The sequence below is a fragment of the Bos indicus genome, chromosome 14 (genome assembly GCF_029378745.1).
Source record: "Bos indicus isolate NIAB-ARS_2022 breed Sahiwal x Tharparkar chromosome 14, NIAB-ARS_B.indTharparkar_mat_pri_1.0, whole genome shotgun sequence".
NCBI lineage: Eukaryota > Metazoa > Chordata > Mammalia > Artiodactyla > Bovidae > Bos > Bos indicus.
In genome coordinates this window covers 62,526,305-63,674,499 of record NC_091773.1, presented here as the reverse complement: position 1 = coordinate 63,674,499, position 1,148,195 = coordinate 62,526,305, and the positions used below count along the sequence as shown (strand labels likewise).

Genomic DNA, 1,148,195 nt, shown 5'->3' with positions numbered 1-1,148,195 from the left:
TTTCACATCAAGCCATCCCCGCCCTGCATGTAACCTCCAGGGGCCATGAATCAGTCCCCTGGTGAGCCCTGCATGTTGCCGCTAAGGAGCGTGGCTGGTCGCTCAGTATAGAGGGCACAGGCAACTTAGGCAGAAAATAAGTGGGCTACTTTCAGTAGAAGACTGCTGTGGGTCTGGTGAGAAGAGGTTTTATCCCAACCGATCCACGTCTGTTGATGGCCATGCTCTCTTAGGGGTTAGGATTCTCTTTAACCTCTCTCTGTAGATCTGACCAGTCACCAAAAGCTGCCATGACTTTTCGAAGAACGTCTGTCAGATTCTCCCATCCCTTCCCTCCTGAGGCGGACAGACATATGTTGCTCAGAGCCCTCTTCAAGCAATGACTCGCTGACCAGCCATGGGGTGGGTGATTGTCCAACAGCCTGCAGCTGTCAGCTCCTTCAGGACCTGCCTCAGGGCTTCAAGTCAAGGTCACAGTCCTCTTAGGGGGATCCTCAGCCAAGGACTGAGCAAGATGGCAGTGCTAGCCTAGCCGTGTCCCCTCAACTCGAGAGCCTCTAGCAGGCAGTCCCTGTGACTGAGCTCCTCGTGGGGTTGGCAGATATAGTCAAGTCTGATGGCCTTTGGACTGCTCCGCCTGCCCAATTAGGCTTTCTCCCTATTTCCTTTTATAGATCTTGACTGCTGCTAAGTCACTTCTTTATTTTTTGGGACTCCAAAATCACTGCAGATGGTGACTGCAGCCATGAAATTAAAAGACACTTGCTCCTTGGAAGAAAAGTTATGACAAACCTACACAGCATATTAAAAAGCAGAAACATTACTTTGCCAACAAAGGTCCGTCTAGTCAAAGCTATGGTTTTTCCAATAGTCATGTATGGATGTGAGAGTTGGACTATAAAGAAAGCTGAGTGCAGAAGATGCTTGTAAACTATGGTGTTGGAGGAGACTCTTGAGAGTTCCTTGAATTGCAAGGAGATCCAACCAGTTCATCCTGAAAGAAATCAGTCCTGAGTGTTCATTGGAAGGACTGATGCTGAAGCTGAAACTCCAATACTTTGGCCACCTGATGTGAAGAGCTGATTCATTGGAAAAGACCCTGATGCTGGGAAAGATTGAAGGCAGGAGGAGAAGGGGATGACAGAGGGTGAGATGGCTGGATGGCATCACTGATTCAATGGACATGAGTTTGAGTAAACTCTGGGAGTTGGTGATGGACAGGGAGGCCTGGCGTGCTGCCATCCATGAAATCACAAAGAGTCGGACACGACTGAGTGACTGAACTAAACTGAAGTCACTTCAGTTGTTTCTATTTCTTTGCAGCCCTACCAACTGTAACCTGCCAGGCTTCTCTGTCCATTAGATTCTCCAAGCAAGAACACTGAAGTGGGTTGCCATTTCCTTTTCCAGGGGATCTTCCTGACCCAGGGATCGAACTTGCCTCTCTTCTGTCTCCTGCATTGGTAGGTGGGTTCTTTACCAGTAGTGTCCCTTGGGCAGCGCCCCCCCCACCCCGCCCAAAAGAAATTCATACTGGAATGGGTAGCCAGTCCCTTCCCCAGGGGATCTTCCCAACCCAGGGATTGTAGATATTACCTCCCAATAAACCTTTTATACCCCCAACTCTTTCTCAGCATCTGCTTCCCAGAAAACATAACCTACAACCATGTCTCCCTTCCCTAACCCTGAGGTGTGGTAGATCTCACCATGAGACCTGCTATGGAGTTCGCTAAAGTCTCCCAAGATCCCTCACCGACCCCAGTGATGCTGCTATTTCACCCTGGGAACAGTGGAAAGTACTGTTGAATTTTTATCTAGAGAAAGAAAGTGAAGTCGCTCAGTCATGTCTGACTGTTTGTGACCCCATGGACTGTAGCTTATCAGGCTGCTCCATCCATGGGTTTTTCCAGGCAAGAATACTGGAGTGGGTTGCCATTTCCTTCTGCAGGAGATCTTCCCAACCCAGGGATTGAACCCGGGTCTCCCGCATTGTAGCCAGATGCTTTACCATCTAAGCCACCAGGGAAGTCCAGGAGATATGTAAAGGAAAACACAGAAGATGCGCTTGACACTTCAATAACCATCAAGTGAAGAAAATGGGAACAAATCACCAGGTTTGGGTTCAGTATTGGAATTTTTTCTTTCTTCTGTTCTTGTATTTATTTTTTGCAGGTTCTTTTTCAGTTTTTCAATAATAATATTCACCATGGGATCATCTTAGAATGTCTGCAGGATGCATTTAAACTCACTGATTTATGAAATTTGAATTTTTACTTCTCTTTTCTCAGAAAGTAGCTATTAAGTTAAGTAGCTATAATATGCTCGAAATAATTGTTCTTCAAGATTGTAGATGACACATAGTAATAGAGTTACTTTTTATTTTTACTTTTATATGGCTAAAAATACTTGAAAGAACTGAAGAAACACCAAAGCATGACTTGGAAGAAGCCAAGAGGCTCTCAAATAAGGAATGAGAATCCACAACAATCCATCAAGCTTTGTTGTGCAAACAATGACAGCACAGCCAGTTTTGCACTGAGGGTGAATGAGATGTGGGGAACAAACCTTTTGCGTACGACAGTCATGTAAAGTAATGTTGAGACATTGGCGCAAGCTTGATTTATCCCACTTGGTGAAAGAAGGGAACTGGCCACCTTTTTCTTTCACTTTTTGATTGTTTTAAGTAGTTATTATTTTCACATGACTCAAAATGCAAAATGTACAACACAAAATATTTGGGCAGCCCTCCTCCTCACCCAGTCCCATCTCAGGGGAACATTTTGAGTCCTTCTTGGCCTTTGACCCACCACATCTGTTCCTTCCACAAATTTTTATTGAGCACCTATCTGATGTGAGGCACTGCGTGCAGGTATAAGGATACAGGAGAACTGACATTTTACCATGCAGAGGCAGACGACAAAGACAAACAGAATCTACAGCGTGCCTGATGGTGGCCACGGATGAAGAGTGTGGGATTTTGGTGGGCGGGAGGTGTTGTTGAAAAAGATTGGTCTTGAAGGGCTTTTTTTTTTTGGACACACTTCTTGGCATGTGGAGCTTCCCGCACCCAGATGGAACACACGCCCCGAGCAGTGCAGAGTCTTCACCACTGGACCATGAGGGAAGTCTTTGGAAGGCCTTTCTGATAAGGAGATAGTTAAGCAGATACCTGGAGGAAGTAGGCAGGCAAGCTGCATGGTCTCTTGAGAAAGGTTCCAGGTGAGAGGGAACAGGAAATAAGTGAATCTGAGAAAGACTGGTTCTTGTACTGTACTGCTCTACTTTAAGAGTAACTTCTGGACACAGTACCCAATATTTTGTAATAATCTGTAGAGAAAAGCATCTGAATATGTATCTGAATCACTTTGCTGTATACTTGAAACTAATATAACATTGTAAGTCAATTATACTTCCAAAACAAAAAACAGAGAGAGAGAGAGAAAGAGTAACTTCTATTCCTCTTCCAAAGGGAAATTCATGAGACAAATCACCTTCTCAGTATTTTATTTAAAGCCAGAGGCAGAACTTGGCTTGGTCATGGTATTGTCTTTTTTTCATACCTAGCAACAGTATGTATTAATGGGCCATTTACTTATGAGGAAGAATTGTTTCATCTATAGATGTACTTTGATTAACTAAGTTCTTATTTATTTTTTGGAAAAAAGTAGCTTATGAGTTGATTAGATTTTTATCAATCAAATATCTTAAAAATATTGTAAAATTTGGTACAGCCCTGAACCCAACCAGTATTCTGAGTACTTCTAACCTCCCTTCAATGATTACTTCAGAGCAATGGTTCCTAAATGGGGGTGATTTTGCATCCCAGGGCACATTTGACATTGTCTGGAGACATTTTTAGTTGTGACATTTGCATTGGAGGGAGGAGTTTCTACTGGGTGGAGACTAGAGATTCATTCTGCTAAAAATCTTACAGCAATGAACAAGATTGCCCCTCACACAAAATTTTTCTGGCTCTAAATAACAAGAGTGCCAAGGTTGAGAAAACTTGCTCTAAGATCATGAGCTTAAACTCAAACTTGAGAGTGGAGAGGCCCATGACACATGCATTCTGACCAGGTAATAACAGATGGCGTGAGGCCACTGATGTGTGGCCTCTCAATGATGTGTGGCTCTTAATCTAATTCACTCACTCAGTTATTCATTCATTTGTTCAACAAATACTTGCTGAGTGCTGGTATTTGTTAAATATTACCGTGTACGAATTACTTCAAAACTTAGCAGCTTTAAAGCCACAACAGTATGAGCATGTTCACAATTTCTGTGGGTCAGGAATTTGGAAGTGGTTTATCTGAGTGTCTCTGATTCAGGTCTCTCATGATATCCACCAAGATGTAGTCACCTGAAGGCTTGACTGGGACCGGAGATGCTGACTCCTAAGTTCTCTCACATGATGCAGGCTGTTGGCAGGAGACAAAGGCTTTTCCAGGCTGCTTGAGTGTCCTCACAATATGACTTCCCTCACAGCTGGTGACCCCAGAGAGCGAGGCAGATGCCACATGTTTGGCTAATCTTGGCTGTTACACATGGTCACTTCTGCAGTATTTTATTGATTGTACAGGTTGTATTGGGCTTCCCTGGTAGCTCACATGGTAAAGACTCCACCTGAAATGCAGCAGACCTGGTTTCAATCCCTGGGTTGGGAAGATCCCCTGGAGGAGGGCATGGCAACTCACTCCAGTATTCTTGCCTGGAGAATTCCATGGACAGAGGAGCCTCGCAGGTTACAGTCCATGGGGTCACAAAGAGTCGCACATAGCTGAGCAACTAATGCTTTTCACTTTCATACTTTCACAGGTTATATTGGTTGTAGTGAACTCTGAGGACTAGACAATACCTAGTCCTCACAGAGCTTTCATTCCTAGTGAGAGGAGATAGACAATAATTAAACTGATGAACAAACAGGGTAAGTGCCAGAAATGAAGCAGAGGGTGAAATACTGAGTGACCCGTTGGGGAGGCAGAGATGCTCACATGGATGGGGCAGTCAGGCAAGGCCTTACTGGGCAAGCCTTTGGGCTTCAGGCGAAAGTCAAGCGTCCTTTGGGCTACAACCCGAATATGAGGAGGAACCGGCCAGGGAATATGTGGCAGAGTGTTCCAGGCAGAAAGAATGACAGGTACAAACTATTATTAATAGTAACTGGTGGAATCTTGATATGTACATGAAGCTGAGATGCAGAGCAACCAAAGGAACATTTTGTTTCATAACTAACAGTTGCTCTTGCTGTTTAGCCACTAATTTGAGTCCAACTCTTTGTGACCATGGACTGTAGCCTTCCAGGCTCCACTATCCATGGGATTTCCCAAGAAAGAATATTGGAGTAGGTTGCCATTTCTTTCTCCAGAGGATCTTCCCAGGAATTGAACCTGTGTCTCCTGCATTGCAGGTGGACTCTTTACCACTTAGCCACCAGGGAAACCCCAACTAACAGTTACCCCTTATTCAGTTAAGGCAGGAAGTAGTATAGAGTCCTGATGTAAGTATAAAATGGGACAAACACTTTGAAAACTTGTTCAGCAGGATTTCCTGAAAGCTGAATGTGTGTCTTTATCACCCAAGAATCCAAGAGGAATGAGTGCTTAAATCCACCCAAGACGTGTGGACACATGTAGCATCTTTATCCATAGTAATCCCAAACTGGAGACAACCCAAATGCCAACAACTGAGAATAGATACGTTGTGATATGTCACACAACTGGAGCCCTACACAGAAGTGAAAAAGAACAAATTACAACTTGCATGAATCTCACAAACATAGCATTGAGTGAAAGCAGACACTTTCACTCCACATATGGGAGGAAAGGAGTACCTCCTATATGATTACAGGTTTAAAAGTTCTGGACTTTCCTGGTGGCTCAGTGGTTAAGACTCCATGCTCCCATTGCACGGGCACATGTTTGATTCCTGGATGGGGAAGTTCTACATGCTGTGCAGTGTGGCTAAAAAATAATACACATACACACACACACACATATATATGAAGTTCAAGGAATAGGCAAAACTAACTGATGGTGACAGAAATCAGAATAATGGCTTCGTGGTGTGGTGTGGGGTGTTTTCACTTGAGAGGGGCAAGAAGAGGCTTTCTGGAGAACTGAAAAAATATTCTATACTTCAATCTGGGTGGATTATGGTGTGTCCACCATGTGTAAAAATTCCCCAACCCAAGTAATAAGACACACACGTAATTCTTATTAAAAACAGCAATAACAAGGTTCAGTTTTACACGTGATAACATCGTTTCAGATGAAACAGGCACAAAGAATCTAGATTTCCACGGTGCACCTTATGGGTCCAAAATTTCATCCAGTGCCCAACTTGGCCAAGCAGATCCCCTTTTTTTCCATAGGTCGGTCCCCTCACAGACAAAGTCATTCAAGCCCCAGACAAAGTCACTAAACCCTCAGAAACTCACCCCCAGGAAGTCCAACCAGGCCCAGTGAGTCCTGCTGGGCTTCCTGTTTCCCAGGCCTGCCTTTTTTCTCTTTTATCATGTGCTGTTTTATTCCCTTCCTCTGCCTTAGAGATAAGTTGTTTTCTTAAAAATATTAGAAAATATATTGCATTCAGGAAAGAAATGAAATGTTTTAAATTGATGACTATTATAAAATTGTGGATGAAGTTTTTCCTCTAAAAGCTTTTTTCATTGGAAATAATGGGGGTGAGAAAGGGGTGAGTGTGAAGAGGAGGGAGGAACAGGATAATGACTCAGTCACCCAGGTAACCATAGTCTGAGAGGAGAACATCATCACGGCTCCTCGGTGGCAGGAGAGAAAAGAGTGGAGCGTGGCTGCTTTCTCTTTCCTACTAGGTTTGGGAAGGATTGTGAACAGGAGGGGAGAAGGAAACGGCAACCCACTCCAGTACTCTTGCCTGGAAAATCCCATGGACGGAGGAGCCTGGTGGGCTGCAGTCCATGGGGTCGCGACTGAGCGACCTCACTTTCACTTTTCACTTTCACGCATTGGAGAAGGAAATGGCAACCCACTCCAGTGTTCTTGCCTGGAGAATCCCAGGGACTGGGGAGCCTGGTGGGCTGCCATCTATGGGGTTGCACAGAGTCGGACACGACTGAAGCGACTTAGCAGCAGCAGCAGCAGTGAACAGGAGGGGATGTTCATTTTCATTGGCATCTAGTTTATATTGCATTCAGTGCCACTTCATGTAAAAATAAAGAGCCAGGAGAAAATTGTTTAGACCTTACCTGAAACTACATACAGACCCTTAGCAATGCAGTATCCCCAATCCTTGGCAGTATGGATGCAAGAGGGGAGCAGCTATGTTTTTTTCTCTGTGACTTTACTATAAGAATTATCTAGTCTCTCAGTTCTGTCAGGTTCTTGGCAACCCCATGGTCCACCAGGCTCCTCTGTCCATGGAATTCTCCAGGTAAGAATACTGGAGTGGGTTGCCAGTTCCTTCTTCGGGGGATCTTCCCAACCCAGGAATCGAACCCAGATCTCCCACACTGCAGGCAGATTCTTTACCATCTGAGCCACCAGGAAAGCCCTGCTATGTAACTACTTTTTCTTGTGAATTTAACAGGCAAATGACATGTTAAACACACTATATCCATGTTCTTATTGAGTACTTAGGATACCTCTACAAGGTATTATTAGAGTACCTCTATAAGGTATTATTATATATTCTGAGGAAGTGGAGCTCAAAGAGGTCAGGCAACATGCTCATGGGCACACAGCCAAGACAAGAAAGAAACTGGCCTCACCTGATTTCTTAAACCCCTCCTGCCTGCCTGACTGCTATGACCTAGGTTTCCTTTTGTTTTCTAAGGAAGCACTGAGAATGCTTCCCATTCCCTCCTTCCAAATGAAATGTAAGCATTTCTAATGCAACTCAATAAAGCAACAAGCACTTTAATAAGCTTTTTTTTTTTAATTGGCAGGGGAGAAATGTCACAATTCTTCCTCCTTTGTAACGCTCTAACCCAGCACCAGATGACCAAGCCTCTTCTGAATGTATTGATATCTTACCTGCGTCATTCCAAAAGCATCAAATTTCTCTTTGAATCTGATTTTTATGCACACAAGTGCACACACACACACACACACTGACCCTTAGTTCCATGGGGATGCCTGGAATTCCGTAGCTCTTCGTCCTCTTTTCTGATATTGCAAACATCATGTTGTGCTTCATTCATTCAGCATATATGTTTGAGCCCTCTGCATAACGGGCAGTGTTGAAGAACTGGGGATTCAGCCACGCATCCCGACCCCAAATACCTCCCTCTCAAAGCCTGCATTCTAGTTGGAGGGATACTGATAATAAAATGGTAAAGCATAGCGCACATCAGATGGTGGAGAAAAATGATGCAGAGAAGAGGGCAGGGGTGATGGGAGAAGGGGTGGCACTGATGGATCTTTTGTTATTTGTTTACTCCTGTGTCTTCTCAAAAGCAGAAATCAAGCCAGTCTCGGGAGTCTTGAGCCCTCAACTTTTGCAACCCCTGACCCTGTGAGGCTCAAGATATACTTGTTGGTTGAACACGAGAGGCTAGTTTCATGGGGCTTATTTGGCACGCAAGCAGTTTGCCTCTCACAGCTTTTGATGCAAGACGTATTGGTTGGACTATGAATGGCCCTTCCAAGAAGGAAGTGACTGTTTATTTTTGGGGTGGGTTCTCCGCTTTCTATGGTTTTATCAGGGCCCAGTGTACACTGGCAGTTTTGAGCAGAGCTTCAGCATAAGCCCACAGAGAACAAAAAATAGACAGACTTGGTCAGCATTGATGGTTATTCCTTTTATGGAAGGGATGAGAAACAAGAAATTAGAAGGCAAGACAGAATGCCAGAAAAGGAGACAAGAAAAAGCAATGAACAGAAACAAGGAAGAAGCAAGAGAGAAAGGTAAAAGAGAACAAATTGGTAGAAAAATCCAAAGCCATGATAAGAGAAACCCACAAGTTAACTCTGATGAGGCCCAGAGATTTGGAAGGAGGAGGGAGCCTGGGGTGGGGGAAAGGCGGGAAGCATCTGGTAGCAAATGCAAGGCAGAGAATCCCAATGTCTTTCTATTCTTGACCCATTGGAGCTCTTTCTGAAAGTCTGGTAAGAGCTTATATCTCCACCCACTACTGCATGTGTGCATGCTAAGTCGCTTCAATCGTATCTGACTCTTTGTGATCACATAGACTGTAGCCCATCAGGCTCCTCTGTCCATCGGATTCTCCAGGCACGAATACTGGAATGGGTTGCCATGCCCTCCTCCAGGGGCATCTTCCTGACTCAGGGATCAAACCATGTCCCTTGCATCTCCTGCATTAGGAGGTGGGTTCTTTACCACCAGAGCCACCTAGGAAGCCCCCACCCAGTAGTACAACTATTCTAATTCATCTTCACCATCCTTAACATCAGATGGGTGAAGTTTGAAAAGGAGTAGCTCATGGACAAATCTTTCATGTGACAGAAGAATCAGGAAGCACGGTGAACATGGGCTTGTAGAGGGGGTTCTGGGTGGATCGTAGCAAGTCCCGTTTCATGCATGTTAGGGGTAGAAAACCAGCAGTTAACTAATGTGAAGTTTTATTAGGTCTATAAGGAGAGCTTTGCTCATTCTACTTAAAAATACTCTCCAAAATAATCAAAAGCTAGAATGAGGTCTCTTTTAAAGACCATTTCATGATAATTTGAATATATTTCATGTCTGTCTTAAAGGGTTGAGGATTCTTGTCTATTTCTACATGGTGACACCAACTACACGTGGTCTTTAATGACTCGTTATCCTCGGGAGAGGCAGGGGGAGAAGAGATGTCCAGTGACTGGAACTCAGGTGGTCCAGAGGAAGCAGTTGGCAGCCAGGGACCTGAAATGAGGGTCGGGGCACTGGTAAGGGTTCCATGTCACCCACCGCAAAATGTCAAGGGCTCCTCCTCATGGCAGTACTGCGTCCTCTCCTTTGATGGTATGTGAACCCTAGACACTTGAAGAAGCTCCTCACATTTCCAGAACCTTCACCATCTTAGAGGATGGGGATTAGGGCTGTCTACTACGAATTTTTTTCCAGTAAATCCATGATTTTTCTGCCTTTGCCTTTTCACAAAAGCTCTAGAAGTAAATGGAGGCATGAAGTGGCGAGGAGCTTACTCTGGGTCTCACCGCTAATAATGCTGGGGTCAGACTGTGAACCTAGCTCTGCCTTTCTGTCGGTGTGCTTCTGACCACACCTGGCTGCTCTGTGGTGTTCACAGGAGGGCAACTGCAGAGCACTGAGCGGGTGAAGAGTGAGGCCATCACAGGGAGGCAATTGTGATTGTTTGTTCCTTTTTTTTTTTTTAAGACCTCCTCTCCAAATTAAAAAAAGGAAATGTTTTGTATTGGCATATTTTAAAAATAATAAATAAATTTAAAATGAAACATTCATAAAGCTTTTCAGCTGTATCTTCAACAAAATAAACATTTTAAACGAGATTAAAAGACCTTTACAATGAGTAATACCCTACATTTTGGTTTATCTCTTCCATGTGTACTTGATCTAGAACTCCCACCGCTGCCGCTGCTTTGTTTTTAAAGCATCATTGCAAGAGAGCATCTAATCATTAGCCTCAAAAAATCTGACATGGGAAGCTATCAAATAAAAAACATTCCTGGTTTCATTGCTGACCCAGGGAGTGGGGGAGGTGTAATGACCAGATCAATCTATATTTTTTGAAACACTTACAGTCTACAGCTGAAAATGCATCCTGGCAGGAAGTGCTTTAATTATTAAGATCAGCATAGTGGTTTGTCCAGCAAGCACACTCAGAGAAAGCTCTCAGAGTCGGACCATGATGGGAATGGGAATTTGCTTAAGTAGCAATCAGTGGAGTGTTCTTTCAAAATATTTACAGATGAATATATAGAGGGGTCACGGCTTATATGAGACCAACACCCTAAGGAGGTTTGGGTTAGCTTGTTTCATGGGGAGTAGAAGAACAAACAAGAGCGTTCACAGGTATCAGTTATCAATGTGGGAGGCCCCACAAAAAGCAGGGAGAAGTGACTCTGGTTTGCTGACTGTGCAGGAAGCAGGGATGCCGTGGGGCAGAGTGGGAAGGAGAGGGAGTTGTAGATTACAATGGGATACTCTTCCGTGGCCCAAACTTGCTTCCTCATGACATCATTGAGTTGGGTGCTTTCCAGAGCTCCAGGAGATCCAAGAAAGGGATAAGCAATATAAAAAGCTATTCATAAGAAAGTTGCTGCCTTCAAAAGAGAAGCATGCATGGGATAAAACAGTGTCAATGAAAACCCTAGGAAATTGATAGAAAAGGTGTGGTTCTGTCTTTAGCGTTTTCTAAAAAATAAAGAGGCTACTGAAGAAAACAGGAATGAGTGATCAGTTTTTAGTTCTTTAGCTTTAAGGATCACTGTACCTGATGAGGATGTTGCCTAGAAGTAACCATGAAGACTTTAAAGTCAGTTTCATGCCAAAACCCAGAGATGGAACCCAGAGACAGAAGGAGGAGAGCACGGGGCTGGGGCCTCAAATGTTTAAGAGCTTCACCTTTATCTTCAGATGGAGTTAAACCTACGGTCACAGACATGCCTGACGGGATCAAAACACAATGATCTTCATACAACTTTGACTTGGTTCCCACGACATGCCACACCAGTATGAATTAATTGTTAATGATTAATTAACAATTAATAATTGTTAAAGATTAAATGTTAATGAATTCTGTAATTAGCTAGCCTTATTTTATTGCATTATTTTATATTATTATTATTCATTATATTATTATCATTTATTGGATTGCATTTATGTGTTGTGCAAGTTTCAACTTGTTAAAACTAAGTATTTAAAAAAAACACCCCAAATTTTACCCTGGTCTCAATTGTATCCTTTAAAAGAGAAATCAATGAGACCTGAAGCTTCAAAGAATGGAAGTACCTCCAATCTTGTCTCAAGCCAAGTGCCCCTTTGCCAGCTGCCCTTCAGGCAATCACCTTGACTAATGCAATTTTTTCAAGAAAGACTTCAAGTTCATTTCCACCTGGGAGGATGGGAAGAAGCAAATCAAAATGCTTAGTAAGAAGCAAGAAGTAGTCAGAAGGCTGCGAAGTTCTGGGATAAGAAGGGGTGAAGATCCAATACGATGCTCCTGAGTTTGTTGGAATTATTAATACAAAGCACACTTGGCCACTGGTATTGAGGATATAGTTTTCAATGGAGTAGAACAAAAAAAGATTTTCAAGTGCTTTGTCCAGATATTTGGTTTGAAATTCTGCAAACTACATCCCTCCTTGGGATGAGGGTCCTTTGTGCAGCTCCACCACTAACACTGCTCATGTCTACCCTCTAAAACACAAGCAGGAATCTGTGTCAGTAGATACTAATATTTAAGAGGAAGAACACTACAATTTGGCCATTGGAAAAGTAAAGATATGTGTCCCAGGAGAAATCCTCTGAGATGATTAAAATGAAGCATACATATAAAGACTCTTCCTGGAATAGTTTAGAAAAAAGAGGGATATGAGAAAGTTACTTGTGTGGGGCAAAAAATGTGTTCAGCAAGGCTTTTTCCTCCTTTTTTTGCCTTTTTCTGAAAATAGGTGGGTGATTCTTGTTAATAGACACACAAGTTTTTTTATACTGCTGATGGTTTATCCTTAACTTGGCTCCATTCCTCATAAACTGGCAAACCCTAAAAGATGTTATCAGCAGCTTAGAACTCCATGTGTGTGTGTTAAAAAGTACAAACAATTTAGAACAAAAATCAATCAGCACATTTATAATTAACAGTGATTCATTTTAAAGGGAAAACATATCAAGCACAACAAATTTATGGCAAAACTAAATTGCACCTGTTATCTTTACTATTCTTAAATAGGTTAATTTTGACTTACAGAGTATTAAAATTAAGCATTATTCAATTTAAAAATTTCTCTATCCCCCTCTATGTTAAAGGACTGCTAAAAGTAGATGCAGAAAGAGGAAAATATCATTATTAATGTATATACGTGGAATCTAGAAAAGTTATAGTTAGTCACTCAGTCGTATCTGACTCTTTGCAACTCCAAGGGGAATAGCCCACCAGGCTCTTCTGTCCATGGAATTCTCCAGGCAAGAGTACTGGAGTGGGGTGCCATCGCCTTCTCCATATATACACTACTATATATATACACTACTATGTATAAAATAGATAACTAATGAGAAGCTACTGTACAGCATAGGGAACTCTGCCCTATGCTCGGTGGTGACCTAAATGGGAAGGAAATCCAAAAAAGAGGGGATATATGTGAAGGAAAGTTACACGGCTCAAAATAGCTTGGAGTTAAAACTCCCCTCTGGGTCCTCCCCACCATTCTATACAAAACAAAAACCTCTCATCCGAAGGAAAAAATGGACATTAAGGTTGATTATGCCCAGCTCCCAGCCAGTCCCAGCCTGTGGCTGATCTCCAGAATTCCTTGCCCCAGCCATTTAAGAGATAACTAATCCCAATAACCCTGGAGAAGAACAGGCCCCCTTAAGACAGTAGCTTTCCACATATATGCCTCTTCTCTTGGGTTAGTGCAGCAGCTCACTAATCTGACTGCTGCCCCTTCTCGCCTCATTAAAGATGATCTGTTCCTGTCAAGTGCCGGTCTCATTCTTTCTCCGAACCTCACTTTTTCTAATTCCCTTACCCTACAATATGTATCGGAGAAGGCAATGGCACCCCACTCCAGTACTCTTGCCTAGAAAATCCCATGGATGAAGGAGCCTGGTGGGCTGCAGTCCATGCGGTCGCGAAGAGTCGGACACAACTGAGCGACCTCACTTTCACTTTTCACTTTCATGCATTGGAGAAGGAAATGGCAACCCACTCCAGTGTTCTTGCCTGGAGAATCCCAGGGACGGGGGAGCCTGGTGGGCTGCTGTCTATGGGGTGGCACAGAGTCGGACACGACTGAAGTGACTTAGCAGCAGCAGCAACAATATGTATACATATAGCTGATTCACTTTGCTGTCTAGCAGAAACTAACACAACATTGTAAAACAACTACATTCCAATAAATTTTTTTTTTTTAAGTAGATGGACTCCCCTTCTCATGAATATCACTCCTCACCATGCCTTTGGTTCTTTACAATCTTATAAGAACTTGGAACCCTCAGGCAGTGGGGACAAGCAGGTGTCTAGATCTCCCCTTTAAGTCTGGGCCTCCACAGGATCCCCAGGGCTGTCTGGTTTGTCTCTCAAAGCGGCCACATCCTGGAGGGATGCTAAGTCAATATGCACTGACCACTGTGTCCAAACGCGTCATTCTTAAGGTTCTCTGGAAGTGTAATTGTTATTTATTAAATGCCCACAATGGGTCACTGAGTCAATGAATTTCAGAGCTGGAAGGGATTTTAAAGGTGACCTGGTCCAACCCCTTCATTTTATAAATAAGGAAATTAAGATCCAGAGAGAAGGGCCCTGCCCAAGGTCAGACACCGGGTACGTGACAGAGCCAGCCCAAGATCTTTCTTTCCACTGCAGCTGCTTTATCCCTCATCAGACCTGATCCCTGCTAGATAGAAATGTATCATTTAATTATACCAAATTTTTGTAGCTTAAGATGTTTACATAATCAGAATGATGGAGTTGAGATCTACTTTTAGATTTAGGGAGAAACTGATAAGATAGAGATAAAGAGAAAAACAAATGCCCTTAATATCTATGTTTTCAAAATTGATTTAACTTTATGTTATGCTCCTTTGTTCCAAAATAGACGTTAAGAAGCTTTAAAAGGGACACATAATATAACAAGATAAAACAAGTAAGAACAGTACTATAAAAACAAGAAAAAGGACAAGGAAAATAAAGGTAGTGAAGGAAGTTGGGAACTAGAGTGCGATCGGTGTACAAAACACAGGTCTTAAACCCTAGGTGTTTGCCCCAGGGAGGCCACAGCTCTGCTGCTAAGCCTCCCAGCAAGAAGCAGAAACTGTTACAAGAGTTACAGTTCCCAGATAAAAAACAAACCAACCTCAGGAAAAACACAGCTTTCTCTACTAATGAGGCCAGAGAGAAGGTTCTCCCACATGTCCTCACATACCCTGAAGTCCACAAGGATAAACTGGAATTGGAATCACAGGCTTTTTTAAGGCCTTGGGGATCAGCCAGTTCAACTCCCTCCCCAGGCCCTGGAATAGAGACTTCTCAAGGTCACACCCTGGCACTGGGTCTCCTGCATTTGGAGAAGGAGGAAAGAATTCAGGCAACCTCTTCCCTTCCACAGCAGACCTCTGGAGAAGGTTGGGATGTATCTTGATTAAACACAGATGCCCTTTTACCTGGCCAACAAGTCATCTTCCTCCTCTTCAAGTGTCCAGATGTCAGAGGGCCGCAGCTCCCCCAGGTTGTCCAGTCCCCTCTCCCCTGCCATTGTCTGGAAGACGCCCCAAGGGAGACAGGGAAAACTCTGGGGCCAACTTCTAAAAAGACTGTTTGTCCTGACTGCCTGGCAGGATTGGTTTAAAAATGCAGCAATTATTTCCCTGGATAAAAGGCAGGAGACCATTTAGAGCTTTGAATACACAACATGTGCTAGAAGGGGGTTGAATTATTTGGGGGGAGGGGGGAACGGGGGAGGGAAGGTGAACTAGCATTTCCCCCTTTAGGGCAAACAAAAGGGAACATCTGGATTCTCTTTGTCGGGAAAAAGATTGAGAATAAAGCTGTAGTATTTTCATAGGTTTTTAGTAGAGGTGAAAGGAAATGTGTTACAAAAAGGGATTTGTATTTTTTTATTTCTCGGTTTTTTTTCTAGCCTATGAAGGAAATTGCTGCAGAGAATAATAAAAGTGGAACTTGGAGGAGTTCAAAAATGTTTAGGAGGATATCCCACCACACAGGGGAGAGGGAATACAGGTGCAGAGAAAGAAACTGTTTCAGTTTCAGATTTTCCCCTTTAATCTTGATTACCAAAGTATCATATGATCATTGTGGAAATTTTTAAAGGAATAGAGGATAAAATCCCCTTTAGGTTGATCCCTCTTAAGGTTCTGATAAATTTCTTCCAGTTTTGTTTTTTATGTGTGATTTTATACACAAATATGATTCAGTTAGAGAATTAACTACTTTAAAGTGTTTTCCTGGCAGTCCAGTGGTTAAGATGCCATGCTGCCAACACAGGTGATGTGGATTTGATCCCCGGTCGGGAAACTAAGATCCCACGTGCCATGCAGTGCAGCCAAAAGATAAAAAATGTTTTTTTTTTTTAAATAAGAAAATCAATTTGAAAATAAATTTCAAGTTACAAGATAGTTCTTGAATTTGCTTCCTGTCCTTGTTCTAGTCTAAACCTGGAGGGTTGGATTTCGCCTGCAGGGAGTCTGTAAAGTTTGACTGTAAGGTAAGAAGATGCTGATTTAGCAAATCTCACAGAAATTAACCATCTAAATGAGCAAATCCCCCTCAAGGCAATTTGGGAGACAGTAACATAACAGCACCACACATTTATTTTAATGCTGCCAACTTAGCTCACAATGTTTCTGGAATTCCTCCTATGGAATTAGACACCTTCTGTGTCTATGGTACTTTCTTTTGAACCTTATCAGATTGATGAGTTCTTCCACTTTGAGAGTGGGTTTGATATTTAAAAACTTCCAAAGTTATCAGGTCTGATGAATAAGGTGCATGATTGCTCAAGTAGCAATGTTGTTTTGGGTTAGTTAGGAATACACTGAGTCCAAACTGCAATGAATTTATTTTCTCATGCAGTAACAAGGTTTGAGTGGAAAGGAAATTTACCCTCTCTTGAGTCTCAATGAATTACACAGCGTGAAGGGGAAAATTGTCTCTGTAGGACTAATTCAAATTGGGTTTCCTGACTTGTAATTACACTTTTGGTAGCCAAAAGCTATTTGTTTTACAAGCTCCAAGATAATTCTATTCTCAGTTTCTAGCAAAGCAAAAAACATTCCATATTCAAATATGAGATAGTCACGGAGGCAAATTGTTCTTAACCAATTAATTAGCTAAAACTACGCTTGCTATTACCATTATCTCGAGATGTGGAAAGCTTCGTGCTTTAATTATCTTCTTACTCATTTATCATGTTCTCTCTATTCATTTCACCCTGAACATTCCTTCCCTAGTTTCTGCATCAAATCTGGAAGTACGAAAGAGAAAATTAGATGGCCCTGTTTTTCAGTACAGATTGTTAATATTTCTGAAGTTTGCATACAGAGTCATGTGTAGCTTTCTGAATTCTCAAGCTTTTGCATAAAATTTTAAGTATAAAGTATAACTCTACTCAGTGTTCTTTTTATCGTGTGTCTTGTATTTGACAGCAAAAGATTGCAAGCTTTTTTATAATTCAAGAATTTTAGAAAATATCTTTAAGAAGAACCAACAGTATTTCCCATTATATTTTTTCCTACAAATTCTTGTTTCTTTGTGAAAAATTGAGATATGTAAATATTGAAACTGGGGAAAAATAGATACATATAGTTTAAAAAGCTATTTACTGTCTTCTTGATATTTACTAGTTTTCTTAGTCCTTGAAGACTGGTCCCCTCTCTTTCACTGAAAAATGTTTTTCCCCTTCTGGGTTGGACAATTCTGTAAAAGGAAAGATAAAATATACTTAAAAAATACTATCTGTTGTCTGTGTGTATATTATCCTGCCATTTGGCTTAAAAAAAAAAAGATATGGGTTTATATATGCATACATATTACTTGTATGTGCTTAGATATTTCTAGACATATAGAAAAGACTAAGGTGTAGGTTTATAAATGTGTACATATTACTTGTATGTGCATAGACTATTTCTGGACATATAAAAAAAGACCTTGTTTGTCTCTGGAAGACAAATTGGGTGGCAGCGGGTGAGGAAGGAAGGAAGTTTGCCCACCTATCTTTTTTGAATTTTTGAGTTTTTGTACCATGTAGAATGAAGTTACTCATTAGGGGAAAAACAAAACGAAAAACCAATCACAAAAAGCAAAAACAAACAAACCAGACAACTTAAAAAAGAAGAGAAAAATCAAGGGGAAAAAAATACTTCCTACTGGCTCTGAGTCTGGAATTTGTCATGAAGATCAAATGAAAATGACTCCCTTTCTTGCTAACGCCATCTCCATTCTTCTTTCATTCTGACCTTTTTAGCTTCTGTTGATCCAATAAGGACCCACAGGTAGCAAAGACGTTAAGTGTCCTCCAGCTGCACCTAAACTCTGCAGGATCCTAAGTAGACACATGGGTGTCCTTCCTGGAACACAGACGGAGGCCGCCTCCTCAGGTTTCTGCCCCACAGCCTTAGCTTGTGCATTTGGCAAGTAAATACCTTTTAATCAGTGTGTACAAAACCGTGTTGTTCTTGAAGCACTTTAGGAATGTTCCTGTTCTTTGCTGTTCATTAAGTACCCATGTTTCTCACCTCTGAGCCTTCTGGCACGTGGCTCTCTCTTTGCCTAGCTAACTCTTACCAACACTTAAGACCTCATTTCGTGTGTGTATGTGTGTGTGTGTGTGTGTGTGTGTGTGTGTGTGTGTGCGCGCACGCACATGCGCTCACACGCCTCATAGCTCAGTCGGTAAAGAATCTCCCTGCAATGCAGGAGACCCGGCTTCAATTCCTGGGTTGGGAAGATCCCCTGGAGAAGGAAATGGCAACCCACTTCAGTATTCAGTATTCTTGGCTAGAGAATCCTATGGATGGAGGAGCCTGGTGGGCCACAGTCCATGGGGTGCAAGCGTCTTAGCAACTAAACCACAACCACCACAGTTTGAAGTTCTTTTTTTTTTTTTCAAAATTGGAGTATAATTGCTTTACAACGTTTCTGCTGCACAATGAAGTGAATCAGCTGTACCTGTACATGTATCTCTTCCCTCTTGGACCTTCCTCCCTCCCCTCCCCTCCCCCACCCCACGCATCTAGATCATCGCAGAGCACCAGCTGAGCTCCCTGTGTTCTAGAGCAGGTTCCCACTAGCTATCTGTTGTACAGATGGTGGTGGATACACGTCAGTCCCAACCTCCCAATTCATGCAGGCCCTGCCTTCCCCGCTGACCCCTCGTCCCGTGTCCATGTGTCCACTCTCCATGTCTGCGTTCTGTTCCCGCCCTGGAACTAGGTTCATTTGGACCATTTTTCTAGATCCACACATTTGTTAATATACGATGTTTTTCTCTTTCTGACTTACTTCATTCTGTTTCTTGAGCTGACACTTTAGGGCTGAAAATTATTACTGCCTCCTCCCTGAGTAGGAGGAGATGCTTAGGCCTCCCTGCTTTGCATTTCCTCTGTCCTCCACACCCCCACAGCCTAATTTAAGGCTCCCTGTTTTTGCTTCTCAGTGTTTGGCACAACAGTTATTTCTAGAATAAACAGATGAATAAATAAACGAATGAAAATTGTGCACACTTACCCCCCTTTACTTTCTAGCTGGAAGTGATGGTGTTGCATCAGGGGATCTCCATCCCTCCAGGGTTTCTGGGGGAAATTCCCAGGGCTCGGCAATATAGGCCATATATGCTTGACTGTCAAAATTGAGTGCCCATGAAGGTTGAAACAAATGTTGTCATTTTCATGCCACATGATGGGTAAACATTATCTAACTTGAGTTTAAGGAGAAAACCTATATATATTTATATTTGTACAGTCCATGGGGTTGCAAAGACTTGGACAGGACTGAGCGACTTCACTTTCACTTTTCACTTGCATTCACTGGAGAAGGAAATGGCAACCCACTCCAGTGTTCTTGCCTGGAGAATCCCAGGGATGGAGGAGCCTGGTGGGCTGCCATCTATGGGGTCGCACAGAGTTGGACATGACTGAAGCGACTAGCAGCAGCAGCATATATATATATATACTCATTTATATATATATATATATAAATCATTTCAAATCCAGCCTCTTAGAACTTTTATTTTCTTGTTTAGTACCACAGATCTCTGTCTTTCTTGCTTCTTTTTTCAACCATTTGTTTATAAATGACTATAATATGGGCAGAGACTTTAGGTCAGAGTTATCTTTTAAGGGCTAAACCATAAAATTATTATTCCGTGGAAAGTATAGTTATAAAATATGCATATACTATAAAGCTGGAAAGATTAATGACAAAAATGGTCCAAAAAGTTTTTGAAACATTGAAAAAAGTCAAACTTGAAAAACATGAAGTTTAATAGGATTAAATTAAAGCTCTGTATCTAGGTTTAAAAAAATCAGTTGCACAAGGAGAGGGTGGGGGAGAGCAGGCTTAGATAGAAGCTGTTCACACAGAGAAAGTCAGTTATAACTGACTCAAATGTTCAGCCAAATGATGTGAAAGTGTTACTTTCTAATTCAATGCATTTAGACTGAGATTGAAGGCAGGAGGAGAAGGGTGTGACAGAGGATGAGATGGTTGGATGGCATCACCAGTTCAATGGACATGAGCCTGAGCAAACTCTGGGGGACAGTGAAACCTGGCTTACTGTAGTCCATGGGGTCGGAAAGAGTTCGACATAGCTTAGCGAACAACAGATTTCCTTAAGATAAAGACATTAAATTCTGGTCTCAGTAAGTAAAAGCCCTTTTTGCTTACTGCAGTCAGCCTGCAGCATCAAGGTACTACCTTCTAGGAATATTTATAGGCTGGAATGCATCCGAAATAGTAATTTTCAAACTATGAGTTGCCACCCATGAGTGAGTATGAAATCCATTGAGTGAATAAAAACCTGCCTTTAACAAATAAATTAGAACACAATAGATTGAATAGAATAGAGTTGAATTGGAAAATAAACAAGTTTGTGTCTGCTAATAAGGCTACACGTTGTTTTATGAAACTTGTTTCACTTACATGCATGTGTATGTATACTGATGACACATGAAATAGATTTCTTCCTCTGGGTCATAGTCAACAGAGTTTGAGAAACACTAATATAGAAAAAGATACCCAGATGGTGGGAAGGATGGGCACCTGGTTACCTAAGAAACAGTTGCAACAATCCAGAATGCTCGCCTTGAAGGGTAGAAGTCTAAGTGATGACGGAAGAGCTGTCCTCCAAAAGCTGAAGCACTGCCATGAAAAACAGAGAATGACTTTGTTCTCTGCTGTTTCAGGAGACAGGGGTTCAAGGGAGGCAGCTTTTAGACCACCATCCAGATAAACCCTCTGACAACCAGAGCTGTCCACCCACAGAACTGCAAAGTTACATACTCTACGGGTGCTCAAGCGCAAGACAGGGGGCCATCTGTCAGGGTTACTGTGGCAGACATTCCTATATTGGGAGAGGGGTTGAGCTAAATGTCCCTTTCAGCTCAAAGTTTTGGCCATCCTACGCGCTTTAGATCAGGTAACGGATCCAGGAGATATTTTAAACAAGGGGTTATCTTACGTGTGTGTTCAGTTGCTCAGTTGTGTCTGACTCTTTGCAGCTCCATGGACTGTAACCTGCCAGGCTCCTCTGTCCGTGGAAATTTCCAGACAAGAATATTGGAATGGGTTGCCACTTCCTACGCCAGGGCATCTTCCTGACCCAGGGATCGAACCTGTGTCTCTTGTGGGTTATCTTGGGGTTATCTTATATGCTTATCCTATCATGTTCTGCAACAATTACTTTTTAACCATGAAATAACTATTTTACAGATGAGATGACTAAGTCACTTGGATACTTGGATAGAAGTGAGAGCCAATCCAGCTTTTCTGAACTCTAGGCTTCCTACTTAACTATGGCAGCCTCTCAAATCTGAAGACCAGCACAGACACTGTTCAGGTTGTGGTGGACTCTGCTGGATTCTTACCTCAATATCTGTTCTCTTCTTGCTTGTAGCAGAACTCCAGTTTTTACTTGAGCCATGATTATGTGTTACAAACATCATATTTCAAAAGCCCCTTTGCAGCCATAGATGATCAGTTGGAATAATTGTGTCCATGTAATATGAATGGAAGGAAGTTTCTGGCAAACTTGCCAACGAAATAGCTGATGTGTACCCTCAGCGTCTCTACTTTCCCACGTTTTCTCCTCCTTTTTCTCAAGCAGCTATTTTTATATTTTTAATATTTATTTTTATTTATTTGGCTGCACTGGGTCTTAGTTGCAGCATGCAGGATCTAGTTCCCTGACTAGGGATTGAACCCAGGTCTTCTGCATTGGGAGCAGAGTCTTAGCCATTGGAACACCAGGGAAGTCCATCAAACAGCCATCTTGAACCATCAACTGGAATCTATGTGCCAAGGATGGCAGAGCCCGGGTCTCTGAAACTATGCAATTGGTATACCAGACCTACATTTACAGAATGAGAAAGAGTCTTCTGTCTTACATCAGCCAATGTTACTTGTTTGCTGGAAGCAGTTAAAGTTCTCTTACCTGTGGACATTGTTTACGTAATGTCTTGTCCTTGTTTCTGTAATCCTGAGGGCCTTCCCAGGTGGCGCTAGTGGTAAAGAACCTGCTTGCCAAAGCAGGAGACATAAGAGATGAGGGTTCAACCCCTGGGTTGGGAAGATCCCCTGGAGGAGGACAAGGCAACCAACTCCAGTATTCTTGCCTGGAGAATCCCATAGACAGAGGAGCCTGACGGCTACAGTGCATATGGTTGCACAGAGTCAGAAACCACTGAAGTGACTTAGCATGAGAGGATACCAGATCTTATGAAAGATTTGATTCCTGATTCAGAGCTCTACCAATAACGGTGTTCAGTGGTCCCTGTTGCTGGTGCTTTGGTAAATCTGATATGATAGAAGTTGGCATCACAGTATCTGTCCTTTATAAGTAATATTAGAACAGAGACAAAGTAATGCAAAGAGAAGTCATGGTTTTGGGGCTGTGATTCACAGAGAAGCCAGAGTTCTGATGATGCTGGGGATTTGAGGGGTTTATGGTATTACAGAGCCTTGATCTAAAATCTGAGGTTCTGCCAAGATTTCTTTTAAAAGTTTGTTTTACTTTAGAGTTTTAAAAAATTCCATATATTTTAATGATTTGCTATACATATACTACAGGAGAAAAAATTATAATCCACTGAATAGCTTAGCTAAAAATGTTTCTTTCAGAGACAGTCCAGAGTCTCTATAATAAACTTCCAAATTGGACTAAGTGCAAAATTAACATGGGCTTTACAAAAGCATCTGGTGGGATCCAACACAGCCAGTAGTGCTCCTTGAAGGATTACCATCAGCCCCCTAACACTTCCATACATGTCTTCAGTAGTGCCTCCAAAAAGAAAATCAGGTTTTAAAGACTCATCCATAGTGACACATCAAAGAAACTTAGCATATTAGACCTCTAAAATGTGGCTTTGTAACACATGCACACATAGACTCTTCTCCTCCCAATTCCCCCTTCTTTAAAGTGAACTCTCAGGCTATCATTTTATTAGGGAAAACAAAGGGAGTAACCTACTGAAGCAGATTGCTTAATTTACTTTTCAGATAAGACCCTTTCAAAGCTTTTTTTTTTTTTTGGTAAATACCTTCAACATGAGAAATAGATGACAAGACCACAATAACTCAATATCCATAAAATATAAAGTGTATTGAGTATCAAAGGGTGAGGACAAGAATCTTTGATTTCCTATTTGGCATACCCTGTGTCACTCTGGACCAATCAGATTTCACACTGTTTCAGTTTCACCATCTCTAAGGGGGAAAGCAATACCTGCTTCTCAAAGATAGAAATGCGGTATTGTCTTGACTTTAAGGAAGCCCATCCTCATTACCACAAATAAGAGAATAAGAATCATTCTGAGCCTTCATAGTTCAGTCATTTCAACACTACAAAATTCCAGTGGAACAAAAGAATTGGGACAAATACACTGATGTTCATTGAAACAAATTTTACTTTTGTTTAATCTGCACAAAGTCACCACAAGGACCAAATCTAGTTTCAATGAGATGCCTCTAAAATTCTCCAGCTTGAAAACAACCTCACTTAGCAGGAGTTTGCTGACAGAGAGATTTCTCTTCGCCCCTGCAGAAGGCTGTATTACTCACGCTGGGCTCTGCTCCTCCCAGGTGACTCCACCCAACTTGATCGCCAAATAAGGCAATCCTGAGGGTGAGTTTTCCTCCTATTTACTGGAATTGTTTGGTGAACAGGAGAATTTTTAAAGGAATAGCTAGTTCTATTTCCTTTTTGACATTCTCAACTCATCAGCCAGGGAGAGGACTGGATACATATAGGAAAGTGATTCTCAAACTTGGTGCACAACAGAATCACTTGGGGAAATGTAAAAATACTGATGCCTGACTTATTGGCCTGGGCATGGCGATTTGTAAACATTTCCCAGGTGATTATAATACATGTATATTTTGGGTTGGGGAGAACCACCTTTAGAATTAAAATTTGTGCTCCCTTAATTCCAGAAGCCACAAGTGACAGAAAAATTAGTTGTCACAAATTACTTCCTGGGCCCAGTATTCTGGGAAGTGCTTTAATGATGTCACTGTATCCTTCCTGTAACCATGTGTCAAGCCCTAGAGATAATCTTCATCATTGGTCTAATGTGGCAAATATTTATTGAAACATCATTATTGTCCTAGGCAGCACTGTGAATACATAGATGAGTAAGACACAGTTCATATCCTTGAAAAGCTCATAATGATAACAGGGATTCATTACAACCCTAAGATAATGAAGAAGACTTTTTGTGAGAAAGTGCAAATTACTAACAAAGGAGGGAAGGAATCTTACAGCTTGGGGGTATCAAGAAAAGGTGACACTGTGTGTTCAGTCATGCACTAGACGCAACTCCTTCCAGTCCCTGCATTTTCAGAAATGTTGTGAGCCAGCTGATACCAGGTTGGTAGCTTGAAATTGGCCACAGTGGGAGTTTTTACATTGGCAAACACTACAAAGCAGGGCTCTTTCTGTCTGCAGAGCTGCTTGTTAAATATTTACTAGCACTTTGCTGATGGACCTTAAAAGATGTTTAGGATTTCACTCTGGAGAGGTGAGATAGGCCAGGTAGAAATAAAAGTATGATCGAAAACAAAGTATTGGGAGAGTTTCAAGATTGCTCAAGTGAGAAAGAATGAGTAATCTAGTTTGCCAGGAGTAAGATACAAGTAAGATATAAGATTTTATTTTCACGGGCTCCAAAATCAATGCAGACAGTGACCAAAGCCATGAAATTAAAAGATTCTAGCTCCTTGGAAGGAAGACCAAGACAAACCTGGACAGCATATTAAAAAAACAGAGACATCACTTTGCTGACAAAGGTGCATATAATCAAAGCTACAGTTTTTCCAGTAGTCATGCATGGATGTGAGAGTAGGACCATAAAAAAGGCTAAGAGCTGGAAAATTGATGCTTTTGAATTGTAGTGCTGGAGAAGACTCTTGAGAGTCCCTTGGACTGCAAGGAGATCAAACCAGTCAATCCCAAAGGAAATCAATCCTGAATGTTCATTTGAAGAACTGCTGTTGAAGCTGAAACTCCAACATTTTGGCCACCTGATGCAGAGAGTCGACTCAATGGAAAAGAACCTGATGCTGGGAAAGATTGAGGGCAAGAGGAGAAGGAGAAGGAAAAGGAGACAACAGAGGATGAGATGGTTGGATGGCATCACCAACTCAATGGATATGAGTTTGAGCAAACTCTGGGAGATAGTGAAGGACAGGAAAGTCTGACATGCTGCAGTCCACAGGATTGCAAAGAGTCACATGACTGAGTGACTGAACAACAGCAGCAAGATACAAGTAGGCAAGGAACAGGAGCTACAGCTGTAAAGCGGAGGGAGGTGTATGCTAATTAAGTCTAAAGAATCAGTGTAAAATGTCTAGAAGAGCCTGACACACAGTTCAGGTTTACTTCAGCTGCTCAGTCGTGTCCGAATCTTTGCGAACCCATGGACTGCAGCATGCCAGGCCTCCCTGTCCATCACCAACTCCCAGAGTTTACTCAAACTCATGTCCATGGAGTCGGTGATGCCATCCAAACATCTCATACTCTGTCGTCCCCCTCTCCTCCCACCTTCAATCTTTCCCACCATCTTTTCAAAAGAGTCAGTTCTTTGCATCAGGTGGCCAAAGTATTGGGGTTTCAGCTTGAGCATCAGTCCTTCCAATGAATATTCAGGACTGATTTCCTCCAGGATGGACTGGTTGGATCTCCTTGCAGTCCAAGGGACTCTCAAGAGTCTTCTCCAACACCACAGTTCAAAAGCATCAATTCTTTGGCACTCAGCTTTCTTTATAGTCCAACTCTCACATCCATACATGACCACTGGAAAAACCATAGCCTTGACTAGACGGACCTTTGTTGGCAAAGTAATGTCTCTGCTTTTGAATATGCTATCTAAGTTGGTCATAACTTTCCTTCCAAGGAGTAAGCTTCTTTTAATTTCATGGCTGCAATCACCATCTGCAGTGATTTTGGAGCCCCCCAAAATAAAGTCTGACACTGTTTCCACTGTTTCCCCATCTATTTGTCATGAAGTGATGGGACCAGGTGCCATGATCTTAGTTTTCTGAATGTTGAGCTTTAAGCCAACTTTTTCACTCTCCTCTTTCATTTTCATCAAGGGGTTCTTTAGTTCTTTTTCACTTTCTACCATAAGGGTGGTGTCATCTGCATATCTGAGGTTACTGATATTTCTCCTGGCAATCTTGTTTCCAGCTTGTGCTTCATCCAGCCCAGCATTTCTCATGATGTGCTCTGCATATAAGTTAGATAAGCAGGGTGACAATATACAGCTTTGATGTACTCCTTTCCCTATTTGGAACCAATCTGTTGTTCCATGTCCAGTTCTAACTGTTACTTCTTGGCCTGCATACAGATTTCCCAAGAGGCAGGTCAGGTGGTCTGATATTCCCATCTCTTTCAGAATTTTCCACAGCTTGTTGTGATCCACACAGTCAAAGGCTTTGGCATAGTCAGTAAAACAGAAATAGATGTTTTTCTGGAACTCTCTGACACACAGTCGGTGCTCAAAAAACGTTAAAACCATTTATCTCCCCTTCGTTTCCCAAATGAGTTCAAACTCTTGACATCAAAGGTTCTCTGCAAATGGGGTAGAACTGGACCAAGGACGTACAGTTAATGATTGAGTCTTACGGCAGAAAAGTGAGGTAGACAATGACTCTAAGATGGTGACAGGGAGAATGGAGAATGGAGATGCGGTCTGGAGAAGTAGGGAAATGAAAGAATTAGAGGAAATCCTCTGAGTCCAAGCACTGGTTGTGCATGCACACGGCAATAGCAGCAGCAAAGGCGCAGCTGCGGAGAGAGGCAGGCACTAGCCATATGGTTCACAAGTTGCTACCCAGGGCCTGATGAACATCAGCCTCTCCCAGTTCTTAGGATCCACTGGGCTTGATGAGCTATGAGTTTTCTTTCTCTCAGTCCCCTCTTGGAGGCTGGGAAGCTCTTTGCTTCAATCAGCTGCAATTTCAGGGATGCCAGATCCGCTGAGGCTCCCAGAAAGTACTAAGGATTCTGGAAACTGTGGGTAACATCCCTGGAGATTCAGGCCAGGCTCTGGAAGCTGGGGTGCTTCTTGGGAGCATCAGATCTCACGGTAGGCTCTTGAACTTTTAGCCGTGACTTTGCTTCCCTGGTGGTTCAAACAGTAAAGAATCCGCCTACGATGCAGGAGACCCAGGTTCCATCCCTGGGTTGGGAAGATCCCTTGGAGAAGGGCATGGCAACCCATTCCAGTATTCTTGCCTGAAGAGTCCCATGGACAGAGGAGCCTGGTGGGCTACTGTCCATGGGGTCACAAAGAGTTGGACACGACTGAGCGACTAACACTTTTCAGTTCTCTGATGGAGGTGCTTTAATCCTAACTGGTCTGTCTGCCTCTTAGAACTAGGGCAACCTGACTTTGGTTGAGGTAATGAGACAGATTTCCTAAAGCCAACTCAGTTTAGGTGTGACCACCTCACAGGAGCGGGCGAAGTGGTACGCTGGTGCACTCTTCCTCTCCCTGTAACTGGCTTACGGTGGACAAGTCGATCCAGCAGGGTTTGTAAACTGAGCTTAAGGATGGGCTGAGGGTCAGAGACTCTTTCTGAGAAGTAGTCATTCTGTCCATTTTCATCACTGCTGGGAGTTCCATCCTGAGAATTCTCCTGCCATGTCTTCAACAAAGTCCTGAAGAACCAAGACCAGCCAGGTGTGGAAAACCCTGCTTTCTTTTAAAACCGTGCACATGCTGAAGAGCATCTTTGAATCCTCAGTTCAGTTCAGTCCAGTCACTCAGTCATGTCCGACTCTTTGCGACCCCATGGACTGCAGCGTGCCAGGCCTCCCTGTCCCTCACCAATGCCCGGAGCTTACTCAAACTCATGTCCATCAAGTCAGTGATGCCATCCAACCATCTCATCCTCTGTCATCCCCTTCTCCTCCCACCTTCAATCTTTCCCAGCATCAGGGTCTTTTCAAAATGAGTCAGTTTTTTGAATCCTAGACTGCATTAAAAAATTTCTGGGTACAGATTGTTCCAATTAAATTCTTAAATGTCAAAAGTTTCTTAAAATAAAACTCCTTAAAATAAACCAAATCAGCCGTTCTGGATTTTAGCCAACATAAATCAAAGTACCTAACCAGATGGGGATTCTGTAAACTAAAGGTAAGAGCAGTTGTTCGCAGCTTACAGCCTGAAGAGAAAAAGCAAAAGGCATTGGAGAGGCCATTTTTCCTTTCCGAATTGTTTTTCAAAACACAGGGTAACATCCTAATAAACAAATGAATCGTGCTTCCTGCATGCAGCACCTGTTCACAGAAACCCCAAAATATGCCTGTGACGTTCTGAAAAAAGAAGCTGTGGTCCAGTTAGCAAAACAACTGAACTTTTCCAGAGCGAGAGAGGAATTCAGCAGCTGCTTGTCTAACCTGGAGAGAAGCATGTGGGGAATATCACTCACTCCAGGTCCCATCAGTCTGAATGAGGGCAGCAGCAAGACGCAGCTGGACTTGACCCAGCACGCGTGGTTCTCCGGCCACCGAGATCTTGCAGCAGACATGCTGCCAAGAAGATGCAACTCTGTTAGAAACAGTTTCCTGCACAACACCACTGACCATATCATACACACACACCCCGCAATGAGCCGGAGTTACTGTCTTGAGAGCAGAAAAGAATTCTATTGGGAAAGAAGAGCTTTCTTATACACTGAGAGGAAAAAAGCTGCCATTGCTTATCTCGGTACCCAGCTGGGGAGGGATCCTGTGAGCTGCCAGCACCAGTGTGGGTGAAGTGGGGCAGAAAATGGCCCAGGCCAAGGTCAGACACAGACAAGAATGGAAACAAGTGTCCAAGCCTGGGCTGCAGAGCTATCAGCACGCAGGGCACTGGGCAAGGTCAGTGTGGAGTCAACAGCCAAGGATGCCAAGTGGGAGCAGGGGTCCTTCATTTGCTGGTGGTCTTCAGGGAACAAGAAGATCTCTTTCTTTCTTTGCTTGGCTCACCACTACTCATCCTTTGGGCCCTTGGCTCAGACATCATTTTCTCAAGGCAGCCCCCAGACCGGTCTTACACACTGTCCCATCACCCTGCAGTGCTCCTATGTAACACTCCTAATTGAAGTGATTTGATGATGAATTTTAGTTCTCCCCGCTGCTAGAAAACATAAGGTGGACCCCTGTCTTCTTAACCACTGCAACCCAGTACCCAGCACAGCAGCACAGTATGTGGCCCATTGTCAGCCCTCAAAACATCTTACTGGGAGGAAGGAAAGATGAATAAAGGCCCCCAAAGGGCGTAGAGGGCTAGAGGAAGGACAGGAGGGGAATATTGGAGGGTGGTGTATGCGAAGCTTCATCCTGTTCTAGATCCCCTTTCTGAGGATCTGCAGGCAGACCTGCAAATTGAGTGCAGCTGGCCCTTAAGTCATTGAACCCTCCAGCCTAGCAACTGACCCATGAGAGGGACACCTAAGGATATACGGTTTAGGAACCTAAAATTTGAATCTCTCCTGGGAAAATGGTCTCATTTTTTTCCTTCATGTTTCATCTCTTGATGGGTTTTGTTTTTTTTTCTTTCGGTGTTTTGAGATGGAAACAAGCTGTAACCTGAAACTATAGATACTTTTCAAGGATGACGGTATGTCGAAAGAATGTAGTTAAAATGCTCATTAGGGATCATCTACAATTGTAAAGAACAGGGTAGAGAAACAGATTCCCTCTATCCGTAGATTTTAACAAAACAAGATGAACCTTTGAAAAAAAGATAACCATTTACAATACCCTGACAAAGAAAATCTAATGAAAGACATCTGAAGGATACAGGCAAAGGAAGAGCTTCAAGAAGACTGCAGTTTATAGGCAGGGAGCTTTACTGAAAGCTTTGAGATCCACAAAATTACTGAGGCTGGCTATCAAATTAATGGTAGATGGGAGCCCTGAATGAAAAGGTGATTGGTACAGTGGGATGGTGAAACAGGAAAGCATGGCGTGCTGCAGTCCACGGGGCCACACAGAACTGGACACGACAAGCACCTAAAGCACACGCTGTCTCGGGTGCTATGCTTTTTTTTCTTAATTTTTATTATTATTATTTTATTATTATTAAAAGTCACATAATATATAGCACACTATTTTAACCATATTTAACTATACAGTTCAGTGGCACTAAGTATATTTACATTGTTGTACAACTCTTACCATCATCAGTCTCCTGAATTTTTCACCTTCATAAACTGAAACTCTGTCCCCATTAAATACTAACTCCTCATTTCCCCTCCCCATCCCCCCTTTCCCCACCCTGGGCATCCACCCATCAGTGTACCTTCTGACTCTTTGATAAATTTGACTGTTCTAGATACCTCCTGTAAAGGGAATCAACAGATCTCTATTTTACTCAGACTTTTGGAGGTTGTCACTCAACCTAGTTCAAGTGATGAGGTTTGTGGGGAAGAAACTGCAAAACAGTGAGGGTGATGGAGACTTCTGGAAAACAGGATGGGTAGACTAGTCGGGCCTCGAAGGGTCTGGAACCAGATGTATCCTGAATCCAGGGTGGCTGGAGGGACCTCATGGTAGGGCTTGGGGGAATTCCTCACCCTCTCGCTGTTCTTCCAAGAGCTTTCCTCTGTCTCACAGCTTCGACTCCCCTTGCATCCTCATGACTTCTTCTGTCTCACAGCCTCTCTCCACCCATACCCCTGACTCAAGTCCCTTGTGTCAGCACCTGCCCATACCGCTTCCTGCAGGATCCCCCTGTCTATTCCTACTTTAGGCTCCTAGGGCGAGAATCTGACTGGCATCTCTCACAAGCCAGAGCACATCACCCAGCTTTTTTCCACTCAGGGCAGGTGTGCCCCCAGGCAGTGGGATGGACTGTGGACGGAGTGCTCCAGCATAGGGCAGTGATGTTCCGGAAAAGGGCCTTATAAGGACACATGGGCGTGGTTTTCACCTCCTCCAGGAAATCCAGGGCTGGCTGAGTTCCAGTCTCTTGTGGTCCTTGGAGAGTTACTTGCTCTTGGTTGCTCTCTGGGGCAAAAAATATCTTTCTTCAGAAAAGTATTGGGAGACTTCCTTTGTGGAAAGTTCCGGTCTGGTCTATTAAAGGTGGGGAAGGGGTGTTCATTTTGCAGTTTTTAAAGGCTTACACATGCTAGTAAAGTAATGCTCAAAATTCTCCAAGCCAGGCTTCAGCAGTACATGAACCGTGAACTTCCAGATGTTCAAGCTGGTTTTAGAAAAGGCAGAGGAACCAGAGATCAAATTGCCAACACGCTGGATCATCAAAAAAGCAAGAGAGTTCCAGAAAAACATCTATTTCTGCTTTATTGACTATGCCAAAGCCTTTGACTGTGTGGATCACAATAAATTGTGGAAAATTCTGAAAGAGATGGGAATACCAGACCACCTGACCTGCCTCTTGAGAAACCTATATGCAGGTCAGGAAGCAACAGTTAGAACTGGACATGGAACAACAGACTGGTTCCAAATAGGAAAAGGAGTACGTCAAGGCTGTATATTGTCACCCTGTTTATTTAACTTATATGCAGAGTACATCATGAGAAATGCTGGGCTGGAAGAAGCACAAGCTGGAATCAAGATTGCCAGGAGAAATATCAGTAACCTCAGATATGCAGATGTCACCCTTATGGCAGAAAGTGAAGAGGAACTAAAAAGCCTCTGGATGAAAGTGAAAGTGGAGAGTGAAAAAGTGGGCTTAAAGCTCAACATTCAGAAAACAAAGATCATGGCATCTGGTCCCATCACTGCATGGGAAATAGATGGGGAAACAGTGGAAACAGTGTCAGACTTTATTTTTTGGGCTCCAAAATCACTGCAGATGGTGATTGCAGCCATGAAATTAAAAGAAGCTTACTCCTTGGAAGGAAAGTTATGACCAACCTGGATAGCATATTGAAAAGCAGAGATATTACCTTGCCAACAAAGGTCCATCTAGTCAAAGCTATGGTTTTTCCAGTAGTCATGTATGGATGTGAGAGTCGGACTGTAAAGAAATCTGAGCGCTGAAGAATTGATGCTTTTGAACTATGATATTGGAGAAGACTCTTGAGAGTCCCTTGTACTGCAAGGAGATCCAACCAGTCCATCCTAAAGGAGATCAGTCCTGGGTGTTCATTGGAAGGACTGATGCTGATCCAATAGTTTGGCCACCTCATGCGAAGAGTTGACTCATTGGAAAAGACTGATGCTGGGAGGGATTGGGAGCAGCAGGAGAAGGGGATGACAGAGGATGAGATAGCTGGATGGCATCACTGACTCGATGGACGTGAGTTTGAGTGAACTCCGGGAGTTGGTGATGGACAGGGAGGCCTGGCATGCTGTGATTCATGGGGTTGCAAAGAGTCGGACACGACTGAGTGACTGAACTGAACTGAACCCTGAAGCATTCTACTCGGGGTTCAGAATGTCAACTGAATGTTAACTGAAGCTGAACCCAGGATCCTTTCACACACCTGCTGCCTGTGGGGGGATGCTTGGCTCAGTGCCAGTCAGTTCCTGCTTCCCTGATGGGCTGTAGGATGCTCACCCACATATAGCCCTACAGCCGTCATTCATTCTGTCCTTTTGTGAGGATTTATTGAGTGCTCCATGTGCCAAGCACTAAAACTGAGCTTGGGGATACAGCAGTAAACCAAAAGATAAACACCTCTGCCCTCACAGCGCTTATGGTCTGCTTTGGGGAGACAATTGATAAATAGAACAATACGTGAATTATGTTAGAAGATGATCTGTGCTTTGGAGAAAAATACAGCAGAGTAAATGGGATTAGGGAATACTGGTGAAGGGAGAAGATGGGGCGGAACTTTTAATAGCGTGGGGAAGGGTAGATGTCATCCAGAAATTGACATCTGAGCAGAGTTTTGAAGGAGGTGAGGGAAGTTTTGAGACTTTTGCAATATCCCTCAGGACAACATATTAGAGGCATCTTGGAGTCTCCTGAAACCAGCCCCGAATACTCTGGGAATAAACAGTGGAAGAGTAAGAATGTGATACGTAAGGAATATTCCATGTGTTTGCATCAAGAACTGCCTAACACAAATATTTTAGGAGCAGTGGCAGTGAGATTTGAGAAAAAAGGGTCAAAGCATCAATATGGGAAATGGTAAAGTCAAGGCTCATTTCAGTGTGTTATTCTTTCAACTTTTTGGTAGGTTTGAAAAATTCGAAATAAAGTTAGAAGAAAAGTCTTAGTTGTGATAATGGTTTGGTGGTTATGTAGGAGAGTTGCCTTATAATTAAGAGGTGAAGTACAGGAAATACGTCACAATGTCTACAACTTTCTATCAAATTGTACGTAAAAATATTTTATAGAGATAGAGAGAAAAAGTAAATGTGGCATGATGTTACCTATTGAGAATAGAGGTAAAGGATATATAATGTCTTGTTCTTTCAGCTTTCTTATAGATTGGAAAATTTTCTAAATGAAAAGATAGATTTCACTCTTAGACCTTTACTGAAAAGAAATAAAAATACATGATTACACGTAGACTTGTATATGACTGTTTACGGCAACATTATTCATAATAGCTCCAAACTGGAACCAACCCAAATGCTCATCAATTGTTAATGGATAAAGAAAATGTTGCATATCCATACAATGGAATACAATCCAACACTAAGGAACAAGTTACTAATATGTACTACAATGTGGATCAGCCTTAAATACTATGCTATATGAGAGAAGCTAGGAACAAAAGACAGCACATTGTGTAATTTCATTTATGTGAACCATCCAGAAAGGGAAAAATCTATAGAGACAGAAAGCAGATCAGTGGTTGCCTAGGGCTGGGGGTCAAAGTGGGGAGTGACTGAAAACAAATATAAGGGAGTTTTCAGGGCTAATGGAAATGTTCTAAGACTGGTTTGTGGTGATGATTGGACAACTCTATAAATTTACTAAAAAATTATCACATTGCACATTTACAGGGTGAATTTTGTGGTATGTAAATTATGCCTCAAAAAAACTGTTAAAAGAAAAGTAAAGGATTGAAATTAGAATCCTCCTTGCAATGCAGGGGATATGAGTTCAATCCCTGGTTAGGGAACCAAGATCCCACATGCCCTGGGGCAACTAAGCCAGATAAATAAACAAACCAAAAAAAAAAAGAAAAAAAGTTTACTTCTCTATCTGGGAATCTGATGGTGAGACTTTGTTCATTCTACACGTGGTTTTTTGAGGCCTACTATGTGTCAAGTATTGTGTGCTAAACCCTAGGGCTACAGTGCTGAATCAAATGGGCACTGAGGTTTGACAGATGTTAGGAGCTATGTGTTTGGTATGGTTTCTATGGGACCTGCCTGGTGGTGGAGGGATGGACTAAATAATGTGTTTCTTTGGCTGCTTGCTTTGGTCTGGTTCTACCAAAAACGAGGTTTGAGATGAGTGTGAGTGGTTTATTTGGCTGGTATAGTGGGTCGAAGGGTGGCCTTCAAAAAGCTGTACTTATACCCTAAACCTCACAACCTATAAATGTGATTTTATTTGGAAAAAGAGTTTCTGCAAATGTGACTAAGTTCAAGACCTCAAGATGTGAAATTATCCTGGATTATGTGGGTGAGTCCTAAATCCAATGTCAAGTGTGCTTAGCAAAGGACAAGAAGTCATAGACACAGAGAAGGCTGGGGCCAGAGAGGAGAGTGACGTCACCACCAGCTGAGGACACCTGGAGTCACCAGAAGCTGGGAGAGGCGAGGTGGGGTTCTCCCCTAGAGCCTTCAGAGGGAGTGCAGTCCTGCCACCACTTTGCTTGTGGACTTCAGGGAGAAAAGGAATTCCTGTCATTTCAAGCCACAAAGTCTGTCTGTCATCATTTGTGACGGTAGCCTAGGGAAAGAACACGTGATGCTAGGGGAGGGAGTGGATCAGTGAGATTCGGGAGGCCAGCCCATAAAGGGAACTTGGAGGGGTGTATTTCTCCCTTGGGGACCCTTCTTCATGGTCAAGGGGTCAGAAGGCTTGAAGATCCACAGCCCACTCCTCAGTAGTTGAGGGTAACTCCTGTTTATTAATATTTAATGGAAGGTTCTCATGTTTCTGAGCTTCCCAGGTGGTTCAGTGATAAAGAATCTGCCTCCCAATGCAGGAGATGCAAGAGATGCATGTTCAGTCCCTGGGTGGGAAAGAGCCCCTGGAGGAGGAAATAGCAACCCACTCCACTATTCTTTCCTGAGAAATTCCACGGACAGAGGAGGCTGGTGGGCTACAGTCTGCGGGGTCGCAAAAAGTTGGACACAGTTGAGTGACTGTGTGTGCGTGTGTGGTCTCGTTTCCATTACTTTTGTCTTACATGTGAGCTCTATCCTCGTGCATAAATATTCTAGAAATGCTGCCAGATGCTTTGTATGGAGACGTGGTGTGGAGATTTTGTGTGGAAACTGGCTGTCTTATGTCTCTGGACCTCACAGTGCCTGGCATAGTATGGAAACACAGCAGGTGAACTGGAAAGGCTCTGAGGGTTCTCATTCCTCCTGCTGATCGCGCCCCTTGCCCTCTGGTCCTCATCAAAGTCACTGCCAAGCCATGCTTTCCGCAGCTCTCATTTTTGCCTGTCTGTTCCTTGTTGCTTCTAGCCAGCAATGTTCTTTTCTTGTTCCTTTTCTTCTTGCCTCCCTGGGTAGAAGCCCACAGTGGTTTTTGCCAAAACTGGGTGGGTAGCTCCTAGAGACTGTCTATATCATCTATAAAGTTGCCAACATCAGACCTGGTATTTCATATCCAGCTTTGAACATTGGTCAACTGGTCACCCACACTCCCAGTGAAGTTCAAGGATACCACTGAACACAGAATCAACATGCATATGTAAAATTAAAATGTATCTGCTCATTTCAAAACTCTGTTTCTCCTTTTCAGGATAGGGAAGGCCCTGGAAATGGCATGTCTTTGCTTGTAAGCTCTCGCCAGGGCCTCCTGGGTAAGAACCTGGCTGTGGCTTCTCTCTTTTCTTAGTTGTTTACTTCTCCTATGAGCTGGATTCAGGAGAGAACAGCATCCAGAAGACTAAGGTAATTTAGTTTCTAGCCATCTTTGGCTCGAGTCCTTCTGGCACCCTTGACAAACAAAAATAGCATCCTGTGTCTGCACTAAAGACGTTATCTTAGCTGGAAGAAGTGAGTTTTTTCAAATGCCCTAATAATAATAGCTCATATCTACTGAGTACCTACAACATGTAGGCTCTGTGGTAACTGTTTAGCATTTTTTATCCATTTTAATCCTTATGATAACCTTAGAAAGTCCCTCTTTTATCATCCCCATTTCACAGATGAGGAAACTGAGACTTGGGGAGTTCAAACATGGGTCTGGAGTCAGATGAACGGCGAAGCTAGGATTCAAGCCTAGGTCTGTGTAACTTCAGGACACATGTGTTGAAACTTCAGGGCATGTGGCCTTAGATCAGAAGAGCCCTCATCTTTTGTTCCTGTTCAGAGTTAAATGGAGACTTGAAAAAGCAACAGCTTCTGAAAGTAACGTTAGAAAATCCCACAGTGAAGAGCCAGGTCTCTTTGAATCAGGGCAAATCAGGCGGGAGATGCTACCCAGCCCAAGAATGGGCTTTTTTTCTGTTCAGAAACATAGAATTGCCTCTAAAAGGAGATGCACTGAAATGGCATTAGGAGAGAGTGAACCCTGGGCCATGGAGATGGAGGCCTGAGCATCTCAAAGACCATTTGAGGGAGTGAATGAGAATGCAGCTCAAACCACGTGAGTCTGTTGTTCATGGGGGCCTGGCAAGAGAAGAGCAAGAAGTTCTGACTATGGGGCATTCAAGGCTTCCCCGGAGACCAATGGCAGCAGATACTGGGTCACTGGTGCACGGAATGTCAGTGAGCCGGTGGTAAGCTGACCCCTCGTTCGGTCAGAAGGAAAGACTTGGGCTGTGAGAATTCCAGCCCAGCGTGTTCTCTGCCCGAAGTGTGGCCTGGCCTCCTGCCTCTTCTGGCTGTCTGGCTTTTATCACACATGAACAGAGGAGAAAAATAAATTGAGGATATGGATAACATTTAAGTGACTCTGAAGACTTTTGTGGCTACATGGACCTGTTTCAAGAATTATTTTTAACTGCAGACATTTGGTCCCAGTGGGAAATAAAACTTAAAAGGACAGTTATAATTAGGTCACATTTTGAGAAACTTATTACATTTTGCTGTGAGTCCCAGGAGTAGGGTATCTTAAATGATTTTAGTATTTAGATTCAATCATGGCGCAGAATTCCATTTTTCTATGCAAGAATGGGAAGCGAATAAGAGAAATTATGATAGCAATATTAGATGAAAACAAAGGCAGGAATAAATTTAATTCAGAATACAAGAGGGAAATATCATGTCGTTTTCTTCCCATACCCCTCTTTCTTTTCTGTTTGTCTTTATCCTAAAATAGTGTCTGTGGAAGGAGCCTGGATCTTTTTATCTGTATTGCCCATTAAATGCCCCTTTATTTTATATGTTATTTTTTGACTTTTCAGAATTTTGTTCAATATCCATGCAATTAGGATAGTTAGGGAGTTTGGGATGGATGTGTACACACTGCTATATTTAAAATGGATAACCAACAAGGACCCACGTGGAACTCTGCTCAGTGTTATGTGGCAGCCTAGACAAGAGGGGAGTTTGGGGGAGATTGGACACATGCATATGTATGGCTGGGTCGCTCTGCTGTGCATCTGAAACTATCACAACATTACTAATTAGCTATAATCCAATATAAAATAAAAAGTTTTAAAAAACTAAAGGAAAAAAAAATAGAAAAAAATCCTTGCTCTGAGTTAAACATTACTTTTTATTAAAAAATTTTTTTAATTTCATTTTTATTTTTTATTGGTGTATAACTATACAATGTTGTGTTAGTTTCAGGTATATGGCAAAGTTATACATATACCTACTCTTTTTTTAAAAATTCTTTTTCCACAAAGGCCATTACAGAATATTGAGTAGAGTTCTCTGTGCTATATAGTAGGTCTTCATCAGTTTGTTTTTGCTCTAGATGAAAATATGACCAAAGACAAATTTCATGTCTCAAGTACAGCATAGTGAAGCAATTTAGTGGAGGAAAGGCTGGTATCTCACTAGGAGCAAGAAAATAAACATTAGCATTGGCCGTAATGCTGTTTCTATGATCTCTGTACAGGTTTCAGCACCAACGGCCAACTGGGGACTGGTTATTGGGCTCTTGGGAGTGAGGCTGATGGGGAAGGGGGAGAAAGATGAAGGTGAGGTGAGGACAGTGGCCACAGCAGGGATTATGCTTCCCTGCTGTGAAAAATGTCCCACGAGACCTTTACTGGGCTGGAGGCTTGCAGGAGTGAAAGCTCTTTGCTCTGTACTGTAGACACACGGTGAGGTCCAGCCAGTCTCTTCCATCCCACACACCTGTGAAATTTTAAAAAAAGGTACATTAAAACGCCTCTGTATGGCAGTGCATTAAAATGGGCCAGGGATGTTTTCTCCCACTGACAAATCCATAATACATTCTTATAGCTAAATATCTGCCTACTGAAATGGTTTTACTAGATTCTTCCTGATCTTTTTAAATAGGAAAGATTCATAACCGCTGTATTCTTGGGAATGCCCTGGTGGTCCAGCGGTTAGGACTGCGTGCTCTCACTGTATTCTTTACCTTTCGTCTGGGATTAAACCTTGATTTGCCTTGGATGAGTAGATGTGGGGCTGTTTACCGGGTTAAATAAGATAGAAGAATTGTATGGCGCGATCAGACCTACACAGAGCAAAAGCTCACTTGCATTTGATGCACAGAGACGTTGTTGCTTAGGGGAAGGTGGCGCGGTGGGTCGCTTCTGCTTCCGTGATTGGAGAAACTGCAGGGAGTGAGTCAGTCTTGGGAATCAGCTATGTGAGAGTGCGTTTCAGCCATTCATCCTCAGGCGGCCTTGGTGACAGCTCATGCTAAGAGTCCTCTCCCCTCGACAAGTCAGCGTCTCTGCTGCTTCCTGCCTCAACTGCCCTTCTTTTTATACCTCATCTGCTTAGAAGTCAGAAGGTGTGTTTTGCTGCCATGGAATCTCTATTGGAAAAGATCTGTGGGGGGAAAAAAAACTACTCAGGGAAGTCAGGGATCAGGATTAATGGACTATCCTAACTTCTAGACCCAACAATTGACCTGGGGACCAGTCTACCCCACTCTTTTTCATACATTTGTAAAGGAGGCCATCTACCACTGTGTTTTCCTGTCTGACAGATCTTCCTATAAGATGGTACACTAGTGTTTATCAGTTGGTGATAGGTGTGTTACACCTTCTAGAGCACAACCAACACCTTAGGCTGGGTGTCACCAACTCCAGTGCTTACAGAAGCTGGCGAGGATCAATACTGTGAGTGAGCGCATGATGAGTGGGGCCTAGGACAGAAGACAGCCCTTCATAATATGGATGTATTGGGTCCATCGCTGTCAGAATTTCCAATTTTTTAGAGACAGTTTGGGAATCTGGATTTTTATTTTATCTCCTAACATTGAAATGTTTGGTAGTTGAGTCAGAAATCAAATAACTCTCATAGACCAAACAAACAAATTAAAACACATAAACACCCAATCTGGATACTCCATGAAAGCCAGTTTATTATGTCTGCATTAACTCAGATGGATTTAGATTGTATGGTAGGAAATATCTTGGCACACCAGACTCTTGTCACTGATTATTGGGAACAGGAGTGGGTGTGTGTGGGAACTTTTACGTTTTTCTCAGTATACTTGGTATTGTTTGAATTTTGGGCAAGAAGAATACATTTATACATCACTTATGTAGTTATTAAAAAAAAAAAGCAGTCTGAAGAATACAAGAGAAACCAGATTTAGAAGTTGGAAGCCTCCACCATTTAAAATGCCTAGAAAATTGCATTTATCATGGCAGATTGATTGCATGAAAGACATAAACCAAAAGGGAAGAAAAGAAACTTTAAGGAAGCAGGAAAAAAATCAAAAGAGCTATCAATTTATGAAATAAAAACAAGGTCCTATAAAAATTCGAGAATAAGAAAGAGCTCTTTGAAGTTAAAAGTGCAATACCAGAGTAACATTCAATAAAGAAGTTAAGAGGATAGAGTCAATGAAATTTCATAGAAAGGAAATAAAAGATACAGATTTGGAAGTAGGAGAGAAACAGTATGAAACTGAGAGGATTGACTTAGGAGTTTCACATCCAACTGAGAGCATATTTGGAAAAGGAGGAGAGAGCTGAGGAAAGGAAATTGCTGTAGAAATAAAATACAAGAAATCCCATGGAGTGCCCAAATAAAGAAATAATAATCACAAAATAAAACCTCACATCGAGGCACATTATCACGAAGTTTCAGGACACTAGGAATCAAGAGAAGATTACTGAGAGATTTCCTGAGAGAAGAAATACACGTCAACAAAGGGTCAGGAAAAGAATGACAGCAAACTTCTCAGCAGCAATCCTGGGGGCTGTCAGGAAATGAAACGTTTGAAAAAAAATATTTCTGAACTGGGATATACAGGACCCCCTACAGTTGCCAAAATCTGCTCATGTGCATGTCCCTTATAAAAAATGGTGTGGTGTTTGCATATATGCAATGCACATCCTTCTGTATACTTTAAATCATCTTTAGATTACTTATGGTATCTGATACAATTAGTTGTAAATACAATGTAAATGCTATATAAACAGCTGCTGGTTTGTAGCAAATTCAAATTTTGCATCTTGGAATTTTCTGGATTTTTTTTCCTGAATATTTTCGATCCACAGTTGGTTGAATTCTAGGATTCAGAACCCATGGATATGGAGGGCCAACTGTATAGGCAATCTAAAACTACGTGTGAAAGTGAAAGTCGCTCAGTCCTGTCCGACTCTTTGAGACCCCATGGATTTTTACATATACAGTCCTTGGAATTCTCCAGGCCAGAATACTGGAGTGGGTAGCCTTTCCCTTCTCCAGGGCAATCTTCCCAACCCAGGGATCGAACCCAGGTTTCCCGCATTGCAGGCGAATTCTTTACCAGCTGAGACATGACAGGTCTCAAATTATTTCTATGTGCTCTTTCTTGTTGTTGTTCAGCTGCTGAGTCATGTCCGACTCTTCGACTCCACAGGCTGCAGCATGCCAAGCTTCCCTCTTCTTCATTAGCTCCTGGAGTTTGCTCAAACTCGTGTCCACTGCGATTCCATGAACTGTCTCCTGCCAGGCTCCTCTGTCTATGGGATTCTACAGGCAAGAATACTGGAATGGGTTGGCATTCCCTTCTCCAGGGGATCTTCCCAACCCAGGGATTGAACCCATGTCTCTTATGTCTCCTGCATTGGAAGGTGGATTCTTTACCAGTAGCACTACCTACAGTTAGAGAAGCCCTAACTGTGGAGTCCAGTTCCAGTTGAGTCGCTCAGTCGTGTCTGACTCTGTGACTCCGTGGACTGCAGCACATCAGGCTTCCCTGTCCGTCACCAACTCCTGGAGCTTACTCAAACTCATGTCCATTGAGTCGGTGATGCCATCCAACCATCTCATCCTCTGTCATCCCCTTCTCCTCCCACCTTCAATCTTTCCCAGCATCAGGGTCTTTTCCAATGAGTTGCCTCTTCGTGTCAGGTGGCCAAAGTATTGGAGTTTTGGCTTCAACATCAGTCCTTCCAATGAATATTCAGAGTTGATTTCCTTTTAGATTGACTGGTTTAATCTCCTTGCAGTCCAAGGGACTCTCAAGAGTCTTCTCCAGCACCACAATTCAAAAACATCAATTATTTGGTGCTCAGCCTTCTTTATGGTCCCACATTCACATCTGTACATGACTACTGGAAAAAACTATAACTTTGACTATATGGACCTTTGTTGGCAAAGTGATGTGAGTGCTATTTAATACATGAATTAGGTTTGTCATAACTTTTCTTCCAAGGAGCAAGCGTCTTTTGATTTCTTTCTCTTTCTTAAGAATCTACTGGAAGATGTACTTTACTAAAATGAGTGAGCAAATATAGGAGACTTGGGATCCAGACTACAATGGATCCAAAATATGAGATGGAGTGAGCAAAGAAAATTCTCGGGGTGATAATAAAGATAGGCTTTAAGATGACAGCTCTGCAGCAGGCCTAGAGGGAAAACCAGTACAGAATAGAGAAGAGTGTGAAGGGCTACCATAGTAGCATCTCCTGGGAAAAAAAATGGAACTGATTAGTTCGGTTCAGTTCAGTTGCTCAGTCATGTCCGACTCTTTGCAGCCCCATGGACTGCAGCATGCCAGGCCTCCCTGTCCATCACCAATGGGACAGACTGAGGATCACAAATGTACGATACATAGGCTATTTGGGAGATAAAGCATTGTTAAATACACTAACAAGTGTCAAATGAAAAACAAGGCCAATTATTAACTCCAGGAGAACATTTTAAATGCTCAAGGAAGGAATTTTAATAGTCCCATACCTATGTCTCCACTGTAAGCAATATTTGCATAGTCATAATATTCCAGATATGAGTATTAATTTAACAGAAAGTTGCAATGTAATCTTTGGAAAAATATGAGGATTGTGAATAGCTCCATGTGTGTGCACTAGGAGTGGGAAATCCATAATGAAGCTAAATGCTTCTCTTCATTAGTAGTCATTCAGTTCAGTTCAGTTCAGTTGCTCAATCGTGTCCAACTCTTTGCGACCCCATGAATCGAAGTTCGCCAGGCCTCCCTGTCCATCACCAACTCCCAGAGTTCACTCAAACTCCCTTCCATGGAGTCGGTGATGCCATCCAGCCATCTCATCCTCTGTCGTCCCCTTCTCCTCCTCCCCCCAATCCCTCCCAGCATCAGAGTCTTTTCCGATGAGTCAACTCTTCGCGTGAGTCGTTAGATAATGCTTAAATTGAAACGAAAGAAATAATATAAGCATTTGAAAAAGAAATATAGTAATAAATATCTGAAAAATCAACTAAAATTTTAAAGCATTTGGTACTAATAATTGAGAACTGGAGATGGGAATGGGGGAGAGAGAGCAGATGGATTTTTTTTTAAACTTTTGGCTCAACTATCCTCCCCCTTAAAAAGCCCTAGTCACTAGGGATGTTCCCAGTGTTATTCTAATATTAATACCAACAATGCTGGAATGAAAAACCTCATACATATGTTATTTCATTTGTGTGCAGATATAGCTGTAGGATAAATTTCCAGAGGTCAAAGGGCAAATATATGCTTGTACTTTTGACGGATAATGCCTAATTGCTCTCCACAGGGGGTTGTGAGATCTTATTCTCCCACCAGAATTGTGTAAAAGTGCTTATTTTCTCACAGCCTCATCAGAAGAACACTGTCAAACTTTCGAGTTTTTGTCAGTCTGTCAGGTGTCAATATGGCTGCTCTTATTATAAGTGAGATTAAGAATCTTCTAAATATTTAAGAGCCATTTACATTTTTCTCTGAATGTTCTGATTATGTTCTTTGCCCACTTTCATATTATTTTTTTGATCTTTTTCTTCTTAATTTCTAAGGGCTCTTTCTATTTTAGAGAAATTAATCATTTATATTGCACATTTTTTCTAGTTCGTCATTTATCTTCGCTACAATTTCCTGCTAAGTTTTTGATGGGTGTGCAGTCATATTTATAAATATTTTCTGTGATAGATTCTGGATTCTGAGTCATAATTAGAAAGACCCTCCCCATTCAAAGCTTATAAAGTAATTCATCTATGCTTTTCTCTTAGTGACTTTAAGTTCTCACTTTCTACACTGACATCTTTGATCCATTTAGAATTTATCCTCATATATTGATCCAGATTTACCTTTTCCAGATGTCTACCCAGTTGTCCCAACTCTATTCACTACCTGAATTTAAGCACAAATATTACCAGGAAAAAACAAAATTAAAAAAAAAAAAAGCGGGGTGGAGGAAGAGAAGCCCTCCTGATGGCCTAAGTGATGAGGGAAGGGAGGAGATGGGAAGATCCCTTCCTCTTTCCCAGCCTTCCAGTCCCCACGCTGCCATTCACATGGCCATTTCCAAAGGCTCACCCTGAGGCTGTTTCTTCAGGAGGAATACTTGGCTGCAATGAGAGGCTCAATGGGGCGAAACCGGCCAAGCTCAGACGCTGGAAGTGTGAGTTTCATACCAGACCCTGGTAGGGATGAAGCAGGAGTTGCTCCAGGAAATTCCCCTTCGCAGGATGACTCAGCTATAACTGCCTTCCTGCATGACGACACTTAAAGAGTTCCAGTCCCCCGGTGAGAGCATCTGATTGGTCAGTTGCCCATCTCCTGTCAGCAGGGGTCCAAGTGCTAGGATTAGCCGGACATCAGAACCAAGTGGGTGGGAGTAGGAGGGGCAATTCCAAAGGAAGAGATGCTGGGCAACAAAACCAAACAAAGCCCCCCGCAGCAGCTGTCCACATTTGCAAAAATAGTCACAATAAAAATAGCAGCTATTTATGGATTATTTCTATAGCCAGGAACTGTGTTAAGTGTTTTATCTCATTTATGTCTCACCAGCTGTGTGAAGTTGACAGGTGAGGAAGCTGAGGCTGAAGAGAGGTCTGACACAGCTAATAAGTGGCATAAGCAGGATACAAACCTGGATGTTCATCCCTGCCCAGCATCTGCCTTTTAAAAAAAAAAAGTTATTTGGCTGTTTTGGGTCTTAGTTGCAGCACGTGGAATCTTCCATCTTCTTTGTGGGAGGCAGAATCTTTAGTTGCCGCATGTGGGATCTTTAGTCGTGGCATGCGGGATCTAAGTCCCTGACCAGGGATAGAACCTGGGTCCCCTGTATTGGGAGTGCAGAGTCTTAGCCACTGGCCCACAGAAGATCTCCCCAGCCTCTGCCTTTTAACCATTCAGGGATGCTGTCCTCTGAGTAGGAATGAATGTTTTCCTGGGTGCAGCTCTGTGTCTACGCCCTGCAGCCCTGACTGTTGGCCTCTGTGGACTTTGGGTGTGGCCGTAGATGACTGTTCTGGTACCCATGGGGCTCCTTCGAGTCCCCATCGGTCATCCTTGTGCTTGTTGCCTGCTCTTTTGGTAGGCGCCTGGTGGCTACAGCACCTACAGGGACCAAGCTTTCTCATTCCTTCTCTCCTCACAGCCATCTTTGGGCAAGGTCCCCTGAGCTGGCGTTGACCCTATCCGGGAACCATCTCTTCCTACATGCTCAGACCCAGCTCCATCGCCTGGGTCCTCTTGTGCACCTCTACACTCTCTTCCCTTGGGAGGGGGTCCTTCTCCATCAGATAGTCTGCCTGAGAGGTTGTGGGGTGGCTTACGCCCCTGTGGTGTTAGTCACCACACCCTCCAGGTCAGTAACCACTCCTTGAATAGGGCTCACACGTCTCTTCGACCCCCTGGAGTGCTGCACGTGGAGGCCTGACATGCTGCAGTCCACGGGATCACAAAGAGTTGACATGACTGAGCAACTGAACTAAACTGAACTGATCTCTGTGTAAATGCCCCCCACCCTTCCACTTGCCCTGGGACCCCTCTAATCTGCCTGGATTAGAACTGGGCACCCCATGGAATCCTCTGGCACCAACCCAAAGCTGCTTCATCCCTTGCCCCTCCAGCTCTGGGCAGTCCATCAGCAAGGGTCTCTTGTACACTGACCCTTCTTCAGCCACACTCAAGTCTGGAATGTCTTCTCTTTCCAGCCTCCCTCCTTCATGATTCAGAAGCCTCCAGAGTTCGGTGGTTCTCTGGGTTGGGCAGCTCCTGCTGGGTGTTGTTTGGAGCTCACCTCCTGTTGTAGGAACACCATGATTGAATTTAAATACTAAAATTATACACTCAGCATTGCACAAGTGCTGCTTCTGCAAACATGACCACTGCAGGACTGAGTGACTCACTGTCTTTCCCCCTTAGGTGCGCTGTGTTGTACATCCGCGCTGCCTGCCGCGTGTCTCAGCGAGGCCTGGAAGTGCTGTCTGAGCAGTCTCGAAGGCCACCTGCAGCTGGGAACGGCCACCAGGGCATTTTCTGCTTGGGGGTCTAGGGATGGGAATGCCAGCTGTAGGGAAAAGCCACTCCCCACCTGTACCCACGAGGGACCATGGTAATAATGACCAGGGTTCACAGGAGCTGGGCTCTGTGGTCATATACTTGCTCACACAGCCTCACACAACACAGCCCATCACCTTTCCAAACCCCAGCCTGCCCCTCTCCTGGCTTTCCAGGAGGCTTGGTAGTAAAGAATTCGCCTGCCAATGCAAGAGATACAGGAGATGCAGGTTCAATCCCTGGGTCTGGAGTAGGGAATGGCAACCCACTTCAGTATTCTTGCTTGGAGAATTCCATGCACAGAGGAACCTGGAGGGCTACAGTCCACGGGGTCACACAGAGTCAGACACGACTGAGCGACTGTGCACACTTGCACGTTCCATCCACCTGCTCAGTGAGGACTGGTCTGTTGGCCTTATTTAAAATGTAACCTGACTCTGGGATTCCAGAGCACCACTTCCTGTCCCCCACCCTAACACTTAAACTGCAGCACACTGAAGTGAAGTGTCAGTCGCTCAGTTGTGTCCGACTCTTTGCAACCCCACGGACTGTAGCCCACCAGGCTACTCTGTCCAAAGAGCTCTCCAGGCGAGAACACTGGAGCGGGTTGCTATAAAATGTACTTACTCTGCTATTGTTCATTTTTTGTCTCTCTCCACTAGAATTTAACTTGACAAGGGCAGGCAGGGACTTTTGGTCTGTATTGTCTAGGAGCATCTAGACATTCCAAGCATCTAGAACAATGTGAACATGTAGTAGGTGCTCAGTAAGTATCTGTTACGTCAACGATTATGCACCCCTTAATGTCTGTAATGGTATTGAAATAAGCTCACTAATTCTGATACTGCTCCCTTCAAAAGTAGAGCTAATCCACAGGAAAAGATGCTCAATACCATTAATTGTCAAAGAAATTCAAATCAGAACAACACTCAGGTATCTGCTCACATTGGTCATAATGGCTATCATCAAAAAGAACATAAATAACAAATGTTGACGGGGGTGTGGAGAAAAAGGAACCCTTGTGCACTGCGAATGGGAATGTCAGTTGGTGTAGCCACAGTGGAAAACAGTCTGGAGCTACCTCAAAGAGCAAAAACCAGAATTACGGTATGATCCAGCAATTTCACTCCTGGGTCTATCTCTCAAGAAAATAGAAACATTAATTTGAAAAGATACATGGCTTCCCTGGTGGCTCAGTGGTAAAGAGTCCGCCTGTCTATGCAGGAGACATGGGTTCGATCCCTGATCTGGGAAGATCCCACATGCCTCAGCGCTCTTAAGCTTATGTGCCACAACTATTGGGTCTGTGCTCTAAAGCTCATGCTCTCCAACAAGAGAAGTCACTGCAATGAGAAGCCTGAGTACCACAACTAGAGAAAAGCCCGCACTGCAACAAAGACGCAGCACAGCCAAAAATGAATAGAATTGTATTTAAAGAACTACAAAAAAAAAAAAAAAAAGAAAAGATACATGCACCCCAATGTTCATTGCAGCATTATTTACAATAGCTAAGATATAGAAACAATCTGTATCAATCAGCACATGAATGGATAAAGAAGCTGTAGTATATGTATATACAGAGCAATACTACTCAGCCATAAAAATAAATGAAAGTTTGCCATTTGCATCAATACAGATGGACTTGGAGGGTGTTGTACTCAGTGAAATAAGTCAGAGAAAGAAAATCCTATATAATGTCACTTGTATGCGGAATCTAAAAAGGAAAACTAGTGAATATATAACAAGAAAGAAAAAGACTCACAGATGTAGAGAACAAATTACTGGTTATCAGTCAGGAGAGGGAAGGGAGGAGGGAAAAAATAGAGGTAGGGGCTTAAGAAGTAAAAACCGCTGCTGCTGTTAAGTCACTTCAGTCGTGTCTGACTCTGTGTGACCCCATAGACGGCAGCCCACCAGGCTCCCCCGTCCCTGGGATTCTCCAGGCAAGAACACTGGAGTGGGTTGCCATTTCCTTCTCCAATGCATGAAAGTGAAAAGTGAAAGTGAAGTCGCTCAGTCGTGTCCGACTCTTAGTGACCCCATGGACTGCAGCTTACCATGCTCCTCCATCCATGGGACTTTCCAGGCAAGAGTACTGGAGTGGGTTGCCACTGCCTTCTCCAAGAAGTAAAAACTATTAGGTATAAAATAAGCTCCAAGGTTAAACTGTGCAATACAGGAAATACAGCCAATATTTTATAATAACTATTCATGGAGTATAACCTTTATATATTGTGAATCACTATGCTGTACACCTGAAACTTATATAATACTGTCATCAACCGTACCTCCATTTTAAAAAAAAGGTGGAACTAATTCCCTCAACTGAGTGATTGCCTCCGTTTAATGAATAGAACATGAGTTCTGAGGTTGAGTCATAAAAAGGACATCTCTCACCTGGCTCCCTCTCATGGATACTCACTCTAAGGGTAGTTTGTGGCCTTATTGTGAGCACGTTTAATAGCCTGACAGGCTTATGTTTGGAGAAAGTAAGGCCTCCAACAACACGGGCATCAACCTGCTCACCGTGTGAGCAGAGCATCTTGGAAGCTGGCCTCCCAGGGGACAAGCAAGTCAAGTTGACGTCATGACAGTAACCTCATGATACACCCCAGGCAGAAACTACATGGATAAGACACACTTGAATTCCCAAAAAACAGGTATTGTGAGGATAATAAATATTCATTATTGTGTTATCCACTAAGTTTTGGGGGTAATTTGTTACGCAGCAGTAGAGAACTAATGCAGTTTCAAGGTCATCTAGTAGGGGCTGCCATCTATGGGGTTGCAAAGAGTCGGACACGACTGAAGCGACTTAGCAGCAGCAGTGCATCTAAAATGTGACTTGCTTTATAAAAACTCCATAGACCTCCAACTTTATATATATATATATATAAAACAATGCTGGATAAAGTGGGCTACAACTGCTGATGTGTAAATGGAGCTTGCATAGGTTCAGTGGAGAAAGAACAGTCCTGGGGACATAAAATACAGAAAATTGTCAGATAGGCTTCTGTCTGGCACTTACATTGGGAATATCATTTTGAGGCAGTGAGTCCCTGGGGGAGGCATGTGTTCGCCAGGAAGCTAGTACAAAGACCCTCACCCAGGGGTGCATGCTCAGTGAAAGCTCTTGTCCCCTGATTTGAGTGCCCATTGTCGGTTATTAATGGTGCTCACACAGAATGCAGTGCGTGGCTGGGGCCTGCTCAGCGGCTGGCAGTCTGGACCTCAACAAAGGCTGCAGCTGTTGTTGTTGTCTTCACTTAACTTCAGAATGACCTGAAATTACATCCCCCAGTGGTGAAACAGCCAGAATAGCACACCGTTGAGGATGTTAATTAACCCCCTACAGGATACACAAGATAGAAAATAACCACTTGGAGAGCTGCAGAGTCTCCCTAATCCTCATCAGATCAATGCAGCTGCCATCGCTCTGGGCACATTTCTTTTCAGTGCCAGGAATGGTGCCAAATGAGAGGCTCTGGGGGCTTCCAGCCTCCCTGCCCTTCTGCCACCAGGGATCACCAGCCAGGGTTTGATGACTTGATCTGACAGAGGTGTTTGGTCCCCTGGGATCCCCTCCTCCTCTCAGTGTGTCTGCCTGCATGGCTCACAGAGGTGCAGATGGCTGGCCTGGCTGGCCACTCAACAGTGTAAGAAATGTGGTCCTTAATGAGAAGGACTGGATTGGCTTTAATAGAATGATTGGAGGTTCTCATTGGCTGAAATTCTCTTATCTCTTACCAGATTATGGGGGAAAACAGAGAGGGCTCTATTCACTGGCCGTTAGGCTACCCCTTCTACAGTCTTTAGTGGATGGAAGAAGACATACAAAGCGTGGGTGTTTATGAGTGTTACAGGAGAGCAGTCAGTGTCCATGAGACCCTACTTGCTGGTAGTTACCGAAATCGCAAGTCTATGCGCCGGCCGCACAGTGAGGCCCATCAGTACTAAAACATTAGCGTTTGGAACAGAGAAAGGTTTATTACAGGTTCATACAAGGAAATGGGTGGAGATTCATGCCCTAAGAACCCCAAAGTTACCGAAAGCTTTCAGGAAGTCCCTTTAAAAGCAAAAGGTGACAGATGGGTGTGGTTAGTTGTTGCAAATTTCTCCGTGTCAGGTCCTTCATTCTTGAGGTCTGGTCATAGTCAGGTAATGATGATCCTGTAAATCTCTACCAGATGAATGGTATTCTCTGTCCTGACTAGAAAGGGCAAGATCCCAAAGCACAACTTTCACCCTCCAAGGTCCCAGTCCTGACTAAGAGGAGGCAGATCTCAGTTGGCAGCTCCTTCAGGGCCAGGTTCCCACACCCTTCCCAGCTGTCATCCCCGAGGGAACCAGACATCCAACCCAACTGGTCCTCAGTCTCCTCAGGTCACCCAAACGGGGAGACCAGGTCTCACAGGTCAGGCAGACGGCCATTGCTATTAGGTCACAGAGATAGGGAGAGGGAAGAGGTTCACTGCTCCTTAAGGCCTGGGCCATGGCTAGTGGAGGGCCTTGGTGAGGGCTCTGGAGCCTTGCAGGACATAGTCCCCAGTCTGTTCCCTGGGCCCTCCAGCTCACCTGCTGGCCCAAGGCTGAGTGAGCTGGAGGGTCTCCAGGAGAAGGCCTGAATCGGCCTCTTACTTCAAGCTCCACCTGACGCCCATCACACCAGTGACCTTTTCTTCAATCACTTCTCCAGTGGTTCCTCATTGACAGTTACTTGTGAGCAGGGTCCATTGCGGTGCTGACCAATAGCTTAGCAGGACGAGTAATGGTTGTTCATTGACAGTTAGTTGCTTGTGGGTGGGGCCATCTGAGGCACCAATCAATGGCTAAGACCTGTTGCCTAGTAACAGGGTGTGGAGTATCGAGACACAGCAATGGCTGCCTGCGAAGGGCTCTGTTCATCTTGCTTTATTGCAGTAACAGTAAGAACAGTAGGTAATGTTTATTGAGCCTTTGCTGTCTGTCCTGTGCCATGCTAAGCACTTTATGTCTAAGTGTCTCCGTTTAAGACTCATGACTCCCCTATGATGTAGCTACTATTTTTATTCTCATTAAACAGAGGAAGAAATTGAGATTCAGTACAGTAATTTGCTCAAGCTGACACGGCTGAAAGAGGGTCTCACTCAGAACCCACCTATCAAAGAACTCATGGCCCTACATAGTCAGTGGTCACTCTCCCTAACATTGGGGACTTCTGAGTGTCTGCCTATTTCCAAGGTTGGTGAACTTGTTTCGTCTCCAGCATGTCACATCTGGACAATGACTGACATCAAGGAAGGAGAAGACAGAAAACCCAGATAGCAGGCCCTGCCCTGAGCCCCACTCCAGGTTGCAATGCTTGCTCCTAATGATGACAGTGGATTGAAATGAAAACATCAAGTCATGACCCTTGCTTCAAAAAGTCAGTGGTGAATACATGTTTTTGAATTATTTTCTCCCAAATGGTTAACATTGAAAGTGTTGGCTGTCAAAGGGAAAAGCTTCTGTTATCTGGGGTATACAAAGCTGCATCCTCAATACCACTGGGTCAATGAGATATCTTTGTATTAATATTCTAACATAACTGATGCATTTTGAGATGATAAGACTCCAGTTTTGCAGGATCCCATAGGTGGATCAGATGGTAAAGAATCCACCTGCAATGAAGGAGACCTGGGTTTGATCCTTGGGTTGGAAGATCCCCTGGAGGAGGGCATGGCAACCCACTCCAGTATTCTTGCCTGGAGAATCCCCATGGATAGAAGAGCCTGGTGGGCGATAGTCCATGGGGTTGCAAACAGTCGACACGACTGAGCTACTAAGCACAGCCCAACAGATAGGTGGATCAAGAGAAGAGGAAAACTGTTTCATTGTGCTATCATTCACTCCTTCCTGCCCTGCTTAGAACTCATCATAGGTTGTCCTGGGCTTGGCTGTCTGGTTCATATAAACAGACACACGAAAAATGGTCCGCACTGCATCCACACACTGATAATAGTAACGTTTACATGTGTCTACTTTGGGCCAAGACACTGTGCTAGGCACTTGCATACATTATTTTCTTTAATTCTCTTATTTTCCCCATGGGATAAGTATTATTATACTCATTTTACAGATAAGAAAACCAAAGTACAGTGAGCTCAAATAACTTGCTTAAGATTACAGAGAGAGTAAGTAGTTGAGGCCCAGATTTGTATATCAATCTTTTTCCAAAATCCCTGTCTTTTTCAGACAATCTCATTGCCTTGAGTCATGATGGGCAGAGAAAATACCCTGGACAGCTTGGGATCTTCATACGTGGAGAGAGAACTGAGAACAACTTCTGTAAATATAATATTATAAAGTTATTAAGGTTGTAATAAAACAGATTGATTTAAAAAAGAAAAAGATCCACGTACATGTATATGATCAGTTTATTCAGAATGAGAGGGATTTTTTAAAATCATCATCTTGGGAGACTGTAATTCCTTCCAAATACTATCTAAAATGCTTTCCATTCCATTTACAAACTGTGTTCACAACTTGTTCACACTCTCCTTCCTTTCTGGTTTCGGTTGGCTACAGCCCCACCACATAATGATGTCTCCCAGCTTGATCACATACCTTGCTCACGAGGCTTACTTTCAAATGACTCCAGTTGTTTCCAAAGAATCAAATGCACCCATTTGAGGCTATGGAGAACTTTTCATAAAAATCTACAGCAAGGCTCTAGGGACAGTTTTAAAATACAGTGAGCTATGGCAACATGGTTTGAAGAACATTTGCCATTTGGATGTATAAGCTCTGATTTGTTTGTTAAAATAATAATTAAAGTTGTCCTTGAACTTCCCAAGTGGTCCAGTGGTTAAGACTCCATGCTTCTAATTCAGGGGGCACAGGTTTGATCCCTGGTCTCGGAAGTTCCATGTGCTGTGGGGTGTGGTAAAAAAAAAAAAAAAAAAGACATACCATTTGCTGTCACCCAGCATGTTACACTAACCCTTTCCTGGCTTCTTTCATAATGCTTTGTTGGCTGCCACTGGGTTTCTCAGCTGAGGTAGAGTTTGGAAGCCCACCAATGAGACATTATTTGGTACATTAATAATTAGATGGGATAGGATTTGATGTGGAGAAGGAAATGGCAACCCATTCCAGTATTCTTGCCTGGAGAATTCCATGGACAGAGAGGAGCCTGGCAGGCTACAGTCCATGTGGTTGCAAAAAGTCAGACATGACTGAGTGCCTAAGCACAGGATTTGATGAGAGTCTAGTGCCATGATTTTGTTGTGAGGGCAAAGCTTCCTTTAGCATTCATAGGATCACTCTTTACTGAGGGGCATTTTGTGGGCTTCTGATTTGGATCTATCAAATCTGGTATGGGGGATGGGTGAGAGAAACGTAGGCTTAAAGGAGTAAGACTATAATGGGTTTGAGGTTTTCCTTAATAAGGTCAGTATGAAAAGAACAGTAGAAAAGAAAGAGGTAAGAGTATCCAGAGAACAGGTGATGTGATCAATATTTGTGGTATCCTCTTTTGTTCTTCCTAAGGTTCCCTCATCTCAGGCTTAAATTATCTCTGAGTGGTATAGATCTGGGGATCCCCAGGTGGTGCAGTGGTAAAAGAATCTGCTTGCCAATGTAAGTGATGCAGGAGAGGTAGGTTTGATCCCTGGGTCGGGAAGATCTCCTGAAATAGGAAATGGCAACCCACTCTAGTATTCTTGCCTAGAAAATTTCATGGACAGAGGAGCCTGCCGAGCCATAGTCCATAGGGTCGCAAAGAGTCAGACACGACTGGGGACGCACGCGTGGTATAGGCCTAGGATATTCAGAATATAATTTTTCTTGGTGCTGCCCCTAATTTCAACAGATCAAGCCTTGATTCTACCACTTACCATCCATGTGAGTTTGCTGTCCCCTCACACCTGTAACGGAGCCAAGAAACACCCAGTGTCATGTTGGTAAACCAGGTAAAGGCTGGTCTGATCTTAATGCCACTGAAACAAGAGGTTATTCAGCTGGTTATTGAGTAAAGTGTCAGCATCATTATCAAAAAACATGTTTTGAGACACTGGTAAGCAGGTAACATTTTACCAACAATGAAGCATTAAAAGATCATACTTAATGTACTATATTGTGAGTATCTAAACCAGGGGTCCTCAAACTAGCACCAATAACTACCTGGAGAACTTCCTCAAAATTCGATACTACTACTACTACTAAGTCGCTTCAGTCGTGTCCGACTCTGTGCGACCCCATAGACGGCAGCCCAACAGGCTCCCCCGTCCCTGGGATTCTCCAGGCAAGAACACTGGAGTGGGTTGCCATTTCCTTCTCCACTGCAGGAAAGTGAAAAGTGAAAGTGAAGTCGCTCAGTCGTGTCCGACTCTTAGCGACCCCACGGACTGCAGCCTACCAGGCTCCCCCGTCCATGGGATTTTCCAGGCAAGAGTACTGGAGTGGGGTGCCATTGCCTTCTCCGAAAAATGCACTAACTCAGCCCTATCCTTTCTAAGGTCCTAGAAGGGCCTCAACATCTGTATTTTTGAGGATTCTGCAGCTGATTATAGTTCATACCTAAGGCTTAGAACCATGGTCTTTGTGGAATTCTTGGAAGCCTGTGGAGAAAGATGAACAACTCTAAAAAAATAAATGAGAATTTAAAAAATAAAATTAATATATCTTTACTTCCATTACACATTCACTTTCAACACAGCAGAGTGAAGTCACTTAGGAGAGAACTCACATTTGTTGAGAAGATGAAATGCATTAAGCACATTACATACTGTATCAGTCAAAAGGTAATCAGGAAAACAAATTATACAAGGTAGTTCAACTAGAGGGTATTTAACATAGTGAATGAATTTCACAGGTGTCGGAACATCCAAAAGGGAGCAGTGAGGTGAGTAAACACAGGAAGCAACTTGAAGGCCAGGCGTACAAAAGGATAGAGGTATAACCAGAACCTAGGAATGCAGAAGATAGGCCACCACTTTAGGAGTTGGGCTGCTGCAGGGCCATCATGCCCCTGGTAGCAGGATGGCCCAGGTGGCATTGTGTGGCTAGGATATCTGAGAAAGTGGCTTGACAACGGTGCTGGAGTGCCAAAAGCTGTCACAGTCACAGGAGTCTAAAAGAAGGTGTAATGGGACTTCCCTTGTGGTTCGGTGGCTAAGACTCCTTGCTTCCAGTGCAGGGGGCCTGAGTTTGATCCCTGGTAAGTGAACTAGATCCCACGTGCCACAACTAAGATCGAAGCTCCCAAGTGTGCAACTAAGACCCGGGGCAGCCAAATAAATAAATAATAATTTTTAAAAAATGGTGTGAGGAAGAAGAGCGTTTCTTCTTCTTTCCTCCTGCTTTCCATGACCCCTTGTGCCTTCCATTGCAGACCCCAACTGGAAATCAGCCAGCAAGGGAATCTGGGAAATATAATTTGAGACTCAAAACTGACAGTATTACAAATAAAAGTACAGAAGGGTGTACATGGAAATGAGAGAGAATGGAAGACGGCAAACATACTAGTCAATTCATTGAATGCTTGGCAAAACTGTGAATAAATGGAAGAACCAAAGTTCAAACCAGAGTCTAACACCAGAATCCTTGATTGTGCAGTAAGTTGTAAACGGTTGAACTCAATTTACCTTTACACTCTGCCCTTGACTTTTTCTTGTAGCATTTATTCAGCACCACCTATGTGTCAGATCCTGTGCTAGACACTTAGGCTATGCTTATCCTACTTAGTTTGTGAAACAGTGCAGGTACTGCTGATGCAAAGTTGCCCAGTCTACAACTGAATTAGAAATGAAATAAGAATAAAACCTGTTTCTTGAATTACGAAGATACTTATGTACTTGTGTGTTTGTTTATTTATAATGATTTTAATTACGTAGAAAACTTAGGTTAAAAAAGTACCGTAATTAAAGGGAAATAAGAATATTGTCCTAAATTATTTAGTTTGTCACTTTAATCAAATTCACTTTATTTCAGAGCATAATTATTAAATAGGTGTGTGTGCATAGACTAAGCAAGATTCCATAGAGAATATAAGAAAACTATATGATGGGGTGGAGAAGGCAATGACACCCCACTCCAGTACTCTTGCCTGGAAAATCCCATGGACGGATGAGCCTGGAATGCTGCAGTCTACGGGGTCGCTGGGAGTCGGACACGACTAAGTGACTTCGCTTTCACTTTTCACTTTCCTGCATTGGAGAAAAAAATGGCAACCCACTCCAGTGTTCTTGCCTGGAGAATCCCAGGGACAGGGGAGCCTGTTGGGCTGCCGTCTATGGGGTCGCACAGATCAGACACAACTGAAGTGACTTAGCAGCATATGATGGGGACTCTCTTCTCAAGAAACCTGTTGTCTAGTTCTGAAGCTAAGAGTTAGCTACAGGGAACACAGTATGAAAATATAAAGATCAAGAAGTGCGATGGGAAGTCAGAGTGGGCTGGGCTGGTCAGGGAATATTTGGGGGAGGAGATGAGACTTGAGGGGATGGTAAAGTCAATACGTGTGTGGAGAAGGGGACGAAATATTCCTAGTTAGGGAAGAGCATAAGCAAAAGCTGGGAGGTGGGGCATGACTCCCTGTTTTGAATGACAGTAAAGAGACTGGGGGTACTGGTAAGAGAAGGAATGTTAAGTTGGCTTGGACACCCCCAGCCACGTGACCTCTGGGGGGTGTGCACACAAAACGCGCACCCTGGTGGGGCGATTGATCACCAAGCGACGCTCAGAGTTGCTTGGGGCTGAGTCCTAGTTGTACTTCCCCATGTCCATTCTCCCCCTTTCTTATTGTAAGAGAAGTTTAAGCTGGGCACTTGGCCAGCCTCCCTAGTGGCTCCCTGTGACAGTGTAACTAGATTCTGGCTAATGGGGCATCAGCTGAAGTGAAGAGTGAAATTTCCAGGTCATGTTCCAGAAAGGAAGTAAGTTTATATTCCACTGCTCCTCTCTCTCAGAAACTTCCCTGGCATTTGTAAAGAATCTGCCTGCAATGCAGGAGACCCAGGTTTGATCCCTGGGTTGGAAAGATCCCCTGTAGAAGGGAATACAACCCACTCCAGTATTCTTGCCTGTAGAATTTCATGGACAGGGGATCCTGGCAGACTACAGTCTGTGGGGTCACAAAGGGTCGGACACGATTGAGTAAATATCCTATCCTCTCTCTTGTCCTGCAGGCTGAAGTGTGGACGTGAGGGTTGAGCCCTTTTGGACTGAGTGGAGAAGGGGAGCATCCTAGGAGTAGCAGATAAATAATCTGGAAGAAGTCTAGATTCCCAAGATTGATAAACTGCCATGCCAGCCCTGGAGAGCCTACTGTAAGTGATAAATGAGAGGAAGGATTCCATCTGAGAAGCACAGGGGAGCCATTGCTCTCAGGTACCCAGAGCACTGAATGGAGATCCTGGCATTTGTTCTACCTGAAGCAGAAATGTAAGCGTGCCTTATCCAAACATTTGCGTAATTGTTACCAGGAGTATCTTTTGGGAAGACCTTTTAGAGAATGGGTACAGCAGTGGGAAGAGCAAATTTTCTCTCCATATGTCAAGCAGGGACATTCAAGATTTTGGCCAAGCATGCTCTGAAGGAATGTGGAGTTCGATGCAAATCCAGAAAGCTGCTGTGAGATCTTACAGTTGGTGTGGAGGAGGTAGTAAAAAACACTAATATTTCTGGAATGGAAGCTTTAGTTGAGTGCAAGAAAGATAACATAACTTAGAACAAATGGCCTTTGAAATCAAAGCCCTCTTTTGCAGATGATCTGACCCGACTTTTTGGTTGGCTCTTTTCAAAATAATCCCCACGAAAGGATGAGTCATTACACTGGCTCCAAATTTGCACCATCCTTCTCTTCCCTGGAAGAGCAATAAGCAGAGATCCTAAAACCAGACTTGGGGAGGAGGGGGAGCACTGATGGTTTTCAGACTCTGAATTCTTTCATGTTAAAGGGTTGCCTGCCTGCCTGCTAAGTTGCTTCAGTTGTGTCCAGCTTTTTTTGACCCCATGTAGCCCGCCAGGATCCTCTGTCTGTAGGATTCTCCAGGCAAGAATACTAGAGTGGGTTGCCATACTCTCCTCCAGGGGATCCTCCTGATTCAATCCTCCAGAGATTGAATTCATGTCTCTTATGTCCCCTGTGTTGGCAGGCAGGTTCTTTATCACTGGCGCCACCTGGGAAGCCCGTTAAAGGGTTACATGTTAACTTCTAAAACAATTGAGGTGAACTTCACATAACATAAAATTAACATTCTAAAGCAAACCACTTACTGTCATTCAGCACATTATGTTGTATGCACCTATCTAGCTCCAAAGCGTTTTCATTGTCCCTGTACCCACTAAGCAATTACTCATTCTCTCCCCCAGTCCCTGGCAACGATCAACCTTCTTTTTGTCTCTAGGATTTACCTCTTTTGGATATTTCACATACATGGAATCATGCAACATGTGACCTTTGGTGTCTGGCTTTTTTTCACTTAGAATAATGTTTTCAAGGTTCATCTGTGATGCAACATGTATCAATGTTTTGTTCATGTTTATGGCCGAATAATATTCCATCACATGGACATACAACATTTTCTTTATCCTTGCATTTGTTGATGGACATGTGAAGTGTTTCTATCTTTGGGCTATTGTGAATAGTGCTGCTCTAAACAAGTACATAGAAATGTTTGAGCCCTGAGTGCCATTTTTAATGAAAGTAAATCTTAAGATTCAGAGAGAATTAGGAGGATCTGAAAGATACTTAAAGAGAATTAGGAGTTAAAAGAGAATTAGGAGTATCTGAAATTTCACTGGAACTCTCTCTACCGCTCAACATGTCAGAGGTGCACACCTCTATGAAGGAGCCGCCACATTGTACAAGCTCAGTTCTAAAGGCCCCCAGAGTTGTATAAGAGTGGTACCGAGTGTGAAAGAGAATGCTGAAGCATGGACAACCCCCAACTCCTTCCTTGCTTTGGCCACTTCCTGTCTTTGAAAATCCAGGCAGGCACAGTGTTAACTGAGGCTGAAGCCCATTTCCTCTCTGTGTGATGCACAACCTACCAGGTTGTTCTCGTCATTGCTGTTCTGTTCGATTGGCTCAAGGCCATTTGCCCTCACACACTCTAGAGATGCCTTCATGGCTTTATTGGGCAAACAGAACTTCCCAGGTTAGAACTGAAGGAACCCCAGGCCTTCTGATGAGAGACAGAGGACAACTGGGAAAGAGGGCCAGTTCTGCAAAAATAATGATTAGCTGCTACTTATTGCGAAGAGTTGACTCATTGGAAAAGACTCTGATGCTGGGAGGGATTGGGAGCAGGAGGAGAAGGGGACGACAGAGGATGAGATGGCTGGATGGCATCACTGACTTGATGGACATGAGTTTGAGTGAACTCCGAGAGTTGGTGATGGACAGGGAGGCCTGTCGTGCTGCAGTTCATGGGGTTGCAAAGAGTCGGACATGACTGAGTGACTGAACTGAACTGACTGACTGAGCATTACCTAGGAATGAGACAGTGTTCTTACTTAATCCATTCAATAGCCCTGTGAGGCAGGCACTATTATCACCATCTTATAGATGAGGAAATTGAGGCTAGCAAATCACAAATACTTTATTAAATTTACTCAGCTAGTAAACAGTGAGGTTGGGGATCAAACTCAGGCAGCGTGACCCTGCACCGGAACTCTTAATCTCAACTCTCACAAGGGACTTTCTGCTAGGTGGGCCAGGGAAGAAAGGATTTTGGCTGGAAATAGGTTCTGGGGACCATATGAGTGATGCTGACAGGGAGCTGGGACAGGGAGGATGTGGCTGGATCAAAGCAGCATCAAACTGCTGGGCTCAAAAGGGATTCAGGAAGGAGTGCTTCCGGATCAGAACTGGTTCTTACACTGAGCCCTGGACACAGCACAGCTCATCAGGGGATGATTTGTTCATTAATAAAGGAAGACTAGACCAAAAGATGTCTGTGACAATTGGCTTTGGATCTACAACTCCCCAAGATGTCTGGAGCATCCTTGTAGAATCAGCTCCTGCCATGATGTCTGGGGCTTGTGGCTGGCATTGGATAAAGATCTGCAGAGGGGGATGAATGGACACATACATGTATATCATTACAGTGTCTCTGTAGCTAGGACATTGCGTTTGCCTCCCCTCAAGCTGTGTCACACTGTTTATTTTGTCATTTGGATCCATAGTGCCTGAGAAAACTTCCAAGGTCACTAATAAGGGGTGCTAGTCTCCCGGGGCTGCTGTAACAAGTGATTGCAAACCTCATGGCCTGAAACAACAGAAATCAACTGCCTCCCAGTTCTAGAGGCCTGGAATTTGGAATAGGTGTCTGAAGGCTCTGGGACGAATCTTTTCCTGCCTCTTCCAGCTTTTGGGAGTGCCAGGCATTCCTTGGCTTATGATGGCCTCCATCGTCACATGACCTTATCCAGTGTCCCTCTGCCTTCCTCTTACAAGGAACCTTGTTACTGGATTTAGACCTACCTCAGTTCAGTTCAGTCACTCAGTCATGACCAACTCTTTGCGACCCCATGAACTGCAACACGCCAGGCCTCCCTGTCCATCACCAACTCCCAGAGTTCACCCAAACTCATGTGCATCAAGTCAGTGATGCCATCCAGCCATCTCATCCTCTGTTGTCCCCTTCTCCTCCTGCCCCCAATCCCTCCGAGCATCAGGGTCTTTTCCAATGAGTCAACTCTTCACATGAGGTGGCCAAAGTATTGGAGTTTCAGCCTCAGCATCAGTCCTTCCAATGAATACCCAGGACTGGTCTCCTTTAGGATGGACTGATTGGATCTCCTTGTAGTCCAGAGGACTCTCAAGAGTCTTCACCAACACCACAGTTCAAAAGCATCAATTCTTCGGCGCTCAGCTTTCTTCACAGTCCAACTCTCACATCCATACATGACCACTGGAAAAACCATAGCCTTGACTAGATGGACCTCTGTGGACAAAGTAATGTCTCTGCTTTTGAATATGCTATCCAGGTTGGTCATAACTTTCCTTCCAAGGAGTAAGTGTCTTTTAATTTCAGGCTGCAATCACCATCTGCAGTGATTTTGGAGCCCCCCAAAATAAAGTCTGACACTGTTTCCCCATCTATTTCCCATGAAGTGATGGGGCCGGATGCCATGATCTTCGTTTTCTGAATGTTGAGCTTTAAGCCAACTTTTGCACTCTCCTCTTTAACCTTCATCAAGAGGCTTTTTAGTTCCTCTTCACTTTCTGCCATAAGGGTGGTATCATCTGCATATCTGAGATTATTGATATTTCTCCTGGCAATCTTGATTCCAGCTTGTGCTTCTTCCAGCCCAGCATTTCTCATGATGTACTCTGCATAGAAGTTAAATAAGCAGGGTGACAATATACAGCCTTGATGTACTCCTTTTCCTATTTGGAACCAGTCTGTTGTTCATGTCCAGTTCTAACTGTTGCTTCCTGACCTGCATATAGGTTTCTCAAGAGGCAGGTCAGGTGGTCTGGTATTCCATCTCTTTCAGAATTTCCCACAGTTTATTGTGATCCACACAGTCAAAGGCTTTGGCATAGTCAATAAAGCAGAAATAGATGTTTTTCTGGAACTCTCTTGCTTTTTCCATGATCCAGCAGATGTTGGCAGTTTGATCTCTGGTTCCTCTGCCTTTTCTAAAACCATCTTGAACATCTGGAAGTTCACAGTTCACGTATTGCTGAAACCTGGCTTGGAGAATTTTGATCATTACTTTACTAGTGTGTGAGATGAGTGTAATTGTGTGGTAGTTTGAGCATTCTTTGGCATTGCCTTTCTTTGGGATTGGAATGAAAACTGACCTAGATAATCAGAATGATCTCATCTCAAGGTCGTAAGTTTAATTACACCAGAAATCACCCCCTTTCCACGCAAGGTCATCTTCACAGGTTCCAGGTATTAGGGCACGGGCATATCTTTTGGGGGTGGGGGTACCATTCAATCTACTGTCCAGGGCCCAAAGTCCTAGATAGACATAAAGAGAAAGCAATGGTTCCAGTGGGGCTGAATTTTTCCCTCTGTTTCATCATAGCGAGCAGCTGTCTGCAGAGGGTAGGGTGGGGTAGGAAGGAGATGGGGAATGGCGGGTAGTTAGAGAGATGGACAGAGTATAACAGGCTGGATTTAGTTTTCCCTAATCTCCTTCTGTGTGGCCACTCTGAAGCAATATTTCCCTTTCCCTGCTCCTAGCACCAGCCTCATTCTTTGGCAGAGTCTTCAGCATCTGGATGACTGACTCACTGGCTCACCCAAGCTGTGGACCTAGGAAAGTGTGATGGCCAATTTTTTTTTTTTTTCTTGGCCACATAGAATGTGGGATTCTTAGTTCCCCCACCAGGGATCAAACCTGTGCCCCCTACAGTGGAAGTTTGGAGTCTTAACCACTGGACCACCAGGTAAGTCCCTTTAATGGCTAATTTTATGTAACAACTTAGGTGGGCCAACTTGTCCAGATATTTGATCAAATATTATTCTAGATGTTTCCTTGAGAATATTTTTAGATGAGCTTTCCATTTAAATCAGTAGACTTTGAGTAAAGCAAATTGCCCTTCACAATGTAGGTGGTGGTGGTTTAGTTGCTAAGCTGTGTCCAACTCTTACAACCCCATGGACCGTAGCTTGCCAGGCTCCTCTGTCCAGGGGATTTTCCAGGCAAAAATACTGGAGTGGGTTGCCATTTCCTTCTCCTGGGGATCTTCCCAAACCAGGGATCAAACCTGGGTCTCCTGCCTTGCAGGCAGTTTCTTTACCAACTGAGCCACCAGGGAAGCAATGTAGGTGAGCCTCATGCAGCCACATAAGGTCTGAATACAAGAAAAGGCTGAGTTTTCCGGAGTTGAAGAGAGAATTCTGTAGCATATGGCCTTTGAACTTGAACTGCAACAATGGCTTATCCCTGGGTCTCTAGCCTGCGTCTAAGATCATCCAACAGATTTTAGACTGGCCAAGTATTCTAAATCACATGATCCAATTCCTTAAAATAAATCTCTCTTGCTCTCTACAGGTATGTGCATTCTATTGGTTCTGTTTTTCTGGAAAATCCTGAATAATACAGAAAGTCTCTACCTTTCCCACCTAGACAGCAACTTTCTCAAGGGTGGGACTAGGGTCTTCTCTATGTTCTGTGCTCAGCGTTATTCATCTTCCCTCTCCCTCTGGTCTATATCCAGACCCTAAAATTTCTATCTCTGAGAAAAACTGACTCTGAACATGGATAAGAAACTCATATTGAGTCTGTAGTATACTCTCTCAAACTGCTCAGTACAATTTGACTCCAGCCAGGAAGTTACTCAATAGGATTCATGGAGGGGGACCATTTGAATACAAGAAATGTCAGGAACAGAATGACTATATTGACCCAGCTAGGGCTCCAGAGGTGCCAGTCAGGCTGAGAAGAGCAGCACCAATACAAGAGAAAATAGAGAATGCAGCGTGCGTGTAACAGCTAATCAAGGTTTCCCAACAAGCAAGGAGGACCCAGAATCAGGGCCATGTGGGTAATGATCCACCTGGCATGATCTGAAAGCAAATTCCAAGGAACAGAGACAGCCCATGGACCAGGCTATGTGAGGGAACAGGAGGGATGGGCTGACAAGGGGAATTGTTCCAGCCACCTTCAGTCCTGTTTTTGCCACTTGATAAAGGACATGCAGGGCCTCCATGTTCTTCCACAGGGAAACCATTTAGTTGCAAGAAAATTTGTCTTCAGGGCTTTGACAGTCTAGCACTGGGAAATGGGAGAAATCATCTTTCTAGCCTGTGGGCTGATTGGGAGTTCTCTTCTCTATGACCCTGGGGGAGCATTGCCCTTCCTAAAGGGCTGGAGGGAGAGAGATCCAGATCAATACCAAGGGTCTGCTGTGAGGCAGTTAAAGCACACCCAGACTGCAGAAATGTGGCCGAGAGACTGCTCTCTCTGTCTGTGAGCTTGTCTCTGTCTCATAGACACGTTCATCTGTGCCATATTTTAGATTCCACATATATGTGGTATCATATGGTGTTTGTCTCTCTGGTTTATCTTGCTTAGTATGATAATCTCGAGGTCCACTCACGTTGCTGCAAATGGCATGCTTTCACTCATTCTCATGGCCAAGTAGTATTCCATTGTAGTTTTGTGCCGCATTGTCTTTATCCATTCATCTGTTGATGGACACTTGGATTGTTTCCATATCTTGATTATTGTAAATAGCCCTGCCATGAACTGTACTTCAAGTAAAAGAAAAAAATTTTTTTAATTGTAGGAAAAACTTGTGAAAGATTTGAAGCTTAGTGGGCCAGCTCAACCATCTGTCTTTGTCTTTGAAGATGGTATTTTACATCTCTGCAGAGGTAGATGTTTGCTTGTATGAGACTAATTGTAACAATCCCCAGCCATAAATGCAAATTATGTCCACTGGAATGCCACTGATAATCTCTCTGTAGATACTGAAAAGTTTGCATTCACTTCTCTATTCATTTTAGTATTCCTCATCCAACCAGAAATGTGTGGGACTCCCTTTGACCTTTCTTTTGTGATACCTTCAGGTTCCCTTGTTAATTAATGAGCTAAATAAAATATTTGACATGTGATAATTTTATATTTGTATGAAAGTCATGATTTTACCTTTTTTATTAAAAAAAAAGAGTATCCTTTAATAGACCTCAACCTCTTTCAAGCCTCCCCCAGATGATATGACATCATCTCATTTGATTGCCTCCCCAACAAATAAATCCACTAACATGGATTAAGGTTCTGTTATGGAGATTTAATATGTACACAGAATGGGGAATTCCCTGGCGTCCAGTGGTTAGGACTTGGCCCTTTCACTCCCGAGGGCAAGGGTTTAATTTCTGCTCAGGGAACTAACATCCTGTAAGCCATGCAGTGGGGCCAAAAAAAAAAAAAAGGGAATAATATGTACACAGAATTGGACTAAAGCTTATAAACAAGTAGAAACATTTGCAAGATTTCCCATCTCCTCGTTTTTCCTATTTACGGGTTTGTTGATCCAACCAGTCCATTCTATAGGAGATCAGCCCTGGGTGTTCTTTGGAAGGAATGATGCTAAAGCTGAAACTCCAGTACTTTGGCCACCTCATGCGAAGAGTTGACTCATTGGAAAAGACTCTGATGCTGGGAGGGATTGGGGGCAGGAGGAGAAGGGGACAACAGAGGATGAGATGGCTGGATGGCATCACTGACTCGATGGACGTGAGTCTGGGTGAACTCTGGGAGTTGGTGATGGACAGGGAGGCCTGGCGTGCTGTGATTCATGGGGTCGAAAAGAGTCGGACACAACGGAGTAACTGAACTGAACTGAACTGAACTGAGATTATGCTAAACAAACATCATATTAAGAAGATCCACATACTCTTGATAGAAGAAAGGAAAATGACATTGAGTCATCTTGTTAGAAAATATGGCATGTTTTCTAATTTGTTTGTGTTCTGCCGTGTCCTGTAGGCATGTTTTTTGTTTGTTTATTGCAGTATAATTGACATACAACGATGTATTAGTTTCAGATATACAACATAATGGCAGCTTCCCTGGTAAAGAACTGGCCTGCTGATGCAGGAGACATGGTTTCCATCCCTCAGTTGGAAAAATCCCCTGGAGAAGGGCATGGCAACCAACTCCAATATTCTTATGTGCGAAATCCCATGGACAGAGGAGCCTGCTGGGCTACAGTCCATGGGGTTGCAAAAGTGTTGGACATGATTTAGTGACTAAACAACAAATACAACATAATGATTTGATAGATGTATATGCTGCAAAACCTCAGATATGCAGATGACACCACACTTATGGCAGAAAGCAAAGAACTAAAGAGCCTCTTGATGACAGTGAAAGAGGAAGTGAAAAAGTTGGCTTAAAATTCAACATTCAGAAAACTAAGATCACAGCATCTGGTCCCATCAGTTCAGTTCAGTTCAGTCACACAGTCGTGTCCAACTCTTTGCGACCCCATGAACCGCAGCACGCCAGGACTCTGTCCATCACCAACTCCTGGAGTTTACCCAAACTCATGTCCGTTGAGTTGGTGATGCCATCCAACCATCTCATCCTCTGTTGGCCCCTTCTCCTCCTGCCCTCAAGCTTTCCCAGCATCAGGGTCTTTTCCAATGAGTCAGCTTTTTGCATCAGGTGGCCAAAATATTGGAGTTTCAGCTTCAACATCAGTCCTTTCAATGAACACCTAGGACTGATCTCCTTTAGGATGGACTGGTTGGATCTCCTTGCAGTCCAAGGGACTCTCAAGAGTCTTCTCCAACACGACAGTTCAAAAGCATCAATTCTTCGGCACTCAGCTTTCTTTATAAGTCCAACTCTCACATCCATACATGACTACTGGAAAAACCATAGCCTTGACTAGACGGATCTTTGTTGACAAAGTAATGTCTCTGCTTTTTAATATGCTGTCTAGGTTGGTCATAACTGTGCTTCATGGCAAATAGATGGGGAAACAATGGACAGTGACTGACTTTATTTTGGGGGGGCCTCCAAAATCACTGCAGATGGTGACTGCAGCCATGAAATAAAAGACGCTTGCTCCTTGGAAGAAAAGTTATGACCAACCTAGACAGCATATTAAAAATCAGAGACATTACTTTGCCAACAAAGGTCCATCTAGTCAAAGCTATGGTTTTTCCAGTAGTCATGTATGGATGTAAGAGTTGGACTATAAATAAAGCTGAGTGCCAAAGAATAGATGCTTTTGAACTGTGGTGTTGGAGAAGACTCTTGAGAGTCCCTTGGACTGCAAGGAGATCCAATCATTCCACCCTAAAGGAAATCAGTCCTGAATTTTCATTGGAAGGACTGATGCTGAAGCTGAAACTCCAAAACTTTGGTCACCTGACATGAATAACTGACTCACTGGAAAAGACCCGGATACTGGGAAAGATTGAAGGTGGGAGGAGAAGGGGACGAGAGAGGATGAGATGTTTGGATGGCATCATAAACACAGTGGACATGAGTTTGAGTAAGCTCTGGGAGTTGGTGTTGGACAGGGAAGCCTGGCGTGCTGCAGTCCATGAGGTCTCAAAGAGTCAGACACAACTGAGTGACTGATGCTGCAAAATGATCCCCACAGAAAGTCTAGTTAGCATCCATCCCCACACATAGATACAATTTCATGTGTATGTGATGAGAACTTTTAAGATTTACTCTCACAGCAATTTTGAAAATATGCAATATCGTGTTGTCACCATGCAATATGCAATAACTATTGTCACCATGCTGTGCCTCTCCCCTCCTTTATCTTCAAAGCAGAATATTTCAAGGACCAGACATGCACATAAACTTCTGGTGCTCTTCTCCTTCTTTCATTCTAGGGCAGTGATTCTGAACTTGGAGGTATATAAGATGTATAGAAAATCTATACCTGGACTGTGAATACTGTTCATGAAAGAGATTTAAAGGACTTAACTGTATTCTAAGGAGTACCTATGATAGTATTGACAGCAGGAGGATTTTTGTGTTCCACGATTGTGAAACTCTCAGACTACCTCTTCCTCCCCGCAAAATACGATTCTCTGGGAATTGCATTTATCAGCATGGGCCCCTTATGCTGTCGGTTGCTTTGATCTCACATTGCATTTCCCTTGGAATCGGGACCCTAACTTTAAACTTTATTATTTTTTATTTATTAACTTTTAACTTTATTCTTGAAGTGAAATTTCCATAAGATCAACCATTAAAAGATGTACAATTTAGTGGCACTCGATGCATTTACAATGTTAAGCAACTACCACTTCTATGAAATTCTCAAACATTTTCAATCACCCCATAAGGAATCCTGTACGCATTAAGTAGTCACTCCCTATTCCTCTCTCCTCCCTCAGCTCCTGGCAACCACCAATCTTATTCCCGACCTTATATAAATAGAACCATTCCATATGACCCAGCAAATCCACTCCTAGATATATACTTCAGGGATCCAAAAACAGAGACTTGCACACAAGCGTTCATCGCACCTGTACTATTAAGTCTTCCCTGGGTCCTCTCTACATGCTTCCTTGTGGTTCTGTGGGCAAAAGCCAAAATGAGGACAGGAATAGGAGACAGATAGATGGGAGCTGTACCCAGTTACTGCCCCCAGGTCCTCTGCTCCCCGGGCCTTGACAACCCAATGTGATGTGTGAACGTGCCCCACCGAGGATGCTGGACAGTGATGACTCAAATGTACCCAGAAACAGGAGGCTTGCCAGACATGGTCAGCTGGTTCACCAAATTCACAGGTGGCTGGGATCGCCTGCCGCCACCGTGGAAGCCACAGACAGGAGAATAAAGTCAAAGTCCCTCCTGCTTGGAGATGAGTGTTGCCTTGAAGCTTGTTATATAAGTGAGCTGGATTTCCAGCCTAAGGGAAAGACATGCACGAGAACCCGCCTCACGGTGGGTGGGGATTGCTGTGGTCATCCTGGTTGCTGACAGACCCCTTGGTAAAAGCAGGCCTGTTTCTAAATCTATTCCCACCTTACCAACTGTCCTAGCCCTCTCTGAGCTCAGGGCCTTAGCTGGCACTGCAATCCCTGGTTTACATAAGAAGAAACTGAAGCTGAGGCCTTTTCCAAGGTATTCTTCCCTGCCTTCACTTCCGGCAATTATTATAAAGTGCACTCATTATCTTTACAATGGTTTGGAGATTAAAGCTTAATTTGGTCTGATATTTCTTCAGCTTTGCCTTAATAGCATTTGTAGCTATACCAGCCCCACTAGGCTGTGAAGCCAACAGATTCCTTAAATCACCAGAGGCTGGAGTTTGCATCCTCATCTTGGTTCCTATTGGTCTGGCCAGAGGCACTTTTCATGAGAACATTTTAATGGGTGGTCAGGGTTTTCTGCAGGGACAGCTATCTCTGTAACAGGAAAAATGAGATTCTCTTAAGAGAAAAGCTGGCCTGCAGGAAAAATGATCAGGCTAGAACTCTAAATGCAGTAGCCAAATAAGGGGACTGTTTGCTGAAAGTAAGTGCAGATGAAGCCACTCTCCCTTCCCTTCCAGGGAGGTTAGCAGTCTGCACCTGGGCAGTGGACAGATCTGAGTTCATATCCCACCTCCGCCCTAGTTCTCTGTTCCATGTGTTATTCGGACAAGCCCTTTGATCTCCCGAAAACCCAGCATGTCAAACTGTGGAGTGGGGTGGTAGAACGAGAGGTATTGTATTTATTGAATAAAATAATTTAGGGAAGTACCTGACACGTAACAGGTGCTCAAAGGCGACAGCATTGTTACTTATTTTGTTTTTAGTACTAACAGTTGCCTTCAGTTTGAGTTGACCCAAAAGGATTAGACAACGGGAGGCCTTCTTAGACTTAGAAGCAGTGGTTTCTGTGACGTCGGAGGTGGTAGAGTCTCCAGACCTCCTGGTATTGTAGGGATTTTCACCTACAGTACCGGCCCCTCCACTCATCCAGACATGTGGTTTATTTCATCATCTGGGGGCTTAGCCAGGTTAAAGTAGCATTTTTAGGCCCATGATTCTTTTTTTTTAATGTATTTATTTATTTGGCTATGCTGGGTCTTAGTTGCAGCATGTAGGATCTAGTTCCCCGACCAGGGGTCAAATGCCTCCTGCATTGGCAGCACGGAGTCTTAGCCAATGGACCACCAGGCAAGTCCCAAGGCCCGTGACTCCTGGATGGGGGACAAAGTTCAGAGAAGCCACTGGGTGGGTTGAGTATGATAGAAGAGCGAGGGAAGAATACTCTGCTTTTTCCTGGATTGCATTCAAAGCTCTTTTGGTTCTATGAGTTATCCGAACACTTTTCCGTGTATCAGTCATTCAGCAAACGTTAATTTAACTGAGCAGCTGTTCCGTGACCGCCCGACAGCTCAATCCCTCCTTGCACATGCCTTCCTACTTTCTTCCTGCTGCTGCCTTAGAAAAGTCACTGTAAGATAATACACTCTTTTCTCCCTAAGAAGAGGAAGGGGCGTGTGAGGTGTGAGTAAAGAGGGTGTTTGAGAGGAAGAAGACGGGTTCTGGAAAGGGTGGGGAGTAGGGGGCTGGCATCTGTCTAGCAAAAATGCCCACTGCCCCAGCCTCCCCTTTCCCACTCCCCACCCCCTGCCAAGCACGTGCTGCTGCAGATTACCCTTGGGGTAGCTGTGCCATGCAGGCAAAGGCAGGGGAGTCTAGGTGAATAACCTTGGCCAGAATTGCCCAAGGGATTAAAAAATTGCATGCTTGCTTGCATGTGTGCATGTGTGTGTTGCAATGTTTCCCCATCCCCTGATAGCAGAAATGCTTCTATTTAGCTCCATTACTCTCAGGCACAAAACACTTTCTCAGCCAGGCTCAGGGGACTCCAGAGAGGGTTGGCATGGCCTGACTCAAGGGGCAGGATCTGGGAGACACCCGGCAAAGGAAAAGACAAACTGGAGGGATCGGGGAGTCGTGTCTTCTTGCCAGGCTTGTTTATTATTACAGCTTAGGAAGAAGGAATGTGCAGATCATTCTTTTATGGCCCAAACCATGCCTGCTCAATTTTTCTGCTCTTTTCCTTTTTCTTTAGTATTCTTCTTCCTCAATTCCCCAACAGCCCCAAACAAATTCTAACCACCTGCAGTGCCTTCATCTTCCTTGTAACCAGGGGAAAATGTTCCAAATGCCCTCTGGGTAATTTGTTTCATTAAAGCTCAGGGCATATGTTGGTTTCTGGTTACAGGTGGAGAAATGGAAAGAAAATGAGAGGTCAGGTGAATTAATTGCCCACAGCCAGATCCGTAAGCTCCCCTGGTTTCTTGTACCCTTTGTTAGCCAAAGAAAGGAGAAAAATGGAGAATCGTGACTAGATTTTTAACTGTTTTATAGCATACCTACGAAACAAAGTTACGGATTAATTGTGGTCCATGATGTTAAGCAAGAAGTATTACATAGCTTTTTATATGTTGGATCCCTACTTGATTAAAACGACAATTTAATTTATACTGCCTTTGTTGACTGTACAACTTAATCAGATCTGCTGCCTTGCTGAGCCAGCCCCTAGAAAATCACCTCTGAGACTTTGAAAGTGAGTCCTGCTGTTACCCTGTGATTATTTTTATGTTATCAACCATTTGAAGGGAAAGGAATGGCTGACCTCCGAGCAGTGTTTCGTATTGTGATGTGTTTAGTATTACTCACAAATGTCTTCAAACGTTAAAGTGAAATGGCTGTGCAAAACCATACAGCATGTCTGGAAAAATCCAGAAATTTCTGCATCTCAGTTAGATCCATCATGATCTATTTTTCAATCTCAAGGTATGAATAATTCAGTGACGTGATATAGTTATAGTAACATATCCTAAGTACATGTTTTAAAGGCTTCCTTCACTTCCTCATCCATTACATGTACATTACATGCTTAGCATATGCAGATAATGCTGTTAGTGCAGGAGACGCAAAGTCACATCACTCTGGGTGACGCACTTCCCCTCTTCTTTAGCCCGTCAGCCTCCCGGTACCATCCAGCACCTTGATAGTCAATCAGAGAGACCTGACGGAAGCATGGCCCCTGGACATTCTCGGGTTTCATTTATCAACTTGTCAACGTCATGGAAACGGACCATCTGATGGTCTTTTGCCGGACCTCTGATGGGTTCCGCAAAAGCCTGGGTATGTTTCCCATCGAGCTGCCCAGTTTGGGTCACGTGACATCTGAACCAATCTCTGTGGTTGAGGCTACTGCACTCTGCTTGGACAGCCTGATTAAACGACTGCTCATATAGGTGAGGAGGGCCATGGTTGCCCCAAAGTGTGTGTGTGTGCTGAGTCACTCAGTCATGACTGCGACCCCAGGGTCTGTAGCCCACCAGGCTCCTCTGTCCATGGGATTCTCCAGACAAGAGTACTAGGGTGGGTTGCCATTCCCTTCTCCAGGGGATCTTCCTGATCAAGGGATCCAGCCCAGGTCTCCTGCATAGCAGGTGGATTTTTTACTGTCTGAGCCACCAGGGAAGCCCCAAAGTGTAATTCATCCAAAACAAGATAGGATGGTCAGGAAAAAAAAAAAAAAAGGCAGCAAATAGCAACTATACATCCAAACCTCCATCATGGGTACCTGACCTGGCTTATCTAAATGCTTACTCAACATCCCCACTCAGACTGCTCACATGCACCATCTAGAAAACCATTCAGTAGCACAAGTACAAAAGGACTCATCTTCCTTCCCCACAAATTAATACCTTCCCTGGTGACTTCATCTTGGTGAAACATATCACAGTCTACCAACCACCCAAATCAGAACCTGGCTGTTGACTTACAAGCCTCAATCTCTTTCAGGCCTATCACCAATCTGCCTCCGGGTCTAAAATATTTCCCATCTCTGTCTTTCTCTAGCCCTACTGCCACCTCTGCTTAAGACCATCATCATCTTATCCGGATGACGGCAGTGGCTTCCTAACTGCCCTTTTACAATCCAGGTTGATCTTTTCAGGACTCAAATGTTTTAAGTACATGTTTTAAATCATGTACTTACCACCCAGTGCATTCAGGATAAAATGCCAGCTCTAAAAACCTGGTATACAGAGCTTTGCCTTTCATACAAAGCTCCCTCACGTGGCCTGGGAACTGCTCCTCTTGCTCTCACTGCCTCCCCAGGTACCACACTGATAATACTGTAAGGTCTGTTTCCTTGCCTGACTTTCTCCAGAAGCTGGAGCTCTTTAAGAGCAAGGATGTAGCATGGCTCACTCAACACCCATACCAAACCCTTCCTAGCTAGACTTCCTTACAGCTGGTGGTGTAGGAAATGTGATCTAAGTTCCATCAAGCAAGTATACCCATAGGAGACCTCCATAGAAGCCAACAATGAAGATGGAATCTTCTGGCAACCTTGGTGGTGACAGTGGTTCTTCCGAAGTCTTTAGGCTCCAGCCTCTAGCACAGGTGGATGTATGATTGTGTTTCCACCAGGACATTGCCTTGATGTCTTTGGCCATTTTTCTTAATCTGCGTTGTTCCCAGCTGCATTGCTGTTGCTGTAGAGACACCAAGCCTGGCCCCGACCCTTCCCAAGATTCTGTGAGCTACTCAATTTTCTGTAATAAAATTCTTTCTGTTTAAACTAGTTAGAATGGATCTGTTGTCTGCAGAAAAGCACCCTGATTAATTTAAATGGTGTCTAAAGCATCTTTGTGCCTGCGGTGCCAGTACAGTGCCTGTCCCATGAAAGATGTCATGTGCCTGTTATTGAATGACTGTTTGAAAGGATACCTTTCCTCTGTTCTTAGAGTGCTTAGTGCTTACTGTAGGATGAAGGAGGCACATGTGAGAACAATATTTCAAGGCAATGGGTTATAATAGAGTTAAAAGGAAGATAACATTTGAGATGGGCCTTGAAGAAGGAGTAGCAATTAATCAGCTGGAAAAGGAGATACAGGTCATTCCAGGCAGGAGAATGGTATTGGTAAAGCACAAACACGTGAGATGGGAGGACACACTTGGTTGATGTATGTGGTTGCCTAGAATACGGCCTTCTGGTCAGGAGATACAGATGGAAAGTGAGAGGGGAGCAGGGTGTGAATAGCAGCAGTAATTATAAAAGTGAGTTTTCTGGTACTTTCGATATACTGGATACTGATTTATGCCACTTCTATACACCTTCTCATTTAAAATGCTCATTGTCATTATTACTTTCATTTTGCAGGTTAAGTTGCAAGTGGCAGAACTCATATTCAAAGTGAGCTCTCTCTACCATGCCAAAGGGTTTAGGCTTTGTCTTCAAATAAAGAACCCAGGAAGGTTAGACAGTAGTATGATTCGAAGGTTGTGGTCAAAGGGTTGGAGAAAGCGAGCTTGACTGGAAGGACCCATGAGGAGGCCAGAGGAGAGATGCTCGCAGCCCGACAGGTCAGGGGCAGTGAGAAGGGAGAGGATTGGCTGTATCTGAGAAATGTTTTAGAGGCTGTACAGACAAAGCCTGGAGACGATCCCAGGTTGTAGAATGAGGAGGCCTCAGGAATCAAGAGTGAAGCCAAGACATGGGCTTGGGCAGCTGCATGGATGGTGGCTCCATTCAGGAAAGTAGAGACAACAGCTGGTTTGGGGTTAATGAATGATTTCAGTTTTAGATGTGTCAAGATTTGATTCCTTCAGAACAATAGTGTGGAGATCATCAAGATATCTATTGGCCCAAATCTGTAGTCCCCATGACCCTGGAGCAAGGCCTGGTGCCCTGGGTGTCTTGGCAGCTGCTCAAGCATGGCTGGAATGCGGCTCAGCAATAGGCTCTGTGAGTGCACGGTGGTGCGTTGCTGCATATTTAAAATTACTTGTCAGGCAAGGGAGCTGCGGAGAGAGAAGAAAGCGTCTGGCTGGGGCAGGCAAGCATCCGCGCCATTCAATAATTCAACCCAGAGCCTATCTTGGCTGCAGGGTTAACCATCACAAGGAGCATTTTAAAGTCAAACCCAATTTCTGGGCTAAGTCATGCCTGAGCGCGCTGGCCAGTTGCCAGAAGACAAGAGGAGTCCAGGCCTCTTTATGAACAGAGCCTGAGAGCTGCAGATGCTGCAAGATGAAGCTGTCAGTCAGGCCCCCCTAAGGCGCAGGCACGTGAGTCATCTGCATATGTCATACCCTTCAGCACAGCCCAGTCCGCCCGCCCTGGCTCCAAATCTGTCATCTCGGGGATCTGTGTAGCACAACCTTCATCAGATTCAAGCGTTATTAAACACAGGGGTCTGGCTTCCTATCCATCACCTGTATGCTGCTCTGGGCCCGCTCACAGCCCGTCTGTCTGGCCAGAATAGAGCTCTTCTGAGTGGAGGTGGGGGTGGGGGATGGTTGCATTTCAGAGGAGGGCCCCAGCATGGCTCTTCTGTACCAGCAGCCAGCTTGCAAAGTCTGGAAGGACCCATTTTCCCGGCAGGCTGCCTCCCAGCTAGCCATGAGGACAAGCCCTGTTTGTGGGCTACCTATCCCCTTGTTTTTTCCCGGCTCTGCTTCTGCACTGCCTTGATTAGTCCTGGCCCCGTGCTACCCATACTGGGGATCAAATACTAAGAAGGAGGCCTGTACTGGACATACATGAACCTTCCCACGGTCTGGTACTGATGCTTGTTGGCTGGTTAGCCACCTGGTTAGGGCTGGATTCAGGCATTCATTTTCTTTTCTTTTCTTTTGAGTTAGCCACAAGGCTGCTCCTAGCAAGAGGCATCTGTGCTGGTTGTCCTAGCCTTCCTGGTCTCCCTAAAGGCCAAAGGCATCTGTATTTCAACTGGTCCATAACCCACTAGTGGAGTCAGCAGCTAGCAGAAACTAGGAAATACACAAATGTGTCCTTGCCTGCCGGCTGGCTCACCCCTGCACCAAGATGCCCGGCTTGGTGGCCAGGACACAGGTTGAATTCCAGCCCCCACCTGCCCCCGTGCCAGATTCTTTGTGCTGGTCATCAGCGGCATATTCCTGGTGGGGACCCTGCCGGCCGGTAAAAAGTCCCTCAGTGAGCTGTGGCGTGCTATTGGTCACGCTCGCTGTAGAGCCCCCTCTGCAGCACCCCCCTCCCCGTCCCTGTTCAGTTCCGTTCAGGCGCTCAGTCATGTCCGACTCTTTGCGACCCCATGGACCGCAGCACGCCAGGCCTCCCTGTCCATCACCAACTCCCAGCGCTTACTCAAACTCGTGTGCATTGAGTCGATGATGTCATCCAACCATCTCATCCTCTGTCGTCCCCTTCTCCTCCTGCCTTGAGTCTTTCCCAGCCTCAGGGATTTTTCAAATGAGTCAGTTCTTCACATCAGGTGGCCAAAGTATTGGAGTTTCAGCTTCAGCATCAGTCCTTCCAATGAATATTCAGGACTGATTTCCTTTAGGATGGACTATGTATTTCAAATCTAAAAATGTACCAGATCTTCCTGTTACAGAGAGTGAAGTAAGTCAGAAAGAGAAAAACAAATATAGTATATTAACGCATATATATGGAACGTAGAAAAATGGTACCGATGAACTTGTTTTCAGGGAAGGAATGGAGACGCAGATGTAGAAAATGGACTTGTGGACACAGTGGGGGAGGGAGAGAGTGGGATGAATGGAGAAAGGAGTTTCAACATATATACACTATTGAGTGTAAGATGGATAGCTGGTAAGAAGCTGCTATATAGCACAAGGAGCCCAGTCTGGCCCTCTGTGATGGCCTGGAGAGATGAGATGAGGAGAGGGGAGGGAGGCTAGGAAGGGAAGGGATCTATATATATTTATGGCTGATTTGTCTCGTTGTATGCCAGAAACCAACACAACACTGTAAAAAACTTTTTTTATTTTAAATAAAAAATAAAAAAATATACCAGCTCTTAAAACACAGACTTACACAAGTGTTGAAATTTTAATGACTTGACTTGGAATGTTTGGATTGCCAAATTTTGATTCAGCTCGCACTGAAGCTGAATATTTTCTTGTTTTGTGAGAGGCCCCTGGTGGGCTGGGTCTCTAAGCACATTCTTAGGGTGCCCAGTGGGCGGTGCAGCTCTGCCACGGGCCTGGGTCTCAGCCCCTGTGGCTAGAGCTCTGGATACTGCCTTCTCTCAGGGCCTGCCCTGTCCCTCCTGGATCCTCCTGTTAAAGAGGCTGCTCGGGTTTTGGCGAACACTGCTTATACCTGGCTCCTGCCCCTTCCCCTGTGCTGGTCCCCCGAGAACCCCATCCCAGGAGTGACACAACTCTGCCTTTGCTCTTCGGTTTAGGTACCCCTAACCTTTCCTGACTGCGTCGGGTTCCCAGTTCCAGTCTCGTCAAGTGGGTCTTCCTCCTGCCATCATCACTGAATCCATAATCACCCACCACATTTGGGGAAACAGGACCGTGGCAGCAGTTCCGGAATCTAGTTTCCTTCATGGCTTTTGATGACTTCAAAATACATGCATGAATTGCTTTATATTCTTCCTTTCCAGAGCTAGAGTTTAATTCTCTCCTCTAGATTGTGGCCTGGACTTAGTAAGTTGCTCCTGATGAACAGAATGTGGTTTCTTTCCTTTCTCTTTCTCTTGGTTTTTTTCTTTCTCTTCCTTTACTCTGGAGGAAGCCAGCAGCCATGTTATGAGGACAGTCAAGTAGCCCTGTGGAGAGATCCCCATACTGAGAAACTCCGGCCTCCTGCCAACAACCAGCATGCGACAGTTCTGTGAGTGAGCCACCCCAAACCTCTAAGTGACTGCAGCCCTGGCAATGTTGCTGTTTTTAATATCTTTATTTTTTATTTGGCCATGCCACATCTTAGTTGAGACACACAAGATTTTTGATCTTCATTTCGACACATGGGATCTTTAGTTATGACATGTGGGATCTTGTTCCCTGACCGGGGATTGAACCCAGGCCTGCTGCAGTGGGAGCACAAAGTCTTAGCCACTAGTCCATCAGGGAAGCCTCCTGTCTTGGCAATGTTTTGATTACAACGTTCTGAGAGGCCTTGAGCCAGAACCACCCAGCCAAGCCATACCCAAATTCCTGCTGCTGCTGCTGCTAAGTTGCTTCAGTTGTGTCCAACTCTGTGCGACCTCATAGACCAGGCTCCCCCGTCCCTGGGATTCAGCAGGCAAGAACACTGGAGTGGGTTGCCATTTCCTTCTCCAATGCATGAAAGTGAAAAGTGAAAGTAAAGTCGCTCAGTCATGTCTGACTCTTAGCGACCCCATGGACTGCAGCCTACCAGGCTCCTCCGTCCATGGGATTTTCCAGGCAAGAGTACTGGAGTGGGGTGCCATTGCCTTCTCCGACCCAAATTCCTATCCCATTGCAACTTCTCGAGATCATAAGTGTTTATTGTTTTAAGCCATTGAGTTTTGAGGTAATCCGTTACACAGCAACAGACAATTAACACATGTCCCAAAGGTGAGACTGAAGAGAGAGAGATGGCAGAACTCTCACAAAATGGTTTTCTGTACAAAGAGCTTCTGCGTCATTTAAACCCTTTCCACTGGAAAAATCGCATCCTAATGGCTTGTGTGCTTCTCTGTCCCCCAGATAACTGTGGGCCCCTGAGAACAGGGGCTTGATGAACTCATGCTTCATTTAGCTCAGTTCGAAGGATACAAGCTTAAAGATATCAGTAATCTAAAATTCTCTATTTGCTATGGTGGTCTAGCCACTAAGTCATGTCTGACTTTTGTAATCCCACGGAGTATAGCCTGCCAGGATCCTCTGTCCGTGAGATTTCCCAGGCAAGAATACTGGAGTGGATTGCCATTCCCTCCTCCAGGGGAGTCTTCCTGACCCAGGGATGGAACCCACATCTGCTTTATTGCAGGTGGTCTCCTGCCTTGCAGGCATATTCTAATATCTATTTTAGGCATCTTTCTGAGACTAGCATACACAGTCAATTCTGGGGGCCCATACCTCCCAGGTCCTGTTTCTCTTAGCTCCTTCCATGCCCTATTGGTTTGTGGGAAATACTTGGTTGTCTCTGTATGCTACAGGATGTGGGATTTCCTGCCAGCTGATCTCAGGTCCTCTTGGACAAGGTTTGTACCTTCTGGGCTCTTCCCTGGAAAGAAGGCCCCCCATCCAGGCTCTTGCCTGCCATGAGTCACCGCATAAACCAACAGCTCAATGCTTTTCTCCCAAGGAGAAAAGAATGAATTCTCTTGAACTCCTAATTATTAAAGTGTCAGCAAAGGACCGTTTCAGATGTTGTTAACAATAAACTCTAACCTTCCTGGGAGCATTTCCTGGTTGGCACTAGAAGTAAAGAACCCATCTGCCAATGCAGGAGAAGTAAGAGACTTCATGGGTTCGATCCCTGTGTTAGGAAGATCCCCTAGAGGAGGGCACAGCAACGCTCTCCAGTAATTCTTGCCTGGAGAATCCCGTGGACAGAGGAGCCTGGTGGGCTATGGTCCAGGGGTCTCTAAGAGTTGGACACAACTGGAGTGACTTAGCATAGCATACAAACTTCCTGGGAAAGGAGATCAATGCGTTCAGTTTCTCTGCAGCCCAAGGATCTGTGTCAGTAACTATGGCTCCCGGGATGGTACTTATTTTCAGAAGGAACAGTATTATGATTGATTAGTAGTGCTGTCTGCCTGAGAGAGGAGAGAGTAAATATAGCTCTGCTCTATTTATCAACTCTGACCTATACTTTTGGTGCTACCCTGTTACTTCTCCAAGATGTTAGAGAAGCAGGCCCTTCACTGGCAAAAAGCCTCCCGTCCTTCTAGGAGGCCCAGTTGCTGATGCTGTCCCACAGCTAGCTGACCTAGAAGGGCTCTCCCAGATGTGGCTGCGAGAGCAGAATTCTTTCTGTAGCTAGACTGAGAAGCTAAAACAACAGCAATGGGGTTAGAGTAATATCACCCCAGACCCTTGTGCTGGAGGACAATCAGCACAGATGTCTGCACTGGCCTTCATTGTCCACTGAAGATCCAGGCAGCAAGTCCAAATGTGCTTTCATTACTTAGCATCCTGATGGAGGAGAGAATAAACATCACAGGTTCCACCATCTCCTTTATTCCTCTGATGAAAGAAAACAGGCAGCCTGGCCTCGGGAATTCTAAGTTGCAAAGGGAAAAAGAGCAATTCCAACCGGTATCCACCAGTAGTTTGGCCAGCTGATATGAAGAGCCAACTCTTTGGAAAAGACCCTGATGCTGGGAAAGATTGAGGGCAGGACGAGAAGGGGAAGACTGAGGATGAGATGGTTGGATGGCATCACTGACTCCATGGACGTGGGTTTGAACAAACCCCGGGAGTTGTGAAGGACACGGAGGCCTGGAGTGCTGCAGTCCATGGATAGCAAATTGTTGGACACGACTTAGCAGCTGAACCACAACAACGCGTATCCGCTTTCCTTCCTGTGTTGACCCTATTGGGGTGAGCTGTCCATCAAGGGTTTATTGACCTCTTGCTTTTGCTAACTGCTTACAATAAAAAATGAAAGCAGAAAAAAGAAAATGAAGCCTGAATTTCCGAGTTTAAAATAAGAATACCGCAGAACACTTTCCTCTGCCCTGAAAGGGAACGGCGGATCTCTCCTTGTGCCAGGTGGAAGCAAAGAGAGATGTGCTTTTACCTGCAGGGCTCCTGGGGGCCCCTGGGGAAGGGGCCGCTTGGGAACAGCAACTAAGAGAGAGCTGCTGACGGCCAGGCTCTAATGATCTCCAGTTCTCACTCACTGCAGACCAAAGCAGCCTCGCTGTATCCAGACCATATAAATATTGAATAAGGCTTCTTGGAAGATTTGAGATCCTTAAAGGAGTTAGGCAGGGGAGGAGGAGTTCAATGCAGAACAAGGTAGCAGAAAATGCTGACCCTCAGCCAAGAGCTGATACAAAAGTCAGTAATAAAAGAGTGAGCATGGATTCTTTTAGGCAGGGCTTCTATTCTGGGCTTAGAATTTGTACATGCAATTCCTTCTGAGGTAAGTTGTGTAGGAATTTGACTGCTGGGTCAGAATAATCAGGAGGAAAAAAGCCTTGATCTCTCTGGTTTCCTAAAGTCTCTTCCTTTACCTGCTGTCTCAGTGGCTAAAGAATCTATCTATCTGCGATGCAGGAGACACAGGAGACTCATTTGATCCCTGGGTCAGGAAGATCCCCTGAAGGAGGGCATGGCAACCACTCCATTATTCTTGCCCATGGACAGAGGAACCTGGCGGGTTACAGTCCGTGGGATCACAAAATGGTTAGACACAACTGAGTGACTGAACACACACCAGCATGTTAACTTAAGGCTCCTTCTGTACTGCGGGAAAGCGTTCCACTCCACCTCGGGACCCATGTGCCCAGGGGCCTCTCACAGGTAGGTCATTCTCTGAGGGACCCTAATCAGCTGAAGAGTCCTTTTTATGCTAGGAAGCCTTTCAAACACCCCAAATCTGGGCCTGGCCCTGCTCTCTGCACCTCTGCAAGCCCCACTGCTCATTTCCATCTGAGCACATGTGACCCTGGCTGGTACACGCGTCCATCTCTCCCACTGGACCACAGTGATGGGGCAAGTGGTGCTTCACTTATCTTTGTGTCTCTTGGCAAAGTGCTCAATATGCAGTGCTCCCTTATGCTCCGTCACTCAGTTGTGTCTGACTCTTTTGCGACCCCATGGCCCACTAGGCTCTTCTGTCCATGTATCCTGGCAAGAATACTGGAGGGGGTTGCCATTTCCTTCTCCAGGGGACCTTCTCTGGAGAAGATCCAGGGAAGATCTTCCATGCAGGGATTGAACCTAAGCCTACTGCACCTCCTGCATTGGCAGGCAGATTCTTTACCACTGAGCCAACAGGGAAGCCCTCGACATGAAGTAGATGCCCCCCAAACAAATAAATTGAGTGAATACATGAGGAAGTGTATGGGGGAGCCTCAGAGTGGGCTGTACTGACCAGCTGCTCCTAGGCAGCCTCCAACGAGAAGGTGCCTCTGAGCTCTTGCTCTGACTTCTGGCTGACTGAGGGCACGACCCGGCAGATTAGCTAGCGGCACTTCTCTTGCAAAGGCTATGCTGTGCTGTGCTTAGTCGCTCAGTCGTGGCTGACTCTTTGCGACCCCATGGACTGTAGCCCGCCAGGCTCCTCTGTCCATGGGGATTCTCCAGGCAAGAATACCTGGAGTGGGTTGCCATGCCCTCCTCCAGGGATCTTCCCAACCCAGAGATGAAAACCACATCTCCTGCCTTGCAGGCAGATTCTTTACCGTCTGAGACACCAGGGAAGCCCTGCAAAGGCTGAGTCCCAGGTTTTTTCATCTGACCCCTTTCGTTTCCTTGTGGTACCTGCTAATCGCCCAGCTTGTCTGCCCTGAAGCACAGCACAGCTGGGAGGCCAATTTAGCAGCCAGGAAACTCTTCTTTCAGAGTGTGGTGAATCTGGACACACAATGGATGGGACGGACAGTGGCTGGGACCGGCACTGTGCGGTCTAGGGTTAAAGCATTTTCTGAGTCTCTTCCCAGGCTCCCTCACCTCTCTCCCAATCTCTGGCTGCCCCGAGTCCGCACTCGCAGAACTTTCTGTCTTTCTTAATATTTTCCTTTTGTTACTCTTCTTGCCAGAGGCTGAGCTATCACTCATTCCTCTCCTCCTTGTGGGTTCCTGGAAGTGAGGGGACTTCCAGGTTAGGTCAGGGTGCCTAGGTTTCCAGTTGAAATTGCTCTACTTACAATCCCCTGATTCTGTAGCCCTGTCCTGAATCCCTGATGTTCATACCCCAACCTTCCCAGCTCTCCGCTGTCTGTCCTCCGATCTCTTCAGAAAGCACAACCCACTGAACACATAGGCCGAGGCCTCATGGCCCATGAGAATTTATGACCCCCAGGCTCCCCCTCCACGAGCCCTGCCTTGTGGATGCTTCCTGACTCGGCCTCACGGTCCTCAGGCCTCATAAGTCTCTGCCGCTCACAGGGCCTCCCACTGACCTCATGTCTTGACTCACATTGCTCTTCATGCATTAGCCCAGCCTGGGTCTCCCCTCAGCCACTTTGAGCTGGTGGAAGAGCCTCAGAGCTTCATATTGTCCCTCTCCCCTGTCCCCACTCACTCTTTGTGGGAGAAGGTGCCACAGGCCTTGAGGAGACGAGCAGGAATTTACCAGGAGGACAAAGGGAAAATGTCATTCCAGGAAGAGGAAACAGCTAGTACAAAGGCCTTAGGGAAGAAAATCAATGAGCGAGGGACAGTCAGAAAGCTGCTGTGACCTGAGGAGACAGTGCCGGGCACAGCAGGGAGGAGTATAGGGGTGGGGAGGGAAGGCTTGCCTTGATGAGAATTTTATGGGAAATCATCAAAACACCTGTGGGCAAGAGCGTTACTGATTAGCCGCGTGTTTATGCTCTTTGTTCCTATTACAGACAAAGGGCTAGTGTCCTTGAGAAGTAAAGAGTTTGAAATTGATAATACAGTTGATGAGAAAAATTAATAATTGACTTTTAAAAATAACCAATAATTCCAGAGAAGAATGAGCAAAAGATACTCTCAGACAGTTCATAGAAAAGCAAACACAAATGTCTCTTAAACATATAAAAGATGTTTGAGCTCACTCATAATAGGAGAAATGCAAATTAGTTCTTACTGAGATTCCATTTTCACCTATTGTATTGGTAGAAACCCCAGAATTTGATAATTCATTCTGTTGGCACCCTGGATCCTTGCTGGTATAAGTGTAAATTTGCAAAACTCCATGGAGGGCAATTTGGCTATATCTACCTAAATTATTTGGAGAAGGCATTATCCCCACTCCAGTATTCTTGCCTGGAGAATCCCATGGACAGAGGAGTCTGGCGGGCTACAGTCCACGAGGTCGCAAAGAATCAGACACAACTGAGCGAGTTCACTTCACCTAAATTATAAATGCTTATACCCTTTGACCTCCGATTCTGGGATTTTACGATAGAAATGTACTATGCACATGTGAAATAATGTATATTCAAGGTAACTAACTACAGCATTGTTGAAATAGTAAATACAGGAAGCAGCTAAGTGTCCGTCAATAGGGTACCATTAAATTGATGATGTCTTGTTAGGGAACCATTGACAAAATTGTACTCCTTGGTTAGGAATGATAATAACACTTATCTGAGTTGTCTCACAGCAGGAGGTCCCAATGAAGAATGCAGTGCTGCCACCAAAAACTAACCTGGAGAACTTGGAGCGGCCAAAAGGAGGAAGGAGGAGACCATACATCCTGCCAATTTCTCAGAAACCCTCACGCTAGAATCCATCTTGGTTAAGCCATGCGAGCGCCACCAGGAAGGACCCTGAGTCAGAATGATTGGCCAGAGACAACCCAGAAATTAACCCCATCACCATATAACCCAAGATTGCAAGTCACATGGTTGAGCACTTTTCCTGGGTTCCCTTATCCTGCTGCTTTCCTATAGAGTCTTTTGCTTTTTCAGCACATATATCTCCCTGGACAATTCATTTCTGAGTGTTTGATAAGAGTCCACTCTTGGGGCCCTGGAAGGGGTTCCCCCTTCCTGCAACCATCGAACCATGCAACTGTGAAAAAGAATGACGTGTGCTCTCTACCCCAACAGAGAAGAATTCCAAGACATCCAAGACAGTTATTAAATGGTTAAGCAAAAAATGGGTGTGTATGGGCTTTTCCCAAGTGGCTCTGGTGGTTACCACCAGAATACCTCTGCCAATGCAGATGTAAGAGACCCAGGTTCCATCCTGGGTTGGGAAGATTCTTGCCTGGAGAATCCCATGGACAGAGGAGCCTGGCAGGCTGCAGTCTATAGGGTCGCAAAGAGGTGGATGTGACTAAAAGGTCATATGGTCCACAGGGTCGCAGAGAGTCAGACATGACTGAAGCGAGCAGGCGAGACCAGTGTATATAGTTGGTACATTTTGTGTGAAATGGTGATGAGGGAGAGGGAGAAATGAAAACATAATTTGTATTTTCCTGTCAAAACATAAAGGAGCTTGGGATGGATTCCAAATGGCTGCCCAGGTGGAGGCAGGAGAGGGGTGTGTGGACCAGGCAGGCAGGGGATGGGGGTGGGGAGAGACTTTTCACCCTGAACCTTTTCATACTTTTGCTGAACTTTGAATTATGAGAATACGTACCCTACTCAAAACATAATATTAAAAAAATAATAATTTATGTTTCCATAATCTTTCACAATAGTTCTTCTGTAGTGTGGCTGCCCAGAGAAACCAGTACCTAGACTTGTGACTCACAAACCATCCCTAGTGATCCCCAAGTGTGAAAAGACATTCTCCCCAAACAAATTCAAAAGTGTCTTTGGAGGACGGCTGTACCATATCACCCAACTGTAATTCATTACAACTCCCTCAAGGTTGAAAAATACCTCCTCGTCTTCCTGGGAGCTCTGATTCAGCTTCCGGATTTTCCCATGTGCTTCTTTCCTGCTCAAGTTATGCTTTTCAGGTGGTATTTTAAGTGACTGAAGCCAGGGTCTGCCCTTTACTCTGGAGTCCTTCTTCCTCAGACATCCCCTCCCTCGGGCTGAAAAGTTCTGTGGGAACCAGTCACTCCTGGTGCCTTGTGATTGCTTTCCCAGACTCTGCATATCAAATACAGTTGCCCAATTTGAACACCTTGCAAAAACATTTAAAATCACTCAGTGAAAATCCTTCAAACAAGGAGCAGCTGTGCTGGAGAAAAAGCCAGCTGGTTGCTCACCACTTTCTCAGCAGTATGGAGGGAAGTTAGTTGGGTGTTCAGGAATTCCAGGAGGTGAATGGCAAACTTAGCTTACCTGCGCCCTTTGGTTAGGATAGGATGGCATGAGAAATGGCCCTCTCCCCCGCCAGCTCATTCACAAAGCTGCCCTCTTTAAAAGGCACAGTCAGGAGTTCTCCTAGGAGAATTTTGGGTCTGGGCTGTCTTTCCTTGGTTTTCTTGCTCTGTGGCTATGACACCTGTTACTCAAGTCTAAGCTAACTTAACCACCCACACATCTGCAAGCAGGTGTTGAATGAAAGATTTATAAGCTCACCCAGTTGACTCCCTCCCCCGCTCTTCTGCCCTAAAGGTGACCTTTTGTAAGAGTTCTCTTCACTTGTGTGAGGCTTGTTTTATTCCCGGGATGAAAAGGTACATAACTATGATTACACATATGTGTGCCCATCAAAGTCCCGGAGTACAGAGACCACCTGGTTTTTCTCTTGGTTCCCCTGAAACAAAGCCAACCCTCCATAAATATTTGCTGAATAAACAGATGAATGAGTGGTTCACTGAGTCTCTAACGCTTGCCGTGTGTTCAGATCAGGTCTTATCCAACAGGAGTTTCCGTGGTGGTGAAGCTGCTCTGTAGCTTTGTCCATTACTGCAGCCACTAGCCGCATGTGAGTACTTGAAATACAGCTGGTGTGACTGGGGAACTGCATTTTAGATTTCAATGAATTTGATTGAAATGGGGTCAGTAAAGAGTCTGCCTGCAATGTAGGAGACCCGGGTTCAGTCCCTGGGCCAGGGAGATCTCCTGGAGAAGGAAATGGCAACCCATCCCAGTATTCTTGCCTGGGAAATCCCATGGACAGAGGAGCCTGGCTGGCTACTGTCCATGGGGTCACAAAGAGGTGGAAACGACTGAACAACTAAACCTACTTACCTACCTAAAGGGCCACGTGTGGCTAGTGGCTGCCATATTGAATGGTACAGATTTAGATTGTTGGTTATATAATCTGATCGTTTATGTTGAAAAACGAACTGTGTGGCCTTCTTAGTTTAACTCTTCTCATTGAACATTGGCCAGAAACTTTCAACAATAGTTTTAGAAGCAGTGAAAAGCGTATTAGTACTTCTCGTGGCACTTGCCATCATCACCACAGGCAAACAGAATCCAGAAGGAGAGAGAGTGAATAGAAATTGGTTCTTCCTACTTTTTTATGAAAATCTTGTGCCCCCCACCTCCAAGGAGTGTAAATGGTCAGCCTTTTGTTTTATGACTCACCCAAGAGCCACCCTCTGTGACTGCTCTGAGCTGGCTAAGCACAGAGTCAGGGCTGAGTCCAAGGGAAGACTGCCACGTGGTGAGTCAGCCTTACCATTTCTCAGAACAGGTGTTCTTCAGGGAGTCTCCAAGGGGCTGCACCCAACCTGCCTTTACCTGCAGGGGTGACCAGAGCCCAAAGACAGGCATGGGCTTCATTTCTGTTCAGTGTGGAGTTATCGGGGACCTGTGCTCAGAGACCCCACAAGGATTTGGATCCAGGGGTGGGGTTTGTGTTCTGGCCACTGGAATGGAGGCTGAAGTCTGAAGTCTCCTGCTTCGGTGCACGCGTGCTCAGTTGCTCAGTCATGTCTCTTTGCAACTCTATGGACTGTAGCCGGCCAGGTTCCTCTGTCCATAGGATTCCCCAGGCAAGAATACTGGAGTGGGTTGCCATGCCCTCCTCCAGGGGATCTTCCCAACCAGGGATCAAACCCGCATCACCTTCGGCTCCTGCATTGCAGGTAGATTCTTTACTGCTAAGCCTCTGCCCTACTTTGGTACCAGTAGCAAATTCAGCAACTTTCATGTCAAACTGGGACCTTTCTTCAGCACTTGATCCATCTGATTCCCTGTCACCCTGGCAGAAAGCAGAGCACGTTCTTACATTCTCTGGGAGCCCAGGGTACTTTGGTCACGGCAGAGGGGATGGCTGAGGGGTGGGCACTTGTGTCTGTGTGTGTGAATGCACATGATCCCTGGAGTGTCACTGTGCTCTAATGGATGCAACAGGCAATCTCTACACCCAAGATGAGCAGAGGTCACTTGTCCTGCTGAACAAATGTAGTTCCTTTGCTTTCTGGATTAGGAAATGTCCGCAGGTGTCACGTCCCGAAGCCAGAGCTCCCAGAGCATCTTCTGTTTCCATCCCTCAGGGATACAGGCAAAAAGGTCTGTGCCACCTAGAGCTCCTCCATTTCACACCAGCCAGCTTGCCACAGCCTTTTTGGAAGACGAGAAGACCATAGCGCCGGGTCCCTGACACAGCAGAACTCCTGAGCTGCCTGAGGCCCAGGGCAGTGTCTGGGCGCCGCCTTCGGTCGCTAGTGAGCCATCTGCTTGAGCCTAGATTTGTTTCAACACATCCAACACACCCTACAGGCCCAGCGGGAAGGGTGGAGAAGCCTGTACTGTACATGACACACCAGGGAAGCTCTGGTTACCAGGAGCACAAACAATGCCTCATTCAGGGGCTCAGGTGAGTGTCAGGGTAACTTGTCACTCCACACGCATGCACCTCACCCTTCCCTCCCTCTTCTGCTTCTCCTCCCAACCTCATCTTCCAAGTCCCTGGGGCGGTTTGAACACTTGGTGTCCAGAAACCCAATCAAGAATAATGTGCTGACAGCATGACAGTCACCTTGTCATTTGACCCTTCACTTCCTGAAATCCCATCCAGCTGTGTCTAAACATCCTACAGTTTCCATCACTGCCCTACTTTTTCAGAGCTCCTTATCCCTGCAGACGATGTGGCTCTTTTTGGGTCAAGCGTGACTATAAGGCTGGTATGAGTGGATCACCCTGGCTGTTCTGGAAGATTCCTTTCAAGTTCCCCGGAGGAGTCTGTCCCAGCCTACTGCGTGTGGCTCTGTGCATTTATTGGGATGCAGGAGGTTACTACCTACAGAAGTTATTCCTTAAATAAAGAACAGTTATTTAAGTGTAAGGCTATTTCTGTGTAGTGTAGTCATAGAATTTTAAATTTTGAGAGCTGGAAGAGAACCTAAGAATCACAGCTTCATCTTTAGGGTGAAGGAAACAATACCAGAGAGGTTAAGTAATTTGGCCAAAGTCATTCATCTCACAGACATAGATACTACAACCTTGTGGAGACTATTATCAAGACTTGACACCTAAGTCAATGAACTGAGGTTGACTTTAAATGGAATTGGGAACTCACTATGGAGTTCGTGTGTGTGTGTGCATGCTAAGTCACTTCAGTCATGTCTGACTCTTTGTAATCCCATAAGCTGTATTTTGCCAGGTTCCTCTATCTATGGGATTCTCCAGGCAAGAATACTGGAATGGGTTGCCTTTCCCTTCTCCAGGGGATCTTCCCAACCCAGGGATAGAACCCATGTCTCTTATGTCTCCTGCATGGGCAGGTGGGTTCTTTACCAGTAGCACCATCTGGGAAGCCCTAACTATGGAGTCTCTGGGGTTGCAAAGAGTTGAAAATGACTTAGTGACTTAGCAACAACAACCTCACTTAGAAGAAGGGGTATGGATTTCAAATTATTTTAAATAATTTCCCCCCATTCCCCCCAATATCAGATACTCCAAATTCTATCTTCTACCAATCATAATGATAATGTGTCCTCTCTCTTACTGTAAAATGTTTTGCTCCCCCCCAACACACACCCCTTAAATTGTACCTACTGGATTTATGTAATTTGGGATTCACTTGTTTGACCGAATCTGCTCACAGGGGAAGATCTAAGCGAAAGTGTCTGCTGCTAAAAGGGCAAGGAAAGCTGGCCTGGAGCCATCGTTCTGTCTCCAGGGCTCTGGATGGTGCCGTTTGTCAAAAGATGCTGAGACTCTTGGAAGATGATCTCCAAGGTTGAATTGCGGTCAAGGTTTGCTCTTCCCTTTCTTCCTGATAACGTGCCTGTCAACTCTCCGGAGATGTGGACTGCTGTGGTACTGAGATGAGAGTGGGAGGCTGATACAGTCTGAGGACTATTGTAAGTTTTTGTGAAATGAACCCCTTGGAACTAGGTGAGAGAGAGCCAAAGCCCATTGCCCTGGGACCAGATGCACCCAAGGTGAGTGAAGGCTTTTCCTTTTTATGAGTCAGATGGGTCTCTCTCCTCCATCATATCCTAGAAATGCCTGGGACAGAGCCTCTCCAAGTTGGGGCTGGTAAAAGGATCAATTCATGTTTTCCACAGAGTTCTTTATAGAAGTTTTTTACTTGTCCTGCAAGAGGTCATTTCAGTTCTCTGATGAAACAGTTACTAGTTAAGAATCTGGCTGTCATCCATCCTCTACGCTGGGCCAGTTTTGTGGTGGGAATCCTGTTTCTCTGGAGATTTGAAGGCTAGAAACAGGATCCTGAGCTGACGGCTCATGTATCCCACTGATCTAGCACTGTTGCTGTTGTTAGTCCCTCAGCTGTGTCTGACTCTCTGTGACTGCAGCACACCAGGCTTCCCTGTCCTTCACTATCCCCTGGAATTTGCTCAAACTCACGTACATTGACTCGGTGATGCCATCCAACCATCTCATCCTCTCCTTCTGGCCTCAATCTTTCTCAGCATCAGAGTCTTCTTCAATGAGTCAGTTCTTCGCATCAGGTGGCCAAAGTATTGGAGCTTCAGCTTCAGCATCAGTCCTTCCAATGAATATTCAGGATTGAGTTCCTTTAGGATTGACTGGTTTGATCTCCTTGCAATCCAAGGGACTCTCAAGAGTCTTCTCCTACACCACAGTTCGAAAGCACCAATTCTTAGGTACTCAGCCTTCTTTATGGTTCAACTCTCACATCTGTACATGACTACTGGAAAAACCATAGCTTTGACTATGTGAACATTTGTCAGCAAAGTGATGCCTCTGCTTTTTAATATGCTGTCTAAGTTTGTCATAGCTTTTCTTCCAAGGAGCAAGAAGGTTCCTTAATTTCTTGCTCCAAGGTTCCAAAACATTGTGACAATGTTTAGGAGCCCAAGAAAATAAAATCTGTCACTGTTTCTACTTTTTCCCCATCTATTCGCCAGGAAGTGATAGGACCGATGTCATGATCTTAGTTTTTTGAATGTTGAGCTTTAAGCCAGCTTTTTCACTCTCCTCTTTCACCTTTGTCAAGAAGCTCATTAGTTCCTTTTTGCTTTCTGCCATTAAAGTATTATCATCTGCATGTCTGAGGTTATTGATATTTCTCCCAGTAATCTTGATTCCCACTTGTGATTCATCCAGCCCAGCATTTCTCATGATGCACTCTGCATATAAGTTAAATAAGCAGGGTGACAATATACAGCCTTGATGGACTTCTTTCCCAATTTTGAACCAGTCCATTGTTCCATGTCTGATTCTAACTGTTGCTTCTTGACCTGCATACAGGTTTCTCAGGAATGTATTTTATGCTATTTTGTATTATTCGTTGAACACAATTGGGCATTCCTTGAACCCAAATAATGCAGTTTATATTTTCCTTAATTCCCTGTCTGGTACACAGCCTGAACACATTGTACACATGAATAAGCAAGTTGATTTAAGTTATTAAAGGTTTAAATTAGGGAGAAGCATACATAATAGCAAAATATATATATATTGTATATCGAGTAAAACTTCACAGTAAAAATGCAGTGTTATTTTTTCAAGTGAGCAACTAGAAATGGAAACATTATATTAGGAAAAAATAATCAAAAAATTGATTCAAATGTCCAGAAATATTTGCATTGTGATGGAAAATCTTGCAGAGGGCAACAAATCAGCCTGGAAAGTGTAAACCTTGCGTCCACTTAAGGAAGCCAGCCAACGCCTCTGAAAGCTTTGAGCTGAAGGTAGGTTGAGAAATTCGACCAATATTGAACACGTCTCTGAGAGTTGGTTTATCACCCTTGCAGGTGTCGTGAGGACAGCTAGGCACGTGTCAGGTGGTTGCTTAGATAAGGGAAAGCATGTATCAAGGATGCCTTCCCAGAGCTGGAGAGCCGTGACTCAGATGTGCCTGAGAGGCCCCACAGGAGATGTAATCCTCCCTTTTCCTTTTTTAAGTTTAGCTTTCTTGTCATTTTTATTTTCTTTTTCAATTTATTTATTTGTTTATTTTTGGCTTTGCTCGGTCTTCACTGCTGCACATAGGGTTCCTCTAGTTGTGACGATCGGTACTCTCTAGTTCCATGCTTGGGTTTCTCGTTGCGGTGGCTGCTCTTGTTGTGGCTTCCAGGCTTCAGTAGTTGCAGCACATGGGGTTAGTTGCTCCGCAGTATGTGGAATCTTAGTTCCCCAGCCAGGGATTGAACCCGTGTCCCCTGAATTGGCAGGTGGATCCTTAACCATTGGTCTACCAGGGGAGTCCCAGAGCCTTTCAAAAGGGTTTTTCAAACATACCTGCAGGGCGCTTGCAGCCTGAGTGCACCTGAAAATTAAAGAAAGCATCTGACTCTTATTCTCTGAGCTGAGTCCAAGACAGAGTGGTTCCCAATCATTTTTATTTTCAACTTTAACACCAAGAAGGACTTATGCAACCCTGCTTTGTCCACGTGATCTGCGTGATCCACAGCTGTTCGGGCAAAAAGCAGGAGATGGGACTCGAGCTCTGAAAAGTAGCATTCTACTTGGAAGATAATGAGCAAGAATAGCTAGCATTTTTAAGTCCAAATCGCTCCAACCCAGAAGGTTCTGTGATGGGAGGAGACTGAGGAAGTTTGAAAGGAGGAATTGTTCTGTTCTCTTGGGTGCTGGTATGGCAGATTAAATATCAGCAATAACACGTGCACTTAAATTGTTCCTTTGGGCTGGAGGAGTCTTAGCCCAAGGTCACTTTTTTCCAGTTCTAAATAAAATTATCAAAGTTGTTGCCTTCAATTCTTCAAATGCATTTTTGAACTGGACTTAGGTCACGCTGTCAGGCAGGCGTTCGGGGAAATGTTGTTAGCTTTGGAAGCTGTTCCTGCTGGAAGGACCACTTGCCCTGGAGGAATTAATCCCTCTCCTGAAGCTCCTCTGAGCCTGGAGACCCCTCCGTGCCTTTGGATTTGCTTTTGCCCTGATCTCTGGTTGGAGCCCACTGAAGCCCCCCACATTTGCTTTTCTGGAGGTCTCTCCCAAGGCCGGGGACAACAACAAACAAAACTCAACCGCACAAAATCCCACCCATGGGGTAGGATGTCTGGGTTTGGATATTGACAGGTCAGTTCTGTACCTTAAAAAGGTGTCATTGACTTTTCTTCAATGGTCACAATCAAATGCAACACAGGAAAATTTTTTGTCAGAAATAAGGCCTCAGTCACCTCGGCTCAAGGGTGACAAGGATGGGCCCTGAGGAAGGGGTGCTCATGGCTACGACCTCCTGGCTTGCCACCCATCCCAAGGAAACAGACTCGCCTCTCTTTGTGGGGAACGCCATGAGTAAACCAGGGTGATGAATCCTGAGCTGCCCTAAAACTCTTCTTCCTTTTCCTGGATGAGACAGACATGCAGACAGGGAATTGCCTCATGGTCGAGTCAGGGAGCATACACACTGGCTGTGAGTCTTCAGCTGAGCTGAACTGTGTGGGATCAAAGGCAGAAGGGACTTGGTTTTGCTCACAGGGACTCCAGGCAGAGACGTGGAGCCCCAGAGGCCCTGGATGAGGGTGAGGAGGATCCAACCAAGTACCTGTGACTTTTGGCGGTCATCTCTTGGGGGGCTCAGACATCCAGTGAGCACCCTTATTCTAAGAGTGCTACTGAGAATGTCCCCTTTGGGCCCAGGGAGGAAAAAGAACTTTCAAGATGTGTATGTTTCATGTTTAATTACTGGCTCTTAATGGGCAGAAGTCCTGGTTTTGTATCATTTTCCAATTTCTGTGGTGTAAATACTGCCAGCGTGGCTGATTTCAAGCTAACAACATAATGGCAACTGGTTTGCAAAATTCCGGAATATTAACACTGGGCTCTTGTGAGTAGAGGCCAGCTCCAGCTCCCCGCAGGCACTAGCCCAGCACAGCATTACTGAAACTGATCTGAAGACATCGAACATTGACATCAGATCCAGACAGACCTGGAAAGGCCTCCTGGACTCAGCATGTGGGAGGTGTGTGCCTCAGGTAGAGATGCAACTCCAGGCCCCTAAAGCCAAAGGAAGCAAGTGGCTTCCTGTCTTGAGGCCAGGTTGGGCAGAGAAGGACAATCCTATAAGACTTGGGCTTAGGCCCCTGCTCACTGTTGGTACCGGCCCTTGCGGGACACATGGAACACATCCTAACTCTCGTCTCTGTGTATCACCAGATCTTTGAATACAACCCATCTAGGACTTCCCAGGTGGTGCTAGTGTTAAAGAACCCGCCTGCCAATGCAGAAGATGTAAGAGATGCAGTTTCAATCCCTGGGTAGGGAAGATTCCCTGGAGGAGGGCATGACAACCCACTCCAGTATTCTTGCCTGGAGAATCCCATGGACAGAGGAGCCTAGTAGGCTACCGTTCATAGGGTTGCACAGAATCAGACACAACTGTCTTGACTTAGCATGCACCCATGTGTGGGAGCCATTCTCATGGAGGGCCAGACTCCCTTTGCTGAGGATAAATTTCTATTTCTTGGGACAGAAAGCAGAAGGTAGGAATTCCACTGCACGAATCTTTGTTGAGTTCCCATGTATCTGAGTCTATGCTCAGAGCTGAGAGGGACCTGGGAAGATGATGACCTGCCATCAGAGAACTCCCAGCCAGAGTGGAGAGACAGACAGGACACCCAATCACTGCAGAATAGAGCTGCGTGAAAAACACCCAGCAATCTTTGGGCCAACGAAATGCCGAGGGAGGACGAGGAGGAATGATCAATTCTGATTCACAGGGTTGAAAATGACAGCCCGCATTTGACAAATGATGTAAATATTCTGGCAGAGGGTCAGATGCAGCAGAGGAGCTCCGTAAACCTTGATTCCTGTTTAGGGTCCTTTCCACATTGAGAATTCTGTGTCTAAGTACCAGAGAATAGCTAGTAGATGTTTGATGAGTTATAGCTACAATTATCTGTAAAATGGAAAGCAAAAAGCCAAAAGCCTACTTGTAGCTGAATTACTGAACACCGGGAGGATCTGGCTGGTGCTGTCCGAATTGGCTATTCTTCCTGCCAGAAAAAGAGCATGTGGTTTCCTTCTATCGATCTCCCTTGGCACTGATGCCCCCTGGTTTCCCAATCCCAGATACTGGGGGGTGGGGCCCTGTTGGGAGAGGTTACCTATCCGGGAAGGATCCAGAACACAAGGAGCGTTTTCGGCACCAGCCTCTGCAGCCTTTGGTGCTGTCCTCACCGCATCCCTCTGTGCTCCAGAAGGGACTGTGCTGGAGGGTGAAGTCTTGCAGGGAAGACTCAGACACCAGGCACCTTGGCACACACAGGGGAGAGAGTTTGCTGTGGTGCCCAGTGGGTGGGAACCATTTCCAGGGTATGTGAAGGGGTGGTAAGGAGAGCAGGCAGGGAAAACACTGGCTCATTTGAGCCCATGGTGTCCAGGACCGCCGTGGGCAGTCCTGCAAGGCTGCATGAGCTGTCATCCCGTTGAGATTTCAGGGAGCGCTTGCAATCTGCACCCCTGGGAATTCTCCCCAACCCTCCCACACTGCAGGGAGGATGCAGAGCCTGTTGGCCGCCTGTCTGTGGCCAGGGATGAGGCTGTTCTAGCTGAGCAGCCATGCCTGCACACAGAGCTGCGATGGGTGTGTGGGAATGGGGTGGGGGGTGGTTGGGGAGGTACCGGGAGGGACTTTGCCATCCGAATGGGTCCAGAGTCAACTGTATGGGGGTGAGAGTTAAAGCTGGAGGGTGCCTGAGCTAGAGTAAAGGTAGCTGTTAGCTGGTTTGTCTAGCTAGCTCCCTCTGAGGAGGCCAGAGAGCAATGATTTGTAAGCCCTGGGGGGTGTGTGTGTGTGTGTGTGTGTGTGTGTGTGTGAGAGAGAGAGAGAGGGAGGGTGGGAAAAAGTCTTAAGAAAGCAAGTCAGAAAATAGGCAATATTTATCTTCAGTAACTTTTATATTAATTATAAGTAATTGAATTCAATTCACAAATGGATTTCTTTGTAAAATCTGATGCAATTAATTATATATTAGATTATTGGGGGTTTTGCTGGTCAGTCAAAGAGCTGTTGTAAGGGAATGAAAAACATCTGCTGAGACAATCAGGCCACCCTCCCCACCTTGTGTGTGTGCTAAGTCTCTTCAGTCGTGTCCAACTCTGTGTGACCCTATGGAATATAGCCTGCCAGGCTCCTCTGTCCATGGGATTCTCCCAGCATGGATACTGGAATGGGTTGCCATGCCCTCCTCCAGGGGATCTTCCGAACCCAGGGATCAAACCCTCATCTCTTACACCTCACACACTGGCAAGCAGGCTCTTTACCGCTAGTGTTACTTGGGAAACCCTCTCCCTATCCTACCCTCCATGAAACCTGGAAAAAAATCCTTAAAGAAAAAGGTTTCCCCCACCCCTTCCCACTGCCTCTCATCACTGCAATTACTTTCCTTCCTTCCCCTTTCTGCCTCCTTGCCAATTTACTCCATTTTATAATTCATTTAATTAGTCAGTTGGTCAGTCCACACAAATGTTATGGATATGTATGTCAGGCATTAGTATCCATGCATATAAGCTACAACATAAGCAGATTTTTAGTTTTCACCTAGTCTGCGGAAGACTTCTCTAATTAATTTCACCCCATCAGAGAACATGTCTGATTATTTGAGCGATAGTAGCCAGCTGGGATGCTTCTGGAGGATTCCTGTGCGATGCTGAGCTTGGCTAAGATAACACCTCCAGATCCTCTTAATGCTGAGATGCCATGATTTTGCTGTGATAATTTCTAATGGAATTGAATAGACACCAAGGAAGGACTGTGGTCCCTAAATTGGATTTCCACTCCCATCGACTCCCAAGGGATCATTCCAACAAAGAAATCGTTAGGCTGACTCCCTACTTCACCCTGAGCTCTGCCTTCTCTCCAGCATTTGATTATTTGAGAACTGTCTAGACTGAGCTGAAGATATTATGAAAGGGACAGTGTCAGTTCTCCAGAGCAGAGACAGACTTTGTGGAGATGATCAGGGCCAGTGGTCTTCCAGGACGTGGCATGATTCAACCCAAAAAGCATAGGAGTCCTCACTCAAATCTAAAGGTAAGAATCAAAAGTAAAGGACAAGACAAAAAGACAGATAACTGAAAACTGGGCAGTTTTCTAACTGGAGACCCAGGAGTCTCTCCAAGTCACACTGCGCAGCGTGAAACAGCAGAGTCTTCACAGAAGGTCAGTGGATTTGCTTAACAGACACGTTTTGAACATCCCTGCTACCTGAGTGTGCCCTTTGGGGACATTCGGGAAAGCTTGGCGTTGTCCGCCCAGATCAGTGGGCCTGACGCCACACGGGCAGGCACAAGGCAGGCTTTCTTCCTGGAGCTTGAAATGACTTCCCTTTGCCTGGCCACCATTCTCATCAGGGGCTTCCCAGGTGGCGCCAGTAGTAAAGAACCCGCCTGCCATTCTGGAGTCATAAGAACCACAGGTTCGGTCCCTGGGTCGGGAAGATCCCCTGGAGGAGGGCATGGAACCCACTCCAGTATTCGTGCCTGGAGAATCCCCATGGACGGAGGAGCCTGGTGGGCTGCAGTCCATGGGGTCTCAAAGAGTCGGACGTGACTGAAGTGACTTAGCACCCACACATGCACACATTCTCATCAGAAACAGAATTCTTGCCTTCAATCTCAATGATTAACATGGAGAAACATAAGTTCCAAGTTTAATAATCCTTCTGAAGATGGAAAAATTCTCCCTGGAACCCACCCTCCAAGCCTTTCCCCTCGCCTCCCCCGTCAGGGTGCTGGTGTGTAAAACTGCCCTTAATCAGGGAGACCGGGCGCCAGAAGTGTCTGTCAGAAAGACTGCTTTTACAGTCAAGATCTGCCTGTGTGGGTGATGAGGTAATTTCTTTTCTTTTTTTCTTGAGTTAATTTCTTCTTAAGCTTCTGGTATCCAAGGAGGGAAAAGAACAACAAAACAAGGTCTGTTAAAAAAGGTGTGAGAGTCTCCGGGTGTTTGCTGTTATTAAAGATCCCTGCAGGAACGCCTCTTCCGGGCTGAAAGCAAGCGTTTGTCAAGGAATTCATTTTAGAAGGTTGAAAAGACACTGGAGAGACAGCGTGAGAACACGAGGCAGGAAGAGGCAGGATAGGAAGAGATGAAGGGAGGGAGGCAGGAGAGCCGTGCCTCACAGAGATGTCACAGTAGAGGATTACAAAGCACAGGCTCCAGCGGTTTGATCGCTGGAAAAATGTTTGTTAAGGGTTGGTGCAATGGAAGAGAGAAAAGCCTGGATTTTTTTTTTTTTTCAATATGCCTTTGCTCCTGCATCTGTGTTCACCTGGAATGCCATTTTGTCCATCTTTAGCCCGTGTCTGTTTTAAAAGGCTCATTTCAAATGTCCCCTCCTCCGTGAAGCCTTCTTTGACAGCTCCAGTTAGATATATCATTGCTTCACCTTCTGCAAGTCGATAGTAATGTTTTCTTTCATTTAAATTTTAAAAAATGATGGCAAAATACACATCACATAAATGTTGTCATCTTAAACATTTTAAGTGTACAGTTGAATAGTTTTTTTTAATGTTTATTTATCTATTTATTTACTTGTTTACTACTGGCTATGCTGGGTCTTCGTTGCTGCACTTGGACTTTTTCTAGTTGAGGTGTGCCGGCTTCTCACTGTGGTGACTTCTCTTATTGTGGAGCATGGGGTGTAGGCATGGGGGCTCAGTAATTGTGGCCCATGGGCTTTGTTGCCCTTCGGCATGTGAGATCATCCCGGACCAGGGCTCGAACCTGTGTCCCCTGCATTGGCAGGCGGATTCCCAGCCATTGGACCATCAGGAAAGTTGAATAATTTTAAGTGTATTCATCTTGTTGAGCACCCAACCTTCAGAGCTTTTTTATCTTGCAAAACTGAAGCTCTATATCCATTCAACATCCGCTCCCTATTTTCCCTTCCCCTACTGCTCTAGGTACATTGCATAAGTGGAATCAGACAGTATTTGTCTTTTTGTAACTGGTTTATTTCACTTAATGTCCTCAAAGTTTACTCACATTAGAGCATGTGTCAGAATTTCCTTCTTTTTTAAGGAATAGTCATTTGATTTTTATAATGGCAGTTGTAACATGCTGTCTTATTTTTCAGCTCCGTGTGCACTTTATATCTTCCTTGTAGAATTCTAGATTTTTTGAGGGCAGGTTCCATGTCTATCCCCACTGAGTTTCACCATGCCCAGTTGCTCAGCACACGGCTGAGAGTTTGTGCTTACAGAGTATTTGTTGAGATCAATGGAAATATGCTGCCATATTGTCTTGAGGGAGCTCTTCTCTCCATAACCACCTAACTCCTCTCTTATCTCCATGCCCATGACCACATACCCCCAACAAGACTCAACAGTAGTTTAACCCAATCTACTTCATCAAGATGACGTGAGAGAAAAGCAGTTGGCACCAACAGTTTAGGGCTCATCTTCTTCCCCTGCAGCTTTCATTCAGTCCTGTATCTTCCCTTGATGTGAGCCTTCTACTTCCTTTTGGGAGTTATTTCCTTCAGGAAAGACCCAATCATGAAAGACCAGAAAGCCAGATGGAAAGAGTAAAGAGAGAGAGCCGATGGTTCACATAGAATCGAAACTGATGCTTTGAGTTAGGTTTCCCATCCTGTAAGCTTTCTGGTGTGTCATCACTTTTAATTCTCATCTTCTGATAAAGGTAAGCTGGTAATGGGGGCAAGGCATGGTGGGGGGAGGGTCTTCTTATTAATTGTCCCAAGCGTTCTTTCCCATCCCCTTCTCCAAGATGTCACTCTAGAAAATGTACTGATCTTACAACTCAGGTCCAATAAGGGAAGCCTTGCTGAAATTCAATTTGAGAACTTGGAGAACTAAACGAAACTTCTTGCTTGGTCTGTAATAGTTATTTTTGGAATTGCTTTAGTTAGCTTGTCTTAGAACTCTGCTTATCCCTTTGTTTTTACAGTCGTTTATAAGTGGGGATCATGGAAGGAACCCAGATGTTAAGTCCAGCAGCCCTGTCTTCTACTGGTGGGATGACCCTGGGCAAGCCAGTTTACTGCACTGGACCTCAGTTTTCTATCTGTAAAATGAGGAAAATACTCCTTCCCTCACCAGGCTTTCCTAAGGATTCAACAGGACTGTGGATATTGAGTGTTCGGCCTGACACACTGCAGGAGGATAACAGATGTGAATTTCCTTCTCTTCTCCTGACGTGACCAAATGTCCTTTTACTCAGCTGAGGCTGAATTGACTCCATTTGGCTCCATGACTCCATCTCAGGCACACTCACTTCCCTTTTTCTCTTCTTCAGCCATCCCCAGTCGCCTTGGAAACCCTGGGGCAGTTTACATAGCCGTTCATTCCTTGGGACACCTGGACTCGTTATGGGTTTCCCAGGTGGCACTAGTGGTAAAGAACCTGACTGCCACTGCAGGAGGTGAAGAGACCTGGGTTCGATCCCAGGATTGGGAAGATCCCCTGGAGGAGGGCATGGCGACCCACTCCAGTATCTTTGCCTGGAGAGTCCCATGGACAGAGGAGTCTGGTGGGCTATAGTGTACAGGGTGGCAAAGAGTCAGACATGACTGAAGTGACTTAGTACACATGGACCCATTATAGCATGAAATGGGGCTCTGCTTAGGCCTAACAGGGTCTTGTTGGAAATGGGATTTTCAAGCCCACAAGAGCATTCATAGAAGAACAAGCTACTACCGTTCGATTTCTCTCCCGAACAATTTACCCCTACATGGGGCATGAGACTGTGTTGTAGAGGAGTGTTGAAGCCTACTCTTCAGAGGAGCCTTCATTTTAGGACCAGTATCACCTTTATTCAAAAGCCTCTTGATGAAAGTGAAAGTGGAGAGTGAAAAAGTGGGCTTAAAGCTCAGTGTTCAGAAAACGAAGATCATGGCATCCGGTCCCATCACTGCATGGGAAATAGATGAGGAAACAGTGGAAACAGTGTCAGACTTTATTTTTCTAGGCTCCAAAATCACTACAGATGGTGACTGCAGCCATGAAATTAAAAGACACTTACTCCTTGGAAGGAAAGTTATGACCAACCTAGATAGCATATTCAAAAGCAGAGACATTACTTTGCCAACAAAGATCCGTCTAGTCAAGGCTATGGTTTTTCCTGTGGTCATGTATGAATGTGAGAGTTGGACTGTGAAGAAGGCTGAGCACCGAAGAATTGATGCTTTTGAACTGTGGTGTTGGGGAAGACTCTTGAGCGTCCCTTGGACTGCAAGGAGATCCAACCAGTCCATGGTGAAGGAGATCAGCCCTGGGATTTCTTTGGAAGGAATGATGCTAAAGCTGAAACTCCAGTACTTTGGCCACCTCATGTGAAGAGTTGACTCATTGGAAAAGACTCTGATGCTGGGAGGGATTGGGGGCAGGAGGAGAAGGGGACGGCAGAGGATGAGATGGCTGGATGGCATCACCGACTCAATGGATGTGAGTCTGGATGAACTCTGGGAGTTGGTGATGGACAGGGAGGCCTGGTGTGCTGTGATTCATGGGGTCGCAAAGAGTCGGACATGACTGAGCGACTAATCTGATCTGATCTGATCACCTTTATTAGAGAAAACTAGTCCTAAGGGTTAGCAAATGGATAGGTGCTCAGACACCCCAGGACAAGCAGAAATATAAAGCAGTTTCTATAATAGTGTAATAGAGCTGATGCCCCATTGACCCAGGAAGCCAAAACTCACTAGCCTGTTTTTGAGAAAAAGAAGTACCTGAAGTGTATTTTGAGTTACTTGGTGCCTACTCATTTAAGTGTCATTGATTTATCTCCTTGAGCACAAAGTAGCCATTCTTTCCCTTATTCACATCTCCCTGGGACCTCAGAGAGAGAAATGATTACTTCTATAAGGGGGTGATTTGCCAAGGTTTCATGGATGTGGTTTTTGAGTTTAGCCTTAAAAGATGAGTGGCATTGGACAGTGTATATATTTGGAAGCATGTAGGCAGAACGTAAATTGTAAGCAATGTTTTTGTGGTTCTATCTCTTAAGGCAAAGGGAACAGAAGCAAAAATAAATAAATGAGATCTAATTCAACTTAAAATCTCTCACACAGTAAAGAAAATCAACAGCAAAACAAAAAAGACAACCAGTGAATGGAAGAAAATATTTTCAAATGATATGACTGATAACGGGTTAATATCCAAAATATATAAACAGCTCATCCAACTCAAGCAAAAAAAACAACCCAATTAAAAAGTGGGCAGAACACCTGGATGGACATGTTTTTCAAAAAAGACATAGATGGCCAACAAGCACATAAAAAATGCTCAACATCGCTAATCAGCAGGGAAACGCAAATCAAAAGCGCAATAAGATACCACGTCATTCCTGTCAGAATGTCTATCGTCAAAAAGACCACAATAAATGTTGGCAAGGATGTGGAGAAAAGGGAATCCTGGTACACTGGGAATGTAAATTGGTACAGCCACAGTGAAAAACAGTATGGCGTTTCCTCAAAGAACTCAGAACTACCATATGATCCAGCAGTTCCACTCCTGGGTATATATTCAAAGAAAATAAAGACACTAGTTTGAAAAGATACATTCAATGCTCATAGCAGCATTATTTATAATACACAAGATATGGAAACAACCTAAGTGTCCATCAACAGAGATATATATATACACACACACACACATATATTCAAAACACACATACACACACACACATATATTCAGAAAAGTAAGATCACGGCATCCGATTTCATCACTTTAGGCACACAGAAGGGGAAAAGTGGAAACAGTGACAGATATTATTTTCTTGGTCTCCAAAATCACTGCTGATGATGACTGCAGGTATAAAATTAAAAGATGCTTGCTCCTTCAAAGGGAAGCTGTGACAAACCTAGATGGCAAATGAGAAAGCAGAGATATTACTTTGTCGACAAAGATCCGTATAGTCAAAGCTATGATTTTTCCAGTAGTCACGTATAGGCGTGAGAGATGAACCATAAAGAAGGCTGAGTATCGAAGAATTGATGCTTTTGAATTGTGGTGCTGGAGAAGACTCTTGAAAGTCCCTTGGACAGCAAAGAGATCAAATCAGTCAATCCTAAAAGAAATCAACCCTGAATATCCATTGGAAGGACTGATGCTGAAACTGAAGCTCCAATACTTTGGCCACCTGATGTGAAGAATCGACTCATTGGAAAAGACCCTGAGGCTGGGAAAGGCTGAAGGCAAAAGGAGAAGGTGGCAGCAGAAGATAAGATGGCTAGATAGCACTACGGACTCTATGGACATGAATTTGAGCAAACTCTGGGAGACAGTGGAGGACAGAGGAGCCTGGTGTGCTGCAGTCCATGGGGTCGCAAGGAGTCAGACATGACTTAGCAACTGAAAACCAATATATATAAATATATATGGGAACACTCTACCAAGCCATAAAAGAGAATAAAATTCTTGCATTTTCAACAACATGGATGGACCTGGAAGGGTATTATGCTTAGTGAAATATGTCAGATGCAGAGAGACAAATATTGTATGATATCATTTATATGTGGAATCTAAAAATGAAGCAATCAAATGAATATAACAAAATAGAAACAGACTCACAGATAAACAGAACAAACTAGTGGTTACTGGTGGGAAGAGGGAAGGGGGAAGGGCAAGATAGGAGTAAGGGATTAACAGGTACAAGCTACTATGTATAAAATAAATAAGCTGCAAGGATATATTATACAGCACAGGGAATATAACCAATAATTTATAATAACTTTAAATATAATATAATCTGTAAAAATATTGAACACCACGTCACACACCTGAAGCTAATATAATATTGTTAATCAACTATAACTCAATAAAAATTCAAATATTTTATACATAAACAAGTATTTTGAAGCAGGCATTCCTGGCAATAAGAACAGGAGCAGTAAAAGACAGAACTGGAGACTTATAGTGGCATTAATTGAAAATAATGTGGGGAATAAAATACACAAAAGCAATAATAAAAACAGGTAACATTGACGAATGCTCTGGTAAGCATTCTCTCAAATGGCCCCCAATGATTCCTGCCTCTGAATCTTTACACTCTGTACTCTCTCTCCTGGAATGTGCGCTGGATTTACTGACTCCCTTCTAATGCATAGAATGTGAAAGTCTCTCAGTCGTGTCCAACTCTTTGCAACCCCATGGAATTCTCCAGGCCAGAATACTGGAGTGGGTAGCCTTTCCCTTCTCCAGGGGATCTTCCCAACCCAGGGATCAAACCTAGGTCTCCTGTGTTGTGGGCGGATTCTTTACCAGCTGAGCCACCAGGGAAGCCCAAGAATACAGGAGTGGGTAATGTGTCCCTTCTCCAGGGGATCTTCCCAACCCAGGGATCAAACCCAGATCGAAAGAAGGCAGGTGGATTCTTTACCAGAGCCACCATGGGTTCCTTTCTGAGATTAGTTATAAAAGGACTGTGGCTTCTTTCTTGGGCCCTCTCTCCTGCTCTTCCTTTCTCTTGGATTGTGTGCCCTGAAGAAAGCCAGCGGCCAATGTCGGAAGGCGTAGTGAGGGGCTGAGGCCTGCCAGCAACCATGCAGCGGACTTGCATGGAAGGTCCCCTCCCACCTCCAGTCAAGCTTTCAGGGACATCCTGATCAACTGCCTGAAGGCATCCCCCGAGCATCCTTGAAGTAGGAGGATCCAGCTAAGCTGTGCCCAGGTTCCTGAGCTGCAAAAGCTGGGAGATGATGTTTGTTGTCTTAAGCCACTAAGTCTGAAGGTAGTTTGTTATACAGCAATAGGTAAATAATACAAGCACTTAGTCTAATGTGCCAGACACTAAAAGGGCCTCATGTGCATGATGTCACTTCATCAACAATATTGCGTGGGTATTATTATCCCAACTTTTCTCAGCTGAGAAAACTAAAGTTTAGGACACCTGCCTGTTACCTGTTGAGGAAGTGGAGGAGCTGGGATTCAAACCCAGGCTGCCTTACTCCTGGGCTGTGCTCTTAACTTATATATTCAGAAAAAGACACTGTATATTCTGCGAGGAGTCCCTGTAAGGTTACAGTTTGGCCCACGCCTGCTGCCTCTCTGCCCTGCTCCATTTCCCCTGAGGTCTGTTGGTTACCCAGTCTTCATGGAAGGAGACTTATACATTTTCCAACAGAATGTCGCTCTTGACACTCAGTTACTTCTGTTGGACTGTGCCACCTACTTGAAGCTCATCCCTCCTGCTAGCGGTGGTCACCCACACCACCACCTCCAGATCTTCATCTCATTGCCACCCCTTGCCCTGGGCACCACCTGTGGTCTTGGAAGTCAAGGTTAGTGTTGCTACTCTTAGGTGGGGATAATGGCAACCTTTCTCTTGCCCTGGGCAAGAGGTTGTTTCCATGGAGACCACATCCTATTCATCAGGACCCAACAAATACAGTTTTTACATTTACTTATATCATGGGCCTGGGAGAACCCAGATGGTCCTGCTCCCACTCCAGGGGATGGAGAACTCTTTACAAGTCCTTGCCTAGTCTCTGATGAGAAAACGTAACTCCTCCCAGTCTGACTCTGCTTCCTCCACAGTTTTAACTGGGCAGTGGCTTGTTGCAGGCCATTCCTGGGATAATTATGCCTGTCTCTGCTAGTCCATCACCAGAGATAGTCCCTCTCTGGGCCTTGGCAGGGAGGCAGGGGTGCAGATGGCTGGGTTACCACATACTCGGACCTGAGTGACCATAGTATTCCTTGTGATCACAGTGAAAATGAAAGTGAAGTCGCTCAATTGTGTCCGACTCTTTGCGACTCTTTGGACTGTAGCCCACTAGGCTCTTCCATCCATGGGATTTTCCAGGCAAGAATACTGGAGTAGGTTGCCATTTCCTTCTCCAGGGGACCTTCCAGACCCAGGGATCGAACTCAGGCCTCCCGTTTTGCAGGCAGACTCTTTACCGTCTGAGCCACCAGGGAATCCCTCTGATCACAGTGTCTACGGGCAACTCAGTGAGACTTTTGACACACTGGCTAAGTCTCAAGAGGTTGATGGATGAATTATTATCTTTGGCTAATATTAAAAATAAACAAATAAACTAATCAAATCTTGAGTTAGAAATGACCTTTCATGATTGCTAAGACATTCTTCACTGTTGACCAAATATTACATTTTGCTGTAGTGTGTGTGTTTGTGTGTGCGTAAGCTCATAAGCTCACAGGAAATGACTGCTCAGAAAGTTAGCTCCAACCAACAGGACTTTAGACCTCAATTCCCTGTTAACCCTTGGTGGGAATGAGCAGTGCCCTAAGATTCAGGAAGAATTTCCAGTGGATGAACGAAGGTCTAAAGGCAACCTCTTTCTGGTTGGCAGAAGTACTGGGCTCTTGTCTGAGCTCCAGCTGCTCTCTGGATGACCCTGGGTAGGTCACCTCACCTCTGGGGATGCTTCTTAGGCCCAGGTCACTCCTAGGAGCCCTTCAGTCTTGACTGTGGCTTTTTGGACTTTGTGATCCTCTCTAGGGCTGACCTGTGAGCAGGGCACTCCCACCCCACACTCTGTTTCCCTTTCCTCTACTCTCACCAGGTCCCTAATCCCTTTGCCTCTTCTTGAAGATTTGTCTGAAACAGGGCTTCACCTGGAAGCCCTCTGTGGCTCAGAGGCTGAGCACTCTGGGCCAGCAACTGCAGGGAAAGAGAATGAAATCTCTGGCCTCCTAGATCATTCCTAATAAGCCCAGAGTTTCCTTTCAGAACAGCAATGTGCATGTATGTCTGTGCTTAGCCGCTAAGTCGTGACCAACTTTCTGTGACCCCGTGGGCTATAGCCCACCAGGCTCCTCAGTCCATGGGATTCTCCAGGCAAGAACATTGGACTAGGTTGCCATTTCCTCCCCCAGGGGATCTTCCTTAACCCACATCTCCTGCATTAGCAGGTGGGTTCTTTACCACTGAGCCACCTGGGAAGCCTGAAGGGTAATATTGTTCTTGTTGTTCAGTTGCTAAGTTGTGTCCAACTCTTTGCAACCCCATGAACTGCAGCATGCCAGGCTTCTCTGTCCATCACTATCTCCCTGAATTTGCTCAAACTCATGTGCATTGAGTGAGTGATACCATCCAACCATCTCATCCTCTGCTGCCCACTTCTCCTCTTGCCCCCAATTTTTCCCAGCGTCAGGTGTTTTTTTCAGTGAGTCAGCTCTTTGCATCACTTGGTCAAATTATTGGAGCTTCAGCTTCAGCATCAGTCCTCCCAATGAATATTCAGGGTTGATTTCCTTTAGGATTGACTGGTTTGATCTCCTTGCTGACCAAGGGACTCTCAAGAGTCTTATCCAGCACCACATTTCAAAAGTGTCAGTTCTTCAGTGTTCAACCTTCTTTATGGTCCAACTCTCACATCCATACATGACTACTTGAAAAACCATAGCTTTGACTATATGGACCTTTGTTGGCAAAGTGATGTCTCTGCTTTTTAAAACACTGTTTAGGTTTGACATAGCTATTCTTCCAAGGAGCAAACATTTTTTAATTTCGTGGCTATGGTCACCATCTGCAGTGATTTTGGAGCCCAAGAAAATGAAATCTGACACTGTTTCCACATTTTCCCCATCCATTTGCCATGAAGTGATAGGGTGAATTCCAGGAGTTGGTGATGGACAGGGAGGCCTGGCATGCTGTGGTTCATGGGGTTGCAAAGAGTCGGACACGATTGAGTGACTGAACTGAACTGAACTGATAGGACCAGATACCACGATCTTAGTTTTTTGAATGTTGAGTTTTAAGCCAGTTTTTTTCACTCTTCTCTTTCACTTTCATCAAGAGGCTCCTTAGTTCCTCTTCACTTTCTGCCATTAAAGTGGTATTATCTGCGTATCTGAGATTGTTGGCATTTCTCCTGGCAATCTTGATTCCAGCTTGTGATTCCTCTAGCCCAGCATTTAGCATAATGTACTCTGCATATAAATTAAATAAGCAGGTGACAATATATAGTTAAAGCACTCCTTTCCCAATTTTGAACCAGTCCATTGTTCCATGTCCAGTTCTACCTGTTGCTTCTTGTCCTGCATACAGGTTTCTCAGGAGGCAGGTAAAGTGGTCCAATTCCTTTAAGAATATTCCACAGTTTGTTGCTATCCACATAGTCAAAGGCTTTAGCAAGGTCAATGAAGCAGAAGTAGATGTTTTTTGAAAATTCCCTTGCTTTTTCTATGATTCAACGGATGTTGGCAATTTGATCTCTGGTTCCTCTGCCTTTTCTAAATCCAGCTTGTACATCTGGAAATTCTTGGTTCATGTACCGCTGAAGCCTAGTTTGAAAGATTTTGAGCAAAATCTTGCTGGCATATGAAATGAGTGCAATTGTATGGTAATTTGAACATTCTTTGGCATTGCTTTTTTTGGGGATTGGAATGAAAACTACCTTTTTCCAGTCCTGTGGCCACTGTTGAGTTTTTCAAATTTGCTGTCATAATGAATGCAGCACTTTAACAGCATCAAAAGGCAGTGTATCAGTCTCTAAATACTCACAACAGCCATCTCACACCTTTTGGAAGATGAGGGACAGTGAGGGAAAGGGTGGGCAGTGATGAACATCTAGCCAGCTTCTGCCTTCCAGGAACTGAGCACTGGGCTGGAGACCCCCACAATGACCAAACCAGCAATGCACCAGCTTTGTTTCATGGAGGTGGAAAGTCAGCCAATGCTAGAATAAAAACTCAAACTCAAGTTCATGATAGAGGAGACATTAATGAATTCCATAAATGTTTATTAGAGTGAAAAGGACCTCAATCAATCATCTGAACTGGCTTCAAGGCAGGTTCTCAAGTAGAGAAGTAAAATGATTTACTCAGAGTCATCCAGCCAGAGAGTGCCTTTGATTTGCATTATACGTCAAGACATTTTTCTCTAGTGGGGCTGAATCAGAGCCCTTTAAAAATAAGCTCAGGAAAATGGAAGCTGGAGGCAGTTGGTTACTCTGCCTTCCCTCTGGTTCCTAAGTGACTTCCTCTACTTTTCCAAAGGATGTTCTTTGGCCTCTACACCAGTGGACCCGCCTGGTATTGAAGGGCTCTGTGTAAACACCCTTCCTTCTATCTTATCAAAATCCCTCCTGCCTGGGTTTATCGGAGGTGACTCACTCCCCAGAGCCCTTTGCAAGCACCCGGCTAGAATGGCAAGGCTGAGCAGGAACCAGCTTCTCCACCCTCTTCAGGGAAGGACATCTTAAACTTTCCTTCTTCTCCATTTCCCCCCTTCCCCTCTTTCCCTCTGCCCCCCTCCCCCACCCCAACCCCATGCCAGGAGCTCAGCCATCCACGTTTAGGGAAGCTGATTCCAGAAGGTGGTCCTTGCCTTTCTCATAAACCTCTTTCCTGATGCTGGCTTTTAGGGGCACACACTCCCCAGGATATCCTACAGCTGGGGGCACAGGGGAAGCAGGACTGCTGGGTGTGGAAAAGAGAGCAAACGCTCTGAACGGTAAGCCAGATGGCAGGTTCTCCCCACCCCCGCTGGAGGCAGGGTACCCAAGGAACACTTCTTTTCAAGCGAGAAGTATTAGCTGTTCCCACCTTCAAAAAAATAACATTTTTGAGAGTAAGACAAATGATCACTTGGTTAAAGAGCCCAAAGCCCATAATACACATAGTGTTTTCATCATCATCAAGGTCAGGTTGGTTTCTGCCTCCCAGCTGGGGTGGTCACAGGGCAGCGAGCTGCATCAGTTGCCTGGTCGGTCAGAACAAATGGACGGGTCCCTCTATCCCTCTCTCCCTCCTGCTCTTCCTTCCTCCCTCCTTCCCTCCCTCTCTTCCTTCCTTCCTGTTGAGTTGGGGAAGGGATGGTTTACCATCTGCCAAACATTGGGCCAGGTGTTTGGGAATCCTGTGGGAACAGAGGTCCTGTAGGCTTCTGAGTCCCATTGTGGGGAGAATGACATGACAACCAGACACAACAGCTGTGAGGAATGCTGCAAAAAAAAGGTTCATGGGGGTGTCAGGGTGAAGTGATTGATCTGGGAGGCCGAGATGAGCATTCTGGAGGAAGTGATGCTTGAGCTGGTATTTTGGAGGGGTAAAAGGTGAGGAGGTGGGTGGGGGCAGCCTAGGTGGAGAGCAGGGATTATGCAAGGGCCCGATGGGAAAACAGCAGAGCATGGAAAGGTGAGTGAGGGGACCCAGAAAGGAGGCGGGGCTGGAGGGGAAAGGCAGGGCAGAGCACAGACACTTTCAGAGCCTTGATGCTCAGAGCCCAGGGAAGTCTTCAAAGGGATGGGGCTGGGAGTGACATTTGGGGAACACTGGACGCATTTGCGGGCACCCGCATGGGCCCAGAGCCTCTCCACCCTCCCCGTCAAGCAGCATCGATGCATAGGGACATCCCCAGACACAGCTGTCAAGCAGGAAAAGTGAACCAGGAAATGGTGGAGCTGGGGGCAGGGCAGGGACAGATGGTCGGAGAGAGCGTTCTCAGCACCACCTTCTCAACCCAGTCCGCGTGAAGCTCAGGCCCCCCAGGTCTGCCTTCTCTGGATTCTGCACACACACACACACCCAACCCCCGGAGTCAGCTGAACATCTTAGCAGGAGGCTTCCGTGGCCGCCTCTGCCCTGGTTACACGGCAGGTGCTGTGAGTCACCCACCTGCGTGGAGAGTCAGGGGAAGAGGTGAGAACGTGAGTGCTGGGAAGGCTGGAAAAGCAGGTGGGCGCTTGGCAGAGGCCCAGCTTCTCGGAGCTGGGGCTGCGGGGGTGGGGAGCAGCCCCTCCCCCGTGGCCCTCCCCGCAGAAGCCTCTGCGGAGAAACCTTGGGTCCCATCCCCCGCAGGATGCCTCTCCCCGGCTTCCCTCTCCCCTCGCCCCCACCCTTCTTCTCCCTGGGCTGGCTGTCAGCAGACTGCCACCATCACCATGGCTACGCCTGCTCCAGCTCGCTCGAAGCTCCAGAATCAGCAGGAGTCAGGGCAGGGGGAGGGCGGCTGGGCTCATTAGTCGTCCTATTGAACCGAATTCTTCTAAACCTGTCTTGTGGCTGCACACTGCACATTCAAGTCCTAGCTGCTCACCTGGAGGGCTCACTTCAGACTAACGCAGGATGAGAACAAACACATAACTGAAGAGACTGTATATACCAGGGGGGCTTCTTTGCACCTTGAGTGAAGGCACGGCAGCTTCCCTATTAAGCCCTGATGCATCATAGAGTGTTGGACATGACTGATTACCTGAGATTTGAGACCCACCCCCTGTGTGACTTGAGGTAGGTTTATAAGGCTTTGGTGATTAGAGGCTATCTGGGGCCAGGCAGATCTGCATTCAAATCCTGACTCTGCCACTTATCAAGGTGTTGAACTGGCACAAGTTATTGAAACTTGCTGGACCTCAGTTTCCTCATCTGTAACATGGGGGTAACAGTACCTATCTTGTAGGTTGTGGTGAGGATTAATTTATGCAAAGTGTTTGGCTCATAGTAGGTGCTAACAGTGGTTATTGTTGCTGCTGTTATCACGACAGTGTTCTGAGCCCTTTGAGATGGTCCACTTGTATTTGTTGATTTGAAGGTAAGACAAAAGGCCAACATTAATTTAAAGGCTGCTGAGACCATAAGTTTTAAGAATGGATAAAGCATTTTCCACCCCTTCCTCTGACGTCTCTTAGGTGTTGGAGACATATGTAATCCTGAGCTGCAGCACATGAAGACAGTGGAAAGGTGAAGGGATAAGCCGGGAGAAGGAAAGTCCAAGTTGAGTGCCTGGGGACAGGGGTGGCATGGACCTGAGTGAGGGCTATGACCCCTGGAACCTTGGTGAGCCTCAAGAATTGGGGCACCGGGTGCTGTGAGAGGAAAGACGTGGGGACTGAAGACAGAGGGGTTCTTTAGGAGTACTTGTAAGAGGCACACAGACCTTTGCAGGTCCCAACTCTGACTCCATGTTTTGCAGGACAGAGGAGGTTTATTTTCTTTCTTTTTTCTTTTTTATCATTATTTTGGGTGGGCCATACTGCACAGCTTGTGGGATCTTAGTTCCTTGACCAAGGATTGAACTCATGCTCTCTGGAGTGGAAGCACAGAGTCCTCAGCATTGGGCTACCAGGGAAGTCCCAGGAGGTTTATTTTCTAGAAAAACTAAACCAGAGAGACTTTGTGACATCAGATACATAGGGAGGCAGAGTAGGGTGAAAGTCTGTACTCTAAGTGAGTCCCTCTCCCTGCCCCCTCCCCAACCTAGCCTCAGAATAACAGACCAGGAGATGGAAAGATTCTTTTCTGCAGAAACTGACACACACCAGGAAAAAGACCTACACGTATTGACATTTGGAGGCTCCTGGTGAAAAAGCCCATTGTCGACCCAATCTTCCTAGAATAAATCCCATTCATGTATACTGGACTTCTAGTCAGCTTTTTAGGGTCTCATCCTTGAGTGGCAGTCAAGGATCCCAGGTGAGGAAAGCATCTGACATGACAGAGAGTAAAATAATCAAACAGGAAAACAAAAGGATCTATGAAGAAAGCAGAAACAAAGAATGAGTAGAGACAGTGAAAGTAAATTATATTTGGTATCTTTAGAGCCATAAGAGAAGACATCATAACTGCAGGATGTGAAGAAAAAGAAACAAGCAAAGTAAAAAAGAATTCTTGGAAATCAAAAAACTAACAAGAAATTTCAAAAATTCTGTAGCACGGTTGGAAGATATAGTTAAGGAAATTTCCCTGACAGCAAAGAGAGAGAAAGACAAAAGGAGAATAAAAGATAAGAAAATTAGAGGTGTAATTCAGGAGATTCATCATCCAATAAGTAGTTTTAGAGAAAACAGAGGAAAATAATGCTAAGGAAAGTATCAAAGAAATAATATGAAGATACCCTTGAACCAAAGGATAAAATTCTTGATGAAAATATCCAGCACAATAGTTGAAAATGGACCCAGACCAAGATACATTACTGAGACATTATAGAACTCTAAGAGTAAAAAGGAGCCCTTTAGAGTTTTCAAAGAGAAAACTATAAAGTTTACATATAAAGGATCAAGAATCAGAATGGCACTAGACTTCTTAGTAGCAACATTGGAAGTTAGAAGACATTGGACAAATGCTTTCACTATTCCAAGAGAAACTTATTTTCAACCTAAATTTTTATTCCTAGCCAAGCTATCAATCAAGTATGAGGGTAAAATAAAGATATTTTCAAACATTCAAAATACAAAAGAAAAAATTATATCAATTGTATCCTTTCTTGGGAAACCACTGGAGGATGCTCCACCATGACGAGGGAGTAAACAAGAAAAGGGAAGTGTTGTGATCCTGTGAAGGACAGGAGAAAGGGGGATTTCCAAGATCTAGTCCCGGGAGGCCAGATAAAAGGTAGGCCTAGGAACCAACTGGTCCAGGTTACAGCAGAGCTTCGAGGACTCCAGGAAGAATTTCTCCAGGAAGTTCTGATTATCAATAGGTTTGAGATGTTAAAAAAAAAAAAAAAAACAAAACCCTGAATACTTTGGTTTGCAGAGTTGTTGGAAATGTGAAAAGACTTAGGTGTTTATAGAAAACAAAGCAAATGCAAAATAGGAAGGAATGATCAACTCCAGGAAGAAGGAAATATTGAGAAAAAGAAATGTAATCTAAATTCACTGCTTGGCTCAGTAGTGAACAATGTTTATTGTACATAATCATAATGATGAAAACACTCTGTGTGGATCTAACCCAAAACTGATAAACAATTACATTGGAAGGATACAAAGCACAGGAAGGGGAGGAGTCATGATCTGAAATATTCCCTTACTTACAGTGGAAAATATTTAAAGTAAGTGACTCGAGAGAGAGCTATATATGCCTATTACCTAAAAGTATGAATGTAAATACAAAAAAAAAAAAAAAAAAAAGGAGAAGGAAGGGGAGGAGGAAAGGAAGAAGAAGAAGCAACTATGAATGTTGGAAATGGTTACTTCTGGAGAACAGAAGGAAGATAAGGTAGGAAGGAGGTCAAGGTACTCACAGAGATGATATATTTCAATTAAATATAAACAAAAATTAATTAAAAATCCAGTAAAAGAAATAAGACTGAATCTGCATTGGTCAAATGTTGCCCTCACCTCCCCCAACATCACTGAGTATGCTTTTCAAATCCTTCTGCCAGCAGAGTCAACGTGGGAGACACATACATAGCATTAGGAGAATTTCTGGAATGAGACTGCCTTTCCTGCTAATGGGCTTCCCGGATGGCTCAGAAGAAAGTATCTGCCTGCAATGCAGAAGATGCAGGTTTGATCTCTGGGTCAGGAAGATCCCCTGGAGGAAGAAATAGCAACCCACTCCAGTATTCTTTCATGGAAAATCCCATGGATGGAGGAGCCTGGTGGGCTATAGTCAATGAAGTCACAAAAAGTCAGATATGACTGAGCGATTCAACACATTCTTGCTAATAGAAGTTGCAATTCCAGACTATTAAGGAAAACACCAACAGTAACAACTAACAGAGGGTGAGATGATTGGATGGCATCACTGACTTGATAGACATGAGTTTGAACAAGCTCCAGGAGTTGGTGATGGACAGGGAAGCCTGGCGTGCTGCAGTCCATGGGGTCACAAAGAATCCGACACAACTGAGCAACTGAACTGAACTGAACAACTAGCAATGGTTGCCATAGGTTTTCAAGGCACCCTAGCAATTTAGGTAACATGGTACCTGCTTTCAAGGAAAATACCCAAACTCAGAGAGTCAGAATTTAATAGAAGCCTTTGATATAGTGAGTGGTAGAGCCAAGCCTTCTGTGGTAGATTTTATTTTCTGTGATGGACTAATCCCTCATGGTCTTCTTCCACTCCTCCATCAAAAGATGACATCTCTTTCTCAATTTTGTTGAGCCTGGGAAGGTTTGGTGACAGCTGTGATCAACATAAAAGAGTGTGAGTGATGTTGGGTGGCTTCCAAAGTCCTGAGACTTGAAGCTTTTCTTTGGTCTTATGAGACATCCCTTCTGGAACATCCCTCTGGAAAAGCAGCTGCCATCCTGGGTGAAGCCTAAACCATGTGTAAAAGTCATGCAGGCACCTTTGTCAACATCTCTAATTAACCAGCATCGTCAACTGCTGACCTTGTGAATGAGTTGCCCTCTTGGACATCCAGCCCAGGTAAGCCTTCAGCTAACTCCAGCCCCAGTAACTATGTGACCACAAGCACATAAGAAACCCCAAGTGGACCTACCCACCTGGGTAGGTCATGTCAACCCACAGAACTGTGAGAGAGAATAATGAGTATAATTTGAAATGATTAAATTTGGGGAGTGATTTGTTACATGGTAATAGATAGTGGGAACATCATCTGATACAAAGGTTATATTCGTTTCTCCACACCACTTATAAGTGTTTCTCAGCAGCGTCATTTATTGGAATTTGGGTGGGAGAGTTTTTGTATTTCTCAGAACTTCCATGCACACTGTAGGACCCTGAGCACCACTGGTCCTTGCCTATGAATCTGATAACCCTCCTCCCATACCTTGGTGATGGCTAAAAATGCCTTCACATTTCTCCAACTGACTCCTAAGAATAATATCCCCAAGTGAGATCTCCAGGTGTTAACGAGTCCAGGTTCACTGTGCTCGCCCCACAGTGGGCCAATAAGTCTACAGAGGAGATGCTGAGGCAAGGAATAAGCTGGCTGGCCAAGAAGATGGCAGACTAATGTCTCCAAATAACCATCTTATTGAAGTCTGGATGCCAGGATCTTTTATAGAACAGATAGGGGTGAGGTGAGGCGGTAAAGTAAAAAGGCCATTAATCTTGCAAATATCTCCTGGAATGGCCAGCCTCAGGGAAGAAAATTAATTTCTTCCTTACGGTAGCCATCCAGAGGTAGAGAAGATCCTGAACAAAGGCATTTTGGTTTAACACTTAGGCAGAGAGGTGAGGTTCCCTGAGGCAGCCCATTATGTATGGACAGTATCCCTTTAGTGAACAAAGCCAATGGAAAGCAAAGGTTAAAGTAAAAGAAACATATCCAACATGGAGTCAGTCCTTCCTTATAATGTGTGTGTGTGTGTGTGTGCTCAGTCGTGTCTGACTTTGCAACCCCAAGTACTGTAGCCTGCCAGGCTCCTTTGTCCATGGGATTTCCCAGGCAAGAACACTGGAGCATGTTGCCATTTCCTTCTCCAGGGGATCTTCCTGACCCAGGGATTGAACCCACGTCTCTCGAGTCTCCTGCACTGGCAGGCAGGTTCTTTACCACTACTGCTACTTGGGAAGCCCTTCCTTGTAATACAGGGACACAGAGCCACCTTGAGATTGTTTAAGATTGAATTGCATGCATGCAAATGGAAAAGCTGGGGCAGATCTATTAGCAGAAAAGGACAGAAAGGGAAAACACATAGGACTTTTATTATTACCAGGTCCAAATACAAGGTCTCCACTGCCCTAGCTCTGTCGTCTGGGTTGCTGGTTGAGACCTTTCTGGCCTTGGCCTTCCTAAGCTTTGCAGAGACTGTTTTGGTAGTAAATATGCCCAGAGTGGAAAACAGTTGGGGAATGACAGACCCAGAGAACATTGATCTGCGCAGGGATCACGAGATCTCCCAGGTCCACTCTCTCATCTGACTGCCTACTAGAGCCAGAAAGGAGGGTGGGCACCCAGAACCTGCTGTTCCAAGTCTGTGTGCTTTCTACTCCTCAAACAAGGAAAAAGTTGTGATTGGAGTTATGTAGAAGTTAGAAGAGGCACATCTAATTTGGCATGAGAATTCAGCTTAACACGATTGCTGGTTAGTAACAGGGTTGCCATAACTAAGGACCACATACTACATGACTTCACAGAAATTGACGATCTCACTCTTCTGGAGGCTAGAGTTTCATGATTAAGGTGTTGGCGGGGTGAGTTCTTTCTGAGGGCCGTGTTCTCTTCCAGCTTCTACTGGCTTGCTGGCTGTCCTTTGGGTTCCCCTGACCTTATCTTCACAAGCATTCTCCCTGTGTACATCTGTGTCCAAATTTTCCCTTTTTATAAAGAGTGGAGTCATCTTGGATTAGGGCCCACCTATGTCAGTATCAGATCAAATCTGTCGCTCAGTCGTGTCCGACTCTTTGCGACCCCATGAATCGCAGCACACCAGGCCTCCCTGTCCATCACCAACTCCTGGAGTTCATTGAGACTCACATTCATCGAGTCAGTGATGCCATCCAGCCATCTCATCCTCTGTCGTCCCCTTCTCCTCTTGCCCCCAATCCCTCCCAGCATCAGAGTCTTTTCCAATGAGTCAACTCTTCGCATGAGGTGGCCAAAGTACTGGAGTTTCAGCTTTAGCATCATTCCTTCCAATGAACACCCAGGACCGATCTCCTTTAGGATGGACTGGTTGGATCTCCTTGCAGTCCAAGGGACTCTCAAGAGTCTTCTCCAACACCACAGTTCAAAAGCATCAATTCTTCGGCGCTCAGCCTTCTTCACAGTCCAACTCTCACATCCATACATGACCACTGGAAAAACCATAGCCTTGACCAGACGGACCTTTTTTGGCAAAGTAATGTCTCTGCTTTTGAATATGCTATCTAGGTTGGTCATAACTTTCCTTCCAAGGAGTAAGCGTCTTTTAATTTCATGGCTGCAGTCACCATCTGTAGTGATTTTGGAGCCCAGAAAAATAAAGTCTGACACTGTTTCCACTGTTACCCCATCTATTTCCCATGAAGTGATGGGACCGGATGCCATGATCTTCGTTTTCTGAATGTTGAGCTTTAAGCCAACTTTTTACTCTCCACTTTCACTTTCATCAAGAGGCTTTTTAGTTCCTCTTCACTTTCTGCCATAAGGGTGGTGTCATCTGTATATCTGAGGTTATTGATATTTCTCCCGGCAATCTTGATTCCAGCTTGTGTTTCTTCCAGTCCAGCGTTTCTCATGATGTACTCTGCATAGAAGTTAAATAAACAGGGTGACAATATACAGCCTTGATGAACTCCTTTTCCTATTTGGAAGCAGTCTGTTGTTCCATGTCCAGTTCTAACTGTTGCTTCCTGACCTGTGTACAAATTTCTCAAGAGGCAGGTCAGGTGGTCTGGTATTCCCATCTCTTTCAGAATTTTCCACAGTTTATTGTGATCCACACAGTCAAAGGCTTTGGCATAGTCAATAAAGCAGAAATAGATGTTTTTCTGGAACTCTCTTGCGTTTTCCATGATCCAGCAGATGTTGGCAATTTGATCTCTGGTTCCTCTGCCTTTTCTAAAACCAGCTTGAACATCAGGAAGTTCACAGTTCACATATTGCTGAAGCCTGGCTTGGAGAATTTTGAGCATTACTTTACTAGCGTGTGAGATGAGTGCAATTGTGCAGTAGTTTGAGCATTCTTTGGCATTGCCTTTCTTTGGGATTGGAATGAAAACTGACCTTTTCCAGTCCTGTGGCCACTGCTGAGTTTTCCAAATTTGCTGGCATATTGAGTGCAGCACTTTCACAGCATCATCTTTCAGGATTTGAAAGAGCTCCACTGGAATCCCATCACCTCCACTAGCTTTGTTTGTAGTGATGCTTTCTAAGGCCTCTTGACTTCACATTCCAGGATGTCTAGCTCTAGGTGAGTGATCACACCATCGTGATTATCTGGGTCGTGAAGATCTTTTTTGTACAGTTCTTCTGTGTATTCTTGCCATCTCTTCTTAATATCTTCTGCTTCTGTTAGGTCCATACCATTTCTGTCCTTTATCAAGCCCATCTTTGCATGAAATGTTCCTTTGGTATCTCTGATTTTCTTGAAGAGATCCCTAGTCTTTCCCATTCTGTTGTTTTCCTCTATTTCTTTGCACTGATTGCAGAAGAAGGCTTTCTTATCTCTTCTTGCTATTCTTTGGAACTCTGCATTCAGATGTTTATATCTTTCCTTTTCTCCTTTGCTTTTCGCTTCTGTTCTTTTCACAGCTATTTGTAAGGCCTCCCCAGACAGCCATTTTGCTTTTTTGCATTTCTTTTCCATGGGGATGGTCTTGATCCTTGTCTCCTGTACAATGTCACAAACCTCCGTCCATAGTTCATCAGGCACTCTATCTATCAGATCTAGGCCCTTAAATCTATTTCTCACTTCCACTGTATAATCACAAAGGATTTGACTTAGGTCATACCTGAATGATCTAGTGGTTTTCCCTACTTTCTTCAATTTAAGTCTGAATTTGGCAATAAGGAGTTCATGGTCTGAGCCACAGTCAGCTCCTGGTCTTGTTTTTGCTGACTGTATAGAGCTTCTCCATCTTTGGCTGCAAAGAATATAATCAGTCTGATTTTGGTGTTGACCATCTGGTGATGTCCATGTATAGAGTCTTCTCTTGTGTTGTTGGAAGAGGGTGTTTGTTATGACCAGTGCATTTTCTTGACAAAACTCTATTAGTCTTTGCCCTGCTTCATTCTGTATTCCAAGGCCAAATTTGCCTGTTACTCCAGGTGTTTCTTGACTTCCTACTTTTGCATTCCAGTCCCCTATAATGAAAAGGACATCTCTTTTGGGTGTTAGTTCTAAAAGGTCTTGTAGGTCTTCACAGAACCGTTCAACTTCAGCTTCTTCAGCATTACTGGTTGGGGCATAGACTTGGATTACTGTGATATTGAATGGTTTGCCTTGGAAACGAACAGAGATCGTTCTGTCGTTTTCATTTTAATTCTGCAAGGACTCTTTTCAAATCTGGTCACATTATGAGGTACAGGGGGGTCAACACATGAGTGTGGTGGGAAAGGCAGGAGAATAAAACCCAATCTGTAAAAAAGTAGTTCCATGAGCTCACGTGCTTTCTGTTTCCCATGCGAAGTCTCACCTTAGATTTCCCAAGTTTGCATCTTGCTTTGACTCTTGGTTTAAAGCTGGACAATGCAGTGAATTCATTTGAAAAATCTTAGGAGGCCACATGACTGTCTCTTTTTCTTAGACAGCAAGTTTCAGGCTAAGGTCTGCTTTGGCAACTGCCAAAAGTCTTCAGTTGGGCTTCTAATCTTCTGTAGACACGCCTATGACCAAGGTGTGAGTCATATTTTGCCTTCAGAAGGATCCCAAAGAAAGATATTAGCTGGCTGACAAAACCTGGGAAACCCAGCCACCTGGGCGGTGAGGAGCCTTCCAGCTTTGGGAGCACAATGTGTGACGATGCAGTGTGAAAGAATATGAGGAAACTCAGGCCACTGGGGTCCAGGGAAGGGTATTTAGTTATTTATTCAAACATTCTTTCAATGAGTTCTCAGTAACATGAGCCGGGCACTGCGACACTTAATCTAGTGGAGAAGAACAGTAAACACACAAGCAATTTCTGGTTGTGCTAAATGGTATGAAGGAAGCAGTGGGTAATGGCAATGAACGATAGGGTCTTGGTTCCCCCTGCCGTGGAGTCTTAACCTCCGGACCGCTAGGGAAGTCTCAGTGTACATGGATGTTATTTCTGCAAGAAAAGGATGTGTATCTGTGAGTTTGGGTCCTCCAGGAAGAAGAAACCAAAATGGAATTACAAGTGCAGGAGGTTTGTTGGGGAAAACATTGTTGGAGGATAAAGGGGAGAAACAGCAGGAGTGAGGTGGGAAGAGCTTTCAGATCCCAGGGCAGGGATCTGACTCCTGTGAAGGAAGAGGGGGAAGGAAGGTGGTGCAGTTCTGAGAAAGTCACAGCTGCAGAGCAAAGACCAAGTTACTGGAGCGTGGGTCAGGCCAGAGCCCCACCGGCCGCATCATTGACGGGGAGCAATGGGGAGGGTTCACCCTCAAGCGCAGCATCTTGAGGCTGTGGGCTGCCGACCCTCCTCACAATAGGGGTGATGGTCTGTGCTGTGCATGGCTTCATGGCTGCCATGGATTTATATGTGTGGAATATTCAAGAAGGAGGTAAAGAACTGGGCAATACTGGTTATCCCTGGGGAGAAGGACCTGATGGCCAGAGCACAGGGGTGGGACTGTGCAGACTTTCCACCGTATAGTCTTTTGTATCATTTGAATTTTTTTCTTTTTTAATGTTTAATTCAGTGGTATATAGTGTATTGACAATGTTGTGCAACCACCACCTCTATCTAGTTCCAAAATGTGTCATCAGGCCTAAGGGAAACGCTTCACCTGTTAAGCAGTTGCTCCCCTTCCTCTTCTCCCTCTGTCCTCACCACTCCCCCCAGCCCCTGATCACTACCAATCTGCTTCCCATCTCTATAGATTTACCTATTTTGGATATTTCATGTAAATGAAATCATACAATACGTGACCCTTGATGCCTGGCTTCTTTTACTCACTGTAATGTTTCCAAGGTTCATCTATATTGTAGCAAGTGCCAATACTTCACTCCTTTCTATGGCTGAATAGTATTCCATCATATGGATATGCCACAATTTGGTTATCCATTCACCTGTTGATGGACATTTGGGTTCTTTCCACCTTTCAGCTATTATGGTTAGTGCTGCTATAAACATGCATGAACATGTGTTTGCTTGAATTGAATTTTCAGTTCTTTGGGGTACAAAACCTAAGAGTAGAATGGTGGGTCATATGTAGTAAAGGATCTGCATGCAATGCGGGAAACCTGGGTTTCATCCCAGGTCAGGAAGATCCCTTGGAGAAGGCAATGGCAACCCATTCCTGTATTCTTGCCTGGAGAATCCCATGGACAGAGGAGCCTGGCAGGCTATAGTCCATGGGGTCACAAAGAGTCAGACACCACTGAGCGACTAACATTTTCATCAGCGTCATATAGTACAGGAGCTTCCCAGGTAGCCTAGTGGTAAAGAATCCACCTGCCGATGCAGGAGATGCAAGAGATGTGGATTTTAGAGCCCCTTATACAGAGTGAAGTAAGTCAGAAAGAGGAAAATAAATATAAATAAGTATATTAACGCATATGTATGGAATCTAGAAAGATGGTACCAATGAACCTATTTGCAGAGCAGCGATGGAGACGCAGACACAGAGAACGGACTTGTGAGCACAGAGAGGGAAGGAGGGGGCGGGCTGAACGGCGAGAGCCGCGTGGGGACATACACTACTGTGTGTAAAATAGACAGCCAGTGAGAATTTGCTGGATAACTCAGGGAGCTCTAACAGGTGCTCTGTGACAACCGAGAGGGGTGGGATGGGGTGGGAGGTGTGAGGACGTTCAAGAAGGAGACATATGTATACCTATGGCTGATTCATGTTGATGTATGGTAGAAACCAGCACATTATTGTAAAGCAAGTATCCTCCAATTAAAAATAAATTAATTAAGAAAAAGGAGATACAGGTTGGATCCCTGGGTTGGGCAGATACCCTGGAGAAGGCAATGGCAACCTGTTCCAGTGTACTTGCCTGAAAAATTCCATGGACAGAGGAGCCTGGTGGGCTACAGTCCGTGGGGTTGCAAAAAGTCAGACACGGCTGAGCAACTGAACACACACACATGATAATTTTATGTTTAACTTTTTGAGGAAATGCTAAATCATTTTCCATAGTGGGTGCACCATTTTACATTCCCAACAGCAGTACACAAGGTTTCCAATTTTCCCACATCCTTGCCAACACTTGTTTTGTTTTTTTTTTTTTTGATAGTATGCTCCTATTGTGGTATCTCATTGTCCTTTTGATTTGCATTTCCCTAATGTCACCTTTGGCAGAAAGTGAAGAGGAACTCAAAAGCCTCTTGATGAAAGTGAAAGTGGAGAGTGAAAAAGTTGGCTTAAAGCTCAACATTGAGAAAACGAAGATCATGGCATCCGGTCCCACCACTTCATGGGAAATAGATGGGGAAACAGTGGAAACAGTGGCTGACTTTATTTTTTTGGGCTCCAAAATCACTGTAGATGATGATTGCAGCCATGAAATTAAAAGACACTTACTCCTTGGAAGACAAGTTATGACCAACTTAGATAGCATATTCAAAAGCAGAGATAATACTTTGCCAACAAAGGTCTGTCTAGTCAAGGCTATGGTTTTTCCTGTGGTCATGCATGGATGTGAGAGTTGGACTGTGAAGAAAGCTGAGTGCCGAAGAATTGATGCTTTTGAACTGTGGTATTGGAGAAGACTCTTGAGAGCCCCTTGGACTGCAAGGAGATCCAACCAGTCCATTCTAAAGGAGATCAGTCCTGGGTGTACATTGGAAGGAATGATGCTGAAGCTGAAACTCCAATACTTTGGCCACCTGATGCGAACAGTTGACTCATTGGAAAAGACTCTGATGCTGGGAGGGATTGGGGGCAAGAAGAGAAGGGGATGACAGAGGATGAGATGGCTGGATGGCATCACCAACTTGATGGACATGAGTTTGAGTGAACTCCGGGAGTTGGTGATGAACAGGGAGGCCTGGTGTGCTATGATTCATGGGGTTGCAAAGAGTCGGACATGACTGAGTGACTGAACTGAACTGAATGTCACCTGATTTGGTGACAATGATCATGTTTTCATGTACTAATTTATCATTCAATATCTTCTTTGGAGAACTGTCAATTCAAGTTTTTTGCCAATTTTAAAATTAGGTCTTTTTGTTGATAGAGGCCATTATGTAAACTAGATGCCCGATCCTTATCGCCATTTGAATTTCGATCCTTATAAATATGGACCTTCTCAAAAGAGACATAAAATTAAACTGTAAAGAAAGGAAAGGATCTTTGGTTGATGTGTGGATGACAGGTGAAAGCGGAGGTGAGTGGAAGCAGGGGGACAGGTCAGAAGCCACCTTCGTGCCGGGCTAGAGATGCTGCCTCAGATTCTGGGGGCATCATAGATGAGAAATGGGCAAATGTGAAATGGGAAAGCTGGGCTGGACATGGGGTGTGAAGGAAGAAACGAGGAATGTTTCTTATCTGACTTCCTGGATGGGAGTGCTATTTACCTGGAGGAAGGGCAGGCTTGGGTAGGGTGTAGGATTTGGCTTTGGACAACATCAAGTCTGAAGTGCCCAAGAGTCATCTGAGTGGGGCTGTGGCACCAGAGCCACAACTGTGAGTCTGGAGTTTAGACTTCCTGCTCCATCCTTTCCCCGTGAGATACTGCCAGCATCCGTAAAGGATAACTGGCCATTTTCAGGTGACAAGAAGAGGCAAGAGCATTCCCAGGAGGGGAGAAGCAAGTGCCAAGGCATGGCCGATAGTATTTGATTAAGATGCCTCAAAGGGTTTAAGCCTAAGAATGGCATGACATGGTTTGCCTCATAGAACGTGATCTCCAGTGGTGACATGACAGACAGATCATGGGGAACCAGCTAGGAAGTCATTTCTGGAATGAAGGAGCTGAGTGTACTTTGGACAATGGGGATGGAGAAGAGGGTCCTGCTGGGGTGTGGATGGGGGAGCAGTGGATGAACCGAGAATAACTCCCCACCTTCCGGATTGAGTGATTACATGGTTTGGGGAGGGTGTTCCCTGAAAGCAAAGAGGGAGGCAAATCCTTAATTTCAGCTAGACTCTGTTCCCGGGCCCTGTGTGGTAAGAAAGCTTCCTCACAGTCTGTCTCTCACCACACTGCACAGCAGCCCTGAGCTAAGAACTTCACGGGTTCCGATTCTATCACCACCAACTTGGACACTATCTCTTCTTGGCTCCCACAACAGCTCCATCATGGATGCCTCAAAATCCTGCCTTCAAACTATCTTGCTTCTGTCCTCACCTTTTTATTCATCCTGGGACCCAAGACAGCAGGAGATGGCCAGGGCCCTTGGAGGGCCTGTCGCTGGCTTGCAGGAAACATCTTACTGGGGTAGAGGCTGCCATGCCTAAGATGACCTCCTCCAAACCGCTGTCAGATCTACAGCCATTATGAAGAGCTTGATGACAAGCCCTCTCTTTCCTCTTATAGGTAATGCTGGCTGAACCTAAGGACAGAATTCAGTGGAAGTTCTTCTGAAGCTTTGGAACTGGGGGAGTCCTTTGACCAGTGGCTGACCACTGTTCACGCAGCTGCCACCCCAGCAAGAGACTGACTATAGCTCACAGAATGCCTGACGCCATGAGGCCTGGGCTCTGGAGAGTTCCCAGTACCCTGTGTGTCACAGAGCCCAGCCGGGCCTCAGCTCCTCATTCTGCAGTTAGGGACTGTGGGGGTCTGCACCAAGCTGGCCCAGAGTCCAGCTAGGAGAAGCGAAGTATGCACACACATACATGTAGACAAGCACCCAAGTAATATTGGTCACTGCTTAGAACGGGCAAGAGCACTGGTTTGGGAGTTTGGAAGTCAGCTGGACCTGGCCAGGACTTGACCAGGACTGGCCAAGAGGGCCCAGGATGTGCCCTGCCCAGCGCTGGACACTCTGGGGTTCAGAGACGGAGATGGAGACTGGGCCCAGAGAAGCATGGGAGATCCCAGGCCCACACTGCCTGGCTCCTCCTGCCCAAGGAGCACGGTCCTTTCATTTCTCTGACGGCCACCTTCATGGCTGTCAAATAAAGAGTCTGACCAGTTGCTTCAGACACTTTGTAGCGAAAAAAACAAAGAAGGAGAAAAAGCACTTAACTTCTCAAGTCTCAGTGACCCAAGGCTATATACTCAAACCATGACATAACATTTTTCGAGTATCTTTGGCCTCATTAAGCCAAGTATTTCCACTCTCTGGGTTGAAGGTTGCCTTTTGGTGACTTGGGGGTTGAGGGGGAAATCTTCACCTTCCCAGCTCACCCTCTGGGTCCACTTACCTCCCCGATGGTAGTTACGAAGTAAATTGTGTGAGTGGGTGTGCTACGTGTGTGTGAGTGTGTATGTGAGAGTGGATTGGGACAGGATGGCAGATAGGCTCCTGCCAGGTCTCTGGGTGGCAGAAAAGATGCAGAAAAGGGGAAGTCCAGTGGCCTGGGGACCGGGCGGTGGCCTTGGGCTTTTTTGGCTCAGAGGTACCGCTTCTCCTCTGAACTCATCACATCTAGAAGCCTGACCGGAGGCCTGAACTACTTCTGAGAGCTTTCTAGAATCCCACAAGGTGGTCCGGAAGGTGAGGAGAAGGGAGTAGGTTTGCTCCTCGTCGGCCTGACTCATGGTTGTAATTTGTTAGCATGCTGACAGCCTTTCTTGTTTTTCAGTCAAATGAAGCTTTTGTTGGGTGTTTGAGTGAAGTGCACGATACACTCACATAATCAAAACCCTAGCGTGGGGAGAAAATCACTCTTTATTGTATGAGCAATTGTATCCTCCCAAATATCAGAGGGGATAATTGCAAGCACAACATCTATGTAGACTTTTCTTTTTAGACTGCTTGAATGCATTATGTGTGTGTGTATGTGTGTGTGTGGTGAGGGGTTGGCCAGGGATCTGCTTCTGCTTTGCCCTCTGGGCTGGGGTGGGCTCAGCTCTGGAAGACTGTGCCCCTTGGGCAGGAGGAGCCAGGCAGTGTGGTCCCAGGATCTCCCATGCTCCTCTGGGGCCCAGCCTCCATCTTCATCTCTGAGCCCCAGAGTGTCCAGTGCTGGGAAGGGCACATCCTGGGCCCTCGGGGGTCGCTGGGGAAGGAGGAACTCAGCACAAAGCTGGATGAGGGGTGGATGTGTCCATGTCTGGGACCACAGCAAGCTTGGGGGCAGCTATGTGACTCTGTCCTGTCACCACTGAGCTTTCTGACCCCTGGGCTGTATCCATCAGGGTCACCTACAAGAGTTGTTGACCTTAGACCCCCCAAGGTTGAAACTCATGTCCTCAGACCATACATGGTGCAGCCAGGGTCACTCCCCTTGCTTCTTTGAGACCAAGTACCTGCCTCTCTGCCACCCTCTCAACTTCCTCGACTACAGTTCTTGGTGATTTCAGTATCTAGAGTTGGTTCTTTTAAAAAAGTTTAATTAATTAATTAATTTATTTTTGGTGGCACACAGACTTTCTCTAGTTGCGGTGAACGGGGGCTACTATCTAGCTACAGGGCTCTGGCTTCTCCTTCTGGGGGCTTCTCTAGTTGTAGAATGTGGGCTCAAGGGTGTGTGGGCTCAGTAGCTGTGGTGCATGGGCTCAGTTGTCCCCTTGGCACGTGGAATCTTCTCCGACCAGGGGCTGAACCCGTGTCCCCTGCATTGGCAGGCCAACTCTTGACTACTGGGCCACCAGTGAAGCCTCCGGAGTTGGTTTTTTCAACATCTATCCTTTCATTCCCTGCTCTCCTCTCCCTCGCAGATGCTGGACCTTCCCGTTATTAAGACCTGCAAAGCCTCTATCACCTCTTCTTCAACCACCTCCTAACTTCTCAGCTCTGCTTATTTCTTCCAAAACCCCAGTTCCCACCACTCCGCCACTGGATCAGGATCTCAAATCACTGATCCAACATTTGAAAGGTTCCTCACTGCCCTCATCTGTTCTATTTCCTCTTTATCCAACCGAAATTCCACAGCCACTCACGATAATAACTCCCAAGTACACATAATAACATCTGGATTCCCTCACACGCATTGACATCCTCACCCTCCTCTTGCCTCATGGTCCTTACAAAACTGCAGCCCTGGTGGAATTCAACCTTTCCTCAACTCCACACCTGTCCCACCTCCCACCTCAGCGACCCATCTTTACAGCTGGACGTGGATGAGGAGACAGATGGTAAGAAGTCTGATTTGTGTTATTTTCATCTAGGTGAGCCCCAGTGCTTCCTGAACCCAGCTGTGTTCCCTGGTCCCTCCATTCTCCCACAGTCCTGGATGATGGCTTTTCACTTCTGTCCTTAAAGCTCCAACATCTCCATCCTCACTTCCAGGAGGTGACATCGCTTCCAATTTCACTTAGGAAATAGTGAAATTTAAGAAGACTCCTTAGGAGTCTTTTCTTTTTCTCTTAGGAAAAAGAGAAATTTAAGAGACTCCTCTAAATTTGCTGCTGCTGCTGCTGCTAAGTAGCTTCAGTCGTGTCCGACTCTGTGCGACCCCATAGACGGCAGCCCACCAGGCTCCCCAATCCCTGGGATTCTCTAGGCAAGAACACTGGAGTGGGTTGCCATTTCCTTCTCCAATTAATTTGCTAGAGCTTCCATAATAAAGTATGATAAACTGGGTGGCTTAACAGGTATTTATTTTCTCCCAGTTCTGCAGGCTGCAAGTCCAAGATCGAGGGGTCAGCAGGTTTGGTTTCTCCTGAGGCCTCTCTTCTTGCCTTGCAGATGGCCGCCTCCCTCCTGCATTCTCACATGGCCTTTCCTCTGTGTGTGCCCACCCCTGGAGTCCCTTGCTCTTCTTCTCTTTCTTCTTTTTTTCAGCTTTTATAATCCACCTTTATTTTGTTTTTTAAGAATCTTCTTTTTTTTTTTAGTTCTATTTATTTGGCTGCACCAAGTCTTAGTTGCGGTACATCATAGGAGCTTTGATTTTTGCTGTGGCATGTGAAGTCTTAGCTGCGGCATGTGGGGTCTAGTTCCCCAACCAGGCATCGAACCCAGGCCCCCTGTATTGGGAGCGTGAAGTCTTAGCCACAGCTTCCCTCATAGCTCAGTGGGTAAAGAATCCGTCTGTAATGCAGGAGACCCCAGTTTGACTGCTGGGTCGGGCAGATCTGCTGGGGAAGGGATAGGCTACCCACTCCAGTATTCCAGCCTGGAGAATTCCATGGGCTGTATAGTCCATGGGGTTGCAAAGAATCGGACACAACTGAGCGACTTTCACTTCACTTCAGTCTTAGCCACTGGACCACCAGAAGTCCCCCTTCCTTCTCTTACAAGGCCATGAGTCCTGTTGGGTTCGGGCTGCTCACCTGAGGCAGAGCCACCTCCTCCCAGCAGCTCTAGCTCCACCCAGGAAGCCCAAGCCCCTCAGTGAAGGCTGGAGGGCCAGTGCAAACCCCTCACCCCCTGAACTAGTGCTTTATTTTACTTTCGGATCTGGTTTTTTAGTCACTTCCCTAAATGTTAGCAAAACAAAGAAACAATGGGATTCCAGGAAGGTCAAAGGTTTTTGATCAAACATTTCCTTGGTGTCTAGTGGTGGAAGTTCCACAGTGGATCCTCCTACCCCTGGGTGCCTCCTGAGGCCTGGAAGGTGGCTGATGTGTTCTTCCCCTCTCTACCATGCCTCGGCCTCCTTGGCTTGCTTTATTTATTTAGCTGCTCTGGGTTTTAGTTGTGGCCTCCAAACTCTCAACTGTGGCACGCGGGGTCTAGTTCCTTGACCAGGGGTCAAACCTGGGCCCCCTGCACTGGGAGCATGGAGTCTTAGCCACTGACCACCACGAAAGTCCCGCCTTCTTGGTTTTAGATGCTCATGGCTTCTGTTCCAGGAAGGCTGGACCAGGCATTCAGGCTCAAAGGGGAAAAGAGCGTTGGGCCAACATAAAAGTTTACCAATAACCATATCAGGTACAAAAGTCCAACTGAGCCCAGAAACTTAATTGTTCTTAAATTGGACTCAAGTTTGGAGAAGAAAACAATGTCCTTGGACTCTTTTCTAATTTTCTAAATTTTTCTTCCTTTTCCATTTCAGTCTGGTATTTGGACAGAGAAAGTTAGGGAGAGACGATTTTATTTTGTAAAGATTTTATTTCTCATACTCTTCGTGGTGGACAGAGTCTCCAGTGTCTGTTTATGTGCTTCTGAGACCGACAAACTTGCCCTGCTCCTGACTCTGATCACCCGGAGGCCCATGCCCAGAAGATGAATGATCAATTAAAATGTGAAGAAGCTGTATATCAACTGGAATATATGAAAATCAAGGGACACCAATTGTCAAAGATCATTTTCTCTCAGGCCTGAGGCTGCTTCTCTTCTTTCGGGCAGGCCTCGGAGAATCAATCAATTCTGTTTTTCTGAAGCGAAAGATATTCTAAATTTTTTTTATTATCTCATTCCTCATTATGATGAAGGAGTTTCTCTTCACCCAGAAAATCTTCCCAGCTGCAGCTTCAGTGTCAATATAAATTTGCTTTGTACAGTTTTCTGTCTCCCATGGCTATTTATTTTTTCCTTTCTTATTTTCTACTTTTATTATCATAGTCCTTTCTTTTTATTATTATTATCCCTTCTATTTTCCCCCCTCTTTTTTCTAATCCTCTGATTTTATAGTCACAGCACCAAATGCATAGTGGATATTAAATACAAGTTTCCTATTAATAAGTGTTGTATCACTTGATCTGAAGTACAGCTCATATTTACTGAGCATTTACCATATGCCAGCTCTGAGCTAAGCTCCTGCAATGCATTATCTCGCCAAGTCTTCAGAGTTGCCATGTGAGGTCTTTAGGAGAGCTGGGACTAGGATGAGGCAAGCAGGACACCCAGGGCATGAGATTCAGGGGATGCTCACTCTCAGAGTCCCACAAGTGCAGCATCAACACCTGAGAATCCCTCAGTGTTCCCAGCCCTGGTCATTACCATAATCTCCATCTTCATTTTAGCATCTAAGGAAATGAGGCTCACAGAGGGTAGGTTACTTGCCCAAGACCTAAAGCTGAAATAATGCAGGAAGCAGAATAAAATTTCAGCCAAACCTGAAAATTATATCCTTGAAGACTTAGAAAACATTGCTTCCACAAAATAAGAACAAGATAAAAGAGAAACATTCAGAGAATAAGAAAACACTTTTAGAAAATAAGAAGTTCATAAAAGAAATGAATCTTTGAATGATTTCAATAGAAGAATTGAATTGGAAGGTTGAAGAAGTCTCCCAGGAAATAGAATAAGGCAAAAGGATGAAGAATAGGAGAGAAAAGATAAAAGCAGAAAATCAATCCAAGAAGTCCAACAACAAGCTTATAAGAGTTCCAGAAAGAAAGGAGAGCAAAAAGGGGAGAGGAGGAAATTATTAAATAAATAATAGAAGAGAATTTGGACCAAGTGCCAGGGAGCATTAAATAAAAAATACATTATTATTAAAATTATATTACAATTATTGTAAAATTTGAGAACACCAAGGATAGAGAGCTGATCATAAAAACTTCTAGAGGAAAATATTAAAATATCAGAAATCAGAATATTACTCAGATTTCTCCCTATCACTGTTGGAAACTAGAAGATAGTGGAGCAGGGCTTTCAAAATTCAGAAGGAAAACAATTTCCAAACTGCTAATTGAATGTGACGATAAACTGAATACGTTTTTCAGTCAGGCAAAATCTCAACAACGTAACTTTCGGAGGCTTTGACAGGAAACTACTGAAGGATGTGCTTCAACAAAACAAGATGGTAAACCAACAAACAGTGACCCAGGAAACACCTGGCCCAGCGCTGGCAGGTGGAGGGACACCCCAGGGCACCGTGGCACAGCAGGGAGCTCTCCATTCAGATTGGAGCTGCAGGCTGCAGGGCACTGCATATCTGCATTCATGCCGTAACAAGGACAAACGATCTGAGCTTACTTCATGTGTATGCCCACACGGAGAAAAGTTTAGCAAGAAGTTGGAGAAATTAGTGAGGGGCATTTAAAAGTCTGAGCAAATGTTACATGGTGATTAACTCCAGGAAAAAGAAATGTACCTGAGGAGAAATGCAATTATAGAAAACTGAGGCTTAACCGTCAGCAATATTTAATAGTGTTTACTGGGGCATATTGACATAAATTCTGAGTACTCATTAATCTGAAGAGGTGAAATATCAGATTGAAAAATGACTGTGAATGTGTACGTGTGAATAAAATGCAAAAAAAAAAAGAATAAATTTTCTTTTGCTGCAATGAGAAGTTAATACATGTCTATAATGGAGGAAAAATTGAGAGATATGTTACTTGAAACTGTGGAGGAAAATACCATAAAAATGTCTAAAAGAGTTGAAAGTCCCCTCAGCCCGAGCTCCCTCCTACCCTTCCTCACTCAGAGCTCCCTCACACTCTCTCTTTAAAAAAAAAAAAAGGGAAGAAAACGAAAGAGTGTTAAGTGCTTTCCTCTGAAAAGCAGGAATTTGCAGAGAATCCATGCTTTTTATTATAAGCATGGTGGTAGTACCTTTTGATGTTTAACCAAAGTATATTTGTTACCCCGATCAAAATTAGTAGTAAAAGGCAATTTCATTATCAGCTATCTACTTGCCTTTCTTTTTCCATCATAAAGCTAGAAGTTAGAGTGGGAAAATGTCACCTCTCTGGGCATTTTTCTCGTTGAACAGAATACACTGTCTTGCTCCTTCCTTTTCTGTTAGAACAGAACAGAGCAGCAATTTTAATCACTCCAAACAGCACATAATCCTCAACCCAATATTTGACTTTGAAATTAATTTTACCATTATGTTTGATTACACTTAGGTCATAAAGAACACTGCAGAAAGCCAGCTCATGAAACATTAAAAAGCGGGCCACCTTTTCGCCGGCCTCCCCTCTGGGTAAAGGTCTGCCTGACTGTTTCTCTAAGGGAAAGTAGCAACGTGTTCCTGGAACTGGCTGTTGAATTCAGAGCTCCTAACCCTCCAGTGGACTTTCGGTCACTAACTCATGAAGTATTCCAGCAAGCTCAATACTGTCTTGCTCCTATGGTGGGAGACAGAAAATGCCAGAACCACTCCCTGACGTGGAGAAACATAAAATCCAGTTCGGGCTTCCCAGGTGGCACTAGTGGTAAAGAACCCACTTGCCAATGCAGGAGACACAAGAGACGTAGGTTCAATCCCTGGGTTGGCAAGATCCCCTGGAGGAGTATTCTTACCTGGAGAATCCCATGGACAGAGGAGCCTGGCAGGCTACAATCCAATGGGGTTGCAAAGAGTCAGACACAACTGAGCACAAAAATCCAGTTGAGAGAGAAGGCCACGGACAAAAAACGATCATGAATGAAGCAGAATTAAGAGAGTAGCGGTGAGGTGCAGGGAGATGCGAGGTTTGCATCCTGAGTCAGGGAGACCAAGGAAGCAGGCTCCAGGAGGAGGTGGGACTCGGCACGTGCGCTCAGAGTCAACGTCCTGCTTTAAAACTATCCTCCTGGCCCGCCTAGACTTGGCACTCCTCCCCCACCACAAAGTTATTCACACTTTCCTCTGGGCCAGTGCTGCATTTTGCATTCGCTTCTCAGCTGCAGCCATCGTATGGGGTGACAGTTGGCGACTGTACGTGTTTACCCCACTAAACCGTGAGTCCACCAGCTCCTGGGCTGTGTATTTTGGCAGTTCCAGCACCCAACGCAGCCTAAGGGCTCAAGAATGTGAGCTGAATGAGTGAGTACCGCTTCATGCGAGGAGGAAAGTGACAACTGGCAGTGGGTCTCCCTGGCTCCCACTGTGTGTGTGTGCGTGTGTGTTAGTCGCTCAGTCGTGTATGACTCTTTGCAACCCCATGGGCTGTAGCCTGCCACACTCCTCTCTTCATGGAATTCTCCAGGCAAGAATACTGGAATGGGTTGCCATTCCCTTCTCCAGGGGGGATCTTCCCCACCCAGGGATCGAACCCTGGTCTCCCACATTGCAGGCAGATTCTCCACCATCTGAACCACCAGGGAAGCCTCTGGCCCCACCTTTCTCACCCTGACAGGTTTGCATCCGCCTGTGAAAGGCTGGAGGGAGAGCTGGCCAGAAAGGCAGACAGGTCAGGGCCCGGGAGTTCTCCCTAAAGGTTGTCTGAGGGGAGAGGCTGAGCTCCAGCCGTGTCTGGTACCTGGAGAATCCACACAGATTTCCACCCAGGCCCTGGGCCTTCCTCCTCTCCACCCCGTGTAACCCCCAAGAGATTGAACTGTCCTCTTTTTAAAAGATTTTTTAAAAAATGTGAACCATTTCTAAAGACTTCATTGAAGTTGTTACAATATTGCTTCTGTTTTATGTTCTGGGTTTTTGGCCTCCAGGCGTGTGGGATCTTAGCTTCCTGACCAGGGATCGAACCTGTACTCTTTGCACTGGAAGGTGAAGTCTTAACCACCAGACCACTGGGGAAGTCCCTGAACTATCCTCTCTTGTTTTCTTGAAAACACAGAGCAAACCAGCACTTCCTTTGAGGGAAGCAGCTCTGTGGGTGGCCAGGGCCCTCGGACCTCCCCAGATCTCCTCAGATCTCTGGGCTGGGGGCCCCTTGAGCCTGTGTCGTGAGCCCGGGGAGGGCAGCCAACAGTGAGTGGGGCAGGTGGGGCCTGGTGGCTTCTGACTGCCCTGGAGTCGCTGCCAAGCAGAGCCACTCCGACTGCCCACAGAGTTGGCAAAGCAGGTGCCAGTCTCACCTCACATGCCTGTGCCTCCTCTGTCACAGTCATTTCACCTCAGCCTGCGCGTCTGGCGAGGTGGCCCTGACACCACCTCCCTCACGGGTGTCCACGGGCCAGGCTGAGAGCAAGCAGGAGCCTCGCCCCAACGGGGCCGGGCACCCTTACCACCCTCACCCTTCCAGGGGCCCGTCTGGCGGTGCTGTTCCCCACCCCCTCACACCACGGAACCCGCTCTCACACGTGGGAGACGCAGAGCACAGCAGCGTCCTGAAAAATGACGGCAGTGCGAACCATGACTTGCAGATTTTCTCTTGACCCAATTAAAAAAAAAAAAAACAACAGGCTTTTTGCTCTTTTTCCTCTTGGGCCCAGGGGTTGTGCTAGTTAGCCTGGCTGAGGGTGGATTGTGTCAGTCAGACAGCATGTGGGAGGGACCCTCTGAGCTGTCCCTGGAGGCACTTCTAAGCCAAGGTCAGGGCGAGAAAGACTCCCTGGCCTCTACTCTGCCACCCTGTGGGGCCGGGGGCTGGTACACGCCCGGGAGGGAGCTGACGTGAATGGACAAGGTCCTGCCCCCGTGAGACCTCTGGGCCTTTCCTGACCAAGGCTGGCCAAGGAACCACCTGAGATGCTTCTGGAAAATAATCATGCCCAGCCCCCACCCCCTACCCTACCCCTCTTCCCAATGGTCTAGGCTGGGACCTGGTCCATTAAAAAAGCTCCCCTCCAGGGTAACAAAGTGCAGAGAGGGTTGAGAGACTCCGCCAAAGGTGACCCGGGGCTGCTGAGTTAACCCTTTCCTGTCATGTCATCCTTGGAGGAGTCACGCAGGTGCTCACACTCAGGAGAAATGTTTGCATCCTGGCTTTGCCACTTTGGGCTGGGGGTGACCTTGAGCAGGTCCTCCAGCAGCCCTGGAAGAGCCTGGTTTCTTCATCTCTACAATGGAGAAGGTAACAACAGTCCTCTCTTGCAGTGTGTAGTAAGCATTTATGAGATGCGGCGTGCCAAGTGGTTAACATAACAGTGGTTGTCATTACTGTTAATTACCATAAACACTAATTATCATCATCACTTGGAAAAAAATGCTCGTATTTTTTTTACCTAATCGTGTGAGTGCAGAAAGCCTTTGGACTATTCAAGCCCTCCTCTGACAGTGACATCCTAGGCCATTTCTTTTCTCCCTACTTGTAGGTCTCAGGGAAATCCTCCCAGATTGTCTGTTTCCAATGGCAACAGAAGTATAGTTGCGTAAGACATAAGTGTTTCCAAAGCATTTCTCAGGCATCATCTCATTAACACCAGCCCCTGCCCCTGTGACAATTGCACAGCTCCTTCCCAACCGGAGAGACGGCCTGAGCCAGGGCTCTGGATGCACCGGGCATGTTGCTGTTGCTTAGTCTCAGTCCTGTCCGGCTCTTTTGGGACCCCATGGACTGAAGCCCGCCAGGCTCCTCTGTCCATGGGATTTCCCAGGCAAGAATACTGGAGCGGGTTGCCATTTCCTTCTCCAGCACCCAGCCATGGACAAGCCACAAAGGCAGGCAACTTGGGCACCAGTTATAGCCTTGAGAGGCTAAATCTCAAACAGAGGTGCACACACTGCCTGGCTGCTCTTGCTGACCCCTAGCAGTGTGGCATTTGGGCTTTAAAAACACAACTTTCATTTCCTCTTTGGGGAAGTGTGCTGTCCCCTGGCTGCTACCTGCCCACCCCTCTCCCCAGGCAGGTGATAACCAGGACAGGGCTGTAAGGAGGATTAGGTGTAGGCTCCCAGGAGCCACTGGGCAGGTGGAAAAACCCAGACCTCAGCCCTTCTTACAGCTTCTCCTCTTCCCCTGGGCCGTGTCCCATGATGTCTCTACCCCGGGAGCAGACTGGACAGTTCCCTGCTGGGACTGCTCCAGGGAACCAGGGAAGGTCAGAGGTTACTTCCAGCAGAAGGAAGGGGCCCTTGAAGAACTGAAACGAGGTCATGTGACTGGCATTGAGTGAGCCATGGGGGCCAGGGAGACAGTGGGTTGCCCATGGGGGCTTTCAGGCTGGGCTTGGGGTCTGTCTCTACCCTCAGAGGATAGGAGGTCTCTTCGGGCGTTGGCCCTGGGTTGCCATGACAAGTGTTACACTGTGGGCGGGCTTCAGTTCTCCTTGTAACCCCTTTATTCTTTCCAAGAGAAGCTCCACCAAACACAGCAAGCGTCACAAGCCAATGCTGCTTACCCTATGTCGGGCCGTGTGCTGAGTTCCCTACCTGAATCAGCTCCCTCCTCCAGGGCTTGTGTCCAGGAGGATGTCGGGGCCCTGTTTTGTCCCTCGCCTGTTCTAGGTCTCTTCCCGCAATGAGTGAGGGGCTGTTTTTAATTTTTATTTGTTTGCTTTGAAATTTCATTTATTTATTTATTTGGCTGCACCAGGTCTTAGTTAATAGCACTTGGGATCCTCCATCTTCGCTGTGGCATGCAAACTCTTCGCTGGGGCATGCAGGATCTAGGCCCCCTATCAGGGATCTAACCCAGGTCCCCTGCATTGGGATTGCAGAGTCTTAGCCACTGGACCACCAGAGAAGTCCCTGTTTTGGATTTTAATTATAGTTTCTTTATTGTTGTCATTGAAGTATAATTGATTTACAATGTTTCAGGTAAACAGCACAGTGATTCAGTTATATATGTATATATATATATATTCTTTTTCAACCCACTCCAGTGTTCTTGCCTGGAGAATCCCAGGGACTGGGGAGCCTGGTGGGCTGCCATCTATGGGGTCATACAGAGTCGAACACGACTGAAGTGACTTAGCATTAGCATATTCTTTTTCAGATTCTTTTCCAGTATAGGTCATTATGGGATATGGAATATAGGTCCCTGTGCTCTACAGTAGGTCCTTGTTGTGGAGGGAAGGGAAGTTTTTAGCTCCCGAGATGTTAGAGAGAGTGTGCCAGGTTCAGTTCCTCTGGTGTCACACTTAACCTCAGTTCAGTTCAGTTCAGTCACTCAGTTGTGTCCGACTCTTTGTGACCCCATGAATCGCAGCACACCAGGCCTCCCTGTCCATCACCAACTCCCGGAGTTCACTCAGACTTATGTCCATCGAGTCAGTGATGCCATCCAGCCATCTCATCCTCTGTCGTCCCCTTCTCCTCCTGCCCCCAATCCCTCCCAGCATCAGAGTCTTTTCCAATGAGTCAACTCTTCGCATGAGGTGGCCAAAGTACTGGAGTTTCAGCTTTAGCATCATTCCTTCCAAAGAAATCCCAGGGCTGATCTCCTTCAGAATGGACTGGTTGGATCTCCTTGCAGTCCAAGGAACTCTCAAGAGTCTTCTCCAACACCACAGTTCAAAAGCATCAGTTCTTCGGTGCTCAGCTTTCTTCACAGTCCAACTCTCACATCCATACATGACCACTGGAAAAATCAGCCTTGACTAGACAGACCTTTGTTGGCAAAGTAATGTCTCCGCTTTTGAATATGCTATCTAGGTTGGTCATAACTTTTCTTCCAAGGAGTAAGCCTCTTTTATTTTCATGGCTGCAGTCATCATCTGCAGTGATTTTGGAGCCCCCCAAAAATAAAGTCTGACACTGTTTCTACTGTTTCCCTATCTATTTCCCATGAAGTGATGGGACCAGATGCCATACTCAGCCTCAAAGTTTCTCAGAACCATAAGGACATCTGACATTCACCTTGCAGGCATGCTCACCTGCAGCTTGAACTCACCCCTCTAAAGGCTACGTCTGGGCTTCAAGACTGTGGCAGAAAACACACCTGTGGGTTGAATGCTTAAATGTAGTGGCCATAGAGTTTCCTAATCCTTCCCACTCCAAGCAAGCTACCCTCCAGATAGCAGACTTCCCTACCCTTGTGGGGGCTGTGGCTGACCTCAAGGGTGAGGGTATCTGACATAGGCAACCTACAGGGGCTGCACCAGAGATGTGCAGATATGTTAATTAATCAAGACATCCCATTCACTTGTTCTAAAATCCAGAAGCACCTACTTCTGAGCCTAGGTAGGAATGAGGAAAGAGCTGGTGAACAGTGTCCCCTTGTCACCACCATTGATTGAGAAACTAGAAAGCACCTGGCTCTTGATAGACATGGCTCTTGTCCTACCGACAACCTATTTCACAGATGAGGAAATTGAGGCTCAGAACTGTCATCTAGCCTTGGTCATATGCCTCTTAAGTGGGTGAGCTGGGGTTTGAACCTGGACCCACATGGCTCAGTGACAATATCATCCCCTCCATAGGTGCACAGTGCCCTGAGCCTCTCTGGTGAGCAGGACCCTGAAAAGAGGCATTGTTTCTATTATTCATACCAGCCTGCTGCTACAGTCCAGCAGCTCAGCCCCAGCTGGCTTTAGCCAGTTCAGCCAGCAGCGATTGCTGAGCCAGCACTGGGGGATGAGGTAATGGGTGCTCAGAAGAATTCTCTTTTTTGTCTACACTCAAGTGCTAGAAAACCCCAAGTCCTAACAAGACAGGTAAGACAAACCTTGCTAGTGCTAAGTCACAGGTAATTTGGGCCCTAAATTGCATGCAGTCACAAAATGACTTAAGTGATTTTTGACTTTCAAAGTAGGATCCTGAAATGGATCCTGTAAAGATGTGGCTGCATGTTATTTGAGAGTATCCAATCAATACTGAATGTTGCCAGAGCTATGGCAGAGGTGCTTCCTGAACGTATTGGACATCCAGGTAGGGCAGACTCTAGTCTAAACAAAATTAATGTAAGAACCGGTATGTATATGCTGGTGGGCACTTGCGTGTGTGTGTATCTGTGTGTTTTGGATTGGGGGAAGGGAGGATTAGGCTCTCAATGTCCCTCCCAAATTATTCAATCAGTAATTTGTTATCTGTTGGATGCCTTATGTTAAAAAAACAGTTTGCAAAATCACTACTAGAGGGGAATGGTGAATTAATGAGAAATTTTGAGCAGAAAAGTGACATGGTAAGATTTGCACTTTAGAAATATCACTCTGCTTGAAGTGGAGGATGGAACTGGAGGGAAGTGAGCGTGGAGGTGCTAAGACAATGGGGGTGACTGGACTATCGACGGCAATCGAAACCAAGGCAGCAGCGAGAGAAGGGGCAGAGGAGACAGGCATTTTGGAGGTAAAATCAGAGAGATTTGGTGGCTCCTGCACTACACAAGATAGAAAAAGAGGCATCTTGCACAGTTGTGCTTCAGGTCTAGGAGGACGGTGAGGGGTCGCTGAGCTGGAGCACATGCAACAGAGCCATGTCTAAGGAAGATGGATGAGACGATTACTGGGCACGTGGGTGTAGCCGCCCTGCGTGACATTCCAAGGGTAAGTGGCAAATTGGCAACTGTCTTTTCAAGTCCAGATCTCAATGAAGAGCTCAGGGCTCTGGGTATCAACTTGGATTTCAATACAGAAATGTCTTTAAAGTTATATGAATGGATGAAGTCACCAGGGGGAAAGTATAGCTAGAAAAGGGCCCAAGAACGAGCCCTGAGAAGCTTCAAAATTAAAGGGGCAGAGGAGAAACTGGAACCAATTAAAGAAACAAGAAAGTGGCTGTGGGTTAGTGGGCAGCTGGGTTTTTAGTGTGAAGCTTAAGGAAAGCACTGGGTTCAGATTTGTGAGTTATCACATCTAGGATGTCAGTGAAACATTGGGAGATGATGCGACTGAGGACAGAGACTTGCAACATCAACTTGCTGCTGATGCGGAGAGGAGAAGACTCAGATAAAGGTGCAAAGGGTCATCCAGAAAACAAGGACAAAGTAGACGCTTAGAAGCTGTATCAGCCAGGATACTGTTGGCTGCAAGTAATAGATTTGCTGTTGTTCAGTCACCAAGTCATGTCTGGCCCTTTGCGACCCCACGGACTGCCACACGCCAGGCTTCCTTGTCCTTCACTATCTCCCGGTGTTTGCTCAAACTCATGTCCATTGAGTTGGTGATGGCATCCAACCATCTCATCTTCTGTCGTTCCCTTCTCCTCCTGTCCCCAGTCCCTCCCAGCATCAGGGTCTCTTTCAATGAGTTAGCTCTTTGCATCAGGTGGCTAAAGTATTAGAGCCTCAGCTTCAGCATCAGTCCTTCCAATGAATATTCAGGGTTAATTTCCTTGATTAGCTGACTAAAACTGATTTACACGCTGCTGCTGCTGCTAAGTCGCTTCAGTCGTGTCCGACTCTGTATGACCCCAGAGACGGCAGCCCACCAGGCTCCCCCGTCCCTGGGATTCTCCAGGCAAGAACACTGGAGTGGGTTGCCATTTCCTTCTCCAATGCATGAAAGTGAAAAGTGAAAGGGAAGTCGCTCAGTCGTGTCCAACTCTAGCGACCCCATGAACTGCAGCCTACCAGGCTCCTCTGTCCGTGGATTTTCCAGGCAAAAGTACAGAAGTGGGGTGCCATTGCCTTCTGCATTGATTTACATAATAGGAACATTAATTCTCTCACAAGAAGTCCAGGAACAGGCAATTCCAGGATTGGTTCAGTGGCTCATAAGTCAGACTTCTCTTGGGCTTTTCCTCATGCAAGATGGCTGCAGCTTCTCTAACATCAGTTATTTATTTCTTTATTTTGTGTTTAACCAGTAATCTGGCTTTCTTTTTGTGTCCCTCTTTCCCCTTTCTCAGAAAGTAAACCTTTCCCAGAAGCTCTTTCAGGTAGACTCTCCCTCAAATCCCACTACCCAATCCTAGCTGCAAGGAAGCTGTTCAGATGAATAGTGTTTCAGTCACAGTAGAAACAGTTCTCACTCAGGAAGAAGGCGGGAGAAAGGCTGGCAATTACGAGGGGAATTAACAGGGCCTGCCTCTGGAGCCAGAGAGGTTCCAAAGTAGGGAGTGGTAAATATTCCACTAGAGCAGTGTGACTCAGTGCCAGGAACACCAATGATTTTACAATACAGGATAGAGGGAATGTTAACTAAAGCAGTAGAGTGGGGGAGGAGTAGAAACTGAAAAACAGGTGAACTGAGGAGTGATTTGGGATAAGAAAGTAAATAGTCTTCCCCCGTGGATCAGCGGTAAAAATCCACCTGGCAGTGCAGGAAGATGCAGGAGACACAGGTTCAATCCCTGGGGCAGAAAGATCTCCTAGAGAAGGAAATGGCAACCCATTCCAGAATTCTTGCTTGGGAAATCCCGTGGACAGAGAAGCCTGGCGGGCTACAGTCCACGGGGTCACAAACAGTCGGACACAACCGAGCATGCAGACATGCTGCAACCTACACGTGGGGGTTCTCAACATCAGGAGATATGTCCTCCAGGGAACATGTGGCAAAAACTGGGGAGGGAATGTCATAACTGTCACTACAGCCTTCTAACATCCTTTGCCATCTTTTCAAACTGAAGGAATGCATCACGTATGTGTAGATGCCAGGGATGCTGCTAAACATCCCACAGCTCTGTCTGCAAAGGACTGAATGTGGTCCCCTCTGAAATTCATATGTTGAAGCCCTAACCTCCAGTGTGACAGTATTTGGGTGAGAGCTTTTGGGCTTAGCCTTAGATGAGTCATGAGGGTGGGGTCCTGGTCTGATAAGATTAGTGCCCTTAATAGAAGAGACATCAGAGAGCTTGCTGTCTCTCTCCTCACACTCAGAGGAAAGGCCATGAGGGCTCAAAGAGGAGATGGCCGTCTGCACTCCAGGAGGAGTGCCCTCAATAGAAACTATTGCTGGACTTTGACCTTGGTCTTGCAGCCTCTAGAACTTCGAGAAATAAATTTCTGTTTTTAAGCAACGCAGTCCATAGTGTTTTGTGATGGCAGCCCAAGAAAATTGATGAAAACACACAGAACTGCCTCCACAACAAGGAAATATCTGGCCCCCAATGGCAATAGTGCTGAGGTTGACAAACCCTGGTGTGGACCATCGTTGTAAGAAGTCAGGTCGCACGGGAAAACATGGTGGCAAGGAATGAGGGAGAGGCAACAACATGCTGCTGGGCTGAAATTGTAAGAAGTTTGATGGTTGACAGAGCAGGAGAGCCTAGAGAGCCAGGAGGGAGACAGGTCAAAAGTGAGCAGAGGGGACACCTCCTGCAGCCTTAAGACTGAAGAGGAGAGAACAAACAGCGGTGGGGGCAGGTGTGTCTGCAGGCGTGGGCCCAGAGCCGGAGTCCAGGAGGCCAGGGTGCCCACGGGATGTGGGAGGGGCGACGACAGAGGAAGGCCACTCTGGAAGGCTCTTAAGGGGAGCAGAGGGAGGGCGCCTGCTGTGGAGAAAGGCTTGTAGAGCAGGTGAGAGCTGCCTGAGGCTGAGCTCTGTGGTGGCCACAGTCCTTACTGTGTGACTCCAAGATGCCAGCACCCAGGGCAGACCTGGGAAGGTGCCCTGGGTGACTCATGGGTGGGTCAGAAGCTGAGTGTGCAACATGAAAAGGAACTCAGAAGCGACGGGAGAATGGTTTGGGGATCAGTCCTGTGGCCTAGGCCCTGGGCAAGTCATTGAAACTCTCAAGACCTCAGTTTCCTCATCTGTACAAAGAGGGTTAATGTTGCCAGTTTTCTCTGTTCTCTCACAGGGTGGTTGTGAGGTTCCAGTGACAGTTTATGAGAGGCTTTGTCCACTAGGCCTCCTTCCCTGAACGCTAGGCTTTATTCCCAGTCCTCGGTGGAGTGGATGGTGACCAGGACTTTCATCTTTGTTAAGTATCTTTATTAAGATACTTAACCTTGTACCCTCTTCCACTTCGTGGATGGACACAGCTGAGGATTTCTGTCCCAGGATGACAGATAGACAAACGGAATTATCTCAGGACGCACAGCCAGCCCCCAGACCTTCCCTCTGTCTCTGGTGTCAGGCTGCGGCCACGTAAGGAATCCCCCTGGTGTGTCCCCGCCCCCAGGGCCCAGGCCTCTCCTCACCCCGTACCTCCGGGGTGCGGTGCACAACCCTGTGATGACCACTTGGTAGCTCAGTCGGTAAAGAATCTGCCTGCAATGCAGGAGACCCGGGTTCGATCCCTGGGTTGGGAAGATCCTCTGGAGAAGAGAATGGCAACCCACTCTAGTATTCTTGTGTGGAGAATCCGACAGACTGAGAAGCGTGGAGGGCTACAGTTCATGGGGTTTCAAAGAGTTGACATGACTGAGTGACTAACACTAACACACTGGAAGGGAGAGGGTGTTGCCGCTGCCATCGCTGCATCATTTAATTAGAGCTTAATGAGAGCCGAAGGGAGCCACAGGATGGGGAGAGAGAGAAAAGTGAGGAGAAGGAGGGGGATGGTGAGGAGTGAGAAGCAGCTGGAGATCCAAGATGGCAAAGAGCTGGCACCAGACAAACGTGGGAAATGGGGACGGGTGGGTGTTCCAGGGGCTTCGCCCACCCAGTTTCGCCATGTGCTCTCTCCAACTGGACGAGGCTGGGTGACAGGAAGCAGGGAACAGGCCGGGACAGAGGTGGGAGGAGCGAGGGCTGGAGACAACCGGAAAGACCCCAGAGGGGCGAGGATGGCAGAGCTGGGGAGAGAGGGGTGCCTGGGACGCCGGGAATAGGGTCACCAGAGCGGGAACATGTGTCAGAGGAACAGCGGGGTAGTCATCCTCACTGACTTATTTTTTGGTGGTAATGTAATAACAACAATAATGGCTCCATTTGCAGGGCACCTACTCTGTGCCAGACACACTACCAGGAGCCGCTTATTTAACCGATAGCTTTTAGTATCCCCACTGACCGAGTCCCCACTGGGACTCTCAGTGACCACGTGACGCCCCGGGTCACACAGCAGTACGAGGAACAGCCGCGTGAACCCCGCTCAGAGCGCGGAGCCCCAGTCCCAGCCCCTGAGACACCAACAATACTCCCAACTCCCTGTTCCTCCCTCCTCCCATACTGGGGTGACTACTTCCCCGGCCACAGGCCTCACCTAGTCATCCCAGTGGCCACAGCACTCAGCCAATCACTGCCACTACCCCCACTTCCTGAGGCTATCACAGACTAGAACTCAAAGGGACCCATTCCAGTAGCAGATCCCTAGGCCCTGAAACTTTATTTTTCTTTTGCATACAGGATCTTAGTTCCCTGACCAGGGATTGAACCTGCGCCCCCTGCAATGGCCCTCCAGGGAAGTCCCTGAAACTATTCATAGAGGAAATACTTTCGAACAGGAGATTTTTGTGTCTTTCTCTGTATAACCCATTTACTGATGGCTCCATGCATCCATCCATCATGTATCCATTGAGTCACTATGGTATAATGGTCAAGAACTTGGACTCTGGAGTCAGACTTGCTGTTGTTGTTCAGTCGCTCAGTCATACCTGACTCTTTGCAACCCCATGGACTGCAGCACACTAGGCTTCCCTGTCCTCCACCATTTCCTAGAGTTTGCGCAGACTTGCATCCATTGAGTCGATGATGCCATCCAACCATCTCATCCTGTCGCCCCCATCTCCTCCTGCCCTCAATCTTTCCCAGCATTGGGGTCTCAAACTGCCTGGTTCCAGTCCTCACTCCCCATTCCTGAGCTTTATAAACCTCATCTTTCTGAGAGTCAGTTTTTCTACCTGAAAAATGGGCACAGCACCTCCTTGGGTGGAGGTGAGGGTTAGTGAGTTAACTCACAACGGTGCTCGGCCCTGGCCTGGCTAACCTGGAGGTTAACCAGGAGCTGCCAAGTCCAGCAGGACACAGTTCCTGCCCTGGAGACACTTACAGCCCAGGGAGGGCATCCGTGCAGCTCTGTCCACCCCACCTATCGGCCAGGATGGGGTGGGTGAGGCCAGATGCCCAGGGTCACCCCTCAGCCTCTCCAAGGGCCTTTCACTCAGAGGCAGGTGCTGCAGACTCAGGCCAGGGCCCAGAGGGGCAGAAGGCTGCTTTTGAGCTGGGCCCACCAGCCCTGCCACTGGGGATTGGCTCCAAACCCCCAGGTGAGTGCGCCTGTTTGAGGCTGTGCCCCAGCATGCATTCTGCTGCTCACTTTCTTCTTCCCTGAGCACAGACTCAGCTGCCTTGTGGAGGGAGGAGAGGCTTTTAGGATGCCAGGTGCTGGCTCTAACAAGGGCTCATCTCCCTAGGGTGGCCAGTTGATGAAGAAAGATTCTCAGTGCTCAGATGCTGACCCCAGGCACCTCACAGCAGAAGGCAGAGCCCAACAAGGGAAGTTAACAGCCAAAAGTAGGGCACTGGCTGGGGCTTTGTCGCCTGCTAAAGATGCACACTGTCCCCCAGTGCTTTGTGCCTCAGATCCTGGCTGCGGTTCTGTCAAGACCACAGCCTCTGATCTCCTCCTTTTGCTGGAGCTCCGGCAGAACAAGGCGGAAGTCTCATTTGTCTGTCTGAGACGGAGGCTTTCGGAGACAGGCAGCTTGGAGAGATGAGGTGACAGAAGACCTTGGCCGGCAATTAGGTAATGCCAGCCTGCCTGCCGGGCAGCCCCACATGGAGCCTGTCCCCAGAGTCCACAGAGAGCCCAGTGAGAGTGGACACGTGGGCTCCAGGGCCGGAGGCACACAGCCGTGCACTAGAGGGATGGCCAAGACGTTGGCAGGATGGTGGGACCCTGCGAAGTGGCCAGTGACCTAGCATCTCTGAGCCCCACCCGTGTGATGGGGTGGGGAGGAGCCCCTAACCTAAGCCCACCGTGAACACAGGTGCCAGGACAGGTGGTCAGTAACTCCAGAGACCTTCCTCCTTTCTCTTGTGGGACTTCAGGACAGAGCTTCATGCACAGGAGCCAGCACTGGGTGAGAAGCCCCCGGGGGAACGGGGCTTGGTGGTGACAACCTTCTAGGGTGCCCCCATCAGGTGGTCCTGGGTGGGACCTGAGCTCTTTAGCCACACAGGGCCCCACCCTCAGGCCGTCGGGCCCTCCAGAGATGGCAAAGGCTTTTCCCACATAACTGCCTCTTCTTCACCTTGGTTTCCTCTCAACCTCTCCATCTTGGACAAACAAAATCCTTTGCTTATTCATTTATCTAAGTTTTCTCCCAGATGGATCTTAGCAGGTAAAGAATTCCCTTGCAATGCAGGATATCCAGGTTTGATACCTCAGTCGGGAAGATCCCCGGGAGAAGGAAATGGCAACCCACTCCAATATTCTTGCTTGGAGAATCCCCATGGGCAAAGGAACCTGGCAGGCTACAGTCCAGGGGGTTGCAAGAGTCAGATACTACTTAGCTACTAAACCACCACCACCGAAGTCCTGCTTAAAGAAAAAAAAATTTATCCAAAGCCTCATTTTTCCTTTCTGCAAAATTCACTGCAACACTCTCCCACCTTGGGTGAGCCTCGGGGGCCAACCAAGGCCCAGGGTTTGTTCTCTAAATATCTGAATCTTTCTGTCTATAACCAGATACTTATTCTGGTGTTTGTTTTTGTTTTTTAAGTATACATGGGCCTGTGTTTCTACACGGGGAGCGGGAAAAGCCCAGAAACTCTTTGGTCCTGGCTTCACTGTTTACTAGCTGTGTGACTATGGGCAAGTCACTTAACCCCTCTGAATCCTCACTGAATTTCCCTCACTGAATGATTGTTTCTGTAAATGTTTCCCTCACATACTGTCTCGGCAGCTCTTCAGAACTGCCTTACAACAAAGAATTAGTAGAAAGTCCTACTTTACAAATGAAGAAACAAAGGCCTTGAGCAATTCTTTTAATGGTGTCTCTGGGACACACAGCTAGTGATAGAACCTTGACTCTGAACTCTCCTTTTTTTTCTATGGGATCAGGGAAGATAAGAATCTCTTTCTGGTTTACCTTTCAAAGTTGATACAAAAGTCAGAGTATCTAAGATACACTTGCTGGGGACCACCGTGTGCCAGCCTTGTTTCATGATGTGAATGGCTCCCTAAGCAGTAAGGAGTTGAGCAGACGTGAGCTCCCTTGGCGGAGAAGGCAATGGCACCCCACTCCAGTACTCTTGCCTGGAAAATCCCATGGACGGAGGAGCCTGGAAGGCTGCAGTCCATGGGGTCGCTGAGGGTCGGACACGACTGAGCGACTTCACTTTCACTTTTCACTTTCATGCATTGGAGAAGGAAATGGCAACCCACTCCAGTGTTCTTGCCTGGAGAATCCCAGGGACGGGGGAGCCTGGTGGGCTGCCATCTCTGGGGTCGCACAGAGTCGGACATGACTGAAGCGACTTAGCAGCAGCAGCAGCAGCAGAGCTCCCTTGGGGAGCTGGCCGAGTGGTCTTGCAGAGGAGCCCACGTCTAGCATGGCGCCTGGCACTGGCCAAGGGTGCCCTTGCCCTTGATGAGTGATTCCCTTCCCTCTCCAGGCCTCCCTGCCCAGGCCCTCTCACACTTGGCCTCACAACATCCTCTTTCGAAGGTACCATGAACTCCATCTCACAGATGAAGGCAATACGGATCCCAAGGGTGGTAGAGCTCAGGCCTGGCTGAATGTTGGAATCAGCTGGGAATCTACAAAAGCCAAAGCCCAGGCAGAATCCCAGGCAATGAAATGAGGAACTCAGGGCTGGGTCCGGATGTCGGTGCTCTTTCGAAAGCTGTGGGGCCCACTCCAAGGGCAGCAGGGAAGGGAGAGGTGGTCTGGGTGGTTGGGCATCTGCAGTGGATGCTGATGGCCTGGGAGCCGATTGTTCCTGTTTATTCACGTCTCCTCCAGTGGAAGTGAAACCCAGATCAGCTTTCCCTCTTCCTGGCAGTGCTGCCCGGAGGCTGGGTGGGCCTTGGAAAGGGGCAGGGAGAGGCTTGGAGAGGCGACGGAGTCTGGGACTGGGAGATGCACCTCCATGCTTGGCCCAAGTGCAGGCCTGCAGACTTAAGCGAAGGAAACAGTCTGCTCTGGACACAGCCTCCCGGCTCACGGGTGCAGCTGCCGCCTTAATAGGGTGGGGGCAGTGGTCATCCTCGGTCCTTGCAGGTAGCTTTGAGAAGCAAGGCTGTCAACAGGCAGCCAGAGCAACAGTTTCCCTGGTTATCTGTGGGCCGGGGGCAGTGTGACTCCAGGATGGAGTTCTGCTCAGTGGTGCCTGAGGTGTGGTAGTGTGCTTAGTCACTCAGTCGTGTTGGACTCCTTTCGACCCCGTGGACTGCAGCCTGCCAAGCTCCTCTGTCCATGGGGATTCTCCATGCGAGAATACTGGAGTGGGTTGTCATGCCCGCCTCCAGGGGATCTTCCCCACCCAGGGACCGAACCCAAGTCTCCCTCATTGTAGGCGGATGTTTTACCATCTGAGCCACCAGGGAAGCCCAAGAATACTAGAGGGGGTAGCCTATCCCTTTTCCAGGGGATCTTCCTGACCCAGGAATTGAACTGGAGTCTCCTGCATTGTAGGCAGATTCTTTACCAGCTGAGCTACCAGGGAACCCTGGGGTGTGGTCAGAGTCCAGACAATCTGTGCCTCGAACTGGGATCCTTTGTGCATTTCATCCCCTTTCACAGCCCGCCCCCACCAAATACACACACCCCCTGCCTCAGTTCTTTGTGCAAGACTGTTGGAGGCATCCTTGCTGCCTCAGAGGGTTCAGAGTTTTTATTTGAGAAGTGTCTTGGTGAGCTTGAGCCACCACGACAAAACACCATAGACCACCAGGTGGCTTAGACAACAGAAATTTATTTCCTTGCATTTTTAGAGGCTTGAAGCTCAAAATCAAGGTGCCAGCAGAGTTGGTGTCTGGTGACAGACCTTCCTGGCTTGCAGATGGCACCTTCTCACTGTGCCCTCACATGGCAGACAGAGAGAGAGAAAGTGAGCTCTCTGGTCTCTTCCATTAAGGAGAGTAATTCATGATGGTGGGAACTCATGACCTCATCTAAACCTAACTACCTCTCCAAGCCCCCATGTCCATACTATCATATTGGTGGGACACAATTCACTCCATAGCATTCCATCCTTATCCTCCCAAATTCACTTCCTCACATGCAAAATATATTCATTCCACCCTAAATCACAACAGTCTTAACTTCATCCCTCATCAACTCTAAGGTCCAGTCTCACCTAAACATCAGATGTTAGTGAGTTTTGAGATATAATTAATCCTAGGGCAAATTCCTCCATAGCTGTGAACCTGGAAAACCAGAAAAGTTTCATGTTTCCAGAATACAATAGTGAGACAGGCACAGGATAGGCATTCCTGTTTCCAAAAGGAGAACAGAAAAGAAGGAAGGGTGATAGGTCCCAGGCAAGCCCCAAACCAAGCAAGGTAAATACCACAGATCTTAAGGCTCAAGAGTAGTCCTCTTTGGCTCAATGCTCTGCATTTCCAGACTCCCTGGGACAGTAGTCCCGCCTCTGCAGCTGTGCCAAGTGGAGGTGGGGTCTCTCTCAGGCTTTCTGCCCTGTTAAACCCTAGGTGGTGGTCTGATAATCTCCAAATCGCCATCAGGGTGTTTCTTCCCTTTCCTTGAAGAGCAGTGGAAACGTGTAACCAAAGAGCTCTATCATCAGGGTTTATAGAACCCAAGAAGTCTGACCATCTTCTTTGTCTTGCCTTCTCTCTCTTTTTAATTCTTTATATATATATATATATATATATATATAAGCATAGCTGACTTACAATGTTTCAGGTACACAGCAAGGTGATTCAGTTATACATATGCACTTATATTATTTTCAAACTACTTTCCATTACAGGTTACTACAAGATATTTCGGAGAAGGCAACGGCACCCCACTCCAGTACTTTTGCCTGGAAAATCCCATGGACGGAGGAGCCTGGTAGGCTGCAGTCCATGGGGTTGCTAAGAGTTGGGCACGAGTGAGCGATTTCACTTTCACTTTTTACTTTCATGCATTGGAGAAGGAAATGGCAACCCACTCCAGTATTCTTGCCTGGAGAATCCCAGGGACAGAGGAGCCTAGTGGGCTGCCGTCTATGGGGTCGCACAGAGTCGGACACGACTGAAGCGACTTAGCAGTGACAAGATATTGACTATAGTTCCCTGTGTTATACAGTAAACCTTTGTTGCTTGTTGCATATCTATTTTTTTTAAATTAGAAATCTAACATTCTACTCATACGGGTCAAACAAGTGAAATCAAAATGTCAGAAAAATTTTAGTTAGGCAAAAGTTCATAAGCTCTCTAAAATATATATATATATTATACATTCTAGATATGTGTGCTTAGTTGTGCTTAGTCGCTCAGTTGTGTCTGACTCTTTGCAACCCCATGGACTATAGCCTGCCAGGTTCCTCTGTCCATGGAATTCTCCAGGCAAGAATACTGGAGCGGGTAGCTTTTCCCTTTTCCAGGGGATCTCCCCAACCCAGGGATCGAACCCACGTTTCCTTCATTACAGATGGATTCTTTACCATCTGAGTCACCAGGGAAACCCTATACTAAATACACACACACACACACACACACACACACACACACAAAGTTTTTCTACTATGCTTGACAAAGGCTTGAGAAAGAACATTAAAAAAAAAGAGAAGAAGAGATGGAGAAATTGGAAAACAAACTAAATGAAATGGGAGCACTGAATATGAAATAGAAAAACTGAACCAAGTCTTGCTTTCTCTGTTCGGTTTCGTTCAAACCAGCAGCATCTCTGCCGGTACAGTCCCATCTCCTGGCTTCCCTTGAGGACTGATTAGCTCTGTGGTCACACCCAGGATCTCTTTATGAAGCGGCTGCTCAGCCACACTCTTAGTGTTCTATTCAGAGCAAGCTTTCTCATTTTTTTTGCAAAATAGCAGACAGAATTTTCCAAATCTCCGAGTTCTGATTCTTTTCGGCTTAACAACTCTTTCTTCAGTTCATCTCTCTCCTTTTGCATTTTACTCTCAGGATTCAGGAAAAGACAAGCTGCTCCTTCAACACTTTGCTTAGAAATCTCCACAGCTAAACACACAATTACATGGCTCACACGTTCTACCTTCACAAAATACGAGAACACAGTTCAGCCAAGTTCTCTGCCACTTTATAAGAAGGACCGCCTTTCCTCCAGTTTCCAATACAATGCTCCTCGTTTATGAGTTACACTTCATGCCTTTAACGTCCATGTTTCCAGCTCAGTGTGACAAGAGAGGCCACTTATGTAGTGGTCAGTGCCCAGCTGCCACGTGGAAGACCAGTCAACAGGTGAGGGTGAGCTTGCAAACCATTTCCTTGCAGGCAGCCCTGCCAGCACCTGGGCAGGGAGCCACATCAGCGTCCACGCCTCTGCTGAAAGCTGCCTGCATATCACCAGCAGATCAATCAGATGCTTGCTTGTATTCAGGTCTTTTGCAAAGCCCCTCTAAATGACCCGCATACACACCAATTTTCCAAGGCCCAGAAGAGTCACAAGATCTCCAATAGAAGGGAGCCTCTGCTCCCAGAGGTAGGGTGCTGATGGGAAGGAAAAAAATCCCAGCATTACTGCATTGATGGGTCAGGAGAATGGGGAGCCTCCCTCTTTCTTTCTAGGTAGTCCATACACGGGAAGCACAGTGCAGCGGGTTGGTACCCAGGCCTGGGAGCCAGAGTACCATGTTTTAATCTGGCTTTGCCCCTTCCTAGCACTGTGATCCTGGGTTAAGTCTTTCAGTATCTCTGTTTCAGTTTCTTCCCCTGAGAACTGGAGATGATAATACTAGTTCCCTTCTCTTGGGGGGATGGTAAGAATTAATTCTAGTGACGTGTTTACATTAGTTTGTGGTACATAGGAACTGACTGCTCAAAACACTGACAGTTATTATGATGCTCCCATGAGAATGTGCCTGGCTAACATCTGACAGCCAACCAGGATCGAGAAGGCAGGAGGAGGCATGGTCAAGAGCAGGGGCTGGTGGGAACCGGCCTAGATGGAGATAGGGCCATACAGGTACACAGTTGCCCTGAGCCTCAGTTTCCTCATTGGTAAAGTGGAAATTACATGAATAACACATGCAAATCTCTTCTTACAATAGCTGGTTATAGTCAATGTAAAATAAATATTTACACCTACATGTTTCAGATAAACTGAGGCACAAAGAGGTAAGAACTTCCCTATGGTCACCAACCAGTAAGTGGAAAAGCTGAGATTTAAGCCAAGGCCATCTGAATTCAGAGTCTTGTGTACTCACTTCAAACCAATTGTTGAAAATATAATATCCACTCATTTTTTTCATCAGGAGCAGTTAACAGGATAAGATGACATATACCAAGCAAAGAGATAAAATTTGTTCTTAAACCTAATTTACAGTGAATTTTTTCTCTATCTTCTTTTGACAGACTTGCAGCCTTTAAAGTAGAGATTACATAAAAGCCATTCGAGTTGACATTAGTCATAACAGACTCTTCTGGGGGCTCAGGCTCATTAGTGGCAGATAGGCTTAAGCTACAGTGCATATACTCAAATCCACATGCCATGCTGGAGTGTCATCCTATGAAAATCAAGCCATCTGACAGTGCCAGCTGATGCTGCTTATTTCCGGACATACTCAATACCACCAAAGTAGAAAAGAAGGGTTTAGAAGCTCCCTAAGGAAGGCTGCAACGCAAGTCTGGCCTGTGCTCATAAATTAAACACAGGCGTGGGGACCTGGTGACCGTCACTTGGCTCCCCTTTCTACCAGCATCTAGTTGTGCCTACTAGGAAAACAAGATCATTCAGCGGCATCTATGCTCAGGGGAACGTCCTCAAAAGCAGACACTCAAAGGGATGCTGAGAAAACATGAGAGCTCTTGTTAAAATGCAGATTCCACGGCTTTACCAGGTTCCGTTGGATCCCATGCTCCGTGAAGAAAGCCAGGGAACGTGCATTTTCACAAATCCTCCAGGTAACCCCAGGCCCTCCCTCTCAGCCAGCACCGCATGTTTCAGGCAGGTGTGGGGACAGCTCTAGAGGAACCTTCCTGGAACCTGTCACTCCAAGTTCTGCCTCAAACCTCAACATCAGGATCCCCTAGGAGGGGCATCCTAGGGGGAGGGATGCGGACAGTGGCTCCTGCTCAGGGCTGTGTGAGTGCCGGAGTGACCCTGTAAAGGGCTCTGTAGTATAGCAGCCGCCGTCCCCTGGCTTTTGTACCTTTAGCGGCCTCGTGAGACAAGCCAGCCGCAGGAAAGGGACGCTCCTCCGCGTGGGGCCACGCGGCCACGCACCAAGCCATCGCCGTGACTCAGCTCGCGCCCAGGTCTGTTGCTCAGACGAGCAACAAAAGAAGCGTTCGAACCCGCCCTCCCGGGGCCGCCCGCACCTGTCGCGCCGCGCGGCCCCCGCCCCTCCCGGAGGCGGCCCTGGGGGCGGCCGTTGCCGGGCCAGCAGGGCCTGGGGGCTGCGGCTGCGGCTCTCGGGCCGCCCCCGCCCTCGGAGTCGCCCCGCCCGCCTCTGCGCCTGCGCGCTGCGCTACTTCGTTCGACTGAGTTCCCCGCGCCAGCTGTACCCGGAAAACTCACCCGCACTGCATTCCTGGCACCCTAACCAATGGGGTTTCCTCTTCAGAAGAAACCCGCTACCTTGCGTCTTTTCGCAGCCGCTGTCTGTCCAGCCGCGCGTACTAGTGAAGTGAAAGTCGCTCAGTCGTGTCCGACTTTTTGAGACCCCATGGACTTTTTATAGTCCATGGAATTCTCCAGGCTAGAATACGGGAGTGGGTATCTTCCAAACCCAGGGATCGAACCCCTGTCTCCCAAATTGCAGTCAGATTCTTTACCAGCTGAGCCACAAGGCGGGCAGGAAACCCAGACTGTCACTGTCCTGTCACTGGGGCTCCCCTGGCCTCCCTAACGCTGGCACATCCCCGCCACGTGCCTCTGCCTGGGAAGACAGAGCGAGTCCCTAGGGGCACCCACTCCCCAGAGCCTGCAGCTTTCTCCCTTCTTCTGCCAGTGGTTCTCAAAGATTGCTGCCTGTTGGAATCTCCCGGGGAGATTTTTAGTAACTCTGACCAACTACAATCAGAGCCACGGATGTGGGACTCCGGGCACCAGCGTTTTGCATAGCTCCCCGGGTGATCCGGACTTCCTGGTGGCTCAGACGGTAAAGCGTCTGCTTACAGTAGGGTTCAATCCCTAGGTCAGGAAGATCTCCGGGAGAAGGAAATGGCAACCCACTCCAGTATTCTTGCATGGAAGATCCCATGGACGGAGGAACCTGGTAGGCTACAGTCCATGGGGTCGCAAAAAGTCGGACACGACTGAGCGACTTCACTTTCTTTCTTTCTTTCCAGGTGATCCAGTGTTCAGCCTGGGCTTCTAACGGGGAACAAGAGGCGGGCTCCCGAGACTTCCATCAGTTCAGTTCAGTTCAGTCGCTCAGTCGTGTCCGACTCTTTGCGACCCCATGAATGGCAGCATGCCAGGCCTCCCTGTCCATCACCAACTCCCGGAGTTCACCCAGACTCATGTCCATCGAGTCAGTGATACCATCCAGCCATCTCATCCTCTGTCGTCCCCTTCTCCTCTTGCCCCCAATCCCTCCCAGCATCAGAGTCTTTTCCAATGAGTCAACTCTTCGCATGAGGTGGCCAAAGTCCTGGAGTTTCCGCTTTAGCATCATTCCTTCCAAAGAAATCCCAGGGCTGATCTCCTTCAGAATGGACTGGTTGGATCTCCTTGCAGTCCAAGGGACTCTCAAGAGTCTTCTCCAACACCACAGTTCAAAAGCATCAATTCTTCGGCGCTCGGCTTTCTTCACAGTCCAACTCTCACATCCATACATGACCACTGGAAAAACCATAGCCTTGACTAGACGAACCCTTGTTGGCAAAGTAATGTCTCTGCTTTTGAATATGCTATCTAGGTTGGTCATAATTTTCCTTCCAAGGAGTAAGCGTCTTTTAATTTCCTGGCTGCAGTCACCATCTGCAGTGATTTTGGAGCCCAAAAAAATAAAGTCTGACACTGTTTCCACTGTTTCCCCATCTGTTTCCCATGAAGTGATGGGACCGGATGCCATGACCTTCGTTTTCTGAATGTTGAGCTTTAAGCCCACTTTTTCACTCTCCTCTTTCACTTTCATCCAGAGGCTTTTGAGTTCCTCTTCACTTTCTGCCATAAGGGTGGTGTCATCTGCATATCTGAGGTTATTGATATTTCTCCCGGCAATCTTGATTCCATCTTGTGCTTCTTCCAGTCCAGCGTTTCTCATGATGTACTCTGCATATAAGTTAAATAAGCAGGGTGACAATATACAGCCTTGATGTACTCCTTTTCCTAAACCAGTCTGTTGTTCCATGTCCAGTTCTAACTGTTGCTTCCTGACCTGCATACTTCCATAGGCATCGAAATCACCTGGAATCTTGCTAAAGTGTAGATTCCCTCATTGTAGGTCTGGGGAGGGGCCTGAGAGACTGCAGTTCTACCAAATTCCCAGGTGTGCTGAGGCTGCTGGTCGGGGGTGGGGAGCTACATCTGGAGTTAATGACATTAACTGCACCTTACCCCTTTACCTTTTCTCTCGTGTAGTGATAGAGAAAACATGGGCTTTGGAGCAGATGGACGGAGTTTGAATCCCACCTCTGTCACTTCCTAGCTTGGTGAAATTGGACTGGTTCTTTGTATGTAAAATGGGGGCTTGATACTTACCTAGCAAGTTCCTGGTGCAGATGACCTGAGAGGATGTATGAAGGCACGTGGCACTCAGGGAGTGCTCAACAAAGATTAGCTGTATTAGGGTGACTTAGCTCATGGGAGCGGAGGATGGAAAGTGGCAAGGAGGGTCCACATAAGAGCCCTGAGGAAGGTGGTAGCTCCATTCATGTTGGTGGTGGACTCCACCCTTGGCCTGGTTCCCCTGAAACTTTTGGCCAGAATATGTCTCAATTGATGGTTCGATGAAGGGGTTAGAAGTCAGAGGCTCTGCACTAAAGCTCACTGTCTTGGGTGAGATAAGTGGTGGGGACCACGTTGCAATGAGATTGTGCGTATAGTGAGGTATACGGATATTCCATTAGGCTCTGCCCAAATGCACATTTAGGATTTTCTCTTCTTAATACATTCGACTGTAAGGCTACCGTCTTTCCTCCAGATTTTTTTTTTTCTTTTAAGAAAAACTTTCTTCTACACAGAGCCCATGGACTCTGATAGCAAGGGACCTGCAGCTGAGTCTTGGAGCTCTGGTTATATCTGGCTGCCTGCTCTGGACTCCTGCAGCCTGCTCTGAACACCGCTGGCCTTGTGTTCCCATACTGTTGGATGTTCACTGTTTCATGTCCTTCTCCTTCCCTGACAGTCAGCTTTGTGAAGGTAAAGGCTGTGTCTTAGTTCATCTTGAGTTCCCATCACCCATCAAAATGCCAGACACCTAATGGGTGCTGACTAAATGCTCATTAGCAATGCAAGAATAACTGAGCTGTAGGACCTGGGGCAAGTGCTCACTTCTCTGTTTCTTGGGCCTCCGCTCTTATGTGTAAAGTGGGGTTCCAACTAAATTTGATCTCTTAGGCTCCCCCTGGCTCTTAACAGTGGGTGAGTTAGCATTGCTCTTCATCTGGTTGTCATCCATGTTATTTTTTCTTCCCAGGTATACATTCCTACACTTGACCTTGGTTTTGTATTTAATCCTTCCTCAGGGATCAAAGATGGACTTTATAAATGCCCTGCCAGTTAAGGCCTGAAGTTCTGTTCTTTTCTCACGAACTTCTTGCCTAGACCATCTGTCTGGGCTTTGTTAGAGGCATGCTTGGCTGATCATTTTAGGCTAATGGAGCTAGTTGTCTCTTCCGTGTTTACCTTGCCAGCTTCTGCAACATCCTTGGGCATATCCCTTCTGGCCTTGATGGAGCCAACACCCCCTGTCTCCTTTTATTTGCTGGGGTTCCCTTTGGCAGAGAGAATGTGCAGACTGCCCAGACCAAGGGAGGTGCCACCCCCTCCTCCTGGTGTGTGAAGCAGGCACTGAACCCAGCTGGTCACACAGTCCCCGAAAATGTCATTACACTGGAAGAGATGTGTGACAGTCCCCATTTCCTCTAAAATACCTCTCACATTTACCTGTTAGAGCTGAAAGAATTCAAATAGAATGTAGTTTCTATTTTTTTTTTTTTTTTTTTTTTTGCGGTGGGGGGAGTGTGTCTTTTATCTTTCAGGAAAGCTGCCACAGTCAAATTTTCTGTAATGGCCTAATGCTTGGATACCTGCCACTAACAAGTCACCAGGTATGGTGGGTCTACAAAGATGGCCACGCACTGGCTGCCCCTGTTTAAACACGTGCTGCTCCTCTTTTCAAAAGGTGGGGTCTGGGGACTTCCCTGGTGGTCCAGTCGTTAATAATCTGCCTTCCAATAGGACACGGGTTCGATCCCAGGTCGGGGAACTAATTCCACGTGCCTCAGGGAAACTAAGCCCTCGCACTGTAACTGTTGAGTCTGAGCACCTCAGCTAGAAGGAAGCTCGTGCATCTCAACAAAGATCCCATGTGTTGCAACTAAGACCCGACACAGCCCCAAATAAATAAATATGTATATGTGTATATTTTAAAGGTGGGGGTCTATTCCCCTCCCTCCCTTTTTAAAAAATTGTTTTAAGTTTTAATTTTGAAATAAATTCAGATGTGCAAGAGAGGCAAAAATATTACAAGGAATTTCCAAATATCCTGTATCCAGTTTCTTCCGAGTTTAACATGCTATACAACTTCCTTATCGACACTTGGAAATTAAATTAATACAATCCTAATGTTTCCCTCCCCTTGAATGGGGCCTGAAGTCTGGCTTGAACCAACAGAAGGAGACAGAGAGGGTGCGCTGTTCCAGTTCTGGGCTGAGACCCTTTGCTCTCTTGCCATCCTGAGCCACAGTGTAAAGTCCAGGCTGTCCTGCTGCTGAGTAGAAAGCCAGCAACTGACCTCAAGCCCCCAAGTGTGTGGCAGAGGCCCTTGTCCCACCAGTCTGGCCAATACCACATGGAACAGTCCTGAGACAGCACTGCTGAGCTTTGTACAGAGTCCTGGCCCAGAGAATCGGGAGCAAGAAAATGCTTTTGTGGGTTAAGCCACTAAGTCTTAGGCACATTTGTTACACAGCAATAGCTAGCTGAAGCACCATATTCTCTGGGTCCTAATTTTTTCATTTGAAAAATGATGGGTCTACCTTGCATCTTTGAGGCCAAGCTGATGCTGCTGTAGCTGGGGTCAGAACCGCTCACCATAAATGAGCTGTCTGATATCTGGGCCTCATTCAAGCGCTTGAAGTCAAGAAAAATACCCCTGAATCCTAGTTACTACAGCATGAATGCAACTGAAATTAATCAAAGAAAACAAAAGAACATATCACCTCAAAGCACTGATTTTGGAGTAAGAATGCCTGGCTTTGAATTCCAGTTCTGACACTTTCTGGCCATCTGATCTTGGACAAACTTCTTTCTCCAAGTCTCAGTCTCCACATTTATAAAGTGGGGATAATGATATTGATATTACCTACTTATAGAATTAATGTGAAGGTTAAATGAAATAATGTCCATCCATTGTTTAGCATGGTATCTGGATATTGAAGGTATTCAATAAATGGTAGCTATTTTCTTTATTGGCTCTAATAATGGTGACAGAGGATGAGATGGTTGGATGACATCATCGATTCAATGGACATCAGTTTGAACAAACTGTGGGAGATACTGAAGGACAGGGAAGTCTGGTGTGCTGTGCTCCCTGTGGTTGCAGAGTCAGACACGACTGAGCAGCTGAACAACAAAAATGTTTTTCCTCTTATATCTATCTGTAGAGGGACTACACATTAACCAAATCACGATAACCCTGCCCCAGCCTATAAGAAAATGAAATTATACATGACCAGGGCACTCATAGCACTGGTGTGTACTATCTCTGGAGGTTCAGAAAAAATGTAAAAGATTTCTTCTCTGGAAAGAAATGAAGGTGCTGGGTAACAATTTGCTTTTGTTTTTAAAAAGATATTGCCCACTGAATTTATGATTAGAGAGGAAGGTTGGATGAAAAGGATTTCAAAAATTAATCTGTGGCTTTGTCGAAAATAAAGCACAAGAAAGCGCACGCTGGTTAGCACATTTTTAGAGAAAAACAACAGTGAAACCGGAGAAAAGAAAGCCTAACCTTCTACCATCTGCCGCAGCGGATTCTGTAGCTCTACAAGAATCTCATTAGCATCTTCTAAGAGGCTGGTTGTGTCACCAGCACAACATGGGAAAGGGACACTCACACCCACGCAGCGCACACTCTCACGCAGCCCGAGCCTGCTCTGGCTGTGGGGTGGCCAGAGGGGGACTTGGTCCTCCCTCCCAATCCCCTCCCTTGTACACAGGAATTCCACAGGCCTGCACAAGCTCCGGTTCAGCAAGGAGAGAGTTACCCTTTAAAAAATTCTGCTCCGGGAGCAAGCACAGTGAGGAGGAGTGATTGGCCTAGCAAAGACAAGAATAACACCGCAAACCCACATTTGCTTCTCGCTCTGGGCCTCCTGGGTCTCCAGTCTCCTGGCTACATTTTCAAGTGCTGCATTTTCTGGAGCTTTTTCAACCTGGGTCTGCCAGATTGGAGGTGCAAGGAGAATGTCCTCCCCTCCCCAGCTCCTCAAATCACCTTCCCATCTTACTTCCCAAAGGAAAGTCAGACAATAGGAGACTGTTCTCGAAGGGCTTTCACCTACTTAGCGGCTGTGAAAAGAATTTAGAGCTTTGAGATGAAAAATGTCACAGGAGGAAAGGAGGCCAAGTCCAGGAGATGATTCCTAAGGAAGTTTTAAGGAATGCTGGGCTTTTTTCCCCACAATCTTTCTAATTCTCTGAAGCAGTGTGTAAGGCTGGAACACGGGTGTATTGTTCAGTTGCTCGGTCATGTCTGATTCTTTGCAACCCCACGGACTGTAGTACACCAGGCTTCCCTGTCCTTCACTGTCTCCCAGAGTTTCCTCAAACATCATGTCCATTGTGATGCTATCCAAACACAGACACGCACGCACACACACACATCCATACGCATATACACATGTGTGTGCACACATACACACACGTGAATGGAGCAAATACCACCTAGTGATTTACTCTCTCTATGAAGACTGGAATCCATGAGATTCCAGAAATCCACAAACCTTTCCGGAACTTCTGATTCAACCAGACCCTTTTACTGGGGGCCAGAATTAGAGAAACTCAAGTCCAAAGGGTCACTTTAGTTGGGGGAGTTTGTAATTTCCTTGGTTCTGTCTCGTCACAACAAAAATTTGAAGCCACGGACCAGTGTTACAGCCCTTGAATGGACCAGTGTTACATCTCTGTGTTACAGCTCAGTTTTATTTAGAAAGTAAAGGAAAATACATCCTCGAGCTCATGAGGGCCTGCTGACCCAAAAGACGCGAAGAGAAGAGAGAGACTCTTTTTCTGTGTTTTTTCTCCTCCCCCGGGGCCTGTCCTATGTAAATTGGGGTAGCCAGGAGTGCTGTTTGTTTTACCTGAGATCTGCACTCCATCCTCCAACCATCCTTTGTTCTATTTTCTTGGGCTTTTCCCATCCTTATCTTTTGGCCACCACCATTTTGGACTCCTTTTTCCTATTCTAACTACCTAACACTTTGATCCAGTCCAGTATAATTTCAATCCAGAGTCACTGGACCCCTTTACCCCAGTCTCCTGGTCTAGAGATGTCCTAGGTCCCCAAGCAAAGCACTGCGTAATTTAGTGTCCCCTTGTCTCCAGACACTCTGATCACATGAGCTGGGGGCTCCTTTTTGAGGGGCCCTCAAGGATTTCAGAGCCCACGTGGGCAGGTTGGTCAGTCTGTGTGGAGGGTGAGGAAGTAAAAATAGACCACATAAGCTCCGGTGGACTGGAGCTCTTAACCTGCTAGGTCCATCATTCATGAGACTGAATGACAATTCTGAATTACTTTCAGGACAATCTCAGCTAAGGCTGTGGAAATCAGCACTAGTCAAACTGACCATGAATCAGTTAGTCCTGTAAGGTTATGAGGGACACCAAGCCCAACTAGCTTGAGCACACTGAGGGGCTGTATCGATACCTATCACTAAGCAGGGTGGGGGTGGTGGGCTTAGGCCAAACAAAGCCCCCAGAGCTGTCTGATTTACCTTATTTCCCTCTCTCTCTGTTGACTTTTCTCTCCCCACAGCTGATGGACGAAGGGAGGTATGGATGCAGACAGTTCCTTTCTTACGGCAACACAGCGTAGCAACCCCTAAGCAAGAAAGGATGTTCTCCCAATATCTGTAAAGTCAAAGGGAAATTTCTGATTGGTCATGCATCCACTCTTTGGGCAAGCGCTGAGCACATGGGGGTTGGGTCTGTGAATGACGTGGGGTGGGGATGGGACAGTGACCCCAAGGAAGGGAGGGCATGCCATTACAAAGATAGGGGACTAGAGACACTGTTCACACACACATACACGGACACCCAGACCGGTATTTGCCCCGTGTGCATGAAATGCCTTCGGTGCTTACTAGACCTTTCTCTTCTGTTTTCTTTAGACTCAGTTCTTACAGCACAGGTGCTGACTGAAGGGGTTCTGAGTCAGGATCTGATGTGTGTTTTCCAGCTCTATCAGTGTCTAGATCTCAGCGGACACTGACTGGTGTCCTGCAGTTCCACTCGATTCTGATACTATCTGCCTGGAGATTGCATCAGACCCCACAGTTTGGGGGCTCAGTCGCACTAGACTGCCCCCCATTTCAGAACCAACTATACATCTAGGTTGTCACCCTTGCTTTCAACCAAATGGCCATAAATCAGGTCCCCGCAATCCCATCCTTGGATTTGAGTAATTTGGTAGAGCAACTCACACAACTCAGAGAAACATTCACTAATGCTTACCAGTTTATTACGGGCTTCCCTGGTGGCTCAGACGATAAAGAATCTGCCTACAATAGAGGAGACCGGGGTTCAGTCCCTGGGTCAGGAAGATTCTCCTGGAGAAGGAAATGGCTACCCACTCCAGTATTCTTTCCTGGAAGATCCCATGAATGGAGGAGCCTGGTGGGTACAGTCCATGGGGAAGCAAAGAGTCAGACATGACTGAGAGACTAACACTTTCATTTCCACCAATTTATTTTAAAGGGTACAGATAAACAGCCAGATGAAGAGGCACACAGGGTGAGGACTTGTAGGGTCTAGAGCACAAGGGTTTCTGACTCCATAGAACTGGGGTGCACCACCCTCCCGCCTCATGGATGTATTCACCAGCCCAGAAGCTCATCAAAAATATTGTTCAAGAGTTTTTATACAGCCTAGTCTGCAGCCTCCGCTCTCACTCCTCCTTTCCAGAGGTCAGTGGGTGGGGCTGAAAGTCCCAACCTTCCAGCCTCTTGCTGACCATCCTCTTCCCGAGGCTACTATAGACCCCCACTCTAAGTCATCGTATTTTCATAAACTCTGTTGTACTCCAAAGGGGCTCCTTATGGTAACAAAAGACATTCGTGTCACTCAGGAAAGTCCACAAGTTTTAACATCTTTGTGCCAGGAACTGGGGCAAAAGACTGTGTGTGTGTGTGTGTGTGTGTGTGTGTGTGTATATATATATATATATATATATATATATATATATGTATAGTTGTTGTTATTGTTAATAACTTTATTTATTTAATTTTGCCTGCCCTGGGTCTTTGTTGCTGTGCATGGGCTTTCTCTAGTTGTGAAGGCGGGGGCTACTCTTGCAGTGCACAGGCTTCTCATTGCTGTGGCATCTCTCATTGGGCTTCCCTCATAGCTCAGTTGGTAAAGAATCCGCCTGCAATGCAGGAGACCTGGTTCGATTCCTGGGTCAGGAAGATCTGCTGGAGAAAGGATAGGCTACCCACTCCAGTATTCTTGGACTTCCCTTGTGGTTCAGCTGGTAGGGAATCTGCCAGCAATGTGGAAGGCTTGGGTTCAATCTCTGGGTTGGGAAGACCCCCTGAAGAATGGGAAGGCTACCCACTCCAGTATTCTGGCCTGGAGAATTCCATGGACTATATAGTCTATGGGGTCACAAAGAGTCGGACATGACTGAGTGACTTTCACTTTTCTTTCTTTCTCTCGGGGAGTCAAGGGCTCTAAAGTGCACGGCCTGCAGTGTGTGGGCTTAGTTGCTCATCAGCAACTTCCATAGAATCTTCCTGGACCAGGGATCAAAACCTTGTCTGCTGCATTGACAGGCAGATCCTTAACCACTGGACCACCAGGAAGTCCCCCAAATAAATTTCTTATGATACTATGCATGGTAGCATAATAAATAAATAAATGCCAATCAGAGCAGAATAAAAGGCATTAGGCTCCTGTGTGCACATTCGGGGCTAAAGCCATCCCGGGCTTCGGTTTGCTCCTAGCCTGGGCTGTGGTACTCTCTGCGTGCAGCTCTGCTCTCACCCAGTTACTGACCCGATCCCAAAATGCCAAGCCCATCTGCCCGAGCGGGACATCCAAGGTTCATCCACAGCCTGGGATGGGTTGTTGGAATATGTGTAAAAGAGCTCTCCCTGAGACAGACCCACCATCCTCAGACCTGGGTGGACTCACAGCTAATACCACTGTGTGCCCAGCATTGTTCCAAGCACTTTAATTATATTAACCTATTTTATACAAACACTGCCCTATGCAGGATGTATAATTATTGTTACCCTTACTTTATGGTGGAAGAAACTGAGGCACCAAGAAATTAAGTAACTCACTTGAGGTCACATCACATCTAAGTGGCAGAGCTGAGAAACCTTAGGTGTTAATATGAGGCGTGAAGTAGGCAGACCCTGAAGTAAAACTGACTGTCCTACTATGTGACCTTGGGCAATTTGCTCTGCTCAGCTTCTCTGAGCCTCAGTCTCCTCATCTGTATAATGGGACGCCAAGTTCTCAGTATGTTCCAAGACTCTTCCTCAGCCGCCTTCTTGGCCTGCACTCTCCTCCGAGGCCATCGCCTCCTGTCAGGCAGCTTTAAAGTCATCTGCCTGCTGGTCATGCTCACGGTCAGGTCTTTGAGTGCCCCTCTTCCTACAAGTCCTGCCTCTTAAACATCCACACTTGAAGTTTCCTTTGCAGCTCAGATTTAGCAGACTGGAACCTGCTTTTCCTCACAAATTCCTTCCTGGCCCCCATCCTCCTTATCTCAGTGCATGGTACCCCACCCACCCAGGAGCTGAGGCCAAGGCCCTGGAGTCCGAATTGTACTCCTCTGCCTGCTCACCCCATAACCAGTCTTCCATTAAGTCCTCTTGGCTCAGCCTTTAGAATATCTCCTGAATGTTGGTCATATTCACCGTTCCCATGGCTATAGCCATAGTCCCAGTCCAGAGTCTCCAGCCTGAATCACTACGTGGCTTTTCTAATGAGTCTCATTTTCTGCATCTTGCTCCATTTCCATAAATCAGACCATTTTCACATCTCTGCTTCAAATCCTTCTGTGCTTTTCTAGCACTCTGGGATAAAACCCAAGCTCCTCTCCGTGGTCTACATGATCTTTCTTAACCTGCCTCTGCTCCCTCCTCCAAACCCTCCTGCTCTTTCCTTCTTGTTCCGTGACAGCAGGCTGCTCGTCTGTTTTGTCCCCTGCTGGACCCAAGAGCCCAGAATGGTGCCTGACACCTAGGGGAAGCTCAATCTGTATTTCCCCGTTGAAAGAATGAATGAACGTGTGCCAGCCTTGTGGACTTCCTCTCTCCCCAAACCCACCACATTTTTCCTGCCCCAGGGCAGCTGCACTGTCTGTCCCTCTGCTTCTCACACTCTTCCCCACACCCTGCATGGCCACACTCTCCCAGCTTCTCAAAGACACTTCCCTGGAGCTCAGGGTGAGGCAGCGTCCTCCTCCATAGCGCTCCATCCCGTGACACACTCTGTTCTTCACAACCCGTGTCAGCAGCTGAAATGGCTTCTCTGTTTTCTTAATTTTTCTTGCCTGTCTCCCCCATGAGAATATCTCTCAGCGACAGGGACCTCATCTGTCTATTCACTGCTCCATCTCAGCACCAACATCACCACTGGGCACATAGTAGGTGCTCAATTGAGAACTGGCTCAGGAACACATAAGGTTGTTGAGAGGATTGCATGTGTGCATACTAAGTCGCTTCAGTCGTGTCCGACTCTTTGTGATCCCATGGACTGTAGTCCACCAGGCTCCTCTGTCCATGGGATTCTCCAGGCAAGAATACTGGAGTGGGTGGCCATGCCCTCCTCCAGGGGATCTTCCCGACCCAGGGATCTAACCCACATCTCTTATGTCTCCTGCATTGGCAGGCGGGTTCTTTACCACTGGCGCCACCTGGGAAGCCCGTTGTGAGGACTAAACGTTTGTTAAAACAACCACTTTGGAAAGCCAGCCATTTCTAAGAATTCTAAAGACATACTTACAAGGACCAGTGATTTGACCTCGAGGAATAGATGTCAGAGAAACGGGTACATACGTTCAGAAAACACCTTGTGCAAGGATTTCACAGCAGCCTGATTTACAATAGTCTGAACCGGAAGTAACCTGAATGTCCATCAGTAATGGAACTGAAAAATTGTGGTCATACAAGGGAATAAGAAGGGCTGGACGTGGATGAATCTCACAGACGAAACCCTGACCAAAAGAAGCCACACACCAAAAGGACACACTGTGGGATTCTACTTATATGAAATTCAAGAATAGAGGAAATTAATCCTGGCTGTGCCTGGTGACCCGTTTCTAGCACTGAGCATGGGCCAGAGTGACGCAGGCAGCTTTTTTTTGGTGGGGGGGGAGGGGGAGGAAGTGAGACAAACTCAGTACGAAGGTGGGGGGAGGATTTGCATTCGAGAAGGTGGAGGGTCAGCAGCAGATCCTGTGGGTGGAAAGAATGCCGAGGCCGCGGTAATTTTGGAAAGCTATGTGCAAGGCCGCCCCGGCCAACAGAGGTTTGTAGAACAGCTGGGAAAACACAGAACTTTCAAAGAACACCAGAGAGCATGCTGCGGCTTCACACAGGAATCCAATCTCAAAATGTAAAAGCACAGCTGAGGGTGACCTCAGCTGTGACCTTTGCTGCTGCAGGTGGCTTCCTGCCCAGCCCGGGGGAGGGGCCTATGGACACCGGTGGGAAAGCAGCGGATCCTTTTCCTGGCCCAGGTCTCCAGGGCTGTCCCTGGGAGAAGGTGGAGCAAAGTCCCTCTGAGGCCCCTTTCACCTCAACTGAAACTATGCAATGTGTGAGCAAAACAGGAAAAGCCTGTCAGGTATCTACTTCATCACCAAGAGGTCGAGATTTCCTTTGTAATAAAAGCCCCCAGAGGCAGCACACACGACGACAAGGCCCTCTGCCCCTACCTCCCCCAGCGTCCACCTTGCAGCCCTTCCCCACTTCCCCGTCACTCATCTGTCCTGTTGCCACAATGGCTTCAGCGGATTTGGAAACTTTGAGATCAAAATTAACTGCTCAGTGTGTCATCAGAACCTTGTGAAACCTAAAGTAAGCTGAATTCAGAAAACATGCGACGACAGAGCCCCAGAAATACACCCCGGAGAAGGGCATCCTTGGGGATGCTGATAGGCAGGGGAGCGGCTGTTTGATTATGCTGCTCACTCTGGTTAATTACACACGGGTATTTACTGTGCTTTGTCTCCTCAAATACGCTTTGCTCTAGCTGCTTTAAAAATTCTTTACTTTCTGGAGGATTGGAAATGTGTTTTATTGTTCTCAAGAGTGTCCGGGTTGAAAAAGGGAATTTGGTGAGTGCTATTCACGACATGTGGATGAGCTTACTCTAGGATTCCATGTGTAATTCCAATCATCTTTTGGTTAAAAAAAAAAAATGCATTCCTACAAGAGCTCCTCCAACCTGAACATAAACAAGTAAAGGAGATGAGAGGTCAAAAGTTCGAGGAAATGGAAACTTGGATTTCAATTCGAATTCAAATACTGTGTAGTCAGTACTGAAGACTGATTGTATTGTTAGAAAATGATGCTGGAGTGAAATCAAGAGGGCAACCTAGCAGATCAGTCATCTGTGGGCGTGACAAAGAGTCAGTGAATCAGCGGCTCCAGGGAATGAAGAACCTGAAAATCTGTCCAGGCAACCAAGGGACAGACCAGACATCGCCCCAGCCAAGCCACACTTCCTCACTTGCAGTGGTTAAAAGACTTGAAGACAAGACCCCAGCAAGCCCAAATCTTTTTTTACTGTTTTAAAAAAAATATTTATTTTTTATTTGGCTGTGTTGGGTCTTAGCTGCAGCACGCAGGATCGTCATTGTGTCATGCGGGGCCTTTCGTTGTGTCCTGCAGGCTCCAGAGTGCAGGGGCTCACTGTTGCGGACTATCTCAGGTGTCTCTAGTCGTGGAGCCTGGGCTCAGTTGCTCCGCGGCAGACAGGATCTTAGTTCCCTGTTCAGTGATTGAACCTGCTTTCCATGCATCAAAAGGCAGATTCTTAACCACTGGATCACCAGGGAAGTCCCAAGTTCAAATCTTATTGGTTACAAAAAATGGCTGAAACAAATCACACTGATGATAAATTACATCAAAATGAAGTGTAACTCCTCCCAGGAGAAGGGGACGACAGAGGATGAGATGGTTGAATGGTATCACCAGTTCGATAGACATGAGTTTGAGCAAGTTCTGAGAGTTGGTGATGGACAGGGAAGCCTGGTGTGCTGAAGTCCATGAAGTACCAAAGAGTTGGACATGACTGAGTGACTGAACTGACTGACTGAAATGTAACTAGTCTTATTTAATTAGATGATGTTTACAGACTTTTCCTGCTCAGTCCTTTTAGATCTTTGAGGGACTTGCTTTGTCTCTGTCTCTGTCACCAGGGCCTCATGTTTCTGATGAGTCATCAATCAAGATTCCTGACCACAGGGGTGGGTTTGTATCCCAGCCTTTAGAAACAGTGATCAGAATAAATGGATAAGGAGACCCAAGCAGGACAGATGCATTGCTATGCAGATGCTGGGAGAAAACACTTTTACTTAAATTTTTTTTTTTTCTGTTGAGATTGGTATGAGAGGACAGATGTAGAAGCCATGGTAGGAAGAGATTTCTACAGAATGACTTGAGAGCACCAGAGACCAGAGGCTGCTGAATCAAGATCTAGGCATGAGTTCTCAACTGGGACGGCCAAGGATACCAACTGTTGGTTTAGAAGGACCACGTCTGATCCCTGAGGCCTCGATCTGGGTAGCTCTTCCTGGTCCCCAGCTGCCAGTGACTTTCCTTGTCTTGCTTCAGTTAGTTTGAATGGCATTTCTGTCATTTGTGGCCAAAAGAAATTTTGTCATTGTTCAGTCACTCAGTCATGTCCAACTCTTGCAACCCCATGGACTACAACATGCCAGGCTTCCCTGTCCTTCACCATCTCCCTGAGTTTGCTCAAACTCATGCCCACTGAGTCGGTGATGCCATCCAACCATCTCATCCTCTGTTGTCCCCTTCTCCTCCTGCCTTCAATCTTTCCCAGCATCAGGGTCTTTTCCAATGAGTTGGCTCTTTGCATCAGGTGGCAAAAGTATTGGGACTCAGCTTCAGCATCAGTCCTTCCAATGAAAATTCTGGGTTGATTTCCTTTAGAATGGACTGGTTTGATCTCCTTGCTATCCAAGGGACTCTCAAGAGTCTTCTCCAGCACCACAGTTCAAAAGCATCAATTCTTTGGCGCTCAGCCTTCTTTATTGTCCAACTCTCACCTCCATACAAGACCACTGGGAAACCATAGCTTTGACTTTTGTTGGGCCTTTGTTGGCAAAGTCATGTCTCTGCTTTTTAATATGCTGTCTAAGTTTGTCATAGCTTTGCTTACAAGGAATCTTACCAAAAAGCTATAAAGACTCTCATCCAAGTTCTCACTGATTCAGCACGAGTGATGGGTTAGGCACTGTTCCAAGTGCTTGCCTTATAGTAACTCATTTAACGTAATGGTTACAACATCCCTGGAGTTAGAAAACGATTATTGTTCCCATTTTACAGATGAGGAAATGAGACCTCAAAAGATGAAGAGATCTGCCTATATTTACACAGCTTGTAAGGGCTTCCCAGGTGGCACTAGTGGTAAAGCATCCGCCTGCCAATGCAGGAGATATGAGACCCAGGTTCAATCCCTGGGTTGGGAAGATCCCCTGGAGGAGGACATGGCACCTACTCCAGTGTTCTTGCCTAGAGAATCCCATGCTCAGAGGAGCCTGGCGGGCTACGGTCCACAGGGTTGCAAAGAGGCAGACAGGACTGAGGCAACTTAGCGTGCACACACACACATACACACACAGCTTGTAAAACCAGACTGGATTGTGAACCCAGAAACTTTCTTAACCACCTCACCTCAAAGTAGAACCAAGAAAGGAGGCCAGTTCTCTGCAAGAAGCCCAGAAAGGGGGTCTCCAGTGAGAATATGAGTGCTTTTATCCGGAAGATGCTTTTGGCTATAACGGAAAACCCCAACCCCATTGACTTGCACAATTATTTAACACATCAAGAGGAAAGGAAGTGGGGTAGTTCTGGGGTTGGCTGATTCAGGTTCCCACTTCTTCCCACCTTTCTGTTCTGCCTGCTCAGTGCATTGGCCTCTTCCCCTGGCTGGCTCTCTGGATGACAACAAGATGGTAGCCATCCCCAGGCATCATATTATCGTAGAACAACCGCAGGCAGAGAAAGGTACTGTTTATGCACCCGTGTTTCTTATTATCAGGTGATAGGAGCACCTAGTGCCAAAGTCCACTCGGTAGCTTTCCCCTGGTGTTTTATAACAGGACAGGGGGATGGGAGCGTCAGGGTTCACTTGGATCTGTGCTTCTCAACTGGGACACTGGAGCAATATGGGAAGGGGTGCGGTCTGCTGTTTCGATGACTCGGGGAGGGCCATGACCAGCAGCGGCTAGAGATGTAAAGACAGGAGAGGGTTGATGACCTACAATGCGTGAGACACCTATTGCTGTGACCTTGGTGAGTTTTGAACATTCACACAGGTGAAGAAACTGTTCAAAATAACAGAGCTAAAGCCTCTTTTTTATTTATAAACCCAAAGCATTTTTTAACATGCAGTGTATTTTCTAGGAAAGCAATTACTGGATACATCAAAGAAACATTGAGCTTTGTTTTCTTTAGAACTTTCCTGAGAGTTTGTTCTCCGTTCTGGAAAATCACATTGGCGACGTCAGCACCACTTGCGGAATTTTCATCTCCACTGCAGCAGACCTGCACAGGCCTGCACCGCTAGCTGCTACAGTCGCAGTGATTCCGGGTATTGGGCACCTACAGTGTTGTTATTCATTTCTTCTACTGTACTCCTGCTGAGCATTTGCACAGTTGAAAGACTTGTTTTTTTTTGTAAATTATTTTCTTTTTAATTCTTTGTGCTTTAGTCAGTTCAGGCAGTTGACTTATCAACATGAGAAATTTATTTCTCACAATTCTAGAGGCTGGAAATCTTGGTATAGAGGGATAGAGAGCTCCCTTGGGTCTCTGTTATAAGGGTACTAATCCCGTCCACGAGGGGCTCCACCCTTAGGACCTCAGCACCTCCCAAAGACTTCCACCTCCTGAAACCATCACTTTGGGGGTTGGAATTTCAACATATGAATTTGGGGGGGATACAAACCTTCAGTCAATAACAGTTTGTAGTATGGTTACTGAATATTTTGAAAAGATATGTACATAATATATTATTTATAAAATTCATTTCAATGTAGCAAAGGGGACATTATAAAAATACTTGTTATGAAAAGAGGGTGTTGGCTTTGGTAGGATGAGAGCCACTGTTCCCAGCCCCTGATACAGGTGTCTAGTGGATGGGATGGACCTCAGCAAGCTCCTCTTAGGGGTGTGATATTTTTTTCCTTTATGCTCTTCCTTTTCTATATATGAATGGGCTTTGTGTTATTTTATGTTTTATTTAATTTTTTAATTGAAGGATAATTGCTTTAAAATGTTGTGTTTGTTTCTGTCATATGACAACGTAGGGAAAAGGTTATCAAAGTAAGTTAGTAGAAATAGTTTTTGAATAAATGTCCATGAAGGATATAAAAATGTAAAAAGGAAATACCAGGTAATGAAACATCTGCATGAACAGTAGACTTTGGACCCTGAGGAGGCCTTAGAAGGTGTGGTCAGAAAGTCAACACCAGATGGTTCTGGAGGAGTTGATTCTGAGCTGTTATTGTCAAAGAAATCCTAAGAGGAGAAACTTTGCTGTTAGTTATGCTAGTGATATGTCACTCATTCACTTAAACTATTCATTCAAGAAGCACTTTTTTATACTAGATTTTGGGAATACTGCTGCTGCTGCTGCTGCTAAGTCGCTTCAGTCGTGTCCAACTCTGTGCGACCCCATAGACGGAAACCTACCAGGCTCCCCCGCCCCTGGGATTCTCCAGGCAAGAACACTGGAGTGGGTTGCCATTTCCTTCTCCAATGCATGAAAGTGAAAAGTGAAAGTGAAGTTGCTCAGTTGTGTCCGACTCTTAGCGACCCCATGGACTACAGCCTACCAGGCTGCTCCATCCATGGGATTTTCCAGGCAAGAGTACTGGAGTGGGGTGCCATTGCCTTCTCCGTTTGGGAATACAGAGATGAGTAAATCACCATCCTGCCCTTCAGGATCCTGCATTCCTATTGAGGAGCAGACATGTGAACAGTTACAGATGTTAAAGGGGCCACAGGAGAATTTGTGAAAGGGGACAGTGGGCACTCCAGAGGAAGGCAGGCCCTGTGTCCATCTGACCACCATTTTATCTTAGAGGAATGGTACCCACTTGTCTGCTCTTCCCCTCACACCTATTTTTGTTCACACGATTGACTCCATACTTAGGTCCTAACACATGACGGTTGGAAAGATTCTACAAAGAAAAGCCCAAATAAACCACTTGAAGAAGATATCAAGGCAGAACTGATGTTATCATGCAAACTTAGTGCTTGATTTCATATGCTTTAGGGCCAAATGTAGCTAGCTGGTGCCTTTCCATCATGACAAAGTCCCCTACCTCAAACCAAGTACTTAGCTTTCTTTGTGTTCCCAAAGGGTAGACTATTCACTGTAATTTCCCACATGGAGCCAGTAGGGCAGAAATGTAGAGACCTCTACCTAGACCACAAAGCGTATCAACTGTCAGGACAGAAACAGCATTCCGTGAATCTTATCATTCTGTCTCAAATATTGAGAAACTATCACTAATTTGAGGAGACACAGTAAGAATAAACTTGAGGCCACTTAAGATTTATCAGAGTCTGGTTCTATTCTCCTGTATTTAGGTTCTCTGTAAAAATCCCCTTTAATTTGCCCATCTCTCAGGTCTATAATAAAAGAGAAGTTGCATATAGGTTCTGATTAATTTATCATGAGTGTCAAGTCTTGGCTTTCAGGGTGAGAGTAGGGGAGGAATGACATAGGTGATGAAAGTCCACAGATAGCACGAACACCCAATTTAACCAGCAATTTCAAATCCTCCTCCACTAAAATATTTTTTTCATTTTTCATTAGAGGTAGCAAGGCTCAGCCCACCTTTTATGGCTGGATCTAACAATATGTGAACTCATCAGAAGGCAGTCAAGTGGGTGCAAGAGGAACAGTGAGAATTGGGCATTGTTGGCCTTTCTGAAATTGCAAGTTGACCACTCTTCTTCACTCTGTTGGTTTCATTTAGAAGCAGCACCAGATTGAACTGCAAGGAGATCAAACCAGTCCATCCTAAAGGAAATCAACCCTGAATATTCATTGGAAGGACTGATGCTGAAGCTGAAGCTCCAGTACTTTGGCTACCTGATGCATAGAGCCGATTCATTGGAAAAGACCCTGGTGCTGGGAAAGATAGAAGGCAGGAGAAGAAGGAGACGACAGAGGATGAGATGGTTGGATGGCATCACCAACTGAATGGATATGAATCTGAGCAAGCTCTGGGAGATTGTGAAGGACAGGGAAATCTGGCCTGCTACAGTCCATAGGGTTACAAAGAGTCAAAAACGATGGAGTGACTGAACCACAGCCACATCAGCAATGTTGGTTTAAACTGGGGGCTGTCAAGCAGAACTTTTAGAAAGACCCACTCCCTCTTTGTTCATCACTAAAAAGCAGCTCACAGATAGAGGACCCTCTGTGTAAAATGTGCTTGCAGTGACTGCAGGCAGGATGATGTGACAGAGCAGAAGCTGAGCTCCCAGAGCAGAACCTCCAGGCTAAACTCTACCAGTTTGAGCTTCTGATATGACTCAGACTCAACCCAACCTGTAACCGTCACCATGCAGACTGCCTTAGGCCCAGCCCTTCCCAAAAGCCCTCATGAGGCCTCCTAACTGCCTGCCAGTCACGGTTGCACATGACCTAACCTGAGTCACACCTCACTCTCACTACTCTCCAAACCACAAACATCAGCTTCTGCCCAGGGTTACCCGCTGGCTTCTGCATTTACCTCACTTCCCACCATCTTGCCTTTCCTCCTGTCATGGCTTAAACCCCCTTCTCTTGCTAAAAATGTAGCTATTTTCTCAAGGTCCAGCCCTTCCATGAAAGCATCCTTGTTTCCTCAAACTCAAAGTTATCATTCTCTCCTATGATAGCACTTTATCAGTATGTCTTTTATGACACCACATCATGCTTTCTTTTATATCACAGTAGTTTATGTCCCCTATGACTTTAATGTTCTTCAAAATGTGGGTCAGGACCCACCAGTGAGTTTTGAAATCACTTTAGTGAGTCATGACCTGAATTTTAGAAAATGAAATAGAATAAAACAGAAGATTTTAGAATGCATTACTTGTAAAAAATATTTCTCACTTTGGTTTTTTGGTAAAAAACTTGGAAGTCACTGCTTCACTTAGTAATGTTTTCAGCTTCTATGTACAGAAAGCATCCATCCAACCAGTTTAAATAACAAAGGATTTATCAACTTATATAATGAGAAATCTGGAGGTAGGGGCAGCTCTAGGTTAGTTTATCAGTAACTCATCAACATCAAGGACCCAGATTTTTGCCATCTCACTATCCTTCCAACTATCTACCCTCATGTTTGCAAGATGGCTGCAGGAGTTCCTTGCATCACAACAACATCCAAAGGCAGAAAAAAATGAACTTATTTTTTGGATCTCTTTTTATCAGAAAAAAAATTTTCCCCCAGAACTCCCCCTAACTCTTAGTAGATCTCCTTCTGTTTCTCTTTGAAATAAATTGAAATGAATGATATGCCTAGCCAAGTGTGGCAAGGAAAATCAAAATTAGTTTCAAACAGGATCAGAGCACCTTCCCCGAGCACTTGTCTGATCAGAAATATGGGGAAGACTAATGAATCTGAGGTAGGCAAGCAAAGTATCTACCAGTTCCACACAAGGTACTTCAGGGTCAGACCAGGGTCCCTTTCTCTTCACATTCTCTGCAAGGCTTACCATGCAGTAAGTCTAGACAGTCACCTCAATTTCCAGTGGTAAATTAAATCAATCACTTTGCCTCAAGGTATAAATATTCATGGGCTACATAGATCAAATATCCAACTTGAGATACCAGAGGCATTCTGTAGACATGATTTGCCAATATATAACTCACCAGAGGCTAGGGTTTTTCTCTGTCTTAATTTTTCTATTGAATTTTTAAACACAAAGGGCTAGACTAACAGCACGGTACTTTGTAATACCATTTAAATAATAAAACACGTATTTGTCACCATGCAGATGGCAACTGAAGATCCCACAGATGGAATTGTGGCTCTCTGGAGGAGACGGTAAGCATGTGACAGTGGGTGTAGAGAGACGGCTGTATGGGGTGGAGAGACATTACGTCATCCCAGATATGGGCTTTCTTTGGGAACCTGGCAGGATTACTGCTGAATCACTCGGCTAGGCAAATTATTGGCGTGTGAGTTGTACAAAGGTCCCTGTAATTAAGCCCTTGTTCTACCACTCTCCTTGGCATCTTTCTGCTTATATTGCCATTTAAGGCCAGACTTGAAAATCTGAATGCATAAAATAATTCTCTCTGCAGAGTCAGTGTCTTAGAGCATGGAGCCAGTGCTCTTTCTCCTCTCTTGCATGCACATGTATGTGTACACACACACACACACACACAGACACAGACACAGACACACACACACACACACACATCAAACCACAGGTTCAGAGGACTTTGAACTGCAGAAGGCTTTTGTCTCTGAGATGGTTAGAATCTTTCTCTTTGTTCCTATTATAACTGCATGATTCTCCCACCTGTCCAGTAAATAAGACTAGCCTTGTGAGCTGCCTCGCAACTCCTTAAAAAGTACACTTGAAACTAACACAATATTGTAAATCAACTATACATCAATTAAAAAAAAAAAAGACAAGAAAAAATGGAGGCCTTGTGTACTGAGTTGCATAGCAAATCTTTTCTCATTTGCTGGGCCACAGATGCTGTGAGTGCATCTGGTTGGCCTGGGGGCGGTAGACATGGGTTCTACTCTTGGCTCCGCTACTAACTGGTCATCTAGTTGTTTTTTGGGGTTTTTTTAGGGAAGTATTTATTTATTTATGGCCCTGCCGGATCTTCGTTGCTGCACACAGTCTTTCCTTAGTCTCAGCGAGCAGGAGCTAATAATCTCTAGTTGCCACGCTCGGGCTTCGCATCGTTGCTGCACACAGTCTTTCCTTAGTCTCAGCGAGCAGGAGCTAATAATCTCTAGTTGCCACGCTCGGGCTTCGCATCGTTGCTGCACACAGTCTTTCCTTAGTCTCAGCGAGCAGGAGCTAATAATCTCTAGTTGCCACGCGCGGGCTTCGCATCGTTGCTGCACACAGTCTTTCCTTAGTCTCAGCGAGCAGGGGCTAATGATCTCTAGTTGCCACGCGCGGGCTTCGCATTGCAGTGGCTTCTCTTGTTGTGGAGCACAGACCCTAGGTGCGTGGACTTTGCTGCTCCGTGGCATGTGGAATCTTCCTGGACCCTGGACATGGGCTCAAACCCGTGTCCCCTGCATTGGCAGGTGGATTCTTAACTTGAATCACCAGAGAAGTCCTGTTACCTGGCTGTCAGGTTGCACTGGGGCTGTGGGTGCTCGTCCTGCTCGGCCAGAGCTCATTAGAAGTTCCACACTCAGTTTCAGGAAAGTCCTTGGCTGGCAAACTCAGTAGTGTTCTTGCAGCCAGAACATGAGATGTCCAGAAACTACAGAGAAACGCTGAAGACGACCACAGAAATAAGTACCATCACATAGGGCTTTCACATACATTATCTCATTTGATTTACTCCCTCTATCAACTTTATAAGGTATTTACACTCATTTTAAATGAGATTCTAGAGACCATAGACTATAGAGATTAAGGCTGGTGCCCAGGTACATTCTGTTTTTTTTAGTTAATTATTATTATTATTGTTATTTTGACTGTGGCTTGTGGGATCTTAGTTCCCCACCCAGGGGTGGAACCTGTGCCCCCTGCAGTGCAAGCGAGGAGTCCTAACCACTCGACCGCCGAGGAAGTTCCTCCCAGGCACATTCTTAAATGTGTTATTTAACAGATGGCTTGGGAGAACTTGGAAAGGAAGTGGCAAGTACACAGAACCACAGGACTGCACCCTCATTTCCTTTTGATAGCATTACCCTGTAACTGATAAGAGCCAAGATGTATTGAGTGCTTCCTAGGTGCCCTGCACTATGCTAAGTTTTTCAACACACTTAAGCTTCACACAAAAAAATCATGAAGTGGGTGCTATGATTACTTTAATTTACAGATAAGGAAACTAAGCCTTAGAGAAAGAAGCAAATTTTTTTCAGGTTGTGGCTATCCCATTTTTCCTCCTGTTTCCCGCCCCCCCCTCCCGCCCCCCAACTGCAGTGTGAAGCTGAAACTCCAATACTTTAGCCACCTGATGTGAAGACTTGACTCATTGGAAAAGACCCTGATGCTGGGAAAGATTGAAGATGGGAGGAGAAGGGGACAACAGAGGATGAGATGGTTGGATGGCATCACCAACTCAATGGACATGAGTTTGAGTAAACTCTAGGAGTTGGTGATGGACAGGGAAGCCTGGAGTGCTGCAATCCATGGGGTCACAAAGAGTCAGACACAACCGAGTGACTGAACTGAACTACAGGGTGTGGGATCTTATTTCCCCAACCAGGGAATCGAACCTGTGACCCTTGCAGTGGAAGCTCAGAGTCTTAACTGCTAGACTGCCAGGAACGTCCCTCCTGTTCTTTAAAAGATGCATTCTTCAGGACTCAGTGCCAAGGTTCCCAGTAAGTCTCTCTCTGCCTCATCTCTATCATCTAAAGTGCTCCACTGCCGACCTCACTTCCTCTGCCACACTCCCCCTGTTCATTTCATTCACAGGACCTGTTAGAATCTGTAGATAGCTTGTTTACTTACTGATGTGCCGCTTTATTTAGTCTCTACTATTCAGATATAAGCTTGAGAGGGCAGGGACCCTGCCCTCCTGATTGTCCAATGCTAGTGTCTGGCAGGATGTCTGGAATATAATAAGTACTCAACACAAATGTGATTGAATGAATGAGTGTATGCATAAATCAATGAGTGTAGTCAATCAGTGGGATTTAGACATGAGTTTGTCTAATGACAGAAATAAAGTTTTAGCCCCTCTGCTCACGCATTTACTCACTTATGCTTTCAACAAGCATTATTACATTTATCAGTAAATGTCAGGCACTGAGGTAGGTGATGAAGCATCAAAAGAGTCAGACAGTCTCTGTCCTTGAAAAAGCCCACTTATGAGGGGTGGAGGTGATAGTTTGGAGGAGTGATTGAGTGAGGTTTATAAAAAAGTACAAATAAAATTATAATGTGATATGGCTTAGAATGAAGTGTAAAATGACACAACAGGAAAGAAAGGGACCTTAGTGTTTCTGCTGGACTCGGAAGACTTCTGCAGAGCAAATGACTTTGAACCTGACCTTGAAAGAGGACTCTGAATTGTGGAGGAGGGCTCATAGTACGTCTGGGGACAGCATAGCGCCTGTCTCCTGTGCTGCACTGCTGAGTCACATTTTGATCACAGTGCCCAGTTGTTAGAAGGGCTACTGACCTACTGACCTTTCAGTGTAAACATCACAGAGTGGACCCTGCCAGGGGTCAGGGTGAGAAGGCACCAGGAGGTGGGTCTGAGTGGTGTCCAGGTGTCCTCCAACACTGAGAGAGACATGACTGGGAGGACTGTTTCTCAGAGGAAAGCACAAAAGACAGAACCAGAGTACAGCATGTAAATAGCCTTATTCCCGCCCTAAACACATAGAATTTCCTGACGAGAGAGCGGACTAACCCAAGTGCATATATTAGCTTGTAGTTTTCAAAACATCTTCTCAAACATTATCTCATTTGATCCTCCAGTAGCCTGCTAGATATTCTGAGGCTCAGCAAGACCATTTAGTATTCATTTGGTCTACGTTTATGGAGGGCCAAGCCCCAGCCAGACCTGGGTGATGCAAAGGGGAAGAACACAGCCTCTGGCCCCAAAGCACTTAAGTGCAAAGATGCAACGAGGGCACATTGTAAAGTGCCATGACTCCACTCAACCCTAAGCGGGAAAGAGGTTTAGCCGATGGGACACAGGAGTGGAGTGCTGAAGTGGTGGCAACACTATGGACTCCTGGGTAAGGCAGTCTTGGGTTCAAATCCTTGCTCTGCACCCACCTTGGGTGATTAAGTGAGATCGTTAAATGTGCACATCTTGCCTTTTTATGACTCCTCCTACAATCTTCTAAGAGCAGAGGAGTGGGGGTCAACGACTTTCTGCAGCCTCAAGGAGCAGTGGATTTGCTCCTTAGTAAACAGTCGAGCAGCTGCATTTGCCAAGTCACACACTACACACGCACACACACACACATGAGATCGTTAAAAATAAATGAAATGAGAGTTTCCCTGGTGGTACAGTGGACAAGAATTTGATGCCAATGCAGGGAACATGGGTTCGATCCCTGGTCCAGGAAGATTCCACCTGTTGGGGCACAGTGAAGCCTCTGGGCCACAGCTACGGAAGCCTGAGTGCCTGGAGCCTGTGCTCTGCAACAGGAGAAACCACCACGATGAGAAGCCCAAGTACCACAACTAGAGAGTAGCTTTGGCTTACCACAAGTAGAGAAAGCCTGAGTGCAACAACGAAGACAAGCACAACTGGAAAGAAAATAAATAAACAAATAACAAGAAAAAAATGAAATGAAATCATAACATATGTACTAATTAGGTTATAGCCTGGCTGCTAAAGCAAAGACTTAAATAGGCAGTCACTTACCCAAGATGGAAATGGATTTCTCTTTCACATACACACTGAGCCAGGCTCTGCTCCAGGAAGTCATCCCATCTCAGGCTCTTTCCACCTAGATGCTCTGCCAGGTCTAGGGGGCTGACCTCAGCTTTCTGGTCCAAAATGCCTCATCACAACACACGCTGTGTTCAGGTGTAGCTTGATACAGGAACTTAAGTGCTATCACCAGGACCTGATCCTCTCTCAGCATGGTTTCCATCTCCTCTGGATGTTGGTTTCAGTCTCACATAAGCTCTCCCATCATGGTCGCAGGAAGATTTGGGCAGCTCCTGACTCCATGTGCTCTTAGCTTTCTGTCCAATGTCTTCCTTTTAAGAGTCAAATTGGTAACCTGCACTAATCCCAGTGGTCAAGTGGATGGGAGGAGTTGATTAGGGCCTTGTCACAATGGCATCACAAAGTGGGGGAGTGATGAGTCCCTACATAAAATTCTCGATTTTACCAGGAGAAGGATGAATGGATGCCAGGTGGTTGGGAAAAAAATCCCTTGGGAATGCCTTTCTAGTTTCTAAATGGGATGCTGTTTGACTCATGGATTATTAACTGAATGTCGCAGTGGAAAAGAAAAAAGAGGAATGAGTTTTTCTCTTCCCCTTTCCTAAGAACAAAGAAGATAAAGAGAACAGTGAGCCAGCCTGAACACTCTTAGTTTTTTTTACTTTAACTGCTCCTAACTCCTAAGGTCTGTAACTGAGTTTACTTTTTTGCCCCTTAACTCTGCAGGAGCTACGTTTTGCATCTCTTTTCCTTTGACTCTGTGCTAAATACATCCCATATCTGGTGTTTACCCTTACAACACCCTTCCCCTTGCAGTTACATTTCAAAAACGGAACTACATTTCTGTAGTTACCTGACGCCAGTCTATGATTGTCTTTGAAACAATGCAAGAGGAAGAAATCAAAATCCTAACACCTTTGTTCCTCATTGTCTTATAAGCCCCTAGACTCCTCATGGGGGGGGGGGGGGGGGGGCGGAGGGAGGGGCACAGTTCTTGAGGCATGAGCCCTACTGTGTTCCCCTCTCCATTGGCTGAGAATTAAAGCCACCTTTCTACTTCCTCCAAACTCTGTCTCCGTATTTTTTCATTAGGCTTCATTGGGCAGAGAGGGCCAAGATTTTGGCCAGCAACATGAAGACAACTGATTTTCAAATTTAGTTGGTTGATAGAAGAAAAAACCTCTATTCTTTCTTTCAATTAATTGCATGCACTTCTAGAGTGCAATAATCCACACAGTGATCTTTTAACTTTACCCCAAAAGCCCCAATCCTGATTATGCGCCCAACTAGTACATGTATTTCTTTGTAAGTATACACATGTGCTATTTGACTACTAACATATTACTATGGTAAACACTGATAGTGGCACCAGATGTCCATCCTTCCCCACTTCCTTAGTGTAGCATTTCCTAATGGGCACATGGCATCCTACAATAGACTACATGTCCCAGGATCCTTTGCAACTAGATGTGATCACATGACTAAATTCTAGCCAATGAATTGTCAGAGGTGTCAGGTGCAATTTACAGGAAGTGTCCTCCATGAGAGAAACATGCAGTTCTCCCCTTTTTTCTCCTTCCTGCTCTCTAGAATGCAAACAGGATGGCTTGACCATAAGCAACAGCCTTGGACAATGGAGTGGAAGCCACACGCTGAAGAGGTGGAGCAATCAGAAAAGATGCCAGTTCTGGGTGGCTCACTGCCACACTCCAAGTGCATGAGACAGAAATAAACTTCTGTCTTGTTTAAGCTATGATGTTTTGGATATTTTCTTCTTTCTTAATCTCAGTCAAATCTGATCCTACATGATAAAATTTTATATGTTTTAATACACATACCAAAATACATATAGCACAGAAGAGATAAAATAAATGGATGTTCTAATATTTCTTGTACCCCACCGGATAGAGTTTCACATACCTTTAGGGTGCATCCCTGCCCCCCTTCATTTTAGAACCCTCTGGTCCCCTTGGCCCTGGCCCTAGTCTCATGGTGCCCATGGGGTTAGGGACCTTTGAGAGGGACCTTTGCCTCCTCTCCCTGAATACACTTAGCTCTTTGAGGCAGGGGCCCTGAGCAAGCCTTCTGCACCACCTTGCCTAACTCGGGCAGAGTCCCTTCTCGGCCCTGCATTTGCTACCTGCTGACTCTTCTGTGTGTGTTTCTATCATGCAGAGTTTGCTTTTTCAATGGGGAAAGCAGACCAGAAAATCTGATGGAATTGACAAGATCAGATACAATCTGAACACAAAGAAGTAGGCAATCTGTAATTGTCAGGGAAAAAGACGAGCCCTTCTAGCCTGCTCCTGCACCACAGAACTTGAGCTAACTGGCCTGGTTCTGTAGGGAAGGAAGGGGGGAGGGGGAAGCGCAGAGGTAAAGAGCTTTGTTGTTTTAGAGCTTTCTCTGAGGGCACGGCTTTCTCTTCCCTGAAAGGCGACAGTTGTGGGGCCACGCCCACCCCACCCCACCAGACTTGGTCAGAGTGAACCCAATTCCAAAACTCTGAGGCTTGAGGGTCACAAATCCCCATCGAGGCTAGGCCTGGGAAAGGCGACCCTGCCGGGTCTCTTTAGGATCTGGGCGAGTCCATACTCCCTCCCTCCACCCCCTTGAGGCATCAGTGTCCTGATTGTATCACGGCTTCAAAATTCCCTGACTCATGCCATCCTCGGATTTTAAAAGAGCTTATTCAAGTGGTGTAGGCTGCACGCTCCACCCCGCAATCAACTCAGCAATTCAGTACAGCACCCGTGTGTGTGTGTGTGTGTGTGTGTGTGTGTCTAGAAAAGGGAGGGACTGGAGAGGGGGAGAGAGTTCCTCAAACCAGAAGGAAAAGTGCATGAGGAAACTTGCGCTGCTGATCTCATTAGGAAAACGGTGAATTGGCGCCCCAAAGAACAGCTGGCCCTGACCCCTAAGTGGGCAGGTCAGAACGGGGAAACCGCTGCGCAGGTTTGCTCAGGAAAAGCAACCATGCTGGGGAGGAAGGCATCTTCTCCCCCCATCACAGTCTGAGCCTGCTGTTCTCCGGCACTTCTAGGGAGCGAGGCTATACCATGTGATTTGCTAGTAACTATGGCAACGAACCTCATTCCTATGAAGTGTACGGAAAGAAATCCCACAGAAAGAGATCCGGGCAGGCTGGTTGTCCTGTGCCCAAGGGCAGCTCGGCTCCAACTCAGTTTGTTCTCCATTACTGCTGCTGCAGTTGTTGTTATGTTGTTGAGGAAACGACAGTGATTCCCTCTCTTCTGAGCGGGAGACGCTGGCTCGTTTTGCTTCTCCTCCTGATACTTGCATCCCCTACTTTGGAACAGTCTCGGAAGACGAAAGACAAAAATAGCTCTCTCTGAAGGAGAGGATGCTAATGCATGCTGTGCTTTCAGAGATGGGCTTCTCTCTGTAAAGCGTGCACCTCCAGTACGTGAAGCCTGGAGGTAGTTCCGCTCGGCCCCGGCCGCAGAAAGAGCACTGAAAAGGGCGGGAGAGCGAACACACCTCTGTCTGCCGGGAGAGGCCGGAGGGGTGGTAGGTGCTGTGGAAGCCTAAGCGGCAGTGGGCGGGGTGAGCCGACCCCACCGCGGGCACTCGCCACGCCCTCCACTCACAGGCTTACAGGAGGAAGTGGCTCTGATCTTTGTTGCAAACGAAGGACATAATTATCATTTGGGGAACACGCATTGTTCAATGACGCAGCATCCAGCAGCCAAAAGAGGGCTGGCCGGTGATGGGAGCTCACTTGGTGCCCTCTCTGAGCTGCAGCTTCCGTCTGCCTTTAGGAGGCCGGCTAGCGGGTGCTGCCTTTTCAGTGACCTTGAACAAGTCACTTCGCCTCTCCGGGTGTCGGTTTCTCCATCTTTAAAAGAGGCAAAAAAAGAAATATTTCTGTAGCTTTTCTCACTGGGTTTTGTTTGTTTTTAATAATCTCCTTGGCTAACCTAAGGGAAAGCAGTTTAAAAAACTGTAAATCTCTGTGTAGTATCATTATCCTCCTCAGTAGTGGAAATGTCCATTCTTAAAGGATTCTGAAAGTTGGAATGAGTAAGTCATCAGGTCAAAAACTTCAGTAGTACAAAGCTATAGATGTAGCTTCGTAGGGTTTTCACTAATGTTTCATGACTACAAAGCAAATTGCACACTGCATGTCATCCTAAGGAACTACCCCACCTCCCCCGTATGACAGTTTCCATTTTACACATGAGGCCCAAATTCACATAGCCCATGACAGAGCTGGGATTCACGTCCTGGCCTGTCTGATGTCCGAGTCTAGGGTCTCACCCGCTGCTGGGGCCTTGTGTTGGGGTAAATTCACTGAAACATTCTCCAGTGTTGGAATTAAGTTCGGAGGTGCTTGTCAGTTCACAGAGCAGCATGGGTGGGTGGGTGGGGGGGTGTTTATAAAGAGGGAGTCTGCCTTCCTTTCTCATCTAGGGGGTACTCATTTGTCGCATGCTGACATGACCATCTCTTGGCTCCTCATGGAAAACTCCAGTAGCTAAAAGCTGGACCTCCTGGGATCCCTTGCCTAGTAATGGGTAACCATATGGCCTGGCCAGGCCATGTTTGGTCTTCCAGAGTCATTCTTGACTTTTCTTACCCTGCTTGTGGCCCGAAGCCTCACCCCTCTGGAGGCTGCGTCTGCACACTGGGAAGCCCCTGCAGGAGAAGAGTGAGGCCAGGTGTTTGTTCTGCCCGCCCCGCCCCCCGCTCCTGGGTGGCTGCAGGTTGGCTGCTCCTCTCTTCCCTTTAGGAGGTATCCGGACTCCCAGCTGTCACCAGCCCCAGGGACTGCACGATTCCTTGGAGGGTTCCTTCAACTCTGCTTGCACTTTTATAAAATCCCTTTATTAGACATGCCTCTATTCCTCACCTTGAGTGAGCTAATCTCTTCCCTTCTGGGCCCCTGCCTAACACAGTAGGAAAACAGTTCCTTCCTCCTGGGACTGCAATGGGAATGAAATGAGCCAGTGCGTGTAAATGAAATGAGCCAGTGCGTGGCCTGAAAGGGTCAGCAGGTGAAAAAAGGGATGAATTCCTTCCCTGAGCATCCTCTCCAGGAGGCAGAGTGGCCAGCAACCACCCCAACTGGCCTGCCGTCTGGCTTGTCCAGGAGCTCAGCCTCCATTCTTCCTTAAGCGGTCACTGGTTTGCAGTGGGAAACAGTGGATACTAAATAAGCAGAACTCGATGATTTATATGATGGGCAAAAGGCAACAAGAACATTATGCCAACTGAAGGTGAAAATGATAAGTCAAATACACAATACAGCAGTTATTCATTTATCCTAAAAATATTTATTAAGCACCTGCCATATGCAAAAGATGTAGCAATAAATAATACAGACCTGGCCCCATTTTCTCACAGAGCTTGTGCTCCAGTAGGGGAGAGATATACCTAACAAAGGATACTGAAACATCTTTCCTTTTTAGTTAAAATTGTGGGGACTTACCTGGTGGCCCAGTGGTTAGGGTGCTGTGCCTCCACTGTAAGAGAGCTAGCTGGGGTATTAAGATCCTGTTTGCCACGTAGTGTGGCTACCCCACCCCCCACCAAAAAAAAAAAAAACCAAACCAGAAAACAAAAAACTTTTGTGGCAGGAGGAGGAATGGTGATGAAGGAAGTGACTGTCAGTTGAATACTGTGCCAGGGACTGGGTGAGGCATTTCATTCGCATCATCTCATTTAATTACACAACAAAGGGTAGACTTATCCTTTTTCTGCAATGAGGAAGCTGAAATCCAAAGAGTTTATTTGATTTACCAAGGTCAGCAACCATTTGAAAAAAGCACCTGCCTGCCCCTGAATGTACAGATAGTGGGACAGAGAGGTATGCAGAGAGATATTTATCAAACACTGGGTCATGTATAGTGACGGTGATGTATTCAGGGCACAAAGGGAGCACGGGATGAGGGGAACTTCAACCTCACAAGAGATGTTGGGAAAGACTTAGGGAAGGGAAGGCCTCAACAGAGTTTTAGAGTTGCTAATAGCCAAGCTGGAGGTAGGAGAGAACAGGGGCTCTTGGGCAGAAGGGGTGCCAGTGGAAAAAAAAAACAAAAACAGACTACAGAGCAAGGACTGTGGATGGAGAGTTGTAGGCAGGGCCAAGGCTCTGGTGGAATTTTATTTTGTATCAAGAAACGTAGATTGCAAGTCTTATACCTCACCTTTCAGATAGAGTTCAAACAGAGGAGTAACATGGTCAGATCTGGGTGTTAGATAGATCACTCTGGTTATTAAGTAGAGGACAAATTTGAGGTGGACAGGAATGGGAGTAGAAAGAGAGAGACTTCAAGAAGCTTAAATGTCGTCAAGGCAAGACATGGTAAGACCCAAAGGAGGTCAAAGGTCCAAGCAATGGAAAGGAGGCAACGGTTTGGAGAACTACTTTAAAAGGTAGTGTCAAAATGCAGTGAGCAATTGGCTTTGTGACACAAATGAGGAAGAGGGGGCCTTCTCCCCAGTCTAGGTGGTCGGTGGATGGATGGCTGGGCTACCACTTGACATGGAAAATGCAGAAGAAAAAGCTAATTTGGGAGGCAGAGACATGATCGCTATTGTCTTTTTTGTCTGGCCCCTTTGTATTTCTTGCTCCATGTTAATACAATAACAAATCCAAGAAGTAGAGAGCTATGATCTAAGCTAGCTGTGTCAAGTTCATTCCTGGGAACTTGAATCTATGCAGTGACCTGGTTCTCGCCTCCAGACACTGGGTTGTTCAGTGATTCTTCTGACTCTAGGAGTTACCTTGCAATGCTTCCAATTAATCTTTTCTATGCATAGGCTAGTCAGGATCATTCCCTGTTGCTTATAACCAAAGAGCACTAAGGAGAGATTAATTCAGCTCTGGATACCGTGGGTTTTTATGCCCATGTGACCGCCATGTGAAGACCAGCACCTCCAGGAAATGTGAATCAGAAGGGAAAGTTCTGGGCTAGGGATATCAGCATATGAATCATAATTGTGACTAGGAATGAATCAGACCACTGAGAGAGTGTAGGGGCAAGAATACAGGTGGGCAGAGGGCGACATCCAGGAGAACAAGAAGTAAAGGCTGGGAGAGGAAGAAACAAGAATTTAAATGGTCAGAGAGAGCCCAGGAGAGTGTGATTTCATAGAGACCAAAGGAATACGCGTTTAAAGAATGAACACTTGAAAATTTCACATATAAGCAGGAGACCAAAGAAAACAAGGGGCTGAACTTTGACTTGACCAGTAGACTGCTGATGATCTATGGGGTGGTATCCTTGGAGGGAGAGTAAGACAGAAGCCAGCAGCCGTGTGAGGTGCAGAGCACCTGGGGCTGGGGGAGAGGAGGCTCTGGGAGGTTTTAAATGAGAAACTAGATCTGGAAACTAGATAGGAGGGGCAGGGTCAAGGGAGGGGTGATTTTAGCAGCTTCAATCAGATTAGCCGACCCAGAGACCTTGCTCCCTTCAAAATCTGCCTTTCTGGGACTTCCTGGTGGTCCGGTGGCTAAGACACTGTGCTCCCAAAGCAGGGAGCCTGGGTTCCACCCCTGATCAGGGAACCAGATCCCACGTTCCTAACTCAGACCCGGTGCAGCCAAATAAATAAATATTTAAAAGCAAACAAACGAAAATCTGTTTTCCTGTGCCCAGGGAGAATGGGGGTCTGACTGGTGAGGAGAGCCCCAGCACAAAGAATATTCTCTTCAAGTTGGGGGCTCTGCCTGCAGTCAGATGCCCCTCTGAGTGAGAGGGGCTGAGGACGTTTGGAAAGCTGACAGAAGAACAAAAGCCGGTGGATTTCTTGTGCCTACTTCTGGCCTGACTTGATTCTGGGTAGGCCCCAAAGCAAAAGGACAACTAAGTGAAGAAAAAGAGGGAAAACTCAATTTGCTCTTGTATATTCATATTTAAAATCGCCTCTGAATCCACTCCCCAACCCCCTATCCCCACCCCCGCCCCCACACCATCAAATTCAGGGGGAAAAAAACAACCCAAACCATGTCTGGGAAATGAATTCATATCAGAGGGATAGTCACTGTCCTGTGTTAGCTGAGGAGTGTGTTCCTTCAAAGAAGCACAGCTTGGCAGGTCCCGTGCTAATGCTTCAGGTAGACTTTTATGGGTAAAGGATGGATGAAATAGAGTTGAGCCAGTGACAAGAGATTTTTTAAAAAATCATTATAAAATTCCTTGATATCATAAAATTTATATATGCTCATTGGAGAACCTTTGGAAAATACACAAAGACCTAAAATAGCCTGAAGCCTCATCCCCAGGAGGACCATTTTGGAATACTTTCTAGTCTCTGTATCTAGGAGCAGGGCCAGTTTTTGAGAGCTGTATTTATGGACAATCCACTAATGTCAGTCGCTAGGCTGTTTCCGGAGTAACTGTACAACAGGATCCTACGCACAATGTGTGTGTGCTAAGGTCGCTTCAGTCGTGTCTGACTCTTTGGGACCCTGTGGACTGAAGCCCACCAGGCTCCTCCGTCTGTGAAATTCTCCAGGCAGGAATACTGGAGCGGGTTGCCGAGCCCTCCTCCAGGACATCTTCCTGACCCAGGACTGAGCCTACGTCTCTTAGGTCTCCTGCATTGGCAGGCGGGTTCTTCGCCAATAGTGCCACCTGGGAAGGGACAAGGATGATAGAAGCAAGGGCAAAGATGGTCTAGTGTTGACATCTACGGCAGAGCACAGCAAGAGAGAAAGGCTGAGGACGCACCAGAGAAGGATCTGGAAGCCAGATCTCCTGACGGCAGTTGTCAGAACCCCTCTGCACCAGACACATGGCTCTCATGTCCCAGGTGTATCTTGCTTTAAGAAACCCGACGCCCCACTCCCAATTTCCGTGTCTGGGGCATCACCTGTATTTCAGTTGCTGTAGTAGGCTGGAACAAGAACCCAGCCTTCCCCACTGAGCCACAACCCAAGGCACTGCTGTGTGGTGTCGCAGGGCCTCCGGGTAGAGCTGGCCTGCTCCCATGCCCCATTGTCTGGGGACTTGGCCACATGACATGCCTGGGTTAACAGACACATTAGTAGGGGTAATGTGAGCAGGACTTGAAACATGCTTTTATGGCTTGGCTTGGTCTCCAGCACTTCTGCCATCTGCCACAAGACAAATCTGCCTACTTAGCCTCTGATCCCAGAATGAGGAGATACTTGGAACAGACCTGCACCCAACTGGCAGTTTGGAGCCGAGTTTATTCAGTTGCAGCCATGCAAGAGAGTCGCAGCCAGTCTACACATCCGTAAGTGATAGATAAACGCTTTCTGTTGAATTGCACTGAGATTATGGGACCATTTGTTACACAGCATTTTAGCAGCAGAGACCTGACTACTCTAATGGCTCAGATGTGTAACTTTAGTCATCTCCCACATTTGTATTTCCTTTATCCTCACAGCTATTCCTTGCCAAGCCCTTGTAGGCTTCTTTGAGTCATCTTCCAGATTTGTTTCCAGGTTCTCACTCCACTATCCTTCATCACTTAATCCTTGGCTTTCTGCAGAGGCTTGTTTTTCAGAGCTGAAGCAGTCCGGCAACTCAGAGCTAAACTTGGTGGCGTTTTAATAACCAGATTTAGCCTAGGGCTCTGGTAGAGTTCTCTCCCCTGCTTTCTATAACTCTTATCTTTTATCTTTATGGGATGGTCCCAGGGATCATGGGTCATTTTAGTTTAATTCTTCTCAAGTCATTTTTTAGAAGTAATAAATATAAACTTCTCTTCACATTAAGGTCAAACTTCTCTCCTTGATTTTTTAAGCCCTGCTATAATGTGGCCTCCGGAGAAGACAATGGCACCCCACTCCAGTACTCTTGCCTGGAAAATCCCATGGACGGAGGAACCTGCAGTCCACGGGGTCGCTAAGAGTTGGACACGACTGAGCGACTTCACTTTCACTTTTCACTTTCATGCATTGGAGAAGGAAATGGCAACCCACTCCAGTGTTCTTGCCTGGAGAATCCCAGGGATGGGAAGCCTGGTTGGGCTACCGTCTATGGGGTCGCACAGAGTTGGACACGACTGAAGCGACTTAGCAGCAGCAGCAGCAGCATAATGTGGCCTCACCTCATCCATTATTTAACACAAAATAATAATAATAATACTTAACACAATGCTTATTATGCACCAGACATCCCTTTGTTTTTCATGTTGTAAAGGTTAAGATTAGGTTCAGGACACGGAAGTAATCTAAATGTCCATCAACAGAGGAATGGATAAAGAAAGATGTGGTACATATATTCAATGGACTATTACTCAGTCATAAAAAGGAACAAAATTGTGCCATTTGCAGCGATGTGGATAGACCCAGAGTCTGTCATAGGGAGTTAAGTAAGTCAGAAAGAGAAAAGCAAATATCGTATCATATTGTTTACATGCAGAATCCAGAAAATGATGTAGGATGTCCCTGGTGGTCCAGGGGTTAAGAATCTGCCTGGCAGGGAACATGGGGTCGATCCCTGGTCTGGGAGGATTCCACACGCTGCCGAGCAACTAAGCCCATGTGCCACACTGCTTAGCCTGAGTGCTACAGCCTGAAGCCTGGGCGCCCTAGAGCTTTCGCTCTGCAACAAGAGAAGCCACTGCAATGAGAACCGAGCCCTGCAACCAGAGAGTAGTCCCAGCTCACTGCAACTAGAGAAAGTCTCTACGCAGCTACAGAGACCCAGCCAATAAACAAATAAATAAAAAGTGTTTAAAAAAAGAAAGAAAAACCATACAGATGAACTTATTTGCGAAGGAGAAATACAGACACAGATATAGAGAACAAAGGTGTGGACTCCCTCGGCTTGCAATACTAACTGGCCACCAGTGGACTCTGCTTAGTTGGGGGAAATGCTAGTAATTTAGCAGATGTGAAATGTCTTTCTCTGACAGAACACAAAGCAACAACAGGTGTCCACCAAAGGGAATGCTTTTTATTGTTACACAAATCATTTCCTATCGGAGCACATAAAAATCCAAAGAACAGTTGCATTTTCAAAACAAACAGATTAGATAACTTTGATGAAATGAGTGGAGCGGGGGTGGGCCACTGGGGAAAACAAAGCACATTATTTTAGAATTTGGTAGTGCTTTTACTGATTTTAAACAGAAATGAAAATTAGGACAGGATGAGGAAGAAAAGAAAAACATGTTCATGAAGAAAATGCCTTCTTGGGAGCAGAGCCTATGGTGATGCTCATTGTTTCATGGAGGAAGAACCGGGCTCTATTTCCTGGGCTTGGGAAGAGGCAGCGCTATCCACGCCTGGCAGGGAAGGCAAGGGCTTTCCAGAGCCCACCCTTCTGCATCCCTAAGGTGGCCGACCTCATGTGCTCCCCACATCTGTCCATCCTAGCCCCTAGCCGCCTTCCGAGAGGCATGCACGTGGACAGCCAAGCTCTATTTGTTTTCTCTTAACATCTGTCCCTTCCAGTGCATCCTCACTGCTCCCACCCTTCTTTTCCCACGCCGGGGCTAGTGTTGCAGTTTTCTCACAGTTTATAGGAAACTTTCCTCTCCATCTTGGCTATAATGACACAGCTGCTGCTACTGCTGCTGCTAAGTCGCTTCAGTCGTGTCCAACTCTGTGTGACCCCATAGACAGCAGCCCACCAGGCTCCTCCGTCCATGGGATTTTCCAGGCAAGAGTACTGGAGTGGGTTGCCATAGCTACTGAGTCTTAAAGGCTGACCTTTTTATCCATCCTCCTCTAAGTGTTAATCTTCTGACCGTTTTTCTTGACCATTTTCAGAGGTGGAGAACTCTCTTAAGACGCCCGTTCCTTCTTTAAGAGCTTTAGTTTTTTCTTCTAAATCCAAATCGATGTTTCTGATAAGTTTCAATCAGCTGAAATAGAATTAATCGACTTCCTCTTTTAGAGTTTTTCTCCTCATACGGAATTTTCTCTTATAGATTGTTAATTGTCTTCCCAATATCTATTTTCTCCTTCAAAAGTAATGGTCTTAGTTGAGCATGAGGCAGCCAGTGAAAGAATACATTTCACAGACTCCCTTTAAGCTGGGTGTGGTCAAGTGACCGAGTGCAGACCAGAGTGATATGAACAGAAGCCATATAAGCAACTTCCTATAAGGTACTTAAAGTGACTGCCTGGTACATCTTGGCCTCTGTCTTCCTTCCTTTTGGCTGGGAATGAGGAGGCTGGGGCAGTCACCATGGACCTACAAGTGGAAGCCTCCTGTTGAGGACAGTGTGACGTGGGTTGAACCACTTGCCACCTCAAGTATATAGAGAGAAATGAACTAACACTGTGGTAAAGCCTCTGTATTCTGGACTCAGTTAGAGCAGCTTAGCCTGTATTCAACATTCAAAAAACTAAGATGATGGCATCTGGTCCCATCACTTCATGGCAAATAGATGGGAAAAAAGTCGAAGCAGTGGCAGATTTTCTTGGGCTCCAAAATCACTGCGGATGGTGACTGCAGCCATGAAATTAAAAGACGCCTGCTCCTTGGAAGGAAAGTCATGACACGCCTGCTACTGCTGCTAAGTCGCTTCAGTCGTGTCTGACTCTGTGCGACCCCATAGACGGCAGCCCACCAGGCTCCCCCGTCCCTGGGATTCTCCAGGCAAGAACACTGGAGTGGGTAGCCATTTCCTTCTCCAATGCATGAAAGTGAAAAAGGAAAGTGAAGTCACTCAGTCGTGTCCGACTCTTTTCGATCCCATGGACTGCAGCCTACCAGGCTCCTCTGTCCATGGGATTTTCCAGGCAAGAGTACTGATGACACGCCTAGACAGCATATTAAAAAACATACCTTTGCTGTTAGGAGTCCATCTAGTCAAAGCTTTGGTTTTTCCAGTAGTCATGTATAGATGTGAGTGTTGGACCATAAAGAAGGCTGAGTGCCAAAGAATTGATGCTTTCGAATTGTGGTGCTGGAGAAGACTCTTGACAGCAAGATCAAACCAGTCAATCCTAAAGGAAATCAACCCTGAATATTCATTGGAAGGACTGATGCTGAATCTCCAATACTTTGGCCACCTGATGCAAAGAGCAGCTGCTACTGCTGCTGCTAAGTCGCATCAGTAGTGTCTGACTCTGTGTGACCCCATAGATGGCAGCCCACCAGGCTCTCCCATCCCTGGGATTCTCCAGGCAAGAATACTGGAGTGGGTTGCCATTTCCTTCTCCAATGCATGAAAGTGAAAAGTGAAAGTGAAGTCACTCAGTCGTGTCTGACTCTTAGCGACCCCATGGACTGCAGCCTACCAGGCTCCTCCGTCCATGGATTTTCCAGGCAAGAGTACTGGAGTGGGTTGCCAGACTCACCGGAAAAGACCCTGAAGCTGGGAAAGACTGAAGGCAAAAGAAGGTGGCAGCAGAGGATAAAATGGTTAGATAGCATCATTGACTCAATGGACATGAATCTGAGCAAACTCCAGGGGATGGTGAAGGACAGAGAAGCCTGGCGTGCTGCAGTTCGTGGGGTCGCAAAGAGTCAGGTATGACTGAGCAACTGAACAACAAGCCATGCCTTAATCTCCTCATCTCCATTTAAGACAATCCTACTCATTTCTCAGCCAGGAACATGCCTGTGCATCCTTTGACCCCAAAGCCTTTTAATCTCTTGTGTTGGGCCTTACACTCTATCTTGTACTGCATTGGTTTCTGCATGAGTTTTATTTGCTCTATGAAGCTCAAAGAGGACAAAGGGCCAAATCCTAATCATCTCTTTATATTATATATTACAAAGCCTAGCACACTGCCTTCACCTGGTTGTCAAAAAACGAATCAAATGAAAGCACAGACTGTTCTTCAGTGTCTATGTGCATGATGTATTACAACCAAATATAATCATACTTATATATAGAGATTTAATAACCATATCCAAAGACAGTGAGATAAGATATCACTGTCATGCTAGAGAATGAGGTGCCAAGCTGGCAACCTACTGGTCTTCATCCCGTCCAACATTTGTATCAACAACTGCAATGAAACAGTCAGCATACCCATCATACCTGTGGATAACACAATGGGAAGCCAATAAAGTAGACAAAGGAATCAAGAATCAAAAAGATTTGTGCAGAAAAGAATAATGGATGAAAATTAAACTTTAACACATGAGGCTCTGAATTATCAGTCTGAAAATGGGTAAAAGGGAAGAATGGGAGAAAACTAGCTTAATTAATGATTGTATTTTTTAAAGGCTTAAGGATTTTATTTGACTGGAAGCCCAATATGAGTCAAGAAGACGATGCGAAGGCCAAAAATTTTTAGAGCAACTCCGGGCTGAATAAATTTACTCAAGAACTTAGTAGGCGCTTCCTGACTGCCGACTAAGCACAAGGAGTTGTGTGGGAGATGAGGATGAGGAAGCGGTGGCCCCTGCTTGCGAGGAGCTTACAAAGATGTGGCACGTGTCCCACCCACAGCACTAGGTAGAAAGCATTTGCTGCTGCGGGAGCAAAGAGGTGGGAGCTGGTACAAGTTTGACGAAAGGGGAGTAGCTGAGTTTAGCTTGAGTGTGGGCTCGTGAAGAGCACAGCGCGCTAAGGGAGGAGCTGGGTACCAATCTGCAATGTTCCCTCTGTGCCAGGCTCAGGAGATTGGGATTTATGTGAAAGGAGGGGGCAACTGAAGGATTTTGCAGGAAAAAAAGAAAAGATTAGTATTTTAGGAAGATTTCTTTGGAGCAGTCTGTTAAGCAGATTGGAGTGGGGAGAGAGACACACAGCAGATAAGAGAGGGAGGCATCTCTTTAGAGCCTGTCATGTTCAACATCTTCATTTTATAGTAGAGAAATGGAGGCCAAAGATGTAAATCATGAACCCAAAGCTACACAGGGACTGCAGAGCCAGAATCCAGGACGGGGAGAAATTGCTTGGATGTTGGGGGTTGGGAGGGAAGGAGGAGAGGCAAAGCTACTGCATTTTAAGGACGGGGACACAGGGATGACGGCAGTGGGATTCATGGATGCTGGAAACACGAGGAGGAATAAGTTGGAGGAGTCCCATTTTGGGTGGATTCCACCTTAATAAAGGGCTTCCCTGGTGGTTCAGACAGTAAATAATCTGCCTGTAATGCAGGAAACCTGGGTTCAACCCCTGGGTCGGGAAGACCCCCTGGAGAAGGGAATGGCTACCCACTCCAGTATTCTTGCCTGGAGAATTCCATGGACAAAGAAGCCTGGTGGACTGCAGTCCATGGGATTGCAAAGAGTTGGACATGAGTGAGGGACTAATACTTTCATCTTAATAAAACTGGAATGTGTCCAGAAGATAGTAACTAGAAAGAGAATCTCAGGAAGGTATGATAGAACTGGATGGTGGTGGTGGTTTAGTCACTAAGTTGTGTCCGACTCTTGCAACCCCATTGACTGTAGCCTGCCAGGCTCCTTTGTCCATGAGATTCTCCAGGCAAGAATACTGGAATGGGGCGCCATTTCCTTCTCCAGGGGATCTTCCCGACCCAGGAATCAAACTCAGGTCTCCTTCTTTCCCAACTGAGCTATAAGGGAAGCCCAATAGAACTGCTTAGTCTGGAGAAACCTGAACTGATTGCAAGGAGCAGAGTTGCGAAGATTTCTGGGGAGATTGGTGGCCATCTTCACATCTTCACAGATCTTGAGGGCTTTGACAGAACACTTGTGAAATTGCCTCTTAATTAGCATGTACCAATGGGGGGGGCGCTGTTGAGTGGCAAGGGTGTGGGCTGTGGCAAGGGCATGGCCAAATGATTGGGGCAAATCCTCTCTGTAAAGCCCTGTAGCAGGAGCAAAGACTCTGCAGTCACACAGGCCTGGGTTCTAAGCTCAGCTGTTGGGCGAGTTGCTGAGCCTCTCTGTGCCTTGGCTCCCTCAGATCCAAAATGAAGAAGCTAGGTTGGAAGACTCAAGAGGTACAGTCTAGATAGAAAACTTCTTGGTACTAAAAATGTGGCGTATGTGCATACAATAAACAAATGGAAACTTTAAGGTTATCTTATTTGGATTTTGCTCCTGAACCTGTACTAATATTGGTGATGAGAACAGCCAGCCTGCTTCTGTTGCACTCCACGATGCCATGTAATGATGGGAAAGAGCTGACATGTTCACAAAAGCACTTTTCTCTGTGGGTAGGAGTGGAAAATAGTCCCATTTAGCTGATATCACTAATTTTTAAAGAAAACCATATGAGCTAAAGAGAACTGAAGATGAATGTGGGAGCTATGAGTCAACCAGTGAATTTCAACCACATTAATTTTACATTATAAATGACACAGTTTTAAATTTTCTTAGATTTTATAAAACGTGATTTTTCTTTTAAAAAGCTCATCAAGATACATGTCAATACATGTTAAAAAAAAATTACTGAACATTTACTCCCATCCTAACACATCTTCAAAACAATGACTATGCTCTTAGCTATTTTTAATACAAAATCCATTTTCTAGCAGCCTTAAAAACTGAAAGCAATACGTTTTGTGAAAACTGTCTTTTAATAAAAAATAGTCTTTGTTATCCTTGTGTGGTTTTTCTCCTTTTCAAATTGTTTCGTAAGAGATAATGTTGCTTAAAAACATCCAGCATTTCCATTAGACAGGATATATTCAAAAAGCTTCTAGATAAGCCACGTTTATACATAGTTCCTTTAATCTTAGATATCTAATTTTTAAATAGCAGAAATAAGAGGTTGCTTTCCTTTTTGCAGTAGAATCAAAGTGGCATTACAAATTTTCAGGTAGAGAACTATAATATAAGGCCTAGAGATTATGTAAGAAACATCCGTGCTTCCATTCTCACCTCAAAGCAAAACAAGACCAGAGGCAGAAAAGAATTTCAAAGCCTGACTTAGAGGATTGTAGAAAATGCTTCTATCAAATCAAAGTTTGGGACAATCTTGAACTGTGGCAAGAAGAAAAGAACATTGTTAAAAATAGATATTCCTTCTCTTTTAACCATAGGCAGCTCTGCAACATCTTACATGAGCAACACAGAGAGATTGGACCCAGTTTTAGCTCATTTTCGGTCACTTAACTGTTCCCAGCCTCGGTTCTTTTCCATCACCAAAATGGGGGTGATGTTACTTATTTACTGCCAGGGTGAGCATGAGGCTGGCATGAGACCATGCATATGAAATGCTCTGTAAAGCATGCAGCACTTCACATACAGGGCTGTCCTGGTGTGGGTGGAATCCGTCAGCTCACGGTCTTGCTACCAGCCTAGAAAGGACTAGGAGCTATTGTCTAGTAACACACATTGTCGGTATCAAAACTGCAATCAGGATTCAGTTTGAAACAGCAGTATTAAGAGGAAAAAGAATCTGTTCTGCCCAATGCAACAACGATACAGTGCCACTTCTTGGCACAGACCTCCCACCCAAACTAATTAAAGTTCCACACAGGTAGAAAAACATTCGCCTCATGGACCTAAAGGACAGAACTGTCTCTGGCTTTGGGTTTTTTGTTTTTTGTAACAGAAAGCAGAATTCTCTTTGTTTAAAAAAGAATAGTGAGGGAAGGGGAGCGTACGTAGGTTTGTTCAAATGCTCGAGAAGACAGTTTAAGCAGCTGAAAGAATAAAGGGAGGACACCGAGGAAAGGATGTGCAGCGTCTAAAGGTGGAAGCAAAACCCCCAGGAGTGGGCTGCAAATGCCTTGGTAACACGTGAGGCAGGTGATGATGATAAGAGGGCAGAATGCACGCATACTGAAGACACGCTCACGGAAAACAGGCTTCTCCTTTTAATTAGCTTTGCTGCTAGGACAATCTCCTCTTTCAAGCTCCTGATCATTCACCCAGCCGAACCTTATTTGTGGTCCTTGTCATGTCCTAAGGGGGTCCTTGGACCCCAATGGCTGATCGGGGGTGGGTCAGTAACTGGTCCAGAGTCCCCAGGAGGAAGAGCTCCTATGATAGGGAAGAGTTCCCCCTCAAAAGGAAAAGCAAGGGAGCACAGCCTTTCTGATGGTGACTTAGATACTGGAAGCCAGATGTCATTCCTTGGATGAAGTAATGATTCCTCCCTCCCTGGCCCACCCACTCCCCCTTCTGAAATGCTCTATTTTCCAGGAATATGCTGGAAAGACTACTTGTTGTTCCTCAATGTCTGTTCTCTTTCTCCCTCTTAATATGATCTGTTTTTACTGGTTGCCCAAAATAAAGACAACATCTCCCAGCTTTCCTTGTGGCTGGTGTGGAAGTGCCAGGCATATCTTCTGGGAAGGGGCATGCTCTGCCTCTCTCTCCTGCCTGGGCCGAGGATGTGGCCATCTGGACCAAGCAGGTGAGGACTATCCCCTAGAACGATGAAGCAGCAAGACAAGGGGAGCCTGGGTCTCTGACATCTGCAGCCACCACATGAGTCCTAGGTGGCCAATCTTCAGACCATTAGTAAGATAGCAGTAAACCTCCATATTGTTTAAGCTATTGAAACAGTAGGTCTCTGTTCAAGGCGGCTGAACCAATAGTCTAACAAATGCACCTTCTTCAGCTTCACCTTCTTACTCTGATGATTTATATTCAGAGAATTCACTTAACTTTGTCTACATCTGGGGTAAAGACATTTTTTAAGAACCCAGCAGCTCATCAATAAATCTGGTTTCCTCCAAAAACATTCCAGCAAATTCACGTGATTGGAAAATTGGGCTACTTAAGAGGGGATAAAAATGGTGTTTTCCACTGGAGACTGGGAAGCAAACATCTCCAAAACATCTAAGCTACACACATCTGCAGAATGCGCTTGGAGCCGGTCCGCTCAGTGACGAGCGGGTGAGTCTGTGCAGCGATGGAGAATGTGGAAGCATATGTGTGATAGTGGGCTGGGCCCTGAACACCCTAGGGGAAGAGAGTTCAGCTCAGTGGAGCTGAAACGGCTCTCCACAGTATCTGGATAAGAGCACAAGTGAGACACCAAAAGTTAAAGCTGAAAAACAACAGCTGAGGTGGGACTAATAAGCCAAAGCCAAGTCTGTTATATATTATTTCACAGTGTTATAGACAGAGGGAGAGGTTTCGGAAAGGAGCAAAGTAGAACAGGTATTGGGCTAAGCCCCCACCATATATGCACATATACGTTTGTGTGTGTGCATATATGTATATGAACGTGTATATATATATATATATGTATGCATGTCTATATACATATAGACATGCACATACATATATATGAGGCTTCCCCAGTGGCTCAGACAGTAAAGAATCTGCCTGCAATGCAGGAGACTCGAGTTTGATGCCTAGGTGGGAAAAATCCCCTGGAGAAAGGAACGGCTACCTACTCCAGCATTTTTGCCTGGAGAATCCCATGGACAGAGGAGCCTGGTGGGCTACAGTCCATAGGGTCGCAGAGTCAGACATGACTAAAGCAACTTAGCATGCATAAACACAAACATATATATGGGACTTCCTGGTGGCTCAGATGGTAAAGAATCTGCCTGCAATGCAGGAGACCCAGGTTCAATCCCTGGGTGGGAAATATACCCTGGAGAAAGGAACGGCTACCCATTCCAGTATTCTTGCCTGGAGAATTCCATGGACAGAGGAGCCTGGCTGGTTATAGTCCATGGGGTTACAAAGAGTTGGACACAATTAAAACAACTTAGCAATCATGCATACATATATATACATAAATATATATATATATATATATATATATATATGTATGTTAGTTTAGGGTATATCACTTTGGACAAGTCTTCACATTAAAATTTATTTACATAATAAAGAGTTTAATAACTATATAGCTTTCAAAGAATCTTAGGAGGATGACTGACCCCTTTGGATACGGTTGTTTAAGCAGCTGTGAATTCACACAGAGTGCATACTAACTCAATCTACATTTCTCCATCCCATAGTGAGGATATTCTGAATAACCTTGTCAGATGTAGGGATAACCTCCAACACCAGCACCCCCAATGGACCCAAATAGGAATAGTCTACCCTTCCTTACTGATTCCTTTTTAAAGTTTCATAAATTGTCTCTTCAGTTAAGCATTCTGCAATTTTTCCAGGAAACAGATTCAAACTCATTGGCTTGTGTTGCCCATGAGTTAACCTTTTGGACAGCTGGACTGCTACGTTCTTTCTTTATTGAGCTGCAGCACAGGAGATCTTGGGTGTCTGCTGTGCCATGCGGGATCTTTTAGCTGAAGTATGTGAGATTTAGTTCCCTGACCAGGATCAACCGCCCCCACACCCCCAGCCCGCACCGGGCGGGCAGTCACTGGACCGCCAGGGAAGTCTCAGCCTCACTGGCTTGGTTCCGTCTGCTGGAAGCTCCATCACTGCCCCAGGGCCTGAGGCACCTGAGTCACTTCCTCCTCTCCTCAGTCACGTGCTTGTGTGACAGAACTGCCTTCTTCAGGGCTCCATCTCTCTGGCACCCTTTCCATTCTGGGCTATGAAGTCCTACCTCTAGTTTTCCAAATGCTTTGTAATTGACACTCCGTGAAAGGCAAGCTTCTAGACCACAGAGCTGGATGCCATCTTGAGCTGGAGCTTGGTCTCTGTGTATCCAGGCTCTCCCCAGAAGCTGGGCACAGCTTTTGTTCTTTTTTTGTTTGTTTTCAAAAAACAGAAGTTTTCACACTGTTGGTCCCAGTGCCTTTCTACATGTCATTGTGAATTAGACAATGATGCATTTTTGCCTTCTTGATGAGAAGTGTATCTAGACAGTTGACCCTCATTTTTCACTCGTCTTCTCAAAGACGAAACCAACAACATTTCAGAAATCTAGCAAATGCACTCTTTTGAACATTCTAGTAAGGGTTTCAAGAACTGAAATACATTTTTATTTTTACCACATCTTGGACCCCCTTCAGATTCAGGAGGAGGAAGCCAGGGCCCACAGACACTGGTACTGGCCTGTGGTGTGAGTTTTATAGAGCCCCCACGGTGAGATCACTCCTGATCCTCTCTCCTTTCATCTCCACCCAAATACTCCCCATTGCACTTCATGCAGGGTTCTGGCTTTCTTGGAACTTTTAGCATCTCTTGACATTCCCTGCCCTTCTGCCTCCTTTTATTTCAGGGCTTCCATATTGCAGTCTGAGCCCTCTGTTTCAGTATTTGGGAAATACTGATTTCTTCCAGGTGTTAGCATCCCAAGTTCCCTTTGCTTAATATACAATCTCCTAACTTGAAATCATCCTTTTCCTACTTTTTCCATGCAAATTAAGGGGTTGCTTGCTATGTCACGCCTCTTTTCTGATGAATAAATAGCCAAGGCTACAGCTTCACCTGAGTGGTTTTCCCACCTTCTCAAATTTCAGCTTAAGTCTTCTTGGTGAAGTTACTGCATCTCTGACAAGTCTTCCCTGACCTTCACAGGGAGAATCCTGGTCCCTGCCAGGAGTCCCTCGTTCTGGTATGACACTTGTTCCTCAGGTTATCTCCTTGCCAAAGGCAATTAAGAGTTTGGGAAACCCTTACAAAAAAGATGACAAGAGATGGTCTGGGCTCTTGCCTCACTGTGCTGACCTGCAGTGGAGCTTTCTGCCCCGTGTCCAGGAGGCCCTTGGGGTAGCTGGATCTCAGGGCCAGACCTTGCTGCTGGTTTCAGCGCCAGTCTTAACGTTCCCGAGGCCCTGGTGCTAGCTGACCGTGTCCTTCCTGCAGCTGCTGCTCACACTTGCTAAATGGGAGGAGGCCTCTTGTTCCTCCTCTATTCCAGTCTTCAGAAGCCAGACTATTAGTCAACATTCTTAGGGCCTCAGATTGACCACCTTGGAGCTGGTCAGGGACAGCTGAGGGCACCGCTCAGACCAACGTCCTAGGACTCCTGGACACTGGTTCCCTGCAGTCAGGAAACCCGCTGTCCAGTCCCTCGGAGCCCAGCCAGCCCTGAGCCAGCGGAGCCCCTGCAGACCCGGGCCCCGCCACCCTGTGGCTGGTGGCGGCTTTTGTTCTTTTTGTCTGAGAATCTAATCCCGGCAAAGTGGCGTGAAGACTCTTAGCTGCTTCTGTCCTTACCACTCACTTGAAAATGCCTGTGTGAAGAATGTGTTAAGACTGCCGACATGCACTGGTGTTGCCAGAAGGTTTCACGTTTCATTTTGCAGGCCTTAGCCTCTCAGGCACAGGACAGCCAGTGTTCCCTCCTTGAAGGACCCTCCTCTCTGATCTGCTGGATCCCTTCTCCCCGATCCTTCTCTCCTTTCCTTGTTCTAATTCCTCTACCTAACCTCTGAATGTTGGGGTTCCCCAGGGCTTGGGCCTATGACCTTTTTCCCTCAGTGACTTCATCCAATCCTATAGCTTTAAACACCTTCCACAGGTTGACAACTCTGGAATTTAAGTCTCCTGCCCAACTTCTCCCCCAGAATCATATGGCCACCTTAACATATAAGCTTCAAGTATAATATATGTGATGTTCCACTTGGCTTATGTGAATCAGCCAAACGTGTCCCCAGCTGAGTTGTTAATTTTCTGAGAAACTCCTCCCAAATCTGTTCCTTCTTTCACATTCTCTACCATCTCAGTGCATGGCATCACCACCTACCCAGCTGACTAAGCCAGGAATCTGACAGGAATCTTGGATTCCTCCTTCTCTTCCATCTACAGAGAAGCCACCAGCAGGCTCAGGCGGTCCTACCTCTAGAATACCTTTTTACGCTGGCCCCCTTCTCTAGTGCCTGCACTCTGGTCCAAGTCTCCAACAACTCATCTGGTTTACAATCATAGGCTCTGTCTCCACGATCACACTGGCCACCTTCCAAATGATCGTCCGCATGGCAGGAAGAACACTCTTGAGAAGATGTAAGTCTTAACATGTCACTCTCCCTCTCTGAACATCTTCGGTTCTTCCATTTCCATTTAAAATAAAGTCTCAAAGCCTCACCACAGCCCACAAAAGCCTTGCCTCCTGACTGCTTCTTCGCCCCAGCCCATCCCATCCCATCCCTGGAGCGTTCGCTTCACTCCAGCCTATAAACCTCTTCCCACTTCTAGAATACGTTTTTCCCTGCCTCAGGACCCCTGTGCTTGCCTCCAGAGAGGAACCTGGTGACCACCCTATGGAGAGGAGCACATACCTGTGATACCCTCACGGCATCCACAGACCTGCCCAGCAGATTACAAACGGCATGAAGGTAGAGGCCCTGCTCTCACACTCAGGGTGGCACCCCCAGTGTCTGATATGTAGGCAATCAAAACTTAACAATGATCTAGATGTGGGTCCTTTCACCTATAGGATTCTTAAGGGCCAACCTTCATCTGCCACAGTTCCCCAAAAATGGTATGCAATTTAGGGTCTGTAGCATCCCTGCAAGTGTGCTGCTAAACTCTGCTTCAAGATAACCAACCAGCTACGGGTAAGTCTAGCTGAGTGGCAGCCCCAGCTACGGACTGTTCCGACCCATACTGTCTTCACACTGAGGCTGTCCCCCCACCCCGACCCCCGCCCTGATAGCTCAGCAAGAGTACAAAGCTGGATCACCCCTGCCCTGCACACAATTCCTCTCCTGGGCAATTTTTTTGGGGCACCTCATCAGTCTGGGAGAAGCTTTCTCCGAACTGACTGCAATCGGAGGAGTTTTCTACCTAATTCTTCCCCTTCCTCCCCTCATGGGTGTGAGAACCACACTATGGTCTGAAGGCTTTCATAACCTGTTCCTGCCCTTCTCCTTTTATTCTTCACAGGCTCTCATCCTGACCTGTTACAAAACTTCCAATCCTGTTTTGGCAACAGTTTCCCAGGGGCCCCTTCAGAACCCTGAACTACTGATACTATAAACCAAGGTCCAGAAAAAAACACTCTTATTTGACAATATGTATAAAACCATCTGTTCACTTCCCGTACCCTTTCCAAGCATGACCTTCAACTAGGAGAGATTAAAAAATACCAGCTGTGCCCTGGAGCCTTGGTTTACCACCCTCAGGGCTCCGGATCACTAGCTGTACAGTCTGGATTTCATTTTTGACATTTGTCTCCATAGGAGTTGCAGACATGATCAACTGGCACAACTCAGGCCCTTGCTCAGGCATCTATGAGTCCCTCAGTCACCACTCTTGCCCCTTCTTTTGGTTCTAGTAACATAATCTTTGTAGCAGCTGGTGACTAGAAAGCTTCAGTAATTTGGTGAGAATGAAACCTGCTCTCCTCAGGAAGGAGAAGCATATGTGATTTTATAACCTGTATGGCAATCCACTCCAGTATTCATGCCTGGAGAATCCCAGGGACAGAGGAGCCTGGTGGGCTGCAGTCCATTGGGTCACAGTCGGTCGGATGTGACTAAGCGACTAACACTTTGAAGTATATACAAGTGTCTAAGTGGCATTTCTCTGCCTTCACTGATTGAAAAATTAAGATTTAGTCTTACTGTGTGCAAATTCCACGGATACCAAAACTATTTGCTTCAATGTTGTACCGCATAAAGGCAATCAGTAATTATTTGTTGAGTAAACTGTACCATAGGTTCTTTCACATTATCCCATTTATGTGGGATATCCCATTTAAGCCTCAAAACGACACTGGCAGGGAGGTATTATACGCATTTTACTGAAACTCAGAAGGATCAAGAGGCCCCAAAGTCATCCGATACTCTCCAACAATTCAGACACCAAATATTCAAACAGTTTATATGGGGTCAGATAATTAGGTTGCTTATTGTGCTTGGCCTCACATTTATCAAATATTCTGCTCTACGGGCTTCCCAGGTGACTCTGTGGTAAAAAAAAAAAAAAAAAAAAATCTGCCTGCAAATGCAGGATTCACAGATTCGGTCTGTGGGTCAGGAAGATCCCCAGGAGCAGGAAATGGCAACCCACTCCAGTATTCTTGCCTGAAGCAGCCCAGGGCCAGAGGAGCCCGGCGGGCTTCGGTCCCTGCAGTCGCAGAGTTGGGCGTGACTGAGGGCACGCACACTGCTCTTAACATTTCCATCACATTTTAAGGGGCAATTAACTCAGTACAATATTATCATCCTTATTGTATGGCTAGGTTGAGAGACTTACCTAAGGTCACACATGAAAGGGGCAGGTTGAAACTCAAACACAGGTGAGTTCAGAGCCCATGTTCTAAATTCTCACACCAAACTGCTTCATGCCGAATGACAACAATTTCTGCCCCGCCCCTTGCCCAAATGGTCAGAATTTTAAACAATAGATTGCTGCATCTTTGGGAGACTAGTGAAAAAGGTTTGATAGAAACAGTAAACCACAGGGCAGTTACATTTTACCTTTCCTTAAAAGTGAATGGATGTCAGTGTTAAGATGGCAGCTTGGGAAAATCAAAGCTGACAGCGATCCTCTCACTGACAGTATTCTGTTGACACTGACACTACATGACTTAAGGTACCCACGGCAAGATCAAATGATAAAAAGACAAATCGAGCGGTGTCCTCTCAGGATGCAGTGGGGAAAAAAACTGTGTGTTTAAGAGAGAATAGGTAGGACAGAAGAGCTGAGAGTTAAGCAAGCATGCCATGTTTTGCCTGAGGTTCGGTGTGCCCAGCAGTTTTGCACTTGACCATTTCAATCATACATCACATTTCTGTATTCAGTGCTAACAAAAAACTTGCCAAATGGAGGGTTTTGGATTACCCACTGCTGTGCCATTCAGGCATCCTTGACACAGAAAGGGATGAATATTCCAAGTAGGGTATGTAACAACTAGTAGGGGATGTAACAGCTAATCAGACCAGATCCCAGGCCGGTGCTGGCACGCGGTCCAACAAGCCCCGTCTGGGTCAGATGCCACCCCTCCAACTGCTGCATCGTGAGGAGGCTGGTGGGAGCTGAGGGACAGGATGGCTGAAGCAGTGGGCATCACAGGCCAGTGGTTATCCCTAACTGGTTAACTGGCAGGGCCATACTGGTTGGTACAGCTAAAAATCAGTTCTGGAAACAGGTTAATTGGGCGCCAACTAGTTTGAACCCTTTAAGTGGCAATGTCTGATATTGGACTTTTTCCTTCTTTTAGTTTAAATTATTTTAATGAAGAACCAGCTTAGAATATGAGTGCGCAAAACCGCTGTACTTGGGCTTGAAGATCACTTCATTGTCTTGATGCACAGAAGTCTTTGAAATGCATTTTCCTTTTAATTTGTCTTCTCCCAGAAATCTGATGGTAGTCACAACAGCCCACAACAAGATTTATTCTCTTAGGCCTATACTTAGAAGACTTTCAAGAACCAAATGAAAAATACTAGTGAATTTCGCTCCCTATGGTCACGCTGGCATTCTCACAGCAACGGCAGTGAAGGCTGAGCTGTGACGTCATGCTGCAGGTCTCCCTCACACTGCAGCTTCTGCTCACACCAGCACTCGGTGGCATTCTGCTAAAGTGGAAGTCTCTCTTATTAGAGCCTTTCAGAACAAGCCAAGTCTGGTTTTACATAGAGTTGGTGGGCTTCACAGTCAGAGCTTGCAAGGTGTTTTATGTCACAGTGACCCAGATTCGTTTAGGAGCAGAGTCTTTGTCATCTTTGTCAATAAGTTGACCACTGGTCATTTCTAGCTGTACACAATGCAAACAAATCATTAAAAACAACAGTACCATTTTGAATCTGCAAAGCGAAACACAAACTAATCAACCCACCAGTCAACAAAACCAGAACAAAAGGCAAACCATTTGCATAATTTGCATAAATTAAAAAATAAGGAATTTTACTTATTTTTATATCTGTATGTATTGGTTGACCTGTTTACCATGAAGAACTAAAAACTTATCCCCAACAAGACTAAGAAAAAATTAGATGACTTTGAAGAAAAATTCCAAAGCATTTAAGAGCTAAGGAATTTTCCCACTGCTATTCATTCAATATTACAATCTTCAAGTATGTCCAACACCCACAGCCATCCAGACTGGACGGCCTCGTCCAGCAACGCACTTGCACAACTGCCTTCCCAGGGAGCGCTGCCTGTGGGTGGCGAACAAGAAATGCTTCTGTTTTAACTTCTACTATGTTCAGTGCTCACTTACCCAACTCACCCTATCTTAGAGAGGTGGACTGCGAGGATTCAGGGACATGACTTGAGTTTACTAAAGACACTTGGATTCTAAATGACAGTGATGGATTTTAACCCAGGTTTACCTCTAGGCTGAGATCAGTGACTCCAAAGTATTTCCTTCCTGCTACTAGACACATGCCATTTGACATTCCCATGTCTGACACACATGACTCTTGACTTGGTGGCTTTCTTTCCCTCTGGAGAGCACACACTGAAATACAACTAAGTGGGGTTCTTGTGGGGGATGGTCCTGATTGAATCCATCCTAATTCATAGATAGTCTATGAATTTTGGTATGTAACAGGACCACTAGTTAATAGCTAGCTTCTCACAGCTGGAAACCACACATTAGTACACTGCACACCACCCACCATTCAGGGCTCTACACCTAAACAAAAACACTTCAATCTACTTTAAAAAAAAAAACAAACTTTTCCCAGTGCTGCCAAGAGCTTCCACACAGCCCCTCCACCACTTCCCCAAGCAAATGTTGTGGACACATGACCTTGTAACTGATGTTGATGGAGAGCTAGTGTGTGTGCTTTGAAAATTCTACTTTCAGGAGTTTTTCAAGAAAATAACCACTGCTACATTTTTTAACTTACGAGAGTAAAATGGGGACTTCCCTGGTGAAGCAGTGGATAAGAATCCACCTGCCAATGCAGGGGACATAGGTTTGATCCCTGGTCCGGGAAGATTCCACATGCTGTGGAGCAGCTAAGCCCGAGTGCCACAACTACTGAACCTGTGCTCTAGAACCCTTGAGCCACAACTAATGAGCCCCTGGGCTGCAACTACTGAAGCCCGTGTGCCCGAGAGCCAGAAAGTCACAACTACTGAAGCCCTTGTGCCCGAAAGCCAGCAAGTCACAACTACTGGAGCCCGTGTGCCCAGAGCCCGTGCTCCCCAGCAAGAAAAGCCACTGCAAGAAGAAGCCCACGCACTGCAGCTACAGCAAGCCCGAGTGCAGGAACGAAGAGCCAGTGCAGTCAAAAGTAAATAAAAGAGTAAAATGGATCTCAGGGGTTAAACTGTGGCCAGAGAGGATATCACAAGGTCTGCATTACCTTGTTCAACCAACAAGGGGTAGCTGAGTTGAGGTTACTCTATTTTCATGCCACCAATGAAGGCTAGTACAGTGTATACATCCCCAAAGGCAGAAACATCCAAGAGCATGTGTTCAGAGGCTAGTTCTAAATATTTTACATCAACATTTTAATTACAAATTAAGCTGATTAGGCCTAAAACCTGAATGTCCTCACAGTTCCTTTTAAATGGTTGGCACTTTTCTCTGGCAGCTATAAACAGGTTTCCCAGGCTCTCAGTGCTTTAGGCCGCTCAGAGAAAGGCCCTGATTGCCTGGATGGACACCGGCCATATGACACTGCCTCGCTTTCCCAGTCGGTGGTCTACACCTGCCCCTTCCTTGCCACTCAGCTTCCATCCCTTCCAGGTCCTGAAACCGTACTCCCTCAATCCCAGGGAAGCATCTGGAAGATGAACTCCAAGGTCAAGAACATGCTGTCTCCAAGAACGTGCTGACTCCTTTGTGTGCTGACTGGCGCAAAGCGGCACTCATGAAATTACTGGTAGTACACAGCCCTGACCACCCAGCCTTCGCTCTTCTTCTCTTCCTCAAGCCTGTATCTCCGAGGACCCCTTCAACTACTCTTTCAGTTACTGTTTCCAGCTCCTTCTCTACCCATCCTCTAAACTCTCCCAAGTTTTATACTCAGTTGCTTGCTCTTTTGACTATATACTGCCTCAAAGATATGATCTATTTCTAAGTTTCAAAGGTCACCTTTATACATATTAATGCAAATCTCTCTGACTTCTCTAAGGCCAGCATCATGTTCCAAACTATATGTACTAAATACTCAAAAGAAGGTGCCATCCACCCCTTACCAGTCCACTTTTCAAGGGCGTATCTAACACTCTTTCACATGGTTTGCAAAACATTTTAGACATGGCTTGGCCCCCTTTTACATTTCATATCCTTTTACAAACTTACATAGATCTATGCACCTGAAAGCTGCCAGAAACTCTTCAGCTTAATAACAAATAGGAAATCAAGATCCCAACTTCTATGCCAAAGAGCAATGGTTTCCAAAGTGAGGCATGTATATTTCAGGTGCTAATGTAAGATAATTTACTAAGTACATGCATGTGATCAATAAATACATTAGTAGCATATAGATTTTTTTAAAGAGAATTTGTAATTTAAATGTGGAGTCCACTGACAAGAAGAATGTTCTTGACAAACAATATTTACAGTATTACAAAACTATTTGTGATAAAAAGAAACACTAAGTGTGACATCTAGGAACCAATTAGAATACTGACCATAAATACATCCTGTTGTCAGATGTGATCAAGGTATTCTCAAATCCAAATGTAATCAAGGTATTCTGTCTCCTATCCTGACTCAATACTCCCCCCTATTTAAAACTTGTATCTGAGAAAGATGAGGACAACTAAAGATCAAGCACTTATGTAAAAATAATAAGAGCAATTCTTTCCACTACGTTTTCTATTTTCCTCGTGACGAAACTTGATCAAAATACAAGAGCAGGAGGGAAAGTAGATAGATTTTCCAAGTGCTGGAAAATCTTGTTGCACTGCCCAGACATGACTCGGCAACCTCTTTGCTAAGAACTTTGGGGAAGAGACGCTCATTCCATGGCATTCCAGAAAGCAAGCCATTATCTTATCCATTATCTAAGCCATAATTTACTGTATAGATCCAGGCACTGCAACGATTGTTCTTATAATGAGGTCATCTCACTCGAGGCTTCAGATCTACCCCCTCACTGCAAGGGAGACCCCTGAAGGTTGCTAACGCAGTCAACTGTCTACTCTCCATCTCAGACCTCTTCTTTCACTGAATGGAATGCTTCACTTAAAAACAACAAAGCCTCTTGCCTTCTGAGATGGGCCGTTCTCTCTCTGGGGAGAGCGTTTCTCTCTAAATAAATCCACTTCTTACCAATCACTTTGTCTCTCACTCAATTCTTTTTGCAATGAGACATCAAGAACCTGACCTTCATTAAATCCTGAGACCAGGGTCACAACTCCTTAGAAGGTAACGTTCCTGGACTTCTCTGGTGGTGCAGCAGATGAAGAATCTGCCTGCTAATGCAGGAGACGTGGGTTTGATCCCTGATCTGGGAAGATTACACATGCCACCGTGCAAATACACCCAATGGCCCACAATTACTGAGCCTGTGTGGCAAAACTACTGAAGCCCACCAGCTATAGGGCCTGCAAGCCACAACCACTGAGCCCGCGCTCTGCGATGAGAGAAGCCACGGCACTGAGAAGCCTATATACCTCAACTGAGAGTAGTCCCAGATCGCTGCCACTACAGAAAGCCCATATGCAGCAATGAAGACCCAGCACAGCCAAAAATAATTTTAAAATGACAACCGGCTGTCAATGAACGAAGATGGCCTTGCGTGATTAATGTGCTCAGACTTCCCTGATGGCTCGGCAGTAAAAAATCCACTTGCAATGTAGGAGATGCGGGTTTGATCCCTGGGTCGGGAAGATCCCCTGGAGAAGGGAATGGCAACCCACTCTAGCATTCTTGCCTAGGAAACCCCACGGACTGCATTTGACAGGTTCCTCTAGAAAATCCCCATAAACAGACAGGAGCCTGGTTGGCTACAGTGCATGGGGTCGTAAGGAGTTGAACATGACTGAGCAACAACAAAAAAAGTTGCATTCCTATCTTTTAAAGCAGATAAATCATGCTTGACTCCTAAAAAACCTACAATAAACTGACACACTGGTTCTCACATGAAAAAAAAAAAATGCCAAGACAGACTCCTGTGCCAATTCTGGACTTGCAAAGGCAATTTCTATAAATCCTAACTAGATGTACACATCTCCCACTTAAACTGCCTCTTCTTGGTTTGACTTGTGTTTCAGCCTAAGACCTTTCTTTTAGTTTCCCTCCAAACAGCGTCCTCTGTAAACTGACCACATGCATATACATGTGCGTGTAACACACACACACAGGTTACACTGGACAGCACAGGGCTTTATGGAATTTGACATGTTGACACATATCTATTAATCCCATCAATACAAATGTTCACAATTAAAGTCCACTCAAACATACTACTACCTGTATGAAATCTTGCTATCCTGATTACAATAAATTACTCTGCCTTGTTGAAATTAAGACATATTATCAAGTTGCCCCTTGATCTCAAGTATATTTTTACACACATCTCATAAAAGGACAAATATTTTGTAAACTATAAAATATTCTACATGGACAGCATTGCCTGTAACAAGTACTCTTTATGGGCTAAGTCACCCCAAAAAAGTAAATCCAAAAAAAAAAAAAAGTAAACTCAAAGAAGTTTTTAAAAAAATAATATACAAAAGCATTGAGAATGGCTTCTGGCAATTTAGGGAATGCTCCATTGGAAAACAGCTGCATGCTCGGTCATTAACATTCAGGTAGACACAAAAATAAGCCAATTCCTTAAGAATCCTAAAAGGATAGTATACATAATGCTGCAACAGTAAAAGACTACTCCAGGTGGCTAGGAGAGAACTGGAACGCATCAGGATGTCAGAGATAGGCCTCGAAAAACAGAGGAGAAGAAAGCTGACACCCTAATTACAAGGCAGAAAAAACTGTGTGGAGGCAAGAAAGGGGTAGTGCGAGTCACTCAGGAACAGCAAGTAATTCACACAGTAGGAGCATGGCATCAAATACAGCAGTAGAAGCGGCAGGCTCTGAGCACGCGCTGGAGCCTCAGGTGCAGGACTCAGCCACAGCCCAGGTGTGTGTGTGCACCTGCTGGGCAATGGAGACCCTACCTAACAGCTTCAGAAGAAGGGGATGTGACTGGAACTACACAGGGCATTAGTCCAAGTGAGGAAAAGGGAGGGTCACAGTAAGAAGATAATGTATACATTTAGCTCGGAGAAGGCAATGGCACCCCACTCCAGTACTCTTGCCTGGAAAATCCCATGGACGGAGGAGCCTGGTGGGCTGCAGTCCATGGGGTTGCTAAGAGTCGGACACGACTGAGCGACTTCACTTTCACTTTTCACTTGCATGCATTGGAGAAGGAACTGGCAGCCCACTCCAGTGTTCTTGCCTGGACAATCCCAGGGACGGGGGAGCCTGGTGGGCTGCCGTGTATGGGGTCGCACAGAGTCGGACACGACTGAAGTGACTTAGCATAGCATACATTTACCTAGAGACTAAGAGCACATTTCCCATTCTGCACTTTCTTTAACATTCTCTCTCGTGTTTTCTGAAAATCAAGACACAAATTATCTATCTCTAGCCTCTGGGCAGCTTCTCATCCGGGTAGCATCTCATCCTAGAATGACAGTTCAGATTTAAGAGTATCAAATTCTGTAAATTTATACAGCTGAGTTGTGATTATAATCAAGGCCAAATTTAACATTCAGTGAGATCACGTGTCCCTCTATAATTTCATTATCATGGGTTTATTTCTAGTGAGACTTTCACAAAATACATGGCATATCAACAGGATTTGCTAAGGCAGCACTACCCAACACCCATTCCTTGTTATCATGACTTAACTGAAACAAGTAAATTATGTTTATTTACTGCTTTTCAGGAACTTTGCCCTTGTAAAATTTAGTCTCCTTAACATTATTTTTAATAGTTTGTAGGCAATGCCAAAGAATGCTCAAACTACCGCACACCTGCACTCATCTCACACGCTAGTAAAGTAATGCTCAAAATTCTCCAAGCCAGGTTTCAGCAACACGTGAACCGTGAACTTCCTGATGTTCAAGCTGGTTTTAGAAAAGGCAGAGGAACCAGAGATCAAATTGCCAACATCCGCTGGATCATGGAAAAAGCAAGAGAGTTCCAGAAAAACATCTATTTCTGCTTTATTGACTATGCCAAAGCTTTTGACTGTGTGGATCACAATAAACTGTAGAAAATTCTCAAAGAGATGGGAATACCAGACCACCTGACCTGCCTCTTGAGAAACCTATATGCAGGTCAGGAACCAACAGTTAGAATTGGACATGGAACAACAGACTGGTTCCAAATAGGATAGGGAGTATGTCAAGGCTGTATATTGTCCCCCTGCTTATTTAACTTCTATGCAGAATACATCATGAGAAGCGCTGGGCTGAAAGAAGAACAAGCTGGAATCAAGAATGCCAGGAGAAATATCAATAACCTCAGATATGCAGATGGCACCACCCTCATGGCAGAAAGGGAAGAGGAACTAAAAAGCCTCTTAATGAAAGTGAAAGAGGAGAGTGAAAAAGGTGGCTTAAAGCTCAACTTTCAAAAAACTAAGATCATGGCATCTGGTCCCATCATTTCATGGCAAATAAATGGGGAAACAGTGGAAACAGTGTCAGACTTTATTTTTTTGGGCTCCAAAATCACTGCAGATGGTGACTGCAGCCATGAAATTAAAAGACGCTTACTCCTTGGAAGGAAAGTTACGACCAACCTAGATAGTATATTAAAAAGCAAACACATTACTTTGCTAACAAAGGTCCGTCTAGTCAAGGCTATGGTTTTTCCACTGGTCATGTATGGATGGGACTGTGAAGAACGCTGAGTGCCGAAGAATTGATGCTTTTGAACTGTGGTGTTGGAGAAGACTCTTGAGAGTCCCTTGGACTGCAAGGAGATCCAACCAGTCCATTCTGAAGGAGATCAGTCCTGGGTGTTCTTTGGAAGGAATGATGCTAAAGCTGAAACTCCAATAGTTTGGCCACCTCATGTGAAGAGTTGACTCGTTGGAAAAGACTCTGATGCTGGGAGGGATTGGGGGCAGGAGGAGAAGGGGACGACAGAGGATGAGATGGCTAGGTGGCATCATTGATTCGATGGACACGAGTTTGAGTGAACTCCGGAGGTGGTGATGGACAAGGAGGCCTGGCGTGCTGCGATTCATGGGGTCGCAAAGAGTTGGACATGACTGAGCGACTGAACTGAACTGAGGCATGTTTCATGTTTATTATGTATTTCTCATTTCCACATTTAGCACATTTTTAAAACATGCTGATCTTCAAGGAAAAAAAAAAATCCGCATCTGAGTTGAGTCCTGAAGAATGGATATTACATCCACACGAGCCTGGGCTTAGATGAAGAGAAGAGAAAGCATTTCAGCGAGAAAAAGCTCAAGAAACAGGAAAAAAAACAAGAAGGGTATGTATGAGACACATTATGTACTGTATTTCAGTAGAAGGGCAGGGGAAAGGGAGAGGGGGAGGACAGCTAAGTTACTGAGCACCAGTGCTCAGCACCAGGGACTGGAAGGGACTCAAATTGAAGATGTCACTCACTCCTTAAGTCAGAACAATCCTCTGATGTCAGTTATTAGGTTTCTACATTTTGTAAGGAGACTGAAGATTCCATAGCTCAGAAAGGTGAAGTGACCTGTCCGAGTTCACTCAGCTAGGGAAAAGCAGAGCCAAATTTGAACCTGGATGTTGTACTTTTTCTCACTGGATCATTCAAGTATAGCTTTAAACAACCTCCTATTCTATTTAAGGAACTCTGTTCCTATCAGAAATACTGGCTACCCAAACCCAGGCTTAAATACAGTCTATTGGTTGAGAAATCTATTTCTCTATTTTTATGAGAAATCTAAAAAGATCTAGAAACACAAAAGCCTATTCTGTTACTGTAAATTGAACTCACATAATAAAAATTACTGTCCTTTTCTTTGTAACAGGCAGATATCTATAAATCAAGCAAATTTCATCACCTTTGAATAAAAAATATGCCTTATATGCAAACTGTGGTTCTACACTTTCTCTGTTAAGATGTCCAGCAAGTAAGGTGGACAGATCCTCTAACTTTTGTACTTCACATAATTAAGATGCTCAAGCTCCACTACAAATTAAGGAAATACAATACACCATGCTTAAGCTACCAAATTCAAGGAAGAGTGCTAGTATGCAAAAAGGGGTGCAGTAATATTCAAGGTCAAGTACAGCATGCTCCCGCTCCCTATGCCACCAGCCTTCTGCTCAGGTTCTTTCTCATCTTCTGTTTTAATAAAGTACAACACATTCTTCAGAATCATGACCTACCTCCTTGCATGAGCTTTAAAGTTTATGATGCTGAATTCTAAATGTAGAAACAAAGCCTTCTGCATAAATTTGAGAAAATCTAAATGATCAACAACAGGGGAATTATTATACGATCAAAAAAACCTATAGCAAACCTACCCTATGGATCATTACGCTGCGTGCTCAGTCACTCAGTCATGTCCCACTCTTTGTGACCCCATGGGCTGTAGCCTGCCAGGCTCCTCTGCCCATGGAACTGTCCAGGCAAGAATACTGGAGTGGGTTGCCATGCCCTCTTCCAAGGAGTCTTTCGAACCTAGGGACTGACTCCACAAAAATTCACTTACAAACGTTATATGAAGAAAACTCCACTTGTTATAACGTTAGTGAAATGGCACAGCACAAAAACATAATATGCAATGAATCACATGCAAGTGTGTATTAACTTAAATATATCTGCCATGTATGCACACGTACATATGTGTGTATGTGAGACAGAATATTCACCAAAAAGTTTGTTACAGTGTTTTAATATTCAACTTTACTATATTCCCCAGAATTCAATAGATAATGAAAATGTATTACTTTTATAGTGAAAGTGAAGTCGCTTAGTCGTGTCCGACTCTTTGCGACCCCGTGGACTGTAGCCTATCAGGCTCCTCCGTCCATGGGATTCTCTAGGCAAGGATACTGGAATGGGTTGCCACTGCGCTCTCCAGGGATCTTCCTGACCCCAATATCACAGACTTGCTGTAGTCTGGGACCATGTAGAGCAGAGGCAAACCTGCCTAAGCACGGGTTTTTGGATCCTCACAGTACCATTGCACTAGAGCAGAGCAAAAGTCTACCTGTAAATCTGCATTCTTAATGACACTGAATAATCCCAAGTTCAATTATGGACAGGGAAAGTGCAAGAGGTTGTAAAAAGATCTCTATCAAAACAATACCAACACCATATCTCACTGTTGAATATTAATCTTAGTAACATGTCACTTCCCTGTCCCCAAACCCTAAAAGGGCCCCCATGGTGTTGGGAGTAAAATGAACTATTCACAGCAGGGTATGCACATCACACAATCTGCTCCTCTTCAAATGCCTGCTCCCCACTCTGAGCCATGGACTCAAAGGCTCTCATTCACGAGCCTGGTGCTCTGGCTGCCTACTCTCTTTCTGTCAGAGAAACTTTATGTACTTGCCTGAGCTCACTCAGCCACCCTCACTTTGCTTCCCCCATGCACTGCTCCTCCCCAGTACAGACCAACCTCTCCAACCCAGACACCATCTTCTTCCTGTATATTCCTGTCGACATTACTATCTCTAAGATATGCAAAGCACTTAATATAGCCTAAAATTATATAAATATGATATCCCTTAAAACAAATTTTAATTTCTAAAGATTAGGGAACTTTGTTACATTTTCTATAATAATTCATCGCTTTTATATAATGCTTTACAATTTGTACGGAGAAGGGAATGGCAACCCACTACAGTATTCTTGCCTGGAGAATCCCATGACAGAGGAGCCTGGCGGGCTACAGTCCACGGGGTCCCAAAGAGTTGGACACGACTGAGTGACTAACACTTTACAGTTTATAGAACAACTTCACATATATTATTCTCAACAAATGTCAGTAACAGAATGCTTTAAAAAACAAAAGCAAAAAAATAAAACGACAAAAATTGTTTAAAGAGCACACTTCAGTAATGATGTGCAGATTTGAAAACTACTCATTCACAGTCTACTGCCTAAAGATCTGGGGGAACAGTACTTTTCTTCCCCACAACCCACAGATAATATTAATGGTAGAAAACAGTTCAACATTTCATAAATAAAAACAAAACCCCGCATACCCAGTGCCCAGATCTTGGTTTCTAAATACCATTCTCCAATAAAAGAAATCGGGTCTCTTTGGAGAAATAGCTCCTTCCAGGGCTGGTGTAGGGAACACACAAGATTAGCTCAGAGCTTCCCACAGTAATAAGGAAATGCTCAAAAAAGAATGGGGCATATCAAAGGGACATGTGAGACAATGTGAAAGAGCTCCCGATGGCCAAAGCCAGAATAATCTGAATAGCAAAATAAGAGTACTGAGTCCATATGGATATAAATAAATGACTAAATAAACAAACGTGGAGAACAAATCCTCCTTATAGAAGAATTTCAAATAATGTACATATTTTCCCCTCCAGCAGGTGGAGCTAAATCCCCATTCCCCTTGAGTAAGGGCTGGACATCCCAGTACTTTAAAAAGAGAGCATATGGAAAGAAAAAAATAGTGATTTTCCAGTGGAGAAACCTGACACACAGCACTTTAACCAAGGGACAGAGGTTAACATCACCAGTGATGTCACATGGGGATCATTCATCTCCAAGATGATAGGTGAAGGGCACTTCACCTTTGTGGTTTTCTTCCCAAACACCTGTTACCCCAACGTAACCATGAGAAAAAAGACGAATTCAACCTGAGAGACATTCTACAATATACCTGCATGCACCTCAAAACTGTTAAGTTCATAAAGAATCCAGCAAAGACTGAGAAACAATCACAGGCCACAAGAGACCAAAAAAGATGAAGTAACTAAATATAGTGTGGTATTCTGGACTGGATCTTGGAACACAAAAAGGGTATTACAGATAAACTGCAGCTGACAACATACCAGTGATGGTTTCTTCGTTCTGACAGAGAGAATAATGTAAGATTATAATATTAGGGTAAAGTGAAATTGGGTGTAGGGACAGAAGAACCTTCCAGTACTACCTTTACAAATTCTCAAGTATCCCCAAATTAAGAGTTCAATATGGTTAGCCCAGAGGGCGTCTGACTGCAGTCAACGCTCCAGACTCCCCTTCCTTCCTCAGTGCAAGTGCTCTGTCCTAACAGGCAGGGCCTCTTAGCCCATCTGACCGCTTCTCCTAAGTCCTCTGGATAAAAGGATGAGCAGGAATCAAAAGTCTGAATAATACGGTACAAACTATATAAAGTTTATATGAATGTCTGTGAATAAAGGCATTTCGGAGTTTTAAAAGCTAGTTAATTTTACCAGATATTTAAGTCTCACTAGGCTATATTAAAATAATTAAATAAAACAGATTGAAGGCCTTTGAAAGACAAACCTTGCCAGTATTCCACATTCCCATTTAAGAATTTCTGGGTACCATAGTCATTTAAAAAATAAAATAAACTTAACATTTACAAAAAGCACTTCAGGGAATTCCCTGGTGGTCCAGTGGTTAGGACTCAGGGCTTTCACTGCTGGGGGCCCAGGTTCAATGCCTGGTCAAGGTAACCAAGATGCCACAAGCTGTGGGGGCGTGGCCAGTGACCTTAGAAACTGGTATGAGTGAAGGAGGCAATATTGAGATTTTGAAGTAGATTACATACCATATTACTTTGATATTAAATATCAATTAATATGAAATCAAAATTTAAGCCAAAATGGTGTCTTTGGCAAACCAGAGATGGTCACCTTAGCTATAGATCTCATTTTGAGAAACATTTAACATTGTTAGAGGAAATATTATGATGGTCTATTTCCTAATTAAAATTTTAATAAATTAGAATCCAAAATGCAGGTCCCATTCTGAATTTTACAACACAAGTGGTGATAAAGTGAAATACTTCTGTCTACCAAACCCTAAGTTGTTATTATTAATATCATGTAAGAAACAATGATACTGTATAAATTAAAAAATGACTAGAAAGGAATATGATTTTAACAGAATTACTTCACAATATAGACATACCCTTATGGATCTAAATAAATGACTGAAGTCTGTCTATGAGTAGATTTTAAATTTGGAGCTGTATTATATACAAAAAATTGGAGCTAAACAATGGTTAAAAAACTCCCAAAAGATGGTAACTTAGTAAACAGCATAGCCAAAGAACATTAAAATAGAAGACATTTAATTTTCAGTTTTATATGGTAATCCACAATTAATAAAGACAAGTTGTACTTTCATTAATAAAACATCTATTTTCTCAGCCAAACAGATAGATGTTTTATTAAATCTTTACACTGGGAGTAGAGAGTTTTCTGAAACTTTAACAGATAAAATTAAGCTAGCTGGAAAGATCTCAGAATGTAAAGTCACAGTAAATACAACCCCCTAGTGTCGATCCTCATTGTGAAACACTCTACAAAGCATATTCTCTGACCAAAACTAAACCATACCAAAAACTGCCCCAAAATGAAAATTCTAGCACAAGTGAGTTAATGTAGAAACAGAGGTTTAAATATATTTGAGTTATAGTTTGGACTGTGGTGGGTGGGTCACTGTATTATAGAAAAAGGCCTCTATATTAACCACATTTTAAAACAGGTACAGTACAATCCACATACTTAAAAAATGAAAGACAAAGGTTTTGGAGGGGCAAAATAGTAATGCTGGTAAAGTCTACCTTATTCATGATACATACATCTCAGGTTTTAATTATGATGTGATTAATCAGCTATACAGTAGCTTAATATAAAATAAAAAGTGTTAAATCTATATCTTTAAGGACTTATCCAATTTAACTGATCTAAGGATTTTTTTAGTATTATTTTTAGATTAACAGTCGATTATTTCCTCCACTAATTCAATATAGCAAGGTTCTAAGCAAGGCTTTTCCCTTTTCTTCTTAAGTATCCTATAGATCCCAAACAGATAAAGGGAAAACACTAAAAATGAAAGAAATCTCCTGTCACCCTTAGAACTACCAATTCTACACTCAAGAGGCAATTGTGAATTGAAAAAAAATAAATTTTTAAACTGGGAAGAGGCAATGTAAAAACCTCCTAAAATGTAGAAGAAATTAGACTAGTTTAGTTTTCTTTAATATCTTCTTTAATAAGACATTACAGCACACAACTGAGCCCCCAATGTGTCAGTTAAACATGGGGATGTAGATCCATAAGAAAGAGAATGGAAACAAGTTTAATCTTAACCCCATTCCTTTTGCCAACTAACGGTAATATAGAATACAACAGGAGCAATTCTGTGTATTTTATCAAGTCTTCGAAGACACCATAACAGTTTTATAATGAACTAAGCTGTCATCTATTAAAGAATCTTCAAATTAAATAATGAAGATGTTAAAAATCTCCCCCCTTCTAGTAGATTTAAGCCAAACACAAAAAAAGGGGACTGCACTAATAATCCTCACATGAAGTATAAGAATGTCTTATCAACATCAATGGAGCCATTTCCCTATCACTGAGATCTAGTTAAATATGGTGTCTTCAGCTGCTTATAAAAAAGGGTTAAACACAAGAACATAACGCTTTTATTCTGAATTACAGTCAATAAAGCAAATTAAAAAAAAACAAACCCGAAACTTGTAAAAGGTCTTTAAATGATCTGTTACTAACATAACATATATATGCTCAAAGCACTTTTAAAAACTTTTAAATTGTAATTTAACCGTAACTTCTGTAATATCCACTGTAAGCAATTAGGCAATTTCTAATGTTCTGGTAACCAACATATTTGGAATTAACAGATAATAAATCTGAAACTGAGGAAATTAAGTACATGGAAAAAATGACTATTTTAAAGTAAGAGTATAATAGGAGTTGCTAAGAAACTATCACCACTGAAGCTTTTCCTTGGAAGTATCTTATTTTAAACTTACAATGAAGACAAACAAGGTGGGCAGAAAATGCACAGCTATAAAACAAATGCAGTGATGAGTTACAGCAGAAAGAGGGAATGCATTTTGTAATCAATCCACAGGATCAGATTTGTGGCTCTAAGCAATACCAGTAAATATTTGCATGTTCTTCCTATTAAATCAACTTTAAAATTTAAACTGAGTTACAGCGGTTTCACTTAGTATTAACAGTTGGCAAAAGCAAATTAGAAGAAATCTAAAATTAGTCTTTTTTAATTGAGTAGGAATTACCGCATTTATCGGAACCAACCCACTTCCCCATCCTTAAGAGTCAAAAAAAAATGTGGATATTGGCCTATTTTAATACTTTTCTAGTTCACATGGAAGTCATACTATACACAGTCTTTGATTTTAGGAACCAGCACAAAGTAAACTCCTAAAATCAACTATTAACTTAAAAAGGAAAGAAAGGAGACGGTTCTGGGAATTAACTCAGTCACAAGTCATTCCAATCCTTCCGTTACTGCAAAATCCATTCATAAATTGGCCAAATTGTTATTAACTTCCAAAAACCCCTTCCAAAATTACGAACTTCAATTTCAAATCAAAGAACTTAAACAATTTTCAAAGAATCAAGTATAATTTATAAAAGATAGTGCTTTACCAGTTCACATATGTTCCATCATATTTTACATTACACAACAGGCTGCTTATTTCATTGTGGCATATACTTTAGAACATAATTTTTCAGAAGGGCTCAGTGACAATCCAACCAATCTGAAGAATATATCAGTTATCTACAGGCTGTACCTGGCTGGCAGGTATAGCCAGGTCACATAGCAAGCTGAAATAGTCCAACCTCAATCACAGGAAGAGGGAAAAATGACACGATTGCAATATACTAAGGCAGCAGGTAAGTCATTCTTCACCTAGGTCGGCAAGTGCCAATAAAATCCTGTGCACAAATTAGTGAATGAGTCTGATCTGGTTTACCTATGAACTTGCCCCTGAACTGAGAAAAGGACCTAAGACCTGCGCTTGCAATTTTAGCTGATGAATTCATTAGATTTTTATAAGGCAAATAATGTAGAAAGAACAGAATTTCTAAAACCATTTATCCTGTGATGTTGTAAAATCAAAGTACTACTTTATTAAATGAGTTATTTTACACAATATGAACATCAATATAATTACAATTGTAAAAAAATTTTTTATAACAAGGATGGACTGATTTTCAGATTTCCAAATCAGAGTCAACTGTACATTTACACAGAATTGTCTTTGCATGAAGCCCAAAAGGGAACAGCATAAAAATGAGTGTTTCTGTAGCCCCTTTATTTTTGCTGATCAACAGTTTGTTAGAAAAGCAGCTGCAGGTTTGTTACCTAAGGTCTGAGACAGTAGAAGAATCAAAGTCATCACGTATTCACCTACAAAACAAAAGATGTTCAGTGAATGTAAGCATTACATAAATATGATTTATATGTATTTCAAGTGTCTTTAAAAAAAAGCAAAACATGCCTAAGCTATGAAGTTAGCCTGATAGTTTTGTCAACTAAGTTTTATAAACAGATCTTTGATGAATATAAAAAGAAATAATTCTCATACATATACCATCACCATTTAGGAAAAAAATCCAACCACACAGAAAGTACAAACTGATTATTTTCAAGTGACTGTCCCATTTATAGTGAATGCCTACATCCTACCTTATATTTTAATGTACTCTGCTAAGCACTCTAAGTCAAATACCAACAAAAAAGCACTCACAGACTATGGTCTGCATCATTTCTGGGAGCAAGATCCTCAAATACGTTTATAATGGTTATTTTCTTTAAGCTGAAAACTCTTCCATTCTTGGACCAGAGTTGGCCAGCATCACCTCATCCCATTTTTGGCTACAGTGGTAAAAACTTGATGTTTCAAAGGCATTGAAAGGATATGGTCTGGGGAAATGGACTTCTAACAATTGCAAAGTTAAATGTTAACTTAAAAGAGGGCAGTATTGAAGTCTCAGCTAGAAGACAGAAATCAATTTTACAATTACAAAAAATAATTCTGCTCTTGTATACAACCTGACATTAACAAAAGAAAATATCAATTACCTGTAAACAACTTTATGCCTGAACATCAGCTAATTCTGGAGGAAGTGGAGTCTTAGGATGCTTGCTCTCAAAGTGCTGCTTGAAGGTCTTAGGGTCTGGCATTTGTGTCTAATTTTTAAAATTGTGCAAAAAAGAAGAGTTAGACCTGATTCATGAAACAAAAGTGTGCTTTTAAAATCCTAAGCCTGCTCATGATCAACAACTACTGCAAAACACTTTTAAATTCCTTTAACTTACTGGCTGACACATGAAAAGGACTTTGTAGCAAAGAAATTCGTAGCATATCCCACATCTCACATATAAAAAAGGGATAAGTCACATAGAATATTACCTGATTAACAACAAACAATAATAGATAACATTTACTGGACATGTTAAGCACTGTTACCAAACTTTTCACAGAATCTTCCAGTAATCTTTAATCAGTTTTTACTATCTGCATTTTATGTGCTAAGGAAACTAAAACCTACAGTTTAATTTGTCCAGTACCTGTGTTTAACTTAGTACTAGGTACTTCAGATCTCAAATACTACACTATACTGACTTAACTAGGCAAGGACATTCAATTATTTATTCTTTAAGCACATTAGATAAAACATTAAATAAACATTTTTTGTTGTTGTGAGTTCTATATGAGATACTTTAGTATTTTTAGGTCAAAGTATTTTTTCGTTAGTAATTTAGTGAAATTTACTTTTACCTTGTCTCTTTCCAAACAGAATCTGAAGCCCGCTCAATCTCATTATTTTGTGTATATCAAAGCTCAATAAAAACAAGTTATTTAATGTAACAGATTTCTTCTCTTAATGAGAACTTTTAAGGAGTTAGGAATTCTTTCATCGGTAATGACTTCAATAAAAGATTAACTTTAGTCCAGGAATCAATCAAGTCTTCTCAATATCCCTTCCCAGCCATGGGCTTCCCAGTGGTGCAGTGGTAAAGAATCTGCCTGCCAACGCAGGAGATGTAGGAGACATGGGTTTGATCCCCGGGTTGAGAAAATCCCCTGGTGGAGGAAATGGCACCCCCTCTCCAGTATTCTTGCCTGCAGAATCCCACGGACACAGAGGCCTAGCAGGCTACAGTCCATTGAGTCAGATACAACTGAGCATCTGAGCCACTTCCCATCCATACTACCAATTCTACCCAGACATACAGAAAAAAAAGTCTGTTGTAACTGGAACAACCTCACCATGCACTTTTCCTTTGGCACTTTTACTTACTAACTTCAAGGGTGGTGACCTTAGGGGACTTCCCTGGTGGGAGAGGGTATAAGAATCCACCTGCCAATACAGGGGACACAGGTTTAATCCCTGGTCTGGGAAGATTCCACATGCCGTGGAGCAACTAAGCCCAAGCTCTAGAGCCCATGAATCTCACATACTGAACATGCACACACAAGGGCCTGCAACCCACGACTCCTAAGCCTGAGTGCTGCGACTACTGAAGTCCCTGTGCCCCAGAACCCGTGCTCCCCAACAAGAAAAGCCACCACGACGAGAAGCCTGCAGAGTAGCCCCGTCACCGCAACTAGAGAAAGTCCACTAGTAGCAGCAAAGACCCCGTGCAGCCAAAAATAAAAATACTAAGAAGAAAAAAAAGTAGTGAGTTTAAACAGGCAAAAAAAAAAAAAAAAGACCCTGGCAACTTCTTGGCGGCAGTGTGGTATAGTGGTCCAGAAGGTGGGCTCCGGAGGTGGACCGCCAGGGTTCAGATCCCAGCTCTCCAACATACTAGCTGGGTGACCCAGCACAAGTTATTTAACTTCCCATGACTCAATTTACTCTTCTGTAAAATAAGAATGAAAGCACTTTATGCCATAGAGGAGTTGTGTGACTAATGGGCGCATACATGTAAAACATGTGGCTCAGTGTCTGGCACCTCGTAAGCACTCAATAGCAGCTGTTATGATTATTCTTCAATCTAATATAGCACATTAATGCTAGTAAAAGCCCTCAACGTGAATATACTCTACTTTGTAGACATAACAACAAATTTAGCAAAGGAAAAAAAAAAGCCAAGTATATAACCAGGGGTGTCTTACATAGCTCTAAATTAAGAATGTAAATCTGACTTTTCTTACTAAGTTCAAAGTGTATTATTTGCCCTTAAGAAGACATCTTTTTTCTCCACGAGGAAAGGGTTTTTGCTTTGTTCATTCCTTCTCAATAACACTAAGAGAACTGTGTCTGGCCAGAGGAGCTATTCCAAAAATATAATTGTTGGGAGTTTTAGGGCGGTTCAGTGGTTAGAGGACTCTGTGCTTCTACTACAGGGAACATAGATTCAAAACCTAGTCAGGGAACTAAGATTCTTATGTGTCTCAAGGCACAGACAAAACACACACACACACATACATATATATAATCATTGAATAGAGGAATGAAGATGGGTTCCTAACACAATCACCTCTCAAATCTCCTATTTCAAGGAAAGCATTTATCTTGCTATGTTTGCAAAATTTTAACCTATACAAACCAATCCCTAATGAAAGAACTGTCCATGAGAGAGCTATGTCTTTCAGATAAGACTGGGCACGTTCAGAGTGGTATGGCTGTAGGAAGCTATGTCTTTCAATTCCCCTTACCCTACAGACAGTGCAGGTATATATTAAGGCAGCTTTGGCAGCAGCCTTCTGGTCATGTCCTTGTTTCTTCTTTTGTCCAGCTTGCTTTTTGGCATTTTTCTGCTGAGACTGAATCTTCTGCTGTCCACGAGCCATATCTGAAAACAGAAGTTGAGACATTAGAGTGAAATCTTAGTATGGTAACACCCCAAGAACTGGACAGCTGTTTTACAGAAATACTAGTCAATCAAAATGTATGGATTTTCAAATTCTCGCATACAAGGCTACTAGAGGATAAACTGATATAACCACTGTAGAAAACTAGTCACCTATGCTATAATCTCACAATTCCATTCTTGGTATATATTCAACAGAAATGCAAATACATTTTTGTACAGCAAAAGGTACAGTTCAAGAATGCTCACTGCATCTGTTTCCAAAACTGGAAAGAATCCAAATGCTTATTAATAGTAAAGCAGATACATAATGTGTGGCAGACTTCTACAATGGACTACTATGCAACACTCAAAGGGAAGGAACTATTATTACAAGCAACAACATGGTTATATCTTAGTGTTAAAGGAAAAGAAGCCAGATACAAAGAATCTGTGTTGCATAAAGTTTAAAACAGTCAAAACTAATCCAGGAAGTAACAATGGGAACAAAGGACATGAAGGAGATTTTTGGGGTGCCGATAATGTTCTGTGTCTTGATCCACGTAATGGTTATACAAGTGTGTTCACTTGTAAAAATTCACTTAACTATACACTTTCCTGTATGTAATCTTCAGAAGTTTACCTAAGACAGTTTAGCCCCTTCCTCAATCACTTGATCATTTTGCAAAAGTACTTTCCCCTTTGACCTGAGATTCTTACAACTTTAAGAGAAATAAAAGCTGTCATCCAGTGCCTCTAAAGAAATTCACAGGAGCAGTGGGAACCATACTCTTGAACACTTAGGTTTCATAAAATTACTGTGCTATTCTTTAAAAAAAAAAAAAAAATTGGTCTTCATATGACTGCTGGACAAATTATTAAGTAAGATTAACGGGTTTGTTGTTGTTCAGTTGCTCGGTCATGTCCGACTCTGCGACCCCACTGACTGCAGCACGTCAGGCTTCCCTGTCCTTCACCATCTCCCAGAGCTTGTTCAAATTCATATCCGTCAACATTAAGGGTACTTTTACAAAAATGAAAGCTACCCCTTGTTACTACTGGCAATATGAAATTGACATGGGTTAAAAATTAGGGGGAACATTTTTATTTTTTCAATAAAGACTTCTTTAAGACAACAAGTTAAACCTATTCATAAAAGGTCTATAATGAGTTGGAGCTGGTTTTTAAATACTTTAAAATAGGATTTAAGTAGAATCCCTATGGATAGTTTTGACTAGCGCTGCAATTAAATTTTACATTTTTAAGTCATTTCAGTACATGAACACAAAATACATTTATTAACTTCACCAGGAAAGAGTGTTAGCTTGTTCTGACTGGAACCTTAACTAGGTAAGAGGTCAAAACAGTCACTGAAACACCGCAGTTTCTCCCAAAAAGAAAAAGGGGAACAACAACAAAAAAAGGCACATCCATAGGACAAGTTCCCACTAGCATTAAACATCGAACCTAAAAGTCAAAATACAAAGGAAAGTCAATCCTTTTCTAGGAAGCCAGCTCAGCATTTCAACAAATTACAAAATTTTTCAGTATGGAAGCGACTTAGCAGCAGCAGCCTAATACAGGAACCCCATTCCCATCAAATAATGGTATATACAATCAGATGTGTTAGCCACTCAAGACTAAACTTCCATTTTTGTTATTTTTAAAAAAACCAAATCCTTATTAATTCCAAGTCAAACGAAATGCTTTTTTCAAAAAGTATATTTATGGCAAGTTTACAAACCTATTCCCATGGAAACAGATTTGGACACTTCTGCATTATCTGAATGACAGGTATTCAATCTTTATGACATCTCAATGTTTATAACATTCTTAGTGTCTCAATGCCTTAGTATCAGTACCTTAAGTCAGAATACTTCAGGCTTCACATGGATCTGAACTCTTCCACATGATGTATGCTATGTATGTTAATACACTGATTATGTAGGTAACCTCTTAACTGTTTTACACTGGGGGGGGGGGGGGACCTTATAAAATGGTAAGCTACTAATTCTAGAAGTTGATATCTAGAAGTTATTAGCTATTCCGCTAAAATATTCATGCAGTGATCTGAAAAAAAGCAACTTTTGCAGTTACCATTGCTGATAAACTGGGAGAAGGCAATGGCACCCCACTCCAGTACTCTTGCCTGGAAAATCCCATGGACGGAGGAGCCTGGTAGGCTGCAGTCCATGGGGTCGCTAAGAGTCGGACACTACTGAACGACTTCACTTTCACTTTTCACTTTCATGCGTTGGAGAAGGAAATGGTAACCCACTCCAGTGTTCTTGCCTGGAGAATCCCAGGGACGGGGGAGCCTGGTGGGCTTCCGTCTATGGGGTCGCGCAGAGTCGGACACGACTGAAGCAACTTAGCATTGCTGATAAAATACAACATTAACAATACATTTTCCCATTCTCACTGTCATCTCACAAAAGCAACAAAAATACGTAACAGCTTTAATAAAGAAAAGATTGTGGTTGCTGTTCTTATTTTTAAAACAGAAAACACGAGGTAAAGGAAATTGAAATCAGCCTAAGTCTAAATGCGTAAGACAGGCCCCTAAGTTCTAGCGACACGCTTGCATTGATTTCCTTTCTGAAAGCAGAAATGCAAACGAACAAACCACCTGCTTTTGGACAGCTCAACTTAGGGCTTGCTCTCAAGCCAACTGAGAACAAAATCTTAAGCGTAACTAAGCATAACTTCTCCTTGATTAAATGCAGCGAACTGAGGGGCAAGTCATTTACAAATACCTAAAAGCTGGCTTATAACTCTTTATTTTGTATGGTCTTCCGAGGGGGGCTGTAAAGAGGGAAGTAAAGCGAATAACGAGTTCTTCCAATATGAGGGGCTCTTACAGGAGGTACCAAGTATAAGCCTTGCCCCCAAAGAGCCTCCTAAAACCAAAACAAACGAGTAAGAGAAAAAATTGCTGGATCCAGGAAGTAGGATCATTTTCCATTAAGTATCTGAAAATAAAGAGGCCCGGGCAGTGAACAACTGGACTCTAGCTTTTTTAGTGAACTAAGTCCCTTTCGGAGAGGAGAGAGGATGAAAGGGCCGGCAGTTAGGTCTATTTTAGCCAGCTCTTCGCTGAGCCCGGCTGTTAAGCCTGACACACCTTCCTTCCCAGACCGGCCTCTCTCGCCTGGGAGAGAATTCCTCCTCTTTTTCGGCCACCGAAACCCCTACCTACCGGCCCCTCCTCACGGACCCCGGCGCGAGACACGCCTCCCGGGGGCCTCCGCTGCCCGAAACCTGGCCCCTTGGCCACCGTGAGCTCAAGCTGAGGGAAACCGACCAGCTGCTGCCGCCAGCGGGTAAGGTTACCGCTCCTCCGCCGCCGCCACGGCCGGCCTGCGAGCCGGCCACCTGCAGGGCCTGGCGGGCGCCCGAGCTTCCCCTCCTTCCCGGCGGCCCGCGCCGGGACAGGGCAGGCTCGGCGGCCCCCCAAGGAGGCGGGGCAGGCCGGCGGCCCCTCGCGACCCGCGCTGACCCGCCCGCCCCCTCACGGCCCCCGCCGACCCAGCCGGCCGGCCCCCCACCCCGGCTCCCGGGCGTCCTGCGGCGTCAGCGCCGCCCCCACAGCCGCTCACCCGGGCCGGGACAGTCTTGCGTCGGAGAGACCGCGCAGCACGAGAGGGCTTGCGGGGGGAGGTGGCCGGAGGGAGAGGAAGGGGAGCGCGCCCAGCACCGCTTCGGCCTCCTCCACCCGCCAAGGAAGGGAAAGGCGAGAGCCGGCAGCACAACAGCCCGCGACTCGCGCCTGCCGCCGCCGCCGCCGCGCGCGCCCGCCGCCTCTGCCTTGAGGGAGGCCACTACACCTCGTGCTCGCGCACGCCGCGCACTTCTCCCAGTCGCCCCAGCGCCGCCTGTTCCCCGCAGCCCCCGCCCACTCGCCTTCCTGCCCCGGCCTCCCGCCCCGCCTCCCCACCTCCCCACCCGCACGCGCGCCTGCGCCTCTTCCGGTCTCGCGGGCCAATGGTAGCGCGCCCCTATTACATAAGCGCGAGGGGCGGGGCCTGGCCGGGACGGCGGCCTCTCAGAGACCGGAACGGCAGCGGACGTCGCGCTTTATCCCCGGCGCCCCTCCCCTCCGGCGTGCTGCCTTCTAGGCGGCTTCAGCCGGCCCTGGGAGCCGCGTGATCTTGGTCCTTTCGGGTGATGGCCTGCAGTGTGATTCACAGGTCGCTTGCTCACTCACTCTGGCGGCGGCCCGGCCTCAGCCCCCGCGCCCCTTCCTTCTCACGAGACTTCAGTCTCGGCGGCGTCCTCCTGTGCCTCGGCCTGGTGGAGGCGTGGTGGTGGTGGTGGTGGGGGTCCCAGAGAGGAGCGCCAGCGCCGCGGCGGCGTGGGTCACCGACCCGGGAGCCAGCCACCCGGGAGCCAGCCACCCGGGCGCACCGCCGCCCCCGCCCCCAGTGAGGCCAGCGGGCCGGGAGGCCCTTGCCTGGGACTCGCAGCCTTTGTTCTCTCACCAGCTGCCTTTTACCTCGTTCCCACGGAAACCCCGGTTGTTTGACCAATCTGAGGGGTTTAGTGAGTTCACCATTCACGCCTGACTGTCCCACTGAGAACTGCCGGCTAGACCTCTCTGACTGTTTCAGGCTGACTACTTAACAATATACTGAGTTGTTAACACTGAAAGGAATGGTTGAGATGATTTTGGGTAGCGGCGGGGCGGGGGGCGGGGGGGGGGGGGGTCTTGATTTACAGGCCACATCAGGTAATTTCTAGTATCTGAATCAAGAGCGATGGCATTTGTAACGATGATTAAGGTTTATCTGGAAAAGGCATGTTAGACGTTGGCTTTTTTCCCCCCTCGCCCTCCACAGCTCCCAACACACATTGGTTTCTAGTTAGAACTACAGATAAAAGAACAAAGAAGACTCTTGTATTTGACCTTCCCATCTTGCCCATAACCTCCGCTCCCCCAAATTTGTCTGTGCAAAGGAAAATGTTAGTTGAACATAAATACAATGCAAGTTACCTGGATTGGGATATGTATAATCACAAAATTGTTTCAGTTCAGTCGCTCAGTCCTGTCCGACTCTTTGCGACCCCATGAATCAGCACGCCACGCCTCCCTGTCCATCACCATCTCCCCGGAGTTCACTCAAACTCAGGTCAATAGAATCGGTGATGCCATCCAGCCATCTCATCATCCTCTGTCGTCCCCTTTTCCTCCTGCCCCCAATCCCTCCCAGCATCAGAGTCTTTTCCAATGAGTCAACTCTTCAAATGAGGTGGCCAAAGTACTGGAGTTTCAGCTTTAGCATCAGTCCTTCCAAAGAAATCCCAGGGCTGATCTCCTTCAGAATGGATTGGTTGGATCTCCTTGCAGTCCAAGGGACTCTCAAGAGTCTTCTCCAAAACCACAGTTCAAAAACATCAATTCTTCGGCGCTCAGCTTTCTTCACAGTCCAACTCTCACATCCATACATGACCACTGGAAAAACCATAGCCTTGACCAGAGGGACCTTTGTTGGCAAAGTAATGTCTCTGCTTTTCAATATGCTATCTAGGTTGGTCATAACTTTTCTTCCAAGGAGTAAGCGTCTTTTAATTTCATGGCTGCAATCACCATCAGCAGTGATTTTGAAGCCCAAAAAATAAAGTCTGACACTGTTTCCACTGTTTCCCCATCTATTTACCATGAAGTGATGGGACCAGATGCCATGATCTTCGTTTTCTGAATGTTGAGCTTTAAGCCAACTTTTTCACTTTCCTCTTTCACTTTCATCAAGAGGCTTTTTAGTTCCTCTTCACTTTCTGCCGTAAGGGTGGTGTCATCTGTATATCTGAGGTTATTGATATTCTCTCGGGAATCTTGATTCCAGCTTGTGCTTCTTCCAGCCCAACGTTTCTCATGATGTACTCTGCATAGAAGTTAAATAAGCAGGGTGACAATATACAGCCTTGACATACTCCTAATGGCAACCCTCTCCAGTACTTTTGCCTGGAAAATCCCATGGATGGAGGAGCCTGATAGGCTGCAGTCCATGGGGTGGCTAGGAGTCGGACACAACTGAGTGACTTCACTTTTACTTTTCACTTTCATGCATTGGAGAAGGAAATGGCAACCCACTCCAGTGTTCTTGCCTGGAGAATCCCAGGGACGGCAGAGCCTGGTGGGCTGCCATCTATGGGGTCGCACAGAGTCGGATACGACTGAAGCAACTTAGCAGCAGCAGCAGCAGCTGCTGTTCCATGTCCAGTTCTAACAGTTGCTTCCTGACCTGCATACAGGTTTCTCAAGAGGCAGGTCAGGTGGTCTGGTATTCCCATCTCTTTCAGAATTTTCCACAGTTTATTGTGATCCACACAGTCAAAAGCTTTGGCATAGTCAATAAAGCAGAAATAGATGTTTTTCTGGAACTCTCTTGCTTTTTTGATGATCCTGTGGCTCAGATCATGAGCTCCTTATTGCCAAATTCAGACTTAAATTGAAGAAAGTAGGGAAAACCACTAGATCATTCAGGTATGACCTAAATCAAATCCCTTATGATTATACAGTGGAAGTGAGAAATAGATTTAAGGGGACTAGATCTGATAGAGTGCCTGATGCACTATGGAGTGAGGTTCGTGACATTGTACAGGAGACAGGGATCAAGACCATCCCCATGGAAAAGAAATGCAAAAAAGCAAAATGGCTGTCTGAGGAGGCCTTACAAATAGCTGTGAAAAGAAGAGAAGCAAAAAGCAAAGGAGAAAAGGAAATATATAAGCATCTGAATGCAGAGTTCCAAAGAATAGCAAGAAGAGATAAGAAGCCTTCCTCAGCGACCAATGCAAAGAAATAGAGGAAAACAACAGAATGGGAAAGACTAGAGATCTCTTCAAGAAAATTAGAGATACCAAGGGAACATTTCATGCAAAGATGGGCTCAATAAAGGACAGAAATGGCATGGACCTAACAGAAGCAGAAGATATTAAGAAGAGGTGGCAAGAATACACAGAAGAACTGTACAAAAAAGATCTTCACGACCCAGATAATCACGATGGTGTGATCACTGACCTAGAGCCAGACATCCTGGAATGTAAAGTCAAGCGGGCCTTAGAAAGCATCACTACGAACAAAGCTAGTGGAGGTGATGGAATTCCAGTTGAGCTATTCCAAATCCTGAAAGATGATGCTGTGAAAGTGCTGCACTCAATATGCCAGCAAATTTGGAAAACTCAGCAGTGGCCACAGGACTGGAAAAGGTCAGTTTTCATTCGAATCCCAAAGAAAGGAAATGCCAAAGAATGCTCAAACTACTGCACAATTGCACTCATCTCACACGCTAGTAAAGTAATGCTCAAAATTCTCCAAGCCAGGCTTCAGCAGTACGTGAACCGTGAACTTCCAGATGTTCAAGCTGGTTTTAGAAAAGGCAGAGGAACCGGAGATCAAATTGCCAACAAAATTGTTTAGGGAGGAGTTAACTGCTGATTGCATTTGGGTGGCATAAGACAAGGATCTGGTTGTTCAGTCCTTCCTTTTCATCCTCATTTCAGTTCCTCTTGCCTTTTCATGCCCTCCCTTCCATATTGCAGTTTTAAGTTACATGTTCAAATCAATATTTCTCCAGTATTCAATTGTAAGCTCATTTGTGCCACTATATACCCAATGCTTAGCAGCATATAAAACATGGTAGGAATTGAAAGGACTTTTATTGACACATCATGAAGATGTAGCTTATTAATAGTCACCATAACCATAATAACTGTTCACCCGGCTAATTTTGTTGTTCCTTCTCTGAGTCCTGTCCGACTCTCCACAACCCCATGGACTGCAGCGTGCCAGGTTTCCATGTTCTTCATTAACTGCTGAAGTTTGCTCAAATTCATGCCATTGAGTTGGTGATGCCATCCAACCATCTCATCCTCTGTCATCCCCTTCTGCCCTCAGTCTTTCTCAGCATCAGGGTCTTTTCCAATGAGTTGGCTCTTTGCATCAGGTGGCCAAAGTATTGGGAGTTTCAGCTTCAGCATGAGTCCTTCCAATGAATATTCAGGGTTGATTTCCTTAGGATTGACTAATTTGATCTCCTTACAGTCCAAGGGACTCTCAAGAGCCTCTTCCAGCACCAAAATTCAAAAGCATCAATCTTTCCGGGCTCAACCTTCTTTATGGTCCAACTCTCACATCTGTATGACTTGAAAAAACCATAGCTTTGACTTTTGCCACCTCTGCTTTTTAATAGGCTGAGGATGAGATGGTTGGATGGTATCATCAGCTTAATGGACATGAGTCTGAGCAAACTCTGGGAGACAGTAAAGGACAAGGAAGCCTGGCGTGCTGCAGTCCATGTGGTCACAAAGAGTCAACACAACTGAGTGGCTGAACAGTAACAAACAGGTAGATAGTGTCAGAGTTGAGTTACATTGTTGGATACGTTGGGCTTCCCAGGTGTTGCTAGTGGTAAAGAACCCACCTGCCAGTGCAGGAGACATAAGAGATGTGGGCTTGATCCCTGGGTCAGGAAGGTCCCTGGAGTAGAGCATGGCAACCCACTCCAGTATTCTTGCCTGGAGAATCCCATGGACAGAGGAGCCTGGTGGGTTATAGTCCACAGAGTCGCAAAGAGTAGACGTGACTGAAGAAACTTAGCTCATAGGATACCTATCTGGTGTAGCCAAATATCTTCATGTTTGTAAAACCTACATATCTGGTGCGTGGGTGCATGCATCTAAGTCTCTTCAGCTGTTCTGAGGCCAGCCATCAAAAGCCAAAACTCAATTCCTGTGGCTCAATTCCTGGAAATCCCCACCCCTTCCTCAAAATAATTGGGATAATCCTCCCACTCATTAACCTTTGAAATAACCCAGCCCATAAAAACTAACCACACCGTATTTTGAGGCTGCTGTCTTCTGAGATGGTCCACACTCTGTGGAGTCCATTTCTCTCTAAATAAATCCCCTTCTTACCTATCATGTGTCTCTCACTGAATTCTTTCTGCAAAGAAACCTCAAGAACCTGAGCTCCATTAAGTCCTGAAACCAAGTATGTGATCTTAGTTAAAAGACCACGAGTTCAAATCCCAGTCATGGGTGCATGGTTTCACTGCCTTGTACCATATACAAAAGTAATCAAAAATGGATCACAAACCCAACTGTGTATGCTAAAACTCTAAAATCCTTAGCGAAATATATCAGAGTAAGTCTGCATGATCTCGGATAAAGCAAAACCTTCTTAGATATGACACTTAAAGCACTGATGACAGAAGACATAACCCAGTTAAAAAATCAGCAACAGAACAGGTTAAGTATTTCCTTAAAGAAGATAAACAAATGGCCAAAATGTATAAGAAAAGATGCTCTCCATCATTAGCCATCAGGGAAGGGCAAATCAAAACATTGAGATAGTACTTCACACCTACTAAAATGGCTATGATTGGAAATTCTCTGGCAGTCCAGTGGTTAGTGATATTGGGTGGTCTCAATCTGCAGTGGTTTGAAGCAGGATCTCAGTTCCCCAGCCAGAGATTGAAGTCAGGTCATGGCAGTAATAGCACTGAGTCCTTGGACCATCAGATAATGATGACTGCACACCCCTGTGAATATACTGAAAACCGTTGGATTGTACACTTTGAGTGGTTTGTATGTGAATTATATCTCAGTAAAGCTGTTATATATTGAAAATCCACTTGTTTTAGAATAATAAAGAGCATAAAGTCCAATATTCTTTCCATTCCCATGCCTAAATCTCCTTCTCCTCTATCTATCCTACCTCAAACTGCCATCCACTGGGATAAACATTTCGAAAGCCTCATTTTTAGTGTTGTTACTTCTCAGTCCCTAAGCCCTCACTTCCAATCTGTCACCAAGTCATGTTGCTCTTACTCCAGAATATACACTGACTCTGTGCACTATTCACTGCCTCCACTGCTGCTATTCTAATTCAGTTCAGTTTAGTTCAGTCGCTCAGTCGTGTCCGACTCTTTGGGACCCCATGAATCGCAGCACACCAGGCCTCCCTGTCCATCACCAACTCTTGGAGTTCACTCAAACTCATGTCCATTGAGTCGGTGATGCCATCCAGCCATCTCATCCTCTGTCGTCCCCTTTTCCTCCTGCCCCCAATGCCTCCCAGCATCAGGGTCTTTTCCAATGAGTCAACTCTTCACATGAGGTGGCCAAAGTATTGGAGTTTCAGCTTCAGCATCAGTCCTTCCAATGAACACCCAGGACTGATCTCCTTTAGAATGGACTGGTTGAATCTCCTTGCAGTCCAAGGGACTCTCAAGAGTCTTCTCCAACACCACAGTTCAAAAGCATCAATTCTTCTGTGCTCAGCCTTCTTCACAGTCCAACTCTCCCATACATGACTACTGGAAAAACCATAGCCTTGACTAGATGGACCTTTGTTGGCAAAGTAATATCTCTGCTTTTGAATATGCTATCTAGGTTGGTCATAACTTTCCTTCCAAGGAGTAAGCGTCTTTTAATTTCATGGCTGCAGTCACCATCTGCAGTGATTTTGAAGCCCAAAAAAATAAAGTCTGACACTGTTTCCACTGTTTCCCCATCTATTTCCCATGAAGTGATGGGACCAGATGCCGTGATCTTCGTTTTCTGAATGTTGAGCTTTAAGCCAACTTTTTCACTCTCCTCTTTCACTTTCATCAAGAGGCTTTTTAGTTCCTCTTCACTTTCTGCCATAAGGGTGGTGTCATCTGCATATCTGAGGTTATTGATATTTCTCTCAGCATTCTTGATTCCAGCTTGTACTTCTTCCAGTCCAGCATTTCTCATGATGTACTCTGCATACAAGTTAAATAAGCAGGGTGACAATATATAGCCTTGACGGACTCCTTTTCCTATTTGGAACCAGTCTATTGTTCCATGTCCAGTTCTAACTGTTGCTTCCTGACCTGCATATAGGTTTCTCAAGAGGCAGGTCAGGTGGTCTGGTATTCCCATCTCTTTCAGAATTTCCCACAGTTTATTGTGATCCACACAGTCAAAGGCTTTGGTGTAGTCAATAAAGCAGAAATAGATGTTTTTCTGGAACTCTCTTGCTTTTTCAATAATCCAGCGGATGTTGGCAATTTGATCTCTGGTTCCTCTGCCTTTCCTAAAACCAGCTTGAACATCAGGAAGTTCATGGTTCACATATTGCTGACCCTGGCTTGGAGAATTTTGAGCATTATTTTAGTAGCGTGTGAGATGAGTATATATATATAAATAAAATATACATAAAATATTTCCTTTCCATGTGACTCCTAAAATAATAAAAACATTTCATACTTACATATTCAATAGTTCCTACTATCTACCAGGCACTTTTACACAGGCTTTACATATATTGGTTCATTTAATCCTGCCAACAACTCTTAGGTAATTAAGGTTCAAAACAGTTAAGTAAATGACCCAAGATTACATAGCTAGGAAGTAGAAAAGCTAGATTGTGACTCCTGCCGTTCCTCACCCAGAGTGGGCCACTGGCCTGCACCGTAAGGGCAGGTTCTCCATGAGTTATTTTCACCCCCATCCCCCAACCGCCCTCACCTCATGTGTGGCCAGCATTGCGCCTGGTGTCTGGCATGCTGTGGGCACCCAATAAATACTTGTTGAATGAATCTATGCCTGGGTGATCCCTCCAAACTCTGTTAGGAGCCCTCTAAAGTATCAGAGAGAGAACTATGAATAGCATTTATATAAAAACAATAATAATGTATATATGGATCTAATCACAGTTACGACTATTGATGCATATGCAACTTTCCTGGGAAGATGAGAGAATGAGAAAGCTCTGCGTAGTGAGGCCATGTAGGGGGACGGGCTGAAAGAGAATGAAATTCTCAAGTCCCTAGATAATGCCCAAAACTGGGAACAAAAAAACTTTCAAGAAATAGTAATATAAGTATTCAGAGATATAAACACCCAAAGAATCAGCTGAAAGAATTACAAGTAGCTGTGGCTGAAAAGACAATATGGCGGGTAGGAAAGTGCTGTTTTTCATAACCAGTCTTGTAGGAGTAGTGGTGTGCATATATTACTGTGATGAAACAAAAACTCTATTAATGATTTTTATTTCAAATATTTTTCTATCCACATTTGTTTTCAGGCAGTATGTTTGTCATCACAGGGCTTCAGAAAAAGAAATGAATGCGAAGTACCCTTGGCATCTCCTGCAGTTAGTCTCCGTTTTCTCTCCCCGTGAGGACATGCCCCAGGTTGCCCCACTTCATTTTTCTAGTTCTCTGCATGCCATCCTTATCATGAGACTCTGAATGAGGCAGAACAGCTGAATGAGCAAAGGAGAAAGAGTATCCAAATTTAATGTGCCTGGCCTGCTGTCTTTCCATTATTACTCTTACGCAGGGGGAAAACCAAAATAAAATAAGGAGTCAAGAATGGAGTGAGTCTTTCTGAAGACACAGATTCATTACCTATTGATTGAGGGCCTTTGCTTTGGTTTCAGCTGTAAAGCTCTCCTGGTGTGGCCAATGGTCTTGATGCTGTCTGAAGTCTGCTGAGTGCCCTAGTGATGTTGGAATGATCCCATAGAGAGAAATCTGTCCTAAGAATAACTTTTGTAGTTTTTTCCTAACTCCTAATGATCTGCAGATACTTTTTTCTAATGTCTCCACTTTGAACTATCACTTTGGAGAAGACAAGAAAAGAAAAAGAAAAAAAAATTTACTTACGCTCTGAAATTTAACCACTTTTTGGCTGAGAATGGTTACTAATGCTTTTAATTACATGATAATTATAGTCTAAATTTAATTTTATAGTAGTAAAGCCATTAAGACTCAGAAGAATTTTTAATGACTAATTCTCCAGATATAAAATGAAAGAGCTGGTCTGAGTGATGTCTAAGACTCCTTCTAGCTTTTGAACTTAAGGACTCAACATGAACTTCAGGGTCTTTTAAAAGAACTCTTTATGAAAGGCAACATAAAAATCACTGCAAATTCCATCCAGATGAAAATTTGAAAGCAAGGCTGCTTGCTATTGACATACACAATGAAGATGTAATTTCTAAATACCATAGGAGAGCACTAAGTGATGAGTAAAAAGTAGCATGAAAGGGAAAATACTTGCTTGAAACTTCCATGACTGTATTAATCATGTTTTATTTTATGTATATTATGAAGCTTTAATACCTGGGGGGCCTTCTAGCCCCAGCTAGAGACTGGGGCTAATTCCCAAAGATAGTAACAACTTGCCTAGGAATATGCCTGTTGGATGCAACACCCTCAACCACTCTCTTACCTAAATTACACACCAAACCAATGCTTCCCCAACCTAAATCATCCCAGGGCCAGGAACCAGGCAACTAGAGACCAAGCCTCTCACCCAAAGTCTGCTGGAATCATTCATACCGGCTAATCCTAAAATGTCCCCTCTGCCCTGCCTTGCCATTCGCACGCAAACCCAGTGAGGGCGCTGGCCTAGGCTTTCCCCTACCACCACCCCCCATGCCCCCCCCCCTTGCTCCTGCTCTGCCTCCTGACCAAAATCAAGTCATCCTCAAGTAGCCCCATGTGCTATGGCATGCGCTGTCCTCTGATTATGTAAGTAACCATTTCTTTCGATGGCATTGACCTCTCTGTATCTTCATTCCGTCACCTCTATAAATTACAGTCCCATGGAGAAAACTAGTGTTTGAAGTACTAACTGTTGATTGCTAATGAAAGTATGTATTCAGTGTGACATTCCCTGTAGTTTCATAATGGCTGAGATTTTCTTGTATTTTTGCTCAAAAAAATTAAACTCTAGTTGTTCTAAAGTTGGTTAATAGATTTATAAGTATAGAATTCGCTTAGGTCAGAGGTGGAAATGAATACATCAAAAAACATTTTAAAAAATCCAAAGGAATTTAATGTTATATGATTTAAAGAAACCTCACATATAAATTCTAAAAAAAAAAAAAAAAAATCCCACGGGTACAAATGAGATGGTGACGTACATTCAGTTTTGTTGTCTGTGTGAACTGGGAAGAGGGAGGTGGTCCACGTCCTCCACGTGTTACCGAGTCTAAGCTTGTCCTGCTTTAATTATTTACTTTTTTATTTTTGGCTGTGGTGGGTCTTCATTGTTTTGCGGCGGCAGTTGCGGCCAGAGAGGACTGTTCTTTTTTGCAGCGCATGGGCTTCTCTTTGCAGTGGCTTCTCTCATCGTGGAGCACAGGCTCTGGGCGTGTGGGCTTCAGTAGTTGTGGCTCATGGGCCCTAGAGTGTGGGCTTTATCGTGGTGGCTCATGGGCTTAGTTGCTCCATGGTGGCATGTGGAATCTTCCCTGACAAGGGATCGAACCCGTGTCCCCTGCATTAGCAGGCATATTCTTTTCCACTGCGCCACCAGGGAATAATTGAAAGTTCAGTTGTTGGTGCAACAAATAAGGACTTTATTAAGAAAGCAGAAAACCTGAGAAGATGATGGACTCATGACCCTCAAAGAACCATCTTACCTGAATTAGAAATCAGGCTTCTTTTATACTAAAAAGGGAGGGAGTAAAGTCAAACACTTCCCGGTTTCCATCAGCCTCTAGAAGGTGTGTTAATTTCTTCCTGCCTGCCATCATCCACAGGTGGTCCTGGTCAGTATGTTTCATGTGAGCTAAAGGAAGGTGTTTTAGCTTAATGCTTATTACCTCGGAAGCAGAGTTCCCAGAGATGGGCCATTATGTATGATTTAAGCTTCCAGGCAACATCCCTTTAGTGATTAACTTGTAATAGAATACAAAACGTTTGCAATAGAATACAAGATGTTCTTCCTTATTACACATGCTCCATAGAGCACTGGTTGGTTGGTTGGTTCACTAGCTTAGGACACCTTACAAAGGATCACCCAGACTTCTAGCTCAGTCCCATGTGGACCTTGTAGCTTTGCTTCATGATCACACACCAGACTCCTAGACTAGACCAAATGCTCAAAGCAAATGACTCATAGTACAGGGTTACAAAGGCATGTGGAGATAGGGAGGAGAAGGACAGGTAATCACTGCAGCTCGACATGTTTCTCCTGGAACAAATAGCCATAGAACAAGCCCTACTGAAGCTGGGTCCCCAGTATCATCTTCCCACATAAAATTTGTTACTGCTCAAAGCCTCTTAGTGATAACAAATAACAACAGCTATAATTTGGGCTCATGCTGTGTGGCTCTAATCCTCACATCAGACCTTCACAGTATGTCTGATTGTCCAATTTTTTTTTTTAAATTTTATTGTTGGCTGCCTTAGGTCTTAATTGTGGCACGTGGGCTCTTTGTTGTGCACGGGCTTCTCTCCAGTTATGGCACATGGGACCAGAGCGCGTGGACTCTGTAGTTTGCATCCCGCGGGCTTAGTTGCTTTGCAGCATATGGGATCTTACTTCCCCAACCAAGGACTGAACCCATGTCCCCTACATTGGAAGGTGGATTCTTAACCACTGGACCACCAGGGAAGTCCTTGATTGTCCCAATTTATTGATGAAGAACCTGAGACTCCAAGAAATTAGTTTTCTTATTATCACACAGAAGGAGAACTAGTAAGTAAAAGAGCTAGGATTGAGAATCCATATCTATCTGATTCCAAACTTGGCCTTGCCTCCCCACACCATACCCACTCAGGAATGGATTCCAGGGTGGAGAATTTCTCTTCCATTTGGCTGAGAACCGCTGATACCAGCCCTCAGATTTGCAATGGCTAACATGGGCACCACGGTTCTTTCTGTTGTCATGACCATACCCTGTTACTCATCTGAGTTGCACAGGGATATCCCTTATCATCTCTGGCTCTTGTTTCTTAATCTGAAAAAAATTAGGGACTTGGAGTAACAGTTGGATTTTAAAAATATGATTATAACTTTAAGTATGATGTATGAGATAATTTATATTTTATACACTTCTTTTTCCCAAAGTAGATTTGGAGTACCCAAATACTTAACTGTTAGTTTTATTTAGCTGACATTTAATTTTTTTTTCTTCTTATAATTTCAGAAAGGCAACAAGGAACATGAATTGGTTAACCTTAAAGAGAGCTATCTTTAGTGGCTCGGAATTTTAAGTACAAATAAGAGAAGGATGTCTTTAATAAACAAATGATGTGTCCCTTGGGACAAATGCAATATGATGTGTGGGTTCATCCAGTGTAGTCATCAGGACACGTCATCATAGTTGGCATAGTTGGAATTGCCAAGGTACACGTGTATTCATATCAACCTTCCTTAGCATGTCCTTTCACTGCCAATTGGCCTCAGTAGGACTTGAGCTTTCAGCTGTCTTGCTGTCAGTGGGGATGGATGGATATACACAGATCCTTCTCTTCCCTCATCCATCTTTTGATTTATGGCTTACACGTGTCAGATGTTGGCTCACTAGAAACTGTGATCATAATAGTGCATGATTATCTGGCCCTCCAGGGGACTGGATGCAAGGCCTTGTCCCCTCAGCTGTAGAATCTAGTCAATTATCCTTACTTACCACTCTGTTTCGGAGATGTAATTTTTTTTTTCCATCAGCTGGGCAAGTCATGCTACCTCATTATGTTTTGTCATTAGATTAAAATTTTTTTTAATTTATTTGTCTTGGTTGAGTCATGCAGGATCTTCAGTTGAACTCTTAGCTGTGGCATGTGGGATCTAGTTCCCTGAACAGGGATCAAACCCAGGCCCCCAGCTTTGGAGCTCAGAGTCTTAGCCACTGGACCACCAGGGAAGTCCCAGTTATTACATTTTTTCGCATGTATAATAACATCTCTGTGATACTTAGCAGAAGCCAATATTTTGTCTGATGGTATATATTCACTGCAAGTAGTTGACTGGTTTACAAAATAACCCAATTAATTGGAGGGAAATACAGAGTACAATGTTAAAAAACAGTTGTATAGAATAAAACCTAATTTAACAAAGTTGAAAATTGGCCTTTAAAAAAAAAAGGAATATTTTAAGTTTTGGGGAAAAAAGATATGGGGAAAGAAAGAGGAAGAAATTGAGAGAAATAGGAAGATAATTTTTCATATTTTGAGATCAAAAGTTTTGGAGAAAATCTACATATTCTAATCCCTGATTTTTCTTGCTGTTCAATAAAATTTGCTATAACATGATGATCCTAAGTTTTTTAATTGTCAGACAAGCTATCTTTTGCTATTGTATTATTATTGTAATTATAGTGTATTTTTCAGCTGGCACAGCATTTCCAGCCTGAACTGTGACCAAGAAGTGGCAGAGTTAAAACTGCAGATCATAAACACGTATTGAAATGTGACTGACAGTAGCAGGTCCAAAATATTGGAAATGCAGCTGAATAAGCATTTGAAGCAGGGTGTGATTCTAAATAACACCAATATGTCTGGTTCCCGCCTAGTTAGGAAAGGAATGAGTCGACTTGCTAGACAAGTCAAACGGAGACTCAAAAGCCCTGAGATGGTGAGAATGTTCTCACCTTCTGTTCCCAGAGGATGGCATTTGTCAGGTTAAAAAAAAAAAAGCCTGTGATATACTTTCAACAAAATATTAAATAGGCTATAGGATTTTAATGTTAAAGCAGAGTTTTGGTAGTATCAGTGCAGTTAGTTTTAGAGAGCAGTTGGTTGATATTTTGCATCTTAAAACTGGATACTCCAGGGTCTTTCCCTGTGGCTCAGCAGTAAAGAATCTGCCTGCAATGCAGGAGATGTGGGTTCAATCCCTGGATCAGGTTCAATTCCTGGAGGAGAAAATGGCAACCCACTCCAGCATTCTTGCCTGGAAAATTCCACAGACAGAGGAGCCTGGCAGGCTCCATGGGGTCACAAAGAGTTGGACACGACTGAGTGACTGAGCATGCATGCATAGCTGAATACTCCACAGGCCATGTCACTGACTCCTTTATGTCAAAAATCTCTTGAGCATCCTGGTAACGTGATGCATCAGCAGAGTTACTAAGAGTCATTTTCCATCCTCCAAAAAGAGGATCAGTCTATTTGCTAAACAGAATTCTTGGCTCCCCAATCTTATTTCTGTTTTCTTATTCATCCTCTTCTTCCTTCCAGACAAAAAATAAGTTAGGCAACTGTTGATATTTTCTTAACTCATCACTGCTTCGTTGCCATCTTAAAGCATATATCAGAGGAGGGAAATGGAGAGGGATTGTCTTAATTCAGTGTGCAGACCAATTGAAAATCCCTCTGGAAAATTACAGAAGACAAATCAAGGCCTGCTCAAATGGAATCCAGAGCTTGATCTTATGTATAAAATGCACGTTGATTTCTATGAATAATTCAAATTGTCTAGTCTACATATTAGCCTCTTTGCAAGTGCATGTAGAAAGTATTTTTTAAAAACTTTTTATTTTATATTGGAGTATAGCTGATTAACAATATGGTTTCAGGTGTACAGAAGAGTGACTCAGCCATATACATACATATACATGTATCCATTCTCTTCCCAACTCCCCTCCCATCCAGGTTGCCACATAACACTGAGTAGAGGTCTACAAGGTAGGTCCTTGTTTGTTATCCATTTTAAATGTACATGTCATCCCAAACTCCCTGGCTCTCCCTTCCCCCGGGGGGAGTATTTTTTCTTTTTCTCTTTATATAGGCACTTTAAAATCATCATCACAGCAGGTTAAGCATTTGGGAGGCGGAGTATTTAAAGATCTGTTAACAGTGGTAAAGAATTTAGAAGCTCCGAGGCTCCGAAGTTCTGGCGATAGCGGGGAGGCTGAAAGCGCTGTGAGACCAATCGAGGGTGATGGATGCGCTTGGCTCCTCATGTGAACAGTGAGAAAGGATAACTGCATAGTCATTCTCTCACACATAAATAAAAGACAACCTCTGAAAGAGAGGGAAATTGTGCCAATGAGCATAGCAAATTAGAATAAGAACCATTTTTTTTTTAAAAAGCAAACATCCTCAGGCATAGGTTGGAGTTCGGATTTAGACTGCACGTTTAGTTCTGCGTCTTGTATGAGTTTCGTGTTAAAAGCCTGCAAAGCTTTTCTGTTAACAGAAGAAGGTATTTTCCCGTATTCACTTAAATTAGAAACGTGCACATTTTCCATGCTTCCATTTCTCTGCCCCCTGGTGGATGTTCCTTAACACTGCAGTAGTTGTGTCGAGTACGAACATGTCCGCTGATGTGTATGTTTTATGATTTATCCCATTTGAATTTTTCCAAATGACTGACAAACACTGTTAATAAACACTTTTCGAGCCCGTCATGGGTTAGTAATAAAAATCCATCCCAAAGATACCCAGGTCTCTTTTAAAACTCTTTTAAAAGAATTATTATCGTTACATGTGTTTTTTTTTTTTTTTTTTTTTTTACTTTGGCCTGTTTCTAAGCAGAAAACAGGTAGCTGTAACTTTGGATAAGAGTCTTGATTAAAGTCTCTGACTTCTTTAGGGTTTTTTAAGGGCAAAAACTTTCAATCAGCCAGGAAAGCTGAAAGACTTATACGGTACATCACTGTCTATCCCCACGGAGATTCCACCATTTACGTGTTACTTGCTTTGTCACATATCATGCATACCCCTAACCTTTTGTCCATCCTTATGTTTTAAGTACTTTTTTTTTTGTTTATTTTGCCTGAACTGGGTCTTAGTTTCGCTACATGGGATCTCTGATCTTCATTTTGGCATTCAGGGCCTTAGGTTGCTGCATGTGAACCCTTAGTTGCCACACGTGGGCTCTAATTCTCTGACCAGGATTGAACCCATGGCCCCTGCATCCGGAGAGTGGAGTCTTAGCCTCTGGACCATCAGGGAAGTCCTAGTCCATCCTTATTTTTTTTAATGAATTTTAAGTTAAGTTGTAGACATCAGTATACTTGCCCTGGAATGCACCTCATTAATGAATGCTTGCTTGTCTTATAGACCCTATGACTCTTATGACTGATTCTTTGGTCACTGGGAAGCTTAGGAATTGTGGCCTATCAACTTTGCAATAATCTCTGGCATATTATATTTTTGTGTGTTACCCCTGGCTTTGTTTCACAATGCCATCCGTGTTTTCTCTAAATCTCCTCTTTTTTTAAGTAAACCTATATTGATCTTTCTGTATTTTGCAAACTTCCCTCAAATAAATCCTGGACTAAGGTTAAAATAAAATTAGGCTAGCTTGATATTCTGTTTAAAGCTGATTATTCAAAAAGAATACCTGTGAAAGAAGAGAAGTGAAAAGCAAAGGAGAAAAGGAAATATATAAGCATCTGAATGCAGACTTCCAAAGAATAGCAAGAAGAGATAAGAAGCCTTCCTCAGCGACCAATGCAAAGAAATAGAGGAAAACAACAGAATGGGAAAGACTAGAGATCTCTTCAAGAAAATTAGAGATACCAAGGGAACATTTCATGCAAAGATGGGCTCGACAAAGGACAGAAATGGTATAGACCTAACAGAAGCAGAAGATATTAAGAAGAGGTGGCAAGAACACACAGAAGAACTGTACAAAAAAGATCTTCACGACCCAGATAATCACGATGGTGTGATCACTGACCTAGAGCCAGACATCCTGGAATATGAAGTCAAGCAGGCCTTAGAAAGCATCACTACGAACAAAGCTAGTGGAGGTGATAGAATTGCAGTTGAGCTATTTCAAAACCTGAAAGATGATGCTGTGAAAGTGCTGCACTCAGTATGCCAGCAAATTTGGAAAACTCAGCAGTGGCCACAGGACTGGAAAAGGTCAGTCTTCATTCCAATCCCAAAGAAAGGCAATGCCAAAGAATGGTCAAACTACCACACAATTGCACTCATCTCACATGCTAGTAAAGTAATGCTCAAAATTCTCCAAGCCAGGCTTCAGCAATACGTGAACCATGAACTTCCAGATGTTCAAGCTGGTTTTAGAAAAGGCAGAGGAACCAGAGATCAAATTGCCAACATCCACTGGATCATCAAAAAAGCAAGAGAGTTCCAGAAAAACATCTATTTCTGGAAAATTCTGAAAGAGATGGGAATACCAGACCACATGACCTGCCTCTTGAGAAACCTATATGCAGATCAGAAAGCAACAGTTAGAACTGGACATGGAACAACAGACTGTTCCAAATAGGAAAAGGAGTACGTCAAGGCTGTATATTGTCCCCCTGTTTGTTTAACTTCTATGCAGGGTACATCATGAGAAACACTGGGCTGGAAGAAGCACAAGCTGGAATCAAGATTGCCGGGAGAAATATCAATAACCTCAAATATGCAGATGGCACCACCCTTATGGCAGAAAGTGAAGAGGAACTTTCAAAAACCTCTTGATGACAGTGAAAGTGGAGAGTGAAAAAGTTGGCTTAAAGCTCAACATTCAGAAAACGAAGATCATGGCATGTGGTCCCATCACTTCATGGGAAATAGGTGGGGAAACAGTGGAAACAGTGTCAGACTTTATCTTTTTGGGCTCCAAAATCACTGCAGATGGTGATTGCAGCCATGAAATTAAAAGACACTTACTCCTTGGAAGAAAAGTTATGACCAACCTAGATAGCATATTCAAAAGCAGAGACATTACTTTGCCAACAAAGGTCTGTGTAGTCAAGGCTATGGTTTTTCCAGTGGTCATGTATGGATGTGAGAGTTGGACTGTGAAGAAAGCTGAGCACCGAAGAATTGATGTTTTTGAAAGGTGGTGTTGGAGAAGACTCTTGAGAGTCCCTTGGACCGTAAGGAGATCCAACCAGTCCATTCTGAAGATCAGCCCTGGGATTTCTTTGGAAGGAATGATGCTAAAGCTGAAAATCCAGTACTTTGGCCACCTCATTTGAAGAGTTGACTCATTGGAAAAGACTCTGATGCTGGAAGGGATTGGGGGCAGGAGGAGAAGGGGAAGACAGAGGATGAGATGGCTGGATGGCATCACTGACTCGATGGACGTGAGCCTGAGTGAACTCCAGGAGTTGGTGATGGACAGGGAGGCCTTGGCGTGCTGGATTCATGGGGTCGCAAAGAGTCGGACATGACTGAGTGACTGAACTGAGCTGAACTGAATTTCCATGTATATATTTATAAGAAATTGGAATGTTTGTGACAAAAGTGAATTATAAGATCAGATTAAATACCATTCTTTTGTTAAGTTAAGACAATTAGAGTTGCTAGGGACTTCCCTGGTGGCTCAGACGGTAAAGAATCTGCCTATAATGTGGGAGACCTGGGTTGATCCCTGGGTTGGGAAGATCCCCTGCAGGAGGGCATGGCAACCCACTTCGGTATTCTTGCCTGGAGAATCCCCATGAACAGAGGAGCCTGGCGGGCTACAGTCCATGGGGTCAAAAAGAGTCAGACATGAACGAATAACTAAGCACACACAGCACAGAGTTGCTAGGCATTTTAATAGTAGCAGCATTATTCACAATAGCTAAAATGTGAAAACAGCCTAAGTGCTCATGAACAGATGAATGGATAAACTGTGGCATTTACATATGGTGGAATATTATTCAGCCATAAAAATGAAATTCGAATGCATGACACAACATGGATGAATCTTGAAAATATACTAAGTGAAAGAAGTCAGACACAAAAAAGCAAGTATTGTATGATTCCACTTACACGAAGTATCTAGAATAGACAAGTTCATAGAAACAAAAAGTAGAAATTATCAGGGCTGGGAGGGGGGAATGGGTAGTTATTGTGTAATATTTATAGGGTTTCTGTTTGGAGTGATGAGTTTTGGAAATAGATAGTGGTCATGGTTACACAACATTGTGAATGTACTTCAGTTCAGTTCGGTTCAGTCGCTCAGTTGTGTCTGACTCTTTTCGACCCCATGAATCGCAGCACGCCAGGCCTCCCTGTCCATCACCAACTCCTGGAGTCTACTCAAACTCGATGGCGAGTCGGTGATGCCATCCAGCCATCTCATCCTCTGTCGTCCCCTTCTCCAGTGAATGTGCTTAATGCCACTGAATTAAACATTTAAAAGTGATTAAGAGAGTGAACCTCGTGTTATATCTATTTTACTACATATAACTTTTTTAGGGGCTTCCCTGTGGTCCAGTGGTTAAGACTTCACTTTCTAATGCAGGGGTTGTGGGTTTGATCTCCAGTTGGGGAGCTACAATCCCACATGCCTCAGGGCCAAAAAACCCAAAACATTAAAAAATAAACAACTGTTTAAAAAAAGCAGGTTAACAAAATTGAAAAAAGGCACATGCATCCCATTGTTCATTGCAGAATTATTTACAATAGCTAGAACAAGGAAGTAACGTAGATGTCCATCAATAGATGAATGGATAAAGAAGTTGTGGTATATATACACAATGGGATATTACTCAGCCATAAAAGAAATGCATTTGAGTCAGTTCTAATGAGGTAGATGAACCTAGAGCCTATTATACAGAGTGAAGTAAGTCAGAAAGAGAAAGAGAAATATCGTATACTAACGCATATATACGGAATCCAGAAAAATGGTACTGAAGAATTTATTTGCAGGGCAGCAAATGGAGAAACAGACATAGAGAATAGACCTATGGACACGGGGAGAGGGGAGGAGAGGGTGAGATGTATGTTGAGAGTATGGAAACTTACATTACCATATGTAAAATAGATAGCCAAAGGGAATTTGCTGTATGGCTCAGGAAACTTGAACAGGGGCTCTATCAACCTAGAGGGGTGAGATGGGGAAGGAGATGCGAGGGAGGTTCAAAAGGGAGGGGATATATGTACACCTATGGCTGATTCATGTTGAGGTTTGACAGAAAACAACAAAATTCTGTAAAGCAATTATCCTTCAATTAAAAAATAAATAAAATTTTAAAAAGCCATTAAAAAACAAGTTAAATACCATTCTTTTTGTGATTAGGATAATTAGAGTTGGTAGTCTTTTAATGAGTTTTTAGTAGTTTCGGGCAGTTTTTCCTACAAGGCATCCCAGAACACATGCCACATAGTTGAACGTTATAAAGAAGATCATGTTTTATTAAAGGAACAACTTTACAATTGAAAATTACATTTCAGTGTACATGACCAAGGAAGCAGTATTATGTAAGTTGCAGAGATAGCTGGAAATATTCCATAACAGCTACAAGGATTGTCACGACTTGGGGCTTGTGTGTTCACTTATGAGACAGTCTAGCGGTGATCCTGGGCAATGTCTAATATCAATGTCTAATGTTTAATATGGCTCCGAAAAAATGGTCTGCCCCAGGGCTCAGAGTGGTGGGCGAGTAGTCTGGAAAGGGAGCCATGACAGGCAGGCAGACAGGCTATATGACCTCTAGTCATGACAGATAAAGGCAGCCAGGAAGTAGACCCCTGGAAGGCTTGCAGATGAAGGGCAAGATCCCACCTACCAGAAGGCACAGAGCAGGACCCCAGTTCCAGGACAGAGTTAAGGATTTGCTCAGTTTCGCAGATCAAGAACACGGAACTAGAGTGTCTGAGAAAGCTATCAGAAGCCTTGATAATGATTATATTCTTCAATATAAAAACATTGATAAGCAATTTATTCCAAGAAAGTAACTATTTAGCATAAAAATGTAACTGCTAATACAGACATTTTTATAGCAACAGTGGTTAAAATAATAAAAAATTATGATTAACTTAAATGTTCAAAAATAAGGATATCCATCCAGCAAAATTACTGTAAAAATGCTGTTTGGGGACCTCCCTGGTGGCACAGTGGATAGACTCTGCCTGCCAGTGCTGGGGACGCTGGTTCGATCCCTGATGCGGGAAGATCCCACATGCCTTGGAGCGACTAAGCCCAGGTGCCACGACTGGTGAGCGCTCACTCCAGAGCCTGGGAGCTGCAGCTACTGAAGTGTGGGTGCAGTACAGCCTGTGCTCCACAAGAGAAACCACCGCAATGAGAAGACTGAGCACCGCAATGAATAGTAGCCCCCGACTCGCCACACCTAGAGAAAGCCCTCACAAAGCAACGAGAACCAGTGCAGCCAAAAATAAATGAAGAAAAAATTTTAAAATGCTGTTGTGGAAGAATTTGCAAAGGCATGTACATAAAGATGTTTCCATTTTTATATATACAACAACTATCCCTTGGTTAGATAGGTTAGTACTCCTCTGAACAAATCAAAGGAGATTATGCTGCCAACATTTTATATCTGAAGCTACCTATATTACTCAGAACTTCTTGTGCTTGCAGAGTAAGCTCATGGGGTAAGAAGGGTCTTTCTTTCCCTCATTTCATTTAACAGTATTAAAATATTTTAATACCTCCCGCTCCCTCTCCCCCTCCCCTCGTTAGACCCTGTGCTGTGCTTAGTTGCTCAGTTGTGTCCGACTCTGCGACCCCATGGACTGTAGCCCGCCAGGCTCCTCTGTCCATGGGATTCTCCAGGCAAGGATACTAGATTGCGTTGCCATGCCCTCCTCCAGGGGATCTTCCCAACCCAAGGACTGAACCCAGGTCTTCTGCATTTCACGCAGATTCTTTACCATCTGAGCCACCAGGGAAGCCCCGTTAGACCCTACATGAGGCCACGTTTGTGCCAGCCGCTCTGTTAGAGACTGCAGAATTTTTTTTATTCACTCATTCTGTGAATGTTTCAGTTCAGTTCAGTTCAGTTGCTCAGTCGTGTCCGACTCTTTGCGACCCCATGAATCGCAGCACACCAGGCCTCCCTGTCCATCACCATCTCCCGGAGTTCACTCAAACTCACGTCCATGAAGTCGGTGATGCCATCCAGCCATCTCATCCTCTGTCGTCCCCTTCTCCTCCTGCCCCCAATCCCTCCCAGCATCAGAGTCTTTTACAATGAGTCAACTCTGTGAATGTTTACTGAGTGTCTAATGTGTGCTGGGCTCTGGGGATAAAACAGGTAAAGAGACAGAAACACAGTCTGTGCACAGAGCTTGTAGCTTAGCCGGGAAAGTCAGACAATTAACGAGGGCAGCAATTACAACAGATTGTAATGGTGCTATGATAAGGTGCCGTGGGGGTCCCCAAACAGGGCCCGGGCTTGGTCTAGAGGTGTCAGGGAAGGCCTCCCAGAGCAAATGCTGTTTGTTTAAGCCCAGCTGGGCTCAAAGGTTTAGTAGGAGTCAGCTAAGATAAGGAAGAGAGAATGGAGAAAATGGGCTTCTGAGTGGAAGTTCGAGCACGTGACTGCCTGGGTATTCAGTATGGGATTCTGAGGGGCTGAATGTTCCTATGGCTGGAGCATGGAGTGGTGGAGAGCAGAGAGACAAGGGAAGCCAGGGACTTCTCAGTTCTCTTCACCCCTTACACACACACACACACACACACACACACACACATATCTTTTGCTGCACTGGGTTTTCGTTGGGGGTACTCTGGATTCTCTGCTTACCTCCACTAGACTTAGTTACTCCTCAACATGTGGGATCTTAGTTCCCCAACCAGGGATTGAACCTGTGTCCCCTGTGTTGGAAAGCAGAACCTTAACCACTGAGCTACTAGAGAATTTTTAACAGAGAAAATTTCCAACATATGCTGAAATAGAATAACATAATAAACCCCTAAACTCAGCATGCAGCTTCAGTAATTATCAGCTCATGGTCAGTCATGTTCTCAACACATCTTCTGCTTTACCAACTTCCCCCTCCTCCACCCCTGGGGTTATTTGCTCTTTGACGTTTTTCCTACTTCTCCCCAGTGTCCCTCCAGATGGGGCTAGATCAGATCCAGGGTGACCCTCTGCTCTGTGGGTCTGAATGTCTGTGCTTCAAGCTGGTGCCCGTAACGGTGCAAACAGTAAGAGCTCATCAAGCATTAGTGGAGAATGGTGCTAGAGAGGGAGGTTTTCTCTGAAACATGACAAATTCCTGAAATTTATAGTTTGCAGCCATTCTAGAAAGAAAACTTTCAACAATATGTACTCATTACTCTGCCTTAGTTAACAGAATGAGTGAAGCATAATTTGAAGTTCAGTTAACTTAGGATTGCTGTTGATAACCCTGTTCTGCCTATGGAGAAACTCGGTCTGTCTTTTCCCTGAATTCCAAGAGATTACCTCCACCAGTCAAAGCAGCAGCCATCTTTGTCCCTGCTTCTATTTTAGTCGTTTAAGTTTAGTAGTTTAAGCTTAATAGCTTAAGAGTTAAGTTTAAGGCTTTTGCATCAGTCTCCCTTTGGTAGGCTCTCTAAACCTCCAGATATTCATAGAATGAGAATTTTTAGAGCTAGAAGCAAACGGGAGCCTCTAGTCTTTGACTGTTACTGAGGGCAGAACTGCAGGTTGCCAAGGAAACCAGAGAATTCAGTGTTGTTTGTAACACGAAGTCGAAATTGTTCTCTGTGCATCTGAAGGAATAAAGTACCAAGACTTTGTCGTAGTTGCCATTGTTGGGGTCAGAGTCTTTTAAGCTAATTTACAGCTTATTTTCACGGCCGCTGTAAATCTGGAACCAGGCCCAGATTCTTCACCCTTTGCAAGGGAACAATCTCTGTTCCCATCTAAGTCTCACGAGTCTTTGGAGTCAGTGTTGGATGCAGCCATAGGTAACTCTGGGTACTTAGGAGATATCCGAAGTAGTCCAAGTGGAAGGTTAAGGCATCATGACGGGAAGAGAGGCGCACTCAAGTTCACCAGACATGCCAAAGTGAGGATTGCTAGGTTTGGTGACTGGTTTCTGGGCAAGGGGTGGGGCGAGTTGTCCCAGATAAGCCAGCAATCTAACTTGGCTATGACACAAACCAGCATTTAAAGCACAAAGATAAGAGCTCCTGTAAAAGGGTAGATAGTAGGCTTCTCTTTGAATGTGGCTTTGAGGGGACATGCAGGGAAAATACGTCATCCCTGGCTTAACAAGCTTTCAGATCACAGCAGTTCTAAAAGATATTTAAGGATTTGACCTGACTGTGAAGATCAGGAGGTGGAAAGACACAGGATGTTTGTTCTCTCGGGGCCACGTTCTTCCACTAACCAGCCATGTTCCCTTAAGCAGGTCATAACTTTTCTGGAACTTCCATTTTTTAAAAAAGTGGCTAAAATGAGAATATTTTCAAAGTGTGTTTTAACTGTGATATCTGTGTGCTTTGATGTGCTTTGATTTGCTGCATCTCCTTTCCAGCGTGGTGTTGCTTGGTTTTTTCAGTCAATATGTTTGTGCATACAAAGACAGCTGTGTCACTCTGTCTCATGGATTTCTCAGTCAAGTTTATTAGAAGCCTGTGGCTCTGTCAGTATACTGCTTTCCTGGTAGGGATCGAACCTAGTGCACTGTGTTTCTTTCTATTTTTGTAATTTCTCTTTCTGGTACTTTGTTGTTAGTGTAGAGAAATGCTACAGATGTCTGTATATTAATTTTGTATCCTGCAACTTTTCCGAATTCCTTGATGAGCTCTAGTAGACCTCTGGTAGTGTCTTTAGGATTTTGTTTGTTGACTAAAAAAAAGATGTACAACTTGAGAGTTGTGAGTTAAGTTTTATTTGGGGCAAAATGAGAACTGCAGCCCGGGAGGCAGCATTTCAGATAGCTCTGAGAGTCTGCTCCAAAGCGGCAGTGGGGGAAAGACAATATATAAGGTTTTGGTTAAAGGGAGTTCAATACCATGAAGCACTCTTTTTACAAAAGGCTTTTTAAGAAGTTAGTCAAGAGGATCTGATATCACGATGACAGGATTTAGTGGTTCTCTAGATATGAAGAGATGCAAGGATTGAGATGATGCTGAAAGATGATGCTGTGAAAGTGCTGCACTCAATATGTCAGCAGATTTGGAAAACTCAGCAGTGGCCACAGAGCTGGAAAAGGTCAGTTTTCATTCCAATCCCAAAGAAAGGCAATACCAAAGAATGGTCGAACTACTGCACAATTGCACTCATCTCACACGCTAGTAAAGTAATGCTCAAAAAAAAAATAAATAAAAATAAATAAAGTAATGCTCAAAATTCTCCAAGCCAGGCTTCAGCAATATGTGAACCGTGAACTTCTCACGGTTCAAGCTGGTTTTAGAAAAGGCAGAGGTACCAGAGATCAAATTGCCAACATCCACTGGATCATGGAAAAAGCAAGAGTTTCAGAAAAACATCTGTTTCTGCTTTATTGACTATACCAAAGCCTTTGACTGTGTGGATCACAATAAATTATGGAAAATTCTGAAAGAGGTGGGAATACCAGACCACCTGACCTGCCTCTTGAGAAACCTATATGCAGGTCAGGAAGCAACAGTTAGAACTGGACATGGAACAACAGACTGGTTCCAAATAGGAAAAGGAGTACGTCAAGGCTGTATATTGTCACCCTGCTTATTTAACTTCTATGCAGAGTACATCATGAGAAATGCTGGACTGGAAGAAATACAAGCTGGAATCCAGATTGCAGGGAGAAATATCAATAACCTCAGATATGCAGATGACACCACCCTTATGGCAGAAAGTGAAGAGGAACTCAAAAGCCTCTTAATGAAAGTGAAAGAGGAGAGTGAAAAAGTTGGCTTAAAGCTCAACATTCAGAATACGAAGATCATGGCATCCGGTCCCATCACTTCATGGTAAATAGATGGGGAAACAGTGGAAACAGTGTCAGACTTTATTTTTCTGAGCTCCAAAATCACTGCAGATGGTGACTGCAGCCATGAAATTAAAAGACACTTACTCCTTGGAAGGAAAGTTATGACCAACCTAGATAGCATATTCAAAAGCAGAGACATTACTTTGCCAACAAAGGTCTGTGTAGTCAAGGCTATGGTTTTTCCAGTGGTCATGTATGGATGTGAGAGTTGGACTGTGAAGAAGGCTGAGCGCCGAAGAATTGATGTTTTTGAACTGTGGTGTTGGAGAAGACTCTTGAGAGTCCCTTGGACTGCAAGGAGATCCAAGCAGTCCATTCTGAAGGAGATCAGCCCTGGGATTTCTTTGGAAGGACTGATGCTAAAGCTGAAACTCCAGTACTTTGGCCACCTCATTTGAAGAGTTGACTCATTGGAAAAGACTCTGATGCTGGGAGGGATTGGGGGCAGGAGGAGAAGGGGACGACAGAGGATGAGATGGCTGGATGGCATCACTGACTCGATGGACGTGAGTCTGAGTGAACTCCGGGAGTTGGTGATGTACAGGGAGGCCTGGCGTGCTGCGATTCATGGGGTCGCAAAGAGTCAGACACGACTGATCGACTGAACTGGACTGAACTGAAGGATTGAGATCATAAAATCTGTTCCTAAAGACATCCACCTATCTGAAGATCTGTCCCACTAGATTCCCTGGGGCACAGAGTGCCTCACGCCCCTGAACTCCCTCAGGGGTTGTTGAAGGTAGCAGCTATAGCACCGTGGGGTTCAGTCTCCACAGAGGCAGATGGCATACACCTTTGTTGTTCAGTCACTGGCAATGCACTTGGTAAGTGCCAATTTGTAGTTGACATGTTACTTTCTAAAATAGTGACAGGACTATAGACTTACAGCCCTATGCTAGTTCACTTGCTAAACTGTCTCTGGGACTCATTTGTTATTACACAACCTTAGGAAGGACTTTTTTTTTTCTTTGAATTGTGGTTAAAAAAACACAACATCATATAACATGAAATTCACCATTGAACCATTTTAAAGTGTACAGTTCAATGGCTTCTGGTACATTCACCGTGTTGTGCAGTCAGCATCATTATCTAGTCTCAGAAGGTTTTATCATCCCCGAAGGAAATCCTGTCCTTGTTAAGGAGTCAGCCTTCATTTCCCCCTCCCGCAGCCCCTGACCATCACTCATCTGCCTTCTGTTTCTGTTTGTCTGTTCTGGACAGTTTATATGAGTGGAATTCATGCAATATGCGTCCTTTTGTGTCTGGCTTCTTTCACTTTAACATGTTTGCAGGGTTCACTTATGTTGTAATATGTATCAGAACTTCATTCCTTTTTATGGCTGGATAATATTCCATTGCATGGACCTGCCATATGTCGTTTATCCACGCATTGGTTGGTGGACATTTGAGTGGTGCCCACCTTTTGGCAACTGTGAATAGTGTAGTTATGAAATCTGTGTACAAGTTTTTGTTTGAACACCTGTTTTCTTCAATTCTTTGGGGTATACAATTGGGAATGGAATTTCTGGGTCACGTGGTAATTCTGTGTTTAACTTTTTGAAGAACTGCCAAACTGTTTTCCACAGCAGCCAAACTGTTTTACACATCTACCACTTTTCTCTTTGTGCTCTAAGTGGTTTCTGGCACAGCCAAGTTAGAGTGCTGGCTTATCTGGGATGGCTTACCCCACCCCACTTCACCTAGAAACCAGTTGCTTAACCTACCATTCCACCAGCAACGTGGGAGGGTTCTAGTGTCTCTATATTCTCACTGATACTTATTATTTTCCAATTTTTTGATTATAGCCATCCTTCGGGGCCTGAAGTAGTATCTCATTTTGGTTTGCAGGGATGATGCATAAACATTGATGGATAAAACTGCTGGTGCTTTAGTGCCAGTCAAGTCAGTGGCACTTACTATACACACCATAGTGGTATTGATGTATTCTTGCATTCCACCATTTAGTTGCAGGGAGGAGAAAAAGCAACAAAAAAACCCCAACAGTTGCATAAATGTCTTTATTTTTGGCCATGCGGCACAGCTTATGGGATCTGAGTTCATCTACCAGGGATTGAACCCTGGGCCATCAGCAAAGTGCCAAGTACTAGCCACTTGGACCACCAGGGAATTCCCTTACTGTCCTTAATGAAGTAAAATAATTTTAATCCTACTAAAATTTTGTCCTTGAACCTACTATATAGCACATGGAACTCTGCTCAATGTTATGTGGCAGCCTGCAGGGCAGGGGAGTTTGGGGGAGAATGCATACATGTATAGGTGTGGCTGAATCCCTTTGCTGCTCACCTGAAACTATCACAAGACTGTTAATCAGCTATACTCCAATATAAAATAAAAAGTTAAAAAAATTGACCCTTGAGTACACATTTTTTGATATCTGTATGAAAAAACTGGCAAGTATTCATAAATCTTTTCTGCATATGACGATCACCCTGAGGGAAAGCATTTGTGTGATTGTTGGGTTACCGTGAGTTATTTCAGCTCTTTTTTACTTGAAAAAATGATTAATAAACTGTGGTTACTTATACTTGAATATTTGGTAGATGTTATCTGCAATTTGAACAAACTGAACCACTTCAGGGAAAGCAATGGATAGTATTTGTTGTCAGTGATAAGATCAAGCTTTTGAACAAAATTAGAATTTTGGAAAATTTGCTCATGTACTTGACAGCATCCCCGTATTTACTGATAGTTTCTCAATATTTAAAGACTTTTCTAAGACCAGTGGTAATATTAACTAATCTGATGATTTTGACATAGTATAATGAAATGTGTCAATATTTCAAAGACGTGCATAACTCAGTGAGCTAATATTTTTGAAATGACCAATGACTTTACAAAATTATACATAGGATAAAGATCCATTTGGGATTCCCAGGTGGTGCTAGTGGTAAAGAACCCACCTGCCAATTCAGGAGACATAAGAGATGTGGGTTCAATCTCTGGGTCAGGAAGATTCCCTGGAGGAAGGCATGGCAACCCACTCCAGTATTCTTGCCTAGAGAATCCCACGGACAGAGGAACCTGGTGGACTACAGTCCATGGGGTTGCGAAGAGTCGGACATGGCTCAAGCTACTTAGCGTGCAAAGATCCATTCAAGATGTAAGATATAGACCAATGGGTATTAATACTATATGATAGAATATAAAAAGCTTTTGATATTGTTTCAGATCCACACTGGAGAAGGCAGTGGCACCCCACTCCAGTACTCTTGCCTGGAAAATCCCATGGAAGGAGGAGCCTGGAAGGCTGCAGTCCATGGGGTCGCTGAGGGTTGGACACAACTGAGTGACTTCACTTTCACTTTTCCCTTTCATGCATTGGTGAAGGAAATGGCAACCCACTCCAGTGTTCTTGCCTGGAGAATCCCAGGGACGGGGAAGCCTGGTGGGCTGCCGTCTATGGGGTCGCACAGAGTCGGACATGACTGAAGTGACTTAGCAGCAGCAGCAGATCCACACTATAACTAATCTTCAGGAAATTGGTCTTAAATTTGAGTGTTCTATTAAAGAACATCAACAATTTTATGAAAAGGCTATTAAAATACTTTTCCCCTTTGTAACAAAGTATCTGTTTAAGACCAAATGTCTCCCATGTACTAATTCGAAAACAACATTGAATATTCCTCAGTTTTAGTTTCTACTACAACAAATATTAATAAATATAACCCATATAACCAGTGTAAAGGGATCCTAAGACCAAAAGTTTTAGGAACTGCTGATCTAAACCATAATGGTATCATTGAATCAGTAATTTTACTATTCCTGGAGCTTGCCCTAGTTCTGTTTACCTTGTTTAGAATCATATTAACTTTTTTCTTGTTTCCAGAGTAAGTTGAGGTTTCCTATTGCTTACAGTCTAAAGCATTCTAAATGATACAACATGGTACATATTTTAAATCAATAGATTATTTTTCTCTGATGACATTGTTTATCTGATACTAAATATTTTCAGCTATTTTTGCTTTCTGTGTTCTTCAAAGGTATTTCATCATGTATTTCTGTAACATAAGCAGCCTAATTATTTAAGTCCAAGTAATTTAATTCTTATTATCTTCTTATTCTATTATCTAGAATTATCTTTAATTCTATTATCTATTTCTACAAAATAGGGTGAGCTGAAGACTACATTTACTTCCTTCTGATCAGCTCCTGTTTTTCTCAGCTTCTTCAAGATGTTATGGCTAATGTTATTATCGTTCTATCTGCATCTCTCAAATTCTTCCAATTCCTGAGCCTCTTTTGGAGTAAGGCAAAAAATAGCTCATAAACTTAGTTTAGAATCTCGTGGGGTCTGTAATAGAAAGATATTTGCTGCTATTTACATGGAGTTGGTGTGTTGTGGTGAGTTCTGGGCTTTAAAGAGCTCTACTTGCTGCTACGTTCTCTGACTGTCTCCTTGTTGGTTTCCTGTCTAACTCATCAGTTTCCTATGAATCCAGTAGTGGTCACCCAAGCTTTTTTTGCCTACTAAGCATCCATATTACGTCTAGAAACAGATTAGCAGCATTCTGATTTTCCTTTGAGAAACCAACTCTTCACTCAGTGCGTGCATTTTTCTGGGGACTATTATTCAAGGCACTCTGTCCATCATCTGCCAAAGTGAAGGTGAGTGGCCCGAGCTACATCATCAGTCTCTCTCTCTCTCTCTCTCGGAATCTTGGTTGAGAAGAGAAAAGGAGAGAAAACTGTTGAAGTTGACACTGGCAAGAGATTTTTCCCTTTGTTCTTGCCACCTGAATTCTCAGAATTGCCCCAATTCCTCTCCCCTCTGAGGGCTGAATGTTCTCACATTTTCCATAGACTTGTGAACCACCTGTGTTTTTAATAAATTATTTTTTGCTTAAGGGAGCTAGAATCGGGATCTGTTGCTTTTGACCAAGAACTTGGACAGAGATGTGGAGAGCTGCTCTGAACATGCTCCTAATTGGCTGGGACTCTGATGCTCTCCCTGTCTTGCTGGGACTCCTTTGGCTCTCACCTGTAGATCAGGGACTTATGAATTACGTTGTCGATGGATAGTGGATGGAAGTTAATTAACTTCCAACTACCTGCCTGGTAAAACATCCAGCATCCATCCATCAGATCTGTCCATCAGATCACATCACTGTGCACATGGATCGCCTCTCTGGGACAAGCCTGCTCCCTGTGTTCAGTCAGATAGTGTAAGGTACCAAACTGAATGTCTCCCTGAGAACTGAGTACAGCCTGGCCCCAATTCCTTTCCTTCCCCATCAGTTCTGTGCTCATGAGTCCCAACATTCTTCAGACCCAAGATGTCAATACATTTATAGTAGAGAAAAGATATGTACCTGTTTTATAAACATCTTCATCATGCATTGGAAAGAACATAAGACCCAGCCCAAGAACGCTGATGACCCTGTTGGTTGCTCAGTCGTGTCCAGCTCTTTGTGACATGGTGAACACATGTACACCCATGGTGGATTCATGTCAGTGTATAGCAAGACCACACACACACACACAAAAAAACAATGATATGTTAGTTACAGATGTACAGCAAAGTGATTCAGTTATGCCCATGGCATGAATACTGGAGTGGGTTGTCATGCCCTTCTCCAGGGAATCTTCCCGACCCAGGGATCGAACCCATGTCTCTTACATCTCCTTCATTAGCAGCCTGGTTCTTTACCACTAGTGCCACGTGGGAAGTCCAGTTATGGCCATACAAGTACCCATTCTGAGTTTTAAAGGATCAGATTTGTCTTTTACCTACATTCCAAGTATGTGGTGCGACACCTAATTCATAGCAAACACTTTCCACGTGTTGGTTGAATTAATCACTTCATGTGATAGCTCAACCAGAATTGGGACTAAACTGGTGATAGATATTGAAGAGCAGATCTGGGAGCATGGGCTTTACTATTCTGTCATCTTCTCTGTGGGCTCCTCTTTCAGGGCCCTTTATACTGGATTGAGTTTCTGCCACACTGAAAACCTGAGGTTTTTCCCCTCACCCAGTTGCCACTGAAATTGAAACTGCCTAAAAGAACAGCTGAGCAATTCCTCAGGCTCTTGCGGCTTAGAGGGAGCTGCTGGTCCAGTCTGCATGGGATTTCTAATGACACACAGGCTCCAGTGGGGCTGTTGCGATTTCATGGTCACACGTTATACTGGCATCGTTCTAAGCCTGCATGAAAGATTTCGTTAAGCCCAGTTGTCTTGAGCTTTGCATCAGCCGTTTGGGCAAACTGCCGGCCCCTCTGCCACATTCTTTCCAGACCACAAAGATTGTTGAGTATCCCTCACAGATTTTTCTCTAGTGAAACAATCCAGCAGATAGAAGTATATGTGTCCTTGGACTGAGGATAATGGAATTTTTGTTGCTAATTAAAATTTTAGTTTCATCCAGGTAAAATTTATATACAGTAATACTTAGAGATCTTCAGTGTACAACGGGATGAGCTCTTTCAAATGTGTATATCTAACCAGGCAGTAATGGAGAAGGCACTGGCACCCCACTCCAGTACTTTTGCCTGGAAAATCCCATGGGCGGAGGAGCCTGGTAGGCTGCAGTCCATGGGGTGGCGAAGAGTCGGACACGACTGAGTGGCTTCACTTCCACTTTTCACTTTCATGCATTAGAGAAGGAAATGGCAACCCACTCCAGTGTTCTTGCCTGGAGAATCCCAGGGATGGGGGAGCCTGGTGGGCTGCCGGCTATGGGGTCGCACAGAGTCGGACATGACTGAAGTGACTTAGCAGCAGCAGCAGCGGCAGCAACCAGACAGTAAAGTGTCTCAGACGGTAAAGCAGCTGCCTGCAATGCAGGAGACCTGGGTTCAATCCCTGGGCCAGGAAGATCCCCTGGAGAAGGAAATGGCAACCCACTCCAGTATTCTGGCCTGGAGAACTTTCCATGGACAGAGGAGCCTGGTGGGCTATCGTCCATGGGGTTGCAAAGAGTCGGACACAACTGAGCAACTAATACACGTATACTTATATCTAACCAACTCCCCAAATAACATATAGAACATTTCTGTCACCCCAAAAGTTGTCTTCTGTTCCCTTCAATTCCCGCCCCACCCACTAGGCAGCAATTTTCTTATCTTCTGAAATCATCAGTTAGGTTTTGTTTTGTTTTCTGGAACTTCATATAAATGGTATCATGCAGTGTACCCTTTTTTGATCTACTTTTTTGTGTGTCTGGATTCTTGTTTTTGAGATTTATTCTTGTTGCATGTATCCATAGCTTATTTTAATTGCTGACTAATATTTCATTATATAAATGTACCACAACTTGTTTATCCATAATGTTTTTGAGATTTTTTCTTGTTTTTGTGTGTATCAACCTTCTGCTATTTTTTATTGTTGAGTAATATTCCATTGTGCAAATGTCCTGTAATTTGTGTGTCTCTTCCCTTGTTGAGGGACATCTTGAGTGGTTTCTAGTTTTTGGCTGTTATGAATAAAGCTGCTTTAAAGATCCCTGCAAAAGTCTTTTTGAGGAAGTATCTTTTACCTAAGAGTAGAATTGCTGGGTCACACAGTAAGTGTCTGTTTAACTTCAGAAGAAACTGTCAGACCTCTGTAAATCATGGTTTTACCATTTTACATTCCCGCACGCTGTGCTATGCTAAGTCACTTTAGTTGTGTCCGACCCTTTGACCCCATGGACTGTAACCCTCTGGGCTCCTCTGTCCATGGGATTTTTCAGGCAAGGATACTGGAGTGGGTTGCCATGCCCTCCTCCAGGGAATCTTCCTGACCTAGGGATCAAACCCACATCTCTTATGTCCCCTGCATTGGCAGGCGGGTTCTTTACCGTTAGTTCCACCTGGGAAGCCCTTTTACATTCCTACCAGCACTATATGAAGTTACAGTTGTTCCACGTCCTCACTTACACTTGTCTTTCACTTTAATCATTTTAGTGGAAGTAAAATGATTGGTATCTTTTTGGGTCAGTGAGATTTTACTGGAATTTTGTATACTGCTACACACAATTCTAGGCAGGACAGACAAGAGCAATAGGCGGACCCTGGCAGTAATCAAGGGTCCTGATACTTTACACTCACTCTACCTCTGCCCTTCACCAAGCTCCACTAATTTTTCCTTCATAAGCTCCCCCAAATCTGGCCTTTTTCCATTTTCAGAATTATCACTACAGTTAGTGCTCTAATGGTTTCTATTTTGGAGTTAAATCCCTGAACCCAGGAGAGAGGGGATCCTTGAGGGAAAATGACATTCAAAAAGGTGCCTCCCTCTCACCTCCACCTCATCTCAGGCTTTTGGTCTCCCTCAGGATTATAACCTCACTGGAATACACAAGAGAGAGCAGACACATGGTTGTTCTATCGTGTGGAACAGAGAGTTCTTTGGGCATTGAAGTTGAGTTCCAGGTATCAGAGAACTTAATCCGGTTATCATCAGAGCTTCATCATAAAAATACAGTCAAGGATGACTTCAAGGTTTTGAGTTTAAAAGGCTCTCTGTATAGACCCTTAGACTTTCATCTTTAGAAAACCGTTGGTTTATGGGAGCTCTCCAGGGTACTGGACTTTTGCCTGAAAACATCTCTGACACAGAACACTTAAGATTCCATGCCTGCATGTAACTTACATTTCTCTTTGTTTTGAACGTTGTCCTCCTTATGTGTGCATGCATGCATGTGTGTGTGTCAGTCGCTTCAGTTGTGTCTGACTCTTTGTGACCTTATGGCCTGTAGCCCGCCAGGCTTCTCTATCCGTGGGATTCTCCAGGCAAGAATACTGGAGTGGGTGGCCATGCCCTCCTCCAGGGGATCTTCCCAACCCAGGGATCGAACCATGTCTCTTACGTCTCCTGCCTTGGCAGGTAGGTTCCTTACCACTAACACTGCCCGGGAAGCCCTATCCTCCTGATACCAGCTTTTAATTCTAGGGGAAATTCTGCATGCCTGTGACTATGTGTAAGATATCCCTTTGACTTTTCCATCTCCCAGCCACTTTGTTAGGCCAAGCTACCATGGTCTTCCAACTTAGAGCTTCTCAAACTTTAATGTGCAAATGAATCACTTGGGAATCTTGTTAGAATGCAGATTCTGATTCCAGGCTTGGGGAGGGACCAATATTCTGCATTCCCAACCAACTCTCAAGTCAGTTTGTGCTGCTGATCTGTGGACCACATGAGTAGCAAGTCTCTAATTTTCTCACTTCCACCCTTGCCTCTCAACACTAGTTATCATTTTGAAGACATAAAACCTTTCAGTGACTTCTTATTATACTTAGGATGAAATCTAGACTTGTTATTGTGACCAGAAAAATCCTGCCCTGTGGACCAGCATGTTTATCTTCCTTTGCACATTAGGTACACCTTTGCCCTCAGTCTCTACACTCCAGCCAGAATGGATTTTTTTAATGTTTATTTTTATTTTTTTATTTGGCCGAAGTGGGTCTCAGTTGTGGCATGCAGGATCTGTAGTTGCAGCATGTGAGCTCTTAGTTGCTGCATGTGGGATCTAGTTCCCTGACTGGGGATTGAACCCAGACCCCCTGCACTGGGAGTGTGGAGTCTTAGCCACTGGACCACCAGGGGAATCTCAGTCACACTGGACTTCGACCGCACTTACAGAGGACCACATTCATCCCAACCCCAGGGGTTTGTGCATGCCATTTTCTCTCCATGGAACCCCCCTTCTCTTGTGTAAGACTGCCTCTTCCTAGTTCTTTAGGGCTCAGCTTAAATGTTCTCTTCTTAGAAATACCCAACCAGAAGGGAATCTCCATGGTATTGAGACATGTCTATTTATTCACTGTTGTACTCCTACCATGTAGTACATATTCAATAAATAAATATTTGAGTGACTAAGTATAAATACCACAAGCTCTACCAAACTAGTCTTGGTTAACTCACTGTTTCATCAGTTGCAAATAGATAACTTGTTTTTCTGTCTGATACACCAGTCACTGATTATTGTATCCCTGAACAATTGCCCATAGCTTTCTAACTGTATCTCTAGAATTTCCTGCTTATTCATTCATCATATTCTCCATCATCAGTAAGTGAACCAGAAGCACCTGAATATGTTTATGTCCTAATGCCCAGAACCTCTTATTCTGGTGCCACACATGGCAAAAGGGATATTGTGTATGTGACTAAGAACCTTGAGATAGGAAGATTTTCCCAGAATATCTAGGATCAGAGTCAAAGAGAGAGAGAAAGAGATTTGAAGTCGCTTTGAAGACGGAGGAGAAGCGGTCAGAGCCAAGGAGTGCAGATGGTTTCTGAAGTTTGAAAAGGCAAGGACATGGATTACTGTCTAGAGCCTCCAAAAGAATACAATCCTGCTGACCTATTTTAGACTTCTGACCTCCAGAACTGTAAGATAAGAAAAATGTGTTGTGTTGAGCCACTATATTTTTGCAATTTGTTACATCTGGGGCTTCCCTGATGACTCAGATGGTAAAGAATCTGCCTGCAATTCAGGAGACCCAGGTTTAATCCCTGGGTTGGGGAGATCCTCTAGAGAAGGGAATGGCAACCCCTACGAGAATTCAATGGACAGAGGAACCTGGTGGGCTATAGTCCATGGGATTGCAAGAGGTGGACACAACTGAGCTGCTAGCACTAACACTGCATCTGCAATAGAAGACTAATACAGTTAATAACATGAGGGGCACTCCAAAAACCAAGTTCCCAGCCAAGGGGCAGCTCTGTGAGCAGGTCCTTCTAAACAGAAATATCAAGCCCACAACATTAACTCTTTCTTGCATGAGCCAATAGCCAGCCAATTACCAAACAGATGTGAGAAACCAGCCAAGATTAGCAGAGCTGCTCACCCAATCCACTATGAGTGAGCTCAGCCAAGACAAAAAGCACTTCGTGGCACAATTATTATCATGGGCAAAAGTAAGTGCTTATTGTTTTAAGTCACTGAGTTTTATGGTGATTTGTTACACAACAATAACTAGCTAAATTATATTCCATTTAAGGTCTTCGATAGGAATTCATGAGCCCAAGCCACACACCCATCTTATCTCTTGTTTAAGAACTGTTGTATTTATACTGGTCTATTTCATGTCACTCAAGCAAACCTTGTTCCTTCCCATCACAGTACTTTTCTCCATGTGATCACTTTATTTGGAGAGACTTTTCCATTCACATCTTTGCCTCCTATTTCACAATGTAATTGACAAGCACTTGGCGTGTACTTTCTTGAGCATCTGAGCTTCCAAATCTAGTCAATTGATTGCATTTGGAATTTGGTTAGGATCATGCAGTGTGTTACTAGTATTAAAAAGGTTTTTAAGGCATTGCCATCTGTAGGCCCTCAAAAGAACAAATACTTAGAAAACACTTTCTCTTAGGTGAGAAAGTAGAATTGGTGAGAGAGCTGCCAAAGTTATTTCTTTCTGTTATCGAGAAGCAGATTTGTTGACTTTTTAAGTGCTTTGTTGTTTTCGTTCAGTCACTAAGTTATGTCTGACTCTTTGCGACCCTGGGGACTGCAGCATGCCAGGCTTCCCTGTCCTTCACTGTCTCCCAGAGTTTGCTCAGTTTCATGTCCACTGAGTACTTATGGAACTCTTGTTTCCTAGGCCCCATAGCCAAGGACTATGGTAGTCTCACTGGCACTTTATTATTGTATTTATAAAAACTATAAGTGCATGTCTGGCTCAAAGTTAGGCAACTTGTATTTCATTGGCATCTTAAGAGTTAAGCTAGCTACAGAGTCTTGAAAGCAGGTAAGAGCTGCAAATCTTTTTGACAATCACAAAATTGCCAGTCGGCAAATGCTGTCATTGGGTTGTAAAAAAGAAACACAACAGCTAATATTTATGGAGTGCTTACTCTTCACCAAGCCTTGGGCTCACTCATGGGGGTACAGAAGTGAATAATACAGAAAAAGCCCTTAACCTTATGGAATTTGTAATAGAATGTAAACACAGTAATAGTTAAAGTCAGAAGAAAATATCTCCTGAGGTCAGCTATGACATATAAAGGCATTTGAAGGTGAAAAAAGTCAGATAATTATTGTATAATACCAAGAATATCCTTATGTCTTTTGTATAATAAAAACTACTTCTAAATTTTGTGTCAATATTCCTCTACACAACAAATATTTACTGAGTGCTAATTATATTATAGGCACCCTATCTGACACCATGAAGACATGTAAAAGACCAATACAATCCCTGCCCTCTTGAATTGGATTCCGTCTAAACATTAACAGCACCGGGTCAAGATATCTGGGGCCATGAAAGTGTGGTTTATATTGCATTATTTGTCTATTTTGCATTATTGAAATTTGTATATTTTGTTAAATCATCTGAAAGTAAAAGTCGCTCAGTCATGTCCAACTCTTTACAGTCCCAGGACTATACAGTCTGTGGAATTCTCCAGGCCAGAATACTGGAATGGGTGGCCTTTCCCTTCTCCAGGGGATCTTCCCAAACCAGGAATCAAATCCAGTTCTCCTGCATTGCAGGCAGATTCTTTACCAACTGAGCCGCCAGGGAAGAGAAGCCCAAGAATACTGAAGTGGGTAGCCTTTCCCTTCTCTAGCGGATTTTCCCGAACCCACGTCTCCTGCATTGCAAGCGAATTCTTTACCAGCTAAACTACCAGGGGAGCCCCATCTGACACACTCTTAAAACTTAGTTCTTTTGCTGGCTAAACTCTTTGATAGAGAGACATGTATATACATATATTTTATTTAATTGGAGGATAATTACAATATTGTGAAGGCTTTTGCCAAACATAAACATGAATCGGCCACAAGTATACGTATCCCCTCCTTCCTGAACCCCCTCCCCACCCTATCCCTCCAGGTTGTCACAGAGCACCGGCTTTGGGTTCCCTGCATCATACATCAAACTCCCACTGGCTATTTTGCATATGGTAATACATATGATTCAATGCTATTGAGAGACATACATATTAATCAGATGGTCAGAGTTAGATTATGAATGCTAAGTCACTTCAGTCACGTCCGACTCTGTGCGACCCCATAGACGGCAACCCACTAGGCTCCTCCGTCCCTGGGATTCTCCAGGCAAGAATACTGGAGTGGGTTGCCATTTCCTTCTCCAATGCATGAAAATGAAAAGTGAAAGTAGGAGCTGCAAGAATAAAAGAGCTAACCCTGGGACTTCCAGTGATGTTTTCAATGGATTCCCCATGTATCTCACTATTTGTTTGGTGAATGTTGTGAAAGAGTCCTGGACTTGAAATCCGGAGTTCTAGTTTCCATTTTTCCATGAAACAAGGCTGTATAATTTAGGGGCAAATCACTTCACTTCTTGTCTCCTAAAAGATAGGAATTTTAGCTCTGCTCAGCCCCAGTGACCCATAGCTCTCTGATCCATTTTCCCATACAGGTGTTACCTGTATTCCTTTGAAAGTTTAAGTTTGTTAGAGAGAACCAGCTATTCTGAGACAGCACTGCCCTGTAAGGTTAACATCATGTGTCATGATCACTCATTTCAACAGCAAGAACATAAAGCAACAAAGAAGGCTTCTTTTTGTTTAGACAAGCAAGGTTTGGGGTACAAGCCACAATCCAGGAGGTCTCAGACTGTGAAAGTCTGTTCTAGCCCCTGTCTCAGAAAGGACACTTGGCTTTGATTTCAGGATGTTAGCCCTGACCTGGGAACCAGTACAAAGAGGGGTGGGGACAGGGCATGAGAAGCTTTTGTCATTCTGCTCACCCACAGACCCATGGGTGGAAAATGGTGCATGGATTTGACCTCTGAATTTCTTCTCTGCTGTGGAGCCTGAATCATTCAGCTTTAATAGCAGGGAACCTCTGGGGGCTCAGGCTTGGCAACTTATACCAGCAGCCACCAGGGGTAGGTCAGGGGGATTTCTTAACTTGAAGACGTAAGGAAGAATCAAACAAAATGAAAATACGATACTGTTCTTAAAATCCTCTGAACTAATAATGATGCTTTAAGAGTTTCAGGATCCTGGTTAGAGGGAACCCGTCTGATTGCATCTCACTAAGAAGCCTTGCACGTAAAATCTCTGACAGCACCAGATTGATGGCTCATTCCTTAAACTCTGGGTGAAGAATGATGACGTGCATGCTCAGTCACTCCAGTCGTGTCTAACTCTGAGACCCTATGGACTGTAGCTCGCCAGGCTTCTCTGTCTGTGGGATTCTCCAGGCAAGACTACTAGAGTAGGTTGCCATGCCCTCCTCCAGGGATCTTCCCAACCCGGGGATGGAGTCCATGTCATCATTGACAGGTGGGTTCTTTACCACTAGTGCAACCTGGGAAGCCCAAGAATGATGACAAGGGGAATAAATATTCATGAGACTATCTGGGGCATCAGGATGTATGGAGAACCATTAATGCATTAAATTCAGAGGGCCATTTTTAAAGTCTTTATTGAATTTGTTATTCAGTTCAGTTCAGTCACTCAGTCGTATCCGACTCTTTGCAACCCCATGGACTGCAGCACGCCAGGCCTCCCTGTCCATCACCAACTCCCAGAGTTTACTTAAACTCATGTCCATTTAGTCGGTGATGCCATCCAACTATCTCATCCTCTGTCGTCCCCTTCTCCTCCCATCTTCAGTCTTTCCCAGCATCAAGGTCTTTTCAAAGGAGTCAGCTCTTCACATCAGGTGGCCAAAGTACTGGAGTTTCAGCTTCAACATCAGTCCTTCCAATGAATATTCAGGACTAATTTCCTTTAGGATGGCCTGGTTGGATCTCCTTGCAGTCCAAGGGACTCTCAAGAGTCTAATCCAGTTTGTTATTATATTGTGTCTATTTTCTGTTTTGGGTGTTTGGTCATGAGGCACGTGGGATCTTAGCTGACTGACCAGGGATTGAATCTGCATCCCCTGTCTTGGAAGGCAAAGTCTTACTGGACCGCCAGGGAAGTCCCTTGACAGGTTTTTACAAAGCTATTGGCAGGGTTGAAGGGTTAAGGACAAGGGAGATAGCAGCGGGATGGGGCTACTGCCAGTATAACCATGGAAGGGCTTTACAGAACCCAGAAAACGGGTGGAGGGGAGTGGAGGCTGTGTGGGGAGGCCGCCCTCACAGGAGCTGTGGCCGGGTTGGAAGAACACAGCTGGTCCACAAGATCGGAAGGGAGGGAGTATCAGACCCTGGGAATAAATGCTCCTCCATCACTTCCCTTCTCTCTCCCTCAGTATCCTGCCAGTACCTCCTTGTCGCTGAACCCAGCTAGAAACAAACCTGTTTTTACAGCTTGTGTGGGACAACCCACCAGGGCTCAGAGCAGGATGGACAGACAAAGCAGAAAGTACTCAGTAGACTCAGTAGTAAGATCTTCTCTGTTCCAACTAGCTAAGGAGACAACCAGTCAATCTAGGTTAGAAAGACCTCTGAACCATCAATCACCCAACGGAGACCCAGCGTGGGAAACAGGAGAGTCCCCTATTGAGAGTCACCTCAATAAGTAAATAAGAAACCACTTCCAGCTAGTACCTCAGTTTTATGTAGAGAGTACTCCTAAACCCCAGGAGAATTTGAAGACAATTTGTTCTCTTTAGTGATGTGCGCTTTCTCTTTTATAGACAAAGTCTCCTGCATTGGCAGGCGGGTTCTTTACCACTAACGCCACCTGGGAAACCCATATTAAACTCTTGGCCCCTTAAAAAAACTCTTAGCACTATAACCTGGCATACACAGTGCTCAAAATATCATGCCTATGTTTTGTGGTTTCACACTGGGAACAAGAAATGATGTCCATTGTGATCGCCATCTTGAAAACTCCACCACCTCTGTCTCCCACAGTCGCTCAGCTCCATATTCCTCTGACCTCTGGGGAGCGGAAGCAGTAACAGAGGCGACCACAGCACCTCTGTTAGCAGTGTCCCTGCCTTTGTTACAGGTTTAACCAGTTTCCCAGCTGTGCCCTACCTCAGCTGCATAGTTTTAGTTATTACCCCTGTTCCTCTTTGCAGCATCCATATTCCCTAAGAGCAAATCCAAGGACATTTCTCAGTCTTCATCTTCCTTGGCAAGAAGCATGGTTATTGCATGAAGAACACTTGGAGCTGTGTGATTTAAGAAAAAGAATGAAAATGATGAATTCATATCATTTGCACATATAAAGCATCTGCTTTCATCAAAGCAGAAGGTAAAAGAACATTCCTAATCTGCTTCAAATTATCTGAAGTTCCATTCTTATAACAATAATAGAGTCAAAAGATTTGCTTGTAATTCATTGATCAAGTTCTACTCTATTTTAAATCAGCATTTCTCGAACCATGCTCTGTGGAATACCTTTTCTGAAGACTGTTGGGAGTTAACACAACATTAGGAAGAATCCCTTGCTAGTAAAATAGGAGAGAAGGTGGGCTCAATAAAATATAAATTGTAGGACCTCTCAGAGCTTTGAAATGAAAAGTGTATACTGCAAATCTCTAAGGGAGGTTGTGGCGTGCATTATTTTCCAAATTAGTTCTCAAGCTCTGTTTGTGAGAAACATCTCCTAGGACTCGTGTTCTTCTAAATCCACTTTGAAAAACAGATATAAACCCGAGGAAGATGAAACCACATATACAGTGGTTGTATAAAATGAAAAGGGAAAGTAAAGCTGAAAATGGCATAGTTGGGGACAGTCAGAGAATCTGCCCTGTTGCCAGAAGGATCCTTAAGAGGGAGGAGAGGATAGTGGTTAGTGATGGGCCAACCAGTCAAATGGGCTCAGGTCTGGAGACAAAGCTGCACACATGTAGAGAACTTTTCTGCTGTGGATGCTTGACATGGAAAGGGAAAATAAAATGTGCCTAAACAGAATCTACAGTGTGGGGCAGCGGGTAAAGTGGTCTGTGTGTGTGTGTGTGAGTGTGTGTGTATGTGTGTGTGTGTGTGTGTGTGTGAGTGGCATATTCCTCTCTTTAGAGTTTTGGAAATATGATAGAACTGTGCAAAGAAATTAAGCCAGTTCTACAAATTATTAAATAAAAAGTCCAATTATATATTTCTGCAATAGTATACAAAAATCACAAAATGTTTAACCATGTGGAAAACAAAAAAGAAAGCTATGAGCACTTCACTTATGCCTTATTTTGATTGATCACTACTAAATCCACATAACTTGTACCTCTCGCCCAAGCCCCTCCACATTTCAATCAGGCTATCCAAACATGTGTGACCTTACTTGCTTACCAATATTTATCTTCACTTCGGTGTCCCATCCCAAACTCAGATTAGCTATATTATTTTATTTAGGGGTATTTCACTTGCCTATGGCAACAGACAAACAGGACAAAAATTAGAAACAAAGCCTGGCTTGAACAAAAAGGAAATTTCTTGTATCACCTAAAGTTCAGAAGAGTTTGGTTCCAGGCACAACTTTGAGAGGACCTCAAAACACTGTGATCAGGGCCCAGGTATTCTCCCCATCTTTTAGCTCTACTGCCCTATGTGTTGGAGAAGGCAATGGCAACCCACTCCAGAACCCTTGCCTGGAAAATCCCATGGGCGGAGGAGGCTGGTAGGCTGCAGTTCCATGGGGTCGCTAAGAGTCGGACACGACTGAGCGACTTCACTTTCACTTGTCACTTTTCATGCATTGGAGAAGGACATGGCAGCCCACTCCAGTGCTCTTGCCTGGAGAATCCTAGGGACGGGGGAGCCTGGTGGGCTGCCGTCTATGGGGTCGCACAGAGTCGGACACAACTGAAGCGACTTAGCAGCAGCAGCAGCAGCCCTAAGTGTTGACTTTATCCTTTAGCTCCACAGCACCGCGACATGGCTGCAGTTGCTCCTCACATTCCTCCAACTCCAAGTCCACCAGATAAAGTGGTCTCTTACCCAGAAGTCCCTGCAATGGTCACCACTGAATCTCATGGACTCTGATTGGGTCCAGTCTCTGGGCTTAGGGAATGGCGTGCTCTGATTGGTCTAGACTTAGGTCACATGCTCCACCATTCCACCCAGAGCAAAGGATGGGACTGGAGAAGGAACTGATAAATCAGTGCTCTATTTAAGTACCAGGAGAGAACAAATGAATGCTGGAGGGCCCAAACGAGGGACATTCACCATATTAGGCTTGAGAGGTCGTATAGTGCTACAGTTTGAATGTTTATGTCTACCACCCACCCCGAAATTCATACGACGCAATCCTAGCTTCCAAAGATGATGGTATTAGAAGGTAGGCCCTGCTTAGTTCATGAGGGCAGAGCTCTACTGACCGGGATTAGTGCTTTTACAAGAGTCTTCAGCGAGATCCCTGGCATCTCCCACCATGTGAGGACACAGTGAGAAGCAGGCAATCTATAACCCAAGAAGGGGTTTTTCCTTCGCCAAATACAACCATGCCAGCACCATGACCTTGAACTTCAAGTAGTAAATTTCTGCTGCTTATAAGCCACCTGGTCTGTAGTATTTTGTTATAGCTGCCCAAATGGACTAAGACGTTTAGTGTACAGGTGGTCCCCGATGTATGATGGCTTGACTTAGAATTTTTTGACTTTACAGTGGTGGCACCTTCTCAGCCCCAGGCCTCCATGCTCTCTCAGCTGCCTGGCTCGCCTGGTCAGTGTCTAACCCCCTGGTTCTGAGAGAAGACTCTGATTGGTCCAGTTCATCCAATCCTGCTAGGTCAAAAGGGAATTCTTTTTCAGAGTTTTCTTCCCTGTGAGTTATAAACGTTGAAAGGAAAGAGACTTGATGCTCTCATTCACCACTGTGTCCCCAGAACACAGAGCTTGGCACGTGGTTGGGCCTCAGAAGGTAATTGCTACCTGAAAAGATGCCAGTTTGTGGAAGCATTCCCTTCATCTTGTCGGCTGTGGACATGAGTGACAGTGGGCTCGAGAGGGTAGTAAGGGCCCTGGACACAGACAGTATCCTCTGCAGAGTTAGTAGGCATAAGGCGCAGTGACTGACATCTTTAGTGTCTGTGAGATCATCACAACATCACTGGGTTACTGGATTAGTCTTGGTAGCTATAAAGCTCCGATCTAGATTTTGGGTTTAATTTTAGCAACTATTTTCAGTTTGGGCTTCCCTGGTGGTTCAGATGGTAAAGAATCCACCTGTAATGCGGGAGACCTGGATTTGATCCCTGAGTTGGGAAGATCCCCTGGAGGAGGGCATGGCTACCCATTCCAGTATTCTTGCATGGAGAATCCCATGAACAGAAGAGCCTGGCGGGCTGCAGTCCATGGGGTCGCAAAGAGTCCGACACGACTCTTTGCTTAGCGACTAAGCACGCAAGCGCACACATCTTCAGTTTAGATTTTTCCTAGACAAGCCTTCCTATCTATCTGTTCCTTGGTTGACCTACCACTGTATCCAAAATTTTATGAATTTTTCGTTAATGGTTACTTCAATGACCCACTGCCTGTGTGTCTTTGTGAACTTCCTATATCTTTAAAATTTTTTATTTATTTTTAGATTCTATTTTTAAAATTTGTTTTATTTATGTTTGGCTGTGCTAGGTCTTTGCTACTTTGGGCGGGCTTTCTCTAGGTGCAGCGAGCGGTAGTGAGGTGCATGGGTTTCTCGTTGCAGTGGCTTCTCTTGTTTCCGGGTGCATGCTCTAGGCCCTCAGGCTTCAGCAGTTGCAGTACACAGGCTCAGTAGATGCAACTCTGGGGCTCTAGAGCATGGGCTCAGTAGCTGTGGTGCATGGACTTAGTCGCTCCCCTGCATGCAGAATCTTCCCAGAACAGGGATCGAACCTGTGTCCCCTGCATTGACAAGTGGTTTCTTATCCACTGTGCCACTAGTGAACTTCCTTTATCTTAGAAAAAGTTATAGATCTTAACAAAATAATACCAGTGGTAAATAGCAGGTTGGAGACAGATGGTTCAAGGCCGTGAAGACCGCAGACACTGTCTGGTTTGAGGGTACATGAGAGTGACTCTGCATGCCGGGCCCTGAAGGAGAGTGAGGGCGGTCCCCTTCCTGCACCTGCAGGGGATGTCTGGCTCTGTGGGTCAAATCTGATGCAGACAGAGTAAACATGGGCTTTCTGATCAAACTAGTAGTGGGGCAGAGGTGGGTGCTTTCTCCTTTTAATACTTTTGTCTCCTATCTGATCTTTAGAATATTCTAAAAACCTTCAGTTTTACCTTTCAACCACACGCTGGGGGTTCATTATAGGATTAACCAGGTTAACACGCATAATGGCTGGCGTGAATTTTGTGGCTGGGACTTCGTTCCGGATGTTCTCATTCTGTGCCATTGATATTCTGGACCCAGCCTTCACCTCACAAGATAGCTCCTGTCCCCCACTACCCCAGATTCCCCAGTTCACCAGCATCCCTGTCCTTCATCCCACCTTGGCTCACCGTCTGTGCCTCCCCACAACCTTCCTCCTGACTGCCTTGCACCCTCTAGGAGTGTGTTGTAGGGTTCCCCTTAGAATCTTCCTGGCCACTGGTGACATAGGGTATTGTGTTGTTCCTGTGGCCTTTTCAGAGGAAGCCTTGGAGAGATGGACACGTCTCTCCCCGACCCCGTCCCAGGTACCCCTGCTGGCAGCACGGCATGGAGACACATATGCAGGGCAACCCGCACCCACACCATCCCGTTGCCTTAGCAATGAGACTGAGAAAGTTGGGTTTCCTGGTATCCAAGGCTACACTGTGTTCAGCCAACTGCTACATACTACATGTACGTATGGATCCACAGTTGGTTGGATGAGAGGAAGTTTTAATTGTACACAGGTGTATGCTGGTGACTCATCGAATCTGGGGCTGATCACGAAATTTCCTTTCCTTTATAAAGAGAGCTCAGGGTGTTAACTGGGAACATTTTGCAATGTTTCTTGTGATCTTCCTCAGTCGACAGAGAGAGCTTTCTCCCCAGGAAGATGGGAAGTGGGTTCTTAAAGGCAGGGGTGAGAACTGGGGAGAGGGTGGATGGAGAAAGAGGAGGAATGCTATTAATTACTTTTTAAATTCATTAATGTGAACTTATGAAAGAAGAGGAGGGGGCACCTTAGTACCTAGTTCATAGCCCCAGGTGCTATTCCTGTGGGTCCCACAGAGCATTTCCCCCACAATAGCCAAGGTCAAGTTTGTAGTTCAAGGGACACACATCTCACTCCAGATCTTGGGATCTGAGCAGAGGCAGCAGGCCCTCAGCCATGAGGTGCAGTGCTGAGCCCTGCACTGCCATCCCAGATTCTCCTGCAGCCAAGGGGCCACCCTGCACCCCGGCCTTTCTGTGCCTGTGGACTCACAGCCCAGCTCAGCTACACAGGCATCTCAGCCAAGCTCCTGTCCAGGTTTTCGGGCCCTTGGGTTCAGGGCACCTGGCTCCCAGCTCAGTTCACAACAGAACAGCTTCACAGACATCACATATGATCTTGCAAAAATTCAAGGGGGAGGAAGGTATTTTCAGGCTCATTTGGCAGGTGAGGCAACAGGGCAGCCCAATGGTTAGCTTGGCGCCTTAGCTGGACCTTGGTGCCTCGGGTCCCTTAGCCTGGGCATCTCCTGTCTCCGGGGCTTTATCTCATGACCTGGGAATGCGATCCTGCTAAAGTCATATTTGCCATCCAGTTGCAAAGGAGACTTGGCATGTCCCTTCTACCTGGGGTAGAACTTTTCTTTCAGAGAAACTGGAAGAAATTAAAATGATCCCATCAGCTCTAGTAGTATAGTTCTCAATAAAAAGTTTGTAGCCACCATGACAGTATTTCCAGACTCAAAACTAACACATGTGGTCTCACCAAGTATTCTTGTTAATTTCTCTGAATTTGGTTTTAATGAAAAAGAAAGCTCATAAAATTTAAACCTCATTGAGCTACACATTTAACCAATTGCCCTCAGTGGAAAAAATAAAATGACTTGAATCAGGATTATCCAAAAACTCTGAGACAATTGTGGCTGTATTTATGACGCTATGTGGTATATAGCCATGCCTACTATTTTAATAATAAAAGTTCTCTGTGGAAGGCTAAAGTGATTTATAAACAATTTCTAGTAATTCTTTTGTGAATATGGAAATTCAGTTCAATAGAAATTGGTTACTTATTAGGCTTTTTCAAAGAAATCTGGCAGAAATAATATTTAAGAGGAACTGTAGGATTCTGATGGTTAATTATATTTTTTTAAAAAAAAATTCAGATTAGGAAATTAGCAACTGTTTAAACTTGAAAACAAATGTGACCTTTGATCTATGTCATGATCCATTTTCACATGTTTTAAAGGAAATTTTATTCCACTTTTCAGTCCCTGCCCCATCTCCCCCGCCCCGCCCCCACTCCTGGTTTCCTCCCAAGGAAGTTCCTGAAGGATTTAGTAAATATCTAGGTCAGGTAAATGCCTAGAATTTCTTCCTTTCTTTTTAAACATTTATTTATTTGGCTGCACCAGGACTTATCTGCAGCATGAAGGATCTTTAGTTGTGGCTTGTGAACTCTTAGCTTTGGCACGTGGAATCTAGGTCCCTGACCAGCGATTGAACGTGGGTCCTCTGCATTGGGAGCCCAGAGTCTTAGCCGCTGGGCCACCAGGGAAGTCCCCTGCCTGGAATTTCTGAGAATGAGACTGTAAACTGTTTGCTACCAGAGCTCTCCTTACAAGGAAATCTGGCAATGGCAGTGTGCCAACAACTTTATTTTATGGCAATTAGAAATAGTGAGATTTTAGTATTAATTTGATTAAGCTCAGCTCCAGAAACACCAGCAGCCACATATTTCTTTCACATTTTAAAATTAATAAAGACCTAATTGCAGTACAATTTGCTGACATTTCTACCTTGCTTATAAAATTATAATTATATAAATATGGGAATAGACTTAGTTAGTTGAGTCTTCCCATTTTATGCTGCTCTTGGAACCATTTATCCTCCACTATAACAGTAAGTACTTTTAAGTTGCCTATTTTACAACATCAATAAAATTAAGCTCCCTGTTTGTCTTTACCTAGAATATTTTGCAGGAAGCCATTCTTAAGATTTAGTGAGTGTTTTACAATTTAAAGGAAATCTAAGTAAATAGAGTCACATGATAAGTTTTTAAAATAAGATTTGCATTCTCTCTCTGCAGGTGACTATAAAAAAAATAAAAACCAATGAAAACTTGGAACCATGGCAAATATTATAATCACTAAAGCTGTACAGTGCTTTCCCACATTCGCTTGTTCTTGTTTAACCTTTACAATCGTAAATTACCAACCGCCATGTCCAGTGTCACTCCTGGCCACGTGTCCAGGAGCTTAATTTTCTTCCACTTTGGAGATGCCTTGTGTGGAGCTTATTTACATCCATGTTCAGGACTCAAAAGGTGCCTGTGGCTACAAAGTCAAATCCTTCCTTGCATCTGATTGATGTTACCTGTTCTGACTCTGAACAGGAGAGACACATGGTCTCTTCCAGGTTGGAGGTAATGGAGCTTTAGTAACCACGCACCAGAGAGAAACTGACAGAGAATGAGATGGTTGAATGGCATCACCGATTCAACGGATGTACGTGGGCAAACTCCAAGAGATGGTGAGGGACAGGGAAGCCTGGCATGCTGCAGTCCTTGGGGTTGCAAAGAGTTGGACACAACTTGGCGACTGAACAACAGCAACAGAGAGAAACCTGGTACCAAACATCCAAGTGGAACTGGATTCTAAAAACAGTCACCACATTTGCCCAGATTTGACTCTGACACACACGACCAGCTGCAGTTAAAATGGGTCACAGACACAGCTTGTGTTACAGTAGTGGCCAGGCTTGGGCACTGCACCAGCGTCTTCCTTTTCCCTTTTCTGCTCCTTGCTTTATCTCTTGGCCACAGCAAAGTCTCCACACCAGCACAACTGGGCCTTTGTTTGGCTGCCTACCCAGCAAAGTCAGTGGGGCTGCCAATTCTTGTGTTTTTCCTCCATCTGCACAGAAACAGCCCTCCTCCTAGCCTCTAAATCAAGATTCATGCCGTGGGCAGCAGCTTTTGCTAATAGAACTTGAACTTGAAGGATGAAAGAGGAAACAGAATTGAGTTGTCTTTCGGGAAGTTAATTGAAATTAATCCTGGATGGAATGAATGGCTTGAATGTCATCGCTCTCCTCTTCCCCGCCTCAGCCCTCTCCCGCCCCACGCTCTGTCCCCAAGGCTGGGACGCCTGGCTCCAGACGCACAGTCCTGATGCCAGCTTCTCTCCAGAGCCTCTGCACAGCACATCCATTCTCTCCTGTCCACAGTTGCCAGTTCAGTCAGTCATTTATGAGTTCAATACTTTCCCTAGGTTTTCCTATGGACCAGGCATTTCACTGAGAATGCATTCATCTTATCAATCACTTATCCATATTTGTTAAATGACTCTTAGCTGATCTAGGTATCAATTACACAGCAGAAAACCAAACAACCTTCGTGGAGTTTATAATCTACAGAGAAAGTGGGAAGTGTGCTGTGCTTAGTTGCTGTCATGTCAGACTCTTTGCAACCCCATAGACTGTAGCCTAACAGGCTCCTCTGTCCATGAGGATTCTCCAGCAAGAATACTGGAGCAGGTTGCCGTGCCCTCCTCCAGGGGTTCTTCCCAACCCAGGGATCAAACCCAGGTCTCCCGCATTGCAGGCAGATTCTTTACCATCTGAGCCACCAGGGGATTAATCAATCACGTATCCATATTTGTTAAATGACTCTTAGGTGATCTAGGTGCCAGTTCCACAGCAGAAAACCAAACAGCCTTTGTGGAGTTTATAATCTACAGGCAAGGTGATGGAGACAGAGGACCAAATTATACACTTAAATTTAGATTATGTTAGAGAAACGCCTAAATAGAAATACTGGGAGACGTACGGGCTGTGTTTGGTGGGGCATCCAGAAGCCCACACTGCAATGATGACTTAAATAAAGACCTGCGGGGGGTGAGGGAGCATGCCATGTAGACACCTGGGGCAGAGCTGTCTAGACAGAAAGCCATGCAAAGGCCCTGAGGCAGAATATGCTTGGTGAGATCACTCAGGAGTCATTAACATGGCAGGGGCTTTGATTGTGAGGAGGGCAGTCATAGGAGATGAGATCAGAGAAATAAGGGGTGGAGGTAGGTAACATAGGTCTTATAAGATACAGAAAGAACTTCGACTTCACCACCAAGTGGAATGGGGGCCATCTAGGGGTTCAGGGCTGAGGAGGGACAGATTTGCTGTGGTGACAATTGACTGATTGGGGTGGGAGGGAAGGGTATAAGCAGGACCAGAGCAGTGATACAAGGGAGAGCTGATGGGATGCAGGCATCCCAAGTCTGGGTAGATTTTGAGGAGAGACCTGGTGGGATTTGCTTTTTTTTTTTTTTGACTTTAAGTCAGCCTTATTGTTGCTTTTGAATTCTCCAGGAAAACAATGCACCCCTTACTGCTTGTGGGAGGATGGATGCTCCCACTGGCCTTTTTCCTTTGGTGAAGCACTGGATGTCACTATTTGTGACCAGGGTACCTTAAAGATAGGTCACTGATCTTTACTTAGCAACCATGGTTTTGGTGGGATTTGCTATGGATCGGATATGGGATATGGGAAAAAAGAGAGTGGGTATGAGCAGCTACTTGTCCTGAAAGCTGAGAAATAAGACTGGGATACGATACCTGCCCCAGAAGAGCCTACAGTCTAACAACGGCCTCGTGTGCTGCGGGAGACGTTGTGTAGGATGCTGGAGAGGGTGCAGAGTAGGTGCTGAGCTGAGCTGTGAGGCAGGAGCAAGGGTGAGCCAGGCTGGAGAGGTGCGGAGGGGCGGCCAAGCTGAAACCCCACAGAAGGGCAGGCAGCTCCTGGAGCCCTGGGTGAACCCCACCGTGCTGGGCGGCGAGCAAGGGGCCTCCCATGGCCTTAGTGGTCCCAGTATGACTGGGATCCTCCTCCCCTCACGTCTTAACCATGACTGGACAGGCTAGATCCCCATCTTAACCATGTCCTTTGCAGGTGGGAGTGATCAGGTGACACAGTTCTGGCCAATGACACGTATGCTTGTATCTGGTTGGGGTTTGCAACAGAAATGCACTTTATTCTCCTAATGAAGGAGACAGTCGTGGCTACTGATGGGGAACTCGTATTCCTGTATTCTTGTCCTGTGTTCCCCGAATACAGTCGTGATGTGGAGCTGCAGCAAGCAGCTTGGAGCCTTGAGGCAATAAACTCACCTGCAGGGAGGGGAGTGGGAAGCGGGGAGGAGAAGGAGTCTCGAGGGCGAGCTGCTGGTCCAGCTCCAGTTGCCTCCATCCAGACCACTCCTGGGCTCAGTCATGTCTGACTCTTTGTGACCCAGGGACTGTAGCCAACCAGGCTCCTCTGGCCATGGGAATTCTCCAGGCAAGAATACTGGAGTGGGTTGCCATGCCCTCCTCTAGGGGATCTTCCCAACCTAGGGATCAAGCCTAGGTCTCCCACATTGCAGGTGGATTCTTTATCATCTGAGCCAGCAGGGAAGCCCAGACCACTCCTATGTAAGGTAGGAAATGTCCTTCAGCCTCTGCGAGTCAGATGTTCGAGAAGTGTGCCAATGATTCCTGAGTCCTAGAGTCAGTGTCCCCTTGCAGATTTCACTGGGCTGCTCTGACTTGTGGGTGGGGGGAACCACTGAAGGGATAATAAGGGACTTTTTATTTTTGAGAAATCCCTCTGGCATCAATATGGAGCTGGATTAGAGGCTGGAGGCAGGGAGGCCCAGGAGGAGGCTGCCTCGCCTGATCAGCTGAGCTCAAGGTCAGGGGCTCGAGAGGAGCTTCTCGCCGTCCTGCAGGCCCGTGCCCTCTGGCCTCTGGCTCTGTGCACTCCCCCTTGTGTGGGGCTCTCCCTCGGGCTCCCCTGCGGTCCACCCAGGAGGAGGTGGGGGCTGTTCTCCTCTCCCCTCTGGGCCGCTGACCCTTCTCACCTTCTGCCACATCCACCCTCACTGGGGACTGTGAAGCAGAAGGTCCTGCTAGGAAGCCAGGGGCTGGATTCCAGCCCAGGTCCTGACTTTATTGTGCTGAGGAGCCTCCTACAGGCTACTCTGCAGCCTGAGTGCCTTTTGCTTGTTTATTTATCATTTGGCAGTGCTGGGTCTTAGTTGTGGCATGTGGGATCTAATCCCCTGACCAGGGATGAAACTGGGGCCCCCTGCATTGGGAGGGCAGGATCTTAGCCACCAGACACCAAGGAAGTCCCAGGCTGGGTTCCTTTACTCTACAATCAGGGTGTAGAACTGGAGGATCGCATGCTACTCTAACGGTCACTAATCCGGGGACATTAAGCGGGCAGACAGATGATGGCTGGCCTGGGAGGCGGCTCCACTGTCTGACTGTCCCCAGACAGTGTCATCTGTGTCATGGGGCCTGCAGACCACCAATGGTCATTTCCTTCCTTTGAACCCTGAAGACCTTAAGACTTTCCATAGGTCTGTACTGATGTTCTAATACCTTTGGAGGGGGTACCTTTTAATCTCTTATCTACTAGCTGGGGAAGGGGAGGAGAGAGAGGGACTTGACACGAATCTACAAAACTTCCTTTCTATGAAAGGTGGGGGGTGGGGTGCGGGGAAGGGGAAGGGGACTGATTGGAAAGGTCCAGAGCCAGACCATCCTTGCTTAAAAGACAACGTGTCACTGAGTCGTGCCTCAGGTCCTACCCGCTCTCCATCACCACCTGGCCATCCTCACATCTTCACAGTCAACTCCATGACTCAGTTCTTTTTCTTTTTTTGAACTTAATTTGGGGGGGGTACCACACAGCACACAGGTTCTTAGATTTCTCGACCGGGAATCACACCCGTGCCTGCTGCAGTGGGAAGCATGGAGTCTTAACCACTGGATCACCAGGGAAGTCCTCATGACTCAGTTCTTGAGTCCGATTCTTATTATCACCTCCCTCCCAACTGGCCTCTCCTCACAGGTGACGACGCATCCATATCTTTGCAAAGCCTTGGGCGGCCCATCAAATGTTTGCTTATTTTGTTGGAGAGGCTATAGGAGACACTGGAAGGTGGTAGAATTTTCTATTCTGAATAATTCCATACACTGTTCCCCCCCGCCCCGCCCCCAACGCATATGCCCTCCAGATCTCCCAGACCCATCAGTGTAGTGAGGGATGTGACTGTGTGGACTGGACTTACCTGTGAAGAGCCAGCCTAGGCTCTAGCCCCTGGTGGAGTCAGAGGTGTGGAGGGCTGGTGCGCACGAAGCTGGAAGATTCTTAACCTCTGGGCCTCCTCCTTGCCTTCTCTAAGTGCCGTCTCTACAGGTAGGAGAAGCAGGAAAGGGCCAAGAAGAAATTCTAACTTCTGCCCTTTCTCACTGAGGTAGCTTCTAGGCTGCATAACAAACGATTGGGTTGACCAAAAAAAGTATGCGCGGGTTTCTCCATAAAATGGTACAGAAAAACCCGAACAAACTCTTTGGCCAAGAAAATATCACGGACATTGCAGTTTAAAACCACACCCATTTATCATCTTGGATGGAGCTTCTGTGGGTCAGGGTGCTGTGTAGCCGAGGTCTCTGCTCAGGGGCTCACCAGACTGAAATCAACACATTGGCTGGGGCCATGGTCTCACTGGAGCTGGGCGTCCTCTCCCATGCTCATCCAGTTTGTTGGCAGAATTGAGTTCTTGGGGGTGTAGGACTGAGGTTTCTGCCTTCTCTCCCGCGGCTGTCTGGAGTGTCTCTCAGCTCCTGGGGGCCTCCGTCAGGCCCTAGACACCTGACCCCATAGGCAGTCCTGCACACGGCAGCATGCTTCCCTCTTTGAGGGGATGAGATCAGCACACATACCAGAAGTGGAAGTTTGGGGGGCCACCTAGAATTCTGACTCCTCTCTCACTGTCGTCTCCCACCGGCACCTTCCCCCTGATCTCCACACTCTCCTGGGACTTCATCTCTATGTACTTCCTGCCTCTACAAACAGGTGAGTCATAGTTTAAGATAGGAATTTTATTGTCAGAAGGGTGTTTGAAATGAATCAAAGGATTTCCAATAGAACTGAACCTCCCTTGTCGGCTGATCCGAAGTCTACCACCAGATTTACTTACTGAACCAGGGTATTCACTGTGTTCTAGGTATTGCTGTCAAATGCTGTGTATACAGACGTGATTTTACTGAATTCCGCACCCCCCCCAACATCTGTATGAGGGGGCATTGGTGCCTTCATTTTACGGACAAAGAACCCAAAACTCAAAATGGACTCACTCAGGCCCCCCGGGTAGCGAGCAGAGGAGGCAAGCCTGTTCGTGTTGCCTCTGGCCGCCACCTCCCCAGGGGCAACGCAGAGAGGGTGGGGTGAGGAGCAAGACACCTACCTCTCAGAGCGACAAAACTCCTTGCACTGAACAGGAGACTGCGCTGCTTGCGGAGCCATTCACGTCTGGGGCATCAGACAGCCCGCTTTGGCCTCTCTTTTCATGACTGATGGGGTCTGACATTTTCCACTTAGCCTTCAGGCATTTTCATTAGAAGCACAACTTTGAATAAGAGAAGAATAATCTTAAACCTCAAGAATCAGAACAAAGGGACTTCCCTGGTGGTCCAGTGGCTATAACTACAAGCTCCCAATGTAGGGGACCCAAGTGGTTCGATCCCTGGTTAGGGAACTAGATCCCGAATGCCACAAAGCACCAAGATCCCATCTTCTGCAACTAAGACCTGGTGCAGCCAAGTAAATATTTTAAACAACAACAACAAAAGAATCAGAAAGAAGAGACTGTGTGTGGATTAAACCCAAGGCAGAGCTTCCAGCTTTCAGGACTTGTATACATTCTGGCTAGAAATCAATGGAGTGTGAAGCAAAAATGCTGAGTGACCTCCAAGCAAAGTGCACCCCTTCTCGGGGCTGACTGCCCAGGCCTCTGCACCGGCCACCGATGCCTGGCATTGCTTCCTTAGAATCTAGCTTGTGATTGGTTGTGGCGGGGATTTTGACCAAAGCTCACAAAGGAGGCAGGAAGCTACTGGCACAAAACGGCCACATCACTTTGTTTTAGAATCTTTTGTCTACACTCCTGGATCAAGAGAACACCATAGGAAGCAACTTAGCACAGCGGTTAAGACCAAAGATGTTGGCCAGCTTCTGTGTTTAAATACCAGCTTTCCTACCTGATAATTGCTTGACTTAGGGAAGTATTTTTTTTTAATGTTACAACTTTATTTCATTCACTGTTATACTGCTATGATATAAATATAAAGTGAGTACTGATCTTTTTTTATGGACATGTAATTGACATATAACATTATATTAGTTTCAACGCAGGGACTGGGTGTTTAAATGTGTTGCAAAGTGATCATCACAGTAGATCATCACGGTAAGGCCTGTTAACATCCATCACATACAGAGAAACAGATTTTTTTTTTTTTGACAAGAACTTTTATGACTTTTTTTTAGCACCTATCACATATACAGTATAAATATATATTTATATTGACAATTGCTAAACAAAGTTTTAAAAGTTCTCATCAAGATTAAAAAAAAAATCTGTTACTTTGTATATGATGGATGTTAACAAGATTTATCATGATAAGTCTTTGCCACATATATTAAACACACTTTTTTACCAGCTGTCAAATATCCAATATAGTAATATTAACCATGGGACTTCCCAGGTGGCACAGTGGTAAAAATCACACCTGCCAGTGCAGGAGGAGGAAAAGACTCTGGTTTGATCCCTGGATCAAGAAGATTCCTGGAGGAGGGCATGGCAACCCACTCCAGTATTCCTGCTGGTAAAAATCCCACGAACAGAGAGGCCTGGTGGGCTACAGTCCATGGAGTTGCAAAGAGTCGGACACAACTGAGTGAGTGATTAAGAACACACACACTATATTAACTAGACTCATTGTGCTTTACATTCATCCCCATTTAGGGAATTTTTTTTTTACCCTCTTTCAGCCTCAGTTTTCTTATCTGTAAGCTGGGCACAGGAATACCTGCCTTGGAGGGAATTTACAGGAGACATTAAATCCCTTAGCCCTCTGTACTGCCCCGGCCCAAAACAGTTGTTTGATAAGGGACAATATTTGTTATACTGCTTTTGCTGCTTTGTTTTCCTGCTCTGCACTGTCTGCCAAATTCTAGCAAACCTACTTCCACGCCCCAGTGGCAGCTTAGTCAGATTGCAAGCAGGAAATGTCACATTGCCTAAGAAACCTTCTTTTAGGGGAAGCTCCTAACCAAGCCTGGGGGTGTCAGAGAAACTTAGTGTTAGAGGAGGCTCAGAGATACACTGCTGGATGCATAGGAGTCAGCAAAAGAAGAGAGTACAGAAGGGGGCTCCAGGGAGAAGGACCATCAGGAGCGAAGATCCGGCAGTGAGTCATGGTGCATCCGTCATGCTCCGTACTTTGTTATTGCCAGGACTTAAGTCTCTGTGTTTACCTGCCCTGATGTCAGAAGAATGTGTGCAGGAGTCTAAAACATGTGCAGATGTCACCATTTATATCACTTAGAGATTTGGGTGTTTGGAAAATTTTATGTGTATGTGAGAGAGACACACACATACACACAAATATAATTACTTCAGTGGCTCAGACAGTAAAGAATCTTCCTGCAATGCAGGAGACCCATGTTCAATCCCTGGGTCATGAAGATCCCCTGGAGAAGGGAATGGCTACCCACTCCAGTATTCTTGCCTAGAGAATTCTATGGACAGAGGAGCCTGGCAGGCTACAGTCTACAGGGTCACAAAGAGTCGGACATGATTGAGTGACTAACACACATAATCCAGGGACCATTCTCTGGAAGTTCAGTGTTGAGTCCAGTCGTAGGAATCAACCTATTTTATAGACCAGGACCCAGAGAAAGCAATCACGCTGCCCTTTTATGCAGCTACCCTTGGGAACAAAACTTCCGCTGCATTTTAAAGTAGCAAACCCAAGATCCAGGCCCTATAGACAGCACTTTACCTGCGTGACGTCAGTTCTGCTATTGGCCATCCGTTTTCCTTAACACTACCTGTAGGCCATTTCCTTTCCTGGGGACACAGACCATTTCTTGGGGAAGAGTGGGCCTGATTTGGCCACCAGGGATGCTGCCTGTTTGTTTATTGCTCTTATTGTTTCTGAAGCCTCTTGAATGGAGGCTTTTTGTAGCCATGGCCTTGTGACCTGGAAGGGACAGTGACCAAAGGACTGTTTGCACCAGTGAAGGGGACAGGATGCTCTTAGCCTCAGGAACGCTGCAGCTATTCGTATCTGACTCTTTGATTTCATCCCTGTATCGTATTCTGCTTTGTTTGCTTCCTGTCTCTTTCAAACGATGCCACTGAATGACATCATCTGGAAACAAACAGAAGAACAAAAGAAAGAAAGAAAGAGGTAGAAAGTGCTTGTGTCAGTCAAGTGAAAACCAGGGCAATGTCAGTGTTCTTGGACCTCCAGGCCGTGTAACTTACAGGCAAATACAGCTGCAAAAAAAGCCACAGACCACCACACCCTGGGGACCCGGATCAGACCCTCCTGGCAGGGCCAGCCCTGTGGCCAGCCAGCCTGGCCAACCGAGCCCCTCTCTCCACACACTGCTCTAAAGCATGGACTTCTGCATTTTCATCCCCTTCTCTCTGGAGTCTGCTGTTCACATGCAGGGGTTGCTATGGTAATACAAAATCCCCCTTGAGTTAGGAATTTTGTAGAAATATAATTTAGGAAGAAGCGTGAAACTGGTGTGTTTATCTTTTTATGGGAATTGGAGCCTGGATCCTGAGTTTCCAGGGGAGTTGGAAGAAATCTGGTCTGAACAGAGCTGTCTAACCCTCCTAGGTCATCATCTGGGCCACTGGACCAGAATGGACTGTCAGACCAGGGTGAAGCAGAAACAGCTTAGAGTGGGGCAGGGGACAGCAGCCCTCTCACTCACTCCTCTCGGCCTCTGGGTGTGCTCATCATCCCTGCACCTGAGAAATCTTTACAAGTGAACAAATGAGAACTGAGCTTGGGGCGGGGGTGGGGGCGCGGGGGTAAGTGGGGGACTTCCTCAGTGGTCCAGGGCTTAAGACGCAGTGTTTCCACTGCAGGGTGTGGGTTTGATTCCTGATCAGGGAACAAAGATACTGCATGCCGCTAGGCGTGGCTAAAAAAAAGAATAATTAAACACAGGGCTTTCCTTTCTGTTCATCTCCACACTCTCTCTTTCTCCCCTGAAGAGTGATATGGGGCGGGGGGAGGAGGCTGGACACAGAGCTTCTGGAGACCGGGGCCTGAGGGTTACTTGGCTTTCCCCACCTCTTTCCATATTCCTCATCCAGCCCCCATTCTAGGCTCAGTGGATGCTTGATAAATATTAACACTTCTTTTGACTTTCCCCACTGCCCTGGAGACGAGGGAAGAAGGTCTCAGCAGAGCTGTGAAGGGAGTCAGGCACACAGACAGACTTCTCTGCAGGGAACACACGTGCACAGAGCTCCCGGGACGAGAGGAGCTTTGGGACATCTCGTGAGTCTGCAGCCCCTCTAGAGGGGCTGGGAAAGTGACCACCCCCTCCTCCCCCAAGCAACCCAGAGCATCTCCCAATGACTCTATTATGCAAAACATTTCTGTGACTCATGACAGAACCACCCAACATATCTCCTCCACCCCCAGTCCCCCACCTTCCCCCATTTTTAAGGCTAATTATCTTTTCCTTTGCTTGGCAGCATGAATCACAGGGAGGAGGCTGAGCTGTTCACACCGGCATTGTGTAGAAATCATAGTCTCACAGAACGTAAGCATTGCCACGGATCCGGGAGGTTACCTAGGTCGTTGACAGTCTTCTTTCCGCCCAACACTCTACAGGGATGAGCTGCACTTCTGTCAGCAGGAGATCCTCTGCAGCAGTGATTCGAGCCCGGATGGGACCAGGAGGTCACACCTGGGACCTCAGGGGTCGGGGAGGGGGGCCTGTCAAATTTGTTTTCTGTCATCTAGAAGGCAGAGGTGACATAGGACTGCTGCTGCTGCTGCTAAGTCGCTTCAGTCGTGTCCGACTCTGTGCGACCCCATAGACGGCAGCCCACCAGGCTCCCCCGCCCCTGGGATTCTCCAGGCAAGAACACTGGACTGGGTTGCCATTTCTTTCTCCAACGCATGAAAGTGAAAAGTGAAAGGGAAGTCGCTCAGTTGTGTCCAACTCTTCTCGACCCCATGGACTGCAGCCCACCAGGCTCCTCCGTCCATGGGATTTTCCAGGCAAGAGTACTGGAGTGGGGTGCTATTGCTTTCTCCCGACATAGGACAGATACTTTTTAATAAAGGTGATCAAGACTAGTCTGGACCACACAGTTGGAAAGAATCCTGAATTCCCTACAGCCCATGATTCTGATACCCTTTTGTCTATGTTGAAAATCACTGATCAAGTCAGCATCTCATTTTTTTAAAAAAAATTTTTTATTGGAGTATAGCTGATTTATATAATGTTGTGTTAGTTTCAGATGTACAGCAAAGTGAACCAGTTGCACATATAAACATATTCAAATATCTTGTTTTTGAGGTGTGGGAAGCCAGGGAGACCCAAAGACATGAAGTAGGAGGGAGACTTCCCTGGTGGTCCAGTGGTTAGGGCTGTGCACCTCCACTGCAGGGAGCACGGGTTCCATCCCTGGTCAAGAACTAAGATCTCCCATGCCATATGGTTTGGCCGAAAAGAAAAAAGAAAAAAGGCAGCCAGAAAAAGACAACGCTGTGTGTCAATCAAGCCCTTGTGTCCTAACTCCCAACCCAAGTCAGGATGTAGCACAACACCCAACTCTCTAAAATAAAGAACTCTGCTTTCTGAAGGGGGGCGGGGGGTTAAGGACATTGATCTGCTCACTGATTAGATTAAAATATAGGATGAAGGAGGAACCAAGGATGTTCTTGAAAAGAAGCTGAAGAAGGCGGGGGAGCCTGGGCGCCAGCTAGAGGCAGAACAGCAGGTCGGGTGCTCGGACGGAGGAAGCCTGCTCTGTGTGTGAGTGGGGCTGCTCTGCAGGATTGGGGGCTGGCAAGGGGGGGTGCAGGTGTGCTGGTCAGGGCTGTCTAACAGAACTTCCTGTGAGGATGGAAATGTTCCAGATCTGTGCTGTGCCTAGTGATATCACTTAGCCATAGGTGGCTATGAAGCTTTTGAAAGCACTTGAAGTGTGGCTCGTGTGATTGACAAGCTGAATTTTTAATTTTTGCTTAATTTTAATTTATGTTTGAATAGCCACATCTGGTCTGTGACTATTGTATCAGCATGTGTCTAGGGCAGCCTTTTTAGCACCAGGGACTCATTTTGTGGAAGACAGTTTTCCCATGGACCGCGAGTGGGGGCAGGGGATGGTTTGGGGATGATTCAAGCCCATTACATATATTGGGCACTTTATTTCTATTAACAATCTAACACTGTCACTGATCTGACAGGAGGTACTGGTCTGTGGCCTGGAGGTTGGGGACCCTTGGTCTAGAGGACAATCCTATCTTTTTGTTGTCTCCTCTTCATAGACTTAAAACATATTCTGACTTGTTATAAACCAAAACGTGCATGCATGCCAAGTCCTTTCCATCATGTCTGACTCTTTGTGACCCCATGGACTGTAGCCCACCAGGCTCCTCTGTCCATGGGATTTTCCAGGCAAGAATACTGGAGTGGGTTGCCATTTCCTTCTCCAGGAGATCTTCCTGACCCAGGGATCGAGACGTCTCCTGTCTCCTGCATCTCCTGCATTGCAGGCGGATTCCTTACTGTTGAGCCACCAGGGTAATCCATAAACCAAAGGTTGAAGGCTAATAAGGAAACAGGGTAGGGTGAAAACCCAGACTTTTTGACAGTTCCCTTTCACCTGTATCTCTGGAAGAAAATCGTGAGGTTGGAGGATCATGATTCAAAGCAGATGCTGTTCATAAGAGAGTCCCACCTACAGGACTCACAAATCACAGACTTACAAGACTTGTGCCACTCAGGATGCTCAGAAATCTTGTAATAAGTCCAGATAAAATTATTCCAATTTTTTTTTTTTGTAAAGTCCTTCTAAATCCAAGCTGCTTTAATACCCCTTGCTCTTCTTTTAGCCACATGTTCTTAGAGACGCTATTTCCCTCGACCTTGAGTTTATGAGGTCGTCATGAGAGGTTGAGAGCCGTATCCTTTGGAGGAGACACTGAACACACTCTCCTAGGAGAGAATGTTGGTTAAGAACTATTTGTGGTGTAGGGAAAGAAATCACGGTCTCTTCTGCATGAAGGATTGAGTCAGGCTGTCCACACCGACGGAGGGCTCTTGTAATTATGCAGGTTTTCTGCTGTTGTTGAGACAAAGGGTGCAGGCTGGTGACAGATCAGAGCTTGGGCTTTGAGGCTGCCTTGAGCTGGAGTGGATGCCTGTGTCTTCCTCTATGCGGCTGTGAGACTTTGGGTTCATGAGTTGATCTTTCCCCATGTATAAAATAGGCATAATAATAATAATATCTAAGGACTTCCCTGGTGTTCAGCAGTTAAGAATCTGCCTGGCAGTGCAGGGGACACAGGTTCCATCCCTGGTCCGGGAAGATCCCACATGCAATGGAGAAACTAAGCCCAAGAGCCACAACTGCTGAGTCTGCAAGCCTGTGCTCCCCAAAGAGAAACCACCGCGATGAGAAACCCTTGCAGTGCAACTGGAGAGAAGCCATCCCTGCTCTCTGCAACTAGAGAAAGCCTGAGGGTAGCAACAAAGACCCAGGGCTGGCATCAGTTCAGTTCAGTCACTCAGTCATGTCTAACTCTGTGACCTCATGCACTGCAGCACACCAGGCTTCCCTGTCCATCACCAACTAACTCCCAGAGCTTACTCAAACTCATGTCCATCGAGTCAGTGATGCCATCCAACCACCTCATCCTCTGACATCGCCTCCTCCTCCCGCCTTCAATCTTCCCAGAATCAGGGTCTTTTCTAGTGAGTCAGCTCTTCACATCATGTGGCTGAAATATTGGAATTTCAGTGTTAGCATCAGTCCTTCCAATGAATATTCAGGACTGATTTCCTTTAGAATAGACTGGTTGCATCTCCTTGCAGTCCAAGGGACTCTCAAGAGTCTAATCCAACACCACAGTTCAAAAGCATCAATTCTTCAGCCCTCAGCTTTCTTTATGGTCCAACTCTCACATCCATACATGACTACTGGAAAAACCATAGCCTTGACTAGACAGACATTTGTTGGCAAAGTAATGTCTCTGCTTTTTAATATGCTGTCTAGGTTGATCATAGCTTTCCTTCCAAGAAGCAAGCGTCTTTTAATTTCATGGTTGCAGTCACCATCTGCAGTGATTTTGCAGCCCCCCTAAATAAAGTCTCTCACTGTTTCCATTGTTTCCCCATCTATTTGCCGTGAAGTGATTGGAGTGGATGCCATGGTTTTAGTTTTCTGAATGTTTAGTTTTAAGCCAACTTTTTCACTCTCCTCTTTCACTTTCATCAAGAGGCTCTTTAATTCTTCTTCGCTTTATGCCGTAAGGGTGGTGTCATCTGCATACCTGAGGTTATTGATATTTCTCCCGGCAATATTGATTCCAGCTTGTGTTTCATCCAGCCTGGCATTTTGCATGATGTACTCTGCATATAAGTTAAATAAGCAGGGTGACAGTATGCAGCCTTGACGTACTCCTTTCCCGATTTGAAACCAGTCTGTTGTTCCATGTCTGGTTCTAACTGTTGCTTCTTGACCTGCATACAGACTTCTCAGGAGGCAGGTCAGGTGGTCCGGTTTTCCCATCTCTTTAACAGTTTTCCATGCTGGCACAAATTAATTGATTAATATTTTAAAAATAAATTAACAAAAAGTAACATCCAGTACCTGCTCTCTGGGCTTCCCAGGTGGCACTAGTGGTAAAGAACCTGCCTGCAATGCAGGAGACATAAGAGACACAAGTTCAATCCCTGGGTCGGGAAGATCCCCTGCAGGAGGGCATGGCAACCCACTTCAGTGTTCTTGCCTGGAGAATCCCATGGACAGAGGAGTCTTGTGGGCTACAGTCTATGGGGTCACAGAGTCAGACATGACAGCAACTGAGCCCCACAGCCCACCTGCCCTTTAGCAGTGGTGTCAAGAGTAGATGAAGCAGCGGAGGGACAGGCCAGCGTATGCCTGGCACTTAGCAGATACTGTTGTCTTCACATCGTCATCGACAGATCCAAGTTCCATCTCCAGCTCGGCCGTTTACTAATTGAGTGACCTTGGCCAAGTTGCTTAACCTGTGTCAGAATTTCCTCACTTTTACACTGAAAATATTATCGACCTGAAAGGATTGTAAGAAATAAAAATAATCTGCAGGCAGTACTTGGTACACAAAAAGTAATAATTATGTCAATTATTACTATAACTAGTTTTCCCTCTAGTGATAGTTACATTTGAAGAATGTAGCAAATACTTCCAGACTTAATTTTTCTTACTCTGTTGAAAAATACCAGGCCTCTTTGAAATCACTTTAGTGGACTCTGAAAGGTGTGCAGTGTTCTATGAAGATATGTCAGGGATATGCTCTCATTTGATTTTTAGAAAAATATTTATTTACCTATTTCGTATTTACTTTTGGCTGTGCTGGGTCTTTGCCGTGCTTGGTCTTTCTCAATTTGCAGGGAGCAGGGGCTACTCTTCCTAGAGGTGCATGGGTCTCTTGTTGAGGTGCCTTCTTTTGTTGTAAAGCATGGGCTTTCTCAGGCATATGCGCTCAGTAGTTGCAGCTCTCGGGCTCAGTAGCTGTGGCACATGGGCTTAGTTGCTCCGCAGCATATGGCAACTTCCCTGACCAGGGATTGAACCCGTGTCTCCTGCACTGCAAGGCGGAGTCTTAACCACTGGACCACCAGGGAAGTCCTGACTTCTTGTTTTTACCAACTGTAGTGTCAGGGATAAATTGTGTTTGTTAATTTCACTCACATTTGGTGCATACTCATTTCCATTTCAGGGATGAGGAGTCTGGACGAGGAATAAACAAACACTATTTGAGCATTTTGTGTCCAGCACTGGGTCCAGATTTACCTGTACAATCTTATTTTATCTTCATAGCAATCCTTTGTTATTCCTCTAAGAGGCTATTAGCACACCCATTTCACAGATAGAGAAACTGAGGCAAAGAGCTGGAGGTCACACAAGGCAAAGCCAAGTTGCAGAGCCAGGTTGTCTCCCTTCAGACTCCCAGCACTTACTTCATCAGTCTGCTAACTCCCTGCACTTTTCTCTCTTCCTCAAGAATCTCTACAGTAACGAAATTTTATCAAAACGAGTCTCAAAAACATATATGAAACGGCCCTGGCCAGGCCGAGGAGGGTGAGTGGAGGTGGGCAGACTTCCCTGCCCAGGGTCAATCCAGGGTCTGAGCAAGGCCTCCCCTTGGCCAGGCCAGGCTCAGCCCTCCTTTGAGCTCCTTTGCTCTTTCTTCCCCTTGAACCACAGGGTCCCAGCAGCAGTTCAGGCCCCAGGCCTCCTCCCCTCAAGGCCTAGGCGGATGGCAGCTGTCCCTACTTGCCACCCCATGGGGACAGCGCCCATGCTTGCTTTTCTGCAGTTCAGAGCTCAGTAAAGCGTATAATGTGATGATGGATTTTCAGTTGCTTCAGTAACATCTTGGTAAATTGATTTCCTGGTTCGGGTTCCACCACAAGCCTTTGCCATTGTGATGAAGACCAGGTGGGCGAAGATGGGTGGGTAAGTGGGAAGGCAGGGTGAGTGCTGTGCGTGAGGCAGGGGGTCAAAGCAAGGTTGCCGTTGGGTCTAGTCTCTGTCTGTCTCTCTTTCTCTTGGTTTCTCTCTCCAGCACATTGAACATGTTGCAGGAAGTGGGACCCCTTCCAGGGCCTGAGAGTGGGCTCTTGTCTAACACTCAGAAATGAATTGTCCAAGGAGACACACGAACTGACCAAGCAAGAGACTTTATTGGGAAGGGGTGCCTGGCAGAGAACAGGAGGGTAAGGGAACCCAGAAGAACTGCTCGACCACGTGGCTCGGGTTTTATGGAGATGGAATGAGTTTCCAGGTTGTCTCTGGCCAATCGTTCTGACTCAGGGTCCCTCCTGGTGGCACACACATTGCTCAGCCAAGATGGATGCCAGCGAGAAGGATTCTGGGAGGCGGTAGGACACGTGGTGTCTCCTTTTGACCTTTCCTGAATTCTTCTGGCGGGTGGTGGTTTATGAGTTCTATGTTCCTTACCAGGATCTCCTGTTGTAAAATAACTCAAAGGTTGCCATGGTCCCTGGCCAGCATGGGCGGTTTCAGTCAGTGTGCTTCCCCTAACAAACACGTGTTATTTCATGAACACATGTGTTGTAATATCCTCCCCAACTTTTTTTTTAAGCAAGATGGCCGCTATTTCCAGGCTTGCGACAGTGGGTTGAACAAGAATAACCCATGGACTGGGTCCTGCCTGCATGCAGGTCACATAATTCACATTTTGGCTTCCTGAGTCACTGTCATTATCTAACCTTCCCAGGGAGCCAGCAGCGTGTGGGCGTAGATGGACAGGAAATCGGATAAGGCCCATCTGTGTGCACATCTGCTCGGGGACCTCTTTACCTGATTCTGGGGAAAGAGCTTTGCATTTCAAGCAATATGACTGAAAAATTCTTGCCTGAATTTCTAAATCCCTTGCTGGAGTCAGTGGATGTTTCTGGACTGGAAGACACAGGGCTGCCACGAAAGGCTGAATCAATCAGAAGGCAGAAAGCTTCAATCCAAGATCTCTTTAACTGGAGTGAAACATCAGAGGTTAAACTAGTCACTGGCTGTAAAATTATTCTTGGAGAGAGACTCGTTCTCCGAATCTAGTCGTTATTCCAAACCCATTCTTCCTCTCTTTGACCTCACAGCTGTTGCGAGATTCCCCTTCGGTACCCGCTCCAGCCCTCTTCCAATAGTAAACTTACTCTCGGAGGTTATCCTGAAGATGTCACTGGCCCCTCTCCCAGCTGCCCCTGTGACTGCTCCCTTCATCCGCGCCCCGCTGGTTTGTGTAGAAAGCCTGAATAAGAAATGAGCCTCTGAGGGTTTTCCAGGCGGGCAGTGAGGATGAGATGCATCAGAGCGGGGGTGTCCGTCACACCCCACAGTGGTCACTTTGTGAGGTCCAGGTTTAGGATGTCTTGGGACACCCATGATCTCCTGAGGGACTCACTGGCTTCTTCCCTCAGGACCCTGTAAACTCACTCCAGGGTCACAGACTCAAACGTCTATGAGAAGAAACCTTTTCCCTTCAGGGAGCCAAGTAACTCTATTTTAGTACCAAACATACATTATTTTCACTGGGAATCCATTTTTTTTTTTTGCATGTTCAGATGTCCCTCTCTGCTTTTTTGTAACGTTAACTGCAATGATGTTCTTGGAATTCATGAAAATATAATTAAAAGAGATTTTTAAACAAAGACAAACAAACAAAAAAGGTAACAGGTGCGGAGCGTGGGCTGAGAGGTGAACATGTCAGCTCCAGCCGGCTACCGCCAGGTGGGAGGGCAGGCCCAGTTGCTGCTCCATCTTCTGAAGGTTTTAGTGGGAAGCCAGAAATACTTTTAAACAACCTTAAAATATCCGCCCCCCACTTTTTATTAAGATTGGCAAGCAACCAACTGAAAAATAAACAGTCCTGGAAAGGCCCAAGTAGAATTTATTCACGGGCTACATTTGGCCCACAAACCACCATTTGCAGCATCTGGCAAGACTTCCTTGCCCGTGCTAAGTCGCTTCAGTCATGTCTAACTCTTTGCAACCCTATGGACTGTAGCCCGCCTGTCCTCTGTCCATAAGACTGTTTCCTCTGTCCATAGGATTCTCTAGGCAAGAATACTGAAGCGGATTGCCATTTCCTTCTCCAGGGGATCTTCCCGACCCAGGGATTGAACCCGGGTCTCTTACGTCTCCTGCATTGGCAGTCGGGTTCTTTACCACTAATGCCACCTGGGAATCCCAGACCTCCCTGCCCTGACTACTAAGACCATGTTGGTGACTACCTTCGCAAGCCTAGAGGAAGTCATGCTGTGCATTTTTTGTACTTGATCATATTTTGAGCTTCCTTTTGTATGTTCTTGGTTTTTGTTTTTTGCTCCATCTTCATCACTTAATCCTGTTAAATATAATCTTATTAAATTGCACCTGTCACTGAAGGGGGGTTTTTGTCTTTTTTTTTTTGCTTCCCAGGTGGCTCAGAGGTTAAAGCGTCTGCCTGGAATGCGGGAGACCTGGGTTCAATCCCTGGGTCGGGAAGATCGGCTGGAGAAGGAAATGGCAACCCACTCCAGTACTCTTGCCTGGAGAATCCCATGGAGGGAGGAGCCTGGTAGGCTACAGTCCACGGGGTCGCAAAGAGTTGGACATGACTAAGCGACTTTCACTTTCACTTTCACTACTCAGCATGTAGGGTCTTAGTTCTGTGACCAGGGATTGAACCCCTGCCCCCGCGAGGGGTCTTCATCACTGGATTGCCAGGGAAGCCCTCCTAAAGGAAGCCTTTTGGAATAAGAAAGGGGAGTCATCAACTGCTTATCTGCAGCAGGCCTTTCTTTCCTGTACTTCCAGGCCCATCTGTTTGAACCAGTCGTCAGGTGAATGCTGATTAGTCTAAAGCAATCATGGTAATTCCACGCCCCTTGCATGGTCATGTGCCATAACTTACACTGGGTTAGGCATGGTCATGTGACATAACTCTGGCCAATGAGATGTAAGATAAAGTCTGGGGCAGGGGTGTGCACTCTGGAAAAGTTTTCCTTGATGAAAAAGGTCCTGAGTCTTGATGCCATCTTGAGTCTCAGAGCTAGACTCCTGAACCCCCTGCCTCTGCCCCTGGCTAGGTGAGATAATTAATTTTCCTTCGTATTCAAGCTAATTTTAGTCTGGTGTTTCTGTTGTTTATAGTCAAAATGCTTGAACTGATAGAAAACAGAACACTTCTGGGTCTCTAACTATGCTCCACTCATGAGATCAGACTACTAGCCCATCAGCAGGTATGGCTGGCTGCCCCTTTTGAGGGCCATTTTATCAAGACCAACTTGAAGGGCTTCCCTGGTGGTCCAGTGGTTAAGAGTTTGCCTGCTGGTGCCGGGTATACGGGTTCAATCCCTGGTCCAGGAGGATCCCACATGCTGTGGAGCAACTAAGCCTGTGCACCACAACTACTGAAGCCCATGTGCCGAGAACCGGTGCTCTGCAACTAGAGAAGCCACCGCGGTGAGAAGCCTGAGCACCGCCACAATGAGCAGTCCCTGCACGCTGCAGCTAGAGAAAGCTCAAGCACAATAATGAAGACACGTCACAGCCAAGAAATAAACAAAACAAACAAATCTTAAAAAAACCCTCATTTACTTAATGATTATATATATTATACATACATATATATGTATACACACATACACATATATACATGCTGGTAAAGTAATGCTCAAAATTCCCCAAGCCAGGCTTCAGCAATACATGAACCATGAACTTCCAGATGTTCAAGCTGGTTTTAGAAAAGGCAGAGGAACCAGAGATCAAATTGCCAACATCTGCTGGATCATCAAAAAAGCAAGAGCATTCCAGAAAAACATCTATTTCTGCTTTATTGACTATGCCAAAGCCTTTGTGTGGATCACAATAAACTGTGGAAAATTCTGAAAGAGATGGGAATACCAGACCACCTGACCTGCCTCTTGAGAAACCTGTATGCAGGTCAGGAAGCAACAGTTAGAACTGGACATGGAACAACAGACTGGTTCCAAATAGGAAAGGAGTATGTCAAGGCTGTATATTGTCCCCCTGATTATTTAACTTCTATGCAGAGTACATTATGAGAAACACTGGGCTGGAAGAAGCACAAGCTGGAATCAAGATTGCCAGGAGAAATATCAATAACCTCAGATATGCAGATGACACCACCCTTATGGCAGAAAGTGAAGAGGAACTCAAAAGCCTCTTGATGAAAGTGAAGGAGGAGAGTGAAAAAGTTGGCTTAAAGCTCAGTGTTCAGAAAACTAAGATCATGGCATCTGGTCCCATCACTTCGTGGGAAACAGATGTGGAAACGGTGGAAAGAGCATCAGACTTTATTTTGGGGGGCTCCAAAATCACTGCAGATGGTGACTGCAGCCATGAAATTAAATGACTCTTACTCCTTGGAAGGAAAGTTATGACCAACCTAGACAGCATATTCAAAAGCAGAGACATTTCTTTGCCAACAAAGGTCCGTCTAGTCAAGGCTATGGTTTTTCCAGTGGTCATGTATGGATGTGAGATTTGGACTGTGAAGAAGGCTGAGTGCCGAAGAATTGATGCTTTTGAACTGTGGTGTTGGAGAAGACTCTTGAGAGTCCCTTGGACTGCAAGGAGATCCAACCAGTCCATCCTAAAGGATATCAGTCCTGGGTGTTCATTGGAAAGACTGATGCTAAAGCTGAAACTCCAATACTTTGGCCACCTCATGCAGAGTTGACTCATTGGAAAAGATCCTGATGCTGGAAGGGATTGGGGGCAGGAGGAAAAGGGAACGTCAGAGGATGAGGTGGCTGGATGGCATCACCGACTCGATGGACATGAGTTTGAGTAAACTCTGGGTGTTGGTGACGGACAGGGAGGCCTGGTGTGCTGCAATTCATGGGGTCACAGAGTCGGGCATGACTGAGCGACTGAACTGAACTGAACTGATACATGCATACATATATGTATACTTTTATGCATGTACATCTGTACATATATACATATATATGTATACATACACATATATTATATATATAGGTATACATACTTACATATATATATGTATGCATACATATATATAAGACCAAACTGAAGTCTCTTGTCCTCTCTTGTTACTGCCAGTGGTGGAAACAGGTCACAGGCATCTTTATTTCATAATGTCTACTCAGTACCCACAAGGGTAACCTTCATCTCCAGCCACCTCATGGCTGCAAGCAGAAGGAACTACGCTGTGTTTAGTGACAGCCTCACAGAACTCCAGAGATGAAAGCTGAAGGGAGTGATGGTGGAAAAGGTCACATTTCCATCTCATAACCTGTCAGGCAGGATTCCTGAGCTGTCAAGATTTGTCCTTTTTTTTTTTTTTTTTGCTTATTTTCTTTCTTGCATCATCATTTCAACCCTATTTGACCCTTTTACTCCACAAAGAAAGAAAGAAAGTGAAGTCACTCAGTCGTGTCTGACTCTTTGTGACCCCATGAACTGTAGCCTGCCAGGCTCCTCTGTCCATGGGATTTTCCAGGCAAGAATAATGGACTGGGTTGCCATTTCCTTCTCCAGGGATCTTCCTGACCCAGGGATTGAACCTGGGTCTCCGGCATTACAGGCAGATTCTTTACCGTCTGAGCCACCAGGGACAAGGTGCTAGGAAACGTGATTTGTGGCACCAGAAGAGGCCCCAGGGACTCGGACACCCTTGAAGGCCATACAGTGAGATCAAGTGGAGGGTGTTCACTATGTTCCCAGTGGCCACTGTGCCCAGAGGCATGCCCTCTGGTCTGGGAGCCTCTTCTCTAGTTCTGGGTTCCTTCCAGCACATTCTATTTCTTGAGCCCGTCAAGGCTACAAACACGATTCATGATGATGATGATGACGATAGTAGCAGTGGTAGTGGGCAACCCGCACTGAGACTCTGTGTCAGACCCTGTTCTCTTTTTTTGGCCGCACTTGGTCTTTGTTGCAGTACCTGGACTTTCTCTAGTCGTGGTATGGGCTCCAGAGCTCAGGGGTCAGTAGTTTTGACGTGTGGGCTTAGTTACCCCAAGGCACGCGGGATCTTAGTTCTCAGACCAAGGCTTGAACCTGTGTCCCTGGATCGGAAGATGGATTCTTAACCAGTGGACCACCAGGGAAGCCCCTAGATGCTGTTCTAAATGCTTTATATTTATTAACTAACTCTCACAACAAACATGAGGCAAGTTATCCTTATTTTACAGATGAGGGAACTGAGGCCAGAATCTCCTAGCGGGTCCCCCAGCAAAGCTGGGACTCGATGCCAGACAGTGTATTTCCAGGGTTTGTGTCAGCAAGGGGCCTCCATGTGTGTTAACAGTGCTCACTGCTAGGCATGGAAGGAGTGGATGGGAGGGTGTTTGCCTCTCAGCCTGCATGATTTAGAGTTTTAAATCTTGAATCTGTACTACTTTTTGCTGAGTTAAAAGTATTAGATGTGACATCCAGCGCACACTCTTGGGAGTTTGTGTCTAAAGACTATTCACCAAACCTCCCAAGTGCCATCCCTCATGAAAGCCTCCCTGTCTCATGCCTATAAACCTCCACCCCTCTCCCCACTCACTGGAGGCTGGGAGACATGGAGGGTGAATTCTACATAAGAGTTTGGGGCCCTCCTGTGGTCCCTGGGTAACCTTAGCTACAACACCTCTGACTTGGAGGAAAGGAGAGAGAAATCAGTCAAGTAAAGACAGGGAGGTGAGTTCAGGCAGGGGCTTTATTGTGGCTCCTAGATTGCAGGACTTATAGTATGAGACTCAGGGCTGGTGATATTTTTACAAAATGAACATGCGACTTTCTGGGTTAGATGTCTTTCTTCTTTAGATGACATTGGGCACACTTGTTCCAGCAACTTGCGCTGTGTGACCATTTGCCCCTAATTTTAGTGGCATCAAACAGCCATGTGTCATACTCATGGGTTCTGTGGGTCAGGAGTCCAGTGAGGGCAGAGTGAGGATGGCTTGCTTGTGTCCACTCTGCAGAGACAGCCTCAGCTGGAAGCTTTGAAGATGCACCTTCTGAAGGCTTGTTCTTTCACATGACTGGTGGTGGATGCTGGCTCTTGGCTGAAGGCCTCTCTTGGCTTTTCTCCATGCCATCTCTCCACCTGAACTAGTTTGGGCTTCCTCAGTACACAGAGGCTGGTTTCCCAAGGTGAGCTTGGAAGGTGGTGGGGAGAAATGTCAACCTCAGGTGGAAACCATGACCTTCTTCTGCTGTAGCCTCTGAAGGCCCATAGCATCACTCTCAACCTTTCTCCAGTGTCTCTCTAGGCTAGCACCTAGACCCAAGGGGAGGAAAAATAGGCCCACCTCTCAGTGGGCGGGGGCACCAGGCACATGGTGAGGGAGCCCGTGTGTGAGACAGATAGCTCCATCCTTGGAAAGTAAGGTCTGCCCAGCATGTGGGCAATGGCCGCCGTGGAAGTAATGGTGCCTTGGCCGTCCTTCCCACATCTACCAGAGACTACCCACCCCTGTTACAGTCTGAGACAGACCCCAAGGCTAGTTTTAACAGTGGCTCATCCTATCTTTCCATCACAGCCTTGTTCTGAGCCGGTTAATCTGAGGAACTCCTGCCTGGGAATGGGTTCCTCATCCCAGGAGACATGTTGGCAGTTAGCAGGGAGAGACGTGACCCCTTCGCATGGAAAGTGACTTCACCACGGCCCCAGAGGACGAGAGTGGGCACCAGTGGCTCTCTTCCGGTGCCAGGCAGTTCACACTGTGTGGGCTGCCCCTGTCTCCCCAGACACAAACGCGGATCTGTGTGACAGTCCAACTAAAGCAAGCACCTAAAGCAAGCAAAGCAACTAAATGCAAATACCCCACAACGTGAACTCAGAGGAGTGGTTTATTTTCTGGGTCAAAAATCTCCCTTTGGATCTGGAAAACAGTATCATGATGTTAAAAATATTGTGTTTGGGTGGTGGAACTAAGGGTCATTTTTATTCCCTAATTTTCTCCACTTCCTTTTTTTTTTTTTTTTTTTTTTGCCACGTGTTTGCATTATTTTTATAGTAAAATTTTTAAATTGTTATTTTTTAAATTTTCATCAGTAAGAGACCGGAAAATGGTAAACCTGGGCTCCAACCTTCCTGTGTCGCCCTCCGTGGTTGACATCTGCCAGGACCCTCGATGGTTCTGTGGCTTTGTTTCCGCAAATGCTAACGCTGGAGCCACGTGCTGCCTCACAAGACTGCTGTGAGTATCTCGTGAGTGAGCAGATGCAAAGCATTTGGGGAAAGGCATCATTTTTAAAAATTGCTTCCCAACATTGTTAGTTTCTGCTGTACACAAATGAATCGGCAATATGTATACATATATCCCCTCCCTCTTGGCCCTCCCTTCTGCCCCACCCCATCCCACCCCTCTAGGTCATCACAGGGCACTGGCTGCGCTCCCTGTGCTACACGGCAGCTTTCCCACTAGCTATTTGACACATCGTAGTCTACATATGTCAAACCTGATCTCTCAATTCAGCCTCCCCTTCCCTTCCTGCTCTGTATTCACACATCTGTTCTTTACATCTGCATTTCTTTTCCTGCCCTGGAACTAGGAGAATGGAAAAAGGCATCACTGCCTTTGTTTTCCAAAAAAAAAAAACTTGACTTCATCAAAACAATATTGCTTACTTGTTTACTCTAACAGGCAAGGCCATTATGCAGCAAAATCTGAGGCTGGAATATAGGATTCACAACATGTTTTGAAATCCTGCTCCTGATGTCATGAACAAACACACACACACACATTAGATGTGATACATGGTTAATGGAGAGATGGTTTCAAAGACACCACGCTCATGAACAGAAATTTCCTTTAGCATTTTCTTCTCCAGCCTTCCTGACATCTATCTCAGAACTAGACATGGCACCTGTGAGCTAATAAATAATGTATCTAAAGAATTCTGCAAATCCAGAGCGATCGCTGTGTGTGCATCTGTCTGGCAAGGGAAATTTTTGGTTCAAACCAAGAAAGCAAGTTTATTTTGGGGGCGAATGGCTTAGAATAAGAGCTGCAAAAAAAAGGGGGGGGGAATAAAGAGCTGCTACTTAATCTTCTTTCTAAATAGTCATTCAAAGTCCCTCTTTGATCAAATTTGATTGCCAGATGGGGCCAAGAGGACAGGGAAAGCAGAGAACCTGGAATCTGGAGCTGCTGGATATGTACAAGCACTGGTTAGGAGCTGAGGGTCGGCCCAGCCTGGAGTGGGGGGTCCCAAGCCCCCTTTGCCTGTGGCACAGTTCGGGACAGGAACGATGCTGCGGAAACCAGGGCCATTCTCCCCACCCCACCCCCTGGCTCCCAGAGCAGTCCTGATGGAGGCCTTAAGCCCATGTAGAATCCACCCAACATCCCCAGGATGGGATGGGAGGACAATGACTGACTTCAGCCCCAGTGTTTTTTTGTTTTTTTGGCCGCACTGGTCTTTGTTCTGGCACGTGGGCTTTTCTCTAACTGCAGCACTTGGGCTATAGAGGGCAGGGGTTCAGTAGTAGCGGGTTGGCATGCCAGCTTAGTTGCCCCAAGGCACGTGGAAACTTAGTTACTGACCAGGGATCACACCCATGTCCCCTGCATTGGAAGGTGGATGCTTAACCACTGAACCACCAGGGAAGTCCCCCCACTGTTTCTCATGAGGTTCACCCCACCATTCCCACCCTTAACCCCAGCTCCAGCCGGCCTGCCCCTGCTGTTCCCATGACCTTCCACAGGCATCCTCGACATAGACTCGTCAGCAACCCCCGAGGGAGATAACGACAGTCCCATTCTCTCAATGAAGGAACTCTAACTTCGAGAGGTCCAAGGACTTGCCAAAAGCCCACCCAAGTAGTTGAAGCAAGCAGGCTCGTCCCCAGTGCCTCCCTTGAGATGCTTGCCGTCCTCCTCCCCTAGGCTTCTGTTGCCCCCCCACCCAGCCACATGCACGTCTCAGCCCCACCCCTCCCTGCCCAGCCGGGCTCAGGGCTGGTTTGCAGGTTCACACCCTCCAGGACGCTTCACCGATGCCTTCTGTGTGCTGTGGCTTAGACGTTTGGGGGCGTAATCACCGGGCGCCAATTTGGCCTTGAGATATTTCACCTTTGTTGGAGAAAGGAATCTTTGCATCCTTTCCTCAGCCCAAACAAACAAAGATCATGGCCCGGGTTCACAGTATTGGCCGTTTCCCTTTCTCTCCAGGCCATGGGACTTGCTTGGAGCTCGGGCCATGGTTTCAACTCCTAGCCCAGGCCTTCAACATCGGGCCCGGGGCACAGCTGATTCCTCGCATAACCAGGGCCCCTTCTAGGGAAGCTGGTGCCCTGACCTTGGAAGAGCCTGTTACCCCACTTACAGCGACTCCCACAAGTGAAAAGACCTCAGACACGGAAAAGCTAAAGCCTGGGCGCCACTGACCTCACCTTCCTCCAGCGTGGTGGTGGTGGTCCCATGGAGGTGGAGCCACGACAGGCCCGATGCGTATTGCTTTCAAATGCCTGGGTGTCATCTGTTTTCAGTCAGAGTAGGCTAGTCAACCACGAGCAAAGCCTCACCTGGCTAAGAATGTATGCAAATGCCCAGCCAGTTTTTAAAATTCAAAATTGGACAGTCGGCCCAGAAATCTCACTCACCTAGAGAAGAACATGTGTAGCTGTATACCTGTCTCAGTACTTGAGAACAGACTCCCAGATCTTGGAGCCAAAGGCCTCGGATCCCAGAGGCTGCACTGGCCTGGCTCCTGACAACCCTTGGATTTCAGCTTCTGATCTGTTACACGCCTCACGGTGGACAGACTACATTCAAAATGTCTTCAAAGGCAGTGTGGGAGCATTGCACGGGCTGGCTGTTTTCTAGACTCAAATTAACTGCTTGATCACCTGAACTGTCCTCCCTAGAGAAGCAGACTTATCCCACTCCAGCTTTTCATCACTATTTGGATTAGGCTTGATCAAACTTTCTGAAGGGCAATTGATTTTAAATTAGCCATAGGCTCAAGTGAAGTCTATGAAACACACACTTACTCCACTGCTGTGGGTGAGCACATGTAAAACTGTGAGTGGCTCAGAGAAGGCAAGAGAGTGGAGGGTCAGCTCAGGACAGGAAGAGAATAATACACCGGTCCACAGATTACATAATCCACAATTACATAATGTATTAGAAGGACCACATGAGATCCCAAACTCTTGTGGAGGAAAAAAGTAATTGTTTTTCTTCTCCCTTGTCATTTTTTCCCCTCTTAAATCTGAAAACAAGTTATGATGAAAAAATCAAATTACTTTAAACCTGGTAATCAACACCCACACTTGGAGACAGTGTTCAAACAAGCAGGGAATGCAGCCCTCCGTTAGATTCCTCCCGTAGTACCGTTACTATAACTACCACCAGAAACTGTTACATCAGAATAGGCGTTCTCAGATTACAAAGCTCTTTTTATTCCACATGTCACCACAAACAGCTCTGGAAGTCCTCATTTCCATTGTCCCCACTTCAGAGATGAGTCACCTTTTTATCGCTATGGAGAGTGGGGCGGTCCCCGTCCACGCCCTCGGATGACGCTCTGGACTGGGATTTAGGGATGGTGCCCATTTCCACCCTCGGACCCGCCGGAAAGCGGCTGGTGCACAGAGCACGTGGGGCACAGCGACTGAATTGCCTCCTGCTGTGTCGCAGACTGCCCTGAAACCCAGGGCTCTAATGCTGCAGCCACTGTCTTCTCTCACAGCCTGTGGAGCAGGAGTTCAGGGAGGACTTGACCAGGTGATTCTGCTGCTGCCCGTGGAGTGGACTGGGCTATCAGTGGTATTTGGTTGGCCACTGAGCTGGTCTAGAAGGTCCGAGGCAGCTTGCTCACACACCCGGTGCCTCGGTCAGGACAGCTCCCTGGCTGCACTCAGTTCGGCTTCTCTTCTCCTCTGAGTTACCTCTGGGCCTCTCCATGGGGTCTCTCCAGCAAGGCAGAGAGAGACGCTTCTTATGTGGAGGATCAGAGCCCCCAGGGGTAGCGTTCTGAGAGACGGAAGTGAACACTGCCTGACTCTTGAGGCCTGGGCCTGAGGGATGGCAAATGTATCCAATGTCTGCATAGTCCCATGAAGCCAGGGAGGGCCTGAACAGATACCGTCTGATGATAGATACCGTCTGATGATTACAGCAGAAGGAATACTTGTCTAGAAATGGATGCTCACAGTTTTGCAGCATTTCTACTCTTAGGGAAGGGAAGAATACATGTTATCTGCTTTGGGGCCCACAAATTCCTGCCCTTTGACAAATGACCAGCTCTGGGTTTCGCCAGGGCACAGTGTATGTAAATGTCCATTGATCATCCCCAGGAGGACATTAAAGGGGCTTCCCTGGTGGCTCAGTGGTAAAGAACCCACCTACCAAGGCAGGAGATGTGGGTTTGATCCCTGGTCAGGAAGATACCCTGAAGAAGGAAATGGCAACCCACTCCAGTATTCTTGCCTGGGAAATCCCATGGACAGAGGAGTCTGGCTGGCTACAGTCTATGGGGTTACAAAGAGTCAGACATGGCTTAGCGTCTAAACAACAACAACAGGAAGGCTTTAAAAGAGGAGATAGTTCTGAGATGGTTTGTGAGGCCTTGATTTCCAGTAGTTCATTCCTTCCTTCCCAGGAAAGGAATTCAGAATTTTTCAACCTCTGAAAAATGTCTGAGTCCTAGTTCCCTGAAACTGTGCATGTCAGCACTCACGGCAGGAGAAACTTGTAGATGTGTTTAGGGTAAAGATGCTGAGATGAGGAGATTATTCTGGAGCTCGATATAATCACAAGGGTCTTCCTATCAGGGATACAGGAGATCAGAGTGGAGAGTAAAGCTGTAATAACAGGGCAAGAGGTCTGAGTGACATGAGGAGGGGCCACGAGCCAAGGAATGAGGGCAGCCTCTAGAAGCTGGAGAAGGTGGGGATGAAGTTCTCGGCTGGAGCCTCCGGAAGGAACCATGCCAGCCAACAACTCAATTTTAATTCTGTAAGACTCATTTTGGACTTCTGATGTCTAGACCTGTAAGACAATAAAGCTGTGTTGCTTTCTACCACCACCCTTGTGGTGCTTTGTTAAAGTAGCAACAAAAAACTAATACACTGCCCTAAAGCATCGCTAAGAAATTACTTCTGACACCCTGTGGGTTTTACATCAACAAAGGGCTTGACCTGGTAAATAATACAGCGCAGTGAAATCTCTTTCTGCTCAGAGATAAATTACAATACAACATCCTGCCTCTGACTACATCCCTGTGAACACACTTTGGTTTTTTGCTCTCCTTTTTCTCTCCTCTTTTCTTTCTAAGTGAACAGCTTCCATAGGAAAAGAATCAAAACTAACCAAGAGCTGGGGACTTCGCTGGTGGTCCAGTGGTAAAGAATTCACCTTCCAGTGCAGGGGACGTGGGTTCAAGCCCTGGTCAGGGAACTAAGATCCCACATGCCAGGGAGCTACTGAGTCCCCTTTTCACAACTACTGAGCCCACAAACTTTGGAGCCTATGCAAAGCAACAAGAGAAGCCACACATTGCAATGAAGACCCAGCAAACACCAACACAAACAAACAAACTAAACAAGAGCTAAAGGCCATCCTCTAATGACAAGGGAGGGCGACAGTGAATTTTGCTTTTCTTTAGACTTCTAAACTCGAAAGAGCAGTTCAACGCCTTTTGGGGGGCAGAGGAGGGTAGCAGACATTGTTTTCTTTTAAGAACAAGGCCATGAAACATGAAACGCATTTCTTCAGAAAGATCTGGGTGGTACAGTTGACTTCATATCAGAGAACCAAGCTCAACTAATAACTTTTTTTACAGGGGAAATACTGGAGGTTTGTGTAATAATGTTTATTTACTTTTGGCAAGTATTTTCACAGACCTCTCTCTGTCAATTTTGAGGCACCTAACCAGCAAGCTTGTCTTCCCCAAGGAGACGTTCATCCAGACCCCAAAGTCACAAGGAGCAGATCTGGGTTGAGTCTGAGCCTGAGACCCACACACCTTCCACTAAACCTCTCAGGTCAATGTCAAAGGGAAACCTTCTCACCTACTTCTCTGCCCTGCTTCCAACAAGAAAGGTTGGGGAATTGAAGTGGGTTAAATGGAAAATCAATAAAGTGTATATCAAGTAACAATCTGATCTCAGTTTAAGAGAACTGATGTCTGAGATACAGAAATATGAGTATGAGCTAATGAGGTATTTGTTGTCATTGGGTCGCTCAGTCATGTCTGACTCTTTGTGACCCCATCATCATGTCCCAGATCTAATCGGAAGACCCAACCCCCTTAAAGATTTTTTGATGAGTTCAGAGGAGAAGGCAATGGCACCCCACTTCAGTACTCTTGCCTGGAAAATCCTATGGATGGAGGAGCCTGGTAGGCTGCAGTCCATGGGGTCGCTAAGAGTCGGACACGACTGAGCGACTTCACTTTCACTTTTCACTTTCATGCACTGGAGAAGGAAATGGCTGCCCACTCCAGTATTCTTGCCTGGAGAATCCCAGGGATGGGGGAGCCTGGTGGGCTGCCTTCTATGGGATCGCACAGAGTCGGACACGACTGAAGCGACTTAGCAGCAGCAGCAGAGGAGAAGGGGAGAGGCAAGCAGCTGAGGTTCAAGGTCAGAAGAGATGGGAGTGTTGGAGAAGCAGCTCAAGGGGGTCACCCTGGGGAGAAAAAGGGTTCTCCTTACACTAAGGCACAGAAATGGGAGGACAGCCCCTACTTCTGGGCAGGCCACTCCAGGGAACCCACACAGGGGCAGGACGGGGCAGTGGTCACGTTTCTTCTGATCCTCAGAGAAGTGGGCGGTTCACCAGCCCAGACGACGGGCATAGCACCAAGTGGTTCCTGGCTGGCTCAGTGGGCTCTGCTGCCCAGCTTGCCTGGGTTCCGGGTAGCAGCCTGGGACAGGCCTCCATCCGCACCGGAAAGAGTCCCTTTTCATTTAGCTTTGTGATAATTCCCTACCAAGGGGCGTGCTTTCTTGCTTAGCTATTTGGAATTACGGGTTATCAACTCTGGCTATGCACCAGGGTTATATGAGAGACTTAAAACCCCGTGCCTGGACCCCACCCTGAGCAGTTAAGTCAGCAGGCTCCGGGTGGGCCCAGGATCCAGTGTCGTTAGGGTGTCCCAGGTGATTTCAAGGTGGACCTGAGGCTGGAGCCACCTACTTAGAATCATTCAGGCCTCTGCTCATGGGTCACCTCCCCAGAAAGGCTCTCAGACCTGCCTGCTGAAAGAGCCGGCTTGGTTTTCCTTCTGAGCACATGTTGGAAACAGCCATTACATGACAGAGTTATCTTTGTTTTTATTGGACTTCATCTAATCATCTGTTTCGCTCAGCTCTCTTTCCCCAGCTCTGAGAATTGTACCAGGCATATGGGAAGAACCACTGAGCTGTTGCTGAATGAATGAATTCCTCAGTGGGAAGCAGTTTTATGCATTTATGATCTACGCCCAGGCTTGTGGTCGATGCATAATGTCTTTTTTAGATTGCAGGGGAGAATGAATCAGAGTGGAGACGGGTCCTAACTCCAGGCTTTGGGGGGTCACACTCTTCTGTTTGGGGATTGGTGTTGAGTTGTTGTTTAGTTTCCAAGTAGTGTCCCACTTTTGCGATCCCATGGACTGTCGCCTGCCAGGCTCCTCTGTCCATGGGGTTCTCCAGGCAAGAATACTAGAGTGGGTAGGCATTCTCTTCTCTACAGCATCTTCCTGACCCAGGGATTGAACCCAGGTCTCCCACATTGCTGGAAGGTTGATTCTTCACTGCCTGAGACACCAGGGATGGGCTTCCCAAGTGGCGCTGGTGTAAAGAACCCGCCTGCCAATGTAGGAGACATTAGAGACAGGGGTTCGATCTCTGGGTCGGGAAGATCCCTTGGAGGCGGGCATGGCAACCCACTCCAGTATTCTTGCCTGGAGAATCCCATGGACAGAGGAGCCTGGTGACATACAGTCCGTAGAGTTGTAAAGAGCCGGCCAAGACCGAAGCGACTGAGCGCGCAGCCAGCACATTGCTCTACAGAGCGTGGTGCACAGCGCCATCTGCTGGATAAAGTGTAAAACTGGGCTTATTTTTCTAAGCCGGGAGGGTTACTTCCAAGCAGCTCTTCTCGGGAAAGAGCTCCAGGCAATCCTCAGCCTGGACACGTTCCCCTGTTTGGTTGCACGCCATTGTGGATATGAGTGTGTGTGAGTGTGTGTGAGTGAGTGTGTGTGAGTATACTGTGTGAGTGTGTGTGTGTGTATGAGTGTGTGTGAGTATACTGTGTGAGTGTGTGTGTGAGTGTATGAGTGTGTGTGAGTATACTGTGTGTGTGTGTGTGTGTGTGTGAGTATACTGTGTGTGTGTGTGTGAGTATACTGTGTGAGTGTGTGTGTGAGTGTGTGTGTGTGTATGTGTGTGTTTATGTAGATGGAGACAATGATTGAGATTTTTTACCTAATGCCCAAAAGCAGAGCCACAAACCCCACTATTCTTTAGGATTGATCCAGGCAGTGAAGAATCTCTGGGGCTGTGCCAGAAAAATACAAACTTAAAAAATCATCAAATAATTCTAAAAACTAAACAATGCCAAGCCTTGAACTCCGTGGGAGGCACTGCGCTCTCTCTGTCTCTCTCAGCATCTATTGCTCTGAGGCCAGACTGAGGTGACCACATAAAGGCTTATTTGCCGTCTTTGATCAGTTTCCTAGAGCTGAAATGACAGAGGACCCAGCTGTGAGAAGAGCTATTCCAAGTATTTAAGTGGGTTTCCAAATGCTTACCTTATGTTCATTAAATTTTAGACTGCTTTGGTTTTTGTGGGGTTTTTTTATACTGTAGCCTGATCTTTAGAATGGAACCTCCATAAAAATGGAAACTCCACAATCGCTCTATCTCACTCTCTCTTATACACACACACAGGAATTAATATATTGAGATGTTTCTCTTAGACCCTTACAATAAGTTTTTCTTTTTTGGTTGCCCTGGGTGGTGGTTGCTTCAGTCAGTCTTTCTCTGGTTGCAGCGAGCAGGGGCTGCTCGTCATTGTGGTACCCGGGTTTCTCATCGCAGTGGTGTCTCTTGTTGCCAAGCACAGGCTCTAGGCGCACAGGCTTTAGCAGCTGCAGCACGTGGGCTCGGTAATGTGGCCCACGGGCTTAGTGGCTCCGAAGCATGTGGAGTCTTCTCAGACCAGGGAGTGAACTCATGTCTCTTGCATTGGCAGGCGGATTCTTCTCCACTGTGCGACCAGGGAAGTCCTAAACCCTTACACGACTATTGTTTCCTCTTTCAAATGGAAAATATTGGACGAGACCAGAAATAATCCCTGGGACAACTGAGGGAGATTCAACCTAGAGGGGAGAAAACAGATTTAATAGAAACTTCAGATGAAGAGCAGGCCTTGATTAGGTAGAAATAGGGCTGAAAGGCGAGGGGCCAGTTACACCATGGGGGCGCCCACTTTTCGGGACTCTGTTTAGGAGTCATCCAGCTACATGTGTTAGCAAATTGTCTTGTGACAGAGTTCTGAGTTCTACCAAGAGTTGCTCCGAATGTGGGCACCTGCTGTTCTCCAAAGTACGGAGGTGGCACCGCCAGTACCAAAGTAAGCTGATAAAATGGCAGGAGGAGCTAAGTTAGGCATCAGGAAAACGTCTTACTAACATCACTTCAGTAGATTCTAGACCAAGTCGTGGAGCGGAGCTGTGAAATACAATTTTCTGTGGTTCTTAGGAGTTGGAGGTAATAAAAAATTAAGTAAACTCTGCAGTCATTTAGCAAATATTTAAGGAGTACCTGGTGTCTGTCAGGCCCAGTCCTGGTCTCTGGGGGCATGCAAGCTTGTTCTGGACTGGTCTTGCCCCCTTGTGGGTGAGGGTGGGCGGGGTAGTGAGGAATGATGCAAATAAGTGCTAAACAAACGCCTCAGGAGAGTGACCAGCTTGTCCTTGACTTGAGCCTGGAAGGACAGCTGGGAGCAAGGCAGGGCAGGTGCAGACAGCCCAAGGCGATGCTGAGATTGAAGACCCAGGCCTAGGAATGCACAAGTCAGCTTGAAAGGATGGTTGGTGGGTCATTTGGGCTGGAGAAGAGCTGTGTGGCAGGAGGCGGTGACACATGAGTTGGGAAAAGTCGATGCGGGTGGCCTCAAAGGTCAAACTAAGAAATTTGAACTTTGTTCTGTGAGCAACAAGATGTTTGTTCTGCCCTTCAAGATACCAAGGGACGGTATGATCCACATGTTCTGAGTCTGTGTTTTATTCTGCTGGATGTTGGGTCTCCCCAGGGTCCCCTCTGTGTCTTGGTACATCTGACAACAGGCACAGGGGAGCTGACCAGGACCTTCTTCAGTAGACACGGCCGCCGGGACACAGGAAGAGGTGTGATCCGCCAAGCACGCCTGAAACCAGCTTAGAAGGCATAACCTAATCAGCATTTCATGAAAGCGTCATAAACCGATTTCTACTTTATTATGTTTGTAAATTATAATCTTACCCAGATAGTATAACTGCTACCCTAGAGACTGAGAGATCTACAAACCTCTGATTATTTTTCTAGGTGGAATACCTTCCTTTGGTATTTTGGGAAAGGCTACCCACTCCAGTATTCTGGCCTGGAGAATTCCATGGACTAAATAGTCCATGGGGTAGCAGAGTTGGACACGACTGAGCGACTTTCACATTCAACATTCAATGTCATCTCCCTTATTTGAGATTTCTACCTATTGTATCGGCTCCCTCTGATAGACCTGGTGCTTTTTGGAGACATTTAAAAAACTGAAGTCATTTCAGTGTTTCTGGGGTAAGAGTAACAAAGTGGTTAAAGCTGGGATTTTGAGTCAGACTTCCTGTGTTCACAGGACTTCCCTGGTGGCTCAGTGGTAAAGAATTTGTCTGGAATGCAGGAGATCCAGGTTTGACCTCTGGGTCGGAAAGATCCCCTGAAGAAGGGAATGGCTATCCACTGCAGTATCCTTGCCTGGAGAATCCCATGGGCAGAGGAGCCTGGTAGGCTGCAGTCCATGGGGTCGCTAAGAGTCTGACACGACTGAGCGACTTCACTCTCACTTTTCACTTTCACGCATTGGAGAAGGAAATGTCAACCCACTCCAGTGTTCTTGCCTGGAGAATCCCAGGGATGGGGGAGCCTGGTGGGCTGCCGTCTATGGGGTTGCACAGAGTCGGACACGACTGAAGTGACTTAGCAGCAGCAGCTCCTACACTTAGGCCTATGATCCACTTGGGTTTACGCTTTATATACAGTATGCAGTAAGGGTTAAGATTCCTTTTCTTATGTAGGATAACCAACTGTTCCAGTACCATTTGTGGAAAAGATTGTTCTTTTCCCATTATATTTCCTTGGCTTCTTTTCAAAAAGCAAGGGGCCGTATATGTGTAGGACAATTTCTGAACTCTCTAGTCTGTTCCATTGATCTATATACCTATCTTTATACCAATACCACTATCTATTATTTTTACATGTAACTTTTTTCCATTATGATTTATATTCTAAACTAGAGCCTAAATTCCTTGAAGATACCACTCTGATAATCAGTTCAGGAATATTATGCAGATTAAATTAAATTACACGTGAAACTAACCAGCCCTGAGTTTGGTGTATACAGATGCATAATAGATGTCCATTGCTTGTTTACAAGTTCATGTTTTCTTCTATTCATTTAGCAAGTGTCTACTTGCCCGGCACCATAAAAGGATAAAAGGCAAGAGTCTCAGACAGAGCTGACATCTAAGACGGTAGCTGAGATATGTCATCAGTGCAGCAATGTGAAGTTATCGTATTTTAAACTCTGCAGTTCTGCTGGCGAGTGGTGGTATTTTTGCCACAGCCCACATCAAAGTCCAGATGGAGTGAGGGAGGGATGGAAATGGGGCCCCATAACCCCCAGGAACTCTTGAGATTTCATCTCCTAAGTAGTATGGTCCATCTGTTTCTGTAACTTCCTTAGCAACTTAACAAGTAAATCCTTTAATAGTAACTGCCAGCGATATTTCAGCTTTTAAAATTTCTTCCTAGGTGCAAGAGCTATGAAGGACCTCTACATTGGAGTTGTCGGCTCCTCTGGGCCCACATACCCTTCCTTTTTGTCTCTAAAGGGAGATCTAGACTGATGAGCCAATGCTCACACATCCTTTGTTTCTGCTGGTCGAGCACCCAGTACCCCTTCCTTAGGCAGCAACTCCCTGACTTTCCTTGGGTCCCCTTCCAATCTCAGACCACATGGTTTGGGTGAGGATGGTACCCCTTCGATAATTACTTATTTAGAGAACTGTTCTGAGAAGCAATCCCCTTCTAAAAGAAATATGTAACAATAATGTTTGTTCTTTCAACTTTGATCTCCTAGATGGTCCTATCTTTGAAGAGTCTTCCAAAAAAAAAAAAAAAAAATACAGAGAAAATATTTTGTTAGCCATTGTGGTTTGATTGGAAGTCTTCTGGTCAGGTCTGGGAACTGGATGAGTGTGTCCAGACATCAGACTTTTTGTCTTAGATGATGTTTTTCCAATCAGAGCTTTTTTTTGCTTTTATTTGATGTTTCCTTTAACGTGACTCAGGCTGCAGTCACCACCAGAGTGTTTACCTTTCAAACTCCGCAGCAGCTAGAATCCAACCCTCGGAAAGTATGAGTGTCCCCACACTGCCCACCACAGTGGGGTGACCCCAGCTGACTGGACCCAGAGCCTTCATCTTCTTCATCTTGGTTCTCAGCACATGTGAAGCCCAGAAATGATGACCATAGACAATTTCAGATGTTTCAGTCCTGATTTTAAAAATGCCCTTTTGTCACCAACCATATTTGGTCAACCAGCTGCCTTGATGTTTGGGATTGGGATCTAAAGTTTTCATTGTAAGAGACACTTGGTTTCATCACCTGGATTCCTGGCTCCCCCATCCCACCTCTCCTTCTCCTTGGGTCCCTCTTGCTCTTCCTGCTTCTGGAGTTTGGGTTTTTGACTTTGAGCCCTTCTTTTGGCAAACCAATGACCTTCTATCTTGACAATCTTGTAATGGGCAATACCATGCTTTTTCTGCAACACCTTGAATCTCTTTAAAAAGTTATTTTGATGTGCTCTTAATCACACAAAGATATACACAACACTGGAAGTGCCATGGAGTATCTGTCCCCTCCTCCACACCCCGAAGATCATTAGACTGTCAGTGTGGGAACATGAGAGCCCAGCTCGGCCTGGGACAGCTCTGAGGTGATCCTTATTCTCACAGCTGCCCCGAGGGGTGAGGCTGCAGGAGCCCTTGCTCGGTGTAGTGGGTTGAATTTTGTCCCCGCAAAATTCACATGTTGAAATACTAATCTCTGGTATCTCAGAATGTTTATTTGGAAATAGGCTCACTACAGATATAATTAACAAAGATGAGGTTTTATTGGAGTCAGGTGAGCCCTGATCCAATATGATTGGTGCCTTTATAAAAAGTTTGAACACAACTACACACACACAGTACGTGAACCGAGAACTTCCAGACTTTCAAGCTGGATTTAGAAAAGGCAGAGGAACCAGAGATCAAATTGTCAACATCCACTGGATCATCGAAAAAGCAAGAGAATTCCAGAAAAACATCTACTTCTGCTAATTGATTATGCCAAAGCCTTTGACTGTGTAGATCACAACAAACTGTGGAAAGCTCTTCAAGAGATGGAAATACCAGACCGCCTGACCTGCCTCCTGAGAAATCTGTATGCAGGTCAAGAAGCAACACTTAGAACCAGACATGGAACAATGGACTGGTTCCAAATTGAGAAAGAAGTGCGTCAAGGCTGTATATTGTCACCTTGATTATTTAACTTATATGCAGAGTACATCATTCAAAATGCCGGGCTGGATGAAGCACAAGCTGGAATCAAGATTGCCTGGAGAAATATCAATAACCTAAGATAGGCGGATAACACCACCCTTATGGCAGAAAATGAAGAGGAACTAAAGAGCCTCTTGATGAAAGTGAAAGAGGAGAATGAAAAAGCTGGCTTAAAACTCAACATTCAAAAGACTAAGATCATGGCATCCGGGCACATCATTTTATGGCAAATAGATGGGGAAACAGTGGAAACAGTGAGATTTTATTTTCCTGGGCTCCAAAATCACTGCAGATGGTGACTGCAACCATGAAATTAAAAGATGCTTGCTCCTTGGAAGGAAAGCCATGACACACCTGCTGCTGCTGCTGCTAAGTCGCTTCAGTCGTGTCCGACTCTGTGCGACCCCATAGACGGCAGCCCACCAGGCTCCCCCATCCCTGGGATTCTCCAGGCAAGAACACTGGAGCGGGTTGCCATTTCCTTCTCCAATGCATGAAAGTGAAAAGTCAAAGTGAAGTCGCTCAGTCGTGTTGGACTCTTAGCGACCCCATGGACTGCAGCCCACCAGGTTCCTCCGTCCATGGGATTTTCCAGGCGAGAGTACTGGAGTGGGGTGCCATTGCCTTCTCCGTGACAAACCTAGACAGCACATTAAAAAGCAGAGATATTGCTTTACTGACAAAGGTTCACATAGTCAAAACTATAACAGTAGTCATGTATGGATGTGAGAGTTGGACCATAAAGAAAACTGAGCACTGAAGAATTGATGCTTTTGAACTATGGTGCTGTAGAGGACTCTTGAGAGTCCCTTGGACTGCAAGAAGATAAAGCCAGTCAATCCTAAAGGAAATCAGTCCTGAATATTCATTGGAAGGACTGATGTTGAAGCTGAAACTCCAACACTTTGGCCACCTGATGCGAAGAACTGACTCACTGGAATAGATCCTGATGCTGGAAAAGATTGAAGGCAGGAGGCGGAGGGGATGACAGAGAATGAGATGGTTGGATGGCATCACCAACTCAAAGGACACGAGTTTCAGCAAACTCCAAGAGATAGTGAAGAATAGGGGAGCCTGGTGGTCTGCAGTCCATGGGGTCGCAAAGAGTCTGACATGACTGAGTGACTGAACTGAACTGAACACACCCACACAGAGAATGCCATGTGAATGTTAAGTCAGAGATTGGGGTGATGCTCTATCAGCCAAGGAATACCAAAGACTGCCAGAAAACCAGCAGAAGGTATGAAAGAGGCATGGAACCAACCTGCCTGGACCTTGGACTCCTAGCCTCCAGACTTGTGAGGCAATACATATCTGTTGCTTAAGCCACCTGCTACAAAGATGGCAGTGCTTTGTTATGGCAGTCCTGGGAAACAAAACTACTTGCTTCTCATCCCTCCCTGTTCCACTTCCCACTCCCTTCTGGCCTCCCCTGGGAGTGTTGCCATGGTGAACCACTCACATGTGAGTCCTTCTCTCAGCGCCTACTTCCTGGGAACCTTAGACAGATGTGAGACAGAAGTCATACATCCCTCGCCAGGCTGGATCTCTCTTCAGACTGCAGAGCTAGCTGCCCACTGAACTCCTCCACCTGGATAGGCCTCAGATATTTTACTTTGAAGTTTTTTGTTGTTGTTCATTGTTCAGTCATTCAGGGGTGTCCGACTCTTTGCGACCCCATGGACAGCAGACCACCAGGCTTCCCTGTTCTTCACTGTCTCTTGGAGTTTGCTCAGACTCATGTCCACTGCGTTGATGATGCCATCCAACCATTTCATCCTCTTTACGTTTTTTAAAGGTTTTAAAAATTATTGATTATTTTTGGCCATGCTTTGTCTTTGCTGCTGCCTGTGGGCTTTTTCTAAGGTGAGCAGGGGCTACTGTCTAGGTGTGGTCTGTGGGCTTCTCATTTCGATGGCTTTCTTGTTGCAGAGCACCGAGTCTAGGGTGCACGGGCTTCAGCAGCTGTGGATCACACGCTACAGAGCTCAGGCTCATCGTTGCAGTGCAGCAGCCTGGTTGCCCGTGTGGAATCTTCCTGGACCAGGAATCAAACCCATGTCCCCTGCATTGGCAACCAGATTCTTAACCACTGGACCACCAGGGAAGTCCTAAAGTTGTTTCTGTTTTTTTTGACGTGGACCACTTTTAAAGTCTTTAGTCAATTTGTCACAATACTGCTTCTGTTCTGTGTTCTGGTTTTTTGGCCACGAGGCATATGGGATCCCAGCTCCTCGCCCACCTCGACCTCCTCGATCCAGCCCACACACCCTGAATTGGAAGGTGAAATCTTAACCACTGGATGGCCAGGGAAGTCCTAGCTCTTAGATATTTTAAATTCAAGGTTACAAAGTCAGACTCATCACTTTTAAAGTCTCCACGTTCTGCAACCTTGCTCCTTGAAGGTGTACATGGCTCACGTCGGAAATCCAACAACTCCCCTTGCCCCCTTCTCCTCTCTCCTTCCTCTGATGCCTGTCGTTGTTCAAAGTCTGTCAGCTTCCCCTTAGTCTCCCAGTCCACGCTCCCCACTCCTCGAAGTTGCTGGCAGTGAGTTTGAAGACTCGGCCTTAGTTGTCTCTCTTGGATGATTACATTCATCTTCTCTCCCCAGCCTTCTCTCTTCTGTCCCCCTCAAGAATTTTTCCATGACACAATCCAAACATGAGACTCTTCCTCTTAAAACTCATCAATGGCTCCCTATGCCCCGAAGATGAGATCCAAGCTCCATGGCATGACAAGCCCATTCCCTGCCCCACATGGTGCCTTCCTCACGGGCCTCCCTGAACCACCAGCACTTTCCCAAGCCGTAGCTGTGCTCTCCCCTGCCTGCCTCCTGCTCTACACTCGTTCTCAAGTCTAGGAGCCCTTCCCTTTCACCCCCTGGCTCCCTGACTCCCAGTGGCCCTCCAGATCTCTCCAGCAGCTCGCTCCATGGAACCTCCCACACCCAACTCCTGTGCTTCGTTGCCTTGGTTGCGCTCCAGGATGCTGCCCACCACTCCGGGTTGTATTTCTTTGCCCACCGGATGGTGAGCTCTGTGAGGAGCAGAGGAGAAAACTCTGAATCAGGGCTCGGGGGCTGGGTGGAGCCTGGAGGAAACCTTTCCAAGACCTGCTTTTAGTGTTGGCTTGAAAACCTCCTGGGAGAAGCCTGAATTCCGTGCGAGTGTCACAAATTTGCTTAAAAGGTAAACCTAGCTGTTCATTATCGCACCAGAGGTGTTTTCTTTTCTCTTTTAAAAATAATTTCATTTTTAATTTATTTTTGGTGGTACTGGGTCTTCGTGGCTGTGTCGGCTTTTCTCTAGTTGTGGCAAGCGGAGGCTACTCTCTAGTCGTGCTACACAGGCTTCTCACTGCAGTGGTTGTCTTGTTGCAGGGCACAGGCCCTAGGACTCAGTCTTCGGTAGCTGCAGCTCTCGGGCTCAGTAGTTGTGGAACACAGGCTCAGTTGCTCTGAAGCACGCGGGATCTTCTGGACCAGGGATGGAACCCATGTCCCCTGCATTGGCAGACAGCTTCTTAACCACTGGACCACCAGGGAAGTCCAGAGGTGTTTCTTTTGACATAACCTTCCTAAACATCACAAGTCTAGAATCCATCTCATCCCCAGACCCCTCTCCTTCCCCCTAGGGGTGCCAGCCTTTGCTTGGGATAGGTCGACAATCATGCCCACTGCTCTCTGGTTGCAAAGGAAAGACAAACTTCTTTCTACAGCCCTGGGATTACAGCTGCCTTCTTGGGTGAGCAAAAGGGTTGCAATCAGAACTCAGGAAGGTGAGATTAAGCTCAACTGTAGCCCACTCATCTTCTACTTTCTACCTCTTGTCTACTGTTTTAATGTAAAGGTCTCCATCCTTAAAGAAATGAGAAGTTTTCTGGACTTAGAAGTCTCTGGTTTAGAATGTAGGTGATCAGCGTCCTCAATGTTCTACTCATACAAAAGGCACTTGAGTCAGAAAATATTCTGACTCAGACACTCCATGTATAGGGAAGAAATCTGACAGATATAAAGATACATAAGCGTATTCATAGTCATGTTATAGTCAAGAAACTGAAAAACCCTTTAATAGGGAATTTGTTAAGTGAGTTACGATATTAACAGAGTAAAACAAGTTATTAAATTTTTAAAAAAGGCATTTTACTTTTATACTCTCAGTGTTACACTGAAAAGTTTGTCTCTTATGACTCTCTGACACAATGATTACTTACTTTGCAGGCATTTACTGAGCTCCTGGGCTTCCCTGATAGCTCAGCTGGTAAAGAATCCGCCTGCAATGCAGGAGACCCTGATTCAATTCCTGGATCAGGAAGATCCACTGGAGAAGGAATAGGCTACCCACTCAAGTATCCTTGGGCTTCTCTTGTGGCTCAGCTGGTAAAGAATCTGCCTGCAATGCGGGAGACCTGAGTTCTATCCCTGGGCTGGGAAGATCCCCTGGAGAAGGGAAAGGCTACCCACTCCTGTATTCTGGCCTGAAGAATTCCATGGACTATAGTTCTTGGGGTCACAAAGAGTTGGACATGACTGAGCGACTTGCACTTCACTGACTGAGCACCTACTATGTTCTGGGCACTGGGCTCGATTCTGAGACTACAAAAGGGATGAAGTAGTCGTACATCTGCACACACAGACACTGAAACACAGAAGGGAAAGTGGAGTGACCGGCAGATGGCCGTTTGTTCCCCAAGCTCCCTTCTCCCCTTCTTCACAGGAAGAGCTGCTCAGCTTCTCTGTGTCCCTGGGGCAGAGAGGGAGCCTGGAGCTGGAGCTCTGAGAAGCCAGGAGGAAGGAGGAAGGGTGTGGTGGGTGGTGGAAACAGGGGTAGTTTCCAAGAGCAGAGAGGAAGGAGCCTATGCAGCCATAACGCGTGACCTAACCGCAGGTCTTCAGACCCATTCCGTAAATGCTGGTTCAAGTTTATTTTACAATCCTAAATTTTATGCTTATGAAAGGTAATAGGGCAAGTTTCCTTGGTCATGAGAATGACCCACAGATTTGAGTTTGTTCCATAGCACAGTGCAGCCCAGCTGAACCATCCGGGCCTCGTGTTTATGGCAGATTTGTTAGTAGCTTTAAAATAAATAGAGACATTGGAACTTCAAAGGAATATGAATTCCCAGGGTTCTCCTAAAAACCTCCACCTAGACTTTCTTCCTTCAATCTGCCCTGTGCTGGAAAAAAAAAAAAGAATTTGTTTCCAATACCAAAGCCTTCCTCTGAAATAAATTTCTAGTAGCTATTTTGTGGTCTCTATACTATGATTTCAGTCTGGGTTTCCCAGTCAGTCCTCAAACTCTTCAGGCTTCAATATCTTCCTTTATTTCTTCTAAAATGAGTAAAAGAGCAGGTGGATCTTTGAATGGAGGTACCTCTCCTCCAAGTTAAGGCATCCCCATCTCAGGGAACTCACCTTCCTTGCCTCCCGTGATTGTCCTGGTTGGAACACATTTTTACTCTCCCTGTCAGGGTCATATTCCTGCCTCACTCCTCTTCAAGCCCAGGGACTCAGAAGTGGAGAAGCATCTCCAAGAGGCCATCTACTCCCACCTCTGACCCCCACTCAAGCTGCAGGAAGCAAATCCAGAGAAGAAATATTTAGTGCTTTCTTTTTAGTTTTAAAAAAGTGCTTCCTTCTTCATTTTAATTTTCTTTTAAATGCATTACAGTTTCACCATCTGAGGCTTTAACTGTACTTCAAGGCTATTCAGGATTCAAAGGCTAATCTTCCTGTCTCCTGTTTTTGTTTTGCCATTTGGATTAGTCAGACAAAGCTCTTTCCTTGTAAGGAAATTATCTTTATAACTTGGGGGCTAGTCATCTCCTAAAAATATTCTTGGGACACATAAAAAGCTATAAATACATGCATGATATGCTCAGCTAGTAAATACAGAACCACAGAACTTTTGCATGTAATTTTCACCATCCAACTATTTACAGGTTTGTGGTTTCTTATTCTGCTTTGACTTGCATTCATTATACTATGGAAACTCTCATTTCTTTCAATGATTGACAAATAGAGTTCCTAATGAGTTGTTTCTCTGAGTTATGTGAAAGTTACCAAAATGATGATCAATGTCCAAACAAGCCAAGAGCAAAATGTATAATATGTAACCCTAGAACCACCCAGAATATTCTTGGATCTTTCTTTGATGATTCAGAAAGTCTCAGTTTTGCAATGTACTCAGGGTACATTCTGCTGATTATCCACACTGGAAGCAGTATCTCAATTAGTTGAGCTTCTTAGAAGTTAGCATTCTGGATGACTAGAAGTTTATTCTAAAACATATCAGTAAATGTGTTGATGTTTAAATAACCACCTTTTAAACAGGTTAAATGTTAACAGATAAGGAATGATTTGTCCTTATAATAGAGAAAGAGTTACGGATGATTAGATTGAATTCCTTTATTTTTCCTTTTGAGGATGGAAGGCAGGAAGAAGTGCAGCCAGTCAGCCATCTAAACTCTGGAATCCACCTTCACTGTTTTCTGAAAATCTTAAGTACAGAGACTATGAGGTCAGCTTATAATTATCCTGGCTACTCATTTATTTATTCTGTCTTCTAAGAATGTTTAATGCTAACGTTGTTCTGATACTATATCTGGAATCTTCAGCTGACATCCCTGCATGGCCAATCAGCTGATAGCCTTTCTCATTTATGGGATATATATTTTGATTAGTTGGGCTCATGACATACAAGTTGTTAAATATTTTGAGTAACATCCTTGCCTTGTAAAATTGTAATAGGATCAGTTCAGTTCAGTTCAGTCTCTCAGTCATGTCCGACTCTTTGCGACCCCATGGACTGCAGCACACCAAGCCTCCCTGTCCATCACCAACTCCCAGAGTTTACTCAAACTCATGTCCATCGGGTCAGTGATGCCATCCAACCATCTCATCTCCTGTCATCCCCTTTTCCTCCCACCTTCAATCTTTCCCAGCATCTGAGTCTTTACAAATGAGTCAGCTCTTCATATCAGGTGGCCAAAGTATTGGAGTTTCAGCTTCAATGTCAGTCCTTCCAATGAATATTCAGGACTAGTTTCCTTTAGGATGGACTGGTTGGATCTCCTTGCAGTCCAAGGGACTCTCAAGAGTCTTCTCCAACACCACAGTTCAAAAGCATCAGTTCTTTGGCACTCAGCTTTCTTTATAGTCCAACTCTCACATCCATACATGACCATAGGAAAAACCATAGCCTTGACTAGACGGACCTTTGTTGACAAAGTAATGTCTCTGTTTTTTAATATGCTGTCTAGGTTTGTCATAACTTTTCTTCCAAGGAGTAAGCGTCTTTTTATTTTATGGCTGCAGTCACCATCTGCAGGGATTTTGGAGCCCAGAAAAATAAAGTCTGACACTGTTTCTCCATCTGTTTGCCATGAAGTGATGGGACCAGATGCCATGATCTTAGTTTTCTGAATATTGAGCTTTAAGCCAACTTTTTCACTCTCCACTTTCACTTTCTTCAAGAAGCTCTTTAGTTCTTCTTCACTTTCTGCCATAAGGGTGGTGTCATCTGCATATCTGAGGTTCTTGACATTTCTCCAGGCAGTCTTGATTCCAGCTTGTGCTTCATCCAGCCCAGCGTTTCTCATGATATACTCTGCATATAAGTTAAATAAGCAGGGTGACAATATACAGCCTTGATGTACTCCTCTTCCTATTTGGAACCAGTCTGTTGTTCCATGTCCAGTTCTAACTGTTGCTTTCTGACCTGAGTACACGTTTCTTAAGAAGCAGGCCAGAAGGTCTGGTATTCCCATCTCTTTCAGAATTTTCCAGAGTTTATTGTGACCTACACAGTCAAAGGCTTTGGCATAGTCAATAAAGCAGAAATAGATGTTTTTCTGGAACTCTCTTGCTGTTTTGATGATCCAGTGGATGTTGGGAATTTGCTCTCTGGTAATAGGATAGTCGTTCGTAATAGCAACCAAAGTTTGCATGTTTTTTCTTTTCTTTTCCCCTCAAGAATTTCACTGTGCTCTTGGTGCTTCCTTAATCAGTTTACAAGAGTATCATCCTGTTTTATAAGGCAGTACAGGTTAGACTATGCTAAAGTAACAAACAGCTTCAAAAAACCTCAGTGGTTTAACGCAACTACGGTTTACTTCTAACTCATGCTACGTATCCAGTGAGCATTAGTGAAGATCTCTGCTCCACACAGTCACTCAGGGATTCAGAGATGGTATTGTCTTGCAGCTGCACCATCTGGGTGCATGTGTTCCTAGGCAACCACAGCAGAAGAGAACACCTAGGGGGATGCACATGGGCAGGGAAGTGACACTCAACACTTTTACTCACATTTCATGGCCAGAACTAGTTGTGACACCGTCTAACTGCAGGGTGCTGGGAGATATAGGGCATCAGGTGGAATTTTACCTCAGGGAAGAGAAGACCTAGCAAAAATTTGGAGAAAAGAAAAAAAGCCAACTGAGTTTCAGAATAAACTATCAATGTATATGCAAAAATAAACCCTCACAGATACAGAAAACAAACTTGTGGTTACCAAAAGAGGGAGGGAAGGGGGAGGGTTAAATTAGGGGTATGGGATTAAGAGATACAAGCTACTATGTATATAATAGGTAAGCACAAAGATACATTGTATAGTATTATATACACATTATATAAGTGTATATGTGATTATAGTCATTAGCTTGTAATAATCTATAATGGAGTCTATTCTGTAAAAATAATCACTATGCAGAACACATGAAATGAATATCATTTTGTAAACCTACTTCAATTAAAAAAAAAATAAGCTATCAACATATTTGGTAATGAGAATACCTTGGGGATAAAAAGGTTTGGAATTGCAAGCACCCAGGCACTGAGCCTCAGAAACCATACCTAAAGAACTCAAGGAAAAAAATCCATAAAAATAGACTGAGACGGACTTCCCTGCTGGTCCAGGGGTGAAGACTTAGTGGTTCCACTGCAGGGGCCGTGGGTTCAATCCCCAGTCAGAGAACTAGGATCCTATATGACAAGTGGTGTGGCCAGGAAAAATATGTATATGGAGAGAGAGACTGGAGAGAAAATAGGTGAAGAGTTCTAATGATTGCTGACCAAGAGATGATGATAGTTATAGAGGAAATTTGGTGAATGAGTATATATTTAGTTAACAGAATGATTGTTCTTTTAATGAAAGGAAACTAAATCAACGATGTAGAAAATTACTTGTGCTATGTACCATCTGTAATCTATTTATTTTACAGAACTTCACCATTGGTATTCTTTTTTCCATTGAACAGATGAAGAAACTGAGGCTCAGATTTACACAGCTAATGGGAAGGGGGTATTGTGACACCAGGTATCTCTCATGATTTGTCTAACTGTGTTTATCACTAGATAACAAATCTGTTATTTTCTTTATACAATTTTATTTATCAACTGTAGATGTCAGAGCAAATTAAACAATAAAGGACAACTTCGTGGTTTCTTACTTTAAATAGATGTATGTATCTTTCTACATACAGTTAAGCTATTCCAAATCCTGAAAGATGATGCTATGAAAGTGCTGCACTCAATATGCCAGCAAATTTGGAAAACTCAGCAGTGGCCACAGGACTGGAAAAGGTCCGTTTTCATTCCAATCCCAAAGAAAGGCAATGCCAAAGAATGCTCAAACTACCGCACAATTGCACTCATCTCACACGCTAGTAAAGTAATGCTCAAAATTCTCCAAGCCAGGCTTCAGCAATATGTGAACCGTGAACTTCCTGATGTTCAAGCTGGTTTTAGAAAAGGCAGAGGAACCAGAGATCAAATTGCCAACATCTGCTGGATCATCGAAAAAGCAAGAGAGTTCCAGAAAAACATCTATTTCTGCTTTATGGACTATGCCAAAGCCTTTGACTGTGTGGATCACAATAAACTGTGGAAAATTCTGAAAGAGATGGGAATACCAGAACACCTGATCTGCCTCTTGAGAAATTTGTATGCAGGTCAGGAAGCAACAGTTAGAACTGGACATGGAACAACAGACTAGTTCCAAATAGAAAAAGGAGTTCATCAAGGCTGTATATTGTCACCCTGTTTATTTAACTTCTATGCAGAGTACATCATGAGAAACGCTGGACTGGAAGAAAAACAAGCTGGAATCAAGATTCCCGGGAGAAATATCAATAACCTCAGATATGCAGATGATACCACCCTTATGGCAGAAAGTGAAGAGGAGCTAAAACGCCTCTTGATGAAAGTGAAAGTGGAGAGTGAAAAAGTTGGCTTAAAGCTCAACGTTCAGAAAACGAAGATCATGGCATCCCGTCCCACCACTTCATGGGAAATAGATGAGGAAACAGTGGAAACAGTGTCAGACTGTAGTTTTCTGGGTTCCAAAATCACTGCAGATGGTGACTGCAGCCATGAAATTAAATGACTCTTACTCCTTGGAAGGAAAGTTATGACCAACCTAGATAGCATATTCAAAAGCAGAGACATTACTTTGCCAACAAAGGTTCGTCTAGTCAAGGCTATGGTTTTTCCTGTGGTCATGTATGGATGTGAGAGTTGGACTGTGAAGAAGGCTGAGTGCCGAAGAATTGATGCTTTTGAACTGTGGTGTTGGAGAAGACTGTTGAGAGTCCCTTGGACTGCAAGGAGATCCAACCAGTCCATTCTGAAGGAGATCAGCCCTGGGATTTCTTTGGAAGGAATGATGCTAAAGCTGAAATTCCAGTACTTTGGCCACCTCATGCGAAGAGTTGATTCATTGGAAAGGACTCTGATGCTGGGAGGGATTGGGGGCAGGAGGAGAAGGGGACGACAAAGGATGAGATGGCTGGATGGCATCACTGACTCGATGGACATGAGTCTGGGTGAGCTCCAAGAGTTGGTGATGGACAGGGAGGCCTGGTGTGCTGCTATTCATGGGGTCGCAAAGAGTCGGACACGACTGAGCGACTGATCTGATCTGATCTGATCTGATGTACCTTTCTGAAGAATTCGATAAAGGAGATGTAATCAGAAATTGATGCTTTCCTGGGTGATGTTGCGAACTGCCAGGGTTATTTTGGATTGGAAGACACATTGCAATAATCTGTGTTTAGTTTAACTGCTACTGCTAAGTCGCTTCAGTCGTGTCGGACTCTGCGCGACCCCATAGACGGCAGCCCACCAGACTCCCCCGTCCCTGGGATTCTCCAGCCAAGAACACTGGAGTGGGTTGCCATTTCCTTCTCCAATGCATGAAAGTGAAAAGTGAAAGTGAAGTTGCTCAGTCGTGTCCGACTCTTCGCGACCCCATGGACTGCAGCCCACCAGGCTTCTCCATCCATGGGATTTTCCAGGCAAGAGTACTGGAGTGGGGTGCCATTGCCTTCTCCGAATACATACTCTGTTCACAATATTTTATGCACCCAGTTGCATTGTGATGTTTTAGTCAGCAGGTGGCGATGTTGCGTCACAAGGGACATCCAACGTTCTTTGCTGATGAGGTAAATGGTGATTTTATTTCCGTATCAATAGCTCTATTTTAAAATAAGACAATGGGCTACGGTCTGATAGCTGGAATCCTGTCTCTTCACAGGAACAAAGCAACACAGGTATTTCAAGCAGTTCTTTGGGGGCGGTGTTCAGACATTAGGAGCCGCCGGCGGTGAGAAATGGGACCTGCATTCTCAGCCTCAGATCCTCCGAGGGCGACTTCCTGCCTCCTGAAAGCAGGTGCTAGACACAGCGTTCTGAATCAGCTAGGAGAAGGGTAGGTTCTTCTAACGACAATGGATATTATAGCCACTTCTCACTTTGGAGATCCCCAATGCAATCATTTCAGCTCTCAAGACCCCATTCAAAAAGTGGAATAAGGTTGGGGGGAGGGGGAAGCATTTACAGCAAAAAAAATGGTTGCAGAATTGATGGAAACTGTTAGTCGTTTAATTGTGTCCAACTCTCTGCGACCCTGTGGTGTGTAGCCCCCCAGGCTCCTCCATCCATGGAATTCTCCAGGCACGAATATTGGAATGGGTAGTCATTCCCTTCTCCAGGGGATCTTCCCCACCCAGGGATCGAACCTGGGTCTCTCACATTGTGGGCAGATTTTTTAGCCTCTGAGCTGCAGAGACAAATTCGTGTAACTTATACTTGAAAGAGACACAAAGCTTTTTTAAATTTAATTAGGGGCTGTTATCATTTTGGACATAATTCTAATCAGGCTACTTAGTTTTCTGGTTTATATGGATTGAAGATCAGCTGTTTGGAAGAGGGGGGAAATTGTTAAAGTATAATACAAAGATGAACTTGAGTTCAAAGCTCAGGGCAGTAAGACGGAGCACAGAAACATGAAAAGAAGAGAAAATAAGGACTTGAAGGCCTGGGACTGCGGTGCAGGGACAGAGAGCGCCCAGGGGCGTCACTGTGGCCACGCTCAGCCTGCTTGTGAAGGAGACCCTGAGCCTTGATCTGAGTTAATAGCGCATCGTCCATAAAGCAAGCAGGTGTGTAACGAGATGGAGATGAAGAGGTTTCTCCCAGTGGAGGGAGTACAAAAGGATGGTTTGCTGCAGAGCACAGTTCCAGGGAGTGGGAAAATGAACTCCTGGCCCACTGAAGAGCAGTTACAAGCTCTTGGGCTCTGGAGGCAGACAGACCTGAATGCAGATACCAGCTGACATGTCTTACAGGAGCATCAGCAGATTACTCAAGCTCCCTGAGGCTCAGTTTCCTCATCTGTAAAATGGGGATTAAATGAAGGTTTGGGTGAGGATGCACAGTGCTGAGCCCAGTCCAGACACACATCAATCCCTGGTAACAGTTTTTTATTCCAGGTAAAGTGAAAATTGAATGGTTTTCCCAGTAGTCATGTATGGATGTGAGAGTTGGACTATAAAGAAAGCTGAGCACCGAAGAATTGATGCCTTTGAACTGTGGTGTTGGAGAAGACTCTTGAGAGTCCCTTGGACTGCAAGGAGATCCAACCAGTCCATTCTAAAGGAAATCAGTCCTAAATTTTCATTGGAAGGACTGATGCTGAAATTGAAGCTCCAATACTTTAGCTACCTGATGCAAAGAGCCGACTCATTAGAAAAGATCCCAATGCTGGAAAAGATTAAAGGCAAAAGGAGAAGGGAATGACAGAAGATGAGATGGTTGGATGTGATCACTGACTGAATGGACATGAGTTTGAGCAAACTCCGGGAGACAGTGAAGGACAGGGAAGCCTGGCATGCTGCAGACCATGGAATTGGCAAGAGTCGAACACAACTGAGTAACTGAACAGCAACGGCAAAAAATGAAAAGTGAAAGTGTTAGTCATTCAGTCGTGTCCCACTCTGCGACCCTCTGTCCGTGGAATTCTCCAGGCAAGAATACTGAAGTGGGTTGCCATTTCCCTTCTCCAGGGGATCCTTCCAACCCAGAGATAAAACCTGGGTCTCTTGCATTGCAGGCAGATTCTTCACCATCTGAGCCACCAGGGAAGCCAAAGGGTAAATGTGTGGTCATGACTTCTACCTCTGTTGGGATCCCAGGACCACAGACACATCTTGGGTTTCTCTCTGGGTCCCACCTCTGGGTGCAGGGTTCTGGCTGTAACCCACAGCATACTGCGCTTGCCTCAAAACCTGACCAGGGGTCCCACCCCACCTCTGTAGTCGAGGATCCCTGGCCACACAGCCGGTCTCCCTGCCACCCACATTCCTGGTCATTCTGCCCCCACTGTGGCCTCTCTGAATGCTTTCCCCACCTTGTGCCTGGATCCTGCTGTTCCAGCCCACCAGCAGGGTCCTCACGGAGACCCCACATGACAGAGCCCTGTGTTTCCAGCGTCTTACACGAACACTGGCGACTGGATTTAGGGCCCCCCAGGGCAATCCGGGGTGACCTCAACTCTAGAACCTGAACTTAATTACATCTGCAAAACCCATTTTCCAAATAAGGTCACTTCCATAGATTGCAGGACAAATGGACACACTGTGTCGAGGCCGTCATTCAACCCATTATACACACAATGCTTCGATGCCATCGCTCAGGCCACAACACACACATAGCCTTGACGACCTCTGAAGGTGATGCAGAGCCCTGGAGGGTGGCTCTGCAGTGTCTGGTTTTGGATGGCTTCCCCGGGCTTTCACACGGATCCCCTGGAGGCGCCTGCTCACCCTTGCACCACCCCACCTCCCTCCTTCTCCTCAGTTGCAGTGTCCCCCAGCAATCCAGACTATCTTCACACACGCTAAGAATTTATTGGAAAGATCTTTAGGGGACTTCCCTGGTGGTCCAGTGGTTAAGACATGTACTTCCAATCCAGGGGACATGAATTCCATCCATGGTTGGGGAACTAAGATCGCACAGGCCACAGAGTGTGGCCAAAAGAGAAAAAGGAAAGTTCTTTTTTTAACAAATTTATTTTTAATGGAAGGATAATTGCTTTATAGTACTGTGTTGGTTTCTGCCAAACATCAGCATGAATCAGCCGTAGGTATATCTATGTCCCCTCCCTCTGGAACCTCCCTCCCACCTCCCTGCCCATCCCACCCCTCTAGGTTGTGCAGAGCCGTGGTATGTGGACAAACACAGAGAACAGACGTATGGACATGGAGCGGGGAGGAAGGAGAGCAAGGGATGCACGGAGACAGTGGCCTGGAAACATACACTACCATATGTAGAAAAGAAAAAGGAAAGATCTGCCCGTGGGAGACGCTCTGCAGCCACCTTCATCCCACACAATTTCCCCAAACCAGGGCCCTGTGAGTTCCACTAGGAAAGCCCCTGCCTCACCCTGCAATGCCTTTAACCTGAACCTGTGGGGCTGGGCTGAGGCCCCAGTGCCCTTCCATGGGTGTTGACTTCACACTGTGAACATCCAGCTGCAGCTCCTCAGCCTCTGCATATCAAACCAGCCCCACCCATTTCAGTTCTATCAATAGTCATTTAGCACCTAAAGTGTACTCGTTTCACACACACACACACACCTCAATGACTCAAACTGGAATGTAGCACTGTTAATGCCCACAGGTATTTTGCTGGGAAAGATTGAAGGCAGGAGGAGAAAGGGATGACAGAGGATGAGATGGTTGGATGGCATCACCAACTCGATGAACATGAGTTTGAGCAAGCTCCGGGAGTTGGTGATGGACAGGGAAGCCTGGCATGCTGTAGTCCATGTGGTCGCAAAGAGTCGGGCATGACTGAGCAACTGAACTGAACTGATTCTGAAAGATTATATCCAAATCAGAGACTGATTTTTCTATTTTCCTGTGGATTTTCAATATTTTAATGATGATCCTGTCTCATGACTTTTCTCATAATTTAAGTTTCTGTGCAACTCAAGGTGTGCCTGTACATATTAAAGTGAACAGTCAAAAGTCTTTCAGGAGGAGGGACTTCCCTGGTGGCCCAGTGGCTAAGACCCCGAGCTCCCAATACAGGGGGCCTGGGTTCAATCCCTGGTCGGGGAACTAGATCCCACATGCCATTACTAAAGGTCCTGCACGCCACAATGAAGACCCGGCACAGCCAAATACATGAATGCATAGTTTTTAAAGTCTTGCAGGAGAAGAGACAGTTCTTTGGACTGGCGCCCACACTGCAGAATGTCTCCGCCCCTCTCCCACTCACACACCAGCAGCCCCTCCCCGTCAGTGATGAGTGACAGCCAAGGGCACCTCTATGAGCACAGTGAGACAGGCAGTGGGCCTAGGAATGAGCCCCTTCCCTCGGAGGGAGCAGGCGAGACATCCTGTGTGCAGCTGTTGGGACCAAGTTCCCAGAACTCCCCAGGGTTTGTATTGATTTCTCTGAGTTTTTTTTCTAAGTACCATTTCTAAGAGGCCTCCATACCATTTAAATAACTGCGGACCGTGGTTCTCTGATGTTGATCTTGATGTCTGTTTGCTGGCTATGCTGATGGGTGCTGAATAGTCTTTGGTGCTTGTGCTCAGTCATGCTCTTTGCGACCCCATGACCTGTAGCCTGCCAGGCTCCTCTGTCTGTAGGATTTCCCAGGCAAGAATACTGGAGTGGGTTGCCATTTCCTGATCAAGGGGATCTTCCTGACTTAGAGGTGGAACCCTCTCTTGTATCTCCTGCATTGGCAGGAGGATTCTTTACTACTGCCTCACCTGGGAAGCCCCAAAGAGTCTTTAGATTTCAATCTGACGATAATCTGAAGGTCTGCTAGGTCTTTATGTTTATATCTATGGAAATTTACCTGTATGCAAATGGCTACATCTGCTGAGCCCAGATGCAAAACGACTGTTTGGATCTTGCAAAGGCTTGGGGGAGGCTCTCTCTGAGAGAGCTGGATAAGCAAAATCCACAGATCTTTGCCTCAGGGAGAACTTCTGGGTGCTCTCAGATTTCTAACTCCACAGATCAAGATGTCTGGTGGGGACCTTTCAGCGAGGTCCATAGCTTTGTTTACTGTGCTTTTCAAAGTGCGACGAACTTCACATGTGCATCGCTAATGACCCAAATTCTCAGTGGGCCTGTGTACCCTTAGGGTTTGGAAGAACTCTTAGAATTTTCACTCTTTGGAGCATGATTATCAAGTTACCAGCAACCAGGTGATCCCAGACATACCCCCAGGAGTCTGCTTTCACCCAGCCTTGCTCAGCCAGCCAGACACCCAGAAGCTGTAAACAGGGGGGAAGACAGAGCTCTTTCCGCTGGGTAAATATTGATTTGTGGTTTTTTATCTTGGCCATCAAGGCCTCTCTTGCCCTGGCCTGCCACAGGTGGGACCCCCTTCTGCACACTGCCCCCCACCATTCTATTTCACAGACCTTTACATTTTCCATAGTAAGCTGAAAATTAAGGATTAAAACAAACTCTATATTGTTCCTTTGAGTCTTCTGGATTCTCTTTCCCCTGCTTTTCAGCCTGGTAGAAGCTTCCTCCCATTTCCAGTCCTCAGGGAAGCCTTGCTGGCCCAGCCTGGCTAAGACTCTGCCTCACACAGCATCACTTCCTGCACAGTCGAAGCAGGACCAGGCTTCCCAGCTTTGGGCAGCCTTCCTTTGGGAGTCTGCGTGAGCTGCTCCTCAAATGTGCTGCCTTAACAACCTGGACAGACAAACCATCAAAGCACCTTCTGTCTCACTGTGTCACAGTGATCCCTTTACTATTGGCAAGGTTATGCCCTTCTAGAGGGCGGGATCATGTTTTTGTTCGATTGCTTGCTTGCTCTTGTGACCCCAATTCTTAGCAAAGCGACTAGCACAGAGAATATGAGCTCCACTGAAGCTGATTAGAATTTCAAAGCCGAAGGAAACATCAGCTCCTCCAGATGATCACAGGTCCAGAGCGACAAAATGGCTTGATTATCCTTACTATCAACCATTGGCAGAGTGAAGACCAAACCAAGTGCCATGAGTAAATGGTTCTAGGTCACTTGCTTTTTGTTAAGCCCTCTTCACAGCATCATGAAATCAAAGGAAAAACAAAAAAACATTTTTTTTCCATAAGAAACTTACACTGCAACCCACTAGAGCTAGGTCCACTGATTGTATTGCAGGTAACCCTCAGCAAAGGTTTACTGATGAATCAGTGAATAGATCAATGGATGAATGAATGAATATTTTATTACTTAAATCCTTCAATGTTAAATACCCACATATACAGAAAAATGCACAGGATATAAGTATACAACACCGAATTCTAACAAAGTGAACACTTATTTAACCACCACTCATGTCAAGAAATAAAACTAGGCCAGGACTCAAAAGCCTTCTTTATGCTCTATCTCAACTATTGCCTATCCTCTCCTCTCTAAAAGTAACCAATTTCCCAACTTAACCATAGATTTGTTTGGCCAGCTTTTTATCTTTATGTAAGTGGAATAATACCTTTAATGGGTCAAAGCTTTGTTGTGGTGAAGGGGCTTGCATAACTCAATGAAGCTATGAGTCAAGCTGTGCAGGGCCACCCAAGATGGACGGGTCATAGTGAAGAGTTCTGACAAAATGTGGTCCACTGGGGAAGGAAATGGCAACCCACTACACTCTTCTTGCCTAGAGAGCCCCAAGGGCAGTATGAAAAGGCAAAAAGATATGTCACTGAAAGATGAGACCACCCTCCCCCCCAAGGTCAGAAGGTGTCCAATATGCTACTGGGGAAGTGTGGAGGGCAATTACTAATAGCTCCAGAAAGAATGAAGCTGCTGGACCAAAGTGAAAATGATGCCCAATTGTAGACATGTCTGGTGGTGAAATGAAAGTCCAGTGCTGAAAAGAATAACAGTGCTTAGGAACATGGAATGTGAGGTCCATGAATCAAGGTACATTGGACATGGTCAAGCAGGAGATGGCAAGATTGAACATCAACATCTTAAGAATCAGTAAACTAAAATGGATGGGAATGGGCGACTTTAATTCAGATGACTATTTTATCTATTACTGTGGGAAAGAATCCCTTAGAAGAAATGGAGTAGACCTCATAGCCAACAAAAGAGTCTGAAATGCAGTACTTGGGTGCAATCCATAAACAATAGAATGATCTTGGTTCGTTTCCAGCGCAAACCATTCAACATCACAGTAATCCAAGTCTATGCCCCAACCACTGATGCTGAAGAAGTTAAGGTTAACTAGTTCTATGAAGATCTGTGGAGTAAGAAATGCAAGTCATTCCAGGATATTTGCCTGGGAAATGGACGAGGGAGCCTGATGGGCTATGGTCCATGGGATTGCAAAGAATCAGACACAACTGAGTGACGGAACACACACAAATGAAGACCTACAACATCTTCTAGAACTAACACCAAAAAAGCATGTCCTTTTCATCATAGCGGATTAGAATGCAAAAGTAGGAAGTCAAGAGATACCCAGAATAACAGGCAAGTTTGGCTTTGGAGTATGAAATGAAGCAGGGCAAAGACTAGCAGAGTTTTGTTAAGAGAACATACTGGTTATAGCAAACACTGTTTTCCAACAGCACAAAAGGTGATTCTACACATGGACATCACCAGATGGTCAATACCAAAATCAGATTGATTGTCTTCTTTCCAGCCAAAGATGAAGAAGCTCTATACAATCAGTAAAAACAAAACCTGGAGCTGACTGTGGCTCAGATCATGAGCTCTTCAATGCAAAATTCAATTAAATTGAAGAAAGTAGGGAAAAGCTTAAATTGAAGAAAGTAGGGAAAAGCTTAAATTGAAGAAAGTAGGGAAAACCACTAGGCCATTCAGTTCAGTTCAGTTCAGTTGTTCATTCATGTCTGACTCTTTGCGACCCCATGAACAGCAGCACACAAGGCCTCCCTGTCCATCACCAACTCCTGGAATTCACTCAAACTCATGTCCATCAAGTCGGTGATGCCATCCAGCCATCTCATCCTATGTCGTCCCCTTCTCCTCCTGCCCCCAATCCCTCCCAGCATCAGAGTCTTTTCCAATGAGTCAACTCTTCCCATGAGGTGGCCAAAGTACTGGAGTTTCAGCTTTAGCATCATTCCTTCCAAAGAACACCCAGGATTGATCTCCTTTAGAATGGACTGGTTGGATCTCCTTGCAGTCCAAGGGACTCTCAACAGTCTTCTCCAACACCACAGTTCAAAAGCATCAATTCTTCGGCACTCAGCTTTCTTCACAGTCCAACTCTCACATCCATACATGACTACTGGAAAAACCATAGCCTTGACTAGATGGACCTTTGTTGGCAAAGTAATGTCTCTGCTTTTCAATATGCTATCTAGGTTGGTCATAACTTTCCTTCCAAGGAGTAAGCGTCTTTTAATTTCATTGCTGCAATCATCATCTGCAGTGATTTTGGAGCCCCCAAAAATAAAGTCTGACACTGTTTCCACTGTTTCCCTAACTGTTTCCCATGAAGTGATGGGACCAGATGCCATGATCTTCATTTTCTGAATGTTGAGCTTTAAGCCAACTTTTTCACTCTCCTCTTTCACCTTCATCAAGAGGCTTTCTAGTTCCTCTTCACTTTCTGCCATAAGGGTGGTGTCATCTGCATATCTCAGGTTATTTATATTTCTCCTGACAATCTTGATTCCAGCTTGTGCTTCTTCCAGCCCAGTGTTTCTTATGATGTACTCTGCATAGGAGTTAAATAAGCAGGGTGACAATATGCAGCCTTGACGTACTTCTTTTCCTATTTGGAACCAGTCTGTTGTTCCATGTCCAGTTCTAACTGTTGCTTCCTGACCTGCATATAGGTTTCTCAAGAGGCAGGTCAGGTGGTCTGGTATTCCCATCTCTTTCAGAATTTTCCACAGTTTATTGTGATCCACACAGTCAAAGACTTTGGCATAGTCAATAAAGCAGAAATAGATGTTTTTCTGGAACTCTCTTGCTTTTTCGATGATCCAGCAGATGTTGGCAATTTGGTCTCTGGTTCCTCTGCCTTTTCTAAAACCAGCTTGAACATCTGGAAGTTCATGGTTCACGTATTGCTGAAGCCTGGCTTGGAGAATTTTGAGCATTACTTTACTGGCATGTGAGATGAGTGCAATTGTGCGGTAGTTTGAGCATTCTTTGGCATTGCCTTTCTTTGGGACTGGAATGAAAACTGACCTTTCCAGTCCTGTGGCCACTGCTGAGTTTTCCAAATTTGCTGACATATTGAGTGCAGCACTTTCGCAGCATCATCTTTCAGGATTTGAAACAGCTCAACTGGAGTTCCATCACCTCCACTAGCTTTGTTGGTAGTGATGCTTTATAAGGCCCACTTGACTTGACATTCCAGGATGTCTGGCTCTAAGTGAGTGATCATACCATCATGATTATCTTGGTCGTGAAGATCTTTTTTGTACAGTTCTTTTGTGTATTCTTGCCACCTTTTCTTAATATCTTATGCTTCTGTTAGGTGCATACAATTTCTGTCCTTTATCAAGCCCATCTTTGCATGAAATGTTCCCTTGGTATCTCTAATTTTCTTGAAGAGATCTCGAGTCTTTTCCACTCTGTTATTTTCCTCTATTTCTTTGCGTTGATCATTCAAATATGACGTAAATCAAATCCCTTATGATTATACAGCAGAGATGAAACTAGATTCAAAGGAATAGATCTGGTAGACAGGGTGCCTGAAGAACTATGTTGGAGGTTTGTGACATTGTACAGGACATGGTGTGGGGCTTCCCAGGTGACACAGTGGTGAAGAATCTGCCTGCCAGTGCAGGAGACCTAGGAGACACAGCTTCGATCCCTGGGTTGGAAAGATCCGCTGGAGTAGGAAATGGCAACCCACTCCATATTCTTGCCTGAAAAGTTCCAAGGACAGAATATCCTGGTGGGCCACAGTCCATAGGATCTCAAAGAGTCGGACACAATTGAGCAACTGAGCACGGCACAGGAGGTAGTGACCAAAACCATTTCAAAGGAAAAGAAATGCAAGAAGGCAAAGTGGTTGCCTGAGGAGCCTTTATAAATAGCTGAGGAAAGAAAAGAAGCAAGAGGCAAGGGAGAAAAGGAAAGATATACTCAAGTGAATGCAGAGTTCCAGAGAATAGCAAGGAGAGATAAGAAGGCCTTCTTAAACAAACAATGCAAAGAAATAGAGGAAAACAATAGAGTGGGAAAGACCAGAAATCTCTTCAAGAAAATGTGAGATATCAAGGGCCTATTTCATGCAAGGATGGGCACAATAAAGGACAGAAACGTAAGGACCTAACAGAAGCAGATGAGATTAAGAAGAGGTGGAAAGAATACACAGAAGAACTATACAAAAAAGGTTTTAATGAGCCAGATAACCACAATGGTGTGGTCACTCACCTAGAGCTGTAGTGTGAAGTCCAGTGGGCCTGAGGAAGCATTACTACAAACAAAGCTAGTGGAAGTGATGGATTTCCAGCTGAGCTATTGAAAATACTAACAGATGATGTTGTTAATATGTCAGGAAATTTAGAATACTCAGCAGTGGCAACAGGACTGGAAAAGGTCAGTTTTCATTCCAACCCCAAAGAAGGGCAATGCCAAAGAATGTTCAAACTATTGCACAATTGCATTCATTTCACATGCCAGCAAGGTTATACTCAAAATCCTTCAAGCTCAGCTACAGCAGTATGTGAACCAAGAACTTTCAGATATATAAGCTGAGTTTCAAAGAGGCAGAGGAACTAGAGATCAAATTGCCAGCATTTGTTGGATCATGGAGAAAGCAAGGGAATTCCAGAAAAACATCTCCTGTTTCACTATGGGAAAGCCTTTGACTGTGGATCACAACAAATTGTGGAAGATTCTTAAAGAGATGGGAATACCAGATCACCTTACCTGTCTCCTGGGGCTTTCCTGGTGGATCAGATGGTAAAATGTCTGCCTGCAATGTGGGAGACCTGGGTTTGATCCCTGGGTCAGGAAGATCCCCTGGAGAAGGAAATGACAACCCACTCCAGTACTCTTGCCTGGAAAATTCCATGGATGGAGGAGCCTGGTGGACTACAGTCCATGGGGTTGCAGAGTCAGACAAGACTGAGAGACTTCACTTTCTTTCTTTCTTTTCCTGTCTCCTGAGAAACCTGTATGCAGGTCAAGAAGCAACAGTTAGAACCTTACATGGAACAACTGACCGGTTCAAAATTGGGAAAGGAGTACATCAAGGCTGCATATTGTCACTGTGCTTATTTAACTTATATGCAGAGTACATTATGTGAAATGCTGGGCTGGATGAATCACAAGATGGAATCAAGATTGCTGGGAGAAATATCAGCAACTTCAACATGCAGATGATACCACTCTAATGGCAGAAAGTGAAGAACTATAGAGTCTCTTGATGAGGGTGAAACAGTGAAAAAGCTGACTTCAAACTCAACATTCAAAAAACAAAGATCTTGGCATCTGGTCCCATCACTTCCTGACAAATAGATGGGGAGAAAGTGGAAGCAGCAACAGATTTTCTTTTCTTGTTTTCTGAAAAATCACTGTGGGTGGTGACTGAAGCCATGAAATTAAAAGATCTTTGCTTCTTGGAAGGAAAGTTGTGACAAACCTAGTTCAGTTCAGTTGCTCAGCCGTGTCCAACTCTTTGCGACTCCATGAACCGCAGCATACCAGGCCTCCCTGTCCATCACCAACTCCCAGAGTTTACCCAAACTCATGTCCATTGAGTCAGTGATGCCATCCAGCCATCTCATCCTCTGTCATCCCCTTCTCCTCCTGCCTTCAATCTTTCCCAACATCAGGATCTTCTCAAATGAGTCAGCTCTTCGCATCAGGTGGCCAAAATATTGGAGTTTCAGCTTCAACATCAGTCCTTCCAATGAACACCCAGGACTGATTGCCTTTAGAATAGGCTGGTTGGATCTCCTTGCAGTCCAAGGGACTCTTAAGAGTCCCACAGTTCAAAAGCATCAATTCTTCTGCACTCAGCTTTCTTTATAGTCTAACTCTCACATCCATACATGACTACTGGAGAAACCATAGCCTTGACTAGATGGACCTTCGTTGACAAAGTAATGTCTCTGCTTTTCAATATGCTGTCTAGGCTGGTCATAACTTTCCTTCCAAGGAGTAAGTGTCTTTTAATTTCATGGCTGCAATCACCATTTGCAGTGATTTTGAATGAATGAAGTTGCTCAGTTGTATCCGACTCTTCGCGACCCCATGGACTGTAGCCTACCAGGCTCCTCTGTCCATGGGATTTTCCAGGCAATAGTATTGGAGTGGATTGCCATTTGGAGCCCCCAAAAATAAAGTCTGCCACTGTTTCCCCATCTATTTGCCATGAAGTGATGGGACTGGATGCCATGATCTTCGTTTTCTGAATGTTGAGCTTTAAGCCAACTTTTTCACTCTCCTCTTTCACTTACATCAAGAGGCTTTTTAGTTCTTCTTCAGCATATTAAAAAGCACAGACATCACTTTACTGACAAAAGTCCATATATTCAAAGCTACAGTTTTTCCAGTAGTCATGTATGGATGTGAGCATTGGTCCATAAAGAAGGCTGAGTGCTGAAGAATTGATGTTTTTGAATTGCAATATTGGAGAAGATTCTTGAGAATCCCTTGGACTGCAAGGACATCAAACCTGTCAATCCTAAAAGAAAGCAACCCTGAATATTCATTGGGAGGACTGTTGCTGAAAGTGAAGCGCCAATAGTTTGGCCACCTGATACAAAGGACCAATTCACTGGAAAAGACCCCGATGCTGGGAAAGATTGAAGGCAAAGGAGAAGGGGGCAGCAGAGGATGAGATGGTTACATATCATCACCAATTCAGTGGACATGAATTTGAGCAAACTCTGGGAGATGGTGGAGGACAGAGGAGACTGGTGTGCTACGGTCCATGGGGCCACAAAGAGTCAGGTGTGACTTCGTGACTGAACAACAACAGTAAGTGGAATAATACAGTATGATTCTTTTGTGTCTGGCTTCTTTTGCTTAATTTCACATTCAGGAAGTTTGGGTATGTTCTGGTATATTAGCAGTAGTTTGTTCATTTTCATTGCTGTGTATAAGTTCATTGTATGATTATACCATGTTTATTTAATTTTCTACTGATAGAGATCTGGGTTCTTCCTGGGTTGGGGCTGTTGTAAATAATACTGCCTATCAACATTATTGCCCATGGATTTTGGTGCACATGGACATACATTTCCCCCTGAAATATCTATGAGAATAGACTTGCTATGTCATACAGTATGCATATATTTAACATTAGTAGATAATGCCAAACTATTTCCCAAAGTGTACTACCAGTTTGCAGGCTCACCGAAGTATTTGAGCAAAACCATTGGGTTAGATCTTCACCAACATTTGATATTGTTGGTCATTTTAATTTCAATTGTTTTATTTTAAAAACTTGTGTGGGAACACAAAAGACCCTGAATAGCCAAAGCAATCTTTTTATATATAATTTCACTCCTTTATTTATTTATTTTTGGTGGTGTTGGGGCTTCATTGCTGCCCTCTAATTGCGGCTAGTGGGGGCTGCTCTCTAGTTGCAATGTGCGGGATTCTCATTGTAGTGGCTTCTCCTGTTGCAGAGCACGAGCTCTAGGGCACAAGAACTGAATAGTTGCTGCTCCGGGCTCTAGAGCACAAGCTTAATAGTTGTGGCCATGGGCTTAGTTGCCCAGTGGTATGTGGGATCCTCCTGGATCAAGGATGGAACCTGTGTCTCCTGCATTGACAGGCAGATTCTTTATCACTGAGCCACCAGGGGAGCCCTGAAAAGGCAAAGTAATCTTGAGAAAGAAACACAGTTGGAGGAATCGGACTCCCTGACTTCAGACTATACTACGAAGCAACATTAATCAAAACAGTATCATACTGGCACAAAAACAGACATATAGATCAATGGAACAGGAGAGAAAGTCCAGAAACAAACCTATGTACCTATAGTCAATTAATCTATCACAAAGGAGGCAAGAATATACAATGGGGAAAAGATGGTCCCTTCAATAAGTGGTGCTGGGAAACCTGGACAGCTACCTGTAAATGAAATTAGAGCATTCTTTAAGACTTACCTAGTGGTCCAGTTGTTAAGAATCTGCCTGTCAAGGAAGGGGACATGGGTACAATCTCTGATCCAGAAAGATTCCACAGGCTGTGGGGCAATTGAGCCTGTGCTCTAGAACGTACAAGCAACTGGAGAGTAGCCCCCACTCACTGTAAATAGAGGAAGCCTGAATGCAGCAATGAAGACCCAGCACATTCAAAAATAAAATAAAAATAAATAAAAAATTTAAAAATAGCATTCTTTAACACCATATACAAAAATAAACTCAAAGTGGATTAAAGACCTAAATATAAGACTGGATATGATAAAACTCCTAGAGGAAAATATGGGCACAACCCTCTTTGACATATATCTCAACAATATCTTTTTGATCCTCTCTTAGAGTAGTGGAGATAAAAAATAAATAAATAAGTAAACAACTGGGACCTAATTAAGCTTAAAAGCTTTTGCACAGCAAAGGAAACCATAAACAAATGAGAAGATAGCCTACAGAATGGGGGAAAATATTTGCAAATGATATGACTAACAAGAGATTAATTTCGAAAATAAACAAATGGCTCATACAGCTTGATATAAAAAAAAAACAGACAATCCAATCCAAAAATGGTTAGAAGGTCTAAATAGATATTTTTCCAAAGAAGACATACAGATAGCCAGTAGACACTTGAAAAAATGCTCAACACCAGTTATTAGAGAAATGCAGATCAAAATTACAATGAGGTATCATCTCATTCTGGTCAGAAGGGCCATCATCAAAAAGTCTGTAAATAATAAATGCTGGAGAGAGTGTGAAGAAAAAGGAATCCTCCTACACTATTGGTGGGAATGTAAACTGGTACAGTCACTCTGGAGAACAGCCTGGAAGTTCCTTAAAAAACTAAAAAGCAGAGCTACTGTATGATCCCCTGCAATCCTACTCTGTGCATATATAAAGAGAAAACCATAATTCGAAAAGATACATGCACCCTAATGTTCATTGCAGCACTGTTTACAATAGCCAAGACATGGAAGTAACCTAAATGTCCATCAACAGATGAATGGATAAAGAAGATGTGAGGTATATATATGTAATGAACTAGTACTCAGTCTTAAAAAAGAATGAAAAAATGCCATTTTCAGCAATATGGATACACCAAGAGATTGTCATACTAAATGAAGTAAGCCAGTCAAAGATAAATATCATATATCACTTATTTGTAGAATTTGAAAAAAAATGACACAAATGAACTTATTTATGAAACAGAGAATCAGAAACATAGAAAATAAACATATGATTACCAAAGAGGAAAGGGTCGGGGGAGGGATAAATAAGGAGTTTGAGATTAACATATACACACTGATATATATAAAATAGGTAACCAACAAAGATCTACTGTAAAGCACAGGGAACTATAGTCAACATTTTATAGCAACCTATAAGGGAAAAGAATCTGAAAAAGAATCTATATATGTGTATATACATATATATATGTATATAACCAAACCAATGTGCTGTACCCCTGAAACTAACATATATTATAAATCAAGCACACTTAAATGAAAAAAAAAAAAAAAAAACATTATGTAGAAAAAAGAAATGAGGTGAACTAATAAAGTGAAATAATGCCATTTGCAGCAACATGGATGGACCTAGAAATTATTGTGCTTAGTGAAATAAGTCAGACCCGGAAAGATAAATACTGGTGATATCACTTATATGTGCAATTTTAAAAGTGATACAAACGAATGTATATGCAAAACAGAAACAGCCTCACAGATACAGAAAACAAAGTGTGGTTATCAAAGAAGAGAGAGGGGGAGGGGCAAGATGGGTTATGAGGTTAAGAGATACAAACTACGGTGTATAAAGTAGATAAGCAACAAGGATAGACGGTAGAGCATAGGGAATGATAGCCATTATCTTGCAATTATTACAATCTGCAAAAATACTGAATCACTATGTTGTATACCTAAAACTAATATGATGTTGTAAATCAGCTATCCTTCAATTTTAAAAAAAGAAATTAGGCAAACTACTTTTAAGTCATTTCCCCACTCAATCTTTCAACAGTGTGAAGGCATAATACAGATTTATTTTACAATTTGTTCTTCCAAACAATTCAGAGAAAACAGACAGTGCTAGGCAGCATATATGTATCTTTCACTGATGAAAAAGGTATATTTATTATTTGGTTATAATGCATACAGAAAACATGAATACATGATGTACAGGGTGTCAAATCTACACCATGGTTCATCTATAGATTTGAGATAAGGTTTGAAGGTAAAATTGTCTACTTTTAACTGTTCAAAACCTTACCTCTGCTCTGCTTGACTCTTGGTAGGACTCTAGATTTTTTCTTTCTTTTCTGTGACAGTTTAATCATTTTGCTTATGAATTTAGATCAAAAGGGACAAACCAGTATAGCACAGGGAAATATATTCAGTATCCTGTACTAATCTATAATAGGAAGGAATCTGAAAAGGAATATATAGCTTAACTGAATTACTTAAATTCAGTTATGCTGAATTTAGAAATTCATATTTTTAAATATAATTCATTAAATATAATTCATATAATTCATTGTCTTATTTAAAAATATGGACAAGCCAGTTCCCATCATGTTTGAATTTGAATGTGATTTCTACCACATCCAACCCACAAACCACGCTCCAGGTAATGGCTTCCAGTAATGGTAACACGGTGGACATAATTACTTGCTAATAATATTCATGGGCTACATTTTCCATGATACTGGTTTCTTGTTTTCTCTGGGGTTATAAGGCACCATGTCCATGAGATTCACCTTCTGTCTCAAGTACTTTTGTGCTTGGCTAAGTCAGCAGTGGGCCTGGGCCCTCCACCTCCCAGCTCAGTAGGAAGAGAAGGTGTGAAACTCTGGTACCGTCTCCAGGGCTACAGCCAGAGGTGCACTGAAGCCAGATTATGCCGGCTTGTTAGACTCAATTACACACATCTCTTCCCAATTCTCTGTTTGGTGATCTCACGTTGATAGCTTGAAAATTGGCCATGGTGGGTTTACTTACACTGAGGGAATTTTCTTTTTGAGGAGACTGATGTTAAACATTAACCAGCACAGCCTGGCTGAAGTCTTTAGAGCTGAGACCACAGCTGTTAGGAAAGAAGGGGGTGGCGGACCTTGAAAAGGCTGGGCTGACACCCCTTCAGCCATGACTTACCTGGTTCCACCGCAGGAAAAAATCCAACGTAAGGACCGAGCTGGCAGGACCGTTCTGGAGAGCCCAAATCAGTAGCTTGGCTGATACTCACAGGCTAAGGTCAAACTGCTGCTGCTGCTGCTGCTAAGTCGCTTAAATCGTGTCTGACTCTGTGCGACCCCAGAGACGGCAGCCCACCAGGCTCCCCCATCCCTGGGATTCTCCAGGCAAGAACACTGGAGTGGGTTGCCATTTCCTTCTCCAATGCGTGAAAGTGAAGTTGCTCAGTTGTGTCCGACTCTTAGCTACCCCATGGTCTGCAGCCTACCAGGCTCCTCCATCCATGGGATTTTCCAGGCAAGAGTACTGGAGTGGGGTGCCATCGCCTTGTTAAATATGCCTTTCATTTCCCACCCAGCTGTTGGGGGAGAACAGAAGCACTTGTTCATCAAGGAGCAGGCCTGGCCCTCACGAGGACTAAAAAGATGTCAGTGGGTGTCCTATAGTGAAAATAGATTCCTGTTTGTTTTTTTTTTTTTCCTCACAAAAATCATACTATCCCTTTTGATATTAGCTATCATTTTTGATTCTTCCATGTCTAAACAATGAAAAAAAAGATTAAGTGAGGAACGAAATTTTACTTGAAAAGAGTAGGAAAAAGCCTGAATCGAACCCGTATTATGTCTTTATCATGTTATGAAGCTGTGCCCTTAATTTTCCCTTTGCCTTTGCATGTGTTTGTTATCCCAGCAGAAGGTATAAATGAAAATGCTTATGAGTGTTACAAGCACTGTCACTCTCGGTGGATTTGGATGGATGAATACGTGCTGGTTAAATAAATGTTGAAAAGTCCTGAGTTAAATATTTATTGGATACTCTGTCCTTGCCGTTATTACCTCCACTGATTTGAAATCTAAATGTGCTGCTCCCATTCCGGCTGACATTATCGGAACCAAACAGAGAAGATGATGGATTGGACCCATTTAGCAAAATGACATAGACAAAGTGATACCCCGAAATGTGTAGTTTTAAATAGCTTTGTCTGAAAAAAATGAAAGAATTCTTTTTTTCTTTCAAAACTAATATCTGGTTTCCAGACTCATTAAACTATCATTTTTTAATCCAAAACTGAGATCGCCAGTCACATCAATTTTATTCACATTTAAAATTGTGAATGTTGAAAAAAAGTCACATAAAACTCCCCCTTCAGAAATGTCTGGAGATTTTTTAAAAATTTCAGTCTGAATATATATGGAGAAGTGTTTGGGCTAATAGCTGTAGGAGTGTGAGAAATAGATAGCATTTAATTAAGTGTTTTCTGGGTGTTTGGAGAAAACATTCTGGATTTATTCAGTATTTCCACAGTGGCCATCTTTGCAGCCCACAGCAAATGTTGCTCTCTGGAGAAGAAAGCCCTTAATCTCAGAACTTATTAAATGCTAAATACCTTCCTGAGGAAAGATGGAGGCTCAGAATGTCAATTCCAAAGTCATAAAATTCTGGAGTCCTCATGGTAATGTTAATTTGCTCTTTCATTAGCATTTTAACAGTGAAAGTTGCTGCTAACAGACTGGGATGAGGAAGCTCCCTCTGAATGGTATTAGATAAGCTCATCTTAAAAAAATTTTTTTTAATTTATTTTTATTGGAGGCTAATTACTTTACAATATTGTGGTGGTTTTTGCCATACATTGACATGAATCAGCCACAGGTGTACATGGGTCCCCCATCCCAAACTCCCCTCCCATCTCCCATCCCATCCGTCCCTCTGGGTTATCCCAGGGCACTGGCTTTGAGTACCCTGTTTCATGCATCAAACTTGGACTGGCCATCTATTTCACATATGGTAATATACATGTTTCAATGCTATTCTCTCAAATCATCCCACCCTCACCTTCTCCCACAGAGTCCAAAAATCTGTTTTTTATATCTGTGTCTCTTTTGCAGTCTTGAATATAGGGTCATCATTACCATCTTTCTAAATTCCATATATATGCATTAGTATACTGTATTGGTGTTTTTCTTTCTGACTTACTTCACTCTGTATAATAGGTTCCAGTTTCATCCACCTCATTAGAACTGATTCAAATGCATTCTTTTTAATAGCTGAGTAATATTCTATTGTGTATATGTACCACAACGTTCTGGGTAAGCTCACCTTAATTAAACTACCGGCTTCCTCCATTAACTGGCTCGACTGAGAAAAGATTTCATTGGTGTGACAGAACAAGAAGTTGAACTGGGTGAACACCTATAGAAGCATCCAGAAGACAGAAATGCTCCTGGAAAGGCTTTGAGTTCACAAGGGCCATGACCACCATGGCAGTCATGTATCATGAAGCAAGTCAATGGCAACCAAATTTTATGCCTGCACCACCCACAGGGAAGTAATTGTCCTTGGCACTCTGGGGGGCTTGGAATCCCACAGCCCAGAGTCTGCTTTAGTGTGGATTAAGTTGCAAAGTTTTGTTCAATGGGCCTTAATCCTTGACTCACTCCTAAACTATGGCTAATGCCATTGGTTTCAGATCTATTCCTCTGTCCTGCTTCCAGTTGACCATTAATATAAAACTGCTGAAAATGGCACTCAAGTCAATGGCTAAATCTAAAATAAACCTTCCAGGGACTTCCCTGGATATCCAGTGGCTAAGACTCTGTGCTTCTAATGAAGGAAGCCCAGGTTCAATCCCTGGAGAAGGAACTAGATCCCACATGCCTCAACTAAGAGTTAACATGCTGCAACTAAGACCCAGTGTAACCAAATAAATAAATAAATATTAAAAAAAGAAAAGAAAAGAAAAGAATTTGCCTTTCAATGCAGGCAACACAGGTTCAATCCCAGGTTGGGGAACTAAGATCCCACCTGCTTCACAGCCACAACTAGAAAAACCTGTGAATCACAGCAGAGACCCCAGAAGAGCCAAGACAAACAAATAAAATGATAGAATGAAAGAAACCTTTGAGATAAGTTGATACGAGTATCTCAAAATTGACCTGGGCAATTTAAGTGCCCAAGTCACCAGGACTGGGGCTTGTGTTGGTTCCCTGGGCCATGCTGGTTAACTCTATGACTCTGGACCCATCATTGAAATCTCTAACGGATCTCATGTGAAATAGAGACAGTGATACCTACTCCATATATGTGCTTGCATGTGTGAAATACAATGAAATAATGAATTCTAAATACTTAATCAGGTATCTGGCTTAAAACATTATGATTTATTCACTTAGACTTCCTCCCATTCCTACTCCATGCCATCTTCTGCCTGGCTAGATACACATGCTGTTTGTTCTACAAGGATTTTAAAGGGAACTCTCTATACATTGTTTTTGTTTCTTTCTCTTCCTATCTTCAAAGTCTTTGTTTATCTGCCAACCTAGGGTTTCTTGTTTGGAAAGAACAACAACAACAACAACAAAATGTTGTTAAAATTATGTTTGACTGGCTAGCATTCCTTCCACCTAAAGACATCTGAACTGCTACTTCTGCATCCTTTGAACCCATAAAGCATTTCTACTGGGATCAAGTCCAAGCGATTACCAGTGGTGGATTGGTGGTTTATTTGTTTTTTACCTTTTTAAGGAGTGCAGTTGATGAACAATGCTGTGTTAGTGGACAGCCTTGGTGGTCCACTGGTTAAGAATCTGCCTGCCAATGCAGAGGACACGGGTTCGGTCCCTGGTCTGGGAAGATCCCACATGCCACTGGGCATCAAAGCCTCTGCACCACAACTGCTGAGCCTTGCTCTAGAGTCCATGAGCGTCAACTATTGAAGCTTTCGAGCTGAAGCCAATGCCACGGAAAGCCTGCTCACCACAACAAATGGTAATCCCCACTCCCTGCAACCAGAGAAAGCCTGCACACAGGGATGAAGATCCGCACAGCCAAAAATAAATAAAATTAAATTTTTAAAAACGGCAATGTGTTTCAGATATATAGCAGAGTGACTCAGTTATACATACACATTTATTTATTCAAATTCTTTTCCCATTTTTAAAACTTTTTATTTTGTATTGGAGTATAGCCGATTAACAATGTTGTGATAGATGAACAACGCTGTGATAGTTTTAGATGGGCAGCAAAGGGACTCAGCCACACATACACATCCATCCATTTCCCCCAAGCTCCCCGCCCGTCCAGGCTCCCACGAAACACTCAGCAGAGTTCCCTGTGCTGTACAGCAGATCCTTGTTGGCTACCCACTGTAAATAGAGCAGTGTGTACATGTCCATCCCCGACTCTCAGTCTGTCCCTTTCCCCCACCCAGCCTAAGTTTGTTCTCTGAGTCTCTGAGTCTGTTTTGTAAGTAAGTTCATCTGTACCATTTTTTTTTTTTTTTTAGATTTCACATATAAGCATTATCACATATTTTGCCTTCTCTGACTTACTTCACTCAGTATGACGATCTCTAGGTCCATCCACGTTGCCGCAAATGGCTTCATTCCATTCTTTTTGTTTTTCTTTTCTAAAAATACTTATTTGGCCGTGTAAGGTCTTGGTTGTGGCATGCAGGATTGTCACTGCATCATGCGGGATCTTTCTTTGAGGCGCCCGGACTCTACAGTTGTGGCTCTCAGGCTCCAAGGCACATGGGCTTTAGTAGCTGCGGTGCACAGGCTTAGTTGCTCCACACCATGTGGGATCTTAGTTCCCTGACCAGGGGACCAGGGATCAAACCAGTATCCCTTGCATTACAAGGGATTACATTCTTAACCACTGGACCCCCAGGAAAATCCCTATTCCATTCTTTTTTTTTCCCTACACTGGGTCTTCATTGCTACATTCAGGGTTTCTCTAGTAGTGGTGACTGGGGACTACTCTCCAGTTGCGTGGGCTTCTCATTGTGGTGGTTTCTGTTGTTGAAGAGCTTGCAGACTTCAGAGTTGTGGTGTGTGGTCTATTTCGTTCTTTTTAGTAGTGGAGTGTCAGTGGTGGTTTGAGTATATTCCTTAGAGAACTAATCACGGGCAATCCATAAATTAATGAAGTGATTCTCCACCACGGCCACACATCATGATCCACCGGAAGCTTCTAGAAATACTGATGCCTGTACGAATCAAGACTCTTCAAATTTTTCACAGCGTGTGACTTGGAAATTCCACCTCTAAGAATCCATCTATTTTCAGAGAGTAGAGATGTGGACAAAAATATATAACCAAATCATCTCATGTGTGTTTTTTTTAAAAGAATCTTCCAAATTCAGTTAAAGGATGGGGAGGGTTGATTAAATTAAATATGATACATTCACAAACTATTGCAGCTCCATTAAGGATTATACTTATGTTACCATTTGGAAGTCAGGATACCATTACCCTTGAGGTAGGGATAGAACCAGGAGGTGGTATATAGGAGGAATAAAGAGGACTTATGGGGGCTGGTAATATTTCATTTCTTCACATGGGTACTGGTTATACAAGTGTGTTCATTTTGTAAAAATTCATCAAGTTGTATTTTTATACACACACACACACACACACACATATATATATACTCTTTAAAAATTGTGGGACAATACACATAACATAAAATTTACTGTCTTAATGACATTTAACTATATACTTCATTAGGATTAGGTACTTTCACATTGTTGTGCAATCAATTTCCAGAACTCTTTTCATCTTACAAAACTGAAATTCTATACACATTAAACAATAACTCCTTATCTGCCCCTCCCCTCAGTCCCTGGCAACCACCGCTCTACTTTCTATATGTACGAATTTGACTACTCTAGGTACCTGGGTGGAATTGTTAACACTTGTCTTTGTATTTTTGTGACGTGGCCCTTATTTCAGCTCTTGCCAGGATGAGTGCACAAGACTGGTCTTTCTACCCCTGGAACAAGTAGGTAGATGCCTTCATGATAAGAATGAAGGAATAGCCAGGAGGGCCTCCCCAACACATATGTATAAAACATTGCTCCCCGTAGCTTCTCAAAAGTCTTCTCTTCCTTTTGCATTTGTATTTAAACCATATGAATGCTTGCCAAAAAGTGAAAACCTCTTTTAAAAACCAACTGACCCTGGAAGGTTATACGTAGATTATCAGCCATTCAAACCACATTGTGAATCAGTTCAAATAGATGCTTTTCAGTCCTACAGCTTTGATGTCAGTACATGCCAGCAAGGTTTTCAGTTTCAGTCCTGGTGACATTTTGGGCTGGATAATTCTTTGATGCGGGGAGCTGTCCTGTGCCTTGTCGGGTGTTTAGCAACATCTCTGACCTCTACTTACAGGGGATGCTGGTAGCACTCCAGTCCCTGGTTAGAATCACTACAAACATCTCCGGATACTGACAAATGTCCTTTGGGTGCAAAATCCCTTCTAGCTGAGAACCCCGGATACTGACAAATGTCCTTTGGGTGCAAAATCCCTTCTAGCTGAGAACCACTGTACTGAAGAAATGGGATTTTGATGGAAGAAGGGAGGAAGAAGATATTTTGCAACACCGGAAGGTTTAGAGGAGGCCAGGCCTGGGGAAGTTTGGGCGTGGGTGTTAATACCCTCTTACTTCTCATTGTCCACTTATATCTCAGCCCCAGAAAGCCCTCCTCACTGTGTGTGAGTCAGGCTGGAAGTCAGGTCGCCAGGAGACACAGGTATGCACTGAAGACCAAGCCTGTCTGTGTGGAAAAGCACCTTGCGCCTGCATGGGCTCTCTGCCTCCTCTGGTGGCCTGTTGTCTCCTCCTCACTTCCTTCCTGCTGCAAAACATGAAATGTTGTGCGACTAGGGTTTATGAGATCCACCCTTCCCCGCCCCCTCACCCTGAAGAAAATATTTCCAGCTTTTCTCGATGACAAAGCTACCTCTTGGGAATGCCATAAATATGGTTCACGCACGGACACGACATCGTGTCCTTTTTCACGTGTGAGACCTTAGGACACATTCCCAAAGTTCTTTAGTTCTCATCTGCCCAAACTCTCAAGACCTCTTGGTGCGGAAGTGGCAGACGGAGAGGCATTGCTGGCCAAGGGTGAGACCTGCTTTCCAAAGCGACCAGGAACCTGAGCACACGCTCTCTTTCTCTCAAGTCCTTTCCCCACCTTGGAAGAGAATCTTGAAAGCTATTTACAAGGCCTCTCGCTGACAGGGTGTGTTTTATGCCTTTTGTCTTTGCATTGCGTTCTCTTCACCTCAGGTCTCCACTTTATTGGGGTTATAGAACCCCAAGCCCTCTCTGTGAGGGACCTGCAGTCCACGCTTTCTCAGCAGGCAGGGCAGCCAGCGCCCGGCGGACTCAGGCACCGCCCCTCTCCTCAGCTTTCTCAGTCCCCCGCCCCACCCCGCTAAAGGGGCGGCCATTTTGCAATGAAAGACGCTGAGTAAACACAGCGTCGGCCCGGGGAGATTGGCTCGGACTTAATAGAGGATGTGTGCAGGCTTTCAGGGCTCCTCGGCCCACAGGCTTTAACCACTGTTCAAACTGATTTAGAACACTAAAGCCCGACTGTTTGCTTAGGGCCTGTGTTGACTCAATTCCCGCCTCCAAGGCAGGTGGCCTCCCAGCCGCTCAGTCATTGTTCTGACTCAGTTCTCCTCAGTAACGGGGAAGGGGGGGCGGGGGGCTCCCTATTGAGAGTTCGTTTCTTTATTTCACTTTCTGGCCCTTGAAAAGCCAGGCAATCAGTTCATGCTTGCAGGTGTAGTGTTTCATTTTAAAAGAGGCATATTTGACTGCAGTCAGAATTTTCAGTGTTGAGTTGGGTTTGTTGGGTAAGAGGGACTTTTCTGCTTTCCTTTTGGAAACCAAAGAGCTGATTTCCCGGTGACAACAGTTGCCATTGTTCTGGTACATTAACTCTTCCCAACCCTGGGGCCTCTTGCTAACGGCTTCCGAAGTGCCCTAATATCTAATCAAGTTGAACCAAAGAGCTTCTACAAACCTCCAGTAGTGCCTTGTCTCCACTCTGAGAGCTGTGAATCTGACCCAAAGTGGCAACCTGGAAGAAAGAAATGGTGATCCTACTCTTTCAGTGGAACAATAATATCATCTATTGAGCATATACTTTGTGCAGAGTGCTATATATAGGTTTTTTTTTTTTTTTTTTTCAAGATGCATTGATCCTTTTGATATTCCCCATAAGCTTCTGTGCTAGGTATCATAGCACATTCCTCTATCAGATGGGGAAGCCAAGGATGAATCCATTAAGGAGCTCACCCACAGCTCTTAGGGTCTGGAGGCAGAGCAGGAATTTCAGCCCCAGTCTGTTTGACTCCAAGGCTGCTCCCTCTCTCTGCCTGACCACTTCCCTCTTCACCTCCCTTGGACTAGAAGAGAAGGAAACCCCACACGACCCCAGGGAGGGGCAGCACTCATGGGAGTGGTCCAGGAAGACAGGTGGGTGGTGGCCCCCGTGGGTTTGCTCAGCTCCCTCCCATCAGAGTCCTCTTGGCACAGAGCTGACCTCCTCCCTCTCCAGCGCTGTCCTTGAACAGCTTCCTTAAGCTTTCTCATCAGAGGGCTAAGCTCAGGTGTCACTTGATCTGGCTGCCAGTAAAGGAAGTTGGGAGCAGCACACAAACCCATACATTCACTCTGTGTGCATGTGTTCAGTAAGACACACATAGGTGCACTCACACCCCCACACACATTTATGTGCACACATATCCACATTCATTCAGACACACATCCACACACATTTACTCTCAATACTTTCACTCATACACTCATTCACACTCTCACCTACACACACACACACGCAAATATACACCTTCACATCCATCACCCACACACTCTCACACATGCATTCATGGGGTCACAACACCTCCACTTACGTAAGTTCATACCACATGCTCACATGCACTCACACACGCGTGTGTATGACTCACACGCACACTCACACAATGCACACTCCCACACTTACACACACGTACTCCTTTCACTTCCTGTGGAGGAGCTGAGGACACACTGTGGTGCAAGGTCAGAAGGCCAACACCTAAGACAATAAACCTGGGGTGGAGGGGCGAGAAGTATGCTGTGGGATTTGATGAGTACAGCACTGGAAATAAGTGGAGGGCTTACAGCAGTGACACCGGATCTGCCCTAAGGAACTGTAGGCTCTAGCCTATCTTTGATTGCCCTCAGTGTTCATGAGTCAGATTTTTGGCATCAGGCTCTTTGTTCAGAACATCTACTTTGGAGCCTCACATACGAGCTCTGTGACCTTGGGTAAGTAACTTAACTTCTCTTTGCCTCCATTTCCTCATCTGTAAAATGGGGGAAATAATAGTGCCTGTCTTAGGGAGTTATGCACTACTGGGACTAAAACATATGAAGCTCATAAACCAGTTAGGGCACATATGTGTTCAGGGACAGTGGGCCCTTAATGGCTTGGGTTGGCTCATCATTAACAAGTGAGAAGGTGACCAAAGGTGGACATCAATTTGGGATTTTGACATCAAAATGGGATCCAAGAAGAGATTTACTAAGTTTTAAGTTCTTCTTTTTGCTGAAATGCCTGCAATTTATAAGCCCTTACACTTGAAAACCCTTCCAGGCAGGGGACAACTATCCTTTTTCCTTCTCATTCTCAGAGTATCCTTGACTCCTTAGGTCAGCAGGTGATAAATTCAGTCCCCTGGGTTAGATGGGCAGCATCTCAGGTTTCTACATAGGCCAGGTCTGCCCCTTACTGTCCCCCGTCCCCTCAGTTAAACTGATCCTCATCTTGTGAAAATTTTGCTCAAACCAGTTGGAGAAGGAGCCATGCAACAAATCAAAATTTTATTTTTATGCTCAGTTTACTTGTAAACAGGTAGAGTCTAAGAATTAGCACTTTTAATTTGTGGTTCCAAGACGTTTCTTTAACATGATAGAAGTTGAAATCATGTTAAGTAAAAGCAGTTAGACCAATGACACACAGTATTTTATTCTATTTCTTTTCTTTGGTCACATCCAGGATCATTTTTCAAAACCTTCAAGAATTCATTCTCCCAGTCATCTTACTTTTCCCTCAGGCCCCTAGCAGTTTATTGCTTTGGCAGTAATGCAGAGGCATAATTCCTCTTCCCTTCTCTGCTCTGTGATGGTCTACATCTTGGCTCTTTCTTTCCTTGAGAAAATCCCCAAGGGGAACTAGAAGCTGTTCCCCTCCTTCCCATCCCACCTCCCACCTCTGAGTTAGGCCTACTGTTTGATCCAAAAGGCACTATTTGCTTTAGAATTCCAACTATTTTGTTATCAGAGCATTCATCTCATCAGGGGAAGGACCAGAAAGAGGCTCTTTTACAATCTCTGATAGCACAAGTCCCTCTCTCTCCTCCACCACAGAGATCTCCCGAGCATGTTCCTTTGTCATTTGTTTTTCAAGTTTGCACTCGTGTTTACAAAATAATTCCTACCCCTGCCTAGAGATGTGTTGGAATGAAAGTTACTTAGTGCTCATAAGGGGCTTCCCAGGTGGCTCAGCTGAAAAGAATCTGCCTGCCAATGCAGGAGCTGCAGGAAACTTGGGTTGGATCCCTGGGTAAGGAAGATCCCTTGGAGGAAGGCATGGCAACCCACTCCAGTATTCTTGTCTGGAGAATCCTATGGACAGAGGAGCCTGGTAGGCTACAGTCCATGGGGTTGAAAAAGAGTCGGATACGACTGAAGTGATTTAGCACGCACACATGCTCGTAACAGTTACTTGGGGAAGTGAGATGGGGGTGATTTTTATTTAATATATTGATTTTCACTCTGTACTGTTCTGTATCAATTGACTTAAAATTGAATACACATCATATTTGTGGGGAAAAAAGGCATTTTGAGAGGTTTTAAAAACATACAGAACAATTATGACAATGCTATTTTTCAAATGCTTTGAAATGTGGTGTTTTTGTTTTTGTTTTTTCCCATGGTAGTTTCTGAACACGCTGCTCAGCTGCCCAGTTAAACAGCACCTCTTTCTGAGCTCTGTTGAAGGGGGGTTTTGAGTTGCAAAAAAGTTACTCTGAACATGGAGCCAACACTTTCCTTCATTTTGGACGGCATTGTTGAATTATCAACTCATAAATCTTTTGTAAAATGTGTCTTATGGGCTTATCTTTTTTCAGACGTTTTATTGATCACATGTCTTTAAAGACAACCACAATGGTCAATTGGGAGAAGGGTGTTCAGAGGTTGCAGTGTGTGGGCTCTTTCCAGTGTGTGGGCATCTCTGATAAGAAAGGGACATGAAGTGAAGTGAAACTCCTTCAGTCGGTCCAACTCTTTGCGACCCCATGGACTAAATAATCCATGGAATTCTCCAGGCCAGAAACCTGGACTGGGTAGCCTTTCCCTTCTCCAGGGGATCTTCCCAACCCAGGGATCGAAGCCAGGTCTCCCACATTGCAGGCAGATTCTTTACCAGCTAAGCCACAAGGGATGCCCAGTAAGAAAGGGAGTCCTCTGGGAAATAAGGACTGTCTCCCTTAGTGAACAGCATCATATATATTTTGTATATACATCCTTGGAGTTGATTTTAACTTTTCATTGAAATCTAGTTTCTTTCATTTAAACTCATGAATCTGAAATTCATCGATTTTTGTGTGTACTTGTAGATCATTCACTTTCTGTGCTACTAGGACTCTTTAGTGTGACTGTATGATGATTTACTTATCTATTCTACTGTGGATGGTCGTTTGGGTAGTTGCCTGTGTTGAGCTGTTATGATCCGTGAAACTATCACGATTCTAGTACATGTCTTTTGATAAACATATGTTTGCTTTTCACTTTGGTTTGTGTATAGGAAATAGGATGTGGAAATATTCAGCTTTACTAGGTACTACTAAGTAGTTTTCCAAAATGGTTATACCAGTTTGTATCCCCAACAAGAAGTATGAGAATTTAAACAGGTTTTTTTTTTTTTTTTTGCAAGATTTGTGATGGATGATAACCCTGGAGATAAATATTTGCTTGAACAAACAGATGCTAATGCACATGAGTCTTTCCAAGAAGTCCAAGGTGCCATTCATTTTTCACATTAGTTTTCAGAGCAAAACATCCCTGGGAAATAGATATGTGTTATGCCATTTCCTCCTGAAGCTAAGAAAATATACAGAAGCAACTGAAATGCTTTTTCTAAACCCTACTAAGCTCCATATCATCTACTTTAGCCTTAGAGCTTAGATTTTAGGTTCAAATGCCTACTTGTGAATTTGTTACGGAAATGTCATGCTCATGCTAGCATTTCTACATTATTAGCTTCAAATAACAAAGCCTAATGCCATGAACCTTCATAGAGTTTTCCAGGCAGTCATCCAGCAAAAAGGGGGATATTCATAAGCTCTCAGGCCTGACCTTGAAGGTCTTTTGACAGTTTTATAATGGAAAAAAGAAGCCTGTCCAGATATCCTGGCTTGGCTGCTCCTCAGATTCACCTGGGCAGCTTTTCAAAATAAAGAATTCCTGCCCCTACTCTGGGCTTCCCAGGTGGTGCTAGTGGTAAAGAACCCACCTGCCAGTGCAGGAGATATAAGAGACACGGGTTCGATCCCTGGGTCAGGAAGATCCCCTGGAGGAAGGCATGGCAACCCACTCAGTATTCGTGCCTGGGAAATTCCATGCACAGAGGAACCTGGCAGGCTGCAGTCCATGGGGTCGCAAAGAGTCAGACACAGCTGAGGTGATTTAGCAGGCATGCACATATCCCCACTCTAGAATAATTGGATTGATTTGCTCGGTGTTGGGACTTGGAATTCTGTATATTTTAAAGTTCTTAAGTGATTCTGATTCAACTGGAGATCACTGGTCAGTCTTTGGAATCACTGTTGTCCCTAGATCAATTTTAAAAATGACAACCATAGAAATGCAAATACAATAGCAAAATCCTGAAAATAAAGAAGGAAAAATGAATAAAAGATCAGGCTTTTCCCCCTACTCCAAAATATTCTCTCAAGGTACAGTGTTTTGCCAAATGAAACAGATGAGTGTTCTGATGAAGATGGCTGACTCCCCAGTGATAATACATAAAGTAACAATTATGTGGTACTTGTTTCTTGAATGGTGTCACATTTATCATTTCACTTACTCAAGATTTCTTTAAGGTAGAAATAATAAACCCCAATTAAATGGGAGAGTTAGTTGGCTAACCCAAGCTTGCTGCTTCCAATTATATTTCCAATCATATTTCTCATTATGCCCCAGGACTCCAGGGGACAAGAAGCTACCTGAAGGTCAACAGGAGTTAAGTGTTTCAACAATTCTGAATGAGGTTCAGGAGTCTTTTTGGACCCCTTCCCTCCTCCCTTTCCTATTCTCCTTTCCTTCATTGTGCTTAAAAAAATTTTTTTTTACTTATTTATTTACTTATTTGGCTGTGCTGAGTCTTAGTTGCCATACATGGAATCTTCAGTCTTCCTTATAGCTTATGAGATCTACTTCCCTGACCAAGGATGGAACCTGGGCTGCCAGCACTGGAAGCGCAGAGTTTTAGCTACTGGTCCACCAGGGAAGTCCCGTCCTTTATGCTTTTAATGTCTCCCGTGCTACAGGTAATCTGCAGTATACTAGGGAATCAGAGATAGAAAGAAAAGTCTTTACCCTCAAAAAGTTCACATTCCAGTGGAGAGATTAGATCAATTATTGTGCGATGATGCACTGAATGTCACAGTCATATGTAGTCAAATGACAGATCAGCACAATCAGGTTGAGGTGGGAAGGGGAGATCCAACTGGGGTGTGGGTTCAGAGTCTCCACTCAGACAGAAGGTCCCACATCCTTAAAGGTAAGAACTTCTCTGATGTATCTTACTTCAAAGGGCGACTGTTTTGTTTTGAAACAAGCCCCACGGCCTCTAATATTTGTTAGCACCCTCTTCAAAATGTGTCTTCAGATCTCTCATCTACATTCTATCGCACATGTTTACCTTTTCCTGAATAAACTGAGAAGTAAGCTATCTAACTAGTGGTTCATTTATATAGTCTTTAAAGAATCATCAAAAGAGGTACAGAGGCCTTAAATAAGTGTAGGGAGGGACCCAGGGGATTCCCTTCCTGGGTTGGTGCATTGGGGAAACAGCTCCTAATATACCAGGAAACAGCTTTGTTTATATTCAGCAACTGGGTTAGATAGAATAGGGTAGGTAGGGTGTGTGTATTCACATGTGTGTGGCCAAGGTTGGTGGCAGATGGATTTCTTTAACACACTATTTCATTTAGTTCAGTTCAGTTGCTCAGTCTTGTCTGACTCTTTGTGACCCCATGAATAGCAGCACTCCAGGCCTCCCTGTCCATCACCAACTCCCGGAGTTCACTCAAACACACATCCATTGAGTCAGTGATGTCATCCAGCCATCTCATCCTCTGTCGTCCCCTTCTCCTCCTGCCCCCAATCCCTCCCAGCATCAGAGTCTTTTTCAATGAGTCAACTCTTCGCATGAGGTGGCCAAAGTATTGGAGGCTTTAGAATCAGTCCTTCCAATGAACATCCAGGACTGATCTCCTTTAGAATGGACTGGGTTGGATCTCCTTGCAGTCCAAGAGACTCTCAAGAGTCTTCTCCAGCACCACAGTTCAAAAGCATCAATTCTTTGGTGCTCAGCTTTCTTCACAGTCCAACTCTCACATCCATACATGACCACTGGAAAAACCATAGCCTTGACTAGATGGACCTTTGTTGGCAAAGTAATGTCTCTGCTTTTGAATATGCTATCTAGGTTGGTCATAACTTTCCTTCCAAGGAGTAAGCGTCTTTTAATTTCATGGCTGCAATCACCATCTGCAGTGATTTTGAAGCCCAGAAAAATAGTCAGCCACTGTTTCCACTGTTTCCCCATCTATTTCCTATGAAGTGATGGGACCAGATGGCATGATCTTCGTTTTCTGAATGTTGAGCTTTAAGCCAACTTTTTCACTCTCCTCTTTCACTTTCTTCAAGAGGCTCTTTAGTTCCTCTTCACTTTCTGCCATAAGGGTGGTGTCATCTGCATATCTGAGGTTACTGATATTTCTCCCGGCAATCTTGATTCCAGCTTGTACTTCTTCCAGCGCAGCATTTCTCATGATGTACTTAGTGACAATAAATTACTGACTTTATTTTCAAACACCTAAGACTTATTCAACAGGCTTCCCAGGTGGTTCAGTGGGTAAAGAATCCACCTGCAGTGCAGGAGAGCAGGAGACGTGGGTTCAATCCCTGGGTCTGGAAGAGTCAGGCATGACTCTTCCTTCCAAGAGGAAGACATGGCAATCCACTCCAGTATTCTTGCCTGGAAAATCCCACAGACAGAGGAGCCTGGTGGGCTACAGTCTGTAGGGTCACAAAGAATCAGACATGACTGAAGCAACTGAGCACAGCGCATAGCACAAGACTTATTCAACAATAATAGGGCTTCCCTGATGATCCAGTGGTTGGGAGTCTGCCTTCAAATGCAGGGGACCAGTTCGATCCCTGGTCCGGGAGGATCCCACATGCCAAGGAGCAACTAAGCCCGTTCACTACAACTACTGAGCATGCTTGCCGTAGAGCCCATGAGCCACAACTACTGAAGCCCTTGCCCCCTAGAGCTTTTGCTGCAACAAGAGAAGTCACCCCCCTGAGAGGCCCGGATGCAGCAATGAAGACTCAGCACAGCCAAAAATAAAAATTAAGAATAAATAATAAAAAAAAAAAAACAAATTATTTTTTTTAATTCCCTTTAAAAAAAAAAGCAATAATAAATGAGTGTCAGGTGCCCAGGGGGTACCAAAAGCTTCTTAAGCCCAGGGTCCACAGTAACAAAGGAGGCAGATACATTCCTGCCCATGTTCCCTGGTTTCTGAGTAGACTGCTGATGACCTGTGGATCATTTCTGGAAGAGTGAATGTGAGTGTTGCTCTGGAATCTGATGCTTTATATCATTTAATCCTCTCGACATTTCTGAAGCAGTGCACATTTTGTACACATGTTCACCTTTTGGTTCTGTGCCGGTTCTCATTTTTCTGAATACTCGGTCTCCTTCTTGTCTTCATTATGTCTCCTCTGGACATCTGTGGCTTCCTCTTCCCCTCTTTCCCTGCTCCAGGATCTCCAACTTATAATTTAGTACTCTCTTTCACTTTTTAAAAAAAATTGAAATAGTCTGTGTCGTCAAAGTTATGGTCTTTCTGGTAGATATGTACAGATGTGAGAGTTGGACCATAAAGAAGGCTGAAGGTCAAAGAACCAATGCTTTCAAACTGTGGTGCTGGAGAAGACTCTTGAGTGTCTCTTGGACTGCAGGGAGATCAAACCAGTCAATCCTAAAGGAAATCAATCCTGAATATTTGTTGGAAGGACTGATGCTGAAGCTGAAGCTCCAATACTTTGGCCACCTGATGCAAAGAGCCGACTCACTGGAAAAGACTTGATGCTGGGAAAGGTTGAAGGCAAAAGGAGACGTGGGCAGCAGAGGATGAGATGGTTGGAATGGCATCACTGATTCAATGGACATGAACTTGCACAAACTGTGGGAGATGGTGAGGGACAGGGAGGCCTGGCGTGTTGCAATCTGTGGTGTCACAGTCACGTGGGCGTGACTTAGCAACTGAACAACAATAACAAATATTTGATTTATAATATTGTATTAGTTTCAGGTGCACAGAAAAGTAATTCAGTAATATATACATATATTTTTTCAGATTACCTTCCATTATAGGTTAATATAAGGTATTGAATATACCTCCTTGTGCAATAGTGTACCCTTGTTGCTTACCTATTTTATGTATAGTACTTTGTATCTGTTCATCTCATACTCCTAATTTAACCCTCCCACCTACCTGTCTTTCTCCTTTGGTAACCATAAGTTGTGTTATCTTGGACTAGCCTCAGTACATACAACTGGGGTTGGTACTAGGCACCATGCCTATCACATAGAAAGAAGGCATGCAATTTAAGTGTTTGTTGACTCATACAGTGTCTGAATCTATGTGTCTGAATTTTCTATGTCTGTGAGTCTATTTCTCTTTTGTGTGTAGATTAAAGTGAAAATGAAAGTGTTAGTTGTGTCTGACTCTTTGTGATCCCATGGACTGTAGCCTGCTAGGCTCCTCTGTCCATGGAATTCTCCAGGCAAGAATACTGGAGTGGGTTGCCATTTCCTCATCCAAGGGGTCTTCCCAACCCAGGGATTGAACGTGGGTCTCTTGCATTGCAGGCAGATTCTTTACCATCTGAGTCACTAGGGAAGCCTGGTGTGTAGATTAATTTGTAATATTTTTTAGATTCTACATCTAAGTTCATCTTTCACTTTTTCACTAAAGTTATGTGTTTTTTTTTCCTTTCCAACTCTAAACAATAATAATTAACAATAATATGGGTTTTAGAAACATATACATAGAAAGTTCCATCCATTGTCTGAATCAACAAACACTTAAATGCATACCTTCCTTCTGTGTGATAGGCATAATGCCTAGTACCAACCCCAGCTGTACGTACTGAGACTGGTCCAAGATAACACAACCAGGATGGGGCACACTCAAACACAGTCTTCTTATCCTTGACTCTGGTCCCTTCCAGCTGTTGCAAGGTGGGTCCCTAGGAGGCAGACCCCGAGATGCCACTTGGTGTGCAGGAACACTCTTGGGACCAGAGCCTGTAGAAGAGGAGAGAAGGAAGCAGAATTGGGCAGGGGAAGAAGTTGAATGACGTTGCAGTTTCAACAGAAATCTTAAGAGTTCTGAACATGGGATGGCATTCCAGAACTGCCTGCTTTTGAAGTAAGACTGATAACTAAAGGTTGTCTGACTGTAGCATTCATATCAGGGTGGGGAGAGGGGAATTGGTGAATTCTGCAGTCATGAAGCGAAGGCCGGGCTGGGGGCATTCCAGCATTCACCACACCTCTCATTGCTAATGTTCACTGGAGGTGACCGACTTGATTTGCTGGCTTGAGCCTTAGAATAAAGGGATCAGAGTGCATGGAGAAAAAGCCAAGTTCCTGCAGCCAAGACCTTCACCCCAGGTGGTGGCAGAGCAGAAAGAGGGTGGAATGAACCTGGTCAAGTCCCACCAGACAATTGAACAAAGGCCAAGGTCATGTCAAGATAGGCAACTCTACTTCCTGCCTCAGGTCTTCCTTTACAGGGGCTGTCCCTTCGGCCTGGAATGTTCTTCACTCAGTGTCTCTGATACATGTGTCATCCTTCGTGCTGTCTCCTTGTGCCCAACCTAAATAAAGATCCTGGAGATGCACTTGCTTAATATCCTGAACTTGACCTTTGTCACACTATTCTGAACTTGACCTATGGCCACCTCACTCCATGGCCTGTTGGGGAACAATTTATTCTATGTTTCCTTTCCTATTTTACTGAAAGCCTCATAAAGGCAGATAGTCTTTTTTTTTTTTTTTTTCACTATGTAATCCCCCATATCTAGTGGTGCCTGACACAATAGATGCTCAATAAACAATTTTAAACTGTTTTAATCAAAACGAAAGAGGGGACACATCAGGTTTCTTTGTTTGCAAGCAACAGAAACTGACACTGGTGCAATTAAGCAAAAAACAAACAAACAAAGGGACTATGGAAAGAAAGTGGGCAGCCCCACATAGAGACCAGGGGTGAAAATAGGGAACACTATCAGTTCTGAGAGTGAGGGATTAGGGAGAGAGTGGGAAGGAGTGGTCATAAGGCTGGAGCTGCTGGACAAAGCAAGCATTTTTGATCTTTGCCATTCAGTTTAAGAGTCAATTTCCACTGGGAGAGTAAAGGTCTACTTGGTTCAATCTGGCCCCTATGCTGTTCCCCTGGCTGGGAGGGGACAACTGACAAAACTCCCACCAAACTATATCCTAAAGAAAATTGGAGGAGACCAAAGGTATTTCTGCTTTGTTGACTATGCCAAAGCCTTTGACTGTGTGGATCACAATAAACTGTGGAAAATTCTGAAAGAGATGGGAATACCAGACCAACTGACCCGCCTCTTAAGAAACTTGTATGCAGGTCAGGAAGCAACAGTTAGAACTGGACATGGAACAACAGACTGGTTCCAAATAGGAAAAGGAGTATATCAAGGCTGTATATTGTCACCCTGCTTATTTAACTTATATGCAAAGTACATTATGAGAAATGCTGGGCTGGAAGAATCACAAGCTGGAATCAAGATTGCCGGGATATGCAGATGACACCACCCTTAAGGCAGAAAGTGAAGAGGAACTAAAAAACTTCTTGATGAAAGTGAAAGAGGAAAGTGAAAAAGTTGGCTTAAAGCCCAACATTCAGAAAACTAAGATCATGGCATCCAGTCTCATCACTTCATGGCAAACAGATGGGGAAACAGTGGTAATAGTGGCTGACTTTATTTTTCTGGGCTCCAAAATCACTGGAGATGGTGATTGCAGCCATTGAAATTAAGAGACATTTACTCCTTGGAAGGAAAGTTATGACCAACCTAGACAGCATATTAAAAAGCAGAGACGTTACTTTGTCAACAAAGGTCCGTCTAGTCAAGGCTATGGTTTTTCCAGTGGTCATGTATGGATGAGAGACTTGGACTGTGAAGAAAGCTGAGCACCGAAGAATTGATGCTTTTGAACTGTGGTGTTGGAGAAGACTCTTGAGAGTCCCTTGAACTGCAAGGAGATCCAACCAGTCCGTTCTAAAGGGGATTAGTCCTGGGTGTTCATTGGTAGGACTGATGTTGAAGCTGAAACATCAAAACTTTGGCCACCTGATGTGAAGAGCTGATTCATTTGAAAAGCCCCTGATGCTTGAAAAGATTGAGGGCAGGAGGAGAAGGGAATGACAGAAGATGAGATGGTTGGATGGCATCACCGACTCAATGGACATGGATTTGGGTGGACTGTGGGAGTTGGTGATGGACAGGGAGGCCTGGCGTGCTGCGGTTCATGGGGTCACAAAGAGTCGGACATGACTGAGTGACTGAACTGAACTGAAAGGTATGAGGGCTTCCCTGTTGGCTTTGTGGTAAAGAATCTGCCTGCCAATGAAAGGGATGCAGATTCAATCCCTGGGTGAAATTGAAAGTTCATGGTGAAAATGAAAAATATGTCTTTTATTTTTACTTTAAAATGGAAGGAACTTTTTGGCCAACCCAGTACATTAGTTTCAGATCCTGAAGGGCTGAGAAGGAAGTGGCAGTCTGCTCCAGTATTCTTGCCTGGGAAATCTCCTGGACAGAGTCTGGCTGGCTACAGTCCATGTGGTCGCAAAAGAGTCAGACATGACTTAGCAACTAAACAACAACAACCAAAAATAGGAAGTGGATTAAGGGGAGCACTTCCCTGTAGCTCAGACAGTAAAGAATCTGCCTGCAATGTGGGAGACGTGGGTTTGATTCCTTAGATAGGGAAGATCCCCTGGAGAAGGGAATGGCAACCCACTCCAGTCTTCTTGCCTGGAGAATCCCATGGACAGAGGAGCCTGGTGGCTTCAGTCCTTGGGATCACAAAGAGTCGGACACGACTGAGTGACTAACAATACAACACAGTACAACAAAGCAAACAAAAAACATTCCCATGTATGAGCCAGAGGGAGAAAGGAGTGTCTTGATTACCTGGGTTATCAGGGAAGAATCTACAAAGGTAGGAGACCTGGTCTACCTCTTTCCCAGTGCGAGTGTTATGGCCGCCATCCTGCTTCTAGTGATCTACAAAATTCTGAGTCATATGTCTGATCTCTTTGAATACAGTCAGTACACTTATCTTAAAATCTGCAATAACTTCATTTTCTGTATCTCCTCTGATCCTGTTTCTATCGTCTCATGTGTCTCATGGATTTTAGTAATATAATCTGGTCTCATTGTGTGCTTGGTCATTTTTTGTTAAGTTTCAGACATTGTATATGCACAGTTATAGAATAATTTAAGGACTATAAGGATGCCATCTTTTCTCAGAGAGAATTTATATTTGTTTCTCAGAGGGATTTTAAAGTTGTACCAATCAAGGATCAACCTAATCTGGTTTTAGGGTTGGAGATGATTGGAAGCTGTGCTCTGTGTGAAGACTCATCCATCACCACACTTACTGTGCAAGTTCAGCCCTTCAGGATCTGAAACTAATGTATTGGGTTGGCCAAAAAGTTCCTTCCATTTAAAAGTAAAAATAAAAGACACATTTTTCTTTTTCATCAAGAACTTTATTGAATAGTCTATTCACTGTTTTGTTCCACTGAGTTGAATTAGTTGCTCAGTAATGCCCAGCTCTTTACGACCGCATGGACTGCAGCCCATGAAGCTCCTCTGTCCATGGGATTTCCCAGGCAAGAATACCAGAGTGGTTTGCCATTTCCTTTGTTCACTACCTTCTGCCATTTTTCAGGCAGCTTCATAGTTCCACCTTTCCCAAACTTCTTATCTTTTTGAGCAAAGAACTTTTCCAGGTGCCTTTTACAGTCTTCCAGGAAACTGATTTTTTTTTTCCATTAAGAGAATTTCATAAAGATTAAAATAAATGGAAGGTGCAATGTCTGGTGAATACAGTGGATGAGTCAGAGCTTCCCAGCCAAGCTGTAACAGTTTTTGCCTGGTCATCAAAGAAATACATGGTCTTGCATTATCCTGATGGAATATTATGTGTTTTCTGTTGACTAATCCCTGACACATTTTGTCAAATGCTGCTTTCAGTTGGCATAATTAGGAGCAATTTTTGTTGCAATTGTTTGATTTTCCAGAAGGAACTCACAATAGAGGACTCTCTTCTAATCCCACCAGACATTCAACATCATCTTCTTTGGATGGAGACAGGCCTCTGGTGCAGTTGGAGGTGGTTCATTTCTCTTGCCCACGATCTCTTCCATTCCACATTATCATACAGTACTCACTTTTCATCGCCCATCACAATTTGTTTTTAAAATGGAATGTTTTCATTATGTCTAAGTAGAGAAGCACCTTCAGAAATATAGTCAAGAAGATTTTTTTGCTTAACTTATATGGAACCCAAACATCAAAGTGATGAATACAACCAAGCTGGTGCAGATGACTTTCAACACTTGATTTGGATATTTTGAGTATATTGGCTGTCTCCCGTGTGGCATAATGTTGATTTTTCTCAGCTAATGTCTCAGTTTGAACTCTATCAATTTCAACAGGTTTACCCAACCATGTAGCATTATCCAGTGATAAATCTCCAGGATGAAACTTTGCAAACCACTTTTTACACATTTGATCAGTCACAGCACCTTCTGTATTCACTTCACAAATCTTTCTTTGCTTTTTTACCTTTCTTGAAATAACAAGGCATCATATGCTGAAAATGTTGCTTTTTTTTCTTCCATCTTTAATATTAAAATGGCTACACAAAAATTCACCAATTTTGATAAGTTTTTAAAAGTGCATGCTGGTATGACAGCCATCAGAGTACAATCTAAAAAAATTGTTTTGAAGTTAAAGACCACTAAGTGCTACTAGAGCCATCTTGTGGAAAAGCGGAATGGACTTTTTGGCCAACCCAATATTAGCATGTAACTAGAGGCTTTCCTTTTCGATTATTCTTATACTCCAATATTTGTTCCTTTAGCTCCACAAGGCTCTCACAGTGGTGTTGTCTGCAACCCTACCTGTGAGATACCTCCTGGAAACATCTGGGAGTGGGTTCCTATGTTAGATCAGGTATTCAAGAAGCAGTGTGTGCATTCTAAGTCGCTTCAGTTGTGTCTCTGGGCTCTTTGAGGCTCTATGGACCATAGCCTGCCCAGTTTCTCTGTCCAGAGGATTCTCCAGGCAAGAATACTAGAGTGGGTTGCAAAGCCCTCCTCCAGGGGAATCTTCCCGACCCAGGGATTAAACCCACATCTCTTACATCTCCTGCATCAGCAGGCAGGATCTTCACCACTAGTGCCACCTGGGGAGTCCCTTCAAGAAGCAGACATCCTGTCAAAGTTAAACCTGCAAGGAATTGATTGAGAGCAATGCCCTCCAATGAAGGAAAAAAAGAGAGAGTCAGGAAAGATGGGGAAAGCCTTCACATGGACATGTCTGACCCCTGTGAAGTAAGAAAAGTCTCAGACTTCAGGCCAGGTCTCAGGTGGCTTCAGCCAGGCTGATGGGGAGTCCTGGGGCCAACATCTGCTGGCTGGGGAGTCCCAGGTCATGCCATGCTAAGAACCCCGTCATGTTCATTCACTGGCTGGGAGTACCCATGGAAACACAGCCAGGATACATACATGACAGTAGACACAAAAGGACAATGTTGGAGTCTTCAGACAATCATCCTTCCATGGAAAGAGGTCTAAGCAGTTCATCCTCATGGTTACCACGGCTCTGCACCAGCTGATGAGGCCAGCATAGAGATCATGGGTTACAGAGATTATATATCATTGGTTACAGTCTGTGAAATCGTAATCTTAACCCCACATTTTAACCCCAGGCAGATTTATCTACATGGAGAAATTTGGGTTGCAATGGTTACAAACTGCAAAACTCTTTTTGGGGTTCAAGAGTTATGCTTAGTTTTCTGGGCTCCTTTATCCAAAACTGAGGCACCTCTGTAGTGGAGGCCATATAAATAAGGTCCTACAGAGGTCCTGGAATTGTCAACAACCTGTGCAATGATGGTCAAAATGAGAATTTTTTTTTTTAGCCTCAGAATATGGAAAGATAACAGATTGTCTGCATTTCTTTAAACAGGTATGGAGTTAGCTAGACTGATAAAGGAGGGAATATGTGAAGGATCCTAAGTAAAAGAGGGCACAGCCAAGACCCCCTACTCCAGCTGCTTGGCTATCTAAAGAACAGGAAAAACTCGCATGCCAGAGATTTCAGAACAATGGTGAGAGGAAGGGCTTTAAGGGAGTGAAAACCTGAACCAGTGTGCATCTGGAGTGACATCACAGGTCAGAGACTGTCAGTTCAAGAATTATGTGTTCAACTGGTGCTTCAGGCACATCAGGTTGAGCTTGTCCCCCAGCTTGCAACATCTAGGTGACCCCGGAAAGTGCGAGATGTAAATACAGGACAGAGAAAGGAAGTGGGAGTGACTTACTGAACTTGTTCTGTCAAGCAGTGATGACAACCAAAAACACGAATGGCATCTCTATTAAAAAGTTTAGCAAAGTTCACGCCTGACAGATCACTAGCTGGGAGTTGAGAGTGCCATTCTCTGATCCTTTGAAGGTGACATTGAACAGATTGTCCTGTTTGTCTCTCAAACATAGGCCTCTGCAAAAGCCAGGTTGCTGGATCAGACGTATGATGGTTCTCACTTCAGTATTTTCAAGGGAATGAATGAATGAATGTGGAGGAATTCTAAGGCAGCTGTTTACTCCTGTGGTTGTGCTCCCTTCAGAGCATCACACTTCTTTTTTTTAGCTTTTTCTTTTGTATTGGGGTGTAGCCAATTAACAATGCTGTGATAGTTTCAACTGAGCAGCAAAGGGACTCAGCCATACAAATACATGTATCCATCCTCCCCCAAACTCCCCTCCCATCCGGGCTGCCATATAACACTGATCAGAATTCCATGGAGCATCACAGTTCTGTTAGTGTCACAGGGCTCTTCAATCCAAAAGACAAAGGTCATGGGCACCTCCCAGGCATCATCATTTGCTCAGCTCTAGAGGACCCTGAAGGCCACCCCGTTTGTGAGTTTTCTCTCACGCAAGATGTTAAACAAGAAGCTGGACCATCTAGCAGAACCAAAGTTGTTGCAGTCTTTTTCGAGCAGGGGGTTCTAACCTGTAGAAAGGGAGCAGCTCTGATTGAAGTGATGGTGGGGAGAGGACTGGGGGCTGAGTGCAGACAGCAGATGGCCTGTGCCCATCCTCCTTTTCTGTCCTCACTGAAGTCCCTGTGAGTGCACCTTCTCTGGGCACCAGACATCTGGTTTGGTACCACTGTGACAAAGGAAATCAGTGTATTTTGAGTTGGACTGGGTGACCAGGGACACACATCCAGGACTACATGTTTGACTGTGTGATTATGAATACCACATCACACATGGCAGTCAGAATTCTCTGGTGATGGCAGACAGACTTCTCAACAAGGTGACCTGCACAGAGCAAGAGCTTTGGAGTCAGAAGGCCCAGGTTCTAGTCTTGACTTACTAGCTTTGTGACTTCTGCGACTAACTTCTCCAAGTCTCACTTTTCTGGAGTTTACAATGGGGAGAATAAGAATCCCCCTCCAAGAACTGTATGGAAAAGGAAGGACCAGCTGGGTTGTCTTGGCCTACAAAGGGCAGTCCTGCTCACACAAACTTTCTCCAGGAGCTCTTATCTGGCTTTCTGATGGCCCTTTGTGCTTGATTCCCAGCATTGCTCCCAGGCCTCCAACTCTGGTCACTGACTTGAAATACACATTGAGCCCCAGTGTAGTGTTTCCTGGGACCCAGTGCTGACAGTCACCCCTTGACTCAACCTATACAACCACGGGTCTAAGATACCAGCTCACTCCTCAGACTGCCCTTTCAGGACTCTGGCTGCTGGGGGTAGTGGGGGGACAGGGGTGTAATGGCAGGTAGGCTCGAGGCCCCAAGGCCTGCTTGGCTTCTGATCTGGCTCAGAGTCACCCTTTCTACTGGGACTTGGGTTCTGGGCCCGACTCAAGCTGAAAGAGCCTGCAGTGACTCCTCACGCTTCACCATAAAGCCTTTGCCAGTCAGATTTGGGCAGCCCGGTTCTTCAGCCAAGGAAGCTCCTGTCCTGACCACAGGCCACTGCGGGCTATCTTTAGGTTTGCGGAGGACGGCAAGCATGCGGGAGGCCAAACAATGGCCAGGACACAAGGGTGAGCAGACATGTCAGGCTCCCCAGATGAGTCCTGGCTGACCAGGACAATCAGAAACAGCACTGCGGGGAATCCACTACAGCCAACAGCAGGGAGAGCAACCAGAGCTGTAAGAGGAGAGGGAAGTGGCCTGAGAAACAAGAGACCCGGGCTCTGATCTCAGCTTGGGTAGGATCCAGCTGTCACCATACTTCATGGTTTCCTCCTCAGCAAAAAGAAAACCTTTGATAAAAAGGTCCCATAGGTTCATAGGAAAGAACATATGAGTACAAGAGCTTGAGTCACGTGTGTTATTTACTCCCCAGCGGCCCCCATATGGGCACGTGGGAAAGCAGAAGGAATGATAAGGCTTCCAATCTGGCTTATTTGGAGAAGAGACCCTCAGTTCCTAAGAACTCAGCTGGAAGCAACACTTATCACACGTGATGCCTTATCACACTTGATGCTAACCAGTACCTCGCTGATATCTGTAACACATGTGCAGATTCCTGATCTCAGTGGATAGGAACACCTCCTGCTTATTGTGAAGGTGTTAGCAGGAGTGAAAGGGTGTGGGTAGCCAGCCTTTGGAAAAGCAGGTTTGTCAAGCACCATCACCGCGGACGCCTGGTAATTTAATCTGCAGAATATCAGATAAGCAAACAAATCTCTTAATGGGAGGAAACAAAGTCTGGGCTCAGCCAACCAAGAAGAGAGATTGGGCAGCTATTAAAGAGCCCTTTCCTCTCCAGAGGCCATCGTTTCTGTCTTCTTGCTGATAAAGAGAATGAATCAGGAGTTTAATTCTACCTGGAAGAGGACGCAGTATTTCAACCACATGTTTCAAATGTGGAGAAGCCTGACAGGAAACCAGAATCACAGAATTTGGCAGAAAGGAAGTGGGAAGACAAGAAACAAGAATCCCAGGGATTCAGGGAGAGAATCAAAGGTGCCAAGCATATGCTGCCTCTGGGCTTAGCTTGGTGGGGTTTGGGGCAGGACAGGGTCCCAGCTGGTGGGAAGGGCCCATGGGGAGCATCTCCACAGTCTCCCTCCAGCCTGCACCTGGTCTTTCCTCAGTGGAGGAATTTCATGACAATCCAAAGGCATTTCACCATCATTTGATCAAATAGCTTATGTGAGAATTCTTTATATATGTGTATGCCAAGTATGCATCTTATCAGGCTTACTGTTTCAGGCCTGTCTTCAGAATATTTTTGGATGTTAGGGAACCAATGAGTAATAATAATGAAGAAGATGATGATCAGTTCAATTCAGTTGCTCAGTCGTGGCTGACTCTTTGCGCCCCCATGGACTGCAGCACGCCAGGCCTCCCTGTTCATTACCAACTCCCGGAGTTTACTCAAACTCATGTCCATTGAGTCTGTGATGCCATCCAACCATCTCATCCTCTGTCGTCCCCTTCTCCTCCCCCTTCAATCTTTCCCAGCATCAGGGTCTTTTCCAATGAGTCAGTTCTTCGCATCAGGTGCCCAAAGTATTGGAGTTTCAGCTTCAGCATCAGTCCTTCCAAGATGATGATGATAACAGCTGAATACTGAAAACTCTCCCAAGCACTTTAAATACATTTCCTCACTAAATCCTCACAACTGCCTCCTTAGTATAAGTGGTGTTATTCTCACTATTTTACAAGTAAGAAAACAGAAGCTTAGAGTTGAAGGAAATTTGCTCAAGGTTTCAAGGCTACTTAGTGGTGAAGCTAGAAGTCAAATCTAGAACTGCTTGCACTCAAATCCATGCTCTCAGTTAATATGCTTGACGACGCAGCCAATGGCTGGCAGGAGCATTTAATAAACACTCTGGTGTGCGGCAGTCCATGGTGTTGCAAAGAGTCAGACACAACCTAGCGACTGAACACCACCACCACCACCACGAATGCTCAGCTCTCTCCAGCTCTGTGTCTCAATTTGTTTTTGCTGTTTAGTCACACAGTCATGTCTGAATCTTTGTAACTACATGGACTGTAGCACACCAGGCTTCTCTGTCCTTCACTATCCCCCAGAGGTTGCCCAAACTCATGTCCATCGAGTCAGTGATGCCATCCAACCATCTCACCCTCTGTTGTCCCCTTCTCCTTTTGACTTCAATCTTACCCAGCATCACGGTTGTTTTCCAGTGAGGTGGCTCTTCGCATCAGGTGGCCAAAGTATTGTAGCTTCAGCTTCAGCATCAGTCCTTCCAATGAGTATTCAAGGTTGATTTCCTTTAGGACTGACTGGTTTGATCTCCTTGCAGTCCAAGGGACTCTCAAGAGTCTTCTCCAGTACCACAATTCAAAAACATCAGTTCTTTGGCACTCAACCTTCTTTATGGTCCAGCTCTCACATCCGTACATGACTACTGGAAAAACCATAGCGTTGACTAGATGGACTTTTGTCAGTAAAGTGATGTCTCTACTTTTTAATACACTCTCTAGGCTGGTCATAACTTTCCTTCCAAGGACCAAGAGCCTTCTAATTTCATGGCGGCAGTCACCATCCACAGTGATTTTGGAGCCCAGGAAAATTAAATCTGTCACTGCTTCCACTTTTTCCCCTTCTATTTGCCTTGAAGTGATGAGACTGGATGCCATGATCTTAGTTTTTTGAATGTTGAATTTTAAGCCAGATTTTTCACTTTTCTCTTTGACCCTCATCAAGGGGCTTTTTACTTCTCTTCTCTTTCTGCCATTAGAATGGTATCATCTGTATATCTGAGGTTGTTGATATTTCTTTTGGCAATCTTGATTCCAGCCTGTGCTTCATCCAGCCTGGCGTTTCACATGATGTACTCTTCTTATAAGTTAAATAAGCCAGGTGACAATATACAGCCTTGTTTTACTCCTTTCCCAATTTTGAACCAGTCAGTTGTTCCATGTCTGGTTCTAGCTGTTGCTTCTTGATCTGCATACAGGTTTCTCAGGAGACAGGTAAGGTGATCTGGTATTCTCATCTCTTTAAGAATTTCCCAGTTTGTTCTGATCCACACAAAGGCTTTAGTGTAGTCAGTGAAGCAGAAGTAGATGTTTTTCTGGAATTCTCTTGCTTTCTCTTTGATTCCGTGAATGTTGGCAATTTGATCTCTGGTTCTAAATGCTCATATTACGGACTTTCCTGGTGGTCTAGTGGTCAAGACTCTGTGCTTCCAGTGTAGGGGGCCATGGGGTGGATCCCTGGTTCAGGAACTAAGATCCCATAGGCCTGTCAGCAAGGCTCCCCAAACTATTAAATGCCCACAGCAACTCATAGCTGTACTATTATTGTTATTCTTTTAAAAATTATTGTTATTATTACAGAAGAAAGCAGTGAGACTTGAGAAGTTCAGTAACTTGCCTGGGAACTTCAAACAGTAGATTTTGGATGCAACCCTGGGGCAGCCTGACTCCCAGGCTCACACCATGACACTGAGTCACGTTCAGAACGTGCCCTGACTCACGGACCCAGTGTAACACACACTGTGTTGCCAATAAGTGGAATTTCCAGGGTAAATTCTATCTGTTTGGCAAGTTCAGTTTTATGTTTTAACTGCCTAGAGCCTTTCCCACATGAGTAATGCTTGGCACCTGTTGATCACCAGTAGTATAGATCTTGCAGTTTCTCCTCTCTTGGGCTTGAAATATTTTCTGCCCATCCCCAGTAACTTCCCAAGTGCCAGTTCTGTGTGAATTAAAGGATAATGAGCTTGACACCCTCCCACTCCTGCCCCCCTGAAACTTTGTGCAAACCTTCCTGAAGTCATTCTGTGGCCAACTGCATACTTTGCTCCTATTTACTACTGTGTCAGGATGTGAGCCCGTCACTAGTTAAGGGCCAAGCTCTCAGAACGATGCTAGTTATTATTATTATTTTTTTTTTTTTACTGAGCCCAGTCTTAGATACAGTAGTTGGCTTAGCTTCCCCATGGCACGTGGGATCTCAGTTCCCTGTTATTGCTTTTCAGTCGCTCAGTCGTGTCCAACTCTTTGCGACCCCATGGACTATAGCATGCCAGGCTTCCCTGTCCTTCCCTGTCTCCTGAAGTTTGCTCAGACTCATGTCCATTGACTTGGTGATGCCCACCAACCATCTCATTCTCTGTCACCCCTTCTCTTCCTGCCCTCAGTCTTTCCCAGCATAAGGGAAAGATTCTTTTCCGGTGAGTCAGCTCTTTGCATTAGGTGGCTAAATTATTAGAGCTTCAGCTTCAGCATCAACGCTTCCCATGAATATTCAGGAGAATTCACCACAATTCAAAAGCATCAATTCTTGGGTGCTCATCCTTCTTTATGGTCCAATTCTCACATTTGTACATGTAGTCAATTCCCTGACTGAGGATCAGACCCATGTCCCCTGCACTGGAAGACAGATTCTTTACCACGAGACCAGCATGGAAGTCCGAATGCTGGCTATTCTAAGTCAAGACTGTTCTAAAAGGCTTTGGGATTTTCTGACACCTGGCCTCCATTTGTCTGAAAGTTCCCATCTCTCCCAGGTTCCCTTTCCCCAGTCACAGCATTGCCTCACCCCTCCCGGACCTCCTACTCTTGAAAAGGCCACTAAAGCGTTTCTAATGTCCGCCTCCATTTCCTGCAGCATGTTTGAATGTGAGTTTCCTGGACTCTTATCAGCATGAAGAATCTGAAGTCTTTTCTGGTGTTCTCTGCCTACCTCCCAAATACTCATCAAGCCCTCATAATTTGATTCTAGATTAAGAAAATAGCAATTTTGCTGTACAAATGAAGGCAGTGTGCCCCAAGGGTGTCACAATTTCTTTGCCCTTGTTTTTTGTATAAAGCATTATCCTCTGTCATTTGAGGAAGAAATTCTTTTTTCATCCTTGATCTTTTGTTTATTTTTCATTGTTTTTGTCCCTTTGGATGCTTCCAAATGGCCATTTACTTTCTTTCTATAACAATGTTTTTCCTTTTAGAATCAGGACTTGGCTAAGCTTTAATTTTCTCATCTGTTTAGGAGTTGGACTAGGTCAGGGCCAGAAAACTTTTTATGCAAAGGGTCGAATAGTATTTTCGGCCTGTGGGCCATGAGGCCTCTGTTGTTGTTTTTCAGTCGCTCAGTCATGGCTAACTCTTTGCGACCCCATGAACTGCAGCACGCCAGGCTTCCCTGTCCTTCACCATTTCCCGGAGTGTGCTCAAACTCACGTCCATTGAGTTGGTGATGCCGTCCAACCATCTCATCCTCTGTCGTCCCCTTCTCTTCCTGCCTTAAGTCTTTTTCATTATCAGGGTCTTTTCCAATAAGTTGACTCTTTGCATCAGGGGGCCAAAGTATTGGCGCTTCAGCTTTAGCATCAGTCCTTTCAATGAATATTCATGGTTGAGGTCTCTAAAGCAACTACTCAAGTCCGCCATTGTAGTAGGAAAGCAGCCAGAGAAAATACAGAAACGAGTGTGGCAGTGGGTCAATAAAGCTTTATGTGTGGTCACTGAGATTAAAGTTGCATATAATTTTCACCTTTTATAAGATACTCTTTTGTCAACCATGTAAAATGTAGAAGTCATTCCTAGCTGTGGGATGTATAAAATCAAGCAGTGGGCCAAGTTTGTCCTCAGACTAGATGATTCTGTTTCCTCCTTAATCTTAGCATTATGATATTTCAGAATTGGTGGGTGGGGGGAGGGCTTTAGTTCAGTTTAGTTCAGTCGCTCAGTCGTGTCCGACTCTTTGTGACCCCATGAACTGCGGCACGCCAGGCCTCCCTGTCCATCACCAATTCCCAGAGCCTACCCAAACTCAAAGGGGGAGGGCTTAGAAGCTATCAAATCCAAACGCCCTGGGTACCAGAAGGAAAGAGTGGCCCAGAAAGACAAAGTGACTGACCCCTGTTCACACAGCTCAGGACCACAGTGTGAGTCTCTTGGCTCACAGTCTGGGTCACTGCCATCCCTGTGCACTGCCCCCCAGGACTGCAACAGATATACTGGGTTCCATTTATTGGCAGAATGAGATTGTTTATTTATTTATTTTTAAAGTCCACCAACGGAAAAAAAATCATATTTGGTTGCACCAGATCTTTGTTGTGGCACTCGGAGTCTTTAGTTGTGGCATATGGGATCTTGTTCCCAGACCAGTGATCGAACCCCAGCCCCCTGCATTGGGAGCACGTAGTCTTAGTCACTGGACCACCAGGGAAGTCCCAGAATGAGATAATTTTAAAGAGTTACAAGTTTGGGGAACACGCCTTGCTCTTGCCTGGAAATTTTATACCTCAACATTTAAATAAAAATGTGACTGTGGACACGTTATTTGAAGGAACATATAAACTACTTGCGTCTGTCAAACACTGAAGAGTTAGCTTTTTTGTTGTTGTTATGATTAAGGTCAATTTAGACAATGGCTTCAATTGACTCAGAGCAATTTACGGATGCTCTCAATTTGTGACACTTGAATGAAATAAAAATAAGTAAAGTCAATGTACCTAGAAAATTTTCTTGGATGAGTTGGATGGAGGTACTAAATAGGAGAATAATCTCACCTATATACAAGCACACAAAAGGAAAAAAATTGGTACGTCTCCTAAAAGGTAAAATTAGCACAAATAAGTTCAAAGCTGCCCCTAGATAAGCTGTGTACAGAGTATGCCTCTTCTATCCTCCAAGAAGTCCTACAGAGTATTTGTGACAAAAGCCTGATTTTGAAACAAGATTGATTCAATCACAGAGCAGCCAGCTTAAAATATGAAGCCCTATTTTAAAATTTAACAGTCTTCATCCAAATGGATTGACCAGGCAATAAAGAGGGACTTCCCTGATGGTCCGGTGGTAAAGAATCTGCCTTTCAATGTGGGGGACATGGGTTCGAGCCCTGGTCAGGGAGATAAGATCCCACTTGCTGCTGGGCAACCAAGCCCACACGCCACAACTAGAGGGGCTCTCAAGCCACACTGAAGACCAGTAAATGAATAAAATTGTTTTAAAAAAAAGATAGGTTATCGAAATACCGGTCTTTTCCTTTCCCTGTTTATCTGCTAACAATGGGTTAAGGGTTTTAGAAGGGTGTGTGTGTGTGTGTGTGTGTGTGTGTGTGTGTTCAGGTGGGGACTGGGCAACTGCTTTAAAAATTCAGTGCATCCATTACCATCCGTAAAATAGATAGCCCGTGGGAATTTGCTGTATGACTCAGGGAACTCAAACCGGGGCTCTGTAACAACCTAGAGGTGTGGGATGGGTAGGGAGGTGTGGGGGAAGTTCAAGAGGGAGGGGACATATGTAAACCTATGGCTGATTCATGTTGATGTTTGGCAGAAAACAACACAGTTCTATAAAACAAGTATCCTTCAATTTAAAAAATATGTAAATTTAAAATTAAAAAAAAAGAGGAAGACACTCAGAGACATTAAACCCTTCAACAGTGGAAAAAAAAATCTGTGCTTCTCCTTCCCTTTTTGGTGCTCAGGAAGGCAGGATAAGAAGGAATTTCATTTAAAGTAGCCCATGATGACGAGTTTTAGAAAGATAGTAGAAAGAAAAGAAGGTGGCCCAGAAAGAAAGGACTGTTCCAGGATTCCCATCTGGAACTCGGTTTATGCTTCCTGAATCTTCACACTATTTCTGCAGTTTCTCAACTTGCAGGAGAGTCCCTGCCTTGGCAGCCAACTCTGGCAAGTGGTCCAGGGAGACACACTACAGCAAAGAGAGGGGAGAGAGACCGCGAGTAGCTTCCCGGATGGCTCACATGTTCCCCTCGTCACCCTGCTGCAGACTGCTGGCTCATTCACCTTCCCGAACTCTTTCCTGAGCCTGTTTGCACGCACGCCTGGAAAGAAACGGAACTGCCTCTGGCAGCGGCAGCACCCGTGATGCAAGCTCGGGTCTCTACCTACTAGACACAAAGCTGACCTCGATCCTAGTCAGCCAGATACACGGATGCTTCCAGCCAGCACGCGGGTCCCCCCATGTGTGAACCTGCTCTCACAGGTGCCAAACCATTTCTTCCTCTCCCTGGAGCTTTCAGGAGTTCATGTCTCCATCTCAGAAAAGAAAAGGAGCTGGGCTTTTTACTTTGCAGAGGAAGAAGTGAGTGGCTTGGCTTTTCCGCTGTGGGTAGAGGCCTTGACCTTGGTTTATCATCTCCTTCCGTTTCCTTAACCACACACAGCATACAGTCAACACCTGGAAGGTGGATTTGGGCATCCCACGTCCACTCAGGCAGAAGTCCTAGACATTCTCATTTTCTGCTCACCTGGTCCATTCTTGGGCATGTTTGACTCCTGACCTCTTGGTTCTATCCCCCTTTCCCTACCTATCTCTAGATCTTTTATACATGTTTGTTAATTAATTAATTAATTTATTTCTGCCACCAGTATTGGGTGCGGCCATGTGCAGGCACCGTGCCAGAGCTGGTGGAGACAAGGTAAAGGAGGTCTCTGTGTGCTTGCGACTTGAGATGCAGCAATGAATAGCGTAGTCGAGAAATAATTACCTAAGTATCCACAGCGTTACTGTGTGGTGAGCACTATGAAGGATATTTGCTCACTAAATATTTGTAGGGAGCTACTCATGCCAGGCTGAGGGCACAATGGTGATCATCAAGAGACACCCCCTGCCTGTTTTCATGGAAATAGACCATTAGTCTCACAATCGCACTCATAGGTGCTACAATTACAATCTCAGGATATAATAGGGTAGGCAGGGGTGGCTGCTGGGAGGCAATGGTGTCCAAGCAGAGACCTGAAGCCCAGCTAACTTGCTTGGCTTCTCTGCCATCTACCCAGGGTGTGATGCCCTGGCCTTTTGCTCTACCTGGTCTTCTTGCCAGGGAACCACTCAGACTAATCCAAGACTTCCCCTGGGACCACCCCAAGGTCCCTGACAGTGGGTGTCTGACACGTGGACCATCCAATTGCTTCAGCTTTGCTCACCACCTAGCACAGGGCCTGCCCATAGTAACCATTCGCTGAATATTAATATTTCATATAAAGGAAAGAATTTCCATTTCTTTAGTAATTAGCTCCACTCCTCTGTGGTTGGGCTCTCCTCTCACCTTATTCTCACATTCCTTTGCCCTCTGGGGACAACTGGTGCTGGCTTACTTCTATCTTCCATAATCATCATGTTGTTGTTTAGCCCCTCAGTCGTGTCCGACTCTTTGTGACCCCAAGGACTGCAGCACGCCAGGCCTCCCTGTCCTTCACCATCTCCCAGAGCTTGCTCAAACTCATGTCCATTGAGTTGGTGATGCCATCCAACCATCTCATCCTCTGTCATCCCCTTCTTCTCCTGCCCTCAATCTTTCCCAGCATCAGGGTTTTGTTTTTTTTTTTTTTTCTTCACTATCTACCAACACAAGGCCAATGGCTAATTTACATTTCAGCCTCTGGGTTGGGTGTCTCGTTACTTGGATGAACTGAAACCCATGCAGTCCTTCCTTCCTGGCCTCTGTCACACTTGCTTCAGCAGCCCCTAGACTTCCTGGCCTCTGTTTGCACAGCTGGAAGATTAAGCGGGAGGAATACACATGGCTTCAAGGATGTGCAACAATAGGAGGCTCAGAAGCGTGACTGCTTGCTGGGGTAGAACTTGGCTCCCCAGTTCTCACCTCCTTTCACTGCTTATTCTTCTCAGTCTTTGCTCACCTGAAGCATCAGCGGGGCCTGGTGAACTAAGAAGTGTTCAGAGCCCAGGAACACAAAGTTCTGATTGCAGGTCTCCTCCCAGGGGGCATCTGAGCAGCTGCTTAGTGACCATTGCACCTTGGCCACAAGAAGAGCCAACCAGCCCCGGAATGGAATCCTCATTAAGACAATTTGGAGACACTTAGCAGAGTTGAAGTTCAGGGTCAGTGCTCGGCATGGCTCCTAATAAACATCTTGGAGCTTTTAGGAGAAGAGCTGCTAAGGAAGGGCGAGAGCTTCAAGGCCCTTCCGGGGAGGGGCTAAGGGAGGGCAGTGCTGGGCAGCTGGCCATTTGCCATCACTGGGAGGACACGGCCTAGCCTCACTGTCTGTTTTGCAGCTGTTTCATGGTGTCATTTCTGCAGTGGTAACAGGCTGCCGGATCTGACCCTGTTCAAGTGGTCACCTAGTTCTCCTCTCGGGCATGATGCAGGGACTGTCATTCATGGCCCCAGCTGGCAGGTGGGTGTCCCCTTGATGCCAACAATTACTTTCCAATTAATCCTCAAGTTGACTCTTTCCTTCCTTTTAGGTATATGATCTGTGATGACCCCGAGGAGCTCCCAGAAACTGCTCAGCCTGGAGCTTAAGGAGAATTGTTTAAAATCGTATATATAATATAACCACATTTTAGCAATAAAATAGAAAAAATTAAGGGAAAACACACATGATCTTGTTAACTTGACATTTTACTCCTGTTGCCATTTTGATGTATTTTCCTTCATCTTTTGCAAATGCACTTTTTTACAATGCTTTAATAATGTATGTTAAAGTCAGCATCCTCTTTTGTTTTGTGTTTCTATCCAGTCTTCATAATAATGCCTTTGATTGGCTAGATACTATGTATTGAAAGAATAGCTCATATTTATCCTAATTGTCCCTTACAGCTTTAGATTTTCTTGCCTCCAGTTTTTCCATGATGGAATGGCACTGGAAGCCACATTTTTCTACAGTATCCATGGTTCAGTCCTAGGAAACAGCTCATGTCACATGGCAAAGTAACTTTCTCTGACAAAGGCTGGCTTAAGTCAAGGAGGCCTTCTGGGATATCTGGACTGAGGCTAATTGTATATCAGTCAGGCAATGCTCCATATGGTAGATGAGACTCTGTCTCAGATCCTGGGTTTGTAACCTGTCTTATTTCTATCTCTATAAACACCCAGTTCAATGCTCTCTCCACTTCCGTGAACACGTGGTAGATGAAACATGGCCACTCCTGAGCTCCTGGGTTCAAATCACTTTTCAAGAAACTGACCTCTGTCTCTTAATCCGCATTCTAAATTCCACACAGAGGGAATCTGAAGGCCCTATTTAGGCCTGGTCTAGCTCTCCTCTGTTCTGTCAAACACAGTCAGGGAGGTATAGTCGCCTAGTACCCACTGGAAACCCACTCTGTAACTATTACACATGATATATCTTTGCCCCGATTGAAGGCCACCTCTTCTAACTGTGCCCTACCTCCCACTCCTTCTCACCTGCTCAAGGACAGACTCCTGCAACTAATCTCTCTCTCTTCTGGGTCTCAATTTCTCCCATCATTTATACCCTTTTGTTTGTCAGCAAACATGTTCTGGTATCTTTCAATTTAAAGCAAATAAAAAACCTCCCCTGACCCCATGTCTTTCTCCATTTAACACCCAATCGCTCTGCTTCTACTGACTGATAAGATTCTCAAGCGAATAGTCTACACCCTGTCTCCTGTCAACTGCAGATGGGCACTTGCCATGGGCACTTACCATCTACCTCTACAAGGATTAGATCAAGTGCTGCTGCAGCTACCGATCTTCAATATCCCCTGAAGGGAGTTCACGACGCAGGAATGAGGCACTCTATATTCTGGAAAACTGGCGGAACAGGTCTTCAGATCAGTTCAGTTCAGTTGCTCAGTCGTATCCGACTCTTTGCAACCCCGTGGACTGCAGCACGCCAGGCTTCCCTGCCCTTCACTACCTCCCTGAGTTTGCTCAAACTCATGTCCATTGAGTCGATGGTGTCATCCAACCATCTCTTCCTCTGTTGTCCCCTCTCCTCCTGCCCTCAATCTTTCCCAGCATCAGTGTCTTTTCCAATGAATCAGCTCTTTGCATCATGTGGTCAAAGTATTGGAGCTTCAGCTTCAGCATCTGTCCTTGAGGATACCATCTAGAATTGATGCTCAGCCATGCTACCCAGATTCCCCAGCAGAACTAAGGAACTGTTTCCCCTAGTTGTCCATCTTGGAATTGTCCTCAGAAGGGCAGACTTGCTTTGTCCTTCCCAGGGATAGCCCATAACCAAGGACTGGTTGATGTGAGGATACAAAGCATCAATGTGAGACACCGCTGAAGGACTAGGTCAGTTCCGGAGCTCCCAGTTGGCCTGGACAGGCGGAGGCTTCTGCTGCAACCACATCTCATTAGAATTTCTCCCTCTGATCTCCCAAATCTATACCTCAGAATTCATGTCCAGGGGACCTGACCTAGGACAATAAAGTCTTCCGGTTTTCCTCACCTCATTTTCTGCCACCGTACTAATTACAAGCTCCTTCCTGATTTCTGCCACAGCAATTTCAAAATACCCCTTTCTCTCTCTCCCTTTCACTCCTTCTATTCTCTCTTTAGCCTTTTTTGTTTGTTTGTATTGTCTGGTTGTTACAGGTGCTTTGGCAAACTGATAAGAAAATCATCCCACTCTAACAGTTTTCCTTAGAAATAACCACACTACCCAATGACTGTATACAACTTTTCTGAAATCTACGGAAGAGAGAGATTACAGGATGGATTTTATCCACTGGGTTAGATAAAATAAATGCAGCATTATCTGTTCTCTTGTAATTGGTTAGATAAGAAGCAAAGCAGATCAAACCAGTGAGATGGAATTAGGTACTTAGGTGCTATTTTTTTGTAAGTATATTTTATTATTTCTCTTAATTCAGTTCTAAAATAACAAAGAAAATGACCAAAAGTTTGGGTGTGCAACAACTGTAAACTTCCCAGCGGGGCAAAAGGGGACTGAACACTTTTTCACAAGAGTTTCACAAGATGAAGAACCAAGAGGCAATTGAATTCCTAGGTGCAGTGGTAAAGAATCCACCCACCAGTGCAGAGGCGCAGGAGACGCCGGTTCAATCCTGGGTCAGGAAGATCCTCTGGAGAAGGAAATGGCAACCCACTGCAGTATTCTTGCCTGGGAAATCCAATGGACAAAGAAAAGTCTTGTGGGCTACAGTCCATGGGGTCACAAAGAGTCAGACATGACTCAGCACGTACATACTGGGTCAAGTCATAGAGCTGGTTGTTGTATATAATCCAGACTACTATGTACAAATGAGACCATCTAGAAAACCAGAAAGTGTTCATTACTTAACACAGTGCTTATATATTAAAAGCACCTCTACAATCAATGTTGACCTCTTAGTTTTGACACCTGAACTCTGGTTATGTAAGACTTTAGTATTAGGAAAGGACAGGGGAGCTCCCTGCCCCAGCCCTGCACCTTTTCTGTAAATCTCAAATCAAAAGCTTAAATAGTACACAGTTTAATATTTTAGCCCAATTTGATTAGCAAGCCATTGAGAAGAACCTCTGTATGCTGAAACTGGGTATTTGATGATGCCAGTCATTCAGAGTATAGCTCTGAACACTGAAGTCAGACAAAAGGTCTTTGAGCCCCTTAAAGTTCTCAGGAAAGGCAGAGTCCCCCTCAGGGCTGCTCAGAGCAGTTGTGCATGAGGATACTGACAAGACCAGAAGCTGCCAAGCCATCCAGACTGGCAAGTAGTGCTAGAAGGAAAACTATGAATACGTGCACAGCTGGTTGGGGACACGATGGAAAAGCAAACAGAACCAGGCACATCACGGAGTGTGACAGGGTTGTAATGCATTTCAATGGAGGGCATTCATAGTGATGTTTTGGGGTGACAAATAAAGGCTGAATTTATTTTTGGCTTAGGTAGGAAAGACGTCTTAGAATTCCTGCTCCTCTCTGTCTGCATACCCTATTTCCCAGTAGGAAATGCAGTGGAAGAGGAAGAATATGAGCTTTGGGGTCCACATCTCACACTATTCCTTCATCTTTCTGAGTCTTGGTTTCTCTGCGTATCAAGTGAGAACACTGATAGGTATCCTGCAAAGGTTGCCATGACGATTCTGTATGAGACTCTTTATGAAACAGCAAAAGCCTGGCCCTCAGTGGATACGAGGGGTTCTGGGAGGTAATGGATGCACATCTGACTGAGATTGGATCCTGCTTCTCAGATCACCCTGCCAGTTGCAGCACTTTGAGGCTCCACTCTGTTCTGTCTCTGAGCACAAGACGGGCCCAGTCAACGACCTTCTTAAGCCCAAGCAATCAGGATGAAACTTATGAGCTGAGGAGTGAAGAGTTTTGAGGCTCCAGCATCTCTTTGTGTCATCATGTTTCTGTATTCTTTCTCCTCCTAGAAGTCCCCACGAGGCCAGCAGAGTAGATGCTTCTGGGGCTGCCATTACTCTCCATCTCCAAGGTGGTGGTGCATTGCTCAGGCCAGCTGTGCTCTGAGCTTTAAGGAGAAGTCATCTTTTTGTAGATGGACTTTTCTTTGGATTAACCATTCCTGACCTTTTCAACCTAAGAGTGATAAGATCCAGAAGGCTAAGATCAGGGGCCAAGAATGCCATTCAGTCAGTTCAGTTCAGTCACTCAGTCCTATCCGACTCTTTGCGACCCATGAATCGCAGCACACCAGGCCTCCCTGTCCATCACCAACTCCCAGATTTCACTCAGACTCACGTCCATCGAGTCAGTGATGCCATCCAGCCATCTCATCCTTTATTCTCCCCAAAGCCATTAGCCTGGTTTAAATGTCAGTCAATAGTGCCTGTCTATTCTGAGTCCTCTCAGTCGCCTGTGATCCACCCTCATTCATCAGGGACAAAGGCTTCAGGTGGTCCTTGGAACCAGTGCCTAGAACAGGATCTCCTCCACAGAGCTCTCTCGGCAGCCTCAGTGTAGGAAACAAGTGAAGTGTTCTTTCATGACTAGTAAGGTCCCTGGAACTCCCCCTAATCTGAAGCCATTATTTGAATTCCCCAGAGGGATGTCCTGGGCTTCCCTGGTGGCCCTAGTTGTAAAGAACCCACCCGCCAATGCAGGAGACATAAGAGATGCTGGTTCGATCCCTGATCAGGAAGATCCCCTGGAGGAGGGCATGACAACCCACTCCAGTATTCTTGTCTGGAGAATCCCATGGACAGAGGAGCCTGGTGGGCTACGTCCATAAGGTTGAAAAGAGTCGGACACAACTGAGCGACCAACACACACAGAAGGACATTCTGGTTCAGGAGTCCTAGGTTTTGGCCATTGTGTTTCCATGGGCTGAGAAGGTGGGTTCACTGAGGCACAGCTGGCCTCCTCCACTTTCCTGCAGGGAGAATCTTCTCAGGAAGGTTACTTGCAAAGTAGGCTCTCCTATTTCACTACATGATATTTCTATGACCTCCTGCCCCTAAGAGCTGCTATAATTACACCAGGGGCCAGCTGACCCTCTCCTCAACACTGGACCAGAATCCTCTAAGAAGACACCAGGGCGTTTCTTCAAGAGTGTTCTATACAAAAGCTGAGCATCTCATAAAACGGCAACTCCACCCTTCCAGATGCTCAGGCTAAAACCTTAAGGTGTCTGTGATGATTCCTCTCCTCTCACATCCCACTTTCAATCCATCAGCAAAGCATTTTGGTTCTACCTTCAAAGTGACCTCTTCTCTCCATCCATGTATCGCTGCACCTCATCCAAGCCACCATCATCCCTCACGGGAGTTTTGCAGAAGGCTCCTAATGGGTCTCCTGGCTTCCACCCTTGCCCTTCAGTGATCTAGTCTCAGCACAGCAGTCAGTGGGGTCCTTGGCTACCCATGCACAGCACTCTTTGGTACAAATGCTCCCAGTGCCTCACCAGCCTCTTTCCTGCTTCTCAAAGGCATCAACACACTTCTGCCTCAGAACCTTTGCTCTTGCTCTGCCCTCAGGGTAGGACAGACTTCCCTCAGAAATTGATCAGCTCCATCCTTACCTCCTTCCTGCCTCTACTGATAAGGTTGCCTTATCAGGAGAGTCTTCCCTTGTCACCCCCTGCCAACCCTTACCCAGCTTTCTTGTTTGCTTTCCACTTACTCTCTGGCTCATGCATTTAATGGTTTGATTTTGGCAGTCTCATCCAATGGAAGGCTAGCTCAGTGAAGTCAAAAGCTTTGTCTTTTTGATTTGCTGGTGCATTTCCAGACACAGGGACTGGAGGCACTCAGGAAACACTTTTGAATGGCTGGGAGAAATTATTAATAATTGGGAGGGAATTCCCCAGTGATCCAGTGCTTAGGATTCAGTGCTCTCACTGCTGGGGCCTGGGTTTGAGCCCTGATTGGGAAACTGCTGCTGCTGCTGCTGCTGCTGAGTCGCTTCAGTCGTGTCCGACTCTGTGCAACCCCATAGACGGCAGCCCACCAGGCTCCCCCGTCCCTGGGATTCTCCAGGCAAGAAAAAAGTGTTAACTGTCTCTGACTCTTTGTAATCCCATGGACTGTAGCCTGCCAGGCTCCTCTGTCCACGGAATTCTCCAGGCAAGAACACTGGAGTGGGTTGCCATTTCCTCCTCCAATGCGTGAAAGTGAAAAGTGAAAGTGAAGTCGCTCAGTCATGTCTGACTCTTGGAACCCCATGGACTGCAGCCTACCAGGCTCCTCCATCCATGGGATTTTCCAGGCAAGAGTACTGGAGTGGGGTGCCATTGCCTTCTCCTGATCAGGAAACTAAGATCCCACAGACCACACAGCCAAAAAAATAAAATGCAAGAACTGAGTTGGGGCACTGTGGAGTATAGTGAGGTGTGGGGGTAATCTAGAGCTAAAACTCTGGTTTTCAAGCCTTCCTTAATCTCGGAAGTCTTTAAGTGAAACCAGAGGGTTGAAGGGGGAGAGATCATTGAGGAACTGGGGGCCCATTCTTGGGACTCTCCTCTTGCTCTTCAAGGAAGTCCCTGACATACCGTGGCTGAACCTGCAGGTGTCTAAGCAGCACAAATAAAGGCCAGTGATCCAGCAGATCATTTTAATGCTGATGATGGTTTAGAGAACTTTTGGTCCTTTAGCTATCATTTTGGGTCTGCATATGAGTTCTTTTAAGATATTCTCCAATTGAATCCCTTTACCTCAAAAGAAGATTACCTTCCTTCTCAGGAAAGATAATTTGTTTTGTATCCATCAACTTTATGATACAGTTTTCTGGAACATTATGCGGTAAAAAGCAAAGACTTCTTGTGATGGCATTTTGGCCAGGCATCATTGAACCAGGAAATGTTTAGACTTCAGTTTTTGGTGATAGGTGAAGAATAAGAAAGTGGGATACTCATTATCCAAACAAACATTTACAAAGTGGCTGTCTCATACCAGGCACCTCTAGCTGCTGAAGATTATGTTAAGAACTAGATGGGGTCCCTGCCCATGATGATCACATTTGAGAGGGCCAGGCTGATAGGAAACACCTAAGAGTGACTTGTTTATTTTCAGATAGTATTACAGGTCATAAAGAAAATAAATGAAGACTATGTCACAGAGAAAGACTAGGGATTTGTCAAATAACCATGGTCTTCTTTGCTGTTCAATTTTTCCAGAGAATTAATCAAGCCAATTTCCTTATTTCAAGACTGAACAATGAAATTTCGTGTTTAGAATGATTGTCCAGAAGATATGAAAGATTAAATTCTATTCCTTATATTCATTTTTAAGAAAGGAAAGAGAGAAACTAGGACGGAGAAAGGAATAAAGAAGGAAGAGAAGGATATAACTATGTTCTAGAAAAATTCCTTACAAGGTGGAGAAAATCCAGTTAACCAAAACATGCTATTCCCAAAGAATCCCAGCTAATCAAGGATCCATTGACTCAATTAGAGCTGTATCTTACTTCTTTGACTATTTGGACTGAAAGTCTAGGAAATAGTGCTTATATTTATTTACTTTCCCTGATTTTGAAAATTACCTTCTCTTTTTCCTGGAGACAATGTTGGTGTGGTGTTTATAATTGCTGTTTTGATTTCACATATCTCTCACTCCATAATCTAGTCCCTTTTGGACTTACCAATTTCATGCAATTCATCTGTGGTCTTTATATAACTGGGAAAAAATATGTCTGCAAAAATAACACATAAAAAGCTACAATATTTTTTAGATCAAAACAGTTCAATTTCAAACTGATTCAGGACATGTAATTACTGACCTTGAAAAGGGCTCAGGATGCGTCCTGGACCACATGGTCGTTTCTGGTGGTTGATCAACTAATAAAAGGCAGGTACATCCTTCGCAGAGTGAGTCCAGTTAAACTGACCGTGACACAGGCAGGGCCTGCATGATTGAGATGCGATTCCCTTCCTATCTATAAATACAGCTTATAAAGTCAAGGAAAAAGGACTTGTCGAGGCACTCTGGAATGTTCCTGGGCATGGTGGCACCAGTCTAGACAGATATACAATCAGAACAGTGTAACTAGTCAGATCTGGAGTTTTGAATCACGGTCCCAGGGGAGATGCCTGAACCATGGCTTAGAGTTGATTTATCCTTTCTTCTACCATCAGACACTCATATAATAACTGCTAACCTCTGAGTACACAGTAGGTGCCTCTGTTATATTCATTAGCTCGTGCAGCTATATCGTGATACGTGTAACATTATTTTGTCCATTTTGAAGATGCAAAAACTGAGGCTTAGTCAGATAATTTGCACAATCTCACTTGCTAGTAACTGAGTCAGAACTGCAACTGAGGAGAAGACTCTAGAAGCTGCATTCATAAACACTTTTCTTTGATACCATCATGTGTTGGCGTTTCTTGGAAAGTTTTGTTAAAAGAGAAAAAACGGATTAGGTTGTTATAACAAACCACCCACTCTCCAAACAAGGCTTAAAGACCACCCGCTTAGAGTAATCAGAGCATCTCTATCGTGCCGCTGTACCTGGCAAAGGGGTAATTGTAATCTGCAGAGAGGTTGAACCTTTGTCCTAGAAAGGGGCTTAGAGCCTTCTCACTGAGCCCAGACTCCTGGGTGATAATGAAAAGGAGGAGATGGTGGCAATGATTGATAGCAACCCCCCACATTTACTGAGTGCTTGCTCTGTGCTAGGCATTAAGGTGTTATGCTAAGCTCCATAGATGGATTATCCCCGTTGATCCTTCCTCAAACCTTCTGAGTCAGTACTGTTATCATTCTGAATGTTAAAAGGAGGAAACTCAGATTTAAACTGTGTGCCCTGCCTAAGGTCATGCAGAATTCCTAACTGACAGATATTTAAACCTTCATCTACCTGATTGCAGAGGCTGGATCCTTAACCACTAGACTGTACGCAGCCCAAGGTCAAGCCAAGCTGAACGTCATGGAGAGTTGGGGTCAGGGGAACTGCCTGAGTCAGAAACAGAAAGATGAATCAGCTAAGAAGGAAGTAGAGTAAGCCTATGTGCTCAGTTGTGTCTGACTCTCTGGGAACTGCATGGACTGTTGCTCGCCAGGCTCCTCTTTCCATGGGATTTCCCAGGCAAGAATACTGCAGTGGGTTGCCATTTCCTACTCCAGGGGAGTCTTCCCAACCCAGGGATGGAACCTGTGACCTCTGCTTTGGCAGTCGGATTCTATGCCAGGGAGCCTCCTAGGAAGCCCAAGGCTACAGCAATTTAGAATGTATTCATCAAGCCATTGATTCACTCAATTCTTCAACAAATATTTCTTGCGTGCTCACTATTTGTTAAGCTCAGCTAGTTCCACTCATGAGCTCTTTAATTTGTTCAGCAAACATTTACTGAATGCTTCATCTTGAAGAGATAAAGATAAATAAGTCCCTGTCCCCAGAAGCTCCTGTTTAGCAGAGAAGTTGTGTTGACAAATTGCTAAGAAAAAAAAAAAAAAAATCACTAATCCAAACAAATAAACCAACCCCCAATAACCCCAGGGGCTTGCTTTCTGGACCACCCCTACTCCATTCACAGAGCCTGACTACACAGGGCACTCGCCCCTGCCTGAGGTTGCAGGAAGCTGGTTTCAGAGCACCTGCTGCTCATGCGTGCTGCCAAAGTGGGTGGATCTGTGGGAGGCAGCACTCTTTTATTCATTCGTGAGACTTGGATATCCAAAGACAAACCCAGGTCTTAGTGAGGGGAGGAAATGAAGACTCAAACACAGGGACATGATGGGAATGCAGTGGGGCAGGGGGGTGGGGGGGGTGGCGATGCCTGGTGGGTGAAAAGAATATATGCAAATATTGATACGCCTCAGGGTAAGATAAGCGCTGTCCCAGGGCAGATATCTAAGGGAGCTCTCTGTGGGCTACAGCTGAAGCCAAGGAATGGTTGGTAGAATTATGCAACACTGCTATTTCATACATACTTTTAAGTGGCTGCCTAAATGATGCTTGAAAGTGAAAGCATAAAAGTGTTAGTCCCTCAGCTGTGTCTGACTCTTTGGGACCCCATGGACTGTAGCCCACCAGGCTCCTCTGTCCATGGGATTCTCCAGGCAAGAATACTGGAGTGGGGAGCCATACCCTTCCAGGGGATCTTTCTAACCCAGGGGCTAAACCCAGATCTCCTGCCTCACAGGCAGATTCTTTACCATCTGAGCCACAGGGGAAGCTCATACAATGCTTCACTGCAGTCTGGTCCTTCTCTTCCTCAAACCTTCACTAAAAGTCCGGAACTCTGCTGTTATCTGTGGGAAGGAGAGGGAAGAGCTGCTCTGAGGACCCCGCAGGCAGCAGGGAAGCTGGATGCCAGCTGAGTGTGGGACCGGCAGTGCCCAGATAGGCTCAGAAATGCTGGGCGAGGAGTTGGACTTGTGAGTCTAAAATAGACAAGGAGGCCGTGGTAAGGATCCAGAGTCAGGAGACCTGGGAAAGTGGACTCAGCTGCTGAGGCACAAGTACTTCTGAAGTCCAGTTGACTGGGGTGACTTTGCAGACCCTACTACCCTGGGGATGAGGGGAGGCAATTTGGGCTATAAATTAAGGACATTGGGCCAGTGCAATACAGTAAGAGCTAAAAAGAGATTTTCCAGGGAGGTGACATAAGAGACTCAGGTTCAGTCCTTGGGTTGGGAAGATCCCGTGGAGAAGGGCATGACAACACACTCCAGCATTCTTGCCTAGAGAATCCCATGGACAGAGGAGCCTGGTGGGCTACAGTCAATGGGATTGCAAAGAGTTGGACACGACTGAAGCGACTTAGCATGCACGCACGCATGGAGCCTACAGCCTTTGTGGAAGTGGGGGCTAGGGCACAGGCCAGGAAGGTTTCACAGCCCAGCACTTCCTGGGTGAGATCATGCCTAGGCTGGACCTTGGGGACAAGTGAGAGTTGCCTGGTAGAGTAAAGCAGCATGGGCATCCCAGGCAAAATGGAAGAGAGAGAAGAAGTCAGTGGGCAGGGAGAGCAAGGTCTTCGGGAGAAGTGGAAGAGCCCCTAGTTCCAGGTGGGCTGGGTGGGAGGTGGAGGAGTGGTCAGTAGAAGAGGTCAGGGCCGGAAGGTTGGATCCATCCACAGGCCCATGGTTCCCAGTCTACCATGAATGGAGTTCTCACAGGTCCTGCTGAAATGAGAAAAACATGGACATCTGTCTCCTTTAGGACTTCTCATCCCCCCTAAAATATAGTCTTCTTCCTCTTCCTCTTTTTTTTTTTTTAACTCTTTGTTACAATGACCTTTCTTTCATGAAATGATAGTGATCATTAAATGATTATTGCTTTCGAATGACTTATTTGGCAAAAGAAAAAGTTGGCAGCTCCAATATTATTCTGTTTAACATATATTTTGTTTCATTTCATCGGTTTAATTTATTTCTTTTAAGTCACCCTGTGGAGTCCTGGGTAGGGGGAAATGGAAAGGCCTTTACCCGGGGAGAGACACAGATGTGTGTTCTGGAGTGAAAACTGGTCGGGGTGTGAGGATGACATCAGGAGAGCAGGGGGGGTGGCTGGGAGATGAGGAGCCTGGAGCTGCAGCCAAGGTGTGGCAGAGGCTGAGCCAGGGCATGACAGGAAGGGCAGGGTGCAGAGGGTAAAGATGGCACACATGGGTGGCAAGGCTGCAGAAGCTGAAGAGCCTGTCTTATTGACTTCTAGAATCCAGGCGCCTGGTGCAGCTGATGACCCGTGCAGCTTGTGGATGAATTAATGGACTCATTAAACATGGAAGTGAGAGGCAGAGGGGCCAGCTAGTGATTCCTGCGTGTATGGCTGTGTGGATGGTGATGCCCAAGGCTGAAATGGAGGAAACTTGGGAGGAAGGCAAGACTGAGGTGATGACAACTTCTACTTTCAAGGTGTTGGGTGTTAGGGGCTTAAGGAACATCTGGGTGGGTAGGCGTGTCCGACTCTTTGCCACCCCATGGACTCCCACCAGGCTCCTCTGTCCACAGAATTCTCCAAGCAAGAATATTGGAGTGAGTAATCATTCTCTTCTTCAGGGGAATCTTCCCAACCCAGGGATTGAACTCTGGTCTCCAGCACAGCTGGTGGCCCATCACAGGCTTGAGTTTCTGGAGAGAGATCCAGGCTGGACCTGAACCTGAGACGAGTCCCTGACGCCCTGAGGGTGTAGCCATCTGGAGGGGGAGAGAGAGAGGGAGTGCTGTTACGTGATGTTGAAAGAGCCTTCTGACATGACTCCAACTCTGCCAGCCTATTGAGTATTCCAGAACACACCCGTGTAGAAACACCTGTCGTACTCAGTTTTGAAGTGCACCCTGGTAACTGTCACTGCTGATATATGGGGACTTTGAGATGTGCCTGCTACCCCTGCCTCCACTCCCCAGGATCATCTCTATCAATGCATCCTTGACATCACTCAACACCCTGCAACAAGCTTCAGTGTCCCCTAATTTTGCTTTTTATGAAATTCAAATATTGAATTTCCATGGAAATTTTACAAAAGATGAGAAGATATTTTAAATAATTAAATCTATATGTCATAGGCTTCATCAGACACATAGTCTAATAAGGTTGGGAAATAAAAAGTTGAGGTTATTCTTTCCTTTCCTCCCAAACCCAGACCTTGCATGTTAACCCCAGTTTCTTCTGCAAGGCTTGTGTGAAATTGACTCTAACCTGGTTTTATTGAAAATGTTAGCAGAAAGAAACAGATGAATGACTAATGACAGGGAGGAGGAAAGATGCCTTCTTTAAGTGCCTGATGGTTGGCAGGCACTGTGCTGGGCACTTGAAATGGACTCTCTCACTAGTTTTCACAAGTGTCCTGCTGGGTGGCACCATTAAGCCTTACAAAACAAGGACTAAGAAGCAGAGCAACTTGACCTCAGTCTTGCGGTCAGGAAAGTAGTAGAAATGAGATTTGAACTCAAATCTGTCCAGTTGTAAAGCCCTTGGAAAGGGCCACCATACATTCTGATTTCCCCTCTGCCATTTTTCTCAGGTCCCATAGGTAAGTCCCAGATCCAAAGAGAACTCTTCTTTGGGCTTACAAGGTCTTGATTTGAAAGGTCACCTGAAGGGAATCCACTTCCCAACCCCTCCACCATCCGATTATTTTCCTGCACTCCAAGAAAGAGGAGGAGAGGGAAAGAGAGAGAGTTGGTGAAACCGGACATGCTTAGTGCCCAGCTAGCAGGACACTGTGATTGTCGCCAGGCCAGGAGCCCTACAGAGGGCAAAGACTGGAGAAAAGGTGACCTGTCCAGGCAGGCGGGCAGCTAGCACAAGTTGCTCCGGGAGCTGGGAGGTGCCCCAGGGAGCAGTCGGGGAGACTCTGCAACCACCATCCAGACCCAGCTGCCTTCGCTGGATGAAATAGGAGGGGAAGGAGGGGTTTTCAAAGGAACCAAAATGAGGCATGTGGCCAGCATTCGCAGAAATGTTGAAAACCTGGACTCCAAGGACAATAGAATCTGTCACTATGGAGCCTATTTACTCATTTCTTTTCTTTCCTCTCAGTCCTTTTTCTACTGTTTATTTATTGAAGTATAGCAGATTTGCCATGCTGTGTTAGTTTCTCGTGTACAGCAATGTATTCATATCTATTCTTTTTCAAGTTCTTTTTCATTATAGGTTATTTCAAGCTGTTGAACATTATTCCCAGTGCTATACAACAGGACCTTGTTTTTTATCTGTTTTATATAGAGTGTCTATCTGTTAATCCCATCACCCTTGTCTTTAACAAATATTTTTTGAGTGTCTATTTATGGCTGGCAGTGAGACCACTAGTGGTGAGTAAAACAGACACAGGCTTTTGCCTTTGCCAAGTTTATAATCTGGGAATAGACACAGAAGATCGGTACATAAATACGATGGAATATTTACTCAGTCATGAAAAGAAAGAATAACGCCATTTCAGCCACATACATGGACCTAGAGATTATCATACTTAGTGGGGTAGATTAGACACAGAAAGACAAATGTTAGTATCATATGATATCACTTATGACGGAATCTTTAAAAAGGGTACAAATGCACTTATTTACAAAACAGAAGAAGAGTCACAGGTTAGAAAACAAACCTATGGCTACCAGGGGACAAGTGGGGGAGGGATAATTGAAAGATTGGGATCGACACATACGCCAGTGTGGCACTGGTTGTAAAAGAATCCAGACCTGGCAAGTTAACCCAGTGTCTTCTTCTAGGCTGCTGTGAAATTTACTCTAACCTGGTTTTATTGAAAGTATTAGTGGAAAGAAATAGATGAATGAGGAATGACAGGAGACATGAGGGATGTGGGTCTGATCCCTGGGTCAGGAAGATCCCCTGGAGAAGGAAATGGCAACCCACTCCAGTATTCTTGCCTGGAAAATTCCATGGTCAGGGGAGCCTGATGGGCTACAGTCCGTGCACTCGAGAAGAGCCAGACACGACTGAGCAAACATGTATACATAAAATAGGTAACTAATAAGAACCTACTATGTAGAAGAGGGAACGCTACTTAATACTCTTTAATGGTTTCTATGGGAAAAGAATCTAAAAAAAGAGTGGACATATGTGTGTCTGTAACCGAGTCACTTTGCTATACACCTGACACTTAAGATTGTAAATCAACTAAAGTCCAGTAAAAAATTTAAGAAAAAATTATAGTCTGGGGTCTTCCCTGGTAGTCCTGTGACTAAGACTTTAAGCATGCTGCAACTAAGGATTTCGCATTTTGTGACAAAGATTGAAGATCCCAAGTGCCACAGCTAAGACAAAATGCAACAACAACAACAACCCACAATAAAAACAGTCTTAAAAAAAAAATACGGTCTGGAAAAGAAGACCTAGGTAATAAACAAATCCAAATGATAAAACTGTGAATTATGATTATCGCTCTGGAGAGACAGTGGCACCAGAGGTCAGGAGTCATCCATTCCGGTCACGATCATTGGGAGGCCCTGTAGTGAGGGGTGTGACGTACCCTGCAAGGCTTGCTTGAAAAGAGTTTTGTCAGAACCAGCTAGCTGCCTGAGCAATCATATGTAAGTGACAGTTCGTGCTAAGAGAGATTGCCTTGGAGGAAACAGAAGGTGGCCTGAGAAGACAGTGTTTGACCCTGGGGTGTGGGGGAATGTAAGTGGGATAGATGGAGCTGGAGTCCCCAGGCTGTTCTTAGGCAGGTGTCAGGGAAGGACAATGTTCATGAACATTAGGCAGTAGATTAGATGGCTGGTGGTGAGTTGTGGTGAGGGAAGAATTGATGCTTTTGAACTGTGGTGTTGGAGAAGGCCCTTGAGAGTCCCTTGGACTGCAAGGAGATCCAACCAGTCCATCCTAAAGGAAATAAATCCTAAATATTCATTGGAAGGATTGATGCTCATGCTGAAACTCCAATACTTTGGCCACCTGATGAGAAGAACTAACTGATTGGAAAAGACCCTGATGCTGGGAAAGATTGAAGGCAAGAGGAGAAGGGGATGACAGGAGAAGGGGATGACAGAAGATGAGATGGTTGGATGGCATCATTGACTCAATGGACATGAGTTTGAGTAAACTCTGAGAGTTGGTGATAGACAGGGAGGCCTGGTGTGCTGCAGTCCATGGGGTTGCAAAGAGTTGGACATGACTGAGTGACTGAACTGAGATGGCTGGTTGTTCGAGACTATTCACTCCTTCCATCTCCATGCTAGGCACCCATTTCCCTGTTCCTTGACTTTGGGCTCAGCTGTGAGATGCTGTGGTCAGTGGGTTGTGAACAGACGTCACGCAGACCCAGACAGTGAGATTGGCCTCCTACTCCTCTGTCGTGGCCCCGAACAGAGCTTTCCCTGGATAGCAGCTTCCCCTTCAGCCTGGCCCACAGAGTGAACACACAGACCAAAGTCCAACCCTCGCCAAGGAGCCCAGCCCACCCCAGCCAGAGCTCGTGCAGTCATGTGATCCACAGGAGCCCCACAGACTGGCAAGCATGAGAACAAGTGTTGGCCCTGGAAGCCCTGAGGTTTGCAGTGGTTTGTTATACAGCGTTATGTGGCAACAGCCCAATGATATAACCAGTTACAGTGCCAAGAGTTGGTTGGAAGAATTAGTCCCCTCTTACCCAAGTCACCCCAAAACTAGCAATCTAAGTGAAAACAATGGGTGCACCATGCAAATGCAGCATTAAAAAACTCCCTTAGTGATGGCCTTCCTACCGTATTCCAGCTCCCACGGGAATTCTGGAGCGGCCAGTCTTGACCACAGCCTCTGCCTCTGAAAGTGGGCACTGCTGCTTGGGCAGGGCTATCTCCAGCGACACCGCTGACTCTTCTTCATGCCAGTCCTTGGCCTCATGGTGGCTCTGACTTCAGGTTAAAGGCAGAAGCTTTCATTCCCACTGTGATGTGATGTGTCTGAATCCCTGTGGGGGATAAGCCAAGGCAGGTCAAATCCATCCAGGTCTCACCTGAAGTCCCTGAAGTCCAAAGGAGCTGTCACCTCCTGCCCAAGTGCTGCTAGCTTCCAACTCTCTAGTCCTGTCCTGGAGCAAGATTTGGAATCTGCTGTTGGGAACATCGCGGATAATCTGTTTCTCTGTAAATGTTCATTACCTTCTTCTCACCCAGCATATATGTTTTCTCTGGCTTGTGCTGCATGTCCCTTTATCTGGGCAACTCTCTCTCTTTTAAAATCATTTATTTATTTGGCTACACTGGGTCTTACGGCATACAGGATCTAGCTCCCTGACCAAGGATTGAACCCACGCTCCCTGCCTTGGGAGCATGGAATCTTAGCGGCTGGACCACCAGGGAAGTCCCCTGGCCATCTCTCTTGCTGCTTCTTGTCTCTTTCTACCTTTCCTCATGTTCCCCTTCTCTTCTTTCCCTCCTCTTCTTCCTTCTTTGTTCTCTCTCTCTTTTACTTCTCCTTTCCTCCACACTGGCATCACCAACTCAATAGACTTGAGGTTGAGCAAGCTCGGGGAGATGGTGAAGGACAGGGAACCTGGTGTGCTGCAGTTCATGGGGTCGCAGAGTGGGACACAACTGACTGACTGAGCGAGCAACCCCCGCATTCACTGTGAAGAGGCTCTGATTGGTTCTGTGTGTCAAATGGACATCTCTGGTCCAATCAACAGGGTCCAACGTGCACAATCATGTTGACTAAACATTTATTTATTTGAATAAATATATATATATATATATTTAAATTTTATTTTGGCTGCTCTGTCTTTGCTGCAGCACACAGGCTTCTCTAGTTGTGGTGCTCGAGTTTCTCTTGTTGCAGAGCACAAGCTCCAGTAGTTGCAGCATGCAGGCTTAGTTGCTCTGCCACATGTGGGCTCTTAGTTCCCTGATGGGAATCAAACCAGAGTCTCCTGCATCGGAAGGCAGATTCTCAACTGTTGGACCACCAGGGAAATCCCTTGACTAAGCATTTCTGTAAGGAGCTGGCTTTCTGTGAATGTGTCAAGTTAGGGGGAAGTTAAGGGGACGCTGAACTTGGGCAAAACTCCCCAGAGCAGTCTATCCTGGGCAGGGCCATCTCTGCCATTCCTTCATATCTGCATAGCATTTTATACAGTGCTGAGCACACGTGTGATTTGTGGAAGCTGCAGGCCAATTGATTACTGTAACATTTTTACACTAGGAAAGAAAATCTGCCACAGCAGTGACAAGGCAGTACTAGGGGATCAAGATTTCTCAGCCTCCCCAAGTAAAATGGGACAAACAGCCAGTTAACAGAGGAACAGTCTCAGTACTCGGTCCCACGGTTTTCTCCTTTATCTTTCTTACTCTTCCTTTCCCCCTCTTTTTACTTCCTACGTTTCAGAGTCTACCCTTCCATTCTTCATTAGCATTTCTGCTTTATCTCTTCCAAGCTCCCCAAGTCAGAGTTATAAAGGGGAAAAAAAAAAAAAAAACTAAAGCAAAACAGTGGGCAGAGTACTAACATGTTAATCTAGTTTGGTCTTTAGCACAATCTAGTTGTGTGACCTTGGGCAAATTACTGGATTTCTCAGAGCTTTCATTTCCTCAACCATAAAAGAAAAAAAAAAGAGGGAACATGGTGGTCTGCAGCTTGGAGTCTTAGGGGTCAGCTGAAGTGTGTCAGGGGCACTTCCTACAGGGTAGGAAGGCTGATGGAGGGCCCCAGCCTCAACTCCAACTTTAGGTTTACCAGGAGGCATAAGATTTAGTTGCTCAGTCGTGTCTGACTCTTTGCAACCCCATGAACTGTAGCCCACCAGGCCCCTTGGTCCCTGGAATTCTCCAGGTAAGAATACTGGAGTGGGTAGCCATTTCCTTCTTAGTGACCTTTCCTACCCAGGGATGGAACCCAGGTCTCCTGCATTGCAGGCAGATTCTTTACCATACCATCTAAGCCATCAGGGAAGAGTTCTGCTCTATACAAACTAGTTGACCTCAAAGATTCTTTTCCATATTAGTTAAGAATTTTGTTTGATAGCAAGGTGAATGGTTACAGGGACTTTAAAGAGAGAGGGGGTGGTCCACTTTTCTGTCATGTGAAAAGAGAATGGATTTCAGGGTCAGGATGGTTGCTCTACAACATCACTATTGACCTTCATTCTTCCTGCTCCACCGTTCTTTGCACTGGCTATTTTTAAAAATATTTATTTATTTGCCTGTGATGGGTCTCAGTTGTGGCATGCAGATCTTCGATCCTTGTTGCAGAATGTAGGATCATTAGTTGTGGCATGTGGGAACCAATTCCCTGTCCAGGGATAGAACCCAGATCCACTGCAATGGGAGCTCAGAGTCTTAGCCATTGAACACCCAGGGAAGTTCCAGCACCAGCTATTGCTTCCCATCCCATCACAGGTGCTAAATATTTACTAAGCACCTGTCTATATGTGGGGGCTTCCCTGGTGGCTCAGATGGTAAAGAATCTGCCTGCAATGCAGGAGACCCGGGTTTGAAGCCTGGGTCAGGAAGATCCCCTGGAGAAGGGAATAGCTACTCACTCCAGTATTCTTGCCTGGAGAATCCCATGGATCGAGGAGCATGGTGGGCTACAGTCCACGGAGTCCCAAAGAGTCAGACACAACTGAGCAACTAGCACATTTGTCTCTAAGTGAGACCTCCAGGAGACCTGCCCTTGACATCTTCCACAGGTACAATTAGTAATTCCCACCTCTGCTGCCCTCCACTTTGTTTATGTATCCCGAGTACTGTGTTTACCACATTTTGCATATGTTCTCTTTCTGTATTCTGGACAGATCTGGGCTGTTGACAGCGGGCACCATGTGTTACTCCTCTTGGGTTTCCTGGTGCCTAACCCAGTGCTTGGCATCCATCAGGAGCATGGTGTTTGGGGAATGGATGAGTAGATGCATGAGCCAATGCATTATTCCGTCCTCAGCTCCTACAGCCCATCTCTAAGGATTGAGGAGTAGATTGTTTGGGCCCCTTTGTGTCCCAAGGGGAGGACGAGAGGAAGGACAGGACATAGCTGATTATCTATAGGTCTGTGGCTCCAGAAGACAGCTGAGCTGGAGGTGTGTTTGAGAATCCTCAACAAACATGTGGAAGTTCAATTGACGTGATGGATCGATTGAGATCACAGAGTGGGTCAATTGACGTGATGGATCGATTGAGATCACAGAGTGGGTCAGTGGAGAAAAGAAGAAAAGGGAGCTCTAGGGAACATCCACACTTAAGAAGTGGGGAAAAAAAGAGGCCCCAGCAAGGGAGACTGAGCAGGAATGCAAAATTAGGAAGAGAACTGAGGCAGGGGAGAGCTTCAGAAGGAAAACATGGTCAGTACTTGAGAGATGCAAGGAGGTCAAAAGCCTGCATGGTTTTCTCTTGACAAGTCTCTAGAATTATAGGAGACCCAGAGAACTTAACCCCAGTTCTCACTCTCAGTCCCCTCTGCAAAAGGGCCATTTTCCGGAAGATCAGAGGAATCTATTCTCAGCACCCAGCTCCATCTACCATCACAACTATACCTTCTTTGCTATAAAGTAATTTTATCTATAGCAAAAGCCACTTACCACTAATATATATATATATATATATATATATATATATATAAAAGACAGCTCTTGCTGTAGAGGATTTATGCCTGGATAGGCATAGCTTAGGTCTGTCCTAGGATAACAAGGTCAAAATCAAACTATGAGTCAAGGGAGCAATCAGAATCTGAGCCAGTCCTCCAGGCTGGTGTTAACAAGTAGAGCAATGTTTCCCAAAGTCAATGCCAAGACTGGCCTCCCTTGTTGTAGGGAGATGATGAGAAAAACAACAACAAAATCTTGTTAAATATTAAGAACCAGGAGGTGAGAATGAGCTTGTGGAGCCAGAGACTGGGAGGGAGAAGCTCAGAATCAAGAGAAAGAGAAGAAGCTCCAGAGCTGGGGGTCGGCCATTGGGGCAGCAAGACAGCCCTGCCAGGGAGAAACTATAACAGTGGTGGAGACTTCTCTGGTGGTCCAGTGTTTCAGGCTCTGTGCTCCCACTGCAAGGAAGTGCGAGTTCAATCCCTGGTCAGAGAACTAAGATCCCACAGGCCACGTGGACAAAAAAAACAAACAAACAAACAAAAAAAACAACTATCAGCGATAGAGACAGAGTGCTGACCAAGCCCTGGGGAAAGAGAGATGATTCATACCAGGGACCCCAGGACAACCCCCAGATTGGGAGGGGCACCGAGCAAGCAGAATGCGTTCCTGCAGAATCAATAATGTAAGTCGGATTTCAGCTGCACTTGGAAGAATGGCAGCTACAGAGATGGGAAAGTCACTTTGGGCAGAAGACAATATTTGAACAATCAACAGCCTGATGTGAGGTTAGCTCTGCTCCACGTGGGTGGAAGGGGGAGAAGGGGTAAAGCGTTAGCTTTGCACGTTCTCAGCAGCTCCCCAGGGAAGAGAGAGCTACTTTCAGCCTCGTGCTGTTTCAGGGCACAAGCTCTGGAATGAAACCAGACCCAGCTCCCTCATCAATGCTGGCTTTTGACTGAGAGCAGCCGAGACCTGGGCCAGGCAGCCCAAATTCCCGCCTGGACAAAGCGGGCACCCAGACTCTCCTGGCCTGGGCCGCCTGCGTGGGGCGTGCTCAGTCGAGCTCAGAGTCTCCATTACTCCACGTTGCAGGCTCCCAGGCAGGGCCCCAGCCGCTTTGTTCACAGCTGCTCCTCCGAGCGAGGACGCCGACGCTGTATGTCCTCCCGGACTCTCGCTTTGTTCAGACGGACAGCTCCGCCGCTATGCGCTCTGTCACATTCTCAAGTCTTCCTCCTGGTCCACGCTCCAGGCCAAGGGAGCAGGACGCGCTGTGTCCTCAGTTTAAAAGGCTTGTAAGCTTTTGGGTGGGAAGAGAGTGCAGAAAAAAAAATACAGAGTGAGAACACCGATAAATTGGGCAAAAGCCCAGCCCCAAGCCTTCTGGAAAGACTTCCACTGAAGCCTCACATTCATAACAACACGAAACAAAAATAGAAAACAACAACAACAAAAAATGGGAAGTTCAACAGTTGCTTTATGAGACACTGAAGAAGGCTGCTGCTGCTAAGTCGCTTCAGTCGTGTCCGACTCTGTGTGACCCCATAGACGGCAGCTCACCAGGCTCCCCCATTCCTGGGATTCTCCAGGCAAGAACACTGGAGTGGGTTGCCATTTCCTTCTCCAATGCATGAAAGTGAAAGGTGAAAGTGAAGTCACTCAGTCGTGTCCGACTCTTAGCGACCCCATGGACTGCAGCCTACCAGGCTCCTCCGTCCATGGGATTTTCCAGGCAAGAGTACTGGAGTGGGTTGCCATTGGAGGCCTTAATGAAAGAGTCAGAATCATTTTCTGGCTTCCTCCGGTGGCTGACCTTTAATTTCTTGATAGTTCTATTAAGCTCCTAACAGTTTTTCCTGCCTATAAAATGGGTCACCTCAGTCCACAAGTCCTCGTGCAGCTACTGTGACAAATAACGAAAGTGTTGATAAAGACACTGAGAGGATGATGACATCTGGTTAAGACTATGAAACAGATGAGCTAATTCCTCCATCCTACTTGATCCTCCCAGGGAGTGAATCGAAACTGCTTGCTAGAGATAAGCAGCAGGTTACTTCAGCAGGAAATCAGGGATACTCTCTGGGCTGCAGCCTTGGCCCTACCATCTACCTGCTCCTCAAGCTAGGTCAAAGCATCAGTACTTAACTCAGTATCCTCTTTATTTAATTGGAGATAATCACACCTACTTTAAGAGTAGTTGTGAAGAGTCAGTGAAATAAAGGATATGAGGCCTGGCATCTGAGAAGTGCTTGAGAACCATTAGTCACTCAGTGTGACAGCCCCTCCCCTCCACATCAGGGCTGTCTCTTTACACAAAACAGATGGGAACATGCATTCACAGACCTCATCCGGTAATTCCTGTCTCAGGAATTCACCTTAAGTAACTCTATGCCCAAGAGGAAATGAGATACAGATATAATTTTATTAGATACAGATATAATTTTATTCTTTACAAACTTAATAACAACACAAAATAGACTGGAACAGTTAAATGATGAAGTGCATTTATTGTAAAACATCCATTTTATGAGCTATCTTGCAACCGTTAAAAATTGTCACAAAGAGGGAATTCTCTGGTGGTCCAGTGGTTAGGACTTGACACTTTCACTGCCCAGCCATGGGGGTTTAAATCCTTGCTTGGGGAACTAAAATCCTACAAGCTGTGAGGCATGGCCAAAATACACACACACACACACACACACGCACACACACACATACACACACACATATATATATATATCTCACAAAGAATAGCCAAAATAATCTTTAAAAAGAAAAACGTTGGAGGATTTGCACAGCCTGATTTTAAGACTTATTTGAAGGTTACAGAGATCAAGACAGTAGAGTATTGGCATAAGGACAGACATGAATGAATCAAAACTGGGAGTCCGAAAGTAAACTGTTATATTTATCAGTTGATTTTTCTTAATTGGGGGTATAGCTGCCTTACTGTGTTGTACGACAAAACGAGTCAGCCATATGGGTGTATATGTACACCTCCTTTCCTTTTAGGCCGTCCCCTGCACCACCCCGGTCCCACCCCTCTAGGTCATCGCAGAGCTCTGAACTAAGCTCCCTGGGCTGTACGGCAGGTTCCCACTGGCTATTTTACACATACTTCATTCCTAATCTCCAGTCTCCGTTTCATTCTACCCTCTCCCCCACTAGTCCACACATCCATTCTCTTCGTCTGAGTCTCTACTCTTGCCTGCAAATAGGTACCATCCATATCATCTTTTTCTAGATTCCACATGTATGCATTAATATATGGTATTTGTTTTTCTCTTTTGACTTATGAAAGTGTGAAGGCAATTCAATGAGGGAAAAGATAGTCTTTTCAACAAATGGTGGTGAGACACTGGCTGTCCACATGCAAAAAAATCAAAGAACAGAACCAGAACATAGACCTATAGCACACTAGATACAAAAATTAACTTAAAATGGACCACAGGCCTCAAAATAAGAACAAAACTGTAGGATATCACAGAGGAGAAAAATCTTTGTGACTTTGGGTTAGGCAAAGATTTCTTAAGTATGATGCTAAAAGCATGATCTATAAAAGAAAAAAATTTGATAAATTTGACTTCATCAAAATGAAAAACTTTTCCTCTTCAAAAGAATGTGATAGTTGGACCATAAAGAAGGCTGAGCATTGAAGTACTGATGCTTTTGAACTTCGGTGCTGAAGAAGACTCTTGAGAGTCCCTTGGACTGCAAAGAGATCACACAAGTCAATCCTAAAGGATATCAACCTTGAATATTCATTGGAAGGACCCATGCTGAAACTAAAGCTCCAATACTTTGACCACCTGATGCAAAGAGCCGGCTCATTAGAAAAGACCCTGATGCTGGAAAAGATTGAAGGCAGGAGGAGAAGGGGATGACAGAGGACGAGATGGTTGGATGGCATCACTGACTCAATGCACATGAGTTTGAGCAAGCTCTGGGAGATGGTGAAGGACAGGGAGGCCTGGTGTGCTGCAGTCCATGGGGTTGCGAAGAGTCGGACACGACTGAGTAGCTAAACAATGACAATGAAAATAAAAGTTACAGGTTGGGAGAAAGTACTTGCAAATCACATCTAACAAAGAACGTAAGTTCAGGCTATATCAAAAACTCTTACAACTCACTAACAAGACAAACAACCTAATTTTAAAATGAGCAAAAGATTTGAATAATTATTTCAGCAAAGACTTCCCTAGTGATTCAGATGGTAAAGTGTCTGCCTTCAATGTGGGAGACCTGGGTTTGATCCCTGGGTTGGGAAGATCCCCTGGAGAAGGAAATAGCAACCCACTCCGGTACTCTTGCCTGGAAAATCCCATGAATGGAGGAGCCTTGTGGACTACAGTCCATGGGGCCACAAAGAGTCGGATACGACTGAGTGACTTCACTTTTCAGCAAAGAAGATATAAAAAAGGCATGAAAAGATGTTCTACATTATTAGTTAGGAAAATACAAGTTGAAATCAATGAAATACCATTTCCCACCCACTTTGAAGGCAATAAATCAAAAAGAGAGACAACAACAAGTATTGGCAAGGATGTGGGGAAATTGGAAACTACACATTCCTGGCAGGAATGTAAAGTAGCGCAGCCACTTGGGAACAGTTCAGTTGTTCCTTTAGACAGTTAAACATAGAGCTACCATATGACTCAGTGATTCCACTCCCAGTCATCTGGTCAAAAAAGATGAAAACATATGTTCCCACAAACATGCCATTCATAGCTGCAGTATTCATAACAGCCCCAAACTGGAAACAATCCAAGTGTTGATCACTTGGTGAGTCGCGTGTGGTATAACCATTCAATAGGATATTATTCAGCAACAAAAAGGAGCAAACGATTGATACATACTAAACATGGATGATCCTCAAAAACACTTTGCTAAGTGCAGTAAGCCAGACCAGACACAAATTTACATAAAATTTCTAGGAAATACAAAGCTATGGCAGAAAGCAGTTTCCTAGGATGGGGGATGAAAACCCACGAACTGCAAATGGGCACAAGAAAATGTGGCGGGGAGGTGATGGAAATATTCTAAAACCGGATTTTCAGCAGCTCTATAAATTTACTGAAAGTCTTTGGGTCACTAAATTAACACTAAAATGGTGTTATTAACACTAATTTTATGCTATATAAATTTACATGAATATAATACTTTAAACATGAGTTTGAGCAAACTCTGGGAGATGGTGAAGAACAGGGAAGCCTGGCATGCTGCAGTCCACGGGGTCACAGAGAGTCAGACATGACTTAGACTGAACAACAACAATACTTTAAAAAACTGTTATGAAGATTGTGTACCAACATGAACACATTACAGGATAGATACCTTAAGGAAATACAAACAAGCTAATGCAAAATACATAAGTATCAATATTTAAAATACAAAGTAGGTAAATGATCATAAGCATGGATGGATGAGAATAACAATGAAGAAACTGTGGAGCACTTAAGGTGCCATATTAACAAAATGGAGAATATTTTTTGGTCTTTTTAACAAAATTTTCTTTAATCTTTTTGTTGTTGTTGTTATAGTAAAACAGGTAAACATGTGAGACAGACTGTTCTGTGTTTGGTCTTTTAGCTTTGCATGAGGTGGGGGCGCAGATACTAACACCTGCTAGCTTTCCACTTCTTTACTTCTGCTTTGCTAGAGAGCTTTACAGACATTAGTTCATTAATCCTCAACAATCCACCAGGCAGCCAGGGAATAATATTACGTCCCCCACCTTGCTTATTCTGTTCATTTAAAGGTATAATTGTTTTGAATTTATAATGAGGGCTTTATGTGAGGCACGTTATAATCATATTTTTACATGTTATAAATCCCCGCAGATGTACGCACCAGAAGGAACGGATTACATTTTAACCACCACTTTGGAACTAGGTTATGTCTCCCCCACTCTCTTTGTGCTCTTATCCATTCTGAGCTTAGGCTGAAGTGTCATATTACCCTAGCTCCCAAACACAAAACACGAGGCCTGCTAAATGCTTCTGGTGGGCCAAAATGGGAATTTCTCTTTTTGTGCTTTCTCCTTCCGTTATCCAGACAGTAGGAATGAATGTCCAGGCACTAGCTTATCAAGCTGATTAATGGCATCTCGCTTTGTTGGGTTAGGAACTTACTTTCTCTCCATCATGACCCAGGTCAGGTCCTGTGTAACAGAACAAATGACTCCTAGAAAACAAACCCTGAAGAATGTCCTTGTCACCCACAAATTTCACTGTAAGTGCTATCCCCTTGCCTAAGAAGCCTTGTCCCTCCTTACTTATGAAGTAATTGATCTTCCTTGGTCTTTTCAGGACTACTATACTTTATAACCCCTCCCCATTTTCTCCTTTATGTCTTGTTAAGTACCCTCCCCCATATGGTAAAGCATTCCTTCTCTTGTGCTCTTATGGGTATGGTGCAGACCTTTATTTTTGTCCTTAGCTTGGATTATAAAGTGGGGCTTCCCTGGTGGCTCAGATAGTAGAGAATCCTCCTGCAATGCGGGAGACCTGGGTTTGATCCCTGGGTTGGGAAGATCCCCTGGAGGAGGGCATGGCAACCGATTCCAATATTCTTGCCTGGAAAAACCCCACGGACAGAGAATCCTGGTGGGCTACAGCCCATGGGGTTGCAAAGAGTCAGACATGACTGTATTAAAAAATATATTTGTCTATAAGCTTGTCTCCCTCAGATTGTGAATTCACTGAAAAAAGAATTAACAGCATAATCATCTTTGAATCCCAGCACATGGAGATGGTAATGATGATACTGATGATGTTGAAGACGATTGTACTAGTCTGTTAGGGCTGCTGTAACAAACGCCACAGACTGGGTGGCTTAAAAAACAGAAATGTATTCCCCTGCAATTCAGAGGCTAGAAATCCACGATGCAGATGTCAGCAGGGTTAATTTCATTCAGGGGCTTGTCTCCTTGGCTTGTAGATGGCTGTCTTCTCCCTGTATCTTCACACATCTTCCCTCAGGTATTTTGTGTCTTCATCACCTCTTCCTATAAGGATACTAGTCATATTGGATCAGCACCCACCCGTATGGCTTCATTGTTACCTTAATCACATGTTTAAAGGGACTAGTTCCAAATACAGCCATATTCTGACCCATTGAGGGTTGAGACGCAACATATAAATTTGGCGGGGGACACAATTCAGTCCGTAACAATGGTTACGAAGAGGATGATAACGGCTACAATTTATTGGACACTTACTGTGTTCTGTTATTGACCTTCCACATGTTATCTCTTTCAATTGTCAATAGCCCTATAATTATGATATACTGTCATTCCTGGTTTATAGATAAAGGAACCAAAGCTTACAGAGATTAAGTCACTTAGCCAGGGTCAGAGAGCTAATGTGCAGTAAAAACAGGATTCAACCTCAAATTATTCTGCCTCCAGAATTACATGCAATCATGTTCTACTGCCTGGTATGTAATTGGTGTATAGTGCATTTCTGAAGAAAAAATGGCCAGGTAAACGAATGAAAAAATGCCTAATACGGGGTTTCCCTTGGGGCTCAGTGGTAAAGAATCCACCTGCCAATGCAGCAGACATGGGTTCAAACTCTGGTCCAGAAAGATTCCACATGCTGTGGAGTAGCTAAGCCCATGCGCCACAACTATTGAGCCTGTGCTCCAGAGTCTGGGAGCAACAGCTACTGAAGCCCATGTGCCCAGAGCCTGTGCTCTGCAACAAGGGAAGTTTGCATGCTCAGTCGCTCAGTCGTGCCTGACTCTTTGTAACCCCATGGACCGTAGCTTGCCAGGCTCCTCTGTCCCTGGGATTCTCCATGTAAGAATACCAGAGTGGGTTGCATTTCCTTCTCCAGGGGATCTTCCCAACCCAGGAATTTAACCCAGGTCTCCTGCATTGCAGGCAGATTTTTTTTTTTTTACCACCTAATCCACTAAATAAATAAATAAAAAATTTTAAATTGATTCATATGGGCAAGTGACATTTCAATTTAGGTGTACCATAGACCATATCGTAGTGTCCAGAAAATTTACAGAAATTACACATAGATGATTATCCCAAAGGTAACCTTATTCTTGTCTTCTAATGCCAGATTTTTAAAGGGATTCAATCAAATTTAAATTTAGCACGTTTTTTGTTTAAAAAAATAAAAACTGAAGTCATACAGTCAAAGAACTTCAGAGGTGGCAGAATTTTCACAAAATATCCAGTTTAAATTCTGTCTTTTCCAAATGAGAAAGTAAAGGCTCAGTGAGATTAGCTGACCTGATCCTGTGTTAAGTCACTCAGTCATGTCTGACTCTTTTGCCACCCCATGGACTGCAGCCCACCAGGCTCCTCAGTCCATGGGATTTTCCAGGCAAGAATACTGAAGTGGGTTGCCATTTTCTACTCCAAGGGGATCTTCCTGACTCAGGGATCAAACTGGTGTCCCATGTGTCTCCTGCACTGGCAGGTAGATTCATTACCACTAGTGCCAGCTGGGAAGCCCTGAGATTAGCTGAGTTGCCATTATTTTATTAGACTGACAGCATATTATTATCGATAGAGAATCTGCCGTGTCTCTTGCATTGCAGGCGAATTCTTTATCACTGTGCCACCCAGGAAAAGCCACTGCAATGAGAAGCCCGTGCACTGCAACTGGAGAGTAGCCCCCACTAGCCACAGCTTGAGGAAAGTCCGCACAGCAACGAAGACCCAGCACAGCCGAAGCGTGTTAGTGTTACAGTGTGTTAGTGTTAGTTGCTCAGTTGTGTCTGACTCGAGTCAGATACTACTGAGAGACTGAGCATGCATGCACGCGCATTATTAATTATGCACCATTGCCATTATTTATCATCACTGCACTCTAAGGTGTGGGGTAATCAAATCAGGTTTTCCTTTTCTCAGGATCTCTCCAGAGTAGTTGGGGTGTCAGGCCTGGGAGGAAGCAAAATAGAAGGAGCGAAATCAGCAATCTTTCAAAGCCACCTTCCAAATTCCTTTTGCCCAGTTGCTTTTTCTTCGACCGCAATTCATCCAAACTAGAGAAAGGGGGTTTTTGCATTCAGATACTGGCTGGGAGGCATATTCCCTAAGCATTGCTCATGAAAGGAGCAGCAAAGGCCTGCAAAGCTCCCAGATTAAGCGCATGTATCAACTGGTGCTAGAGAACCACCTGGAGCTCAAGGCCACACTGCATCTGGGCCTGGCAACAGAATCTTAGAAAACTTACAGATCATTAGGGAGGAACTCAGAGCCTGTTGAGTCCAACTTCTTCTGATGAGGAAATGAAGTTGTAGGAGGTGAGTGACTAACCCAAGATGGATCAGCCAATTAAGGAGAGTGTTGGAACCAATTGGCCTCTTCCAGGATGAACTGGGCGTAAAGCTTCACTCACACTTAGCCTCTTCCTTATCACTGAGTAGGATTTCCCAAAATGCAGTCTGCATGCCAGTCATGGTTACACAAGAAGTTTTTAGTTATTTTCTTTTTAATGGACCAACATTGTTTTCTGTTTATATTAGCTATGTATTGTTTCAACTGATATCAGAAAAAAATAGCCCATAAAAGCTACAAATTCACAGACAAAACAGATTTTGAAGATATTGACAATGTTACTAAAAAATATTCTATTTAGATTAAAAAAAAGGTGAGTTGACAAAGAAAATAAATCAGTGAAGAATACTATAGCTGGAATGATGATATAGCAGAAATTCTGAGGCAGTGTGCAAGTCATGGGACACACTGAACTAAGATAATTCTCTTTCTATCAGTGTATTAACTAATGTGTGGAGAGGAGAGAGGATCTGCTCATGAATAGGACAAAAATACTTTTACTTACAGTTGAGAGATCCTTCAAAGAAAGGCAATGCCAAAGAATGCTCAAACTACCACACAATTACACTCATCTCACATGCTAGTAAATTAATGCTCAAAATTCTCCAAACCAGGCTTCAACAGTATGTGAACTGTGGACTTCCAGATGTTCAAGCTGGTTTTAGAAAGGCAGAGGAACCAGAGATCAAATTGCCAACATCTGCTGGATCATCAAAAAAGCAAGAGAGTTCCAGAAAAACATCTATTTCTGCTTTATTGACTATGCCAAAGCCTTTGACTGTGTGGATCACAATAAACCGTGGAAAATTCTTCAAGAGATGGGAATATCAGAACACCTGACCTGCCTCTCGAGAAACCTGTATGCAGGTCAGGAAGCAACAATTAGAACTGGACATGGAACAACAGACTGGTTCCAAATAGGAAAAGGAGTGTGTCGAGGCTGTATATTGTCACCCTGCTTATTTAACTTATATGCAGAGTACATCATGAGAAACACTGGGCTGGAAGAAGCACAAGCTGGAATCAAGATTGCTGGAAGAAATATCAATAACCTCAGATATGCAGATGGCACCACACAGAAGAAAATGTGGCAGAAAAGTGAAGAAGAACTAAAGAGTCTCTTGATGAAAGTGAAAGTGGAGAGTGAAAAATTTGGCTTAATGCTCAACATTCAGAAAACTAAGACCATAGCATCTGGTCCCATCACCTCATGGGAAATAGATGGGGAAACAGTGAAAACAGTGGCAGACTTTATTTTGGGGGGCTCCAAAATCACTGCAGATGGTGACTGTAGCCATGAAATTAAAAGACTCTTGCTCCTTGGAAGGAAAGTTATGACCAACCTAGACAGCATACTAAAAAGCAGAGACATTACTTTGCCAACAAAGGTCCGTCTAGTCAAGGCTGTGGTTTTTCCAGTAGTCATGTGTGGATGTGAGAGTTGAGCTATAAAGAAAGCTGAGCCCCAAAGAACTGATGCTTTTGAACTGTGGTGTCGGAGAAGACTCTTGAGAGTCCCCTGGACTGCAAGAAGATCCAACCAGTCCATCCTACAGGAAATCAGTCCTGAATATTCATTGGAAGGACTGATGCTGAAGCTGAAACTCCAATACTTTGGTCACCTGATGCAAAGAATTTATTCATTTGAAAAGACTCTGATGCTGGGAAAGATTGAAGGTGGGAGGAGAAGGGGATGGCAGAGGATAAGATGGTTGGATGGCATCACTGACTCAATGGACATGAGTTTGATTGAACTCTGGGAGTTGGTGATGAACAGGGAGGCCTGGCATGCTGCTTTTCATGGGGTCACAAAGAGTCGGACAAGACTGAGCAACTGAACTGAAAAATCCCTATCCTTACAAGCAAGTACTGAAGTGAAGTGCTAGTTGCTCAGTCGTGTCTGACTCTTTGCCACCCCATGGACTGTAGCCCACCAGATTCCTCTGTCCATGGGATTCTCTAGGCAAGAATACTGGAGTGGCTAGCCATTTACTTCTCATGGGGATCTTCTCAACCCAGGGATTAAACCTCTGTCTCCTGCATTGCAGGCAAATTCTTTACCATCTAAGCCAATGCAAGGAAGGAAGCCCACAAGCAAGTACTAGGATGGCTCATTTATGTTTGGTGGGTCATGATGATTGCCATCAAACAGAGCTCCCCTGCTTTAGATAAATATAAATATGCTCTGAGAACAGCAGTTGTCTTGAACGTTTATTGATACACTCATATGGTTGGGGATGAAATAATGAACCAGAAAAGATCTCGATGCAAATGTTCTCATAGTAAGCTGTCACTTATCAGATCCCTGTCTTTCATCTGCAAATTGGCAGATTGGACAGCAACCAGTCTACACTTGTCCTCTATAGCTGCTGCTCTGACATGTTTACTACGAACAAATACATTTTGTTTTTATAGGGTGAATAATATCCTGAAAGAGCAACTTAGGTTTCTCATCGCTCAATTTAAGCTGGCCCCAGATCTCCTTAACCTTGAAGTAATTCCTTTCTTTATTTAAAATGCCTCATTAAATCCTCAAAATTCACAAAGTTGAGTAATGAATTAAGGTAAGGCTTTCTGCGGAGTTCTTCTGCGGTTGTTTCTGTTATTCACAAAGTTCTCACCTCAGAGATCTGTATCTGGAACATTTGTAATCAACCAGCAGAGGCTTAACCCTCCTTCAGAGAAGGATCATTCATTAATTCTCAGATGTGAAGTGTGTGGGCCTGAAACTCTGGGCCCAGAATCTTCTGCATAATGCAGTCCCTGGAGGCTCTTGGGTAAGCCATTAAACCTCCTCCTCAGGAAGAGAGATTTGTGCTAATGTTTTCTTGGAGACACTACTCAAACTAGGAAGATTCTAGTCCAGTCCTGGGGTTGGGTCTTACTGGCATGTTTATGGATGCAAGATTACAACAAATCACGGGGAAAAACCCAGGTTGGCTTTCAAAACTTCCCAGAAACATTATTTCCAAGACCTTTCTAGAATATTCCACCCTTCCATGTGTTAAATATGGCTTAAGACATTTTCCTGGTCTTCGAAACACATTCTCCTTCTTTCTCCTGAACCTCCCTTTAGTCAGAGGTCATGAGAATATCAGATCAGATCAGATCAGTCACTCAGTCGTGTCCTACTCTTTGCGACCCCATGAATTGCAGCACACCAGGCCTCCCTGTCCATCACCAAGTCCCGGAGCTCACTCAGACCCACGTCCATCAAGTCAGTGATGCCATCCAGCCATCTCATCCTCTGTCTTCCCCTTCTCCTCCTACCCCCAATCCCTCCCAGCATCAGAGTCTTTTCCAATGAGTCAACTCTTCACATGAGGTGGCCAAAGTACTGGAGTTTCAGCTTTAGCATCATTCCTTCCAAAGAAATCCCAGGGCTGATCTCCTTCAGAATGGACTGGCTGGATCTCCTTGCAGTCCAAGGGACTCTCAAGAGTCTTCTCCAACACCACAGTTCAAAAGCATCAATTCTTTGGCGCTCAGCCTTCTTTACAGTCCAACTCTCACATCCATACATGACCACAGGAAAAACCATAGCCTTGACTAGATGGACCTTTGTTGGCAAAGTAATGTCTCTGCTTTTGAATATGCTATCTAGGTTGGTCATAACTTTCCTTCCAAGGAGTAAGTGTCTTTTAATTTCATGGCTGCAGTCACCATCTGCAGTGATTTTGGAGCCCAGAAAAATAAAGTCTGACACTGTTTCCACTGTTTCCCCATCTATTTCCCATGAAGTGATGGGACCAGATGCCATGATCTTCATTTTCTGAATGTTGAGCTTTAAGCCAACTTTTTCACTCTCCTCTTTCACTTTCATCAGGAGGCTTTTTAGTTCCTCTTCACTTTCTGCCATAAGAGTGTTGTTATCTGCATATCTGAGGTTATTGATATTTCTCCCGGCAATCTTGATTCCAGCTTGTGTTTCTTCCAGTCCAGTGTTTCTCATGATGTACTCTGCATAGAAGTTAAATAAACAGGGTGACAATATACAGCCTTGATGTACTCCTTTTCCTATTTGGAACCAGTCTGTTGTTCCATGTCCAGTTCTAACTGTTGCTTCCTGACCTGCATACAAATTTCTCAAGAGGCAGATCAGGTGATCTGGTATTCCCATCTCTTTCAGAATTTCCCACAGTTTATTGTGATCCACACAGTCAAAGGCTTTGGCATAGTCCATAAAGCAGAAATAGATGCTTTTCTGGAACTCTCTTGCTTTTTTGATGATCCAGCAGATGTTGGCAATTTGATCTCTGGTTCCTCTGCCTTTTCTAAAACCAGCTTGAACATCAGGAAGTTCACGGTTCACATATTGCTGAAGCCTGGCTTGGAGAATATACTGGCTAAGAATTTATAAGTTTTCAAACTGAACACAAGGGCTTCCCTGGTGGTTCAGATGGTAAAGAGTCTGCCTGCAATACAGGAGACCTGAGTTCGATCCTTGGGTCGGGAAGATCCCTTGGAGAAGGGAATGGCTACCCACTCCAGTATTCTTGCCTGGAGAATTCCATGAACAGAGGAGCCTGGCAGGCTACAGTCCATGGGGTCACAAGGAGTCGGACATGACTGAAGCGACTAATGCTTTATGCTTTCAGGAATTCTATACAACACATCAGAAGACCCAGATGTTTCAAGTCAACATTCAGAAGGGAAATTTTCATGTTCTCACAGGAGATCTTCAAGGGAAATCCACAACCTAAAGTATTTGGGTTGGAAATACAACCCTTGTTTGTGTGCGTGTTAGTCGTCCAGTCAGACACAAAGAGTGTCTGACTCTTTGTGACCCCATGGACTGTGGCCCAACATGCTCCTTGGTCCATGGGATTTCCCAGGCAGGAATACTGGAGTGGGTTGCCATTTCCTTCCCCAGGGGATCTTCCAGATCCAGGGATTGAACCTGGGTCTCCTGCATTGCAGGCAGATTCTTTACCATCTAAGCAACCAGGGAAGCCTGATGTACAACCCTTGGATATTCTCTTTAAGGACTGGAAGAAAATGGTGAGAAAACATACTTTGAAGGAGATGTTTAATCTATAAGGATATATCTTATATTTTTGTATCATCACAGGTAAAATGTCTCCTACCAAATTTTGCTAGTTTCCTGACCAGTCTCCATCGCCTGCTGAGTGGGCAATAAACCAGGTAAGCCTGTCCCCAGACTCAGCTAGCTGTTTATACCTGGTTAGGACCCAGATCTCAGGGATGGGCCAATGGTAGCTCATGATATAGCCTGGCTCAATGGCTAAGTCAGTCAAATTCTTCTGTGAGGATTTAGGTAAAGATGTCCAGAAGGAAGTTTAGTTATGGTTGTTGAACCTGGAAAGTCATGCATATTTGGAGACTGCAATGGCCATCTGGGGCCATGTGTAGAAAAATAACCAGAAATAGCCAGCTGGCAAGGAAGAAGATAAAGGAGGTGATATATAGAGCAAGACTTTGCTGTGAGAACAAGAGTTGAAAATGTAAAAAAAGCATATCACAGAGGCTTGTTTTTTTTATTCTTCCAAGACTCCCATGCATACATGTCCTTTCAATAAATCCCATTATTTCTGGAACAACTTGAATGAGTCTCTTTTTCTGATAAAGACAAAACCATGGTGGAAGCACTGAGTGAATTAGCCTTGATGGACACTAACCTGGGTGACCGCCGGAGCTCTTTTCAAGGGCAGGTTGATTAGTGACTCTAGGTCAGTGTTGACTTGGACACCAGCCCAGGGAATGGAACCCATCCATGTTCAGCCCTCACACCACAACTCTTGCCTCTGCCATTTTGCCTTAAAGGATCTCAGTTCAGTTCAGTTCAGCCACTCAACTGTGTCCAACTCCTTGTGACCCCATGAACTGCAGCATGCCAGGCTTCCCTGTCCATCACCAACTCCCAGATCCTACTCAAACTCATGTCCATCACATCGGTGATGCCACCAACCATCTCATTCTCTGTCGTCCCCTTCTCCTCCTGCCTTCAATCTTCCCCAGCATCAGGGTCTTTTCCAATGAGTTGGTTCTTCATATCAGGTGCCCAATATACTTGAGTTTCAGCTTCCGCATCAGTCCTTCCAATGAATATTCAGGACTGATTTCCTTTAGGATGGATGGACTAGTTGGATCTCCATGTAGTCCAAGGGACTCTCCAGAGTCTTCTCCAACACCACAGTTCAAAAGCATCAATTCTTTGGTGCTCAGCTGATGGATCTGCACATCCTTAAATCTCTCTCATATAGAATCATAAACTCTCAATGTGGGAAAGAAATGAGGGCATCATATCCAATCACTCTCTCCATGGTTGACTCATCCCTGTAAATCCCTGGACTGTGATTTTCGAGTCCATACTTGAATACTTCCAGAGACAGGAAATTATAATCAAATCATTTCCATAGCTACCATTGATTGCACATCTACTAGTGTATTTCTCTTCACAAATGCTCTCTCGTGTTATACTCTAAAACCTAGTGGGATTACTTTCAAATGAAGGAACTGGGACTCAGAGGGGTCAAATTGTTTCCCACAACCATAGCCATGGATCTAGTTTATGGCTGTGTCAGTTAGGATATTTTGTTCACAATAGGAAAATATTTCTATTAACTTAAAAATAGAATTTACTGGGGAGACAGAGGAAGCCCAAGAAATTGAGGGGATGTTGAAGAACAGGACCAGGGAGGATAATACCTCTGTCCTTCAAGGGCAAACTGCACTGTAAGGAATTTAGATTGGAGGTATAACCCTTGGAGATTCTCTTTAGAGACTGGATGAAAATGGTGTGGAAATTGAGCTTGCAGGGGATGTTTAATATACAAGAATGCATCTTGTATCTTCATTGGTCAGGGCACTATTCAGGGAAGAGTCGCTCCAGTCATCTTACCACCCTCATGTGACTCTACTCAAGATAGAGCATCCTGGGAAAAAGAATCTGACTGGGCCAACTTGGATCACACATTCAAATCCTGGCAGAGGGGTGAATAGAACAACTTGAAGGATCATCCCACCAAGACAGTTTGCAGTGGGGAAATGTTATCTCCCCAAAGAAAATCAGGCCATTGCTTTCTGAATAAAGAGGAAAGGACTCTGGAAAGCAAAAATAGCAAACGCTTACCACAGTGATGGGACTGGCGTTTCAACTGTCCTTCCTCTGCTTTCCAGTTAAAGGGATAACCAACTCATCTTTATATGGATCAAAATCTGTTTCTTTCCAAATTCTTCTTATTGATCCTGGTCTTCCAACTTGGAGCTACACAGCACTAGCATATTTTGACAGCCCTCCGATTATTTGAAAGAATTAGCATACTCTCCCTCCCCAGTCCCTAGTTCTATTCACTCCTGGCTATAAGTGTTTCTGGTTCCTTAAACTTTTCTTCACATGACACGGCTCGAGTATCTTTTCCACCCTGCTTGTTCTTTTTTGTTGTTGTTGTTCATAGTTATTTATTTGGTTGTGCCGGGTCTTAGTTGTGGCATGTGGGATCTAGTTCCCTAATCAGGGATCAAACCCAGGCCCCATGCAACAGAACCCAGAATCTTAGCCACTGGACCACCAGGGAAGTCCTCTGGTTTTTCTTTTTAAAACCTGCTTCAGATTGTTTCTTTTCCAACTTAAAGCACAGTGATCAGAGGAGCCCAGGTGACACTCCCGATATGCTTTGTTTAAAGCAGAGTAGAAAAGAGCATCTTGGAATCAGAAAACCTTAAATACTAAGTGGAAATTTGCCTCCACCTCCTGCCTGAGTCAGGCTCTAGCACCTGATGGGTCTAGTTCTGCACCTTAGCATTGACATTTTTCAGCTTCATTGATGCTTTGTGAGCAGGCTTCTTCACTGTTACCTGTTATCATAAAATGTACTTACAGGTAAATGGCCTGGGAAAATCCCGTGAATCCCATGGACAGAGGAGCCTGGTAGGCCACAGTCCATGGGGTCACGAAGAATCAGACATGACTAAAGCAATTGAGCACACACACACACACAAGGCCACTGTAGTTATTAGAGGAGAGAATGCATGTAGAACGTGTGGCATGGTTTCTGGCCCATAGTAGGCCCTCAGCACAGCTATCACCACTGCCATGTGTCACTATTATTACTCTACCCCAAGTAAGTGACCATTCAGTCTTTCCATGGCCACTGAAGTGGGTCAGTGCCAAAGAAGTCGTATCTGTCCTTCAGAGTTTGCTCAAAAGCACACGAGGAGTGGCCTGGTCGAAGAGCACGGAGTTCGGGATTTGCACACACCATCAGAAGGAAGTAGTATCACTTGGGAAATGAGAATGACCTTGCAGGTAAGTGTAGTGCTGCAGGGCAAGGAGACTGCTTTGAGGGACTTCCCTTTGAGTAGGTAAAGTGCAAGCTAATTTTGCTTTTTTTTTTCCAGGATCTGAAGGAAGCAGTCGTTATGTCTGAACCTGTGAAGATCAGTGCAGTTATCAAGGGGTGAAAACCAACACACAAATATTTGTTATTGATAAGATACTTAGTAATCGGAGCGGCTTCTCACACCCATGGTAAGCTCTGCTCACAGGGCTTTTGAACTTGAATTTGCTGCTCCCACGCTAATTAGGCAAATGAGACAATGCAGGCCTGGAATATACATAAGTATATGGCCATTGTCCTTTGCGGCACCAAGACTCTTCTACTGAGAGTGTCTCAGCCCCGCTGGGGCAAGGCAGAGGTGAAGGGCATGGTCTCTGGCATAGTACTCAGTGGCATCAGAGACAATGACAGACTTCAAAGTATGTGCACCTCGAAGAGGCTGTCTGATAGTTAAGAGAACGGGTATTGGAGTCAGAAACAATCAGATCTTCCTTGGCTTATGATGGGTTACATCCCAATAAATCCATTGTAAGTTTAAAATTACATAGGTCGAAAATGTATTTAACACATTAACCTAAGGGATATCACAGCTCATTCTCGCCTCCCTTAAAATGTGCTCAGAACACTTACATGAGTCTACAGTTGAGCAAAACCATCTAACATAAAGTCTATTTCACAATAAATATTGAATATCTTATCTAATTCACTTAATATTGTACTAAAAATGAGAAACAATGACTGTCTGGGGACAAGATGGTTGTCAGCATATCGGCCTTTGACCCTCATGGATCATGTGGCTGACCAGGAACCAGGTTTCAAGGTCACTGCCTGACTTCACCAGGGGGGACCACAGCACACACCACAGGGCCAAGGAAAGATCAAAACTCAAAGTGTGGTTTCTACTGAGTAAGTATTGCTTTTGCACCATCATGAAGTAAAAAAATCAAACACTGAGCCATCATAAGTCAGGGACCATTTGTAATGAGATTCTGTTTAGTCCAATTTGTCCATGAAGGACTAACCCTAAGAGTTCCTCTTGTCTAGTGAACCCCTGGCACTGTGCCTGTCTCGGAGTGGGAGTTCAGAACCGGGAATGAATGAGTGAAGCACCTGGGTTCAGATCCTCGCATGGCCCGAGGCAAGTTCTGGAACCTCTCCGTGCCTTCATCTCCTTGACTATAAAAGGAGAGCATGACACTTGCTGTCTCAGGATGGTTGTGGAGATGAAACGAGAAAATGCAGCCAGTCGAGTACAGCACAGAGCATATAGCAAGAGCTCAATAACTGTAAGTTGTTGTTGTTCTGACTTTTCATTATTATTATAACTTACCTTTGATTAATTCTGATAAAAGATCTGTACACAATAACCTTCACATTTACATAAATACCCAAAGAGTTAAATTGCCATATTAGCAGCTGTCTTACCACCACCAATAGTCAACAATGAGACACCTAAGCTTTTGTTTGCTTGTTTGTTCCTGGCAATTGAATTTTAAGATCTCCAGCTTCCCTATAATTAACTCTTTGAACTGGCAAGGTGCTTGCAGGGTAATCACCAGCTGCCCAGGTCTTGCCTGCCTCTCTCACCACACTCCCAGGGCCGCAGTGACGGTATCCTGGGCTCTGCCTCGGGACATCAGAGCACTGAGAGCACAGAGAGCAGTGGGAGACACGTATCTTTCATTTGGAGGGACTCGAATAATTTCTGCACTGAAGAGAGAAAAGGAGAGAGAGATTTTATTTTTTAGAAAACTAACTTGGTAAAAGCAAAACAAAACAAAAGTGTGAAAGTGTTAGTTGCTCAGAAAGTGTTAGTCGCTCAGTTGTGTCTGACTCTTTGTGACCCATGGACTGTAACCTGCCAGGCTCCTCTGTCCATGGAATTCTCCAGGCAAGAATAGTGGATTGTTATTCCCTTCTCCAGAGGATCTTCCCAACCCAGGGATTGAACCCAGGTCTCCTGGATTGCAGGTAGATTATTTGCCGTCTGAAACAAAACAAAAAACCTTGGGAATTCCTTGGCAGTCCAATGATTAGAACTCCACACTTCCACTGCTGGAGGCCTAGGTTCGATCCCTAGTTGGGGAACTAAGATTCCACAAACCATATGGCACAGCCAAAAAAGAACAACAACAACAGCAAAACTAACTTGGTAAATTTTTTTAAACTGGAAATTTTCAAAGAGTTTTGAGTTTGTTTGAGCAATGCTCCCTATAACATCACAATTTTCAGGTCCCAATCTCCCTGGGCTTGGTTTCCCCCCTTCTCATCAATGATGAATATGATACAAGAAGTTGAAGTGATCTACCCCAAATCTCTTTGAGTCAAAAAGCAGTCACTTTATGTATGTGGGTCTGTGCCCAGGTAGATGCTCCATTATACTGTATATTACGTATATGATATTATTCTAAACACCAGATTACCTTCTTTAAGTATATGTATTGAAACTTTTAACTTTCAAAAAATATACAGACTGTGTACAATTTATGAAGGAAAAAAAAAAACCCAGAACTTTGTGCTCCTGAGTGTCTTCCACAGCTGTATAAAGAAAACCAGCAAGCATTTCTAGACTACCTTGAGCCAGACACCACCCTTCTAGGAGCCCATCTTTTATGATATTACGATCTCTTTCAAAAGAAAAGGTAGGGACAGGGGGCATAACTCTTCATTCTATTATCTTTGGTATTTTGTACCAGTCTGGGGTTTCTCAAGTCTGGAGACAAGAAGCACATATTCAGTTTAGACATTAAAAAAAAAAGAAGAAGAAGAAGTTCTGAATGCCTTTGCAGTTTTTTCCTTGAGCTGTCTAGAGGGAACTATTTATTTTGCTTCTTTACCTTGCAAATAGCTAACGGCTTCCAGCCAGGGCTCAACCCAACCCTTTTGTGCCCTGCAGTCATCGCTGCGTCTTTAAAAGAAAAGCGATCCGTTGGAATGCTCTGCGTGCACAAGCCTGTCGGACTCAGCGGGCCCCACCTGCTGAGCAGGTAAACCAGATCCTCCTACCGGCCTCTGCAGCCGCATTCCAGCCAGGCAAGCTCCCACTCTCTAATTGTTACCTGTCAAACAGGTCAACCAGGCACTTGGGTCTGGTCCAAACTTGCGCATGTTCCCACGAAACCCTAACCCTGCCAACCTTTGACCTTTCTGTCGTTCCCAAGTTCCCCTGATGATTTCAACCAGGGCTGATGTAAATGTGAATGATGACTTTTTAACGGGCACACAGGTTCTTTTTTTCTCCCTCACTGTGAATGGTAAAACTGATCACACAGTTTGGGGTTTCTGGACTAGCACACTGGGGTCACTCAAGATGACCCCGGAAGGCATAAGGCTAGGGTAGCTAGGGCTTCTGAAATGAAATCCACAAGTCCTAAATCACTCGTGGAAATTGCAAGCTGCCCACCCTGACCGATGGAGAGTTCCCCTGAGTGGATAGAATCGGAGGTGACTCACAGTTGGCAGATCCCTTAATCTCCTCTCTGGCACTGACCGGGGCCGGTGGGCTCAGCCTCAAACCTACTTACAGGTAAGACCACGAGCAAGTCATGTGACCTGTGTGGGCCTCAGCATCGCCCCTCCTTTCCCCACCCCCTAGCAAAGAGAAGCAAGGGGAACTACACAGACTGGAAGGCCTATTCCAGCACCATTTCTGTTTTCTTTCCTTTCATTGCTGCCACTCAAAGTAGGGGGATCATGTAAGAGGAATGATGACGCTTCTTCACCCTTGATATCTAGGGCTGAGTGGGGCGCTCAGCACTGCTGGAGGGACCCTGGCTGAGCTGAGGGCCCCTTTTCATTAGCTGCCCAGGTCTAAAGATTTCCCTCAAGTGTGGAAAAACCCTGGGCTCCTCTTCTGGAGACATCTGAATAGAACACAGAGAATCCATCTTAACCTCAGGTCCCCTTCTGTATCTCATCCAGTGAGTTCAATCATTTTTATTGGGATATGCGATTATTTTCTGTGTCTGGGTAGCATAGACTATCCTTTTTTATTCTACTGATGAGGAATACAGAATCCAAGCTACAGGCTCACTGAATCCAACCACTGCATTTTACAGATCAAGAGCCCCCAGGGAACGGGTGTGAGTTGCCATAAATATCCTGCAAGGAGTCAGGCTCCTTGGGAGCTGGGGAACACTGTGGGCTCCCTAAATCGTTGCCAGAGCAGTGACATTGGAAGATGCTCCCAAAGGCTGCTCCAGTGAAGGAATTTCAAAACTCCAGGCCAAGAACCTGAGCTCTGGAGCAGGTTTCTGAGATGGGTGGTGCTGTCAGGCCAGTTTGCTGGGGGAGGGGTTTCTCCTCCTGGGATGGACAGGTTATTCTACAAAGAGCTCAGGATCACCGCTTGGAGAGCAGGAACTGGCACTTCCTGCTCGTTCATCCAGCTCAGACTTGTCCACCAGAGCCAAACTGTTGGGGCCGGGCTACAGGAGGGAAACTTCCTCGGGGCTGTGGGACGGTGGAGTCAGGCAGTCTGCAGGCCTGCTGAGCATCCTTCTCATGGGCTATTCACTCTAGGGAGAGCAAAGTGTAGAGCGCCTGGGCTCATGGAGAAGAAACTCAACCAGAAGCCTGCCTGGCTTGTTCTCTGGGATGCCATTAACTCACGAGGGCTGGCCTATGCTGTGGGGGGCCATAACCCCCCCACCAAGGGGCTGGATGTCCTGGAGAGGCCTTCAGAGGCCAAACTGGATAAACAGGCACTTCCTCTCATGAAGCCCCCTGGGAACATGGAGATCACAGTGTGGTTACTTTAAAACAGATATCAAACGGTATTTACACAACATACCTGATTAGCATTATTTTCTCATTATCAAACACAAAATCTTTGACAAACAATAAATTGTTCATAGCTATAAGCATCTATTCAATGCAAACATCCTAAATTTCATGCTCTTCCCTTGGTTCACTCCACCGCGCATTGGCTGTGGAGAAAGTTGCATTGGCTTTCCGAACCTCAACTTTCTTATCTGCAAAATGGGAACACTTGTCCTATTTTCCTCGAGGCACCATTTGTAGAATAAGTGAAATAAAGTTCCTGGCCTGCTGTGGGGCCTCAGCACACATACATTTAACATACATTTAACATCAACTATTTTGGTTGCTATTGTTGATTTTTAAAAAAGCTTATTAAAATAGTGATTCACATGACCCAGTTTCAGAATGGTATTCTGATGATTAAAAGTAACTTCAGAATAACTCAGGGTTCTTCATTCATTTTCTCCAACACTGTGGGGGAAGTGGTTCTGGTTCTTCACACAGCATGCTGCTGCTAAGTCGCTTCAATCATGTCCGACTCTGTGAGACCCCATAGACGGCAGCCCACCAGGCTCCCCCATCCCTGGGATTCTCCAGGCAAGAACCCTGGAGTGGGTTGCCCTTTCCTTCTCCAATGCATGAAAGTGAAAAGTGAAAGTGAAGTCGCTCAGTCGTGTCCGACTCTTCGAGATCCCATGGACTGCAGCCCACCAGGCTCCTCCGCCCATGGGATTCTCCAGGCAGGAGCACTGGAGTGGGGTGCCACTGCCACTGTTACTTATTCTTTGTTTTGTTGTTGTTTAGTCACTAAGTCGTGTCTGACTGTTTGCAACCCCATGGACTGTAGCCTCCCAAGTTCCTCAGTCCATGGGATTTTCCAGGCAAGAGTACTGGAGTGGGGTGCCATTTCCTTCTCCAGAGGATCTTCCCAACCCAGGGATCGATCCCGTGTCTCCTTCATTGCAGGCAGATTCTTTACCACTGAGCTACCGGGGAAGCCCTCTCTGTTCAAGTACTACATTAAATTCTAGGCTCCTTTCCCTGCCATTCCTCATACTTCTAAATGCCTCCATTTGCCATTTGTTGGTAAAGATTCAGGGGTTTAAAACAGATTTTAGCATCAAAGAATCCACAGCAAGATTAGAACAGGTAGGGGGCTTCTCAGGTGGTCCAGTGTTTAACAGTCCACCTTGCAGTGCAGGGGACGTGGTTCGATCCCTTGTTTGGGAAGATTTCACATGTTGCGGAGCAACCAGGTCCATATGCCACAACTACTGAGACCCCACGCTGCAAACTAGAGAGTTCATGGGCCACAGTGAAGGATCCCGCATGATGCAACGAAGGTCCTGCCTGCTGCAACTAAGACCCAATGCACCCAAATAAATATTTTAAAGAGAACATCAACAGACACAATGTGATTATGAGAAGAAAGTACCAGAGAAAAATATTCAAGGAAAAAAAATAGCTGAAACTTACAAATGTGATAAAAGTCTGCACACCCAAGAAGCTCAAGGGGGAAAAAAAAGATTAGAACAGGCACTGTGAAGGAGAGGGTACTTTTGGATTATTGCTCGGGGGTCTTTTCCACCACACTCCCCCTCCACTGGCTCAGCTCATCAAATGACTGCATGGCAGTAGCTACGCTGTTGGTAACTGTCTCTCTCCAACCTTTCCTTTAGGTCACTGATTACAACGCAGGCTTTCAAAGAAAGAAGAGTCTAAAGACAGAGAGAATCCACTCATCAGCTAATTAACTCCCATATCTTCAAGTGTTGACAGCTCTCTTCAAAGTCCTGGCTTTTCTAAAACAGGAATAGCCCAGGGCCACCCCAAACACACTCCCCACGGCCCGCCCCCAGCAAAAGTAACCTGGGCCCTGGGGATGGATGAGGATGGACCCATCGAGAGAGGCTTGCTGGACATTTGGCCTAGAGGTTGATAAGAAACTGTATCAGTCAAGCTTCTGCAAGGAACAGATGGTGTCCTCAACAAACAGTGGTTGAATCCTTGCTGACTAAACCCAGGATGTCCAATGAGTCACCAAATCCTGTCAACTCTACCTCCTAAATCTTGCTTAAATCCATTGACCGCCTCACATCCTCACTGCTTTGTCTCCCCTTTAGAGCACTCGCGCTTTGCATTTGGATTAATGGAGCAGCCTCCTAACTGGTCTGCCAAGAATGGTTCACGGAGGCCTTTGATTTCTCTCTCCAGCCCCGCTCCTGGCCTCGCCCCCTCGGTGCTCCAGGGCACACTGCACACCTGCTGTTCCCTCTGCCTGGAACACGCTCCCTGCCTAGCCCTCCTCAGTCTTCAGGGACCTGCTTAAACACCCACTTCTACAGCAATGACTACGCTTCAGCAGCCTGTCTGTAGCCCCCTCCCAGGCCCTAAGCATCGCGATGACAGGCACGCCTTCCATATCAGTCCCCATGGCAGCCTGTTCAACACGCTGCTGTTCAGTGTGTGTGTGTGTTTTCTCGTTTAATCTGCATGACTGCCCTAGAACACACTCGGACCACATCTACTCAACAGATGGAGAGACCGAGGTTTCAAGGCGTGAAATAACTCACCTGTGGTCACCCAGCTAGGAGAGAGGCAGAATTTGTGTTTTAATCCAGGCCTACGAGTTTAGTTTCTACAAGAAGCTGCCCCAGGAATACTCTGTTCGCTCCATAATTAAACAAGTCAGGGGTCAAATAGTTTAGTTAATGAGGTTCTGAGTCAGTAATGAAGGGAATCAAGAGGTGCCAGCTCCCCTCAAATTCAAATTCAAGCAAACCTGTGACCTCTCAGAGGCAGGTGTGCAGCCCTCTGGGAGCAGCTGCTGTTTGAGATGGAACCATTTTTACCCTCAGACGTGTTTAAAAGACTCCTTTAGGGCCATATGCTGAAAAATGTCTTTATGATGGTTGAAAAAGAAGCTTGAATGCAGATGCACATTTTTGCTTTCCGCCTAGACCCTGAGCAGTAAGCAAGTTTTATGAAAGAATGAGGTCTGAAGGGGAGGTCTCCAAATGCAGAAATGTTGGGGGTGGCCTGGAGTGGCCTCAGGGAAGAGACAGCCCTGGGGACAGCGACAGTGGAAGAGCCCTGGGCGGGAGGTGCAGAGAGGATGCAGGAATGCAAACAGCCCCCAGAAACCCCCAGAGCCCCTGACCTCAGAGGAGAGACACTAAACTTGGTGCAAAGAAAACAAGACAGCCCCAGACAGGTGATGGTTAGAGAGAGAGCAGAGGGAGCTGGGATGGGGGAGTTTTAACCAGTTTGGAAAGGATACCGAGGGAATATGAAGCAAAGGCTTCCTAGGTCTCACCCAGGTACTCCTGAGAGGGCATCAGGATTGAATATCTGAGTTAAAAGTCATGAAAGACAGGAGGACATGAACTTCTGTGACCTCCTACCCTTGGAGAGAAGGAGAGTCAACAGTATTTGGCCAAGGACTTCTGTTAGAAGGGGCTTCCCCCGTGGCTCAGTCAGAAAAGAACCTGCCTGCAGTGTAGGAGATGTGGGTTTGATCCCTGGGTCAGGAATATCAGGGCATGGCAACCTACCCCAGTATTCTTGTCAGGAAAATCCCATGAACAAAGGAGTTTGGCAGGTTACAGTCCGTAGGGTGGCAAAGAGTCGGACACGACTAAAGCGGCTGAGCACACGTTTGGTTAAAAGTAAGTATGAACAGAAGCGGATGAGCTTCTGAGTGCAAAGGGAGCCACACCCAGTTGCTCCAGCTCCTTCCCTCCTGCCTCTTTGTCCCACAGCCATTGCCTGCCTGACCTCTGGTTCTGCTCAGGGGAGGTGAGCATTCAAGACCCTGAGCCATGGATAAAATTATAAATTAGAGACTTACAGAATGCAGTTAGATGTGAGAGAAAAGAACATTTTTCTTCAACTAGCCATCCTAAGTCCTTTCCAAGACAAGCTAAGGTACAAAACAGTGAAATAAAATAAAACTTAATATTGAAAGTAAAAAGGGAGGGTGGTGATGGTGTTTATAAAAATTCCTTGAGTATATGAATATAGAACTAGAATCCATCAAGTCATCAGTAACACCCATTGGCTAGCTAAAGAAAAAAATCATGGGACTTCTCTGGTGATCCAGTGACTGAGACTCCCAGCTCCCAGGGCAAGGGTCCCAGGTTTGATCCTTGGTCAGGGAACTAGATCGCAAACGCCGTAACTAAAGATTCTGCAGGCTACAGCTAAGACCTAGCACATCAAAAAAAAAAAAAAAAAATCATGTCAGAAGGGGAAACAGTCTATTTTTATTGGGAATATGTTTGCTTTACAATGCTGTGTTAGTTTCTAATGTACAGCAAAGTGAATCAGCTATATATACACATGGATCCCCTCTTTTTTGGATTTCCTTCCAATTTAGGTCACCACAGAGTACTGACAGAGTTCCCTGTGCTGTACAGTAGCTGCTCATTAGTTATCAATAAAAGGGGAAACACTCTTTACAGGAAAAACGATGAGGATCTACAAAAATCAGTTCGTGCTTTAAGAGCGAGCATCATACAGGAACGTGCGGGCCACATCCCCAAGTGGAAGGTATTGCTCCTGTTTATGGAAGCTATACATCCAAACTTGAATGTCAACAGACTAGGTGAATCAATTAGTGGCTGAATGAAGCAATTGAAATGCATCCAACTTCCTACTTGGAAAAGGCAATAATGTTTCATAATAATGAATGTTAATAACCTGTGATGGTATGTGATACTGGCCAGTGTCAAAGAGAAGTGTTTTGTGTGTTTTTTTTTTTTTTTTTAATAAACACATAGCCACACATACTGTCTCACACACACCCATAAGGGTTTGTGCAATTCAATTACTTTAACAGGAAGTCCCTCCATGGAAAAAGTAACAGGACCAAAGACCCATCTGTGTCCAAGGCAAATCAATGGTGATCTCAATGGGACCTTTGGAGAGAAATGAACCATATTATGGAGTTAATTGGCTAAAGCCAGTTACAGAGAAACGCTAGTCTAACTTCTCTGGGGAAGGAAATGTTACCCTGCCCGAGTTTTCATTAATACGTTTATAGAACACACTAAGAAAGTACAATTCTTAGGTTAGCAAAATTTCAAAGAGATTTTATAATTTCAAGCAGAAAAAAACTTTCCTACTAGTCTTTTGCATATCTCTGAACTTGCCAAGGACTTTCTGAGATAAAGGAAATAGAAGAGACCATCAGTTCCCTCCAGTTTTTTATCTAATTGGGTAGACAGAAGAAAGACACATTAAAGCAACGGGTAAGTGAAGGAAGTTTGGGGAAGTTGTGTTGCCTGGGGACGCAGAGGCAGCAGAAGAGTATGTGCCACGGGACTAGCCAGACGGGTTCCATAAAGTAAGTGAATCTCAAAATACTACTTGGACTTGACATATCCCAGTTCTGACCAGGATGTCCCAGTAAACCATCACGAGGACACTTGCTGAGTATCTCCAGGGGTTATTACATTGTAGGACTTCCAATATGCAAGGTACTTTATGGGTGTCATCCCACTTAATTCTCACACAGCCACCAAAGGCAGGTTTAAACACCATCCCAGTTTTTCAGATGAGGAAATGGAAGCACAGAGAGGATGATCACCCGCCTGAAGTGACAGAACTAGTAAGGAGCCTGCAATATGAAGCACTGCTCTCTACTAGCTGGACAGCAAATGCTCAATAAATAAGGAGGCTTCTGGTCAAGCAGGAAAACTATCACAAGTGTTAGGTTTAACCTCAAGATTTCTGCTAAAGTAACAACTGCTTTAAAACACGAAATTTAGCTTGGAAGTCTCATGGATATCAGTGCATCACACAACATAGCTATTGTACAAAGGGTTTTCCGTGTTCTGCTACCACTCAGGATATTTGCCAGTTAAATATTGAAGTTGTCTCTAAACATTCCATTCAGCTTACAATGCTGATTATAAAAAGCAGAGTTCCAGCAAAATTTCATTCTTTACCAAACCAGGACATCTGATTCTGCCTGGTTTTGTCAACAGAGGTTAGGCTTAACGCATACAGCCTGGTTTCTTGAGCCAGATTTAGTGTTTGCTTCTTTTGAACTCATAAGAGGTTCAGCTAAGATCGACAGAATTGAAAGTCTTACCCAAAGGCATTTTGGAACAAACCAAGACTTATATATTCACTGAGATTTCATTCAGGGTGATCTAATGGTCCCTGCTGGAGACCTCTTCACCTGTTAAAATTTAACCTGATAAGGAATTCCCTGGCAGTCCGGTGGTTAGGATTCACCCTTTCACTGCTGAGGGCCCGGGTTCAATCCCTGACCAAGGAACTAAGATCCTGTAAGCCTCATGTAATGGCAAAGGAAAAAAAAAAAAAACCCAACCCGATACAGTATAGGGATTAAATGACACCGAGATCCCAAGATTCCTAACTCTTTCAGAGGCATTAGGGGTATATTGGGTTGTTTACTTATAGCCACTTACACATATGACTTGGGCAACATTATTAAAGTCAATGTATTACGAATCCCTTGGATTTTTCTTTTTGGTGTGTATTGGTGTGAAAGTACCCATCATGTAAAAACACACGAGCAATGAGACATGAGGGGCTTCCCTGGTGGTTCAGTGATAATCTGTCTGCCAAGCTGAAGATGTGGGTTCCATCTCTGGGTCAGGAAGTTTCCCTGGAGAAGAAAATGTCAACCAACTCCAGTATTCTTGCCTCGTAAATCTCATGGACAGAGGAGCCTCTCAGGCTACAGTCCATGGGGTCAAAAAGAGTCAGACAATAAGACCTGAAGGATACAGCTAATAGATCAGAGGGGATGCTTATCTCAGATAAACTCTCACACAGGCCACACAAGGAGACATTCACAAGGATGGATCCTGCAGTGTGGGGGTGCTGGGGAGCTGGGAGAAATGTGGGTGAATATCACTGGGGGTGTGGATGGGAAAAATGTGGTGGAAGCAGACTGGCAGCCTCTGCAGGAGTTAGGAACACCAGACAGGATGTACCCAAAGCAATATGGTAGTAGTGAAAGTGTTAGTTGCTCAGTTGTGCCTGACTCTTTGCAACCCCGTGGACTGTGGCCCGCCAGGCTCCTCCTCTGTTGGTGGGATTCTCCAGGCAAGAACACTGGAGTGGATCGACATTCCCTTCTCCAGAAGATCTTCCCGACCCAGGGATCGAACCCGGGTCTCCTGCATTGCAGGCAGATTCTTTACTATCTGAGATACAGAGAAGATCCAAAGCAACATGGATGGAGTGAAAAAATTAAGTCAGAATGAGTGAAGAGCACAATACATATATATAAAACAAAAGTATGGTGTAAAAACCAGTGAAACACATTTTTACAAAAATGTACATAAACACATGCAAATATTGTATATATATCCAGTGTATTAGGATGGTTGTCTGTAGTGGGGGACCCATTCCAGTATTCTTGCATGGAGAATCCCAGGGACAGAGGAGCCTGGTGGGCTGCCGTCTATGGGGTCTCGCAGAGTCAGACACGACTGAAGGGACTTAGCAGCAGCAGCAGCAGCTGTGGCAGTGGGGAGATGCCTAGACAAGAGGGCCTTGCCTGGGCCAACGAAGGCAATGTGCTTGAACTGATGGATCTGACAAACTCAACTCTGCATCTGAAGTCCAGAAAGGTCTAGCACAGACAGACATTCAGCCCAACAAGTTTTCATCACAGGTGCTTAGCCCCATGGCTCCTGAACGAGGTGTTTAAAGAGTGAGGTTAATGATTGCCAGGTGGCTTTCTTAAGCTCCTCGGATGTGCTTGGATGCTCCTTAGGCCAGAGACTCTCAACCTTGGCTGCACCTGAAAGACAGCTGGGGCAAAGTAAAAACATCCCATTGCTGGGACTCAACCCAGAGATTCTTTTTAAGAAAACTGGTGAGGCCCAGGCATCAGTATTTTTCCAGAGCTCCTCAGGTGATTTTTACTGGGCATCCAGGATTGAGAACTGTTACATTAGGTTTTTGCATTTTTTATTCTAGTTGCAAATATTGCATTCTTTGGCATTTGAGGGAAAAAAAACCCCCACAAAATCAGATTATTTTCCTTTTGCCAAATATAAATTCACTGATTAGCGGAGAGGACCAAAGATAGTACAATATATCTACTCACTGGATCATACAATTAAAGCTTTCAGCTGAGCCCCATGTATGTCGGTGGGCACTCCATAATTCTGTACTTAGTTGCTCAGTCGTGTCTGACTCTTTTTGACCCCACAGACTATAGCCAGTCTCCTCTGTCCATGGGGATTCTCCAGGCAAGAATACTGGAGTCGGTTGCCATGCCCTCCTCCGGGGGATCTTCCCAATCCAGGGATCCAACCCATGTCTCCTTCATTGCAGGCAGATTCTTTACCATCTGAGCCACCAGGGAAGCTCCCCCAAAGTCATACCTTTCCTGACCGGGATTCGGATCCTGGCTGCAGCAGTGGAAGTTCTGAGTCCTAGCCACTAGACCTGTGTCCACAGTGTAGCTTATGCAGACGGAGCCCCTTGGAGCTGATCAGTGCATGACCTGTTCTATGCACACGGCAGAGTTCCAGTCCCACCCCATGTGCTGGGCCATGTCTTGGCTACACTGGTGACAAGATGACGTGGTCACAGACCCGGTGGAACATCTATACTTCAGGGAAGGTGGACACACACAAGGTTTCCATGAGGTGTGACTGTGCTAGGGTGGGAGGGGCACTTCAGGAACTCAGGTCAGGGCCCCTCACTCAGTCCAGGGGTCAGGCAGGACTTGCTAGAAGAAATGAAACTTGAGCCCAAACCCAAGAATAAGAATGTAGGGAGGTCTGGAGGTGTAGTAGAAGGAGGGTGCTGTCTACCCAGAAAGAACATCCCAGAAAGGGCAGAGAAATTTTACCATGCTCATAACAGAGCTGAAAGAAACTCAGAAGAGGTGTGATGGGCAGGGTTAAGAAATCTGGACTTCAGGACTTCCCTGGTGGCTCAGAATCTGCCTGCCAATGCAGGAGACACGAGTTCGATCCCTGGTCCAGGAAGATTCCCATATGCTGTGGAACAGCTAAAGCCCCTGTAACCACAGCTTTTGAGCCTATGTCCTAGAGCCCAGGCTCCACAACCAGAGAAGCCATGGCAACAGGAAGCACATGCACCAGAAGTAGAGAGCAACCTCCGCTTCCTGAAACTATAGAAAAACCCACTCAGCCATGAAGACCCAACACAGCCAAAAAATTAATAAAAATTACTTTTAAAAAAAGAAAGAAAAAAATGCAGACTTCAAAGGAAGGCAAAGTCTAGTTACAAAGGATGCTGCAAGTCAACTTAAGAAGTCTAGCTTTATGATATGGGCAATGGCGAAGGAGCTCATCAAATATGAGCATTCTGGCAACAAGTGGAGTTGAGGCTGCAGAGAGTATGGAGGACGCTCAAAGGATTCTGTGCTGATGGGAGCGGCTGGTTGAGGGTGGCCTGGGGAAGGAGGGACATGTATGAAAGATGAACAGACATGTATGAAAGATGTCCAGGACAGACAGAATGTGGAGAGTGCCTGAGGGCGTGGAGGTGCCATCCACTGAGGTCAGGCATGAAGCAGAGGGGCCAGGAAGATGACACCTTGAATGTGTTGGCTTTGGGGGATTAGTCTTACAGGTTGAGTTCCTGGGAGGCAGGCTCTGAGACAGTTTAGTGAGCAGGATAGTTTTGCAGGTGTGCTTTTGATGGCTACGTCACAGACGGGAGGGGAAGAAGACAGCAACAGACAGAGGGAAAGATGGAGATGCAGGACCCACCTATGGACACGCCTGTGGCCATGGCAGGTTATACTCTCCCAAGATGGATGCACCGACTTGCACCCCAGTCTGCGTGTTCTTCTTACAGTGTGACGCTGATGCTCCTCCGTGGAGAGGTGGGGTCCACACTCCATACTCTTGAACCTGGGTGGACTCCTGTAACTGCTCAATCAGAGTGATGCTACACGGCTTTGGAGGCTAGGTCATAGAAGGCAATATGGCTTCTTCCACTTCTTCTCTTGGGGTATGTACTTTGGGAGTCACCAAGTAAGAAGCCTGGCTCCCCTGGTGCCTTTGTACCCGAGAGGGCACATGGAGAGATCGTATGGAGAACGAGATGCCCAGGAAGCCAGGGGTTCCGGCCCCCAGCAGTGTGAGTGTGCACAGTCCACATGCCAGACATGTGCGTGAGGCAGTGAACTTTGCAATGTGTCCAGGCCCAACTCCAAGTCAGACCAGCAGACTGAGTAGGGCAGAGACGAATGATCTCTGTCCACTCCCCTACCTGGAACCTGGCCCAGATGCATCAGCAAAGTGAATGTCGTCGTTTGAAGCCATATTCTGTTCTGCGGTGGTTTGTGATGCAGCAAGAGATAAATGGCACATCAGCTCACCCCTCTGGGAGTCCCAGAACATGGATGGCCTTTCAGAGCTGTTCCAAATAGGGCCAGAAGGCTGAGCCTTTATATTCCCGCTCTAAGCAGTGATTGGACGAGGCCTCCTCAAGAAGCTACATGAACTTGGACAAGGAGGTTCTCTCCAGCTGAGGCCATCCTGGAAGGGGCTGACAGCCGACAGCTGGAGGCAGATGGCATTCCCTGCCACTGGAGCAGAAAGGCCTTCCTGGAAGGGAGTTCTGGGCGGCGTGCCCGGTGATGGCTGCAATGAAAGGAACAGAAGCCGCTTCCATGGTGGGCAGTTGGCCGTTCCAGTTTGGAGCTTGGAAGTGCTCGGTATTGGGGGATATCAGCCTATGACACAGTGCCCCATCCTGTGGTGTGAGACCTGGGGGACGGCCTGCACTGAGTCATCAGAATGCAGCACCTCCCCCGGGCAGAATCAGGAGTCTGGGTCATCATCAGGCTCCCTCAGCCCAGCCTCCTGCCCACTAACATCGAGAGGCTCTGGATGAAGATGAGGTCAAACCACCAGGCAACAGCTGAGGTGCCCAGGGAGACTCCTGAGGGTGAAATGAGAGCCCTGGATCACGGCAGAAGAGGCTGCGAAGGAGATGGGCTGAGGAAGGAATCGGGGGCACAAGGGGTTTCTGGTGGGAGTGGTCACTAGAGGCAAATTCAGACTGAGTCCAAGTAGGATGAGAACACCTAGCACCCCCAAATTCACAGTCATTCACAGAGTGACTGTGAATGATATGAAACAGCCCTGGTGGTGTTCATCCTTGGCTGCTTCTCAGCTGAGGCTCCTGGAGCAGAGGAAGGAACTAGAACGCAGAAGGACCCAGGAAGACCAGATGGAGTTGTCTTGAAGTGAGCCCTCCGCTCAGAGCAAAAGAAAAGGACTGATGAGACCAAGGCAAGGAAGAGTAAGTCAGGACGACATAAATGAGTGAGAAGCTAAAAGGAAAAGAAACTACCTACCAGGGAGCCTAGGGCCCGGCTGAAGGAGCAAAACTCAGCCCAATGTTCACTCAACAAGAACCGTCCGGTCTGTACAATCCACACGAGGCAACACAGGGGAGGCACTCCATCGGATAGTCTTAATAGTCGCTGTCACAGCCACGAGAGCAAATGCGTTTGGAATCAATGGATTTGGGTTTGGTTCCCAGCACCACAGAGGAGTATCTCCTTGGAAAGCATTTCAATTTTCTTTTTTTTTTTAATTTATTTATTTATTGTTAGTTGCACTGGGTCTTCACTGCTGCACTGAGGCTTTCCCTAGTTGCAGTAAGCTGAGGCTACTCCTCATTGCCATGCTCGGGCTTCTCATTGCAGTGGCTTCTCTTGTTGCAGAGCGCAGGCTCTAGAGCACAGGCTCAGTAGTTGGGGCACACAGGCTCTTGTTGCTGCAAGGATGTGGGATCTTCCCGGACCAGAGATCGAATCTGTGTCCCCTGCATTAGCAAGCAGATTTCTATTCACTGTACCACCAAGGAAGTCCCCATTTCAGTTTTCTAAGCATCCATTTCCTTATCTGTAAAATGAGATAATAGTGCCTCATTTGCTGCTTTGCTGCAAGGACCGTACCTCATTCATTCATTTATTCAATGAGTATTTAATCATGAGCCAGACATAATGCAAGATATGGTGATACAAGAGCAAACAGCACAGACACGGCCCTTCACCTCCTGGAGATAAACATTAAATAGATTATAACATGGACGACACCTCTACAATTGCTAGAAGGGAGAAGAAAGATGAAGCATGTTAGATACTAAATATGTAATACCTGGGACATAGTAGGTGCTGAAGAAATGATATTTCTGGGAAGATATTTACAGGGATCACACACAGCAAAATTGTGAAAAGAGATATTTTACATTCAGTATCCACAGTTTTCCTGTTTCTGCTGTTTCCCTCTCCTGAGGAACTCTGGTATTTCAAGTTTTTCATATCAAAGTTAGTACTTATCTGGCACCGTTAAATAGCTCCAGGAAGAAGCCAGCAGAATTGGGGGAGAGGGGGCATTGTTTCAGGGTCTTCAGAACTGCTCTTTGTGGCAACAACCTCTGAGAACACTGGTAGCTTACACTGTCATTCACAACGTCCACTCACTCTTGAATTTCTTACACATAAAAACAAAGGTTTGAAAAGCATTTTCTCCTCAGGCATTCATTTATTAGAAGCAGCATAAAGGTGCTTTCTTGTGAGGGTAAGCTGCATAGTATCTTGGCACCTCTTTTGTTTTTAAAAAATTTTGGAACAACAAGGACACAAAGCTGACTCACTTGGAAGTAAAGGTTGCCAGCAGGAATGAGGAGTCAGTAGGAGAGGCGTCTTACAACCGGTAACAACACTGTCGGGACAGCGTGTTCACATCCAGCAGGGCTTGTGACGCTGCACGACTCCTGACACGTACCTGCAATAGAGCGGCTCACCTGAGCGCGGGAACTGGGGCTGGACCCAAGCCGGGCGTTTCCCAAAGCCTGGCCCACCACAGCGCGCTTCTCCACAAGAAGAAGAAACCAGAAGGGGGCCACAGTGTCGGGGTGGGGGGGTCGGTGGGGGGACACGGCTGGGAGGGGCCAGCCCCAGGCTCCCGCCTTTCATCTCAACCAATGTTCGGTGGGCAGCCCCCAGGCCCACATACACACCGGTGTTGAGTCAGGGCCCAGTGACCAGGCTCAGAGGGAAACAGGGAAGCAGCAGCTAAAGGAAGCCTGGGCCTGGGAAAATGCTGCTGAGGCCAGGCCTGGGAACAAAGGCGGGCAGGTTAGTACAGCTGCGGGTGCTCTGCCAGAAGCATGTCGTGCAGGTGAGAGAGAGACTGAGTGTGTGTGTGTGAGAGAGAGAGACAGAGAGGGAAAGTATGAGTGCGTGTGAATGTGTGGATGTGTGAGTGTTACGTGAGCTGGTGTGTGTTTTTGCACATAGGCAGCAAGCGTGTCATCAGCCAGAATGTGTTCAAGGGTGTATGTGTCTGGGGGCACGTGAGAATGTAGGTTGTGTGTCAAATGTCTGAGACTGTGTGTGAGAGAGAGAGAGGGAAAAAGTGAGAGAGAGGTTGCTTGTATGAAGAGCCCACCTGAAGGTGTTTAGAGATAAAGCAGCTTTAGCTGCCCTGGGTTACAACTCTGAGGCACGCCCGCTCCTGATGAGCGAGCACACAATTGTTCTGAATTGTCATTATGGGAAAATCTGAAGGAGCAGAGTCCCAGAGTTCCCTGAGCCACTTATCCCTGGGAGTGAAATTCCTATGCACCAGCGGGTATCATGTAGAGTCTTTCCCAATTAGCAATCATAACACCTGAAGCTTTGAATGGTTGTTGTATGTTTATCTTTCTCTTCAAGCTCACTCTGCTGGCTCTCATAACCAAGTTCAGACAACCTTCTGTCTGCCAGCCACAAAGACAATGCCCACAGCCCCCACCCCAGACGGAGATCGGAGTCATTTCCATGATCGCTGTGTGTGTTCTGCTGCCTTTTTATTTAATTGTGCTTTATGGTGTGCCTGTTTCCATCAAGGATTTGCGCGGGCTTACAATATTAAAAAACACACATCCAACAGAAATGTTTCAGAAACACACAAAACTCAGAACAAAACTCAAGCCACAGGAAGGGAAAGATGTTCCAACGTGGGTGTTCCATGACTTAATTTTTCACGTGTGGTAAAACAGAGTCATGAGAAGTGCAATACTGAGTAATAGGAAGGTGTCTTTAGGAGTTTTACTCTGTCTGGATTTTAATTATTGTGCTGTTTGCTTAAATTCTCCAGGTCTCACTCTTCCCATCACTAAAAACAGGGACAACAGCCCTACCTCATAGGATGGAGAACAAAGTAAGATAAGGTACACTAAGTGCTTAATACACTGCCTGGCACACAGCAAGCAATATGTTTAGCAGTCCTGTTGTCATTTTCTTTTTTAAAATTCTTTTTATTGCGGTAAAGGTCATATAAAGTATACTATTTTAACCATTTTTAACTGTATGGTTCAGAGGCACTAAGTACATTCCCCTTGTTATGCAGCTCTCACTGTCATCTATCTCCTGAATTTTTCACTTTCTTAAACTGAACCTATGTCCCCATTAAACACGGACTCCCCATTTCCCCTCCATCTCCCACACACCCCACTTCTGGCATTTACCAATGCACTTTCTGACTCTATGAATCTCACTACTCTAGGTACCTCGTATAAGTGGAATCCATGTTGTTGTCATGTTCACTGACATTGTAGGATTTCACTCACACCCTAGTTGCATCTCTCTTAGGCTGCATGCACAGATCGAGGGGAGACTTTCCGCTCTCTGGTCTGATGCAAAGAGCAATGAGGTGAATGTACCCTGCACTCCTGGCATTCAGAGCCCAGGAGTGGGCGCTGCACATGGCCCGCTGTCACCCACGGCAGCGAGGTTCTTCAGGCTGCATGGGAGACTGCATGACTCAGTATTTCTTTCATTTCCTTTTACAGTTTTGGTTTTGTTTGCAAGCACTGTTGGACATTTGCATGAGCTGTTTGGCCTGTGGGCTCTGTGATCACCAAGCATGGAGCTAAGCTGAGCTGCAGAGAAGCCGTGTGCTCAGCTGCAGGTCAGGCTGCACTGAGACCATGCCAGGGCTGTGGAGGACCACAGGCCCCCCTGGGGCAGCCGGGCTCAGAGACTGCTGCTGGCCTATTTGATGGACAGGGCCAATAGCTGAAACACCTCCATGTGGGTTCTCCACTCAACCCAAGATACCTAGACGCAGGATGCATCCACTCTTCATGTCTCCAGCGGGCAGGTGAGAGGGGCTCCATGCTCTCCTCAAACAGCAGTCAATGCTCAAGAGAATCCCACTGAGCCCTCTTCCCAGCTTTCCCTCGGCATGGGCTTGGTTTCCCAGGCTCCTGAGGAGTGCACCATCTGGTCAGGAATGTGCTTGGAACTTAGCTCAAGAGCCATCAACCTCATCTTGCCTAGTATTTGTTTTCCATGTAGATGTCTATCTTCCATCCTCTCCCTCCACTCATCAAAGTGGGTTCAAAGGCTGCAGTGTTTCATAATTTATTTCTGCATCTCCCTTCTCATCTGTCAGCCCAGGTCTACTTGGTGCTTACCACCTAAGTGCCTTATAAATATTATATTTATAAATATTTGTAAATAGGTGTTACATAAGTATTGTTGGGTCAGAGCATGAAAGTAAGCGAACAAAGGAATAAAGCATTTCACAGAATGAGAAAGATGTTGAGGCAAACATAAACCCTGGCGCCCATTTGATGAAGCACCTACATATAATAACAGTCAAGGAGACAGAGGTGGCAGCTCCCTGGGAGGTGATGAAACTCAGCAGCAGGACCGGAGTGCAGGTGTCCCGCTCGTGCTGGACCCCGTGCTGCTTCTCAGTTCGTCTCGGTCTTCATCTACCACTCTTCTCCAGGAGTCTCCCTGGGTCTCTGTCAGCTCCTCCTCTCGCTGAATCACTAGTTCATTAACCAGGGTACAACTCAGCCCCACTGCTCATTGCAAACCAAATCGATAAATATTGATTGAGTGCCTACTATGTTGACAGCCAGGTGAGAACGAGCCAAGGCAGGAAGCACAGAATAGAGAAGCTGTGTGCAGCTTATCTACCTTATTGATGGTCAGTCTGACACCCAGGTCACGTCCATAGCATAGTCCAAGAAGGCAGCAGACATGTGCGGGCTTTCAGCGGGGAAAGATAAGGAGGTGGGGGAGGGTCTCTAGGGGCTCCAGAGAAAGCCTCTTTCTCCCTCAGGCAAGAGGGAGAGGAGAATGTTGTGTAAATAATGAGTGCATACTACACCCTGTTCATGTACAAGAATTCCAAGAATGATTAAACTCGACTGTGGCTCTAGGATAAACAGAAATTTAAGGCTGCTTAGTGTACTTTGTCTCTCTCTGTTGCACATGTACTCACACACACACACGCACACACACACACACACTATGTACATCTGCTACCTTATAACTGGTTCATAAGGAATGCAGTTTAGTCTGATGGAAAGGTAACAGTTCAGTTCAGTTCAGTCACTCAGTCGTGTCTGACTCTTTGCGACCCCATGAATTGCAGCACACCAGGCCTCCCCGTCCATCACCAACTCCCAGAGTTCACTCAAACTTATGTCCATTGAGTTGGTGATGCTATCCAGCCATCTCATCCTCTCTTGTCCCTTTCTCCTCCTACTCCCAATCCCTCCCAGCATCAGAGTCTTTTCCAATGAGTCAACTCTTCGCATGAGGTGGCCAAAGTACTGGAGTTTCAGCTTTAGCATCATTCCTTCCAAAGAACACCCAGGACTGATCTCCTTCAGAATGGACTGGTTCGATCTCCTTGCAGTCCAAGGGACTCTCAAGAGTCTTCTCCAACACCACAGTTCAAAAGCATCAATTCTTCGGCTCTCAGCTTTCTTCACAGTCCAACTCTCACATCCATACATGACCACTGGAAAAACCATAGCCTTAACTAGACGAACCTTTGTTGGCAAAGTAATGTCTCTGCTTTTGAATACGCTGTCTAGGTTGGTCATAACTTTCCTTCCTGGTATGGACCTAACAGAAGCAGAAGATATTAAGAAGAGATGGCAAGAATACACAGAAGAACTGTACAAAAAAGATCTTCACGACCCAGATAATCACGATGGTGTGATCACTGACCTAGAGCCAGACATCCTGGAATGTGAAGTCAAGTGGGCCTTAGAAAGCATCACTATGAACAAAGCTAATGGAGGTGATGGAATTCCAGTTGAGCTCTTTCAAATCCTGAAAGATGATGCTGTGAAAGTGCTGCACTCAATATGCCAGCAAATTTGGAAAACTCAGCAGTGGCCACAGGACTGGAAAAGGTCAGTTTTCATTCCAATCCCAAAAAAAGGCAATGCCAAAGAATGCTCAAACTACTGCACAATTGCACTCATCTCACACGCCAGGAAAGTAATGCTCAAAATTCTCCAAGCCAGGCTTCAGCAATATGTGAATCGTGAACTTCCTGATGTTCAAGCTGGTTTTAGAAAAGGCAGAGGAACCAGATACCAAATTGCCAACATCTGCTGGATCATGGAAAAAGCAAGAGAGTTCCAGAAAAACATCTATTTCTGCTTTATTGACTATGCCAAAGCCTTTGACTGTGTGGATCACAATAAACTGTGGGAAATTCTGAAAGAGATGGGAATACCAGACCACCTGATCTGCCTCTTGAGAAATTTGTATGCAGGTCAGGAAGCAACAGTTAGAACTGACCATGGAACAACAGACTGGTTCCAAATAGGAAAAAGGAGTATGTCAAAGCTGTATATTGTCACCCTGCTTATTTAACTTCTATGCAGAGTACATCATGAGAAACGCTGGACTGGAAGAAACACAAGCTAGAATCAAGATTGCCGGGAGAAATATCAATAACCTCAGATATGCAGATGACACCACCCTTATGGCAGAAAGTGAAGAGGAACTCAAAAGCCTCTTGATCAAAGTGAAAGTGGAGAGTGAAAAAGTTGGCTTAAAGCTCAACATTCAGAAAACGAAGATCATGGCATCTGGTCCCATCACTTCATGGGAAATAGATGGGGAAACAGTGGAAACAGTGTCAGACTTTATTTTTCTGGGCTCCAAAATCATTGCAGATGGTGATTGCAGCCATGAAATTAAAAGACGCTTACTCCTTGGAAGGAAAGTTATGACCAACCTAGACAGCATATTAAAAAGCAGAGACATTACTTTGCCAACAAAGGTCCATCTAGTCAAGGCTATGGTTTTTCCTGTGGTCATGTGTGGATGTGAGAGTTGGACTGTGAAGAAGGCTGAGAGCCGAAGAATTGATGCTTTTGAACTGTGGTGTCGGAGAAGACTCTTGAGAGTCCCTTGGACTGCAAGGAGATCGAACCAGTCCATTCTGAAGGAGATCAGTCCTGGGTGTTCTTTGGAAGGAATGATGCTAAAGCTGAAACTCCAGTACTTTGGCCACCTCACGCGAAGAGTTGACTCATTGGAAAAGACTCTGATGCTGGGAGGGATTGGGGGCAGGAGGAGAAGGGGATGACAGAGGATGAGATGGCTGGATGGCATCACTGACTCAATGGACGTGAGTCTGGGTGAGCTCCAAGAGTTGGTGATGGACAGGGAGGCCTGGTGTGCTGCGATTCGTGGAGTTGCAAAGAGTAGGACATGACTGAGTGACTGAACTGAACTGAAGGAGTAAGTGTCTTTTAATTTCATGGCTGCAGTCACCATTTGCAGTGATTTTGGAGCCCCCCCAAAATAAAGTCTCAGGTAACAGTAGGAGCAGCCAAAAGACTTGACATTGTCTCTGCTCAGCTATTCACTCACTGTGATCCTGGGTCCATCAGTTAATCACTCCAGGCCTCCACTTGTCCATTTATATGTGCAGTAAAAATATTTTACTAATATCACTGGCTATCTGGTTTACAGCAGTGCTGTGACTACACAGATATAAACAATCCTTTAGAAGTTGAACTACTGTAGGCTTCACACAAATGAAGTATTCTTCAGAGCTGACTTAAGGATTCATAGAGATACCATAGAGATCACAAGGAAGTAGAAGACCTTAACAACACTATAAACCAACTAGACCTAACGGACATCTAGAGAACACTCTACTCAACAAGTGTTCCAAGTACACGTGGAACATTTTCCAGGATAAACCATATGCTAGGTCACTGCTATGGACCGAATTATGTCCAACCCCAAATTCATATGTTAAATGTCTAACCCCCCAAGGTAGGACTATTTTGGAGTCAGGAACTAATTAAGGGTAAATGAGGTCATAGGTGGGGCCCTGATCTGATAGGATTAGCATGTTTATAAGAAGAAATACCAATGTCAAAGAGCATATTGCCTGTATTTTTTTTTAGAAGTTTTATGGTTTGAGGTCTTATACTTAAGTCTTTAATCCATTTTGAATTTATTGTTGTATATGTTGTGAGAGATTAACTCAATTTGAATCACGTACATGCTAATGTCCACTTTTCCCAGCACCATTTATTAAAGAGGCTATCTTTTCTCCATTGTATAGTTTTGCTTCCTATGTCACAGATAGTTTGCTTATATAAGTGTGGGTTCATTTCTGGGTTCTCTATTCGGTTCCATTGATCTATGAGTATATTTTTGTGCCAAAACCATACTGTTTTGATTACTGTAGCTTTGTAGTACAGTTTGTAAGCAGGAAGCATGATACCTCCAGCTTTGTTCTTTCTCAGGATTGTTGTGGCTGTTGTCTTTCATGGTTTCATACAAATTTTAGAATTATTTCTTCTAGTTCTATGAAAAATGGCATTGGTATTTTTGATAGAGTTTGCATTGAATCTGTAGATTGCCTTGGGTAGTATGATCATTTTAAAGATATTAATTCTTCCAGTGCATGAATATGGTATGTCTTTCCAATCATGTTGTCTTCTTTCATCAACGTCCAGGTCTTTAACCTACTTACTTAGATATATTCCTAGCTATTCTGTTCTTTTTGATGTGATTATAAGTGGCCCTGTATTCTTAATTTCTCTTTCTGACAGTTTGCTGTTAGTGTATGGAAGTGCAACAGATTTCTGTATATTAATTTTGTGTCCTGCAACTTTATTGAATTCATTGATGAATTCTAGTATTTATTTATTTATTTATTTTGGTGGTGTCTTTAGGGTTTTCTGTGTATAGTATCACGTCATCTGTAAACAGTGACCCGTTTCACTTCTCTGTTTCCAATGTGGATTCTTTTTATTTCTTTTTCTCATTGACAGTATTACAAGTGGCTAGGACTTCCAATTCTATGTTGAATAAAAGTGGTGACAGTGCATCCTTGTCTTCTTCCTGATCTTAGAAAAAATGCTTTCAGCTTTTCACTGTTAAGTATAATGCTGGCCATGGGCTTGTCATATTTGGCCTTTACTGTGTTGTAGTATATTCCCTCTATACCCACTGTGTTGAACATTTTTCCCAGCAGGCACATGAAAAGATGCTTAGTATCATTAATCATCAGGGAAACACAATCAAAACCACAGTGAAGTATCACCCCCACTCCTGTCACAATGGCTAGGATCCAAAAGACAACAAGTAACAAGTCAGTGAGAATGTGGAGAAAAGGGAACTCTTGTGCACTACTGGTGGGAATGCAAATCGATGCAGTCACTATGGAAAACTGTTTGAAGACTCCTCAAAAAATTAAAATAGAATGGCTGCATGATCCAGCAGCTCCATCCAAAGAAAATGAAAGCACAAATTTGAAAAGATATAAGCAGCCCTATGTTCACTGCAGCATTATTTACAGCAGCCAAGATAGGAGAGCAACCTAAGAAGACGTGGTGTTACATTGCTCAGTCGTGTCTGATTCTTTGTGACCCCAGGGACTGTAGCCTGCCAGGCTCTCCTGTCCATGGGGATTCTCCAGGCCAGAATACTGGAGTGGGTTGCCATGCCCTTCTCCAGGGGGTCTTCCAAACCTAGGGATCGAACCCGGGTCCCCCGAGTTGCAGGCAGATTCTTTACCATCTGAGCCACCAAGGATGCTCACAATAGAGTATTACTCAGCCATAAAAAATAATGAAATCTTGGAACAACATGGATGAACCCAGAGAGTATTATGTTAAGTGAAATAATTTAGACAAATACTGTATGATTTCACTTATATGTAGAATCTAACAAAGCAAAACAATGGACAAACATAATAAAACAGAAACAGTTATAGATACAGAGAAAAAACACCTGGTTGCCAGAAGAGAGGAAGGTAGAAAGAGAGAGAAGAAAAAAAAAAAAAAAACAGATTAGTGGGTGAGATTAAGAGGTAAAAATTTCCAGTTGCAAAATAAATGAGTCATGGGAATGATATGTACAGTGTGGGGTATGTAGTCAGTAACAATGTAATATCTTTGTATGGTGACAGACTGTAACTAGAATTATTACATGATCCTTTTGAAATGTACAGAAGTATCAAATCACTATGTCCTGTGCCAGGAACTAACATAATGTCATACTTCAACAACAACAAAAAAACAAACTCATAGAAAAAGAAATCAGATTTGAGATTTTGAGAGGCAGGGCACGGGGGGAGGGAAAATTGGATGAAAGTGGTCAAGAGGCAGAAACTTCCAGTTATAAGATAAATAAGTACTAGGGATATAATGTACATGATAAATATAATTAATAGTGCTGTATGTTATCTATAAAAGTTGTTAAGAGTAAATTTTAAGAGTTCTCGCCATAAGAACATTTTTTTCTATTTTTTAAGTTTTGTATCAATATGAGATGATGGATGTTCACTAAACATACAGTGGTCGTCATTTCATGATGTATGTAATTCAAATCATTACACTATGCACCTTAAAGTTATAGAGTGCTGTTTGTCAATTATATCTCAATAAAAGTAGAAGTAAAATAAAAAGAAATGCCGGCGAGCTGGTGCTCTCTCTCTCTCGCTCTACTGTGTGAGGACACAGTGAAAAGGCAGCCATCTGCAAGCCAGGAAGACAGGTCTCATCAGGAACTAAACAGGCTAACACCTTGGTCATAGATTTCCCAGCATCCAGAACTGAGAAAACAAATTCATTTTGTTTTATGCTATTTTGTTATGGCAGTCACAAAACAAACTAAACAAACCTCAATAAACTTAAAAGGAGAGAAATCATACAAAGTATGGCCTCTGACTACAATGAAATGATATTAGAAATCATTAGCAGGGAAAAATTGGGAAACTCAGAAATATGTGGAGATTAAACAGAATACTCCTAAATAACCAATGGGTCAAAGGAGAAATCAAAAGAAATCAGAAAATCCTTTGGGATGGATCCAAATGAACACACAATGTATTGAAATGTACAGAATTCAGTTAAAGTCCTCCTTAAAGGGAGATGTAGAGTGATGAATGCTTATATTAAGAAAGGAGAAAGATCTCAAGTCAGTAACCTGAACTTCCGTAATAAGACACTGGAACAAGAAGAACAAGCCTAAGCAAGTAGAAGGAAGGAAATAATAAAGACTAGAGTCTAAATTCAATGAAATAGAGACAAGGAAGATCATACAGAAAAAATCAATGAAACCAAAAGCTGGTACTGAAAGACCAACAAAAATAGACAAATACTGGACTTCCCTGATGGTCCAGTGGTTAAGAATCTGCCTCCCAATGCAGGGGACACAGGTTTGATCCCTGGTCTGGGAAGATCCCACCTGTCTCGGGGCAATTAACCTCGTGTGTCACAACTACTAAAGCTCACATGCCTAGCGTCTGGGCTCAGCAATGAGAAGCCACTGCGAGAGAAGCCCTCACACCACAACTAGAGGAAGCCTGTTGCAACTAGAGGAAGCTTGCTGCAACTAGAGAAAGCCTGCGAGCAGCAACAAAGACCCAGTGCAGCCAAAAACGTAAGTTAAAAAATAATTAATTAACTTTAAGAAACAGACAAATGTTTAGTAGATTGACCAAAAGTCATGTCTAAACAGACTTCACTGAGGAGAGAGCCCGCAAACCATCCATCCTATAAAACGGCCAAAAAGGTCGAGGCTTTAAGCCTGGGCGGTAAGGACAAGGCAGAGGCAACACTAGAAACCAAATAGGCTGAGCCAGCCTGGGGCTTCTGATGCTGCCAAATGGACGCTCGCATTCCAACCTCTATTTGAAAGACAGTAGGAAAGCTAAAGAAGAGAACTGTACTATGTCTTAAAATAAGAAACCCTTGAGTGAGTCAATCATTGCCTCCTACTTTGTCTCCCTGCATGAATCAAAAAGGGTCCTATTCTGACTCACTCGAAGTAGAGATTACTCCAAGCGTTAGACTTGTTTTCTCTGGTTTCGGAAGAACAATCCACAGCTGTAATAGATGTGGCAGGAGAGAAGTGAAATCTTGCTTCTATAAATGGTCATGGTGACTCTTTCAGAATTATAATCCTGGATAGGAAGACAGATGGGAGGTGGAAGAGCCAGGGCATGCACTGCATTAGAGAATATGGTCCAGGTCTTGGAATCAGGATCCCCAGACCATGCCCTGTGTCTCTTGTAGCATTGTAGAAGTGCTGAGTGTGTGGCAGAACCTGAGGTGATCCTGTTCTAGGTGATTTTAGAGAGACTGCTTGATTCTCTCAGGGAAAGATGAGTTTAAGAACACAATTAAAATCTTAGGATACCACTCTTTTTTTCTTTTCTTTTTTTAATATTTATTTATTTGGTTGCACCGGGTCTTGGTTGCAGAAGGCAGAATCTTTGATCTTCACTAGAGCATGCAGGATCTTTCATTGTGCCATGTGGGATGTAGTTCCCTAAATGGGGATTGAACCTGGGTCCCCTGGATTCAGAACTTGGCGTCTTAGCCACTGGACCACCAGGGAAGTCCACACTGTTCTCTTTCTTGAGCAAACAGCTTATGGCAGTCCCATGTGGGGGCATGAAAATTCACACATCTAGATTTTGCCCTCTTTAAGATTTTCTCACAGGATTCCAGCAACAGACTTGCCTTCACAACACTAGTTGAGCTTGCTCTTCTCCTTGATACAAATTTCATTCAGCTAATGGGATAGTAGAACCTGAAGGTAGAGAGGTGTTTTTGGTTGTAGTTAAATTAACTGAAGTAAAAGGAAGGAGCCTTGAAATCACAATAATAACAGGTAATATTTATTGAGCACTTGTAGCCAAGCAGTGTTCAAAGTACTTCACATGGATTAACTCTTTTAATCTGAAAAATTTCGTGATGCCAGTACTATTACTGACTCCATTTTACAGGTAAGAAAATTGAGGCAGTTGGGTAATCTGCCCAAGGTCACGAGAGACGGAGCTCCATTAAGTCTGCATTCTTATCCAGCCTCTTCAGGGAGTTAGCTTTAAGATTTGGATCTACCGAGTGCTGTTATTTATTATTTATTTATTTATTCAGCCTTTTTCAAATTCCTACACAATTCCTCCAGCTGTAATCCTCTTCAGGAATTTGAGTGATAAACAAATTCAGGGTCATAATATGTTAGAAAATCAAAACTGGGAGAGACCTTTGAAAATACATAATCGAAGCCTCTATCATACAGTTGAGGAGACTGAGGTCCAGAGTTTCACACAGCATTAATGATAAAAGAATTATTTAGTTACAGCACAATCACATAGTTCTAGTTTCAGTGGAGACCACTAAACAACAAATCTACTTTTTAGATTCTTCTAAACTAATTCTGGATCTTCTTGGGAAAACATAGAGCCTGCCCAAGAAGTCTAGACCTGCCCACTCATTAGAATCACCCGAAACACTTTTTACACATACTTAAGCTTGGGCTCCTTGAATCAGAACACCTGGGGCAGAGTTTGGACAATTGTGTGTTTCTATAATTACCCCAGGTGAACACCATGCATAGTAAAAGAAGAAAATCATTTATTTAGTCAACATTTGATGGGTTCTTGGTGATGGTGGAGTTGTTTTTCATTCCATAGGGGGTTCTTCCTACAGTCGTCTGGGCATCTTAGGCAAAGACAGTGTGGCCGTTCTTTCCTGAGTTCTTTCTGTGAGTCAAGAATCACTTTCAGGACTTCCTTGGTGGTCCAGTGGTTAAGAATCTACCTGCCAATGCAGAGGACACAGGTTCAATCCCTTGTCCAGGAAGATCCCACATGCTGTGGAGGCAACTAAGCTTATGCATCAGAACTACTAAAGCCTGCATGCCTAGAGCCCATGCTCTGCAACAAGAGGAGCCACTGCAATGTGAGGCCTGCGCAGCACAACTAGAGAAAGCCTGTGTGTAGCAACGAAGACCAAGCACATCCAAAAACAAACAAATAAAAAGTGAATCACTTTATAGCATGTAACTATGCTATGAAATGGGCTTCCCCGGTGGCTCAGATGGTAAAGAATCCTCCTGCAATGTGGGAGACCTGAGTCTGATCCCTGGGTTGGAAAGATCCCCTGAAGGAGGGCATGGCAACCCACTCCAGTATTCTTGCCTGCAGAATCCCCATGGACAGGAGAGGCTGGGGGGCTACAGACCCTGGGATTGCAAAGAGTCAGACAGGACTGAGCGACTAAGCACAGCCTAGCACGTGCTATGAAATTCCCAATATTCCATAAGCCTGGTGTTAAGTTTAAGGAGATGAGTGTGCTGGAGAAAACACAAGCTTTTTGAAGTAGGTTGGTGTGTATTTGTCTAATCTAGAAAAGCATCATCTGATGCCTTTATGTCTGATAGGTGTCCACGCACAAGCCAACCTTGGCCTTTCCCTCCCTTGGCATGCAAATGCCTGTGGGTCCCAGACCAACTCTCTAGCCTCAAGCTAAAATCAGGCTAAAATCTAAAAATATTTAGTTATTAAAAAAAAAGAGGCGGATGGGGAAAGAAAAAAGTAAAGTGTGGGTCAAATAAATGGCAGATTGTCTTCCCACAGAAATAATCAGCTTGTCTGTCCAGAGAGCAAGTCCTAAGGTCCAGAAGCAGAGGAGTGAAGTGGGAGATGACAGAATGCCAAAGCCGGAACCTGCCCCTCAACCACCCCCACTCCCATCCCCCACACGTCAGTCCTCCTGCACTAAATAAACAAACATCCATTTGAATTACTTCTTTCTATTCTGCCCAGTAATAAAGACCATCTCTATACCAACTCAATGCATGTGAGTTTGAGCAAACTCCAGGAGATGGGGAAGGACTGGCATGCTGCAGTCGTGGGGTCACAGAGTCGCACACAACTTAGTGACTGAAAACAAATAGTGTTTTGTGGCGAGAGTTGTGTAAAACCGCATTTTGTTAGTTTGAATAAGTCAATTTGAATAACTCGATTTTTGTTTTAAAGGCTGAGATCAAACAGAGGTGAAGGAAAGAGGTGGGGTGGGGGTTAAATGGTCCATTTGAGATGTTTGCCTTGGGTGATACGAGAGGCAAAAGAAGGAAAGCAGGAGATGAACCACGGGAGGTGCAGGGCTCCGCCAGCCCCTGTAGCACCTTACAGCAGAGAGTGGCACCGGGTTAACACCAGTGAAGACTCAATGAAGAGTGTTGGAATCCAATGCTGTTTTCTAAGATAGAAAGAGCCAGAAGATGTGAATTAATGAAAGCTCTTTGATGAGCAGTGACTAAAGCATCAGGGTCCAAAGAAACAATTGCAATTGGAAAATGTAGCCGAAATTGTTTCCTAAACTGGTAAATAAAAGCAAAGCGTGTGCTAAGAACGTAAATAGCTGTACCTGTAATTAGCTTGTATTGATGAGAGAGGGTATTAATGATCACAGTAAAAGAAGGCTGAGCATTGAACAACTGATGCTTTTGAACCGTGCTGTTGCAGAAGATTATTTAGAATTCCTTGGACAGCAAGGAGATCAAACCGGTCTACCCTAAAGGAAATCAACCCTGAATATTCATTGGAAGGATTGATGCTGAAGCTGAAGCTCCACTGTTTTGGCCACCTGATGTGAAGAGCCAACCTGGGAAAGACCCTGATGCTGGGAAAAAGAAGAGGGGCAGCAGAGGATGAGATGGTTAGATAGCATCACCGACTCAACAGATATGAATTTAAGCAAACTCCGGGAGATAGTGAGGGACAGGGGAGCCTGGTGTGCTGCAGTCCGTGGGGTCGCAAAGAGTCAGACATGACTTAGCGACCGAACAACAGCAGCATTATGTTATTGATCTTGCTTGGATTCTTGAAGAGAATGCTTCTGGATTCTGAAATCAGGGTGAATTTTTAAGAATTGCCCTCTTTTTTTGCACATTTCACAGCATGCTGGAAGACTAAGCTACAATCCTGCCAGTCCCCAATCCCCAACCTTCCTCCTTCCTTTTAAGTTTTGGCTTCTGTGCTAATGACAAAGGGAGCCCCTAGAAGGAGCTTGTTCAGGCCAAGCTCCTTGGGTGCCCAGCATGGGCTGCAGTCGGAAGCAGGGGGTTCACCTCCACTAGAGACAGAAAGTCTCAAATGGGAGACTCTGCCTTTTTCCTAAGATGGAAAGCCCTGGAGATAAGGCTGATCTCAAGAGAGATAGGGATGCCACTGACCAAGGTTTCTTAACTTCTCTTTATTTTTGGTTTGCATATTCACCAACAAAAATCCTCATTGTTACGAAGCAATCTGAAACTTTTTGTATGCATTTAAGCAGAGTGAATTTGCTTCCTCTAATCCCCAGGAAGAAGGAGGAGAATCAATATTTATTAAATGCTTAATGTAAGCCAAGTCCTTCACAAACACCCTCATTTTAAATCCTGTAACTACCCAATGAGTCAGCTTTATTTGTTGCCTTTTATACTTATCCAAAACTAAAGCTCAGAGAGGGGAGGTAACTTTTCTAAGGTCATACAGTAAACCCACAGTGGAGCCGGGTTTCAAGCCTAAGTATCCCAGGCTCCAGGATCCTCACTCCTGTTCTCAATGCTAGGCAGCCTTCCTCCTGCCCTTTTCTCTTGGCCCATCATTATCCTTCTCTAATTCTACCTCCAGTTCTGAAGGATGGTTTTACCGACAGCATCTTCCCCCACACTCTTCTTATTCCTAAAGACAGGGCAGGTGCCTCTGACTCCCGCAAGGACATTGCTAAGAGTGTGGGAATTTCTGAACAATTTCTTGTGACATTGTATAACCAAAAGAATCAAAAATAGACTCTCTTCTGATATTTCCACCTTGCATTTTTCTAGCTATTCTTATGCTCCTTGATGTTAGGATGATACTTCTTTTCCATCTTAGTACAAACAGGTTAAAAGCCTGGGCTCTGGAATAAGAGAAAGCTAAGGTAAAATGCTCTGGGTGGCTTTGTGTAAGTGATTTCAGGGTGTAAAATGAGGGTGTGTGTGCGTTAATCACTCAGTCGTGTCCAACTCTTTGCGACCCCATGGACATAGCCCGCCAGACTCCTCTGACAATTTTCCAGGCAAGAATACTGGAGTGGGTTGCCATGCCCACCTCCAAGGGATCTTCCCAAACCAGGGATCGAACTTAGGTCTCCTGAATTGCAGGTGGAGTCTGTACTGTCTGAGCCACCAGATAATCACCCATTTTTGTGAACAGTATGTGAAATAATGCAAAGAGCTTAGAGAAGTGACTGGCACATAAAAGGTGCCTCTGCAATATTTCTCCTCATTCTCACTTCTCTCCTCCTTCTTCTCTTTATTATTGTAACTATTTCCCCTAGAAATTGGAGGCACAGCAGGTGGCATAATTGTATGTCCAGTCTGCCAGGAATCCACAGCCTGGGCCTGGCAGGTCTTGGCGATCAGCAGGCTCTCAGGGAAGCTAAGCAGGGGTCAGCAGAGGCAAGCCCTTTTGGGTTTGCCCTTTTTTCCCTATCTCCAGAGATCTCACTGGTGACAGGAGTAAGAATTGAGGGTGGAGATTGGAGGGACGGAAGAAGCAGAGCAGACGGGGCTACAGCATTTGGAGCATATGTAAAATACAACAGTATGAGCACAATGAAAATAATGTGGGCTTTGAATCTAACTAAATGTGCTTGAGTTTGCCTCCACTGCTTATGAACTCTTTGTCTTTAGGCACGTTAGTTTGCCTCTCTCAATCTCAGTCTCTTCATCGTAATGTTTACTGAGCTGCTACCTTATGCCAGGCACTTTGTTGAACATATAAATATATGTATGTATTTTGTATACTATATGAGAGGGTATTCACATGTACTCTGTAAGGTGTTATTAGCATCCCAGTCTGTTTTACTCTTGTGATTCTTATCTTCCTGTTTAGCTAATATCTATGAAGCCACGTATAGGGCTTCCCTGGTGGCTCAGCAGTAAAGAATCCGCCTGCAATGCAGGAGACTTGGGTTTGATCCCTGGGTGGGGAAGATCCTCTGGAGAAGGAAATGGCAACCCACTCTAGTATTCTTGCTTGGAAAATCCCCTGGACAGAGGAGCCTGGCAGACTACGGTCCATCCATGGGGTCGCAAAAGAGTTGGACACTGGCTTGCGACTAAACAAATGAAGCCACATACTCTGCTGGGAACAGTGATATGCTAAGTGAAGAATGGGACTTGTATTCTGGCAGTAATTTGAGGTATGCGGGGGTGGGGGGTGGTGGTCAGCAAGCCCAGCACATATTGTGTCTTCAGTAAATGTCAGTTCCCTGCTCCTGTGCCCTAATTCATCCCATTGTGCTCCACAGAGTTCAACTATTCCATTGAATCACACTAAATGAACATTTTTAGGACAAAAACTGGTTCAAAAGCAGCAGTTGCATGTGATCCAGCAGAACCCAGAAGAGAGGCAGCCTGCCTGGGTTATGGAAGGAGCAGCAACCTCCCAGTGGAGGCTCGAGTGGGCTTGTTTCCCTTGACTTCTCAGGAAGGCAATTCCATTCCTTACCTTGTTAAACCCCGTTCTAAAAGCAAGCATTAAAACAGACTGTGGAATGCTCACTGAGGTAGAAAACCAGCGCCCAACAGCAGTACCCCTCACCGGGAGTCAGTGGCTGGAAACAAGAGACAGCAGAGGAGGCTGGCAAGGAGGCTGCCCCGGACAGACTGATGGCGGCCACCAGCCTTTCCGTCTCCCCTCCCACCGCCGGGCAGGGGCATGCTGCCGGGCTCTCTCCTTTCCTGAAGTCAATCCAACCAAGACACAAGCCCCCAAGAGAAAATACTCCCAGTTGGAACTGAGAAAATACTCCCAGTTGGAACTCAGGCAAAGCACGACCATCAAGGGGGACACCCAGAAAAATTGTACCCTGCCCAAAGTAATGATCCCTTTGCAAAGATTGGGTGGCTCAAGGAATTCGACCCCATTAACATCTGAACGCCTCTGAACAATCATTTGACTATCTCATTTTATTACTAAGGGCTCTCGAGCTCAGTTGGTAAAGAATCCACCTGCAATGCAGGAGACACCGGTTCGATTCCTGGGTCGGGAAGATCCCCTGGAGAAGGAATAGGCTACTCACTCCAGTATTCTGGCCTGGAGAATCCCATGGACTGTACAGTCTGTGGGGTTGCAAAGAGTCGGACGCGACTGAGCGACTTTCACTTCACTTTCCCTCGAGGACAATCACTTACCGTTATCGATGCCTTACTCTTGGTGATTAGGATGATGATATCCAGTGTAAATGGCTTCCCTGGTGGCTCAGTCGGTAAAGAGTCTGCCTGCAATGTGGGGGATCTGGGTTCGATCCCTGGGTTGGGAAGAGCCCCTGGAAAAGGGAATAGCAACCCACTCCAGTGTTCTTGCCTGGAGAATTCCATGGACAGAGGAGCCTGGTGGGGTACAGTCCATGGGGTCACCAAGAGTCGGACATGACTGAGTGACTAACTTTATCCAGTATAATTAAAATCTTCACTAATTTCAGTTGTGTACAAGGAACAGCCTTTTTTTATTTCCCTCCTTTTTTTTTCTCTTTCCCTTTAGGCTTCTTTGCTCTGAATTAACTCTGGTTCCTGAAGTGTGGAAAAAGTAAACAAGGTTTTGTTTGGATTCTACCCTTAGTTTCTCTGGACTGAAACACACAAAAGTGCCAGAAGTGTCCTGTGATATGATAAGAGTTTCACAAAAATGTTATAGAACAACAAAAAAAATTCCAGAGGTTTTACAATTAAAAAGATAGGGGTGCAGGTAAACTGTTCAGCTTATTTCCAATTGCTGAGTATTTTCATAAAAGCTAAACAAAAAATTCATGCTAAATGAAATCAACACAAATTCATGTTAACTTTAGCCAAATGAGTATCCAGGTCATTGAAAACAGAATCCCAAATGGTAGATTAAATATTTCACATGCTCATATCAAATTCTGTTATAAGAACTTAATCAGTATAAAATTTCTGAAAGATGAGATAAAACAAATATTAAGGACTTAAAAACTCACAAGAACACAAACAAAACACACAAAGAAACGAAATCATCTAAATGAGTGACCTTAGTCTGTCTTTGTGGCCCTCAGTGATCCACTTAAAGGAGTTCAGTTAGTAAGGTGACTTACCTGTGTGAACTGTGCTAATTGTTCCGAGTGTACAGGTGTCCCTCACGGGACAACGTCAACCTGTGTCTGGAGAAGCTGCCAGCCAAGCAGTCAGATGTGGGCTCCAGGCCTGGATTATGGAAAAAAGAACATCTCCCTAGCCTGTTCCGAGCTCTGTTTTGGTTTGGTGTGTGTGTCTTGGGGAGAGGGGGCTGTTGTTTGTTTTTTCCTTTGGTTTATTTATTTTTGGCTGTACTGCATGGCTTGTGGGATATTAGTTCCCCAACCAGGGCGTGAACCCATTCCCTTGGCAGTGTAAATGAAGAATCCTAACCACTGCACCAGCAGGGAATTCCAAAAGTCATAATTTTATTTTTTGTGTGGCCATGTCATAGAATCTCAGTTTCCCCAACCAGGCACTAAACCCAGACCAAGGCAGTGAAAGCCCAGAGTCCTAACCACTAGCCACCAGAGAACTCCTGAACCCTGTTTTGAGGCTAAAACAGGGCAAAACTTATGAAATGGTTTGAAGATCTAGGACAGAAAATAACTTGATACAAAAATGCCAACAGTTAAGTGGTTAGATTATGAGTGATTATTGTATTTCTTTCTCTCAACAGACTATTGAAATGAATTTCATTACTTTCGTAGTACAAATAGGAAATTAGAAAAAATATAATGCTACATAAGGTAACTTAAAAAAAATCTTATGTTAGTCGGCCCACTTATGGGGAGTTTTATAATAGTTAATGGGCTTCTCTTGTTGGCTCAGCTGATAAAGAATCTGCCTGCAATGCAGGAGACCTGGGTTCGATCCCTGGGTTGGGAAGATCCCCTGGAGGAGGGAAAGGCTACCCACTCCAGTATTTTGGCCTGGAGAATTCCTGGACTATACAATCCATGGTGTTGCAAAGAGTCAGACATGACTGAGCGACTTTCACTTTTACTTTCATAATGGTTAGTTCTATTTCCATTTGATTATAGAAGCTTGTATAATGCATGGTAGACCCATAAATGTACTCCAAAAATCTACAAAACCTATATTCTATCAGCCATTATAAGAAAATAAACTTTTCCCCTTTTCTAAACCTCTTTTATTAACAAAACCCTTGAATATTCTCTCCAGTACACTCTTAACAAATACCAAAAATATACAGAGGTAAATAGCATGCAAATGAACCTTGAAAACATACATTTCTCCCTTAATTATAAAAAGTAATATAAGGAATTCCTTAGTGGTCTAGTGGCTAGGATTTGGTGTTTACATTGCTGGGGTCCAGGTTCAATCCCTGATTGGAGAACTAAGATCTGCAAGGTACATGGCAAAGCTGGAAAAAAAGAAAAGAAAAGAAAAGTAATATAAGCCCTTGTAAATGCTGGAAACTATAAAATAGAACCTAAAACAATATTTACCCCCAAACCTACCAATTGTAATCAACCTTTGTCCATATTTCTGTGTAATAGGCGGGAAGCCACCACTGCTGGGGGTTCCTTTCGGAAGACTTGGGCGCCTGCATCTGAGTGGCAAGCATGTACTACGGTGAGCAGTGTTTGTCACCATACTGCTTATGACCCTTACAATGGAAGTGATTTACTTGAACACCACATAAATTAAGGAAATCTGAGTGAGAAAACAAAGAGAGGTGTTTTTTTTTTTTCTAAGAGAGTTGTTTCTCTGCAAACTAGATTGAAGGCTTCGGAAAGATGCCATGAGACAAGATTTTTTAAATAAAAGGGTTCTGCGCTCAGGAGGCCTTGCAAGGGTCTGCCCTGAGTGGCGCTGTCCTGGGTGTTGCGTCCCACCTTCTAGGACCAGGCTGGGCAGGGTGGGCACAAGGGGCAGACACAGCCACGTGGCTCATTACAGGCTGGCTGCTTCCGTCCACTAAATGAGGATCCGGAAATGAACACTGCGTGACTGACTTTGTGTTCTCTCCCTTTGAGACAGGACCACTGGACTGGAAAGCACCAGAGCTAAAGGACTGGAGACTCTCAAGGAGACCTTGTGAGTTCCGCACAATGTGAGGCTCTCCTCCATCTGGGTCCTCAGGTCAGTGACTCATGGGATAAATTGGCTATAGCTTTAACTAAGCTCCAGCTCAAGTTTCCCTCTGTTGTCCCAAGGAAAGAACCTTGCTTTTCCTTCTGGCTTCCGTGATTTGGAATGTGCCCCAGGATATTTAGGGATCAGTCAAATTCAGCCAAAACTGTGTTGGTTAAGATTCCCATCTAGATGCCCTATTTAAGAAGGTCGCAGAGCAGGAAACACTCCTGGATGGAGTCCCAGCTCGGTCCCATGGCTGGAGAGGCCTCTGTCTGTCCCGGGTCCCTGCATAGGGAGCTTCCCAGAAACTTTTGGGCAAGATGAATGGCCCAGGCAGAGACCACCTCATTTACCATCCCCCTCACCACCGGCATCACTGCCCTGACGGTCCAGAGGGCTCTTGCAGCGGGCTATGTTGTCCTTGCCTGTCTGGACTCGTCCCAGTACTGCTGTGGGGACCCAGTCCTCATCCCACTGGATGCCCTTTGGTGGGACAATCAATCAAGGTGTGGGGTAGGGGGCAGGGGGCCATTTGACCAGAGCGAGGCCAGTGAGATGCCTTCTCCTGGGATCTGAATTTTGAGCTAGGGGCAGAAACTGGTGGGACAGCATCCGAGGGAGACCATCCCCTCATTCCTGCTGACTGCGAACCTGAGAGCAGCCCCAGTTCCTGTCCCTCCTGAGCCTGGAGATTCAGATTTCTCTTTGATTCTGTCAGCTACCCATAGGTTCCACTGAGATCTGTTTGTGTTAGAGTAGCCAGAGCTAAATACTTCTGACTGTAACCGAAGAATCCTGAGGGACACAACTCACAGTGATGTGTGTGTGTCTGTATGTGTGCAAACACATGTGTGTGTTCTGCCCTGGAAGCACAGCCTGGGTCTGCATTTTCAGCGCTGACCATGCAACACACATATATTCAGTCTATCACATATATTTCTTTCACTAATATCTAGGCCATTGAGTTAGTATACAAAACAAAAAAGGGAATAAAATTCAATACTTTGTTTCAAGGCTATGGCATGTATGTGCTTACACTTAGCCAGGAGAAAAACCCCACCAATATATTACACCACATCTCGTGGACACCTATTGGATTATGAGCCAAGTCCTTCCACATCGGTGGGGTGGTGGTTGGTGGTGAGGGATTGGGTGGGGAGTATGGCTGTTTCTCCTGCATGCCCCTGCTAAGTCGCCTCAGTCGTGTCCGACTCTGTGTGACCCTATAGACGGCAGCCCACCAGGCTCCCCCGTCCCTGGGATTCTCCAGGCAAGAACACTGGAGTGGGTTGCCATTTCCTTCTCCAATGCATGAAAGTGAAAAGTGAAAGTGAAGTTGCTCAGTCATGCCCAACTCTTAGCGATCCCATGGACTGCAGCCCACCAGGCTCCTCCGTCCATGGGAGTTTCCAGGCAAGAGTACTGGAGTGGGGTGCCATTGCATGCCCCTACCCACCAGCAAACAACAGATTGTTCCACAGGGTCAATGCTGATGTAATCTAGGCCAATCATATTTTTCTCCATGGCACTCAGAATGGGGATGGGGTGAGAGGGGAGGGCAGGGCTGGAGAGAGGAAGGGAGAAAGACAGAGAGAAAGGTGGAAAAAGTCAGTTTCCTCCAGGTGCTAAACCATGAAAGCTTGAGTGGGGTGGGAAGCTGCCTTCTGCCCACCAGGGGACAAGTAGCCAAACCATGTAGTCTGTTAAGGAAGAATGAAGGGACTGCCAGAGAGAAACCAGAGAGGCAGCCACCCACCCAGCTGCTGGTTACAGCTCTCTTTTGGTACCCAGCTGTGCGCCTTCTTGGGATTCTGTGAGACCCTTGGGTCCTGATAATGTATTCCTACGTGTATAACCAGCTCAGGTGGATTTCTGTGCTTGCAACTCAGTATCCAACCAATACAAGCATAAATTCCACGTGCTGTGGAAATCCAGCCTACAGAATGACCTTCTCAAGGAGTGAGGAGAGGTTCCAAGGCCCCTGCAGACAGGAGGGACTTCATTCCTCTTCCTTTAGAACCACATTGTTCACCATTCTTTAAGCACCGAGATGCTTGTCTCGGGTCTGTTCAGTTCTGTTCAGTTCAGTTCATTTCAGTTGCTCAGTCATGTCCGCCTCTCTGCAACACCACCGACAGTAGCACACCAGACCTCCCTGTCCATCACCAACTACCAGAGTTTACCCAAACTCATGGCCATTGAGTCGGTGATGCCATCCAACCATCTCATCCTCTGTTGTCCCCTTCTCCTCCCACCCTCAATCTTTCCCAGCATCAGGGTCTTTTCAAATGAGTCAGTTCTTCGCATCAGGTGGCCAAAGTATTGAAGTTTCAGCTTCAGCATCAGTCCTTCCAATGAATATTCAGGACTGATTTCCTGTAGGATGGACTGGTTGAATCTCCTTGCAGTCCAAGGGTCTCTCAAGAGTCTTCTCCAACACCACAGTTCAAAAGCATCAATTCTTTGGCGCTCAGGTTTCTTTGTAGTCCAGCTCTCACATCTGTACATGACTACTGGAAAAACCATAGCTTTGACTAGATGGATCTTTTTTGGTAAATAATGTCTCTGTTTCTTAATATGCTGTCTAGGTTGGTCATAACTTTTCTTCCAAGGAGCAAGTGTCTTTTAATTTCATGGCTGCAGTCATCATCTGCAGTGATTTTGGAGCCCCCCAAAATAAAGTCTGTCACTGTTTCCACTGTTTCTCTATCTATTTACCATGAAGTGATGGGACTGGATGTCATGATCTTCGTTTTCTGAATCTTGAGTTTTAAGCCAGTTTTTTCATTCTCCTCTTTCACTTTCATCAAGAGGCTCTTTAGTTCCTCTTCACTTTCGGCCATAAGGGTGGTGTCATCTGCATATCTGAGGTTATTGGTATTTCTCCCGGCAATCTTGATTTCAGCTTATGGTTCATCCAGCCCAGCGTTTCTCATGATGTACTCTGCATATAAGTTAAATAAGCAGGGTGACAATATACAGCCTTGACATACTCTTTTTCCTATTTGGAACCAGTCTGTTGTTCCGTGTCCAGTTCTAACTGTTGCTTCCTGACCTGCATACAGATTTCTCAAGAGTCTGTATCTCCATTGAGTCTTCTAAGGGAGATTAGTTGAAGTCTATTTCATAACAGGAAACAACTATATACAAATATAGGTGCCCATTTTTATACTTAGGATAACTACTCCCAAGAGACTCACAGAATTAGATATTCTAATATTGGCACATGACACTTTGGTAGACACATCGTACTGCAGTTCAACAGCTTCCATCAGCGTGTTCCATGAACAGAAAACATGTTACTATCATACAGGAAGATGTGAAGCAAGCCTGACATTGTCCTGTCCCTCACACGAGCACCATCAGAGGTCACATTTTATGAGTTTTACTGGTGTAGACTTAACACTGGACAAAGTCTTTTCCTGTCAGAGTTGCCATGTCTGGGCTCCCCTGGTGGTCCAGTGGTTAAGACTCTGTGCTTCCAAAGCAGGTGACCAAGGTTCCATCTCTGGTTGAGGAACTATGATCCTGCATGCCATGTTATAAGGCCAAAGAAAAAAAAGAAAAAAAAACAACCAAACAAACCAAACCAAAGACCCCTCTGTTGCCATGTCTAAAAATTCTAGGGTCCCATCTAAGATCTCACTAATGTCATGGTAGAGCTAATTGAGAGGCATTGTTTAGACCTGTGCTCTTGTCCCTAGGACACACCTTTAGTGATTTTAGAGTGACTTACCTGATTTGAAAATTTGGGGAGGTTAACTAAACATGTTATTTCAGCTTCTTGATGTCTTTCATCCCCTTGAACAGTACTGTGGGCAGCACTGGCTTTCTTTGCTCTTCCACGGGGCATTTTGCAGGCCTGCGACCAGGTGGGGACCAGAACTCAACTCAGGGTGCAGGCCCAATTTCATTCTTCCACTAAGTCACAACCTCGTGTGTACCTCTCTCAGTAGGAGGGATGACATTCGGCCTCCATCTTTAATCTTTATTTTGTGTTTCATCTTGTTTAGAACCTAGGTGAAAAAAAGGAGTGTAATTTAATGGGGATCTCTTTGAGACCTCAACAAACAGTTCCTCCAATTTTCCCAGTGCTATCTTATACATGCTGAGTTCCAGTGTTTCCTAGCTGCTAGTAAGGGAAGATATAGTTTGCTATGTTCTAGAGATGCTTTTATAAAACCATCATCTGTAAAAGGTTTAAAAGTCCTGACATCAAATTCATAATAGTATTTTGCAGCAACTTCACTGACTTTATTCACATGTAAAAACAAATTCTTTGACCTGTTCATCTTCTTTTTCAGTTTGATAGCATTATCATCCTTTATCATCTCATTTATCCTAGCTCTTATTATGTTTATTTATGACAATTATTAACGTTTTTCAGAGAGTGTCATTCTTTTTTTTCTTCCAGTTTTACTGAGATATAATTGTCATATAACACTAAGTTTCAGGTGTACAGCATAATGATTTGATTCACATACCTCATGAAATGATTATCACAAGAAGTTTAGTGAACGTCCATCATCTCATATAGATACAACATTAAAGAAATAGAAGAATATTCCTGTGATGAGAACTCAAGATTTACTCTCAATTATTTTTACATGTAATATATAGCAGTGTTAGAGGAGGGCATGGAAACCCACTCCAGTGTTCTTGCCTGGAGAATCCCATGGAAGAGGAGCCTGGTGGGCTACAGTCCATAGAGTCGCAGAGTTGGACAGGACTGAAGTGATTTAGCATGCATGCAGCAGTGTTAATTGCATTTGTCATGTACATTATACCCCCAGTACTTATTTATCCTATAACTGGAAATGTGTACCTTTGGATTGCCTTCATCAATTCCCTCTCCTCCAACCCCACATCTGGTACCCCAAATCTGATCTCTTTTTCTATGAGTTTGTTGAAGTATAATTGACCTGTATTTTGTTAGTTTCTGGCACAGGACAGTGATTGAATTTTTCTATACTTTTCAAAATGATGACCATGATAAGTCTAGTTGTCACCTGTCATCATTCAAAGATAGCATATAATTATTGACTATATAATCCACAGTGTACATTTCATACCCATGGCTAATTTATTTTGCAACTGGGGGGTTGCATGCCTTAATCTTTCTCACCTAATTCTTCCCCTCCAACACCTTCCCACATCTCTTCTCTCTAGCAATCATCTCTTTGTTCTCACAGTCATGAAAGTGAAAGTCGCTCATTTGTGTCCAACTCTGTGCAACCCCATAGACTATATAGAATTCTCCAGGCCAGAATACTGGAGCCGGAAGCCTTTCCCTGCTCCAGGGGATCTTCGCAACCTAAGGATCGAACCCAGGTCTCCCACATTGCAGGCGGATTCTTCACCAGCTGAGCCACCAGGAAAGACCAAGAATACTGGAGTGGGTAAGCCATCCCTTTTCCAGGGTCTTCCAGACCCAGGAATCAAACTGGGGTATCCTGCATTGCAGGAGGATTCTTTACCAGCTGAGCTTCCAGGGAAACTCTCTCACAGATATAGTCATTATTATTATTATTATTGCCGTGGGATCTTAGTTCCCCAACCTGGGATTGAACTGGTGCCCCCTGAATTGGAAGCATGGAGTTTTACACATTGCACAGCCAGGGAAGTCTCAATCTTTCTTTACATAATAGACAATATTTTTTATTTCCATAGAGAAATAGACTCAATACTTTTCTGAAAATCAGTGGTCTTCTCAGTCTAAAATTTCCCCCAACTTACGATAAAGGCATAGGAGCAAAACAATATTAGAAAAATAGTGGAAGAATGATTAGAAATGACAGCTGACACTCAGCCCAGGATTGCCGAGATGCAGAACATGAGTAAACAGGAGGCAACGATCTTTGCTTAAAGCCATTAATGCATGTGGGCCCAGGGCTGCCAGGTCATCTGATTTTCAAAAAGAAGCTGAAATAAGATTTTTACATTAAATTTCACCAAAAAAAAAAAAAATACTACCTCAATTTTAAAAAGAATCACTGAGCATATCCACAAAATACATTTTTTGGCAGAATCCTCCATAATCCCATCGGGGCTGCCAGTTTGATTATTATCAGAAGCCACAGGGAGCTTCTAAGGTGGTTGGACATAGCCGAATACCTGTGTTGTGAGATCTGTTTGGGGAGGACTGGGCCCCTCTTAGGAACGGGCTGTCTTTCTTTGTAAGGACTGAGACGCTTGGAACAGGGGACAGAGCAGGTGGGGATGGTGGGATGATCCTGGCTAAACACCTAGTTTGCTTTTAGCCTGGGGCAGCTGCCGTCTATGGGGTGGCACAGAGTCGGACACGACTGAAGCGACTTAGCAGCAGCAGCAGCCAAAGCTGCAGGTGACTCCCCAGTGCTTTCTCTGAGATTCCAAGCTGACCATATCCACTCGAAGGTTTTCTTTCCCTTAATTTGTCCTTCCTTCCAACCTGTCCATTCTCACTGTTTCCATTGGAAACCAGAGAAGTTCAGCTGGAGTTTCAGATTCTGGAGATCAGTGTGTACTTGGTAAATTCTAGTCACTGCGGGACATGGCTAAACAGCTGAACCAAGGGCTGCAGTGACTAACCAGAAAGGCGGAATATCTGGGATGAAATTCAGCCACCGGAAAAAACAAAACAGCATTTCATTTGCTGTGGAGAAAATGTAATCATTAAAGAGCCCCAAATGAAGAGTACTACTTTTTTTTTTTTAATTTTTTGTCCACTCTGTGTGGCATGTGGGATCTTAGTTCCCAAACCAGGGATGGAACCTACACCCCCAGCATTGGCGGAATGGGCTCAACCACTGGACTGCCAGGGAAAGCCTGAAAACTACTTTTTATGAGAAACACGTAGAACATGTTATGCTCTCCTCTAAAACTGAGTGGCCTTTCTGAGAGGATGTGTACACATTATACACATTTACATGTTACACAATGTTTTCACACAGGTATACTATTTTAATAAGACTTTTGTTTCAATAAATTGTATTAAAAATATGTTTTTGAGTACATTTCTGTTAAGTGATTATTCGAATACCAATTTTGAAAAATTGCTTACCCAAGTTTATTGGGTCATATCCAATTGCATTATTTTTTCTTATGGCTTTGTATAAGTCTGTATTCTTTCCTTCTTTCTCTCTCTCTCTCTTTTTTTTTTTTTTTTTGTGGCCTACTCCAAGGTCAGGCTTCCCTGGTGTCTCAGATGGTAAATTATCCATTCGCCTGCAATGCTGGAGAGGCAGGTTCTGTCCCCGGGTCAGGAAGATCCCCTGGAAAAGCACATGGCAACCCACTCCAGTATTCTTGCCTGGAGAATTCCGTGGACAGAGGAGCCTGCTGGGCTATAGTCCATGGGGTCGTGAAGAGTCGGACACAACTGAATAACTAACACACACACTCCAAGGTCATGCCGATATTTTTCTGTTATCTGCTTCTGGAAGGTTTATTGTTTTACATTTAATATTTAAAACTATAATCCACTTGGAATTAACTTCTTGTGTGTGAGGTAGGGGTCAAGTCCTTCTTTGCTTCCTTTCCTTTCCACTTCCCTTCCTCCTTCATCTGGACATCCTATTGGCCTAGAGTCCCTTACTAAAAAGACTGTCCTGTTCCCACTACACTGTATATAATTTTGTCATAAATGAAGATGTGTGAGTCTATTCATTTTTAAAGTTCTTTTTTAAATAATTTTTTGTAAGCTTTAAAACCCACCCATATGCAGTAGGCAGTCTCCAAGATGGCCCCCAAAACTCTCGCCTCCTGATATTTACACCTTGGCATAGTTCCCTCCCACATCGCACCAAGATTGGTTTGTGTGACTCATAGAATGCAGCAGAAAAGATGGAATGTGACCTTCAAAATTAAGTTATAAAAGATACCACGATCTCCCTCTCTTTCTCTTTCTCACTTGTTCTTGGGAAGCCAGCAGTCATTTCTGAAGGATACTCACACATCTTTGTGGAGAGATTCACATGGCAAGTAGCTGAGCCCTTTATCCAACAGTCCACGAAACAAGTGTGTGAGTGAACGCGGGAAGAGATCCTCTGGCCTTCAGGTGACTGCGGACCTGGCTGATGGCTTGACCACAACCTCATAAGAGACCACAGCCTCATAAGAGACCACAGCCAGAACCACCCAGCAGAGCTGCTGCCACATTCCTGACTCTCAAAAAACAAGTGAGACAATAAGTTTTTGTTGTTTCAAGTTGCTAAATTTTGGGGTAGATTGTCACACAGCGTGCATGTGTGCTAAGTCGCTTCAGTCGTGTCCGACTCTTTGTACCCCCATGGACTGTAGCCCCCTCCCAGGTTCCTCTGTCCGTAGAATTTTCCTGGCAAGAATACTGGAGTGGGTTGCCATGCCCTCCTCCAGGGGATCTTCCCCATCCAGGGATCCAACCTGCATCTCCTGTAACTCCTTCATTGCAGGCAGATTCTTAACCACTGAGCCACTGGGGAAACCCTGTTACACAGCAGTAGATACCAAATATATCATTATTCCATTTTAAAAAAGTTTACATATTCAAAAATACAAGCAGAGCTCCTAAAATTTTCACTTTATTATGAGTCGTTGAAATGATAAAGGCACTTGTAAAGCAAAGGATTACTTAATGACTAATGCCTTACACTTCTGCTTCATTGACTGAAGCCTTTGACTCCATGGATCTCAACAAACTGTGGAAAATTCTTCAAGATTTTTGGAGTATAAAATACCAGACCACCTTACCTCCCTCCTAAGAAATCTGTATGCAGGTAAAGAAGTAATAGTTAGAACCGGACATGGAACAACAGACTGGTTCCAAATAGGAAAAAGAGTATGTCAAGGCTGTATATTATCACCCTGCTTATTTAACTTCTATGTGGGCTGCCGTCTCTGGGGTCGCACAGAGTCAGACACGACTGAAGTGACTTAGCAGCAGCAGCAGCAGCAGCAGCAGCAGCAGCAGAGTACATCATGTGAAATGCCAGGCTGGATGAAGCACAAGCTGAAATCAAGATTGCTGGGAGAAATATCAATAATCTCAGATATGCAGATGACACCACCCTTAAGGCAGAAAGTGAAGAGGAACTAAAGTGTCTCTTGATGAAAGTGAAAGAGGAGAATGAAAAAGCTGGCTTAAAACTCAACTTTCAAAAAACTAAGATCATATCATCTGGTCCCATCAGTTCATGGCAAATAGATGGGGTAGCAATGGAAACAGTGACAGACTTGATTTTCTTGGACACCAAAATTACTGTAGATAGTGACCGCAGCCATGAAATTAAAAGACATTTGCTCCTTGGAAGAAAAGCTAAGACAAACTAGACAGCATATTAAAAAGCAGGGACATTACTTTGCCAACAAAGGTCCATATAGTCAAAGCTATGGATTTTTCATTAGTCATGTATGGATGTGAGAGTTGGACCATAAAGAAAGCTGAGCCCCGAAGAACTGATGCTTTTGAACTCTGGTGTTACAGAAGACTCTTGAGAGACCCTTGGACTGCAAGGAGATCCAACTAGTCCATCGTAAAGGAAATCAGTCCTGAATATTCACTGGAAGGACTGATGCTGAAGCTGAAGCTGAAACTCCAAAACTTTGGCCATCTGATGCGAAGAACTGACTCATTTGAAAAGACCCTGATGCTGAGAAAGATTGAAGGCAGGAGGAGAAGGGGATGACAGAGGATGAGATGGTTGGATGGCATCACTGACTTGATGGACATGAGTTTGAGTGAGCTCTGGAAGTTGGTGACGGACAGGGAAGCCTGGTCTGTTGCAGCCCATGGGGTCTCCAAGAGTCGGACATGACTGAGCCACTGAGCTGAACTGAATGCCTTACATGTCACAAAATCACAGGCAGTTTTGACTTCAAGCCACCAGTGCTACAGAAAGTATGTGGCAGCTAGAGATAGAATGAGAAATGCAAGATTAAATCTGGGATTCCAGGATAATTTCTGTGGGTCCCTCCTTCTGGACAATTTATGATTCTGGTAGAAGCCAAAGAACTCTATTTCTCTAAAATCCTTATGATAAAGAGTGCTCACCTTTCTTCATCTCTCTTTATTCCTACAGCAGTCTTAAGTAATTAAATTGCTTTAAATACCAGCTGGAAAATGCAATGAGTATTTAAGATACAATGTGCAGAGCACTTTGCCTGGGGCACATAGTCAATGAAAGGAAGTCTTAGACTGAGTAAGCTGAGGTCTTTTTGGTAAATTGATGTCTTTTTGCTCTTGGCCATTAGAGCTGGGATGAGCCATACAGGAGCCATGCACCAGCTGGCCCAATAAGTGGTAGATTCCTAAAGGCAACCTGATCGTTCCTCAGGCCTGTGGTCTTGGTACCACTGCTTTCCTGTTGTAAAAAAAATCCCTGGGCATACGGAAGGGCGTGTTGCAAATACAGATTCCTGAGCCTCACCCCTGGGCATTCTAAGTCATTAAGTTAGAAGTCAGGTCAGGAAATGTGCATTCGTGACAGCCTCTTATGGAGATTCTATGGGCATCCAGGTTTGAGACTGACTTCTAAGAGACTCCCAGTGGACTGGTTCTGTTACCTCCAAGTCTTACGTGCTCATTCTATCTCTCAATCCAAAGCCTTACCATAAAACTGTCCCTGATAATTCCTGAGACTCTTTTGTTTCTGGGGACCTACATGGCTTTGGGGCACCTTGCTTCTTGTACAGTTTCTGCTCCCTTTGCTTTCTTGGTTTGGGCATCACCTGATATTTTCGGAAAGAACTTCCCTACTCCAAACTTGGTCCTTGGGAACTTCACCCTCAGCTTGGTCCTCACCAGCTCCCAGGGAAGAATCATATCATTTTGCTTAAATGTCATATTTAAAACTGAGTGCCTCCCTCAGTGCACGCACACACACACGCACACACACAAACACACATAACACATATACTTCCCATGCTCTCTCCCACCCAGGCAGGAGCCAGTGAAGGATGGAGAAGCCAGATGGTTCCACATTCAGGTTCTTGAAAGCCTTGTCTGAAGCCCTCCATACTCACTTCTATCCGTCCACTCCCTTCCCTGTAGTATCACGGTCAAATGAATGTGGACACTGAGCTCTGGATTTTGTTGCTTTCAAAAACATTTTTTGGGGTATAAAAAAATTAAACTCACACAGCAAGTAGAGAGAACAATACAACAAATCCTCATAGACCCATTCACCCAAATTCAGTAATTATGAAAAAATTTGCCACATTTACTTTATCTACTCTTTTTCTCCCTTCTGTTGAATTCTTTCCTTTCAAGCCAGCTTCAGACATTTCAGACATCTAAATTGGGCAATGCTATGAGGCCGTCTTTCTGGTAAATCTTCTGTTTTCCTGTCTGGAAAACTACGACTTAGAGACCAATCATGGCCTCCTTCATATGCTTCTGTATCCGATGCCCGAGCCCATGATGTCAATGTGCATCTCTATTACCACATACATTTCTTAAACATGTTTCTTGTCTAAATCAAGATCCAAACCAGGTCCACAAATTACATTTAGTGGTTTGTCTTTTATACCCATTTTAATGTAGATTTCTCCCCACCTCACAAGCCATTGACCTGTTGCAGTAACTAAGTCTGTTTCCCACAGCCTTCCCAACATTCTACATATGTTAGTGTGGCTCCTTTGGAGTCATTCAACTTGCTTCCCTCTCTTCCTTGTTTCCAGAGGCTTGATTAGGTTGCTTCATTTTTTTAGGCAATAGGTGATGCCACAGGCTTTTTCATGGAATACCTCAGAAAGCCTGTAGTGTCTGGTTGTTTTGCTTTTAATGATGCTAAGACCATTCAGTGGCTTTAGGGGGTGACCAACCTGATAGCTCATTCTAAAATTTCCTAGAACCGGTTCATCACATCAGTTTCATCCATTGACAATCCCAAGTGAGTTCTGAGGAATTTCTGCTATAACAGCACAACTGGCCCACTGGTTAAATCTACCCACAGTCATCCATTGTGCTTCTTTGTTCTGACCCACTGGTTAAGTCTACCCACAGTCATCCATTGTGCTTCTTTGTTCTGACCCACTGGTTAAGTCTACCCACAGTCATCCATTGTGCTTCTTTGTTCTGAACCTCCAGGAGATGCGGCTTCCTCTCGTGACTGTATCGCCAAACTCTAGAAAACTGCTTCCTAACCCTTTAATGTGCATATAAATCCTATTAAAATATAGGCCTAATTTAGGAGGCTTGAGGTTCCACATTTCTAACCAGCTTCCAGGCTATTCCAAAATTGCTGATCTGTGGCTATACTTAACTGAGCAGGGCCCTGCTGCTGTTGCTGTTAAGTCGCTTCAGTCGTGTCCGACTCTGTGTGACCCCATAGACGGCAGCCCACCAGGCTCCCCCGTCCCTGGGATTCTCCAGCCAAGAACACTGGAGTGGGTTGCCATTTCCTTCTCCAATGCATGAAAGTGAAAAGTGAAAGGGAAGTCGCTCAGTCGTGTCCAACTCTTAGCGACCCCATGGACTTCAGCCTACCACGCTCCTCCATCCATGGGAGTTTCCAGGCAAGAGTACTGGAGTGGGGTGCCATTGCCTTCTCCAAGCAAGGCCCTAGGGCATTTCTAATGACTAAAATCCCACAGGAACCAGAAGGAGCTATGTACCGGCCACTCAGAGATTTTCAAGAAACTGGCCCTGAGAATCAGGGAGTATATCTAAATTGGGCAACACTATAGGGCTGTCTTTGTGGCAAATCTTCTGTCTTTCAGTCTGGAAAACTGCTGCTTAGAGACCAATCATGGCCTCCTCATATGGCTTCTGCATGCAATGCCCGAGCCCATGACGAGACCCTTCTCACTGGGTTGGACCACTTAAATTTAGCCTCTTCCTTCTCCTCTCCTTGTGCATATTTCTGCTGTTAAGTCCTGCAACAAGAGATGGGAAAAGTGCAGTTAAAAATGTTCTATGGTCTGGTTGTCTCCAGAACTTAGTATACTGGGAAGTACGTGGACCAGCATGTGCCATAGAGGACTGTCTGCTATCTCCAGAGTACCTTGGAAAAGGTCAAGGCTTTTGGCCAGACCCCCTGGAAGAACTGACAACATGTGATGCAGGGGAGGGAAGGGGCTGTACCAAGACCAGCGTAATAAAAGCAAATTGTCCCCAGCAGCGAAAGTCGTCTGTCCCCATAGACGACTGCCCTAGAGTTTTTGCTGTCCATATCTCAATGCTCCCAATGGGCAACCACTCACTCATATCTCTTGGCTTGATGTCCTAGATCATGTACTAGTTTTGAGCTCTCCTAAGGCTTCCCTGGTGGCTCAGATGGTAAAGAAACTGCCTGTAATGTGGGAGACCCATGTTTGACCCATGTACAGTTCTAAATTGGGCAACACTATATAGGGCTGTCTTTCTGGCAAATCCTGGGTCAGAAGGATCCCCTGGAGAAGGGAATGGCTACCCACTCCAGTATTCTTTCCTGGAGAATTCCATGGACAGAGGAGCCTGGTGGGCTACAGTCAACCGGATTACAAAGAGTCAGATATGACTGAGTCATTAACACTTTAACGCTTTGGCTCACTCACTTAAGCTTTAAGGTCCTTCCAAATACCCTCTCTGGTATTTTTGGTTCCATCTTCCAATTTCATGCACGCTTTATGGCTCTGCTTACACTTGTGATTATGGTGGGGGGATGGTCACAAGTCTTGGACAAAGACAGCTCCCTCCTACATGTCGCCCTGCACACTCCACATCCGGCCACATTCAACTCAGGTCTCTGAGTGCAGAAGACCAGTTGGGATGAATCGGAGCGACTGGAGTTAGACCGGGTAACATCTTAATTCCTAGATGAGGTTGCCCTGTGTGCACTGAGGAACTGCTGAAGGTTATCAAGCAGGAAAGCAGCAGTTCCATGATATTAGGTTATTTGAATATGTTTTCCAGGTTGAGACATTTTTAAGAGTACTTTGAGGCATCAACAACGAGCATGCCTCATTAAAAATCTCAGAACATTCTGTCCTCCTGTAGCCCAGCCATGGTCTCTGGGTTCTCACTGTGACATTTTCCCCGGGGTAAATGTCTTCTCATCTCAGTTTATTTATAGTTCATTTAGACCATCAAAGCAATAATAATTCCCAAAATAGAGAGCATTGCTCTGATGATCAATGGGATACATGAAAAGCAGTTTAATATAAAAGTGAAAATGAAAAGGGTGTTTTTTGTGGGGGTTTTTTGGGCTGCAGTAGGTCTTCATTGTTGCATGGGTTCACGAGTTGGGGAGCACTGACTTAGTTGCCCTGTGGTATGTGGGATATTAGTTCCCTGATGAGGGATCAAACCCATGTCCCTTGCATTGTAAGGTGGATTCTTAACCACTGGACCTCCAAGCAAGTCCAAGAGAGTGGTTAATATAACTAATAACTTTCCTCTCATTCACTCTATCAACTCAATTTGTGTTATTTCTTTCAAGACCATGCCTAAGATATTTTTCTTCTATGAAGCCATTCCTGACTAAATCTACCACATCTTGAATCAGGAAGAACTTTACATTTAAAGCTAGGAGGTATCATGATACAGACTTTAGAATAAGGCAGATAAAGATTTGAATCCCAGATCTGTTACTTACATTATCTGAAACGAAGGTCAAATTTATCATCTGTATTATGAAGCTATCAATTCTGTGTTATCTCTATTGACACTTATTTTTAACTCAGTGGCAGTCTCCCACTACTTTCTTGTTAAGATAACCCAGATCTATTCAAATATTGAGTGGAGATTTCTTGATCTCATGAAAGATGGATCCAGCTCCTGATTTGTACAGATCACGTGACCCAGTTCTGGCCAATGAGATACAAGGTGAAGTCTGATGGGGGCTTCTGGGAAAGATTTTCATCCCTAAAGTACGTGCTCTATCTACCTTCTTCCTGCTTTTAAACTTGGTTGTGTAAGAACATGAAAGTTTCTACTGTGAGAGGCAGATGAGTGCCAAGACACTGACTCAGAACTCTGAGTTATGAAACTGCTGACCAAATGCCAGCAATGGTGTTAAGTGCTGGGGAGACAATGAAGAGCCAGTAACAGATATCATCTCTGCCCTCCTGAAGCTCAGAGTCTAGTGGAAGGTGACGGCCAGGGATCAGACACTGTGCAAGTAAATATGAAATCACAACTGTGACAAGTGTTTTCAAAAAAGAGGAACATGTTCCTGGATTAATAAATCATGGAGAAATGTATCTTCCCAATATACCTATACATGATCTGGGAGAGTAGAGGATGCTTCTCTGGGGATGAGATGATACAGCACTATCTGAAGGAAGGTTAGGAGCTAGTTGGATGAGGGGTTAAAGAGACCAAGAGATTTAGGGATACAAAACAGCAAATTCAAAGACCCTGGGAAAGAGGGAACATGATATATTTGCAATTGTACTTTTATTTTTTAATTTAATTTTATTCGACCAAAGTTGTATATTTGTGGATGTAAACTACAATGTATATAAACTATATGTAATTTTAAAAGTCAAATAATTACCTTGAGTAATAATATTGAAAACGATACACATTAATATCATCGAAAAATATCAGTCCATGCCTCGCTCCTCCCCACTTTCCAATCCCACTCTTCAGGGGCAACTCTTTTTCATTATTTGAGCTTTCTTTTTCAAATTCTAGCATTCACTTCTATATTTCTAAGTAGTATGCTGAATGGCCAACCAGAACACAATTCTGTGACCCAGGTCTGGCCAATGAGATAGAGGCATATAGGAGGCTTCTTCAGTGCTGGCATTTCTTTCTTCATGAATGACTTAGTTGAGGTAAGCACCATCCTCTCCTCCTCCTTACTGTCTTAAGCATAGATGTAACAGCTAATGTTGAAGGGGTCATCTTGTATCCATATGAAAAAGGCCAAGAGACGCTCAGAGATACCACAACTGAGTGTTGGGACCAATGCTAACTTTCAGAGCTTTTTTTTTTTTTTTTAATGAGGAAAACTAAATCCCATCCTTCTAAACTACTGTTAATCAGCCTTGATATTACTAGCAGCCAAAAGCATTTCTAATTGATGTGTAGTTGCTAGTTTCTGATTTATGAATTTTGGGCAATAGGTATTGACTTTCTGTTACAGAAGATGACTATTTTGAGCTTCCCAGGTGACACTAGTGGTAAAGAACCCACCCACCAATGCAGAAGATGTAAAAGAAGTGGGTTCAATCCCTGGGTTGGGAAGATCCCCTGGAGGAGGGCATGGCAGCCTACTCCAGCATTCTTGCCTGGAAAATCCCACAGACAGTGGAGCCTGGTGGGCCGCAGTCCATGGGATCACAATGAGCCAGACATGACTGAGTGACAAAGCACTCACACACGCACATGGTAATTTAACTCACAATTTCCCACATCGTCATCACCCACCTAATACCAGTATCTTCCTTCTTTCATCTTCCAGTTGAGGTTTATCACCAGTTTTAGTAAATTATCATTCAGTAATTCTATTATGAAGATCATATGAGTATTATTCACTGTTGAACCAAGTATGTAGTAAGATTAATTTGATTATATTTCCAGTCTTGTGCAATTTTCCCCCAGAATTACTGAATGCTAAATATTTGTTAAGCTTTCTCTGTACCTATTCTTAATACTTTTCATACCCTCAAACACCATCTCAATATAATTTTCCATCATGTTAAACTTAATTGTTGGGTTCAACCCTTCACCCCCACCCCAAGACCTCTGTTGGATGAGAGAATTTAGTTGCTCTCTAAGCCTGCTAAGCCATTATCATTTTCTGCCATCCCTCTAACTTTCTCTTCTGTTGCCTCCCCTCTTTCCTGAATCTTAAGACTATCTCTTTCTTGGTTCTTTCTGTTCTCCCATGTCTTAATAGAGCACATTGTCTAGTATCTTTTTGAGAAAGGATGCAAGGTTTTAGAACTTGAGCTTCTGGAATTGAATTTTATTCTACTTTCATGCTTCACTGATAACTTGTCTAGGCATATAATTTAGCATTTAAAGGTTTTTGTCCCCCCTAATATCTTGAAGCTGGCAGTATTATTGAATGAGATAATATATTCTGATTCTTCTTTTTTTTTTGACCATGCCCCACAGCTTGTGGGATCTAGTTTATCGACTAGGGCCACAGCAGGCCGCGAAAGCCAGAAATCCTAACCACTAGTCCACCAGGGACTCCTATTTCTTCCCCTTTCTTTCTTTTTTTCTTATTCTTGATCCTTTGTGCCTGAGCAGTTTGCTCTTTGCTTGCTTCATTTTATTTTCATTTCTCTGGGCTAGAAAGATCAGCCCAGACATTTTATGAGAATTGCTTCAATTTACTTCATTTAGAACCCACTGTGCTGACCACTGTGTGGGTCATGCCAATTAGAAGACTTAAAATACTTGAGCTATTTAAAAATCATATTTTATCTTTTCTCTGATAATTTTCTTCCCAACATTTTTCCATTCTCTTTTTCTGCAATACCTCTTAGTCATGTATGAGATCTACCTGCCTGATCTTACAATTGTTAATTTTTTTTCTCTTTTACTCTCTATTTTGTTGTTTTTTTTCTACTGTATGGGAGATTTCCTAGATTCTAACTTCAAATATACCGTGGAAGGCTCTTTTTATGCTTTCTTTTTAGCCTCTTTTTAGGCTTTCATATTGATATTTTAATGTCTATGAGCCCTTTTTGACTCCCTGATGGTTGTTTCATTGCTTTTAAATAGTATGCTGGTGCTCACTTCGGCAGCACATATACTAAAATTGGAACAATATAGAGAAGATGAGCATGGTAAGTGTGCAAGGATGACAAGCAAATTCATGAAGCATTCCATTAAAAATTTTTTAAAAATAAATAGTAGCTGTTCTTATTTCATGGAGGCAATGTTTTCTCATATTTTAATTATATAATCTTTATTCCATCTTTGTACCATCTGTTTTTCTTAAAATCACTCTTTTAGTTACATGTTGGTCAAGTCTTCATTTTGGAGGCTTTTCTCAAATGTCTGACCCCTAACCTCTTATCTATATTCAAGAGTGTGGCAGAAAGAGCTCCTTAGAAACTCTCTGTATGAAGGTAGGACTTGTTGACTGATGGACTTTGTTGAAAGGAGATGTATTAGAGAATAGCCCTCTTTTTTCTTTCTTCCTTGCTTTCTTTCATTTCTTCCTTCCTTCCTTTCGCCCTCCTTTTTCTTTCTTCTCTTTCTTCTTTCTCCCCCCACTCTCTCTTTCTTCCTGATTGGGAAACACCCACATCAGTATCTGCAGATCTTTTCTCTAAGACCTTACAATTAATCCAAAGAAAGATCTTCTGATCTCCTGCTTTGAGGGGAGGCGTGGCTGCTGGTGGGATAAGCTTGGTTCCTGGCTCACTGGGCTGGGTGGAGGAAACCAGGAGATGGTATCTCACTGATTAGCATATGGCCTTCACAAACTCTCCCTGTTATAGGTCCGGTGCCTCAGTCCTGATGATTCCCTCAGTACACCCAAGTCTGCAGTCTTCCTGGTTCAGTTTGTCTAGAATACACTTCTGTCTCCTGCCGGAATGAGGAGGGATGGTGTTATGGGCTGAACTGTGCCCCCCACCTAAATTCACAGGCTGAGGTCCTAACCCTGCAGTGGCACACTCCATTTTATTGCACTTCACTTTATTGTGCTTTATGTGCATTGTTTTGTTGTTGTTGTTTTTTTTTTTTAACAAACCAAGGGTTTGTGGCAACCCTGCATCAAGCAAGTCTGTTAGCACCATTTTTCCAATGGCATTTGACCACTTTGTGTCTCTGTGTCACATTTTCACGATTTTTGCAATATTTCAAACTTTTAAATTATTTTTATATTTGTTACAGTGATATGCGATGTGCTCTTTTAAAACTTTTATTTATTTACTTGGCTGTGCTGGGTCTTTGGTGATAGTTGCAGTGAGCCAAGGCTACTCTTCCTTGCAGTGCATGGGCTTCTCACAGCAGTGGCTTCTCTTATTGCAGAGCACGGGCTCTAGGCACATGGGCTTCAGTGGCTGTGGTATGGGCTCAGTAGTTGCACTTCCCGGGCTCTGGGGCACAGGTTCAATAGTTGGGTGCTTGGGCTTGATTGCTCCATGGCATGTGGGATCTTCCCAGACCAGGATTGAATTCATGCTTCCTGCATTGGCAAGTGGATTCTTTACCACTGAATTGCCAGGGAAGCCCAATAAGTGACCTTCAATGCTACTACTGTAATTGTTATGGTGGCACCATGAACTGTGCCCATATAAGACGGCCAACTTAACTGATAAATGTTGTGTGTGTTCTAATGTCTCCATTGATGGGCCATTCCCCCATCCCTCTCAGGCCCCCCTATTCCTTGAGACCCAACAATATTGTTATCAGGCCATTTAATAACCCTACAGTGGCCTCTAAGTGTCCAAATGAAAGGACAGATCACATGTGTCTCATTTTAAATTAAAGCTGAAAATTATTAAGTTCAGTGAGAAAGGCATATAGAAAGCTGAGTCAAGCCAAAAGCTAGGCCTCTTGTGCCAAATAATGAGCTAAGTTGTAAATGCAAAAAAAAAGTTCCTGAAGGAAATTAAAAGTGCTACTCCAGTGAACACAGAAATGATAAGAAAATGAAAAACTTATTGCTGATATGAAGCAAGTTTAGTGGTCTAGATAGATCAAACCAGCCACCACATTGTCTTAAGCCAAAGCCTCATCCAGAGCAAGGCTCTAATTCTCTTCAATTCTGTGAAGGCTGATGGAGGTGGGGAAGCTGTAGAAGAAAAGTCTGAAGCTAGCAGAGCTGTTTCGTGAGCTTTAAGGAAAGAAGCTGTCTCTGTTACATAAATGTGCAAGATGAAGCAACAAGTGCTGATGTAGAAGCTGCAGCAAGTTATACAGAAGATCTAGCTAAGATAATTAACAAAGATGGCTACACTAAACATCAAACTTTCAATGTAGATGAAAAACTCTTATATTGGAAGAAGATGCCATCTAGAACTTTCACAGCTAGAGAGAAGTCAACAACTGGCTTCAAAGCTTCAAAGGACAGGCAAACTCTCATAAAAGAGGTTTATACATCTGGTGACTTGGTGTTGAAGTCAATGCTCATCAACCACTCTGAAAATCCTCAGGCCCTTAAGAACTATCCTAAATCTACTTTGATTGTGTTCAATAAATGGAACAAAGAGCCTGTATGATTGCATACGTGTTTACAACATGGCTAATTGAATGTTCTAAGCCACTGTTGCAGAGAAGGCAATGGCAACCCACTCCAGTACTCTTGCCTAGAAATCCCATGGACAGGGGAGCCCGGTGGGCTGCCGTCTATGGGGTCACACAGAGTCGGACATGACTGAAGTGACTTAGCAGCAGCAGCACAAGCCACTGTTGAGACCTATTGCTCAGAAAAAAAGAGATTAATTTCAAAATACTGATGCTCACTGAAAATGCACCTGGTTACCTAAGAGCTCTGATGGAGGTGTACAAAGAGATGAATGTTTCATGCCTCCTAGGACAATATCCATTTTGCAGCCCGTGGATCAAGGAGTCATTTCAACCTTCAAGTCTTACTAATTAAGCAATACAACATGTAAGACTAAAGCTGCCATAGACAATGATTCTTTTCATGAATCTGGACAAAGTAAATGAAAAACCTTCAGGAAAGGATTTGTCATTCTAGATGCCATTAAAAACGGTCATTAAAAACATTAGGATGAGGTGACTCATGGAAAAAAGGTCAAAATATCAATATTAACAGGAGTTAGGAAGGACTTCTCTGATGACCCAGTGGTTAAGAATCCGCCTGCCAATGCAGGGAAGGGAAGATCCCACATGCTGTGGAGCAACTAACCCTGTGTGCCATGACTACAGAAGCCCACACACCTGGAGGCTGTGCTCTGCAACAGGAGAAGCCACCGTGAGAAGCCTGCATACCACAGGGAAGAGCATGCACTGCCCACCACAACCAGACAAAAGCCTGTGAGCAGCAACAAAGACCCAGGGCAGTCAAAAAACAAAATTAATTAATTAAAAAAACAAAAACAGGAGTTGGGTAAAGTTTGGTTCCAAGCCTCATGAATGACTTTGAGGCGTTCAAGATTTCAGAGAAGGCTCTTTGACATAAATCACAGCAAGATCTTCTTTGACCTACCTCCTAGAGTAATGGAAATAAAAACAAAACTAAACAAATGGGACTTAATTAAACTTAAAAGCCTCTGCACAGCAAAGGAAACTATAAACAAAATGAAAAGACAACCCTCAGAATGGAAGAAAATAATTGCAAATGAAGCAACTGACAAAGGATTAATCTCAGAAATATACAAGAGGCTCACGCAGCTCAGTATCAGAAAAACAAACAGTCCTCAGTCCAAAAATGGGCAGAAGACCTAAACAGACATTTCTCTAAAGAAGACATACAGATGCTCAACATCACTCATTATTAGAGAAATGCAAGTCAAAACTACAATGAGGTATAACCACCTCACATGGTCAGAATGGCCATCATCAAAAAATCTACAAACAATAAATGCTGGAGAGGATGTGGAGAAAATGGAACCCTCTTACACTGTTGGTGGGAATGTAAATTGATGTAGCCACTGTGAAGAACAGTATGGAGAATCCTTAAAAAACCAGGAATAAAACTACCATATGACCCAGCACTCCTACTACTGAGCATATACCCTGAGAAAAACCATTATTCAAAAACACACATGTACCCCAACATTCATTGCAGCATGGCCAGTACAGGGAAGTAACTTAGATGCTCATTAACAGATGAATGGATAAAGAAGTTGTGGTACATATATATAATACAATATTACTCAGCCATAAAAAGGAATACATTTCAGCCAGTTGAACTGAGATGGATGAACCTAGAGCCTGTTATAGAGTGAAGTCAGAAAAATAAATATCACATATTAATGCATATGTATGGAATCTAGAACAATGGTACTGATGGGCCTATTTGGAGGGCAGCAATGGAGACGCAGACACAGAGAACAGACTTGTGTATGCAGTGAGGGAGGGAGAGGGTGGGACGAGTTGAGACAACAGCATTGAAACATACATTACCACATGTAAAACAGACAGCTAGTGGGAAGCTGCTATAAAACACAGGGAGCTCAGCCTGGTGCTCTGTGACAACCTAGAGGGGTGGGATGGGGATGGGTGGGAGGGAGGTTCAAGAGGGAGGGGATATATGTATGCTATGCTAAGTCGCTCAGTCATGTCCGATTCTGTGCGACCCCATAGACGGCAGCCTACCAGGCTCCTCTGTCCCTGGGATTCTCCAGGCAAGAACACTGGAGGGGGTTGCCATTTATAGCTGATTCATGTTGTTATATGGCAGAAACCAACACAACATTGTAAAGCAATTATTCTCTGATCAAAACAAATTAAAAAAAAAAAAGATTTCAGTGAAGGAAATAACCGCAGATGTGGTGGAAATAGCAAGAGAATCAGAAACAGAAGTAGAACCTGAAGATGTGACTGAGTTGCTACAATCTCATGATAAAACTTTGATGAATGCCGAGTTGCTTCTTATGGTTGAGCAAAGAAAGTGATTTCTTGAGATGGAATCTACCCCTGGTGAAGATGCTATGAAGATTGTTGAAATGACAAGGGTTTAAAATATGACAAAAACTGGTAAAGCAATAGCAGGACTTGAGAGGATTGACTCCAGTTTTAAAGGAAGTTCTTGCTATTAAACAGTACTGCATGCTACCAAGCAATTTCTTTGTGAAAGGAAGAGTCAACTGATGCAGCAAATGTCACTGTTGTCTTATTTTAAGTCATCATAGCCACCCAAACCTTCAGCAACCACCACTCTGATTAGTCAGCAGCCATCAATACCTAGGCAAGATTCTCTACCAACAAAAAGATTACTTAATGAAGGTGCAGATGATGGCTAACATTTTAATAATAAAGTATTTTTTTAAGCAATAAACTGTGGTATCCTACATGAAAATAAACGGAAAAGGCAATGGCACCCCACTCCAGTACTCTTGCCTGGAAAATCCCATGGACGGAGGAGCCTGGTAGGCTGCAGTCCATGGGGTCTCGAACAGTCAGACACGACTGAGTGACTTCCCTTTCACTTTTCACTTTCATGCATTGGAGAAGGAAATGGCAACCCACTCCAGTGTTCTTGCCTGGAGAATCCCAGGGACGGGGAGCCTGGTGGGCTGCCATCTATGGCGTCGCACAGAGTTGGACACGACTGAAGTGACTTAGCAGCAGCAGCAGCACATGAAAATAAAAGGTACAAAACATCTTATTTCAACATAAAAACGAAACTATTTTTTCTGGAGTACATCTTAATCTGGGAAAAGGATAGATATGTTGGAAGGAAAAAAAAGAAAAGAAAAGACAACCCATTATTTAGTCCTACGCTGTTGTGCAGGGGATGATTTCAATGAAGTATTTTTTACTTAAAAGTATGCACATTGTTTTCGTAGACATAATGCCATTGCACGATTAATAGATTACAATATAGTGTAAACGGAGCTTTTGTATGTACTGGGAAACCAAAGAATTCATGTGACTTGCATTATTTCAATATTCACTTCATTGAGGTGCTCTGGAACTAAACCTCCAATAACTCCAAGGTATGGCCTTACCTCTGAATGTGACTGTATTTGGAGACAGGGCTTCTAAAAAGGCAGTTAAGGTAAAACGGGGTCATATGTGTGGGCCCTAATTCAACATCACCAGTGTCCTTAGAAGAGAAGATTAGGACACGTGCATGTTCACAGTGAACAGGATCTGTGAGGACAGAGCCAGTGACGGCCACCTGTAAGTCAAGAAGAGAGGCTTCAGAATGAAACCAACCCTGCCGAAACCTTAACCTGGAACTTCTAGCACCATGAGAAAATACATTTCTCTTGTTTAATCCACATGATGTGTGGTATTTTTTATGGTAGCCCTAGCTTTGCCAACAAAGGTCCGTATAGTCAAAGCTATGGTTTTTCTAGTAGTCATGTACAGATGTGAGAGTTGGACTGTAAAGAAGGCTGAGTGCCAAAAAATTGATGATTTCAAATTATGGTGCTGGAAAAGACTCTTGAGAGTCCCTTGAATTGCAAGATCAAACCAATCAATCCTAAAAGAAATCTACACTGAATATTCACTGGAAGGACTGATGCTGAAGTTGAAGCTCCAATATTGTGGCCACTTGATGCGAAGGGCTCACTCATTGGGAAAGACCCTGATGTTGGGAAAGACTGAAGGCAGGAGGATGATGGGGGTGATGACAGAGAATGAGCTGGTTGGATGGTATCACCGATTCAATGGACATATGTTTGAACAAACTCCCGGAGATGGTGAAGGGCAGAGGAGCCTGGCATACTATAGTCCATGGGGTCACAAAGAGTTTGACACGACTTAGTAACTGAATGACAAGCAAATTAATACAGATAGAAGCTTGATTATACTGGGGGTGGGGTGGGGGGTGGTAAGGGGACCTACAGGATCTAACAGCTTTGAATTAAAAATGTTAATCCATTCCTCTGGTTTCAGTCCTTCCACTTGCTCCCACCTTCAATGACAATTAGAAATTTGATTTTCTATGTCTTTATGAGGTTCTACAGCCTAAACAGGCTTGATCCTGTCTACAGATGCTCTGGTTCATCTTTCTCAGTTCACCTAAATCAGTTTCTACTCCTCCAGTCACTTTCCACTTTTTTTCCACCTTCCAAATTTTGTTATCTTGAACCATCTCATCTCCTCTCTTATTCTTCCATCAATGGGACTTCAGGAAGAAGTAGAGATAAAGATATGTATTCAGTGCAGTATGTTTTAACAGGACCACGCTTTCTGTTGAAGAGTTACCAATGACCAGTTCAAGAAACAGAAACCTTCACTTCCCTGAAGGAGATGTGTTACTTCAGGTTACTAGCTGAAGTCCACACTGCTAGTTTCAGAGTCTGCGTGGAAACAGTGTCAATGCAAATATACATATCCATACAACTATGAAAAATAGAAGTGGCCCCAAAAAAGTGCCATTTACTGCTTAGTTGGTTAAGTTATATATTTCTATGTCAATTTCAAATTCAGACACCCAGGTACATTTCATTCTTTACAAGGTTAATTCTTGGGGAGAAAAGCCAAACAAAAAAAAAGTATTTTTATAGTGTGAAGCAATGTAGGAGATACCACCAGTCATCTACCACAGTACATTCAATGTGCTTTAGTGGCTCTGTATATGACATTCAGTGGGTGAAAAGCAGCAAAGCAGATTCAGTTGATGGGTTCCTAGAAACCCGGTATTTCTAGGAACTTCTCTGGTGGCCCAGTGATTAAAAACCACCTTCCATGCAGGGGACACAGGTTCGATCCCTGGTCTGGGAACTAAGATCCTACATACTGCGGGGCAACTAAGTCCATGTGCTGCAACTAAGACCTGATGCAGCCAAATAGATAAATAAAAGAGCTTCACGGCCCAGAAAATCACGATGGTGTGATCACTGACCTAGAGCCAGACACCCTGGAATGTGAAGTCAAGCGGGCCTTAGAAAGCATAACTACGAACAAAGCTAGTGGAGGTGCTCGAATTCCAGTTGAGCTCTTTCAAATCCTGAAAGATGATGCTGTGAAAGTGCTGCACTCAATATGCCAGCAAATTTGGAAAACTCAGCAGTGGCCACAGGACTGGAAAAGGTCCGTTTTCATTCCAATCCCAAAGAAAGGCAGTGCCAAAGAATGCTCAAACTACCGCACAATTGCACTCATCTCACATGCTAGTAAAGTAATGCTCAAAATTCTCCAAGCCAGGCTTCAGCAATACGTGAACTGTGAACTTCCTGATGTTCAAGCTGGTTTTAGAAAAGGCAGAGGAACCAGAGACCAAATTGCCAACATCCGCTGGATCATGGAAAAAGCAAGAGAGTTCCAGAAAAACATCTATTTCTGCTTTATTGACTATGCCAAAGCCTTTGACTGTGTGGATCACAATAAACTGTGGGAAATTCTGAAAGAGATGGGAATACCAGACCACCTGATCTGCCTCTTGAGAAATTTGTGTGCAGGTCAGGAAGCAACAGTTAGAACTGGACACGGAACAACAGACTGGTTCCAAATAGGAAAAGGAGTACGTCAAGGCTGTATATTGTCACCATGTTTATTTAACTTATATGCAGAGTATATCATGAGAAACACTGGACTGGAAGAAACACAAGCTGGAATCAAGATTGCCGGGAGAAATATCAATAACCTCAGATATGCAGATGACACCACCCTTATGGGAGAAAGTGAAGACGGGCTAAAAAGCCTCTTGATGAAAGTGAAAGTGGAGAGTGAAAAAGTTGGCTTAAAGCTCAGTGTTCAGAAAACGAAGATCATGGCATCCGGTCCCACCACTTCATGGGAAATAGATGGGGAAACAGTGGAAACAGTGTCAGACTTTATTTTTCTGGGCTCCAAAATCACTGCAGATGGTGACTGCAGCCATGAAATTAAAAGACACTTACTCCTTGGAAGGAAAGTTATGACCAACCTAGATAGCATATTCAAAAGCAGAGACATTACCTTGCCAACAAAGGTTCGTCTAGTCAAGGCTATGGTTTTTCCTGTGGTCATGTAGGGATGTGAGAGTTGGACTGTGAAGAAGGCTGAGCGCCGAAGAATTGATGCCTTTGAACTGTGGTGTTGGAGAAGACTCTTGAGAGTCCCTTGGACTGCAAGGAGATCCAACCAGTCCATTCTGAAGGAGATCAGCCCTGGGATTTCTTTGGAAGGAATGATGCTAAAGCTGAAACTCCAGTACTTTGGCCACCTCATGCGAAGAGTTGACTCATTGGGAAAGACTCTGATGCTGGGAGGGATTGGGGGCAGGAGGAGAAGGGGACGACAGAGGATGAGATGGCTGGATGGCATCACTGACTTGATGGACGTGAGTCTGAGTGAACTCCGGGAGCTGGTGATGGACAGGGAGGCCTGGCGTGCTGCGATTCATGGGGTCGCAAACAGTCAGACACAACTGAGCGACTGATCTGATCTCATATATATATAAATTATATATATGTATATACATACGATTTAAAAACAAACTTGGTATTTCTGCCCAGATGGCACAGAAGCGGCATTCTTCTCCCCACATCTCATTATAAGAGATTTAACATCTGATGGCTGTTCTCACTCCCTGGAGCCTTAGGTAGTGGGTTTTAATACATCATACATCTAAACAGACTTGTCTTCACTCAGGGCACTATGGGGATGAGTTGGCTATGGGGTAGCATCTACCGATTTTTGCGGAGCCAAAACAACTGAGGGAAAAAAAAAGACATAATAAAGTAACAATTTGGTATCAAATACTAAAGTTTTAATTTAGGAAAATGGCATTGGCCATTATAATAGATGCTAAAAATCACCATTAAAATGATAACAGAAGTAAACACTAAAATGATAATAGAAGTTTTTCTCCACTAGAAATTTAACTAAAACTTTAATCTCATAAATGGAATAGTTTAAAAAACACTAGCTTTTTCTTATTGCTAGCTTTTTACATAAGAATTTACTTTGTTGCGGCCACATAAAATGACATCAAATACTAACCTGTGTTGAAATTCCTAAAGGTATGACAAATAATGTAGCAGATCACACGCTGTTTTAAAAAAATGCACTCAGATCAGATGAGATCAGATCAGTCACTCAGTCGTGTCCGACTCTTTGCGACCCCGTGAATCGCAGCACGCCAGGCCTCCCTGTCCATCACCAACTCCCGGAGTTCACTCAGACTCACGTCCATCAAGTCAGTGATGCCATCCAGCCATCTCATCCTCTGTCGTCCCCTTCTCCTCCTGCCCCCAATCCCTCCCAGCATCAGAGTCTTTCCCAATGAGTCAACTCTTCGCATGAGGTGGCCAAAGTACTGGAGTTTCAGCTTTAGCATCATTCCTTCCAAAGAAATCCCAGGGCTGATCTCCTTCAGAATGGACTGGTTGGATCTCCTTGCAGTCCAAGGGACTCTCAAGAGTCTTCTCCAACACCACAGTTCAAAGGCATCAATTCTTCGGCGCTCAGCCTTCTTCACAGTCCAACTCTCACATCCCTACATGACCACAGGAAAAACCATAGCCTTGACTAGACGAACCTTTGTTGGCAAGGTAATGTCTCTGCTTTTGAATATGCTATCTAGGTTGGTCATAACTTTCCTTCCAAGGAGTAAGTGTCTTTTAATTTCATGGCTGCAGTCACCATCTGCAGTGATTTTGGAGCCCAGAAAAATAAAGTCTGACACTGTTTCCACTGTTTCCCCATCTATTTCCCATGAAGTGGTGGGACTGGATGCCATGATCTTCGTTTTCTGAACACTGAGCTTTAAGCCAACTTTTTCACTCTCCACTTTCACTTTCATCAAGAGGCTTTTTAGCTCGTCTTCACTTTCTCCCATAAGGGTGGTGTCATCTGCATATCTGAGGTTATTGATATTTCTCCCGGCAATCTTGATTCCAGCTTGTGTTTCTTCCAGTCCAGTGTTTCTCATGATATACTCTGCATATAAGTTAAATAAACATGGTGACAATATACAGCCTTGACGTACTCCTTTTCCTATTTGGAACCAGTCTGTTGTTCCGTGTCCAGTTCTAACTGTTGCTTCCTGACCTGCATACAAATTTCTCAAGAGGCAGATCAGGTGGTCTGGTATTCCCATCTCTTTCAGAATTTCCCACAGTTTATTGTGATCCACACAGTCAAAGGCTTTGGCATAGTCAATAAAGCAGAAATAGATGTTTTTCTGGAACTCTCTTGCTTTTTCCATGATCCAGCGGATGTTGGCAATTTGGTCTCTGGTTCCTCTGCCTTTTCTAAAACCAGCTTGAACTGCTCCAATTGAGAATAATGGTCAACCATTATATAAACAGTCACTAGATTAGGAATAAAACTATCCAGACGGGTAAAATCGACTGCCTACCCCACGGTTGCTACAAGTTGCTGGAAAACTCCAAATTCGGCATAATTTACAATGATGGCTTTCAATGGCTACTGAGGTGCTACTTCCTCCTGTCAGCATTCGGTACTGATGCGTTTCAAACTCTAACCTGCATCAGAATCACCTGGAGGACTTGCTAGACACACAGTCTGCTGTCCACCTCCATGAGTTTCTCGAGGCCTGGGGTGAGTTGGTGAATTTGCATTTTTCACAAGCTCCCAGGTAATCTGATGTCGATGGTCTGTCCAGGGATCTCACATTGGGAACGACTGCTGCACTTAAGAGTTTACGGAGAAAGATGTTTGAGAAAGAGAGAGAAGTACATTCTCATGTTGGGTGTGGCAAGGTTTCATAGTCACTTGGAACTATTTTGCCAACAGAATCAAAACAATTGGGTAACCTGGGGCTTCCTTGGTGGCTCACTGTAAAGAATATGCCTGCCAATGCAGGAGACATGGGTTTGATCCCTGGTCTCGGAAGATTCCACATGCCTTGAAGCAACTAAGCCCGAGCAACTTGAGCCTGTACTCCAGAGCCCAGGAGCCACAGCTACTGAGCCCACACACGGGAATTACTGAAGCCCATGTGCCCTGGAGCCTGTGTTCCTCCACAAGAGAAGCCACCGCAGTGAGAAGCCCAAGCACTGCAACAAAGAGTAGACAGCCCCCAGCCAACCCCTGCAACTACAGAAAATCCTGTGCAGCAATGAAGATCCAGCACAGTCAAAAATAAGTGAATAAATAAATAGTATACGTATGGCTGAGTCTCTTCACTGTTCACCTGAAACTATCACAACACTGTTAATACCCCAATGTTAATACAAAATTAAAAGTTTAAAAAGAAAGAAAAATAAAAAAAAAAAACTTCAATTGGGTAACAGAGTTAACTTCATGGTTGATGATTTTAAATTGTTCATGAGGATCTTCTCCTTCATAAATCTAACCAAACAATATAGCAGTGGGTAGTCAAACAGGGCATACTAAGCAATGTAGTCAAGGCTGAGTTGTTAGATATTGGTGAGAAAGAAGGGAATCTTGAGCACCGTTGACCAAAAAAAGGCAAGGTTTGCTCATAAATTCTAGTTTTGTTTGCACAAACAAATTTGGAACAGTTTGGTAAAAGTTTTGGGATGGTTTTGGAAATGGCTTCAGATTAAAGATGTCAGATTGACCCATACTTGTTTATGTTCATTATCTCCTGAAAAGGACAGTAAAGGAAAGTAAGAGGATAAATTCACAGGGACAAAGAGGATGGAGGTGCAGTCATCTGCACAAGATATATCTCAACACAATTCTGGAAGATGGGGATGAACGGCAGAGTGGAAACTGGTTTAACAGAACTTCAGAAGCTACTCTAATGACATCCTAGAGGTCAGTATAGAAACAGCCCAAGAGATTCTTCTATAAAACACCAGATTGGGCCGGGTCTTGGAGATGCCAGAGGTCATGAGAGAGATGCTGAGGAGAGGGTGCAGGATCCCAGAAGTGAGACAGAGGCGAGAGGCTGAGAGCTGAGTGAGTGCAGATGTTTGAATTTGTTAGATCCTCAGGTCCCCTGTCCCACTTCTTGCAGCCAGGGGATTACAATGACAGTAGGAAATACAGGAGAGAGGCTTGTGCATCCGGCAGAAAGAAGAGCAGGAGTAAAGCGCCTACAGGAAAGACAGAGACTGCATACTGAGCAGTGGCTGCTCTGGATCTCTTCTGACCTGTTCTGAGAATACCAGCAGCCAGGTGAACGTACCCTCAGTCAAGGGATGGCAGATATTTCTCTTGAGATGCTGAAGAGCCCATAAGAAAAGACATCTCGTTTCTGATATTTGGGAATCTTCCTAAGGAAAGATGAACTTTGAACACGATCACCACACGGCAAGCCCATCAATGAGCAAGAACCCTTCCTCCCACCCCTATGTCTAGTTTCCAGAGGGGTTTTAAGATCTCATTCTTAAGTATGAAGCGACAGTCAAAGGTTTGCAAACATTTGATGAAAGCCTCCAACATACTGACATTTCAGAATATTAGGTAACCAAGGCACATAATTATGAAATCTCAGAATATCAGAGATAAAGAGATTATTCTATGAGTTTTTAGGAAGAAAAATTCTAGGTCACAAAGGAACGGGAATCAGGATGGCGTCAGAATTCTCAGTGGCAACACTGGCTGCTAGAAGATAAAAGAGAAATTTTTATGAACTTATGAATGAAAAATTTCAACTTAGAATTCGACACTTGGTCAAACTCCTTCAAAAGAAAGAATTGGGGAAAAAAAAGAAAGTTGAATAAGTTTTACCTTCTGAACCCATTCTTGGGCTACTACTGGAACATATGCCATGGAAAAAATAAAGCAGCAAACCAAGCAAAAAGTCACAGGACAGAGAAATGGGGCTCTTACTCTGGAGATGACGGATTGTCCCAAGATGACAACTGAGTAGCAGGTCCAAAGAGGAACTCATCTCCATTGGAACAAAAGGGCAGTGGACTTTCGGAGGGATGTTTGGGGGTGTAGGGGGTAGGATTGACTGATCATTTGAAAAATAAATGTGACAGTCATTTGATAGACATGTTGTAGAAAAAAAATATCAGATTGGAAACATCACAAACTAAGTAAATAGATAAAAATTTGTTTTAAAAATAAGAAAACAAGCGTAGTACAGTAGGTGGTTCTGTTGTGACTAGTATTTGCACACTCACTGACTATTTGCTGTGCCTAAGCTGTGAAAGAGATACATTGGAAGAATGGTGGAAGATGAAACTGGACAGGGTTTGAAAGAGCTAAGTCCTTATCTAAGGCAACAGGTGGTCAAAGCACCTGTTATCAAAATTGATAAATCAAGGGATAGCTGCGTAAATTACTAGAAATAGGAAGGTAATGACAGAATAGACAGCTAAAAGTGGAATTTGGTAGCCTCTAGACAGGAGGTTAAGAAGGTACATGAAAGTAGGTATTGCATTACCTTAAAGTATTGTATTATCTTAAAAATGATAGTGTGCATGCTTATATTGTATTTAAAAAGAAAAAAATCCTGAAATTCATTTGTTGAGAATGAAACATGGAGCTGCCAAATCTTGCCTCATAATGTCATGTGCAGGAAATATATGATCCATACAGATTAAAATGGGAGTTGTTTCATCTCTGCCAACGTAGTAATAACTCGAAATAAATTATGATAAAATTTTCATGCCCTCTTTATTTCTACAATTAATATGCATGGGCTAGATTACTGTCAGAATTTACACAAGTACTCATTGGAAGAATTGGTTATAAATTACAGTTTTGCAAATTCGCTGCTCTCAACCAGGGGCAACAAAACTGCAAAAAGTCAGTTTCATCCTGAATTGTTTCCGTAGCAACCATGTTAAGCTGGAAGGATAAAGCACCTTTGTAGCTGCTGCTTCTATTGAATTACAATGTAAATGTTGATGCCTGCCTGGAAACGTCAAATGACAATAGGTTTATGGAAGGGATTCAGTCGTTTGCAGCTCTGCAATCCTGGGCTGCAGAATTGAGATGGAAGAGGTGCGCTTGAGCCCTTTGAGTGTCTGTTCAACCAAATTTCTTCATCCCATCAAAATCAGCCACTCCCTACCCGCCGAGGTCAAGAAAGGATGCTGCTGCTGCTGTTCAGTCGCTAAGTCGTGTCTGCTTATCTATTTATAAGTCTAGCCCTCTACCGTATCTTTTACACATTGGGACATGACATGTTGTTTGTTGTGGATAAGAATGTTAAAAATGCAATTACGTAACAGACTTGGCGATCTTTGCGCTTTTCGCCCCCTCGGAGCACAACGTAAACTTCAGTCCCGTATTCTTCTGACACCGTCCAACACTGTCCTCTTAATGCGGGTATTAAAAGCCTCGTGGTTGTGCTGCGCATTTGATTCCGGTTGGCTTGGGACACCTGAGTTCAGCTCTCCTTAGTCCTTCCGTTCGACCCACAATGCCTAGTGGTTGCAGGTGTTGTTGTTTTTTTTTCCTGGTTAACTTCTCTCCTTCAAAGTCCCCCAACCCCTCACCCCAGGCCGGTCCCCGGGAAGAAGGGAAACGTAGCACGAAGTCTGCTCCAAGCACCGACCCTCAGCTCCCACGGCTCGCCGCTGGGCTGCAAGCGTGCCGCCGCTCCACTCAGGTAAACTTCGGAGTGAGTTACCTGCACTTGGAGAAGGGCCTTACCTGAGCGCGCCTCTGCCAATGGCAGCTCACCTGAGGGAGCCCCGCAGCCAATCACCGCGCAGCTCGTCCCTCGGGCTCGTACCCTTTAGTGAAAGAATTCAGCTCCTTGCGAGAAAGTTACCTGTGGCCGCCCAAGTCCGCCACTTTCTGCTCTGTGGCTGCCCATTGCCACGATTCGGGAGGGACTCCGCGCCGCCCGGCCGCCTCCGAGCTCGGGCCCCATGTGAGGGGGCCCCCCCCTTATCCCACCTTTCCGGCTAGGTGAGGGCGCGAGCGGGCGAGCGAGCGAGAGTGGTGAGGGGGGACGGAAAAGCAGAATTACCTGTAGCTCTTGTTCTGCCATCTCGGGCGCTCTCACACACCTTCACCTGCACAGACTTGAAAGTCCAGTTTCACCAGAGGCTGAGGCTCCAGGAAAAGGGGAGCGAGTTCATTGGATCAAACATGTCACAAGAGTCGGACAAGTAAGTGGATCACACGCGCCGGCTGCTGCTACTACCACTTTGGGCTGATGGCAACTGGTTTGTTGTTTTTTTTTTTTTTAAGTTGCTATTGTTGGTTTTTTTTTTTTTCTTTCTTTTTCTTTTTGGTGTATCCAGACTTTTCCAGATTATGTTTCTACCCTGGTTAAGGGGAGAAACCCTGAAAGAATGTGAATGTTTAATATCCCCTTTGGGCCTTGATAGTAAAAGTAGGTTTTCCTCTTTCCTTCCTCCCTTTACGAATGATCTCAGCCCCGGTCTCCCAGGACGAATCCTTGGATATTGGCAGAGGTTTCGGTAGAAGAGGGCGGGAGGCCTCTTATTCCCCCTCTCTTTTAGTTGCTCCCACCGCTTCGGGCTCCGAGGGCCATTTGGAAAATTCAGCTGCGTTCCTTCGATTTGCCCAAAGGGCCTGCTGGAAAAGCGGGTCTTGGCGGCTTTTGTGTGAGAGCAACAAAGAGCCTTTATCCTGAAAGCAGAAACGGCCATCTTCCCGCACCGGGCCGGACGATGTGCGTGTGTGCGCCCCCGACGGGAGGCCAGGCGCCGGCCGGCCGGGGTCTCGGGGGCCAGAGGCGCCGAACCCACCCCCGTCCCCGGGCCTCCCCGCCCCTCCTGCCCGCCCCCGCATTGTTTGGTCACCTTACGCAGGTGCCAGAGGACGGGGGCCTTTCGGAAATGAGGGGGATCGATTTGAGGCCAGAGTTTGTGCCACGGTTGGGCGCGAAGGGGCGCGTGCGACTTAGGGAGTCACCCCAGCGTCCGGCCGGCCTCCGCCGCCCCGACGGCCCGGGCGCCGCGCGCTGGAGCCCGCCACCTCGGGCGTGGCTAGCGGGACGGCGCGAGTGCGCCTGGCCTCCCCGGGGGAATGTCGCCTGAAAAGGCCGGGAGCCCGGCTTCCCGCGCCTCCTAAGGCCAGCCGGGGGGCGCGTCCGCCCCGTCCGGGACTGGAACAGGAGACGCGCCGGGGCACGGCGGCCGGAGCCGCGGGGCGCCGGGCCCCGGTCCAGTCTCGTCCGGGCGGCCTCCCAGCAGGCCTGGCCCCCGCCTCCGGGCCGGCTTTGTGCAGGCTGGGGGAGGTGGGGCCGAGGGCGGGAGCGAGGGGGAGCCGGAGGTGGGTCCCGCGGCCTTCCCTGGGATTCGGTGGCGACACTCCCTTCCCCCTCCTGTCGGGCGCGTCCCCGGCTGGGAACGGGCTGCGTCCTATTGGAGTGCGTAGGGGCCACCTTCCCGCCTTGCCCGGTAGCTTGATCTCGGCGCTGTGGCCACCCCAAGGAGACCTTTCTCAGGGCGCCTCTCCTGGCCAGGTGGCCCTGGACCTTCTCGGATTGAGGGACCTTGAGGCGGGGGAGCGCGAATGCCCCGCGGACCTATCGAGGGATGGAGGGGACTGTCCCTAAAGTTAAGCCCCGGGTAGGGTAGGCGTAGTTAACATCACAGGCTAGCATATTTTAACAAAATTAGGTATTAGTACCACTTTACTCATTAGTGAAAAATTAGCTGCTGCGACTATATACACCTGAGGGATGGACCTGGTTGCAAACGACGAGAAGAGGGCGGGAGAAGGGTAGGACTGGGAAAGTGATTGAGTGTATCCTTGTTTCTTCCCCCTAAATTCTCTCTAACCTTTAAGAACTCACTACTCCGAGTTTGAAAACTTCAGTAACCAAAAGCCGAGATGGCAGCAGGGTTGGTTGTTGTTTTTTTTTTTTTTTTGGTTTGTTTTCATCTTGTCAAAAATGGTCGCAAATCTAGTGAATAAGACTTACTGTAATTCCTTAATTAAATCATATAACGTTGGTCGCACCCCTTCGTTTTGTGATACAACGGGACTCGAATTTAGGGTGAAATCAGATGGGCTTATATTTTAGCCGGTTGTACTTAGCACCAATGAAGATAATTTATTTAGTATTGAAGATAAGTTCTAATATAGTCAATAACGTTGTGTTAACTTTGGTGAGGAACAGTAACTGCATTTATTGTGCGGATAATGTCCACAGGCTTCCCAGGTGGCTCAGTGGTAGAGTCCGGGTGCCAATGCAAGAGACTCAGGAGACATGGGTTCAATCCCTAGGTAGGGAAGACCTTCTGAAGCAGGAAATGGCAACCCGCTTCAATTTTCTTGCCTGTAAAATTCTATGGACAGAGGAGCCTGATGGGTAGGCTCCACAGCCCATGGAGTGGCAAAGATACAACTTAGCCACTGAGTGTGCAGTATATAGACATCAAATCACTGTGTTGTGTGCTTGCAACTAATACCATATTGACTGTGAATTATATGTCAATTAAAAATAAATTTGAAGAAATAATAAGTTCAGAACACTAGCAATCTAGTTCACTGTGATACATTACCATATTTCTATGGATAAAACTAGGGTTATGTATACTTATATTTAATGAAAGTAACTTTAATCTAGTCATGGTTTCCAAGACTTCATTTTGTTTCCGGGGAAAAGAAATACTAACAATACCCCAAAGAGATTGTTGAACCCCATTCGCCTCTCTTTGCTGGGACTATGGAGAAATGCTTGACATTAAAAAATGACTTTTGGATCGTTTTTGCAGATTCTAGCCTAGTTTTCTTAATGTTAATATTCTAATGGAGGGCTGTCAGGATGGGTCCAGGTTTTTATGAGCTTGAAGCTTATGCAATTGTGTGTGTTAGGTGGAGTAGGGGTGAGATCTCAAAAGAAAAAAAAAAAACAAAACCCACACACATGAGCCTGTTTTCTGGCGTTTCCTGCCAGAATAAATGGGGATCCTGAAGCTTGAACTTGATCAGCTTCATGGTAAATCTGTGTAGGAGGCCTGTCTGTATTTTCTGGAACTAACCTAAAAGAATACACACAGGATTTTTTTTTCCTTTCTATAAACCCATCAAAGAGTAGGTAAGCTTTTGGATAGCACAGGAAGATAATTCCAGTCAGCAAGTCTGGACTGAAGTAGCATCATCTTTTTTATAGCTGTGAACTTTTCAGATGCAAACGATCTACTTTTTATGTTCTGCAATGTTGATGCTATCGCTATTTAAAACAAAGTATTTTTAGGACAGTTTGTACATATTTAAAATTTTTCTACTCCCCCTTTCTAACATTTTATGACGATTTATGGTCTTTGTCAACAAGCATGTATGTTCTAGCAGCAGAGTGATGGATTTAGAAACTCTTATATTACTGCCAAAATATTCAGAATATATATGATTTATTTGAAACCCACAGGTGTTTTTCATTACCTATATGTGTTTTCTGATTACTTACCATTTGCAACACATTCAGATAAGTATATAGGAGAATAAAAAGATACATAATGTGGGCTATGTCCTCAAGGGACTTTCACAATCCAGCAGAAGATGAGACTTGAACAGATATTATAAAAGTCCCCCTTTTCTCTACCCACCCTACTTTAGCCTTAGGGCAATTACCTTCAGTCATTTGGTGCATTTTATCTAGGGAGTCCAGCCATAATTCTATAAAGAAAAATAAACAAATTTATAGATGCCTTATGTGGGTGGGTAATCTTTCAATTAATGGGGTGAAACATTTTAATTAATCTTTCTACCTAGATAGCATATTGAAAAGCAGAGACATTACTTTGCCAACAAAGATCTGTCTAGTCAAGGCTATGGTTTTTCCAGTGGTCATGTATGGATGTGAGAGTTGGACTGTGAAGAAAGCTGAGCGCCAAAGAATTGATGCTTTTGAACTGTGATGTTGGAGAAGACTCTTGAGAGTCCCTTGGACTGCAAGGAGATCCAACCAGTCCGTTCTGAAGGAGATCAACCCTGGGATTTCTTTGGAAGGAATGATGCTAAAGCTGAAACTCCAGTACTTGGCCACCTCATTCGAAGAGTTGACTCATCGGAAAAGACTCTGATGCTGGGAGGGATTGGGGGCAGGAGGAGAAGGGGACGACAGAGGATGAGATGGCTGGATGGCATCACTGACTCGATGGACATGAGTCTGAGTGAACTCCAGGAGTTGGTGATGGACGGGGAGGCCTGGTGTGCTGTGATTCATGGGGTTGCAAAGAGTCGGACACGACTGAGCGACTGAACTGACTGACTGACTGACTGTTTGGTTTTATAAATGTATATGTTTCTATTTGGCTATAGACTTTTTTTTTTGACCATGCCACAGGGCTTGCAGGATCTTAGTTCCCTGACTAGGGATAGAACCTGGGCAAGGGCAGTGACAATGCAGAGTCCTAATCACTGCATTTCGAGGGAATTCCCTAAAATATCTTTTAAAATCACAAACACCAAGTTAACCATATCTTCCTCAAAGCACTAAAAATACCCATTCATTTATTCAAAAAATATATCTTGAGTGCCACTATATACTGAACAATGCCATTGATCCTGGCATTGAGATTCATTAGCAAATAGAACAAACTCCCTGCCATCATGGTGCTAGCATTGTAGTGCCAGGAAACAGAGGAAATCTATAAAGAAGTAAATATATAACAATTTAGATGATGATTAATGCTACAAAGGAAAGCAAAGCAGGCTAAAGGGATTGCAAATAATGGGAATTATGTTACATAAGGTGGTCAGGGATGGCCTTTCTGATGAGATGACTTTTGATCAGATGGCTGAAGTGAGGGCTCAAGCACTGAAGATACTTGGGATAAGAGTGTTATAGGCAGATGGGAGAGTAAGTGCAAAGGCCATGAGGTAGGAGAGTGCTTAGCATATTCTAGGATCAGAAAGGAGCCCAGTGTGGGTGAATCAGAGATGTAGACAGACAGCGGTCCCATTAAGTAAACTAACATAATCAACTCCCTACTTAATAGTCCAGACACTTGTACACTCAAAACCAGACAACATTATACTTATAAATGTCAAGTCAAGAGGGTAGTAAATAAAGAATTAGCCAATAGCGTCAGTCTTGTTTCTTTCCTCAGATATCACTAGTTTAATGGCTAGAGTCCGGTGTTCATCTTCCCTGCAATGGATTAAATCCTGCATATGTCTTAATTTAGGGATGAAAAAAATGTACACATTCTGGATGACCCCGGGGAATTAGAACTGAAGGAGAGGGACCTGCATGGTATTGCTCTGACATTCCTGTCTAAACCTCTTATTTTAAGCTGCCACTCTTCCTGGCTATCTCAACCCTAAATTGTGTATGTGTGTTAGTCATTTACTTGTGTCCAACTCTTTGTGACCCTCTGGACTGTAGCCTGCCAGGCTCCTCTGTCCGTGGGATTCTCCAGGCAAGAGTACTGGAGTGGATTGCCATTTCCTTCTCAAGGGAATCTTCCTGAGCCATGGACTGAACCCTGGTCTCCTGCATTGCAGGCAGATTCTTTACCATCTGTGCTATAGAGGAGTCTCAACCCTAAATTAACCTCCAGCAAAATAAGGCTTACCCTTTCTCTTGCCATCATTCAATTTCTGCAAACCTGCATCTGTCAGAAAACAGACTGGTCCACTGTGTTCTGAAGTGAGACACTGAAAACAGTGTGCTTTCCTTAGTTTTGCATCTTCAGTGAAATAAACCAATATACAGGCAAAATTAACCTACCTGAAAAATAAGGAACTGCTAGACAATAATACACGGAGAAGGCAATGGCACCCCACTCCAGTACTCTTGCCTGGAAAATCCCATGGACGGAGGAGCCTGGTAGGCTGCAGTCCATGGGGTCGCTAAGAGTCGGACACGACTGAGTGACTTCACTTTCACTTTTCACTGTTCTGCATTGGAGAAGGAAATGGCAACCCACTCCAGTGTTCTTGCCTGGAGAATCCCGGGGATGGGGGAGCCTGGTGGGCTGCCGTCTATGGGGTCGCACAGAGTCGGACACGACTGAAGCGACTTAGCTACAGCAGCAGCAGCAGCAGACAATAATACGAAAGTCTAGATTGATTGGGGAAAAAAGGTTGAAGATAATCATGTATGTGCTTAGTAATAGGAATGTCCGTAGGAATTCTTTAAATCACTGCAAACTCATCTGATTACAAAAATATCACCTGAGGCACTTGGTAAAACTACATTCCATGTGCCCCACCCCAGAGCTGTGGGGAGAGGGGCCAGGGCATCTACATTGGATTATTTAACAAACTAATGCTTTAAGTGAATAATAAATTCAATTCACAAGCAACTTTTCAGGTGTATATTTGCTTATGTGAAATGAAGTCTGTGGGCTTTGTTTTACCTTCAGTATTACTGCTTCTAAATGATTAGCTTCTAACATTTTAACTTGGGTTTAAGAGTTTTTTGGAGAAGGAAATGGCAACCCACTCCAGTATTCTTGCCTGGAAAATCGCATGGCCAGAGGAGCCTGTGTAGGCTACAGTCCATGGGGTCGCAGAGTTGGACATGACTGACTGACTTCTCTTTCTTTCTCTTTTCTAAGAGTTCTTCGTTAAGAGTTCTTAGGCCTTCTCTCAATGTCATTTACTTTCATTGTTTTGCTGAACTGTCCCTTCTGGAAGAATGGGACCCTTTTGACAGGTCATACATTTCCAGATCTGCTAAACACCTTATTTGGAGTGATGTCACCCCACGGGGGCTTCTGCCAGGCCCAGAGCTAAAAGGTCAAGCTCAGATTATAGGCTGGATCTCACTCACTAGGGAGCTGAGTTGGAGTTAGAAGGCCAACCTCATTCTTCCATAGTTTCACATTACAGCATAAAATTGGTGTTCATTTTTCTGGGCACAGTTATTTCGTTAAAATTAGGTTCTGTTTTATAGCACAAAGTCAAAGATAACAAGTTCTGATCTGTATGATCTGATGTTGGTCCTTGGTGAAATATTTAATGGGATGGTGGTTGCAGTTTCATTTCTAGGGCTGCTTTAAGTATTTAAGTAGGCTTCTTTAAGATGGTAGCTTTAAGTATTACCTTGATAAGATGGCACTAGGCCCTCTGTTGATCTGTAATTAGATCCTATTTTAAACTGACTGCAGAGACTAGGTCACTCAAATGCACCCAGTGCCATCTGATTTAAAGGAGGATTAAAAGTCAGTGCTAGAGCAGTGCTGAAGAGCTGTATCTAGCAGTTTGTACTATATTCTGCAAAATCAAAAAGAGAATTTAGACATATAGCCAAGTAAGTCAAACATACATAGAAACATTTATGCAAAAACACGATCAAAGAACCCCACGAAGTATTTGTTTAAAATCTATAGATACTTTAAACAAGATTATTATTTTGATGTTAGGTTATTAAAACTGGTTGTTAAAAAGTCTTAGGTAACTCAAACAAATGCTTTGGTTCCTCTCTGTGACTTTGATACAACTAGGCATACATTTCAGGTTAAAAAAAAAACAATTTGGTTAAATAGTATTTTCCCTCTTATTTCATCCTGAGTCTGACACAGTATTTTTTCCCCCATTTTTCCCTCCTTCTCTCCCTTCCTTCGCTTCTTGGTCTATCTCCTGATGCCACTTTCCTGATTTTTTTTTTCCTTCTATATTACTTGATAGGAATTTACACACGCATATCTTCTGTGCAGAGAGATAAATATGAATCTGATTTTAGACGTTCCTTTAGTCAGTGAACTTTGATGTGTTCTTTTAGCCTTGTAACCATCAGCAGACCATCCCTGTTACCTGAGCCAAGAGTTAAGATGATGGCTGTAGATGATGCCACCCTATCTAGTTCAAGTCAACTGAGTTTAACCTTGGGAAATGTTTACTTTTAACTTCTTCTTAGTTTAAGGCAAGCCTTGCCCTAGAGTCCTCACTCATGATCCCTGCCATTCACTTTGGGGTGTGTACACTCTTCCTTTTCAAAAGGTATTCAAGGATTCCTGCTCAATTATAAAAACATTAGGTCTAAGCTGAAATAGGGTAGTGATTGGTTTGGCAAACGTGTCCAGGAAAAATTCCTTAGCGAGCAGCAACAGGCTGAATAGGAATTTCTGCTTCGGGCCACGAGGATGAGTGGGTTGCTTAGTAACAACAACATATACCTAGGAGTCCCTCAGACAGCTTCACAAGTCTTCAAATTTAGGCCTCCAAAATTGAGGTTCATTCTACCCTCCATGTGCCCTGTGTATTTCCATCCACTAAAGTAGTCCTTGGTTCCATTTTATTTATTTATCCGTCCATCCATCCATCCTATATTCATCCATCACCAGAAAATTACATTTTGTGCCATGTCTTTTAATGGTCTATGGTAAAAAGGACTGGACTATAAAGGGGCAGGTTGGATAGAAACAGAAAGTACTACCTTGGGGATTTACCCCCACATCCCACCCCCGTTTATATTGGGAAGAGAATTAACTGTTTTAGCTTGATGTATTCTGGGGAATAACGGGATTAAAGTAATATTTTTAAAAACAGCATATTTTGATTTGTTACTTAAAATACCCACCAAACAAACATTTTTTGAGTGCTTTGGAAGGCACTAAAAAAGCTGGTGCATTTCAGCGGATTTTGATGTACATTTTGACAATGTGTCGGGGTTATGGAGATTGACCATGTATTTGAAACGGACATTCAGCAGAAAACCATCACTGCCTGTGGCGATAAAGAGCCTTTATTTTACTTTGTAATGAACAGGGCAGTGAACTTTGTGGGGTGCACTTTTAAAGTGATCTGACTTCACATTCACTCCCAAGGAAATGCTTCCTTTACAAGTGTGAATGCAGATACCCTCCGGAGCAGAAAAGGAAAGCGAGATTCGCCTGTTGCTTCTTTTTATTTTGGTGCCCGCCTTTCTTCCCAACGCTGAATGTATATGTATAACAACCCTCCTCTCCCAGAGTCTCTTTTTTTAAGACTCCTGAGTTTAGATCAAGATTTTAGAAAAGGGGGAAAGGTTGAAGTGAAGGGGAGAAGAATGGAGAAAAGAGAGAAAGAAAAAAGGAACGGAAAGAAACTGCGCTTCAGCCGCTATTGAGCTGCAGGCTTTTCTCAGGCTTTTTCAGTAGATGAGAGAGTTGCTTGGCTCAGCCTGCAGAGCTGGGGTCTAGGAGAAGATGACCAAGTGCTGTTTGTCTTCCCGGGCAACTGATTCTTACTTGACGCCTTGAATCTGAGATCTAGGATGAACCTTCCAGATCTTATAAGTGAACCTTCCAGACCTTCTAGGATGAACCTTCCAGGTCTATGAGTACCCAAGTGTAGGATCTGGAGCCAAAAGTTTGGTTTGGAGATAAAAATGCCTTAATTCTTTCTTGAGTGTTGCACACCAGTGTTGTATGAATTGAAAATCTGAGGTTTTGATTAAAAAATACACTGCTTTTTATGGGTAGGGAGATTGAGAACAGGGGAGGCATTGCCTATTTGCTTCTTAAAATATGAACATGACTGTAGGAAATACCTGGTTAAGATTTCGACAGTGTTTCCGCTAGAACACTTTCCTTCCCACACTCACCCCAAATCATTGGTTTTGGTTCTCAGTTCAGTGAGCCTCAGAAAATAACTGCTTTCTGTACTTCTTGGATCTAACTTTTCAAAGAAGCAAGGAACAAAGGTAGCTTTAGCCTCTTTCCTGTATTGCCAGTAAGATAATTAACATAAGATCAGAGGGTTCTTCTTTCATTATTTTTCACCTGTAAAATGAAGTTGAACTAAATGATCTCTGAGGATAATCACTTACTCCAACATTCTGCGAGTTTCATTTTTTCCCTTCCAGAGGGGTCTGGGCTGCTGGCAGCTCACAGAAAGATGATGTTAACAAGATAGGAGAGGACCCAGCACAGTGGGACCTGCTTCTGTTCCCATGCCCTCCCCCACTCAATCATTTTATTTTAGCAAAATAAAAGGTGGTTTAAGATGACAAACAGACTTCTGGCAGTCAGGAGAAATTCAGAGGGCCACGCGGAATTCAGCAGGGCAGCTAGGCTGTGAGATCAATGGTTTACCGAGTGGATCCCTGAACAGCCTCACTGGTCTGGTAGATAAAGGTACAGGAGAATCAGATAAAAAGCGCTGGTAGTTTCTCGAAGAACTCTCTTGCCAGAGAGCGCCCAGGAAGTGGTGTATTCTGCGCAGGCTCGTGGAGTGAGAGGTAATGTTGGAATGCACGGGACACTGAATAAAATTTAGTAAATTGCAAACAGCAGCAAAAAGGACAAAGGATTCTCCTCTTTGCTCTTCCTGCCCTTTCCTCTCCTCCCCATATTCCTCCTCCCTCACCCCTCCTCCCCCTTCTCCCCCCCAACTTCCTGATTCCTCCTCCTCTTAATAAGACATAATTCAGGGAAACCCATTGTCAACCAGATTGCCAAACCAGTGGTTTGATAAGAGTTCAGAAGAGGTATTAAATAATATAAGGACAAGAATAGCACCTGCAGTTTCTCCTCGATTATAAGACAATATATTATTTCACTCCAGGGCACACAAATGACTATTCGTTTAGGTCAGGAATAAAATCTCCTTTTCTGGTATTCTGTTGTGTTCTAAGATTTAAAAGTCTCTGAAGTTCGTTTTCTCTGAAGCCAGTATTGGTACCTAGACAAAATGGACTATAGGCCCTGGAAGGTTCTCAGGGTGGGGGACTTCTGATAGGTTATAAAGCCCTGTAAATACATGTATGCTTCTTGTGCAGACCACGGTTTTTAGCTGCTTTGGCATCTTGGTGGCTAGTTTTAAAACTATGTCTATCTTATACATAGTTTTGAAAGCATTTTTCAAAAGGACACATGTCACAATGGAAATATGGTCCCTAACCATGAGTAGACAGTTCACAAAAGCTACAAGTAGTTAATAAGCAGATGAAATACTATTTAGTTTATTAATAATCCAAGAAGTACAGATGATAAAACAGGGAAGCTCGAGGTTTCCCTGTCAAATGGGCCAACATTAACAAAATTGGGTTTGAGTAAAATACATTTCTAGGAGGATTATAAATTATTACAAACTTTCTGGAAGACAGTTTGGTTAAAGTGGTTGAAATGGGCCTATCTTTTGACATCTGAACTTCAGTTTTAGGGCTTTATTTTAAAGAAGTAATCAAAGATATTAATTGTAGAAATATTTAAAAAGAAATATTTTCCTGAAAAATCAGGAAAGCTCTAAGAGTCCAGCTACAGAAGATTGGTTTAAATCCTCTGGTAAATCACTGTTCAGTGAGATGATGGAGAACTCTGCAAGCATTATAAATCATATTATGGAAAAATATTTAATAACAGGAAAAAAAATGTCATGGTGTATTATGTTAGAATGTTTACAGGGATAGAAAACAAAAAACTATAGTAATACAACCACAATAGGTTAACAGTAGTTTGCTCTCTGCATGGAGAAATTACAGACACTTCCGTGTCTTATTTGTGCTTCTCTGTACTTTTCTAGTTTGCAGAAGTGAGCTTGTACTGTTTTTGTAATTAAAGAGAACGATTTAAAGGTTCTTTCTAAAGAATAGTCATTTGGCCATGCAGATGTGTAAAAATAGCACACACGTACCCTAAATAAAAGGGAGAGAGAGTCAGCTTGCTTAGTTGTTCCAGGTAGAATTCATCCGCTCCCTCCCTCCTATCCAAGCATGCCATTCTACTCATCACTGCTGGAACACCACGTGTGTCTTTTGCACTATGCCTCACTCACCTGGACACTTTTGGGTTGGTCTCAACAACTCTGTCTCTTTGGGTTGGCCCAGTTATCAAGTCCAACTATTTTTCAAAACAGCACAAATAGGTGTGGGAGTTTCCAACCTCTGTGTAACTTGGAGCTGGGGGGGTCGAGGGTGACTAAGTCGAAGAGAAACGTTTTCACCTACTCAGTAGGCTGCCTGCGCGCCTGCGCAGTTTCCCTTGGAGAAAATTCTCTGTAGGCGGGGCTGCCTTCCAGGCCTTCTCAGACCTCACCTGAGTGCGTGTTCTTGGGAGCGACTCGGTGGTGGGTCCAGTTGTGTTTAATCTTTTGCAGGAATAAAGAGAACCTGGAATATGACTGCCTTTGAAACAAAAGGTAGATGTAGGCACGGTTGAGTTTTTATTAATTTTTTTTTTTAACAGCTACTTATTTTTTCCATAACATAGACTTGCTTTTTCCCTGGAGGGCCCAGCCTGTGACTCATCTACCTGCTTCTACAAGCTGGTTCATAGATCATGCCAGACGCGAGCTGGAGTCTGTTAGTTAAGCTGTGGAGAGATTGCATCACTGGATTTCCTGCAGGCGTCTTTCAGGGTGGTTTTGTCGCAAATGTGAAGTTATTTACTTAACATGTCCAAGGAGCATCCACAGTAGGGAACAAAAAGTACACGAGGTGAACTTGAGGGAGAAAGTGGCCTCACAGAATCACTCAAGTTGCCAAAAATGTGTCAGGAAAAAAGCAGGGGTGGTGGGGTGGTGGTGGGGAGTGGGGGTTGGAGAGGGTGAGGTTTAAAAAAAAAATGTTAAGAAACGTTGCCTTTGTGAACAAAACCTAAGCAACGTTAGCTTGTGGGAATCAACATGGTTTTATGACACAGGAACTCTAAGATATATACTTCTTGGTTGTGGATTCCACAGAGAAATATGCAGTTGTTCCTTTCTCTCCCACCCCAGCCTGGCTTCCCCTTGCCCGTACTTTTCTTCTCGTATTGCAGAAATTCATCAGGTCTTAAATACTATACCTTACATTTTCAAAAATCGTATCTTCTTTGGACGTTGGAAGTCTAAAGGTGCACATCCTTGTAGGTCTTGTGAGGGGAGATAAAGAAAGGCTACTTTTTTATCCTGTGTTTATCTTCAGTTTTCAGTAAACATCGTAAAAGGTGTGGTTTGTATTCAGCCACACAAAACCACAAATTTGCTTGTTGAGCTTGCCCACAAATCTTGGGACACAGTTCATTTATCATTTCTAGTATCCTGAAGTTGAATTGACCAGTGGTTGTAGCTGTTTCTCTTCTCTTTTCCTCATTTAAATGACCCACACACATGCTACTTTTTGATTTCCTGGTCCTTCTTAAACAATAAAATGCCTGTGTGGTCAATACCGAGGACACATTTAATTGCAAATTGGGAGTTTTCCTCTTGCAGCATAACCCATGGTTAGCCAGGTGAACTGAATTGAACAAGCTATGCTGAGCTTTCAGGACTAACCAGATTTTACTATTTTTGTGCTAGATATTCCTGGAATATGGAAGACATTATAATGTTTTTATGGTTCTCAGACTTCTTTTTTATTGTACTTAGTATTTGATGGATTATTTTTTAAATCACTGTTTGAAGCATTTCTGAATGGCCTACCTCACTGCTTTCAATGCTATGGTGCGGGCTGACTTTTGCTGCAACTATTTTATGGTACAGTTTTGTATTTGTAGTGTGTTTTCTTTTTAAAGCATCATATCTTGAGGCCTTTTTTTATGATTATGAAGATAATATAAGTTCACAAGTAAAAAAAACTGAAAACTAGAGAAAGATATAGAGAAGAGAAGCCACTTATAATTCCTGGGCCCTGACACTTCATATGGGATTCCCTAGCAGCTCTGTGGTAAAGAATCTGCCTGCCAGTCTGAGGTTGACGAGTTGTGGGTTTGATTCCTGGATTGGGAAGATCCCTTGGAGAAGGAAATGGCAACCCACTCCATTATTCTTGCCTGGGAAATCCCATGGTCAGAGAAGCCTGGCAGGCTACAGTCCATGGGGTTGCAAGAGTCAGACACGACTTAGCGACTAAACAACAGCAACACGTCATATATTTTCTTGCAGTATCTAACAAGTGCATGCACATGCTGCTGCTGAGGCTGCTGCTAAGTCGCTTCAGTCGTGTCTGACTCTGTGCAACCCCATGGACTGCAGCCTACCAGGCTTCTCTGTCCATGGGATTCTCCAGGCAAGAACACTGGAGTGGGTTGCCCTTTCCTTCTCCAATGCATGAAAGTGAAAAGTGAAAGTGAAGACGCTCAGTCGTATCTGACTCTTAGTGACCCCATGGACTGCAGCCTACCAGGCTTCTCCGTCCATGGGATTTTCCAGGCAAGAGTACTGGAGTGGGATGCCATTGCCTTCTCCCACATGCACATGAATATGATTATAAAAGTATACAAATTATGATCTCCCATTTTTATATCATTCATGCTGTTCTGAATTTTCTACTCAACGCTATAATTATTGGTGTTTTATTAGTCTCTGAAGTATTCTTCTATATATCACTTAAAGATGAAATTTATCATCTCATTTTTTAATATTTAGGTTGTTTTGCTTTTTCATTATTATAAATCATGATTGTATATAAATCTTTGTATCTCTGGTTATTACTTTAGAATAGTCTTCCGAGAGTACAAGAACAAAAGATAAAACATTTTTAGGTTCTTGATTCATACTTTGAAAATGACTAGTAGATAGGTTGTAAACATTTATGTTTTCTGCCAACAGTGTTTGAGTGTGTCTTTCTCACATCTTGTCACCAGTATATGATAATTATAATTTTTTTTGGTCAACTTGAAAAGCAAAAAAAAGGTACAGTTTTGTTTTAGATTGCAGTCTCACAATTAATGAGGTTAAACGTTTTCTCAGATGTTTGTTGATCATTTAAATTTCTTCTTTTACCAAAGTTCCTGCTCTTGCCCTGGCTGCTTACTACATATGGGTGTTTTGTTGTGTCCTGGTTGAGGAGACCTTGGGGCTGAGAGTCAGCTATGCTTCCCCTTGGCTGCTGCCCAGGGAAAATAGTGCCTTCCTACATCTGTACAAATGCACCATATGCATTAGAAGTGGGCTGTTCTTAATTTTCACTTTTTTTTTTTTTAAATTGGGATGCTGATATTTTTATGACTGATTTGTGAGAGCTTTTTTGTTGTTGTTTAGTCACTAAGTCGTGTCCACCCAGGGATGGACTGTAGCCCATCAGGCTCCACTGTCCATGGATTGTCCAGGCAAGAAAACTGGAGTGGGTTGCCATTTCCTTCTCAGGAGATCTTCCCCACCCAGTGATCGAACCCTTGATTGTTGCATTGCCAGGCGGGTTCCTTATCATTGAGCCACTTTTACACACCTAAAATGATTAACTCTTTCGTCAAAATTCTGCTTATAATTTTCTCAAATTTTTGATTATCATTTAATTTCACGATTTAAAAAATGTTTGAAGCTTTAAATTTTTTTAATGTCAAATATATTATTCTTGTTTTTTCAAATATATTATCTTATGTGTGAGAGTGCTTTCAGGGCTTTTAAATGTAGAGAGTTTGAGATCAACATTTATGGATTTAGCTCATTAAATTTTTTTCTTTTATTTTAGCCTTATTTTTAAGGTTCTTTAAAAGACCCTTTAAAGATGATTAATTCATACTTAATTTTCGAAAACATTAGCGAATGCAACTACTCTCCAAACTACCACTCAAAGATGTTAATAGTAACATTGCTAACAATTTGATGTCTATATTTTCACTTTTTTTCTGTGTCTGTACATACTGTGTATACAGAAGTGAGAGTAATGTATTTATATACTGTTCCCATGGATGGGGGAGCCTGGTGGGCTGCAGTCCATGGGGTCACTAAGAGTTGGACATGACTGAGCGGTTTCACTTTCACTTTCCACTTTCATGCATTGGAGAAGGAAATGGCAACCCACTCCAGTGTTCTTGGCTGGAGAATCCCATGGACGGAGAAGCCTGGTAGGCTGCAGTCCATGAGGTTGCACAGAGTCAGACACGACTGAAGCGACTTAGTAGTAGTAGTAGTAACTTAATTTTTAAGTTAATATTGATCACAAAGAGCTTTTCATGGTGGTAAATATTTTTAATGGCCCCGAGTTTTACATTGAATGGAAATGTCCAGATTGATTTAACGAGTTCCCTGTTGAATATTTAAATTTTTCATGTTTTTACTGTTAAAGTCAATATTTGGATGACATATCTAAATCCTAACATACTTCTTAGTTGTGTCTTTGTAATACATTCCAATGAATAGACATCCCTAATCAAAAGGCTTCCTCTTTTTAAAATTATCTGGTTCGTATTTCCAAATTTCCACCCCCAAATCCTCTCTTCATTAACACTCCCATAAACAATGTATTTGAAGGAGGATTTCACCTCCCTTCTCCAAAAATTCATAGTATCCTCTTTATTTTTTAAATTGAAGTATAGTTGATTTGCACTGTTGTATTAGTTTCAAGTGTACAGCAGAATGATTCAGTTATATATATACTTTTTTTTTAAAGACTCTTTTTCTGTAGAGGTTGTTACCAAATATTGAGTGTAGTTCCCTATGCTCTATACTAGGTCCTTGTTGGTTATCTATTTGGAGTGTGTTTATGTTCTTCTTTTTAGTTTTTGCCAGTTTGATAGGTCAAATGGTAACTCGTTTTGAATTTACTTCCCATTTACTTAAATTGTATTTTCTATTTCAGTTGAACATTATATATTTTTTAATATATATATATAGTATTTTGATATCTTAAAAGCTCTTCTTGAGGTTTATAGAGTTCAATGTTAGTAAAAAGAGTTTATCAACAAGAGGCCCAGCCATGGTCTCTTCTCTTGGTACAAGTCATTGGTTCTGAGAACTGTCCTTAGTTCACAGCTTCCATCCTTTGCCAGTGAGAGCAGTGACCCAGGCCTTCACTCAAGCGCCCTAATCAAAGGCCACAAGTTCATGGAACTTACCCATCCAAATACTGACATGAAAAATTCAAGTGTTCAACAAGGAACTGGTTAAATTAAGCTGGATTCCATTCAATGTAAAACTCCGGTATGTCCAAGCTGCCTGGTGATGACTAAACTCAGGATGAATACGTCCAAACGGCAAATGAGTGGTCACCGCACACATCTGTTCCACTTCTTTACTGAGTGCCTACAGGCCCAGTACAGAGCCGGCCGGGCACCATGCCAGCCACAGAGACCACAAAGATTAGACAGACTACTAGTTTAAGGTTTGAGAGCCTTAAACAATATAATTAGGTAAAACACAATTGACTTTTGAAAATGCACGCCTATCTTTCATTTCTGAGGTAATTACTTGTGGGAGAAATAGAGGCAGGCAGGTCCAAAATAAGACAAAATCCTGTGAGTCTTCAAATTTTCTGCTTTATGTTCATTTGAAAAAATCTGCCACTGGTTTTCATTTCTCAGGTTTGGTCAGGCTTGCATCCATTTCCTCTCTCCCCCCACCACCCCCACTCCTTTTTTGGTCTGTTATTAGCGGTTAAGAAACACTGGTCATTTATCTAAATAGTAGGACTATTTAAAGTGGTGTTACTTTTCAAAGATAAATCTTCAGCACTCTGTAATTAAACTTTGTATTAAAAACTTTTCTAGAGCTATGGGTTCAAACATCTGTTTATATTCCTTCTCATATATATATATTGCTTGTAGCATTAAAAGGTAACATCTGTGGAAACTGGCAATTTATGAAAAGTAATTTGGTACTTTTCTAAACTGAGATATAAAATTAAAACATCTAGGACAATTAGAAATTTATTTTAAAAATGTTGGTGACATTAGAGCCAGCTGCATTAATCAGGAACTTATTATCTGGTCTGTGAATTATCCAGGCTGTTTTCTTCAGTCTTTCTCTTACGGTTAACCTTTTAGATATATAGTTTTTTTTTCCTCTCTACAGATCTAACAGAGAGGGCATGAAGAGGAAAATCCAACTTAATTAGTTTGACTACTGATTAAAAGGAAAAAAAAGTAATTCCAGTAGAAGTTTGAACTCATTATTTTAAATAAATTCTTGGATTATCTAAAATTTCATGTGATACATGTTACACCTTCTCCCGTTTTTTCAAATGTTCTTGAAGCTGTAAATTTAAGGATTGTTTGATTAGAAATTCCAGAATTTGCAAGCTGTAAATAATGGCCTTTCCTTATGAAACCTAAAAAGCACAATGTCAATGAAGGGGAATTTTTAAGTAATTGGTCATATTGCATATTTTTCTCTTTTCCCAAATGAATTTTATAATATTAATATTTGGTCATGATTTTACGATGTTTTTCTAAGTAATTGAATAGCTGCTGAGCATGATGTGCTGTGGATTTACTATCACTGACTTCCATTTAGGTTTCATGTAGTTGGTTGCCATAGTTTTCGCTATTATAAAATCATACTTGAAAGAATTTTTTAATCTTTTGGCTGCGCAGCATGCGGGATCTTTGTTCCCCAGTCAGGGATCAAACCCACGCCCCCTGCATTGGCAGCATGGAGTCTTAACCACTGGACCACCAGGGAAGTCCCTAAATCATACTTTCTTAAAAATCTTCAAACTTAAAACCTTTCAAGGTTTTAGAGTTTCTACAAGTGGAAATTTCTGGATTGAAAGTCACAAATATTAAGAAAATTTTGTTAAATAGTAGCTGTAAATTTATGGAGAAAAAGAATAAACACCTCTTTTATAATTCTTTGTCTTCTATTATTTTCAAAAGAATTTTGACAGTTTACTGGAGAGCCTTCTAGATGTGTTTCTAGGTATTATATCCCATATGAATGTGTATGTAGTTGAGAATTTAAAAAATTTCACAGATTATTTTATATATCATGTTTTATGATTTTGATTGTTCTATGCAGGTAATACCAAATCATCTTTTTGGTTGCACAGTATTCCACAGTATGAATATACAGTGACTAAAGGATATCTTTATAGAAGTGGAACTTCTGGGGCAAAGATTTTGTATATTGAAATCTTAGATTGTTCTCCAAAAATGCTACTTTTATTTATACTCCAATCAATACTGTTAGCATATGCTTATTTCTGCCAACCCTCAGTCAATGATTTTATCAGTCTACCAAGTTTTTGCCTAGGTGAAAAATTATTCACATAATTTACATTTCTAGAATTCTTTCCACATATTTAAAAGCTGCTTGTATTTTTCCACCGTGTGGACTGTAAATGTTCTTTGTCTATTTCTCTGTTTTGTTGTTGGCCTTTTAATTTATTTATGAAAATATTTGTTTTTCGCTGTGCTAGGTCTTTGTTGCTGCACGGGCTTTTCTCTAGTGGCGGTGGGTCGTGGCTACTCTCTGGTTGCCTGAGGGTTTCTCACTGTGGTGGCTTCTCTTGTTGCGGAGCATAGGCTCTAGGAAGTGCAAGCTTCAGTAGTTGCAGCACATCGTAGCGGTGGCTCCTGGGCTCTAGGGCACAGGCTTAATAGCTGTGGTGCAGGAGCTTAGTTGCTCTGCAGCATGTACGGTCCTACCAGACCAAGGATCGAACCCATGTCTCCTGCATTGGCAGGCGGCTTCTTTGCCACTGAGCCACCTGGGAAGTCTCCATTGTTGGCCTTTTTAAAGAGAAGTTTTATTGAAGTATAATTAACACACAAAGAATTGCATATATTTAATGTGTGCAGAGAGTTTGTACTTAGGCAAACACCTGTGATTCTATCATCACGATCAAGATAATAGACATGTTCAGTACCTCCCAGAGTTTCCTGGTATATCCGTGCGTGTGTGTATGTGTGTGTTAAGAATACTTAGCGTGATATTTACCTTCTTAGCAAATTTTGAAATGTATAATACTATATTAACTGCAGGCACTCTGTCGTACAGCAGGTCTCCAGAACTTATTCATCTACCATAACTGAGAGTTTAAACCCACTGTATAACAGCTCCTCATTTCACTCTCTCTGCAGTTGCTGGCAACCACTATTGAATGCTCTCCTGTGTGAATCAGTTTGACTACTTCAAATACCTCATAGAAGTGGAGTCCTGTGGTATTTGTCCTTCTGCATCTGGCCTTTTTCACTTAACATAATGTCCTCCAGATTCATCCACGTTATTGAAATTGGCAGAATTTCCTTTTTAAAGGCTGAATAATATTCCACATTATGTTATCTATTCATCTGTCAATGGACACTTGGGCTGTTTCCATATCCTGGCTATTGTAAATAGTGCTGCAGTGGACACGGGAGTGCAGATATCCTTTTAGGATCCTGATTTCTATTCTTTTGGTCACTCAGAAGTGGAGTTGCTAGATCATGTGGTGTTCTTGGTCTTTCCTTGATGATTTTTAAGAGATTCGGTTATACTGAGAGATTAATTAGCCTGTTGTCTACCAGTTTGTTGTCATTTGACTATGCTGTATTTTTGCTCTGTAGAGGTTTTAGAAATTTAGGTAGCTAAATTCATCTGTTTTCTTAAATGGCTTCTAGGTTTTCTGTCTTACTAAGGAAGGCTTTCTCTGTTCTAAAGTTACAAACAACCCCTACCCCAATATTGTGTGTTAGTCGCTTAGTGGTGTCTGACTCTTTATGACGCCATGGACTGTAGCCTGCCAGGCTCCTCTGTCCATGGAATTCTCCAGGCAAGAATACTGGAGTGGGTTGCCATTTCCTCCTCCAGGGAATCTTCCCGACCCATGGATCAAACCTGAGTCTCCTGCATTGCAGGCAGATGCTTTACTGTCTGAGCTACTAGGGAAGCCCCTTTTCCAGACCCCAATATTAACTTCTCTCAAATTGTATTCTTTCTATGACTTAAGAGTTCACATTGCCATTGAAAACTTTGATCCATCTGGAATTTATTTGATGAATAAATGAGGTAGGCTCCTTAATTATTTTTTTTAGATGGTTCCCCTATTTTGTCCATAGTGTTTATTGAATAATACTGTTCCTACTATAATAATATTTCTTGCACTTATTTGAAATCCAACCCATATCATATATTAAATATCTGTGTATATTTGGGACTATTTCCTAACTCTTCATTACATTACATTGATCTACCTATTTATGTTTCAAAAGCAGCTATCTACCTAACTTATTTATTTATCTTTATAAAATGTTTTCATATCTGAAAGTGCTATGCCATTTCATTACTCTTCTTTTAAAGAATATTACTGGTTATTTTTCCTTTTTTTAAAGTATACATTTTAGAATCAGCTTCTGTAGTTCTTAAGAAATCCTGATTTGAGGGTGGGGAAGAAGAGAGGGAATACATTAAATTTTATGGGTAACTTTGGTATAGAGTTGATATCATATTACTATTGTATCTTCCTATTTAAGAACAGGGTGTGTTTTGCTCTATTATTTAAATCTTTGATGTTCCTCAATATTGTTAAACATTTTCTTCATATAGATCATGTACTTTTATTGTTTATTAAAAAAGTTTGTTTACTCAAAAATATGTTATCTTTTTGTTACTGTTTTAAGTGGGATGTTTTTTAAAAAATATGTTTTAGCTAATTCTTTTTGAGTAAGAAAGGTATTGATTTTAAAATATTATTTTGTATCCAGCCACCTTATTTTATTTCTTTTTTAGAGGTTATTGTTGTTCAGTTGACTCTCTTGGGGATCAGTCATGCTGCCATATTGTGTGCAAATGCTTTTTATTCATCTCTTCCAGTTTTTATACTTTTATTTCATTCTCATCTCTAAGTGTATCAACCTATCACTATAGAACAATGTTAGTTAATACTATTAGGTGTGAGAGTAGACCTTCTTGTCTAATGTCCTTAGGATTTCAGCATTAAATATGATCTGGTCTTTGAAAAGCTTTTGGGTTTATATCATCTTCTATCTGACCACCCAGCTGAACTCTTCTGTTCTAATATCTATCTAGCCATTCATCTCCTTTTCCCCTCTTTCTCTTTTATTGAATTTCAAATTGTCCAGTAATTAGATTGTCTACAAATAATGATTATTTTTTCTCCTTTCTGGTATTTAGATTTATTAGGTTGTTCTCTTTTATTACATAGCTCAGGATGTCAAGTAAATGTTGGCAAGTAGGATGGCAGAGGACCTTCTGTGAAGGAAGTGGTATTAATGTCTCACTTTTAAAAGCGATGGTATTGTAGGTTTCTTGGCTATCAAGAATGATTTTCATATTGGATTTTTTAGTCTCTTGATGGTAATGACATTCATAAATAAATTTCCTAATTTTTTTCAGAGCAGTCTTGTATTCCTGGGATAAGCCTTGTATGGTCATGATGTAAAAACATATCAATAGATTCAGTTCATCAGTATTATTTTGAGGAATTTTATATCTGTATTCATCCCAGTCCCACCTGCTTACTGGTGACATGACCTTGGGTAAGTTACTTAATCCCTCTGTGTCCTCACTTTCCCTCTATAAAACAGAGATAATGGTAAGAGACCTTGTTTCCTAGCATTGGGGTGAGGTAGATAACTTGTATAGAACAGTCTGTGGTACACAGAAAACACCCAATAAATGTTAGCTGTCATTGTTATTGCTATTTGTGTGCGGGTGTATGTACGTGGATGCTTGCTACCTGTGTTGTGTTTTGATATCCATGTTATGCTAGCTGATTAAAATGAGTTGGGAAACTTTCCATGTCATATTATGCTCTGCAGTAATTCAAACAATGGTGGAATGATCTATTCCTTGAAGGCTGCCTGGGCTCGGTGAAGGTCCTTGACTAACCTTTCAATTTCTTCTGTGGTTCCTTTGTCTCTTTATTCTTTCTACTCCAGGCAAGTTTGAGCACTTATATTTTCCAGGAAATCATCAGTTTCAGATTTCCTTTTTATCTGTGGTTATTATGCTTGCTCCTTGGAAGGAAAGTTATGACCAACCTAAATAGCATATTAAAAAGCAGAGACATTACTTTGCCAACAAAGGTTTGTCCAGTCAAAGCTATAATTTTTCCAGTAGTCATGTATGGATGTGAGAGTTGGACTATAAAGAAAGCTGATCCCCGAAGAATTGATGCTTTTGAATTGTGGTGTTGCAGAAGACTCTTGAGAGTCCCTTGGACTACAAGAAGGTCTAACCAGTTCATCCTAAAGGAAATCAGTCCTGAATATTCATTGGAAGGACTGATGCTGAAGCTGAAGCTCCAATATTTTGGCTACCTGATGCGAAGAGCCGACTCATTAGAAAAGACCCTGTTCCTGGGAAAGATTGAAGGCAGGAGAAGGGGACGACAGCGGACGAGATGGTTGGATGGCATCACTGACTCAATGGACATGAGTTTGCGTAAGCTCCGGGAGATGGTGAAGGACAGGGAAGCCTGGCGTGCTGCAGTCCATGGGGTCATAAAGAGCCAGACTCGACTGAGTGACTGAACATCAACAACAGGAGTCCTAGAGCTGACAGGTGCAGAGCTGGGATTGGAACCCCTGTGGTCAGACGTCACCATCTGAATTTAGTCATCATGCTTTCTTCCTCACCTACTTTCTCTTGCCAGAAGCTTGGTGGTTTAGTGGGTAAAGCTGGCTATCATTGGCTACGTCTGGACTCGGATATATTTCATAGGACTCAATAGTATCAATATTTTAACATTTATTTTGTATTTTTAACAAAGAAATGTATTTAGTTTAAGATGTATTTAGTTTAGTTTAAAATGTATTTAGTTTAAAATTATTTAATACAAAAAAGACTTATGAAAAATAGTGGTTTCCTGAGCCCCGCTCCGCTCCCCAGTTTCCGTCTCCTCTGGTCTCAGCGGTGGCTATGCTCCTGTCTTTTGTACTTATTCCCATACGTCTCGATACTAAATACTGTTGTTTCTCCATCTGCCCATTTAAGACCTTAGATATTGACTTCCCAACATGAAGATAAAAATCTTTTTCTTCTGCTAACCAAAAAAAAAAAAAACGGTTATTAATTCTTGTGTCTCTGAAGCATGGGAAAAAAGGGAGAAAAGAGAAAAAGGAAACTGCCCTTCTAACATTTCAGTCCCTGATTCAGGTCAAGGGGCTGATTGACCCTGCAGACAGTCGAGGCCCAAAGGCCAAGTCAGGCCCTCTCCCAAATCCTTTGGCCTCTTTAACCTTCTTTCTTTTTTTTCATTTTCTAAAAATTTATTTTTAATTGGAGGATAATTGCTCTACAATGTTATGTTGGTTTCTGCTGTACAACAGTGTGAATCAGCTGTAAGTATACATATATCCCCTCTATCTTGAACCTCCCTCCTACCGTCTCCCCCATCCCACCCCTCTAGATTGTCAGAGAACCACTGGGCTGAGCTCCCTGTGTTTAACCATCAGTTTTTTTTGTTTTGTTTTGTTTTTGTAATTTTTAATATGTATATATTTTATTGTAGTTGACTTATGTTTCAGGTGTACAGCAAAGTGATTCAGTTATACGTATGCATTATTTTTGAGATTATTTTCCTTGTAGGTTATTACAAGATATTGACTGTAATTCCCTGTACTATACAGTAAACTTTTGTTGCTTGTTGCATGTATATATTTTTAGAATTAGAAATCTAGCATTTTATTCAAGCATTTACAAGTAGCATTTAACAAAGAGAATTAGAATGTCATAAATTTTTTAGTTAGGGAAAGATTCATAAGCTTTCTAAAACATATACATACTACTGTTTATATTTATGTATAGAAAAGCTTTTCTCCTATGCCTAATAAATGCTTGAGAAAGAACATCAAAAAAAAAAAAAAAAGAGATGGAGAAATTGGAAAGCATAAACTAAATGAAATGGGAGCACTGCATATGAAATAGAAAAAGTGAAACAAGCTAGATAAAAAGTAAAAGATCATCGTAGAGTCCAGTTGTTTTTAAACATGGCTGCTCATTAGAAACATATCTGGAGCTTTGGAGAAAAAAGCAAATACCTGGGCATTTGTATTTTTCAAAAAATGCCAAGATAATTCTGATATACATCTGGATTTTTAAAAGTGATGACAGGTTTTTGTATTAATAACCGTCACTTTAATGGGGTTTCAGCAAAGATGTTCAGCCTGCCGCATTAACCAGAAGCGTCCCTGTAGTGTAACTGTGAGTGGTGTTTGTCTTTTTTTTTGTTTGGTGTTCTACTTCAGCGACATTTATCTCCATATTTGTTCCTCTTTGTCCCTGATTATCTATTGTCTAATGCTTGTAATTTCTCTCTTTCTCTTCTGCGATTGCTGTGATTATCTCAAGCCTTTCCTTTGTCAGTAATTCTGTTTTCAGTTCTGGTATGCTGTTGTTTCGGTCTTTCTTTTCTTAGCTCTGCAATTTTCCTTTTTTACCTAATTCTGTTGTGCCGTCAACTTTGCACTTTTTGTTTTCTTGAATTCATGTTTTTATGTTTTATAGTATAAAGCAAGTTCTGGGATTTGGGAGGGTTAATTTAATTAATTATAGTAATTAATTTTGGTTAATTTAATTTTCTTATGTGTGCTATGTTCTTTTATTATTCATCTGATTTCCTGTAGTATTTTTTGCCCTATTGCTATGCCATTTCTTTTTGACTTGTTCGTGCTTGATGTGTTCTAGTCAAACCTCCTTTTGTTATGCTGCAGTCAAAGCGAATGATTTCTTTACCGTCTTTCTGCCATTTGAGTCGTGTTTGCTTGCCCTTTCAAGGTTGGCTTGGAGCCTGGGCATTTGAAGATGGGGCAGCATGGGAAGGCTCAGCTGGCCTTGTGTAGCCTCTGAGTGACTTGGTTAAATGTCCTGTATCGAGTTCACGCCCCATCTGAAGGAGGGCATTCTCTTTCCTGCCTTTGGGTTTTTGGTCTGTCCCCTACCTGACCTTGGGGTTGTGGGGCTTCCACTTCTGCTGGAGACAGTCGCCTTGGTTGATCATGTCTCTCCTTTCCTTTCTCACTCCCATCAGTCACTAGGGTTGAAAGAAAAAGGTGCCTGAGAGTGTTGGAAAGTTGTTGTTCACACTGAAAAGTACATTTGGAGCTTTTGACAAGCTTCTGCCTGCCCCTTTCCCAGTTTTCCCTCCTCTAAAGGGTCTTACCGTGTTTATCTATCATTTTGTATCTATCATCAGTTCTATTTTTCTTCACTGCTGGGGATATTTAGTGCCAGCTCCTTCTTCCACTCACCCTCCCCTCTCTGGCTGGACCAGAGCAGTCAAGATAAATATGGTAGGGAGTGTCCAGACAGCTGCTCCTACAACCCCAATGAGTCTCAGAAACCACTGAGACCAAGGGTTATGCTGTCACTCAGTGGCTCTCTCTGTCAAAGAAATCAGGCTGCTCACTGTGTTAGATTGAGCTCTGCAGGACCCTTCTATTGGGCAATATTCTAACATTTGTTGGGGAGTCTGTGTAATTTTAAAAAATGCTCACTTTCCTCAGAGACAAAGCAGACAAAGGTCAAAGAAAGTCAAATAATAGAAAAAATACAACACCAATACTTGTTTCTTCTTCAGAGTTCCAAGAACATTTGCAGCAGTCTGATACAAACTTCAAAGCATTGCAATTAAATGAGTCTAATTCCTGGAAAATTTTCTGCCTCTTGCAATCCCACCTCTCTTTCTAACAGGTTTAAGCACAAGTTTGGTTAGCGTCCGCTTGGTGTGGCTGAGGTTGGGAAATAGAGCTGCATATTTTCATGCTGTGAAACCAGCTAGAAGAGGCAAGGCAACACTTGGGTTCCTTAATATCTGTGACCCTGTCACATGGTCAGCAGGAAAGTCGACGTGCTGTAGAATCCTAAGTGTTATAGACCTTTCAGGCTTAAGATAGTCCTCTTTACTTACAACACAGGCTCATCCCTTGTGATGTGCTGTGTCCAGATTACGGCACGGCCCACTCTGAACTGTCCTGCACATCTTACGCTATTGTGGGGACACCCACATTCCGTATTGCCCTCCTCCTAATTATTACTTATTATACTTACATGTGACGTTTCCCATTATACAACTAAAAATATGGTTTTATAAGTGATGTGCACACTGCGTCTCCTCTTTACTTGGTTCTGTCTTTCCTCCTCTGTTTGGTCACGAGAACCCTTCTGCAGGCTCCTGGTCCTTTTTAGGATGTTCCTGCCAGTGCCTCCTTGCTAGTCACCAAGACAACACGTTACCCTTCTATCAATGTCCCTTCAGCACAGAATGATGCACTCGTAGCCAATGATAGCTGCCTCTACATGGTTGAGATCATTTTGTGTGTCCTGTCTTTTCTCTCAGACTAGAAAGATCCCAAGTTCTTGCCGTTTCTCCTGAAGTCTAATGGGGGAGGTACCGATTTTTCTCAAAGGGTTTTCCTAAACCATTATTCAAGTTGTCTTTGTATATGTGGTTTAATATTAAACATAAGTAAAGAGTTGCTTGGGATTTCTTATAATAGTTTCAGGTAAGAATCTTATTTAAATAAGTAAGCGCACAAATGAAACCCAACACTTCAACTACTTACTCTAATATCGTTTATTGGAAGAGGAATTCTTTGGATTCCCTTCTTTCCTTCTTCCCTCCCATCATCCCTCTCTCCTTTTTGTCCTTCCTTCTTCCTGTAAAATTTCTTTACACGTACCTAATTTTGCACACACACACAACTTCTATAAATTATATAAATTCATAATTTATATAAATTCATGAGTGTGATCATATTGTGCACAGTGTGTTTGGGTACCTTCCTCTTTCCTTTTCTTGCCTCTCCTCTCCACTCCTACTTCCTGTCACCCACCTCACACATTCTACCACCCCAACCCTAAGGATGTATATGTAAAGATTTATGTATATATACATTCTTACGTTCATATACACTCACATAACAGGTACAAGTTTAAGATTAATTTTTAACTTCAAGCACAGATCTAAGGCCAAAGAAATAACTTTGAGTGCTTTTGATTATTGTCTAGAAGAGGAAAAACAAGGATGTAACTGTTATTTTCCTGATAGAGTTCTCAGGAGCCCATCTAAATTCTAATAAGGCAAACTAAAGCTTAACTGGTTTTGGTTATTTCCAGCACTTTTGTTTTAGGTCAAATTTATTATAGAGCAAAGCCCATTCATATGCCCTGTTTTGTTTTGTAGAAGGAACTTCTTATTCAATCATTAAGTTTAGTGTGGATTCTGTATGGGCTTTTCCATTACTTCATTGTGTAACCTTTGTGGCTTTCTGATTTATTTCCTTATGTACTGAAGATTTATTTCCTTATCTACTGAAGTTGGATTCTAATGTTTTTATCAATGAATATTTCTGCTAATATTGGAAAAAATAGACTAACTCACATGCTATATGTTATTACAAATTGAGTAAGACATAATACCCACTTGCATAAAGATAGTAGAAGTTAAAACTTGCAGCTGAATAAAGAGTAAGGCATAGAATATTGAATGTCTTCAGATAAAGAAATGGGCTATGTACTCTCAAGGGAAACACTGTGAAAATGATTTTTTTAAGCCTGTTTCCTAATCTCCTAGTATTCACCCCGCCTGCCCCCCACCCCCCGCCCAAATCCATCCACCGCAGCCACAGTGCCCTTTTTAAAAACACACATTGAACCAAGTTGGTCTGTTGCTAAGGATCTTGCCTGCCTTTCCAATGCATTAGAATACAATTTAAAATCCTTAAAGTGAATTACAAATCCTTGCATAATTTGGCCTCTGCCTATCTCTTAAGTTTTATCAGACACTGCTATCTTCCTTCGTAAAACACTATGGCCCAGCTACACTGGCCCTCATTTAGTCCCTCACTTGGACAAGGCTCCACACTGCCTCGGGGACCTTGCACTTGCTGCTTGTGTCATTCACTGCTTCACCTCTCCATTTCTTTTTTTCCCACCTGACTAAATTCCTCCTCCTTCAAGTCTCAGTTTAAGTGTCACTTCCCCTATAATCCACTCTTATGCAGCCCCATCTCTATCTAAATTAGACCTGTGTTAGTCTGGGCTCTTCAAGCTAAAGACTCCACGATGGGATTAATTTGGCAAGAATTTAGGCTTCCTTGGTAGCTCAGCTGGTATAGAATCCGCCTGCAATGCAGGAAACTCCAGTTCAATTCCTGGGTTGGAAAAATCCCCCAAAGGAGGGCGTGGCAAACCACTCTGGTATTCTTGCCTGGAGAATCCCATGGACAGAGGAGCCTGGCGGGCTACAGTCCATGGGGTCGCAAAGAGTCGGACACAACTGAGCGACTAAAGGCACATCACATCGCACAGCATGTATGATGTATTTTTTATTAAGTTTTAATTTGAAATTTTTCCTTGATTTTTTTTTTTTTGATCTGTATTTGGAATAGTATCTTATAATTTCTAAACATGCAGTGTTTAACGTTCATCTTTTTGTTATTGGCTTACAATTTAATTATAATGTGGTCAGAGAATTTAGTCTGTTTCATAAGAATTCTTTGAAATGGGTGGCCTTGCTTAATGGCTTGATACAGGATCAATCTTCTTATGTATCACGGGTGCTTAAAAAGAATACTCCTATCTTTTTAAAATTCAGTTTGAAAAAAATCTCTTAAAAGTAGAGTTAACTCATTTTTACTTATTGCAGTGCTGAAATTATAAGGTCTTATTTTTCACAGGTTATTTTGTCATTTTTATTTTTGCTTACTTCTGTTTCATTGATCAATATTTCTTTTTTTTCCATTATTTTTCTCTAGTGATTTTCTAGTAGAGTGACCTTCAAACTGTTTGTTCTCAGAATCCTTTTACACTCTTAAATTGTTGAAGTCCCTAAAACATGTATTTGTGTGAGTTTTATATAGACTGTAGTCTGCTGGGCTCCTCTGTTCACGGGGTTCTCCAGGCAGAAATACTGGAGTGGGTTGCCATGCCCTCCTCCAGGGGATCTTCCCAACCCAGGGATTGAACCTGCCATCTCGTTATGTCTCCTGTATTGGCAGGCAGGTTCTTTCTTCATCACTAGCGCCATCGTATATATACGTGTGTATGTATACACACACATATATATATTATAATTTACCAATCTAGAAATTAGAGATGAGAAATATAAAATACATTTTATCATTCAATTAAAATAATGATTATAAACCCATTGCATATTAACATAACATTTTAAAAATGAAAACTAATTAAAATTTCCAAAATGAGGAACTTAGTGAGAAGTGCTGTGTTGTGCTCAGTCGCTCTGTCCATGGGATTCTCCAGGCAAGAATACTGGAGTGGGTTGTCATGCCCTCCTCCAGGGGATCTTCCCAACCCAGGGATCGAACCCAGGTTTCCTGCACTGCAGGCAGATTCTTTACCATCTGAGCCACCAGGGAAGCCCCTTAGTGAGAAGAGTGGTGTTGATTTATATTTTTGCAATTCTCTTTAATGTCTGGTTTCATAGATGACAGCTGGATTCTCATATCTGCTTCATTCAGTGTGTTGCAAAATGTTATTTTGGTTGAAGTATATGTGAAGAAAATCCTGCTTCATGCTGATAGTTGGAAAAGAAAGATGTATCTCCAAAGCCTTTTCAGATAATTGTAGATACTTGGGTACTACATCAAAACTTGGCAGGTGGGCTCATTCCTAGGGTGTGTGCTCTTAAATGTAAGGAGTGCTCAAGGGTGTAGAGGGCATCTGGAGGTTTCCTTCGCATAGGTACAGGTGAAGTGCAAGGGGGCAAACTGAAGGTAGGACTCAGTGGAGGGTTTCTTATTGTCTTAAAGCTGAATTTCCCTCTGTGTTTCTTCCATAACCCCCTTTGTTTCATTTGGTAGTTTGAAATTACTCTAGGCATTTTCCCAAGTTGGTTTTCTCTCTGGTTCTAGGACCCTTCCAAAGACTGATCCCTTCTGTATTCAAGAAGTGAACACGTAGCTAGTTGCTATGACTGGCTTGGTTATAGATGCTGAAGACTCTGAGTTAGAGTTTTCCAAGCTCAGTGGGAAAACCAGTTCTCACTTACGCAGTAAGTGGGGGTGCAGTGCTCTTGACTTTGGTTTCTCCTTATTCCAGTCTTCTGCTTTCTGTCTTCTAGAATTGCACAAAATTTCTGTTTTCACATTGACTACACATTATTATGTGTCTCAGTTCAGGGAAACCTTTGAAGGAAAAGTAAACACATGAAATGGTCATGAGATAGAAATCTGTCCTGCAGCCTTTTAAGAGGCTCTTATTTTTTTTATTTTTTTTCCTGCTGGAGATTTGAGCATGATAAGTTTCTCTAAAGAACTGATTCTCTTTTTAATTTCTGAAGCTGATTTGGCTTTAAGATGATTTTTTTTCCTTTAAAAATTGAATTTTGGTCACTACTGAAATATAATGTTTCTGATATTTCCTAATTATTTAATGTATGTTTTTATTATGTCAATTATTTAACATTTTCTACAGGATATTTAAAAACAGATGGCCTCTAACTGTGTCAAATTAAATACGGATAAGGTGTAGTAGTTATTCTTCTCCATATGCAGTTTATTTGTGTTACCTGCCTAATACGTACCCCACAGAAAGTTTCAGCATCTTGGAATTCTACAAATAATTAAAACACATAATCTCTGTCTTCAAGGATCTTATAGACTTCCACTTTGTGCAGTATTTTTAGAACTTTGGATTTAGATAGTGTTTCATTTACTTCCATGTAAGAAAATCCCCTGTCATATTGGTCTCTTGTATCTGGTCTGTTTTCTAGTTCCTTCTTTTCAAGTAACTTTTTGGATTATGAAAGTAGAGCGTAGTCAAGAATTGACAACAAGGAAAAAGAATGCTTAAGAGCTCAGGCTCTGGGATGCCATCCTGGTCTAAGCTGACTGCTACGTGACCCTAGGCATGTAACTTAGCACTTTGTTCAACGTCCCTGTCTGTGTAAAGGGCTTGGTTACCTTTCCGACTTTATGGCTCCAGTAAAGAATAAACGTATTAACCCGTGTCAGGAGCTTAGAACACCATCTGGCATATAGTAGGGGCTCAATAAGTATGTGTGCTGCTGCTGCTGCTAAGTCGCATCAGTCGTGTCCGACTCTGTGCTACCCGAGAGATGGCAGCACACTAGGCTCCCCTGTCCCTGGGATTCTCCAGGCAAGAACACTGGAGTGGGTTGTAAGTATGTGTGACTTATTAAAGACTATTTGAAAAGTGAAAAAGGAAAATTCACCCGTAATCCCTGTTAATATTTTGGATTTTGACTTACATACACACAGTTTTAACCACTTTAAATTATTTCATAGATTGTAAACTCTACAAATTCTCTCCATTTAAAAAATTATTTTCTTGTCCTCTTTCTTTTGCTTTCCATTTTGGTAACTTTTTCCTCCTGTTTGTTTTTACTGCTTGACGATGTGCCTTTCCAGCTGCTTCTTAATTATATCCCTAATCCTCTGAGTCCTTGATTAATTAGTAGGTGGACGAAGGATGCTTGTGTATGTGCATACTCAGCTGCTGAGTCGTGTCCGAGTCTCTGTGACCCCACGGACTGTAGTCCAGGGGCACCAGCAACCTAGGGTTCAGTCAATGGATCAGTGTGTTCTGCACTTAATATATTTTAAGTGGAACTCTCTTAATTTTAATAAACAAGTTTTGTCTTAAAATGCACTTATTTTTAAGAACTGTGCATTTTATATGGTTTATATGCATCTTATATGGAAGCATTATAGTAGTTTCACTGAATTAATCAAAATTCTTTTTTGTCAAATATAACCATCTTCAACATAAGACTATCAATGTCACCCCAGACTTTTGGATTCATTTTATTTCCTTTGACTTATATATGGATTTGGTCAAGGGCAAAAAGAGTCATTAAGGACAAATGCTCAGTGTAGAAACTTCCTAATCAATTTCAACCCTTGTTCCAACATGGAAAGTATCTGTTACCTCTTGTGATTTGCCTCTAGCAAGCACCAAAAGGAGGGATTTATTGAAAGTATCTACTAGTGAAATGACTAACATTGTTGGCATTTAAATTGTGACATTTTCCCTGGTCAGCATGGTTGGTTCATTAGTTTCTATTTGAAACTCATATTCTGTTACCAGAGAAAATGCCAAGATTTCCAAAGGAAGAGTGATTGTCAGTTCTTAAATCTTGCCCTTAAGTTTAGGATCTGAATATAGCCTTTTTTTTTTTTTTTTTTGTCTTTTTGGCTGAGAAGCTGAAGTGATTATATGTCAGTAAGCAGTTAACGTTAAATCAGCTACAAGAAATTGAAGTGGATGAAGATTAAATTCCAAGTGCTGAAGACTCAGTATAAGAAGAGGCATTCTATTTAGAAAATAGAATTCATATAATCTCAAGATAAAGGTTGTGTGTGTGTGATAGAGAGAGAGAGAGAGACAGAGAGACAGACAGAAGGAGGGAAATATTGAGACAGAGAACATAGCATGAAATCCTGAGAATCATTTTAAAACGTCACTTCTTCTTTTAATTGAAGTATAGTTGATTTACACTATTTCTGGTGTATAGCAAAGTGTTTCAGTTATATATATGTGTGTGTTTGTGTGTATAATGCTGCTGCTAAGTCGCTTCAGTTGTGTCCGACTCTGTGTGATCCCATAGACGGCAGCCCACCAGGCTCCCCTGTCCCTGGGATTCTCCAGGCAAGAACACTGGAGTGGGTTGCCATTTCCCTCTCCAATGCATGAAAGAGAAAAGTGAAAGGGAAGTCGCTCAGTCATGTCCAACTCTTAGCAATCCCACGGACTGCAGCCCACCAGGCTCCTCCGTCCATGGGATTTTCCAGGCAAGAGTACTGGAGTGGGGTGCCATTGCCTTCTCCGTGTGTGTATAATATATATGCACTATTTCTTTTCAGATTCTTTTTTGTTATAGGTTATTACTGTGCTATGCAGTAGGTCCTTGTTTATCTATTTTATATATATAGTAGTGTGTATCTTTTAATTCCATGCTTCTAGTTTATTCCTCTTCCCACGTTTCTCTTCTGGTTACTGTAAGTTTGTTTTCTATGTCTGAGTTTATTTCTGTTTTGTAAGTAAGTTCCTTTGTGTCACTTTTTTAGATTCCATATGCAAGTGACATCATATGTATTTGTCTTTGTCTATCCAACTTAATCCACTTAATAGGATAATCTCTAGGTAAAATGTCACTTTTTCTTCCTTTTGGCTCTGTTGCAAGACATGCAGGATCTTCCCAGGGATGGAACCTGCCTGCCCTCCCCCACCTCACCCCACGCCACCCCCGCCCCAACACACACAGTGGGAGCAGAGTCTTAATCATTGGACCAACTGGGAAGTCCCAAAACTTCACTTCTTAAAGAGAGGTGGAAAAATTCTTTTGTCCCCAACTCAAGTCAGTGTTGGGAATGATAGACAACAGGTGGGAGGAAGGGTCATGTATTGCAGACCTTTGCTGAGTAGAGCTCAGTCCTCTAGTTTTGCCTCTGGTCTCCAAATAAGTCTGCTTGACTTCCTATTGTGTAGCTCATATTTTGGGGCTTCCCAGGTGGCACTAGTGGTAAAGAACCTGTCTGCCAATGCAGGAGACATAGACATGTGGATTCAATCCCTGGGTTGGGAAGATCCTCTGGAGGAGGGCACGACAACCCTCTCTATCTTTGCCTGGAGAATCCCCTGGACAGAGGAGCCTGGTAAGCTTCAGTCCATAGCGTTGCAAAGAGTTGCACACAACTGAAGCGACTTAGCACACACTCACAGCTCTTATTTCAGGAGAACAGAAGAATGAATCCTCATTTTGTTTAATGTGAAGGTGAAAATTAAGAGTTGAGAGAAGGACACTGTAGGATCAATACTTGTAAAATTAATTTTAGAATTCTGCTGCTTACAATTAAGGCATCTTGCATTTGTATAGCCCTTTACAGTTCACAACCAATTTACAAATATACTATAAACTGATTTTATCAAAACGGAAAAAATAGCTCGCCCAATCCCTTCATAGTACTTGACTCTTTACTTTTTAACCTTTTTAAAAAATTAATTTTTATTGGGGTATAATTGATTTACAATGTTGTGATCTTCCTAGTACTTTAAACTCTAACTTACACTTCAATTCTTCAGCTGAACTTTTATTCACTCATTCAACAAATTTAATTGAGTGGCAGGCATCATTCAATGCTTGTGATACATCCATGAGGAAAAAAAAAAAGAATCTCCATCCCGTGGAGCTTACATTCTCATGGGGGTAGATAGGCCATGAACTCAGAACATAGTAAGTAGTCTACATTGTATGAGCAGATGGTGACTACCAGGGAAGAAAGGAGAAGGGATTTCCCTGGTAGTCCAGTGGCTCAGACTCTGTGCTCCCAATGCTGGAAAGGGGGTGATGGTTTGATTCTTGGTTGGGGAGTTAAATCCCACAAGCCACACTTGGGGATCCCACACGCTGCAACTAAGACCCAGCACAGTCAAATAAATAAATACTTTTTTTAAAAAAAAATAGAAGCTGTATAAGGGAGATGTAAAGTTTGGAGGAATTGAGATTTTTAGGGTAGGTGGTATCACCGACTCAGTGGACATATATTTGAGCAAACTCCAGGAGATGGTGAAGGACAGGGAAGCCTGATGTGCTGCAGTCTTTGGGGTCACAGAGTTGGACATGACTTAGTGACTGAACAACAATGAGGGTGGGTGGAGGCAGGTCACTGCATTAATAAAGGTAGCCAGGATTAAGTCTCACTGTGCTGAGATCTGGGCAGAAGTTTAGAGGCAGCGAGAGAGTTATGAGGGGATATTGGGGGAAAGAGCATTCCAGAAAGATGAAAAACAGCTGGAGCCAAGACCTGAAGGTAGAGACATGGAGACCAAGGAAGAGGATCACAATGAGGGCGGAGGATGACAAGGGGAGAGAGTACCAGGAGGGAAGCTGGGAGAAGTAAGGGAGGAGAGGTTCTGTAGGACCTGGAAGGCCGCTGGAAGGACCTTGACCTCTAAGGAAAATGGGGATAATATAGGACTGAGGATGGGAGTAGCCTGATCTGATTTATGTCTTAATGGGATTTCCCTAGATGCTGCTTTGTTGAGAATAGACTGGAGAGAGGGGGCCACAAAGGTGAAAGCTGGGAGGTTTATTCAGAAACAGTATTAACTCTCTGTTGCTGGGTAACATAGTATCTAAACATTTAGCAGCTAAAATAGCAAACATTATCTTACACAGTTTCTGATGGTCAGGAGTCTAAGAGTTGCTTAGCTGGAGATGGTTGTGGCTCAGGGTCTCTGTAAGGCTTCACTCAGGCTGTCATCTGGGGCTATAACTGATTTTGCACTTGACTTTGACTGCAGGATGTACTAAGCTCCCTCACGGGTTGGTGGTGGTCTTCAGTTTCTCATTAATTGTTAGTCAAGGCTTCAGTTCCTCACCATAATATGGCAGTTTGGTTTCCCCAGAATAAGAGAGGAGAAAGAGAGAGAAAGAGAGAGACTTACCAAAATGGAAGACTTTCAGTATCTAATTCTAGGAGTGCCATACTCTCACTTTTGCCATCTGCTATTCATCATATCAAAGTCTGGTACAGTGTGGGTGGGCACTCCACAAGGCTGTGAGTTCTAGGAGGCAAGGATTTTTGGGAGCCTGTAGTAGAGGTTGCCTACCTCAGAGACAATTGCAGTAATCCAAGTAGAAGATGAGGGTGGCTTGCAGCAGCATACTTGCAGTGGAATGGTGAGAAGAGGCCACAGTCTAGGTATATTTTGAAGGTAATATCTATAGGACTTTTAAATGAAGTGGATGGAAGAAAATAAAGGTTCATGGATGACTCTGTGGTAGTTGCCTTTTAAGAGATAAGTGCCTAGGGCCAGTCCAGGTGTCTAGGTGTGCTCCTCGACTCAGGGAGGTGTGTGTGTGTGTGCACGTATGTGTGATAGAGTGGGGACTAGTGCTTTCAGAAACAAAGCCAGTGCAAAGTTGGAGAAGAGGGATTCACAGATCTTTGAGTGAAGTCAGGCAGGTTGGGAATCCAAGGCAGGTCAAGGACGTGGTGTAGGATAGACTGGACTATGTACGGGAACTTCTGGCTTTTTGATTAACAAATACTACTTTCTTGGTATAGTTTTAGCAGCTGAATAACAGTTGTTAGATCTTGGTGGATCTAACAACTGAATAACAGTTTTCTCTCCATATTTGGTATTCTTTGCATAGTAAAAATTAAATGGTAGAATATGTAGTAAATGGGCTTCCCTGGTAGCTCAGCTGGTAAAGAATCTGCCTGCAATGCAGGAGACCCTGGTTCGATTCCTGGGTCAGGAAGATCCCCTGGAGAAGGGATAGGCCACCCACTCCAGTATTCTTGGGCTTCCCTGGTAGCTCAGACGGTAAAGAATCCGCCTGCAGTGCGGGAGACCTGGGTTTGATCTCTGGGTTGGGAAGATCCCTGCAGGAGGGCATGGCTACCCACTCCAGTATTCTTGCCTAGAGAATCCCCATGGACAGAGGAGCCTGGTGGGTTACAGTCCATGGGGTCACAAAGAGTTGGACACGACTGAGAGACTTAGCACAGCACAGCACATGTAGTAAATAATATACATACTGTAGGAGTTTGTAGTACAGGAAAGCCCTTAAAAACTCAAATAGGAACAACCAGGGAGTATTTTCTACAAGATGGGATGTTGGTGCTGGACTTTGCTAAGAGTAGAGTTTAGATGGAGAGAAGCAGGAAGGCAATTTCAGGCAGGGGAACAGTCTGAGCAAAAGCATGGATATAGAAATGGGGCTTTTTTGCGGAATTTCAGCTAAATGGTTCAACTCCTTATGCTAAGCAAGTAGGAATAAATTTTGAGAGGTAGGTAGGGGGCTGATCATGGAGAATCCTAAGTATCAGATGGAGAATTTGGGGCTCCATATTATAGGTGGTGAAGAAACATAGAACACTCTTGAAAGTAATTAACTATGAAGGTGATTCCACAGGGCTTCAATAGAGATTGAAGGGGGGGAAAGCTGAAGGATAACGAGACCACATGGAGGCATGAAGAGGTAAGACTAAAACTGTGATCGTGGATACTGTGACTGACTCCATATAAGGGACAAAGAGAAAGTATAATAGCTAACACACGTAAGACTTTTATACTGTGTCAATTTTAATTCTGAGAAAATCCTAGAGAGTGCATATTATTATTCTGTTTCATTTGGGAGTACATCTCAGTTTTACAGGTGAGGAAACTGATGCCCAGAAAGGTTAACTAACTCAACCAAGGTTACACAGTTAGTAAGCGGTGCAGCCAGGATTTACACCCAGGCCATCTGGCTCCAGAAGCTATATTTTATTTTTTATTTTAAATGTATTTATTTTAATTGGAGGCTAATTACTTTACAATATTGTGGTGGGTTTTGCCACACAGTGACATGAATCAGCCATGGGTGTCCCCTCCCACCTCCCTGCCCACAGAGTCTATATTTTAAACCAGTACATAAGATTTGGCTCTGGATAACTAGGGACAGGGGATGATGAGTTGTGCTCAACTGAGAAATGATGGTTACCATAGTTTTGAATTGAGTTTAAGTCGACAACAGGACGTCTAAGAGAGAAGGCAGAACCGGCTCTTAGGTGATACATGTCTGTTAGACATGAAAATAGAGGATGAATGAAAGCTGTGTGAATCAACAAGGGAGAGAAGAGAACCAAGGGCCCAGAAATGATGAGAGTTAGAGAACAGGAAGAGGAGAGGAGAACTTCGGCTTTGCAGGTGGCGCTCGTGGTAAAGAACCTGCTTGCCAACACAGGAGATGTAAGAGATGGGGGTTTGATCCCTGAATTGGGAATATCCCCTGGAGATCTGCATGGCAGCCTACTCCAGTATTCTTGCCTGGAGAATCCCATGGACAGAGGAGCCTGGTGGGCTATAGTCCATAGGGTTGCAAAGAGTCAGACATGACTGAAGCGACTTCTCATGCACACAGAGTAGTAATTGGAAAAGAATGTTTGGCTGTAGAGGAGAACTGCACTTGTACAGTATCTTAGAAGCCAGGCCAGGCAAGAAGTGAGAAATGGCCAAGAAAATCCAAGGAGATTAAGAACGGAGAGCCGTCTGTTGGATTTTGGGTGCTGCTGCTAAGTCGCTTCAGTCGTGTGCAACCCCGTAGACGGCAGCCTACCAGGCTCCTCCGTCCTTGGGATTCTCCAGGCAGGAACTCTGGAGTGGGTTGCCATTGCCTTCTCCAGTGCATGAAAGTGAAAAGTGACAGTGAAGTCCCTCAGTCATGTCTGACTCTTTGCGACCCCATGGACTGCAGCCTACCAGGCTCCTCCATCCATGGGATTTTCCAGGCAAGAGTACTGGAGTGGGTTGCCATTCCTTCTCTGGAGGATTTTGAGTGGGGGTCATTAATAGAATCAGTTCTAAAGAGAATACTTCTAACTATTATTTATAGAAGATCTGTAATGTACCAGGCTCATTGTATGTGAATATCTGAGTTTACCTTTAGAACAACACTGTAAGTCTGATATGATACAGAGGAAGAAACAGAAGCTTGAAGAAGTAAAGTACCTCATCCAAATTCAGAAATTGACAGAGCTGAGATTGAAACTGAAGTTTAACCATTCTCCCCCTAGATTAAGGCAAAAAGCTCCCAAACAACCCTCCCCACAAAGAAAGACTAAAGCTCTTCTAGGAATTTTTTTTTTTTTTTTAAAGAATGGTAAGAAATGAATTCAAACTGATAATTTGAAGTGAAAACTTCACTGTCCTGGTTTTCTGTGGTCCCAAGTGAAATGAATTTATGTCTGAATTTGTTGACTATTACTGCACATATTTTTAGGAGGTGAAGGCATTATGTGTTCAGTTCTGTAAGCTTTTCCCCAGCAAAGCCTTCCCTCTGTTAGACTCTTACTAATGCCCCGGGGCATGGTAGGTTGTGGTAGAGTGATCTGGAGTTTTTCTTGACCTGTGGGTTATGATCTCAGTCTCATGAATGCTCCACCTCTTTCACTACTTCAGCTGATGACTCATTCATCTGTTAGTTTTTCTCCCAGCATCAACAAAATGAAGTAGTGGATTAAAGAAACAAATGAAAGACAAAAAAAAAAAAATATCTATGATCTAACAAGGCCTTTAGCCTTGCTGGGAATACTCAGGTGCTAATGTAAACTTTCCTCCAAGGAAGAACAGGGATCAGGTGTATAGTTCAAGGCAACTCTGAAAAGTGCACACCTAAAGCTACTGAAAGGATATTTAAAAAGCTGACTGGTGCATGATTAGAACTGCCATTCCAAAAAAGCAATGATGAAACTCACCCTCAGAAAGTGTTCCAAACTTTGGTAAAAGCTGTTCTGTGAAAACTTTCCTTTCTTTACAGGTCTACATTTTTGCTCAGTGTACCAGAGAGATTGTTCTGTTTTTATTAAACCAAGCTTTATTCAACAGTGCTCTGTACCGGAGAGATTATAATCTAAGGAAAAAAAAAACACAACAAAGTCATTATGCAGTTAAAGGGAAGAGCATAAAACTCCTTTGGCCATCAAAAAATGTGAACAGAAACAGCTAGCAAGGTTGTACTTTCCCAGAATATTTTTTTTCTATTGATCGTGTAAAGATTCATCAAGCATTTCTTCATAGAAAAGCTGATGAATCTAGATTTATGAGTGAACGTTTGTGCTGGGAACATATGAAATCAGCAATCCAGGAGACTTAGCAGAACGGAGAAGAAGGAAGACTCAGGAAAAAAATCTCTCCAGTGAATGAGGACCCTATTTAGTGTAAATCAAGAGTTGGCTCTTATCCTTCACCCTGGCGCTTCCTGCTAAATTTTGGAGATTAGCCAGTGTTGTAATTAACACTCCACCCCCACCCCAACCCCACCCCACCTCCCCACTTTTCTTAAGTAAGGAGAGTCAAATCCCCATCTTTTTCAGTGGTGAGGTCACTACAAGTAACGTAAAGCTCTTCCTTCCTGCTGCATGGTTTTAGGAAGTATACATGATGTGTGGGCGCTCCTGGGCAGCAGTTAGGAATCAGATTCCTCTAATTTGCCCTCTAAGTGAAGGCTGCAGAGTGGCTTCTTCTAGTGACTGGGAGGGGTGGTAATGGCACTGCCCCGTGGGGCCCACCAGCACCGCCTTCCCTCTTGGTCCTCCCAGAGACTTCATTTCTCCCACTTACAGACTCTTAGGAGTCCGCCAAAATTCTGTCTCTAAATCCAACTCTATCCTCTGTGATTAGTAATGTCCACAACGTGGAAAAGCTGTTTTACTATTAAATCAAAATGTGTGTAAAATTTTTTTTTTTACGTTGAGGAGTAGTTGATTTATGATATTGTATTAATTTCTGCTGCACAGTGAAGAGATTCAATTATCCATATATGTATACATTCTTTTTTTATATCCTTTCCCATTATGGTTTATCACAAGATATTGAATGTAGGTCCCTGCGCTATCCAGTAGGGCTTTGGTGTTTAGCCGTTCTCTGTGTACTAGTTTGCATTGGCTAACCCCAAACTCCCACCCCATCCCTCCCCCACCTCGCCTGCCATTAGCAATCACAAGTCTGTTCTCTATGTCTGTGAGTCTGTTTCTGCTTTTGTGGATAACTTCATTTGTGCCATATTTTAGATTCCACACATAAGGGATACTCATATGGTATTTGTCTTTCTCTGACTTACTTCACTTAGTATGATCATCTCTAGGTCCATCTGTGTTGCTGCAAATGGCATTATTTCCTTCTTTTTTTATGACGAATACGCCAGTGTATATAAAATATGTACATTTCTTGGACTCTCCAAAATGAATACAAATGTGCTCCTTTTGTTGGAAAATCCCATTATTTTGCATTATCAATACACTCTTCACTTAAAAATTTTTTTCCCCACATCTGCCCATTTCACCACTGACCAGCACTCTCCTGCTTTTCCTTCAGGTCTTTGTGGAAGCTTTGCTTCCTCCTGGATCCTCTGGCTAAGTTAGTCCCCTCTGTCATGAATCCTCACTCATGACACTGTTCATTTCTCACGCTCATCACTCATGTAACACTGGTGCTTGCTTTCCCTTCCTGTAGGCTTCGTGGGCTACAGGGCAGTGCCCATGTCCTTTGCCATCACCCCCTCCACATATAGCATGATATTTGGTGTCTGTTGGGCTCTTGTGGAAAACAGCTAAGTAAACAACTTCAGACTCCCTTAATTAATGATTACCTTTAGCACTTCTACGTTGTAACCAAAAGTTGCTATGCCCTCAAACTTTATAGGAATATAGAACTGTGCTGTGAGAGTAATACTTGTTCAGTTTACAGTTGATTTATCCATTATCTTATTGAGTTCTCACAGTCATACTGTGAGGTTAGTAGGGTAGGCATTGCTGTGCTTGGTGTTTTAACTTTCTGTTTTATATTGGAGTAGAGTTGATTAATAACGTTGTGTTAGTGTCAGTTGGACCACAAAGTGATTCACTTATACATATACATGTATCCTTTTTCAAATTCTTTCCCCAGTTAGGTTGTTCCATGATATTAAGCAGAGTTCCCTGTGCTATACAGTAGGTCCTTGTTGGTTATTTGTTCACATCAGTCAGAATGGCTGTCATCAAAAAATCCAGAAGCAATAGATGCTGGAGAGGGTGTGGAGAGAAGGGAAGCCTCCTACAGCCTTGGTGAGAATGTAAATTGGTGCAGCCGCTAAGGGAAAAGGGTTGGTAAAGAATCCGCCAGCCATGCAGGAGATCCTGGTTTGATTCCTGGGTTGGGAAAATCCCCTGGAGAAGGGATAGGCTACCCACTCCAGTATTCTGGTCTGGAGAATTCCATGGATTATACAGTCCAGGGGGTCACAAAGAGTTGGACACAACTGAGCAACTTTCACTCACTCACTTCACTAAGGAAAAAACAGTATGGAGGTTCCTCAAGAAACTGAAAATAGTGCTGTCTTTATGTAAGGCACGAAGAAACCGAACCTCAGGCAGTGTTCCTCCTCGGTAAACAGTGAACAGAGACTCACTTCCAGAGACTGTGCTGCTCTGTGTCACCACACAGCCGAATGGTTAGAAAGGCCTTCCACCAGGATTTTCCTGTTTACTTCCAGAAACTTGGTTTTTACCCTTTTAATTCAATTCATGTACAGTTGGGTCATTATTTTCTCTTTCCTCCCAATCAGTTCCACCAAACCACTGGCACAAAGAGTTCAAACCATCTAAAATTTGGAGACCATCTAAAATTCCACTCTGCTCAATGTGGATTTCCCACTCGCACCCCCCAACATATGTCACCAATGTCAGTGTCATTTTCTGACCCTCCGTCAATGCATGACACCATGCCTCCACACAAAGGGCCCTCAACACAGCCTTTGTTGTGAGTTCACACCAGTGTTCCATCACAAAGTGAGCTGGAAGACCATCTACCGTTGAGGGCCCTGCAGGAATACCAGCAAAAAGGTTTGTCTTTACTGAATGACCATCGGTTCTTGCTGGATGAATTTCCACTGATTGGCGTACATGCTGCCTTTGCAGCCCTGCCACTTCTCTGTGTCAGGTTACCCTGAGTAGACCCAGGTGTTACTGAAATACAATGTCTCATTGTTACTTTCTGATTTCATTTCAATGAACAAGCCTGGGGTGTGCTGCTGAGGACTGTGGTGGTTTAGAGGTGAAAGTGAAAGTCACTCAGTTGTGTCCAACTCTTTGCAACTCTGTGGAGTATAGCCCACCAGGCTCCTCTATCCATGGAATTATCCAGGCAAGAATACTGGAGTGGGTAGCCATTCCCTTCTCCAGGGGATCTTCTCGACCTAGGGATCAAACCCAGGTGAGTCACCTGCATTGCAGGTGGATTCTTTACCATCTGAACCACCAGGTACTTGAGTTATTATTGAATCCTCCTTAAAAAATTGCTTTGATGGTCATTTCCTGCTTTACCTGAGTTTGGCTTGGTTAGGACCGACAGCTCCAACCCCTCTTGTCTGCTGAAGATTCTCCAGGTGCCCTCCTCACTCTCCATGATGATCTTTTATGATCTGTAGCTTCGATGTCCTTTAAATATAGTAGGATCCCATGGAACACAGGACTCATGTACAGAGTTCATCTCTTTCCTGTTGCTTCACATCCGTATGATGCATCATATCTGCAGTACTCCTTGCGCCTTGTTTCTGTAGCTTCTATTGCCTTTTAAATTAAAGGACATGGATTGGTCTATAGGGAAATGGCAATCCACTCCAGGACTATTGCCTGGAAAATCCCATGGACAGAGGAGCCTGGTAGACCACAGTCCATGGGGTCGCAAAGAGTCGGACACGACTGAGCAACTTGACTTCACTTCATAGTGTAAATTACACTAGATAAAACTGTTTTTTAACTGCCATTAACACGCCAATGACTTTTAATGTGTTGCACATATTTATACACTAGAACTTACAGAATTAAATGAAACCTGTTCCCTTCCAAGATTTCATTCTAATATATATTAATGAAGGATAATCAAATAAAATGATTTGGCTCCTGAACTGATTGGTTATGAAAAGCTGAGTGTGGAGGGAGTCAACTTACACTACTTCTACACTACCTTTTAAAGGCCATTATTACCTCTCCTGGACAGTAAAGAAATAAATCAGTGGCTTTATCAATGTGACGGGACCATCACTTTGGTCTTAATCTTCCTTCTCTTCCATTCTGGGGAAGTACAAGTGAACCAAATAACGTGCATATTTTTATTCCACGTGTATATTTAGTGGGAAAAAAGAACACTTCTCTGATCAGGAATCTAATTTCTCTTGCTTTCGCAGTAATAAACGACTGGTGGCCTTAGTGCCCATGCCCAGTGAGCCTCCATTTAATACCCGAAGAGCCTACACCAGTGAGGATGAAGCCTGGAAGTCGTATTTGGAGAACCCCCTGACGGCGGCCACCAAGGCAATGATGAGCATCAACGGTGACGAGGACAGCGCGGCCGCGCTTGGCCTGCTGTACGACTACTACAAGGTAGACCGCGGAGCCCCGCCTCCCTCCGCCCTCGGCCCCTAGGTCCGCCCCTCTCTGTGGGCAGAGAGGGCAAACTTCGTCCCAGGCCAGAGAACCAAGGGTATTTCCACACTCACCGTGGAACTCAGCCTCTTCCTTGTCTCGTTGCTTCCCTGCTTTCCCGTCTATGAAGCCCAACTTCACCCCTGCCCAGAGGGAGTTTTCCTTTCGGATACTGACTTCCGTGCCCTCTGTTTACAAGCATACATAGTATCTACATTTAATGCCTGCAAGGCAGGAGACCTGGGTTCAGTCCCTGGGTTGGGAAGATCCCCTGGAGAAGCGAAAGGCTACCCACTCCAGTGTTCTGGCCTGGAGAATTCCATGGACTGTATAGTCCATGGGTTGCAGAGTCCGACACAACTGAGTGACTTTCACTTTCACATTTAATTCCTACTTCATATCATATTGCAGTACTTCTTTGCTGCCATTTTTACTCTATGATTTTTGGTGAATAAAGAATATTGCATTGTGTGGCTGTACCATAATTTAGTCATTGCTGTTTTGGGGCATTGAAGCTGCTTTTATTTCTTATTTTATTATTATTTTAAAATTAAGTACTGTGGGACTTCCCTGGCCATCAGTGGTTAAGACTCTGTGCTTCCACTGAAGGGGGCATGGGTTCCATCCCTGGTTGGGGAACTAAGATCCCTCATGATGCATGGTGCAGCCAAAAATAAATAAATTAATAAAATGAAATAAATACATGAAAGAATGAGAACCTTTATGTTTTTGTTTATTTATTTTCTGGCTGAACCCTGTGATGTGCAGGGTCTTAGTTCCCCGACCAGGGACTGAACCCAGTCCCATGGCAGTGAAAGCAGCAGTAAAAGTGCCAAGTCCTAACCACGGGAGTGCCAGGGAACTCCCTAGTTTGCTTTTAGATATTCCATTTTATAAGAAACATCAGGATTTCTAGATTTTTCACTTTTGTAAGAAATACGCCAATGAATGCTTTTATGGTAGACTTTTGCAGCAATTCCAAAATCTGTCTCCCTTTGTTTCACCGGGCACTCAGTATTTATTTTGAAAAACCCTTAAAACAAAATGAATGTAATTCATTTGCATTATAAAAATACTTGTCACAGGTACCTTCAAAACAGGAGTATTTCAGGAAATTGAACAAACATTGGTCTGTCTCTACTATAAAGGACTATATCTGGTATGACCTGCTTCCTTAGAACCATTGAAATGTAAAAAGTCAACAAGTATTTACTGATTGAGGATATTTATTGCCTGATTTGATTGTAAACACCTGGGCTTCTGCTGGGATTGGCACAAAGGTGAAAATGGCTGTGTTTATTTTGCCGGTTGGGTGCAACTCTTTAGAATAAGCACTAAATCCTCCTCTTGCCCTCTCCCTCCATCAGGAGAAAATCACACGGGAGGAATTTCTATTTTAGTTAAGCGTCAGTCTCGGTTTCCTACTTCCTTCCTGCATCCCAGTTCCTGTTTCCTTCCAGCAGTCTCCACCATTGCAAGTTGTGCTGCCTCCTGTGTCTCTCCTAAACCAGAGTTTTCATGCTTTCCAAGGATCTCCCACCAACACCAACACCAGTACCAACCCTGGCACTGACCGACCACCCCCAAGCCTACTCTTTGACCAACGTTCCCTAAAATTATTCATTCCTTTTCCAGCTTCCTCTAATTTTCTCTATTAAAACTCTAAGGAGGGCTCCCTCTGTGGGGAGAGAAAATACAGTCAAGCCAAGTTGTGCTTGTTAGTCTCTCAGTTGTGTCTGACTCTATGCGACCTTATGGACTGTACTGCCAGGCTCCGCTGTCCATGGAACTTTCCAGGCAAGAATACTAGAATGGGTTGCCACTCCTTTCTCCAGGGAATCTTCCTGACCCAGGGATCGAACCTGGGTGGGTCTCCTGCACTGCAGGCAGATTCTTCACCATCTGAGACAGGGAAGCCCCAAGCTGTGCTTATTAAAGATGAGATATTGAGTTGGTCAAAAAGTTGGTTCAAGTTTTTCTGTAAGCTGTTATGAGCAAACATTTTGGCCAACCCGATACAAGGTTTGAGTAACTGATAGGTTGGCCCATCCAGGCTATTTTAAATGAGGATATTATTGACTCAAATAAATGCATCTTTTATGGTTAGAAAGTGATGGAGAAATAAATGAAAGGCATTCCACTTGCACCCTTGCAGTCTAGGCTGACTTTTCCCCCTTACTAAGAGAGCTGGAATTGGCAGATTTCACAGCTGTCTTGTGAAGGTATACAATTCCCAACATGACTCGTGACCTAGCAAAAAGGGGCTTTAAATTTGGGAACTGGGGTCCACATGAGAGAAGGTAGGGTCTAGTCTCCATTTCATGCAAGCAGGGCAGTTTCCTACACGGAACAGGGAGCACCCGAAAAAAACTGAGCCTGAAAAACAAAGACGGTTTCTCGGCAGGCTTTCTTTTCTTCTTTTGTTTGTGGCTGTTTTATATATTTAAATCCTTTTTGACTGAAAAGCTAATTTGAGAAACACAAGGATAATTTCTAAACGTTTTGGGGTGAACATTTTCAGAATGTATTAAGGATGGTACAGAACTTATCATGTTAGACTGTTTCATGTTCTAGGCTACTTCTTGAGGGTTTCGATTTATTAGACTTTTGTGTTAATACTTAATGTTTGGAAATGATCTCATCCCTAGAAATTGCAAAGCAATTTTTATTTATTATAAAAAATAGTTAAGCTTGACACTCATTAAAATCTGGTAACATATCATTAAAGTGACTATGATTTAATAACTTGGGTCATTAAAACTTTTTGGTAACCTATATAACTTCATTAAGCAAATATGTTAGTAATAGTTTTATAAGACTATGAAGAAATATATTAAGATAATTTTGAAGAAACATATTGTTCTTATTTTTTAAAAACAGATTTTATTCCATTACTGCCATAATTTCAGATATCTTTATTAGATGACAGTTCTTTCATATTAATGAAAAAGAGAAATATACCTTGAAACAAAACTCATTAGTAATTTAGGAAAGAATTTAATTTCCCATAGGTTCAAAGGATAAAGTATTAGTAAATATGGTACCTAGATTACCTCTCCTTTTGTACATTATTAATATTAAAAAGAAAGTTGAAATTCTGCTTTCATAAATATTTTAAGATACAGAGTAGGGAGTTTACATAAAACTCACTTTGAGGATATGGAGAAAATGGAACCCTCCTACGCTGTTGGTGGGAATGTAAATTGGTTCAACAACTGGAAAACGGAGGTTTCTCAAAAAACTAAAAATAGAACTACCATATGACCCCACAATTCCACTCTCAGATATATATTAGAAAAAACCCAAAACACTAATTCACAAAGATATGTGTACCTCACTGTTCATAGCAACATTATTGACAATTGCTAAGATATAGAAGCAACCTAAGTGTCCATCGATGGGTGGATAAAGATGTGGTGTGTGTGCGCGCACACACACACAGTGGAATACTGGTCAGTCATAAAAATGAAACTTGCCAGTTGTAACAACGCGGATGGACTAAGAGGATATTATGTTTAGTGAAATGTCAGAGAAAGACAAATGCTATATAATGTCACTTATATGTGAAATCTAAAAAATAAAAACACACCAGTGAATATAACAAAAAAGAAACATACTCAGATATAGAGAACAAATTGGTAGTTACCAGTGGGGAGATGGAAGAGAGAGAGGAGGGGCAAGTTTGGGGTGGGGATTAAAGGTTACAAACTACTATGCATAAAATAAATAGGCTACAAAGATAAATTGTACAACACAGGGAATAGCACCAATATTTTATAATAACTAAATGTAGTATGATCTTTAGAAACTGGAGATTACTGTGTTGTACACCTGAAACTTATATAACATTGGACATCAACCAGACCTCAAATAAATAAGTAGTCATCACTACTTCGGAGAAGGCAATGGCACCCCACTCCAGTACTCCTGCCTGGAAAATCCCATGGACGGAGGAGCCTGGTGGGCTGCAGTCCATGGGGTCGCTAAGAGTCGGACACGACTGAGCAACTTCACTTTCACTTTTCACTTTCATGCATCGGAGAAGGAAATGGCAACCCACTCCATGTTCTTGCCTGGAGAATCCCAGGGACAGGGGAGCCTGGTGGGCTGCCATCTATGGGGTCGCACAGAGTCAGACAAGACTGAAGTGACTTAGCAGCAGCAGCATCACTACTTGCTCTGTCCATGGGATTTCCCAGGCAAGAATACTGGAGTGGTTTTTCTTTTCCTACCCCAGGGGATCTTCCTGACACAGGGATCAAACCCACGTCTCTTGTGTCTCCTGCATTGGCAGGTGGATTCTTTACCACTAGTGCCACCTGGGAAGCCCCATTTAATCTTAACCACTTCCTTAAAGGCCCTGTCTCCAAGTATAGTCACATTGGAGATTAGTGTTTTAACATACAAATATTGGAGGCATACAATTCAGTCTATAACACTCTACCCTGTTTAAAAAATGCTTTAATGGAATCTATTTGAAAATAAGCTCAAAACTTTAAAATATGCATTTGAAGCTTAGATGTAATCTATTATAAAAATAACCAAAATGCTAGAATTTGTCATAATTTAAAGACTCAGATACTAGCCTAGTTCTCTATTCGGTTCAAGCTACTTACCAACAACAGAGCCAACAACAGCTCTGAAGTCAATTGTGACCTTTTGATTAATTTCAGGCATGACAGAAAAATATGACAGATTTCATTTGTTATTTTTATGTGGTTTGGTTTACTTTAGCTTACTTTACTTTCCCCCTGAAGAAGCTGGTGATTCGTAATCATCTGATTCTAGCTCTGGTGAAAGTATTCTTCCCTGGCCCGTTGGTTCCTCTCTATTCTGTTGACCTGGTGCTGCTGGACACCAAGATGTTTGTTTGTTTGTCTAACCATTTGGTCATCCATTTATTCATCCATCCATCCAACAAGTGCTAATTCACCACGACCTTCCAGCAATGGTGTTAGATATTAGGGGGGTGGGTTGAGTATCCAAAGGCAGATGGGACCCCATTTAAGACCTTAGTGAGGTCACAGTCCAGGACGTCTGTAACAGTCCCGTAAACCTATAACAACAGTGCATGGCCGTAAATACTATGAAAGTGATGTGCTCCAGGTGCAGTGAGGAGGGCGTGCCAGCCTTCCAGAGAGCTCAGGTTTTCCAGAGTTGTGCTCAGTCGCTCAGTCATGTCCGACTCTTTACGACCCCATGGACTGAAACTGGTGGTGCTGGCGGTGAAGACCCCACCTGCCAATGCAGGAGACATAAGAGACGGGAGGCAGTGCCTATTCTACGGGGAAGCAGAGGAGAGTTTTTCAGGTAGGCATACAGAGAGGGAGCATTTTAGGCAAAGCAAACAGGAGATGAGAAAACGTGGGAGGTCAAACTCCAGGATGCATTCAGTGAAATCCAAGGAATCAGCCTTGCTGAACTGTGGAGGTGAGTGAGGGGGGAGGGCAGTCAAGGTTGGTTAGGAAGGCAGCGACTCCTTCTGGAAGTGACCAGACTGGTGGGCTGGGCTTTATTCCCCCAAGAGGGAGTGCAGGGCTAGGTACATGGCCTTGTTTTTTGCTAGATGAATGAGTGAATAAATGATTTAATAAATATTCATAAGCTTTAGAAATTTTTGAAAGAAATCTTTTTATTTTTAATTTAAAAATGGAGCCTTTTGTTTTCAGTTTATATACATTATAGAAAATGGATAGAAGCTTAAAGAAAATGAAATTTCCTGTAATTTTTCTATTATATTCTTTGACATCATTTTCTCTATTACTGAAGGATTTTGAACATTGGGCTGGTAGATGGGAGAAATGACTTACACATGTTATAGCAACAGCAGCAGCAGGGAGATGGATTATGAGCAGAGAATCCAGTGAACAGGTTGTTGCGATTGTCCAGATAAAAAAGAATGAAGCCCTAAAGTAAGACCTAATGGTAGTTGTTCCCTGGGTCAGCATTTGTGAGCTTCTTCTTAAATCAGCTGCTATATTTAGTCAGTCATGCAACACAGAAACAAAGCTGTATGTTCAGGAGATCATTGAGTATTTGTTTGAATAAAAGTTGGCAACTGATTCTGTTTGTGTGTGTGTGTACGTGTATGTGTGTGTGTGTGAGAGAGAGAGATTTGATGAGAGAGCCCTATAACTACGATCACAATAGCTCAGTTGATTCTCAGAGTAACCAAGGCGGAGTACAGAAGAAGGGCTTTGGGGAAAAGGATAATTGTAGGTTGAGTTTGAAGTGCTTGTAGGATATCCAGGGAGGGGTGTGTGGTGGTGAGTCTAGACTCGGAAGGGGCCTGAGTTCAGAGGTCTCGGTTTCTCTAAGAAGGACAGTCTTTGGGAAGCCAGAAGTAAACATGGTTCAGGGGGGCCCAGATGGGAGGGAGGAAATCTGAAGGCACGGTGGGGTCAGCCTGAAAGAGCACTCTGGTCCTTCTCAATGGAGCCAGATGGATTTGCAGGGACTAAGTGAAGGAGAGGAGAGACCAGTTAGCTGATGCAGTAACCCAGGCAAAAGAGGTGGGGGGCTGAGCCAGGAGGCAGGCCTCCACAGGGAAGTGGATGGATCTGAGTCACATGGGATTTAGTGTGGTGTCTTTAAGACTCATTCATATTATAGCATGTATCAGAATTTCATCTTTAAGACTGAATAACATTTCATTGTGTGTGTGTGTGTATATATATATATATATATATATATATATATATATATGTATGTATATAAAACACATTTTGTTTACTCATTCAGCTGTAGATGGACATTTGAGTCATTTACACCTTTTGGCTATTGTGAATTATGCTGCTGTGAACATGGGTTTGCTTAGTATTAAAATTTTGTGATTATCCGTCATCTTCAGTAGATGATAGGAGTTTTGTTTTATTCATTTCGTTTCTTGTTTAGCATGTAGTAATGCTGCTACTCTGTAGACCCTCAACATCGACATGTGCATGAAGGACTTAAAATTGATTTACTTTATTTTCATTTAACAAATGCTTATAAATTTCCACGCTAAGTGCCTTTAAAAAATCAACTCTTCTAATTTTACTAAACACCCGGTGAGGTGTAGAACTACCACTATTCCTTTTTTTACAGCTGAGGAAACTCAGGCAGAGTTAGTTTGTGGTAGAGCTGAGATTTGAACCGAAACGATCAGGTCGAGGTCTGGAGTCTTAGTCACCCTGCTGTGTCGCCGCCCTCGCCCAGCTGGCTGGGCTCGCAGACACATTTGGGTGAGTGGAAACCATCCATGAGGATTGCAAGAGAAGTCCAGAAAAGAGAAACTTCTCATAAACACTCTTTTATGTCAAAATAGTGCAGGGTGCATTTTCAGTGCAAAGGTGTGTGGCTAGAAGGAAGATCTGGAGATTTAGGGGAAAAACAAAATTGAAAAACAAAAAAATCAAAAACATCCAACCAGCCAAACAAATCTAAACCCACTGTTCATGTATTTGAGAACTGTGGTAGAGATAGAAAAGCGATCCATAGTGCCGTCGAGTGATTAGATGATGCTCAGACACACAGCTGGTCGGGGTGTCCCTTCTCTCAAGTAGCGCTTTTTCAATAATCTTTCAGGTAATGCGTTGGCACTGTAGTTGTGAAGTCCATAATAAAAGTGCCTTAGAAGAAGAAGGGTGGAAGGCAATGGCACCCCACTCCAGTACTGCCTGGAAAATCCCATGGACGGAGGAGCCTGGTGGGCTGCAGTCCATGGGGTTTCTAAGAGTCGGACACGACTGAATGACTTCACTTTCACTTTTCACTTTCATGCACTGGAGAAGGAAATGGCAACCTACTCCAGTGTTCTTGCCTGGAGAATCCCAGGGACGGGGGAGCCTGGTGGGCTGCCATCTATGGGGTCGCACAGAGTTGGACATGACTGAAGCGACTTAGCAGAAGAAGAAAGGTGGAAGGAAGGCAAGCCGTGAGCTATGTAGGGAGGTTGGATAAAGATGGCCCAGGTATTAGGTGTTGCCTCACCACTGAACGGTGCAGCCCACTACCCAGTTTTCCCCTCTACATGTCAGTCTGGACTCCCTCATCACAGTGGGGGGTCAGTCCTGTTCCTTAATGGGATACTTGTAGCTCCAAGATGCTTTTTCTCTGCTCCAGAGTACAGATACCCTTTCCCCTCATCTGTGCCCAACCAAGGAGGGGAGGACTCAAGAGGTGCGCAGGTCCAGCGATAACTGCCTGTGTCAGCGGAGCACAGCAGAATCAGGATTGCTGTGACTTTGCATCAGTCATCACCGTTTTGTGTCTGGTCCGCTTCATTGCTACTCAGGCCTCTCACCTTTAACCATCTCCTGGCCATTGCAAATTTGCCACCTTTCTCCAGAGAATGTTCCGTTTCATTTTCTTTGCTTATGCTGGTGTCAAGCTCTCTGCACAAGGTCACAGTTGCATCTATGTAAGTCTGACTGACGGTTGGTCATGATTTCAGGTTCCTCGAGACAAGAGGCTACTGTCTGTAAGCAAAGCAAGCGACAGCCAAGAGGACCAGGATAAGAGGTATGATGATATACATAGGAGTATGCCTGACTCCCCAGATAACTCCTTTTTTATGTTTTTGACAACAATAGTATTAAACTATAACTTTTGTTCTTGAGAGGGTATGGGAGTTAAGAAGCTTAATGTCTGCTCCCTGTCTTTTGGAGCCTGGACCAAAACCGGATTTCTCAGTTGGAAGAGCAAATCGTAGTTTTTGGTTTTGCAATTTGCAGAGGTTCATTAGTGTCTTCCAAGGAGGCTGCAAATCCCAAGAGACAGAGATGATATACTGGAAAGATAGCCCACTGCTAGTGTGAACTTTTCTGTTAATTCAGTGGCTGTGTAACTGCGATGAGGCTCTTGAGGGAGTGAGACATTTGAAGATGACCTTTGGTAAGGGGGAGAGGAAGGAGGCCAGGCTGATCTCAGTCCAGGGAGGAGCTGGTAGGGAGCCGTGGGTGGCAGAGGACACTGTCAGGGTGCAGGGGCAGGAAAGATATTAGGAGACCATAGGTAACACTCTTTTCCTTCAATCCTGAATTAAGAACCAGTTGAAAAACAAGACACAGATTGAAATTAAAAAGGAAAATAAATCAATTTTATTTCTGATGAAGCTAATTAGAGAATGTGATTTTGAACGGGCAATTTGTAACATATCAGTACTGACTTAAATATGACCTATTATCCAGTACCAGGCAGGACTTCAGGCCTCCCTGAAGGGATGTATGGCCTGGCCAAGGTGACTGGAGTGTCTGTCCCCTTTCTTTGGCCAAGACAATCCAGACATAAAGGAGGACCCATAAAGGTCTGAACCACCTTGCTCAGCTACTTCTCCCAAAGTAGCTCCCGAACACAACCAATCAAATATATCTCTTCCCCTGCAGAGGAATGGAGAAGCCCCAGTGCTTTTCTGTTGGAGGGTTTTCCACTTGGAAACATGAAGCCAAGAGAAATGAAGTCTCCTACTAAAACAGATGTCAGAATCTGGCCTGCCCTTGATAGGAACTGCTGTGACCCTGCGATCTTGTCATGTGACTAGCAGTGGGGACCACCCTGCCAGCCAGTGGTATTGTCCATGTGTCACCTCCAGGGCACACCCCCAGCAGAAGGTCAAGGCTGTCTGCATATGATTTGCTGTTCCAAGGGGATCTTCTGGAACTTTATGCTGCTTTGGGGACCCGGGCACTGGTTAGTAGCAGTGATGACAGGGAGAAAGAGGCTGATACTCTTCAGGTCCAATAACTTTTCCTCCATCCAGTCAGTATTTAATAAGCTAAAGAGGTTTAAGTCCTACACCAGTAATCACAGAAAGATTAGGGACGCATGCAGGAGGTGGAGATGGGGAGAGAAATGAATCTAAAATGTGCTCTGTATGTATCGTAATAGACACAAGAGGCCCTGTTTTGGTGAAGTATCTTTTAGAGCAACCTTAAAGACTGACAGCTGCCCATTGTATTTTAAAGGCCGTTTTTATGATATCTATGGAGTGCCTTAAAAAAAAAACTGGCAGTGAGGTATAGACAAATTACCTTGTATAGACTAATTATGACTTTGTAGACTTCTGGTTAAATGTAATTTGGAAGGATATCATTTGGTCTGCAGTGTACTCATGAATTAGGGTGCCATGGGCTGGCATAAAATCATTACAAATGTTTGTATACAGAAGTCACCACTTTGAAAAGTAATCTCAAGGAGATGAGTCCAGTTTTTTTTTTTTTTTAAGAGTATATTTTCATCACCATTCCTAGCATTGCAGTTTTTCCTCATGTTATAATGTTTGGTTCAATTTTAAATTCTATTGCAAGTGAGTCAGTATCTCACAATTGCTCTTAACTTTGCTCAGATCACCCATTTTTGGGGATGACTTTCAAAGTTCTCTGGCATCAGCTTTTAATGTCAGTGCTATCTGTAGAGGCACTGTTAACACATTATAGGACAGTGCTGAGTCTATTATTTCCTTGTCTCGTGGTAATGAAGATTCAACTATATTTGCACGACTCTATTCGCTTGCTTATTTATTTGTTTATAAGAATGCCCAAAATATTTTGACTTGTGTTTCTTGTTTAGAATCCAAGTGTTTTACATGAAATACAGACTTAAGAAATTTGGACTGAAGTGGACTCTGATGGTAGAGGAGTTGATGAATTTAGAATATTTTGGCCAAGCCAGTAAGACCATGATTGCGCAAAGCCCAAAAGTGTGAAGAAAGTAGATAATTGCTTTGGTAGCTACTGAACATAGACCGACCCTTCTACACTCAACTTGCAGGATATTATCCAAAGGGTACTGCATAAAATGAGTTTGGGAGATTCTGGGTTACAATTAAACTTTTGGAGGAACCGCTGGGGGCCTTTACTGTGTTCACGGCTATGACCCACCAGGGTGGTCTTCTTGTTGTGGCAATAGCATCTTTTTTAAAAATATTGATTCTATCGTGGACTCCTTTCTTGAGGAACATGTATTAACATGCCATGTGATGTTCTAAACAAGGTTTAGAAAATACTGATATAAATGGGTGGTCTGGGTTTTGGCATCATCCGCTCACTGGATTCAGATTAAACGTAATATCTAATTTTCACTGTGTCTTAGACACAGATTCATTGTATTGATTTGGCCACGAAAGCAGGTTATTACTGAAAGCCAGTATGTTTATAGACTCGTGATTTTATTCTTTAAAGGATTCCTTTCTAGAGTGGTTTCTTTAGGTCTGTGGCTGACTCAGAGAGGTTCAGGTATTTTTCTGTTGGCTTTGCTCATGAGGAGCCATTTTCTCCCCAAGCTTCCCTTTGAAGTTTTATCTGAAAAATCAAAGCTAAAAATACCAAGCCCTGTTTGAGAGTTAGGCAAGTTCAGAGGCCAGTTGACTTCCTTTACAGAGAGGAGCCAGGAGAGCTCAATTCTTAGAAGAACCAATTTTGTTCAAACATTTCTCCTGATGAAAAATGCCTATAAACCCCAGAAAGCACCTGCTGGTTTAAAAAAAGCAGACACCAGGGACAGGGTTGCATACAAAACATGCATTTTCTTTCTGTCATTCAGGATAATCTATAAATAAGTAAGAGATGGCCTCAAACCTTACTGACTACTAGGACTTGGTTAGTAAAATCACTTTGCTGTCAACAGTGCTCATTTAGTAAGAAGTTGCTCTTTGCTTCTGCTCTCACTCAAAATCCTGCAGTATAGATACAAATAGTTCATCCTATCCTGGTAAGAATTAATTTTCTAAATCCTTTTTTTTTCTCTTTGTACCAGTCAGGAGGTGTGAGATCTGAGAGCTCTTGTCTTACATAAGCCCAGTTACACCACTTCCTTAAGTCCTGATAGTAATTCAATGCTCAGGATATCAATGAGCTCATGGTTTTTCTCAATTAAGTGAAAATATTTTAATGACAAGTTCTCATTATCTTATTTTTATCTGCAAAGGGTTTAGCCTGCAGAACAGTGAAAACTTTTCTTCCCAATCTTCTCCTTCAACCTATTGTTCTGCCCCTAATTTTTAAATTACTGTGAATTTTTTAAAAATTATTTTTAATTGAAAGATAATTGCTTTACCAGTATTTACCAGTACCACAAAACCAGTATTGTATTGGTTTCTACCAAATCCCTGTGTTTTTAAAAAAGGCTATTTAAATTTTTTTCTTTTGAAAGCTTTCAAACATACTCATTAAAAAAACGGTGGTATAATGAACCCCCAAAGACCCATTCCATCCTCCAGATTCAGTACTTGATAACTTTTTCTTACACCTATTTATTCTTCACCATTTCTTTCTTTCCCTTTTTTCTTTCTTTTTTAAAAAAAATTTTATTGCAATAGTATTTAAAATAAGTTCCTGGCTTACTTTATGTCATTTCACCTGTGACATGACATATTTAGAGATCCATATCCATTTGATATGGATCTCTAAATAAACAAGGACCTTTTATTACATAATCTCAAAATCATTATCACATCTAAGTGAATGAACAATACTCCTTAACATCAGCTAACTTTCAGTTCATATTTGATTGTCTCAAAAATCCCATTGCCTCATAAATACCTGTTTGGCTTTTTAGATAGGGATCCAAACAAGATCTGCTCGTCCTATTTGGCTGTCATGCCTTTTAAATCTCTTAACCTAGAACAAGTCTCCCACCTTTCTTTCTTTTTTCATGCCTCTAACTTATTGAGGAAACCAGGTCAGTAAGATGTGTGATATTCTGGTTTGTATGATTGTTTCTTTTCAGTGTTGTTTAAATTATTCTTTCATCTCCCGTATAGCCTAAGAACTGGAAGTTAGATATAAAGCTTGGTTTGATTTAGAGTCAACATTTGTTTTTTGTTGAGCATTTTCTAGGTGGGGCTGATCGCATGCTACCAGGAGGCACATGGGGGTGCTTGTCCTACTTCTAGTGATGGAAAGATCCATTTCATTCCATTGTAAAGCTCACCATCAATTTTTTTTCCCCTAATGCATTAGCATCCGCTGATTCTTGCTTGCATCAGTTATTAGGAGTTGCAAAATGATGATTTTTCTAATTCTATCCTGTTGCTGGGGGGCGGGTTTCAATACACAGAAACTGTCTCGGCACGAGTGAAGCCCAGAGTAATTTGAGCGGAGGAGAAAACCGAGTGCAGGTCCTGAAGACTGTTCCAGTGAACCTTTCCCTGAATCAAGACCACCTGGAGCATTCCAAGCGGGAGCAGTACAGCACGAACGTCCCCGAAAGCCCAGCCATCATCCCCGTGTCAGGAATCACAGTGGTGAAGGCTGAAGATTTCACCCCGGTTTTCATGAGCCCACCTGTGCACTATCCCCGGGGAGAAGGGGAGGAGCAACGCGTGGTTATCTTTGAACAGACTCAGTATGGCGTGCCGTCCATGGCCGGCCATAGCACCTACCTCAAGGACGACCAGCGGAGCACCCCGGACAGCACTTACAGCGAGAGCTTCAAAGACGGAAACACAGAGGTGAGTCCCTGGCTCTTACATCAGGAGCCCGAACCGAAACCCAGAACCCATACCTAACTTTTTTCCTCTGTTTGCTTTAAAAAAAAAAAAAAAGTATTTATTTCTTTTTGGCTGCACGGGATCTTCATTGCTGCATGCTGGCTCTCTCTAGTTGTGGTGAATGGGGCTACTCTCTAGTTGCCGTGCATCGGCTTCTCATTGCGGTGGCCTTTCTTGTTGAAAAGCACGGGCTTTTGGGGACCCGGGCTTCAGCAGTTTCAGCGAATGGGCTCTACAGCATAGGCTTAATAGTTGTGGCCCCCGGACTTAGCTGTTCCACGGCACGTGGGATCTTCCTGGACCGGGGGTAGAACTGTCTCCAGCATTGGCAGGTGGATTCTTTACCACTGAGCCCCCCAGAAAAGCCCTTTATTTGCTTTTTATGTGGGATGAGTGAATTCAACTGTGAGTTCATTTTTTTTTAAAAAACATGTTTGCTTCTTTCCTTATAAACAGATTTTATTAAAACACAGGTTGTGTGGAGCAATATTCTCATTTTCCTGACTCTGAGATGACAGATTCCTCTATTGGCTTTAGTTTTAGTCTTAAAATCAAATATTTGTGAAGAACAGAGCTGTTTGTGTGGAAGTTTCCTACTTTTTAAAGTTTTCACCTTGACTTCTAGTTTGTAACCTTCCAAATTGGAGCCAAAGGTGTTGCCTGCCCATCATTTTTTAAAAACGAAGCAACTCTTCTTTAAAAACTTATTTATTTTTAATTGAAGGATAATTGCTTTATGATATTGTGTTGGTTCCTGCCATACAGCGGCATGAATCTGCCATAGGGGTACATATGTCCCTTCCCTCTTGAACCTCCTTCCCACCCCACTCGGCCATCACAGAGCTGACGTGATGAGCTCCCTGAGTCATACGGCAGATTCCCATTGGTTGCTTTACATGTGGTGGTGTATATGTTTCCATGCTACTCTCCATTCACCCACCCTCTCCTTCCCCCACAGTGTCCACAAGTCTGGTCTCTATGTTTGCACCTCCATTCCTGCCCTGCAAATAGGTTTATCAGTACCATCTTTCTAGATTCCATATATATGTGTTAATATACAGTATTTTTTTTTCTCTTTCTGACTTACTTCACTCCGTATAATAGGCTCTAGGTTTATCTACCACTGACTCAAATGTGTTCTTTTTATGGCTGTGTAATATTCCATTGTACATATGTACCACAGCTTCTCTATCCATTCATCTGTTGTTGGCCATCCACAGGTTGCTTCCATGCCTTGCTGCTGCTGCTGCTAAGTTGCGTCAGTCGTGTCTGACTCTGTGCGACCCCGTAGATGGCAGCCCACCAGGCTCCCCTGTCCCTGGGATTAGCTATTGTAAATAGTGCTTCAGTGAACACTGGGGTACACGTGTCTTTCTCAATTATGGTTTTCTCAGTGTATATGCCCAGTAGTGGGATTGTTGGGTCTTATGGTTTTATTTTTATAAAACTAGTTTTATTCCTAGCTTTTTAAGGAATCTCCATATGCTTCTCCATATGCTCCTCTGTAATAGTATCAGTTGATATTCCCACCAACAGTGAAAGAGGGTTCCATTTTCTCCACACCCTCTCCAGCATTTATTGTTTATAGATTAAAACTATATAAATCTTTAAAGACCTTGTCAGATGAAAACTCACGGAAGAATTGGTATTATCAGTAATAAAGTGTGTATATGTATGTGTACTTTGCACCTTACAGATAGATTCTGTGTATTCTTCTCATGTGCCCAAAGAATTTGCAGAGGCAGTTGATCTTTGCTTGCTTGTTTGTTTTAAATTCACAGGTTTTAAGGGCACAGTTTGAAAATTTTGTTAATTGTATCCAGTTGTGTAACCAACATCAGAATCAACAGACGGCTTCCTCACCCTAAAAGTCTGAACTTGAAGCTCTCCCCTCCCCCCTTGCTCATGGCAAACACTCACCTGCCGTCAGTCACTATAGTTTTGCTTTATCTAAAATTTCATACAAATGGAATGATGGAGTATGCAATCTTGTATGTTCTCTTCTTTCATTTAGTATAATATTTTTGAGTTTCATCTGTGTTACTGGTTATATTAATAATTTCTTAAATTGCTGAGTAGTATTTCATGGTAAGCATATATCACAATTTATTCATCAGCTGGTGGATATTTGTTGCTTCTAGTTTTTGGCTATTATAAATAATGCTGCTGTAGACATTCAGGTTTTAATGTGGATGTATGTTTTCATCTCTCTTGGGTACATAACTATGGCTGGACTTGGTGGGTCATCTGATAAATGTATATGTAACTTTATATGGGTCATGTGGGAAATGTATGTGAAACATTGTTGTACAGTGTTTCAAGGTAGCTGTAATATTTTCATTCTCACCAGCATTACATGAGGATTCCCGAACTTTTCCACATCCTTGCCCAAGCTTGATACCACCGATCTTTTAAGCTTTACTTTAGTGTATATGTGATGTTGTCTCATTATGGTTTAAACCTGCATTTCTCTGATGTCTAGTGATGTTGAATATTATTCTGTGTGTTTATTTGACTACTTCTATAACTCCTTTTATGAAATGTCTGTTTCAAATAATTCGCCCAATTTTTAGATTGGGCTGCTGGTCTTTCTTTTATTAAGTTGTAAGAGTTTCTTAAATTGTGTAACCCTTGACCAGTTATGTTTTACAATTTGATGGCTGCTTTATTTAACTATTCAAACAGCAACACTATTTAATCTTGATAAAGTCCAATTGATCAATATTTTTCTCTTAGAGTTTACGCTTTTGATATATTGTTTAAGAAATCTTGGCCTAACCTAATGTCACAAATATTTTCTGGTTTTTTTTTTCCTAAGCATTTAATAGTTTTTACCTTTTGAGTGTAGGTTTATGATCCACTCTGATATAATTTTCATATTGGATACTAGAGAATTTTCATATTGGATACTAGAGAAGTGTTGTCCCATTTTTTTTTATGTTGACATCCAGTGTTCCAGAACCACTTGTTAAAAAGGCAGTATTCTCTTCATTTAATTGCCTTGAGATCTTTGTAGAACATCAGTTGCTAATATAATTGTGAATCACCACTCCAATTTTTGACTTGGCGTATGTCATGGTTTTTTTTTTTTTTTTTGAGTTTGTGTCAGCTTCTTCCACATTTCGGAGCAGTGACTCTGCATTTGAGTCACTGGTCACTGACATCTCATTTTGCCTGGCCGATTAAAGACAACAGCAGAAGGAGAAAACTTGTGGTTTTTTCCTTTCTTAAAGAGGAGTGTGGTGGCAGCATACTGAATACTTGCAGCCTGCTGCCCATTTAGTTGCCAGCAGGACAAACTTCAGCCACTGAGGCTGAAATGGTAACCTTAAACAATAATATCTTAAAATAATGAGCATTTGATGAGCACTTACTCTGTGCTGGGCATCATTCTATGTAATATGGACTCATGTAATCCTCCCAAAACTCCCACGAGGTAGGTACTATTATTGTCATCTCTGTTTTCCAAATGAGATGCATAAGGGCAGCTGTGAACATACCACAGTAAGTGGCAAAGATGGGACTTGCCACAAGCTGTTGGTCTCCAGGGCCAGCGTCCTTGACCATTAGCTCTATATTCAGAGACAATGTGGGGCCTTCTGGTTCTCAGGAGTTCCATTGCTGAACATAGTGCCTTACCCCGATGTGTTCGTTTTTTCATCTGAGTGTTCTTTATCTATGTCATTAGCTGTTTCTCATCTTTCATATGATAATAAGAGGGACAAAAGGAACCAGCTCTCTTCAGCGTTGGTAGGGGCTCACAGTAGACAGGTCACACTAGCAGCCCTTCCTTTCCTGACTCGTCATTCCTGAATGCCTGCTGCTTTCTATGAATTTGGGTAAAGAGCAGAGCGAGACAGGATAAATTCGCTGTGCTCATCAGGGTTCCATATTTTTGGGGTTCAGGGGGCTTTACATCAAGCATTCAATGTCCTTGTAGTGACAATGTTATCTTCAGGTTTGCTTCTTTGGCTTCCTGTGTGGCTTAAAATCATCTACAAGCTTCTTCTCCCTGTTCCCCTCTCCTTTTTTTTCCTATTATTTCTGGGATGAGCAGGGGTTACTTCCTCGTTGTAGTGCATGGGCTTCTCATTGCAGTATCTTCTCTTGTTGCGGAACATGGGCTCTAGGCGCACAGGCTTCAGTGGTTGCAGCAGGCTTAGAAGTTGGGGTGCATGGGCTTAGTTGCTCTGAGGTTTGTGGGATCTTCCCAGACCAGGGATTGAACCTGTGTCCCCTGCATTGGCAGGTGGATTCTTAACCAGTGGGCTACCAAGGGAGTCCCCCTGCTCCTTCTTCTTTTCTTTTTTTTTCAAACTGAGCAAGGGATCTTGTAGGGTTTTGGTATTGTTGAATATTTGGTTTGCCCTCAAGCAGTCAGGGGTGCTTCTGTAGGGAAAAGCAAATCACTCCACAAAGGAATGTGAGGTGCATACTTTTTCACCAAAGGGTTGCTACTAATGTTTTTCTCACACAGTGCAGAAATATTCCATTAGTCACAGAAGAGTCCATGGATGTGGTCCAATGTCAACGGAACCGTCACCCTATTTGGGGGATGTGTTATCAGTTGTGTTGTAGATAAAGAGGCTTATGAAAGGAAGCTATTGTATTCAGGGTTTTATTTTGAAGTGAATGAGAAAGCAACTCACCAGAAATGAAATGTGAAAATTATTTCCATTGAATTTAGTTTAGATGCTCTCCTAGTCTTGGAAATCAGTATTTACATTGCATAAGGTATTTCAATGTGATGTAAATTAATTGAAATCATCTATCATGATCTTCAGCCATGGCATTGTCAACAGGTTATAAAATTAGGTGATTTCAGAGTGATTTCACCAAGTAAATTTCACTAAGGAAAATTTGTCTAAAACCTAGTACTTCCTTTAGGCAAATTATTAAAATCCCTACTACTTGTTGAATTGGCAAGTTTCATTTGCTATTACAGATGACTTCTTCTCTCTGTATCTGTATGTGTATGTGTGTGAGTGTGTCTGTGTGGGTGAGTGTGTGTGTGTGTGTGTGTGTACTGATACCAAGGAAGGGAGCAATTTGGTTCAATTCAAGCCAGTAGCATTAAAAAGTTCTTTAATGAGTTTATTTAGCTAATTTGATTTATATTTTATTCTATATCCTCTTTGTAGTAACATTTGGTAAATATTTGTTTATACTGGGTGTTAGGCATTTTGCTAAATGTGGGAGTAGAGAGAAGGGGGTGTGCCTTGGTTTCTGTGCTCTAGAAGGTTACTGTATAATCTGTGAAGAGCCATAACAATGTTGCTGTTTATTGAGTATTACTGTATGCCAGGCACTGTGGTTTACACATTTTATTTAATATTTACTATGCCACAATTCTGCAAGGAAAGTATTATTTTTCCCACTTTACAGATGAAAAAACAGATCCAGAGAGCTTATGAATGTGCCAAATGTCACACAGCTAATAAGCAGAGAGTCGAGTTGATAAATATAAATCAGTGTAGCATTAACAGCTATCAGGTTTCTAAAGTGAAAGTGAAAGTCGCTCAGTCCTGTCCAACTCTTTGCGACCCCATGGACTATACAGTCCATGGAATTCTCCAGGCTAGAATACTGGAGTAGGTAGCCTTTCCCTTCTCCAGGGGATCTTCTCAACTCAGGGATCAAACCCAGGTCTCCCGCATTGCAGGTGGATTCTCTACCAGCTGAGCCACAAGGAAAGCCCTATCAGGTTTCTAGGAAACATGTAAAACTTGCGAGAGGGAAGAAAGAGTTTTTATAGAAAAATCATGTGTATTGTCATTATAAAAATAAAAGTAGAAGAAAGAATTTGCTTATTCTATTCTACAATTTTGTATAAGTCAGTTAACAGAAGTCTAGCTGTAGGAATGAAGAAACTCCAGATCTCAGTGATATGATACAGTAAAAGTTGATTTCTTGCTAACAATCTTGATACAAGTCTATAGACTTGTCTTCTGATCAGGAATCCAGGTTCTCTCCATCTTCTGACATTACCGTCTCTATATTTGACTTCAGAGTCACCCTAGCTGGGGAAGAGAGACCATGGAGATGGCACACTGACTTGTAAATACATTGATCTGAAAGTGGTGCTATTCCCCCTGTTCACATTTCATTGGCTAGAACTAGTCACATGGTCTCAACTAACTGCAAGAAGCTGAGAAGTCGATTTCCTATTTAGTCCTCCAGTGTGCTCAGGAATGAGAACCATTCAGATCAGATCAGATCAGATCAGTCACTCAGTCGTGTCCGACTCTTTGCAATCCCATGAATCACAGCATGCCAGGCCTCCCTGTCCATCACCAACTCCCAGAGTTCACCCAGACTCACGTCCATCGAGTCAGTGATGCCATCCAGCCATCTCATCCTCTGTCTTCCCCTTCTCCTCTTGCCCCCAATCCCTCCCAGCATCAGAGTCTTTTCCAATGAGTCAACTCTTTGCATGAGGTGGCCAAAGTACTGGAGTTTCAGCTTTAGCATCATTCCTTCCAAAGAAATCCCAGGGCTGATCTCCTTCACAATGGACTGGTTGGATCTCCTTGCAGTCCAAGGGACTCTCAAGAGTCTTCTCCAACACCACAGTTCAGAAGCATCAATTCTTTGGCACTCAGCCTTCTTCACAGTCCAACTCTCACATCCATACATGACCACAGGAAAAACCATAGCCTTGACTAGATGAACCTTTGTTGGCAAAGTCATGTCTCTGTTTTTGAATATGCTATCTAGGTTGGTCATAACTTTCCTTTCAAGGAGTAAGGGTCTTTTAATTTCATGGCTGCAGTCACTATCTGTAGTGATTTTGGAGCCCAGGAAAATAAAGTCTGACACTGTTTCCACTGTTTCCCCATCTATTTCCCGTGAATTGATGGGACCGGATGCCATGATCTTCATTTTCTGAATGTTGAGCTTTAAGCCAACTTTTTCACTCTCCTCTTTCACTTTCATCAAGAGGCTTTTTAGCTCCTCTTCACTTTCTGCCATAAGGGTGGTGTCATCTGCATATCTGAGGTTATTGATATTTCTCCCAGCAATCTTGATTCCAGCTTGTGTTTCTTCCAGTCCAGTGTTTCTCATGATGTACTCTGCATATAAGTTAAATAAACAGGGTGACAATATACAGCCTTGACGTACTCCTTTTCCTATTTGGAACCAGTCTGTTGTTCCGTGTCCAGTTCTAACTATTGCTTCTTGACCTGCATATGGGTTTCTCAAGAGGCAGGTCTGGTATTCCCATCTCTTTCAGAATTTTCCACAGTTTATTGTGATCCACACAGTCAAAGGCTTTGGCATAGTCAATAAAGCAGAAATAGATGTTTTTCTGGAACTCTCTTGCTTTTTCCATGATCCAGTGGATGTTGGCAATTTGATCTCTGGTTCCTCTGCCTTTTCTAAAACCAGCTTGAACATCAGGAAGTTCATGGTTCACATATTGCTGAAGCCTGGCTTGGAGAATTTTGAGCATTACTTTACTAGCGTGTGAGATGAGTGCAATTGTGTGGTAGTTTGAGCATTCTTTGGCATTGGCTTTCTTTGGGATTGGAATGAAAACTGACATTTTCCAGTCCTGTGGCCACTGCTGAGTTTTCCAAATTTGCTGGCATATTGAGTGCAGCACTTTCACAGCATCATCTTTCAGGATTTGAAATAGCTCAACTGGAATTCCATCACCTCCACTAGCTTTGTTCGTAGTGATGCTTTCTAAGGCCCACTTGAGAACCATTAGGTTAGCCAAAAAGTTTATTCAGGTTTTTCCATAATATCTGAAAATATAAAATATGAAAATATATATTTCATATAATATATTAAATATTTCATGTAATATATCAATACTAATAATTGATAATTATATCAGTGTATATAATAATTGGTATATAATATATATTCAGATTTCCCATAATATTTGGAAATATATAAATATGGAAATATAATATGTATTATATTGTATACATGTATATAAATATAATATCTTATGGGAAAACCTAATGAACTTTTTGGCCCACCCAATATTTATAGGGAAGATGAGATATCTCTACCGTGTATTTCATTATTTAGCCCCTGGTATGTTAATTGTCAGATTAATGTAGTTTGCAGAGAATCCTGTAATGAAATCAAAGAATTATTATTTGTCATACCCAACAGACTTATGATGGTTATGTCCATTGATGTCCTCCTATTCATCTGTAGACTGATACAGAAAGTTACCCTGGATCTAAACACTGTCCAGTGTGATTTTGAAATTTTTCATTTCCTTTCCTAACTAAAGAATAAAACCTTGAAAATGTTGATTCAGTTACTAAAATGGATCATGGCTTTGCTTTTGATTAGTGCAACCAATTTTATTATTTTTTATTTCAAATACTCAAAATAGTGCATGTAGTACCACTAAAACTTCTATCATTTATTATTTTGTTCTTGAGCCAAGAAAAATTTTGGAAAATCCTTAGAATACAAATTTTATACTTTGGGAAGATTTAGGTTTCTCTGTATGTGCTGTGCTGTGTTAAGTCGCTTCAGTTGTGCCCGACTCTTTGCAACCCTATGGACCTGCCTGTCCATGAGATTCTCTGGGCAAGAATAATGGAACTGGTGGCCATGCCCTCTTCTGGGGGATCTTCCCAACCCAGGGCTTGAATCTGTGTCTCTTACATCTCCTGCATTATTGTTTACTACTAGTGCCACCTGGGAAGCCCTTGCTGCTACTGCTGCTAAGTCGCTTCAGTCATGTCCAACTCTGTGCGACCCCAGAGACGGCAGCCCACCAGGCTCCCCCGTCCCTGGGATTCTCCAGGCAAGAACACTGGAGTGGGTTGCCATTTCCTTCTCCAATGCATGAAAGTGAAAAGTGAAAGGGAAGTCACTCAGTCGTGTCCAACTCTTAGCGACCCCATGGACTGCAGCCCACCAGGCTCCTCCATCCATGGGATTCTCCAGGCAAGAGTACTGGAGTGGGGTGCCATTGCCTTCTCTGTGGGAAGCCCTTAGTTTTCTCTATCTGTAGTCAAAGTTGATAAGAATTGGATGTCCCATTATTCTGGCTCCTAGGAGCCCTCTATCCAACTCTTGCATAGAATGGATTTGGAAATCCCCTTTCTGTTAAAGCTGTTACTTGGCAGCACCGTTTGATACTTTGATACTCTTGCCTCTTGAAGAAGTTCTTGTGTTTATGTCCATAGCTCAGTTACCATCTATGCCCTGAATACTTTTCACACTTTTTTCTCTTGCCCAGTTCTCTCTGCACCCTGTACCTTTGTGCCCAACTGCCTGTTTGATTTTGAAAAGTAAAAGTGAAAGCCGCTTAGTCATGTCCAACTCTTTGCGACCCTGTGGACTATAGCCTACCAGGCTCCACTGTCCATGGAATTCCCCAGGCCAGAATACTGGAGTGGGTAGCCGTTTCCTTCTCCAGGGGATCTTCCCAGCTTAGGGATCAAACCCAGGTTTCCCACATTGGAAGCAGATTCTTTACCATCTGAGCCACCAGGGAAGCCCCCTGTTTGACTTTCCACCTATACAAAACCTGGTTTACAAATTGTTTTCCACCCTAGTGGATTGACACCACCATCTTTCTGGTTTCTGAAGAAACTAGGATTTTTTTTTTTCTGCATACTTTGCTCTCTTGTCATCCTGGTCTAAGTCATTACCAGTTCTATCAACTCCTCTTTCTTTTTTTTTAAATATTTATTTTAATCCATGTATTTGGCTGGGCCAGGTGTTAGTTGCACCTGGACCCTTTTCAGTTGCATCTAGCAGGATCTTCCAGGTGCGGCATCTGAACTCTTATTGCAGCATGTGGGATCTAGTTCCCTAACCAGGGATTGAACTCACACCCCCTGCATTGGGAGCTCATAGTCTGAGCCACTGACCCACCAGGAAAAGTCTCCGACTTCACTTTCTTACATCTCTCTGAAATCCTTCCTTTGTCTCCCTTCTGCTTCCACCTTACTGACTCAAGCTGTCGTTATCTCTGGTCTGTGAAACAGTCCAGTTTTGTACACTGTACCTGGGATGGTCTTTTCAAAATTATAATCTGATCATGACACCCTCTTATTGAAATCCCATTGTTTCTAGGATCAAGGTCTAAATCTGTAACTGGTTTTCAGGGCCTTGCATGTTCTGTTTCTCCTCTGCCTTTCCCACCTCACCTTGCACATCTTTCCCCCTGGTGCCCTCTGCTCTGAGCTTCATTCAGTTCTGTGAGCCTAATATGCTCCTCCTGCCTCAAGACCCCTGTGAATGCTGCTCCATGTTTCAGATCTGTGCTGTGCACTAGGTACTGTAGTCACTAGTCACGTGCAGCTATTAAAATGGATAAAATTTAAAATTTAATTCCTCATTCCCATTATCTCCATTCTAAGTGCTCAGTAGATACGTGTGGCTAGAGGCTACTGTATTAGACAGTGAAGATATAGAACATTTCCATCTTTGCATAAAGTTCTGTTGAACAATGTTATTCTAGAATGTTCTTTACTACCTTCCACACCCTTCCTCCTGTGTGACTTTCTTAGGGAAGACCTCCTTGTCCTCTCCTTTCAGTTTCTAGTAAAATCAGTTTTCTTTGAATCTAAGTCCACCAGCCAAAGACTACCACGAACATATTTGTAGTCAACGTTGCATTTATTTAGTCTGTTTCTGCAGGGGATCCTCAGGGACAGCTCATAAGAGAGAGCTGGGAGGAGCTCTTGATAGTGTTTGGGCTTGTGCTGGATGAATCTAAGAAGGGATCATGGAAGTGACAACCAGTTCTGGATTGTGTATATCGAGATGTGGGGGCGGTCTAGAAACTGGGTATCTTGGTTGTCATTGTTCAGAAGAGGTGATGAACAAAGCAAGGCTGAGGATATCTTTGCTAGGAAAGCATCAGTCCCACAGGAGGAGGGAGCGTTGCTCACTTGTGTAGCTGTGTTGCTGTCTTCTGGGCTTCTGTTGGGAGCGTTGCTGATCTTCTGTTGGTCTTCTCTGTTGTGCCACTGGAAATAGTACATCCTATTAGAACCATCTAGGCTGATTGTCAGTGGGACTGATTTCTACTTTCTCAGTTGTGATGTACTGTCCTAGAACTCTGTGGCTGTTCCTCAGAGTGTTTGCACATGGTTTATAAGTTTTTAAATGAATGATTATTTGGCTAATATTTTTCACCTACTAGACCAGAAGCTTCATAAGAGCAGGGCCTGCATCTTTTCTTTTCTACCGTGGTATCCATAGCACCTAGCATGGTGTCTGATACAAAGTGGATGCTCAGTAAGTATTTACTGAAAGAGTGGATGAATGAATACATTAATAAGACCTAAAAATTGGTGACTGATTAAAGACATGGAATTATATAGCTATATCTGATGTACATATAAACTGTGATGTAAGGGTCCACTGTGTTCTAGAGATGGTGGTTGGAAAATAAACCACTATCCTAGAGACAATGGTTAGAGATGGTGGCTGGAAAATAGCTGGGAGTAACCCTTTCTTGGGGATGACAGAGGATGAGATGCACGGATGGCATCACTGACTCAATGGACGTGAGTTGGAGCAAACTCTTGGGGACAGTGAAGAATAGAGAAGCCTGGCGTGCTGCAGATCATGGGATTGTAAAATGCTGGACACAACTTAGCAACTGAGCAACAACACCACCAAACCCTTTCCTGAGAAGGAAATCTTTGAATTACTTGTCAAAGAATGGACATTTATGTCAGGGAAAGGAGAAGCAAGAAGGTTGTTTCTTAGAGAGACTAGAAAAAAGGCCACAGTGGAAGGTCCAGATGTATGTGATCCACCAGGTGCTTTTTCTTCAATGTTCTGTTATATTCACTTTAGGATCAAGAGTTAGCACTTTTGTGCATCTGCTTGAAAAGGTTCTGCTGCTGCTGCTAAGTCGCTTCAGTCGTGTCTGACTCTGTGCGACCCCATAGACAGCAGCCCACCAGGCTCCCCCGTCCCTGGGATTCTCCAGGCAAGAACACTGGAGCGGGTTGCCATTTCCTTCTCCAATGCATGAAAGTGAAAAGCAAAAGTGAAGTCACTCAGTCGTGTCCGACTCCTAGCGACCCCATGGACTGCAGCCCACCAGGCTCCTCGGTCCATGGGATTTTCCAGGCAAGAGTACTGGAGTGGGGTGCCATTGCCTTCTCCATGAAAAGGTTCTAAAATATAGTAAAATGCATCCTACTTGCACTAAATATACAACAACTGGATGTCTGTGAACCCAAACCTCCTCATGTTATGACTTAGAGTATTATGACTTATAATATTATGACTTAGAGTTTCCTCTGCAAACTCACTCTTAACAATGTTGCGATAATGAAGATCTTAGAGAAGGGCACTAAATATGGTCAAGTGTTCACTATAGAACAGAATTTAATACACGTAGATAGGGCTCGCCACATTCCAGGAACTGTTCTTAGTAGTTCACCACTAATAATGCAGTTAATTCTTCTCATCACTACAACTGTGCATTTTACAGCTGAAGAAAATATGGCACTTGCCCCAGTCTACACAGGCAGCAGGTAAAAGACCTAGAACCTGACTCTAGACAGTCTTGCTCCCGAAACTGTGCTCCTAACACTCTCAGTAGGGCTTATGAAATGCTGTGTGGCCTCCCTGTATTCATTGTTCCATTAACTCAGAATTCGTGACTTTCGGAATAGTGCTGGAGATAAGAAAATAGAAGAAATGTTTAAACGTTTGAGGGAACAGCTTCCCGTACCTGAAAGCACCTTAGGAGCACCTGTGAATATGTGAAGAAAAGTACAAATACATTTTATCTTTTTTTTGTTTGTTTTACATTTTATATTGAATATAATTCTCAATGTGCAGGTACTATGCCAGTTCTGTATACAAATGGTAACTATTTTCTCTGTAGTTGAAAACACAATACCAAAAAAATGTGTAATTTTCCTTTCTAAAACAAGGATAAGACAGTTTGGATACCTTTGTCACTTTGGTGGCGGGGGGAGCATAATGACTCACCTATTTGTTTTAATTTTGATGACTTTTTATATTTTGCAGAAATTTCGGAGTGCTTCGGTTGGGGCTGAGGAGTACATGTATGATCAGACATCAAGGTCGGTTTCCAGGAGATGCCCCTAGACACTGATGCACCGATAACTGTTTAAATGTATCTTCAACTTATACTTCTGCACCTTTAAAGTAAAATCTTCTTCTCTGCACAATGACTTCTAAATTATTATTTCCAGTCTTGACCGGCTTTCTGAGGCCATACTCTTTCTTTGTCCTTTAGTTGGCTAGATATCCCTTCTTAGGTGTTCCTCTGAATGTCAAACACTTGGGCCTCCAACACACCGTGTATATAATGGAACTCTCTTTTTTTCTCCCTTTTCCCCTTCCTTCTTGACTTCTTTCACATCTGTTCTTCCACTTTTATTCCCTCTTTTAAAAAATTAATTAATTCTACTTTTTTGGCTGTGCTGGGTCTTCAGTGCTGCGTGCAGTCTTTCTCCAGTTCTGGCCAGCAGGGGCTACTCTCTCGTTGAGGTGTACGGACTTCTTATTGCGGTGGCTTCTCTTGTTGTGGAACACAGGCTCTGGGTGCGTGGGCTTCAGTAGTTGCAGGGCACAGGCTTACTTGCCCTACGGCATGTGGGATCTTCCTGGACCAGGGATAGAGCCCATGGGCCACCATTTCTTGTTATGCGTAATGATGTAGCCATCCTCCTAGCCACACACTCCAGAGGTGCCTGAAGACGGGAGAGAAGGGCGTGAATGAATGAATCTCTCCCATTTGCAAATCTTACCACTGATTTCACCGTTTCAGAATAAAACACAAATTCCTTATGAAGGTGGTTAGAGCCCTCCATGCACTGTAGACCTCTTCTCCCACTGTGTTTCTTGCCCCTTTACTTTTACGGGTATGACGCTCTTTTCTTCTGTCTGTTTTCTCTTAAAGTCTTTCTGCTCCTTCAGAGTCTTGTTCCAACCTCAGGCTCCCCAGTTATCCTCTCCAGATTGTTCCAGACAGAATTTGGCTGTGCAGTGGTGGCAGCGAAGGGTAGGGAAAAGGCAGAGAAGAAAGTTTCAAATCAACTTCTAAAATATGGAAATGCATGGGTAATTTACATGCTGTCCGTCCAGATAACCATGCAACCAGCTCTTGGGCCATTAAAAAGAGCATTGACCTACCATTTTCCTGCCCTGTTTTCGCTTTCTGCTGCTGTCATTGTTCCCTGGAGTGAGCGAGTTTCTCAGCTTCTTCTCAGCTGTGAAATGAGGAAGGTGGTTCTTATCTTATGCTGTTGATCAGCCTGGGGGACGTGAATCCCCTGAAATTATATTACAAATCATTTGTGTGCATATGTGCTTTTATCTGGGGAGAAAGTTCACAGCTTTCTTCATATTTTTCAAGCAGTGATTCCTAATATCCTGTCCAGGTCTCAAATTTTCTGATTCAGTGGTTATCTTGAAATTGCTTTTTCCAGGCAAAATGACAGTGGACTCGATTCTATCTTGAATGATTTATTTCCCACCTTATTCTAAGACGCATATTCTGGAATTCACTTTATCAGCTTTAATGTAAGATTTTCTATCATATAAGAGAAATATTATTTTGCCCTTCAGATTTCTTTCTCATTTAAGTTAAAAGATATGAAACATTGCAGAAATATTCAACATAGAAAGCAAGAGTGCCCCTTAATCTTATGGGTAGATCATTTTAGGAAGCAAACTTTGAATCTTTTTGTATCTAGTCTTTCACAGACTATGAAATTTAAAGGGCTAAAAAAATAGACACAGTGAAGAGTTTCTGATGATCCAGAAAACAGACAAAGCATTTGCAGTTGGATCATCATCTGCGCCTTCCTGCAGGGTAGCAGAAATAAGTATTCTGAACGAGCATCTTAAATAAAAAAGACAGTGGTTCATATTCATTGCTCATTTTAAACAATGGCTATGTTTTTCAAAGTTGGGAAAATTAGTGTTTTCCTTTTACAAGTTAAATTATATTTGTCAAATATTAGGGAAATTATTAAGAGCAGTGATCTTCAAACTTTTTTTCTGTAATAGGCTAGATATTAAGTATTTTAGTTTTAGCGAATTACACAGTCTCTGTCACAACTCCTCAGCCCGGCTGTGGCAGTGCAAAAGCAGCCATGAGAAGATAGAAACAGATGAGTGTAGCTGTGGGCCAGTAAAACTTTATTTACAAAAACAGCCAGCCAACTGGCTCTGGCCCAAGGACCATTGTTTGCTACCTCCTGCTTTAGAGCAGTAACCCTGTCATGAGTTCTTCTGCAGGCTTAGAAAACAAGACCCCAAATCAAAAAATAATCCCTGTTATGAAACTAGATTCCCTAGAATTTTCAATCATGAGTGTTGAGTTCTAGATTTTTATATTCTGAGGTATTTTAAAGTGGGATGTAGCTGTGTGCAACACCTCAGTTAGACAAAAGAAGGTTAAGTATATGGATCAACTGAACAAAGGTACTCACACCTATGGCTTATAGCCAGCATGAAAGAAGCAAGTCCTGTCTAAGTTAAGGCGTTGCAAAGTGCCAGCTTAAACCTAACAGAGGCTCCCCTGGCCCTGCCTGGCTCAGTGGGATGGGCATGCCATGGACTTTCTCCCTTTCTTAACCATCTGGTTTATGGGCCACTAATAGAAATGTTATGTGCACTGTACTAGCAGTGACCTTTGGTATGGTCTCATCTCTTTTGCCATATGCTGTGTTTTGTCTGTGAAATGGAGTAAACGTTGGTTAATGTTCATACAAAATGTTATTGATGTGAAATTGATCCCAAAGGCAGAAATGTCTGAGTGAATCTGACCACTATTTGCTTTCTGTTCACAGTGGCACATTTCAGTACACCCTGGAAGCCACCAAATCTCTCCGTCAGAAGCAAGGGGAGGGCCCGATGACCTACCTCAACAAGGGGCAGTTCTATGCCATCACGCTCAGCGAGACGGGGGACAACAAGTGCTTCCGACACCCCATCAGCAAAGTCAGGGTAGGAGCCTCGTTTCTCAAATAAAGCATGGAGGGATCAGATGAAGGCATTGTTACTTCCCAGCCTTGTGGAAGGGCGTGGAAAAAAATTCCAAAGTAAATAATTCTAGAACAAATGTCAGAATTGGGGCACAAGAACTTATTGGCCTGCAGTTTATCATTTTAATCAGTAACCAATAAACCCCAGGGAACAGACATGGTGGGAACATGCTTTCTGACCGTATCCAAGGGATTTTCCCAGCTTCATTCATTGCCTATGTGGTATCTAGTTACTGTCATCATTGTTTTCAATCAAATGATGTTCATTTTTCCAGTAAGTAGCTGTAAGTCAGAGCATATCTGTGGGTGGGAAAGAGCTGGGCTTTCTTCTGTAAAAGAGGGTGCAATTCATACATTCATACATACAAAGAGCCCTTTGCAGCTCTGCTTAAAAGCCTTCTGCAGCCCAGTGCTTACTTACTAAGGAGTCAAGGGGTTCAGTTCAGTTGCTCAGTCGTGTCCGATTCTTTGTGACTCCATTGACTGCAGCACATCAGGCTTTCCTATTCATCACCAACTCCTGAAACCTGCTCAAACTCATGTCCATCGAGTTGGTGATGCCATCCAACCATCTCATCCTCCATTGTCCCCTTCTCCTCCTGCCTTCAATCATTCCCAGCATCAGGATCTTTTCAAATGAGTCAGTTGAAATTTCTCATCAGGTGGCCAAAGTATTGGAGTTTCAGCTTCAGCATCAGTCTTTGCAATGAATATTCAGGACTGATTTCCTTTAGGATTGATTGGTTGGATCTCCTTGCAGTCTAAGGGACTCTCAAAGAGTCTTCTCCAACACCACTGTTCAAAAGCATCAATTCTTTGGCGCTTAGCTTTCTTTATAGCCCTACTCTCACATCCATACATGACTACCGGAAAAACCATAGCTTTGACTAAATGGACCTTTGTTGGCAAAGTAATGTCTCTGCTTTTTAATGTGCTATCTAGGTTTGTCATAGCTTTTCTTCCAAGGAGTAAGCGTCTTTTAATTTCATGGCTACAGTCACCATCTGCAGTGATTTTTGGAGCCCCTCAAAATAAAGCCTGTCACTGTTTCCATTGTTTCCCCATCTATTTGCTATGAAGTGGTGGGACTGGATGCCATGGTCTTAGTTTTCTGAATGTTGAGTTTTAAGCCAACTTTTTCACTCTCCTCTTTCGCTTTCATCAGGTCCACCATAGTTTGGTCGCAGGTCAAACAAAAGGGAGGAAACACAGCCCTGCCCATCGACAGAAAATTGGATTATAGATTTACTGAGCATGGCCCTGGCCATCACAACAAGATCCAGTTTCCCCCACAGTCATTCTCTCCCATCAGGAAGCTTCCATAAGCCTCATCCTTATCCCTCAGAGGGCAGACAGAATGAAAACCAGAATCACAGAAAGCTAATAAACTGATCACATGGACCACAGCCTGTTCTAACTCAATGAAACTATGAGCCATGCCATGTAGGGCCACCCAACATGGGTCATGGTGGAGAGTTCTGACAAAACATGATCCGCTGGAGAAGGGAATGGCAAACCACTTCAGTATTCGTGAGAACCCCATGAACAGTACGAAAAGTCAAGGAGTGGGCATGATATGATCCCCACCTGGAGTGACTTGAAAGAATTTTCACATCCATGAAGGCTAGTTCTGTTTGTGGGAAATGAAACTGTTTTGGAAGTCTGCCAGCTTCTGGCATTCTCGACTCTGCCAAGAAGGGCAGGACCTGGTAATGCTTCTCTACTGAAAAGGAAAATTATATATACAAGAGCTCTGAAAAGAGGTTGAAGGACTTTCCTGCCCTGTTGTAAAATGATTTATGCTGCTGTGTGCGTGCCTCCTTATTTTATTATAACTGCCTCCCCCTAAGCTGTTTCTTCAGTACACTGAGGAAGGAACGCCGTGCTCCTCCGGGCCCAGTTCACCGCATCTCAAATTCCCACACAAAGGGTAACACATGAGGTTACAGAGAAAAGTGTATCTGGGCACCTGCTGGCTGACTTGCCTGTTACTAGCTTTAGGTAAAATCACTGCAGTGGTGTGCTCTTGAATCAACTGGGTTTTATGACATTGTTTCCATGAGAAAGACAAGGGAGAACTGCTCCTCCTTTGTCCAGGCCTTCCTCCCTTCAAGTCTGTCCCAGTTCCAGATTGGAGCTTTAGGAGGCAGGGTGGTTGAGAGTGAAGGGAAGGATGGGGAGGGAGGCTCTGGGACTAATGTCCTACCTGAGGCTGCGCTCCGGGGCAGGTGCAAAGGTGCTCAGTGTGCTGTGTGCCTCCAGGGGGCTTAGTATGTCCCAAGCCTGCGGTCAGGCCTGCAGTGGAGGGATGCCGTCCTCGTCCCCATCGTCCCAACAACCAGAGCCACAATAGAACAGCTCGTATTTATTGTGTGTGTACGTTGAACACCGTACATCGAGTAACTCTTGGAAACTAGCAACAACCCTATGCCACAGGCATTACTTCTGTAATGTTCCAGATGAGGAAACTTGGCCTTTCAGAAGTCAGCGACTGGCCAAGGTCACACAGCTCAAATGTGAGGGAGCCAGGTTCTATCCTGAACAATCAGACTTCTAACCTACTCTCTTAACACCCAAGTGTACAGTACTGAACAGCATGGAGGCCTGAAAGGCATAGGCTCCACCTCTGGAAATTGACCCTGGTGCGCCCTATGCCATCGTATATGAATGCCTGGTGAGAAGACACTGGATACCTCTTCTTTTTCAAAAAATCTTGCCAATTACAAGGTAGTGTATAACTCATATACACCTTGGTAATAACACCATTATCATCACCCTGAAAAGATGATGTTAGTAATCTAAGGCCATGGCAGCAGTTTGGAGTACAGCGACTTTTCCAAGAATTTTCTTTCATTGAAATCATGAAAATAATGTAGTTTATTTTATCTCCTTTTGTTCCATTTTGCCTAAAACAAAGAGCCTTCCTTCTCTTCAGGTCTTCAATCTAACAGCCTTGGAGAACAGGATGGCCCTTCTTGGAGTGTGTCTGTCTTACTCCTCGGCTCTGGGAGAGCAAGCTGCCTGGAGGAGCAAGGAATGCACTTAGAATCTCTGAGCACTGATTTCTGCTAACAGTGCTACATCCTAAGTCAGAGCCTGTGGCCTTGGTAATAGCAGTTTCAAACTGCCTTTTTCTTTATCACTGGAAAAATACATTTCCATACCAAAACCAGGCCATTACTTATGCTAATTTAGTCATTGACTAGAAAAAAGTCACCCGAAATGTTATTTTTATTTTGGGACAGACAGAAATAAACAACAGGAGGCTGTGCAGTGAATGTTTACGTAGAAATAGAAAGACCTGAGGAAGGGGAAGGGGGAAGGATGGAGGGAGGCCGAGCCCCGGGTTCTACCAGCACAGCCCGTGAGTCCCTTTCTCGTCAGCTCTCCCGCACGCCTTTGTGAGTCATGCTGCTTGTGGATTCGAATAATATGGATGCATTATTTCTAAACCAGCTTTTCTGACAAACCTCTGCTTTTTGTGTGTGACACATATTTACATACCACTGGGAATAAGCCAGATCTTGACACTACGGCTACTATCATGCATTTGGTATCTCTTATTTGTCGGGCACTACGGACATGGTCACCCCACTCCAGTACTCTTGCCTGGAGAATCTATGGATGGAGGAGCCTGGTGGGCTGCAGTCCATGGGGTCGCTAGGAATCGGACACGACTGAGAGACTTCCCTTTCACTTTTCACTTTCATGCATTGGAGAAGGAAATGGCAACCCACTCCAGTGTTCTTGCCTGGAGAATCCCACGGACAGGGGAGCCTGGTGGGCTGCCGTCTATGGGGTCGCACAGAGTCGGACACGACTGAAGTGACTTAGCAGCAGCAGCAGGGACACGGTGGTGAGTGACACTATATCCCCGCCCTTATTAACATAAGCCACTGCCACGGACTGAGTAACTGTAGGTAATTAGGTAGATATGTGTCAAACGCTACAGGGGTCAAGGCATTAAGGAATGAGAGTTGATGAACTATTCTCTTGAAATAGCAGAAAAATGTCTAAGAGGTATTTTGGATATGGAATGAGATGGGGAGTATATTCCTGGATATAGTATTCCTCATGCTGTAATTAAAGGGTTGTAAGTTGGTTTTGTTTTTTTTTTTTTGGTTTGTTTGGTGATTTTGGGTACCTTCTCCATCTCGTAAATGACAATGAATTAACATATATTTAGTTTAGCAAGACAGCTTGGAACTTAGAAGTGGAAGTCATTTGGGATTCTTATTTCTACAGATATAATTAGTTTCATGGGCTCATTTAAAAGTATATCCACATATTTAAGGAAATCATATGGTTGACTTTGTATCTTTTGGTCTGTGATATATCTGTATTTTATATCATTGTTCATCAGTGTGAGCTCATCTTTTAGTATTTCTCTCAGTACCATCACTGATCCAGTCAGAGGCACTTAATTAGGCCAGAAACACATATTTGCTCTTTTACAAAAGCACCAAATTCTATGTTTAAGGATATGCCATTTCAAAAATGGCCTTGTATTCAATGTAAGAAAAAAACCTTTTTTGGTATTCCCACTCACCTCACAAAATAGTACATTTGCTGGTAAATTGGTTAATCCAATTGTGTGTTAGTCATGGTAAAGATGAGGTAGCATTTTTTTTTTTTTTTTTACTCTGTGCTGTTTTCACTTCCCACTTATTTTCTAAAAAGTAGGCCTATTTTGAAACAAAATAAACCCTACAACTGAGCTTATCTAAAGCAAGAAAAGCAAATTTACAGAAATTAAGGCAACACACCTCTGGTAGGATTCCCAGAACTGGACACTGTGGAGCAGGAGAGGCTGAATGGAAAATAAGCTGTGTGGTTCTCCCTGCCCTGCAGAGCGTGGTGATGGTGGTCTTCAGTGAGGACAAAAACCGGGATGAGCAGCTGAAATACTGGAAGTACTGGCACTCTCGGCAGCACACCGCAAAGCAGAGGGTCCTTGACATTGGTAAGTTGACCTTGACCTTGACCTTCTTGCATGGTCTTTGGTAAACCTCCATGTTGCCTTGATAGAAAGAAGAGCCCAGAAATCACAGCTGAGACCTACATCACTCCTGTGATGTGCCTGGCACTAGTTTGGAACGTTTCCAATATTTCAGTACATTTAGTACAAATTGGACTGAGAAGTCAAGATTGGGCTAAGCTTAGAGCAAAACATTTTGTGTTCCATAGAAGTCAACTGTGTCTCATATAATAATAGATTTAGATTTACCATGGCCAGGCCAGTTTCTGAAACGTATTTCCATGCCCTCTTGTGTTTGAGCCTAATAACTGGCAGGCAGGCCAGAGGAATTCTTATTCCTTCCTGTAACACAAGTAACGTGGGCTCATTTGGATCTAAGGTACTCGTGAAGGTCACGGGACTAGATAGAGCATTCTAGTTCTCTAATTTTCTATCTTGTGTTCCTTCTATCCAAACACACGTCTAGTGCAAAGAGTACTAGGTGATCAGACTAATGCAGAGTTTGAGAGAGCGTTCTTGGCAGTAGAGAAGGAATGATCTGCCCAGTGCATTTCCGGGAGTCTGTATATTCCTAAACATCATGCTTGTTCTTCAGAGATTCGGAGCCCCCGGGTGGGACTCAAGAGTCCAGTCAAGAGAACAGAGCCCATACCAAGTGGTTCCATGGAGAGAATTCATTGCCAAGATTGGGAGGGTGGAAGGCCCCACGAGGCCATGAGAGAGGAGCCACAGCAGGAACTTGCTGCTATTTGCTGGAGGGCCAAAGGATCAAAGGAGAGGGGGTGGGAGTTGTGAGAGCCCCCAGGCAGGGACAGGATCGGCTGGAGCCACAGCTGGGACCGTGGAGGGAGCAGCTGTCTTAGAGCAGCGAGGACGCGGACCCCAGAGGGAGCAGCTATCTTAGAATAGCGAGAACCGCAGAGAATCTGCCAGAAACACCCCTCAGTGTAGAGCGAGGGGGAGATGGCACGCCCTGCCCCCCAGCCTCCCCTAGCACTTTCCATTGACCCCATTAGCCTGAAGAGGAGGGCACACCTCCCAGGCACATGCACTTTGCAGGAATCAACCTCTAGACACAGAGCAAAGCAGGGGGTGCCAGGGATTGATCTTAAAGTGTCTAGAAATAACTTAAGACCACAGTAATTATATGTGTTTCTAAATAATTTTAACAGTTCATGTACATCCTGCTTCCATAAGAAATTATTTCCCATTTATAGGCTTTATTTTCACATTTCCCAGACCTCGAGGCACAGTCCCAGTGAGGACAGGCCAAGTCCAGTGGGGAAGGTTTCCACTGTGTTAGACACCAGAGTTGATAATGAAGCACTAGAAGGATGTTTACTTTGATTTCTTTCACATTATAACAAAGGACTTTTTCAAACCTTTTATCTCACACTTGCTGGGACCCTTTGACCAATGGTAGAGGAACAAAGGTAGGGTTGGAGACTCGCTGTAGAACATATGGAAACTAATTTGCTGGTTTTTCTTGCAAAATGGCTACACCACTCCTTATCTCTACCACAGATACACACACTCACACACATCTCCTTTCAACTAGTCAAACGAATTTATTTAATAAACAAGGAAACCAAGGCTTACTGACCCACCTTTCCTTTCCTCCGATAATTAGTGCAAGACTTAGTGCAAGTGCTGGGATAAAAGCGATCTTCCTCACCCAAGTCACACCCTGAACCCCCAAGATCGACCAACTGGGAAGAAGGGTTTGGGAATACTTGCTGTAACCTGCTTTGGAGGCAGTCTGCCCAGAGCAGAGGAACAATTTTATTTTATTTGAAAAGTTAGCCTTATAATTACTGCCCAAGAAAGGAGCAATTAAGTAGAAATGTGGCCTAGGTCCAAATAAGGCAAATAATAAACACGTTTTACTGGCATACCTGTGGGTTCAACTTTGATGTTGTTACACGGTTTGCTTTTCTTAGCCCAGAATGATCTCTCAGGTCTCATAGGATTTCAGATCTCATCTCTCTTCTTTATCACCTCCTGGCTGCTTTTTCTCCCTCATGTAACCCTTTGCACATGTGTGTGTGCACACAAACACACACACATTTATCACTGAGATTTGTGACTTTGACTCAGTAACTTCATGGCTACCTGGGCTGTTTGCTGACTCTGAGATTGAGGCATTGAATCAGCCTCTTAGGTTCAAATGAAAAATCAATTTTCTGACCACAGTCTCTACCCCTCACCTCAACCTGACAGGATGAGGAAAGATGGAAGAAATTCCTCTCATTCATTCTTGTACCAGATTTTAAAAAATCAAGCAACTTGTTCCTCTGTCAGTGGGCGGTTAACACCATTTCCAGTAGAAAGGGTGGGGGGTGAGGTTGCTGTGGCGACTGCATGCGTGTGCTGCGTGCCCTCCCCATGGTGACTCTGCAGGGCCGTGTTGAGAATGTCTGTGAGGCTGCACCTGCGCTCAGCCAGGGGGCTACCAGTGCCTGCTGAGGGGGAGGAGGCCCAGGAGTGAGTTTATGCTATACCTTTGTCAGTTTGGGTGGAGAACCTTCTAGTGGCTGGCCTGCAAGAGAAAAGGAAAAATCCAGAAGTGTGTAATGTGTTATTTTTCTTTACCTTTATGAACTGGAGATTAAAGCTGGGTCTCCCAAGTTGCAGTTCCCCAAACCTCTCCCAGCCACTGTGGTCAGCAAGTCCAACTGAAGCCTGTAGGTAGTGACTTTGAAGCTGGCATTAGAGACTGAGATGAGGCCCTTTTTTGCTAAAACGAGCATTCGTAACCTGGGTCCTTGGGTCTGTGGGTGGGCTTCAGGGAACCTCCACTCCTCAAGTTATGTGCAATACCACTCTGTGTTTGGATACACAGGTCCTTTCACCTTTCCAGGGGTGCCCAGGACAGCCAGCCCTCCCTCCATCCCTCAGTCTCCCTGCTTCCCTTCCAAGCAGCACCCAGTGGAGCTCTCACCTCTCTGGGTCTTTCTTCAACATCCCCTCAGAACTCATGTGCTCAATCGACTCTTGGCGATGCCATGGACTGTAGGCCACCAGGCTCATCTGTCCATGGGATTTCCCAGGCAAGCATACTGGAGTGGCTTGCCATTTCCTTCTCTGGGGAACTCACCACTCATGCTCGAGGGTCATCCTGTCACTTCTGGGCCCTGATATAATCATGCCTGGAGCACATTCTCCATCTTTCCCTACATAAATTGTCTCCTCTGGATTAGACTGTTGGTTGTTCTTTGTGGCCCCACCTCATCGCCCACTCCTGCCCTCTGAGTAACCTGTGTGTGCTGGCTGCCTGATGGGAGAGGACCCTCAGCGTCCCTGTTGGAGTCCCCATCTGTGGAAAGGCCATCCACGGAAAGTGGAGGGCCAAGGAAGAGAGCTGCTCCTCAAAGCAGGGGGCACCTCAGCTGCCAGCTTCCTGAGTGCTGAGCAGAGTTCCTGGTGAGTCCCTTCCTGCCTCACACCAGTCACATCCCTCCCTGGGCGGATACTCACATGTTGCCTGACTTGTTCCCTCACTTCTTGGAGGCCTTTGCTTGTCGTCACCGTATCAGAGAGACCTTCCCTCTCACCTCACCCAAACATCACACCCTCGTCACTCTCAAGCTGCCTTAACTCTACTCCACTGCAGAGCCCTGTCGCCACCAAACATGTTATGAATACATGTTTCTATTTCTTCTTGTGTCCCCCCTCATGCTACACTAAGCCCCATAAGAGCAGACACTAGTCTGTTTTCTTTTCTGCTCCAGGCCTAATGCCTCTCACAGAGCCTGAGTCACCGTGAGCATTTGATAAATATTTCCTGAAGGAATGAATGAATGTATGAACGAATGAATGAACACACGTAAGGATGAAACTCTTGCTGCAGTGATAGGAAGCTGGCTTTCAAAGGCGCGAACTGTGTCTTCGTAACAGCTCCCGGGTGTCTGTTGCCTTTTGTGTGCCACGCTCTTTCTATACATCAGACTTAAGCGTTTTGTCCTTCATCCTGAAAACAGCTTATTTTATTGCTGAAAAGCTGAGAGGGTGAGGTGTGAAGAATTTTACCCAGGATCAAACACCTGGTAAGTGGTGAAGATGGAAATTCAGGATTGCTAGAGTGTGCACCCCTTGTTTTTTTTAATTATTGTGTGTCTTCACTCCACTGTCTCTCATCTTTGTATCCTGACCTCTAGATCACTCTGCCGCCCCCCCCCTCCCCCAGCCCCTAATCACATGCAGAGTAACTGCAAGCTGTCATGAATTGACCTTGCGCTGAGGCCCTGCCTCTCTCCACTGCACCTTCCTTTCCAGACGCTGAGAACGCTTTGCACTCTGGGTGGCAGGACTCGGCTGCTGCTAGTTCTGGCATTTCTAAAAGCCAGTTCAGATGTGTGGTTCTTGTACATTAGGCCATAAACTATGTTGGTGGGGAAGGAAACATTAGCAATTAGCTCTTGCTGGATATAAGTAGAACAAACAAACCCCAGCCCAAGTGCACTCTGCTGCTCTGCAAAGCACATAAGTAGAGTTCTCCAAGTTTCACAAGTTCTTTCTTGTGAACTTGTCGGATAACAACAGTTACTCCAGGTCATCAATATGTTCACATTCTGCAGCCTAAAGAGTGTTCCTGCACTAATTGTACCTACTGTATGGAATCACCACTTTGATGGTATCTGTCCTTTGCTCATCTCTGAGTGTGAAACCCCCTTTCTCCATGTCCATGGAGTCAGTGTTGATCCCATCTTAGTTACCACCAGCTTGCAGAAAGGCAGAGTAATTTCACCTTCACTCAGCAAACCGACCCTTCGTTAGGAACTGGTGATTCAGAGATAAATAAATAAGGCAGAGCCCCATCTTCAAGTTGCTCCAGACTGGAGGCAAGAAGATGACTGGTGAGAGGCAGATGGGAGGAACACTTGCCGTAGATGTTTCTAAGTCCCCTCTGAAAAGATAACCAGAACATGTGAGGTCAAAAAGGTGGGGGAGGATGCTGTGAGCCAAGGAAACAGCCCATGCAGAGGTATAGGAATCAAGACAGTAAAACCAAAGTGAGATTGGCACGTGATTTTATAAAATCTGATAAAACTGTTGGCAAAAATGGGAGGGGTAAAACTCTCGTGCATGCTGGTGAGTGTATCATTGATTCAACTTACACAGTGGGTGGGGAGACAAGTAAACTGGGAATAAACTGGGCTGAAAAATGAGCTGGAAGGCTGTGGGAATTGTGGAGAGGCTTGCTTTTTTAAGGGGAATTTTAGAGTAACCTGGTGGCTCAGACAGTGAAGAATCTGCCTGCAATGCAGGAGACCTGGGTTCGATGCCTGGGTTGGGAAGATCCCGTGGAGAAGGGGATGGTTACCTACTCCAGTATTCTCGGCGGGAGAATCCCATGGACAGGGGAGCCTGGTGGGCTGCAGTCCATGGGGTCACTGAGTCGGACATGACTGAGTGGCTAACACTTTCTTAGAGTGACAGGGGTAGGAAGTATAGATGGGATTTGCTGGTCTCAAGCTGTAAGAGGAGACCCATGTAAAGCTGTTTCAGTGAGGTACAGACTGAAGCTCTGGGTCTCCCATGGAGGCTGAATGAGCCCAGGAGGGTGTTTTGGGGTCCAAAGCCCAGAAAGTTCCTGGTATGAGAGGGCTGTTGACTCCGACCACACGTATCCTGGTGGTCAACTCAGAGCTGCAGGCGGAACACTGGGGAAATGCTCTCTCAGACCGTTGGGTGGGTCTTTGCAGAGGCGCGTCACCACACCAGATACCGAGGGGAACTGCGCTCAGAGCTTCTCGTCCTCTGCTGCGGTGCACTCGTGTGGCTCCACAGAACCTTGCTTTGCAGTTTTGTCGGGGAGATTTTCGAAATGTGTGTGCTTATACTTTTTTTATATTGAGGTGTAACATGCATATTTTGTTTTTCATTAATCCATGTTTTTCTCTTGTTGAACACAGTGGGCTTTAGAGATGCAGGAATATATAAGTGAGGGCCCATAAGAGATGTCCCTCATCCAGGGGAGTGTTCCATTCGCCCATTGGTCCTCCCAGAACTCTGACAAGGGGGAGACTGGGCAGAAATACAGGCAAATGGAATACTCTGATGAGGTGACATTTCTCTTTATTGAGTTGCAGGGTTTTATTTGGGAGACTTTGCTCAACTGCTGATGGTTTTTAGCAGGACTGAGCCAGGGTCCGGGTGGGATGACGTGAGGGAGAGACTGGTTATAGCTGTGGAGAGACCCAGAGGAGTAAGCTGCAAAGGAGAGATGCAAAAATTAACTCAGGAATGAGAGATGAATTCTAGAACTGGTAGACTTTCAGAACTGACTGGCTGTAGGGATAAAGGAGAAGAAAAAGATCACAGAAAGAAAGTGCAGCTTTGCCAATGAGGTAGGGGTTGGGAGTAGCAGCAAGCATGGTGCCCCAGGTGCCAGGGGAGTGTGGGCTGACTGATGCTGAGTCCAGCCAGGGGCACAGTGACTTTTAGGCACCGTCTACACATTAAACAGGCCGGGAGTTCCCTGGGACTCATTTGCACAGTGGAGAGATCCAGTTTTGCCCCATGTAAGCCATTTTAAAAATATTTGAAAGGAACTACCAATCATAAAATGAACCAGAATGCGCAGCAAGTCTACTCAAAGTGTGAATAATTACAGAACCACTTTCTTGGGAAAGAATGTTTTTCTGTTTCCTTTCAAGCAAGGAAGGAAAATTATAAGATATTCAACAACTAACATTGATTTATAGAATGAAAAATCAGAAGCTACAGCAGATACATTGAGACTCATTCAAATATAGCTTCTCTCTACTGAACAGAATTAAGAATTATTTGCTTGCTTGACAATGCAGCTTTTTCAAAACAATGAGCATCACAGTTTTTGCACTTTCCAAAAGGGTGGTATGGATGGTGATGTAATTAGACTAATTTCCCAAGCACGTCCGAATGAGCAAAATTACTTGATAGTCACATCCAATGTAATCAGTATTGACATCATTTTGCAGTTAATTGTGAAACCAACCATTTGCTCTTTATTCAATCTGTCTTTGATTTTGGTTCCCAGAAAGTAATCTTTCCTTGTATTAGTATGTATTATATTGTTAATATTAATCCCATTGTTTTCCATTGACAGGCAGTTATAGTCTCTTTGGTTATTAGCATGTGATTATAGGATTTTCATCTGTGCCCTAATACAAATGTATTTCTTTATTTTAAAATTGTCCTGTTGATAGCAATCTTATATTAAAATAAAGTTTTCATGATTCCTTAAGGTCTGATGAAATCAAAACATTTTTTCAAGTTTAGTTCGAGATAGTTTTCTGTGAGGGTCAAAGAGAAGCCTTTCGGGAGATTCTCGAATACAGCATTTCGTTGACCACTGTGACTTTCGCAGCTTGGCTCATCTGTCTGGGGCTGGGAGCTCTCTTCTGTGTGGAGTCATACTCCACTTTCAAATAGGAATTGTGAATAAAACTAAGTTACACCTTTGGTTTTCCTTTGAGCTTTCTAGAGGAGCCTGGCTGTGGATGTGCCTTACAAGTGTGCTTTCTTGCAGTTTTTATAGTCAAATGCTGGCTTGGGCTACTCAAAGCTGTGCAGAGAAGTGGGGCGTGGTGGTGTAGAGATTGGTGGGCTGGGAGAGGCATCTGCTGGTTTTCAAGAGGTCAGGTAGCCAAGTAGTCAGCATGAATCTGTGGCCCAAATGGGCCTAGACTCAGGCATGAGTAAGATGTGGAGTAGGAAGTGACTCCTCTTTCAAGAAACATGGATGGAAGGAAAGAGGAAGACCTAGCAATGGTTTGGAAGGAAATCTGCCAAGACCAGGGCCTGAATGTGTGGTCATTTGGTGAACTCTGGCCCTGTCCTGGCCCCTTCCCTTGTGGGGATGGCTGGGGGAACCCCAGATCACCATAGGGTGCCCTGCAGCTTGCCTCTCTCTTCCCCAGGGTTGCCCACTCTGCCACTGAGTTTTGTTCTGCGGTGAGCCCTCCTCCCCCAGCACTGAGCAAACCTGCTCTCTCCCTGCAGCTGGGAAAGTGTGGGACTTCCCTCCTTTAAAAATAACTCAAGGAAATGGAATTTTGATTTTTTATATTTCCTAGACTCTTTCCACACTTCTGAATAGATATGAAAAGTAAATTTGATTCAAAACCAAACCAAACCCCTTGAGAGCCCTCAATTTAAAAAATAAATAAATAATAACCCAACCCAGGGCTGGTTGGTGAGAGTCAGGGCAGTGAGTGAGTCAGAGCTGAGATAGTGGAGCAGCCTTGGCCCCTGCTTCCTGCACGGGTGGGGGCAGGGAGGAGAGGTTGGGGTGTGGCCCCGGCTCTGCCCCACCTGCTGTTTGATCATCAGCTCCGGTTGTTGAAACAGTCACAGGCAGTGCGAGGCACCCTCTGATTTACAGAGAAGCACTGTAGCCACAGCTACTGGACAACTGTTTTCATCATCAACTTTGGTTAGAAAACATGGCCGTGATAAAAATCGTAGCCTGTTAATGCTGTATTTAAAAGATGATACACTGCAAATATTCTTTAAACTTTAATCTTAGTTCAAGCAGAACATACTCATTTTCAATAAAAATTGAACCACCGTGAGTTTTTCTTTATCGCATGCGTGTCTCCGTATGAGTGTTAGGAGCTGATTCTATTGGGGACAGCACCTCTGGGGAGAATCATTTCCTCCTTGGCATGTGTGCCTAGGGTGATGGAGAGTTCCTCTAGCCTTCCCCCGAGACAGGGCCAGAGTTCACCAACTGTCCACACATCCAGGCAGATTTCCTTCCAAACTATTGCTGGGTCTTCGTCTTTCCTTACAATCCATGTTTCTTAAAAGAGGCATCATTTCCCTCCTCACATCTTACTCACGTCTGAATCCAGCATAATCTGCCTTTTATTAAGATTTCTTTTTTTTTTTTTTAACTGGAGTATTGTTGCTTTACAATACTGTGTTAGTTTCTGCTGCACCGCAGAGTGAGTCGGCCATATGTACACATACCTCCCTCTTTTCCGGATGTCCTTCACATTTGGGTCACCAGAGAGCGCCTAGCAGAACTCCCTGTGCCGTGCATCCTTGTCAGTTACCTGTGTTAAACACGTAGTGTGTGAGTCCCCATCGCTCCACCCACTGCCTCTCCTCCATCCTTGGGACCCTTATGTTTGTTCTCTGCATCTGCATCTCTAGTCCTGCTTTGCAAATAAGGTCCTCTATACCATTTTTCTAGGTTCCACATATGAAAGTGAAAGTCGCTCAGTCGTGTCCGACTCTTTGCAACCCCATGGGCTATACACTTTTTGGATTTCTCCAGGCCAGAATACTGGAGTGGGTAGTCTTTCCCTCCTCCAGGGGATCTTCCCAACCCAGTGATTGAACCCAGGTTTCCAACATTGCAGGCAGATTCTTTACCAGATCAGCCACGAGGGAAGCCCAAAATGTGTGTCATATATTTATTTTTCTCTTTCTGACTTAACTCTGTGACAGTCTCTAAGTCCATCCATACCTCTACAAATGGCACAGTTTCATCCCTTTTAACGGCTCATAATTTTCCATTGTATAGATATGTGTGTGTGTATACATATGTGTATATGTATACATATATGTGTATATATATATATGCCACATCTTCTTTATCTACTGCTCCATTGATGGACATTTAAGTTGCTTCCATGCCCTGGCTATTGTAAATAGTGCTGCAATGAGCTTTGGGGTGTGTGTATCTTTTTTAATATTCAAATTTCTTAATGCCATATCTGTAGATCTGTTTCACCCCTAGGTTACTTCCAACCTCCCCTTCATTTCTCCTCTCGGGCTCTCCTTGCCTAGAATGGCCCTTCCTCCCTCCTTTACCTGGCAGTCATCTCCCTCCTAAGACCTTGTTCCACGCCCCACTTAGGTGAGATCTTCCTGATCTTCCAGACATCAGTTGCTTCCTCCACAGGTTTTAGTTTGTACTTAGACCGTAACATTGCTGTCTTTCACTTGGTTGATCAGTTTACATTCTGTCCATTCCACTAAATGCCAAGCTTCTCGAGGGGAGAGAAAATTTTCTTCTGTAACTTTTGTATGAGCAGCACCTGGTATGGTGCCTGGCACAGAAAAGATGCTCAACTAGTGCTGACTAGCTGATGAGCAAACTTCCGTGTATTGTTCTGTGTGTGTAGGTAACACCATGGTAAGGGAATATGTGCCTTGTTAACAGGGAAATCAGGGTGGGGTTGGGCTCTGTCCTCTTCTATGATGAAACAATCAGTTTTGGTGGTATTTTTCTGGATGCCAGCTAAATGTGCATTTGGTACTTTGATTTCTTATATTTTAAAAATTGTTGCATTATTCTATAGACTTTTTCATGAAGCATGGTTAACTCCAAGACATAGAAACATAATACCTACATTAATAAACCAAGGGGGAACTTTTCCTTTTTAACTTGGGGGCTTCATTAATAAATTTTTCTTTTAACTTAACTGGAAATTATTGTTATTTCCCTGAAACAAACAGAAATTTGCTTTAAAGCAAACTTTACCAAGAAAAAATATGGGAATTAAAAATTGTAATTAATCTGGTCTTTAATTTGGGTTAATTTTTTTTTCACTGCTCCTGGGAAGTGTGTTTGCCTGGTTGTAGGCATTATTGTTTAAGAAACCTTTTCTGGAGAAGTACTTCCCCACTGCTGGCAATTTTAAAACCCTGAGTGGTTAACCAGAAGGAATGTTACAGAGAGGGTTAAAGTAGGAATGGGTGCTTGAAGGGCATCCACTGAATGGATGCTCTGAGAACCTGTTTCAGTGAAAGGCTGAAACTTTCTCATAAAGAGATCGTGGTTTACATGATGAGCTTTCAAAATGAACACACACACACATAACTAAAGCCACTCAACAGACCTATCATATTTAATACTGTAAAATACTTTAATTTCCTGTCTTCCACCATTTTCTTTTTCACATTTACTGGATGCCACATTGCTTTCTCCTACTTGGTCGGACCTTTCCTGTATCTTTAGCTATATTTGACCATGACTTCATCTCAAACATGTAATCTATGCTCTCTATTTGAGTTTATGTCTTTAAAAAATATTTATTTGGCCACGTCGGGTCTTAGTTGCAGCACCCAGGATCTTTGTTGCAGCATGCAGACTTCTCAGGTTGCAACCTGTAGGCTTAATTGTCCCCTGGAATGTGGGATCTTAGTTCCCCGACCAGGGATCAAACCCATGTCCCCTGCCCGGGAAGACGGATTCTTAACCACTGGACCACCAGGGAAGTCCCTGATTTCATGTTTTTTGCTTGGGGCCTAATTATTTTCTTTCTTTAGAGATGCATTTAGTGAAACCTCAGCCTAATAGTCTCACATTTTTTAGTGTTACTTGGTTGACTTAAGAATTACAAAAAAAGAAACCCTGGCAAGACAGTCTGATAGTGTCACGAGACTCAGCTAATTACTGAACAGAACCACAGAGCTGGTCTTTTCAGCCGCACTCCAGCAGGGACTGGAAACCTCCCTCTCACCCTACCTTTCAGCAGGAACAAACGCATGTCTTCCTTGTCTTTGCAGTACCCACAAGTGTGGAATTAGGCAAATGTAAAGTTTTTCTTCCCTGTTTATAAAATCTAAAACTTGCCAAGAGAAAGTTTTTTCTGTACAACAGAAAAAAACAGAAAGTTTTTTATGCTGTGAGGCCAGCACTGTGTTATCTCCATTTCACAGATCAAGGAGCCAACTTTTCTAAGGTGGCTGTTGGTTTCCTCTCGGTGCACACCTGCAGTCCTCAGATGCTGTGATTCAGCATCTCCAAGGAGAATGGTAACAGCAGGAACTGCCTCCCTCCTTTGAAGGACACATTTATCTTCTTGAGGAAATATATGTAAGAGAATTGGAATTTCCATTTTGAAATAATATGTAAATCCTCTAATAACTGTTGAAAAATAAATAAACAGGAATAGCAACGTGAGTAATTCTAATAGCAGTTAATGCAAAAATCCCTCATATAACAAACACCCTCCACCCCCATCGTCCATATAACAAACTTACCTTCCTTTATCTGTAGACCACTTTGGTGAGTGACTGGGCAGCCCAGGGGCTAATGGGAAGGTTGAAAGTGGAGGTTGCTTTTAATGGATCTTGAGCTACTGAAAGAATTGGGTTTGTAATTTCTGGTTGATCAAACGGTAATCCCTGTGAAGATTTACAGTTCTTGTAGTGTGTCTGTGTCCCACACCCCCAGTTACCAAAAAGTCATTTCTTTTTTTTGAATCTATTCAACTCAAAAGGGCAGTTATAGGTGTTGGAAAATCATTTCTGACATTGAGGGCTACTAGATACTAGAATGAGACTTTGAGAGACTGGAATGTCTTAGGACAGAAAAGCAATTCTGAAGACTGTTGCTAATAATAAAGTACCATCGTTTGAGAAAGAGTTCCATTGTCTTTCATAAATTAGACTTGGTTTAACTGGGAAGTGTCACACTTTCCGGAAATGTCAACTGACGTGGGGAAAGCTTGGGGACTTGTGCTAGAGGAAGGGAGCCGGGTGTGTAGGTCTGACATGATTTTGGCCGAATAACCACGCTGGGCAGTAACTTCTAATCCTAGATGTCTATAACATCTTGTCCTCTGCCTTCCCCTAAGAGTGTTAGCATATTAAGTAACGAAATAAAGAATGGAAAACTGAAATAAAACATGAATAGTTCCCACAGTATACACAAATAAATTATTTACCGAAGCACTACCCCAGTCTTCATTCATTCAGTGAAATGTCAGGATGTGTTAGGCACTTTTGTGTTTTCACAAATTTAAAAGACACATAGTTTAAAAAGACATAATAGTTAGATTGAATTTAAATCTCACTGAATAACAGACTAATGAGAAGAGTTTAATTTTAAGCCCATCCCAGTTGATTTAAATTCAGAGCTGGAAGTCATGTTGTATGTGTGTGTGGGTGTGTATATATATATATATATATATATATATATATATAAAAGTGAAAGTATTACTCACTCAGTTGTGTCTGACTCTTTGTAAACCCTTGGATTGTAACCTGCCAGGCTACATGGGATTTCTCAGGCAAGAATACTGGAGTGGGTTGTCATTCCCTTTTCTAGGACATATGTGTATGTGTGCCTACAAACAGAATGTGACCTACTTTCAATCTGAAGTCAAGTTTTATGGGTCAAGACCAGCATTCTTTTTCCCTGTTTTCCCATTATGGTATGCTGGGCTTCCCTGTTGGCTCAGATGGTAAAGAATCTGCCTGCAACGCAGGAGACCTGGGTTTGATCCCTGGGTTGGGAAGATTCCCTGGAGAAGGGAATGGCTACCCAGGATATTGAATATGGTTCCCTGTGCTATACAATAGGACCTTGTTGTTTATCTGTTTTGTATATACTAGTTTGCATCTGCTAATCCCAAACTCCCAACCCTTCCCCTCCCCAGCCCCCTCCGCCTTGGGAAGTTTGTTCTCTATAGTTTGTTCTCTGTATCTGTGAGTCCATTTTTGTTTTGTAGATAAGTTCATTTGTGTCTTATTTCAGATACATATAAGTGATATCACATAGTATTTGTCTTTCTCTTTCTGACTTACCTTGATTAGTATGATCATCTCTAGGTCCATAACATGTAACTGTAAATGGCATTATTTCATTCTTTTTTATGACTAATATTCCATTGATGTATAAACATCACATTTTTTTTACCCATTCATCTGCTGATGGATATTTAGGTGGTTTGCCTGTTCTGGCTGTTGTAAATAGTGCTACACTGAACATAGGGGTGTATGTATCTTTTTGAATTATAGTTTTGCCTGGATATACACCCAGAAGTGAGATTGGTGGATCACAGGTACCTTTCAGCACATCCTCTCCAGTATTTGTTATTTGTGGACTTTTTCATGTGGCCATTCTGGCTGGTGTGATACCTCCTTGTAGTTTTGATTTGCATTTCTTGAATAATTAGTGATACTGAGCATCTTTTCGTGTGTCTGTTGGCCATCTATATGTCTTCCCTGGAGAAACAGCTATTTAGGTCTTTAGGACCAGCATTCTTAAGCAATGAAATCAAACAGAATAAAAGTATGGGGTTGGCCAAAAAGTTCATTTGGGTTTTTCCGTACCATTTCTCTGGCTGATGTAAACCTGAACGAACTTTTTGGCCAACTCAATACTAGCCTATCTGGAATGCAGAAACGGGTTACAGTGTCAATGCTTTTCTTATTCTAAGTTTATGTTAAGTGCAATTGAAAGCTATCTCACAGGCCTGTATAATTCTTTCTCTAGAAATAGAAGGGTGAGTCAAACAAATAAAATATTAGGCTTCTCCTAATGGGAAAACTCTAAGAAAGAGTTTATCTTAAATGATATATAGAGAGTAAATATCATAACAATATTAATAACTCCAGCTTTAATAGTGCCAAAGAGTCACTCTACACCAGTCACAATTCTATGAGTCACAAATTTTGTTTTCATAATGTCAGCCCCTTTTGTTCTGGATTATGTATGGAAAGGTGCTCATTGTAAAGCTTATATATTACAGAACTTCTTAGGTTTCAATCCCAGCTTGTCCCTTTCAGAACTAAGTGACTGTCAGGGAGGGGAGGTACTCGATGCGTTTGCCCACTATACCAAGTAGGAATAATTTTAAAAAGCTACTAATCACAATTATCTGAGGTTGTGTTCATGAAGTATGTGTATTTAGTACACACTCAGCTCTCAAAGACTGGTGGTTGTTCCTAACTGTTTGCTCAGGACCCAGTGATGGAAATACATTTAGTGCCTCTAAAAATCAGCTCAAGTGTCAACACCCTTAAGGAAACCCAGGTCACCTCTGATTTGGTAAAAATATATAAAGGAAATCATGAACTCAGAGTTCTTGTGAGTCATTCAGATTTTAAGAAGCTGATTCTTTAGTTTTGAAAACAGAAAAAAAAAATCTCAGAACCTACTTCAACTAGGGTTTATTTATTTTTCATATTTCAAGTCAGAGTGAATACTTTTAGAATGACCCTTGACTGTTTCCGGAATTTGAACTGATCCCATTTGTCATTGCAGATAGAGGGACACAGATGTTTGAGGACAGAAGGGATGGGGGAAAGTGGGGACCAGCGTTGTTTCTGTCACCGACTACAGGACCAGTGGGGTCTGTTCTCTTAGACATTGTCTCTCTTTAATGGCTGAGGAAATACAAGTGCAGTAATTCACTGGCGGTCTCAGGCTTTGGTGAGAGGAGGATAAATTTAATTCAGGTCTAGGTATCTCCCCTGCCAGTGGTTTTTCTCTCTGTGCTTTGAGCACCACCATATAAATGGACTCTTTGTAGCATCCTGACCCCAAATGCATAAAATGCATAAACTACCACAGGTCCTTGGCTTTTCAAAAGAAGCATCTTCCTGGGCTGTGATGCTGCACACTGAGTTGGTACTAGCGCCTTGAGCCATTTTCAGCATTCTGGCTTCATTATTGCACCAGTCCAGGCAGAATCCACACCTTTCAAAAGAGAAGCAATTTTTTGCATTAATTATACCACTTCTTTTAATCTCCAACAATATATACAAAAATAATAAGGAGTAGTTATAATTTACCAAGCATGTGAACTTAATTAAGGTAAAGGAATTACTAGTTTCTTTGACAGCATTCCAGAATCACACTTACACATACAATCAGTTTGAAGAAAACAACAGAAGTCTGAATTTAAAGACCTTTTGGGACTTCCTTGGTGGTTCAGTGGTTAAGACTCCTTGCTCCCAAAGCAGGGGGCCTATGTTCAGGGGGCCTGGTCAGGGAACTAGAGCCCACTTTCCACAACTATGAGTTTGCATGCCACAGCTAAAGAATCCTGCTGCTACGACTAAAGACCCAGAACAGTCAAATGAATAAATAAACAAATATTTTTTTAAATGAAAAAATAAAGACCTTTTAACAGACCAATATTCATATGCAAAAAAATAAAAAGGGTATAACAAATGAATTCACTGGCCTGCTTTCCATAGCAATTAAAATAGAGTGGATCCTATAATATCAGCACAGAATATAACTTCCCAAAAACATGGAAAGTATTGCATATCCATGCTTGTCTAGCGGTCCTTTGCTGATAACAGTGTGAAGTTTGTCATCTCCACCCTGGTGGCTCAGATGGTAAAGAATCCACCTGCAATGTGGGAGACCTGGGTTCAACCCCTGGGTTGGGAAGAACCCCTGGAGGAGGGCATGGCAACCCACTCCAGTATTCTTGCCTGGAGAATTCCATGGACAGAGGAGCCTGGCGGGCTACACTCCTTGCAGTCACAAAGAGTCGGACACAGCTGAGCAGCTAAGCACACACCTCCGTTGCTTTCTTAGAAGGGCTAATTTGTGAGCTTTCTTTCCATCCTCCCAGTGTCTGCAGGGTATGGAGATGTGTTCTTTGCTTCCTCTTCACTGCAACACCCCTAACTTTGCCCTGGTTTGCTCAGGCATTTGCAGTGGTCCAAAAATGTCCAGACTCTCCTCCTCATCAAACTTCCATTCCTCCGGCACTTCTCTACCCGCTAGTTTCCACATAGGCTATGCTATGATTTTTCTCTGTAAGATGTTAATGTCTGGTGGCCATTTATTGTTTAATTTGCAAGATAAACTTACAAGATAAATGCAGGTAGTGGTTAAAACTGTGGCCTTTGGCATTAAACAGACCTAGATTCAAATCACAGGTTGTTTTGTCACCAGCCATGTTGCTTTGCACAAGCAGCTTAACTTCTCTTTAGAAGGGGGTGCTGATACCTACCTCCTGGAGCCATGGTGAGGCTTAGAGGAGGCTGTGTCAGGAGAAGGTTTGGCATTTGGTAAGAGCTCACTTTATGGCAGGTATTAGTGTCCCTAGAGCACTTCATTTTCATGTCAGGAGATGACAGTGTCCGTTCCCAAAGAGAGTCCTAGGATGGGATTCCAGGCCAGAGAATAAGTAGAGGTCTTGGAGCAGGTGGTCCCCAGGTCTTACCATGTAGGTAGCTGCCTGGTCCTCCTGTACGTGGTGCTGGCATTTACCTAAGAGGGGAGACTTGAGGATGAAGACAGTCTGTCTCATGGACATCATGGATAATTGATGTGGGACATCACTGTAGATGGAGTGCTTTCTAAGCCTATATGTGAAATAAATTGAATGCACAAAAAGGATTCAGTCATTTCAATTTGCCATAGATCTATGCTACCCAGTCTGATCTCCAGACCAGCAGCATCAGCCCTGCCTGGGACCTTATTAAAAAGGCAGATTCTTTGCCACATCCCAGACCTACTGAATGAAAATCTCTGGGAGTTAGCTCAGTCGTCTCCATTTTACCAAAGTTTTCCCGGTGATTCTGATGCACCCCAGCACTTGAGAGTCACTATAACAGAACATCTGCACAAGGCTACCAACCATGAGAATCCAGAAACTATCAGTCTACGTCTTTGGAGGCTATCCTAACAGGCCCTGGAGAATCTTCATGGCTGTGCATTCCTATATGCTTCACTTTAACATTTCAAGGACACACCCAACCTGAGAACAGACCCTGGAAAGTTTGACTCTATCACCAGACATGACATTAACATGAGATCAACTTCACCCTTATTTCATTAGATTCTCATTTCTTCTTTCCATGGTTTTGTTCTTTTTGATGCTTTGAGCTGGTTGTGTACTTTAGGGTTATCCCTTTGTGTGTAAATCACTAAGATTAATAAGAAGTACCTTCTTAACTCAGATGCAATTGACATACATTTTTTTTTTTTTAGAAACCTGTTTTAGCCACTTGTAGTTTTGTTCCATTATGCCAGTTTTGGGAAACATCTAAGCCATATTTATATCTCCATGCTGATCAAGTAGATGTTTATATTCTATAGATATTTACAAACTAGTGTACAAAACATGTAGCTTGTGTGTTGCCTCGTCATCTTTTTTAGGAAAGAAAGTCCATTCAAAATGTAATACAAAGTGTTTTTTTACTGGGCTTCAGTTTATGGTGCTTTACAGATAATGCTTTTTTAAAAATTGGATGTTTGTGGCAACCCTGCACGGAACAGGTCTGTTGGCACCATTTTCCCAGCAGCATCTGCCTGTGTCACACTTTGGTAATTTCTCCATATTTCAAACTTCTTCATTATTGTTGTATTTGATATGATGGTCTGTGATCAGTGATCTTTGACGTTGCTATTGTAATTGTTTTGGGACATCACAAACCACATCCGTATACCATGGCAAGCTTAATTGATAAATGTACGTGTTATGATTTCTCCACCAACAAGCCATTCCCCCATCTCTCCCTTTCCTCAGGCCCTCCTGTGCCTGGAGATACAATATTGAAATTAGGCCAATTAATAACCCCAACGATGGTCTCTAAGTGTTCAAGTGAAAGAACAAGCCTTACCTCTCTCACTTTCTTTTTTTCAAAATTCTTTTTTTTTTATTTTTTAAATTATAAAAGTATGATAATGCATTTACAGAAAATACAGAACAAAATTACATATAGTTCCACTATATATTACAATTACTTTTAAGTAGTAAATTAGAATTTTAGTTGGAGTTTCAATATCAAACTCTCAAAAATTAATAGAATGAATATACAGAAAAGTAGAAGGATATAGTAGACCTGAAAAGCACCATGAACCAAGTCAACATAGTTAAGGCTTACACAATTTTCATACAACAGTAGGATATACATCTATCCAAGTTCTCATTGACTATAAACTAGGAGACACTGGAGCGTATCCAGGGACATAAAACAGGGTGCAAAAATTTCATGGTTTAAAGGTATTGAAAGCATACAGAGTCTGTTCTCTTATCACTGTGTTAGAATTATCAAAAGGTAATTATGTTAGAAACAAATTATCAAAGATATTTGAAAATAATCCACACATTTTCAAGTGCAGTGTGACCTTTACCAAGAGAATCACATCTCTCACTTTAAATCAACAGCTGGAAATTGTTAAGCTTAGTGAGGAAAGCATGGCAAAAGCCAAGAGAGGCCAAAAGCTAGGTCTCTTGCTCCAAGCAGTTAGCCAGGTTGTGAATGCAAAGGAAAAGTTCTTGACAAAAATTAAAAGTGCTAATCCAGTGGACACACAAATGATAAGAAAACAAAACAGCTGACATGGAGAAAGTTTTACTGCTCTGGGTAGAAAATCAAAACAGCCACGACATTTCTGTAAGCCAAAACCCAATCCATAGCAAAGCCCTGACTCTCTTCCATTCTACGACAGCTGAGAGAGGTGAGAAAGCTAGGGAATAAGAGTTTTAAGCTAGCAGAAGTCAGTGTATGAGGTTTAAGAAAAGGTGTCGTCTCATTAACTTATAAAATTGCAAGGTGAAGCAGCCAGTGCTGATGTAGAAGCTGCAGCAAGTTATCCAGAAGATCTAGCTAAGATAATTCATGAAGGTGGCTACACGAAGTGAAAGTGGCTCAGTCGTGTCCGACTCTTTGCGACCCCATGGACTTTACAGTCCATGCAATTCTCCAGCCAGAATACTGAAGCGGGTAGCCTTTCCCTTCTCCAGGGGATCTTCTCAACCCAGGGATCAAACCCAGGTCTCCCGCATTGCAGGTGGATTCTTTACCAGCTGAGCCACAAGGGAAGCCCAAGAATACTGGAGTGGGTAGCCTATCTCTTCTCCAGCGGATCTTCCTGACCCAGGAATTGAACTGGGGTCTCCTGCATTGCAGGCGGATTCTTTACTAACTGAGCTATTAGGGAAGCCCCCAATTATCAATGTAGATCAAAAGAAAATGCCATCTAGGACCTGCATAGCTATAAATGCAACAACGAAGCCTGGATGACCACACATGTGTTTATGACATGGTTTATTGAATATTTTAAGCCCACTGTTGGAACCTGCTGTTAAGAAAAAAAGATTTCTTTCCAAATATTATTATTGTCCATTGATGATGCATCTGATCACCTGAGAGCAAGGATTGAGAGGTACCACAAGATTATTGTTATTTTCATGTCTACTAACCCAACATCCATTCTATAGTCCATGGATCAAAGAGTAGTTTCAACTTTCCAATCTTATTATTTAATAAATACATTTTTAAGACAATAGCTGCCATAGATAGTGATTCCTTTGATGAATCTGTCAAGATTGATGACCTTCTGGAAAGGATTCACCATTCTAGATGCTTTAAGAATGTGGTTCGTGGAAAGAGGTCAAACTATCAACATTAACACGAGTTGGGAAGACATTGATTCCAGTCTTCGTGGGATACTTTGAGGGGTTTAAGATTCAGTGGAAGAAGTAACTGCAGATGTGGTGGAAATTGCAAGAGAACTAGAAGTGGAGCCTGCAGATGTGACTGAATTGCTGCAATCTCATGAGAAAACTTTCATGAATGTGTAGTCGCTTCTTATGGGTGAGCAAAGTATGTGGTTTCTTAAGATAGAATCTGCTCCTGGTTACGATGTTGTGAAAACTGTTGAAATGATAACAAAGACTTAGACTATCATAAAAACTCAGTTGATAAAGCAGCAGGAGGGCTTGAGAGGATTAACTCCAGTCTCCAAAGAAGTTCTGTTGTGGGCAGAATGGCACAGAGCATTGTGCTCTGCAGCACAGCATTGCACGCTACAGAGAAGTCATTCTTGAAAAAAAATCAGTTCAGCTCATTTTAAGGAATTGTCTCATTTTAAGAAATTGCCACAAGCACCCCACCCTTCAGCAACTACCACTCTGATCAGTCAGCAGCCATCAACTCCAGGCAAGATGCTCCACCTGCAAAAAAGATTAAAAAAAAAGTCAAAAAAAGATTATGACTCACTGAAGGGTCAGATGATGGTTAGCATTTTTAGCAATAAAGTTTTTTTGAATTAAGGTATATACATTGTTTTTTAGACATAATGCTATTGTGTGCTTAATAGACTACAGAGTAAATATTTTTATATACACTAGGAAACCAAAATATTGATGTGATTACCTTTATTTCAGTATTTGCTCTATTGAGGCTCTCTGGAGCCAAACCCCACAAAATCTCTGAGACATGCCTATATGTTCACCATGAAATGCTTTAAAAGAAAGTGTGATGACTCTTTAGCTACAGTGGCTCTCATACAAGAACAAGCCATGCATTCAAATCATAGGACTTCCAATCATAGGAGGGAATCGCAGATACAGGGGTTGATGATAACTCTCTCAAAAATTATATGTTCATATCCTAAGTACTAGATCCTGTAAATATGACCTTGTTGGGGAAAAAGGTCTTTGCAGATATAGTAAGTTAAGTATCTCTAGATGAGATCATCCTGGATTATGGTGGGCCTTAAATCCAATGCCAAATCCTCAGAAGAGAAGAAAAAGGGAGAAGAGACACAGAAACACAGAAGAGAACATGACATGCAGACGGAGGCAGCTTAGAATGCTGGGTCTGCAAGTCCAGGGATGCCAAGCATTGCCAGCAACCGCCAGAAGCCAGGAGAGCTAGGAACCTTCAGAAGGTTCCAGCCCTGCCAACACTTCACTTGGAACGTCTGGCCCCAGAACTATGAGAGAATATGTTTCTATGGTTTTAAACTTCCAAGTTTGTGCTATTTGTTATGGCAGCTCTAGGAATATAAACTCATGACACTAGCTCATGACACTCCCTTTTACTGTTTGCAGCTACCAACATTTATAAAACTTAGGTTCTGGAAACTTTCTTGAGGAAATAAATTCAGGAAGATGTAACAACAGGTTTGTTGTTGTTTAGTCACTAAGTCATGTCTGACTCTTTGTAACCCCATGGACTGTAGCCTGCCAGGCTGCTCTGTCCATGGGGTTTGCCAGGCAAGAATACTGGAGTGGGTTGCCATTTCCTTCTCCAGGGGATCTTCCTGACCCAGGGATTGAACCTGCGTCTCCTGCATTGGCAGGTGGATTCTTTACCGCTGAGCCACCTGGGAAGCCCCCCTAAAAACAGGTTGAAAGTGAAAGTGAAGTCGCTTAGTCGTATCCGACTCTTTGCGACCCCGTGGACTGCAGCCTACCAGGCTCCTCCGTCCGTGAGATTCTCCAGGCAAGAATACTGGAGTGGGTTGCCATTTCCTTCTCCAGGGAATCTTCCCGACCCAGGGATCGAACCCGGGTCTCCTGCATTGGAGGCAGACGCTTTAACCTCTGAGCCACTAGGGAGTTTTATTCCTACACCAAGGATCATGAACCCTTAAGCCAGCAACACTCATCAGAGGACATTAAGACAGTTTTCAGAAACAGGAGACACATCTGTTAGCGTTCTGTTTATTGGACTAACATGCGTGTGGACAAAGCAGTATCAGGGTGTATGATGTAGAAAACTTTGACAGTCACCGTGTGATAGCAGGGCTGTTTTGCCATCTACAGGTGAATGGCTTAGAGGCGAACAACAAAGGGAGTCAAGAAGAACAGGTATTTCTTGTATAAGGTCAAACGGGAGTGTGTGACTCTGGTGTCTTAGTTTTGTTTTTTGTTAGACTATTCATGGAGCCATTATTCATTTTTTACTCAAAAATTTTATGGAATGAATATCATCTGAATAATGTCAAACACCGAGAAGGCAGCATTATTAATGACAAGTTCCTTGCCTTCATATACATGTGTAGCTAATGAGAAATGATAGTGATAAATAAACAAACAAAATATTGATGTGTGGTATGAAGGACATGGGTAAATAATATAACCACCTGGTAAAAGGTAGCCTTGCCAGTCTTGTTTTTGGCATAAAGTGAAAGTGAAAGTCGCACAGTCATGTTCAACTCTTTGTGACCCCATGGACTGTAATCCATGGAATTTTCCAGTTTAGAATACTGGAGTGGGTAGCCATCCCCTTCTCCAGGGGATCTCCCCAATCCAGAGATCAAACCCAGGTCTCCCAGATTGCAGATGGAATCTTTACCAGCTGAGCCACCAGGGAAGGCGCCCCACCGCCGCCACCGCCTTTTCTTTGAAGCATATTGAACATAATTGTGTTGTTCATTTATTTATTCATCTACTTAATTATATTCTGTCTCCTTCTGAACTGTAAGCACCATGAGATCAGGGACCTCATTTTGTTTTCTGCTGATCTCAAGTGTAAGGATGCTGCCTGGTATATAGGGAACACAGAGCAAATATTTATTCAATGTATTTGTGGACTGAGTAAGGGAAATTGGATTCCCAGGCAGCTCAGTGGTAAAGAGTTCACCTGCAATGCAGGAGACTCAGGTTTGATCCCTGGGTTGGGAAGGTTCCCTGGAGAAGGAAATGGCAACCCAGTATTCTGCCCGTGGACAGAGGAGCCTGGTGGGCCATGGGGTTGCATTAGAGTTGGACAGGCCTTAGTGACTCCGCAGCAACAACAGCAACAAGGGAACATGATGGAGAGAAACTGGCAGATCCCCTGGGCAAAACTAGGGGGCCCAACACGCATTTTATTTGTATTTGTTTTGCATTTGTTTTTAAAATTCTTTACTTTTCTAAGCTAACATTTTTTTAGGGGAGAAATTTTTCAGGTAGAGAAGGTATGAAAAAATAAAAACTTGTAAGATCTAGAATAAGTGCTGGACTAAAGCACTTTTATTTATTTCTCTTTATTGCTAGATATAGTATTTGTTTTTTAAATTTATGATTGATTGATAATTTTTAAGAGGCTTATTAAAATTTTAAAACAAAATTATAAGACTATTTTTTTAAAACAGATAGCATGAAGAATCAAGGAACTCAATTTAAGTTCAGTGATCTTTTCTTATTTCAAAATTTAAGAAACTGGCCTGCTGAAAACACAGGTTTGCATTTAAAATTATCTGAAATATAGTCATAGAGACTTATAAAATTTTAGGATATAAAATGGTTTTCCTTTGCTATCTGTTTTATCTCTTAACTTTAAATATTTACTTTAAATCAAGAAAATTTGAATTCCCTTAGAGAAAAATGAGCAAAAGACAGAACAATAAACTGTTACAATAAATGAGTAAAATTTAAAAACAAAGAGAAGAATATAAAGAAACACAAAGAACCAGAAGCCAAATGGAAGACTGTTCTATTCTTTAGCAATCAAGGAACTGCAAATAAAATAATGTAACCTGCTTTGCATACCAACTTGGAAAGAGACAGTTTGAGGAAACAGGAAGTCATACAGTTATTGTGAATATAAACTGTTTTAACCTTTCCAGGAGCAATTTTACAAAATGAATTATAAGCCTCGAAAATATTTTGCCTTTGACCTATTAATTTCACTTCTGAGAGTATATATTAATGAAAAAGTGAAGTATATATGGCTATTTTGCCATGAAGATAATTAGATGAAGTGCTATTTAAGGTAGCAAAGTATTAGACATCATTTATAGGATCAATAAGAGCAAAATAAAGTTTATAGCATTTTATCTTAATCCAATATAATAGTACTTAGACATTAAGACTATTTTCCACAATTTTATTTAGTGACGTGGTAAGATGCTGAAGATGTATTACAGGAGGAAAGAAGCAAATTAAAAAATAATTGTTACAATATTGTTTAAAATATTTACATATTTTGGAGAAAGGGAGACAGAGACTGTGGTAGGAAAAATGAAGGCTACACAGATGTGTTTGTAGTGGGTGAAAAAATTGTGCCTGCTTTTCAATATTTTTCTTATTTGTTCATGGTCTGTGACTTTCCTATGGTGATCACACAAGCGTCTATGTTAAAATGTGTGTGCTTTATTTAAAATGTGAAGATCCATAGTCTTGCCTTGAAGTTTCCCTGGAGAAATGAGTAAAATTACGGACAAAGGGCATGAGTAGGCAGTTTATGTAAGGAGACACCTGCTTGGCTATCCTGGATGTGAAGAGATGCTTGAACTCATAGGTGATGGAAAAAATGGAATTGTAATGATTTTGAGACACCACTTTGTACCCACTGAATTGGCCCCCACGGTAGAAATTTGGTGAGAAAGCCGGGAACTAGAATTCTGGTCAGGGTCTAGACCAACATTACCCTTTACAGAAAGTGCATCCAAGGCCATTCTGAGAGCACCGAGGTAGGTTTTTCTGCAGTTAACCATCAGTCCAGGTCCCAGTAATAATAAGAAGTTTTTTCTTTTAAACAAAATCAAACTGACTTTATTATATTTTGAGCTCATTAGTATTATGGGCTTTGTTTTATTATTATTTATACTATGGATAGAAAAATAGGAGTCTAATTCACACAAAGTGTGTTGTATGAATAAGAAAACATAAGTAAAATTTTGGCGAATGATCACATGAATTTAGATTTTGTGATAAATGAGGAGAAAATGGCTAAAATGATCAGATATATGAATTGTAGGAAAGCAGACTTCAAAAATTTGCAGCATTCACGTAGAGAACTTGCTGAAACCTCAAGAAACCACTGACCCTGGAGTCGCAGGGCCGCTTAGGACACAGGTGAGGAAATGACCATTTGACGAGAAACATGTCAGATATTGTAGACAATGAATGCTTTATACACCCTGAAAGTCAGTCATCATAACTCACTCCTAACTTAGAAAAACATTCGAAAGATTTTATAAACAAAAAAGACTCCAGTATGGTCAGCATTGTACCTTCCTCTGACCCCCACTGTGGGGCTGGAGTATGAGCAGAGAGAAGTATGCAGGGCCTGATTGTGAAGGATAGTGTAGGTCATGGTGTATGTTTTAGCCCTAAAAAATTATTAAAAGCACATAATTAGAGTTTTCATTTTAGAAAATAATTATAGAAATTTAGATAAAAAGAACGTACATGATTAGGTGATCAAGTTGTGAGTGAAACAGACCTCAAAGAAAAGCAGATGGACCTTACCATGATGCCAGCCAAGCAAGACGTGGTCAGTGTTTATTTCGTACACAAGAGATGGAGTGAAGGTAGGTTGTCATATCCAAGGAGGCCTAGAGTAGAGGGAAAATCCAGATGGTGAGCATAAGCTAAAACCTCAGGAAGTAGTAGTGAGGATTAAGAGTAAGAATATCATGCCTCGCCCTGAAGACCAACTAAGGCGGTGACAGTGCAGACAGAAGACCAGGGATTTTTATCAGTGTTGTCTGTGGTTCCGGAGAGCTGGAGACTACTGAAGGCTCCATCTGGGGAGAGGGGATAAGTAAATTGCGGTTGACGGTCACCACGGAATTCTGTGCAGCCACAGCCAGGATTAGACATGCAACCAGTAAAGTGGTTACATCTGAAAAGGTCCATAGCGAGGGTTGCCAGGTAAAACAGAGTTAAATTTGAATTTCGGACCAACAACAAATACTTTTTTAGAGTATGGTCCAAATATTTGCTAAATCTGGCAACCCTGGTCATAGCATGGCACAGTTTGTGAAAATGAAAGCTATGTACACAGGCAGATCGACCCAATTTATTTCATAAGCATATAGAGCAAACATGTCAATAGCTATTGCGGGGGCAGGGGGACAGAGGAGATAAAAAGGAATAAATAAATATTACATAAATAAATGAGAGGGCCTTAAGTTGACAGGTGGATGGTAATGAACTGAATCAGACTGACTCAATTCTCTGTACCTAAATCCAAAAAGAAGTAAAAAAATAAAATTTTCTTCACTCTCCTGGATTTCTTTACTGAAGTCCTGAGACACTGCCTGGCTGATAGATTATTCTGTCCTACAAAACGATCCCTATGAAATAGTCCGGCATTGCTGGCAAAATTAAATGGCAGAAAAGAGAGTAGGAGAGGGAGTGGGTAGGTGACAAGGAACTCAGGGGGAAGAAATTTATAAACCGAATGAAAAATAAAACTAATGAACAAATCGTTTAGGAACACTGCTTCTCCTAGATTTACTGTTTTAATACAGGAATGGGCTCACATTCTTATAGAGTAAATAGTAGTAAAAGATTATCCATAAGCACAAATCCTTAACTGTTACCATGGCAATAGTCAGCCGAATAGACAAAGTTGCAATTTCCCCATTGGAAAATGATACTTGAATACATGTCACCAGTAACATTGACTCTTAATTTTTTTTTTTTTTTTTTTTTTCATGTCACAGCTGATTACAAGGAGAGCTTTAATACGATTGGCAACATCGAAGAGATTGCCTATAATGCTGTTTCCTTCACCTGGGATGTGAATGAAGAAGCAAAAGTGAGTGAGAAAGTAGCATTGATTCATTGGTCATACCTTTTAAGTATCACAGCCTTTCTCTGCAGTGGAGTCTTTGACAAAAGCCTCTGTGAGTAGAGAAATATCTGTTAACTTGAGCCAGAAAAACGGGAAATGAACCTATTGGGTTTCTCTAGAAGTCACACACATTCAGTTACTGAGAAGCTAAATCAATCGCCTTTTGACAGGCAAAGGGGTGTACCTGTCTCTCTGGGGCCTCCTGCTGAAAGGGCCAGGCCCCTTGTCCCTCCCATTCCTCCAGGCCCCCAAGCTCCATTTTATCCCTTGGGGCTGATGGGACTGGGCTTAAAAATCTTTTCTCCCTGTACTGGTTTCCCCAAACACCTCTGCAACTGCCTCTTTCTTCAGAGTTGCACAGGTAAGCAGCTGGAAGACTCCACCCCGACTCCTGCCCCCTCCAGGCTTCACCTGGTCAAGGGAGGGAGCAGGGCTGCAGGTCTCTGAACTTCACTCCCTGAGAAAAAGCCACCACTGTGACCTTGAGCCATTTCTTTCCTGTTGACCTTAGGCTTTTCTTATTTCTATCTGGTGCCAGCACAGTTAAGAAGTGCAAAGGTAAAAATCTCTGGCCAGGTGCATCCAGAGGATAGACATCCACCGTTGCATGGATTTGGGTGAAAAAAAGCAAGACTTGAGGATATTCAGACTTATTTTCCAGCCACGAGTCTCTGAGTATATGGAAACTGAGTTTTGTGGCTGTGCCCACTCTTCATCCTGGGTTCTGTACCATCTGATTCTCGAGCTTCATTTTGCACCAAAGGGAAGGTTTCAGATGAACCCTAAGCTTGTTTTCTGCTTCGGTTACTTACCATCTAGGCGGGCGTTAGAAGACTTTGTCTTCGAATTAATGAAAAGGTCAACGTAAACAACCGCTGTCAATGCTTCATTGTCTGCGAGCAGGGGAAGGCCGGGTGAGAAAGGAAACTGGATGGGAGTTCGTGGGCATGATTTAGAGATGAAGATGAATTGCTCAGTGTCTCATTTCACTCAGGTGTAAAACAAAGTAAATGAAACTGGCGTTAGGCCCAAGGAAGGTGACCTAAATGGGCAAGCAGAAACAGAGCTCCGGAGCGGCCGAGGGAATGTTCCGGGGGCTCGGTGCGTCCAAGGGAAGGAGGGAGGCCTTGTGATGTGTTGGGAACTCAGGGACCGCACGGAAGGGCAGGAAGAGCTTTTCCTCAAGGCTTTCCTCTGCTTCCGCTTCCAGTTCCTCACCCGAGCCCCAGGCCTTCTCCTAGTGGCCCTTCGCTTCTCCCAGAGGCTAGATTACTGGGCTGGGTAAGGGAGAGGCAGCCTGTGCGGTGGTGTCAGGGCCCGGAGTTGGAATCCTTCGCAAGGCATCTGACCCCTCTGGGCTTCAGTTCCCTCACACAAAGCAAAAACAAAACAACTTTTCCGATCGTCTCTGCTGTACCAAGCATGTGCTTGGGGGGTTTGATGTGTGAAAAGTCAGCCTCCGAGAGAGGTGGGGGACAGCAGTGTGTGAGGAGTGAGGCAGGTCCGAGAACAGCCATCCACTGTGAAGACAATGGGATCCTACCTTTGGAATACCTTGTCAAGGTAAAGCCAGCTGAAACTGCACCCTCATTTTCCTTTTCATGGAATCTGATAAAAAGTGGCTAGAATGTAAATGCATTAACTGTCACCAGTCAATAGAACCTTTTAAAGAAAATGCCAAAACCGGAAGGCACATCTTGAATGATGGTGGCTCTCTGGTCAACCAATGAGATGGTTAATTTGGGGTTGAGTTGACTCTTCTTTCTTTTCCCATAGGCAGGGCTCACTTGTCTTGTTTAAATATGTGTGTTTGTACATGTGTATTGTTCCAGGCTGACACATTTACGCTCACATATGCTTTGACAAATGGCAGTACTTGCTTGTTGTAGCACAACTTGTTTCTTTAATACATATTTTTAGTAGCTATTATTTGGTAGTTGTAATTGTGCACAGTCTAGATAAGTAATAGAAATAGTTCCAAAGAATTTTACTGAACTACTGGAAGAACTTTTAAAGAAAAAACATAAAAGTTAAATTCATTTCATTAGGTAGGCTGAGAAGATTTTTGTTTTCAGGCTGCAGGACATAAAGGTTTTTCTTTAAAATATAATTGATCAAAAATATACAAGCAACTCCTACAGCTCAACTCCAGAAAAATAAATGACCCAATCAAAAAATGGGCCAAAGATCTAAATAGACATTTCTCCAAAGAAGACATACAGATGGCTAACAAACACATGAAAAGATGCTCAACATCACTCATTATCAGAGAAATGCAAATCAAAACCACTATGAGATACCATTTCACACCAGTCAGAATGGCTGCGATCCAAAAGTCTACAAATAATAAATGCTGGAGATAGAACTGCCTTATGATCCAGCAATCCCACTGCTGGGCATACACACTAAGGAAACCAGAAGGGAAAGAGACACGTGTACCCCAATGTTCATCACAGCACTGTTTATAATAGCCAGGACATGGAAGCAACCTAGATGTCCATCAGCAGATGAATGGATAAGAAAGCTGTGGCACATATACACAATGGAGTATTACTCAGCCATTAAAAAGAATACATTTGAATCAGTTCTAATGAGGTGGATGAAACTGGAGCCTATTATACAGAGTGAAGTAAGCCAGAAGGAAAAACACCAATACAGTATACTAATGCATATATATGGAATTTAGAAGGATGGTAACGATAACCCTGTATACGAGACAGCAAAAGAGACACACACACAAAAAAATAAATAAATAAATAAAATAAAATAAAATTGATTTTATAATAAGCAGGCTGCAAAAATAACCCCACAATTACACAACTGGGAAAAAGTTTTCAACAAAGCAATGCATATAAAGGGCTTCCCAGGTGGCTCAGTGGTAAAGATTCCACCTGCTGATGCAGGAGAGGCAGGAGACATGGGTTCGATCCCTCGTTGGGAAGATCCCATGGAGAAGGAAATGGCAACCCACTCCATTATTCACGCCTAGGAAATCCCATAGACAGAGGAGCCTGGAGGGCTACAGTCCACAGGGTCCCAAAAGAGTTGGACATGACTTAGCAATGAAATGACAACAAAGCAAGGCATGAAAGGTGTCCCTCTCATGGTGGAATTGTTTATAATTTTCATATTGTGGAATTCTCAGAAGCAGTTGCCTTGGCCTACGAGTTCCTGTTGGTAACAACCACACAGAAATCCAGTGGAGGCTTCGGGATCGGGGCCCCATTCAATGTCACCTGTTGTTTTGGTTTTGGTGTGGCCAGAGGACACAAATTTGTGACCCACCACCTTCATATAGTCCACAGAACATAAATGTGTGTGGGTTTAATGCACTTTAAGTACTTTTATTCCAAATTTTAAAATATTTCACCCGCATTTAATAATCAGATTTTTTTTTTTTTAATACAAGTTTCCAGATTCTTTTGGACTCCAGCAACATTAGCCCGAGTGTTTGCAAGGCTGTGAGTGGCTCTTGTGAGGCACCAGTGTTCTCTTGAATGCTTTCTCTGCCTTTCTCCCTCCTGGAACTTCCCTTGCCTGGTCCTCATGGACATTTGAGTTTCCATGCCTGAATCACACCCTCTCAAGCAACCAAATATGCAGTTTACCTCTTTATTGGCTTTCAGTGTTAGGGAAAGTAGTGACACAGGGGAGCTTAACACAGGGAGGAACGGGGCAGTCAGCAACTCCGTCACCCTCCGCTGGTTCTTCGGCAGCAGGTCGCGCGGAGGTTGAGCTGGTGCCCATACAGAGAGTTGCAGTGCCTTCCTTTGGAACACACAGAGTGGTAGTAAATCTTGATCTTTGAACGTGTTAAAAAAAAAATCAGAATCACTTGGGTCCAAATGTAAATATATACAAACAATTTGAATAATACCATTTCAAGGATAAAAATTATATATATATAATTTATTAAGTTTATATATGCCTATATAAATTTACCTATACAAATGCACATATATACAAACATATATACATATATATGTATACATGTATATATAAATACATGTATATATGTATACAAATGTACATATATATACATATATAAATTTACATATACATATACAAATATAAACATACATACATACAAAAATATATATATTTGCACAAGACCAGCTTTGAAGAACGCAATAGCTGAAGAAACACTACGAATGTTCTTTGAGCCATGTAAGCATCATTTGAGAAACCCAAGATAGCTTTTGTGTCTTCCCAAGATAGCTTTTATTTGGACATTTGGCTTCCCTTGTGGTTCAGATAGTAAAGAATCTACCTGCAATGCTAGAGACCGAGGTTCAAGCCCTGGGTCAGGAAGATCCCCTGGAGAAGGGAATGGCTACCCACCCCAGTATTCTTGCTTGGAGAAACCCATGAACAGAGGAGCCTGGTGGACCACAGTCCACGAGTTCACAAAGAGTTGGACACGACTGAGCGGCTTTCACTTTCACTTTTGGTTTTGGTGCATTTACTAAAAGAGTAGAATAGTCTCATATGTGGTAGTCTCCCCACGTACGCATCATCAAGACCTGATGACAAAATTTATGGATTTTTTCCAGAACACTACTCTTGTCTTTTGCTGCTGACCTACATTCTATTCTTACCTCTCCTTTAGTGGGAACAGAAGTAAAGAAAGAACGTGAAACTGTAATCACTTAGTTTAATTTAATTACAGGAGAAAATTTGGCCAGGGAAGGTGTTAACACTGTTTGTTAAAATAAGGTTGTGGGATTAACTCCAGGTTGCCAGTCTCAAGAGCAGTGTGGTTCTGGCAGAATTCCTGCAGAGTTTTTCCTCCCAGAACCGGTTCTGCTGGTTATGCTACAGTGTCTCTGCACAATGACACCTGCTGGCCAGAGACATCTCCCACTGTCTAGAAGCTCTTGTTGGAGAAGGAAATGGCAACCCACTTCAGTATTCTTGCCTGGAGAATCCCAGGGACGGAGGAGCCTGGTGGGCTGCCGTCTATGGGGTCACATAGAGTCGGATACGACTGAAACGACTTAGCAGCAGCTCTTGTAATGTGAACGGGTGTCCCGGGGTCCCTGGGAATGACTTAGGTAGCATCCAGGTAAGTGAGGTTCTGAGCATCCTTGCAGTCACAGTTTGGAAGTTGATGGGGTGGGGCACAGGATAATAAAGAAGATAAAACACTGAAATGGCGCTCAGGCCGCCAGGTCTCTGGGCATATGAATAGCCGGTTTTGTGTCTTCCTCCTTCTTAGCTTTAGCTTCTCAGCTGGAAAATGACAGGAAGGGGAACCGGGCAGGGTTGACAAAGTATTAAGGTTCCATCCTTATGATTCTAGTGGAGGACTACAGGGCTAAGTTTCTTCGTGTGACTCCCACTTACAAGGTCATTCAATGTTTCTTTCTCCCCACAGCCAATCCAGTATCTACAAAGTAGATTTGTTGCTCGCTAATTTCCAAGATGAGAAATTCCCAGGCAAGCCCCTATTGAATTATTAAGGAGCGGTGAGCTCTGATTCCTGGCACCGAACGCTGGTGATGACATCATCTCAGAGCAGGAGCTCACAAACCCTAATTACAGGCTTCCTTTTCTCCCCAGTTTCTAAGGAGATTCTTGAAACCAGGCCCCTTAGTTTTGTCCACAGCCCTTTTCTCAGTTCACAGTGATTTCAAGATGAAACCAATTTCGATGTGCTACAAAGGCCTCTCTCATGTGACCACAGAGGAATTACCTGAATGTTAAAATGCTGCTTAGTGCTCGGAGGAAAAGGTTTCTATTCTGGTCTTTTCACTGGAATCAGTTTAGTTCAGTTCAGTCGCTCAGTCGTGTCCGACTCTTTGCGACCCTATGAACCGCAGCATGCCAGGCCTCCTTGTCCATCACCACTCCCAGAGTTTACCCAAACTCATATCCATTGAGTCGGTAATACCATTCAACCATCTCATTCTCTGTCGTCCCCTTCTCCTCCTGCCTTCAATCTTTCCCAGCATCAGGGTCTTTTCAAATGAGTCAGCTCTTTGCATGAGGTGGCCAAAGTATTGGAGTTTCAGCTTCAACATCAGTCCTTCCAATGAACACCCAGGACTGATCTCCCCCAGGATGGACTGGTTGGATCTCCTTGCAGTCCAAGGGACTCTCAAGAGTCTTCTCCAACACCACAGTTCAAAAGCATCAATTCTTCAGTGCTCAGCTCTCTTCACAGTCCAACTCTCACATCCATACATGACTACTGGAAAAACCTTAGCCTTGACTAGATGGACCTTTGTTGACAAAGTAATGTCTCTGCTTTTTAATATGCTGTCTAGGTTGGTCATAACTTTCCTTCCAAGGAGTAAGCGTCTTTTAATTTCATGGCTGCAGTCACCATCTGCAGTGATTTTGGAGCCTCCCAAAATAAAATCAGCCACTGTTTCCACTGTTTCCCAATCTATTTCCCATGAAGTGATGGGACCGGATGCCATGATCTTAGTTTTCTGAATGTTGAGCTTTAAACCAACTTTTTCACTCTCCTCTCTCACTTTCATCAAGAGACTCTTCAGTTTTTCTTCACTTTCTGCCATAAAAGTGGTGTCATCTGCATATCTGAGGTTATTGATATTTCTCCCGGCAATCTTGATTCCAGCTGTGCTTCATCCAGCCCAGCGTTTCTCATGATGTACTCTGCATATAAGTTAAATAAGTAGGGTGACAATATACAGCCTTGACGGACTCCTTTTCCTATTTGGAACCAGTCTGTTGTTCCATGTCCAGTTCTAACTGTTGCTTCCTGACCTGCATACAGGTTTCTCAAGAGGCAGGTCAGGTGGTCTGGTATTCCCATCTCTTTCAGAATTTTCCACAGTTTATTGTGATCCACACAGTCAAAGGCTTTGGCATAGTCAATAATGCAGAAATAGATGTTCTTCTGGAACTGTCTTGCTTTTTCAGTGATCCAGCAGATGTTGGCAATTTGATCTCTGGTTCCTCTGCCTTTTCTAAAACCAGCTTGAACATCTGGAAGTTCACGGTTCACATATTGCTGAAGCCTGGCTTGGAGAATTTTGAGCATGACTTTACTGGACATAGGAACATTGGATGTGGTCCGTGTCGTGAACTGCTTCGTATTGTGAGACGTAAATAAAGCTCTCATATTGGGTGACTTGCTTTTGTCATGTGAAGTCCGGATTTCTTCCTTTTCCTCCCGTGTGGGTCAGCCCTTTCTCTTTCCAGTGCTGTCTTTTCCAGGTACAGCCAGTGGTCCGCTGGCCAAGCGTGGCTCTACTCCATCTGCTCCTGATGGGAAGGAAACTAGCCCCTCAATTGAGATCCTCAGATCTCAGTGTTGGTAGCATCAGAGACAGGATGGTGCCAGCAGCAGTGTTTGATCACAGCCTATGTAAAGGCAGTAAACTGGAGGAAATAGAAGTATTCTAACCTTCTTGAACCCTGCAAATTATTCAGTCTCTCTTTGTTGAAAATAAGGTTATTGAAAGACTTTTAGCACCAAATCATGGCAGAGCTATTAAAATTGTCCCTGATTTATCTCACCTTTCTTCCTTTTCTCTTTCTCTCAACACTTCTTTTTTGTCTAAAGATTTAATTAGTTTTTATGGGGCTCCACTGTGTGTCAAGCAAAGTGCTTTGGAAAGTTACAGTTTCGATAGTCTTGATGAATCATGTCTTCCAAAGGGATGCTTCTGAATGAATTGTGTTCCTTTCCTACCAAACTCCAGTGCTGGACACCAGGGAGAAGGGGAGATATGTAAATACTGATTTGGGGGATTAAAAGGGAACACAAAGAACTGGTCAAAGGAAACCACACTCCTGAGTATCCATGGGTTCATGATCTAGTTTGCTTCCCTGACCCTAACCTCCTGTCAGCAGTCCAGGGAGTCCTCTTTCTGCATATCAGACAGTCCAGGATGAAATGGAGTTGATGGATATTACTAATTCAGAAAAAGTTACATCTTAATGTGTGTGCATGTGTGCTCAATTGAGTCTTGATTCTTTGTGACTCCATGGACAAACCTGCCAGGCTCCTCTGTTCATGGAACTCTCCAGGCAGGAATCCTAGAGGTGAGTTGCCATTTCCTCCTCCAGGGGATCTTCCCAACCCTGGGACTGCAACCTTGTCTCTTGTGTCTCCTGCATTGGCGGGTGGGTTCTTTACCACGGGTGCCACCTGGGAAGTCCCTTATGTCCTAATGTTTTGCCTAAGTAGAGCCCAGGTTTCAACAGATCATCCTATGGAAGAAGAGAAATATTATAAGGCATCTTCCTTGGTCTCCAAAGTAAACAAAGTATTGAGAGGCTCCTGGGAGGAGTCTTGAGGGGCTGAGATACACATTGCAAAGCAGGGCAAATGGCATTTTTATGTGTTTGCTAGGGCGTGGTGTGGATGAAGGAAACTTTCAAAGGGAAAGGTAAACATTTGCTGGAGTCTTTGTTATTGAACTTAAACAAAGCCATACCTTTGTTCCAGTTTTATAAGGTAATGGATGGCAGAAAAAGCCGTAAAGCTGGAGTTAAGTCACATTTGGACGGAATAATCTTTGGAAAGCATCTCACCAGAGCTATCAACAGCTTGATCTTTTGTTAGAATGTGGAGTATCCATGGTTTTTGGCCTGAATTCTGCTGAGGGCTCTGTAACTCACAGGCATGAACTCTTGTGTGCATGCGGAGAGTGAGACTGCATACAGATTTCATAGACTGATAATGTGTGTGTGTGTTCACCATGGTTAGTATTTATTCAGTGCTTACTTATTGATATATACCAGGCAGTCTGCCAGTTGTTTATATACCTTATGCAATATTCGTATTTTAAGTGGCTATTATTTTTCATTTAAACAATGAAGAGATTGAAGTCCAGAGAGCTTACACAGTGAATGCACAGTAGAGTGGAGACTCCCACCCTGGGAATGTCTGTCCGAGGCACGTGTTCTTTCCATACTGCCTTATTGTCTGGGGAGTAGGTGGTCATAGTGTCTTCCGCCTCCTCTCTGGCAAAGGGGCTGGCATCCCCTCAAAGCAGCCTGCTTGCTGTGCATCACGTGCTGGGGCAGGCAGTGGGGATTTACAGACAAAAAGCCAAGCAGGGTGTCTGCTGCTCTCAGAGGCCATCCTGGCTGGGCTGAGAACTCAGACACCTCTGTACATGACTGTAAAATGAGGAAGAAAGAGACAAAGCCTCCAATGAAAACAGAATTAAAGGGTGAGGAGAGTTCTGGACAGGACGGTAGCCCTGGTGTTTTATTTTTTATCACAAAATAAAAAAATTTTCTTGAGCACAAATAAGCATCCACCTACTTGATTAGTAGCCCAGTTCTCAAGTTTTCTCTTCCATTCTGAGTCTTGTCTTTTTGTCTTGATTATGGTTAGCAGCCAGGAACTTTTTGGTAACTTAATGTTTTCAAACCATTTTTTGAAACGGAAGTATAGTTGATTTACAATGTTGTGTTAATTTCAGGTGTATAGCAAAGTGATACAGTTGTATATGTTGTGATTCTTTTCAGATTCTTTTCTAATTCTTTCTAATAACCATTATAGATTATTAGAAAATAGTGAATATAATCCCCTGTATTATAGAATAGGTCCTTGTTGATTATTTGTTTTATATATAGTAGCGTGTATATGTTAACCCAAAACTCCTAATTTACACCTTCCTCCTTCCCCTTTGGTAACCAGAAGATTGTTTTCTATGTCCATGAGTCTATTTCTGCTTTGTAAACAAGTTTCATCTTTTAATTCATTTTATTTTTATAAAAGCATTTCTATTAACTTTTTAATTTAAAAATTCCCCCAGTGTCTTATTTTAAAAGCTTGCAAATGAAAAGTTGAAAGATTAATACAGTTATGACCACATACCCTGCTCTTCAGCAGGTAGAGAGGGTGCCAGCTGTGTGGGATCAGGAAAGACCCAAGGGAGGGCGTGGTGCTTGAGCTGCATCTGAGCGGGGGCCGGGAAGGGGCACCAGGTAGCAGGACGGGCCGCTCGCAGGCACAGAGACTGGGCAGCACAGCAGAACCTGGGGCGGCGGAGCTCCGAGAGAAGGCAGAGTGGCTGTGGAGGGGCATGAGAGACATTGCAAGACGGGTGAAATGCTACGGGGAGGCTTGGAGGGTGGGTGAAAGAGGCTCAAGGTGGGAACTTTAGACCCACCCATTTGGGGGACATGGAGGAGAAGGAACCAGAGAGGGCCAGAGTGGTCAGTAAGGAGAGGACAGAAGGATACGGGAGAGCAAAACAGAAGGAGAAAGTGACCAGCGAAGTGGGTAACGCAGGCGGTGGTTTCTCACAGCCGGAACCTCTGAAAGCAGCAGCAAGTTGGGAAATGGTTAGAAATGCAGATACTTGGACCTCCCACCTGCGACCTAGAGGGCAGAGTCATGACACGTTTGAACAGCATACCCCTGCTTGTAAGGATGCCACCTGGAGGAAAGCAATCTCAGTGAAGTCTGAGGTCAGGTTAAAACTGTTGGGGACAGGGCCTTTACTTACGGTCCCTAATTTATATGTGCTCGTGTTGAAAGCTTGCATTGCAGCATGGTTTACAAGACGAAGAGGCTAGAAACAGCCTCGTGTTAAAGAAATTGTTACTCCATATTCATGGTCTTTTTTTTAAAAAAAAAGAGAAAGGACTTTCTTCAGAATGTCCTGTCAAGTGAAACAAAAAGCAGGCTGCGGAACTGTGTTGACCATGCTACCATTTGTGTTGGAAAGGAAAGGATTATGAATTTGCATAGCAGGCTTCTAGAAGATACACTAGGAACTGTGACGGATACCCAAGAAACTGTTGGTTGCAGAGCAGTGCTGGCAGGGGACGGGGTGTGGTTTCCACGTTTACCCTTTTGAATTTGTGCTAGATTCAGCTATGACAAACTCAAAACAAGTTTTCAGGGTTAAACACAAATAGAAGAGGCTTAAAGTCATAACCGATAACCAGAAATCTGAGTGAGTGGCTCTTTCAGTCTGTTTCACTCCTTCTCCCACTGAGAGCTCATTATTTGTGAAACAGCCCCACCCGTTGTTACACAATATCCAGATTCTTCCTTGTCCTGAGGTGCTGCTTCACAAGACCCGTTCAGGTGACAGAGCTGAGTGGCCGAGACTGGCCGTCTGCAGAGCCACGAGGGTTCTGCCCCAGAGGGCTCACCTTTGCTCTCTCCCCAGCGAAGCCTGCGACTCCACCCTTCTTAAAGGGTCACACAGAGATAGAGTCTGTGCTTTCCAGATCAATTCACCTTCATTAAGTATCTCTCTGTTCAAGTTAATGTGAATATAACCACTCTGGACCCATGTGGAATCAAATGCCTGGAGAGAGTCTGGACAGGGAGCTCTTGGAGCGGTCTGGTCGGAAGGAGGGCTTGAACTGGGGACCGCAGTTGCAGAGGTAGTACATGTGGGGCAGTACTTTGTGGACTGTGCTGTGGGGCGAGGAGGAGCTTGGAGTCTCAGAGCAGGACTGGCAGGGTGACCAGGTATCTGAGAAGATGGAGACCGTGGTGGTCATAGCAAGTTGCCGAAGAATTTCATGGCATCTTATAGTTGAAAAATGAGATCTCAGTCTCCGTATCTGACTGAGATCGTGTGCAGTAGAAACTAGCACAACCTTGTAAAGCAGCTATACGTGCATAAAAATTAATTCCAAAAACAATAAATATTTAAAAACGTGATCTTGAAGTATCACAGTATCAAGCTAGAGATTGTTATACCTATTTAAAAGAAGAGGCCAATGAGGCCCAGAAAGGTTCGATAGTGAGTCCAAGGCCACAGTGTCAGCATTTGTACCAGGGACATAATTTTGAGCCTCTTGTACATTTTTTTTTTTTTTCCTTCCTGGGATTTCCTCTCATTTTGCCCTCCAGCTTCATAGAAAGCTCCTTCTTCTTAATAGAACTTCACCTGTGAGCTGATCCCATTTAATCCCTGTTTCCAGGGCTCTCAGCTCCCACAGGGCCTCCTTCCACAGCCTTGCAGCCTTCTGTTCCTCCTCTCTGGCTGTGTCCCATCCATCCTGGGAGAACACCTCTGCATGACCCCCCAGCACGCGCTCCTGCCCATCCTCCTGCTTCTGCCAGACTCCCCAGCTGGGTGCTCTCTCCCCATCTTCACATCCTGGCTCCCTCGCCCCAGCAACCTAGCTTCCTGTCCTTCCCTCCAGAGGTCTGGCCTCTGGAAGGGATGCAGACCCTCGATTTCTGATCCTCCTGGTCTTTTCTCAGCCTTTACTCTGTCCTCTCGGTAACTTGGATGTTGATACTGTGGCCACAGGTCTATCTGCCCTTGGCCTCAGTGATACACACTTGACTTCATCAAGTGTCTGTGACTCGATCACAGGGATACAAGCATCTTGGTTGGTGTCTCCCCTCCCCAGCTGCCTTTTCTCAGGCTCCTTCTGAACCTCCTCAGCACGAACCCTCCTCTCCCATTAGCCTGGCCTCTTTCCTCTTTTGAGAACAGCATGCACCTTCTTCTCCATTTCTCTTCCTTCTGGCTCAGCACTCCTATGGGAAATCCTTCCTGGCTGAGCTGTCTCCTTTTTTTCCAGGTTCTCACAGTATGTACACCCTGAGATACTCACCTCAGTTCCTATTTTTATACACCCCACCACAGTGAGAAATGTTGTAGCTGCCCTTTTCCCCAAGGGCAATGCCCTACCTTAGATTTCTGTTTCTCCTGTAACATCCATGTGTATCATCTTCATTAGCTTATATACATGGACATACATGATACATACATATATACATTCATACTTGATTATATAGTTTGGGCTTGATTTGGGTTTGTTGATATATAGCTAGATAACATTTTTTTGAGGATAAATCTGGTCAGAGCAACTGACTCTGCTGTATTTTATCTTGACAACTTCAGCGACTCAGAGCATTCTTGGCTCTTAGAACATTTTGCTTATGAAAGCAAGAACACTGATAAAGGAGGAACTGTGTATTTAGAAAAGTAATTTTCTCTTAATTTGTTAGACAAATATTTGTTGAGTATCTTCCATGAGCCTGGCATTGGGAACAGAAGGAGCTTGAGGCAGACAAGGCCCCTCCTCTTATGGGTTTAGAGCTGCATGGGGCAGACAGATAATTAAGTACTAAACAGATAAATGACAAGATAAATCCAGATAATGTTCAGTACTGTGAAGAAACCGAGAAAGAGCAGCATCGTAAGATGAGCTACTCGTTGTGGGAGAAGGAGAAGGAAGACAACTCTAGATGGTCAGGGCGGGGATTTCTGAAAAGTTGACATTGGACTGAAATCTGAATGAGAAGAAGGACAGGCAGTGTGATCATCTATGGGATCAGCTTTAGGGGTAGAGGGCACTGCCCATAGCAAAGTCTGGCAACTGGAAACAAGCCTGGTATATTCTGGAAATGGAGACTATTGAGTACTAAAGGAATATGGAAGATGTGGTAGAATATGTGAGTAAACCAAAAATGTATCTGTGCCTACTCACAGTATCTGTAGGAGAAAATAAAGAAATATTTATTCAGGTTGTAATCATTTCCTAAAGGTATTCTATAAATGGAGGCATCAGGAAATCTAGGAGTTTCATAGCTTCTCAACAAAATTGCAAGCTCTCTGAGAGCAGGGAGTCTGTCTCAGCATTCTTATGTCCCACCTCGTAGCATAATGGCAGACACAGAGAAAAGATATTCAGTAAGTATTTGATGAATGAATGCATAGAGGAAACAAATAATTGCCTAAGACTGAGATGTCCCATGTTAATATTATTTACTTTTAGTTTATCTTTCTATCTCAATTTGGCATTGCATTTGCACCAAACGCAATCATATAAATGGGGAAAAAATGCTAAGATGTAAGAAAACCATCTGTAAGGTCTTTCATAATTCTAAGAACAGAGAAGAAAACAGTAGGGAAACTGGCAAGGGTACGCTTAACACGTTCATATATTCTTTGTGTTTTACGGTGAAAATATGGATTTCTTCATGTATGTCGTGTCCCTGTAATTTGGAGGCTAATGTGTGCAATTTCTTGTAAAAGAGCTCTTTAGAGTCCCAACCTTAGGAAATAAGTAGCTTTCTTAGTCTCTAATCAGGGGATCTTGAAAACACAAAATACAATTGTTTAAAGAGGTAAATAAACACTTCCCATCAAACCATAGACCTTATGATTTTTTAAGTCCCAAATTGCTTTGTAGATCAAGATTGGCCTATTTATTTTAATGGCAAGCTCTTGGAAAAATCTTGGAAGTTAATAATCAAGTTAACATAGCACGTCTAAAGCACACTAATTCTGCATTTATTTTAATAAATCTTACTATACCCATAATGCACAACTGAGAGGTATTGTAACCCAGATAAAGTCACTTTTCTTGTGTACAAAATGGGAGTTGTAATTCATGTGTCAAAAAGTGATTTTATTAAAAATTATCAATTGTCATGAGACTGCTTCTGTTTCTGAAAAGGTTTTGGTACCTTTACAAATGATCTCTCTGTTGGAATCAATCTTTGAACCAATGACAAAATTAAAATTGTATTTATTATCTGCCTGAATACACTTGATTCAGTTAAAATTTTTCTAAAAAATAAATTACGTGCTGTAAGAATTATAGGAAAACAACATTTACAGCTCTTGGTTGACAGACTAATTGTTCACAGCATTTCTTTACATAATTAGGGCTTCTACTAAAGTTAAAAAGAACTTTCTGTGCTTGACATTTGGATTAACATTTGGTGAGGGAAAGTGTATTGCCCCCATACACTTTCTGTAATACACGTTTCTGTAATACACGTTTCTGTAATACACATTTCTGTAATACACGTTTCTGTAACACACGTTTACAAATAGTGCTTTGTAGATAAACTTGCAAGAAATTCATTGTCACATTTGCCTGCTGTGTATAGAGCTGCGACATGGTTGGGTTTGCAAGATGAAACAAATGAATGCTTATCAGTCCCAGCCTAGGTTTTAGTTAATGTCCTTCCATGCCCTCCTCCCCCATCCTACCACCCATTGCAGTTAAAGTTCAACCTTTTGGGTTTTAAGTGCAGCACAGCGAGACCACAATTGATACCATCAGGCACATAGACCGTGCTTTGCTAGCAGGTCAGACAGTCAGGCAAGAAGAAAGCAGTGCCAACCCTATTATAAAATCCCTACTTGTTAGGATAATTCTGGTAACATAACATAGCAGAAAAAGAAGGTAGAGTCTTGTGTTGTTTACTTTTTGTAGAATCAGGCTGCCATGAATCAAAGAGGGCCCACTGGATCTTCTCCTAAGGACCTTTCTCCATGAAGAGGACCTAAGTCTAACTGTCTCCTGGTAGGGGCCAGTGCGCTGTAGCTCATTTCACCATTGAGACCTTCTCTACTGGATGGCTCGTTGTTACAGCTCCTCCAAGGACGAGTTAGTGCATGTGTTGCAGAATATTGCCAGTAAGCATCTGTTATTTCCATAGATCTGTCCTACTCAAGTGGCCCTTTAAATATACATATTTCATTAGCTAAGCTTTCTTAGCTGAGACCTTGGGCTGACGAGGCCACAATTAATACTGCTTCCTGTCTGTCTGGGTATATGTCCACGGTGAGTAAGCATATGGATCAATCAGTGAGCCAACCATGAATCCTATTAGCTTGGGAAATACAGAACAGTTTTCTCTTCTGGCTCCTGCAGGACTCGGGAGGCTTTATGAGGGAAAGGGAAAAAAACCAGTCTGGTTGAGGACTCTGTCAATTATAGCCACCAACAGGAAGATTTCTACATGAAATACACAGCCACAAATTGGAACAACTGCATAGCTCACCAGAGTGATCACTGATTTGCTGACATAAATCTGTGTTTATTTATACATTCTGGCCAAGAAAAACCCTATCGCCAATAATGCCAATCACAATTTAAGAAGTCAAGTGTTCCTAGAAAAGTATGCTTTTATTTTCTAACCTGTTCGATGAAGTTATTGTAATCTTTCGTGGCGTGTGTGTGCTGTCACTCAGTCGTGTCTGACTCTTTGTGACCATATGGACTTTAGCCCTCCAGGCTCCTCTGTCCAGGGGATTCTCCAGGCAAGAATACTGGAGTGGGTTGCCATTTCCTCCTCCCGGGGATCTTCCCAAGCCAGGGATTGAACCTCCATCTCCTGCATTGCAGGCAGATTCTTTACCGCTGAGCCACCGAGAAAGCTAGCCTCAAACTTCCGTGATTGCAGGGACCACTGTTGTACCTCTGCTAGTATCCAGCACAGTCTCAGAGACATGGTAGATGCCTAAAAATATCTGTGGCGTGAGTGAATGTTCTCTGCAGTCAGGATATCTTCTACTTTTACCCTGAAAATTCAGTAGGAAAAACCAGCATGGCATCTTCCTTCTGAGTGGTCTTCATCACTTAGCTCTCCTAAATCACTTGACATTTGCATCTCTAGTTACTCTTTGCCTTTATTTTCCTAAATAATAAACAAGTATTTATGGAATCCCTGACCTTAGCCCATTGTCTCTGTGGGTTGTGTATTTCACTTGTGTCTTTCAAGTTCAGTATTCTGTGTTCTCATGGCCTCTGTACACATCTCTCTCTGGGGAGCCCTGACCACTCTGTATTGGTCATTGCTGGATTACTCATCTGTCTTCCCCTTGGACTATTAGCTCCATGAGACGGATCTGCTTTCTTCTGTATCCCCAGTGTCTAACGCTGCGTTTGAACTACTGTGAACTTGTGTTGATCTTTATAGAATGAATGAATGAAAAAGGAATGAATGAATGGAATACCCATATTTATGGTTAGATCATCTTTAGGCACTTGTTTCCGGATGCAGCTAGAGAAGTGAGATCCTGTGTCATGGTGTCCATAGGTGTTGTGATTAGCATGTCACTAAGATGTGTCATCTGGGCTTGACTGAGATTGATGTGGTGTGCTGCCTTGCTAATGTGTCTCTATTGCCAAGCAAGGGGCTCAGAAAAAGGAGATCTTTATATAGATATAGCACTAAAAATGAGAGATTTGGTTGTATGAATTACCAAAGGACGACCAGGGATATGGCCTGAAATGAATTAGATCAAAAATTTGAATGGCCTTTAAAATGCAGCTCCTGGAAAAGGGAACCCTCTTACACTGTTGGTGGGAATGCAAACTAGTACAGCCACTATGGAGAACAGTGTGGAGATTCCTTAAAAAACTGGAAATAGAACTGCCTTATGATCCAGCAACCCCACTGCTGGGCATACACACTGAGGAAACCAGAAGGGAAAGAGACACGTGTACCCCAATGTTCATCGCAGCACTGTTTATAATAGCCAAGACATGGAAGCAACCTAGATGTCCATCAGCAGATGAATGGATAAGAAAGCTGTGGTACATATACACAATGGAGTATTACTCAGCCATTAAAAAGAATACATTTGAATCAGTTCTAATGAGGTGGATGAAACTGGAGCCTATTATACAGAGTGAAGTAAGCCAGAAGGAAAAACATAAATACAGTATACTAACGCATATATATGGAATTTAGAAAGATGGTAACAATAACCCTGTGTACAAGACAGCAAAAGAGACACTGATGTATAGAACAGTCTTATGGACTCTGTGGGAGAGGGAGAGGGTGGGAAGATTTGGGAGAATGGCAATGAAACATGTAAAATATCATGTAGGAGGCGAGTTGCCAGTCCAGGTTCGATGCACGATGCTGGATGCTTGGGGCTGGTGCACTGGGACGGCCCAGGGGGATGGTGTGGGGAGGGAGGAGAGAGGAGGGTTTGGGATGGGGAGCGCATGTATGCCTGTGGTGGATTCATTTTGATGTTTGGCAAAACTAATGCAATTGTGTAGAGTTTAAAAGTGGAATAAAATTAGGAAAAAAAAAAGAAAAGACATTTCTACAAAGAAAGGGAATAAAGACAATCCTGTATAATAACTAGAAATGGTGTACAATTTTTAAAATTTAAATACAATACACTATATTGTACACTTGTAACATATAATAAAGATGATGGAGAAGGTCAAAAAAAATAAAAAATAAAAAATAAAATGCAGCTCCTGGAAGTGGCTCTTTGCTTTCTGCAGGGTGTTTTCTGGGGGTGTTGCTATGATATGAAAGGCTTTAGGACAAGAGTTTGAAGGTGAATAAAGATTTCAAAGGGACCAAATAAAACAAGAGTCAGATAATACATCTGATGAAATGGATTTCATAATACATAACTGTACAATTTTAAAACAGTGAGTTTAAAGTTTTCTGTTGAATACAAATAATAAGCTGGAATCAAGATTGCAGGGAGAAATATCAATAACCTCAGATATGCAGATGACAACACCCTTATGGCAGAAAGTGAAGAGGAACTCAAAAGCCTCTTGATGAAAGTGAAAGAGGAGAGTGAAAAAGTTGGCTTAAAGCTCAACATTCAGAAAACGAAGATCATGGCGTCCGGTCCCATCACTTCATGGGAAATAGATGGGGAAACAGTGGAAACAGTGTCAGACTTTATTTTTCTGGGCTCCAAAATCACTACAGATGGTGACTGCAGCCATGAAATTAAAAGACGCTTACTCCTTGGAAGGAAAGTTATGACCAACCTAGATAGCATATTGAAAAGCAGAGACATTACTTTGCCAACAAAGATCTGTATAGTCAAGGCTATGGTTTTTCCTGTGGTCATGTATGGATGTGAGAGTTGGACTGTGAAGAAGGCTGAGCACCGAAGAATTGATGCTTTTGAACTGTGGTGTTGGAGAAGACTCTTGAGAGTCCCTTGGACTGCAAGGAGATCCAACCAGTCCATTCTAAAGGAGATCAGCCCTGGGATTTCTTTGGAAGGAATGATGCTAAAGTTGAAACTCCAGTACTTTGGCCACCTCATGCGAAGAGTTGACTCATTGGAAAAGACTCTGATGCTGGGAGGGATTGGGGGCAGGAGGAGAAGGGGATGACAGAGGATGAGACGGCTGGATGGCATCACTGACTCGACGGACGTGAGTTTGAATGAACTCTGGGAGTTGGTGATGGACAGGGAGGCCTGGCATGCTGCAGTTCATGGGGTCGCAAAGAATTGGACACGACTGAGAGACTGAACTGAACTGAACTGACTGAACTGAAAATAGTATCAAGGATGTAATCTATTGTGCCTCTTTTTCCCCAGAGACTGCCTCTTCTATTCATGTAGTCACCAGATAAATCTAAGTGCTGTCCTTATATCCCTGCGTGCGTGCTGTCGCTCAGTCATGTCCAACTCTTTGTGACCCTATGGACTGCAGGCCACCAGGCTCCTCCATCCATAGGATTCTTTAGGCAAGAATACTGGAGTGGGTTGCTATGCCCTCCTCCAGGGGATCTTTCTGACCCAGGGTCAGACCCGAGTCTCTTATGTCTCCTGCTTTGGCAGGCGAGTTCTTTACCACTAGCACCACCTGGAAAGCCCCCTAATATCCCTAGTCCTTCATAAATAAAGTGGTATGTATTGATGTCTATATACTATAGAAAAGGAGGATAAATTTAATCATTTGTATTCCTCCTTCCATTCCTCTCAGTATTTTATAATGAGATTATTATTTTTAGTTCTGTTGGGCAGTTCCATTTTTTCAGATTCATATCATTTTGCTTGTCTCTCTTGATACCTCATGTTGTAAGATGAGAATGCTGATGTCTTTACTACCCGTCCCTCCTCCTGTTCCATGTCTTACTTTGCCAGCTCTTTTACTTTTTCACCAAGTTGAAAGCATCTTAGCATTTTATATTCTGTTCTTTGGAGAGGGTTTAAGAATGATTTAATGGGAAAATTGAAAACCAAAAACTAGAAATGGCTTGACTGAGATCTGGTTGATGTTAGAGCTGGGACTAAAACCTGGGGCTTTTGACTCTCAGTCTAGTGGGCTTTCTAGATAAATTCGTTGACCTCATTCATCAGATGTTTATTGAATGGTTATTCTCTGCTAGGCATTACATTAAGTACCAGTAATACAAAAATAATAAAAAATTGTCTCAAATCTCATACTCTCATGAAAATAAGAAAAATAGATGTGTAAACAAACAACTATGTTTCGATGCAATAAGATGCAAAGGAAGATGTTGTGTAGCTTTTTTTTTTTTTAACCCCCACAGGTCAGAGATTATAGAAATCGATGTAATTATTAAAAGTTACAGTTTTTATATGTTGAGGAGATAGTGTTTCACCCAACTAACTTATGCATGTTTGGAAAATAAGGCATTGCTGATATAAAGATAAATTTAAATTGTCTGTTTCAAGTTTAAATATAAAAGCAAAAATGTTGTAAATTTATAACTAGAAATTATAATAAATCAGTTTTATGTGAGAATATCCACATATTCTTTAGTTGTACTTTTAGGTTTGTTTAATATTCTAATTTTAAGTCTAAGGTTTATGCATTTTTTTAATAGATCTTTTATATGGTGACTCGTGAACTTTTTCCTTTCTTCCTCCCTCAGATTTTCATCACCGTGAACTGCCTGAGTACAGATTTCTCCTCCCAAAAAGGAGTGAAAGGACTTCCTTTGATGATTCAGATTGATACATACAGTTATAATAATCGTAGCAATAAACCCATTCATAGAGCTTATTGCCAGATCAAGGTCTTCTGCGACAAAGTGAGTAAAGATGACAGTTTGTCATAAAGGTATTTTTGTTATTAGATATTACTTTTGATGACATTTCCCCCTTGTCACCTTTTCTTGTCTAGTGGTGTCCAAATAATCACTTTCCAGTCACAGTGGGAGTGGCAATCTTTCATTCTCAGTTCTTATTAGCTATCTCCGGAGCCATCAACTGTATTTGTTTTTTTTCGGTCAATCATTCTAGCACTAATTTAATGACTGACATTGTGCTGTGCTATGAGTCTGATTCACATAGATATAACTGATCTAATAGATGGATAGTTTTTAATGGGTAGGTAGATCTTGTCCCAGAACATACTAATATAACCTCTTTTATGGGTTAAATGGGGTCTCCTCTAGAGCCTTTTGGAATGGACACAGTACCTTTTAAGTATGTTCACTAGCAAACATGATGCTTCAGGAGGACATGTAGTTTTTGAATCTTCTTGAATCCCCCTGTATGAGATAGATCAATCAGAATAGCAAAGATTAAAATCCCATGTTTATGTGATGAGAGACCCTTACAAATCCCAAATGTGAATGGGACCAAGCATCAACAGTTTCAGAACCTGTATGATGTCAGCATCATGAGGGAAAATAATGGACTCACTTGATGACCGAAGAACAGGACTCTGTCAAGTGGTCCATGATAGCAGAGAGTGCAGTGGGCATCGAGGACATCTGGTGAGACTGGGGTAGAAGGATGGAGTGTGCAGACTTGAATTTACTGCTGGGTGGGTGCAAGGGGACAAAGCATTGGAGTGTTTGGGGCTCTATAAACTTGGGAAAGTTACAAATCGAAGTTCCCTTCTAGGATAAAAATCCTGCTCTGAGAAAAGGCTACTGGGAGTAGAATCCAAGTTGAGTTAGACAAAAACAAAGCAAAGGTTCAAAGGAATGAGAAGTTCTAATTAAAAAGGAAGAGGGGAAAGAAAACAGAGTAGTGAGATCTCAGGAAATACAGGACGATTTTCTGTTATCACTTTGTGAACACAGCTAGAGTAGGAGCATGAGGACCATCAAGCTAGAAGAATTATCCTAACTTACTCATTTCACTTAGAAATGACTAACAGAAAAAATGTTGAGTCCCCTACAGTGTTACATGAAAAATATAATTAAGATTAGACTAACTTCTTGTGGACCATGGATGCATGCCAGAAAGACATGCCCCCGAAACAGGTGATACATATTATATGTCCTTATGTCTATAGCCTACTGTTTCAGATGGGCTGAGAATTAACAAAATTTTAAAATATGAAATTAACAAAATCATGGAAATTATGAAGAACAACATAAACAACAATTTGAAAAACTCAGACATGAGATGTTTGGAGACCAGAATGACTTGAAAAGAGATATAGTAGAATTCAGGAAAAAATTTAGAAGTGGAAGATTAAAATGTTTCAGAAGTAAAGACTACTACATGGGAGTAAATAAATGTCAAAGATAATTCCTTAAGAACAATACAAGTATAAAATGGCAAAATTTTAAAAACTTGAAGAAATGAGAAAACAATTAAGAGAAAATAATAGATACAGAAGAGAGGGAAAGAAGATACAAAAACATATAATATGTATCTTTGTGGGAGAAAACATAAACAATGGAACAGAAGAAAAGCTAAAAAAGGACAAATCAGGAAAACTTAAAAAGAACATATTTTTAATGAGCTACCAGGCACTTGGGAAAGTTGATTGAGGATAGCCAATATCAAAAGCCATTGGACTTTAAAAATATTCTTTGGGCATCTAAGAAAAATAAAATAGACAATGGGTCATTAATTTTTTTCATTAATTTTTACTGGAGTGTAGTTGATGTACAGTGTTGTCTTGGTTCCAGGCGCATAGCAAAGTGAATCAGCCACACACACACATATATCCACTCTTTTCCAGACTTTCCTCCCATAGAGGCCACCACACAGGGTTGAGCTGAGTTCCCTGTGTTATGCAGTAGGTCCCTATTAGCCATCTACTTTATATATGGTAGGCAATGAATCATTTATAAGGAAACTTTTATTATCAAGCTTTTCAACAGCAGCGCCTTGTCAGGAGACAGTGATACTTAAAGTAACCAAGTGAAGAAAATGTGAGCCAAGGATTTTACATCCAGCCAAGCTGATTTTCAAGTATAAGGAAAACAGGCAAATGCAAAACAAAATAAAACAAGGAAACAAAACCACCAGTGAACAAACAACCAAAGGGGCAAAAATCCAAGGAATATTTCTGCTCGAGGAATCTAGTAAAAAATTCTGTTTAGACACCAATATGACTGTAAAGACATTGATAAAAGGACTGACAGTGAGCATTCCACGTGTTTTTATCTTGGATAAAATGATGGGAGAGACAGGAATGGCAATATGATATATTCTGACAATAATCAAGACATAATTATTTAGCAATTGGGTAGGGTAGGGAGGGAATATGAAAAATTGAATAAACTGGCAACTGCTGTTGCTGTTATTTTAGTTTCTAAGTCATGTCCAATTCTTTTGTGACCCCATGGACTGTAGCTGCCAGGCTCCTCTGTTCATGGGATTTCCCAGGCAAGAATACTAGGGTGGGCTGTCATTTCCTTCTCCAGGGGATCTTCCCAACCCAGGGATCAAACCCGAGTCTCCTGCATTGCAGGCAGATTCTTTACTACTGAGCTGCCAGGGAGTTGGCTGGATGTAAAAGAGTAGGAGTTCAGTTAGATCCTGGGGAGAAGACAGAAAGGGGAAAAAGAGGTTAGTGGCTAATTCAGAATTGCCAGCACTCTTAACGGTGCTGCAGTCAGATGTAGATCAAAGAGCTTATAGGGCCATTAAAATGTCTGAGTTGTCGTTTAGCAGAGTTGGAGAGGAGGAAGAAGTGGGCATCTCTGAACAGAAGGCAGAGATGATCATGAGACGAGAGAAGGAAGCAAATTAACTCGAACTGCACTGAGTTTAGGGACATGTGGCATAATGGAAAATGTCTCTAAAATCTCGATAGCGTTTCAAGTTGCAATGATTTCAATTAGTGCTAATTGTCAGAGCAGCACAGCCCTCTCAGGCCCAGTTAGGCAGCTTCCATGATATAGAGGAGGCACAGGTAGGTCTGTAGACACAGTTGTTATGTAGATGAGAAAATTGCCAGTGAGCACAGGTAACTCGCCAGAGTCATGTGGCGAAAAAGCAGAGTAGCTGCGTGTAAATCCATGTCTGATCCCAAACTCAGATTCCTTATATCTTTAATTCAACATATTAAATGTTAAGAAAGCATTTTCAAATGATGTACAAGGTGGAATTTTTAAAGTACGCATGGGAGAACAGTTAACTGATTTGAATTCCCTTCTTTTATTCCAGAAGTTTCAAGGGGAATAGTAGAATCCCCCTCCCTGAATCTCCTTCTTGGAAGGAAGGAGGAAGATTAGGAACAAGGAGAAAAGGAAGGAAGGGTGGAATGGAGGCCCTGGGCAATCTGTTTACCTTTATGTCACAGCTGGAATTGAAAGTATGAAAGAGAAGGCTTAAGAGATGCTCGTATAATTATTTGTTTCGAGTGTTGATGTAATAAATACTAAAAATAAAAATAAAGCATAAAATGCAGAATAAACAGAGTGCCATATTGTTCACTATGCCCTAGAATGAGAGGGACTCCAAGGAACTAGTGATGTAAAGAGTCTCTAGTGGGTCGCTTTTTAGTTAACATGATGATGAGGATCAGGAAACTCATAGGGAAGGAATCTCATGGGATAAGCAGAGTATATTAATCTTAACTGCTCTTAATTATTCCAATAAGCTAGATGCAAAATCTTTTGCTATGATTTGTCATTATATTTGTAGCCATGATTTCAAAATACAGGCAAAACTCACTCCTGGGACATTTTAGTTCTTGCACTTTCAAATGTGTGTATAAATGCAAAAGATTAATTTGAATCATCTTCTAAAGCAAAAGAATTAAGAGCTATTCCATTTTCAGTTCAGTTCAGTCGCTCAGTCGTGTCCGACTCTCTGCGACCCCATGAATCACAGCACGCCAGGCCTCCTGTCCATTACCAACTCCCAGAGTTCACTCAGACTCACGTCCATCGAGTCATTGATGCCATCCAGCCATCTCATCCTCTGTCGTCCCCTTCTCCTCCTGCCCCCAATCCCTCCCAGAGTCAGAGTCTTTTCCAATGAGTCAACTCTTCACATTCCATTTTAAAACTGTAAATTTCCCACAAAACAGATGGAATTTTGTACTATTTATAGTTCCCTAGGTTGATTTCTAATTAATGCACCTGTAAGATTGCAGATGAAAATAAAGGACTTCTCTCCCTTTTTTTGATATTAAAATTTCGTTTTTTGAAATACATATGTTTATGAATTAAAAATTCAGGATCTGCTATATGGCTATATCTTTATCAATACTTTTGTCTGTATTTTTATGGGCTCAGTCACTCAATTGTGTCCAGCTCTTTGTGATCCCATCAACTGTAGCCAGACAGGCTTCTCTGTCAATGGAATTTTCCAGGCAAGAATACTAGAGTGACTTGCCATTTCCTACTCCAGGGGATCTTCCCAACCCAGGGTTTGAACCTGCATCTCTTGCGTCTCCTATGTTGGCAGATGGATTCTTTACTACTACGCTACCTGGGAAGCAGATATCTTTATATCTGTATTTAATTCAGTTATCTTTCATGAAAAGCAAGAATCATATTACTGCAAAGAGCAACTATATATTGTTCAAAACTTGAAAATAAAGCCACCTTCTCCTAAGAATTTTCCCCCTCTTTATTAATTCTTGCTTAGAATTATCTTGGAGATTATAAAAAACTAAAGATATTTTTCCAAAATACCTTCTCGGTATCTTGGCCAACTTTAAATAGGTTAAGGCCACATTATTGAGACAAATTTAAGAGAAACAATTTAAGTATCAAATACAAATATAAAGATAGCCATCACCTCTCAAGAGGTGGCAAAGGTGATCACAGTATAATCAGGAAATCCTCTGGCATCTTTTTTTCTTTTCTCCAAATTTAACGCTTCATAATGAACATCTAAGTGGGGGAAATTATTTTCAAATGATAAATTTGGTATTTGTAGCAAATTATACCCTTCTGGAAGAACCAGACTTTTTTACATTTTAATGAGAGTGAAAATATTTTCCAGAAGCTTTGGGTCACAAATAATCAAAAGAAGGAAAGGAATTCTTGGAAGGTCATGTTCAAGGATGGTTCTTCATCATAATTGAATGTATCAAAGCTGCCCTGGGTCACTGTGAATCAAAGCGTTATTTTAAACATGAGGACGGTGGTCCTCCTAAGTTTGGATACTATCAGAATTGTTTTGGAGTGCTGCTCTCTGGGCCTTGAGGGCAGGGAGTTTCTTACATAGATGTGGTGCCCGGACTAGGCTCTGTGGAGAACTACTCTGTGTTTTATGTTAATCCTTCAGGTTTGGCGTATCAAAGAACCCCTGTAAAATGATAAGCAGGTGGCTTTATTTCCTAAAAATTGACACTGAACATATATAAACCTTGGAACGGTAATTTCAGAACTTTTCTTCACATAAATTGTACAAGACAGAAGACTAATTTTAAAATAAAATTGCTCGACAAACTTTGGGATGTGTCTTCAATGAGTTATAATTTATGTAGGTACATTTCTATATTTTGACTTACATGCAATACTATATTGTACAGAACTTCAAATACAGAGAAAAAAGTCTTACATGGACACAACTACAAATGAATAATAAGGGCCTTTTGCTTCTTTTTCACACCCATTTGAACAAAGTCATGTTTGTGCATTTAGCACTTTATTTTTTTTCTGAAAATATTATACCTTATCTAGACAAAAATCTCTACAAAACTTTTAGTATATCTTGAAGAGACTTTCCAAGGAAATATTTTTATATTTTATCTCCTTCTTTCTATGAATTTCTATGGTTTATAAACATCAGTGACAATTTAAAACTTAAAAATAGAGCACTGTAAATGATTAGTCTCTTTTTGGAGTAGAAGCTTTTTGACATAAAAATGCATATTTATAATATCCGTTTAAACTATTATAAGCATCCAAATCTTACCAATGTAAAGTTCTTAGAGCTCTCCTGGCACAGAGGAAGTGCCACATCTGATTAGCTGTCATCACTTGTTCATGAAGAATTAGCTCTAAAGCCGTGTCCTTTATGATGGATGCCTCCCTTGGCCACATGTCTCCATTGTGTCATGGCCTTACTTTGGCCAGAATTGGGATTATGTTTTTTTTTTTTTTTTTTTAAGCCAGATTGATAAGCAAAATCTATATTTCAGTGTTTTACTTCTAAACCATTAGTGTGCCCCTTTCTGTGAATTGCCTTCATGACTCTTGTCCATTTTTTAACTGGTATGATAGTTGCTGTTTTCTTTTTAACTTTGAATCATTATTTATATGTTATTGATTTAACACTTTATATGAGATTTTACGGGCTTCCCTGGTTGCTTAGGCAGTAAAGAATCCGCCTGCAGTGTGGGAGACCTGGGTTTGATCCCTGGGTTGGGAAGATCCCCTGGAGGAGGGCACGGCAACCCACTCCAGTATTCTGGCCTGGAAAATCCCCAAGGACAGAGGCACCTGGTGGGCTACAGTCCATGGGGTCACAAAATGTCAGACACGACCGAGTGACGAAGCCCAGCACAGCACAGCACATGAGATTTATATAGCAAGTATTTCTACCAACTTGTCCCTTCCTTTTTAATTGATCTGTGTGCATTTTACAGAAGGATTAAATTGTATATTCTCAGATCTATCTCTTTTGTGTGTGATAACTTGGGGATTTTCTAGGGGTAGAGGTTGCTGAGCAGTCCACACTTTGCTGTTTTTTAAATGTGCTGCCACAAAGGGCAGAAATAGTGAGGATTTGAAATGTAGGAGGAGTCGAGGCTGGGAGAGGTGTCGCGTTAGAGCGCCTTGGAAATACAGGTATAGATGGACTTCCCTGCCACAAGAATGGAGAGAGGGAAAGGCAAAGGGAACTATGTGGAAATGTCTGTATTTGGGGCGTGAGAAGAGGAAAATGAGTCAGCAAAGCTGACATCGAAGGGTGACCAAAAAGAGAAGAGGATGATCAAAGAATTGTGGAAGACCAAGAGGGCAAGAGACATGGGTGATGGTCAGCTGGTTAATTTGGATGGAGTTGGCAAGAGATGCCAATGAAAAAGTCAAATTACAGGGAACAGAGGAGCAAAAAGGCAAATTGAATGCCATTTCCAGGAGCATATGAACATATTAAGACAAAAGCCCAGATCGTAGTTGTATATACAAAATCTTACACCTTGTGTAGTTTGCTTCAGCCCTACCTCATTTCCTCTTCTGTAATAATTTTTTAAAGTTCCATACCAAGGAGCAAAGGAAAAGTTTTATAGGAAATTCATACTCAACTTTCATGCCCACTCCATGATTAGGAAAGATAGCAGGCCAATGCGTCATCCTACAACATTTTATTTTAAATAAATACCACTAAAATTACTTAACCGGCTTTACTGGGATAGGGAACTGAGTCTGGCCTTTCTGTAATTGGAATTGTTTAGATAGGCAAGATACCAAAAAAGGGGAGACTTTGGGAGGAGTGGGATCCCTCCCTCCCCCAGGACGTCAGCAACATCAGGTAGACTGAGGGGCGGTCGACCTCGCTGGAGGTTGGAGCCGCGGCTGCTGGCCTCCCCTCCCCACGTTTTATTTCTTATCCCTGTGACTTGTGTGTGCACAATTGTTTTGCACTTTCTGGTAACATGCCTGGCATTGTCTGCATTTGTTTTTCCCTGTCAGGGAGCAGAAAGAAAAATCCGAGATGAAGAGAGGAAGCAGAACAGGAAGAAGGGGAAAGGCCAGGCCTCCCAGACCCAGTGCAACAATTGTGAGTGTGGCTGAGAAGGGGGGTGGGCTTCAGCCGGGCCAGGTCCACCAAGGAATGGGTGGAAAGAAGTGGGTTGCAGGTAAAATATGCACGTCCAAGTTATGGCTGGGCTTCCCTGGTGGCTCAGACAGTAATGAATCCTCCTGCAATGAGGGAGACCTGGGTTCAACCTCTGAGCTGGGAAGTTCTTCTGGAAGAGGGCATAGCAACCCACTCCAGTATTCTTGCCTGGAGAATCCCCATGGACAGAGGAGCCTGGCGGGCTTCCGTCCATGTGGTTGCAAAGAGTCAAACGCAACTGAGCAACTAAGCACAGCACAAGTTATGGCTAGCCACGGCGATGGGGTGAACCATCCCTGTGCAAAGCAAATAGGATCATGTGATTACGTCAGAGCTAGGAGGGAGGTTCTCATACTCCAGAGGCCAACATCCTCCTTCTCCAGACAAATCTAGGGTGCAGAGAGTGACAGGAGAGCACCCCTTCAGGAGTGTTCACTCCAAGTGCACACTCTTTCTGCTGGTCTGGTGATGGGAGAGGGCAGGCTTTTAAAGTCTGTTCACATATATGGCATTTGGGAAGCTTCATAGGAGACCATTGCGAACTTTAGCCAAGACTAGAGCTTACAAGTGAGAGATCTTAAGTCATCCACGACCCTTGCACTTACGGGTTTTGTGATCGTGTCCAGCCTCTGATGGGAAGTTGGCAGCGATACCGTTACAGAAGAAGAGTGACGTCACCTACTTCAAGACAATGCCTGATCTGCACTCCCAGCCCGTCCTCTTCATACCTGATGTTCACTTCGCAAACCTGCAGAGAACAGGACAGGTATGGCTGACCCGCTCACATCGCCTGCCATCCATCCACTCGGCAGGTAGAGCCTTAAGAGACCATCACTTCAGGCGCTATTGACCTGAAAAATAAAATCTATGCGTTCGACCAAAAGTCAGCCATTTCCTACAGAAAATGTAATTTTATAGAAAGGAATGTCTCAGGAGAGGAAACCAACTTACTAAGGGGAAGGTGAGAGTGAGCTGATAATAGTGAAGTGTTGACAAAGCAATGAAAGAGGAAGAAAGTAAGAAGGCTGATAACCTGTAAGGCAAGTTTTGTGAGTTTTGTTCTGTGGGATCCGCATGATGCAATAGGGCTCCATCTAATGGTGGGAAATTGAACTGCACCCATTGGAAAGTTGCTTAAGAGGAAAATTCTTTCTGTTAAAAACTTTTTCTTAGTAAATTGACAGTTACTGTTGAATAGGTAAATTATTTTAAACCAAAAGAAAAATGAGATTGTAGACAAGCCTTTTAAAAGACAATTCCTGTCTTCTAGTTCTAGTTACAAGTGAAATTATAGAGATAATATTATAATACATAAACACCCAATAATTAGCTCCTTATGGTAGCTCACGTTAATGATATGCAGCCGCTAAAATTATAATTAGGAAAACTATGTAGCAACATAGGAACTAGTTATGATAATGTTCAGTGGGGAAAAGGTAGAATATTCATTTGTGTCTATACTGTGATTCCAAATACTGGGTTGGCCTAAAATTTCATTTGGGTTTTTTGCAAGATGTTACAAGAAAAATTGTAATACTTGATGAGTAAGCTTAAGAGATGGATAATTTTTCTTGCTTTTCGTAATGTCTTAATATTGTCTATTTTATGTGATAAATTAAAATTGTGTGAAAAAAAATTACTTCCCTAGCTTTAGCCAGAATTGTCTTCCTGTTGAGAAATAGGTGCATACTGACACATTCAAGTTTTTCTTCCATTCTAGCGTTCAGGTACTCACTGGAATTGACCTTAGTCTAGGAACAGAAATCATTATTGGCTTAACTTTCTTTTTCTTGAGAATATTTTGTCCCTGGGCCATTTCATTTTGTGTATGAGACAAACCAGTTATACAACCAGAACTTTTTAATTGGTGTTTTTGATGCCAACTAAATATGGGTAGCAGAATACCCCCTAGTTCTTTTTCTTAAGAGTGCATTACATTAAAATTTAACATTCTCATCTTGTCTTACTTGTCTGATAGGAAAAAGACACAGAGATAAAAGGAAGAATGTAATGATTTATTACGACATGAGTGCCAGGGCCTGATTTTATTTTTTAATTCCCAAGAACGTGGTGATTTGTGTATTTGCAGTCTTTGTAAATACGTGCTGTATTTTGAAGCTAGGTCGTCACACTTTTAGGAAAGAGGGGATGGTTGAATTAACTTGCTCTCATTGTTTCCTGTTGTGATTCTGGCTTCAGCCCTGTGTCAAAGCTGACAGCCTGACCTGTTCTCTTGGCAAGATTTCTCTAAAATACGCAAAGCTGTAAATGAATCTTAAGAGGAAAACTGACCAAATGTGACGGCTCGTGACTGTCTCTGGCCTCACGTACCCCCTCTGTGTCCTGAGCGGGACTCCTAGCCTGTGGCTGAGCAGAAGGAAAGTGTAGTCTTTCCCATTTGTTGGTTTCAGCAGTTTGCAAAGCAGCCCAACCAGCGTCCCTTCGGGCATCAGCAAAGTTAAGTCCTGCTGTCCTTGAAGAGCCTCAGGCTTTCCCTGTGGCTTTGGAGTCAGAATGTAGGGGGTCAGTGAGGGAGCCTGCCTGAGCCCCGGGTGACGAAGGAACGCACTCTTCTGTGTGCTGGGACAGTGTGTGAACATCCTGTGGTTGATCAACGTGCTTGGCTGAAGGAAAAGAGCACCTGCGGTAGCTGGTCAGGACTAGAAAGGCTGCCTTTCCTTAGAAGAGTCAGGAGTTTGGGGGGATGAGTCCAGAGGCAGGAGGGAAGAGGGCAGTGCTCTGATGTTGGAAGTGGGCAAGGGACAGGGCTTGGCGAGCTTCGACAGGCCAAACGAGAGCCAGCTGTGGCAGGTCACGAGCTGGCCCAGTTCTCCCATAAGGGAGCAGAGATGGAAGGGAGGAAGGCAGGTGATGGTGTGATGCTCAGTAACCGCTACTGCCATGGACCTGGCGAAGTCAGCCACGTGGCAGCCCTTCAGCTGCAGAACAAGCCGCCGGCTAGCTTTCACTGTCAGCCCAAATGTCCCCTTCTCCCTCCATGTCTCACTGATTCACTCGTGGGTTGAAATAGTCACCGGATGGTTATCAAACACTCACAGGAGGGCATTCTTACCGAGTCCATGCTCATTCTGCTCCCTGCAAGACAAGCCAGTAAATCAGAGACGAGGAATGTGGAGGCAAGGAATGTGACATCATTCAGAAAGCAAGCAGACCAAGAAGGTGGCAGACTAGTATGTCCAAATGATCATCTTCTCTGGGCCTGGATGCCAGTTTCTGTTATAGGACAGAGATGGGGAGGAGGTGAGGAAGTAAAATAAAAAGGTCATGAGTCTTGCAAGTATCTCCTGGAATGGCCAGCCTGAGGGGGGAGGTGGGATGGGGACAGGTTGTGTTAATGTCTTTTTTTTTTGTAGAATTCAGGCAGAGGGGCAGGGTTCCCCAGGCAGGCCTTTTAGTAAACAAAAGCAACGGAGGAAGGGAAGCAAAAGTTAAAGAAACAGATCCACCATGGAGTCAGATTTTGTTGTCCCCTGAAACAGCATGAACCCAGGGTGCAAGCACTATGGAGGTCTCTGGTTTCCCTCTCCTCGCATTAAAGCCCAGAAGATCCAACCAGTCCATTCTAAAGGAGATCAGTCCTGGGTGTTCATTGGAAGGACTGATGCTGAAGCTGAAACTCCAATACTTTGGCCACCTCATGCGAACAGTTGACTCATTGGAAAAGACCCTGATGCTGGGAGGGATTGGGGGCAGGAGGAGAAGGGGACGACAGAGGATGAGATGGCTGGATGGCATCACTGACTCGATGGACGTGAGTCTGAGTGAACTCCAGGAGTTGGTGATGGACAGGGAGGCCTGGCGTGCTGCGATTCATGGGGTCACAAAGAGTCGGATGCGACTGAGCGACTGAACTGAACTGATGCAAGGTGCCTTTTGTCAAGAACCCTTGAAAAGAAGTGATAGAGGAGCTTGGGAGAAATTGTGGGCTGCGTAGGCCTCGTTCCTCTGGATCCCATGTACCTGGCAGGAATCAGCCTCCCTCAATGCACCTGAACCCAGGGAGGACATCCCTTCTCTTCTCCTTTACACCCTCGAGAGCCGTCTCCCTGACCTGTGGCTTGTAAGCCACCTCCACCCAAATCACAGGCGTTCTTGATAAGAATTCAGGTTCCCAAGGTTTATTCCAGGTCTTTCAAATTAAAATCTCCTAAGGGGAGCCTGGGAATTTGTGTTTATGAGAAGTTCTCCAGATCGTTTTTATGTGTTCTGAAGTTTGAGAACACTGTCCAAAAATCAAATTTGTGCAATAAGCACTAGAGCCGACTAGGAAGAGATGGTGGGTCATCCCGTGTGAGGAGGAGGAGGAGGAGTGGCGGTGCGGGGAGGCGACGGGGGCAGCACAGTACAGGCTGCCCAGGAAGCCAGGGGGACACTCAAGAGAAGGTCGCTTCTGGCTCTGGATCACCAGGCACCTTCGCAGAGAACTGGCCGTTACCCTGCCTGGGCAGTGAAGCAGGGCGGGTGTATTATGCCACATTTAAAGAAAGCAGCAAAAAAACAAGTCAGCATCAGTCTTGGGTCCAGTGCTGTGGCCCAGGCTCCCTGGCTTATGTGGGTCCCTCTGTATACATCTAAATAAATAGTCCATTCTGAGCATAACCCAGTGCTCTGATGCCACACTGAAACTTGGGGCGTGGGGAGGAAACGTCTTACCTTCACCTTCATTGCCTTGTGTTTAAGAAGAAAGGATACAATACTACCATAAACATTAAAAAGTTTAAGAGGAAAAAGTTCCCCATGGAAATCTCAGCCAATGACTAATATGACTCATTCCCGAAGAGTTCCAGGTAACGAGCTCTGTTGTATAACTAAGTCTGGGCTTGGCGGCATCCTGGAAACTGGCACGAGCCTTTGAGAAAGTTTACACGGAGGGTGTCATGGCTATGGCAGGGACACTGATGAAATGGACTGGAACCCAAAGGTGATTTTTGAAGTTTAATGTGTGAATGTTGGATACTAACAAGTGTCATTCTCACCCAAATGCAAATGATCCTGAAGCACATAGTTAAAGCTCTTGAAAGGCCCACAGTTAATTGCCGTAAATAACTGGGTGAAGAGGACTTAACGTACACAGCAGCTCCCCCTCTGGATTTCCAGAGCTGCATAAAATAATAAGGATGCTTCATAATGTCTTTAAATCTGATTTGGCCTGTTGCCAGGCTGACCACCTAAAGAAGTCTCTTTCCCTTCTGGCCAGAACACCTCCTATAGCCAGAAATACCTCCTAGGGCTAGGTGACATTTCCTGGCCTGAAGATAGTTGACTCCTAGATTTTTGTGGTCATGGGACCAGGGTAGCCCAAGTCCCTTTGGGAAATAAACAAAGGCCTGGGCTTACTGCCTGGTACTTGCTTCCCTCCCTTTACCAAAGTATACCAGTCTGCAATCAGCTCACTTGTGGACTGGATGGGATCGGTTACTTACAGGCCCTGTGCCAAGGCCCTTCTAAGCCATGATTTTTAAATCTTGCTAAAATATTTCCTTAATGTCTAAAGCAAGGTTTGGCTTTGATCTATAGGTGATCTGATCAGACTGATTTGAGCTAGAAATAGTCAGATTTCTAATTTTAGTTCATTAACGTCTAAGAATTAACCCTAGGAGACTGTTGAAGAGCTTAAATTTGTATTCGACACACACAGATTTGTATTAGACACATACAAATGATTAAACAGATTTGTCTTTTTTTTTTTTAAGAGACAGTGTAATGTCTTAGGAAAGTCTGTGCATCACGTAATATATTTCCATTTCTCATGCTTGACCTACAGTAAGTCTGCCGTTTTGTTCCACAGGTGTATTACAACACGGATGATGAACGAGAAGGGTAAGACACTCAGGCTTTTCACTTCAACACCCAAAGTCAGTTCCTGTTGGTAGAAATGGGTTTCCAAGCACAGGATAATGGGACAGGGAGTGGGCATGTCCTTTCAGCCCCAGACTCAGAGCTAGAGAAGCCTTGACTCCAAGAATTGTCTGGGAGAAGCCTGGAAGTACCGTTCTCCTTCCAAGTTTCTTTTTTATTTTTATTTTTGGCCGCACCTCACAGCATGTGAGATCTTCCCTGACCAGGGATCAAACCTGTGGCCCTTGCATTGGAAGCACAGAGTCTTAACCACTGGACTGCCAGAGAAGTCCCCAAGTTTCTCTTTACCCCTCTCTCCTTCCTATGATCTGCCTTTGAAGTGGTACATCTCTTTGATTCCACCCTTTCACTGCTAATCCAGTTACTGAAATCTTTGGCCCCAACACAAGATCGAGTTGAGCTCAAGGCAGGAGCTAAGGAGACAGCCTGTCCTCCTTTCTGTGCTACCTGGACCCCCCTCCCCATCCCCGCACATCCCTCACGCTGGAGGGTGAGCTGCCTGGGCCAGTGGTGAGGCTGGTTCAGATGGGGGCTAGGAAGATTGAGAACCTTGTCACTGTCTTCAGGACTGTAGGGAAGAGAGGGTTTACACAGGGGCATTGAAGGCTCCCAGTGTCTTGGGTATCAAGTCGCTGCATACTGCTTTTCTGTTCATTAACTCATTGTGTAGATTCCTAGAATTTTGGAGGCAAAAAGGAACCTTCAAGGTCATTTAGCTGATCCTATTCCCAGGCAATACAGTGCAATATACCACATTTTTGATAGGGGGTCAGCCAACTTCTACTTGAATGTTCCCAGTGATGGGAATATTCTGACTATTCTCATTGTAGGAGATAGCTCATGACGCTATTGGACAATTCCAGCTCCAAAAAGTTAGTTTGTGGAACCGATGTTGCCTTCTTTTGACTGATATGCGTTGGCTGTAGTTCTTTCTGGATGAGTCTCAACCTTTCCTCCTCATTCACATGTCATTTTACCTGTCAACATCTTAATTCTCCCGCCAGGGGGTACCACCAGATTTGTTACTGGTCTCCTTAAAATTGGCTCTCAGAAGTACACGTGTTCTGAACCACATGAGTTGGAGATTATATTGAGATCATTTCTTTTTGCCACCTGGATGCTGTACTACATTCAATTTTCATCATGTTACACCACTTACAACTAAAATCTTGGTTTGCACTAATTACATGGGTATAACTAAACTCTCTAGATCACTGTTTTTCAAACTATGGTCAAACCAGGGCTTCCCTATTCTTAAGCAATATTTCCTTGTGCAACATTTCAAAATGAAGTCAAGTGGAACAGATAGTCCTGGGTTCTTTTCCAAAGCAGAGCTTGGTAAACTGTAGCCTAAGGGCCAAATTGAGCGCCCCCCACCGCCCCTGCCCCACTGCAGCACGCCACTTCTTTTTGTACTGTCTGCATATTTTCAAATGGTTGAAAAAGTCCAAAAGAAGAATAATATTGCATAACATTTGAAAATTATGAGATTCAAGTGCACACAGTCACATTTAATTGGCACACAGCCACATGAACGCCTTGTCTCTGGCTGCCTGGGTGCTTCAATAGCAGAGCTTCAGCAGAGCTCAGTAGAGAGACGCTGTTGTAGTTGCAACAAAGACTGTCTAGCCTGGAAAGCCTAACTGTTTACTTTCCAGGGGAAGTGTGCCACCCTCTGTCCTAAAGGATAGAGAATCTCAAAAGAGACAATAATTCCCTAGTTGGTCAGGAGCAGAGCCTCATCCAGGATCTGACCTCCAAATTCTGAGTTCCAAATTTTCTAAATACCTAGTTATATTGTTCTCTTTTTATCTTGGTGAAAGTGAAGTGAAAGTGAAGTTGCTCAGTCGTGTTCGACTCTTTGCGACCTCATGGACTGTAGCCTACCAGGTTCCACCATCCACAGGATTTTCCAGGCAAGAATACTGGAGTGGGTTGCCATTTCCTTCTCCAGGAGATCTTCCCAGCCCAGGGATTGAACCCGGGTCTCCTGCATTGTAGGCAGACGCTTTACCGTCTGAGCTACAGAGGTCGTATATTCCAGCAGCAGGAATGAACAGGAACAATTAGCACCAATCACTTCTACTCTGTTGTTCACTTGGTTCACAAAGGACAGGGTGGCGTCATGGAAGGAACGATGACTCTGAGCCAGGAAGCCCACGTTCTCCTCCTGGGCTGCTGCTCCCCAGTGGGAAGCCTGGGGCCGGGTCCCTGACCTCTGGACTTTGGTGTTCTCCATTGTAAAAGGAAGATTTTGTAGAAGAGGATCTGTGAGATCTCTCCTGAGGAAACTGAGGATCGGGGGATCTGGTCTCCATCTCCATCTGACCCCTAGTTCCTGGAAGACCCTTCTTGCCTTGATCCTCTGTCCACACTCATCCCCACTAGGATGCCCACGTTCCAGCCTTCCATGAGGTCCCCTCAAGTTTTGCGTTTCTATGGCTCACATACTGCATTCAGGATACAGGGTTTCTTGGTGAACTTGGGCATCCTTAAGTCTGGAAAAACAGTGATTTCCCTCCAAGAACTTGCCATCGCCTGATGCCACATGGGGCACTCAGACCATAATCCTCTCTCAGAATTTCTCTTATTTTTGCTTCTTCTCAAAGGCATGCCACTATCTCCTGTGGGCCCATCTTGTATAATCTCCTCAAAGGCTGGTAGGTGGGTTTAGTCCCTAAGTCACATCCGACTCTTGCAACCCCATGGACTGTAGCTCACTAGGCTCCTCTGTCCATGGTCTTCTCCAGGCAAGAATACTAGAGTGGGTTGCCATTTCCTTTTCCAGTGGATCTTCCCCAACCAGGGATCGAACCCATGTCTCCTGCATTACAGGCAGACTCTTTACCAATGAGCCACCAGGGAAGCCTTAAAGACTGAGTCTTTAGGAAAATAAAAGCCAGAAGAAGACAAATGTAGAGAACAGCAAGTCTGAATTTGGTTCCATCACAGCTCAGAGAGTCAGCCCTCCAAAGTGACTTCACTCATCAGCCTCTGAATGACTGGAGCAGAGGGCCATGCCTCTCCTCTCAGAGATGCTGCCAGACCAAACCCTGAGCTTGGTTACAGTGTTGCTGAGCAAGAGGTGTTATCCTCCACCCAGAACACTTTGGCCAAAATTCAATGCACTTTGGAGATATTAGAGATTGTTGACCAATCACCAGCGAGTACATTTAATCAACATAATATTAAACCTAAGTATTCATCATGCTGTGTTCATCAGCACAAAATAAAGTTCTTCCAGAATTCTGCCCTATTTCTCTTAAAGGAGCAGTTTCCTGGAGGACCAAGCACTTTTTTTTTGATGAGGTTCTCAGGGATGCTAAGCAAACCATGAGCTGTAGGACATGGTGGGCTATGTCTTAACCACATATACACAGGTGATTACAACTATAGGACAGTTTCCCCAGGAGAATATGAAAACATAAACTAAAGCTCTGGGGCCACCTTGAATAGGTAAACTTTTTTGAATATAGCCAAAAGAATCAACACTCTGTTGATACTTTTGTTGTTGTTAATTTACTTTGTTTAACATGCATTTAAAAAGTAACATAATTTAGAAATATCTCACATTTTGTGAAACTTTTATTCGAATTCTTCACAATTCATGACATCCGTATCTTTCTCATTCTTCAAGTTACTTTTTATGTCATCTCATACTATATATCAAGGCAGTTCTCCGCTACCTTCAAAGTTGAGATACAGAACTTAGAAATTCTGTCCTAAGTCACAAATATTGACTCTTGTAATATTAGTTACATAAGTGACTGCTGCCATGTTGCCTCTTATTTTTAAATTTTGTTTTTAATTAAACTCTTATTTCAAGATAATCATTGATTCACATGCAGCTGTAAGAAACCCACCCCCTTTTCTTTTCTTTTTTTTTTTTTTTGCCACACTGCACAGCCTGCAGGATCTTAGTCTCCCCAACAGGGATTGAACCCAGGCCCATAGCAGAGAAAGCGCCAAGTCTGAACCACTGAACCACCGGAGAATTCCCAGGACCATCTCCTTTTCAACGGATATATTTTTACTTTTACTGTTAGATATTGCAGTTAAAAAAATCCACCCAGTAATATTCAAATCTGCATCAGATACACAAGGGAGATTTTTAGAAAATATTTAAGAAAATGAAAATCATCTTTACCATCCCTTAGCGTAGCAGATTTTTATCAGTTTCTTATATTAGTTCCGGTTATTCTTGTACTAGTTAGCCATTTTGCAAATTGGAAGATTTGAACTAAATACTCATAAAACTGAGCTTTACCTCCTTTTATAAATTTAACCTACATTTACCCTTTCTGTTGCTCTTCATTCCTTTATTTCTGTGTTTCTTTGGGATCCTTTTCCGTTGTTTTTTTTAATTGTGTTTGATTTCTTTTTTCTTTCTTTATTTTTAATTGGAGAGTAATTGTTTTCCAATATTGTGTTGGTTTCTGCCATAGAGCAACATGAGTCAGCCATAGGTGTACATATGTCCCCTCCCTCTTGAACCTCCCTCCCATCTCCTACCCCATCCCACCCCTCTAGGTTGTCACAAAGTATTGGTTTGAGCTCCCTGATTCATACAGCAAATTCCCACTGGCCATCTGTTTTATGTATGATAGTGTATATGTTTCCATGCTCCTCTCTCAGTTCGGCCCACCCTCTCCTTCTCACTGTGTCTGCAAGTCTGTTCTCTATGATTGCGTCTCCACTGCAGCCCTGCAAATAGCTTCATCAGTACCATCTTTCTAGATTCCATATATGTATGACATTTGTTTTCCTGACTTACTTTACTCTGTATAATAGGCTCTAGGTTCATTCACCTCAATTAGAACCGACTCAAATGCATTCCTTTTCATGGCTGAATAATATTCCATTGTATACATGTACCTCATCTTCTTTGCAAATTCATCTGTTGATGGAAATCAATCCATGTGATACACCATGTCAACAAAGTAAAAGATAAAATCATTTGATAATCTCAATAGAGGCAGAAACAGCTTTTGACAAAATTCAGCATGCATTTATGATAAAAACTCTTTAAAAAATGGGCATAGAAGGAATCTATTTCAACATAATAAAGGCCATATATGATACACCCTTAGCAAACATTATTCTCAATGGTGAAAAGCCAGAAGCATTTCCTCTAAGTTCAGGAACGAGACAAGGTTGCTCACTCTCACCACTGTTACTCAACACGGCTTTGGAAGCCCTAGCCACTGCAGTTAAAGCAGAAAAAGAAATAAAAGGGATCTGGATTGGAAAAGAAGAAGTAAAACTCTCACTGTTTACAGATGACATGATACTATACTTAGAAAACCCTAAAGATACTATCAGAATTACCAGAGCTAAATTGGTGAATTTAAGTCACAGAATACAAAATTAATACACAAACGTCACTTGCATTCCTATATACTAACAATGAAAAATCAGAAAGAGAAATTAAGGAATCAATCCCATTTACCATTACAACAAAAAGAATAAAATACTTAAGAATAAACCTGCCTAAGAATACCAAAGAGCTTTCCATTATTTATTTATTTGGCTACATGGCCTGGGCGAGCTTAGTTCCCTCACCAGCAATCAAACTGGGGCCCCCTGAATTGGAAGTGCAGTTTCTTAACCAACTGGACCACCAGGGAATTCCCTCACCATCTTTTAAATTTTGTTTACTTTTAAACTTTTTATTTTATATTGGGGTATAGCAGAGTAACCATTTTGTGATGGTTTCAGGTGAACAGCAAACGGATTCAGCCATACATACTCTCCCCAAACCTTCCCTCCCATTCAAGCTGCCACATAATATTATACATGCTGCTATATTAAAATAGATAATCAACAAGACCTACTGTATAGCACGTGGCACTCTGCCCCACCATTTTTCAAAAACTGAAATATAGTTGGTTTACAATGTTGAGTTAGTTTCTGGTATTTGGCAAAGTGATTCAGTTATATATGGGCTCCTTTTCCTGTTGCTAGAAGAATTCTGTTTAATTGTTCTTTCATTATGAAACTTTTGGCAAAGAATTCTTTCATATTTGTTTCTTTGTTGTAAGCATTTTTATTTGGTCATCATTTTTCTAGCGTATTTTTGTTTTATTGTCTTTGTCTCGTGCAGCTTAAGAATCTGACAAAGATCTAGGAAGGAATACTGCAGTGTCTGGCTCACTTCTCCTGCTTCTCTTCTCTCTGGAAGTTTTCCCATTAGTCCTGAATACCTTTGCACTCCTAAACACCAATTTCTGTTTCTCTAACACCATGAGATTGCCCAAAGCTGTGCAGGCTTCTTTGCCCTTAAGTATGTGCCTCTGCTGGGATCACCATCCTCTGCTCCCAGTTGAGAAATGGCAGATGCTTCAGGGGAAAGCAGCTCACTGACTATCAGCCCACCTTGCTGCATTTTTCTCCTCTGGGATCTTAGCTCTCAGGTTCTGGCTGACTCAACAGTAGTCTCCAATACCTTCAATAAGCTTAAATATTAACATATATATATACATACACACACACACAGTTACTTAAGTTGTTCTTGGATGGAACATTGCTTGGTTTGCCACAACTGCAACATCTTAGCCACAAACAGAAATATCTGTATTTCCTCTTAAAATGATCCTTCTCGGGCCTACTGACCTAATTATTTACTGCTTTTAATTGTAAGCTCTTAACTACCATAATTGTTACTAAATATATGTGGGGTTTGTTTGCTTTTTGACTTTGGTTTGTTTTTACTGACTGTGTCAGATGAATTCTACCAAGACCCTGAACTAGCATTGATTAAAGTCATTTGGAAATGATAGATTCTTCCCCAAAGAGCGATTTGTTGTTGCAAATAAATTGAGATTCTACTCCATTATGTGAGAGCCTTTGTGAGGACTTGAACATAAGAGGACCTCCACTTTTCTGAGGCTAATAAACGGTTGTGGTGGTGTTAGTCTCTCAGTTGTGTTCCACTCTTCGTGATCCCATGGACAGTAACCCACCAGGCTCCTCTGTCCATGGGATTCTCCAGACAAGAATTCTGGGGTGGGTTGCCATTCCCTTCTCCTGGGGATCTTCCCGACCCAGGGATTGAACCCGGGTCTCCCACATTGCGGGCAGATTCTTACCATCTGAGCCATCAGGGAAACCAACAAAGGGCAGGGACATTCATTTATTTAGGGCAGATGTGGTCGCCAGCCTACACGGGCCATACGCAGAGCTGTGAACTAGACAAACTATGCCGCCATGGTGCCGGCAGCGCCTTTCTGGGTTTTATTCTGACACCTCCTCACTAGGTACTGATGTCTAGTGTGACCCAGCCTGACAGGTAGGGCTCAACATGGCCAAGTATGTCCAGAGACGCAGCCTCCAGACCCAGGCACCTTCCCAGTTTTTTTCCTGATGAAACAGCTAGCCTTTGTTAATACCTCAGGGACTTGCTCTCCCTGAAATTGACCCCATAAAACAATGGCTTCACACGTTGCTGGGTCTGGAGCCCCTCCACACGTTAACCTCACACACTGTGCCCAAAAGGTGTGGGTTGAAGGAAGAAGATTGGTATCAGAGAAAGCTCCTTCTCCTTGTTCTCATCCTTTTGTGGTGCAATCTACTGTAATTGAACAGGACATCAGGAGACCTGAAATCTGTGCTCTTCCCATCTATCAACTGGGCAGTCATTTCTGCCCTTCTTTTCTCACCTTGCCTTGAAAAGAAATGAAACCACTGAATTCAGACCACACAAGCTATTGACTCCCACTGGGTTTATAGATTTGGAAGTGTGAAAAAGCATCTCTGAACTCCTAAGAGAAATGTAGTTTATCCAAGATGTTATTTTAATGACAAAGTTTGTCATGGCTCAGAGTAGGGTGCTGTCAAAAGTCAACAGAACTGGAAAAATATAAATAAATCGTCCTTGGCGAGAAAAAGAAAATCACTAGTTAAGGAACCCTGACACAGCATGAGTGGTGATAGTTCAGTCTTTTTACCCATTATTAACCTCCTGGTCACTGACTGCCAAGTCAATGAATTTTTAATCTTCTGCTCCCAAGGTCATGGTCAGTCCAGATTCAAGACATGACAGAATAATATGACCCACTTTTATGATTTTAAAGAAAAGTGAGGGGAAGATAGAGGGAACAGGGCCCTTAAAACTCATTACCGCCTTCAACTGGGACTTGACCTTGAGTTTTTCCTCTAGCTCTTTCCATGGTTTGATTACCATGGGATAAGACGGAATGCTGACTCTTAATATCATTTCTCATACTCTTACTCATGGTCATCTCGGTTTTATTGGGTACTTTATCATGAGGTTGTCCCTCAGAGCTGGGTTCTCTTAACAGCCTGATTCACTGTTTAGCTGCACTGCCCAGCATAAGACACGACAGCTGTGCCTTAGTTTGGTCATCACTGAATAGGGATAAGATTAGTTCTCGCCCTGCTGCCTTGCAGAGTGTTCAAGAGACTTAATTTACCAAGACGAAAAGTGCTTTATAGAAAGTGGTCTTCCTAAGGGCTGGTAGACATACTTTTGGACCATCTAGAGCAGCAATCCCCATCCTTTTTGGCCCCAGGGACTGGTTTTATGGAAGACGATTTTCTGTGCACCTTGGAGGAGGGGGATTGGTTTTAGGATGGTTCAAGCGCATTATACCTACTGTGTACTTTGTTTCTATTATTATATCGGCTCCACATCAGATCATCAGGCATTAGATTCCGGAGTTTGGGGACCCCTGATCTAGAGTGTGATCTAGTTGACTTCCCTGGTAGCTCAGTTGGTAAAGAATCTGCCTGCAATGCAGGAGACCCCAGTTTGATTCCTGGACTGGGAAGATCCCCTGAAGAAGGTATAGGCTACCCACTCCAGTATTCCTGCCTGGAGAATTCCATGGACAGAGGAGATTGCATGGGATTGCAACGAGTCAGACATGACTGAACGACTTTCACAGTCACAGATCTAGACTGTGAGATGGTCAATTAAAGGCTTGTTGGTTTAATAATTTAAACCGTTAGAATTAATAGAAATGCCGTTTGGACAGTTTTACCCCACGTGCTCTTTCTACCACTGGATCCCAGCATTAGCTCCACTTGAGAATTGAGGAAATAAAAGCTTCTTAATGACAGTGATGCCAGTAGAGGTTTGGTTTTGAAACAGAGTTTTATATTATTAATGTCTTGGAAGCTTGGGATTGATACAATGTCAGTCTCCAATGCAGGAAGTTTTTCCAACTTTGGCCCTTAATTTGGACTAGAGAGGTAGTTTGGACTATTTGCCATATGATGGTAAATGGGAACTTTGAGCTCTTTCAAATTGTCTGCCTTCTGTACTCTTTCCCCATATCTCTCTTCCTCAGATCTCTCCCTCGTTCATTTTCATGATCATCATGATGCATCTCTAATAACACTTCAGTTGTTCTTACAAAGTATCAGGCAACTCTATGAGTGCTTCACGTGTGTTGAATTCATTTACTTCTCTCAACAGCCTCCTTTTAAAGACAAGCAGGCTGAGTCTCAGGGCAGTTGAAGGACTTGTCCATGTGTTCATAGCTAGTAGATTGCAAAGCACGGGGTTATTATTTTTTTTAATTTTTATTGAAACATGGTTGATTTATTGTGTTGTGTTAGTTTCAAGTGTCCAGCAAAGTGATTCAGTTATATATATAAGTTTTTAGAATCTTTTCCGTTATAGGTTATTACAAGATATTGAGTAGAGTTCCCTGTGCTATACAGTAGGTCCTTGTTGGTTATCTATTTTAGATTTTAATCCCAAACTCCTAATTTATGGCCCCCCACTTTCCCCTTTGGTGGCCATAGCTTGTTTTCTTTGTATGTGAGTCTGCAAAGCAGGGGTTTAAACCACGGTGCTCGGTACCCAGAGTTCATATCTTAACAATACCGCTGAGCTGCCTATCTATCCTTGCTTCATGTGCCTGGGTCCAGGAATCCCCAGAGAGATGAAAGTTTCCTGAAAACCTGCACCCACTCTCTTGAGGGCTTTAAGGACAGTAGGACGCCATGCAGGACCGTTTGCTCGGCGTTTTGGTCAGTTTGGGTTGCTGTGACAAGACACCATGAACTAGGTGGCTCAGACAGCACAGCGTGCGTCTAACAGTTTGAGAGGCTGGAAGTCTCTAGAAGGAGAGACTGGAAGAGATCAGAATGCCAGTATGGCTGCCATCTGGTGAGGACCCTCTTCTGGCCTGCAGACCACCATCCTCTTACTATGTCCTCACATGGCAGAGAGAGGGCATCCGCTCCTTAAAAGATGCTCCCATCATGGGGGGCTCCACCCACAGGGTCTAATTGCCTCTGAATGCTCCCGCCTCTGAATACCCTTCTCCTGGGGGCTTGGGTTTCAGCCTCTGAGTCTGAGGGGACACACGTGCCGGCTGCGACTCTCAGCAGTGACAACTACTGTTCTTCCGAGTTCCTTTCTCCTGACAGCTCTCCCTTCCTTAGAAAGCCCGCAATGGACAGGGACTCTGGGAGGAAATGTAGAACTACCAGAACTTGCTGACTGGGGACCTGTGGGCCCTCAGGAAGAGGGGCTGAAACCCTCTCCTGGAGGAAGGGAGGGCTGGGTCTAGAAATCCTCCAGCACTGCAGTCTCCTCTGTCGCAAGTGATGGAGCCGTGGAACAGCAGGATGTGAGGGCAACTTCATAACTGAGACCCACTGAGGCAGGCCTGGGGCCTTCCCAGGTGGCGCCAGAAGTAAAGAGCCTGCCTGCCAATGCAGGAGACATAAGAGATGTGGGTTCAATCCCTGGGTTGGGAAGATCCCCTGGAGGAAGACATGGCAACGCACTCCAGTATTCTTGCCTGGAGAATCTCACGGACAGGGGAGCCTGGCGGGGTCGCAAAGAGTCGGACACGACTGAAGCAACTTAGCACGCATGCACGAGGGAGGCCTGTGCCCTTTCCAGACAAAGGTTGTGCTGTGCCCTCGGGGCTGGCGAGAGGTGCAGGACACCCAGATGCTAGCTAGATGGGAGGGGCTGGGTAACTTGGAGGCCATACAGACACAGGGCTCACATCGCCTCCCTAGCCCTAGACATTTGAGCAGGAAGGGGGTGAGGTGCAGGACAGAATGGGTGAAACCCAGCGGTCTCCCCTGGCGGATCCGTATTTAGGACAGGGAGAATGTCTCGGGGCCACGTGGTAAAGATATTGGGGTGTGTGTTCTGCCCCACACGCCCACTCGGGACCTGCGACCCGAAGGCGGGAGGTTGGTGCATGGATCCAGTTGTGACGAGGGATGGTATACACAATGGGAAAGGGTTTTTGTTGGCACCCCGCATACTTTAATGAATGAACACTTTCTCATCTTTTCTAGCAGCAGTGTCCTTGTGAAACGGATGTTCAGGCCCATGGAAGAGGAGTTTGGTCCGGCACCCTCTAAGCAGATGAAAGAAGAAGGGATGAAGCGAGGTACCGCTCCCCCTGGGGCCCTGCCCTCCTTGGCCTCGCTCTCATGAGGAAGAGTGGGGGACGGTTCACCCAGAAGAGCTCACATTCCGTCCGGGCCCTGCGGTTCCGTGCTGGCCTGGAGATGCTCTTATTGACAAAGGAAGTCCACAGTTTCCTCCTTTGCTTTCCACCTTGCCTCTTTAAACACCCTAAGCAAACATTTATTCTTTCTGGGAGCTGGTTCTTTCCTTTACCTTGAGGGCAATGTAATGAACATACTGACTCATCCAGCAGTGAAATAGAAAGTTAAAAAGAAACCCGCGCTGTGTTTGACAATAGCCTCTCATAAGCACCAAGAGCTGAGACTTGTTCAATAGACGCCAATGATGGATCATGGCACAAGTAAATGAACCTATTTTCTGTGATATCACACCTTAACTCATTTTCTCTTGGTCAAGGATATTATTCCACTTCACCAAGAGGGTAAGAAAGGAAGCACGGGCATGTTAGTGTCTTGTTCAGCATCTCAATGCTTTGCTGACCCACTGTCCTTCCTGGGAGTAAGAGAAAGGGGTGAAGGGGGGCGTACCCCGCACACTCCGCTATAGCCAACACCAAGAGCTTCCAGAACTTCTGGCTTATGCAGCACCGGACTGTTAATGAGGCAGGTTGCTATACGCCCACCATCTGCACAGGCTTGAGGTTTTTGTTATTGAGAATTTTTTCCCCTATTTGTTAAAATGGGTTTGTACAGTGGTAAGAGCATCCCCTCTGCAGCCTCCCTCAGCCTTGTCACATTGAATGACCTTGGGAAGGTCCTCTGTGCATTGGAGTCCTCGCTTCTAAAGTGGGGACCACAAGGATACCTACATCACAGAATGAGGACTGATGAGTTAATGTATGTAAAGCACTAAACTCAAGTGCCCAGTGCATAGTAAGCACTCCATCTTCACTATTACTAGTTTTATTTTTAGGCCTGGATCTAGTTAAGGCATATTATCATAATTATGATTGAGTAATGAGCATTTCAGAATTCAAAGAGCATAAATACCTGAGTAGTGTTGATTGCAGTAGTAGTATTTAAACCGTTAAAGGGTTTTCAGATTTCCCAGGCTCACCATCAAATATTCGAGTTCATTTTGAGCTCTGTTCCTGCATGCCTTTTATATCTCATCCTTTAAAAGGAGGGCAGTGTTGTATGGAAATCAAGAATCACACAGGCCAAAGTGATTGCAGCTTAGATCCATAGTTAGTGAGTGTGACTGGTCTAAAGATTGTGTTTTTCAGATTATTTTGAGGTGGTGAAGTTAGCACAAAAATTGCCACCAGAATTTGTATTGGGCTGTGACGAGACACGGTTATGGCCTTTGAAACATCTCAGTCGTAGGGACACATGAGGGCGCTGCAACCTTCCAGCAATAGAGAACTCCCAGGAGTGGCTTGTCTTTGGAAAAGGGCTGTGGAGTGCCTGAGCCCCTCTGCCAGGACTCCTACTCTGAGCTGGGCTTTGATGAGCACGAGGAGCCGGGATCAGTGATGGTGCCCACTGTTTCTTTGTTAGAAGTTCTCCAGGAGAGGCAGTGACCGTAATTATCACCAATGCCACTGTTTGCTGCTTTGTCTTTGTGGCCATTTCTCAGGGTGGCTCCCTTGGAGTCACCAGGGGCTGGCCCCCCTTGGCTGGCTGCCTTTGTCTGTAGGAGGTCTTGGATGTGTGATGATGGTTATTGCTATCATTAGCGGAGTGATTATTATCCACAGACACACAGTAATGAGAGCTGTCTCTCTGGGCAAGCCGTGGGGGTGAGCTGTAAGCCCAGCGCTGCCAGTGTGGCTGTCAACAAGCCCAGCAGGAGACGGTGACACAGTATGCAGCCGGTCAACCTGCCGCCACGCCCCCTTTAACCCTTTCCAGGGACTCCTGCAGCAGGAGTGGCAGCTGCACTATCTCAGATCCAGTGGAAGTGGTACTCACTTTAACAGAACATGGTTTGGGGTTTCCTTAGGGTACTGGAGATTACGTTTTTCTGTTGGGGGTCCATGGGAAGAAGTTACAGAACGTTTATCTGTGAGAGGCACTGGTGGGGTTTCTTGTTCTGTTTTGTTTTTTACTTAAAATTTCCCCCATCTAGTAGTAATTGAGGCCCTGTGGTCTAATTATTTCTCTCTGTGCTGCTAGCATTGAGACCTCATACAGTGCCATTAGGTCACTAGATCATTGTAGCTGAAATGGGGGCTATCCAATATCGGAGATACTATTCTCCAATCTATTTCCTTGGTATTTTATTTTTATACTTGGTGAAGAGAAGAAACTGCAATGCTTACGGTTTTGTTTTTTTCTTTCTGGGGCATCATACAGAAACTGAACCTCTGGCTGCAGAAGGAAAATGCGGGCAGAGCCCATGTGCACCCATAGACGCTGCCGTTACAAAGCAGCAACTTTAATGATGTCCCTGGGGACTGGGCAGGAGGAGAAGAAGGGGTGGGAGTTTGGATTAGAGCCGATTTCATTTCCCAGCTTCAGCTCCATTCTTTCAGGCTGGTGGTGACCGCGGCTCCATGGGTATCTGACGGTGGTCAGGATCTGGGCTCAACAGGGCTTCTGACCTGTGCGTTCTTCCTATTGTGGCCAGGTGCATGGGGCTTCAGCCTCGGCCCCTTCCTTCCCTCTGAAGGTAGAAGCAGAAGCCAGGTCATCACCAGGAGGAGGGAAAGAAAGGGCAGGCAGTTCACTGGGCCTGGAGAGTCTCATCTGAATAGTGCTTCCTGGTTCTTCCCGGGAGCTGAGCCTGGTGCAGTTGCTGTAAGAGTGGGGCTGCAGTAACAGTGTGCCTTTGCCTCCCTGAGGACCCCTGGGGTCCCTGCCATCTCTTGTATTCTGTGCGTTGCTGGATTCAGTATGTTAGGTTATAGAGAAATGAGCAGAAAACTGCACGTGCCTTCGCCAAGGGAACCAGCACCCTCACTGCAGTTGCTTCATAATGACCCAGGGATGGAGAAATTGGGGGTGCCGCCTGCATGCCTGGTGCCCATGGCTGCTGTCTCATTCATCCCTCTCAGCAGCCCCACGAGGGAGGTATCGTCCTCAGCTTGAAGGGGTTGAACAAATAGGGCCCCCCAGCAGGCTGAACTGGGCTCAAAGCCAGATCAGGTTCTCAGCTCCTCCCTCAGCTTGCCTCTGACTTGCTCGGTCTCCCTGTGGGCCTGTTAGTCTGTCCACCTGGGGGTCGCCTCCCTGTCCTCTCCCTCCCACCCTCCTCACCCCCATGGCCTGCACTGATGCCTCTACACCCTCCATAACTCAGATCTCTCCTTCAAAGTAGCCTTCTGGGAGCCCTCCTTCCCCACCCCCTTGATAAAGCTCAGGCCTTACAAGCCCCCGCTTGTGGTTTTTTTCCTTCATAACTCTGACACCCTGTCTGCTCATCTGAGGAATGCCCGCCTCTCTAAGTGGACTACAGACTTCTGAAGGGCAGGCTGTGTCTTAACTCATTACTGCAACCCCAGCTCCTGTCACACTGCCTGGGGCCTTGGGCCCAGATGGATATCCAGTAATATTTGTTGAATGGTCAAATAAATAGAAGATAGAGGTCACAGAGAAATGAGTCATAAAGAGATCGTGTGCCCACCTTAAAGGAATTCAAATGTGATGGGTGTGATGTGACGACGTCTTACACCCTACTGTTGGTTTCTTTCATTGAATCCTCAGTAACAGTCCCTAGCCGCAGGTGCCTCATCACTGGGTGGGATGCCGTGTGGGTCAGGGGTCGGATGATGGCAGCCTCTGACCCCTGTGTGAGGGGAGCAGCCTCCAGGGGCAGCCGCGTGGGTTCTGCGGTCATGGCTTCCCACCCTTCTCTTCCAGTGCTTCTGTACGTGAGGAAGGAGACGGACGACGTGTTTGATGCCTTGATGTTGAAATCCCCCACCGTGAAGGGCCTGATGGAAGCGGTAAGCGTGAGCCCCCTTCAGCCTCCAAGAAACCAGCATGCAGTCTCCTATGGGCTGGAATCCATTTATTAAAAGGCAGCCTTCGAGGTTGGCTCTGGAATGAGCTTTATAAAAGAAAAAGGAAAACTGGAGATTTATGGAGACACTGATTTCTATCCTGACATGGCTTATTATCTTAAGGAGAAGGAAATTGGAAAACTGCCAATTTCCTGTCAGTTTAAGGCTAATCAGAGTAAAGATGCCATAGAGGAAGGTTAAATTGTGGGTTTCTATCAGCCTCTTTGCAAGAAACCAAATTAGATGGGCTTCCCGGGTGGCACCAGTGATAAAGAACCTACCTGCCAATGCAGGAGACATAAAAGATGAGGGTTCAATCCTGGGATCAGGAAGATCCCCTGTAGGAGGGCATGGCAACCCACTCCAGTATTCTTGCATGGAGAATCCCATGGACAGAGGAGCCTGGTGGGCTGTAGTCCATAGGATCTCAAAGAGTCGGACACAGCTGAAGCGACTTAGCATGCAACTTCCTAATATGTACGGAACAAAAATAATTAGGAAGTGTCTCACCAGCTGTGACAGTGTACAGTATAATCCAGAATAAATTATGACTTCTTTTGGTTAAGGAAAAAGTATATATTGCAGAGTTATAATAATTTAAGTAAGATTCTGAAGTTCTTCCCTCCCTTCTCATCCCCAATTTAATCTAGTGTTAACTAACCGGGGACTCAGGAAGATATTTTACATTTTATTTATGTATTACCTATGTGACTATGACTCTACCTTGAATATGATTTCTGGCTCCCCTGTACATTTATGTTGCAGAACACGTATATTTTTTATAGTGATGCAGTGGAGAAGGAGATGGCAACCCACTCCAGTATTCTTGCCTACGGAAGCCCATGGACAGAGGAGCCTGGCAGGCTACAGTCTGTGGGATCACAAGAGTCGGACACGACTGAGCGACTAAGCCCAGCACAGCACATAGGGATGGAGACAATAGGGTTGCCGAGGGCCAGTCCAGAACTTTTGTTAGTCTGGAAACCTGCTGCATTGAAACAGCATTTTGGGCTATGGAGTAATATGTCGAAATGTGTATATAAAACAGTGCCTGTACGTGGGATCATGCACTGTGTTGTCTTTTGTGGGTGGCTTATTTCACTTAGCATAATGTTTTTGAGGTTCATCAATGCTGTACTATAAACCAGTACTTCGTTCTTTTTAATGGCTGAGTAATGTTCCATTGTGTGGATATACCACATTTCATCTTCCCAGTCACCAGTTGGTAGACATCTGGATTTTCACGTCCACCTTTTAGCTATTCTGAATAGTGCTGCCGAAAGCATCCGGCTACACGTGTTTTTTTTTTTTTTTTTTGAATACTTGTTTTTTCAATTTTTTTTGATATATATGAGGAGTGTCTGCCAGCCAGATACAAAAGATCACATTGTATGATTCAATTTTTAGGAAATCTCAAGAATAAACAAATCCATAGAGACAGAAAGCAGATTCGTTGTTGCCAGGATTTTGATGAAAGGTGAATGAGGAACGATTATTTTGTGAGTTTCCTTCTGGGCTGATGAATTGTTCTGAAACTACATAGTCCTGATGTTTGCAGAACATCGTGAATGCACTAAATACTACTGAATTGCATACTTTAAATGATTTAAGTGGGAAATTGTATGACATGTAAAAAAAATTATTTGTTCACCTGAAATTTTTTTTAAAAAGCATAAGAATGTTACCAATGCACATTGCCCCCCTCTGTGGTTGGCATTGTTAGGCAATACAGAACAGGGCATGGAGGACCACCCTCTAAGAAAACATGTGAATGCCCGGCTTGGTAATCTCTTCTGTTCTTAGGATTTGCCATTGGAATGGAGTTTGTCGTTACTGAATCTGCCCCTGTAAAGGGAAAACACAACCAGAAATGAACACAACAAAAAGTGTGAGCTCTACTTATTCAAAAGAACCAAGATTTTTTAAATGACCCTAAAATCACTGGAAGATTGATTTATGAGCTAGAGGAGCCCTTTGGATAGAGTTCATACCCTTCATACCCTGTGTGCCTGCGTGCTAAGTCGCTTCAGTCGTGTCCGACTCTTTGCGACCCCATGGACTATAGCCCATCGGGCTCCTCTGTCCATGGGATCCTTCAGGCAAGAATAGTGGGTTGCCAGGTCCTCCTCCAGGGGATCTTCCCGACCCTGGGATCAAACCTGAGTCTCTTATGTCTCCTGCCTTGGCAGGGGGATTCTTTACCATTAGCGCCACCTGGAAAGCCCTTCATACCCTTAACCTGGCCTTTAAGATCATATTACTGAAACTCACTTGGCTGTTTCAAGTGCACAAACCTAGGCCTTAACCCAGATTCCAGTTCTGCTGAATTGGAGGTGGGGTGGGGATGGAGCTGCAGGAAAATATATTCTTAACAGTTGTTCAGGGAATTCTTAGATCAACCAGTTGTGAGAACCGCTGATCTAGACCAATTCTAAACTAATTCATCACACCCTTTTCCTTGATGTCTTCCTTTCCTGTCTGTGACATCTGTTCAGTTCTGCAAGTGTTTGGTAGCTGTGGTCTCGCTGGATCACAGTGGGGTTCGATATCACCTTCTCCTCCTCCCGCACTGTGACTGACTCTGTTTATTTGTTTCTCTCTTCCCCAATGGAATGTGAAGTTCTTGAGAACAGGGACTTTGTCTCTTGCTGTCTTCTGTGTATCCCTAGGTCTTTAAGCATAAGTATTATGCTTGACTGACTGAACTGAGCATGCCGCCATGCCGAGTGCTATGGGGGCACGCATTCCACATGCACTGTTCTCATTTGATCCTCAGAATATCCCTGTAAACTTGGGAGGTCAGATGTCATCACCATCCTTTGCAGATGTGGGTATCCTGAGAGGTCTGATAGCTCCACAGAGTGGCAGAGCCAATGTAAGCCCTTGAGCAACGTAAGTGCACTTAGGGAGACGTCCACACGTGAAAAGTTATTACAAGAAGAACAGACCTTCCAAGCCACAGCTCATATCAACTAAAGGAAAGAAGCTTGGGCAATAGTGAGCCATCAGGCAAGAAGTGTGTGTGTACTGCTTTGAACCACAAAGTCAGGGTTCAAGTCCTGACTCTGACACTTCAGGGTGGTGGGCAAATTTCTCAGCCTCTCTACACCCCAGGTTTATCATTTCTGATAATATGGCCTATTATTATGAAGATAACAAGATGTGGAGTTGTTGCGAGGATTAAGTGACTTCATAGACGAGGTGTTTAAAGCAGCACATAGACTACTCTATAGGTGAGTATTTATATATAGTAGATGACTGTATGTGCTCTGGGGTGGGGAGGCAGACAGAGTCCTTCTAACCAGAGGGACTAAAACTAAGGGTGTTCTTCCATGGTGAAGCTGGCTAGGGTGCACAAGGAAAGGAGGGCTCATGAACCTGGGAGCACCCACTTGTATGCTGCTGACTTATTCATGCATGGAGATACAAGCCTGTCCCTCCTGATTCTATTGACAGATCAAATGCAGTCACCTAGGAAGTATCTGCAAGCAAGAGTCACCAGTTTTTAAAAAGTGCATCCTAGAGCCCACACTCAGCACTTTATAACTCCACAGAAAAGTCATCGGCTTCCAGAACTGGCAGTTGTGTTAGATGCCTCTAGACCAGGCAGACAGAGTCCTGCAGTGGTGAAAACCAATGGGAATTTGTTCTGCCTGTCACAGGCCAGAGGTTTCTGGGAAAACAGAACTCTGCCCCGAGTAAAAGTCTAAATGTTCCAGATCATCAGATAGCCAGTAACACATTGATGAGATATGTCCAAGGCCTAGGATCCTCCTGGTTGCTAAGGAAATCTTGTGTGTGTGTGCATATGCGCTCAGTCGTGTCTGACTCTTTGCGACCCCAGGGACTGTAGCCTGCCAGGTTCCTCTGTCCATGGCATTCTCTAGGCAAGAATACTGGAGTGGGTTCCCATGCCCTCCTCCAGCGGATCTTCCCAACCCAGGGATTGTGTCTCCTGTATGTGTCAGGAACCTGCGTCTCCTGCGTCTCCGGCATCGCCTGCATTGGCGGGCGGTTTCTTTACGACTAGCGCCACCTTGGGAAGCCTGCCAAGGAAGTCTTAGGGGTCCTTAAAAATATTCATCACGGGCTTTTAAAAATGATGGACGTGTTTGGGCAGTTCAGATGACTTGAAAAACACAGAGAAAAAAACTAAGCACTCCTAATGCCTTGCTCTGAGAACTGCCGCAAAGCACACGCTTTCCACGCACACGGAAGGGGGATGCTGCGGTGAGATCACCCAGCTCCTGGGCAGAACGATTCCTTTCCATAACCTCCCGACAGATGGACTGCTTCCTCCACATGCCATCCGACATGGTCTCACTTCTTTCCAGGCTTCTGGGTTTGGCAAAGCACACTTCCTTGCCTGGCGTGGAGGCAGGGGATGCGGTGTGAAGGTGGCTTTTTATCCAGTTGCCTTTGCCTTTGATGATTGCATGGAGGCCAGGGCTTTGCCCTCCTGGAGGCTGTTGCCCTTGGCAGCCTGATGCCCGAGCCCACTTTGCCAGTCTCTTCTTGGAGCCCTGCTCCAAACAGTCCCAACATATGCTTCTTTTCTCTGTAAGTTTAGAATCCAAAACCAGACTGCCAGACTGTTACCCTTTTAAATCTTGTCTCTGCCACTTCTTAGCTGAGGCACCCTGGGCAAGTTACTTAATGACTGTAAGCTTGAGTTTGCTCGCTGAGAAACAGGTCCCATAAAAGCACCTGTTCTGTTGCAGTGATTCATGGACTGAGCGAGTTAATAGATACAGAGCTCCCCATGCCCATATGCTAAGCACTTAGTAAGCACTCGGAAAATGCAGGCTGCTGCTGCTGTTCCAGGCAGACCCAAATCGAAACTGGAGTAATGCAGATTTATGCAAATTTCCTCACTGTTATCAACTGATTTGTGAGCTGAGTATATGCATTCATGCTTTGGAAACTGGGAGTCAAACCCCTAAAAAGGGAAGATCCACGAATCAGATTCACTTCTCTTTCAGAAAAGATGTGAACTTGCTGATGTTGAGGAGAAAATAGAACACCTTTTCCTTTATTTATCCATTTCATTTTAAAAACAAGTTCCAAATGACACCAACCAAAGGTCAAAACCCAACGCTAGCAGGTCAAGCAACTCACAACGAAAAACTTTTTATTTATTTATTTCGCTTTGTGGCTTCCTCTTTCTGTTTAGTTTTGCAGCTGGATTAAATCAATGTTTTTCACCTTTTCTTGGAAGTTATTCTTTACTTTTCCTAAATTGTTTCCATCTCTTCTCCTTATTGTGCTGTGATTTGAAAATAAATTTTCAACTGTCTTCTGCACCCCTGCTCTCTAGCCCCCTGGCCCACTGGGTGAGAGGAGCCTTCTAGAGCCTTTGTCTCGCCCCCTTCTCCCCTCCTTCGCTCATTAGGACGAGTATGCTGAAATGTTTACCCCGCACTGCCCCCACACACTCCAGGCTTCTGGATGTTCCTGAAGTAGTTTATTGCTTTCTCTCTAGGACACGATTAGGTTTTTTCCTCCCATTGTGTTCTTTTCACTTCAAGAACCCTTATTTAACACTTATTTCACTTCCCCAGTCCATTTACCTATGTGTGTGTGTGTGTGTGTGTATGTATATATATATATATATATGAGCTTCCCTGGTGGCTCAGATGGTAAAGCATCTGCCTACAATGCGGGAGACCCGGGTTCGATCCCTGGGTGTGGAGGATCTCCTGGAGAAGGAAATGGCAACCCACTCCAGTACTCTTGCCTGGAGAATCCCACGGACGGAGGAGCCTGGTAGGCTACAGTCCATGGGGTCGCAAAGAGTCACTCATAGACATAAATAGATATATATTATATGTGTGTGTGTTAGTTGCTCAGTCATGTCAGACTCTTTGCAACCCCATGGACCACAGCCCACCAGGCTCCTCCATCCATAGAATTCTCCAGGCAAGAATACTGGGGTAGGTTGCCATTTCCTTCTCCAGAATATATTATATACATATCTATAATTCTATATCTATATATGAACTGTATATATATGTATATAAAGAGTTTTGTATAGAGAACTATAGTTATATAGCCATATATAATGTATATAGAGTATGTCTCTCTCCATGTGTGTATGTGTATATATGTATATATTTAATGGTATAACACTGGTTACTTGTTTCTTCCCCCTTTGCTTTGCTGAAGTCTTCGTTCTTTTGTGTGTTCTGTTCAGCTAGGAGTCAGACACAACTGAGCGACTTCACTTTCACTTTTCACTTTCATGCATTGGAGAAGGAGGTGGCAACCCACTCCAGTGTTCTTGCCTGGAGAATCCCAGGGATGGGGGAGCCTGGTGGGCTGCCGTCTATGGGGTCGCACAGAGTCGGACACGACTGAAGCGACTTAGCAGCAGCAGCAGTAGCAGCAGAGATCTTTTATGAGTATTTTCTTCAAATGGGATTTTTTGAATGAAATGCATTTGTTAAATACCATTCTTTAACCTGAGTATTGAGGGAGAGCTTGTCAGTGTACAGAATTCGTGGGGTGACATCCCTTTTTTCAGTAGTCTATAGTGGTTATTCCACTTCGGTTTCCAGTTTTGCAGATGAGAAGACTGAAGCCAGGTTCATTCTTTTTCTTTTCTTTTTTTAGTATTAGTATTAATGTTAATAACTTGTACTTTCTGTCTGGAGGTTCCAGGATGTTTTATTTTTATTCTTACCTTTGGAGATCTGGCACTTTTCAGAATGGCCAGATGCATGGCTCTTTTCTCACTGATCCCTTCTGGGATTCAGGATACCTCTCCTGTCTAAAAATGTGGTCTTCTATTATTTAATTGTTTTTTCATCTCCATTTGCTCCTTTTTCTCTGCCTGGGACTTTGAAAGTTTGAAAGTGTTAGTTTTTCAGTCATGTCTGACTCTTTGCAACCCCGTGGACTGTAGCTTGCCACGCTCCTCTGTTCATGGAATTCTCCAGGCAAGAATACTGGAGTGGGTAGCTATCCCCCTCTCCAGGGGATCTTCCTGACCCAGAGATCGAGCCTGGGTTTCCTGTGTTGCAGGCGGATTCCTTACAGTCTGAGCCACTAGGGAATTCCCTGACATCTGATATGGTTGCCTTTATTCTTCATATCTCCCTCCCTCCCTCTCTCCTTTTATTCCCTTCCTGATTTCTGTCTATGCTATGTGTCTTTGCTTTGCACTTGAAATGGTTTTCCTAATTGACCTTTCCTAACTCCTGGATCAACTACCTAGCCTTCAACTCATTTACTGAACCTGCAGATCTTTTAGTTCAGTCATATTTTTAGATCAGGATTTTGCCCGTGTGTGTGTGCTGTACAGCAGTCTTCCTAAGTGCTCTTTTATGTTCTGTTCACATGGACACCTTCCACACAAGTCCTGTACATTTTCTTTGCTACGCCACAGGCCAGGTTCTGTATGTGCTGGGCTCATTTGGGCTCCAGTGTGGCCATGGGGCAGCCCCATCAGTGAGGGAGCGGTGGTGGGCCACAGGCAGGCTGTTTGTTTCCCAGTCTCTTTGCTGTCTCAGCCCTCAGCCCAGCTGTTCTGCCCTTTTGGGGTTTGGGGGAGAAGTGGGGGTGGTCTTCCTATGTATGAGGGATGGACAGGTGGGAATCTATGATTCTCTGGAGAATAAGCTCTTCCCAGGAGACAAAGCTATCCCACCTTTGCCCCGGAGCTATTCGGGCTCTTTCCCCAGGCCCTGCTAGAGCACCGGGTAGTCAGAGTCCCAAACCTCACCAGCGCCAGCCGTTTGTGCACCGCCAGCCACTGGACTCAAGAGGTGGGTGGATTGGATTTGGGAGAGAGAAAGTATTTCGAGTAAGTCTCTCCGGAACGCATCTCCAATGTTATATTGCTTTATATTTATGAAAATAAATCACAGTCACTTTAAAAGTAAACAGTACAGAATTATGCAAAGTGAAAAGAAAAATAATCTCCTTGTTTTTGTCCATTTTTCCAGGGTAGCCACTGTTAATAGATTGATGGGCCTTTCAAATATTTTCTATTTACTTACATGTGTGCGTGCGTGCTAAGTCACTTCAGTCGTGTCTGACTCTGTGCAGCCCTATGGACTGTAAGCCCTTTAGGTTTCTGTCCATGGGATTCTCCAGGCAAGAACACTGGAGTGGATTGCCATGCCCTCCTCTAGGGGATCTTCCTGACCCAGGGATCAAACCCATGTCTCTTATGTTTCCTGCATTGGCAGGTGGGTTCCTTACCACTAGCGCCACCCAGGAAGCCCATTTACTTACTACATATTTTTAAAAATATACATTCAGGATCACACAATAAACACTGTTTTTCTATTTGTGTTTTTTCACTTAATATGTTTCCATGGGGTTGCAAAGAGTCCGACATGACTGAGCAACTGAACTGAACTGAACTTAATATGTTAATGACATTTTTTTTTTCATATAGGCATTGTGCATTTCTTTGAATGATTATATGACTTCATGGTTTTTAACTGAGCAAATATCAAAGTGTGCTTAATGGTTGTTTTCTGTGTTATGAACAGTGATACTTTCAAGATGTATGTACTTACATACATCTGACTGTATTTCTGTAGATCAGATTACTAGATGTGGACTATTTGGGTCAAGAGATAAATGCCTTTTAAATTTCAATATCTTCTGCCAGACTTCCCTCCAGAAAGGTCGAGCTTGCTGCTCTCCTGTTTATGGACTAGGAGAGTTGCTGTTTCTTATCCTCTGGCTGTCACTGTATTATTAAGCTTTCAGTTTTTGTTGCCCTGATAAAGATAGTATCTTCTGGTTGCTTTAATTTGCATTTTTAAGTTATTAGTGCGGTGGTGCATTTTTTCATTTGTGTATTGTCCTATTGCATTTATCTGAAATTACTTCTTTATATTGTATTCTTCCTTTTTTTCACTGAACTGTCTTTTTTTTTTAATTGAAGCATGATTGATTTATGATACTGTGTTCGTTATAGGTGTACAGCAAAGTGGTTCAGATATATATTTTTTCAGATTATTTTCCACTATAAGTTGTTATAAGATGTATTGAATATAGTTTCCTGTGCTATACAGTATGTCCTATTGTTTATTTTATATACAATAGTATATATTTTTTAATCCCAGACTCCTAATTTATCCCTCCCTCTCCCCTCCTCACTTCCCCTGGTAACCATCAGTTTGTTTTCTATGTCTTGGAGCCTGTCTCTGTCTTGCAAATAAATTCATTTGTATTAAAGGATATGGACTGACTCAGGAGCCTGCGTATCATCCTTGTGCAGGGGCCATGCTCATCTTTTCTGTATCAGTTTTAGTGTGGTGGTGGTTTCGTTGCTAAGTCGTGTCCAACTCTTGCAACCCCATAGGTAGTAGCCTGCCAGGCTCCTCTGTCCATGGGATTCTCCAGGCAAGAATACTGGAATAGGTTGCCATTTCCTTCTCCACAATTTTAGTGTATGTGCTGCCAAAGTGAGCTCGTGTGTTGTATGCTCACTTGCTCAGTTGTGTCCGACTCTTCGAGACTCCATGGACTACAGCCCACCAGGCTCCTCTGTCCATGGGATTCTCCAGACGAGAATACTGGAGTGGGTTGCCAAGCTGTCTTGCAGGAGATCCTCCCGACCCAGGCATCAAACCTGAGTCTCTTGTGTCTCCTGCATTGGCAGGCGGGTTTTTTGCCACTAGCGCCAGCTGGGAAGCCCTAAAGTGAGCACATTAGTCTTTCATTTATTTATTTTTGGCTGTTTTAGTCTTTCATTTATTTTATTTTTGGTCTTCATTGCTGCACGGGCTTTTCTCCGGTTGCGGTGACGGGGGAGCCTACTCTTCTTGCAGTGCACCGGCTTCTCACTGCAGTGACTTCTTTTGTTTCGGGGCACAGGCTCTAGGGTGCTCAAGCTTCAGTAGCTGCAGCTCATGGGCTCAATACTTGTGGTTCCTGGACTTGACAGCACAGGCTCAATAGTTGTAGCTCACAGGCTTAGTTGCTCCGTGGCATATGGAATCTTCCCAGATCAGAGATGAAACCTGTGTCTCCTGCGTTGGTAAGCAGACTTCTCACCACTGAACCACCAGGGAAGCCCTAGCCTTTTATTTGTATTCACAGATGTTCTTTCTAACTTAAGGAAGTTAGTTCTACATCTGTCATTTACATTGCCCACAGAAATTTTCCCAGTGTATTGTCTGTCCTCAGTTTTATTTAAAGGTAGTTTTTGCTCTACTGGTATTTTAAATATTATGCTGTTTTATCAACATTTTGACCTTTTTTCTTTAGGTTTCATACTTGCTTGGAAAGATCTTCCTTATCTAAAGATAATATTCATACAAAGAATTGATTCACGGTTTCTTCTTGCATGGTTTCATCTTTCACATATAAATCTTTGATGATGTTTATTATGATGGAAGGAGTAGAGAAAGGATCCAGCGTAACTTGTTAATTTTTTTCTACCTATTTAATCCAACATTATGACCATAGTCCATCTTTTTCTGACTGAACTGAAATGACACCTCTATCATAGATCAGATTCTCGTGGGACTGAATCTTTTGCTGATTGATTTATGGTGTGTCCAAAGGGAGAGCCTTGCAAATGAGTCTTTCCGAAAGCTTGACTCGTGACTGAAGGCCACTGGCACCCAGGAACATTGCCAGGACAGTGATGTTGGAACTTTCTCTCTTGCTTCTGCTCGGTTCCCCTTCCACACTCATCTGCCTTTTTGTTACTGGTTGCAGATTTCTGAGAAATATGGGCTGCCTGTGGAGAAGATAGCAAAGCTTTACAAGAAAAGCAAAAAAGGGTAAGAAAGAAACCTAATTTCAATTGACTTTCAAATCAGATATGTCTGCACAGTGCCTTTATAAAAACAAGATGGCGCCCATCTTTTGTTAGTTCTGTTGTTTGCCTTTTATAAAATTTGTGTGTCATCTTCCCGAAGGAGTGCTGAGCAGCTTACCCATGCCATGCGTTTTGAAGATCTTTAATGAGAGAAAGAGAAGGGGTGAGAGTGCATTGTCATGGGATCAGCTGAGATGTCCCCCTCCATGGCAGGATTAGGGGGTAGAGTAGAGGGGTCTGGAAGTGGGGAGAGTGGCCCTTGGGCAGAGAGCCAAGTTTGTTAGGAATTACGTGCTGCTCTTAAGCTTGGTCTCAGGGCAGCACAGTAGAAATACAAAGGATTCAGGACATCAGGGATTCTTCTGGGGTCGTTATTAACAGAATGATCAAAGTGATTACTGAACCTGCTTGTTCTCAGTGTTAAGAACAATAGCTCTTATTTATCTGGTCTTCGGTAGGTTCTGGGTCCCCTGCTAAGCGCGTTATGCACATTGTTCTGTTATTCCTCATCACTCCGTGAGGTAGATTCTTATCCCTAATTTATTGCCGAGGAAATCGAGCCAGATGGAGGCTAAGCATTTTGCCCAAAATCTTGTGTTCAGTAGGTGAAATGCAGATTTAACCCAAGTAAACTTTCATGGCGCCAAAGCCCAAGTATTTAGCTTGCACATTCTGCTGTCTGCTGCCTCCAGCCCTCTTGGGGCCTCCTGTGAATGAAGCTATAAGCATAGTGGCCGTGGAACAGGATTTAGTACCAGAAAAGGATCTCCAGTGAGTCAGCTTCTGGATCCATTTTCTTACAAAAAGCAGAAAGTTGATCTTTAAACTCTGCTCTGGGCCTTTTTCATAGAAGAAATTGATGATCTGGGATACTGGGGACTTCCAAGTAATGGGGTCTCTCAGTTAATTTGGAGTCAAGCAGGAAACCCTTTCCATTTGAGCCCTGGTTGAAAAGCTCACTAAAATGCATGTTCTTTCCAAAGTCAGTGCAAGAGGCTGAGTGGATTCCTTTGATGGTGAGATCTGAGTGGTGTCTCAGGGTCTCATGCTGAGCAGAAGCCCTGAGTGCTGATGTGCATGCCGATGGTAGCATTTCACTTCCACGGGGTCCGGTGTCAGGCCCTGGGCTAAATACTTTAATCCTAACCACAACCCTCTAAAGCAGGGTTGTTATTCTTATTTTTGTGGAAGAATAAACCGAGACTCTGAAAGGCTAAACAACTTGCCTGATGACACATAGCTGTAAAATGATAGTCACTTCTCAAACGAAGGTCTGTCTGACTTCAAAGAAGGGGATTGGCTCAAGGACTTGTCTCATGGACAGGCCCTGAAAGTTGTTGGTTTTCTTAAAACGAAACCCAGCTCAGATGGTTAACTAAGGGCTAAGTCACATGTGGTAGAGTACAAACTTCAGAGTGAGGCAAAGCTAGTACCCAAACCGAGCTCAGCCTTGAACCAGCTGAGTGAACCTGGGGACATGATCTAACCTCGCTGAACTCAGGCTACTCAATTGTACCATGGCGGTGATCGCACCTGCCTCCATGGTTGCCCTGAGGACTGAACACAGGTTTGTGGAACAGACTCCATGCTCGAGGAAGGGTAGCCGCAGCTCTGGTTTATTTTCCTCTTGTAAGTGCAGAGGACTTTTTAAAAAGGTGTTTTCAAGAGGCAATATGGTTTAATGAAAAGAGTTAGGAGACCTAACTCTTTAGATCCAGTCTCTGTCAATAGTTAGCTCTGTGATTTCAGGCTCTGTTAACTTTTTCTAGGCTTCAGTTTACCAGTCTAGAGAGCCAAAGGTTTGCGTTAAATGACCTCTGACATCCTGTCTCATAAGAAGTTAGTTCTGAGAAATCGAGGTTTTGCTTCCCTCTAACTGATATCTGGGAAAGAAATACAGTGAGGGCCTCTCTCCCTGCCTGTCTCCTCTCCCTCCCACCCCCCACCCACCTCCCTGGCCTCCCTTGTGAAAGAATGGCTAAGGGAACCCCCAGCCTGGAGCCTCCCTCCACTGAGCACCTCGGTCATGGCGTCTTTGTTTCCCCCCGCATTCAACCCCGCAGCATCCTGGTGAATATGGACGACAACATCATTGAGCACTACTCGAATGAGGACACCTTCATCCTCAACATGGAGAGCATGGTGGAAGGCTTCAAGATCACACTCATGGAAATCTGAGCCCCACTCTGGGCTGCAGCCCTCAGGGCCTTCCTCCCCCAGGGAAGTCGGAGGCCCCGGCCCCCAGGCCCCACAGACCCACCTCACCCATCTGACGACTGCTGTTACACGACTGTGCTGGGGAGCAGGGCGAGGCCCAAAGACCCTGGGATCCCTGCGTTTGGGCCACCCACCGGTTCCTGCCCTGGAGCCACGGCCCAAGCCCCTCGGGACGGGGCCTTGAGCTTATCACATCCTTATTTATTGTCCACCTTTTTTCCGGAGCCCGGGGCCCAGGGCCCGCCAGGACTCTGCAGGTCACTGCTGGCTCCAGCTGACATGGGCCAGAGCTCTCCCTTTCAGTCCGTTGATCCTGAAGAGCCTGAGGGAGCTCCTTCCTGCCATCTCACCCCTGATGTCTCCTGAGTGGCTGGACAGAATGAGCCGCTTCCTTCGTCTGAGGTGGGGGAAGAGGTGGACACCTCTTCCTGATCAGGAGCCTTCTGTCTGCTCTGAGGAAGGGCATTGGTGGGTACCCTCAGGGGTTCCTAGTGAGTAGCCACCAGGCCGTGTACAGGAAGACATTCGGCCACCGTGTAATTAGTAAGTAACCCCGAAAGTGTGCCTGGCTATCATGTACATAGTGTTTATAATATCGCAATAATATATTTCACCTGTGGTATGTGGGCATGTTTACTGCCGCAGGCCTGGGGGAGGCGCATACCTGGAGACCCTGCTTTCTCCAAGAGGTTTCTGCCTCCGTGCTGTTCAGAAGACATGCTGGGCAAGGGACACAGCCTTCAGGCTGTCAGGCAGTGGGTGCCAAGATGGTTGACCCCCGTGGGCATGCCTGAAGCCCCCCCGTTCCCTCTCTATGGGCACTACCTGCCCCGGAGACCCACTGAGTTTGTCTCATGGTGATGAGCTTCGCCTGACTCTCCCTCTGAGCTGTCTGTGGGAAAGGTCGGATTGTCTGAGGTCCCAGCTCCTCCAGCTTTGGTGTTGGTGCCGCCTGAACTTTCTGGAGATGCCGCAGGGACTTGCCATCAGGGTTCCATCACTGGGTCTGCCGCAGAACTCCTGGGCTTTCGTGAGGAGCCAGCCACTGTGCAGTGTCTCAGTTTACAAGCACATCCTCATCTCAAGTGGCTCCCTGGAGGCCCAGCTGCAGTCCTGAGAGTGGTGCCAGCGGCTCAGCTCTGGCCTGCCAGGCATGGGCTGCCTTCTGGGGCTCAGCCGGCTCTGGAAGGCTGGGCTGCTGGATGCTGGATGGGTGCGAGAAGACCCCGGGAGCCCTGGCACTTCTGAAACCAGCGTCTGGAAGATGGAGAGAGAAGGCTTGTCCTCCTACCAGGTATCCTGGCAGATGAAGAGGAGATGAAATGCTTCCCCAAACAGTCGCATCATCATGTACCATCCGGACCACAGTTCTCTTTGAGGGACAGGTACATGGTCTAGGGGTTTGTGTTCAGCCTTGTGGGCTAAAGCATAGGTTTCTGGTAGCCACACTCCCTAGGAGGTCCCGGATCTAGGGCAGGTTCTATGGAAGGGCCCAGATTTGTTTGTAAAGCACTTTGATGTCTTACCTGGGGGCTTTCTCTCCAAGGGCTCCCTGCCTCCCTGCCCTCCGCGGCCCAGAGCAGGATGGAAGGGCCGCTTTCAGTCCAGCTCTCTGTCCTTGAGGCTGCAGAGGATTCAAATGGGCTGGAGGGCAGGTGCGTGCCCAGGAAGATCTCTAGTAGGTGTGGTGAGGGGGCACCTTTCTGTGTGTCTTCTGGACGTGTTACTCCTCCCTGTGGTGCCAAAGATTGCATCCTGGATTTAGCTCTGCTCCAGTCTATCCCCTCGTCCTCCACTCTGTGACAGTCACATCCTGGACCAGCATGTGGTACTAATGGGACTCAGTATTGGAAACGCATGATGTACAATGTGCCACCATGCTCCTTGCCTAAGGGGTGATTTCAGACATCACTGCCAGGCCCAGTGGTCAATACTTTCAGGCCAGGGTGTAGGACTCCAGAATAGGGAAAAGAGAAAATCTTTGGCAGACATGGGTTCCCTGACCTTCTCTCCCCAGCCTCTGTGGACAAAATGTTTCTGGTCCTGCCCTAGGCAGAAGATGAATCCAAGATACTTTTGCCTTTGTCCCAGGGCCCTGGGCAATCATTGTGGTGGCCACTACCAGAACAAAGCGTATGAGGCCAGTGCCAGCAAAGGGTGGCACACAGTGTACCCTCCCATCCAGTCTGTCCCCATCTTACCACGTCCTCTCTGCACTCTCAGTGTGCCCGTGGCTTAGCTTCAGCGTGCCCTTCACTGTGTGTGTGAGCAGAGCTTTGATGAGCAAAATTGTCCAAGGGGAAAAAAAAAAACAAAAAACACTCCAGAGAAATAGGAAAACTTGCCTCCTCTTTTTTTTTTTTTTTTGGTTTCTTAATCAGACTCAAATAAATAAGCTTTAAAAATTCCATGTAAGATGAGGGACATATGCAACAAGTGTTTTTCTTATACTTACCCCAGATGCTTAGACTTTCTGGGAAATTGGGTCCGACAGAAAAATGCAGTCAGATGTCATCTTGGAATTGGATCCTAAAAGACTAAGGCATGTCCCAGCCCAGAAACTTAAGAAGCATGAACTGAATCAAACATTTATTTTCCTTCTTATTTAAAATTACGAAAATGCAACAGAAGCAGGGGGTTTGTGCCAAATTCTGCGAACAGCCCTTTCGTAAAGACAAGCAAAGGAGATTGCGAGATGGACAATTTGTGCTCATGTTTTTTTTTTTTTTTTAAAAAGGCAAATGTAACTTAATAGTTTTGTAAATGGGAGAGGGGGAATCTATAAACTATAAATACAGTTATTTTATTTTTTGTACATTTTTAAGAAGAAAAAAAATAAATATTCATAATGTAAGAGTAAACTTCAAGTGTGCCATGTTTTCTGTGAGGTGGGTGTTGGGGCTCCTAGGCTGATTGGGAAGAAGCCTCTGTGTGCGCTGGGAAGGTTCTGGGCTCCCCGTGGGCACCTCAGGTCCTGGGCTCCAACACAGCAGGCATTTCCTCTTCTGGTTGCCCCATTGTGCCTCCACCCCAAGGTTAAATGAGAAGAGGCTGAAGACATCACCACGCCTCCAGTGTGACCACAAAAGGCCACCAGGATGGCTGTTCTTTCAGTTCCTCGGGGTAGGGAGTAGGCTCTGTCCGTCCATGTTTGTCTTCCTCTCTCCCCACTTAAATTACCAGAAGAGCCTTTCATGTCCTTTAACTCATCTTCACCCACCTTTTCACAGATCCTAAAACCATGTGGCTGAAACACCAAGCTCCTCACAACAGTCTCTTGCCCTGGAACCCACAGCCTCACCAGTATCCACCAGCTCAAATCCCAGTATTTCTCGGCATTTCCTCAGTGACCACCCACCCGCTCCTTCAACTGTCCTCCATGATGATCTCCCAAGAGCCTCTCTGTTCCAAACAAGTAGCAGCTTCTGTGTTCTTCCACATCTCACCTTGTATGTCCACGGCTTTCAAATCTTGGCTAAAAATCCACCTTGGGAAAGCTTTCTCTGACCAACTTCAACCCTGTTGGCATCCTTGGCAGCCTCCACACCTGGACCAGTGGGCGTTAAAGAGGAGGCTGGGAGAAGTGCTTGTTGAGGAGGCTTCTGAAGACATCATGGATCAGAAATGGGCCAAAGGCCCGTTTGCCATGATCTGTGTTCCCCAGTATCAGTAGGAGGTCTGAATATGCTCCCCCCACCCCCACCCCTGCCCGAGGAGGTCCTGCCTGGCATTCACTAGTCTCGCTTCCTCTCCTGAGGCAGTTCTTCCTGGACTCATGGCAGCTCTGGTCCTGCTGTGAACATGGCTCCCCACATGTGTCACCCCACCCCCCACCTCCCTGTACTGGGACTCTGGGTGGGTGAAGATGACCAACTATCAAGGCCCCGGGGTCCAGGACTGGCTCTTGCCTCCATCTTCATCTCTATACCAACTCAGCTCAGTTACCATGGGCTGGGCATTGTGCCTGGTGCTGGGGACGGAGAGGCAGGTTAGATGCAGTCCATCCTCAGAGGCCATGATGTGCCAAGTGATGACAGCCTGGCAACATCAGTGCCAGGATAGCAGTTCACTTTCAGAGAGGCAGGGCTCGCAGTCACCCCAGTCCCAGGGCATACAAGCCCCTCTTACCCTTAGACTTTCACAACGTGATGAGAGGTCACCAAACTCTAACCTCGCTTTGGGAAGGTTGCCCACTCAAGTGTCTGCACCCCTGTGTCTGAGGATCAATGGCATCTTAGCAGCCAGGGCAGCAAGTGCCCAGGACCTAAGTCCTGGACACACAGCCATCATTCAAGTGTAGAGAAATCTGAACTGCATATACCATTGGTTAGATATAAAATATATCATTGGCTCTTGGCGTGGACATCTTTTCACTGTACAATAATCTTTCTATTGTAGGTGGATTTGACTGATACTCTGATGCCTTGGCAAATACAGTATTCTTTCTCTTGTTTCTTCAGCCACCTGAAAAACCAGAATATTTCAGGAGAATGCAAGCATACGCCTGACAAAGATGAGAGGCTTGTTGAAGCAGCTCCATTTTTCCTAAAGAAAGCAGTCGTGATTTCCCCTTACCTTGACTGAGAACACACGGACTCCTTCTTACCTGGCCGGTGACCCCCTCCCCACACCTGAACTAGACTGTCAGGGAGTCCAGGGTTGGGTTGGGGTGTTGGGACAGTACCCTGAAGATAGGAGTTTCAGGCTTGAAAATTTGCTGGAAATTAACCAGTTAACCTCCAACAGGTGTGCGAGTGAAGCCTCCTGATCAGGTTGGAGGGTCCCAGCCACCTGCTTACCATCATTGCCATGAATGACATGGTGTTCCTCATGCTCATGCAGTTCTCATAGGCATCAGGACCACTGTTGAACCATAAAGAGAAACTGCGGTACAAAAGGACTCCCCTCCAGGCCAACTCACTCCAGCATGAAGTCTGGTTGGCCTATGAGACGCCTACTACAGCTGACTTTCAGCCTCTTTTTCCTACATTCATGACCCCTGTGCTGGAGGCAGAGCCAGTGACAGCAATAACAAACACCTTGATCGGAATTGGCTTTGAGGCTGTGGGCTGTGTATCATGTCATCTTTTCTATCAACTCTTCTCCAGACTGAGAGGTCTGGGGGTTTGGGGGTGGGGGGAGGATGCTAATTTCCCACTGAAGAGGAAGGTGCCTCCGTTTCTCCTTCCATTGCACCTAATGTTGAGACTAGAGTTTACAGCTCCAGTCAGTTGTGAGGAAGGAGAAGAGGTAAGAAGAAAGTGAAGGCCATGAGTGGAGGGAAGTAAAGACGCCCACACGTAGACCTAGGATGCTCTTGGACAATGCTTTAGGCCCACAGACCCTCTCATCCCTCTTTCACAAACCCTGCTTCCTTGTGCCTCCAGGGCCGAAACCATACCTAGAAGGAGGCCAACACAGCGTCTGGGCCCTCACTCAGGCACAGATTTAGCTGGAGCAGTTTAGGCACAGAAAGCCCAGGTCCCAGACAATCATATTAAACAGTCAACATGCTTGACTGCCAAGCTAGAGCGACCCAAAGTCAACTGATGCAGGACCCACTCCATAGGAAAGGATTCATAAATATATCGATATATATATAGATATATATGTGGAAAGTGCCCCCGGGGTGTATCAATGGGATCGGACTGCACCCTCAGCATCCCTTCCCCCCCCTAAACAAGGGTATGAATAGTCGACCAGTCTGTATCATCCTTCAAGTCGTAAGCCACTTTATTCCAGTCCCTTGAACATCACAGGCTGAGCTGCTTTCAGACAAAACAGACTCCATTTCCAGAGGTCCCTCAACACAGCAGTGACAATGAACAGCCCAGCTCAGGAGTGACATAAGCGTTTAGGCATTCAGCCTTTGGGTGCTGCTGAGCCCCTTGGCCACACAGTGCACTGGATCAGACATACAAAGGCCTGCCTGGGGAGGAGAAGAATGAGAAAAACAACCCTCAAGAAAACACAGTCAGGGTCAGTGGCAGGCCAGGACAAGGACTACTTTGCGGCCATCCCGGGCATGTCAGCATCGATCAGCCCTGTGTCTGCTCTGTTGTTTTAACAGCTGGAGATGCGCTCCCCTGCTTCTTACCCCAGCTCTAGGCTCTAACGAGCAGAGTGAGTCTGGCTCAGTAAGATGTCATGACTGAGGATGGAGTCCTAATGGGCTTTCCCTGACATTAAGCAACTCTACCATTAAGGAAAACTAAAGGAGGAATTAGGTCTTCAATCCAGAGCAGGAGAAAGTGGGATGCAGCTCAGGAACATCACCTGTAGAGGCGCTGGGTCCCCATGCCATTGTGCACGCCACTAGGTTAATTCCCTAGTTTTCAAAACCAGATTTTACCACTTGGCCAATGGAGGAACTCCAAAAGTCTCAAGGTGTAAAATCACTATTAAAAAAAAGCTGACACTCGGAGCAAGAGGATTATGTTACAGGTGGTGAGTCCAGGTCTCAAAATTTCACCTTGCAAAGTTCATTCATTTTGGTCAACCACATAAATGCAGATTTTTACTATCAGTTTAAATGGAATTGAGTAATACCCAGGAATCTGGAGGTTAGAATAGGCTCAGCATCGTTTCCCTTATAAGTTTATCTTTGTGTGGTTCATGGTCTGTAGGAAGTAGCTTGGCTGCAGCCCAGGGAACCTGTCTGCCTTCTCTTGGGGCAAGATCTCCTCATCTACATCCTTGAGTGTTTGGGCTTCCCCTTGCCTACTGCTTGTGAAAATATGACTTACCTATGACCAGCGACTTTGACTCTTACCTTTCAATACGAAGGTCATCAGACCAAACAGCAACTCAAATTTGTGTCGTCACTTCTGGAAATAGAAATTTGCTTTCAGAGAACACAATGATGGAAAATATTTTTTGGATTCTTTATAGTGGGCCTTGGAAATGAGACACAGTTGCTTATGCCTTCTTCAAGATGAACCAGATGACTGCCTAACCTCTGACTCTCTTAAGGGTCACTGGGGGCATGGAAAAGTCAACGTTCCAGCTATAGCTTCCTAACTATACATGTGGATTAAAGCATCAGGAAACTCCCAGAATTTATGCTATTTGGGGTGGAGGAGGGTGGGAAAATCTATAGAACATCATCTGCTCAGAAAAGCACCAGACCTCCAATCCAGTACTACATCAGTGAGCTGCTGGGCTGGTGGGCAAACCCACAGCTCTAATAATTATGAACCTTCTGGTGCTCCACTTGACACATTCCACTCAAACCTGCCCCACTTCTACTCCCTTGGCAGTACCACCGGAAAAGCACTCAAAATTAAGGTTGGGCCCTGGTCATGGTTACTTTGTACTTTTCTGGAGTATATAAAATATACCTGCTGATGGGTGCATTTGTGCAAAGACAGATATGACTTTAAAACAAGACATAGACATTCATTACAGCTGGCTTACTTTACAATAAGCTACAGAAAACAGTCTTCTGTAATAAGATTGTATTAGTGCTCACTAAACATGCATTTCATTTAAACAAGGCAAAACAATTTGGTCTGCAATACCCAATATTTTATATACAGCAATCTTTTTTTTTTTTTTAATCACAATAGGCAACAAGATGGGTCTGGTTTTGGAATATAAGTTACCATTTGCATTTAATTTCCAAAGAAACTCAGCTCAACTAGTGTAAACCTGGCAAGAAATAGCTGAGCCATCTTTTTCTTCTTCTCTATGAATTTACCTTGAAATGTTCACAGCTTAGAAACTACAGCCTATTTGGGAAGAGGGTGGGGTGGGCCTCTGGGGGAATCCCCCAGGTCCCTTTAAGAGTCTGGCCCCAGAGGATTCCTGGTCCCTGGGGAATCCAGCAAGTGGTGCCACCACCCCTAGGGCATGTGTGACTCCAGACCCAGGTGGCGAGTTTTGTTTTTCCAACAGGCCCCTCAAGTTTGCAACAGAATCACTGGACTGTATTGTTTTCCCTTCCCTCGCCTCCCCGAGTCTTCAGTTTTAGAACACAGACTTCCGAATCAAAGGAAAAATAATAACAACAATAATGATGAAAAATCGTCAGAACAACAAACACCACAGTCTGTGCACGACAGCGCTGTCCATGCTTCCACAAGCGCGGGGGGTCTAGACATTCCCATGAAGCATCCACGACAGAGAAGCTGAAGGCGGCACGGAAGGAGGCGCATCCGACCACAGGGGGAACAGCATCACTGTCAATATTGTTTGGCCAAAAAAAAAAAAAAAAATCCAAAGGGAACACAGGCAGCTCTACAGTTGGTGGCGCCGGGCTCAGAACTGGCCGGCGCTGCTGGGGTCACACTGCAGGAGGCGCACAATGGACGGGTCGCTCTTGGCCCCTCGGATGAACTCTTCCAGGGAGAGTTTTCCTGAAAAATAAGAGGACCGGTAAGTGTTGGCGGACGGCAGCCGGAAGAACCGGGTCTTCTCGATGCATCTCTGGGGTGGCTGCGGCAGCACACCCTTTCCCGGGGTCTAACACCAGCCGTGAGCCCCACCTTCTGTCTTTCCGAGCTGAGACGCACCCCACCCCCGCTCCGGGGGCAGTGGGTCGTTCGGCATCGCACAGCCCAGCATGCGGCTTACTGAGAGCTCACCGTGTGCCCGGCCCTGGCTCTGGAAGGGTTGGGGTGGGTGGGTGCTGGGTGCCCCCCACGTGGTCCCTGCCCTCGTGGCCCTTCCAGCTAAGGCCACCGGAGGGACTCAGTGTCCACGGAAGAGATGGCGCTTGCGCCTTTCAGAGAGTGAGCTGGGTTCCTGCTGCACATCCCACGGGGTATTCCTGGGCCCCTTGGGGCTCCTTCGGGTCACCTGGGTACCTAGCTTGGCCTGTGAGCAGAGGGGTCTGAAGAGACACGTGGGGTGAGGGCCACTTCTTTTGGACAAGGTGGGCTGCCCTTCCCACCCGGGGTGAGGGAATCCAAAACAGAGAGAGGACTCCTCAGTCTGTAGTCTTTCCTCCTACCCCGATGGACTGCGGGAGGGAGACAGGCTGGTTGAGATTCCACTCCTATTCCAGGTCCTTTTCCTTTCTAGCTAGGCTAGAGTATGTGTTAAGTTCCCTTCCAGAAGTTTCCTCATGCTGTCAGTGGAGAGGCAAAGCTTCTCCCCGATTTCTGGGGGTGAGGGGTGGGGGCGGAGCGAACCCTACATTCAGCAAAGAAGTCTTGCTTCCTCCAGTAACCTGCTGTGCTTCCGAATTGGCTTTGGAGCTAACTTGCTGAGGGCCCAGACTTTTCAAGTGTTAGATGCAAAGAGGAGGCATGTAACCGCAGGAGACTCTAGATGAGGCCTCTGCTCCAGGCTCCAGCCTTTGGATCTAGAAGCCCAGAGTAGAAGCACCAAGTCTCTCAGTTGGGTGGAATCTGATCCCCTGCAGACTTAAACCCCTCCCTGTATGGCTCTAACTTCCCCTCCCCATCTATTTCTTAATCAAGGCTTTCCATTAAGAAAACACAGGGCTTTTAGCAACAAGATGCATTTGAGTAATGCAGACCCTGTCAGGGCTCTGTGAGCCCACTGTGGCCAAGTCCCCCAGCAGAAGCTCTCATTTCCGGCAGGGAGGGTTTGATCCCTCCTGTCTGGATCTTCTCCCACCCTTCACCCCTATTCTAAAGAGGAGGCCGGGTTACAGGCAGGACACAAGCCCCCCTGTGCTCCCCTGGAACATCAGGAAAATGTGCAGTTTAATGTCAGGGCCTTTACTATCCTATTAAAAGAATCCTGTTTGGTCTTTGCAAGACGAACTATTCGCTGTGAATCAAGGCACACAAAGAAACAGGATGTAATGGCACCTTTGTGAAGGAACAGGCAAACAAACAGATGAGCTTGTACCCTGCAAACCCAGATTCTCAGGCCGCTGGTGCCCCAGAGGGCACAGGTATAGAAACTGAGGCTTGCTCTGACACAAAGCCTTCATCAAGGCTTTGTGAGTAACTTTGCTCATATATTTGACAAGAATTGCTGGGATGCCCAGCAGAATAGGCAAGCCGGAAATAACAGCAAGAGCTCTAGATGACTCAGGGCTTTTTATGGGCCAGGATCTGTGTCAAAACTTTAAACTCAGGTATTACATCTAACTAGGGTTGTCAGAGGGGCTTCCCTGGTGGTTCAGATGGTAAAGAATCTGCCTGCAATGCAGGAGACCTGAGTTCAATCCCTGGGTCGGGAAGATCCCCTGGAGAAGGGAATGGCTACCCACTCCAGTATTCTTGCCTGGAGAAATCCATGGACAGAGGAGCCTGGCAGGCTACCATCCATGAGGTTGCAATCAGTCAGACACAGCTAAGCAATTAACACACATACACACACACAGGGCTGCCAGATTTGGCAAATAAAATACTTGATGCCCAGTTAGTTTTCAATTTCAAATAAAAAATAATTTTTTAGTATGTTCCAAATATTGCATAGGGCACACTTATACTAAAAAAATCATTTGTTATATATCCAAAAATCAAATTTAATTGCACCTCTTTATTCTATCTGGCAATCCAGCATCTAAAAGTCCACTGTTTTTGAGTCTGAAATCCATCTTTCCTTTCATTTCAGTTTGCTTTGCACCCCCTTGCTGGGTTTGAATTGTGGGTGGCTCTCTTGGGGTGAAATCTGCTGGCCTAACCCCTCAAAAGCTGAGGGGCCCCACTTGGTTCTGGGAAACCCTACACTTTGGAGCATGTGCAGGAAACCCCCCTGGGCAGGCTGGAAGGGAAGCTTCTAGGGTCTGAGTGGATACCAAGCCCCTCCCCACTTTCTGATTAGCTAGCCTGCAGGATCCAGCCTACTGCGAACCACTCAGGTCCTCCTCCGTCCTCCCATTGCAGGGAGCATGCAACAAGAGCCACTTTCACAAAGGACCCTGAGCCAGATCCTGTGGCCAATAAATTGTCCTTGAGTGGCATTTCCGTGCCTGGGTGATCTAGACCCTCCAGCAGTCCCCACTCTGAGCAAAACCAAGCAAAGTAGCCGTGGCCTCCTACCATCTCGATTGGTGTCCATCTGGCGGAAGATCTTTTCTGTCCTCTTCTCTGGGGTCGACTCATCTTCAGGCATTTTCATTACGGAGGAAACCATCTTATAGATCGCCTGGGGACAAGAAGCAACATGGTGGGGAGACGGAAACACAGTTTGGTTTTGCACCCAATGGCCCTATTATTAAACCTCCCAAATGCAGGGGGGAAGGGAATGCCTTCCCTTCACACAGAGAGCAGGCTCTGTTCTTGCTTCTCGCTTGTTGTGGAAATCAGATGTGCAGTGGCTGTGAGAGCAGCCAGACCAGCAGAGCATGTCCAGTGGTAAGGACCTTCAGGAACGACAGCTGACCAGATGATCTGCTAGACGCACCCTCTACTCCATGTCTCTAATCGTACTGTGCATATGAACCCCCTGGGAATCTTATGAGAAGGAGAAGCTGATTGAGTAGAGTGGGTTGGGAAATGGGAGTCATAAGATTCTACCTTTCTAACAGGGATCCCGTGTGATGCTGTTGCTAATTTTGGGGTTCCCACTCTCAGGCTGTAGACAACATTCCTCGGGCCAGACAGACAGGTCAGGGTCTACTCCCTGGGTCCCTGGAGAATGATGCTGCCAAGTCGCTTCAGTCGTGTCCGACTCTGTGCGACCCCATGGACTGCAGCCTACCAGGCTTCTCTGTCCATGGGATTCGCCAGGCAAGAACACTGGAGTGGGTTGCCATTTCCTTCTCCACTGGAGGATGATAAACACTGTTTATAAGGGCCTGCCCTCCTCCAGACATTACCAATCCATCTCAGTGCCCTCTCCACTTGTGTGTGGCAATCGTCTTGCATTCCTTATCAGCACACTGTCAGTTATCCCCCAGGATGGGAACCATCTGCGACTTGAGTACTGCTGGATGAAATAAGTGCACAATAAAAGTAAAGAAGGCTGGATCTGAAAGAAGGCTGAGCCCCGAATAATTGATGCTTTGGAACTGTGGTGCTGGAGAAGACTCTTGAGAGTCCCTTGGACTGCAAGGAGATCAAAAGAGTCAATCCTAAAGGAGACCAACCCTGAATATTCAATGGACGATCTAATGCTGAAGCTGAAGAGTCAATACTTTGGCCACCTGTTGAGAAGAGCTGATTCATTGGAAAAGACCCTGAAGCTGGGAAAGATTGAAGGCAAGAGGAGAAAGGGATAACAGAGGATGAGATGGTTGGATGGCATCACTGACTCAATGGACATGAGTTTGTGCAAGCTCCAGGAGATAGTGAAGGACAGGGAAGCCTGGTGGGCTGCAGTTCATGGGGTTGTGAATAGCCAGATAAGAGTTCACTTAGCAACTGAACAAGTGTACAATCTCTGCTTGAGATAAACTGAGTATGTCTGAAATCTGATGATCAAAGAGTTTTGACTGAAACCCTGAAAACCTGAAGAGGTTTTGAGCAGTACTGAAACTATCTCCCCTACCACCTGTGGACACCACACCCCAACCCCAGATGCTCAGGGCCTGGAAGACCTCAGCTATCAGATATTTGTATTTTGGAAGAATAATGTAAAGTCATTGTTTTTATCCCCAGACCATGGTTTTGCTACTCAGATTCAGTTTGGGAACTTTGGCCCTGGGAAGGAGTTTTAGAAAAAGTGGAATTTCCTGGGGGTGGGGGCGGGGTAGAAATCTGGAAAGTTCTGGAACTTGGGATGCAGAGGGAGGAGAAAAAGGAAGGCAGCTGAGGGTCAGGGGCAGAAGCCAGGAGGACCCCATGCCCAAGGGGCGGTGGCCGAGAGGAGCTACCCCATGTCTGAGGTCAGGGGTGGCGGCCGGGAGGAGCTACCCCATGTCCGAGGTCAGGGGCAGCAGCCGAGAGTGCCAGGCTGTGACAGCGCAGGAGCAGCTGAGAGGAGCTACCCCACGACCAAGGTCAGGGGCAGAAGCCAGGAGGACCCCATGCCCAAGGAAACAAAAAGGATGGTAGAAAGAGATAAAGGCTAAGCTTTGCTGCTTTACAGTCTTGTTCAGGTCAACCTGCCTCAAGTTCCTAAAATAGTCTGGAGAGATGGCGATAAATATTACAATCTCAGTTGCTAAAACAGGAATGAAAAGTGGACTCAGCCAGTATGCTGACTCTTGGGCTGATCCCACCCCACAAGGACCCCTTAGGCCAGGCTCCCCTAGTCTGACTTGAACCCACCCAGAGCCCTTGCTGAACTGAAGAGCTGCCTCCACAGTGACTCCGGGAGGAAGGGCAAGCTGGGAGTCGTGGCTCTGCCTGGGGGTAAGCGAGCTGGGCCACAGACAGCTGTCCCAAGAAGTGCTCACTGAAGTGTGCTCCACAGGCAAGAGGCAAACCTCACTCTGTCTTCCTCCTGGTCCCCTCCCGCTATCCCCTCCAGCCCGGGACAACCCTGCCATCTGTGCTGGGGTTATAGTGCCACCTGCCAAGCTGGCGGGGACACCTGGATCCTTGGGGGAATTAGAAAAGGCCATAGAGATAGAGACTTTTTTTTAACAAATGGGAAAACAGAGATGCTGAGCTTTCAGGTCCACATGAATATTTAGTAACAAAAGTAGATAGCAGGAGACTCTCCATACCACCTGTGTCCTGAGGTCTAGCCCCTGTCCTCATGGAAGCTTTTCTGAAACTCTTGACCCAAAGAGGAATTGGTGGCACAAACTGATGAACACACACACACACCTCACCTGGATTTCAGACTTACACAATCTGAAATATTTTGGGAATTCATAAGCCCAGATATCTTAGAACAACAACAACAAAATAGTATCTATTTGTCAGTATCTCATCAGATCACAGGTACACCCATTTAAAGGTGTAAGAACTCTACAACATTTCAGTAGTTACAGAGGTAATGAGGGAGGGGCATAACTATTAAGATTAGTTTTAGCTATTTGTTGTTATTCAGTCACTCAGTCGTGTCCAGCTCTTTGCGACCCCATGAACTGCAGCATGCCAGGCTTCCCTATACTTCACTATCTCCCAGAGTTTGCTCAAACTCCTGTCCGTTGAGTCAATGATGCCATCCAACCATTTCCTCCTCTTTCGCCCCCTTTTCCTCCTGCCCTCAATTTTCCCCAGCATCAGGGTCTTTCCCAGTGAGTCAGCTCTTCGCTTCAGGTGGCCAAAGTATGGGAGCTTCAGGTTCACCATCAGTCCTTCTAGTAAGTATTAATAGAAGCCTTAAGGATGTTGTGTAATCAACCTTCTTTGGGGCTGCGTTGTTCCTTTCCCTGGTCTTTTTGGGCCTGAGTAAGGTCCCATAGTAGCAAGGATAACCCATTGATTTGGAATACTCCTTGGTGCTCTCAGTCTCTAAGACTTGAGGCTCATGAAATTCTCCTTCTTGGGATCCTGAAGGCAAGTCAATGATATGATAATCTAGAGACCATTCTCTTAATACTCTGGTTGAACAAGTGAATGAAGGACCAAGCCAACAGATGACTGTGTGTTTGAAATAAAGGTTCTTGTACCCAACAGAAAGTCTTCAATAGTTTAGTCTTTAGCTGTCAGTCTAAAGGAGTAGGGTTGGGGCCAAGAAATGAGGATGCGTTAGTACGAAAAAGAACCCATAAGCAAAAAGAATTACAACGTCTGAGTGTACGAAGGGGCTGAAGAGGAAAAGAGAACACCTTTAAGAGCCTCACATTTCTAAATAGCTCTTTCATTGCATTCAAACTAGATTTTTCCCCCCTTTTTTTGCATGTGCACCAACTCACAGAAAATGATGAATAAATTATTCAGAATACCAGGTCTATGAACATGTGTGTACTAGAGCAGGGAGCAAAGAGACGAGGTGACAAGTCCCAAGGGTCTTAAGAGTGAGTGAGTGGGTGACATCCCTGCAAAACCTCAGCGGGGTTAGGGTTAGTGTTCTCGCATGGTCTCAACAAGTCAGCATTGACTGTATTGGCTCTAGGACTCCACAGAGCAGGGAGATAGAAGGCACAAGCCCAGACAGCACTTTGAAACAAATCATGTCTTATTAGCTCCAGTTTCTGTACACCACCCTCCACCACCACCCCGCCAATTTAATGGGATTAAATCATGAAGAGGCCAGGCTATTTCCCTACTTTATTTTTAGCAATGTCAGTGAGAGGCCCAGCAGGGACATCCTGTTTTTAATTAAACTTGAAGAGCCTTATTCTTGTCTGTGTGTAAATACAAAGCTATGGGACACTCAGGGGCCCAGTTCTGGCTTGGCCCTAGGCAGACCCAGGACAGCACAACCTGTGGCGGGGGGTCTTACCGGCTTCCGCAGGGCCTAGGATTTTTGTTTTTCTTTTTCCCTCTGAATGAACCACCTCTCAGAATGTTGGAAAGGAAGGACTCAAGTCTGAACTGATAAAGGTTGTGGAATTAACTGAGGGCAGGCACAATTCCAAGAGCTAAAGTTCACTCCTCTCTGAAGAAAACCAGGCTGAGTTTTCATCAGAGGACATAGGGTTTTCCAACAGGACACCCAAGCCCCACAACAACCCACCAAGGGCAAAAGAAGTTAAGTGGCACAGGGCTGTTTCTAGATTATCGGTAAAGAAGAGCACCCTCCTTAGAAGGACACCACACAGCAGGAAAGGAGGGTAGAAAGAGGCCAGGAGGATCTTTCTTGTAAATGCTCTTGAAATGGTATCAATATCTATGTATCAGCACTTTCTTGTTTAGAGCTAGAAGAATACAAGAAAGTCAGTGAATCCATAATGTTTACCAAAGTGCTCCCTGCCTGTCACAGACAGGGAGGACTAGGGGAGAATAAGGGCCCCACCCCTTCTTTCCAGCAAAGCAGCTCTGTTCTTATGTTAGTTTTCTCATAAGATTTCATTAATACTTGAAACTCATTACTACCCAGTCCCCCTGCCACCACTCTGTTTCTTGGTAAATAGCCCTACCATCCACTGTTCTATAATCAACTCAAAGGCATCTTTAATACCTCTCTGTCTCCACAGGCAGGTGGTCAACTAGACCTATCAAATCTGCTTCCTTGATATTTTTCTTAATTTATCATTCTTGCCCATTCCTCCCACCACTGTCTTGTTTCAAGTCAATGGTGGTACCCCTCACTTTTAGATCTGGGCAATTACTATTTGTTTCAGTCTTATATAAAGTGCTCTGCAAAGGCTGCTTCAAACAACCCCTTCCAAAGATCCCATTTACTCCCCTAAAAAGACATTCTGGAGCTGCTGTGCTTTAGGACTTCACATGCTGGGGGGTGATACTGAGCTTGTTTCTGGAATGTTTGATTGTGAGATACCACTGCAATGTCTTACTGGAGAGAGATGTCCATTAACAGCTGGACAGAGTAGAGGCGAAGGCCTGAAAGTACACTGATTCTTCATCCATAACATGGGGCTAAGAAGGTTATCGTGAGGATTAAATGAGATAATACACAGGTATCAGGTGGACCAGTGTCCTGCAAAAACTCATGTTCACTCAAAACCTGTAAATGTGACTTTATCTGGAGATAGGGTCTTTGTAGATGTAATCAAGTTAAAATGAGATTCTATTGGATTAGGGTGGGCCCCAATCCAATGATGTATTCTTATAGGAAGAAGAAATTTATACACAGATACACAGGGAAAATGTCATGTGATGATGAGAGATGCACAACCCCCAAACACCAAGGATCGCCAGCCACCACCAGAAGCTAGGAAAGAGGCATGGAGCAGATCCCCCACACCCCCACCGGCCAGGAGTCTCTGGAAGGAACCAACCTTGCCCACACCTTGATGTTGGACTTCTGGCCTCTGGAACTATGATAGAATAAACGTTTTGTTGTTTGAAACTGCCCAGTTTATGGTAATTTATTACATAGCTGTAAAAAGAAGAGAAGCGAAAAGCAAAGGAGAAAAGGAAAGATATAAGCATCTGAATGCAGAGTTCCAAAGAATAGCAAGAAGAGATAAGAAAGCCTTCCTCAGCAATCAATACAAAGAAATAGAGGAAAACAACAGAATGGGAAAAACTAGAGATCTCTTCAAGAAAATTAGAGATAACAAGGGAACATTTCATGCAAAGATGGGCTCAATAAAGGACAGAAATGGTATGGACCTAACAGAAGCAGAAGATATTAAGAAGAGGTGGCAAGAATACACAGAAGAACTGTACAAAAAAGATCTTCATGACCCAGATAATCACGATGGTGTGATCACTCACCTAGAGCCAGACATCCTGGAATGTGAAGTCAAGTGGGCCTTAGAAAGTATCACTACGAACAAAGCTAGTGGAGGTAATGGAATTCCAGTTGAGCTATTTCAAATCCTGAAAGATGATGCTGTGAAAGTACTGCACTCAATATGCCAGCAAATTTGGAAAACTCAGCAGTGGCCACAGGACTGGAAAAGATCAGTTTTCATTCCAATCCCAAAGAAAGGCAATGCCAAAGAATGCTCAAACTACCGCACAATTGCACTCATCTCACATGCTAGTAAAGTAATGCTCAAAATTCTCCAAGCCAGGCTTCAGCAATACGTGAACTGTGAACTTCCAGATATTCAGGCTTGTTTTAGAAAAGGCAGAGGAACCAGAGATCAAATTGCCAACATCCACTGGATCATGGAAAAAGCAAGAGAGTTCCAGAAAAACATCTATTTCTGCTTTATTGACTATGCCAAAGTCTTTGACTATGTGGATCACAATAAACTGTGGAAAATTCTGAAAGAGATGGGAATACCAGACCACCTGATCTGCCTCTTGAGAAATCTGTATGCAGGTCAGGAAGCAACAGTTAGAACTGGACATGGAACAACAGACTGGTTCCAAATAGGAAAAGGAGTACATCAAGGCTGTATATTATCACCCTGCTTATTTAACTTATATGCAGAGTACATCATGAGAAACGCTGGACTGGAAGAAACACAAGCTGGAATCAAGATTGCTGGGAGAAATATCAATAACCTCAGATATGCAGATGACACCACCCTTATGGCAGAAAGTGAAGAGGAACTCAAAAGCCTCTTGATGAAAGTGAAAGTGGAGAGTGAAAAAGTTGGCTTAAAGCTCAACATTCAGAAAATGAAGATCATGGCATCCGGTCCCATCACTTCATGGGAAATAGATGGGGAAACAGTGGAAACAGTGGCAGACTTTTTTTGGGGGGGCTCCAAAACCACTGCAGATGGTGACTGCAGCCATGAAATTAAAAGACGCTTACTCCTTGGAAGGAAAGTTATGACCAACCTAGATAGCATATTCAAAAGCAGAGACATTACTTTGCCAACAAAGGTTCGTCTAGTCAAGGCTATGGTTTTTCCTATGGTCATGTATGGATGTGAGAGATGGACTGTGAAGAAGGCTGAGCGCCGAAGAATTGATGCTTTTGAACTGTGGTGTTGGAGAAGACTCTTGAGAGTCCCTTGGACTGCAAGGAGATCCAACCAGTCCATTCTGAAAGAGATCAGCCCTGGGATTTCTTTGGAAGGAATGATGCTAAAGCTGAAGCTCCAGTACTTTGGCCATCTCATGGGAAGAGTTGACTCGTTGGAAAAGACCCTGATGCTGGGAGGGATTGGGGGCAGGAGGAGAAGGGGACGACAGAGGATGAGATGGACTGACTTGATGGACGTGAGTCTGAGTGAACTCTGGGAGTTGATGATGGACAGGGAGGCCTGGCGTGCTGCGATTCATGGGGTCACAAAGAGTCGTACACAACTGAGCGACTGAACTGAACTGAACCCCAGGAAACTAACACAGCATGAAAAATACTTAACACAATGCTTGAGCACTGAGAAGCACTCACAAGCACTGAGAAGATGAGATGTCCCAGAAGGGGAAAAAAAAAAGAAGGAAAAGAGGGCTAAGGCTGGAACTCTGCTTGGGAATATCCTTTTTAGGGAACAGGAGAAGGAAGAGGAGTCCACAAAGGAGGCCGGGACGGCACAGCCCAGAGGGGGCCTTTGGTTAGTAGGCATTCATTTGTCTTGCCAGATGTATAACTTCAACTCTTAAACTATAATGTGACTTGTCATGACATGGTTAATCCCCTAATAAGAAAGGGATAAGCCAAATATAACTGATAAACAAACAGTAAGGTTAGTTCTTAGAGAAAGTCACTAGCCTGGACAAATGCTTTAAAGAATTTTCTCCAGGAGAGAAACTGAAGTTGAATTCAGTGTAACGTCTGTGGTCCACACTTGTAATTGAGTATTAGGCAAGAGTTTGGTGCTGAATCCCCAAGGGCCATGTCAAGATGGACTAGAAGCTCTCACTACCACCCCTACTTCCTTTTTTTTTTTTTTTCACAATCAGAAAAAAAACAGTGTTTCAGCTCTTCAAGGCACATATTACAAGTGACATGGTGTCTATGACACAAATTTAGAAAGACCTTTGGGAGAAAAAAACCACTCAGGAAGTGGTTCTAGAAAAAATGTAACCAAATCTTTCTGGCCCTGATTTAGATCTGTTGTGACACAAATATGCACGATGTGGTTTGCCTGAACTGGTCACAGTTGGTGCTCTTGAGACTAGGTCAGATTAATTTGTTAGTCTGTTTGGTGTTTGGGGACAGTAACCCTTTGTGTGACCAACACCACAATCTCCCTTCCTCTTCATCTCATTGCTGCATAGAAACATGTAACTTACTCTGATGAGTGTATCAGGAAAAAAAAATCCAAATCCCCATGTTGTGAAAAAACCAAAGCAGTGCACTCTTCTTAGACTGCCAGCATAAGCCCGCTTCCTTCCTTTCGTTTCCATTCATTCAAAAGATGTGGAGCTGTAGACTAGGGTGTTATGAAGCTCACTTGCCTTCATCAAAAGAGCCAATCAACCTTGAATCACAACTAGGAGGGAGAGTCTGATTCTAAGACAACACGCATTTGAACACCAAATAGTGTAAAGCAATCATTACCATCCAAGGAATGAATGTGCTAACTAGAAATTATCCCAACCCGGTCATTAAAGTGAGTTCCCCGAGAACTGCTAAGGGTAACATTGTGTTAGCCTCTATATTCCTCTGGGAAAGCCTCTAGTTGGAACTTGAGAACAAATCCAGATGATCTGTGCCCCAATAGTCTGAATGCATGAGGTGCACCCATGAACTCAGGGCAACAGCTGAGATTTGGCGAATTCCTGGTGCCAACCACACTGTCTCCTAGAAAGGTAGCTCTTTCTGTTACTTAAATCCCATAAGCATCAGAGCAGCCCAGAAGTTTTGGTTTCTTCCCAGCTGGGCTGGTGTTTGGTGGGAAAGACAACAGCTGAAGCGGCCTGGGTACTCCTAAAGCTATCTATACAAGCACATCTCTTCTGTGGGTTCCACCCTTCAGAGGTTTAGTTGGGTTTGTGAACATACAAACCCAACTTGTATGTTGGGTTTGTGAACAAACATTTTATGATGAGGTAAACAACATAAAACTTAATGGAAAACTCTGTTACTTTGTCCTTTGAGTGGGAAATGACCTCCCTTTATTTTGCAGGGGAACATCCTGTCCCAGCTCTAGAAACTTCTATAGAATAGCAGTAGCCAGCATTTACTGAGTAATACCCCATGAAAGTTATTATTATTCTGGTTGCCCTGTTTATTTAAGTTATATGCACAGCACATTTTGTGAAATGCTGAGTTGGATGAGTTATAAGCTGGAATCAAGATTGCTGGGAGAAGTATCCAGATATGTGGATGATACCACTCTAATGGCAGAAAGAGAAGAGGAACTAAAGAGCCTTGATGAAGGCGAAGGAGGAGAGTGAAAAAGTCGACTTAAAACTCAGTATTAAAAACTAAGATCATGGCATCCAGTCCCATCACTTCACGGCAAATAGAAGGGGAAAAGGTGGAAGCAGTGACAGATTTCCTTTTCTTGGGCTCTAAAATCACTGCGGATGGTGACTGCATGAAATTAGAAGATGATTGTTTCTTGCAGGAAAGCTCTGACAAACAGTGTGTTAAAAACCAAAGATATCACTTTGCCAACAAAGGTCCATATGGTCAAGGCTATGGTTTTTCCAGTAGTCACTTATGGATGTGAGAGCTAGATAATAAAGAAAGCAGAGCACTGAAGAATTGATGCTTTCGAACTGTGGTGCTGGAGAAGACTATTGAGAGTCCCTGGACAGCAAGGAGATCAAACCAGTCAATCCTTAAGGAAATCAGCCCTGAATACTCTTTGGAAGGACTGATGCTGAAGCTGAAGCTCCAATACTTTGGTCACCTGATGCAAACAGCTAACTCATTGGAAAAGACCCTATGCTGGGAAAGATTGAGGGCAGGAGAAGGGGACGACAGAGGATGAGATGGTTGGATGGCATCTCCAATTCAATGGACATGAACTTAGGCAAACTCCAGGAGATAGTGAGTGACAGGGAAGCCTGGTGTGCTGCAGTCCATGGGGTTGCAAAGAGTTGGACACAACTGAGTGACTGAACAGCAACAACAACCCCATGAGAATCACTGGGTTGTATCTAGAAAAGTACTCTACTTGTCATAACTGTTTTACGATTACTCTAGAGGCAGGTGCTATGATTAGTTCCAGTTCACAAATCATGAGAACAATGTACAGAAAGGTTAAATAACTTATCTGAGGAGAAGAAGGAAAAGGAGATGGAAAAAGAACAAAGAGAGAGGCAAGATGATACTGATCCACCTTGCCCAAGACACCGACTCTCACATGCCAATTCTTCCCTTCCTTCATCTTTATTTGGGATACAGGTGATCAATTTTTGTCTAAGCTTGTGATTTTCATTCAGATAAAGAGTAAAGCAACACAGCTTGTGTGCTCCTACCTAATGACAGTCCTGTAGTTATTGGATTTGTTTGGATTGAATTTGTTGAATTTGGATTGAATTTGTTCCTTCAAGGGTCCTAGTTACTTTCTAAGAACAGAAGAGAGTTAGTTTCACTCCCTGTTCTTCCTGCATTCTCCCCTGAACCCAGGGAGGGCTGTGATCCTGTCAATGAATCCCTAAGTTCAAGTTCCTTCACCCTCAAGATCCAGAAAGCATCTGAGCATTCATGTTAACTGGCAATGGAACTCACATGCTCCCTGGCCCGTTCCTCAAACACAGCCTGTTCTGGACTGGGTGTGGGTGTTCAGACCTGCCTCTGGCTGGACTCAAGGACAGAGAAATAGGTGAGGCCGGAAGGCTTCTCCTTCTTGCAGCGATGAGCTGACACCAGCGCCCCCCTGAGGAGAGGATCTGCTGCCACAGGGGGAACTTCAGAACTGTGATCTGGTTTAAGACTCATGAGAGATGGTTTTGATGGAATAATAAAATATTGGGTCTGAATCATGTTCCTAAGTTTGTCACTTAAAAAAAAACACACAGACATGAAAATCTTTATGTAAGATTCTAAAAATAAATCTTTATATGGCTTTTGCTTTTTTGCCCAGATGTTGATATAGCACAAAATTACTTTTCTGGAAAAAGGAACATAACTGCATTTGGACATATGCAGTAGACTGAATAACAGCCCCCCAGAGATGTGCTTGTTCCAATCCCCGACACCTGTAGATACGTTATCTTCCAGAATAAAAGGAACTTGAGCTGGGGGTGGGGAGGGGATTATTCTGAATTATCTGGGTGGTTCTAGTGTACTCACAGGGGTCTTTATGAGTGGAAGGGAGAAGCAGAATGAGATACCCAGAGGAATGGCAACAGAAGAAGAACTCAATCCATTGCTGCTGGCTTTGAAGATAGAGGCTGGTTTTAGAAAAGGCAGAGGAACCAGAGATCAAATTGCCAACATCTGCTGGATCATAGAAAAAGCAAGAGAGTGCCAGAAAAACATCTATTTCTGCTTTATTGACTATGCCAAAGCCTTTGACCGTGTGGATCACAATAAACAGTGGAAAATTCTGAAAGAGATGGGAATACCAGACCACCTGATCTACCTCTTGAGAAATTTGTATGCAGGTCAGGAAGCAACAGTTAGAACTGGACATGGAACAACAGACTGGTTCCGAATAGGAAAAGGAGTTCGTCAAGACTGTATATTGTCACCCTGTTTATTTAACTTCTATGCAGAGTACATCATGAGAAACGCTGGACTGGAAGAAACACAAGCTGGAATCAAGACTGCTGGGAGAAATATCAATAACCTCAGATAGGCAGTGACACTCAAAGCCTCTTGATGAAAGTGAAAGTGGAGAGTGAAAAAGTTGGCTTAAAGCTCAACATTCAGAAAATGAAGATCATGGCATCCGGTCCCACCACTTCATGGGAAATAGATGGGGAAACAGTGGAAACAGTGTCAGACTTTATTTTTCTGGGCTCCAAATTCACTACAGATGGTGACTGTAGCCATGAAATTAAAAGACGCTTACTCCTTGGAAGGAAAGTTATGACCAACCTAGATAACATATTCAAAAGCAGAGACATTACTTTGCCAACAAAGGTTTGTCTAGTCAAGGCTATAGTTTTTCCTGTGGTCATGTATGGATGTGAGAGTTGGACTGTGAAGAAGGCTGAGCACCGTAGAATTGATGCTTGTGAACTGTGGTGTTGGAGAAGACTCTTGAGAGTCCCTTGAACTGCAAGGAGATCTTAAAGGAAACCAGTCCTGAATGTTCATTGGAAGGACTGATGCTGAAGCTGAAACTCCAATACTCTGGCCACCTGATGCGAAGAGCTGACTCATTAGAAAAGACCCTGATGCTGGGAAAGACTGAAGGTGGAAGGAGAAGGGGACGACAGAAGACAAGATGGTTGGATGGCATCATTGATGCGATGGACATGAGTTTAAGTAAGCTCCGGGAGTTGGTGATGGACAGGGAAGCCTGGCGTGCTGCAGTCCATGGGGTCGCAAAGAGTTGAACATGAACTGAGCGACTGAACTGAAAGGATACCTAAGCAACTGCAGGGTCTGCAAACATGCATTGTCCTAAATGGTGCGGACCAGCTAGAACCAAATAATGAGAATCCCCACAGGGCTTCTTGGGACAGTGACAAGGCCTGGAGTGTAGACTTTCACAGAAGAGGGGGTGGAGAAAGGAAAGGAGAGTGGGGAGTTTAGTAATATCCTACAGCAAATTCCAATTCATCCAGAAACAGTGAAAACTGGGGGATTAGCATAAGAATAAGATAGAATACATGAATTATCAGTTTGCAATGCAGCAGAATGGGATAAAATAGCCCTTAATAGGAAAATGGTTCTAAATTTAATTTAATCTCACTGACAATTTGGAAGGTGCCTCAGGGTGCTGCAAGGTTTCCTCTCCACGGTCATGAATATTAATCATCAGGGTGTGTTACTATGGAAAACAATTCAGAAAATTTGAACCTTCCATTTGCAGGCTGCTTAAGAACCCTGAGTATGAAAGCTTTATTAAGGAATCTGTGTCCTTCCTATTATGACCTGCAAACTGACTGTGGGCCTGTGAGTGGACGGAGCTGCTTTATAGTAGAGAAAGTACCTTGTTAGGGGGAATGCCCCTTCACTTTTGTGATCACTTTCTGAACACAGAGTCAGCAAGGGCTCAGCAAGCATCTACCCACACCTTTTGCACCTTCCCTGCAACGTTCCACTCTCCCTTGCAAAATGGATTCAATACCACAGGGAGAGTGTCTGTTTTCCTCCTTATATTTTTTCCTGGTGCTAGCTACTTAGTAGGTGTTTTACCACAGGTGTGAAAGGAGTTTGTGAATAATTCTTGATTCCTATAAACCCATGTAATGGGGACCGTCCTCCCTGGCTGGGGATCTACATCTTCAGTACTGGCCACCACACCATTGCAGCCAGGAGAACTGTGCAAAAAGTGTTAAACAGGTGAAAATATAATGGTTGATGGGGAAAAATTTTTTTTTCTTAGATCTCAATCAGGAAGCAATTCTCTCCAAAAAGAAGGTACCCATCCCATTCACTGCAGGGAGGCAGGGAACGAGGGCAGAGCACCACATTCCCAGGTAAAAAGGAGAGACAAAAGAAAGCTAATTAAAATTGCACACTCAATCAGTCGTGTCTGACTCTGTGACTCCATGGACAGCAGTCCATGGGGCTCCTCTGCTCATGGAATTTTCCAGGCAAGAATATTGCAATGGATAGCCATTTCCTTTACCAGGGGATCTTCTAGACCCAGGGATCGAACCTGCTTCTCCTGTACTGGCACTCAGCTTCTTTAACACTGAGTCAACTGGGAAGCCCAAATTAAAATTAAAAACCACGTTTTAAATTTGAAGTTTTGTTTAAGTAGCAAAGGTTCAGAACAATTGGAGAGGTGCAAAGATAGAGGGCACCCTTCATTCACTTCAGAGGTACATTTGGAAAAACAATTTGGCAGACTGTTTCAAGAGTCTTAGAAAGAAATGCTCATTCCCTTTGGCCCAGTAATTGCACTTCTGGGAATCCATTCTTAGGAAATAATCCTAAATATAGAAAAAGCTTCATGCATAAGAATCACGTATTTGTTATTTCATTTTTAAAGCTATAGTGTTATATATAACAAAGACTGGATACAACTTAAATATCCAATAAGGGAAAATTAGGTACATTATGCTATGTGTATGACTGCAGCCATTAAAATGTTTGTATTGAAAGTTTCAGTAGTATGAGAAATGCTTATGTTTTAATTATGTTAAGTGAAAAATGGCAAGGTACAGAATTTCACATGCACTATAAATCAATTAGATATTTTTAAATATATGGAAATAGGACCAGGAAGATATATTAGAAAATTATTAGCAATGATTCCCTTTGTAGGTGAAGGGGGATTGTGGAGAATTTTTCTTTTTCTTTTCTTTTCTTCTATATTCCCTATATTTTTATGTGCGTGTGTGTGTGTTGGTTGCTCAGTCATGTCCGACTCTTTGTGGCCCCATGGACTGTATATAGCCAGCAGGCTTCTCTGTGCATGGAATTCTCCAGGCAAGAATACTGGAGTGGGTAGCCATTCCCCTTTCCAGGGGATCTTCCCAAGCCAGGGATCAAACGCAGATCTCCTGCACTGCAGGCAGACTCTACCACCAGGGAAGCCCTATATTTTTATAGTAGACATTATATTTTTCATATATTTATCCTTGGGGAAAGAGAGAAATCCTTTATTTTTTGTTTTAAGATTCTTGTCTGTGGGGGATTCATTCAACACAACTTGTCCAGACAGTTACTGTTTGGGGGCGAGGGAAAGCCACTGGTGGCCCAGGCAGAAAGGAGAGGGGGCTGGAGGATCTGGGAGAGCTCGTCTGATTTCCTGTGACGTGTGCAGCTGTCACTCTGACTGCCCGGGGGTCTCAGTCCCACTCCCAGGAGCAGACCCCAGGCCTCAGCCACAGGCTCAACAGCAGGCGAGTCATGTTGCTCTCACCCAGGCTCCGTCCTCAGTTCCTGTAACCCTGTTTTCCATGGATCCTGAAAAGCAGGTGTCACACACCTCCAGCCTCATCCCCTCCTTACCGTAACGTAGCTTAGTTCTTTCTGTCTCCTGTCGCTTTGTATTACACCCTCCGCCACCGTTCCAGCACCCACTAGGTCTCCCGGGGGCTGCAGCTCTATCTCTGAACCCAGCCTGTCCTGGGATGAAGCCTCCGAGATGAGCCCTCCAGGAAGCCAGATGACCACTTTCTTGCACCTGCTATTTGCTGCCAGATACTTCCTTCTCGTGTCCCATGCACCTGCCAGGACGGTGCGTTCTCCCTGGGGCTGCTCGCCCGCGTAGGTGGTTTTACTGCAGCCGAGGCTCTTCTGACCCTCCCCCACGCTGTGTTTCAGGCTCCTGAGGTTGGTCTCCGGGCCCCATCCTCTGCTGACGAAGCTGTCGTTGCCATGACTGTAGCTCCTTCAGCCGTCCCTCCTCTGCAAAGCTTGCTGGAATCCCACAGGAAAATGTGGCCAACACTAGGGCCCCTTTTCCTGTTCTTTTAGGAAATTCACTCTGCGTGAGTGGTTTGGGGAAATAAAATGGAGAACTTCCTAGTAAAGTGATGGAGGCCTTGATTCTGCACTGTTCATATCTCTAATGAGACAGAAACTAGACTAGAGATCTCTACTTTTATTCAAGAGTCTAGGGAATTCCCTGATAGTCCAGAGGTTAGGACTTGGCAGTTTCACTGCAGGGGCTCAGGTTTGATCCCTGGTCAGGGAACTAAGATCCCCCAAACTGTACCTTGTGACCAAGAAAAAAAAAGTTGAATAAAGTTGGAAATTAATGCTGCTGCTGATAATTAGTTATATATATGTATATAACTGGCACTGTGCTAACCACTGAACAAGGAGAATCGATCTAAAAATAATCCCACAGCAGTGGGTACTTTTGTGGTTCCATTTTACAGATAAGGACACTGAGGCTTACTTAGGTGAACTAACTTGGTTAAAGTCACAGACATAGTGACTGAAAGAGGTAGGATTTGAACCCAGGTCAGAGTTTGGTCATAAACATTACTCTAGGCTCTGGATCCAAGCAGGTCATTGCAATGAGTGGATGGAGTGGCCCCAGTGATCATGACCACCTGAGGAGTCCGTGTCCCTCGGTAGGGGAGAGTCACCGCAAAGCCCCTGGTGACCTATTCCAGGCAAGAATGTGGGTCTAGTGTTAGCAGAGCTCCTGAGTTCCCAAGAGATGCTAACCAGTCTGCATTGCTATGTGTAATCTCCCTGTTTCATATATGGGTTCCATATTTTCAAAGACCCTGGCTAGCGGAAATTGCAAGCAGGCAGGCCACCAGCTTGCAATCTCTCCACTAAGCTATACTGTGGGCTTTCCAGTGCTTCCTGTGACTCACACTCTCCCCTTTGTAAAGGGCAGGGGCTACGTACCTGCACAATCTCGAGCATCTCTGCCTTGCTGATGTAGCCATTTCCGTCTAGGTCATACATGCTGAAGGCCCATTTCAGCTTCTGCTCCAGCTTCCCCCTTGACGTTACGCTCAGGGCTATGATGAATTCTCTAAAGTCTATCGTCCCATCTCCGTTGGCATCGAAGGTGCGGAAGACGTGCTCTGCAAACTTGGAAGCATCCCCGTAAGGGAAAAAGTTCCCGTAAATTTTCTTAAACTCCTCCATTGACAAGTGTCCGCTGGGGCAGTCTCTCAAGAAGCCTTTGTACCATTCCTGGATCTCGTGCTCCGTGAAGTCCGTGCTTTCCAGCAAGTCTTGCATGACCTCCGGGCGCAGCTTGCTGTTCTGTTTTCCCATCTTGACAGCAAGAATTCAGCTGCAGACAGAAAAGAATACAATATAGAGAGTTTCCTAAACCTGTTCTTCAGAGGCACATTTTATAATCTGTGATTATTCCTTTGGGAGAAAGAAAAAAGTGTGACTTCAATAACATTGTTTAGGGCTTTCCAACCTTGTGGTCAGCCCAATAAAATGTAGAAAGAGGGGCTGGCAGAAGATGCAGAGTAGAAGTATCAGTGAAAACTGATACTTCTTTGACACAGAGCCAAATGAAAGACAGGAGATTTATAATGAAAAAAAAAGACACACACATACACACAGAGAAATGATTACTGAGTGCTGCCTTATCTATTTGCAAGAGGCTGAGCCTGCCTTTAGAAAGACCGGGGTTCTAATACCCAACCCAAGTATTAGTAGGGAGAATTAAAGGAAAGGATCAAAAAGAGAGAGAGCAAAAGAGATAATGTCACATGCTTTAGAGTATTTGCAAATAAAGTGCTTGGGTATCTTCTGAATATTATAAAGACAGACATGAGTAAGGGAAGTAGAAACTCATCTAATTCCATTAAATGCTACCAAGCTTGGTCAGTTATTTAAAGCCAAAAAGTCAAATCACTGTCAACATTGTGTTTATATAGTAAAGATGATGTTTCATAAAGTTATGTCCTATGATTGTGGCTTATGAAACTGGCCAAATTTTTCTTTTTAAGATACAAAAAATTTCATATTTTCTTATCACGGTAATAGCACATCCATAGTAAAAGAGCAAACAACACAGCAACACATACAGGAAAGTCAGCATCATTTCAAATCTTAACACTTATACACTGCCAACAATTTGGTGTGTGTCCTTGTAGATTTTTCATATGCACCCTTGTCTAAAATGCTATTAATATATGTTTTAATGTGTTTATATTTCAAGAAATAAGAAAATATACCCTTTGTTACTTATTTTAAAACTTAATATAATGTGGGGAATAAAGGCAACTTTTGTTAGACAGAAAAAACCCTGTGATTCCCGTCTTCCCATTCACAGAGCCAGTCAATATTAACCACATGCCATATATCAGGGATGTTTCTGGCACTGCAGATGCAAAAAGTAAGATGCGACCCCTCCTCCTTAAGGGACACCCAGTTGCCTACATATGGAAGGGGGGGTGGTTGCGGTGAGAGGACAACACAATAAACTTTCAAAAGGTGGTACCAGGGGAATGGACGTGGCGCAGGGAAAGTACATGGACAGGACACCCGAGCCAAAAGGGGATCTGGGTGCTATCAGGGAGGCCTTCTTGGAGGAGGTGAGCTTAGTTCCCATATCCAAAGTCTTATGATATAAGCATGGTAAAGATAAGTCCCTTCTAACAAAGGGGCTCTACACTTGTATTTTACATTTTTCTTGTATTGGAAACTTACAGAATATATAAAAGATTTTAATCCCCATTTTAATAATGATTCCCAATTTCTTTGAGATTTTCACTTTGTGGTGTTTGTTTATGTCTGCCTCCCTCCCAATTCAGGGTGAGCCCCTTGAGATGGAGTCTTGTTGAGGTTACTCCATCTCCCTAGGGCCCGCCGTATATAACTTAGGTGAATGAAGAAATGACTCAGATAAATAATTACAACAGGGAAATATGGAATAATCTTCTTGGAAAAGGAGTCTTTTTGCCTCAAAGATGAGGCCCTGGCTTTCAGAACGTTATTTGAGACAGTAAAGCTATTTGGTAGTTAAGACTCGGTCTTGGGATCTCTTTTCTTCACTTCTCCACTAGTTTTATTGAGACATAATTGACATAGAGGATTGCATAAGTTTAAGGTATATGACATAAGATCCAATATACGTTTATACTGGGAAATGCTCACCACAGTAAGTCTGGTTAACACCCATACCCTCACATGGTTACAGAAATTTTTCTTCTGTTGAGAACTTTTAAGATCTACTCTCTTAGCATCTTTCAAATATACAATAGAGTACTGTTAATGATGCTGGTGCTGAAGCTGAAGCTCCAATACTTTGGCCACCTGATGCGAAGAACCGACTCATTGGAAAAGACTCTGATGCTGGAAAAGATTGAAGGCAGGAGGAGAAGGGGATGATAGAGGATGAGATGGTTGGATGGCATCACTGACTCAATGGACATGAGTTTGAGCTAACTCCAGGAGATAGTGAAGGACAAGGAGGCTTGTCATGCTGCAGTCCATGGGGTTGCAAAGAGTTGGACACAACTTGGTGACTGAACAACAACAAATTGTTAACTATAGGTACCATGCTGTACGATGCATGCCCAGAACTTATCTGAGGCTTCTACTTGTTGACCATGTTCACTGAACTCCCCCTCCCCCCACCCTTGGGATCTGTTGAAACTGAATTGCCTGTGTACCTATCTGTTGCCACCACTATAAATTCCTTGAAGGCAGGGTTTGAATCTTACACTGCTCAAACTTCCTTCATTATATGCACAGTTCAGGAAATGACAAGCAATCCTTGTGACTTGCCAAGCTGACTGATTTTGCTCCCTGAGTTCTGCACAGAGCAGAATCAGCCCTGCTCTGTCTCTGCTCCCCGAGAAGGGTGGAACAATTCTCTTCGCATCAGCACGACCAACAGCTGCCTGAAGGAGCTCACTTTCAGAGGTGACACTCTACGGAGAATCAGACCAATGCCATTCTACATAAGAGCAAAACTAAACTACAGAATCAGACCAATACCCTTTTACGTAAGAGCAAAAGTAAACCACAGCTCCAAGCACAGCACAAACAGAACTTATAAACTGAACCTTTCAATAACTTTCACTTCCCTCTTGTGTCTTTTTTTTCCCCCTTGAGATAAAAAGTGAAGTAGGAGAGACTGGTTTGTACTAGAATTTCAAAACTGCATTTAGTTGCTAAGTTGGCAACTTGCCAGAGGCAAGAATTCAGAAACACAAGGTAATACATAATACATGGATTTATAGAGCTCCGAAACATTTTATGGAATTTACACGTAATGTTGAGTTTTCCTTTTGGGGAGTGCTTTAGAGAAGAGCCCTTTGGTGTGGCGTTCAATCAAATCACTGTGAGAACCCTTTGGTTCTGTGCAAATCACTGAGTGCACGGCCTTGGGAAAAAACGCCACTTTGATATTAAAATCTGCTCTCTTAAAGAATGATTTATTTCCCAGGATGTAGAAAGCACTGTTTCTTCAAAACCGAACTTGAGTTCCTTTCCCCATGTTTAAAAAGTGCGTCTCATTTATTAGCTGTTTTTGCACTAGAAACAAATTGCTTCAACATTTTGGCTAAGGCTCCCACTGAGACTGATCTGTGTGCGGCTATTTTTCCCGTAAACAGTAATTAAACCGCATTTACAAATTCATTAGCACAGAAAGGCCATAAGACAAACAAGGCAGAAGAGCATGGAATAAGTTATCTGGGAAGCGGGTGTTTGCAATTTAGGCCAGAATTTGTTTCAGTAGATAACTGCAAACACTTTACTAAGTATGATGTCCGAACTTGAGGGAACCATCTGGACATGGTTAGGCTGTACAACAAAAATTTCCAGGGACATAAAATACCGTTTCTTCCTTTGAGGGAGAGAGGGAAGGATAGAAAATGCCTGACAATACCTTTTTCTTTTGGAAGACAGGAATTTTGCTGGAGTTGAAGGATCAGGGAGGGGACCTTAAGGGAAATGCTACATTAATTAGCAGTCTAAAGAAAACAAACCATCCGGAGTCAGAAGTTGCACCTCAGATCAAATACTTTTAATTGCTCCATTCAGTCATTAAAATGTTTATTTTGTGCCAGTAGAACAGGGCATGGAATAAAAATGCTCGGGTTCAAAGACTGGCTCTATTGTTGACCAGCTCTTGGGTAATTCACTTCAATTCTTACTGCACTTCAGTTTTCTCATCTGTGAAATGAGGTCAGTTGTCCAAGTTCATATCTCACTGATTCTATGTGAGAATTAAACGAGACAGTCATATATGTAAACCTCTAGCGTTGAGTCAGTGAAAACTACATCTTACTCCTGTTTTTTTTTAATGAGTGAATTTAAATATTAAAGGTAAAGTAGTATGAAACTAGAATTTGGTTTTTTTCTCTGTTAAGAGGACAACATTTTTATTTTATTATTAAACTTTGCATTTTGAATTGTAGTATAGCTGATTAACAATGCTGTGATTGTTGCAAGTGGACAGCAAAGGAACTCAGCTATACACATGCTGTATCCTATCCTTGATTGCACCTCATACATTCTTCTACTGAGCCTTCACAGCAACTCTGAGGGATAAGTAGGGTAGATTTCACTATTTTATAAGAAAGAGAGAGAAAGAAGAAAAGGAAGAAAGAAAACTCAGAGAGGCAAAGTGACTTGTCCTGAGTCCCACAGCTTGTGAGTGAGGGAGCCAGACAGGAAGCTCAATTTGCATGTGACTGTCAACTGTCTTTTTTTTTTTCAATTGTGTCTGACTAGCTTCAGAGACAAGCAAATATAGAAATTAAGACAAAAGCTTTATAACATGCCAGAGAGCAGTAGTTAAACGAGGGAAGTGTTAGTTGCTCAGTCATGTCCATCTCTTTGTGACCCCATGGATTGTATAGTCTGCCAGACTCCTCTGTCCCTGGGATTCTCCAGGCAAGAATACTGTAATAGGGAGCCATTCCCTTCTCCAGGAGATCTTCCTGACCCAGGGATTGAACCGGGGTCTCCTGTACTGCAGGCAGATTCTTTATGGTCTGAGAGAACCTGCATGCCAATGCAGGAGACATAAGAGATGTGAGTCCGATCTCCGGGTTGGGAAGATCCCCTGGCATCTTCCCAAGTGTGTATGGCAACCCACTCCACTATTCTTGCCTGGAGAATCCCATGAACAGAGAAGCCTGGCAGGCTACAGTCCCTGGGGTTGCAGAGTCAGACATGACTGAAGCAGTTTAGCACACAGGCCGTCAGGGAAGCCCAAGAGGAAAGAGATAACACACGCAATCCACAAATGTGGGCAAAGTGTCTATCAGGAGGGAGGCATGGCTCGGAGCCCTGGGGATTCAGCCGGGAACATACAGGCGAAACTCCTGTCCTCCTGGAGCTTACAGCCTCTTGGGAAGAGATACACAGTAAATATGTGAAATATGAGAAGGAGATGCACCATGGAGAATAGCAGAGTGGGTGGGTAGGTGTTAACACTTTAAATAAAAAGCCCCATTAAGAAAGTGATGTGTGAAAAAGACCAGGGAGGTAGGGAGGTAGCCATGGAGATGACTGGGAGAAGACTATTCCAGGCAGAGAAAACAGCAGATGAGAAGGTCTCCACAGAAGCGTGCTTAGCACACTCAAGGACAGGGCTGCAACAAGCGTGGGAAGAAACAAAGGATATGAGATCAGAAGAGCAACGAGGACCAGATGCTGTGCGACCAGGAGGGAACCGTGAGCGCTCTGGCTTGCACTCTGAGATGCAGCCATTGCAGGATTCTTAGCAGAGAAGTGCTAGGAGAGATTTATATTCTAACAGGACCTTGCTGTTGTGTGGACAGAAAGCTAAAGAAGGATAAGGGCAGCAGTGGGAAGACCACTGCAATGACCCAGGCAAGAGATGATGGTGGGTGAAGCCAGGGGAGCAGAGGAGGTGAGAATTGGTGGGATTTGGCACCGCTGGTAAGGTGGAAGCTGACATTTACTGAAATAAGAAAAATGCAGGAGAAGCAGGGCTTTGGGGTGAGGTAGGGGACTTTGTTGTGTCCGTATGTTAATTCTCAGATGCTGATTATATGCTGACTGGAGATATTGAGCAGGCAGTTGGATGTGTCTACAGTAAGAGAAAGTGGTCCAGGAGGCGATTTAAATTTGGGAGTTATCAGCACATAGATCGGAGAAGGCGATGGCACCCCACTCCAGTACTCTTGCCTGGAAAATCCCATGGACGGAGGAGACCGGTAGGCTGCAGTCCATGGGGTCGCTCAGAGTCGGACAGGACTGAGCGACTTCACTTTCACTTTTCACCTTCATGCATTGGAGAAGGAAATGGCAACCCACTCCAGTGTTCTTGCCTGGAGAATCCCAGGGACGGGGAAGCCTGGTGGGCTGCCGTCTGTGGGGCCGCACAGAGTCGGACACAACTGAAGCGACTTAGCAGCAGCAGCAGCAGCACATAGATTGTGTTTACAGCTAAAGACTGGAAGTGAATGAGGATGGAAAAGAAAAGGGGATAAGGACCAAGCCCTTGGTCACCCTGCCATTTAGAATCTTTGCCAATAGAAAGAGGAGAAGGAACCAGCAAGGGAGAAGGAGGACGGGCAGTGAGGGGGTAGGGAGACACAGAGGCTGAGCCCACACTCTCCGCCGTTTCGTCCTTCGTGCCAGCTCAAGGGGGCACATGAATGTGCTCAAGGCAGCCGCACAGGAGGGCTGGGCTCCCGGTTTCCTCTGAACCTTGTGCTGTCTCCTCCACCGCAGCCTGTCCTGTCTCCTTGAAGGTTGTCATCTTCTGCCCAGTTGTTCACAGCCAACCCCAAGGACTCACCCGTGATTCCCTTCACGTTTGTTCCATAAGCAGGAGCTGTCCAAACTTGCCCTCTGTCTCTAAAATTTGTCCCAGATCCATTCACTTGCATATCTCCACTGTCATGCCTCAGTTTGAACCTCCAGTGCCTCCTTCCTGAACATCTGTAACACCCTCCTCTCTGGATTCTCATTCTTCACTCTTATCCTCCTTCTCCCTGCCTGGCTCTCCACTCAGATCCCCAGAGTGGGTTTCTAAAAACATAAAACAGACCAGGTCCCTCCTCTGCTTAAAGCTTTACGTGGCCTTCCTAACACACAGAGAACACCAACCCAGACTTCCTCCTGTGGCTCAAAGGCTCTGAGCTACCCTGGCCATCCCTGACTTCCTTTCAGCCCCCCTTGCCCAGGTACTCTGACCTCCTGCATGCTCCAGCTTTTACCTCTTAAAGACTTTTGCTTCAGAGCCTTGAAGAATACATAGATATGTGTGTATAAAGTAATATATATATATATAATTTTTTACTTTTTATACTTTCTTGACTTCATATCATGGCCATCTTCATTTCATCTCCCCCATCTCACGTGGGATCTCAGTTCACCAACCAGGGATTGAATCTGTGCCCTCCTACACTGGAAGACCAGAGTCTTAATCACTGGACACCAGGGAAGTCCCTTGAAAAATACTTTTACATAGCAACTGGGTCCTCAGCCCTTTCAAGTTCATGTACCCTATAAGGTCATTCTATGTACCTATCTACTGTAAGGTACATATATAATATATATTCATTTTTGTTGAATCTCAACTGCATTTAATTAAATGAAACACACAAGTATTCTATTAGACACCAGCATTCTGTTATTCAGTAGTTTAACCTGAGATGGGCAATGTGAAATTTCCCAACTTATTTTGGGACACATCCAGTCATCCAGTGTCCAAAATATAAATCTGGGGTTAATATTGACCACAGATGACAAAGGAAAAATATACAAGACACCAAACCACCAACAAAGAACCACGCACAGGAATCTACACTATGAAGTTAACTTTCCATCTAAAAAGAACTAAAAAAGGAATAACCCCTAAAAATGATACCGCAGGGAAAGGAAATGGCGAGGAAGATCAACCTTTCGACACGCACATGCTCCCATCTATATATTTTGTATCTGGGGAGTGGAAAGAGCTGCAGCATTTCATTTCTGCCATTCCTCATAAGGTTCCAAAACTCGGTGAGTTAATTCTCAACACCCAGAGTTAGATTTTCCAGGGAAAAAGTCCATAACTTAACCTGGACAGTCTGGTTAACCTCAGAGGAAGTTGCAATGCAAACTGCACTGAGTTCTTCTAAAACAGAATTTACAAGAAATTAGCAACTAAAGTCACATTTAGCTGCAGCAAGGAACATAGAGCTCACAGTGGTTTCCGAAAGGGGCCAGGTTAATTAAAATGTTTGCCTCTTTGGAACATGTAACCTTGTCCTCTAAGAGTTGCTTTGAATTTCCAACCAATGGAATGTCTAAATTATGAAAACATAACTAAAAAAAGGCTCCTAAAATATAAGGAAGGAAATGATAAAAGTTATAGGTTAATGGGAGGAAGCATTCATTTACCATGACCAAGACATCATTGTTTTGGCCAACTGAATTTTACAGGTGGCTAAAATCCAACAAATTCATTTCAAGGTCAGTTGTCCTTACTTCTCACTGGGAGAAAAAAAAATGACTAAATAAAAACCTGAAGAGCACAATGCTTCAGAAATTTCTCTTCAGTGGAACTTGCCTCTCAGTGGGAGTTTGAAAGGAGACCATATATATAAACTGACATATTTATATATAGTGAGCAAATTAGGAAATGAAACTCAGTGGGGCAGAAAGAGAAAAAAAAATTAAAATATTATAGAGGGAGAATTGAAGTTATGTAACACCCACTCCAGTACTCTTGCCTGGAAAATGCTATGGACAGAGGAGCCTACTGGGCTACAGTCCATGGGGTCGCAGAGAGTCGGACGCGACTTAGCAACTTAAAAACAAAAAACCCAACACTCTCGATAGCTTAGTTGCCTTGACCAGAGAATGCTCTGCCTGCCAGTCTTTGATGAGATGGGCTCATATGAGGAAGCAATACGTACTTCCTATCCCCTCATCTGGATCACAAAATGGCTTTGCTGGAACTGCCTGAAATCTGTCACGAAGCCACTGCCTGCAGGGAGGCCTTCTTCCCGATGAGAATGGGGTGTTTGGACCCACATCTCCTGATGGCCTAGTCATACCTGTAACACCTGGTCACACATCTGCACTCGCTTCCCCCGCAGAGAGGTGACAGGCGTGAGATGAGAACTTAACTGGTTCCAAAGAGACTGTGAGCGGGAAGCTCTCTAGAAACAAATTCATTCTGCCTTCCGCCTTCCGCAGGCTCTGAGATAAAGCCCACGAAAACCCTCCAGTCTTCCCAGGGTGAGCAGTGGTCACGGACTCTGAAATATCTGGGCCCTGGTTCTACAGAGCCTGAATTTCAGACTAGACAGGGCCTGGCCTTGGGCTTTTTTTCCCAAGTTTTATTTTCCATAAAAAATAAAGTACAACCCACATTACTGCCAATAAAACATATATTTCTGATAGACTCTGAGTAGAACATTATCCAACAACAACCCTTTCCCTCATCTCCCAAAATGGAAATATTTTTAGTTCTGCTGACTGCTAAAGTACTACGTTACTATTGCAAAAAATGTAAGTAATAAAGGGATATCAAAACTAGAATGTGAACACCCTTACTCTGATCCAATAGTACTCCATAAAAAATAACCACTACCAACAGTTTTATGTATATATAACAGTTTTATAAATATATATAAATTATATTATACATTTAAATGCATATATATGAAATCTGTGGGGCTTCCCTGGTGGCTCAGTGGTAAAGAATTTGCAGGCAATGCAGGAAATGCAGGTTCGATCTCTGGGTCAGGAAGATCCCCTGAAGAAGGAAATGGCAACCCACTCCAGTATTGTTGCCTGGAAAATGTTATGGACTGAGGAGTCTGGTGGGCTACAGTCCATGGGGTCACAAAAGAGTTGGACACGACTTAGAGACTAAACAATATGAACTCTGTACATGCTAACCATAAATGGGATTGTTTTCACTTAAAAGTATATTGTGGATATTCTTCCATGCGGATGTATTTCATCTTTTTAAATTGTTGAATTTTGATTACCTGATTCAACAGATGGTATTGAACACTGACCTAGGGCCAAGCACTGAACTGGATATCAGCTGATAGGATACTTAGTAACCTGAGGCTCACAGTTCATTGCACGACATTTACTTAACAAAGCCCCCTTGATGGCCATTCCGGTTGATCCCACTTTTCTTTGATTCCCTCGGCATTTACCTCGGTCATGGTTCCTGGATTCCTTGGGCAGTATTTATTACAAACAGGTTCTTGATGTCATTGGCAAGTACCATGATCTCTAGACTCTCCCTTACAGATTCATCAAACAAGCCTTTACATGCCAACCATGCATTTTGTAAGGGTTTATACACCAGCTAGGATTAGAATTGAATCGGATTTGGAATTGGACTTGGAATTTCACCCTACTCCCTCAGCCTGTGTTACAGGCACACACGTGCAAGTCTGACATTAGTTATTCTCGTGCCTAGGAGGCCAAGGCCACGTTCACCCTGGTCTTTAAAGAGTGCACCACTGTCACCATGTAAATGCCCCCTTTTAGCCGAAAGACGATATTATGCACACAGCACTCTAAATCCTCCCTTGTTCAATACTCACCTGCTGACTTTTCATGCCCACGCCTTCCTCCTTACTTCAAGTCCAGCTAATGGCTGACTCCCCCGACACCCCTCTCAGATTGCCAGCAATTGGAGGTGAACTTACAGTGCAAGCTTAAAGTGCCCTTAGGTAAGTGGCCTTGAGTAAATGGACAGGGCCCACACTAAACCACACGCAGAAACTACAAAGCTGATCCAACGAAAGACACTGTCAGAGTGCCTGAAGTCAAGGGCTTCAGATGAAGCAGATGGGTCCCCTTGCCATCAGCACACCTGGCCAGCAGACCACTGCATCAGAGCTACCTGTCTGGGCCACCTCGTGCCAGATGCCAGCTCAGTGCCAGCTGCAGGGAGGAAAAGAGGGGGAAGCTCTGAGGGCCCCCGTGCATTCTCCAGGGCTGTACAGGTAAGACCCTACCTTGGCTGACTTCCATGGAATTCCTATAGTGATACATTTCTGCTTAGCTAGATGTACTAAATATCCTCTTATTTATTTATTTATCTGTCTAGCTATTGGCCGTGTGGCATGGCAGACGGGATCTTTGTTCCCCAACCAAGATCGAACCTGTGCCTCCTGCAGTGGCAGTGTGGAGTCTTAACCACTGGACCGCCAGGGAAGTCCAATAGTCTCTTATTTGAAAGACAAGAATGACTATTTGAGTTTTGATAAGACCATAAAACAGAAGACTGAGCCAGCAAGGACTCTGGAGGCCAAACAGATCAACTACAGGGATCCAGGCCTCCTCACATAACCTGCAGCCAGAGGCACAGAAGGAGCTCCAGTCTCATTTGTAGACATTCCCAGGGGCCACAAATACATTTAGCTAATTGATGCAAGCGCCTCCACAGAGTCTAAGAATAGTTCTTAATTCTTTTTATTTATTCAGCAAACATGTGTTTAACATCTACTGTTTCCTGGCTTGAAATGAATATTCCTACAAAAATAGCATCCTACATAAGATAGGGAAAGGAAGTGAGGGAGTCTGGGATTCCAGCTGTGGCTCAGATACTTCATCTTTACAATCTTTCTGTGGAGTTGATGAGAGGAATGTTATGTCTTGGTTTTACTCCAAGGGGCTAAGAGGGGCTTTGAGAAGTTAACCATAGTGACAAACTCATGCAGCTGGTGGCCCCAGGGGAGTACATGGGAACCACCCTCCCCACTTCCATCCCTCCCACATCTCTGGCTGGGTCACTTTTGGTATTTGAATGCTTCTGTTGGAAGGTACTGATCAATCAGTCTGTATCCTGGCCAATGTGGCTGAAATATTAATGCTCGTCCATCAAACTTATGTACAAGTAAGAAATCCAATAATTGACTGACAAGCAGAGACTATAAAGTACCTTTTCTTCACTTCTTGCAACTTTTGCATCCCCCAGCAAGATATATGGAAAGAGAACTGGACTTGGCAGCAGAGGAAGTGAATCGAAGTCCTTATTGTCGTCCAGTGTTATGTGACTTTGGAAAAGTCATCTGACCTCCCTAAGGTCTCATTCTTCTACAGTGAAATAGACATAGTGATACCTCTCATGTGGCTGTTTGGTGAAAATACGAAATGAGAAAAAGCCTGATGAGTGAGGGAAAACTCAGCACTGTGTCTGGCATCTAGTAGGTGCTCAGAAAACATTGACTATTAATCTGAGAGAGATAAGGATTCAGCTTGGTGGGCTGTTTACAAAGAGGAGCTGTCCAGAGCTGGGGACATTGTCCCCCTTGCTTTAGCTTCATGCAGAATTAGAACAAAAGCAAGAATGTGACATGAGAGAATGAAGGAAAGAGAACCACTGCTAGCTTTCTGCCTGACTTTCCTCTTGGATCACTTGCCGGATAGGAAAGACATTTGGGGTCTGCACCCAGAGACGACTCCTGCCAGGCCCCTGGCTGAATGTTTTCTCTGCATAGCAGTCATTATTCTAACCAGAAATTAAGCAAAGAAGTCAGATTGGAGAAGCTGCTGATGGTGAGTAGGACACTTTTTTTCTCTGGTTTCCTTCCTGGGGCTGGGACGTATGACTGGGGCAGAATCCTCTTTAGAGGAGCCCCATGGCAAAGGGAAGATCAGCCTTCCTGCAGTGGGAAGATCAGCCTTCCTGCAGTGGGACGGTCCGGCTTGTGCAAGAGGGACTTGTAACCTGTTCTCAGGGTCTGGCTGGATAAGAATGCAATTTTCAGAACTGGATACCACTGAAAAAACAGGATATCAATGACTGATTGAATCAATTCTTCTTTACCTGGGGGAAGAAATGATTCTTTGTTGCTTTATTACTTTTTTTTAAAACCATCTTTTCTAAGATCAGAGGTGAAAAAGAAATAAATTGTTTTTGTTTTTTTAAAAAAAAAAAAAAACATTTATCATTAGGGCAGAAAAAAATGTCTATAGGAAAATCCTTGTCTCTCAACTTATTTCCAATTACTGCCACCATTTCTTAATGCAGACCTTATCTCTCATCTGAATTCAGAAATATTAATTGTTCTCCAGTCTTAAGACTCTGCATCTGATTATGCCATTTCTCAAAAATCTTCCATGTTCCATACTGATGACAGATTAGAGGTGAAAGCCCATTGCTTGGTCCTCAGAGGCCTTAAGGTTGCACCCCAACCTCATCAGAACTGCAGAATTTGTCATTCTAACCCTCAACTTGACACATTTATTTTCACTCCAGTCCTCACAGTGGTCCAGGGGATGAAGCTTACAAGAAAATAAAACTCAAAACCCTTTGTAAACACTGAAGTATTTCCAAGTAGTCACTATTATAGCTATGCCTCTCGCCTTCTCTACTTGTTGACATCTTACTTGGTGTCAGGTGGAGATATTGTAGTACTTCCTACACTCAGCCGGCCTTTCTCTTCTAAGTGAGTGTGAGGCATATCTATGGAGTTTTGTCGGGGCCTCTCTTTACAGCTCTGAGAATGATGTTGGCATGTGGTAGGTGCTTAAGAAACAATGGCTCTGTTCTGTGGAGCTTATTTTCTGTCGATCCTAGAGGGTATTGCATTGCTTGTGTAACTTTAAAGAATGCCACTAATGTTTACAGAACTCCAGGTGTATGCAGGCCACTACACCAGCAGCCCAATGCCACAAACTAAATAAAGCACAGCCCCCCTACCCCTTGCATGTTTATGGGGCTTTCAGCATAATGTTTCAGCAGATCCCTGAAATACTGTTGAGAAAGGAAGAGGCAAGATCACTTACTTACAATAAGGAAATTGAGGGTGACGATGTGAGCATTTCCCCAAGGTTCCAGGGGTGGTAAGTTTCAAAGGTGGAAGCAGGACACAGGGCTTTGTCCTCTGTCCTCTCAGCACAGCTCCTCATGGTGGGAGACAGAGCAGAGCCTCAGGGAGGATGCTGCCAGGGGTGGCAGGCTGTGTGCACGTTTTTGTGCTTAAGAAAAGCCTTCCCGTCTAACTATTTACACTCCGGTTACTATTTCCTTTTCTTGCTCAGAGACAATGAAAATGGAAGCGTAATCTGAAAAGAGGGAAGGTGAAAATATATCCACAAAGTGATAGCAATGCAATAAATTCAAACAAAGGATCCAACCAGCTCTGAGAGAGGGTCTGTGTCGGCCCAGGTCAGCCCCTTCCTTGTTTGGGCTTCCCAGGCGGTGCTAGTGGTAAAGAACCCACCTGCCAATGCAGGAGATGTAAGCTACAACATAAGTTCCCCGGATTGGGAAGATCCCCTGGCGTAGGAAATGGCAACCCACTCCAGTATTCTTCCCTGGGAAATTCCATGGACAGGGGAGCCTGGTGGGCTACAGTCCATGGGCCACAGAGAGTCGGACACGACTGAGAGACCAAGCACACACACTTCCTCGTTTAGACTGTGTGGGCCTGGGTGGGTTTTCTAACTTATCCTGCACACCCTACCCCCTTGCCAGTGGGGACCCTCCTAACATTTTCCCTATTTCTTTAAAAGAAATGTTTTTATTTATTTGGCTGCACAGGGTCTTAGTTGCATTATGGGGGATCTAGTTCCCTGACCAGAGATTAAACCTGGGCTCCCTGCATTGGGAGCGTGAAGTCTCAGCTACCGGACTACCAGGGACATCCCTTCCCTATGTCTACATTCTGATCAGAGTGGCTCACTTCTATTGAACCACCTTATATACACCTTATATTACAGCAAACACTTATGAGCAGTGTAGAATCAGTGTAAAAAACGTTCTCAAAATATCCTAAAGTTGTTCAAAAAAGCTGGGAGCATATTCCTGGCGCGTCGCTTGCTGCGAGAGGGTCAGTGGAAGCGGTATCGGGTTGACCCTGGTGATTACCGTGGCGAGGACAGCAGAGGTGGCATCCTGCACCCCATGACCGTGCACACGCACAGAAGCCCACTTCACGGTGCTGGGGCCACCAGACCAGAGTGTGCTGACTTCATCAGCAGCCGCGGCAAAGAAAATTACCTTTTCCTGAATAATGTCACTTCTGGCCTTTCCTACTTATTCTTGCAGCACCAAAGGGCTTATTGGTACACATAGCTTAGTAATTATGGCGACAGCAAATGCAGCCTCAGTGTGAAGCTGCAGAGATGAACTAAAGAGAGGAGGCTTTCGGGCTATGCATTCATCATGGGTCACTAGCAAAACACCTTATATTTATGAAACAGGCAAACCTGTTTCATAACAAACATGTTTCTGAATCCAAACAGCATGGATTCAGAAGTATCAATATATAACAAATGGCTGGATCTGACAGCCTAAATTTTTCTCGTTGATGACAGATCCAGAGATTCAAATATGCTTGCTGCTGCTAAGTCACTTCAGTCGCGTCCGACTCTGTGCGACCCCATAGACGGCAGCCCACCAGGCTCCTTCGTCCCTGGGATTCTCCAGGCAAGAACACGAGTGGGTTGCCATTTCCTTCTCCAATGCATGAAAGTGAAAAGTGAAAGTGAAGTCGCTCAGTCGTGTCCGACTCTTAGCGACCCCATGGACTGCAGCCTACCAGGCTCCTCCGTCCATGGGATTTTCCTGGCAAGAGTACTGGAGTGGGTTGCCATTGCCTTCTCCATACTCCTACGTAAAATTTGGGCTTTGTGGATGGGGTTGGAACAAAAATGATTATAGTAAAAAAAAAATTAATGAAAATCTGAAATTTACCCAAATAATTTCACTGAAGGAGAATGCAATAATGGAAGAGTGTTGTACTATATGTAACTATTCTATTTGAATAATGATGAAGATAAATTTGCCAGTACTCCTCTTTCTCTTCATTAACAAATTATGATGTGCAGCAGCATATAAAATGATAGAGAACATTATTCCAATCCTCCAAGCCAATTGCTTGTTTATTTAAGAGCAACATTTCCTACTATAAGAAAATTATGCAGAATTAGAATTTGATTGTATTCATACAGGAAGTGATAATAAAAGAACATAGAAGTGAAGTAAAAGCACCAGAATTAACATACTTCAGTAATCAAAACTGAGTTGGATCTGTTTTTAAATAAAAGCCAAAAATAAAGACAAGCATCTAAATTTCAACAGTGATGGGCATGTAGTTTAAATCGTTTTTTTCATTTAGATTATAAGAATTTTAAATATGCATTAAAAGGTATATTTTTAAATGTTTAAATTTATCCACAGTAGATCAAATAATGCAATTGGAAACTTAGAACAAGCACTATTCCTAGAATAAAACTGAGTTGGGTATCTAGGAAAAGCTTAGAGTAATGTCTTCATTCAAGGAGGTCCTATCTCCTTGTGAATTACTTCGCCAGAAATGAAGTCCTTGTGCCTAGGACTGTGCAGGATATGACAATGGATTCAAAGAATAATGTATGATGAAATGGCAGAGAGACTAATCAGCTGGCAAACCAGATAGACTATTATTCCACATAAAAGACATGGTCTCTATACTCAAGGAGCATTATCCAAGCAATGTAATAACACGTCACATGTAAACAATGAGGACAGCTGTTCTTTTCACTGCGTGGTTGGGTTAAGAAGTATTTAGAAAGACTCAATTTTGCCTATAACCCTACCTGTTAAAAGACGTAAAGGTGATTTTATGGTCACATGGGAAGTAGATACAGGTGAGACAAAGAGAAAGTGATTCAAAGAGAAAGCTTTTCTCTTGAACCTTCCCTGCCCTTCATTCTTCTGACTCTCTCCAAAAGCTCTGCACTATAAGGGACACTGTAAATTCTGAGGCTGTTTTCATTAGTCTTAGACACCAGAAGAAATAGGATGACAATAAACTAATTTCTTCTTAGATTTACAAAGACATCATATCAGATTCAAATTATAAATGTGCCCTGAGGATGAAGCTAAAAGGTTAAGCTCTGGACACAGTATCTCAAGACCAAATTTCATGTGAAATCTGTTCCTCTCTTCTTGGGTGGGAATGCAAATAGGGTGAATACTTGGAATAACGACAGTAAGTGGGAAGGGATCCTTCGGACCGAGATGCTGGATGGGAAGTCACAGAGGAGTGTGAGTCCTCACTTAACTCCTGAAAGAAGGTAGAAAGACACTGAAATGTACAGAGCATGTGGCATTGGCTTGGAGGAGGGACCCACATGCCTCGCAAGGAGAATATGGATTGTTGGTGGAAGGGTCAGAGACCCACCAAGGCTCAGTCTAGGAATCACCACTTTGTCTTCATCTCCCCTTTCTCTTTTCCTCAACTCCTACCTTCCCTGGTGTTAAGGTTCCCCATGATCATTCTCCCAACTCCCACTCCTCCAGCCAACCTTCTTTCTGCCACGCTTATCTCATCCCACCACTGTTCGCCTGCTGGAGGCAGTGTAGCATGGCACTTGTGAACCTGATCTTTTTGGATAGACCTCAATTGGAATCCTAGCTCTGCTTCACCAGCAGACTATCCCTTACCCCCACTTCTCCCCAAAGCAAAAAAGAAGTTAGCTTTTTGAAACTAGAAAATGCATTTTAAACAATTACATTTCCAAAGAGAATCATGGCTTTACATTTGCATAATTCAGACATCACTTGGGTATTCTTCATAGTCAAAGAAACAAGCCTGAAGTAATAGAGGAGCTCCACCTCTAGAAAGACAGGTTGTATTTGCAGATTTTTAAGTAACTTTAAAAAAAAAATCTGCCTGCAATGAGAGAGACCTGGGTTCGATCCCTGGGTTGGAAAGAGTTGGACACGACTGAGTGACTCTCACTCTCACTTGAAAAATAAAAGCTTTTCCCTAACAAGGTTTAAAAAATCTTAGGGTCAAAGTTTCAGGCTGAGCAGGCATCCTGTTTGACTACTAGTTTATCTACCACATATCTTCATTGTTAGGGTCAAGCTCGGTAAAGAAATACTTGTGAGAAGTTCTGCTCATCACGTGTTCCTGTTGCACAGGCAGGACACAGTGGTGTCTCCTGGACTTCAGTGTCTCTTAGCACCCTGGGAGAGGACACTATTTATGCAGCACCCTGGGGATGGTAGATGAGGGTGCTGGATGGATGCTTGTGCCACCGGGAGGACTGAGGGATCAATACCACACCACCCACAGCTCACCCATGGGCCCCACACCTGGGCTGAGAAGTCCTGACTTAGATGATCAAAGCAAAATTTACTAATTGTAGGAAAGAGGACATCTCATGACTCCATTACAAATGCCTCACCACTGACTCAGAACTCGGTTGTTTTTCTTCTGATGAGATACACTTCCCCATGTCAGGCTGTTGTCCCTTATTGTTCAAAATGCATATACACCCAGACTCATATTTACTCATCATGCGCTAGCAAATTGGATAGAAATGGGCTTTGAAATTTGGTCACCAAAATTTAGAGGAAGACAATCAATCAACAGCATATTTTCTTTTCATCTCACAGCCTGACTCATATAGTCAAGTTTTCTTTCAATATACAAAAGCAGATCTATGGAAGCCAGGGGATACAGCACAGCAGTCTTTTCTGCACTGTGCAGTGGCTAGAGTTAATTAGGATCCATTATAGCTAGGACTCAGTCAAAACAATTCTTTTGTGGGCAAAGACCTAATTACACAGTGATATCATGTGTAGTTAGTGAGACTATCCTATTCCCATACATCCGTTCTTTCCCTGTCCTTTGGCATTATCACAATCACTTGCTGTGTAATCAGTCTCCAACTCATCAAGGACCTCTTAGTGTCCCCAGGCCAATGATCTCTCCATATCATTAGGTTAGATGTCCACAATGTGTAAAAGCATATTACCTCATTTAATCTTGATGGCAATCTTATGGGGCTTTCTAGGTGGCATTCGTGATAATGAATCTGCCTGCCAACGCAGGAGACTTAAGAAATGAGGGTTTGATCCCTAGGTTGGGAAGATCCTCTGGAGGAGGGCTTGGCAACCCATCTCCTGCCTGGAGAGTCCCATGGACAGAGGAGCCTGGCGGGCTACAGTCCATGGGGTCACAGAGTCGGACATGACTGAAGTGACTTAGCACACACATATGCACAGCAATCTTATGAGAGGAGAATAACTCACCCATTTCACAGATGAGTGGATTGAGGTTTAAGGAGAATAAGTTCTCCCAGTTCAGGCAGAAAATAAGTGGTGGAGCTTAGTTAGAATCCCCAAACTCTCAGGGGATTTTATCATTATGCGGCACTGTGTCACATTTAAAGAATGGAAGCTAGTGATGAGGAATAACCCTCACTTGTGTAATACTTGACAGTTTTACAAATGACTTTCACATCCATTATCTTACTTAAATAACTCTGCAACCTATTGTTATCCCCACTTTATAGATAAGAAAGTTGAGGCTCAGAGAGGGAATCATTAAGCCAGAAATCCAGAGAAACTTCAGGTCTCCCATGACAAGATGAAATCCGGAAATAAAGACTTTGAGGTTAACACTGTGATATCACTTTGCAACAATGAGATTGCATGATGGTAAGGTATGAACATGGACTTAGAGGTCAAATCTGTGCAATCTTGCTGACTGCTCTTAGGTAGCTGTGAGCATGCCAAATCTGAGATACTATGACCCCCTACCGGAATTTCAACCTGGTTGTAGAATAGCTCCTATTATTCCTGTGCGTGTTAATGGGATAAGAGATTCATCTGAAGCAATGAATGTGTGCTGAGTAACAGATATGATTCAATCTCAATGAAGTCAGTACAATATAGCACCCAAAGCAGCCAACCCTACAATATCCAACTGAAGTTGTTCCAACGGGATCCAGCAAGAAGCCCCGTTTAGACACCTCTACTTTTGCAAGTCACTAAGGCACATACTGTTGAACGCACACCCAGCAGCTCTGTCCTTGCTCCATGCCAGCAGAACCTTGCTATGGTTCTGATGCCTCCTCCTCTTCCCCATTGTTCCTTGAGCAAATTCTGACTAGTCTAAGCCAATGGCGGCGGTTGTATTCCTCCCGCACAGAATTGATTGGGAAAGGCATGAGCCTCAGTTTTGGCCAGTAAAACGTTAGTGGAAGGCTGCTAGAAGCTTTGGGGACATGCTTTCCTTGCTGGTAAAACAGGTGCGTGTTAAGTTGCTTCATTCCTGTCCAACTCTTTGTGCCTCTATGGACTGTAGCCCACCAGCTTTCCCTGTCCATGGGATTCTCCAGGCAAGAATACTGGAGTGGGTTGCTATGACCTCCTTCAAGGGACCTTCCCAACCCAGGGATCAAACCCACATTTCTGATGTCTCCTGCATTGGCATTTACCACTGGTGCCACATGGAAAACCGGATAAAATGGGGGAACAGGAAAAGAAACGGTCTTCTCCTGCAGCTCCATGTGATGGCTGAACCTGTTGTTGTCATCCTGTGACCACAAAACATGAAGATAATGTGATACTGAGGACATGAGAAAAGAGAAAAATCCTTGAGGACATTATTGAGCCACTCGCTGGGGTGTTGCCCATAACTTTCAGTGGAGTGAGATAAATTTCACCTATGGCGAGCCAGGGTTGGAGCTCTTGAGACTCATGGCTGGCAGTGTCCTAACTGGAGCACCAGGCAAACAATCACAGTTCCACATCCCTGCAGACGGTCTCCTGCTACTGCTGCTGCTCAGTTGCTCAGTTGTGTCTGACTCTTTGGGACTCTTTGGACTGTAGCCCTCCAGGGTCCTCTGTCCATGGGATTTTCCAGGCAAGAATACTGGAGTGGGTGGTCTTTTCCTTCTCCAAGGGATCTTCCTGATCAGGGATTGAACCTGCATCTCCTGCTTGGCAGGCGGGTTCTTTACCACGGAGCCACTTGGGAAGTCCAGATGGTTTCCTCCAAAAGTCTATTTTCCAGGAGCCCCTTTTCCCACTGAGCTTGGGGGAACATGGTTATACACTAATAGTTGTATTAAAAAAAAAAAAGCTTGCATTTGAAGGACTTGCCACCAGCAACTCAGACCTTCCTCCTCTAATGAAATGAGACATGTCCACTTCATTGTGAAGGAGGTCTGGCTAGCTTCCTTTTTGTATGTCCCAGTGGCTTGTAAGAAAGTGAGAGGACACGCCAAAACAGACTTCCAAAAATCGGGATGTACTCCATGTACTGATGTTTAGCAAATTTATGCTTTTAGGATACTTGTAAAAATTCAAAGCTCCTTAATTATACTGTTTGGAAGTGAGTTGGTTGATTGGTTGGTTGGTTTAGTTGCTAAGTCGTGTCCAATTCTTGTGACCCTATGGACTGTAGCCCGCCAGGCTCCTCTGTCCATGGGATTTTCCAGGCAAGAATACTGGAGTGGGTTACCATTTCCTTTTCCAGGGGATCTTCCTGACCCAGGGATTGACTCAGGTCTCCTGCACTGCAGGTGGATTCTTTACCCACTGAGCCACCAAGGAAGTCCCATATTTAGAAGTGAGTTACAGGATTCATAAAGAATGCTAAGTCATAGTGCACCATAGATGCTGTGGTCCAGGGACCCCATTAAAGTGGCATTATGAACTTCCCATCCATCAATCTCAGCAGTCTAACTCGGTGACTTAATGTGTAAACTGGAGTGGGGATAAATGATGACAAGAGTCTGAGTGTATGATCCTTTGTAAATATGAGGCCCAGATTATAAAAAGCAAAACAAAATACTTTTCCCTACCTGTCTCCTCTCTCACCCATGGTAGGCTCTGGTTGGCTGCTGTGATATTTTGTTACTCACCATATTTCTATAGGGGCTTCCCTGGTAGCTCAGTGGGTAAAGAATCTGCCTGCAGTGCAGGAGACCTTGGTTCAATTCCTAGGTTGGGAAGATCCCCTGGAGAAGTGATAGGCTACCCACTCCAGTATTCCGGCCTAGAGAATTCCACGGACTATATCGTCCATGGAGGCACAAAGAGTCGACATGACTGAGCAACTTTCACTTTCACATTTCTATAGAGCACTCCTGATGGATCAGTGCTTTACACACACTAGCTCATCTGATCCTCAGAACAACCCTCTGAAGGCGGTCCTACCATCATCCTCATTGTACAGGTGGAGAAACTGAAGCACAGAGAGGTTAAGTGAGTTATTCAAGATCACACAGCTAAGAAGTGGTAGAGACAGGATTAAGATACAGGTCCACAGCTCCAGAATTCATATTCTTAACCAGTCTGTTATGCAGTCTCTGTGCTGATACAACCAAAAAACCATGGATGTTAAGAGAAGTGAACCTAGAGGGCAGAACTGGATAAGGCTCTCTCAGTGCCGAAGAGCATGTGGGCCTTGTTAGTGTCAACGTATAATCACTGTGTAAGGTGGATGTTATGGCTCAGCTGGTAAAGAATCCACCTGCAATGCAGGAGACCTGTGCTCAATCCCTGGGTCGGGAAGATCCCCTGAAGAAGGGAAAGGCTACACACTCCAGTATTCAGGCCTGGAGAATTCCATGGACTGTATAGTCCATGGCCTTGCAAACAGTCAGACGTGACTGAGTGACTTCCACTTTCGCTTCTCTCAAGGTGGCTGTGGTCTCCTCCGCTCCTTTCGCCCTGGAGTGTGTGCACACATGTATGTGCTCCTGTGTGTTTTCTGTACACCAGGCATCAATGGAATTGTGTAGCAGCATTTGTCAACTATGTGGGTTTAACTCCCTAAGCACTTACAATTTCCTCAGTGAAACTTTTCAAAGCCACTGTTTTGCTCTCTAACAATTATTTCTAACCAGGCTTTGACTGTGGAGTAGAAAGAAACCCTTAAAATAATTACATTATCCTGAAATAAGGTCATTTGTCTTTTTCTTTTAAAACAATTTTCATGTTATAATCACTTCAATTGTTTCTAAATTAGGACTCATAAATGGTTCTGCAGAACGGATGGCCTCCGTTGTCAGAAATGCTTCCCCAAAGAACCAAAGTGAATTACTGGGATTGACAGGAGTGGCATTCTCTCCGATGAACAGGATCAGGAAGAGGGCAGACGAGGACAAGTGCTGTAGGGCCTGAGGTACTCTTTCTGGGGCCAATTTTGACAAAAGGAATATTAGGGAATAACTGTGTGACTGCAGACCATGGTGCCCAACAGATCTAGGTCCAAATCGTGCTCTGGCACTCAGGTGTATGGCAGGTCATTCATGTACAACCTCAGAGCCTTGGTATCATCTCTGCAGAAGAGCGCTGATAACTAGTGTGCAGTGCGGGACATACGTCATAAAAGAAACGTGTACAAAGGACCTTTACACACACACAGGAAGGAGCAGTTTGCCCTTTCTCTGCCTCTATTTGGGTCCCTCCCCAGGAAACACTAATGTCACTGGTTAAGTTTCCAGCTACCAATTTGCCAAAAGCCAGAAGCAGTTTGCAGAAGTTCAATACATGCCCATCTGCTCCTTGCTTTGCCTTGGCTCCATAGATAAGCAGAAATCTCCAGCACTTTCTCCCTCATCCCTCTGTTTACTCATAGTACAGTGACTATTCCCCCCAGCTCAGGAGCTGAGAGGGTGGAGGAGGCCTCACTTGGGTCTTGAGCTCGAACCATCTACTCCAACCTGATCACCAGAGAGACCTGCCCGCGTGTCTGGCTAGTGATAAGAGGCATTTTGATTTCCTGAGGTCTGTATATTTATAGGTCTTCCCAGGTGGCGCTAGTGGTGAAGAGCCCGTCTGCCAATGCAGGAGACAGAAGAGATGCGAGGTCAATCCCTGGCTGGAAAGATGCCCTGAAGGAGAGCAAGGCAACCCACGCCAGTATTCTTGCCTGGAGAATCCTATGGACAGAGGAGCTGCAGGCTAGTCCATCGGGTCACAAAGAGTCGGACACAACTGAAGTGACTTAGCATGTGTTATAGCTCCAGGGAAACCTCAAGTGGGAGGAGAGAGGACCTGCAGAACAGGATTTGGAGACTTCCAGGTCTCTGGCTACAACCTCAACTAGCACTGCGTGTTGGAATACAATGGCAGCCAGCACACACCAAAAAGAAGCCCCACTCTCCTGAATGAAGACTATGTGAAATTCTCCTCCGAGTTGCTTCAGTCCCAGAGATAGGGACACTTCCACTCTCCTTTTAAAAGTCCCCTTTCCTAATAGCGAGCAGACAATCCTTGGCTGGAGTTTTCTGACAGACACTCAGAAGCCCTTCTTGCCTGGGAGTGTCTGGTGGGAAGAGGGCAGACCCTGCTTCTGGTCTTTGCCAGGTGATGAGGCAGGGCTGTCTTTCCTGGGAGGTGTTTGCACTTGACTCAGATAAATAAATACCAACTGTAAAGAGGTCTCCACTCAATGACATCTTCCCACGCTAGCAGGCTCTCTTTTTCAGCAAGGCAGTCATACTTCTGTTTTTTTTTTTGGTGATAACATCTAGGTTTCTTTATTTCATTAGAAACCGATACAAATGCAGAAATGGCCAGGGTGTCGTCACATGTTTCTATGCTTTATTAAAAACTACACATAACCCAAAGGTAGAAGCAACACAAACGTCCATCATCAGATCCGTGGATAAAGACGTGCTTTATACATGTAATGAAATAGTATTCGTCCTGCTGTTCAATGGATGAATCTTAAAGACATTATGCTAAATGAATGAAGCCAGACACAAAAGGACAGATACTGCATGATTCCACTTATATGAGTACACAGAATAGGTGAATTTCCAGAGAGAGAAAGTAGAATAGCAGTTACTAGGCTGGGAGAAAGGAGGCGAGTGAGGAATTAGTGCTTACTGGGCATACCAATGAAGCAGGGGCAGTGAAGAAGTTACGGATGGACAGTAGCCATGGTTACACCGTATTATCAGTGTACTTAATGCCACTGAATTGTACAGCTAAGAATGGTTAAAGTGGTAAATTTGATGTTACGCATATTTTTCTACAATAGAAAGAGATAGAGAAAGGAAGGTAGGAAGGCAGGGAGGGAGGAAAGGAGGGAGGAAGAAAGAGAAAGAAAGAAAGAAAAAGAAAGGAAGAAAGAAGGAAAGGGAAAGAAAGGACCATCAAGCAGGTCGAGGATAACAAGTCCTTAGAAAGAAAGGGTCCCAGGGTCCCAGAATCCCAGCCCTGCTTCCAGATGTCACAGGCACAGCGCTTTTCCGAGTGACCAAGAGAAAAATCAAAGCCAGAGGAAACACTGCTTTTTACAAGATCTGGCAAAGAGCACTTATGAAAGCAATGCTCCTGACAAAATAATGGACTCTGCAGTTGTTTCTGTTCATTTGTGGGGTGGGGTCAGCCGGCCCCAGAGGTGGGGGCTGGGCAACAGGACTCCCCTTCCAAGGGCCCCAGAGCCATCCGACCAGAGAGTAACCAAGTGAGCCTGCTGTCATCTTCAGCACATGATTCTGAGCATAGATATGATTTATTTCTAAGTTAGGACTGTTAAGTTCTCCAGCCATCTCTTAAAAAGATGACTGTCTTCAAACAATGGCATTTTTCAGCTGCCATAATTGTAAAATTCAATTCCTTCATTTTTGCTCAAGAAATATAAAAAGTTTCTGACTTCACTGTTCCATTATAAACAGATTTCCTGCTAAATATTTTCTGGAATGTGTTAATTTCTTGGCCTTCTAAATAATCCTAGCAAAGAATACAATAAATGATAAAAATATGCATGTGTGCATCCATGCTAAATCACTCCAGTCCAGTCTGACTTTTTGTGATCCTTTGGACTGTAGCCCACCAGTCTCCTCTATCCATGGGATTCTCCAGACAAGAATACTGAGGTGGGGTGTCATTTAACCAAAATGTATCTAACACATTTGAAATGATCATTTCAACATGTAATTGATTTAAAAATTATTAATTAAATATTTTACATTTCTCCTTTTATTTGTCCTAAATCTTAAAATTCAAAGTATATTTTGTACTAAGACCACATTTCAGTTTGGGCCAGGCATGTTTCAGGTGGTCACGTGTGGCTAATGCTACGACTATATTTTGGACAGAGAGGAGAGAGAGAAGTATGGAAAATATACAAAAAGCTCAAAAGCAAGACTGCTCCTCAGCAGGGATATAAAGAATCATACATAAAACATCTGGGGCATTTCAAAGAGGTGGTTGCATCTGAATTGACCCTTGAGAGTTTTTAAGTTAGGAAATGCTATACTCAGACAGGCATTATATGAAGAGCTGACTGGAAGCTGATTGGATGGTTGGGAAAAGGATAGAAGGATTTGAGAGTCTAGGCAAGAAAGTTGGGAACCAGGGCAAAGACCACGGTGGATTTAAGAGATCTTTTGGAGGTGGAATTAGCACTAGAAATAGAGTAGAAGACACTGTGGGTGGTTACCCAGCAGCCATTTTTTTTTCTTCCCTGTTAACAAGAGATTGATTCTGTTCAGGTGCTCTGTATCCTCTGCAATATCTTGTTATTTGTAGGGAGGCAGGGGGCAATGCAATGGGAACCCACTCCAGTACTCTTGCCTGGAAAATCCCATGGACAGAGGAGTGGGCTGCAGTCCAGGGGGTTGCTAAGAGTCGACTGAGCGGCTTCACTTTCAACTTCATTTTCACTTTTCAATTTCATGCATTGGAGAAGGAAATGGCAACTCACTCCAGTGTTCTTGCCTGGACAATCTCAGGGATGGGGGAGCCTGGTGGGCTGCGTCTCTGGGGTTGCACAGAGTCGGACACGACTGAAGTGACTTAGCAGCAGCAGTAGCAGGGGCCAATGAGAGGGGAGAAGAGGATAGGATTCCCAGCCCCAGGAGAGTGGATCTTGATGTTGTTGTCTCTTCACTAAGTCATGTCCAACTCTTGTGACCCCAAGCACGGTAGCCCCAACTGGCTCCTCTGTCCATGGGATTTCCCAGGCGAGAATACTGGAGTGGGTTGCCATTTCCTTCTCCAGGGGATCTTCTTGACCCAGGGATGGAACCTGCGTCTTGTGCATTGGCAGGTGGATTCTTTACCACTGGGCCACCAGGGAAGCCCAGATCTTGCTTAGCATAAGCCAATTATAGTAACTTTATTTTATCATTGACTGGCTTAGAAATGGACATGGAATCCAGTTTTGGCCAGTTGAGACTTACTGGTTATACTGCAAGGAGGGACTTCTTAGATATTAAGAAAAAGTACAAGGAAGAGACGATCTCTTTCTGCCTCTCCTGTGTGATGAGATGAGGAGGTAATATCTGTCATCCTGAAGTGAGTCTACTGACCTCTGAGATTGGCAGAGAGGAAATATGGACTCTTGATGACATCATCAAAGCACAGAATTAACCAATCCTGGAAGCACTCCACCTCTGGACTTTTTGTTTTGTGAGAGAATATTTTTACTGATTATTCAAGAACTGTGGGGTTATCTCTTACTTGTAGGTTAGTTTTCTAACAGATAAGGGAAAAAGCCAGATAATGCCCCAACCACTAGTAACAGCCATAATATCTTTCCTTTGTTCACATATAGTATGTGGAGCTCTTTCACCTAATGTCTTCACGGAATCCCTCTAACAGCCCAGGGAGGTGTTTAGGCAGACACCATGGCCTACTTTCACCCATATCTCTCTCCCCTATTTTCTTTTCCATTCCCAGAAACTAGTACAGTACCTGGAATAATAAGAATAATTGCTATCATTTCTCAAACATTTTCTATGTATTTGAAATGGTCCAATATTTTATATACAAAATGTGACTTTATTTCCTCATTTACAAGAGCTTACTTCCCTGGTGGCTCAGACGGTGAAGCGTCTATCTACAATGTGGGAGACCCGGGTTCGAGCCCTGGGTTGGAAAGATCCCCTGGAGAAGGAAATGGTAATCCACTCCAGTACTCTTGCCTGGAAAATCCCATGGACAGAGGAGCCTGGTAGGCTACAGTCTCTGGGGTTGCAAAGAGTCGGATACGACTGAGTGACTTCACGTTCACCTTTCTTTCACCACATAAGTTGGGTTATTATCACCGCATAACAGATGAGAAAACTGAAGCTCAGAGAGTTTAAATGACAAGTTCAAGTATCAGTTAGTGACAGAGCTGCAACTTGACCCCAAATATGTCTCCGTAAAGGTTTTGTTCTTTACCCCTGTGATACAATGGCACAGAGCAAACCCTTGTTTACTGAATGAATGAATCACTTAATTCAACAAAATAAATGGGTGCCCAAAGAGATTAAGTGCCTTGTATAATGTCATCCAGTTAAAGACAAATCCATGACTTAACACCAGTGTTCTGCCCTCAAGGCCATTGCTCTTTCTACCATATCCTATGACTATCATTTTTCCCAGCTTTGTTGAGGTGTCAATGACAAACCATGACTCTTATTTATTTGGTGCTTGGTTAGACATTATGTTAAATGATTCCTGGCAACTTCTTTGTGTATGAGTCTTTTCTCTATGGCCAGATTGTCAGTTCCTTGAGGTGGCACGGTTTTGTTTGTTTGTTTGTTTGTTTTTACAGCTCCCACAAATATCAGAATAATGCATTTTTCACAGTTAATAGCTCAATTTTTAAATACAGCATCAGTGTTGTAATGTCAGTCACTCAGTCGTGTCTGATTCTTTGAGACCCCATGGTCTGTAGCCTGCCAGGCTCCTCTACCATGGGGATTCTCCAGGCAAGAATACTGAAGTGGGTTCCCATTCCCTTCTCCAGGGGATTTAAATATAGCATCTTCAAAATATAGACCTATCCTGGTTAGGATAACCATAACTTCTGGTGTGCCTACAATGTCCTGGTTTACACCTGTTACCCTGGCTTTATTAATAGTAGAGTAATATTAATACCCTCCAAAATAGTCCTGTCAGACAATGAATTGAAGGGCTACCTTAATCATGGTAAATACGAGCTTAGTTTGGCCTATTTCTCTATGCTTGTCAGCCACACCCAGCACACCTGCCTCTGGATAAAGGTGGATCCAACAGCCGTCAAGGTTCATATTTAACAGAGAGATTTCAAGCACAGTACCTATCACACTTCACCACCTCTTCTGTCTACCATTCATCCCATTCTCTCCTTTCTTTCAAAAATCTCGTTTTCTTTATTTTACTAGTCTCCTTTCCAGCAGCCTCCTACCAGCCTGCATCTCGCATCGTAAGTCTTGCTGGCAGAAATGAGGTAATAGGTTTTGAAAAGCTAGGGAAATACATTACTGTCTAGCTTCTATTTTTGGCTGAAATCCTCTTCAACTAAGGATCAACATTCCCTTTTAAATAGCAGAACAGGAAAAAGCAAACCTTTTATGGGTAACCTTTTGGCCTCTATGTCCTGTGCAAGATTGTTATGTTTGGGAATGTGGGGCTATGTGGCAAACCAGAGTTGTTGTGGTTGTTGTTTTAGCCAGGGAACACGTACAGTAGTGGCAACAAGAGTTTCCCAGTGTGTTAATGCCATTAGGGGCTAAGCTTGAACTATGAATACTTTGAATTCTGGAATTATGATTGATATGCAGAAAGTAAGAAGCAAACTAATTTTTAAACGCACTATACAAACTGAGGTGTCTTACAGAGGAGATCTGTCAGAGATTAAATGTTTGTTCCCCCTCTTTTTTTAAAGAGGAGTTCCTATCAGCTATTTTTTTCAATCTTTTTTTTTTTTTTTATTCTAGTCTTTTTGGGCTATGCCATGCATCATGCAGGATCTTCATTCCCCAACCAGGGATCGAAGCCATGCCCTCTGCATCGGAAGCGTGAAGTCTTAACCACTGGACCACCAGGGAAGTCTCTCTCCTGCCTCATTTTTATTAAGACAAATGGAAAAATCAGATCAGAAGTGGCCTCATTCGTGAGTATAAATGGAGAGCTAGTGGCCGTATTGTCTCTGGAAAGAAGTATTTCAAGATCCTTCATGCTGAGGATTTAATAGAAAAGCAGGTACTCTATTTGGATGAAAGACTTGAGAAAAAGATGCCAGGAGGAGGCAGATGCTTAGAGGCTTTGACTCAGCATACCTGGGGCTGATCTGTGTTCTGAAGAGTTTTCATAGGTGCACATTCTTGGTTGGGAGACTCTCTCGGCCCGAGTGATCTGCAGGACTAATTAGGATTCCCCAAAGCAATGGACAAGCAGTTGACTGTCAGACTGCAGGAGACCAGTGTTCAACATCACCACTGTGTGACAGTGAGAAGCAAGAACACGGCAGGCCAGTGAGACCAACGAGACCTCAGCAACCTCGGTGAGGCATGTGGAAGATTAGCACTGCCGTGGAACTGAATGAGCCTTGGAGAATGATGAACAATTAAGGGAAGGGGTCAGACCAAGAGAGATATACTGATTTGCCTGCTAATAGGGTGTATGACGGAGAAGGCAATGGCAACCCACTCCAGTACTATTGCCTGGAAAATCCCATGGATGGAGGAGCCTGGTAGGCTGCAGTCCATGGGGTCACGAAGAGTCGGACATGACTGAGTGACTTCACTTTCACTTTTCACTTTCATGCATTGGAGAAGGAAATGGCAACCCACTCCAGTGTTCTTGCCTGGAGAATCCCAGGGACGGGGGAGCTTGGTGGGCTGCCGTCTATGGGGTCGCACAGAGTCGGACACGACTGAAGTGACTTAGCAGCAGCAGCAGCAGCAGCAGGGTATGTGAGAGTTTCAAAGATTTAAGTACAAATCAGGAGGAATGCAACTTCACTTAAACCCCAGTTTGTAGAATAGTTCTCTCTAGTTACAAATACCTCTGATGAGAATCCGGCTGGATCAGATTACCCTGCTAAGAAACTGGCTCAAACACACACTCTACAAAGTGTGTTTTCTTTCATGATTATTAAATGCATCCCACGAGAAACTCTACTATTTAATATATAAGTTATATGGACTCTTATTCACCCACGGTAATAAATTATGCCACATAGCCATCTTTCCAATAAGAGTGTTGCTAGTAAATTCTGGAAGAATTCACAAAGTCAAAGACAATAGATTCATATGTCTCTGTCTTCTTTTTAAGATTTTGTTATTCCTTCATGAATATCCTTCCAATGAGCAGAAACTATCTCATGCTGTAATTCTTTTTCCTCTCCTTGTTTCCTCTTAGGTTCCATGTAAATATTTACACATCACCACTCGCTCCAACTGTTTACCTAACATACCCTCCAGATCCCGTCCTTAACATCTCATCAGATAACTTCATGTTTTCCGTTATCTGATATGACCTCTCATAACATTTCCACCTTGATGGGAAAAACAACCTTCCAAAGTCACGATCTGGTCTCTCTTTTAAAAAGAAAATTAGTTAAACATTCAAGGTGCCATGAGAATATGGTCCAAAGCCATTCATTGCTTTTTCATGGGTCACTCAGTTTTCATGATCTCTTTGGGAGACAATACAGAACATGACTTCACCCCCAAAGGCTGCAGGACCAGCTGCTCAGAGAGGGCTTGCCACTACTCGCGCCTGCGATGTCTTCCCCCCAAAGAGTAAGATCGAGGGGAGGAGAAAGGCTAGGAGAGAAATGGCTGTCTTTATTTCCTAGTGCTGATGAAGTATTTTGAATTCCAGGGGTCTGAAAGATCTCACTTTCCCATGAAATTGTTTCTCACTTGTCATTCTCCATCACCTCGTGTTCTAGATAGTCATCAGTTTTTATCAGTTCTATCTCAGAAAAATGTATGAAATGTATGGCATTATTTTCTCTTTATCTTTTAGCTACTCTGGCTTTGTTTGTTCTCAGAGAAATGCCCAGATGCACAGGCTTTCACCAAGCACAAACAGTGAATGTGAACATAATATCTTGCTTGCACTAGTGTGTTCATTTCCTAACGAGCTTCCCCTCTAGACTATTCCCCCTGCAGCTATCAGATGGCTATCAGCTATCAGTTAAAACTCACATCTCTATGCTGCCTTCTTGCTTGCAAATACCAGTGACACCCCACTTTAATGTCAAGTCTAATCCCTCAGTCTGACATGACAAATCGCTGAGCAATCTGGCCCCAACCTGTCCTTTCTAAAGCTCTTGACCCTCTCTCCACTCACTCCTGCCCCAACCACCTGGAGGAGCAGGCTCTTTTTATGTGTCTTATGCCCCCACCTCACCTCAGGTGTCTCCTGCGTGGTCTACGACTCTTCCTCATATTGCCCAGACACCTAGTAATAAAGCCTGAATCAACTGCTTACTCTTAATCTACAAATGAGCATTCATGGAGCATGTTTTAGGTGTCAGACACTGTTGTGAGCACATCACACGCCATTCTAATGTTCCTTTGAATCCCAATAATAACAATGAGTCAGGCTTTAATTCATTCACTAACTTCTTTACCCAGTTGATAATGACATCTGGTATCAAAGGTCAGGCGCTTGTACTCTTCAGGTAAATGATATCCCACCCACCCTGTCCCACCGCCTCCCCCACCATATGTCTCCAGCACATATCTTTGCAATAGTGCTTACTAGATGACAAAGAGAGCTGCAGTTGACTGGTGAACGTTCTCTGGAGGAATTATGAACACCTCAATAGCAAGGTTGGTCCTTATAAATCTGAATATCTCTAGTGCTTAGCATACTGCTGGCACAAAGGGTGTGCAGAACACTTTTTTTTTTTTTGGTAACTGAATTTGAATCTATGCATCCAATAATAGGAAAAAGCTCTATCCCAACTGAATAGGGTAGTCGAGCCATATGTAGCTCTCAGAGCTCTTTTACCTAGAAAGAATAATCCAGTGACTCAACTGGATAATAAGGAAACTTTCTCTACTTTCATCTGTAACCTATTTCATAAATATACTTAACTCACCTACAGGAACTTGGCGTAATAACATTCATGGCAACCATCTGCAATTCAACCAAGCAGGCAAGCAGAAACTGCCCACACTTTCAATATCAGCATTGCTTAATCTGAAGGACTTTTTGGAAGACAAAGAAGCATTCATAAAATGGAACAGTAGTGAATGTTGATAATGAGAAAGTTTTACAACAAAATGTCTTGCTGACTTACACAGTGCTTCCATGACACTGGCTAGAAGAACTTTTCACAAAGATGCTCTCTGGAAAGCATAGGCAACATGCCAGAGAGGTTGTTAGAGTCTTTAAAGACAAGAAAACTGACGGAGAGAGGAGAGGACAAGAGAGGAGGGAGGAAGTGAGGGAGCGGCAGCGGGAAAGACTTGCCTTTAATCCCCTGCTATAGACGGGAAATTGTAAGCCAGAAAATGAAGACAATGCACATTTATTCTCCTGTCAGGAGCTCTCATCTGAATTTCAGGTAGGTCTTGAGAAAATACGAGGTGCCTGCCTAATCTCAGTGAGGGACAGCAGTGTCTTCTTTTCTACTCTTATTTTGATTCAACCATGAAACAAAGCGTTCTGGGAAGCAAGCAGCAGGGTGCTAAATGCACATTCCCAAGAAGACCAGAGAAAGTCGCCAAAGTTTCAGGCTGCCCAGATGAATTTCCAGAGACTACAGCCACTATTATTTCTTTCCTGTGTATGGAAAAATATGAAAATGTACAGGTACCCTCAAAGAATGACTTGGGTAGCAGCATCTGATGCTTAGCGTGTATGCATGCGTGCTCAGTCACTTCAGTTGTGTCCAACTCTTTGCGACCCTATGGACTGTAGCCCGCCAGGCTCCTCTGTCCATGGGATTCTCCAGGCAAGAACTTGGAGTGGGTTACCATGCCCTCCTCTAGGGGGTCTTCCTGACCCAGGGATCGAACCCAAAGCCTCCTGAGTCTTTTGCATAGCAGGCAGATTCTTTACTGCTGAGCCACTGGGGAAGCCGTTGGATCAAAATGTATCATCAGTAGGCCACATCAAAGGAGAGAGACTGACCTGGTCCCTGATTAACGCGTTCCCAATACTTACTCTCCCTTATAAATTCAATAAAGGGCAACCACTCCTGCCTTCTGACTGAATTTCCAAGGCCAGACCAGACCCCAGTCAAGATGGTGGTCTGTAAACAAGGTCCCATTAGCCCGGTCCTGAAATGAGTCTCCAGGAGCTACTGACTGATAATACACAGATTAGGCTTGGTTAGAGGACAGCTTATCCCATCTCTCCCAGTGGAACACACACTGATAATGTGTCATGCCAAGAACATGTAGCCTGGATTTTCCACTCCCCCTATGCTGTTTGGCTGGCCTGGCTAGCAATGGACTTCATTTTTACAATGCTTATCACTGTGGCTTTACCCCTCACCAGTGGGCTCTGAAGTAGCTGGAAACAAGAGCCAGCTGTGGGCCCAGCTGAGCAGCCAGCCACTTGGAACCCTTCTACACTGGCAGAAGAAAGGAACTGGCCAAAAGCCGTACTGCTAAATCCTCTGGGAAGAATAGATGATGAAACAAGGGGGAAGGAACCTCCAATCATCCTAAAGCAAATGCAAACTGACATCTAGATTAAGGATAACCGAGGTTCCAGGAGAGTGTCTGGCTAACTTAGCCAGATACAGTCAACTTCTTGCTAATTCAGATAAATGAAGAAAGGCATTGTGTGCATTAGTGAAATTCCAAAACCATAGAGCAGAGGATTTTTTTTTTTCCAAGTCCATAGAGCAACTAAACTTTTATTTTAACCATAAGTTTCAAACTAAGGTGTGGTGGAGCCCTCTGCTACTGAATCTGCAGCTCATTTGGCATAAGCAGCAGTCATTTAAATTCAGTCATTCATGAAGTTAAGTCCTGCAAAGCTTTGCTCTCATGAATATGATAAACATCACCCTTACACTCCTGTTTACTATTTACATACCCAGCTTGGCCTTCCTTCAAAGGCTTCACAGAGATGAACCCAGCCCAGTTCAGGTCGAATGAGCGTAAGTCGTTAGCAGAGTACTAGTAGATGAGGTTTTTCCTTGATCACTGGGAGCCTTGTGCCCTGTCCCCTTCTTCATGGGAGCAGTGAAAAGTTTGAACAGATGTTCAGATTCAGGAGGAGGGAACGCTTTATTGCTGCTCTATTTACTTCCTCCAGGAGGATCCGTTTTCACTTCCTTATGGGCCACAGCGAACAATTCTACCAGCTTAACTGCTACCTGGGGGAGGGGAAGCCTGGGATTCTGGTTCCCATGAAGCATGATGAATTAAGAAAGGAACGCAGTCTGCCATGAAACCACATTTACCTCTGGTTTTTTGTTCCCAAAATTAGGTCAGCAAATTTGCTGGAGCAGTAGCTTGATCTCAGGGCGCATTAATGAAGCAGCCTCTCACCTGGAACACGAATCCTTTTTAGTCCGAGTCTATCTTTTACATCTGTTTTACAACAGGCAGCCTCTATAGCTTAACTTGAAGGGGTGTTTAAGTGTACAGAGAGCCAATCTATGACCATGTTGCCTTCTGACATTTATTTTCCTGCAGTATTTACCCTGGGATTGAATAGTGTTTGTTCTGGGCATTATAATAAAAGCTCTCTGCAAAAGTCTCTTGGATGAAAGTGCATGAACCAAATCATCCAATCAACAAACATTTACTGAATACTCACCATGTGCCAGGTGCTGAGAATGTAAGATTCAGCCCTGCCTTTTAAGACCTAATTATATAGTCGGTGACAGAAATATTCACAGATTTATCTGAGTGGGAACTTTTATTTGTCTTCCAGTACTCCATCTCTCCTTCCTCTTGATAACAGAATCCCTCAAGCTGGACATATGGCTCTCCTATAGACTATGCTTCTTGACTTAGCTTAAGTATGGTCATGTGACTAAGTTCTATCCAGTGGAATATGAGTAGAAGTGAGCTGTGCAACTTCTGAGTCATATCCTTAAAAAGAATCCATTGGCTCATATTTCCTACTCCCCGCTTCCCAGGGCCTGAAACGTGTATGTGGGGGTGTGAGCTAAATTCTGCCATCAGGAGAGGAGTACAACAGATGATGGTGGGACAGCAGTATGGAAGGAGCTGGGCCCCATGTGACCTTGGTTTTTCTTGGTTGTTTATCTTTTTTCTTGGTTGTTTATCAGCTGAAGGAGGAGACAGAGATGGGCTGGGGGTGGTGGTGAAAGGCAATCCTTCTATCTTGTTTAAGGCACTGTTATTTAGTCTCTGTCAAGAAGCCAAATCAATATTCCAATAATACACACACATTTCCCCTAACAGACCAAAATTTTCTGGAAGCATCTTTAGTTCTCCAGCCCTATCAAGGAGCCACACAGAGTAAGAGCTCACCTCATATTTGCAGATGATGATACAAAGATATATATAGTAAAAACTCAATTTTGCTCTTGTGAAATAATTTGATACCAGTATAAGTATTATAAGATAAAAACATTAACTTATAAGGAAAGCTCAAAGCAATGCCTGGCTTGGCTTCTTAAGGGTCAAAAAGAAAAAAAAGGTATAGTGTGACATAATGTTAATCTATTAGTGACTGAAAGATGGAAATATTTCACAGCAAGAAGATTTTATCAGATGAATGAAAGGCAATGAGATAAGAATAAAGAATAAGCCTTTTCCTATGGTCAAGCATAATCATGTAAATTAGCACTGACCAATAGACACTGCTATCTAGATAAGGTCTGTTTTTAATAAAAAATGGAAAATAGATGTCTAACGACCATTTGCAGAACCTTGCCTAACCTCAGGGCTTCTTGCCTGTGCCTCTGTTAAGTACTGTTTTACAACAGCTTTACTACTTATTACTGGTGTCCCCCTGGCAAATTACTCAATTCTTTTAAGCCTGAGTTTCCTCATCTCTACAGTGGAAATTCAACTGAAAACATTTATTGCAAGTATACTTACATCTCAGGCACTGTTCTAGGCATTCTATCAGCAGCAGACAGAAAAATGACAGGGAGAATAAATAAGGAAATTACGTGGTACGTAAAAGGTGAGAAGTACGTACGGATAAAGTTGAAGCAAAGGAGAGCAAGTGTGCTGGTGGCAGCAATCTTAAATGTGATGTCTACATAAGTCCCCATGCGCAAGGATTGGTGGCAGCAGTCTTAAATGTGATGTCTACATAAGTCCCCATGAGCAAGGATGGCGGCTCCCACTGGGCTATTAGCGATGAAAGGGACCAGCTATGGTTGAATTCTGAATGTGTTTTGTGGGTAAACAGAATTTTCTGACAGGCTGTCGTGAAGTGTGAGAGGAGGAGGAGAAGAGTCAAGGATGCTCCAAGGCTTTTGACTTGAGACAAACTGGAAGGACGCAGTTGACAACCAGTGACAGGGCAAGGCGTGTGGAGAGTTAACCCTTGTCCAAAAGATCAGGAGTCCAGTTGTTGGACTTGCTATATGTGATGGTTAATTTTATGTATCAGTTTGGCTGGTACATAAAGTGCCAAGTATTTGGTCAAACCTTATTCACTGGGTGCTTTTGGGTTAAACTTGGAGAAGGCAATGGCAACCTACTCCAATACTCTTGCCTGGGAAATCCCATGGACGGAGGAGCCTGGTAGACTGCAGTCCATGGGGTCTCGAAGAGTCAGACACGACTGACTGACTTCACTTTCACTTTTCACTTTCATGCATTGGAGAAGGAAATGGCAACCCACTCCAGTGTTCTTGCCTGGAGAATCCCAGGGATGGCGGAGCCTGGCGGGCTGCCATCTATGGGGTCGCACAGAGTCAGACATGACTGAAGCGACTTAGCAGCAGCAGCAACATTTGAATTGGCAGACTGAGTAGAGCAGACTGCCCTCCCAGTGTGGGTGGGCCTCATCCAATCCCTTGATGGCCTGAACAGAACAGAAAGTCTGACTTGCCCGCGAACAAGAGAGAATGGGCTTCTGTTCTTCCTGCTTGACTACGTTCACACTTGGATGTGGCCCTTTTTTCTGCCTTTAGACTCAGATTGAAACATCAGCCTTTCCTAGGGTCTTAAGCCTTAAGCCTTCAGACAAGAATGAAACCATTGCTTCTCCTGGTTCTCATGCCTTTGGCCTCAGGCTAGAGCCACACCAACAGCTCTCCTGGGTCTCCAGTTTGCTGACTCATTTTGCAGATATCTTGGGACTTGCCTGCATCCATAATCCTTATAATACATAATGCATGTGAGCGCATGCTCAGTCATTCAGTCATGTCTGACTCTTTGCAACCCCATGGACTATCTAGCCTGCCAGGCTCCTCTATTCATGGGATTCTCCACGCAAGAATACTGGAGTGAGTTGCTATGCCCTCCTCCAAGGGATCTTCCTGACCCAGGAATTGAACCTGCTTCTCTTGCGTCTCCTGCACTGCAGGCGGATTCTTCACCCACTGAGCCTGTTGGGAAGCCCACATACATACATACATCCTATTGGTTCTGTTTCTCTGGAGAACTCTGACTACCACACCGTGCTTGGGATGCTGACTTGATTTCAAGAGGAGAGTCCAGGAGGCAGCTGCATATGAGGAATCTGGGGCTGAATTTCAGGCTGGTAATATATATTTGGGAATCACTGGCTAAGATGGTATTCAAAACCAGAAGACTGGATGGGATTATCAAGGGAACAGATATTGATGAAAAAGAGGAACAGGTACTGAGTCCTGGATCCCCACAATGTCTAAGGATCGGGAACTCAGTCACAGAGACAGAGAAGGAACAGCCACTGAGACAGGAGGAAACCAAGGAAGTGTGTTGTTCTGAAGCCAAGGGGAAAATCATATCACGGAGGAAGGAAAGATCTCATCTATCAAATGCTGCTGATGGGTCACCACCATTGGTAAATGCTCTGGCCACTGGTGACGTGACAAGAAGAGTAGCCTTGGAGAGGTGGGCCAACCCTGCTGGAGTGGGCTTAGAAGCAGAGGCAAGGAGGGAGGTTAGAGCCACTGAATATGAGTCCTTATTGGAGGAGCTGCTCAAAAGGTGTGCAAGAACATGGGGTAGTTGTTGGAAGGGGAAGAGGGGGCAAAGGACGGATATTTTTAATGGGTGAGCTAACAGGAAAGATTGATGGTGGGAGGAGAAGGGGATGACAGAGGATGAGATGATCAGATGGCATCACTGACTCAATGGACATAAATTTGAGTAAGCTTCAGGAATTTGTGATGGACAGGGAAGCCTGGTGTGCTGCAGTTCATGGGGTTGCAAAGAGTCGGACATGACTGAGCAACTGAACTGAACTGAACAGCACATTAGTCCTTTCATTGGAAGGACTGATGCTGAAGTTGAAGCTCCAATACTTTGGCCACCTGATATGAAGAGTTGACCCATTGGAAAAGACTCTGATCCTGGGAAAGACTGAGGGCAAGAGGAGAAGCGGGTGACAGAGGATGAGATGGTTGGGTGGCATCACTGACTCAAAGGACATGAGTTTGAGCAGACTCTGGGAGATAGTGAAGGACAGGGAAGCCTGGCATGCTGCAGTTCATGGGGTCGCAAAGAGTCAGACATGACTTCAAGACAGAACAACATCAACGGCATGTTGATAGTATAGTTAGCTGCTGTCTGTGGAGCACTGCACTGATGCTAGGTGTTTCCCATGTGACTCCTTATTTAACCCCCCCCAGTGGTTTTGCAGTGTAGGTATCACTACCTCTATCTTTCATGCAAAAAGACAGTTGTTAAGAGAAAGTGAGAAACTTCACAAAACCACAGTTAGTAAGTGGCTGTGTCAAGATTTAAACCCAGGTTGTTCGAACTTGAAAGCAGAGACTCTTTCCTGCGGAGAGTCACTGCCTCCCATAATATAGCCTCCCACAGGGAGAGCAGGCCTGCGAATGCATGGACCAATGGTAACTGTCAGGTTTCTCATCAGGGTGTACAGGAAGCACTTAATTGGGCAGAACAGTGTGGCAGACAGATTTGTACCACCTTCATGCAACAACTGGTTGCAACCTTTAGGAAGGAGGTGTAAGAACGATACCTTTACACTGACTGCTCCATGCAAGTGGTATTTACATCCTATCCAAGGAGAGGAACAAACAGCAATTTGCAAATTCTATATTCAGATCAGGCAGGGTCTAACGTCCTTTATTACTTAGTATACTGGTATGGATGCAAGGAGCTTCATTTAATAATAGCTGCTCCTGTAACTGCTACATTAAATGGAAGGACACACGGTTCTGGAGATGGGATGGGAAGAGGCTCACTGCTGTCCTTGGCAGTGAGGATAAGTGGGGTGTCCAGCCATGTCCAATCCCAACATGTAAAAACAAACAAACAAAAAACCCTATTGCACCAAGACCTCATCAAGCTGCATATTACAGATTCCTTACCAAAATGCATGATGAAATTTTTTTTTCCCCCTTACTGGAAAGTAAGAGGCTCCCAGTAACTTTGTTCATGCTTGGAATACAATTTGATTGTAAAGCTATATGGAAATTCCCTGCTCTCAGGAGACATGGGGCGTACATGTGGGTAAAGGGTAGGAATGAGGAGAGAAAGTATCTTCCAAACTCAATGTCACTGTGGAAGGTGGTGAGCCTGCCACCCCAACGCAAAGGAATGGCAAGAGTGAGCAGCGAAGAGCTTAAAGAAAATTCCCTCAGTTAAGCACAGGGCGCCCTGGAAACAGCCATTTCAATTAGTGCCAGACTGACTTGAAATACAGATTAAGAGGTCATTTCAAACGATGCTGAAGGATAATTTGCTTAGCACACAGATCTCTCCTACAGTACCCTTCGCTCCGCTTCTCTGCAAGGTAGCATTACCCTCACTTACTGTTCAGGTCTCACAGAGCACACATCACTAGTCCTGAAGATCCAGTGAGTTCTCACACAAAGCACTCCACCTATGGCTCACGCACAGGTCTCCCTCATTCACAGTGGCAAGCATGAATAACTCTGTCAGAAATGCTCTCTATGGCTCCTCTTCTCATAGCTCTTTATTTTCAGTCATTCGTAACTTTTACGGAAAGTTTCTTTTTTGGACAAAATAGCCCATACTGAGTGCTTTCACAAAGGCATTCTTTGAATTTTTTCAGAGGTCTATCAATTATCTCTGGGTTATGACACAGGAGAACATTAAAAGCCTGGTCACCAAGAGAGAAACAAGTAGTAAATTCCATTTTAAATTGGAAACAGTTCAACTTCACTTATAATCTTAAATTTTTTCTTGATTATAGAAATAATGCATAGTCACTGAAAACAAATTCAACCTAAACAGAAAAATCATAAAGGATAACATGAAAGGTATCTTACAATCCCATCTGTCAAAGAGAATGTGTATATCCTTCCATATTTTTAAAATATACATGTTTTATATATATATATATACACACATACATAAATACATATACACACACATATATGAAGTAAAGTGAGCTCAGTTGTGTCTGACTCTTTAAGACCCCATAGACTGTAGCCCGCCAGGCTCCGCTGTCCGTGGGATTCTCCAGGCAAGAATACTAGAGTGGGTAGCCATTCCCTCCTCGAGGGGATCTTCCTCACCCAGGGATCGAACCTGGGTCCCCTGCATTTCAGGTGGATTCTTTACCATCTGAGCCACCAGGGAAGCCCAAATATATATTTAATATATATATTTTAGAGATCCTTAACCGAAACTTCTTGAAATTGTGTGTGAAATTTTGTGTGCATATATTATATATACTTTAAAGGAAAAGGAATCATAAATTTCATATATATATATATATACCTATATAGAGAGCTACATATAACAAAGTATAACATACTTATATAACTATATATATTCCTATGTAGCTATATATATATATATATATCCTATGTAGTTTACAAAAATTTAATCATCTACATATAATTCAGCAATTCACTTTTTTCCATTTATGGACATTTTTCCATTTTAGAAATACTTTTTGTTCTTGATATTATTTTATTATCACTTGGTTTTTCTCCCTTTAAATTCCAGAATCCAGGCTTGGTGACAGAAAGATCTGGGTTGGACTCCTGGCTCTACCACTTACAAGTTCTGTAAGTGTAGCAAGCTACTCAGACTTTAGAAGTCTGCTTTGTCATCTGTAAAACTGACTAGAATTATAATAGAGTTATTGCAAGGAATGAAAAGTAAAATATATTCTGGGCAGTTGGCACTTACAATGACTGGCATAGAGTAAACATCCAAATAAATATTAGTACTTTTTCTAGATAGAATGCACTTGGTCCAAATTCACATATATGACAGCATCTGGAGAAGGTTTCTAAAATCAGGATTTAGTATGACAATCAAGTGGATTATTGAGAATAAAGCTGAAGCCACACTCTGGGGTAAGATGGCATTATCCATTACTTAAGAGTAAGTCAGCAAGCAAATGATGATTTATACAGCCGCAAATGTTATGGAGGATCGGATGTCAGTCCTAACCAGCATGACCAAGGAAACTGCATTTCTCTTAAATCCCAGTCCCCCTTTTCTATGATACTGAGAAGGTCACAATCCATACCATTCTTTGCTGGGGTCTGCCTTCCCATTCTGGGTCTTAGTACTAAGCTCTAAGACTTTGCATATGCAAATGGTGCAAGTCCCATCAATGGATCCACAGAATTCCATTTCCCTTGAGGATGCTGGTGGTCTGCCTCATTTATTAACACAGGAATAGCTGTGGTCTCAGGCTGGACCTGAAGCTCTCTCCCCTCCAGAGCTCTCTGCCTGGCTGTGTCCACTCTTTACCTCTGGGGTCCTGAGCAACCCAGAGCGAGCACAGGCCTGGTGTGAGGTCCTACCACGGCCACCATTCCCAGGGGAACAACTATATGCCAGGTGTGTGCACACCTGCACATTTTATTTTTATTATATCATAACAGTTTTGGAGGTCATCTCTTTTAGTACAGAAATTAAGGTTCATTAAAATAAGGTGTTTGGGCAACATCACACACTTAGTAAGGGGCAGATTTGGTATTTGAATTGCCTTATTCCACAGTCCTGGCACTGCTGAAAGCTACCACAACAGCTTTTGGTTCTGTGTAGTGAACTACATTTTACACTTGGAAGACTTTGGTGAAAACAGAAAAAAATATCAGCTTGGTACCCATTGGGAGTTTCCCTTGGACACAGCAGATTCCTAAGCACCAGAAGGCCTTCCTGGTAGGAAGTCCTGCCGCAGGACGGCACAGTCAAATTCCCAGTCCGCATCTGCAGATCTTAGCTAAGCTATGGAGAAGAAAATGTCAACCTGCTCCAGTATTCTTGCCTGGACAATCCCAGGGAAAGAGAAGCCTGGCAGGCTGCAGTCCATAGAGTTGCAAAAGAGTCAGACGCGACTTAAGAGACTAAAAGAATAAGCTAAGCTGAACTCCTGCAGCTTTGTTGGAGGACCAGTGAGAAAACCGATCAGAAAGGATAAATTATCTGTGGTAGGCAGAATAACTACCATATGGAACACCTGAGCTACAGCAGTAGGCAGTCACTAGGACTTTGTGGCAGCTTCGGGTATATATACCTCTATACCTTTACCTCTTGGGGAAGACGGTAAGCTGCTCCGATCATGCCAACAATTAAAAGTGTTGGGAGTGAAGGTGCCGTGGGTGAGACACCACCTGCCCCCCCAATATCTGCATGGTTTTGAACACTGAGTGCAGCACCTCCGCTCATGCGTGAGTCTGACCCCAGACTCTCCTGTTATAAAGTGAGGTGTTCCTTTATCTTGCCAAGGACCTGACTTAAAAGGGTTCTTTGACTTTGGGCGCAGGTTGTTCAAGACAGCAGTGTTCTCCAGCCTCAAGGGAGGGAGACAGAGTCTGCTTGTTCCTTGTTTTAAGCCAAGTGCTAGAGGCTTCAGAAAGTTTGCCCCGATGATGCCAGCTCCACGGTATCCTCGCTGCAGACACAGTGAGTGGCCTTGGAACTTCGGAGGACAAGAAGCTCCCCCAGAAAGTTCACTAGTCCAGGGATCCCTGCTCACTTTGGGGCTCTACCTTAGCACTGACAATAATCCTTTCTTAAAAGTGCTTCTCTGAGAGCAAGCAGGAGGTTACCAGCTCAGAGACAGCTGAAGGAGGTGGTGTCTTGGCAGTTTCTGCATGAGTGCTGGAGTGTCACCGTGTAGAGGGGAGAAGTGGCGTTGGTGCTTTAGAGACACAGAAACGGCCGCAGCAGAAGGAAAGCCTGTGGATTCCAGAAAAAACAAGCACTAACTCCTCCTAAGTCCTGTCGGGACTTGCAGGAAAGGCAGTGCTCTCCTCCTTCAAGAGGGAGGCCTGTTGAATCAGGAGCATGGAGTCCAGCATCCTTCAGCGTATCTTTCTTCTGGATTCAGGCAACAGCCTGAGGGATTTCAGTGAGGATAACTTCACATCAAACCATCTATTCTCATGCAATTAGAGTTGGGAATCATTTATGTGGCTCAGTGGGTAAAGAATCCACCTGCCACACAGGAGAGGTGGGTTCAACCCCTGGCTGGGAAAATCCCCTAGAGGGGGGAATGGCAACTCCCCCCAGTATTCTTGGCTGAAAAATCCCACAGACAGAGGAGGTGCCTGGTGGGCTACAGTCCCGAGGTCTCAAGAGTTGGACATGACCGAGCGACTAAACAACAGAGGACAAGGCAGGATAATGGCCCCCAGAGGTGTCCACATCCTGATCCTTGAAACGTGTGATACGCCACCTTATGTGGCAAATGAGACATTGCAGATATGATGAAATTTAAGGATCTTGAGATAGGAAGGTTATCCTGAACGATCCAGGTGGGCCCAGTCCCATCACAAGAGGGAAGCAGGACTGCTGGAGTGATGTGGGTAACCTCTGGTAGCTAGAAAATGTGAGACGGCCCAGTGGTTAAGACTCAGTGCTTCCAATGCAGGGGACATGGGTTTGATCCCTGGTCAGGGAACTAGGATCCCACATACCAGGTGGTACGGCCAAAGTTTAAAAAAAAGAAGAAAATGTGAGGAGGTTCCCCCAAAGTCTCCATAAGGGAACTCTTCCTTGCTGACCGATTTTAGACTTCTTACCTCCAGAACTGTAAGATAACAAATTTGTTGTTTCAGGCACTCAATTTGCGGTGACTTGTTATAGCAGTAACAGGACACTAATACAGCGCCCACATCCCAAGTATGTCACAGCAAATACTGTCCTATTCTTTTTTCTATTCAAAAATAGTGATTGATTCATGGCACATTGAAGGGACACTCTATTAAACGTAAAGTTCTACACACCATTTATCTAAGTTCCTAAGGTTAATGTTTCCTGATATTTCAAACACTCCCTTAATGATGTTCTGATTGATCTTATTCTCCCTTTACGTAGAGAAAGTGAATTCTAATTTCTGACCTGGGAGCTTTGAAGTGAACATTGCACTGAATACCCTCTGCTGCTGCTGCTGCTGCTGCTGCTAAGTTGCTTCAGTCGTGTCCGACTCTGTGCAACCCCATAGATGGCAGCCCACCAGGCTCTTCTGCCCCTGGGATTCTCCAGGCAAGAATACTGGATTGGGTTGCCATTTCCTTCTCCAATGCATTAAAGTGAAAAGTGAAAGTGAAGTCGCTCAGTCGTGTCCGACTCTTTGCGACCCCATGGACTGCAGCCTACCAGGCTCCTCTGTCCATGGGATTTTCCAGGCAAGAGTACTGGAGTGGTGTACCATTGCCCTCTCCGGAATACCCTCTAGAGGTTTCCAAAACCTAAAGGAGGAAGGCCATTTTCTTTCCATTGGAAAATGACCCAGACATGCTCTCCTCTGACTGACACACGTTCACTCACTGACCCTCAGTATGTCAAATCTGAAACAGGCAGGCATGATGGGAAGGGAATGTGGACTCTCTCTTCTGCAGAGACACTTGCGAACATCTTCAATACCCACCTCCAATAGCGACTTCCATCAGCTCAGTTGTACAAAGGTTAAAAAACTCTTCCTAATTTTGATTCTAATAAATGACCTGAAGAAAGGCATGTCCTTGTTTGTTTACATATATAAATTTAGAAGCACTGTGAAATCTCAAACAAAATTAGCCACCCAGGAGAAAGAAAAGGAAAAAAAAATCAGATAACTTAATTAACCAAGGCTGAGCCACGTACACTCAGAGGACCCAGGGTAATGTGGGCCAGCTGGGCTGAAGCGAGGGCAGACAAGCATGGATGAAGAGCCAGAGGCCCAGGAACAGAATCCAAACAACAGGAGGGAAGGTCATTGGCCAATTGATGAGGCTTCTGTTGTCCTTGTCACTGAGCGTGAAGGAGAGTCCTGGAGCCCTGGAAGGTTCCTAACGTCATCGTTATTTGAATAAGCCAGGAGACAACAGGTCCCAGAGAGGCATCCTTTGTGACCAGATGTTTCAGAGAGAAAGTTTTGGGTTTGGGAAACCAACTGTGTAACCCTGTGCTCTCCAACTGGACACCACAAGCATTGATGTTTCTGTGCAGGTACTAGACTGCTTTGGAATAGCCAGAAGAACTCATTCATTGATTCTCCTGTATTATTCATTTCTCCTACAGAGTGCTCCGAACAGCTGAACATGCCCAGCACACTAGACTAACTCCCTTTAAGAAATTCCATCTAGAGCTGGTGTTACATGCATAAGAAAACTGTCATAATTATTGTTTCCTGGATTTTCCCCATTACCTATGGCCTCCTATAAACAGGCTCTTTCTGACTATCTGATAGTAACCGTTTACACTGAAGAAATGATTAAAAATGCCAGAATCACTATGCAAATGCTTTGCTGCCTTCCTGAAGAGAAGTAGGCTGGCAAATATAGCTGCTATTTCTTTACCAGGAAAAAATAAAGTTAGAGAGAGCAGCATCCTGTGTGTGCCAGCTGTCATCCAGGACAGAGGGGCCTCTTGATCCACTTGGCAAACAGCTCGATCTTCCAAGTCTCTTTTTCTCTCCCGAGGCACAGGGCAGACATGGCCACAGTCCAGATTTCCCAAGGACCTAGTTTCAAATAATTTCATTTCCAACACAGAGATTTGTTGAAATCTACATGTGGTGTAATCCTCATGCTGGTTGAAGACTGTTCGTGTAAATGCTTAAGAAATAGATAAAATCTTTAGACTGGTCTATGACTCAGGGCTAAAAATAAGGTCACTATGTGCTCATACATTATGTGTAGCCATGACATTTAAATTTAACCTTCCCAATCAAACGTAACTTACAATGCAGAGTTTGGACAAATGAGCTGTTTTTCTTAGTCACTGCAGTTGGGGGTCTGATCTAAGTCCCAATTCCTCCCCCGTCAAAGTAGCTTACTTTCCTTCTATGCACCCTTTCCGAAATATAAAAATAAAAACAAAGTGCTGTAGGGTAGGTGCAGATGGACAAGATGCCCAAGCAATAACAAGCCCCAACTCTTTTCCTGGCGGTGCTTTGGTTCGGCTCTACCTGTTGCAGTCGCCTCTGCAGAGTTTTCGCAGGAGCCACATGAAGATCATGGCACCTCCAGGTAAGCAAGTTCAGGGTAGGGGTGGGTCAGGGCAGGTGAAAATTTTCACAAAAATGCATCATTCCTCCGGTGCAGCAGCATAAAAGAAACACAACTGACTTGGGAAACTGCTTAAAATAAACACTACCCACTATAAAAGAGCTGAAAAAAAAAAAGAGCCCATTCTTGTTCCATCTCCCTTTTCCCTTTAAGCTTGCAAAGCCTGTGGTTACAAAACATACTTGGAGGCAGCCTTTGCTTCCATATGCCTACATTTTCCAAAAGGTTCAGACTAGACACTGAAGGGCCTGTGTGCCTGCTCCGTTGCTTGTGTCCAGCTCTTTGTGACCCTATGGACTGTTGCCCACCAGGCTCCCCTGTCCGTGGGATTCTCCAGACAAAAATGCTGGAGTGGGTTGCCATGCCCTCCTCCAGGGGATCTTACCAATCCAGGGTTTGAACCCACGTCTTAGTCTCCTGTATTGGCAGGTGGACCACTGAGCCACCAGGAAGCCCCACTGAGGGCCCAGCAGACCTTTAATAGCTGGAACTGAGACTTCCCTGGGGTCCAGTGGTTAAGACTCCACACTCCCAGTGCAGGGGGCCTGGGTTTGATCCCTGGTCAGGGAGCTAGACCCTGTGTGCTCCAACAAAAGCCTGCTGCGGCCAAAGAAATAAATAATAAAATAGCTGAGACTAATTCCAAAGGAAAATATTAAGAACATATTTTATATCTGTGGAGAGTTTAATTTTTGCAAACTATTTTCATGACTGTTTTGAAGTACAATGGGCAGGATTATTACAAGTTTGGATAGGTGAAACAAAAAAAGTACCAAGTTAGGACAAGCACTCACATCTCCTGATTCTTAGTCTTACACAAAATCACCTCAGCAATCACTTTGTGTCAGTTGAGTATTTAATTCTGAACATTCAAGGTGCTATCTGTACAGTTTGGCATAACTAGATTCATGCATTCACTTGAAGAATAGTCACTCACAAACAGACAGTGTTTGGGGCCCCACTGTGTGCCAGAGAGAAGTAGACAAGCAGGGCCCCCCCCCCCCTTTATGCTGTTTACAGCCTCATCTTATGCCCTTACCTTAGCAGTAGGGGCCCTGGGAATGAGGCCACGTGCCACAGAGGGTTCTACACACCCCTGAGAAGTGAGGATGAGGTTTACGTCAGAAGCTCCAGGAGTAAAGAAGGCAAAGAGCCATAAGAGCTGGGACTTCTTCCCAAGGAGAAAAGGGTCCATGATAAAACCAGTTTGGGAAACCAATCTTACCATATTTTCTCTTAGAAATATACATGTACATTAAAAATAAAAAGTTCTCCAATCAAGAAACGTACCAACTTTCATTTACCAAGCAAGTCTGTCTACCATGGGACAGTCCTGGAACCAGCCTTCTACACGTCCCGCTCTGGGACATGCTCACAGTCTTAGAGTGGAGTCAGCAGGTTCTGATTTAGAAAACATATTTTCCCAGTTGCACCCATACTTGTCCGTATGACCTGTGAAGATACTCACTTCTGGGACCTCCTAGGCTTAAACAGCTCTTAAAGCAGGCAGAGAACAAGGCCCTGCTGGTTCCCAACAGTGAACTCTGGAAGGCTATTCCAGAGATGGCTTCTTCAGCCTTGGGCACCTTCTCTGGTTTCCGGGTCATGTATTTTTTGACCTCACAGCCTCTGTAACCTCTGACTTGAAGCTCTCTGTGCCCTTTGAGCTGAGTCCTGTCACAATCCCATTTAGCTTTCTGGTACCTGTTCTAATTCTTTGTGTGTGTTAGTTGCTCAGTCACGTCTGACTCTTTGTGACCCCATGGACTGTAGCCCACCAGTCTCCTCTGTCCATGGAATTCTCCAGGCAAGAATATTGGGGTGGGTTGCCATTTCCTTCTCCAGGGGATCTTCCCGACCCAGAGATCAAACCTAGGTCTCCTGCATTACAGTTTAATTCTTTACTGTTTGAGCCCCCAGGAAAGTCCTCATTCTTTAGCCCAAGGATATTGCCTGACCCTACATCTCTGAGGCAAGGGGTTCCCTTGTTACCTCTTGTCTACTCTCATTTCAGAGTCAACATATTACGTCACAACCATAAATCTAACTTGCACTGCCTTGTGAGAATCAGTTACCTTGAAGGAGAGGGTAATGGTCCATCTCCATTTAAACCAAGAGAACTTAACAGTGATCCACTGACCCTTGAAATGCCAGGGGCCTCAGGTAACTGTATCACATATTATCTCATTTCACTACCCCAACAAATGATGCGGTAGTTGCAATTTCTACCTCTGTTTTCTAAATTAGGAAACTGATCCTTTGAGAGGTAGTGACTGAAGCGACTTAGCAGCAGCAGCAGCAGCAGCAGCAACTTGCCCACATCACAGAGCTAAAGTATCAGAGGCAGGATTTGAACCTTCACAGTCAAAGCTATGATTTTTCCCATAGTCATGTATGGATGTGAGAAACCATAAAGAAGGCTGCATGCCAAAGAATTGATGCTTTCAAAGTGTGGTACCAGAGAAGACTCTTGAGAGTCCCTTGGACTGCAAGGAGATCAAACCAGTCAATCCCAAAGGAAATCAACCCTGAATATTCATTGGAAGGACTGATGCTGAAGCTGCAGCTCCAATACTTTGGCCACTTGATGCAAAGAGCCAACTGATTGGAAAAGACCCTGATGTTGGGAAAGATTGAAGGCAGGAGGAAAAGGAGAATGAAATGGTTGGATGGCATCACTGACTCAATGGACATGAGTTTGATCAAGCTCCAGGAGATGGTGAAGGACAGAGAGGCCTGGCATGCTGCAGTCCATGGGGTTGCAAAGAGTTGGACATAATTGAGTGAATGAATAACAACAAAAGTCAACCCTCAGAGAACATGCTGGTCTGAGCCAACAAACCTCCCTTGATTCCTACCTCTTACAAAAGTACCTATTCATCTTCCAGAACCACTGCTCAGGAGCATGGCATTCCTATGGGGTTGGGATCCTGGAGAAGCTCTCGGTGCCCAGCACCACCCCTCCCCCACTGGTCAGCATACCATATACCCTGGCTTTGTTCTCCTCTCCCCGTCCCTCTGTCAGAGCAATGCATTTCTACTGGAGTTAACCCTGTGCTAATGTTTCTTTTCTGGTGACAACATGCTTTAACCCAGGCTAAATGTAGACTTTAATCGTAAGATGGTGGAGACCTACACGGGGAGACTGTTGAGTCAGGTGTGGAACTTAGCATCCCACGATCCCCTGCTCACTTTGCTTGACCCAGCATTCTCAACCCTCCCTGCACAGAAGCATCGTGGAAACTTTTCGTCTGTTTATCTAATTATCTATCTGACAAAAAACTTATGTCCAGGTCACACCACAAACCAAATGACTCAAGATCTCCAGGAGTGGGACCCTAGTACTGGCATGTTCTTTAAAAGCTCTGGGTGATTTTATAGCAGACTAGAGTTAAATGCTCCTCTTTTAAATATGGAGCTAGCGATGTAAACAGAAACCCTGTGTCTAAATCTTGGTCTTTGTACATCCCACGGAGGCTGGTGAAAGATGACAAATGTGTTTTCTCAGAGGAGGGAAGAGGTTTTAGAATCACGGGCCTGATGCTGATTACCACGTGTTCTTGGGCCAGGATCAACTTCTTTAGGGTTTGGTTTTCTGATCCAGTAATGAGGGGTTAATGCTAACTTGCCTCAAAGGTGAATAATGAGAAATGACTAACTCAGGCGGCCATGAGGTATGACTTAGGCAAAGTTAAAACATTTTTGTGGACAAGCAAGGGGATCTGAGTGATTTGCCCCTGAAACACTGTCAAGACAGCCCAATAATGATAAATAAGGAGCCAGCTTGAAGTGCAATGAAGCGGGCAGCATGGGCTCGCTGATGGTTGCTTTTCTTTCTCCCAGGAACATCTTCCCTCTGGATAGCAACTTGACAATAAATCAAAAGTAAAGAACATAGTATCTTGAAGCTCCTTTGGCACATTCCCACAAAGCCAATACTGTCCTGCTGACAAACTGTCTCCTATAGACAGGCGTGCCTCAACTTAGAGAAAGTGGATCTACAACGAAAGAAATAACCAAAGTGTTCTTCCACTTTTGAAAGCTTTCTTGCACTAGGAATCTCCCTTGTGCATAATTCATTAAATTATTAGTCTTGGAAGAAAAAAAATCCATTCAAAATGGAGATATGGCTCGGAAATGATCATGTTAATCAGTGGGGAAATGTGCTTTAATTTACAAAACCTTTACAGTAACTCATGATATTTAAAGTGAGGCTTATTGCCATGAAGCTATAAAGAGCTGTAAGAGGAAAAAGACATATATGCATATGGTGTTCAGCCCTTTCCAACCACCAGCTTTTCTCATAAGGGATGGAGTGATGGAGTGCTTGGTCAGTGGGTCAGGGTAGAGGCAGTCACTACTATGAGTTCTACCATGGCATGCCAATTCTACTAGGCAGGTGCTCCCCTCCTACAACTCTTAAGTGGTTACACTGAGGTTAGCCTCCACTGAACAAGAACCATTTAACACTGACACCCCACCCCCTTGCCATGTGTCTATTATAAGCTGAGTGCTATTCTAGGCTTGCTAAGGAAGGTGAGAAACCTATATGCAGGTCAGGAAGCAACAGTTAGAACCGGACATGGAACAACAGACTGGTTCCAAATAGGAAAAGGAGTATGTCAAGGCTGTATATTGTCACCCTGCTTATTTAACTTCTATGCAGAGTACATCATGAGAAACGCTGGGCTGGAAGAAGCACAAGCTGGAATCATGATTACTGGAAGAAATATCAATAACCTCAGATATGCAGATGACACCACCCTTATGGCAGAAAGTGAAGAGGAACTAAAGAGCCTCTTGATGAAAGTGAAAGAGGAGAGTGAAAAAGTTGGCTTAAAGCTCAACATTCAGAAAACTAAGATCATGGCATCTGGTCCCATCACTTCATGGGAAATAGATGGGGAAACAGTGTAAACACTGTCAGACTTTATTTTTGGGGGCTCCAAAATCACTGCAGATGGTGACTACAGCCATGAAATTAAAAGACGCTTACTCCTTGGAAGAAAAGTTAGGATCAACCTAGATAGCATATAAAAAGAAGAGACATTACTTTGCCAACAAAGGTCCTTCTAGTCAAGACTATGGTTTTTCCTGTGGTCATGTATGGATGTCAGAGTTGGATTGTTAAGAAAGCTGAGTGCCGAAGAATTGATGCTTTTGAACTGTGGTGTTGGAGAAGACTCTTGAGAGTCCCTTGGACTGCAAGGAGATCCAACCGGTCCATCCTAAAGGAGATCAGTCCTGGGTGTTCATTGGAAGGACTGACGCTGAGGCTGAAACTCCAATACTTTGGCCACCTCATGCGAAGAGTTGACTCATTGGAAAAGACTCTGATGCTGGGAGGGATTGGGAGCAGGAGGAGAAGGGGACGACAGAGGATGAGATTGCTGGATGGCATCACTGACTTGATGGACATGAGTTTGAGTGAACTCCAGGAGTTGGTGATGGACAGGGAGGCCTGGTGTGCTGTGATTAATGGGGTCGCAAAGAGTCGGACACGACTGAGCGACTGAACTGAACTGAACTGAAGGAAGGTGAAAATAATAGGGCAAGCTCCCTGCCCCTCAACTCCTATCAACTTATGGTGACCAAACACCCAAATCTGATAGCCGTGATCTTTTAAGAAGTATCCCTAAATAAGCTTAGAGGTAGGACTGAGAGCTAAAATATAAGGTGGTTAGTCAAATCTGAATTTCGTATAAACAACGAATAATGTTTTAGCACAAGTTTGTCCCAAATAAGGCTCCCCAGGTGGCACTAGTGGCAAAGAACCCCCTGCCAATTCAGGAGACATAAGAGACGTGGGTTGATCCCTGGATCGGGAAGATCCCCTGGAGGAGGAAATGGCAATTCACTCCAGTATTCTTGCCTGAAGAATCCCATGGACAGAGGAGCCTGGTGGGCTACAGTCCATAGGGTCACAAAGAGTGGGACATGCCTGAACACACACACTTGTATTTTTATTTGCTAAATTTGACAACCCTACTTAAGGGATCTGTAGAGTCTCATGTGAACTTTGTGAATTAGTCACGCCCTTAGGTTGCTCCTCACAAATCGGCAATTTGGCAGTGTTTTCCAGCTGTGGTAGTCATCCCTGGGCCGTGACTTCCTATTTGCATCAGATCTCTTTGTGACATACAGTCACAAAAGGAGTCTTCAGTGATAGTAGGTGGTCCTACTGGGTTGAGGGTATAGATCATGACTTCACAACTTACTAACTCCTAAAAGTAAGACTTGTCTTCAAGGCCTGAAGAGGTGTATATGTTCTAGAATTACTTGTTAAACACAAGGACACAGAACTTGCCTTTTCTAGTTATGTACTGACCAGTCACATGTGTGACTGCAGTTTCTGGTGTTGGGCAGTCTGTAAGAAATTCCTAGAGAATGAGAGGATTAGGAAGTGCAGGTAGCTCTCACAGTTTAGCTGGTGTGAGTTAAGAATCACCTAGAAAGTTGTGTAAAGAGGAAGACCCCAAGCCCCAGCCCTCTAGAGTCCCAAGTTCTGAGTTCAGTCTCAAGATCTGCATCTGTGATTCTACCCCCAGAGGCCAGGAATCTGTGTTTAGACCTTGTGTCTCTCCCTTCAGGCTCCTGGGATGATTCTAGCCAAGTGCCCTTGGAGGTCAGTTTGGGCTGCTTTCCCTCTCCACTAGCCCAGCAGCTCAGATCCAGCTGGAACTTTGAACAATGAGAAGACTTGAGCTGCTCTTCCTGTGTGATCTTCAGGCAGTCACTTCTCTCCTGATGTCTCCAGCCCTCACTATGGCAAGGGCTGCCAAAAATGTGTCCCCTTTTGCCAGTCACCTTACACTGTTAGCATTCCCCAGACCTCATTTTCCTATGAGCTTGGCCTGGCATTTCACTGATGATTGCCAAGGCAGCTCCTGAGTCAGACCACCGGGAAATATACTTCACATCCAACCCTGGACCGCCGAGGGGCTGCCCAGTTTCACTCTTAACAACAAACCCAAATCCCTTTCTGACTTGCTTCACTCCTTTTGATGCTGAGAAGCTGGTATGTGATAGATTGCCCTTTGAGTCTGGGTCTCTGCCATGGGGAACAGCACATCCCCCAGATGATCCTTGTTGTGGACAAATAAAAGGTCCCTGCTGAGATGTCTTCAGTGACATTCTAAATCCTGGAATGAATTATCTCCCAAGATGAGAGATGGATGGTGTACACAATGCATGATGGCTGAAATGGAAAGAATGAGTGGCCTGCAACCAAAAGCAGATCCCTTCACTCACTGGGGACAGTTTCCAGCAAATGCGCTCCTTCACTCTAATCTCATAAAAGGCAAACCCCATCTCTCCTTGAATGTTTCATTCATTCTTTCTCCCCGTTGACAAAATATTTAAGGAACACCTGCTATGTGGGTAGAATAACACATCTCAAAACTGAAAGGCTCACGTTAACTAAGCAGGAATTGAGAGCCTACTTGCTTCTGACAACGAGTAGTTTTTAATTAAGTACCGAAGGCAATGGCACCCCACTCCAGTACTCTTGCCTGGAAAATCCCATGGACGGAGGAGCCTGGTAGGCCGCCATCTATGGGGTCGCACAGAGTTGGACACGACTGAAGCGACTTAGCAGTAGCAGCAGCACCAGACATAGGAGGTGAGGCCCTCAGACCTCTGGGGAGGACTTTCAGATGGCGACTGGAGTCAGAGACATTAGAGCAAGGAAGTTCTGCCAGGAAATCACAGAAGCAGCAGAGATCTGTAACTTCAGTTCTGTGCTGCACCAGTTTCCAGCAGGCTTCAAGAGTCTGAGGATGATGGAAAAGCTTCATTATAAGTCACCTGGGGTTTCATTTTGTTCCGGTGAAGTGAAGGCTCCATACAATTCATGATACTTAATACAAATATAAGCAGATCCTTTAGTGTAAATGTGGGAAGACCTTATTGGTGCAGTTTCTAAATCATGACTGTGAAGCACTTTTATTGACACCTAAGGAACTGAGGGTCCCTTGGACTGCAAGGAGATTCACCTAGTCCATTCTGAAGGAGATCAGCCCTGGGATTTCTTTGGAAGGAATGATGCTAAAACGGAAACTCCAGTACTTTGGCCACCTCATGCGAAGAGTTGACTCATTGGAAAAGACTCTGATGCTGGGAGGGATTGGGGGCAGGAGGAGAAGGGGACGACAGAGGATGAGATGGCTGGATAGCATCACTGACTCGATGGACGTGAGTCTGAGTGAACTCCGGGAGTTGGTGATGGACAGGGAGGCCTGGCATGTTGCGATTCATGGGGTCGCAAAGAGTCGGACACGACTGAGTGACTGAACCGAACTGAAGGAACTGAGGCACCAGTGTTTCTGCTAAAATACAACTGTTTTCATGAGACCTGTACTTACTGAACTGGCAAAAGTTGAAGAACCCTGGGATCAGACTGTAATCAGAAGAAAAGGACAAGGGAGAGATTAGAGATTGAATGTGGATGAACCTAATATCTACAGCCCTCTGGGAACAACCTCCATCATTCCCCTCAAAAGCATGTCCCAGCTTGCCTTCAAGCTTTCCCCCCATATGGCTCTTTCTGCCTGAAACAACCTTCCAGAGCTTCTCCTGCCGAATGAGCAGGTCAGTGGCCTCATTTTTAGCAAGGAAAGATGACACACCTGTTTCCAAGGTCAACATCAAGCTTGTTCATCCCCTTGTTTATACACTCAGTTACTTGGTCATTTGGTCTGTTTTGGATACTTAATGTGTGCCAGCCCCTGTGGAATACAGTGAGGATGCAGACCTGAAATGTCACCTCGGTTACCTTCAGGGAGCTTAGAGTTTAGCAGAAGAGACAAATAGGAAATTGCAGAGAGGTGTGGCTAGTGTTGGATTTCCCAGGTGGCATTAGTGGTAAAGAACATGCCTGCCAATGCAGGAGACATAAGAGATGCATGTTCGATCCCCTGGTCAGGAAGATCCCCTGGAGAAAGGCATGGCAACCCAATCCAGTATTCTTGCCTAGAGGAGCTCATGGACAGAAGAGCCTTGCGGGCTACAGTCCATAAGATCACAAAGAGTCTGACACAACTGAAGCGATTTAGCACACATGCACAACTCTTTTAGACTTCCTGGTGGCTTAGACAGTAAAGAATCCTCCTGCAATGCAGGAGTCTCAGGTTTGATCCCTGGGTTGGGAAGATCCTCTTGGAGAAGGGAATGGCTACCGGTGCAGTATTCTTGCCTGGAGAATTCCATGGACAGAGGAGCCTGGAGGGCTAGAGTCCATGGGGTCACAAAGAGTCGGACACAACTGAAGTGACTTAGCAGGCACACATGTGGTTAGTGGTACAATCGGGGTTTGTATGATGTAGGAGTGAGTGCTGGGGAACTTAAGAAGGCTTCGTAGAGAAGGGGGGCCTGAGCGGTATCCTGAAGGATGAGGCAGTACCTGCTGGAGGCAGATATGAGTCTGGTGATGGAACTGGCTCATGTAATCCATCCTTTTACTTTTGGGTGGCGGTTTGGTAGTTTAGCCTTGTCTGACTCTTGTGACCTTATTAACTTCTTTGTAAAAATGATCCATGTTGATCATATGGTCAACCACTGTTGGGAGTGCTGTCCAGAGCCATAAAAGAAAAAGAAATGGCCTTGTGCTGAGTAAGATGTGTGCCACAGCCTCAAGTTGATCAAGGACCAACATGCTGGGACAACCACTCCAAATGGGCATACAGTCTCACTTTAAGATAGCAGACTAACCTTGGGAGTTTACCTATCCTACCTCTATTTTTCAATTATGAAAGCAAAATGTAGAGCTACAAGGATTTAGCTCTTCTTCTGCCATTTTGAAAAAAATAATTAAAAGATTTACTCCAGCAAAATTGAAAATGAATCCAAGAAATAGGGAAACCATGAAACAATGGAAATATTCCAGTTCAGATGAAAAGAAACCCTAGTGGGACAGCCTATACTTAATCCAAACTGGAATAACAGAACAGAGTGCCTGGCGAAGAACATCTTCAACAGAGCAAAAGGTTATCATGACCGAACTGGATGCTTGAGAATCAAGAAGTAAATCGTGAGGTGTCACATAAGTACTGAAGATCCAAGTTTCTCCAGAGGAGACAAAGAGAGTTAGAAACTCTAGAAAGATAAACATACATAAAAGAATTATGGTCTAAATATGAAGCAAACTAAAATACAGTTTGTATTTAAACAATTAATGGAATATAAAACCATTGATGTATGAAGCAAATAAAGTCAAACTTTTATGGCCAAGGGAGAGAGTCAATCAATACAGTGAATTCCTCTAAATTCTCTGTGAGTTCCAGGCCACTGGGTAAAATACCTGCTTCTCTATTGTATGACTTTATTTTTCCTTTTGAAAGTGGTTTTGACTTTACGGTCTGTTTTCCTTACATATTATCCCCTTTATCTCCTTTTATTCCCCGCCCCCCCCACCAGGAGAAGGTGACTTCTGGTTAAAAACCTTTTATTTTCCCCAAAGCCATTTTTGCTTGCTTATTCCTGATCTTTTCTGATCTTTATAAAATAGTTAAGTAAGCTTTACTATCTGAAAATACAAACCTGAGCTGCTGTGCTGTACTTAGTCTCTCAGTCTTCTCTGACTCTTTGTGACCCCCATGGAGCATAGCCCACCAGGCTCTTCTGTCCATCAGGATTCTCCAGGCAAAAATACTGGAGTGGGTTGCCATGCCCTCCTCCAGGGGATCTTCCCGACCCAGGGACTGAACCCCGGTCTCACGCATTGCAGGTGGATTATTGACCGACTGAGCCACCAGGGAAGCCCTAATCCATATCCATTAAGAAATAATTAGTTTTTAACAAACATTGATTCCTCAATCTCTTATTGCTTGATTGAATTTCAATTTTTAATTGGAAATTCAATTTAGTTAAAAATCATTAATTCCTGTTTTAAAGAAACAGTTACCTGAAGTTCACATGCTTGAGTTTATTTCAGAGTTTGTTTGTTTTTCTCTTCTGTTGAAGTAAAGTAAGATGAAATATAAAGTAAAATGAGATATACTGCTTTTTAACTTTAAAATATTAATAGTGATTATTTAGGCAGTAGAATATTAAAAATAAGTTCTATTTTCTTTATATTCTTTATTTTTCTGAATGTTCTCTCATAAACATGTACTGATTCTATACTTAAGTTTCTTAGAACAGAACACTAATATAGGACTATTTGAGTATATTGCTGCTGCTGCTGCTGCTAAATCACGTTAGTCATGTCTGACTCTGTGCGACCCCATACATGGCAGCCCACCTCTGTCCCTGGGGTTCTCCAGGCAAGAATACTGGAGTGGGTTGTCATTTCCTTCTCCAATGCATGCATGCTAAGTTGCTTCAGTTGTGTCCAACTCTGTGTGACCGTATGGACAACAGCCCACCAGGCTCCTCTGTCCACAGGATTCTCCTGGGACCAGAAAATTTCAGGTTCCATGGCTTTCTTTTTGACAAGGGAAATGGAAAAGCTGAGTGATAATACAAAAATTGTATTGACTATGGTTTAAGTAGGTGAGTTGAACACGTTTCAACCCATCGTCTCTGTTTTATGTCTGAAATCTCTACATCGTGGAACTCTGCGTAAACGTTGCCCACTTGTGTAAACCTAAGAAATTTCCAATTATTTGGGGACCTTTTAAAATGTAATTTTATTTATTTATTTTTGGCTGTGCTGGGTCTCTGCTGCTGCAGGGGCTTTTCTCTAGTTGTGACGAGTGAAGGCCGCTCTCCAGTTGCGGTGCTCGGGCTTCTCACTGCGGTGGCTCCTCCTGTTGTGGAGCACGGGCCCTAGAGCATGAGGGCTTGAGTGGTTGCAGCTGCAGGACTAGGGCACAGGCTCAGAAGTCGTGGTGCATGGGCTTAGCTGTTCTGCAGCATGTGGGATCTTCCTGGATCAGGGATCGAACCCATGTCTCCTGCATTGGCAGGTGAACTCTTTGCCACGGAGCGACCAGGAAAGCACCCATTTGGGGACTTTGAGCAAGGACTTTATTAATTGAAGACTTCAGGCAAGAGAAAGAGGAATGGTAGGTTTGTTTTAAACTTCTTTAAAATGTACCTTAAGAGAAAGTACAGTGATGGTTGCCAGGGACTGAGATGGGGGCAACAGTGGTGGGTAAGAATGGGAAGTTAGTGTTTAATGGACACAGAGTTTCAGTTTGGGAAGATGGAAAGAGTTCTGGAGACATATGCTAGTAACGGTTGCAAGAATGTACTTAATGCCACTGACTGGTACACTTAATATGGTTAACATGGTTAATTTTACATTATGTATATTTTATCACAATAAAAAGTCCCTGTTTCTTAAATCTAGATATGATTCAACATGACTTCAATGAGACTCTTCTTCTATAGAAAATGTTATGAAGGTTTGAATTTTCAGTTGGTTTGGGTTTCATTCAGATGTGACTTTGTTAAATAGCAGATTACATATATTTTTAAATATGAAGTTAACATAGTTCCCCCAACAGGTATCACCCAACTAAAGTTAAAAGAGCCATCTACACAGTATTGAGGGGAAAACGGAATTCACGTTTTAAAAAAACATTTGTTTGAATTTATTTGACTGCATTGGGTTAGAGTCAGGTCTCAGTTGTGGCATGTGGCGTCTAATTCCCCGACTAGGGATTGAACCCTGGCCCCTGCATTAGGAGGGGCCACTGGACCACCAACGAAATCCCTCACTTTTTTTTTTTTTCATTTAAAAAGTTAGAATTTTTCTGTGAGAAAAATGGAGGAAAAGGAAACACTTAATATGTATTCACAATTAAAATAAGTTGTGTAAAAAAGCAAAGGGAAACAAGGTTATGAAACTATTATGACATCACTTTACACATGTATCACTTACCTGCACCCAAAATTTCACTAGCTTCTTGTTGTCAGATCAAATCCAGTTTGTTTTAAATTGATAAACTCTAGGTCCTTCACTGGAGAAGGCAATGGGACCCCACTCTGGTACTCTTTCCTGGAGGGTCCCATGGATGGAGGAGCCTGGTGGGCTGCAGTCCATGGGGTCGATAAGAGTAGGATGTGACTGAGCGACTTCACTTTCACTTTTCACTTTCATGCATTGGAGAAGGAAACAGCAACCCACTCCAGTGTTCTTGCCCGGAGAATCCCAGGGGCGGGGGAGCCTGGTGGGCTGCCATCTATGGGGTGGCACAGAGTCGGACACGACTGAAGCGACTTAGCAGCAGCAGCAGGTCCTTCACAGACCTACCTTATGGGTTGTACGCTTTTCCTATTCCCAGCTATTTTCTTGATCTCAGATAAGTGAGTGTCTATTTCAGTTACTAGGAAAGTATTTATGATGTTTCTTATTCATGGGCAACCCTTTCACTCCTGGGTCATGCTAAATATTACATGTCCTTTGAAGCCTAACTCAAAGTTCACTTCCCCTCCAAAGTCATCTCAATGCCATATACCCATACTTAATCTATTCACTAATCACCTACCAGAGATTTACTGAGTGGTTATTATGTGTCCAGCACTACACTAGGCACTATGAGAATTGGTACCCAACACGGAAGATATAGTTCTAGATCTCAGCTGCCTATGCTGTCCAGCCTCCCCAACTGGACTGTAACCCTTTCAGAGACTAGCTGCTCCTGTGTTAACCCTTGTAGTATCCTACTTAGCTGGGACATCCTGGGTGAGGTGGGACGTGTGCTGGTCATTGAAAGGTCTAGGTGACTGGACCACATCTGCCTGGTGTTAGTGGTGAGCAAATGAGAGACAATTGGAGGAAGCTTACCAGTCCCTGAATACAAAAGAAATCTTTATACTTAGGTGCTCAACAACAGGGGCCACCATATGGAGTGAATATATATTGAATGAATACATCAAGGTGAACATATCGATTAGCCTTCCAGAGGGAAGACTCAGGATGAGGTGACGTTTAAGTAAGCAGGAAGAAAGTCAGAGGTATTGATTTCTCTGTGGTAGAAGAGACAGAGATTGCTTCTTTGAGTCAGGACCTAAGGACTACATTTCTGACGATTTCAAGTTCTGGGTTTGACCAACACGTGGAGCTGCATGCCAGTGGGAGGGCTGCCGTCTTGGCAGCTTTGTCAAGAGAAAAAAGACGGCTGAATGAGCTAAATCTTACCTGGCCAACAGAAATTCCCTAGCTTTACTATAAACCATTACAGCAGAAAAAATAGGTTTAGAAGCATTGGAAACAGGCCAAAAAAGAGACTCAAGGAGATAGCAGGATCTAATAGACAAGTAGGCAGTGGATTGGACAGAGTCGGCGTGAGAAAGAGACAAAAGCAGATAGAGAGACTAAGCAGTGACCATGGAAAATGGCACAAGCCCTGCTGTCCACATGAGACTCTCCTGTAGAGATGGGCCAGCCAGCAGGAGGCAACAAGGGAGATTCCACTAATGCATACTGACCATCTCTGTATGGAGCCCAAATCTTCTCCTAGAACCAGCAGTAGCATTACTATGTAGGGTCACTCTTCCAAATTTATGAACAGGATATGTACCTAAAGCCCATTTGTAATTTAACTGGCCAACAAAGGTCTGTCTAGTCAAAGCTATGGTTTTTCCAGTAGGCATATATGGATGTGAGAGTTGGACTGTAAAGAAAGCTGAGCGCCAAAGAACTGATGCTTTTGAACTGAGGTGTTGGAGAAGACTCTTGAGAGTCCCTTGGACAGCAAGGAGGTCCAAACAGTCCACCCTAAAGGAAATCGGTCCTGAATACTCATTGGAAGGACTGATGCTGAAGATGAAACTCCAATACTTTGGCCACTTGATGTGAAGAACTGACTCATTTGAAAAGACCTGATATTGGGAAAGATTGAAGGTGGGAGGAGAAGGGAACAACAGAGGATGAGATGGTTGGATGGCATCACTGACATGAGTTTGAGTAAGCCCTGGGAGTTGGTGATGGACAGGGAAGTCTGGGCTGCTGCAATCCATGGGCTCGCAATGAGTCGAACACGAGCGACTGGACTGAACTGAACTGAAATGTATTTTTCTCCAGAAATTATTTTAATTAGGTTAGACACTTACGCCAAATCCCCCAAACCTATTTACTCTATATGTACCCAAAGTCCACATAGGTACAGGTATTTCAGTAATTTCTAATTACCCCATACATTCCAGTTACTCTGGCTGCCTAAGAAATAATTCTAAAATATATGGACTTAACAATTTTTATTTTGCACATGAATTTGTTGTTTAGGGCAGGATTCCGCAGGGATCACAGTAATAAAGAATCTGTCTACTAATGCAGAAGACACAGGAGACACAGGTTTGATCCCTCGATCGGGAAGATCTCCTGGACTAGGAAATGGCAACCCACTCCATTATTCTTGCCTGAAAAATTACATGGACAGAAGAGGTTGGTGGTCTACAGTCCATGGGGTCTCAAAAGAGTCAGATATAACTAAGTGACTAAACACACAATACAGCTCAGCAGGGACAGTTTCTCTCCGGTTCACTTGGCATCAGGAAGGGCAAGGGGGACCTGGGGCTGGGGCCTGGAATCCTTGGGAGACCTGCCCACTCACACATCTGGTTGCTGATGCATGTTGTCTGGCTGAGATCTTAGCTGGAGGTGTTAGCTGAAACCTACATGTGGCTCCTCTCTATGGTCTGGGCTTCCTCATAACATGGTGGCTGGTTTCTAAAGAACAGCTGAGAAAAAAAATAAGTTGAATGCTTTTTATAATCCAGCCTTGGAGGTCACCTGGCATTGTTTCCCTTGTGCTCTATCAATTGGACCAATCACAAAGCCTGTGTGGGTTCAAGAGGAAGGCAATAGACTCTACTTCTTGAGGTAGAGTAGCAATACTCAAGAAAAGCATGGAGGATGGATGGGGTAGATATAATTACAGGGCCATTTTTGGAGAGTACAATCTGCCACAACATGTAACATTACTTCTAGGAAAAAAATACTATATGCTTGCATGCATGCTCAGTCGCTTCAGTCTTGTTTAACTCTTTGAGACCCTAGGGATTATAGCCCGTTGGGGCTCCTCTGTTCATGGGGATTCTCCAGGCAAGAATACTGGAGTGTATTGCCATGATCTCTTCCAGGGGATCTTTGTAACCCAGGGATAAAATCTGCATCTCCTGCATTGCAGGCAGATTCTTTACTGAGCCACCAGGGAAGCCACATAAGGTAGGTACTAATTACTATTATATTAGCCAGGTAAGAAACTGTGACCTTGGTAATTTGCCCAAAGTGACACCTGTAAGTGGTAGAGACAGGATTTACCTCTAGATCAGTTTAACTAGATGGAAGGAGCCTGAATCCCTGGGTTACTGTGTGGAGTGGAGCCCTTCTCCCAAATCTAATTTATGGGTGACTGAAAAAGGAACAATACTGCATTATGCCATTGGGACTTGGGGCTATTTATTGGAGCAGTGAGCCTATCTTGACTGGGTTAGTACAGGGAAGACAGGATTGATACACTCGAGCACAACTAACTTAAGGATTTCCTTTTATAAGATGAAATGGCTCTTGCTATTTGCATAAGGCAGGGTATGTGCATAAAGGAAAATTATTCTCTAGGTCAGTCCCTATCAGTCTCATATCTTCTCAACTAGGAGGACAAGTAGCCTTTGGGAATAGGGCTGGGCGTACTGACGTGGAATCCTTGACACTGATATGAACAAGTGCCTGCAAATTAGGCTCGGTGATCACCAACTGAGGAATGCTTCTTCTAAGGTTTGACTCTGGTGTAAAATCCAGTGGTTCCTAGGTTGTTTGCTTGTCTCTTTTCTTTTGATTTTTTTTTTTTTTTACCTTACAGAGAAGATTCTCTTTTTGACTACACTGGCCAGCATGGCTGTGAAGGAGAAACCTTGGTTGCTGTCAACACTTAGGTCTCTGGGCAAGTTGCCTGTATAATGAGACTATAAGTTCCATGATGGTGGAGACCTTGTCTCTCTTGTTCACCACAGTATTCGTAGTGTCTAGTCTAATGCCTGGCACACAGTAGGTGCTCAAAACTTATTGAATGCAAGAAAGACTATAGGTTTGAATAAAAGCTCAAGCAAACAATAGTCAGAAGTCCATAAAGTAACTTGGGCTCTTTATGCCAGTGGCAGCTATTACTCAAGGGCCACTGAGGAAGAAGCCCAAAATGCCTGCTATGAACTGTGGGTTCAGCAGCCACTTACTAAAATGCTTGCTGATTGAGTGATGCTGCCTCATGCTGAACCTGATCCATGGTAAAACATGGGAAGGCATAGGATCGGATAACCACTGTGGGATGCTATTTTTTGAAGTTATCTCCAAGGATGTCGTAAATACGGTCGTCACAAAATTCGTCGTGGTTTTAGTTGCATGAATCAGATGAAAGTCTGTGGGAGTCAGCAGAGCAGCGAGCCAAAGAATACAACACTCTTCTCAGCATTTACCTCTAATGGATGGGGTTTAAATTCATCAAAGCAAAAAAATTCTAGGACAAACCTTCAAAGAATTCATCTTTGCATAAAAGCAATATGCAGTCTGGTTTTCCTACACTCACTGGGTTCTGGAGAAGGAAATGACAACCCACTCCAGTATTCTTGCCTGGGAAATCCCATGGACAGAGGAGCATGGTGGGCCTCAGTCTATGGGGTCACAAGGAATTCGACATGACTGAGTGACTGAACATGCACTCATTGGGACAGAATTCAGAAAATATGGACAATTCTCCCATTAGGACAGGCAGCAGCTGGGATATCTTGCAGACTACAGCCTTCTTTTCTTGAAAATTAAATATTGAACTTTAATGTAAGTATACTATGTTTTCTATTAGTGCCCACTAAATTTTAAAGGGATGCTATGTCTCTAATTAAAGGGATTTATAAAAATATGTCCCCCAAATCCCTAAACCTCACTACAAAAATAATAAGCACAGACTGCTTTGGGTTTAAAGCATGTGGCTCCAGTGAATTTAAATATTTATCATATAATTTTTATATCAATGTGTTAATGAGCATTAACTTTCATGGCATCACTTCTGGAAACAATAAAAAATACTATATTTTGGAATGCTATTTCTGGTTGGGTTTCCATCACAGGGCACCATTAAAATAAGGGTTGATTTCATGAAAAATAATGGCACATTCCTTTCTAAACTTGAAATTTCAAACACCAGCCATGAAAGAAGCAAACAGTACAGCCTGGAGTCAGAGATTTTCGACTTTTTTCCAAGTTTCTTTATCAAATTGCCACAGAGACTCAAAGCCCCCAAAGCAGGTGTTCTTTCCTAGTCCAAAGAATAAGGAATGTTTAAGAAAATCCTCTTTTTTTAATTCCCCTGAGAATACATGAAGAAACATTGCTAAGCATCCATTTCACATGTTAGGGATTTGGATTGAGTTTAAACACCAGCTTGTACATAATGTCATAGCTCCGATTTTCTTAGGCTAGGGTGATGGTGCTGATGTAACAGAAAGGATGGCTGGGACTAAACACACGGCTGGAAACGCAATAATACATGACAGCAGCCAGCTAACTGCAAAGGCACCTAGTTAGTTGGGGAGGAAAATTAGGCAGTATCTTCCGCAAATTAAGAGTGACATGGGAAATGAGGCAATTCTTATATAAGTCACTCTAAACAATAATATTAATATCTCCTATATTGTTCTTGAATATCCAATAAATCAAGTAAGATTTTGCATTCAGATTACTTGGGAAGTGTCAGCATTCCCTATTTCATTTTGACTGTGTCCTGTTCTAAGAACCTCTGATAGGTGAACCTGCAGGCTCTATCCAGAGTAACTGAGATTTACATTACAACTGATCAATTTACATGTGTGTGCTTTATATCAAACTGAAAAGTGACATAAGTTCTCTAATGCTCATTTCAATTGTCATGAGCACACAAAGTATCTTCTAGAATATTCCTGCAGCTACGATCGATTTCATATAACATTCTGCATTCTTCATCTGAGTACTATTGCTTGTTTTCTTTGACTGGATAAAAGTCCCTTTGTAAACAGCTATAGTCTTACTTCTTTGATCCATGGCTTTAACTTGTATAAATTGTATTAACACTGTACGTTTTCCCTCTTAACCCCTATTTAACCAGGCAGGAGGTCAGTCCAAGTATATAAGACTACTTAAGGATTAAGGAGGAAAACAAAAGAAATTTACAGTTTGGTAACTCTGTGGATACCATCCCTTTCACAGGGAAATTAGAGAATATTGTGAAATTCACAACACTCAGAGAATAAAATCAGATGCGGTGGAACTGATATGGAAACAGTGGTGTGGGTTTTGTCCAGTGCGGTTCCAAGACCTTTCAGCATCACCAGCTTGCATATCATTTAACTCAGAGGTGGACAGACTTCACAGGATCCAGGAACTTGGATGGGAAAAATATTATATCTTTAGTTTCACCAACCTCAAACTGAAATTTAGTATCTTTCAATTAAAATGTAGGCCACAAACCACCTACCACCGTCCCGTGATTTTGTTGCCAAGAGAAGTCACAAATATTCTCACTTCCTATTACAGTCACTGTAGCCATCTCAAAATACCTTTTACACTCATTTCTGCTTCACAATTATGGTAGTTATTATAACTGCTGCCAATTTGGTTTATTTAATAATGAATTATTAACAACACACATTTCACAATTTTTGAAAATCTGGTGAATGTATTTCAATAAAAGTAGTTTCCTTTGTAATCCTGCATACTTTATTATGCATTTAAAAACATCAGTCTAAAAAGAACCTATAGGCTTTGTCAGCCTGATAAAAGGTCTATGACATCCAAAAGGTTACAGTCCCTAAAACTGAAAGCAGTTGACATGCAACATCCAGGTTTCTAGAGTAAATCATTCCTTGCTAGTATGTTTTGAAGTTGAAGCAAACTTAACCTGAAATCAACACAGTCTCAATGCTGTAAATAGATGATTCTGATGAGACTCTTTCCCCCGCCCTTATTTTGCCATAAGGAAAGACCTGTAGATTCTGAAGAATCTCCGTTATTATTAGAAAGGCTGCTTTCTTCTAATGATAAACTTTGTCATTGACATTTTGCCAATCAACATTGAATTGTTTACTTATTTTGTGTTGCTGAAATCCAATCTGTTTTATTAGGGCATTGAATACAATTATTTTATAACTCTAAAGCATATAGAGAGAATCAAGAAAATCATTGCTTCCTGGAAAAATTTTAATGATAATTCCTAATTTTGAGTAAAAGAAGCTAACATCAAAGTACCCCATCAAAGATACTGCTTTTAAATGACAGTGCTGCTGGCTATTGGTCCTATTCATACTTACTGGAAGCATTGCAAATCAATGAACATATTTCTAGGAGTGTTAAGAATATGACCTCTGAGTTATTATGAGACAAATTAAACAATGAGATAATGCCTCAGTAGTTGTGCCTGGAGTGTAAGCACATTAGATTTTTTGGAAAATCCTCCATGGAGACTCTGGCCAAAAATAGACATATCGAATGCCAGCAAGTCAAATGAATATTCACTCATTGAAAGTTATTGAGAAATTATTTGTACACTCACAACTTATTTTTGAAGTTAAATACTGTTTATTCATCTCCAAGAGTAAAATAAAGGTGATCAGAATTCAGAAACTAATAAAGAATATAGAAAAGAACAATATTATTCTTGCATTAAATTGATATATAGCTTACATATTATAAAATATGTATTCTTCATTTAAATGGTCAAATCATTATTTTCTATTCATCAGTAGGTATATTAAATGTGGTGCTCTAAAATTTTCTTTTTTTCCAGTTACATCTGTAAGATTTAGCTAGCTGGCTATAAATCTAGGCTTCAATTAACTTCAATACCAGAGGTTTTATTTGAATTACAAGCTACAAACATCATCCAACTTGTATGCAATGACAGAAAATTCAAAATTACTCAACCTGGGGAAGAAATGAACTACAGCAACGCAAATCCCCCCTCCTCCAATTTGCAGTACATATTGTTATAGGAATAGAGATAAAAAGCCTTATTAATCACAGTTATCAAATTACTCATTGAAGAACTAGAACAATTTTTGGTGACTATTTTTATCTGTGTTTGAATTAAAGTAGATCTACCCATGATAATTTAGTTTTAGGGCTATTGCTTTCTTCTCTAGGTAATTATTTCAATTTTGAAGTACAAAAATAGCTTACATGATGCCTTAGCGAAGACCATCCAACACTTTCCTTTTCACAGCTGAATTTTCAGAGGAAGATACTGCAAATGTGCACGTTTGCTCAAACAACCAAAAGGCAACGGCATGCGCACATGTCAGGGGTCCCACCCCAACTTCCTTGGCACAGTCCGGAGTGTTTTTCTCTAAACAGGAAGCTGTTGACAGTTTTCCCTGGTATTTTCAGAATACTTGATTTACTAGAAAACCCCCAACTTTTGTTTCAAACTGTAACGTTCTTTACCACTGTGCCTATTGTTGCTCCTTATGAACGCTACAAACAAGACAGAGACCACATTCCGAACTATCCTAGGCTGATTCAGAATATGGTAGCAAATACATACATATATATAAAAAGGCAAACTTAGCCCCTTATTGCTAAGCTGTGCTGGCGTCTTTAAACTCGAAACAATACTGAAGGGGAGATTCCTGGAATTCAACGGGGAATATCTGGCTCAAGCTGCAAAGTCTGTATCTCTAAACTATGTCACGTTAGCAAGTACTGAACAAGGGAGGCGATTATATTTTAACCTACTTCCCAGAACATGAATCCAAATTTAACCAAATGCCAGAGATTCCGCCCCAAATGAACAAGTAGAAGCTGCTTCACATTTTTTTCTCTGGGTACAACAATAATTGCTCATGAAGACAAACTTGTAAGAGGTGAGAGAGAGGGGAAAGCCGCTGTGATTTATAAACACATCTTACTATTGTATATAAAGCAAACTGATTACCTCACACAGCAGAAGTGCAAGATTTAACAGTCCATGCTCCGCAGCCCCTGGACGCAGAAGCAGCAGCGTGGAGAGCAGCGGCAGCGGCCAGCACCCACCCAGCCTCTCACAGGCCTTTGACTGTGCGGACTCAGCCACAGGCTCTGCCTCTAGCTGACGTCAAAGTCCCTGTCACATGGCCAGATGAAAGCCAAGAGAGCATTGGTTGTCGTAGCAACCACAGAACAGCTCTGAAATTATTTCAATAGGTCATCTGTCACTGCGGTGTGTATGTGTGTGTGAGTGCGTGTGTGTGTCTGTGTGCACACCCCACCACCCATCACGGACAGCTCCCCGACAACCTCAGCCCTTGAAGTGGTGACTGCAAAGTGCCTGCAACTTTCCTCTTCAGGGCTGTGGGGGTCTGTTCCTTACAGTTCTCGGCAGGAAAAGGCATGCCCCTCTCGAGTCCTACTAGTCCCACCGTTACCAGCGTGAAGCTCGTGGCTCTCTCTCTCTCTGTAGAACAGAAGGAAAGAACTGAGAAATTCTGGGAGTAGTATTCCAAGCTAATTAAATCTGTTCGTCAGTAAATGGAATAAAAACTGAAGCTCAAAAGGGAGCTGGAAGAAAAGATATTTTTAAAATGATCTAAGAATCCACATCCTTGTACTGAGACCATGCTGGTCATGGCAAGACAGAGGAGAAACATGGGGTGTGGTGGCCCTAAGTCAGATCCGAGTCTGATGAGCCTCACATCAACTAGGATGGGGAGTCAGGTGAGATGAATTCGGGATCTGTACATTGTGAACTGTCTACGCAGGAATGAACCACTGAAAGAGCTTCAGAGCAGTGCTGCTTTAAAATACTTGACACTGAAAACTTTTTTGGGACTTTTACTTTAGGGGTCACCATACAGTTGCCAAATTCTCCCCTTCAAAACACTCTTGTCCACGTCCCCTTGGGACTCAGCATGGAAAAAAATGGGTAAGTGTCCCCAAACACAAACCTCAGTGAAAGTCCAGGACAGCAGAAGAAAAGGACCGCCCTGCTTGTTTTCTAACGTCAGCTTCGTTTCCCTTAGGACCAGCCTCACTTACTTCTAATACCACACACAAGGGCTTATTTCCCAGTTCCTTCTCCCTTTTAATTAACAGGAAGTCCATTCAATAAAATGAAATGAAATCCAGAGGAAGTTCTTCTGAAAAATACATTCAGAAAATGTATACACATTCAAAGAGGAAAGAGATTAAAAGGCAAGGAGAAAAGACTGCTCTCAAAACCTGAAGGATCTTCCTATGCTAGAGTTATTGGGATATCTAGTCTGGCTTCTTTAAACAGGAAAAAAAAAAAAAAAAGACTAGGGTGCTACAAAATACAAGTGGAAGTTAAGCCAGCTGAGCAGATTACATTTATGTCACTGCAAAAGAATGAAATTTCTTCGGTTCCAGTCAGGAATTGCTTCTAGAACAGTAAGACTAATGTTCAAATTGTCTGACCATAGAATCCTCCTGTCCCATCTCCCTCTTCCTTTACTTCTGTCCTAGCCCCAACTGGGAGAAAAGATACATTTTTATTTGAAAAGATAGCTTCCTGATGCTATTATTAGCTATAGCACTGCAAAAGTAACATTAAAGTGTAATGCTGCAAGGAAAGCTCCCCCTTGCATTTCAGATAATGACAGCGGAAAATGTACCTATTAGCACCAGGACCATTGGCTCATTGATTCCAAGGTCTATCTCAATGCCTCAGGATGTTGCACCAATGGCAGATTTAGGCTGCAGTCACAATTCACAAATTCTTGCTTTGTTCCAGTGGAGGGTTCTGGTTTTCTGTCAGAAATGCACATCACAGCAATGAGGGGAGTGGGAGGAGAGGAAAAAAAGCATTTCCTTCTAGACTTCTAGGGCCCCATGTGCTCTGAACGGCTTGCTTTAATCCACAGCTGCCTGATCAGCACTTCCTTTATGCAGACTGCAGTACCACAGTTTGCCTATAGGTGATGTCCTCTGAAACAAGTTACCAGTTCTAAAAATTCCTAAAATTCTGGCCTTAAATTAGTTTAAGATTTAACCAATACCCACACTTTTTCATTTTGAATTTTCTATATTTCTAAGTCTTTTAAGATTTAGAATACTTTATTGTATACTGACTTAGGCACTCATTGTAAGTTAAAATTATCAGTGGACTGACCTTCCAAATGAAAAGTGGATAGTTGTCATTCTTTTCTCTGTAACATGCTTCCAACCTGCCATCACTGATTTACCTTTGGAAATCATCTAGAATTAGAGATTCCTCTTACAGCAAAGTAAGTTACTGGTCTTCTGCAGGGTTGAAATTGTGGTAGTGATCTCTTTGGAGCTCAGTGAAAGTGTTGTTCGCTTAGTCATGTCTGATTCTTTGCGACCCCGTGGACTGTAGCCTGCCGGGGTCCTCTGTCCGTTGAATTCCCCAGGCAAGAATACTGGAGTGAATTTTCTTCTCCAGGGGATCTTCCTGATCCAAGGATTGAACCCGGCTCTCCTGCATTGCAGGCAGTTTCTTTATCATCTAGGCCACCAGAAAGTCTAAAATCGTCACGCATGCATGCTAAGTCGCTTCTGTCATGTCAGACTCTTTGTGATGCGATGGCCTCTAGCCTGGCAAGCTCCTCTGTCCATGGGATTCTCCAGGAAAGAATACTGCAGTGGGTTGCCATACCCTCCTCCAGGGGATCTTCCTGACCCAGGGATCAAACCCGCGTCTCTTTTGTCTCCTGCATTGGCAGGCGGGTCCTTTACCACTAGCGCCACTTGGGAAACCCCAGGTTGCTACCAGTCTGGCTAATTAATCCAAATGTAGTTGAAAATATCATAGGAAATACACATGAGGGCCTTCTCCAACACAACCCACCATGTTGAAGAGAATATGAGTCATTTTCTTTTTTAAACAAAAACTCATTTTTTTAGGTGAACATGATTCACTGAATTTAAAAATACCCCTTCCAAAATAGCACTGCACCATAGCTTTCACTTGCTATATGAATGTCAAAGTTGCCTATTATTAGTTTGACCACTTTGCCGGAAATAACTGGTAAATGCCACTAAACAAGCAGTCTAACTTGGGTTCACACACTTGAATTAACAGGTGGTTTAGACCATGAGTAGACAACTATAATTAGCCTTTTATTTCTAGGTAGAAGTATTGCTGTGTCACTATCTCAACATTAGTGGGAAGGCCATAGACCTTCCCACTTTTCAAAGTTTTTAGAAGCATTGGGTTCAAATCTCATCTGGGCAAGTTACTCAATGCCTACATCCTAAGGTGGTTATGAGGATTACAAAGTTAAGGTTTTCTAAATTTCTGACACCCTGCCTCAGGGTAAGTGGCTCAAGGTATATCAATTCTTATTTATCTGTCTGATTCTGGTAAGTTTATAAAGACCTTCAGGAAAAAGATGAATCTTACTCATCTCTACAACTCTGTGGTTAGCCTAGGGCCCACAACACCATGTGTGCTCAATAAATGTTGGTGACGCCTCTGTGCTTAGTCACGTTGGACTCTTTGCGACCCCATGGACTGTAGCCCACCAGGGTCCTCTGTCCATGGGGATTCTCCAGGGAAGAATACCAGAGTGGGTTGCCATGCCCTCCTCCAGGGGATCTCCCCAGCCCAGGGATCAAGTCCAGGTCTCCTGCATTGCAGGTGGATTCTTTACCAGCTGAGCTACCCAGGAAACTTCCTCTACTGGGAAATAAATGCAGAGAAAGAAATAGTTCTTTTTTTCTTTCTGCTAACAAAGGAGAGCCTCCTTTCAACCCCCAAAAAAGGCCAAAGGAGGAAGAAAAAATACTGAATAATCACAAAATTTTCTAGCAATGAATGAGTTTAAGTAAATTTGTCAAGTAAATCAAATTTATCCCTACTAAATCATGTTTATTATAAGTGCACATAAGTTATATACTGATGTATTTTATGGCTATTGCTGTTGATATTGGGTAATCTTTTACATTAACTGATCAGTTGAGCACCCACTATATCCGGAATATCTTTCTAAGTGCTATAGGTGTATTAAATCATTCAGTATAATAACTATGAGGTAGAAGGTATTCTTTTCCACATTTCAAAACTAAAGAAACTTAAGCATAGAGCAGTTAAATAACTTGCCTGTCTAGTACATGGCAGAGTCAGTATCTACACCAGGAAACCTAGCTCCATAGATTTTGGAGATAATTTACATTTGATATATTTTTGAAAAGCATTGGATTATTTCTTTTGGCTATTTTATACTTGGGGGTTGTTTTGTTTTTAATTTCTTAGGATTGGGGGAAGCCCAACTCATCTTTTTTGCACTTGAGAACTCTGCTTATCTTAATTTAGCTTTGGCCTAAGGAGTAATATGGGCTTCCCTGGTGGTTCAGACAGTAAAGAATCTGCCTTCGATGCAGGAAACACAGGTTCAATCTCTGGGTCGGGAAGACCACCTGGAGAAGGGAATGGCTACCCACTCCAGTATTCTTGCCTGGAGAATCCCCATGGACAGAGGAGCCTGGCAGCCTACAGTCCACGGGGTCTCAAAGAGCTGGACACAACTGAGCTAACACACGCAACACAAGGAGTAATATGCCAAGAAAGCTTAATCCAGAAGACTTGAATCAAGGAAAATGGGCAAAGTAAAATACTGAAAATATACTGAATAAAATCACCCCAACTTTTATAGTCCTAACTGAAGCAAATGTTTGGGTCTCACAGGCTTCAGTAATTTTTGTTTCACAGTATAAAGGAGTTTTTTTGTGTTCAAACTAATATCCTCACTGAGATAATAATGGGTAGATTTTTTTTTAAAGTGACTGGAAGGCATCAAAGAGTAGAAAAGGCAGCAAAATCTTTAAGTACCAAGATCTCAGATACAAAGAAAATATATTGATATAAGCCCAACAATCTCCACATTTTCTGTTATGTTTTCCCTCAAACTACTTGATAATCCCCAAGTAGTACAGGACTCCTAGCATTCTCAAAACTGGAGAGACAAACTTTGTGTATCTTGATTATATTAATGTCAATATCCTGGTTGTAACACTCTACTACAGCTTTGCAAGATATTACCTTTAGGGGGAAAGCGAAGAGAGAACATATGGGTTCTTTCTGTATTGTTGCTCACAACTGCATGAGAATCTACACTTATCTCAAAATAAAAGTTTAATTAAAATTTTTAAATGAAAGTGACATAAGACATTTCAGTCAAAAACTGAGGGTATTGTTTCAATAGGGTTACATACATTTCTGAAGCATTGTTTAAGCAGAAGAAAAATGATCCTATATGGAAATATAGGGATATAGAAAGGGCAGATGTATGAATTTAAATGAATACTAACTTTATAAACCCCAATGTATTATAGGGGTTAACGTGTATAGATTCAAAATATAGGGCAACATTAGCACAAAAGGTAAGAGAAGATGAGAATCAAAGTTTTCTAAAATTCTTATATTCTGGTCAAAATCCTAATTAATGTGCATACATGCTAAGTCGATTCAGTCATGTTAAATTCTTTGTGACCCCATGGACTGTAGCTTGCCAGGCTCCTCTGTCCATAGAATTCTCCAGGCAAGAATACTGGAGTGGGTTGCGATTCTCTACTCCAGGGGATCTTCCCAACCCAGGGACCAAAGCCATATCATCTCCTGCACTGCAGGCAGATTCTTTACCACTGAGCCACTGGGGAAGCGCCCTGTTCACCTTATTAGGTTGTAACTTCTTTCAGAGCTCAGTCTGCATCTAATTCATTCCTGCTAACTGCTAAGTTGCGTCAGTCGTGTCCGACTCTGTGCGATCCCAGCCCACCAGGCTCCGCCGTCCCTGGGATTCTCCAGGCAAGAATACTGGAGTGGGTTGCGATTCTCTACTCCAGGGGATCTTCCCAACCCAGGGATTGAACCCACACTTCATTGCATTGGCAGGTGGGTTCTTTACCACTAGCGCCATCTGGGAAGCCCGTCCTAATTCATAATAGTCTCTAATAAGGTAAGGTGCACAATGTAATCCTTGTAGTATCCATTAAAAGATTAACAAAAGGATGTATAGCTAACAAACTAATACAGCAGGAAAATAATTTTTAAAATTACTTGATTCCCAAAAGAAGCAAAAAAAAAAAAAAAGGTGGGAGAGAAGAGAAAATGATAGAATAAATAGGAAGAAATAGTAACATTGAAGAGTTGATCATAAACACATTTCACTAATTATTATGATTACTATAATATATAAACTGACTGAATATTCCAATTAAAAAGCAACAAACATCAGACTATATTAATACAAAAATTCTAACTCTTTACTCCACACATTTACTCAATCACTTATAGAATAAGTAATGAAAGAAGGTAGAGATAAAGAATGCTTTAATGATACAATTAATTGATGCAGTTAATTGACAACACATGATGAATGATAATCTTAAAAATTACAAAATACACAACTTTTCCTCTCAAATATATTTAACAATATTGACTATATGCTGGCCACAGGAGTTTTTTCCAAAACATTATAAATTATCAAAATCACAGAGTATACTCTTTGTACTCTGTGTACAGGGGAACAAAGCTAGGACTCAATATTAAAAAGACAAATAGAAAATCTGTAAATGGAAACCAAACAATACATTTCTAAATAATCCATGAATTAAAAAGATTTACATTCCAATGTAGAAATATTTTGAACTGAACAACAAAAATGTAATACACCAAAATTTACATGCACTATTTCTCTGGTGGCGCAGATGGTAAAGAATCTGCCTGCAATGCAGGAGATCTAGGTTTGTTCTCTGGGTCGAGAAGATCCCCTGGAGAAGGGCATGGCAACCCACTCCAGTATTCTTGCCTGGGAAACCCCATGAACAGAGGAGCCTGGTGGGCCACAGTCCATGGGGTTGCAAAGAGTCGGACACGACTGAGTGATCAAGACTCTCTCTCTCAGAACCATAACTGTCTTTGCTGTCAGACTCTCTTGCACATTTATAAACCTGACTTTTACAGATCATCAAGGATTAAGGATTATATTCCTTCTTACTGTCAAGAGTTAAAGAAATAAACTCTAAAGCATAAGGAATCTAGATGCTTTCTTGTGGTGCTTATGTTGAAATGCAATTCCTATAAAGAAGAATATGGCATCAGTCCTGAAATTTATCTGCAACCACAAGTCAAACATTTTGCTGAGTTTTCATCCAAAATGTGAACATCAAGGATTCCTGGTGCATTGCAATCGAAAGTGTATGAACTTTGGAATCGGGTACACTCAGATTTAATTGTGGGCTCCCCAAATATGACTTTTCATCTCTGTGACTTTGGACAACTTACTTAACCTTTCTGAGTCTTCGTTTGATTATCTGTGAAACAGCGATAACTAATGACCTTGCAGGGTGGTGTAAATAGTGATGCTCAAGTTTAGTAGTGCCTCTGAAATAGCTAAAGAGAGAGCTAAATTTCACAATTAGGAAGAATAATTAAGAAATGTGCTAATTAGGGTCCATTTTACCCTGTTTATGCTGTCTAAAGAATACTTACATGAAGTGATTTCTGATTTACATGGAATTCCTTAGTAAGTAAATTACAATAACTCTTAACATCAAGAGAACTATGAATTTGCATTTATATTTTCATAGTCTATATTTCCACTTAATAGCATTTAGTGACAGTTAAAAACCTTGGAGATCCAACCAGTCCATTCTGAAGGAGATCAGTCCTGGGATTTCTTTGGAAGGAATAATGCTAAAGCTGAAACTCCAGTACTTTGGCCACCTCATGCGAAGAGTTGACTCATTGGAAAAGACTCTGATGCTGGAAGTGATTGGGGGCAGGAGGAGAAGGGGACGACAGAGGATGAGATTGCTGGATGGCATCACCGACTCAATGGACATGAGTCTGAGTAAACTCCGGGAGTTGGTGATGGACAGGGAGGCCTGGCGTGCTGTGATTCATGGGGTCACAAAGAGTCGGACACGACTGAGTGACTGAGCTGAACTGAACTGAACTGAAAAACCACAGTATAGAATCATAGTTAGCCTATTAAGTTATTCATTTTATATAAAAGAGGGAAAATAGGATTAAACTTGCCATTAGCTTCTCTTCTAAAAAATCCATCCCTAAAAACACCTGCATCATATACTTCAAAAATGGCAAATTCCTAGTCCTTTTATTAATGTGAAAACTCTTCCATAATAACCCTCACACAGACTTAATAGAAAACAAATGTGTTAACAATGTAAAAGATGTGAATCTTGCTTTAATAAAATCAAATGTATATAAATCCTAATGTACAAAATAATTAACTAGGACATTCGAAGCATAACTACCTTCCCTGGTGAATATAAAAGGCAATTCAGTTATGGAAAGGGGGCTTCCCTGGTGGTTCAGACAGTAAAGAATCCGCCTGCAATGCAGGAGACCCGGGTTCAATCCCTGGGTCGGAAGAACTCCTGGAGAAGGGAGTGGCTACCCACTCCAGTATTCTTGCCTGGAGGACAGAGGAGCCTGGCGGACTACGGTCCATGCAAAGACTCGGACAAAGAGTCGGTCGCAAAGAGTCAGACAAAAGAACAATTTATTACAACTTTTCAAAAAGACATTTGTCTCAAGGAGACTGCCATCTTCTTGACTTTTGCTCTAATAGGCTACTGATTTCAGTTATCATGTTTGGGCCATATAATTAATGCTCTCCTCCGCTGCTCCTGAGGTGTCCCTGCTTTAATCCCAGAAAGCTCTGAACTTGTTATCCCATGTGTCAGTGGTGAATTAAGGTTGCCAATCAGCTCACTTTAATATAGGGAGATTATTCTGGAATATCTAGTGACACCAATGTAATTATGAAAGTCCTTAAAAGTGGAAGAGAATGGTAGAAAGATGGCCGCATGGAAAGTTCTTGGCCGAATGTTGCTGGCTTTGAAGATGGACAAAGGGCCATGAATCAATCAATCTTCCTTTAGGAGCTGGGAAAGGAAAGGAAATTGCTACATCTAAATGTTTGCATCCTCCTAAAATCTGTATGTTGAGAACCTAACCATTAATGTAATAGTATTAGGAAGTAGGGTCTTTGGGTATTGTTTAGGTCTTGAGAGTGGAGCCTTCATGAATGGTATGCTGCTAAGTCATCTCAGTCGTGTCCGACTCTGTGTGACCCCATAGACGGCAGCCCACCAGACTCCCCCGTCCCTGAGATTCTCCAGGCAAGAACACTGGAGTGGGTTGCCATTTCCTTCTACAATGCATGAAAGTTAAAAGGGAAAGTGAAGTCGCTCAGTTGTGTCCAACTCTTCGAGACCCCATGGACTGCAGCCTACCAGGTTCCTCCATCCGTAGGATTTTCCAGGCAAGAGTACTGGACTGGGGTGCCATTGCCTTCTCCGTGAATGGTATGAGGTGCTTATAAAAGAGGTCCCAGAGAGCTTGCTTGGCCCTTCCACCACATGAGGACACAATGAGAGATCTATGACCTAGAAAAGGACCTTCACCTGATCATGATAGCACCCTGATCTTGGACTTCCAGGCTCCAGAACTGTGAGCAATAAATTTCTGTTGTTTATTAGCCAGCTGGTTTATGGTATTTTTGTTACAGCAGCCTGAATGGACTAAGAGAAGCGAATCCACTCCTAGAGCCTATAAACGGGGACACAGCCCTGCCTACATCTTGAGCATAGCCTAGTGAGACCCATTTAGATTTCTTACCTCCAGAACTGATAGATAATAAACGTGTATTGTTTTAGCCACTAAGATGGGGATAATTTTTCATAGCAGCAATAGAAAACTAATACAGGCAACAGGTGTGTACTGGGCATGTCTCCCAAGTGTAACTTTGCAGGAGAAATGAAGATGAATCCAGCCTCAAGCAGCTAGCAGGACAGAGAAAGAGAGAAAGCAAATATCCCAAGAGAAGCACAGCAAAGTACTACAGAGCTTCAGCGGGGGGAACTGTCCTTCCCAGCTAGGAGCAAACCCACTACCAGAAAATCTATGGCAATATCTTCACATCATACATTCCAGAAGGCCAAGGGCTGCTTTTCCATCAAGTCCTCTGATTCCAGGATTTCCATCTATAAAACGACTTCAATTGCAATAACAGTATTTTCAAGGACTGGGTTGATGTTCAAGTCAAAGAATGTTCTAAACAACAAGCAAGAAAAGAAACTGAGGGACCACACTGCTCTCTTGCTGTCATCTACAAGTAAGATGTAGCTCAGCATTGCAGGAAAGAGTGTATCCTCTGGCTGAGTGGAATGGGATGGTTTTGGTTTTTATAAAAACTTTTAGTTTTCTATTGGGATACAGCTGATTAACAATGTGGTGATAGTTTCAGGGGAACAGGGAAGGGACTCAGCCACACATACACATGAATCCATTCTCCCCCAGACTCCCCTCCCCTCCAGACTGCCGCATCGCATTAAGCAGAGATCTCTGTGCTGTACCGCAGGTCCTTGTTGGTTATCCGTTTTAGATATAGCAGTGTGTACCTGTCCATTGGAATGGGGTGTTTTATATCCAAAGCTATCCTGGAGGTCTGTCCTGTTAAACCTGCCTTGAGGATGTTTTAATTTCCTGTACTCTTATCTGTGGAAAGCAAAAACATTTTTCATATATTTTGATACCAACCAAAGAACCAAAAGTAAGATCTCTCTGAAGAGGCAGCGTGATCATTGAAATGGCGTTGCATAGACACCCCAGGGATGCGGCTCCTGACCACCTGACCACAGCCTGAGAGTTAAGCTCATTGCCAGAGCTTTTAGGGCCTTGATTTTTTTTTTTTTAACATGTAAAATGAGATGTTCAATGATTGAGTTTCCCACAGTGTACGGTTGTCAGCATCCTCAGGGCTCAGTCGTGAGATCAGTAACCTCACCAAATAGAAGTGGGAGCCCACAGTGCTGGGTAAACTTGTGCCAGGGCTGGAGGGACTCAGAGAACTTTCTGGAGCATCAAGATCTGGCATTGGCCTTTTGTCCAAGAAAGTTTGTTATGAGGAATTTCACCATGAAACACTCAATTGCCAGTAAAGAGAGCTTAAACTGGAATGGGAGTAGAGAAGCAATTTGGCAGAGGGCAGGGAGATTGAGGCGACCCTCCCCAAAGGAGGAGAATCATGAAATCAAGATGAAACAAAGATTCTTGACTCATTGAGGCTGTTCGCGTGGGAATGAGTAAGAGTGGAAACTTCCAAACAAGGATGAGGGGCTTGGAGTCTGAGTCCTACAGCACGAGGCCCCGGCTGAGTGTCTGAGCTCCGAAGGCCTCTCCAGTTCCTCCAGACTCCTTGGGGTCTATGAGCACCTCAATAGTGAATGAATAACTTCTCTTTTTGCCTCGCCAGCTTGAATGGATTTTCGATTTTTTTTTTTTCTCATTTTATTTATTTTTTTTTCAATTTTATTTTATTTTTAAACTTTACATAATTGTATTAGTTTTGCCAAATATCAAAATGAATCCGCCACAGGTATACATGTGTTCCCCATCCTGAACCCTCCTCCCTCCTCCCTCCCCATACCATTCCTCTGGGTCGTCCCAGTGCACTAGCCCCAAGCATTCAGTATCGTGCATCGAACCTGGACTGGCAACTCGTTTCTTACATGATATTTTACATGTTTCAATGTCATTCTCCCAAATCTTCCCACCCTCTCCCTCTCCCACAGAGTCCATAAGACCGATCTATACATCAGTGTCTCTTTTGCTGTCTCGTACACCAGGTTATTGTTACCATCTTTCTAAATTCCATATATATGCGTTAGTATACTGTATTGATATTTTTCCTTCTGGCTTACTTCACTCTGTATAATAGGCTCCAGTTTCATCCACCTCATTAGAACTGATTCAAATGTATTCTTTTTAATGGCTGAGTAATACTCCATTGTGTATATGTACCATAGCTTTCTTATCCATTCATCTGCTGATGGACATCTAGGTTGCTTCCATGTCCTGGCTATTATAAACAGTGCTGCAATGAACATTGGGGGACACGTGTCTCTTTCCCTTCTGGTTTCCTCAGTGTGTATGCCTAGCAGTGGGATTGCTGGATCATAAGGCAGTTCTATTAGAACTGCCTTATGATTTTCGATCTTTTGAAGCCACTGAGCTCTAATATAAACATCATCAGCACATCTTTGTCCTTCACAGAATTAGTGTCACTGATTCCTCAAAATGGAAAAGACTTTTTATCTAGATTCACTGATATCTGGCCTAGATATCCATGATATCTGCATTCATTCACTCATTCATTCACTTTCACTCACTTATTCACCTAACAATCTTCAATGAGTGCTCTCTCTGTGTGTCAGGGGAATAGCAATGAATAAGAAAGACTCGGACTTTGGTCTCCTGGAGTTTATAGTTATTGAATAATTACAGCCTTCAGTAAATAATGACTGATACAGAAGGAGAGCTACATGGTGCCCGCCACAGAGGACCTAACACAGTCTGGGAGTCCACGGAAAAGGTCTCAGAAGATATGACCCTTGAGTGAAGAAGAAAGAGTGAGTTGTTGAGGAGCTGGGAGCAAGTCAGTTCACTGAGCAGAGAAAAAAGTGGGTTTAAAACCTCTGAGGTGAGAGGGTGCATGGCATGTTTTAGGAACTGAAAAAGAGGCCAGGATGCAGAGCACTAAGAGAAGCAAGTGGCACACGGTGAGCGAGCTGGTCATGCGCAGTTTAAGGAGGGCTCTGTAAATCTATGTAATCAGGTAGCGGTTAACAGGTGGCAGACTGGGTCCTAGGTTCATCTGGGCTCTAATACAAAGACCGATGAAATGTTTTTAAAGTAATTTTTTTAAATTCCTGATTCTGAAGGTATACAGAGTATGATTATGCAGAGTATGTATCTTCTATCAGCACAAAAAACCTTATGCAAATGGCCCCCAGGTTACATATCATCAAGCAATCATCTTCAACAGATCTGTTAATCTGCAGACACTAGACAGCTTTTGGAGAAGGCGATGGCACCCCACTCCAGTACTCTTGCTTAAAAAATCCCATGGACAGAGGAGCCTGGTAGGCTGTAGTCCATGGGGTCTCGAAGAGTCGGACACGACTGAAGCGACTTAGCAGCAGCAGCAGCAGCAGACAGCTTTAGAATGTCTCTAATTATAGGATTTGTCCAGATTGAACCCCAGAAAAGTCTCAGGATTAGGCTTCAGGGTAAAAATCTGTCCATTACACAGAGGACCCCACACTCTTCCCTGTATTTCAGCTGCTGGCCCATTTTTACTGCATGAAAATGTAGACTTGGAGATAATTGAGTGACTATACTCAAATAAAGTGAAATTGCTCAGTTGTGTCCAATTCTTTGTAACCCTGTGGACTGTACCCACCAGGCTCCTCCATCCATGGGATTTTCCCGGCAAGAGTACTGGAGTGGGGTGTCATTTCCTTCTCCAGGGGATCTTCCCGACCCAGGGATTGAACCTGGGTCTCCCACATTGCAGGCAGATGCTTTACTGTCTGAGCCACCAGGAAAAACATCTGATAAACTATATTTGCACATTCCTGGTCTCTTCGTGGCCTGGTCTCCAGAAAGTCTCTGTCCATTTCAAAATCAGAAGATGCTGTTTTCATCATTCAACCATAGAAGCTTTGAGGATGTCCCCACCTTTCTCCCCACTGCCAGCAGCTCCAATTCCTTGGTCAAGCTCAAACAGCACTTCTCATAAGGATTCATGTACCAGGATAGAAGAGCTTGCCCAGTGGCTCAGTAGTAAAGAATCCACCTGCCAATGCAAGACACCTGGGTTCGATCCCTGGGTTGGGAAGATGCCTTGGAGAAGGAAATAGCAACCCAGTATTCTTGCCTGGAAAATTCTATGGACAGAGAAGCCTTGTGGGCTACAGTCCATGGAGTTGCAAAAGAGTCAGACATGACTTAGTGACTAAACAACAACCAGCAAGGAAGTATCTTGTTCTTCCTCCTGGGAAGGCTCTACAAGGAGGCTCTAAGGAATCAACCTTTCCCTCCGAGCTGGAGTGGCAAGTGGACGAGCCAAGTGAAGGCTGGGCAGTGCTTAATTAAGATGCCATCCTCTTTGCAGTTAATTGGCAGATTGTTTTTAGAGTTCATGCCTTAGAATTTGTACTTTCTGGATTGTCATTTTATTTCCCTGCCACCCACATTAAAAGAAAAGTCTCTTTTGCCTGTCTTTGCAGTTCCCAAGCCTAATAATAATCACGGTTTCAGCCTCTTGCCTTGAGTTTCTGACAGCATAAATAATGCAGGTGCACTGAAATAAAATGTAGCTCTGCTGGCTTTTACTTCTTTAGCCAATCAGCTATCAAAAAAAAAAAAAAGTAAAGAGACTGAATTGATAGAAAGATGCATTTTACTGTCCAGCTGCCAAGAGGGCATTGCCTACAATGAGGATTTCGGAATAATAACCCTAAAGAGAGGAGGTTCAGAGCGTCCCATTCACTGCAGCCGCAGCCTGAAAGACACATTGTTCCTGACAGGTCAGGTGGAAGACCCCTCCCGTGAATGCGGCATTCTGAGGAAATGCTAAGCATCCCATTTTTTAAAAGACCCTCTGACATCAGAAATTTCAACCATGATTTGGTTCTCAGGGAGCGATCTCATATCCTCACAGGTGTGGGATAATCAGGCATCTAAGAACAGCAGCTTCTCCAAAAACAGCTGTGGAAAGGATGAAGATACAATTGGTCCATTTAGAATCTGTGTGGTGGACTCCCAGGCTTAACGCTTGCATTCTGAGAGCTGTGGCAGGGTTGAGAAATGCGGCTTTCTAGCTGACGGAAAGAGGAGGACCTCTGATAGGAGGACTTAACCCCTGGGAGGCATCGGGACGGAGAAATACGTTTTCTAAAATGTCCCCAACATATAAAACATTACAAAGGGAAATGCTCCAAAATAACATATTCACTCATTCCATTATCCTTCTTAAGAACTTTATCCCACTTTTTTCTCATGCTCTCTTCTAACCTTTAATGTTGATAGAAAAAAATGACCATAGTTACAATGATAATATTTAGGTATGATTCTTTTAGGGGGGCTTGTTTTGCATTTGGCATTGTGCTGAGAGCTTCATGTGAATTACCTCATTTGATTTTTCAATAGCCCCATAAGGTAAGTACCATATAGATATGAGGACACTGAGTTTAGAAGAGTGACCATCCCCTGCCTGAGATGCCTGATTTAATCCGTGGAGTCAGATAATTCACACGAGAGCTGGCACTCAAATCCAGAAGCCAAACATTTTCCCTGTTTTTCATTAATTGTGGGCTGATGAATACTTTTTAAAGCCTTCAAAGCCTCCATATTTATCCTTTTCAGTTGCTATATAAATTCTAATGAAATGATGTGCCATAGTATATTTAATATTAATTCTCTGATTGCTACAGTTTGCTTGCTTCTTGATCTTCTCTATTATAAATAGCAACATATAAACATCTAAGACATGGGTTCGATTCCTGTGTGGGGAAGATCTCCTGGAGGAGGTCATGGCAATCCACTCCAGTATTCTCGCCTAGAGAATCCCATGGACAGAGGGGCCTGGAGGGCTACGGTCCACAGGGTCACAAATGTTAGCGTATACTGACCCTTGACCTTCAAACTTCTCCAAAACAATACACTTGAAAATATGCAGCCAGTATTTGAATTATCTGCATTAGCACCAGCTTTCTAATGCTTTCATAGCAGAAGTGGCAAACACCCAGGTACTTGGGAAAGCAACAGGGAAGCAAAACCAAACAGGGACATTTTAATCCTCAAGTGTATAGAAAATTCATAGTAAGCAAACCTGCAATTGAAATTTCCAAGGAGAGTTTTGTAGAGGAAGTGAATAACACATGTGCAAGTACACGAACATGCGCACACACACATACGAAGTGATTTATCCACTATCGTACACTGATGTCCCCCTGAAATTCATATGTTGAAATTCTAACCCCTGATGCATAATGTTAGGAGGCGGAGATTTGGGGAAGTGAAAAGGTTATGAGGGCAGAGCCCTCAAGAATAGGATTAGGGCTCTACTGAGAGAAGTTCTGAAGAGCTCCTCCTCCCTTCTGCCATGTGACAATCCAAGAAGGCAGCCGTCTGTGAGCCAGGAAGTCGACCTGCACTAGACACCCTGATGCCAGCACCCTGATCTTAGATTTCCTAGGCACTAGTCCGGGAGGAATACATTTTTGCTATTTTTAAGCTATGTTATTCTGTTATACTTTGGTCACCTGATGCAAAGAACTGACTCATTGGCAAAGACCCTGATGCTGGGAATGATTGAAGGCAGGAGGAGAAGGGGATGACAGAGGATGAGATGGCTGGATGGCATCACTGACTTGATGGACATGAGTTTGAGCAAGCTCTGGGAGTTGGTGATAGACAGGGAAGCCTGGCATGTTGCAGTCCATGGGGTCACATGGACGAGTTGGACATGACGGAGCGACTGAACCGAACTGAACTGATTCTGTTATAGCAGCTTAAATGGACTGAGGCATCTAAATCTGTGCTTGAAAACTCAGATCACTTCAATTCAACCAGTTGCTTTCCCCCCAAGAAAGCTTCTAAATATTCAACATATAAATGAGCTAAGTCTTTCTTATTTCTCATTTACAAATCTTTTAAAAAAATCATTTAATGTATTTTTATTGCAATCTGATGAAACTGATTGTTATTTTTTAATATTTATTTATTTAGATGGTAAAGAATATGCCTGCAATGTGGGAGACCTGGGTTGGATTCCTGGATCAGGAAGATCCCATGGAGAAGGGAATGCTACCCACTCCAGTATTCTTGCCTGGATAACCCCATGGACAGAGGAGCTTGGTGGGCTAGAGTCCACAGTGTCACGAAGAGTTGGAAACAATTGAGCGACTAACACTTTCAGTTTCACTTTTATTTGGCTGTGAGGGGTCTTAGTTGCAGTAGGCGAGCTCTCTAATTGTGGTTCTGTCGGCTCCAGAGTGCGAAGGCTCAGTAACTGCAGTGGGTTGGCCTAGTCGCCCAGTGGCAGGTAGGATCCTAGTTCCCCAATCAGAGATCAAACCCTTGTCCACCCACATTGTAAGGCAGATTCTCAACCACTGGACCACCAGGGAAGTCCTGATTGTTATGTTTTTTAACCAGTAAAAAGTATACAATGGTAAACTGGCATTTATTAAGTACTTAGCATATGGTAGCTACAGTGTCAGAAACTTTACATACGTGAACCAACATATTTTTATAATGATCTTTGAGGTGTAGGTGGTCTTCCCTGGTGGATCAGACAGTAAAGAATCTGCCTGCAACGCGGGAGACCTGGGTTCAATCCTTGGGTTGGGAAAAGCCACTGGAGAAGGGAATGGCCACACACTCCAGTATTCTTGCCTGGGAAATCCCATGGACAGAGGAATCTGGCAAGCTACAGTCCGTGGGGTAGCAAAGAGTCAGATACAACTAAGCAACTAACACACATATGGAAGAGAGTATAGAGAAATTAGTAACCTTCCCAGGTCACATAGCTAGTAAGTGGTGAAGAAGGATATGAATCAAGTCTCTGAAGATCGTAATTCCTGTGGCTTGGTCCTGCATAGCTCATGAAGAGGGCAGGACCTTCCAAACCCACAGTTCCACGCCACACATTTCTTGACCTCTTCCTAAGTAGCAGGCCTCCATCAGATCTGGGGTCCAGAGATGAATGTGACCACCACAGTGGTCCTTAAGATGCTTACAATCTACTGGGAAGGAATGACAGAAAAGCAAATAGATACTATACAAAACATGCTGAAACCTGTGTTATAAAGAGATTCAAGCAAAGAGCTCTGGAAATTCAAGACAGGCATCAGTATGCACTGGAATATACACTGTTTCTTTGAGCTCACAGTAGCATTACAGTAGAAAAAAAAAAATTCAGCAACCTATTTACAAATTCTGTTTTTCAAGATCTCTCTTGGGTTGCAAGTAAAAAAATCACCATTTCTCCCCCAGGCTACAAAGCTCCCATGTGCTGTCTGGAAAGCATCAGGCAGAGTTCTTGTCTCAGCTCTGGAGAGGAAGAGCTGCGAAGGTTTTTCTGAGACTCTGCTTTAAAGAGGAGGGGTGGTGTATATAAAAGTAAATCTTATTTCATAAGGCTATTGTTAAGAATTAAATGAGAAATATTTGTAGACCAACGAGCATTTTGTGAAAACATAAGCCAAAGTTGCCTTCCTCCAAAACAGGCTAAAAAACAAATTTCAAAAGATAAACTACAGGATGCATTGCTTGATTTTTTTCATTCATATTCCATCTTTAACTATTAAAAAATGGAAGCTATTTAAAATTTAAAATATTTGGGGAAGTGGAAAGAAAGCCAAGTGAACATTTATCGATTCACGAAGCTGGGAAGGGGGGTGTGACGCTGTGCTGTTGCATGTCAGAAGTGCCTAGAACACATTTCTCTTCTGTGTGAAGGACAGACATGAGCTGTGATTTGCCTGTTTGCTCTCCATTCTATTCCTTCCCTTCCTCAGCTCAGCTCTGTTTTGCAGGGAGCTGGACTCTGCCAGCTACACTCCCCAGAATCCTGCCAACTGACTATCTATTAGATCTCGGCAGGGGGACACACTGGCATGTGTCTGGAAGGTAGGAGGAGAGAAGCCATTGTGCATCCTCTCTCTGCTTCCCGTGCCATGCCCAGCAGTGGAGGCAGCAGGCGGCCCTGGGTTCCCAGGGTGTTGACTGTTCCAGGAGCAGCAGCTTTGGGTGTCCGTGGCTCCAGGAGCCTTTGCAGTTCCAGCGGCAGGAACAGGAGGTCCAAGAGCAGATGCAGACGTGGACAATTCCAAGGAGAGCACGGCTCTAGGCACCACCTCGGTTCTTTGTTCTTCTGGTGGTAGTGGCTGTGTTAACCCACCTTCCCTGTTGTGTTCCTCAGCCCTTACTTTTGAAAACAGTCCCCTATTTTAAACCTCCTTTGTTTGACATACCTAATGTGGTTTCTATTTTCCTGATTAAACCTTTACTGATATAATTAGTCCAAAAAAAAAAAAAAAAAGAAAAGTCCTTTTCTGACGACCAGAATCATATTCAACCCAAACAAAACCCATAAAATGCGGTCAAATTGTTTTTATAAGCCTTGTCAGGATATAAAAATGTCCTTTGATATTTTGCATTTATGCAGAGTTCAAAAGTTTTCTGATGACAAATGGCATTGCTTCATAGGATGCCAGAATAGTTTTGGCAGCTAGTTACAGTTTTAGAAAATTAAAAATATAGTGTGCATGTAGAATGTGAAAAAACTTTCTCCCTGCTGTTAGCAAGGCTATGAAATGTTCTGGTTAATAAAAAGAGAAAAGAAAGGGCTCTTAGTACTGGCTGAAAAACTAGGTCCTGGAAACCTCTTTTTAAAAGGCTGCAATTTTAAGAGGCACCCACATGAAAGATAAGAGGGATCCTTCAATGTTCTTCCTTCAAGTTTAAGTTTCTGTACGTAAGGCCTCCCCATTGGTGAAAATCACTCCCACCAGTGTCCTGAGTTTGGCCTGCTTTGGAATTTCACAGCACTCTTTAAGACAAAGGTACTAAAACAGTATTTTTGGCCAAACCTGATGAGACTTTCAGGAAATAAAAATGTAAAAACCATTAGTATCCAGGCTTCTTAAGGTCAATAGCATAGGGGAAAACATTTCCAGAAAAAGGGAAGGAGTCCATGAATGTTCACAGGTTAATGGGTTCTCAAAATACTAGGAAATTAAAGACTGTACTCAAGTATATTGTTCTTTAACGAGAGTTGAGGCTCAGAATACAGGAAAGCCTTAGTGAGAAGCCATAAAATTTTCTGAGTATGATGGAAGTTGACAACAACCCACTGGCAGCATCAGTGGAGCAATTATATAGGGCAGCGCCAATTGAGGCAGTGGAAAAGGAAAATTCTGGGAAGACCCCTCAGCTTGCCTTCCAAAGTCCTAGGAAGAAAATTAAATGCAGCAGCTTACTTATTGATCTACATGGGGGCAGTCTGCATTGCAAATTTTCATTTCCTTTTGATCAACTGTCAAAAGGAAACATGTAAACCCTATAATTATTCTGAAGAAAATGTCATTTAATTGTCATGAAACATCTATATCCAGTCAATTGTTTCTTTGTTCTCATCTCAAAGAACAAGGAAAGAAAAAAATAATCTCTGTAAGTAGAGCACAGGACCTATGCTCTATTCTAACTGTCATTTTGGCCCATTCCCAGTCTCTATATAGAAGCTGGAACACGTTATTATTACTGGCAGTACTTGTACTGATCAGCATCAACCTCCCTGTCTATTGAGGCACTCCCCCTCAATTTCTACTGGTCTTTTGTACCCTGGTCCTGAGGGGACCCAAAGCTGTGCCCATAAACTATTGCTGTTCTTACAACCATTTTCAAAATACAAATAAAACCACCATGCTGCTGCTGCTAAGTCACTTCAGTCATGTCTGACTCTGTGCGACCCCATAGATGGCAGCCCACCAGGCTCCCCTGTCCCTGGGACTCTCCAGGCAAGAATACTGGAGTGGCTTGCCATTTCCTTCTCCAAAACCACCATACTGGCATACAAATAGATGCAGACCCTAATTTCCCTTAAGAAGTCACTACAGATATATCCTATTATTTTTATATAAGCTCTTAAAAATTTTTTTTTTTTTTGGCTGAACCACTGCTCCCACCAACACTTTAGATGGTAAGCTCATTAAATTTACCACAAGCATAAGATATTGTATGTTCAGTTCTAGACCATCACAATAAGGGGAATATTGTAATCAATCGAGTTGTATGGATTTTTTCATTTTCCAAGGCATATAAAAGCTATGTTTATGCTATACTGTGGTCTATTAAATATGCAATAGCATGACGCCTAAAAAAATGTACATACTGTAATTAAAAACACTTTATTGCTAAAAATGCTACCCATCTGAGCCCTCAGCAAGTTGTAACCTTTTTGCTGATGGAGGGTATTGCCTTAAGGTTGATGGTTGCTGACTGATCGGAATGGTAGCTGCTGAAGTTTAGGGTGGTGGCAGTCTCTTAAAATAAGATGACAACAAAGTCTGCCACATCAATCGACTCTTCCTTTCACAAAAATTTCTCTGTAGCATGCAATGCTGTTTGATGGCATTTAACCAAAATAGAACGTCTTTCAAAATTAGAGTCAATCTGCTGTTGCTTTATCAACAAAGTTTATGTTATATTTGAAATCCTTTGTTGTTATTTCAACAATCTTGGCAGCATCTTCACCAGAAGCAGATTCCATCTCAAGAAACTACTTTCTTTGCTCATCCATAAGAAGTAACTTCTCATCCACTCAAGTTTTATCTGAGATTACTACACTTCAGACATATCATCAGACTCCACTTCTAATTCTAGTCCTCTTGCTATTTCCACCACATATGGAGTTACTTCCTTCACTGAAGTTTTGAACCTCTCAAAATCACCCATGAATCAACTTCTTCCAAACTCTTATTAATATTGATATTTTGATTTTTTCCTGTGAATCATTCAGATACCTAAATGACCTTTAGGTATCTAGAAGGTGAATCTTTTCTAGAAGATTTTTAGTTAACTTTGTCCATATCCATCAAGGGCTTCCCTGGTGACTTAGATGGTAAAGAATCTGCCTGCAATGCTGGAGACCTGGGTTTGATCCCTGGGTTGGGAAGTTCCCCTGGAGAAGGAAATGGCAACCCACTCCAGTATTCTTGTCTGGAGATTTCCATGGACAGAGGAGTCTGGAGAGCTATAGTCCATGGGATCGCAGAGTCGGACATGACTGAGTGACTTTCACATATCCATCAAAAGAATGATTTATCTATGGCAGCTACAGCCTTTGTTTCTTAAATTTTAAGACTTGAAAGCTGCAATTACTCCTTGATCTCTGGGCTGCAGAACGGATATTGTGTTAGCAGACATGAAAACAACATTCATCTAAGTGTATAGCTCCATCAGAACTCTAGGATGACCAGGTACACTGTCAACGAGCAGTAATATTTTGAAAGGATTTTTTTCCCTGAAATTAGTTATCCAGAGTGGGTTTAAAATATTCAGGAACCCATGCTGTAAATAAATGTGTTGTCATCCAGTCTTTGCTCCATTTATACAGCAAATCAGAGTTGACTTAGCATAATTCTTAAAGATCCTAGGATTTTTAGAATGGTAAATGAGCACTGGCCTTAAGTTCAAGTTACTAGGTACATTAGTCCCTAACAAGAGAGTCAGCCTGTCCTCTGAAGCTTGAAGCCAGGGATTGACTTCTCCTCGCTAGCTATGAAAGTCCTAGATGATATCTTATTTCAATATAAGGCTGCTTCAGCTAAACTAAAAATAGGTTTTTAGTGTAGCCACCTTCATTAATTATCCCAGCTAGAGCTTCTATATAATTTGCTGCAGTTTCTACATTAGCACCTGCTGGCAGTATTCACCTTGCACTTTGATGTTATAAAGATGGCATCTTTTCTTAAACCTCATGAACCTACCTCTGCTAGCTTCAGACTCTTACACCCTAGCTTCCTCACCTCTCTCAACCTTCACAGAATGGCAAAGAGTCAGGGCTTTGCTCTGGATTGGGTTTTGGCTTAAAGAAATGCTGTCACTGGTTTGATTTTCTATCCAAAGCAGTAAAACTTTCTCCATGTCAGCAATTGTCAGGAAGCATTTAACAGGAGGTTTCCCGTGTGCTGTTTTGGATCTGTCAGGAATTCTCTGCTCCTTATTAATTCCTGAATATTCAGGAATTAAGAGGAGAGGCAAGCCTCTCCCGGGACTGAGGAATCCAGGCATTTCCTTCATTAGTGTTTCTATATGGTGATAAGTACCCTTTTCCTTCTTGTGAACCATATGGTAAAAGTGATTGTTTACAAATCTCTCTCTTTAATATGGATTGCCTATGTTTTGTAAGTCTGGAATTTTAATCTTTATCTTTGCTGAGAATAACTACTTTGTAAGATAGTATATATGCCCACACCATGTTGATTAAAACACCTTTGCTCCACCAGAGCTCTGGTCCCCGTGTCTTTCTTTCTCTTTCTTTCTTTCTCTCTCTCTCTCTCTCTCTCCCCCCCTCTTTTTCAGGCTGATCCCCTGGAGCGCAGAGGCTCTCTGAGTTTACTTTCCTGCTCGGGCTTCTAAGACCCTCTCTAGAAGGTGCTCTGCGCCTTCACCCCATCGAGAGGGCGCCTGAGGCCTCCGTGAACAGAGCAAACCCCGTGCCAGGGGCTTTATTGGCTTTCTGCGTAAACCAAGGAATATCAGCCTCTTTCTCTCCTTTACTTTCTTATCAGTCGACTCTGGACCACCAAGTTCCAGTCCATTAAAGGACCTCAACAAGCAATAAGCTGTTTTGGTTTCTTACCATTTGTGTGTTCACTGGAATAGCACTTTTACTTTCCTTCAAGAACTTTGCATTCACAATTTGGCTAACTGGAGCAAGATGCCTAGCTTTTGGCTGATCTTGGCTTTTGACACACCTTCCTCATTTCTAGCTTTTTATTAAAATTGAGAGATGTGTGTCCTGTCCTTTCCCCTGAACACTTACAGGCCACTGTTAGGATTATTCACTGGCCTATGTCAATATTGCTGTATCTCAGGGAACAGGGGGGCCCAAGGAAAGGGAGAGAGATGGGGGAACAATAGGTCAGTGGAACAGTCAGAGCATACAATTTATCAATTAAAGTTTGCCATCTTATAGGGGCACAGTTTGTGAGGCCCCCAAACAATTACAACAGTAACATCAAAGATCAATGATCACAAATCACCATAACAAAGACAATAATGATGAAAACATTTGAAATATTCTGAGAATTACAAAATGTGATACAGAGACATGAAGTGAGCAAATGCTGTTGGAATAGTGCCAATAGACTTGCTGGAAGCAGAGTTGCCACAAACCTTCAGTTTGCAAAAAAATGCCATATCTGTGAAGTGTAATAAAGCAAAACACAATAAACTGAACTAGGGCTGATACTCTCCCTATGAATTTTCCTTAGCTCAACAATAACACCAGCTGAAACAGGCAAAGATTTGAGTGACTACTATTTGCCTGTGCTAAATGCAAAGAAATAGAGGGAAACAACAGAATGGGAAAGACTAGAGATCTCTTCAAGAAAATTAGAGATACCAAGGGAAAACATTTCATGCAAAGATGGGCTTGATAAAGGACAGAAATGGTATGGACCTAACAGAAGCAGAAGATATTAAGAAGAGGTGGCAAGAATATACAGAAGAACTGTACAAAAAAGATCTTCACTACCAATATAATCATGATGGTATGATCACTCACCTAGAGCCAGACATCCTGGAATGTGAAGTCAAGTGGGCCTTAGAAAGCATCACTACGAACAAGGCTAGTGGAGGTGATGGAATTCCAGTGGAGCTATTTCAAAGCCTGAAAGATGATGCTGTGAAAGTGCTGCACGCAATATGCCAGCAAATTTGGAAAACTCAGCAGTGGCCACAGGACTGGAAAAGGTCAGTTCTCATTCCAATCCCAAAGAAAGGCAATGCCAAAGAATGCTCAAACTACCACACAATTGCACTCATCTCACACACTAGTAAAGTAATGCTCAAAAGTCTCCAAGCCAGGCTTCAGCAATATGTGAACCATGAACTTCCAGATGTTCAAGCTGGTTTTAGAAAAGGCAGAGGAACCAGAGATCAAATTGCCAACATCTGCTGGATCATGGAAAAAGCAAGAGAGTTCCAGAAAAACATCTATTTCTGTTTTATTGACTATGCCAAAGCCTTTGACTGTGTGGATCACAATAAACTGTGGAAAATTCTGAAAGAGATGGGAATACCAGACCACCTGACCTGCCTTTTGAGAAACCTATATGCAGGTCAGGAAGCAACAGTTAGAACTAGACATGGAACAACAGACTGGTTCCAAATAGGAAAAGGAGTTCGTCAAGGCTGTATACTGTCACCTTGCTTATTTAACTTATATGCAGAGTATATCATGAAAAATGCTGGGCTGGAAGAAGCACAAGCTGGAATCAAGATTGCTGGGAGAAATATCAACAACCTCAGATATGCAGATGACACCACCCTTATGGCAGAAAGTGAAGAGGAACTCAAAAGCCTCTTGATGAAAGTGAAAGAGGAGAGTGAAAAGGTTGGCTTAAAGCTCAACATTCAGAAAACGAAGATCATGGCATCTGGTCCCCTCACTTCATGGGAATTAGATGAGGAAACAATGGCAACAGTGTCAGACTTTATTTTGGGGGGCTCCAAAATCACTGTAGATGGTGACTGCAGCCATGAAATTAAAAGACACTTACTCCTTGGAAGGAAAGTTATGACCAACCTAGATAGCATATTCAAAAGCAGAGACATTACTCTGCCAACTATGTTCTGTCTAGTCAAGGCTATGGTTTTTCCAGTGGTCATGTATGAATGTGAGATTTGGACTGTGAAGAAAGCTGAGTCCCGAAGAATTGATGCTTTTGAACTGTGGTGTTGGAGAAGACTCTTGAGAGTCCCTTGGACTGCAAGGAGATCCAACCAGTCCATTCTAAAGGAGATCAGCCTTAGTTGTTCTTTGGAAGGATTGATGCTAAAGCTGAAACTCCAGTACTTTGGCCACCTCATGCGAAGAGTTGACTCATTGGAAAAGACTCTGATGTTGGGAGGGATTGGGGGCAGGAGGAGAAGGGGACGACATAGGATGAGATGGCTGGATGGCATCACCGACTCAATGGACATGAGTTTGAGTGAACTCCAGGAGAAGGTGATGGACAGGGAGGCCTGGCTTGCTGCGATTCATGGGGTCCCAAAGAGCCGGACATGACTGAGCGACTAAACTGAACTGAACTGAAGTTGCTTTAGTCATGTCTGACTCTTGAGACCCCATCGACTGGAGCCCACCAGGCTCCTCTGTCCATGGGATTATCCAGGCAAGAATACTGGAGTGGGCTGCTATTACCTCCTCCAGAGGATCTTCCCAACATAGGGATTGAACCTGCATGTCTTATGTCTCCTGCACTGGCAGATGGGTTCTTTCTGCACCACTAGCACCACCTGGGAAGCTTCCTTAGTGGCTCACACAGTAAAGAATCTGCCTTCAATGCAGGAGACACAAGTATAATCACTGAGTTGGGAAGATCCCCTGGAGAAGAGAATGGCTACCCACTCCAGTATTCTTGTCTGGAGAATTCTGTGGACAGAGGAGCTGGGTGGACTACAGTAATGCGGTAGCAAGAGTCAGAGACGACTGAGTGACTATTTGCCTAGCAGTGTAGAAATCTTTATATTAACTCTTTTACTTAATCTTGACATTAACGCTGTGAGCCAAAAATAGTATCCCCATTTTATACGTGATAAAATGAACAAATAGTATTTAAGATCATGGCTTCTGCTTTGCTTCAGTGATTATGTGAATTTATGACCCCCCCCCAACAATGGCTAAAGACTTCTCAAAAATACAGATAGAGACATATCCATAAATCAGCACGTCACACGGCTTCAAGGATCCATGCTGCATTTTGTGGGAAAAGTGTGTACAGGAATTGTGCAATGCTGTGATTCCAAGTACTACATCAGACTGAAACAGTTTTGAGTCTGACCCAAACCCCCAGACTTGTATTGGGAAAGAAAGGATTTCCTTAAAATCAGCCTCTATGACCAAGAATATACTCCCCCAAACATCCTCTTTTTCATAATAACCCAGTATCAACCACTTACTTTTCTTTTAATCCTTAAATAAATTACCTTTTCTACCTCTCTCCCCTCTTATTCACAGGTTGAGGTAATTAGTTTTAAACAACCCTCAAAATGAGAATAGTACATTCCCCAAAAGGAGCTACTTCATGATTTTTATGAGTGAGGCATTGTGACAGGTGCTGAAAATGCACTACACAGGTGGAGGAGACAGAAAAAAAAGTAGATAATTTCAATATAGTGTGATGCCTGAGAATGCAATCACCTCTTACTCTCTCTCCTCTGATCCAAGCCACCTTGGATTGCTTCTGCCCTTGATTACTGTGGTATCTCCTAACACGGCTCTACTTCTGTGCTTGTCTCATGTTATGGACTGAATACTTGTGTCTCCCCACCCCCTGATGGCTATATTGAAACCCTACCCATAATGTGATGGTAATAGGAGGTGGGGGCTGGGGGTGGTAATTAGGATGAGATGAGGTCATGAGGGTGGGGCCCCCTCGATGGGATTAGTGTCCTTAGAAGAGTCCCGAGAGCACTTGCTTCCTCCCTCTGCTCTCTGAGTCAGGAGACAGCACGATGCAAACTGGAAAAGAGCTCTCATCAGAGCCCAGCCATGCTGGCACCCTCAACTCACACTTCCAGCAGAATGGTGAGAAATAAATGTCTGCTGTTTATAAGCCACCAAGTCTATGGTACTTTGTCAGAACAGACTGAACAGACTAAGACGCCCCCATTTAGTCTAGTCTCTATTACACACCCAAAACAATCCTGTTAAAACATAAGTCAGACCAAGTCATGTCCTTCGCACAGAGCCCTCCAGGGTCTTCACTTTACACTTGGAATAAAGCAGAAATACTTGCAAGGCTCTGCACAGCCTGGCACTGCCCCTCTCCTCTGACTTGTCACCTCTCTGACCCCAGAGCTTCCTCCCCCCTCACTCATTCAGCTCCAACTAAAACCTAAAGCACAATCCTCCTTTGGAGTTTTTGTCCTTACTGTTTCCTCCACTCAGTAAACTGCCCAGGAATCTGTAGGACCTTGCTGCTCACTTCCTTTGGGTCTTAATGTGATATCCTCAGTGATGCTTTCTCTGATTATTGAATTAAAAATTGCAGTGTTTTCCCTGGTACAATTTAATTTCCTTTTCTCCTTTGTTTTTCCCCATAATGTTGATCATTATCTAACTTATATATCTTGCTCATTTTTCAAATGATCTGTTCTTCCCTCCTTAAGATGTAAGTTTCATGACAGTTGGCAGTATTGATAGTTTCGTTAATTGTTTTATAATAGACACCATCTAGAATGCTGACATCTAGTAGTTGATTAACACATATTTGTGGGATGGATGGGTAATGGATGGATGGATGACTGGATGGATGAATGGATGGATAGGTAGATGGAAAGGTGGGTCGATAGGTGGGTAGATGTGTACACAGGGTATTATGGGAATGCAAAGAAGAGAAGTGTTCTTAATTTAGCCAGAGGTGATGGGCACTGGAAAGACAAAACTTTAGTTGTCCTGGTCATACCATTCATGGATCGATTAGTTAATGAATACATCTCCTTCCCACCTTCATTCTTCATGATGATTTTATAGGATTAATTTTTATTTTCTCAAAAACTATTATCTTAATAGCATAATTGTCATCACAAAACAAGATCAATTTCTTTGGGTCTCATCTTCTTAGAAAAATAAGTGAACTCATCATAAGTTCAACAAGTCCTTTAATATTTTGACAGAATGTAACTTACAAGGAAACTCTATGTATTACAGAAGATTTTCATAGTCACTATCCATCTCGTTGGGCTTCCCAGGTGGCTCAGTGCTAAAGAACCCACCTGCAGTGTAGGAGACCTGGGTTTGATCCCTGGGTCAGGAAGATTCCCTGAAGGAGGGCATGGCCACCCATTTTACTACTCTTGCCTGGAGAATTTCACACTGAGGAGCCTGGCAGGCTACAGTCCATAGCATCCCAAAGAGTCAGACATGGCTGAAATGACTGAGCACATGTACTCATGCACATCCCTCTCTTTACACAGTGCTTAAAGACCCCACGATATCTGAAAGGTCTTGTGTTTATAATGTTCCCCAAATGGATGACATCTGTAACACTCTGTGTGGCTCTGGCATTAACTACTTTGTTACAAAAGCTTTCCTGTGTATGATGCAGGGAATGACTTTCATCTGGCCCTATCTGACTCAGAAGTCATATTTACCCAAGTTTTCCATGAAATATTTTTAATTAAAGAAATAACTGTTGAAGATATATTATTTCCAGTATATTTTCTCATATGTGGTATGACACTGGCAAAACACACACATTTAAAGTAGTCCTTTAGGTTCTAAATTATTGAAACAGAATCTAGCAAATACTCTAAGCTGAAACACATTGACAAAATAAACCCTTTTATACAACTACATCAGAGAAGGCAATGGCACCCCACTCCAGTACTCTTGCCTGAAAAATCCTATGGATGGAGGAGCCTGGTAGGCTGCAGTCCATGGGGTCTCTAGGAGTCAGACAAGATTGAGCGACTTCACTTTCACTTTTCACTTTCATGCATTGGAGAAGGAAATGGCAACCCACTCCAGTGTTCTTGCCTGGAGAATCCCAGGGACATGTAGCCTGGTGGGCTGCTGTCTATGTGGTCGCACAGAGTCAGACAGGACTAAAGTGACTTAGCAGCAGCAGCATACAACTACATAGCAGACACCCTGCACCACACCACCTGTTCTAATACTTGCTTCTTCAGACATTCAATAATATTTTCTATTTCTATTTCAACAGTGTCAGCTGACAAGAAAGGCATTTTGTTTGTCCCTAAATATATTTTAGGCACTATTTCGGCCATTTTTTTTTTTAACAGCAGTAAGAAGAACAGATAGTTACCCAGTCATATGTGGCTTTTTCACTAATAAGTAAGAAATCTCAAAAACGAACTTTAAGTATCTATCAGTAAAGTTGGCAAATTTTAAAGTACTGTTGAGAATTACATTTCTTTAACCACCTTTAGGGGAAGGAGGGGACTACAGAGTTTGTCTTTAAGTCTTAGATATATAGCATTTAAATGAATTGCTAATCATGATGGCTTCCTAATGTCCTTGCACTTATATCAAAGTGCAAGGGATACCTGGGTGACATTCATCATCAGGGACAGTGAGTGTAATTCACATTTCAATTCACCTTGAAAATATTTCACAACTTGTTAGCTCAGATGAGACTGTTGTTTTCAATGCCATATTGTGGCTGAGAAGGAGAGCATAGCAAGAATAACAGAAACGCTGCCTCTGCTTTTGCTTGACTCGGTGTGTGCTTGCATCATAAGTATTACCCCACTTGTTTTCTCTTAGCAGGATTCATTTTAAGTTGCTTGTCCTCTCTGTCAGAGGAAGGAAGAACCTGAGTCTATAAATTCATTTCACTACAGGTGAATAAGGGGCAAGATGAGGCAATGTGCTGAAACTGAACAAGGAAGCGGGTGTCACTCTGACCCAAGATGTGGGAAAGCCCTCAATCCTCAGGAGACCACACTTGAACAATGTGATGTGGGGCTGTCTGACATAAAAACTGACAAAACATGTCAAGCTCAATCCATACTTTTAACATTGATAGAGCTGAATTTCTTTCTGACTTTTAGGGGCAGAAACTCTAAAGACTTTATTTTTGCAAGCAATAGATTTATCATGTGTACCCTCCAGGGTGTAGTAGGCTGTCCATTTTACAAGCCACTGGTCTAGTAGAAGAAGCACTAGCCTTAGAGGGAAATTCTTTGCATCACTCTCTTGAGAATGGTCTATAGACTGAAAATATATGCTAGAAGTAAGAAATGATTATTACTTAAAGAAACGGGACCTAATCAAACTTAAGAGTTTTTGCATAGCAAAGAGAACCATAAACAAAATGAAAAGAGAACTTCTGGACTGGAAGAAAATATTTGCAAATGATGTAACTGACAAGAGCTTAATTTGTAAAACATACGAATAGCTCATACAGCTCAATAACAAAAAACCAAACCAATTGAAAAATGGGAAGAAGACAGACATTTCTGCATAGAAGATATGTGTTATGTTGCTTCAGTTGTGTCTGACTGTTTGCAGTGCTATGGACTGTAGCCCACCAGGCTCCTCTGTCCATGGGATCCTCTAGGCAAGGATACGGGAGTGGGTTGCCATGCCCTCCTCCAGGGGATCTTCCCAACCCAGGTATTGAACCCACGCCTCTAAGGTCTCCTGCATTGGCAGGCAGGTTCTTTACCACTAGCACCACCTGGAAAGCCCCAGTAGAAGATATAGAGATGGCCAGTAGGTACATGAAAAGGTGCTCATCATTGCTGGTTATTAGAGAAATGCAAATCAAAACTACAATTATGTACTACCTCATGCAGGTCAGAATGTCCATCATTGAAAGTCTACAAATGAATGTTGGAGAGGGTATGGAGAAAAGGGACCCCTCCTATAGTACTGGCAGGAATGTAAATTGGTGTAGTTACTATGGAAAAGTGGAGCTTCCACAGTATGGAGCTTCCATGAAAAACTAAAAATAGAGTTGCCATATGATCCAGCAATCCCACTCCGGGGCATATACACAGACAAAACTATAATTTGAAGAAATACATGTAACCTTATGCTCAAAGCAGCACTATTTACAATAGCCAAGACAGGTAAACACTTAAATGTCCATCAATAGATAAATGGATAAAGAAGATGTGGTGCATATATGTAATGGACTATTACTCAGCCTCAAAAAGAATGAAACAATGCCATTTGTATCAACACGGATGGACCTAGAGATTATCATACCAAGTGAAGTAAGCCAGAAAGAGAAAGACAAATACTATATAATATCACTTATATGTGGAATCTAAAATACGACATAAATGAACATATCTACAAAACAGAAGCAGACTCACAAACATAGAGAACAGACTTGAGCTTGCCAAGGGGAAGGGTGGGTGAGGGAGAGAAGGACTGGGAGTTTAGGACTAACCGATGCAAACTAGCATATGTAGGATGGGTAAACAACAAGGTCCCAATGTAGAGCAGAGGGAACTGTATTCAATATCCTGTGATAAACCAAAATGAAAAAGAATATTTAAAAAGAATTATAAATGAATGACTTTGCTGTACAGCAGAAATTAATACAACATTATAAATCAACTATATCTCAATAATTTTTTTTAAATGACTATTACTACCCAGGAAGGCCTACTTGTGTCATTTGGATTTTCTGAACCTAAGTCCATTGCCTTGCACAAACCCACTCTCAAACTCATCTTCCAGTCCCTGGCAAAACAGAATTGTCATAACCCGATAGAAGAAATTGATGAAAGGGTATCTGAAACTCTAAGACTGTTGCCCCTCTGGCCCGCCCCCATTTTTGTAACTGTAACTATATATTTTCCTTGAAAGAAAACTGGGATGCATTAGACAGACTTTTTTCCCCCTTAAACGTTTTGGGCTCATTGTCACCTTTCCCGTGAACCCTGAGAATCCTCTCCTGGGGTTGCTCTGCCTCTCCCTAGCATCTTCTCTCCTGCCCCGAGCATCTCAGCACAGCAGCTGGGTCAGAAATGCCATCTGCCCCCTCTGACTTCATCTGGAATATTCCAGATCTAGTCAAGCATGGATTGTGGTTGGCTCCACTCCCATCAGTTTACATTAAACCCGCAGACAGCCTAGCCCCTGTCAGGAAATCCAAATTTCTCCTGACCTTAGAGGAAGGAGACTCTGCATTTGCTGCTACTGTTCTCATGAAGCAGCCGTGATTCATACAGCTGTTCTTTTATTAGTAACAATGAAGACGTTCTCCTTTATGTTTTTTCACTACAGACAAAGCCGTCTTGAGCAAACCAAATCTACCTCTGGGTCTTGCCAGGGCTGTGTCATCAGTGCAACTCTCTGTAGGAAACAGGGAAGGGTTTGAAGAGAGAAAGTACCTTGGCTGGCTGCTGGACACCAGATTTGGTGGTCTGGTCTGTGTTATTCAGGTGTGTTATAGCTCATTTGATTATTTGTTATAACTTATTTGATTATTTGTTATAGCTCATTTGACTATAGCTTATTGATGCTTTTGAACTGGGGAGTTGGAGAAGACTCTTGAGAGTCCCTTGGACTGCAAGGAGATCCAATCAGTCCATTCTAAAGGAGATCAGTCCTGAATATTCATTGGAAGGACTGATGCTGAAGTTGAAGCTCTAATACTTTGGCCACCTGATGTGAAGAACTGACTCATTGGAAAAGACCCTGATGCTGGGAAAAATTGAAGGCAGGAGAAGAAGGGGACAGAAGAGGATGAGATCCTTGGATGTATCACAGACTTGATGGACATGAGTCTGAGTAAGCTCTGGGAGTTGGTGATGGACAGGGAAGCCTGGCGTGCTGCAGTCCATGAGGCTGCAAAGAGTTGGATGTGACTGAGTGACTGAACTGAACTGATAGCTCATTTAAATGCATCCAGCCTTCAAAAGAGATGGAGGTCTGATCCCTGGTGTGACTAAACTGAACTGATAGCTTATTTAAATGCATCCAGCCTTCAAAAAAGATGCAGGTTCGATCCCTGGGTCATAAAGATGCCCTGGAGAAGGGCATGGCAACCCACTCTGGTATTCTTGCCTGGAGGATCCTGTAGACAGAGGAGCCTGGCAGGCTTCAGTCCATAGGATCACAAACAGCCGGACTCAACTGAAGCGACTGAGCACAGCACACACAGCACAGCCTTCAAAAAACAAAGGAACGCAAAGCCTCCTTTCTGTGCCTCCTCCAGCCGAGAGAAACCCTCCTTCTCTCCCTTCCTCTCTCCAGATCCACAAACCCATGGGATCATCTACTGTCACCTCTAACAGCCTGATCCTCTGCTTAAGGCATGGAGTTCAGAACTACACCTGTGATGGGATGTGTTAACTTCTTCCTCTCCCATCAGAAATACACGACATTCTATTCTCTCCATCTTGGTTTCTAAAATAATTCTTTTCATTGCTTCCCAGCACATAGCAACATTTGACAATCAGGAATTATTTATTTTTCATAATGACAGCAAAATGTTAGAATCTATACACATGGGTGACCAATTTTATTCAATTTCTAGCTCTGTTGACAGTGAAAACTGTAGTCCCAAAAAACTAAGCTGCCTTAGGTAGTAATCACGTCAAACCTGAAACATGAGACGTAGGTCATGTTTATTGTTTTAAACGAACACCTGACTTCAGGGACCTGCTTAATAATAGACATGCTTGGGATTAATGAGGATGTTTCCTTATATAAACAGTGAAAATTCCAACATAAATATTGTGGGTTCTGACCTCCTGCTTCCTTGTAGACCATACAGCCATGCCATGGGCTGAATAGATGGAGACTCACTACTTACCTGTCAGGTCTGAAATGGCCAAGTATGTGTGTGTGTTAAGTTGCTTCAGTTATGTCTGACTCTGTGACACTATAGATTGTAGCCCACCAGGCTCCTCTGTCCATGGGATTCTCCAGGCAAGAATCCTGGAGTCGGTTGCTGTGCCCTCCTTCAGGAGATTTTTCTGATCCAGGGATCGAACCTGCATGTCTTACACCCACCTGCATTGGCAGGCAGGTTCTTTATCACTAGCGCCACCTGGGAAGACCCCTGAAATGGCCATGTTATCTCATATCTATCCCACAGGGGTATTTTTCACAGTTATTTTTAGAAAAGCATCCACCATGGAAGCAGCTCTAGAACATTCTCTCCATGCCCATGTTTAAGTGTGATTGAAAGGGAATATCACAGAGATTTCAGTCACCCCATAAGCCTGCATGTAGGGAGATGAAGATGTTTGTGGCAGCCTGCTTTAGCGATGCAGCCCCCGGTCTTTTAAAAAATGAATTTTATAATTCTTTTTTAACAATTATAAAAGGGGAAGCCATGGTTTCCCCTTGTTCTCTGAGATGCTGAGAACCTGCCTGGGCCTCAGTTTCCTCATATGTCAGATGAAGGAGTCTGACTAGACAAGTGCATCTCAAATTTTCAGGTGTGCACAAATCACCTGGGGGCCTCGCTGAACTGCAGATTCTAATTCAGTAGGTTGGGAGGGGCCTAAAATCCTGCATTTCTAGCAAGTTCTGGGGGGTGGAGGGGAAGGGCAATGCTGCTGACCAGTCCATGGGCACACTTTGAGTAGCACGATGTTAGATGATTTCTAAAGAAACTTTCATACTGCATTTTTTCCTTATTCAAAATGATGTCATAAGGTTAAGTCACAAATGTTGCAACATAATAATAATAAAGAAAAGCTAAATATCTAAAGATTGAAGTCTTAATATTAACCCAGTTCAGCAGACTCTCCAAACACTTCAGCTGAAACAGTTTAGTTTGACAAAGCACATGTACACACATTTCTTTACTTTTTTTCCCCATGAGCAATTAAGATGAATTTTTCTTTTTCTATTTTTACAATGCTGTTGACTCAGGATAATGCAACAATTAACCCCCAGCTTAGACATCCTCGCGCCTGAAGTTTAATTCCAAGACTGTTATCCAAACTGGAAGAAAAGGGAGAGAGAAGTATCTAAGATTTATTTTATTAAAATAAAATTTGTAATTCCCAAAGAGTGAGGAGAAATGCTTCCTTTCTTCCAATTTAAGTCTTGTCTGGAAAGACTAGTTAGCAGAAGAGAGAAACAGCAGCTCCAAGTGAATCTGGCAGTGGTAAGGCAGACAACTCAGCCTTCCCTGGTGGGTAAGAGTCTGCCTTCTGCTACCTGTGAGAATTTATAGAAACTTAACCACCTGGGACAGATGATCATTGTGTATAAAAACCCCAGGGAAGGTAAGTCCATACTTCTCTCCATTTGTTGCTGTTCAGTCTCTAAGTTATGTCCGACTCTGCAAATCCATGGACTACAGCACACCAGGCTTCCCTGTCCTTCACTATCTCCCAGAGTTTGCTCAGACTCATGTCCACTGAGTCTGTGATGACATCCAACCATCTCATCCTCTGTTATCCCCTTCTCCTCCTGACATCAGTCTTTCCCAGCATCAAGGTCTTTTCCAATGAGTTGGCTCTTCACATCAGGTGGCCAAAGTACTGAAGCTTCAGCTTCATCTTCAGCATCAACCCTTCCAATAAATATTCAGGGTTGGTTTCCTTTAGGATTGACTGGTTTCATCTCCTTGTTATCCATAACAGGTAAGAAAAAGCTAATAAGGGACCGTATCATGGGGGTCTTCTGGGGGGAATTTGTGAATGCAGAAGTAGTACCAGGGCACACGGTCAGAAATGGCTCAGGGGACAAAGGGACGTGGAACAGAGGAAGGAGGGTGTAGACATGTGTGCAGGTGCATTAACTGGCACACTCACCCCATAGCTTCCTCCAAAGGACACCTCTCTCCCATGGAAAGAGGTGCCAACACCTCCTGCTGGAACTTGCCTCACCCAGATGCCCCAGGCATGGCTGCAAGCTTAGCATGCCCAGGGCCTGAGCCAGAGACTTCTCCTAGAAACATCTTTTCCATTAGCAAGTAGGCTTGTTGCCCACTCAGGGCACAGACTAGCTGTGGCTGGGGCACCTGGTGGACCTTCAGTCTTCTTCTCTTCCCAGCTAGAACTCTGCACTGGCCCAGCTTTGGGGACTTATCCACTTGGGACCCCACTGAACAACATCTGTGAAGAGTGAGGCGAAGCTTTATCCTCAAATAGTGACTCAGATGATAGAACACGATGAACAGGTAGAAGAAACACAATGGAGTGGTGACTGAAGGTGCTTTAATCCACCCAGAGTATCCGGAGGACTAGGCTGACATCAGTGCAAGTCTTGGCCAAGCTGAAGTGCACCAAGCTTTGGAGAGAATGCTATTTTTCAATGTAGCTGGTTTGATGGTCTGTTTTGACGGGAAAGGGTCAGTGGTGGGTGACTTCTGGTTAAGTCACTGGATGCAGCCTGTGGAGGCTTGAGTCCTGGGCCTATTTCTGCAGTCACTGCACATCTTCGTACCTGGTTCTACAAGAACCACTCTTATAAAGAGAAGAGGCCCAATTGGGTTCAAAGTTTCCAAGGATTTTGTCCAGTTTATTATTTTTGAGGGAAACCTGTCTTTCTTAAAAAAAAAAAAAATTAATTAATTTGGCTGCACTGGGTCTTAGCTGCGGCATGTGGGATCTAGTTCCCCGACCAGGGGTTGAACTCCGGCCCCCTGTATTGGAAGCACAGTTGTTAGCCACTGGACCACCAGGGAAGTCCCTGAAAGCTTTCTTTAAAAGAAATCTTGTGTAGAAGTCCAATTTGCAAAGCAGATCGAAGTACTGAGTCTGGTTAGATATCACCATATGCAGTCACAAGCATACCTCACATTTTCCACAGCTGATAATCAGATGCAGTAATTCTTTTCTACTTCATAGTGATGCTGGGACCCCTGCTCCTTCCATCAGTGCGTCTTTAATGCCCCAGGCAGTGGTTCTCAGTAGGGATCATTTTGTCTGCACTCTGTCCCCAATCACGGTACATTTACTTGGTGATGTCTGGAGACAACTGTGGTTGCTACAGCAGTGGGGAGGTATCAGGCGAGCAGAGGCCAGAGATGTTGCTGAACCGCCTTCAACGAACAAGATAGGCTCTCACACCCAGGAATCATTCAGCTGCAAATGCTAATGGACTTCCCTGGTGGCTCAGATGGTAAAGAATCCACCTGCAGTGCGGGAGACCTGGGTTCGATCCCTGGGTTGGGAAGATCCCCTGGAGGAGGGCATGGCAACCCACTCTAATATTCTTGCCTGGAGAATCCCATGGACAGAGGAGGTTGGTGGGCTACAGTCCATGGGGTCACAAAGAGTCGGACACAGCTGAGCAACTAAGCACTGCAAATGCTAACAGTGCTGAGCTTAAGAAATCTTCGTCTAGGTCCTGAAATTCTGTATATTCTGCCAACAGATATGGAAAGAACGCATAAGAACACTGCATGGAGTCTGATGGGCCAGGCCTGGGAGTGGCGCATGTCACGACCACACTCAGTTCATGAGCTGAATGGATTATGTGTCCCGAATGGTGTGTGTTGGAAGGTGGGGGAGGGGAGGGGAAGAAATGTGGTTTCTGGTTGAGAAGCTACTCCCTAGAAACAAACCCTTGCCATGCAAGGGGATCATGGAGAGCTGGTGGAGAGCTAGCTGTGCCGCCCAGTCTTCTCAGTGAACACATCCAGTAATAAACAGCACACTAGATGGGTCTAGTGAGAAGGCGATGGCATCCCACTCTTGCCTGGAAAATCCCATGGATGGAGGAGCCTGGTGGGCTGCAGTCCATGGGGTCACGAAGAGTCGGACACGAGCAACTTCACTTTCACTTTTTACTTTCATGCATTGGAGAAGGAAATGACCACCCACTCCAATGTTCTTGCCTGGAGAATCCCAGGGATGGGGGGGTCTGGTGGGCTGCCGTCTATGTGGTCACACAGAGTCGGACACGACTGAAGCGACTTAGCAGCAGCAGATGGGTCTAGAGTCCATACGCAGTGGTAAAGTGGAACCAGGTGGGGCATCACTCCCCAAAGTGTGGCGACATCTGGGAGTCTACAAAGGACACAAACTCCCCATTCCCCCGACTCCCACCCCTGCCCCAGGGCTCAGTAAAAGCACATGGGAGCCAATCAACTGGCTGCCAGGATCCCACGGAAGATGCAGGTGGAAACCCACTATCTTTGGTGGAACTGTGTTTTTCCACTTCAGGGAGGGCACTGAGCTTCACGGAAGGCTCTCTTATCTATTTGAAAAGCAAAGATGAACACAGTCAAATACACTAAGGGGATTAAAAATGACACAGTGGACTTAACCTCTTTGCTTCTCAGCCCAGGACAGTGCAGCCATTCTTTCCCCAGTTATTACCACTAATCAGACAGTGACCTAGTTTCAAAGGGCATGGACATTCGAAACAAGTGAAAAGACATGCAAATTATGGTAGGGAGATTTTGAGAAGAAAGTTCAATGAAATAAGTCAAAATATCCGAACTTGACACTTTACTGCTTCTGACAAGCAGTACTACGGGGGAGACACTGCCATTCCGGGCCCTTGTGCTCTCCTTAGCAAAATACGGAGACAGGCCCTGAGCAGCAACTTTGCAAACTCTGTCCTGGGGAATCCCTTGGAGATATAATCAGAGTAAGTCAATGGGGATCAGTCCCCATGTCCAACTCCACTCTTGTTTGTCTGACATACTAGACATCCGTGTAAAATACTGTTTACAGCTTTTGAAAATCCCTGATAGAGTGCATCACTTATTTCCAGTTCTAACAGTCTATGATTAGTTCATATGACAATCTCAGTAAAAACCTCTATTCATCTCATAATAAATCAATTTTTTTCCCTCTAAATTTTAAATTACCGTTGAAAAGGCAAAATTAGCCTGGCCCAATCCCTTAGTTTTTTGTGTACATTATAGTTAGCCTCATGTAGAAGAATACACAATGAAACCCCACATGGCCTGAACAGAATCTTGGTAGACTCTAAATAATTATTAGTTAAATTGAATTTTTACATATCAATATAGGTAACTCTGATCTTGGGCTGCCCTGGCAGCTCAGTGGTAAAGAATATGCCTGCCAATGCAAGAGACACGGGTTCTATCCCTGGGTAGGGAAGATTCCCTGGACTAGGAAATGGCAGCTGACTCCAGTATTCTTGCCTGGAGAATCCCATGCCCTGGCAAGCTACAGCCCATGGAGTTCCAAAGAGTCAGACATGACTTAGTGACAAAACAAGAACTCTGATCTCAAAAATATATCATAAATTTGATTTTTGTGTGACTTGTTCCCAAACTCAGGAACTGCTATATATTATATTCAAAAAAGCCATACAAAGAAATCAGCCCTCAGTGGAACCACTTAAAGGGGCTTTCTATGAGGGGAATGATTGATCGCTGTGCCAAACAGTGATTCAAGGAACTTTATACTCCCCTCCCCACCAAATATCTATGAGCCTAGGTGCAACTGACTCAAAAAGAAAAAATACAATAAAAAACAAAACATATTCACCCAGCAACCATTCATTCAAGATAAGTCTCCTAGCCTTCTTCCATATTGCTCCCCTAAATATGTAGACCCCTTCATGGGTTATAGCCTTGTCATGGCAAAGGGTCTTGTGTAACTCAGTGAAGCTATGAGCTATGCTGTGCAGGGCCAGCCAAGACAGATGAATCATAGTGAAGAGTTCTGACAAAATGTGGTCCACTAGAGAAGGAAAAGGCAAGCCATTCCAGTAGTCTTACCAGGAGAACCCCATGAACAGTATGGAAAGGCAAAAAGATATGACACTGGAAGATGAGGCCCTTAGGTCAGAAAGTGTCTAATATGCTACTTGAAAAGAGTAGAGGGCAATTGCTAATAGCTCCAGAAAGAATGAGGTGGCTGGGCCAAAGCAGAAACAACGCTCAGCTGTGGATGTGTCTGGTGGTGAAAGTAAAGTCCAGTGCCGTAAAGAATAATATTGCATAGGAGCCTGGAGTGCTAGGTCCATGAATCAAGGTAAATTGGATGTGGTCAAGTAGGAGATGGCAAGATTGAATGTTGATATCTTAGGAATCAGTGAAGTAAAATGGACGGGAAAGGGTGAATTTAATTCAGATGACCAATATATTTTCTACTGTGGGCAAGAATCCCTTGGAATAAATGGAGTAGCCCTCGTAGTCAACAGAAGAGTCTGAAATGCAGTACTTGGGTGCAACCTCAAAAATAACAGAATGATCTCTATTCATTTCCAAGGCAAACCATTCAACATCATAGTAATCCAAATCTGTGCCCCATCCACTGATGCCTATGAAGCTGAAGTTGACTGGTTCTTTGAAGACCTACACCTTCTAGAACTAACACCAAAAAAAGATGTCCTTTTCCTCATAGGGCACTGGAATGCAAAAGCAGGAAGTCAAGAGATACCCAGAATAACAGACAAGTTTGGCCTTGGAGTATAAAATGAAGCAGGGCAAAGGCTAACAGAGTTTTGTTAAGAGAACACACTGGTCATAGCAAACACCATACAAGCCCATACAATTCACACTACCGCACAACTGTGCTCATTTCACATACTAGCAAGGTAATGCTCAAACTCCTTCAAGCTAGGCTTCAGCAGTGCATGAATCAAGGACTTCCAGATGTACAAGCTAGGTTTAGAAAAAGCAGAGGGACCAGAGATCAAATTGCCAACATTCATTGGATCACAGAGAAAGCAAGGGAGTTCCAGAAAAACATCTCTTTCTGCTTCATTGACTGTGCTAAAGCCTTTGATTGTGTGGATCACAACAAACTGTGGAAAATTCTTAAATAGAGGGGAGTACCAGACCACTTTACCTGTCTCCTGAAAAACCTGTATGCAAATCAAGAAGCAACAGTTAGAACTGGACATGGAATAATGGACTGGTTCAAAACTGGGAAAGCAGTATAGTCAATATAGTCAAGGCTATATATTGTCACCCTGCTTATTTAACTTATATGTAGAGTATATCATGGAAAATGCCAGGCTGGGTGAATCACAAGCTGGAACCAAGATTTCCAGGAGAAATATCAATAGTCCCAGATATGCAGATGATATCACTCTAATGGCAGAAAGTGAAGAGGAGCTAAAAAGTCTCTTGATGATGGTGAAAGAGGAGAGTGAAAAAGTTGACTTAAAACTCAACATTAAAAAACTCAGATCATGGCATCAGATCCCATTACTTCATGACAGATAGAAGGGAAAAAAGTGGAAGCAGTGACAGATTTTATTTTCTTGGGTTTCAAAATCACTGCAGACAGTGACTACAGCCATGAAATTAAAAGATGTTTGCTCCTTGGAAGGAAAGCTATGACAAACCTAGACAGTGTATTAAAAAGTAGAGACATCACTTTGCTGACAAAGGTCCATATAGTCAAAGCTATAGTTCTTCTAGGAGTCATGTATGGATGTGAGAGCTGGACCATAAAGAAGACTGAGTGCAGAAGAACTGATACTTTTGCATTGTGGTGCTGGAGAAGACTCTTGAGAGTCCCTTGGACAGCAAAGAGATTAAACCATTCAATCCTAAAGGAAATCAACCCTGAATATTCATTGGAAGGACTGATGCCGAAGTTGAAGCTCCAATACTCTGGCCACCCGATGTGAAGAACCAATTCATTGGAAAAGACCCTAATGCTAGGAAAGACTGAAGGTAAAAGGAGAAGAGGGTGGCAGAGGATGAAATGGTTGGATAGTATCACTGACTCAATGGATATGAATTTGAGCAAACTCTGGGAGATAGTGGAGGACAGAGGAGCCTGGCACGCTGCAGTCCATGGGGTTGCAGAGTCGGACACGACTCTGTGACTAAACAATGACAGTAACAACAAATGTGTAGAAACTCGGGAGCTTCCCCAAGGGCGTCCACAGTCCATCAGGGTGGGTTTGTTGCTGTTTAGTCGCTCAGGCATGTCTAACTCTTTCATGACCCCATGGACTGTAGCCCACCAGGCTCCTCTGTCCATGGGATTTTCCAGACTAGAACACTGGAGAGGGTTGCCATTTCCTTCTCCAGGGCATCTTCCTGATCCAGGGACCTGCTTGGCAGGCAGATTCTTTACCACTGAGCCATCTGGGAAGCCATAAAGCAGGTTTGTTAAATGAGCTAAATGAGTCTTGAATAAAGTGGAAGCTACACGGTAGCTTGCCTTGCTTTTTCAGCTGTGGTACCATACTGGAGATAGCTGGGGTAATGAGGGATGCTGAGGTCAATGAAGGGAAACTGTCTGGAAGCTTGTCTTGGATGCAGTCTCTGAGGGCAAGCAGGGATCTCGTCAATTAGCTCCAGGCTCCCTGTGGCACAAGCTGTACATATTGGCAGTAAAGTAACTGAGAACCAATTGTGTCGCTCCAGGCAGTGCTAAATTAGATGTACAGCGTATCTTCCACAGCTATCAATAGCAAGGAGCCTGGAGCCAATTAGAAATATGGCCATGTAATAGGGAACTGGAGTGCTCTTAAATGTGTAAAACATCATTATCCGTCATCCATAGGCAACTAAACAGAAAAACACAGCTCAAGATCATCCTCAAACTGAAGGAATATTCCTATGAAGACCCTAGGTGTATAATAGGGCTGACTGAAGGATTATGGTTCTTTCTTCTAGACACTTGTAAAAAAAAAAAAGTAAATGCAAAATTGTATGTGAATGCATAGGAGCACATCCAAGTGAAGATATTAGTGGTCATTCTTTTAGAAACGAAGTCTAAGGCAAACTCCTAGTGAACTGATGAAAGAATGTTTAAGCAAAAGTGCGGCTTGGGAAGCCCTGTAAACCATAACCTATAAAGCAGAAACTGCTTTGTAGTTTAAGTTAACTGTGCTTTCTGCTATATCCAAAGCTGCTACATTATGATAAATAAACTGATAAAAGTAGGTGCATGGTCACTTTTAACAAAACTGGACACCATGAAACTTAGCTAATTTGGCCAAAGTCTTCTATGTCACTCACTTCATTTTTATTTCAGGGGAAAATGTCATCTTGTAAACAGAAGCCATAAAGCAAACAGAACAAATTCTATTTATAAAGGAAATTGCAGGTCATGGCACTGATTTTTTTTTTTAATCTAGCCACCTTTGTAGAAACAAGTACACCTATCATTCAATATATAAACCATCTTTAAGAAAAGTTTGCAAAGAAGCTTAAAAACTGTTGAATTATTATTTAAACCATAAATATATTTTATTACATCATTTCTTGTTTACCACAAAATGTCAAGATGGATGGATACAAAAAACCTAGTTATTGATTATAATGCTTAAAAGAGCTACTCCTAGAAATTATGAAGTTAATTTGAATATACCAATAATATACCAAAATAAGGTTATTAACATATTTTAAATATTACAAGGCATTAATTGTACATGGTAACTAAGGCATTATTATACTCAGAGTTTGTGAAGTCTAGTGATTAGAGTGACAGGGTACCGTATTTTTATATTTTTAGCCCTATTGTGTGTCAGACTGCAGTCTCAAAGGATCTAAATAGGTCTACTTAAATTTATTTCCCAATCATCATTTGTTTTCTCTCTTCCAATTTTAGTCCGCACAAATCTTTCTGACTCACTTAGGTCTCCGACATACAGTTGTGGACCGAGGGATGGTGGCTGGCCAGATCAGCTTCCATCACTCAGGGTCCTGTCGCCTGCAGCTGGCTGAACAACAGGGCGGTGTCGGAAGAGTAGTTCCATCTGTGACAGGTCTAAAGACAACTACTTGTTCCTTCCCCACAGTCCCCTCCCCCTCCCTGCTATCACAGGGCTCCTCAGTCTTGCACTATTGACATCCGAGATGGATACTTCTTTGTTGTAGGGACTGTCCTGTGCATGGTAGAATGTTTAGTTTCATCTCTAGTCTCTATGAAATAAATGCCAGCAGTAATACTCCCCCCACCCAGGTATGGTAATCAAAAGTGTCTCCAGACATTAGCTGATGCCCCTTGGTTTGGAGGCAGGAGGCAAAATCTTCCCTGGATGATAACCCACTCTTCTTACAGAACCTTGTGTATAATCTGGTCCCCATCATTCTATGAGCATCAATGAGGTAAGAAAGGCAGTTTCCACTCCCAGCCAAAAGAGGTCAATCTTGACTGGCCAGATCAGTTCTGGTGGACCCATTCCTCTTCTCAACTACTGGTTTACACATGGGCACGTGAAGGCTGCTGAGGGGCCGCAACTGAATTATTACAAAGTAGCACAGATTAAGTAGCTTAAAAACAGAAATAAGCAGACTACCATAGTCCCAGACTGTGGTTCCTGCCCGTATGCCATCATGGGTCCTTAAAACTAGGGTCCTTCTAGGCCAAAGGGATGGGGACCTAGGAAGTCATCCATTCCAGAGCCAAATTATCCTATAGAATTTCACTTTTTCCCAACCTACCTTCAGTTGATTTTATTAATCTGCCATGAACTCAGCTATGAATTTAAAAGTACAGTTAAAAATATTTTCTAGCATGTTTAGTGTTCAGTAGCTAGGCTAGTGAGATTCCTTTGTACAGAAATGGCATGTTAGGTATATGTTGATTTTATCATGTTCAAATTTCCCTCCTAAAAGACTATGCCCATATTCTAGTATAAGGGGTGATACTTTTCTTTTGATCACTGTGCCTAATATTTCCTATTAGAGTGAGTGAAAGTTGACCAGTCGTGTCAGACTCTGCAGTCCTGCCAGGCTCCTCTGTCCATGGAATTCTCCAGGCCAGAAGACTGAAGTGTGTAGTTATTCCCTTCTTCAGGGGATCTTCTTGACCCAGGGATCAAACAAAGATCTCTTGCATTGTAGGCAGATTCTTTATTATCTGAGCCACCAGGGAAGCCCAAATATTTCCTATTTGGTGGTTTTTATTATTGGTATTACTTTGACTGTTTACATTACTTCTATTAGATTCTATTTACTGTATGCACAGAAGAACTGTACAAAAAAGATCTTCACAACCAAGATAATCATGATGGTATGATCACTCACCTAGAGCCAGACATCCTAGAATGTGAAGTCAACTGGGCCTTAGAAAGCATTACTATGAACAAAGCTAGTGGAGGTGATGGAATTCCAGTGGAGCTATTTCAAATCCTGAAAGATGATGTTGTGAAAGTGCTGCATACAATATGCCAGCAAATTTGGAAAACTCAGCAGTGGCCACAGGACTGGAAAAGGTCAGTTCTCATTCCAATCCCAAAGAAAGGCAATGCCAAAGAATGCTCAAACTACCACACAACTGCACTCATCTCACACCACCCTTATGGCAGAAAGTGAAGAGGAACCAAAGAGCCTCTTGATGAAAGGGAAAGAGGAGAGTGAAAAAGTTGGCTTAAAGCTCAACATTCAGAAAACGAAGATCATGGCATCTGGTCCCATCACTTCATGGCAAATAGATGGGGAAACAGTGGAAACAGTGTCAGACTTTATTTTTGGGGGCTCCAAAATCACTGCAGATGGTGACTGCAGCCATGAAATTAAAAGACGCTTACTCCTTGGAAGGAAAGTTATGACCAACCTAGATAGCATATTCAAAAGCAGAGACATTACTTTGCCAACAAAGGTCCGTCTAGTCAAGGCTATGGTTTTTCCAGTGGTCATGTATGGATGTGAGAGTTGGACCATGAAGAAAGCTGAGGGCCAAAGAATTGATGCTTTTGAACTGTGGTGTTGGAGAAGACTCTTGAGAATCCCTTGGACTGCAAGGAGATCCAACCAGTCCATTCTAAAGGAGATCAGCCCTGGGTGTTCTTTGGAAGGAATGATGCTAAAGCTGAAACTCCAGTACTTTGGCCACTTCATGCCACAACTCAGGACATGACTGAGCGACTGAACTGAACTGAATTTACTATTTGAGAGCTAATTAAAGCAAATAAGAGTAACAATGTATTCTCTCACAGCTCTGGAGGCTAGAAGTCCAAGATTAGGGGTTATTAGGGTTAGTTTCTTCTGAGGTCTCCCTCCTTGGCTTACAAATGGCCATCGTCTCCCCAGTCTTTACATGGTCTTTTCTCTGCATCTTTGTATACACATTTCCTCTTCTTTTAAGGACATTAGTTACATTGGATTAAGACTAACCTTAGCAATTACACTTTAACTTAATTACATCTTTAGAGACCTTATCTCCAAATACAGTCACAGTCTGAGGTACGAGAGGTTAGAATTTAAATCTATGAATTTGATGGGGATTGGGGAGGGGTCCACAATTAATCCCATAAGAAGGAAAGAAGAAAAAGGCAGACAGATGAGAAGACCAAAAAAGGGGGTTGGGTGGGAAGAGAAGTGGGTGTATCAGTTGGGAATGATTTCCTCTGAAGGTGATAGAAATGAACAGTATATTAAAATAAGGTCTTGCTTTTATCACTAACATTGTCTGAATACGAGTGGTTTGCTAACAGTGGTTCAGCTGGTCAAAAATATTATCAACGACCAGGCTCTTTCACTATTTCTACTCTGCCACTTTTGGATTTTTCTTCCTGATTGCCTCATGGTCACAAGATGGCTGCTGCAACCCCAGACATCATGTCCACCTTCAAGAAAGAAAGAGAAATAGGCTACACCACTAATCGCTTTTTTGCTCCTGTTCCCTTTATATAGAAGCAAAACCATTCAGGCGACCGCTCCCCCCAACCCCACTCAGCATATTTCCACTTACGTCTCATTAGCTGTAACAGGGTCATGTGGCCAGCTTTGGCTGCCAGGGAACGTGGCATAGCAAATATCTAGCTTTCCAGAATGTTTGGTAGCATACAGCAAGGAAGAAGGGGGTTGAGATAGCTATCAAATTAGTCAATCAACCATGTTTATCCAAGGGAGGGAGAGAGGAAAGAGAGAAAAGAAAAGACTGGGGAGAAGACAAAAAGAGAAAAGGAAAGTTATCTGTAATCATTATCAATTACCATTTACAAAAAAGCAAAGTTTTCATACACAGCCTTCCCTAGGGTGTTCCCCCAGCCTGCTGATTAGCTATTATAATATCCAACAGCTTGCTTCAGTGTCTAAGTGATTGCTCATCTTTGGGTATAAACATAAAATGTACTTAATGAATGATTGCTTCTTGATAAGGAGTTCTCAGTTACATATTTCCAGCATAATACTTGGCACATGGTAGGTACTTACTAAATATCTATCAAATACATGAATCAAACCAATGCAGATCATTGCAGGAAAAGCACATAATGCCTACTCAACAAGACATCATTAGGATTTGTTTGGAAGTTGTTAGAAATGCAAATTTTCAGGCTTCACCCCAGACATACTGAATCAGAAGTAGGAGAAGTTAGTAATTTGTATTTAAAACATCATACAGGGGATGCTGATGCATGCTAAATCTTCTGAATACATATATATACACACACATACAACTAAGCTGTGTGTCCTTCATAATTTTAGGGCCATGAATATTTAATTTATTGCAATTTTTCTTCTGTGTTTCACTGATCATCTGAAAATGCGATTCTGTTCTCAGGATATTGTTTAACTTTTTAAATGTTAAGTCACAAAATATTAAAAGGTAAAGAGAAGTGGAGAGAAGAATATAAACCAGCCAGGTACACACTCCTAGGATTTATCAAAGCTAAGCTGCAAAATATTAAAAGGTAAAGAGAAGTGGAGAGAAAAATATAAACCAACCAGGTACATACTCCTAGGATTTATCAAATGTTAACATTTACCACAGTTGCTTGAATGTCTTTTTAAAGTTGCTAGGCCCAGCATGGTTCCCTCCCATCCTTCCAATCCTCTCCGACAGCTCATCTCTATTCCTAAGCAACCTGGCGTCTTCCTGCTGCTTCCTAAATCCCTAGGTTAAGAAACCATGCGCATCTGATGGAGGCACATATTCTCACTGATGCTCCCCCGGAGGCTGAGTTAATAGCAGCTTTCATGACCTGGAGCTTCAGTAGCCCTTCGCTTAGGTTCCAGTGATGCACACTGAGACTGGCTGTACATTCAGATGTCTAGGAGGGAGGCTGGCCGCAAACCGAATTGTCAATATCATGTGTTTCTCATTCAAAATGTAACTGTAAATTCTCTCTCAAGTTCAACAGCAATACTCTTTCAGAGAGGACTACCATGAAGAGAGAAAGAATGAAGCACGTTCTGCTCACGGCAGGGAAGCCAGGGAGCGGTGGGTTTTAATTCAGCCAGTATCAGCATCTCCTTGTTTTCTATGCATCTTTTATTCTAGCTAATGGAGGAGAGAGAATACTACCTGATTCTGTAATATAATTAGGTTTACAAAGTACATCCACACACACTTGCCCATTTGATGACAACTGATACCCTCACAGACTGCCCTGTTGCCCACTGTGTCCCCAGTACCCAGCATGGTACTTGGTACGCTGTGAGCACCAACTAAATGTTTGTTAAAGAAATGATGGACAGAAAGATGCCTAGAATGGCAGATCAAGAATTTCCAGAAAGGAGCCAGGGTGGCTGTTTGGCTGGATAGGAGCTATTAGAACAGCTTCTCAAAGAAGCAGGTCATTATTAGTTTCTCTCCTGCACTGATATGTTCTTTAAGAAAATCAGTGTGAAAAAAATGTCAATTGCACTAAACGGTGAGCTTGGGGCCAATAGGGCTAATACAGCTGGCCCTGTCCCATCTGTGGGTAGTTCAATCTATGGATGGGGAAGCAGGAGATAAGGATGGGTAACTGTACTAGGCTATTTTACACAAGAGCCTTTTGAGCATCTGTGGGTTTTGCTATCTGCAGGAGATCCTGGAACCAACCCCCTGCCATACTGAGAGAGACTGTACTTGATTTATATTCGAGTTCGAGTTCTTCATCTTGTTTCAGACCACTAGCAAACAGTTCTTGGACTGGATCCCCCTGTGAACCATGCGTTAGGGAGGTCCAGACCACGAGATCCAACTTAGAGCTGCCTGTGCTCTCTGAGCATTTTTTTTACATAATTTGATTAGTTAGCTTTGGGTTTCTTGGAGGAGATATACATGGATATTACAGGATGACTAACCCCCCCCCACCCAAGCTACCTTTTAGTGTCTCCACTGAAGCTTAAGAACTGTACGGTTCAAATAATCCTTAATTACAAACTCCTAGAGTAATGCTTTGCTGCCACACAGGATGGAAGCCCTTCTACTGAGTAGGAAGGAGCATGGCCGTCTGATGGGAAGAGGTCTTTGGTGCTTGCTGGCACGCTGTAGTTCATTAGTAGCCTGGTTCTTTCACACAGCGTTTTCTTCCATTTTTTCCTGAAACCAGCAACATCATGACCCTGGATTGTTCTGGCCCTATTTGGGTGAGATTGAATTGTTTTGTAAAAACTTCCGGTGGCCTAACTTGGCCACTAACCCATCCAGCCTACACTGGTGACATCAGGACAGGAAGAGCCTGAGAGGCTGGGACTCCATGCCTGGTCACTCTGGGTCAGTGGGCCTCAGACTCAGCACACATCACAATCCCCTGGGGGCATTTAAAACAGATTACTGACTGCATTTTCTTATAATTCAGTAGGCCTGAGGTAAGGCCTAAGAATCTGCATTTCTAACAGTCTCCTGGGGGACACTGATGCAGCTGGTCTGGGGACTGTACCTGGACAACCACTGTTCTGGGGACTCAGCACAGTCCATTTGTTGGGGTGGGGGAGTCTCTCCTTCCATTCATAAGCAGCATCCTTGCCTACTTAATCCGGCAGAGATCTCAGGCCACCTATCAAATATCTATTATCTCTTTCTTCTTTCCCAGCTGAACCCCAGTTTTATTAACAACAACATATCTAGGTTCAAGAACACTGCATTTGCAGACTCCTTTCAGGTATAGGTGTCCACATGATCTAGTTCCACCAATGAAATGTACGTGTACTCACTGGAAATCACTTCTGGAAAAGTCCAATAAAGGAGGTTGGTTGATCGTTGCTTTCTTGGTGTCTTCCACTAACAACTTTGTCTATCACAGATTACCCTTTCTCCTTCCCTTTCTTCTTTCCTATAACGTGGACTTGATGCTGGAGGAGCTTCAGCCATCTGGGGACCACAGGCAACAAGCAGACGCTAGGGATCCTTGAACGGACAAAGGTGCCTGAGTCCATGATGACGTAATGGGCGGTCATGCCAGCTCTGGAGTGCTCCCTTCTACAGCTCTAATTATGTGAGAAAAGGAAAGTCCCTAATGTATTCGAGCCATTGTTATTTGGAGCCAATGGAATTCTTAACTAATACACCTTCCATATTAAAGACCAAAGCTTGATGTGGAGATGGAACAATTAGCTGTGTTTTCTACCCTAAAGGACTTTATAGTACAGCTATGAAACTGTACTGTAAACAGCACTGCTCCTGGGTCAATGTGAGACTCAAGAAGCTGGAGAGTTAATAGCAGCCAGAATACCTCCAGGCTTTCTGCAAAACCATTTTAGAGACTTAGATAAGAGAGTAGAGTGCAGGGTGAGGTTCGAGGTTGAATTTAGGGATCTTGAGATAAGAGAGTTTACCTCCAGGCTTCAGGCTCATGAGAAACAGTGATCATTTGTGAAAAGAGGATTCTGGGACATGTTTGGGTCTGTCACAATGACAGGGAATGGTCCATGGTGCAAAGGGGAATCTAGGAGGAACAATCATTACAAAGGCTGAGAGAAGCAATGGCTCAAGAAAATAAGGAAATGATCCAAAGCTGACATAGACTTTGGAAGTTGGGAGACTAATACTGAGCAAGACAAGCCTGTGGTTCTGATGGGGGAGAGCCGGAGTTTGTAAGCATTTTAAAGTCCTGGACCCCTAATTTCAGGAAAGCATCACAAGAAAAATGCCCAAAATGGAGTTCTTTTAATTACATACATCATAAGAGAACCTTAGTTATCAACTTTTCTTTTCCTGTTACATCTCGGGGTCTCCAAGGAACACCAAGGGCTACAAGGACCAAATTATGGGAAAGAAGTTGAGGTACAGGTGGAAAATGGAGTGGCTGAGATACCATGAAATAATTCAGAGGAGAAGGGGCAAGAGAAAACTTGAAAAGACTATTGTTTGGGGTTCAAGACCTCTTGATCATGTTTTAGATGTGCTGAACGATTAACTCTCAGACTGATACAAAAAAGCTGTTGGACTTCTTAGAAGTTTCCTGTTCAAGGTGCTTTCCAACCCTAAAAACGTTTTATCCTAAGTTTGGAGAAATTATTTTCAGAAAAGAAGAAGTCGTGTCTTTCAGAGGCTGTAGATTTTACACAAAGAGTTTCACTGAAATGATCCTAAGATTTTTAATGTTCAGTTACTCTTTGCTCTTGAAAGTTAAAGTTTCTTTAACTGAATCCCTTCTCTATTTTCTGTTTTAAAGGAATAAAACTATGATATTAACTTTGAATTTTTACATGAATCAGATAGTAACAAATAAAAGAGAAAGATAAAATCCAGCCTGGAAAAATGTTGTTCTACATCACTGCTTCCATAAATTTTAAATGAATAGAATTTGATATCAGATTCAAAGTATGCTGAGAATTTGTGACTACCTTGTTGCTTTAAATAAGATAAAAATTCTATGTTGATACTTAGCATGAATGGCGCTAGTGGTATCCGCCTGCCAGTGCAGGAAATGTGGGTTTGATCCCTGGGTCAGAAAGATCCCCAAAAAGAGGGTATGGCAACCCACTCCAGTATTCTTGCCTGGAGAATCCCATGGACAGAGGAGCCTGGTGGGCTACAGTCTATGGGTTTGCAGAGTCGGACATGACTGAAATGACTTAGCAGCAGCAGCATGAATATGGAGCTGTTAATCTGTAAAGTGTTCTATGATAAATATTTTGTCAATTATTCATAATTTCACCCTGTAAAAGGTCTTTATTTCTCTGCCCACTTTCCAGATAGGAAACCAGAAAACACATCAAGGTAAAATTCACTTGATACACCTGGGTGATGGTAGCGACTTGCCTGGCTGCACTTGCACCAGAATGGAAGTCTCTTGCATCCTAACTTTTCTAAAATTAGCCAATGCAGCTACTACGATGGAAAAAAATCATTCATTTCGTAAGCCTATCTTGGACAGAATTATAAGTGAGCAGAAACAAGCTCACGCTAGTTTTCATCTTCGCTGCTGTGACGGACGTGGAATTTGAAAGGGCTCTGAGCAGGGCAAGGTGGTACATTCACATTAAAGACAGACACCCTTTCTTGTGGCTCTCCAACTGCTCACATCATTCAGGAAGTTCTTCCAAATTCAATAAAGCCAATAAATATGTAAACAGTTTCTTTTTAGATGGCATTAATTCAAAATACTTTCCACTACTGTCAGTGGAAGTAGCTTTGTCACAGCCTCTGGACCAAGCACGTACACAATCCAGCTCAGATGTCACTCAGAGAGACAGGGTACGGTCCCTTGGAGTGCTTGTCATTAAAGAAGCCCTAGTCTTTGAAAGAGCCAAAGGGGTGTCTCAGGCCCTGGCATCAGCCCCCAGCCCTGCACTGGAAACCTCTCCCTACAGACAAAGTCCTATCTCTTCTGGGCTAATACTTGGAAGCACATCTTCCAGGGAGCATCGCCCAGATGAACCCTGAGTCAAGGCACTTTCAAGATACAGGGAGATGGCTGCCCACATATACAGTCAGGACATACCAGCTGAGTTGCTGTGTAAATGAATCTAACATAGAACACATTGCTTTCTGATGGGTCATATTTTCTGTAAGTAAATGATGAATGAGAGTGCAAAAATGAGCAGTCTATGAGGGGAAAACCATGCTAAACACCTGTTTTAAGGAAGAACTTGTGTTGCGTTAATGTTTTCCTTGAATGCAAAGCCCACGTTGGGAAGAAAAGGAATATGCAGATTTGTGAGTTATTGGGGGTCTCCTAAATGTTTGGACAAAACAATATTTTGAACCATAATAAGATACAAGATAAAGTGTTGAAAGTCTTGGAACAACTTTTCTGTACATTGTGCATGAGCTTTCCCATTACGCAGCCTTATATCATCTTAAAATATGTGTGAAGCAGAGAGTAAAAGACATGTCTTTTGATTTTCCTTTTGAAGTTATATCTTTGAGAGTTAGAGAAATCTATAAATACAGACTACGACACCTTCAATGAAAACAGCAGTAGCAATATTCGTTCAGTTTCAGGGTTAGAAAGTCATGTAATGAGTAGCCCTAGATCAACACCTCTCCAAATGTATCCAGCAGGGTGTTAATGGGATTTATCCGAGAGACAAAAAAGTTCCATGGTGCAATCCATTTGAGAAATATTTAATTATTTTTTCAATTTTAAGGCAAACGAAAGCCTTGTATGTGTTTTAACATGCACAGCAAATCTCAAAGCAGGAAATAAAATATGCAACATGCCCCAAATGTAGTTACTAGACCACAAAACTCTTTTCTGGAGAATTTGGTGGGACCAGTGTTCTTTGGTTTACATTTGAGGAAATGCTGCAATAAATGAAACAAATTTGTGAGCTGCTCTAAAGAAATAAGGGAGTGGAGAGAAAGAGAGGGAAGAAATGACAGAATGCAAAGTCTTTAGTGATTTGAAGTCACCAGCATCTTATGGAATCGTTTTCCATGCAATATTTCAAGATGTAAAGACAGAAGAAAGTGTATGCCATTTGAACTAACATTTTAAAAAAAGATACAAATTGTATGTGTGATTAAAAAACACTTAGCGTCATCACCCACAGGTCTACTCTAGCTCTCCCTTCTGCCCCATTTACTTTTGAAAATAAAAATAAACTGAAAATAAATAAATACTAAAATAAAAATAAATGATGGCAACACATTATTAAGGTTATAAATAATTGAACTTTGTCTTGGATTTGTCCTGAGAACTGACTGGACCCATCCATACCCCACGCACCTGCTCTGCACAGAAGCAAACTGCAAATACCCATTAGTATTCTCAGCAGTCACCCCAGAGCTCACACCAGGCATCAAGCTAAGCACTCAGGGTATACACTGTGCCATGTAATCCCTACACCAGCTCTGTGAGGCTGGGACACTGGTTTCCTTACATGGAGAAGGAAGTGTAGATTCAGCAGACATAAGTACCTTTTCCAAGGAGTCGTGTCTGCCGGAGTTGAGTTCCCTCTCTGTTGTTACATTGTACTGTGCTCTTCTCTCTTCCTTACTCTCCTAACACTTTCTGTGCCCAACTCAGAGCTTCTGGCCTCTGTGATGCCCATGGTCCTCCAGACTTAGGACTCATTTTGGCCTTGGAACCTTGCCTTTCATTACTAGACACAAGTTTGAAAGTGAAAGTGAAAGGCACTCAGTCGTGTCTGACTCTTTGTGACCCCATGGACTATACAGTCCATGGAATTCTCCAGGCCAGAATGCTGGAGTGGGTAGCCTTTTCCTTCCCCAGGGGATCTTCCCAACCCAGGGATCAAACCCAGGTCTCCTGCACTGCAGGCAGATTCTTTATCAGCTGAGCCACCAGGGAAGCCACAAGTTTGACATATCCAGCTCACCGTGGGAAATCAATCCACACCATCAGTCACTTTCCAGAACAGTAGGGGTTTGGGACCCCAGGCCAGAGGGAGTGACTCACTCCCTTTCAGTTTTTATCTCTAGGATGAGATTAACCACTAGACATAACTTACCAGAAACCCAATTACTGGGAAAACTGCAGAAATTATTATTATTATTATTTTTAATATAGATATCTAGAAGGTCAAGGAATTCATTTTGGACCTGGCCCTTGCTGTTGGAACAGTGTCCATACACACAGCAGCTAGACTAGAGAGCACAAGCTCCCAGGCTTGGAGGGTCACATGGAGCATTTCGCTGGACCCTATGGTCTCCCCACTGTGATGGACACCGTGGTAAGCTGAACTGTGGAGACTTGTCTGCTCTGCCTGGCTGTTCTCAGCTTCTGTGTAAGTTGGGAATATAAACCTAATGATGCCTGGTATCCCCATTTTCAAAAGAAATCAGAAGATCCAGACTTCTGTGTATGTTTTCTGAAACTTCGGATTGTGGATGAGCCATGTAAAATACATTCGTGGACCAGTCTACATACTCTGATCTAGACTATTGACTGGGAAGGTAAGTTGCTTGAGAGTCTGCAAAGTACGGTAGTTAACATGGACTTTAGAGCTGAACTGCCCATGTCTGAGTCTTGGCTCCATCACTCACTGGCTGTCCTGTAACCTCGCCTTGTTTCCTCATCTATAAAGTGGAGATTATAGTAGTACCTACTAATAAAGTTTAATGGACATTAAGTAAATGAACATCAATAAAGTGCTTTAGATGGTAGCAGGCATTTCGTTAAATGCTAAATAAGTGGGGCTTTTTTCTTGTTTTTGCCTTTTCTCAGTTCTTAAAAAATATATATATCCCAAGGACCCAGGCCAACTTTGGAACTTCCTTGATGGCAGATATATTAAAATGTCTCACTCAGGCTTAAACTTACTAGGATGGAGAAACATTTGGGGATCAAAGATGCCACAAAAATAGAGGGGGAAAGGTGAAGAAACTGCAGAATAATATTTCTGGTGACATGGCCTAAAAAAGGAGGGACTTAATAGAATCTGATGACTTGACATGAAAATGAGATACGAGTTAAGATGTATTTCTTTGTGGACTTCAGAAACCTCCATAAGACCCGGGCAAATTTGAAAGACAGAAGGCAAATGGTTCCTTCTATACACAGGAAGAATGGAAAACTCATTTAATTTCTGGATTTGGAATTCACCAAAAAAACCTATGACCAACCTAGGCAGCATATTAAAAAACAGAGACATTACATTGCCGACAAAGGTCCATTTAGTCAAAGTTATGGTTTTTCCAGTACTCATGAATGGATATGCTAATTGGACTATAAAAAAAAGCTGAGCACCAAAGAATTGATGCTTTTGAACTGTGGTATTGGAGAAGAGTCTTGAGAGTCCCTTGGACTGCAAGGAGATCCAACCAGTCCATCCTAAAGGAAATCAGTCCTGAATATTCACTGGAAGGACTGATGCTGAAGCTCCAATACTTTGGCCACCTGATGCAAAGAACTGACTCATTGGAAAAGATTCTGGTGCTGGGAAAGATTGAAGGTGGGAGGAGAAGGGGACGACAGAGAATGAGATGGTTGGATGGCATCACCGACTCAATGGACATGAGTTTGAGTAAACTCCGGGAGCTGGTGATGGACAGGGAGGCCTGGCATGCTGCAGTCCATGGAGTTGCAAAGAATCGACTAGACTGTGAGACTGAACTGAACCGAAGTTGGCCTTTAGGTTCTGGGTGGGGGCAGAGTGGAAGATGAGTCACGGTGGTTGGGGGATGGACACTTGTTCTCTGCCAACAGGCAGAACGGGAGCCGCTGACTGTGGACTGAAAGCTCACCAGCTCCCTCTCTCCTCAAGAGACAATTAACTTCCATCTGTTGAAATCTCCCTGCTCTGATACCCCTGTTAACCTCCTTCCACCAACCAGTGTGAAACTAAGAAAACCAAATCCATCTGAAATGTAAGGCCTTATACATCAAAAGTCATGGGAGAGGACTGGCTGACCTGCAGGTCACCATAGGAGACACCAAGAAGCAAAAGGGGACATTCAGGAACAACTGCTGTTTCAAGGATTATAAATCAGATTATTAACATCTGCTTTGGCCCAAGAACCAGCTTGAGCCACCTAAGATTAAGGATATAAAGTACATTTAAAAAATAAAACCTCAAAAAAAAAAACAAACAAAAACCTCTAGTGCTATGCCCTGTTTACTTAGAAAGATGAAAGCATTCCCTGTGCCCAAAGGTCTCTGTGAGTGGTTTGAAATAAGGCAGCAGGTGCTGCCTGGTGCCCTTCTGAGGGTCTAGACCTGGAGCAACATTATCTGTTGGCCCCAAGGGGCTTCAGACCCCATTAAACAGATTAAATGATTCTCCTGACAACAAGGCTGGAGCCTCTCTACTTCCAATCTGGTTTCAAACAATTTGGATGTGCATGCATGTTCAGTCGTGTACGACTCTGTGACCCCACGGAGTGTAGCCCACCAAGCTTCTCTGTCCATGGGATTATCCTGACAGGAATACAGGAGTAGGTTGCCATGCCCTCCTCCAGGGGATCTTCCCAACCCAGGGATAGAATCCATGTCTCCTGCATTGGAAGCCAGATGCTTTACCACTGAACCACCAGGGAAGCCCCAAACAAATTGGTTACTTGCAACCTAAGACATGGGAGAGCATTTGGGGGAGTGGGCCGGGGTGGTAGACCCACAATCCTGAGTGCACAGGACACGAAGCCCCCACACTCACTGTCCCACTGCCTGTGGACTTTTTTCTCCCCTTCACTGTCTTTCCTCTTCCCCTCATGGCCTGCATTTTACTATTCTGCTTCTAATTTCCCTGGTCTTCCCTGGTAGCTCAGATGGTAAAGCATCTGCGTACAATGCAGGAGACTGGGGTTCAATCCCTGGGTTGGGAAGATCTCCTGGAGAAGGAAATGGCAACCAGCTCCAGTATTCTTGCCTGGAAAATCCCATGGACGGAGGAGCCTGGTAGGCTACAGTCCGTGGTGTCACAAAGAGTTGGACACTACTGAGAGACTTCACTTTCACTTTCTCTGGTAAGCCTTTTCTTATTCTCCATGCTTCATTCCTTACAGCCCAAGACCAACCATTGATCAACAGTCTATTTAAATCCAAAACTGTATTTTACTGCTGAATTATAAACATATGGCTTTTCCAGTCTGCCATGAAAGAAGACATGAGCCTCATGCTTCAATGCAGGGTTAGCACGGCTATTAAGAGTATAACAACAGCTTCTTCAATGACTTTCTAAAAAAAATTTTGTAAGATAACAGATTAAGACTGGACACCTGAATCATTCTTTTAGGAATTTATAACATTTGTTCATTCATTGCACACAGCAAACCTTGGTGAATATTCACATACACCAAGCACTCTCAGTAAGGGAGACGGTGAGATTCATGATACAACCACTGAACTGGTCCAACCCGGAGACCTACGCGTTCCATGCAAGCAGAGCAGTGGGAGCAGGCTGGGTTACAGGGAAGCACAGAGTGCCTTGGAAGCAGGGAGCACTCATGGCTTCTTGCAAGATCTTCTAGGGACTGAGTGTGGCTCGAGCATGTGGGAAAGTAATGAGAAATGACACCATGCAGGTAAGTCTTCACAAGTTAGATTATGAAAGATCAGTCAGGGAATAGAGTTTATAAAGGAGATGGAGCCACTCAAACACTCTTCCTCTCTCTGGAGGCAGGTAGAAGGTGAATGGAAAGAGAACCAGATGGGGAAACAGGTCGCTTGTTAAGAAATTATTGCTGTGACGGAAGTGAAACATAATAAGGATCCAAATGAAGACAGTGATAATGGGGATGGACTAGGAAGACGGTTGGAGGAGATATTTAGAGGAAATGAGCAACAGTGACACGGGGCTAAGTGACTTATTATACGCAGCAACTGAAAAAGAAATTTAGGATGATCCTAGCTATGTGACTTGATAATACAGTAGAAACTTCTATTGTTCTCCCATGTCTGGGTCTCTTTCTCCAGGCATGTAGCAGGACAATACTCCATTCCCTTGCTGTGGGATAGGACTACATGGCTAGGTCTGGTCAATGGACTCTGAGTAGAAGTGATACGTGACATTTCTGAGCCAGATCATTTGATTGCTAACGGAAGATGCTCCAGTTTTATCTTTTCTTGGAAACGTGCTGATAAGAAGGTTATGCAAGATGAGAAGCAGTCTGCAAGGCTGAGCCTACACACTGAATGATCTACCCTGGAGAGTCACTTGGACCCATAATAGATTTGATGTGGGTGAGAAATAAACTTCAGCTGTCTTAAGCCAGAGATTTGAAGGGTTGTGTGCTTTTTTTTTTTTAATAGCAGCATAATATAGTCCATCATGACAGAAACAGTTATATTTAGAGAAATGGATGCACTTAATAAATGGAGGCTCAAGTGTATTTACCTTTTAACTTCTTTTCCAGTTTAAAAGACTTATTTCTTGTTATTATTTCTATTCTTATTTCACATTTGTTTCAAGTTTTAACTGGTATGGAACACTCATTAAACAGCTGCCTTTTATGAACACAAAGATAAGTACAGCTCATTCCTGTACTTGCCACTCAAAAACTCAGCCATTCTTAGCTACTTTTGGCTACTTAGAGATTGAATGTCCACTCAAAACCCTCACAGTTTTATCCATTAAGTTATATCCTCTTATCTCAAAGCTCTCTCCCAGGAAGGCTTTCCTGTCTGTGTGGGTGAAAGGGAATGATCACATAACTTTCAAAGCACCAATATCCTTCATCATCCATTTCACCAGAATAAGAATGTATATGATAATAGGCCCTACTTCCACAAAGCATGAGCTCAAAACACTGCAAAATATGTCTTTATTTTTTGAGTTTTATTAAGGTATAATTGAAAACATTGTAATATATTTAAAATGTACATGATAATTTTATACACATGTACATTGTGAAAGGATTCCCACTCTCAAGGTAATTAATGCATCCATCACCTCACACATTTACATATTTACTTACTGTTTTTCTTCATTTTTTGGTGAGAACACTTGGGTTTTACTCTCTCAGCAAATTTCAACCATAAGCACTACATTATACATTATGTTATACATCTAATTCTCAATTATATTCATTTTACAATTGAAAGCTCATGCATTTTAACCAGTTTTTACCTATTTACCTTAGCTTCCAGCCCCTGGCAACTACCATACTACTCTGTTTCTCTGTTTGACTTTTTTTTTCTATTTCTGTGAAAAATGTTATCAGATTTTGATAGGAATAACATTGAATCTGTAGACTGCTTTGGGTAGTAATATTAAGAATATTAATTCTTCCAATCCATGAGCACAGGACATATTTCCTTTCATTTGTGTCTTCTTCAATTTCTTTCATCAATATCTCATTGTTTTCAGTATACAGCCATTTCACTTCATTGGTTAAATTTATTATTGGTTAAAATTATTCATCATCCATTTCACCAGAATAAGAATGTATATGATAATAGAACCTACTTCCACAAAGCATGATCTCAAAACACTGCAAAAAATGTCTTTATTCTAAGTATTTATTCTTATACTTAACAAGTATTTATTCTTTTTTATGCTGCTGTAAATGGGATTTTAATTTCTCTTTCTAACGGTTGTTAGTATTTAGAAACATAGTAATTTTTGTATATTAATTTTGTATCTGCAACTTTACTGAATTCATTCATTAGTTCTAACAGTTTCTTGGTGGGGTCTTTAGGGATTTCTGTATATAACATCATATTATCTGCAAACCAGGGCTTCCCTGGTGGCTCAGAGGATAAAGCATCTATCTGCAATGTAGGAGACCCAGGTTCGATCCCTGGGTTGGGAAGATCCCCTGGAGAAGGAAATGGCAACCCACTCCAGTATTCTTGTCTGGAGAATCCCATGGGCAGAGGAGCCTAGCGGGCTACAGTCCAGAGGGTCGCAAAGAGTCGGACACGAATGAGCAACTTCATTTTCACTTATCTGCAAACAGAAAAATCTACTTCTTCCTAATTTAAATGACTTTTATTTATTGTTCTCATCTGACTGGTCTGGCTAGAACTTCCAGTACTATGTTGAATAAAAGTGGTGAAGGTGGGCATCCTTGTCTGGTTCCTGATCTTTGTTGTTGTTCAGTCACTCAGTTATGTCTGACTCTACGATCCCATGGACTGCAGCATGCCAGACTTCCCTGCCCTTCACCAACTCCCGGAGCTTGCTCAAACTCATGTCCATTGAGTCAATGATGCCATGCAACCATCTTGTCCTCTGTCACCTCCTTCTCCTCCTGCCCTCAATCTTTCCCAGCATCAGGTTCTTTTCCAATGAGTCGGCTCTTCCCATTAGATGGCCAAAGTATTGGTGTTTCAGCTTCAGCATCAGTCCTTCCAGTGAATATTCAGGACTGATTTCCTTTAGGATGGACAGGTTGGATCTCCTTGTAGTCCAAGGGACTCTCAAGAGTCTTATTCAACACCACAGTTCAAAAACATCAATTCCTGATCTTAGAGGAAAAGCTTTCAGCATTTCACCACTGAGTAGAATGTTGAATGCAGGTTTGTCATATGGCCTTTATTCATCTATACCCACTTCACTGAGTATTTATCGTGTTGAAAATGAATGTTAAATTTTGTCAAATGGTTTTTCTGCATATATTCAGATGATGCAGATGACCTTTTTAATACACTGTTGAATTCAGTATGCTAATACTTTGTTCAGGATTTTTGCACCTGTATTCATTAGAGATACTGGCCTGCAATTTTCTTTTCTTGTAATGTCCTTGTCTGACTTTGGTATCAGGGTAATTCTGGCCTCATAAAATGAGTTTGGAAGTGTTTCCTCCTCTTCTATTTTTTGGAATAGTTTGAGGAGGATTGGTATTATTATTCTTTAAATGTTTGGTAGAATTCACCAGTTTAGTTAATGGTGTGTCAATTTTGTATAGCTCTTTAAAAACTAGCTCTTAGTTTCATTAACCTTTTATATTATCTTTTTAGTCTCTATTTTATTTATTTCCACCCTGATCTTTTTTCCTTTCTTCTAATGTCTTTGGGCTCAGTTTGTTCTTCTTTTTCTAGCTATCTGAGGTGTAAAGTGAGGTTGTTAATTTGAGATCTTCCTTGTTTCTTAATACAGGCATTTATCACTATAAACTTCCCTCTTAGAACTGTTTTTACTATAATAAGCTTGAATATGTTCTGTTTCCATTTTTATTTATCTTTTAGTATTTTTAAATTTCCCTTTTGATTTCTTCTTTGACCCATTGATTGTTCAGAAGTATGTTGTTTAATCTCTACATATTTGTGAATTTTCTTGTAATTGATTTTTAGTTTTATATCATTGTGGTTGAAAACATGCTGATATGATTTCAGTTTTCTTAAATTTATTAAGGTTTGTTTTGTGGCCTAACATATGATCTATCCTGGAGAATGTTCCATGTGTGCTTTAGAAGGAAAGTTTTATGTTTATCTATTAAGTCCATTGGTCTAATGTGTTGACTTAAATGTGTAGTTTAAATCCAATGTTTCCTTACTAATCTTCTGTCTGGATGATGTATCGATCTATCTACTGTTGAAAGTGGGGTATCAAAGTCTTTTTTTTTTTAATTTTTGTAATGGAGTACAGCCAAGTAACAATGTTGTGACAGTTTCAGGCAAACAGTGAAGGGACTCAGCGGTACATATACGTGTATCCATCCTCCCCCAAACCCCTCTCCCATCCAGGCTGCCACAGAACACTGAGCAGAGTTCCATGTGCTGTATAATAGGTCCTTGTTGGTTAACCATTTTAAATATAGCAGTGTACATGACCATTCCAAACTCCTTAACTATCCCTTCTCACCACCCCACCCTGGCAACCATAAGTTTGTTTTCTAAGTCTGTGAGTCTGCTATTATTGTACAGCTGTCTAAGTCTCCCTTCAGAGATGTTAATATTTACTTTATATATTTCAGTGCTCCAGTGTTGAGTACATAAATATTTAAAATTGTTATATCCTTTTGATGTATTGACTCCATTATTTTTATATAATGACCATCTTTTTTCTTGTTAAAGTTTTTGGATTAAAATCTATTTTGTATGACATAGGAGTACCTTTGTTCTCTTTAGATTTCCACTTACATGGAATTCTTTTTTTCCACCCCTTTACTTTCAGTCTAAGGGTGCACTTAAAGCTGAAGTAAATCACTTCTATGCAGCATGCAGTTGAGTCTTTTTAAAAAAATCTATTATGCTATTCTATGTCTTTTGTTTGGAGAATAACCCATTTCCACTTAAAGTCAATTATTGACAAGTATGGAATTACTACTGCCATTTTTTGAATTGCTTTCTAACTGTTTTGTACAGTGACCCTTGAACAACACAGGTTTGAACTAGGTGGATCCACTTACATGCATATTTTTTTCAATAAATACTACAATACTACACAATCTGCAGTTGATTGAATCAATGGCTGTGCACCCACGGACATGGAGAAACCACAGAAATAGAGGGCTGACTGTAAAGTTATACCTGGAATTTCCACTACCCAGGTGAGTATCCCTAACCTCCATGTTGTTCATCAGGTAACTGTAACTCCTCTTGTTCCTTCTTTCTTTTCTTGCTCTCTTCCTTTGTGATTTAATGATTTTTCTGTAGTGGTATGTTTTGATTCCTTTGTCTTTATCTTTTATGTGTATATTATAGGTTTTTGTTTTGTAGTTACTGTGCGTATTACATAAAACACCTTATAGTTATAGCCATATATTCTATGCTGATATTAACTTTGAATGCACACAAAAGCTTTACATTTTTACCCTCCCCCATATTTTATGTTTTTGATGTCACAGTTTACATCTTTAAATACTGTAAATCCATTAACAAATTATTGTTGTTATAGCTATTTTAAATACTTTTGTTTTTATATTTTAGAGTTATTATAAGTGATTTACCCATTATCATTATAATATTAGGGTATTCTGAATTTAACTATATATTTACTTTGTCAGTGAGCTATATCTTCATATATTTTCATGTTGTTAATTAGCATCCTTTCATTTCAACTTGAAGAACTCCCTTTAACATTTCTTGTTAAACCGGCCCAGTGGTGACTAAGTCTCTTAACTTTTGTTTGTCTGGAAAATTGTATCTTTTCCTCAGTTCTGAAGGATAATTTTTTCAGTTAGAGTATTCTTGGTTGGCAGTTTTTTCTTTCTTTCAGCACTTTGAATGTATCATCCCGCTTTATTCTGACCTGTAAGGTTTCTGCTGAGAAGTCTACTTATGGTCTTATGGGTGTTCCCTTGTACATAACAAATTGCTTTTGCTGCTTTTAAGATAATCTCTCTTTGTCTTTAGCTTTGTGCAGTTTAATTAGAGTGTGTGTTGGTGTGAGTTTCTTTAAATTTATCTTATTTGGTACTTTTTAGACATCCTAGATCTGGATGTCTGTTTCCCCAGATTAGGGAAGTTTTCGAACACTATTTCTCTGAATTAGCTTTCTACCCCTTTCTCTATCTCCTCTCCTTCTGGGATGCCTAAAATACATATTTTGGTCCATTTAATGATGTTTTACAGGTCCCTTATATTATCTTAACTCTTTTTCCTTTTTTTCTTTTATTTACTGCTCTGATTGGATGAATTCCACTGCATTTGTGGATCCCTTCTTCTGCTTGATTTAACCTGTTTTTGAGCCCATTGTTGCATAGTTTAGTCCAGTTATTGTATTCTTCAACTCTATAATTTCTGTTTGGTACTTCTTAATATTTTCTCTTTGTTGAAATTATCATTTTGTTCATGCATAGTTTTCCTGACCTCAGTGACTACCTTTATGATCATTATTTTGAACTCTCTATTTGATAAATTACTTATCTTCTTTTCATTAAGATAAGTTTCTGGAGACTTACCTTGTTCTTTTGTTTAGAATATATTCCCTTGTTTCTTTATTTTCATTGATTCTGTTTGTTTCTGCATATTAGGTAAACAGCCACCTCTTCTAGTTTTGATCTTGAGTAGGAGATGAACCTCATCAAGCAGCCTGGCCCAAGCTCCTAATTGCCTCTCAAACCTTTGCAATTGTCTGTTATTCTCTGTTGTTAGTAGCTCCCAGTAGTTGAGGGTACATCAAGACCCATCAGTGTCCCAAAGAAAGGATTGCAGTCAGGACCCAGGCTAATCAGAAGCCCAACATTCAGATAGCAGGCAGGAAAGTATGCAATCTAACCTCTCCAAGGAGAAACTGGAAGGTAGGTCCTTTGCCTGCCTCCTCTGCCCTGTGAATGCTCAAGTTTAGAAAGGAAGATACAGCGTTTGACAAGTTAAGTTTGAAATTTTGGAAATAAAAATGACAGTGGTTTCTTAGAAGTCCAATGCTCTTAAAAGTCGATTGCACTGTTGATGCCACATTACTTGTTTCTAATGATAAAATCTTAGCAATAGTTTTCACTTCTTTCCTTTGAAGCCCATAGATGACCAAATGTTAATATCTTTGTGAATACTCACACTTCTTACTGAGACATTCTTAGGGTTTTAACGCAGGCAGAGTCGCTGCATTTCAGAGTCTTTTCGGGACACTAGAAGCTGCCTAAAGGCACCTTAAGGATCAGAAAAGGTGAAGAATGGGATCTAAATCCCATCCCTGCAGTATATACAACAGCAATTCTTATTCATTTCTATATTGAGCTTATGTGTACATTTTTATTTGAAGAAAGAGTTCTGCTATTAAGAAAAAATAAAGAAAACTGCTGGTCTAGGTGAAACAAAATACCACAGTTTTTAAAATATAAATATGAAATGCAATGGGATAATTAATGAGTCAAAAATTATCCTCTGGAGTAGAGAATCCTCTTTGTTATTAAAGTATAAGGGGACCTTGGAAGCCAAGATCACCCTACATTCCCAGCTCTATAGTTTCCCACCAAGCTAGACATACTCCCCAGACATACCATAGTTTGTCAAAGTACTGTGTCATGACACACACAGATTTTTTATAAAGGATGTCCTGACTCCTTTGTCTGCTGGCAAGTTCCTGCTTTTTTTTAAGAAGTCAGTTCAATGTCTATCTTTAATGATGCATTCCTTAAATCCTTCCCCACTCTTCCCATAAGTTATTCCTTCCAATCTGCTTAAAATTATAGCACTTCACTAACATCTCCATCATAACCTGCTTTATATGTATATATACATATAATATATATACATATTTATATATATATATACACACACACACACACACACACATATATATATGCATATCCTCATATAGGCCACCACTGGTGTGATTTTGGGCTTCCCTGGTAGCTCAGATGGTAAAGAATCTGCCTGCAATGCAGGAGGCCTGGGTTCAATCCCTGGATTGGGAAGATCCCTGGAGAAGGGAATGGCTACTTCTCAAGTATTCTTGCATGGAGAATTCCATGGGCAGAGGAGCCTGGAGAGCTGCAGTCCACGGGGTCGTCAAGAGTCAGACATGACTGAGTGACTAACACTATATATATATATATAAATATATAACACTATATATACACATAAATATATATAGATATTTAAAGATTTATTTTGATGTGGATCATTTTTTAAGTCTTTATTGAATTTTTTAACAATATTGCTTCTGTTTTACATTTTGGTTTTTTAGCCACTAGGCACATGGGATCCTAGCTCCCTGATCAGGGATCAAACCCACACCCCATGTATTGGAAGGTGAAGTCTTAACCACTGGACTACCAGGGAAGTCCCTGTTTTATATATTTTTTATTACCTTCCCTACCATGCTGCAAGCTCTTTCAACTCTGGGTCCAAGGGCCTCCTTGATTTAATAAATGAAGGCAATATCAAAACTGCTTATGAGCCAAGCACTGGTACCATATGGTTCTAACATAGCAAAACACAGAATAAATGATAAGATGCCAGAGGATGTGATTTAATTTTAACTTGCCCTTACTACACAATGTCCATCCTCCTCCTCAAACTCTGTCTCCTTTTTGATTTATAGTTCTTTTGGATGACAGAGTTTTCATAAGACCTACCTGGATAATAAGATTCATTTTCTCTTTGGCATACTGAATTTCCAACATGGCTCCCATCCCAAATACAATATAACACAGACGGAGCCAAGATAATAGATGCCCATATGTACTCATTCAAGGATTTCTCTCTTCTAAAGAATTCTGATTTTCCACTGAGTTCTAGTCTTTAAGAACAAGTCCAGAAGAAATAATCTAACACTGACTTCAGATTTTTCTGCTAATGTCATTCATCTGGCTTTTACACTTCTTATGGCATCTCTAATTTGGTCTAATTTCTATTTCCAAAAGAAAAGGGGGAAGAGATTTACATGCAGAATAGGGTAGTGAGTCAAATTCTGTTGTCTACTGAGAAGATGGAGACATGGAGGGAAGGGAGGTGAAAGAGGCAGGACATGATTTAGTTCTTTTTCTCCCATTGTCAGTAACTATCTCTGCTGCAAAGAGATTGGAGAAATCATGATAAGTTAACTAAATTAAAGAAATTAGTAGGGAAACTAATGCTTTTGGGTTTGCCAGTTTTAGTACTAAATATTCACATCCCAGAAAACCCTTTTTTGTAAATATTTTAATTTTTCTACAATGAAACAACATAGTCTATAATGAACTTACTGAATAAAACAAGTTTTTTTTTTCTTTTTTTTAAAGGTAGGCTAAATACTTGAATACAATGATTCTCAGCTCTAGTGTTTGTAATAATCAGCAGAGAAACTTGTAAAGATGTAGTCCTGGGCTCTGTTCCCAGACACTCTGATTCTCTGGCTTTCATAGAGCCCAGGATTTTTTATTTTAATCAACACTTAATTCCCTCTGCCTCCAGCCATTGATTCCGACACAGCTGTCCTGAAGGTCACACACTGGGAATGACTGCTCTAGGGAAGCTGTGGAGGCAGAACAATGCCCCCTCCCCACAAATGCCCACTTCCTAATCCCCAGAACCTGACCTGGGATGGAGTCCTGGTTAGGTCACAGACAAAGAGGAATTACGGTTACATATGGAATTAAGTCTGCTTATCAGCTTCCCTTAAAATGAAAAAATATTTTGGATTATCTGGGAAATGTAATCACAAGCATCCTTAAAAGTGGAAGAGGGAGGCAGGTTTAAAAATCAGGAAAAGGTCCAAGCAGTATGATAGGAAAAGGACTCAACCCACTGTCGCTGATTTTGAAGATGGTGGAAGAGAACCAGGAGACAAAGAACCCGGGGAGCCTTTCAGGTCAGTTCAGTTCAGTTGCTCAGTTGTGTCCGACTCTTTGCGATCCCATGAATCACAGCACACCGGGCCTCCCTGTGCATCACCAACTCCCGGAGTTCACTCAAACCCATCTCCATTGAGTCGGTGATGCCATCCAGCCATCTCATCCTCTGTCGTCCCCTTCTCCTCCTGCCCCCAATCCCTCCTAGCATCAGTCTTTTCCCACGAGTCAACTCTTCGCATGAGGTGGCCAAAGTACTGGAGTTTCAGCCTTTAGAAGTGGAAAAAATGAGGACACAGATTCTGCCCTAGAGCCTCCGGTGGGAACCAGTCCTGCCTACATCTTGATTTTAGCCCAGTGAAATGTGCTTTGGACTTCTGACCTCCAGAACTGTAAGACAATAAAATTTGTGTTAAGTCATTAAGTGTGTAGTAATTTGTTACAGCACCAGAAAGAAACGAATACAGGAGGCTGTGTTTTTCTTGGCTTGTGTTAGTTATCCAGGCTGAGCAGCCAAGAGACTGGGCTAGCCTTGCGCTCAGGGAAATTCACTGAGGAGCTCAGTAAACTCTTGCCCCTCCCTCTCTGGGTCACTGGGGTTTTCAGCCCCCACTGGGTAGTCCCACCATGATTCTTGACGGAAAAGCACAGTACAGACAGATGCAAAAAGCAGGGGTTGAACATCTGGATGGGAGGAGTAGAGGAACAAAGAACTCACAAAGAAACTTGAAGACATAGCCTGAGCAATGCAAAACCGGGATTTTAAGACCACACGTATGATTATTTTTTTTAAAAAGAAAACAACTAATCGAAGTATATAAGTGCTCTACTTGAAGAAAATTGCAGTGTAAAATAACAGATACATTAAATGGCAATGAATCATTGGATAAATGGGTGAGTACCTGCTGAAAATCCTAAAGGAAATCAATCCTGAATATTCACTAGAAGGACTGATGCTGAAGCTGAAGCTCCACTGTGGCCACCTGATGCAAAGAGCCAGCTCATTGGAAAAGACCCTGATGCTGGGAAAGACTGAGGGCAGGAGGAGAAGGGGATGACAGAGGATGAGATGGTTGGTTGGCATCACCAACTCAATGGACATGAGTCTGAGTGAACTCCAGGAGATGATAAAGAACAGGGAAGCCTGGTGTGCTGCAGTCCACGGAGTCCAAAGAGTCAGACAGGACTTGGTAACTGAACAACAACAACCTCCTCCCATAAAGACAACTTTAGACTCCCACTTTCTTCTCACATATTTGACTGCATTTCTCACATATATGACTCCATTTGAGATTCTCTGGTTTCATGAGATAGAAAGAGAGATGAGAAAATAATGTTCACCAAAGTAGAAACCATATACAGCAAGTTAGTTCTTAAGGCTGCATGTGTACCCAGGGCATGTTTCATGAACAGGTGTTTTTGTTTTTTACTGTATGATACTGTGATAGATAGAAGATACAATTCTTGCCCTCAGAGAACTTATAATCATTTATTATGTCATAATTACAGAATTGTTATTACAAAACAAACCCTCTTAAATTTGCAAAAGGGTTCATTAGTACACTGGCCTTAAATAGTAAAGAAGACCATTGTGTTCTCTGATATCACTAAGTATTCATTTATAGGTTTTTAATTACTACACCTGACAAAAAATTAGAAGTTACTGTGAATGAAAACCAATCAGAAACAAGACATCTTGCAGATATTTTAAGTTAATATTATAAATTAAATGAATCAAATTATAAAAATTTGTTTCAGGCACTGCTGTACAGAAACATAGTTAATGCTAACTATAGTAATATGGAAACATATATTACCATATGTAAAACAGATAGCCAGCGGGAATTCAAACCAGGGCTCTGTAACAAACTAGAGCGGTGGAATGGGGAGGGAGGTGAGAGAGATATTCAAGCGGGAGGGGACATGGGTAAACCTATGGCTGATGCATTTGATGTTTGGTAGAAACTGCTAGGACACAACTGAGCGACTTCACTTTCACTTTTCACTTTCATGCATTGGAGAAGGAAATGGCAACCCACTCCAGTGTTCTTGCCTGGAGAATCCCAGGGACGGGGGAGCCTGGTGGGCTGCCATCTCTGGGGTCGCACAGAGTCAGACATGACTGAAGTGACTTAGCAGCAGCAGCAGCAGAAACCAATGCAATATTGTAAAGCAATTATCCTTCAATTAAAAATAAATAAATCAAAAAAGTTACCTATAAATTACTGTTACATATAAAGTATATCTAATTAGTAATTAATTAGTAAATTACTGTTACATATAAAGTATATCTGATTAGTAATTAGTATATCTGATTAGTAATTAGTAATTAATCTGATTAGTAACTACTATTCAATTGTGACATACTCTAGGAAACTGCATTTCTCCTAACCAAGTTATCCCTTTGAGGCCATAGATACAAAGTCTATCATGTAGGGACTGGTTTCAGATAAGTAGTGCTTTCTTAATTATGACCCATGAAGCCTTTCCTCAGCTTGATCTAAGTTTTAGACAAAAGTTAGAAAATGTTTAGCATCCACTTTTTCTAAAAATAAACTACTCTAATTACAAGCAAATATTAACTAATGATTAATTTTAATAACATAATAAGGATGGAACATAATTTGGATAAAATTTTTTAAATGAAAAATACTCATGAACAGCTTTGCCCATTTCTCATAACTGACTACAGCAACTTTCTGTTTAAATCTAACACTGTGTGTGTATATTCTCAGTCGTGTTCGACTCTTTGCAACCCCATGGACTGTAGCCTGCCAGGCTACTCTGTCCATGAGATTCTCCAAGCAAGAATACTGAGTGGGTTGCCATTTCCTACTCCAGGGGATCTTCCTGACCCAGGGATTGAACCCATGTCTCTTGTGTCTCCTGAGTTGGCAGGCAGATTCTTTACCATTGCACCACCTGGGAAGCTCAAAATCTAACACTGCTGCTGCTGCTGCTAAGTCACTTCAGTCGTGTCCGACTCTGTGCGACCCCATAGACGGCAGCCCACCAAGTTCCCCTGTCCCTGGGATTCTTCAGGCAAGAACACTGGAGTGGGTTGCCATTTCCTTCTCCAATGCATGAAAGTGAAAAGTGAAAGTGAAGTCACTCAGTCGTGTCTGACTCTTCTCGACCCCATGGACTGCAGCCTACCAGGCTCCTCCGTCCATGGGATTTTCCAGGCATGAGGACTGGAGTGGGTTGCCATTGCCTTCTCCGAAATCTAACACTAGTTTTCCCTAATGAGGGCAACAGAACCCTTGTGGTATTTTGCTGCTAAGTCGCTTCAGTCGTGTCCGACTCTGTGCGACCCCAGAGACGGCAGCTCACCAGGCCCTGCCGTCCCTGGGATTTTCCAGGCAAGAACACTGGAGTGGGTTGCCATTTCCTCCTCCAATGTATGAAAGTGGAAAGTGAAAAATGAAAGTGAAATCGCTCAGTCGTGTCCGACTCTTTGTGACCCCATGGACTGCAGCCTACCAGGCTCCTCCGTCCATGGGATTTTCCAGGCAAGAGTACTGGAGTCAGGTGCCATTGCCTTCTCCATATGGTATTTTAGGAAGAGTCAAAGTCTGGTCACATGTCTTGCTCCTGTGACTAACAGCAAATGTTTTCAGCTTTCTCTGGCAGTTTGTACTTTTAAAACAGCACTAATGAAAAGCAATGTCCTACTGTATAGCACAGAGAACTATATCCAATATCCTATGATAAACCATAATGGAAAAGAATATGAAAAAGAACATACATATATACATATATAATCAGATATAGATATATATCCGAATCACTTTGCTACACATCAGAAATGAACACATTGCACATCAATCATACTTCAGTTTTTTTTAAAGGAATTAATTATAGTAGATGCTTGTAAGCATTTGCTATTTCCCAAGTGCTCTGCTGCCAACTTTCCATATTTTTTCATTTAACTTTCCAATACCCCGATGAGGCAGGGCTCTTGCTATTCCCTCTGTACAAGAAGTGAAGGCTCAGGAAGGAAAGTCAAGACTGTTAAGTCCTCACAGCAGCTCAGCAGTGGGCCTGGGCTCAAGTCCACACAGACTGACCCTGGACCCTGCTCCCTCCCCTTCCACATTGCCTCCTTTGCACAATCACCAGGCTCCTGACCCACCCCCCACCACCCCCACCGCCCCCACCGCCCCCACCACTGCCCCCCCGCCCCTCCCCACTCCGAAGATTCTCCTTGCCTTATCATCAGGTGTGAGACATGACAGGGATGAATGTGGCATCTCTGTCTCTTATGACCATTTTTTCTCAACTCTGAGGTTTTTCCTGGAACAGTCGGATTGATTCCCTCAACCTGAATATTGGTTCTGTAACTACAGGAATGAGGCTTCCTGCCATTTGTCAGCTTGACTTCTGCCAAAGATCTGCTTTCAATTTTTAGATTGGATCTCCTCTCTCTTCTTTCTGGAATGTCTTAAAGCCATGTTTCTCACTTTAAAAAAAAAAATCAAAACTCCGGCTTCCTCTATCATCTGCTTTACCCCAGCAGCCAGGAGAGTTTGGGCTGGCATTCCATTCTGTGGTTCTTAAAAACAGTGAGGGATTAGAAATTTAGGCATGATGCGTCGGAGGGCAGGAGTCCATTACTCCATGGAAATGGAATTCAACTCCTTATCATCCCACATAATATCAATGTCATGAAGGGGAGCCATCAAGCGCTTTGTAAAACACAAAAGCACTTTGAGGAGACCTGTGACTTAATGTGCAATGGGACAGAGATGTGAACTACACGAATCTGTGATCAGAACACTGCCTGACCATCAGAGAGGACTGTGTACTTTTGCAAGTGTTTTCACACACTTCCTAGAACCTCAATTGACCTTATAAGACACATGAAGCAAGACTTCTTACTGCCATATGGTGGTTCAGGAAACATTTTCAGGAAGCTTTTTGCATCAGATCACCCACGAAGGCAACTCTGAGCTCCAGCCTCTTTCTAAGAGGCTAACAGTGAGTAAAATGCATCTACTTGCTACGCATGGATATCAATGACCCACAAGAAGACAGGACTGTGACCACCAGAAGTCCCCCTTCACACTGGGGTGCTGGAATGCTAGTGCTGAGTGAGGCTTATGGGATGAATGATACACCTGTGTGTAAGATTGGACTCTTAAATGCTGATGGAGAAAAGGCAACCAGAAGAGGGAGGGGAGTGAGCTAGACATATTAAAGCAATAAAAAGCAGATTATTATAAAGATTTGACCAAAAAATGTCTGCATATGCCCTATAGGATTGTTCTAATTTCCTAGAAGGACAAAGAGTACTTGTAACCTTTATCTACTTTGAATGCAGGACTCAGAATTGTTCATCAGGTAATCACAAAAATTGGTTAGAGTGAGTTAACTCAGTTGCTCCCATCTGCAGGTGGGACTCAGGGACTCAAAAACAAGAAGTCAGGGGCTTCTAGTTTCTCCCTGATCAACAGACCTGCACACATATGCATCTAAAATTGTGGCTTAAATACTCTAAACCCACTTCCTGATTTCCCAGCATTAAGAGTTTGAATAATGCAAGTTCACCCATGCCTAATCAAACTGATACCAAAGAACTAACCAAATACAATAGTTTGAATTTCCTTCCCTGATATATTTAGGGGGGCTTAGGGCTTTGGAAGTCAAAACCCTTTTCCTGATTTTTGCATTTATGTGGGAACTCTTGGAGGGATGCCTCTCTCCTCCCTGCCTCACTGTCCTAGAGAGAAGCAGTGCTTTCTTCAATCAGACGCTTGGGGACAGGACCTGGGTGTGCACAGCTTCCGCCCTTTCTCACTCTCTCCTTCCTCTTTGTAGCATCAGCTGCCTGCAGGAAGCATGAACTCTTGTACGCTCTCAGCGTATGCTTAGGGATGCAGAGCTTATCACTGTGAGGCGTTCTTTCTCCTCTTTCTGATTCAGTTTCAGTTTGCAAGTCTTGGTCTCCATTTTGTTGACTTACTGGATTTTGGTGAAACAAATCAAGCTTTCCTCCAGCTACCTCCTTCACCAAGTGTCACTGGACTTCTGTTGTAGTATTTGGCAATACTAAACGCTTGGGTGGGGAATATCCTTGGGACTTACGTAGTTTCTTCAGGAACCATGGACTGTCTTGTTTTCTTATTTCATGTATATGAGGCCACTGCTATAATACTTTCAAGTATTATATCATCAACTCTTCAGATTTACTAAAAAGCAACCACTTGGATGATTGTTGTCTAACTCTACTACTTAGAACATTAATACTTGAAGAAACAACATCCACGGAAGATAGCCAGCCTATAGTTGCTGAAGGAAAACTTCAGCCCCACTCAGGCATCAGTGTCCATCAGTTTGGCGGAGGCTACTCTGATCGCAGAGTCGGGCACAACTGAGCGACTGAACTGAGCTGAACTGAACTGAACTCTGATCAAAGTCCCTGCAGACTTCCATGTTGCTACATCCAATGGGCAGTTCCCGGTACTCCCCCTCCAACCTCCCAGCGGCACTGGACACAGTTGTTTAGTCCTTTCTCCTTGAAACAAATTCTTTACTTGGTAGGTTTCCTTTATACCTTCCCAGGTCCTTGGCCCCATTTTCCTTTGCTGTTTCCCCACCCCTGCCATCTTCCTGATCCCTGTGTTGGAGTCCCCAAGGCTTAGGTCTTAAAATTCTTCTCCTTTCTGTCCACATGTACCTTCCAGGTGATCTCATGCAGCCTCATGGCTTTAAGAAAAATCTATATAGTGATAATCGCCACATTTCTATCTCCAGCTTGGCCCTTCTCCCTTGAACTGCAGATGTGTATGTTCAAATGCCTGCCCATCTACTTATGTGTGTTCAATATGCACCTCATATATACAAAACTCGGTATATACAAAACTGGCCCCTTGATCTTTGCTTCGAAACCTCCCTCCCTCCCAGTCTTTCCCAGTCTGTTAACGGCAGCTCCACTCTAGCTGTTCAAACCAAAAACCATGGTGTCATCCTCATCTCTTTATCTCACACTCCAGACAAATTAGAAAATTCTGGTACCTAGATCATCAAAATATACCCAGAATCTAAACCTCCCTTTCACCACTAGTTTAAACTGCAAATCACTGCTAGGAGTATTGCAATGGCCTCTTCACTGGCGTCACTGCTTCTGCCTTTAATCTCCTTTAGCCTCTTCGTAACACAGTGGCCAGAGGGGGCTGACTTGCACTTGAAGTCAGATGATATCACTTCTCCCCTCAAAATTTTCTGGCACACTCATCGTACTGAGAGGAAGTGCCCAGGTGCTCTGCAGGGCCCTATATGACCTGGCCCCCGTTTCCTCTCTGACCACCACCTCCTGCCTTCCCCTCTGCTCTCTGCTCTGGACGTCCACTGCTCCTCAAACACTCCAGGCCCACACTTGCTACAGAGCCTCGGTCTTTGTACGCTTTATACCCGGCACGACCTTCCTCCAAACTTCTGCCAGGCTACCTCCCTCATAGCCTTCAAGTTTTACTTAAAAGTCACCTTCCCCATGAGACCATCATTGGCCTTTCTCTAAAATCCTAAACTGCTTTTACTCCCAGTTTCCCTAATTTGTTTTCTCCTTAGCAACCATCACTAAAATGTTATGAATTTTACTTATTTGTGTTACCTTAAATATAAACTCCATAAGAGCAAGATGCTCTTGTGTTCTGTTCACTGTTCTATCCTGAGTATCTCATATAGTAGAAGCTCAATTATTATTTGTTGATTGACTAAATGACTGTGAAGTAATTTCTTAGAAATTTCTGAAGTGATTTTAAACGCTGCCTTAATAATTAGGGCTTTGATTCCTTTGAGGTTTTAACTCAGAAGAGTAAAAGATTTGGATTTTGGATCTTAATTCCTTGGGGCTTTATTTTGGCATTTTAATTTATAGACTTTAATTTTTTTCTATGAAATTCATAATACAAAAAAAAAAAAAAAGATTATACCAAATAAAAGTCATCACCTTACTGTTGGCACTTCATTAATATCTATCTTAATAATGTCATTTAAAGTCCCTGACAAATTTCTGATGAGCCTATTGGACAATGTGGCACAATGAGGGATGAATTTTTCAGCTTTGAGTAATTTAATTAAAGCATCATCTCTGAACTTAGCACTGATGTTTATTGTTCATTCATTCAACATAGTGTTGTCTATTCCTAGGGATTCTGTGCTTTTTCCGTTAAACCAGAGGTCAGTCATAAAGTGGAGAGTTGAATGGCCTTGGTGCACATTTTTTTGTCTCACGTCATGTTTAAAATAAAACAAAAACAGATTTCTAGTTTTGTTCAAAACACTCAGAAGAGGTAGCAGCCCTGGGCCCCCTTCCTCTGGGACAGCGTATGTGCTGTCTCCTTTAGAAGGGCAGACAGTCTCCCTTTTGCCACAGTCCAGCTCCAGGCACCCCATTCTGTCACCTGTCTGGCTGCTGAAGGCAATGCTGCTTATGGATCTGAACAACGGGCCCTGTTCTGAGCCTCTAGCCCTCGAGAACCCTACTCTGGCCTTCTTTGGACCACATTCCTCCTTATGGATCAAGGAGTCTGACAGCCAAGAGCATATGCCTACACTGAGCTTGTACTGACCTTCTCCTAACCAAGACCACATTCCCACTGCCCAGGATCCCAGACTATCCTGTCCAGCTCGTCCAAGCCTCCTGTAGGACCTATGTGAACCCTTGTCCAGGTTGATCTTCCCAAAGGCAGACAGAGCATCCCTTGTATATGTGTGTGGAAGAGGCGGCCAGAGGACAGAGTTTGAAAACACAGGACTGGAGAGATCATATGCATGACAGACCTCCCAAAGGTCTTTACCTCCTGGTCCCCAGAATCTGTAAATATGCTGCCTCCCATGATTAAAGGACTTGACAGACATATGAAGGTAAGGACTTAGGCTGGAAAGATTATGCTGGATTGGCTGGGTGGGCTCACTGTAATCATAAGAGCTCTTGTAAGACAGGGGCAGGTAGATAAGAGTAGTAGAAAATAATGAGAAAAGCAAGAGGTTGGAATGATTGAGAGAAAGGGGCCACGGGCCAAGGAATGTAGGCGGCTTCTGAAGACTAAAAAAAGTAAGGGAATGGATTAGTCCCTCAAGGTCGCCAAAAGAAATGCTTCCCTGCTGAGACCTTGACTTCAGACTTCTGACTTTCAGAATGGCAGGAAAGTAAGCTGACCTGTTCACAGTTTGCTTGCATGGAAGGCCTCTCCTGAGAGGTTGGAAGATGAGGGGCTGCAGGCTAAGGCTTCCATCTATACTCTTGTCTCAGGCAGCCTCAAATATTAATTTATAATAATATAGAGTCCAAAGGTATTGTTTTGATAAAAGACTTAAACCAAAGTCTATAAATGCAGTCTATGTGTCTCATCTGTGCAGTAGTAGCCAAAATGCCAGGTATTTTTAGCACAACAGTGTTTAAGTAATCCATCCACTTAGGTATTAGTCATAAAATTATTTAGGAGTGGGCTACAAAGAAGAATTTCATCAAATCATAATAAACCAGATGCAAGGAAGAATGGTATTTTATTGGGGCTTGATTTCATGCATCTTTTTGACAAGCTTCAAACCAAATTTCCCTGTATCAAATTTCTCAAATATTTACTTGTGTTTTCTGTTCCCAGGAAACAAGACACTTTGGTACTTTATTCTACAGTTGAAAAACTGAGGAAATTAAAAGCAGAAAATACACCAGGCCACTGGCATGGGCATGATGCTAATCCATGAAAAGCAGGGAGGACTAAATTAATGTCCTGATCTGTTCAATTTAGACTCCTACAACTCCCCTCAATTCATACACTTAAAAAAATTTTTCCTATCAAAAATGTGATTGCTACAGTGGTTTAGATCTACAGAACAATAACTCTTTTCCAACTCCCCTCAATTCATACACTTAAAAAAAAAGTTCCCTATCAAAAATGTGATTGCTACAGTGCTTTAGATCTACAGAACAATAACTCTTTTCCCAACCAGAAAGAAGTGCTAGAAATGAGTGTTTGGAGGATAGGCAAAACAAATACCTAATAAAATAAACATTTTCCCACAGTTTCTACTTTATCTTAGGGGATTCTCTTTAAGTTTTGACTTGGTTGTATATATAATCACCACAAGTCACTTTGTTCACATAAAGTTCATACAAAACAAACAAGAATCAAAATCACATGAAAGAATCTGCTTTTAGTTTTCTGGTCCAATAATCTAAGCTGTTATTTTGCTTGAATCATCCCAAGAGCCAGCCAAGGGCAGTGAGCTAAGCTGTCAGATGCACAGGAACTCAGAGGCCCACACCACAGGGTGAACGTTCTTCTGGAAGAAGCCAACTCACCATGGCTGTTGCTGAGGAAGGTTTGTGAAGTGAAAGTTGCTCAGCCATGTCCAACTCTTTGTAACCCATGGACTATACCGTCCATGGAATTCTCCAGGCCAGAATATTGGAGTGGGTAGCCTTTCCCTTTTCAAGGGGATCTTCCCAACCCAGGGATCAAACCCAGGTCTCTCGCACTGCAGGTGGATTCTTTACCAGCTGAACCACCAAGGAAGCCCAAGAATACTGGAGTGGGTAATCTATCCCTTCTCCAGTGGATCTTCCCAACCCAGGAATCCAACCAGGGTCTCCCGCTTTACAGGTAGATTCTTTACCAACTGAGCTATCAGGGGAGCCCATGAGGAAGGTTTGACTTGGTCCAAACATTGATATAGTCTTGAAAATTCTGAAATGTCAAGGTATATACAAAAATGGCCTCTCTTTTCTTTGGAAGTGACAGTCCTGGAGAAGTAAGATGATATCCATGGGTCTACCTCTAAAGAGAACCCACTGTAAAACAAAGAGAAAATAAGCAGGGAAAGAGACAAGGGGACCTTCAAGGGACAATATTCTGAGCAAAAAAAAAAAAAAAAGAAAGAAAAATGAAGGGAAAAAAGTTGTCATACATTATCTGAGGTATTAATACATCTGGAAGAAGTTGATCTGAAAATGTGATTTTGGATGAATGTTCTCCTAAGTCTGGAAAGAAACTGAAACCTTATTATAAATATCCCACTTGAAGTTTTAGAAGGACAGTATATGAGAGTACATGTCGTGTGTTTTGAGTGCAATTTCATTTGGGGGCTTTTCCTAAATTCATCTATGGAAGGGGTAATCAATAGCATTCTTGGCATAGCTTGACAAAGGTGTCTTGTCTTTTAACCGTATCTGTTCTTTTGGATATATAGACCATACCTAGTCTTCTCAGAGCCTCTCAGTTCCTGTCCTCTTTTGGAAAGGATGGAAACAATATCAGCACTCCCTCTCAGACAGCACAATTCTAAAACAGAAAAATCTGGAAAGACACAAAACAACATGGAAATTTTTCCTAAGTGGCCCTTGGGCAGCTGACTTGGCTCCTAACATACCCTTGACCCCCAGCCCCATCCTCAGTTAAGATTCTGTGGTACAAGGATCATCAGCTTCTACTGGAGTCCAGTCCGACACATGCTGTACCCCAGTATTATACCTCTGCCCATCAGGGCCATGACCATCTGCAGACACTTACTTCAGCTGTGTGCCAGGGAAGATGTTCACAAAAAGAGATATTTTAATCCTCTGGAATTTAGGTTTTTAAAAAAATTTACTCTAAATCTAACTGACCCTTCCAGATGTATGGGTTTGAACCAATCAGATCTGTATTGTGATACAGGCTAAGGTCCTCTCCTTTTTTTCTGAAGTATGAAAGGGTGCTAGGGAAAATCTAGACTCTTTGCTAACCCCTTCTATCTGACAGTATTAAATCTATCTCTTATGCCAAGGTCATATGCCAAGGAGAAACTAAACTGTACAGGGCCTGATTCCATTATCAGGAAGTTTCTTGGACAATCTGATCCCTTTGGCCCTTCAAGCTGGCCCTCTGGTGTATCTAACCGGTTCTCACACCATGAATGACAGTCTAAAAGTTAAAAAGGATGAAAGATGTCAGGACCTCTACAAAGTCTCTCATCTTTCATTTTACACTCTGCCTCTTTGAAGTATTGAATCTGAAGCTCCAGTACTTTGGCCACCTGATGCAAAAAGTTGACCCATTGAAGAAGACCCTGATGCTGGGAAAAACTGAAGGCAAAGGAGAAGAGGGAGACTAAGAATGAGACGGTTGGATGGCGTCACCAACTCAATGAACATGAATCTGAGCAAACTGCAGGAGATAGTGAAGGACAGGGAAGCCTGGCATGCTGCAGTCCATGGGGTTGCAAAGAGTTGGACACGACTTAGCAACTGTACAACAACAACTCTTTGAGCAGCTGCTTTTCCCTCCAGAGTTTTCCCTCACCACCCCCTTGTTTCCCAGCTACTTTGTCTTACTCTAGTTAATTGCTCTTTCTCTCCAGCCCTTTCTTCTGCCATTGACTTCTATTTTCTAAACCAAAAAAAAAAAATACCTGTTTTTCCTTCCTTCCAGCTCCTTTTGGGCTTTTCCCTCAAAGGGAAGGCTTAGTCACTCCTATATTTCATTCCAAACCAAAATAAAATGAGGAGTCCCCAGTGTTCTAAAATGGGATCCCCAATATTCTTGCTGATCGGAAAAGCTTTTTAAATCCTCCCAAGTTCCAAGATTTTGGGAAGAAGGTCACAGATGGCACTAAGACCTCTAAGGCTCTTCCCTTCACTTCATGGAGGGGTTTCCCAAAGTGTAGAGAGCATCTGGGGTAGTGGCTAGTTATGGTGGATTTGTATTGTGTAATTATGAAATGTACATTAGACAAAATATAGATGGCATATCAAGTCTGCAATTTCACAGCTATTACTGTGAATGCAAGTTAAAATATAAGCAATTGTAAGTTAAAATATAAAGTGGTTAAGAAAGATATTAAGTAAAAAATAGTAGTGTATATGGATATAATAAAAATCATGAAGATAGAACACGAATGATTCAAGCATGAGAAGCACCATTTGATGAAAATGACTTATAACCAGAGAGAATGGGGCATGAGGTCAGCTTCTGGATATGCTTCCTTCTTCCTTGCAAAGCCCTGAGCCTGGGGCAGAGAGTGGGAACACAGCTGTTACACAGGCAATGATTCACAATTTCACACTAGGGACCAAACTATGAAGAATTTTTTCTGAATGGATAAATCAAATTCATATCTTCCTGTAACCAAGGATAATATTGCCATCGGATTTACAATTAGAAGCATTCTGGCTCAACTCTTTCTGTTTAGAGGCTAAAAAGCCAAAAAAATCACATGACTTGGCCCGTATCTCCCCAGTGAAGAGCGGCAGAATTAGAACTCAACCCCCAAAGTTTGCTCATTCTAAATCTTTCTACTACGTTACTTCTGCTAGGGGAGTCTTTCCAATGCCCTGAAAGTCTTATCTATTCCTAATTATATCTAGCTATATTTAACAGAGGGCTTCCCTGGTGGCTCAGTAGTAAAGAATCTGTCTTCAATGCAGAAGACACGGATTCGATCCCTGGGTTGGGAAGATCCCCTGGAGAAGGAAAGGGAAACCCACTCCAGTATTCTTGCCTGGGAAGTCCCATGGACAGAGGAGCCTGGCAGGCTACAGTCCAGGGTGTCACAAAGAGTTGGACATGACTTAATGACTAACACAACAACAACAATATTTAAGAGAGTAGTAGGAGATAAAATTAGAGGGATAACATGAATATTGGGAGGGAGATACTGTCAGGACTTCAGGGCAGTGTGAGGACTTTGTGGGGTCCAGCCCAAAGCGGGAGCTGATAGCTGCATCTCATCTAGACCACACAGCCAGAGTAAGTGATGTAAGCACTCAGAGAACGGTCCCTGGAACAATCTGATATTATTGCTATGGATCCTCCTCTTAGAGCCTTCTTTTTTTAACTTTTTATTTTTGAATAATTTTAGACATACTAAAATGCTGCAAAGGTAGTACAGAGAATTTCCCAGCTTCTCCTATTTCTAACACCTTTTATCGCCATGGCATATTTGTCAAAATTAAGAAATTAACATTGGTACAATACTATTAAGTAAATTACAGGCTGTATTTGGATTTCCCCAGTTTTCCCATTATTTTGTTATTGTTGTTCCAGGATGTAACCGAGGATACCACCGTACATCTGTCACCACGTCTCCTCAGTCTCCTCCAATCTGTGACAGTTTCTGGACTTTTCCTTGTTTTTCATGACTGTAACACTTTAGAAGAGGTCAGGTGTCATGTACTTTCTGTCAGTTTGAGTTTGTCTGGTATTTTCTCATGATTAGGTTTAGGGAATTGGAGGAAGGATATCACCAAGGTAAAGTGCCATTTATTTCAATGATTAGATGTTACTTATCAACAGTGATATTCATCTGGACTCCTTCTTAAGTAATATTGTGAAGTTTACCAATGGAAAGTTCTTCTTTCATACTCTACATCTTAGAAATATGTCACTAAGTCCAGTGTAAACCCAAAGAAAATTAAGCTCCACCTCCTGGATGGAGAGCTATCAAACAATCTGTGCATTAAATGAAAACTACTACAGTAATCGGGAGAAGGCAATGGCACCCCACTCCAGTACTGTTGCCCAGAAAATCCCATGGATGGAGGAGCCTGGTGGGCTGCAGTCCATGGGGTCACTAAGAGTCAGACATGACTGAGTGACTTCACTTTCACTTTCCGCTTTCATGCATTGGAGAAGGAAATGGCAACCCACTCCAGTGTTCTTGCCTGGAGAATCCCATGGACAGAGAAGCCTGGTAGGCTGCAGTCCATGGGGTCACACAGAGTTGGACACGACTGAAGCGACTTGGCAGCAGCAGCAGCAACCACAGTAATCAATAAATCTTTTGGGAGAGAGACTCTGAGACTATGCAAACATCTTTTTCTCCTAAAGATTTGCCCATTAATATTAGGATTCATCAGTGGATCTTGTCTGCAGCAACTTGTCTACTTAAGTGGTCTAAGGATAAAATTTTTTTTTGCCTTCATATCTTCTACATTTGTAGTTTGAATTCTTCTGTAAGAAAGATTTTCTTCTATTTATTTATTTATTCATTCTATCATTTCTTTATACCAGTATAGACACATGGGTGTATTTCATTCTTTGTCTATAACCTATACTAATACTATCATTATCTTTCTTTCTTTCCTTTTTTTCATCCATGCCATGCAGCTTGCAGGATCTTGGTTCCCCAACCAGGGATTGAACTGTGCCCCTGCAGTGGGACCTCAGAATCCTAATCATCAGGATTTTCTACTGGATTTTCTACAGGATTTCCCTGGACCATCAGGGAATTACTACTTTTCTTCTTTTTCTTAAATTAATCCATCTTTGGCTACAGGGAGCTTTCAAGTTGACTCCTGTATCTTTTGACATGCTCTATCCTTTTAAAAAAAAAAATCACTTTTAAACATTTTAGCACTACAGGGTACCCCAAATTCATCTCGTATTTTTCCCTGCCTCAGCTCTAAAATCAGCCATTCCTCCATTTGGAGAATGGTATTTAGAAACCAAGATGTGGGAGCTGGGTGTGTTCCTTGTTACTGTGCATCATTGCTTCTAGATTCATTCAGTAGATAGAGCTAGAAAATACATGTATGTACATGAACCCATCAATACACACATATCAATATTAATTTCTGTATCTATTTATCTGCATGTGTATATAAATATGTATATGAGTATATGTACATGTGTGTGATATACATACACACATCTGCATATAAGAACATAGCCGTGTATATATACATACATATATGTCTATCTATTAATCTATATATCAGTATAAATACAAGATTTACTGATATCCTCAGATATGACTCAGTGACTTTGAATCAACTCACTTAACGTTGACACCCAGGGTCACCTTAAAGCCTCTACCTTGCGTCTAAAATCCTAGTGAGAATAAATAAAATCCTAGTCAGCACTGTGTCTTCTCAAAAAGATATGTTGAAGTCTTAACCCTCAGTATCTCAGAGTGACCTGATTTGTAAATAGGGTAGTTGCAGATTTGATTAGTTAAGATGAAGTCAGACTGGTGCAGGGTGGAGTCTTAACTCAACATGATGGGAGTCCCTCTAAGAGAAGACAGAGACACAAGAGGAAGACTGCCACGTGAAGACAGAACTAGAGATTCGAGCTATGCTGCCACAAACCAGCACCTGGTACTTGGGCTACCAGAAGTCGGAAGAAACAAGGCAGACTTCTTCTCTAGATCCTCTGGGGGGAATATGGTCCCGACAAAACCTTGATTGCAAACGTCTAGCCTCCAGAACTGTGAGAGAATAATTCTCTGTTGTTTTAAGCTGCCAGTTTGTGATACTTTGTTATGGCAGCTCTTCAGTTCAGTTCAGTCACTCAGTCATGTCTGACTCCTTGCAACCCCATGAACTGCAGCATGCCAGGCCTCCCTGTCCATCACCAATACAGCACCGATCAAGTTGTACTGTTTTTACCCTGTATATACTGGTAATACACAAATTACCCATTTTCCTCCAAAAGGTGCCTCGGTTACATCACACTTAAGACTGCCTGGATCCCTCCTAGACCTCTGTCACTGGTGGCAAAGACAGCATCTTCTTTGTTGTATCCCTACCACCTGGCACAGTGCCAGGTGCAGGGTAGGTGCTCACTAAATGCTTGTTGACTTGAACACCCACAGGCCTTCTCTGTCAACCCATTAGACTAAACTAGCCAGGAGATCTCCTTTCTAAGACATTTTGTTTTTGGCTTCAAGCTCTGCTGGGTGAAATTCATCTGTCCTTCCTTCTTTCCTTTCTTCCTTTCCTCTTCCCTCCAACAAATACTCACTGGACACATACATGTGCATGGCATAGCTCTAAACACTAGAAAAATAACACCAAGTAAAATACTAGAGAAATAGCAGTGAACAAAAGAGACAAAAATCCTTGCCATCTTGAAGGCTTTCGTTCTAATGGGGAAGAAAAATTTGGAATCTGAAATTGCAAATCACCTTTGTCTAAATGATATAAGTAGCAGCAGAGGCTAATAGAATGCACTTTGGGAATGGTTTCCAGGGGTTATTTGACCAGCTGTGGTCTGGGGGCATCCTTTCCAACAACCAAAGGCCACAGCTGAACAGCTGCACTTTTCTCATCCAGTTTTTAAAATTCCTCTTCTTCCCTAAGAGGAAGAGTGAGGTGGGGGTGAGGTGGGGATGGGGGGTAAGAGGGAAAACCAAACTGGCCAGGAGGAGAGTGGAAAAGATAGAATGGGAATAATGATTATCCTATAATGCATTTTAAAGCCAACCCTTCCTGAGCTGTGCCAGGCTAAGCACCTTACCTGTTATTAATAATTTTACTGTTATTAAATCATTATGTTGAGAACATAACTGCATAACAATAATGGCGAGCCACTACTGAGAGTTTGCTGTGTGCCAGGAAGTGGTCTAGACACTAACCAATTTGCTCCCACTTACTCCTCACCACAATTCTGAGACAAGTACCATTATTTTTCACTTCACAGATGAAGAGCTGGATGCTTAGAGAGGTAAAGTCATTTGCTCCAAATCCCACAGCTAGCAAATGGCAGAGTCCAGACACAGATGTCAGGATGTTGGACTCCGAAGTCCTGGCTCTTTCCCTGTTCTCAGGGAGCACTCTCCCTTCTACTTGCCCAACAGGAGGCATTAACTGACTGGAGCTGCCCAGACCATATAATCTTCAGACAGGATTTCCATCCACAAAAATGTTTTTCTCAACAATGGATGCTCTTGCTGACCCTGTCCCCTTTCATTGCTTCATTGCATGTACTTTTTATAGCCCTGCGGTCCCAGTCCTCTGTCTCACCTGTTTACTGGGGTAACAGATATCAGCTGTGACACTTGCTGAATTTCCAGTGGTCATGGTCTCTATCTTTCCCAGCACCTCTCAGCCTTTTAATTCTCTCATCATTATTTAAGCCAGCACGGAGCAATTTTCAAGACATCCAATTAGCAAAGTGCACAGAAGGAACTGGGTCCATAATTAATTAGTGATTCTAGGACACCACATAACAAAAGCAAAGCCAAGCATGTGGAAATCCCTGCAAACTGAAACAAGAAGAAAAATTACACATTCCAGGACCCTTCCCCAAGAGGGAAAAAGAAGTGAACAATATGCTCACTTGAATTCCAAACTTCTCCATCTATCTTGGGACCAAACAGTCATTAATCAATGGATGACAATCCAAGTGGAACATCTCCCCGCTCTGGGATGAACAGCTGCCTCTGTTCCAGGGATGAACTGATTCTTTCCCCACTGTCTTCATGTAGGAACATTAGCTCCTCTTTCCTCCCACAACCGTTCAAGCCACTTTAGAGAATCTTTCCTTTAAGATGGCCTCAGGCCTTGGAATTTCTTGCTCATCATCAGAGCAGAAGTCAAGTTGCTGCTGCTGCTGCTGCTCCTAAGTCACTTCAGTCGTGTCCGACTCTGTGCGACCCCATAGACAGCAGCCCACCAGGCTCTCCCGTCCCTGGGATTCTCCAGGCAAGAACACTGGAGTGGGTTGCCATTTCCTTCTCCAATGCAGGAAAGTGAAAAGTGAAAGGGAAGTTGCTCAGTCGTGTCCGACTCTTCGAGACCCCATGGACTGCAGCCCACCAGGCTCCTCCGTCCATGGGATTTTCCAGGCAAGAGTGCTGGAGTGGGGTGCCATTGCCTTCTCCAGAAGTCAAGTTAGAACACCGTAATTTAAGATACCAAGCTAGAATGACTTTGGGGGCAGAGAAAGAAAAGATAGAATGCCAGGATTCTCAGATGTACAGCTACTCTTAATTTGAAGATGAAAGGAGGGCTTGGGTAAATGACAGGGGAGTACTAGCACTGTTATTAGTGAAACCATTACATTTTTATTAGGAGGAAACATGGATTATGTTCACTTTTAGTTATGGATTCTGTCAGTGCCTGGAAGATCAAGGCCAACAAAATAATAAGTCCAAACAGTATTTCAGCAAGTTCCCGCATCTTACAGGAGTGATATCACTTACCATCACATACTTGCCAGGAGTGAAAATTAGGAGCCTTATACAGAACATTAACCTACAGTAGGAAATGGCAATTCACTCTAGTATTCTTGCCTGGAAAATCCCATGGACAAAGGAGCCTGGAATCCATGGGGTCACAGAAGAGTTGGACACAACTGAGAGACTGAGCACTCAGAACATTAGAGTGGTAGGAATCTTTTGTTACTTTTTCTTACCTGCAGCCTAATTTCTTTTTGGTTCTATTGGTTTAACACCAGCTTTCAGGATTGATCTCTGTACTTATGCGAATTTACTGAAATCAAGCCCCACCAAGCCGCAGTCTAAGCACTTTGCTAATACCAGGACAGTGGATACAAGCAGTGTTAGTTGGAAGGAAAATAAGAATGCCTGCCAGGACATCGATAAGACATACCAGTTGCTTTTGCTGCTCCTGCTCAAAAGAGTAAATACTATGATGCCTGTTGCTAAGCAATGTCTCAGTTTCAGTCCTCAGTTACTCCATAGTAACATGGGATGCCTTACTTCTGTGATTTTTAGCCTCAGCAGCCATGGCTTCCAACACAAAGCAAAAGTGATTACTACAAATATTCACCCTTCTGACTCAAAGATAACACTGTTTTTAGGGATCCTATGTGAGAGTGACAGACTCTGTAGGACAGTCCCTGACCTTGTACTGATGACAATTCTTTGGTTTTCAGATGCTAGAAAGTTGCTCAGAGTAAGCAGATAACTAAAGGGCTTTGCACCCCTTTCCCCCAGTTACCCAGCATTCCCTGGTTACCCAGGATTCCTTGGCTACCCAGAATTCCCAGTTACCCATCATTCATAGTCATCTGGCATTTCCCAGAGACAGTCAACAAGAAAATAAACTCTTCAGCAGGATTCTACCAATGCAGTCTCTACTTACAGGAGCAATGCAGCACAAGACACTACTCTGTGAAAGTCAGAGCACAGAATCTGGAGCCAGACTCCCTGAGATGAATCTCAACTACGCAATTTCTCATGGAAGTGATTTTGGCAAGTTAATGTCTTCATGCTGTTGTTTTTTCCCCTGTTATTGCCATGATTAGATAAGTTGGTGTGTGTAAAGTGCTTAGAACAGCACCTCCTTCTGGCAGCTTCTGGGTCTAGGGCAAGCTATAAATGTGTTTGTGAGTCTTCAAAACAATATCACAGTTTGTAAAGGAGGGAAAAGCTGACTCCAGAATGCACCCTTAGGATCTGTATTCACTGCTTTTGCATTTCAAACGAAAAAGTTAGAAATTGCCAAAATCTGAATTCCTATAACATCAAATTGTTACTAATTATGGTTCTGGTCATATGCCACATGTTTCCCAGAAATATCAAACGTTCCATGGAAAACTCGGTGGGTAATAAGGGTGGGGAAAACATATAGTAAGTGTTCATGTTTTTCTTGACTGTCAGTTTTTAATACAATGAAATAGTCAATGAAAAATATGAACATTCAATTACAACTACTTACCACTTCAGAAAGACACTCTTGAACTACTAAAAGTTAGAAATCTATGTTCAAAAACAGCATTGTCAAGTATTCTATATCTCTTAAACTTTAAATTTTGAAAATATGACTCATATACCAGGTGTTTTCCCAAGTAGAAAATTACAGTGGTAGATGTTAAACTAACTCCATGTGATTCTCATTTTCAAAACTAAAATTTTGGACTATTTAGTATCCCCTTGAGGTGCCATTTTGATTTCAAATATAGTTTTCTTTTTGTGGGGTCTTTTTCCTACAAGAAATACATTTCTCTTAGTTTTTCAACACTGTTATTTAACAGGCAAAGTGTTTTAGATTTCTTTTATCTGCATTTATTTCACTTAAATTAAGTTGAATACAGTGAGTTTTTGCAACTATTTAGGGAAAGAAAGTGAAATCATTAAGTGAGCTTCGTTCTTAAATGTTATACCAGGACTAGCAGGTTGGGTGTTCCATTTCAGTAGATTTTATACTAAAGAGAATGTATGTTTAAAAGAGAACAGTCTGATATTCTCATTAATTTCTATTTTCAGTCCAATATTTCTTATTGATACAGGTTAGACATGATCATCCTGTAAATGCTAAAAAGTGATCAAAATCTGATCCAAGTTACTTTGGTACTTTGATCTGTAATATGACAATTCTATGTGGAATAAGTGTGCTTACCATGTGATGGCAATGCCAGATGCTAGGATAATAATGATGAAAAAAGCAGACATGGGCCCTGTCTTGCAGAGCTTATCATCTAGGGCAGAGCTATTTAAAGTGTAGTCTCTGAACCAGCACCACCTCATGAACTATTTCTCATCAGACAGCAACAGAACCAGTACAGAGATTGCAAATAATCGTTTAGACACATTTACAGCAGTGGACACAGCTGCACCACTCAAATGTGTAATCAAGTGGACTTGGCTCATTGAATGGGGTCTAGACAGTTCAGATATGTGAATTTTACATGGCGCTATCCCAGTACTGGTCATAGACAGGAGAATACATATTGGCCTGTAATAAATAAGAAATTTTGAAAAAATCTAGTTCTTCCCACAGATAGTTTGAAAAGCACCAGTGTAGTGCTTTCCAATGGAGAAGGCAATTGGCACCCCACTCCAGTACTCTTGCCCGGAAAATTCCATGGGTGGAGGAGCCTGGTAGGCTGCAGTCCATGAGGTTGCGAAGAGTCGGACACAACCGAGCAACTTCACTTTCACTTTTCACTTTCACGCATTGGAGAAGGAAATGGCAACCCACTCCAGTGTTCTTGCCTGGAGAATCCCAGGGATGGGGGAGCCTGGTGGGCTGCTGTCTACGGGGTCGCACAGAGTCAGACATGATTGAAGCGACTTAGCAGCAGCAGCAGCAGAGCTTTCCAAATATTATAGGACACAGAGAGAGATTAATTCCAACAGAGAAAATTTGGGAAATTTTCATGGAAAAAATTCTGAAACATGGATTGGAATCTGTGGAGTAGAAATCATAACATGAGAAAAGCTATAAAGGCAGAAAAATGCAAGGATGCCCTGGGCAACTGAGTTCATTGCCCCTGAAGTGTGATATGGAGACGAGCAAATGGAGGTAAAGGAGACAAATCTGAAAAGATGGGCAACCTAAAGTTGCCCAGTTAGGAAAGGCTTTAAGTGCCATGGAAAAGAGTTAGAACTTTATTTTTGACAATTGGAAGCTCTTAAATATTCCTGAACATCATAGCAACATGAAAGAACGTTCTATTTAACAAAATAACATGGGTCTCATTTGAGCTCTGTGAAACACTTTGAATCAAGAGGCCTTTAGGCAAAGTAGATAATAACAGTAAAAAGGAATTCAAAATAAAATTCTCTTAATGGTGTCATATATTAGTCATGAGTCTAAGTGAATTTATGCAATCTGTGTCTCCCCAGGCACCACAGCATAGTAAAATCCACTTTCGAAGATTCAATCATATATGATTAAAGTGATCTGGAAATGCCATTTCTTAGCTGAACAACGACAGAACACACATTTTTCCCATTTTCAGAAACTTTGAGTAAACCACAGATGTTAAGGGAACATTAAACCAATATGCTATGGTAATAACTTACACTAAAATGTCAAGAACCATCACCAAAGGATACAAGGGTGGCACTTTTTTCTCTCTGCTGCTTTCAACTTCCTATAAAACCAGAAATAAACTTGTTGAATGTGCCTCATGCAAGTTTCTATGTATCTATCACCAGTTCAGTTCAGTCACTCAGTCATGTCCGACTCTTTGCAACCCCATGGACTGCAGCACTCCAGGCCTCCCTGTCCATCACCAACTCCTGGAGTTTACGGAAACTCTTGTCCATTGAGTCAGTGATGCCATCCAACCTCTGTCATCCCCCTCTCCTCCCACCTTCAATCTTTCCCAGCATCAGGGTCTTTTCCAATGAGTCAGCTCTTCGCATCGGGTGGCCAAAGTATTGGAGTTTCAGCTTCAGCATCAGTCCTTCCAATGAATATTCAGGACTGATTTCCTTTAGGATGGACTGGTTGGATCTCCTTGCAGTCCAAGGGACTCTCAAGAGTCTTCTCCAACACCATAGTTCAAAAGCATCAATTCGTTGGCACTCAGCTTTCTTTATACTCCAACTCTCACATCCATACATGACCGCTGGAAAAACTATAGCTTTGACTAGACAGACCTTTATTAGCAAAGTAATGTCTCTATTATTTAATATGCTGTCTAGGTTGGTCATAACTTTTCTTCCAAGGAGTAAGCGTCTTTTCATTTCTTGGCTGCAGTCACCATCCGCAGTGATTTTGGACCCCAAAAAATAAAATCTCACTGTTTCCATTGTTTTCCTCATCTATTTGCCATGAAGTGATGGGGCCAGACCATGATCTTAATTTTCTGAATGTTGAGCTTTAAGCCAACTTTTTCACTCTCCTCTTTCACTTTCATCAAGAAGCTCTTTAGTTTTTCTTCATTTTTTGCCATAAGGATGGTGTCATATGCATATCGGAGGTTATTTCTCCAGGCAATCTTGATTCCAGCTTGTGCTTCCTCCAGGCCAGCCCTTCTCATGATGTACTCTGCATGTAAGTTAAATAAGCAGGGTGACAATATACAGCCTTGATGTACTCCTTTCCTGATTTGGAACCAGTCTGTTTGTTCCATGTCCAGTTGTTCCATGTCCAGTTGTAACTGTTGCTTCTTGACCTGCATACAGATTTCTCAGGAGGCAGGTCACTACAAACAAAGCTAGTGGAGGTGATGGGATTCCAGTTGAGCTATTTCAAATCCTAAAAGATGATGCTGTGAAAGTGCTGCACTCAATATGCCAGCACATTTGGAAAACTCAGCAGTGGCCACAGGACTGGAAAAGGTCAGTTTTCATTCCAATCCCAAAGAAAGGCAATGCCAAAGAATGCTCAAACTACCACACAATTGCACTCATCTCACACACTAGGGCTTAAGATTCCCATAAATGTCTCTTTTAAAAAAATAGTTGAGCAGCTAAGTAAGTTTTAATCTTTGAGGATACAATTTTGTAAGGTTTTTAATGATGAAACAAGGCCCTCAAAGTGTAAACCACTCCCTCCCTTCCTACAGAACACATTACCATGTCAGGATTGCACACATTTGGCTGAATAAAAATCTAATTCTGGTTTCACAATATAATTTTTAATTGTGATGTAAGAACTACAGAATTAGAAAGAAACCATGCTGTTAAACTGAAAGCTATGCACTTGGAGTTGGACGTGTTTGCAATACAACACAAAGCTAAAACAGCACTTCGAGCCCCTGATGATGCTGTACTCAAGAAGCGGTTCTCAACGAGAGGGATTTTGCTCTCCCAAGAAGACATTTGGCAATGTCTAGAGGTGGTTGTCATACTTGGGAGATACTACTGGCACCATGAGGCCACTAAGCATCCTACCGTGCATAGGACTGCTGCTGCTGCTAAGTCGCTTCAGTCGTGTCCGACTCTGTGTGACCCCATAGACGGCAGCCCACCAGGCTCCGCCAACCCTGGGATTCTCCAGGCAAGAACACTGGAGTGGGTTGCCATTTCCTCCTCCAAGGCATGAAAGTGAAAAGTGAAAGTGAAGTCGCTCAGTCGTGCCCGACTCTTAGCAACCCCATGGACTGCAGCCTACCAGGCTCCTCCGTCCATGGGATTTTCCAGGCAAGAGTACATAGGACAGCCCTTCACAAAAGAATTATCTAGTCCAAAATGTTAACAGTGCTGCAGCTAAGAAATCCTGCACTAAAGGATACACTAACAACATTTCTATTATTCCTCATGTCTTATATAGAAATAATCACTTTGATTCATGTAATCTGGAAATCAGAAAGCAGGAAATTCTTGAAAATTAAAACAGATACGCATTATGCCTCCCTTTGATCCATGAACTACTCTCTGACTTTGGCAAGCAAGACCTGAAGGTGACCCCACAGGTGTTCTGGTTTATTAATTGCATCAATGGTAATAATTTATATGCAGATATGAAAATAGTACCACATGGAAATCTTCAAGCAGAAAAGACAGGCATGACTGAAAATGCAAACAAGGTTCCAGGTAAGTATTATTTTCTGAATGTAAGTCACTGATGATTGTAACATGCACTATCAGTTAAAAAACAGCTTTAAGGAATGTGGCAAAGAACCATCTCTCCTTAAATGTGTATGTTGATTTTATGATGTGAACCTTTTATTGAGATAATGTGTGCAAAATCTACAAAGTATTTTGAGTGTATAATAAGATATATGTAGCTCTCTTTCTGTAAAAAGAAATAGAAAGACTCCCTCTTAAATCGTTTCCCATTGGTGTCAACTCAGCTAATTTTACTTAAATCTTTTCATTGCTCCCCTCCTCCTGCCCCCACCACTCCAGGAATTGCGGGTCAGGTGCCAGTGGGAGTGCTATCACTAGCTTCTCAGAAACAAGAGTAAATACAAATCTCTCAGCTTCCTTCTCTTACTTTTTTCAGACAGAGGTGTCTTTCATTTTTATTTATTTATTTTTGGCTGTGCAGGGTCTTCACTGCTATGCGGGCTACTCTCTAGTTGCAGTGCTTGGGCTTCTCACTGCAGTGGTTTCTCTTGTGGAGCACAGGCTCTAGGCACTCCGTAGTTGCGGCTCCTGGAATCTAGAGCTCAGACTCAACAGCCGTGATGCACAGACTTAGTTACTCCACAGTGTGTGAGATCTTCCTAAAGGCCAGAGGTCGAATCCATGTCTCCTACATTGGCAGACTGATTCTTTACTACTGAGCCACCAGGGAAGCCCTCCTTCTCTTATTTTATTCTCTTGGAATTTCTCCGAAGTCTTTGACTGTGAACTGAGTACTCTGAAGAACACCTGTGCTGAGCGTGGTCCTAGCTCTGCTAGAGGACATAACTTTATTTAACTAAACAGGGGAGTAACCATACACAGATACAATTCAATATATATTTGAAATAATTTTTAAAATTTCATCTAAAGACCACTTACACCATTTAATCATAGACAAAACATTACTATAAAACCTATATATTTGCTTCCTGGCATATTGTCTGCTTGTCCAACTAGAATTTAAGATCCACATGAACAGGGAATTTTGTCTTGTATTTACTGGCCGAATGAGTGAATGAATCAATGAATACCTTCTCCCAAATAGCAGAGTCATTATACAGTTGCAAACTCCTTCTTATTTTCACTCTAACGACAGGAGACAACAGGACTAATCCATGGTATGTCCATTTGTCCATGTGTGCATTCATGCATTCATTCATTCTCTACCAAGCCTTTCATGATCCGCCCCTGCCACCACTCTGCTTTCCCTCACAGCTTGCTCCCTCTGTTCTCTAGCAACACTGGCCTTGGTTCAGTTCCTAGTAAGCTCCAAGCTCCCTCCTACCTTGGGGCCTTGGCCTAGAACACTCTCCTCCCCACTGTCCATCTCTTCAGATTTCTTCAGGGAAGCCTTCCCTATCACCATTTCAACTAGATGTAGTGCCTCTATTTTATAGTCTTGGTTTCCCATCTTTCTTTGTGCTCTTTCCTCCTATCATAGTATTGATCACATTTGTAAAGAATATTTCTGTAATTATTTGATGAACATCCCTACACCACTCAACTGGAGACAGAAACCATCCCTGCCGTGTTCTCCATTCAAATCCTCATCATTTAACACAATGCCTGTTATTAAAATACAGCAAGCACTCAATATTTACTGAATGGGTAAATGAATTAGGTTTCTAGGAATGTGATCTGTTATTAAATATATGAGTCATGATATACTATATTATTTTCCACTAGGGCTCAAGTAAGTAGGTGCTTAATCAGTGCATACATGCATGCTAAGCTGCTTCCGTCGTGTTCAACTCTTTGCAATCCTATGGACTGTAGCCTGCCAGGCTCATCTGTCCATGGGATTCTCCAGGCAAGAATACTGGAGTGGGTTGCTATGCCCTCCTCCAGGGGAATCTCCTGACCCAGGGATTGAACCCAAGTCTCTTACATCTCCTGCATTGCAGGTATGTTCTTTACCACTAGCATCACCTATACTTTTTGGTTAATTGGAATCATCAGTTATCTACTACAAACAACATTCTCCTAAGTCTACATGATACTCCAAGAACTTACTACAAAATTGCTGAGAAGTCATCTACACTCTATTCTTTTTTCTAAAAAAACATTGACTTTATTAGATGTTTTGGCTTTAAAAACATGACTGAATGGGAAGTCATTGCAGGGAATCAATTATCTGAACAATCAGTATTTGTCTCTATTTGAAAACATATGGATGGATACTTAATTATCCTCTAGATATGTGGTATCCTGTGCTCTCAGCTCTGAGATAATCTCTCTCCATTACTAGTCCCGAACAAAGGATATGCTATTGATGAAGTAGATTTTTTTTTAATAAAAAAGGATTTATGCGACATTGAAAATAAAAAGTAGTAAGCTCCTAGGCTAAGAGGATTAAAATAGCGTTTTTTAAGAGGAGGAGGAAAAAGATCTTTAGTGCAGAAAACTGTAGAAAAATAAAAATCCATGTAACTGAGAAGTTAGTCATATAGGAAGCCTTGGGGAAGAGTATGAACTTCTTGGGGATTCAGACGAAGTAATTCTAGCTAAGGGAGATAAAGAGAGATACCCAGACAACAGCAAATCAAAAATGATTGTAAATCTAGAGTCTATTCATATACTTCACTTTCAGATAGTGTTTTACACATATCTTTCCTATCTATTGTTGTCAGGAACTCTGTCACTAGGTGACTTTCACAAGAGTCGAATTCTTGAACGAAATTCTAGAAAGCCCAGGAAATTGGGGCAATGTTTGCTACCTTAGGCCATTATTTTGGAATGCTTAGAAAGTTTAATCTCTATTCAAGGGGTCATCCTGACCCTTGCCTTGCCTTCTCCTCTCAAGCCAACAGTAATTGAGCAGGAAGTGGTTCCTTCACTGCCTCAAGAACTTTCCAGTTAATTTCTTATTCAAATCCTCCTCCTTTGGGTCTGGCAGATGCCTCAAATCTCTGGCACACACTCAGCCTCTCGTTGCTCTGCATAAATCAGAGATGGAGTAGAGTATATTTAAGGCTCACTCAAGAAGGAAAAGGCTTCCCTTGTGGCTCAGATGGTAAAGAATCTGCCTGCAACGCAGGGGACCTGGGTTCAATTTCTGGGTCAGGAAGATCCCCTGGAGAAGGGAATGGCAACCCACTCCAGTATTCTCATCTGGAAAATTTCATGGACAGAGAAGCCTGCTGGCTACAGTCCATGGGGTCACAAAGAGTTGGACATGACTGAGTGAGTAACCCTTTCAAGAAGGAAATCTGCAGTGAGAAATCAACTGGCCCTGAGATCACAGACCCAGAAGACAGACTTGGACTTCCCTGTCAGTGCAGTGGTTAAGAATCCTCCTTGCAGGGGGCGATCCTAAGATGGCAGAGGAATAGGACGGGGAGACTACTTTCTCCTCCACAAATTCATCAAAAGAACATTTGAACGCTGAGCAAATTCCACAAAACAACTTCTGAATGCTGGCAGAGGACATCAGGCACCCAGAAAGGCAGCCCATTGTCTTTGAAAGGAGATGGAGAAGTCTTGAGGCTACTGTAAGAATAAGACTGAAAACCAGATGCATGAGGCTTAAGTCCAAATCCTGAGAACACCAGAGAACTCCTGACTCCAGGGAACATTAATCAATAGGAGCTCATCAAATGCCTCCATACCTACACTGAAACCAAACACCACCCGAGGGCCAACAAGTTCCAGAGAAAGACATACCATGCAAATTCTCCAGCAACACAGGAACATAGCCCTGAGCTTCAATATACAGGCTACCCAAAGTCACTCCAAACACATTAACATCTCAAAACTCATTACTGGACACTTCAGTGTACTCCAGAGAGAAGAAATCCAGCTCCACCCGCCAGAACACAGACACAAGTTTCCCTAACCAGGAAACTTTGACAAGCCACATGTCTAACCCGACCCAAAGTGAGGAACCTCCACAATAAAGAGGAACCACAAACTGCTAGAATATGGAAAGACCACCCCAAACACATCAATATAAACAAGATGAAAAGGCAGAGAAATACCCAGCAGGTAAAGGAACAGGATAAATGCCCACCAAACCAAACAAAAGAGGAAGAGATAGGGAATCTACCTGATAAAGAATTCCAAATAATAATAGTGAAAATGATCCAAAATCTTGAAAACAAAATGGAGTTACATATAAATAGCCTGGAGACAAAGATTAAGAAGATGTAAGAAATGTTTAACAAGGACCTAGAAGAAATAAAAAAAGAGTCAATATATAATGAATGATGCAATAAATGAGATCAAAAACACTCTGGAGGGAACCAACAGTAGAATAACAGAGGCAGAAGATAGGATTAGTGAGGTAGAAGATAGAATGGTAGAAATAAATGAAACAGAGAGGAAAAAATTAAAAGAAATGAGGACAACCTCAGAGACCTCTGGGACAATGTTAAATGCCCCAACATTCGAATCATAGGAGTCTCAGAAGAAGAAGACAAAAAGAAAGGCCATGAGAAAATACTTGAGGAGATAATAGTTGAAAACTTCCCTAAAATGGGGAAGGAAATAGTCACCCAAGTCCAAGAAACCCAGAGAGTCCCAAACAGGATAAACCCAAGGCTAAACACCCCAAGACACATATTAATCAAATTAACAAAGATCAAACACAAAGAACAAATATTAAAAGCAGCAAGGCAAAAACAACAAATAACACACAAGGGGATTCCCATAAGGATAACAGCTGATCTTTCAATAGAAACTCTTCAGGCCAGGAGGGAATGGCAGGACATATTTAAAGTGATGAAAGAAAGTAAACTACAGCCCAGATTATTGTACCCAGCAAGGATCTCATTCAAATAGAAGGAGAAATCAAAAGCTTTACAGACAAGCAAAAGCTGAGAGAATTCAGCACCACAAAACCAGCTCTCCAACAAATGCCAAAGGATCTTCTCTAGACAGGGTGTATAAACTCGAACCCCAAACAATAAAGTAAATGGCAATGAGATCATACTTAGCAATAATTACCTTAAATGTAAATGGGTTGAATGCCCCAACCAAAAGACTGGCTGAATGGATACATAAACAAGACCCCTATATATGTTGTCTACAAGAGACCCACCTCAAAACAAGGGACACATACAGACTGAAAGTGAAGGGCTGGAAAAAGATATTCCATGAAAATAGAGACCAAAAGAAAGCAGGAGTAGCAATACTCATATCAGATAAAATAGACTTTAAAACAAAGGCTGTGAAAAGAGACAAAGAAGGACACTACATAATGATCACAGGATCATCCAAGAAGAAGATATAACAATTATAAATATATATGCACCCAACATAGGAGAACCACAATATGTAAGACAAATGTTGACAAGTATGAAAGGGGAAATTAATAATAACACAATAATAGTGGGAAACTTTAATATCCCACTCACACCTATGGATAGATCAACTAAACAGAAAATTAACAAGGAAACACAAACTTTAAATGATACAATAGACCAGTTAGACCTAATTGATATCTATAGGACATTTTACCCCAAAACAATGAATTTCACCTTTTTTTCAAGTGCACATGGAACCTTCTCCAGGATAGATCACATCCTGGGCCATAAATCTAGCCTTGGTAAATTAAAAAAAAATGAAATCATTCCAAGCATCTTTTCTGACCACAATGCAGTAAGATTAGATGTCAATTACAGGAGAAAAACTATTAAAAATTCCAACATATGGAGGCTGAACAACACACTGCTGAATAACCAACAAATCACAGAAGAAATCAAAATATGCATAGAAGCGAATGAAAATGAAAACACAACCCAAAACCCATGGGACACTGTAAAAGCAGTACTAGGGGAAGGTTCATAGCAATACAGGCTTACCTCAAGAAACAAGAAAAAAGTCAAATAAATAACCTAAGTCTACACCTAAAGCAACTAGAAAAGGAAGAAATGAAGAATCCCAGGGTTAGTAGAAGGAAAGAAATCTTAAAAATTAGGGCAGAAATAAATGCAAAAGAAACAAAAGAGACCATAGCAAAAATCAACAAAGCCAAAGGCTGGTTCTTTGAGAAGTTAAATAAAATTGACAACCCAGTAGCCAGATTCACCAAGAAACAAAGGGAGAAAAATCAAATCAACAAAATTAGAAATGAAAATGGAGAGATCACAACAGACAACACAGAAATACAAAGGATCATAAGAGACTACTATCAGCAATTATATGTCAATAAAATGGACAACTTGGAAGAAATGAACAAATTCTTAGAAAAGTACAACTTTCCAAAACTGAACCAGGAAGAAAAGAAAATCTTAACAGACCCATCACAAGCATGGAAATTGAAACTGTAATCAGAAATCTTCCAGCAAACAAAATCCCAGGACCAGACAGCTTTACAGCTGAATTCTACCAAAAATTTAGAGAACAGCTAACACCTATCCTACTCAAACTCTTCCAGAAAATTGCAGAGGAGGGTAAACTTCCAAACTCATTCTATGAGGCCACCATCACCCTAATACCAAAACCTGACAAAGATCCCACAAAAAAAGAAAACTACAGGCCAATATCACTGATGAACATAGATGCAAAAATCCTTAACAAAATTATAGCAAACAGAATCCAACAACATATTTAAAAGATTCATACATTATGACCAAGTGGGCTTTATCCCAGGGATGCAAGGATTCTTCAATATCTGCAAATCAATCAATGTAATACACCACATTAACAAATTGAAAAATAAAAACCATATGATTATCTCAATAGATGCAGAGAAAGCCTTTGACAAAATTCAACATCTATTTATGATAAAAAACCCTCCAGAAAGCAGGAATAGAGGGAACATACCTCAACATAATAAAAGCTATCCATGACAAACCCACAGCAAACATTATCCTCAATGGTGAAAAATTGAAAGCATTTCCCCTAAAGTCAGGAACAAGACAAGGGTGCCCACTCTCACCACTACTATTCAACATAGTTTTGGAAGTTTTGGCCACAGCAATCAGAGCAGAAAAAGAAAGAAAAGGAATCCAGATTGGAAAAGAAGAAGTAAAACTCTCACTGTTTGCAGATGACATGATCCTCTACATAGAAAACCCTAAAGACTCTACCAGAAAATTACTAGAGCTAATCAATGAATATAGTAAAGTTGCAGGATATAAAATCAACACACAGAAATCCCTTGCATTCCTATACACTAACAATGAGAAAACAGAAAGAGAAATTAAGGAAACAATTCCATTCACCATTGCAACGAAAAGAATAAAATGCTTAGGAATATATCTACCTAAAGAAACAAAAGACCTATATATAGAAAACTATAAAACACTGGTGAAAGAAATCAAAGAGGACACAAATAGATGGAGAAATATACTGGGTTCATGGATCAGAAGAATCAATATAGTAGAAATGAGTATACTACCCAAAGCAATTTATAGATTCAACGCAATCCCTATCAAGCTATCAGTGGTATTTTTCACAGAACTAGATCAAATAATTTCACAATTTGTATGGAAATACAAAAAACCTTGAATAGCCAAAGCAATCTTGAGAAAGAAGAATGGAACTGGAGGAATCAACCTGCCTGACTTCAGGGTCTACTACAAAGCCACATTCATCAAGACAGTATGGTACTGGCACAAAGACAGAAATATAGATCAATGGAACAAAATAGAAAGCCCAGAGATAAATCCATGCACCTATGGTCACCTTATCTTCGACAAAGGAGACAAGAATATACAATGGGGAAAAGACAATCTCTTTAACAAGTGGTGCTGGGAAAACTGGTTAACGACTTTTTAAAAAATGAAACTAGAACACTTTCTAACACTATACACAAAAATAAACTCAAAATGGATTAAAGATGTAAACTTAAGGCCAGAAACTATAAAACTCCTAGAGGAGAACATAGGCAAAACACTCTTGGACATAAATCACAGCAGGAACTTCTATGATCCACCTCCCAGAATATTGGAAATAAAAGCAAAAATAAACAAATGGGACCTAATTAAACTTAAATGCTTCTGCACAACAAAGGAAACTATAAGCAAGGTGGAAAGACAGCCTTCAGAATGGGAGAAAATAATAGCTAATGAAGCAACTGACAAAGAATTAATCTCAAAAATATACAAGCAACTCCTGCAGCTCAATTCCAGAAAAATAAATGATCCAATCAAAAAATGGGCCAAAAAACTAAACAGACATTTCTCCAAAGAAGACATACAGATGGCTAACAAACACATGAAAAGATGCTCAATATCACTCATTATTAGAGAAATGCAAATCAAAACCATAATGAGGTACCATTTCATGCCAGTCAGAATGGCTGCTATCCAAAAGTCTACAAGCAATAAATGCTGGAGAGGGTGTGGAGAAAAGGGAACCCTCTTACACTGTTGGTGGGAATGGAAACTAGTACAGCCACTATGGAGAACAGTGTGGAGATTCCTTAAAAAACTGGAAATAGAGCTGCCATACGACCCAGCAATCCCACTGCTGGGTATACACACCAAGGAAACCAGAATTGAAAGAGACATGTGTACCCCAATGTTCATTGCAGCACTGTTTATAATAGCCAGGACATGGAAGCAACCTAGATGTCCATCAGCAGATGAAAGGGTAAGAAAGCTGTGGTACATATACACAATGGAGTATTACTCAGCCATTAAAAAGAATACATTTGAATCAGTTCTAATGAGGTGGATGAAACTGGAGCCGATTATACAGAGTGAACTAAGCCAGAAAGAAAAACACCAATACAGTATACTAATGCATATGTATAGAATTTAGAAGGATGGTAACAATAACCCTGTATGTGAGACAGCAAAAAAGACACAGATATATAGAACAGTCTTTTGAACTCTGTGGGAGAGGGTGAGGGTGGGATGGTTTGGGAGAATGGCATTGAAACATGTATATTATCATATGTGAAATGGATCCCCAGTCCAGGTTCGATGCATGATACAGGGTCCTCGGGGCTAGTGTACTGGGATGACCCAGAGGGATGAGATAGGGAGGGAGGTGGGAGGTGGGGTTCAGGATGGGGAACACATGTACACCCATGGTGGATTCATGTCAATGTATGGCAAAACCAATACAATATTGTAAAGTAATTAGCCTCCAAAAAATTAATTAATTTATTAATTATTTAAAAAAAAAGAATCCTCCTTGCAATGTAGGGGACACAAGTTCGATCCCTGGCCTGGGAAGATTCCACATACCACAGGGCAACTAAGCCCATGTATCATAACTGCTGTGCTGGAGCTCTAGAGACCGTGCTCCACAACAAGAGAAGCTACTGCAGTGAGGAGCCCATGCACCACAACCAAAGAGTAACCCCTACTTGCAGCAATTAGAGAAAGCCACAGCACTGCAACCAACACCCAGTGCAGCCATAAACAAGTAAATAAATGAAATTTTTTTAAAAGAGAGAGAGACTTGGATGCTTGCGGAGGGCCAATAGCAGACATACTGATTCTCCACACCGTCACATTAAGGAGAAGGGTCCTTATGTTGGATCATACATATGCTTTACTGTCTTTGGGGGCAAAAATACACATTTCTCATTATTCTGTAGCTTGATATCACAATGATCCAAGGAATTAATGCAATGGCTACTACCATGTTTAGGGTTGTGATCCATAAGTACTTCAGAGTATCTCAAGCCGCCTGATTACTGCCAACTTAAATGCATAATTCTCTCCTGGCCTTCAGGAGAAATGTATTGGCATTGAGGCTTAGTTATAAATGTTATGAGAAAAAAAAAACAATAGATATTGACTATCTCGACTTCAAATATTTTATTACTGTCCTATAGCTTTCATTAAAAGAACTGGCTTTATTCAATTTGGAATACAGTTGAAAGTGAAAGGCTTTTCACTTTCACTTTCTCATTATATCCAGATGAGCTATGTTACTCATCTATTAATTAAACCATAGAGAGTTAATGGGTGATGAAGGAAGTGGGATGAAAAAGAGCTAAATACATATAAGTTTCATTTTATATTGACTTATCTCCCTTCCCTGAAATATCAGCAAAATACAAACTAAGGTTCTGTTCTGGCCCACGTTCACTTTAATATTTTTACCATTTGGTCTTCATATAGAACTATTTGGCCAAGTAAGTATTCATGCCTTCTTCACAGTCACAAAAAGTATTGCCAGGGCTTAAGCCAAACTACCTTGTCTACAAACCTTGGCTGGCTCGCATCTGGAGCAATTAACATATTTTGAAAATTGTCCAAGGAATTCATAAATCAATAGATTTCCCTTCCTGAAAAGCCAATTTCCTAAACGTTCAATGAGATGGCTTTTGAGACCCACACCAACTAAATAGGAAAGTAATAGTGTTCCTATCTTAACAGGAAACTCATGATTGCGGGTGCTGCTGCCCTCATTATACCAGAACAGGATTTCAAAAGAATCTTTTCTGAATTAAAAAATATTCCATCTATTTGCTGCACAGTATCCTCTTTGATCTTTTGTATTAAATGATAGATACGGAAAGTAAGGAGGGGCACATATATATTGTCCTTTTCTCCAGGAAGCAAGTTGGGTTTTTTATTTCATTATCCCTTCTCCTACTTGTTTGTTTGTTTTTTTAATTAAGTAAATTTCTATTTAATCAGAGTCACTACAGAAAAGAATTTTTTTTAAAGTAAAATGGTAAAATAGTTTTTGGTAACAGAAATTTATCTAGAGTTAAAAATGGAAATGCATACTTCATGACAAAGTTTTAATGGCAGACATAAACTAGCATTTTCTATTTACCAAATACCAGAAACATTTAACACACAACAACTTAACCAGGATGCAACATCTTTGCATTCTGAATCATAATTTACACAATTCAAAACCCAGGCATTTGAAAGGTTAAAAAAGTAACTCACAATATGCAGTCACGCAGTGTCCCGGATCTCAGAGCCTTCCACAGCTGTAAGGCCAGATTTGCTCGCCAGCAGTTCTCTGGCCCTGCAACTGAGATCACTCATAATTAATGAATAATTTACTTGAACACTTGACAGCTCAGTAAGCGGTTTATGAAAGGCTGTTACTTTTACTTCTTCTGTAGTTGCCTTTGCAAACAGGAAACAGGAAACACACCTACAAGAGCACTGACAGACCTCAGCTTAATTGGTCTTTTCTCAAAGTACTCAGTGGAGAGTCTTGTACCACAGACATGATATGTCCCTAAAAGAGCAATACTCAGATCCTTCTATTGCAGAATTTAAAATCTTTTAGACAGATGCCATGCAGGCAATTTATTACAAGCATTTTAGTAACATTCAGGCCTTATGACCTTAATCCTGGAAGGACTATAAATTTCAGAATATGTATATAATATTTATAAATATATACATATCAACACATATATGTGTATATATAAGTACAAATATATAATACATTAAGCAATATATTATTTAAATATGGATTATTTAAAACAATAAGCAGCATATTAAAGTAATATATATAATTTTCCTGGAATATATGTGGAAACTATCATTTAGGAATCTTTTGTCTACACGTAACAGAAACCCAGCTCAAAATCCCTTAAACAAATAAATAACAAAACAAGAAAATATTTTGGTTTATTGAGTTGGGGAAGAAAAACCTGGATATAGGTCTGGTTTTAGGAAAACAGAGTTTCACTATTTATATCTCTTGATTCTCTGCAAGTCTCTTAGCATGGTATTTTCTGTAGAGTGACTTCACCTTCTGGCTGCCTTTCCTCTTGGTGCAAACAAATAACTTCAGTGGTTCAAGATCACACATCCATCTTCCAAGAGGGCAGTGTTAGCGTGCTGCCAGTCTCAAGCTCTGAAGTCATTCTGATTGCCCATCACTGAATCAGTCACTGTACTTGTCTGAACGGCTTTAATCAAGCCTTATCCTTGTAAGAGGTGACAGCCTCTCTCTCTGTCTCTCAGTCACTCAGTCATGTCTGACTCTTTTTGATCCCATGGACTGTAGCCCGCCAGACTCTTCTGTCCATGGAATTTTCCAAGCCAGAATTCTGGAATGGGTAGCCATCCTACTCCAGGGGATCTTCTCCTGAGTCTTTTGAGTCTCCTGCATTGGCAGGCAGGTTCTGTACCACTGGTTCCACCTGGGAAACCCAGAGATGAGGGTAGGATGTTCCAAAGAAAAATCACATGGAAGGGCATTCAGGTTACTAAGAGAAAGGGACAAGGGGGAAAGGAATATTGGAGGAAATCAACAAATGTCTGCCATGACAATGTTTGGCAATAATCCGAAGATTGGTATTTGAGGATGTGTATCTATGAAAATACTGGATCTTGGGTTACTACTGCACAATTACACTCATCTCACATGCTAGTCGGAGAAGGCAGTGGCAACCCACTCCAGTACTTTTGCCTGGAAAATCCCATGGATGGAGGAGCCTCGTAGCCTGTAGTCCATGGGGTCGCTAAGAGTCGGACACGACTGACTGACTTCACTTTCACTTTTCATTTTCATGCATTGAAGAAGGAAATGGCAACCCACTCCAGTGTTCTTGCTTGGAGAACCCCAGGGACGGGGGAGCCTGGTGGGCTGCCATCTATGGGGTCACACACAGTCGGACACGACTGAAGCTGCTTAGCAGCAGCAGCAGCACATGCTAGTAAAATAATGCTCAAAATTCTCCAAGCCAGGCTTCAGCAATATGTGAACTGTGAACTTCTTGATGTTCAAGCTGGTTTTAGAAAAGGCAGAGGAACCAGAGATCAAATTGCCAACATCCGCTGGATCATGGAAAAAGCAAGAGGGTTCCAGAAAAACATCTATTTCTGCATTATTGACTATGCCAAAGCCTTTGACTGTGTGCATCACAATAAACTGTCGGAGACCTGCCTCTTGAGAAATCTGTATGCAGGTCAGGAAGCAACAGTTAGAACTGGACATGGAACAACAGACTGGTTCCAAATAGGAAAAGGAGTATGTCAAGGCTGTATATTGTCACCCTGCTTATTTAACTTATATGCAGAGTACATCATGAGAAACGCTGGACTGGAAGAAACACAGCTGGAATCAAGATTGCCGGGAGAAATATCAATAACCTCAGATATGCAGATGACATCACCCTTATGGCAGAAAGTGAAGAAGAACTAAAGAGCCTCTTGATGAAAGTGAATGTGGAGAGTGAAAAAGTTGGCTTAAAGCTCAACATTCAGAAAATGAAGATCATGGCATCCGGTCCCATCACTTCATGGGAAATAGATGGGGAAACAGTGGAAACAGTGTCAGACTTTATTTTTCTGGGCTCCAAAATCACTGCAGATGGTGACTGCAGTCATGAAATTAAAAGACGCTTACTCCTTGGAAGGAAAGTTATGATCAACCTAGACACCATATTCAAAAGCAGAGACATTACTTTGTCAACAAAGGTCCATATAGTCAAGGCTATGGTTTTTCCAGTGGTCATGTATGGATGTGAGAGTTGGACTGTGAAGAAGGCTGAGCGCCGAAGAATTGATGCTTTTGAACTGTGGTGTTGGATAAGACTCTTGAGAGTCCCTTGGACTACAAGGAGATCCAACCAGTCCATTCTGAAGGAGATTAGTCGTGGAATTTCTTTGGAAGGAATGATGCTAAAGCTGGAACTCCAGTACTTTGGCCACCTCATGCGAAGAGTTGACTCATTGGAAAAGACTCTGATGCTGGGAGGGATTGGGGGCAGGAGGAGAAGGGGACGACAGAGGATGAGATGGCTGGATGGCATCACTGACTTGATGGACATGAGTCTGAGTGAACTCCAGGAGTTGGTGATGGACAGGGAGGCCTGGCGTGCTGCAATTCATGGGGTTGCAAAGAGTCGGACACGACTGAGCAACTGAACTGAACTGAACTGAACTGAAAGATGTCTGAAAGAGAATGAGCTGAGGTTCAAGAGATACTGATTACCCAAATCTTTGCATTTAGTAAGATTTTCTATTAACATTATGTTTTTATGTTTGCTAAGAAAATAATAGTTCAGAATTTTTTCACTTTGTTTATGAAACACATATAGTGTATAAAGTGTGCTTGCATACGATCTTCCACCTTGTTATTCAAACAACCCTGCTAGGTAGATAGATAACCTTGGCAGAAGCTTAGAGAGTAGAGTAGATACTGCTCTTAACTCTCCAACACTCAGTCTGCTCTTTGTTCTACCTGGACCTTGATTTTCCTCAGGGCAGCAATTTGCCCTGTTTAAACTACAGCTAAGGATGGGCAGGTAGAACACTTAGGGCCCTGGACATGTAAGTTGAAAGTACTAGGTAGAGCTTCGGGAACAGCTCTATTAAAGGGCTCTGGTGTTTACTTTTTGCCCTTCCCCTTCCAATGCCTGAAACACCAGTAAAATGCCAGAGGTGGAGCCGTATCTTGCAACCACGGAATGACAAGTATACCACATGCTGGGAAGACCAAATTGAAAGGAAAGCCACTATACTGGGCCTTGTCTGCCTCCTCCTGGGCTATTAGATGAGAAAAACCTCTATATTGTTAAGCCACCATAGAAGGGCTCTTGTTCCGCGCAACTAAACATACACCTTATACAAAGAAGCTTAACAATCTGGCTATGACAGATCAAGGCTTAACCCCAGGTTTCTTGACTCTCTGTGTTGCCTCTCCATAAGCAGAATCCATACTCTGAATACCATACAGACAGGCATTTTAAATTTATGCTTTCTTTTTAACAAATAGCTCGTTTAAATGATCTGAGTCATAGCTATGATGCCAAGAGGGGATTCTCTCACCATTCTTCTGTTTTTGGTTTCTTTAGCTTTTTAACATGTAACACTCATGCACTTGCAAAATTTCTAAGACAAGAATGCCTTGGCTGCAGAAAAACAAACCTATGGTCATTTGACCAAAATTTCTTTCAAGACTACCTAAGGGAGAATTGACCATCTTCCCAGATTTAGCCATGGATGAGTTTTCTCCCTAGACTTTCTCACTGACTTAGTTATTAAAAGACAACAGAAGACTTCTGGTGTCTGGCTCCATGTATAAGGAGCTTGGAAGTCACCACTCTCTCTTAACAACAAATAGGAATCAACAACTCTTCTTGGATTCATAAACCACTGCACCCAAGATTGGAGAGACCAGCAGGGAAATACAGGAAGTCTCAGAGACTTGAGAGCAGAAACCACCGCATGAAGCCCTGTACCAGGAAAAGAAAACCTGAACTGTGATTGACCAATTGCTGGAGTCTCCGTGAGGACAACTCTGAGAGTTCAACACTTCAAGGGGACACAGTCATGATGGAGGGCAGTCCTTACAATACTGTGAGATTTACTTCAAGGAGCTCTACCAGATTCCCACAGTAAATACCAGAGAAAAGTCAGTTCAGGTTTCTGGAACAGAGTGTGTAAAAGAGCATTTTGAAATATGCTGGAGCACTCCGTTTTTGTCCTCAGGGGAAACTAGTTACCAGAGTCTAACCTGCAAGTGCATCCTCAGAACCCAACTGACCTGGAGAAGGGAAATACTCAGCTTCAGACTCCTCCAGGCATCCACTATGGGAGAAGGGACTACTCAACTGCAACCCACTCTAGCCATCCTGTACCACCCACGTGAGGAGAAAAAGCTGAGAAACACTCATGAAGATCGCAGTCTAGAGGCACAGGCTCACCAAAACACTGAGTGAAACCTGATCATAGGATACATAGAATATTTCTTTTCCCTGAAAACTCATGACCACATTACTGAAAATCTATTTACAGCAGTTTCTTTTACTCACTACAACATGTCTGGCTATCAAGAAAAAATTACAAGGCTTGCCAAAAGAAAAAGAAAAAAAAGCCCACACAATTTTTAGAGACAGAGAACCAAAACCAGCATGGCTGGGAAGCTGGAACTAAAAGATAACAGAGCTCTCATGAAGGTTGGAATAATTTACCAAGCAAAAAGTCACGGAGGAGCCACACCTGAAGATCAATTCCAGAGGGATTAAGGATTTATCTGTGAAAAGCAAAATGTTAGAAGAAAATATAGGAGAACATCTTTCTGCCTTCCAAACGGGGAAAGAGTTCTTAAGGCACAAAAGAGCTAATCACCAAAGGACAGACTGATAAATTTGCCTGCTCTACTATCCAGATTTTCTGTTTATCAAAGGTACAATAAAGAAAGCAGAAGACATGCCAATATATGAGACAAGTTTGCAACATATGAAATCAACAAAAGATCAGTATTCAGATTATATAAAGACATGTTACAAACCAGTAAGAAAAGACAATGCAATAGGAAAATGATCAACAGATCTGACGTATCATCCCAGAAGAGAATAATATGAATGGTGAATGGATGGTTTTCTTTCTGCCTTTCTGATCAGACTTTTATTTTCTCTTCTTACTTTATTGCATTGTTTAGAACTTCTAGTACTATGTTGAACAGGGGTTGTGAAAGAGAACAGTCCTACCTCGCTCCTAATCTTATAAGGAAAGGATTTAGTCTTCCACTGGTAAGAGGCTGTTAGCTGCAAGTGTTCCATAGATTTTTAAAAAATCAATTTTAGAAAGTTTCCTTCTATTCCAATTTTTCTGAAAGCTTTTTTTTTTATAATGAATGGGTGCTGAATATTGTCAAATGATTTTTCTGCTTCGATTAGTGTAACTGGGATACTTTTTCTTTAGACTGTTTATATGGTAGATTACACTGACTGCTTTTCATACTGAATGATCTTTGCATTGCTAGAATAAACATCACTTGACCACAATACACAATTATTTTTATATACTGCTGAATGCTATGTGCCAATATTTTGTTAAGGGATTTTGCATCCATCTTCATGAGAGTCATCAGTCTCTAGCTGTCTTGTTGTACTGTCTTTTTCAAGTTTAGTTATTAGAATTGCTTCTTATAATGCATTGAGAAGTGTTCCCTTCTCTGACATTTACTGGAAGAGATTTATAGAATTAATGTTTGTGAACCGTGAACTTCCAGATGTTCAAGCTGATTTTAGAAAAGGCAGAGGAACCAGAGATCAAATTGCCAACATCTGCTGGATCATCGAAAAAGCAAGAGAGTTCCAGAAAAACATTTATTTCTGCTTTATTGACTATGCCAAAGCCTTTGACTGTGTGGATTACAATAAACTGTGGAAAATTCTGAAAGAGATGGGAATACCAGACCACCTGACCTGCCTCTTGAGAAATCTGTATGCAGGTCAGGAAGCAACAGTTAGAACTGGACATGGAACAACAGACTGGTTCCAAATAGGAAAAGGAGTACGTCAAGGCTGTATATTGTCCCCCTGCTTATTTAACTTATATGCAGAGTACATCATGAGAAACCCTGGGCTGGATGAAGCACAAGCTGGAATCAAGATTGCTGGGAGAAATACCAATAACCTCAGATATGCAGATGACACCACCCTTATGGCAGAAAGTGAAGAAGAACTAAAGAGCCTCTTGATGAAAGTGAAAGAGGAGAATGAAAAAGTGAGCTTAAAGCTCAACATTCAGAAAACGAAGATCATGGCATCTGGTCCCATCACTTCATGACAAACAGATGGGGAAACAGTGGAAACAGTGTCAGACTTTATTTTTTTGGATTTCAAAATCACTGCAGATGGTGATTGCAGCCATGAAATTAAAAGACTCTTACTCCTTGGAAGAAAAGTTATGACCAACCTAGATACCATATTAAAAAGCAGAGACATTACTTTGCCAACAAAGGTCCATCTAGTCAAAGCTATGGTTTTTCCAGTGGTCATGTATGGATGTGAGAGTTGGACTATAAAGAAAGCTGAGCGCTGAAGAATTGATGCTTTTGAACTGTGGTGTTGGAGAAGACTCTTGAGAATCCCTTGGACTGCAAGGAGATCCAACCAATCAATCCTGGGGGAGATCAGTCCTGGGTGTTCATTGGAAGGACTGATGTTGAAGCTGAAATTCCAGTACTTTGGCCACCTGATGTGAAGAGCTAATTCACTGGAAAAGACCCTGATGCTGGGAAAGATTGGGGGCAGGAGGAGAAGGGGACGACAGAGGATGAGATGGTTGGATGGCATCACCAACTCAATGGATATGGGTTTGGGGGGACTCCAGGATTTGGTGATGGGCAGGGAGGCCTGGCGTGCCGCAGTTCATGGGGTTGCAATGAGTCTGACACGACTGAGCGACTGAACTGAACTGAATTGAACTCCTTTAAATATTTGGTAGACTTTTCCAGTGAAATCTTCTGGAGCTTTCTGTTTGGCAAGTTTCTAAACTAATTCAATTTCCTTAGTTGTAAGGCTATTTAAATTATCTATCTTCTTAACAACTTGTGATTGTGCTTTTCAGGAAGTTGGTCCGTTTTACATAAGTTGTGAAACTTGTATGTGTAGACTTATTTATCTGGAATTTTTTTACTATTCTTTTGATGTCAGGAGGTCCATGGTGATATCTCCTTTTTGATACCAGATATTGGTAATTTGGGGCTTTCCAGATGGCACAGTGGTAAAGAATCTGCCTGCCAAGGCAGGAGACACCAGGGACTCAGAGGATTCTATCCATGGGTTGGGAAGATTCCCTGGAGGAGGAAATGGCATCCCACTCCAGTATTCTTGCCTGGAGAATTCCATGGACAGCAGAGCCTGGCGGGCTGCAATGGGCTTGCAAACAGTTGGACACAACTGAGCGCACAAGCATGCTTACTGGTAATGTGTCTTCTCTTTCTTTGATAATGTTGCTAAAGACTGATCAATTTTGTCACCCTTTTCAAAGAAGCAGTTTTTTGCTTGATATATTTTCCTTATTGTTTTTCTGTTTTCAGTGTCATTGATTTCTGGTCTTATCTTTACTATGTTCTTCTTTATGCTTGTTTTGGGTTCATTTTACTCTTTTTTTCCCCTATAGTTTCTTTTAAAAATTCATTTCTGGAAGTGGGAGCTTAGAGTATTGATTTGAGACTTTCCTCTTTTTAAAGTAAATATTTAGTGCTATAGATTTCCTCTCAGAACTGCTTTAGCTGAGTCTCACAAATTTTGATATATTGTATTTTCATTCACTTCAATGTATTTGCTTTTAAATTTCTTTACGACTTCCTCTTTGACCCACAGATTACTTGGAAAATTGTTGGGTTTTTTTCCCAAATGTTTAGAGAATTTCCTGTCATCTCTCTGTTACTGATTTCCATTTTGATACCACTGTAATTCAGAGAATAATACACTCTTTATGATCTTGAGAGTTTTAAAAAATTTGTTGAAGCTAGTTTTTATGGTTTATGGTGTATCTTGCTGTATATTTTGTGGTGCTTGAATGGAACATCTTTTCTGCTGTTGTTGGTTAGATTCTATAAATGTAAATTAGACTTAGTTGATTGGTAGTGTTGTGTTCATCTCCATGACTGCTAGTTTTCTATTTGTTCTATTAATTGCTGAGAGAGGTATATTGAGGCTTCCAATTCTAATTGTGGATTTGTCTATTCCAGCAGCTTTTGCAATTTTGTTTTACATATTTTGTTCTGTTGTTTGGTACACATTTAGGATCTGCATGCAAAATATTTATCTTTGCTGTCTTTTTGACTCTTTTGTCATCATGTAATGTCTCTCTCTGTTCTTGATCATTTTCTTTGCTTTGAAATCTTCTTTATCTGATTTTAGTATAATCACTCCTTCTTTCTTTTGATTAATGTTTGCAGGGTATATCCATCTTTTTACTTTCACACTCTATACTATTTTATTTGAAGGTAGTTTCTTGTAGATATCATACAGTTGAGTCATTTTTTTAGTTAACCGTGTTAATCTCCATCTAATAAATTATTTATTTAGACTTTATATTTAATGATATTCTTGAGCTAAAGTATGTCATTATATTTTTTGTTTTCTGTATGTTCTCTATTTTTTTTTCTTTATTTTCATTTTCCAATATTATTGTGGATACTTGAACATTTTCCAGAGTTCCATCCACAGTGTTTCTTTCAGTATAACTCTTTGTAAAGCTTATTTAATAGCTGCTCTCCAAAAGATTTGTGGACACAGTGGGGAAGAAGAGGGTGGGACGAATTGAGATAGTTGCATGGAAGCATATACATTAGTTCACTTCAGTTCAGTTCAGTCGCTCAGTCGTGTCTGACTCCTTGCAACACCATGAATCACAGCACGCCAGGCCTCCCTGTCCATCACCAACTCCTGGAGTTCACCCAGATTCACGTCCATCAAGTCAGTGATGCCATCCAGCCATCTCATCCTCTGTCATCCCCTTCTCCTCCTGCCCCCAATCCCTCCCAGCATCAGAGTCTTTTCCAGTGAGTCAACTCTTCACATGAGGTGGCCAAAGTACTGGAGTTTCAGCTCTAGCATCATTCCTTCCAAAGAAATCCCAGGGCTGATCTCCTTCAGAATGGACTGCTTGGATCTCCTTGCAGTCCAAGGGACTCTCAAGAGTCTTCTCCAACACCACAGTTCAAAAGCATCAATTCTTCAGTGCTCAGCCTTCTTCACAGTCCAACTCTCACATCCATACATGACCACTGGAAAAACCATAGCCTTGACTAGATGAACCTTTGTTGGCAAAGTAATGTCTCTGCTTTTGAATATGCTATCTAGGTTGGTCATAACTTTCCTTCCAAGGAGTAAGCGTCTTTTAATTTCATGGCTGCAGTCACCATCTGCAGTGATTTTGGAGCCCCAAAAAATAAAGTCTGACACTGTTTCCCCATCTATTTCCATGAAGTGATGGGACCGGATGCCATGATCTTAGTTTTCTGAATGTTGAGCTTTAAGCCTACTTTTTCACTCTCCACTTTCACTTTCATCAAGAGGCTGTTTAGTTCCTCTTCACTTTCTGCCATAAGGGTGGTGTCATCTGCATATCTGAGGTTATTGGTATTTCTCCCAGCAATCTTGATTCCAGCTTGTGCTTCTTCCAGTCCAGCATTTCTCATGATGTACTCTGCATAGAAGTTAAATACGCAAGGTGAAAATATACAGTCTTGACGTACTCCTTTTCCTATTTGGAACCAGTCTGTTGTTCCATGTCCAGCTCTAACTGTTGCTTCCTGATCTGCATACAAATTTCTCACCACATGTTAAATAGATAACTAGTGGGAAGTTGCTGTATAACACAGGGAGCTTAACCTGGTGCTCTGTGACAAACTAGAGGGGTGAGCGAGAGGTTCAAGAGGGAAGGGAGATATATATTCTTCTGGCTGATTCATGTTGTTGTACAGCAGAAGCCAATCACAACATTGTAAAACAATTATCCACCAATTAAAAATAAATTTAAAAAAAAGATAAATGGGTATATAACAAGGAAATTAAGATACCAGCATAAAAGTAAGAGGAAAAAGCCTTCTCACATTTCCTTCTACTGCTTTCCCAGTTCCATTTTCACTCCAGTCTAACAAATGCATAAATAAAATTCACACACACACACAAATTGCTCTCCATATTACATTAAATATACATAACTGAACAATGCATTGTTGTTAATATTATATAAGTTAAAGTAAACCCCTTACCTCCCTTTACATCCCTTTACTCTCCCTCTTTCTAAAATAAATTTTTAAAAATCTCCTTGCACTGAAAATCATATCAGGCAGTGTTATAATTTTTGCTTCAATCATCGAACCTAATTTTAAAAACTTAAGGAAACTTTCAAAGAAGGCAATGGCACCCCACTCCAGTACTTCTGCCTAAAAAATCCCATGGACGGAGGAGCCTGGTAGGCTGCAGTCCATGGGGTCGCTAAGAGTTGGACACGACTGAGCGACTTCATTTTCACTTTTCCCTTTCATGCACTGGAGAAGGAAATGGCAACCCACTCCAGTGTTCTTGCCTGGAGAATCCCAGGGACGGGGAAGCCTGGTAGGCTGCTGTCTATGGGATCGCACAGAGTCAGACACGACTGAAGCGACTTAGCAGCAGCAAGGAAAGTTTATTATACTTACTCCTATTTTTATTCTTTGTATTATTTTTCTTCCTTCTTATTATTCCAAGAGACCTTCTTTTATCATTTCCTCTTTGTTTGGAGAATTTTCTTTAGCTATTTTCTAAAGATAAGCCTGGTGGTGACAAATTTCTATACTTTTCTTCAACTAAGACTGTTTTAATTTCTTCTTCATTTCTGAAGGATATTTTTACTGGATATAGAATTCTGGATTGACAGTTCTCTTTCAGCATTTGAAAAATATTCTGCCACTTTCTTCTGGCCTTCGTGATTTCTAATGACAAATCCACTGTCATTCTAATTGTTTCCCCCCACAGAAAAGATTCCATTTCGCTCTCGCTATTTTCAAGATCTTTTCCTTGACTTTATTTTTCATTAGTTTGGCTATAATATCTTAGTGTTGATTTCTCTGGGTTAATCTTGGTGGGATTTCACTCAACTTCTTGACAGTATAGGTCTGTGTTTTCTGCCAAATTTGGCAAACTTTCAGCCTTAAAAAATACCTTTTTAGCCTTGTTCTCTTTCTCTCTTTCCAGGATGCTGATGGTACATTTGCTAAACAATTTTCTGTTTGGGTGGTGGCGGGGAGGTGGTAATTTCCAACATTTTATCTGTAAATTCACTGATTCTTTCCTCTGTCCCCTCCAGTCTACTGTTGAGCCCATGAATTGAATTTTTTTTTACTTCATTTATTACAATTTTCAATTTCTAGCAAACTGGAAAATGATAATAAAATTTCAAAAAGAACACAAAAAATCAAGCCAAAAAAAATTTTTTTTTGAAGTTGCAAAAGGAAACAGCTGTCTTCCACTTCCTAAGAAGTGAACACTTTGATCAGTAGGTAAGGGGTCTTGCTTTCATTCAATAGCCCTCTGTTAGAACATGCTCTGGGGTTTTCTCTCCAGAGCAATGTAGCTGTTCTGGGCATGACTACCTCGAGGAGACAAGACAGGCGGTTGAGGTAGGAACAAGCAGTATTTCAGCAGTGTTTACCAGTGCTATGAAGTTTTCTTCTGACATTTTCAGTCCAACCCCACCTCATTACTTCAGTCCTTCAGCTCCCTCAGATCCTACACTCTGCATAGATTTTTATACTTTTCTGTCCTCTGGCATACTTTTCCTCTGGCATCTGCTTGTTTACCTGGTCTCTTATCCACTTTTGCTTGCATTATGACATTTCATGCATGTGTGGGTTCCCTGACCCAGCTCCTTGACTGGTGGTGCTCTTGACCTAGCTAAGCACCACCTACACATTTCAATGGGTTTACTTTTATCAGCACGTATGTTATCCTCCAAAGATCTCCAGATCTTTCTTCTTCTCCGGATCTTTCTTTCTTCTCTTCAAGTTGGGGGTGAAGGGGGCTGATTTTAAAACCCCAGTCTCCTCTCTCTAGGATTCAGTTCTGTGAGATCACCAGCTGCTTTTGATACATGCTCCTTCCATCCCAAGCCCCACAGCTAGAGGCAGGAAGAGAAATGGGTGGGAGGACAAATTAACACTGAAAAGCTTGATAAATACTAACAGCAAACACTAAAAATAACTAGGCAGAAGTAGTCTACTTTTAGGAATTTCATTTGTGCCTTTGTGTTGGGGGCGAGGAGGAGGGGGAGAGACAGTGCTGTGGAGAGGGGGCTGGGGATGTTGATGCTCTGGAGGAGGAGGCACTAGGAGCTTCCTCAGGCAGACAGTACTACCCAACCTCTCCCCAAAATAGCTCCTTCTCTTTCTCAGCTTTCTCAGGCTTCTGCAGCTCTGCAAATGGCTCCCTCCCTGTGCTGCAAACAAGCATCCCTGCTCTTGCCAGCAGAGAGGAAAAGCAGCTAAGAGATTGCAGGCTGCTTTGCTTCTCAGCCTCACCCTCTCCCAATTGCAGACTATCCTGGCCATCTTTTGACTTTGGCTCCTGGAGATTAGAGGGTGATTGGAATCAGAGTGAGTTGCCTACATATCAGCAAGTCCCCAGTATGCTAGGTGTGACATGGCAAAGTCATTAACTCCACATGACACAATCTGCATGGCGGAGACAGAAAATCACAGACTAGGAATTTTACATGTCCCCAGAAATGCTGTCTAGGACTGGCAGCCAATGTCACTTCTAAGACAGTGCCGTGGATAAATGACCCTGATCATTCATTCCACGGCTAAGATCTCATGATTTAACAAAATGGAGGAGAGAAAGCCTGTTCAGTTCTGTTTCTGTCATTTTTCTCTTCCCTAGTGAGAAATTCAATTATGTTATGAATCAATATGGATCACTAGAGCTGGAGGAAAATACAATGTGAGGGAAATAAATGGTTCCTGCTTAGATGAATTACATGCAGTTTGAGCTCTGCATCATATCTGACCTGTGCAACCAGCAGAAAAGGGAGTATCTCAAGCCTGAGTTTTTCCCCTACTGCTCCCCTAACCCCTCCTTCATACCACACACTCTCAATAGCACAGTTGGACAGCAAAAAAGAAATAAAAAGTGTTTCTTTCTTTTCCCTGCTCTCAAAGTTTCCACCTCTTTATCTATCAACCCCTCCTTCAGTCATGACTTGGATGGAGAAGGAGCCTCCTCCATGCAAAGGTTGATCTCTCTATTTATGTCCACATTCTCTCCCCACCTCCCAGCATCATCCACAGCTTGATCCATCCCTTAATCCCCTTCACTCCTCTTATATGGAGTGATGTTACTCAAGATTCTACTTCCTTCATCTCCTTCTCTGAAGCTGAAAAAGCTTCAACCTCTCTAATCTTATAAATCTGCCTTCTAGTTCATTACATTTTACCAACCCATTTCTCTCCTCCTCTTCTTTATCATGCTTCCTAAAAGAAGGGTCTACACTGATTATTTCCAAATCCATTCCTTTATTTACTGCTTAACCCACAAAATCAGACCTTCATCTGCCTTCTCCAAAGTGCCTAATGACTTCCAGGTTGCCAAATGCAATGACCTTGATCTTTCTGCTTAGCTCTCATGAATCCCACTCTGCACTCTGATGCCATGATGGTACAACATCCTAGCTTTCCTGGGACCCATCTGTCCATTCCTAGGCTCTTCCACTATCTTGTCTCCTGACCATCCATAAACATGGGCAATTTCCAGATTTAATAAACAAAAATATAGACTGTCCAGTTAAATATGAATTTCAGATCAGCAATGAATAAGTATGTCCTAAATATTTCATGGTATAGTCTTATACTAAAGCATTATTCCTTTAACCAAGCATCCTGTATTTTACAGACAACTCCACAGTATTTGTTTCTTTAATGCTCATCTCTGCAAATTTCCTCCCTCATTGATGCTTTCTATGCCCTAGTCTTCATGATTATCTTATCTCAGATCATTTCTAAACCTTCATCTCTAGCACCAATCCCCCCTCCCCCACTTTCTCCCTCTCTCTTCATCTGATATGTTTCTCTGTTTTGCCTTTGATATTATATAGCATTTTCAGTTCATTATACATAACACTGAACTTATTTTAGACCTCAAATCTACTTCTCTACCTGGCTTCTCTATCTCTAGTAATATCTTCTCCAGCCTTCTAATCACCTCAGCCTTAAATCTTGTAGCCTTCCTAGTCAACTGGATGAATCTTAGTCAATTTTATCCTCACCAGCTTTCTTAGATCTTTCTTCCCATTTCCATGGATACTGCTAACTTGTAGTCATTTCAGTATGACTACAAATCACCCAGGCTATCCAGGTTATTGAAATCACCTTCTGATTAGTCCCCCTAATTCTATCCTCACTCACCTTTCATCTCTCCACAAACTGTCACTCAGTTAACATCCTAATTAAAGTGCCAATATGGATATGCCACTTTCTTGGTCAAGGAAGCTTCCTGCTGGTTCCTGGTTAAAGTTCAAGTTCCCTAGCCAGCATTTAGGGACATCTATGAGTTGACTTTTCTCCCCTTACCTCCTGTGGGCACATCTATGCACTCTAAGCTCAAGGCATATCAGAACACATTGTTAGGGCCTTCCTATCAGTTTGCTTACACTTCAGTTCAGTTCAGTCGCTCAGTCGTGTCCAACTCTTTGCAACACCATGAATTGCAGCACGCCAGGCCTCCCTGTCCATCACCAACTCCCGGAGTTCACCCAGACTCACGTCCATCGAGTCAATGATGCCATCCAGCCATCTCATCCTCTGCCGTCCCCTTCTCCTCCTGCCCCCAATCCCTCCCAGCATCAGAGTCTTTTCCAATGAGTCAACTCTTCACATGAGGTGGCCAAAGTACTGGAGTTTCAGCTTTAGCATAATTCCTTCCAAAGAAATCCCAGGGCTGATCTTCTTCAGAATGGACTGGTTGGATCTCCTTGCAGTCCAAGGGACTCTCGAGAGTCTTCTCCAACACCACACTTCAAAAGCATCAATTCTTCGGCACTCAGCCTTCTTCACAGTCCAACTCTCACATCCATACATGACCACAGGAAAAACCATAGCCTTGACTAGATGAAACTTTGTTGGCCAAGTAATGTCTCTGCTTTTGAATATGCTATCTAGGTTGGTCATAACTTTCCTTCCAAGGAGTAAGCATCTTTTATGGCTGCAGTCACCATATTACACTTAGTAGACTACTTTGAGGGCAACTCTTGCAGTTTCTGCATAAATATATGCTCACTACATGCTTGTTGAATTTGTGAAGTATTAGTCGCTCTGTCATGTTTGACTCTGCGACACCATGGACTATAGTCCGCCAGGCTCCTCTGTCCATGGAATTCTCCAGGCAAGAATACTGGAGTGGGTAGCCATTCCCTTCTCCAGGGAATCTTCCTGACCCAGGGATTGAACCCAGGTCTCCTGCATTGAATTTGTGAAGTCAGTTCTAAATTATATACATCAACAGGATGAAGTGATTAAATCTACAAATCACTTATATGATAATGCAAGTGGATGTACTTTTCCACAAACCCATTGCTGGCTTACTTTAAATATGGGTGATGTCAAGCTCTCATAAGCATCTTATATCCTTTAATGTCAAGTCACAGCTGGATTTTGATAGGACTCCAGGGCAGGGACTGACACAGACCCCATCCACTCTCGCTCTCAGCAGCTTCTCTTGACTTACTTTTTAAACTGAATTCTTCCCCATTTCTCTCTTTTCTTACACATGGAAAGTTATAATATTCTCTGTAAACATCCTTGAATTCTATTACATAAATCTCCAAATAACTACATATTCTAAATTGCTGCCAACTCCACATGCTGCTTCAAAAACATCTGAGCACTTTAATAATTTAAATCAGGGGTCTTCTATGGGCCAGATTAATAAACATTTTCAGCTTTGCAGTCTCTGCTGCAACTACTCAATTTGCTATTGTGTCAGAAGGCAGCCTTGTTGACACAAAAACAAATGAGCCAGTCTGTACGCCTATAAAACTTTACCTACAAAAATAGGCAGCCGACATGTGGGTCATTGTCTGCCAACTCCAAACCTAAATCAAGCTTCTGGTGAACAATTGACTTCATACTTTCTTTACAAACTCTTTCATTGTGGTCACTTGATTAGAAAGAACACTAGAATTTCACTTGATATGGTCTTTTCTTTTTTAAAAGGTTACAGTTAAACCAAATTCAGGACCCTGATTGAGGGAGGGGACATAAGAAGTGGGCACTGGAAGCTCTCTCTGAGACTCTCCCCCCAGCCCTGTGGATACTACCCAAGGATGGGGGCAGGACAAGGTCAATGGACTGAGGAACTCACTCTCCTTGGGCACATATTTTCAGGGGGCACCAAAAAGCTTAGTAATCAAAATAAATGTTTTAATGCAATATTTTAAAAAATCAACATTATTTTCAATTGATGTTTTGTTTATCATAGACTTTTTTCTTTTTTTTGCATTAGCTTTGATTTTTAAAAATATTGCATCGGGATTTCCCTGGTGGTCCAGTGGTTAAGACTCCATGCTCCCAATGCAGGGGACCTGGGTTCAATCCCTGGTCAGGAAACCAGATCCCACATGCTGCAGCTAAGACCTGGCACAGCCAAATAAAATACATATATATATATATACACACATACACATACACACACACACACAAACACATTGTATTAGGCATTATTTATCTCGATTATGAAATTTCATGGGTATATGGTGTCCTCTTTAATTTGGGGCCAGAACGAGTGCCCCACCCATCTTCCTCCCCATTCCTTAGCACCAGCTCTATGTCACCCTGTGGATGTATTATTAGCACCCCTCCTCCTTTCAGAGAACAATGTACATCTATTTAATGTTGCCTTTGGACTAGACTATTCCTCTGAGGAGCTTTGACACCACTTTGGTTACTGGACCTGCCTCAGATACAGACAGGTTTGAAGCATATGGACACTCTTGTAACAGATTATTTAGAGTCACTGCTTGAGGAACGTGTTAAGGTGAAAAGGGAATTAAAGTTTTATAAAACACACACTAAGTCCCAAGTGACACTAGCGTAAGGAACTTCATAATTGTTCATGGCAAGTCAGTGTGGTTTTGTAGGCATTCTTTTGTATGAATAAGGAAATGGAGGCTCAATAAACCAAGATTACTGAAAATATTAAAGCCAGGTAGAAGCTTCCTGCTACAGCAGGAAGCTTAAATCGTGTCCGACTTTTGAGACCCCATGGGTCTCGTCAAGAAGCTAACACTGTGGACATGGCACTTTCTTGCCTTCCAGCCTTACGTTTGCACAGAACCTCTCTCATGTATAGAGACAGTTCCAGTGCTTCACCTCATTTGAGCTTCATGATAATCCTGGGAGATAAAAGTTTCATATTTAAGACATGCTAACACAGACTCACCAATTCTATTGTATTGGGCATATTCAGAAAGGTTAAGTAATATAACCCAAGTGAAGTGAAGTCGCTCAGTCATGTCTGACTCTTTGCAAGCCCACCAGGCTTCTCTGTCCATGGGATTTTCCAGGCAAGAGTACTGGAGTGGGCTGTCACTTCCTTCCCCAGGGGATCTTCCTGACCCAGGGATCAAACCCAGGTCTCCTGCATTGCAGGCAGACACTTTACCCGCTGAGCCACCAGGGAAGCCCAATATATAACCCAAGGTCGCCAGCCAATAAGTGTCAAAACTAGAATTATAAATGCAGGTCATCCGAGGCCTGGTGAGTTTCGTTACATTTCCCCTACTATAGAGAAGTATATCCAGTATACATATCTTTGACCTAATACCACCCATATTTATATCACAGAGAAAACCCAAAAGGAATAATATCTGGGACTAGAAATTTTCATAGAAGGAAACTTGCACATAAGGGAAGGAGCCTAAGTATTGAGTGATATCTACCCTGATAAGGAAGTCCTGAGATAAATAGGGGATTGGGTCAAGAAACAACAGTTAGAACAGACATGGAACAACAGACTGGTTCAAAATTGGCAAAGGAGTACATCAAGGCTATATACTGTCACCCTGTTTATTTAACTTCTATGCAGAGCACATCATGTGAAATGCCAGGCTGGATCCATCACAAGCTGGAATCAAGATTTCTGGGAGAAATATCAATAACCTCAGATACGAGCTGTCACTCTAATGGCAGAAAGTGAAAAGGAACTAAAAAGCCTCTTGATGAGGGTGAAAGAGGAGAGTGAAAAAAACTGGCTTAAAACCCAACATTCAAAATACTAAGATCATGACATCTGGTCCCATCACTTCATGGCAAATAAATGAGGAAAAAGTGGAAGCAGTGACAGATTTTATTTTCTTGGGCTCCAAAATCACTGTGGATGGTAACTGCAGCCATAAAAGTAAAAGATGATTGCCTCTTGGAAGAAAAGCCATGACAAACATAGACAGCATATTAAAAAGCAGACACATCACTTTGCTGACAAAGGTGCATATAGTCAAAGATATGATTTTTCCAGTAGTCATGTACAGATGTGAGAATTGGACCATAAAGGAGGCTAAGCGCCAAAGAATTGATACTTTTGAATCGTGGTGCTGGAGAAGACTCTTGAGAATCCCTCGGGCAACAAGGAGATGAAACCAGTCAATCCTAAAGAAAATCAACCCTGAATATTCATTGGAAGGACTGATGGTAGCTCAGTTGGTAAAGAATCTGCCTGTAGTGCAGGAGACCTGGGTTCGATCCCCAGGTCAAGAAGATCCCCTGGAGAAAGAAATGGCAACCCACTTCAGTATTCTTGCCTGGAGAATTCCATGGACAGAGGAGCCCGGTGGGCTACAGTCCATGGGTTCTCAAGAGTCGGACATGATTTAACAACAAAACCACTACCACCAAAGCTGAAGTTCCAATACTTTGGCCACCTGAATCAAAGAGCTGAATTCTTTGGAAAAGACCCTGATGCTGGAAAGACTGAAGGCAGGAGGAGAAGCGGGCAACAGAGGATGAGATATTTGGATGGCATCACTGATTCAATGGACATGAACTTGAGGAAATTGCAGGAGATAGTGAAGGACAGGAAAGCCTGGCATACTGCAGTCCATGGGGTCACAAAGAGTCAGACACAACTTAGTGACTGAACGACAACAGAAGATGGAGGCATGAAAAGGCTCAGAAGGACAAGGCCAACTTTGGCCTGCTTCACCACTTCACAAAGGCTCATCCTCTTGGTGCTAAGAACTGTTATAATTGTAATTAAAGCAACTTCTGCTCAAACTCCCCAGCCTTTCTGGATTCTATGGATCAAGAAAGCCAAAGAACAGCTTCCAGTTCCCATTTGTCCCAGGTGCCACCATGATTTTGTGATCAGAAGGAGCATCACCTGAACACAGGGCACTGAGGAAACCATTAAGATGGGAGAGAGGGATTGGACCACAGGGAAGATAGGATGCAGGAGCAGAGGAGAAGAACAGGAGCTATGGGGACATCATTTCCAACCCAGTGCTGGGGAGAAAAGTCGCAGGCGCTCCATTTTGGAAAGAAATCACATTTCATGTTACTCCAGGCAACTTCCAGCGAGGCATCAACCTTCATGAGAAGTCACATCTGGTACTGTATCTCTGTAATGAGATGTACAACGGGCACTTTCAAGCATTTGAAGTGCTTGAATGTGCAAAGCTTCACAGTTGGTCACAAGTTCATAACAGCTATGTGCCTCTTTCACTGGGGAGCCACCACACCATGCTGGGATTCCACAGGGCAGCATGGCTTCCCCATTCTTCAAAATAGAGCTGCTCCAAGAATCCTCTGGCAGTTTTAACTACACAAGAATAGAAAACACCCCAGGCAGAGTGTGAGAGACTAATCTTGTAAACAGCAGGATGGCAAGGTAAAAATAAGAATGAAAAGAAAACATACAGTTTTTTTTTTTTTTTAATTGCTTTTACAAGGACAATAAGATGGGAATAAATTCAGCCTCATATATCTGGAACAAAAGCTCAGAGAAGTGTTAAATCACAAGCTAGGTGGCTGCAGGAACTCGCAATGATCCATTCCAATCTGCTGACTCAACCCTTTGGGCAGCAGGCTTGATGTAACAGACTCCCCTTTCAGTTTTATAAGCTTGGGTTTTTTGTTTGTTTGTTTGTTTGTTTGTTTCCTTTTCTTTCATGCACAACAACCAACATTTTTAAGGCTGTTGCAACTTTCCTAAGTCACATATTTCTTGGTCTCTGACCCCACAAACAATGTTGCTTTGGAGAAAGAACCACAAACCACAGTATTTCCATCTTTCATTGGACCGAGTCATCCTTGCATGCAGGGAAAACACATTCTCATACTTGTACTGAGTCTTGTGTTGCTAGATGAGGTAGCATAGCAAAACGCCAGCATCTCCTATCCTTTTAACCTTTCTACCAACAATTAAGTACCCAGCATGTGCTCTCAACAGTGACCTGGGGATAACAGGGATGAACTGTCCGAAGCTGGCTTTGAGGACCATACAGTCCGATGGAGGAGGGAGACTCAGAAGCAGACAGTTAAGAGAAAGGGTGAAGATACCTGCACCTCCACTCTATAATGATGTTGGGCATGCGTTCCACTCAGACTTTTTCTACTCTCTAACACATTGCTTCCAGGCCAAAAAAAAAAATGCCTCTGCAGACCAACCGATCAGTGGATCAGGTATCAGTGGGTAAACAAGCACAGATACTGGACACTCACATTCTCCTATGATGCAAGGAGGTGCTTCCCAGGAAGCTCTCCTGCATCCTCCTCCACGTCCATCATTGCCTGGATCAACACACCTCTTCTCAGCCTCAGATGCCTTGCTTGGGCTTACACTCCTCCCTTTCTTTAGTTATTATCATCACTGCCACCCATGCCATGCATATATACTATGTGCCCCAAAAGGCCCATACATTAACTCATTGAATTTTCATGACCTCCTTGGGCTTTGTTATCCTGGAGTTATAAATGAAGGAAATGATCTCCAGAAAATTTCAGAAATGGATGCAAGGCTACACAGCTAAAGAATAGAACAACTGAGATTATAAGCCAGAACTGTGTGATCAGAAAGACTCTTAAACAGTACACTGGTGTGCTCCATAGGTGCATGTGGTCCAAACTGCCCTGCTAGGTCATTTACACTCTAAGAACAGAGATCAACATTTCTATTCTTTTAACAGTCCCTAGGCACAGAGTCGGACACGACTGAAGCGACTTAGCAGCAGCAGTCTGGGTACACCTATAAACAAGCAGAGTAGGCATCTTCCTGTGTGGTGTTACTTTAGGGAGGCCAGACGAGGATGGGTTAAAAATATCTTCACTGTTGCTTATCACAGTGCCTGGGATTTCACCACTGGAGATACATTACTTTGGGTCTTGACATCTTTCTGGTTTTCAGGATTTCTTTATTAGACAAGATGGCCCTAGGAAGTGTGATACTCAGTTGAGACCTCAGGGCCTCAGAGAATGAGCCACAGGAGAGATGCCTAGAAAGGAGCCTGGGATCTGAGAATGGCAAAGTGGTCCTGAGAGGAGATTGAGAGGACCAAAGTCTGGGGTGATTGTTTTGCTTGGTTGACCCCACCTCTGTAGCCCCCAGTACAGGATGAGGCAATTAGAACATATGTTAAGTCTCCTGATTTGAGGAAACACTGTTCTGAGCAGCTTTAAGAGTTGGAGGCATGGGGTATGGTGGTAGGTGGTCATCAAGTGCTAACGACCCGGAGCACTGTGAAGACACAAAAAGACAAGAAGGCAGAATCCTTGCCCTCAAAGAGCCAACAGTCTCTTTTGGAGAGAAAAAGTATCCATAGCAAAGAATGGGTAAATAAGACAAGATAGGAATGACCAAGAACAGAATCCACGTGTGACAGGAAACTCAGGGAAAGGAGAGCTCAGTATGGGAGGGGTGGTGTGGGCACCACACAAGGCCTCAAGGACAGTAGTAAATAAAGAGACACAATGAATGAGTTGCCTGTCTTATGCCAAAAGAAGACCCAGATAATCATAACTAATTGCTACCTCGGTACTCCCCAACAAGGAAATCCAGCTTGTATTTGATCACCGTAATGCAAAATGATGTTAAGATGGTCTAGAAACAAAACAGATATAATGTACAGAGATATTATTTAGAAAATATTCTACTTCAAGTTAAACTCAGGTCTTTTTAAAAAATTCTAACGGTTGCTTCTATATTACTAAAAAATCCAGAATTTCAGTAATAGGTGAAAGTACCAGATTTATATATTACGATAAATGGTGAATAAATCTGAAATCATATGGCAAGACTAAATCCCTCTAAAACTGGGAGAAAGAGATCTGATGATCACACAGGCTAACAACATTGGCAAATTCCAAGACCTTCCCCTAGCTTCAGCTCTGATAAGAGCGCTTTATCCTGTGACCTTCCAGTCAAAGACAAACGTTCTTCTTCTGAGCTTGCATTTAATACTTCCTTATTTTGTGTCCTATTTTTTTTAAAGGGTTCCTTTATTTAATTCCTACAAAGAAAACAACTTCAAGGGAGAAAGGAAGGAAGAAAGCAAGCACACTTTGACCTTTATTTGCTAAATGAGTTATTTTCCCAATAGCTACAAGTGATTATGTTCTCACCATTCTGAATAACAACTCTTTGTACCCCTTGGCATAGGAGAACCAACAGCTACAGCCTAAGGCATGGTTGTGAGTGAGCAGAAAAAAGAAACACAGGCAGAAAAGACTTGAAAAGGAGGTGAAGGGTGGGGGAGGGGCCACAGGAAATCATTTCTCTTAGGAGTTTCTTAGCTAAATTATTGCAATACATATTTTCATGTCAACTTGGCTGCTAATGGGCTTCATTGCCTGTTTTCTTCCAGGTAGCTGCATATCTGAGACATAAACAGCAAGGGTGTCTGGTTCAGTCCACTAATAGGTGTGCATTAACCTCTGTGGAGGCGCACAGTCATCCTATTATCCAAACCCACAATTTGGATGCAGGGTCTAACAAAGGATGCTTGTGTTTTATTTCCAGATGCAAGCAGCAGCTTGGCAAATGTAGTTCCAATGGCTAAATGTTAGGATTTCTAGGACATTTTGGTGTTACAAGGAGCCATCAGGGGAAAAAAAAATTTGAGTTCCTGAAAATCTGGGTGGTGATTAAAAAGCTGAAGCCAAATGACAATAGCAGAATTTCTGTATTTAATGTTTTATAAGAAAAGGATTCAGAACCCATAAGAAGAAATCAGTGAAAATGGATATTCAATACATTTAAAATATACAAATGTCTAAGCATCATGTAAAATGTAAAAATTATCAATTAAACAGTTGTTGTTCAGTCACTCAGTGGTGTCCAACTTTTTGTTACCCCATGAACTGCAACACACCAGGCCTCCCTGTCCCTCACCATCTCCCAAAGTTTGCCCAAGTTCATGCCCATTGCATCAGCGATGCCATCCAACCATCTTATCCTCTGACGTCCTCTTCTCTTCTCCTGATTGGGGTAGTTTTAATTTTTTCATATGGTAAATTATACAGTACAATCCTATTAATAATTATTAGTAGGCAGAACTTAAAAACATAAGTATTAAGAAACTAAACAGTCTCAAAAATGAAGAAAATTAAGTCATGAAATGTTGAAAATGAGATCATATTTTTGGACGTTCATAATGGGAGTTCTCAAAGCACATAAATGTTGCCACTGAGAACATATTTTTATGCAAATTTCTTCACTGCTAAGGAAAAAAAAAAAAACTACCCCAATTAGGAAAATAGTGATGTATTTATGAGCTATCTCCAAATATTTTTCTCTAACTCCTTCATCTTCAAATACTCCTCAAAACTTAAAAATATTTCTCCAAGTTAAACATAATGTTGTGTATTTGTGTGGGGAAGCTAAATTTATTTAGTTACCTTAAGTTGTAGTTTACTTGAAGGCAAGAAGCAAGCATTTCTGATTTGTTCTCTTATTTAGTTTGCTCATATTCTCTTAGTTTGCCCAGCTGCCTGTGTCTGTTTCAAAACTCTCCTGCTGCAGTGGACACACCCTAAAGTGACTGCCCAGGGAGTGCAGTCACTAGGATAATCCTTTCCCCTTGAGTACAAGCACCACTTATACTCCCAGCCTGACTTGCCCCAGCCAATAGAACACTGCAAAGCCAGAGGGGATAGTCACTCCCTGCTTAGGTTACATTATGCAAGTCTCTGTCCTAGCAGACTGGAGTCCAAGATCCTCCTGCTGGTTTTGAAGTGAGTAGCCATGTTGTGACAGGGCCTGTGAGAGGCAAACGGCCACATGGCCAGGAACCTTGAGTGATACCTGGGAGATGAAAGCACCCCAGGTGCCAGCTAGCAAGAAAACAAGGGACCTCAATCCTACAACTCAAGTGAATCCCACCAACAACCGCATGAACCAAGAAGAAGGAAAAAAAAAAGCTTCTAAAAGGAACACAGCCTACTTGTTGAGGGAAAGAGTGGAGTACGAGAGGATGGTCACATCCCAGGTCACATCTGAGTCCCTGGGAGAGCTGCCAAGTGTGAGTTCTTGGCTTCACACAGGCCATCTCATAAGGCAAGAGATGGCAAGGTGTGGGGTTATCTGTTTTTATAGGGGCGGGTATTTCTTAGGCTAATGAATGGGAGGAGTATTCCAGCTATTTGGGGGATGGGGTGGGGATTTCCAAAAATTGGGCCACTGCCGTCTTTTTGACCTTTATGGTTGGCCTTGGAACGAGCATGGCGCCTGTGGGTGTGTCATCTAGCTTGCTGATGTGTAACAGGGGAAGTTGACTCGTCCGCCATCTTGGACCTATTTGGTTCTATTCAGTTCATGACGTGTTCTTGGATTATGTCATTCCTTTAATGGTTGTGCCCTGCCCCCTTCTTGTCTCATGGCCAACATCTTGATTATAACCTTACGAGACCCTAAGCAGAGGACCCAGCTGAGATACACTCAGATTCTAGATCCATAGAAACTGTGGTATAGGAATTACATATTGTTTCAAACCACTAAATTTGTGGTAATTTGTCATGCTACATATGATAATCTACTTCAAACTCCAATAACAATTATTCTCACCAAAAAAGGTTTATGTTGCTAATGCTATTTTCTTTCTCCATTAGAGGAGAGAATATAACTGAATGATTTATAGATGTGTACATCTCTATTTTAATTCAAAACTTTAATGCAGAATATAATTCTCCATATATGAGCCTCAAAACATAAATTAATTGAATTCAACATTTTAAAAAATACCATTATCTTGATACTTGAAAATTGAAGAGTATGCCCTCCCAAATCACTTCATTATTTTTTTTAAATAAAGACTTTATTTTTAAAAGTTCAGAAGTGCAAAATTATTGTGAAGCTAATAGAGAATTATTCTATACCCCACTCCTAGTTTCCACTGTTATTATATCTTATATTGGGATGGTACATTTTTCACAATTAGTGAATAAATATTGAAAATTATTATTAACTAATAATAGCTTCCCTGGTGGCTCAGACGGTAAAGCATCTGCCTGGAGTGCAGGAGACCCAGGTTTGCTCCCTGGGTTGGGAAGATCCCCTGGAGAAGGAAATGGCACCCCACTCCAGTACTCTTGCCTGGAAAATCCCATGGATGGAGAAGCCTGGTAGGCTACAGTCCATGGGGTTGCAAAGAGTTGACATGACTGAGCGACTTCACCTCCTTTCACTTTCATTATTAACTAAACTTTATTCACATTTCCTTAGTCTCCACCTAATGTCCTTTCTCTGTTCCCAGATTCCATCTAAGATACCACCTTACAGGTAGCTTTCCAGTTTCCTTAGACTTCTCTTGGCTGTGACAGTTTCTCAAACTTTCTTTGTTTTTGATGAGCTTGGCAATTTTGAAGGAGACTGGCCAAATGTTTTGTAGGATGCACCTCGATTGAAAATTGTCTTGTGTTTTTCTCATGATTAGACTGGGGGGTAATATGTTTTGAGAGGAAGATCACAGAGGTCAAGTGCCATTCTCATCACATCCTGTGAAGGATGCCTACTATTAATATGATATATCACTGTCAATGTTACCTTGATCTCCTGGCTTGAGGTAGTGTTTGTCAAGTTTCTCTGTTGTAAACTGTTGCTGTTTAGTCTCTAAGTCATGTCTGACTCTTTTGTGACCCCATGAACTTGTAGCCTTCCAGGTTTCTCTGTCCATGAGACTTCCCAGGCAAGAATACTGGAGTGGGTAGCCATTTCCTACCCAGGGGATCTTCCCAACCCAGGGATTGAACCTACATCTCTTGTGTCTCCTGCATTGGTAGGCAGATTCTTTACCACTGAGCTACCTGGAAAGCCCCTACTGTAAGTTACCCTTTTTTAAAAAAACTTACTGTTTCTATACTGTACTCTTTGGAAGAAAAAAATTATGTGTAGCTCCATGAAGAGTTATGCTTTACCTCCTAGAAAACAGAGTATCTATATACACTATTTGGAGAGATTTGTCTATTTCCCTCGTATATTTATCCAATCATTTATTTACACCAGAATAGATAGTTATCAGATTTGGGTTATACCTCAATATTGCTTATTTATTTTGTGGCTCAAACTGTTCCTGCTTTGGCTGATGGGTGTACTTTGGTTCCTATAACCTTTCCACACACACTGTGTCATAGTCACCTTTATGAGATTTTGGTTTTGTTTTCATCTTTTCTCTTTTAGCACTTCCTTACTTCCTGGCACTATAAGATAATCCAGGCTTTTTGTGCATATTTCTTGCCCCAGCCCTCAGTCATTTCTCTGATTCTTTTTATGGGAAAATAATATTGAAACAAAGATTTGAGTGGCAGGTATATTTATTGCTCCCAGGGCATCTTTGCTTCTAAGGTCAAGCCAGTTTTTCAGTCTCTAAATCTGGAACCTCGGAATATCCCTATATGCTTAATATATTTTAATTTATTCAACAAACATTTCATAAAGATTACTATTATGCCAGGTATTAATTTAAGCACTTTATAAATATTTATAATCACCTCGTAATATTTATAAAAACCTTGAGGTTCTTCTAATAACCTTATAACAACAACAAAAGAGGTAGATTATAAACCCCACTTTGTGAATGGAAAACCCCGGGCCCTGAACAGTTTGGACCTGTGCTCAAAGTCACACAGCTGGCAAGTGGCAGGGACAGTATCCGAACCCAGCACCTGGCTCCAGCTTTAGGGCACTAACCAGTGCACCACACTGCCTCACACTGCCGAGAATCTCACAGAGCATAAAAAGTGATGAATTAATGAATCCATCAGTCCATTCTCCTGCCAATTTCTATCATGTGCCCATTAGGTGCTAAACTCTCTGCTAGATGTTAATTGGTGCCGAAAGCCATTTGAGACACTTCTTGGGCTATGGCCCAATTTAAAACAGAAGAAGAGGCTGTTGTAATGTGCCTCTTGAGAGGATTCTGGCAGCTGCCTGTGATGAAGATGGTACATAAAAACCATTCCACTTGGTGGCTGCAAATATACTGTATTATGCTACAGGCAATAGTCAAGGGTGATGAGCAGTACTTTTTGTAATTTAATTTCTATCCATTTCTATCCTATTCACAAAATTTACAGAGGAGGTTTATTATCTTTCCTATATATGAAACTTCCATTTATTATACTACTATTCACTGATAAAATATTTGAATGAAACTGTTTCTGGTGGAAACCACTGAACAAAACTGATATTTCCATCAACAACTGATTGAAACAGAGTTTAAAATGTACACTTACCTTATGACTGTCGCTAATGGGTGGTGCCAGGGGACCAAAGCTGGAGGTGATCTAAAAGAAAACACACAAAATAACTATGTTGATTGAAAAAAAATCTTAAAGGATTTTTTAAAGGTGATTTATCCCCATGTATTTAGTAGAAGAGGCTTCCCAGGTGGCTCAGTGGTAAAGAATCCACCTGCCAAAGCAGGAGACTCCAGTCTAAATTCTGGGTGGGGAAGATCCCCTGGAGAAGGAAATGGCAAACGACTCCAGTGTCCTTGCCTGGAAAATCCCATGGACAGAGCTGTCCATGGGCAAGGGAATGCACATAGAGGCGGGGATCTCCAGAAGGGACTTGCCTAGAAAAGGCGGCAGAGGCTAACACAACGGGGAGTCTGTCCCTGACCTCTTGATGTTTATAAACCCCTTGGCAGAGAATACAAATCCAAGGGAAGGGACAGTCAGGGACATGGGTCTTCCCTTTTCGTTCAGTTCAGAGCAAGCATCAAATGAGCTTCCTTTTAGATGTACCAAAGTTCAGGTACATTCCAAAATGAATTAGCAGACACAGTGTCATCATGTAACAAAAAGAAATTACAATAAGCAGACAATTCAGACTATTGTCCCAACTATCTAACCAATAGTGTACTGGTTAGATTCACAGTTCAGAAGAAAGGAATGATCAAAAGTGTTGATTAGCCTGGAGGAGATTGTAGCAGAAAGAGCCTGACTGAGAAGGCTTGGAGTAAGGGGGGTGGTGGTATGTGGTCTAGTGAACCCCATCGCCAATGGACACAAGAGAGGGGTGGTCTCTCAGATTTTGTTTCTCACATTTATAACCTCTCTTTGAGAAAAAGTGGATTTTAGAACCTCTGTGAGCACTGGTCCAAACAATCTAATTAGCCTACTACTACAGTTTCAAAATGATCAACAGGGTCAAAGCCCTCTTGGGAGACGTGTAAAAAGAAAGAAAAAAGAAAAAAATATCCCAACTCATATCATTTAATTCTTAAATATCAGAATGTTACTTTCATTAGAAATAAATACTAAGAAATGCACAATTTGGGGGTTTAAAAAATCCTCCTTATATTAAAAAAAAATATTGGAGTAATTCAAGAAGAAAAGATGTTCCAATGGACATGTTAGGAAAACATGTAATATTTCACTGACTTCTATGTATTTGATGGTGTATTAATCATCTCAGAAGGTATCTCAGTCAATATCTCAGTCAATAATGAGTCAAGGACTCATATTCCTCCAAGCATTTACCAGGGAACTGAATACAGTTAGAGCAGAACTATGAACTTTACCAAAGAATTAATAGATTTGCCCCTTTGAACATAGATAGAAGCAATATATTCCACTGGTAAGGAAATACTGAACCTCTGGATATCCCACAAACAATAGTTATTATGCTATTTTTAGTTCTGGCAATATAAGAATTCTGATCTAAGACAGATTCTGAATTTTTTTCTTACCCATAGTAACCTGTACATTTTAATGATACAAATCATTATATAAAAGATGGGATTCCCTGGTGGCTCAGATGGTAAAGAATCCGCATGCAATGCAGCAGACATGGGTTCTATCCCTGAGTTGGGAAGATCCCCTGGAGAAGGGAATGGCTACCCACTCCTGTACTCTTGTCTGGATACTCCCCATGGACAGAGGAGCCTGGCGGGCTACAGTCTATGGGGTCACAAAGAATTGGACAGGACTGAGTGACAAAGCACAGAACAAAAGATAATTTGACTTAATATAATGCAATTTTTCCAAGCATGACTTTTTAAAAACTGAAACAAAAAAATCTATGAAATGGTTTTTGTATATTTTCCTTTATCTCATAGTTACTTTGTTGACATATAAGCACATTACAATTTGAGAAGTGGTATTTTTGGCTTTTTTTGTTGTTAAGATGTGGAATTAAGTCAAGTGAATTCACAGGGTTTTACATGTTAAAATATATTGGGTTGGCCAAAAACTTTGTTTGGCTTTTTCCAAAAACTTTTTGGCCAACCCAATACATAGCTAACTCTGTTTCAGAGCTTTAAATTTTACTGAAAACAAAACAAAACACAGATGCTGAGTTAAAGTAGCAAGATGAATAAATAAGCAGCTTGCCAGAAATAGGACCCCTGAGGTTTTCTCTAGTGTCAGAGTGGACAGGCCTTTAAAAACCAAACCTATTGCTGGCATCCAAGTCAAGGGGATGAGACCAGGAGAAGAGCACAGCACCTGAGAAGTATCAAAGCCCTGTCTGTTCCCTGTGCCACTGGACACGTTTCACTGATGTGCTCACAGAAGCATACTGAAACAGCCTATCTTACCTAGCTTTTCTGAGGTTTATTTTTTAAAAAAAGATGGGCGTGGGGGGAGGAAGGAGGACACATGAGAAAGCAAGTGTAAATAACCCACAGGAGATATATAGATATATATATATATAGATAGATATATATATACACACACACACATACACATACTGTTATCTATATAACAGCTACTTTCATTGAAACTGAGACGGAAGAGAAAGTTTGTAGATTACATGCACATTTTGCTAATTCAAATGATCGTGTGAGGGAGACAAGGGGATAAGGTGGAAAGAACACAGGTGTAGGAGTCAGGAATCCTAGGGTCTAACTCCAGCGTGACCATTGGTTAGCAGTGGGCTAACTTTGGGGCACTCATCTGCTATCACTAGATCGCAGTACATGGGGAATTTGTGTAATCACAATAAAATCTCTTTTGATATCCATTTCAGGTTCTTTTCCTTCAAGATCTCTATCAGGAAGTTTATGGCTTATGAACAAATAAATAGAGCCAGCCAAATTAGCTTTTTCAGAAGGCTGAAGTGAATCTTTTTTTAATGGTGATAGTGCTTAAAGTAGTCACTGTATATATTTTGGCATGCATACACAAACTTCAAGGTCTATGATATGAAAAGTCTGAGAACATTTGGATAAAAACTGCTTTGAAAGTTTTTAATGTTACATAAATATACTGTACAGTTACCAACACCATTTAACCATTAGTTCTAACTACCTGATCATACCATCTAACCATGCTAATGATGAAAGATATGGTTTCTGGTGTCAGTTTTTGTATCTAATTTTTTATCCAAAACCTCAAATTTTCATTGAGTGGTATTCTGATAAGTATTTATAAATAGAATCAAACAGCTTTTTATATTTCATTTTAATTTGACTTAATAAGTCTGGTAACTTGAATTTCAGAATCCAACCCTGACTTTCCTCTGGAAGTGAAAAAGACTTAGTATTTATTCATCTGGAAAAAAGCATACCATGCTCCAAAACATAATTAAACTGGAAACAGATGATATTCATCCTCTCGGGGCATTTAGCATAACCTAAATATATTCACAGCACAGCTGACCATTTATAAACACAGCTACCATCGCAACCAGAGAGCTGTGTCAGTGGCAGCCCATCCATTGGTCTGAAGTACAAAGGCATGGATCCTGCTAGGGTGGAGGCCACGTCGGAACATCTTGCATTAACACTGCTCTACTTTACACAAATGTTTAATAAAAATATTTTAAAGCACTTCATTGTCTTGTCCTCTACTTTTAGACTGGGTACTTAACTGAGGATTAATTTAGTTCTTCCCATGTTAGGACATTAAGTAGGGAGGGAGCAGATTTAACAGGAATCCAGTTTCGCTTACAGGACCATTGCCATTGCCCCTGTGTCTCACGGCGCAGCCTCACTTGGGCTGGGTGCTGTCCTGAACTTCCTTCAAACACCACACTTCATTCAGATGTCATGATTCTGGGACTCAAGCTGTGAGGAACAGAGGTTTTTCTCCTCTGTTCCTCAAACTTGGTCTTACATTCAGAAAGCCTGTTTTAAGAAAATAAAAACTATAACACAAAGAAACCAACTTGATTCCAAAGAAGAGAGATCCACTAAATAGGGATTAAAGAAATGTCTTATTCAGGGACTTCCCTGGTGGTCCAGTGGTTAAGAACCTGACTTCCAGTGCAGGGGATGTGGGTTCGATCCCTGGTTAGGGAACTAAGATCCCACATGCAACTAAGCCTACACTCAGCAACAAAGACCCATGACAGCCCCAAAAAAGAAAAGTTTTATTCAGCCAGTTGGTCAGTTAACAACAGAACCAACAAGGGCAGGAATTTCAGGTCACCCGCAATGCCCCACTTGGGAGAATGGCTGGCTGGTTGGCTGGTTCACAGCAGAAACATACAGTCATCCGATAGCCACACCATAAGGGGTGCGCTTGTCCATTCACTCAACAAGCTCTAACTCAGCACCCACAGTGAGGCCAAGGCTAGCCCAAGAAATGAATGACATGCCTTCACCCCTGAGGTGCTTGCTGCTAGGTGGGGAAGCCAGCTAGTCACTTATGACAGACAAGCAAATAAAATAATCAAGATGTGAGCAGATGAATGACAGCCTCGTATAAACTTGGCTAAGCCATCAGAGCAAGGCCTTGGCACACACCTCACCCCTTCCTTTCCCTGGCTTGCGGTTGTTCTCACTAGTGATTTGTCACTCGCTGGATGTCATCTCTCTGTTGTTTATGTTTGCTTGTCTGCCTCCCCCCAAGCCAACTCAAATAAGTCCTTGAGGGTGTGGGATTTCTGTGGCTTACTGAAGTAAATCAGCCCCCAGAACAAAACCTGACACCAGCAGGTGTTCAATAAGTACTTGTTTACTAAATCAATGTATGAGTGAATAAAGACTGCAGAAATTAACTCAAAAAAAAAAAAAAAAAAGGTGGGGGATGATTGTCTAGAAAGATGAGAGGAAATGAGGTTGAGTTCTTATGAAAGGCAACTAAATTTTGGCAAATAAGAAGTTGAAAAGTCAGTTGAGAGAAACTGGCTTAGCAGATCCTCAGAAACACCCACAATAGATCTACAGAGAACAGGAGTTTTGTCTGCCCCGTGTCCTGTCTTCATGGCTTTGATGGGCAGCCCACCCGAGACTTCCACTCTTCTTACCACAGGGGAGGGCTAGACCCAAGTGGGGCCATTGGATTCCCCTTTCCTGGGCATTCCAAGGCTGTGCCACCAGAAGTAGCAGCACCTCGAAAGATGGTTTACTTGTTTTTGTTTTGAAGACCCTCCGTTGCCCTGGTTCCCACATTCCCCAAGGCCTCTTCCCTAAGTTCTGTCAGCTATTTATATCCTTCCAATAAACTTTTTTTTTCAGGCTCCAGTAATCTCTGTTTATTTCTGTTGATTACATCCAAAGCTCTCTATGACCACAGGGTCTGATTAAAGATAAACGTGGTTTTCAGGGCTTCTCAGTAAAGAATTTTCATTGAACAGTCATCTGGTGCAGGCACTGAGCTGAGCCCTTTATAGGAGTTATCCAACTTAATCACTAGACGTATCTCTCTGAGTGCCTATTTCCATTTAAAAAATGGGAACATTGAGGTTTACAGGGCTCTCCAGGCACTAGTGGTAAAGAACCGGCCTCCCAGTGCAGGAGACAGAAGAGAGTTGAGTTTGATCCCTGGGTTGGGAAGATTGCCTGGAGAAGGAAATGGCAACCCATTCCAGTACTCTTGCCTGGAGAATCCCATGGACAGAGGAGCATGGTCGGCTACAGTCCATAGGATCTCAAACAGTTGGACATGACTGAAGCAACTTAGCATGCAGGAGGTTTACAGGTGTTGAGTAAAGTGTCTTAGCTCCTACTCTATCAATGACTACAAAGTCATTTGACTCCAAAGACTAAAATCTTAACCATTCCTCCCTTCTGTCCTCCTGAGAAACACAGGTTTCAGTGTGTGAGAAAGAACTGGAGATGCCCAGTGAGTCATGGTGGTTTGGGGAGGATCAGGTGGTGGTGGGTGTCCTTAGGGAACGCATAGGCTTAAGGGAAGTATGACTGGTTTCCACAGTCATGATGCTGGGCTGCTTTCCCCCACATTCCAAATTATGTTATGGGCTTTTTATCCGTATCATGCAAGGAAATCAGAACAGCTGGTTTCCCACTGAGAGCTGCTAAAACAGGCGCCTGGAACAGGTGGTTCCACTCTCTCTCCACATAACAGACACTGGCCCTCTTTCTCCCCTCCGGCTTCCCCTTTCCTTCCAGCGATTGCTGGTTTGCAGTCCTTGCCCACCAAGTGTCAGATCCCAGCCAGTGTATTTACTCTCAACTCTCGGTCCTCACCCTGCCGTCCTCTGTCAGCCACCCATGCTCTGCCTCCCATCTCATTTTGCCTTTTTACCCATTTATTACCAGTCATTCAGAAAATATGTGAGGATCTGAAGTCTTCAGGCTCTTTACCAGACACAGAGAGGGTCCAGTAAATAAGACAGAACCCCTCATGGAGCAGCCAGTTAGAGGGGGAAATGGACAGACGCGAGCTAACATAAGCATCATCTAACAAATGCACACTGTGTAAGTGTGACGGGCAGAGACGCAGAGTCTCACAGAGAAGGGCCGACATCAGAGGACGTGTCTGCCGAATGGAGAAGCAAAGGCTGGAAAGGAGACAACCCAACCCAGGGTTAGACTGGTCCCCAGACTAAGGAGAGGAACAGCTCATGCACAGGCCCAGAGGTGGGCAAGGGCTGGCATGTTCCAGGGTCTGAGCAGTGAGTAAGGGGCAGAGGGGCTTAGGGGAGCCAACCAAGGGAGTCAGGGCTCGATGGAAGCCTGGATTTTATTCTGAGTGCAACTTATTCTCCTCTTACTCCCACAAGTAATGGATCTCCCATAAGAAAATATATCAAAGAAAATAAACCTTTAAAAAAAGGGAAATATTTTAATAAATATTTTCTTGAATATTTAATGCCAAAGCAGCTGGCAAAGTGCTACACTCCTGCAACACTGGGCTGCAAATTGAAGCCTGGAACCAACTAGAAAACGACCCTGCAAAAAGCCTCACAGACAATCTCTCCAGGATCTTATGAGGTAGATCTTGGATCTACCTTCCGGTCCTCACATATTTCCTCATTTTATATGAGGAAAATGAAGCTCAGACAGGTCCGATAGCTAACTAGGTGGAAGAACCAGGATGTATGACCAGGACTCTCTGGTCCCCAAATTCAGTCTTAACCATCATGTCACACTTTCCCCAAATTCCGTCAGTTTAATAAAATACCATGATGTTTGATCAACAATACTGAAGAATGATGTAAGCCTCCTGTACCACAGGAGATTTTTACCAGATTCTGATAAAAACAACAACTTAAAATACATACTTTGTTGGATGAGAATTTTTCACATTTTCTGTACTTTGTATTATCAAATGCTCATGTTAACCACGTGAACATCAGTGATTTCATGTTGCTGCTCTCAAGCACTTTGGAATGTAAACATCTATTTGCTCCTAAAGGAAATGGGCTTGTATTACAGATTCAGGACTCTGTGCTATTATTTTTGTTTTCTGTGTTTTATTCTTTTCCTCTCTTTTTTCACTTTTGAGACTTTATTTCTCGCAATTTTCAGTGTGGCTGCCTCTTGAAACTTTTCCTTGAATATTAACATGGTATTTGTTACTTGGGATTCAGAAACCTGACAACTTAATTTGCTAGCATTCCTAGTAAAAGAAGAGTAAAGAGAAGCCAAGGGAGGAATATTAAACTCAAAAACACAGCACTGTGGAAGATAATGTGTCCTGGGGGCCTGACTTCAAAGGGCAGGTGTGCAAGGTATCCTCAGAGGAGGCCACAGAATGAGCTAGAACCATGAGTAGAGGCCAGGCCATGTAGGACACAGATTATCCAGAAGGTCCTTCAAGATGGTAGTTTTTAACTCAGGGCATGCTCTTCTATGGGAATAGCATTTTACACGGTGGTTTGGTTGTCAAACCATTCTATAAAATCTAACAATCTATTATACACATGAAATATTTCCCCCTTGATTACCTGAGGAAATGAAACAGGAGCAAGAAATCAGAAAGTCAGGTAAATATTGTAAAGTCATAGCATCTAAAAGAAGGAGGAGGAGGAGGAAAAGAAACAGGAGGAAAGAAGGGAAGGAGGCAGGGAGGAAGGAAGGGAAGGGGCGGGGGAGGGAAGGAAGGTAGATCCGGTTTTGTGGTGTTAGAAGCCCTTTTTAAAAAAAATACAAATGATGAATACAAAATTAAACATAAGTGGGAATATTTTTTAGAATGAGAAAAGCCATTATGGAAATTACAAATTTTAATAACTGAAAAATTGCTTAGTATCATAATATATGTTTAGTAAGCAACTACCAGACACATATATATATGGAAGTGACTGTAAATCACACAAATAAATCTGACTAAGCCCAAACAAAATGTATCCCCAACTCAGCTTCCCCTTAGACTGATCCCCAATATGCCTCTGGCTACGCCAGCACCTCTCCACGTGAGACTAAAGGCAATCTCAGTGGAAACAGGCAGTGTTCTTAATCCACTGCTGTAGTCAGAATCTCTGTCTTCTGAAAAAATCTTACAGAAACATATGACCCTGTGAGCCCAGTGCAAAGGTACCTCAAGCATCTGAATTCAGGGTGGATCCTGCTGTGTTTCCCCTCCTCCAAGTCTGCCCTATTCCCGTGATCAGAGGGTCCTCTGCCTCCCACATCAGCACAAAGAGGAAGCAGAAGAGTCCATGTTCCTGGTTTAATAAGTCAGAAGTGCTTGGGTCCCCTGGTCCAGACTCATCAAAATGTGCTACCTCCCATAAGACACACATGGGAAGCTGTGCTTCAGGATGAATAGCAATGTGGATCCCACTAGAGTTTTCTGGAGCCTGGGCTCTATGTCATTTGATGAGACAGTCATCAACATAGCCACCACTGAACCATCTTTCTCAGCACCAGTGTGTGTCTGCGGGGGGTGTGGGTGAGTGTCCCTCCACAACCAGGACATCAAGTGCTCTGGCCATGACTTCAGCTTTTCCTGTTCCTGGGAAGTGGTGACAGGGCTACTCTGGCAGCCTCTATTTGTTTCCACTGCAAAGCTTGTGCAACTCCTTTTTTGGGTGTTTCGCCCGTGACTTTGCGCTCTGAACTAGAAGCTCCTTCTTAGTGTCATATAATCAGGAGCAGGCTGTGTCCCCAGCATCACTGTTTCTGGCATCACTGAGCCTGAAAACAGCCTGGACCATTCCATAAACTTTCTTTATGGGCCTCGGGGGTTAGCCAGCCCAGGGCAGATTTAGTATTACCTGTATTCCAAGTATCAGTGAACAAGCGAATGTCCACCCCAAGGCAAAAAGGCCATTTACTCTCCAGCAGTGATTTGGACTTTACATGAGAACCTGGTTGATGACCTGCAGTGTCTGAGGTCTGTCTAAGAAGCCAGGACTCCTCTCTTAGGCTGGTCAGGTCATGCTGGTTAAAGCACCCTGTGTGCATCTGAAGTCAGAACCTCTACCAGAGAAATACCAAGGAAGTGGGGTCAGGGAGCAGAAAGAACTTTAGGCCAGGGACTTGAGTGAAATGTGTGTGACTACATATCCTGAGCTGTGAAATAGTCACAAACATTATTTGGCAAGAAACAGGAATATGCATGACTGTATCTCATAACAAATGCCTCACGTGACAATAACCTTCCTTTTCTTCCTATTTCTCTTCTCTTCTATTTTTGTTGGTTTGATTGGTTGGTTTTTGCTCTCTCTTTTTCCTTTTTAGTACAACTCCCCTCATTTGTGGATATAGGCATGACCCCAAAGCTATGGTTTTTCCAGTAGTCATGTACAGATGTGAGAGTTGGACCATAAAGAAGGCAGAGCACCAAAGAATGGATGCTTTAGATTTGTAGTGCTGGAGAAGACTCTTGGGAAGCAAGGAAATCAAACCAGTCAGTCGTAAGGGAAATCAACCCTAAATACTCATTGGAAGGACCGATGCTGAAACTGAAGCTCCAGTACTTTGGCCATGTGATGTGAAGAGCCAACTCATTGGAAAAGACCCTGATGCTGGGAGAGATTGAGGGCAGGAGGAGAAGGCGGTGACAGAGGATGAAATGGTCAGATGGCATCATCAAGTCACTGGACATGAGTTTAAGCAAACTCTGGGAGATGGTGAAGGACAGGGAGGCCTGGCATGCTGCAGTCCATGGGGTCTCAAAGATGGGGCACAACTGAGCGACTGAACAATAAAAACAACAACATGCAGAGTTCCTCACAGACCAATACACTGTCTCTTTTACTTCACATAAAGTCCTGAAAGTCACAAGGGTTTCTCTTGTGGCTCAGCTAGTAAAGAATCACCTGCAATGCAGGAGGACCCGGGTTCGATCCTTGGGTTGAGAAGATCCCCTGGAGAAGGGAAACGCTACCCAATCCAGTATTCTGGCCTGGAGAATTCCACAGACTGTATAGTCCATGGGGTCACAAAGAGTTTAACATGACTGACTTTCACAAAATCCTGAAAAGGAGGAACCGGTGTTTTTATTTTACACATTAGAGAACAGAGGCTTTGGGAGGTGACAGCTGTATTGACGAGTGTGACCCCATACCTCCTTTCTCACCACAGCCCAGGCCTGTTCTATAAGGAACACTTGGCATCTTTTCCTTGATAGACAGATGCATCACAGGATGGAGTGGAGGGTCTTTCCTCGGCAACCATGCATCACATCCTGCCCGTCCCTCTGCTCTCAGCCGTAGTTGGAGGGCAAGTGGTAGAGATGCAGGCTCCTCTGGGGCTAGCAGTGCCTTCCCAGGCCTCTCCCTGGGCATCTGCTGACTTTCTGTCTCCAGTCCTTTCCTGGTGCTGGGAACCTACAATCTGCAGGTGCAGCCAGGAAACACTGGAGAGGAGCCCCCCAAGACAGTTCTCAGCCAGAGGAGAGTAAGAGTGGGTGGCTGAACTTCCTGCGGTCCTCTTTACACAGCCCTGGGAGACATTCTACAGTAATCACATCCCCACTTGCCTGCTCAAAATCCTGCCTCAAAATTTGCTTCTGGTGCAAAATCAAACAAAGATATCTTCCAGTGAGCCTCTTAATTACATTTGCCTTGTTAGCAGACCCTCTGATTCAATATACATGCATTTTATATGGCTGTCAAGCTTCTCAAATGAAGGCATTTCTTCCCATTTTTTTTTTCATTAACCAGTCATTTCCCTTAACCACAACTCCTTTGAAAGAAAAGGATGCAAGAGAAACAAGCATGCTGTAACATCTCTCTCTTCCTTTCAGAGTCCTGAAGCCCAGTCTCAAAGTCCCATTAGGAGCAGAGCTCATCAGAGCTACTGACAATACCTTCTGCTCTGTTTAGGTGGGAAGCAGACACCTGAACACACAGTAATAAAACAAGACTTAAATGAAACACACAGTAATAAAACAAGACTTAAATGATGATAATCTGACAAGTTCATTACTTAGAAAATATAATTTTGCTCTCAGATATTTAGGCATAAATCAGAGGCAGTTCATATAAATGACTCTTCTAAGGTTTATTGCTTTCACACACATAAAAAGAACTTTAGAATTTTTCCCTTTGGCATTGTTAATTTTCTATCACCTAGAAACAGCATCAGTTGCACCAGTTTTCCTTCCATCACAGACACACACACACCCTCGACCTTCATACCTGCTGAAAATCAATGATTCTGGAGCTCCTCCCATTACAAGTGGAGAGACTGTTGTTTGTGTCTCCCCTCTGATCCTGGATCACTGTTGTCGACTGAATACGGCCCCTCGTGTGTGCTAAGTCGCTTTAGTCATGTCCAGCTCTGTGCAACACTATGGACTGTAGCCCGCCAGGCTCCTCTGTCCATGGGATTTCCCAGGCAAGAATACTGGAGTGGGTTGCCATGCCCTCCTCCAGGGGATCGTCCCCACCCATGGATGGAACCCATATGCCCTGCAGCTGCAGCACTGCAGGCAGATTCATTACCACTGAGCCACTGGGAAGCCCAATGTCCCTTCAAATAGGTCCTACTTCCAGCACCCGTGTCACAGTATACGGCAAAAGGAACATCGTTGATATGATTAAACTAAGGTTCTAGAGATAGAGAGATTATCCTGTATCATCCAGATGGGCCCAGTGGAATTACAAGGGTCCTTATAAGAGGAAGCAGGAGAGTCAGAGTCAAGGGAGAAGGCAGTGAAAGCAGAGACTGGAGTGATGCTGTCAGGAGCCAAAGGAAAGCCAGCAGTCTCCAGGAGCTGAAAACAGCAAGCAAACGGATTCCCCACTCAGAGTCTCCAGGAGAAACCGGCCCTGCCGACATTTTGATTTTAGCCCACTGAACCTGATTTCAGACTTCTGACCTCCAGAACTATCAAAGAATCAATCCGTGTTGTTTTGAGTCTCTAAGTTGGTGGTGTTTTGTTACAGTAGCCATAGGAAACTGATACAACTGCGTTTTCATTCTGCCACTGCTTTTCTATACTGACCTCACCAGCACACTTTTGCTCCCCTCCCTTAACGTGCATACTACATCCAAATGAGGAATTAGAGAGTATTTCTTTCTCAATCAACCCTGAAAGACATGTCATGGTGTTGGAGACCTAACCCTGCCCTATGAGGACAAGCAGCACTTTCATACAAAGGGTAAGATGTACAGGAACAATTCAGTTAGGACAGCAACTGTTGTTTAGTCGCTCAGTCGTGTCTGACTCTTTGTGAACCCAAGGACTGTAGCCTGCCAGGCTCCTCTGTCCATGAGATTTCCCAGGCAAGAATACTGAAGTAGGTTGCCATTTCCTTCTCTAGGGGATCTTCTGGAGAAGGCAATGGCAACCCACTCCAGTACTCTTGCCTGGAAAATCCCGTGGACGGAGGAGGCTGGTAGGCTACAGTCCATGGGGTCGCTAAGAGTCAGACACGACTGAGCGACTTCACTTTCACTTTTCATTTTCATGCATTGGAGAAGGAAATGGCAACCCACTCCAGTGTTCTTGCCTGGAGAATCCCAGGGATGGGGGAGCCTGGTGGGCTGCCGTTTATGGGGTCACACAGAGTTGAACATGACTGAAGTGACTTATCAGTAGCAGCAGCAGGGGATCTTCCCAACCCAGGGATTGAACCCATGTCTCCTGCATTGCAGGTGGATTCTTCACCCACTGAGCCACCAGGGAAGCCCAAGGACAGCAGTAGGGGCTACAAAAAAGGATTTAGGCATCATGGGCATATAGATGATGACTGAAGTCAAACCAATAAACTGTGGAAAATTCTTCAAGAGATGGGAATACCAGACCACTAGATCTGCCTCTTGAGAAACCTGTATGCAGGTCAGGAAGCAACAGTTAGAACCGGACATGGAACAACAGACTGGTTCCAAATAGGAAAAGGAGTACGTCAAGGCTGTATATTGTCACCCTGCTTATTTAACTTATATGCAGAGTACATCATGGGAAACGCTGGACTGGAAGAAGCACAAGCTGGAATCAAGATTGCCAGGAGAAATATCAATAACCTCAGATATGCAGATGACACCACCCTTATGGCAGAAAGTGAAGAGGAACTCAAAAGCCTCTTGATGAAAGTGAATGTGGAGAGTGAAAAACTTGGCTTAAAGCTCAACATTCAGAAAACGAAGATCATGGCATCCGGTCCCATCACTTCATGGGAAATAGATGGGGAAACAGTGGAAACAGTGTCAGACTTTATTTTTTTGGGCTCCAAAATCACTGCAGATGGTGACTGCAGCCATGAAATTAAAAGATGCTTACTCCTTGGAAGGAAAGTTATGACCAACCTAGGTAGCATATTCAAAAGCAGACATTACTTGGCCAACAAAAGTCCATCTAGTCAAGGCTATGATTTTTCCAGTGTTCATGTATGGATGTGAGAGTTGGACTGTGAAGAAGGCTGAGCGCCGAAGAATTGATGCCTTTGAACTGTGGTGTTGGAGAAGACTCTTGAGAGTCCCTTGGACTGCAAGCAGATCCAACCAGTCCATTCTAAAGGAGATCAGCCCTGGGATTTCTTTGGAAGGAATGATGCTAAAATTGAAACTCCAGTACTTTGGCCACCTCATGTGAAGAGTTGACTCATTGGAAAAGACTCTGATGCTGGGAGGGATTGGGGGCAGGAGGAGAAGGGGACGACAGAGGATGAGATGGCTGGATGGCATCACTGACTCGATGGACATGAGTCTGAGTGAACTCTGGGAGTTGGTGATGGACAGGGAGGCCTGGAGTGCTGCGATTCATGGGGTTGCAAAGAGTAGGACACTACTGAGCGACTGAACTGAACTGAACTGAAGTCAAACCACAGCTGGACCATATAAACATATGATAGTGTCCTTGGTAGAAACAGGAAGTGGAACAGAGGTTTAGTCTACCAGAGATCCACAGAAAGTTAACAAGAGAAAATGTGGTCTGGAGTATAATTTTTGTAGATTTTTCTTGAGCTAAAATGCAATCTCAGATAGCTAATGAAGAGGATTATGTCTCATTCAGAGAAAAGGAAGCCTCAAAGAGAGCTCTTGAGTTCTGTAGCAGGCACAAAGATAAAAGTGCAGTCATAGTTCCTACCATCAAGGAGATCAGAGATAATTTCATTATAATGTAATTAGTGACATGACAATGGTGTCACCAAGTGTTATGGGGGCAGGGGGTACAGTTGGTCCAATGTGCAGACTGAAGAAAACCCTACTGGAGGAAGTAATAACTAAGAAGAGTTTTGAAGGATGAAAAGGACAGGGAGAAAGAGGGGGACGTTCAGGGTGGAGGAAACAGCACAAAAGAGTGGAAGTGATGTGAAGGGAGTTAAATGTGTAGGTGAGATCCCCCAGGAAGATATTGCACAATGACCAAAAAAAAAAAAGGAAGCAAGACAGAGCCTTGGAGAGGAGGAAGGATTAGAGAGAAGGCACAGGAAAAGAAGCCCATGAATTAGTTCAAAAAGAAAAAGAGGAGTAGGAAGGAAGTCTGGGGGGAAATTGCTGAGGATAGAGAGCTTTGGGTGGGCGGGAGCTGAGGAGGAAGATGAATGCTAAGGGGACCAGAGGAGGCCAGGAGAGAATTTCCTTAGACCAGATTCATTCGATGATGAGCGTAAACACCAGACTGCAAGGGGGCTTTCAGGTAAATGGAAATAACGAAGTAGAAGTCGACGTGGCACGCTCAGCCTACAATTTCCAGTATCTTGGTTGAGACAGGAATGACAACCATGCCTGCTTGTCAGAGTTTTAAACTTTGGAGACCAAAATAGGCTTTATAAGCTGCCGCTAAAAAGAACAGATAAGATTTAAATACACAATGAGAAGATAAGAATCAACTTGGACCATCCTCCTCAGACTTGGGCAAAGCTAAAATAAGTGGAAATATCACCGCAAGAACAGTGAGGCAAGCTGACTGGGGAGAAGAAAAACATTTTAAAAGTATGAGACTATATATTTAAAAAACTGTCAAAGAAGCCTCAAATTAAAGATCCCAAGAAGAAAATAAGGAGATCTAGAAGTAGATGAACTAGAGAAAAAAAGCGGAAATAGATTAAGAAGGTGAAGACAAAGAAGTGGATTCTATATCAAAGGGGGAAAATTGATAAGTTAAACAAAATAGTATGAAAACTACAGGGTAAAATATAAAAATAATAGAAGAAAATCACATCTTAATTGATAATATGTCTGGAATGCAGACTAGTTTTAACGAGGCGCACTTTTATAAATCACACAGAAGCTACTGCACACAGAGCAGGGGTGAGTGTTAATAAGAAGGTTCTTAGTTCTGAAGAATTAAGACACAGCACCAATGCAGGAGAGAGAGGAATATTTTTTAAAATCCCTAATGGTAAAGAATCTTTCTGCCAATGTGGGAGACACAAGAGACATAGGTTTGATCCCTGTGTTGGGAAGATCCCCTGGAGGAGGGCATGACAACCCACTCCAATATTCTTGCTTGGAGAATCCCATAGACAGGAGCCTGACAAGCTACAGTCCACGAGGTCACAAAGAGATGTGACTGAAGCAATTTAGCACAATTTCTTAGCGCACTTTCAAATTTAGCAAGCATTTCCTAAGTACTGACCTAGGACAGAATAACATTTATATAATAATGTAACTTAATAACAATAAACAAAGAATGGAAAATTGAATTTAAGGATGTTAAAATGCTCTTTTCATGCAACTAAGTGGCCAGATAAGATGTTGATGGATCTAGTATAAAAGTAAAGAGTTTAAAATCCACAACCGAAAACAAGTGATTAAAATGGTCAAGGAAAATAAAAACAAGAGGAAAGGAGTCATTTGTGGTGTTAAATGCTGTTGACAAGCCCAGTACAATGAACACTGAGAACTAATCATCCCAGTGAGCAGGACAGAGGTCACTGGGGACCTTGACAAAAGGTTTTGGTAGCTTTCTGGCTACACATATTTGGAAAATCTTGGGAAGAAAAGATCAAATTTATAGCATCAGGATGTGCAGGCAAAGAGAATGATCCAACTCAGTCTTGTCATTTCTAATCACTTCCTGATAGTAATTTCTTGGCCAAATAACAAAGAAATAATAGTCAAATTTGCAAGTGGCAATAGAAATATGCAACAAGTAACTGCATCATGAAAATATCTAAATAATGATAATGACCCACAGCGTATCCTCAAGCCTGACGTGGAGGTCAGACCTTCAACTTGGGCTGAGCACAGGCACACGACCCCACCGATCCCTGGTAATTACCTGTGATTGCCCGTGTCTGTCTGGCCTTGCTAAAGGGCTGGGCCATCCTTGTATTCACTGCTGCTGCTGCTAAGTCGCTTCAGTTGTGTCCGACTCTATGCAACCCCACAGACGGCAGCCCACCAGGCTCCCCCGTCCCTGGGATCCTCCAGGCAAGAACACTGGAGTGGGTTGCCATTTCCTTCTCCAATGCAGGAAAGTGAAAAGTGAAAGTGAAGTCACTCAGTAGTGTCCGACTCTTAGCGACCCCATGGACTGCAGCCCTCCAGGCTCCTCCGTCCATGGGATTTTCCAGGCAAGAGTACTGGAGTGGGGTGCCACTGCCTTCTCCATTGTATTCACTACTGAAAGTCAAATAAATAAATCTTTTTTAAAAATGTGTTTTTTTTACTGAAGTAGAGTTGATTTATAATGCTGTGCTATCTTTCGATGCACGGCAAAGTGATTCCATTACCTATGTATATTGTATGTATACTTTTTCAGATTCTTTTCCACTATAAGTTGTTACAAGATATTAAACATAGCTCCCTGTGCTATACAGTAGGTCCTTGTTGACTTTATATGTAGTAGTATATATCTGTTCATCTCAAACTCCTAATGTCTCCCCCTCCCCCTTTGGTAAGTTTGTTTTGCATGTCTGTGAGTCTATTTCTGTTTTCTAAATAAGTTCATTTGTATCATATTTAGAATCCACATATAAGTGATATCATACGCTGTTCATCTTTCTCTGATTTCCTTCACTTAGTATGATCATCTCTAAGTCCATCCATGTTACTGCAAATGGCACTATTTCATTTTTTTTATGGTTGAATAATATTTTTATTATTTATAATAAAGATTAATATTCTTTATTATTCATCAAACCCAGGTCCCCTGCATTGCAGGCAGATTCTTTACCGCCTGCAAAGCAGGTGTCCTGGAGGAGGAAATGGCACCCCACTCCACGATTCTTGCCTGGGAAATCCCATAGACAGAGGAGCCTGGTGGGCTACAACCCATGGGGTTGCAAAGAGTCGGACACGATTTAGAGACTAAATCAGCACATATCTTCTTTACCCATTCATCTGCTAATGGACAGTTAGGTGCTTCCACATTGTGGCTATTTTAAACAGTGCTGCTATGAACACTGAGGGGCACGTACCTTTTCAAATCAGAATTTTCTCTGGATATATGCCCACAAGTGGGATTGTTGGATCAGATCATATGATAACTCTAGTTTTAGTTTTTAAAAAAAACCGCTACACTGTTTCCCATAGTGGGTGCACCAATTTACATTTCCACTAACAGTTCCCTTTTCTCTACACCCTCTCCAGCATTTATTATTTGCAGACCATTTGATGATGGCCATTCTGATCAATGTGTAATATTTAACTCTTGCCTTTTCCTTACTCACTCAAAGGATGGAGTACAACATGTAGGTGATGACATTATTATACACCTGGTTAAACCTGGTATCTACCAGTGCTGGGATCTGACAGGATTTCCAAGTAAAAGGAGAAAGCGCATTTTCACCACTAGACAAGTTTGTATCCTGATGCCAGAAGAAAAATTCTTCTGTAATTGCAAACTGGGTCATTGATTGGCTGTTAATAATTATTCAATGAATTCATGAAGATATAGGAAAGAGGAATGCAACCATAGCACATATTAGTATAAGCCAATAAAGGTCTTTCCTACACTCTTGGTGAAGATGGACAGCACTTTACTTAATGTTCCACTCTTTCAGTTTTAGAGAAACATATAGATTCAGGTTAATTGAAAGGAACGCACATCTTAATTGATGAGATGTCTGAAATGCAGATAACTTTTAAAGGAGTCATGCATTTGAAAATCACACAGAAGGTAATTGCACAGGAACCAGTGGCAAGAATTACTAAGTAGGTTGTCTCTCCAACCCTTTCAAATGACTTAGATAACGGTTGTTTTTAATTAACTCTTTCCCTTTATTTGCAAATAAGAGTTTCTAAAAGCTTTAAGTAGCTTGACTTTTTTCCTCATCACCATTCTGGTTGAAAGAAAAATTTAGTTAGCAAATCCTCTCTTCTTAGTAAAAAAGAAAAATAAATAAATAAATTCTGCTTAGCCCTGTCTGAACAGCTACACATTCTGATTCAATTAATGATTTTTTGTAATAATCCAATTCCGTATACTTATCCACATACAACCTGGCAGTTTCATTGCATCAACAAACATGGCCAAGAGAAATTAACGTTGTAGAATGCCTGCCATTTTCAAGGTAGTTTCCACTTGATGATGTCATTCCATCCTCATGACAATTCCATGAGGCACCTATTATCCCCATTTTACTGATGCTGAAATTGAGATTTAGAGTCTTGAAATGATGGCCTTATGATAAGACAGCTAGTAAGTGGCAGCAACCAACATGACTCTAAGTGAGTCTTACTTCAAAATCCATGGGGTCCATTCCAGGTGACACTAGTGGTAAAGAACCCTCCTGCCCATGCATAAGACGTAAGAGACCAGGGTTCAATCCCTGGGTCGGGAAGATCCCTGGAGGAGGACCTGGCAACCTGCTTCACTATTCTTGCCTGGAGAATCCATGGATGGAGGAGCCTGGTGGGCTACAGTCCATGGGGTCACAAAGAGTCAAACACGACTGAAGCAACTTAGCATGCACGCATACATGCATTCCTTATCCCATTGTAAAATAAGATTTGATTCTCTGGGAGCTGACTCAGTGTATAAAAGGAGCTTAGGAGAGTGGCAGTCAGCATGCATTTATTGCTATTTTTTTAATCACAACATTCTTTTCAAAGTTGAAGTTGTACTCGGAACTCTTAACACATATCTTAAGGGCACTGGATTTCCTTTCATTTGCAATTTTGAGACGAGTACCTGGAAGAATATTCTGGACTTGACATGTTGAGATGAACCTCAAATACTTTTAGAAAACTCATTATTAAGGCAGAGATCCAGGGATAATCAGTTGCTTTGGGTAGCAGTAGGAAAATATTGGGTTGGATGTCAAGGAGCCCTTCCTGACAATAAGACAAGATAAACACTGAGATGAACCAAGGGAATTTAGTGACATGCCTGGATGAAAATATAAAACAATCAGTAATCCATCATCCGTCAGAGGAAATGTGTATGGGAGCAAAAGGATGATCCATCTGAAATGACCCCGACGTGCCCTTATCGAATGTTGACACTAACAGTTAAAATACAAATTGTCCTGTGTTCTTTTATGTGACAGGCAGTCAGGTGTGGCCACAAGAGGAGACATAGGGGAGGCTGAGGAGAACAAAAGTGTATTATAGTCACAGGCCCTGAAAACCGGAGGCAGACCAGGTCACACAGGGCCACGTGGGGCAGGCTCGGGGTGGTCAGAAGGCAGAAAGCAAGAGAAAGAAGGACGTTTGGCCAGAGCCTTTATAGGGGTTTCCACAGTCAAGGCAGGGCAGAGTAAACAGTTTTAAGACTGGCTAGTTTGAATAATCCCTGCAGGCTGGGCTTTAGCTCTGTATAGAGGTGGTCTCTTTCAGGTCCTGGGGTGATTTAGAGCAGGCAAAATATTAGCTTGGGGTGAATTTGACCAATGGAGGAAGTAAGACACTGGGTAAGCTGTGTGTGTATGTATGCTCAGTCCGTGTCTGACTCTTTGTGACCCCAAGGACTGTAGCCCGCCAGGCTCCTCTGTCCGTGGAATTTTCCAGGCAAGAATGCTGGAGTGGGTTGCCATTTCTGACTGGTTAGTCTTCATATCAAAGGTATGATCCCACAGAGCCCTTTGCTATCTCTAAGAATCGGCTGGTTCAGGGAGAGGCAGGCTCTCCCCAGTCAGAAAGGATTTAAGGTATAAAACCACCATAAGATACAGAAAATAAAAATATAAACCATACACAAATATACCAAAAAGCACTAGATGTTTGAATGTTAGAGCTCCGGGATCTGCTTAGCCTTCAGAGTGACAGCTTCTGCCTCCCCCACTGAGCCTGTGCAAACAGCAGTAGGCACAGCTGGTTCGGGGAACTCGGAGGGCAAACACTGTGTAATGAACACAGCTGTTAAGCCAACAGACAATCCAAGTCCTGAATGAGACAAGCTCCAGGCTTGGACAAAAGATACTCTGAAGCATTACAATACATTGGATAAACTTCACTGAAACTAATCAGTTGGCTGCAGGAAGGAAAACACAGACGGAAGCTGAAAGGTCTGTCAGCTAAAGGCACACCATGCAGAACAGCCAAATCCCCACTGCCAGAGAACACACTGGGATAGATCCAGAGGTTTCTGAACAGAGCCCATCTCCAAACCTATAAAGTATTTTGAGATAAAATATTACAACTGTTATTTACAAGAGCTTACACATTTTTTTTTTGAAAGAGGGCAATACCAACTTTTCACCAACAAACAAGGCCAACACATTTAAGAGTTTAATTTAATCTCAGATAACAAATAAAATGGAGAAATGCTATTAGATAAATTTTGCTCTGCAATCTAAGTTATGTAACATTTTAAACCACAAAAGCAGTCTAGGCTTCTTTAATCAGAAATCTAACATAACATTCATTCATTCCCTATCTATACAAGCTAACATTTATGATTGTGTGTTCTAAGTCTCCTCAGTCATGTCTGAAGACTGTTTATGACCCCATGGACTGCAGCCCACCAGGCTCCTCTGTCCATGGGATTCTCCAAGCAAGAATACTGGAGTGTGTTGCCCTGCCCTCCTCCAGGGGATCTTCCTGACCCAGGGATCAAACCTGCATCTCTCATGTCTCCTGCATTGGCAGGCAGATTCTTTACCACTAGCGCCACCACATAAACTTCTGAATCACACTGCAAAAATAACATCCGTGCATCTTTCCAACTTGGGCGACAAGCAGGAACTCACACTGGGCATCTGTGGTGCATCTGTCGTGTGTGAATCTGTACCAGGAAAGATGCTCATGAAGGGGCAGGATGATAGGCTGGCATGGGGTGTTGACTGAACACACCGCCCAGCCTTAGCTTCAGCGATTTCTGCAGTAAATCATTGTTTGATGTCAATTCTTTTACAGTCATTAATATATCACAAGCATAGATGAGGCAGTTTCAAGGTAGAGAAAAGATCTATGTCTTTTCACTTAGGGGAAGCCAAAAACAGGAAGTAGTAAATTGTTATGTCTTGTCTTTTTTTTTTTTATTCCCCAACATCTCAAGTCATCAGCTTGGGGAGGGAACATAGTTAGCCATCATCAGAATGAGTCATCTTTTGGATGTGGCTGCTTTCACAGCAAGCACTTCTTCATGGTGGTAGAATTCCAGTTTGAATCAAGGGTATGAAAGCCACATTTGAACCCCAGCAAATGTTTTATATGAAGGGGAGTGAAATGGAGAGACGTCAGGAGAGGTGCCATAGGAGAGGTGCCAAGTCTCACTATATATCATTCATTTCAAACACTGTCTAGAGCTCACCTACAGACTAGGGGAAGACCTGTCTCGGCACTAGAATTCATGATCTGACTCTGCACTTAGTAAATTGTGTGAACTGATGAGGGGAGGCAGATGCAGTCAAAACCAGAAGCCTTAACCCATCTGCTACTGGCCTCTTGCTGAACAAAGAACTTCACTGACAAGCTATCTGCATCAGTCTTGAGCCAAAAACCCTCGCTGAGGTCTGGTAATTTTTTATTTTAACCAATCTCAAACATTTATCAATTACCTGCTCTAGCCTGTAAGAGCCTGAAAGCCCAATAGGTAAGATGGAATCCAAACGATGAGAACACAGTGCAAAAAATGCTAAAAGAGGTATGACCCACGCCAAAAAAATTGATGCTTTTGAACTGTGGTATTGGAGAAGACTCTTGAGAGTCCCTTGGACTGCAAGGAGATCCAACCAGTCCATCCTGAAGGAAATCAGTCCTGAATATTCATTGGAAGAACTGATGCTGAAGCTGAAACTCCAATAATTTGGCCACCTGATGCGAAGAGCTGACTCATTGGAAAAGACCCTGATGCTGGAAAAAATTGAAGGCAGGAGGAGAAGGGGATGACAGAGGATGAGATGATTGGGTGGCATCACTGACTTGATGGACATGAGTTTGAGTAAGCTCCAGGAGTTGGTGATGGACAGGGAAGCCTGGCGTGCTACAGTCCATGGGGTCATAGAGTCAGACACGACTGAGCGACTGAACTGACCTGAACAGCATACTGCGGGAACACAAAGAATGGACAGTCTCTCCCTGGCATGTGTGAGAATAATAAGAAAAATTCACCACAACCGGCACTCTTACTTACTGAGAACTGACTTTGGCCAGGCATAATTTCAATGCTTTGCATGTTTTGTCTAATTAATCTTTATCCTTAAAAATGAGATAGAAAAATAATAAAGTACAACCGTCATTAAGGGTTACCAAAAATGGAGGGCACTGTTCTAAGGGCTTTTTCTTTAATGAACTCATTTAATCCTTACAACAAATCTATACAGATCTGATCACCTCCATTTTACAGATGAAGAAACTGAGGTACTGAGAGGTCCATTAACTTTCTCAAGGTTATGCAGCTGGTAGGAGTTGACCCAGCATTTGAAGCCAGGCAGTCTGGCTCTGATGCCTTTACGCTGAACCACTGAAATATGCAGCCTCACCCATTTACCACCCCATGTTTATGAAAGAAGAAATCAGGGCCCTGATGAGAGACTGACTAGATACAAACTACAAGTGGTCTGACTGCAGAGCCTCCCCTCATGGGCACTACTATCCCACCCCAAGAGGCACTGGAGCAGAAACTTGAAAGACAAGATTTTCACTAGATGGAAGCCAAGGGCAAGGGTGTTCTCAGGGACAGGAAAGAGTGTGTGCAGAGAAGCAAGCAGCGTGGAAAGTCCTGACATCGACAAATGGGCTGGAATGGCTCAATAAATAACCAGGGTGCCCAACTGGTTCTCTTCTTCAACAGGGTAGCTCAGAAGACAATCCACACTGGGGAGACATGAGCATTCAAAGAGAACAGTGTCCTGGCCACCAATCAAGGCTGCCCTCCTGGAACTTTACCAACAAACAGTTGCTGTCATTTTTCATAACTGTGACTTTCAATGTAATCCAACATGCCAGAAAACACTCATTTCCTATTTGCAGGAGGTTTTGCAGAGCTGATTATGACTAAAAGGCATCATGCCCTGTTTCTTTTATCAGGAACCTCATTGACAGAGTCATTTACTTTTTATGAAGACAGATGAATATGGTTATTCTGATTAGAAGCAGAACAAGAACTGGACTCAGAGCACAACATCTAGGGCAGGACAATCCCAGAGCCGGGGAGGGAACTGAAGCTTCGTCACCAAGAGGGGACGAGGCACATATGATGGACCCAGCTGACACAGGCAACTGGTTGCGTGTTCACAGACTCTAACAGTGAGCATGAGCTGGTCCCATCCAGCAACCCAACACTGATATTATTAGTCTTCATAAGTGATGATAGGGGCTTTCCTGGTGGCTCAGATGGTAAAGACTCTGCCTGCAATGCAGGAGACCTGGGTTTGATCCCTGGGTCAGAAGATTCCCTGGAGAAGGGAATAGCAACCCACTCCAGGATTCTTGCCTGGAAAATTCTATAGACAGAGGAACCTGGCGGGCTACAGTCCATGGGTTGCAAAGAGTCAGACATGACTGAGCAGCTAACACAGACACACACATGCAAGTGAGGATGGTCATCTTAGGGGTGACAAAGTACTGGATGTGCAAGTTGGGTTCCAGTCAGACTGTTTCTTCTGAGGGATCTGCACCCCATAACCAGTTTTGAGAGATTTTTCATCACAGGCTCTCCTGCTTTGCAGCTAATTGAACCAGAGGCATGTGTGTGACCCAAGGACAACCTTCACAGGCTGCCCTGTGAGTGCCCTGTCCAATATTAGAAGGTAACACCATTAGATGTTCTCTGGAGGAGTTTAAGCACAAGACGCACAACAGAAGAGCAGGCAGTGGAGGAGCACAGAAGCAGAGAGGCAGATGCCATAAACTGGCCAAGAGACGTCAGCGTGCAATGGAGTAGTGCACGGGCGCGCAGAAGAAAGCTCATTATAAGCAACCACTCTCTATTTAAAGGAAATCACTCAACAAAAATACCGTGTGCACTAGCTTTCCTCCTGTCCCCAGTCCATCCCCTGCCTTCTGAGCTGCAGGAGGCTGGCTCCACAGGTCTCTTGCTTCCTGGCTCTCCACGGGGCTGTGCCCAGTGGAGACCCAGCAGGAGCCAAATGGGAAGGAGGAGAGTTTGGACATCTCATCTTCTTCCCCTCCCGTCTCACATTGTCTCCGGATAGTGACCTCAGTCTTCTTCTTTACAAGCATGCCTCTGGCCACAGCCATACCCCGGCCTCACCAGCTCCAGCTTTTATCTCCAGGCCAAGAATGGTAACAGCCTCCCACTGTCGCTCGTCCTCGGAAGCTCCAGTAATCTGTTGGTCCCCCTGCTCCTGCGCACACCTCTATAAACAGTCCTTTTCAGAAAATCTTTCAAATCTAAGCCTCGGAGGCTCTTCTTTCAGCTGGGGCTGAGGTGAGAGAGAACACATGACAGAGGACACTGGGACCCAAAATGAGTGAAAAGACTGTGGGGCTCTCGGGCGAGGTCCATGCTCTCCACGAGTTCTGCTCAGAGGTCTTCGCCCTCTCCCCGCTCCTCTATTGTGAGAAACCTCTTCACCTGAGAAAGCAGAGCAGGTTCCCCTGCTGAGCCTTGAGTTCCTAGGGGGAAGTCAAGGAGTTGCCCACAGGCCTCTCCTGTTACGATGGTCACTCAACCAGTGACGTTTTACCCAAGCATTCACTGAAATGGCGACCTACTCCAGGAATCTTGCCTGGAGAATTCCATGGACAGAGCAGCCCAGCAGGCTACAGTCCATGGGGTTGCAAAGAGTCAGGCACGACTGAGCAATATCACTCACTCACTTGCTGAGCCCTAGTGTGTGCTAGGCAGCATGCTGGGCTGGGGGACCCAGGTGACAAACAGTCTTTGCCCCCATGAACCTCATGATAGTTGGGAGGTGGATAGAGGCTGAAGGAGGGAAGGGAGCAGACAGACAACCACGCAGATAAGCGGAGAATTACTAACCCTGAGTAGTGATTCAGAGGAAAACTGGAAGGAGCTAAGAGACTAACAGGGGATCTCATTTAGAACATGGACTCTGTTTAATGACTGACATTGCTATTGGCAAAATTTACCATCTTGTGGATGAAGGGATTGATAAAAAGGAAACCTAGCCACAGGGAATATGGAGAGGAGTGTGAGATAGCATGCTTAGGTATAAACGCCTAGGCTGATTCTACAAAGCCACCTCAGCTCCGTCAGCGCGTCTTCTGTTGCTGAAAACAGATGATGCTGGGGCTTGATAACTATGCTCCGTGGAAGACAGGTTTTTGTTTTGTTTTGTTTTAGGACAGGTTTTATGATGGTCAAGGTTAGTCCAGGCACTGTCCCCAATTCCTGCTTTCAAAGCTTCCTGTCTCCAGAGAACCTGTCTCTGAAGAGGAAAGGAATTGTAATTGAAGAACTGTGAACCAGGGTAAAGCCTGGTTTATTCAGTTTATTCAAACTTCCTTTATTCAGTTTGGGGAAAAGTTCATTCTCCTTTCTCTGAGGGCACAAAGCACTTAGAAACACTCTCCAGAACCCCTCCTACCTCACCCACTATTTTCTCCTCATTTCACAGCTTCCCCAGGGGGAGAAGTAATCTGAGTTAAAAAGGCAACAGAATTTCTAGGAAAAAAAAAAGAGAGAGAGAAGGAAAGTTTTACTTTCATTAATTCCTCAGTGTCTTGAACAACTAGGAGCAAAGATATGTCTTCAGTCTGCCTTCTTACATGGTGATCCATTAGGGACAAAGGAGCATTAAACTTGTGGGGAGGCAGTCCTATTTTGGGAATGGAGTAATTTATAATCTTTGATGTTTTATATAATATTTGCTAATATTTAATGAATAATTACTTAGTTCCTATTGTGTGCCAGTCTTTATACTAATCTCAGGGGATACAGTTTATGAGCTAGACCTACATGACCCTTGCACTTAAGGGATTTCTGGTGTAGCCAGAGAGACAGACAAATAAATAAGCAATTGCAATAAATCACAGGGTTACACAGGATACTTAGAAGGCATTTAATATAGATTAGAAAAGTTAAAGAAGGCTTCCCAGAGAATGTTCTTACTTTAAGTTAGTATCCAAAAGATAAATAGGAGCTGGGCAGAAAAGTATAGTGGGTAAGGGATTGAGACTGACCTAGGCAGAAGATATTTCATGTGTAAAGGCACCGTGGTGAGCAAGAGGTGTGTAGAGATGCTGAAGGATGTTCAGCTGTAGGAAAGGACACAAGAAAAAGAGAGATGGGGACTGGCACTGGAATCATAGGAATGACCAGCCTTGGAAACCAAGTTAAGGATGCTGGCTTTTATCTTAAGATTTCCAGGAGTCCCTTGAAGAGTCCTAAGGAGGACAATATATGTTTTAGAAAGACCATGAGGACTGTTGATGTAGATAAGGACTGGAGGATTGAAGACTTAAAGCAGGGAGAATATTTAGGGAGGATGTTACAAAATAATCTAGGAAAGATGATGCTGACCTCAATGAAGGTATTGACCCAATCCAATCAGTCACACACATGGATGCGCTATCTAGGTGGCTGAGTTGGCAGGGCTTTGTGATGGTCTAGACGGATATGGAGGGTGAATGAGGAAACTCAAGGATAATGCCATGCCTCTCCTCATCATCTCATGGCTTGGCTAGGATGATTGCCCTCCCTGGTGAATAGACTTTCCAGACTGAAAAGAAACAGGCTTATTAGATTAGAAGGAAAAATCATTGGTAAAACTTTTGGTATGGAGAGTTGGTGGTCATTTCAAGGTATCCAAGGGAAGACACTTTGTAAGCAGTTGAATAAACCTTTCTGGGTGCCAAGAGAGAGATCTAATCTGACACAGAGATGGAAGTCTTTAGCATACAGATGGAAATTAAGGCCATGGATACATAGAGATTGTTCGGGAGAAAGTAATGACTGAGATAACAATAGAGGCTGAGAGAGAAGTCTGAAGAACATTTCATGGGCCACCAGAGGAAGAAGACCCCAAAAAGGAAAGGCTAGAGAGAATGGGCAGTGTGGCTGAGGCCATTCCACCCCCACCCCAAGTGTAGGGCTGCTCTCACACTGCAGACCATGGAACCAAGCTGTCCATGGGTAGGTCCTGGCTCCCCCAGCAAATGACATCATCTGAAGCAACTTGCTTAACTTCTCTGGGCCTCAGTTTTTCCTATTTTAAATTAGTGATAATAACATGTATAGAATAGATTTCATAGAGTTGTTCTGAGGATTAGATGACCTATATGTAAAGTGCTTAGAACAGAACATGGTATTTACCAAGTACCCATCAGGTGTTAATTTTCAACAAGTGTACCTTATAGTGAACATTTGCAGGGTTCATTCAGCTTTTCAGGACTAATGTGTTCCAAGTAATGAAAGGTACATAGAAATATATTTATTATTACTCATCCACCCTGTGCAAAGTACTTATGTTCATAACTTTGCCCAACCTAGATAGCATATTAAAAAGCAGAGACATTACTTTGCCAACAAAGGTCTGTCTAGTCAAGGCTATGGTTTTTCCAGTGGTCATGTATGGATGTGAGAGTTGGACTATAAAGAAAGCTGAGCACCGAAGAATCGATGCTTTTGAATTGTGGTGTTGGAGAAGACTCTTGAGAGTCCCTTGGACTGCAAGGAGATCCAACCAGTCCATCCTAAAGGATATCAGTCCTGGGTGTTCTTTGGAAGGACTGATGCTAAAGCTGAAACTCCAATACTTTGGCCACCTCATGCAAAGAGTTGACTCATTGGAAAAGACTCTGATGCTGGGAGGGATTGGGGGCAGGAGGAGAAGGGGACAGCAGAGGATGAGATGGCTGGATGGCATCACCGACTTGATGGATGTGAGTTTGCATGAACTCTGGGAGTTGGTGATGGACAGGAAGTCTTGGCGTGCTGCAATTCATGGGGTCACAAAGAGTTGGACACAACTGAGCTACTGAACTGAACTGAACTGATCCCCAAATAAAACTTGTATTGAATAGAACCTTTATTTAGCAAAGAGCTTTAATTGTCTCCTGTCATTATTCCAACAATTCCAAGAGTGAGGAGACTTGTTTTCTCATAGAAGAGATCCAGAAAGTTATCCAAGGTTATACAGAATGTAGGGCTTCCCGGGTGACGTTAGTTGTAAAGAACCCATCTGCCAACATAGGAGAGAGAAGAGACTCGAGTTTGATCCCTGGATGGGGAACATCCCCTGGAGGAGAGCAGGGCAACCCACTCCAGTATTCTTGCCTGGAGAATCCCATGGACAGAGGAGCCTGGCATAGGGTCGCACAGAGTCAGACAGGACTGTAGCAACTTAGCATGCATGCACATACAGAATGTAAGAAGTGGGATCAGGAGTTGAACTCCAGTTTTCTGATTCAAGGTTTGCTAATTGTTACAGATCATATTTCTCCCTTCCTCCCCTGCTTGGAAATGCATTTGTAGATCCATATCTGGATAGTACTCCAAAATATTTCCATTCAGTTTTGAGATGATTTTCACCTGCGATAAGTTTTTCTGCAACTCTGGATGTACACACCCAGGGCTGTTAGAGAGGCTGTGGGCTAACAGTTTAGGATGTAAATGTTGTTACTCTCAGAGCACCCTTGTCCTCAGTCCTCCCATCCATCGGCTAGGAAGTGCTAATGGTAAACCAACATTTGGAAAACATGAAAGAGTTAATCAAACCATGAGTTATAGAGTATCTTTCCTACCCCTACTATTTCCCAGGAACAGATAGGAAAAGAACGAAAGCAATAAAAATAGACCAGGCAGTTGTATTTTGTACTCTTTTGCATCTTAACTTAGTATAAGAAAACCCAGCTTGCTACTGTTATACACGCATAACACATAGCATTGTGTGTATATGTGTATGTGCGTGTTGAATTGAATGATTCTTTTTTTTTTTCAATTGGGATATAGTTGCTTTGGTGGCTCAGATGGTAAAGAATCTGCCTGCAATGCAGGAGTTCAGTTCAGTTTAGTCGTTCATTTGTGTCCCACTCTTTGTGACCCCATGGACTGCAGCACGCCAAGCCTCCCTGTCCATCACCAACTTCCAGAGTGGACTCAAACTCATGTCCATTGAGTTGGTGATGCCATCCAACCATCTCATCCCTGTCGTCCCCTTCTCCTCTCACCTTCAATCTTTCCAACAATCAGGGTCTTTTCAAATGACCAGTCTTTTCAAATGGTCAGTTCTTCGCATCAGATGGCCAAAGTATTGGAGTTTCAGCTTCAACATCAGTCCTTCCAATGAACATTCAGGACTGATTTCCTTTAGGATGGAGAATCCCAGAATCAGAGTCTTTTCCAATGAGTCAACTCTTCGCATGAGGTGGCCAAAGTACTGGAGTTTCAACTTTAGCATCATTCCTTCCAAAGAAATCCCAGGGCTGATCTCCTTCAGAATGGACTGGTTGGATCTCCTTGCAGTCCAAGGGACTCTCAAGAGTCTTCTCCAACACCACAGTTCAAAAGCATCAATTCTTCAGTGATGCAGGAGACCCGGGTTCAATCTCTGGGTCAGAAAGATCCCTTGGAGAAGGGAATGGCTATCCACTCCAGTATTCCTGCCTGGAGAATTCCATGGACAGAGGAGCCTGGTGGGCTACAGTTCATGGGGTCACAAAGAATCAGACATGACTGAGCGACTAACACACACACGCAGACACACACAGTTGCTTTATGATGTTGTGTTGGCTTCTGCTATACAAGGAAGTGAATTAGCTATGTGTATACATATATCCCCTCCCTCTTGGACCTCCTTCCCTCCCATGTCCACATTCCACCCCTGTGGGTCAACACAGGGCACCAAGCTGAGCTCCCTGCACTATATGGCAGCTTCACACTAGCTATCTATTTTACACATGGGAATGTATACACACACATATACAGCGTATGTATGCTAATCCCAATCTCCCAGTTCATCCTACCCCGCCTTAACCCACTGTGTCCACATATCCACTCTCAACATCTTCATCCCTATTCCTGTCCTGCAAACAGGTCCATCTGTACTTCAGGTTCAGACCAAAAATAGGGCTGCTATATATTTAAGGACTCTGAAGAGTTAGATGATTTCTTGAAATGTATCTATGTTTACAGACACAACACTGAGTCAGAAAGGGTTAGTCCACGGCTGACATTGTGTTCCAACAACCAGCCAGACTGAGCAGTGAGTCATCACCCCATCAGACACTCCATCAAAGTTCCTCTGCTTAGCTGTCTCTGGGAAACAAGGGGTCTGCGCTGCACATAATTAAAGCCAGAGGAGCTGAAGAGGAAGGAAGGCTGATCATTAAGGTGTCAAGAAGGAGCCAGGTGGGAATGACGGTGATTGAAAACACGCATTTAGCCTTACTCTCTCCCCAAACCCCATGAAAATGACAGTAAAAGGATTTTATTACAGGCATAAACCCACAAGAACAAAGAAAACACACAAAAAAGGCAAAAGCAATGAAATTTTGGAAGCTGGAAAGCAGATGGGCAAGTGGTAGCTGACTTAACAAATCTGAAAATATGACTCCTAAGGAGGTGGTGGGAAAGGGAAGAAGCGGCCAGATTTACACTATAACCCGCACACATGCCTCAGGAATTGGCAGGACCAGGGGTTTCAGGAAGAAGGGGATGCTCCTGGGGCTAAAAGCAAGAGGATTAACTGAAAGTCTTCTCAAGAGGCAAGCAGATGCCCAGACATCCCTCCTACACAGCAGGATAGCCGGAGCAGATTTATCTCCTCGAGTCTTCCTTCCTCCCTCTGCCCCATGATTGTGTAGTTGCTTCTACTAGAAAGACAGCTTGGATCTCTGTCTCACTGATCTTGTGCAGGCCAATGGAGAGTGGGCAGAGGTGACTGTGAACGAGTTCTGAGCCGAGCCCACAGCACTGCGCACTTCTGCTTGTCTCTAGTTTGGTGGTGGCCATGAGAGGCTACGTCCCCAGGAGCCTGCTGGTCCAAGAAGAACGAGAGGCATGGAACGGAACAGAGCGGATCTAAGCACTCAGCCTGGATCCTAGTCAAGCCAGCTGACCTGCAGTCACAGGAGTAGAGACAGTGCTTATTGCTGTAATATGCCACCGATACCCTGCAGTGACCTCTTCCTCAACACAGTTGGCTAAGATCATAATAGGTCCATGCAAACAGATGTGCGATAATAAAACTAAAGTATGTGCTTTGGCTTTAGGGACAGGTCACAGGTGGTGAGATATATATATATATATATATATATACACACACACATATATAATATATATTATATATCTAATATATATAAAATACATGTAATTTTATATATTGAAATGTTTTTATATATTGCAACATATATATTTTGAGAGCTAAAAATTAATAAGGAAAATATCATAGGAGCTGGGAAAATGGTGCCCCATGTTCTATAAAGGAAAAAACACTGATTTAATTGTTACCTAAAGTAACTTAGAAGGGGTTTCCCTGGTGGTTCAGTGGTAAAGAAGCAACCTGCCAATGGAGGAGACACAGATTCATTTCCGGATCCAGAAAGAACCCCTGGAGACGCGAATGTCTACCCACTCCAGTATTCTTGCCTGGAAATCCCATGGACAGAGGAGCCTGGCAGGCTACAGACCATGGCATCACAGAAAGCTGGACTTGGAAGATAGAAAAAATACCTCACAAACTCAGTCTCGAGCAAGGAGGTTTCTAGGCAGAATGTTGCCAGAGGTGACTGGAGCGTCCTCAGCAATGTTGGGCCAAAGCACAGAAGGAGCAGACAAGTATGCAAGGATGTGCGGGTGGGCAGCTCTGTGGATGTGTGGCAGGCGGCACAGGGAGGGAGGCTGGACTCAAGCAATAAGACAGTACAGACCCCAAACTCCCACTTCCCTTGGGTGGGGCTTCGATGATGTTTCCGGCTCTCAGTAGAGGCATCTTGTTTGAAAAGACTCCTTCGCCGGCCACTGAGCATGACCAGAACACGCTGGAACTGCTGTCTCCAAAACACTCTTTGGGTATCATATCCGAACATCCCTGCCAGTGCCTAGTACTCAACACATATTTCTTGAACAAATAAACGCTCTTCAAAAGTCGCTAACAACTCCCCCACCCCAACTTCAGTTTCCTTGGTTTCTTCCAGTGCTAAGATGCCACAATGGATATTTGTTCTAATCCTCAAGCTATAGGGAGACCCGGTGACTGCTGGGAGCTGTTGGTTGGTTTCTGATGGTCCCTCAGGCATCTGCTGGCAGGAACCAAGTGCTCAGTCCCCTCCATGCTGCGCCCCTGCTTCTTCCAAAGTCAGGGCACCACAGTCAAGCTTGACTAAGAGAGAGAGAAGGATAGTTATGTATTGTTAAAGGCCTCGGGTCTATTCCAGCTACCAAGAATTTTTTGGTCATTTCAGCAAAAAAAAAAAAAAAAGGAGCAAGTTATTCAGAAGGCAGTGTTGCATCCAAGCACTTTTTAGCGTCTCTGGAAGATTTGGCCAGGAGGCAAGTGAGAACCGGTCGCTGCACGGATCTGGGAGAAAGTCAGGCAGCTGCCCCTCACCGTCCTCTGTTCCTCAGGCAATTGAGAGAGTCAGATGTTGTCCGTGCAAAGAATGCAAATGTCGGTTCTTCCAGACTCGGGGAAACCACTACACAGCTCACATCTTCACAGGCTCACCTCACACTGAAACAACTGAAAGTCGATCAGGCTGACCCACTGCCCCTCTTTGCCAAGCTCAGGTACCTCCTTCTCCTCTAACGTCTCCCTCGCTCCCTGACCTCATCTTCCACAAGGCCGCTGCTGGCAGGACCACAACCTCCTCTGGCCCGCTTCTCTCCCAGCCACAGGCACCAGGCGAGGCCATGCAGGCGGCACCGATTAGACAGCTTCAGCCCTCATTCCAGGGGAAACGTTCCAAACATCCACTCCTCGGGGCCACCTCCCACGGCCCATCTCTGAGCACAGCTGCAGAGCCCACGTGTTATCAGCGAGTTCCTGACGGGGGCTCCTCACGAGCTCCAGAAGCACTTAGAGGCTGCAGGTAGAGTGTGGGACCTCACAGGCTGAGGGGAGGCAGACAGAAAGGCGGGGACACGCTGGGCATGCATGCTGCGATGATGCGAGAGATTGCAGCGTGGATGGTGGGGAGAGGTTTCCTGGGGCCGAGTCTTCCCTGGGGAGCAAAGAGATCTCCACCATGTCAAGCTCTCCACTCAGGCTCCACCCACCGCTGGGCAGATGCGTCTGGCAGAGCCCGCTGTCAGCAGACAGCAGTGAGACTCTTCTCTTTAGAAATCACATCTGGTCTTTCCCAACTTCCCTTCTGTCTTCCTTCTCGCCTCCATCCCCACAGTTTCTGTGGGGTGACTTGGGTGACTGCACATGCCAGATCTCTCTAATGAGCCTGGATTTCTCTCAGGAAGCCTTCTGCTGCTGGCCCAGGACAGGGACTTCTCACTAAGGGGAGAGGAGCTGTCAGGACAATCACGTGTTCAGGTTTGAAAGAGCCGCAGAGTCTCCTCCAACCTAAGGGAGGCGTGGGGCCATGGCTGCCCCTCTCTCACCCACTTTGTTGGTCACCGGGGAGGAACAGCCTCTGCTGATGGGCATGTGGGTATATCCCACTGCTGGGCTCTTGCCCCGACTTGAAGAACATTAGAGGAAGTGCAAGGTTGCCACAGACCGTCTGAAGTTTTCATCAAAACACTAAGGGTCCCTGGTGGCTATTAGGAACCCGGCCTTAATCCAACCACCTCTGGCAGCATCTCTCTTGTCTCCAATTTGGAAAGACATTGAGAATCGAGTAAAAATCTGCTTTGTGCTAAGCAGTTTGTAAAATAAAGACTTCAGGGCAGTTAACACTCTGCCCTCTTCAAAAGCTGAAGACATCTTGCTGTTTTGAAATGAAGGATCAGAGGCCTCAAGGAGTTCCTACAATAAAAACAGTTTCAAGGAACCATTCACGTGGAGAAACAGGCCTGGTCCAGAGCCTTTTGCATGAAAGATGCATGCTGCATTCGATGAGATGGAAGGAGGGTAACTCAGGTTGTGGTGCTTTTTATGAAATGACCGTGTGGATTTTAGAGGGCACAGCCTCTTTGTCTTCCAGCCTTGTGGTTGGCTTACCTTTTGTTAGGATGCAGAGGGTTTTGGAATAATCACACCTGGAAGACCGTTTGTGAAATACTTGCCTTGTGCCTGCACTTCTGGTCAAAACCTTTCCATGGCTCCCTACTGCCGTGGAAAGTAGGGATTAAGTACTGTCAACTCAAGTGTTGCATAATCTAACTCCATTGGCTCTTGGCTGTCTGTCTCCTTATGTTCCCTTTTCTCTTCTGTGCACAGAGCCACATTAAGGGGCGATGGCACCCAACTCCAGCACTCTTGCCTGGCAAATCCGATGGATGGAGGAGCCTGGTAGGCTGCAGTCCATGGGGTCACCAAGAGTCGGACATGACTGAGCAACTTCACTTTCACTTTTCACTTTCATACATCGGAGAAGGAAATGGCAACCCACTCCAGTGTTCTTGCCTGGATAATCCCAGGGACAGGGGAGCTTGGTGGGCTGCTGTCTATGGGGTCACACGGAGTCGGACACAACTGAAGTGACTTAGCAGTAGCAGCAGGAGCAGCTACATATCCAGTCCGTAAATGGTACATGAAAGAATGCAAATGAATTCACGCAATGTCTCCATTCTCTGTAAAAAGTCTTGGAATTCGACAAGACAGGACACGGCAGAGACTGGGGGTCTACAAGCTTGGAGCAAAAGACTGAGAGGCCTGGGGAAGGAAGATCTGAGAAGGGAAGGCGGGGAAGGGGAAGGCTGTATGTGGGAGGGGAAAATGGAGAGGTAACTCAGCAGCTGCAAGGTGGAGAACCAAGGCTTGAGGGAACAGCCAAGCAATTTCAAATCAAAGGATTTAAATTTGTCTCTCCTGCACCTCTTTGAAATGGTGAGTAAAGATGACACCAAGTAACACTGTATCACGTAGACTATGTGCCAAAGCAGTGTTGTGATCTGTCTATATAAGCTTGTTTGATTCACATAACAAAAATATCAGATAGATACTATCATTATCCCCACTTTACTGATGAAGAAACTGAGGCACAGAGGGGTTGAGTGGCTTGTCCAAGGTCACACAACAGTACATAATGGAGTCAGGTCCAGGAGTCAGGTCCAGACTCCTCTAGTCTCCATGTCCAACACCAACCTGTTCTGCCTTTTCTGTCTACCCTACATTGCTTCCAGGTTGCTACAAGTTGTGGAGGTAGAATTTTAGAGACGAGAGGAAGGGAGAAGTGTCAGTTGACATATGGACTCGTATTAAAGGAAGGGGTAAAGGGCTCGTATTAATAGGAAATTGATTCATGTCCTCACTCACTAAATATATGTTGGAAAAGTATCTACTCTAAATTCTGAATACATTAAGAATGCACAGCTTTTTTGTATGTCTATCAGATCTCAACAAAGCGGTTTATAAAAGAAAAGAAAGAAGAATGGGCTCCCCAAACTGAACAGATGGAGAAAATTAACCGGGCTTTCATTTCAGTATTGTACATCACAACCACGAGACCCTCGTGTCTATCTGCTCTTAAGATCCTTGCGCTTACTGATCTAGATTAAGGCAGGGTTTCATTTGTATCATTTCAAACTTAGCTTTTGTTTGAGACTTGGATTCACATAATCGACTCTCATGCTCACCTGAAACTTTGATTATGTCACTCTTGATGGTTTCTCAGACCATGCCTGAGTTTATGCTGATGAGGTGGCTCATGGTGGGGCCCTGGGTGGTTTCAGGATGGGATAGGCCAGGCTGGAAAACCAACTATGTGATTGGAGGGTTGGGCCTTTGAACCACACCATATTCATCTGACCTCCAGGGAGGAAAAGGAAGTCGGAAAAAGAGTTTAATCACATGATCAACAATTTACTCAATCGTCTTGCATACTGATGTCCAATAAAAACTCTGGACACCAAAGCTTGGCTGAGTTTCCTGGTTGGTGATGCACATTGATGTGCCAAGACGGTGATGCATTTTGAGGATGAGAAAGCTTTGTTTTGGGGACCTTCCCAGACCTTACTTGATGCATTTCTGCACTGAGCTGGCCCTGCTCTGTGTCTTTTATAATAAAGCCATGATCAGAAATGTAGAGCTTTCCTGAGACCTCTGAGTCATTCAAGCTTATTACTCAACCTCAGGGCATGGTGCAAAGCCCAGAATTCTCAGCCAATTGGTCAAAAGTGCAGGTGACCTGGGAACCGCAGAGCTTATGGCGAGTGTCTAAAGTGAGGGAAGTCTTGTGGAAGACTGAGCCCTTCACTTGTGAAATTTGATGTAGCCCCAGGTAATTAATGTCAGAATTACAGTGCAACTCTGTAGACACATGTTAAGAAAGACAGGCACATACTCTGGCCCTCATGAGGCCCACAGCCTAGCCAAGATGCCAGACATAGAATAAGCAACTCATGTGGGGAAACCTTGTTTGAAGTAAATTATAGAGCATGGAGAGGTCTGTGGCAGAAGGAGCCCCTGGCACCTACCTTGGTACGTAGCACTGGAACTGTCTCTTATTCATTTACAGTTTTCAAAAATTAGAAAGATGACTTGGCTTTCACGGGTGTTCAGTAAAGTATTCCTAAAGTCAATGTAATAATGCAACATTTTGTTCAGGATAGAAGAGTTTCTACTTAGAAAATTCCTAGGTGAGCGATCCCTTTCTCAGTTGCCCAGATGGGTCATGCCACACAGAAATATCCCCACCCCTGACAGCCTCCTTGTTCCTCCTGACTTCTTTTGGCTTGTCCCCCTTTGCTTTTCTTTCTTTCTTTTTCACTTTGGCCACATCGCACAACTTGTGGGATCTTAGTTCCCTGACCAGGGATCAAGCCCAGGCCCCAGCAAAGAAAGCATCAAGCCCTAACCACTGGACCACCAGGGAATTCCCTGCCCTCTGTTTCTCTTTTCCTTCTCAACCCATCCCTCCCACTTCCCCTTTTTCTTCATTCATTCTTGCTCTCTCTGTGTGTGTCACTGTCTTGCTCTCAATTTTTCATCAGAGAAAACAATCTCACTTAGGGGAGCAGCAATTCTCCTCCTCCTTCAGTCTCAGGAATGGCTACATTGTTCTGCACTAACAATCAATAGTGATAGGAAGAAGAGAGAACGGGGACCAGAATTCTCCCCACACAGTGCTCCAGGCAGGCTCTGCAAAGTGATCCCTGTAGCACCCGAAATGAAGCCTGCCTTCACCACTTCCGGGGGTATACGTAGACTAGAAGTTGTACTACAGATAATATAGAAATTAGACTCATCATCATCACCATAAATCTAAATAGTGAGTCTCAACTCATGTTAGGCATGGTTCTAGAGCAACAATTAACGTTTTCATAAATGATTATTCCAGAAAGATTAACCCTTGCCCCAGTAAGTGGCAAAGCTAGGACAAGAAGTTCTCTGAAATAGTCTGTCTACAGCTTCATCCAAGTCCTTGATCCCCTCTGAGCCTCAGTTCCTTATCAGCAAAATGAAGCTTAGACCCATGTTCCAAGGTCACACAACAGCCAGTGAAGGAGCCAGGACGTGGCTGAGATCCTGAGACTGAGCCCAGAGATTTTTCATCCACGCCGTAGCTCCCTCTGTCTCTTTCGAATCACTACTGTCTTTTGTCAAGTGGCTAAATGGCAGGAACAGTAAGTGTCATGAGACAGAAGAAAAACTTTAAAGAAAAGGTGTCCCCAGATGCCTCATATAGATAGCTAAATGGGAATTTAGAGATGGACCAATACAATCCCTCGACCCCCTTTCATGTTTTTAATGGGAAAGATGTGGATTTGGGGAAATATTAGGGAAATGCTTTACATGGATCCCCAACCTATTCCCTTGTGTAGAGAAGGCAAATTGAGAACAAACAGCCTCACAAGAAATTTAGACTTATTGGGGCTACGTCAAAGGCCACACAGAACAAGGGGTAAACTGAAGCACAAGAAGTTACCTTAATGAAATAAATGGTCACAGTGATCAATAATTAGAAAGCTGAGACATCTGGGATCTAATATTGGGCTTTTATCCATTTGTTCATTTAGCAAATACAGGCAGTGAGTTAAGGGTCTAGGCGATATAAAGTTTAATAACACAATAGGCTCTGCCCCTAAGAAACTTGGGCTCACATACTTATAAAAATTTCTAGTAAAATGTAAAGCTATGCTTTAGAAATCAAACAAGTCTTATTATAGTTTCAATTTAATTAAATATGATACTGAGAGAGAAATGGTCAAATACAAAGGTAGCAAAATCAAAAGTCTGTGTTTTAAAACACAGTTGATTTTTAAAATAATTAAAGAAGATGTTGAGACAATTGACAAAATTTATATCTAGACTGTGAGTTAGATAGTTCAGTTCAGTTCAGTCGCTCAGTCGTGTCCGATTCCTTGGACCCCATGAACTGCAGCACGCGAGGCCTCCCTGTCCATCACCAACTCCCAGAGTCCACCCAAACCCATGTCCATCGAGTTAGTGATGCCATCCAGCCATCTTGTCCTCTGTCATCCCCTTTTCCTCCTGCCTTCAATCCTTCCCAGCATCAGGGTCTTTTCAAATGAGTCAGTGCTTCACATCAGGTGGCCAAAGTCTTGGAGCTTCAGGATCATTTCTTCCAATGAATATTCAGAACTGATTTCCTTTAGGATTGACTGGTTTGATCTCTTTGCAATCCAAGGGCCTCTTAAGGGTCTTCTGCAACACCACAGTTCAAAAGCATCAATTCTTTGGTTCTTAACCTTCTTTATGGTCCAACTCTCACATCCATACATGACTACTGGAAAAACCAAAGCTTTGACTAGACGGGCCTTTGTCAGCCAAGTAATGTATCTGCTTTTTAATATGCTATCTAGGTTCGTCATAACTTTCCTTCCAAGGAGTAAGCGTATTTTAATTTCATGGCTGCAATCGTGGATTAGATAGCAGTCCTGTATTAATGTTAAATTTCCTACTTTTGTAATGTGGTTATGAAAGAGACTGTGTTTAATCTTAGAAAATACACACTCAAGTATTTAAGGGTAATGGGGTGTGATGTTTCCCAGTTACTGTCAAACAGTTCAGAGAAAAATACACACACACACGTGTGGAAAACGGGAAGAGAAAGAGACAAAGCCAACAATCCAAAATGTAAACATATGTAGAAAATAGGTAACAGAATAACTATTTGTACTATACTTGGGCTGAATAATGGTTCAGCTGGTAAAGAACCTGCCTGCTAATGCAGGAGATGTAAGAGACATGGGTTCAATGACTGGATCTGGAAGATTCCTTGGAGAAGAACATGGCAATCTGCTCCAGTATCCTTGCCTGGAAAATTCCATGGACAAAGGAGCCTGGCAGGCTACAGGTCATGGGGCTGCAAAGAGTCAGACACAACTGAATGCACATGCACACACACACACACACACACACATACACACTATACTTGAAAATGACTGGATAAACCACAGATACTAACGGAGCAAAGAGGCTCCTCTGCCTGGTGCTAGGCCCGAAACACGGTTTTTCCCATCTTGTGCAACAAAAACACAGGGAAGTCTCAGGCTGGCTGCACTCAAGCATGGAAAGGTGACATGTTTTAGAACGTAGTTAAGTGAAACTATAAGCAAGGTGAAAAGACAGCCTTCAGAATGGGAGAAAATAATAGCAAATAAAGCAACTGACAAAGAACTAATCTCAAAAATATACAAGCAACTCCTGCAGCTCAATTCCAGAAAAATAAACGACCTAATCAAAAAATGGGCCAAAGAACTAAACAGACATTTCTCCAAAGAAGACATACAGATGGCTAAAACACACATGAAAAGATGCTCAACATCACTCATTATCAGAGAAATGCAAATCAAAACCACAATGAGGTACCATTTCATACCAGTCAGAATGGCTGCTATCCAAAAGTCTACAAGCAATAAGTGCTGGAGAGGGTGTGGAGAAAAGGGAACCCTCTTACACTGTTGCTGGGAATGCAAACTAGTACAGCCACTATGGAGAACCATGTGGAGATTCCTTAAAAAACTGGAAATAGAACTGCCTTATGACCCAGCAATCCCACTGCTGGGCATACACACCAAGGAAACCAGAATTGAAAGAGACACGTGTACCCCAATGTTCATTGCAGCACTGTTTATAATAGCCAGGACATGGAAGCAACCTAGATATCCATCAGCAGACGAATGGGTAAGAAAGCAGTGGTACATATACACAATGGAGGATTACTAAGCCATTAAAAAGAATACCTTTGAATCAGTTCTAATGAGGTGGATGAAACTGGAGCCTATTATACAGAGTGAAGTAAGCCAGAAAGAAAAACACCAATACGGTATACTAACGCATGTGTATGGAATTTAGAAAGATGTATAGAAGAGTCTTTTGGACTCTGTGGGCAAGGGCGAGGGTGGGATGGTTTGGGAGAATGGCATTGAAACATGTATTATATCATATAGGAAACAAATCGCCAGTCCAGGTTCAATGCAGGATACAGGATGCTTAGGGCTGGTGCACTGGGATGACCCAGAGGGATGGTACAGGGAGGGAGGTGGGAGGGGGGTTCAGGATGGAGAACACATGTACACCCGTGGCAGATTCATGTTGATGTATGGCAAAACCAATACAATATTGTAAAGTAAAAAAAAAAAAAAAAAAAGATTATGTTTAGATGAACCAACTCAAGCCAGCTTTTCAAAGTTTATCCAAACACAATGGGTAGAAAGAGACATCTTAATCAGAGTGGGACTGTCCAAGTCACAGAAATTGTTAACCCCCAATTGTCCTTAAGCTACAACTGCTGCCGTAAACATCCGCTAAATGAATTGTCTTTGAAATATTATAGCGATGCGGGTATGTGTATGTATACACAGAATATACAGGTTGTGGGGAGGAGGGAAAGTGAGAAAAAGAGAGCGGCAGAGAGAACAAAGCATCTACTACTATGGACTGTAAGATAACGCTTACTTAGATGACAGCCAAGAAACAATATAGACAAACAGTTAAACTTTGTAGCCTCCTACTTCATAGGACTGAACGAGAAAAACGACTGAAGAACATTCCTCATAAGGTTGAAAACCTTTTTACCTAACCCACTCCTTCATGCCCATCTGGAAGGATATAATCATGTAACATGTAACAATTACACTTCATTCTCAAAATACAATTTACCCAGAGTTCACTGCACAGCTTAATAAAATATAGAAATACCAATTGGGGGACAAGCTAAATTCTGAACAAGCCATATTTAAATACAAATTTTCAGTGCTTTTTTTCCCCCCAAAAAAGAAATGAAAACAGGAAAGATTTCCTCCTTTAAGAGTCTCAGAGATAAACACAGACACTATTGCTAACCCACTGGGATTTGTAAAAGTAATTTTGATTCTTGAATTATTGAAAGGGATCTAGTTCTGGCATACTCTAAATTCTAATTAAACAAACAAGGAAAAAAGTTCTAAAATGAACAATGCAATCAGATATAGACATTCTATTTAGACACAGTAATGCTAGCATAACAAGCAAGTTAAAAAAAGAAAAGGGAAAATAATTATTAAACAGATGGGTGGTGAAAAGAAAAGTTTTTTTGTTTTTTTTAATTCACAAAGCCTTAATCTGAAGCCAAGCAGAGATAAAGATAAACAAGAAGCTGCCCTTCACAGCCAAAGAGCATCCTACCCAGGAAATCAAGTGAAATCGGTCTCAATACTGACTGCAGTTAGCATGAACTTAGTATTCTGATGCCAAACAAAATATTAAAGCAAGTTCCCTCTTTTTAATGCTTTGTATCTTGGTGGTTGTATGAATCAAGATGTGTCTTGGAAAACTCACTAGCAGCTGGAGGATATTAGTTTTCCTACCAAAAAATAGTTGGAGTCTCCTAAACTGTGGCATGGACATAGAATGATCAGAGCACTTGAGGAATCTGTCTCAACTGTTGAATCAGAAAGATCAGTCAGGGGTTCAAGGCTGAGAGCCTGACACCTTACAGAAACCTGCTGGACATAATGCTGGCCATCCGGAAATGAGGTAGCCCTTTGTCTTACGGTATGTAAGGCACATTATATATTATACTGAGAAACAGTTGGGGTTCTAGAGCTGATACCTTACTAGGTTGTCAGAATGGATCCCCCAGCCTGGAATCTACTAGGTCAGGGTATCCTCCCAGCAGAGGTCCCACTTAGAATCTGGTAAATTCCTCTACTGTCACTTGAAAGATGCGCCTTCCTCCACCAGAAACATTTTCTTCCTTCTGTCATGGAACCCCACCATAGCCCAAACTACGTTAACCAGCGTGTCACCAGTGATGTGATCCTACATGGGGCAAATGTCACTTTTCAGGACCTCAGACCACTCACCTATAAAATGAGAGGGTTGGGTCCAGTGATCTCCAAAAGCCACTGCAGTTCTAAAAATGGAGTTAGAATGTTCCATTCTAAATTCCAAACCCAGAGAGATTAATTTGGGACCCTTTACAATCTTGGATGTGGGTGCTAGCAATCAACCTATTTTTATCTGGCCAAATCTCCCAAGTATGTCCTGTTGGCCAAAGATGCACCATAAGTCTCCCCAACAGCTCTCAGGGAGCCTATATCTCTGTCACCATAATCTCAGAATGCTTGTGGATATTTACTTTTAGAGCTTAATTGGTCATATAAACTGGAGTTTACTTATGACACCACTGAACACTGGGAGCTGCTGCTGCTGCTAAGTCACTTCAGTCGTGTCCAACTCTGTGTGACCCCATAGACGGCAGCCCACCAGGCTCCCCTGTCCCTGGGATTCTCCAGGCAAGAACACTGGAGTGGGTTGCCATTTCCTTCTCCAATGCATGAAAGTGAAAAGTGAAAGGGAAGTCGCTCCATCGTGTCCGACTCTTGGCAACCCCATGGACTGCAGCCTACCAGGCTCCTCCATCCATGGGATTTTCCAGGCAAGAGTACTGGAGTGGGGTGCCATTGAACACAGGGAGCAGTTCAGTACAAAAAAGGACCTTCTTGAAGCTTATTCAAGGAAGTTATAAAGGACTGAGAAGAATAAATTACATAGATGTTTTAACACCTTAAGGAATAATAACAGTAGCTAGCATTTATTGACTATTTACCTTATGCTATGGAGAAGGCAATGGCACCCCACTCCAGTACTCTTGCCTGGAAAATCCCATGGACGGAGGAGCCTGGAAGGCTGCAGTCCATGGGGTCGCAGAGGGTTGGACATGACTGAGCGACTTCACTTTCACTTTTCACTTTCATGCATTGGAGAAGGAAATGGCAACCCACTCCAGTGTTCTTGCCTGGAGAATCCCAGGGACGGGGGATCCTGGTGGGCTACTGTCTACGGGGTCGAACAGAGTCGGACATGCTGAAGTGACTTAGCAGGAGAAGGCAGCTAAGCTACCTCAAATCCTGAAAGATGATGCTGTCAAAGTGCTGCACTCAATATGCCAGCAAATTTGGAAAACTCAGCAGTGGCCACAGGACTGGAAAAGGTCAGTTTTCCTTCCAATCCCAAAGAAAGGCAATGCCAAAGAATGCTCAAACTACCACACAATTGCACTCATCTCACACACTAGTAAAGTAATGCTCAAAATTCTCAAAGCCAGGCTTCAGCAATATGTGAACCGTGAACTTCCTGATGTTCAAGCTGGTTTTAGAAAAGGCAGAGGAACCAGAGATCAAATAGCAACATCCGCTGGATCATGGAAAAAGCAAGAGAGTTCCAGAAAAACATCTATTTCTGCTTTATTGACTATGCCAAAGCCTTTGACTGTGTGCATCACAATAAACTGTGGAAAATTTTGAAAGAGATGGGAATACCAGACCACCTGACCTGCCTCTTGAGAAACCTGTATGCAGGTCAGGAAGCAACAGTTAGAACTGGACATGGAACAACAGACTGGTTCCAAATAGGAAAAGGAGTACGTCAAGGCTGTATATTGTCCCCCTGCTTATTTAACTTCTATGCAGAGTACATCACGAGAAACGCTTGACTGGAAGAAGCACAAGCTGGAATCAAGATTGCTGGGAGAAATATCAATAACCTCAGATGTGCAGATGACACCACCCTTATGGCACAAAGTGAAGAGGAACTCAAAAGCCTCTTGATGAAAGTAAAAGTGGAGAGTGAAAAAGTTGGCTTAAAGCTCAACATTCAGAAAACGAAGATCACGGCATCTGGTCCCATCACTTCTTGGGAAATAGATGGGGAAACAGTGGAAACGGTGTTAGACTTTATTTTTTTGGGCTCCAAAATCACTGCAGATGGTGATTGCAGCCATGAAATTAAAAGACACTTACTCCTTGGAAGGAAAGTTATGACCAACCTAGATAGCATATTCAAAAACAGAGACATTACTTGGCCAACAAAGATTTGTCTAGTCAAGGCTATGGTTTTTCCTGTGGTCATGTATGGATGTGAGAGTTGGACTGTGAAGAAGGCTGAGCACTGAAGAATTGATGCTTTTGAACTGTGGTGTTGGAGAAGACTCTTGAGAGTCCCTTGGACTGCAAGGAGATCCAACCAGTCTATTCTGAAGGAGATCAGCCCTGGGATTTCTTTGGAAGGAATGATGCTGAAGTTGAAACTCCAGTACTTTGGCCACCTCATGCGAAGAGTTAACTCATTGGAAAAGACTCTGATGCTGGGAAGGATTGGGGGCAGGAGGAGAAGGGGACGACAGAGGATGAGATGGCTGGATGGCATCACTGACTCGATGGACATGAGTCTGGGTGAACTTCGGGAGTTGGTGATAGACAGGGAGGCCTGGCATGCTGCAATTCATGGGGTCGAAAAGAGTCGGACACGACTGAGTGACTGAACTGAACTGAACTGAGAAGGCAATGGCAACCCACTCCAGTACTCTTGCCTGGAAAATCCCAGGGACAGAGGAGCCTAGTGGGCTGCCGTCTATGGGATCACACAGAGTCGGACACAACTGAAAGGACTTAGCAGCAGCAGCAGCAGCAGGACCTGTTCTTCGAGCTAGGCTTCAACCATACGTGAACCGAGAACTTCCAGATGTTCAAGCCGGGTTTAGATAAGGCAGAGGAACAAGATATCAAAATGCTAACATCCACTGGATCACAGAAAAAGCAAGAGAATTCCAGAAAAACATCTACCTCTGCTTTATTGACTACACTAAAGCCTTTGAGTGTATGGATCACAATAAACTGTGGAAAATTCCTAAAGACATTGGAATACCTGACCACCTTATCTGCCTCCTGAGAAACCTGTATGCAGGTCAAGAAGCAACAGTTAGAAGCAGACATGGAACACCCGACTGGTTCAAAACTGGGAAAGGAGTACATCAACGCTGTATATTGTCACCTTGCTTATTTAACTTATATGCAGAGTACATCATGTGAAATGCCAGGCTAAATGACTTACAGGCTGGAACCAAGATTGCCGAGAGAAATACCAACAACCTCAGATATGCAGGTGATACCAGGCTAATGGCAGAAAGTCTCTTGATGAAGGTGAAAGAGGAGAGTGAAAAAGCTGGCTTCAAACTTAACATTCAAAAAACTCAGATCATGGCATCCAGTGCTATCACTTCATGGCAAATAGATGGAGAAAAAATGGAAACATTGACAAACATTATTTTCTTGGGCTCCAAAATCACTGTGGATGGTGACTGCAGCCATGAAATTAAAGGCACTTTAATGTATTATTGAGTGTATCTAGTGTATTAAAAAGCAGAGACATCACTTGGCCAACAAAGGTCCATATAGTCAAAGCTATGGTTTTTCCAGTAGTCATGTACAGATGTGAGAGTTGGACCAAAAAGAAGGCTGAGCACAGAAGAATTGATGTGTTCAAACTATGGTGCTGGAGAAGACTCTTGAGAGTCCCCAGGACTGTAAGGAGATAAAACAAGTCAATCCTAAAGGAAATCAACCCTGAATATTCTTTGGAAGGACTGATGCTGAAGCTGAAGCTCCAGTACTTTGGCCACCTAATGTGAAAAGCTGACTCATTGGAAAATACCCTGAAGCTGGGAAAGATTGAAGATAAAAGGAGAAGGGTATGGCAGAGGACGAGATGGTTAGATAGCATCACCAACTCAGTGGACATGAATTTGAGCAAACTCCCAGAGAGAGTGAAGGACATGGAAGCCTGGCATGCTGCAGTCCACGGTGTCACCAAGAGTTGGACACGACTTAGTGATTGAACAGGAATCGAAGCCCCTGCATCCAGGACTGTGGCTGACACAGTAGGTGTATAATAAATACGGATGACAGAAATAAATGAGTGAATGGCAGCTTTTTATATGACTTTATGAGTATGAAATGAAATAATAAAAATAAAATATTTATCATAGAACCTGGCATATAGTAAATCAACAATCTGTGGTATAATTAAGCTATCAGGGGCCCCAAGTTCTAGTCTTGGCTCTTTCTTCAACTAGCAGGATGATTTGGGGCAAGCTATACATTCTCTGTGGAGAAGGCAATGGCACCCTACTCCAGTACTCTTGTCTGGAAAATCCCATGGACGGAGTCTGGTAGGCTGCAGTCCATGGGGTGGCTAAGAGTCGGACACGACTGAGCGACTTCCCTTTCACTTTTCACTTTCATGCATTGAAGAAGGAAATGGCAACCCACTCCAGTGTTCTTGCCTGGAGAATCCCAGGGACAGGGGAGCCTGGTGGGCTGCCGTCCATGGGGTCGCACAGAGTCGGACACGACTAAAGCAACTTAGCAGCAGCAGCAGGAGCATACATTCTCTGGAGTCTTAGCATCTCATCTTAAATCTTGTGTGATGGATTAGGGCATCTCTGAGGTCTCTTCCAGAATTTAAAGTTCCACAGTACTGAATATCTAATGGTCAAAGTTTCCAGCCTTGCTCAATGGTAACTGAACTACTGTTGCCTTAATAGCAACTCAAAAAGGCTAGTTGTGGCATTGCTTTAGTATTTCAGTTTCCATTTGCTAACTATACTTTTAGCTCAAGTTTACAAGGAGTTTCTAGGCAACTCTGCAAAGTTCTTGCATTTCCACTGCACCTCAACTCTTTTTCCTATCTTAATTTCCAGGCACTAAACAGAAGATGGCTTTAGTTTAACAGTCATCTGACCTGGACTATAATGAAAGATTTATCAAAACAGAACTCTGGAAAATTTCAGGAAGAGCAGTAAATGCTGGTGTTTCATCCAGATATTCCTAGTGGAATTTCTGGACCGTGGGTAGAAATTTACAGTCTTGGAGACATCAGTTTATCTCCAAAGAGAGAGCACCTAGAAGCATTATTAAAGCCAAAAACCAAACTGTGAATCATTCATTTTGTTATTTCCAAGAGAAAATGCCATAGCCTTTACTACCTACTCAAAAGTCCATGATGATCTCCTCAGTGACTCTGAACTAAGTAATTTAGTTCATCCACCTTTGAGAAATGATTCCTGGGCAACAGGCTAAAAACAAAGCAATGCGTCTCATAGACAAAGCTGTGTCCTGTCAGAGTTGCTAAGTTCAAGTTTGCAGCCGCATTCATCTTTTATCTTGATAGTGTGATAGAATCCATGTGTGTGTTTGCTGCTAAGTTGCTTCAGTCGTGTCCGACTCTTTGTGTCCCTATGGACCATAGCCCACCACGCTCCTCCATCCATGGGATTATCCAGGCAAGAATACTGGAGTGGGTTGTCATGCCCTCCTCCAGGGGACCTTCCCAACCCAGGGACCGAACCCGAGTCTCTTACCTCTCCTACATTGGCAGGTGTGTTCTTCACCACTCGCACCACCTGAGAAGCCCAATAGAATATATGATTTCTTGGCAAACAGTGGACCCAAAAGAAAATGGATAAATCTCTCTTTCCATTCAGCTTGCTCTCATTCCTTGATTGCTTATGTCAATCAAGCCAGTTTGGCTGCTGTTCTGCTTGGTAACTGGCTTCAATCAAATCACTTTTAGTGCTTCCAATAGTCGCAATGGCACCCCACTCCAGTATTCTTGCCTGGAAAATCCCACGGATGGAGGAGCCTGGTAGGCTGCAGACCATGGGGTCACTAAGTCGGACACGACTGAGCGACTTCACTTTCACTTTTCGCTTTCATGCATTGGAGAAGGAAATGGCCACCCACTCCAGTGTTCTTGCCTGGAGAATCCCAGGGACAGGGGAGCCTGGTGGGCTGCCGTCTATGGGGTCGCACAGAGTCGGACACAACTGAAGCGACTTAGCAACTTAGCAAAGTCTGCTGCCACGGTTAGCACCTGGAAAACCTACTTCCATTGAAGTGACTTAACCAAAGGCAGTTTCCCCAGCAAGACCAGACATGAAAAGCATGGCTCCCGTCAAAGTATCATCAGGAGAAAGGCTCTCTCTGATTTAACGCTTCTGTTGCGTACTACCAGTGACACTGTCACCTTTTCTCTTGCAACATATTATAAAAGTTAAGGGTTGAAGGCTTGTTACCGAAGTCCCTAGACCAATGCCTTTGAACTTATTAGAAAATTGAAATCTTAGACACTTATCCAGAGGTACTGAATCAAAATTTTACATTTACAGGATCCCCAGGTAATTGACATGCACATTAAAGTCTGAGGAGCATTAAGTTAGAATAATGGTATTTGAGATATTTATTTCAAATGAAAAAAACATTCCCAATAAGTCCCCAGTCATTTGGAAAGAAGTGGAACAAATTATTAGGCTTGTTTGCCTTACAGCAATAACTGATAATTAACCCTATGGGGGCTTTTTTGTAATATTATTTTGGTCTTAGAATTTGTTTTCCCTTTTTATGTAATAGGATTTCTCATAATCCTGGAGCAGGGTAAGAAAACCAGATGTGTTAAGCAATACCCCGTGGTGTGCTAATAAACTGGTTTTCTGAAGGGAAAATCCCTGATTTGTGCCATTTGTCAATTTCCATGGTGTAAATTGCTCATTCATGATCAATTTACAGCTACCAATGATTTTAACAACTGCCACACAAAAGTCTAGAAAATTTAATAATTGGCTTTTACAAATTGTTATGAACTACTCCAATACCACTGAAAGATCCTCAAAAAGGAAATCTCTTTTCAAATTACGGCCACTCCTTGCTTGAACCTACGAGATGATGTCAGGCCAGACTTCCTAAACATCCTTTTCCTTACATCATTCATGCCCCTGCTCCAGAACTGAAGAAGGTTCCATATCATTCACTGAGTGCACACCTCTAACCTCTTTTTCTGTTTTTCAAAAACCCCTTCTCATTCTTCATACTCTATTTATCCCACTTCGTCTTCTAGTTCTCTCGAACATACTACATACTTGCCACTTCTGTTTCCTTCAGCCCATCAGTTTTTGAGGTCACAATTGAGGAAGCACGTAAGCCCAGCTATTGTCAGCATCTAACTTCCAACAACGAGGGACAGGACTGCAATGGGGTGGAGCTAGCACGGGGAATGGTAGATGGAGAAGCGGGAGGCTCTGAGTGTTGATAACATCTCTGAGTTGCTGAATCAACTTTCCTGAACTCACCCTTCTTACAGACTTTCCGTTACAGGAGTGAATAAACATCTAGATTCTACACCTGCAACGAAAGCGAACCTAACAGCGTGCTGGGAGATAAAAGTTCATTGACAGGATAACAAGCCACATCACTGTGAACCCAAATGAGGACGTCACCAGTACAGCCTGCAGTGGCTCCTGCCAGCCTTGTAATCTGAGGAAGAAAGAAATGATCTGAAAGACACCAGTGAGGAGCTGATCACGACAACAGCAGGTTAGAGCACTTCACAGTCTCACCGAATCTTAGATATGGAAAGGATCTTAAAGGTTCTATAATTTTACTTCCCACCAAAGGCATCCACGACAGGCCATCAGCCCTTTAAAATGAATGTGGATTCATATTCATCCAAGGCAGTATATTCTATTTTATTATTTATTCTATTTATTATTCTTAATTCTTTGTGACAAGCTAAAATATGCCTTGCTGTACTTTCTAGTCACTAGGCACAATTCTCCTCTCTTGAATCACATGCAAAAAGACCTTGAGATATATGAGACTATTGATTATGGCTTATCTCTTCTAAGTATCTTCATTCCCCACTTTTCAGACCTCTCACCACCTCTTATCCATGGGTAGAAGGACAGAGTCCAGTGGCATGCCTCTAGACAGATCCCTACACACTGACGTCAGCCCACAGCACTCTATTTTCTTTGCATATGATGTTTCAGTCCATAACAAATCTGAATTTTATCTAACTTGACTACAAGAATATAGTATTAGCCAAGGTTACACCAGCTGCTGTAACTAGATTACAGTTTATTTATTTCCAATACATTCACAAAAACTCAAAACCAAAGTTCTCACTGATCTCTTCAGGATTCAGAGTCTCAGGATCTTTCTCTCTTGTGGCTCCACCAACTTCAACACCAGCTTCCAAAGCAACCATGGAAAAGAGGAAAGAGGATCCAGTAAAAGGTGTTGTTATGTCCAAGTCTGGAAGTGGTGCCCATAACTTCTCCTCTCATTCCATTGGCCACAACCCGCTGAGATGCCACGTGTCACTCAAAACACACATGAAGAACATACTTAGCTGTGTGACCAGGAGGAAGAGGACACAAACTTGGTGAACAGCCTGTCAGTTTCTGCCACAAATACCATATGAAAACATCTGTCTAAATGTCTAAGTATTTACAGAAATCCAAGTTATCCATAGAGACAGACAAGGATTTGCTTAACTCGGAAAGACAAAAAGTGGAGTCCCACAGGAAAATAGGTATGACAGCACATTCTGCTTATTTCACAAAAATAGAAAATATTTTGGCATGGAATGGGAAACATCTTAAAAACAGCACTTCCCAATGGCTTCCTAAAGAGTACATTAGGGAAACTCATTTCCTCCAAAACGTAATAAAGGAACAGTAGCAAATCAGAAGTAAAAACATTTATTTTATTTTTAGAAAATACTTTCTGTTGCCTGAATTACTTATAAGGAACAACAATGCTGTGCTATGTTATTCTCACAACATTATTCTTATTTATTCATTAATTAACAATATGAAGTAGAAAATCATAAAGAGTAAATTGATAGATGTGACTATATAAAAATTAACCTTTGGTATATCAACAAACAGTTTAAAATTAAGAAAATATGTTCAGCGATTGTGACAGAGAGCTAACATTCCTAAAATATAAAGAATTCTTGCAAATAAGGAAATAAAGAAAAGTAAATACATTGATGTATTTAAATAAATGAAATAAAGAACATGATTAGACAATTCACCAAATATGAACTATCATTATAATATGTTTGACTCAATAGCAATTAAACCAAAAAAATACTGGGAAAAGTTACCCATTTGTAACTGATTTTTTTAAAGATTAGTATCTGTGTTGACAACAATGCGCTAAACCTAGCATTCTCATCTAGAACTGTTTGCCACAGGCATGAACAGGCTTAAAATTGCTTTCTGATCCACAAAGTTCATATTTGGGAGTCTAGTTTAAAGGGATAATCAGAGAAAATCACAGAATCCTCTCTGTTGGGATATACATCATAGCATTATTTCTAATAGTGAAAATGAAAATATCCATTGCTGAAATAAATTACGGGGCATCTATATAAGAAAAACAAAAGGACCCATTAAAGGTTATACTTCTGAAAAATATTTAATAACACAAAATACTGTTATGCAGAAAAAATAAATTAGGAAGCAAAATAATATACATTGCAGGAGCCTAATTTTATGGAATATATGAGTATGGTCAGTAGTATATGGTAACATCTATATAACAAGTAGTGGGAATGCTTGATGAAGAGAAAGAACTAGTGCTTTCGAAAATAACTGCTGAAATTTTCTGGAACAAACTAAATTCTAATTATTTCTACTTCTTACCTATTAGTGGTAACAGTGCTTACTTTGATCTTAAAATCTTAAAATTTTACCACTGGGTCTTGAACAGTGTTATAAACCACAACAGAAGGTGCTAAGGTTATGTACTGAATTCTCCTTTCTCCAAGAGGAGGGGAGCAGATAGAACCAAGGAATTGAAAGACGTTTACTGGGGAGCACTGAAGTGCTTCTTCAGCACGTGTTGGTGTGAAAACAAAATGACTCCAGGATCATTCTTATCATGGTAAGGTCTTTCTCCCTGGGAACCCTCATCTGGACAAGACAAGAATCCTGAGGACCTCTACTCAGTCCATGCAGTCAGATGTAGTTACTGTTCCTTTGTGAAGGAGGAGATAGACGGTTGGATCTATTGGTTGAGATGCCCAGTCTCTGCCACTGTAGACAACCCACTGCTAAAGCAGAATCTAGTGCCCTTGCTAGGGCCTGTCAACCAGCGGGTGGCCCGGAACCCAGGGGCTGAAGAGTTCACCTATGCAAGTAAAAGCCATGGGAACTGAGGCCAGTAAGACAGCTGGGTAAGGACTCTCTCCCAGCCTCACTTTCTTGGATACTCCCCTCCAAAGCAGGCCTGATCTCCCAATATTAGAGCAGCTTATTGATAGAGCTCTTGTAATTTATACACACACACACACACACAGAGAACCATTTTCAGGTTCTAGCATCAGAAACTCCCCTCTAACAACTCCAGATTAGTATGGAATCCAGATTGCCAGCCGAGAAAACAAGTTAAATCCTCCAAGTGAAAGTGTTAGTCTCTCAGTCTTGTCTGACTCTTTGCAACCCCACAGACTGTAGCCTGCCAGGCTCCTCTGTCCATGGAATTCTTTAGGCAGGAATACTGGAGTGGGTTGCCATGCCCTTCTCCAGGGGATCTTCCCAACCCAGGGATTGAACCCAGGTCTCCCGCATTGCCAGCAGATTCTTTTACCATCTGAGCTACCAGGGAAGCCTTAGATCCTCAAAAGGAACTAGAATATAGACGGTGACTCTTGAAGAGGCTTTATGCAAATCTGCCCATCACTCCACCCAGAAACCTTTCTGCTCCACATAACAATGAGTGTTGGAGAATCTATGACCACCTCTATTCATCTGACTCCAGTTTTCCTCCAAGCCCCAAACTCTCCTGCTACAGTCTCAGAAGAGTAAGTTGGTATTTGGTTTATAGCCTTACAACTGAATGGGGCTACTCAAGTGAGTCTTTGCAGAATCAGAAAGTTTTCTTTCCAGGTGAAGAACCACAAAAACTGAAAACAGAAACAGCCAACAACTTTAAAGGACCAGTGTGTCTTGCTTAAAAGAAGAAGAAAAGATTTAAGTTCCCCCTTCAGCAGGCCCCCTGTTGCTTAAAGCAAACTTTTCTGGATATAGCAAGGAGATCAATACATAATTTTGGTGACAAATAGACTTTTCCGTGCAAGAGTTTTAGCCACCTAGGACTAAATCATGGTAATTGAAGGTCATCTCTTTGAGGTTAGTGGCTGGGACCGTGACACTGACTAGACTGCTGTGCTGTTAAAGCTCAGTCTCTTTATCTGTAAGGTGAGTCATAAGGCTACCTGCATCATGGGATGCTGTGAAGATTCACCCCAAAACCCTCCACACCCTTTTATGTAAAACAACCAACCAAAAAAGCCCAAGTGACATATGCTGTCTACATGGTGGAAATTAGTGATTTTCCCCACCGAATAAAATCTCAGCAAACCCCCAGAGTGTAAACAGAGAGAACTGGTGAACACGTTCCTGAAGCAGCTGGCTTGATGCTCTACAACCTGATGCGAAAGACCTGATCGCAACAGGCAACTGAAGCATCACTGGGCCCCCAGGTTGCTTGGGAATACAGTCCTGGATGAACTGTGATTGAATCCTACTGTGTTCACAGGCGGGACAGCAGGTTGGAGCCTCCATTGGCTCATTCACTTAACCACCTTGGAATTTGCCCACATGCGCTTTCTCTGCACGTGAGAAAAAGCACCCAGGGTGAAGCGGAATACACCACCTGTCTCACTAGCTCTGGTGACATTACAGAACCATTTGTTCCTTGCTGTTCTCGGCACACAGCTGAAGATATTTTTAATTAAAAAAAAAATAAGATGCCATCCAAACGGTGTCTCCATTTTTATCTAAACCTAGCTCTTCTAACCTATTATCACATTAAGGGGAGAATCTCCCACCTGCAGGAGCTGATGGATATACTGCCCAGAAGAGACAGACGAGTCTGGGTGGTTTGTCTTATTCAAGATTACATTCTCCTGTTTGAACTGTCTCAGTCGGATTCCCCAACAATTAGCCTTGATGATAATGACACTATGTTATCCAATATAATTTTTAACTTTTCAAAGCCCTTCAATGCTTATTTTATTTGGCCCCAAAAGAAATCCTGAAAAAGACAGGTAGGGGAAAGTATTAATTACATTAATTATCATCTCTTTTAACAAAGATATACAAAGAGCTGAGGTTTGCCAACTCCTAGGTGGGCTGACTGGCTATGAGAGATCAGGATGGCTTCCACTGGCAAAGAAAGCTTCAGGACAAACCTTGGGAGGACTTTTAGATTTCTTCCAATATGAAGTTTCATCCTTCATAGCTACCATCAGAAAATGGATGATATTTCATTACATTTTGTGACCCACCTGGAATTTACTGATCACTTTCACATATTAGATTGAATCATATGAAACTGCCAATATTTGGGTGTTTTTGATTTATAAAAGCAATTCCATATGATTTGACCTAATATTTTACAACTTTCAATCTTCTGTAGCATAAATAGGTCCAAGCTCTTAGCTTTATTTCCGGTCTGGGAAATGTAAACAGCAGGAGTCAATCTAATTATATGTGTGTGTTTATAGATAATAAAGCATAAATCATTTGACTTGGCCATTTAGGTACAATTTCCAAAGTGCTCTCAGAATATAAACAAATAAGAAGCTATAAATATTAAGTACCTTGCCTCAAACTTCAGTTCAGTTCAGTTCAGCTGCTCAGTCGTGTCCGACTCTTTGCAAACCCATGGACCACAGCACGCCAGGCCTCCCTGTCCATCACCAACTCCCAGAGTTTACCCAAACTCATGTCCATTGAGTTAGTGATGCCATCCAACCATCTCATCCTCTGTCGTCCCCTTCTCCTCCTGCCCTCAATCTTTCCCAGCATAGGGTCTTCTCAAATGAGTCAGCTCTTTGCATCAGGTGACCAAAGTATTTGAGTTTCAGCTTCAGCATCAGTCTTTCCAATGAACACCCAGGACTGATCTCCTTTAGGATGTACTGGCTGGATCTCCTTGCAGTCCAAGGGACTCTCAAGAGTCTTCTCCAACACCACAGTTCAAAAGCATCAATTCTTCGGCGCTCAGCTTTCTTTATAGTCCAACTCTCACATCCATACATGACCACTGGAAAAACTATAGCCTTGACTAGACAGACTTTGTTGACAAAGTAATGTCTCTGCTTTTTAACATGCTGTCTAGGTTGGTCATAACTTTCCTTCCAAGGAGTAAGCGTCTTTTAATTTCATGGCTGCAGTCACCATCTGCAGTGAGTTTGGAGCCCAGAAAAATAAAGTCAGCCACTGTTTCCACTGTTTCCCCATCTATTTGCCATGATCTTTGTTTTCTGAATGTTGAGCTTTAAGCCAACTTTTTCACTCTCCTCTTTCACTTTCATCAAGAGGCTCTTTAGTTCTTCTTCACTTTCTGCCGTAAGGGTGGTGCCATCTGCATATCTGAAGTTACTGATATTTCTGCCAGCAATCTTCATTCCAGCTTGTGCTTCATCCAGCCCACCTCAAACCTGCCTCTTACTAAATTCATGTTTCTAATCAGGGGATTATCTCTACAGGTACTTAGCTAACACAAACCATTTCCAAGCCCACCACCAGATAGATATTCAGAATGCAAGAAATAACAACTTCCTTTATGCCTTTTATTTCTTATTCTTAACAAGGAAACTATGGAGGCTTATTCACTTAAACTGCTGATTTCTACTTTTCCTTCCAACCTCTTGGACACTAACTGTATTATGTATTACATTGTAATAGTGTTGTAAGAATAAAATCACTCCATGCTAATTTCCCATCACTACTACCACTTACCTCTTCCCACAGGGCAGATTTCTACCATTCAGAGTCTGGACATTTTGCAGAACTTGTGGGACCCCAACCAATAAAGCTCTATCTGCCCCCCTAGACAGTTTTACAAGCTGTGTGAAATAACCATATTCTAGCAGCTTGTTCCTCTATATACTTGTTAAGTTTCAGGGCTCAAACTTGACATATGGTTTAAGAAAAACTAGGCAGTTTTTAAGAAAGCATATTATAGAATTCAACTTCTACCAAGGTTCTATCAGGCTTGCTTTAAAAAAAAAAATTCAGACACCCGTAAACCCACTAAGTTGGATCATCTGTGCCTGTTACAACATTGCTTAAAATTTTCCCCACTGCTGAGGTCATTTCCCTGAAGGTTTCTAAAGGCACAAAGCATAAGGCTTCAGTGTCCATCGTGGTTTTCAACTTAATTTCCACTGTCTTTTGCAGCATCACCCTTTCCCTCAGAATCCAAAGCTTAGGTGATAGTCCAAAGTGGAATTGGACCCACATGGCCACCGATCAGTCTTGCCTCTGCTGTTTACTGAAATGTCTTAATAAAAGATGGAGGCCCAGGAAGGACTGACCTGGCCCCCGACTTTATTTTTTCCCACCTGATCCCAGTCATGCTCCCTTTACTCTTCATCTCATAGGGACTATGCATGAGAAAGCTGGAAAAGGTGTGAAAAAATATTTAATGGATCAAAAGAAAGCCTGGTCATCTTCTGCAGCTGAGAAAGTGGACTCTTAAATTTGTCTTGGGTGGGAAGAGAATCAAGTCCAAACAGTCTTTCTATGTATTTTTACAAAATCCCTAGCAGGAGTCAACCAATTCAGTAGGGGTATGTGAGGAGGGAGAGAATGATAATGCTGATGAGGGTGAAGACTGGTGTGCAAATAAAAGTTTCTACCTCTGGATAGCACTGGCAACAAGTTAAAGCTAAAGCCAAGCACGTGGACAAAATCCAGGGCTTCCAGTGGCCCAGACAGCACCTCTGGGGGGACTGGGTAAGAAGGCAGCCCCATGAGAAGAACGTTGGCTTGGAGGGCAGGCAGTTCTGGGCTCCAGACTTAGCTGGGCCACTCACAGGTTGCACCACCCCACAAGTTCACTCATCTCAGCTTCCCGAGCTAAAATGGGGACAAAAATACTTCGTTCAAAATGTAGAGATGAAAAGAGATCATCTGAACTCTGCTCTAGTAAAATGAGGATAAGTATTCTTTCCCTTCCCTCCCCGCTTATTTTTCTTAAAATGACTATGAGGAAGCTAACAAAACCTACTTTGCAGACTGAGGATTTCTACAGAAACAATGAATCCTGGAAGCTAATGTGAAATCTGTTATTCAGTAATTTAACTTAAATCCAGAGAGTTCATTAACAAGCACATTTTTAAAGTGTCCTCAGTGTCTGCACGGAAAATTACTTTTTCCCAACCCGCTAGAATAGTTTAGAAACATTTCAATGTGAGCTTTGCTGAGGGAATCATGTAATTAATACTGAGATAAAGTTTTGAAAAAGAGCAAACCCATCTCTCCACATGAACATTGCTCCCCTGGGTGCAATTCATCTGTCCTGAGCTAGGTCCCACTGACAGATTGGGACCCCAGAACCCCCAAGGACTGTGTAGAGTGAGCAGGATCTGGGCTGGGGGCAGCAATCAATGGAGTCAGTTTGTTTGTTCATTTGCAGCAGAAAGAAACAGTAATTATAACTTCAAGAGCGTCTGGATGAACTACGGTGAGACAAAGAACCCCCAGCATTCTCTGTGAAAGGATGACTGGGGATCAGTGAGGGAGGCTTTTGGAGATGCCTCGAAGCAGGGAGGGCGTGAGGAGGAGAAAGGCAGGGATGTGGATACGAAGGATGCTGGGGGCAGCGCCTTGATAGGGAATGCAAGGGGGAAATTGCCAGAGAGAAATTTTCTGTTCCAGGTAAACAACCAAGCAAACGTTTTTTGATTACTAGACTTTATTTTTTAGAGTAATTTTAGATTTATGGAAAAATTAAGCAGATGGAAAAGAGAGTTCCGTGTACCACATCCCATATAGTTTCCCATTATTAACATATTAATTACATTAATAGGGTACCTTTGTTACAATTTATAAACCAGTATTAATACATTGTTATTAAATAAAGTCCATAGATTATTTAGATTTCCTTAGTTCACCTAATGTCCTTTTTCTGTTCCAGGTAGCTTGTTACATTTAGGTGTTATGTTTCCATAGACCCTTCTTGGCTTTGATGATATTCTGGACTTTCCTTGTCTTTGATGGCCTTGAGAGTTATGAGGAGGACTGGTCAGGCATTTTATAGGATGCCCCTCTATTAGGATTTGTATGATGTTTTTCCCATGATTAGAATGGGGTTATGAGATTTGGGGAGGTTTGGCTGTTAAAGTTGACCTTGATCACTTGTCAGATTTCTCCATTGTAAAGTCATTCTCGCCCCATATTTTCCATACTGTCCTTTTTAGAAGGACGTCATAACATGAAATTAAGAAAGTAGAAGTGATACACCCCAGGAGAACTTTTTAGAACAAAACTAATATTTAATCCTAAATTATCTATGTGCTGCTCTCCCCCAACTAGTATTTCTGAATAGTTAGAAGTCTGCAGCACACCAATGCCAGCTATGAGACTTACTTAGGGGAAACCAAAGAGAGGGGGCAGGTAACTATATGTGGGTCCACTCGGGGCAGAGAAAGAACAGTCACAGATGAGCCACACATGTGACCAAAGCTCAGAAGCAACCAAAAACCAGAGCAAAGCAGGGCCCTGAGACTAAGCCACCAGGACTTCAGAGCACCTAGGGTGCAGTTCAAGGCCATTTTATGTACATTTCACAGAACCAGGCGACCGAGGTAACAGCTGGGTTACACATCTACCTACACTAAAGGGTGGGCATTGTACTAGGTACAGAGTTGCTAGGGGAACACACCAAGACAAAGAAACTTCGAGACATTTAAATCCTATCAGCTTGATAATCCTTACATTCTTGTAGTGCTCAGTCATTTAATTGTTTTTATTTTTTTTTTAACCTTCACAATATCCCAAGAGCTACACCCAGAAATGGGTAGGGAAGACAGATTGAGATGGTGGAGTAGGAAGAAGACCCTGGGCTCACCTCCTCCCACAGGCACACCAAAACTACAGCTACTTATGGGATGACTACCTATGAGAACGACCTGAAGCCCAGAGAAAAACATTTTCCACCACCAAAGATAGAAGGAGCCTCCATGAGACAAGCAGGAAGGATGGAGGAAACTTGGTCTGGTCTGGTCCCCCTGGGCCAGCGACCCACAAACAGGAGGGATATCACAGGCACAGAAGCCCTCCCTGAGGAGTGAAGGGGTCTCCATTCCACATCAGGCTCCTCAGCCCAAGGGTCCGCCACTGTGAAGATGAGCCCCCAGGAGGCTTGGCTTGGAAACCAGTGGGGCTTGTTGTTCAACTGAGCTGGAAGGCTATAGGGAACAGACTCTGCTCTTAAAGGTCATGCACAAAATCTCACATGCTCTGAGTCCCAGTTCAGTAGAAGTTCTTTGACAAAGCTGGTAGTTTGACAAACCTCCTGTTGCTCTTGGAGATGTTCCTAAAGAGGCAGAAGGCAGCTGGGACTCTCCCTGGACACAGAGACACCGGCAGCAGCCATTTGGGGGATCTTGATCGACCATGCTGGCATGCGCCACTTTAGAATCCTGCTTCTGGCCAATTAGCACTAGGGCGTTGCCCCCAGCAGCACCTGCAAACAGGCCCACCGCAGTAGCACCTCACCAGGCATCAAAACAAGTCATGCTGGAGACCTGTCCTGCCCACCAGTGCACTGACCACAGAGCTGCCTGAGACAGAGCCTCTCAGCCAGCCAGGCTGGAGGCCAGCTCTGCTTACCAGCACACTCACAGCAATCACCCCGTCACAACGGAAGCACGATGGAGCCCACAAAAGGGACACCCCCAGAGCGTCAAGCTCTGGTGACCAGAGGGGAGAACACTGCTGGGCCCCCCAGAACATCTCCTACGTAGGCCATTTCCCCAAGACTGGGAGATGTAACAGGCCTACCTATTGTAAAGAAACAAAGAGATTTCTTTTCACTTTTTTTCAAGAGATCAAAGAATAAGTTCCAAACAAAGGAACAAGACAAAAACCTCAGAAAAAGAGCTAAGCAAAATGGAAGTATGCAATCTACCCAGTAAACAGTTTAAGGTAATGGTAATAAAGATACTTGTTGAACTCAAGAGAAGAACAAATGAGGATTTCAGTCAAAAGTTAGAAAATATTTTTTTAAAGAATCAATGAGAGATGAAGAATATAATAAGTGAAATGAAAAATACCCTAGACGCAATCAACAGTAAATTAGATGATACACAGAAATGGATTGTCCATCTGGAAGATGGAATAGTGGAAATCACGCACACTGAACAGGAAAGAAAAAAGAGAATTTAAAAAATGAGGATAGTTTAAGAGACCTCTGGGACAATATTAAGTGCACTAACAGCTGCACTATGAGTCCCAGAAGGAGAAGAGAGAATGTCTTTGAAGAAAAAACAGCCAAAAACTCCCCTAGCCTGAAAAAGGAATCAGACATCCAGGTCCAGGAAGCACAAAGAGTCCTAAACAAGATGAACCCAAAGATATTTAATATTGTGATATTGAATGGTTTGCTTTGGAAACGAACAGAGAGCATTCTGTCATTTTTGAGATTGAACCCAAGTACTGCATTTCAGACTCTTTCATTGATTATGATGGCTACTCCGCTCCTTCTAAGGATTCTTGCCCACAGTAGTAGATATAATTGCCATCTGAATTAAATTCATCCATTCTCATCCATTTTAGTTCACAGATTCCTAAGATGTCGATGTTCACTCTTGCCACCTCCTGTTTGACCACATCCAATTTCCTTTGATTCATGGACCTAATACTCCAGGTTCCTGTGCAGTATTGTTCTTTACAGCATCAGACTTTACTTTCATCACCAGGCACATCCACAACTGGGCATTCTTTCCACTTTGGCTCAGCCTCTTCATTCTTTCTGGAGCTATTTCTCTGCTCTTCCCCAGTAGCATATTGGACACCTACCAATCCAGGGGTCTCATCTTTCAGTGTCATATCTTTTTGCCTTTTCATACTGTTCATGGGGTTCTCAAGGCAAGAATACTGAAGTGGTTTACCATTCCCTTCTCCAGCGGACCATGTTTTGTCAGGCCCTGACTAGCAGAGACATGCCCTTCAGCCACTCCACATAGTGAGATGAGAAGCCTGGCGCCCTGGTTGTCCCACTGCTGGTGCTCAGGGAATGTGTAAACCTCCACTGGCCACTGGATGTTGGTCAACAAGCCGCCCAGGGGCCAGGCCAGAGGCCCTGCTGGAGCTGCCAGGAAGAGGGTCCAGGGAAGGCTGGAGCCAATATCGGAGGACACCCAAGAGAGGAGGGCACCCCAGCCCCTCCGCTGCCACTGCCCGCCCTGGGGCTCAACATAATAAAGGCCATATATGACAAATCTAGAGCCAACATCACACTCAATGGTGAAAAACTGAAAGCATTTCCTGTATGATCAGGAACAAAACAAGAATGCTCACTCTCACAACTTTAATTCAACACAGTATTGGAAGTCCTAGCCACAGCAATCAGGCACACATTCACACACATATATGTAATCCAAACTGAAAAAGAAGTAGTAAAACTTCTGTTTTACATCTGTCTACAGATGACATGATACTATATATAGAAACCCAAAGACTCCATCAAAAATTTATTAGAACCAATAAATGAATGCATAAAGTTGCAGCATACAAAATTAACATACAGAAATCTACTGTTTTTCTATACACTAGTAATGTATATTATCAGGAAGAGAAAAAAGAAAACAATCCCATTTACAATTGTGTAAAAGAATAAAACACCTAAGAGTAAGTCTCACCAAGGAGGTAAGGAACTATATTCTGAAAACCATGAGACACTGATGAGAGAAACTGAAGATGACATTAACAGATGGAAAGATACGCCACGCTTATGGATCGGAAGAATTAGAATGATCATATGACCCAAGGCAATCTACAGATTCATTGCAGTCTCTCTCAAAACACCACTGGCATTTTTCCACAGAACTAGAACAAATAATTTTAAAATTTGTATGAAATCACAAAAGACTCCAATTAGCCAAAGCAATCTTCAGAAAGAATGAAGAACAAAACTGGAGAGATCATGCTCCCTGAGTTTAAACTATACTATTGATACAAAGCTACAGTCATCAAAAAAGTATGGCACTGGCACAAAAGCAGACACAAAGATCAATGAAACAAAATAGCTATGGCAGAAATAAACCAGTGCTTATACGGCCAATTAATCCATGACATAGTAGCCAAGAACATACCGTGGGGAGTATACAGCCTTTTTGATCTATGGTAATAGGAAAACTGGACAGCTACATGCAAAAGACTGAAGCTGAACCACTTTCTCACACCACACACAAAAATACACTCAAAATGGATTAAAGACTTTCAGACTTGAAACCATAAAAACCTCACAGAAGAAAACCTAGGAAGTATTTCCTCCTTGACATTAGTCTTAGCAATATTTTAGGGGATTTATCTTTTCTTTTCGCAAGGGAAACAAAAGCAAAAATAAACAAATTGGATCACATAAAACTAAAACCTTTTGGAAACTGAAGGAAACCATCAACAAAACAAAAAGGCAGTCAACTGAATAGAAGAAGATATCTGCAAACATTGTATCCAAAAAGGGTTTAATATCCAAAATACATCAAGAACTCATACAATTCAGTATCAAAGAAACAAATCCATTTTGAAAGGGCTAGAAGACCTGAATAGACATTTATCCAAAGAAGATATACAAATTATCGACAGACACATAAAAAGATGCTGAACATCACTAATCATTGTGGAAATGCAAATCAAAACCACAATGAGAAACCACCTCTCACCTGTAAGAATGGCTATAATCCAAAAGACAACCAATAACAAGTGTCAGCACAGAGATGAGGAGAAAAGGGAATCGTAGGATACTGTTTGTGGGATTGTTTGTTGGTGCAGTCACTATGGAAAACAGTATAAAATTTCCTCAAAAAAATTAAAAGCAGAATTACACTATGATCCAGCAATTTTATTTCTGGGTGTTCACCCAATGAAAACAAAACACTTATTTGAAAAGATATGTGTATCTCTATGTTCATTGCAGCATTTTTACAATAACCAAGATTGAGAGCAACCTAAGGGTCCATCAGTAAATGAATGGATAAGAAAATGTGGTATATATAAACAATGGACTATTACTCAACCATAAAAAATGAAATTTTGCCATTTGTAACAGCATGGATGGATCCAGAGACTATCATGCTAAGTGAAAAAAGTCAGAGAGAGCAACACAAATACTGTATGATCTCACTTATATGTGCAATCTGAAAAACAGAACAGGAAAACAGGGACTTCCCTGGCAGTCCAGTGGTTAAGACTCCACACTTCTACTGCAAGGGTCATCAGTTCAATCACTGGTCGGGGAATTAAGATTCCACATGCTGTAGGGCATGGCCAAAAAAACCCCCAGAACAAGTGCACAAACAAAGACAAATTGATAGATACAGAAACAATGAGTGGTTGCCAAAGGGGTGGGGAGTGGGGAGTTGGGTGGAATAGGTGAAGGGGATTAAGAGGTACTAACTTCTGGTTATAAAATAAATAACATACAGCATAAGGAATATATTCAGTAATAAATTTGTATGGAGACAGATGGCTACTAGACTTATCATGGCGATCATTTTGTAATGTATTTAAATGTCAAATCACTACATTGTTCACCCAAAACTAATAGAATATTGTACATCAACTATATTCAATTAAAAAAATGGCTGGGGGCAAAATTTTAGTCCTTTCTGCCTCAATAATTTCTCCTCAAAAGTCAATCTAGAAAAATGCTAAAAACCCCACACAAAATATTAAAATAAAAACAAGATATTTTGTTTATCAGACTGGTAAAGATGAAAAAGTTTGGTAATAGGGGGTGTGCAACACACTGTCTTAAGTACAGTGGGTGAGAGTATAAACCACTGCACAAGCTTGGGCAACAGTTTGCAATATCAACAAAAGGTTTAAATACAAAAAAAGTCAATCTAATTTTAAAGAGTATTCTTTGATATAATTAATTGCCATTTTATTAATTTTTCCACATAGTGTAAACAAAAGAATTTTTGGACACTTTTTAATTTTATGAATTTTGATATACAAACTAAGAAAATAGTGTGTGCTTGCTTTACAAATTTGCCCTCAAGAAAAATAAGTCTCATTCTACTCCCTACTCTCAGCAATATGGTTATTGCCCCAGCTCTTCTACATAGAAATTCTGGACCCACCACACATAATATAGGCAGGCGATATATATTATTATGGCTCTTTGACAAATAAGAAAATGCAAGCATAGAAATGATGGATGATTGCCCAATCTTTTGCATCTGTAGGCCAAATACAGAACCAAGATTAGAACAACTCCGAGCCTGCCCGCTGAACCATACCACTTTCTATTTTTAAATATTTAATAGCCTAAAGCTAACATGGACAGCTCAGACACAAGAGTTGATGCAAGCAGAAGTGCAATAACACCTTCTGCAAATTCTTTGTTTTCAAAACAGCAATAAGAGATAAAACAGCTAAGGACAGGTTGCCAAGAAGCAACCGCCATTCTGGAAATCACACATGCATTCAGGGTAGCAAGGCATACGGGCACACCCCTGTAGCTGAACCACAGAGTGCAGGAAATGGAAAAAAGCACCTCTGGCCATAAGTCAACGCTAATATTTTGAAATAAAATATGCATCTATATAAGCTATAAATATAGATTCCACACAACATCAATGCAATAGACATTGCATTGATACACAGCATCATGGTACATTTGAACAAGAGGGAATAATCTTAGATTATTTCAAATAGGGGTTTTCAATGCTTCTTTAGTCTTAGAACTCCATGTTCAAATGAAATATAAAAATAATTATTTTAGTTGAATGGATTGGCCCTCTGACACCCTTGGCTCTGAAGAGGATCAGATAAACAGTGCTTGAAAAAAATCTTCTTTAATCCAATTTCCTTATTTTACAGGACTATTTGAAAATATGCCAAGATTAAGATAAAACTGTGTGAACTGCAGTAGTGAGTGTGCATGGGTATGTGTATTTTTATGTGTGTGTGTATATTACTCACAGCCCTGAGCTTATTTCTTCATGTCCCGAAAGTTTATAATACATATCTGCTAAAGTTTCTCAAGCTTAAGTCTGCTAGGAATCACCTGGAGAGTTGTTAAAACACAGCTTTCTGAATCCTAACCCAGAGACACTGATTCTAAAGATCAGGGTGTGGTCATGGGTTTGCATTTCTTTCTTTTTTTTTAATGCTTATTTTGTAATGGGATATAGTCAATTAACAAACAATGTTACCACAGTTTCAGCTGAACAGTGAAGGGACACAGCCATAGACACGTGTATCCATTCTTCCCCAAACTTCCCTTCCATTCAGGCCACCACACAACACTGAGGAGAATTCCAAGTGCTATACAGTAGGTCCTTGTCGGTTATCCATTTTAAAATAGCAGTATGTACAAGGCCATCCCAAACTCCCCAGCTATCCCTTGCCCCCATCCATCACTCCGGCAACTATACGTTTGTTCTCCAAGTCTGTGAGTCTCTTTCTGTTTTGTAAGTTCATTCGTATCATTTCTTTTTAGATTCCACATACAAGGGACATCATACAATTAATTCTCCTTCTCTGACTTAGTATGACAATCTCTAGGTCCATCCATTTCAATGGCTGGGTAACATTCCCTTGTATATATGTACTGCTGCTGCTGCTGCTAAGTCACTTCAGTCGTGTCCAACTCTGTGCGACCCCCTAGACGACAGCCCACCAGGCTCCGCCGTCCCTGGGATTCTCCGGGCAAGAACACTGGAGTGGGTTGCCATTTCCTTCTCCAATATATATGTACTACACCTTCTTTATCCATTCCTCTGTCCATGGACATTTAGGTTGCTTCCATGTCTTGGCTGTCATAAACAGCACTGCAGTGAGCATTGGGGTGCGTGTCTCCTTTCAAATCATGATTTTCTTAGGATATGTGCCTGAGATTGCAGGGTTGTATGGTCGCTCTGCTTTTAGTTTTCTAAGGACTCTCCACACTATTGCCCATAGTAGGAACGTAAATTGGATTTGCCTTTCTAACCAGCCTCAAGGTGCTGCTTTTGCTCCTGATCTGGGAACCTCATCTTGAGTACCTGCATTCAAGGACAGCCCACAGATACAGTCTTGCACTATTGGAAATGAAGGCATCTAAAACCTCCCTTACAAGCTCTTATATACAATACAGCAAGGTGCTTTCGAATACTTGCTGAACGGATGACCAGCCAGTGAGATGGCTAGGACGTAAAGTCAGTTGCTGTACTGAGCAGCTCCATGGCACTGGATATAACACTTCTTCTCATTGGAACAGGATGACACTCCAAAGACCTAACATAAATAATCTCACTTCATTTCAGCGTTTCTGTATCCTCTGTCGGGTTTCAGTGAAGAGAATGCGGCCGTGTCTTCCACCTCCTTTGCCTTTTATCTTCTCTTTGCACCTCATATTCATTCTCCAACCTGCTTCACTTGATCCTTATGGACTGACTCCTTTATCCCCTGACTTCTGGTTGGGTTATATCCATAGAAGACATTGGCAGGAGGTTAGGAAGTGGGAAAAGATGAGGATGTTGTTTGCATTGCCCCAGCTTCCTTCCTGCCAAGATGCCTTGGGCTGGTAGTGCTCCTACCAAAGGGCACAGCTCCTGTTGGGGGTCCCTCTCCTTCCAGACACCCTGTGCGGGTTCTGGTAACTCTCCATCTCCTGACCTTGCAGGACTAGTGGGAGTAAAGTCTCTGAGTTGTAGCTCATCCTGGGGTACTGGAGTATCTCTGAATAGTTTCTAAAAAGCCCTTGCCTTACTTTCATTTTGCTAAATTCTGCTCACATTGCCAGGTCAAAGTTGCCTTCACATCCTGATGGGACCCCGACTGGTATATAACAATGTTTCTTTGACTGCTGTCATGGAAGACCAGGACTTGGGGACCCACCTGCATCCATGACTTGCTGGTTGTAATTCAGTAAAACTATCTACCCCTTCTCTGCCTCACACAGGGATGAGAAGATACAATAATTTATTTGAAATCAATGCAGACTTTTAGAAACTCAAATGTTCAGATCCAACTTAGTTGTAGCATTTGATATATATCATGGCCAACATAGGTCTCACATGACTTTTTTAGACTTCACTGTTTTTGTTGTTGTTCAGCTGCTAAGTTGTGTCTGACTCTTTGAGACCCCATGGACTGCAGCATGCAAGGCTTCCCTGTCCTTCACTATCTCCCGGAGTCTGCCCAAACTCATGTCCATTGAGTCAGTGATGCCATCCAACCATCTCATCCTCTGTCACCCATTTCTCCTCCTTCCCTCAATCTTTCCCAGCATCTGGGTCTTTTCCAATATGTCAGTTCTTTGCATCAGATAGCCAAAGTATGGGAGTTTCAGCTTCAGCATCAATTCTTCTAATGAATATGCACAGTTGATTTCCTTTAGGATGACTGGTTGGATCTCCTTGCTGTCCAAGGGACTCTCAAGAGTCTTCTCCAGCATCACAGTTCAATAGCATCAATTCTTCGGTGCTCAGCCTTCTTTATGGTCCAGCTCTCAGATCTGTACGTGACTACTGGAAAAACCACAGCTTTGACTATACACACCTTTTATCGGCAAAGCGATGGTTCTGCTTGTTAATACACTGTCTAGGTTTGTCATAGCTTTCCTTCCAAGGAGCAATGCTATTTAATGGCTGCAAGTATTTTGAGGCTGATTCTTTCATTAGCAGGAAGACAGTTATTCAATAAATGTTAGCTACCACTCAGAATATAAACTGAGCTTCTGCAATATGCCAGTTACTGGGCCAGGCCCAGTAACACCAAAGGGAACAGGGCAGTCTCCTCTCTTGCCTTCATGGAGATTCCAGTCTTGCAAAAAAGGGAGCTACCCTAAAATGAATTCTAATATTTATTCTTAGATTATTACTATGATAAATGCTATGTAGGAGAAATGCCAATGCCAAGAGTACAGGAGGCAAAGGTGCAGGATAGGGGAGGGGGTTATGGGGGAGGGGACGGTTGGCAAATTGAGGGAAGGTAGCCGGACTAAGCTGAGGAAATAGCAGGTTTACGTAGACACACTTCATCTCATTGCAGTCTCCTCCGAGTCTTCTAATGGAAATATTACAATGAAAGAAGAAACAAAGACACACAAAAGTCCCTTGAAGAGCTGAGGGAGGGAGTTAGAAGATGGCAAGAAGGAGAAACAACTGTTTGCCCGGCGTGACATGTGCTCAGAAACGGTTAAGAAGGAAAACAAAAATATTGGGATTGTCACACTTTTTTCTCACCAGGAGAACAAGTCTCTTTTTTCTATTTTTGTCCTAAACTATTTTTATTCAATATTCACACTCTACTATGTTTAGATAGCTCTGCTGGAAAACAAGTATTCTAAGAGAATTAGGAGGCTTTTATTCTTTCCGTAAGGACATTTTTTTGGTCAGAATTGTGGTTTCCCAAAGAGTCATTCATTCTAAGTGCTCAAAATGCTAAAAGGCACTAAAAGAATAATGAACGAATTTTCACAGAAGCTGAATTTTTCAAGCAACAAACTTTGTGTTAACGAGTGGATTGCAATATAGCCCTTCAGACACCAGTTTCACAGCAGCTGCCTTTCCTCTGCGGCTTCTCACAGGCAGACCCTGCCCTCCCTTTCTGGCCGTGAACTCCCTCTCTGTCACTGACTGAGGTCCTCTCAGAGTCAGATACGTAGAATTTCCTTCCTAGTCCAGCACAGAGCCAAAGGGCCTATTACTCACTTTCATGTCATTTATGGAAGGTTCTGGTACTTAAGATGGTCTTCAATTATTTAAAGACCAGGCTAGAAAAGCTACAGGCAAGTCACAGTAAATAGAGCAGGAAATGAGAAAGCCCCTGGGCTTTGTCCGCTCTTCCTTCTCCCTCTTCTCTGCAGCCCCTCCCCAACAAGCCCCCCGTCTTTTCTCAGGAGCTTTTTTGTTACAGGAGATGGCAGCCACATACACGGTGACCAGTGACCCAGATGCGAATATACTGCCCCTTCCCCAGAGAAAAGCAGATGCATGCTTGTCAGTCAACATGGGCTGATCTTTTGAGTTCAGAAAATGTGATTACTATACTCATATATATCCCAATTATGCTAACCTCATTTTCCTTTCTGTTAATTTAAATAGATCCTATTATCTTGGTCAAGAAGATAGAGATTAAGAGTGTGTGTATCAGGGGACTTCCTGGTGGTTAAGCCTTCACCTTCCGAAGCAAGGGGTGCAGGTTTGATCCCTGGCTGGGGAGCTATGTGCCTCACAGCCAAAAAAACAAAACATAAAAAATAGAAACAATATTGTAGCAAATTCAATAAAGACTTTAAAAAATTGTTCATATAAAAAAAATCTTTAAAAAAGAGTATATGTATCAGAGCCAGTGTCAAACTATTTCCAAATGCTCCATCCAGGCTCCAGCTATAATCACCATCTTCATTCTCATGACTATCATATATTAAGAGTTAGATCCTGTCCAAAGTGCTTTAAGTCAGTTGTATTTCATTTCACCGTCCCACAAATTCTGTAAGATGAATAATCATATTCTCCCCCTTTTACCAATGAGGAAGCTAAAGAGAAATTAAGTGTTTTGGGCGAGGTCACCCAGGTAATAAATGGAAGACCTGGGAGGTCAACCCAGACTTATCTAAGTCCACAATCCAGTCTATTTCATAATGATGTTTGTTAAAATAGAACTTCACCCTCAACTGAAGCATGTCTTCTGTGTGTGTGATGGAGCAGGGGGGTATGAGGAGCACTGTTTTTATTGGCTATTTCTCACAAACCTTCATGACTGTACACTCTGAGAGGGCAGACTTCCTATTTGTCTTATTTTCCACGGTATTTCAGAACCTAGCATAAGACCTGGCACAAGTCTTTCAACAAAAGCCGGGTGAAGAAAAGGGATGGAGGTAGAGGGGGAGGGTGGGAGGAAACGAGGAAGGAAGGAAGAAAGGTAGGAAAGAGGGGTGACTCTCAAAACTGCATGTGCTTGGTAAAGTAGATAGAAACGGATAAGGGTCTGTAGCTCAGTTTCTGGATCTGAATGCCATGGCCCCTTGAGAAATAAGGAGATAGTTTTCCAGGTGTTCAGGGAGATAGAAGAGGAATGAATAAGATTGGCAGCAAAATATTTGTCATATGATAAACAAGGCACTCAGAACAACTGGTTTAAGCCACATATAAATGTGCAAAAATACTACTCAGAGAGCAAAACCCCAAAGAAGTACAATGCAGTGGGCAGCTTTTCATTCCTGAAGATTCCAGTGGGGATGGGCAGATGACAGCGGAGCATGAGACACCAGGAGCAGCCATAGTAAGTATGTAACCAGGTAAGTAACCAGGAGGGTGTCTTTCGGACAGCACTCATTCTGGAAAATTTTCCTCTTTTTGCTAAAAAACTACTGTCCTGCGGCTCACAACAGAAGTACTAGGAAGTGATAAGTGCCCTGCAGAGAATTACAATGGGATGCTGGAGGCTGTTAACAGTGCTTACCACAAGTCAGCAACTGACTGTGAGAAATATCAGTACAGGATAAGGGCTCTGCAGAGAAACCACACGATCAACTTTAAAATGACACAGAATGAAAACACGAAGTCATTCTGAGTTTTCTCAATAAAGTCAAGAGCTATACCTACTCCTCTCTGAATTTCTAAACAGACTTTTCCTTCCAGGATGCTAGGATAAGGGTAGTGAGTTGGACCATAACAGCTCAAATCATTATTTAGACAAAGCAAGAACAGCAAATAGAAAGAAGTAAATGAAACTCAGTCCATATAGAGGAAGGGATGGATTTTGCAAGCCCCAGTTTATCTTTCTTTCTAACCTCCTTTCCCAGCCAGTGTAAATGTCACAAAAGACCTGCTAGCTTCATGGGGCAATGAAAATCAGAAACTCAGCCAGCATAGCCTTTGTGTTACACCAGGGTCTCAGAGCCCTCATAAGCTCATGCTCAGGACAGGGGTGGTGGTGGCACCACCTTGGTCAAAGGCTTGGCAGCCATGAGGAGCAACACACAACACTAGGCTGAGGCCAGAGCAAGAGGAAGACCTGGCAATTGCATGTCAGCTTTGGCATCCCTGGAAGCCATATGCAATGCCAGGATCTTACAGCTCTCAGCCAATGGCCTTGATCCTTCACCAAAGGAAAAGTACTCCAAGGACAAAACCTCAGCCCGCTCCCTCACTTCCATGCACCAGGAATCTTGACTGGGCTTAGCTGAATCCACTCCCAGGAGAAGTGGAGGTGGGAACACATCAGATGCTGCATCCTAGTGATGCTGTGTCTTCTGGTTAAGGTGGCATTTTACAGAAGGAGGAACAAGGTACAAGCATTTTGGGTTCCTAGTGGGGAACTATGTCACAGCTGCTGGGTAAACCAGGACCTGGCATTTTCATTCTGTGCAGACTGGACAGTCACTGAAGGTTTTCAACAGTGGAGTGATCAGATCCACGGTATACAGAAGAAAGATGGATTGGTGAAGGAAGCGTCTCAAGAAGCCTAGAGAAAAATGACCAGGATGGTGAAGTATCTGGAAATAACGATAAATGAGAACCTGAGGGTAGGTGTGGGGAGGGGGGAACACCTAGTGGATAGAAAAGAATCCTTTTCAATACTTATAAAGGCTCTCATATGGAAGAGGGATTCCGAGTTCCCTAAAAGAACTCTAATGGAAGTTGAAGAGTTGGAATGTGGAAGGAATATAGATTCCACCTGAAACCAAACAGAAGAACTTTCTGATGACTAATGCTAAGCAAAAATAGAGCAGATTACCCTTGAAGGCTATGACTCACTGGTGGTGTTCAAGTAGAGTCCAGGCTACGTGACCATGAAGATGTCTGTCCATTTTATGCTCTATTATTTCATGATTTCCTCCTCCAATGCCCAAGGCCATTCTAAGTCTATTGATTCATAGCTGCCCTGAAAAACCCAACTCAAGTTCCATCTCCAAGTCACTCCAGGCCTTTCCCTAATCATCTCTCCCTTTTCTGAATAAGACACTTATTACTTGTACCATTTATCTGGGAGATAAGCATTACAGCTTTGTGGCATTGTTTCAACTAAACAGTTATGTATTTCTTGTATATCAGTTAGTTTTCATGGGTTTTATCTTTGCAATTAGACAACAGCTTCTGGAAGGCAATACTCTCATCTTATATTTACAGAACAAGTCTTGAGCCTTGCACATAGCAAATGCCCAGCCTGTTGGTTTATTACCAAGACTCCTCAGTGCCTACCCTGTAAAAATTCAGGTCTCAGGATAAATTTCTTGTGTGCTTCCAAACAAGAAAACTTGTGGGTTCTTTCAAATGTCTAATCCTGATTATTTCATTTCCTAATTATACCCAGTTATATTTTAGTTTTATTGAACTAAATATTTCTTCCAATTAAAATAATATTCTTCCAGAGCATATTTTTAGAGAACAGAGAGAAAAAGAATGAAACTTTTAATTGAAAACATTTTAAACCTTTCTTTCCTCACAAAATAAAAGAAATGGTTCTGCAGCAGAAAATGTCATCCAGAAAACCAGCCAATTATGAAAAGCTTAATTTTTCTCATGGTTGAGTTAAACAAGAGCAATTAACACTACTGATTTATTCTCCCACACAGAGGTTGTCTTTGTGAATATTTGAATTCAAGAACAATAACAAGGAATTCCCTGGCAGTCCAGTGGTTAGGACTTCACACTTCCATTGCTGGGGGAACGGATTCAATCCCTGGTTGGGGAACTAAGATTCCACAGGGCACAGTCAAAAATCAATCAATAAAATCAATGGGGGAAAAAAATGACTCCTCCATAAATGATGTTGAGGCAACTGGGTATCCATTGGAGAAAAGGTAGATTACCAACTTACACCACAAACAAACAAAAAGATCAATTAACAAATTAAGGTGACTCTCAAACTGAATGACTGAAGGAACTTTTCCACCCTTTTGAGTCTTTACACAGCTGCCCTGCTGAATGTGGCTCCTTCCATAACCTATTTAAGTGATCATTTCTTTTTTTAAATGCAGCCTTTGATATATACATGTTTCCAGTATCTGAGGGTAGTTCACATCAATATCTTGGAATGAACATTTCTTTGGAGAAGAAGCCAAAGCCTCAGAAGCTGAAATCACCCCCAAGATGCTGCTTTTGAGCAAGCACCATGAGCTTGCCTTACACCAAGCCCTTTGATACTTTGAGACTGGAGCAGATTGAGAAACATCACAGACCCACTTTCTATGTTGAGAGCCACTGTGCATGCAGTTAGGCTTCTTGTAAAAGGTGATAGCCTTGAAAACCCCTATGATGTCCTCTACATAAAAAGTTGCACACACTACTTTCATGTAATGGATTTTCCACGACATTACACAAATTAACATACATTGGAAACTGTCAAGGGCTCTCTGCCCTTCTATTTCCAGCCAGCTTCCACACTAACAGTCAGGACCCCTCTAGGTTTGCAGAGTTAGACAATTCTATTTTTAAAAGAGAAATAAACCATAGTGTGAACGGTTCCAAACCCCCAAATGGCCAGACGCTACCAGATAAATACATCTTTGAGACAGAGGCTGAACGCTTCTTGGAACTTGCTGTCCCTTTTGAGCACATTTACCACAGACATTTCCCTGCCTCTGAGGTCCTGCGCCTCTGCCACCAGTCAGGGGTTTGCAAATCTAACTGATGGGCTCGTTTTCTCTCCACTCCCCCATCCCTAGTCCTCCCAGGGGCTCTGCCAAAGAGTTACTGCCCTAGTCCAGAACCAGAATCTCCTCTTCTTTAAGAAAGTTTAGTTCCAAATACCTTAGCCCACCTCTGCTATCAACCCTCAGAACTCCACCTCCACAACAGGGTCTGAAGAAAACCAGAAATAGCAAGCCTCAAATTTCCTTGTGGCCCCAAGCTAATGAAATGGGGGTGGGGAGGGATTTTATGCATCTGAATTTTCACCCTTATCCTATTAAAGGGAAATAATTGTATTGTATTAAATTCATATTATTGTATATTCATATACTATATTGTATTAATATTGAATTGTATTAAATTCAGCAGGCAACTAGGCCCACCGGATGAGCATATTTTTGTAAACACAGCTGACAGACCAAAGCTGTAGGGTTGCGTTTATCTGCTGCGATGGCCACTTTCCATTGGCCCCTTCAAGTTCACTCTCTATCCTTCACCCCGCTCGGAACCCCAGGAGGCTACCTTTTACGGAATGCTGCCCTGGGCTTCTTGCTGTCTCCCTGGGTTCGGGCTGGGGTCCGCAATGGAAGGCCTCAGCCGGTGAGCAGAAGGAAGAGAGGCTGGAGGGTTTGCTGTTCAGTCTTCTGCGAGTAGACGAGTTTAGGTGTCGGGGGTGGATGTGCTCCTCCGCCCACAGCACAGCGCCACCCAGCGGCCTCTCCCACCTGCAGTTCGGTTCCCCCTTTCTGTCCCCTCAGGCTCAGGTGTGGTGATGGCCCCTCAGAGTGCTTTCACTGTCCTTTTCTGGTTCCCCTTCACCATGGCTACACTTCCGGAAATAGATCTCAGTCGTGTCCGACTCTTTGCGACCCCATGGACTTTACAGTCCGTGGAATTCTCCAGGCCAGAATACTGGAGTGGGTAGCCGTTCCCTTCTCCAGGGGATCTTCCCAGCCCAGGGATTGAACCCAGGTTTCCCGCATTGCGGGTGGATTCTTCAGCTGAGCCACAAGGGAAGCCCAAGAATACTGGAGTGTGTAGCCTATCCCTTCTCCAGCTGATCTTCCCCACCCAGGAATTGAACCGGGGTCTCCTGCATTGCAGGCGGATTTTTTTTTACCAGTTGAGCTGCTCTCAAATTCTTTGGAACTGCTTGGTTGAATGTGCCTCTGTTTTCTGCCTGGACTCTAGCAGTATTTTAATCTCACATTCTCCAGAAATGCCTCCACCTGCAGTTTCTAAACCATGAGCATCTAAGAAATAAGGTCAGAGGAAAGAAACCAACTAGTTATACACTGTTCATAAAAACGACTCATTCTTTGGAGTCCTTTCATTCTGGACATCTACTCATTCTGGACGTCTTAACCTTTCTAAAGGCTTTAGAGCAAACAAAACAAAAGAAACAAAAAGTTCTGCTTAATTACAACGTCATCTACCACCATTCCAGGCTCTGCATCCAATGGAACAAATTTCTGCTTCTAAAACCAATTGTATAGACACAGACCTCTCCCAGCATATGGTTTTCCATGACTCAAAGAACTTTAATAAATATCAGTACAACAAAATATATCATTTTGACATCAGATGGTATTATTTATAGGAGAAATGAGCAAAGCCTTTAAGAATAAGAGTGAAAAATCTGCTCTGTAGGACAGTTGACTAATAAATGTTGGAGCTCTTAAGTGAAAGGAGTTTGCAATTTAATACCAAAATTGCTCAGCTATTTCGAAATGACTCAAAAACAACTCCTGGAAACCTAGGAGATCAACAAGCACCGAAGCATGATCTTTCCATCAGTGGAAAGGGCTTAAAGTTTGCTCCAAATAACATCCGCTCTCTCCTGTATTTGAAACCAAAGGCAAGCCAGAAGCTATCGAGTGTAACTTTAGCCATGCAGAACCCATCTAAAGAAAAGAGAATACAGTAACACTCTTCTTTGTTTCTTTAAGAACAAGGTTAAAGGGGTGGTGAAAAACCACCACTTTTTCAAATCACGGAGAAAGGTATTTCAAGATTGAATCTGTGCCTTGCTAAGATAACTCTACCCAGAGAGTTTCCACCTTCATCTCAGATCAGGTGGCTAGTTTTCTCATCTGTTCTGGGAGCTTAGGCATCCCACATACTTTGGGGGCTGGAGTACCACAGAGACTCCAGCTTTCTAAGTACCCTGTGGGAGCAGACACCAGAGTCAGGCACATGGATTCTATGGAACCATGTAGCTGAAGGGTCTATCCAAAGATTATCTCCTTCGTTAGAGCAAAAAATATCTAAACGAAGTTAGTCTAATGTTCCTTTAAGCCAACATCTGCCCCACGTTGAGAACTGTCATTTAAACAGGATGAAGGACATCCCTCCAAAGGCATGTTTCTACTTCTGACTCATACGTGTTATATCATCCCCTTTCCTGCCCTTAAAAAATAATCAAGAAGACTCACTGATCAACAACAAAAAAGAGTCTAGAGGGACAGAGTGAAGTTTACTTCTGCCTCTCTATGCAGCCAGAAGTTCCAGACTGGTGGCTTGGGAGGGTGGGTTTGTCTGCTTTACGGGAGGAAATTCCTCTCCTTTACATCACCAACCCCACACCCTGCCTCACTCACAGACATGACCTGTCTGGCCCTGTCCTAGATGGCATCTGAGGCTTTACTCCTGTGAACATTTAAAGATACAATTAGGGCTTCCCTGCTGGCTCAGTGGCAAAAAATCCATCTGCCAATGTGGGAGACGTGGGTTCAATCCCTGGTCCGGGAAGATCCCACATGTCATGGAGCAACTAAGCCCGAGCACCACGACTGCTGAGCCTGCACTCTAGAGCCTGTGCTCCACAACAAGAGAAGCCAGCACAATGAGAAACCCACACACCGCAACTAGAGGAGCCCCTGCTCACCATAACTAGAGAAAAAGTCCACAGAGCAATGAAGACCCAGCACAGCCAAAAAATTTTTTTTTAATTTTAAAAAGATACAGCGAAGGATAGGGGATGATGAACTGGTGGGGGGCAGGGGGAGGGAGGGAGAATCCTATGGAAACTGCAGTGGTTTTAACAGTTGTTGGCAAATCCTGGGATATTTCTCAGAGGTGGAATCAAGTTCCCCTCCTCTTGAGATGACTTACTCCCACCTACCAAACAAAATGTGGTGCAAGCTGTGCTGGTAACTTGCAACTTTAGAGCAATAGAGTTTCTGTCTGGCTCTCTCTCCCTCTCTCTTTTTCTCATTCAGGATTTTTACTTTTGGAATTCGGCCACCAACCTACATGAAAGCCAAGCAGCCAGGGTTCTCCATCCCAGCCTTCTGGCAAACCCCTCGCCTCAACCTCCCAGCCAAAAACCAGAGCCAACCTTCCAGCCAGGAGACAGTGCCATGTTAGCAGTGGGTCCTCCCACCTCCCCTTGATCTGTCCCAACTGATGTCATGGAGCAGAGACACACCTTCCCCACCAGCCCAGCTCCACTTAGATGAGTGACGCATGTCAATGATTGCTGGGCCCCTAGGTTTGGGGGTGACTTGTTATGCAGCAATATCAGAACAGATGCTTAGACTCTAAAACTTTTACTGAAGTGGGTAGCCTTTCCCTTCTCCAATGTGTCTTCCCAACACAGGGATCAAACCCAGGTATCCCACATTGTAGGCAGATTCTTTACCAGCTGAGCCACAACGCAAAGGAAGCCCAAGAATACTGGAGTGGGTAGCCTATTCCTTCTCCAGTGAATCTTCCCAACCCAGGAATCGAACCAGGGTCTCCTGCCTTGCAGGCGGATTCTTTACCAACTGAGCTATGAGGGAAGCCCAATTCCAATATAGAACCTATTAAATATGTCCCCCAGTGAGAAGACAGAGAAATGAGAGAAAAGACAGGTTCTATAGCTTCTATATTTCTTAAAACCATGAGAAGCTAAATATAACCTCCCCCCCCAAAGGCACCTCTGACTTTTTACAGTTGATATTTTACCCACTTTTAAGGGAGAAGGAAATGGCAACCACCTGGAGAATCCCACGGACAAAGGAGCCTGGCGGGCTACAGTCCATGGGGTCGCAGAGTTGGACATGACTGAGCAACTAACACACACACACACACACACACGGGGTAGAATAATTAGAAAAGGAAAGAGGATGAATGCTAATGATGCTGCGACTGGAGAACCGGAGGTGAGTGGGCATGCCAATCTCTGTCCCTTCACTTTAAAATCCCTCACATACTTCCTTTTTCTTCCCAAGCTGCTTATTTTTGCTGGCAAGATTATTTATAGTCAACCCTTCTTCTTAGAAGCACATCAAATCAAATTCCAAAAGCACTCATTCAATAACATTCATGGGGTGAGGGCTGAATCTCTGAAGCCTTAGGATGTGTTTTTTTTTCCTGAAAACTTTTCTGCACAGCCCATCACATGAAGTTCCTGAAATTTGCCCAGCAGCTTGTCACTCTCTCATTCAAGAATAACGAGTGCTCCCTTTGACTTACTGTATTAAGTCTAATGTTCTTTGCCTATCTTTTACCAGTATCATGGCTTCACCTCATATATTGAACTGTATTTCCCAGTTTGCCTTGGTTATTCCCACCTCAAAACTTTGATTCATGCCAAGTCACAGCTCCTTATCTTTGTCTTTTTTTTTTAACCAGTCAACTGTCTTTCAAAGCCATACTCAAGCCTAATCTTAATTTTTTTTTAATTGACAGCAATGCAGCTGACAGCAATCCCTCTCTCCATTTGAAATCTTACAGCACTCAAAAGCCACAGGGCTCATCTGATATTTATGCAGATCTTCTGTTCCTCACCACTCACTTTGAGCCCTTCAACTCCAAGACCATAAGTTATTCATCTTTACATTCCTCTCCATCGTTCCAAACACACCCAGTGCCCCACTCAGTATCTTGAATATCTTATGTGCTCACTTATTGCTTATTGGACTATTTAAATGAACTAATGCATGCATGCATGCTGAGTCACTTCAGTCATGTCCAACTCTGTGCAAGCCCATGGAGAGCAGCCTACCAGGCTCCTCTGTACAAGGGATTCTCTAGGCAAGAATACTGGAGTGGGTGAACTAAATAATATGGCAATTAGCTTACATAGTTCCATCTAATAATACTTTTATTTCAACCAGTGCCTAATTTTAAAAGGAAATGGCAACCCACTCCAGTATTCTTGCCTGGAGAATTCCATGGACAGAGGAGCATGGTGGGCTACAGTCCATAGCATCACAAAGAGTCAGACATGACTGAAGCAACTTAGCATGTATGCATGAAATCTTAAGGAATGGCGCTTTAATTGGGCAAGTTTGAGCCTCAGCCAGCCAATGAGGGTTGGTAAGCATTTTAGGGAGAGGGGTTGGGAAACACTCAGATGTGGAGGTGGTTGCCTATGTTAGAGCTGACCAGAGAAATTTATGCATGAAGAAAGGTGCAAAAATTATTTAGTATAAACCTTCCATTTACAGATGAAGACAGTAAGATGCAGAGAGGATAAGTAATAAGTCCCAAAGCAGCTGGTTATCAGCAGAATTGACATTGATTTCAAGTCTCCTGAATGTTCCAGCATTCTTTCCACTCCAGAAAACTGGAGGACTGTTGCATCTCTCAGTGAGCACTCCTCTTTGAAGAGCAGACTATAGACAGTTTCAAGCTGAACATTTAAATGATCTTTTTAAAGTCAATTTTGACTGTAAAGAGTGACCTAAATTGCTAAACATTTTCTTCTTAAGAAAAAAAATAATCTGCTTTTTTATTCCTCTGACTGAGAAAGATACATTCATGCATCTAACTTGCAAGCAATTTTTTCCAAAGGAGAAGGGGACTCTTATCTGAGCACTGCATCATACAGTATCTCTGGGATGAAAACAGTGAACTAGACCAGGTAATTGGCATGGATAAGAGGAAAATATAAAAGATGAAAGCTGATGCATTAAAAGCAAACCCAGAACATAGGCAGGATGCATGCATTTACTTGAAAAATTGATAAAAAGCAACTTAAATTACAAACCCTTTTCTTTAAGAGGCTCAGCAATCACTCCCTGTTGGTATACTAGCAAATCCTTTTTTTTTTTTTTTAAATTAGATTTATCTTCCAGATTCTAAGATGGATTAAATCTTTCCACTGACCTTGTCAAAATAGGCCTTTCTCATAAGAAATAATAAAAGCAACACCATGGCCTGGATCAATAAGATCAGACAGGTAGATTGAGACAGCAGCATAAAGTCCCCAAGTGATTTTTAATTTAGAAAAACTAACTCATAAGAAATGAACACTCCACTTTGTTTTCAAATTCTGGCTCTATATTTTGATTAAATAAGGAAACGTAATTTATCCATAACTATATATATATATATAATGTGTACATATTTGTCTATATATATGTTAAAATAGAAATTTAAGGAATATAGCACAGTAGATAAGAACCCACCCTCTAAAGCATGCGTGTGTACTCAGTCACGTCCAACTCTGCAACCCCATGGACTGTAGCCCTCCAGGCTCCTCTGTCCATTGGATTCTCCAGGCAAGAATGCTGCCATTTCCGTCTCCAGCCCTTTAAAGCCAACCAGCTATTTCAAATTCCAGCTCTGTCACTTCCTTTGTGACAATGAGAAAGTCACTTAAAATACTTTCTAGTTCAGTGTCTTGATCTAAAACATGGCTTTGATATTATTAGTTAATTCAAAAGGTTGTTACGAGGAATCAATGACAATACATGCAAGGTACTTAGAAAAGTACCTAGTAAACACTTGTAAATGTTAGCTGTTATTATTACCTGAGACAGGGACAAAGTATTAATACCTTCTAGGCATGGTCTTTCCTAATCGCCTCCAGCTTGTCAGGTCAGCTCCAGGGTTTTCTCATGTTGCATTAAGTCTGAGTCTGGGTATAAGAAAATTCACCAGAAAACATTCAGACTACATCTCCTAGGGGAGGTTCTATATATGAAAAGAGTCATGGGTCCAGTGTGTGGGCTTGAGGGAAGATGGCTAAATATATGAGCTTGATGGTATGTGTCAGCAGAAAAGGAAAAGAAAAGCCATTTAGAAATGAGATGGCAATATGAAGACAGAGGACACCAAGCAACTACAGCATGAAATAGAATTAAAAAGAAGAGGTAGATTTAAGAACATGAACATGTTCATCTCACGTTCTTTGAGAATTACAATAAAGATAGGAATTAGTAGCTCAGACGGTAAAGAATCTGTCTGCAAGGCAGATACCCAGGTTTGATCCCTAGGTGGGGAAGATTCCCTGGAGAAGAGAATGGGTATCCACTCCAGTATTCTTGCCTGGAGAATTCCATGGACACAGGAATCTGGCGGGCTACAGTCCATCGGGTTGCAAAGAGTCAGATATGACTGAGCAACTAAACACTTTCACTTCCACAACAATTTTCCATTTTTTTGTAATTGCCTTGGACTGTTGGATGTTGTTCCCTTGGCTGTGAGGCTATACTGAGACTGAGCCTCCGTGATACATGGGTCCAGATGAGTTAGAGAGACAGAGACATGTGCAGCCCACGGTTGCAGATTTACAAGGACAGATTATCACAAAGTGGTAAACATCACTGAGCAAAGCACACAGCTTTCAAAAGAAGCTAAAACACTCCCTAAATATATTCATTACAGTCCTTTAAAGAATATTTTAGCCATAGGTATCCAGAGCCATAAAAGCATGCATCCCCCTTGCTACAGTACTAATCCATCCTAAAGGGAAAAAAATGTTGTACCCAAGAAGATGCTCATGGCAACATTATTTATAATAGGTTTAAAAAAAATGGAAACAATCAACCAAAATAGAGTGCATTGATTTAATAGAATAATATGACTTGGTTTAAAATGATACTGTTGAAACTTATAAAATTTTTTAAAAGCTCAGAATACTGATGCTGATCCTGGAACTGTCTGCTTCCAGCTTCAAGGGCACAGAAAATAGCACTGTCCTTCAAATTACGGGCTATTGCCCTGCTTGCTGATTCTTTCTGGCTAACTCAGGCTTCTCCAGGCTTTCAAAATTCCTTTATTTTCCTCAGATGAAATGACTTTAGGAGATTATACCCAATGAACCTAGTATCTGCAACTGCCCTTCCAGTTTAAAGAGATATGGACGTGGCCCCCCTCTTATTCTCCTTAGTTCTAGAACAAGAATAACAAGTAAAAGCTTTTGCATTTATTCTTCTGACTTTGAAGCTTTTCAAGTTTCACATTCTCTGATGATTGGATTCAGAGGGTTAATAAAGCCTCTGATAACACACTGCTTTAAATAACAGTCCCAGCATGCCTGGAACAATAAGTAGTGTCCTGGGAAGAAGGCTCTTGCTGAGAACCTGTGATCTCTGCCACATTACCTGTAGAATCAGACCTGGTTTTTTATTTAAGGAACTTGCAAAAAAGGAGAAAAACATAACATGTGAATGCCATTCATTCCTTCACTGTTTCTTTCCACAAATGAGCATCAGCGTCATGCCTGCCAGACACTATCAGGGGTAGAGATTATGTCCCAGCCCCAAGTTGCCGAAGATGCACAGAACAGGGAATTCTCATAAAATGAGATGGGGGCCTTGAGAGAGGAAGTGTGGGGAGACTGAGGAGAGAAGACAGGAAAGTGACAGTAACATCCTCCCTTAATTCAATCCTGAAGATTTCAAATCAATCATGTAGGGAAAAACGAAGACACAGACCCAACACTCAGACTCTCTATTCAATATTTAGACTTTTCTTCTAAGCCATATTCTTTCACACTGTCCTGTCCTTAGGGAAAGTAACATCCTCCTGAACAGCGCCTCCAACTGTTCCTTCAAAAGCAGACGCCATGAATAATCTGAAGAGCAAAGTCTCCTCAGCAAACAGTAGGTGAGCTAATATCCACAGCCGGCCATGGGCCAGGCCCTCATCCAACTGCCAGTCCTGCCATTTTGATCTTCTCTGTCCTGGATGAAAATATTCCCTCTCTCCTTCCTGGCACGGTTTTAATTTAGCTCTGTGAATGACGGTGGAAGGAAGTAGTTTATTCTGGTGTTAAGTAAAAAGGAAGACATATTTTGTTGTTTTCTAAGAGTGGCAAAGGGCACGCTGAATCATCTTCTTTTGCCTGGCATCATGTAGACAACATGCTATTTTTACAGAAAAGATGCGTCTTCCCTAATCCTGACGGTGTCCTGAGCAGCCTCGGTGTGACAAGCCTAAGGAACCACACACTGACACAGGCTCGTCCGTGTCCCACAGCAGATTATTGGGTGCCCCTCACCTCACCTGGAAAACCACCAATTCCGTTTGTCCTCCTGAGGCTGAGGTGCTTCCGGCTTCATGGAGGATGGGAATTTGAGACGAAAGGGAGTCAGCGCTGATCCACCTCCATCGTCATCCCGTTAATACAAAATAGCCTTGAAATCTGATTTTAGCCTCTCCAGTAAAATTTCAGGAGAAAAAAGCAATTCTGAAACATGCTGAAGTTTGTAAAAGTTATCTGCTTCACATAAATGGTACCAATGATGCCTGAATTCTCCCCCAAGGCAGAGGGAGTACAGGGGGAGTTTAGGGAAGCCCAAGATGGGCTCCCCTGGTGGCTGAGAGGGTAAAGCATCTGCCTGTGATGCCTGTGATGCAGGAGACCCAGGTTCGATCCCTGGGTCGGGAAGATCCCCTGGAGAAGGAAATGGCAACTCACTCCAGTATTCATGCCCCTGGAGAATCCCATGGATGGAGGAGCCTGGGAGGCTACAGTCCACCGGGTCGCAAAGAGTCGGACACGACTGAGCGACTTCACTTTCACTTTCAAGATGGGCAACAGAGGGAAAAGACAGGGCTGAGGAGACAGGGAAAGAAAGAATCCAGCCACAGAAAACTGGTACTGATGAGGCTATTTGCAGGGCAGGAATGGAGATGTAGACATAACGAACATGTGGACACAATGGGGAAGAAAAGAGCGGGACACATTGAGGGAGTAGCACGAGGCATATACACACTACAGTGCGTAAACTGGACGCTCTTGGGGAGGGGCTGTAGAGGACAGCTTGCTCAGCTCGGTTCTCTGTGATGACCCAGGGGGCGAGATGGCGGGGTGAGGGGCGGGGGGCGGAAGGAGGCTCAAGAGGGAGGGGATGTATTTATATACACTTATAGCTGATTCACAGTTATGCAGCAGAATACTTAACACAACATTGTAAAGCAATTATCACTCACTTAAAAATAAAAGAAAAAAGGAAAGGATCCAGCCAACCATCAGATGCAAAGAGCTTGATAAAAGGGAGATGCAGTTAGCGAATAAGAGAATAAGAGAGAACGAAGGAGAATGGAGCAAACCCGGAGGTGCTCGTCACAGGGTGTCTGTGAGGCAGGCAGGAGCCGGGGAGGACCCAGAGCCATTTCAGAAAGCACAGGCAATACAACTAAAACCCTTGCTATGCTGCTCCTGACAGCCCACTGCCCGCCATCCAGGGCAAAAAGGGTCTCTTGAAGAGGCAGTCCCCCTGAAAGTCCCTCAGGAAGATGTCTCACTGAGGTCTTGTGTCACTTGTCAAAAATTCCAGCAGCGCTAGTTTTGGCTCCGATGTGGAGTAAATCTTTGCTTGAGCACCAGCTGAACTAGCAGCCTCATCTGTGGGCCATGTTGGATGAAAAGTGTGTTATTAAACCTCTACGTGGCAAGATGCTCACATCATGTAAGTCATGTGAGAGGCGAAGCCATCTGAGCAAAGAAAATGGGTGATGACCTCCTGATGAAAGGGCTGGTAGAAATGCTGGTGTTGTTCGGGGAATCTTTTTTAATTATTTGCTTGTTTATTTCCTTCATGTTTGTGCTGGGTCTTTTGTTTCTGTGCACAGCCTTTCTCTATTGTGGGAAGCAAGGGCTACTCTCTAGTTGCAGTGTGCGTGGCTTCTCATGGCAGTGGCTTCTCTTGTTTCGGTGCATGGGCTCTAGGCCCAGAGACCCCAGAAGATGCGGCTCACAGGCCCTAGAGTATCAGGCTCTGTAGTTGTGGTGCAAGGGCTTAGCTGTTCCAAGGCAACTAAGGCCTCGACCAGTGGACTCTTCCTGAACCTGAGATCGAACCCAGGCCCCTGCAGTGGCAGATGGATTCTTATACACCGTACCACCAGGGAAGACCAAAATTGCTGGTGTTATTCAAATGTCCAGTGGGCTTGTTCTCTTTCTCCCCTTCTTCCTCCTTCCCTCCCTCGATCCTAATCACAGAGAACTCAATTGTGATAAGAGAGTGTATGTCACTTTCTCCCAAGGTCAAGTGAATTCATGAATTTCCATTATTAAGCTAACACATACATCTATAAAGGAAGTAAATATAAACTGCTTCAAAAATATTAAAATATGTAAGGACTCTGAATGCATTATGGGTTGATAAAGAACATCAAACTCTCAAGGAGATCTTCCCTCCATTTTGTGATTGACAGGAAAGACTGTACACCATGATAAAACAAATGGCCAACATCCTCGCCTTGCCACTTGCCAGCTGATGCAACTTAGGCAAGGTAACTAACAACTGTGTCTAAGTTGTGAGCAGGATTAATAATAGACTGTTGGGAGGATTAAAGAGTTCAAACACATGAAGCCCTTGGAGCAGCTCCTGGCACAGGGTCACTGCCTTGCACACCTCACACATCTTCTGGGTGACACCCACAAGGTTGTCTATCAGGCAGGTGCCCCCAGGAGCCATGCAATGCACAGCCCATGCCTAGGCCTGCTCATTCAGTATTTGCTATTCTTCTCATTATTGGGTTTTCACTATGAACTGAATAATGTGCCAAGCAATTTTCAAGGATTTTCTTGCTTAGTCTTCAGAATAACCCTATAAAGTGTGCTCAGTTGCTTAGTCCTGTCTGACTCTTTGTGACCCCATGGACTGCATCACGCTAGGCTCCTTTGTCCAAGGAATTTTCCAGGCAAGAATACTGGAGTGTGTTGCCATTTCCTATTCCAGGGCATCTTCCTGACCCAGGGATTGAACCAAAGCCTACTGTGTCTCCTGCATTGCAGGCAGATTCTTTACTGCTAAGTCACCAGAGAAGCCCATAAACTAAGGTGTGTGTGTGTGTGTTAGTTGCTCAGTTGTATCCAGCTCTTTGCAACCCTATGGACCATAGCCCACCAGGCTTCTCTGTCCATGGGATTCTCCAGGCAATAATACTGGAGTGGGTTGCCATGCTCTCTCCAGGGGATATTCCTGACCCAGGGATCAAACCCTGGTCACCCTCATTGGAGGCAGATTTTTTTTACCATCTGAGCCAACAGGGAAGCCCATAAACTAGAAGTATCAGGATTCAAATCCTAGGGGACCAACTAGAACTCAGGCTCTCTGACCATACCTCCTGGCCAGGCAGGGAAGGGGCCAGGTCGATCTTAGATTAAATCTGCTAGTTTATGCATACTCCACAAATATACTCTATAGGGGAAACATGCTAAATCACTCCCTTCATCTCCAGAATGTGCAGTACAGGCAACATTAGTTCCTGCCACCACCTTTCCCCCATGCTGTGGATTGGACTGACATACCCAAAATTAACAAAGATCATCACTTGTCCAGAAATGACAAAGATTTTTCTATGTCCACAGCTCCTAACAAGGGCACATGCCGTTAGTTAAATAAGCAAACAATTATGTTGATAATAATAGAAAGGTCAACACAAATGTATCTGCTAACCGGCTGATATGCCTCTGTCCCAGCAAACTGGAGGCAATTTCACTGCACAGGGAAGATGACAATTTCAGGTGTCAGCTTTTTGGACGCTTGCTGTCCAAGAAGTAACACTGGTGAGGATGCTATTTTAAACCAGCAAGTTCCAATGATGCAATCAAAGAGAAGCAGGGCTGACAGTTCAGGATGGAGGAGGCATGGATGAAGTGCCAACAAGCGCTCTTGGTCTCAGCACTGTCCTTCCCTCTCCTGACTATCAGCTCTTCACGGCATTTGGCTGCCTGGGGACAATCTGCACTTTCACGGCTAAAAGGATAGACTTCTTGAGGATGCAAATGGGCTTGGAATCAGTCCAACTGGGTTGAAATCTTGGCTCTACCACCTCCCACTCTGTGACCTGCCAACACCCCAAGAGTCTTCTGAGCCTCGGTTTCCTCATCTGTACACTTGGAAATTAAATAATATCTATTTAATGGGGCTGATTGAAGATTAGAAGCATGTCAGCTTCCAGAACTTCCATAAATGAAAGCTGCTATTCAAGACTCTGGATTGATTGAAAGTGCTGACATAGTTTTTTCTTTAGTTCACAAGGAATGTGCATTATGCTCTCCAAAGTGATTACCTTAAGAAAATGTCTAGGCAGCATTTTTTCCCCCTACAGGTTCCTTTGCTTAACATGTTTCTGGCAGTTCCTTTGGGAACTGCCTCCAGCAGGAGCATCTTTGGTGATGACCAATCTCTTTCGTTTGGGGATACATTATGACCAGAATGATCATTCAGAGCCAAGCACAGTGTCTAGAAGAAAAGCATCCTTCCAGTCAAATGTGAGGGGCAACTGAGAAGATCTCATGTGGTCCTAATATGTGTCCAGACTGCCTCCGCACTAGACCTACTAGACAGTCTTACCCACAGCAGTTGCTCACAGAAATGTATTCACTGGTTACTGATAGAGATTTCACTCTGTCAGTAATAACTGGCTGAGAGTTTTTGAGCAGAGGCAGATCCTGATAAATATGAGGGTATGAGGGTCTAAGAAGCTCATGTGACAAGAGCAAGGAAAGGTCTTTGCTTTTCTGCTCCTTTCTGAGCAGGCAGGCTTCTGGGAGGTTGTCTTAATAACCAGACCATTAGGAAGGTCCTCACCATGGGGGTGACATTGGGAAAGGAAACAGATCTATCTTGCAGAGCCGTTGACTAATTGAACCTTAGGGAGTGTGGAGGGCCCCAGAGTTAAAGATGCAGCCATGTTCACCCCCATTTGGAAAATGATCCTGACACAGACAAGAATAGCTGCCAAGGACAGAGATGATCCTTCCATCAGTGTTACTCCCTATTATCACGGGGTCCAGGTTCTTAACTTAGGTTAAAGCAAGCCAGCATAGTGTTGCATTAACCACTACCTATCTGCCCTAACACTGTGCACAGGTTAGATCAGTAGGGCGAAAAGGTCTTTGTATCCACTGAAAGTCACTGATTAAAAGCAGCTTATAGATTCTAGCTGCTCAAAGCCATTACATTACTTCATTTAAGACATAATCGACAGATTTTTTTTTTCTCTAGCTCTGCTCAAAATTGCAACAAAACTCATTTATGCTATGAAAGTCAAAGACTTTTGAACTTTAAGCCAACTGGCCACAGAATGAATAGCTTAGGATCATGTTCTTTTTTTGTTTGTTGTTTTCTGTTTTTTACTTTTTTATTTAGCATTTTCACAATTATAAAGAGAACAGCCAATATGACTGAAGACAAAGCCAGGCCAGACATTTTTCCAAGCTAGGGAAAAAAGGAATACAGTCGAGGCTGATAACAGGGAAAACTAATTAACTGATATAAATAAAACCTTTAAAGAGCATGATTTGATTTTATTTTTTTCTGGAGCCTTTTAGATGAAGGTAACTTTGCCCAAGAATCCATCACAAATATGGAAAGGAAAAGTGGAGCTAATGAAATAGGACAAAAGATTACAGCAAATAGGAGACTGACAGCCTCCACTGTATCATATTTAAAGATTTGATATAAAGTATTTCACAGAAATAGTCCACCAGGAAAAGGAAAAATCAAATATGAATTTATTTTACCAAGAATGCAATCTTCTGGGCACTGCCGATTCATCACTCACTCAAAACCCCTGGCCAAAGAAAACATTTTCAGGTCCCCTTGCTGAAATTGCTGCAACCGATCTATTTTCAGCTCTGTTTCTATGAGTCTCACAGCAGAAGCTCTGAAATGATCCTGGGGCCAAGTTTGGTTAAAAGTTGCCAGGTGCATTTAAGATGGTCTCGTTGCTTTGCTTTCATTTTGAAATAATCTGCAACTGAGGGTACCCAGCTAGAATGAATTCTTTCCCAGAAGCGGGCCTCGCTAGCTCTTGGTCATCTGGGTCTATTTTCATTAAATAATTATGCACAAATAATCAATGAACAACTGGAAATGATTGTTTAGTAATTACATTTAGCTCCAACAGAAACAGCTTATTAAGACAATAAGAGTATACACAATATGGTGGCCATCTTTAACTCTGAAAATGCCAGTTTGGACAAGCTATGCTGGTGACTGTCCTCCTTCAAGCTGCGGAGGTCAAATTCAGGCCTCATGTCATGGTAAAGGCAATGCCTTGCACACCACACAGTGAGGCTAAGAGAACTGGAGAAAATCTGGGTCTATGCACTAACAAACTTCACAACAGGCTAAGGGAGTAGCAAGTTTTTAAAACAATAAAATCGGCTCTGCTCACTGTAATAACCTAAATGGGAAAAGAATGTGAAAAAGAAAAGATACATGTCTATGTGTAACTGAACCACTTTGCTGTGCCCCTGAAACTAACATGACATAAACAGCTATACTCCAATATAAAATAAAATTTTTTAATTAAAAAAATGGCTCTATAGAAAATGGATTTGCTCATTAATTTCATGTACCTATGTTGAATTCCCTCTAAATATAATGTCACAAGTAATCATTTCAGGGGTTCAAATAGTGAAAAAACACTTGCCAGTTATTCCCCACCCGCCTTTAAACACCCACAACCCTACCCCACCTCTCCTGCCCCTGTATCATCTATACTGCTGGCTTTCTGTTGGGTTTAACTAACGGGGGCACCAGACAAAGATGGGAGAGCTGTAGGGAGAGCAGTGAGGTGCTGTTTCCCTTCTGTCTCCCTGTTTCACGTCAGTGTCCTTCCAGCTGTTGCCAGCCCTCACCACTGTTTGCCCCTGTTGTCCCTTGCCCTGGAGATGGCAAGGGCTTCCCATTGCTGCTGGTTCCTGGAAGCTAGGCCACCCCTTGTCTGTTCTCATAACCCTGCCCGTAGGTTTGCAATAGTCCCTTCATTAAACTCTCTTCATTCAAACCCTCTGTGGTGCATTCTGTTTCCTGCTAAGATCCCAGTGCAACCACTCTGCAAAATAAATACAGCAGTGCTTGTTTCCTCACTGAAGAGGGTGAGCAAACACCAGAGACCAGTATGTATGAGGAAAAGTACATAAGCAAAACAAATCTCCACCAAGCTTTCTATTTTGGCAAACTTGATGTATTTAATGTCACACTTAATGTCAAAAACAGCACAATTTGACTATTATTCCTCCATGCTAACTTATACTCCTTTTCTGAAATGAAGGGAGAAAAAAAATCTCACCCATTCACTTCCATCATCAAAAACAACCCCCACTGGATAAACCTCAGGAAAGCCTACTCCTAAAGACTAGTGATTCTCCAGAAGTCCCATGGATGCTTAAGAAAGATGAGCTATTTTCCCCATTCTTATCCTTTTGCAATTGCAAAAAGAAGAGGACCATTTTCTGAGTCTTTTTCTTTGGTGCCCAGAATTTAACTCTCTATACTGCAGAAGGGGTGATGATATGGTCTTTCACAAACTAGAGCCAAGTATAACAAAATGGGTGGGGTGGAATAAAAGCACTGTTTTATCCAAATTGTAGAAGGCTATATCTCAGATGGAAGTTCTTTTTCTTCAGTCTAGATATTTATTTATTTAGCTGGAGGCTACAGTTCTTTTATTTTCATTAACCTACAAATAAAGAATGTTTGTGGAATTTGCAACATATTGATCAATCGTACAGTTTCAGAGTCTAAATGCAATGTTTTTCTTGCATCCTTTTTTTTTATTATTATTAAGCTACAGGGCCCTCCCTACTAACATAGGAGCTGTGAAATAATAAGCAGAGCACATGTTTTAACCCAGGCACAATTAACTAATCAGACTGTCTCTCCTGCATTTTGCTTTAACACAGGACTGGTTATTCTCACCTCACCCCCTCACTATATCCATTCTCCAGATCCATTTTGCATCTTTCTCTTCTTCTTCTCTGCCCAGCAACTGTATTGTCCATCCCCTGCCCTCTGGCTTTCGGTGAAGTCTCACCAATGTGAGGCACCACCAGGAGCTCCAAGGCAAAGACAAAGACACATGTCTTCCGCACACTGGGGGCTAACATTCTGGCAGTGACTGGTTTTCCAACTACACATCCATGACTACTACTGCACCAGGTCACCTGTCCCAAAGAGGGGACAGCTCTTCACTGCCAAAAGCTCCTGGCTGCCTTAATATCTCTTCTTTGTTTCCTTCACCCTGCCTCCATTTCCGTAAATAGCACCTTGGCTAAATTCTTTCCAGGCTTCTCCAGAATGTGCCTTCAGTTTGGGGCTCTGTCCCTGACTGACAGGATGAAAAGCACAAGGTCCCCCCTTAGGCAAGGGGAGGTTCCCCAGGTTTCTGAGCACTTGTTAGGTGTGCCTAGGGTTCGTCCCTGGCTTTAGAAGAACAGTGGGTTTTGCATTCTAGTGTCTGAGAACCACCTGGGAGCTTATTAAAAATGCAGGAAAGACTAAGAAACCATCACAGATAAGACAGGATTAAGAAGACAGGATAACTACATGTAATGTAATATCCTGGATTAAAGAGAAAAAGGACAACAATGACAAAACTGATGAAATTTGAAAAAAGTCTGTAGCTTTGTTGTTAATTTATCAAATACGTTCTGGTTATGTAAGGAGTTAACATTCGGGGAAGCCAGGTGCAGGAAACACAGGAAGTTTCTATACTATTTCACTTTTCTATACATATAAAATTATTCCAAAATATCAATAAAATGCTTATTTAAAGGAAAAAATCAGACTTCCAGACCCTGCCCCAGATCCCATGAATCAGAATTTTGGCAGTGGATATTTAAAGCAGATGGCTTGAGGACTAAACTGAAAATCACTGCCCCTAAAAGACTTGGAAACTATTATCTCAGGTTGAGATAAGGATGGAAACAATTGTTTACGATGCCAAATTGCAGCATAATTACTTGACTATTTAAAGAAAAGAGCCAATTGAAGCTTTGTCAAAGTTCACCTTCTATTCCTGTTAATTAGAATGATTCATCCTTTGACCAGTCTCCCTGTTTAGTTTCCAGCATGAAAACACTTGAAGAGGTACAGGTAATTATAGGACCGAACAAAGAGTGCGGCAGTAAAGCCCTTTCACTTCCTCCTCCCTCTGAGATTGTTTTTTGATTTTTTTGTAGTATGCATCCTTTCTATTTTCCCCAACTTTGAGTTTCCAAAAGAGCAGGGCCAACCAAACAGGCTGCTGAATGGTGATTTTCTGCATCTTTTTCACAGTGGGTTACCCTGTTTCTCTAAGCTTTAAGTTCCCTGAAGGCAGGGACTCTATTTTCAGTTTCTTCTGTGTTTTTCTACAGCTCTACTGAGGGTTCTTCATCCACTATTTGATGGCTTGACAACCTGCACTTCCCCATTGTTCTCATATCTTTGCCTACTTATTTTAGATAAAATTATTATTATGCCATTGGAACGTATAAGAAGGGGATGGGTAGAAATGAAAATGTTGGCATTATTGTATGCTAAGTCTCTTCAGTCACGTCCAGCTCTTTGCAACCCCATGGACTATAGACTGCCAGGCTCCTCTGTTCATGGGATTCTCTAGGCAAGAATACTGGAGTGGGTTGCCATTTCCTTCTCCAGGGGATCTTCTGGACCCAGGGATAGAACCCTCGTCTCCTGCATTGGCGGGTAGATTCTTTACCACTAGCACCACCTGGGAAACCATTATTATTACTTGCCTAATCAACAAAATCAACAAAAATGTTCATTGAGAATTTACTACGTGCTAGTCAAGGCTATGGTTTTTCCAGTGGTCATGTATGGATGTGAGAGTTGGACTGTGAAGGAGGCTGAGTGCCGAAGAATTGATGCTTTTGAACTGTGGTGTTGGAGAAGACTCTTGAGAGTCCCTTGGACTGCAAGGAGATCCAACCAGTCCGTTCTGAAGGAGATCAGCCCTGGGATTTCTTTGGAAGGAATGATGCTAAAGCTGAAACTCCAGTACTTTGGCCACCTCATGCAAAGAGTTGACTCATTGGAAAAGACTCTGATGCTGGGAGGGATTGGGGGCAGGAGAAGAAGGGGACAACAGAGGATGAGATGGCTGGATGGCATCACTGACTGGATGGACATGAGTCTGAGTGAACTCCGGGAGTTGGTGATGGACAGGGAGGCCTGGCGTGCTGCGATTCATGGGGTCGCAAAGAGTCGGACACAACTGAGCGACTGAACTGAATTGAACTGAGGCTGTATTCTAGGTACTGGGGATCTAGCAGTGAATAAAATAATCTCAGGACTGCCCTAGTGCTCTAGTGATTAAGACTCCACGCTTCCAACTCACAGGGCACGGGTTTGATTTCTAACTGGCAAACTAAGACCTCATATGCCATGCAGCTTAGCCAAAAAAAATTTTTTTTTTAATCTCCACTTTAGGCAGCTTAAAGTCAGACCAGGGAGATAGACTATTAAGCAGATAATTGCCAAACAAGCTATCAGTTCTCCCTTGCCATCCTCACACTGCTTATCATGGTAGAGCAACCTGAAGAGGAATTAGGAAGAGGAGGGTAGCTTCTAGTTCCTGGTCTACATCTGGTAAGAACTGATTTTAAAGAAGGCACACATCTTTCTGGGGGCTTCCTTGGTGGCTCTGATGGTAAAGAATCTGCCTGCAATGCAGGAGAACCAGGTTCCATTCCCTGGTCGGGAAGATCCCCTGGAGGAGGGCATGGCAACCCACTCCAGTATTCTTGCCTGGAGAATCCCATGGACAGAGGTGCCTGCGGGCTATGGTCCACAGGGTGGCAAAGAGTCAGACACGACTGAAGTGACTTAGCACACATGCTTACATCTTTCTGACCTTCAATACACTCATTCCAAAAAATGGGAATTAAAAAAAAAAAATCTACCTTCCGGGGGTCATTAAAAAGCTCAAATAACAATGGATGTGAAAGTGTTTTGAAGACTATAAAGTGTTACACAAATGTCAAGCAATAGAAAGTAATGACTTAAACAGTCCCTGCTTTCTAACTCTGAAGCAAAAAACTAGCAGTTCAGTGGTCTTTCCATTTAGCAGAAATCTCAAACAATAAGAATTTATAAAAGGCAGTCCTTTCAAAGATTGAAGCTCTGTTGCTTTGGCGTTAGCAATTAATGAGAATTACATTAACATCAAAGAATTCGGTCATAGGGAAGAAGTCGCCTGTGAAGAAAGCAGGCCTGTCATTTTATTCACAGCAGACCCATTCTGGCTCCACTCTTCCTGAATAAACCGGACTCAGTTACTGCAACTCTTGTCTGAAATTCAAAAGGATTTCTTAGCCAGAGCCATTCAACATTTCTATTTTATTCGAAAAGAAGCTTCCAGATCAGAGATGAAAGAAAAGCTTCTCCAAGTCAGTGCTAGAGCAGATAAACTGGTGAAGAGTTTTCCGTGAATGTCTTTGAGAAGATGATGCTTGGAGAGAAGTTTTGGAAATGAGATTTGCTGTTTCAGATACACACAGTGTCTATTCTGAGTTTCTAAGATAGAAAATGTCCTCCCGGAGCAGTTTCACCATCTTCCTGTCTGGAGAAGTCGACAGGCTCCTAAGGGTGCTCTTCAGATGCCGTGGTAACAGCACGATTCTGGTCAAGTCTGTTGTGTCTGGGGTACAGCTTAAGGAGCTTCAAAATGCTGCCTAAGAACATTCGCACGAGAGCCCTGTTGGTATGCTTGAACTGGATGTACAACACAAGCTCTTCGGGGACACGCACACTTGTAGGCCTCGACCGGGACAGTACTGGGGCAACTGAGTGACTAGAAGACACATCGCCAACAACTCTCAGTGGGCGAGATCCCCAGGGAGCTGCAAGACTATTCAGGGGTGAAAGAGTCAAGTTTTAGCTTTGTTTTTTTAAAACTTATTTATTTTTAATTGAAGGAAAATTGCTTCACAATATTGTGTTAGCCTCTGCTATACATCAACATGAGTCAGATCTAATGAGGTGGATGAACCTAGAGCCTGTTACACAGAGTGAAATAAGTCAGAAAGAGAAAATCAAATATCGTATGTTAATGCATATAGATGGAATCTAGAAAGATGGTACTGATGTACCTTTACAGGGCCACAGTGGAGACGCAGATATAGAGAACAGACTTACGGACACGGGCAGGTGGGACTGGGTAGGAAAGAGAGGGTGGGACAAATGGAGAGAGTAACATGGAAGTTTTAGTTTTTATTCCAAAATCTAAATTTTATCATTTGTTTATACTGTGACTTCAAGTGTGGAAGTCCTTCACAAAGATTACTTCAGCTAAATATAGACACGAGAAAAAGTCAACAGTTGACCATGGGGACAGTAATGGGATCAGAAAGAAGTTTAAGCTGTTCATTTGGGCCTTCAAATGTACATCACCTGCAAAATCACGAAGAGCAAAAGGAGACCTGGTGGCCTAAGAGAAGGAGGAGCATTTGGCTTTCCGGGTAAGGCAGAATCACGTCCAGCACAGGGGACCCTCGAAAGTCTCCTCAGGCCATCTCCCTAAAGATGATACTTTCCCTTCACCCGGAAGTATTGAACAAGTGTCAGATGATGGAGACTTCCCCTTCACTGTGGTTAGTATACACACGCGTGTTTACACTATTGTCAGATTATATCAGGAGTCACTTTGGAGCTTGCCATTTGCACGAAACCAATGACCACCGCCACCCCCCCCCCCAATCATTTCTATATATGTGAAAGAAATTTGATCTATGACTTCAAGGAAAGCCCATGAGGAAGCTGGAATTCTTCAGGAAATATTTAGGAAACACGTGGTCTGAGCAACATGGTGAACCAGGAGCTGAAGGAGAAACAAAAGAAACATCATACCTGCCCTTTTATACCCTCTGGTGGAAGAGACAAGACAGACTCACTGGAAAGAGTCTGGTAGCATTTTGTTCTCTTTCTCTTGCCTCTTAGCCGCTCCCCATTTCTTTATCGGCCTAATGGAGTCCTCTTGGCCTCAGCTTCCACCCATCATGTCCGTGAACCACTTTCTCCATCTTCATGATACCCCTATCAGACTCCATGCACACACCTTGGCCTCCCTTTCTTCTGTGCCCAACATGAGATGATTATGCTCTCTCCATAGACCCCTCAATATCTCTGTTCTCTTTCCATCCCAATCCTGGATAATCCTGTATTCTGTGTTCTCTGCTCTAACACTCTTAGAGAAAAGCCATGTAACCGTGAAGATGCCTTCAACGAAACGATGAAGAAAGGACCACTGGCGAATGTTGATTCCCTAATTAGAATGTAAGTTCCTTGAAGGAGGGACTGTGTCTCACACTGCTTTGTTAAGTTCAAGGACACCTCAGCAGGCGCAATAAATCCTTGCTGCAATGAATTGATACCAAAAACAAACAAAAAAAAATCAGAAAAGAAGGGTCCATACTCATACTCGCACAAATAGATTTTTTTGAAACTTTTGCACATGGTTTATATGCAAATAAACACAGTTATTCCAAAATAAAGCATTCAACCAAAGAGCCTTAAAAAATAGCTGCCAAAAGTTAAATCTGGTGGAGTTCAGAGCTGTAAATCTCTTCAAACTTCTTTTATAATTCAGAATTGTTACAACTTAAGATGGTTCTTTCTGGTAATTAAAGCAACCTAGTGAGAGCTCACTACACTGCCTGGCAAACCACCTCTAATACTTCACCAAGCAGCAGCCTTCCTCGGGTCGTATCTGTATTTTTCCCAGGGGAAAATGAAAGGGTGTCTCCACATTAGCCAGAAAGGCAAATATCAAAGAAATCCTGAAACACCATGTTTCAAAGAGAAGACAGCATCCTATGAGGTTCCCTGTGAGGTGTCAGATTTCAGTGGGACGTTGCTGCCTGAACAGGCCCCCCAGTGAACCCCGAGGTCTCTGAGGCCTCACTGGGAATACAGAACTCCCTTCCCTCCCACCACCAGCAGCGCTGCTGTCTCAGAGCCTGGCGGGGACTGCCGCTCTGCCAAGCCAACTGCACCACAGGCCACGATCCTCACACCAGCTTGGCAGGACCAAGCCCAAATGTCACCCGATGATCCCACAGATGTAATAATATATGGCAAGAGGCTGATTGGACAGCACACGATGTCACTTCCTCTAATTAAGAAACGCTTGAGAAAAACCAAAATAGCCACAAAGCACTGTCAGCAAAGCAATCAGCAGCAACAATTAGGCCTGAGCTGAGCTTTGCGGAGGGAGCAGGGAGGGAGAAGGGCTGGTGGTTATGAGAAGAGCGGCCCAGAAGGACCCTGCTGCACACTGAGGGCTTCTGCAGCAAAACCCCTGGGCTGGGAGCGGAGGTGGGGCGGGGGTGCGGGGGTGGAGGCAGCAGTTTGTGGGTTGGTTTTTGTGCAGCAGTAAAGGGGCCATCATAAAGAATCCTGCAGCAAGCTGCCCAAGCAGCTAGAAATCTACTGGCTGCAGCCCAACGCTGTTTACTTGCCCTGAATACCCTTCTTCTCAACCTGAAACAATTCTAAAAACCTTTCAGACCTATAAGAGGTTCATCCCCATCTCCTTTTCAAGAGTTTCACAACTCCAACACATGTGAATTCTCCCTTTTCTCAACTATTGCAAGAGATTACGATCGATTTTACAAGGTCATTAGAAGTAGGAGTTGCGGGATATATTGGGTTGGCCAAAAGGTTCATTTGGGTTCATAACATCTTATGGAAAACATGTTATGGAAAACGGTGTTTCCATAAGATGTATCCATAACATCTTATGGAAAAACCCAAACAAACCTTTTGACCAACCCAATATATAAAGAAATAAATATAACACAACTGTCATAATATACAATAAGACATTGTGTGTGTGTGTGTGTGTGTGTGTCTGATACACATGTATATTTAACAATTATTAGGAGGTCATCATTCTCTCCTTCCCAGCATTCCTGTCTGGGCACATAAAACAAAATCGTTTGTCTTCTTAAAACTGTTGGAAGGTGACCTCTACACTTCACGACATCCCTTCACTCCTCCTTAAGGGAGTGACTCCTTGAATTGCTCAGACTGAGTAAGGGAAAGTGCATGGAGGTCTGGGCATCTTCCCTTCTCTCTATTTCTGGCTTCAGCAGCATGTATTTTTCTTTCCCATGAAAGAAATCTTCAGCAATAAAATTAATAGGATACCTGATTCTAGTTGATCTTGTCCATAATTTAAGCTCATCCTCCAATCTAGGATTATCAGGAATGAACCTGAAATCTAGCTCCCTGTCTGATAATTGCATCTAGTTCTCTACCCATAGCAAACCCAGCCCTGATTTCTTTTGCACCAACAATATGCCCAACTCTGAGACATATTTCCCAGGCTCCCTTGCAGCTAAGGGTGACGACTGAGATTAAAGCATAATTCACTGGTCCCCGGAAAGCAGGGCAACTCTTCACTTGGGCTCACTCAGCTAAGAGGCATGATCTTGTGCCCCTCTCTGTCCATTTGCTTGGAATACTACCATGATGGCTGCAAGTTGAACAAGATATGTTAAAACAAGTTAATGATATAGCCAGAACTCTTTGACTTGATGTCTCTCACGAAGGCATGTCTCTCATGAAGGGTCGGGGTCGCAAGGAGGAGGCAAAGGGAGGGGAAGGGGAAGGCCTCAAAATACTGGGACATAAAAGCAAAGGTAAAGACAAAAGGAAAGCAGATGCTATAATCCAGCAATCTTGGCCAACATTCCTGATGAAATCAAAGGAAAGACAACAAATTAGGAATTAGGATACATGTAAAAGTAAATGTAAATTTTAAATTTACATTTAATTAAGTTTAAATCAATTAAATGTAAAATTTATTGCAAGTTGAGAAAAAAATAGAGGAAACTAAAATTCTGGCAGCACAGCCCCATCACTGCATCAATAAAATACTCAAAGTTGGAAAGATTCAAAAGCTGACGGTCTCTTGGCAAGAACTTTGTCAGAGGCGTGGGTCCTTGCTAGAACCCTTTAGGTCAGGCTGTGAAGCATCATTAGAAATTTCATGAAGCAACCTGTTGTTTGAGCTGAACCCAAGGTGGAGAGGAAGACAGAACTGCCCCTAGGAGGCAGGCTTCAAAAATCTAAGAAACCCCTTTTTATAAGAGGAAGCAACAGGAAAATCCTGGCTACAAGAAAGACTCAAGGTTGTTGTGTGCTAGGAACGCAAAGCTCAAAAAAGTATTTGAAACTAAGAACCTTTAAATATGCATATCAGTGGTAATTGTTCAATTAAATTCAATAATTTAACTAGAAAAAAATTTTAATGTTCTAATTTAAATATGTGTGCACCATTCTTAAAGTAGGGTTACTTTCACAATATTTTGACTTTGAAGGATCTTAATCTCATTTTGAAAAACACAATTGAAAAAAAAAATGAAGAAGCAGAAAGAAGGTAAAGAAACAGTGATTGTGTGAAACACCCCTTCTCAAAGTGCACATGACTCCCTCAGGGATTTCGTCAAAATGCACATCCTGATTCATCAGGTCTGAGCGTGGGACCTGCGATTCTGTACTTCTAACAAGCTCTCAGGTGATACTGGAGCTGCTGGTCCTGCTCTGATGGCAGAACAAGGGACTCTCAGGCCTAGGATCCTGCACTGACACAAGGAAGAGGTCTGCTACCATTGCAGGGAGCTCTCTCCTACCCAAGCCACCTACAGAAGCAAGCAGAAACTGAAAGCCATGAAGAGGAACAGGAACACAGGCACAGCCCCAAGGCCTGCCCAAGCCTGAGGGAGGACCAGAAGAACAGGGAAGCCCCTAACATGGCCACAGCTTTGCCCTGAGCTTTGCCCTGAGAGTGGAGGGCCCGCTGAAAGCTGAGGACAGAGTCTACACAGCGAGAAAAACTCTCTGGTACACCAGGCCACACACTAAGCATGAGGTAACTTCAGTCCATGACTGGAAAACTCTGCAGTCTGGTGGGTGAGAGAAAGTGACAACAATCAAGAGTCCAACCCCACCCAAACTCCCAGCTACTGATCTACCAACTGCCAGCAAAGGACTAAACCATTGTTACATTAACCATCTTGCAAAAGAACTGCGCCCATTTCTGGGTGGCAATATTATCAATTTTATTACCTACTGCTCTTCTACCAACAATATCCAATCAAAATTAAGAAGACATTCAAAAAACCAAGGTAAAGCAACCGTTTGTTAAAATAAAGCCACCAATGGAACTAGACAGAGAGATGACCCAGATACTAGAATAATCAGAGACTTTAAAATAGCTATGATTGGGACTTCTCTGGTGATCCAGTGGTTAAGACTCTGAGCTTCCACTGCAGGGGGCAAAGGTTTGATCCCTGGTCAGGGAACTAAGATTCTGCATGCCAGGGCCAAAAAATAAAAAATAAAATAAAAATGTCTTCTCCAAAGAAGACACACAGATGGCCAATAAACACAGGAAAAGATCTCAGCATCCCTCATTACTAGAGAAATGCAAATCAAAACTACATTGAGGTATCACCTCACACTGGTGTGAATGGCCATCATCAAAAAATCTACAAACAATAAATGCTGGAGAAAGTATGGAGAAATTTGCATTCCCCCCTTGCACTGTTGGTGGGGGTGTAAATTGATACAGTCACTATGGAGAACAGTATGGCAATTCCTTAAAACCTAGGAATAAAACTACCATATGACCCAACAATCCCACTACCAGGCATATGCCCTGAGGAAACCATGATGAAAAAGACACATGTACCCCAATATTCATCACTGCACTATTTACAATAACTAGGACATGGAAGCCTGGCATGCTGCAGTCCATGGGGTTGCAAAGAGTGGGACACGACTGAGCGACTGAACTGAACTGAGGACATGGAAGCTACCTAGATGTCCATCAACAGATAAATGGAAAGGGAAGTTGTGGTACCTATACACGATGGAATGTTACTCAGCCATAAAAAGGTACATATACACAGTGGAATATTACTCTGCCATTTGACTCAGTTCTAATAAAGTGGATGAACCTAGAGCCTACTATACGGAGTGAAGGAAGTCAGAAAGAGAGAAACAAACATCATATATTAATGCATATATATGAAATCTAGACGGTACTGATGACCCTATCTGTAGGCGAGCAGTGGAGATACAGACCTAGAGAACAGACTTATGGACACGATGTGGGAAGGAGAGGGTGGGATGAATTCAAAGAGTAGCATTGAAACATAAACATTATCATATACAGAATTAGACAGCCAGTGGAAATTTGCTGTATGACACAGAGAACTCAAATCCCGTGCTCTGAGACAAACTAGAGTGGTGGGATGGGGTGGGAGGTGGGAGGGAGGTTCAAGAGGGAGGGGACATACATATATCTATGGCAGATTCATGTTGATATATGGCAGAAACCAACACAATATGCTGTGCTAAGTCGCTTCAGTCGTATCCAACTGTTTTCGACCCTATGGACTATAGCCCACCAGGCTCCTCTGTCCATGGAATTCTCCAAGCAAGAATACTGGAATAGGTTGCTATTTCCTCCTTCAGGGGATTTTCCCAACTCAGGGATCGAACCTGCATCTCTTACGTCTCTTGCACTGGCTGAGATGGCACTTCACCACTAGTGCCACCTGGGAATTGTAAAGCAATTATCTTTCAATTAAAAATAAACTAAAAGCTTTTTAAAAAGCTATAAAATTTCTAGGAAAAAAAAAAAAAAGAACATCTTCGTATTTTTGGTTTTAGCAAGGATTCCTTAGGACACACAACTGCTATCCAGCAAAGAAAAAAATTGATAAACTGAACTTCATGAAAATTAAAAATTTCTGCTCTTTGAATGATGCAATCCACAGGCTGGGAAAGGGTATTTGAAAAGCACACATTTGATAAAGGATTTGTATCTGGAATGGAGAAGGCAATGGCACCCCACTCCAGTACTCCTGCCTGGAAAATCCCATGGACGGAGGAGCCTGGAAGGCAGCAGTCCATGGGGTAGCTGAGGGTCAGACACGACTGAGCGACTTCCCTTCCCTTTGTATCTGGAATAATATTTTATTGTAGCTCAAAAATGAAAAGATAGATGACTTTATTTTTAAAATGGGTGACTGATTTGAATAGACACTCCACTAAAGAAGACAGGCAGATGGCAAAGAAGCACATGAAAAAATTTTCAACATCATTAATGATTAGGGAAACAAGAACTAGAGTTATGAGATAAAACTACATACTAACTCATATTGCCCAAATTACGGAGACTGATTATACCAAGTTCTGGAGAGATTGTGTGTGTACTAAGTCACTCAGTCGTGTTTGACTGTTTGCAACTCTATGGACTGTAGCCCACCAGGCTCCTCTGTCCATGGGATTCTCCAGGCAAGAATGCTGAAGTGGGTTGCCATGTACTCCTCCAGAGGATCTTCCCAATCCAGGGATCAAACACAAGTTTCTTGTATCTCCTGAATAATTCTTTTTTTTTTTTTTTTTAGCTTTTTTTTTAAAATTTTATTTTATTTTCAAACTTTACAATATTGTATTAGTTTTGCCAAACATCGAAATGAATCCACCACAGGTATACCCGCGTTCCCCATCCTGAACCCTCCTCCCTCCTCCCTCCCCTACCCTCCCTCTGGGTCGTCCCAGTGCACCAGCCCCAAGCATCCAGTACCGTGCATTGAACCTGGACTGGCGACTCGTTTCATACATGATATTATACATGTTTCAATGCTATTCTCCCAAATCTCCCCGCCCTCTCCCTCTCCCACAGAGTCCATAAGACTGATCTATACATCGGTGTCTCTTTTGCTGTCTCGTACACAGGGTTATTGTTACCATCTTTCTAAATTCCATATATATGCGTTAGTATACTGTATTGGTGTTTTTCTTTCTGGCTTACTTCACTCTGTATAATAGGTTCCAGTTTCATCCATCTCATTAGAACTGATTCAAATGTGAATAATTCTTTATCACTAGCGCCATCTGGAGAAAGACCATGGGGCAACTAAAATATCATACATTGCTGAATGGAATGCAAAATGGCACAATCACTTTGGGAACAGCTAGAGGGATTTTTTTGTATAATGTTAAATATATACTTGCTACACAGTATATGACTCAGTAAACCTACTCCTAGTAATTTACCCAAGAGAAATTAAAACATATATCCATACAAAGACTTACAAAGTGAGCAATTATAATAACTTTATTCATAAGAGCCAAAAACTATAAATAATCTAAATGTTCATCAATTGGTGAATGGATAAATAAATTGTGTTCCATCTACACAATGGAATTCTACTCTAAAAAAAAAACCAAATAACTGGTACTGCAACACAGGGATGAATTTTTGAGATTCTTTGAGATTTTTAAAAAAGAAATCTGAAACAAAAGTCTACATACTCTATGGCTTCATTTATATATTCTGAAAAAAGAAAAAAATCTAGGGACAGAAATCAGATGAGTGATTGTTACTATGAAGGAGCATTCTCTCAGAGGTTGGGTATGTTCTGCATCTTGATTGTGGTGGTGGCTATAGAACTGTTCAAGCTTATCAAACCATCAATTTCAAGAGAATGAATTTTACTGTGTTCATTGTACCTTAGTGAGCCTAATCGAAATAAACAGGTAGATAAACAGGGCTATGACCAAAGGATGGCTCCTGATCAAGTGCATGTCCACATGGAAAAAATCAATCTTGACCCTCTACCTCCCGTCGTACACAATAAAACCAATTCCAGATGTATTGTGGCTCAAATGTAAAAGAAAAATAATATAACTTTCAGATGAAAACGTACAACTTCTTTGTGATCTTAGAATAAGGCCAAGATTTCTTAAATAAGTACAATAGTGCCGACCACAAAAGGAAAAAAAATGGATAATTTACACTATTTTAAAGGAATTTCTGTCCACAAAAAGAGTGAAAGGGTAAACCACAGGAAACAAAAGTAGGTATTTACAACATATATATTCTAACAAGACCTCAAATCCATAACACTTATTATTAAAAATATCTGTAATTCTACAAGACAATTCAACAAAGCAACCCAATTTTTTGTTTCAGAAGACCTGAATAAGCATTTCCCCCCCTTTTTTAAGACTAGAAAGGGCTTTTGACAAAACAAGATATTCAAATAGTCAATTAACATATGAAAGAGTACCCAACTTCATTAACCTACAAGCAAATACAGAACTACAATGTCACTGTAATACTTCACACCCACTAGCACAGACTAAATAATCAAACAAAACAGAAATACCTTGTGCTGAAAAGGATACAGAGCAATCGGAACTCTCATATACTCCCGCTTAGCATGTACATTTTAAATCAATACAAGCATTTAGAAAAACTGATATTATCTGCTAAAACTGAATGTATACTTACCCCCCTGATCCAGACATTCCCTTGCTGCATATATATCCAACAGAAAATGAACATATAACCAAAAACAAAATTTGTCAAAACTGACTCAAGAAGAAATCAGAAAATGTAAATAAATCAGAAACTAAATGAGCAGGTAAAAATTCTCCTTTCAAAGAAAACAACAGGACTCAAATGTTTTACTCCTTTATCATTAAACATTCAAGTAATTCCAATATTTTGAAAACCATTCCTGGCACGGAAAATACCAGAAAGGAAAACTGTATCCAATCTCAAGACTAAAACTAAATCTTAGCTAAAGATAGAAAGGAAAATGCATCATGACCAAGTTGGTTTTATCTTAGCAATGCAAGGTATATAATATTAGAAAATCAATTAATAGAAATTACCATGAACAGATAAAGAATAAAAATCATTTTAACAGCTTAGTAGATTAGAAAAGCTTTCAATAAAATTCAATACCCAAAATAATTAATTTGCTTTTAGCAAATGAGGAATAGGAAAAAAACTTCTTAATCTCATGTAGACTATTATTAAAGTAACTTCATCAAATGATTTAACAGTTTGCCTGCTGTTGGATATTTCAGCTCTCTCCTCTTGTTTTGCATTATCTGGCAAGTATAGTTTATGGTGTGATGAACGCCTTTGTGCATGTTGATCTAACTTCTCTGTGCAAGCTGTCTAACTTCTCTATGTTTCAATTTCCTCCTGTATAACATGGAAATAAACCTAACTTAAGGGCTGTTGCAGGGATTAAATAAGATGTTGGATTTTTTTTTTTTTTAAGATGTTGGATTTTGATCTCAGGAAATCTTGGGAGAAAGTCTTGGTTTATAAACCAGAGGAAATTTGTACTGCATTTACCTGGTAGAGGATCTCTCAAAGCACACTGCAAGCTCAAGTCAGAAGAAGTCACTCTGTCAAAAAGAAAGAAAGTTATTGATATAGGTCGTCAGCAACTACAGACATAATATCTGAGGAAAGCTGTCAGTGATGGGGACTATTGTTTGGTACAGGATTCTCTAGCATCATTTGATATCTTCTCCCCCTCCCAGCTACCACATCTCTTGTTCAGTGAAGATGACTACCACCACATTCCCTTCATCTGCCCTTGATCTACAGCATTCCATTTTTGAACAGCAGCCAGAACGAAGTTATAAAACTTGAGCATGACACACCACATCCCTCCTGAAACCCCTCCCATAAGCTCCTCTTATCCATGGGATGACAGCCAAGTTCCCTAGCCTGACTTATCAGGCCCTTGGTCATCTGAGGCCTGCCTACTTCTCTAGCCTGTCTCTCATCCCCGTACCACTGTCTGGGCTCCCACTGCACTGGACTTGCTTCAGTCTCTCCTAGCCAGGTCCCAGCTTTCACACGTGGTTCCCTCTGCCAGGACTACCCTCCCCTTCCCCAACTCACCTCCACCTGGCTAACTCCTGCTCATCTTTCCATTCTCCGCTTAAGTGTCTCATCCTCACTTGGGCCATCTGCTCCCCTTGACCACGTTATTTATACTTTTATTTATACTTTTATTTATACTTCCAAAGAAACCCGCAAATCTTCTCTATGATATCATACACGCAACTACTTATTCAATGTATCTTGTCTTCACTGTGAGCCCAGCGATCATATCTGCTTTGTTCATTGCTGTACCCTCATGCCAATCCCAGTGCTGGTCTCACAGTAGACATTTAATAAATATTGAGTCAAAGGATTACTAAACTCATTCCTAAGTTCTTAGCTTTCCAACTCATCTTTTGATTCATAATGATAATTTAATCAACTTCCTACTTCATTGCCATACTTCATTGATTAAGATTCACTGGTTGTGAGAGACAATGCTACTTTATGTAACATTAGGAAAGAAAAAAAATGGTTGCAAATTAAACTGTGATACACTAGTAAGATTAAGAATTTTTGTATCTTAAATTATTAATATCTCTTATAAAATTTTGTAAAACCCTTAATTTTGTTAAATTCTTTTGTATCTTAAATATCATGTATTTACTGAAAAGGCTCTGTTAGGCTTATTAATAGGGTAGGTGGGTTTTATTATACTCATAAAAAAAGAAAATGTAAAAATATTAGTGAAACAAATTGGTTGGGGTGCTCCAATTTAATTTGATTTAGAAATCCAATCACAGAAGTGATTCACACTTTTGAATCACTTTTGTCACAGGTCCAATGACTGTGTTTTTCCACACAATATTGTCCTCTGTGCCACCAAGAAACTCAGTGATGCAGCGTGTCTTAAAAGAGTACTGCATTGGGGATTTCCTTCTAAGTTTCTGATGCCTTTCCACAGTGTTGATGCTGGCAAGAAACTCTTACTAACAGGTGCCAGCAGAAGACTTCACTAAGCACCTAGGACCACATCCCTCTCTCTGGTGATCATGGAACGGACCACAGACTGCAACAATGAGCGGTTTCATTCGTCTTGTGCCCCCAGATCTACCAAGTTCATGCACACACAGGAAATGCAGCTGCAGCACAGCCATCACCTGACCAGTTGCAATAAAAGATGCTTTCAGTGCCAGACACAGCCGGGTATCAGAGTATTAAAATGTGAGGAAAGTAAAGCATGTCTTAGAAGCAATGAAATGTGAGAGGTCAAAAAAGACTCTTCAAGAGAACCTGGGAAAGTTACTAAAAGGAAGAATGTGAATTCATTCTTTCCCTCTTCTTCCCTCTCTCTCTCTCTCTCTGTCACACACACACACACACACACACACACACACACACACACACACACACACTCAACACTCACTCATGGTCAGAGGCATGACCAGCAGCTCTGAGTCCTCGCCTGCTGGGGCTGGGAGGGTGCAGGAGGCATGAGCCGAGGAGGGCGGGGGGAGCCACCCTCATCCCCAGCCCCGCCCTGCAGCAGGTGCTTCCCTGCTGGAGGAAGGAGGCGTTTCCTTCCTTTCTGCCAACCCAGCTGCGCCCCCATGGACAGTGTCTTCCCAGAGGGACTCCGTTCTCTAACTACTTTTTAACCGATTCAAATACCTTTTGTGCTTCTCTTTTCTGGTTAAAAAAATAATAACATGAAATCGACCTTCTTAAAATTTTAACTGTGTAATATAGTCTGGTTAATCACTGGCACGATGCTGTACCGCAGATGTCTAGAGCTCATTCATCTTGCATAACTGAAACCTCACGCCCATTGAAGAGCAGCTCCCCTTTTCCTTCTCCCCCAGCCCCTGGTTCCCACCACTCTGCCTTCTGCTTCTACAAGTTTGAACTTCTTGATAGCTTGGGTAAGTAGAATCATGCAGTACTGTTTGATTTCACTTGGCATAACATCCTCACCATCCTTCCCTGGTGGCTCAGAGGATAAAGCATCTTCCTGCAATGCAGGAGACCTGGGTTCAATCCCTGGGTTGGAAAGATCCCCTGGAGAAGGAAATGGCAACCAATTCCAGTATTCTTACCTGGAGAATCCCATGGACAGAGGAGCCTAGCGGGCTACAGTCCACAGGGTTGCAAAGAGTCGGTTGCAAAGAAGTCACAACTGAGTGACTTCACTTCACTAACATCCTCAAGGACCATCCATGTTATTGCATCTGACAGGATCACCTTTTTTTGAAGGCTAAATAATATCCCATTATGTATATACACCACATGCATTTATGCGTGCTCAGTCACTTCAGTTGTGTCTGCCTCTTGCGATCTTATGGACTGTAACTCACCAGGCCCCTCTGTCCATGGGATTCTTCAGGCATGAATACAGGAATGGGTTGCCATGCCCTCCTCCAGGGGATCTTCCCAACCAGGGTATCAAACGAACATCTGCCTATGTCTCCTGCCTTGCAAGTGAACTCTTTCCCCACTGAGCCAGCTGGGAAGCCCCATATACCACATAGTGAAGTCGCTCAGTCATGTCCGACTCTTTGTGACCCCATGGACTGTAGCCTATCAGGCTCCTCCGTCCATGGGATTTTCCAGGCAAGAGTGCTGGAGTGGATTGCCATTTCCTTCTCCAGATATACCACATAAAATAACACTTATAAGGACACAGCTTTTAAATAAATGGAAGTTTCTTAGAAATGTGTCATCACATTAGTGCTGAGCAGACTCTAGTGTCAGAGGTTTTCTCATTCTCAGCCCAGCATTCCAGGGCCTCAGGATCTCAACTTGTAAATACTCAATCATGGCTGGGAAAAGGATGAGAAAAGGGACACCATTTGAAAAGCCAGTCAACCTCTCTGTGCCTCAGTTTCCTCATCTGTAAATGGTCACATAGGATTAAACGGTGTAGCCATTCAGGGTCCTAGCAAGAAAGAGATCACATACTCAAATGGGAGCTTTTATGAAGGGGATTATTTGTAAGATGTATACAGGATTAAAGAAACCACCAAGGGATGGTAAAGCAAGACCTCTTACTGGCCAAATACATGATTGATGTGGTTCATGGACATTAGCCTCCCAGGACCCAGAACAGCATGGAGAGGAGCGGAGAAGGGATCTGGAAGGACAGAGCATGTCCATCTCAGATCATCTCTGAGTTCCCACAGAGCTGCAGTATCCTATGGCCTTTTCCTTACAGAATTAAGTTTGCCACAGCAAGTCTATTTACTCTAAAAGTCTATTTACTCTAAAGATTGGAGAGAAATCCACCAGGATGCATTTTCTCATCATTCTCTTAGCTCAGAGAGCAGCACTCGTTTGCTGCTTTTGGAAACAGCTCAGGTTGAGAAGATCACACTCCATGGCCTCTGTTTCTCTTTCACCAAGCTCTTACAAATGTGGTCGAATTGTGTTTTGAGCTAGTAATTGATCTTCCTCCCTCCTTGTCTTATCCCCTGAGATCCTTCCCTCTTTCCAGAAGGAGGTTCCCGCAACGTCCACTGCCTCACAGAAGAGACATTCCAGAGGAGCAAAATAAAGGCTCTTGGCTTTCTAAACCCAAGCACCTGGCATCTCAGAGCACACACAACATGAACAAGCCAGAGCAATGCTGACCACCTGCTCCTGCCCACCGCCCCACACCCAGGCCTCAAAGTCTGGAGAGAGAGCTGGGACCGAGTAGACATGATGAGCCTGAGGAAAGGGCCCCCGAGTCCTTCCCCCACAACGCTGAGACAGTAGATGGTCAGCACCACACAAGCTCTTTTCCTCTCCTCACTCACACTCATCTTCAAACCTCCCTTCTCCCCTTCCTTGGCTGCACTGAGCTCCAAGTACCACCCATCTGCCCAGCAGCAGCAGCCAAGTCCCAGGGGTGCTCAGGAATCCCAGGGGTACTCAGTCCCAGGATGGTGCTCTGTGATTTTTAATTTTAAGAATCAAGGATCCCTTTGAAGGCTTGATAAACAGTTGCTTCTAAGGAAGTTCCCAGGATCACTCAGCCTAAAGATCCAGGCCATGGGCTGGGTAGCATATTGTAGCATCCATCCTTTCCAGAGTTTAGAGACACTGCCATGCCCCCAAATGTACAAGCTTTTGCTGCGACTGTTGCACAGATGTCCAGCTGGGCAGCCCTGGCCATTAGAGAGATGTCACGCGGTGTGGTGAAAGCTCTCTCAGAATACAGGGGAGTCACACCGCCTTGAAACAAACATCCATTTGGAGAAAAACAAAAATAAGCTTTCTGAGTAAACATGTTTTTTCTTCTTTCAGAGGAGTTAAGACTATTTCCCAGAGGCTTTATAAAGTGAAGGAAGACTCGAAGTTCTGGCAAATAACAAACTAAAAGCAATAGGGAGGCTGCCCTCCTGCCCATTCTGAACGAGGAGGGGAGCTGAGCAGAGGGTTCAGTAATTACCTGGATGTGCTCAATTGCTAAGTCATGTCCAATTCTCTGCAACCCTATGGGTTGTAGCCCGCCGGGCTCCTCTGTCCATGGGATTCTCCAGGCAAGAATACTGAAGTGGGTTGCCATTTCCTTCTCCAGGGGATATTCCCGACCCAGGGATCAAACCCACACCTCCTGCGTCTCCTGCATTGCAGGCGGATTCTTTACCGCTGAGCCCCTGGGGAAGCCCAATGAACTGGATAACTGCGGCCAAATTGCTTAACCTCTCGGCATCTCGTTTTTCTCATCTGTAAAAATGCCAGGTGTTTGTGCTCAGTCACTCAGTCGTGTCTGACTCTTAGCGACCCCATGAACTATAGCCCTCCAGACTCCTCTATCCATGGGATTTTCCAGGCAAGAATACTGGAGTAGGTTGCCATGAAGATAATTATCAAGGCCCCTTCCATCTCGTACAGTATATGACTTTCAAACTAGGAAAGGGACTTTCCAGCTCAGGGTCCAAGGATTTGCCATTGACAAATGAAGCAAAGAAGGAAGAATTGTCATCATCAGCCAACAGGGCTATAGCCTGACAAATAACAGAAAGAAGTGCTCTGCGGATTCTGTCATCCCGGCCTGGGTGCATTCAGGCTGCATTCCCATCACGGATGATACCGCACAAATGGGCTATTCCATGCATCTCAAGAATGCCCCAACCATATTAGGAATTCTCCTAAGTGGCTTCTCTGCAACATTACACAGTGTTGCTCCTGACATGGACATTTCAGTCAGCCCCAAACTCGACTCTAGACAAAAATATTACAACTGGATGATTGTCAAGTGCTCAGTCTAATCACTGCTATTCTTTCCCCAGAGTCCTTAAAAATAAGAGTACCAGATGTTATGCTTGTATATTTAATGGGAAACTGAACGGGGCAAAACACAAAATGCAGCAAGCCTAGTTGTAATATTTAACTGTTTTTGAAAACCCACCATCTAAACATACCAGAAGTAACATATTTTCAGAACTGTGACAAAGTCAAATGTCTTTCAAACACACACACACACACACACACACACACACACACACACACACAAAGCCTGTCATGAGTAATTCAAAATAAAGCAATCTGTCAGTTGTAAAATTCAAGAATCCTTTCCTAAGTAGTTTGAATGCGTCCAACTCTCTCAGTAGATACCATATTAACATATGAAAACTATTCAGAGAATTCCATCAACTTCAGAAAATATTAACTAAACAGTTGCTTAGTTAACATCAGGCTGGATCTCCTACAGGTACTTAGCCCTTATCAGAGTCTGTGCTAAGTCGCTGAGTCATGTCCGACTCTTTGTGACCCTATGGACTATCGCCCGCCAGGATCCTCTGTCCATGGGATTCTCCAGGCAAGAATGCTGGAGTGGACTGCCATGCCCTTCTCCAGGGGATCTTCCCAACCCAGGGACTGAACCTGAGTCTCTTACATCGCCTGCATTGGCAGGCAGGTTCTCTACCACTAGCACCACCTGGGGAGCCCCGGCACTTATCAGGAACAAACCTAATTCATCATGTGTTACCCAAACCAGTCCCCCACCCTGCCAGCCCTTCTTATTAATCACACAAACGAGGAACCTGACCATAGTCCACTTTCTCTTCTCATCAATAACCAAATTCTATAGACTGTGCTTACAGAGGATCTTTGTCTCTTACTCTGTCTCTACTCTGTCTCTTTACTGCCACTATCTCAGATCAAATCTTCATCCCCAATCTGCTGAACAAGTTAAGATCTTCCAGCTTTTGACGTCTTCAATGAATTCATTCATCCTTGAGATTTCTCTTTCTCAAATACACAATTGATACGTCATTCCCTTACTCATACCACTCTTCAGTGACTCCCTGTTACTTACAGGAAGGACTCAATGTTCGAGATGGTGTCTGGCTTCACACTCCACACTCCAGCCTTGCCAAACTGTATACAGTTCTCCACTGATTGGTTTCTATTGTGATATTCAGGTCTCCACATCCTAAGTGATCAACACCTTCCCATCTCACCTTCTAAAGGGCCCATCTAACAATTCCACTTCTTTCCAGAGGAAAATTCCTTGACCTCACCTGGCACTACCCTCTTCCTCCACTGCTGAGCTCCAGCAAGATCCCTGTAGGGTCTGCTGCCCTCCACTGGGTCTCAAGCTCAAGATGATTTCCTCAGAGAGATCTTACTTGACCCCCAAAAGAAAATTTTATCCTTCTCTGATGTACTTTGCAACCTGCTATTCCTTTCCCTTTTTGCATTTATCACAATGACAGCTGTATGCTTACTTTTGTGGTAGGTTAGTTCAAAGTTCACCATCCTCAGTGGACACTTACTTCTGTGAATTAGGAATAGTTTAGATCCAAAGTTAATCCCCAGAGGCCTAGCACTCAATAAAAATTTAAGCCAATGTGTGATATCTCCAGCCGCATTGCTTCTATGAATAATTTTCCACTCATTACCACCAAGCAATTAAGGATCACTTCCTCTCTTGCAGCTCAGACAGGTCCCTGAAAAAACTTAAGTCAGAACATTCATGATGCCTCATGCACTTCCACGTCGTTCTTCTACTACAAGCTTCTTGTATTGTTCCTTGCAAAAATCGTGTCATGTCTTTGAGGCAATTCTTCTTTAAGGCAGAATAAAGAGGGTACACAGGGGGACACATGTTTTCAGATATCAGTTGTGAGGGTGCCACAAGAATGGCAGCAAGATAATTTGGTACTTCAATTGGCATTTAATTGCTTTTTTTTTTTTTTGCAACACCAAATAACAAACATGAACTTACTATGCTTTTCCTTTATGCTCAGTTCTAACTAAATATTATATTGCTCTTAGGAACCAGGTATCCCACTCAGTGTCACTGATCTATCCCCAGCATCTAGCATAGTGCTTGCATGCTGTAGGTACTAATAAATGATGAAAAATGAACAAAAAACAAACAACAGAATGAAAAATGAACAATTCTTATCCTCAAAGAATACACTACTTAAAGAAGTAAACAGCAGATATGCCCAAATTTTGAAATCATTACAGATACCTCACGAAATTGTGGCTTTTATAAGAGTTTCATATGGTTTAATCTAATACTTATGCATAGTAGTGTACCTGCATTCATTTTTTTCATTTTTCCATGTTTATTTTTAACTCTCATCCATTTGGACAAGATAAATTGTGGTTCAAACAGCAGGTGTATATAACCAGGTTAACCATATATTTTGGTTTGCCTGACACCAACCGGATTTAAGCACATGGCCTGAAATAAATATTTTCATTGTCAATAATTATTTTATATTCACTATAAATGTTTCACTCTCAAACATGTCCCAATTTGGATGACAAAACTCTGCAGTCTGCTAAAATCCTCTTAAGACATTCTAAGGCTTATGACCACAGCCATAAGAAAGCTTTCTCTCTCTCTGGGTGTTAATGCTTTCTCCTTTGAAGAGCAAAGATTGTGTATGAGCAGAATAAATACTGACTTCCCCTGAAGCCTCATTCTGAGGGGATGTCATATTCCAGGAAAACATAGTCCAAAAGTAACTAATAAACATAATCTTTCCTGGTTCTGGAAAAATACTAAAAAGAATCTAATATATAGCTCACAGCAATTTTTCTTCCAATTTCCTTCCACTCTTCTCCAAGGCCCCACACTTCAGAGCTACAGGGTGGGTGTGGGCCACAGGAGAGGAGCTTGGGCCTTTCTAAAGCCTCAGGACCAAACTCCTTCTGCCTCTCACTCACTCCAGCCCATTAACCTATCTTTAGAGTCTTCATCAGGGAATTCTAAACAGCAGAGAGCAGATCTGGCAACTTTCTTTAGAAGAGAGAGGAGTAGGAAGAATCTAAGTAAAGGCAAAATTCTTTCAAGGGTGAGGGGGGAAGGATTTCAAACACTGTATGTCAAAAATAAGTTACACAGACACCAAAAACAGGCACAGAGACTATACAAGATTAAAAGAGATGAAAGAGACATAATGGATCAAATGGATTCAAGATCCAAAACTTGTCTGAAGACATTTGAGTATGGACTGTATATTAGATGACTTTGTAGAATTACTGTTAATTGTCTTGGGTGTAATAATGACATTGTGGTTACTTAGAAGCATGTCCATATCCTTAAAAGAAACATGTGGAAGTATTTAGGGGTGAAGTACCATGATGTACTCAAACTATATACAAATGATGCAAAAGGAGAATGTGGACATTATACATACATCGTACTTAAACACAAACTTAGTCCAACGTGTATAAATATGAACTAAGCGAGAGAGGAAAAGTGCATGTATCAAAATGAAGGAACTATCACTATGTACAGTTCTGTTGACTTTTCTGTAGGCTAATTTTAAAAATGAAAAGAAATGGAAAATAAATAAATAATAAGTAAATAAACAAAGTCCTTTTCACGTGCATATTCAATATTCTACACAATACCCGAGTATTCTTTGAAGCTCCAACTGCAAGGACCCAAGGAAGAAACAATGCCCACAGCTTTTCATGTTGGGAGAGATTGTTTATTAAATCCTCAGGGAATCTAACTTTCTGATGGGAAAGTAATAGCTCCGGGCAATGCCATGAGGAGGACTAGCTCTGGGAGGAGTCAAAACTGACCTCTAGCATTTCCTGATGGCCTCTGCAACGTGGGCCCTGCCCCAGCACAAGGCAGTCTCCTTCCTGTGGACTTTGTCGCCCCTTTGCCCACCGTATGTGGGTTCCATCACCCCTCCTGATAAATGACCAGCAATTCAAGAATGAGTATGAGGCAGCCCCAGTCCCCCAGTGACTTATTCCATGGGTGACTACTTAATTCATCATTCAGATCAAGATACTTTGGAGAAGGCATGTACATCCTAGGTCACTACAGTCATGTCTGACTCTTTGCAACCCTATGGACTGACAGACTCCTCTGTCCATGGGATTCTCCAGACAAGAATACTGGAGTGCGTAGCCATTCCCTTCTCCAGGGGATCTTCCCAACCCGGGGATTGAACCCAAACCTCTTCTGTCTCCTGCATTGGCAGGCAGGTTCTTTACCACTGCATCACCTGGGAAGCTTAAGGAGAAGGCAACAGGGAGTTAACCAGACAGGGTACTGGGACAGCACATACTCTGAGACTAGCCCAGGAAAACTGGAACTGTCTCAATAACATTTGGGTATATGTCCATCCTACTTATATCCCATAAGCACATGTATCAAACAAATATGTAAAGGATGCCAATAGCAATCTTTAACCATATATCAAAACAATGTATTTCAAAGAATTCAAAGGAGGAATGAAGTAATTCCTTTGTAGGAATCAGGAAGAGAATCTCGGGAAAAAAGGAATTTCAAGCTCATGTTAAGATATTATAGTAAGATTTCTGCAGTTAGCAATGGGAGGCAAGGTCATTCCAAATGGAATTATGTGAGCAAAAGCCAAAGTAGGAAAGCATGGGGTATGCCAGGGAAATGGGAACCATCTAATATAGCTGATCTAAAGAGGTGCCCACAGAAAAGCCAAGGAGATGAGCCGGGGGAGGTAAATAGGAGTTGTAGGAAAATTGCATGCTCTGTCCAACAGACAATAGGGAGTCACTGAGTGTTCAGAGTGAGGATGGTAGTAAGACTGTGAATGGCCTTGACTATCAGGCTAAGCACTTAAGCCCAGGGAATCAGACAGACCTTTTCCAGAAGATTCTTATACAATAAAAATATCCATAAGTATAAATCAATATTCTCTATCCTAAAAACATGAATGATAGAAACCAAAAGTGGTAAAGAACCCACCTGCCAATGCAGGAGACATAAGAGACATGGGCTTGATCCCTGGGTCAGGAAGATGCCCTGGAGTAGGAAATGGCAAGTCACTCCAGTATTCTTGCCTGGAGAATCCCATGGACAGAGGAGCCTGGTGGGCTACAGTCCATGGGGTCATACAGAGTCAGACACAACTGAAGCGAAGGGACATTTTCCAGAAGAGTCTTACACAATAAAAATACCCATTTTTGTAAATGGGTATTTTTGTAAATGCATATTATCTAGCCTAAAAATATGAATGAAATAAACCAAAAGAAAACTGTCACAGGTGTTGACGCCATAAGCTTCTCAAAACCACCTTTACTCTCTCCTGTGGGAGGTTCTGTTTTGTATGCTGGGCCAAGTATCACTTCTTCCATCAATGTTTCCTCATCAACTTCTCACTTCTGTTGCCTGAAAACCACTGTCACAGAAATAGAACTGAGAGAATTTAAAAGTTCAGAATGTCCAAGCTTGAGAGGATGAAAACAGAAAACACAGCATTTGAACTAAAGGAAAAGCAAGTTACCCAGAGGTGAGAGATGTGATAAATTTCCACTAGGCATAGGAAATTACATTTTCAAGGCACAGCACATTTTGAAAGCAAGTCCTTCTACCCCACCCCAAGAAGCCTGAGGCAATCTCGCATTTAATAAGACTAATTTATCTTTCCCAAAGGTTAATTTACAGATATTTATTGGATTACATAGGGAATTTCAGGGGGAGAGCAGTAAAAGATAGTTTTTCAGCTGTTTTTAATTCTATTGTAGCTAAGTTTGACTAGGCAAGAGCACATGCCTCATAGAAGAACAAGTCATTCTGGAGAAAAACTATTAATATCAAATCTTTCCGGAAAAGGTGGACAACACTGGCAAAGCAATCTCCTTTTCAGAGGAGAATGGCCCAACAGGAAGCCAGTGCTCCAGGCTCTCAATACAAAGCCAGGAATATTTGTAAACAGAAAGCACATATTCTCTTTCTATAGAGGGTGTGCCCGCTCTTCAAACATATTCCCTGGTCAGTTAAGGCCATAAATGAATGGAGAAAAGGCTGAGCTAGAGAAGTTGTTCTTGAGTTTTCAGTCCATGGAGTTCATATCTACAAAGGACATCCGGGAAAAATAAACAGGAGACAACTTTAAGAGGCTTCCGTCAGGCTTTGAGGTTTCAAAAAGATAACTGCAATTAAATGGAACACATCAAATATGCTTAAGTCCACAAAGTCATGCATATATATATATATGCATACTATTGGAAGATGAAAGGGACTCAGATTCATGATTTTGATGCTTCGTAAATAAAAGAGTCAAATAGTTATCTTGTCTCTCCTATGTGAATAGCACCACTGGGTAATCAAAAAGTAGATGAGGGGAAGCAATTCTTTATGAAAGTATTCCATCTGCTAATGAAAACATAAGTCTAAAATAAATATAACCATTTTGCCAGCCCCAGTGAATAAAGGAATCTAAGCACTGAGCATCAGCAAGAGTTAACATCACAAAAAGGACAAGACAGATATTACATGCTTCCTGATGGAAGAACACTCTTAGAATGTTGCCAAAGGAATTATATCTGAGTCTGATCAAGCCTCTAAATCCTTCTACCACATTACAGGGCTACAGAAGACAGAGGAACAGTGGAATTTGTCATGACCGTGAGAAACTCTACAGGTCAGTAGACTGGGTTCATCCACGGATAAACTATAAGGAAAAGAGAGATGGAGCAGGAACCTATAGATTAAAAGAAAGCTGTAGCATTTTTTTTTTAATAAGCACATTCATTTTTTTTAAAGCTGCTAAACTATAGGACCTAAGGATGCACATTTGGGTGATCACTGTTAAAGCATAGGTAATGGTTACTTGTGAAGGGAAGTAAGGGGTTGTGATTGACACAGGGAACATGGAAGGGGCTTCTGGAGTGGGTGATAATTTTTACTTGCTGAACTTTGGTTGTAGTTACAAATGCTTTTGCCTTATGATAATTGACTAAGCTGGACTTCCCTCATAGCTCACTTGGTAAAGAATCTGCCTGCAATGCAGGAGACCCAGGTTCAGTTCCTGGGTTGGGAAGATCTGCTAGAGAAGGGATAGGCTACGCACTCCAGTATTCTTGGGCTTCCCCTGTGGCTCAGCTGGTAAAGAATCCACCTGCAATGCAGGAGACCTGGGTTAGATCCCTGGCTTGGGAAGATCCCTGGAGCAGGGAAAGGCTACCCACTCCAGTATTCTGGCCTGGAGAATTCCATGGACTATACAGTCCATGGGGTCGCAAAGAGTCAGACACCACTGAGCGACTTTCACTTTCACTTTCTAATTGACTAAGCTATATATTTCACTTGGAAGAGGGGATCTATCTGTGTTTTGTTTTACAACAAAGTAACTTGATTTTTTAAAAAAAGGAGATACTTCTAGCAAACTCCTTAGAAGCATGAAAAAGGATATAAAGAAGCTTCTGATATTTTCCAAATTTAGGGGAAGTATGATAGATAAATAATGCATCAATGATTTATATTTGGGAAAGGAGAGTTAAAATATATTCAATACATTTCTATAATAAATATTAGAATAAGTCGGCTAGGAAGAAATATAATTCAATGAAGAAAACATGAAAGGAAAGATGCTGACTGGCTATGGCCTCCATTCCCAATAAATCTCATCGTGATTCCCTAAAAGTGTTATATGGTGGGGGGCTCATCCCCCACCCCCCACCAAAAAAGGGGATGACTTAACAATCATGGGGCAAGCCCTATATAAAAATCAAAACTTAGAATACTAATGTTTTGGGAAACACCAGGCTTTTCTGTTGATTTTCTCCCTCAGAGAAACAGCTGCTGATTTTTCCCCTTGAAAGCACATTCCTAGGCTCTTGAACTCCTGGCCTTGGACACTTGATGACCACATGACCTAAGGTATCCACTATAAATTAACTGTGTCATTTGATCCCCCATACCATAGACTCAGTTATGGGCAGTCCCAGTCTGTCACCTATATATATATATATGTATAATATATATGCTAGGTCTACAGCAGGTCTGGAAGGTACAAGAAGTTATATAATTAGGTGACTCAGCTTCCTATGGCCACTACTTGTGCTACATTGCTTTCCCTTTCTCAGCCCACACCCATGACTTCATAAGGAGCTCCCTGTAACCAGTTAATGATCAAAAAAAGATCATTCTATTATCAGCACTAGCTGGAAACAGACTGGTGCATATTCACTCAGAGTGGCCCTGGAAAATAGTGGAGAAAGACAATCCTGCCCGTTGGTAGAACTTTACAGTACGTCTGAATATCCACTTTGTTTAGGCTGAAAAATAGCCAGAAGTGCAAATCTATACCAACTCATAAGTAGTAGTTAATGATTTAGCCAGATGGTCAGAGAATTAGAAAGGATGGAATTGGAAATTTGGTAAAAAGGAGGACTGTGAAATAGGTGTATGGATGATCTTTTGGAATGGAGAAAGGGTATTGAATATTTGTGTGTGTGTGTGTGTTCACACTCAGTTGCTCAGCCGTGTCCTACTCTTTATGACCCCATGACCCCACCAGGCTCCTCTATCCATGGGATTTTCTAGGCAAGAATACTGGAGTGGGTTGCCATTGTCTCCTCCAGGGGATCTTCCCTACCCAAGGATCAAACTTGCATCTCCTATGTCTCCTGCATTGCAAGCAGTTTCTTTACCACTGAGCCATCAGGGAAGCCCCATGAAATATTTGTATCCCTTGTGAATATCCACAAAAGAGCACCACTGCAGAGGCTCTCAATGATAAGGTAGACAAGATAACATTCTGAGGATGTCAGATGACAGTCAGCCTTTTTTCCCCAGTGCTTTCCCTATGCTTTTTTTTTTTTTTTCCAGTGCTTTCTCCAAAGACTTGTCTTCAGAGTGTCAATGGCAGCATCAAGCTGGTTGTGCAAAGGCCCACCAAGAAAATCCTGCTATCACCATTGCTGAGTTCTCAACTTCCCAACAGCAGGAGCCAACAGTGAGCCCTGGTGGACCAGCTAGCCAATCTGATTACCTTGGGTTGATTACCTTGATCTCCTTCCAGAAAGAAGGAGGCAAAGATTTATCCTCCCTGGAATAAATACATTCTGGATATGGATTTGCCTTTTGCAGACACCACCATCCACATACTTATTGATCATCATAGTACCCATCACAACATTTCTTCTGACCAGGCACTAATTTCTCAGCAAAAGAAGTACAGCAACTGGTTTATGACCATGAAATTCTCTGGTCTTGCCACACACTCCATCATCCAGAAGCAGCTGGCGTGACAGAATGGTGGAATCACCAACTGAAGGCTCAGTACTGTCACCCACTGGGAGATAACACCTTGAAAATTTATGGCACTATCTTATAGCCTGCAGTATATGCTTTGAGTCAACAACCCATATAGAGTGTTATTTCTTCCATAACTAGGACACTTGGATCTGGAAACCAAGGATTAAAGTTATAGGGTCTGCTTTTATTATTACACTTAAACAAAATTTTGCTTCCCACTCCTGAGATTTGGGGCTCTGCTAGTTCCATTATGGGCACAAAAAATGGTTCTACCATACTCAAATTTGAGACTTCCTCCTTGTCATTTTAGACTCCTTGTGCCATTAAACTAATGGACAAAGAAAGGTTTTGCTGTCCATGTTAAGTTGATTGGTCCCAAATGTAAAGATGAAAATAGGACTGCTGCTGAACAATAGGGGCCTGAAGAGAGATGTCTGTAATTCAGAGGATTCTCTGGGGTTCCATTTATTACTTCCATGTTCAGTAGTAAAGTTGATGGAGGATTTTACCAGCCCAATAAAGAAAGAACGACTAGGGACACAGACTCTTCAGGAATGAAGCCACAATCCAGCAGAGAAAGAATCCTCACAAACCAAAGGACTAGTTAAAAGGAAGCGGTACATGAAAGTGGATAAGAGAAGAAGAAAAGCATATAGCTACAGATATAGTTTCATATTGTTGCTGTTGTTCAGTCGATAAGTCATGTCAACTCTGCAACCCCGTGGACTGCAGCACGCCAGGCCTCCCTCTCCACCATCTCCTGGAGTTTGCCCAAATTCATGTTCATATGCAGATCCTATATCTATCTACCTACCACTATATATCAGTTATGGCCTTGTGATCAGCTAGAGAAGTGAGAACTACAGCAACTATGTGTATTTTCTTCTTTGTTTTTTTATGTACATATTTGTATATAGAAATCACTTCCTCCTTTTTCCTTTCCCCTGCTCTGTCATATCAGGGATGCTGGTTGATCGTTTAACTTTACAATTTAGCCTTGTGGGTTATACAGTGGGATTTTGACTAACCTTAGTGAGAGTCACTAAGCTCATTCAAACATGGATGCACTGACTGATGAAACTTTGTTATCTCCCTTATTGGGGGAAAGGGGAGCATGCCTTCATTTGTTAAAGGGATAGTTGCATCAAGGGAAGCACTTCAATGCTGCTGGGGTTGTTTTATCGAGTTTGTGTGTGGGTAGAAGGCTGTGAGCGGATGCAGAAGAGACAAAGGGATGGACTGTGCCTCACAGCACCTTCCTCGCTCAACCCCACACTCTTTTCTGTGGACGTTCTTCCTTTCTATGTACATTCTATGCACACCACCTTTTTCAGACTAACTCAGCAGCTGGCTTCCTATTGGGTTCTATCATCTGGGGCACTAGCAGGAAATTGGAAGACAGCAGAAGGGAGAAGGCGTTCTGTTTCTTTGGATTACTGGCTGTGCCCACAGGAGCAAGGGCAGTGATGCCTCAACTGGCTCTTGAGGACCCTGGCTTGCCCAGGCACCTCACTTCTCACAGAAGAGGGGAAGTGAACCAGCTGAGAGCAGGGATTGTCTTGGACTTATGGGTCCCCTAGTGCCTGGCCTAGAGCAAAACTCATAGCAGTTTCTTGGGTGTTTTATTCTGGTTTTATTTTGGTAAAACAAATATACAGAAAAATTACCTTCTGGACCATTTTTAGGTGTACAGTCATGTTAAGTATGTTCACTTTGTTGAAACAGATGTCCAGAACTTTTCACCTAGCACATCTCTATGCCCATTAAATAACAAGTCCCCTTTCCTCCTCCTTCCAACCCCTGGTAACCACCACTCTACTTCCAGTTTCTATTAGTTTTACCACTTTAGAAAAATAGGCAGATGATTTCTTTTAATTAACATAATTGTAGAATCTCCAAGTTGGAAAAAACCTTAGAAGTAATCTAGTTTAGAAGTTACCTAGTGCATGGTCCCACCTTCTCCATCTTAAATCCAGTAACCATTACTTTTTAATCATCTGATCTATGCTGGAAAAATCCCAGTGACTGCTTCAAAAGGTGACCCATACTATGAGGAGACACTTTCTGAGATTAAAAAAAAAAAAATCAGTTCTTTCTTACATTAACAAGAAATGTTGAACTTATCCCCATTGATCTTGGTCTATTTTCCAGAACAGAACAAGTTTCACTTCATTGAAGTTTACATGTTTTTGTGGTATTTTAAAAACATGATTTTATCATGTGTTTTAGCCTGCAAGATTTGCATGGAGAAAATCAGGAACACAAGTTAAGACCATCAACTGCTGCTGATATTCAACACTCAGCAACAGCATACCATGTAGCCAGAGGTCTCCATAGCCAATGGGAAGGCAGAATTCAGGAGCCAATTTAAAGAGTGAATAAATTCTTGTTCCTGAGACCCGTTGCACACCCAGGCCTTTAAAAATAAACCTTCTTCCACATGTTCACAGGATTACTGACAGTTTCTCATTAGATGACTACTTAGCTCATTAATAAACCAAGAGATTCTCTCCAAGGTAGTCACAATATTTATTGTGATGCAAAGACGAAAACTGTCACTAATGAAATCTCATTCAGAAAAGTGCATCACCTCAAGATGATTTCTTTTTTAAAAACTTGTTATTAATTTAATTAATTTATTTATTTTACTTTACAATATTGTATTGATTTTGCCATACAAGATGATTTCTGAAGTTACAGAGGCAGGATACAATCCTGTTCTTGCAGTGTTTCAAGCAACATTCATGGCAACCTCTTCCTCAAATAACTGAACCATAAGTTCTTTATACCACAGATTTACACTGTTGCTATGTGTGCTCAGTTGCGTTGTGCCCGACTATTTACAACCCCATGGACTGTAGCCAACTAGGCTCCTCTGTCCATGGGATTCTTCAGGCAAGAATACTGGAGTGGGTAGCCATTCCCTTCTCCAGGAGATCTTCCTGACCCAGAGATCAAACCTGGCTCTCTTGAGTCTCCTGCATTGGTAGATGGATCCTTTACCACTAGCACCACCTGGGAAGCCCCATAGAAATATAACCAAATAATAATAATAATAACAAATTTGAAGAACATGGAGGCTATGATGAAATGCCTCTGATGGAAGATCAGGAGCTGAGCGAGCCTTGCACAAGAATTTGACTATAGGAGGTTACTGCCTCTGAGATGTGATATATGCCTTGGGCAACTGTCTTCAGCATCTTCATCATGATTATTGTTGAATGCACTCAGTATGCCTTGGATATACTAGAAGCATTTAATGTCAGTTTAAGAGAGAAATGTAAAAATTGGTAAAGGCCAGGAAGCAATAATTTATAAAGAATAAATGTAAATTGTAAATAAACATATGGAAAAACCTCTCTGGCTTGTAATCAAAGAAATGCCAATGGAAACAAAGTAAGATACTGTTTGTGTCTCATCACTGAGAACAACAGGCATTCTCAGTACTATAGACACGTAAGCTGGTGCAGCCTTTCAGAGATTAATTGCTAATATGTAACAGGAACCGTAAAAATATTAGTATATTTTCATCCAGAAACTTTATTTCCTGAAACAAAGAAATAACTTTTTAAATGGGCACACAAAAAGTGTGTACCAGGGTTTCACAATTTGTAATCATCAAAAATCAAAAACATCCAGGGTGTAAGTGTGTGAACTTCAAAATCACCTAAATAAACAGTGAGATGGTGTTCAAAAAAAAAAAAAAAAAATCCAAATAGCAAGCAGTGGATGGTAAATAAGTTATGACTCACCCAGAAGATGGAATTCTATGCAACCACTAATAAAAACAAACATTACATAGCACTTACCGTGCAGCAGCCTCTATTCTAAGCAATTTGTAAATATATTAACACATTTAATCTTTACTATAATTCTATGATGTAAGTACTATTATTGCCCCCATTTTACAGAGAAAAACTAAGGCAAAGAAGTTAAGTAATTTGCCCAAGACCACTGATTTAGATGGCGCTGAGCTATTCAAACTCAGGAAGGCTGTTCTGATTGCAGAATTCTGTACTCTCAACCATCACACCATTATACTATAGAAGAATATCTAATGTCACATTAAAAATCTCAAAATATACTTGTAAAAATGTTTTAAATGAAATTATATTGGGTGCGTGTGTGTGAAAGGTTGCTGCTGCGAGCCAAGTACTACACCAGGATTTGTGACCTCCAGAGGAGAGGATTCTGATCTGGGGCCAGAGATGAGGCTTGACTACTTGGAGCATTTTGTGTAGCAAAGTTTTATTAAAGTATAATAGAGATAGGGAAAGCTTCTGACAGATATCAGAAGGGGACAGAGAAAGTGCCCCCTTGCTGGTTTGCAGCAAGGTGTTTTGTCTGTTAGAAAGCTGTTAGTCATGTAAGAGAGACACCTCAGGGCTGACGGAGTTTCACCAGGCCCCTCTCCCACAATCTGCACTTTTGAGATAAGATGGCATGAGGTGTATCATCCCCCAGCCATAAAACAATTGACAAGAACACGGGTTTGTTGAGCCATTATCAGCCCAAGTTTTGAGAAAATAAAAGTTAGTCTTAGGCAGAACCATTTTGAAGAAAGGCAAATTCCAAAGCAAATACACAGTTTCACTGACCTAAGAAAACACACATTGGTTAGCTCAAGGCAGAGCCAGGTGTTGTCAACACAGAATTAAAAGAACCCCCTTTTAATTTCATGTAGAGAAGGAAAAGAAACATCTGCCATTTGCAGTTTATTTCCTCCTGCTGCCTGGGGACCTCTGGCCTTCCCGCCTGTTACCCTCTCATATGTGTATAATATATATGCACATGTATGGCAAAATACCAACTGTTATTGAAATCATATACAATGTTTTAAACTTTTTTCTTTCTTCTATTTTTCTAATTTTATTTTTTTGCCAAGAACACATGTAGTTGGCCTTCTGTAGCCACTGGTTCCACATCCATGGATTCAACCAACCGCAGATCCACAGAAACCTACCCACCCAAAGAAACCCATTGGTGAAAACCACAGATACAAGAGCCCACTGTACTAGGCAATTTTATACAAGGGACTTGAACATCTATGGATTTTGGAACCAATCTCCCACAGATGCCAAGGGATGACTGTGTTACATTCATAAATTTCAAAATAAAAGAATGCTCTCGGTACCATCACTGAAATATTCCTGATGGCCACTGCCCTCAGCCTAGAACTGGAAGGGACCCAGTTCTTAGCATGACTATTTGAACAAACTGAAGTATTTCACATCAGTTTGCCTCCTTCTTTCTTGACCATGAGATACAGCTGTTGTTTTTAAATCTTCAAGAAAACTAAATAAAGGACCTTAACCTGAACTGATAGCACTTTGTGTGTATATATATATATCTTTTAACAATAAATATTTGTATGATTTCAACACCTGAAGTTTCAAAGCACTCAACCTGTGCCCAAATAAAGTCTCTCTACGCTCTGCCTTCAACCCTGAGCCATCTGAGTTTATCAGTGTGCATATACTTAACTTTAGCAACAGTTTCCAGCTGGTGAGGATATGGGGTCTTCTAGGGCCTCTGACTCATTGAAATTTCCTAATGGCCATTGCTTTACGTTACTAAATTGATCCTAGGGCTCCTCCATGATAATTTTCAACTGAACCAATTTGGGGATTTAAATTGCCTTCAGGGAATGGGCAAATAAAATATGACAGAAATCAAACCAGCACCATCCACACAGACTCTGTCCACACCATGTGGAAAGAAAACAATTGTCTGTGGGCCAGTGGGACAGAGGCAGTAATTACATTCTGTCAAACAGCAATCCTTGCTGTGGACATCCATCACATAGTACTGTGTGCAGGGTTTGCAAAGTATGTAAGAAACAGGGTGAGCCTGTGTGCCTGCAAAGGGTGCTGCATCAACTTTCACCAGAATCAAGTCCACAAACTCCCTGGCTGTTCTCCCCACCTGGCGTTTGGTGGCCTTGATTATTCCTGTGGCAGAAAAGCCCCTAGGAAACCTAAGCAGAAGGCTCAAGATTCTATAGTATTAACCAGAACAGCACATAAATATGTTTAGGGGACGTATCCCTGTGCACTAGTAACCCATTCCACAATTTTCTAACATCCACTTTGGCAGTGTTGTTGAGATCCCTCTGGGCTCCAAAACTGCAACTGAGTGGGCAGAATTCTAAGGTACCCCCAAGACTCCATCACCCAGGTTGTATCCACCTGTATCCCTCCCCTCTAGTGGGGAACTGTGATGGGATGGCCACTTCCTCAATTAGGTTACATTATATGCTTCCCCGGTGGCTCAGACGGTAAAAAAATCTGCCTGCAATGCGGGAGACACAGGTTCGACCGCTGGGTCAGGAAGATCCCCTGGAAAAAAGAATGGCTACCCACTCCAGTATTCTTGCCTGGAGAATCCCAAGGACAGAGGAGCCTAGCGGGCTACAGTCCTAGGGGTTGCAAAGACTTGGACATGACTGAGCAACTAACACTTTCACTTCCTTTCATATGACTAGTAGTGACGGGACAGCCACTCCATCCCAGCCAGCCAGAGAGAGGTGAGTTCCTCCTGGCCTGGAAGAAAGCAGACATCTGTGCTGCAAACTGCCTATGGGAGAGACAACTGGCATGGAACCTCAGGAGTTCTCGAGAGCTGAGGGTGCTCCTGGCCAAAGGCTAGCAAGGAAGGAGGGATGTCAGTCCTACAACCTCAAGGAAATGAATCCAGCCAACAACCAGTGATCTGAGAAGACAGCCCTGAGCCTCAGATGACAGCCCCAGCTGCCACTGGATTTCAGCCTGAGATGACCTTGAGCAGGATCCAGCTACCCTATGCCAGACTCCTGACCCCCAGGAACTAAGAGATAATAAATTTGTGTTATTTGAAGTCCAAGCCCCCAACAATAGAAAACTAATGCAATGACCATCCTGGTGACATTATCAGCACATGTGCTGCTAAAGTTCTTTCTCATACTTCTACTCTCTTCAGAAGGAGTGCCTGTCCATAACATTCACCCCTAAGGAACACAGAAAGGGATAATTGATATCTGTTTAATACTTTGGAGTTCATTGAACCTTCATATGAAATCTCACTTGAATTTTTCATCATTAATCTGAAGGAGTCCAGGCAGTGATGATTAGAAACAAAGATTCAGGAGCCATGCTGCCTGAATTCGACTCCCTCTTCTCCCCCACTTACTCACCAGATGTGCTCAAGCCAATTCCTTGACTTCTCTGTGCCTCAGTTTCCTCACCTGTAAAACAATATGATAAAAGCCTAGCTCCTATTAAGCACTGGACAAGTGTTTATTGTTCTTGTAATCAATGCTGGAATCTAAATACACCACAAAAGCACAACTAACTTTGCTTGTTTCCTGCTATAAAACATTGCAAGAACTAAAGCCTATGGTTTTAGCAGGTTCTACAACATTGAGTGAAAGTCACTCAGTCGTGTCCAACTCTTTGCAACTCCATGGACTATACACAGTCCATGGAATTCTCCAGGCCAGAATACTGGAGTATTCTGAATGAACTCCAGAATTCCAGAACACTGGAGTGTGTTTTCCTGGAGAAAAGTAACCCACATCAGGGAAAGAACAGATTTCCACCATTTACCTATTGTCCTGAGTAGAATGTTAAGGAGGGTGGGGTGTGGGGGGATGAACACGGGCAAGAAAGAATGTGCTTTTTGCACCCCCTAGAAAAGACCACAGCTCCAGGGGCAAGCAGGAGTGTGACCAGGTAAATCAAATCCTGGTTCCAACAGAATTCTGGATTTGAGATGAGACACAGATGCAAGTGGGTTCATGATGCTATAATTAGACTCACACAGCCCACATCACACACACTCTGGAGCATAGACGGGCTGCCATGTTGACTAGCTGCAACAGGCGTTCCTCCCAGGTAAACTCAGTCACAGAAAATCCATTAAAAAACCAGTTGGCGGAGGGTTGGCAATGCCTCCCAAGGGGCTGCCAAATCCATGTGTGACAATAGTGGTCTTGTCACTGGGATTGTTCAAGGTGAGCTGCTAGAGTATCCACCTTCATAATATGGAGACAGGCCACTTTCTAGTTCAGAGAGTACCCCACCAGGCTGTCCCATAGGTCAGGGCTGCTGTGGACATGAGGGTGCTTTAGTTTGTGGGCACCGCTTTGGTTGTACTCTGGAGAAGTTGAAGGGATAAAGGCATATCTGCCCAATGTGTTTTGGTCCCATTATATCACTGACCAAAGGCTTACTTAGTCATCCCTCATCTTCTTGACTAATTTCTCAATTTAAGTGTTAAAGAACTCTTGTCAGTGTGGAGGGAAAATGTGAGTATATCCTTTTGTGTGTGTGTGTGTGTAATAAATGCCCCTCTTTTGTCTCTACCTGTGCACAGCCCTCACCTGAGCAGCCTTCATGCCACAGAGAGACGAGGCCCTTTATTTCTGATACTTTCCCATCACTCCTCTCAGGGCTTCCCAGGTGGCGCTAGTGGTAAAGAACCTGCCTGCTAATGCAGGAGACATAAGAGACACAGGTTCAAACCCTGGGTCGGGAAGATCCCCTGGAGGAGGGCATGGCAATCCACTCCAGTATTCTTGCCTGCATAATCCCATGGACAGAGGAGCCTGGTGAGTTACAGCCCATGGGGTTGCAAACGGGGGTCGCAAAGTGTCAGACAAGACTGAAGCAACTTAGCACACATCACTCCTCTTCCCACTAAACAATCAGTCATGGACAAAGGAAATGGAAAACTACAAAAAGGAACTTTACCTTATCTCCTAATCACTCAAAGACATATTGATTCATTTCAGAGCATTTACCTTAATTCACACTGGAAGCTATCCCGAAAGATCCAAAAGGAGGCAGGAAAGCTTCAGTGCCTGCAGGTGTGCAGTTAACCCACAACAACTATGTGATCAGGTTGAAAGGAACAAGCCTAGATGACTTGGCTTTTAAAACACTGTGCAGACCTACCAGCCAAACAAAAATCTCACCAGTGGGCCACGGGTGGCTTGGGGCCACTTTTGTAAGGACCCCTGACCTAGAGAGTAGGAAGTTCTTTCAAAAGCCAGTTTGATACGAGGAATGCAGACCCCCCAAGCAAAGACAGGAGGAGCTCAAAAGAGAAAGTCAAAGCAACTGAAACTGCTCTCTGAAAACTGCCAGCCCAGCTGATAGGTAAACTCAGAATTCTCCACTTGGCATGGCCTGGAAGTCTAGGGACAGGCTGCAATGACACACCAGTCTAAACACAGAGGGCTGCAATCAAGAGCAAATGCCTCCCTGCTGGAACCCAATTACCCTTGAGATTTTGACCAAAGAAAAACATTTCCTCTTTCTAATCAAAAAAAAAAAAAAAAAATTCCAATCACTACTATGGTAGAGTGGGTTTCAAGCCATTTAGCTCCTCTAATCAGGGCATTACCCATTGAGTAGAGGTCTTTTTCCTGGGAAGAACTCCCTGCTAAAATCCCTCTGAGAGCACATTTCGCCCTAGCTTGGTCCAGACCTAACAGCACACACAGTCCTCCGTGAGTGTAGTCTGTGGATTACGTATGTGGCAACGTGTCAAAATGAGAACTTTTCTCTCAGTTTAGAGACGACAAACCCATGGCAAACTTTTAGTGCCCAATAACCAGTGACAGAATGCAGACCCCTCACCTTCAACAAGGATATCAAAGAGAGAGACGAGAGGGAGACAACTGAGAAAATCATTTGTGAGAAGGATTTATTTGGAGAGAGCTATATTTTTAACCCCTGGGAAAGAGGTGAAGGCCAGCTATTTCCACTTCAAGCCTGGTGAAGGGCAGTTTACTCCTGCACTGCAGAAGTCACCTTGGATTGAAAATCCTACAAGGTGGGAAGCGGACTTGAGTGGCCGACCTGAGTTCAAGGATGTACTGGAAGCAGATGGGCCTGCACTCCCAGAGCTCATCAGTGCAAAGAACGCTTGCATATTTCCAGTGACAAAGTGGACAGGGGGCTGTGTGAGGACTGGTGGGAGGTCACCTGAGGGCCTTCTAGTAGGGTCTCCTAGATGCTTGATGAAAGCTAGAGGTGACTCTAGATTCCTTGGGATGAAGAGGGAGTAAATGAAGAGCCAAAGAAGAGACGGTGCATCGTCTGCATAAAGAGAACTACACTGGGGAAAGGCCCCAGTGATTAGAGCCGCACGCAGGGGTGGGAATGTGGGTGGGGGTGGGAGTGTGGGGCTAGGGAAGTGGGTAGTCTCTGAAGAGTCTATAAAAACACCCAGGAGGAAAACCTTTAGCCTTAAATACCTGCCAGGTCCAGAGACTATAAAGCTGTGTGACAGCAATGACGTCAAGTCAAAACTTTCTGGCTCCCCTCATCTTTCCATTCTGACAAGGAGGATTCGAGCAGCCGCTGGGATGGGAGGAAAAAGGAAACACGCATGAAGGGACGGAGCACACCCCTTCTCTGTGTGTGCCAGGAGAGGACCCACCACAGCAAAGTGCCCTGCCAACGAAAAGGTCCCCTGAGACTTACCTTAGATTTACTGTCATCAAGGTATTAAAAGCGAACTGTAAACTCACCTCTCACACAAGGAAGTCATTTTGGTCATACCTGCTTATTCTTGTTTAAACTTTTCATCACATAATTATGGGCATCTAACTGGATTCCTCAATTAGCATATGGCCCATGTGAGTCCTTGACTCATTTCCATTTGAGGATAATATTTTGCTGAAGTTTAAGCTTTGGAAAATCTTCTTTAATGAGAAAGAATTTAGAGGGTTTGGTGGGCTTGTTTGGTTGGTGGGTTTAGTTTTGTTTTTTGATGTTCTTCCTCCTGCTTTCTATATTTCTAATTGTTCCCATAGAGTTGATAGTTATCTTGTCCTTAATCTAGCAGCAAGTATCTGTACTATTGATTCAACATTACTAGGTCATCATAGATTGAAAATCTGGGTGTTAGCAAATTGCTGTAAAAATAATTAAAGTCCGAGGATTGGAGGCTTGGACAAGGAAAACTCAAAGAAGTGGGGACAACTAAGTGACCTGAACTTGGAATTAAAATGTAAAAGGCAAAATGTCAGGAGGTTAGCAAGCAGCTGTTCTCCATTTCTATCACAGAATTTTTTTTTAATAAAAAAATGCAGCTACCTATGTTGTACTAAATCAGGTTGGAGGTAGAAGGAGGGGTTGGAAGGGGAATGTTTTGTAGCTGTTCATTTTCTTTGCTTCCTTGTCCCTTCCTGAAAGGCCAAGCCAGAAAGATGACACCCAGCTGCTACTCCTAAACTCTAGGACTTCGGTTGCATCACTACTGGGAGGAAAACTGATTCTATCATTGGTTCAAGAACTCTAATTTGCTTCAAATGACTGATGGTAAAATACTATCAGAATCTCTGAGTTAACACTCAGAAGTATGTTAGAATCTCAATATATTTTCAGTTACTTGCCATCAGCTATGGCCTTCATTTTAAGCAGAACATGTTAAAACAACATATGGAAAATTGCTATGTGAGTTATTTTAAAGTAATTCTTTTTTTAAGGAATTTACGTCTAATTAAGTCTGATAAAATACTAGAAGAGAGAGAGAAGAGGAGTTTGGGAAGACAGCTGGAGAGTCTGTAGAGTTTTTATTTACAACTTTAAATAACGAATAAAGTGACCCCCCAAAAAGGAGTTAATCCTTGCTAGGATTAACAAGGAATTTGAGGACTCAGAGAAGTGGTTCAGGAAGAGAAGAACATTTGGGAAACTGCTCTCCTGGGCTGAGGAAAAAGCTCAGCATAACTTCTCCAGGCATGGGAAGGAAAGGACCACACCTCATTCTACAAATGGAGTTAGCAGGGTGAAGAGGGGTGGTTGACATATTGAACACATGTTTCTATAAGTTAGAAAGAATTTTTGTGACCAATCAGAAGGGACTCCAAAAGGCATCCAAAGAGTTGCATGGGGGAAATTTAAGAAGGATTCCTTTAACATTTGGAGAGGATCTTTATTATCAAGTGCATAGCCTTGGAGCAAGTCTATATGAGTTGGATTGTAGCAATGTCAGTAGCTGTGTGAGTCTAGGCAAGTTACTGGTCTTCTCAAGCCTTCAATTTTGATACTAATAAAACAGGGATGCTAACAGAATCTACTAGGTAAGGGGCTGTGAGATGTCAGTGTATTAGTATGTGAGAAGTGCTTAGAAGAAGGCCTTGCACAGAGGGGGTGCCCTAAAGTGCACAGATTTCAGGAGACAACAACTCTACCAAAAAACGGATGAAGAAAACAGAGGAGAAAAACAAGGCTCACAAAGGTTAGCAACTGTTTAAAATCAAACTTAAGTCTCTATTTCTAAACTCAGGGCTTCCCACCATAATGCACTGCTGCCATGAAACCAAGGTTGTTGCTGTCATTCAGTCGCTCAGTTGTGTCCGACTCTTTACAACCCCATGGTCTGCAGCACGTGAGGCTTCCCTGTCCTTCACTATGTCCATTGAATCAGTGATGCCATCCAACCATCTCATCCTCTGTTGCCCCCCTTTCCTCTTGCCCTCAATCTTTCCCAGCATCAGGGTCTTGGCAAGTGAGTTGGCTCTTTGCATCAGGCGGCCAAAGTATTGGAGCTTCGGCTTCAGCATCTGTCCTTCCAATGAATATTCAGGATTGATTTCCTATAGGATTGAGTGGTTTGATCTCCTTGCTCTCCAAGGGACTCTCAAGAGTCTTCTCCAGCACCACAGTTTGAAAGCATCAGTTCTTTGGTGCTCTGCCTTCTTTAATATCCAGCACCGTAACTGAAAGGGACCAAGTCTAGCTTCCCCTCCTTTTGCTTCTATGGGCTATACTCTGAGGGAAGGTCATTGAGTAATGACCAAAATGTTGAGAACTGCCTCATTCAAAGGCATCTTAAAAGAAAACATAATGATTCCAGTCCACTGACCCTGGAGACAGAGAGTCTTGGCTCAAATCTCAGCTCCATTTCTACAGCAGCCCTGTGACCCTGAAAAGGCTTTTAACCTCACTGAAACATAGCCTAGGAGTATTATGTGCCCATCTGAATGAGTGCATGTGAGAATAACATTAAAAATTCTTACATTTTATTCTTTGTTACATAACTGAGTTATACGTAATGCTTTACAAATAAAGTGTGATTTGTGTAGGAAAAAAAAAGCACTGATACATGGTAAACCTTCAGATTTTACCTGTGCTTGTCATCATCATCAACAACAGGGTTCAGCTATCCAACTGATACTTGAATTTCCTCTACACCACTGACTTTTCAATTTCCTCTCATCAAAACTCATGGAGGGGAAAAAAATACTAGCCACATGTGGTACTAAGCCCCTGAAATGTGGCTAATGCAACTGAGGAATTGAATGTTGACTTTTATTTTATTTTAATTAAATTAAAAGTCACATGTGGAAAGTAGCTTCTCTACTGGTGTGTATCTAGAACTTATCATGGTACATCCTAATGACTTTAATGTAAAGAAAATGATAATAAAAGGTGCCATTACTTGAACATTTATCGGGGGTCAGGCATTAGTCTAAGCCCTTTATATAAGGCAATGGCACCCCACTCCAGTACTCTTGCCTGGAAAATCCCATGGATGGAGGAGCCTGGTGGGCTGCAGTCCATGGGGTCGCACAGAGTCGGACACGACTGAAGCGACTTAGCAGCAGCATATGCATTATGTGATTTACTTCTCAGACAGTTCAGCCTGGGAAGTACCATTATTATGTCCTATTTTCGATTGAAGAAACTGAGATCCCAGCTAGTACGTCATGAAGTTGAGATTCAAACCCAGGTCTGCCCCCAGAGCACAGAGCTGAGCTGTATTCCTTCCCACAACAATATCCACTGGCAATGTGTGTGTGTGTGTCTGTTTTTAATTTCAGTGGGTAGGAAAAAGAGCTGTATGAAAGACTCAAAAATAAATGACTCTTTCTCTACCCTTTAAAAAATTTCCTCTACTTAGTGCCCCAGACTGGCCTCTAAAAGAAGGAAAATTCTGAGTGAGGACTCTTCCAGTTCTAAAAACAAATGTCTCTGTGGCCCATCTGAAGCTATGATACTATTTTTACACTTACTTTAGGTTTTTTTCTTGCCTGCTTCTGAGAGGATTTGAGGGGGATTATAGATTAAGACATGTGGAGATCATAAAAAGCAGAGGTCATTTGGAAAAAAATTAATGGGTTAAAGATTTTAAGCACCTGATTTCTGAGACAGAGGACTGACAAAAGCTTTCCAGCTAAGGCAATTAATTTATATTATTATGAACACATACTTAATAAAAAGGTGGAGGCATTAGCTTATGCACATGACCTGTTGTTCTTTGTTTTTTCCAGACAATGAAATCCATCAAATTGGTATATGGTTTTCATTAAAGACACGGCTTGCTCATGTAATTTTCGTCTCTCTTTCAAACAAACAAACAAATAAAAATAGATAATATTGCAGGAAAATATAACTCAGTAAAGGCGGTTCTCTGAGAAGAGAAGCCACATAGCTCAGGAGCTCATTGTTTGAGAGTGTGTGAGTGTCCTTCTGCCCATGTCTGTCTGCACTAATTCAGACGTGGCTTGCCTGCAGGGTCCTCTCTGAATGGGCTCTTCTGTCCATTGTTGCTGATAACCACTCAAAACTGGACTAAGGGTTAATAGGCCCCTCCACTACCATAAAGGATGAGAAATGTGGCCACTTGGCTCTACAAATATGTTCTTTCATGTCAACGTGGGAAATCTTTATCAATGAAGAACTGCCTGTTGTCACTTACTTGCAGTTGAACTGAATTTGTGCATGCATGTGTGTGTAAAGCTTTAAGTGTATTGAATTTGTGTTTCTGTCTCATTATTTGAAGAAGAAAAATAATCATAATTAATCACACACAAACACTAATTTGAAACAATAACGTCTATGGGGATTTTCTAAAGAGTAATGATTTGTCTTTATCAGATCAAACAGTTAGAGAAGTTGGTTGTCTCTTACCCCTCAGTTCACAGCTGCCTCTAACCCACTTTTTCCTCCCTATTTTCCTTGAGCTGGTTGTAGAGAATTAAGTTAAAGAGGATAAAGAAATGCAAAGCCTAAAAAAATAAAAATAAAGAAATCCAAAGCCTTTGACAGCCTCACTGTACTCTCAATTCCATAGAGAAGTAAAAGGAAAACTTCATCTATAATTTTTGTTGTGAGGTGCTTTATATGCCTAAATTTAATCCTCATGAGTCTCTCAATGGTAGGTATGATCCTTATTGCTATATTAGAAATGAAAAGCACAGGTAAATCACCCAAGATTTCACAGCCTATATGTGTTGCAGCTAGAATCAAAACCAAGATGGTCCATCCCAGATATGATCAAAGTCTTTAAACTGTTAGTCCTTGACAGGAGGGACCCTGACTATGTTGAACATCTGTGTGCTGGGGCCAGCACACAGTAGCATTCAAGCAATACTGGCAGACTGACCAGCTGAGCGTTCCTTACCCCTGCTTCTTTTGGTTATACCACAGCTGCGCTCTAAATTGGTAACTTGAATAGAAATTCCAAAAAATCTTCCAATTATTGCTAAACTATCACTTCCTCCTTTCAAGAGTCTTCTTTATTCTAAGGATAAAGGGATCCATCAATCTATTCATTCTTCTATACTACTTTTATCCAGTCGACAAATATTTCAGTGCAGTGTAAGCAACTGTGGGAATATACATTCTAAGAATTATGTCTCTAGGTTATATAAAGTGGCTGAATTGCTGTTCTTCCATAACCAGGACTGAGTTTCAAAAAATTAATGAATGTTAACAAGAATGGAAATAGATTAAGACCTAGATGTTGCAATCATACACTACCTATTCATTTTTAATTAACAGACTTTTTCAGAGCAGCTTTAGGTTTACTGAAAAATTGTACAAAATTCCCATATTCATCCCTCCTGCTCCACTCCACTCCATAAATTTCCCCTATTATTAAATCCAATGTTAATGTTGTGCATTTGTTACAATTGATGAGTCAATACTGATAAATTATTTTTAACTAAAGCTCATGGTTTACATTAGGGTTCACCGTCTGTTATACATTCTATGGATTTTGACAAATGTATAATGATATATATCCAGCACCACAGTATCAAACACAACAGTTTCACTGCCCAGAAAATCCTCTGTGCTCCACCCATTCACCCTTCCCTCTATCCTAACCCCTGAACATCACTGACCATTTTATTGTCTCCATAGTTGGGAGACAATTTTCCAGAGCATCGATATAGTTGGTATCATACGGTAGATAGCTCTTTCAGACTGGCTTCTTCCATTTAGGAATACGCGTTTATTGTTGAATACTATTCCATTGTATGAATGTACCAGTTTATTCATTCACCTACTGAAGAACATCTTGGTTACTTTCAAGTTTGGACAACTATAAAACAAAGCTGCTAAAACATTTGGAGGGACATATGTTTCTAATTTATTTGGATAAATAACAAGGAACGTGATTGTTGGATTGTATGGTATGAATATGTTAAACCCGCCAAACTGTTTTCCCAAATACCTGTACCATTTTGCATTCCCAAGAGCAATGAACAGGAAGTCCTACTGGCTCACAGTCTTACCAACATCTGATACTGTTAGGGTTTTGGATTTTAGGTGCGTAGTGGTATCCAATTGTGTTTTCACTTGCAATCTCTAATGGCATATGACGTTGGACATACTTTCTAAAGCTCACTGTCATCTGTACCCCTTTTTGGTTGAAGCGTCTGTTAGCTCTTCTGTCCATTTTTTACTTCTTTGTTTTCTTATTGTTGAGTTGTAAGAACTTACAATCATTTTTCACTGTTATAAAAACATAAAGCCTTGCTCTCTGCTCTATAATTTTCTTCTTGATTTTGTCAACTAGATCCTGGAACTCAACTGCTGCTTTTCCAATGTCACCAAGTTCTATGTCAAGATCAGAGTTAAAACTCTTATTCAATGCCCTGTACTCCATAAGGCTGCAGGGATAGGACAACCGGAAGAAATGAGGGAATTGTCTCAACAACGCCTTGAACAGTCTCAGTCCATGACCAAGCCGTCGGAACAAAGAAGTCAAAAACCACAGTGCACCACGCAGAATCCTAATGCAGTGCATTAGGCTAACATCATGCCCCATTATTTCAGTATTTTTAAAACATGAGACATCCTAAAGGTATTATTACTCTAGTGAGTTCATTCCAAACAATAATGAGGATCTATGTCAAAAAAGAAATTTCAACAAAAATTTAAATAAAGAAGGTCTTCAAAAGGGTAGAACAAACTTTCTAACTTGCCACAGAGAATTAATATCTACCAGAATTTTTCTGTCTAGAAAGTAACCAAATTTAATGTCCTTTGGATTTTTATCAGCAGCAAGGTAAACAGGAAGAATCACTCAGAAGCACTTTTATGAAGTTCTACAAAGAAATAAGTCTCAAGCATTTCATGGTTGGCAGCTTAAGATAATTTTTCATATTTTTAAGGGAAAAATTTCTTAGTTCTTTTGACATGTTGATAACATGTACCACAGATCTCAGTAATTACAGCAGATAAACCCTGATGAAGCAGTTGAGAAGATTATAGCCTAAGAATATCAGGACAGAAAAGTAAAAACACTCCCACTGGGTTGTGCCCTTTTTATCTAATGCATTTGGACCTAAAAAAATTACAGATTACAGACCTCCATTCACAGGCTCTCTCTTGATTGCCTAAGGATCAGGCCCACCTGCCAGGACAACCTTCTGATTTCAGCCCTGAAGGCATTTCCCTTTCTCTCATCCAGCACTCTGGGAGAAGGCAATGGCAACCCACTCCAGTACTCTTGTCTGGAAAATCCCATGGGCGGAGGAGCCTGGTGGGCTGCAGTCCATGGGGTCGCTAAGGAGTTGGACCCGATTGAGTGACTTCACTTTCACTTTTCACTTTCTTGCATTGGAGAAGAAAATGGCAACCCACTCCAGTGTTCTTGCCTGGAGAATCCCAGGGACGGCGGAGCCTGGTGGGCTGCTATCTATAGGGTCGCACAGAGACGGACACGACTGAGTGGCTTCACTTTCACTTTTCACTTTCTTGCATTGAAGAAGAAAATGGCAACCCACTCCAGTGTTCTTGCCTGGAGAATCCCAGGGACGGCGGAGCCTGGTGGGCTGCTGTCTATGGGGTCACACAGAGTCGGACATGACTGAAGCAACTTAGTAGCAGCAGCAGCTGCAGCATCCAGCACTCTGCTGTCTCTAAACGTTCTCACTTGGCATTGCCTCAGAAGGTAAGGACAGCTTAAAGTAGTTAAATCCACATATAATCCAGGAAGTTTATTTTACCTAAAAGCTTCTGCCTCTGGCCTCACTTGCTAACAAGTTCCAAAATGAACAAAGCTGAATCTGACCTCTCTGTTTTACCACATTTGGAACTGGACAGGTGCCAGCAAACTTTTCTAATAAAGGGCTGGGTAGTTAATCTTTTAGGTTTCATGGGCCATACAGTCCCTGTTGCTATTACTCAGTTCCACAAAAGCACCACAAAAGCAGCCATGGACAAGCTGAAAAGGAATCCATGTGGCTGCAGATTTTATTTCAATAAAACTCTATCCATGGACAAGGAAATTTGAATTTAATATAATTTTCACATGTCATGAAATATTACGCTTCTTTTGATTTCTAAATGTAAAAACCATTCTCAGCTCAAAGGTTACACAAAAACAAGCATCAGGCCAGATGTACCTCACAAGTCCTGATTTGCCTTAAAAGAAATCTCAAAAAATGTGATAGTCACACAAAAAACAGGAGCCAGGTCCTTATATTAGAACAACCTAAGAAATCCTATGAGGAGACAAGCTTCCAAATGACAATATAAAGAACAATATGCCTCAGAAATCTGGGGTATGTATATTTAAAAAGTCATCATAGATGCTATAATCTCATTTCATATGTGCTACAAAATTCAAGAAATCTTAAAAATTTAAAGAAATCTTGATTTCTTTAAAATCTAATTTATAACATCCTCCTTATTTAAAAGTTGGTAAAATATTAAGTATTTAAATACTAATAAGAAACATTAATTTTTTAATATTGATTTTAAATATTAAACACTCAAAACTGGGATAGTTAAACATATTATCTCTACCCTTAACTGGCTATTTAAAGCAGCATATTAAAAGATAAATATGAAGAGAGTGCTAATAAGTAACACTGCTTGACCTCTTACTCTACGCCAGGCACTAGATTAACTATTTTCCATATGTAATTCATTTAATCTTCACAGAAACTCTAGAGGTTGATCACTGTTATCCCCATTTTATAGTGGGGGAAACTGAGGCACAAAATTAATAAATGGTGGAGCCAGGATCCAAGCCTAGGCAGTCTAACTCTGAAGCTGGCATCATAAAACACCTGGAAATACTAACACATGTCAAGTTGCTGCTGCTGCTGCTAAGTCACTTCAGTCGTGTCCGACCTTGTGCAACCCCATAGAGGGCAGCCCACCAGGCTCCCCTGTCCCTGGGATTCTCCAGGCAAGAACATTGGAGTGGGTTGCCATTTCCTTCTCCAAGCATGTCAGGTTGGTTAGATGTTATTTCTCTTTGATTCAGGGATGTCTTGAGGTTTAAATGGCCTCTCATTCTTTTAGGCATTTATGTTTTACTTTCACGGATACATAAATACATATTTTTAAAGGCTCCTCAATTATAAAGCTGTGGAGTCACCAAATAAGAAAAAAATATAGATAAGGACTCCACCGAAGCATTCACAGAAGTTTAACTATCTATTCACATAAAAACTGTATTCTTTCAAGTTCTATCAGTATGCAATTATTACACAAATTGAGATTCTTTAACATCTTGCTTTCAAAGATATTAGAACATGGTAACTATCATTTTCTCACCCATCCTTATGGCATCTCCTACAGATAATGAGCTAATACATCTTTCTTTCAGTCATTCCTTCAAACCTAAGTCACATTCATCTACAATAAGCTGAAAAAAGCCAATGGAACCACGTCTAACACTTTTGGACCCCACACCTTTTCCAGACAGTAGTAGCAGTTCTCACACTTACCAGGCATCTACAAATGGCCTGTTGTTCCCATACCTCAAAGTGAAAAGCCTGTATTAATGACAGAAAGAGAAAGCCCTGGAGCAGTGTCTGCATATAACAAGTGCTCGCTAAATATTAGCCATTATTAAGGATATAAAAACACACATTTATTTGTTTTCCTTTAAGTGACTTGCTAAACAAAATGCCTGCCTTCTCCCTGGCACTCTGTATATGCATGCTCAGTCACTTCAGTCACGTCCAACTCTTTGAGACCCTATAGACTGTTGTCCACCAGGCTCCTCTGTCCATGGGATTATCAAGGCAAGAATACTGGAGTGGGTTGCCATGCCCTCCTCCAGGGGAGTCCCCCAACCCAGGGATCAAACCCATGTCTCCTGTATCTCCTGCATTGCAGGTGGCTCAGATGGTAAAGCGTCTGCCTACAATGCGGGAGACCTGGGTTCAATCCCTGGGTCAGGAGAAGGAAATGGCAACTCACTCCAGTATTCTTGCCCGGAAAATCCCATGGACGGAAGAGCCTGGTAGGCTACAGTCCATGGGGTCGCAAAGAGTCAGACACGACTGAGCAACTTTCTTTCAGTTTCTTTCACTTTCACTTTCTTTTCCACTAGCGCCACCGGGGAAGCCCTGCTCTGTATATGGTTGTACCAAATAAGCCCTGTGGATAAATCATCCCTTTCTGCTGAATAATCAGTTTACTAGTGGCAGACTGCATTTTGGGGGGCTCCAAAATCACTGCAGATGGTGACTGCAGCCATGAAATTAAAAGACACTTGCTCCTTGGAAGGAAAGTTATGACCAATCTAGATAGTATATAAAAAGCAGAGACATTACTTTGCCAACAAAGGTCCATCTAGTCAAGGCTATGGTTTTTCCAGTAGTCATGTATGGATGTGAGAGTTGGACTATCATGAAAGCTGAGCCCTGAAGAATTGATGCTTTTGAACTGTGATGTTGAAGAAGATTGAGGGTCCCTTGGACTGCAAGGAGATCCAACCAGTCCATCCTAAAGGAGATCAGTCCTGGGTGTTCATTGGAAGGACTGATGTTGAAGCTGAAATTCTAATACTTTGGCTACCTGATGCGAAGAGCTGACTCATTTGAAAAGACCTTGATGCTGGGAAAGATTGAAGGCGGGAGGAGAAGGGGATGACAGAGGATGAGATGGTTGGATGGCATCACCAACACAATGAACATGGGTTTGAGTAAACTCTGGGAGTTGGTGATGGACAGGGAGGCCTGGTGTGTTGTGGTTCATGGGGTCGCAAAGAATTGGACACAACTGAGTGACTGAACTGAACTGAAGACGTGGCTGGATTGATTCTCTTTTCAGCAAATTAACGAAGAGCAGTAAATGATTAGTCATCTGTCAGTCAGCTGGTGTGAACTACACCACCTTACTCTTAAACACACAACACACCATTGTCTGAAATTTCACAATGAACAGCTGATAGAACAAAAGTAAACCTAAATCTAATTGCTCTCGCCTTTCTGCTGCTCTTTTTTTATTTCTGGATAGATCTTGGTAAACCAGACTTTTATTAGAACCTCATTTTCCCCACCTCCTGTTGTTATAGAATAAAACAGAGCCCCCGAGCACACAGGAGGCACAAGGCAAAGACTCAGATATGAGTTTCATTATATCCTTAGTTATCTCTTAGATACAGATTTGTATGAAAAACATATATTTGGGGGAGTAACTCAGTACTCTTCCAGGAGCTCAGTATGCCAGACACATTTTTAAAGCCTTAACATTTTGAATGTCTTTTAAGCACACTTCTCAGAAATTATCCAAAAGGAAAAATAACATCATAAGATATATGAAAAGATTAACTATGCTGTTCATTTTCTGAAATTTTTACAAAGAATTTGTGTCACTCCCCTAGTAAGAACAGTGGGGTTTATGCTTGTTTTTTTAGTTTAAGAGGATGAGCTTTGGGATGAAATAGCCCTGAGTCAGAACTCAGAAACTGCCCCCTTAATAGCTATATGACCTTCAGGAAGTCACCTAGCTTCTTGAGTGCTAGCCTGGAGATCTGTGAAAATAGGAATAATGTACACCTCCCTCAAAGAGGATTTTGCATCAGTCCAGAGAGATAAAGTTCATTATAGAGCCTCGCACACCTACATTTCACTATCAATAAATGCAGTAAATGTACTTTTGAAAGAAAGGATGGATGAGTAAGCGAACAACTGAACAATCAATCCCAGAGGCTCTATGTGGAGCTGGTCAGTGCTAGTGAGAAGAACAGATCAGTAGGGAATAGTGAAAACAGTCAAAACTCTAAATCAACACCATCAGAGAGAGTTATCAGTGCATCTTATCTTGAAAATATTCACCAGTGAGCATGAGCCTGACCACTTACATTTCAGGGCAACCTCAGCAGGTCAAACCAAAGACCAAAGCCAGGTTTCCTTGAGATCTGCCCATCTGGGTAACCAGCTTCTAAGATGGCCCCCATTTCCTCATATTCCTGCCTCTGTGCAATTCTCTCCCACATTAGTCCAGGGCTGCCTCTGTGACCACTAGGATATGCAGAAGCAATGCTCTCTCCCTTCTGAGGTTAGATTATGAAAGGCTGCAGCTTCCATCTGGGCCTGTCTTCTCTTGGATTCATTTTGGAGGAAGCCATGTCATAAGCAGCCCTATAGACTCATCAGGGAAGGAACTGAAGCCTATCTGTATCCAGGTAAGTTAGCTTGGAAGTGGGTCCTCCAACCCCACTCAAGACTTCAGCCCCACCCAACAATGTAACAACCTCATGAGAGATTCTGAGCCAGAACCACCCAACTAAACCACTCCTGGATTCTTGACCTTAGAAGCTGTGTAAGATAAGTATTTGTGGTATGAAGCTTCTAACTTCTGGGGTAATTTTTTACACAGCAATAGATAACTAATACACCATTACAAGTAGAACAAGTCTTCAGGCTTCAGTATTATTACTGGACCCATTTTACAGATAATGACACTGAGGTACAATGAGGTCCAATGACCTTCCTAATGGCTACCCAACTAAGAAGGGTAAAACGAGGATTTGAACATAACTTTGCCTGAGTCCAGAACCAGTGCTTTTTAACCACCACACTATATATATTCTCCCACCTCCTCCTTCCCATCCCTGTCTACGGTAGTAGCCATGTGATCTTATAGCATTCCACAGTTCCTCTGTCATAGACAGCACTTACGTCATATTTTAATTTTCTGTTTGAGTCGTTCTTCCTTCCACCAGACTGTAAATTCCTAGAGGGTAGGAATCTGTCTATATTCATTCAACCATTTGACAGGGGTTTTATTGAGCCTACACTGTACTGGGCACTGGGAATACAATGACGACCATAGTCAAAACTCCATCCTTGGACAGCTCACAGTCTAGTAGAGGAGATAAGCATCTCTCAAATGAATATAAAACTACAACTGCAAATCGCTACACACAGGCTTTGTGCTGCATTTTTCCTAGTAAGAATCCTGAGAGGTGATCACTTTGAATGAGGCTGAAGTGGAAACTGTAGCAGTTATCCAGAGGAAAAGGAGAGGCAGGAAGGAGCCCCCTCATCCTCCCAGCAGAAAAACCACATACCCCAAGTTCTGAGATGGAGGGGAAAGGCTGTATTTGACAAACTGAAGGGAGACCATGGGAAGAAGAACAGAAGCCCCGGGAGAGGGTCATGGTGGGAGAAGGGGCAGGAGGAAGTACCCAGGGTGAACATGGGCTGTCATCTGCAGACCATGTTCAGGAACCTAACTGCTCCTAAAAGTGGCGGGAGCAGCGGCAAGGGCTGGGGCTGCATGGGTCACGGGGGACAAGAACATCCTTGTGGCAGCAGTGCAAGGCACAGCCTGGAAGAAGGCTGTAGTGAAAGCAGGCAGATCCTTCAGAGGCAGTCGCCACAGGCAGCAGCGAAGTGATGGAAGCTCTTTCATCCTGGCCCCCAATGCCTTGCACAGCATCTTGCCTGGCACAGGGTCAACCCTCTGTACATAGTAACGGAAATGAAGCACTTGTTGAAAGAGTAGAACACGGTAACCTGCTGCAAACAAGAGAAAGAAAGGGCGCATAAGAGCTCTGAGACCTTCAGCACCCGGGAGTTCATAGAAATCTCCTCGGCTTTAAAGAGGGAGGTGCAGCATGGTTCAAAACACTCAGCGTGGAAGCGCCTATCAAACTTACCTGGTACATGTCAGCTTGCTATGTCAAGTTCTTCTTCCAAAACTCACTATATGTAAGTCACCCCTCATGATTACACATAAAATAAGAAACAAATAAGGATTGTCTGAGACATGAAGCATTGTCTGGGCAGTATTTAAGCCACTCCAGGATCCATGAGTGACTGCCATTTAGTCAAGACAACCCCAGAGACCATTTTCTAAAGATGAAACAAAACACGGAACCAGGTGATGCTGGGCAACTCTCCAGTGTATAAACTTTGGGACTCCTTCACCAGTTTTATCCAAACCACAGCAAAATAAAGAGTAAGCTTTAAAAGCTTTAATTTTATGCTTTTTCCTTAAAGGTTCAATATTCCACAATCACTCATATGAAAAAGTTATTTGTTGTTTATAAACGCCTGTGTGCTCAGTCATGTCTGACTCTTCGCCACCCTTTAGACTGTAGCCCTACAGGCTCCTCTGTCCACCGGGATTCTCCAGACAAGAATACTAGAGTGGGTTGCCATGCCCTCCTCCAGGGGATCTTCACAACCAAGGGATCAAACCTGCATCTCTTTCATCTCCTGCATTGGCAGGCAGGTTTCTTTACCACTGAGCCACCAGGGAAGCTCTGAGATTTAGTTTCTGATGTGCTAAAATCTGAGACTAAGGTGAACTAAAAGGATTTTTTTTTTTTTTTTTTTTGAGTGGAAAAAAAACTACAGGGTGTGTGATGTAACTTCCCACCCCATCCCTGGACTCCATCATGAAATCTTCAATAAAATCTAAGTGGGCTCTGTGGAGGTAATGCAAAGACATGCCAAGCCTAGCTTCACATGTGGCACGAGACAAGACGGGGGCTGCCCTGGGATCCCAGCAGGAGCGGTTTCTTCTTTGCTGAAAGGAGCGGTGAAGTATCCAAGTCAGCTCGCCAGCGGCGGGCAGCAGGCTCCGCCCTCTCGTCCCCACAGATGTGCCTGTATCCTCAGACCGTGTGTGTTCCCCGGTCCTCTTCCCTCTGCCTGTGAGGTGGACACATCTTATATTCTAGTTCTGCCTGAGATAGATTCAGAAGAAGGAATCCACAAACCCGCAGAGCCTTATGTTTAAAGCCTGATGAAAGTGTATCGGGTTTCCCTGGGGGCTCAGTGGTAAAGAATCCTCCTGCCAGTTCCGGAGACGTAAGAGGCCCAGGTTTGATACCTGTGTCAGGAAGATCCTCTGGAGAAGGAAATGGCAACCCACTCCAGTATTCTTGCCTGGAAAATTCCATGGACAGAGGAGCCTGGCGGGCTACAGTCCATGGGGTCGCAAGGAGTTAGGCCACGACTCAGCAACTGAGCAGGCAAAAACTAGATTGACGAATCTGGCTTTAGACTTGAGGTTAAGCTGGTTTAGAAGTGCGGCTCATTATTTTCATCTGTCTGCCTCCTGTGTCTCTTTCTTAATTATCTCCAAACTCAAGCAGGAAAGAATGCTATTTATAGAATTCCTCAATTTCAGACCTCAGCGGCTGTGAGTATACTGAAGAAGGTTTGCAAGCAAGTACAACTAGATATTTAATAAAAGTTATTTCTGTGTAAGTAAGTTTGACTATATGTTAAGGTTTTCCTGTTAGAAACATGTATTGCTAAAATTTTCAAATTCTGGTTATTAAAGCAGTTGTTAAAAAATAAAAAGTAGCTGTTACATTTTACATTTCCACATGTCTTGATGAGCCAAGATTTAAATTCCAGTCTGTGTATCCTCCAAGCCCACACTCTTGTATTAATGAGTTTCTCTCTACCCTGACCAACTATTCTCAGTTTGGGTGAAAATTATTCCTTCTGAATCCACACCATATACATTTATTTCTCAGATCTGTCTAACATTCCCTGTCAGATTTTATTCTCTTTTATCTCTTCCCAATGATGAAGTATAAAGGGAAAAAATTTTAATAATAATAAGTGACTTACATTCAGGACAGTTTTGCCACATGAAGAACTTGAAGACCAAGCTTTTAACATCTGAGCTTTAATACAATAAAACATTTGATGGAGATTGGAATGGAAGAGGGTGTGGAGTTTACGGCCAACCTAAAGCCCATTATTGCTCATAAATATTCAATAAATATTGGCAATGACGATCTGAAAATGCAGTCTAGAGCAGACTAAGGAAGAGGATTTCCTAGCTAAGGGACTTAAGTATTAGGGACTTCAATACAGTCAGCAAAGTCTCCTTTTGTGATATACCATCTTCACCCGGGAAAGCAGCTGAAAGAATCAGGACACAGGTCAAACGTGGTTAGAAAGGAAGGTGAGCAAGATTTACTGTTATTTCACTCCAGAGGGACACTCTGTCCAGCCTGGATGTACCCCTCAGGTACTGTGAATATAAAATTTGATTTTTTTTTTTTAAACTATAACTAGCAATGTAATGCTAGTTTTCACTGGAGAGCAAATATATTGTACCAAAACTCCTGTGATTCACAGTGGCTTACCTAATAAATTTCTGGTGGGTGAGACAGATAAGTAAGAAAAACTAGAAAAAGAAGAAATGGAATTTGTCTACCTACTTCTTTTTGATCGTGTAGCCAATATCCATTTTTTCTATTACAAAGAAAAGAATTTTTTTTGTAAAATAGTAGTGACTGAATTAACTCAGTCACTAAAACTTTTTAAACTCAGGCCTCTGCTGAAAGCATCTCTGGTTCATCCTGCCGTACACATATTTTCATTTCCATTCTCAATAGCACTTTCTCCCTCACTCCTGGACATAGTGCAGCTACACTGGGTTTTCTTATTCTTCTAAAACAGTCTCCACACTCAGGCATCCATGCTGTGCCCTGGGTAGGCAGAATAATGGACTCTGCTGCTGCTAAGTCGCTTCAGTTGTGTCCGACTCTGTGCGACCCCACAGACGGCAGCCCACCAGGCTCCACCGTCCCTGGGATTCTCCAGGCAAGAACACTGGAGTGGGTTGCCATTTCCTTCTCCAATGCATGAAAGTGAAAAGTGAAAGTGAAGTCGCTCAGTCGTGTCCGACTCTTATCGACCCCATGGACTGCAGCCTACCAGGCTCCTCCATCCATGGGATTTTCCAGGCAAGAGTACTGGAGTGGGGTGCCATTGCCTTCTCCGAATGGACTCTGAAGATGCTCTAATCCTCAAGACATGAGACTATGTTACTTGACATGGCAAAGGGATCTTGCAAATGTAATAAGGTTATCGACCTTGAGCTGGGTATCTGATCCTAGATTTTTCAGGTAGGTCCAATTTAATTATATGAGTGTAAACACACAGATAGGTGGCAACATGGGAAGGATACCATCTACCATACCTATCTCTGAAGATGGAAGAAGGATGCCACACACCAAGAAATACAAGCAGAGAAGACACAGATACACATTGTCCCCTAGGAGCCTCCAGAGAGAACTGGACACTGCCAACACCTTGATTTTAGCCCATGTCAGACTTCTCATCTACAGCATAATAAATCATTTTGTATAGCTTAAGCTACCAACTTTCTGGTAATTTCTTATAGCAGATACGGACCCATGTGTATTCTCTCCACCCAGAATACTCTTACCTGTCTTGACTCCCTGGTAAATGTTTTTTTCCTTTAGATCTCTGTTTAAATGCTGCCTTCCCTGTGAGAATTTCCCAAAGGCCATCCTTCCTTCAGGTCCTGTGGGCCACTCCATCCTCTTTGCTCCTGAGTTTCTTCATATTCACTTCAACTGGGCATATTGTGATTTATGTTAGACATCACATCCCCACATCACCTATTCTCGACAACAGAATATGAGTTCTAATATATAACAGGTGCTCCATGGTATTTGAGTGAATAGATGAGTGACTGAATGAGTGTTTAAAAAACTGAAGTCATAGACTTAAGTTCTAAAAGAATGCAGGACAAACATGAAAAGAAATCAAGCTACAAAAATGTGTAAACCTACAAGTAAAATATCAAAATATGGTCTAAGCACCAATTTCTCTACATTTGCAATGTGTCATGAATCACTGACATGCTAGTGTAACACTTGGGGAAATAAATGAATGAGTATTAAGTGATGTCTTAGAAGTGACCATTCTGGGACTTCCCTGGTCGTCCACTGGCTAAGAATCCACCTGCCAATGCAGGAGACATGGGTTCGATCCCTGGTCTACCACATGCCTCAGAGCAACTAAGCATGTGCACCTCAACTCCTGAGCCTGCACACTAGAACCCGCAAGCCACAACCACTGAAGCCCATGCTCCTTAGAGCCCATGCTCTGGAACAAGAGAAGTCACCACAATGAGGAGCCCGTGCACCACACCTAGCGAAAGCCTTCATTGCGCACAGCGATGAAAACCCAGCCCAGCCAATAAATAAGTAAAATTTTTTTAATTTCCATATTTTAAAAAGTGACTATTCTGCTAAATGTGTTAACTGATATCAGGGGAAATCTTTTTCATGATGACCCCTGGATGGCCACCCTCCAACCCTGGGTGACAGATTTGGGATCCCCGATGCTCTTTTTAGGGCTGTGAGTCTTCAATTTAGGATTCCCAGAGGGCTTGTTAGAACAATCTGTCTGGAGCTCCATCCCCAGGGTGTCTGAATCAGCAGGTCTGGAGTTGGGCTGTGATGTTTCTAATAAGTTCCCAGCAATACAGAAGATGCTGGTCAGAGAAAACACTTCGAGAACCACTGCTGTAGGACAAGGCTCACCCCAGACCTCTGGCTCCAACCCTTTCTCTGACAGTCAGTCTTAGGAGACCTCACTTCCAAGTCCAGGCACTGGCCAGTATCACTTGGCCTAGACCTTGTCGGAGAGGAGTTTAGGTAAATAATTATCTTCCCAACCAAGCACATGGAGATCTTTCTTACGAAACCAGACTCTCAATTCAGGTTCAGTTACTTTAGCACTTAATGCTTCCCTCCAGTCATTGCAACACCTTGATGGAAATCCAGAGCCTGATCATTAACACAAACCAGTCAAAGTGTCCAGGCCCTGGGAAGCAGCAGGTCATCAGAGAGCTGGGGAAACTCAACAGCCTTGAGAGCAGATCCTACGAGATCACGTTACAATTAGGCATCTATGTCTTGAGCACTCGGCTTAACTCAATCAGGAGAAAATCATTCATGTCTTAACCTAGAAATAAAGCATTATATCTAAATGGCTGGAAAAAAATACCCCAGTAATACACCCCACACGCTTGCAAACCATTCCCTCCTTACTTCCTCCAGGAAGACAAAACAGAGGTTCTAAGAAAGTGCAAGGAACATCACCCCAAAGATTATGGTGAGTTAAGTTTAGCCAAGGGTATGACTACCTATAGAATGGACAGAGAGGGAAGCCAGCTTCTCTCAGTAAACTAGACTTTCACCTACCAATGGATCCCCAGGATAGAGGGAGAAAGACCTTTCATGCTCTGATGGACATCCAAGTACTCCATGTCTGTCAACAGGGTTACCCCACCCTAGACAACTGACATTTGAGACCTAGACAAAAAGGAATTGAACAGCAAAGCAAAAAATATCAAACTTCACCACATTCCAAGTGGAATAAATTATTTTTCAAACTGCCTGGTATTTGCTACTATCTGTCTAGGTGGCAGAGGATGAGATAGTTAGCATCACCGATTTAATGGACATAAACTTGAGCAAACTCTGGGAGATAGCAGAGGACAGGGAGACATGGTGTGCTGCAGTCCATGGGGTCACAAAAGAGTTGGACATGACTTAGCAACTGAACAACAGCAACAACGAAATCAAGGGCTAACCTGGACAGGCAAGCCTTACATTTCTAGAGTTAAACCCACCCGAAATGGGCCTTTCAGCTTTAAGACCTCTGAGAATTTAATACATACAGCTGCATTTCAGTTCTGCTGTCCATGAAACAAGACATGTGAATTTTTGCTACTGATTCCCAATAGTCTCCAAAGCCATAAAACTGAACTTTTCCGTCATTTGAATAATATTTTTAAATGTATTCAACATTACATTCAAATTCTCTTCCCAGGATGATGTTTTCATTCCAGACCAGCCACCACAGACCTCCACAGTCGGCAGAATTTCCAGACATGCATAAATATAAGCACACACACAGCCATTTACCCTGGTGAAATTTCACGTACGCAGGGAGATTATTTTTAGTTATGGAACCCAGTCAAAACTTTGTATGAAGTAAAATCAAGCAAGAGCAAAATTAGTAGACAAAGTGATGATGCTCTTATTTTTCCATCTATTTTTATATTCTTTTCTAGACATTTCTGGCCATGAGTCAAGAGAAGTAAATGCCTTAACAAAGGCAGTTTTGATGATAATAGTGGCAACATCAAGTAGTCAAGTTATTCCCTGACTTTTCTGTTCAATATATGACATATATATGCAGATAAGACCACACAGGTAGACAAAATCCCCTCTATCCAGATAATGGTCACTTTGCAAACATGTCAGTGCAATGTTAGTTTGCCCTGCTGGAAAAGGGAAAAAACAAAGCATTTATCAGATCCATAAATAGTTGAGAAAAATTATTGAACATCCACTAGAATATGCACTCCCTAAGGGCTGAGACTTGGTCTGTTTTTTGAAGACTTCCATAGTCACAGTACCCACAGCAATAACTGGTACATAGTGTTCATTAAAATCCAAGAGTATTATATACATGGAATCTAGAAAGACAGTACTGACAACAATCCGATGTGCAGGGCAGCAAAGGAGACACAGACATAAAGAACAGACTTTTGGACACAGTGGGAGAAGGAGAGGGTGGGGTGATTTGAAACAATAGCACTGAAACATATAGGTTACCATATGTAAAATAGCCGGTAAGAGTTTGACGTGTGATGCAGGGAGCCCAAAGCTGGTGCTCTGTGACAACCTGGAGGGAAGGGACCGGGAGGGAGGTGGGAGAGGGGTTTACAGGGGAGGGGACACGTGTATGCCTACGGCCGATTCATGTTGATGTATGGCAGAGACCATCACAATATTGTAAAGTAAATATCCTCCAATTAAAACAAATAAATAATTTTTTTAAATGCAAACATATACACTCTAGTGCTAACTAACCAATGGGCTAGACCATATCAATCAGTTATCACTATTATAAAACTGTGTCGCAAACCACCTGGGAATATCATACAATAATAAGCAATTATTCTCTCAATAAACAACAAGCAACAATTTCTCTTTTGCTGACGAACCTGTTGGTTGGCTAGAGTTCAGCTAATCTAGGCTGGGCTCAGCTGAATCCCAGTCAGCTCCACATGTCTGTCATTCTCTTCGGACCAACAACATCTAATTCTTTATCCTCTCCCAGAGAACAATAGGAAAAGGAGAGGCCAAACTGAACCATCAGCTCCTTTCAAGCCTCTCCTTTCTGGCTACAGCAAGTGGCATGACCACAGCCAGCACCCCTGGGGTGGGGAAGTGTACGTCTCCATGGAGATGGGATGGGGGGGTGGGCAAGTGTCCCCCGCAGACCAGCATTTCCAAAACCTGAATAAGAGACTTTTCCTTTTAAAGAAACAAAATTCCTCTAGGACCTCCAGAGTTGACCAAAGCTACTTTTTATTTTAATTTATTTAAATGCTGCTGCTACTGCTGCTAAGTCGCTTCAGTTGTGTCTGACTCTGTGCAACCCTATAGACAGCAGCCCACCAGGCTTCCCGTCCCTGGGATTCTCCAGGCAAGAACACTGGAGTGGGTTGCCATTTCCTTCTCCAATGCATGAAAGTGAAAGGTGAAAGTGAAGTCGCTCAGTCATGAAGCGACCCCATGGACTGCAGCCTACCAGGCTCCTCTGTCCATGGGATTTTCCAGGCAAGAGTACTGGAGTGGGGTGCCATTGCCTTCTCCATTTATTTAAATAGATAAATTTAAATACATAAAAGGACTTTACATTTATATGTGTAGATCTATATCTTATGCTGGTAGTCTCATACCACTATAAAAAATAAGTGGACAAATTAAACTCAGACAAAACTGCAAAGCCAATAAAATTCAAAATACCATTAGTGCATATAAAGGATTATGTCATTTCGTTGAAACTAAATTGCCGCTTTCAATTTGCCCACGGTGCTAACGGCTACGGCCCAATTTCCCTTGCATTCATCATGCCTGTGCTGCTACTTGCCGTATGAAAACACCATTCCCCAAACATTTCTCTCTCTTCTAAAAACAGCACCCTGTGATATCATTTGGTCTGCGCTTGACGCAAAGATTATTTTTATATTAAGCCTGCTTCTATTTTTCTCTCGTTAGACCATGACAGTTAATGAATTTCTATCAAAGCCAGAGCTTCAGAAAACCCAATGCCCCAAAAATGAATACAGAAGGAACTCAGCACTTGTGGTGTTAAGTATCATCAGCTGATCCAGAATAAGTAGATAAAAGGACCAATTTTTAAAATTATTATTGAAATGAAACTTCCCATTTTTGAAGTTCTCTTTGAGAGTCCTCCAGGGAAATGCAGACCTCCATTAGAGAAATACCGTCTCCACTCTATGGCTTCTGAACCATAGTGCATCTGAAGCCACTTATGTGCAACCTCCCGTTCTGGGGTCCATAGGTCCACCCATCACCTCCTGTTGCTCATTCAGAGTTACCAGCATGCCCAAGCCATGCACTAAAAGATCAAAAGTTTTTTTGATAGACTACCTATGACTAAATAGACCAGAAATATTGGGAAGTGGGAGGCCTGAGAAATATACCATCATTTCATGGCAGGAGTGGATATCTGTCATTGTCTGCAGATATCCACCAAGATAAACCCCCTAGCTCCTTGCAGTCTCAACCTTCTGGTAAATAGATGGGCAGAATGACCCAGCCAACTCACTCTTCCAGGAATTTGAATCTCCAGGGAAAGAATGTCAGGATGGAAAATGACTGCTGCTGATTCATCCTAAAAAGACCATCCCTTAGTTCCCCAATATTTAGAACCTTAGAACTGTCCAACTTCCTTTCTGAGGCCATGTCACGTATTTCATCCCTTTCCTTCAATTCTAAGAGCTGCCCAATAGCCTTCCAGTGGAATCCTTTCTGGCCTAAGTAGCCAGGGTTGGTTTCTTTACCCCAGCTGATAAATATTCCAGCATGACTTTCTAAACATAAACAACCTCAAACAAGGCCATGATTACATGAACAAATGCAACTGTGTTTGCCTTTAGGTTCCCAAAACAGAAGTGATCTCATCCTCAATCGCTTTTATGCTGTATATTCAGCTGCAGCAACCCCGGGGTTAACCCTTCATTTTCCAACCTCTAACTCCAGAGCTCTGAGCATCTCGAATCAAGAGGAGAGGAGACTGACGAAGGTCACTCCTCCACACTGCCAGAGTGCAGGGCAAGTCCCTAGATACTCATGTGAGACAGGTTTATGTTCCTCTAACCCGACCCAGACCCCTCAAACATGTGCCACGGGGACAAGAAGGACTGAGGGAGAACCAGTGGATGGCTCCCACGTCTCCATGGCACAACTAGGCTCAAGTCTTCCAAATACAAATAACATCTGCTGAACCACTTTATATTCTTCCACTCTGTGTGTGAACACTGTTCTCTCCTCATCTGTCAAGCCATTTCTATTTCTACAGTTGATGTAGGTCAAAAACAGCATTCAACCAACAGAGGGCCCCTTCAGGATATGGATGGACTTCCCTGGTGGCTCAGACAGTAAAGAATCTACCTTCAGTGCAGGAGACCCAGGTTCAATCCCTGGGTCAGGAAGATCCCCTGGAGAAGAGAATGGCTACCCACTCCAGTATTCTTGCCTGGAGAATTCCATGGATAGAGGAGCCTGGTGGGCTACAGTCCATGGGGTCACAAAGAGTCAGACACAACTGAGCAACTAACACTTCGGGATAGGGACTAAATCTTATTGACCTCCAAAACCTCTGGGTCAAGCACAGTGCCTACATGTAGTACTTGCTCAGTGAATCTGTTCATGATGCTAGATGTTTGAATCAATTACTCGATCAATCCCAGGATATACACAGACATTTCTGGAATATCATCATCATCACCACCACCATCATCATCACAAACATTGATATACCAACTCCTCTGTACCAAGTACTGTTCCAAGAATCTATCACTGAGAGACACAATAAAATGCAATAGATATTAAGACAATGCTGAAGTTACCTTCTTACTTCTGGATGACATGAGAATATTTATTAGTTTCAATTTTATGTCTAAAAATAGGTAAAAGGGAGAATGTATAAACACCCTCCTACAAGATCATGATGCATTTGAAGAGAAAAGGCTTTTCATTAATTGTGACTTAAAGATGGGAACTGAAACAGAAACTTCAACACTGCTTAAGTCAGTAATACTGTAACTAACCAATTAAAGGAAAAGCTAAATCAAAAAGCACTCGGTACAAGTTAATACACAGATATATTTAAGAGATTAACCCTACAGTATTTTAACTTAGCAAAGTTAGCAAAGTTGTCCCTTAAGAGCAAAAGGAAAGAAAAGGAAAAGATAAGGAGTTTTGTAAATATTAGTGTTCCTTAGAAATAAAATATCAAAATTAAAAACAATTCTAAATATCCAATTTCTTTACCCCTTACTTGAAATACTAGAAAGAGCCAATACTTCATTGGTCATGAGATGCAATTCAACAATTCTTGGATTTCATTTCTCTCAGTTGTCCCATCCCAGTAAATTACCAAACACCTGCACAGCTGCTTAAGCCAGCAGAGGCACAGAGAGGAGAAAATATATTTATGAATGTGTGTATATGTATGTATGTGTGTATGTATGCATGTGTTTATTTATGTATGTATGTATATCACGTATCTGTGTATATATATCGGAGAAGGCAATGGCACCCCATTCCAGTACTCTTGCCTGGAAAATCCCATGGGCAGAGGAGCCTGGTAGGCTGCAATCCATGGGGTCGCTAAGAGTTGGACACGAATGAACGACTTCACTTTCACTTTCCAATTTCCACTTTCATGCATTGGAGAAGGAAATGGCAACCCACTCCAGTGTTCTTGCCTGGAGAATCCCAGAGACAGGGGAGCCTGGTGAGCTGCCGTCTATGGGGATGCACAGAGTTGGACACGACTGAAGCGACTTAGCAGCAGCAATGTATATATATACACACACATATGTGATATACATATATATGTGTGTATATAAATACATGTATATATATGATACAGATAATCATTGTCTATAGCAACTAAACTGAGTTTCTGCTGTACTGATGATATGAAATGCACAAAGATTATATATCACACAGGAACAGAAACTTTCTGTCATGGATGTTTGAGCCAATGTGCAAAGTTATGTGGTGTCAGTGGGAGGTGCTCTTGCGAAGTGCCCACAACAGAATTAGTCTCTTAATAGAATTTCATGCTTTATTCTTTGGTGCTTTGTTCTTTTTGGTATGTGTATCCTCATCTAGTCTTGCACTCACTCAATATGGAGAACCCAGCCTGCTTCAATTTGAGATTCTTGTAATGGAGTCCAGCCTATGATAAAATATCAGGTTCAACAATTCTCATCCTAGGCAACTGAGAAACCCCAGGCAAGAAATTCCACAGCACTGGAAAAATGAAAGAGCTAAAAAGCAGAAGGGGCTTGGAGGCCTGAAAGGGGGAATGAAAAAGAAGAAAGAAACAGTTGGAAAGATGGTCTCCAGACCTAAAATAGAAATGCTGAGCTGAGGCAACAGATTTCAATCTGCTAATCTGAAAAGTCACATTACTTTGTCCTGATGTGAATCAGTGAGGCTTTTTTTTTCATATCCGTCCCTGTATTTCCACCGCCCCACACACAAGCACCACCTCCCAGCGAAGCCCATCTGCAGCTTCCTATCTCCTCCGAGACGTGAGGGGGTGGGGACGGAGTGACAGTGGGTGGGGTGGGGATGTGAACAGTTCCAGGAACCACTCAAGCCCCTGTCCCAGCTCCTGGCAGATCCCCAAGGAATGTTCCCACCAAACCTTTGAGAGGTTACTCCTCCATTTCAAAGGCTTAAATATAAAGCTGAGGCCTTTACCATCATCAAAAGGGTAGCGCCAAAGGCAGAGGCAATGAGCCTTTTGTTTTTAGTTTATTTGGGGTTTTTAAAACTTTTTATTGGTGTATAATTGATTTACAATGTTGTTTTACTTTCTGAGGTACATAAAGTGAATCAATTATACATATACTGTATATACATCCACTTTTTTTTACTTTCTTTTTGCACAGAGGTCATTACAGAGTATTGAGTAGAGTACCGTTATGCTATATAGTTGGTCCTCCTTAGTTATCTATTTCAAAGTTATCTATTTTAGTTGTGTGCCTATGTCAATCACAGTCTCCCAATTTATCCTTCCTCCTCTTCCCCCTTGATAGCCATAAGATTGTTTTCTACATCTGTGACTCTATTTCATTTATAAATAAGTTCATTTGCACGATTTTTTTTTCCGATTCCACATATAAGCGACGTCACGTGATACTTGTTCTTCTCTGTCTGCCTTGCTTCATTCGATATGACAATCTCCAGGTCCATCCATGTTGCTTCAGATAGCGCCATTCTATTCTTTTTTATGGCTGAGTAGTATTCCATTGTATGTATGTGCCCCATCTCCTTTATCCACTCCTCTGTCGATGGACATTTAGGTTGTTCCATGTCCTGGCTATAGTAAATAGTGCTGCTATGAATATTAAGGTGCATGTATGTTTTCAATTACGGTTTTCTCCAGATATATGCCCAGGAGTGGGATAGCTCGATCATATGGTAGCTCTATTTTTAGTTTTTTAGGGAACCTCCATAGTGTTCTCCATGGTGGCTGTTCCAATTTATAGTCCCACCAGTAATGTTCAGCTTTTTACACCCATCACCTGCATCATCCTTTCCAGGACCTAATCTCCAATGTTAAACTCTTCTTGTGGTATGGGAGTTACCTATTGCAGCACTAATATTATGAATATCACCACTGTCCTCCTGGCCCTCCCAAAAATCTAGCACATTTATACCCTAACATATTTCCAAGCAGATAGGATTTGGGGGGTTTTCTTGGCAGTTTTTAATAATAATTTTATTATTTTTATACTAAATACAAAAAATAATAAATATAGTTATTTTATAACTATATACAATTTTATAACTATACATGACTCTCAATAATTTAAAAGAAGACAAACACATCCTTCAAAAACCCACCAAAATTCTTTGAGCTCTTAGTTTCACCTTCCTGACCCAACATAGAGTTGCTAACAAGTAGTAAAATGAGTCATTTTTCTTCACACTTCCTTTCCCTCCATGAGGCCAATAAATACTGAAATGATTAAAATGCAGGCTGCCCACAGAAGTCCAAAACATGGCAGCTTATGTGTTCTGGAATTAGAGAATCACAAAGACATTGAACCGGAAAAAATTCTTCCCACAAGGACAGCTCCTTCCTCACTTACTCTTCCTAAAACGTATTTTATGTATTGGGTTCTCCATTCCTAGGACCTCATTTATTTAGAAGATCAATTGAAGCAGGAACTTCCCTGGTGGTCCAATGGCTAAGACTCTGTGCGCCCAGTGCAGAGAGCCCAGGTTCCTTCCCTGGTCAGAGAACTAGATGCCATGTGCTACAATTGAGAGTTCATACACCATAACTAAAGACCCCTCATTCTGCAACTAAGACCCAAAGCAGCCAAATAAATACTTTAAATAAAAAAAAAAAAGACCAATTGAAATTTTCTACCTAAGGTAAGATGAAGTTTGTGTCTCTACTATCACTTTGCAGTTAATCGGAGCTTCGTTTAGTCGCTCCAGAACCTTCATGGTGCCCCTCCTCCGTGAGTGGCGTGGTACTGGACCTGCAGGACACACCGCAAACAAGACAGTTCTGGCTTGTGAGGCCTGGGCACAGCCTCGGAGGCAGCCATTAATTACATAAACAGCCATTTAATTACAAGTGTGAAATAGTTTTAACAGAACACCATTTCCTTTCAAGAAATGGTTAGGGAGGAGAGGGAAAATCAGCAGTGAGAAAGGCAGAGGTCCACAGGTAACGTGGACTGTGGGCCATCTCTGAAAAGGAAGCCACCTCATTTTTTTCTCAAACTCTGAGAAAGCAACATGAGCTTTTGCACCCCAAGTCATCAGTGCAAAACACACAAATTTATATTAGAATAGTGGAGGAAAGTCTTCAACCGAAGCACAACATTTCACAAAGGAACTCAAGTTATGAGGAGGCATTCGCCTAATGCTTGTCTTTGATGTCCTTCCCTTAGTCCCGTCAGCACCGTGTCCCATCCCGCTCGGACCTCCTGCAAGCCTCACCCCTGTCCATCTGCCCCGGGACACCGACCCTTTAGCCCATTTCCACTAGTTCGAGCAGAAAAGCTAACCTACAATGTATGTATTGGGTGGTCATGGCCTGGCTCTGAATTACTTGCATTTTAAAGGAGGACTCTTGACGACTGAAAGAAATCCTTCTGATTCTAGAAACTAAAATGATAAAATGCTATTGTTTTCTGAACCCATCAAACCTCCCCCAAACTGCTGCCTGGTCCTAACCCACATCGAGAAATGAGCCCACCCCGTGAGTGTTCCCCTTAACTGTGCAAACCCTGGGTCATTACCTATTTCTATTTCTGCTTCTTTCCAGCACACTGATTCTGGGGTACCTAAAATGACAGGAAAACACATGAAGCCATTTTAAAACAAAAAATAAATCTAAATATAAATCTGCAGACCATGTCAGGATGAGCTCAGGTCAGGTATCACTGAAAGAAAAATACCATGTAATTCAAACATTTAACTCTGCTATGACTTTTTCTTATCCTTCAACTGTGTACTTTTAAGTGATACAGAATCAGCTCAAACACACACACACAGATACCAATTGTCCATTTATGACCTTGACATAATTTCCAGGAAGAGAATCTAGTAAAGTACCAGTAGGGGTTATCTTTCTAAATCACCACAACTGCCTCCTGATACCATAGAACATGGGTATTTTTGAATTTTCAAATAATACAAACCATATTCAAAAAGTTAAACATGCACCTTTTAAGCAGACTAGGCAGTATCAGTTGCACATTCTCTTTATTGAGAACTTTGTAGCTCAAGACCTCATTCCAGATATTGGTAACACACCTCACAATCCTGCAGCAGGAAGCAGGGGCCCAGTGAAAGAGGGAGCAGAGAATAGAGAACAGAACCAAATCATGGCTAGCAAACAGACTTCCCCTTTCATATTATATGGGGCCTGTTTTTCCTTCTATCTTTCATAGTCTAATAACACTATTTTCCATCTGGCTTCCCAATGCCAGAATCCTTTTCATCGCATGCTCCACATTTGCTCCCTTCTTTTGAATTACAGTTACATTTCCAGTCTTCCAGTGTTAACACTCTTGTTCTACACAATTGGCTTTATCTTCCACTGTTTCACCCACAGACTCATATGAGAACTAATTTTGTGGTCTACCATGTATATCCCATGAACAGTATGAAAAGGCAAAAAGATAGGACTCTGAAAGATGAACTCCCCAGGTCGGTACGTGCCCAATATGCTACTGGAGATCAGTGGAGAAACAACTCCAGAAAGAATGAAGAGACAGAGCCAAAGCAAAACAACACCCAGCTGTGGATGTGACTGGTGATAGAAGCAAGGTCTGATGCTGTAAAGAGCAATATTGCATAGGAACCTGGAATGTCAGGTCCATGCCTCAAGGCAAATTGGAAGTGGTCAAACAGGAGATGGCAAGAGTGAACATCGACATTTTAGTAATTAGTGAACTAAAATGGACTGGAATGGGTGAATTAAACTCAGATGACCATTATATCCACTACTGTGGGCAAGAATCCCTTAGAAGAAATGGAGTAGCCTTCATAGTCAACAAGAGAGTCCAAAATGCAGTAATTGGATGCAGTCTCAAAAACAACAGAATGATCTCTGTTCATTTCCAAGGCAAATCATTCAATATCATGGTAATCCAAGTCTATGCCCTGACCAGTAATGCTGAAGAAGCTGAAGTTCAATGGTTCTATGAAGACCTACAAGACCTTCTAGAACTAACACCCCAAAAAAGAGATCCTTTTCATTATAGGGGAATACAAAAGTAGGAAGTCAAGAGATACCTGGACTAATAGGAAAATTTGGCCTTGGAGTACAAAATGAAGCAGGGCAAAGGCTAACAGACTTTCACCAAGAGAACTCACTGGTCATAGCAAACACCCGCTTCTGACAACACAAGAGAAGACTCTACACATGGACATCACCAGATGGTCAATACCAAAATCAGATTGATTATATTCTTTGCAACCAGAGATGGAGAAGCTCTATATAGTCAGCAAAAACAAGACTGGAAGCTGACTGTGGCTCAGATCATGAACTTCTTATTGCCAAATTCAGACTTAAATTTAAGAAAGTAGGGAAAACCACTAGACCATTCAGGTATGACCTACATCAAATCCCTTATGATTACAGTGGAAGTGACAAATAGATTCAAGGGATTAGAACTGATAAACAGAGTGCCTGAAGAAATATGGATGGAGGTTCGTGACATTGTACAGGAGGCAGTGATCGAGACCATCCCCAAGAAAAAGAAATGCAAAAAGGCAAAATGGTTGACTGAGGAGGCCTTACAAAGAGCTGAGAAAAGAAGAGAAGGAAAAGGCAAAGGAAAAAAGGAAAGATATACCTATTTGAATGCAGAGTTCCAAAGAATAGCAAGGAGAGATAAGAAAGCCTTCTTCATCGGTCAGTGCAAAGAAATAGAGGGAAACAACAGAATGGGAAAGACTAGAGATCTCTTCAAGAAAATTAGAGATACCAAGGGAACATTTCATGCAAAGATGGGCACAATAAAGGACAGAAATGGTATGGACCTAACAGAAGCAGAAGATAAGAAGTGGCAAAAATACACAGAAGAACTATACAAAAAAGATATTCATGACCCAGATAACCACAATAGTGTGATCACTCACCTGGAGCCAGACATCCTAGAATGTGAAGTCAAGTGGGCCTTGGGAAGCATCACTATGAACAAAGATAGTGAAGGTGGTGGAATTCCAGTTGAGCTATTTCAAATCCTAAACGATGATGCTGTGAAATGGCTGCACTCAATATGCCAGCAAATTTGGAAAACTCAGCAGTGGCCACAGGACTGGGAAAGGTCAGTTTTCACTCCAATCCCAAAGAAAGGCAATGCCAAAGAATGCTCAAACTACTGCACAATTGCACTCATCTAATACGTTAGCAAAGTAATGCTCAAAATTCTCCAAGCCAGGCTTCAACAGTATGTGAATCATGAACTTCCAGAGTTCAAGCTGGATTTAGAAAAGGCAGAGGAACCAGAGATCAAATTGCCAATATCCGTTGGATCAAGAAAAAGCACAAGAATTCCAGCAAACATTTACTTCTGCTTTATCGATTACACCAAAGCCTTTGACTGTGTGGACCACAACAAACTATGGAAAATTCTTAAAGAGATGGGAATACCAGACAACCTGACCTGCCTCTTGAGAAATCTATATGCAGGTCAAGAAGCAACAGTTAGAACTGGACATGGAACAACAGACTGGTTCCAAACTGGGAAAGGAGTACGTCAAGGCTGTATATTGTCACCCTGTTTATTTAACTTATATGCAGAGTACATCAAGAGAAATGCCAGGCTGGATGAAGCACAAGTGGGAATCAAGATTGCTTGGAGAAATATCAATAACCTCAGATATGCAGATGATGCCACCCTTATGGCAGAAAGTGAAGAAGAACTAAAGAGACTCTTGATGAAAGTGAAAGAGGAGAGTGGAAAAGTTGGCTTAAAAGTCAATATTCAGAAAACTAAAATCATGGTATCTGGTCCCATCACTTCATGGCAAACAGATGGGGAAAAAATGGAAAAGTGAGAGGCTTTATTTTGGGGGGCTCCAAACTCACTGCAGATGGCGATTGCAGCCATGAAATTAAAAGATGCTTGCTCCTTGGAAGAAAAGCTATGGCCAACGCAGGCACCATATTAAAAAGCAGAGACATTACTTTGCCAACAAAAATCCACGTAGTCAAAGCTATGGTTTCTCCAGTAGTCATGTATGGACGTGAGAGTTGGACTATAAAGAAAGCTGAGCACCAAAGAACTGATGCTTTTGAACTGTGGTGTTGGAGAAGACTCTTGAGAGTCTCTTGGACTGCAAGGAGATCCAACCAGTCTAACCATTTATTATGTTAAGCACTGAGGTCCACTGGTTGGTTGCTTCAAGAGTTGTCCACTGTGGTCAGCACAAGTTAGGCAGGGCTGGGAGACACAGAGAGAGGAGGACCTGGCCACTCCCAGATGACAATGCCCTGAAGATGTGGATAAGCATATGTGCAGTACAGCTGGGAAGTCTGAACCCTGCACCCAGGTCCAGGTTCCACCGTTTTATAATTAGAGACTTTCTGCCTGTATTCCAAGTGCTTTAGCCATAAGCCTCCTCAATTCCAATGCAACCCTGAGGAGGAAAGGAGCCTCAAGAATGACTGAGATTACACTCAGAAGATGAGATCTGCAAGTCAAATTTAATTCAACTTTTAAAATAAACGTGTATTATTTCTTATATATCTAAATTTTTAGGCCGAAATTTCTACCTGCTCCTTTAGTCAGGAAGATCCCCTGGAGGAGGGCATGGCAACCCACTCCAGTATTCTTGCCTGGAGAATCCCATGGATAGAGGAACTTGGTGGGCTATAGTCCATAGGGTCACCTAGAGTCAGATGCAACTGAAGCAACTTAGCACAAGCTAAATGAATAACAAATCAATAGAGAGTATCAACTCCATAAGGATCAGAAACCAAAAACAAACCAAAAACTCTTAACAAAAAAAAAAAGGATAAAATTCATAAAATTCAGTCAATCACTAGTCCCCTAATGCCACAGCAGGGAGAATTTCCTGACTGAAGCAAGTGTAATATGGAGGGGAGGCTGGCTAGGATGGCAACGTAGGAAGATTCTGAACTCACCTCCTCCCCCGGACACACTGAATCTACAGCTACATATAGAACAATTTCCTCTGAAAAAGACCTTAAAACCAGCTGTGCAGGGGCTTCATGTCTACAAACTAGAAAGGAGACACATCAAAGTGAGCAGGAGAGGCTGAGCCGTGGCACTGCCATAAACCCCACCCCAGGGCAGCGACCTGCAATCGTGAGGGAACTCACAAAGCCAGAGTGTCCCCCTGAGGACAGAGGGGTTCATACCCCATATTTAAGACCTACTGCTGAGAGATGAGCCTCCTAAATATTTGGATTTGAAAATTAACGGGGCTCACGTCCACAAGACTTGAAGTGCTGTAGTGAACTGAGAAAGGCCTCTCTAAGGGCACAGACTCACTCACCAGGGCCCAGCGCAGAAGCAACTGTTCAAGAAACAAACAGACTTTATGTCAAAGAGATTCATTTGCAAGTCTTATAGCATCAGCCTGAGGGGCTGGGGCCTGTAGGGATCCTGGTGGGCACCGTTTCAGCACTCTCTCTCTAGGCAAAGCCATATTGATTTTTTTTCTTTTTCCTTGGAAGGTGTCATTCTTGCACTCTCCACCATGCCACATCACCACTGTCTCCCAGAGAGGAACTTTTACACACATCTGGTGCCCTGGTTTTCATGTCCAGTGTCCCAGCTTTTATACCAAGTGTCCCGGTTTTTGCAGCTTCCACCCAGGGGAATCCCTGGAACACCTCACTCTAGTGACCAGGGAGGCTGTCCTCAATGGTCCTATGGGACTGTAACAATCAGAGAGACAGTTCTTGGCAGGCTGCCCACCCAGGACACCACACAGACAGCAGACCAAAATACATCCCCTCCCCCAAGTCTCTCTGTGAAAGAGGCCTATTTGCTTGTTATGGAGCTTCAGCCTGAAAGGCAGGTTTCAGGTTGGCACACTCTTGGACACAACAGAGGGGCACTCAGGAATGTGATCTGGGGGACCCCATCTTTTCCCTCTCCATCTGCCTCACTATGAGACAGCATATTAAAAAGCAGAGACATCACTTTGCCAACAAAGGTCCATATAGTCAAAGTTATGGTTTTTCCAGTAGTTGGATACAAGAATTGGACCATAAAGAAGGGTGAACACCGAAGAATTGATGCTTTTGAACAGTGGTGTTAGAGAAGACTATTGAGAGTCCCTTGGATTACAAGGAGATCAAACCAGTCAATCCCAAGGGAAATCAACCCTGAATATTCATTGGAAGGGCTAATGCCTTCCAGTGCTGAAGCTCCAATACTTTGACCACCTGATGTGAAGAGCAAACTCATTGGAAGAGACCCTGATGCTGGGAAAGACTGAGGACAGAAGGAGAAGGGGAAGCAGAGGATGAGATGGTTAGATAGCATCACCGACTCAATGGACAGGAGTTTGAGCACTCCTGTGGTAAAGGACAGGGAAGCCTAGGGTGCTGCAGTCCATGGGGTCACAAAGAGTCAGACACGACTTAGCAACTGCCTCACTACAGCTCACCCGGGTGTCCCAGAAAGGAGGTTATATGCTCTTCCAGAACACTGATTTCTATAACTGTCACCCAAGGGACACTTCCAAACCACCTGGTCTGGTAGCCAACTGGGTTTATGCTTGTGGTCCCACAGGACTGTCTATTATTGCATAGTTTAAGAGCTGCTGCCTGAGAGTCTGGCATTCAGTCAGGTGCTGATCTAGGTGCTGACTGAGAGTTCAAAGCAATGGTCATAACTCATTGTTGCCAGCAGGGAAGAATGGGGGAAAGAGAAAGGGAGTTTGGGATTGACATGTACACTGAGCTATATTTAAAATGGATAACCAACAGTGTCCTACTGTGCAGCACAGGGAACTCTGCTCCATGTTACGTGGCAGCCTGGATGGGAGGAGAACTTGGGGAAGATGTATTATGTATAGGGTGGCTGAGTCCCTCCACTGTCCACCGGAAACTATCACAGCATTGTTAATTGGCTATACTCCAATACAAAATACAAAGTTAAAAATAAATAAATAAAACAACTGATGGTGCTATAGTACACACACACACATACACACACACACACACACACATAACAAAGTAATGGTCATAAAGATGCTCACCGATTTGGAAGATTAGATGGAGCAAAGATGCTGTTGTTCCTCAGACCCCTTTATCTGTATTCCTCACACATGTTTGTCAATTACAGTGGACCCTTGAGCAACATGGGTTTGGACTGTGTAGGTCCACTTATATGTGGATGTTTTTTCTCTAAATACTTGCTATAGTTTTACATGATCTGCCGTTGGATGAGTCCACAGATGTGAACCATGAATTGGAGGGCCAACCGTAAGGTTATAGGTGGATGTTTGACTGCTTGGATGGTCGGTATCCCAGTCCCCATGTTGTTCAAGGGTCATCTGTATTAAACAAATATTTATTGAGCACCTACTATGTGCCAGATGTGTTTCTACAACCTTGAGATATATAGTGGACAAAGCTAACCAAAATCCTTCCTCTGTGGAGTTTAAACTCGAGCAGTAGTAAATATATATATCACATACTGTTTTTAGAATAACTGAGTTAATCTACAGAACTGAGATGATAAGACTTTGTTAGATCATAGTGACTTTCTAATGTTACATAAAAATAATCCACATCATTTTCTAATTGTTAAGTAAAAGCTCCAATTGCCAAATTAAATGTACTATTTTTGATTAAATGTACAAATAAATACAAGCCAGACAGAGCTCCTAGAAAAGTAAAAACTAAGAAAACTTGACGTAAAAAAATACAAATTGTTGCTGTTCTTAGACAGGTAAAGCAAAAATTACATATATAAAGGGAAGCACATTCTGAGAGCAATTTTGACAGGGGAAAAAGTGACCAAATGAAATATTTTTGTTATAAGGCGTCAGCTAAGAAATGCAGTTCTGAGGGAGACTAAGATTTCAGTTTCAGTTGAGAATGTTAAATGTAAAGACTATAGCCACACAAAAAGTTCAAGGGAAAATAAACCAACCCCTGTCCAGAAAAGGGAACCCTCCTATACTGTTGTTGAGAAAGTAAATTCATACAGTCACTATGGGAACAGTATGGAGGTTGCTTAAAAAAGTAAACATAGAGCTACCATATGATCCAGCAATCCCACTCCGGGCTATATATTCATAAAAGACAAAAGCTCTAATTCAAAAAGACACACACACTACAATGTTCATAGCAACACTATTTACAATAGCCAGGATGTGAAAGCAACCTAAGTGTCCACTGACACATGAATGGATGAAGAAGGTGTGGGGTGTGTGTACATATAATGTACATATAATGGAATATTACTAAGCCTTAAAAAAGGAATGGAATAATGCCATTTGCAGCAACGTGGATGCACCTAAAGATTGCCATACTAAGTGAAGTAAGTCAGATAGGGAAAAGCAAATATGGAGTCTTTAAAAAAAGGTACAAATGAACTATTTACAAAACAAAAATCAACTCGCAGACATACAAAACAAACTTATGGCTACCAAAGAGGAAAGAGGGGAAGGGATAAATTAGGAATTGGGGATTTACAGATATGTACTACTGTATATAAAATAAACAACAAAAACCTACTGATTACCACAGGGAACTATATTCAATATCTTGTAATAACCTATAATGGAAAAGAATCTAAAAATAAATATATATGTGTATGCTGCTGCTGCTGCTAAGTCACTTCATTCGTGTCTGACTCTGTGCGACCCCATAGACAGCAGCCCACCAGGCTCTGCCGTCCCTGGGATTCTCCAGGCAAGAACACTGCAGTGGGTTGCCATTTCCTCCTCCAATGCATGAAAGTGAAAAGTGAAAGTGAAGTTGCTCAGTCGTGGCTGACTCTCAGCGACCCCATGGACTGCGGCCCACCAGGCTCCTCCATCCATGGGATTTTCCAGGTAAGAGTACTGGAGTGGGGTGCCATTGCCTTCTCCGATATATGTGTATATATATTTACAATTTACATATATTTTAATTTATATATCACTGAATCATTTTGCTGTACACTTCACACTAATATAACATTGTAACTCAACTATAATTTAGTAAATAAATTTTTTTTTAATAGTAAACTACCGTTTCCAGTAGGCCCAATGTCATGGGTCATCTCCACAGGAGACCACTCCCAAGGGAAGAAGGGAGATTTAAGTCAGATCAGAAAAGTGCGTCCGTGTGTGCTCAGTCACTCAGTCATGTCTGACTGTTTGTGGCCCCATGGACTGTAGCCTGCCAGGTTCCTCTGTCCATGGAATTCTCCAGGCAAGAATACTGGAGTGGATTTCCAGTCCCTCCTCCAAGGGATCTTCTTGGCGCAGGGATCAAACCCTCGTCTCCTGCATCTCTTCCATTGGCGGGCAAGTTCTTTACCACTGGGTCACCTGGGATTCCTCAGAAAAGCATAGCAGCCTCCAGATCAAGAATCTATCTGATTAAGGAAGAATTGATTCATCTCAGGTTTGAAGTAAATGCCTTCTGTTGTCCTTCTGATTTTCACTTTATTTCTGCTCCCATCAGATAGACCCCTTCCTCTTCTCTCTCTTTTATTCCCAGTCTCATCACTGAGGTGGTTACGATTATAATCTATCATACATTAAAGACCTCTGACTCCACAAAAGACCTCTGACTCTCTAAACAGACCCCCATCCTGAGAACCATTTGGATGTCTCCTTGGCACCTCCACTTAAATGTCCCACAAGAGCACACACCTACAGCATCCGATCTGAGGCAACTATCCTCCGGCACCAAGTCTGGACCTCCTTTGGTTGTTGGCCTCACTGTCCACCCAGAAACCCCAAGTCTACCTAGACATTTCACTCTTTTTGTTCCCTTTTGCATAAAATCAGCCCCAATTCAAATAATCTTTCCTCTGAAATTCCTTTCACATCTGCCCACTTTTCTTCATCTGCATAACCAACACTTATCTAATAGAGGCCAAAACTGCAACCATACCCCATGTCCCCAGGCCTCCAAGGACAAAGTCCAAAATCATTTACCTAAGCTGCGAGCCTTCTTCTGGTTCCTGAAGACACCCATTTTCATTTCAGTTTTCACATATGAAGCTCCTGCTGCGCTGGTTTCTCCCACCTGGCCAGCTCCTCCTCATTCTTAGCTCTCAGGTCCTGGCCCTCTCAACACACATCAGAGGAGGTCCTGATACCATACATCATTGCACAGTGCACTTTTGCTTTCTATCATTTATTATGATAAATACAATTAATTAGTTGTTTAATTATTTGTATAGCTCCCAATTTCCCTAAAGGAAATCAATCCTGAATATTCATTGGAAGGACTGTTGCTGAAAGCTGAAGCTCCAATACTTTGGCCACCTGATGCAAAGAGCTGACTCATTAGAAAAGACCCTGATGCTGGGAAAGACTGAAGGCAGGAGAAGGGTTCGACAGAGGACAAGACGATTGGATGGCATCACCAATTCAACGGACATGAGTTTGAACCAGCTCCAAAAGATGGTGAAGGACAGGGAAGCCTGGCGTGCTGCAGTCCATGGAGTTGCATAGAGTCGAACATGACTGAGCTACTGAACAACAACCCGATTTCCCTGTTCAATAGTACATGTCGAGAGTGAAGCAACCGTGTCTGTCTTGATCCCTGTTTGACACACAGTAGGAACTTGCTAGGTAACTGGAGAATGAATGGATATACAACCTCGTTATCACTCACATTGTAGAATTCTGTCTCTTCTTACCTTCAGGTCTTGGCTCAGCCTGACCTCTATGATGGCAGTAGCTCATTCTCAGCACTCCATTAGTAACAAACAAACCCTTCATGAATCCTTACCCAACTAACCTGGAATCACTTGCCAACCCCACACAATCCCAGAATGATCTGAGATTCTGCTCCCTCATTTGGATGTCCATCTCCTGCAAGGGAACTTGGGCAAACTCCAGGGGATAGTGAGGGACAGAGAAGCCTGGTGTGCTGCAGTCCATGGGCTCACAAAGAGTCGGACATGACTTGGCGACTGAACAACAACTCCTGGAAGGTAATCTGCATGTAATCCATGTACACGAAATCAGTGTTAAGGTTAAGATGAACCTCCTAATTCACAATAATGCCTGATTACTATCTGCTATTAAATCCATTTTAATGCATCATCCACATCATTTAGCTTATTATCCATAAAGACACTTAGCAAAGTAGCTAAATGGGTTGTTCAAGATTTTAGAGTTAGTGATGAGCTGAGACTGAAGTCCAGTTTCCTAGACTCCCTGCCCAGAGGTCCTGTGACTGGTTGAGTCAGTCCTATGCTGAGGCTTAGGGGAAAGAGGTTTATCCTAGAAACACCCTACAGAGGTAGGTCATGGTCACACCCATCACCATAACTCAAATTTTAGAAATATCTAGAGAAGGAGGCTTAGAGACAGAAGATGTGGGTAAATGGAATTCTTCCCCCATACCACCATCTTCTCCTTCTCCTTCAACACCAAGTTCAAATGTAACTTCTCTTCTAAACACTTGCAGGACTGTGCTGCCCGTTTCAACAAGTAAACATTGACTGGGCACCAGGCCCTGTGCTGGGACCCAAAAAACAAAGGCAGCAAGGCCCCTGGTCCTCCCTTAGCCCATGGTCTCCCCCAGTATCCATCTCATTCTGCTCCAACACATATTAAGTGTAACACTTGTCTGCTTCCCTCACTAAACTGACAGGGTTTCAAGGGTAGAGACTCCCTCTGTCCCCTCACTCCACACTCTAAGTTCAGAGGAAGCATCACAAAAGGAAAGTGATGAAGGAAGAAAAGTAACAGTCAAAGGTAAGTCATACAGTTTCACATCAAACCACCGAGCCCAGCACACTGACCACTAGTTTCCTCCATGGTAGGGCTGACTTGGTGCATTGTAAGTTACAGTTAGTGCTAACTCTCTACACCTTGATCAGATCCCTAAGGATTGGAGTTATCGCTGATCTGATTGCTAGAACCAAGTTTATCTCATTTTCTCAGATAGTACAATGTTCCATGTATTTTGCAGAACTTAATGAAACTCTAACCAACATGTTAGAAATAAGTTACTAGCATAATCAGTTCAATTCAGTTCAGTTGCTCAGTTGTGTCGGACTCTTTGCAACCCCATGAACCTCAGCGCATCACTTAGCAGCATGCAAATCTGGATAAGGTTTCACCTAGTAAATTTTTGCTACCATTGTTTTGTTTGTTTGGTTTCCTTCATCTCTACTAAACTGGTTGATTTAGGCTTTGGCAATGCAAAAAAATAGTTGCTGCACTCCTGTTCTTTTCACATCATAATTGTTTTTAAATCCTGTGCAGTAGAATCATTTCATCTAATCTTCCTGGCCCTCATTTTCATTTCTAGATAGTTTCAGAGTTTACTAGCATAATACAGGCCTATGAAATCACAACAGGAAGCACACAATCCCACATATAAGAATTGTTTAACTAAGTAAGATTAGCTGCTTTTGCATATTAATGTTAAAAAATGTTTCAACTTTCTGTCCATTCATTTTGTTACATCACTAATGACTTTAAATTTAAGAGCCTGTAGATGAATGTTCATCACTTAATTGAGCACTTATTTATTTAGCAATTATTACATGCATTCTTTGTACCCAGAACTAGAAACATACAGAGGAATTAATATAGCATTTTAAGGCTAAAAGGACCCTTTTCTAAAGAAGTTTATATACTGGTGTCTGGTGTTGAATTCTGTGCCTCAAAATTTCATATGTTAAAATCCTAGCATCTCAGAATGTGTACTTATTTGCAAATAAGTCATTGCAGATATAATCAGTTAAATTAAATTGTGGTTGTACTGAAGTATGGTGGACTGCTAATCCAATATGACTCATAAGAAACACTTTAATCTCTGATTTCTGGGCTCTAGAACTGTGATACAATAAATTCCTGTTGTTCAAAGTCACTCAATTCCTGGTACTCTGATATGGCTGTCCCAGCAAAGCAACACCCCTGGTTATGACTTATTGCCTCTTAGATCCAAGCCGAGCATTCTCTTTTCCACTCTGTAATGTTAAGGATGGGACTCTGCAAAATTGATTTCACTAACTCCCTTGTCAACCAGCTTCCTGGAAGTTTCTGCCAATATGAAGCACTAGAGAGAGACTGGAAGGTAAGTGGAAAAAGAAGGGACTTCCTTCCAGTTTCCAGTTTCTATTGGCAATCAAACCAACAGCCATCCAAGGCTGGCCTCAGTCCCCAGTTTCTCTCTACAGTTCTAGCACCAGCCATCTGGTGCCTCCCGGGATGCCAGCAGCTGGGCCACACCCTCCTGGCAGTCAAACCACGAGCTGCGGCACAACCTCACCAGACAGGCTTCTCCCTCCTCGGGCCCAGCCCACGCACTCCAGGGCCCTCCCCACACTGCCCAGGTCTCATCTTCCTACCTCGTCCCTGCTGCTTCTTGCAGTTACTACCTCTGGGCGACATTAGCATTTCCTTTTTGTACTTTCAGATTTTCAATACATGTGGAACCAATTCCACGTGTGAAATCTCTGCTAGTTGAAATAGTTGGTGTGATACGGAGTTTTCTGACTGGATTCTGACGGATTCAGCTTATTACCCTCAGAAAGAGACAAATATATACAAATTTAGAAATATAAACAGGTTAAGATTCACAATAAATAGTGTTTGCAATGGTGTGGGTAAACACTCCCCATATGATATAGATGAGAATAAAAATTAATTCAAATTTTCCACATGCAAGTTTGGCAAAATGAATCTAAAGGTAAAATATACACAGACTGAGTCCTAGAATACCCCTGCCAGGATTGTATCATAAGGAAATGATCAGATAAATGCTCGAGATTTTATGTGTAAATATGCCCTAGAGTCAAAGTTATTGTTTTCCAGTAGTTATGTATGGATGTGAGAGCTGGACCATAAAGAAGGCTGAGTGATGAAGAATTGATGTTCTTGAATTGTGGTGTTGGAGAAGACTCTTGAGAAACCCTTGGATAGCAAGGAGATCAAACTAGTCAATCCTAAAGGAAATCAACCCTGAATATTCATTTGAGGGACTGATGCTGAAGCTCAAGCTCCAATATATTGGCCACGTGATATGAAGAGCTGACTCATTAGAAAAGACCCTGATGCTGGGAAAGATTGAGGGCAGGAGGAAAAGGAGGTGACAGAGGATGAGATGGTTGGATAGCATTACCAACTCAATGGACACAACTTTAAGCAAGCTCCAGTAAATCAGTGAGGGACAGGGAAGCCTGGAGTGCTGCAGTCCATGGGGTCACAAAGAGTCACACGCAACTGGCAACTGAACAACAATGCCCATTTCTGTGTTGTTTACAATAGTAAAAAAAAAAAAAAATTTAAAAGATGTCCATCAAAAAATGGACTGGTTAAATTATTTTAAAAACAAACACACATACACACAAACTCACACACACACACACACAAAAAAAAAACACTAAAAAGCTATTAAAATAATGCTGTTGTTGTTTAGTCCATAAGTTGTGTTCAACTCTTTTGAGACCCCATGGACTGTAGCCCACCAGGCTTCTTCTGTCCATGGGATTTCCCAGGCAAGAATACTGAAGTGGGTTGCCACTTCCTTCTCCAGGAGATCTTCCCAACCCAGGAATCAAACCCATGTCTCTTGCATTGGCAAGTGGCTTTTTTTTTTTTTTTTTTACCATTGAACCACCAAGGAAAGAACCCCATTTAAATAATGTAGCTCTGTATTTTTTGACATGGAAATATACCCATATCACAGAACATTAAATGACAAAAGCAGATTTCCAAGTAGCTGGTATAAGCAATGAAATGGAAAATAATTATAATTATTTCATAACAAATAAGTAAAAACAGTAATTATTTCTGGGTGGTAGGAATTCAGGTGATTGGACAAAGTGCCAGTTGCCCTGAAGCAAAGAGAAGTGTTCTATTAATAACAGTCACATAGCCATGCAATGACCTGGCGCTGCCCGGGGCTCTGACCCAGAACCAGCCCCATGGCCTCCTGGTCAGCTCAAAGAGTCCTGTGTAAACACAGTCACACCCTTCAGCAGGTAGGCAGCCACCTAGTGGTGGCTTCCCTGGGCTACACAGGAAGCCTACTCTGCAACCAGAGGCTCACAGCCACACATTAGGCTTCACAGACAGCCAGGACAGGAGCCAACCCTGCCTACCAGTGAGCCAAAGTAGTCAGCCCCTCCACTACAGAAGGGTACACACAGCCCATAGCGGGCACCCCTAGAGCAAATAACTCTGGTGACCAGAGGGAAGTGTCCTGCTGGGCCCCGTAGGACATCTATATAGGGCCATTTCTCCAATATCTGGAAACATAATTGACCTGCCTAATACCTAGAATTAAACACAGAGAATTGGGAAAAAATCAGGAGACAAAGGAATATGTCCCAAACAATGAAATAAGACAAAACCTCAGAAAAGGAACTAAATAAAATGGAAATAAATAATTTACCTAATAAAGAGTTCAAGTGAATGATTTTAAAGATGCTCAGCACACTTGGGAGAAGCACAGCAAGACTTTCAACAAAAGTTAGGAACAATAAAGAAGACACAAACAGAGCTTAAGAACACAATAACAGAAATTAAAAATTAACCTAGAAGGAATCAACAGTAGATTAGATGATATGTAAAAATGGATTTGGAAAACAGAGTAATGGAAGTCACTAAAACTGAACAGAAAAAAGAAAAAATAATTTTTAAAAATGAGGATAGTTTAAGAGGCCTCTGGAACAACATCACACACACTAAAATTCACATTATAGAGGTCCCAGAAGGAAAAAAAAGAGAGAGAGAGGAGCAGGAGAAATAATAACTGAAAAATTACCACCAAACTTGGGAATAAAACAGACATCAAGATTTAGAAAGCACAGATAGTCCCAAACAAGGTGAACCCAAAGAGGTACACACCAAGACACATTAAATTAAAATGTCAAAAATTAAAGATAAAGAATCTTAAAAGCAACAAGAGAAAACCAATTACTTATATACAAAGGAACTCCTATAAGACTATCAGCTGACTTTTCAGCAGAAACTCTGCAGGCCAGAAGAGCAGGCATAACATGTTCAAAGTAATAAAAAGGGGAAAAAAACACAACCAAGATTACTTTACCCAGCAAGGCTATCTTAAGATTTGAGGAAGAGATAGAGTTCAAGAGATAAACAATGCTAAAAGAGTTCAGCATCACTGAAATGGCTTTGCAAGTTTAAAAGTTTTAAAGGGACTTCTCAAAGTGGAAAACAAAAAGGCCACAACTATAAATATGAAAGGAATTATGAAATTATGAAAGGAAAATCTCACTGATAAAGGCAAATATACAATAAAGGTAATATTCAATCACTTATAAAGCTGGTAGGAAGGTTAAAAGATGAAAATAGTAAAATGATCTATATCTGAAATTAGTAATAAAAGGATACAAAAAACAAAAAGATGTAAAATATGATGCCAAAACACTAAATGGGGGGCTACAGGAGTAAAATGTAGGGCTGTTAGGATTCAAACTTAAGAGATCATCAGCTAAAATAATAATTCATATATATAGGTTGTCATATATGGACTGTAGCCTACCAGGTTCCTCCACCCATGGGATTTTCCAGGCAAGAGTACTGGAGTGGGGTGCCATTTCCTTCTCCAATGAACCTCATAGCAACTACAAACCAAAAATCTAAAATAGATATACAGCCACACAAAAGAGAAAGAAATCCAAACATAATACAAAGGTAGTCATCAAATTGTAAGAGAAGAGAGTAAAAGGAGAAGAAAGGAACAAAATAAGAACAATGAAAACACCAAGAAAACAATTAACAAAATGGCAGTAAGTATGTATGCATCCATAATTCCTTTAAAAGTACTAGATTAAATACTCCAATCAAAACACACAAAGTGGCTGAATCAATTTTTTTAAGGACCCATATATATGCTGCCTTCAAGAGTCACACTTCAGATCTACAGACATATGTGGACTGAAAGTGAGGGAATAGAAAATGATATTCCATGAGAATATAAACAAACAAAGCAGATTGATGATGATGTGGAGAAAAGGGAACCCTCAAGCACTTTGGTGGGACGGTACATTGATATAGCCTCTATGGAAAACAGTATGGAGGTTCCCTCCAAAATTAAAAATGGTACTATCATGTGATTTAGCAATTTCTCTTCTGGGTATTTACCTGACAAAAACAAAACAATTAACTTGAAAAGATATATGCACCCCCAGCGTTCACTGCAACGTTTATAGTAATGAACATATGTAAGCAACCTAAGTTGCTTACATCTATTGATGGATGAATGGACAAAGAAGATGCATGTACATATACACAATGGAATATTACTCAGCCATAAAAAAGATGAAATTTTGCCATTTGCAACAACATGGCTATACCTAGAGGGTATTATGATAAGTGAAAAAAATCACAAAATAACATATGACCTCACTGACATGTAGAATCTGAAAAACAAAACAAGCAAACAAAGCAAAATTAAAAGAGACTTGCAGATACAGAGAACAAATAGTTATTTGCCAGAGGGGAGGGTATGAAAGGCGGGGAAAGAGGTGAAAGGGATTAAAAGGTAAAGCCTCCAGTTATAAAATGAATAAGCCATGGGGATACAATATACAGTGTAGGGGATACAATATACAGTGTAAGGAATACAGTCAATAATATTTTAATAACTTTGTTGGTTATTACAAATCTGTTACTCTGTATGGTGATAGATGGTTATTAGACTTAACATGATGATCATTTCATAATGTATGCAAATGTCAAATCATTATGTAGTATAGTGAAACCAACATAATATTATCTGTCAACTGCATTTCAATTAAATAAATAAATAAATATCAAAAATACTTACAGAAGACTCTTTAATGTCAGTATGTAAATATGTGCATGCATGGGTGCTAAGTTGCTTCAGTCATGTCTGACTCTGTGCAACCCCATGGGCTGTACCCCACCAGGCTCCTTTGTCCACAGGATTCTCCAGGCAAGAATATTAGAGGGCGTGGCCGTACCCTCCTGCAGGGGATCTTCTCAACCCAGGGATCAAACCTGCGTCTCTTATGTCTCTTGCATTGGCACTAGCGCCACCTGGGATCAGATCAGATCAGATCGGTTGCTCAGTCGTGTCCGACTCTTTGCAACCCCGTGAATCGCAACACACCAGGCCTCCCTGTCCATCACCAACTCCCGGAGTTCACTCAGACTCATGTCCATCGAGTCAGTGATGCCATCCAGCCATCTCATCTTCTGTCGTCCCCTTCTCCTCTTGCCCCCAATCCCTCCCAGGATTAGAGTCTTTTCCAATGAGTCAACTCTTCACATGAAGTGGCTAAAGTACTGGAGTTTCAGCTTCAGCATCATTCCTTCCAAAGAAATCCCAGGGCTGATCTCCTTCAGAATGGACTGGTTGGATCTGCTTGCAGTCCAAGGGACTCTCAAGAGTCTTCTCCAACACCACAGTTTAAAAGCATCAATTCTTCGGCACTCAGCCTTCTTCACAGTCCAACTCTCACATCCATATATGACCACTGGAAAAACCATAGCCTTGACTAGATGAACCTTTGTTGCCAAAGTAATGTCTCTGCTTTTGAATATGCTATCTAGGTTGGTCATAACTTTCCTTCCAAGGAGTAAGCGTCTTTTAATTTCATGGCTGCAGTCACCATCTGCAGTGATTTTGGAGCCCAGAAAAATAAAGTCTGACACTGTTTCCACTGTTTCCCCATCTATTTCCCATGAAGTGATGGGACCGGATGCCATGATCTTCGTTTTCTGAATGTTGAGCTTTAAGCCAACTTTTCACTCTCCACTTTCACCTTCATCAAGAGGCTTTTTAGTTCCTCTTCACTTTCTGCCACAAGGGTGGTGTCATCTGCATATCTGAGGTTATTGATATTTCTCCTGGCAGTCTTGATTCCAGCTTGTGTTTCTTCCAGTCCAGTGTTTCTCATGATGTACTCTGCATATAAGTTAAATAAACAGGGTGACAATATACAGCCTTGACGTACTCCTTTTCCTATTTGGAACCAGTCTGTTGTTCCATGTCCAGTTCTAACTGTTGCTTCCTGACCTGCATACAAATTTCTCAAAAGGCAGGTCAGGTGGTCTGGTATTCCCAACTCTTTCAGAATTTTCCACAGTTTATTGTGATCCACACAGTCAAAGGCTTTGGCATGGTCAATAAAGCAGAAATAGATGTTTTTCTGGAACTCTCTTGCTTTTTCCATGATCCAGCGGATGTTGGCAATTTGATCTCTGGTTCCTCTGCCTTTTCTAAAATCAGCTTGAACATCAGGAAGTTCACAGTTCACGTACTGCTGAAGCCTGGCTTGGAGAATTTTGAGCATTACTTTACTAGCATATGAGATGAGTGCAATTGTGCGGTAGTTTGAGCATTCTTTGGTATTGCCTTTCTTTGGGATTGGAATGAAAACTGATCTTTCCCAGTCCTGTGGCCACTGCTGAGTTTTCCAAATTTGCTGGCATATTGAGTGCAGCACTTTCACAGCATCATCTTTCAGGATTTGAAATAGCTCAACTGGAATTTCATCACCTCCACTAGCCTTTTTCGTAGTGATGCTTTCCAAGGCCCACTTGAATTCACATTCCACCTGGGAAGCCCCATGTAAACGCTGAAGAGAACCAAATATATTTTTCTAATAGTTGAAAAATTCAACTATTTGAAAAAAATCACCCCACATTCATATTAATCCAAATTTACAAGGGTATGCATTCTTTTATTTTTCTTTTTTCTATTATTTCTATCATTCTTATCTTTTTCAAGTTGATCCATATTTATTCAACAGCAAGAATATAGTTAGTTCATTCATATGCTAGTTCTTTATCAACGTTTGAGCCTAATCAGATACTAAAATGTCAACCAGTATGGAGACGATCACAGAGCAGTCCGTGCGGCATCAACTCAAAACTGCCTTAAACATTTTATCAACCTACTGCTTAAATCTCTAACAGCATCTTCGCTGCTTGCAAAGAAACAATAGAATTAGCTCCTTAGAAACAAACTTATCACACAATGGAAGAAACATCCTTTTCCAGCCACATGGACAACGGAATGCAAGAAAGAAGTGGCTACTGCAACCAAAATGCAAAGATGGGCAGCAAAGTCCTATCAGTGTTCTTCCTCCGGCCCTTGGAGTCATCTCACGTCCCAGGCTGCCACTTCACCATCCTATGAATCTTCAGAATGGGCAAAAGCCACCGCGTACTGGGAAAAGACCACCGCCCAGTCACAGGAACTCTCATCCTCACTCCTTAGGCTCACTCACAAACTCCAAGTGCATACTAGCAACCTAAAAATAACATTGCTCCTGGAATTTAAAGGCTCAAAACTGAAAATTTCCCAGGCTTCACTCCAGTAATATTGAAAATGCAGATTTTTTTTCCTACACCAGCAGAAGCCTGGGGAATTGGGACTGAAGGCAATGAAGTCCAGGAATCCATCTGCTCCGTGATATCCTGGGGAGAAGCAGTCACTGCTATTTTAGAAGTCTCAAAATGCTTAGCAAGAGTCATATAACACGAACATAACCTCTGAGAAGCATCCTAGAAATGGGAACCACAAACCAGGCAGGATGACCTGGAGATTCTTCAGACTACCTGTAGTAACCCTTACAAATCAAGACGTACCAACTCACAAAAGTGGGTTTTAACAAACATCCTTTTTCTTGCTGGTGGTTGTTTACTGATTATACAGAATAGTAAATTATAGCTTTAATTTCATTATTTTCCCCATTGTCATTTGAATAGTCAACCAAAATTCTCTTAAAGTACCATGTCTTTGCCTCAAAGAATCTTGCCTCAAGTAGCTTACAGTTTAGTGGGGGAAGAAAAAAAAAAAAAAAAGTACAAAAATTTTGCAGTAGGGCAAGAAATTTTTAAAAATAAAAGACATAAATATTAGAAAGGAAAACTTATTTATTAGCAGATGACATAATTATGTTCCTAGAAAACCCAAAGGAACGTTTTTACAAACAACTATAACAATTAGCATGTGAATTGAGATAAGATACAAAATTAGAATACAAAATCCATTTGCATTTCTATATTCTAGAAATCAACAATCAGAAGATAAAATTTTTAAAGTAATACCATTTACAATGGCATAAAAAAATCAGACATGCAAGAATAAATTTAACAAAATACGTGTAAGAATTATACACTGAAAAAATAACTGAGATGAAAGAAGACCTAAGCAAGTGCATTGCTAAGGTATCAACTATCCCAAACTGACCTACAGGTTCCGTAGAGTCCCAGTCAAAATCCTAGCAGGCAGTTTTTTTGTTTTGTTTTGGTTTTTTTTTTTTTTTCAGAAACTGACAAGCTTATTCTGAAATTTATATGGGAATTCAAAGGATCCAAAATAGTTAAGACAATTGAGAAAAACAATGTTGGAGGGCTTAAACTTCCAGACTTTAAGACATATTATAAAACTACTGTAATGAAGACACTGGGCAAAAACTTAAACAGGCACTTTACAAGATATGACATCCAAATAAACAAAAAGTATAGGAAAATGCGGGCTTCCCTGGTGGTTCAGATGGTAAAGAATCCTCCTACAATGCAGGAGACCTGAGTTCGATTCCTGGGTCAGGAAGATCCCCTGGAGAAGGGAATGGCAACCCACTCCGGTATTCTTGCCTGGAGAATCCAATGAACAGAGGAGCCTGGGGGGCTCCATGGGGTTGCAAAGAGTCAGACACGACTAAGCAACAAAGCACACAAGCAAGCTCATGTGTTCAATATCATTATTCATGGTGGAATTAAACCACAAGCTTTATTAAAATCACAACTAGATACTTCTACAGATACAATACAATGGAAAAGATGTATAGCATCAAAAGATGATGAGGATGTATATCAACTCATATATTTCTAGTAAAAATATAGAATCAAATAATCCCTTTGGAAAACTGTTTGGTGATTTCTTGTAATGTTAAACATATACATACCCTACGATCCAGCAATCCATTCCTCAGTATACATGCATGAGAAAAAGGAATTTGTTCAAGAATATTTATAGTATCTTTATTTATAATTGTGAAAAACTGGAAACAACCCAAGTTTGCCAACAGGGGAATGTATAAACAAACTGTTATACAATGGAATTCTACACAGCAATAAAACAAAAAGGAAAATTGATAGACACAATAGCATGGATGAAATTCAAAAGCAATATCTTGAGCAAAAGTAGCCAGACACAAAAGTGTACATAGTATATGATGCCACTAATTAGAAGCCCAAGGACATTAACATTAATCTATGATGACTGAAACCAGAGCAGATTACCTTTGGTAGCTGGTAGTAGTCATTAACTGGGAAAGACCATAAGGGAACTTACTGAGGTGGTGGAAATGTTCTGTCTTCATCTGAGTGGTTGCTGCCAGGAATATGCATGTGTAAAAATTCACTACATTGTACAACTAAGATTTTTTTCATTTACTCTATATAAATGATCTCTCAATAGGGAAGAAAATATAGAAACAACCAGATGGTAGGAGGATAAAAAGTTCCAGAAAAGATGTGCATGTAAAAGGATATTAGACATGAAATTTCTGAGGTTGTAGTGAAGAACGGGGGTAGAGGCACTATATTTAAAAGGACCCTTGAAAGAAGGAAAAAAGTTTGAACCTAAGGAAATGTAGAGTGAAGGTGAGAGAAGGAAGAGAAGATTGCAAGAGAGAAAACACTAGCATTGCGAAGGTCTGAGTATTCGTGTTCTCTCCAAATTCATATGCTGAAGTCCTAATCCCCATGATGAGGATTGAGAGGTGAGGCCTTTGGAAGATGCTAAGATCATGAGGGTGAAGCCTAATGAATGGGATCAGTGTCCTTAAGAAAGAGACTCCAGACAGCTATTTTACCCCTTCCACCGTGCGAGTACACAGTGAGAAGGCACCATCTATGAGGAAGTAAGTCCTTTACCAGACACAAATCTCCTGGTGCCATGATCTTGGACTCCAGCCTCCAGAATTGTGGAAAGGGAATGCCTGTTGTTTTACAAGCCACCTAGTTTACCGTGTCTCTTTATAGCAGCCCAGGCACACTAAGACACGCTAAATGAGAATCGGAACCGAGGTAGATATATCAGGAACACAGAAGGTGTGAAGAGTATTACAGAGCCAGTGTACCTGATTTGCCAGCTCATAAAATACAAGACCGGAGCTCAGGAGAAAGGTCACAGCTAAAGATGATTCAGGGGTGAGTCATTCTTAGAAGACTGACATGTATAGCTAGTTAATAAAGATCTGTTGGATGGATGGATGGACAGATGGAAGATGGATGCATAGAAGGAGACTGAAGCAGATTGTCAAAAGAAATAGATCAGATTTAACTATATAAGATTATTGGTATTTGGCCATTTTTAAACCTTCTAAACATTGTCGTTTCATATGGCTCAGTCTTAACAGACAAATAAAAATGAGGGTTAAGAACAGCTCTTGGGAACATTCCTTTATTTAGGGAGAGTAAGAAAAGCCAGAGAAAGAGCAGACAAGGGAAAACACAAAATAACAGTGATGATGATGATGATGATAAGCTCTAGGCACATGGGGAAACGCGTTGCCTTCCCTGGTGGCTCAAATGGTAAAGCATCTGCCCGCAATGCGGGAGACCTGGGTTCAATCCCTGGGTCAGGAATATTCTCCTGGAGAAGGAAATGGCAACCCACTCCAGTACTCTTGCCTGGAAAATTCCACGGACAGAGGAGCTTGGTAGGCTACAGTCCACGGGATTATAAAGAGTCAGATATGACTGAGCAACTTCACAAAAAAAATAAAAATAAAAATTATCTAATTAAAAACTCTTGCCTAAGGATATGAACTGACAATTTGCAAAAGAAACACAAAGCCAGAATGCATATAAAAAGTATTCACCATCACAACAATCAGAGAAACGAGCATAAAACCAAAAGATACCATCCCAAAGACTTTTTTTTATAATAGTAAATATTTCTGGCAAAGGTTTAGGAAAACATTCTCACACATTTCTTTAAAAAAATATAAATTCAGGACTCCATTGGAGGTACAGAGGTAAGAATTTGCCTGCCAATGCAGGAAACATGGGTTTATTCCCTGGTCCTCAAGGATTCCACATGTCATGGGGAAACTAAGTGCCAAAATTACTGAGCCTGCCCCCAGAGTCCTCAAGCTGCAACTGCTGAAGCCCAGGCGCCTAGAGTCTGTGCTCCACGACAAGAGAAGCCACGGCGATGAGGTGCCCGTGCATCACAACTGAAGAGCAGCCCTCGCCCTCCACAAGTAGCGAAAGCCTGCACACGGTAGCAAAGACGTAGTGCAACCAAAAATAAAATATTTAATTAATTAAAATATACATGTATAAATTCATAAAGATTTTCTAGAGAGCAACGAACGCATATGCACAAAATTCTTTACATTTGTCATGTGTCGTGGTAACTCAATTTCTTTGAGTTTATTATGTGCATAGTAAAAAATGCATATACAAATACATGTTTAAGGACGTTTAGCACCTTATTTATAATATAAAACATATTAAAATAACCTAAATGTTCAATAATGGAGAATTTTAGAATGTTACACAGTTATTTTTAAAAGTAACTACTTTAGGGACTTCCCTGGTGATCTAATGGTTAAGAATCCACCTACCAATGCAGGGAACACAGGTCCGATCTGTCCAGGAAGACCCCACATGCCCCGGAGCAACTAAGTCTGTGTGCCACACAACTGAACCCACACTCTAGAGCCTGCGACCCACATGCTGCAACTTCTGAAGTTTTCGTACCGTAGAGCCCATTCTCTGTGACAAGAGAAGCCGCTGCAATGAGAAGCCTATGCAATGCAATGAAAAATAGCCCCCACTCACTGCAACTACAGAAAAGCCCATGCACAGGAAGGAAGACACAGAGAAGCTAAAGTAAATAATAAATAAAAGAATTTTTTTTAAGTAACCATTTTTTAGGGATATTTAACAATATGTAAGAAACAACAAAGTACATCATGAGAAACGCTGGGCTGGAGGAAGCACAAGCTGGAATCAAGATTGCTGGGAGAAATATCAATAACCTCAGATATGCAGATGACACCACCCTTATGGCAGAAAGTGAAAAGGAACTAAAAAGCTTCTTGATGAAAGTGAAAAAGGAGAGTGAAAAAAGTTGGCTTAAACCTCAACATTCAGAAAACTAAGATCATGGCATCTGGTCCCATCACTTCATGGCAAATAGATGGGGAAACAGTGGAAACAGTGTCAGACTTTATTTTTGGGGGCTCCAAAATCACTGCAGATGGTGACTGCAGTCATGAAATTAAAAGACGCTTACTCCTTGGAAGGAAAGTTATGACCAACCTAGATAGCATATTCAAAAGCAGAGACGTTACTTTGCCAACAAAGGTCCGTCTAGTCAAGGCTGTGGTTTTTCCAGTGGTCATGTATGGATGAGAGAGCTGGACTGTGAAGAAAGCTGAGCACCAAAGAACTGATGCTTTTGAACTGTCGTGGTGGAGAAGACTCTTGAGAGTCCCTTGGACTGCAAGGAGATCCAATCGGTCCATTCTAAAGGACATCAGTCCTGGGTGTTAATTGGAAGGACTGATGCTAAAGCTGAAACTCCAGTACTTTGGCCACCTCATGTGAAGAGTTGATTCATTGGAAAAGACTCTGATGCTGGGAGGGATTTGGGGCAGGAGGAGAAGGGGATGACAGAGGATGAGATGGCTGGATGGCATCACCGACTCGATGGACGAGTTTGAGTGAACTCCAGGAGCTGGTGATGGACAGGAAGGCTTGGCGTGCTGCAATTCATGGGGTCGCAAAGAGTTGGACATGACTGAGCGACTGAACTGAACTGAACTGAACTGAATAGAGCACATCATATAACTAATCTTCAAAATAACGTATTGAAGTTGTCCCCTTTTACAGATGAGGAAATGGAAATATATATATATATATTTATATGTATATATATATTCAACAAGGAGAATATCTGAAAGAAAATACAAAATCCCTACATAGTAAGATAACTGCGAATTTAACAGTAAATTTTTTTTTTTTTCATTTTCTTTTTACCAACAGCATGGATCACCTAATTTCAAAGCAAACTAAACATTATTTGGGGCTTCCCCCTTGGCTCAACAAGTAAGAATCTGCCTGCAATGCAGGAGACACAGGAGACGTGGGTTCAATCCCTAGGTCGGAAAGACCCCCGGAGGAGGAAAAGGCAACCCACTTCAGCATTCTCGTCTGAAAAATGCCATGGACAGAGGAGCCTGGCTGGCTACAGTTCACAGGGTTGCAAAGAGTCGGATACAACTGAGTGATTAAACAAAACATAATTTAAGTTGCTAAAAAATTTAAATTGCCCTTAAATTGTCTGGCAGCATACAAAACAGTCCAAAGGGTGTCCATGCATGCCACAGGCACATCTCTTTAAAGAAATGCACATAGATGGGTTTACCGTAAAGCTAAAGAAGCTGCAGCTTCAGGAGCCTTTCTGAGGGCACAGGGCCTTTCTTATATTCTAGGTAGGTTCCTAACAGTGTACCTACATTGTCATTTATTTGTTTGTTTAATTTTGCTTAAATAAGTTATTTCAACAGCAACTGGTTAAAACCATTATCTCAACCACAATTTCTCCTTCATCATACTCTGTCTCACTTTAGGTGGCATTGGAAGTGCCCTGGACATTTTGGGGTCTGGATAAAAGGAAGTTGCCTTAGGATACATTTGGTTTGGGGCATCACAGGATGTATTAATAAGGTTTATGATCATTTCCAGGTATAGTTAAGGTATTGCTGGCTGTCCCATGGTAGATGTGGTTTTCAGGAATATTCCCACCATTCCCTGCGCTGACTCATCCATTGTCAACTAATGAAAAGGCGAGGCCAAAAGATGTGAACACATCTTAGGACCCTAGGAACCTCACGGTGCCCAGCACTGGAAGTATGTAGGCTGGAGGAGAAGCAAGTTTTGAAACATACAGAGCCAGAAGCTGCTGCTGCTGCTGCTGTTAAATCACTTTAGTTGTGTCCGACTCTGTGTGACCCCATAGATGGCAGCCCACCAGGCTCCTCCATCCCTGGGATTCTCCAGGCAAGAACACTGGAGTGGGTTGCCATTTCCTTCTCCAATGCATGAAAGTGAAAAGTGAAAGTGAAGTCGCTCAGTCGTGTTCAACTCTTCTCGACCCCATGGTCTGTAGCCTACCAGGCTCTTCCGTCATGGGATTTTCCAGGCTAGAATACTGGAGTGGGGTGCCATTTCCTACTCCCGAGCCATAAGCTAGTCTGTAGAAAAAAATCTTGCCATCACCAGAGATGTAACAGAAATGTCAGTGCCCACTGACACCTGCCCTCATTTTTCAGCACTCCCCGGGCCTCTAGCAGCACTAAGGCAGAGGAAAAGCAAGTGGACAGATTCTAGTGGAGGAAACGGCACCAGAAATACAGCCTAGTGTCCACTCTAAGACACTAGATTCTGGTCGTAATCTGTGAAGTTCTCCCTGTCTTTAACTGTTACCTCCGAAGTTCCTGCCCTTGGTGTAACAACTCATTCTGAACCCCTAAGAGTCTGGCCTGACTTCCTGTTTGTTACCCTTACTTCCTTTGAGATCTTAATCCTTGTGCCCCGAAGCCAAACTGGTGACCTGTATGCTTCCTCATTGGTCTCTGGGTCTCAGGAATTAAGCTCCACAGTCTCCTGACTGAACTTGAATCAACAACTGTCAAGTCAGTTCCACAGGAAATCCTCAATCTCTTACTACGGGCATATTGACTCACACAAAATATTTATGATTTATGGGAATACAGATGTATGCATAACTCTTTCTACAAAGAATGTGAAGAAGTTATAAATAAATGCATAAGCTAGAATGTCTTTTAACCAATTATAGGCATTTCAGTTATGGTTACATTTAGCTGTGAACCTTTGATTACTGCTGCTCCACATTCCTTATGCGTGGATTTCTTCCGCTATTCATAAGATGGCTACCATACCTCTCGCCATCAACTGCGTTCCAGACAAAAGGAGAGAGGAAAGTGAAGTCACAGCACCACAGGCTTCTACTTAACCTCTTTTTGCTCAGAACCGAGTCCCATGGCCACCTTTAGGGATGAGGAATTGAGTTTTTAACAACATCCACTGCTGCCCTGTGCAAAATCAGGTTCTGCTTGTAAGAAAGAAGGGGGACACGTAAATAGGCAGCTAGTAGTGAGTGCCACACCCAGGAAGTACAAACCATGGAGATGTTACCAGGCCTGTATGGTTCAAAAAGTTGGTTTTATGTGCTTATGAATATTTATAATATTCTATGTTTATGGGCTTTCCTGGTGGCTCAGTGGTAAAGAATCTGCCTGCCAATGCAGGAGACATAGCTTCGATCCCTAGCCTGGGAAGATTCCACATACCACAGAGCAACTCACCCCGTGCACCACTACTGAGCCTGTGCTCCGGAGCCCAGGAGCCGCAGCTACTGACGCCCGGGCACCCTAGAGCCCGTGATCCGCAACAAGAGAGGCCACTGCAATGAGAGGCTGTGTATCACAACCTTAAAGTAACCCCCACTCGCACAACTAGAGAAAAACCTGTGCAGTAACAAAGCCCAGCACAATAAAAAATAAATTTTTTTTTAATTGAGTTAAAAAAAAAACATGCTGTCTCAGTTTGTCATGGCTTTACTTCCAAGGAGCAAGCGTCTTTTCATTTCATGGCTGCAGGCACCGTCCAAAGTGATTTTGGAACCCAAGAAAATAAAATCTGTTGCTGCTTCCACTTATTCCCGACCTATTTGTCATGAAGTGATGGGACTGGATGTCATGCTGTCTCTCTAGGCATGTCTCTCTAAAGCTGCTGTGCACATAATTGTAATTCCATGCAGTAAATGGCTTGCCTTCCCTTTTCAAGGATGCACACTCTAAGCTGTTTTTCTAATGGTGATGGTGGATTTGTACAATCATCTACACTTTTCGCTCTGCTGTATCTGTGACCCATTTATGATGCGGCCGATACTTACATTCGCACAACCTGCTGGCCAGGATGGAGAATTCAGAGAATGGAGAGAAGCAATGTTAAACCAACTTTCCCAAACACCCACCTCCTTAGAGGACCCCTCTGAAATCATGTTGACTCTTTTAACCAACTTCTGCTCACAGCATTCCCGAACCTGTTCTCCATCCCTTCCCTGTCTGTTTTCTGAGGGGAACCTGGAATGACTTAGCACTATTTGAGTGAAAGATTTATTCTGACAGAACCTGAATTATGTTGGGAGAATCATCTCACCGCTGCCTGAAGAAGTGCTGACTACAGCGGCAGCCTCAACCTATGGCTCCTCCACAGGGTACAAGTTACTTGGGGTTATGGACACTTGGTTGTGTTCCTAGAAGTGGACATGAAAAGGAATTTTAAAGGTGGACCAAGAAAGGAGAGAAGACAAAAAAATGAGAAGAAATCCAGATGCTAGTGGTACCAAGGACCTCTAAGAGCCTTTGGAAAGTAAAAAACAGAACTAGTAAAAAGTCTGTAAAAGGGAGATAAATTAAAAGAAAGCTATGATGAGAGAGACAAGTAATATTGTAAGAGTCTGTCTACGAAACGTCAGTTAGACTTTAGGCAGGTTTTAGAATCTCCAGCCCGTCCTTTCTCCTTTCCTCTTTCCCTGCACTAGCTTCAGGAGACATCTGTTTCATGCACACCAACAGCACTGAATCTAGAGCAGAGACTGCAAAGCTACCAGCTACCTGCTGTTTGTTCCTTTTCTAACCTTCACAATGCTCCTGGGAAGTGAGCTGGACAAAGCGGATATTCTGCACAACCATAATACACACAAACATAATACCATTTTATAGGGAAAGAAACTGAGACCCAGAAGTATACGTGTCTTTCCCATGACTTTTCCAGTCCCTAGCAAAGTCACAGTTTGAAGATAGGATGGATTAACTCTTCTCATGAAACATGATCCCTATTCCCAGAACATGGAACCCACTCTTTTGAAGACAGTCACAGCATGAAAGCCTTCACTTTCCAAAAAAGGAAGAACAGAAACAATTCTGCCACCCAGGATGCAATTTTCATTAAATTAGGAGGATTTAAAGCTACAACCGTGCATTTCTTTGAAAGGTTACAGGTGTAACAGCTGTGCTGTGTGCTTAGTTGTTCTGTCGTGTCCGACTCTTTTCGACCCCATGAACTGTATAGCCCACCACGCTCCTCTATCCATGGGATTCTCCAAGCAAGCATATTGGAGTGGGTTGCCATGCCCTCCTTTAGGGGATCTTCCCAACCCAGGGATTGAACCCAGGTCTGCTGCATTGCAGGTGGATTCTTTACCATCTGAGCCACCAGGAAAGCCTAAGAATACTGGAGTGGGGAGCATATCCCTTCCCCAGGGATCTTTCTGACCCAGGGATCAAATTGGGGTCTCCTGCACTGTGCAGGCAGATTTTTAAGAGCTGAATTACTATAACAGCAATGGGCCCTATCTACAGAAACAACTGTTGCTGTTTTAATAGTCCTTTTCTCACGCATCTCTTACAGCTAATCACTTGACAGCTTTAAATGAATATTAACTGTAATGCATAATTAATAAATTGGATTACTTTCTCTTTGCACATCCAAACATACAAAGCAATCTGCCAGCAATTAAGGAAATCCCATCATGCCACGGGGCGTTAAATCAAAGTTAAATAAGTGAAAAATTGAGACACAAAGATGATGGCAAATTTGCCCAAATATTACAAAGCACAGCCAGCGAAGTGCCACAGCAATGAGGCAGGAATACTGCATCTTCTGCCTCCGATTATTCACGTCTTGTCAAATAATAGGAAAGACCTGCTTGCAAACACATAGCCATTTCATTGCATTTCTCAAACCTTTCGAATAAAAATAGATCCTTGGTGCCACCCACCATCTTTTTTAAAAAAAAATAATCCACCCCCGAAACATCCATCTCTCTTCCAATCAGTGACTTCACATGAAAGGTTCATGGTGTGGTGTGCTCCAGCAGCCAGCAGTGTTTGCTATTTTGACTTTTCGCTTAAGAGCTCCATTATTCTGAACAACCCAATACCTTTATTTAAACTACCCCCAACTGGCCTTTATAGCCTAATACTAGGTTCATCTTGACAGCCTCCTATAAGCATTCAAGACCGGCCTGCTGAAGTATCCAAAAACAATCTACTATGTCACATGGCAGGCTTTCAGAGAGCACGAAGGCAGCAGGTAAGCATGCTTCACTGAGGATTGTAAGGGTTGGCTCCTGAGCATATCATTGTTTTTTTCCTGTCGGAGCTTGCTCATGGAACTTCAGGGGACCTCAACCCCAATGGATTAATATGTTCTTGTCAAAGGCTCAACAGGGAAGGGAATTTAGCAGGTGTTCCCACTAATCAAAGGGAATACCTCGGGATCATTTTACTTGGAAGGAAAGCTCTCAGACAAAAGCATGGGCTCCAGGGAGCCTTTGGGGGACACTGAAAGTCTGTGGCCATTCTGCACAGCGGGTGTGAAGGGCTTGGGGCTCCCCCAGAAACTGCAGTCACACAGAGAAGTCAGTACTGGTGCAGGTTTATACCTAATCAATGGTTATCAAATTACACACTGCCAGTGGGGTATGACGGAGAAGGCGATGGCACCCCATTCCTGTACTCTTGCCTGGAAAATCCCATGGATGGAGGAGCCTGGTGGGCTGCAGTCCATGGGGTCGCTAAGAGTCAGACACGACTGAGTGACTTCACTTTGACTTTTCACTTTCATGCATTGGAGAAGGAAATGGCAACCCGCTCCAGTGTTCTTGCCTGGAGAATCCCAGGGACAGGGGAGCCTGGTGGACTGCCGTCTATGGGGTTGCACAGAGTCGGACACGACTGAAACAACTTAGCAGCAGCAGCAGCAGTGGGCTATGAAGGACCTTCACGAGCCTAGGTCTTCAGCCCACTCACTAGGCATTAAGGCAAAGCTTCTAAGAGCATATAGACTTTAAGGGTTTGAGATATGGGACAAGTTTTGATATTAGAGAGGGTTTGTGTTTTTTTTTCTTTTTGTTTGTTGTTGTTGTTCTCCCCCCCCACCCAAGTTTGGTGTCAAGCTACCTGTATCATAATTACCTGTGTTGTGATGGTGGTTTAGTCATTAAGTCATGTCCGACTCTTGGAACCCCGTGAACTGTAGCCTACCAGGCTCCTCCGTCCAGGGAATACTCCAGGCAAGAATACTGGAGTGTGTTGTCATTTCCTTCTCCAGGGGATCTTCCCAATCCAGGGATAGAACCCAGGTCTCCTGCATTGCAGGCCATCTTCTGCATTACAGGTGGATTCTTTACCGACTGAGCCCCCAGGGAAGCCCTATAATCACCTGTGGTATTTATTAAATATTCCGATTCATGGGCTCCTTTCCTTATGTTCTGAATCTAAATCTGGGGGGCTCTTGTCTGCATTTTATGCACACTCCCCAAATTTGAGAACTGCTCCGTGAAAGAGAAGCAATAAATAGGGCTTCTTTATTACCCCTTCTCTTGGTGGTTCATCCCTTATTGTCAAAAAAAGAACAGATAAAAAAGATAAAATATTGAACTGAAAAAGAGATAGAATGTTGTTTTCACAATGTTAGAAAATGTACTGTTTAAAGGGTCAATAAATCACAGAAATACAATATGACCAGGCTAAACCAGCTCTGTTTAGAATTCAAATGCATTAGCACATTATTTTTGAGGTTAAGTCTCTAATGAGTCATTTGGTTTTCACTAACCCAACAAAGCCCTTTTCATATAGAAAACTGTTCTTTAATATTATTAATATCAGACTGATGAAAAGAGGAGTACCCTGCGGCACAAACAGTCCCTGGGCTTAAAAATAGTTTAGCCCATTCGTGCCTATTATGGATTTCATGTTGAGGAGCTTTCAGATAACAGGAAGGTAAAAACCTATTGGTTTTCCACACAAGCATGCTCTCTCGGCTCTCTGAATCCACACTCCTTTTCCATTATTTCTCCCGTTGACTCAGTCAGTCGGCCAGCTAAAGTTCTGTACCCGTACTTTTAACTAGACATCATGCTGATATTTGAAGACCATCTCCTTTTCATCGTTAAAAGAAAAACATTTAGAACCTGTTGTGGCCTGAGTGTTATATCTCCCCAAAAGTCATACACTGAAGCCCTAATCCCCAGTGTAATGGTATTAGGAGGTACAGCCTTTGGGAGGTAACTAGGTTTAGACCTAGTCATGAGGGTAGAGCCCCTGTGGTGGGATTAATGCCCTATAAGAAGAAAAAGAGAGAGAATACTCTCTCTCCTCATCCATACACCAGGCACACACAGAGAAGAGGCCATGTGAGCACATGGCAAGACAGCAGCTACCGTAGCCAGAAGAGGCCCTCACCAGACACTGAATCTGTCAGCACTTTGATCTTGGACTTCTCAGCCTCCAGAACACTGAGAAATAAATGTATATTGTTTAAGTCACCCAATATATGGCATTCTGTTATAGTAGCCCCCAGCTAACTAACAGAAATCATTTGAATATAAACAAAACGATTGCTTTAACATAACAATTTAAAAAACTGAAACACTCAGCTGTAAACCCTTTACCAGGCCTTATAGAAACACTCAGTTGGGCATGGCTAGCGTTCTCTCCAACACTAAGCCTCATGGAACCCACCAGTTGCTGGACAAATCCTAGAGGCAACAATTTAGTCTATGGATGGGAACATGACCTAGTGGTGGCTAGCAGTCACTGAATATGTGTTGTATTTAAATTGCCTTCCTAAATGTAACTTCAAAACCCAAAACTCCCACCACAATAAGAAAATTCCTTATTACCACACACATGATGTCATCACAAAATATTGCCAATGAATCATCAAATGCATTAAAAAGAAAGTGTGAAGGTGATGGTGACAATGATAATGACGATGACTGTGACACCTTCTCTTGGTGCTTAGTATTTTCAAATAATAGCTCTGTAGATGGGCAGTTATTTGAGAAGCAAAGCTCTCTTTGGAGATATGGTGGACACAAGTTCTCTGTCCTTACCAGAAATTGATGAAAATTAAAAGACCCCTTCAAACTGCAGCTTCTCCCCAAATCCTTGTCCAACTAACACAGATATGGAGCACCCCTCCCCCTCCCACCTCTCATTCCAAAGGGTCTAATATGCAGCCTCCATTAAAGCCCCACAAAGAAAACGCATCCCTAGGTGTTGTTTAACATTTAAAATTATTATTCCTCGGTCACTGCAGGAATCATTGCCTTTATGTTAGAGGCATCAGTAAATAAATCAACAACTTTTAAAAAAAGTAAAAGGAAAGGAGTTTTCAAGATACCATATGGTCGAATGAAGTTCAGAAGACTTTCTGGCGATAAGAAAGTGAGTGCTCCCTCCCAGCACGGTGCATCTGTAATGGAGCTGCACATTCATGGGAGTTTTGGCCTGCCTCTCAATCCCTGGCTGAGGCCATTCCCTCTATGGCTCTCATTCAAATCATTCTCCAGTCCACAGGAGAAGAATACAATAGAGACCTCAATAGAAAACCAAGAATTACTCCTGAGATATGAACATCTCCTCTCCCTTCTTCCAAAAGGACAAGAGAAAAGTCAATGTATTCCACTGCTTCTGTTTATTAACAATGACTTTTTCTCTTTTGGTGCATAAGGAACAAAAAGAAAAAAAAAAAACTTCAGGGGACAACACTCATAAAAGAGAAATACCACCTGAGTGTCTCCCCCACTGATGAGTTGATAAAGTCTGACTCAATCCCAAAATGGCAACAGCCCCACAACTTTAACACAGAAGTTGTCTAATGAAACACATTCATGCCAAGAACAAGGGCTTCCCAGGTGGCACCCAGGTGGTAAAGAATCTACCTGTCAATGCAGGAGATGCAAGTGACACGGTTCAATCCCTGGGACGAGAAGATGCCCTGGAGGAGGAAATGGCGACCCACTCCAGTATGCTTGCCTGAGAAATCCTGTGCACAGACAAGCCTGGTGGGCTACAATCGATCCATGGGGTCACAAAGAGTCAGACACAACTGAGTGACTGAGAACACACAAGCCAAGAAGACACTTTCCTTTAATTGAATAATGCATGAATAGCAGACCAGTATTTCAAGTTGACTCAGCATGATTTGGGCTTATCTTTTGCAATAAACAAGCCATTCTGGAGGTCTTTATAACCTTCCCATAACTGGTCACAGATGGCTGCACTCATGAGTATAAAAGGAAGATGCAGTGCCTCTAGATGGGGACAGCTATCCTTTCCCATGCAGCAGCTTAGAGTCCAACTGCGTGACCCAATACAAGGCTAAAGACTCCTTTATTCTTTTTATCTTTATTAGACTCATATCTTTAATCAAGCTATCATTTGCGTATTATTTTAAAAGGTCAGATCAAACTATAAAGCTAAGAGGAAAGGAGAGCAGCTTGTTACCCCACCCCATCCACTTCTCAGTCCCATTCCCCACAAGTAACCACTCCCAACCCTTTTTAACTCTTTCCTATGATCGTAATCTCCATATTTTTATATTAACTTCTTCATTGCTATTTCTTGTTTCCTTTTTCTATGTGGACATTATCGACAATTTCCTACTATCAAAGATTAGAATTTAAGAGATACATGACCTCCTCCCATTTCTCTACCCCACCATTATCTTCATATAATAATGTCACTCTTTTGATTAAAGCAATACAGTATTCACATTGTTATATTATCAACCCCAACTGCCTAGGTTCAGATTCTGCCTCCAACAGATACTAGCTATGTAAACTTATGTATCACTTTCCATATTTGCAAAATAAAAATAGTATTAATACCCACTTCATGGGGTTGCTGTGAGGGTTAAATAAGTAAATACGTATGAACACTAAAAACAATGCCTATTACAAAACTGGTGCTCTCTAAATGCACAATCAGAATAGATTTTCTTTCTTGTCCTTCCCCTTTCCTTTGTTTTCCCCTCATTTTTCATTTATTTAATTTTCTATGTAACTGTCACCAGTGTATCCTGAAAACTCCCACAAAACTAAAATTTCTCTCATTGGAGGTTTTACATTATGTAGTACTTGTCTGCTTTCCTTAAAAAATATCCCTCTTTAGCATTGAAATATACATATTACCATATGCAAAATACATAGCCAGTGGGAGTTTGCTGTATGGCACAGAGAACCCAAAGCCAGTCTCTGTGACAACGTAGAGGGGTGGGAAGGGAAGGGAATTGGGAGTGGGGGTACAGTAGGGAGAGGACACATGTTCTCTATGGCCAATTCATGTTGGTGTATGGCAAAGACAATCAGAATACTGCAAATTAATTATCCTACAATTAGAAATAATTTTTTTTAATTGAAATGGAAAAAATAATCCTTGGAGTGCTCCATTCTCCTGCTACAGTCTGCCCAAACACTGAGGGCCTGATGCACACTTTAAGTCAGGCATAACCTTCTTCTTTCACTCTGTGTCTCTGGCACAATCCCATGTCCCAGGTCTTTCTTCCTCTTAATCTATATTTCTTTTTGATGGATCCCATCCCTCCCATATTGCTAAGACAAGGTATGCATGTGTGTGTGCTCAGTTGCTCAGTCATGTCCAACTCTGTGCGACCCCATGGACCGTAGCCCTCCAGACTCCTCTGTCTAGGGAATTCTCCAGGCAAGAATACTAGTGTGTGTTGCCATTTCCTCCTCCAGGGGACCTTCCCCACCCAGGGATCAAACCTGTGCCTCTTTCGTCTCCTGCACTGGCAAGCAGGTTCTTTACCACTGAGCCCCCTGGGAGGTCCAAGACAGGGTATTTGGAGGCAAACTGCTTCAGTCAGGTAAGTTTAAGCCTGTCTTCATTCTACCTTTATCTGTGCCCGAAGGTCCACAGAACATGGACTGCTAAATGGACATCACTTTCCCTCAAAATGTTGAAGGCAATGCTCTATCAGCTTCTAACTTGCAGCATTTCTGTTAAAAAGCCTCGTGCCCCTCATAACTGATTTCTTGTTCTCTCTGATAGCTCATAAGATTTTCTGGGACTTCCCTGATGGTACAGTGGGTGGGAGTCCACCTGCCAGTGCAGGGGACACAGGTTCAATCCCTGGTCTGGGAGACTTCCATATGGCTTGGAGCAACTAAAGTCCATATATCACAGCTACTTGAGCCCATGTGCTCTCGGGCCTGCAAGCCACAACTTCTGATGGCCTGTGCACCTAGAGCCGATGCTCTGCAACAAGAGAAGCCACTGCAATGAGAAGCTGCACACCGCAACACAGAGTAGCCCCCAATTGTGGCAACTAGATAAAGCCTGTGTGCAACAATAAAGACCCAGCACAACCAAAAATAGTAAATACATAAATTGGTTTTAGATTTTATAGATTTCTAAAATCTAAAATAGGTTTCTAAAATCTGTTTTAGAAAATAGATTTTCTGCTATTGCTGGTTTATGGTTTTCATATCTAGTACTGGCTAGCCAGCAGACCCTTTATTCTGGAAACGCATACCCTTTGGGGACATTTTCTCATATTTTTTCTCTTCTGGTTTCCTTCCTTACTTGCTCTTTTTAGAATCCCTATTAGCTGGATGTTGACCCCCTGGGTTTTCCTCCATTGCTCTCTTTATTCCCCCATCTCTTGGTCTTTCTGTTCCACTTGCTAAGCCTTCTTCAACTGTACTTTCCAACACTTCATTTTTATTTCCACTCTCATATTTTAACTTTCCAATATCTTATTTTGTTTTCTCAATATACCTCTCTTGTTAATAGCATACTGTTCTAGCTTAAGAAGTGCAACAGCATCTCTTATCTCGCTAGAAGTACTATAATCAAGTTATTTTTGTTTACTTCTGTTTCTTGTGTTCTCTATTTTTCTCCTTTTTTTCCCCCCTCCATTTTTCTCACCATTTTTCATTATGAGACTGTCCTCAACTATCCGGAGACTTGTGGCTCTCTGTTTGCATTTAAGACAGTCTCAAAAAAATGAATAAAAAGTTCTTGGAGAGTGGGTGGAACTCACAGTGGGTGATTGGCAGAGACCTGGAACCCTGGGAGATTTACAGATGTTGATATCCTTATCCTTGCTGGTCAACTTCCTAATAGAAATAGTCTCCCATCTCCTAAACTGCCTGTGTTGGGTGGGAAGGCAGGGACTCTCATCCTCGATTTGCACTTAACTCAGAATTTGTCAAAGTGGTAGTGGTAGTCGCTCAGTCATGTCTGACTCTTCGCAACACCATGGATTGCAGCCCACCAGGCTCAGCACTGTTGACATTTTGGGTCAGATGGTCCTTTGTTGTGTGACTACCCTGAGTACTGTGGAATATTTAGGAGAAGCTACCCACTAGATGCCAGGAACAAACTCCTGCCAAGCTGTGACAACGGCAAGTATTGCCAAGTATCTGTTGACTTGTCCCACAGTCTGGGAGCTCCCCAGTTCATCCTCTCTAGGCAGTAAACTCCCATCTGCAGAGAGCAGAGGAAGGGTACCTGCCTGGCCTCTAGCCTAGAGGGAGGGATTCCATTTTCAGCTAATCCTCCCATCAGCCCCACCTTCAGAGGAATCTAGCACCACCAGTATCTGAGCCTGTCTGGGGTTTTGTGGTACAAATCAGCCTTCTTATTGTTGGCTGTAGGTTTTAACCAAGCAGGAAAAAACTAAAACCCAAGGCAGTTACTCATCCATCTGCTTTCCATACCTCAAAATTTTGTTGGTCTCTTTTGTATTCAGTCATTGCCCTCCCCATTCTCTTTGTCCTTATTTGGAAATGCTGTTTAATCCTTTTTCTGACGTTTAGTGATGTGAAACATGAGGGAGAGCCCAAAACAAATGCCGCATTTGGGTACCATGCTTAATCTGAAACCTCCAATTCGTTCTCAAATTCTGGTAAATGAAGAAAGCTAACAAATCTCAAAGGCAAGGAAAACATCACCTAAGCATCTCTCATCTCAGTGTACAGGAACCTACACATCTTTGATGCACATTTTATTAAAATACCAGAGTTTAGGATTAGAAAAAATACATTCAATCATGAATATTTACTAAGATCAAGCCAGGACCAAATCTCACCCCAACTCAGGTCTGGTGAAGCCTGGGTTAATTTGAATTTGAACAAACCTCTAGAACAGAATCCTGTGACTACCAATAAATTTAATGCAAACATTTTCTCTTCCATGTTAATGCTTTCTACCTGGAGCAAGTATCTCAGAAAGACTCAGCTGGACTATTATCAGCCCTCAAAAGTCAAATGGCTCTTAGAACTAGTGAATTTGTATACTTCTTTCCATATCTGGAGAAGGAAGTGGCAACTCACTCCAGTAGTCTTGCCTGGAAAATCCCATGGATAGAGGAGCCTGGTGCAGGCTACTGTCCATGGGGTTACAAAGAGTCGGACACGACTGAGCGACTTCACTGCACTTCACTTCACTTCCGTATCTATAATTTCCATCATTCTGGATCAAACCACCACTATCTCTTATCTAGGCCCCAGTCTGGTCTCTCTGCCACTACTCAATCCAGTCTGGTTCATTCTCCATCAGAGTAATCTTTACAAAGAGCAAAAGGGATCGTTTCACAAGCCCCCAGTCTCCACCCTTACCTTAAAACTCAGTGGCTTCTCATTGCTCTTGGAAGGCAGAGTGAAATCCTTAGCATGCCTAACAGCCCCAATGGCCTGTCCTTGCTCACCTCGTAATTTGCTTCCTCTCGCTTCTTGTGGTCCAGCCACACTAACTAGCCTTTTTCCCATGGTCCTTCCACCACTGGCCTTCATCTGTACTATTCCTTCTTTCCGGAATGCCTGGAATTCCTGGAATGTTATTTACCCACATACCCCCTTCAACTAGGTGTTTCCTATTCATCCATCAAATAGCAACTCATCTATGGAGTCAGGAGCCTTCCCTATCCCTATGACCAAGAGAGATTTTCTTATTGTATCTAAGACACATCATTCTTTTTCATCACAAATTTTTCTTATCTTTATGGGACTCTTTGTTTCACTGCTCTGTAACTAGGAGAGAAGGGACTGAGACTACCTGATTCATTGCTCTATCCTCAAGCTTCAAAACTTGCCAGATATTTAGGAAACACACAAACTTACACACAAACACACAATCTGTTGCATAAATGAATGGCTCCATTAATTCCTACGAGTTAAAGAACTGTCCTAGGTACTCCAGGTACTCTTTAGTTTTTTAAGTGACTCTTTTTATTGTGATTGATAATTTCGGTTGAGTAGTAGGAAATGCATTTTAATCATGAAGGGGATGAGCAAATGAGTTGAGGGAGTTGAGTCAGAGATTGTTAGCTGCCAAAATGTCAATTCTCTCCTATCTATATCCCTGAGTGACAAAGTACACAACTAAAAATACTTGCGTTTCAGAGGAAGGAATACTTCCAAACCCATTCTATGAGGCCATTATCACTCTGATAACAAAACCAGACAAAGATACCACAAAAAAGGAAAACCAAAATTTGAAAAGATACATGCACCACAATGTTCATTGTAGCCTATTTATAATAGCTAAGACAAGGAGGCAACCTAAATGTGTATTGACAGCTGAATGGATACAGAAGATGTTGCTGTTAGCTGCTAAGTCATGTCCTACTCTTAGTGACCCCATGGACTGCAGCACACCAGGCTTCCCTGTCCTCCACTATCTCCCAGAGTTTGCTCAAGTTCATGTCCACTAAATTGGTGATGCAATTCAACCATCTCATTCTCTGCCACCCTCTTCTTTTGCCTTTAATCTTTCCCAGCATCAGGGTCTTTTCCAGTGAGTCTGGTCATTGAATCAGGTGGTCAAAATATCAAAGCTTCAGTTTTAGCCTATGTTCACATACGTATATATGTTATATACACACATACACACACACACACACACACACACAATGGAATATCACTCAGCCATAACAAAGAATGGAATAATGCCATTTGCAGCAACATGGTGGACCCAGATTTGCCAACTATGTGAAGCAAATCAGACAAAGATAAATATCATGTGATATAATTTATATGTGGAATCTGAAAAAAAAAAAAAAGGTACAAACGAACTTATTTGCAAAACAGAAACAAACTCACAGATATAGAAAACAATCTATGGTTACCAAAGGCCACATGTGGAGAGAAGGGACAAATTAGGAAACTGAGAGTAATATATACACACTGTACTGTGCTGTGCTTACTTGTGACCGACTCTTTGTAACCCCATGGACTGTAGCCCACCAGGCTCCTCTGTCCATGGGATTCTCCAGGTAAGAATACTGGAGTGGGTTGCCATGCCCTCCTCCACGGGATCTTCCCAACCCAGGGATCGAACCCAGGTCCACCTCATTGCAGGTAGATTCTTTACCATCTGAGCCACCAGGGAAGCCCAAGAATACTGGAGATGGGTAGCCTATCCCTTCTCCAGGGAATCTTTCCAACCCAGAAATCAAACCTGGTCTCCAGCATTGCAGGCAGATTTTTTACCAACTGAGCTACAAAGGAAGCCCTAATATATACACACTACTATATAATAAATAGATAACCATCAGAGACCTACTATATAGCACAGGGAAATGTACTCAATATTTTGTAATAACCTATAGGAGAGAAGAATCTAAAAAAAAAAAATATATATATATATATATATATATGCTGTATACTTGAAAATAACAAAACATTGTAAATATTGTAAAAATTGTAAACTCTTTCAATAAATAAATAAATTTAAGAATAAATAAACAAAAATGCTTGCATTTCTCCAGCCTCCCTTACATTATAGATAAGTGTGACTAGTGAGATTTACAAAACAAACAGAAGGTAAAATTTTGCGTAAGAATACTTAAAAGGCCTGGCTCAGGGGGGAAGCATGGCCATTTGCCTTTTGCTTCTTTTCTCTACTTTTCTAACTAGAGGATGAATGTGATGGCTCCAGTTCCAGTAGACACCTTGGACTATAAGATTATCTTTGCCTTTCTTTCTTCCAGGTTTATTGAGATATAATTGACATATAGCATTGTATAAGTTTTAGAGTATACAAAGTGATGATTTCTATATACATATACATTGTGAAATGACTCCCACAATAAAGATCATTAACACTTCCATCACCCTATACATTTACCATTCTTAGCGTGTATTGTGAAACTGTTTAAGGTCTACTCTCTTGGCAAACTTTCAAGTGTACTGTTAACTAAATTCACCATGCAGTATTAGATCCTCAGAGCTTATATTCATCTCATAACTGGAAGCTTATGCTCTTTGACAACATTGAAATTAAAAGGCACTTGCTCCTTGGAAGAAAAGCTATGACCAACCTAGACAGCATATTAAAAAGCAGAGACATTACTTTGCCAACAAAGGTCCATCTAGTCAAGGCTATGGTTTTTCCAGCAGTCATGCATGGATGTGAGAGTTGGACTATAAAGAAAGCTGAGTGCCGAAGAATTGATGCTTTTGAACTGTGGTGTTGGAGAAGACTCTTGAGAGTCCCTTGGACTGCAAGGAGATCAAACCAGTCCATCCTCAAAGAGATCAGTCCTGAATATTCACTGGAAGGATTGATGCTGAAACTCCAGTACTTTGGCCACCTGATGTGAAGAGCTGATTCATTGGAAAAGACCCTGATGCTGGGAAAGATTGAAGGCAGGAGGAGAAGGTGATGACAGAGGATGAGATGGTTGGATGGCATCACTGGCTCTGTGGACACCAACTCGATGAGTCTGAACAAGCTCTGGGAGTTGGTGATGGATGGGAAGCCTGGTGTGCTGCAGTCCATGGAGTTGCAAAAGAGTCAGACATGACTGAGCGACTGAACTGAACTGAAAGAAGGACAATACCAAAGAATGTTCAAACTACTGCACGATTGCTCTCATTTCACATGCCAGCAAGATTATGCTCAAAATCCTTCAAGCTAGGCTTCAGCTGTACATGTACTGAGAACTTCCAGATGTACAAGCTGGTTTAGAAAAAGCAGAGGAACCAGTGATCAAATTGCCAACATTCACTGAATCATGGAGAAAGCAAGGGAATTCCAGAAAAACATCTACTTTTGCATCATGAACTTCTAAAGCCTTTGACTGTGTGAATCACAACAAACTGTGGAAAATTCTTAAAGAGCTGGGAACACCAGACCACCTTATCTGTCTCCTAAGAAAACTGTATGGGAGTCAAGAAGCAACAGTTAGAACTGTACATGGAACAACAGACTGGTTCAAAATTGAGAAAGGAATACAACAGGGCTGTATATTGTCACCCTGCTTATTTAACTTATATGCAGAGTACATCATGTGAAATGCCAGGTTGTATGAATCACAAGGTGGAATCAAGATTGCTGGGAGAAATATCAACAACCTCAGATATGCAGATGACACCACCCTTATGGCAGAAAGCAAAAAGGAACTAAAGAGCCTCTCTTGATGAGAGTTAAAGAAGAGGGTGAAAACACTGGCTTGAAACTCAACATTCAAAAACTAAGATCATGGCAACCAGTCCCGTCACTTCACAGCAAATAGAAGGGGAAAAAAATGGAAGCAATGAAAATTTTCTTTTCCTGGGCTCCAAAATCACTGTGGACAGTGACTATAGTCATGAAATTAAAAGACATCTGCTTCTTGGAAGGAAAGCTATGACAAACCTAGACAGTGTATTCAAAAGCAGAAACATCACTTTGCCAACAAAGATCCATACAATCAAAGCTATGGTTTCTCCAGAAGTTCTTGCTGCAGAATCCATGGACAGGAGAACCTGGCGGGCTACCATCCATAGGGTCACATACAACTTAAATAACTGAGCACGCATGCACACGGCCGCTGTGAAAAACAGCATGAAGGTTCCTCATAAGATTTTATATATGGAGAAGGCAATGGCACCCCACTCCAGTACTCTCGCCTGGAAAATCCCATGGATGGAGGAGCCTGGTAGGCTGCAGTCCATGGGGTCTCGAAGAGTCAGACATGACTGAGCGACTTCACTTTCACTTTTCACTTTCATGCATTGGAGGAGGAAATGGCAACCCACTCCAGTGTTCTTGCCTGGAGAATCCCAGGGACAGGGGAGCCTGGTGGGCTGCTGTCTATGGGGTCGCACAGAGTCCGACATGACTGAAGCGACTTAGCAGCAGCAGCAGCATATATATATATATATTCTTTCTTGTATATGTGTATAAATATATCACATCTTCTTTATTCATTCATCTGTTGACATTTAGGTTGTTTCCATGTCTTGTTTATTGTAAATAATCCTTCATTGAATAAGAAAGTGCTGGTATTGTTTCAAAATAGTGAATTTATTTCCTCTAGATATATACCCATAAACAGAATTGCTGGATCATAGAATAGTTTTGTTTTTAATCTTTTGAGGCACCTCCATACTGTTTTTCACAGTAGCCGTGTGCATGCATACTCAGTTGCTGAAGTCGTGAGTGACCCTGTGGATTGTAGCCCACCAGGTTCCTCTGTCCATGGATTCTGCAGCAAGAATACTGGAGTGGGTTGCCATGTCATCCTCCAGGGGATCTTCCCAACCCAGGGATTGAACCCACATCTCCTGTGTCTCCTGCATTGCAGGTGGATCCTTTACCCACTGAGCCACCTGGGAAACAGTGGCTGTACCAATTTACATTTCCACCAACAGTGTATAAGAGTTCCCTCTTCTCCACACTTTCACTAGGACTTATCTATCTTGTGCCTTTTTGATGGCAACCATTCTAATTGGTGTGAGGTGATATCTCACTGCGGTTTTGACATGTATTCTCTTGATTAGCGATGTTGAGCATATTTTTATGTACCTGTTGGTCATTTGTATACCTTTTTTGAAAAAATGTCTACTCAGTCCCTTTGCCCATTTTTAATCAGACTGAGTTTTTGCTGTTGAGCTTTATGAGTTCTATATATATTTTGAATATTATCTCCTTACCAGATATATAATTTGTAAATATTTTCTCCCATAAGAGCCTATGGGAACAAAAACAATGTGCATTAATGATGGAAGAGAAAACTGGAACAGTCCTGAATTCCATGGACCAAGATGCATTCACACCTTCCCTAGACTATTTCCAGGTATTTTTTATAAGAAATAAATAATAAATCCTTATATTTTTGAGCCACTGAAGTCAGCTCTGTTCCCAGAAGCCAAACACAATTCCTGTCTGATGTGATATTTAATAAAAATCAGCAAATTCTGCCCTCCAAGAACCTCACAGATTACTGAGGATATGATAGATGGGCCCAGAGCCAGAGGGCTTTCCTGGTGCTCAGAATCCACCTGCAATGCGGGAGACCTGGGTTAGATCCCTGGGTTGGGAAGAACCCCCAGAGGAGGGCATGGCAACCCACTCCTGGAGATTCTTACCTGGAGAATCCCCATGGATAGAGGAGCCTGACGGGCTACAGTCCATGGGGTTGCAAAGAGTTGGACATGACTAAGCAACTAAGCACACAGAGCCGGAAGAAATCATCAGGGCTAATCAACTCCAACCTAGTCCCTAAGCCAGTTGTTTCTAAGTGAGCCAGGGTATCTGATTATTCATAAAGTTGCCAGTGATGGACATTCCACCAGCCTCTTCATGATGAAAAGCAATTTCCTACTGCATTTCCAAAACAATCAATCAGACTCCCAAAAGAGTCACTTAAAATACAAAACTTGGATAATGCTCAGATTGGCCAGTAACTTCAGCACTGGGTGTATGCTCAGTCATGCAGTCATGTCTGATTCTTTGCAACTCCATGAATCCTAGCCCTCCAGGCTCCTTTGTCCATGAAGTTCTCCAGACAAGAATACTGGAGTGGGTTGCCATTTCCTACTCCAGGGGATCTTCCCAACCCGAGCATCTTCCCAATCCAGGGATCAAATCCACGTTTCTTTAAGAGATTCTTTAACCACTCTGCCACCTGGGAATCCCAATCTCAACATTAGTCATGTAATTATTACAGTTCACCCTTGAACAATACATGGTTTTTGAACTGTACAGGTCCATTTATATCTGTGGGGTTTTTTTTCCAATAGTAAATACTACAGTACTACATAATCTGTAGTTGGTTTTATCTGCAGATGCAGAGCCTCTAAAAACAGAAGAATCCCCTCTATGGAAGGCTAACTGTAAGCTTTTGTGACTTTTGGAGAGCTGGCACCCCTAACCCCCAGCACTGCTCAGGAGTCAACTATACTTTCGGATTCTATGAAGAGCACAAAGAAATCTGCTAATTCATTCATATGAAGTCAGTTTGACTTTGAAAGTAAGTGAGAGAGGACATTAATTGCACACTCAGTCTGTGCCAGGCACTGTGCTTTGCGTAAACCATCATACATGAACCTCATAACAGCTCAGTATGACAGATAGTATACTCATTCTAAGTGGCTTACCCAATGCTTCTCCAAAACAAGCAGTAGGACTAGGATTTAAATAAATCCGTCTCCACATCCTGTACTATTTTCACTACCCCATTCTACTTTGTGCTTTGTGATTTTCAGCAAGAAATAAATATTTGGCCTTCCACCCAGTTCCTGGCAAGGAGATCCTAAAGCCCTTGGGATTTCTTAAGTTATAAGCGCAGAGGTATCTTTTGTTATGAAAGCCCCTAGGTCACCTTATGGAGAAGGGAATGGCAACCCCCTCCAGTATTCTTGCCTGGAGAATGCCATGGATAGAGGAGTATGGCAGGCTACCGTCCTTGGGGTCACAAAGAGTCAGATGTGACTGAATGACTAACACTTTCACTTTTCTTTTAGGTCACCTTAGGATGGGAGCTGGTTACCAGAGGAACCAACCATGTGACTAGAGGGTTCGAATATTCAGTCCCACTGCAGACCTCTGGGGAGAGAGAAGGGGCTGAAGATTGAGTTCAGTTGCCAATGGTGGATAATTTACTCAGTCACTCCTATGGGATGAAGCCTCCATAAAACCCCTAAAGGATACAGTTCAGAGAGCTTCTGAGTTGGTGAATACATGGAGATGCTGGGAGAGGGGCACCCACAGGGCATGAAAGCTCTGAACCCTCTCCACATACCTCACCCTGCGCAATTCTTCCATCTGGTTGTTCCTGAGTCACACCCTTTTAAAACAAAGCAGCAAGTGAAAAGTAATTCTTCCATCTAGTTGTTCCTGAGTCACACCCTTTTAAAACAAAGCAGCAAGTGAAAAGTAATCTAGTGAGCAAAAAGTTTCTCTAAATTCTGTGAGCCTCTCTAGCAAGTTAATTAAACCCAAGCTGGGGGCAGTCATGGATACCTCTGTTCTCTACCTGATCAGTCGGAAGCACAAGTGACAACCTGAATTTGTAATCTGGAGGGAGTGGAGGTCTTTGGGACCAAGCCTTTCCTAGGGGACCAGTCACTACCTCCAGGTAAGGGGTGTCGGATTTGAATTAACAACAATGGTGTGGGGGAAAAACACACCCTGGAGGTGGTGTCAGAATTGGAGCCTTGAAGCCAGCCCTTACTATTACCTTGAGCATGCGGTTGACTTCACTATGTCCTGTTTATGAGCTCTTCTTCAAAGGATTTATCAGTTCTTGTGGGTTGAATTGTGTCCTCCTCAAAAGATAGGAAATCCTCACCCCCAGTACCTGTGAATGTGACCTTATTTGGAAATAGGGTCTTTACAGATGTGATCAAGTTCAGATCAGATCATACTGAACAAGAGTGGGCCCTAATTCAATGACTGGTATCCTCAGAAGATGGAAATCTGGACACAGAGAAATACAGAGAGGAGAACATCGTATAAAGATGGAGACACGTTGGAGTGATGTGTCCAAAAGGCAAGAATGTAAAGAACCACCAGCAGCCACCAGAAGCTGGGAAAAGGCAAGGAAGAATTCTCCCCTAGAGCCTTCAGGGGCAGAACAGCCTTGCTGACATCTTGATTTCAGGCTTCTAACCTCCAGAACTGTAAAGAAATAGAATTCTGTTGTTTTAAGCCATGCTGTTTATAGTGGCCTTTTATGGCAGCCTTAGAAAATTAACAGCTTCCCAGGTGGCTCGAGTACTAGAGTCTGCCTGCCAATGCAGGAGACACAAGAGACTCATGTTTGATCCTGGGTCAGAAAGATCCCCCAGAGTAGGAAAGATCCCAGGAAAGATCCCCCTACTCCAGTATTCTTGTCTGGAAAATTCCATGGACAGAAGAGCCTAGGGGGCTATAGTCCATGGGGTCACAAAGGGTCGGATACGACTGAGCACACAAGCAAACACATTAGGAAATTAAAAGTTACCCTGTTAACTTTTAAGGCTGTTTTGGCCTTAGCAGTCACATGTTTGACTGAGTGTGAAGTTATGTCCACCACATACGACGTGGGGGTGATGAACTGGTCAGATGGAGCTGAGAACATGTCCAGTACTTACTCCTGCCAAGTCTCAAGGCACTGAGAAGGATGAGAGAGATGGCGGGTGACAGATGGAGTGAGGGAGGCAGAAGCGGGTGTGGTAGGCGGCTTGGGCTTAAGAACTGAGCTGGACAAGTGGGATGCGAACAAATAACAAGTATTCAGGGTAGTGAGGCAGGAGCCCTCCTCATTACCGCATCCAGGGGCCTGGAGGACCTCATTTTTTCCACTCACCCAGAATGGGGCCATGAAAGGTAAACCAATTTAGTCCTATGTTTAGATTTTAAACATCTGTTAGGCTTGACCCAGCTACAACCCACTGAACAACAGCTGGCTCCAATTGTGTATCTTATACAATGCCAAAGACACTGTTAGTGGGTTCATTAAAGGGTCCAATTAGCTGAAGCAAATGCTTAGAATCATCAGGGAGATCATTACTCAAAATGTACATCCTGAGATGTATGAAAGTTTTAATAATACAAACCCAAGCCAAGAAAACATCTTGTTTAAAAAAAAACTAATAGGAAATAATGGAACTGAAAGGAATGCATCTCAAACTTGCTTTTCATTACTGTGCTTGTTTCTTGGTGGAAGCACCCACTTCTAGATAGCTTCTAGCGAAAAAAGATGAGCATTCCCAGGACGATAATATGAATACAATAGCTATCACCTTCTCTTAGACCCGTCACCTTTCAATGAGGTAAATAAATCCTGCCAAAGCTTCCCTCTTATCAGTCCCAGTTTGCCTAGAAACGTCCTGGTTTTAATAACGAAAGGTCCCACATCCTAGAAACCCCTCAGTCCTGGGCGAAGCGGCACCGGCGCCGTTTGTCCCCTCCCTCTAGTGAACCGCAGAAACGTTCAGTGAGCAAGGACCTCAGGGCAGGAAATCTGCACAGGTCTAAACTGTGTATTCAAAGCAGAATCTTATAGGGTGAAGCGGCCCAAGGAATGGGTCTGAAAGGAGGCTAATAGGCTAAAGATGAAAGGTTGCTTTCCAAGCACAGCATACTTTATATACCATGACGTCTCACTGACCACGCCCTGTGCTCACTCCTCACTACTTCCTCTAGCACTCAGCCACAGGCCCTCTTTTCCTTTCCTTCCTCACTCCCACGTCATCTCATTCAGCCCAGGACTTTAACTACACCTCTATGCCAACGACCTCCAAATCTCTCACTAGCTTTCCCATCTCCCCCAGGACCACACACACACCACACACCTGGTGACTTGTCCCCGCTGAGTGCACCTGGCATTTAACTTAACATATATCTGTTTGCTAGGGCTGCCTTAACAAAGCACCACAGACCAGGCAGCTTAAACCACAGATATTTATTTTCTCACAAGTCTGGAAACTGGACGTCCAAGATCAAGGTGCAGGCAGTTTTTTCCTTTAAGCCCTCTCTTCTTGGCTTGCGGATGGCCATCTTCTCCCTAAGACTTCACGTGTCTCCCCTCTGTGTGCGTCTGTGTCCTATGCTCTCTTTATGAGGATGCCAGTATTGGATTAGGGCCCATCCCAATGCCCTCATTTTAACTTAATTACTTCTTTAAAGACTCCACCTCCAAACACAGTCACATTCTGCAGTACTGGGGGTTAGGACTTCCACATACGAATTTTGTGGGAACACAATTCAACACATAACTTTGGTTCACCAACCCACTCCCACAATACCTTCTCAAGACACCCCTAGGCTTCTCCAGCTCGGAATAAAAGACACCGCCACCCACCAAAGTGCTATAAATAAAAACCAGGAGTCATTCCTGAGGCCCCTCCCTTCTCCAAGTCTCTCCTTATTTTATGCCACTGTTACATTGCATGGGCTCTCTCTTTTCTTCACCTCCATTACAAATACAGCTCTTTTCAAGCCACCACTATATCTTGGGTTACAGCAAAACCTAATGAGTCTTCCTGCTTTATCTCCTACCCCCTACAGTCCATTTGGTCAAAAGCAACCACTTTTAAAATGTAAAAAATATTTTCTGGAGTTGAGCTGTAGGAGTTGCTTGTATATTTTTGAGATTAGTTGTTTGTCAGTTGCTTCATTTGCTATTATTTTCTCCCATTCTGAAGGTTGTCTTTTCACCTTGCTTATAGTTTCCTTTGTTGTGCAGAAGCTTTTACGTTTAATTAGGTCCCATTTGTTTATTTTTGCTTTTATTTCCAATATTCTGGGAGGTGGGCCATAGAGGATCCTGCTGTGATGTATGTCGGAGAGTGTTTTGCCCATGTTCTCCTCTAGGAGTTTTATAGTTTCTGGTCTTACGTTTAGATCTTTAATCCATTTTGAGTTTATTTTTGTGTATGGTGTTAGAAAGTGCTCTAGTTTCATTCTTTTACAAGTGGTTGACCAGTTTTCCCAGCACCCCATTAAAAAGAATACATTTGAATCAGTTCTAATGAGGTGGATGAAACTGGAGCCTATTATACAGAGTGAAGTAAGCCAGAAAGAAAAACACCAATACAGTATACTAGTGCATATATATGGAATTTAGAAAGATGGTAACAATAACCCTGTATACGAGACAGCAAAAGAGACACTGATGTATAGAACAGTCTTTTGGACTCTGTGGGAGAGGGAGAGGGTGGGATGATTTGGGAGAATGGCACTGAAATATGTATAATATCATGTATGAAACGAGTCGCCAGTCCAGGTTCGATGCACGATACTGGATGCTTGGGGCTGGTGCACTGGGACAACCCAGAGGGATGGTATGGGGAGGGAGGAGGCAGGAGGGTTCGGGATGGGGAACACATGTATACCTGTGGCACATTCATTTCGATATTTGGCAAAACCAATACAATATTGTGAAGTTTAAAAATAAAATAAAATTTTTTTAAAAATGTAAAAAATATCCCATTTCCCTGCATAAAGCTCATCGACGGCTACCCATTGCCCTTACGAAATCTCTAGACTTTCCTGGCTGCCAAGCCCCCATGCACTTGGGCAACCTCAGCTTCAGCACGTCCCATTTGCCCTCTAGGTTGACTATCTGTTCCTTCCACACATCAAACTCATGCCCATCCTCAGGTTTCTGCACGGGCTCTTCCTTCATCCTGGAATGTTCTTTCCCTGTTATTCTCATGACATGTTCCTGTTCGTTATTCATAATTAAGTTTAAATCCTATTTCCTCAAAGAGGTTTTTCCCTAACCACCCAACAAAATGTAATCCCATCATCATTCCACTCTATGTGAGTGGTCACATAATTCTACTTTAATTAGAACCGTACTTCTAATTCTCTTCAATTCTACTTCAATTCTGTTTTCTTGAGGGTGAAACTCTTGCCTGTGTTTGACCCCTCCGTGTTCCTAGTGATTGAAGAGTGGGTGGCACAGGGCAGGTGCTTTGGAAGTAGCTGCTCTCAACTGAAGCAAGTTAGGTGCATGTCCAAGGCAGGGGTGCTACCTCTCCTCCCGAATGATTTAGGGAAAAGACACACCAGACACAGTGGACTGGTTCTCTGGTGATTTCTGACCTGAAAACACAGATAGAGCCAGAAGTCATGGAAGTGTAGGGATCTGAGAAGACTGGCAGTTCCCACTTAGCTTACCTAAGCTCCATAGTCTTAGCTTACCTGAGGCCCACAGTCTCAGACATTACAAAAAGTAAGACTAAGAATTAGTAACCAAAAAGGAACTACTAGCAAGGGGCCGGGGCGGGGGGGAAATGGGTCCATTCACTGCATCTGACATTCATATCACATTGACCAGCCGTATTTCCCACATATTATTTCATTCACCTGCATAACGAGCCTGTGTGACACGGTTCTTAAACACAACCAGCAGGCCCCAAACCAGTTCTAACGCCAAGTGCAAGGTGATCTCATTATCTCGTGCTGTCGTATCGGGCCCTCTCTTGCACAGTATTACAAGATGTTTATTCCAGATCCCTTACTCTTAATAAGACTGACACACAGAGATGCCATTTCAACAGAAGTTGAGTCAGCTGTGAAGGCCAAGACAAGGAGTTCTAGATGAGACTGGATACAGCTTATCTGTTGACACTCACTCTCCGACAATAGTCAGTAACCTCTCTTCAAAGTACCTCCTTTGCTCCGAACTCAATACTCTGTAATGACCTATATGGAAAAAGAATCTAAAAAAGAGTAGATATATATAAAACTTCAAGTGTGAAAGTGTTAGTTGTTCAGTCATGTCCAACTCTTTGTGACCCCATGGACTGTAGCCCCCCAGGCTCCTCTGTCCATGGGATTCTCCAGACAAGAATACGGGAGGGTTGCCATTTCCTTCTCCAGGGAATCTTTTAGACTGAGTCTCCTGCACTGCAGGCAGATTCTTTACCATCTGAGCCACCAGGGAAGCCACAGATAACACACACACACACGTGTACACACACACACAGGCAGGCACGCACACACACACACATACACATATATATATATATCAGTTAGAGATACATATATATGTATAACTAATTCATTTTGCTGTACAGCTGAAACTAACACACCATTGTAAAGTAACAAAACTTTAATAAAAATATTTTGCTTAAGTACCTGCTTTCTCTGGACTCTCATCAACTTATCCCTTTATTTTTACTACTGAAACTATAGTGCTCCCGCTCTCAGCTCCAACCACATCTGTCTGATAATCCATGAAAGCAGAATCTGCAGTCCTGACAGGTACCTAGATCATTATTTCCAAATTCAAAATTATGGCATAATAAGGCTTCACGCTGCCTCTTTTCTTTCCTAGGGCCACACCCTAGTCAACGCAATTCAGAATGCAATGTAAAGGCAGAGCCACAGAATGAGGGATGCACTGCATGATTTCAGAGGATGCTATTCACATGATGTGAACGGTGCTTCCGCACAGACATCTGTTGTACCCCTGGCAAAGGCATGTGGCACCAGACAGTAAAATAAGTATAGTCTGTGCTTGGGGTATGAGTCGGAGGAGGGGGATGAATACAGCTAAGAAGATCTGCATTTAAATAAGGTCTGAAGAGGACTGAGAGTGAGAAAGAAGCCTGGGGGGACCTCTATTTGTCCTCCTGGAGCCTGATCCTCAGGTACTAAATGAACTGGGCTCTCTTATCCTCTGGCTTTTCCATGGGTTCAAGCAATGGGACCGTGAGAGAGGTCAGGATGAGAGAGAGAACAGGGTACTTATCCTCCCCGTTTCTTCCTTACCAGGCCATCATTTGACAGTAGTGCTTTCCTCCATGCACAATCCTGGGCTCTTGTCAAGCCTCCCTCTCTCTCAGCCACTGTTCTCTCTGATTCCAGGAGCTATTCCTCTCATTGTTCCTCCAAGTCTGAGGATTCTAACAGCTTCCAGCAGCTTCTGGCCATTTCCCAATAGTTTCCCTTAACCTGGTTGAAACCCTGTAACAATTCTTTAATTAAACTCTCATCAATCCATAATTGAGTTCTGTTAAGGTTTGGGTAAACTAAAAGAAACAAAGATGAACAGAACTGGTCCTTCCTCACAGAGAGATTTCAGGACACCTAAATGATGTCCTGGGCATCTTTACTCTTTTGACACCAGCCCCTGTCCTTCCAATGAGAAATCCATCTCAAACACTTGGAATTTAACCAACCATTCCCAAGCCCCTGATATAGTGATGACCGAGGGGCGCAGGCCTGGCCAATCACGGTGTTCATCTTCCCACCACTGTGATTGGTTCAGGGATGGCCATATGACCCAGGTCTAGCCAATCACTCATTACACATCCACCTCAGTAACTGGCTCAGAAATGAGCACGTGACCCAAGGCCAATTTCATCCCTCTCTCATAATTCTGTCAGAGGTTCTGTAGAAGTTTTCTTTCTTTTCTAGTATGGTTAACTGTGAGGGTGATGTATGCCTGGAGCTGCGGGCGGGCATCTTGGCTTCCATGTGGAGAGAGCATGCTGCGTGCTGAGAATTAGATCAACATAGATGAAAGCAGAGATGAGAAGTAGAAAGTGTAAAAAAACCCGCAAATTCCTCACATTCTTTGAACATCATAAATGGGTCTCAATTCCACTCCTGGAATTTTCAGTTATTTGAGCTATTTTGCCCAAACAATTTGAGTTAGGTATCTGTCATTTGGAAATAAAGTAGCCCAGAGTAGTAAAAATAGCCTCCATTACTAAATCCATGCTCACCAATAATCTAAAGCACTCAAGACTTATCATTGGAAAGTCAGTTCCTTAGAATCATTACAAATAATATCTTTAAGGGGATAGAGTCAGGGCAGGTGAAAAAGAACATTGCAAACTACAAGGCACTTAGATAAGAATCTTGGATCTTAACTTTGAAGGGATTTCTCCTACATGTCTTAAAATTTAAATGTATTAGTTTTAAAACAAGTAAATAGGAAGAGACAAGTCCTTATCAAGAGACAACAGATCTATATTAAGATACAGAATTTGTCCTTGAAATGTGATTTAATGGTTAAAGCCAATTAGAAATTTAAAATGTGCCCACACACATTGACTGGCGTGTTTTCTTAAAACTGGAAGCACATTGAAAATTAAAAAAAAAAATACAATGATAGCAAAATTTATTAATTCAGATAAAAGTTTACTGTATTAGTTTAAAAGTCTAGGTTATAAAACACTTTTAAAGAAATGTAATCATAAAACTTTCAAGAAAACACTTAAGCAAACCAGGCTCTAAAACAGATTTTATGTAGTAGGAAAGTAACTATGAGGATCCAGCTTTAATGAAAAAGATTTGTGATTTTTATGTCAAATTTTTGTAAACTCATACTTTTAAGTAAGTACATGAAAACAATTTGTTTTCTTAAAAAGTTTAATGTTCTCTGTGCAACACTGGTTACATCAAAAAGTTAAGTCCAGAACTGCATTAGACCAAAGTGCTGAATAAATATGAGCAACTCAAATTCTGGCCCAGTGCCTACTTAAATAACTGAAATTCCAAGCTTACATCAAGATTTTGTTCACATAATAATGAAATGGAATTGCCATATGCCTATGTCAGATAATGACATTTAGGCTGATGTTGTCATTAACAAAGAGCAAATCAGAAATAGTACTCTCTCAAAAAGAAGAGCAAAAACTTATTGTGACCTTTCCATTTAGCACTCGGTGGGGGAAAAAAATTACATTTTTCCTAGCTTAATGAACCTGAAAATTCAGAAATAAAATCTAAATCATTTTTATATTTCTCATGTATCAGCACCTATAAGAAGATCTCATTAGCATAATAGCACACCGAAGCAAGATGAACAAGCTTCCTTCAGATCAAGAAAACCAAATACATTGCAAATTTCTTCCCCCAACAGTTTTCATAGCTAAAATCAAGACTGAATAGATCACAAAATGTTTGCTCCTGGTATTTTTTAATGTGACATTAAATTTTGAAAATCCCACAGAAACCACTTTTTACAATTTTAAAGAACTTAAGTCATTTTCATGAGCCAGCTCAAAGATTTTTCAGTGCTTCTCAAAAAAGTTAATTCATTAAACTGAACTGAAGTCAGTCCCTTGCCTTTGGGAGATGAGTGAAAGAGAGGAAAACTGGAGCTGTAAGAGCACAGAAGAAAATGGTCAAGAAAATTGTCCAAAAAAAATGTGAGTGTTTAAGGGACTGGTAGCTCAGATGGTAAAGAATCTGTCTGCAACGCAGGAGACCCAGGTTCAATCCCTGAATCGGGACAATCCCCTGGAGAAGGAAATAGCAACCCATTCCTGTATACTTGCCTGGGGAATCCCATGGACAGAGGAGCCTGGCGGGCTACAGTCCATGGGATCACAAACAATCAGACATAACTGAGCGACTAACAATTTCACTCTCAAGGGACTCAGATATCTGAACACCCATGTTCATAGCAGCATTATTTTACCAAAAGATGGAAGCAATCCAACTGTCTACTAACAGATGAATGGATATACTGTGGTGTATACATACAACAGAATATCACTCAGCCTTAAGAAGGAAGGAAATGTTGACATCTGCTACATGGATTAACCTTGAAGACATTGTCCTAAGTGAACTAAGTTGACCACAAAAGGGCAAATATTGTACAATCCCATTTATATGACGTATCTACAGTAGTCAAATTCATTGAGACAGAAAGTAGAATGATAACTGTGGGGAGCTGAGGGAAGGGGAAATGAGAAGTTGCTGGTTAATGAGTAACGGTTGGGAAAAATGAAAACTTTCAGGAGATGGATGGTGACAACGGTGGCACAAAAATGTAAAGGTACTTAATACTATTGAACTGTACACTTACAAGTAATTAAAATGGTAAATGTTATGTATATTTTACCATTTAAAAATGCAAATACACTTCCCTGGTGGTCCAGTAGTTAAGACTCCAAACTTCCACCGCAGGGGGCACAGGGTTCTATTCCCTGTCAGGGAACTAAGATCCCACAGGCCACAGCTCCCCGCCCCGCACCCAAAAAAAGAGCACATCTACAGAGGCAAGCCAACCTGTGGGTAGGACAGAGAGGGTCAGGGTTTGCAACAGTACGGAGAGTAGAGGCTCGCATCAGTGAGCGTGCCTTGTGCTCTCTAAAGACAGCAGGCGCTGCTCAGCTTGCTGATGGCGGCCATGCACTATTTTAGAGGCAGATATGATGACATTTCAAGAGAAGTTTGAAATCCACATTTTTATGAGACATATTCTACTTTCCTTTTTAAGCTGGCAACAAAGTTTAAGTCCTAAAAATGCTGCAGGTCAACTAAAGCATGTCAGCGGGCCTCTAGAGTACATCTTTTAATTTAGAAAGTGAATTAACAGTATTGTCTTTAGATACAGACGCCACCCTTGACGCAGGGGAGCAAGCCAAGTCCTGAGCAGCATCAGCTCCAGCAGAGGATGGATTCCCAGTCTGTGCTGCTGGCCTATGCATTCCAGAAGGCCAGCACACAAGTACATCACTTTATTCTAGGAAGCTAATAACACATGGAAAAGGGGTGTTTTATACGGGTTTTGTTTTCCTTTTGTGTATCTGGAATGGGGGACTTTAGAATTCTTGCACATATAAAAACAGGCTGTCCACTAATTGGACAACTTAATAGATTCCCACATTAGTCTCAGACAAGAAATGAATTTTCCATTAACAAAAGGGTAGAATAAAGATGTGAGCAGCATTTATCCAAGTCACATGAAGGACAACTTTGCAGTATTAACACCCTTAATTCATGCCAATAAGGCTGAAGGACGCTGAATTTTAAAACAAAATTATTGTTTGAATTTTTCAGTCTCATGAATTTGGGGAGACAGGGGTGATGATTTCAAAATGATACAATATCCTAGAATAAACTAACATGAGTCATTATTAAATAAATGCACTATGGAACAGAACTAACAGCCCTCACAATGCATCCTCTGTTCTTTGAAATAACCAGTTTTATTTTTCATTTGTGTTTATCTTATTATTACCATTCTGTAGATGGGGCAAATAATATCTTTAGTATATGAATGCAATTTTAATTCATTAGCTGTTAGGCAGTAAAATTCAGTTCAATTTAACTAGTGTTTATTGAGCACCTTTTAAATGCTCAGTGATGTGATGGGCATGGTGAACAATGAGAACTGTGTTCATTGACTTTCCCCACCATGAACACCCCACCCACACAACCTTGCTTCATTTCAAATGGGCCAACAAGGAAACAAACATCAGACAATCAGAAGGCAGGACAGACTCGAGTCTACCTGTAGCTCATCTTGGTTTGCACATGGAGGAAAAATATAGTACCATAAAATATCCTCAACCCTTGTTGGAGTCATCTTATTAGGGCATCAGGATTACAGCCAGAAGAGAAACCAAAAGGGCATTCAGCCATGTTCTGCCTTCAGTAGGGAAGGATCTATCGTCATAACACAGATAAGGCATGTGAGGCTCAGTTAAGGGATTGTCCAAAAGCACACAGTAAGTAGGAGAAGGGACCTGAACCCAGACCCCTGCTTCCCGGGTGTGAGTCCTGCTGCCCCAGTCCACTGCCCTGCGCATCACCAGCAGTGAGTACTCTTCATTAGCCCAGCAAGCATTTAATGGACATCTTCCTTCCTCATGCTATGTTCTTGCCCAGTCCCACCAGATATTTGGGGTTCAGTCTGTCACACTGTTTAAAAGTTTAAAGGCCAGAGTAACAGGGAGGAGAGAGAGCGGTGGACAAGTTCTCTGTTTGCAGCTAGGCCTCACAATATCTGTACCTCCAAGGGGTCACTGCAGGTCCAAGGCCTGGTCTTCAGCTCTGCACATTCAGGAATTTGATTTTATCAGTTCCCTGAGGGGTGATGAGACTCTGGGGGACTGACTCAAGACACTGATTGATAAACCAGAAGGCCAATTTGCTCATGGACAATGAGAAACACTGTCGGGCGGGCCAGGATATGCTTCTAGGCTCCTTCAAAGCTCCTTTCGGGAAACCTCTTCCAAGAAAAGACACCTTGAAGAACACAGACTCAGAAAAAAGGAGCCGGACTGAACTGGGGCTCCAGACAAACCATGCCGATGTTCACAAGATGCGTTCCATGGCCTCCCTCCACTGTTCACACGTTTCTTCAGACTCTGATTGTCGCCTTTTTCCTCCGCAAACACACCCTACCTCATTCTCTGCTGGTTCAAATAATATTAATAACTAATATTAATAATTTACTGAATGCTTATCTCAAGCTAAGCATAGCTCAAAATAGTTCCACATGCATTGTCTCATTTAATCTCTCCCCCAATGTTGTTATTACCTATGATGACAATAGGTACTGTCATTATTCTCCTTTTTAAAAAAGAAGAGCTCAGAAGGACTAAGCAACTTGGCTATAGTCACACAGCCAGCAAGCCAGCACAAGGATTCAATCACAGGAAGTCAGAGCCCAGAGCCCATGCTTTGAAACCCGCAAGGCACTCCAGCTCCCTCAGTGCCCACTTCCCATGGCACTGTCGCCGATGGAGCCTTTAATGAGCCCCTGACGAGCTGTTTTCTCATCCTCCTCCAGGCCCCATAGCTCCTCTAGCTTCTGTTGCATATGTAACTACCATCCCTACCTTCGTATTTGGGATTTAAGGCAAACGGACCCACAATCATTTGCTCAGGCTGCTGTAACAGAACACCTCAGGCTGGAAGACTTCAATAACATATACTGATTTCCTCACAGTTCTGGAGGCTGGAAGTCCAAGACCAAGATTTCAGCAGAGCTGGTTTCTGGTGACGCATTCTTCTGCACCAGAGGAAGAATGGCTTATAAACGATCACCTTCTCACGGTGGCCTTTTCTCAATGCATACACACAGAAAGACAGAGCTGTAGAGCCCCACCCTTATTTAATCTTAATTATCTCCCTACAGATCAGATCAGATCAGATCAGTCGCTTAGTCATGTCCGATTCTTTGCGACCCCATGAATCGCAGCACGCCAGGCCTCCCTGTCCATTACCAACTCCTGGAGTTCACTCAGACTCATGTCCATCGAGTCAGTGATGCCATCCAGCCATCTCATCCTCTGTTGTCCCCTTCTCCTCTTGCCCCCAATCCCTCCCAGCATCAGAGTCTTTTCCAATGAGTCAACTCTTCGCATGAGGTGGCCAAAGTATTGGAGTTTCAGCCTAAGCATCAGTCCTTCCAATGAACACCCAGGACTGATCTCCCCCAGGATGGACTGGTTGGATCTCCTTGCAGTCCAAGGGACTCTCAAGAGTCTTCTCCAACACCACAGTTCAAAAGCATCAATTCTTCGGCACTCAGCTTTCTTAACAGTCCAACTCTCACATCCATACATGACCACAGGAAAAACCTTGCCTTGACCAGACGGATCTTTGTTGGCAAAGTAATGTCTCTGCTTTTGAATATGCTATCTAGGTTGGTCATAACTTTCCTTCCAAGAAGTAAGCGTCTTTTAATTTCATGGCTGCAGTTACCATCTGCAGTGATTTTGGAGCCCAGAAAAATAAAGTCTGACACTGTTTCCACTGTTTCCCCATCTATTTCCCATGAAGTGGTAGGACTGGATGCCATAATCTTCGTTTTCTGAATGTTGAGCTTTAAGCCAACTTTTTCACTCTCCACTTTCACCTTCATCAAGAGGCTTTTTAGTTCCTCTTCACTTTCTGCCACAAGGGTGGTGTCATCTGCATATCTGAGGTTATTGATATTTCTCCCAGCAATCTTGATTCCAGCTTGTGTTTCTTCCAGTCCAGCATTTCTCATGATGTACTCTGCATAGAAGTTAAATAAACAGGGTGACAATACACAGCCTTGACGTACTCCTTTTCCTATTTGGAATCAGTCTGTTGTTCCATGTCCAATTCTAACTGTTGCTTCCTGACCTGCATACAAATTTCTCAAGAGGCAGATCAGGTGGTCTGGTATTTCCATCTCTTTCAGAATTGTCCACAGTTTATTGTGATCCACACAGTCAAAGGCTTTGGCATAGTCAATAAAGCAGAAATAGATGTTTTTCTGGAACTCTCTTGCTTTTTCCATGATCCAGCGGATGTTGGCAATTTGATCTCTGGTTCCTCTGCCTTTTCTAAAACCAGCCTGAACATCTGGAAGTTCACGGTTCACATATTGCTGAAGCCTGGCTTGGAGAATTTTAAGCATTACTTTACTAGCGTGTGAGATGAGTGCAATTGTGCGGTAGTTTGAGCATTCTTTGGCATTGCCTTTCTTTGGGATTGGAATGAAAACTGACTTTTTCCAGTCCTGTGGCCACTGCTGAGTTTTCCAAATTTGCTGGCATATTGAGTGCAGCACTTTCACAGCATCATCTTTCAGGATTTGGAATAGCTCAACTGGAATTCCATCACCTCCACTAGCTTTGTTCGTAGTGATGCTTTCTAAGGCCCACTTGACTTCACATTCCAGGATGTCTGGCTCTAGGTCAGTGATCACACCATCGTGATTATCTGGGTCGTGAAGATCTTTTTTGTACAGTTCTTCTGTGTATTCTTGCCATCTCTTCTTAATATCTTCTGCTTCTGTTAGGTCCATACCATTGCTGTCCTTTATCGAGCCCATCTTTGCATGAAATGTTCCTTTGGTATCTCTGATTTTCTTGAAGAGATCTCTAGTCTTTCCCATTCTGTTGTTTTCCTCTATTTCTTTGCATTGATCGCTGAAGAAGGCTTTCTTATCTCTTCTTGCTATTCTTTGGAACTCTGCATTCAGATGCTTATATCTTTCCTTCTCTCCTTTGCTTTTCGCTTCTCTTCTTTTCACAGCTATTTGTAAGGCCTCCCCAGACAGCCAATTTGCTTTTTTGCATTTCTTTTCCATGGGGATGGTCTTGATCCCTGTCTCCTGTAAAATGTCACAAACCTCATTCCATAGCTCATCAGGCACTCTATCTATCAGATCTAAGCCCTTAAATCTATTTCTCACTTCCCACTATATAATCATAAGGGATTTGATTTAGGTCATACCTGAATGGTCTAGTGGTTTTCCCTACTTTCTTCAATTTAAGTCTGAATTTGGCAATAAGGAGTTCATGGTCTGAGCCACAGTCAGCTCCTGGTCTTGTTTTTGCTGACTGTATAGAGCTTCTCCACTTTGGCTGCAAAGAATATAATCAATCTGATTTCAGTTATCTCCCTGCAGGACCTATCTAAATACCATCACACTGGGGAAGAGGGCTTCAAGATATGAATTTGTGGGGCACACAACTTATCTAATCATGAATTATGCTGTAAAGCAAACCATGTTATTGGAAGTTTCAGTGAACATCTTTAAAGCTTCTATTTGCAACTAATGATATTCGTTTCCTGGTTTATATGAGGGGCTTGTCCATGGCAGAGACACAAGTAAATGCCACTTCCCTCACCAACACTGGAGAATTCATCTTTGAAGGGGGCAGAGGGACAGTGTTGTGGCCTCAGGAGAGGTCCAGCCATCTGTTCAACACATACTACTGATGAGGAAAACCCTCAATTCAGAGTGCATGCCGCTCCAAAGACATTCCTGCAGAGCTGTTAGAGAAGCGGGCTCTGGATATGGACTTGGGTTTTAATCACTTACAGGCTGTGTGACTTTGGGCAGGTAAGTTACCTCCTCTGAGCAACAGATGACTCATCATTGCTTTTCAGAGCCGTTTCCTGCCTTCATGCAGGGAAGGGATGGAGACTGATTTAGCCAATACTGATGAGGCAACCAAAGGCAGTAAAGAGGTGAGTGTGGAGGTTTCCACTCGATGAAAAGTAATGAAACTCCAGTATGGCATTAGGCCAATGGGGGGGTGGGGGGCAGTGGTCCTTCCTGAATTCATTCAAATTGTACTCAGTAGGGAACAGGGCTACTGTTAGATGTCAGTCACTATTTTAGAACAATAAGTATACAGAGGTTCGGTTCAGTTCAATTCAGTTGCTCAATCATGTCCAACTCTTTGCAACCCCATGGACTGCAGCATACAAGGCCTCCCTGTCCATCACCAACTCCTGGAGTTTACCTAAACTCATGTCCATTGAGTCGGTGATGGCATCCAACCATCTCATCCTCTGTTGTCCCCTTCTCCTCCTGCCCTCAATCTTTCCCAGCATCAGGGTCTTTTCCATTGAGTTGGCTCTTCACTTTAGGTGGCGAAAGTATTGGAACCTCAGCTCCAGCATCAGTCCTTCCAATGAACACCCAGGACTGATCTGCTTTAGGATGGACTGGTTGGATCTCCTTGCAGTCCAAGGGACTCTTGAGAGTCTTCTCCAACACCACAGTTCAAAAAGCATCAATGCTTCGGCACTCAGGTTTCTTTATAGTCCAACTCTCAAACCCATACATGACTACTGGAAAAACCATAGCCTTGACTAGGTATAGAGGTTAAGAGTAGTAATTTGTCTTATTGTGTGGGTACAGCATTTTTTTGATCACTCCTCCCATATTTGAGAAACTTCCTACCTTCTGAGTCCACATCTTTCGAAGAAGTCAGGAATGTGTATCCTTGACTTCTTTGCACCTGGAGTACAGGCATGTGACCTGGGTTCCACCGCTCAGCAGCATCCATGCCAACATTCTCAGAAGAGAGCAGGGGTACAGAGGCAGGCACCATGTGGAATTCAGCAAGGCGGGGGTGGGTTGAGCATGGCAGAGAGATGCCCAGCTTGCAGCGGCAACAGTGACGGTGTCCCACCACAAGGACTCCCTTGGTGGTATGTGCAGAGGGACCTATGCTCTGTGGTAGCCACGCCAGGGTCTCTGCTGGAGCTACCAGGGGTGTAATCTGTGTAGTATTCCTGGCTACATGGCCTCCAAGTCTGACTGATCCTCCGAGAAATTCTGTGAGCTCTTCAATATCATTTTACAAACTCTCTTTCTATATAAACTAGCCAGAGTGGGCACTGATGTTTGCAATTGAAACTTAAAATCAGTATGAAACCAAATAATAGCTGCATCACTAAATGAAGGTCAAGAGAGAAGAAACACATTTTGGCATCTATAAGGGAACTTTTTTAACCCCACTAATATAAAAAAAAATTTTTTTGGCTGTGAGCCTTCTGAGATCTTAGTTTCCTGACCAAGGATTGAACCCATGAGTAGCGAAAACACAAAAGAGTCCTAACCACTGTACTGCCATAGAATCCCTAAAATTTTAAATAAGTAAAATAAATTAAGGCAAATGCCTGCAAAATTTTGATAGTCAAAAGCAGCTGATCATTTGTTCCCAAGGACATCTGGGACCATTGCAGCAGGTAAGGTAAGCAAAGAAATATGGCAATTCTGTCAGCACAAAGTTATATCTGCATACACACACACACACACACACACACACACAAATTCAAGACTCAAAGTTGCATAGATTCAACTTGCATCTGCTAGCACGGAGACCTACTAATTTAGCCTCCTCTGGCCTTGAAGTTCCTGATTTATGAGACAGTTAAAAACCAACCAATTATTTCCCAGTGGGTATTAAGATCATGGATATATAAACAGGACAATTTAATCATTACCTTGATAAACTGGGTCTTAGAGTCTAGCACTGCTAAAGGTTTACACAAAGCCTTTATGTATTTCGCCAAAGTCATTGCAATGCCACAACAGATTAGACTTTAAATAGAGGGCACCCAACAAGAGCTCTTCAAGTCTTATCCTCTGACTTAATCAAAAAATGGAGACGAGGCCATCCTGTGATTGGTTTTCTCAAAAGATGTAAGTCTTAATAATAATTTTGGTTGATTTAATAGCATCATTTTTCAGGATTAATGACTGAGAAAATATAGGTGATCTAGGCCTTTCCACAGAGAAGGCGATGGCACCCCACTCTAGTACTCTTGCCTGGAAAATCCCATGGACGGAGGAGCCTGGTGGGCTGCAGTCCATGGGGTCGCTAAGAGTCGGGCACGACTGAGCGACTTCACTTTCACTTTTCACTTTCCTGCATTGGAGCATTGGAGAAGGAAATGGCAACCCACTCCAGTGTTCTTGCCTGGAGAATCCCAGGGACAGGGAAGCCTGGTGGGCTGCCGTCTATGGGGTCGCACAGAGTCGGACACGACTGAAGTGACTTAGCAACAGAAGCAGCAGGCCTTTCCAAACATTGAATTTCCTAGGTCTTTGGATTTGTCACATACAAATAACATAAAGTCAGGGACCCAGACTGCTTACCCTAAGCCCCCAAATCTTGATTATGGATATCCAGTTATTTATGATATACCTGAAAATCTTTCCAAGTGGACATGGGTTATTTTTGTCTGGACAGCATCCACTCTCATTTCTTCAAGTACTAACATCCCACTTGTCTCTGGAGACTATACGCCCCATACTCAGTTCATGTGTTTTAATAAAGGGGTGGTTTAACCCCTCTCCACGAGTGGGCAATCAGCCTGGCTGCCAGGTTTGGTTGAGAGACTGGCAATCCAGAGCAATGAGATTCAAACCTGGGAATTTTGCTGTAAATTCTGCTATAAAGAAAGAGACACTTTCCACTGGGGCAGCTCAGCTAATGGATAAGCCTGGAGCTTCCACTGGGGTCTTGAGGTCATGAAAGGACAACTGCTCACTTCAGATGAGCGCAGAGCCCCGTGGTGGCAAGTGATCCATTTCTGCTGTCATTGTCTCAGACCTGGGTCCAGCCAAGCTTCTGCCTACACAGTTATAAGAACCAATTAAATTTGATCTAAGTCCCTTGGAATTCAGTTTCTTTCATTCACAACATGAAGAGTCTGAACAGATACAGATTCTTTTGACTTGGGACTTTACAAAGATAGCAAATGTGTTAAAGTATTTAAAAGTATTAAAGTATAAAATGAGCTTATACCAGATGTTAACTTCCTGCTCTGAACAACTTCCCAATCTTACCCACAATCGCCTGCTTGGGAAAATAGTGCTGGAGAAGTCTGTGCACGAGGCAACCCCCAGTGAACCTGGAATGAACAGGCAACCCAAAGGCAGCTAGTATTTTTCCTAGCCAGGTTGCAATCGCTGTGTAGTCTGGCTCAGTGAGCTAGACCAATAGGAAACTCTCGGTTATGAGTTTCAGCCAGAAGATTCTGAGCTTCCAGGCTGCAGCCTTATGGGCTGGCCACTGAGGGACCATGAGGAAAATGAAGCAATAGAAGATAGGAGGAGAAGGCAATGGCACCCCACTCCAGTACTCTTGCCTGGAAAATCCCATGGATGGAGGAGCCTGGTGGGCTGCAGTTCCATGGGGTTGCTAAGAGTCAGACACGACTGAAGCAACTTAGCAGCAGCAGCAGCAGCAGAAGATAGGAGAGAAAAGGGAAGGGGCCAACTGAACAGAGACCACATAACCTCTGAGAAAGGTCATGACTCCATTCCCAATTTTCCAGTCCTTTGTTTTGGCGCCCAGGAGACTCAGCTGTTCTTTGCTTCACAAGCTCAGAATGCTTTCAAGGGGTAGCGCAGTCCAGTGGTTAGAGAATAAGTTTCCCAAGTGACCACCTGGGTGTGAGTCTGGATTCCCACTGACCATCCACATGCTTAGGACACATTCTCTAAGCCTGCTCCTCCTCAGTGGAATGGGAATAACAACACTCCTTCCACAGGGTAGGGCAGAAGAGTCCATGTGATAATACACTCGGGACAATGTAATGATAGTCATAGTCATTACAATGCGCCCCTTGTACTTGAACTCATTTGAGTGACATCTTATCCTTGACCACTGAGAGGGCCCAAACTAAAGCAACAATTTATTAAGTGATTAACTTGAATAGAAATTATATTTTTACGCAATACATATTGAACTGTCAGCATATGGATATAACTACAGGGGAGATCCTCCTTAATGGAACAACCTGAGCCACGGGTGGCACGTGAAAGGGGCCACGCTGTCTCTGTCCTCATCTGGTCCTGTACCCTGTTCCTCTTGGGTCCTGCACTGACCCCTCGGGACTAGTTTATTCCTTTGCATGCCTGTGTGCTAAGTCGCTTCAGTTGTGTCCAACTCTGTGTGACCCTAAGGACCGTAGCCTGCCAGACACCTCTGTCGGTGGGATTCTCCAGGCAAGAACACTGGAGTGGGTTGCCATGCCCTCCTCCGGGGGATCTTCCCGACCCAGGGATCGAACCTGTGTCTCTTATGTCTACTTGCATTGGTAGGTGGGTTCTTTACCACTAACGCCATCTGGGAAGCCCTTGCTCCACGTAGCAGGGCTGATATGCCAACTTCTCAGACTACTCCTCCCTCTGCAGCTGCTCAGAGTGCAGCCTCCTCTTCTGCTGCACTTCTACAGCTATTGCCTTGGCTCCACATTCTTGTTGAGCAGGTGCCTGGGGGCAGTGTGTGGATGCTGTAGGAGAGCATCTGTAGCCTGACCTGGCTTTCAGCTAAGCCAAATCCAGAACCTTCTCTCATTACTCAAACCACTGGCCTGAGATTACTTCCTGTTCTGAGTGGGCCCACCCCTTCTGAGGTTGGAAAAAAGTCATCTAGAAGTTGGGGGAGAGGGTTTACTCTTTAACTGTTTTGTCCCTTCTGTGAAAATTACACAAGCAACTGTACAGACTTTGTTCCTTTTCCAAGTAAGTGTGTTTAATCATTCTGCACTGCTGATCTGTGCCTTCCAGCCTTTAAAAAAAAATGAATTTTGCTAAAGAAAGGTGATATAAGTCATCTTTTAAAAAAAAAAAAAAAAAAACTCCCTATTTAGAAAAAAAAAAATTCTCTATTTCCCCAGAAAAAAAGATTCACAGAAATACTCTTCAAATCTGTTCCCCCAAATGCATTAAGAATGAGAAACACACAGGAGTTCTGAGAAAGGAACAGAAGTTTCATCAATATTTCTCTAAGGAAAAAAAGATAAGGGCCCATCCCAAAGACCCTGGTGTATTTGGTTTTGTAGAAAGAAAGAAAAAGTGAAGTCACTCAGTCGTGTCCGACTTTGTGACCCCATGGACTGTAGCCTACTAGGCTCCTCCGTCCATGGGATTTTCCAGGCAAGAGTACTGGAGTGGGGTGCCATTCTTTGCTAAAAGGTAATAATCAAGGAATTGAATCTATCTTCCCAAGGCCTTTCTCCCTGCCTTCTTTTGGTAGAATCAGGATGCAAGTTTTTCAGTACAATTGCTATTCTAAAAATCAGAGGACTGATGAATTCTGACAGCTACAGAAGAGGGCTGGGGGAGAGAAGGGCTAGCACATCCCAGTGTTTCAAGCAAGGGCCATTCCCATGCACAAAGAAGCCACATTTTTTACTTTAAAGCCAGTCCCTCAGCTTACAGGCTGATCATGTTCTAAGTTTCTCCCTAACCTGGAATACTTAGACTGTAGGAAGTATTCTCCAAGAACAATGTTCTAAACCCTGCCTGAGGTCACCCTAACATAGCCATTCTAACCTCAGATTTCCTCAAGAAGCACAGAGTTTTGTCCTGTGGGCCCTGCACGGCCCAGACACAACTTGGACCTTCCTTTATGAAAAGCCATTCAGACCTCCAAATAAGACACAGCACTACCATGCTTCCGACCCTACAGCACTGTCATGGGTGCCAAGATGTCACTGGTGGCCAGGGCGTGCCCGCCCTCCTGGGGTGAAGGGACTCACTCTGCCCACGCTGACCAGACAAGGGAACGCAGAGGGGTAAGGGCAGGGGCAGGAGGGGTCCTTCCTGTCCCTCCGTCTGGTCCCCACTTGGCCACCAGCTGAGAAGGCAAAAGCAGGAACTTGAGGCCAGCAAGGCGGACCCCAGGGCCACAGACTCACAGGGATGGGGGAGGGAAGGAGAATTCTCTGAGGCCTCAGCTGGCTGATTCCTCCAGCTCGGCCAGGGCTGGCTGTGCTCTTAACTTTCATTTCCACTGTTGGTTGCTAAGTGCTATACATAATGCAAAAGTAAATAGTAACACAGTGTAGTTTGGGAGACACGAAAACACACATCAATCAGCCAAGAAAGAAGAAGAAGGAAAAAAAAACTCTCAAAGTTTCTAGATTTATTTTTAGATCCTGGTTGACCACATGAGTAACCTAAACGCCCAAAGGAAGAGAAGTTGGGACCGAAAAGTGTAACACAGATACTGCAAGACCTTCGGGTCCATCTTAGCTCATAAAATATGCATCAGTCAAGTCCTCAGGCGTGTTAAGTACCTCACAGGAGTTCCCTGAATAAGATACAACATCCCATGCACTCTACTCTCAAGACTTGCAAGATAAAAAAAAAAACATCTTCCCCAGGGGTCTCCAGACAGTGGAGCAAGTGCAGCACAAAATATTGATAGCCTTTAGTAGAGAATGCAGTTAAATAAAAGTAACTAAAACAGTACTAAAGACATGAGTGTAAATCCATTGAGGATAGGAAAAGTGTGTTACTCACCTTGTATTTCCCATGACACTTGGCATTATCTTTTTTTATTAAAAGATTTGTTTGATGTGGACCAATTTAAAAGTCTTCATTGCTTCTTTTTTTTTTTTAAGTTTTTTTAGTTTTTTGGCCGAGCTCCTTGACCAGGGATCTTAGCTCCCTGACCAAGGATCAAACCCACACCCCCTGCACTGGAAGGCGAAGTCTTAACCACTAGACCACCAGGGATGTCCCCTGGCATTGTGTCTGGGACAAAGCAACACACAGTAAATATTTGCTGAAAAAATTAATAGTAATATTGGTCCTGGAAGAGCCTTCATTTCTAAGCAAAACTACCATTATATGACCTTCCTGAGATTCCCTACGTGGTAATCAAACTAGCCAAACACATCTCAAGTTTCAAAGATAAATTTATCACTTTAAAGCAGATTTAGAAGGAAGAGCAGAAGAGCTAAGACTCAAAAAAAAGAATGAACTATCAGACTAGAAAGCAGGAATAACCCTGAATGAGTCTGGAGATTGTTTGACTGCTTCACATTTAAGATGAGATTTATGTCTGTGGCCCTGCCATCTCTTGGCAATGCAGTAGAGGTGGATGAGAACTCATTAGTGCGGAGCTGCTCAGACTACACCCACGAGCAGTATCGTGATGGTCAAGTCACAAGGCAAAGATCTAGGACCTGAAGGGACCAAGTTATCCTCAGTGTAACTACCAGGTAAATGCAAAATCTTCTTTCCTTAGGAAAGACCCTTCTGATTATAATACCGTTGTTTTAAGTTGAAAAATTAAAAAAGCACAAATAAGAAAAGACATTTGTTTTATGGAAAGTTAAAAAAAATAAACAACATCATTCAATAAAGAGTGCTAGAACATCTTTTATCTTTTCAAATGTTCAAAATTTCAACCTATTAAATGCACTAGAAATATATCCTAAGATAAAACCTCACATCAAGTAAAAGTTACTGTACAAAGTGACAATAGCAAAAAAAAAATTTAGATTTGTTATCAAATGAGCAATCATGGACTGCTTAAGTAACCGGTGGTATATCCAGTCAATGGAATAGTATATGACCAATTACATATTATCTGCAAAGAATATAAAATAAAATGGAATTTCTGGAAAAGGAATTCTCTTTACTCTCAATACTTCACTTCTGACACCAATGTGTGAAGGTTTTTTCCACACCAAGCAATTCTCTAACTCTCTGGGCACCAACTGGGTGTCCTAGTCCCCAACTGCTGCTACTAATAACCCAGAGTGAATGCAGACCCCTCAGGGGAGGGACTCGGTTCCAAAGACTGCTCTGCACTTCAAACAGCAGCTGCAAGTCCTAGGATGTCACCTGTACTCCTGGCCAATCAGCCATAGATCAGGGGTTCCTAGGACCCCCTCCTCAGGTTTAATAATTTGCTAGAAGAGCTCACAGAGCTCAAGAAAACAGTTTACTTATTAGAGTATCAAATTATTAGAAAAACAAAGAACTAAGGAGCAGAAGAGATGCACACCCCAAGGTGCAGGGGAAGGGGTGCGGCGCTTCCAGGCTCTCTCCAAGCATGCCATCCTCCCAGCAGTTTGTGGTGTTTTGCAACCTGGGAGGTTCCAACTGGGAGCAAAGACCAAACATGTATTTCTTATTATATCACAATATCACGGCTTGGAGTATACAGTTAAATTAAAAATAATTTTAAAATTATATACAAACATGACTATGCAACTAAGAAAAATCTCTCCCCGAAATAATGAATGTCCAAATATTAACTTTGCCTTTGACTATATATTATTATTTCTTCTTTCTAATGTCCTATAATCTTCACATTTTATTTCATGATAATGCCTTCCTTTTATAATGATGGGGACTATGGTATGAAGGAAACAGCACCCAAGTTCTGGGGAAATATTCTTTAAGTGCCTGGATTAGAAAACTACAAGGCACCTTCTTCCTGTTGCTTTCCCCAGAAACTTCAGAGGTCAGACTTGACTTCTGATTCTCACCACTTGCCTTTTCATCTCATATGGAAAAGGCTGTCATATCTTCCAAAGGGTGAGGTGATGGGAACTCAGCATCACAGACTTCCCACATCCCAATCTTTCCCTTCCAACAAGTCACAGAGCAAAATCCCATCAAAGAGCTCTTACTTTAAATATCCTATTAGAAATTTTAGGTCACAAGTCTAAAGAGAAGTGTGTGTGTATCTGTGTGTGTGTGTGTGTTTCTGTCTGTACATCTGCTTCCTCCCTCCTTCCCCTGTCTTCAAGGGCCGCAAGACAAACTCCAGGGCAATGAAGCAGCAATCTGCCTCATTCGTCAATTCGGATAAATCTGCTTAGTAAATGATAAATCTATGTATCAAAATAAAATAACAATGCAAAAAAGTGAGAACCAAAAGAACTCCAGCCAGGATGACACTCCAATATTAAATCATTTTAAATAACAACAGATTAAAGTCTATCCCAAAGGGTCACGAAGAGTCAGACACAACTGAGCGATTGAACTGAACTAAAAGTCCATCCCACTTTTCAAACTTGCCATAAAATCCAAATTAATCATCTCAGATCCCTATTGGCAGTATTCCAGGCCCTAATACTGAATCAGGCTAAATATTTCCCTTCCAAGTACATATAACAACCAGATAAGTATCAAAATCCCTTATTACACAGATATATGTCATATATACATTACATAAATGGTAAATTATGTGAATAACCCAAATATCAACTCTACTGCCTTTGAATTATAGGTAATAATACTACAGTTATATCCATAAAAGTGTGAGGGTAAATTAGATTTTTAATTTCAATGCTAGAAAAAGCACACTCAGTGGTGTGTTCACCATTAAAGGAAATTCTCTGAAATGTTTATTAAAACAAAAATCATTTTAGCAAAGAATATAGGGACTTCCCTGGTGGTCCAGTGGCTAAGACTCCAGGGTCCCAATGCAGGGGGCCCGGGTTCGATCCCTGGTGAGGGAACTAGATCCCACACGTCACGACTAAAAGATCCCCAGTGCCACAACTAAGACCCGGCACAGCCAAACAAACAAATAAGTAATTTTTACAAAAAGAATGTAAGGATCTCCCTAATTTATCTCATTAGTATATTTGAGTATTTTTTACTTCTGGTCTGAAACAAAGGTGGTGCACTTGCACCTTGGATATTGAAGAGCAGCTCAAGTGTCCCTGTGAGAAGCTGCACCTCACACTCACACGTGGTGCCCACCTACCCTTCTCAAGCTTCAGAGCAGCCCCAGGAAGCAGGACCCTGCACCGCACAGCTGTTACTAAGATACCAGCTCCAGGCGTACAGCTGGTAAGCGGCAATACCCAGACTGAAGCCAGGTTAATCCAGCTCCGGAGATGGGCTCTGTCCCCTATGGAGCTACAGATTGCCTCTGTATCCCCCTTCTCTTCTACCAAAAATATCTTTGGCCAAGCCTGGCTTGGACAACCTGTGGGAAAAATAACTGGTGTCAACTAACCAAGCAGACAATCAATACAGACTTTGTTGTTGCTGTTCATTCGCTGGGCTGTGTCCGACACTTTGCCACCCCATGGACTTCAGCACACCAGGCTTCCCTGTCCTTCACCATTTCCCAGAGTTTGCTCAAACTCATGTCCATTGAGTTGATGATACCATCTAACGTTCATCAGTACAGACTCAGTAATGCTGAATGGAGAAGGTACTGAATTACTGTGTCAATTTTCAAAAAGTTAATTAACCCTCAAATTAGAACCAGAGGAAGGAAGCTATACATGGCCTTCCAATAATGGAAACAGAAAAAATAAACCAATTACATAGTCTGGTGGGGGAAAAAGAAAGGTATACAACAGCCTAAAAATAGGCTACTATTTAATAATGTTATTGCTACTTTAATAATAGCAGATTACCACACATTCTCTTGGAAATGTCACCTAGGCAACCAGAAATACAAAGACAGAGATGTTCGGAAAAATATATGTATATGAATCTGTTTTGCCATCTCTTAAACGCAAATGATTACTATTTTTGTCCAAGAAGAACAAAAATCAGGAGACTAAATGCGGAGAGCGAAAGTAGGAACAGAAGAAAGTTCTGTAAGTAAGTGCCCAATATCAAGTAGAATCATAAAGTATAAAAGTAGGCCTCTATTTGTATGAGCAGTCCTGACCTATGGTCTCAAATTTGGGCCAAGAATCCACTAGGAGTGTTCACTCTATATAAAACAGATAACTAATGCATAGCATGGGGAACTCTGCTCCATGCTTTGTGATGACCTACATGGGAAGATAATCCAAAAAAGAAGGGATATATGTACACACAGAGCTGACCCACTGTGGCTGATTCACTTTGCTGCACAGCAGAAACTAACACGACACTATAAAACAACCACACTCCAGTAAGAAATTGTTTAGCAAAGAGCCTACTAGGCGTGTCAAACACATTCTTTCTATGTCACTGAAATCTCAAGTTTTTACTTCATAAACCAAAGGCAGACTAACACAAAAGAGGGTAGCATGGCAAACTTTAAAACCCGTTTGGAAGACTATTGTAAGGCTCACTTAACTAGGGGTATGACATGTCCCTGTTTGCCTGGATTACCTAGGACATCGGTGTTTGCGCCTGTTGTTTTGTTATGAACATTAAAAAAGTTGTCCTTGTTCACACTCAAAAGTGTCCTGGTGTGAACAATAAATTATGTGGTCACTATATTTAGCCCAGACACATTTCTTAACAGTTTAATGATGTGTTAGCTACTAAGTTGGAAACTTAGATTAGTACCAAGAGAATTCTGGAAATAGTATCCCCGGCCTCCACAACACTACCATCTCATTGAAATAGACAGAAATAACTCAAAACAACAGGGAACCAGTGAAACTTGATCATCATGGGTGTAAGGGGAGGCTGTGGCACCTTGGTTCAGATCAGAGACAAGGTAGACAGTGCATCTCCTCGAGGGGACACTCCAGAGGACTAATGGTAAAAGCCACCAGACTTCATGAACACCTACTGCAGAGCAGGCACTGTGCCAAGCATGATACCCATGTGACGTCACTGCATGCCCAGAACAACCCCAGAGGCGAAGAACTATCATTACGCTCATTTTGCAGATGAGATGACTCACCCAAAATGATGCCAGAGAATTCATGCGCCTGCCTCCCGGCACATGTTCTCCACCACTGCGGTGTGGACACACTGCTTCCTGACTGCCCTGCTTTCCCAGGAGTTGATGCAGCAGTCACGTGTTATCAGAGCCATCAGCCGCTCTTTCAGCTCCACAGCAGTGCAAGTCATGGTCCAGCCCTGGCAGAGGGTTGCCAGCTCTGTTAGGGCCCAGAGGTCTCTGTGATTCCAGGAAGGATCCTAGGGAGGAGGCTAGTGAGAAGACAGCAGTGAGGGGTTCGAGAAAGCAGTGAACGCTAGGCTCGCAATAGCAGGGAGCATGACCATCCTAGGCCTGAGGGCCACAGGGGAGGAGTGACTCAAGGCACCCGAAGACAGCGGTAAGGAGAGGCTGTCTGGATGGAGCCATGGCCTTGGGCAACAGGTCAGCCACCCTGCAGCATGAAGCCAACAGGAGGGAACTCAGGAAATAACTTCTCTACCTCCCTCTCCCCTCCCCCTCCCAGGAGTGGCTGGACCCCCCCAGAGACAGAATTACACTAGAAATCAGAAGACAAGGATGGACATTGATACTGGTGATAGAGACCTGCCTCTCAGGGCACAGAGGCAGGTGGATAAGGGAGGAGAGAGACGCAGAGGAGACTAGAGATGGCTAGCCTGCTCACTGTCCTTGTCCATACAGGAGCATCTGCTTCACCTGGCCTGGTCCCTCTTTGGGGGTCAAGAAGATGCCAATAAGTTGGAAGATGCCAATCTAAGCATCTCTGTGACTCCAGGCCAGCTTCATGGACAGATGACCTGTGCAGAGGGTCATGCAAGCCCTATGCTCAGAAGAACCCTGGCTTGGTCTAAGGCTCACTGACACCATCTTGAAATTCTTTATAACTTTTTAACAAGGGCCACCCATTTTCTTTTTGCACTGCATCTCATAAATTGTGTATCCAGTCTTGTGCAAGGCAAACCATTTTCTTCAACTGGTGTGACTAAATTTTCTAAGTATCTCAGTACTTCAGGTATACTATTCAAAGCAAACAAATCCAAAATTAATATTAACTAGAGTAACAGTGTTACAGCAGAATACATAATAACGTGAAGGGACATTTTACCTTCTTTTCCTTTCCTCTTTCTCTTAACTGCAGCCAAAATTTGCTGCCCCCTGGAGAGAAACGCCTCCCCATATTACAGCTACCTCCCCATAACACAGAGGGTCTGTTTGGTAAGTTTGGCTCTTACCCAGCTAAAGTGATCAATACAGACAAACAAACAGAATAATTTACACCCTGGGGTGTGGACTCTCTTGATACAGTCCACTTGATGAGTTATAGTTATCGAATTATCCAGGTAATGGCCAGAGTTACCCTTGACTTCACCCTGTGTGCCTGGTGTACACAGGCCCCAGTTTCGGGCTCAGTATTGAAAACACATGCATAAAAGGCTTGTTGATGGGCTGGCAGCATTTACAAATCACATTTCTAAGCCCATGCCTTCTAAAAACCTAAACCTTGAACCTTTACTCATTCTGCTTCATGTTCCTGAAAGATACTAACATCTGAGCAATTACAATTTTAAAAGCATCCTGCAACCCCAGGTGAGAAGCCAGAACAGGCCCAGAGGCTGCTCTTCTCCCATTCACTTCCTCCAAGGCCACTGGACAGAGCAAAGTACAGAAAACTTCCAGCAAAGGCAGAGCTCAAACTGGATTTTGACAGCCTTTTTCACTCACCCCTTCATTTCAGAAATAAATGATGGCACAGATTCTAAGAATTTTGTTTGCTTTGTCATTTAAAGTTAAAATTTCAATAGATCAAATCAAAAGCACGTATAAGATCCAGGGGGAGGAACTGATAGGAACCAAATCTATGGGCATCGTGACAGAATCAGAGGATCAAGAGTTGCAGTGTACACTTGAGTCTGTTGTGGGGTGCATGGTGGACCCCCTGCTAACGGTGTGTCCACATCCTAGCTCCAGGAACAGGTGGATGTGATCTTATTTGTAAAAAGGGTCTTTGCAGATGTAATAAAGTTGAGGATCTTGAAATAAGATCATCTTGCAAAATGCAAATTAAAACTATAATGAGATGTCACTTCACCACTGTTAGAATGGGCATCAATAAAAAGACAAGAGATCACAAATGCTCATGTGGATGTGAAGAAACCAAAGGGAACCATTGTATACTATTGGTGGGATTGTAACCTGGAACTCTGGCCATCTGATGAGAAGAGTCAACTCCTTGGAAAAGATCCTGATGCTAGGAAAGATTGAGGGCAGGAGGAGAAGGGGGTCAAAGAGGATGAGATGGTTAGATGGCATCACTGACTCAATGGACATGAATTTAAGAAACTCCAGGAGATAGTGAAGGACAGGGAAGCCTGGCATGCTGCAGTTCATGAAGTCACAAAGGGGTGACATGACTTGGCACCTGAACAATAAACAACAACAACAGCCACTATGGAAAACGAAATGAAAGATCTTCCAAAATTAAAAATAGAACTACCATACGATCCAGCAATTTCATTTCTGGGGATAAATCCAAAGAAAATGAAAATACTAACTCAGAAAGGTATCTGCAACCCCATGTTCACAGCAACATTATTTACAATAGCCAAGACAAGGAAACAACCTATTCAACTGATAATGAATGGATAAAGAAGCTGTGGTATATATACACAGTGGAATATTACTCAGCCATCAAAAGGAGAAAAATCCTACCATTTGCAACAACATGGATGGACCTTGAAGGCATTATGCTAAATAAAATGTCAGACAAAGACAAATATTATATATCACTTACACGTGAAATCTAAAAACAAACACATTTTTTTAAACCCCACAAAACTCATAGAAAAAGAGATCAGATTTGTGGTTTCCAGAGGCAGAGGACGGGGGGAGAAGGAATTGGAGGAAGACGGTCCAAAGGTACAAACTTCCACTTATAAGATAAGTAGGGGCAGAATGTACACAGTATGATGCTGGGTGATGTATGGGAAAGATGTTAAACAAAAATAAATCCTAAGAGTTCTCATCACAAGGGGAAGCATGTTTCTCTTTTCTTCTTTCTTTTAATTCTATCTATATGAGATGATGGATGCTAGCTGAACCTCTCTGGTGACCATTTCACACTACATGTAAATGCAACCATCCTGCTGTACGTATGTACACCTTAAATTTACAGTGACATATGTCCGCATTTTTCAATAAAACTGGGGGAAACAAATTATCTAGAATTACTATCCAGGTGGCCCTAAATGCAATGACAAATGTCCTTATAAGGGACACACAGAGGAGAGGAGGGGGCCAGGCGATCATGGAGGCAGAAGCAGAGGTGATGCAGTTTCAAACCAAGAAATGCCAAAAGCCACCAGAAACGAGGAGAAGAAAGCAACACGCTCTCCTCCAGAGCCTCTGGAAAAAGCCTGGCGCTGCTGATAACTTGATGTCAGGCCTCTGGCCTCCAAAACGGTGAGAAAATGAAGTTCTATTATTTTAAGCCGCCCAGTTTGTGGTAATTTGTTATAGAGGCCACAGGAAACTCATACAAGCCCTCAGCCACCTCTCTCACCGTGGCCTCAGCCTCGCAACCTCGGGGAATGGAAAATATGAGGCCTTGCAAAGCAGCCAGCTGTTTTCACAGTGAGCCTAGTCCTGGCCCCAGAATAGGTCTTTTCCCCAGCGCAGTACTTCGCGTATTTGGAAACCATAATAATCAGGCTCCCACAGAGCTTTTCCTGGCTAGACAGCCCCTCAAGTCATGCCCCAGGAGAGACGGGCTCACCCCCACCCCACTCCCATCCCCCGAGCTAGACTCTGCCCTCTGCACCCTCCGGCCAGAATAGCAGGGAGGGAACTACCACCTCCCTTATCCTCAACACTCTTTCTTCCAATGAGGCTGAAATCTCATTAATGTTTAAGTAGTCAGGTTACACTGTCAACTCTTTTGAAGCCTTCAGTTAAAAGTAAAACAAAACAAACTTGTGTCTTTTTCACGTGTGTTTCAAGGACATATTGTCACCCCCATCAACTGCACAGAAAGCTAATCATATTTATTACTGAAACATAACCAATCAGCTATGAAACCTATCTACAAAATACATGTTGTTATTTAGGAAAAGAAAGGCGGGGAGGTGATTTCTGAGCAGTCACTCTACATTTTGACAGTTGAGCAAATCAGATTATTATCAAAGAATCAAAACACACAGGATTCTGAAAACCCTAACATTTCAGGACCAACTGGATGTACAGAAGAAAAACACATCCATGGGTTGAAATCCCAGCTCCACAACTCACTAGCTACCAATCTAGAATAGTTCCCTCAGCCTCTTGATGCTCCCTTACCTGTAAAGGATAACCGTAATGTTCCCTGGTGCTGAATTCCCTCTGCTTTGTCCCTCCAGATCCACCTTCCTCCCTTCTCCACTCTGCTCTCAGCCCTGAGAGGCTGATTGCTATGAAAAAGGTAGTCCTCGCATTTCCAGCCCTCTGGCTTCTGGATGGTTTGGCCAATCGGACACCAGCAATGCGGAGAAAAGAGTGGCTGGGACTTACTCACCTGGTGCCTCCCGGCCAGGCCACAGCAGTTTCTGGAATTGCTGTATTTTGCTGAAAAGCAATCCCAGAAACTGCTCTTTCACGTCACCCTTTCAGGGCTGGGTAGTAAAGGCCTGCACACTTGTCTAGCCATTCTATAGGATTTCCCTTAACGTAACCCACAACTTTCCGAACACAGTGGTCCCCTCTTATCCATGGGGAATACATTCCAAGACCCCAGTGGATGCCTAAAACCACAATAATCCTGAACCCTATATTTACTATGATTTTTCCTGTACATACATAGCTATTCAGTTCAGTCATACATACATAAATAGCTATGGTAAAGTTTAATTTATGTTAGGCACAGTAAGAGATTAACAAGGACAAATAAAATAGAACAGCTATAATAATATACTGTAATAAAATTATGTGAGTGTGCTCTCTTCCCCTCTCTCAAAATATCTTATTGTACACATCTGATGCGTTTTCCATCTTAACTAAGCATTTATCACGCACTGATGCCATAACTTTTGCTGTTTGAGGTACGACAGCAAAAACATACACAATAACATATGTGAAACAGACAGCCAGTGGGAATTCGCTCTGTGACTCAGGGAACTCAACTGGGCCTCTGTGACAACCTAGAGGGGTGGGCTGGGGTGGGAGGTGGGAAGGAGGCTCAAGAGGGAGTGGACATACGTATCCCTATGACTGGTCCGTGTTGATGTACCGCAGAAACCAACACAATATTGCAATTATCCTTCAATTAAGAATAAATAAATTTTTTAAAACTAGCATGAATTCCTTCTTCACAATGTCATGGATAGAAGATTCATCTTACCATAAATCCCACCAACCTTAGCATAAGATTTTTTTCTTTCCTTGTTAAGTCAAGAACCTTCACCTCCCATTTAAAGGAAGCACTTCCAGCTTATCTTTGGCATACCCGAATTCCCAGCATCATTACTGTTGCATTTTAGGGCCGTTTTTAAAGACAATGGGTGACTTGCATACAAGCACCAAGATACCATGACAGTGGACCTTCTTAATGACCAATGAACGGGATTCTCTGGACAAAGGGATTCGCCTTGTCTTGGACAGGGTTGGAGCAGGACAATGTGAGATTTCATCACAATACTCAGAACATCTTGTCATTTGAATTATTTCCAGAATTTTCCACTTAATATATTCAGACCACGGTTGACCACCAGTAACTGAACCCTTAGAAAGCAAAACCGAGGTTAAGCAGGGACTACGACTATAGTCCCTTCATTTAGGTTTTTTCAGTTACACCTTTTTTGTTGTCGTTGGCTGTGCTCTGCAGCTTGCAGGATCTTAGTTCCCCAATCAGGGATCAAACCTATGACCCCGGCAGTGGCAGCGAAGAGTCTTAACCACTGGACTGCAGGGAAGTCGCCAGTTATATACGCTTTTGAGTCTGTCATCTGCTGCGCAGCAGGACTCTGGCTGATCAACCTTTTATAGGGTTTATGTTCATAGCAGCATCACTCAAAATAGCCAGAAGACAGAAGTCATACATGTGTCCCTTGACAGAAAAATGGATAAACAAATGTGGTATATCCATACAATGGAATATTATTCAGCTTTAAAAAGAAGGGAAATTCTGACACATGCTACAATATGAGTGAATCCTGAAGACACGTTAAGTGAAATAAGCTAGTCACAAAGGGACAAAGATTGTATGATTTCACTTCTATAAGGCATCTGAAGTGGTCAAATCCATAGAAACAGAAAGCAGAATGAAGGGTGGTGGCCAGGGACTAGTGGGCAGGTAGAAAGGAAAAGCTTTTGTATAACAGGTGTGGAGTTTCCGTTTGGGAAAATGAAAAATTTCTGGAGATGCACACTGGTTGCAGTTGCACTTAATGCCACAAAACTATACACTTAAACATGGTTAAAATGGTACACTTTATGTTCTGTGTTTTAACCATAATTTTAAAATGTATTTAAGAAATATTGCTCACCTATTGCGCAAACTACACGGGGATACACAAACGGGAAGATCACTGTCCCCATCAAGGGGGCGTAGCTCCTGTACCTCCCCGCCACATACCCCTTCTTCCAGCAATTTGTTCCCTTGTTATCTCTTGCACTTTCAAGCTGGAATGCAAATTCCTTCAAGATAGGGGACTAGCTCATATTCAGCTGAATCTCTAGAACCTAACAAAAAGTTGCACAGAAAAACTCCTCAAAAATATTAATTGAATTGGATAACTGAGTAAATATCTAGCCAAAGATGTCTATGTTCTTTTCTTCTTGAGTCTTCCAGCCAGCCAGTACTTAACATTTCTTGACATTATCTACCTATATTTTCAGAAATGAAAAGAATAGAGTTTCAGGCTAAACTCATTTTAAATTGTCACAAATGACCCTACTAAGTGCATCAATTATGGGTTTCAAATCAGAACTCCTTTGTTTGCCAGCCATGTATCCTCCAGCAAGCTACTGAGTGCCCCTTAGCCTATTTCCCTCATCAGTTAAGCGGGAATGCTGACACTACTGTAAGTGAACGTCTATTGGTTTTCAATCCAAACTTTATGGCTCAATCTTCTGGAGCCAGTATAACAATGTTCTGCTGGAGAAACACCCTTGCTCCTACTTCTTAGCCTATGGCTCAGCAATGAAACCTATAACCAAGCCCAAGCCCTAGACTGGTGTGGAACTCCAGCCACAAAAACAGGCATGGGACTCAATCAAAGCCAATGGCCACAGTCTGCCACTGTGAGGAATGCTGGGATATTCAATCATAGTGATAGAGAGGGATGGTGAGGACCAAGCCTGGCTGTCATTACTGCCTAATCCCACACCCTGACAGACATCACTAATTGACCACAGCACTCTTTCCTACTGAGCCTGGACCCAGTCTTGGATTCCTCTTCACCCCAGCTCTCCAGGCAGCCACGACCAATCTATCACAGATGACAGGCAAAATGAAGCCAACTGTCTTAGCTTGAGACTAGCAGCTGGCAGTTTTTCTGTAAAGAACTGTGTAGTAAGTATTTTAGGCGTGGTCTCCACTATATATTCTTCTTTGTGTTTTGATGTGTTGTGTTTTAAACCCTTTAAAAACCTTAAAAAGCATTTTTAGATCTTTCAGTTTACAAAAACCCCTGCTCTGGAGCCATGAAATCAGACTCTGGGGCTATCCCAGAGATCCACACGCTCTCTTATCTCACTCTGCAGGGCTCCTGGAAGCTCAGTCCAGGAGCGCTTGGAAATGCCGCCTCAGTCAGAAGCACACCCACAGAACCCACTGAATTGTCTGAAAAGTACAGAGGAGCTTTGATGACAGGAGAGTTTCTGTTCTCATCATACCAATCCCAGGGCAGGCTGACACCCACTCTCTGGGGGGAAGCTACACTCCCAGGAAGGGCTCCCAAGCCCATGCATGTAGCAACCTTCATTCTACCTTCAGGACCTATTTCATTGCACACCTCTCAGATAGCCGAACCCCCATTCCTCACAGCCAACCTGAGGAAAGTAAGGAAAGAGCTCAAATGACTACATTTCTCCATTGTTAGTCTGACCCCTTACAATTAAAAAAAAATCTCTGAAATTATTCCACAAGAGTCTACCACATTTCTTTTGACCAGCCTTTGAGTCCCTTGGACTGCAAGGAGATCAAACCAGTCCATCCTAAAGGAAATCAAACCTGAATATTCATTGGAAGAACTGATGCTGAAGCTGAAACTCCAATACTTTGGCACCTGATGTGAAGAGCCAACTCACTGGAAAAGACCCTGATGCTGGGAAAGATTGAAAGCAGGAGGAGAAGGGGATAACAGAGGATGAGACGGTGTCATCATCGACTCAATAGACATGGGTTTGAGTAAGCTCTGGGAATTGGTGAAGGACAGGGAAGGCTGACATGAAGAAGTCCATGCGATCGCAAAGAGTCAGACACAATTGAGCGACTGAACTTTGATTCCTTAATATTTTCCAAAGTTTTTTTTTTTTAATTGCAGAGTAATATATATAAAGACTGGTTTGGTCTTCCTCTCTATTATTTTCCACGTTTGCTTCTGGCTTTGTGCATGCCTGCTAAGTCGCTTCAGTCATGTCTGACTCTGCAACCCCATGGACTGTAGCCTGCCAGGCTCCTCTGTCCATGGGATTCTCCAGGCAAGAAGACAAGTGGGTGGCCATTCCCTTCTCCAGGGGATCTTCCTGACCCAGGGATTGTCTCCTCTGTTTCCTGTACCGGCAGGTGGATTCTTTTACTACTAGCGCCACCTGGGAAGCTAGGAACTTTGGTTGACTGATGTTCATTTATTCATCCAACAATTACTTATATAATAACAATCCACTTGTCCAGGCACTTGCAGCTTGGGAAGATCTATGTAGATGATGCAGAGTGATAAGAGGGGTACGTGTATGGTGCAATTGCAGCATGAAACAAGGGTAGTTCGGTCAGCTGGGGAGGAGGCGGGTACCCAGAGGTCTGCTGGAAGGTAATGTCACTGCAGCTGAGCAGGGAAGAATGCATAGGAGTTGACCAGACGAAAAAGGATGGGAAGATGGCAGGTGTTGAGACTCAGTGACTTGAGTCAAGGCTACACACAGGGAGGCTTGGGAGATGAAGGTGGCAAGGAGACAAGTGTACAGTCACAAAGGTCTTGAAGTCCAAACTCCATCCTGAAAACCACAGAAAACCTCTGAAGGAATTAGGCTGCATGACTGGCTTAGATTTTTGTTTTCAAAGCAAGTCTTCTTTTTTTAGAAATTCATTTATTTATTTTAATTAGAGGCTAATTACTTTACAATTTTGTGGTGGTTTTTGCCATACATTGACATGAATCAGCCATGGGTGTACATGTGTCCCCCATCCCGAACCCCCCCCTCCCCATCCCATCCCTCTGGGTTGTCCCAGTGCACCAGTTTTGAGTGCCCTGTTTCGTGCATTGAACTTGGACTGGTGATCTCTTTCACATATGGTAATATACATGTTTCAATGCTATTCTCTCAAATCCTCCCACTCTCGCCTTCCCCCACAGAGTTCAAAAGTCTGTTCTTTATATCTGTGTCTCTTTTGCTGTCTCATGTATAGGGTCATTCAAAGCAAGTTTTCTAGTTGCAATTTAGAGAATCGATTGAAGCAAAAGTGTCCTGATTTGGAGCAAGAAGCCCAGTGTGAAGGCAACTGGAGCAATTCAGGCAAGAGGTGGTGAAGTTATAAACTAAATCAGTGACAATAAGAACTGACAGAAAGCAGCAGACATCAACAAATGTAATAAGAGTAATGAGTTCAAACTTCATAAGTCAACTATATACTTCAATATAATATATATAATTTAAAATTTAAAAAAACCATCTCATCCTTTGTCACCCCATTCTCCTCCTGCCCTCAATCTTTCCCAGCATCAGGGTCTCTTCCAGTGAGTAGGCTCTTTGCATCACATGGCCAAAGTACTGGAGCTTCAACTTCAGCATCAGTCCTTCCAATGAATATTCAGGGTTGATTTCCTTTAGGATTGACTGGTTTGATCTCCTTGAGTCCCGGGGACTCTCAAGAGTCTTCTCCAGCACCACAATTCGAAAGGATCAATTCTTCGGTGCTCAGCCTTCTTTATGGTCCAACTCTCAAATCCATACTTGACTAGTGGAAAAATCATTGCTTTGACTATATGGACCTTTGTCAACAAAGCAATGTCTGTGCTTTTTAGTATGCGTCAACCTCACATCACAGATCAGGAAACAGAGAGATTAAGCAAGGAGCCCACAGCCTGAGAGCTATTCATGTCCCAACCAGAATTCATATCCCGCAGTCTGGCTGCAAAGTCCACACTCCTCACAGCCCACTCTCCTAAGCACATTTAAAGAGAAAGAATATTCAGGATGGGTGCTGAGTGACTGAAATGGGCAGATTTCAAGGCAATCTCCAGAGGTCTGGCTTGGGTATCTTTGAACATTTGGATTTCAGCTTCTTAAGCCTCTTCTTCTGAAGGAAACCCCATCCCCAAGTCTGTAATTAGCCCTCGCTAGCCTGACCTGGACATCCACACTACCCCTTTTGCCATACTATCCATTTCTCTTCTGCTGTGGCCTTGCACACCACATCAGACCCTAGAACATCATTTCCCAGCTGGACAGAAAAACCTCACAAGCCTTTCCAATCAAGTCTGAGAAACCAGGACAGCAAAGTCTGCTCTTGGCAATACAGAGGCTTAGGTCTATCATTTTCAAATCAGCGAGAACTGGGAAAACTTTGAGCAAGCCTGTGCGGTTTCCTTCTCTGCGAGTGAGACCTCGGCAGCCCTGGTTCTGTGTTTCGCACCGGCTGCCGGACGGAGCAGAATAAGTATCATTATTTGGGTCTTGCACTCAACAACAGAAGCGCACGCGCCGGGCCTGCAGCCCCAGACAGACCCGCAGGAAGAAAGCGGCCCTGCGGGGAGACCAGCAGACAGCCAAATAGCTTTCATTTCTCCAGGCATGAAAGTTAAAGCAAGCATCTGCAGCAAGAAACTTGTGTATTTCCTGCGGACAGGGAGACCTCCTGCCCCTCCCGGCTGATACAACCCACTTTGCACATCCTGCTTCTCTGGGAGCTAAAAATAAATTGGTATGCACTGAAAAACACTCAAACACATCTCCCCAGCACACCCCTTCCCGAGTCTCCGAGGGCAAGAGACACAAATCCTTCAGGTCCTGAGTCCACACATGCAGACCACTTCCTCATCGGGGTTCCCTGGCGCCTTCTGGTGGTTCCTAAAGCCCCCTCTGCAGGAGCCCACCCCTCGTACACGCCCACTGCGGCTTCGGAGGGCCGACTCTGAGGCTCCCCCCGGAATCCGCGAGTGCCCGCGACCCCCACCTCTTCCCCCGACCCCCGGAAGGATGCTTCTGGTGTCCTGGGCCACCAGGCGCACGAACGCCCCCTTCCGACCCAGCGCGCCCCCATCCTGCCCGCCCTGCGCGCCTCTGCGCTTCCCTTAGCAAAGTTGGTCTCTCCTTTCCTGCCGCTCTCCTCGGGGTCTTTGGTTTAGTTCTATCTTCCCTCGGAGGCATTGAGTGGAGGACAGGGGAACTGACAGAATGAGCTGCACCCGGGAAGGGCAGCGGGGACCAGGTGCCCAGGACCGCGCGCCCCTCGCGCCCACCCCTGCGCCCGCCGCGCCCCGAGAGCGTCGGCTCCCGCGGCGGCTGCTCTTGGCGCCCTCGCCCCTGCACACCCGCCCGGCTGCAACTCCGGCTCCGCTCCAGCTCCCGAGAAGCGGAGGGAAGGCGCTGCGACTCACCGCCTCGGCCGCTCCCGGCGTCTGTGTCGCCGCGGGTGAGGCGGCGGCGGCAGCGCCTTCCCTCCGCCCGCCTCCCCCTGGACCGCGCCACCGCCCGCCGCGCCCCCCTCCCCAGCCTCCCTCGCCGCCTCCCTTGTAGCAGCCGCCGACACCCCCCCCCCACCTCCACACACACACACACACACACACACACACACACACACGCACACACACACGCACACACACACACACACGCACACACACACTGCTGCCCCCCAGGCAGCCTCTCCAGGGTGGGCAGCCGGCTGGGATGCAGGGGGCCAAGCCGAGGCGCGCGTGGGGTTTGCAGGTGCAGTGGACACCCCTATTTTCTTGGGTGCAGCCGCTAGACTTATCCCCGTCGTACTCCCTACTCCTAGCCCGCTGCCGAGCTTCCAGCCAGGCTTCTAGCCAGGCTACACTGATTCTTTCCAAGGGACGCCATTTGTTTGCCTGTTTGGGCCGTGGGAAGGTCAGGTTCAACACAGAGCATCTTCTGGGCGTCGACCGGGAGATCCTCGGGTCTCCGCCACGCAGAGGTTAAGTTCAAGGGAGCCTTAGAAGGACAAACCCACAAGGTGGTGATGGGCCACCTTGCCTAACCAGTGTTTTTTCTCTACCAGAACTCAACAAAAAGGTGGAAAGGACATCTAAGGGATCTCTTCCTCACGATGTTCCCCCCACCTCCTGTAGCCCACCAGAGAATGTCACCAAATCGTCCATCTCCACTGGAGATGAGAAGCAGCAAATCTCTTATCAATTTATTCAACCAATATTTATCGAGTGACTGCCACCACAATTCCTGTCTTGTGTTGGCCACTCATGACCTCTCAAAAAGCCACCATAACTTCCTGTACTTGTCAACGTTTCCAGAACCCACAGAAGAGCAAATCAATTTCATTGATTAAAAAGCTTGCTGATAAAAATAACAAAAAGGCACCATGCAAAGCTGTAAAGGCACCATGACTTGCTCATACTTGTTCTGATTACGAAATCTTTTAATATGACTAGTGGTTAAAAAATGACACTTACATTTAGATTCAGACATCAACTCTGATTTGAAAATCAGGTAAAAGGTTCACCTGACCAAAACCACAGTCTTAGTTCTGCCTTCCATTTCCACTCCTTCAGGCGAAGCTTAAGAAACAAAACTTACCAGAGAGGCTGTTAAACCATTATTGGACACTACAGTTTGCTCTTGAATTGAATTAGCACATTAGCCCAACTGCTTCGCCTCCCTGGATACACTTTGGAACCTAGAGAGTTGGATTTTTTGGTAAGCCCGCCTGCCCCAATAGGTTCCAGTTTAACTGGGTTGCAGTCTCGCTTGCAGACATTTTACAAGAATCCCAGGAGATTCAGGCAACCAGGATTGGAAAACCAGGAATTAGCCAATCATCCAGCTGAGCCTGAGGCAATGGAATGACAAAAAAGTTCTGATGCTGGGAAAGGTCTGTGCAGGTGTTGCAAACTTAAATATCCCAAAAGGATTAAAAAGAAGTAACAAAGAAGTGATTCAGGCTGCTGATACAGGGCCAAACAGGGAAGAACAACAAGCCCTAAAAGAGACAGTCTCATTTTTCCACGTGGAAAATACAGGTCCAGTGTAGCCATCGAACTGGGATTGCTTATTTTTTATTTTGTTTTGTTCCCCTCCCCATCCCCGCCCCCCATGAAGAAGCCAAAAACCCCTATTTAGTGTGAACTCTTCTAATTTTAAAATGTTGGCAACTTAAAAAAAATTTTTTTAATGCTCTGTGCACTAAAAAAACAGAAGAAGAAGAGTTTGTAGGCCACAAAATGTCCCTAGGTCATCATTTTGTAACCTGTGGTCTGTACCATTGAGGTCATCGCCTACAGACTGCAGGAAGAACCCTGATGGGCAGAAGATGGCAGTGCTTGGGGTGGGAGTGTCTCTGAGAATGGTTTAAAAACCCACTTTCTCTAGTTTTAATTTTAATAGTCTCTGCTTTTTAAAAAAATCTTTGTTAAAATACAACTCATATAGCATTCAATTCACCCATTTAAAGTATACAATTTGATATTTGTAGTATATTCACAGAGCTGTACAATTATCACCACAATCAATTTTAGAACTGATTTTCATCCCCTAAAAAAGAAATGTCATGCTTATCAGCACTCATTTTCTTCTTCTTTCCCAACCCCCAGCCCCTGGCAAACACTAATCTTTCTCTATGGATTTGCCCACTGTGGCCCTTCATATAAATGAACTCTTCATACAATATGAAATCTCTTGTGACTGCTTTCTTTCACGTAAAGAATACTGTTTTCAAGGTTCATCCATGTCAACAGTACTTCATTCCTTTTTATGAACAAACGATATCCTATGGTATAGATATCTTCTTTCATCCTTTTTTTCAGTTGATGAACATTTAGGTTGTTTGCACTTTGGGGCTGTTTTAAATAATGCTGCTGTGAACATTCATGTATAGGTTTTTGTGTGGATGTATGTTTCTCATGGGAGTCTATCTCGGAGTGGAAATATTGAGTCACATGGTAATTCTAAGTTTAACATTTGAGGAACTGCTACACTGGTTTCCAAAGCAGCTGCACCATTTTAGAGTCTCACCAGCAGTGTGTGAACATTCCAATTTCTCCACATTCTTGCCGACACTTGTTCTTTGCCATTTTTCAAGTTTATACCATCCTAGTGGACGTGAGGAGAAGGCAATGGCACCCCACTCCAGTACTCTTGCCTGGAAAATCCCATGGATGGAGGAGCCTGGTAGGCTGCAGTCCATGGGGTCGCTAAGAGTCGGACACGACTGAGCGATCTCACTTGGACTTTTCACTTTCATGCATTGGAGAAGGAAATGGCAACCCACTCCAGTGTTCTTGCCTGGAGAATCCCAGGGACAGAGGAGCCTGGTGGGCTGCCGTCTATGGGGTCGCACAGAGTCGGACACAACTGAAGTGACTTAACAGCAACAGCAGAAGGGCTATGGTGGCATACATTCATTCATTTATCTACTCCACAAATATTTCCTAAAGCCTCCTAACAAGGCTTTAAACTATTCTAGTTTCTCAGGATATAGCAATAAACAAAGCAGACAAGATTCATGTTCTGGTGGGGCTTCTAGTTTAATGAAAGAAAAGAAAAGATAGATGACAGATACATAGATAGAACACACAAGATCCACATCAAATGAGTGCTATGTCAAGACTGCACATAGAGTGATAAGCTGGAACAACTAGGGAGAGAGCCAAGCAGAAGAAACAAAGAGCCAAAGCTCTAATCTGAGGGAAGAAATACACAGCTCATTCTGGGAACACAAAGAAAACGAATGTGACTGAAGCTTATTGGGTGTCTTTGGCTGAACTGCCTAGAAAGTTGAGCCCAAGCAATCGGTTAGGTGACAAAACTATAGGAAAGTGCAATCTCAGGAAAGGATGGAGAGAAAAGAGGAGTCAGGAAGACAGAGAGAGCTGCTGCTGCTGCTGCTAAGTCGCTTCAGTCATGTCCGACTCTGCATGACCCCATAGACGGCAGCCCACCAGGCTCCCCCATCCCTGGGATTCTCCAGGCAAGAACACTGGAGTGGGTTGCCATTTCCTTCTCCAATGCATGAAAGTGAAAAGTGAAAAGTGAAAGTGAAGTCGCTCAGTCGTGTCTGACTCTTAGCGACCCCATGGACTGCAGCCCACCAGGCTCCTCCATCCATGGGATTTTCCAGGCAAGAGTACTGGAGTGGGTTGCCATTGCCTTCTCCGACAGAGACAGTAACTACAAAGAAATGAGTTACACAGCTGGTGACTGTGCTAGAGGCTGCAGGAAGCATGGTGGGATTGTAGGAGGCAGCATGGAGGCATTAGTGAATAGGCTAAAGAAGGATTCAAAAGGGAAGATGCTGACTGCTGGTCTACAGAGAAGCAATGTGATGCTTCTGAAGCTTCAAACATCTGACAGGGTCAGGGGAAATAGTCCTGGTGGGGAAGGAAGAGAACATTCACTTGCAGGCTCCTTTCTCATGTTGCTCGATGTTAACTGATCAGCACTACCGGTTAGGGAAGTCCCAAGGCGGAAGGCACAAGGCAAATGGTGGGAGGTGCGACACTGTAGGGCCATACCCAAGAGCAACTTGAGAGATTCAATCCGAGGTAGTGACAGAAGGTGCGGCCACCTGGCTCCACAACCACAGTAACAGCACAAACCATCGCTGGATTTGCTCTAGCAAATTGGTGTCTCATCATCCATTGAGTTGGTGCATTAAATGAGTTTTGTCTAGTGGGCAGGGGGGGAGGGTGAAAGACAGTGTGGCCAGAGAAGCAGGGCCAGGTCACGCATTGCTTTGCAAGTCAGGATAAAGAACATAAAATTTAGTCTGCTGCTGCTGCTGCTAAGTCGCTTCAGTCGTGTCTCTATGCGACCCCATAGACAGCAGCCCACTAGGCTCCCCCGTCCCTGCGATTCTCCAGGCAAGAACACTGCAGTGGGTTGCCATTCCTTCTCCAATGCATGAAAGTGAAAGTGAAGTCGCTGAGTCTTGTCCGACTCTTAGCGACCCCATGGACTGTGGCCCACCAGGCTCCTCCTTCCATGGGATTTTCCAGGCAAGAGTGCTGGAGTGGGGTGCCATTGCCTTCTCTGAAAATTTAGTCTACCTTGGAATTTATTCTAAGAACAATACAAAGCCATGGAAGGCTCTTTTTAAATTGGTTTTTAAAATTTATGTACAAAGTTCCTTTTTTAAAGGGACCATGCTATAAATTTTGATAAACCCATCACCACCATCAAGATTCAAAATGGTGCCATCACTCCAAAAATGCCGCTGCTCCTTGTCTCCATCAAGCCCTGCCCCTAACCCTAACCCGTGGAATCCGGAGATACGTTTTCTGCCTCACAGTTTTGTCTGTTCAAAATGTCACAGCAGAGGGATCATACAGTAGGTAGCCTTTCAAGACTGGCTGCTTTCACTGACTACAATGCATGTGAGATGTATCAGTGTTGTTGAGTCCATCAGTGGTTTATCCCTTTTTATTGTGTGACTATACTATGAGTTATTTATCCGCTCACAGTTGAAGGAAGCTTAGGTTATTTCCAGTTCAGGGCAATTATGAATCAAGCAACTATAAATACTGGCCTACAGGTTTTTTGTGAATGGAAGTTATTGTTTCACTTGGGTGAATACATCGGACTGGGTTTGCTGGGTCCCAGAGTGAGTGCATGTTTCCCTGCCTATAAAAGAAACGCACACTGCTTCTGAAATTGTATTCTCAACAGCAATATAGGAGTGTTTGGTTGTTCTGTAGTCATTCCAGGACTTGATATGGCTAAGTTTTTGTTGTTTTGTTTTGGTTGAAGCTATTTTAAATCATGTGTAGTACTTTTAATTTCTATTTCCCTAATAATAACTGATTTCAATCCTAAAAGAAACTAGTCCTGAATATTCATTGGAAGGACTGATGCTAAAGCTGAAGCTCCAATACTTTGGCCACCTGATTCGAAGAACTGACTCATTAGAAAAGACCCTGTTACTATCAAAGATTGAGATATTTATTATTTTTCTGGATTATAAACTGAACACTTTTAAAATGTTAATTTTCTTCAAAGGGATCTATAGATTTAATGCAATCAATAAAAATAGCAGTTGGGATTTTATAGACATTGACAAGATGATTCTAACATATATGTGCAAAGGGGAAGAAGGGGACAACCAGGGATGAGATGGTTGGATGGCCTCACCAACTCGATGGACATGAGTTTGAGCAAGCTCCAGAAGTTAGTGATGGACAGGGAAGCCTGGCGCGCTGCAGTCCATGGGGTTGCAAAGTCAGACATGACTGAGTGACTGACCTGACTGAATAACTAATGATGTTGAGTATCTTTTCATGTGCTTATTTGCCACCTATGTAATTCCATTGAGGGATCTTTTCAAAAAATTTTCTACTTCTTATTGGTTCATTTGCTTGCTTATTGGTGAGTTTTAAGTATCCTTGCTATATACTGGATACAAACCCTTTGTCAGTTAGGTGATTTGCAAATATTTTTCTCCCAAGGGGCAGAGTATCTTTTCATTCTCTTACCATGATCCTTCACAGAGCAAAGTTTTCATTTTGATGAAGTCTAATTTATCCATTTTTTCCTTCATGTATCATCCTTATAGTATCACATCTAATAACTCTTTGCCTAATCCCAGGTCACAGAGTTTTTCTTCTAAAATGTTTATAGTTTTAGATTTTATATAGAGGTTTATGATCCATTTCAGTTCATATTTGTACAAAGTATAAGTATTGGTCAAGGTTCATATTTTTGCTTATGGATATCCAATAGTTCCAGCACAATTTATTTAAAAGACTTTTTTCTCTTTGTTTCATCACCTTGCACCTTTGCCAAAAATCAGTTAACCCTATATTTATTTCTGACTCACATTTCCATTCCAATGATCTATGTGTTTATCCTTTTGCATTATCACACTCTCTTGATTACTGAGGGTTTTTAATAAGTTTGAAATCAGGTGATACAAGTCTTCCAACTTTGTTCTTTTTCAAAATTGTCTTAGCTTTCTTATTTATTTCTTTTGCCTTTGCACATACATGTTAGAATCATCTTGTCAATGTCTATTTTCACTGATTGCATTAAATCTATAGATCACTGTGAATAAAATTAACATCTTAAAAGTGTTCAGTTTATAATCCAGAAAAATAATAAATATCTCTATTTAAGTCTTCTTTTATTTCTTTATTGTTTTTTAGCTTTGAACACAAGCATCCTGCATATTTTTTTAGTCCTATAACTGTATTTCTTTTCCTGTGTGCTTTTGAACATGAAAATTTCAATATTTAAGGCTTACATATAGGAATATGGTTGTTTTTTGTACATCAACTTTGTATCCTATGACCTTGATAAACTCACTCACTAGTTCTAGGAATTTCTTTGTAGATTCTTGGAGTTTCCTGTGAAGACAATCATGGCATTGGTAATAAAGGGAGAGTTTTATTTCTTTTCTAATCTCTATGGCTTTTATTTCTTTTTCTTATCTTATAGAACTTCCAATTCCATGTTGAATGGAAGTGGTAATAACAGACATCCTGCCTTGTTCCTAATTGTAGGGAGAAAGTGTTGAGTCTAATTAGGAGAGTACTTTGAGCTATGTCCCAAGGAGGTCATAAATGGTGTATCCTCTCTGTATTCTAGAATCAGTATTCTTAAAAAAGAACTCCCCTCACACACACTCACTCCACAGGTGATTCTGATGTCCAGATAGATTTTGAGACCATCAGTCTGGAGACCACTAGTCTCTTTGCTCCCACTGGCTCTTAAATTCTATGAGACCAGCTCTTTTATTCAACAGCATATACTTATTAGTGTTTTCTATATGCCAGGTGGGAGAAGGCAACGGCACCCCACTCCAGTACTCTTGCCTGGAAAATCACATGAACGGAGGATCCTGGAAGGCTGCAGTCCATGAGGTCGCTAAGAGTTGGACACGACTGAGCGACTTCACTTTGACTTTTCACTTTCATGCCTTGGAGAAGGAAATGGCAACCCACTGCAGTGTTCTTGCCTGGAGAATCCCGGGTACGGGGAGCCTGGTGGACTGCCATCTATGGGGTCGCACAGTCGGACACGACTGAAGCGACTTAGCAGCAGCATATGCCAGGTAGAGTTTTAGATCCTCTATACACAGAAATTAAAGCTCAGTGCATGCCCTCACTACCTTAAGTCTAGAGAAGAAGATGCATGCATCAGCCTGTGTTACAGGAAGGTGTAAATGCTCTGATGGAAATATGTGCTTGCCCTTCCCACTCTCAATTTCCTAGATCTTGAAGGAGAGAATGTCTGCCTACTGTGATCTGACATTATATCCATAGCCACCTAAAAGCCAGCTTTTTCTGGATTTTTCCTTCAGAGAAGACTTTCTCTGGTTTATGTAGCCTGAGAATCTGTATACTCCCCTTGAGGTACTTTGAGCCTGTCATCTTAATTAAGACATTTTAATCTCCTGCCAGATCTCATTTTTCCTCTTCAACAAGCTCTGTAAAAGGATCTTATCTCTTTTAAGTGTCTCTTCCCTCCCAATCAAGGTGATCACATCTTTATACTCTGTATCCAGATCATGTTTTTAAACTCCTACATGAGCATTTAATAATATATCTTTATTTAATTATAGCTCATGCCCACTAATTAGGGCTTCCCAAGTGGTACAGTGGTAAAGAATCCGCCTACCAATGCAAGAGACACAAGAGATGCAGGTTCAATCCCTGGGTTAGGAAGATCCCCTGGAGTAGGAAATGGCAACCCACTCCAGTATTCTTGCTTGGAAAATCTCATGGACAGAGGAGCCTGGCAGGCTACAGTCCACAGGGTCACAAAGAATCAGACATGACTGAGCAACTGAGCATGAACGGACACATGCCCACTATAAAGGATATGCTGACATACCCCACCAAAATCACAGTAGCATCTGGGAAGAAAGGATATACAGGTTTTTATTAAAATTTTATTGGCAGTTTGTTCACTTCTGCCAACACAGTAGTACTTCAGTATTACTCTTTGTCTCCAAAGTACAACTGTGAAAAAGTAGACCAGTAATTTGGTAATAGTGATAGCTGAATGATCAGTTACTTTCTAGATGTTCTCATTAATAATGACTTTCTAAAATAAGCAATTTTCATCAATTAATGCATGTAGTCATAATATTTTTGTTTAACCTAAACATGTTCCATAAAAGACAAACAGTAGGATGTCCCAAAAAGTGTGAAGAAAATGTTGTCGGAGAAAATGATGCAGATGAGATAACTTTATCCGTGACCTTTTGTGGAATTTTTTGTCCAAAAATAAAAAGGGGGATCAAAATCACTTTTCACTCTCAGTCGTAACACATTTCAACCCAGTCTTTCACTGGGAAGCCTCTTCTGTCCCAGGCAGGAAGCAATTACAAAGAGACATAAGCTAATCCGCCTAGTGTCAGGGAATTCTATTTGATAAAGAGACACATAAGCAGAGGGTGACATTGCAGTGTGGGGTGGGGTGTGATCAGGAAGGACAGGTTTCTGTGGGAGCTGAAAGAGGGGTCTCTGATCCAGAGCCAAAGTGAGCAAGCATAATGAAAGTCTAAAATGAAACTAGCTAATGTTCACTGAGTGTTTAGCATGTGCCAGGCACTCTTTTCAGCACATGGCACATATTATTGCAACTAATTGTCACCAAAAGCCCACGAGGAAGGGACTCCTATTACCCCCCTATCTAATGAGCCTTTTTAAAAGGTTAATGGCTTGTCCACGGCTACATAACTCTGAAGATACTGGATTGGAATCCAGAATAAAGTCATTAAGCATAATAATGGGCTTTCAAAGATGTCCATGTCCTAATCTTCAAGACCTATTAGTATAAATATGTTACCCTACAGGGCAACGGGCAATATAAAGATACAGATGAAATTAAGATTACTAAGCCATTGGCCTTAAATAGGGAGATTATCCTAGATGATTCTGGTGGACCTATATGACCACGAGGGTTCTTGGAAGTAGAAGAGGGAGATCAGAAGGAGAAGCAGAGGGAGATTTGAGCTATGGAAATCAGGTAGACAGAGACACAGCTCCACTGGCTTGTGAAGATGGAGGGAGGGATCCCTATGTGGGTAGCCTCTCAAAGCAGGAAAAGGCAAGGAAACAGATTTTTCCCCAGAGCCTTCAGAAAGGAAAACAGCTATGCCAACGCCTTGATTTCAGCCCAGTTGAGTCCCACTCCAGACTGCCAAACTCCAAAACAGTAAGATAAGTCTGTGTTGTTTTAAGCCACCAAGGCTGTGGTAATTTGTTACAGCAGCAATAGGAAACTAACACACACACCCAGGTCTTTCTCATTTAAGAGTGCAAGGCTTTGACTCCAGAACCTCGTCCCTGAGTTTTAACTTAGAAGAAGGTAAGCCAATATTTTTGCACGTATGGCTTGAAATATTTGCCCCTAAATCCCTTACCTCACTCTTATCCACTGTGAGAGGCAGAGCCAACCTTCCCACCCTCATGCACCTCCCAGAGAGTCCCCCTTCTTGTCCTTTCTCTCTATCTCCTCGGCATTTCTCAGAGCATCTTTGATTCATCTTCAAACTACAAGGATTCATCGTGCAGTGATTTTCTCCTAGAACATTGCCCCAGATGCCAAAGAAGAACCATATGCACAGAGCTGTGATCAGAAGGAAGCAATGTTTTCATCAAACACCATGATTACTGTCAGCCAGGCTGGGCCTGCTGCACCCAGCATACCCAGACCTGCAACTTTCATATAGGGTGGGGGACAACCTAAGAGTACCTGGTGAACTTGACAGGAGGCAGAGGTTTGCTGCAGTTATACCTCAAAACATACCTGGTTTCCTTCAAGGCAAAAAAAAAAGAGAGAGAGAAACAAAAATAGCTTCCCTCCCCGCATGTCTAGGCTGCTTCCTTGCCTCCTCAAGAAAGACTGAAGAGGAGGGACATCCCTGGTGGTCCAGTGGCTAAGACTCCACGCTCCCAATGCAGGGGGCATGGGTTCGATCCCTGGTCAAGGAACTAGATCCCACGTGCTGCCACTAAGAGTTCACATGCCGCAACTAAAGATCCTGCATGCCACAACAAAGACCAGGTACAGGCAAATAAATAAATATTTTAGCAAAAGAGAAAAAGAATGAGTAAAGAGGAGAGGCCAGCTCAGCAGTTTGCTACCCGTTGTTGGCTTCAGAGAGCAAGTGAAATGGCGGCTTTCTCCCGCCTGCTTACTTGGGCACCAGTCATTTCATCATCTTTGCGGCTCCTCTCACAGCCTTCAACATGTTCTCTGGGTCTCTTGTCAAGTGGCAACCAGAATGAAGTGCAGTTCACCAGGAAGATGTTCTGACAGGCAGCTGCAGGCAATGGGCACCAAGCTGGAGGTCACAGCTGTGTGCTGGAGTTCCCAGAACTGGTCATTAAATAGGAAATGTGGCAATCCAGTGGAATTATTTACACAGCAGAAACAGACAAGGCTACAAATTCAGATTTCTCCCCTCCTCACTCCTGACCCCCCCACAAAGCTGGGTTATCAGGACACCACTGGGGCACGGGCTGTATGCATTTGGAGACGTTGTATTTTTGAAACCAGCTCCACAGATTCATGCCATTCAGCTTGTAGGCCATGAAGACAAAAAGACAAAGGAATCAAAAAAAAAAAAAAAAGGAATCACCAAGAAAAATACAGATTCCACACCCCAGCTTTGCTCTTCAACAATTCCTTACATCTCCAAGAGAGCGAGAAATCAAGTTACCAAACATCTACAACAGAATTAGGGTAAAATCCTAGGATGTTACACTGGTCTGGCAGAAGCTCTTACTGGGGTTCAGGCAAAAATGAGGGTATTTGGCTAAATCAGAGAAGTCTTCATTAGTTGGATTAGAATTAGTTGGGGCTTTATTCCTTGTTTTATCATTAATTACAGAGCACTTCCCATGGGCAAAATCCTGTTCTAGGTTCTGTGGGGACACAAAGATGAATCTGGATGAGGGCTCTCTCCTAGAAAAGCTTGTGACCTTGAGGGACCTCCACAAAGGACCCCCATACATCCAGGTTCTCAACAGTGCCAAGATCACTTTCCTTGATCCCAGCTGCTCCCCCATCCTCAGCTCCCCCATCCTTTCTGCCCCTTGACACTCTAATCTGACCTGTTCCTTGGCTTCTGTTTTCTGTTCCTCAGATATTCTGGACTTCATGTCATAGACCCCAAGCCTCCCACGCCTCTCGGCTCATGTGCCAGCCCCGCACCGTGCCCCAACGCAGCCTCCAGTCACACCATTTGCAGATGCACAGATGTTGGGAGGTTGGGATTGACATGTACACACCACCGTTTATAAAATAGATAACTAATGTGAACCTCCTGTATAGCACAGGAAACTCTACTCCGTGCTCTCGGGGGACCTAAATGGGAAGGAAATCCCAAAAAGAAGGGATATATGTATATGGATAGCTGATTCACTTTGCTGCACAGCAGAAACGGACACAACACTGTAGAGCATATACTCCAGTAAAATAAAATACACACAGAGGTACAGGCACTCTTTATCACTTCATTCACTTTATTCCTTTTATGGCAGTTTTCATAATCTGCACTTATGTCATTTATTTGTTTACTTTTTTACTGTCTGTTCCACCACCACCACCTGCCACTAGATAAGTTCTCTAAAGGGCAGGGACCTTTTCTGTCCCATTCCTTCTCACCGTATCTCTAATACCTATTGCCACACCTGTGCATTCAACAGTAAACCTTTAATTAATTAATTCCCTGGTGGCTCAGATAGCAAAGAATCTGCCTGCAATGGAGAACTGGGTTCAGTCCTTGGGTCGGGAAGATCCCCTGGAGAAGGAAATGGCAACCCACTCCAGTATTCTTGCCTGGAGAATTCCATGGACAGAGGAGCCTGGCAGGCTACAGTCCATGCGCTAGCGAAGAGTCAGACAAAGAGTCAGAGCGACTAACACTTTCACTTTCACTTCACAATACAAATATAAATGAAGGGCAATGACTGGATTTCAGAATAGGGCGTGATTGTACCCAACCGGAAAGATGTTACAGGTAAGACGTAGGTTTTGAGCTGAACCTTGAAGAATGAGTAGGACTGGGGAGGCAGAGGGTACAGAGTAACAGTGCGCAGCAGTGAACACAAAGAGTGGAAACCAGCAGAGGAAAAGATGATGAGATTCCTCCAAAGAGACTGGACACATAGCCATTGCCATCAGTTCAACTATACATTCAAAACCTACCATTCTGGAAAAAGAAGCATTTGATAATTTTTCTTTTCTTAATACAGTGATTTCAGCACTGAGCTCTACAGAATCCACTTCCTGCACAGCTTGGCTGCAAGTGGGGTGGAGGGAAGGGTCTTTATTTGGACTTACCTTCCCCACCTCTCACCCCTCCCCAATCCCCACCCGCAGTAAGCAGAAGAACTCTGCTTTAATCTCTTGTTATCTATCTCTGCTTTTCTGTGGGGGCTTCCCAGGTGGTGCTAGTGGTAAAGAACCTGATGCCAGTGCAGTGCTTTTATGTAAGGTTTGATTTGGGGAAAAGATCCCATCTTTCTTTATCTTCCTGTACAAGGAAATATTTCTTTATGTATCTTCTGTTTTCTTTTCTTTTTAAGTCTTATGGAAAAATACACCCTTCTCTTTTCTTCCTTCTTCAGTAAGATTTTTTTCAGAGATTTAGATCCCTTACCATATACGGATTTTGCAGAGTAAAGATTCATTCTTTCAAGAAAACAACATTTTTGAAATAATAGATTCTTCCTTCTTTCCTGTAGATCCTATGAGCCATACATAGATATATTTGTAAAGTATGTTTATGACTATGTTGAAAGACAGGACTGTATCATAGATGTGTTTAAAGAAATGAAAATGGAGAAAATATATTTAAATATCTAGGTAGGAAAATTGCCTTCTGGGTACTGGGACAGCATACTCAATTTTGAGGCTGTATTGAAATAAATGGAGCAGCTGTAAAATATTCTCAACTGCATTCAAAAAGATAATTATTAAAATTCAAAGTACTCTTATCAGCTCTGACACTTTTACGGTGCATTCTGCCACTGAAAGATTTGGGTCTCCTAGTAATTTATTTCAAATCAAAAGGAGAATCAATGCCTACCCCTCTTCTTACCCTGTGATTCAAATACCAATTTCTTCACAGATCACATCTTTTATTTCCATTTAAAAATCACCCCTATACAAACCTTTAACTTCCATGGCCTGATCAAGAAATATGTCATTTTATCTATGTCTGGTATTAAGAACTCTGACATCCAAAAAGATTCAGAAATACTCCTGTTGATTAATCCTTACATGTATTAGAGGTTGAACGCCTGCTACAGTAAATTCCAGGGTCATTAAAATCGTATGACGACAAGACTCTTTCATCTAGGAGCCCATTTATTTCAAGAAATACTAATAAACAAAATAACTTGGAGTTCAGTTACAATGAGATTTGATCAATATTTTTAATATCTTGATGAAAAGTATGGGAGTAAAACTGACAGTCTGACACAGAGACACAAAATTTAGGACTAAAGAACGTATTTCCAGGATTCTCTTGTCCTGTCAAGTGATACAATCTCTCCTGCTGGTGCTGACATTCATATAGAATGCCTCAGTTTCTAGTTCTAGTACATTATGAAGTGCAGCAGTGGAGTCATGCCCATGAAATCCATACGCACCACCATCCAAAAGCAGTGGGCTTAATAGAATGGTGGAATCGCCTGCTGTAGACTCAACTGTAGCACCAGCTGGAAGACAACGCTCTGAATGAATAAGACAAGATGCAGCTATACTTTGAGTTAACAACCAAGATAAAGTGATGTTTCCTCAGTAAGCAACATATACAGGTCCGGGCAGCACAGAATGAAACGTTGGCATTTGCAACAATATGAATGGACTTGGAAGGTATTATGCTTGGTGAAATATGTCAGACAGAGAAAGACAAATATTGTATGATATCACTTATACCTGGAATCTAAAAAATACAACAAACTAGTGAACATAACGGACGAGAAGCAGACTCAGAGATACAGAGAACAAACTAGCAGTTGCCAGTGGGGTGAGGGGAGGGCAGAGGGGCAAGTAGGGATACAGGATTAAGAAGTCCAAACTCCCATGTAAAATAAAGAAGCTACAAGGATATATTGTACAAGGGAATATAACCAACTATAAATGGAGAAAGTATAAACACTGTGAATCACCATGTTGTACACCTGAAATGTATATAAATCATAAGTCAACTACACCTCATTAAAAATTATTTTTAAAAGTTGATTCAACGACTTTGAAAGTGTTTATTTCTTCATTTTGGGGAAACAGTGCAGAATGTTTTTAGGTGTACAAAATTTAGTGGATTTAAAAAAAAAAAATTTAGTGGATTTAGCTAGATGAAAACATGAAGAAGTTTTTCCTTATTGTATGGGAGTTTGAACATGTATAGAAAGGAGGTTATAAATGTTGAGTAGCCAGAAGAATGAACTGTGTCAGTTATTAAACTATTGTCTCTCAATTCAACCCACTCTCTATATTTTACTGTTGGGAACTACAACAGTCGTCTCTCAGTAATTAATAACAAAACAGTAGGCAGAAGTTTATCAAGAAAATAGTTGTCCTAAAAATAATACTATTGAGTTGACCTAACTGACCTACAGCACTTGACCCAACCCAACAACAGCAGAATATATACTTTTCAAATGTATGGAACACTTAAACATAATATGGAACACTAAACAATAAACCATAAAACAAGCTTTAGCAACTTTAAAAGAATTTAGAGCTTACAAAGTGTGTTCACTGCTCAGAACAGTATCAAACTGGAAATCAACAGCAGAATGATATCTGGAATACTCCCAGGTATTAAGAAATTAAGTGCCCAAATAATCAGAAATTAAATAATGCATTTCTGAATTACATATTGTTTAAAGAGGAAGTTTCAAAGGAAGTTAGAAGAATTTTGAGAGAGATGTGTTGGTATCTCTGACTATAATTGTGAATTTATCTATTTGTCCTTAGAGTTCTCTAGGTTTTTTTGCTGTGTGTATTTCGAAGTGCTGTTATTAGGTGTAAAAACATTTAGGAGTTTTGTGTCCTCTTAAATAACACATCCAGTTAATTATGAAGAAATGATTCTCAGTATCTCTGGTAATAGTCTTTGCTCTGAAATCTACTTTCTCTGATATTAATGTAAAGACTCTACTTTCCTTTGATTAATAATAGTATGGTATTTTTGATTCTTTTATTTTTAACCTATCTGTATCTTTATATTTAAAGTTAGTTCCTTGGAAGCAAGATATAGTTGGGTTTTGCCTTTTATCCAATCTGACAATAGCTGTTTTTTGATTACAGTGTTTGGGCCACTTACATTTAATGTGATTACAGATATCTTTGGGTTTAGAAATTTAGAAGCAGAAGCTATTCAGTCATCTTATCCTTATTCAAGAAGAGCCTAGCAGAAAATAAAACCAACACAGCAGAAATCAGAGCTATGAGATGGAGAGAAACCAGGCCCTGGTGATATTACCTGAGTCACTGAATCTGGCTGTCCCTGTGACTGCAGAAACCCTAAAGCTTCAACAATTTCTATAAATTCCATTTTTACTTGGTTGAGTTTCCTATTCAACCTCAATGTCTACCCGAATGAGTCCTAACTGATATAAGTTTTCTCTCTCTGGATAGGGATCACTTGAACATGTTTGTAGGTTAAGAGGAGACTAGTTGAGCAGAAAATTATTTAGGAGAAAAATAACATAAGAGAATAATCCACTTCCATTTATTAATTTAGCCAGGGTAGTACAATGGTGTCTTACCTTTTATTTTTTGTTATGTGTACATTCCTATTACCATCCAGATAAAAGGCCTCTGAGGCAAAGTAAGAGCTCAGCATTCAAAGAATGACTAAAGGCTGTGGTCTACTTACTAAAGGCAAAAACGCCGTATAGAACTCTTTTTTAATTCCTAGAACTCCCTTATCCCTCATTTGTTTATATGGCTAGCTCCCACTTAGACTTCAAGAATCAGTTTCATGGTGTCAAACTCTGGAAGGGTGTTCCCTTACTTTTTCCTTAACCCTATCCCCCTTATAAGCTAAATCAAGGCCCTCTCTTTGCTGCCCCATAATGTTTCCAGCATATGGGTTTCAGAGCCCTTTTAACCACCACGTGGCCACTTGATTATCAGAACCATGAGGGCACCTTCCTACTGTGGCGAGGTCCAATAAGCCATAGGGAGGCACAATGAACAAAGGGAGATGAGAGCTGGGAAGGAACTAGGTAACTGCTACTCTCTCAACTCTATGTACGCTAATGAAAGAGTCTGTAATTTGCTGCTCTGAAATCACGAAAAGCATCAGAAGAGACTCAGTTTTTCTTCATGCCTAGGATCTGCTTTTATTAACATCCTTTTTGGTCTAGCTACATTTACCAAGCTTGGAGGCTAAAGAGAAAATAAATTGCACCTAATTTATAGGAAGTTATAAGCTTTTTTAACCGCTTTCATCTGACTGCACGCAGTATAGTGGAAGGAGAGAAACAGGCACGTACATGCAATTATTTTTCTTCTAGGTTCCTATTAATTTAACGGCAAAAAAACCCCTGCCACATTTCTGAGTTCTTACTTCCACCTGGTGTGCTGCTGAAAATCAGAACTGATTAAAGAAGGAAGGGGTCTGTGCTTTTCTTTGTCTGTGGGTTGCTCTCGCAGCAAATCCCCTGCTGTTTTCACTGAAGAGAGATGGCACAAATTGCAAATCACCGTGGCAGGATGGTGAGATGGGATACAGGTAAAAGCTTTTTCTGGACCACAACAGAATTTCACTCAGTAAGTGTGAAAATTGTCCGTTTTAAAAAAGTATTTTAGCTTCCTCCAGCTAGTTGATGTGAAGAACAAACAGAACAAACGGCCAACTCCATATTCAGTCACTTCCTTCAGATTCTTTCCTTAGTCATTCAGTTTAACCCCCATTGCCTTCAGCACAGAGTTTGAGAAACTGAGGGAAGATGTTTGAAACATGACAGAACATGACACAAGACAGTGTGTGAAACTGACTATGTGAACGATCGAAAATGAGTCATGATTCTGTCTGTTATGCTAAAGTATAGTCCTTAGAAATTGTTTGTTAAGATGGATGCTAAAAGCAGATATATCATGAGTGCCATGTCTCTAATGCACAGGCTCTCTAGGAAGATGAGCATGAGGCAAGATTTAAGCTATGGATGTTTTCTTTGAGAGATGCAAAGTCCAGGAGGTGAGGGTGAAAAAAAAAGTGGAATTGAGATCTTGAAATGCTGTGTGATTCATTACCACGCTGGCTAGTCCTTTACAATAAGTCACAAAGAGATGTAGCTGGTCATTCAATAGGTTCATTTGCTGGCGCTATGGGACCTTTCTAGAAGGAGTGCAACAAGGAGCTGCATCTCAGAAAATTCTATAGAGGGAGGAAAGGAAGTGGGATTTATCTGTTCATCTCACTTCCATTTCCTATTTCCTGTTAGTTACTTTCTATCCTTCTGTGCCCACAGGTTGTGTCATCCAGCCCCCTAGTGGTCACTGGGAAAACCAGATTCCTGTAGAACAGCACTCTATCCAGATGCGGACCGAGGAATGACTTAGTATAAATGAGCTCTATATAAGGAGTGTGTGGTCCACGAAATCTGGGGCTTCAAACAGGAGGGCCCTGCAAAGATTCTCACTACTTACCATTGAGATGTGCCCCTGACCAAGGCTGTATCAGGGGAAGTTCAGTTTAGAAAGCATGCCATCAATAAATACTAAAGGAATACTGATTAGAAATGTGGTATTCAGTGAGGCTCTGTGAGGGCTTCCCTGGTGGCTCAGACAGTGAAGACTCTGCCCACACTGCAGGAGACCCAGGTTCTATCGCTGGGTCAGGATGATCCCCTGGAGAAAGGACTGGCTACCCACTCCAGTATTCTTGCCTGGGGAATTCCATGGACAGAGGAGACTGGAGGGCTCCAGTTCATGGGGTTGCAAAGAGTTGGACATGACTGAGCAACTAACACACTTTCACTAGGCTTTGTAGAGGATACAAAGAAGCTTATAACTCAATCATTGCCCTTAAAATATCCAAATATACATACAGATTCAAGTTCTGGCTACTAAAGCCATTGGAATTTCCAGGGCAGGGTACCTGAAAAGAGGGAGCTACACAGAGGAGGGGCACCAGAAGGATAAACAAATGTTCACCATACCTCCTTGGCCAAGGATTGACAAATTAGTTGTCTATTTCTACATAACCCAAAAACTTAACAGCTTAAGATAACACATATCTATCATCTTGCAATTTCTATGGCTCAGGAAACCATTCATGGACCCTCTCCTTCAGAACTTTCACAAATTAACTTACCTGTTTGTTGGTAGGATTCAGTCCCTTGAGAGCTGTTGGACTGACGACCTCATTCTTGTTGGCTTTCAGTTCAGTTCAGTCACTCAGTTGTGTCAGACTCTTTGTGCTCCCATGGACTGCAGCACGCCAGGCCTCCCTGTCCATCACCAACTCACAGAGCTTGCTCAAACTCATTCCCATTGAGTCAGTGATGCCATCCAACCATCTTATCCTCTGTTGTCCCATTCTTCTGCCCTCAATCTTTCCCAAAATCAGGGTCTTTTCAAATAAGTCACCTCTTCGCATCAGGTGACCAAAGTATTGGAGTTTCAGCTTCAACATCAGTCTTTCCAATGGATATTCAGGACTGATTTCTTTTAGGATGGACTGGTTGGATCTCCTTGCATTCCAAGGGACTCTCAGGAGTCTTCTCCAAAACCACAGTTCAAAAGCATCAATGCTTCAGCCCTCAACTTTCTTTATAGTCCAACTCTCACATCCATACATGACTACTGGAAAAACCATAGCTTTGACTAGATGGACCTTTGTTGGCAAAGTAATGTCTCTGCTTTTGAATATTCTCTCTGGGTTTGTCATGCTTTTCTTCCAAGGAGCAAGAGTCTTTTAATTGCATAGCTGCAGACACCATCTGCAGTGATTTTGGAGCCCCCCAAAATAAAGTCTGCCACTGTTTCCATTGTTTCCCCATCTATTTGCCATGAAGTGATGGGACCAGATGCCATGATCTTAGTTTTCTGAATGTTGAGCTTTAAGTCAACTTTTTCACTCTCCTCTTTCACTTTCATCAAGAGGCTCTTTAGTTCTTCTTCACTTCCTTCCATTAGTGTGGTATCATCTGCATATCTGAGGTTATTGATATTTCTCCCGACAATCTTGATTCCAGTTTTTGCTTCATCCAGCCCAATATTTTGCATGATGTATTCTGCATATAAGTTAAATAAGCTGGGTGACAATATATGCCTCGATGTACTCCTTTCCCAATTTGGAACCAGTCTGTTGTTCCATGTCCAGTTCTAACTGTTGCTTCTTGACCTGCATATAGATTTCTCAGGAGGCAGGTAAGGTGGTCTGGTATTCCCATCTCTTTCAGAATTTTCCATAGTTTATTGTGATCCACACAGTCAAAGGCTTTGGCATAGTCAATAAAGCAGAAGTAGATGTTTTTCTGAAACTCTCTTGCTTTTTCTACGATCCAACAGATGTTGGCAATTTGATCTCTGGTTCTTCTGCCTTTTGTAAATTCAGCTTGAATATCTCGAAGTTCTTGGTTCACGTACTGTTGAAGACTGGCTTGGAGAATTTTGAGCATTACTTTGCTTGCGTGTGAGATGAGTGCAATTGTGTGGTAGTTCGAACATTCCTTGGCATTGCCTTTCTTTGGGATTGGAATGAAAACTGACCTTTTCCAGTCCTGTGGCCACTGCTGAGTTTTCCAAATTTGCTGGCATATTGAGTGCAGCACTTTCACAGCACCATCTTTTAGGATTTGTTCATAGTGATGCTTCCTAAGGCCTACTTGACTTCTCATTCCAGGGTATCTGACTCTATGTGGGTGATCACACCA

At 43.4% G+C, this 1,148,195-nt stretch overlaps 3 protein-coding genes, 4 long non-coding RNA genes and 3 other non-coding genes across 20 annotated transcripts; 4 read left to right on the top strand and 6 right to left on the bottom strand.

Annotated features, from left to right (window-relative positions):
- Positions 1–51,091: 51,091 nt before the first annotated feature.
- Positions 51,092–52,607, top strand: LOC139186822 (uncharacterized). Of its 2 annotated transcripts, none has more exons than XR_011570426.1 (3): positions 51,092–51,204; positions 51,512–51,670; positions 52,480–52,607. It is a non-coding gene; the product is annotated as an uncharacterized lncRNA (long non-coding RNA). The 2 variants fall into 2 exon arrangements; XR_011570425.1 differs by having other exon boundaries at positions 51,106–51,200.
- Positions 52,608–219,766: 167,159 nt separating this feature from the next.
- Positions 219,767–227,695, bottom strand: ZNF706 (zinc finger protein 706). 3 transcript variants are annotated; one of them, XM_070802837.1, is made up of 4 exons: positions 227,675–227,695; positions 223,334–223,470; positions 220,747–220,854; positions 219,767–220,071 (listed from the first exon to the last, which is right to left on the bottom strand). In XM_070802837.1, exons 2-3 carry the CDS (start codon positions 223,466–223,468, stop codon positions 220,759–220,761), a joined length of 231 nt encoding a protein of 76 aa, XP_070658938.1. In that variant the 5' UTR covers positions 223,469–223,470; positions 227,675–227,695; the 3' UTR covers positions 219,767–220,071; positions 220,747–220,758. The 3 variants fall into 3 exon arrangements, with proteins under 3 accessions (XP_070658938.1, XP_019829417.1, XP_019829418.1); XM_019973858.2 differs by lacking the exon at positions 227,675–227,695 and adding an exon at positions 227,067–227,302; XM_019973859.2 differs by lacking the exon at positions 227,675–227,695 and adding an exon at positions 226,667–226,810.
- Positions 227,696–442,945: 215,250 nt separating this feature from the next.
- LOC139187010 (uncharacterized) lies at positions 442,946–459,401 on the top strand. Its single transcript, XR_011570709.1, has 4 exons — positions 442,946–443,252; positions 453,188–453,263; positions 453,672–453,773; positions 459,011–459,401. It is a non-coding gene; the product is annotated as an uncharacterized lncRNA (long non-coding RNA).
- On the bottom strand, positions 451,070–486,959 carry LOC139187009 (uncharacterized). Its single transcript, XR_011570708.1, has 4 exons — positions 486,863–486,959; positions 465,778–466,601; positions 457,504–457,783; positions 451,070–456,711 (listed from the first exon to the last, which is right to left on the bottom strand). It is a non-coding gene; the product is annotated as an uncharacterized lncRNA (long non-coding RNA).
- LOC139187048 (U6 spliceosomal RNA) lies at positions 471,398–471,509 on the top strand. The gene has a single exon (XR_011570749.1). It is a non-coding gene; the product is annotated as a U6 spliceosomal RNA (small nuclear RNA).
- Positions 486,608–658,411, top strand: GRHL2 (grainyhead like transcription factor 2). 6 transcript variants are annotated; one of them, XM_070803090.1, is made up of 16 exons: positions 486,869–487,205; positions 531,227–531,422; positions 539,899–539,966; positions 544,500–544,893; positions 557,920–557,975; positions 560,715–560,871; positions 565,761–565,872; positions 592,760–592,854; positions 613,226–613,384; positions 621,143–621,230; positions 621,917–622,056; positions 627,100–627,131; positions 638,463–638,557; positions 642,402–642,487; positions 653,231–653,295; positions 655,397–658,411. In XM_070803090.1, exons 1-16 carry the CDS (start codon positions 487,186–487,188, stop codon positions 655,509–655,511), a joined length of 1,878 nt encoding a protein of 625 aa, XP_070659191.1. In that variant the 5' UTR covers positions 486,869–487,185; the 3' UTR covers positions 655,512–658,411. The 6 variants fall into 6 exon arrangements, with proteins under 6 accessions (XP_070659190.1, XP_070659189.1, XP_070659187.1 ...); XM_070803089.1 differs by lacking the exons at positions 486,869–487,205; positions 653,231–653,295; positions 655,397–658,411 and adding exons at positions 486,608–486,697; positions 643,310–653,224; XM_070803088.1 differs by lacking the exons at positions 653,231–653,295; positions 655,397–658,411 and adding an exon at positions 643,310–653,224 and having other exon boundaries at positions 486,864–487,002.
- LOC139187011 (uncharacterized) lies at positions 585,974–593,052 on the bottom strand. Its single transcript, XR_011570710.1, has 3 exons — positions 592,891–593,052; positions 591,558–591,643; positions 585,974–586,544 (listed from the first exon to the last, which is right to left on the bottom strand). It is a non-coding gene; the product is annotated as an uncharacterized lncRNA (long non-coding RNA).
- TRNAW-CCA (transfer RNA tryptophan (anticodon CCA)) lies at positions 587,865–587,936 on the bottom strand. Its single transcript has one exon. It is a non-coding gene; the product is annotated as a tRNA-Trp (tRNA).
- On the bottom strand, positions 651,738–651,839 carry LOC139187053 (U6 spliceosomal RNA). The gene has a single exon (XR_011570753.1). It is a non-coding gene; the product is annotated as a U6 spliceosomal RNA (small nuclear RNA).
- A 2,854-nt stretch (positions 658,412–661,265) lies between the features above and the next one.
- On the bottom strand, positions 661,266–1,127,788 carry NCALD (neurocalcin delta). Of its 3 annotated transcripts, XM_070803092.1 has the most exons (7): positions 1,127,751–1,127,788; positions 989,000–989,052; positions 883,516–883,566; positions 855,501–855,588; positions 683,184–683,580; positions 666,515–666,620; positions 661,266–663,907 (listed from the first exon to the last, which is right to left on the bottom strand). In XM_070803092.1, the coding sequence occupies exons 5-7, from the start codon at positions 683,559–683,561 to the stop codon at positions 663,810–663,812; spliced, it is 582 nt and encodes a 193-aa protein (XP_070659193.1). In that variant the 5' UTR covers positions 683,562–683,580; positions 855,501–855,588; positions 883,516–883,566; positions 989,000–989,052; positions 1,127,751–1,127,788; the 3' UTR covers positions 661,266–663,809. The 3 variants fall into 3 exon arrangements, with proteins under 3 accessions (XP_070659193.1, XP_070659194.1, XP_070659192.1); XM_070803093.1 differs by lacking the exon at positions 855,501–855,588 and having other exon boundaries at positions 1,127,751–1,127,786; XM_070803091.1 differs by lacking the exons at positions 855,501–855,588; positions 883,516–883,566; positions 989,000–989,052; positions 1,127,751–1,127,788 and adding an exon at positions 752,065–752,222.
- Positions 1,127,789–1,148,195: the final 20,407 nt, after the last annotated feature.

Excerpts from the sequence above, each read along its gene's own strand:
- ZNF706 (XM_070802837.1), bottom strand. The coding sequence starts at position 223,468 with ATGGCTCGTGGACAGCAGAAGATTCAGTCTCAGCAGAAAAATGCCAAA. Across the intron at positions 220,855-223,333 it reads ATACCTGCACTGTCTGTAGG|ACACAAATGCCAGACCCTAA; the intron begins GTAAGGGGAATT and ends TTTAAAAATTAG.
- NCALD (XM_070803092.1), bottom strand. The coding sequence starts at position 683,561 with ATGGGAAAACAGAACAGCAAGCTGCGCCCGGAGGTCATGCAAGACTTG. Across the intron at positions 666,621-683,183 it reads AGATGCTCGAGATTGTGCAG|GCGATCTATAAGATGGTTTC; the intron begins GTACGTAGCCCC and ends TCTTGTCCCCAG. Across the intron at positions 663,908-666,514 it reads GATGGACACCAATCGAGATG|GAAAACTCTCCCTGGAAGAG; the intron begins GTAGGAGGCCAC and ends CTTATTTTTCAG.
- GRHL2 (XM_070803085.1), top strand. The coding sequence starts at position 487,186 with ATGTCACAAGAGTCGGACAA. Across the intron at positions 565,873-592,759 it reads GCAGAGGGTCCTTGACATTG|CTGATTACAAGGAGAGCTTT; the intron begins GTAAGTTGACCT and ends TTCATGTCACAG. Across the intron at positions 627,132-638,462 it reads ACGGATGATGAACGAGAAGG|CAGCAGTGTCCTTGTGAAAC; the intron begins GTAAGACACTCA and ends CATCTTTTCTAG.